The 1153433-nt window shown below is 35.9% G+C and overlaps 19 protein-coding genes and 4 long non-coding RNA genes across 25 annotated transcripts; 12 read left to right on the forward strand and 11 right to left on the reverse strand.

The window, feature by feature from the left end:
• Window positions 1–66673: 66673 nt before the first annotated feature.
• Window positions 66674–700842, forward strand: LOC123308867 (tyrosine-protein phosphatase Lar-like). The gene is made up of 7 exons (XM_044891689.1): window positions 66674–66917; window positions 123301–123353; window positions 301874–301905; window positions 410918–411014; window positions 542488–542505; window positions 695366–695497; window positions 700666–700842. The coding sequence occupies exons 4-7, from the start codon at window positions 410924–410926 to the stop codon at window positions 700833–700835; spliced, it is 411 nt and encodes a 136-aa protein (XP_044747624.1). The 5' UTR covers window positions 66674–66917; window positions 123301–123353; window positions 301874–301905; window positions 410918–410923; the 3' UTR covers window positions 700836–700842.
• On the reverse strand, window positions 239860–248899 carry LOC123322745. The gene is made up of 3 exons (XM_044910750.1): window positions 248813–248899; window positions 247743–248739; window positions 239860–239972 (listed from the first exon to the last, which is right to left on the reverse strand). The coding sequence occupies exons 2-3, from the start codon at window positions 248614–248616 to the stop codon at window positions 239860–239862; spliced, it is 987 nt and encodes a 328-aa protein (XP_044766685.1). The 5' UTR covers window positions 248617–248739; window positions 248813–248899.
• Window positions 286769–287114, reverse strand: LOC123308883. Its single transcript, XR_006537195.1, has 2 exons — window positions 286928–287114; window positions 286769–286848 (listed from the first exon to the last, which is right to left on the reverse strand). It is a non-coding gene; the product is annotated as an uncharacterized LOC123308883 (long non-coding RNA).
• Window positions 298657–299247, forward strand: LOC123322749. Its single transcript, XM_044910760.1, has one exon. The coding sequence runs from the start codon at window positions 298657–298659 to the stop codon at window positions 299245–299247; it is 591 nt and encodes a 196-aa protein (XP_044766695.1).
• LOC123322754 lies at window positions 376594–377031 on the forward strand. The gene has a single exon (XM_044910767.1). The coding sequence runs from the start codon at window positions 376594–376596 to the stop codon at window positions 377029–377031; it is 438 nt and encodes a 145-aa protein (XP_044766702.1).
• LOC123322755 lies at window positions 380727–381152 on the reverse strand. Its single transcript, XM_044910768.1, has one exon. It carries the CDS (start codon window positions 381150–381152, stop codon window positions 380727–380729), a length of 426 nt encoding a protein of 141 aa, XP_044766703.1.
• LOC123308851 (facilitated trehalose transporter Tret1-like) lies at window positions 508273–509788 on the reverse strand. Its single transcript, XM_044891688.1, has 2 exons — window positions 509684–509788; window positions 508273–509630 (listed from the first exon to the last, which is right to left on the reverse strand). The coding sequence occupies exons 1-2, from the start codon at window positions 509748–509750 to the stop codon at window positions 508276–508278; spliced, it is 1422 nt and encodes a 473-aa protein (XP_044747623.1). The 5' UTR covers window positions 509751–509788; the 3' UTR covers window positions 508273–508275.
• On the forward strand, window positions 638461–642520 carry LOC123308825. Of its 2 annotated transcripts, XM_044891687.1 has the most exons (3): window positions 638461–639428; window positions 640055–640248; window positions 640590–640735. In XM_044891687.1, the coding sequence occupies exons 1-3, from the start codon at window positions 638471–638473 to the stop codon at window positions 640599–640601; spliced, it is 1164 nt and encodes a 387-aa protein (XP_044747622.1). In that variant the 5' UTR covers window positions 638461–638470; the 3' UTR covers window positions 640602–640735. The 2 variants fall into 2 exon arrangements, with proteins under 2 accessions (XP_044747622.1, XP_044747620.1); XM_044891685.1 differs by having other exon boundaries at window positions 640055–642520.
• Window positions 700843–821638: 120796 nt separating the features above from the next.
• Window positions 821639–861635, forward strand: LOC123308591 (tyrosine-protein phosphatase Lar). Of its 2 annotated transcripts, XM_044891323.1 has the most exons (18): window positions 821639–821828; window positions 837257–837367; window positions 837752–838027; window positions 839970–840254; window positions 841081–841086; window positions 841210–841310; window positions 842807–842999; window positions 843140–843427; window positions 845311–845607; window positions 848467–848606; window positions 848665–848867; window positions 848922–849055; window positions 849116–850420; window positions 853776–854912; window positions 856150–856721; window positions 856926–857206; window positions 858507–858642; window positions 859986–861635. In XM_044891323.1, exons 1-18 carry the CDS (start codon window positions 821771–821773, stop codon window positions 860052–860054), a joined length of 5592 nt encoding a protein of 1863 aa, XP_044747258.1. In that variant the 5' UTR covers window positions 821639–821770; the 3' UTR covers window positions 860055–861635. The 2 variants fall into 2 exon arrangements, with proteins under 2 accessions (XP_044747258.1, XP_044747266.1); XM_044891331.1 differs by lacking the exon at window positions 841081–841086.
• Window positions 861636–873422: 11787 nt separating this feature from the next.
• Window positions 873423–875734, reverse strand: LOC123322574 (diphosphoinositol polyphosphate phosphohydrolase 2). The gene is made up of 3 exons (XM_044910517.1): window positions 875289–875734; window positions 873900–874055; window positions 873423–873782 (listed from the first exon to the last, which is right to left on the reverse strand). Exons 1-3 carry the CDS (start codon window positions 875385–875387, stop codon window positions 873588–873590), a joined length of 450 nt encoding a protein of 149 aa, XP_044766452.1. The 5' UTR covers window positions 875388–875734; the 3' UTR covers window positions 873423–873587.
• Window positions 875735–888772: 13038 nt separating this feature from the next.
• On the reverse strand, window positions 888773–941730 carry LOC123322762 (coiled-coil and C2 domain-containing protein 2A). The gene is made up of 12 exons (XM_044910776.1): window positions 941179–941730; window positions 923821–923999; window positions 923143–923286; window positions 919673–921208; window positions 903543–903902; window positions 897109–897456; window positions 894524–894686; window positions 893431–893589; window positions 892315–892593; window positions 891690–891956; window positions 889017–889367; window positions 888773–888962 (listed from the first exon to the last, which is right to left on the reverse strand). Exons 1-12 carry the CDS (start codon window positions 941695–941697, stop codon window positions 888777–888779), a joined length of 4491 nt encoding a protein of 1496 aa, XP_044766711.1. The 5' UTR covers window positions 941698–941730; the 3' UTR covers window positions 888773–888776.
• Window positions 936712–937439, forward strand: LOC123320699. Its single transcript, XR_006538787.1, has 2 exons — window positions 936712–937043; window positions 937100–937439. It is a non-coding gene; the product is annotated as an uncharacterized LOC123320699 (long non-coding RNA).
• Window positions 941731–949771: 8041 nt separating the features above from the next.
• On the reverse strand, window positions 949772–951083 carry LOC123312381 (peptidyl-prolyl cis-trans isomerase E). The gene is made up of 4 exons (XM_044896776.1): window positions 950773–951083; window positions 950546–950716; window positions 950250–950459; window positions 949772–950150 (listed from the first exon to the last, which is right to left on the reverse strand). Exons 1-4 carry the CDS (start codon window positions 950968–950970, stop codon window positions 949833–949835), a joined length of 897 nt encoding a protein of 298 aa, XP_044752711.1. The 5' UTR covers window positions 950971–951083; the 3' UTR covers window positions 949772–949832.
• An 18569-nt stretch (window positions 951084–969652) lies between these two features.
• Window positions 969653–972428, reverse strand: LOC123322764. Its single transcript, XM_044910778.1, has 2 exons — window positions 970631–972428; window positions 969653–970551 (listed from the first exon to the last, which is right to left on the reverse strand). The coding sequence occupies exons 1-2, from the start codon at window positions 972354–972356 to the stop codon at window positions 969653–969655; spliced, it is 2625 nt and encodes an 874-aa protein (XP_044766713.1). The 5' UTR covers window positions 972357–972428.
• Window positions 972429–999032: 26604 nt separating this feature from the next.
• Window positions 999033–999450, reverse strand: LOC123322738 (histone H2A). The gene has a single exon (XM_044910731.1). It carries the CDS (start codon window positions 999405–999407, stop codon window positions 999033–999035), a length of 375 nt encoding a protein of 124 aa, XP_044766666.1. The 5' UTR covers window positions 999408–999450.
• Window positions 999451–1002855: 3405 nt separating this feature from the next.
• LOC123322712 (histone H4) lies at window positions 1002856–1003192 on the reverse strand. The gene has a single exon (XM_044910700.1). The coding sequence runs from the start codon at window positions 1003175–1003177 to the stop codon at window positions 1002866–1002868; it is 312 nt and encodes a 103-aa protein (XP_044766635.1). The 5' UTR covers window positions 1003178–1003192; the 3' UTR covers window positions 1002856–1002865.
• A 231-nt stretch (window positions 1003193–1003423) lies between these two features.
• On the forward strand, window positions 1003424–1003890 carry LOC123321539 (histone H3). Its single transcript, XM_044909204.1, has one exon. It carries the CDS (start codon window positions 1003433–1003435, stop codon window positions 1003841–1003843), a length of 411 nt encoding a protein of 136 aa, XP_044765139.1. The 5' UTR covers window positions 1003424–1003432; the 3' UTR covers window positions 1003844–1003890.
• Window positions 1003891–1005822: 1932 nt separating this feature from the next.
• LOC123322765 (histone H1B-like) lies at window positions 1005823–1006795 on the forward strand. Its single transcript, XM_044910779.1, has 2 exons — window positions 1005823–1005866; window positions 1006210–1006795. The coding sequence occupies exons 1-2, from the start codon at window positions 1005823–1005825 to the stop codon at window positions 1006793–1006795; spliced, it is 630 nt and encodes a 209-aa protein (XP_044766714.1).
• Window positions 1006796–1009430: 2635 nt separating this feature from the next.
• Window positions 1009431–1009828, forward strand: LOC123316568 (histone H2B). The gene has a single exon (XM_044902716.1). It carries the CDS (start codon window positions 1009442–1009444, stop codon window positions 1009811–1009813), a length of 372 nt encoding a protein of 123 aa, XP_044758651.1. The 5' UTR covers window positions 1009431–1009441; the 3' UTR covers window positions 1009814–1009828.
• Window positions 1009829–1018469: 8641 nt separating this feature from the next.
• LOC123322699 (histone H2A) lies at window positions 1018470–1018887 on the forward strand. Its single transcript, XM_044910683.1, has one exon. The coding sequence runs from the start codon at window positions 1018513–1018515 to the stop codon at window positions 1018885–1018887; it is 375 nt and encodes a 124-aa protein (XP_044766618.1). The 5' UTR covers window positions 1018470–1018512.
• Window positions 1018888–1098796: 79909 nt separating this feature from the next.
• On the forward strand, window positions 1098797–1099576 carry LOC123319573. Its single transcript, XR_006538520.1, has 2 exons — window positions 1098797–1098992; window positions 1099058–1099576. It is a non-coding gene; the product is annotated as an uncharacterized LOC123319573 (long non-coding RNA).
• A 5631-nt stretch (window positions 1099577–1105207) lies between these two features.
• Window positions 1105208–1105987, forward strand: LOC123319770. Its single transcript, XR_006538647.1, has 2 exons — window positions 1105208–1105403; window positions 1105469–1105987. It is a non-coding gene; the product is annotated as an uncharacterized LOC123319770 (long non-coding RNA).
• Window positions 1105988–1148381: 42394 nt separating this feature from the next.
• Window positions 1148382–1148821, reverse strand: LOC123322736 (histone H2A). Its single transcript, XM_044910729.1, has one exon. The coding sequence runs from the start codon at window positions 1148766–1148768 to the stop codon at window positions 1148394–1148396; it is 375 nt and encodes a 124-aa protein (XP_044766664.1). The 5' UTR covers window positions 1148769–1148821; the 3' UTR covers window positions 1148382–1148393.
• Between the last annotated feature and the right edge of the window lie 4612 nt (window positions 1148822–1153433).

Here is a 1153433-nt window from a genome sequence, read left to right on the forward strand (position 1 = left end):
TGCTGACGAAATAATAGCAACAGTAATTGGTGGCAGGTTTCACACCATCATCGTGATGCTCCAGCCACCAACTGCAGAAGAATCCTCTACACTTATTTCTATATACAGGTTCATCACATTAAGCTGCATCCACATTATTCCGCTGTGTGCCAAGCGGCTTTGCGGCTTTAGAAAGCATAACTCCGATGATATCAGCATTGGTGGTGGTTGAGTTTTGTGAGGAATTTACTTTATCGTTATTTGTTTCCGTTGGATGTAAAATAGATTCAACATCGTTACACGCATCTTTTTGAATTGAAGGAGTGTTGAGACATTCAGTTGATGACAAATGTGAGCTGGGAATAAGTTGCTGCTGTAATATCCTCCAGATTCAACGGTGGTTTCTGCAGGTTCGAACATGTAGTCTGGAAAATGTCATGATTGACGAGCCAGATGCCTGTCTTTTTTAAGCCATTACTTGTATTCTTAACACTTTTCTTGAAACTTTAGGTGCTCTGCTAACTCCTGCTCGATTGCAGTTGAAAATGTTTTTTTGAATATTCCTTAATCTTCAGAGTTACACTCCAAGGCTTTGTGCATATTGAGAGCATGGCTTTTAAGCATCGCCTAAGGAATACCAAATGATTCCCTTTTTTTGCTTCCATGCTTAAATAGCCTTACTTATAGATTCTTGGCTCTAAGACTGCCGATTAGCTTTTCTTTCGTTTCACAGCATATCACCTGAACAAAATGATTATGTTTATTATCAGAAACTTAACGGACAAAATCACACACCTTGTCAGTATTTTGAATATGGTTGCCTTCACATGGTCCAGTTGTTAGAAAGTCGCTAAAGCACACCAATTTTGAAATAAGGCGACTTTGTCATTTTGTCCATATGTGCCATTTTGTACCTATTTCCCCTATGTCATAAGGCAAAAATTATTCACCCGGTGTCATCTACACGGCCAAGTGTGTTTGTCCAGATGCGGTTTCGGACATTATAAACCTTCGAAAACGTGTCATCCATTTTTCCCTAGTTCTCACGGTAGCTGAAAGTTGCCTTCCATTCAATTCCACAAAAATTTGCCCAGTCTATACTTCATGATTCAATAAAAATAACAACCTGAAAAATTAAACTGTGTCTTCTATTTAATAAAATTTTGTATTACTTTTGAGGCACCCTTTGTATAGATAACAGAAGTCGTAATATTATCATATAAATAGTAAATAGAGGAAAATAACTTCATGAAACCATAAACTTTTTTACCTCCGTGTTGGGGATTGGGGGGATCTATAGAGTTTACAAATCTACTCTCTCGGTTGGTTTATATTGACGAAGCAATATCCTGAAAGTTGGTTGAATTCGGAAAGCGATATAGGTACTTGAAAGCCGAATATTCATGTGTTAAATTGATAACCATCCATTCGAAAAGAACTTTAGAGAAATTGAGCGAACCAGTCACACATTGAAAATATTAATAAATTGAACATGAATTCAAATATGTTCGACCGGGATAACACCTTTATGAAATCGTCTCTTTGCTCGTCAAACATGAAATTCTGTACGAATGAGAGGAACAAATCATTTGAATATCCATCAAAGGGTTTACAAACCATATGAAATCAACCAACATATGTAGGTATGTTCCAAAATTTCGCCATTGGATTATTCGAAATAAACACGGTGTTTTTGCTTTGTATGCATATTATTTCGCATCACCGAAATAAGTTTAGTTTTTATTTCCTATAGTCTGCCCATCCATCCCATGTGCTTATGAAAGGCTAATGAGAGTTCGATGTTTTAGTAAAAATAAAGTTTATCGATCCTAGTGAAAATTATAACAGAATAAAAGTTTAATGGGATTACAAATCGATCAACTAAAATTTGTTGAACAGTTAGGATTGATATTTTGATCAGTCACTTTATCAATGAAATTCCTTCAAGTATATACAGGGTATACCAAGTTCGAGGGCCTATTAGACGTTTCAGAAGAACTGGACCTATTTGAAATCTGTAAATTGGGATTATGATATTGTTCGACATTATGTACTGAGCTAAAATATTCTTGAAGTGTGAGCACAGTGTTATACAGGGAATAGAAATAAATTTAAAAAAAAATTTTTTTTCTTTTTTTTTTTCGTTTCTGATATGATAGAGTATTCAATTTCGAATATATTTCTGTTCAAATCATATCAGAAAAGAAAAAGTAAAAAAAAATTTACTTTCATTCCCTGTATAACTGAAAGTGCTTAGGCTTCAAGAATATTTTAGCTCAGTAGATAATGCCGAACAATATCATAATCCAAATTTTCAATTTCAAATAGGTCCAGTTCTCCAGAAACGTCTAATAGGCCCTCGAACTTGGGACACCTTGTATATACCGGGTGGCCCACCCCAGAAACGGCGCTCATTTTGAGGGAGTAAATGAAGATATTTTGAAAATCTTTTCGTGTGGTGTGTGTAGGATGTCGCAAAGCACCATTTAAAATTATTTTCAAATATACAGGGGGTTCGAAAAAAAAGTTAGAGACCGAAGTTACACTTTTTTAAATATAACACCCTATATTCAACCTCAACAATGGAATGGCAAGCTCAAGTTATGATGAGTTTCTTCAGATTACTTTATAGCTCAGAAGCACCCTTTACGAGATAATGGCAAAAAATTGAAAATATGGAGTTTTTTAAAATAGCAATTCATGAAGAAACTAGTTACGCCAGCAATACAGACAGAATTTTTTCGAGTAGACAAGTTGGCTATTCCTACATATAAAAGAAAATTTCAACTCGGGAATATACAGAGTGATCAAAATTAATTCTCAAACATCAACTACAAATAATCGTCGAAAACTTTCTTATTTCAAATGGCACACCCGGTATTTCTATATGTCGTAAAAATTAATTTCGAAACTATCTTCATAAAATTTTCCTACATTCAAACCTAATAGTTTCTGAGCAATTTTCGATTTTTAATTCAAAACTAGTGAACCATTTTCGCCATTATCTCGTAAATGGTCCTTCTAAGGTATAAAGTGAAGAATGTGAAGAAAATCATCATAATTTGAGCTTGCCATTCCATTTTTGGATTGGAAACAATATTCAGCAGCCGAAAAAACCACTAGGTCTGCGTTCGAAGAGTAGCTGAATCACCACTCCATGAAGTACCAGCTAGTTAATGAAGGATATTGATCCTAGTTTTTAACATTAGACGCAAATTATCGAAATGGGCTTTGAAATTTACCGAGGAATCCAGCTTAACTCCTAGATATTTCGGATTGAAGAATAAAGAATTACCGAAAACTACCCCAAATTTCTATATTTTTGAGGTTTATTCAAATGGAAACACGAAACCTCGGTTTTATTTAGGTTAGGACGTTAACGACATTCGAAAATGTAATTCCTCAAAATTTCTAAATCTGTAGATAGATTATTCTCCATGCACCTAAAATCAGAGTGACGGAATGCGAGGGCAATATCATCAGCGTAAATAAATTTCTCAGAAGAAGTCGTAGGGATATCACACAGATATAAATTGAAAAGAAGAGGTGCTAAAACTGATCCTTGTGGAAGACCGTTATTCAAAGTTTTGAAATTACTTCTGTTATCAACTACAAAAACAAGAAACCTTCTATCTGACAGCATGTTTTCCAGTAAGTGAACCATCTTCCCACACTTCAGATGAGTATAAAGTTTGAAAATCAAACCGTCCTTCCATACTGTGTCATATGCGGCAGATAAATCTACAAATGCTGTTCCTGTTTTTAATTTATTATTGAAACTTGAATGAAAGGGGTGAGGCTTAGAACCTGATCACAAGAATTTCTATTTTTTCTAAAACTTTCTTGACAAGTCCAACAATCTCTTAGTATTTAGTTGCTCATTATAACATAACATATAGAAGCCCTCTAAAAAACTGTTAACCACTAATCAACGGAGTCAACAAACAGATGCCAGCCGAATATAGTGTTATTCATTTTTACAGTTTTTCATCGTACTGATGAGATTGATTTTAGGTTAATCGAATGACAATGTTCTTGTATAATAATTCGTTTTGAAATTAAGATGTTGAGAAAACATATATATATATATATATATATATATATATATATATATATATATATATATATATATATATATATATGTGTTCAAACAGAAATATTAAACATTCTTGAATGTATAAGGCATATAGTGTTAAAGTGTCATTACTTCTGAAGTGTCCTCTACACATTGAACTAAAGAAACTTTCTTTAGTTCAATGCCTCTACACGATTCCCTTATCGTTAACCTAATTATTTTTGCGGTTTTCTTCTCGAGAATGGACGACTTCAAAATTTCCTGTGCACACTATTCCACATGCATTAGGTCATCGATTGGATCAGATTCATCATCAGAAAATCCGGAATCTGATTCTTCCAGTGAAATAATGAATGGAGGAATATCTGCTATTGGGAGATAAGACCCATAAATTTAGCCCAGTTCTCTGTTATGAGCCCATTCCAATGCAAAGAAATATGTTTCCAAATTTTTGTTGTACATTTCGAAAGAGCCAATGTCTATAAATTCAAAACCATATATATCTCTTTTGATATCTTTAATGACCTTTGGGCGTTAAACTACTTTCATCAAACCGTATATACGATCCTCGCTTAAACCGGAAATATTTCGACATCCCCAAGTCAGCATCAGACTCCAGACTGGAGGTGTTGCAGAACTCTGCGATAGGAGAGAAGAAATGTAAGCAGATATCTACTTTTGAGTAGCCATGTATGAGAAAGCTTAGACCGTGGAAAGCCAGATGTCGCATCGATTTATTTATTACTTCGATGCCGCCACTAACTTCCAACAAGAGGTCCTCTGCTTCATTCAGATGACAAGCCTGGAAAGGAACGGAAATTTCCTCAAAATTATAGAACAATCAGCCTACTATCAGCACTAGGAAATATCGTCAAGAGGGTTATCGCAGAAGGCTGAATGAGGAAACAGAAATGTTGAAGATAATTCCACCCGAACAATTTGGATTTCGACGAGAACACTCGACTGAACTCCAATTACTACGGCTCATAGAATACGCCACCGAAGGAATGCAGACAAAACAGGCTACAGGATTAGTTCTGATGGATATCGAGAGAGCTTTTGATAGAGTATGGCACGAAGGCCTAATCTACAAGATGAAAAAAGCAGGATATTCGATCAAGCTATGCAAGATTATAAGGAACTATCTGAGGAATAGAAACTTTTATGTGAAGATAGATGGAGCAACCTCTCAAACCAGACAATTAGAAGCGGGAGTGCCTCAAGGATCGGTACTTGGACCTCTGCTTTACGTAATATACGTTTATGATATCCCGAAGAATGCTAGAAATATGCTCACCTTGTACGCCGATGACACAGGAATAGCGTTCAGACATCGACGCCCAGAGATCATACACCGGAGACTGCAGGAAGCCATAGATGAATTACTCAAAGGTGCATCAAATGGAAAATCCAAATCAATGGGAGAAAGACTCAAGCAATATTACTGCAAAAGAGAAGATTGAGGATGGAAGAAAACCTTGAAGTTGATGAAGAAGAGGTTGAATGGAAAAATGAAGCAACATACCTAGGAGTGACGCTTGACAGAAGACTTACATGGAAAAACCACATCAAATGTGAGGTTGATACAACAAAAGCCGCAATGAGTAAACTTTATCCACTCATAGGCAGAAGAAGTCATATGAATAAGAACATCAAGTTGACGATGATTAAAACTATTGCGCGACCACAACTCACATATGGATCGGCGGCATGGGGCTTCGCAGCCAAGACCCACATCAAGAGAATACAGGCCACTGAGAATAAACTCCTTAGAATGGCGATGGACGTACCCTGGTTTGTTAGGAACAAACAAATCTACAAAGACTTGGAATGGGAACCAGTTGCAGAATTTATGAAGAGAAGGGCGGAAAGGATATTCGACAAAGCCAAACAATATCCAAATGAGGAACTACGAAGATTAGTCGACTACGATCCAACGGAAGAAGCTAGAAGGTCAAGAACCTACCACCGAAGACCGAGAGATCAGTTAAGGATTTAAATGTAACCAAAGAAGAGCTTAACTAATAAAAGATATAGGCAGCATACAACTATCAACACGACTATGATCGTGTGAGAGTTCAGAAACCATAAGAGTCAACTGGTTAATAGGCAAAATGACCGGAACCTATGAAGAAGCAGTTAAGGGTTTTTAGTGGGTCTCGAGCTCAAGAGAGTGAGATTCCCCACACTGTTCCCCCTCAGCAGAGGGTGTGTTCGTTTGTTTTGCCGATTTTCCCCCTGCTACACCAAAAAAAATGAGTTATTTGATACTGACGAGCTCAAACAAGAGTGAAACTGGTCTATCAGTACTCACCATCGATGTCGACACCTTCTTCATGATATACTGAAATTTATTTTGATATCTTTTATGGTCTTTCGGTGTTAAACTACTTTCACCTTATCATTTATCTTTCGGGAAGAGAATTTATGTTCTTGTAATAGAAGCTGCTTTAAAAAAGTGGGTTCTGTCCATTACACGCACAAATTTTCCAGGAATCTTAGCTAAAGCTGGAATCGGTTGATTAAAAACCCAATTTTGAAATATTCCACTGGTCATTGCACTGTGATCTTGGAACATAAATACATGGAATGGCTATTGAAGTGCTACGAATGTAATTATTTGTTGTGGCACACACATTCGATGCTTCTCTTTCTAGCGCGACAAAGCTGTGTGAAGCTGGTACCCCCAAATGGGAATTTAGAAACAAAATTTTTAAACCAAAATTTCAGGGTGGTTCGTCCACCTTTTTTTTCATTTGTTCAGGCACCGTTTGAGAGATATGGAAAATAAGTTTTTTCGGTGCATTTTCTGAGCAGCTCATCCAAATTGCGAAAACGGTGGTAAATATCGTTTGTCCAACGTAAGTCCACTTTTGTCCACCCAATTACTTCATACGATACTTGTATTTTGAGTTTGACGATTTCCTAAACTTCTTATAACTTTTTTATCTTTGATGTTACAAATCTGAAACTTGAACCTCCTGCAGGCACTTTTTTAGGTACAATCCACTGATGAGCTCAAAATCTTTTTTCATTTTTAATCATTAGGCAAACTTCAATTTTTTTGAATGCAAACTTTTATTGAATTTGTTATTTTTGAATTGGAAAAAAATATTTTGTCAGTAGATTCTACGTATGAAAGTGCCTAAGAGGGTCCAAGTTTCAGATCTGTAACTTCAAAGACAAAAAAGTTATGAGAACTTTTCGAAATCGTCAAAATCCCAATTTTTGTTCATAACTCGAAATCTAAAAATGATAGGCCGATTCTGTTTTCAGATTTGGATTAGTCATGAAAACAGAGCTCTAGAATATGTCATCCGTTTTCTTCTAGCTGCTATAGTTCTCGAGATCCCCTCAGTAGACAAAGAATTTTGCCCACTAGTGTGTGCAGGCCTTTAAGCCCTGAAAATTTTATACACTTCGTAGTACTGAAAATAAAATCAATGAATGACCGAGTCACACGTTGCCAGTTTTAATACCTACATTCCCATTCCCAAACAAAAGGCGGTAAGAGAATCAAAACATCTTTGATCAAAATGGTCATCTGAAATCTCACAAAATTTCACATGTTTCTACAAATGTCCCTCGAATTAATATTTTAACCAGTCTCAGGGAATTAAACACATTTGAATCACAGATGGCGCGCACATCACTTCAGTCGCTTCGTTTCCTATCTTCCTACTCTATAATATCTGAATTTTGAAGTTTAATGTCATTCAAAGTTCGCCTATTTCATTATCAAAATAGGGCAGTTGTACAAAAAACATTGTATGGTATTTATGTTGAGAGTGATTGTATTTTGTGAGAGAAAAAGTTTGTGCAATGAGCGGATCGAATTGAACAATTTCACATCACTTTTAACACTCATATCATAAATAACTATTATTATTATCATTCAATAAAATACTATAAGTTTTTCGGATTCTATTTTTCTGAAGATGGAGGGTGAAAATTTCATGCATGGTTTCATTGTTTTGGTGCGGAACGATGCGAAGGTTTATATTGAAAATAAAAACCAATAAAAGAATTTACACAATTCTGGGAATTCACAAAGATCGAAAGTTCATCAAGCTTTTCGAATTATAATTTATGGTTGTTCGAGATGGAATCGGATTCGGAATGTCGATACCCTATATAACTGTGCCAGAGAATCGTTCCAATAAATCAAGCCAATTCGATCGTTAGGTAACCCACGCTGTTCGGCACCGAAGCTCGGGGGAAATTAAATATGTTGAAGGGGGACATTTTCGTTAGCAAAAATTAAAATGGTAATGGAAGTGCAGCCAACGGAAAACTCGATTCGATGAATCAATGAGTAGACACTCACCGAAAACTCATTCGATGAATTGACTAACCACCTCCACCTCACTTTCGTTGATGATATTTGCGTCTCCACCATTCATTATTTCCGTTGAAGAACCTTTGAAATGAAGTTCAAAAAATAATTTTTTCTAATCAAGACTATTAAATTCCTTGTACCAAATACTTGAATAGAAACAGTGTTTCTCAAAGTTTTTGTTCTGAGGAGTAACTGCAAATCAATCGATGAAAACTGGTAGAAGTGTAAAAAGTAGAACCTTTTATGACGGTACGATGGAAGTATATTGTTTTGTTATAAATCTCTCATAAAATCTTGAGTTAATTGAAAATAAAAACTTTCTTGAAGATGAACGAAAGCAATATATTTTATTCATCATCGATGTGATCATAATTTAGGTATGCGTTTCCTTGAGCATCATGATATTCATAAATCACTTGTAATGCACGAACCATTATTCACTGATTTTCTATCAAACATTAATTTATCGCTTGGCCTGTCAAACTTCATGGCCATTACCCAGACAGATGATGCTCTGAACCTAGAGATATAGCTACATACACAGAGTGTTTTGAAAGGTGAGGCTTTTTTTTGACAGAAGGTAAAACTCATCAAAATAATTCGTTCAACCAAAAATTGACTATATAAAATATCCAATATGGCTGAGATACAACCCCTAGAAGTTCGACAAAATTTCATTGAATTTCAAGTACGGGACTGTGGAAGGTGACTCTGGCTTCGGAAAAACGAAACAAAACATAAACAATGGCTGGACAATGAATGGTTCAGTACCAAGTTCATCAGATTAGATTCATCGGGTCACTTCTCAGAGAATCATTATTGTAGTATCGTGCAATTTAGGGTGGAAAAAAATGTAGAAAATCCGGGCAGTTTCTTGAAAATGCTTATGTTAGTTATGTTGAAAAAGTGCCATGATGTTTCCCCATTTCATCCCATTTTTACGACGATTGTTGGAAGGTTCGAACAAGAAGATTGTGATGCCCATTGTGAAAAAATTCGTCAATAATTTAGACGAATTGTATTGGTGAGATTTTGAAGTATTATTCTATATTTTATACTTGTGTCCTAAGTCTCTTCTGTCAGTTGGTATCGGAATGAGCCATTTCATAAAATCGTGTAAGTTACTAAAAAATAATGAGAACAATTCGGCAATCCTAAGTTTCCATTTTCATTACCACGTAAATATCGTCATATATCCTAAACTGAACCACATGATCGAATCAGGAGATAATTTTTTTCCCTCTACTTTGCGATAATTCAGCTAAAAAACTTCTGGGGCCGTATTAGGATCTATTTCAGTAATCATTTTCAATTTTTTTTTCAACTATCTCATTTTGAAAGTTTTGTATAGATGATTTTTGGTGAAACGCTTCATTTTGACCAGTTCTACCTTCTGTTGAAAAAAGCATCACCTTCAAATACACCCTGTATATACACAATATGTATACCTAGAAATGTCAGAATTGCCGTACCTAACGAGTATTGAAACGAATACAGAGATGAATGAAAATGAGCTGAGATATTGTAGAAATAATCTTTGTAGAACCTCCTTTAGTATACAGAAAAGGTTGTTTCACGAGCAGTTGGCCATAGCCTAATGAAAAGAAAAGTTGTCCTTTGTACCCAAAGGCTATTAGGTTCGGATATACAGGGTGATTTACGGATTTCTGCTGAAATTTTCGATATCCATAACTTGAGAACGAGTATTAGTCCGATTTTGATGAAAACTTGTGGGCTCGTTTACTGCCAATAGCCCTTCGAGATGAAACAGGCAATTCACAAATTATCATGACCGAACTCAAAATATTGAGATTTTTCAAATCTCGAAATCCATATTGACCGGATCAGTTGAAGAAGTTTTGTGTTCAAAATTGGAAAAAAAACATATTTTTCTAATCGACTTCAATGGGGTATTTTCCTAAATTTAAAAATATATATCAACGACATCCTCATATCTCAAATATATGGAAAAGTATTTTTTTTTCTATTTTAACAGTTGTATTTAGCCTGTTTTTAATTACGGAAATTCACATCGCGGAGGCATTCTCCCAGAAACATTCTACGTCACTTTTACAATGTGGCATCGTTGGAACACTCATCAATTTTTCTCATCAAATTTTCTGATCTCCATATATTATTGCGTCTATGGTTGTGTATTGCCATCAATGACTCTCATCAATGTTTTCTGATCTCCATAGACTTAATAATATATTATTGAGTCTATGGTTGTTTATTGTCAGTTAATATTCGATCTTCCTTGGGCTGTTATTGTTGATGAAAGAAGGCATTGCTGATATATTTTATAGGTTCCTAAAGTCATCAATATGAAAAAGTTTACAGGTGGTAAATTTTCACTGCTTGCTTATGAAAAATTCGACTCCATTTCCACAAGTTATAACAATCTGACAAGAACGTTTAAAACAATGTCAGAAAGTGTCATCGGTTTCAGGAAGATATAATTCTGTATCTTGGAACATAAATGCATAAATGCATTGATGTTCCAAGTTCTATATAATATCCTCTTGATCAGTTCCGATGTTGTCGAATTCACAAAAATTACTAGACTCTAGTAAAGGCATTCTACGTCACAAGCTCTCTTTCAAAGGCTATATTTTTTTTCCCACTGAATTTTGAGTGGAACCTTTTATATGGTGACTAACCAATGGAAAATGGTTTCGAAAAATAATTTTTAATTCTTTTTTTGAGTTTTAGGAAAATACCCCATTTTCACTTCGCATGGCATACTTGTTCCAAAAGAGAAACGAACGAACGAAGCGCTGTTTTCAATTATTTAATTTTAATTTTCAATGCCACCTGTCGAGATTTAGAATCATAAAAACCCCTTTTCAATTATTGATCATACACTGAATCATCAACACATACAAATTATTCAAGTACGCTGCCTAAAAATTTCATTTCAAAAATATATTATTGATCTATGAATTCTTTCAAAATTGTCAAATCTTAGGCAGAATGACGGGTGATATCATTATATCTAAATCAATTCACGATATTCACATAATGAATATTCAATGTGGAAAAAAACATATTTTTTGAGCAATAAGAACTTCTTCAGATTGGAGAGCAAACACACTCACGAAACAATACATTTACACTATCTTATATTATTTGATAAGTTTGAAAGAATTCATAGTTCAATAATGCATTCTTTAAATATATTTTTAGGCAGCGTGCTTGAACACTTGGTGTGTAGATGTGTCAGAATGAAAAATAATTGAAAATAGAAAGGTTTCAAAAATGTTCATGCGAAGTGAAAACTAAATTTGATTGACATAAACGCCATTTTTTTCAAATCTGAAAAAAAGTTTTTCAACTGATCCAGAAATTATAGATTTTGTTATCTGAAAGATAAATCTCAACATTCTGAGGACTGTCCTTATAATCTGGAAATTGCATCTGCCACCTTGATGGTTCATGAGAAGTTAACGAGCTCACCAATTTCCATTTAAATCGGAAACTCATTTCCACATTATAGATGTCGAAAATTAAGGCCAAAAACCATGAATCACCCCGTATCTCCGAAAAATGGCCTGAAGTACAAAAGAAGCAACTTTCCTGAAAGGCCTAGATGAGCACCATTCATCACTAGCAGTTTATTTTAGTTAACTCGAAGGTGAGCTCAGTTTCACGACTATTTATTGTGATTTCGAAAAAAGTTAAGATGTTGAGTTCCTCTATTTTCAGCTCTATTCTACAGTATTGATGAAGTGTGCTGAATGTCAGTAATACTAAAATAAAATGAAATAAAAACTGGATTACGTGATTTTTATCAACTACAAACCAACAGTTTAACCACCTGCTAGTATGATAGTGCAATAAGTGTAGTGGTTAAATAACTCATTAGAGAAATTCACGAAATTTAGTTCTTAGTTCTAGCCGATTTTTTAAGCGAAATTACAAATAAATTGATTTTTCCGCAAATCTCTAGCAAATTTTGGACATTCCTTACAAAATTTCTCAAAAAAAGTATAGATTTCCTAACTGTTAAAAAATATTCATTTCCCCACTGTAAGGAAATGATATTTCTTTTTTTACAATTGTTCTGGATGCAAGATTGAAAGCACGTTCTAGAATCTAGAAGAAATAAATTGATATTTTGAAAATCTCGATGCATTGCAGAATACATTTTTCAATCAGTTTGTTATATTTACAGATATTTGAGAAGAAGTATTACATTACAACATTTTCCCAGAAAGAACTCGTGTTTTTACTGTTGCGATAGTCCATAAAACGTTTATTCATATGTGTATTCGTACTTCTCTCTTGATTTTTTCGGCGATAATTCTAATGAAGCAGTATTCAGTGCCTCAACCAGCTCAGGAGGAGTACCAGAAATGAAAAATTCATCATCACTTATCATTTTACACTGTTTTGTTTTTGGAAACAACAGCAATTAAATTAATATGCGTCAAGTTTGACAATTCAACATTAATACGTTTCCATAGTGACGCAACCAATTTCATTAAGAATTTCAGAGCACCATTTATTATTTATGAATGAAATAATTCCCGGATTTTTCGAAATTAATTAATATCCGTCGAATTTTACACGATTTGCGGAAAATACTATGTACTATTTCCATGCTGGTCGCAGTGATCTGAAGGCCAATTTGAAGAAGACGAATTATTTTTTTAATGAACCTTATAATATCTTTTGTTAATGACCTAAACAGAGAAGTATGAATCACCATTTTAATTTTCTATATATAAGGAAATATGAAATAAGTTGAAATACAAAATAACACATTCCATTATGATAATAAGATCTTGTTCATTCTTGATGATAGTCCACAACGCATTCATAAATGTACCAAAAGATTAGTAAAACTATCATATTTTTAATCAACACATATCTTGGAAAAGATAATGAATCCATGTATCAAGGCAGATGAATAACAATCTAAATTAATTCGGATACATTACTTCCATAGTTATGAAAATCAACAATAATGTTACGATATAAATCGAACTAGCCAACGACCATCACTTGAAGTATCAAAAGAAAGAATATTGGGTTGGGTAGACGAAGAGTAGATGCACCGTTGGTTTGATACAGGGCTCTTTCCACTTTTGGGTCACATTTTCAAAATGCTTCATTCGAAAAATGAATCATCACAAATTTATGGAATTTGGTATACAGGAGTACCACATCGATCTCTAAATAGATTAGAGGTGAGGAGTTTTCAATTTCTAGGCAGGACTCAAATTTTCGAATATTTTCAGAAATCATGATGAAAATCACTCTGTATAAAAAAAAGTTGAAAAACTGATATGCTAGTACAAGAAGTTTCATAGAATTGCATTTCAGGCGCAATTTTGAATATTCTATATTGGTGATTTTTAGTGACATGTTTCATTTTTATAACTGTCAAAACAACACCTTCAGTTCATATTAGAATATCCATGTGAAGTTGGTAACATTATTATGCACAGTTATTCAGACAATAAGTTTCACAACGGTAAAAAATTAAAAAATTCATAATATACCTTCCTACAGCAAGGAGTAATCTCGAATCTACGAAATATGAATGAACTGGTTGAAATTTCATTTTGATACTAACTTGAGTTGTTATGCTGCCCCAAGCGAACGTTGGGGTGCTCCAGATACGTAATGGAAAAGGGGTGGCTCCAGTCACTTTAATAAAGATGAGTGGAATCGTCCCACTAAGCATGGGACAGAGTTCTCACTAAGATAAGAGTAAAGTGTAGGCCCAAGGGATATAAATATTTCGTGGAATAAATTAGCATAACAAAATTATTTTTCATTTTTAGTGTAATCTTTTCTAGCGGTATGTTATTTCTTTTCGTAACAGTTTTAGTTCGATATCTACTCCAGCTCAGAAACTTCATTATTCTCCAGCTCTGACACAAGTTCCATATTCTATATTCTGAATTTCAGGGTATCAAAATAATATTATGACTAATATGAGTAAGGTACCCTCTCGAAGAATTGAACACATTCTAATTTCGTTGCTCCATGTTTTGCTTCGTTGAAGAATGTAGAGAACTGAAACAAAATCTTGTCATTTGTTCTCCATTACTCCCATTATTTCAGTAGGTATATCTATGTAAACTACTCTGCTCCACTCAAATCATAACTATATCATCCCCTAAGCAGGAAGAAGTTTTCCTAATTTTAAAATCAATTGAATATTGCGAAAAAATAATGCATTCTATTGATACTGACACAAATAAGGCACAAAGTATAATTTTAATTCTTTCATTTGTTTCTAGGTGAGTGCCATCAACTGCCCCCAATAGAATGGTAAGAGTTTTTTTAATAACCCTACCCTGAGTCATGATATCAACCCTTCCGGGGTTGGATATCAAATAGTAATGTCCATTTTGCACTTGAACAGTTTTTAGGCTATGCGTTGGTATAATGTGAAACGAATAAGAAATGAAAAAAAAATTACGAAGTGAATTTCGTTGTCAAACTTTCAGGTTCTTAACGAAAAACATTTTAAAAGCATTTCAGCTCTTGCTACACTTTTTGATTATTGAAGTACCTTCAGAAAATGAGCACTCCCGATTGCATCCTGATTTATTACAAAATGCTCATATTATGAAGAAATGGAGAACAAGAAATCTATCAGCAACTATTTCGATTCAACTGCTTGTATTTCTGCGAGATGCAACAAGATAATCGACAACATTATCAATTCAACATGAAGAATAACCAGCGAAAACATTTGCTACAACCGAATTGAATATTTTCAAAATAATTTAATTGAAGATCAAAAAATTGTTTGCGTAATGTCAAATGTCAATCTTCAATCTAGCTCTATGTTAGTTTTCAAGAAATGTTAATTTTCTTAGGTAGACTTCAACATATAGTATTCTGAATAAGGACACTTATAATGTGGGATGTTTATATTTTATGGAACCTAAATTGGACGTTATCTCAATAATTAATTTATCTAAAAAAAAAAACAGAAAAATTTCATTCATTTTCGCCATAATAAGTGGGAAAGCAGGTATAATAATTATTATTGAAATTCACATATACTATACAGTTTCAAGTAATAATGACTATTTTAATTTAATAAGCAGAAAGTTTATTCTTTCGTAGCTCTACAATATTACTCCTCTAGAAAAATATTTTGTCATAAATTTTTTTTTATTATATCTATAACAACTGAACTCTTGATACTTTGATCTCGCATTAGAAAACGTTCTCCCAGCTTACTATTTTGTAAACTTTCATGAAATAGCAACATTCGTTTAAACAATTGAAAACTGTAAATGACAAAGTTAACCCGAAATTTTTTTGACTGTTTTGACTGTTTGAAAATCTTTTTAAGTTCTGAATATTCGATTCAAGATATTATCTGCTCTTTCTGATACCTGAGTTTCATGCTTTTCTTTTTTTTTTGGTATTAGATAATTCCGTTTCTTCCTCATACGAGTCTAATTCTAATGGAAAAATTCTCTGAACTGACCGAAGAATTTCTCCTGCACTTGTACGCAAACTTACCAAATGTCCAATCTCCTCTTTTGGAATTATCGAGGGAATTATCATTTCCAACCAATACAACCTCTCCAACTTTCAACTGTCTCACGGTTCGTGTTTTGAAACGATGTTTCAATTGACCAAGATACTCAATTCGAAATCTTTTCTTCAGTTCTTCACATAACTTTTGCCTGTATTTTGCACGTCTGGTCAATTTGGATGATATATCGCGAACCTTTTCTGTGGAAGATGAAAATCTTTCTTTTATAACATTGAACTTCAATGAATATTCTTCCACACCATCACAGTCTGTTTCAACATCATTGTCACTCATGTTTTCTTCTATCATGAAATTAAACACCTCCTTGTCTAAGGTCCCGATGTCTTCATATTTACTCTCCAGAACTCGAAATGCCCCTTTAACTTCATCACTGTCAAAATTCCCATTGGAAATCCGGCTTTCAATATTATTGTAGATCTTTGTGAAAGTGAAGATTCTTCGGTGAACTGTTCTTGCTTTCTTAGCCCTATCCATAATTCTTACTTGAAAAATGTCTTGAATGTAGTCCTGTCACGGTCACCAAAAATATACAGTTTCAGGTAATAAAGACTATTTCAATTTTAAAAGCAGAACGTTTATTCTTTCGTAGCTCTACAATTTTACTCCTCTAGAAAAATATCTTGTCATCAATCTTTTTTTTATTATATCAATTGCAACTGAACTATTGATACTTTGATCTCGCATTAGAAATCGGAACATATACATTTAGAAGTTATATAAAATATATACAATTTATTCTAACTGAGGATCCATAAGCCACCGTCGTTTTCAAAAAGATTATAGAACTCAGATCCCTCCAACCATCTACAGTAAAAAGCACGAATGCTTCGTTTAATTTCTGAAAAGGGTTTGGTGAATTGCAACCATTTTCACTGGTGTTTTAATTGTGTCCCTTTTGTGGATAACCGGAATATCACGACGCAAATTGAATGCTAAAGAGATTAAGCGATATTTGAATATTTCCTAAATACTCCATTAATGATTGTGCTAACCAAAGGCAGTTATTCGATAATATAATATGAGTTGATGAGGGTTTTAAATGTTCAGACTTTATGATATCTTGATTTGAAATTTCAGAATATGCATTACCATTGAGAAAATATCTGTATTCATTTTCTCTTCATGAAAACACATGCTCTTTTGAAGAAATATCTATATCAAAACACACAAATGAATTTTGTGTCATAGCTTCATAAGTCCTGAGACGTTATCTTTGATACAGTGTGCAACATCTTTTCTCTGCATAACTTCGAAACGGTGAATGCCACCAGATTGAAATTTCGTGTATAATGTATGTTATCAAAATACATTTTTTTACTACACTTCCACATTTCTGATATTGTTATAAAGGGTTTTTTCAGAGAGAGAGTCATGATTTTTTGGAACAACTGCTCTCATTGTATTCGTTCTAGAGGAAAAAATAAAAGCATTCGAATGAAATAGAAATATAAATTGAAACAGAAATCAAACTTGAAATTCTAGATAAGGCATGGTTGAATTTATCGAGTTTACTGCATAAATTTTCGATCTGACAATGCTTCCTCAAACTCCCTGCAATGGAGAATTCTCCTCAATTTGGATTATCACTGCATATGCAAGTTTAAACTGAATAAGTATGAGTTTAATTCATGATGTTTTCAAATTCACCGCGGAAACTATTCAAAATCATCCTTCAAATATGGGGTTTTCAAATTTAAATCGCTTTGTGCGGAGTTTAAGATTTGGCAACAGCGCATACAAGACAATGAAAAGAACAATGTTTGATCAGCTTGTTCATAAAATAACAGCTGTTGATCTACAGGCGCGTACCAAGGAGATATATCTCCTTGGCGCGTACCTACTGGCGAGCTTCAACTGCAACCGGCCATAACAATCCCATAAAATTTTATGACCTTCCCCGTTCGTCGCAGACTTCATAGACAGCCATCTTTGTCTATCTCATCAAGATAATGCATCTGTTGTCCTTTATTATCAAGGCATATTTCAGTCGATGTTGCCAGCTTGTACAATTTTCACAAAACGCTTTAAACTTTAAATACCCATTTTTATATTTCATTTTTAAGTGCTTAAAATAATTTTTTTGAGAAACGGTTGAAATGGTTATTTCAAAATGTGACGTTTCAAAGATATTCCATAAAAAATACATCATTTTAGATGTATGTTTATCATTAATGTAGGGCAGTTTTGCAAAACAGACTCGGTTTTCTTCATTATTCACTTCGTTTAGAGCTTCGGTTGGTTCTGGTAGTCTTGGAGCTCTTAACGAAGTGAATAATGAAGAAAACCGAGTCTGTTTTGCAAAACTGCCCTACATTAAAGAAGTCACATTCGAATTAACGAAGCTTTTCAAGAAATTTATCAACATAAAAATCAGTAGATATAACATGGTTGTTGCTAGGTCCCTTTATAAAAGCACGAAGGATAAATTGAATATTTCAAAAATAAAAAATGTTATTTATAAGATAAATTGCAAACACTGCCCTCTATTTTATATAGGACAAACATCACAAGGTCTTGATAGGAGAATGGCGTTTCACAAAAGTGATTCTGTTCTGAGACCTGAAAGATGTGCTTTAGCTTCACATATTAATAACACAGGACATGCTGTAGATTACGATAATATACAAGTCTTAGATCACGAACAAGAATACTAAAAAAGAACTTTTTTAGAAATGTGTTATATAAATGAAAATAAAAATTCAACGATGAATAAGAAAACGGATACGAATAATCTTAGTAACATCTATAGTTTCTTACTGACCTGTGATAAAAATAGGTATTCTCCTAATTTGTAACCTTACTTGCAGGTACTTATAAATAAGAGACATTTCTAATCCAAATTGTATAAAATAAGAAAAGATTTTCTCAATTTTTTTTTGCCTTTCTGTGAACATCATGGCACATTTGCTTGTCCATGCCAATCTTAGAATATAGAATAACAGGAAGGAGCATATTGCTGATTTCAATTTGACCGGAATAGAGGAGAAATATGGCCGACATATATTTCCATTTCAACAGTGGCGTAGGACAATGAAGTTTCCAAAAAACTAACTTCAATAATCAGTTGATTCTGATTAATCAAAAAAATTAGGAAAGCACTGACGTAAAGTCAGAGTCCTCACGCTCGTTCAAATTAATTGATAATCAAAGCGGAAATTCACCCCGCCTAACACTGCCTGGCTATATTATACTTAATAGTATTAAGGTCTATGACTTAACATCACCTACGCCCATGGATTGTTATTGTCATGGGATAACCTTGTTATGTCATAAAATTCAGAAACTCATAATTAATACCTGATATTCAGCTTAAAAAATCACCTACCTATGAATTATTCACGCTAAAATATCCAAAATCCTTATTTCCAGCAAATTTCAAGAATCCAAATTGCCAAAATTAAGTTAAAACATCACTTTGTTCATTTGGCCACAGATCATTTGACTTCCAAGTCTGCCACTTTTTAAATCAGAACTTGGAAGACCAATATGGCCGTTTCCGTCGCACAATTCCCGTCACATTTATTCGAAAAAGCTCCTTCCTGATATTCTATGTTCTAAGATGCCAATTTATAGAATTTTCTGAAATCTGTCATTTGTAAAACCAATTTTTTCCTGAATAATTCAACTGAAATTGACGTACTTTTTTGATTACCCTCTACATGGTCTCGTTTTTCTGAAGCTACCATATTTATTGTCATGGTATTGTAAGTTTTAGCCTAAGAGAATTTGAACTTTTGTTATGAGATCTTTGTATTTTCCAGTTGCTCCTGAAGAAGTCAACGATAGTTGACGAAATATATAGAGCTTTAATACAATTTGACTCTCTTTGGAATTTTGCCTTGAAAAATAGTCGAAACACCCTTAATTTAAATCAATAATTTTCCAAACGACTAGTATCCTATAACTTCTATATATAGATATATATTATATTTTGAATTTTTTACTTCGTTTATATTCTTGAGTCAATAGAACAAATTGGTAAAATGATTGAATCAGTTTCGAATTTGTTCTCTGAATTTGAGTGTTTCTCAACTTCAAATATTTCTTTAGGTTCCGTGATCCAAACTACAGAAATTATTGGGGGTCATTTATTACTATACTCCATTCACTTTTATAAAAGCACTCGGTTGGCCATGAAATAATTTTCTCAAGCTTTTTTAACTAGAACTGAGTGAGGTTCGCACTCATGAAATGTCGTTAATGTCAGCAGGACGTTGCCAAGGCTAATAAATTGATAAAACTATATATATACTATATACTTAAATATATCAGACGGTATCGAGCAAATATTCAATGAAGGTAAATTTCTATTGTATATTATATCTTAATCTAAGTGACTTATTTCAGCTGAAGGTTTTCACAATAAGGTAGATTGTGAATGAAGAGGATGACAATGAATTTCCTTCTATTGGGATACCCAAAAAGGTGGTGACACTTGGGAACTTTATTTTTATAAGAGATCTGCAACGCAAATTCGAAAAATGGAGTCTTGAGTCTTTTTTATTGACGTACTATATCCATTTTTATGCTAATGAATGTGGAATATTATGCACCGGAAACCATTACCCCCCACTGCAACAGTTGCATTTCATCTTTAGGACTTTGAATCAACATTAACTCTTCTCAAACAACTGCATATTATGTGTCAATAATTTAATATTCTCCCAAAGCAAAAATTGATATATTTGAAAACTGATCTCTTATATTTTACATGCAAAAAACTAGATTTGGTATGCCTCCAATCAGTTTGTACGAACGTTACTTATGTTCATCAAAAATTTTCGAATTCATTTATTTCCTGACGCAAATTCACATTGCGCGAAATACGTAATTATTGATACTTTTAAGTAGAACAGACAACATAGCACTAATTTAAAACACAAAAATGTTGTAACAAGCTTCACAACCTTACATTTTCGTACTATACATCGTGGAGTGTGTCAAATTTCCATGGCCAACCGTGTGCTTTTATAAAAGTGAATGGAGTATAGATATCGAATTGGGTCTGAATTTTCAAGGCCTAGTGGAATGTCACAATAATTCTTGAATGGACTATAAATGAATTAATTGCTTGAAAGAGGAGCGCCTCTATTGAGTTTCTGCCGAAACAGCTCCAAATTCAACAAAATTCACGAGAGATTCCAAAACGCACACTTCATAATTTGTATAAAATTTGAAAGATATGCGCGGAATGGAAAAATAGGAGTTATGCAACTTTCAGGAGCATATGACAGCGAGGTACAAAATTCAATTGATTCTAGGAAAATTGAATCTGCTTAACCTCCATATACTGAATTAACCAATATTTTGAAACTTATTGTTTTAATTGAAATTCGACTCGAGAGAAAAGCTTTTTTCTCGCAAACATTTTCGGCATTTCATAATTAATTTAAATCTGAGCTCATAATAAGTGAATTCCTCAGATGCCCATGCCTACGGGTAGAAATTCTATTCTCTGGGGAAAATTTTATCGCTAGGAAAACTATACTCTCAGGAATTCGAAACAAATTGTGGAGAGCCATAAGTGTTTGCTGCAGGAATTCCTGCCTTCAATTAGATTACATTATGCCCCGAAATATTCGAAGGACGAAAAAACTACGTTTAGACCTTGAAGTTCACGTGAGTTGGTGGTTAGCTGAAACGGCAAGTTTATATCGAGCCACTCCAGGAAATTGGAATGAATTATCACGATGGGTAAGGGATAAGGGTGCCGATCGACATCTCCAAAATAACTACGTTCGAAAATTGAAGGTGAAACGATGAAGATATTATGGGCAACAACAATTTTCGAATTTTAATTGATGTTTTCCAAACTCATAAAAGATATTGAGTGATACAACTTGGTAATACACTTCGCAAAAAAATTAACGCACATTATGGAAATCCCAAATTTATTCTACAACTGAAGGTGATCTCAATGATAATTATTTTTATCAGAATTATGCATGCATATCTTATCCAATTTCAACGGTTTTCTTCAATACAGTTGTTTTTTCCCAGCAGGAATAAAAAAGATGATATTATCAGATTTTGAATGTATTGGCTCCATTCTAAAATCAGTTATTCTCGATCAATTCTAGTGATCAATAGTTTTTCTTTCGTTTGATTTTCTACACTCGATCGCTATGCAACGCGAAACACGCAATTTGACCCAAGAGGAATGTGCCCAAGCGGTAGTTTTGCGAGAAGAAGGGTGGACACAAGAAGGTTTGGAGTTTCCCATACAAGTGTGTCCAGAATGTTGCAGCGGTTCAGGGAGACAGGTATGAATGTCCGAAGACCAGGACAAGGTAGACCACGGGTAACAACTGCCTTTCAAGAACGTTACTTGAGAGTTTCTTCGTTGAGACAACGGTTTGCAACCGCTCGCCTCCTTCAAATTCAACTTGAGCAAACTCATGAGGTGCAAATTAGCACTCAGACAATAAGAAATCGCCTCAGAGAATATGATTTAAGACCTTGTGTCGCGGCAAGAGGCCCAGCTCTTACCCCAGCCCATCGAAGGGCGTGTTTGGATTTTTGCGAGAGAGCATATCCATTGGGAAGAGGCCGATTGGGAAAGAGTTCTCTTCACAGATGAGTTTAGATTCTGCCTCTACCATTGTGATCGACGTTCCCTTGTATACAGACGTCCACATGAAAGATATGCTCAGTGCAACTTCCCGAATACTACTGGTTTCGGGGGAGGATCGATTATGGTATGGGGTGGAATATCTTTGACTGCTCGCACAGACCTAGTGGTTGTTGATAATGGAGCTATGAATGCTGATAAGTATATGAGGAACATTCTTGAAGAGCATGTAGTGCCATTTGCCCTATACATTGGTGAAAATTTCATTTTTATGGACGATAATGCCAGATCCCATCGTGCGCGCATCGTTCAGGAGTACCTTGAAGAGGTTGAAGTCTCTCGAATGGAATGGCCAGCAAGAAGTCTAGATCTAAATCCGATTGAGCAGGTTTGGGACAACCTCAATAGAAGGCTGAGAAGTTCAGAAAATCATCCAGCTACTCTTAATGACTTAGGAATCCAACTCGGAGAAATCTGGGAAGGATTAGATCAGAACATTTTAAGATCACTCATTTTGAGTATGAACCGTCGTTGCCGAGCTGTAATTAACGCAAGGGGTGGAAATACCAAGTATTAAATCACTTATCAGCATTTCAGTATTTTGAAAATTGTTCATTTCTCTTCTTTCACATAAGATTCGGTGAAATCCTGATTTTTCTTCCATTTAATGTGTCTTGTTTCGTTCAAAACCTTCCCGAGAGAACATAAAAAATAAGTTATAAAGTAAATGTAGAGTTAACTTTCATTAAAATTGAGATTTTCAGAATTTGCGTTAATATTTTTGCGCTGTGTATATTGAGGATAATAATACATGCAATATATGTTTTGTTTTCGATATAGAGACTCTTGTAGTGAATGTCTGAGCAAGTTGGCTAAAGAATGTATTGTTAGGACTGAAAAAAACCAATTGCAAAAAAACTATACTGTAAAAACTGAAGAAGACGAAAAAGAAACAATCCCAGAAGATCAACAAGGCTTAAAAAAAGACAACTCGCCAGAATAATGGAAAAAATTCTGAAGATAAAATTATCAGCGGTATTAATGGATAATTGACGAAGTATGGCATAAAAAACTCTTTCATAAGATGCTGAACCCGACAGTATTGGTCAAACTTATTATTAAATCATACCTGACAGATCGAAAATTCTACTTGAACGTCAGAAATATAGAAGCAGGAGTACCACAGGGATCCTTACTACGGCCATAATATAACGTTTCTACAAGTAGATCAAACTAGGTCTCTATGCAGACGATAAATCACCCTAGCTCCATGAAAAACATCAAAGAAAACGAAAAAAGAAGAATCAAGAGATCAAGGACTAGGTTGATATAAAAACCTTGAAGAAAAACAGAGAGAGAAAAATCGACCGAGAAAAATCTAAACTGAAGCAGAAGAAACCACGGAAAAACGAAGTAGACGACAGCAGCCAGAGAAACAAGTTGTTATAGGGTAACAGCACCGGTTGTGGCCACTTTAAGATATTTTCCAACTTCAAATCATGATCGTACCCTTATATAAGCATCGCTTTACAATTAAAAATTTGAAAACACTCCTCATGAATATTGTGATTAGAGAGTTGCCAAGCAAAATATATTTTGGCGGCGAATTAAATAATTAAAAAATGAAAAGGAGAGCGAGTGCAATTTATCCAGTTGTGGCCACGTTTTCCACCAGTTGTGGCCACACATTGTTTCAGTTGTGGCCAGTCACAGGTGTGGTTAAACTGGCACACTTTGAATACTCACTCACACGAAATTGAACAAAAATTCACATAAATAACAAAAAATATATTCGAAATTCATGGAAATATAGATATAAATACTATAAAATAATGATTTCCCTTATACAAAATATGAAAAAGTCATCGAATAAAGGCAAAAATATTAATGTTTCTCGAAAAGTTTCATTTCTTGAACAAAACATGCTCCGAGAGTATTAGCAGCCTTTGGTTCTTTAATTTTCGAGAATAAGTCTTCTTTATCATACCACAGAAGGTCTGGAGGTTCGGACCTTTTCCAGCTTTTTCCACTTCTAGACATTGCACAGCAATAGTATTGGTGATCACTGATATTTAAGGCCGGTTTTATAATCAAACCTAAAGTCACTTTAATTTTAAAGCTTTTTTAACTCTACCAAAAATGACACTAACGACCGGAAGCTTTAAGCTTAAATTGACGTTAACGTCCAGTTTCATAATCAAATTAAAAGTCATTTTAAGCTTAAAGCTTTCTTTAGTGTCATTTTTAGTAGGGTTTAAAGGAAGCTTTAAAATTAAAGGGACTTTAGGTTTGATTTTGAAACCGGCCGCAAATTCGATTATGAAACTGGACGTAAAGGAAGCTTAAAGCTTGAAGTGTCTTTAAATTTGATTATGAAACTGGACGTAAATATTTTTGCATGATACAAAATTGATTTTCGTTTACCGAATTCTGCATGGCTTACTGGGCTGCGACCTGAGTAGTTTATTTCAACTCTCCTGCTCCAATCTACGCGGTCATGCCTTCAAGCTTTACCGCGAGAACTTCCGCTCGACCCCTAGGGAGCACTTCCTGAGCAATAGAGTTTTTCATCTATGGAATTCACTGCCCAATGACATCGTGTGTGCTACGTCAGTGAACTCTTTCAAGAACCTGCTGGATGTGTTTTTCGCTTCTAGTTGATTTTCATTTGGACTTTTTCTTATTTTGTTCAGTTTTTTTCGGGACTTTACTTGGTTTCCATTTTATTTAATACATTTTGTTACATACTTTCTAATTTGTAAATGAGGGTCATAGGTGTTTACCCTCCCCTCTTCTCTTTTGTATAATAATAATAATAATAATAATAATAATAAAATGTTGTCATAACGAACAATTACGAATATTCCTAATGAAAAAATGTCAGCACACTTGCTCAACCCCTGCTCTGTAGTACTGAAATAACTTTTTGGATTGTTCTTGAAAAATTAAATTGAGTGTTGCATCTTTATCTGTTCAATAAGATAAAAGTATAATCTATCCTTTATTAACTGGTGGCCACAACTGGGTTTTCACGCTCCACTTCTGGCCACCAAGTGGCTACAAGTCGCGAATCGAACTTTTTCGTGACCCAGTTGTGGCCAGCACAATATCATATAGTTAGAATGGAAAATTTTCAATTTTTTATTTGAAATAGGAAAGAATATGATGCATTCAATAACATAAAATATTTTCTACAAGTAAAGCAAAAGTATAACTGAAAAAATCAATGGAGACTTAACATGTGTTTCTTAATCGCACTTATAAGCGTCCACCTGGTACAGCGTCTTTCCAAGAACTAAACAGAGGAAGCAACGAATTTCGCCATCTCTTTTGAAAAACGAGCTCGCCAATTGGTCAAGGAATAATCAAGAAGGGAATAGAAGGCAAATTTTATTGGCTAAATCAAATAGAATACGTTTCAGTCCAGAAAATGATTTCGAGTGGCCACAACTGGTACCATGGCCACAATCGGTGCCGTTACCCTATGCAAATATAGGTACAGACCCATTCTTCTTTCGGAAGTTAGTCACACTGACGGCTGGACATAGATGAATTTCACCATGAATTCATCATGAATAAGTCCAACCCAATCATTTGAGACGATGCATCTTTGTTTCAAACTTCGAATGAAACAGACATTTGTCCTGAAATTGTGCCTAATCTACAAGATGAAAAAAGCAGGATATTCGACCAAGCTTTGCAAGATTATAAGGAACTATCTGAGAAATAGAAACTTTTATGTGAAGATAAATGGAGCAACCTCTCAAACCAGACAATTGGAAGCGGGAGTGCCTCAAGGATCGGTACTTGAACCTCTGCTTTAAGTAATATACGTTCATGATATCCCGAAGAATGCTAGAAATATGCTCACCTTGTACGCAGATGACACAGGAATAGCGTTCAGACATCGACGCCCAGAGATCATACACCAGAGACTGCAGGAAGCCATAGATGAATGACTCAAATGGTGCATCAAATGGAAAATCCCAATCAATGGAAGAAAGACTCAAGCAATATTACTGCAAAAGAGAAGATTGAGGATGGAAGAAAACCTTGAAGTTGATGGAGAAGAGGTTGAATGGAAAAATGAAGCAACATACCTAGGAGTGAAGCTTGACAGAGGACTAACATGGAAAAACCACATCAAATGTGCAGTTGATAAAACAAAAGCCGCAATGAGTAGAATTTATCCACTCATAGGCAGAAGAAGTCATATGAATAAGAACATCAAGTTGACGATGATTAAAACTATCGCGCGACCACAACTCACATATGGATCGGCGGCATGGGGCTTCGCAGCCAAGACCCACATCAAGAGAATACAGGCCACTGAGAATAAACTCCTCAGAATGACGATGGATGTACCCTGCTTTGTTAGGAACAAACAAATCTAGAAGGACTTGGAATGGGAACCAGTTACAGAATTTATGAAGAGAAAGGCGGAAAGAATATTCGACAAAGCCAAACAACATCCAAATGAGGAACTACGAAGATTAGTCGACTACGATCCAACAGAAGAAGCTAGAAGGTCAAGAACCTACCTCCGAAGACCGAGAGATCAGTTAAAGATTTAAATGTAACCAAAGAAGAGCTTAACCTATAAAAGATTTAGGCAGCATACAAAAATCAACACGACTACGATCGTGTGAGAGTCCAGAAACCATAAGAGTCAACTGGTTAATAGGCAAAATGCCCGGAAACTATGAAGAAGCAGTTAAGGGTTTTTAGTGGGTCTCGAGCTCAGAGAGTGAGAATCCCCACACTGTTCCCTCTCAGGAGAGGGTGTGTTCGTCTGTCTTGCAGATTTTCCCCCTGCTACATCAAAAAAAAAAAGCTGAATGATAACCCTTTTGTTTCTAAAAACATCGTAAAAATTCCAGAAAATCGGAATTGACCATCGTAACCACCTGCCAAGTCGGAAATATCCGGAGTTTTCCGTAATCCTGACGTATATTTATTGAAACGTCCGTCCACCGAACAATCCACCTTTGACGTCCCTTATGAAGTGCCATTTCGTCATCCGTTCCGGCTGGACCAGTTTCGTAAACCCACTCGAATTTCCCCTCTGTTTCAATCCTTGATTTAGGACGTATTTTCACATCAAAGATTCCGGTCGCACGCCTCAGATGACCCACTTTCCAGCTTCTTTCCGCCATAAAAGTCGGCTCGCCGGAAACAGATATTCGGCAAAATTACAATTTTTCACCCCCAGAAAGATGCATCCCTGAGAATTCGCCATGAACCGAACGTGCTAGATGGCAATTCGCAAGGTGAATGATAGGATGCTTTGTCGTGTCAACTTGATGGAGATGTTGGGGTATGATAAAACCTCTAACTCGATAGAGAAGTTGCCAACTTCACGGTGCCACTCTCATCTGGCAAACTAAGTTTCATGATAATGAGTATGTATATATGTATAGTTTCAACATCTCGGAAAATTTCGATGCAACTCTGACAAAATGGAGAAATTCGGTAACTCGCAGTTTTCAACGTGAAAGAGTAAATAAATCATAAGCGGAGGATTGTCATAGATGATTCAATCTAGATAATATATCAATAGAACGTTGGTAACACTAAAAAACTTCACTTCTCTCATTCAAAAATCAATTTTCAATGTTACACGATGTACAGGGTATCCCAAATTGCTTGATTTTGTTCTTTCTGGTACTTCTAGACTTTGAAAGGAGTCCTGGTCTCGATTTTCTTGAAAAAACCATTATTAGAAACCGTCTCACGATATCTTTATTTGTCTTGAAGATTTGACCAAATTTTAATATTTTGTCGATCTAGACACTGTGGCGTAACTTCTTTATTCTCGTAAATATCTGGAAACGGTAAAACTTTCTACAGGCACTTTTTTATTAGAAATACGTTACTATATTTAACTTTCTTTTATCTCTTGTACTAAAGGTGGAAAAAAAAACAACTTCGTTATTTTAAATATGAATGCAATCTTTTCTTGGTCTCTTTTCATCCAAAAAAAATAGCTTTTCAAAAATATATACCACAGGGTGTTTCATGAGTCGTTGACCTAAAATTGCGATACCCATAACTCTGGGATGCAAGGTCCGATTTCGATCAAATTTCGTGGGTTTGTTCACTTGAGAAAGCTCTTTCAAACGGTTCCTGAAATATAAATATTTTCAGGGCAGTACTCAGAATATCATGATTTTTCATTCAAGCCCCAAAATCTATATTTCTTACATCCCCTACAGAAATTTCGTTATTGCCATGAAAACTACATAATTTATTCTAAGAAATCCAATTTTCACTTTGCATGGCACACTTGTCACAAGGGAATAGAAACCGGACGAATTCATATTTTATGTCATTTTTTCGAAATGCGGTCCTGTTTTTATTCCTTCGGTGATAATATTTATTGTCCTTTGCCGAGATTCTGAATTATTTTAAATTCTGTTCAATTCTTCTTCATTTTAAACCCTCAGCACATATTGATTGTTCGAGCTGTGAATTCTTTTGAATTTACATATTGAATTTAGATACAAATGATGTAAACCATCTTGGACAATGTAAATCGTAAGTGTATTTGCTTCCGAACACACATAAGTATTGAAATTTATTCTTCAACGATGAAAATGTATTACTATCATAAGAGATGTTCGAAATGGAGTCCTTCCGTCTCAACACATTTCCTAGCGCTTAAAATCCGATTAAATGATCTGTTTTTAAGAGCAATGTGTCTGCTACTTTTTCACGCACACTCAGTGGAAACTGAGGCTTTAAAATGAAAAAGATTTGAACAGAATTTTACAAAAATTTAAAATCTCGACCGAAGACAATGAATAATATCACCAAATGAATAAAAACAGGACCGCATTTCGAATAAATGATATAAAACATGAATTCGTTCGGTCCTGGTTTCACTGTTGTTTTATGAAAGGAAATAAAAAGAGTAAGGTTTTTCGGAAATTTAACTTTTAATAGTTATGTGTATTATGAAGCAAATACACTTATGGATTACGTTTTCCAAGAGGGTTCCAATCATTTGTATCTAAATTCAATATGTAATTTCAAAAGAATTCACAGCTCGAATTTGCATACTCTTAAACACTTTTTTACGAACACTCAGTATGTGCTGAGGGTTTAAAATGAAGAAGAATTGAACAGAATTTAAAATAATCTAGAATCTCGGCAAAGGACAATGAATATTATCACCGAAGGAATAAAAACAGGACCGAAAAAATGACATAAAATATGAATTCGTCCGGCTCCTATTCCCTTGTGACAAGTGTGCCATGCAAAGTGAAAATTGAATTCCTTAGAACAAATTGGGTAGTTTTTCATGGCAATAACGAAATTTCTGTAGGGGATGTAAAAAATATAGATTTTGGGGCTTGAATGAAAAATCATGATATTTTCAGTACTGCCCTGAAAATATTGATATTTCATGAACCGTTTGAAAGAGCTTTCTGAAGTGAACAAACCCACGAAATTTGATCGAAATCGTCCTTCCACTACAGAGTTATGGCTATCGCAAATTTAGGTCAATATTCATGAATCACCCCGTATCTCCGAAACTAATTGCCTTAGGATACAAAATAAGCAAGTTTGCTGAAAGGCCTGGATGACCTGCATTCACCATTGGGCTATGGCCAACGACTCATGAAACACCCTGTATGTGTACTACTTTCTCACTCAAGGCAAAATCACCATTTTAGTAAAATTTGTATTTTTGATGTATGGCTTGCAATTGTGAACGAAAGATTTCTGAGACTTACGACCGGTTTCATAATCAAACCTAAAGTCCCTTTAATTCTCAAGTCTCCTTTAACCTTACTAAAAAGGACAATAAAGGAAGCTTTAAGCTTAAAGTGACGTTTAATTCGATTATGAAACTGGACGTTAAAATATAATAAGAAGGAAATTTGCCCTATTTGAATTATTAGAAAATTTTGCTGAGGAGTATATTGACAATATTCCTCTCAGTGAATCGAGGTTGCTTTCTCATCAGCAGGATGGCGCAACTGTCCATAATTCGCAACGAACTAAAATTAAATTGAATAGTTTATTCGAGAATCAGTGGATGGGAACGCATGGTCCTATTACCTGGCCAGCAAGATCACCAAATCCAATCATTTAGATTTCTTCGTGTGGGGATATATAAAAAATAAATTTTCAAGATCCCAGTCATTAATAGGGCTGATTAAAGGTAAGCGTCTACAGTTCCGCATCGTACGCAACGCACGGATCGCATTAAAATAATCAAGCGATGCATCCTGGCAGTACGATACGTATCAGTGGACGCACGTATATGAGTTTTTATACAAAGCATTCTAAAATACTTTCGATGCGATACGTGCGTTGCGTACGATGCGGAACTGTGGACGCTTACCTTTAGAGCAGAGAGTCAGGAACGCCATCAGGGACATTTCCCCAGTTATGGTGTTGAATTCAGTGAATTCTGTTAGAAGAAGAAACTTGTTTACAGCTGTTCAATTTAGACAGAGGACTTAAACATTTGAAATTGAAAGACACTGAGTGCAAGGGACATTGGTAGTTGTAAGGTAATTAAGGATATTTAGTTTGGGATTTATTTTTATAACGTTTATATTTTTATTGAATCAGAAATTGTTTGAAGTATTTCAAATTTATTTTTTTATTACATTTGAAATGCTCGCTGGAAAAAGGGTTTTTAAGCTGAGAACCCTCTTTGAGAGTTGAGTTTCGGGCAATTTCAAATTTAAAAGGCAAAATTAAAGTAATTTTTATTGATGTTTTGATTTCGTTTTCGTACTCAATTTATATAAATAAAAAGTATCAAAACGGAACAATAAAGTACCTAGAAGAATCAGGATAATAATACGAAATCTAAAAACAAATTTGTAAGTTGATTGTTCCGAACTCAATCAAAAATGTGAAATTCGCTACTAGAGGGCATTCTGGTGATATCAAAAATCTAGAATAACGTCTGAATTACATCGATGAAGTCGATATTAGTGAGGAAAAGCTCTAGTTTGTCTGTCGTGAACAGACTCTGGCTGCACATGACCATACAGGACATTTGGAAAACTTCGGTTACTTTTCTAAATCACAAGGGTTTTCTCTGTTTTTCCATAAATACCTTCCCTACCATGGATTTTTTTTAAATAAGTATCTTCTATTTATGTCGTTAGTTACACAAAGTACAACACCGTATGCGTTTTTGCCCTTTACACACTCAACAATCACTCATAAATTAACCAAGCTTATTAAATGATTCTTCGAGCAGGATTTCCTTTATGTACCGAAACCTCTCCGCATTTCACTTATCAATTTTCCTCCAGACGTTTGAAGTGTATGCCTGAATACATCTGTGGCGAAAACTCCCCTGAACAACTTTACGTTAAGTTCTAATGATAATCAGCAACATCAGTTAAGTTAAGTGTCAGTTTTGATTTTGCATCTTAGAATAATCCATAGTTGGTACATAACAAGGGATCTTAAGTGCAGCAGTCAATCATATTACGACTATCTTCCATGGAAATGCCTCTTGAGTGGGATATGGAATTCTGAGAGTTTCAAATAGGATTAATAATTGGAGTACCTTGAGAATGTCTATCGATTCCTTCTTCACCACACTAACATATGTTTATTATTGCAAGAAATGTGCTGATAAATTACCTTCGGATATTACGGTAGGGGAGCTTACGATGCTGAATGGGTATTTATCCGAGCGTCTCGGATACTAAGTAGATTTCGATGGTTGAAAAAAATATTATATGAAAAAGAGAGAAAATTTTCCTCCGAATGGAGAATGAAAAGTGGTCTCAGGCAGTCGAGGATTCTCATTGAGAGACCGTCCTCTAAGCCTGAAGTGAAAAACTCCTTGCCTTCGAAAGGAAACAGCTGAGTCTGGTGACTGGTGCAATGACTGGCCACCTGTTCAATAAACATTTTAAAAAACGGGGCTGACTGGCTACTCCTTTCGCCCCTAGTGCAAAAGCACTGATGCAATTATGGTGAACATATTCTGTGAACCTACAGCAACCTTAAAGAGCTAAGAACAACACAGCTAGGAAAAACAACATCCACTCTTCCTATGGTGAGAGGGGCTCCTCTTTGTCCTCTTTTTTATAGCATTTTTGTCGGCGTGTCTCTCAGGGTTTGAGTCTTCCCAACTACAGGCGAACGAACAATAGGCCACAAGGCCTCATTTCAGCCCGGTGGGGCACCGCACATGTAAGAACAGCGTCTACAGCGGTAGACGCTGGTAAAAATTGTCGAAAAAAATTGTCAAATGGACATACTCGGGTGTGTCAAGTTTTCTCTTTATATCCTGAATGTTTCTGAGTGATACTAAACTTACTAAACCTTAGAATGTACTTTGGACTAGAATTCGCGATTTTACTTTCGTTTTGGCATGTACAATAGGTTAAATGAAGCATTTTTTCTGCTTCGGAAAAACTTCAAAATATGAAACTTTCATAGAGAGTTCTGGAGACTTCCTAAAACTCTCAACGTTTCAAATGTAGGGGGGAGTCTGGGAGAGTTGAACCCCTTTTCACTCTGAAGCCACTTAAGTTGTATATGTAACTGGTAGCAACTAATTTGTTGCATGAAGATATCATGCCCAAATAGATATCGATAGATAATAGTAGAGTGATGGTGAGATGAACATTTTGAGTACAGCAATTTTTTTTTAGGAACCGAAAATTGGCTCATGTTTCCCTAGCCCATAGGAGAGTTGAACAGGATGCAAGAAACACTTGACCATAAGTTTGTTTATCAGAAAAAACATTGAAAGAAAAATATTACCAACGATTGTCTATGCCAATGGTCTCATCAGCGTACGAAATACATATTTCACTTTCACTTATTTCTGAGATGTTTCTTTGAACCTATGTATATTTTTTATATTTCTTTATATAATTCAATTTTATTTTTTTTATGCAAACTATTATCTAAGCGCAGAGCGATTAGTGATTATGCCTCCTGAACATAGGATGGGTCAAGTCTCCCGCACTCCCTTTTAGTTTATTCAACAGATGTTTTCTTGAAACTTTTACAACTATTATTAAAAAGGCTCATCGTTTGAAAAACAATATTAGTCAATCAAAACAATAAAACTAAATAAAACCACGCACCTATTAAACTTCTTAGACAGTGTAACAAACAAAAAATGTCTTACTTCCTAACAACAAAATCACGTTCAACCCTCTCACCCCCGAACTGTTCTGACGGCGGCCAAAATGGAGCCGCCACTATAGTACATCCAAATCCAAGAGGCCTGCCGTAAACATTGCAGCATGCAGTGATCACGCGTCAAGAACGTGATAACGCAGAGGTGTACTAATAAATTTTATTCCGAGAGCGTTATATTTTGAAACTTTTTAAGTGTTCCAGTTCCGGTGAAAAATATGTATGCTTATCTACGAGTCTCAGTAATGAACAATTAATCTAAAGTTCCCACTTTAATACATACTATGTATATAAATGTGTAACAATATTTTTTGTAAAAGTGATATTAACTATTTTTAATACTTTCTCTATAGTCGGGTGTTCATTTCTGAAGTAAAACTCGTGAACTTTTCGCCGTATTACATTTTTATCGAAATCTGATAAGGACTCCCATTTGGTGGTCCGATTTTGATTTTTTGCCGGCTGTGATAGAACACCGGAATTTATGTATTCGGAAATAATTCTCCTAACACTTCGAGCTCCAATGCCAAGTCTCTCAGCAACTCGGAGTTCTACGTCCTTTAAACACATTCCTGCATTTTGAATAATCTCAATTTTATGAGTACATATTCAAAATCATTTCTTTTATCTCGGCACTGAAGTGTCGTTTCAGACGTCATTTTTTTGGAGGACTTAAGTCAACACGCGATTCCTCAGCAGTATCAGTACTTGACATTATCTTAAATAATTGTAACTTGAATAACTTGCTACAACTATAAACCAATTAACGAAAGAAAAAGCAATGAATTACCTCTGCAGTTCTGCACAACAATTCGCATACAATCAATGAATCAAACGTAATGCGGTTCTGCGGAAGGTGCTTCTTACTCCCGCCTGAAAACATGGCGTTCCTGAAGCTTTGACCAATAAGAGGAGTACCTCAAATAATATCACGCGTTAGTCAGTTTGTTCACGCTGGCCTCTCGGATTTGGATAGACTATAGTTGTGCCTTGTTTCGAGTATACCGCAAGCTATTTACGATACCGGTAGCGCGAAATTTGAATTGAAATATTTGAGGTGGTTCAAGTCTCCTCAAGTCTCCTTCAAGTTTCTCGGACACCCCCTACATATTATTATATACAATGATTTGATATTAATAGTTTCGAACTGTGGATTCTTACATGTAAAACCATCTGCGAATCGATTATGTGATGAAAATAAAGCATTTCCTCAATTCAAACCCCTACAGGCACCATAAATTCGCAAAACAAGGGAAAAATGGTTTTTATGGCCAATTTAGTTATCCCGCATATGAAACGATTTATGTTTCACACTCACACCTGGTATTTTATTTCACCCAGAAGTCATTGAGAGACGTTTTACTGTATATGAATTCAATTGCCGCTTTCTAGTGGCTGATATCTTCTAAAAATTACTTGTTGGGTTCCCGACACATATTGAATGGCAAAAAATAAATCTCAGCGTACATGTGCTGACAAAAAACTTCCGGATATAGATCGAAAATTGGTCGTAAACAAACATGGGAAAACTTCTAAATTTTTTTTTCAGCCAAGCTTGATGAATGGAATATGATGTACTACTGAATATCAGCAGTTTTCGGGCTTATTGGCAGTGTTTTTTGCGTATGTATTTCACCTGACGTTTTGTTCAAAACTGCAGTAGGCATCTTCAGATGAATCTCAGTCTAAGATCATACCTCACCAGGTTATTACTTTGAACTGATGTCATCATAGAATAGAATAGAAATAAAATAATATATTTTTCAACCAGCATGAAATGCTAGAGCTAATTCGCCGTATGATGTTGCACTTTGGCTCCTGGTACAATTCCTGCGAGTGAGCAAGTATAAGGTATATCCATACGATTTCAATGGACGTTGCCATAAACCATGAGAAAAAAATTCATCAAAAAGTATATTTTTCAATTCATACAACATTTTTTTCAACCCATCCAAAAAATTTAGATTTTGATATTTTACAGATAAAATTCGATATAAAACGAAAAATAATGAGGCATAAACAGGGAAAATTTAACGGACGCTACCCTCTGAGAAATAAAATGGTCCAAGATCCCAGAGCGACCAGACATAACTTATTTTCACACAGATGAAACATTAGGATCTCAGTAGAGTCTTAGGTGCTTTGAATACCTGCGAACTAGTGGAACCTGCCCAGTGACTCCTGGGCATATACCAGGTGGCAAAGGTGACTAAAAATAAGTGTTACTTTACTTATTTTCACATGGCTGATTTTTATATATGTTTTAAAAATTATCATTCTGAAGTTATATTATAAGTGCCAGACACTTTCCATGGGCTAAAACTCTTCCCACACACTTCGAAGCTGCACAAAAAATAAATGAACTCTACTTATATTCAGATATCGATTGAAATTCATTCTTGGAGGATTCTGCATTTCCTGAAACTTTTTAGGGTTTTCACTGCCAATCTCTGAAAAAAAATCAATTGAAAAAATGAAATAAACTGCTCCTGCTTAAATTCTTGCACTAATTTGTCAGGAGAAAATCAACTTCTCGATTATATGATACAGGCATCCTAAACTCATATTTTGCAAAAAACAAGTTTGGATTAACCAAGATTTCGATTTTCCTATATCACTTTGGACCACATTATTTCGGATAATCGAGACTGTACTGTACTGCAATCGATTGCTGCAGAACCTGGCATCATCTACGAAAATATAAAAGAATTATTCTTTTAATAAGCCTTTCCATTAACTATTCTACTAACTAACTACCCTATTCTATCTGAATTAACAAGGTACTATCAATGCAATCAGTTAGTTTATTGTGTATAAGTATTTGCTGTGTATGTGCAAGAGTTGATACTCTTAGGTATGTGTATGTGCCATGTACGAGCAATGTATAGTATACTGTAAAGGGACTCCAAACAGATTGTGAAAGGGGAACCGAGTTACCATAGTCGTCTCACTCACACGAATGCATATAGTGCTCTCGCGCTCACACTCCCAGCTAAATAATTTTCATATTTAGGGTATGTTTGATCACTACTTTTTGTATGAATGATGAAATATAACATTTTTCAAAGCGTCTGGCAAGAGTTTTGGCCCATGGAATGTGCCTGTCACTTATAATATAACTTCAAACTTCAGCATAATATTCTTTAAAACATATATAAAAATCAGCCATGTGAAAATAGGTTAAGTAACAATTATTTTTAGTTTCATTTGCCAATTAGTATCTGCCCAGGTTTCACTAGGCAAGCTCCATAAGTTCGCAGGTTTTCAAAGCTTTTTTTTTTTTTTTTTTTTTTTTTTTATAGCAGGGGGAATCTGCGACCGTGAAAAACACGGGGCTCTATCTCTCGCCCAAAGGAACCCATTTCTAGGGAACACTGTGGGGTTACTCACTCTCCTGAGTTCGCGACCCACTAAACCTAACCTGCTTTTTGTTGGTTCCGGGCATTTGCCTATAAACCATTTATCCCTTAATCGGTTGATTTCTTCTTGCACATTGACGTGCTAGGGTTTTCATGTTCGTCCATTTCGGATATCTCTTCTTAGTATAGTTTTAATAAGTTGTCGTACTCATTTTCTCTCCTCAATTGATCTCTCGGTCTCCTTTTGTAAATTCTCATTCTTCTTCTGTCTTCCTCCGGATCGTAGTCCACTAGTCTCCTGAGTTCTTCGTTTGGATGTTCCTTCGCTGTTTCGAATAACTTTTCAGCTTTCCTCTTCATAAATTCGGTGATGGTTTCCCACTTCAAATCTCGATATATCTGTTTGTTCCTGACAAACCAAGGCGCATCTATGGCACATCGTAGTAGCTTGTTTTCTGTTGCCTGAATTCTTTGTATATGGCTCTTTGCCGCGAATCCCCAAGCACCTGATCCATAAGTCAGTTGCGGTCTAGCAACGGCTTTGATTATTTTCAATTTTGTCTCATTTGACATGTGGCTCTTTCTACCTATCAGCGGGTAGAGCATATTCATCGCTGCCTTGGTTTTGTCAACGGCTTGTTTGATATGGCTTCTCCATGTTAGACCTTTGTCTAGGGTGATACCTAAATATTTTGCTTCGTTTTTCCATTCGATTTCTTCTCCATCTACCTCTAGATTTGTTGTAGTTCTTAGTCTCCTCTTCTGCAGTAATATCGCTTGGCTCTTTTGTCCGTTGAGTTTTATTTTCCATTTAATACACCAGTCATTTATTTCATCTATAGCTTCTTGTAACATTCTTTCTATAATTTCTGGCTTGCGATGTCGCATTGCGATTCCTGTGTCGTCGGCATATAGTGTCAGCATAGTCCTTGGAGATTTTGGTATGTCGTGAATATATATGTTATACAGTAACGGCCCAAGTACTGACCCTTGAGGCACCCCTGCTTCCATATATCTGGTTGTGGAGTTTTCTCCTTCCACTTTCACGTAGAATCTTCTGTTCCTCAAATAATTCCTAATCAACTTGCACAGTTTCATTGAATATCCAGCATATCTCATTTTGTAAATCAATCCTTCATGCCATACTCTGTCGAATGCTCTGGCGACATCTAGTAGTACAAGACCGGTTGCTTGTTTATTTTGGAATCCTTCTGTTATGTATTCTGTGAGTCTCAGTAATTGCTGTTCAGTTGAGTGGTCTCTTCTGAATCCGAATTGCTCTGCTGGAATGAGATTCAGATTTTCAGTTTCTTCTGTAAGCCTCCTAGCGATTACCCTTTCTACTACTTTTCCTAGGGCGGACAATAAACTTATCGGCCTGTAGTTTTGGGGGAATTTCTTATCTTTGCCTGGTTTGTTGAATACTATGACTTCTGCAGTTTTCCACTTTTCCGGATAGTGTTCAGTCCTCATTATACCGTTTGCAATATTTGTGAGAGCAGCTATACCTTTTCTAGGTAATTTCTTCAACATAGCATTCGTTATTTTATCACTTCCGGGAGCTTTTCTATTTTTCAAGCTTCTGATTATCTCTTTTATTTCAAATGGAGAAGTTGGTTTTTCTATTTTGTCGTCTACTGGTGGTTCGTCCATTTCTTCTTCGTTGTTCTCTACAAGATCTTCCAGCTCGTCATTATCGTCATCAGGTCTGTAATTTATTCTCGATTCTCTTTCTATCGAGTCCGCCAGTGCTTCTGCTTTATCGATATTCGTATATGCCATTCCTCTTTCTCCGTGGAGAGGTGGTATTTTAGTCTTTTCTCTTCTCAGACATTTTTGCATTTTCCATGCAGAATGATCGATAGTATTTAGTTCTTAAACTCTTTTGTTCCATCTATTTGTTCTCATGTCCTTCAGGGCATTTTTTAGAATTTGGCTGTGTCGGTTTAGACTTCTCTTATTTATATCTGTTTTGTTGAGCCTGTATGTTTTTCTTAGTCTCCGATTTTCCCTGATGAGATCTTTGATTTCTCTGGGTGTATCACCGTGTGGATGTATCGGTGCTGGTCTCGTTATTTTCTTTGTGCTCTTTTTGTAGGCATCTATTATATTCTTTTCTAGTTTATCAACTGCTCTTTCTAGGTCTTCCGGTGTGTTGATTGTCGGTATTTCTGTTACCTCCGATTGTATCAGATGGCTATATTTCGTCCAATCGGTGTATTCTCTTGTTTGCATTAGTTCTCTTCTTGGCCCATCTCCTATTGTTCAATTCCGAGTCAATCGCTTGACAGGAGAAGACGTGCTACAGTGCTCCTAGTGCTATAAAAGAGAAAGCGGACGAGAAAGTCACAGTGCCGTAAAAGTGAAAGCGGAGGTGAAAGTGCCCACTAACAAAGCTACGGAATATTTGATTCCGTCTGTGGAGTTTTTGTAGGTTCTATATTTGTTATCGGAATTTTAATTCGTTAAAGTTTTCAAAGTTGGTGTTCATCCTAAGTGTCCAGGGATTTTTTTCTCGTTGGTACTGCAGAAAACATCAGGTGAGCTTATTTTTCGTATCTTTCTTTCTGATTTTTCTCATAGCGTAGAGAATTTTTGATGAGCCGTTTTGTTTTTATGCATGAGATACATTTTTCTTTTGTCTTGAAAAATTTTATTTCCAATTTCTTTGAGTAGCAAAGTAATTATTAATTAGATTCTAAAATGTCTGTGCATTCGGACTGCGATTCCGTAATGGAAGAAGACGCGCCAGAAATCGCTAATGTCGTGTCCGAACACGATATTTTGAGAGAGGAGAACGCAAGTTTGAAAGCGAGGGTGAATGAGTTAGATAGATGCGTATCTAGCTTAGTTGCTGAGATTAAAAATCTCAGGGAGAGGCTCGAGTTGCAGGAGGGAAATAAGAAAGTCCTTACTCTAAAGCACTCAAGAAGAACATTATTTTGAAAAATGTCCAAGAAGTGAACTTACCGGTTCAAAAACAGAAGATGGAGGTGGTCAAAACCCCTCAAACCAAAATTTCCCCACCCGCCAAAAGAGTGAGAAAGGATAGCTCCTCGTCCAATGAAGATACAAACAAGAAAAGAGTCTTGGAAACCCCAGCCCAAGAGAAAACCACTCCAGTGGAGAGAAAAGAAAAAATCCCCCCAGTTACCCTGAGAGGTACGTCCGAATGGACGTCAATTTCCAACGCGTTAATGCGAAACGGAATAAATTACAGCAGAGCGACTACTGTGAAGGACGGAATTAGGGTCGTCCCACAAACCCCACAAGATCATCGAAGGATGACTGAATTCCTCCACAAAATCAACAGAGAGTTTTACACTCTCCAACGAGAAGAGGAGAAGAAAATTTACGCGGTAGTGAGATACCTACCGCTGGATGCAGATATCCCGACGATACTTGACGACCTCAAGGTTCAAGGGATCGTCGATGCTGAGGTCATAAGGATGACCTCAAATAAAACAAAAAATCAGATGCCCTTATTGCTGGTTAAAACCCAGAATAAGGGTATCTTCGAGGTGAGAAGGCTCTACAACATGAACTGTGTTGTTGAACCTAAGAGAAGGACGACCGGGCCTGGACAATGTTACCGCTGTCAGCGATATGGACATGCCCAAAGTAAGTGCACTTTTCCATGGAGGTGCGTGAAATGCTCCGGTAATCACAGCTTCAAGGAGTGTACGCTTACCAGGGAGAACGAGGAGCGAAATGCCTCTTGTGTTCTCTGTGGAGAGCAAGGACATCCAGCCAGCTACAAGGGATGTAGCGAATGGAAATTGGTCACTAAAAAGACCAAGAGATCGCCAAGATCGAACCAGACCAGCTCGAGGCCAACAGAAAATACACCGAGGCCATCCCCAAACTCTTCGGAAGTGAAGAAACCCCAGGAAACTGCAACCAAAGCAGTCAAAGAGACGAAGAAACCAGAGAAAAAGACGGAAAAGGCAAAAACCGTCAAAAAAGCCGAAACCAGAAAAGGAATTTCTGGAATCACTGAGGAACTGGATAAGTTCACGAAAAACCTCCTCAGCACGATGATGCAGAATCTGGAGAAAGAGATTGAGAAGAAGATGCAGCAAATTATTAAGAATATTTAATGGCTGACACGACGATAAAGAGCAATCTCATAATCGTCTCTTGGAACGTCGAAGGATTGAGAGCCCGCAGATCAGAATTCGAAGAACTGATTGAAGAGAAGAGACCGGATGTCATAGCTCTCCAAGAAACGAGACTTAACCCCAACGTTCGGATAGCATTTCCCAATTACGATATTTACAGAAATGATAGACCTAACAGCACAGGTTGCGTTGCTATACTGGCTAGAAGGAATATGGATCACCATTTCGACCAAATATTCAATGGACAAGAAGTAGAAGCAATATCGATTATTGTGAATACTAATCGAGGGCAAGTGAAGATTATTTCAACTTATAAATCACCGGATAAGGACATGCTGGAAGAGGATCTAAAAATGCTACTAGAAGGAAGACACCCGAAAATCATAATTGGTGATCTTAACTGCAAATCGCAGGAATGGAACAGTAGGGTGGAAAATACAAACGGGAGAAGACTGAAGATTTATGCTGAAAAACTTAATGCAGTTGAGATAGGACCTGATATACCGACCTACATACCAAGAGTAAATGGACTACCCGATGTACTGGACATTGTCGTAATGAAAGACATCACTGAAGAAATCAACATTGATACAATAGAAGACGGAACTTCAGACCACAATCCCATAGAATTCATAGTGGGACATGGCCCAAGAAACGAAGAAGAGACACAAACCAAGGATCGCACAGACTGGGAGAAATATAAGAATTTACTTCAGGAGAAAATCAGGGAAATTCCCCAAATAAACACCCAGGATGAATTAGATGAAGCAGTTGAAAAATTGGAAAATCATATAAAAGAAGCCTATGAAGAAAGCACCAAGAGAATAAGGAAACCAATTCCGAAACATTCACATGGAGATACGCCAAGGGATATAAAGGAACTTATAAAAAAGAACAGAAGACTCAGGAAAATCTACAGAAGAACAAAAAGAGAAGAAGACAAGAAGAAACTGAATAAGCATAGTCAGATATTGAAAAATGCTTTAACAGAACTGCGTAATAACAGATGGCACCAGAGATTAAGGGAACTGAATACAATAGATCACTCGGCTTGGAAAATGCAAAAACGCTTACGACGAGAACAGACAGTTATACCTCCACTGCATGGAGCAAACGGAATGGTATATACGAGACTTGAAAAAGCCGAAGCACTTGCCGACACAATTGAGAGAGAAGCCAGAATAAATTACAGAAATGATGATGACAATGAAGATCTAGAAGAAGAAGTGGAGGCAAACGAAGAACTGATGATGGAACCACCGGAAACCGAAATCATTCCAAAACCGGCTTCACCAACAGAAATCAAAGAGATCATAATGAAACTGAAAAACCGGAAAGCACCGGGAGAAGATAGGATAACGAATTATATGTTGAAGAAATTGCCTAGAAAAGGAATAGCAGCCTTGACGAATATAACAAACGGAGTGATGAGGACCGAATACTACCCAAAGAGATGGAAAACTGCAGAAATTATAGTTTTCAACAAGCCTGGAAAGGAACGGAAATTTCCTCAAAATTATAGACCAATCAGCCTACTATCAGCACTAGGAAAAGTCGTCGAGAGGGTTATCGCCAAAAGGCTGAATGAGGAAACAGAAATGTTGAAGATAATCCCACCCGAACAATTTGGATTTCGACGAGAACACTCGACTGAACTCCAATTACTACGGCTCATAGAATACGTCACCGAAGGAATGCAGACAAAACAGGCCACAGGATTAGTTCTGATGGATATCGAGAGAGCTTTTGATAGAGTATGGCACGAAGGCCTAATCTACAAGATGAAAAAAGCAGGATATTCGACCAAGCTATGCAAGATTATAAGGAACTATCTGAGGAATAGAAACTTTTATGTGAAGATAGATGGAGCAACCTCTCAAACCAGACAATTGGAAGCGGGAGTGCCACAAGGATCGGTACTTGGACCTCTGCTTTACGTAATATACGTTTATGATATCCCGAAGAATGCTAGGAATATGCTCACCTTGTACGCAGATGACACAGGAATAGCGTTCAGACATCGACGCCCAGAGATCATACACCGGAGACTGCAGGAAGCCATAGATGAATTACTCAAATGGTGCATCAAATGGAAAATCCAAATCAATGGAAGAAAGACTCAAGCAATATTACTGCAAAAGAGAAGATTGAGGATGGAAGAAAACCTTGAAGTTGATGGACAAGAGGTTGAATGGAAAAATGAAGCAACATACCTAGGAGTGACGCTTGACAGAGGACTTACATGGAAAAACCACATCAAATGTGCTGTTGATAAAACAAAAGCCGCAATGAGTAAACTTTATCCACTCATAGGCAGAAGAAGTCATATGAATAAGAACATCAAGTTGACGATGATTAAAACTATTGCGCGACCACAACTCACATATGGATCGGCGGCATGGGGCTTCGCAGCCAAGACCCACATCAAGAGAATACAGGCCACTGAGAATAAACTCCTTAGAATGGCGATGGACGTACCCTGGTTTGTTAGGAACAAACAAATCTACAAGGACTTGGAATGGGAACCAGTTACAGAATTTATGAAGAGAAAGGCGGAAAGGATATTCGACAAAGCCAAACAACATCCAAATGAGGAACTACGAAGATTAGTCGACTACGATCCAACAGAAGAAGCTAGAAGGTCAAGAACCTACCACCGAAGACCGAGAGATCAGTTAAGGATTTAAATGTAACCAAAGAAGAGCCTAACCTATAAAAGCTATAGGCAGCATACAACTATCAACACGACTATGATCGTGTGAGAGTCCAGAAACCATAAGAGTCAACTGGTTAATAGGCAAAATGCCCGGAACCTATGAAGAAGCAGTTAAGGGTTTTTAGTGGGTCTCGAGCTCAGAGAGTGAGAATCTCCACACTGATCCCCCTCAGCAGAGGGTGTGTTCGTCTGTTTGCAGATTTTCCCCCTGCTACACCAAAAAAAAAAAAAATCCTATTGTTAATTCGATGGGGTTGTGGTTAGAGGTTCCGTCCCACAAGGTCTCTATCGAGAATTCTCTAGTGATATTTTTCATAATTGCGATATCAATTATATCTGGTAATCCATTTCCGAATGCTAGGTACGTTGGTTCTTCAGGTCCAATAACGATAGCTTCATGTTTTTCAGCGAGATCTTTCAGTTTTCTGCCATTTCTGTTTTCCATCCTGCTGTTCCATTCTGGAGATTTGCAATTAAAATCTCCGATGCAGATTTTCGGGTTTGTTCCATCTAGTAAGTTGTTGATTTCTTCTTCCAATAGGTTATTTGGGGGTCTTTTATATGCCGATGTGACTTCGACTCTTTGTCGATTTATTTCAGCTACAATCGTCACTGTTTCTATTTGTGACTCGTCAGATCTTCCTTGTGTTTCAGATCTCGTCTGACCAGTAAGGCAACACCTCCCCCAGTGTTTGCGATTCTGTCACATCTATATATCTCATAATTCATGATATTCAATCGCGTATTTGGTTGTATTCTTGTTTCCTGTAAGGCTATAATATCAGGTTTTCTCTCTGATATTATTTCTTCTATCTCGGGTTTTCGAGTTCTGACCCCGTTTATGTTCCAGGAGACTATTTTAAGGGAATTTTTCCTAGTTGTATGTTCCATTATTTCAGTTTACTGAACATTCCTTGGAGTTTTTTCTCCATCTCTCTTTCAATTTTCAACATGATTTTGTTGAAAATTTTTTCAGTAAAAGTGTCTAAATCGTCGGCGGATTCAGAGACTTTTCTGTTTTCTTTTGTTTTGTTGATCGTAGGTTTAGCTTGGGGCATTTTCGGTGTCTCCTTCTTCTGTACTGGTTTGGGTACTTCTTTTTTCTTGTCGTCTACTTTGGAGGGGGTGGGCTTCTTTTTCTCCTGGACTTTTAGAGGAATCGTGCTCTGCTGAGCCGATATCTGGCCTGTTTTCCTCTTCCTTGTAACTAATTTGAATTCACTACATCCTTTGTAGCTTGCTGGATGGCCTTCTTCACCGCACAGAACGCATGTGGCATTTCTCTCCTCACCTTTTCTGGTAAGTTCGCAATCTTTTGTGCAATGATTGCCCAAACATTTGACGCATCTGTATGGAAAAGAGCACTTGTTTTGGGCATGTCCGTACCTCTGACATCTGAAGCATTGGCTTGGATTTTCTGCCCTTTTTTTTTTGATTCCACTACAATGCAGAGATTGTAGAGGCGTCTTATTTCGAAAATCTCCTTTCTCTGAGTTTTTACCAGGTATAAGGGTATAAACTTTTTGGTTTTATTGGATGTCATTCTGGACACCTCGGCGTCATGGATTCCTTGGTCCTTTAGATCATTTTTTATTAAATCTAGGTCAGCATCTATTGGGAGATGTCTTATAACTGCATATATCTTTTTCTCTTCCTCCATCTGGTACGTGAAGTACTCCTTACCAATCTGGTCAAAATATTTTGTTATGTTCCTGTAGTCGTCCACAGTCGAGGCTACGATCCTGATCCCGTCTTTTACCCATCGTCGTGATGGGTGGAATTTTATCTTTTTTAGGTAACTCCGTTGCGTTTTTTGCGGTCTCTTCGTCTGAAGATGAACTTTCTTTACGCGCGCGTTTTGTGGGCGGCGCGTTCTGGGTTTTAGCAACTTGAGTTGCAAAATTTCTCTTCTTCTCCGGTTCTGGAGCTACTTCCTGTTTGGAGGAATTTTTGGGGACCGCTACCGGCTTTGCAATTTCTGCAAATGTGGGGGATTTCTGTGCCGTATTCTGTTTTGCAATTTTAGCAAAACTAGGGGATTGAGGCGCTCTATTCTTATTAACTTCCTCTCTCAAGAGGCGTATCTCCCCGACCAACTGAGCTACGGTTTCAGTTAATTTATTTATTTGAGCCTTCAATTGCTCATTCTCTTCTTTGAGCCTTACAAGCTCCTCTGCTTCTCTATCGCTGAATTCTTCGGTGTCCGTAGCTTCCATGTAGGAGCTCTCATTGTCTGAGACCTCCGACATGCCTTTTTGTCCGTATTGAAATATATAAGGTATTTCTGTGTTATAATGAATATTGGAAATACTCACTAATATGTTACTTCTAAGCTATGTGGCTAAGTTATATATTTTCTATACTATGAGAAAAATAAATCGACTCACCAGTGATATCCGTGGAACCAGCGATCTTGGGGGTGATCTGGACTCGACACTGAACACACTGAATTTGAACGAATTTCTGCTCTATAACACATACACTTATAGAACTTACAAAAAACTTCGGAAGTTTCGTAGACGGAATCATAAATTCCGCAGCTTCGCCAGTGTACACTTTCACCTCCGCTTTCACTTTTACGGCACTGTGACACTTCGACTTTCTCGTCCGCTTTCTCTTTTATGACACTTCGACTTTCTCGTCCGCTTTCTCTTTTATAGCACTAGGAGCACTGTAGCACGTCTTCTCTTGTCAAGCGAATGACTCGGAATGTTTTCAAAGCACATGAGGCTCTACTGAGGACCTACAGTGTGAAAATAAGTTATGTCTGGTCGCTCTGGGATCTTACTCTATAATAATAATAATGGTATTTATACAAGGTGTGGCGTAATGAATGGATAATATGATGACCGCGGGTAGAGGAAGTGAGGGCGGTTTAGAAAAATATGTTTTATGTTTGGTAAAAGTTTCTCAGTTTTCGAGTTAGTCGACATTTTCGAAAATTAAAAAAAAATTACACCCTTTGCCACTCTTTTAGCTGACAAGACGTCAAATGAAGGAATTTTCACAGTTTGCTTTTTGGATAGTATTCCTGGATAGATGCTCTATCGAATGTATTTTATGATTTTCGATTTTCTATGAGTCTAGAAAAGTACTAGACTGAATAGAATGATTGGATTCAAGGGCAGCTATCGTAAAGTTTATCAACCAAATAGTCCGAATAGCTACAAACAAGATCGGTAACTACTACTTACGAGTATATTTCTTCAGAAAACCTAAGGCTTTTGTTATTTTAATGAAGAAGACTATTCGTGGAATCATTCTTGTCACTCTGCTTTTGCTCATTCAATTCCCTTGTCACCTTCGAAATATTATATTCCTTTAAAATTTTACCATCAGGTACAAAGATATTCATTTTCTTTCTCTTTTTGAACTGACCATTAAAACGGTGTAGACCCCTCTTAAGTTAGTAAAGTATGTTAGGGACGATGGAAACATTTTCGTTTTAAATGATTGTAATTGCACATATGTATAAACAAAATAATGGCATCCACTTACTTTCTATAGTGACTTCAAATTAGTCTACATAGTGTTTCATCGTAAATTGAGAATATTTTATCCATAGTATCCTGAGCTCAAATTATAAAGATTCAACCAAAATCACCTAGGTATATAAAAATAATAAAATATCCCCACTGTCGAAGTAACAGGATTTTTCATATAAATTATTCGTTTCATGAAATTTCAATAACTTAAATTATGTTATATTGTCAAAACAAATCAAATTGCATAAGTGGCAGTGGCATATTCATTTGTAGTGAATGCATTTTAATATCCCAAAACACCGACATCAAGATTCTTTAACTTGGTATATCTCGAAAAATAATTGATTTATCGTGATGAGGTATTTACGCAGACAATACAGAAGAATCGAAAAATTGTGATGAAATTGTGAGATGTAGGATGGAATAGGATTTGTAGAAGATCAACCAGTTGCTCCGATCTTATACCAAAGAGTATCAACAAGAGTATTCACTCTATCATTTTGGCCGGTTGCGTTTCAACGCCCTTGAATGTTCCTTGGTTTAGTGGAGGGACGAAAACGAAACGAGGAGCTAAATGCTCATACCCGAACCGACGTTGCCACGTCTGTCGTCTACTTTTTAAGCCACAGAACATTTGAAAACTGTCAACTGTTCATCTCTGACAGCCTGTCAACTCATTTCACTTGTCTTATTTATTTTTATTTTGTTATCAAAGACGCAAAGACCGTTTATTATTTACATTTTTCATTAATATTTTTTGTGAAATTGTGGTAATAGTTATATCAGAAAATCTGTATTGAATAGATGACCAATGCAACACAAATAACAGGGTTGCAATCACTTACAACATGATTAACAACACTAACAACAAGAAGTTTTGAGCGGAACGTTAAATTAAACTGATATATCTACATATAACAACATAAGGGTCCTGTAACGTTCCTCGAACAACTGAAGAACATTAGAATCATTACTTGGAAGACTGAACCTGGTCGAAAGACCCTCTCGGTCAAAACAAAGATTTGGACCATTATAGGCCCCTCCAACCTTCTAGCCTCACAAAAATTGTGGAGGCAAGCAAAAGCGTCATTATAAAGTAAGTAAAACTCCTCACTTGACGAATATTTTCGTTGTTCCAAGGTATAAAGTATTTAAATTCATCTAGAACTCTCAGAATATTTATTTGGCAATCTGTAATAGATAAATAGATATATGAAAAGTAAGTTGATATTAAACTTTTGATATGATAACTATCATCATCATATATCAAGATTTCTGAATTAACAATAAATTTTCTTTCAGTGAATACAGAATACCTAATTTATTGAAATTTTGAAAAACAAATCAAGAAGTGGCGGATTTTATTCTCAGAAGATATGCCGGATGTACGAAAGCATTCAGAGCGTAGCAGCCTACAAATACTTTTTAATTGGCCTTTTACCTAGGTTACTCTATAAAATATTTGGAACAAAATATTCCAGGAAAGTATTTCACAAAAGGGTTAGCACAGATGAATTGATGTATATGCAGATAAAGGAATGATGACCAACCTGTAATAAAATACTGCTATGGGGATTGTGAAACCGTGGATCCATATGGATCACCATAGTAGACCATTGTTCCTGGCCTTTATTTCTACAGCGTTTGTACGGGTAATAAGAGATGGAATGAATATTTTCTCAAAATGTAAATACATAGTTTTGTGTAATTTAGTTGTATTAAATATTCTTGAAAAGATGCACCATTTCATTGAAAAGGTGTATTCACTATAGGTATATATAACACAGGAACACGATAGTAGAAGTAATAAACTTTATTGAAACAATGTTTCCAAGCGCTACCAACTCAGGTCTTCCTGCCCAGGAACAGTATAAAAATATAATCGATACAAGATAGAACTAGTAAGAAAAACAGCATAAATATAATGGGTATAAATAAATAACTGAAATCATTAACTCATCGAGTTCTCTTAATGCCAACATTCGAATTCATTGAAATTGATGAAAAAATCGAAGACAAACATCCAAGGTGGGCGGTAAAGTAAACAGGAGCCAAAAAGGTAAACTAGTATAAGTCAGCTTTCTTAATAATAGCATTTTTGTTGTCTCCTCGTCAAGTAATTTAAGTGAAGCTTCTTATGCTAAAATACAGAAATTTCTTCCGGAATAGGAAAAAAACTTAACACTGTTTCCTCAGCCTCCACATCCAACAACACAACGAGAAAATGGCATAATTATTCACTTCCTGCTAAAATACTGTGTGACTTTCCCAAGATATTGAATACTTTCATTACCATTACTGGCATTAATAACGCACATTTAACACTGTTGGCTAAAGAATCACTAGGATTAACACCACCATCAAATTAAAAACAAAAATAATGCATTTCAATGTACGTATTTTAACTAGAAGTAAAATAATATTCCAAATTATGTGTTATTTTTGCCTAGGGTGTGTTCATAAACTTACTCCGAGAGTAGAGTATGAGTATGGTCATGCTCAGAGAGCATACTCTGAGGAACTAAAAGTACGTTTGTGAACGCTTCGAGTAATCAGAGCTTGCTCAGAGTAAGTTTGTGAACGCAAGCCTACACAACCAAAGAGGAACCACAACACAATTTTATTTTGACGTCTATCTGACAGCTGGTTGAAGTTTCAGTACCGAAGTTGACAGTTTCAGAATGAGAGGTAGACGTGGCAACGTCGGTACGGGTATGAGCATTTAGCTCCTCGTAAAACGAAAGCAGATGTTCGTTCTGTTCGCAAGTACCAATCTGATTGGTCGCCCAGATTCTGGTTTGACTGTAGTGAATCTGAGCGCAGTATTGCTGGCGCGTAGCGTCTCCCCACTTCAAGGTTGAAATTCCATGCATTCGATCTTCCCTTGTAAATCGGCGAAGTGAAACCTCTTGTTGTTACTCTTTGCTTATACTGTGATACTAGCCAAAAAAGTTCATTCAACATAATTCATAAGCTTTCCAACAAATCTGGCGATAATAGGTCAAGTTGTTGTTAAACCACTGGGCGTAAAAAAAATTTCAATTAAATCATTCTTCATCTCAAACAGAAGACAGATTTTATCTAGGTGATACGTGTTAGATCTGCATATTTTGAGCGAAAGATTCTATCGTTAAAATATTTCCAATTAGTTGCGACTCACCTATGTTTTACTAGACGAGGTATTATACATAGTGTCCGAGCTTAAGTGTCCCTATACCTAGGGACTTCCCTAACTAAAGGAGCTAGAAGAAAAAGTTGAATACCAAACTTGTCTGTAATCGATTGAAATTCTTATTTTAAATGGAACACCCTATGTATTAATGAATTTTTGAATTTCTTGTCAAATTTTAAGGTAATTTTGGTATGACAACCATGGTCCTATATAGCACCGATTCTGAGGTATTCGACTTTTTCCTGAAATTTCGACAGCTATAGGTGCTCACTAACATAGCTGATACTAGTTTTTTATTGAATGTATCAAAACCAAATTTTGTCCAGCTCTTGTCAACATATTGGATCATACTTTACATCTCTATTCTTAGCAATCTGTTATACAGGGTTTTTCAAAAATTAAAATTAGAAATTGAAATAGAAGTTCAATCAGAACTTAATTTTTTCAAATGGCAACCTATATTTTTTTGTGTATGATGAACACTATAGAGCAGGTTAAAATGCGCAAAAAATTTATTCAAACTTTTTCTGTGAAGGGAATAGTTTCAGAAATATGGACAAAAAAGTGCATTTTCCCGTAAGAACCAACGATAATTAATCAATTAAGCTGAGAATATGGTAACTAATGAAAGTAGCACTCATTTAATTGTGTATTTTTGAGTTTCCCTTTGTGTTGTCAGACAACTACTTGATAATTTCGAGAAAAATGTATCTGTTAGTTGAGTCTCCTTTAAAATTGAAATAATTTATTATAATTTTATTGGGAGCGAGTACTGATTATGAGTAAAAGAGTCTTCTTGTTTTTCAATAGTCAATCTAGCTTATTAAATTTATCAAAAAAATCAAAGCCAACTATAAAGCAGCAACACTAATTAATAATTATCGTTGGTCCATATTTCTGAAACTATTCACTTTACAGAAAAAGCTTAAATACTATATTTTGCTCATTTTAACCTGCTCTACATAATGAACAAGAAACAAATATGGGTTGCCTCTTGAAAAAATTAAGTTTAGATTGAACTTCTATTTCAATTTTTAACTTACATTTTTGAAGACCCTCAAGATTGCTAAAGATAGAGATGTAACGCATGATCCAAGATGTTGACAAGAGCTGGGCAAAATTTGGTTTCTATACATTCATTAGAAAACTAGTATCAGCTATTTTAGTGAGCACCTACAGCTGTCAAAATTTTAGGAAAAAGACGAATATCTCAGAATCGGTGCTATATAGGACCATGGTTGTCATACCAAAGTTACCTTGAAATTTGACTAGGAATTCAAAAATGTCATAATACACAAGGTGTTTCATTCAAAATAAGAAAGGTGATACCAACAGGGAAAAAACGGAGGACCCTGTATTCAGATGGGTTACAAAAAATAAAAGATCAGCCGAGAACAGACAAGTTTTGTACTTTACTTTTTATTCTAGCTCATTTAGTTTCTCCAATAAGGTTTAGAGACACTTTAACTCGGACAGCCTGTACATACATTGTGTACATAAGTATGGAATGAATTTATTTTCTTGCACTGGGATTTGAAAAAATGCTGAAATACGTCTATCTACTTATTAAGAGAAGCCTCTTGCTTCACCCCCTGAACGGGGGCGAGTGCCAGTCCTAGTTTTTGTAATGGGAAGGTGGTTGAGTCCTTTTAAAGGTCTCTCGCTACAGATTATAGCCCTAGGGAATGAAGTTGCTAGTGTTATCTTAGTCAACATGATAGCTTGTCAAAATTCCTGATTTGTTTAGTTTTCGAATGCTGTCATATTAACAGAGATTGATAAATATTGTATATAAAATTGTAATATTGTAAATATTGTAATAACCTGACACAATTGCGGACTAATATCATTTTCCAAACTATAAGTATGTTCCAACAATTTGTCGATCGTTTGGGATTCTGTCAGGCACAAGAAGGGTTTCAGTTTGAATATTCAATTAAGTGAAGTAACATATTGTTTATAGTTTAAGTAGGTAATTATATCTCTACAGTTTGTAGTTGCTAACTGTAATTTCTGTATATATGACAGTTTGAGGAAACTGGAATTTTGACGGGCTGTCATATTAACAATGATAATACTTGCAACTTCAAAATCTAGGGCTATAATCTGGAACGAGAGACCCTTAAAATCAAGTATCACTCGACCCCCCTTCCTATTACAACAACTAGAGGTGCCACCTCCGCTCAGGGGGTGAAGCTAGAGGCAAGATAATATGCCTAAATGTGCCCCTCTTAAAAATAGGATCGATGTGTTCCAGCATTTTTTTTAATCTCAGTGCGACAAAATGAATTTATTCAATGCTTTATGTACGCACTGTATACTTATACAGGGTGGCCATTTGAAAACGAAACAGACGAGATTACAGACGAAATAAATTTTTTCGATAGAAATGCTCGGACAGGTCGATTTCTGTTTCGAGGGGGACAACTTAAGATGTATGTATTTTTGAATAGGGAAGATGGGGTGAGTGATTCCTCATTTGAAAGGTATTTTTATACTGATTTCAGCAAAGTAATTGTTTTTTCAATTTATGCATTAGTTCTCGAATATTCTTAACTAAGTATTTGAAAATGAAGTGGTGTTTTCATGGCACTTGTAGTGTTTTGTGAAAAATCGGCATTTTGAGCTTCAAAACAACCATGACTGTGGCTTCCTTCCTCCAATCCACTGACATAGAAATCTTTAATCTGAAATAAAACACCCCTTACCTGGAATCAATGGAAGAGCGGCTTTCCACTGAACAAGGGGTGATTATTTTTAAGATGTTAACTACACAAAATTGAAGGCCCCTTTAAGGGCAAAAATGGTGGATTCGGCCCGTCGCGCGAAGGACAGGTCTTTGATGTTTTTCTATATTTTCTGGGGAGAAAATTTAAATGAAAATCTGTTAAATTTAACGAATAAATCTATTGCAGAAATTTGAATACAAGCACGGATTTGGTCGATAACGACCACAATATAATCTCAATTTCTTTCACACATGCAAAGTGCGCAAAGCAATAATTATTAAAATTTCATCAATAAAAATCTTGGATTAAAAATTCTCTTTTCTCAATTTCACAACAACAATAAGAATATGATCAAAAATCAGATGAATTTTAGAGGAGCTTTCAGGACTCTGGACAAACAAAAATTGGAACTTTCTACCTTTTTCTGCGACCAGCGACCGTCGTTCGCCTGGGGTTGCTGGTGAACTTTTCGATCACCAGACTTTCCTCGCACAGTACGGCGAATTCTTTACACTCAACCGCACTTCCCGCACTTTTCCGTCGTCAACGATTAACGCTATTCGTTTCGACTCTATCCAAAATTCCTAAAATCCTATATCCGATCTATATCACAAATAAAAGCAATTATTACGCCCTGACTGACTTTAACCACGGTACTAAATCTCTTACACTATTCCCCGAATAGCTTGTACCCGTCTCCCTTTTTGAGACCTAACTCCGAAAAAATACTTCTAAATTTCTCGGACTGCCGAACTTACTTTCGGACTTCCAAATCTACTCTATTAGAATCCCGGATTCTACTTCCGTCTTCCCGACGTATATTTTCTTCGACCAACTGACTCCCTTCCCTTTTTTGGTTCCTTTTATTATTCCCCTTCTTAGATCAAAAACCCAAATTCCTTCTCCACCTCTCGTGGGTGTTTCCCCGATTATTCCACGACGCTCTAACCTTGCATTTTTCTGAACTAATTGAATTAGCCGGTTAAAACTCAAGAGCCTGCTAATTCTTACAACGCCGAATCAATTATCTTCGAATATTGAATTGATATATAAGCTCTTATGGGCGAGTTATTATCTAAACTAAACCGTTTTCTTTTTAACTTAAAATCGGCCTTATGTCCTACATGAAACTCTACTTCTTCGACACTTATCTTCCGAGTGGAAAATTATCATTCATACGCTTGTCATCAAAACCTTTATTTTCAATTATCTTGGACGTTGAGAGCCCGAGAAAGAATTTCCTAGCCCAATATTCTATAAGCATATATATCTCGTCAATATTCCTATTTATTAGGTACAAATCAAGATGTCGAACAAACAAAGCTTATTGCGAAGGAGCTCAATCTTGCTGAAACTCAATCTAAATTATCTTCGATATAATTTGCCGTATTTCCAATAACATGCGGATCTGTCACCACTAGATTTCTTTCTTTGGGGCCACTTGAAGAGTAAAATTTACTCTACACAGCCCGATTCCATAGAAGATTTAAGAAGACGTATAGAGAACGAATGTCGTCAAATCACTCCAGAAATGCTGCAAAATGTGCGCCATCGTTTCGAACAAAACTTATTTCATTGTATGGAAGCTAATGGTGAACAATTTGAATATTTAATTAATTGATGTGAGTTTTTGATAAATTATTTACTTTACTTTGAAAAGACTTATTTCTTAGATCAATAGGTATTTCAAATCGTTCTGATACCGTACAGTTGGAGAATGATTTCAGTGAATAAAACAGCTAGTCGAACATTTGACCCTAGTAGCATTAACACGTACGGTATGACTTCATTTGCCCAGTGGTAGATGTTTTGCAATTTCGAATACAAGTACGGAAATTTTGGTGTTCCGGAAGCACGAAATGTCAATTATTCGCAAAAAATTAATTTAAGTGATAAAATTAACTAACGCATGAATATTTCGAGAACTAATGCATAAAATGAAAAAACAATTACTGTGATGAAATCAGTATAAAAATACCTTTCAAATGCGGTATCACTCACCCCATCTTTCCTATTCAAAAATTGGGGGTGAGGGTTGTGGTAGCAAGGGTTGAAGCGCTATGCGTCCGTAACCTACATCTTAAGTTGTCCCCCTCGAAACAGAAATCGACCTGTCCGAACATTTCTATCGAAAAAATTTATTTCGTCTGTAATCTCGTCTGTTTCGTTTTCAAATGGCCACCCTGTATTGTATCCAGGGTCAGCTTGATTAATTTCACCTTCTTGCTCCGACCAGGCTTCTTTATCTTTCTCGTGTAGTGTACTGATTGAAAATATTCCTGAACAATATAATTTTTTAAATATAGATGGTCGCAAATTCTATATTTAATGTACTTTCCTATTCAAGACACGCCACCCACCACTTCATTTTGTATAAACTTAGTCCTCCAAATGGGGAATTACTATGCCACAAGCAAGCGTCGAATTCATCACATTGCTGAACTTTCAAAGAAACACATAACCAAATTTTCTCGAATTATAGAAGACTGCAATTTTGCCTCGTTTTTCCTGCCAGTTATTTATCAAGCGAATGTTCATCTAATCGGTTATAAGGTTATTGAATAAAAGAGCCGTACCGTAACAACTTCACGGGATCGATGAAAATAGAATAAATTCTGCATGACTCAGAATACATTATTGGCAATTGGGAGACTTACTAACTTTGAATACTCACGTGGTTTTCTTATGCTTCTTTATGTCAATATCTTATTATTCTCTTTACAGCGGAAAGCATCTTTATATGGTTGAGTTAGGAACTGAATAATTTCGACCTCGAGAACTTTTCAGATATTTTCTGAACTAGGAATTTCATGACAGATGTGTAAATGTTTGAGATGCGTTTGAGTTAGCATGTACAGGGTGGGCAAATTTCGATGTTTTAGCAGTACAGCTTTCAAACCAGAGGAGAACACTAGATTTCTGTGCAATTTTTTGAAAGCTTAACTTTTACTGATTTCAATAATATATAACATCATATGATTTGTATCAATATAAATAATAGAAAATGGTCAAAAACATTTTTTCTCAATATTTCCATGGTTTCAACTTTTGACGAGTACAGAAAAATAGAGCTTTCTCTAACAAGAGCAGTGTCCTTCCGGCAATGTCATTCTTTCTATGATTTTTACCAATTTTCTCAAAATTTGAATCTTGGAGGAAGTGAGAAAGAAGCATAGAAATTAAAAGACTAATAGAAGGAGACTGTGCTAATCATAAGATGCTACATTTTTTTATTCTCATCAAAAGTAGAAACCATAGAAATATTGAGAAAAAAGGTTTTTGACCATTTTCTATTATTTATATTGATACAAACCATATGACGTTATATATTTTTGAAATCAGTAAAAATTAAGCTTTCAAAAAATTGCACAGAAATCTAGTGTTCCCATTTAACTCTGGGTCATAGCTTCGTGATTCAAAAATCCTGCTAAAAAGGCAAGCACGCCACAGGATTCCACTTAAAAAAGTGTCTGTATAATGTTTAGATTTCAAAGCTCTATCATCAGTATTAGCGGAGATATAAATTTATTGCGAATTTTTTTCGAAATCGCCATTTTTCCAATTTGCGCTTATAACTCGAAAACAAAAGAAGGTGGCCAAAAATGACAACTACTCTTGTTAGTTTCTCAGAAAAAGAGAACGAGAATGGTATATCAGATTTTGTCTATCTCCGCTGGTTTAAAAGCTGTAGTGCTAAAACTTCGAAATTTGCCCAACCTGTACAAGGTGGGCAAAATTAGTGATACCTGAACTGCAACTTTTTCAACCCAGAGAGATAGAGGAAAATGAAAGTTGATGGTCTTTTTTGAGAAAGTAATGATGCCATCAACTTCATTCCTCTATCTTAATTTGTTTTTGTGTTATAGGCCAAAATTTTAATTTCAACTTTGGTCATTATCTTCGTTTCTGTTTAAGCTAGGATGTTGTAATGAAAACATTATAAAGACACTTTTTTGATACAATGTTGAAATGAAAACATTATGCAGACACGTTTTTTATAGCAATCCAGTGGCGTACTATAATTTTCTCCAACAGGTATATTTGCGGAGCTATAACATAAAGATGTAAGCACAGAAATCGACCACAAATGTAGAAGCTAAATGAAAAGAAGAAAAGCATTGACATTGCTTGAGGGTTGAAAGTGATATTTTATACGAAATAATAATACAACGCTGCGGCACCTCAATCAAATGTATTTTTATTTGAAGTGTATGAAAATTTAGCTAAAAAGATGTAAAGGTAATGGTTCTGTTTAAAATGTTCACCTTAGATGTTTCATTTCAAGATTGCTCTTTTTCTCTTTATAAATGTGATGATTTGAAAATAAAATATACTTTAACAACACATTTATCTTTAACATTTCATATCTACATGCACGATTGAAATATGAATCATTGTTTCTATTTGACTGGGTATAGTTTTTCGCTACTTCTTTACTGCTTAATAATTTCAAAGCACCAGTTCAGTTCATCGTTGAATTCGGGACCGAATATAAGTCTCGAATTTATTGACGTCACTCAGTAATGGACTCGATTCACGAGTCGGGACTCTAGTCACAGCCAATAAAGGCCCTGTATCGCTCGCACATTTAGCGAGTGCCATAGTTTTTCACATACAGCTACGGCCAACATCTCTCCATAGTATCTTTGAGTATTAAACCCCTAATACTCAATGATAGTATTTAAAATAACTATTTTTAGAATATAGTTGCGGTACTCATCTAATTTCAAAGAAGAAGAAACAGGGAGTTTGATTTAAAAAATCAGTGGACTTTCATGCGTCTGCCTTAATAATGTACGAGATCGCCTACCTTCTCATGAAACGTGGTAATTCGCTCACCGTATACATGACGTTCTCAATTTCCGTTTGTCTTCCGAACGACTCCATTCCAATGGTACTTGGCGGAATGAAGATCGATAGACGCTTCTGCCAACGGTCCCTTCAACCGTCCACATACATCCCTACGTGTCAGCGGCCTTAATTGGCTCTGCGCTGCTCCGTCTGTATTCCTATCAAACTCCTCGAAATACAATTCTGTGGTGCCCCCCGACCCGGACTACCAATAACTTCCGCTTCCGGACAAATTGACAATGCGCCTGTTCTAATTATGTCGAAGGACGATCGAGCACATGAGAAAATTAAGATTCGGAAGATTGGGGATATTTGCCTGATGAAGTCGAGCAGTATTATGTGGAGCGGGGTAACTTTTGATTTCGTTCGTACAGTTTCAGTCACTTTATTTCGGTCTTTCGGATTTTCTTTCAAGAACGAAAAACTGGTTATGAATAATAGTAAGAGAGGCCAAGAGGGAAATTCGGGATTTACTCGAACGTGTCAGATCAATATAAGGGGAGATACCTTGGACCTTGTAAAGTTTAGGGTGAATTGTCTAGGATAGCCTGTCAGAATTGTAAAATAAGAACGATCATTGAACATACTCGAGCGTGTTAGATTATTATATATGTGGTTAATTACATGTTGACAACTGTATATTCTCTTAATCTGACAATTTGAGCGTGACGAAAATGTGTGAAAGAGCGCCAAACAAAAAAAAACGTCACGTGTACATTCTCGAGCGTGGTGGAAATTTTTCTCGATTGAAACTTTGGAAGATCTAAAATCAAACCACAATCCCGTGGAATTGACAATTGGAAAAGAACCAAGAGAAAAACTGATGGAAATGAGAGAATATATCAATTCGGCTAAATACAGCCAATTAATACAATCGGAAATAACAGAAATTCCAACAATAAGCTCTGCAGAGGATCTGTAATGTGCGGTTTATAAACTGGAAGAGATTATATTGAAAGCTTAGAAGAGCACGAGAAGAGTGAAGCGACCAGCACCAAGTCATCCGCATGGCAATACGCCTAAAGAAGTAGGTTCTTAGATCTTATACGAGAAAATCGAATACTCAGAAGAATATATCGGATGAATAAAAATGATCTGAATAGATGGAACCTCAACCGCCATAGCCAAGTTCTGAAAAATGCCCTGAAAAATCTAAGAACAAGCAGATGGAACAAAAGGGTTCAAGAACTGAATACAATCGATCATTCTGCATGGAGAATGCAAAAATGGCTACGAGGAGAAAAGACTAAAATTCCACCCCTACACGGAGAAAGGGGAATGGCGTATACCAATACTGATAAGGCAGATTCATTGGCCGACTCGATCGAACAAGAATCGAGAATAAACTACAGGATAGACGACGATAATGAAGATTTGGAAGAACTGGTTGAAGAAAATGATGAAGAAATGGATGAATTACCAGCGGCTGCTGAAATAGACAAACCAACATCGCCAAATGAAATCGGGAAATAATTAGTTTGAAGAAGAGGAAAGCTCCCGGAAGCCATAAGATAACGAATGTTATGTTGAAGAAATTACCTAGAAAAAGTATAGCCGCTCTAACAAATATCGCTAATGGAATTATGAGGACAGAACACTACCCAGAAAAAAGGAAAACAGCGGAAGTCATAGTGTTCAATAAACCATTCAAAGAGAAGAAGTTCCCCCAAAACTACAGACCGATAAGTCTACTGTCGGCGTCAGGAAAAGTAGTAGAAAGAATTATAGCCACGAGGCTAAATGAGGAAACCGAAAATCTGAAACTAATACCACCAGAACAGTTCAGATTCAGAAGAGAGCATTCAACAGAGCAACAATTATTAAGGCTCACAGAATACATTACAGAGGGATTCCAAAATAAACAAGCTATATGTCTTGAAGTCTCCAGAAATCGCCTGGAAAAATGAAGCCAAATATTTAGCAATAACGCTTGACAAAGGACTTACTTGGAAAAGTCATATCAAACAAGCAATCGACAAAACGAAAGCAGCGATGAATAGACTCTACCCTCTAATAGGAAGAAAAAGCCACATGTCCAAAGAGACAAAATTGAAGATAATCAAAGCCGTTGCTAGGCCTCAACTGACTTATGGATCAGTTGCCTGAGGTTTCGCGGCAAAGAGCCAGTATTCAGGCCACTGAAACAAGCTGCTACGATGTGCAATAGATGCACCTTGGTTTGTCAGGAATAGACAGATTTATAGGGACCTAAAATGGGAAACCATAACGGAATTCATGAACAGAAAAGCAGAGAAATTATTCGAAACAGCGAAAAACCATCCGAATCAAGAACTCAGAAGACTAGTGGACTACGACCCAGAGGAAGACAAAAGGAGAATGCGAATTTACCGAAAGAGACCAAGAGATCAATTAAGAAGAGATTAAAATAAAAAATAAGAACATAAACTTATTGAAAAATCCAATAAAGTGTTATCCAATAAAGGATAAACACATAAATCCCAGCACGATAACGATAGTGTCCGAGAAGAAAACCGACTAAAAGTTTATAGGCAAATGCCGGGAATCAATATTCAAGAAGCAGTTAAGGGTTTTTAGTGGGTCTCGAGCTCAGGAGCGTGAGAAACCCCACACTTGTTCCCCCTCAGGAGAGGATGGTTCGTCTTACTTGCAGATTTTCCTCCTGCTAAACCAAAAAAAAAAAAAATGGAAATTTTTCTTATTTTGAAGCTAATGACTCAAGAATAACGGAAAAAATATAATCTGACAGTTTCAGCAAGCCGAAACAATAAAAATTGGCCATAAAGGTCACAAAAATCAGTTTTTTTTTTAATTACATATCTCCTCTCCTGGGCTTCAAATTGTTTTCGCATTCATAATAAAATCTGAAGAGCATAAAATTTTCTACAAATTTCTTCAGAAGAAATTTTTCTACGCTTGAACGTTTTTGAGAAATATGGCAATGAATTCATATAAGACTGGGTTTCTACATTGACCTTGACCTTTCGCATGTGTGGCTAAGCTTATCGCCCTCTTGCTCGAAAAGGGTTAAGAGTAGGTAAAATTGCTTCAGGCAAAAATTGTCTGAAATTTTATTATCTACCGCTTTCGTTATGAATACAGAAACGATTAGAGGTACAGGAAGGGAGATATTTAAAAACAATGCCTTGTTATCGTCTTCAAACTGTCAGATTGAGAAAACCCCCCTGATAAGTGACAGATTAATCTGTTAACACGTCCGCAACACCGTGATTATCCATCTGTACGAAAATTTGACAGGCTCGAGTATGTACAAGGAACGATTTTTCTTGCATCATCAAAGGACCGCTAAGACCTTGCTTCACATCCGAATTGTCAGTCCATTGATTTGTAGCTTCCTATGTGTTCAATAAACATATCCTCTAAAAATCTGGCACGCTCGAAAAAGAATTTTTTTTACGATTTTCAACTCTTCCGTACGGCCAGCCCCACCACGCAAACTGTTGGATTAACAAAAAATTATTAACAGACACACGTAAGGCATATAGGTATACATAGAATCTAAATCTGACACGCTCGAGTATATACAGGCTGGTCAAAATTGGTGATACCTGAACTACAACTTCTTAACCCAACGAGATAGAGAAAAATGAATGTGGCATTCATGTCGTCTTTTTTCGAGAAACTAATAATGCCATCAACTGCATTCCTCTATCTTCTTTTGTTTTTGAGTTATAGGCCAAAATTTAAATTTGCGCGATTTCAACTCTCTGGAGAATTCTCTACCAAATTCTGGTAAGAAAACGGCAGAGATTATTTTGTATGCAACTGAACAGTGAATTCTACCGAAAGTGCGTATGTAACGGTAAAGAATTCACGGCGCATGAAATCTCGAGTAAATTCACGGCTGTTGCAAACGGGCTTAAGATGTTGACATGAAAAAATTATACAGATATGTACTTTTTTGATAGCAATCCAGTGGCGTATTATGTTTCTTTCCTACGGGTTTATTTGCGGAGCTATAACATAAAGTTGTGTTTTTTCTTATTAAAACAGTAGTTTGAAATGACTCAAAAAAAATCGCCATGTTTTTACCGTTTCAGAAATATATCATACATGGCCCTCAGTCTTTCTAAGTTATTTTAAGCTACTGTGTTCATAAGAAAAAAACACATCTTTATATTATACCTCAGCAACTATACCTGTTGGAACAAATCATGGTACCCCACTCGATTGCTATCAAAAAAGTGTCTGTATAATGTTTTCATTTCAACATCCTAGCTTAAACAGAAACGGAGATAATGACCAAAGTTGAAAATTAAATTTTGACCTATAACTCGAGAACAAAAGAATATAGAGGAATGCAGTTGATAGCATTATAGTTTCTCGAAAAAAGGCGATCGTAATGTGCCATGCATTTTCCTCTATCTCGTTGGGTTAAAAAAGTGGTAATTCAGGTATGTATCACCAATTTTGCCCACTCTGTACACCTGACGATTTTTTTTTACATCTTTGAGAACCTTCAGATTTTCAGACGCTTTCCCAACCGCGGAAAGTGTATACATCATAGAACCTTTTTTTTCTACCATCTAATCTTCAAAATCCACTAGGCCTCCACCACGCTCGAGTAAATCTCGATTTAGCATTGTGGTCTCCCCTACTATAAGTTCGAATATGCATTATGTAGAATCAAATAAATATCCTTCTTCTCATAAAGAGCTGAAATCCGCAGTGTAATGAATTTCAACAATCGAATATAAGTGGCTGCTGTTGTGATATTATTAAATGGAGTAAGTACTTCAGTTTCAGGAGTCTTGAAATCATATAACGTGTAAGTCAGCTATTCGCAAGGACAAACTTTGAAGTATTATCTTTTTTAGTGCAGATTCGGATTCAGCGGGAAATTCTACTTCCGAAACCGAAACCAATTCAAGAAAAAATTTATTCTATCCTATCTGAAGAGCATACTGTCTTAACATGTATAATATCTGTTGAAAAATATTGATCTGAATGTGAGTAAAATTAATAAAATATTACTATTTTTTTTTGAACGGACTATAATCTATCGAGGACAATCCATATAGGTAGACGTTCCTCGGAAAAACGAAGAAAAAAAAACAGAAAGCATCCAGAACGTGGAACTCATTCCTAGTATCCGATAATTCCGAAGTTCTCGAAGACAAAATCGCATACGTTTCCCAGTCATGCGACCCAGATCCAAAGGCGGTATGGACCAGGCAAGTTGGAGAAGCGGACAGGAAATAATTGAAAGAGACAACAATGGAGGACGTCCGACTGCAGTTATCCAACTTGTCTAGTTGGCGTATAGACTACGCTTTGCTTTTGGTTTTTTTCCTTTTGTTTGGACATCGTCTGATATTTTTTGTTCCGGGGTCTCTTTATTTCAGCACAAGAAGCAGCGTTGGAATGTGAATTATATCTCTTGACGTTGGAGCTCTCTTTCATGAAAGCTAAACTATTCCTCTTGGTGAAATAACTGACTTTTTATATTGAAATATTTCCTTGATGATTCTATAGAACCGAGTATAGAACGCTGATGGAAACCAAGTGAACTTAGTCAAAAGGTCATGGGTTCGCTATTATTGTTTCATTACATAAGATAAAATATCACCTCGATGGCGTTGTACTGAGATTTGGCCGAATCTTCGTGGTTGCCGTAATTGTAGAATGAAATTCCGGTAGGTCATTATTGTGACTTGGAGTGGGTGTTATGAGAATGACCATGTGAATTATGTGTGTTGGTCCTATTGGTTTATCCCCTTCTTAATGATTCATAATCTCGGAAATGTTAATTGAATAGTTAGGAGATACATCACATGATATAGGAATGTGAAGAATATGTGATAAAATTTATCAACCCAAGTGAAAATCAAAACTTAGTATGCAGGGTCCTGAAAACGAAACAGATGAGAAAACAGACCCCGTAACAGACGGAATGGATTTATTTTGAAAAAAATGCTCGAACACGTCGATTTTTCATAAGGGGGGTAGAAATTCATAACCTTCAATTATTAGCCCCTAAATTCTAAATAGAACTTATAGATGTTCTGTTTTATAGATTTCAGTGTCTCCTAACACATATTTAACTCATAAAGATTCTTGTCGTAAAATTTCATTCGATTGTCAAATTCCACTTACCTTCTTCTCAAAAATGGCTTCCTTGAAACAGATTATACAATTTTCACAAAATTAGTTTTCAAACTACGACAACTATGTTCAATAGGGAATACTCCTTCTGACAAAAATGATGTATTTTTTATGAAATATCTTTGAACCGTCACATTTTGAAAAAACCATTTCAACCGTTTCCCGAAAAAAATTTTTTTAAGCACTTAAAAATGAAAAATAAAAATGGGTATTTAAAGTTTAAAGCGTTTTATGAGAATTGCACAAGTTGGCAACATCGACTGAAATATGCCTTGATAATAAAGGACAACAAATGCATTATATTGATGAGATAGAAAAAGATGGCTGTCTATGAAGTCTACGACGAACGAGAAAGGTCGTAAAATTTTATGCGATTTTTCTGGCCGGTTGCAGTTGAAGCTCGCCGGTAAGTACGCGCCTGTAGATCAACAGCTGTTATTTTATAAGCAAGCTGATCGGACATTGTTCTCTTCATTGTCTTGCGATTTAAATTTTAAAACCCCATATTTGAAGGATGATTTTGAATAGTTTCCGCGGTGAATTTGAAAAAATCATGAATGAAACTCATAATTATTTAGTTTAAACTTGCATATGCAGTGATAACGCAAATTGAGGAGAATTCCCCATTATGGATTTTCGACAAACATCGGCCTCTTCAATTCAAAAATGTCTTACATTGAGATTGAATTGAAAAAATTTTATCCTGATGGAAATTATTATTTTTTGATATTTCGAACAAATTATTTCAAGAATTTTTCCGAAGAATTTGAGTTTTGAATGAGTCAATTAGAAGGATAAATACTGACAAAATAAATAAAAAGTAATCATAAAAGTTGCTCAAAAGTGCCACCGTTTTGCTCGATGCACATTCTTGTTCTTTTCAAATTAGGTATATGTTTTATTGCTTTTTTATCATTTCTGGATAATTATTCATTACTAATTTTATTGCAGGCAACTTCGATACGTTGTAGCAGAATAATCGAACTTCCAATCTCGGACGCATACCTACTGAAGATTTCAAACATACCAGTTTAGAACATAGATACATGGAATGGAAAATAAACATTCCAAAGACTGGAGTGAGATAGTTGCTTAGTGTCGCCAATCACAATTGAGACATTTGTTTCGGAGATCAGTGTCACATCAATTTTCACTACGAATAGATAGGAAGTATATAAATTAAATCGAATGTGTGTACTACAAAACATTCATTTGCACTGAATGACCATTCCATGTATCTATGTTCTACGCATGCCAGATGTTAGGATCTGTCAATGTCAAACATTCTTGAATGGATAATATTATGTATAGTTCAGAAAGTTTCAACACAGAACTGAAATATACAGGGTGAGTCTATGACTCGTACCTACAAATGTTTCAACAGTTGATTCTTGAGGTCAAAAGAAACACTTTTTTCATTACCATTTTACCCTAAATCTTTTAAACCGAGAAAATCAGGAAAAACTGGGCTGTTTTTTACTTCATACCGTCTGTTCCGATATTCCTGAACACTACTGTTAGTATTTCAGAGAATATGCCCATTGGCCCAGTCGTTCGAGTTCTATTGTTATTCGATTACTGGCCAGTAAAACCAGCAATATCGGAACAGGCCCTATGTCTCACAAACGGTTTTATCGAATGAAATGAATTTCGAAATATAGTTTTACATTTATTTGCTTGATCATTTTCGAACATAAGATATCAATCACGGCTTCCAGTATCCTCATTATGACTTTAACGTACCCAACTCTTGAAACTGGACGCTCTAACCTTTTGTAAAATATGAGTATTCTCCATTTTTCTTCTATAATGGGCAGTTTTCGAGTAATTTGATGTTCAAAAATTAAAATGTATTTGTGAAATTTGAAAAGGTGGGTACTTTGGATGAATACAACTCTCTTTAAAAGAACTACAGATGTGTAGTGTCACTGATTTAGCTAGATATTCTAAAGGTTTTTGTTTTTCCAGGGTTGGCACAGCTTATTATGAAAACTTAAAAGAGCTATATCTTTTTATCAGTGCCGAATTGGAAAAAATTTCATGGAAAGAAAGTGTTTCTTCTGACATCAAGAATCTACTGTTGAAATATTTGTTCAGAGTTGAAGACTCATTCTGTATAAATATGACCTGGAATCTTTGAAAAAATAAATATTCAAATTCAGAGCATATTAATCAGCATTCGAAATTGATACAATTATGTTTCCATTTGTTCGATTAAGTTAAGAATATAAACAGCAGTACAAAATTCAAATTATCCTCGGTCAGTGCATAGATTCACATAATACAGTTCTATAGAGAAAATTGATTTATTCATCATAGCAGCCTGGATTCCGCAACACAAAATCTTAACTTATGGCCTATAACAAACTCAAATTAGATTTTAGATGTCAATCATACTTGAAAGGACTAAAAACATTAGGTGTTAGGTACATGATTGTTTTCATTGCACCACGACAGAAAGTTCAATAACTTCGTATTCGTGGATTTCACGGGGTCTATCTTATCGACAGCTTCTACTTAGCTAATTCACCGATAGAGAGCACAACCTCCGCCTACTTCACTAACTCTTAGCATGGCCGCAGACCAGCTCGATTTTGTTGTTTCTCTATTGAAATGTCGCCAATTTTAATGTTTTCCGCGGGTTTTCGGGTTAGTTTTCGAGCAGTGAATGTTTTTTAATCCACGTTTCATTAATCACGCGTAAGTGGAGTGCTAGAACATCAGGTGTTCTTGTTATTATCGGTAAGTTTGACAGATTTCTTGGTTATGATTTTTTCGAATTTGTTGATAACACCATTTGTTTATGTTTATTATAACCTATAAGTTCACATGAAGCTGATAATAATATGTTTTTACATGATATGCCTCTGTCTTTATTTCGGTTATGAAATTTTTGCACGAAATCGAATTAATAGATTTACCAATTGAGGTTTTCATTAAATAATAAACAATACATCTGGACAGAATGAGAAATGTTGAAATCTGTGTGGGAGTGGAATACCAACAAAAAGAGATTGTTTATAGATAACTGGAATGAATCTATAATTCTGCGAATGTAAACAAGATCTTGTCTTGTGGCCCTAAATGCAGGTACCTACCGAGCCTCATTTTTTAAGGGGGTTATGACAGATCCAAGAATTTTCATGTTAATTCTTATTATGTTCTTGTTTTTTCTTCATGGCATGTTATGAAATGCTCTTGTGAAATATCATATTGAGTTGAGGTTATGCACGTACGATTTGTCGTAACGTTGCAATCAAATATTATTAGGAATTGGAAGCAGTGCAATAATGTATATTTAAAGGAAATGATTCATTCGAGGATTCATTAGTGTTTGATTATAATTTTTTCAGATTAGTTAGTTTGTTTATTGAATCAAATTTCCAGATGTCTGATGGCTATAGTCTTGAAATAGGTATCTGTGTGATTATACATAATAGTTTTTATTGTATAAATGTCAAAATTCTTTTTCTACTAATGATTTGAATTCAAGTCAGAAATATTTTGATATTTGACAGATTTCAATTTAAGAAAATCGTTAGGGATTTGTCTCGATTTTTCTGTTAATTTAAAATTTTTTCTGATGTTATTTCTACCCAATTTGGATGTCAAAATCATATTTTATGGCAACTTTTTTGTAATTTTTCGTTAAATTCTGGGATTCAGGTTAACAGATATTTACATAAATGAACCAGTAGATGAGTGAGGCTTCAGAAGATTTAAGTTCTTGCCTCGGTTTTTGCACACCATAGTAGTTATTGTATGACCGTTATTCTGTTAGCCCCTAGGTGAGCCCATTTCTAGGAGTACTGACTTCGACTGAATTCAATTACATCGATACTCAATGAGTCCCTTGTATTGTTGGATCTACTGAAAATCTCGTAAAAATCTATATTCTCTGACAAAATAAGTGCGTGAAGTTCAGATTAACGTGAAACATTTGAAGGTAAGCTTTAAATTTCAAACTGTTGTGGTATCATTTCTTTGTGCTCAAGAAAAAAGTATAGGTAGGTATTCTTATATTATGTTAGTCGAGGAAAGATTTTCATAACAAAACACGAAAGAAAAAACTTCATTTGAATCACTTATTCAAGCTGCTTCTTGGAGGCAACCAATTACCTCCTCAAATTATTATAAATTTTCTTCAAATATTGGTAGTCCATCTTAGTGATATTTTTTTGACAGTATCGGCATTTATCGAATATTCCAGCTCGGAACTGAAACTATGTTCTTCTTCTGTACAAATTCTTCACAAATCTTGATTGGATACTCAACCGAGGAAAAAATGTTTCATTGATTGATCTCTATCGCTGTTTTCAATCGACAATCAAATTATGAGTATGAAGAATATCATATTGTGATTGTAATCTTCATACCTACACCTACTTCCATTTAATGATTCGCAATTTCTCATTTATCAATACACAGGGTGATTCCTTGTCAAAAAATATTGTGGGTCTCTCTGATACATTTATTTTAGCAGTACCTTATCAGATACAGCCCCATAAAGATGGCATCTGAAAAGCAATTTTTGATTTTTTTCTTAGAAACCGAAAATCCGAGCAGAAAACTGACAGAAATTAAATCGAGCAGACATTTTATGAGAGCGAGAAGGCAATTAAAAAGTTAGTGTTGTTCCCCTCTAATTGCATGGTGTAGAAAAAGCGAGAGAAAAAGCCACCTCTGAAACTAGTGTCGAAAGAAACTTTTTCCGTTGCATATTATACAGGGTGTCCCAAAACTAGCGAATCAAACGTCACACCACGATAGAATAGACCAAATACTATCGAATGACTTCAACATTAGTTCACGAAATATGAACCGTTTCCAAAAAAATTAAAATTTTATGAAAATACCTAAAACTGACGATTTTCCAACTATTTTTTCAATCACAGGATCAATTATCCTGTTATTAAGGACAGTGTTTTTCGCCCGTAAAAATCCTAGATTATTGTATTATCAGCCCTAATTTGAATTATTCTAAGTAATTAATCGAAAACCTCGGTAAATGTGAATTAAAAAAATTTTTTCCTACCTAATTTTTATTACTCAGAATAAAAAAAAAATTATGAGGGGTTTATTCTGAGTAATAAAAATCATGTAAAAAAAGATGTTTTAATTTACATTTACTTGAGGTTTTCGATTAACTACTTAGACTTATTTTGATTAGGGGTGATAATATAATAATCTATGATTAATATGAGCTTAAATCGCTATTCTGAATCACGAACTGGCCCTGTGATTGAAGAAAATAATTCGAAAATCGGCAATTTTAGGTGTTTTCATAAAATTCTCATAATTTTGGAAACGGCATATTTTCGCTGAACTAATGTTGATGTCATTCGATTCTGTTTGGTCTATTCTATCGTGTTGTAACGTTTGATTCGATAGTTTTGGGACATTGGAGATGGAGGATCACAAAAAAACAAATTTCTCAGTCAATTTTTGATAGCCTGCCTCATTTTGCAAATAAGGTTCTCTGCTCGGTTTCTTGTAAATTCTTGGAAAAAGTAACGGTTTTTTAGAACAGGTAAGTACAAAGTGTGAGTCGTATAAGATGGAATATTATCTTCGAACTTAAATTTACCTAGTTGGCCGATATCATGCTGACATTATAGGGAAACACCGCACCAATACTTTTTTGATTGCCTTCTCGCTCCCATAGAATGTTCATTTTTGTCAGATATCGATTGAAATTTAATCTGTGTATTGACAATTCATGTTAAATAAATATTCAAAAGATTTTCAGAAATCCACCTTCGTCTGATATAGACTCCGAAACTTTAAGTTACATAATTATAACTTCAAAGTCTCTTTTTTTAGTTCATTCAGGCAACAATTTGCTCCTGATAAATTAGTGCAAGAATTTACGCAGGGGCAAATCGGTTATTTCAATTTTTTAATCGATTTTGTTCCAGAGATTGTTAGTCAAAACCCTAAAAAATGATTTCTGTCAGTTTTCTGGCTTCTCAGGAAAAAATTGCCTTTCAAGTGCCATATTTAGGAGTCTGCGTCAAAGCATAGGCAACTCACAAAAAAAAATTACATGGAAGACGCGCACTACCTTTAACAATTAATCACGACTCATGTGAAATTGGCGACGAGTGTTTTGAAAAACATATTTTTTTTCTGGGTAGATTCGAAAGAGTTCTGAAGTAAATAGGCAAATCGTGGAATCTGATGAAAAAAAAAAAACAAATGACGCTAACTGCAGGGGCCGTCTTTTTCGGGAAAATGAGGTCTGGTACTATTTTTCGTTGAAGAAGAAGGAGTTCTAGAGTTCTTGATCGTTTTAAGAAAAGGTTCTGCAGATATAAAAAATTTCAGAACATATGTTATTGACCCTTGAAAAAACTATTTTGAGAGGAAAAAAATAAGTTATATTTCAGGTCCGATGAGAGTTCTGAATAGCGCCCATAAGTCCTTCGAAATGTAATTTATCAATAAAAATAATCCTTATAAAGCGACTTTTTTTAATTTCTTTGAGGAGGACAAATAGTGCCATAGATTCACCACTATAGCAACGATTAATAACTGTTCAATTGATATTGATTTGTTCGCTGATAGTTTTGCTGTTGTCAATTTCAATAAATTGTTTTTTTTTCTTGTTCCAACAATATAATATTATGTTGTGGTGTAGGCGAGGGTGTAGGTTAATATCTTCTATAATTTGTTTCGGCTTCTTAAGATGTTGAATTTCAATTGTATTCAGTTTATATCAATTATTGAAAATGTTAGTTGGACTGTTCTCTGAGATATGGATTTATCGAATATTCTTTTTGAACGATTATAATGATCAAATTACTGTGAAAGCCCTGTGGGGGAACAGACTACGTAGCTCCTGTTCATTAAGTCTTTCAGAGACACAAATGTTATTTGTTATCTTTTACCCGCATTACCCAGATAAAAAATATTTCCTCCAAATATCCATCAGGCACTGCAAAATCTGTAAGTGACTCAGATTCATCTTCGTCAGAATTAGGGTTAAATAAACCAGGCAGCAATATTTACTGAATTGTCAAGATGCAAGATGATGGATAGTGTGCTATTGTTTCTTCGGTAATTACCGCGGGAAGTATACAAGTTCACGAATTCTATTCCTGTGAAAAATCTCATATTTTGGTTGAAACTATAGTCCATTCACTATTATAAAAGCACTCGGTTGGCCTTGAAAATTTGACATATTTCCCTATAGTACTAAAATGTTATGACGGCTGTCAAAAGATTGGATTTTAAATCAGCGCTTTGCTGTCTGTTCTACATGAAAATCTTAGTAATTACGTATTTCTCACCATGTGAATTTACTTTGGAACATAAATGAATTCGAAAATATGTGATGAATATAGAAAGTGCAAGAGATTATCAGATTAACAGAAAATTGAAATATTGACACATATCATGCAGAAGAGTGGAAGAAGACCTCAGAGTGATATTGTTGCACCTCCCATGACAATATCACGGTTTTCCCCAAAAATGTTTGTCGGGGGCTTATTATACTAGAATTTCTCCTTTCTGATTGAGTGAAAATCGAGGTGACAAATTCATCTTGTTTTTGTCCTAAAACTGCTAAAATCGAGGCTAGAAAGCATTTTCGGTGTACGAGACATTGAGTTGCTAGTCACATATGTAATGAAATCCTGATGTGGTTGACTACTTAATTCATTGTACTCTCGATTCCAACGAGTTTTTAACAAAAAACCTCAAAATAGAATTGCTAAACCATCAAAAGCATATATATTACTCGATTCTTTTTGCCATTAAGGTCCTTCAGGGGTTTTCCACCCTGTTTAGAGGGGTGATTGTTTACTCACGAATATACAATCAAAAGATGTCCCCCAATATGAAAATTTATCTCTTCCGGCGATTTTGCAAATGCAATTACTCGAATACACTTTTTATGTGGACCACTCGTATTTCAAGTTTTTGCTTACTAGATATTGCCAATTACATGTATATTATAATGTGATTATCTACGAATGTTTGATTTATACGGTCTTTCATTTCACGCCACTGCTGGTACCGTTTAGGTCAAAAGTCAAATCTTATTTTGGACCAAACGAAACAGAGAAAATATTTACATTTTGAGCAATACAAGAACAGAAAAACGTGCATTTCGATATACATATTTATGAATACCACGGTCAACATTATCTTGTCTAGAAACAACAACAACAAAGAAACCGTGAAGAACAACACAGACAACCCTATTTATTGAATGTGATTTCTTATGTTTACAGCCTTTCAGAAAAAATCGAGATAATGGGTATTAATTTCAAGATTTGGAAACTCAAGATAATTCAAGATTTTTACTGACGAAGGCCAACTAGATTAATGAATAATACCTACATATGCAGGGTGACTGGAGTAGACCATCCATTTGAAGTTTTGGACTAGAGGACAAGGGGCAATACAGTATGCCCCACTAAGAGTGAATTCAATCTATTTGAAATTTTGTACAAAAACATTACTCAAATCTTTTTTATGAAATTGTTTGTAGAAAACAAAATAATAAAGAATGTAGAGTTGAAAACAAATGAAAAAAAAAAAGAAAAAGGTTTAAATGCCACAACATTTACTTATTCTTAATTATATATATATATATATATTCTTTTGAATGTCAGCAATACATTTTTAGTTATCAAACAATAAAGCATATGTATGAGTTTTAGCAAAGGTTAGTGTAACGGGGTACCATACAATTTAGAGTATGATACAAGAGCTTAGGGAAAAACCTCAGCAAAAAAACCCTGTCTCACCGTGAGAAGTGTAGTGATGACAAATTTGTTTACAGAATAAGCTTTTTACTGAAGGGCTTCCTTTCCATTGACATAAAAATTTCTTTATCCTCTTTCCATTTGGAAATAATATCTGAAACAAAGAAACAGAGCAGAAAACGAGAAAAAAGGCGAATAATAAAACCTTCATCCAAACTTATTTCAAGACTTGATGATGACTGAAGAAAAAAATAAATAATCATAGGTACATAACTTGTTTTTCAATTGCATTGGGAGGAATATCATCTCTGCGTCAAAAATCTTCTGCTGATCTTGGTGGAGGATCACCCTTGTCGTTAGAAATGCCTTCAGTACTCAAATTAATAATAGCCAAATCTTGCTTTTGACTGGGAGGGCCTTTCGACCAGGTCCAGTCTTCCAAGTGATGATTCTTCTATTCTTCAGTTGTTCGAGGAACGCTACAGGACCCTTAGATGTAAAACTATCAAGCTTTGAATAGTGAAGACTTGATTAATTAATGACTGGAAAACAATAAATATATCTTGGGCAAGGTGTCATTTTTGGTTTTCAGTGAAATTAAATCCTACGAGGATGTTCACAGATGTACCCGTCCTGACGTGTGGATAGTTAGCGCTTTTGGTGCGCTTATTGTTATGGTAGAAAGTACCAACCTTATGAAGATTCGAATTTCAGAATTTCAAATTTTTTAATATTTCAGCTTAGTAACAAAGTCCATTTTGTTTCATCAAGACAATGACTCGGTTTACTCATCCTTGATCAAATTCACTTTGACGCTTTTTTGAATACACAATCAGTTATCAGTGTCCTTTGAGTACTACCGACTTTGAATATCGAGGAGTCTGCGGTCTCAAGTGTCCGAGTAGCTACGTTCAGTACGCCCGACGAATCAACTTCGCATCTCGAGGTTGGGAAAGACGTTCCTGCCAATCGGTCTAACTTCTATCAGTTCTAAACAAGTTCAATCCTGTTTGGTTATAACCAAGAAAAATCCAGGATATACTCCACTTCGATCGTCAAAATCGTGTGCCGAATTAACTAAGGTAGGTGATCTTCAGTTGAAATACCAGTTCATAATGATCCCCCTTTTTTATTTGTTCATTTCTAAGACGACCTGTTTTGGATGAGTGTGATCTGTGATGTGTACCAAAAAAAAAATCGTGGATGAAACTTTTACCTGATTGGGGGAGGGCCGAAAAACCTAAAAATTTTCGGACTTTTTTCCAAACTGAGCGGTTTTCAACCAAAACGTTTATTTTTGAAATAATAGAGCATTCAATTCTAATATTAATCGAGATACAGCCGATCAAACGGGTCCGTGAAGTTAGCGAAAAGTTGAAAGCACTAATTCTGCAACTATATCTGTCAAATATTTAGTGCCTAATTAGTGCCTATCAGTGCCGTATAAATTTCTGACAGCACCATTGTAGTTTTTGAGAAATTTATAATTCAAGTTCTTGGTGCTGACTTCACGCTCAGCACAAACATTTTCAAATTACCATGAAATTAGTACACTAACATTTAGTGCTTAATTAGTGCCTATTAGTGCTTTTGGAACCAATGGAAAAAATGAACGGTTTTCATAATATCACAGATTATTTCCTTTGGTGCTGACTTCACCCTCAGCACCCACATATTGGAATTTCGTCAAAATTTTTGTTTCAATAATTAGTGCCTAATTAGTGCCCATTTGTGCCGTTAAAACGAATGCGATATCAGTTCTAGTTCTACAGTAATTGCTTGATGATTTTTGAACAAGTGTGAAGTTAGCGAAAAGTTGGAAGCACTAATTCTGAAACTATGTCAAATATTTAGTGCCCCATAAGTGCCGTATAAATCTTTGACAACACCATTGTAATTTTTGATACCGCGTAGCCATCTATGGAGAGGTATATTCGAATATCAGACATTTCAAAATAAGTACAGTTCATTTATTTTTTGTGAAGCTTCAAAGCTTCTCACAAGAGTTTTGGTCCATGGAAAGTGTCTGACACTTATAATATTACTTCAGATTAATAATCTACAAAACATATATAAAAATCGGCCACGTAAAATTAAGTTAATTAACACTTATTTTTAGTTACCTTTTCCATTTGGTACCGGGTCAAGTTTCATCTGTGTGAAAATAAGTTATGTCTGATCGCTCTGGGATTTTACCTTATTAGGTTTAGGAAAAGTTCAAGTACTTTGAAACCAAGCGTTTGGATCTAAAACCGCTTAGTTATGAAGTTAATGCGAAAAACCGAAAAGACTACGAAAATTTTGAGAATTTTCAGCCTTTTCAAATTAGTACTGGCTCTTCGATGAAAAAAACACGATCATCCCACACCAATCCTGAACAACCTGTAAAAGTTGCATAAACTTCGCATATTTTTGTAGCCGACCCACCTTTTTGCTCTGTCTACTGAACTGTTAGGAAAATGTGAATTTCAAATTTACGAAGATTGCAAAACAAAATTACCAATGACTTCTATCATCTGAACAAAATCATTCCCAAAATCTTTCAGTGCAACGGCTAATTTTATTTCTATTTTGTTCTCGAATGAGCGGAATCGCTTGATCACTCTCGCATGCTTCATGAAATTCACAAAGAGGTCGATGCATTATCCGTTTGTGAATAATGTCCTCGCTCCAGACGACGGCATCGTGCATGACCCGTAGACGACGACGCCAGCGTCACAAAAAACTCATACATGAGGGAGAAGTGGCAAATGATTCGGTAAGATATGAATAACCTGCGCTCTCTGTCAATGCCGTCTTTTACGGCTCTCACGTGGTGAATTGTTAGATTTCATCTGAAGATGAAATGAACTTAAGCAGGATGTGTTCAAGTGGGGACATATTTCCAGAATATTTAATAGAAACCGTCAAAATGCACCATGAACTGTTTTTGTGCTTGAAGGAAAAAGTTGGAAATAATTATGGTAGACCGAGGTGAATCGGATCAATGGGTAAATCGGATCGAAATAAGATATTCCTTGATATTTCGAGAAATGTGTTGATACGGACTTCGACGAATAGTGAGCTACAACCCCGTCCCTCGTCATACATCATGCCATTAGCAGTATTCCGATTCAATTAGTACATTAGTGATAGATAGACCAAAAGGGACAGTTCGGATTCAGAAGAAAGCATTCAACAGAGCAATAATTATTAAGGCTCACAGAATACATTACAGAGGGATTCCAAAATAAACAAGCTACAGTTCTTGTTTTACGTCGCCAGAGCATTCGACAGAGTATGGCATTAAGAATTAATATATAAGACTAGCTGACCCGGCAAACCTATAAGTACTCTATGATTGCTCGATTGGTCGTAAGAAAAAGGAATGCCTTTTTTTCTGTTCTGTACAATTTTTTTTGGGAATATTTTGTTACATAAACCTTGCCCTAACAATAATAAACACAACAAAAAAAGAATTGTCCAATCGTTTAAACAATAAAGCATTTTGAAGTAAACCCTAGATCCTCTTTTATTAATATAGATGAGATGTGCTGGATATTCGATCAAAATATGCAAGTTGATCCGGAATTATCTCAAGAATAGAAGATTTTACGTGAAAGTGGAAGGAGAATGCTCCACAACAAGAGATATAGAGGCTGGAGTACCGCGAGGGTCAGTACTTGGGCCACTTCTGTACAACATATACATTCACGATATTCCGAAGAATCCAAGAACCATGCTAACGTTATATGCTGACGACACAGGCATTGCAACTCGACACCGCAACCCAGAAGTAATAGAACGAGTTCTACAAGAAACGATTGACGAAACAAATGACTGGTGCATAAAGTGGAAAATCAAGCTCAATTAACAAAAGAGCCAAGCGATATTACTACAGAAGAGAAGACTGCGACCCACAACGAATCTAGAAGTTGACGGCGAAGAAATCGACTGGAAAAATGAAGCCAAATATTTAGGAATAACGCTTGACAAAGGACTTACTTGGAAAAGTCATATCAAACAAGCAATCCACAAAACGAAAGCAGCGATGAATAGACTAACCTCTAATAGGAAGAAGAAGCCACATGTCGAAAGAGACAAAATTGAAGATAATCAAAGCCGTTGCTAGGCCTCAACTGACTTATGGATCAGTTGCCTGGGGTTTCGCGGCAAAGAGCCACATCAAAAGAATTCCGGCCACTGAAAACAAGCTGCTACGATGTGCAATAGATGCACCTTGGTTTGTCAGGAATAGACAGATTTATAGGAACCTAAAATGGGGAACCTTAACGGAATTCATGAACAGAAAAGCAGAGAAATTATTCGAAACAGCGAAAAACCACCCGAATCAAGAACTCAGAAGACTAGTGGACTACGACCCAGAGGAAGACAAAAGGAGAATGCGAATTTACCGAAGGAGACCAAGAGATCAATTAAGGAGAGATTAAAATAAGAACATAAACTTATTGATTGAAAAATCCAATAAAGTGTTATCCAATAGAGGATAAACACATAAATCCCAGCACGATAGTGTGCGAGAAGAAAACCGACTAAGAGATGAACGGTTTATAGGCAAATGCCCGGAACCAATATTCAAGATGCAGTTAAGGGTTTTTAGTGGGTCTCGAGCTCAGGAGAGTGAGAATCCCCATACTTGTTCCCCCTCAGGAGAGGGTGATTCGTCTGACTTGCAGATTTTCCCCCTGCGACACCAAAAAAAAAAAAAATAAGTGTTGCCACCAGAATATTGCGAATTGTGAACCATCGTAAGATAAGCACGACAAACATCGCTAGAACAATAAAGGATGGCAAATTAATCATCGAAATATTTATTCAGCAATCCGTGATTCCAATCATAGAGGCTCAGGTTCACAAAATATAATGCATATTCAACGGTTGCTATGGTAAGCCAGCCTACTTATAATTCAACAGAGAATCGAAAAGCAGGAAAAGTATTGAATTTTTTTCTCGTGTAACATTCATATGAATAGCAAGATATGATACATTTTTGAAATCAGCAAAAAAATTGCAGCAAGATGAAAGAACTTTCAATTATAGTTTACATTTGAAAAATCAGAAATCCCTGTCGTATCTCGAAAATGACTGCATCAAAATATGTACTAATATCATATTCGAATTCCTCATAAAAAAGTGCCTATAGAATGTAACAACGGATTTCGAATAAGAGTTCAAATAAATGAGTTATTCAGCTTCATTGAAAATGACAACTTCTCAATTTTCGTTCATAACTCAAAATCTATGAACGTTAGGCTGGATCTGTTTTCAGTTTTCGATTAGTCAAGAAAAAAGAGCTAAAGAATGTGTCGTCCGTTTTCTTCTAGCTGCTATAGGTCTTGAGATCCCTTCAGTAGTCTAAGAATTTTGCCCACCCTGTACAGGGTATCCCAAATTCGATGTTCAGTGAGGAGACCTAGGCGTCCAGAAGAACTAGAGCACCTTTCCGACCTCTTTTTCATAGAAACAAGGAATGGTAGCCATCTACGATCCATCGTTTTCGAGTTATTATCAAAAATTTAGATTTTGACGATTTCGAAAGGTTATCATAACTGAAATGAAAGAATATTGGGAATCTTGGACTAATTTTATTTATTGTTCCTCAATACAACGCCGACGTTTCGAAACGACTTGTTTCTTTTTCAAGGCTAAAAATTTAAACACATTAAAATTTTCATTCGAGATCATTCGCACATACAATTACCTAGTATTCTGAACAATATCGTCGATATAGATTTAAGTTCGGTTTCATATTTCAAAGAGATCTAATTTTTGAAAAACTTTTAATGTTGTTTCAGGAAGACGCGGAATATTGGCTACGACAGATGACGTCGTTGTTGGCATGTGACATAGAAATTTTTGACGTTCGTCGAGTTCGTGTTCATCTGTCGCCGCCACTAGTCTTTGTCAGGGGTGTACTCTTCTATATCGGGAAATTCTGTATCGACTGATCAATGAAGGTTAAACACAAAATACACAAGAACATATATTTATGATAACATACCGTTATCATAACTTTTCTGTGTTTGAAGTTGCAGAGGTATCCTGCACGATTATTAAGTTTTATAACCGAAATTATCGAACGAAAAAGAAATGAGCACCTGAGACGCACCAACTTTATGCACTTATTGGAAAGAAAAACTCGTTGTCACGGGTGAAGTTCCCGAACCATCAATTAAGGTGATTTTCGGTTTTCTTCTCGAAGGAGTCTATTCTCAATTAGCCGTCGTGGAAACGTCGATAGAACTTTCCAAAACAAACTTTTCGAATTAATGAATTCAGTTTTGAGTTAAATTGGTAGATAAAGTGCCACTCACATCGAGGGTCGAACCTCCTTCGGACAGGGGGTAGACGGCAGACCACCGTTAACCCATTATAAGTTGCACCGTCCAATTGAAACTAAGCCACTCGGACAAGCGTCCCTCGGCGTGTGAAGCTGCCCAGCTGACGGACCGACGACGCAACGGCCGAGAAATTTTATGGCCAGGCTGGATGAACACGAGCGTCAGGTTTTGCTGACAGGTACCTCAAGTGCCGAAGGCGTTTAGCCAAATTTAAATTAAAGGCTTGTGAGGTTCGAATATGTTACAGATTTTATGTGATTGAGAACCAGTTCGAATCACTGTCGTTCTTGAAATGCTTCAGCTTGTTGTGCAATTCTTTTCCATTTCGAATTTATTGGATGTTGATTATTGAGTGCCAAGCACGAGTTAACTAGCGGTTGATAATCTGCATCTTTTTTTTTTTTTTTTTTTTGGTGTAGCAGGGGGAAAATCTGCAAACAGACGAACACACCCTCTGCTGAGGGGGAACAGTGTGGGGATTCTCACTCTCTGAGCTCGAGACCCACTAAAAACCCTTAACTGCTTCTTCATAGGTTCCGGGCATTTTGCCTATTAACCAGTTGACTCTTATGGTTTCTGGACTCTCACACGATCATAGTCGTGTTGATAGTTGTATGCTGCCTATAGCTTTTATAGGTTAAGCTCTTCTTTGGTTACATTTAAATCCTTAACTGATCTCTCGGTCTTCGGTGGTAGGTTCTTGACCTTCTAGCTTCTTCTGTTGGATCGTAGTCGACTAATCTTCGTAGTTCCTCATTTGGATGTTGTTTGGCTTTGTCGAATATCCTTTCCGCCTTTCTCTTCATAAATTCTGTAACTGGTTCCCATTCCAAGTCCTTGTAGATTTGTTTGTTCCTAACAAACCAGGGTACGTCCATCGCCATTCTAAGGAGTTTATTCTCAGTGGCCTGTATTCTCTTGATGTGGGTCTTGGCTGCGAAGCCCCATGCCGCCGATTCATATGTGAGTTGTGGTCGCGCAATAGTTTTAATCATCGTCAACTTGATGTTCTTATTCATATGACTTCTTCTGCCTATGAGTGGATAAAGTTTACTCATTGCGGCTTTTGTTTTATCAACAGCACATTTGATGTGGTTTTTCCATGTAAGTCCTCTGTCAAGCGTCACTCCTAGGTATGTTGCTTCATTTTTCCATTCAACCTCTTGTCCATCAACTTCAAGGTTTTCTTCCATCCTCAATCTTCTCTTTTGCAGTAATATTGCTTGAGTCTTTCTTCCATTGATTTGGATTTTCCATTTGATGCACCATTTGAGTAATTCATCTATGGCTTCCTGCAGTCTCAGGTGTATGATCTCTGGGCGTCGATGTCTGAACGCTATTCCTGTGTCATCTGCGTACAAGGTGAGCATATTCCTAGCATTCTTCGGGGTATCATAAACGTATATTACGTAAAGCAGAGGTCCAAGTACCGATCCTTGAGGCACTCCCGCTTCCAATTGTCTGGTTTGAAAGGTTGCTCCATCTATCTTCACATAAAAGTTTCTATTCCTCAGATAATTCCTTATAATCTTGCATAGCTTGGTCGAATATCCTGCTCTTTTCATCTTGTAGATTAGGCCTTCGTGCCATACTCTATCAAAAGCTCTCTCGATATCCATCAGAACTAATCCTGTGGCCTGTTTGGTCTGCATTCCTTCGGTGACGTATTCTATGAGCCGTAGTAATTGGAGTTCAGTCGAGTGTTCTCGTCGAAATCCAAATTGTTCGGGTGGGATTATCTTCAACATTTCTGTTTCCTCATTCAGCCTTTTGGCGATAACCCTCTCGACGACTTTTCCTAGTGCTGATAGTAGGCTGATTGGTCTATAATTTTGAGGAAATTTCCGTTCCTTTCCAGGCTTGTTGAAAACTATCATTTCTGCAGTTTTCCATCTCTTTGGGTAGTATTCGGTCCTCATCACTCCGTTTGTTATATTCGTCAAGGCTGCTATTCCTTTTCTAGGCAATTTCTTCAACATATAATTCGTTATCCTATCTTCTCCCGGTGCTTTCCGGTTTTTCAGTTTCATTATGATCTCTTTGATTTCTGTTGGTGAAGCCGGTTTTGGAATGATTTCGGTTTCCGGTGGTTCCATCATCAGTTCTTCGTTTGCCTCCACTTCTTCTTCTAGATCTTCATTGTCATCATCATTTCTGTAATTTATTCTGGCTTCTCTCTCAATTGTGTCGGCAAGTGCTTCGGCTTTTTCAAGTCTCGTATATACCATTCCGTTTGCTCCATGCAGTGGAGGTATAACTGTCTGTTCTCGTCGTAAGCGTTTTTGCATTTTCCAAGCCGAGTGATCTATTGTATTCAGTTCCCTTAATCTCTGGTGCCATCTGTTATTACGCAGTTCTGTTAAAGCATTTTTCAATATCTGACTATGCTTATTCAGTTTCTTCTTGTCTTCTTCTCTTTTTGTTGTTCTGTAGATTTTCCTGAGTCTTCTGTTCTTTTTTATAAGTTCCTTTATATCCCTTGGCGTATCTCCATGTGAATGTTTCGGAATTGGTTTCCTTATTCTCTTGGTGCTTTCTTCATAGGCTTCTTTTATATGATTTTCCAATTTTTCAACTGCTTCATCTAATTCATCCTGGGTGTTTATTTGGGGAATTTCCCTGATTTTCTCCTGAAGTAAATTCTTATATTTCTCCCAGTCTGTGCGTTCCTTGGTTTGTGTCTCTTCTTCGTTTCTTAGGCCATGTCCCACTATGAATTCTATGGGATTGTGGTCTGAAGTTCCGTCTTCTATTGTATCAATGCTGATTTCTTCAGTGATGTCTTTCATTACGACAATGTCCAGTACATCGGGTAGTCCATTTACTCTTGGTATGTAGGTCGGTATATCAGGTCCTATCACAACTGCATTAAGTTTTTCAGCATAAATCTTCAGTCTTCTCCCGTTTGTATTTTCCACCCTACTGTTCCATTCCTGCGATTTGCAGTTAAGATCACCAATTATGATTTTCGGGTGTCTTCCTTCTAGTAGCATTTTTAGATCCTCTTCCAGCATGTCCTTATCCGGTGATTTATAAGTTGAAATAATCTTCACTTGCCCTCGATTAGTATTCACAATAATCGATATTGCTTCTACTTCTTGTCTATTGAATATTTGGTCGAAATGGTGATCCATATTCTTTCTAGCCAGTATAGCAACGCCACCTGTGCTGTTAGGTCTATCATTTCTGTAAATATCGTAATTGGGAAATGCTATCCGAACGTTGGGGTTAAGTCTCGTTTCTTGAAGAGCTATGACATCCGGTCTCTTCTCTTCAATCAGTTCTTCGAATTCTGATCTGCGGGCTCTCAATCCTTCGACGTTCCAAGAGACGATTATGAGATTGTTCTTTATCGTCGTGTCAGCCATTAAATATTCTTAATAATTTGCTGCATCTTCTTCTCAATCTCTTTCTCCAGATTCTGCATCATCGTGCTGAGGAGGTTTTTCGTGAACTTATCCAGTTCCTCAGTGATTCCAGAAATTCCTTTTCTGGTTTCGGCTTTTTTGACGGTTTTTGCCTTTTCCGTCTTTTTCTCTGGTTTCTTCGTCTCTTTGACTGCTTCGGTTGCAGTTTCCTGGGGTTTCTTCACTTCCGAAGAGTTTGGGGATGGCCTCGGTGTATTTTGTGTTGGCCTCGAGCTGGTCTGGTTCGATCTTGGCGATCTCTTGGTCTTTTTAGTGACCAATTTCCATTCGCTACATCCCTTGTAGCTGGCTGGATGTCCTTGCTCTCCACAGAGAACACAAGAGGCATTTCGCTCCTCGTTCTCCCTGGTGAGCGTACACTCCTTGGAGCTGTGATTACCGGAGCATTTCACGCACCTCCATGGAAAAGTGCACTTACTTTGGGCATGTCCATATCGCTGACAGCGGTAACATTGTCCAGGCCCGGTCGTCCTTCTCTTAGGTTCAACAACACAGTTCATGTTGTAGAGCCTTCTCACCTCGAAGATACCCTTATTCTGGGTTTTAACCAGCAATAAGGGCATCGGCCTCTTAGTTATATTTGAGGTCATTCTTATGACCTCAGCATCGACGATCCCTTGATCCTTGAGGTCGTCAAGGATCGTCGGGATATCTGCATCCAGCGGTAGATATCTCACTACCGCATAGATTTTCTTTTCTTCCTCCCGTTGAAGAGTGTAAAACTCCCTATTTATTTTATGAAGGAAGTCCGTCATTCTTCTGTGGTCTTCCGCGGTTTGTGGAACGACCCTAATTCCGTCCTTCACAGTAGTCGCTCTGCTGTAATTTATTCCGTTTCGCATTAACGCGTTGGAAATTGACGTCCATTCGGACGTACCCCTCAGGGTAACTGGGGGGATTTTTTCTTTTCTCTCCACAGGAGTGGTTTTCTCTTGGGCTGGGGTTTCCAAGACTCTTTTCTTGTTTGCCTCTTCATTTGACGAGGAGCTATCCTTTCTCACTCTTTTGGCGGGTGGGGAAATTTTGGTTTGAGGGGTTTTGACCACCTCCATCTTCTGTTTTTGAACCGGTAAGTTCACTTCTTGGACATTTTTCAAAATAATGTTCTTCTTGAGTGCTTTGGAGTAAGGACTTTCCTTATTTCCCTCCTGCAACTCGAGCCTCTCCCTGAGATTTTTAATCTCAGCAACTAAGCTAGATACGCATCTATCTAACTCATTCACCCTCGCTTTCAAACTTGCGTTCTCCTCTCTCAAAATATCGTGTTCGGACACGACATTAGCGATTTCTGGCGCGTCTTCTTCCATTACGGACTCGCAGTCCGAATGGTCAGACATTTTAGAATCTAATTAATAATTACTTCGCTACTCAAAGAAATTGGAAATAAAATTTTTCAAGACAAAAGAAAAATGTATCTCATGCATAAAAACAAAACGGCTCATCAAAAATTCTCTACGCTATGAGAAAAATCAGAAAGAAAGATACGAAAAATAAGCTCACCTGATGTTTTCTGCAGTACCAACGAGAAAATTCTCTGGACACTTAGGATGAACACCAACTTTGAAAATTTTAACGAATTAAAATTCCGATAACAAATATAGAACCTACACAACTTCACAGACGGAATCAAATATTCCGTAGCTTGGTTAGTGGGCACTTTCACCTCCGCTTTCACTTTTACGGCACTGTGACTTTCTCGTCCGCTTTCTCTTTTATAGCACTAGGAGCACTGTAGCACGTCTTCTCCTGTCAAGCGATTGACTCGGAATGAATCTGCATCCAGGTCCCAACCACGAGTTTTTGAGAAACTCTTTTGCAGCTCAATTGTCCAGTAAATTCGTGACGTTTGCATTGAAATTTTTGGGGCTGGAGTTTGCAATAGACCACTAAAATAAAAAATAGAAAAATTGGAAAACTCGTTTGCCGTTTGAAACAGTAAAAAACGTGGATATTGTTTTCATTTTTAAAACCAGTAGTTAGGTTTTATGAATTTTGCTGGTTTCTTCCTCTGAGGCCAACTCAGACGAACCACATGGTATATTTTCTTCATATTGGGCAAACGTAATTCTTGTTCAAAGCTCGAATGTGTCGTTGAATAACCCCAAGGAAAGTCCAGGTCCGGGCTAACAAAAAATTATTAGGGGAAATACGTACAAAATGACAAATATGGACAAAATGATCTAGTCGCCTTATTTCAAAATTGGTGTGCTTTAGCGACTTCTCAACAACTGTACCACGAAAGCCTAATCTACAAGATGGAAAAAAGCAGGATATTCGACCAAGCTGTGCAAGATTATAAGGAACTATCTGAGGAATAGAAACTTTTATGTGAAGATAGATGGACTACGAAAGAACTAATCGGCAGTCTTGGAGCCAAGAATCTATGAGTAAGGCCATTAAAGCATGGAAGCAAAGACAGGGAAGCCTTTGGTATTTCTCAGGCGATGCTTAGAATACATGCTCTCAATATGAACAACATTTTCAACTGAAATTGAACTGGAGTTAGCGGAACATATAAAAGTTCTAGAAACGCGACCTAAGTAGGCTTCAAATAGACATCTGTTCCATCAATCCTGATATTTTTCCCGACTACACGTTTGAACCTGCAGAAACCACAAATATTCCGTTGAATCAGAAATATATTGAAGACCTTACACCTGAACTTATTTCCAGCTCACATTTGCCGTCAACTGAATGTCCCAACACTTCTTCAATCCAAAAAGATGCGAGTAACGATGTTGAATATATATTACATCCAACGGCAACAAAAAACGATAAAGTATAATAAATTCCTCACAAAACACAACCACCACCAATGTTGATATCATCGGAGTTTTGCATTCTAAGGTGAGGAGTCTGAATATAGAGGATTCTACTGCAGTTGGTGGCTGGAGTATCACGATGACGGTGTGAAACCTTCTACGAATCACTGACATATCTAGTTGCTAGTATTTCTCCAGCACCACGGAACCAGTTTATTCGAAGACAAGGAAAAAGGGAACCGAAACCGGGCAATGGTGATTGGGTGTTAACTTCTTCTCCAAACATGCAAGAAATCATTGCTGAAAACAAATCAAGAGGTAGTCGGGCAGAAAAGGAGAGACAACACAGTTCTGATTCAGAAGAGAGCATTCAACAGAGCAACAAATATAGTCCGAGAGCTGGCAGCAAAAACAACTACCTCATAAGTTACCAAAGGTTTGGTTTGGCACTTTGGTTCAACTTTATCACCAAAACTTGAAACCGCTCGTCTGCCGGGCGTGAGTGGTCGCCTTATGGGATAAAAAAAATTGAAAAGATGAGAAAAAATCGATTGGAACTTCCTAATAGTTACCAAGATGAATGTTGTGTTAAAATGGTCTAGGATCTTAACTGAATTGAAATCGTAAGCGTCTGCCAACAGGGGTGGTCGTTCTTTTGAAACAGACGCTGTCAAATACAGGGTGGTCCAGATCGTAACCAAGAAATTTAAACCACGTATTCTACATCAAAAATAAGCCTTAGTTTGTCATATAAACATATGTCGAGAAATGTTTCCTCTCCGAGATGCGGGGTGTTAAAATTATAGAAAAAAAAATGTTTTTTATTAATAACTTTCACACTGCTTGGAATATTTTTATGAAATTTGAGACATAGGTTTTGAGCGTCAAGGAGCACTTTTTGCATAATATCATTTCTTTTCTTTTCTACCAGTGGCGTCCGTACTGCAGCGAGACTGAATATTTTCAGATAAAAAAATGATACGCCACTGGTTTTTCCGACAATAAAAATTACTTTTCAAATCCTTATTCAATTTGGAGCAAATTCGGTCTCTTGACTTTTTGCTGTACGAGGCACCGTTTCCGGTTAAAAAAATAAAACACATTATCATGCATAAAGAAATCGCCAAAATTTGATATGGTAGGTATATTATAATAATAAGACTATTTTTGTGAACGAAACGTGTAACTAAAAAAAAAATTAGCATTAACAACCACAGTCGAAACGAACTTAAAGAAGATGTTCGAAGTATGACCCATTTTGCTGAACACATAATTCACATCGACGTCTAATAGATCCGACAGCAGCAGCTAAATTTCAATTTCTCAATTCGTCGCAAGCATTTTGAATACGGCCAATAAGTTTTTCCCTTGAGTTCACAGGAGTCATATATACGATTTCTTTCAAAAACCCCCATACGAAGTAGTCCAAAGGGGTAATATCGGGGCTCCGTTGAGGCCAACTGACTGGCCGTCCATCTTTCTGGAAAATTATTATCCAACCAGTTCCTCACATTTCTATGAAAGTGGGCTGGACAACCGTCAAAGTGAAACCAAGCCGCTAATCTTGATTCTACTGGAATATTTTCCCACATATTCGCAAGCTCTGCCAAATTTTAAAAAATTTTCACCACTAACTCGTTCTGGTAAGAAAAAGGGTGCAAATAGGTGATTATTATAAACTCCAAGTCAAACATTAACACTAAATTCTTGGTCGAATGGGATGTGGATTTTCGTGGCCCATACATGCTGGTTACATTCCGAGTCAATCGCTTGACAGGAGAAGACGTGCTACAGTGCTCCTAGTGCTATAAAAGAGAAAGCGGACGAGAAAGTCACAGTGCCGTAAAAGTGAAAGCGGAGGTGAAAGTGCCCACTAACAAAGCTACGGAATATTTGATTCCGTCTGTGGAGTTTTTGTAGGTTCTATATTTGTTATCGGAATTTTAATTCGTTAAAATTTTCAAAGTTGGTGTTCATCCTAAGTGTCCAGGGATTTTTTTCTCGTTGGTACTGCAGAAAACATCAGGTGAGCTTATTTTTCGTATCTTTCTTTCTGATTTTTCTCATAGCGTAGAGAATTTTTGATGAGCCGTTTTGTTTTTATGCATGAGATACATTTTTCTTTTGTCTTGAAAAATTTTATTTCCAATTTCTTTGAGTAGCAAAGTAATTATTAATTAGATTCTAAAATGTCTGACCATTCGGACTGCGATTCCGTAATGGAAGAAGACGCGCCAGAAATCGCTAATGTCGTGTCCGAACACGATATTTTGAGAGAGGAGAACGCAAGTTTCAAAGCGAGGGCGAATGAGTTAGATAGATGCGTATCTAGCTTAGTTGCTGAGATTAAAAATCTCAGGGAGAGGCTCGAGTTGCAGGAGGGAAATAAGGAAAGTCCTTACTCCAAAGCACTCAAGAAGAACATTATTTTGAATAATGTCCAAGAAGTGAACTTACCGGTTCAAAAACAGAAGATGGAGGTGGTCAAAACCCCTCAAACCAAAATTTCCCCACCCGCCAAAAGAGTGAGAAAGGATAGCTCCTCGTCCAATGAAGATACAAACAAGAAAAGAGTCTTGGAAACCCCAGCCCAAGAGAAAACCACTCCAGTGGAGAGAAAAGAAAAAATCCCCCCAGTTACCCTGAGAGGTACGTCCGAATGGACGTCAATTTCCAACGCGTTAATGCGAAACGGAATAAATTACAGCAGAGCGACTACTGTGAAGGACGGAATTAGGGTCGTCCCAGAAACCCCACAAGATCATCGAAGGATGACTGAATTCCTCCACAAAATCAACAGAGAGTTTTACACTCTCCAACGAGAAGAGGAGAAGAAAATTTACGCGGTAGTGAGATACCTACCGCTGGATGCAGATATCCCGACGATACTTGACGACCTCAAGGATCAAGGGATCGTCGATGCTGAGGTCATAAGGATGACCTCAAATAAAACAAAAAATCAGATGCCCTTATTGCTAGTTAAAACCCAGAATAAGGGTATCTTCGAGGTGAGAAGGCTCTACAACATGAACTGTGTTGTTGAACCTAAGAGAAGGACGACCGGGCCTGGACAATGTTACCGCTGTCAGCGATATGGACATGCCCAAAGTAAGTGCACTTTTCCATATAGGTGCGTGAAATGCTCCGGTAATCACAGCTCCAAGGAGTGTACGCTTACCAGGGAGAACGAGGAGCGAAATGCCTCTTGTGTTCTCTGTGGAGAGCAAGGACATCCAGCCAGCTACAAGGGATGTAGCGAATGGAAATTGGTCACTAAAAAGACCAAGAGATCGCCAAGATCGAACCAGACCAGCTCGAGGCCAACAGAAAATACACCGAGGCCATCCCCAAACTCTTCGGAAGTGAAGAAACCCCAGGAAACTGCAACCAAAGCAGTCAAAGAGACGAAGAAACCAGAGAAAAAGACGGAAAAGGCAAAAACCGTCAAAAAAGCCGAAACCAGAAAAGGAATTTCTGGAATCACTGAGGAACTGGATAAGTTCACGAAAAACCTCCTCAGCACGATGATGCAGAATCTGGAGAAAGAGATTGAGAAGAAGATGCAGCAAATTATTAAGAATATTTAATGGCTGACACGACGATAAAGAACAATCTCATAATCGTCTCTTGGAACGTCGAAGGATTGAGAGCCCGCAGATCAGAATTCGAAGAACTGATTGAAGAGAAGAGACCGGATGTCATAGCTCTCCAAGAAACGAGACTTAACCCCAACGTTCGGATAGCATTTCCCAATTACGATATTTACAGAAATGATAGACCTAACAGCACAGGTGGCGTTGCTATACTGGCTAGAAGGAATATGGATCACCATTTCGACCAAATATTCAATGGACAAGAAGTAGAAGCAATATCGATTATTGTGAATACTAATCGAGGGCAAGTGAAGATTATTTCAACTTATAAATCACCGGATAAGGACATGCTGGAAGAGGATCTAAAAATGCTACTAGAAGGAAGACACCCGAAAATCATAATTGGTGATCTTAACTGCAAATCGCAGGAATGGAACAGTAGGGTGGAAAATACAAACGGGAGAAGACTGAAGATTTATGCTGAAAAACTTAATGCAGTTGTGATATTACCTGATATACCAACCTACATACCAAGAGTAAATGGACTACCCGATGTACTGGACATTGTCGTAATGAAAGACATCACTGAAGAAATCAACATTGATACAATAGAAGACGGAACTTCAGACCACAATCCCATAGAATTCATAGTGGGACATGGCCCAAGAAACGAAGAAGAGACACAAACCAAGGATCGCACAGACTGGGAGAAATATAAGAATTTACTTCAGGAGAAAATCAGGGAAATTCCCCAAATAAACACCCGGGATGAATTAGATGAAGCAGTTGAAAAATTGGAAAATCATATAAAAGAAGCCTATGAAGAAAGCACCAAGAGAATAAGGAAACCAATTCCGAAACATTCACATGGAGATACGCCAAGGGATATAAAGGAACTTATAAAAAAGAACAGAAGACTCAGGAAAATCTACAGAACAACAAAAAGAGAAGAAGACAAGAAGAAACTGAATAAGCATAGTCAGATATTGAAAAATGCTTTAACAGAACTGCGTAATAACAGATGGCACCAGAGATTAAGGGAACTGAATACAATAGATCACTCGGCTTGGAAAATGCAAAAACGCTTACGACGAGAACAGACAGTTATACCTCCACTGCATGGAGCAAACGGAATGGTATATACGAGACTTGAAAAAGCCGAAGCACTTGCCGACTCAATTGAGAGAGAAGCCAGAATAAATTACAGAAATGATGATGACAATGAAGATCTAGAAGAAGAAGTGGGGGCAAACGAAGAACTGATGATGGAACCACCGGAAACCGAAATCATTCCAAAACCGGCTTCACCAACAGAAATCAAAAAGATAATAATGAAACTGAAAAACCGGAAAGCACCGGGAGAAGATAGGATAACGAATTATATGTTGAAGAAATTGCCTAGAAAAGGAATAGCAACCTTGACGAATATAAGAAACGGAGTGATGAGGACCGAATACTACCCAAAGAGATGGAAAACTACAGAAATGATAGTTTTCAACAAGCCTGGAAAGGAACGGAAATTTCCTCAAAATTATAGACCAATTAGCCTATTATCAGCACTAGGAAAAATCGTCGAGAGGGTTATCGCCAAAAGGCTGAATGAGGAAACAGAAATGTTGAAGATAATTCCACCCGAACAATTTGGATTTCGACGAGAACACTCGACTGAACTCCAATTACTACGGCTCATAGAATACGTCACCGAAGGAATGCAGACCAAACAGGCCACAGGATTAGTTCTGATGGATATCGAGAGAGCTTTTGATAGAGTATGGCACGAAGGCCTAATCTACAAGATGAAAAAAGCAGGATATTTGACCAAGCTATGCAAGATTATAAGGAACTATCTGAGGAATAGAAACTTTTATGTGAAAATAGATGGAGCAACCTCTCAAATCAGACAATTAGAAGCGGGAGTGCCTCAAGGATCGGTACTTGGACCTCTGCTTTATGTAATATACGTCTATGATATCCCGAAGAATGCTAGAAATATGCTCACTTTGTACGCAGATGACACAGGAATAGCGTTCAGACATCGACGCCCAGAGATCATACACCGGAGACTGCAGGAAGCCATAGATGAATTACTCAAATGGTGCATCAAATGGAAAAAGCAAATCAATGGAAGAAAGACTCAAGCAATATTACTGCAAAAGAGAAGATTGAGGATGGAAGAAAACCTTGAAGTTGATGGAGAAGAGGTTGAATGGAAAAATGAAGCAACATACCTAGGAGTGACGCTTGACGGAGGACTTACATGGAAAAACCACATCAAATGTGCAGTTGATAAAATAAAAGCCGCAATGAGTAAACTTTATCCACTCATAGGCAGAAGAAGTCATATGAATAAGAACATCAAGTTGACGATGATTAAAACAATTGCGCGACCACAACTCACATATGGTTCGGCGGCATGGGGCTTCGCAGCCAAGACCCACATCAAGAAAATACAGGCCACTGAGAATAAACTCCTTAGAATGGCGATGGACGTACCCTGGTTTGTTAGGAACAAACAAATCTACAAGGACTTGGAATGGGAACCAGTTACAGAATTTATGAAGAGAAAGGCGGAAAGGATATTCGACAAAGCCAAACAACATCCAAATGAGGAACTACGAAGATTAGTCGACTACGATCCAACGGAAGAAGCTAGAAGGTCAAGAACCTACTACCGAAGACCCAGAGATCAGTTAAGGATTTAAATGTAACCAAAGAAGAGCTTAACCTATAAATATAGGCAGCATACAAATATCAACACGACTATGATCGTGTGAGAGTCCAGAAACCATAAGAGTCAACTGGTTAATAGGCAAAATGCCCGGAACCTATGAAGAAGCAGTTAAGGGTTTTTAGTGGGTCTCGAGCTCGGAGAGTGAGAATCCCCACACTGTTCCCCCTCAGGAGAGGGTGTGTTCGTCTGTTTGCAGATTTTCCCCCTGCTACACAAAAAAAAAAAAAAAAATGCTGGTTATGAAAGTTTACCACGCCCCGACGACTGAAACACGATTCATCAGTCCATAATATGGTATTTAAAAAGTCTCTATTCTGCTCAATTGAACGAAGAATCCATTGGCAAAAAAATAACCTTCGCTGTTCATCACCTTCTCGTAAACCTTGGACGGGTTGCAAGAATTTTTGACTTAGAAAATCGAATTGTGCGAGCTGCTATTCGACTGCTTGTTGTTGGATTCCTATCAAATTCACGAAGTATCCTCCATGGCACACTTTGCTTTGCACAATAAAGAAATTACAGTCTTTTATGGTTATGCTTGTATTGAAACGAGTAATTGGAAACCAAAACTGTCATTTAAGTTTTCTAATCCTACCTAAAAATAGGAGTTGGGGGTGTGTTGAATTTATCTAATCTTAGAAAATTGCTACAAAACCGTAGTAAGCTTTTTATTGCTATATCAAATTTTTGCGATTTCTTCCTGCATGAGAATGTGTTTTATTTTTTTAACCGGAAACGGTGCCTCGTACAGCAAAAAGTCAAGAGACCGAATTTGCTCCAAATTAAATAAAGATCTGAAAAGTAATTTTTATTGTCGGAAAAACCAGTGGCGTATCATTTTTTTATCTGAAAATATTCAGTCTTGCTGCAATACGGAGGCCACAGGTAGAATAGAAAAGAAATGATATTATGCAAAAAGTGCTCCTTGACGCTCAAAAACTATGTCTCAAATTTCATAAAAATATTTCAAGCAGTGTGAAAGTTATTAATAAAAAACATTTTTTTTCTATAATTTTAACACCCCGTATCTCGGAGAGGAAACATTTCTCGACATATGTTCATATGACAAACTAGGGCTTATTTTTGATGTAGAATACGTGGTTAAAATTTCTTGGTTATGATCTGGACCACCCTGTATTTGACAGCGTCTGTTTCGAAATAGCGACCACCCCTGTTGGCAGACGCTTACGATTTCAATTCAGTTAAGATCCTAGACCATTTTGACACAACATTCATCTTGGTAACTATTAGGAAGTTCCAATCGATTTTTTCTCATCTTTTCAATTTTTTTTATCCCATAAGGCGGCCACTCACGCCCGGCAGACGATCGGTTTCAAGTTTTGGTAATAAAGTTGAACCAAAGTGCCAAATCAAACCTTTGGTAACTTATGAGGTAGTTGTTTTTGCTGCCAGCTCTCGGACTAATATTAAAGCTCACAAAATACATTACAGAGGGATTTCAAAATAAACAAGCTACAGGTCTTGTTTCAAGCCAGAGCATTCGACAGAGTATGGCATGAAGGATTAATATATAAGATGAGATGTGCTGGATATTCGATCAAAATATGCAAGTTGATCAGGAATTATCTCAAAAATAGAAGATTTTACGTGAAAGTGGAAGGAGAATGCTCCACAACAAGAGATATAGAGGCTGGAGTACCCCAAGGGTCAGTACTTGGGCGTACGTCAGACGGCAGCGGACATATTCAATGTAAGAGAATTTATATAATGTTTCATCTGAATCTAAACGACATATATTTCAGCTGAATATTTCCACAATAAGAATGAAGAGGTTGACAAAGAATTTCCTTCTATTGGGAGACCCAAAAAAGTGGTGGCATTTGAGAATTTTATGTTTGAATGAATAAATGCGAAAAGTTTACTATAGGATTTTCGATGAATGTCATTGTAGAATAAGTTCCCGAAAATTGAGTTTTTTATTTTGCATTTGACTTGTCCTATACATTATAAATGTCTTAAGGTACCAATAAATACCTAATTATTATTATTATTATATCAATGTATTAAGATGAACAGCCACAAATACGCGCCAGTTGTCCTGTTAATTGTTTATTCATGTGAAACTTTTGTTCAAAGGTGAAATTCATCTTGACTTGAAACTTCCTTTAATTTCTTTTACTTATATTGATGCAAGATGATTTTCTTTGAAGAATTTAACATTCTTGTAATCATCTGTTAATTCCTTCGGGAGTTACCCATTCCCAACCATTGCATCATATGCATTTCATCTTCGGGTTAATATTTTTGAAATCTACAACTGATGTAACGTATTCAAACTTCAGCCAAAGAAGATAACAAACATTAACTCTCCTCAAGCTAGTGCATATTATGATATTATGCTGTTCTCTTGTATTTTCCATGCAAATAACTGGATTTGGTATGCCTTCAATCAGTCTGTATAATCTTCAATCATGTTCGTCGCATATTTTCCGAAGAGTTTCGGATTGTGATAAAATACGTAATAACCGAAACTTTTACGTAGAACGGGCAACATGGCTTTGATTTAAAACCCAAAAATGTTTTGACAAGCTTTATAACCCCACATTTTCGTACTATTCAGAGTGAAATGTATCAAATTTCCATGGCCAACCGAGTTCTAAAATAAAAGTGAATGGAGTATAGTAACATCTACTCTATAATCTGTGGTTAAGCTGTTACACAGTTTTGTTCTATGTGTGTACGCACCTTCAAATTGCAGCTTTTGGTGCAATAGAATCGTTTTGAGTACGTGAGTCATTGTCATTGGTGATAAAGAACTATTTTTCGAGTTCATTACCAACGGAAATAGCGACCAGACAACTTTGCGGTACAATTTTATTGAAATAACGAGTCAGCTGAGTTCAAATTTTGAAAAGCAGTTTTCCGCGAACTAGGTGCTAGCGCATTGACGGTTGGGAAAGGTACAACCATTTGAAGCTTCTGAAATCTTGATTAGGGCCGCCAGACATTTTGCCGCCCCGGCAAAATAAAATTTCGCCGCCCCCGCAAAATGATATTTTGCCAACTTGCTTTGACTATAATGAGTATAAGTACATCATTCTTTATGGAATACCGTACAACATGTTCAAAATGTAGATATTCAGAGATAAGTTTTGTCATAAATTGATATGCCTTAGTAAATGTTGAATCGAAAAAAGATAAGAAAAATAAAGAATACAAAAGAGTGGGTTATATATCTACTAACTACGCCGGCTCCGGTATCATACAGTAAAATATATACAGTGAAACGTTTGAAAAATACAGATATAGAACTGACCTTCAATATGATTCAATTTGAAATTCGAAACTACACGGATAAAGAAACTATACAACAGTTTCAATTCGTATACACGATATACAATTGTAAAGGGTTGATAGGTACTCTTGTTTCTCAAGTATTTTAAATTCCTCCCAGAACTTAATATTTCGAATTCAGATTGGCAAACAGAATATAAAAATTATTTCTGAATCGTCCGAAAAACTATATAGTCTGTGACGTTTATCAAAGAGACCGACTTACTAGAGAGCAAAAAAAGGGACAGTGAGTACCCGCTGCAGTGGAGATATTTACAGGCTGACTTTGATAGTTATTTATGAGTAGAATGCGGCATCTTTGATCGTTTTCCATCTGGCGGTATTCCCCTTGTTTCTGGTTAAAATGCATTTTTATTCGGTACCTACTTTGAGAAGAACATATGTGAATTGTTTGACGACCAAGCGCAAAAAGCCACCTTTTCAATTTCACTCTAATGATTAATAATGTTCGTCTTTTCGATTTTGAAGAAAAAAAAATGTTGTGTGAAAAAATTGGTATCGTTTTATCAACTGATTTGCCGCCCCAAGAATGTGCCGCCCCGGCAGGGTGCCCGGTTTGCCGGTTCTGACGGCGGCCCTGATCTTGATCATTAAAAATGCCGCCATAACGATTTTACGTTATGACCTAATGGACAATGCAAAAAGCAGGATGATGGAAATGCGGATGGAAATAACGTTGCGAAATGAAAATTTCTTCTTACACTTCGATGTTTTCTACTTTCATTCCTCCACAACTCGGCGTTCCATCGAGTATCATTTCAACAGTATTCATGAGACCGCAAATCCTCGATTTAAACCTACAAATTTCCATTCAACCGAGTCGAAGCTACATTTTCCACGGATTTGTCTCTATTTGTTTCCCCCCATTCTCGGAATGCCCCTCGCATTCGATTCGGAACAATTTTTTTTTTATGTTTCTCGATTACTCCGACACCCAGCCACCAAATCAAAGCTCAGATAACAGTGGAATTTTCAATAAAATAGCCGAACGTCGAAGAAATTCCTACGTAGCTCTATGCGAAAAACAGTGAAACGAGAAAAAAATGTGTAACCGGGGTTGAAAACAGGCGAATGACGTTTGTGGTGAGTTGGAAAGGGGCTAGGGGTAGGGGATGAATTGGCGTTTATTTGGATTCGTCCTTTGCTGGGCGAGGGTTCTCGTTAAGCTTCCCCTGGAAATGTGACATCTGGCATGACAGGATGCCAGAATTAAGGTGTTATTTGTGTGAAGTTCCCGCTGAAGGAAGGAAAATATAAGGAGGGAAAAATTTTACTCATCATGTGTTATTCTCGTTAGCTTTGCTGCTTGATTTATTAATGAATTTTGCTAATAACTGAACGATTGACATTCAGCATCGACATATTTATTAGACTTTTGAATCCGTCATCGAATATTTTCCATTCTTTCAATTACTATGTTGACAGAATATCCTTATGTCAACCTTCACTTCGATATAATTTTCCTAATTAACTTGAAAAGAATTGAGTTATCGAAAGAAATTCACTTAAAATATTCAACATCAAAGGTTATAATGAGATCTATTCTGCAAAATTCCATTTGGCAATGCGGAATTTAATCTGCTCTGTTTCTCAGTTCGGTTTCTTCTAAGCAAATAATAAAATTTACTTATAAATATGACTTGCATTATATGACGTACTCTGGCCTTTCCAATATCATAGACTTACAAGAAGTTTCACTTGTTACTTGTTAGTAAATTCCTATCAGAGATTTGGCTTCACTTTTTCCCATAACATAGAACGCGTGTTTCAATATTGATATATAATAATAACGTGCGTTTAAAAAAAATCATGGTCAAGTAGGCTATGAAATTTTGGACGTCGATATTATGTGTCTAAACGTAATACTTCTTAGCCTCTGCTGTACCATTTTCTAGAAAAAACTGTCAAGTTAGCGTTTCGGATGATCCTTATCTTGAAATTAGAATTAGAATTCTTTTCCAATATTTTTCTAGGTTGTATTTATATATTAGGTACTACAGAAATTATTGACGATCTTTTGTGACCATATATTGACCTGCGTCTGGAGTTCACGGTGTACTGGGATTCTTGAATAGACTATATTATATGTGTTTATTGTGAGTTTTAAAATATTTTGATTTTCCGATCGACTGATTGACGCCCATATGGTTTTCAGAATGAAATTTACAAACTTGTTATAAGTAAATAAAATGAAATGAAGCAATAAAAAATTATTGGAATTATTTCGCTTATCGATTATAATTTCAAGTAACAATGTTTTTCTAGATTTTAAAGCCGACTAAACCATCGAAAATGAATTTGTATAAATCGGTCAATCAATTGTTTTGTGAAACAGAAATTTTGATTTGATTATAACAACATCTAGGTCGTTTGGCATTGATCAGCTTATTATTTTCAACTTTTAACTTCATTACAACTCCAATACAAATACATACAATATTATCATACAATTATGTATCAATTGAAAATGGCCCCTATAGTGCAGAAGACTACACCCAAACACAAAGTGTTGATTAGAATCAGGTTGAAGAATATTCTAAAGAAATCCTCAGGAAATATTTTACGTTGAAGAATGTGTCGACAACCTTAAGCATAGATTAACTTAAAATCATAGATAAGCTACTCTTTTATTCGGCGCATTCTTTTAAGATGGTACACTAAACACAGAAAATTATTTTAAAATTGGTGGTTAGGTGTCGCTGCATTCGTGGCGAGCACTCGTGAATGATCGCTATTGAGTTTTGAATGATCTACTGAGTTCGAATAATGTCCGCTCACCTAACTTTTCAGCCAACTGATTGATAGGACTATTTTAAGGAATCGCCCATTTCTAATTTGTTTGCGCGATAAAATAACGAATGTTATGTTAAAGAAATTACCTAGAAAAGGTATAGCCGCTCTAACAAATATCGCGAATGGAATTATGAGGACAGAACACTACCCAGAAAAATGGAAAACAGCAGAAGTCATAGTATTCAATAAACCATTCAAAGAGAAGAAGTTCCCACAAAATTACAGACCGATAAGTCTACTGTCGCGTCGGCGTTAGGAAAATTAGTAGAAAGAATTATCGCCACCAGGCTAAATGAGGAAACCGAAAATCTGAAACTAATTCCACCAGAACAGTTCGGATTCAGAAGAGAGCATTCAACAGAGCAACAATTATTAAGGCTCACAGAATACATTACAGAGGGATTCCAAAATAAACAAGCTACAGGTTTTGCTTTACTAGACATCGCCAGAGCATTCGACAGAGTATGGCATGAAGGATTAATATATAAGATGAGATGTGCTGGATATTCGATCAAAATATGCAAGTTGATCGGGAATTATCTCAAAAATAGAAGATTTTACGTGAAAGTGGGAGGAGAATGCTCCTCAACAAGAGATATAGAGGCTGGAGTACCCCAAGGGTCAGTACTTGGACCACTTCTGTACAACATATACATTCACGATATTCCGAAGAATCCAAGAACCATGCTAACGTTATATGCTGACGACACAGGCATAGCAACTCGACACCGCAACCCAGAAGTAATAGTTCTACAAGAAACGATTGACGAAACAAATGACTGATGCATAAAGTGGAAAATCAAGCACAATGGACAAAAGAGCCAAGCAATATTACTACAGAAGAGAAGACTGCGACCCACAATGAAACTGGAAGTTGACGGCGAAGAAATCGACTGGAAAAATGAAGCCAAAAAATATTTAGGAATAACGCTTGACAAAGGACTTACTTGGAAAAGTCATATCAAACAAGCTATCGACGAAACGAAAGCAGCGATGAATAGACTCTACCCTCTGATAGGAAGAAGAAGCCACATGTCTAACGAGATAAAATTAAAGATAAAATCAAAGCCGTTGCTAAGCCTCAACTGACTTATGGATCAGTTGCCTGGGGTTTCGCGGCAAAGAGCCATATCAAAAGAATTCAGGCCACCGAAAATAAGCTGCTACGATGTGTAATAGATGCACCTTGGTTTGTCAGGAATAGACAGATTTATAGGGACCGAAAATAGGAAACCATAACGGAATTCATGAACAGAAAAGCAGAAAAATTATTCGAAACAGCGACCCAGAGAAAGACAAAAGGAGAATGCGAATTTACCGAAGGAGACCAAGAGATCAATTATGAAGAGATTAAAATAAGAATATGAACTTATTGAAAAATCCATTAGAGGATAAACACATAAATCTCAGCACAATAGTGTGCGAGAAGAAAACCGACTAAGAGATGAACGGTTTATAGGCAAATGCCCGGAACCAATATTCAAGAAGCAGTTAGGGTTTTTAGTGGGTCTCGAGCTCAAGAGAGTGAGATTCCCCACACTTGTTCCCCCTCAGGAGAGGGTGGTTCGTCTGACTTGCAGATTTTACAGGTACGAATGGTATTCATTTGTCCCTAAAGAGTTGCAAAACTTCAGTCTGTGAAAGCTGAAGGAGCTTCTTCATGAATGAATCGAAAATTTAACGAATATTTTTGCTGTGAATACAAAAGAGTTCAGGTACATCAGAAATTTCACTCTTTTTTCTGTCTTTTTTATAAACCTTTGTTATAAACCACTTAACCTAAGATGAATGAATAAAACAGGATATACAAATAGTATCGTTCGTTTTGTTATTTGTTTTGACAGAAGTTTTGGTTGAGTTTCGTGACCAGACAGGCAGATGCGCATCTATCTGCGTATTAAGTTGGGCATAATAAGGTATTAGCGCTCAATTAACGTAGAAGTTGAGAGTTGATCAACTTCTCCCCATTATTGGTTATGTGATATTTGTCACTTGACTGCATGAACACTCTCCTTGAAAAATAGACATTCTACTAATATGTACTCTCCTATTTCTATTTAAATTTCAACTAGTATTCTCCACATATTTATCATGCTTCATATTATTCATTGAATATTCCCCTGATGGCAGACAACCAATTTTAACAAGTAACTCTCCGATATTTCAAAAGTGAGAAATTGATGGGTACCTAAAAGAATATCTTTGATATCCTGTAGCCTGAATCTAACGGATGTTTTCCTCCTCTCCTTCACCAGCTTATTCTTCAATGTTCGACCTCCTTAATAACATCGATAGTCCTGGGAAACCTCATTTCTCAGGAACTCCGACAAACGAAAATAGAAATCATCAGGTGTCTGACACAATATTTCCAGAGCGTCGAAACTTGTTTCATCGAATTCTCCGGGTCGAAGTCAAACGCCGACATATGACGTTGGAAATGGCCTTTCGAAGAGACGTAAGGAATAAATTGAATTCCGTTCGAAACGTTCGAGGAAGTTGATTTGCCATAATTTGCTATTTTGGCGTCCCAATTCGTTTTTGAATAACGACGACTTCGGCTTGCGAGGAGTTAGGTATATCGTAACTGCTCTTCAATTTACTTCACTACATGTAGTTGATTGATAGGAACACAAAGACAAATCGATGCTTGATTGAATTTTGATGAAGACTTGACTACTTCAATCAGTAGAATATGCTTCAACAGTACCTCCTGTTTATATTTTTGATATTTGACTGTTGAATGATGACATTCGAAAACAGTTGACGATAGAATCGTAGAAATATTATATTAGGTACAATTACATTAGGTTGGGTTGGAGAGGATAGTTATAAGGACTGAACGAGAATAAATTCACTATCACAAAAACCGTTATATATTTTGAACCAATATTGAAATTATGGAGAGTAGAGAGAAGGGGAACGATCGCCGTACTAAAAATGTGTCCCCGAAAACGGGGAACGACATGGTGAAATGTTGAAGCAGAGACAAACAGTTTGTCTCTGGTTGAAGCGTGCGCTAATGTGAGAGAGTGTTTTGGCATCGGGAAGAAAAGAAGAAGAGATCGACTCCGAATCAATTTGTGTGTCAAGAGCACTTTTGCGATGAAGATATCAAAAAAAGATGATGAATTCATTATAAACGAAATCGAAATTGTCATCCCTCGTGAGAGGTTGACTCTTCTGAATAAGAATATCTAACCAATAAAACTACATTGTTCGGAAGAGGATATTCTTGAAGAAGTTGTTGGCATAACATAATACACAGTATAAAATTTGCCGGTGTAAACTTTTACACCCTGATGTGATTCAAACATTCTTCACTGAATGGTGTTAACTCTTACACCATTGACTGTGGTCAATCTGAAAAACTCCGTTTTATATGGTTCCACAATTGCCCAAAGACATATTCAATATTGTACCCCGTTTGGTGTTCAATATTGAATCCGCAAGTGGTTAAGACAACACCGTTCTACCCTGTACCAGTCACCAGAGCGTATTAAAACAAAGACGCCATATTGGCCATATATAGTAACGCGTCGTGCGTCGTTCCAGATCTTTGGTTCCAGTTTCCAGTCCTGCCAAAAGTCTTTTTGGAGTCGAAGGTCAAGAGGTCGCATCCAGACCTTTAGAAGCCTATTAGATATGTACTTAAATTATCGGACATCAGGGAACCGCCAATATCTCTGGTAACAGGATAGTGTGTTATTGATTGAATAGTGAAGTGTGAAGTGTGATACAAAGTAGGTGTTCATCAAAATAGAATACAAAAACATTGAAAAATGGATGTTGGTAGATAAAAATATCAATTACACGGATGTTATTCTGATCAGTGAGTATAACAATAGTTTCGTTGCTTTCCGTAGTCCTTGTAAGTTGTAATTATCTCATAGGAATTCAGACAGGAATTCAGACATTAAACTATCATCCAAATTATCTAATAGGTATATAGGTAGAACCAGAACCTTTATGCTTCTACTCTTTCTACATTTCTACATTGATACAAATGTGTTTCAGGCCTCAACAAATTCACATCACAACAGTTCTACTGGATTGGAAAAGGACGATTTTAAACTGGCAGATGAAAGCGGCTTCCTGATTGATCAGGGAGAATTCTCAAACTTTCTGGAACTGGTTTCATTAAGTTGTTTGTAATATTTTATTTTTGCTATGTTCAAATACTATTTTCTGTATTGTTTCAAGAAGTGTTTTGAGTAATTATATACCTCTATGTCTGTTTTAAGGGTACATAATAGTAGCATACATTTGAATATGAATATTTTATGATTATCATCCAGAGTCTTTTTGTTGTTTTTCATTGGAAAATAAAGAATTTCATATAATCACCATGTTTTTTTCACCTCTTAGATTCACCATTTTTATTGCTTCCATACACTCTTTAGTGTCAAAAATTGATACTCTGTATGGTGAATTTAAACATTATCAGGTGAAGAAATTACACCACTAGGTGCTCTTTATACTCCGTAAAGAGTGATTTTTTACACCTCCCGGAAGACAAATAGACACCATCGGTAGATAAATATCAACAACTACCGGTGTAAAATATATTCACCAACACAGTGTTAATTTTACACTGCACCTACGTTGTTAAATCAACACAAAAATGGTGTGTATGGATATAGACACCGTCGGGTGTTATATCGGTGTTAAAAATCTCCTCGATTTTCTACTGTGTATGTGCTTTATGGGCCTGTTCCGATATTGCTGGTTTTACTGACCCGCAATCGAATAACAATAGAACTTAAACGACTGGGCCAATGGGCATCGTCTCTGAAATACCGACAGTACTGTTCAGGAATATCAGAACAGACGGTATATCTGTTCTCAGCTGAGTATTGGAAACAGAATCTACTCTAATACCTAAGTTTTAAATCTGAGATTGCTACCTTTTGTTGTCTTTATGTGTACCTACTACTCCTCACTGCGAATTTATATAATTTTGAAGATTACGGTCAACCAACTATCATACTTGTTTTCAATAAACAATGATAAACAAAAGTAGGTAATAGTTATTTTCCTATCAAGTGCGGAAAGTGATACTTGCCCGCACGAAACTGCCGTTGCCCGAACGATGCGAAGCAGAGTATATCAATTTCACGATACAGATCATATCTCATTTGATTAATTCATATAAAATGACAGACGTAATTCTGCATGTCGTTACCATGGGTTACTCATCGTTGACGTTCGGTGCATAGAGACATAGTGCACGCATTTGCGTGCGGGAAAGAAATAGCAGGCGTTTTTCCCGAACGTTTTGGAAAAGTGACTCTTTGCAACTTGAAATGCGTGCGGGAAAAAGGTTGAACGCGCACGCTTGTAGAAAAAATTTTTTTGATCAGCGATTTCTTTTGAATTTCATTGATTTCGTCATTAAATATGAATGAATAAAGCTGATAACATACTCCCCTTTATAATATGACTTGTATTTTATTGCATATAATTCAGAGAACTCATATTTAATATAGATTTGAAGAAAGGTATTTTAAAAATCATCAGAAAAACCACGATGACACATAACCTAAAATAAAATGAAGGTTGCTCATTTCAATCCCCACCCCTTATCGATAAACATAGCGATCGCAGCGACTCCTGTCCTACGTTCCCCGTTTTCGGGGTCACATTTTTAGTACGGCGATCGTTCTCCTTCTCTCTACTTTCCATAAGTGGAACATTGAACATTTACTTCATAGATTTAGTTTAATTCTGCCGCAAAATGTCAAGCGAAGTGGAAACACAATAACTCATATTATTGAAACTTTTTCACACTAATCAATTGGAGCTTCAAAAAAATCGCAAAAGGGGCTCGCGTTCGTCCAGAAACGGTTTCAAGACTTGTTAAACGCTTCAAGGAAGACCTTACAATCAACCGCTGGGAAGGGAACCGGCAGGAAAAGGGGGTTTCATAGCCCGAAAAGAGTGAAGAAAGCCATCAGTCTCTTTCAGAAGAATCCGTACTTCTCAGGACGGAAAGTGGCCCAAATTGTGGGTTTTTCGCAGTCAACCGTTCAGAGATTCAAGTCGAGTAGTGGGCTAAGCACAAACAAATTATAGAAGGTGCAAGACAAAAACGCTGTGAAAAATTTCTTACAAAATGTTTCCTGTTGCGCGATGGGCGACGAAAAAAAACTGGTTTGGCAAGCAATTTGCACTTGTGGAAAAGGAGCAAATTTTTCGTTGGCCAAGGCTCTGTTGATTGAAAGATATACATCGAGGAATGCTTGAAGAAGCGACTTTTACTATTCTTACGTGAGCACGATGTGTCAACAATCTTCTGGACAGATTTGGCTTCATGCTGTCTAGGACAGTCTGTCAGAATATTAAAGAAAAAACGATCATTGTACAGGGTGGGCAAATTTCGATGTTTTAGCACTACAGCTTTTAAACCAGAGGAGATAGACAAAATCTGATACCCCATTCTCGTTCTCTTTTTCCGAGAAACTTACAATAGTAGTAGTGATTTTTAGCCACTTTCTTTTGTTTTCCAGTTATAAGCAAAAATTGGAAAAATGGCGATATCGAAATAAATTTATATCTCCGCTAATACTGATGATAGAGCTCTGAAATTGAAACATTATACAGGCACTTTTTTACGTAGAATCCAGTGGCGTGCTCGCCTTTTTAGCAGGATTTTTAATTACGAAGCTACCCAAAGTTATGTTTTTTTAAATGGGAACATTATATTTCTGTGCAATTTTTTGAATGCTTAATTTTTACTGATTTCAAAGCTATATAACATCATATGGTTTGTATCAATATAAATAATAGAAAATGGCCAAATCCACTTTTTCCCAATATTTCTATGGTTTCAACTTTTGACGAGCACAGAAAAATAGAGTTTCCTATAACAAAAGCAGTCTCCTTCCTGCAATGTCATTTCTATGCTTTTTACCAATATTCACAAAATTTGAATCAAGATATATTTCATAAATTTTCATAATAATGAAAGGACTTATAGAAGGAGACAGTGGTAATCATACGATGCTATATATTCTATGCTCATCAAAAGTTGAAACCATAGAAATATTGAGAAAAAAGGTTTTTGACCATTTTCTATTATTTATATTGATATAAACCATATGATGTTATATATTTTTGAAATCAGTAAAATTAAGCTTTCAACAAATTGCACAGAAATCTAATGTTCCCATTTAAAAAAACATAACTTTGGGTTATAGCTTCGTAATTAAAAATCCTGCTAAAAAGGCGAGCACGCCTTTGGATTCTACGTAAAAAAGTGCCTGTATAATGTTTCAATTTCAGAGCTCTATCATCAGTATCAGCGGAGATATAAATTTATTTCAAAATCGCCATTTTTCCAATTTTCGCTTATAACTCGAAAACAAAAGAAGGTGGCCAAAAATGACTACTACTATTGTTAGTTTCTCAAAAAAAGAGAACGAGAATGGTATATCAGATTTTGTGTATCTCCTCTGGTTCAAAAACTGTAGTGCTAAAACATCTAAATTTGCTCACCCTGTACATAGTCAAGCGTGTCAGATTAAGATATATGTGGTTAAATACAAGTTGAAAAGTATAGATTCTCTTAATCTGACAATTTAAGCGTGACGAAAATGTGTGGTAGGGTGCTAAACTTGCAAAAAAAAAAACGTCACGTGTACATTCTCGAGCGCGGTGGCTTTTTTTCTTATTTTGAAGCTAATTATTGAAAAATAAGGGAAAACATATAATTTGACAGTTCCAGCAAACCGAAAAAATACAAATTTGCCATAAAGGTCACAAAAATCAGTGTTTCCCCTCTCCTGGCTTCAAATTATTTTCGCATCATAAAGTTTGTAGAGCGTAACATTTTCTACAAATTTCGTCCGAAGCAATTTTTTCTTCGCTTGAACGTTTTTGAGATATATGGCCATGAATTTACATTAGACTGGGTTTCTCCATTGACCATGGCCCCTCGTATACGTGGCTAAGCTCTTTGCCCTTATCGCCCGCTAACTCGAAAACGGTTAAGAGTATGTAAAATTGCCTCAGACAAAAGTTGTATAGAATTATAGTATCTACAACCTTCATGATGAATACCTACAAAAACGATTAGAGGTACAGGATGGGAGATATCATAAAAAATGCCTTGTTATCATCTTCAAACTCTCAGATTAAGAAAACCCCCCTTATTAGTGTCAGATTGATGGGTCAACACGTCTGCAACACCCAGATGAACCATCTGTATGAAAATTGGATACGCTCGAGTATGTAAGAAGTAACGATTTTTTTTGCATTTTCAAAGGACCGCTTTGACCTTGCGTCACTTCCGAATTGTTAGTCTCTTGAGAAGTAGCTTCCTTTTGGTCCAAATAACATATCCTCTGAAAATCTGACACGCTCGAAATTTTTTTTATTATTTTACACTCTTCTGTTCGGCCAGATTCAGATCATTTTTATTCATCCGATATATCCTTCTGAGTCTTCTATTTTCTTGCTAAAGTGGATCACATTTTGTATAAGTGATAGACGCCAATCAGTGGTTATCGTTGCTCCTCCTATAGTAAACTCACTTCTGGAGTACCACAAGGGTCTCACCTCGGACCGTTGCTCTTCAATATATACATCAATAACATAGTTCGCTGCTTCAGATTCCCTCGGTTCCTTATGTATGCTGATGACCTGAAGGTTTTGTGTGTCATTTCTTGCTTGTCTTGCTGGTGATGCATGAACATTCTCAGATGGCAGAGACTTTCGCAAGGATGTGTACCTCCATCCAAATTCTACTTGAAGAGAGATATCTTTGGATGATTTATCCTCATGAAATCATTTTTCCTTTCAAAAGTGTTTAAATATCGTACCACTTTCACCGCTGCCTCCCGCCACCCGGAGCAAATCTACAAAAGACAACGGTGCGAACAGACTTATAACCTCTTAGGGCCAACCGCGACTGTGCGCCCTCCTGTGACTGAAGAGACCCAACCGCAACCTACAAATCCTTCCACACTCCGGGCATGGTTAGTCACCAACCAGATCTGGCAGCCGCTATATCATTCTCGAGTCTCCATTATAACTGTGAACCAAAGAGCTCCACTGTGACCTGTCTAACGCTAGTTGTTTCCAGTTATGATTGGGCATGGGGCTTCGCAGCCAAGACCCACATCAAGAGAATACAGGCCACTGAGAATAAACTCCTCAGGATGGCGATGGATGTACCCTGGTTTGTTAGGAACAAACAAATCTACAAGGACTTGGAATGGGAACCAGTTACAGAATTTATGAAGAGAAAGGTGGAAAGGATATTCGACAAAGCCAAACAACATCCAAATGAGGAACTACGAAGATTAGTCGACTACGATCCAACGGAAGAAGCTAGAAGGTCAAGAACCTACCACCGAAGACCGAGAGATCAGTTGAGGATTTTAAGTAACCAAATAAGAGCTCAACCTATAAAAGCTTTAGGCAGCATACAACTATCAACACGACTCTGATCGTGTGAGAGTCCAGAAACCATAAGAGTCAACTGGTTAATAGGCAAAATGCCCGGAACCTATGAAGAAGCAGTTAAGGGCTTTTAGTGGGTCTCGAGCTCAGAGAGTGAGAATCCCCACACTGTTCCCCCTCAGGTTGGGGTGTGTTCGTCTGTCTTGCAGATTTTCCCCCTGCTACACCAAAAAAAAAGGTATTAACTGATTTTTGGGATTGATGTAGTCTATCCTTAAACCGCTTACTTATACTGGCCTCCTGGTTTCTGGGCTCCCTCTGTGAATTTGCCATACAGAGCTATTTTGGGGAGTCTTGTGTCTTGCATTCTCAGAATGTGGCCGCTCCATCTGAGTCGGGCCCTCGTTACTTGAGTCTCAATTGTTGTATAACTCGCGTGTTGCAAGATTTCAGCATTCGAAACTTTGTGAAACCATTATATGTGCATTATTTGTCTTAGATGACGTTGTTGCGTTTGTTCAAGCTGTTTAATATGTCGCCTGTAGGGCGTCCAACTTTCGCTTCCGTAAGGAAGCGTGGGGAGGACCACTGCTTTGTAAACAGCTGTCTTGGTCTTCAGATTGAGGTCGTGATTTTGGAACACTCTGTCCTTTAGCTTCCAGATGTGTACCTCCATCCAAATTCTACATTAAGAGGGATTTATTCGGATGCTTTATCCTCATGAAATCATTTTTCCTTTCATGAGTGTTTGAATATCGTACATGGATACTGTAACGTTTTCTTCGCTTAATTAAAACGTCCAACTTATTAAAATTATTTATTTATACTTAATACACTTATAACTCACAAACTAACTATGACACAACTATTTATTTCCACTCGTATTTATTTCCACTAGTCGCTTGCACTGTGAACTATAACTGTACTTGTACTTGCCTACCTGCTCCTCCGCTGGGCTTATATAGGCGCCGGAAACATTCAGGTACCTTCGCGGTTGTTCTAGAACCTCGCGACCGCTCTGGTTCTCGAATGGTCCGACCGCAAGGGCCGGACTGGTTACAATACTTTATAAAAAGTCTGCAATTTTTCGATAGTGTAGTAACTCCGGCAAATTACATTTATTTGTCTGAACATGATCCAGAAGCGAGCCCAGAAGTGGCAATTAAACACCCAACCGTTAATCCCTCACGATCGAAACGAACTCAATTTGTCCATATTGACGAGTCCAGTTCTAAATTGTACAAGTGAATTATGCCAGCGTTGATCATACCATCTGTCTGTCCGGCACATAATTCCGATCTTGCTCCTCTTTTGCCTACATCCCGGAACAAAACGAAACGTGACATATATTTTGGTTCATTAATCACGACATGTGTATGCCAGAAGTGGAGGTTCGTGGGATTATGTATGCCGGATTAAAATTACAAACTGCAAACTGTCGGAATTCGGGGTCAACAAGAAAAAGTTCCGCGAGAACTTTGCAGCAGCATGTGCAGGAATAGTTTTGGTTGCGAATCACGTTCCTGCGGGGAATTGCTGTTGATGGTTCGCTAAGTATACCCGAAATACCTGGACTTTCAGAAGGTTTTGAATTTACTGTTGAGGTATAGTTTTTTTTTCAGACAGAAGTTTTGATTGTAGTGCTTTCAAGGTCGAACTTTAGTTAAGCAGGTACTAATTCATCTGTTTTTATGCACTGATGTTGATATATGTACGTGTGTAGCTTTAACTACTAAGCGAAAAAGGCCTTTTTGTTGAAACAGAGGACGCGTATTAAATGTTTCGTTCATTTTGAATTGAATATCATCCATCATTCACTCTATACATCTGTACGAGGATGTATTGATATCTAGTTAGCCTAGACCAGTTCCATGCATAAAAAAATATTGTGTTATCATAGCAACGAACAATAAATCATTAGAAGTGTCAGTATGAAGTTTGAGGTCCACCGAAATTGTGAAAATCAAAAAATTGGAGTATCGAGCCATCAACAAGTACCTGTATTTAAAAAGGTTAAGATCAGATTTACGATCATGCTTAATACCCTAGGTGATCAATGTCCTCCGTATGCGACCGTGAAAAATTGGATTGCAAGCTTTAAAAGAGGTAAATTTTCCATTGAAGATGATGACCGATCGCGAAGGCCAGTTTCTGTATCAGTCCCCGAAAATATCGATGCTGTTGATGACATGATTTTATCAGACCGTCGAATTGGGCTAAAACGGATATCTGAAGCACTGTATATTTCATACAAACGCGTTCATCATATAGTTCACGTCAATTTGGACTTGAGAAAAATTGCTGCAAAATGGATCCCCAAATGTTTGAATGTTGACCAAAAGCGCTCAGTAGTTGGGGAGCCGAAGAGGAAATTTGGGATTTACTCGAGCATGTCAGATTGATATAAGGGGACATACCTTGGGCCCTGTAGAATACCTCTACCAAAAATTAGACCTGTATTTAGTTTAGTTAAGTATTCGGGCATCTGTACAAGTTTATGTATTTTAGTATTAGGGGAGACTAGGGAGCATTGATACATGGGGAGGCTTGATACAGGCTTATATCCGCGATCTGTAGCCGTTTTCAAAAGTATTATACAAGTGAACACTATTCTTTGGCAGAGGGCATTGCGTGACGTTAATCTGTAGGTCTAACAGTAGTTTGTTTTTGAAATATTCAACGAAGAGTGTTTCGAGCTGAGAAATTGTAAGTTTTTACTCAAGTTACCTAAGGGTTTTATGATCATGCATTAATTCTTCGGCATAAACAAACATTTCACTGGGAAATATGCATAAAACTACTCAATTTACAGTTTTATTCGCTTTTCAAAATATATGGGTATAAGATGAAAACATAAATCACTTTAAAAATTGCTTTCAGGGAGGTTTGAGACATTTGTCGTGGGGAGGCCTGATACATGTATAATCTTAAAAAATATTCCGTAGCTAGTTGGATAGGCCTACATGAAGGCGTCTTCACCATCCAACATATCAAAGGGATTTTTTAAAACCGTACAATCCCCATGTATTTAACGAGGCCGACTTTTCTTGTGTGGAAGTGACTAACTGACAATTTCCTGATTTTTCTACACCTATAGGACCAAAGCAAGCCAGTATCATTGCTGACCTACCTACTGAGCTGAATAATCCTCTCGATTACTCTCCCAGTACATCGTATCAATCCTCCCATATGTGGGGAGGCTTGAGACAGTTTGCATGTTTTTGTGTTCAACGTTCTGTACAGAATAAGATGTTTATGTTTTGCGACTTCTATATTTATTTTGTTGAACGATTAATTGAAGAATTATATAATATAAGAAAAGTCCTGCTTCTTCATATAATTCCGTTTCCAGAATGAAAATTCCAAAAAACGTATCAACCCTCCCCAGTCTCCCCTAAGTGAAATTGTGTATAATTCGTATGGAATATGAAATAAATAAACAAATTCTGTAAATAATCATAAAAAAATTAAAATGTTACGAAAACGTTATCATGATGGATGATGTGAAAAAATTCTGAAGGAAATTGAAAGAAGGCACTCTTTTTGGAAATATTGAGTTAGCATTCTCACATTTTCGATTGAATTGTGACTATTGTAAATATCCACCGATGAGTAATTGACATGGGCGATAGCATTATAACTAGTCCGTTATTCCACCTTCCATGTTTTCTATTCATAGTGTTTTGTGAATAATGCCCTTCCATTTCCATAATATGTTCAACATCACGGTCCGGAAATAACTTCATTGAATATTAGTGCTCTGTTGACCTGCTCTACTAAAATGCACATACGTATTTTAGTTTCGTATTGTATTGCATATTATGTATCAGTATCCCTTGATAAATTGTTAGCTTACTAAAGGGGCAATCAAACTTCGAAAGTCAAAATATTTCATTCAAAATATTCTTCTATCACAATAGCATCTTCAGGTGAGTGAAGACAAACTAAAAAATTTGGTACTGAACGAGGAGCGTAGGAACGTACCTCGATTCTATTATGATATTGAAACACGTATTGTGGTTTAAAAATTCATTAGTGTGAAAATCATATAATCTGTTTCTTTAGTCCTAAAAAATATTCCTTGTTAGCTACTTTTCTTTTTTACATTTATTTAAAAACTTCAAGCTGCATAGAAGGAAAATTTAAAAATCCGAAATATAAATGAAATGCAAATATGAAGTAATATACCTACATAATTTGTGCATAAAATATTTAAATTTCACTGGGAAATTTTTATATTGCAATAATAATCATTGATGTTTTTTCTAAATATTGATAGATTTTACATATATTCATCATATACCTGTTGAAGCCAAATACCATCATCGACTCTTCAATCTGCAGTTCAAGTTTAATTTTTTTGGAAGGAGTTTCCCCAACAATCGAGCTCGAACTGAAAGCAAACTAATACTTGATTATTAATTCTTGATTATCAATTGAACTGCAAATTTTTCGAGTCACAATTCTAATGTGTACTTGTTAGAGATGTTAGGCAAATAGTGAGTGTTATAAATCTCAGATATGACATACCTGGACGATACAAAATCGACTGTTCCATGAAAAATTAGTGGAATTGCACCAGGTTCCATAAATTGCGCAACACTTGCTTCTGTCTGTATTGTAAACAAAAATGTTTTCTGTTGGTGGCCCTGAGAAACCTGAAACTGATATAGGTTGTTGAAAATCTATACGAAAATAATTCAATAACTGCTTGCACACATATCGACTACACTGATTGTGACAAATATACAACTTACCGGTGGAAAGAGGAAGTTAAGGTTCAAATAATCATTTTTTGGCAAACATAACACTGATAAACCATGTTTTCGAGTAATAATGAACTTTCGCAGAAGACGATAGTTCATTAACTACTTAAATATAATAGGTAAAGGATCACTTGAAAGGTTGGAAAAAATTCCTTTACTTCTACGAAATCAACGATCTGCTCTTATGGCAACTATGCACTGTGTTGAAATGGCGCGATTGAGCGAAATCTATTGTGACTGAATTCTGTCTCACAGCGTTGTCGCGTAGAGTTAAATAATTTAATTGAAATAACATCAACCTCAATGACATCAATAGCAAGAAATTTTGTTTTCTGAACGTACAGGAAGCTATCATCATTCAGTAATGTCATATGCCGCTTGGTTGTTATATATTTTGTTTCCGAATTGGCATTTTTATAGAATCAACTCTATCTTGTTGATATGCCTGTATTTTTCTAGAACTTTTCTGAAATAATAAAGCACATTTTGACAATAGTGCACAAAAGCGATATACAAATACAGGGTGTTTCATGAGTCGTTGGCCATAGCCCAATGGTGAATGCAGCTCATCCAGGCCTTTCAGAAAACTTGCTTATTTTGTATCCTAAGTCTATAAGTTTTGCAGATACGGGGTGATTCATGAATATTGACCTAAATTTGCGATAGCCATAACTCTGTAGTGGAAGGTCCGATTTCGATCAAATTTTATGGGTTTGTTCATTTCAGAAAGCTCTTTCAAACGGTTCCTGAAATATCAATATTTTTAGGGCAGAATATCATGATTTTTCATTCAAGCCCCAAAATCTATATATTTTTACATCCCTTACAGAAATTTCGTTATTGCCATGAGAAAGCCTGGATGAGCTGCATTCACCATTAGGCTATGGCAACGACTCATGAAATACCCTGTATACAATGGTTCATCTCGTTATGGCGTTTAGAATCTTTTTTTTTTTTGGTGTAGCAGGGGGAAAATCTGCAAGACAGACGAACCACCCTCATCTCCTGAGGGGGAACAGTGTGGGGTTTCTCACTCTCCTGAGCTCGAGACCCACTAAAAATCCTCAACTGCTTCTTGAATTTTGGTTCCGGGCATTTGCCTATAAACCGTTCATCTCTTGGTCGGTTTTCTTCTCACACACTATCGTGCTGGGATTTATGTGTTTATCCTCTATTAGATTAACACTTTATTGAATTTTTCAATAAATTTCTGTTGTTATTTTAATCTCTTTTTAATTGATCTCTTGGTCTCCTTCGGTAGATTCGCATTCTCCTTTTGTCTTCCTCTGGGTCGTAGTCCACTAGTCTCCTGAGTTCTTGATTCGGATGGTTTTTCGCTGTTTCGAATAATTTCTCTGCTTTTCTGTTCATGAATTCCGTTATGGTTTCCCATTTCAGGTCCTTATAAATCTGTCTATTCCTGACAAACCAAAGTGCATCTATTGCACATCGTAGCAGCTTGTTTTCAGTGGCCTGAATTCTTTTGATATGGCTCTTTGCCGCGAAACCCCAGGCAACTGATCCATAAGTCAGTTGAGGCCTAGCAACGGCTTTGATTATCTTCAATTTTGTCTCTTTCGACATGTGGCTTCTTCTTCCTGTCAGAGGATAGAGTCTATTCATCGCTGCTTTCGTTTTGTCGATTGCTTGTTTGATATGACTTTTCCAAGTAAGTCCTTTGTCAAGCGTTATTCCTAAATATTTGGCTTCATTTTTCCAGTCGTTTTCTTCGCCGTCAACTTCCAGTTTCATTGTGTGTCGCAGCCTTCTCTTCTGTAGTAATATTGCTTGGCTCTTTTGTCCATTGAGTTTGATTTTCCACTTTATGCACCAGTCATTTGTTTCGTCAATCGTTTCTTGTAGAAGTCGTTCTATTACTTCTGGGTTGCGGTGTCGAGTTGCTATGCCTGTGTCGTCAGCATATAACGTTAGCATTGGATTTTTCGGAATATCGTGGATGGCGGGGATGGCGTTTAGAATCTTGGCATCACTATTTATTGTAAATAAATGAGTCTATCTATTTCCATGTCATTGGTTCAGAGCCCTGTATCTGGTTTCTTGATAAAAACCTATAATTAAATTAGAAATTGAATTACATGATATTCACTATAGTCCAGTCAAGAACGATTGACATCCCAGTAGGACTTGAAAGTCCAGACGCAGCTTAAATCTGGTCATAAAAGATCTTCAATAATTTCTGTAGTTTCAATCACAGAGTGGAATATTTAAATATAGCCTAGAAGAGTATTTGAAAAGAAGAAATATTCAAATTCAGAGCACATTAATCAGCAATCAAAATTGATATAATTATCTTTCCAATTTCTTGGATTGAATTAAGAATGCAAACATCTCTACAAAACTCAAATTACCTTCGGTCAGTGCATAGATTCACAATAATTGTTCTGTGGATCGCTGTTTATTCACAATACCAATCTGAACTCCGCAACACAAAATCTGAACTTATGGGCTATTACCAACTTAAATTCGATTTTCCATAGCCACCCGAGATGTCAATCATTCTTGAATGGACTATGGTATCTTTAGGTGGGTATTCTTTTCACCGAGCCTAGGGAAAATCATGTAATTGGGTTTCAAATGAAATCCATCTGGGATAGTTTTAGGCTTGAACACTATTTTCCTTTTAAGCACTCTCTCATGACCGTAATATCACCTGAAATCTGTTTAAAATAACTACAAAAATTTACGTGTGCATCGTTATTCGGATTTTCCCTCGGGTTTTCCTCTAATGATGCAGATTCTTTAATGCTCATCATCAGTTTTTGTCCGTCCATAGTATGATAAATTATTTTCGTTCGAAGAAAGATAGGTAATTGAGTTCGTTTTTCTACCGATCCAAAAAAATTCTACGTCGTGTTGATCGAACAGGAACTCTAGAAAAACGACATCAATACGTGAAGGACATTGTATTCCAAAGATGACAACTCATCGATGTCGGGGACAAGCTTCCTAAAGGATTACTACAACAATGGATGATCCGAATGTATTCCATGGTACGGCGAAAGCGCCATTAATTGCAATTCATCATTTCCTGTAATGACGTTCGTTGTCGTTTCCCTGTTGTCGAATTACCCTTTTGAATCATTCCCTGGGCTTTCGAACTGAGTTTAAATAATCAAAAATTATAACTTGGCCCGCTTAGTGTTAAAGGCGACAAACATGGACCTCAAATATAGTCGTCGTATTGCACTTCCCGAAAAATGGGTGAAAAAATTTATTTTATGCACTTCTAACAACGAGGGTGATCCTCCACCAAGATTTTTGATGCAGAGATGATATTCCTTCCAATGCAATTGAAAAACAAGTTATGTACCTATGATTATTTATTTTTTTCTTCAGTCATCATCAAGTCTTGGAATAAGTTTGGATGAAGGCTTCATTATTCACTTTTTTTCTCGTTTTCTGCTCTGTTTCTTTGTTTCAGATATTATTTCGAAATGGAAGGAGGATGAAGAATTTTTTATGTCAATGGAAAGGAAGCTCTTCAATATTAAAAGCTTATTCTGTAAACAAATTTGTCATCACTACACTACTCACGGGGAGACAGGGTTTTTTTACTGAGGTTTTTCCCTAAGCTCTTGTATCATACTCCGAATTGTATGGTACGCCGTTACACTAACCTTTGCTAAAACTCATACATCTGCTATATTGTTTGATAACTAAAAATGTATTGCTGACATTCAAAAGAATATATATATATATATATATATGCACTTGAATCAAATTTTCACTATGTATGAGGAGAGGCGTATATTATGGAATTAAAAACACATACAGAAAGAATATAGTCCTCATAATAGGGCTAATTTCACCAAGGATATAAACCGAGTTTAGATGTAACTGGCCTTAAGGAATAGTACGAGATCCCGCTGCAGAATTACTACGTTCATGACGTACACGGATGTTTTAGATATCAAATTAAAGCTAATTTTTTTTAGAATAGGATGATGTATGGCTGCCTGTGAAAAAATGGCCGCAAGTTAGGTCTGCCATCTGTTAAAATAGCGAGATATCTGAAATAAAGTGAAAGAGATGGCGCGCAACGCCACTTGTTAGATGAGGATGGTGGATGCCAGTCGACTTAACATTTACAAAATTATAATTACGTAATGAATATTATGAAAAAATCTTAAATTATTAAGAGATTTATTTTATAATAAAAAATAATTTATTCATCAAGTACAAATATAATTAAATCTGAAGAATTTTTTTTCGTGTTTCTTCAAAATCAGTCTCATGAATCAAGTTATATTTTATATCAGTGTATTACATTTTCTAGTCCAAGTCCGATTCCTCGCTGCTTTCACAATCGTCGTCGCAATCAGAGTTTTTTTCATCATCTGAAAATGTGTTAGCTCAATTACATAATACATTTTCTACTTGTATCGGAGTTGAACTTCCCAGAAATCATGTTGGTTTCAGGGCACCATCCAGAAGAAGCCAACCATTTATTCTCCGCACTAAACTTTAAACAGTGGTACTTAGTAGCATTGAGCAATATCGAATTGACGAAAATCGTCCGTAGCACCTTTTGTTTAAATGACTTCCAAAACTATAAATTGTGGGTTGAAACAAACCCTTTGATTTTTTTAATGAATTTTTCATCATTCTCTTTTGCCGCATACATCTTGTTGAACATGATAAATCGTCCTGTGTCTTTGGAATGAACTTTGGTGAGACTTATCATCTTTTTAAAAAATTCTTCTTATGTTTCGATATTAATTTATTTGGACTTTATTCTTATTAGTATCTATTATATGCATTGCGCCCGAACTCTCAATATTCGTATAGCGCCCGACGAAGGGTGATTACATAAATGATATCAACAGCGTTGTGTACAACGAGCTCCAACACGTGGTTATAATATAAGAATAATTCAGATGCTCTGTTGAGAACCCTAAGATTCCTTTCACACCACGGGTTTTTACCGTCGGGTTTTTACCGGAAATCAACTGAATGAAAAATTATTCATCGGGTTTTATCCGTACGGTGGGCACATCAAGATCTCGAATTTCGTGGCGATAGGCGCCGCCGAAAGTGCAATCTGGTTGTTTTCCAGTGCAAAACTAAACCGTAACATGTCTGAAAGATCTCATAATATCAGTAGATATAATTCGGAACATCGGGTAAGAACCCGATGGTACGAAATGATTCTAACTCTCTCTTACTTTATTTCGGATATCTCGCTATTTTAACAGATGGCAGACCTAACTTGCGGCTATTTTTTCACAGGCAGTCATACATCATCCTATTCGAAAAAAAATTAGCTTTAATTTGATATCAAAAACATCCGTGTACGTCATGAACGTAGAAATACATCGAAATGTTACCTGCTTACACCTGGCTGCGAGGTAGTTGCGGCCGAGTGTGCAACGGCAGCTATGGATTTTAGTAATCTTTACATGCATTGTTATGATGTGGATGATATCTTATTTCAAAACGGAGTGAACGAAATTTCTCTAGGAATATTGATTAACATGAGTTTAATTAAAATTACTTGCGGCCATTTTTGACAGGCTGCGGTGTTATCAGTGTATTCTCCTATCCATAAACGTATGTGAAAATGTGTGTTTGTCTCTGTACGTAATGAACGTAGTAATTCTGCAGTGGGATCTCAGACTAGAAAGAAACTCGTCAATTTATGTCGATTATAGGTACACTCATTAGCGTCAGTTAAAATGGAGTGTCTCTGTGTTGCGTGGTTTCATTTCCCTTCATAAACAAAGCAGATGTCAATGTTAGAAACAGTTTGTTTGAATTTGAATCTGAGTTTAAGTTGGGGGGAGTTTATCACCGTTTGGTGAAATTGGCCTTAGAGGCTTAATTAACGAAAATTACATGGAACGTTTTTCTTGTAGGTGTACCTTTTTTCGTGGTCCGTATGTGCGATAATGGGCTGCACGACTCATGTCGTCGTGTTGTGTATTGTGGATTAATTGTCACGAGTTTGAGATGCATTCGATGTCCAACTTGAACAATTGGTATAGGTATTGTTTAAACGAAGATTTAACTCTACGAGAAGCGCTGCATTTTACTTATGGGGATAGAAGAGCAATAGCTACAACCGTCGCACAAGATCGGCTGATACGTTTAACTGCACGAGGAAATCTTTTCTTCACAGCATCCCGAATTAATAGCTAATTTCGGCTAGTTACCGATAAGATAGTGTTTGGTCATACATACGGATTGGTTTCATAGCTTCAATTCGAACAAAAGGAACCCATTTTTAATCCTGCAAAGACCACCAGGCACCCAATTTTTGAATGCGATCCCCTAGAAATACAAAAGTGATTCTGTATTCTCTTACCAGAGTAGGGAAAAATATTTCATTTCACAGAGGAACTCATTTCAATGCTATTTACTATGGGATCATGTTCCTTTATTAAGATCCAATTCCTACATATTCGAAAATCGAACCCCAGGAAGAATCTTTATTTTCTTTTCTTTTCTACTATGTTGTCTCTCCTAAGCATTACGAAATTATCCACTTGAATTCTTGAGCACTGTATTTGAAAATGTTCCATTTTCAATCGAGAAAAATATTGAGCAGTCGTGAAATAAAATGATTTGCGTCTTCCGCCTTAAGAATTCCAAGTGTGATAAATTGTTACGAGACCGTCTCAGCCGATAACACTGACTTGCACACCGCCATCGATATCCAGGATTTTCAGGAAATCACAAGTATGAGAGCTGGGAAATATAATCCTTCTTTTGAACAGCAAGAATTACTTTCAGTCTGGTCTGATAAATACCTATGGAAGTACACAACATAACATATGCGATGTAGAACACGAAAATAACAAACATGACTAAAACCGTGTTTTTGGGTGTTAGGTCGGAAACGAGCTGGTCGCAGCACATGTTGATGTTTCATTAGCCACCACCCCTGTCTTACCCCTATTTCCCCTATAGACGGTGTCAGAAAGAATTGGTAATTTCCAATATAGGTAACTAACAGACTTGAATCTGAAATTTAGAAACATTTAGAGAATTATCTTCACAAATGGATGGAACAGTTGGGACGACAGTTCAAACTACTTTTATTTATTTGGAATCCTCTTGTTGAGATCCCACACACCAGAGATTAAGGGAACTGAATACAATAGATCACTCGGCTTGGAAAATGCAAAAACGCTTTCGACGAGAACAGACAGTTATACCTCCACTGCATGGAGTAAACGGAATGGTATATACGAGACTTGAAAAAGCCGAAGCACTTGCCGACTCAATTGAGAGAGAAGCCAGAATAAATTATAGAAATGATGATGACAATGAAGATCTAGAGGAAGAAGTGGAGGCAAACGAAGAACTGATGATGGAACCACCGGAAACCGAAATCATTCCAAAACCGGCTTCACCAACAGAAATCAAAGAGATCATAATGAAACCGAAAAACCGGAAAGCACCGGGAGAAGATAGGATAACGAATTATATGTTGAAGAAATTGCCTAGAAAAGGAATAGCAGCCTTGACGAATATAACAAACGGAGTGATGAGGACCGAATACTACCCAAAGAGATGGAAAACTGCAGAAATGATAGTTTTCAACAAGCCTGGAAAGGAACGGAAATTTCCTCAAAATTATAGACCAGTCAGCTTACTATCAGCACTAGGAAAAATCGTCGAGAGGGTTATCGCCAAAAGGCTGAATGAGGAAACAGAAATGTTGAAGATAATTCCACCCGAACAATTTGGATTTCGACGAGAACATTCGACTGAACTCCAATTACTACGGCTCATAGAATACGTCACCGAAGGAATGCAGACCAAACAGGCCACAGGATTAGTTCTGATGGATATCGAGAGAGCTTTTGATAGAGTATGGCACGAAGGCCTAATCTACAAGATGAAAAATGCAGGATATTCGACCAAGCTATGCAAGATTATAAGGAACTATCTGAGGAATAGAAACTTTTATGTGAAGATAGATGGAGCAACCTCTCAAACCAGACAATTGGAAGCGGGAGTGCCTCCAGGATCGGTACTTAGACCTCTGCTTTACGTAATATACGTTTATGATATCCCGAAGAATGCTAGAAATATGCTCACCTTGTACGCAGATGACACAGGAATAGCGTTCAGACATCGACGCCCAGAGATCATACACCGGAGACTGCAGGAAGCCATAGATGAATTACTCAAATGGTGCATCAAATGGAAAATCCAAATCAATGGAAGAAAGACTCAAGCAATATTACTGCAAAACAGAAGATTGAGGATGGAAGAAAACCTTGAAGTTGATGAAGAAGAGGTTGAATGGAAAAATGAAGCAACATACCTAGGAGTGACGCTTCACAGAAGACTTACACGGAAAAACCACATCAAATGTGCTGTTGATAAAACAAAAGCCGCAATGAGTAAACTTTATCCACTCATAGGCAGAAGAAATCATATGAATAAGAACATCAAGTTGACGATGATTAAAACTATTGCGCGTCCACAACTCACATATAGATCGGCGGCATGGGGCTTCGCAGCCAAGACCCACATCAAGAGAATACAGGCCACTGAAAATAAACTCCTTAGAATGGCGATGGACGTACCCTGGTTTGTTAGGAACAAACAAATCTACAAGGACTTGGAATGGGAACCAGTTACAGAATTTATGAAGAGAAAGGCGGAAAGGATATTCGACAAAGCCAAACAACATCCAAATGAGGAACTACGAAGATTAGTCGACTACGATCCAACGGAAGAAGCTAGAAGGTCAAGAATCTACCTCCGCAGACCGAGAGATCAGTTAAGGGTTTAAATGTAATCAAAGAAGAGCTTAACCTATAAAAGCTATAGGCAGCATACAACTATCAACACGACTATGATCGTGTGAGAGTCCAGAAACCATAAGAGTCAACTGGTTAATAGGCAAAATGCCCGGAAACTATGAAGAAGCAGTTAAGGGTTTTTAGTGGGTCTCGAGCTCAGAGAGTGAGAATCCCCACACTGTTTCCCCTCAGCAGAGGGTGTGTTCGTCTGTTTTGCACATTTTCCCCCTGCTACACAAAAAAAAAAAAAAAATAAGAGATCCCACAGTTAGTTTTCGACTGCTCTGATGGAAGGGTTTTCTTGTTTCCTTCGAACTACAAACTTCGAAATACAAACATAATTGCATATATGCCTTTCACTAACATGAGTTTTTCAACTACTACAGGTGTTTGGGAATAGCATCTTCAGATGGTGAAGGAAAACGAAACTTGGCGAAGTAACGAAAAAGATAACGCTTTAACAGGGAGGCAATGGATACAATAATAAGAATTAATTTAAATGAATACCACCCGCCGATATCAATATAAAGAAGTGATACTATCTTAATAGAATCAGCCAATTTGTCATCGTGAGGACAACGAGAGTGGGTCCACGGTTTCGGTCTCATTTGACCTCGTCAGAGAGTTGCTCTGAAGAGGTCAAATGTGACCGAAACCATGGTTAGCATCTACTCTTCTTCGATGGAATGCCCTTCCTTCCGTTGTCCTGAGGATTTGCTACTCAGATCTCGTATCACATGTTGATATTCATATGATATGCATCTGAATGAATTCTTATCTTCGTATTTTACGGATCGATAGAAACAGTGACCTTGCGATATACAGGGTGTTTCATGAGTCGTTGGCCATAGCCCAATGGTGAATGTAGGTCATCCAGGCCTTTCAGAAAACTTGCTCGTTTTGTATCCTAAGGCTATTAGTTTCGGTGATACGGTATGATTAATGAATATTGGCTTGAATTTGCGATAGCCATAACTCTGGAATACAAGGTCCGATTTTGATAAAATTTTATGGGTTTATTCATTTCAGAAAACACTTTCAAACGGTTCATGAAATATCAATATTTTCAGGGCAGTACTCAAGAATATCATGATTTTTCATTCAAGCCCCAAAATCTATATTTTTTACATTTCTTACAGAAATTTCGTTATTGCCATAAAAACTACATAATTTATTCTAAGGAATTCAGTTTTCACTTTGCATGGCCCACTTGTAACAAAGGAATAGGAACCGGACGAATTCATATTTTACGTCGTTTTTTCGATATGCAATCCTGATTTTATTCCTTCGGTGATAATATTTATTGTCCTTTGCCGAGATTCTGAATTATTTTAAATTCTGTTCAATTCTTCTTCATTTTAAAACCTCAGCACATACTGAGTGTTCGTAAAAAAGTCGAGCAAAGTCGACCTGTGAATTCTCTTAAAATTACATAAATATTGAATTTAGATACAAATGATGTAAACCATCTTGGAAAATGTAATCCGTAAATGTATTTGCTTCATAACACACATAACTATTAAATTATATTCTGCTGAAAAACCTTAACCTTTTTATTTCCTTTCATAAAACAACAATGAAGGAACCGGGTGAATTCATGTTTTATGTCATTTATTCGAAATGCGGTCCTGTTTTTATTCCTTTGGTGATATTATTCATCGTCTTCGGTCGAGATTATAATTTTTTTGAAATTCTGTTCAACTTTTTTTTATTTTAAACCCTCAGTTCCCATTGAGTGTGCGTGAAAAAGTGACACGACACTTCTGACTTCACGGGAGCATTTGAGGATAGAAGAAGCCTGTGCAGAAGTTAAACAAAGTGCCGATATGATAAGATCGACAATAAATAATCTGATTTTAAGCTCTAGGAATTGTGACGGAAGAAATCCATATCGAATATCTCTTATGATAGTACATTTTCATTGTTGAAGAATAAATTTTAATACTTATGTGTTATGAAGCAAATACACTTACGGATTACATTTTCCAAGATGGTTTACATCATTTGTATCTAAATTCAATATGTAATTTCAAAAGAATTCACATCTCGATTTTGCGAACACTCATTATGTGCTGAGGGTTTAAAATGAAGAAGAATTGGACAGAATTTAAAATAATTCAAAATCTCACCAAAGGACAATGAATATTATCACCGAAGGAATAAAAACAGGACCGCATTTCGAAAAAATGACATAAAATTTGAATTCGTCCGCTTCCTATTCCCTTGTGACAAATATGCCATACAAAGTGAAAATTGAATTCCTTAGAATAAATTATGTAGTTTTTCATGGCAATAACGAAATTTCTGTGAGGGATGTAAAAAATATGAAAGACCTGGATGACCTGCATTCACCATTAGGCTATGGTCAACGACACCCTGTATACTTTTGTTTCGTATATCTGCGATATTGTCAATTTCAAGACTATGAATTGTTCTTCTCTGATGCGAATTGAGTAATCAATGTTGTCTGAAAAATAATTGAGTTTCCTTTTTTTTGCAGGTACTCCGGTTCAATATCACCCAGCAGACTGTGGTTGTAACTCTGTTTTGAAGGTAAGATATAATTGACTCAATTTTTATATTCAACTCTGAAGTGTCAGTTTTCTAATCACTTCCACAGATTTCAAAATTAGATATGTGCAATTAGAAATCTTGAGTCTGTGCACATGCTTGATTTCAATATTAACATTTTCCTGGAATTCATAGCTTTGTGGACTTGGCGGACACCAGAGCGTTCACACAGGTTGTCCCGGATAAGATGAGAAACATTTTAGTGTGAGATAAAGAATACTTAGAGGATCACGAAAAACCTCCATGTATAATGTCTAGAAGTTCTAGATTCTGATTCACAGAGTGTATTTCAAATTTAAATGGATCTCCTGAGCCTAATCACCGATTTATTCGAAATTTGGAACGAAGATAGCTTCCATGAGGTTCCAGAAAACTGCAATCAAATATAATTCGATATGCAGGACCGTATCACATAAATTTGGATAGTTCTTAAAAAAACACAAAATCATCCTGTATGATGAATTTCGTGATTTCTTCGATATCTGCGTAAACTGTAAGATTCATCATTATTTACATAAAGCCCGCTGTTTGGATTTGTTCGAATGATTAATTCAAATTGAAAACGAGACTCACGTCTTTTTTTCAAGTCGTTATCAGGACTCTCTGGTTTGAACAAGTAATAACCAACTCACTTCGAATCGGTTTTCTACTCCCTAGGTACTGAATGCATCCAATTTGGGAAAATCTATGAGCCTTCTGATTCACGATCTCGAATCTTCCAAATTCAAATCATTTCGCCGCCACTAAGTTAAACCCGCTATAAAACCGAATAGGTCACGAACTTCCTTGAGACGTCGGCAATAAAAAGATCCCGGATATTTGCAGCAACTTGGAATTTGTGGTGATAGAAAACCAAATCGGAAATAAATGAACGTTTTTCCTATCGGTTGGAGATGTTGGGTATCATCGGAAAATATCACGTACTCTTTGAAAAGAAAACGATGAGAATAGGTTTGAGTAGGATGAAGTGAAGGACGATTTAAATAGACTATTGATATTCTAGAAGTTAAATGATATCAAGTATGTATATAGGCAAAGAGGGCCATATAATGGAACTTGCTTAGTTGCAATATAGCACAATTCCATTATGGTAGTAGTAGTAACAGTCGTTTGTTGCTTATATGTATTACTACCACCATAATGGAATTTTTTTAACGCTTTATTGAAATTTACAATCTTCTAGGTATTCTAAGTGTTGGGTAAATTCTTGATATATTATGTGACATGAAGAAAATATCAAACATTATTGATAATTCTGTACAATACTTCAATTAAAGTCAAATTGCCAAGTTTTTTGCAGTCTTCTTTTGCTGAAGGGGTTTTGTGCCAGTTGGTCTATTCATTCATTCATTGCTGAATCCCGTTATCGAGAATAAATCTACAAAAAGAGGCTATTGTCATGTCATTCTATACTCCATTTAAATTTATTTTAGCAGTCGGTTGGCCATGAAAGAATTTTCTCAATTTTTTTGTAACTAGAACGGAGTAAGGTTGGCTCTCTTGAAATGTCGTTAATATTATAACGCCGTTGCCACAACTAATATCAATTTTTATTACGAAAATGCCGAAAGAGATTGAAAAAAGAGACAGGGTTTCAGGAAGTGCTATTTAGAATTCACGTCCGCTCATTAAAATAGTTATACCCTGATATTCTAAAATCCACAATACGCCAGACGGTAGCGAACATATTCAATGTAAGTGAATTTATATAATGTTCCATTTGAATCTTAACAACTTATATTTCAGCTGAATGTTTCAACAATCAGAAAGATTGTGAATGAAGAGGATGACAAAGAATTTTCTTTTATTAGAAGACCCAAAAAAGTGGTGGCATTTGAGAATTTTATGTTTGAGTGAATTAATGCGCAAAGTTTACTGCAGGATTTTCGATGAATGTCATCGTAGAATAAGTTCCTGAATATTGATTTTTCTATTTTTCATTTGACTTGTCCTATACAATGTAAATGTCTTAAGGTACCAATAAATACCTAGGTAATTATTATTATATCAATGTATTAAGATGAACACCCACAAATATGCGCCAGTTGTCCTGTTAATTGTTTATTCATGTGAAATTTTTTTTCAAAGGTGAAGTTCATCTTGACTTGAAACTTCCTTTCATTCCTTTTACTTATATTGATGCAAAATGATTTTTGTTGAAGAATTTAACATTCTTGTAATTATCTGTCAATTCCTTCGAGAGATACCCATTCCCAACCACTGCATCATATGCATTTCATCTTCGGGTTAATATTTTTGAAATCATGATGTAACGTATTCAAACTTTAGCCAAAGAAGATAGCGAACATTAACTTTCCTCAAGCTAGTGTATACATATTATGATATTATACTGATCTCTTATATTTAGCATGCGAATAACTGGATTGCCTTCAATCAGTTTGTATAAACTGATGTCCGTCACATATTTTCCGAAGAGATTCGACATTGTTATAAAATACGTAATAACAGAAACTTTTACGTAGAACGGGCAACATAGCGTCGACTTAAAACCCAAAAATGTCTTGACAAGCTTCATAACCTCACATTTTCTTACTATACAGAGTGAAATGTGTCAAATTTCCATGGCCAACCGAGTGCTAAAATAAAAGTGAATGGAGTATAGGTTCTGATGGTATTTATTTATTCGTTTTTTGTTTTCATCATCGATAAATGGTATCATCAAATTATGTATGATGTAGTTGGAAACTTACCACGGCGCATTTGTTATCGAGCGAAGTATTTTGAACTGAAGTCTCTGTATTATTTGTATATTTGATTTCTTAGCACATCCCCAGAATTATATGCCGTATGTCCATATCGGTTTAATCATCGCCTTGTAGATTCGAATTTTATTCCGAAGAGACAGTTTGCAAAAAACACAGATGCCTTCCAAATCGATTAAAATGTCGAATTGCAGTGACTTGCAGTATTGCAAATAATGCAGGGTGACTGGTGACGTAAGGGACAACGGCTAAGTTGAGATGAGAATCTGGAGCCTCAAACTGAATGAGAATTTTGGGTTTCAAATGTCCCATAAGAGTATTCGTTTCGGATGTATAGGGTGATTTATGAAAGAATGCTAAATCTTCAAATCCCGCATCTTCGTTAGTATATTATTTTCCGCTGATATTTCACAAGCTTGTTCTTATAGGCATTCACCGTCAGCACAAAATGAAAATGAAAATTGCAAGCCCGTACTGAAAAATTTCAATCTACTTGTCAGGTGAGAAATACACACGGTATATGAGATAAAATGAATTCAAAAAGTGATTTGCAAAAAGCGGAAAAAACTGATGAAAGATCTGTTTTTTTCTGAATGGCACAAATTTTCTTTTGTTTTTGTGATATGTTGAAATTAAAATATAACAATATTTTCATATTCACATCATGAAAAATAATATTCTTGATAAAACAAAAACACTAAATTCGAGTCAAAGATAGTTGATAGTCCATCTCAAGGTGCTCTCAAGGTCTATTGTGCCCCCTAATAGAGCTGTTCTCACTACGACCTCTACATCTCGCCTAAGATTAGTTTCACCTACTTTAATTTCTGCCAGAACTCCTGTTCATTCTACTAAACTGAAAAATGTGGAACAATAATCCACCTGGTATGTTTCCAACAAAATTTACTCTTCATCAAAGTAATGTAAACTTTACCAGGACAAATTTTCTTCTAACAGTTTCTCAGGGGGTTAGACTCAAAGAAAAACATTGTTGCATCCAACATATAAATTTTTTATGATATTAAACGATTTATTGGTAAAAATGGATTTGAATATTTGATGCCAGGCTCATTCTTGCGCCTCGAATTCAGTGTATGTTCTATCAGGAATATTATTTTTCATGATTTGAATATAAAAATATTGTTGTATTCTTATTTCCACATGTCATGAAAACAATAGAAAATTTGTGTCATTCAAACAATAAACAGATCTTTCCTAATTTTTTTCGCTCTTTTCAAATTTCTATTCGATTTTATTTGATCTCTTATACCATGTAACATTTCTCACCTGACAAGTAAATTGAAATTTTTGAATACGGGCCTGCAATTTTTTTATTTTTTTTCTTGTGCTGACGGTGAATACCGTCATATAGAATATAGAAACAAGCTTGTGAATTATCAGCCAAAATTTAAGCATATTAACGAAGATATAGAAGTTTATAGATTTGGCATTTTTTCATAAATCACCCTATATCTCCGAAACAAATACCCTTACGGGAAATTTAAAACCAAAATTCTCTTTCAGTTTGAGGTCCTCTATCTCCACTTAGCCGTTGTCCCTTACGTCACCAGTCACCCTTTATATGTTATTCATTTATTTAGCGATATAATTCGTATGTATTATTCCTTTTTCACATCAGTTTGGATACTTATTATTGATGTTAATTCTTCATTGAATAACAAGTGATCCCTTCGCCGAATGGAAAAATTTGAATTAAACTGCTTCACATGAGTTAGGGATATTGACTTAAATTGCAAATTGATTTTAGCCTGTATCCAATGATCGTTCCAATTGATATGTTGCCTTGCCCATTCCAGTCTTTGACGCTTATGGTCACGTGTTAATGGAACTCCTCTTGATGGACGTCTAGAACCTAGATTCACCTCTCTCAAACGTCGTCTGATGGTTTCCATAGAAACTTGGACCTCATCTGCATTTTGAAGAGTATTCCGTAGCATTCTACACGTAGCTGTAGGGTTTTTTCTCGCCGAAACGATGATGAAACGATCCTGAGCAGGTGTTGTTTTTCGTCGCCCACCAAGCCTTGGTCTTTCCAACACGGAACCTGTCTCCCTGAACCTATTCCAAAGTCGAGATATCACACTTTGGCTGACTTGGAGCCTTTCCGCTACAACAACCTGAGTTAGGCCATCCTGTAGTTTTCAGATAGCCCTATTAGCCTCAGCATTTGTTAATTTACGTCTTGGCATTTTCAGAAAACTCGTTTCAAATCGAAGCCGTTGATAAACTGACTTCAATTCAAAATAAGAACATTCATGAAGCATTAGAGTCATTCGGGGCAACTGTGCGCACTTTTGCCTTTCAAGCCATACCCTGTTTCAAATGTTGAAGCTAGAAAAATTATTTCATATTCATAAGATAGAGAATTTTCTAATCTATAAAAAAACATCAAAAAGCAAACAAACAAAAACGTTTTCTTTCCGCAAAAAAGAATTTAATAGAGAAAGTCGGAGTGCGTTCACTTGCCCCGTATTGCGGGTAAGTGTGCACACCCTCACGGGGTAAGTGAACGCAGTGCTATGTGAACCACACAATCAAAACAAATTACAAAATAATGTCATCAAAATCTCAAAATATTAGAGAAATGCTGTTTATTGTCAATACAGGAGCGCCTTTTTACAAGCAGTGCATTATTGTTCGTGCCACAATTCTTGGTGAACACAACACTTGATACATTCCCCTGTTGGTGGCTCTTCATATTTTTCTGAACAAATAGGACAATATTGATCGAGTCTTAACCAAGAAAATCAACAATGTCATAATTTATTCCTCACTGAACTAATGCCCTTATAATGAATCTATGCGCACACTTACCCGCGCACACTTTCCCCAGTAAGCCAAAATTTGAATTGACGTTCTTATAGAGTTAAGCAGATAAGAGAACCTAAAATTTTTTATTATATATTTAGATTAATATGCCCATGATCGAATAAAATATTGTTCAACACTGTCGGACTCGGAACATGGACCTGGCAGAATTTGCAGAGATGCTAAAATTAACAAGAAAACTAGTAAATTTGATTGATTGCAAATAAAAAGTTACCGAAACGTCGCACGGCGCACTCCTATGAAAAACTAATATGGCGATTCTGCGCCTTTGCTTCACCCAAATGAACCCCTCTTTCATACATTGCATAGTCGAAATATACGCACTGCGCACACTTACCCACTGCGCTCAGTTACCCCGAATGACTCTATGCAAAGAACCAAACTTCAGAAAAAAGGCGACCAGATTGACGAAATGTCTCATACGGATTTTTATTGGATCGATTCAAGTTGTTATTGAGTTTTGAATGATTTTACAGCGATTTTCTCGAAGATTACATACTTTTGAAAACGATTGAATACGATATCCCTAACTCTTGTGGAGCAGTATATTTCTTCTATGCTGGATCAGTTTGAGTGGATGAAATTAGCATATTAGCATATTAGCCATAAAAATTACTGAGTGATTTGGAGTTTTTTGAATATCTATTAGATGTAAGCGAATCAAGATATCTATGCTCTGCTTACTGATAAGTAGTTCGAGATTACGGGCTTCTTTTTTCTTTACCTCTTGTATAATTTCCGAGATGCTTTCGGTTAGCATCCAATTCGGGACACTTTGCACATGAGACGTAAGTAGGAAACGTTCGTTTTGTTTGGTATAGTGTTATTATTTTTCCCAGAAACTAAAGGGAACATAACTCACGAGTTATTCTGGAAAATATTTCTTCTTCTTCTATTATTACATTTAATTTACTGGCTATGGAAACCTTTCTGTATGTACCAAAATATCCGAGTTTTCCATGATTAATGATATAAAAAATTGGATCACGACTACGTATGGATATTCTTCTGCACGTATCACCCAAGAATCTGTACTTCATTCCCATCTGAAATTGAGCGGGTACTGAGGAATTTCAATATGCGTCCAGGCTAAAATGACCGAACCGTCTGCGAGTTTGTGACCTTTAAAATTCCTTTGATACGGGCACCGAGTCAGCTGAAGACGAGATTTGCGACCCCATTCCCGATCGATTTTTCTCCTGAAAAATGACCTCCCCCGTTACACTCGCCCCCCCCCCCCTCTCTCTTCCCGACATTGAAATGCTAATGACCGATATGAACGAAAGGCAGATGAGGGAAAATTAGGCGTGCCGCGACGTTTTTCCAGAACGTCCCGCAACTCTTTTCGAGTCCTCGGTTAGGACGTGCCGAAACTTCTCGGGAAATTCAATTACTGTCCAATATCGGTGATGAATTTCCACAAAGAATTTGGCGAGCCGCGCCGACTTCAGCCATATATTCGGACACGATTCTCTTCCGGTCTCGTTAGATTTCGTTTCTAATTCCCGAATAAATGATTACGTCAACTTTCCCAGCAATTTGTGGGTTTAAGGTCGAACGAAAACTTTTGTGCTGCCGCCTCGACGATGCTCCAACGATTCCAAAGAGTTCGAAGATAGAGGCTAGAAGTTCTGCGGGATAACAATCGGGGTGTTTTCAAAATAGTATTGCAAGCTGAGAACTTAGTTGAACTACCTTTCTCTACTGAAATTTAAAAATACACTGCGCAAAAAAATCAACGCACATTATGGAAATCTCAAATTTATTCTACAACTGAAGGTGTTCTCAATGATAATTATTTTTATCAGAATTATGCATGCATATGTTATCCACTTTCAACGGGTTTCTTCAATACAGATGTTTTTTCCCAGTAGGAATAAAAAAAGATGATATTATCAGATTTTGAATGTATTGGCTCCATTCTAAAATCAGTTGTCCTCGATCAATTCTAGTGATCAATAGTTTTTCTTTCGTTTGATTTTCTACACTCGATCGCTATGCAACGCGAAACACGCAATTTGAGCCAAGAGGAATGTGCTCAAGCGGTAGTTTTGCGAGAAGATGGGTGGACATACACAAGAATTGCAGAAAGGTTTGGAGTTTCCCATACAAGTGTGTCCAGAATGTTGCAGCGATTGAGGGAGAAAGGTATGAATGTCCGAAGACCACAGGGTGGACCACGGGTAACAACTGCCATTTAAGAACGTTACTTGAGAGGATCTTCGTTTAGACAACGGTTTGCAACCGCTCGCCTCCTTCAAATTCAGCTTAAGCAAACTCATGAAGTGCAAATTAGCACTCAGACAATAAGAAATCGCCTCAGAGAATATGATTTATGGTCTCGTGTCGCGGCAAGAGGCCCAGCTCTTACCCCAGCCCATCGAAGGGCGCGTTTGGATTTTGCGAGAGAGCATATCCATTGGGAAGAGGTCGATTGGGAAAGAGTTCTCTTCACAGATGAGTCTAGATTCTGCCTCTACCATTGTGATCGACGTTCCCTTGTATACAGACGTCCACATGAAAGATATGCTCAGTGCAATTTCCTGAATACTACTGGTTTCGGGGGAGGATCGATTATGGTATGGGGTGGAATATCTTTGACTGCTCGCACCGACCTAGTGGTCGTTGATAATGGAGCTATGAATGCTGATAAGTATATAAGGAACATTCTTGAAGACCATGTAGTGCCATTTGCCCCATACATTGGTGAAAATTTCAATTTTATGGACGATAATGCCAGACCCCATCGTGCGAGCATCGTTCAGGAGTACCTTGAAGAGGTTGAAGTCTCTCGAATGGAATGGCCAGCAAGAAGTCCAGATCTCAATCTGATTGAGCAGGTTTGGGACAACCTCAATAGAAGGCTGAGAAGTTCAGAGAATCATCCAGCTACTCTTAATGACTTAGGAATCCAACTCGGAGAAATCTGGGAAGGATTAGATCAGAACATTTTAAGATCACTCATTTTGAATATGAACCGTCGTTGCCGAGCTGTAATTAACGCAAGGGGTGGAAATACCAAGTATTAAATCACTTATCAGCATTTCAGTATTTTGAAAATTGTTCGTTTCTCTTCTTTCACATAAGATTCGGTGAAATCCTGAATTTTTCTTCCATTTAATGTGTCTTGTTTCGTTCAAAACCTTCCCGAGAGAACATAAAAAATAAGTTATAAAGTCAATGTAGAGTTAACTTTCATTAAAATTGAGATTTTCAGAATGTGCGTTAATTTTTTTGCGCAGTGTATAGAGAGGGAGAGAGAGAGAGAGTTTATTGGTGTTCTTACAATTTCATGAATTGCTTACACAGGTCATAGGTATGATGAAACAAAATGTAGTTACAAAAAATTTTACAAAGCATTAAACAACACCAAATACAGTATTAGACAGGGAGTTTTTGCAGAATCAGTGTGAACATACATATATATATAAAATAATAAATTAAGTGTATGAATAAAACAATAAATTATGTGTATATAGATAAAATCAATGTAAAGTTAAAATATACAAACAATAAAAAGACAGTGTATATAAATGTGATCACATTATATGGACATATTTATGCAGAATGAAGTTATGCTTTCCAAAAAGAAATGAACTCCTCTACTGAATAAAAAACGTTTCTGATTAATATGTCCTTCATTTTCTTTCGAAATTTGGAATTTGTTAAGTTTCTTAATCTAAGGGGTAGTTTATTATACAGCGATATCGCACAGTAATCCGGACTCTTTTGAGATATTTTTAATCTGAGAAAGTTTTTCCTGACGTGGTATTTTCTCGTATTATAATTGTGTACAGGCTGGGCAAAATTGGTGATACCTAAACTACAACTTTTTAACCCAACGAGATGGAGGAAAATGAATGTGCATCGTCTTTCTTCGAGATACTAATAATGCCATCAACTGCATTCCTCTGTCCTCTTTTGTTTTCGAGTTATAGGCCAAAATTGAAATTTGGGCGATTTCAACTTTGATCATTATCTCCGTTCCTGTTTGAGCTAGGATGTTGAAATGAAAACATTATAGAGACACTTTCTTATAGCAATCCTGTGGCGTACTATGATTTTTTTCTACAGGTATATTTGCTGAGCTACAACAAGAAGTTGTGTTTTTTCTTATGGAAACAGTCGTTTAAAATGACCTAGAAAGAATCGCCATTTTTTTCCGTTTCAGAAATATATCATACATCTACATCGCCCTCAGATTCGTTCAGATATCATGAAAAATACAGTTTGTATTTATGTTAAATTTAAAATGAAGAGTATTATGGAAGCTGAATTATAGTTTTACTTTTCAAGATATCACAAATCTCGTAATTTCCGAATATTTTCACAATGCCGCCAATAATGACTTCGAATTCTAATAACTGACAGTTGTTCTAAACCGAGATCAAACCAACCAGGATTGAATCAAATATTAAAAAGCTAAATAATAATTAAACCGTGCGTAGAGAAATATTATTGTGTGATTCAGCCTACTCAATACCCAATCATTTGAAATTCACATATAAACTATATTTTCATAATATCTGAACGAATCTGAGGGTGATGTATGATGTATGATATATTTCTGAAACCGAAAAAAAATGGAGATTCTTTCTAGGTCATTTTAAACGACTTTTTCCATAAGAAAAAACACAACTTCATTTTGTAGCTCAGCAAATATACCTGTAGGAAAAAATCATAGTACGCCACTGGATTGCTATCAAAAAAGTGTCTATAATGTTTTCATTTCAACATCCTAGCTCCAACAGGAACGGAGATAATGATCAAAGTTGAAATCGCCCAAATTTCAATTTTGGCCTATAACTCAAAAACAAAAGAAGATAAAGGAATGCAGTTGATGGGTTGATGGCATTATTAGTTTCTCGAAAAAAGACGACATGAATGGTATATTCATTTTTCTCTATCTGGTTGGGTTAAAAAGTTGTAGTTCAGGTATCACCAAGTTCGAAATTCCTTTATTGAAAGAATTAGAACAGGCATAGATGTCGGAGGAGGCCACGTAGAACATTTAATTTATGTTTATCCTTTCTATGTTACATTGTTTTTAATTACGCTTTATCGTCGAAATAAATAAATAAAATGAATAAATCGTTACTTCAAATCCCCTTCTGATGCTCTGAACTGTTCAATCGTGTTTTTCTTAAAAACTGATGAAAAAATATTCAGTGAAATTATTAGCAAAAAGTCGAAAAAGTGTAACAATTTTCGTCTCGAGGACAACACATTTATCTGACTCTGCACAGAAATAGCAGGAGTCAACTTATTATGAAGTTTGATAAGTTTTCCATAGTGATGTAACTTCAGTCTATGTATATTCGTCATACAGCAGCCTATCTTTAAAAAAAATATCTGAGAAGAAACGCAATAAATATCACTGCAAACTATAGTATATCCAAATCCAAGAGGCCAGCGGTAAACATTGCAGCATGAAGTGATCACGCGTCAAGAACGTGATAACGCAGAGGTGTACTAATAAATTGAATTCTGAGAGCGTTATATTTTAAAACTTTTTGAGTGTTTCGGTGAAAAATGTGTATGCTTATCTACGAGTCTGAGTAATGAACAATTAATCTAAAGTTCCCACTTTAATAAATACTATATATATAAATGTGTAACAATATTTTTTTGTAAAAGTGACTAGCCCGTAGTGTCGTCAGAAGATGCAGAACTTTCCTCTAAGTTGACGATGACTGGTGTTATATCATCCATAATATTATCCAGTTTCCACATGTCTACCTCAACTTTTTGTTTGACATGTTTCACGCACTTTCTCCATCTTTCTGAAGTAACCCGTGAGAGAGCCTCTTGAAAAAGATTTTGGACGTCAGCCATTTTAAATGTGGTGTTTTTATCTGCCACAAAATTCTTGACATCGGCCCAAATCAATTCAATAGGGTTCAGTTCGCAGTAGTAGGGCGGTAATCTAAGTACAGTAATATTTTGGGCCTTTGCGGTTCCATCCACAATGTATTTTTCAAAGTTTTCTTTGTTCTGCCTGACTATCTGCAACTTTTGCGCTTTTATGAGGTCAGGGGTGAAATCAATATTTTTCTCCCTCAACCATTGTTGGATATCACTCTTTCTGAATTGTGAATTAGGAATTTTTTCCATTTTCCTTGAATGGTAAGGAGCATTATCTAAAACTACTATAGAATTTCCCTCCAATTTAGGAACTATACCCTCGACCACTTTTCGAAGGACTGACCATCCATTTCTTCATGGTAGTCGCCAGTTTTTTTGGATTGGAAAGTCCAGAGTCCTCCAGTTAAAAAACCAGTGTCACTGCCAATATGACACACTATAATTCTTTGCCCTTTGCCTGGAAAAATATATTCACTTCATTTGAAAAAGAATGTTGAAATTGTTTTCCACCAAAAAGGTACTTACATCAAGTTTCACAAAACTTTGATTGCTCGATCAACGATTTGGCATTGAAACTTTCAAATTTCCGAATATATTGGAGGAGTAGCAGTTGAGAATCATCAAATGGGCGTGTATAGATAATTATTTGGTGAAAGAATGATATTCAGAATGCTTATGACCAACTTATCGACTGAAAACTAATTGACGTTCATCCGTCACTCGATCGTTGATTCTCTGATCAAGCTTTATGAAACCAAAGGGTTAAACTCAAAATTCAAGACCTTCCCAGACGGATTTTTAATCCAGTAGATAATCCAGCAAGTAACGCTTGCCGAGAAGATGTAACTGTTTCATCGGTCCACACTTTGGATTTAGTATGACCGGTATTTACCCAAGTTTCATCCAAGCAGTAAATCTTCCTGTTTTCATCACGTAAGGTCCTAATTTTCGTGAGATAGTTTCTTCTCCAACATTTACTGTCGTCACGGTTCATTAAAAAACTGTTGCGTTGGCGACGTCCATATTTGAAATTAAGTTTTTTCAATATTATAGAGAAGGTACTCTTCTTAAAATTTGGCAAGTTCGAGTCTTCATTAACTTTTTTTAATACTTTCTCTATAGTCGGGTGTTCATTTCTGAAGAAAAACTCGTGAACTTTTCGCCGTATTACATTTTTATCGAAATCTGATAAGGACTCCCATTTGGTGGTCCGATTTTGATTTGTTGCCGGCTGTGATAGAACACCGGAATTTATGTATTCGGAAATAATTCTCCTAACACTTCGAGCTCCAATGCCAATTCTCTCAGCAACTCTGAGTTCTACGTCCTTTAAACATATTCCTGCATTTTGAATAATCTCAATTTTATAAGTATTCAAAATCATATCTTTTATCTCGGCACTGAAGTGTCGTTTCAGACGTCTCTTTTTTGGAAGACTTAAGTCAACACGCGATTCCTCAGCAGTATCAGTACTTGACATTATCTTAAATGCTTGTAACTTGAATAACTTGCTACAACTATAAACCAATTTACGAAAGAAAAAGCAATGAATGATCTCTGCAGTTCTGCACAACAATTCGCATACAATCAATGAATCAAACGTAATGCGGTACTGCATTACTCCCACCTGCAAACATGGCGTTCCTGAAGCTTTGACCAATAAGAGGAGTACCTTAAATAAGATCACGCGTTAGTCAGTTTGTTTACGCTGGCCTCTCGGATTTGGATAGACTATAGAATACTCAGTTGCAGAACGTGGCAATGTAAGCGTTCCCATATCAGCCCAAACAAAAAAGTTTTTGAGCAGTCAAAACATTGAACGGATGGGTCATTTGTTTGGCACCCAATAATTACTTTTTCCCGCAGATGAGAAATTAATTGCGAGGTCAACGTTTTTCGACGCCCGAGCGGTTCAAATAACATGTTTCGGAGGTACCTCGATAGGAATGCAAAAGGTTCTTCGAAAATTGGTTCAAACGCATCAGGGATAATGAATATTGGAAAAAAAACTTGAAAAAATAAAGCAATTTTCACCTATAAATATTGGTTTTTTGTCCATGTCAAAACTGAAACCCTTACTGCTTTTGTGAATATCGTATTCGATTATATCACATCGCCAAGTGTAATTTCGTTAAAGCTATGGATAATCAATAGATTGTGAAAAGTTGTCTGTATAAAATCTGAGAATTTAATTTGAACCAGCACCAATTCTCATTGGAAATATACAGGGTGAATCTTCGACTCGTATAAATATTTTAACAGTGGATTCTTGACTTCAAAAGAAACCTTCTTTCTTTTATAATTTATCCGATTATCTGTTGTAAAATATACCCATTTCAAGTTTCCGTAATGAGCTCTGCCACCCATGGAAAATCAAAATTACATTCAGAATAACTAACTAAATTTTTTTTTTCGTATGATTATAAAAAAACTTATTGATTCTATCATTTATGAATTTCATCATATTGGATTTATTTTATTTATTCACTTTTTTATTTGTGTGATGTTGAAATGTGAGAATGCATGTGCCTTCATAATTTGTCGATCGGCTAATGACCTTGGTAGTCGAAGCTGCATGTTAAAACCTAACCTAACCTATCTAAATTTGTGACACTACACATCTGTGGATCTTTTAAGAAGAGTTTCATTCGGGCAAAGTACCCAATTTTTCGAATTTCACAGATATTTTTTATTGTTGAACATCAAATTACTCGAAAACGGCACATTATACCAGAAAATATAAGAATACCTTTATTTTACAAATCGTTCAAATATTCATTAGACCGCGTCCAGTTAGTTTCAAGAGTTGAATTCTTTGAAGTTTTGGTCTTTTGTGGTACGTAATGGTTTAATGAGAAAACTGGAAGACGTGGGTGAATCTTGTGTTCGAAAAAAATTCATCACAATAAATGAACAACTATTTTCCGAATTTCATTTCATTCGATAAAACCGTTTGTGAGATAGAACTTAAAATAACATTTTTGTATGGTTTTTCAAAAGCCTGTATCTTTTAAACCGTAAAAATGGCAAAGAAAAAAAGTGTTTCTCTTGTCCCTTGTCCTCAAGAATCTACTCTTCAAATATTTGTACGAGTCAAAGACTCACCCTGTATAAGGTCCATGCCTGCAGTAATTTTCACTTGTTTTAACGCAAAAGTTTTGTACAAGTTTTATACCGAAGTGTTGAAAACAAGTTTTGTAGCCCCAATTAAAATGACGAAAATACGGATTTCAGTATTGGGTGCTGCACAGGGTGGGCAAAATTGGTGATACCTGAATTACAACTTTTAACCTAACGAGATAGAGGAAAATGAATGTGCCATTCGTGTCGTCCTTTTTCGAGAAACTAATAATGCCATCAACTGCATTCCTGTATCTTCTTATGTTTTCGAGTTATAGGCCAAAATTGAAATTTGGGTGATTTCAACTTTGGTCATTATCTCCGTTCCTGTTTGTGCTAGGATGTTGAAATAAAAACATTATACACACACTTTTTTGATAGCAATACAGTGGCGTACTATGATTTTTTCCAACAAGTTTATTTGCTGAGGTATAACATAAAGTTGTATTTTTTCTTATGGAAACAGTCGTTTAAACCGACCTTGAAAGAACCGAAATTTTTTTCCCGTTTCAGAAATATATCATACATCATACATCGCTTTCAGATTCGTTCAGATATTATGAAAAATATAGTTTGTATGTGAATTTTGAATGATGGAGTAGGCTGAACCACAGAATGATATGTCTCTACGCATGGTTTAATTATTATTTTGCGTTTGATACTTGATTCAATCCTGGGGGCCTGAGCCCCTCTCCATATTGTTATTTTTTGGTTTGTCGAACTTGAAAGAAATTTTCTGGGCAGCGTGATCTAAAATGTGTGTTTTCATTACATGGCTGCGGTAAAGTGTATCTATGTCCTAGAAATAGCCTCGACCACGACAAAACGTCTTTTTGGGATGATGAAGTGAGATCATCCGATCATTTAGTGAATGAAGGTGTTCTGATTTATAACCAGTCCGGCCCTGTTCTTTCTAGAAACTGCGAGATGGTGCCAGAAAGTTTCCAGCGGATTATCAGGACAGGACAGTACGGTTTACACTACAAGCGGCGGGTGGAAATAAATAGTAATGACATAGTTAGTTATAAGTGTAAATAAATTGTCTCAATCAGTCGGGAGTTTTAATTAAGTGAAGAAATCGTTAGAATACCATCACATAAATCAGGTCAATCAGTAGGAAACAATACTACTTATGTATGTAGGTCCTCGAAAAATCGTTATAAACACGTTTACTTCAATGTGTCAGGATGTCGTCATATTGTATGAGATTTATAGGGATGACTTTCCCAACAATGAATAGTAGAAATCAGAAAGCCTTTGTCCCACTAGTGAGGATACGCGCCACTAGATTGTATGAGATGTTTAGAAATGAGACAAGGAATCCCGACGCATTTTCCAAGCGCCAAATCCCCCGCAATTCGTTCGAGATAAATTCACCCCTAACTTTCTGTCAGGCGGAATTTTCGTAGAGGAAAATGGCGGTTTTGAATATCCAGTTGAACGTAGGTTGACGTACTAGCGAGTTGCGGCAATGAAATTCACCGAATTGTCCGGTGTTTGAAGGATCGGTTCTCGTATTTAAAATGACTTCAGCGTAGGAGTGAAATTTATTTGGACAAGTAGAAAAGGTTTTACGTCAACATTATTTCCATACCTGTAGGTATAGTTATTGTTGACATAATTATTATTAATTTCTTTTTGTCAGCATAAACGAAATGAAGCCTCGAAAAACATTTCAATAAATAAAAATGAATCAGTTCCTTCATTTATTCACAAGGAACACGAAAAGGGCACTCAATATCATTGAGTATTACGCCTTTAGCCTTGCGGTTTTCACACTCCTCTCCAGAGGAAAATTCACTCATCCCAGATATCTCAGATATCAAAAGGATTAAGCTCTGTTGGAGCCCTTTCCAGGTTTTCGGGCTCGTGGTGGTGGTCGGGTCCGGGTCGCTCCTCGGCTCCCTGCTGCAGGTTGGATTCCTGCTCCACCCGCACTTCTTGTCGGAGCAGACGGTGTTCCTTTTTTTTTTTTTTTTTTTTTTTTTTTTTTTTTTTTTTTTTTTTTTTTATAGCAGGGGGAATCTGCGACCGTGAAAACACGGGGCTCTATCTCTCGCCCAGAGGAACCCATTTCTAGGGAACACTGTGGGGTTACTCACTCTCCTGAGTTCGCGACCCACTAAACCTAACCTGCTTTTTGTTGGTTCCGGGCATTTGCCTATAAACCATTTATCCTTTAATCGGTTGATTTCTTCTTGCACATTGTCGTGCTAGGGTTTTCATGTTCGTCCATTTCGGATATCTCTTCTTAGTATAGTTTTAATAAGTTGTCGTACTCATTTTAATCTCTCCTCAATTGATCTCTCGGTCTCCTTTTGTAAATTCTCATTCTTCTTCTGTCTTCCTCCGGATCGTAGTCCACTAGTCTCCTGAGTTCTTCGTTTGGATGTTCCTTCGCTGTTTCGAATAACTTTTCAGCTTTCCTCTTCATAAATTCGGTGATGGTTTCCCACTTCAAATCTCGATATATCTGTTTGTTCCTGACAAACCAAGGCGCATCTATGGCACATCGTAGTAGCTTGTTTTCTGTTGCCTGAATTCTTTGTATATGGCTCTTTGCCGCGAATCCCCAAGCACCTGATCCATAAGTCAGTTGCGGTCTAGCAACGGCTTTGATTATTTTCAATTTTGTCTCATTTGACATATGGCTCTTTCTACCTATCAGCGGGTAGAGCATATTCATCGCTGCCTTGGTTTTGTCAACGGCTTGTTTGATATGGCTTCTCCATGTTAGACCTTTGTCTAGGGTGATACCTAAATATTTTGCTTCGTTTTTCCATTCGATTTCTTCTCCATCTACCTCTAGATTTGTTGTAGTTCTTAGTCTCCTCTTCTGCAGTAATATCGCTTGGCTCTTTTGTCCGTTGAGTTTTATTTTCCATTTAATACACCAGTCATTTATTTCATCTATAGCTTCTTGTAACATTCCTTCTATAATTTCTGGCTTGCGATGTCGCATTGCGATTCCTGTGTCGTCGGCATAGAGTGTCAGCATAGTCCTTGGAGATTTTGGTATATCGTGAATATATATGTTATACAGTAACGGCCCAAGTACTGACCCTTGAGGCACCCCTGCTTCCATATATCTGGTTGTGGAGTTTTCTCCTTCCACTTTCACGTAGAATCTTCTGTTCCTCAAATAATTCCTAATCAACTTGCACAGTTTCATTGAATATCCAGCATATCTCATTTTGTAAATCAATCCTTCATGCCATACTCTGTCGAATGCTCTGGCGACATCTAGTAGTACAAGACCGGTTGCTTGTTTATTTTGGAATCCTTCTGTTATGTATTCTGTGAGTCTCAGTAATTGCTGTTCAGTTGAGTGGTCTCTTCTGAATCCGAATTGCTCTGCTGGAATGAGATTCAGATTTTCAGTTTCTTCTGTAAGCCTCCTAGCGATTACCCTTTCTACTACTTTTCCTAGGGCGGACAATAAACTTATCGGCCTGTAGTTTTGGGGGAATTTCTTATCTTTGCCTGGTTTGTTGAACACTATGACTTCTGCGGTTTTCCACTTTTCCGGATAGTGTTCAGTCCTCATTATACCGTTTGCAATATTTGTGAGAGCAGCTATACCTTTTCTAGGTAATTTCTTCAACATAGCATTCGTTATTTTATCACTTCCGGGAGCTTTTCTATTTTTCAAGCTTCTGATTATCTCTTTTATTTCAAATGGAGAAGTTGGTTTTTCTATTTTGTCGTCTACTGGTGGTTCGTCCATTTCTTCTTCGTTGTTCTCTACAAGATCTTCCAGCTCGTCATTATCGTCATCAGGTCTGTAATTTATTCTCGATTCTCTTTCTATCGAGTCCGCCAGTGCTTCTGCTTTATCGATATTCGTATATGCCATTCCTCTTTCTCCGTGGAGAGGTGGTATTTTAGTCTTTTCTCTTCTCAGACATTTTTGCATTTTCCATGCAGAATGATCGATAGTATTTAATTCTTGAACTCTTTTGTTCCATCTATTTGTTCTCATGTCCTTCAGGGCATTTTTCAGAACTTGGCTATGTCGGTTTAGATTTCTCTTATTTATATCTGTTTTGTTGAGCCTGTATGTTTTTCTTAGTCTCCGATTTTCCCTGATGAGATCTTTGATTTCTCTGGGTGTATCACCGTGTGGATGTATCGGTGCTGGTCTCGTTATTTTCTTTGTGCTCTTTTTGTAGGCATCTATTATATTCTTTTCTAGTTTATCAACTGCTCTTTCTAGGTCTTCCGGTGTGTTGATTGTCGGTATTTCTGTTACCTCCGATTGTATCAGATGGCTATATTTAGTCCAATCGGTGTATTCTCTTGTTTGCATTAGTTCTCTTCTTGGCCCATCTCCTATTGTTAATTCGATGGGGTTGTGGTTAGAGGTTCCGTCCCACAAGGTCTCTATCGAGAATTCTCTAGTGATATTTTTCATAATTGCGATATCAATTATATCTGGTAATCCATTTCCGTATGCTAGGTACGTTGGTTCTTCAGGTCCAATAACGATAGCTTCATGTTTTTCAGCGAGATCTTTCAGTTTTCTGCCATTTCTGTTTTCCATCCTGCTGTTCCATTCTGGAGATTTGCAATTAAAATCTCCGATGCAGATTTTCGGGTTTGTTCCATCTAGTAAGTTGTTGATTTCTTCTTCCAATAGGTTATTTGGGGGTCTTTTATATGCCGATGTGACTTCGACTCTTTGTCGATTTATTTCAGCTACAATCGTCACTGTTTCTATTTGTGACTCGTCAGATCTTCCTTTAAAATAGTGTTTCAGATCTCGTCTAACCAGTAAGGCAACACCTCCCCCAGTGTTTGCGATTCTGTCACATCTATATATCTCATAATTCATGATATTCAGTCGCGTATTTGGTTGTATTCTTGTTTCCTGTAAGGCTATAATATCAGGTTTTCTCTCTGATATTATTTCTTCTATCTCGGGTTTTCGAGTTCTGACCCCGTTTATGTTCCAGGAGACTATTTTAAGGGAATTTTTCCTAGTTGTATGTTCCATTATTTCAGTTTACTGAACATTCCTTGGAGTTTTTTCTCCATCTCTCTTTCAATTTTCAACATGATTTTGTTGAAAATTTTTTCAGTAAAAGTGTCTAAATCGTCGGCGGATTCAGAGACTTTTCTGTTTTCTTTTGTTTTGTTGATCGTGGGTTTAGCTTGGGGCATTTTCGGTGTCTCCTTCTTCTGTACTGGTTTGGGTACTTCTTTTTTCTTGTCGTCTACTTTGGAGGGGGTGGGCTTCTTTTTCTCCTGGACTTTTAGAGGAATCGTGCTCTGCTGAGCCGATTTCTGGCCTGTTTTCCTCTTCCTTGTAACTAATTTGAATTCGCTACATCCTTTGTAGCTTGCTGGATGGCCTTCTTCACCGCACAGAACGCATGTGGCATTTCTCTCCTCACCTTTTCTGGTAAGTTCGCAATCTTTTGTGCAATGATTGCCCAAACATTTGACGCATCTGTATGGAAAAGAGCACTTGTTTTGGGCATGTCCGTACCTCTGACATCTGAAGCATTGGCTTGGATTTTCTGCCCTTCTTTTTGATTCCACTACAATGCAGAGATTGTAGAGGCGTCTTATTTCGAAAATCTCCTTTCTCTGAGTTTTTACCAGGTATAAGGGTATAGACTTTTTGGTTTTATTGGATGTCATTCTGGACACCTCGGCGTCATGGATTCCTTGGGCCTTTAGATCATTTTTTATTAAATCTAGGTCAGCATCTATTGGGAGATGTCTTATAACTGCATATATCTTTTTCTCTTCCTCCATCTGGTACGTGAAGTACTCCTTACCAATCTGGTCAAAATATTTTGTTATGTTCCTGTAGTCGTCCACAGTCGAGGCTACGATCCTGATCCCGTCTTTTACGACGGTTGCTCTGTTGTAGCTGAATTTCTTCAAGTAGAGAGCTTTTGAGATCTCTACCCAATCGGCTGTACCCATCGTCGTGATGGGTGGAATTTTATCTTTTTTAGGTAACTCCGTTGCTTTTTTTGCGGTCTCTTCGTCTGAAGATGAACTTTCTTTACGCGCGCGTTTTGTGGGCGGCGCGTTCTGGGTTTTAGCAACTTGAGTTGCAGAATTTCTCTTCTTCTCCGGTTCTGGAGCTACTTCCTGTTTGGAGGAATTTTTGGGGACCGCTACCGGCTTTGCAATTTCTGCAAATGTGGGGGATTTCTGTGCCGTATTCTGTTTTGCAATTTCAGCAAAACTAGGGGATTGAGGAGCTTTATTTTTGTTAACTTCCTCTCTCAAGAGGCGTATCTCCCCGACCAACTGAGACACGGTTTCAGTCAGTTTATTTATTTGAGCCTTCAACTGCCCATTCTCTTCTTTGAGCCTTACAAGCTCCTCTGCATCTCCATCGCTAAATTCTTCGTTGTCCGTAGCTTCCATGTAGGAGCTCTCATTGTCTGAGACCTCCGACATGGCTTTTGTCCGTATTGAACTATATGAGGTATTTCGGAATAATAATGAATATTGGAAATCCTTACTACTATGTTACTATTAAGCTATGTGGCTAAATTAAATATTTTCTATACTATCAGAAAAATAAATCGACTCACCAGTGATATCCGTGGAACCAGCGATCTTGGGATCTGGACTCTACACTGAATACACTGAATTTGAACGAATTTCCGCTCTATAACACATACACTTATAGAACTTACAAAAAACTTCGGAAGTTTCGTAGACGGAATCATAAATTCCGCAGCTTCGCCAGTGTACACTTTCACCTCCGCTTTCACTTTTACGGCACTGTGACACTTCGACTTTCTCGTCCGCTTTCTCTTTTATGACACTTCGACTTTCTCGTCCGCTTTCTCTTTTATAGCACTAGGAGCACTGTAGCACGTCTTCTCTTGTCAAGCGAATGACTCGGAATATTGACGGTGTTCCTCTGCATTCCCCATGTACTTGCGTACAGTTCTCGCCGTTCCGAGCAGTACCGCCTTCTGCATGACTCTATAGATATTTTCGTCCAACTGAAGTTTCCTCAAGTTCTCTGATAGTTTCTTCGGTATCAGGCCTGTAGATGTAATGACAACAGGGATGGTCTTGATATCTTTCAGCTTCCACTGTCTTCTGGTCTGTTCCTCGAGATCTCTGTATTTTGAAATTTTTTCAGTGTGCCTATCTAGAAGATTGTTATTATTTGGAATTGTCACGTCGATGAATAGTGCTCTGTCCTCATCCTTGTTGAGCAATATGAGGTCTGGTCTATTGTGGGTTATTTTCCGGTCTGTCAGAACTGTGCGATCCCAGTAGAGCTTGTGATGTTCATTTTCCAACACAGCATCCGGATGGTAATTGTAATAAGTAACCTTAGAAGTTGGTGTTTTAGTGCCAATTCTTGGTGAAGAATCTTGGCAACAAAATCATGTCTATTTTTGTACTCCGTGCCCGCGAACTTCTGACATCCACCGGTGATATGCTGGATAGTTTCATGTGTCGCACAGCCATAACGACAGCTATCGTCCACCACTGAGGCATCCTTGGCAATATATTTCATGTAATTTCTTGTTGGAATAACCTGATCCTGGATGGCGAGCACGAAGCCCTCTGTCTCAGGAAACATCCTTCCGGAAGTCAACCAGTAGTTCGACGCAGATATGTCGACGAAATCATGGTTGACCTCGTTCTGGTTCCTTCCATGCAAAGATTTGCCAATCAGTTTCTACATTTTACTTTCTGCAGAGTGTTCGACGGTTTCCAAGTGGTCCTGCTGTAGCTTTAACGGTGTAGAACAATCAGCAACACAAACTGCTCGATGGAGCAACACAAACTACTGACGAAGCAGCCTTACCCAGGAAATATTTTCGAAGTCCTTCAATTTCCTGGGACATACGGTTGGACAAACCAACAATTCCTCTACCCCCAAGATGTCGTGGCAGCTCTGTCCTTTCTATTGAGCTTTTGGGGTCATGTTTCTTGTGTTTAGTCAGCATCGTCCTCATTTTTCTAAGAATCCATGGATTTGTTATTTCCAAAGCAAGTCTCCCTATGCTTTTTCGAATTTTAATTCTCTTACCCTTTACGATCCACACCCCTCTACTTTTTTTTCAAATATATAATATAATACAAAATTAGGGGGGTGTGGAGCTTAAAGGGTGAGAGATTCAAAATCAAAAAAGCATGGGGAAACCTGCTTTCGAAATTACAAATTCATGGATTCGTGGATTTACTGCATCAACCTAATACCCCAATATTCCTGTGGTGTTGATATTTTCAATATAAAACTCCATCAATTGAAGAAATTTCTGAAGTTGAAGTTGCCCTACGTTTCTTAGTTTTTTCATCTTTTTTAGATTCATTATATGTTTCGTTTTTAGTTTATAGAATAGTGTGAATTTTCATTTTATGATTTGGTATTTTGTATGATATATATATTGTTAAACTGTGAATGCTGTATTGGGTGTTGCCACCTGTTTGTATTCCTATTTGTCTTAAATAAATAAATCAAGATAGTTTAACTTCAGAGGATTGGAGGACGGGGGTAGTTTTTGATGCACTTATTATTTCACCCTAAAGGTCGTGTGCAGTATATTGGTAACAATTCATTTTCATCAAAAAACCCCGAGCAACTGGTATTTTTTGCACTTTTTACTGTATCAAGGTAGTTCAAATTCGGAGGGTTTGTGGGGGTACTTTTTGATGCACAAATTATTTCACCCTATAGAACGTGTTTATTATGTTAGTAACAACTCATTTCTATCAAAAACCCAAGCAACGTGTATTTTCTTACACTTTTCACAAAAAACTCCGAGCAAAGGGTATTTTTTACACTTTTTACTGCATCAAGTAAGTTCAGCTTCAGAGGGTTGGTGGGGGGTAGTTTTTGATGCACAAATTATTTCCCCCCCGTTTTCAGTATGTTGGTAACAATCCATTTCTATCTAAAAACCCCGAGCAACGGGTATTTTCACCCTGTATCAAGATAATTTCGGGTGGGAGGTAGGTTTTGATGAACAAATTATTTCACCCTATAGACTGTGTTAATAATGTTCGGAATAATCCATTTGTATTAAAAAAACCCCGAACAACGGGTACTTTTACATTCTATTTAGTAAAAGCGAAATTGCAAAAACCGTTGCTGGAAACCGTTGCTGCCTTCACACCTGTAAAAAACTGAGAGGATTTCAGATTTTTCGTTATTATAATCCGGGACCATAATCTGGGACTGAAATTGATGATTACGAGATGGTATGGGTCTTTTAGTCCTAAATAATTACCTTTTCATGAATTTTGACTTCTAATGATTAGAAATCAACGACAAAAGATACTAAGATAATCTGAACCTGAGTTTGAACCTGATTTAAACCAATTTCACGATATTGTTAGGTTAACGTCGAAAATATTCGAATAATTGTGAAGAAAAATCATTTATTCCTGTCAGTTCATAAACCCACGTGTCAGAATGAGACAGAGCTAATCAGGCATTTTTATTCTTAATATTTATGCACATGCTCAGAAGTCGATTCCTGCAGCAGGCTGGCTTCACTTTCCGAAGCCTCATTCTCGATAAAGAATGTAATAGATATAACAGATTAATGTCCAAGTAGGAAGCTTAATAATTTCTGGAATGAAACTAATATTCTTCTTCCTAATAGTTATTCAATAATAAGGTGACCGGTTTCGTAGAAGCTAACAGCTCCACATCTTCAGACCTATTGAGCTAGTAAAACATAAAAGACTTTTTCCAACTTTAATACTCAATTTACAATTGGACTGTAATGAAATGCATATCTTAAATTCTTTCCTGTGATATTTTTTGTGCTCTTTAGACGATTCTTTGACCTTTTACTTCTTTCTCTGGCATAACCTAATATTGTGAAACTTGATTTGACGTTAGTGTTTGTTGCGACGTGGTTGAGAATTGAGAAATTTCAGGTGTTTTACCCTTTTTAATTTTAAGTTGGAATAGTTTATATATCGGTAATGTCTGTTGTTTTGTCCCCTTTGTTTAACTGATGTGTTTCATGTTGCAATAGGTCTGAAGATGTGGAGCTGTTAGCTTCTACGAAACCGGTCACCTTATTAATAAATAACTATTAGGAAGAAGAATATTAGTTTCATTCCAGAAATATAATAGATATATGAAATATCCCTTCTTGTTATCGCTGGCAACCTATCCGCCGTCAAAACTGGCGTTAAAAAACATTTCGAAATGACGTCACTTGAGGAGCAAACAAACCATCTTTATTATATTCATGATCACAAAACTGAAAATTGAATTTGAATGAATGATTGATTTTGTTTGATGTCAATGTTTTCGATTTCTTCTTGATACCATCTGATTTTTTTTTTTTTTTAGTAAACCCAAAATTTAACGTTATCATGGTTTATGTTTATTGTTGACCTTAGCATTGAATGAATTGACCAAAGTGGCTTCATTGTTTTGAACCGTTCTCCAAAATATGCTAACATAACATTTTCCGAAAATGAATCGATTTTGGGTTTCAGCTTTCAATCCATGAATTTCTGATAAACTGTTTCGTATCTTCCACGAGATTTTGCGGGTAATAAATTAGATGAAGCATTTTTCCACTACATATATTGGGTGGTATGCACAATTCATCTTCGCTGCTACTGGACATTTTTCACAACAATTATTATTCGTTTGAGGGATTTATCTTCAAATGATCTTGGCAAATCCAAGAATTGGTAACAATTCGCGATACAATTACGAAACATCAAAAAGTTATGGCTGCTATTCGTTTCCGTGGTGACTACTAAAGGCTCTATCTTATTAGTTATTGGCCGTGTGATTCCCTTTTCAGATTTCACCGTATTGGCTGTTGAGCGTGCTTTCTTTTTACGATAAAGTAAATCGCACAGTTTCACGTTGCACAGTGCTTAAAATAGACAGTTACATATACTCCATTTAATTTTATTTTAGCAGTCGGTTGGCCATGGAAATTTGACACATTTCACTCTGTATAGTACGAAAATGTGGGGTTATGACGCTTATCAAAACATTTTTGGGTTTTAAATCAACGCTATGTTGCCCGTTCCACGTAACAGTTTCAGTTACTACGTATTTTATCACAATGTCGAATCTCTTCGGAAAATATGTGACGAACATAATTGAAGTTTATACAAAGTGATTGAAGGCATACCAAATCCAGTTATTTGCATGGAAAATACAAGAGATTAGTATAATATCATAATATGCACTGCTTGAGGAGAGTTAATGTTCGTTATCTTCTTTTTGGCTAAAGTTTGAATACGTCACATCAGTTCTAGATTTCAAAAATATTAACCCGAAGATGAAATGCATATGATGCAGTGGTTGGGAATGGTTATCTCCAGAAGGAATTAACAGATAATTACAAGAATGTTGAATTCTTCAACAAAAATCATCTTGCTTCAATATGAGTGAAAGGAATTAAAAGAAGTTTCAAGTCAAGATGAACTTCATATTTGAACAAAAATTTCACATGAACAATTAGCAGGACAACTGGCGCGTATTTGTGGCTGTTCATCTTAATGCATTGATATAATAATAATAATTAGGTATTTATTGGTACCTTAAGACATTTACAATGTATAGGACAAGTCAAATGAAAAATAGAAAAATCAATTTTCGGGAACTTATTCTTCGATGACATTCATCGAAAATCCTGTAATAAACTTTTCGCATTAATTCACTCAAACATAAAATTCTCAAATGCCACCACTTTTTCGGGTCTCCCAATAGAAGGAAATTCTTTGTCATCCTCTTCATTCACAATCTTTCTGATTGTAGAAATATTCAGCTGAAATATAAGTGGTTTAGATTCAGATGAAACATTATATAAATTCTCTTACATTGAATATGTTCGCTACCGTCTGACGTATTGTGGATTTTAGAAAATCAGGGTATAACTATTTGAATGAGCGGACCTGAATTCTAAAAAGCACTTCCTGAAACCCTGTCTCCTTTTTCAATCACTTTTGGCTTTGGCATTTTCGTAATATTAATTGATTTAAGTTGTGGAAACGGCGTTATGACATTAACGACATTTCATGAGTGCCAACCTTACTCCTTTCTAGTTACAAAAACTTGAGAGAATTATTTCATGGCCAACCGACTGCTAAAATAAATGTGAATGCAGTATATTTGGTGATATCTACGAATTTCGTCACTTTCTATAGGAGGAGTAGAAAAACTTATTCTACGATGATTTCTTTGTCATTCAGAAACTCCTTAATGCTGTAGTAACTTTGCAAGATTCATTTGATGTATTTTTTATTTTATTGAGCAATTTAATAGTGTTATGCAGATGATTGTACAATATTATGGCCTGACACACCGCAGAAGTCTCATATTTAAAAGTTGCATGGTATGAAATGTACAAAGTTGCATTATTTCTGTTGGAGTATTCATGAAAACTAGATAATGTAAACATCAAATGTTCAAGCTCCTTAATATAGGTTGAAGTCCTGTGAATAAGAATATAAAGAAGGAATCGTCAAAATCTCATATTGACATATTTGTTATCGAAAACACGCATTGTCACGCCAGAAGGTACTCTGCCATTGGGTGCAATTTTTCCTTTAAGGTTCTAATCTCTTGACAGTATCATCTTGATTCATTTCATGCACCAATTAATTGAAGAATTCCAATACCTATGAGTAAAATATTTTTCCAACGAATAACGCCTTCTTCAACTAGAAGCAGTTTTTGTTAAGATATAACCTTTCGAGTTCTATTGTCAGAATTTGTCTACGAAGGCGAAGCAAATATTTAAGAAAATACTTCAGAATTCGTGTTCTTAATAGATATAATAACGACTTACTGCGTGTTTTCATTCGGTTGATCGAAATCCCTTCGAAATGTTAATAGGTAATCGCCTTTTTAATTTCCTCCATTTTAACAGAAATGTTAGTTGCTCTGATCTGTTTCTAATGGAATATTCATCATGCCTTCCTTTGTTTGTACCAAAGCTTAATTAAGATTTCATTTTCAGTCGGATGTAATCTTCAATATCTGACATTTCACTGTTCACTATCTAATTTGCCTGAAGCAGTCTAACATGCAAAATTTGTTCCGGTATATTTCTTTCTCATCTCCTGATGATGGCTTTACGATGGTGGGCTCAGGCATCTCAGAGTGGGCTAATTTCGAATGCTACTCGAGGAACGTGAGAGTGAACATGTTCCTTTTCTGCAGGGGTTTTCAGCCTGGAATAATGTTTGTGGAAAAATTTATCTTCCAAACTGATGATTTCAATAAATGAACTCTGAAAAACCAATCACGAAATAGTATATAACATTACTAGCAAGGTGAGATGGTTTTTACTGGCGAATGGTGGATATAACTGACGAGCCGCAGGCGAGTCAGTTACCTCCTTGAGCCAGTAAAACCCGTTACCTTGCGTGTATTGTTTTATATTTTATTTTTTTCTCATTTGTAAAAAGGTTAGATAAATTCCAAAAAAATCTCAATAATTTGTCGCAAATGTCGTAAGCTATGGAATGAACATGTCTGTTTATTTTTCTTTACATTTGTTTTGGCGAAACCGAAAATGAATGTACCAAAAGAAATTATTGAGGCAGCCAGCACTGTAGCTTCAAGTTTATTACCTGCAAAATCAGCTTCAAGGTACGAGCGAGAATACGACGACTTCAAAAAGTGGCAAAACAAAAATAGTGTGATTGGGGTAACTGAAGATGTTTTGTTGGTCTACTTGAATCAACTATCAGCTAGATTCAGCCCTAATAGATTATGGGCAAAATGGTCTATGCTGAAAAGCTGCTTGGAAATGAAAGAAAATGCCCCTGTTCGCAGGTTTGTTTTCCTTAAAAAATTTATTGAAAAATATGACGGTTAGTTTTCATTTGCAGATTTCAAAGGTAATAGCGTTTCTGAAACGAAAAAATGAGCGTTATACGCCAAAAAAGCCAAAGGTATTAAGTGAAGAAGGGGCTGAACAATTTCTTTTACATCCTCCTGATGGCCAGTGGTTGCCGGCGAAAATTGTAACAATATTTGGGATTTTTGGATGTTGTCGATGTGACGAAATTCTCTCCTTAAACATGAATGATGTAGAAGATATGGGAAAATACGTTATTGTGACATTGCGGCAAACAAAAAATTTAACAACAAGAAGATTCACCATAACCGATGATGGCTCCAGCTTCAAGCCCTGCATGTTATACAGAAAATATGTAAATCTTCGGCCTCCTGGAACAGAAAGCCTAAGATTTTTTTGACATACCGACATGGAAAGTGCATTTCCCTTAATGCTGGCCAGCACACTATTGGTGGTGTCCCAAAGCAAATAGCGAAATATTTAGGTTTAAAAGACCCAGAGTTATACACCGGCCACTCTTTTCGCAGAACTGGATCCACTATGGTTGCGGATTCGGGTGGAGATATTTTAGCACTAAAGCGTGCAGGAGGGTGGAAGAGCACCGAAATTGCTATGAGTTATGTCGATGATTCGGTCAACAAAAAAATCGAAATGTCTAGCAAGTTATTTGGTAGTAAGGAGAGTACAAATGTTCTGCAGTCCTCGAGTTCAGCAGTTTCTGAGTCAACAGATGGTTCATCATCATCAGTATCAACTCTTTCATCATCAAAAATCTGTGTTACTGGACAATTGTACAATTGTACCATGATTTTCAACGAATATGACGATAAAACAAAATTTTCTAATGTAAATAATTCTACTAACTTGTAAAAATTTTGCAAGTTAACTGTCAGTTTTACAAGTTAGTGACTTGATAAAATAAACTTTCTTGATTAATATTGTGTTTTTGGAAACTGACGTTTACAAATGAGAAACAAATAAAAATTTTTACCTCACTCCAAACTTTATAGTACATCAATATCAATTGACATTTCGTACAAGACATACAACAAACCAGAAACGATCCTATATCACTTCATGGCTCAACTTATTCATTTATTATCTGGAAAAAAGAATCCCATATTTAAATCGTCCTGTATAATTATAGTACATATATAATTAAGGTATCAAATTTTTCTACTGCCATTCGTTTTTGCCTGCTATCCCGCACTCATTTAAGTGTTTTTTTGTTCGTAGTGCGGAAAAGTGATTTTCTCGACGGTCATTGGCGAATAGTGATACTTCAGAAACTGTAATGAATTTAGGAATAAAAAAAGGACGTAGGAAAAAATATGTTCCCAACCTGTACGTAAACTGTTTTTCGCACGCGTCGCTAGTTTAACGGTAGTGGCGTGCGGAAAAGTATCATTTTTACCACTTGTTATAGGAAACTAACTAGGTTAGCATAATGTTATGTCCCATCTCACTTGTTATCAGAAATGATATCGTTTCATAGACGTGGTTTAGGGATTTTATTATTGCAACATCAAAAATGACCAGAGTAATTAAATCAACATTCTTCTTTCTCCTACACTACATCCATATATCTAGAGCAGGAGTTAAAACTCTCAATAATCATTGAAATAAAACATTAGTCAATAATTCCTTTAGAGAACTACACTGTTCCAATCAAGGAATGAAAAAGCATGCCAAATAATACTGTGATGAAGTTTTTCGAAATAATTTGGGGCCTGACCGACCTCAAGAGCGAAGTTTACACAATTGAGATGAATTTGAGAAAGTGGAACTGTGATCAAAACATGTCCTCATCCAAACAAGAATTCACGATTGCGAAAAGTATTGAAAAAATTACCAGTTCAGTTATGAAAGGGTATGGACTACGATATTTCACTTAAAGAACGTAATTATTTCTACTCTCCCTATCGACTTCTCCTAAACACCCTATACTTGATAACCTTTAAATTAATTTTTATGCACAAAAGAATATTTTTCTTAGAATGTTACGGAAAAATTTAAATAATTTAATATAAGTCCATTGGAGCTTCTATGCACATCCCAAGATTTTGATGTTGGTTTATTTTTCATCCTACCAGCGTCCTCTAGCGGCAATAGTGCTGTATTATATGGAGCTCCATCTGGGATTTCGCCGCGCAACTTTATAAGTTGAATGAAACATGCTTCCAGGAGCGTCATCTGACTCCTTCATGAAGAAAACTGTTATGGTGCTAGTGGAGGAGGGAAGTTGGGGGAAAAATCAATAATTCCGTAAAATATTCCGAGTAGCGATATTAGAGGGCGCCTGGGACTACATATTGTTACAGTGACCTGTGTTACTCTTCCTATTGTAGTATTATTCGAGAATGAAGCTCCATAGATGGCGCCATATACATCAATTTTTTCTTGTTCTGCTGAATCTTGACCATTCGCTAAATCTCGAAATTCTAAAGCTTGATCAATGGATTCAGTGTTCTTGAAGAACATGAACGTTTTCTTTGTGTAACACCTGGAATACAAGGACAAGGACTACAAGGAATTTGGTAAACTCGATAATTGTGTTAAATAGTTCATTACACCAGATGACCCCCTGACAGTGAAGGGTCTCGGCATCCTTAATTTAATATTTGTGATAGGTATCTATTCGGTTGGAGAAAAATTTAAAATTTTGTCCGAAACATTATTCGTCTGGGCGTGAAGTCAACACTATTTTTTTTCGCTCGAAATTTTACATTTTCCTTCAACCATATGCTCATCACAAATATTACCTTATATAGGGTGTTGTAACCCTCCAACATGATATGATAATAGTAGATCTCGGAACACACGACTTCAGAATGCTTGATAGGACTTTCCTTCCTGCTAGATCAAATTTGGGACCTGGATTGATGAATCTGTTGTTATGAATTTGTACTAAATTCTAGTTTGAATCCTATTTCGCTATCACAAGTACTTCAAAAGTTACAAGTGCGGTGTAGATTCAGATAGAACCTACCCCAAACAAACTGATGGGTGACGTTACTCTGGCAGGGCACCTAAAACGATTTTTACGATTTTTGTATCCCATTTTGTCTCACCAATCAGTTTATTTGGCTCTTCTATGTACAGGTATCCCAAATTGCTTGATTTTGGCTGTTTCTGGTACTTCGTAGGAACGTTGAAAACGTGAAAAGTCCATTAGTGGAAACCGTTTCACGATATCTTCATTTCTCTTGAAAATAAAACCAAATCTTTATATTTTGTCGATATAGAAAATGTGCCATAACTCTTTTATTTTCGAATATATCTAAAAACGATGCAAACTTCCTACAAGCACTTTTTCACTGGGAATACGACACTATACTCAACATTTCTGTATGCCTTATAGTAAGGGTGGAAAAAAAGTAACTAAATAAAACATAAACGCAATGTACAGGGTGTTTTTTCAACTTGCACCCTCCATCTGAAATCATCACAATAACCACCTGGTATTTTTTTAAATAATGTTGGTATTATTGAATGTATTCCCTAATTTTGTACTACAATGAAAATTTGATCTAAATTGAATGAGCAATACTAAAGAAGAAGAAAATAGATTTATTGCTCCAGCAAAAGGCTTACGACTCGCGTCTTTCTGCAACTATTAAATACATTTTATGTAGACATTAGGTCCAGTGTAGAAGAGGTGTAGTTTATCTACACCTAGTCAAAAGGAGGTGTAATATTAGTGTTCTGTGGTGTGAAAAGCAAAATCTGATATTAATGTCACGGACGTCGCAGTAATCTACTTCAGAATGGATACTATTAAATTTAAAATTTACAATAAGTTCATCACTTCACAAGAGGATGAAAAAGTAACACATGTTCTGAGTAACGTAACCATATTTCGAATCCAAATTATTAGTCTGTGTGACAACCTGACGTCAGTGTTTTTTTTTATTCGTTTGCGCAATTACACTGAAAATCAGCTGATTCAAAGTGCAGTGTAGATTACCCTACACTAAGAAACAGACGAAAGGACCTATTACATTATTTTTTGAGGATGTGTACAGGGTGGGCAAAATTGGTGATACCTGAACTACAACTTTTTAATCCAACGAGAAAGAGGAAAATGAATGACACATTACGTTCGTCTTTTTTCGAGAAACTCCATCAACTGCATTCCTCAATCTCCTCTTGTTTTCTAGTTATAGGCCAAAATTGTAATTTGGGCGATTTCAACTTTGGTCATTTTCTCCGTTTCTGTTTGTGCTAGGATGTTGAAATAAAAACATTATGGAGACACTTTTTTATTGCAATCCAGTGGCGTACTATGATTTTTCGAAAAGTTTATTTGCTGAGCTGTAACATAAAGTTTTGTTTTCTCTTATGAAAACAGCTACAGCCGTCTCTATAGACGGCTGCAATCCAGCTCTCGTGCAAGTATTAGTGAATGCAGATAACCATCAAACGATCATTTCCCAACAAGATGGCGCACGACCGCATTTCGTTCAACCGGTGCTTCAGTTCTTGGATGACTTCACCTCAAGCCTGGATTGAAAGAAGGTGACATATTGAGTGGCCACCCAGATCAGATGATCTGACCCCACTGGCTTTTTTTCTATGGGGTCACCTGAAATCCAAGATTTGCGCTACCTAGCCTAAGTCACTGGATGATTTGCGAACTCGGATCATTAATGAATGCCGTCAAATTACACCGGAAATATTGAGTAATGTGAATGGACATTTTCAGCAATCTTATGTTACTGCATGGAGGTGATTGTTGCACATTTATAGCATTTGATAAACTAATCACAAAAGTAAGTACCTACTCTTCCACTATTTCACCTGTCGTTTCGTTATCGATGAACATTTTGAAGCAAAATTTCAGGATCAGATAGTACTCGATAAGATCTTTAACATGAGGTATCGCAACAGCCCTCATCCCTATTCAAAATAAAGGGGTTGTATTCACCCCCGTTCGGGGGTTGCATTTACGGGGATGCAAAGAACGGAAGAGTTTGAGATTGAAGGGTCTGAGCGATTTTCCACATTTTCATTTTAAAGCCGGAAAAATCGGGATGTTAAGTTCTCTTGGACCACACTTTATATAGATTGGTAACGGTAATTCGTAGAGAAGAAGAGAATGCAGATTTGAAAATAGCAAAACGCACATATCCTACTCGCTGTGCTGAAAAAAAATTCATTCGAAATCTCGTGAAGTATAAAGCCCGTTTGAAACAGCCGAAAATTCTCTAGAGAATTTACTCGTGAATTCTCTGCAGTTACATACGTACGTTCAGTAAAATTCACAGTTCAGTTGCATATGAAATAATTTCTGCCGCATTCTTGCCAAAATTCTGTAGAGAATTCTCCAGACAAATTTTGGGCTGCTACAAACGGGCTAAAGAGGCAAAATGAACGGGCTGGCGAGCAAAACGGAACAAAACTAGAGCTTTCAAATGACACTAATTTCGAAAAGATCCGTTGATGTAATATTACACCAGCCGAGCCCTTTGGACTATCCATATCTCGGTAACCTGAAGCGCCTCAGCGCAAAAACCCGTACCAAGTTATCACGGAAACAATATGCTGACTATAATAGCTATTTATGTAACAAGTACATACATTAGGTCTTTATGGACGAGTCCAAAAGTTTATGGCAGAGCGAGCAAAGCGAGCGAGGCCAATAACTTGGGCAAGTCCATAAAGCCTAATTATGTACGAGTTGCATACAAAGCTTTATGTTCGACTGCAATGCAGAAATTTTATTTTCTAAAATGGCTTATTACTGAAAAACATTGTGTGCTTTTGATTTTCTTACCTAAGTAACCAGCGACCTTAGCAACCTTAGTAAACACAGTTGTTTACTTCCTTAATTTTATGACAAACGTCATAATAATCGGAAATGTGGATAGTGCTGGAGAAGAAAGCGTAGAAAATTTAGCCGTAAGCGCCAAAGAATCTCTCTTACCCACTAAATCTAAAAGTGGTTATGAAAATATGTATGCAGCCTATAAGTTGTGTAAAACGAAGAAAATTGTAAAATCGACAGTAGACAGTATTCTCGCTTACTTCAATAGTGAATTGAAAGCTCAGAAAAGTTCTTCGCTATGGAATACATAGATGAATTGGAAAGTACTAAAATAAGAGTTGCCACCAGAATACTGGGCCAGGAAGTAGCTGATGCTAGCATCAAGAGTATTGCAGATCGAAAACTGTGCTTCCACTTCAAGCTCGACATCCTCAGGCATGCATTTTTACAATAACAATGAATGTGTTTTTAATATTAAATTCTCAGAATAGTAATTCATTATTTTGTTTTTAGGTCGAAGTTCAATTCTTCTTCCTTGAATAAAGTGTTGTTTGCATCTTTTATATTTACTTGACAGAATGATAGTGACAGTTGAGTCCAATAAAGTGGTGTCCAATAAAGTAGTCAGTTATGGACACTGAACGAATTCATAAATAAAGTGTTTATGATTCAGTAGAACATAAACATATATACGCTTTGGGCCTTAGACTCAATATTGACAAAACCAAAATCCTGGTTAGTCCGCCAGAAAGCGTTCAAACAGATACAGCCTGGAGGATGGAACTCTAGAACAGGTCGAGCAGTTCAAATACTTGGGAAGCTTCATGAATACTAGGGCTAACCTGGACACGGAAATACCCAATCGTATCAATTCGGCATCACGGGCATTATGGAAGCTAAAGGACAGAGTATATCACGACCTCAATATGAAGACCAAGATAGCTGTTTACAAAGCAGTGGTCCTCCCAACGCTTCTTTACGGAAGCTAAAGCTGAACACCCTACAGGAGACATATTAAACAGCTTGAACAAACGCAACAACGTCATCTAAGACAAATAATGCGCATCGAATGGTTTCACAAAGTTTCAAATGCAGAAGTCTTGCAGCGCGCGAGTTGTACAACAGTTGAGACTCAAGTAACGAGAGCCTGACACAGATGGAGCGGCCACATTCTGAGGATGCAAGACACAAGACTGCCCAAAATAGCTCTGTATGGCCAATTCACAGAAGGAACAAGGAGGCCAGTATAAGCGGTTTAAGGATATACTGTAGCAATCTAAAATCAGTTGATGCCAATCTTAACTGGAAACAACTAGCGTTAGATAGATCACAGTGGAGGTCTTCGATCCACATCTATAATGGAGACTCGAGAAGAATACAGCGGCGCCAGATCTGGTTGGTGACTATCCATGCCCGATGTGTGGAAGGATCTGTAGATCGCGGCTGGGTCTCTTCAGTCATAGGAGGGCACACAGTCGCAAGTAGCCCTAGGAAATTAGGGTTTGATAGCATCGATTTTTTTTTATTCAATCTTTTTGTTGGTTTATTCTCGGTAACGGGATACAGTAAGGAATGAATGAATCTCGGTAACGGTAAGTCGTAGTGAAAAACTAATTGCAGATTTGAAAAGAGCGAGAAAAACGCAAGTATCCCACTCGCTATAACAAAAAATTTTTTTTCGTTATCTCGTAAAGTATAAGTGAGCAAAAGTACTAAGAATAAATGTCAGCTCCAGGGGCTTCAGCCACAACTCACAAAATCTTCTATATTCAACCCATTTCCTCAGCGACTGATTGTATGCTGGATCTAGGCTTATCCTGTGAAACCGTAGAAGGCGATAGTCAGCATTAGCGAATTGTCCCATTCCCGGCAAACATTTGATTAATTTGATACGCAGTTCTGACTCTAAATTTCATTAGCAGGCAACTCGCGTGCCGCTGTGCCTGACTAAATCAGTCTAATTTTTAATTAATTGTTCTATAGATTAGTTCATTTGAGTTTGCACGGAAACGTTGCGGTGGCAAAGGGATGTATGCGGGACTGAAAGGGGCGTTAAAAATAACATGATAGTACGAAGTTAACAATGAGATGACTTATTGAATGTTATCTGAAATTCGTCCGAATCGGTTTTTCATCTGAAAAAAAAAGGGGAATGTGAAAGATGTTACATATTTGATAAAGAAATCAAGTGGCAAAAAGGAATATCAACATCAGCAGGATAAAGGAAAATAAATGCAAATTTTTTTTCGTAAGTTGCTTAATGCTCTCCATTTATAAACATGCATATTTGCATGTTGCATATTGTTTTTTTTATAGGCTAATGTTGTTCATTAATATTATGTTCGAGGACGATTGAAAATACTTATCTTGTTTCAATTTTCAATTACCTTTGGAACTTTGAAATACAAAATTCAATACAACAGGGTGGTGTATGTAGGTACATCTACTGTTCTTCAATAGCACTTGTGACTAGTTTGTCCAAGGATGTCAATACTCACAACGGTACGTTACCGTTTTTTTCGTGGTCCTATATTCTTCGTAGGGGTCGACAAGACAAGAATTCTGGTCTTGATGACAAACATCTTGTCTCGTCTTGAGAAAAAGACAAGTAATTATAAGAAAATCTTGTCTTGACCTTTCCTTCACACATTAAATATTGTCTTTACTCAAGAAACTTCAAGATCTTGAAATTTCTTGATTTACCAGCGACACCGTACATGGTGATTCTATGGCGAACTTTTCATTGCGTTTCATGCTAACAGGATAATCTGGTGGCTCCCCTATATTCATTTGTTTTCTGACGAACTCAAAATGACGTGCGCACTTGCACTCTTTACCCCGTTTAGTTGAGTAAGGTTATAATTACCAAGACAATATGGAAACAAGGCTCGATAGGAGATCAAAATACTCGGATCGCTTTGGTTTAATCAGGTATAATAATTAAATAATAACAACGTTTTGTCACAAAAGTTGAAGTTATTTGAAATGACTTTATCAACTTTACCTATTACTATTATCGATACGCTACTGCTGACGGTCCCAGTTCTGTCAATTGAACTTTACTTTTCCACTTCTACGTTATCACCCTTTCAGTCAGCTTTTAACTGAATTGCAATTTCTTTATATGCCTACTCTTGATTATCACAAAGTGGTAGTCTTATTATTTTGTAAACACATTAAGTCTTTAGTAAACAGAACGTCTGCTAAACCATTTGGCTCCGATTCTGACTATTCACTAACAAGCAATAGAAAGAAAGGAAAGTTTTAGGAATAATATAAAATGGTCATTGAAACTAAAGCGACTTCGACTAATACGAGTGAAAATGATAAATTTGAATCTGAAACCGTAGCTGCGAAAGCGGCAGTAAAAAGAAAAAGCAGCAACATTCACCAATGCAAGATAGTGCTAGGTGGGTATTAGTGACTGGAAAAAGTTCTGTTATTGTTTCGAAATTCAGGTTGGCAAAAGTACCAACGGCGAAGATATTAAATAAGCAAAAATTATCAAAAAAGTAAGAATTACAAATCAAGATTCCAATTGGAGTTTCAACAGGATTATCACATTAATTATTTTTAATTCACATTTTTCTAGCAAAAAATCTTTTTCAGAAATGAACACGTTTTAGCGTATTACTTTCACTGGACGTTTTTTGTACACTAAAATTCCAATTTCTTGATTAATTCCACTAAATTCAGGAAAATTCCGTTCAATTCACCTAAATTCCATTCAATTCCTCACAATTCCGTTAAATTCATCATAATTCCGCTCGATTCCACTCAATTCCGTTCAATTTATCACTCAATTCCGTTCAATTTATCGCAGTAATTTTTAGTGAAAACTCAACATGAGTGTGCTGTCCACTATTAGTAATTAGGACAAATAAAAATTCGACTAAATAAACATCACTTAAACCCGATTGCACCGACTTATTTAATACAGGATTAACGTTAATTCGGTTAATTCGGTTAATTCGGTTAATTCGGTCATAGTTATGGTAAGTGCTATAAAAATCAGAGAAATAATCAAGTATTAACGTTAATCTCGCCTTATAACACACAATAAGTCGGTGCACACGGCCGTTATTGAAAAGAACACTGTATAACTGAACATTAAAACCTAAGACAAAAAACAAAAAAATAAATTTTTCTCTATTTTGTTGAAGTCATCTTTACTCAGTTTTGTCGAAACCAACGTGTATCATATCAAGTTGCCGTCAAATAAGTACGAATTTTGATATGTGTTTCATGTTCCCTTGCTGTGATTTCGCAGCAAGCTTTCGCTCGAAGCTTCGTTTTGCTCCATCTGAAGTATAATTTATCCTAGACTGAATCTACTAGTGCATGTAATCTGAGATCGATCCAAAAATCGAAATATCAGTAGAACTGTATTATTGGCAATACAGCCATTCATTCTCAATAAAATAATTTCAGCAAAAATTAATCAAAAGTGGGAATTTCTTCAAACCAAAAAACTGCTGAAAAAATTAGGGTGGCGAAATAGGTAAATGAACCTATGAACTAAAACTATTTTACCCTGAGACTCTACATATTTAAGAAAATGAGTGGCATACTTTTTTGAGAAACTCATAATGACGTCAACAGCGTTCCTCTATCTTCTTTTGTTATGACTAAAGCCCGTTTGCAACAGCCGAGAATTCTCTAGAAAATTTACTCGAGATTTCATGCGCCGTGAATTATGTACCGTTGCATACGCACTTTCGGTAGAATTCTCTGTTCAGTTGCGTACTAAATAGGCTCCGCCCTTTTCTTGCGAGAATTTTGTACAGAATTCTCCAGAGAATTCTCGGCTGTTGCAAACGGGCTTAAGAAACAATCACTAATATTTTTCATTTTAATACGTTGAGCGCCACAGCGGTCCGTAGGGACCGCTGATAGTCTTACTTGTAGGACCACGGCGGTCCGTAGGGACCGCTGTTTTGGAATTTACGACTCATTTCATTTCATTTCATTTATTTATTTTAGAAAGGTAACATATAATATACAGAGTAATATATTTGTAAGAAAAGACTGTCAATTAAACCTAGGGTTTGTGCCTGACAGTCTGAGGAAATAGTAAAAAAAAAATCAATTCAAACAAATTAGACATGAGCTCCTAAATTTTTCGACAAGTATTAAGTTTATTCATTTTCCCTTTATTTAAATTTTTTTTTTTTTTCGACCATTTCTAACTAATTTCTAATTATTTTCCAACAGAGAGTGACCGAAAGGAGAGCCATCCTAAATTGAAAAAATAAAACTTCTTATACTTTTTATAAAGTATTTTAGGCTATTTGCTTGCCTCGAATCCTTCGATATTGTGTTGTACAAACGTATACCAATACAATGAGCATGCATCTGCGCGAAAGTTCTCCGTGATCTCGGGATCTGCAGCTGTCCCCTGATTTGACCTCTGGTGGAATAAGAATGTTCATATCCATCCAGTTGAGAAATATTTTTATGAACCATTATCAAAGCACTCTTATAGAATAATTGCTTCAAAGTGAAAACCCGAGCCTCAGAGAAAAGCAATTCGGATGAAAATAAGCGATCCTTCTTCATTATAATCTTCAAAATGAACTTTTGTAGTATTTCCAAATTTACAAGATGAGACGTGTATGCTGCGCCCCATCCAACAATTCCGTACTCCAACACCGATTGTACAAGGGCGTAATAAACCGAGAACAAAGTCTTGCGTGGCAATATATTAACCAGTAATTTAAATTTGGGAATCGAGCATCTGATTACTTTCAACAAATATTTAATATGTTCTTTCCATCGAAGAAGTTGATCTATATGTATACCCAAATATTTTATGGAATCAGTCATTTCAATGAACGACTCGCAGTCACAGCTATCAGTGGAATGCTCCTTATCATGAACAACTATAAATTTCTTTAAGTTCGAAGTGGCAGCCTCCGTCAACGCGAAAGTTATAAATTTTGTTTTTTGTGGATTAATTGTCAGTATCAATTTCCTCATTTCAGATACCACGAAATTCAAACCCTCCTCCGTCTGTCTATACACAGTCTCCCACGTATCATCCATAAATAAAATGACCGTGTCATCAGCATAGGCAATGATTCTGAAATTTGAATTCTGTTGAACATTTAGCAGGTCATTTAGATAGATATTAAACAGTAACGGCCCCAAAACCGTACCCTGGGGAACGCCATAATCAATCAATTGCTCACTCCATTTATCACTACTCTTCAGTAGTATTTTTTTTCGAATTTTTATTCGAAAAAAATTGAACAGGTGTTGTTATGGTTATAATAAGGAGATTGGACTCGACAAATTTCACCTGTACCGCATTTGCTGTGCGTTTCTATTTTTCTGGGGACCAGAGCGGTCCCGTGGGCCCGCTCATCAATATTCTTGATATCAGGCGATATTGCACTTTTAGCGAGAATCTGAGCAAAGGGATTATCTATATGATATAAGAGCAAATCAAAATATCGACACAGAAAATTTGGCCCTACAAGAAAATATATCGATATTTGGATGGCGCTCAACGTGTTAAAACTATATTTAACCACCTACATTGTGGCCCGCGTAAAATATTCCAGCCGAATATTTCCGTAAATAAAAAAGTTTTTTGGGAAAACGGCTAGGAGGCCCAATTTCCATTTGGACATTTCTGACAAATTCAGAAATTTAACCACTTGTTGCATGTCACCCATCACTTCCTACTAGTTTTCTTCATCGACATGTACGCCATATTCATTCATAAATGAAATCATAATCACGTTTTCCAGAAACACTCAAATATATATAAGACTATTTCAGGATGAGTTGACACTGCAGATTTAAAACAGAACAGAGTTTCTCTGTAAAAAAGATTTTTGTTTTTATTATTTACATAATTCATGTGATATTATAACATTATGTACAAAAATCTTGCCTGTAAAAAGGAAACGACATTTAATGCTAATAATTACAATGTCATCAATCTCTTACGGTCTGAAAGTTTCTATAACGACAGGGATAGTACAGAACGAGGTGATAAAAATCACAGAACAAAAACATACACAATCATCTACTAATGAACTGAACTGACTCAAGTCATAACAATCAAACTAAAGAAATAAATTTTCTTTACATATTTGGAAATGTTCCACTATGGATTGTTTGACCTGGCCGCCTTGTATAATATGTTGAATATTACTGAAATGATGATAGAGATGTATTAACTTGGCTCGAGCACCATCGACTTCACACCAAAACAAGTACTTTTATAGGTTATATCAAAACGATTGTTAGGTGGCACGATTATTCAAAAGCATCTTTCTGCGCATGTTCATTTCCATTCAATTCCTTTACAATTCCATTCAATTCCTTCACAATGCGGTTCAATTCCATTGAATTTCTTTAACATTTCCTTCAATTCCATTCCAATATAATTCCGTGTTATTCCTTAAAATTCCGTGCAATTCCGCTTCAATTCCATCATTTTGTACACTAAAATTCAGCAGTGAAAGGCCCCTCGCAAATATACCAACGGCATGAGGACTCTGCCCCCAGGACATAATATCAAAGAATATCAAAATTCACACAGTGCAGACAGACTTGACACTATTGAACTGATCATTTTGAATCAGCTGACCTTTACAGGACCGATGAGGGGAATATGTTTTTGTAATTTCGAATGATTTTTATAAATCCTTATAATATTTGTGGTTGCGCCTAAAAAGGGCCGGTTCCAAATAAGGTCCATCTTTTCAAACTTCCCGCACTTAATTCTTAAAATAAAACTGATGCTGCCTGAACCTTCTCCAGTTACCAGTCACAAAAGTGCATCGACGTTCATTGCTTTCGCGCTTGTCATCTTTTGAGTTGCCTCTCTCGACGTGACCCAATTTATAAAATATCTACATTCTGTTTTGGGTGGTTTTAGTAATAAAACCCAGTTATTATTCAGTAATTCTGCAGTAACAGTGTTAAAACACTGTTGAAGCGTAGATTGACGGATTAAATTACCAAAATTATTGATTTTTTATTTTGATTTTGTTTGATTTGCCCAGGACCAAGGGCGGCTCGTCAGAGGAGGCAAGGGAGGCTAAGCCTCCTCATAAAGCTTAGAGCTAAAATACATTCACTTCGGGCATGTCCTCATTTTCAGAAAGTAATTTCTATTTAAATTTTCCGAACACCTGAACTAAATATTCAGATGAAAATTAGTTCATTTTTCGGTCCTCCGCTCATAAAAATCCAGCATAACAATCATACAATCCACCGGCCGCGTACGCGTCCGCCGCGTCGAATGTGAATATTTCCTAGGACTGCCTATTCGGACGGAGGCTGTTGGGCCGCTGCTAGTGCTGCTTACGTTGATAGTGTAACTCACGCATACGTTCTCTGGACTCACATACTAGCCGAACAAGAATTCAGCTGACTTACTGTACCATATTCGCCCGTAAAATGTACCAGAGGAGGCACAGCTCCCCTGTTCTCCATTGATTCTTTCGTGCCGTCTTCGACTATATTCGCTTGATTTCCGGCGGTAGGGGCGTTGTCCGTCGGTAGTTGTTATGATTTCAATTTTCAATTTGAATGTAACGACTTTGTGGAGAACTGGAACTTCGGGAAATTTGTGATATATTCTTGTTAAGATAGGTTGTTTTGTTAGGGCGTTAGGGGTAAGTACTGACACTATACGGATCAAAAAATAAAATGGAATTGAATATTGAGAAACTGCACACGTTGTTAAACTTTTCAAGACCTCCACCAAATTTAATTACACTAAAGTCTACCGAAAATCAGTCAGAATAGAAGTTTTGAGAGAAGTGTTGTTTGGTACGATAAATGTGATTGGTTAACTGGATCGATCAAACGGGAAAAATTATTTTGCTGGCCATATTTACTATTTTCTCATCAAACAGAATATACTTCATGGTTCAAAACGGGGTTTTCAGATTTGAAAAATTTACGGCGATCTATCGAAAGGCATAACAAGTCAAAGGAGCATATAGCATCCTCTTGCATTGAAAATTTATCTTAGAACTGACAACTTTTCATTATGTTGAAGAAGTATACTTTATTGACTGATAAGAGTTTGTTCCAACACTCCTCGAAAACTATTAGCCTCCTCAGCTCTCATGACCACGAGCCGCCACTGCCCAGGACATACCTAAGTACCAAAGAAGGTCCACTCTGTCGTCTCCAAATAAGGGCCGGACCTCATTAAGGGTAGGAAGTTTTGAACAGAACAATTTGAACGCTTCTGAACAAAATTCTCGTGCATTAATATAATTCATTATATTTATGTTGATTACTGTGCTGAACAGAAAATATATCTTTATAAACTTATACCTTTCAGTCTAAATCTGCAGTGGTTGCTGTGTTTGTTATTTTCAAACACTTAATAAGATCCAGACTATGATTCGAAAAGTGTAATACCTAATAAGTTCCAAGGACCATGACTGAAAAAATGACTAATTTGAAACATTTGCAATTTTTCTTTACTTAAGTTGATGAACATCATATCATAAAAATACAATTCGTTTTATTTATATCTATGAAATAGATAAGTTGTAACCTATATACATTTCTTTAGACTTTATAAGGGCCACGATACTATTTATATGAATTTTCGTTTCATTATTCGAAAGCCACGAACTTAAAAGTAGTTTATGTTCGACTGAATCACACACATTATTTATGAAGTCGTTTAGAGTCCATAATTGACTACTTTATTGGACACCACTTTATTGGACTCAACTGTCACTATCATTCTGTCAAGTAAATATAAAAGATGCAAACAACACTTAATTCAAGGAAGAAGAATTGAACTTCGACCTAAAAACAAAATTATGAATAACTATTCTGAGAATTAGTGTGGTAGTTAATATTGAAAACACATTCTTTGTTATTGTAAAAATGCATGCCTGAGGATGTCGAGCTCGAAGTGGAAGCACAGTTTTCGATCTGCAATACTCTTGATGCCAGCATCAGCTACTTCCTGGCCCAATATTCTGGTGGCAACACTTATTTTAGTACTTTCCAATTCATCTATATATGTAGTATGCAGTCCATAGCGAAGAACTTTTCTGAGCTTTCAATTCACTATTGAAGTAAGCTTCTGTCGATTTTACAATTTTCTTCGTTTTACACCACTAGTTATAGGCCGCATACATATTTTCATAAGCACTTTTAGATTAAGTGGGTAAGAGAGATTCTTTGGCGCTTACGGCTTAATTTTCTACGCTTTCTTCTCCAGCACTATCCACTTTTTGGATTATTATGACGTTTGTCATAAAATTAAGGAAGTAAACAACTGTGTTTACTAAGGCTGCTAAGGTCGCTGGTTACTAAGGTAAGAAAATCAAAAGCACACAATGTTTTCCACTTATAAGCCATCTTAGAAAATAAAATATCTGCATTGCAGTCGAACCGAGAGACGAACATAAAGCTTTGTATGCAACTCGTACATAATTAGGCTTCATGGACTTGCCCAAGTTATTGGACTCGTCCATAAAGACCTAATTTATGTACTTGTTACATAAATAGCTCTTAAAGTCATTGCTTCCTAAGGATACGATTTTTCGGGTATAAAACGTCTTAAATCTCGCAGTCCAACTGTGAACCTTATTCAGAGCCCTAGTATTCAGTAGGGACCAAAGACGGAATTCAAAAAATTTTTTTTTATAAGTAACTGGCCATCGGTGCCTTGTTTTTGTATACTATTTTCTATTTAAACATAAACAGTTAGTTCATTTGATCATAATGCCTTATAAGTTGACACTTGTCCCAAAATTGATTCTCAAAAACCCGGCCCTTATTAGATGCAATTACCTTTTTAGAAGGTCGTTTCGTGACTTCGTCAAGACTACACGATTCTTTATAAAAGTCTCGTCTCGTTGGTCCCTTTGACATCACTGGTGAACAGGCATGCTTTTTAACTCTTTCTGAATAGTCATTCAGGAAATTTTATCCCAATTCTTCCACAAGCTGGAATTAAATAGTTGAAAATATTCATTTTTCCTATTCAATACAGATGTCATCTCTAGAGTCAGATATAACGGTCGTTAAATATCAAAATATGCTTTTGATTTGAACAACCCTCTGTCTGCAATTTGTCATTTTTGTCGATTTCCAATTCGAATGTAGTCTATGTCGAATGAAGCATTGAACAAAACTCCACCGAATGAATTTTACCGCGACATAATTAATGACATGCTTTTTGTATGGTTTCAAAAATGTTTTCTGACTGCCGGTGAATTTCTATAGAAAAGCCGATACCGTATTGGTTTCAATTCATGGGTCCTGTACTCCAGAGTGCATAACACACAGCTTGTAAATTGGTTATGCTTCGAGTGGAAGCTCCGATAAGGCTGGTCGCTTCCATTTATATTTTCCACCAGAAAATATTATCGAGCAATTATCCCGGTATACCGATTTTATTACATTCGTTGATGGCACACTGCGAAATTTGATTTTACCTCATGCAAATGAGAATTTTTGCTGTTGTGTCGGTATGGATTGAATGCGCCTATTTTTAGTATTCATATCATCCATTTGGTATAGTGTTCTTCCATTTTACAGCGTGCCAAAAAAGTAACGTAGCTCGTCAATAATTCTTGTACGGAAAATAGGGAATACTCCTTCTGACGAAAATGATGTATTTTTTATGAAATATCTTTGAAACGTCACATTTTGAAATAAGCATTTCAACCGTTTCCCAAAAAAATTATTTTAAGCACTTAAAAATGAAAAATAAAAATGGGTATTTACAATTTAAAGCGTTTCATGTGGATTGCACAAGTTGGCAATATCGACTGAAATATGCCTTGATAATAGAGGACAACAAATACATTATCTTGATGAGATAGACAAAGATGGCTGTCTATGAAGTCTGCGACGAACGAGGAAGATCGTTAAATTTTATGGGATTTTTATGGCTGGTTGCAGTTCAGGCTTGCCAGAAAGTAGGCGCCTGTAGATCAACAGCTGTTATTTTATAAACAAACTGATCGGATATTGTTCTTTTCATTGTCTTGTATGCGCTTTTGCCAAATCGTAAACTCCACACAAAGCGATTTAAATTTAAAAACCCCATATTTGAAGGATGATTTTGAATAGTTTCCGCGGTGACTTTGAACAAATCATGAATGAAACTCATTATTATTCAGTTTAAACTTACATATGCAGTGATAACCCAAATTGACGAGAATTCCCCATTGTATGGTACCCTGATTACGCTAACCTCTGCTAAAACTATACCTATCTCCTACACATGCTATAATTAATTACTGTTTGTTGTTAAAAATTGTATTGCTCTGTATCAAAAGAATATATATATATATATATATATATATATATATTTACCCGTATATATTTATACCACTCCTAGAGGGTGTATTATAAACTCCTGAATTAATCATGAAAAGTTGCCTAAGTTGAAGAAAAATCAACCAGTCCGAGCGAGCGATTTAAATTATAAAACCCCATATTTGAAGGATGATTTTGAATAGTTTCCGCGGTGAATTTGAAAGAATTATTGAATCAATTATAAACAGGTATTACAGCTTGTGCTATACCCATATTGCCTATAATATCAGCGTCTGGGGAAATTCCATAGATTTTGATAGAGTTTTCATATCCCAGAAACGTCTCATGAGAATGATTTTTCGGGTTGGTCCTCGTCAACACTGTAAACCATTATTTGTTGCTAACAATATTATGACTGTGCCTTCTATATATATGTATAAATGTTTATTATATGTGAGAGACAACAAATCGATCTTTGTTAAGCTGTGTAATTTTCATTGTTATTCTGAACCGAAACCCTATCTTTACCTCTACATAGAACCACCAAGTTTGAAAAATCTTCCTTCTATCAGTGTATCAAGCTTTACAACCATTTGCCTGATTCTGTTAAAGTAATGAGTAGATTAAATTTTAAGAAAATTGTTGAATCGCTAATGATTCGTAAGGCATATTATAGTGTTAGAGAGTATTTGCATGATAGAAATATGTTCTAATAAATCTGTAACCATGTGACTTGTCCTATACCCAACATTGGGTCCAACAGGATCAATAAATATTATTATTATTATTATATTATTATTATTATTATAATCAAGAATGTAATTCATAATTATTCAGTTTAAACTTGCATATGCAGTGATAACCCAAATTAAGGAGAATTCCCCATTATTAAGGAAAATGCTGGCACCCGCCGATTTTTAATTTCAAAAGCAATTTATTGTATATGCAATAAATTGATCATTTTGTGCCGTAAAGTAGAGACTTTATTTTTTCAATTGGGAATTTATGGCTAAAAGTAGAATTGGTTGTGCCGTTTCTTTATTGAAAAATTACGAAATAATTTACAATTTGTGATTGAAGAGTACTGCATTTACTCTTTTACTAATTATCACCAAGGAAAATCCAAGAATCCATCGATTTGTAATTTCGAATTCGAAATCTCTCACCCTTTACGCTCCACACCCCTCTACTTTTTTTTTCAAATAGAAATATATCGATTGTGATATACAACGTGCCAAAAAATAATACATATTCCTATTTGAAAAAAGGTGGAGGGGTATGGAGCGTAAAGAGTGAGAGGTTTCAAATTGAAAAAAGCACAAGTAGACAGAATTTTTCAGGGAAAAAATAGTGGAACTTCTCAGACCGGTGGAGTGATTTATCTGAAAATTTTGGTTGAAACATATTTTCATAAATTTCAGATTAAAAAGTTGAAGAAAAAAAATAGTAGTAGGGCTAAATAAAGAACGATATAGACATTATATCACGCCACCTTCGTTGTCCATAAATGTTCCTCACGAAAAAATAAGAATATTATAAGAACACTCTCATGCATTGCCTAAGAAACAACCAACGTGGAAAATGTCGCTTAATATTATTGTTGTATTATTTCTCCCATGCATAAGAGAAAATAAATACATATTTTCCTCTTTACACATTAAAAGTAGGTATCGGTACATTCGGGTGACTTGGGACAGTCCTGTAACTTGGGACAATTACCCCCCTTGCAGATTTCTTTGTTTACTACCATTTATGAGTGGAGGGACAAACTTAGAAGATTGTGTAGCGTCCTTTCGGTTAGTTTAACAATTAATTCCTGTTGAGTTTGCCGTGACCAGAGTGTTTGAATTGACAGGAAAAATAATCGAATTCAGGAATTCAAGAGCGCGTTTTTTTATGGCCCTTATACTTTCTAGTGTCCTGTACATGTGTTTCACTTTGTGCATGTGTAATTTTTTTTCTGGATACGTGGGATGTTGGGATATTAGATATGTCCTGAAACTAGATTGTTTACAAATCAAACGGCAACCCATTCATTTATTTTGTTGTTTCATAGGGTGACTTGGGACAATGCGGAATAGATACAAGCCATTGGCACCAGGAAATATGCCGATTTTTCGTAGGATATTATTATTTACGTTACTTCCACAAAGAAATCACCAAAGAATGAAAGAAATAAAAGTTCCCTTGTTTTGTTTAGTTTTTTTCATTTTAGTTGCAATATATTTACTTTCTCTGTAATGGGGGTTTATCATTTAATTTTCTTACCGAATTTCAACTATATAATCACAAATTCTAAGTTTTCAAAACCTATACACCGTCACAAGTCACCTATTTCATTTGGGAGTTGAGAAATCAATGGATTTTAACTTGTGCCTCCCAACTCGGTGGTGACTTGGGACACGTATATTTCATTTTTGTTTAAATTTATATCCGAATTCCGAAGCATGGTATATATCCTAATGAATAGTCTGTGTCATTAAGCATATTTGAATCTCTTTCTCACATGGAAATAGGTCACCGTTTTTTAAATATGACAAATCTTTTTTTTTATTTCCTACAAAGCTCCAGTGGCGTAGTTTTCATGGGTATAATGTCTTCAGTCGCCCTTATCTTCTAGGCCACTGAGGATAGATGCTATTTAGAGGCGTTTTCTGAAGAAAATGTCCTCTAAAATTCAGATCTATATGAACTCGTTTAGAATTTATAAAAATAAATGAAACAATTGTATCAAAAATTTTAGCTGAAAACACTCCTTAGTTCAACAAAAACTTTTGAACCTTATGACTTGGACTTTCGAACAACCCTGTATAAATATTAGACTCCATGAAATTCCTCTGAAATATGCATTGAACAACACATACATTCAAAAATAATTTTCGCTGATTCGAAATATAATTATTGACTTACCCATGATACACTATTTCAGTAACAAATTCCTACATATCAGACAACTAAATTTTTGTTTGAAAATTGCAACACTCCATCCTCAGTAGTAGAAAAACTAATGAGCAACAAATAGACATAAACAAATTAGAACGAATTAGTGGAATACGATAATCTCCCATATTTGGTTACCTACGTCTACGTCAACTATAGTGAAAAAAGTGGCGAATGCACTTAGAATGATCATGTCAAATTTTCTTGGAATACGCTGTAAGTATTATTCAAGTTAATTTAAGTAATTTTAGGAATTTAAGTTAATCAGATGAGTATTACCTTGAGTTTCACGCTATTGGGAATCGATATAAGCGGTTCAAAGAAAAGTGAGGGTGAACTGAGCCATCGTGGAAAATTTCGAACATCATGAAACATGTGAAGATGAAAAAAATATATTGTAAGTCGTTGGACAACGGCGCGTGAAGAATCTAATGAAAAATTTCAGTACGTTCATAGGATTATACTTCAATTTGCATATTATCGTTTTGAATTCGGACTTGTCGGTTCACAATTTCCTAGTCTATTTTAATATTAAATCCGCTTCCGCTAACCGATATTGCTTTTTAAACCTGAACCGGTTTTTCATTGTCATCCGCTCAATATTTTCATTCAATTTTCACATTTGAATATTTATTGAGTTTAGGGTCGTAGATCTGATCGGGCGATTTCGACTTTCCATTTCGCAGTGAAAGGAAATGCAGAAAAAGGGTCTTTCCATCATTTCATATTCATGACGACCCAAATGAGGAGTTACCCGTGAAAATATTGATGTTACCATGGCGATTTATTCTACTGAAATTGGTATAGACACGGGGCGAATTTTTTCATTTCCCATATGATTATTGTCGCATAATATCTATTATATCTATCTTTCATTCTTGATTAATCGGCAACAATTTGTATTCTTTTAATTTTTATTATTCCAAATTCAGTTCACTTCTTGATTTAAATATCCACTAGTCAATTTTCGTTTTTCTAAATGATATTCCTGCTCAAATCAGAATGACAAACACAAACCTCTATTCATTCAGCGCTTGCTAATTGAAAGAAATCTGAAATATTGTAAAGGTTGGCCCGAAACTGCTTAGGTTTTTGCATTAAAGTGTTAGCAACCCTGAAAATTTTGTGACAGGTGAAAATTAAGGCTATTGTTGATAACGCTTCACGTGATACAACAACGTTTTGTCATTATTCACCAATATCTCGAAAATAATGGAAGTTTTGCGGCCGCAGTTCTGAAATTTCATGAAATAGTCTTCAACTTTAACATCAACTATGAAGAAACTAATGAGCCTATTCAGGAAGACTTTGGTCTTCCGAAAAAAGCCGTTCAGATGTCGATATCGAAGCAGAGCGTTGAAAAATGTAGGAACATCGATAAGGCGTCAGTTCGACAGGTTTTTCTGCCAAAATTTGATGATATTGTTGGTCCAATATTTTCTCACAAGAGTGTGCCCCATACATCCTGCGAAACAACTCATTCAGCTCAAGAGACATTCAAGTATGTACAGTGCATCCCATTTTGGGTGAGACAGCCAGGTTTCTGGCTTGCTATTTAAGATAGAGCCTTGCGGTTTTCACGTCCCTGTCCTACTTTTCTGTGAAACCCAAGTAGGCCTAATCAGATTTTGCATAACTGTTTCCGTTTAAGAGATACAAGGCGATTTTGGAAATTGATACTTTTCGGACCCTTCTTTTATCTCCGAGGTCATTAGAAATAATGCTGAGCTAAAAACTGTGTCTGATCCAGAATTCTTCGCAGAATCCAGGGGCGTACTCAATATTTTTTTTCGAGGTATGATTTTGAAGATACGACACAAACGTATATTTTTTCAATGGAACACCTTGTATTTTATTACTTCGTTGAATTTGTTATTTTTTTCCATTCAAAATGACGTATAATATTATATAGGTAGGATGTTCAGAAATGCTAAAAAACACTAAAACATCACATAATTCCAAAATAAACAAGCTATAGGTCTTGCTTTACTAGACGTGGCCAGAGCATTCGACAGAGTATGGCATGAAGGATTAATATATGTAAAGAAAAGCATTAAAATCGCAGAGCTTTTCTTAAATATTATATTCGCGTTACCTGGAATGGCCGAACTGACACTTTATAATAAATTTTGAAGTTTTTTCGAATTGTCATAATAAATAGTTTCAGTTTAACAATTATATTGAAGAAGGTTGAATTAGAGGCTTTAAATGTTGTTTCCCTCTATTTTTGCAGGTTTGTTATATTGTGAGTTTTGTTATTGTTAATAAAGATACCCTCTATTTTTGCAGAGAAACGCAATTGAGTCTCAATTCATTTTAAATAGAAACTTCATTATATATATAAGATGAGATGTGCTGGATATTCGATCAAAATATTCGAGTTGATCCGGAATTATCTCAAAAATAAAAGATTTCACGTGAAAGTCGAAGGAGAATGCCCCACAACAAGAGATATAGAGGCTGGAGTACCCCAAGGGTCAGTACTTGGGCCACTTCTGTACAACATATACATTCACGATATTCCGAAGAATCCAAGAATGTTATATGCTGACGATACAGGCATAGCAACTCGACACCGCAACCTAGAAGTAATAGAACCAGTTCTACAAGAAACGATTGACGAAACAAATGACTGGTGCATAAAGTGGAAAATCAAGCTCAATGGACAAAAGAGCCAAGCAATATTACTTCAGAAGAAAAGACTGCGACCACAACGAATCAAGAAGTTGTATGCGAAGAAATCGACTGGAAAAATGAAGCCAAATATTTAGGAATAACGCTTGACAAAGGACTCAATTGGAAAAGTCATATCAAACAGGCAATCGACAAAACGAAAGCAGCGATGAATAGACTCTACCCTCTAATAGGAAGAAGAAGCCACATGTCGAATAAGACAAAATTGAAGATAATCAAAGCCGTTGCTAGGCCTCAACTGACTTATGGATCAGTTGCCTGGGATTTCGCGGCAAAGAGCCATATCAAAAGAATTCAGGCCACTGAAAACAAGCTGCTACGATGTGTAATAGATGCACCTTGGTTTGTCAGGAATAGACAGATTTATAGGGACCTAAATAACGGAATTCATGAATAGACAAGCAGAGAAATTATTCGAAACAGCGAAAAACCATCCGAATCAAGAACTCAGGAGACTAGTGGACTACGACCCAGAGGAAGACAAAAGGACAACGGGAATTTACCGAAGGAGACCAAGAGATCAATTAAGAAGAGATTAAAATAAGAACATAAACTTATTGAAAAATCCAATAAAGTGTTATCCAATGGAGGATAAACACATAAATCCCAGCACGATAGTGTGCGAGAAGAAAACCGACTAAGTGATTAACGATTTATAGACAAATGCCCGGAACCAATATTCAAGAAGCAGTTAAGGGTTTTTAGTGGGTCTCGAGCTCAGGAGAGTCAGAATCCCCACATTTGTCCCCCCCTCAGGAGAGGGTGGTTCGTCTGACTTGCAGATTTTCCCCCTGATACACCAAAAAAAAAAATTTTAGGAAGATTTATTTTTGTTGCATTCACTTCGTTTTGGCTGTTGCTAAATGCCTGGCAGACGCCATTTTCGATGAAGAAAATAGTGAAATAGTAAGGGAAATAGTAAGGGATTTCCCAAAAATATATTCTCAGTGCATTGATTTCAATATCTTTTCAAAAAATCTAGATATACTGTCTGGCTGTATATCTCCGTTCTGCTTCAATAAGAAATAGGGGTGCTATTTAAATAGAGCTGCTCTCATTCTAGGTGGCCGAACAAAATATGCAAGTAGACTTTTTTATTTACCGATTTTCGACATAACCTCAGATTCATGGTCGAAAATTCAAGAAAAACGATTTTCCGTTTTGAATTTTTTTCCAACAAAAAAAAGTGAATTGATTTGCATGAAAATACAGCATTGATGAAAAATAATTTTTTCACTCCAAATATGCAATTTTTCTATTTTTATTACTCTCAATGAAAAAAAAAACAATCGAATTCTTCATCAAAAAAGTTGGTTCTCGAATGAAAGAATGAGAATTTATAGCCCCAGTCGAAAAATTAATTTTGAAAAAATCCATTTTCTGATATTAGGTTTCAAGGGAGAAAATGAGACCTGCGTTAAATTAGAATATTCAAAATTTGGCTCTCGGACTTTTCAATCACCAAATTTTTCCTTTGAAAACTCGTCTTTTTATTTCATTTTTGAGTCATAAAAAAATTGAAAAATGCATAGTTGACTTAAAAAATTAATAATTAATTAAGCACGTGGAAAACGAAAACATGTTTTTTGCATTTTTCACCATGAACGTGAGGTTATGACTCTTCCGACATGAGGTATAGTTCAGCTGGAAATCGTAAAAATCATTTTTCACCCCTAAAAATCACCACCTACCCCTGTTCCGGAACTTTACCGAGTTCTCCTCATTAATAAATGAATTCACTCATAATTTATACTTAAAATTTCTACCAATCACATACCTGCTGCTAACAGTTTTTCTTCAATTAGAGTTTTTTAAATCGGTTTGGCCCTTGACCGGTGTGAAGTTGGCAGAGGCTTTCGATTTAGCAGTAATTTCGCCAGTGGCGTTATATTTCATGAATTCGAATTCTTTCTGATGAAAAGTGTTCAATTATCATGATGGCTGTTTGTTTTGTTTGTAAAGGTATTTAGCAACACATTAATTATAAAAATGTATGTTTGGTAGAATATATTGGGAGTTGCTCAGTGGCCGAAATCCCCACTCCCATATCGGGGGTATGGGCTGTGGTACCGGCCGTTGGTCAGTCGATAGACTGCGTAAGGTATTTATGTATTTGATCGAAAAGAAAATAAAGAGATTAGAAGTAAATCGTGGTCTTTTTAAAATATTGGTTTCGTAACAGACAGAAACGTTACATGTTAACCAAGGAGTCGTCCGATTTTATTCACTGAAATTCAATAACGCAGTATCAGAATATATAGATCTATGTACATGTGCTGAAAATATTGTGCCACGCTGAAATTTTAAGTGGTGGTTGCTTTTATGTTTTGGAATAATATCTCAAAAAATCCCACTTGACCATATCTCATAACAGTTATGAAGCAGAAATGTATCCCGCGCTCATTGTTTTTTAACAGATATATCACACTAAGAGTACAAATACAGAGCGCTTATGTAGCAGTTATGCTCCTATGTCCGGCTCAAACAAGGAACACATCTTCTTTCTGAAAAGAGCATAAATAGTTCCAACATGGATCATGCAAATATTTGTTTCATGGGAGATCTATATGTTTTACTCTCATGTGTTCTGTTTATTATGTTTCATTTTTTATTGAGAACGCTTCGACAAAAAGATGAAAAATTATGGAAATTAATATGAACTATTGCTATAATATTGAAAACGAATTTTGCTTTTTCAAATAGTGTGTTTTTATCTATCATTGTTCAAAAGAAAATTCATAAACACCTCACATTAGTTCTACACCAAACAGGACATTATTTATTCAAATATAATTTTTATATGCTAAATATAATAAAAACATAGCCTATTATGTTTCATAGAACTGCTATGAAAATACGCGAAATGATTTATTGACCTACAGTTCGAAATCCATAGCCCTATCTTTTCAGTAATTCACCATTTCACTGGAATATCACTATGCCACACAAATAACTAATCAAACGTTCAATATTTGCACTCCACTTTCAGTAATCCACTATTCAACTGACAAAACGTCTAAATGATAATGAATACATTTCGAACCGACAGTATCAATAGCAGTTCTCACAATCCTCCATATTTGTTTATGTTTTACAGCGCCCTCGACGGTAGTTAAAACGCTTATGGTGTGATGCTCTGTTCATGATCTCAAAATGATACATGGCAAATAAAGAACAATGTTACAAATACGTTACGAAGATATCATGGAGCGGGAACAAGAAATTTACAAAATGTGGATATAAACTGCTCCACATGAGTTAGGGATATCGTATTCAATCGTATTCAAAAGTATGTAATCTTCAAGAAAATCACTGTAAAATCTTTTAAAACTCAATAACAACTTGAATCGATCCAATAAAAATCAGTATGAGACATTTCGTCAATCTGGTCGCCTTTTTTCTGAAGTTTGGTTCTTTGCATATGCTCCATGAATGTTCTTATTTTGAAATGAAGTTTATCATCGGCTTCGATTTGAAACGAGTTTTCTGAAAATGCCAAGACGTAAATTAAACGCTGAGGCTAATAGGGCTATCGGAATGCTACATGGTGGCCTAACTCAGGTTGTTGTAGCGGAAAGGCTCCAAGACAGCCAAAATGTGATATCTCGACTTTGGAATAGGTTCAGGGAGACAGGTTCCGTGGTGGAAAGACCAAGCTTGGTGGGCGGCGAAAAACAACACCTTTCGGCGAGAAGAAACCCTACATCTACGTGTAGAATGCTACGGAATACTCTTCAAAATGCAGATGGGGTCCAATTTTCCATCGAAACCATCAGACGACGTTTGAGAGAAGTGAATCTAGGTTCTAGACGTCCATTAGGAGGAGTTCCACTAAAACGTGACCATAAGCGTCAAAGACTGGAATGGGCAAGGCAACGTATCAATTGGAACGATCAATGGCGTTTCACTGATGAATCCAGATATGGACGATTTTCAGATTCTCGAAGAATAATGGTATGGACAATCCCACGCATACCCCGTAATCGTCGCTATGTCCAAGAAGACCATCCATTCCGAGGTGGTAGTGTTATAGTATGGGCCGGGATATGTTTCAACAGGCGCACACATTTGTCCTGGGAATATGACCGCCTTATACTATAGAGAGCATGTCATTGACAATGTTGTGCTAAATTTTCACGCTGCAATTGGTGAAACTTTTCAATTTCTAGACGATAACGCTAGACCGCACCGTGAAGCCATAGTTGAGAATGCACGCGAGGAGCTTGGTATTCCACATTTACCAATACAACCGCACTTATCAGATTTGAATTGCATGGAACATGCGTGGGATATGCTCCAGAGAAGATTAGGTAATCATCAACCTACCCCAGAATTCTAAAATGATCTGAGAGACCTTCTGCCCCGTTTATGGAACCAAATTCCTCAAGAAATGTTCAACAACTTCGTGTGTAGTATGCAAAGAAGATGTCAAGCTGTTATTGATGCCCGAGTAGGCCATACATTGTATTGATAGTCTTAAAATGCTTGAATTCTCTGGGAATAAAATTTCGTTATTTTAATCGATTTTTCTTAACCATCCTGTATACGCTGCAGACTTACAGGCTAAAATTAATTTGCAACTTGAAATCATATTAATATGAATTTTCATCACAAAAATCTTATTTTAACTACATATATTTTATTGCAATTTAAGTCAATATCCCTAACTCATGTGGAGCAGTTTAATTTGTATACAGCAAAGGTACATCCCAAATATCGTATCAGACACGTAATGGTTACAGAAAAAACAAATAACAAAGTTAAACTTCTCCAGGCCGTCGACGATATTTTGTCACTCAGGGTGATATCAGATGAAAATCTATGTGCTAATGGTGTCTTCGACGGCCTGGAAATGAATAATCTTTTGGGTTAACATCCTAAACCATAAAAGCAACTCCTATTTCAAATTTCAGCTCGGCTAAACATTTTTTTTTATAGCAGGGGGAATCTGAGACCGTGAAAAACACGGGGCTCTATCTCTCGCCCAGAGGAACCCATTTCTAGGGAACACTGTGGGGTTCCTCACTCTTCCGAGTTTGCGACCCACTAAACCTAACCTGCTTTTTTGGTTCCGGGCATTTGCCTATAAACCATTTATCCCTTGACTGGTTAATTTCTTCTTGCACATTGTCGTGCTAGGGTTTTCATGTTCGTCCATTTCGGATATCTCTTCTTAGTATAGTTTTAATAAGTTTCCGTTCTCATTTTAATCTCTTCTCAATTGATCTCGCGGTCTCCTTTTGTAAATTCTCATTCTTCCTCTGTCTTCCTCCGGATCGTAGTCCACTAGGCTCCTGAGTACTTCGTTTGGATGTTCCTTCGCTGTTTCGAATAACTTTTCAGCTTTCCTCTTCATAAATTCGGTGATGGTTTCCCACTTCAAATCTCGATATATCTGTTTGTTCCTGACAAACCAAGGCGCATCTATGACACATTGTAGTAGCTTGTTTTCTGTTGCCTGAATTCTTTGTATATGGCTCTTTGCCGCAAATCCCCAAGCACCTGATCCATAAGTCAGTTGCGGTCTAGCAACGGCTTTGATTATTTTCAATTTTGTCTCATTTGACATGTGGCTCTTTCTACCTATCAGCGGGTAGAGCATATTCATCGCTGCCTTGGTTTTGTCAACGGCTTGTTTGATATGGCTTCTCCAAGTTAGTCCTTTGTCTAGGGTGATACCTAAATATTTTGCTTCGTTTTTCCATTCGATTTCTTCTCCATCTACCTCTAGATTTGTTGTAGTTTTTAGTCTCCTCTTCTGCAGTAATATCGCTTGGCTCTTTTTTCCGTTGAGCTTTATTTTCCATTTAATACACCAGTCATTTATTTCATCTATTTCTTGTAATTTTCCTTCTATGATTTCTGGCTTGCGATGTCACATTGCGATAGCGGTGTCGTCGGCATATAGTGTCAGCATAGTCCTTGGAGATTTTGGTATATCGTGAATATATATGTTATGCAGTAACGGCCCAAGTACTGATCCTTGAGGCACCCCTGCTTCCATATATCTGGTTGTGGAGTTTTCTCCTTCCACTTTCACGTACAATCTTCTGTTCCTCAAATAATTCCTAATCAACTTGCACAGTTTCATTGAATATCCAGCATATCTCATTTTGTAAATCAATCCTTCATGCCATACTCTGTCGAATGCTCTGGTGACATCTAGTAGTACAAGACCTGTTGCTTGTTTATTTTGGAATCCTTCTGTTATGTATTCTGTGAGTCTCAGTAATTGCTGTTCTGTTGAGTGATCTCTTCTGAATCCGTATTGCTCTGCTAGAATGAGATTCAGATTTTCAGTTTCCTCTGTGAGCCTCCTAGCGATTACTCTTTCTACTACTTTTCCTAGGGCGGACAATAAACTTATCGGCCTGTAGTTTTGGGGGAATTTTTTATCTTTGCCTGGTTCGTTGAACACTATGATTTCTGCAGTTTTCCACTTTTTCGGATAGTGTTCAGTCCTCATTATACCGTTTGCAATATTTGTGAGAGCAGCTATACCTTTTCTAGGTAATTTCTTCAACATAACATTCGTTATTTCATCACTTCCGGGAGCTTTTCTATTTTTCAAGCTTCTGATTATCTCCTTTATTTCGAATGGAAATGTTGGTTTTTCTATTTTGTCGTCTACTGGTGGTTCGTCCATTTCTTCTTCGTTTTTCTCAACTAGTTCTTCCAGATCATCATTGAACATTTAACATTTGCAGCATATGTACCGAATAGATCCGTAAATTCTGATCCTGAGTTGTCGATTTCAGTGAATAAAATGTAAATTTCCACATCTAATGAAAGCAAACGACTCCTTAGTTAACAAACCAAACATCAAGCATGATAATTAAGCACTTTTCATCAGAAGGAATTCGTATTTATGAAATCAACGACGCCACTGGAGAAATGGCTGCTGAATCAAAAGCGATTGGCCCTGGCCTATCTCCTGAACATGAATATCGTTTTCAAATCGGAATCCACGAACTACAGAACTATTTCAAATTGGAAATACATATGTAAAACCCGAAAAAAATCCTCTTCCAACGAAAAATCGGAATGCGGAATGTACGGATATAAATCTTGTTCTACTGTAGACAACGTGAACTGTAACAAAAATTTAATGTCGAGTGTCTAGGTGTTTTTGAATAATCTCATAATAAATTCCGGTGCGACGAAATCTGTACCCTACAGTTTTATAGAACTGGTGGTAATCGTGACCGTTTATGTTCAATCTGGAAAATGTTTTTCATAAACACGCAGTACACTGATTTTCAATTTACGCAATTTCGGGAAATGCGGGGCGACATCGAAGTTTCAATTTTCAATGTTTCTCATCCTCCCGTAATGGCCGACATCTATATTTTCACAAAATTATGTATCTCTGTTTGTACTGAACAGTTTTCAATCAATACACAATGTGGAGGCCGAAAAATATGTTTTCCAATTGATATTGGTAACTTCCATGATGACATATAATGAATAGTTATTTGTGCAACCAGTTGGGAAATGCATTATTTTTCGTAATGAGCATAAGAAAAAAATACAAAAGAACGCAAAATACGAAAAATAGTGTTTCCCAACGTGTTTCACAAAATATTTTTTCCAATTTTGAATAGAATATTGCGATCAAGTCAAATTGAAAGTACCAAAAACGTCTTTGAAGGCTTCTCTCGGAGATTCCTTCAATATCGTCTAGTGACGGAAATTATTTAATTGTTCACTGCGTTACTATGAGAGCAAGTTTCGTTTCATCATCAGTTGCGAAATATTTTTACTTTGCGTAACTGGTTGCGAAAAGTAAAACTATTCAAAACGTCAATGAGTTTTGAAGTGTACCTTTATATATCAAAATTAGAAAAAATTCTATATCAGCAGTTTGTATACTTCATTCACTTTTATTTTAGCAGTCGGTTGGCCATGGAAATTTGACACATTTCACTCTGTATAGTACGAAAATGTGGGGTTATGAAGCTTGTCAAAACATTTTTGGGTTTTAAATCAACGCTATGTTGCCTGTTCTACGTAAAAGTTTCTGTTATTAGGTATTTTATCACAATGTCGAATCTCTTCGGAAAATATGTGACGAACATAATTGAAGTTTATACAAACTGATTGAAGCCATACCAAATCCAGTTATTTGCATGAAAAATACAAGATCATAATATGCACTAGCTTGAGAAGAGTTAATGTTCGTTATCTTCTCTGGCTTACATCATTTGTAGATTTCAAAATATTAACCCAAAGATGAAATGCATATGATGCAGTGGTTGGGAATGGGTATCTCCCGAAGGAATTAACAGAAAATTACAAGAATGTTGAATTCTTCAACAAAAATCATCTTGCTTGCATCAATATAAGTAAAAGGAATTGAAGGAAGTTTCAAGTTAAGATGAACTTCACCTTTGAACAAAAATTTCACATGAATAAACAAGTACCAGAGCAACTTGCGCGTATTTGTGGCTATTCATCTTAATACGTTGATGTAATAATAATAATTAGGTATTTATTGGTACCTTAAGACATTTACATTGTATAGGACAAGTCAGATGAAAAATAGAAAAATCCATTTTGGGGAACTTATTCTACGATGACATTTATCGAAAATCCTGTAGAAAACTTTTGGCATTAATTCACTCAAACATAAAATTCTCAAATGCCACCTCTTTTTTGGGTCTCCTAATAGAAGGAAATTCTTTATCATCCTCTTCATTCACAATCTTTCTGATTGTGGAAATATTCATCTGAAATATAAGTCGTTTAGATTCAGATGATACATTTTATAAATTCTTACATTGAATATGTTCGCTACCGCCTGACGTATTGTGGATTTTAGAATATCAGGGTATAACTATTTGAATGAGCGGACCTGAATTCTAAATAGCACTTCCTGAAACCCTGTCTCTTTTTTCAGTCACTTTCAGCATTTTCGTAATAAAAATTGATATTAGTTGTGGCAACGGCGTTATGACATTAACGACATTTCATGAGTGCCAACCTTACTTCGTTCTAGTTACAAAAACTTGAGAAAATTATTTGATGGCCAACCGACTGCTGAAATAAATTTGAATGAAGTATACTGTTTTATTGAATCTATACAGGGTGTTTCACTAGTAAACGGACAAACGAAAACCGTGAAGAGAGGGCATTGAGGTGAGTTTAAAAACATCCTATATAGGTGTCTAGGTACTCCGTTTCCGAAATATGTACAGTGGGTTTCCTAATTTTTCTCGAATTTTCGTTTGACTATAACTCCTGATATTTCTGATCGATTGAGAACTTATTATCAGGTTGAAGCTGTTAGTTTCAATGAAACAAAACAAAATAACTTTACAAAACTCAGGACCGGACTCATTGAGTCTATATTCAAATTCAAACTCTTGAAAAACACCCTGTATGTAGTTTTTCATCATAATTTTAATACTCTAGTTATTTGCATGTACGACTGTCTCAAATTCAATGAATCGGTGGTATGCTCCTTCTGTGGATTATTTTTAATGAATAATTGTTTTGTGGTCAAACGCCTCTTGAAAAAATAGCCCTGCATAAAAATGGATTTGAAAATGTACAACTTACTTTTTTCGTTCTCGAAATATGGCTTGCTTTTGTTTATCACACTTATAGCATATCTGATTATTCAGATATAATTTACAGTGACAATAAGCTTCATTATTGATGATGAACGAAGGTAGAAATAAAAAACTACGCTTTATGCAAAAATTAATTTTAACTTGATATCTTCCAAATGAATCGCTTTTTATAGACAACTTGGACCTCAAATACATTTCCGGATTCATTTTCACCTCATTCGCCCCTTTTATTGGGGGTAATAATTGAAATGTATTTAAAATTTAAGGCGTTTCGTTTCTATTGCACAATTTGGCAACATCGACTGAAATATGCGTTTATAATAAAGGACAACAAATGCATTATCTTGATGAGATAGACGAAGAAGGCTGTCTATGAAGTCTGCGACGAACGAGGAAGGTCGTAAAATGTTATGGGATTTTATGGCCGGTTGCTGTTGAGACTCACCAGTGAGTACGCGCCTTATGTTGGCTGTGAAACAACAGCTGTTATTTTATAAACAAGCCATTGTTCTTTTTATTTTTTAGTAGGCGCTGTTGCCAAATAGTAAACTAGAACCGACGCGATTTGAATTTTAAAACTTAATATTTGAAGAATTATTTTGAATAGATTCCGAGGTGCATTTGAAAAATTCATTACTTATTCAGTTTAAACTTGCATATGCTGTGATAACCCAAATTGAGGAGAATTCCCTATTGTGCTACTCCGAATATGAGTAAGTTATTCTGGATTTATTTGACTTGTGTTCATTTCATTGTTGTAATAATATTGTAATGATGATTCTGAAATAAACGAAATTGTATTGTATTGTACTGTATTGCAATAACATCTGGGAGAAACTTTTATTGAAATCTTCGTAGACCAGATGAGTGTTTCGAATCAAATGAAACATTTGCGTAAGTGCATTTCTTCATTTCGTCCCATATCACTCGACCCGATATTTTCGATGCGAAAGCTTATGGAAAACCTTCTCCTTTCCGTTCGGAATTGCCGTATTTCATGTGCGACGTCGGAAGAGTAAAAAAGCTGCGGTCGGTATGAGAGCGGAAAATTATTTCAAAAGGTGGTTACAGCTAAGCCATAACTTAAAAGCCCACATTTACTCGGGCGATTGAAACGTTCAAGGAGCACTAATGTGTCTGCAGGAGCCACATAAAAAAGAGGAAGCTCCGGTCTTAAGTAGTTGGGCGTGTTGGACATGACCGAATCGCCGGTCTGGCTATTTAAACCTATCGTTTCGGACGGGCTGAGTTCGGTCTCCGATGGAAATACTTTCCACGGATTCCGTGCCTCTGCAGAGTGTATCGAAGCGAAGCTTGAAAGGATGGAGAGTTCAATACGCCCCTGAGGTATTTTCGCTTCTCATTTTTTTTTTTTTTGAGAATAATGAATGGGGAGGAGTGTCATCGAGCGTATTATTTATTCAATGATTTATTTTTCAGATAAGGATGGCCTCTACTTGATAGTTATCCATAGTATATCAAGTATCAGATGAATACTGTGACGAGGCAGATTTTCGCTCTGCCACAAAAGGAAATTTCTTCGACCGATATTTTCATAATAGGACCTGACAATCGAAATATTTTGGAAGAAAACCGTTATATTATCATAGGGGGGATTTACCGATTGATATTATGTCATTGTTTTTCACCGACCAGTCCCATATTTGTAGCGGAAACCGTATATGTCTTTTGTTGTCAGAATTCACATATTTTATAATTCTTTCTGTTCAACCGTACTTTTTCTGAGTCGTGAAAGGTCTTTCAACTTGTTCCGTTTTTCCTTCTCTTCGGTTGTTTCTGTCTCTTTCCGAGCCGGCTGATTGACCGAACAATTTGAGTGCATCCAATGGAGAGATCAGTTACCCATAGTGGGGCAAGTTTTCCGAGGAGAGGGGTACTGCTTCGACGCGCGGCGCTGAAGGTCAAGAGGGTATAGAGATCGAGCTGCCGAGAAAAGTGCGTAAAGTGTTATTGCCGTGAGTTGGAAATTACGTCAGGAAGTTTGAAAGTTTAAGGCAAGTCACTTGTAGCATTATTGTTCCTTACGCAGTGCATGCCTGAGGAGGGCTATTTTCCGCTATTTTTGGTGCTCATGTTGTTAATATATTGCCGACTTCCGACCGATCAAGTTACAAGTTGACAGCTTCTTCCGACCTGCTGTCTGACTGGCAGCCATTTTGAGGATCACAGAGAGAGAGAGAAAGAGAGAGACAGGGTGCACTCGAGGGGTGCACTGCAATTGGACTGAGACCAGCCACTGTACCGATTTCCGCCGACAGAGGGAGTGACTTGCCAGAATTTCAAAAGTTAACCGTAATTACCGTCTATTTCCACCGTACTCCTCTGGAGTGACCGTACAAAACTTAACCGTATTTACCGTCTATTTTCACCGTACTCCTCTGTAGTGACCGTACTAAACTTAACCGTATTTACCGTCTATTTCAACCGTATTTTTCTGGAGAGACCGTATTTCATCAGCCGCCCCCACACCGACCAGGCCGCCGGTTGACATCAACCTTCATTGTTACTTGTACATTTCTGTATATAATTTAATTCAGTAGGAATAAAGAACTGAACGTTTATTTTGTTGCCAGTTATTTTTGCCAGTGAGAGACAGTCCCTTTAATCAGTTAGAGCTAGATTTTCGTCAGAAGAGGTAGGTACTCTTTTTGGACGATTACAAACCGTCAGAAAGCAGAGACCAAGAAGACGCTACCACCCTAGTTTTCACTGCTACCCTTCTCCACTGATCATTCAAGTCTACCCGGGCTCTCTAATTCTTTGGAGATTCTGTGAGAGACGTGGGGTTCCACTGATTGCCCCATTGGCGCCCGAGCAAAGGTAAGGAGCGTCCAGGGTGAGAGAAAAAGCCCATCATAGTACACATATTCAGAGTGAGGCTTTTTTTTTTGACACTAGATGCAGTTCATCAAATGTGCGTTCGGCCAGTGGACTCTAGGTAGAAGCATTTTTTATTCCGTGTCGTTCGGGCACGCAGTTTCAGAACATAGAATAGAATAGTATACATTCGAATATGTATAAATATATAAGGTGTTGCATTTGAAATAACGAAGTATTACAATTCCTTCCTCGAATATGTCTAAGGAAACACTTGAAAAGTCACCCTGTATACGTGTATTATTTCATTGACATACAATGATTTATTTATTCAATGGTCCGCGGCTTAGCACGCTCAGAATTATGCTTTTTTTTTCTACATTTCAAATGAAACTGCATTTCTTGAAAATCTTCATTCGGAAAAACTGTCTGATTCTATTCTATTTATCGACTAATCCATCAATTCATTACATTTTTATATATCGATTGAAATTTATTCTGGGAGGATTCTGCATTTCTACATAAACTTTTTAGGGTTTTCACTCCCAATCTCTGAAACAAAATCAAAGAAATGAAATCAACGATTTGCTCCTGCGTAAATTCTTGCACTAATTTGTCAGGAGCAAATTAACTAGAAAAAATTGTTGCCTGACAATGAACTGAAAATAAATAACGTTGAAATTATAATTCTAAGTTGTAACGTTTCGGAATCTATATCAGACTCCTTCATCAGACGAAAAATCTATTTTTGAAAATCTTCTGAATTGTGGCTTTTGTTTGACATTAATTGTAAACACACAGAAACAGAGACTGCATAGAAACGTTGATTCATTTAATTTTGAAATTACCGGATGACAGTTCCTTCTTTAGTAAATTGATCCAAATATGATCTAGTCCTACCGAACAATTTGCCAAATTATTATCTTGATCTAATAGAATACACGTAGACTCTTTAATTTTCCGTTTATAATGGTCTGGTTCAGAGATTGGGTGTGAAAACCCTAAAAAGTTTATGAAGAAATACATTTTTATAGTTGGGATAAGCCAGAATTCTTTTTTTCAAACTGTCTTGGTCTAGGTGGAGGTTGCAAACTTTATTTGTAGCTGTTTTAACTAACTCTTACCCTAAAATTTCGAAAAGTTTGACCTAATCCCTCTTATAAAGGAGTGTGACAATTTTAAAACACGGCAGGATGTCAAACTTTTTGAAGCTTTTGAAATACCGGGGTGACATGTTGATAAAACAGGCACAAACAAGTTACCGATACTTTTCGTTTTGCTATTTCCAGTGAGTAAAAACATTTCCAGAAGTAGGATAGGAAGAACTGGAAAATATAGAAAATATTTTCTGAAAAATTATCGAAAAGCGAATGCACAATACAATCCAATTATATTCGGTTTACGAACTCCTTCTATACTCCATTCACATTCATTTTAGCAGTCGGTTGGCCATGAAATAATTTTCGCTAGTTTTTGTAACTAGAACGGAGTAAGGTTGGCACTCATGTAATGTCGTTAATGTCATAACGCCGTTGCCACAACTAATATCAATTTTTATTACTGAGATGCCAAAAGTGATTGAAAAAAGAGACAGGGTTTCAGGAAGTGCTATTTAGAATTCGGGTCCGCTCATTCAAATAGTTATACCCTGATATTCTAAAATCCATAATACGTCAGACGCTAGCGAACATATTCAATGTAAGAGAATTTATATAATGTTTCATCTGAATCTAAACGACTATATTTCAGCTGAATATTTCCACAATCAGAAAGATTGTGAATGAAGAGGATAACAAAGAATTTCCTTCTATTGGGAGACCCAAAAAAGTGGTGGCATTTGAGTATTTTATGTTTGAGTGAATTAATGCGAAAAGTTTACTCCAGGATTTTCGATGAATGTCATCGTAGAATAAGTTCCCGAAAATTGAATATTCTATTTTTCATTTGACTTGTCCTATACATTGTAAATGTCATAAGGTACCAATAAATACCTAATTACTATTATTATAACAATGTATTACGATGAAGAGGCACAAATACGCGCCAGTTGTCCTTCAATTGTTTATTCATGTGAAATTTTTATTCAAAGATTAAGTTCATCTTGACTTGAAACTTCCTTTAATTCCTTTCACTCATATTGAAGCAAGATGATTTTTGTTGAAGAATTTAACATTCTTGTAATTATCTGTTAATTTCTTCGGGAGATACCCATTCCCAACCACTGCATCATATGCATTTCATCTTCGGGTAAATATTTTTGAAATCTACAACTGATGTAACGTATTCAACCTTTAGCCAAAGAAGATAACGAACATCAACTCTCTTCAAGCTAGTGCATATTATTATATTATACTGATCTGTGTATTGTATTTTCCATGCAAATAACTGGATTTGGTATGCCTTCAATCAGTTTGTATAAACTTCAATTATGTTCGTCACATATTTTCCGAAGAGATTCGACATTGTGATAGTGATAAAATACGTAATAACAGAAACTTCTACGTAGAACGGGCAACATAGCGTTGATTTAAAACCTAAAAATGTTTTGACAAGCTTCATAACCCCAAATTTCCGTACTATAAAGAGAGAAATGTGTCAAATTTCCATGGCCAACCGAGTGCTAAAATGAAAGTGAATGGAGTATAGGTCTGAGCAATCAAGTGACGCGATTATGTGCTCGCATAATCAAATTATTGATAATTTCCTCCGTAGCAGCCGCAGTAAATTCTTGTGTATTGCTGTGTGGTTTATTCCGATAGAAGGCCTCTGATACGTAATCTCCATATACAGAGTTATCACAATCCGTGCATTAGAGCTTTCTCGGTTTCTAGACACAATCCAATTGTTTAATTTTACACCGCTGTTTTCCAATGTGAAAATCGTATTTTCATTTAGACCAGAAGTAGTTTCCATATTGTCTTTGACCGAATCTTTCATGTTGTTGATATGCTAGTATACTGCTCGAAGATGTTTTTATGGATCCATTTTGCCACTTGAACCAAATTTTCAGTAGTACTGTATATACCATGTGGAGAAGCGTGTTACACACACAGGTAAAGGATATTTTTTTGTGGTTTGTGTGTGCGATAAAAGGCTCCTGCTACTCATCCAGTGTTGTATACTATCAATTGTAGATTATAGTTGGGGAGCCGACGATACCAAATCGGGATTTACTCGAGCGTCGTGGAGATCTAGTGGGTTTTGAAGATGAGATGGTAGAAAGAAAAAAAGGTTCTATGATGTATACACTTTCAGCGGTGGGGTATATACCCTACGTGTCTCTGATAATCAATTCATGCTTATCTGACAGTTTGCGCGCGGTGAGACTGGCCGTACGGAAGAATTGAAATGGTAAAAAAAAAATTCCAGCGTGTCAGATTTTTGGAGGTTATGTTAATTGGACCTAAAGGAAGCTACTTTTCAAGGGACTGACAATTTGGACATGGCGCAAGGTCACAGCGGTCCTATGAAAATGTAAAAAAAATCGTTACTTGTGCGTACTCGAGCGTGTCAGATTTCCATACAGATGGTTCATCTCGTTGTTGTAGACGTGTTGACCCCCTATTAATCTGACACTAAGCAGGGGGAGTTTTCTTAATCTGACACTTTGAAAATGATAAAAATGCTTGTTTTTTCGAATATTCTTCTGCCTGTACCTCTAATCGTTTTAGTATTCATTATGAAAGTTGTAGATAATAAAACTCTACACAACTTTCGTCTAAGCAATTTTGCAGGGCGATGAGCTTAGCCACACATGCGAAAGGGCAAGGTCAATGTAGAATCCCAGTCTAATCTACATTCATCCAATTGTCAAAATGACAAGGTATTTTTATGATGACAATTGCGAAATTAGTCTATGTACTATTTTCCAACGAGTGAATTTTCGCTTCAGCATGTATCGCTAAACTCCTCGCATTAATCGCCATATATCTCAAAAACGTTTGAACGTAGAAAATATTGCTCAGGACAATATTTGTACAAAATTTTATGCTCTACAACTTTATTGATGAATGCAAAAAAGATTTGAAGCCCAGGGAAGGAGATAATTCAAAAAAATTGATTTTTGTGACCTTTATGTCTAATTTTTATTGTTTCGGCTTGCTAAAACTGTCAGAATATATTTTTTCCGTTATTCTTGAATCATTATCTTCAAAATAAGAAAAAACGTCACCGCGCTCGAGAATGTAGACGTGACGTTTTTTTTTTCGCTAATTTGGCGCCATCCCACATATTTTCGACACGCTTAAATTGTCAGATTAAGAGAATATATACTTTTCAAGATGTATATAACCACATATATCTTAATCTGACACGCTCGAGTATGTACAATTAATGATCGGTTTTTCTTACTATTCTGACAGGCTGTGCTAGACAATTCCCCCTATATACAGGTCTAATTTTTGGTAGAGGTACTCTACAGGGTCCAAGGTATGCCCCTATGTATGTACGTACGACATTAATTCAGAAAATCCTAAATAACTCAGAAATTATTCATTTGAGGAGCATAAACATGTTAGAACACTATCATTATTTTTCTTCGCAGAATCCAACGCAATCATAAAAAATTAGGGTTCTAATTTGAAAAACGAAAGTTATGGGCAAATCTTGATCCCTATTTTTGACACAGCATTTGGAACACCCTGTGGCAGGTTTTTCGAAATTTATAAAATGTACAATATTCCCACATTCTTCAACTCCAAAAATGTAAAAACGGTTTGTGCTCAAGATATTTAGAATAGGAATATCGAACATAATAATGAATACGCATATCTCGTTTTTTTTTCAGTTTTTCCTCAATATTTTGAAAACCATTTGGACAAATGCACCGATTCGAACAGGAATATATTCAGAATTGAATATTCTATCATATCAGAACAAAAAAAGTGAAAAAAAATTTTTTTTTTTTATTTACTTCCACTTTCTGTATAGCTGAAAGTGCTTATGCTTCAAGAATATTTTCGCTCAGTGGAGAATGTCGCACAATATCATAATCCAAATTTTCAGATTTCAAATAGGTCCAGTTCTCCAGAAACGTCTAATAGGCCCTCGAACTTGGTTCATCCTGTATATACGTTATGTTCCTAATTTATTGTTTTTCCAATGTTAATGCTTATATTACAAGTTATGAGAGACTTTGAAGATCAATTCCATTCCAGATATTTGAAATTTTTTTCCAATATGGAACGCATCGCTCTCAGGAAATTTTGTAAACCTGAATTCAAATGATTGATCTATACAGGTGAAGGTGAGGCTTTTTTCAACAGAAGGTAGAACTGGTCAAAATGACAAAGTTGAAAAAAAAAAATTGAAAATGATAACTGAAATAGATCCTAATACGACCCTAGACCGTTTGTTAGCTGCATTATCCAACAATCGTCGTAAAAATGGGATGAAATGAGGAAACATCATAGCACTTTTTCGACATAACTGACATAAGGGCTTTCAAGAAACTGTCTCGATTTTCTACTTTTTTTTCACCCTGAATTGCACGATGCAATAATTATGATTCTTTCAAAAGTGACCTGATGCATCTAATCCGATTAAATTGGTACTGAACCATTCATTTTCCAGCCATATGTTTATGTTTTGAATCGTTTTTGCGATGCCGGAGTCACCTTCCACAGTCCCGTACTTGAAATTCAATGAAATTTTGTCGAACTTCTAGGGGTTGTATCTCAGCCATCTTGGATATTTCATATTTCATAAAGACAATTTTTGGTTGAAGAGCTGCCATTCAATCCCATCGATTTCAGCCCAGCCTAATATACGAATTCGTTTTTTTAAATTTTTTTCATATTGTGCTGTGACTCCCACAAATATTCGAGTATTCGAGTAAAATAGAAAATATCTGTGAGATTCGAAAAATTGGGTACTTTGACCGAATTCCAAAAGATCCACAGATGTGTAATGTCGCAGATGTAGCTAGTTATTCTGAAGGTAATTTTGTTTTTTCAGGGGTGGCACAGCTCATTATGAAAACTCAAAATGGCTATATCTCTTTATCAGGGCCGAATCGAAAAAAACTATATAGTAAAAAAGTGTTTCTTTTGACCTCAAGAATCTACTGTTTAAATGTTTACGGTTCAAAGACTCACCCTTTTTCCATGTACGCAAATTATCCACTTCAATTTTTAGCATCTAGAAATCTCTTCCTGAACCGTGGCCATACTTAAATTATTTACTTGGTAAATGGAATATTTGTTTTTCGCTTGAAATCATGGGGGTACTCCCATTCTAGTGATGAAATATAATTATGTAATATCACATTACGCCATTACTCTGCTATTTTACCACATGACAAGATGAATTAGGAATTGTTTAGATTTCTCAGAACCCCAATTCCATCAGTACTTCATGATAATGTCTCTTAGTATATGGTCGATCAATTTTCATTATCCGCCCTGGCGCGCAAAAGAACCTGCACGACAATTATCTCTTTTACCTTGTGGAGGTAGAGCACGTGAAACATAATGGAATATAACGGAAACGAGTGATCGACGATGGCTTTTATTGCTGCGACAAAATATATGGCGGAGCCTTCCAATTTTTCCTTGTTTGAAGAAATAAAAGCAATTGTTTCTTTACGAACACAGCCTATTGTGACTCCGATAATAATCTATTACTAGACATACTTCGTTGTTTCTTCTGTTATTCTTCATGCGGAGAAAAATGAGTTGAAATATCAGCTCTCCAGAATGATGTGCTGCATTGACATAGGTGAAATTTGGATAATAGAGATAAAAGAACAGTCAGTATATGGGACCGCGGAGGAGTGCCACAACCTTGCTGAATTCTTTTGATATGGCCGCGATTCCCCACGCAACTGATACATAAGTTAGTTGAAGCCTAGCAACGGCTTTAATTATTTTTATACCAATTCATCAAAATCTTCATTTTTTTAAATGGTAACCCATATTTTTTTTCTGTTCATTATTTAAAACAACTAAAAGCGAACAAAAAAATTTTAAATAATGAACAGAAAAAAAAAGAGTTGTCATTTAAAAAAATGAAGATTTCGATGAATTTCCGTTTCGATAATGGATCTACGTTTTCGTGGACCATGTATATAATATAGTTATTAACGAAGGAAATTTTTAGTCTTTCATTTATTGACTAGACATTGTTCAAATTTGAATCAATTACACAGATCCATTATCGAATCAGAAATTCATCAAAATCTTCATTTCTTTAAATGGCAACCCATATTTTTGTTCTGTTCATTATTTGGAACAACTAAAAGCGAACAAAAAATGTTTAGATAATGAACAAAAAAAATATGGGTTGCCATTTGAAAAAATGAATATGTTTAGTTTATTGACTAGACACAGTCCAAATTTGAATCAATTACATAGAATAGGGAGGGTAGAGGCTATAGTCCTTCATGTAAGTATTGTCAAAATATTGATAAAAAGTCAAGTTTCTCGAAAACCGTTGAGCATTCAGACATAGTTATGTCATCAAACTCATATTCAAATTTAACAAGGAATTCAAAAATGTGGAAATATATAGGGTGTTTCATTCAAAATAACGAAGTTGATAGCTGTGCAGAAGAAACGGAACACTTTGTATGGTTCTAAGTAATTTTAGGAGATGCTCTTCTTAAAAAGAGGAAAGTTTTATTTGAAACTCTTTTTTGTAAAGTTAATAGAATTAAAGTAATCGACCCCTGCCCCATGGCGCGGACACCCTGTATGATTTTCCAAATCAGTCCTTTGTCAAGCGTAATCTATATAAATAAAAGGGAATCACATTCAAACGACTGCACTAAATTGGATAATCCTTTTTTTGTTGTGTTCGTTATTGTCAGGACAAGGTTAATCTAACGGAATATTTCAGAAAAAGTCGTAAGGAAACAAAAAAAAAGAGCTTCCCTTTGTCCTTCGATAGATTCAGCAATCATACAGTATATTTTATGGGGATACCTCAAAAATAATGGATTTTTTGTTTCTCAATCCAATATAAGGCTGAATGCTTCAAAACCCGCTTGTCCTGTATATCAACGTCCAAGTGTAGATTGGCACATTTGAGTTCATACCCATTCTCATAGACCCTTCTTCGTTCCTATTTATTCTTCATATCCTCCTTTTAATTTCACGCCACTACATTTCAATATAGGATCCATTTGCGGTGAGCCATTATTAAAACATAAACCTAATGGTAGGTGTCTTACGCCGTTGGCGGTGTATATTAAAACCGCCTTTCCTAAGTATAATACCGAAATGTTCGGCTTGCAATGCATGTAAGTGTTTTATAAGTGGGGGTTGCGAACATTGGACGCAGCATATCCCTGGATGTGGAGGTGGAGGGACGAAGAAGCGCCAGATGTTCTTGGCCGAGGGTTAAGTGCCAGTGTAGGGGTCGGTCAACAATTCCTGCTTTCACAAACATTAAAATTGTTAATCATTCCCCGGGCGGGTACTAAATGCCATTGCTGGATTATTTAGGACTATGTCGTAGATGCATCGCACCCTCATGAATCAGTGGATGCAACTTGGTAACATTTCTCGTTTAATATTCCCTCAAATTAGTTGTGTACATAGTATCGGTTCTTGGAGGCGTATCATTGAACATCGGGTCATTTGTTTGAAATCGAAACTCCAATTCATACGATATGTATCAGGATGTGAAATGAAAGATCGTTATTATTATTTATAATAACATCGCCAAGATAACTTCGATGTATCGATTCATCTGAGTCGGGCCCTCGTTACTTGAGTCTCAATTGTTGTACAACTCGCCCGTTGCAAGCATTCTGCATTCGAAACTTTGTGGAACCATCTGATGTGCATTATTTGTCTTAGATTAGATAGTTGTTGCGTTTTTTCAAGCTGTTTAATATGTCGCCTGTAGGGCGTCCAGCTTTCGCTTTCGTAAAGAAGCGCTGGGAGGACCACTGCTTTGTAAACAGCTGACTTGGTCTTCAGATTGAGGTCGTGATTTTGAAACACTATGTCCTTTAGCTTAGAGAATGCCCGTGATGCCGAATTGATACGGTTTTGTATTTCCGTGTTTTTTCCTATTTCCTAACGAATAACCACTGATATATCTAAGGGAGATGATTGCCCAGTATAAGGGTCTTGTAGCGTTCCTCGAAGAACTGAAAAACAGAAGAATCATCACTTGGAAGACCGAACCTGGTCGAAAGGCCCTCTAGGTCAAAAGCAAGATTTGGAATATTAAAATATAATTATTTCAATACTGAAGGGATTTCTGACGTCGAGAGTGACCCTTCATCAAAATCAACAGAGAATTTTTGACGCAGAGATTAATTTCACAGTGCAGATGGAGAATAAGTTATGTACCTATGATTAATTATTTTTTCCTTAGTTATCATCAAGTCTTCGAATCAGTTTGATAAAGGCTGTATTATTTACATTTTCTTTCTAGTTTTCTGCTCTGGTTTTCTGTTTTATGTAAATGGAAAAAAAGCCCTTCAATATTAAAAGCTTATTCTGTAAACACATTTTTCAGCATTACACTAGTCATGGGGAGACAGGGTTTTTTTACTGAGGTTCTTTCCTAAGCTCTTGCTGCGAAGGACTTAGGGAGATGATTCCTCGATGAAAATAAGCAAGGGTAGTTCCAAGTTTTTTTCGAAATCGACCTCCCTTCCAAGATACAGCCTTTGGAAGGCGATGACGAGTTGAGAGTTCGTAATTTTTTACGGGTTCTAAAAAACTCTGAGTCATGAAACTATACATAATATGAAGCACTAAGTAGATGTTATTCACACAATTTTTTAACATCTCATAACTTTATTATTAGGGGTTGAAAATAACAACCTCTTATAATTTTCCTTCAGAAATTGTTTTAGTGGGATAGATTTTCGAAAAATGAAATTCTCTCATGGTTTCCCATTCAATTCTGGAGAAAAAAAGTCTTTCGATACAGTCGATACTTTTCACGGAATAAATAAAAACTTACAAGCAGTTCTGAGCACTGTTCATTCCATTTCATCGCCGACGCCAATATTGAGCATAAATGATTTGAGAGTTTGAATAGTAGCATCGTGTGAAACCATCAGAAATATACTACCGGGATATTCGAAAGAATACGAAGGTTTATGAGGCAGAGAGTTGATGCATGTATTTTAGTGGGAGGTAGTCATTCTATGGAAATGAACAGTGATCAAACCTGGTTGTAAGTTTTTGTTTATTCCGAGAAAAGTATTTTTATTGACGGTAATATAATGGGCACTATTGTAGATATGCTTTACTCTATGAAACATATTTTATTCTCAACGGGGTATTGTAGCATATATGCAAATGGTGCTGAAAACTTCCATTAAGAATTTATCTTACCAAAAGTATCGATTTTGAATTTTACGTACTATATCCAAGCTCAATTTTTTTTGAGAATTCACAACGAAAAAACACTCTGGAAAGCAAAAATCTTAGACCTTTTCGAATACACTCTTCAGTCCGCTATAATTGTGATTTGAACTGAGGATTGCTGTATGATGGACTGCTATCAATGAATTCCACATCAAAATTATGAAAACCTTTGAGTTTATTCGTGAACTAATCCTCACAAACTCTTTCAATGTGAGTCGTAAGCCGAAATAACGAATATATAAGCTAGCGTAGCATATATTCCACGATGCACATTAAAGCGTTGAAATGAATGACTTCATTTCTAATAGATTCCGAAAAACTTTGATTTACTGGAGTTCAAATATCCTTTTTAATCCTGTTGATAATTGCGGCCGAGGATCTATCAGACACGAAGACTATTCATTTCGTTTATGCCACTCTTTTTACTAGAGAGTTCTCTTTATATGCCCACTCAGATACTTATGTCTTCCTGAATGAACATATGATTGCCTAGAAATTTCTGGATTAACGTTGAACATCAGCATCGATGCAAAAACTTTACTCATACAAAATTCAATTAATCTATGTTGGCAATATACAATATACATATATATTCTTTTGATAAAAAGCATTACAATTTTTAACATCGAATAATATAGCATGTGTAGGAGATACAGTTTTAGCAGAGGTAAGCGTTGGTGTATGATACAAGATTACAAGAGCTTATTGAAAAATCTCAGTAAAAAACCCTTTCTCCCCGTGAGTGTAGTGGATTGTAAGAAATGGAATTGTTCACGAAATAAGCAGAAATATTATATATGGAAGAGCATCTCGCACTGCAAAAATTGATCCTTTTTTCGACAAATAGAAAAATCCAGTAAGTCTTCTGCAAGATACCAGAAATTTTTATTTGAAATAGAAAACAAAAGCAGAAAAAAGGTTAGATAATAAAATTAGATAGCTCAATCAGATTGACCTAAAATTGACAACCCAATTCAAAAAAAGATTACGAAACTGCATGTTTAGACCTAAAACCATCCTGAAATTAATAAATAGGACAATGATTAACCAGATGATTCATGGTTTCTTCTGGTTCACCGCATTCACAACGTACTTATTCCATTCAGGCTGCCAAATGCCCTTGTCTCTTATATTCGAATTAACGAAATGGTTGGACCATAATGGTTTACGGTTTACTAATCATATTTTGTGGAATATAGGACAGAATAAGAAAGGAATGTATTCGTAGGCAGACAAATATGGGACGGTACAATGTTTGAAAGAATATATGAAGATCTAATAGTTCCAGTTGTAAATCTCATGGAAATTTTTTGCACATGAGAACTTTTAAGCCAAATGGGACAAGAATATTCAGCAGCCAATAAAACCAAAGCTAGAGCTGCCTTTCGAAGAGTATTTGCTTCAGCACCCCATGAAGTACCAGCTAGTATATGCAAGATATTATTCCTAGTTTTGAACTTATGTGCCAAAACAGAATTATCGAAAACTACGCTCAATTTTCTATATTTTTGATGATTTTCCAAATGGAAACACGAAACCTCGGTTTTATTCGAGTTAGGACGCGAACGCCACTCGAAAAAATAATTTCTCAAAATTTCTGAATCTGTAAAAATCTCGGTAAAAATATTATTCTCTACTTATGCATCTAAAATCAGAATGACGGAATGCAAGGGCAATATCATCAGCGTATTTGAATTTCTGAGAAGAAGTAGGAGGGATATCACACATATATCTATATATTGCATTCCTGTTTAAAGTTCATCATTATAACCTGTTTGCAATAGTGAACATCGATGGATTTTTCTAACATATCGATGTATTTTTTGCTTCACCCTAGTCACAATTATTTGATGTCATATGGTCAAAAATTTAAAAAATATTTCCAGTATATATTTTATGGCATCACTAGATGTCATCAGTAATATCAGAATTTTCTAATCCTGTCCTGTCTAAACTATTCTAAGGAATACAATGTTTTGTTAAGTTTGGTGGTTTTGTATTTTTGTGATTTAAGTGGGGTCTATTAGTGAAAGCTCTGATCTGTTGTTGTCAAGTTGCTGTCCATTTCTTTCCAATTTTGTTTTTGCAAAGGCTACTTAGATCAATGTTAATTACTTCTATATTAAGACAATCTTTAACTCTGCCTTTATTGATAGGGTCTGTGATATTGTCGACAACATTACATTTGTATTTTCCATATATATTTTCTAAAGCTTTCTCTTGTGCTGCTAATTCATCTGTGAATATAAATAAATAAAATAAGAAAAAAAGCCACAGCGCTCGAGAGTGTATTTTGATGATCGTATATGTAAATGAGTATATGTATAAAAGTGTATATTTTTTTAATGTGTAATAGATGAATGATAGTATTTAATGGAGTATGTCTCGATGCACAGTGTAATGGTATTTGAATTTGTGAATACTGTTTTTGGGTTTGTACCTGTTTGTATTCTTTTGTAGTTGAATAAATAAATAAATAAATATGCCTTAATATACCAGAGGTTTCATTTTACTCGATCTATTTACAGGGAGGAATGCATTTTCCTGTTCCTACGGGAGATTTTGAGGTGCCTGTGAAAATAATTTCTTCATTATGGTAATGAGGTTTGCGATCTTTTTTGAATACATTAAGAAAAATCTCAATAATTGGTCCTTTCATTCCCCATGGTGAGAATATTGTTCGTCATGAATGCTTTTAGGGAAATGGGTTTTCAGTAGTTGGTGGTTGATTGAGGAGGGTGTTTCCTAATTGAATGTCAATACTTATGGGGGTGATTTTTGGGCCCATTTCAAGAAAAAAACTTTATATGAACATATGTCTTAAACGTCTTACCTTTTGAGATACAGGGTAGTTAAGTTTTCAAAAATAAATCATTTATTATCAATATCTACAATACTACTTCAAATATTTCAATGAAACTTGTCATACATGTATACTATGAATCAAGAGGCATTTTTTAAAGTATCACTTTTTTTTTTAAATTTCCACCAGTGGCTTTCGTACGTAATTTGACCTACCCATTTTGGCAGACATTGATGGTACGCCACAGATTTTTCCTGAAATAAAAATTATATTCGAAATTCCCAATCGTTTCTTACCAAAGTTGATCACTTGCCTTTTTTCAATCCGATTCACGGTTTCCGCTTAAAAAAATAGAAACCGTTTCTCTGCATGATCATAAGAATATCCCTACTACATACATATGACAATATCACCATGCAGGGACATACGTAGATTTAATTTTTTTTGATGAAACCCGTGCGTCGGACTAAAAAAATTCAAGAGATCAAATTTGCTCATAGTTGAATACAGTCAGTGGCGTGCCACTGACTGTATTCACTTTTTTTGTTGAAATGGGCCCGAAAATCAACCTCATAAATATTGACATTCAATTATATAAGTCACCTATATAAATAGGTGACTAGTAAACGAAATTGAAGCAACGAAATCAGTGAAGGACCAAGGAGTGTTAGATTACTACCTACCCGTTTTGAGTTAAACGAATGGATCTCGTTCCAACTCCATCCATTATTCTGCTTTTTTTTTTTTTTTAATTCTGCTCATTGCTTAAGTTTTTATTTTCTCGCTGTTTACATCTAAACATAAGGATAGTACACGTCATTCGATTCAACGCAAATGGAAGTCAACTCTTTCTGGAACACCTTTTATATAGTGAAATATAACAGAGTAGTTCGATGTTATTACTGGAACAACTTCCAATAGGGATGAATCATTGATTATAAACTTATTAACTTCTCTCAAAATAAGTTTACCTCCGGTCATATATTATAGGAAACTTGATTAAACTTTTCACCTTCAGCAATGATATAAGGAAACTGGTATCGCACTAACTCCTACAATGGCGAACATGTCTCATCGAGGTCACCCAAGATTAAATAACGGTAGCCTAGGGGGGTATTAGAGCCTTTCCCTCTAGTGGCAGCAAAGCCAACTGCGCTCGATGAAAACAAGATACCCTCTGATATAGTGGCTTGCCTAGGAACGTGACCTGATAAAGAATGATCCTTGCTTGTCCTCTGGTATCCTAACGATGCCAACATATTGTTCAGAGGTGATCTTAATCGCCATAACATCGATTCGGCTTACTGAGAATATGTAATAAAATGCAAAAAATATACTAGAAATGCTGGTGTTAAATATGGGAGCATAACAGTAACTGTTTTCTATATCCTTATTTGGATTAGTTGTGTAGATCGTAGCAAATCTTCTGGCGAAAATGATGTTTTTTTTTTTTTTTTTTTCCCTCTTAGTTGGCACTGAACATAGTTCTTCAGCCACACACTAAAAATTTTGACACTAGGTGTTTTATATTAATATGCCATTTTTGATAATGTGTTCTACCAAGATATCGTAGACGTTTTTGTTCTCGGAGGCTAGAAGAGCCTGTATATTTACTGGAAGTTGCATATTTGTCTCCAATAGTTTTCCAATCAATTCGTGTTTTTCTCTAGTTTTGCTACAACTAAAAATCAAATGGTTTAGATCTGCGATTTCTTCGTCTTCTGCGCATAAGGGAGAGTTTGAGATTCCAATCTTATGCAAATGCTCATTAAATAGTCCGTGATTGATTTTCATTCTCGTAATTATGGTACAATACTTCTTATTCACATCGAACGCAAAAATGTGTGGTACTTTTTTGGGGAGGTCGGGGTGTATGAGGAAAATGATGTATGATATGCGAAAATGATGTATTTTTTATGAAATATCTTTGAAACGACACATTTTGAAATAACCATTTCAACCGTTTCCAAAACAAAAAATTATTTTAAGCACTTAAAAATTAAAAATAAAAATGGGTATTTAAAATTTAAAGCGTTTCATCTCGATTGCACAAGTTGGCAACATCGACTGAAATATGCCTTGATAATAAATGACAACAAATACATTATCTTGATGAGATAGACAAAGATGACTGTCTATGAAGTCTGCGACGAAAGAGGAAGGTCGTAAAATTTTATGGGATTTTTATGGCCGATTGCAGTTGAAGCTCGCCAGTAAGTACGCGCCTGTAGATCAACAGCTATTATTTTATAAACAAGCTGATCGGACATTGTTCTTTTCATTGTCTTGTATGCGCTTTTGCCTAATCGTAAACTCCGCACAAAGCGATTTAAATTTTAAAACCCCATATTTAGAAGATGATTTTGAATATTTTCCGCGGTGAATTTGAAAAAATAATGAATGGAACTCATAATTATTCAGTTTGAACTTGCATATGCAGTGATAACCCAAATTGAGGAGAATTCCCCATTTCTTCAAACCCTTTGGCGTCCACCATATTTGAATTTATAAAGGAACAGATTCAAAGCCTTATATTTGGTGAAAACTTATTTATTCGATCGGACTGCAAATGCTCGTCTGCTCTACCGGTTTCGGTGAGTTAATACATCACCATTTTCAGGAGCCGAGTAACAGGACAAGATGCAGCAGCCATGTTATAGCTTTCCAGAAGAGTAGAAAAAACTGAGTGTCACAAATATTCGTCAGCATATTAAATCATTACAATTTAAAAAAAATTAGGATAAATATATTCAAGCAAGATACAAGTTTTAAATCTATCAGCATCAGTAGGTAATATAATCATTATAAAAAACAAAGTACCTGTGATAAGAAGAAATGACTTCAATTATAACATGAGCAATAATTGAGTCTTACTTGTATCGACCAACAGTACATTTTCTAAAAATCCAAGTTTCGTTGAAAAAAGAGAGTCACAATTCTTCATTTCTTTCCGCATTTAGGCTTTGTTGAATTTCGTTCATTCATAGCTTTTGAAGGAATTTCGATTTAATCCCTTCCTGTAAATTCTTCGGAAAATTTAAATATTATGCGAACATTTTTCGCAGTTTTACATAAAAAGCTAAATTTCACAAGAACCACAGATTAGAGACCAAACTAATCACACATTCGTGAGTCTAAGGAATTCTCCGAATGGAGAAATCAAAGATAAGTGAGCAGGGATTTATATGGACTTCGAATCATCCTGAATATATAATTTAAAAAAATGTAGCCAGATGACTTATTATATTTTTCAAAGCAGTAATCCATCTGGGTCACTTTGAATGTTTGAAACTTTTGATATTTCAAGCTCCTCCTAAAAGGGCTTTTATCGATCTTCCTTTTTAGAAAACATGTGTACGGAACAGTGCTTCAATTTTTCATCGATTAAAATAATATATTGGGGGAACTTGTTCATACAAGTTGACCTGTGCTCATGCATGCATTCTCAGAATTCAGAAGCAATCAAAATAATAATTCATCGGTTCGAAAATTGTAACTGGTCGATAAGCTTAGTCAATTACCTACCGCAGGCCCGACAATGAAAATCCATAATGAAATTTCATTCGGCCATCGTTGCCGAAACAGGCCAACAAATAACAATGTAGAACAAGATCAAGCGGTCGTGTCCAGCAACAATCGCCACAAAATTAAATCAAGCTTATCTTTGCGGCCGTATCGCCCCTGGTCCATAGCAAATCCAGCAGTCCTTGTGACCAGGTAATAAACCTCTATTTCCTCTAATCCACCCCACACAATTCCGTTGATTTTCATCGGTTATCGATACCAAACACTGCGGGATACACATCACATATATCTAGATATATATGTTTTCTGTAACGGCCCAAAGAAAATGGAAACAACGATGTGATTGAATTGTGAGTTTATTTAGTACGAGGATGTATTCATATCTAGTTAGCCTAGACCAGTTTCATGCATAAAAAAATATTGCGTTACCATAGCAACGAACAATAACTCATTAGAAGTGCCAGTGTGAAGTTTGAGGTTAAAAAAGTAAACCAGAGTTACGCAATAAATTAAAAGGAAGAACCTGTATTTAAAAGGGTTAAGAGGTAAGCAGATTTACGAAGATATGATTAATACCCTTGGTTATCATTGTCCTTCGTATTCGACCGTGTAAAATTGGACTGCAACCTTCAAAAGAGGTAGATTTTCCATTGAAGATGATGATCGATCGGGAAGGCCAGTTTCTGGGTCAGTCCCCGAAAATATCTATGCAGTTCATGACATGATTTTATCAGACCGTCGAATTGGGCTAAAACGGATATCTGAAGCACTGAATATTTCATACGAACGCGTTCATTATATACATAGTTCACGTCAATTTGGACATGAGAAAAACTGCTGCAAAATGGATCCCCAAATATTTGAATGTTGATCAAAAGCGTGCAGGGTAGAAGCATCGCGTTGGATCTGTGCTCGATTTGAAAACGGTGTAGACTTCTTAATCCGAATTGCTAGTATGGATGAGACTTGGGTACATTTCTACGATCCGGAAACAAAGCAACAATCGATGCAATGGCGACACTCTGGTTCTCCAAGACCTAAGAAGTTTCGTGTCAAAAAATCTTCTGGAAAAGTTCTTGCTTCAGTGTTTTGGGATTGCCATGGAGAAATCATGATTGATTTTTTTGGATAAGGGTAGAACAATAACCGCAGATTACTATTCGACATTAATGACCACTTTGCGGAAAAAATTTAAGAGAAAAGACGCAGAAAGCTATTCAAAGGTGTTTTGTTATTGCGGGACAACGCCCCTGCACACAAATTTCATGTTGCCATGCAAAAAATTCGTGATTTAGGGTTTGAATTACTAGAACTAGATTTATCTTCATCCGCTTATCATCTCTTTGCTCGACTAAAAAAAAAAATTAAAACGCCCTAAATTTTTTTCCTACGAGGAGGTTATAAAAGCTGTGGCAGTCTGGTTTGCAGAGCACGAAGAAACATTTTTTTTCAAACGTCTGGAGACATTGCAGGTTCGTTGTAATAAATTTATCCAATTAAGAGGAGAATATGTTGAGTAATAAAATATTTTGATAGTGAAATTTTGTTTGGTTCTATAGTAGGCTAAGAATTTTTCAAGATATCCTCGTATCTTGATAATAATTCAAAGATTTGTCCAAATAGAAAATTGTATTATAATGATTATTAATAATATGAAAGTAAAATATAAATAAATATAAAGTAAGACTAAGTTCACTTAAAGTGTGATACAAAACAAATATATATATATAGAACACAACTTTGTTTTGTTAACGTACCTCAGCAACGATAAATTCAACCAAGAATTAAAAATCATAAAACAGGCAGCAAAAATTAATGATTTCGAAGGAGAACAAGATAATAGAAAATTGATCCCCATATCATATGTTGATACAATATGTTCAATTGTTTTGACTTCCATTGATGCAAGATGATGTTTGTTGACGAATTTAACATCTTGTAATTATCCGTTTATTCCTTCGAGAAAGACCCATTCCCTAATAGCGATGCATCAGATGCATATCATCTTCGAATTGATTTTTGTAAATTCTACCTTCTTCAACTTTTAGCGGAAAAAGATTACCAACATCATCTCTCCTCAAGCTACTGCATATTATGTGTCAAGGAGTATTTTCAACTTTCTTTTCTAAATCTTCTATTTTTCTGGAGGCAAAGTTGAGCTGCTCAACTTGTGTACTTAACATGGTCATTGTCAAGTCTGTTTGTATAGCACAGCCTCTCAATCTGCTTTGCCCTGCTTGCTCTGTATCACTTCCTTCGTTGAACTAAAAAATAAATAGAAAATTTTACATATTTTTAGTAAGTTATACCTTTATAAAAAAGTATTCGCAAAAAATCACTGTATATTCATTTTTATATGTATATGAATACAGACATAGATATTCTTCTAAGGTACCTACCCGTTACGAAATGTCTGGTACATACTCTTTGGTTTCTAATAGTTGATTCAGTTAGATCTTCTCTCTTGATTGTTGCTAACCACATATCCCTTCTTTTCTTTGAAAAATCGTTAATATGTAGGTAATGCAAAGATTTTGTCACAGTAGGTAGGTATACGACAAAAACTAAGCTCATTGTCCCGATCTGCAAGGCTTCTACAATTAACCATAATACATGTTACAGGCATTTTTCTTTCGGAATAAAACTTAGTTCTCACTATTCACTATACATTTCAAAAAAACTAAACGATATTTAACACCAATCAATGTCAAATATTCAGAAAAAGCTTCCAAAAGTTCCAAATTAGGAAAGGTAAACAAACGTTGTTTGCCAACCATCCGCCATATCGAAATATTTTGACAGGTCGTTGGATTGCCTACTTTCCATGGCCAACCGAGTGCTAAAATAAAAGAGAATGGAGTATACATTAAGTGACACAGCACAGCCGTCTGTGTATCTCCTAATGGAGCCTTTACACACTGCACACAAAAAATTAACGCACATTCTGAAAATCTCAATTTTAATAAAAGTTAACTCTACATTGACTTTATAACTTATTTTTTATGTTCTCTCGGGAAGGTTTTGAACGAAACAAGATACATTAAATGGAAGAAAAATTCAGGATTTCACCGAATCTTATGTGAAAGAAGAGAAATGAACAATTTTCAAAATACTGAAATGCTGATAAGTTATTTAATACTTGGTATTTCCACCCCTTGCGTTAATTACAGCTCGCCAACGACGGTTCAAACTCCAAATGAGTGATCTTAAAATGTTCTGATCTAATCCTTCCCAGATTTCTCCGAGTTGGATTCCTAAGTCATTAAGAGTAGCTGGATGATTATCTGAACTTCTCAGCCTTCTATTGAGGTTGTCCCAAACCTGCTCAATCGGATTGAGATCTGGACTTCTTGCTGGCCATTCCATTCGAGAGACTTCAACCTCTTCAAGGTACTCCTGAACGATGCGCGCACGATGGGGTCTGGCATTATCGTCCATAAAATTGAAATTTTCACCAATGTATGGGGCAAATGGCACTACATGATCTTCAAGAATGTTCCTTATATACTTATCAGCATTCATAGCTCCATTATCAACGACCACTAGGACTGTGCGAGCAGTCAAAGATATTCCACCCCATACCATAATCGATTCTCCCCCGAAACCAGTAGTATTCAGGAAATTGCACTGAGCATATCTTTCATGTGGACGTCTGTATACAAGGAAACGTCGATCACAATGGAAGAGGCAGAATCTAGACTCATCTGTGAAGAGAAATCTTTCCCAATCGGCCTCTTCCCAATGGATATACTCTCTCGCAAAATCCAAACGCGCCCTTCGATGGGCTGGGGTAAGAGCTCTTGCCGCGACACGAGGCCTTAAATCATATTCTCTGAAGCGATTTCTTATTGTCTGAGTGCTAATTTGCACCTAATGAGTTTGGTCAAGCTGAATTTGAAGGAGGCGAGCTGTTGCAAACCGTTGTCTCAACGAAGAAGCTCTCAAGTAACGTTCTTGAATGGCAGTTGTTACCCGTGGTCTACCCTGTCCTGGTCTTCGGACATTCATACCTGTCTCCCTGAATTGCTGCAACATTCTGGACACACTTGTATGGGAAACAATTCTTGTGTATGTCCACCCTTCTTTTCGCAAAACTACCGCTTGGGTACATTCCCCTTGGGTCAAATTGCGTGTTTCGCGTTTCATGGCGATCGTCAAACGAAAGAAAAACTATTGATCACTAGAATTGATCGAGAACAACTGATTTTAGAATGGAGCCAATACATTCAAAATCTGATAATATCATCTTTTTTTATTCCTGCTGGGAAAAAACATCTGTATTGAAGAAAACCGTTGAGAGTGGATAACATATGCATGCATAATTCTGATGATAATAATTATCATTGAGAACACCTTCAGTTGTAGAATAAATTTGTGATTTCCATAAGGTGCGTTAATTTTTTTGTGCAGTGTATTTGCAGTGATATGAGTGTCCAAAGAAGAGAATATTCACATTTGCTTCGGCAGATGTGAGTGTATGGGACTGTGTTGATCACAGTGATGATGAAATATACGCATCTCTAGGAGCTCGGACCCCTGTGATCCATACACAAGATCAGGGTGTCCCTTTATCATATATAAAGGTATATCCATGGCTAAGCGGTTAAGGCTCCTGTCGGTTACTGCATATCCTGAAAACATTGTGTGAAATTCCAATCTGGTATACAAGAGCAGGTTTTTGATTCAAACTTGGAGTATGTATGCTGATGATATCGACAAATTGTAGAACTCGGTGCAAATTCGAAATTCATAGTGAAAGACAGATATTCCCTACGCTTTTACTTTTCAAAAAATAGCGTTTCCCAATCGTCCGCATGTATTCGGGCATGCTTCATTTTATACTCAAGCTCAAACCCCAGCTGAAAATTGAATTCATCGCATCTCTTCCAATCGGCATACTATAACAAAACGTTTTAATAGAATGGAGTCCCTTTCAAAATCGTTCACGATTCGCTCTATTGAGCGTGAAGATGATCGCGTAGTTTCCCGACGCTGTCGAATGACGAACAGCTTTCAATTATTTTGCCACCAACTGATCACTTTAATTGAAATTACAAACTATGTGTAAACTCCTAGCATATACTGCTATCGTCATTGTCTTAGAACTTAAGCCCTATGCTCTATGCCAGTATCGATATATTGATTCATGTGAAACTTGTTCGAAAATTGTACTTGTGGTGAAACGAATGACCTAATTGGTTTTTAAGGATCTGGCCTTCTTGGTACAAGCTCCAAGTGAAGCAAATAAATTTGATCTATTTTCACAAATATGTGGTAATGCTACAATTTACAATGTTAGAAATAATGATGTCAAAAAAAGGAATATCCCTAGCAGCTATGTTTTTTATCGTGACCGAAACTTACGATTCGAAACAATGAACGAACCTAATAAAACTAATATTCGAGGTAATATTTTCACGTTCTTTGAAGACCCATTGTTATAACAATCACCAGTGGTTGTGCGGTACCAATTTCAAAAGTTTTCATACTCATAAGAGCTAGAAGAAAACGGGGACACAATTCCGAGCTCTTTTTCAGAGAAACAAAGAATGGTAAAAACCGTAGCCCCCTACGATCGTTGGTTTTTGAGGTATTAGCAAAAATTGAGATTTTGACGATTTCCAAAAGTTCTCATAACTTTTTTCTCTTTGAAGGTACACATCTCAAAGTTGAACCTTCTTAGGCACTTTCATACGTAGAATATACTGATTTTTTTCCAATTCGTATATAACAAATTCTAGAAAAGTTTGCATTTATAAAAACGAAAGTTCGCCTAATGATTCGGAATGAAGAGATATTTTAAGCTCGTCAGTGGATTTCACGTAAAAAAGTGCCTAAGAAAATTCAAGTTTCAGATCTGTAACTTCAGAAATTTCTTTTCGAAATCGTCACAATTTCAATTTTTGCTAAAAACTCAAAAATAAAGGTTCGTAGGAGGCTACGGTTTTCACCATTCTTTGTTTGTCTGAAAAAGGGCACTCAAAAAAAAAATCTTGTAACCATTACAAAAATTCAGTAAATAGAACAGGAAATTTTAACATAAAGAGGCGCAGAAGTAATTTCCTGTTATGTTCAATAAACGATTACAGTACCTCAATTCCTGTATGATAACAGTTCCTGTTACAATGGAAATCAATTTTTGCAGATACAGGAATTCATTCTTTTACAAAGAACAAGAATTAATTCTTGTAAATTCAAACGTACCTACTGAAGTTCCAATGATATATAAAAAAACGGAGTGTCGTTTTAGCTATCGGTTTGGCCACTTGCACTCGTAAAATTTTCGAACCACCAAATAAAAGTAACGAAGAAAAAATAAAATTATATTCTGAATCGTAGAAAAAAAATCTAAAGAAATCTTCCAACAAAACCCAACGGCAGCTAGATAAGCTTTTACGGCGGACGGCACTTATTAATCGCAAATCAATCGTGAGTAATCGTAAGTGAACAGCAAGTGACGTGACCTGCGGGGGAACATCTGATTTTATAAACCCACAGGGGGTGTGCGGAAATCAGATGTGCCCCGACTGTCGAAATTCGGTAAAATTTGCGTCGATGAAGACGTCTTAATTTCGACTTATCTGTGCTAGCGAACAAAAAACACAGTTATCTTCCAATTCAGGATGTTTTCTACGGAGCGACATCGTTTTTCAGAACTGAAAACGGAATAAAAACGGTGTGGAATGTTTACAATTCCGAACGATGCCAGAATCCTGAACTGGAAACTGCAAATATTTCTCTCCAAAATTAATTCAAAAATAAAATTACGAAACTGAAACTAAAAGGATTATTCTAAAATGAGGGGGTATGTTTGAAAACTACCCTTTCATTACACACCCTATACCTACAGTAAAAACTCAATATACGTGTTACTCTTTTGATATGTTGTTTGTTGCCATTTCTCTAGACACGTGCTAGTTTGATATTCAACAAGGTTTAAAAGATCTTTACCAATGATTATCCAAGTATGTATTTAAAACATGATGATTCAATTATCCACTGGATTTTTTTGTTTCTTCTAATTTTTTATTGAGCATATCAGGATGTCTCAATGTGATGTTGATTCATGTTATAAAGAGAGCAACGGACGCCATGATTAATAGAATGAAATATTACACCTCAGGGCCCCCCTTCCATCCCAAATAAAAGCGCAACGGTACGAATCCCAATTTTCAGCGTTTGAAATATCAACGGAATATTTCTTGCCGGGAATTTAATTAGGCCGCGCAAGCCCAGCTAACGCACTGCACGGGACAAGTAGATTTCCATCAGAGGCCGAGAAGTTGTAGCAAGCAGGGTTTAAGGAAGGATCTAAATTTTCAAATTAGCAGACTCCAGAGATAACTGCCTTGCTTTGTTCGTTCCCTTGAGCGCCTACAGTGTCTCAATTGCGATTTGCCTGATCCCTATGTCCAGTTTCATTCTCAGAAATGCTGGCGGATATCCGATGGTTTCATTCTTGATTCCTGGAACAAGAAAGCTTCTGTTAGTTAGAGTCAAATCTAACAATTGAAATTAATTTGAATTGTACAACACGGGATCTTTTTTGTCAACTTGTATTACGACGAGATTTTATTGCCAAAGGCACATTCCGGCTTTCTTTGTTTTCAGGGAGGGTTTACTACACGAGTCCTATCATTCCCTAAAAATATGCTGCATATTCTACATATCGATATATTTCTTCAATTGACTGTTTGCTTTCTAATCCGTTTTGTCATTCCATTGATTTCATAAAAAGTTCTCCCACCTGAACTATTGATATAAACTGCAGGGTGTTGTGGTGGGCCTAAGCGGAGTTCGTAAAATGCGTGAACTACCCTTGAAAAATGATTGTCAAATCGCAGTGGGCATCGAAATATTCGATACTACAATACTCATAAACACCCCGTATGAATATCTTATGGAGTGATTGAATAAACTGCTCCACATGAGTTAAGTATATTAACATTGCTAAAAAAAATTTAAAATAAGATTTATTAATATGATTTCAAGTTGCAAATTAATTTTAGCCTGTAGGTCTGCAGCGTATGGTTAAGAAAAATCGAGTAAAATAACGCAATTTTATTCCCAGAGAATTCAAGCATTTTAAGACTATCAATACAATGTATGGCCGCCAGCCACGGGCATCAATAACAGCTTGACATCTTCTTTGCATACTAAACACGAGGTTGTTGAACATTTCTTGGGGAATTTGGTTCCATAAACGGGGCAGAAGCTCTCTCAGCTCATTTAAGGATTCTGGGGTAAGATAATGATTATCTAATCTTCTTTGGAGCATATCCCATGCATGTTCTATGCAATTTAAATCTGGTGAGTGCGGAGGTATTGGTAAATGTGGAATACCAAGCTCCTCGCGCGCATTCTCAACTATGGCTGCACGGTGCAGTCTAGCGTTATCGTCTAGAAATTGAAAAGTTTCACCAATAGCAGCGTGAAAATTTGGCACAACATTGTCAATGACATGCTCCCTATAGAGTAAGGCGGTCATATTCCCAGGACAAATGTGTAGAAACATATTCCGGCCCATACTATAACACTACCCTCTCAGAATGGATGGAATTCTTGGACATAGCGACGATTACAGGGTATGCGTGGGATTGTCCATACCCTTATTCTTCGAGAATCTGAAAATCGTCCATATCTGGATTCATCAGTGAAAAGGACACTACGCCATTTATCGTTCCAATCGATATGTTGCCTTGCCCATTCCAGACATTGACGCTTATGGTCACGTGTTAATGGAACTCCTCTTAAGGGACGTCTAGAACCTAGATTCACCTCTCTCAAACGTAGTCTGATGGTTTCGATGGAAACTTGGACCCCATCTCCATTTTGAAGAGTATTCCGTAGCATTCTACACGTAGATGTAGGGTTTCTTCTCGCCGAAACGGTGATGAAACGATCCTGAGCAGGTGTTGTTTTTCGTCGCCTACCAAGCCTTGGTCTTTCCAACACGGAACCTGTCTCCCTGAACCTATTTCATAGTCGAGATATCACACTTTGGCTGACTTGGAGTCTTTCCGCTACAACAACCTGAGTTAGGCCACCCTGTAGCATTCCGATATCCCTATTAGCCTCAGCGTTTAATTTACGTCTTGGCATTTTCAGAAAACTAGTTTCAAATCGAAGCCGTTGATAAACTGACTTCATTTCAAAATAAGAACATTCATGAAGCCTATGCAAAGAACCAAACTTCAGAAAAAAGGCGACCAGATTGACGAAATGTCTCATACTGATTTTTATTGGGTCGATTCAAGTTGCTATTGAATTTTTAATGATTTTACAGCGATTTTCTCGAAGATTACATACTTTTAAAAACGATTGAATACGATATCCCTAACTCTTGTAGAGCAGTTTATTTTCCAACCAATAATTCATAAAACGCATGAAGTTGAGAGTTACGAGGGCATTGGATGTTCTCAGATTCACTTGCCCAGAGAGAACAGTTCCTAGGGTATTTTAAAGGAATTTTTCCTCAATTTTCAACCGTCGAAATAGTTACATTGAGGCCAAAAGATCGTTAATGGATGTAATACATCCACGAGCAAGTACTTCGAATAGCAGATGAATATTTATTTATTCTGTACATCCGCATAATATATTTCAAACTTTTCAAATAAGTAGATCTAGACCGAAAATTTGCTGGGGGTTTTAGATTTGTATTAACTTAATTCCACATTTCATCTTTGATAGTGCTCGAATAGAGTCCCTAACTACTGTCTGGCAGATGTTTTGTTTTTGATTTTTTGTAATGAATCTATGTTCATATCCACCAGCCATGTTTTTCAGGAATGAATTCCAATTTAGTCAAAGTTTTTTTAGAAAAGTAAAATTGTACAAGATATCCCAAATTGCTTGATAATGGCTCAAGAAAACAATAAATCTTGAAATATCTATCGTCTAAAAAGAAATATGCTAAAACGTGTTTATTTGTGCGAAATATTTTTTGCTAAAAAAAAAGCAATTGAAAATAATTAATGTGATAATCTTGTTGAAACTCCACTTGGATTTCCGATTTCCAATTTTTACTTTTATGCATACACTTCGTTTATGTTTATGAAAATAGGGTATAATTTTGGCTTATTATTTATTATTTTCGCCGTTGGTTGAGGTGTCCACCTCAATTTCGAAAGAATAACAGAATTTTTTCTGCCACCTAGCACTATCTTGCATTGGTAATGCTGCTTTATTTTTCTCTTACTGTCGCTTTCGCAGCTACAGTTTCAGATTCAGATTTATTATTTTCATTCGCAGTAGTCGAAGTCGCTTTAATTGCACTGATTGTTAGTGAATATTCTGTGTAAGAATCGGAGCCAAATGGCTTAGCAGACGTTCTATTTACTGAAGAGTCAATGTCACTTATGGTAAAATAATAATAAATAAAATAATCTTTTCAAGACAAGAATATAAGTTTGTCTTCAAGTCAAGAATTCTTGTCTTGTCTACCCCTATCCAAAATCAAGTATACCTACCTACTGTGTAGTCATTTACATTTTTCGTTCATTATTGATGTCCATTTGAGTACCCGTTTATGGCTTAATCTGTATGTATATAGATATATGTAATATTGAGAAGTATTATGTGATGTACAGAGAATTAAAAAATAATGTATAAAGTGTAGTTACTACTTCGATTATCATTTTATACAAGCCAGATTTCGGAAACATTTTCACAACTTTGATTTTTGTTTCAGGTATGGTATTTTGATCAACTACAAGGCGCTGGTGAGACAATTTATCTTCTTTCAATTCAATTGATATCTGCGGGACTACAAATCAATCTTCTGGAATTCTTTAGGGTTTTGACTCCCATCAGTTTCTGGAACAAAATCAACTGAAAAATTTAAATAATCGGTTTGCTCCGAGATTTGCTCCTGTTAAAATTTTTTCACTAATTGTGTCGTCTGGTTGCAAAACCGGTCATCTCCATAACACAAAATTTTTCAGGAGAGACGATTTTTTGTCAAAACTAGGGAATTGGAGATAGGATCCAAATCTCTTGATATTAATGTGTCACTAGGATAGTAGGTTTTAGAGCACCATAAGAGAATCTGGGGGAAGGTGCTGGGAGGGGGAAATTCAAAATCATAGTTAGGATTTGGCTGGTTTTGCAACCCACTTTGGAGTTGGCCGGTTTTGCAACAAACTAAAGCTTAAAATATCTATGCAATTGACATCAAATAGCGGGGTTTTACCCAAGAAAAATCATTCACAATGTTTCTGTGTAACTGAACTTTATTTTAGGTTGAGTAAATTTATAAAAAAAATATATTATTATGTATATAACATAGAGAATAATTGTGTTTTCTTTTTTTTTGGGACCACCCATGTACAGGCATTTATGCCTCCTTTGGGTCCTTCATTATTGTTTTGGAGGAATTTTGGTCAATAAAGTATAAAGTATAAAAGTATAAAGTTGAAACGAAACACTGACGAGTGGATGTGGCCGCTTTTGCAGCACATTGGAGTTTTCTAACCCCCAAAACGCACGGAGTTGACCAGTTTTGTTATGGTTTCTTATTGCCAATGGGTGGAAATGTTAGTAAAGGACTTAGTAAAATAAACAGAAATTTTCTCCGAAAATTGAGGAGTTGGCCGGTTTTGCAACCAGACGACACAATTGGTCACGAGCAAGTCAGATGGAAAAATATGTTGCCTGACAATGAACGCAAAATGGAACTTTCTAATAAAACTTCGTTAGGTTTCGAAATATATATCAGAAGTTTTGATGGAGGCGATCATTGCCAACACAGCAATAGGGAATATTCCTTCTGAGAGAAATTATGTATTTTTCATGAAATATCTTTGAAACGTCTCATTTTGAAATAACCATTTCAACCGTTTTCCAGAAAAAATTATTTTAAGCACTTAAAAATGAAAAATAAAAGTGGCTATTTAAAATTTCAATTTTACAAGTTTCGTCGACTGAAATATGCCTTGGTAATAAAGGACTACAAATACATTATCTTGATGAGATAGACAAAGATGGCTGTCTATGAAGACTCCGACGAACGAGGAAGGTCGTAAAATTTTATGGGATTTTTATGGCCGGTTGCAGTTGTGGCTCGCCAGTAAGTACGCGCCTGCAAATCAACAGCTGTTATTTTATAAACAAGCTCATGGGACATTGTTCTTTTTATTTCCTAGTAGACGCTGTTCCCAAATCGTAAACTTGAAACGAAGCGATTTAAATTTTAAAACCCTATATTTGAAGAATGATTTTGAATAGTTTCCGCGGTACATTTGAAAAAATCATGGATGAAACTCATAATTATTCAGTTAAAAATTCCATATGCAGTGATAACCCAAATTGACGAAAATTCCCCATTATAAAGTATATATTTACGATTACTCCTGACAGTTTACTGTCAAAGTTTTCATATATTACTAGTCGAAGTAGAATGACCGTGGTGATGTCTCAGATCTATTTATCCGATTATGGAAAAAATAGTCATGAAAAAATTTACAAAAAGAAATTTCTCAACGATAAATAGAAAAGAATTCAACGGACGTAACCCCTGAGAAATATTAACCGTAGGCACGTGTTTCAGGCTGTCTTTTCTCATCAGTACGGTGAAAAAGTTCATAGATGAACACCTAAAAAATACGTGATATATTATTAGCACATATTCATTTTAATCATCGTACATGGAAGTAGCCCATTTCGCCACTATGTAATCTCAGAAATTGATAGGAGTTGCTGTAAAACTGTGAATGATTGCTATCGATTCGTCAGCTAACATTTCAATATTTCGACGGAAGCTGAAAGTGAAATTTACGTGATATTCTGAGTGCTTTTGTGTCCGAACGGTCCCTGGAGAGGGTCAATATGTTGCCCAATCTGCTGATAAAAATCCACTAGTTTACTTTTGACTATCCAAGTTCAAAACCCCACATATACTTTCCATCTCCTTCGCGCAATCTAACCTGATAACCTCTCTAAATCCCCTGCCAAATATGAAATATCCCTGCATTTGAAAGTGTCCTAAAAGTAGAACTCGGCCAGATTTCACTCTGAATCCATGCAGAATAGGTGACGGTCGGTGCAGGGTTTCGTATATTTCACTATAAAACTAAACGACAAAAAATACCGCAACATTGGAGTATAAAATGTCAGTTTATTAGGCGGTTTGGGGAAAGTCGTGACGCAATACGCTACCACATAAAAGTTGATATTCATCACATATTTCGTCTTTTTCCTGGTGGGTTTCCCGAATCTCGGCTGATGTAGGGGTTACCAAATCGGGCCAAGTGAAGTGAGAATATGGACGCTAAGGTTGGATCTTTCCGTAATGGATCCATATTTTTCGCATATCTGCCAGAGGATACTCAACCGGAGAAACCCAACTGATATTGGTCAGATCTACATTAATGTTGAATACACAGTGTTGGACTCTGACCAGGAATACATTGAGCAAATCAAAAACAATTATTTTGTTGTAAATCTGCTCGGACAGGTCGATAAGTCATTTGAGGTGCGCTCTTTTTTATGTAAGAAGATATTATACAGCGTGTTTCAAATTGGAGCAATGACGTCGTAGATAATTTTTTTAAATAGCAATCCTAATTTTTCCTGCTGTATATATCATATTACACATGCTTACCAAATATTGTATCAAACATCAATTCCAGGAACCTGATTCAACTCGCTGAAATAATTCAGTTCAAAAATGAAAAGTGAAGACCTATCTGTTAATTTTTTTGTCAGATGATTACACTTGCCATTTAATCGATCACATCATATCTGAAATTTGCGATAACATTTTCTCTCAATGTAAATACTAATCGACCTGTCATGTCGGGGCATATTCACTCGTCCATTTTTAAGGTTATTTGTTCAAATAGCTTTAAAAATTCTATACTCGCCTGGTCCATTTTCTCTGCGATATGGTTCGTTGAGAATATTCCACAACACCCAACAACTGACACCAATGTAACGTTCTTAGGATCAATCAAATGTTCTTTTTTTTTCGAGCGTCTAATTTATTTATACAACTACTACACTAATTCATTTATAAGGATTAATACTAATTTACACAGTAACTAATTTACTTTCTCTACTTTGGACTTTACTTAACTCTTCCGAATTTACTCTTCATTCGACTCTATTCAGAACACTAGTTGCCCTTCAATCCGCCTTCTGTATCTTTTATATCTATACGCCCTTGTTCGGGAATATTCCAGCAGCGCTGAGAGCCATCCCAATGTTCGCGATGTTTTCGAATAGCGGCAGGGGCTTATTCAGAGGATTCGGAAGTTATAGTATTATAAATTTGGAAATAATCGAGGAAATAATGTATTATAAGTAACTAGGTTATCTTTGTGCTAATTATGGCAATATAATTATCTCAATTATTTTCCATCAGTGTTCAACGTATACAGATCATATATTTTCACAATGTGTTATTATCATATTTTTGCGTCTAAATGCTGATTATCCTATGATTCTGGGTATAATTGATAGGAAAGTTTCCACTTAACAGTATGACTCTTACCATACGACACTGGCAACACATATGCTCACATACATTTCTATTCGAATATGCCAATATGGTATCTATTTATTAGTGTACTTACATGAACTTCATCTAAAATCTGCCCTCTTCGTCATACATACTAAAATCTGCTTTATTATGTGAGTTGCAAGGAAGTTGGGACAGGGGGAACGAACTTCTCGTTACTATTTAATCCCTTCAAATTTGTACATATTACGAGTAATCGTCTTTGGCCGAAGTTTGAATGTGTAGTGGTTGAGTATTTTCCGCATCTTGTAATCCATCTGATGGTGCTCCGAAGAAATTTTTGTTGATAGATCAACGAGCGCACAAAAGCTTCTGACTTCACGTCAGTGTTTCCCAAATTTTTCAGCTAAAAAAAATGAATTGCAAATATTGAAGTTAGTTTTTCAGAAACTTCAAGGCCTACATCACTGTTAAAACGAAAATATAAGTCGGCCATATTTCGCCCTCTATTTCAATCGCATTGAAATAAGCAATATGCTCCTTTCTGTTATTTTATATTTTGACTTCAACAGATAAGTATATAGGTACTTAAATCTTTTTCTCTGGTTGGAATCAAAAAGTGGCAGTTTTCACGGCTATTCGAATATGCTATCGAAAATAATAGACGTGGAAAGTTATTGCGAAAAAACTGTTTAAAAAAACAATTCTTCCAATTCGACTAGTTTACGAAATTAAATGGTATAGAGAAAATGTTGAATTTTTTTTCATATTTGTGAATGCTCAATAAATTCTCGGTTCGTATTATATATAGATGTGATGATTTGTTATTTATTCATACCCATATCTCTATTTTTGAAGGAAAAGGATAGGTTCAAAGGATATAATAAAATTTTTATCTACCAGAAAAAAATTTAAAACGACATGAGTAATAGAGGGATTATGACATGTTTATTAAAATCGAATATTTCCTCTACGATCCTGAATAACACCTCTCTTTCTTTCGAGCATAGACTTCAAACCAGCAGCCACATCTTGGGGGTATCTGAAGTGCCACTCCTTGGTCAGTGCCTGTGCTAATGCAACAAAAGTTTGAAATTCGCCTAACTATCTCTCCTTGCGTATCCCACATATGTTCAATAGGGTTGAGATTCGGACTTGGACTTGAGGGTCATTCCCATATTTGAACATTGGCTCCGTTCAAATATTGCTTGGCTCTTTGTGCTATGTGCAATCGAGCATTGTCGTGCATAGGCAGAAAATTTTCTTCTATAAAGGGTATATGAATTGTATTAATCAAAGTTAATACATTCCTGATGTGACGAGGTCTGCTTGGGCTCCCAAACAAAAGAAGAATAAAGGGTTATCGCATAATTTTATTTGAACCCATGTTTTTTCTTCAAGAATGGAAATATCAGTGTAGATGAAAAAACAAATAAAGGTAAGTATTCAAAATTGAGTGTGTTATGATTGTTCAAAAAAGAGTAGTGGACCGTATTCCCAGAGAATTGAGTCGGAGTTGGTATTGTAAAATCATTTATTGTACATCGTTCTCAATCATAAAATGAATAAGTCACCTGCATGAAGCTAATACAATAATTGAAACCAATATGTTTTAATAATATCTATAGAATCAGAGAGACATTATTCAACTTAAAACAGAGAAAACCAAGAATAGTTAAAAGGTCACTCGAGGTCAGACTTAGACTTCGAGAAAGTTCGATAAATTCAAAATTAACACATTTACATACATTTACAGCGACAGAGCAACAAGTGAAAATTGACTTCGAGAGCCCCTTTATTCTATCAGAAAAACAGTAGGTCAGTATAATGAATTTTAATGAGAAGACTGAGTTGTAAAAATGAAATAGGCCATTTAGAAGAACTAAATTGTCTATAAGTCTGGTCATCAATGAGAGATCGATACATTAAGTCGCGTCGAGCAATAATTATAATTTAAATATGAGCAGAGCAAGATTGTTATAAGTTACATGAGAAAACCAAGAATAATAAAGTCAATATGAGAAGAGCTAGAATATTATAATTGATGTGAGTAACGCTGGCCTCGACGAGTGCAAATATTCATTAATGAATTATACATTTACAGAGACGGACTGCTTACAAGTGAGCACAATTAGAACTTCCATCAGAAAAATAGAAGATACAATTGATAAATTATGAGATGTACAAAACGAGAGTACTAATGAGGAAAACCACAAATCGTTGGTTTCGAGAAGAGCAGATTGCTTGAAAACTAACATGTATATCGAGCAGGATGATTGAATATGAGAATGTATCAATGAGAGTACAAATTACAATGAGTTGATCATACCAATTGAGAGTTTACACGATTACCAGAGCAGACCGTCCAAGGTGGAACCAGGACGAGAAACTGTCAATCAGTTTCATGGCTTTCCACTGATCGTTGAACCATATTTGAGAAGTTCACATCGTGTTCTGAAGGAAAACTGTTAATTCCAGGGTCCACCCTGGAGAACAGTAGGATTCATTCATCTGAAACTGACAAGTACTACAATAATCGAGGTTAAGAAAAGTCAATTCAACAACGTCAACAAAGAGAATGTGTAGTTTTCCGCTTCTGAAATCAACGAGAGTGGAGCTGTTGCTTTGGTCAATTAGCGCACCGCAGAATTGGGATACTATACGTGGCCATCCGGGGCTGATCAGGAGCGTAGACTAGAGAAAGTTTGGTTGGAGGATTTCTTCGCTCAATTTTTACCATTGATAAATGATGGGGATTGAAAATGTCGTAGTAAGAAATATAATTCATGTTTTGAATTGTTCACAGGATGTTTCAAACTTGAGCATTGTAACGTGGTTCCTTCGGAGAAAACTTATCTCGAGCGCCAGCTATTCTTTTCACTAGGAAGAATAGCAAACCTACCAGAGTAGCTGCTAGTCGGAGACAGAGTTCGCTGTTATCTAGGGTGTTAGCGATAACGAAGTAGTCAAAATAAAATTATGTACTAGTTTATTCACACCTTCGGAAACTGATTATATATACAACGGAAATATGTGTAGGTATGAAATATGAGCGAATCGATCAGCAAACATACATTCGGGAAATTCTATCCGGTCACGAGCTCTTTGCAAAGTTTATACCGGGTACAATGAAAAATCAGAGGTTGTTCAATAAAATGCGCCAACCAGAACTGACGAAATGGATACTAAAGATGACCTCGCGAAGTGAAATGACGGTATCGGGATATAATTAATTGTATTTCTCCAATGAAAAGAAACACAACCAGGGCGGATCTATTCGAGACTTTTATTCGCTACCCCAAGGGCTAACGCTCCATGACTGATAGCGAAGAAAAGGTCTATTTTTAGCGCAACTACGGGATTTCAGTGACGACGAGCGGTATCTCTTATTCTCTACCCCAAGGGCTTACGCGCCATGACTGATGGAAAAGAAGAGATTTCGAATTCAACACTTATGACGCGGAACGCGGACAGGGGGGTTGACGGGACTCTCCCTTCTGTACCCCAAGGGCTTACGCGCCATGACTGATAGCGAAGGGAAAAGTCAGACTCGCGAAACAGGGTAAAGTACGATAAAATATAACAGGAAGCGATACAGTCCAGCAGTGTCAAAGAAGTAACCGGTGTAGGTCTAATTAAGAAACTGAACGGTAAAGACGGGACCTACCTCCTTTATTTCAGGCACTCACGGAAGACAAACGAAAACTAAAAATAATTCCTAAGAGCACTAATACTCGCAACACAAAATTATTTTTAAAATTGTTGAACGGCTTGTCGTGCAGACAATTAACGTCGAATCGCAGAAAAGTACGGAGCGTTAAAGAGTCAAAGTGAAAGAGCAAAAATCAAAAAGTTAAAGAGAATCAAAAGTGACCGTTTTTTTTTTTTTTTTTTTTTTTTGGTGTAGCAGGGGGAAAATCTGCAAACAGACGAACACACCCTCTCCTGAGGGGGAACAGTGTGGGGATTCTCACTCTCCGAGCTCGAGACCCACTAAAAACCCTTAACTGCTTCTTCATAGGTTCCGGGCATTTTGCCTATTAACCAGTTGTTAAAAAATCGAGGGTGTTATGATTTTTAATTCAAGAGTAGTGTATTAAAAGATAATTGAGTTGGAGATGGTATAAAAACATTTATTAGGAATCATTCACAACCATAAAATGAATATGTCACCTGCATGAAGCTAATACAGTAAAAAGCAACTAATATTAACAACATCTATAAACTCAGAGAGACAATATTCAATTAAAAACAAGAGATGGTCCAGAGCAGTTCAAATGAGAAGTCACTTGATGTCAGACTTAGACGTTGAGGAGTTCAATAAATTCAATATCAACACAACGGTTACACAGTGATAGGGCAATCAATTGAAAATTAATTGCGAGAGCCTCCTTTTTCTATCAGAAAACGCGAAGGTTAGAATACTGAATTTTAAAGAGAAGACGCGAGAGTACAGAGAAATAGGCCCGAGGTGAAACTGCAATGTCTAAGTCTGATCATCAACGAGAAATCGATACATTAAATTTGAGTTGATCAATAATGTTAATGTAAGTATGAGCAGAACAAGAGTAGCACAAGTTAAATGAGAAGCACAGAATTAATGAATTTGAGAAGCACTAGAATATTAAAAATAATATGAAAAGGGCAATAAATTATAATTAAATGAGAAGTTCAATAATAATTAATTAAATGAAAAGGACAATCATAATTAATCTGAGAAGAACATAATAGAATTCATATACAGTGAGATGATCTTGAAGAGTGCAAAAATTTATCAATAAATTCAACATTTACAGAGACGAACTGCTTACAAGTAAGCACGATTAGAACGTTCATCAGAAAAATAGAAGAAACAATTGATAAATTAAGAGAAGTCATGAGAGTACTGAGTTGAATAAATCTCTAATCGTAGATTTTGAGATGTGCTGAAGGCTGAGAAAACTAACATGCATGTTGAGTCCGATGAATGAATATAGAAGAGAAACAATGAGAGTACATATTATAAAGAGTAGACCATACCAAGTGAGTAGACATGAGTGTTCGAGCAGACTTTCCAGGGTGGAGCCTAGGTCGAGGTGTATCGAGCATTATCACTGATCGCTTAACGAAAGTTGAGGTGTTCATCCTGTTCTGAAGAAAACAGCTACATCCAGGGTCCACCCTGGAGAAGATGAGGATTCATTCATCTGAAACTCAACACCATGAATTAGTCATATGTATAACGAGGTGATCATAAGAGTTGTCTTAAAAATGATTAAACTGATTCTAATAATAAGGAATATTATGAGCAGACAATGAATCAGTAATCATTTTTATTGAGATGGACTTGAGAAGTTTCAATCCTGGTGCTACATACCCATTTTCATGTGAGAAGATCTAGAGAAGTCTGAAAATCTATATAAATTGTGAAATATAATAAAATATATAGTTCTGAGAAGACAATGGTTCGAGTTGAGTTGAGTGGAATCTATTTCTAGATTCTGAATCTCTTGCACGTGGACTAATTTCATTACAATGAAATTATCATGAAAATGGTGTAATGTATGATGTTGAGCAGTCTGAGAGTAATTTACCTTATGAGACGAACAATTTAGCACCAGGATTGTGCGAGAAGACTTAAAAATTGAGAACAACTAAAAGAGGTGAACTTAAAAATGAGGTGTTACAAAATCACATTGATAGCAGCGCGAAGTTAATTCAACGGAGCTAACAAAGAGAATCTTTTGAAAAATGTGTAATTGTGTGGTTTTTCACTCCTGAAAAACACTGAAAGTGGGGCCGCTGCGTCGTTCAACCAGCGCACCGCCGAATCGGAGTACCATACGTGGCCACCGGAGCTGGTCAGGAGCGTCGACTCGAGAGAGGTCGGAGGAGGGCTTCGCTCAATTTTTAACATTCCGCCCGCCATAACTAACAGCGTTAGTTATCGAGATGACTAGAGAGGTTGAAATTCCTTCTTGGTTGCTTCGTCTGAGGAGACTGGCAAAATTGCTGACTTCGAGATCGGTCTGGTTAGAGTGGACGTGGAGGTCTTGAGGGGACCCTGCGTGCATGGTCATTACTCGCCCTAATGGCCACTTACAAGGAGGCAATCGCTCGTCAGTGATGAGAAAGGGACGAGATGGTCTGACACGTTGTTTTGGTAATTGTCCCATAAGTTGTTAAGCTTTTATACCTCGTTGCCTTGCACATATAACACACTTCAGGATGTGGGATTTCACTGGGGCTCTTCTTCCAATGATCCAATATTGTTGTCGGATGGTGGACAGTGTGAGTTGTGTACCTCCATGGAGTGTTCGTTTGTGAGCAGAATTATCTGGGTCTAATAGAGCGTTGGTGATTCGTCCGCCTACACGAATGACACCTTCATGGTCGATGAACGCCGTGAGTCTACTGAACACATGTGAGGATGACAGAGCAGTACCATTTTGAAGAGCCTTGAGTTCTTGAGGAAAATACACTTGTTGAGTAGCCTTGATCCAATAGATCCTTGATTTTTCCAAGTCAGTTGAGGTGAGCGGAGTTGAGAAGTTCAGAGTTGAGGAGTGTCTGAGTCGGGCGAGGACTCTTAAACAGAGAGAGGTGATTCTTAACAGTTTATTGAGAGAAGAATACCTGTATATAAGATCCCACGAGTAGTCTTGAGTTACGGCCGTGAGGAGGTTCTTGGTGGGTCTTGCTTCAGATTCGGGGTCAATTGTCGTTGCCGGCTGACGATTGGGCCAGGAATCTGGTGACTTGGAAATCCATGGTGGTCCCGTCCACCATAGAGTGCTGTTCAGTAGTTGAGATGACGAGAAGCCACGAGAAGCACTGTCCGCTGGATTTTCCTTGCCGGAAACGTATCTCCATTGCGCAGTTGGAGTTAGGTCTTGGATGAGCTCTACCCTGTTTCGAACAAAGTCCTTCCAGCGAGCTGAGTGAGATGTGATCCACGTGAGAGAGACTGTTGAGTCCGTCCACAAAGTCGTTGAGTGTATCTGTGTATCTAAAACACGATGAGCATAATTAGTTAACCTGGCCAGGATGAGAGATGCTGTGAGTTCAAGTCGCGGGATTGTGAGGCGTTTCAAAGGCGTTACTTTTGTTTTCGAGCAGAGCAATGTGACTTTGGATCCTGTGGACGGTGAGCGGACTACGAGATAGAGGACTGCTGCCATGGCAAGTTGAGAAGCATCAGAGAAGCCGTAAAGTTCTATGGTAGCATTTTCTTGGGTGCCTACCCAGCGAGGTGCTCGTACATTGATCAATGATTTGAGATCTTCTCTGATATGTTACACCATCTTTCTGTGAGTTGAGGTGACAGTGGTTCGTCCCATGACAGTTTCTGGAGCCAAAGTTCCTGCAACAACATTTTGGCCCTGATCGTGACAGGGGATACTAAACCAAAAGGATCAAAGTGTTGAGCGATATGAGAAAACATAGTACGTTTAGTTACCACAGACCCAGATGAGCTTGAGTTGATCTTGAATGAGAAGTAATCCTCTTGAGGATACCAGAGGAGGCCTAGAAGTTTCGTTGAAGTAGGACAGTCGTCAAATGAGATTGGCGATGGTATCATTTCTTCCTCGGTTACCATCTTGAGCGTACTTGGAGAGTTCGATTGCCACTTTGCTAAGGGGAGGCCGCCCGCCATGCAGAGATTTTTCAGGTCGATAGCGATTTCTGAGAGTTCTTCTTTCGTGTCTGCACCACCATAGATATCATCAACATAGCGACCTTTGGTGAGTGGTGGAATGGCGAGTGGATACTTGTGACCTTCATCTTCGATGAGCTGGAGGAGGACTCGAATGGCCAAGAAAGGTGCAGCCTTGGTTCCATAGGTGACGGTGGTGAGGTGGTACGTCGCTATCTCATCTTCTGAGTTTCGCCAGAGAATGCATTGGAGATCCCAATCGTCTGGATGCACCATGATCTGTCTGTACATCTTCGTGATGTCTGTGGAAAACACAAATTTAAAGCGACGTACCCAGAACAATACATCAATAACATCTAACTGAAGTTTCGCTCCTGTGTGCATGATGTCGTTCAGTGAGAGGCCTGTTGAGGTGGGACTGGAACCATTGAACACTACTCGCAATTTGGTGGAGGAGCTGTCTGGTTTGAGAATTCCATGGTGCGGCAAATAGTATCTGGGATGCGAGATGTCTGAGGGAGCCTTCTTCATGTGCTTGAGTTGTTCGTAATCAGTGAGGAAGTCCGTGTAGAGCTGGCAATATTCTTGGTTTCCCTCGAACTTGCGAAATTGTCCTTGGAGACATCGGAAGGCACGCTGTCTGGAAGATCCCAAAAGATTAGAAGATGATTATAATGGGAGTCTTACCATGTATCGTCCAGAAGGAAGTCGAGAGAGAGTGGTCTTGAGGTGGTCTTCACATTCCTGCTCGTCAGCAGTGAGGTGACTTATGGAGGTGGACTTGACTTCTTCTTGTTCCCAGAACTTTTCGAGAAGGCTTTGAAGGTCAGATTCTTGAGTGGCATGGTATTGAGGAGACATACTTGAGCAGACTTCTTGATGAGGGCATATTGGACCTAGGACCAAACATCCAAAGATCGAGAGCTGAGCTGTTGGAGTTGACCCATCTGGCCCTTTTCGGAGTTGAGGAAGAATGATGGAACCATAGACATCAGCACCCAATATGATGTCGATTGGCCTGGAGGTGTAGAACTCTGGATCGGCGAGCTTCAAATTGTCGAGGTGTGGCAAACGTGGTCGTGTGCAACAATTGAAAGATGGTAGATTAGTAAATGGAGATGACAAGATATGAGCATTTATATTCACGGTTTTGTGATTGTGAAGAGATTTCAGTGTGATCAGTACTGATCCTCTTGATCTTGAGGTGGCTCCACCAATTCCAACGATGGTGACTTTGGATTGGCTTCGGGGAAGGCTGAGCTGTCTTGAGAAGTCTTCAGAGATGAACGAGAGTTCCGATCCAGAATCGATGAGGAGTCTTGCGTTGTACGAGATGACTGGTGTGATGAGCGGTCGATAATGAGATGAGCTGTCTTCGAGGGGTTTTGATGACTGCCTGAGCACTTTAGGCCCGTTTCGAGGTGGCTGGCTTGGCTTCGCTGGTCTTTTGAGTTGGCTTGGATGAGAAGGCTTGAGGTGACTTTGGTGAGACGGCTCGGCTGAGCGGGTCGTGTGGCCGTTTTGGCCATTAAATGAGAAGGCTATTTTTGAGCAGATCTTAGAGGAGACTTTGGAAGAGGCGACATTAGAGGCGGCATCGTGAGAATATGAGGATTTCGGTCTAGAGCTGGGTCTCAAAATACATAGAAACGAGGACTTAGTTGAGACGAACATTGAGGGGTCGAGAAGATCTTATAGCAAAGAGCAGCCAAGAGCAGATGTTTGTCCTCGTATTGAGAAATGAGACTTCCCCAAGCTATGGGAAGTGAGGTGTGCCAGTGAGAGCCAAGCGACAGATCTACTTCAGAGGAGTCGACTGAAGAGAAGATCTGAGGTAATGGAGGCGTTCAGCATTAGAAATTGAGGAGTTGAATTACTTGAATAGTCGCCAGAGAAGACTGGTAATGAGATGTCTGAGCAGACGAGGACGAAGCAACCGGTTGAGATGGCGTTTGAGGTGGCTCGAGAGACTCCTTGAGATGACGAATGATGTGGAGATAAAGCATGAGCAGGCTTATTAAGAAAGAATTTCTCTTACTCAAAGTATTCGTGGTCGAGGTGCACAATTCCATGAGAGGGCAGAGAGGAGAACTATGATTAGTGAACGATGATAAAATTCCAACTCAATTATCCGGCCCGAAGGACCAAATGTTAAAAAATCGAGGGTGTTATGATTTTTAATTCAAGAGTAGTGGACTGTATTAAAAGATAATTGAGTTGGAGATGGTATAAAAACATTTATTAGGAATCATTCACAACCATAAAATGAATATGTCACCTGCATGAAGCTAATACAGTAAAAAGCAACTAATATTAACAACATCTATAAACTCAGAGAGACAATATTCAATTAAAAACAAGAGATGGTCCAGAGCAGTTCAAATGAGAAGTCACTTGATGTCAGACTTAGACGTTGAGGAGTTCAATAAATTCAATATCAACACAACGGTTACACAGTGATAGGGCAATCAATTGAAAATTAATTGCGAGAGCCTCCTTTTTCTATCAGAAAACGCGAAGGTTAGAATACTGAATTTTAAAGAGAAGACGCGAGAGTACAGAGAAATAGGCCCGAGGTGAAACTGCAATGTCTAAGTCTGATCATCAACGAGAAATCGATACATTAAATTTGAGTTGATCAATAATGTTAATGTAAGTATGAGCAGAACAAGAGTAGCACAAGTTAAATGAGAAGCACAGAATTAATGAATTTGAGAAGCACTAGAATATTAAAAATAATATGAAAAGGGCAATAAATTATAATTAAATGAGAAGTTCAATAATAATTAATTAAATGAAAAGGACAATCATAATTAATCTGAGAAGAACATAATAGAATTCATATACAGTGAGATGATCTTGAAGAGTGCAAAAATTTATCAATAAATTCAACATTTACAGAGACGAACTGCTTACAAGTAAGCACGATTAGAACGTTCATCAGAAAAATAGAAGAAACAATTGATAAATTAAGAGAAGTCATGAGAGTACTGAGTTGAATAAATCTCTAATCGTAGATTTTGAGATGTGCTGAAGGCTGAGAAAACTAACATGCATGTTGAGTCCGATGAATGAATATAGAAGAGAAACAATGAGAGTACATATTATAAAGAGTAGACCATACCAAGTGAGTAGACATGAGTGTTCGAGCAGACTTTCCAGGGTGGAGCCTAGGTCGAGGTGTATCGAGCATTATCACTGATCGCTTAACGAAAGTTGAGGTGTTCATCCTGTTCTGAAGAAAACAGCTACATCCAGGGTCCACCCTGGAGAAGATGAGGATTCATTCATCTGAAACTCAACACCATGAATTAGTCATATGTATAACGAGGTGATCATAAGAGTTGTCTTAAAAATGATTAAACTGATTCTAATAATAAGGAATATTATGAGCAGACAATGAATCAGTAATCATTTTTATTGAGATGGACTTGAGAAGTTTCAATCCTGGTGCTACATACCCATTTTCATGTGAGAAGATCTAGAGAAGTCTGAAAATCTATATAAATTGTGAAATATAATAAAATATATAGTTCTGAGAAGACAATGGTTCGAGTTGAGTTGAGTGGAATCTATTTCTAGATTCTGAATCTCTTGCACGTGGACTAATTTCATTACAATGAAATTATCATGAAAATGGTGTAATGTATGATGTTGAGCAGTCTGAGAGTAATTTACCTTATGAGACGAACAATTTAGCACCAGGATTGTGCGAGAAGACTTAAAAATTGAGAACAACTAAAAGAGGTGAACTTAAAAATGAGGTGTTACAAAATCACATTGATAGCAGCGCGAAGTTAATTCAACGGAGCTAACAAAGAGAATCTTTTGAAAAATGTGTAATTGTGTGGTTTTTCACTCCTGAAAAACACTGAAAGTGGGGCCGCTGCGTCGTTCAACCAGCGCACCGCCGAATCGGAGTACCATACGTGGCCACCGGAGCTGGTCAGGAGCGTCGACTCGAGAGAGGTCGGAGGAGGGCTTCGCTCAATTTTTAACACCAGTTGACTCTTATGGTTTCTGGACTCTCACACGATCATAGTCGTGTTGATATTTGTATGCTGCCTATAGCTTTTATAGGTTAAGCTCTTCTTTGGTTACATTTAAATCCTTACCTGATCTTTGGGTCTTCGGTAGTAGGTTCTTGACCTTCTAGCATCTTCCGTTGGATCGTAGTCGACTAATCTTCGTAGTTCCTCATTTGGATGTTGTTTGGCTTTGTCGAATATCCTTTCCGCCTTTCTCTTCATAAATTCTGTAACTGGTTCCCATTCCAAGTCCTTGTAGATTTGTTTGTTCCTAACAAACCAGGGTACGTCCATCGCCATTCTAAGGAGTTTATTCTCAGTGGCCTGTATTTTCTTGATGTGGGTCTTGGCTGCGAAGCCCCATGCCGCCGATCCATATGTGAGTTGTGGTCGCGCAATTGTTTTAATCATCGTCAACTTGATGTTCTTATTCATATGACTTCTTCTGCCTATGAGTGGATAAAGTTTACTCATTGCGGCTTTTGTTTTATCAACTGCACATTTGATGTGGTTTTTCCATGTAAGTCCTCTGTCAAGCGTCACTCCTAGGTATGTTGCTTCATTTTTCCATTCAACCTCTTCTCCATCAACTTCAAGGTTTTCTTCCATCCTCAATCTTCTCTTTTGCAGTAATATTGCTTGAGTCTTTCTTCCATTGATTTGGATTTTCCATTTGATGCACCATTTGAGTAATTCATCTATGGCTTCCTGCAGTCTCCGGTGTATGATCTCTGGGCGTCGATGTCTGAACGCTATTCCTGTGTCATCTGCGTACAATGTGAGCATATTTCTAGCATTCTTCGGGATATCATAGACGTATATTACATAAAGCAGAGGTCCAAGTACCGATCCTTGAGGCACTCCCGCTTCTAATTGTCTGATTTGAGAGGTTGCTCCATCTATTTTCACATAAAAGTTTCTATTCCTCAGATAGTTCCTTATAATCTTGCATAGCTTGGTCGAATATCCTGCTTTTTTCATCTTGTAGATTAGGCCTTCGTGCCATACTCTATCAAAAGCTCTCTCGATATCCATCAGAACTAATCCTGTGGCCTGTTTGGTCTGCATTCCTTCGGTGACGTATTCTATGAGCCGTAGTAATTGGAGTTCAGTCGAGTGTTCTCGTCGAAATCCAAATTGTTCGGGTGGAATTATCTTCAACATTTCTGTTTCCTCATTCAGCCTTTTGGCGATAACCCTCTCGACGACTTTTCCTAGTGCTGATAATAGGCTTATTGGTCTATAATTTTGAGGAAATTTCCGTTCCTTTCCAGGCTTGTTGAAAACTATCATTTCTGCAGTTTTCCATCTCTTTGGGTAGTATTCGGTCCTCATCACTCCGTTTGTTATATTCGTCAAGGCTGCTATTCCTTTTCTAGGCAATTTCTTCAACATATAATTCGTTATCCTATCTTCTCCTGGTGCTTTCCGGTTTTTCAGTTTCATTATTATCTCTTTGATTTCTGTTGGTGAAGCCGGTTTTGGAATGATTTCGGTTTCCGGTGGTTCCATCATCAGTTCTTCGTTTGCCTCCACTTCTTCTTCTAGATCTTCATTGTCATCATCATTTCTGTAATTTATTCTGGCTTCTCTCTCAATTGAGTCGGCAAGTGCTTCGGCTTTTTCAAGTCTCGTATATACCATTCCGTTTGCTCCATGCAGTGGAGGTATAACTGTCCGTTCTCGTCGTAAGCGTTTTTGCATTTTCCAAGCCGAGTGATCTATTGTATTCAGTTCCCTTAATCTCTGGTGCCATCTGTTATTACGCAGTTCTGTTAAAGCATTTTTCAATATCTGACTATGCTTATTCAGTTTCTTCTTGTCTTCTTCTCTTTTTGTTGTTCTGTAGATTTTCCTGAGTCTTCTGTTCTTTTTTATAAGTTCCTTTATATCCCTTGGCGTATCTCCATGTGAATGTTTCGGAATTGGTTTCCTTATTCTCTTGGTGCTTTCTTCATAGGCTTCTTTTATTTGATTTTCCAATTTTTCAACTGCTTCATCTAATTCATCCCGGGTGTTTATTTGGGGAATTTCCGTGATTTTCTCCTGAAGTAAATTCTTATATTTCTCCCAGTCTGTGCGATCCTTGGTTTGTGTCTCTTCTTCGTTTCTTGGGCCATGTCCCACTATGAATTCTATGGGATTGTGGTCTGAAGTTCCGTCTTCTATTGTATCAATGCTGATTTCTTCAGTGATGTCTTTCATTACGACAATGTCCAGTACATCGGGTAGTCCATTTACTCTTGGTATGTAGGTCGGTATATCAGGTCCTATCACATCTGCATTAAGTTTTTCAGCATAAATCTTCAGTCTTCTCCCATTGGTATTTTCCACCCTACTGTTCCATTCCTGCGATTTGCAGTTAAGATCACCAATTATGATTTTCGGGTGTCTTCCTACTAGTAGCATTTTTAGATCCTCTTCCAGCATGTCCTTATCCGGTGATTTATAAGTCGAAATAATCTTCACTTGTCCTCGATTGGTATTCACAATAATCGATATTGCTTCTACTTCTTGACCATTGAATATTTGGTCGAAATGGTGATCCATATTCCTTCTAGCCAGTATAGCAACGCCACCTGTGCTGTTAGGTCTATCATTTCTGTAGATTAGTAGATATCGTAATTGGGAAATGCTATCCGAACGTTGGGGTTAAGTCTTGTTTCTTGGAGAGCTATGACATCCGGTTTCTTCTCTTCAATCAGTTCTTCGAATTCTGGTCTGCGGGCTCTCAATCCTTCGACGTTCCAAGAGACGATTATGAGATTGTTCTTTATCGTCGTATCAGCCATTAAATATTCTTAATAATTTGCTGCATCTTCTTTTCAATCTCTTTCTCCAGATTCTGCATCATCGTGCTGAGGAGGTTTTTCGTGAACTTATCCAGTTCCTCAGTGATTCCAGAAATTCCTTTTCTGGTTTCGGCTTTTTTGACGGTTTTTGCCTTTTCCGTCTTTTTCTCTGGTTTCTTCGTCTCTTTGACTGCTTTGGTTGCAGTTTCCTGGGGTTTCTTCACTTCCGAAGAGTTTTGGGATGGCCTCGGTGTATTTTGTGTTGGCCTCGAGCTGGTCTGGTTCGATCTTGGCGATCTCTTGGTCTTTTTAGTGACCAATTTCCATTCGCTACATCCCTTGTAGCTGGCTGGATGTCCTTGCTCTCCGCAGAGAACACAAGAGGCATTTCGCTCCTCGTTCTCCCTGGTAAGCGTACACTCCTTGGAGCTGTGATTACCGGAGCATTTCACGCACCTCCATGGAAAAGTGCACTTACTTTGGGCATGTCCATATCGCTGACAGCGGTAACATTGTCCAGGCCCAATCGTCCTTCTCTTAGGTTCAACAACACAGTTCATGTTGTAGAGCCTTTTCACCTCGAAGATATCCTTATTCTGGGTTTTAACCAGCAATAAGGGCATCGGCTGTTTTGTTTTATTTGAGGTCATCCTTATGACCTCAGCATCGACGATCCCTTGATCCTTGAGGTCGTCAAGGATCGTCGGGATATCTGCATCCAGCGGTAGGTATCTCACTACCGCGTATATTTTCTTTTCTTCCTCCCGTTGAAGAGTGTAAAACTCCCTATTTATTTTATGAAGGAAGTCCGTCATCCTTCTATGATCATCGGCGCTTTGTGGGACGATTCTTATACCGTCCTTTACTGTCGTCGCTCTTTGGTATTTAATACCGTTTCGCATTAACGCGTTCGAAATTGAAGTCCATTCGGACGTACCTCTCAGGGTCACAGGGGGGATTTTTTCTTTTCTCTCCACTGGAGTGGTTTTCTCTTGGTCTGGGGTTTCCAAGACTCTTTTCTTGTTTGTATCTTCATTTGACGAGGAGCTATCCTTTCTCACTCTTTTGGCGGGTGGGGAAATTTTGGTTTGAGGGGTTTTGACCACCTCCATCTTCTGTTTTTGAACCGGTAAGTTCACTTCTTGGACATTTTTCAAAATAATGTTCTTCTTGAGTGCTTTGGAGTAACTTTCCTTATTTCCCTCCTGCAACTCGAGCCTCTCCCTGAGATTTTTAATCTCAGCAACTAAGCTAGATACGCATCTATCTAACTCATTCACCCTCGCTTTCAAACTTGCGTTCTCCTCTCTCAAAATATCGTGTTCGGACACGACATTAGCGATTTCTGGCGCGTCTTCTTCCATTACGGAATCGCAGTCCGAATGGTCAGACATTTTAGAATCTAATTAATAATTACTTTGCTACTCAAAGAAATTGTAAATAAAATTTTTCAAGACAAAAGAAAAATGGCTAAGTTATATATTTTCTATACTATGAGAAAAATAAATCGACTCACCAGTGATATCCGTGGAACCAGCGATCTTGGAGGTGATCTGGACTCTACACTGAACACACTGAATTTGAACGAATTTCCGCTCTATAACGCATACACTTATAGAACTTACAAAAAACTTCGGAAGTTTCGTATACGGAATCAAAAATTCCGTAGCTTCGCTAGTGTCAACTTTCACTTCGACTTTCTCTTTTACAACACGAGAGATGACGTATCGCACTGCATCGCTAGTGTACACTTTCACTTCGACTTTCTCTTTTACAACACGAGAGATGACGTATCGCACTGGTATCATTCAACACATCTACCTGCTACAACGTCTCGAGGTGAACTCAAGTGACCGTCGCGGGGGAAAATCTGCTTTTATAGGCACACCCCCCCCCCCCACGTTAAAAATCTGAAAATTCCAGAATGCGACAAGAGTGAAAAACGTCGTCAGCTCCGGTTTATCGCATATCAACATCAGAAAAACGTCGAAATCTTCAACGGCTGCAAGAAAAACAACGTTGAACACAGATAAACGGTTTTTTACATTCACTCTGCCTATCGGAATGAATGTACGGAATATTTGAGAATTAAATATTTTCAAAGGCGGAAATGTGAAATGAAAGGAATGCACTAAAATGAACTCCAATTTTTCTCAGAAAACTGGAGATCATTACAGCAAAAAAAAATGCAATTTTTTGTGCTACCCTGTTTGTCAAGGTATTCATTAATCCTGTTTGTGAAATCGATATCCAGACTTCATGAAATTCGTCTAGTCAATTTTGCGAACACCACGGCATACGATTTGCGCTTGTGCACTCTCTAAGAGTTATAAATAATGACTTGCCTCAACTTCCATAATTATCAGAGAAAACCTTCCCGTGTGAATCGCTAAAAGCTCCATTGGCTTTCGCAGCAAATGAACATCGGCACTAGAATGCCTCAATCTAAATTACTCCATTCGATACGTTGGGCGGATGTTTGTCAAATGTTCGTCTTGTTTATTTTCGTTCGAAATTTATCGCCTTGCTACGGAAACAAGTAGCTGTATATCCTAATCGCAACAACAACGCCAACCCGGCATGCAATTAAATCGACTATCATTTTGAGGTGGGCTGTATTTGTCAAGTCACAAGGGGAGGGCGGGATGTTTAGTATCGTACACCATCCTCCAACTGTTGAACGCTCAACGGTTTCAACATCCGAGGCTGCCGCAAGCATATAGATCAAGTTGGCTCTGTTCTGCTGCCATTCTACGATACAAGCCGATCACGGCCAAGCCCGACCTGATAAGAAATATTGCACCGATTAAAACTATTAACGTTCGCTACAATCGAATACAGCGGGTCTGTCAACTGGTTGAAGATTGGGGATAAATCAGGTCGATAGTTTCGGAAACAATACTAGGCAATCAATTTTCGGAGTAAGGTCACTAAGTTCGGATAATGAAGGATGTTGAACTGATCCCTCTGGCAACCTCCTAACAGAGATTTTCCGAGAAAGGAAAGATGCCAGGAGCATCCAATAATTAGAAAATATATCGCATTTTCCCTTACAGTTAAAAGAGTTCCCAAAAGAAAACTTAATTTAGTTCAGGAATACGAGAAAAGTAGTAATACTTCACAGAATATTTCAATAAACCCAGCCTTCAGATCTGTTAAGGCTGGTTTCTTTGTAAAACGACACCATTTCCAGTTGTAATTCAGAAATGATCAATTGAAATGCAGATCAGTCAAATTTATTTCAGATACCGTCAATTGTACTTCAGATTAGTCGATTTAATTTCAGAATCCATCAATTGTAAATCAGATTAATTACACTGATCGACAAAATTATAGCTTTGTTCTCCCACCTAAAGCAAATATACATATTTTTAATCTTTGTAGCCAAGGTATAAACGCACGATAAATAAAAAGTCGAAGTTAGCTCTTGTTGTTTTTTAATAATTATATTCATGATTTTTAACAAAAACAATGCATTATAATATTTACAATGGTGTAAAAGATTCCGATCGCTTAGATCTTTTGGCTTTTCTGCTGTAGGACGACTCCGGTATTTCTCTAACGATGGATCAACAATAATCAGCAAGCATAGAGGGTTCCCCTTTGCCTTGGTAGCGTTTTTCGAATGACGCGATGTCTTGATAGAATCGCTCTCCATGCTCGTCACTTACGGCACCCATATTTTGTGAAAAGAAATTAATATGTGATTGCAAAAAGTGTGCAAAAATGTTGCATCCCATTTTTTGATAAGCCTGTAACATCGTTTTGACGATATTTACATATTGCGGAGATTTGTGATTGCCAAGAAAATTTTTGGTCACTTCTACAAAGGACAACCAGGCTTCTTTTTCTACGTCATTTAATGCTGTCAGAAACTGAATAGTTTGTTTATTTTATAAAGTATCGTAAGGTACAGAGAAATGCGAACATGGAGAATTCACGCATGTCTTTTATTTTGATAACGGGAGATAAACAAACGTGAGTACTATTATTTTTGTAATAAGGTGAGGGATACCTAACAAAAAAAATATAAATCTGTTAGGTGGGAGAACCCTTGTTGAATAGTGTTATTGTAATTCAGAAACCGTAATTTGTAATTCAAAAAGTACGAATATTATCAAGGTTATGTACGTTTTTTTTTTTTTTGAGTAGCAGGGGGAAAATCTGCAAGACAGATGAACCACCCTCTCCTGAGGGGGAACAAGTATGGGGACTCTCACTCTCCTGAGCTTGAGACCCACTGAAAACCTTGTGCTTCTTCATAGGTTCCGGGCATTTTGCCTATTAACCAGTTGACTCTTATGGTTTCTGGACTCTGACACGATCACAGTCGTGTTGATAGTTGTGTGCTGTCTATATCCTTTATAGGTTACATTTAAATCCTTAACTGATCTCTCGGTCTTCGGTGGTAGGTTCTTGACCTTCTAGCTTCTTCTGTTGGATCGTAGTCGACTAATCTTCGTAGTTCCTCATTTGGATGTTGTTTGGCTTTGTCGAATATCCTTTCCGCCTTTCTCTTTATAAATTCTGTAACTGGTTCCCATTCCAAGTCCTTGTAGATTTGTTTGTTCCTAACAAACCAGGGTACGTCCATCGCCATTCTAAGGAGTTTATTCTCAGTGGCCTGTATTCTCTTGATGTGGGTCTTGGCTGCGAAGCCCCATGCCGCTGAACCATATTTGAGTTGTGGTCCCGCGATAATTTTAATCATCGTCAGCTTGATGTTTTTATTCATATAATTTTGTCCGTGTTCTTGTACGTGTTAATTGTCTATAGGATTTATTCTACAGCTCAATACAATACAATAAATGCCACTCCACTTTCTCCAGCTTTTTTGTGCCACAATGTGAAAAAAGATTCATACAAAAGTTTCATGATTCAAAATGAAATATAGAAAAAAAATTCACATATATAGGGTGTTGCAGAAATCCTGGACGTTATTCTATTTCCTTATTTCAAATGGGCACCTTATTTTTAATCCAATCTTTTGGATCGTTTTTCCATCATCCACATCAGTATGAGAAATCCTCCAAGAATTTGAACCATTTATAGGGATAAACTATCTATCCCCATTTGACGCCCCAATAGCTACATGATCTATCTTCAATTTGAACGATTTATATCTGTCACCTGAAGTGTTTATGGGACTATCGAAAGTCGACATTTTTTATTATTAAACATCGAAATACTCGAAAACAGCCTATTATACGAGAAAATATAAAGCATACTTTCATTTTACAAAACGGTAGAATATTCATTAGATAGTGTCCAACTTAGTTTCAAGTGTTGGGTCCTTTGAATTTCTGATATTTTTATGGTACGTACGGGGATATATTGAAAAATTCTTAGCCTACTATAGAACAAAACAAAATTTCAATGTCAAAATATTTTATTATTCAACATATTCTTCTCTTAATTGGATACATTTATTACAGCGAACTTGTAACGTCTCTAGAAAAAAATGTTTCTTCTTGCCCTGGAAACCAGACCTCCACAGCTTTTTTTACCTCCTCGTTGGAAGAAAATTTACGACCTTTTAAACTTTTTATCAGTTGAGGAAAGAGATGGAAGTCGGATGATTCATAACTATTGGGACATAGGTTAGGGCAGATTGTTTGGAACAAAATATGGCGATAGGACCAAATATACCTCAATAAAATATTGCTGTGGAAAAAGATAGAGGGCGTTAAAGTTGATTTTTTTTTCGTTTTTCGCTAATAATTTTACTGTTTATTTTTTCATCCGTTTTTAAGAAAAACACAATTGAACAGTTCAGAGCATCGGAAGGGGATCTGAAGTAACGATTTATTTATTTTATTTATTTATTTCGACGATAAAGCATAATTAAAAACAACGTAACATAAAAAAAATAAACTCAAATTAAATGTTCTACATTGCCTCCTCCGACTTCTATGCCTTTTCTAATTCCTTTAATAAAGGACTTTCGAACTTCGAAGAAAATATTATTCTGTCCCCTTATAAAAAATTCAACTTCCACGCCCTCTATCTTTTTCCACAGCAATATTTTATTGAGGTATATTTGGTCCTATCGCCATATTTTGGTCCAAACAATCTGCCCTTAGCCTATGTCCTAATAGTTATTAATCACCCTGTATATTTTTCTTCATATTTTATATTTTTTATTGACCTTTCATCTTAAACCTTTATTTTATTTTTCATATTTTTCCTCAGAGCAATTGTACTTCTTTTCTTTTTCGCAGCTAATCGATAGACAAGGAAAAGAGTACGTGAATGTGAATTTTTGTTTTAGGATGTCCTTGTCTGAATTCCTGCTTATCTGAGTGAAAATGATGCATAAGTCCCACCAAATTTTCATGAGCAACTAGTAAGATTTGTACTAGGAGCTATAGGCGAGTACTGCAGGCATCAGGCATTTACCACGAGTAAATGTGTCATTCAGCGCTCGTTGAACAATATATTATTTCATTTCGAGATTCACGTTCGAAACGTAACAATCTAATTTAATTCGTAGGCGTTCATTCTTAGTATAATTCTGTCGTCGGCGTCGCTTATTCTCGTTTCTGTATCATCTTTCACTGCCATTGTTCGGCTCTCGTCCGCTGTTTGTACTATTAGGAACGTGAGCCATTGTTGCAAGGTAATTGCGCAGGTGGAAGAAATCTGATTAGGAGACAAGAAAATGGTTAATGTTCCTCCCTGTTTGCTCGTCTTTGTGTATTGTGATGGTTGCGCTTACTCCGCTTCGACTGCTAATTAGAAGGAATTCCGTTACTCTATGCATAGATATCCCATAATCTTATTGTGGATTTTACTCTTTTCATGTATGGAGATATAAGTACCGCATTGTTTTAGAAGCCCTGATTCAAGGGTAGGATTATTCAGTGTTCCACGAATAAGTTCGTCGGTTCGATACATCTATACTTAGTTAGTCTTTGGGGGGACTATAATGTCTGCCTTCGCTAGTAAATTTATTTCAGCAATTGGTTTTCCGCATCAAGGCAATGTTTCGTCCACCAATTTTTCGGATTCGCCATTGTTTACATTTCAATAGCTCCTCATGCGCAAATGAACTGTACTAGGAAACAATACATATCCTCCAGTGAAATGAAGGTGAAAAAACATCATCTAAAAATACTGATAGGGGAGGATTTATTGGGAGAGGATGCAGTATTTGACCTTTAGTAGGGGAGCCCAAGAAGAAAATTCGGGATTTACTCGTGCGTGTCAGATTAATATAAGGGGAGATACCTTGGACCCTGTAGAGTACCTCTACCAAAAATGAGACCTGTATATAGGGGGAATTGTTTAGGACAATTACAGAATAGTAAAAAAAACCATCATTGTACATCATCTTCAAACTGTCAGATTCAGAAAACCCCCCCTGATTATTGTCAGATTAATGGGTCGACACCTCTGCAACACCGAGTTTAACCATCTGTATGAAAATCTGACACGCTCGAGTATGTACAAGTAATGATTTTTTTGCATTTTCAAAGGACCGCTGTGACCTTGCGTCACGTCCGAATTGTCAGCCTCTTGAAAAGTAGCTTTCTGTGGGTCCAATTAACATATCCTCTGAAAATCTGACACGCCCAAAAAAATTTTTTTTTTACTATTTTCAACTCTTCCGTACGGCCAACCTCAACACACAAACTGTCAGATCTACATGAATTCATTATCAGAGACACGTAGGGCATATACAGTATCTTAATCTGACACGTTCGAGTATGTACAGGGTGGGCAAAATTTTTTTTGTCTATTAAAGGGATTTCCACAACAATAGCAGCTAGAAGAAAACTGAAAACAGATCTAGCCTAACTTTCATAGATTTTGAGTTATGCACGAAAATTGAGAAATTGTCATTTTCATGTCATATTGATAAAGAGATCGATATCCTTAAGAGAGTAAAAGACTTTCGTCTGATTATTAAAGAAATAAATTGATTCAATTATCGGTTTTTCTATTTAAACTTAAAGAGTCAGTAATAAAACAAAATACGATAATAAACTATTATAATTATAATTCATACAAAAAGTAAGATGATGAAAAATAGGTACATGTATCAACGGTAGTGTTCGAATTTAATTAACGCTACGTATGGCGTTGCCGATGTGAATACCGGTGACTTTTTTTTCTATTTATGAAAGAAACTTAAAGAGTCAGTCATATAAAAAAATACGATAATAAACTATAATTTCAATTATTACAAAAAGTAAGATAATGAAAAATAGGTACATGTATCAACGGTAGTGTTCGAATTGTGAACCATCGTTAGATGAGCATGAAAAGCTAACACTACATACATATGGCGTTACCGATGTGGATACTGGTGACTTCTCTCAGGGTGTTTGCCGTTAGTTGTTCATAATTTTGTATTCTTGCTCCGTAAATTTTATTTTTCACTTCGTGATTCCTATCATAGAGGCTCAGGTTCACAAAAGATAATGCATTTTCAACAGTCGCTATGGTAATGCGACTTATAATTGAGCAGGAAAAAGTATTAAATTTTTTTCTCGTGTAATATTCATGTGAATAGCGACATATGATACATTTTTGAAATCAGCAAAAAAAATGCAGATGAAAGAACTTTCTACTATAGTTTACATTTGAGAACTCAAAATTCCCTGTCGTATCTCGAATATGACTGGATCAAAAAATTTAATAATACCATATTCCAATTATTCCTCAAGTGCCTGTAAAATGTAACAACGAATTTCGAATACGAGTTCAAACAAGCGAGTTATTCAGCTTCATTGGAAATGACAATTTCTCAATTTTCGTTCATGACTCAAAATCTATGAATGTTAGGATGGATATGTTTTCAGAGTTGGAATGGTCAGGAAAAAAGAGCTCGAGGATGTGTCGTCCGTTTTCTTCTAGCTGCTATAGTTCTCGAGATCCCTTCAGTAGACAACTAATTTTGCCCAACCTGTACACCAGACGATTTTTTTTTTACATCTTTGAGAACCTGCAGACGCTTTCCCCATCGCTGAAAGTGTATACTTCATAAAACCTTTTTTTCTTTCTACCATCTAATCTTCAAAGTCCTCTAGGTCTCCACGACGCTCTAGTACATTCCGATTTAGTATCGTCGGCTCCCCAAATACTTGTATCGTTTGGTTTTCATCAAATTTCTATTATATTCAACATTTATCATTTAGATTTGAAATTAGGAGTTTTGAGTATTTAAATATCAAATAATGAATAAAAGTAGGGGTCGAAATGACGGACCGTCCTGGAAACTTTACCCTACCAAATCAAGAGTTAACATATTTCGCTATGATTGAAATTCCTAAATTCAGACATTTCAATCGTCAACTTTCCTCTCTTCTCACACACTATATCTCTGGCTAACTCGCCTCCACTTTTTTTGCTCATATTCAACTGAAATGTAAAACCGCCGGTAGCCCTAAAACCCAAACTACGAAGTGATGTAGATCTGGTGGAGCTCCCCCAACATCTCATGTTTTCGGGCGATGTACGTGGCCGCAGTTAAGACATATCAATTATTGTAATCCCCGGACGAAGAACGTGCTTTTTATTTAGGGCACGGCAACTGTTTACATCTGCGTCGTCGGCAACAAATGTTCAGAATTAACTTTGCCCATCCGCTGACCGCAGATTGCTACTGCAATTTCATTCTTTCAGGCCTGATATGATGTTGTACGGAGTTAATTATATCATTTTCTGGGGCTTTTTTATGAGCTTTCTCCCTCCTGCCAGTCCTGAATGGTCATTAAGCCCAAGGAACTCGTACTATTTATATCTTCTTCTTCGGGTTTTTTTCATCCCACGTATAAGTAATGAAAAATATTACAGAATATCAGTTTTTCCGGAATTAAAATTTTTTCGTGGAAATCCAGCAAACAGAATACTTATGAGAATCTCTGCAACCATCCGAGTCAATGCCGGGAATCTGAAAAGGCACTCACAATACATATTTTGTAGATCAGTTTGACAGCGCATGACTCTTACTATCAATAGATAACGATGCTCTGTTGCGACCAAATTATGATAGCCTGGTTCTAACATGAATTTTGTTTTTTGATTTGATATACGGGGTGATTCATAACTATTGGAACATATTGGGGCAGATTGTTTAGACCAAAATATGTCGATAGGACCAAATATACCTCAATAAAATATTGCTGTGGAATAAGATAAAGGGCGTTAAAGTTGAATTTTTTATAAGGGGACAGAATTATATTTTCTTCGAAGTTCGAAAGTCCTTTATTGAAATAATTAGAAAAGGCAGAGAAATCGGAGGAGGCCACGTAGAACATTTAATTTAGGTTTATTCTTATGTTACGTTGTTTTTAATTATGCTTTATCGTCGAAATGAATAAATAAAATGAATAAATCGTTCAATCCCCTTCTGATGCTCTGAACTGTTCAGTTGTGTTTTTCTTAAAAACAGATGAAAAAATATACAGTGAAATTATTAGCAAAAAACGAAAAAACATTCAACTTTAACGTCCTTTATCTTTTTCCACAGCAATATTTTATTGAGGTATATTTGGTCCTACCGCCATATTTTGGTCCAAACAATCTGCCCTTAGCCTATGTCCCAATAGTTATGAATGACCCTGTATATGCGGCAGGGTTTCCTGTATGAAAAACATGCTCAAAACGTGGACGTAATATTTCTCTCAGAGTGACAGCGGCTACTTGAAGATTGGAGGTAATAAACTTATAAGAATGGAAATCAATTCAATTTCTCACTTCAAGAAATAGACGATTTGATGTCTTCAATCTGAAAGATTTATTATCTTTAGTTGGAAATATAACAAATAAACTCTGATAACTCTTAAGAATAACTTACTAACCTGAAAGAAATCAAAAACAATGCTATTCCTTTAGGTTTTCAATGAACAATATTTGAAATATGAATTGACATGAATTAATAATTGACAAATCAAGGCATTCTCTAAGTTGAAATTAAATAAAACATAGAAAGGAAAATAGAAAGTTGTCTTTTAAAGAAAATGACACTGTTCATTTTTACATCCCCCCACACAAAGTATGCAACAACCACTATATGTTGGCGTTGTCATATGGGAGCAACTTTGTTACATGAAAATAATTATTGTCCTTTTTTCTATTTCCAATGTCTATCTCGTAGATAGTGCCGGAAATTTTCTTCACTATTGGAAAAGGTCCTATTCTTATTTCCTCAAGTTTTTTTCTATTCAATTTAGATTTATTTTCAACATAAACATAATCTCCAATTTTAAAATCATAATCTTTCCTGTTCTTGTCGACAAGTTTTTTATTGTATTCATGATAACGTAAAGAATTTTTAAATGCTATTTCCTTATCTTTTGGTAAATTACTCTTTTCTATAAGTTCTTCAGGAGCAATGGGATCAGTTTTTCCATAAAGTAAATATTCTGGGCTATATCCAGTTACAGAATGGTCCGTCCTATTGTATTCTTCAATACATTCATCTGCTATTTTCGTCTAAGCTCTAGTTTTCTTCTCATTTTGTTTGCATCTTATTCTGTTCACTAATGTCTGATTTAGCCGTTCATTCAAACCATTTGAAAAAGGACAATCTACTGCTGTAAAAATCAACTGTATATTCAAATTTTTCATGTGCTGTCTGAATTTTTCCGAATTTATTCCTGGGTATTGATCTGTTAATAATGTTTTGATTGGTCGTTTATCTTGAATTTTATTAATTAATGTGATGAAGTCTTCGGTTGTTTGGTGTTTGGAAGTACTCGCAAATGCATATCGAGTAAAATGGTCAACTAGGAGATGAAGGTATCTTTTTGAAGAGCGATTTCCAGCAAAGCCTCCAATTGTGTCCAGTGACATTATCTCAAAGGGTTCTTTTGCTGGGCCCAGCTGTGAAAGAAGTCCATACTTTTGACCTACTCTCGTTTTATTTTTACAACAGATGTCACATGATCCACAAATTTCTCTCGCCAGCGAATCCATATTTTGAATGTAATAAAACTTTCTAATTTTTGTATTTATCTTACTAGCACAAATGTGGCCATAATGATTGTGCAATTTTCTGATTAAATCTTTTCCAAAATCATTCGATAAAATTATTTTTTTGCTATTTTTCTGCAATTTGTAAAATATTTCTTTCTGTACAATAGTTCTTTTCATATTATTTATCATTGAGAGATTATTCTGTTGATCATTTTTTATTTCATTTAATGCCACCAAATTAACTGTTATTAAACATTCGTCCATATTCTCCGTTTCCTCCAGAACTGGGTTTCTAGAAAGACAATCTGCTTCTACATTTTGTTTTCCTGGTTCATATCTAATTTCAAAATCAAATTGTGATAAATAATTCATCATGTGACCCAACTCTTCATCTGGTCTTGTGCGAAATTCTTTTCCTTCTAATGGCTTATGATCAGTAATAACAACGAATTTTTTTCCCATTAGCCAATATTTCCAAAATTTTATTGCCTCCTTAATTGCCAGACTTTCTAGAAATATTGCTTTTTTATTCTTCTGATATTTATTCAATTTTTTGGAAAAATAGGCTACGGGTTTCATTTCACCATTAATCTGTTTTTGTTTAAGAACAGCTCCTACTCCTTGAATACTGGCATCAGTATATATAGTCGTATAGGCATTTGGGTCGAAAATTGCAAGAACTGGTTCAGAACAAAGGATGTCCTTAACCTTAATGAAAGCTTTCTGACAATCCAATGACCAATTGAATTTTACATCTTTCCTCAGTAAATTATGCAACGGTTCTAATAATCTAGCGGAATCTTTTATATATTTGTGATAAAAATTAACTTTGCCCAAGAATTGCCTTATCTTCTTCCGATTATCTGGTGGAGAAAAATTTCTTATGGAAATCAAATTGTCATTTATGGGTCGTACTGTGTTATTTCCAACAATATGTCCTAAATATTTGACTTCTTCTTTAGCAAAATTGCATTTGATAAATTTAAGTCTGAATCCTTCTTCACATATTGCTTTCAAGAGTTCCTCCAAATGTTCTATATGTTGTTCAAATGTTGAAGAAAATATCAGAATATCATCTATATAATTTTGGCAGAATGAATTCAAGTTATATTTCCTGATAATATTATTCAAAATACGTTGAAATATCGCTGGGGATGTTTTAAGTCCAAAAGGTAAACATTTCCATTGCCAGTGACCATTTTGTGTCACAAAAGCAGTCTTATATCTATCTTTGATACGAACAGGAATCGACCAAAAGGCAGAATTTACATCTAATGTAGTAAAAAACTTTGCATTACGGGTTTTCGCTAAAATTTCATCGATCAGTGGGAAAGGCTGTGGTTCGGGAACAATCAATTTATTGAGTTCACGGAAATCGACACACAATCTTGTCTTAGATCCCTCATCTCTTTTATATGCCAACGTGACTGGTGCTGCAAAAGGTGAGGAAGATTCTTCAATCAGATTCGCCTTCAACAATTTTCCTATTTGAAATTCTATCTCTTTTTGATCCTCCATTGAACATCTGTATGGCTTTTTAGCTACAAATTTGTGTTCTAAAAGTTTTATATGTGCTTCATTATTCTGCACCAAACCAATATCAAATTTGTGTTTTGCAAAAATATTATCATATTTATTTATTAACATTTCAATTTTATTCCTCTGATTTGTTGTCAAATGTTCTAATTTCGCTTCGAAAAGTTCTGTAGGTATACCTTCATTGAAGTTGATATTGTAATAATTGTTATTATCATTATTATTATAGAAAGAATCGATCTTTCTCTCTTCATTCATCTCTAATCTTTGATAAATTTTCAAATCAAAATCTTGTTTCAATTGAAAATTGAAAATAGAATCTAATCCGAGTAGAATATCATACTCGAAATTTTTATCATTAATTACAAAAAACTCAACTTCTTTTTCAATATCATTGATTCTCATTTTTGTAGTTATTTTTCCTGAAAAATTTGCCCTGCCATTGACTGTTTTGAATGTGTTCCTATCCTCTCGAATGTGTAGACATAACTCATCTGCCACTTTCGAATTCAGAAGAGTGACATTTGAGCCTGAATCATAAATTCCACATAATTCATTTTCATTTACGAACACTTTCAATTTGATCAATGGCAACAAAACTAGTTTTTTTTGATCGGAAATGGCCTCATTTAATTCATCCTGTACCCCAACATTGTTCACCGTTCTTATGCTACCGGATACGTTCTCTTGTTTAAAATTAAATCTCCTATTCTTTAGCCGACATAGAGCTTCTGGATGGAATCTCCCTGGGAAACCATTTTTATCACAAATTGAACATGGTTCCTTCTTATCTGCTTTTGTTAGTGAAGGAAGTTGTTCGGCCGATTTGTTCATTTTGCCATTTTTGGTATTTCGAGCATTTTCATATTTTGTTGAACCTTCTAACTTTCGTAACTCACCTAATAATTTCTCAAAAGTTGTTACATTTGATCGATCAATTCTTTCTTGTAAAAAATTTGGCAAACTTGTTACAATTAAGTCAATTAATATGTCAGTTGGAAAATTATTTCGGAGATTCAACAACAAATTTTCTTTCCTGAAAGCGTAGTCAACTAAACTTCCTCCTATGTACCTAAATGAATATGCCTCTCTATGCTTATGCCAACTTGTTTCACAAAAACTATCTAAGCAGTTATTTTTCCATATTTGAAAATCAGTTTCCAAACCTAATATAATTAATTTAGAATCAAACCATTCTTTCGCTATCCCATCCAGAAACAAACGTAAAATCAAAATTTTGTCCATATCTTCTTCCACTCCAAAACGCATGCATTCCGACTCAAATTTCTTCAACCATAAAGTCACGGAAACATTCTTCCCATCAAAATTATTCAGCACAAAATTGTCCTTTATCTTCTTGAAATCCTTTTTATTCTCCTTGGTCTTGCCTGAGGACAGTTCTGTTGTATTTCGTGATTCTGCTAGTTCTCCTCCAAATTCTGTTTTCACGTATGCAGGTGAATAAGTCATTTGTAAATACTCATCCCTAAACATCACATCTTCTTCGGCATCAAAATATATTCCTTTCAATTCCGGAGTCAATGAAATAACACACGTACGAAATGAACCTCTTGTTTTCATTGATTTCAAGATATTTTTCACCTTCGGTAGAGCAAAAAGTTCATGATGGTCATGTGGATTCTGTTTGTCTTCTGGAATCTCATAATATGTTTCCGTTCCTGTAGTCTGAATCCATTTGAACTTGAATATATTTTTCTTCGCTTTAGTATTTGATGTTTCAAAAGCTATGCAAATTTTCATGGATGTGGTCATTATAGCTCGAAATCCCAGTGCAGTCCTTCGAATATCAACCAGATAGCTTAAGTTTTTGATTTATAAGAATGGAAATCAATTCAATTTCTCACTTCAAGAAATAGACGATTTGATGTCTTCAATCTGAAAGATTTATTATCTTTAGTTGGAAATATAACAAATAAACTCTGATAACTCTTAAGAATAACTTACTAACCTGAAAGAAATCAAAAACAATGCTATTCCTTTAGGTTTTCAATGAACAATATTTGAAATATGAATTGACATGAATTAATAATTGACAAAACAAGGCATTCTCTAAGTTGAAATTAAATAAAACATAGAAAGGAAAATAGACAGTTGTCTTTTAAAGAAAATGACACTGTTCATTTTTACAAACTTTTTTAAAGTTTGATTCCGTTTTTTGTTCGAAACACTTACGTAGGCAGGTTTCAGCCCTGATTGATAATATATATATATATATATATATATATATATAATGAAGAAAGTGATCACGCCTAAACAGGGAGGCAATGAATAAAATAATGAGGGTAAATTCAGATGCATACCACCCGACGATATGAATATCGACAAGTGTTACGATCTGAATTGAGCTAGCCAGTTTGTCATCGTCAAGGCCCCCAAATGGAGTACGCTCCACCGAAGAAAAGCAGATGCTGACCATGGTTTCGGCCTCATTTGGCCTCATCAGAGCAACATAGCATTTTTCCACGGTGGAAAACGTTTGGAATTGATGGAACTTTATTCAATGTTGTTATGTTCTAGTGGGTATTATTTATTTACCCACAGCGCCATCCAACATGAAACGGTATCCGATTCAATCCCCCCCATATAGAAACCAAGACGAAGACAATAGCATATGTCCCATATTTTCCCTAATTCAGTACGCCGGTTCGCCTTGCGAACGTCGGACGTATGATGGGAAGTCTGAGACGCGCTCGGTTCTCGACAGAGTACGATGCCGGCGATACAATAATGAAGAAAGTGATCACGCCTAAACAGGGAGGCAATTACCCTCATTATATATATATATATATATATATATATATATATATATATATATAAATCTACAAAAAGACTGAAAATCAAAACTATCGGTGCAATCAAACTTATAATTTATTAGGGCTACTTGCGACTGTGTGCCCTCCTGTGACTGAAATGACCCAACCTTAACCTAAAGATCCTTCCACACTCTGATGAGCATGGAATAGTCGCCAACCAGATCTGGCCACCGTTGTGTTCTTCTCGAGTCTACATTATAGCTGTGGACCAAAGTCCTCCACTGTGATCTGTCTAACGGTAGTTGTTCCCAGTTATGATTGGCATTAACTGATTTCAGGGATTGATGGAGTATATTCTTAAACTGCTTATACAAATTGAGGTCGTGCTATCCAGAATGCCTGTGATGCCGAATTGATACGGTCGTGTATTTTCGTGTCCAGGTTAGCCCTAGTAATTATAAAGCTTTCCAAGTATTTGAACTGCTCGACCTGTTCTAGAGTTTCATCCTCCAGGTTGATATCTGTTTGAAGGCTTTCCCAATAGCTAGCGAGCACTGAATTGTTCGCGAGCACTCCAGAACATCGTAATAATATGCGACTGACGCGTGACACCCTGCTCTCTTTCTTGAATTTCTTTCTCGTTTTTTTGAGAGATGATTTCCCAACATAAAGGTCGTTGAACGCGAGTACAGTTTCTTCATAATCAATTTCGAATATTTCTCCTAAACTATATAAAGTATTCATCATCATTCCACTCCTTCTTTTGTTTCCTTTTTTCATTGAAATAGAATTTCTCTATTTTTATATTTCACTATTCTTCAGAAAAAAGAAACCTTACATTCTGCATCAATTTTCTACGTTGTGAATGCGAAATAACCCAGAAGTCCAGGAAGTTCCGCTGAAATTGTTCGAAATCAAAGCCACGCTTCATTTCTGGTGATTCTGATTCATGAATTCAAACAACCGAATCGATATTTCATGGGAATGAATAAATAAGCAATAAAAAGGAGTTGCTGCTAGTAACTTTTGAAGATACGTGGGGTTCGCCAGAGATTTGTTTCCAATTGATTTAATGTGTTGGTATATCGTGGAAACTGCCACACCTCCAAGTGAGGAAGGCATTTTCCGTTAAAAGTCGTGAATAATGGTACGTTTTCATTGACGGAAAAACTACTGGTTATTTCACAAATTTGAAAAATACGATGAAAGCCTTTCTTGATTTAATTTTCTGGCACTGTCTCCTCCTCGTCTTGTTAGTGTCCGTTGAGTGCCTGATCTCCCCGCACTTCCTGTCGTAGTGGAACACCACCCATGTTCCCAGGAACTTGCGTGCCGCGACATAACCTAGCAGTACCACTTTATGCATGACTGTCTAGATAGTATCATCAAATCAAATTCAATTTTGCTCAGATTTCCTAGGAAGTCTCTTCGGTATCAGGCCTGATGTTGAAATGACATTAGGGATGATAGCTTTCAACTTTCATTGTCTACTAATTTGTTCAATCAATATATTTCATATATTTTTTATTGCACATCTGGCGTGCCGCAGGGCTCTCATCTAGGACCTTTACTCTTCATCGTGTATATTAATAGCTTGAAAAGTGCTTCAAGCATACTGAATTTCTGGTGATTTTAAATTCTTCAGAGAATAGAGTTAAACGTTACTGTCAAGAACACCAACTATTTCTAAATTTTGAAAAGTATCGTAGAATATCGCAATAAATCTATTGCTTGTCAGTTGCTGTTCTTGACAGTAACGTTTAACTCTATTCAAATCGCTCTGAATCATCTCGCAGTCATTGATTCTCTGAAGAATTCAAAATCACCAGAGACAATTACATTTAATAATAGAGGGTGTTTTCATAGGTGAGGCTTTTTTTGACAGAAGGTAGAACTAATCAAAATAAATCCGTAAAACCAAAAATTTTCTATATAAAAAATCCAAGATGGCTGAGATATAACCCCTAGAAATTCGACAAAATTTCAACGAATTTTAAGTAGGTGACTCCGGTATCGCAAAAACGAAACAAAACATAAACATACGGCTGGACAATGAATGGTTCAGTACCAAGTTCATCGGATTAGATGCATTAGGTCACTCTTGAGATAATCATGATTGTTGTATCATGCAATTTAAAAATAATGTAGAAAATCGAGGCAGTTTCTTGAAAGTCCTTATGTTAGTTATGTTGAAAAAGTGCTATGATATTTCCCCATTTCATCCCATTTTTAGACGAGTGTTGGAATGTTCGAACAAGAAGATTCTGATGCCTATTGTGAAAAAATTCGTGAATAATTAAGACGAATTTTATTGGTGAGATTTTGAAGTACATATTATTCTATTTTTTACACTTGTGTCTTAAGTCTCTTCTGTCAGTTAGTATCGAAATGAGCCATTTCATAAAATCGTGTGAGTTACTAAAAAATAATGGTAACAACTCGGCAATCCTCAGTTTCCATCACCATGTAAATATCGAAGGAGCCAATATCCTAAACGATACCACATGGTCGAATCAGGAGATAAGTTTTTTCCCACTGCTTTTCGATAATTCAGCTAACAAACGGTCTAGGGTAGTATTAGGATCTATTTCAGTAATCATTTTCAATTTTTTTTTCAAATTTGCCCAAACATTTTGAAAGTCTTGTATAGGTGATTTTTGGTGAAAAGCTTCATTTTGAGCAGTTCTGCGACGAAAAATCACAGACGTTTTATTACTTTTCAAAATCGTCTACAACACTCGAAAGGTCACTCAAGAAAGTTTTCTCATAGATTTATGAATTGATTACACTTCGGGATTTCTCGTAATATTGATTTAGAGTGATCATATTATTTTCAGGTTTTTTGTACACATGGTTTGGAGTTATTTTTGGGTTGGCTATCATCTAAGCGAATACAGTTTCTGGGGTTATCCTATATGTATTCCTATTTATCATAATAAATAAATTAAATAAACACTTTCATTGAAAAAAAATACTCGAATCTCTAGGAGTTGCATATCCTTTAAGAACATGATCCCATGGTGAATAGCATTGGAAGCAGTTCCTCTGAAATGTGAAGCAATTTCAATAAACTTCGAATCGAATTTCGGACTCCTCGATTACTTCTCGAACATTAGCACACAATGATTAGTGATTCCGGTAATACTGCTCCAATATCCATACTAATACCCCCTTGCACCTTACCCATAGAAGATCTTTATTTTATGGATTTCGATGGGTATATCAAGAGCTTTACTTCCAAAACGTCCTATAAACTTCGTGAATGGTGTTATAATATCCGAAATTACCGTAGTCCGACTACCGTTTTCAATCATTTCTATCCTCGTTTCTATCTCAGATATTATCGGATATGTTTCCCAATGGGCAGCTCGTATAAACGTTATTCAACTGCAAAATCGCCCAAATTATTGGCTTTTGAGGTTTCTATTTAATCTATACATCGGTAAAGTAGTCGTTGGTTTATTTCATTTCCACTGCGGTTCGGTTAATCCCATGAAAATTTCAGTAAAATCGTTTCGTCCTGATGTCAATTGACTGGAATCTAAGCTGAGCTGATTTCATATTTGTATATAGATCCTTGGATGTTGCAACATTTCTCAAATTGTTTTTTTCAAGATTCATTTTATGCCCCAAATGTTTCCATAAAAATGGACACCATCCACTACGGTAACCAACAGACAAAAAGGGGCAATGTGAAAAAATGGACTTATTGAGATTTGACGGACATAATTATTCGAAAAATCTATCTGTCTTCCGTACCACCTGTAGAGTGATCCAAAAAACTGCAGAGGACTCGAAAAGTCTTCGGCAATTCAACGAAAAACCCATACATTTACGGTTCTCAAGTTATGATCTCTACTTAAAATGATCATAACCATGATATTTGAATAGGGAGCGAGAGAGAATTGAACATAAGTTTGCTTATCAGGAAATACATTGAAAGAAAACAATTTCCAATGACCAATGATTGTCTATGTCAAGGTTTTCATTATCAGATGTATCAGCGTATGAAGTACAAATTTTCTATTTCAGAGTCACTCTCCCGTATTTCCGAGATGTTTCTCACTGTTACTGCAACGCTCAGTTATAGTATTTATTCGGTTTCATAATTATTCATTATTAATATTCAGTAAAGTTTATTTTTCGGATTTGAATTGAGCGTTGAATCAATAGCCGCGTTTCATTTTTATGTTGTAAATAAATACGTTGGAAAATCTCGGGCTACATATGGGAACATATGGACGAGAGATGAATTCAATTCGAATTCTCGGTTCACGAAGTGCGAAGCAAATTTCTCATTGAATTCTCGATATTCGAAATCTCATAATTTCAAGAAAAGGTGTGTGAAAGCTTTCCAAGGACTGCAAATAGATACCAGGATAGTACCAGCTCCCCATTCTGGCGATCGTTCCAATAAAGGTAGGTTCGAGTGCTTCCAGCGTATCTTTTGTATTCTCCATTTTCTTTTCTAATTTAAATCAAACGTTAATTGAGCTACCGTAACACTCACTTTTTTGAACCTTTGTATATTTTTTATATTTATTTATATTATTCAATTTTCTTTTTTTGAAGCAGATTTTATTATCTAAGGTCAGTGCGGGAAACTTGGAGCACTGATTATGTTTCCCTACCATAGCATGGGTCATGTCTCCCGCACTCCCTTTTAGTCTATTCAACAGATGTTTTCTTGAAACTTTTACAACTAATATTAAAAAGGCTCATCGTTTGTAAAACACTATTAATCAATGAAAGCAATAACACTAAATAATATATTCAGACAGTGTAGCAAACAAAAATTATCCAATTTCTCACTTCCTAACAAACAAATCACGTTCAACCATCTCACTTCCGAACTGTTCTGATGGCGGCCAAAATGGAGCCGACACTAGTTGTGCCTTGTTAAGAGTATGTCGCAAGCTATTTACGATACCGGTAGCGCGAAATTTGAAATGAAATATTTGAGGTTGTTCAAGTCTCTTACCTGAGCAAGTCTCCCAGACTTACCCCTACTCTGTATTAGGTATCTATAATGTGTTTCATTGTCGGACAACTTGTACAGGGTGGGCAAAATTGGTGATACCTGAACTACAACTAGATAAAGGAAAAAATGGCACTTTATGGTCGTCTTTTTTCGAGAAACTCAATATGTCATCAACTGCATTCCACTATCTTCTTTTGTTTTCGAGTTATAATATATGGGCGATTTCAATTTTGGTCATTATCTCTGTTTCTGTTTGTGCTAGGATGTTGAAATAAAAACATTATGGAGACACTTTTTTTATAGCAATCCGGTGGCGTACTATGATTCTTTCCAACAGGTATATTTGCTGAGCTATAACTTAAAGATGTGTTGTTTCTTATGAAAACAGTAGTTTAGAATGACTCAGAAAGAATCGCCATTTTTTTCATGTTTCAGAAATATATCATACATCGCCCTCAGTCTTTCTAAGTCATTTTAAACTACTCTTTTCATAAGAAACAACACATCTTTATGTTATAGCTCAGCAAATACACATGTTAGAAAAATTCGTAGTACGCCACTGGATTGCTATAAAAAAATATCTGTATAATGTATAATTTTTTCATTTCAACATCCTGACACAAACAGAAACAGAGAAAATGACAAAAGTTGAAATTTAAATTTGGCCCATAACTCGAAAACAAGAGAAGAGGAATGCAGTTGATGGTATTATTAGTTTCTAGAAAAATTATGACCGTAATGTGCCATGTATTTTCCTCCATCTCGTTGTCTTGAAAAAATTGTAGTTCAGGTATCACCAATTTTGCCCACCCTGTACATGTTTGAAGCAACTCAACCCCAAATAGCATTCGCTAGCAGTCTCTAAGGATTTTCTGTTTACTCCGAATGAGTTATCCTACACTTCATTTGAAAAAAAAAATTTCTCCCTGTGTTCGACAAAAATTTCAATGAATAAACTGAATAGATAACTCATTCTGTTGAAAATGAAAACCCTTGAAGGCGACTTGCGAATGCTGACGAAAATGTTAGGGAGAATAATCCGTAACGATGGAAATGGCTGAGTAAATCCTGCAATTAATTTTCCATCATTAAATATTTCACGTCGATAAGCGGGCACTGGTTCAACTCCAAAGGAAAAATTCAAACTCTAGTAATGCTGCTAGTCGAAAAAGCTTTTGGTTAGGTTTGGTTGAATGGTTTAACAAATAAAATTATCAGAACAAACTTTCCTCCCTTTATTTTTGAACTCCTCATACACACTGGCTGCAAGTTTCAAGTGAAACTTGGTTAATAATGATCTAACCATAAGAATATTTCTGCAGGCATACTTAATGGCTCTGTACTCGGGCCTAGACTTCAAAACTCATGCCCAATAGTTGGGGAGCCGACGATTCTAAATCGGGATTTACTCGAGCGTCGTAGAGACCTAGTGGATTTTGAAGATTAGATGGTAGAAAAACAATGAGTTTCTATGATGTATGCACTTCCAGCGGTGAGGAAAGCGCTTGCAGGCAGGGTCTCAGAGATGTAAAAAAAATCGTAAGGTGTACATACTCGAACGTGTCAGATTAAGATACTGTATGTGCCCTACGTGCCTCTGATAATAAATTCATGTTTATTTATTTATTTATTTATTCATAACAAGAACATATACAGGTAAATTAATACCCAAAACAATGTCCACTAATTAACATTGATTTACAGAAGTGCAAATACTTACAGAGAAACAAAAAAAAGAACAAAATTTTGATATTCAATTAAACAATTTATATCCTTCATAACTATTTGTGATCTTTCCTTAAAAAAGGGAAAAAATGATTCAGCGAAAATAAACAAAAAAAAACAAAAACAAACAACAATTAATTAAGTAGAGATACCTCTGAAGTGACATCTTTTGACATATTCGTGGCTATGACCAATTACGTCCACTAGGTCCTTAAAACTGTTACAACGACCAAGCATTCTAATAATAGGGGAATTCCTGGAGCTGTTAGTATGCCTCAAAGGCAAGAGTGTTAATCTTACAGTTTGCGTGGTGGGGCTGGTCGTACGGAAGAGTTGAAAATGGTAAGAAAAAAAATTTTTTCGGGCGTGTCAGATTTTTAGAGGATGTCAATTGGACTTTTCGAGTTATTTATTTATTTATTTATTTACATTATAACTAGGATTGAGGTAAACCTATAAATCCAAAAAATATAAATCTACAATTCTGTAACTAACAATCGTGAGAGAAGAATTCTAACTTATAAAACAACACAAAATCAGAGCAAAATGCGCATTTCATCCAACCTGTTTTTGAAGGCGTTCACCGAGGCAGCCTCCACAACTGTAGTCGGCAGACGATTCCATTGATTGAACACTCTGTTGAAAAGGATCCTCTGTCTAATCGATGTTTTGAATGGTTCCTTCTGTAGCTTGAAGCGATGACCTCTCAAACTATTGGTGTTAAGGCGATACATGTTTTCGAGTTCCTCCCCAAAGTGGCCATGTACAGCACGAAATGTGAAAATGAGATCACCCCTGGCCCGACGCTCTGCAAAACTGGACAGACCAAATATAAGGAGCCTATCCTCATAGGACGGTCGCTGATATGAATATGGCAGGCGTGTGGTCCAGCGTTGAACGGATTCCAGTAAGTTTTCATCGTATTTGGTCGACGGCCACCACACCTGTCCAGCGTACTCCATAATGGAGCGAATATATGTTCTATATAAGAACTTCCAAGTCGGAATACTGGAGTTCCTGAAGGTCTTAGCCAACAAGTACCCGACCTGCCTCGCCCTACCCGCAACTGCTGCCACATGGTATGACCAGCACAAATCTGAATCCACAACAACTCCCAGATCAACATGGCGAGTCACTGGCTCCAGTCTACAACCGTCGAAGGCGATAAGGACGAGGAGCTTAGCCACAAATGCGAAAGGGCAAGGTCAATGTAGAAACCCAGTCTTATGTACATTCACCGACACATATCTCAAAAACTTTCAGAAGTATGAAAAATTGATTCGTACAAAATTTGTAGAAAATGTTATGCTCTACAACTTCTATAAATGAATGCGAAAACAATTTGAAGCGCAGGAGAGGAGATAATAATTATAAAAAACTGACATTTGTAGCCTTTTTGGCCAATTTTTATTGTTTCGGTTACTGAAATTGTCAGATTATATTTTTTCTGTAATTCTTGATTCATTAGCTGCAATATAAGAAAAAAAAAGCTACCGCGGTTGAGAATGTACAGGCTGGCCAAAATTGGTGATACTTGAACTACAACTTTTTAACCCAACGAGATAGAGAAAAATGAATGTGCCATTCGTGTCGTCTTTTTTTAGAGAAACTAATAATGCCATCTACTGCATTCCTCTATCTTCTTTTGTTATCGAGTTATAGGCCAAAATTGAAATTTGGGTGATTTCAACTTTGGTCATTATCTCCGTTCCTGTTTGTGCTAGGATGTTGAAATGCAGACACAATACAGCACTTTTTGGATAGCAATCCAGTGGCGTACTATGATTTTTTCCAACAGGTATATTTGCTGAGGTATAACATAAACTTATATTTTTTTCTTATGGAAACAGTCGTGTGAAATGACCTAGAAAGAACCGCCATTTCTTTCCTGTTTCAGAAATATATCATACATTATACATCGCTTTCAGATTCGTTCAGATATTATATGAAAAATATAGTTTGTATGTGAATTTTAAATAATTGAGTAGGCTGAACCACAGAATGATATGTCTCTAGGCATGGTTTAATTATTATTTTGCGTTTGAATACTTGATTCAATCCTCCATGGTTTGATCTTTGATCTCTATCTATAACTCAGCTTACATAATACCTTTCATTTCAAATTCAATATAGATGAAAACTGTATTCTTCATAATATCTGGACGAATATTTCCTTGAACGTGGCTTTTGAAAGAATCAAACACAGCTAACTTTTTCGGCAACAACATATCATTCTGTGGTTCAGCCTACTCAATCATTCAAAATTCACACACAAACTATATTTTTCATAATATCTGAGAGCGATTTATGATGTATGATATATTTCTGAAACGGGAAAAAAATGGCGGTTCTTTCTTGGTCATTTCAAACGACTGTTTCCATAAGAAAAAATACAAGTTTATGTTATACCTCCAGAAATATACCTGTTGGAAAAAATCATAGTACGCCACTGGATTTCTATCGAAAAAGTATCTGTATGATGTTTTCATTTCAACATCCTAGCACAAACAGGAACGGAGATAATGACCAAAGTTGAAATCGCCCAAATTTCAATTTTGGCTTATAACTCGATAACAAAAGAAGATAGAGGAATGCAGTTGATGGCATTATTAGTTTCTCTAAAAAAAGACGACACGAATGGCACATTCATTTTCCTCTATCTCGTTGGGTTGCAAAGTTGTAGTTCAGGTATCACCAATTTTGCCCACCCTGTACACGTGAGGTTTTTTTTGTAAATTTGGCGCCCTCCCACACATTTTCATCACGCTCAAATTGTCAGATTAAGAGAATATATACTTTTCAACATGTAATTAAACATATATCTTCATCGGACACGCTCGAGTATCTACAATGATACTATTCTGATTGCTATTCTGACAGGCTGTCCTAGACAATTCCCCCTATATACAGGTATAATATTTGATAGAGGTACTCCACCGGTTCCACGGAATCTGAAACAATTAATTCGAATTTTCCTCTTGGGCTCCCCAACTACAAGACGTTTCTAAGTAGTACACAAATATGCATATATCAGATATCATCAGTTACTGTAGGATATTCTAAAAATGATCCAGCACAACTCAACCGGGAATCGCATGATCTAGAAGGTCCACCTGTAACCTGTGAGGAATATTCCGTATTTAAAATTCCCAAGCTCGCCGAGATCATTATAAAACATGTTCCAGTTTTTTTAATTTTTTCTCAAATCCCACAACCCCGATTCAGATCACGAACGGCTGGTATCTATTGTTATTCTCCCGAGGTCAAGTTCTCAAGTTTTAACAACGATGTCGCATCGTATTATTCCTTGTCAATAATTACGATTGTTAAAACTTTCGTTTCAAGGCGAGAACAGTTTCAAAAACTGGACGAAACATATAAAGGAAAACTTTTTAATCCTGCTTCTTGACTCCGACGGCTGCAGCTTCAAAGATTGTGAAACTTTATCAGACATTATCGCGAAACCGCCAACCAGCTTCAGATATTAATTTTCCTAAGGCGGAATCCAATTACTACTTGAAGAATATAAGTTTTGAACGGTTCCGGGAAGATTCGCGGGTTTTCAATGACGGTATAATTTTCGCGTTACAAATAAGTAATGGCTTTCGACTACCTCTTGTTGACAATATTTCCTTCTTTGAAAGAAATTGGAAATTATGACATTCTTTCTCTAGAAGAGACATTATTAAACCTTATCGTTATAATATTAAATGGGTAAAAAATTATAAGACAATTATTGACTGTCCTTTATACAGGGTGTATTTGAAGGTGTTGTTTTTTTAGCAGAAGGTAGAACTGGTCAAAATGAAGCATTCAACCAAAAATCACCTTATACAAAATGACAAAGTTAAAAAAAAATTTAAAATAATTACGGAAATAGATCTTAATACGATCCTAGACCGTTTGTTAGCTGAATTATCGCAAAGTAGAGGGAAAAAACTTATCTCCCGATTCGACCATGCGGTTTCGTTTTTATACAAAATTTTCAAAATGACAAAGTTAAAAAAAAAATTGAAATGATTACGGAAATAGATCTTAAGACGACCCTAGACCGTTTGTTAGCTGAATTATCGCAAAGTAGAGGGAAAAAACTTATCTCCCGATTCGACCATGTGGTTTCGTTTTTATACAAAATTTTCAAAATGACAAAGTTAAAAAAAAATTTGAAATGATTACGGAAATAGATCTTAAGACTACCCTAGACCGTTTGTTAGCTGAATTATCGCAAAGTAGAGGGAAAAAACTTATCTCCCGATTCGACCATGCGGTTTCGTTTTTATACAAAATTTTCAAAATGACAAAGTTAAAAAAAAAATTGAAATGATTACGGAAATAGATCTTAAGACGACCCTAGACCGTTTGTTAGCTGAATTATCGCAAAGTAGAGGGAAAAAACTTATCTCCCGATTCGACCATGTGGTTTCGTTTTTATACAAAATTTTCAAAATGACAAAGTTAAAAAAAAATTTGAAATGATTACGGAAATAGATCTTAAGACTACCCTAGACCGTTTGTTAGCTGAATTATCGCAAAGTAGAGGGAAAAAACTTATCTCCCGATTCGACCATGTGGTTTCGTTTTTATACAAAATTTTCAAAATGACAAAGTAAAAAAAAAATTTGAAATGATTACGGAAATAGATCTTAAGACGACCCTAGACCGTTTGTTAGCTGAATTATCGCAAAGCCGTGGGAAAAAACTTATCTCCTGATTCGACTATGTGGTTTCGTTTAGGATATTGGCTCGTTCGATATTTACGTCCTAATGAAAATGGATTGTTCTCAATATTTTATGAAATGGCTCTTTTCGATACCAACTGACAGAAGAGACTTAGGACACAAGTGTAAAAAATAGAATAATACTTCAAAATCTCACCAATGAAAGTCGTCTAAATTATTCGCGAATTTTATTACAATGGGCAAAACAATCTTCTTGTTCGAACACTCCAACAATCGTCGTAAAAATAGGATGAAATGGGGAAACATCAGAGCACTTTTTCAACATAACTTATGAAAGAACTTTCAACTGCCTCGATTTTCTACATTTTTTTTCACCCTTAATTGCACGATACAATGATTGAAGGGTACAGGGGTAAAAGGAGCTCATGAGCATTTTTATATTTTTCCTCGTGTTTTTCCATCAGAGCGTGTTTGAGGTTGAAATTCTAGTTTGTGAACGCTACGTTGCTTTTTTCAAGTCAAATTTTTCTGAAGGGAAATAAATAACAAACAAACATTAAATATTTGAGACATTTTTTTTTCTCTGAACAAATAAAAATTAAAAAAACTCTTACAACTACAAAAACTATAAGGGAAAAAGGGGTTCATTTCCTTGAAATGAGCTCGAGCTCGTTGCTCCTTTTGTATACGTTTTTTTAAGTGCACATATCTCATTTACCAGCCCGTTTTATCTAGTTTGGAATCTGAGAAGTGATAATATATGAAAAATACTATCCATCCTGAATATATCGCACTTTTGGCCAAAGATACGATGAGCCCCTTTTTACCCCTGTACCCTTCAATTTATGATTCTTTCAAAATTGACCTGATGCATCTAATCCGATTAACGTGGTACTGAACCATTCATTGTCCAGCCATATGTTTATATTTTGTTTCGTTTTTGCGATGCCGCAGTCACCTTCCGGGGTCCCGTACTTGGAATTCAATGAAATTTTGTCGAACTTCTAGGGGTTGTGTCTCAGCCATCTGAGAGACAATTTTTGCATAAACGACTTATTTCGATGAGTTCTACCTCAACTTGACCTTTGAAAACACCCTGTATTATGACAACTATCAATATCATAGTAATTCGATAACTTATATTGCAACATCTTCCCTCAAGTCGCTTATATACCATCTTCTCTCTCTATTTTTAATTTCGTGACAAAATTTTCTAATGATTTAACGGACAATATAGAACTTGAGCTGAAAATTTTCCATTTTTTCGAGGAAAATTTTTTAATTCGAGCAAACCGGAATGAAACTTTTTTCGTTTAGGCCCTAGGGGTGTAAGCATGGTGATTTGGCCCTTGGAAGATATTTGAACAATTGCTAGAATTAGTAGGTACCATTGATATTATCAAATCCTGAAAGTTTCAGATTTATAACTCCTTGTTTTTTGAGAAAGAGCATTAATATGCTCTTTCTGAAAAATGAGTAAAAAAATTTTATTTCAGAAACTCGTGAATCGATTGTTCCCGATTCTGGATATGTTTTTAAGGCTAACGGTCGCTTGTGGAAAAAAATTATGATATTCATCTGCTTGAAGGATTCGTGAAAAATTCTATTTTCATTTCAATTTCCAACCACGATACAATTCCGGCACAACTACGAAATAATTTTTTCTGGAAACCTCGAAGGTACGCCATAGTAAAAAAGCATAAAAACCATGCTTTCTTTCGCCAAAGGAGAGTACCGCGCGACCTTAAGCGCCAAAGCGCAAATTTTTTTGCTACAAGCCACCGTTAGCCTTGAAGCATATCCAGAATGGGGAACAATCGATTGACGAGTTTCTAAAAGAAACATTCGTCATTTTCACATAATTTGCTCTTTCTCAAAAAAAAAAGTGAGTTAGAGATCTGAAACTTTCAGAATTTCATAACATCATTGGTACCTACAAATCCTATCAATATCGTTCCAATATCTTCCAAGGGCCAAATCACCATGCTTACACCCCTAGGGCCTTTCCGAAACATTGTATGATTGTGTTTTGTTGTTTTCACTCTAAGATGTTATGAATGTGTCACCTTGTTCCACTGTTTCGAATAATTTCTCTGCCTTTCTAATCATGAATTCCGTTATGGTTGGTCCCCATAAATGTGTCTATTTCTGACAAACCAAGGTGCATCTATTGCACATCGTAGCAGCTTGTGATCAGTGTTCTGAATTATTTTGATGTGGCTCTTTGCCTCGAAACCCCAGGCAAATGATCCATTAGTCAGTTGAGGCCTAGAAACTGACTTATGATTTAATAATGCTTTAGTAATCGTCAATTTTGTATCTTTCGACAGCTGGCTTCTTCCTATCAGAGGGTAGAGTCTATTCATGGCTGCTTTCGTTTTGTCGATTGATTGTTTGATATGACTTTTCCAAGTAAGTCCTTTGTCAAGCGTTATTCCTAAATATTTGGCTTCATTTTTCCAGTCGATTTCTCCGCTGTCAACTTCTAGATTCGTTGTAGGTCTTAGTCTTCTCTTCTGTAGTAATATTGCTTGGTTCTTTTGTCCATTGACCTTGATTTTCCACTTTATGCACCAGTCATTTGTTTCGTCAATCGTTTCTTGTAGAACTCGTTCTATTACCTCTGGGTTGCGGTGTCGAATTGCTATGCCTGTGTCGTCAGCATATAACGCTAGCATGGTTCTTGGATTCTTCGGAATATCGTGAATGTATATGTTGTACAGAAGTGGCCCAAGTACTGACCCTTGGGGTACTCCAGCCTCTATATCTCTCGTTGTGGAGCATTCTCCTTCCACTTTCACGTATAATCTTCTATTTTTGACATAATTTCGGATCAACTTGCATATTTTGATCGAATATCTAGCACATCTCATCTTATATATTAATCCTTCATGCCATACTGTGTCGAATGCTCTGACGACGTCTAGTAAAACAAGAACTGTAGCTTGTTTATTATGGAATCCCTCTGTAATGTATTCTGTGAGCCTTAATAATTGTTGCTCTGTTGAATGCTCTCTTCTGAATCCGAACTGTTCTGGTAGTATTAGTTTCAGATTTTCGGTTTCCTCATTTAGCCTCGTGGCTATAATTCTTTCTAATACTTTTCCTAACGCCGACAGTAGACTTATCGGTCTGTAGTTTTGAGGGAACTTCTTCTCTCTGAATGGTTTATTAAACACTATGACTTCTGCTGTTTTCCATTTTTCTGGGTAGTGTTCTGTCCTCATAATTCTATTCGCGATATTTGTTAGACCGTCTAAACCTTTTCTAGGTAATTTCTTTAACATATCATTCGTTATTTTATCGCTTCCGGGAGCTTTCCTCTTCTTCAAACTTCTAATTATTTCCCTGATTTCATTCGGCGATGTTGGTTTGTCTATTTCAGCAGCCGCTGGTAATTCATCCATTTCTTCAACCAGTTCTTCCAAATCTCCATTATCGTCGTCTATCCTGTATCCTTATAATAATAATAATAATAATAAATTTAATAAATTTATTCATCCTGTAAGACATTATACATGCATAGGACAAGTCAAAATATATAATGATTGAACATTCACAATCTGTCGGAAAAGTATTCACCGACAGTGTAATAACATTTTACATAAAGTGTATCTTTAATTGCTTTCCTAAATTCCTTGAGACTAAGCGACTGTACACCACTTGGAAGGTGATTAAAAAGCTTCATACTCATATACAAGGGTGACATTTCAAACTTAGCAGTTCTGTGCTATAGTTACTGGACTATAAGGTAAACCAACCAAATCTTTGAAAAGCGTCGTTAAATGCAGTCGGTCGTTTTAGACGATTACAACGACGCAATTTACTACTTTTACTGTAGTAATACGTTTCAATAATAATGAAAAATATTGTGCTCGAATACAACCACTCAACTTAAAAAATACCCGCTCACTTTATTCAGGTTGGCAATAAGTGTTCCGAGGATATTCAAAATTTCCACGAAGATTCAAAGAAAACAACCGAAATCGACGTATTGAATGCCTTGACTACCCACATTTCAACCAACTTCAGCAAACAAACGGTTAATTTTTTCATTGGATTCGTATTCAGCCAAAGAGCAAAAACTAAGTGTCCCAAGCGTAGACATCAGGGAAGTATAGATATTATCTTCGCTCCGAACGAAATGGGATCCTCGAGCACTCGAGCCGATTGCGACTCAGATAGAAGAAGTGAATTCCGGATTATTTTTGTCAGTTCAATTATGGCCCACGGTTGGATTCTGTATCTGCAAATTTGAAGAATATAATCCTCGAAGTGGTAAATGAGGTAGGTTTCCTCAATTCATCATTTCATGCATGGAAGCAATAACCCCGCATTATTCAGTTCATTACCTGCGTAATCATCTGAGTCTGAATCAAAAATCGTATTTCCTGGATCTTATACCACGAAATACGATTTTTGATTCACATTCAGATGATAACGAGCATTGGTTATCTGCGTTATGAAACTCAATTCATTCATTAGATTGAATGAATTGGCTTTTTATGATCTAGGTTTAATCGAACTTCCAATAGTGATGGACATTCAGAGAGTTTGTGAGAAGTTGAAGAAAATTTTAATGAACCACTTTGGACAGACACTTCAAATTGAATTCATCCTTTCCAGAACACTTCAACTGTCTTGCATAATGAAAGTTCATGTTGTGCTTCAGATATTTGTTCGAAATCGGCTGAATCTGCAAGGTATAGAATTCGATGATTAGAATTTTCCCGAATTCGCTGGAAACATTTCTTGAAAAAACCATGAATTCAAATAAAGCCATCATTGAGAGATAACATTTTGAATATTTAAATGAAAAGGTTGTCGGGAATGTGGACTTTTGTTTGCTACAAATTACAAAAAAGTTGCCAACGTTTCTAGGACTTTTCTCCCCTTTTTCAAGGCAATATTTTATACTTTTTAAAAACTGTTTAGAACTAAAATCATCTATCTAAATTCTTCACAATGTACATGCAGGCCGGAGCTATAAACCTAACAGGTTTCTTTGGTCCTCAACGTCATTGTAATATTCCATGTTTTTAATTGAATATACGTTGAGGATACACCACAGGATCACGTTTTATATTCGTGGCTGCAGTAAGGAGTAGTTGAATGATTTCGTATACAACGCTGATGTAATGTTTTTCATTTCCTATTGGATATACGTTAAGGAAATACGCTGAAGACACGTTACATATTGGTGACTACAGTAACGAGTTGTTGGATGGTATCGTATTCAACATTAATTTAATGTTTCTTATTGAATACACGTTGAGGGTGTACTGCAATTCAAAGTCCCCCACCTCAAATAAACGTATAATAGGTACATGTGTGTGTGTGTGTGTGTGTGTGTTTATTGGGATAGGCCTCCGGATTCTACATATCACATATATCAAAGGGTTGAGTTGCACTGCGGCCAGAGTTCTGATTAACTCCAGTATCTGGGATGGATTCAAGGAGCTAACCTCCTTGCTCCTGCAGGTTTCTCGTCCAACGCATCTGCACTCGTCAGTTTCGTCTCTACGTACCCTTTCCCATCAGGTGCTTTCAGAGGCCACAATGTAAGGAATCCAGTAGGAGGTGTAGCATATTGTTGCTAACATCCAGATACTTTTCGATCTCCTCAAGGAACCTTTTGGAGGAAAATATTACCCAGAGTAATGCTCTTTCATGTTTTTTCCTTCTCCTGAAAGTCTACTTTGTGAGTACATTTGCCTATACCAAAGAGGGTTCCAGGACAATGAAACGAGTTTTTACTCCTTTCTTGGCAAATGTATTGTCCTCTTCTTTTCCTTTGATTCCGGAGTGACCAGAACCCAGGCTAAGTAGACCTGGTTATTCTTTCGTAATTCATTAATTTTCCTTCGGCACTCTCATATCATAGAATCGATCAGGTGCAAGCTCAGTGCTTTGATCGCAGCCTGTCAGAATGTATCACTACTAAGATGTCTAAAACTCTGGTGTATTCACTGATTCGATTTTGTTTTTAATTTCGAGGGGATATAAGATCAGGTTCGTTTTTCCCACTGTAGATAGCGCTGTTTAGAATTTGACAGAGCATTGTCAATTGATATTTGAAAACAATTTGAATACTTTCTCCTACGACTTACGAATATGTTGTATTTATAAACGATTATTGGTGTGTGAAATTATATAAGTTTCGAGAAAGGGTGTAGAACATTAATTCATTCAACATATCGTTAGTAAGTTCAGTTTTCTGTATGGACAATCAAGAACTCTAGCTAAGAATTCGGTGTTGTTGGAATTTGAGGCAGAACCAAATCTGATGAACGAACATTCGGGACGGAGTTAGCTTTGTTTTATGGCCACTTTATTGGAAATACGTAATGTGAATTGTGAGGATGTATTGAGAAACAGAAATACATCAATCTATTCGAGTCTGTTCTTCGAATATTCTTCCTGAGTAAATATAGTGAAAATTCCCTTTCCGTCAATTGAATATATTGGATAATTGACCAATCAACTGTGTTTTATTAAAAGGCTGATGCATTGGCGGACTCGATCGAGAATAAATTACAGGATAGACGACGATACTGAAGATTTGGAAGAACTGGTTGAAGAAAATGAAGAAGAAATGGATGAATTACCAGCGGCTGCTGTAATAGACAAACCAACATCGCCAAATGAAATCAGGGAAATAATTAGATGTTTGAAGAAGAGGAAAGCTACCGGAAGCTATAAAATAACGAATGTTATGTTAAAGAAATTACCTAGAAAAGGTACAGTCGCTTTAACAATTATCGCGAATGGAATTATGAGGACAGACGAAACAAATGACTGGTGCATAAAGTGGAAAATCAAGCTAATGGACAAAAGAGCCAAGCAATATTACTACAGAAGAGAAGACTGCGACCCACAACGAATCTAGAAGTTGAGGCGAAGAAATCGACTGGAAAAATGAAGCCAAATATTTAGGAATAACGTTCGACAAAGGACTTACTTGGAAAAGTCATATCAAACAAGCAATCGACAAAACGAAAGCAACGAAAAAGATGCACCATGGTTTGTCAGGAATAGACAGATTTATAGGGAGCTAAAATGGGAAACCACAACGGAATTCATGAAAAGAAATGCAGAGAAATTATTCGAAACAGCGAAAAACCATCCGAATCAAGAACTCAGGAGACTAGTGGACTACGACCCAGAGGAAGACAAAAGGAGAATGCGAATTTACCGAAGGAGACCAAGAGATCAATTAAGAAGAGATTAAAATAAGAACATAAACTTATTGAAAAATCCAATAAAGTGTTATCCAATAGAGGATAAATACATAAATCCCAGCACGATAGTGTACGAGAAGAGATGAACGGTTTATAGACAAATGCTCGGAACCAATATTCAAAAAGCAGTTAAAGGTTTTTAGTGGGTCTCGAGCTCAGGAGAGTGAGAATCCCCACCTTTGTTCCCCCTCAGGAGAGGGTGGTTCGTCTGACTTGCAGATTTTTCCCCTGATACACCCAAAAAAAAAAAAGTTTCATTAAAATCATATTGAATTACCCTCCCCATGAATTGTCAAACAGAAATGATCTTGAAGAATTGTAAATACTCCTTCGAATTTGAACTTTAAATTACAAATATTTCAATAGCTGACAAAATGGTCCAGTTCATATTTTTAAATCGTTGATCGATATTCGATATCAAAGCAAAACAAAATAAAACGACTTCCTTTGGTAGAACAAGGATAGAACGAAGCAAATGACATGGTGGCGCCGCCTCGAGACTGATCCCATATCCCCGATTTGCTGAAATGTTGATGATTGCAAAATGTGACAAGTGCACACACCAGTGTTTTAGACATCATATTACATTTCTGATAGTTTCTTCCATGGTTATTTCAACACATTTTTCGATTGCAAATATTTAAGTCTGAGAGACGCTTAGACAGCGGCCTAGTGATAGAGAGTATCCTACACCAGCTCCTGTCGTGGTTTTCGAACCGTCTGTATACCATTTAGTAGTATTTCTTCTGAGGATTTGAGGGGAATCCCCTTTCCCAATCTTCCTTAGGGTTCACATACTGAACCATTGCTTTTCATTATGTATGTACGGCAGAGGCAGAATAATTCACTATTTTTGCCATCTTGCTGATTTCAAGAATTGATTCTATGCGAGATCGTCGACTCCAAACTAGTGTTCGATACATATTCCATTCCTATGATTGCAAGTTCAAAAAATATGATAGATCTTTTGTGGTCAGATTTTGAGCTGCGTCTGGACTTTCAAGGCCTACTGGCATGTCAATAACTGTGAAATTCACCAAAATTTAATTTCACATTTGTATACCGTCAAACGGGGTGAAGTGTATCTAAATCGAGGTTTTTTTAGCAATAAGATTCAAAGTATCAGTGCGAGCGGGCTGGCGTTCATAATATAGATTCTATGATCATTTTGCTATCGATTGGCCTATTTACCAAAATTTTGGCTGCACAGTTTTTGGAATTTTTTTGGTTGAAGTGCGATCCACTTCACCTCGTACTTTGGGGTGAAGTGGATCACATTTTAAAAATCAATGGATATTCACTTTAACTATACGAGGGTGGAACTGGATCAGATGAAATGATAAAAAAAATATATTTTGCGTCCTAAGACCAACAGGTTCTGTGAAATCAGAACTAGAACCATTGAAAAAATCTTTATTCTTTCTGTGTAAGACTAAACATGTTTTGTTTCAAAACAAAATACAATAAACAACGAAAATAAATTTCTAAGGAACATAAGAACAGCCTTTTGAATGAAGGCACTGGCGCAGCTAGGGAAGTGGGCAACTCCCCCCAAAGATACCAACAATTCAAATTTTTTTCTAATAATGAAGAGTGATAACGCCTAAACGGCAATGAATAAAATAACACATTATTTTATTCATTGCCGTTTAGGCGTTATCACTCTTCATTATTGTACCGCTGGCATCGTACTCTGCCGCGACCTGAGCGCGTCCCAGACTTCTCAATTCATCATGCGTCCGACGTTCGCAAAAGCGAATCGGCGTACTGAATTAGGGAAAATATGGGACATATGCTATTGTCTTCGTCTTGGTTTCTATCTGGAGGGGATTGAATCGGATACCGTTTCATGTTGGATGGCGCTCTGGGTAAATAATACCCAGTAGAACATGACAACATTGAATAAAGTTCCATCAATTCCAAACGTTCTCCACCGTGGAAAAATGCTATGTTGCTCTGATGAGGCCAAATGAGGCCGAAACCATGGTCAGCATCTGCTTTTCTTCGGTGGAGCGTACTCCATTTGGGTCCCTGACGATGGCAAATTTTTTTTTTTGTGAGAAAACTAACCATCCAGAATTGCATCCAAGGCACGAGTTAGCAATCTTTGGAGGCAACAGTAGACAGAGCATTTTTTTCGCGGCAATTTATGAGCTTGTCTATGAGTTACGAGATAAAATATGCGGGAAAACACGGTTGATCCAATTCACCCCGCTATTTCCACTTCACCCCGTTTGACGGTATTCTTTCAAAAGTCTCTGATAACAAGCGGTAAACATTATAATTGCTGCCCTTTGAACAATTTTCAATGCGAGTGCGTTTTTCAAATTCTTGTCTGTTAGGAGGTAGATGAAAATTTTTCAACTGTACCAACAATTCAAGCAATTTTCATTGATGATGGAATAACGCATTATATTCGATCCTAGACGGATCCGGAAACAGTTAATATCGAGCTGAATTAAAATCTGCTCCGATCAGCGAAAGGCCAAAGCAGGACCTGATAACTATTCGTGCAAGCAGGGAATATGAAGTTCGGAAGTTGGCATTTACAAATCGCGCCCGTCAGGAACGTATCGCTCCAAATAAATCACAGACTCGACGTTGTGCGAGCATAGAATGTATATAGATGTGTTTTTTCTGGATCTGTCGTTCAAGTTGAGTGACCAGCGGGTGGATCAGACACATCGATTCTGTCGCAATGTAGAAGCGTGCCTGAAAAAGGTTACATAAGTGTCAGTATGATATATTTGAAGACATTTCAAGATCATCACTATGAACTTAGTTAGGTGGCTTTTCCAGGAGCTACTGAATTCTGGTTTCATTATATGTACAACAATGACCTCATCGAGTATCAGGTATACCTACTATTAATTTCTCTCTGCGAAGTGAGGATTATATTGCACCATACTGTTTCGACTCCCTCAACTCCAAACCGGAAGGTTCTTGTTCGAGATATCCGGAAATATCTTATCCAACTGCACACTGGAAAAGAGATGTTGTTGCCTTAATGAATTATTCGTTATTCAAAAATAATGAAATTAATTCAAGTAGCTTAGGACATGTTTTTTTTCCAGAGACATGTTTTCAAAATTTCCTTCAAAAAATATTTGTCGGCTCTGTTCATCACTGTTCGGCCTTCAAGTTCATGTATAGGGAGGCTGAGATGTAAACGTAGATGCACCTGTGCTGTTTCGATTTTGATAATGCATATTGTCAGGATGATTCTCCTGCTGATTGCTGCTTATACTGATGGTTTCGAACCATAATTATTATATGGACAATATTGAGGCTTTATTTTTGATTCCACATATTCAATCAATGAATCTTGATTGATAGAGTCCTTTGCTTATTCGTTATTTAAGATTTAACTCAGACTTTGAGAAAGTTCAATAAATTCAGAATGGGGAATTCTCCTCAATTTGGGTTATCACTGCATATGCAAGTTTAAACTGAATAATTATAAGTTTCATTCATGATTTTTTCAAATTCACCGCGGAAACTATTCAAAATCATCCTTCAAATATAGGCTTTTAAAATTTAAATCGCTTTGTGCGGAGTTTACGATTTGGCAACAGCGCATACAAGACAATGAAAAGAACAATGTCCGATCAGCTTGTTTATAAAACAACAGCTGTTGATCTACAGGCGCGTACTTACTGGCGAGCTTCAACTGCAACCGGCCATAAAAATCCCATAAAATTTTACGATCTTCCTCGTTCGTCGCAGTCTTCATAGACAGCCATCTTTGTCTATCTCATCAAGATAATGCATTTGTTGTCCTTTATTATCAAGGCATATTTCAGTCGATGTTGCCAGCTTGTGCAATTCTCACAAAACGCTTTAAACTTTAAATACCTATTTTTATTTTTCATTTTTAAGTGCTTAAAATAATGTTTTTTGGGAAACGGTTGAAATGGTTATTTCAAAATGTGACGTTTCAAAGATATTTCATATAAAATACATCATTTTCGTCAGAAGGAGTATTCCCTATTAACACAACGTTTACATTGTTAGAGCACTGAATAAAAATTGATTTCGAGAGCCTCTTCATTCCATCAGAAAAATAGAAGGTTAGAAATGAATTTTAATGAGAAGGCTGAGTTGTAATAATGAAATAGGCCAAGAGTCTAAGTCTGGTCATCAATGAGAGATCAATACATTAAATGTGAGTCGTTCAATAATTATAATTGATTAGCAGAGCAAGGTATTATAAATTAAATGAGAGGAGCAAGAATATTATAATTAATATAAGTAACGTTGGTCTTGGAGAGTGCAAAAATTCACCAATGAATACAACATTTACAAAGACGGACTGCTTACAAGTAAGCACGATTAGAACGTCCATCAGAAAAATAGAAGATATAATTGATAAATTATGAGATGTACAAAACGAGAGTACTAATGAGGGAAACCACTAATTATTGGTTTCGAGAAGTGCAGAAGGCTGAAAACTAACGTGTATATCGAGTACGATGAATGAATATAAGAGTGTATCAATGAGAGTACAAAGTATAATGAGTGGATCATACCAATTTCATCAGACTGAAAAGAACATGTAAATGGTTTAATTGATAATTTTGAGAATTCTGCGAGTACATCAAATTTTGAGTTAGCACCAGAATTGACTGATAAGACTTGAATCTTAGTGAGAACAATGAGAAGTTACTCCTAAAGGCTTAACAAAGGGATTAGTAGGATAGGAGAATGTGTAGTTTTCCGCTTCGGAAAACACTGAGAGTAGGGCTGCTGCTTCGATCAATTAGCGCACCACAGAATTGGTGTACTATATGTGGTCATCCGGAGCTAGTCAGGAGCGTAGACAGAGTAAGGTCGGAGGGGGGCTTCGCTCAATTTTCAACAGGAGACGGAGCACTTGTCCACAGTATTTTTTTTTTCAATTTCGTGAATTTGTTGGAAGATTTCTTCTACATATGGATAGCAAGAATTTTCTAAATTCTCTAAATAGTCGGCTTTATTCGCAAGAGCGATCGGGAGATTCACCTGCAGTTTGATACTCTTTCTCAGGAATATTTCACTCTCAATAAATTTGTTGATATTTCTTCGGTATAAGCTTTTTGGAAACGATGACATGTAGGTTTCAGTTCATAGGATCCACCACTTTCTTCGTACGCTAGCTGCATTCACTTGCTGTCTTCAAATTCACTTGAGGTCATGTTTTTGTGTTGTAGTAAAATAGTGATAATATATAATTCGAAGAAATAACAATTGTGTAGATTCCAGACGCGATTCTTCCAGTTCAATTTCTTCCAAATTGACTCTTCTGATCTCTAAACATACTTAATTTCATAGGAAGGATCATTCGAGTTTTATTCCGCACTGTCCACGATATACGATCATAAAATGCGTCAATCTCTGCAACCATACAGCAATCATTTGATAGCATTTTTATTAGACATCAGAATTCATGGCTCCACGTTTAATGGACGAGTCTGTGTTTTATAAGTTTTGTTCGGAGATGTGGATCGATATGATTAGAAACATAAAAATACAGTTCAAACACGTATTTCCATTACAGAATCTCATGAATGCTTCACCAAAATGAGAATATTGATTATGCTATATGCTAAGAATCAACGAATTCCTAAATGAGATACCTACGTAAGTTTGGAGTACACTTATGTTCAATCCTGACTAAATATGAAATGCAAAAATCATTTATGGCAGTATATGGTGTCCCCCCATTTGCCATGACATGACCATTTTCAGTGTTTCGATCCAAAATTTTTAGAAACACCATTGCAAATAACAAACGCAATTCGAATTGAAGTCGGACGAATTTCTCTCCTATTTAGTGAGCAGTTACAGGTGCGGAATTTATCTTGAGACAGTAAATTATCTCAAAAACTATGTACTTAAGGAAAAAAATTGTTAAGATTCTGGGAGCACTGGAAATGAACATATTTTTTTCAACTCAAGTTAGTATAGTATAGTATAATTTTTATTCCAAAAAAATCGAACAGGTGTTGTTATGGTTATAATAAGGAGATTGGACTCGACAAATATCACCTGTACCGCACGGGACCGCAATCAATATTCTTGATATCAGGCGATATTGCACTTTTAGGGAAAATCTGACTAAAGGGATTATCGATATGATATAAGAGCAAAACAAAATATCGACACAAAAAATTTGGCCCCACAAGAAAATATATCGATATTTTGATGGCGCTCAACGTGTTGGTCTCTTGTGCCCCCTAACAGAGCTGTTCTCATCGCGCCCTAATTCTTCAAGTTAACGGGGTTATCATTCCCTCAACTCTCAACTCCAATGCGATTCATTCATATCCAAATTACGAGACTGGAGGTAACGCTGGCCGCCGGAAAACACATAATTGAACATTGTTTACATTGTTTGACGATCAATCGGCCTTATATTTCGCCTTCCTCAGGCTACAATGAAAACAAAGAGTACAAGTTTATTATATGTTAACGATCAAATGGTATGAACAAGCTTAAACATTTATTTTATTATTTTTCTTTAAATTTTATGCACACAATCAAAAACACTATTATACATTGAACAGCAATTATGTTCTCGGAGATTGACTAGATTGATTCTCTTTGCCTGAGAAATCCTATATTCTTCACTAGAAGAATTTGTCAATAAGAAGATAAGAAGTCATAAAAATAAAATTAAAATTGAAAATCAATATGTGCTTGGACAACAGGATTACTTCTGATTGTTGACAACTTCATGATGTTTTGTTTGGGAGTTGCACTTGTTTTATTTGTTTTGTATTAGCACAGACTATAGACTACTCATTGGGAAGAACAAAAATGATCAGTGAAGAACGGAATATTCTATACTCCTGAAAAACAATCTCTTATGAATTCGCCAACGTTTCGGAACTATTTTGTTCCTTTCTCAAGGCTCATCACACAACTAACAAGAGTAACACTTTAAAATTGGTCATAGGAAGTTAAGGATAAATTAATAAACAGTCCGACGTGTGACTGTAAATGAAATAAAAACATTGTTTTTCAACCTGTCCAAATTCCTACGATATTTCACTTATTTGAAACATGGACGTGAATACTGCAGAATATTCTATACTCCATTCATTTTTATCTCAGCACTCGATTGGCCATGAAAATTTGACACGTTCCACTCTGTATAGTAACGAAAATGTGGGGTTATGACGCTTGTCAAAATATTTTTAGGTTAGGTTAGGTTAGGTTCAAATCAGCGCTATGTTGTCCGTTTTACGTAAAAGTCTCATTTATTACGTATTTTGTCACAATGTCGAATCACTTCGGAAAATATGGAGTCGAAAATATGTGACGAACATAATTGACGTTTATACAAACTCAATGAAGGCATACCAAATCTCGTTATTTGCATGGGAAATACAAGAGATCAGTTTTTAAATATATTTATTTTTGCTATGGAATGGGTATCTATCGAAGAAATTAACGGATAATTATAAAAATATTATATATTCTTCAACAAAAATCATCTTGCATCAATGGAAGGCAAAAGAAGTTTCAAGGCAAGAGGAACTTCACCTTTAAACAAAAATTTCACATGATTCACAATTATCAGGACAACTGGCTCGTATTTATGGCTGTTTATTTTTAATATTTTGATATAATAATAATAATTATATATTTATTGATCCCGTAAGACATTTACCATGTATAGGACATACAGGAAAAATAGAAAAATTAATTTTCTGGAACTAATTCTACGATGACATTCGTCGAAAATCCTCTAGTAACTTTTCGTTCACCCTAAAATAAAATTCTCAAATGCCACCACTTTTTTTGGGGATCCTAATAAAAAGAAATTCTCTTTCATCTTATTCATTCACAATCTTTCTCATTGTGGTAACATTCAGCTAAAATATAAGTCGTTTAAATTCAGATGAAACATTATATGAATTCACTTACATTGAATTTGTTCGCTACCGTGTGATATATTGTAGATGTTAGAATATCAGGGTTACCTTTACCAACTGTTTGAATGAGCGGACCTGAATTCTAAATAGCAACTCCTGAAACCCTGTCTTCTATCTTTTTAAATCACTTTCGGAATTTTTGTAATATTGATTGATATTAGTTGTGGCAACGGCGTTATGACATTAACTGCATTTCATGAGTGCCAACCTTACTCCGTTCTAGTTAAAAAAACTGGAGAAAAGTATTTCATGGCCAACTGAGTCGACTTCCATATATTTCCCAAATTTCTTAAATAATTAACAATGAAAACAACAGTCAAAACAAATAAAATTTTACTTTCTGTACCCACGGCCTTGAGAAAGGAGAAATTGTCTCGGAAACGTTGGGGAGTTTTTAATTAAGATTTGAAAGAAGAGATAAATTTGTCCAAATTTCCGCAATCACTTTTGAATACTTTACTCCTGGACGCAAATATTAATGCTAGAAATTTATGTTTTTTTTTAACCTTTAACTTCTAAGCTCAAGATACTTATGCGGCGTCGGGTCAATTTGTTCAATGGATTCAAGTTTTTCATCAACAACGAATGTAATATTTCAATTATCACCGAATTTGAATAAGAATTATATATTGATATGGAGTTCTTGTTTCCCTGCTCAATATTCGATATCTGAACACCCACCCGCCTAGGTCTACGGGGTGAGGTATCCATTTCAGGGAGGTTCATGAAAATAATGGAGCTTACCTTGAGCTCGCTCGCTACGCCAAATGATAAAATGCGCGGGATGTAAGGTGACAATAGTGGCGAGAAAGCCGCTTCATGAATTATGCAGAGGGTAAGCCAGTCTAATCTTCCTGAGGGCTGTTACCCAGCGGTACGAGAGGAAAAGGGAGTTATTCAGATTTGACAAGTTTATAATAAAATCGCAACTGTGTGGCAAAAATTCGGTCTTATTCGTGGAGGCATTGAAGAAAATTGGATATTCGGTCTTCAAAATTAGCGCTCGGAAATAAGTGACGAAACCAAAGAAGCAAAATTTCATAATTTCCATTAACGATGAGTTTTCCACCACCTCACGTTTATTTTCTATCACTCCATCTTATTCAGGTTGAAGAAGGTAATAATACTGTGGTGAGACGAGGGAACGATATGCCTATGTTATAATAGTTATTTGTGCAACCAGTTGGGAAAAGCATTATTTTTCGTAATGAGCGCAAAAGAACGCGAAATACGAAAAATAATGTTTCCCAACGTGTTTCAGACAATATTTTTTTCAATTTTGAAAAGGATGTTGCTATGAATTCAAATTAAAAGTACCAAAAAAGTCTTCAAAAGCTTCACTCCGTTACTATGAAAGCAAATATCGTTTCATCATCAGTTGCGAAATATTTTACTTCACGTAACTGGTTGCGAAAAGTTAAACGTTTCAAAACGCAAATGAGTTTTAAAAAGTGTCGCTTTATATGTCAAAATTAGAAAAAATAAATTCAATATAGATAATGAAATATCCTTTTTCTTTTTTAAATTTGAGACTTTTGCTCCTCATTTGAGTATCAACAGAAAAGAAACATCTTATCTTACTAAACTTTCGCTATTCCTTACAGTTCCGCAAAGAACGAGTTGGAAATTTTTTTGTGCATACTCCATTCTTTTATATGAAAGCACTTGGTTGGCCATGAAATAATTTTCTTAAGTATTTGTTACTAGAACGTAGTGAGGTTGGAACTCACGAAATGTCGTTAATGTCAACAGAACGTTTTCACAGCTTGATACAATAAAAATGCCCCTAGTGAGTGTAAAAGATAGAAGACGTAACAGTACTATTTAGAATATTACAATACGATCGATCGTGAATGAAGAGGATGACAAAGAATTTCCCTTTATTGGGATCTCAAAAAGGTGTTGGCACTTGAGGACTTTTCTTAGAAAAGATCTGCAACGAAAGATTTTAACACTTCAGTTTTGTCAAAATACTTATATTAATTATGCTAATGAATGTGGAATAACATGCACTGGAAATCATTTCCTATCACTGCTTCAGATGCATTTCATCTTCGGGACTTTTAACCAACATTAACACTTCTCAAGCTACTGCATATTATGTATCAACAATTTGATTTTCTTCCATTGCAAAAATGAAAATACTAAAACTCTTGTTGTTTTCATACAAAGAGCGTGATAAGTAGTCCTTTCAATCAGTTTGTATAATAGTTGGGAGCACAAGAGATAGATTCGGGATTTATTCGAGCGCGTCAGATTAATATAAGAGGAGATATCTTGGACCCTGTAGAGTACCTCTACCAAAAATTAGACGAGTATGTATAGGGGGAATTGTCTAGAACAGCTTTGCAGAATATTGAAAAAAAAATACACGCTCGAGTATGTACCTACACATGACGATTTTTTTTTACATCTTTGAGAACCTGCAGACGCTTTCCTCACCGCTGAAAGTGCATACATCATAGAAACTTTTTTTTCTACCATCTAATCTTCAAAATCCACTAGGTCTCCACTACGCTCTAGTAGATCCCGCTTTAGCATCATCGGCTCCCCAACTATAATCGTCGATGGGTAATTCTCCTCAATTTGGCTTATCACTGCATATGCAAGTTTAAACTGAATAATTATGAGTTTAATTCATGATTTTCTCAAATTCACCGCGGAAACTTATCAAAATCATCCTTCAAATATGGGGTTTTAAAATTTAAATCGCTTTGTGCGGAGTTTAAGATTTGGCAACAGCGCATACAAGACAATGAAAAGAACAATGTCCGATCAGCTTGTTTATAAAATAACAGCTGTTGATCTACAGGCGCGTACTTACTGGCGAGCTTCAACTGCAACCGACCATAAAAATCCCATGAAATTTTACGACCTTCCTCGTTCGTCGCAGACTTCATAGACAGCCTTCTTTGTCTATCTCATCAAGATAATGCATTTGTTTTCCTTTATTATCAAGGCATATTTCAGTCAATGTTGCCAGCTTGCCCAATTCTCACAAAACGCTTTGAACTTTAAATACCCATTTTCATTTTTCATTTTTAAGCGCTTAAAATAATTGTTTTTTAGGAAACGGTTGAAATGGTTATTTCAAAATGTGACGTTTCAAAGATATTTCATAAAAAATACATCATTTTCTTCAGAAGGAGTATTTCCTATTACATATGATCATCACTGAGTTCCGAATTCATTTAGTTTCTGACGTAAATTCACATTGCGACAAATACGTAACTGAGACTTTTACGTAGAACGGACCACAAAGCGCTGATTTGAAACTCAATAATGTTTTGACAAACGTCATAACCTCACATTTTCACCTATACAGCGTGCGATGTGTCAAATTTCCATGGCCAACCGAGTGCTTTGATAAAAGTGAATAAGGTATACTAGAAACCATCGGGCAACGTTCAGACCCCGGTTTCTATAGCAGAGAACGAAATACAAATATTGTCATCTCAAACTTCGACGTGTGGTCTTGAATAAATGCCTCAAATGTTCCCTAAGATACCAACTTCAATCTTGCGTTAAAATGTAAAGTATTGCCGCTCCACATATTCCTTGAGAACATATCCTCCTGTAAATTCGCGCGAGCATCTTGTGTTCATTAGCATCAGCCCTACCTCACATCCACCATGCATCGATTCAGAATCCTCCGCAGCATTCGCGAACAGGAGCCTTATTGAGCCGTTATCATCAACGCCATATTGCGGCTCAGTGCTTTTTCTCGGAAAATAAGATGTATACCCCGTCATGAATATGCAAATTTATGAATTATAAAGCACGATAAATATCTCGGCGCAAGGAAACAAAGGACGCGGGGAAATATCAGGATGTATAATGTTCCTTCCGCAAACGGTGGATGTTCGACAAAATATAACCGGCGTGAGATTTGCGAAGCCGGTTCGAACCTTAATCTTCATAGACCGCGGAGCAGAGCGCTTTACCGTATATATATATATCTCGGGCTAAGCTTGGGTTTAAGACCGACGTGGGGCGTCCAACGCATTAAATATAATAAAGACTTAATTTAGGACTAATATCTACGTGAAGTTGCGGGAGACAATATTCGCCGGAAATTATGAAGACAGATGTCGATGTCGGAGGCTGCACGATGAAAGCTCACAGGGATTTCATAAGAGTTTTCGATTAGAGCTAGTTTTTGCTGGGCTATAAACGTTGGAAAAATAGGAAGGCTCTCAGGAATACAATTGTCGATGTAAGTGAAGATATCAAACAATCAAATATATTTTGGGATACTTGTGGTAATTATAATATCAATTATCTTAATATTGATCTTGACTTCCCCCATATTCACAAATGGGATCAGACTTCTGTTTGTTGCGATTCTGTCAACGTTATTTTTTACGGGAGATTGTTGTGGGTGGCGGAAGTGTGAACTCAAAAAGAGTAGACTGCATACCTCCAGAGCCAGATGAAGAAAGAATTAGCTGAGGAGTTCGCTAGAAGACTAAGAAAGAGATGCAAGAATCTGATCAAAGCAATTAATACCTACTGAACTACTCATTAGGTATCACTTGAACCAACACCGATTAAGCAGCCCTATAGAGAAAATAAGAACAATACTGACGAAACCTCAAAAACATCACCCTAGAAGCTCAATAGAACGAACAGAACTACCACGACATCTTGGGGGTCGAGAACTTATTGATTTGTCCAACCGTATATCCCAGGAAATAGAAGAACTACGAGAATATTTCCTGAACAAGGCATCTTCATGAAGACTTCATCAATCAGTTTGTCATGCCGATAATTCTACTCCATTAAAGCTGCAACAGGATCACATAGAAATCGTCAAACACTCTACAGAGGCAAAATGCAGACACTGATTGGCAAACCTTTACATGGGAGACACCAGAACGAGGTGAACCATGATTATCAGTTGGAGTCTACAGTCGTAAACCGCTGACTGAACACAATGCTATTCTTTGAAAGTCTGCGACAGCATTTAAGGCGGAAATCTTCGTCATTGATCTATGCGCCAACCATTTGCTTGACATGGGTTGGACGGGCAGGTCAATAAAAATCTTAACGGATAGTCAAGCTGCCGTTAAATCTCTCGCAGCAGACAAATGCAATTCGACGCAGAGGTATTTGAATGCAGATCTAAACTCTCCAAATTGGGAAGTTTAAACAGACTGCAACTGATTTGGGTATCTGGACCCTCGGGCTTCAGAGGCAACGAAGTATCAGATGCTCAATCTAACTAGAGAAGGCGCAACATCAGCGCTTATTGGCCGGAACCAAGTATAGGAATTTACAATTCCTCAATCAGGGAACAGAACAACAGCTGGATAAGGCAAAAGGTCCTGGAATACTGGCGCAACCGTCCTGAACTGCGTCACTCGCAGAGGGCCATCTCCGTGCCTGCCAGCCCATACACCAGTCGTTGGTATAGAATTTTCAAGAACCAATCTGAGATCCATAATGGCGGTTTTCACAGGACATTGTAGACTCGGAGCCCATCTTGAAAAACTCAACATCGTCAATGACCCGTTCTACAGACTCTGCTTAGAGGAGAACGAAACGATTGAGTACATCCTCTATGACAGGCGGAAGACAGGGTCAGACTTGGAGTCTTTGGTTCTCCGAAGATGGTCGTAGAGGAACCACGCCCCTTCAGACATTATCTCCTTTTTGAGTAAGATTTTTTTTTGGTGTAGCAGGGGGGAAATCTGCAAGTCAGACGAACCACCCTCTCCTGAGGGGGAACAAGTGTGGGGATTCTCACTCTCCTGAGCTCGAGACCCACTAAAAACCCTTAACTGCTTCTTGAATTTTGTTTCCGGGCATTTGCCTATAAACCGTTCATCTCTTAGTCGGTTTTCTTCTCACACACTATCGTGCTGGGATTTATGTGTTTATCCTCTATTGGATAACACTTTGGATTTTTCAATAAGTTTATGTTCTTATTTTAATCTCTCCTTAATTGATCTCTTGGTCTCCTTCGGTAAATTCGCATTCTTCTTTTGTCTTCCTCTGGGTCGTAGTCCACTAGTCTCCTGAGTGCTTGATTCGGATGGTTTTTCGCTGTTTCGAATAATTTCTCTGCTTTTCTGTTCATGAATTCCGTTATGGTTTTCCATTTTAGGTCCCTATAAATCTGTCTATTCCTGACAAACCAAGGTGCATCTATTGCACATCGTAGCAGCTTATTTTCAGTGGCCTGAATTCTTTTGATGTAGCTCTTTGCCTGGAAACCCCAGGCAACTGATCCATAAGTCAGTTGAGGCCTAGCAACGGCTTTGATTATCTTCAATTTTGTCTCTTTCGACATGTGGCTTCTTCTTCCTATTAAAGGGTAGAGTCTATTCATCGCTGCTTTCGTTTTGTCGATTGCTTGTTTGATATGACTTTTCCAAGTAAGTCCTTTGTCAAGCGTTATTCCTAAATATTCGGCTTCATTTTTCCAGTCGATTTCTTCGCCGTCAACTTCTAGATTCGTTGTGGGTCGCAGTCATCTCTTTTGTAGTTATTCACGCCAATGTGAAAGTCAGATTATTTAGTTGTTTTTAAAAATATTTCGATTTTCCGAATAGGATCCATCAATAGGATCATTCAATTATCTCCCGGTAAAGTTTATATTCAATATGCTACCACTCTACCAGCTGTAGGTTTCCTTGCGACGGCGCATATTCATTTTTTTACACGTTGAATCCATCCTTTGTCAATCAGAGAGATTAACTCAGATTTTTAGCATATGCATCCATTTTTCATTGTTCTCCGTTACCAAATAAAATTTTAAATAAATTCAGCTTCCAATAGAGATCGATCATTTTTCATTCAAAATTCTTTTGGATAACTAGTAACAAGCCTAAAAACTCAGTGAGTTTTCACTGTGAGTGTGATCAGTGGCGTGACTAAGTAAAGGTCACAAAGAGCAAGTGTAAAGTCTTTCTTCAGCCCTCCAACTTCAGGACCTGTCATCCCGTGCCGTTGTTGACCTCAATTAATTGGTTCGAGGAGTGGTTGTCAAGATAAGGTCCTTGGTAACCATCTATTTCTGGAGAAGGTAGGGCTATCTTTTCTAATTGACTGTACACTTGTTCCTTCGTGTTGTGTTGGGAAATACGTATTTTAATAATTTTACAGTCCACTTAATATAATATTTTCCATCTTTAATCAGGTTCAGAGTACTCTTTGAAACTCGCACCCATTCATATTTTACCATTTTTGAATCGGCCCCAACAGTAGTAATATTGCTTGGCTCTTTTGTCCATTGAGCTTGATTTTCCACTTTATGCACAAGTCATTTGTTTCGTCAATCGTTTCTTGTAAAACTCGTTCTATTACTTCTGGGTTGCGATGTCGAGTTGCTATGCCTGTGTCGTCAGCATATAACGTTAACATGGTTCTTGGATTCTTCGGAATATCGTGAATGTATATGTTGTACCTACAGAAGTGGCCCACGTACTGACCCTTGGGATACTCCAGCCTCTATATATCTCGTTGTGGAGCGTTCTCCTTCCACTTTCACGTGAAATCTTCTATTTTTGAGATAATTCCGGATCAACTTGCATATTTTGATCGAATATCCAGCACATCTCATCTTATATATTAATCCTTCATGCCATACTCTGTCGAATGGTCTGGCGACGTCTAGTAAAACAAGACCTGTAGCTTGTTTATTTTGAAATCCCTCTGTTATGTATTCTGTGAGCCTTAATTATTGTTGCTCTGTTGAATGCTCTCTTCTGAATCCGAACTGTTCTGGTGGTATTAGTTTCAGATTTTCGGTTTCCTCATTTAGCCTCGTGGCGATAATTCTTTCTACTACTTTTCCTAACGCCGACAGTAGACTTATCGGTCTATAGTTTTGTGGGAACTTCTTCTCTTTGAATGGTTTATTGAACACTATGACTTCCGCTGTTTTCTATTTTCTATGGGAATTAATTGAAGTTGTCATATATCTCCTAAAACTTCGTTCTCTTCGTTTCGTAATAAACATAGACAACGAAGGGACGAATTCCCGAGACATGTTTCTCTGCGTAATCCCTACGTGATCATCAAGTCAGTGAAGATAACAAGGCTCCTACCGTTGGAGGCAATCTTACGGCCGTATTTCTCATAGGAATTCGGACTATGTAATAGACTGTCGGATGTAAAATCTTTCCCGGGCATTAAGCATCCTGCTCTCGGCCGACCGGACATATGCAAATCTTGATCTAGGCGGAAGGAGATGACAAGTCGGGGGATAATTGAAGGACTGGTGAACTGCTGGACCCTGAACCTTCCTTATAGATTTTGCCGGAAACAGGATTTATGGGTTGCAACTTGCAATCAAAGTGGAGACGATGGAAACGGTCGAAGGCTCTCATCCGCTGTTTGCTGTGCATTGAACTGTTGTACAAGATAATCGGGCTGGCGTGCATCACTGAGAAGGTGATTTTTCATCCTCTTCAATTTTTAAAACTGCAACATTTTACAGTAATATACGATCGGTTTATCATTCCGACAAAACTTGATGAATACTCCTTGAAATCGATAAACTCATGAATAATAAACTCACATGAGGCGATGATGAACTGGGTTCTCATAGCATAGTGTAGATCGACATGGAAATAATTGGAAGAGACCTATGTCCAGGAGTGGACTCAGACGGGCTAGAGAAGAAGTGGCGATTATGAGGTTCCTTCCAGCATGATAAAATATCTCTGCCTGAAATAAGTGGTGTATTGATCAATTTATCTTTTGAACAAGGTTTATATCCAGAACAGCTACAAAGAGCAACAACAAAACCCGTACATAAAAAAAGGACCCACAGGAACTAGGAAATTATAGGCCAATAAGTATACTGCCAGGTTTTTCAAAGATTTTCGAGCTGGCTACGTACAACAGAATAACACAACATGGATACTTGAAGGGAAGATCAACAATGACAGCTTTTTTTGAGTTCACAAAGAGTATTCGTACATATTAGGTATATGTAGGTATATACATATATTTTGATATAGAGCATTTCAATTTTTAACATCAAACAATAATCAAAGCATGTGTATAAAGATACAGTTTTAGCAAAGGTTAACGTAGCGGGGTAACATACAATTTTTCGTATGAGCATAGAGAAAAATCTCAGTAAAAAAACCCTATCTCCCTGTGAGTGAAGTAGATTGTAAGTGATGAAACTGTTTACAAAATATGCTCAAATATTTTATATTAAAGGGCATCTCGCACTGCAAAATTCATGATCCTTCACTCGAAGAAAAAGAAAATCCGGAAAGTTTTCTCCTAGTAAACAGAAAATTTTATCTGGAATAAAAAAAGCGGAAAAATGTGAGATAATAAATTAAGTTCTATACAGGGTGATTCATAAGTATAAGGGGACAGAATAATATTTTCTTCGAAGTTCGAAAGTCCTTTATTAAAAGAATTAGAAAAGGCATAGAAGTCGGAGAAGGCCACGTAGAACATATAATTATATTATTACGAGATGCTCCTCGTACTGGAACGCTGACGCCAGCTTCATCTTCGCGGAAAGTGTTAGTGCGAGAAGAAAGTGATGACTCGGATTCTTCCAGAATCCAAGGTTTCCATGTGAAAAGAGACACATTCTAGTTAGTTCCATTTTAGAATTCATTCTGTTTGTAACTCCTTTCCGCTCTGTCCAATTATAAAGTCATTTAGTTTTTCAAAATTGTGATTTATAATTGAAAGAATAAAATTCTTTTTAAAAACAGAGTTTGCGGATCGAAAATCATAATTATATAATAGCCCTCTATCTTTTTCCACAGCAATATTTTATTGAGGCATATTTGGTCCTATCGCCATATTTTGGTCCAAACAATCTGCCCTTAGCCTATGTCGCTGTATATCAAATTGACCTAAAATTCACAACCCAATTCAAAAAAGATTCGGAAACTGCATGAATAGCTCTGAAACCATCCTAAAATTTAACAATGATCAACCAGATGATTGCAACGTCTGTGGCCTGTTCTTATACGATTCAAAATACACCATATATTCAAAACCAGGAACTCTATTCGCTAGGTATCGCTAACTGATTCTTGGTTGAAAATAGTGCACGCATTCCATTCAGACTTCCAAATGTCCTTGTCCCTTACATTCGAATCAAGAAAATAGTAGGACAATAAGGCCCGGCGCAAATAGAAACGCAGGTTGGTGAGGTGACGCAGGGTGACGCAGCTTTTTCCTGCGATGCACGTACTATCTGACAAGTCACTGTCACGCTTTATTTGCGCGGTCTTGTTCTTTTCTATGTTTTACAAAAACTCACGCTGCGTCATCTCACTAACCTGCGATTCTATTTGCGCCGGGCCTAAGGGTTTACGCGACTTCAGTCTGGGAATAGTATTTTGTGGAATATAGGACAGAATTGGAAATGAGTCGGGAAAAGAATGGAATTGATTCCAAGAATTTATAACTGCACTCTGTCTACGAATATGGGACGGTACAATGTTTGAAAGAACTGGTAACCATTGAATTGTTCCAGTAGTAATTCTCATAGAACGATCTCGCATTTTACTTACAAATTACTAAATATATATATATATATATATATATATATATATAGAAATAGTAATTTATGGTCGTTTTTAAATTTAGTGAGGGGGGAATAAGGGATCTCGACCAATATGAAAGTTGTTTATTTAATTCTCTTTATTCATTCGCCAAGCTTTCGGTATCTAATTTGCACCTTCCTCAGGGTTCCTACAAGAAATATACACTCAAATAGACTTCTACATAATATAACATGGTCACATTTATTTTTGACTCTGATTTTATTCACTGAATTTTGAGAAAGTTCATTCATGTATTGTAAAATCCTGTTTGTATGTTCTCTTTTCTCTACTAAGTACAATTTGTTTGAAAGCAATCATTAAACAATATACAAATTTAAACTTAAAGTACACACTCAACATTCTTTGGGAAAACGGAAAATCATGTCTAAAAGTGAACGACAGAAGACAAATGTCAAAACGTCAGGGGTGTCCAGAAAGTACTGCTCTTCTTCTTTCTTCTACTGGGCTATTGTACAATGGTTCTTTCTTCAGAGACAAAAGATATGTATAGATATTACTGAGATTAGAAGTATCAGTTTTCTTATTGATTGGATTGGGTTGGTCTCTTATATGTATCATTTCAAGCACTGTTCTTTTTTTATAATTTCTCTCGCTATCAAAAATTTCCACATCTTCTAGATTTATCTTGTGATCTTTCTCATTTGCATGTATCGACAACGCACATCTCCGGTTGTTTAGTCTAATATCACTTCTGTGTAGTGTAATTCTATTTTTCATCAATTGGGATGTTTGTCGTACATATGTATTGTCGCAGTCTATGCATTTAATCTGGTATATCACATTTGTTCTCAAATTTTTTGGTATAGGGTATTTAAGTCTGGAGTAGAGGGTGGCTACTGTTTTTTGGTTTTTTGTGATTACTCTGATGTTATATCTGTTGTTAAAGCATTTTTTTATTTTTGTCGTTAGTGTCCTAATGTTTGGTATTGAGCAGTATCTAATGGTTTCTCTTTCGTGATTTTTTTGTTCACTTATCGAATTCTCTGTTCTGTTTTCCGTCATTTGATTTTCACTGGAAAACAATAGTTTTTTTATAATGTGTGAGAGATCTTGGTGGAGGATAACCCTCGTCGTTAGAAATGCCTTCAGTACTCAAACTAATAATAGCCAAATTTTACTTTTGACTGGGAGGGTCTTTCGACCAGGTCCAGTTTTCCAAGTGATAATTCTTCTGTTCAGGATCCTTACGTTTAGGAATCATCTACCATAGATATACCAGTGGTTATTCAGTAGAAAATTGAAAAAACGAGAAAGAAATTCAAAAAACTTTTGACACTTTATTGACATAACCAACGAAATTCCTAAATATTCGTTCGCTATGGCAGGACAAGATCTGATGGGTCAGCCAGTATGTATCATAAAAAATTTATTTTTATTATTTGAAGAATCTAAAAATTGATTTTCGAATAACGAAAATGTAATCGCCCAGTCTCCCCATTTTCTACATCATGGAGCATTGGAACGGTGGGAAATTCCTGTTATCCTTCCATACACATCGCTAACTGTCAAAAGTAGAGATAATAGTTCCACTCACCTGAATTGGATTCGTCGATCCATACGTGAAAAGTGTGCTCCCAACGCCCACAAATTATGCCAATATATCTCACACACTCCGGCAAGAAAAAAAGAACGCCTCGTAGGAAGACGCAACTCCGACACTTATAAACAAGGCAGAAATGTCTTCCGATATACAAAAAATGTCACATCTCACGTTTTATCTGGCGACAGGCTGCCTTGCGTAGAGTTACGTGACATGCGGTAAAAGCATCGTTACTAAATAATGGACCCTAACTCCTCTATTTACATTTCCTTAATGTACTCTTCTCTTTATTTTGCACACCTGTTTGTTCATCTACTTGCCTTCATTTTTGCCGCGATGAGGGTTTTAGTTTGAAGTTTGTGTAATTTGAACCTGGTTTCAGTGACTCATTATGCAAACAATAGAGAACTGGGAGAGGCGGAAAGAAGTCATCGTGAAGTTAAACGTAATAATTTTTCTTTCACCACGCAGTTACTCGTAGGAGGGGAAATTAGGTAGCCAAAAAAATCTCGTTTAATTTTCGGTTTGTTTCCAGTTTTCACACTCTTCAGAATTGAGTGAAATCCACTTTCTGCATCAATTTGTGCGAAATATCTGAGAATTTTCCGCGAAGCTGAATTCGGTTTGTTATCTATGAGCTGTTTCATCAAATAACTACAATCATTCGATAGAAATCTGTGATATTCTGACAGGGTCGCATGGACGGAGGTACTTCTAGATGAGCTAGAATCAGTCAACGATTACTGAAATGAATTCGAACGTTTCCGCGCTCTCTCTGCTTGATTATTGCTATATGCACTTCCTTCAATATGAGTATTTGAGCAAATGTATACATGCTGCCATCCTCACTCTGACAGTTAGGAAAACGAATTGAGTTGGACCGCGTTTTCCGTCAGATGTCGCTAGGGTTTATTCGTTCACCGCGGTTACCGGCTAATACTACTGACATCGAATCAATTCGTTCCATTCTCATCGAGAAAATTGTGTAGGTAAGTGAAGAGGTCAAATGAAAAATAAAGCATGATCAGCAAGATTAGCCTCTACAATTTTTGGACGGAAAGGCCTGTTAATACTTTGACTGAATGGGGTTGGCTAGTTCGATTCAGATCTTAACATTTCTTAATTTTATTTCTGTCGGTATCAGTTATCTGGATTGATTCCGTTTATTAGTCCTCATCCTGAATATTGAAGGAATCGTTCAGTTTATTTTTTAATTTGAAAAATACTAATGTCTTGCATTTTGCTCGAAACATTTGCTATAAATTTTCCCTTGTCTTTTAATTTTTGCCAGAATCATATTCTGATTGTGGGTGTTCAATAGATTCATTTCTTCGATCAATAATAATTGGTTATTCATTTTGCAGTCAATCAATTCAATATCGCTATACCTTATTGATATCTTTTTATGCGTGAAACACAGGTATAAAATATGTCAAATAAAAGAAGTTAAAATGTTCTGGAGAATGAGAGAATAAAATAAATACCGAAAACTCATTCTAAATAACAAAGTAGAATAATGCACACACTTTCTGAAACACACTGTGTATTTGAATATTAGGTTATGCTAGATTTTGCTCGAAACATTTTCTATAAATAATAGGAATTAATTCATATGCATACCACCCGCCGATATGAATATCAACAAGTGTTACGATCTGAATTGAACTAGCCAATTTGCCATCGTCAGGAAAACTTTGTAAATTGAGGAACGTTCCACCGAAGAACAGCAGATCTCAAATGAAACAAATGAAATTCGAAAAATTAGGTACGTTGGATGAATTTAACTCTATTTGACAAGGTCCACAAAATCGCAAAACACATTGCAATGTAGTGTCATAGATTTAGCAAGTTATTCTGACTTATTCTGATTTGTTGTCGTAGTTGTGTTCTGTGTTTTCCAACTTTGCACGTTCAGAGAAAATATCATTTATCCATTTATATGAAAATGAAAGGTACCTATAATGGGTCACGTTTAAATCTGGTAACTTATAAATATTCAAAATACAATAAACAACGATAATAAATTATGACATATGTATTGGATATAAATTGAGAGCTAATATGAGAGTTGAATTTATGATTTTTATCGAAATTGAAATAGAAATCAAGACAAGAATATCCAATATTTATCGCCAACGAAATTGCGATAATTTATTTATTGTATTATAAATACTACTTCGTTCGCCAAATGGAGTGAGAAAAAGTGAGTTTATGTTTGTTACTTTAACAACCGATATCCCTAATCTTTGATTTCAAAATACCTAGTAATTTCTTTCCAATGTTGAAATGGTATGTTTGGTGAAATTTCAGTGTCAGATTTCTAGGGGTGGGTGGCATAGCTCATTATGAAAACTCAAAATGGCTATATCTTTTTATTTATAGGTCCAATCGGACAAAAGTGTTTCTTTTGACCTCCGGAGCCTACTATTAAAATATTGGTTCAAGTCAAAGACACACCTTGAAGCAACATACCTAGGAGTGACGCTTGACAGAGGACTTACATGGAAAAACCACATCAAATGTGCTGTTGATAAAACAAAAGCCGCAATGAGTAAACTTTATCCACTCATAGGCAGAAGAAGTCATATGAATAAGAACATCAAGTTGACGATGATTAAAACTATTGCGCGACCACAACTCACATATGGATCGGCGGCATGGGGCTTCGCAGCCAAGACCCACATCAAGAGAATACAGGCCACTGAGAATAAACTCCTTAGAATGGCGATGGACCCTGGTTTGTTAGGAACAAACAAATCTACAAGGACTTGGAATGGGAACCAGTTACAGAATTTATGAAGAGAAAGGCGGAAAGGATATTCGACAAAGCCAAACAACATCCAAATGAGGAACTACGAAGATTAGTCGACTACGATCCAACAGAAGAAGCTAGAAGGTCAAGAACCTACCACCGAAGACCGAGAGATCAGTTAAGGATTTAAATGTAACCAAAGAAGAGCTTAACCTATAAAAGCTATAGGCAGCATACAACTATCAACACGACTATGATCGTGTGAGAGTCCAGAAACCATAAGAGTCAACTGGTTAATAGGCAAAATGCCCGGAACCTATGAAGAAGCAGTTAAGGGTTTTTAGTGGGTCTCGAGCTCAGAGAGTGAGAATCCCCACACTGTTCCCCCTCAGCAGAGGGTGTGTTCGTCTGTTTGCAGATTTTCCCCCTGCTACACCAAAAAAAAAAAAAAAAAAAAAAAAAGACACACCTTGAATATCATTACACAACACAAGGTCTTCAAAAATGATTGTAACGTCATGGTTGGCTTCGAATCATCCACTGCTGTTTCTTACTGAAAGAATTCGAAATAAATCCTATCATAGAATTTCAAAATCGGCGTCATTGCCGATGTTACAATAAATTATAAAAACACTGCAATGTTACAATAAATTATAAAGACACTGTATTTAAAAGCCTCCAAAAACTATTCACAAGATGCCTCTCAAATTTTGCACAAACCTTCAAAACGTTATTTTGGAACCCATACCAGCTTCCAGTTTGATTAGATCACAATTTTTCGCTTCGTTTGAAAATAATCTGGATGCTAAATCCCAGTACTTTTCTTTTCTTTCTTTCTCGATTTTTTTAAGGCCGCAGACGAGGCGCCAGAATATCTGTAATAATAAATATTCAGAGCTGCCTAAAGTAAAAAATTATTTCTTATTGGAAGGTATTAATAGGTATATGTTCTTATGTTGTAGAAAACCTATATTTACTTTATTAGAGCTATTTTTGCAGTGACGGCTTTTAAAGGTGTTGTTGAAGCAGCTTTTCGGTTGAATATGTACCTACTAATTGATAGAATCATTCTTCACAGTTCATAGATCCATATTTCTTTAAATTGGTGTACACTTGCACGGTTGTATCTCTTCTGGAATTCATCTGAGGATTCCTCTGACCGAGCCTGTCACATAATGAGATAATTGTGATTGATTGCATCATTTAATTACAGAATAGCTAATAGTGCCTACAAACGTTCATTGATAGAATGTAGTAAATTTACCGCTGGGACTGAGTGCCACTTAATCCTTATAACTACCATTAGTCGTACTTCACCAGGGGACAGCAGCAACCGAATTACATTATGCGACCTATTGTTCATCTACATGAGGTATGGAGGGGTTTATTCCTCGATTGATGTAGCCGTGGTCCATTACCGATTACCTAGAAGAAAATTTTCTGGAATGACAGTTCTGTCGGATGCAATTGATGGAGCAAATATAGTTACACTTACCTGATTGATATCAGCACTACCCAGCGCAAGAAAAGTGCAGGGATGATGGTTGGAGCTGAAATATCGAAGAAGACACTGGATAATTATTTTCAAAATCAAAATAAGTGAATAAAAATTGTAATAGTTCAATGGAGCGGAGCTACAACACTGTGGAAGGTCACCCCGGCATCGCAAAAACGAAACAAACCATAAACTGAACAATGAATGGTTCAGTACCAAGTTCATCGGATTAGATGCACTTTTGAGAGAATCATAATTTTTGTATCGTACAATTTAGTGTGAAAAAAATTGTAGAAAATCGAGGCAGTTTCTTGAAAGTGCTTATGTGTGTTTTGTTGAAACAGTGCTTTATCATCCCATTTTTACGACGATTGTTAGAATGTTCGAACAAGAAGATTGTGATGCCCATTGTGAAAAAATTATTAGTACTTTTTTATTTTTTACACTTGTGTCCTAAGTCTGTTCTATCAGTTAGTATCGAAATGAGCCATTTAATGAAATAAGTTATAAGTATAAGTTACTAAAAAATGATGAGAATAATTCGGCAATTCTAAATTTTCATTACCACGTGAATATCGAATGAGCCAATATCACCACGTGGTCGAATCAGGAGATAAGTTTTTTCCCACTGCTTTGCGATAATTCAGCTAACAAACGGTCTAGGGTCGTATTTCAGTAATAATTTTCAGCTTTGTCATTCTGAAAGTTTTGTATAGGTGATTTTTGGTAAAACGCTTCATTTTGACCAGTTCTACCTTCTGTTGGAAAAAAAGCCTCACCTTCAAATACACCCGGTATTTTATCCATGATACATGCATGAACTGATGGAAATATATCCGTTTCCTTTAGCATTATGACATTCATAAATCAATTGTGATTAATGACCCATTATTCTTCTCTTTTGGCTTTTCCTTCAAATGAAGGAATTTTTTCAATCTGTTTTTTTGTAGTATACCTGAATAGATGCGCTATCGAATGTAATTCTAGATTTTTGGGGCCCATGCATAGTTTTTTTTTAACAAACATCTAACCCAAATTTCCTGTTTTGTTTATTTTTTCCCAAGTTTACACTTACGTGGTGTGAAAAAATATGGTCATTAGAGTGACAAAAGAGTGATTCGATATGGTAAAACTAACTGTATTTCCAGCATTTAATACAAAATAAATTCTTATTACAATGAGCCAATGCCTAGTTTAATGTTAATTTTGTTTTTAAAATTTTCAGCAACTCAAACGAGAATGCAAGCGGAATAAAGTAATCTTTCATTAGAGGGTGTAGAGCATGTATTATAATTAGTGCTCAGGGTGGCCACTTTAAACACCTTTCGTGAAATGTAGCTCAGTAAGACAATGTTGGGAAATTCGTTCTTTCGTTTACTTTCATTATTGAACACCACAGTCATGAAATCAATATTTTTAAGTTGATTTCGAGTAATTTAGTTAATTTTATCACTGTTTTAGTTGAGAAAAGACCTTAAAATAAATTCCTATCACAATGAGTCAAAAGCTTTCTTCCTTAATTTTCGAAAATGCTGAAATTTACTTCATTACTTGAAGAAATTAAATTAAAAATATTGATTTCAAATTTGTGAGGTTCAATTATGAAAGAAATTGAGAGAAAAATTATAGTTTTATCAAATTAAATTTTACAAAAGTTGTTGAAAGTGGTCACCCTGTGCTCTCTTACATGATCTACACCTTCTAATGAATAAGTGCTTTATTTTGCTTACGCCTCATTTCAGTTGCTGACAATTTTAAATACAAGGTTTACATTAAATTACGCATTGACCCACTGTAATAGGTAATAGGAATTTATTTTGTATTGAATGCTGGAAATACAGTGAGTACTTCGGAATCTCAATGAATCAGGCGTTTTTTCCCAATTGTGAACTGAACTAAGCATATTTTTTTTAACCACGTTAGGTTAAACTCGAGGTTAATCTTCGGTGAAAAAATTAAAAAAGAGTTAGATTTTTGTTTGCAAAAAAACCTATGTAATCCACAAAAATCTGTCCAGAAAACTGATTGAAGAAATTCCTCGAAAACCCAGGGCCTTTAACTGAACATAAAATATATTTTTCTGAACCGCAACAACTGTTTGACTTATTTCGGAAGGTGTGTATATTGTTTTGTATTGTTCCAACTGTGAACGTTATTTTATTTATACACTATGACTTAGTTGAATATTTTTTATGTATTTTTATTATTTATCCATTTTAACCTGTAAATATTCTTTTATATATACATTTCACATTTTAACATAACTTTATTCATGCCTTTTTTTATCTATAAGCTATAACTTGCGTACTTAAACTGCTCATTATACAAGCCTCCCTATCTATTTGTCTGTTTGTAGTTGCTTTGTATTTGTTGAGTGAGTTCTTGTATTTATATATGTATTTCATTTCTTTACTTTGAACTGTGAAGGCAATTTTTTGTAATTGTAGAAACACCAATAAACTCTCTCTCTTTCCTCTACCCGCAGGTACCATATTATCAGAAAAAGAAATTAACAACTGTATCATCGAAATATTATGCCCTGTGGAGTGCGGAACGGATGTAAGACAAAAGAATGGTAGACAAACCCTTTGTCGTATTTCTGTACCTCAATGGCTGATGGTTATTGCTACGATAACTTTTGTTGCCACGAACTGAAACTCGATGGATTATTCAAAGAGGTTGGCCTGTATCAGACCTGTATAGTGGGACACAACCACATATTGCAGGGTGACGAATATTCAGAGATGTGTAGGTTTTCGAACGGACTGCAATATTTAAAGGTCGAACCCGGAAACTGAAGCACGTACTGCGCTCATTGCCTCACGTAAAGATATTCATGCGAGCAACATTTCTCTCAATCTATACTTTTAAACTTTGAAGTTGAATATATCGGCGGATGTGCAGATGATGGAAATAAACTGATGAGAATATTTGGAAAAATCTTTTGCGGAAAAGTTGAATAGATCTGGAGTGTCTTTATGTGATTTATGTCTAATATTTACAGGGTGTCCCAAAATCCAAAACTAGAAGAGCTTGTGCTATACAGACGGCACGTTTTCGAGCTCTTTTTCGTAGAAACAAAGAATGGTGAAAACTGCAGCTACGTTTTTGAGTTTTTCAGCGATAATTTAAATTTTGACGATTTCGAAGAGTTCTCAAGTTCTCATAACTTTTTTGTTTTTGAGGTTAGAGATGTGAAATTTGAACTTCCTATATGTACTTTTTGTCTTGGAATCCACTAGAGTCGTTAAAAATATTTTTTCTTTCTCAAATTTTGAATTATGAAGCAGAGTTTTAATATTTTCCCAAACTTTTATTGAGTTTGTCATCCTTTGAATTGGAAAAATCTATATTTTTCTAATGTTATTGTTCTAACCGTGCTGAAAAACATTAATTATTGAGTAAATTAATTATTGGGATATTTGAATCGAGTCCACTTAGATTTCATAGAAAACAATAAGATGAGCATTGAATTTTATATATAAGGTATTCCCAATATATATTTGTCAAATTGTAGCAGCGGCTTATTATTTTACAACGGATTAGAAAAATGGCGAATTTCACAGTCTTTACCGAAAGAACAGGTTTTTAGGATTTGTCTCTTGTTGCCATTTCTTTACACCCGCTTCATTGTTTTTCAGATTGTAAAAGTTTGTAACACTCTTTTTCAAAAGAATATATATATATACCGAAAGAACCGAGATTTCGTAAATTATTTTCCTACCGACAGAGCACTTCCCTGGTAGGCTTACTTCTTTCGGTACACATTTCCAAATACTTATAAATTCAATGCGTCAATATAATTTTTATACGCACTTATATGGCATAATGATCTACATTGTTAAAATTTCTATATACAATCAGTAAGTAAATGAGCTTAATTCGATAATTATTGAGAATATCTAGGCTTTGAATTCTAGAGTATTGGGCCTAAATCTGGAACAAAATTAATATTGCCTCAACCAATAACTCAAAATGAAACCCGTCAATTGATTTTCAATTACCCTCATTATCTAGTAATGAAATTGAGTGTTTGTCTTCTACCCCTTAGCGAAAATCCCATCCAACTTCCGTTTTTCAAATTCTATTAACATGTTTCAGCGTCTGAATTTTGAGTTATTGTTTGAGGAACTATTAATTCTATTCATTTAAGAGACTTTCGTGTTTGAAATTCGGTTTGATTTTAACTTAACTAAGTTGAATTATGAATTTTCATCAAGTATCGGCCATATGAATTCAAATTGTGTGTTTCTTCTGATAACTACAGAATAAAAAAAAACAAAGATTATTGTGGGATTCCAGCTTTTTAACAAGCCCACATATGGTATATGTTTCGATTCGAAAAACAGAATGAGATTTTGGCTAAGGGGTTAAAGAAAAACACTCAATTTTATTGCCAGAAAATGAGGGTAATTGGAAAGCAATCGACAGGTTTCAACGTGTTCATTTTGAGGTTTTAGTTGAAGAAACATTAATTTCATTCCAGACTTATGCCCAACCCTGTATTCTCCTTTCTATGCATCAAATTTTATATGCTCATCTTATTGATGTCGATGAAATCAAAGCGAACTTGATATAATTATCCATTAGGAAAATTATATCAAGTTGGCTCTTATTTATATTGTTGAATAATTGAATGATTTTAGCCACGTGCAAAAAAAACAGTAGACATGTACGTACAAGGTCGTCTACTGAAGGGATCTCGTGAACTGTAGCAGCTTGAAGAAAACGGATGACCCATTCTCGAGCTCTTTTTTCATCACTAATCCAAATCTAAAGACAGAATCGGCCTTTCATTTTCAGATTTCGAGTTATAAACAAAAATTTAGATTTTTGACGATTCCGAAAATTTCTCATAACTTTTTTGTCTTTGAAGTTACAGATTTGAAAAATAAACCTTCTTAGGCACTTTCATATGTAGAATCTACTGACAGCCGTTTTTTTTTTCACTTCAAAAATATAAAATTCAATAAAAGTTTGCATTTAAAAAAATGAAAGTTCACCCAATGATTCGAAATGAAAAAATATTTTGAGCTTATCACTGGATTCTACGTAAAAAAAAAGCCTGTAGAAGGTTCAAGTTTCAGGTTTGTAATTTGTAAGACAAAAAAGTTCTGAGAACTTTACGAAACTGTCAAACTCAAAAACGAAGTATCGTAGGAGGCTGTGGTTGTCACCATTCTTTGTTTCTCCGAAAATGAGCTCGGAAATGTGTCATCCGTTTTCTTCTAGCTGCTATAGTTCTCGAGATCCTCTCAGTAGACAACGAATTTGGCCCACCCTATACATATTTTTGAATTCTGTGATTTTTTGCAAGTATAAAGATGAATTCATTAATGGTTTGCAATTAAAAAAGTGAAATTTTGCTTCATATTTCGATATCTAAATGTGGAATTTTTTTTAAATTTTAGTGCATTCTAGGTAAAAAAGTGTCATTCTTTCAACTTCAAAGACAAAATGGTTTTATAAGCTTTCAGACACCTACAAAATCCCAATAGCCACTAATAGCTCAAAAAGGAAGGATCATAGGTGGCAAGTTTTTTCAGCATTCTTTGTTTTCCTGAAAAAAAAAAGCATCTGTTTTGCTCTAACTCTCCTAGTCTACGAAATACCTACCCTCACTGGAATCAAAATTCGGAAATCCTGTATCATTGATAGCCATGTCGAAGGTATAAATAAAACATATGAGAGTCAACTTGAATCATTTTTGATTCGTTCTTCGTTGTATGTATATCTTTCATCATTGGTAATTTACTACCATTAAAATTTGGGTTAATATAAAATAACCATCCCAGGATCTACGATTTTTTCCAAGCGGAGCAAAAATTTGTTGAGATAAATATGATAATAAGAGAGGTTGACCATTCATCAATTCAAATATTCAAATAGATCCTTGAAAAATATATCTCTACATCTAACCACGAAAAAAGTATTACCATAAAAATTTTAAATATCTCAAATGGAAAACTACGTAGTAGGCCACATAATATTTTGAAAATATTTTTCACTTAATTCCGACGCCTTCGTAAAAAACACCTCTTAGTTCTGAGCTTTTTTTATGTACATAATTATGGATCAGGATGAATTTTTTTTTGTCATTGACGTTATTTCTTTACATAGTATTTTTTCATTAAAAATAAATTATGAAATGATTAAGGGAGTAGAAAAATGCAAGTATCTGGGGGCTATTCTGAATAAACAAGGGAACAGTAAGGACGAGATACAGGAGAGAATCAATAAAGGAAGAACCGTTACACGCACACTTAATTCTCTGCTGTGGGACAAAAATATAACTAAGAGTACCAAGAAACATATATACAGAAGTATGGTGCAAAGTGTAGCACTGTATGGGGCGGAAGTGTGGGATGTATCGCAGATAAATAGGAGAAAGATTATGGCAACCGAAATGGATTTCCTTAGAAGAAGCTGTAGACGATCAAGATTAGAAAGAGTTAGGAATGAAATTATAAGAGCAGAAATGGATATGGGTCGGTCAATGGCGGAAGAGATTGAAAGAAGGCAATTGGTTTGGTTTGGACATGTAAAGAGAATGCTAGACGACAGATGGCCCCGAAAGATTTTAGAATGGGTACCACCGGAACGAAGGAAGAGGGGAAGACCACGGAGAAGTTGGAGGGACGATGTGGAAGAGGCGATGTCGGCCAGAGATCTGGAGGAGGATACATGCCACGACAGGAAAAGATGGAAGTTGGGGACGGAGAAACGGCGACAGCTGTAAAAAATCCGTGATATATATATATAAATTGATCTATTTATATTTGCGATGAATGTCTCCATCAGTGTGTTTAGTTAGAAACACACTATGTATATTCAGCTTGCCAGCAAAATAATGCAAGATTCAGAAATTATTCAATTCATTGATCTGTACGAAATATAAACTATAAGAAATTTTGCATTTTCTGACCTCATATTTTATTTATTTCTATTTAACCACTGAAAATATAATAACAGAATAACTCATGAAAGATATTTGAATGAAATTGATACAAAAAGAAGTAAATAAGAATAAATAAAATATGAGATGTAACATTTCTTATAGTTTATGGTTTATATTTTTTTACAAATCAATGAATTGAAGAATAATTTCTGTATCTTGCATTATTTCAGGTGGCCTGATGATGGCAAACGCCGAAATCGATCGCCAATAGATTGCTTAATATACATGGTGTGTTTCTAGTACCTCTCATATAATCTATTTATATTACACCGTCTCGAATGTTCTCTTTTTATATTCAAATGATTTACTTCTAATTCAATTATATTTTTGAAATCAAATTAGGGTGTCCTATAACATAGTTTTGTACTTTTTCAGTAGAGTTCCTTAATTCTCGCTTTAGTCCTTGGACACCTCGCTTCCTAACATATATTCCCTTTATTAATTTTCAAATAGACTCGTACCGACTCCGACGCTCTACCCTCAGTAGGTTTATAACTTTTAATAAAGCTAAAATATCATGACCGTTTCATACTTGTTACATAGATTGAATTTAATTAAAAGTAACCTGGAGAGCTTGAATACGAGTATTAATAAAATTATCTTCTGTACCGCTTTCACGAGAAAATATATTCCTGAATTAACGATCAACATGGAATATTTCTACCTTCTTGGAAACGTGATATGAGTTTTGAAATGAGGTCAGCTATCAGGAAGATGATGTTTTGATGTTCGACCCCGTCTCTCCCTGTAATTTAAAGCGGTGGCATTGGTTTATTATTTCTAATTATGTAGGAGATGAAAGTATGTGTAGGAATCAAAAATTGGATTGAATATTGCATTCCTGTATCGCAGACGATAGCTATAGCTATAGGCCACAGGTACAAATGCCGAAAGATTTTCATAAATACAGGGCGTCCAACGCCAAGTTTATTTTAAGGTCCTTATTCGAAAGTTTACTGAGTTTCTTTCATATTCAGAGGTTTCCATCTTGAATGTTTTATACAGGGTGAGTCTTCGACTCGTACAAATATTTCAACAGTAGATTCTTGAGGTCAAAAGAAGCACCTTTTTCCTATGCCATTTTTTCCGATTCGGCCCTGATAGAAGATATCGTCATTTTAAATTTTCATAATCAATAGCTGTGCCACCCCTGGAAAAACAAAATTACCTGCAGAATAACTAGCTACATCTGTGACACTACACATATGTGGATCTTTTAAACACAGTTGTATTCAGCTAAAGTGTCCAATTTTACAAATTTCACAGATACTTCATAATTTTGGAAAATCAAATTAATCGAAAACGGCGCTTTAACGAGAAAATATGAAGAAAACTTTTATTTTACAAGACGTTTAAATATTCATAATAATTCCAACTTAGTTTCAAGAGTTGGGTTCTTTCAATTTTTGGTATTTTTATGGTACGTAATGGTCATAATGAGAAAACTGGAGGACATGTGTGATATCTTGTGATTCATCGAATAAATGAAAGACCATATTCCGAAATTCGTTTCATTCGATAATACAGTTTGTGAAATAATGCTAAAGATAACATTTTTTATGGCTTTTCAACAGCTTGTATCTTTTAAACCGAGCCGATTCGGAAAAAGGGTAAGGGAAAAAAAGTGTTTCTTTTGATCTCAACCATCTAGTTTCAATATTTGTTCGAGTCAAAAACTCACCCTGTATATACGATTTTCCTGTATTACCATGTTCTGGCTAGCTAAAATATCTATACTTATTCCTACCGAATTCACAACCACGAGCAATGTCACTAGGAATCAGGAATCTTTTTTTTCAGTAGATAGTTTTACCGTAATCAAATGAAAAGTATATTGGTGACATCCTGTTATAAAAATGAAATTCAGCATCGTTTTTTTAGTTATGCACCATGGAGTCAGAAAGATTGTTTCTGACGCCATTAAATTGTACCGATGTGAAATTAGCAGAATGTGATTTGTGACGTAGAAAATTCTCCATTTGTCACTTGATATAAATTTGATGAAAGTACCTACTTCTTGATCAGAGTGTAGAGTAAAGATATAATGAATAAAAAAAAAGTGTGTTATTATATAATTATATCATTGTAACTTGACAGTTGCGGTATTGCCAATCGCCTTTCATCTGAACGAATGCGAAAAGAAAATGTAAATAAATAAATAAAAGAGTAGGTATATTTTTAGAAAGTTACAGTGTTTCCGATAAATGTAACGTAACGGCTATATTTTCAATTGCAATAATTTTTCGAAATGGAAATTATAAAGACGTACCCCAAGAGAATTGAAAATTTTTCATGAAAGACAATCGCCTTTTTTATGTTTTGTATTTTTTTCTTAACTGATGAAGTCCTTTGAACTGTCCTCACAATTTCTGAGAATGTGAAAATTTATACTCTTTTCTTTTTGCAGAAAATATCTGAGGGGCTCTTGCATCGTAACCGGTAAGTATTGTCTGCAAAAAAAGGAAGACTCGCTTAAAATACAGAAATGAGAAAAAAGAACAGTTCTACATAAATAATCCCTTATCCGAGCGCTAATCACCCAAATGTAGCAGAAAACAAGTGCCCCAATACTGAATATTAGGTACGGATTGAATAAAATGTTTTTAGCATCAGCCTACCAGTGTTTCTGGGAGAAGATAGTTTCCTTCTACCACGGAACTGGAATATTGTGGAACACCCATTCAGCTGAAGCTTTCTGTCTGAGTTTAATTCCCAGCAATCCAAAATAACAGTAAACTGGCTTCTACCAACTAGATGACATACATATATGTTCCCCTTTCGAAAGAAAAACATAAAAACAAAGTGTAGTTTACAAACCACCTAAATTGGACGATGAATGCTTGCTGTGTCAGTGAAGTTAGCTCCCACTTTCTCGAAAATAAATATAACTTTTTTTTGCATTCGTTGTTAACTCGTTAGTCAAAGGTGGCTCGTCAGAGAAGGCAAGGGAGGCTAAGCCTCCTCATACATCTGATCAGCAAAATTCATAATATAGGTACATACATTCCTTACCTATCATAATTTTCATAAATAAATGAATATTTCAGAACGCCTGGACTAGATATTCAGATGAAAATCCTCCTATTCGAACTCGTGAAAATGTGGTGGCATCACATTTGGTCATTGTATAAAGACCACTTTGGTCTTTATACAATGATTTGGTGGCCGCGACGCTATACTGCAATGTGTGTTGCATATCAGGGGAGGCAACTCGCCAATTTGCACGTGATCGACGTACTACCGTAGTACGTAGAATAAGGTGAATCTTCCTTTGCAAATAGGCAAAGTGAAACCTCTTGTTGATACTCTTTGTACAACGGGGTACACACTTAAACTTGTTTCGAACAGAGACTATTATACAACAGGGCCTAAGTGATGACGATGTAGTGATGTTTGGTCGATTATAATTTTTATACCTATGTTAAGTTACGATTCTTTATCAATTTCTTTTCACATGTCCTTTCTGCTCCAGACTGTGATTCCCTCTTTTTCAAATCGTTACTAACCTAAAAACAACCCGGACCTAGAAGTCAGTTAGCGACTTTCTAGCGACTTTTGACGTTGAATCTAGGGACACGGAATTTTTGGAGTTGGCAACACTGCTTGCCTATAGTTGGGGAGCCGACGCCGACAATGCTTGTCGGGATTTACTTGAGCGCCGTGGCGACTTAGTGGATTTTGAAGATTAGATGGTAGAAAGGAGAAAAGGTTCCATGATGTATGCAATTTCAGCGGTGGAAAAAGCGTCTGCAGGGTCCCAAAGATGGAAACAAAAATCGTCAGGTGTACATACTCGAGCGTGTCAGATTAAGATATTGTATATGCCCTACGTGTCTCTGATAATGAATTCATGCTTATCTGACAGCTTGCGCGGTGGGACTGGCCGTACGGAAGAGTTGAAAATGGTAAAAAAAAGCGTGTCAGATTTTTGGAGGATATGTTAATTGGACCCAAAGGAAACTACTTTTCAAGGAACTGACCATTTGGACGTGACGCAAGGTCACAGCGGTCCTTTGAAAATGTAAAAAAAATCGTTACTTGTACATACTCGAGCGTGTCAGATTTTCATGCAGATGGTTGATCTCGGTGTTGTAGACGTGTTGACCCATTAATCTGACACTAATCAGGGGGACTTTTCTTAATCTGACACTTTGAAGATGATAAAAATGCTTCTTTTGGAATATTCCCCTGCCCGTACCTCTAAACGTTTTTGTATTCATTATAAGAAAGTTGTAGATATTAAAATTATACACAACTTTTGTCTGAAGCAATTTTACATACTCTCAACCGTTCTCGAGTTAGAGGGCGATAAGTGCGAAGAGCTTAGCCACACATGCGAAAGGCCAAGGTCAATGTAGAATCCCAGTCTAATCTACATTCATCCAATTGTCAAAATGACAAGGTATTTCTATGATGGCAATTTCGAAATTAGTCTATGTACTATTTTCCAACGAGTGAATTTTCGCTTCAGCATGTATCGCTAAACACCTCGCATTAATGGCCATTTATCTCAAAAACGTTTGAACGTAGAAAAAATTGCTCAGGACAATATTTGTAGAAAATGTTATGCTCTACAACTTTTATAATGAATGCGAAAAAGATTTGAAGCCCAGGGGAGGAGATAATTCAAAAAATCTGATGTTTGTGACCTTTATGGCCAATATTTATTGTTTCGGCTTGCTAAAACTGTCCGATTATATTTTTTCCGTTATTCTTGAATCATCAGCTCCAAAATCCCGAATTTCCCTCTTCGGCTCCCCAACTACGACTGACTGGAATATCCGAGCTTTCAATAGGACAAAATAGGCTGAGCTCTGTTGGCTATTTACGGATTAAATTCAATTTAGCGGCTTCGTGGTGAACTCGAATTCTAGATTATTTGTGATTTTTCTGTCAGGGGTTGATACTGGATCGGAAATATAATGGATGGAATAGAGAAAATTAAATATTGAGTAATTATTCTACATTGGATTCTGGAAATAATTTCAGTCAGCTGGAATATCCTGGCAAAAAATAAATCTCATCCCAACGATGGACGACAAAATTTATTCTGGAAACCATTTCCAAGGAAAAATATCACTCTTTATTATATCGAAAAAATATAATTGATTGACTGTTAATACTCGAATTCATTTCCATCAAAATTTTAGCCTCCTTGGCTCAAATGACCACGAGCTGCCACTGTATTAACTATTCGTAACGCATAAACGTAACGTACATACGTATATTTTAGTTCGACCGAGTTCACCCAGTTCACGATACCAGAGTGTGTATCTTTTTTTTTTTTTTTTTTTTTTTTTAATAGCAGGGGGAATCTGCGACCGTGAAAACACGGGGCTCTATCTCTCGCCCAGAGGAACCCATTTCTAGGGAACACTGTGGGGTTACTCACTCTCCTGAGTTCGCGACCCACTAAACCTAACCTGCTTTTTGTTGGTTCCGGGCATTTGCCTATAAACCATTTATCCCTTAATCGGTTGATTTCTTCTTGCACATTGTCGTGCTAGGGTTTTCATGTTCGTCCATTTCGGATATCCCTTCTTAGTATAGTTTTAATAAGTTTTCGTACTCATTTTAATCTCTCCTCAATTGATCTCTCGGTCTCCTTTTGTAAATTCTCATTCTTCTTCTGTCTTCCTCCGGATCGTAGTCCACTAGTCTCCTGAGTTCTTCGTTTGGATGTTCCTTCGCTGTTTCGAATAACTTTTCAGCTTTCCTCTTCATAAATTCGGTAATGGTTTCCCACTTCAAATCTCGATATATTTGTTTGTTCCTGACAAACCAAGGCGCATCTATGACACATCGTAGTAGCTTGTTTTCTGTTGCCTGAATTCTTTGTATATGGCTCTTTGCCGCGAATCCCCAAGCACCTGATCCATAAGTCAGTTGCGGTCTAGCAACGGCTTTGATTATTTTCAATTTTGTCTCATTTGACATGTGGCTCTTTCTACCTATCAGCGGGTAGAGCATATTCATCGCTGCCTTGGTTTTGTCAACGGCTTGTTTGATATGGCTTCTCCATGTTAGACCTTTGTCTAGGGTGATACCTAAATATTTTGCTTCGTTTTTCCATTCGATTTCTTCTCCATCTACCTCTAGATTTGTTGTAGTTCTTAGTCTCCTCTTCTGCAGTAATATCGCTTGGCTCTTTTGTCCGTTGAGTTTTATTTTCCATTTAATACACCAGTCATTTATTTCATCTATAGCTTCTTGTAATATTCCTTCTATAATATCTGGCTTGCGATGTCGCATTGCGATTCCTGTGTCGTCGGCATATAGTGTCAGCATAGTCCTTGGAGATTTTGGTATATCGTGAATATATATGTTATACAGTAACGGCCCAAGTACTGACCCTTGAGGCACCCCTGCTTCCATATATCTGGTTGTGGAGTTTTCTCCTTCCACTTTCACGTAGAATCTTCTGTTCCTCAAATAATTCCTAATCAACTTGCACAGTTTCATTGAATATCCAGCATATCTCATTTTGTAAATCAATCCTTCATGCCATACTCTGTCGAATGCTCTGGCGACATCTAGTAGTACAAGACCGGTTGCTTGTTTATTTTGGAATCCTTCTGTTATGTATTCTGTGAGTCTCAGTAATTGCTGTTCAGTTGAGTGGTCTCTTCTGAATCCGAATTGCTCTGCTGGAATGAGATTCAGATTTTCAGTTTCTTCTGTAAGCCTCCTAGCAATCGCTAGGAGGAGTAGTAGAAAGGGTAATCACCCTTTCTACTACTTTTCCTAGGGCGGACAGTAAACTTATCGGCCTGTAGTTTTGGGGGAATTTTTTATCTTTGCCTGGTTTGTAGAACACTATGACTTCTGCAGTTTTCCACTTTTCCGGATAGTGTTCAGTCCTCATTATACCGTTTGCAATATTTGTGAGAGCAGCTATACCTTTTCTAGGTAATTTCTTCAACATAGCATTCGTTATTTTATCACTTCCGGGAGCTTTTCTATTTTTCAAGCTTCTGATTATCTCTTTTATTTCAAATGGAGAAGTTGGTTTTTCTATTTTGTCGTCTACTGGTGGTTCGTCCATTTCTTCTTCGTTGTTCTCTACAAGATCTTCCAGCTCGTCATTATCGTCATCAGGTCTGTAATTTATTCTCGATTCTCTTTCTATCGAGTCCGCCAGTGCTTCTGCTTTATCGATATTCGTATATGCCATTCCTCTTTCTCCGTGGAGAGGTGGTATTTTAGTCTTTTCTCTTCTCAGACATTTTTGCATTTTCCATGCAGAATGATCGATAGTATTTAGTTCTTGAACTCTTTTGTTCCATCTATTTGTTCTCATGTCCTTCAGGGCATTTTTTAGAACTTGGCTGTGTCGGTTTAGATTTCTCTTATTTATATCTGTTTTGTTGAGCCTGTATGTTTTTCTTAGTCTCCGATTTTCCCTGATGAGATCTTTGATTTCTCTGGGTGTATCACCGTGTGGATGTATCGGTGCTGGTCTCGTTATTTTCTTTGTGCTCTTTTTGTAGGCATCTATTATATTCTTTTCTAGTTTATCAACTGCTCTTTCTAGGTCTTCCGGTGTGTTGATTGTCGGTATTTCTGTTACCTCCGATTGTATCAGATGGCTATATTTCGTCCAATCGGTGTATTCTCTTGTTTGCATTAGTTCTCTTCTTGGCCCATCTCCTATTGTTAATTCGATGGGGTTGTGGTTAGAGGTTCCGTCCCACAAGGTCTCTATCGAGAATTCTCTAGTGATATTTTTCATAATTGCGATATCAATTATATCTGGTAATCCATTTCCGAATGCTAGGTACGTTGGTTCTTCAGGTCCAATAACGATAGCTTCATGTTTTTCAGCGAGATCTTTCAGTTTTCTGCCATTTCTGTTTTCCATCCTGCTGTTCCATTCTGGAGATTTGCAATTAAAATCTCCGATGCAGATTTTCGGGTTTGTTCCATCTAGTAAGTTGTTGATTTCTTCTTCCAATAGGTTATTTGGGGGTCTTTTATATGCCGATGTGACTTCGACTCTTTGTCGATTTATTTCAGCTACAATCGTCACTGTTTCTATTTGTGACTCGTCAGATCTTCCTTTAAAATAGTGTTTCAGATCTCGTCTAACCAGTAAGGCAACACCTCCCCCAGTGTTTGCGATTCTGTCACATCTATATATCTCATAATTCATGATATTCAATCTCGTATTTGGTTGTATTCTTGTTTCCTGTAAGGCTATAATATCAGGTTTTCTCTCTGAAATTATTTCTTCTATCTCGGGTTTTCGAGTTCTGACCCCGTTTATGTTCCAGGAGACTATTTTAAGGGATTTTTTCCTAGTTGTAGGTTCCATTATTTCAGTTTACTGAACATTCCTTGGAGTTTTTTCTCCATCTCTCTTTCAATTTTCAACATGATTTTGTTGAAAATTTTTTCAGTAAAAGTGTCTAAATCGTCGGCGAATTCAGAGACTTTTCTGTTTTCTTTTGTTTTGTTGATCGTAGGTTTAGCTTGGGGCATTTTCGGTGTCTTCTTCTTCTGTACTGGTTTGGGTACTTCTTTTTTCTTGTCGTCTACTTTGGAGGGGGTGGGCTTCTTTTTCTCCTGGACTTTTAGAGGAATCGTGCTCTGCTGAGCCGATTTCTGGCCTGTTTTCCTCTTCCTTGTAACTAATTTGAATTCGCTACATCCTTTGTAGCTTGCTGGATGGCCTTCTTCTCCGCACAGAACGCATGTGGCATTTCTCTCCTCACCTTTTCTGGTAAGTTCGCAATCTTTTGTGCAATGATTGCCCAAACATTTGACGCATCTGTATGGAAAAGAGCACTTGTTTTGGGCATGTCCGTACCTCTGACATCTGAAGCATTGGCTTGGATTTTCTGCCCTTCTTTTTTATTCCACTACAATGCAGAGATTGTAGAGGCGTCTTATTTCGAAAATCTCCTTTCTCTGAGTTTTTACCAGGTATAAGGGTATAAACTTCTTGGTTTTATTGGATGTCATTCTGGACACCTCGGCGTCATGGATTCCTTGGACCTTTAGATCATTTTTTATTAAATCTAGGTCAGCATCTATTGGGAGATGTCTTATAACTGCATATATCTTTTTCTCTTCCTCCATCTGGTACGTGAAGTACTCCTTACCAATCTGGTCAAAATATTTTGTTATGTTCCTGTAGTCGTTCACAGTCGAGGCTACGATCCTGATCCCGTCTTTTACGACGGTTGCTCTGTTGTAGCTGAATTTCTTCAAGTAGAGAGCTTTTGAGATCTCTACCCAATCGGCTGTACCCATCGTCGTGATGGGTGGAATTTTATCTTTTTTAGGTAACTCCGTTGCTTTTTTTGCGGTCTCTTCGTCTGAAGATGAACTTTCTTTACGCGCGCGTTTTGTGGGCGGCGCGTTCTGGGTTTTAGCAACTTGAGTTGCAAAATTTCTCTTCTTCTCCGGTTCTGGAGCTACTTCCTGTTTGGAGGAATTTTAGGGGGACCGCTACCGGCTTTGCAATTTCTGCAAATGTGGGGGATTTCTGTGCCGTATTCTGTTTTGCAATTTCAGCAAAACTAGGGGATTGAGGAGCTTTATTCTTGTTAACTTCCTCTCTCAAGAGGCGTATCTCCCCGACCAACTGAGACACGGTTTCAGTCAGTTTATTTATCTGAGCCTTCAACTGCCCATTCTCTTCTTTGAGCCTTACAAGCTCCAGAGTGTGTATCGTAACCCAACGGAAGAGCATTTTGGTCAAGGAAAAAACGAGAGACAAGAGAGGAAGAGGTGGAGTCACTCTAGAAAAGCCAATAATTTTTATTATTATATCTGTATCTGCTTCATAAAGTGTGCATTAGAACGATGCCCGGTTTATTTATATTCATTCTTGAAAAACAATGTTGGAGCGATTGGTAGAAACAAAATAGAATACGTTCCGTACATCTTAGATCAAATCTAATGAATGTCAAAGACGATGAGCTCGATGATTGGAAAATCTAACATACGATTTTGCGCGAGAGCTTTCACATTGTTCTGACGTGACGTGGCACCTGCATTCCCACGTCAGAACAATTTGAACGCTTTGAATCGTTTGTTAGATTTTTGAATCATGCGCATTATGACGTGGTCCCACGTCACGTCAGAGTATTCTGTAGGCACCTTTAGGCCTGCCTGGTCGCGGAGGCGAAGCTTTATAGATACTAATTGTACGCATTTTGTACGCTTGATTGCTGCTATGATTGTCAAACCAAAGTTGCTGATTACATGGAAAACTATGTCATGGAAATGCACCATGTATTTAGTATTTCCGTTTCATCAAAGGTTATAGAGTAAAAAGATAGGAAACGCTCTCATATTTCTAGTACTAAAAACCGACTACATGTTGGTCAGTGAAATTCTAATATCGACTTTGTTTAGACCAGAAAACAAACATCCTGAGCGACAAAACAAAATTATGGTTTTGTTACAATCAATAAAAAAGGCTGTTGGATGTGCTATTTGTTTATTTGCAATTTATAATATATTTATAAAAATTGGACAACAAATGAAGCTTTGACTATGACACGAAAGTATATAATGATTTGCTATACGTCGAAGATTTTATTTCTGTGCAATTGGTTGTTTTGAATTAATAAACTTGGTTAAATTTCTAAAATATACATTTATCAGAAATTAATATGAACCAATATTCAATGTACCATCATAGCATACACATTTCATTTCTCTACATATATTATTCATAAAATTTTCAGAACCACACCTAACAAAACCTTACAGAGGTATACAAGACCTGTATGTTAGCCAGTATACAGAGTCAGTATAGTTTCCTTATGCTTTTTTATGATTTCCTTATGATATAAGGTTTGTTCGTAGAGTGGTTCACAACAGTTGTGAACTGTACAGAGCAGGCACAATTCCATTTTAGGGTAGGGAATATTTTCAATTTCAACATACTAGAAGCTGGTGATAGCATACGTTATTTTGGATGTTATTGGTAATATGAAATATCCATAGCATATTCCGTCGACATTGACGAGCTCGGAAAGGGGCAGTTAGGAAAAGATAGATCTCGTTGATAGAGACTGAGTATAACGAGAAAACACGAATTTCTCAGTATATTCCATTTCTCATCCTAATATACATCAGCGAGATCCTCTTTCGGGCGAAAACCAGTTCGTTTTCATTATAAAATTCATTGAAATCTGAAATCACGGGGGATGCCGAACCCAAAACCAAAGAACAACTTCCATCAAACACATAATGACCCAAGACGGAAGGAATGCCAGCTAAACAAAAAATAAATTGCAAAAATTCAATTATCCGAGTCTCCGAGAATGCTGCCACCCTGACAAGTGGGACGACAAGAAAAGATTCAAATTTTGTTTTTGTTTTCCCAGGTCGGTACACAAACACTGACGTACGAAATGAAGAAGGAGAATTTCTGGAAGGAATAAAAAACTTCCCGCTTCGGCAGAGCGCACTAAAAAACGCGAACTTATTTATACAATATGTCTATGGGGAAAGAATAAATTCAGGAGAAACGGGTATCAGTCTATCGGATACACATCACAAGTTGATGTCCCGAAACTTGAGGAGGCCGAAGTCCCATATCACAATTGTCTTTTTCCTGTCAGGGGAGCAACTGAATTATAATCCATGCTCTGTCCAACGACTTCTTTCAGAATCATGCGAGTACGAATTGGTTTCTGTTGTTTATCTAATCGGCTGGTTATAGGATGAACGAATCTTATTGAGCTCAACAATTAGAGCCCAGATATCCCTTTGGACTTGACTAATACGATAATCTTGAAAGATATTTGAACGATATTGATAGGATTTGTAGGTACCAATGATGTTATGAAATCCTGAAAATTTCAGATTTTTGAATGAAATTGAAATTTTCATTTTTCATTTCAATTTTCAACCACGATACAATTCTGGCACAATCGACTGTATCGAAGTTTGCATGAGACTTGTTTTCCCCAGATTTGAATGGGAAACCATAAGAGAATTCTATTTTCCGAAAATCTATCCCACAAAAACAATTTGTGAAGAAAAATTTTATTTTCAACCCCTAATAATTAAGTTATGAGAGCTAAGAAAATTGTGTGAGCAATATTTACTTAGTGCTTCATATTATGTATAGTTTTATGAGTCAGTGTTTTTTAGAACGCGTAAAAAAAATTAAAAACTGTCAACTCATCGCCTTCCAAAGGCTGTACCTTGAAAGGGAGGTCGATTTCGAAAAAAATTTATTGGAACTGCCCCTGCTTATTTTCATCGAGGAATAATCTCCCTAAATCCTTCGCATTTGCTGACGGACACCCTGTATATCCTAGTCCAGCTATAATCCCAACTGAACATACCAGCAGTCTAACGTCTCACAATGTTTCCACATAGTTCAGTCTAGACTTCACCAAAGCAAAGTGATCTCCAGAGTCTTCTCAGTTCTCAGATTACGGGTATGAAAGAATTCTCAATGCAAATATATTTTTGCTGAGAGTCAATGTCAGAACTGACATGACATTGAACACATGAGCATTGGTGGTAATGGAAGAGTCTAGATGTACAGGGTGGGCAAAATTCGTTGTCTACTGAAGGGATCTCGAGAACTATAGCAGCTAGAAGAAAACGGACGACATATTCTCGAGCTCTTTTTTCTTGACTAATCCAAAACTGAAAACAGATCCAGCCTAACGTTCATAGATTTTGAGTTATGAACGAAAATTGAGAAATTGTCATTTTCAATGAAGCTGAATAACTCTTTTATTTGAACTCGTATTCAAAATCCGTTGTTACATTCTACATGCACTTTTTTATGAGGAATTCGAATGTGATTTTGTCAAATTTTTTGATACAGTCATTTTCGAGATACGACAGGGATTTCTGATTTTTCAAATGTAAACTATAGTTGAAAGTCCTTTCATTCTGCTGTAATTTTTTTGTTGATTTCAAAAATGTATCATATGTCGCTATTCACTTGAATATAACATAAGAAAAAAAATTCAATACTTTTTCCTGCTTTTCGATTCACTGTTGAATTTTTAGTAGGCTAGCGTAACCATAGCGACCGTTGAAAATGCATTATGGTTTGTGAACTCCACATAATCCTATGTGAACTCAACCTTGTGTGATAGGAATCACAGACTGTCGAATAATTATTTCTATTAATTATTTATATATCGAGATCGATATCCTTTAAAAGAGGGTAAAAGACTTTCGTCTGATCATTAAAAAAGAAAATCTATTCAATTATCGTTTTTCAATTCATGAAAGAAACTTAACGAGTCAGTAATATGAATAAAATACGATAGCTATCTATGATTATAATTTTTACAGAAGAAAGATGATGAAAAAAAGGGTACCTACTTCTGTTCACGGCAGTGTTCGAATTGTGAACCATCGTAAGATAAGCATGCCAAACATCGCGAGAACAAACGATGACAAATTAATCATCGAAATATTTACTCAGCAATCCTTGATTCAAATCGTAGAGGCTCAGGTTCACAAAATATAATGCATATTCAAGGGTTGCTATGGTAAGCCAGCCTACTTATAATTCAACAGAGAATCGAAGAGCAAGAAAAAGTATTGAATTTTTTTCTCGTGTAACATTCATGTGAATAGCAACATATGATACATTTTTGAAATCAGCAAAAAAATTGCAGCAAGATGAAAGAACTTTCAACTATAGTTTACATTTGAAAAATCAGAAATCCCTTTCGTATCTCGAAAATGACTGGATAAAAAAATTTATTAATATCATATTCGAATTCCTCATAAAAAAGTGCCTGTAGAATGTAACAACGGATTTCGAATACGACTTCAAATAAGCGAGTTATTCAGCTTCATTGAAAATGACAATTTCTCAATTTTCGTTCATAACTCAAAATCTATGAACGTTAGGCTGGATCTGTTTTCAGTTTTGGATTAGTCAAGAAAAAAGAGCTCGAGAATGTGTTGTCCGTTTTCTTTTTGCTGCTATAGTTCTCGAGATCCCCTCAGTAGACAACGAATTTTGCCCACCCTGTACAGGGTCTAGATGTTTTAGCACTACAACTTTCAAACCAGAGGAGATAAGCAAAATCTGATACCCTATTCTCGTTCTCTTTTTCTGAGAAACTAACAAGAGTAGTAGCGAGAGTAGTAGTCATTTTTGGCCACCTTCTTTTGTTTTCGAGTTATAAGCGAAAATTGAAAAAATGGCGATTTCGAAATAAATTTATATTTCCGCTAATACTGATGATAGAGCTCTGAAATTAAAATATTATACAGGCACTTTTTTAAGTAGAATCCAGTGGCGTCCTTGCCTTTTTGAAGGATATTTAATTACGAAGCTATGACCCAAAGTTATGTATTTTTAAATGGGAAAACTAGATTTCCGTACAATTTTTTGAAAGCTTAATTTTTACGGATTTCAAAAATATATAACATCATATGGTTCGTATCAATATAAATAATAGAAAATGGTCAATAACCTTTTTTCTCCATATTTCTATGGTTTCTACTTTTGATGAGAATAGAAAAATGTAGCACCTTATGATTACCACAGTCTCCTTCTATGAGTCCTTTCATTTTTATGTTTCTTTCTCAATTTCTCCAAGATTCAAATTTTGTGAAAATTGGTAAAAAGCATAGAAAGAATGACATTGCCGGAAAGAGACTGCTTTTGTTATATGAAGCTCTATTTTTCTGTGCTCGTCAAAAGTTGAAACCATTGAACTATTGAGAAAAAAGGTTTTTGGCCCTTTTCTATTATTTATATTGATACAATTCATATGATGTTATATATTTTTGTAATCAGTGTCTAAATATTACACAGAAATCTAGTGTATTCAAAAAAACATAACTTTGGGTCATAGCTTCGTAGTTAAAAATCCTGCTAAAAAGCAAAGGACGGCACTGAATTCTACTTAAAAAAGTGCCTTTATAATGTTTTAATTTCAGAGGTCTATCATCGGAATTAGCGGAGATATAAATTTATTTCGAAATCGCCATTTTTTTCAAATTTCGCTTATAACTCGAAAACAAAAGAAGCTGGCCAAAAATGACTACTACTCTTGTTAGTTTCTCAGAGAAAGAGGACGAGAATGGGGTATCAGATTTTATCTATCTCCGGTGGTTGAAAAGCTGTAGTGCTAAAACATCGAAATTTGCCCACCCTGTACTATCAGAAATTTCGCTGTGCAAGTGCACTAGCATACCCCATTATAATTTTTTCTTCCGGCGGCCAAGCAGCGATGAGTTCAGTTCCGTATCTGAATGGATGACCGCTCTGGTTATGAATTTGAAGAAGCAGCTCCTGACTTAGTCACTGCATTCCCCATTCTTTTCGACATCACTTAGTTTCGGCCCATTTCCTACTGCTTGCTATGCATCGAAGCGTAACCGAAATATAATGATTTACGTCCAATGCGCAGCAATAACTCGCTATCACATACATGTTGCGGATTCTTTTCGAAGATGATAAGTTATAGAGACCTTTCGGCGTCTGGATACGACCGTCAGCATATATTTTTCCAGTTTATTGCGGGCAAATTGATCATGAAATCCGCAGAAAAAAGATCCCACTCCCACCTCATAAATTGTGACGTATCAAACCGTGAAAAGCGTTTGAACTTAATTACCGGCAGAGAATATAAACTCGACGGCTCAGAAAACGGTGCTTCAAGTGCTAAATAGTTTCGTATAATGTATATATTTCGGGCCGGAAAATCCTCCATAATATATTATGGCTGCGAAATTCCCACCTTTTCCGTGTCATTCATGCGGAAAGAAGCGACGCGTCGAGAGTGCATTAACTGTAACGCGGTTTTCGGATTGGTGGAATAAAACAATCAAGTGTCGCAATTTCGCGGCGCTCGCGATGCGGCAGATTTTGTCACTTTATAGGTCGGTGTGTGCCTGTTCGCACCCGCCGGCTGTTTGTATTTTGCGAGAAAATAAGCCCCGTTAATGATTCAGAAGATATGCCTTTTCCCGTTGTGTATTACTCACGGCCGTTATCGAATTATGCGGTAGGAATGGGACGAAATTTTGAAGAGACATATTCTTGTCACGCAAAAATTGGATGTGTTCATTAGTTCCATACAGGAAATTCTTTTGTTTCACGTATTTCGTATTGATATCCTGCGCTGGAGCTGAAGACTTCCATTTTATCGTTGGAAATCTAATCACAATTTTTTCAATGCTCCCCGCATGGGACCGCAAACGACTCGTTTTCGAGATACAGGGTGATAAAGTTAGAATTTCTTTCAAGTTTTTTCCTATATAGTTTCTACACCTCACAAGATATTCAAATGAAATTTGGCATAAATATTATAATTGATGAGCTGTGGTGAATAAATTTATGATTAGTTTTTATGGTTATTTTACCGGTCTTTAGCAATGATTCATAAAGATTCGATAAACTCGTAAAATCATTACAAAAAATGTATCACTATAAAAAACATAAAACTTGTGGTCACCTCGGAGAAAACTCCGAGCGCCAGCTATTCTTTTCACCAGGAAGAATAGCAAACCTACCAGAGTAGCTGCTAGTCGGATACAGAGTTCGCTGTTATCTAGGGTGGTAGCGATAACGAAGTAGTCAAAATCAAATTATGTACTAGTTTATTCACACCTTTGGAAACTGATTATATGTACAACGGAGATATGTGTAGGTATGAAATATGAGCGAATCTATCAGCAAACATACATTCGGGAAATTATATCCGGTCACGAGCACTTTGTAAAGTTTATACCGGGTACAGTGAAAAATCAAAGGTTGTTCAATAAAATGAGCCAACCAGAACTGACGAAATGAATACTAAGGATGACCTCGCGAAGTGAAATGACTTGCTATACGGTATCGGGAGGTAATTGTATTTCTCCAGAAATGAAAGAAACACAACCAGGGCGGATCTATTCGAGACTTTTACTCGCTACCCCAAGGGCTAACGCTCCATGACTGATAGCAAAGAAAAGGTCTATTTTAGATAGATAGAAAAGAAGGGATTTCGGATTCAACACTTATAACGCGGAACGCGGACAGGGGGGTTGACGGAACTTTCCCTTCAGTAACCCAAGGGCTTACGCGCCATGACTGATAGCGAAGGGAAAAGTCAAACTCGCTAAACACGGTAAAGTACGATAAAATATAACAGAAAGCGATACAGTACAGCAGTGTCAAAGAAGTAACCGGTGTAGGTCTAATGAAGAAACTGAACGGTAAAGACGGGGACCTACCTCCTTTATTTCAGGCACTCGCGGAAAACAAATGAAAACTAAAAATTAATTCCTAAGAGCACTAATACTCGCAACACAAAATTATTTTTAAAAATTGTTGAACGGCTTGTCGTGCACACAATTAACGTCGAATCGCAGAAAAGTACGGAGCGTAAAAGAGTCAAAGTGAAAGAGCAGAAATCAAAAAGTAAAAAAAGAGACCGTCGCGGGGGAAAATCTGCTTTTATAGGCAAATCTCCCCACACGTTAAAAATCTGAAAATTCCAGAATGCGACAAGAATGAAAAACGTCGTCAGCTCCGGTTTATCGCATATCAACATCAGAAAAACGTCGAAATCTTCAACGGCATGCAAGAAAAACAACGTTAAACACAGATAAACGGTTTTTTACATTTACTCTGCCTATCGGAATGAATGTACTGAATATTTGAGAATTAAATATTTTCAAAGGCGGAAATGTAAAACGAAAGGAATGCACTAAAATGAACTCCAATTTTCCTCAGAAAACTGGGATTCATTACAAACTCAAAAAATAATCATTACAAAAAAACTAAATAACCACAAAGGAACTGGACTACAGCAGTTGTTGAAAAAATTTCCCCCCCCCAGCACTTATGCAAGCGTCTGTTCTTTCCATAAATGATCGTACTCTTTCCAACCCTCCCGAATTATACCTACATACTAACTCTATCAAACGCGCATATATATGTTCGTATGATTGACCAGTAATTTTACCTAGCAAGAAAACAGGAGCACACAAATAATCGCCAATATTACCACCCCATACATCAATTGAAAATGTTTTTCCACAATTCCATGCGGATTCTCCTAAGTCCATATGTGTTTATAATTGGAGTTCTTGAGAAAGATCATCAGTGAATAGGATTTGACAATCAAAATGAGGATTGTTTAAGTCTATTAAAGTACCACTTATCGCTAGCAGCTCAGAGAATCTACAGGTAATGTTGGACGCCTATGAACGTATATACGAAGCTTTGGGCCTTGCCTATATTGGGACTCAATATAGACAAAACTAGCCTGGAGGATGAAACTCTAGAACAGGTCGAGCAGTTCAAATACTTGGGAAGCTTCAGAAATACTAGGGCTAACCTTGACACGGAAATACAAAACCGTATCAATTCGGCATCACGGGTATTCTGGAAGCTAAACGATAGAGTGTTTCAAAATCACGACCTCAATCTGAAGACCAAGACAGCTGTTTACAAGGCAGTGGTCGTCCCAACGCTTCTTTACGGAAGCGAAAGCTGGACGCCCTACAGGCGACATATTAAACAGCTTGAACAAACGCAACAACGTCATCTAAGACAGATAATGCACATCAGATGGTTCCACAAAGTTTCGAATGCAGAAGTCCTGCAACGCGCGAGTTGTACAACAATTGAGACGAGGGCCCGACTCAGATGGAGCGGCCATATTCTGAGGATGCAAGACACAAGACTCCCCAAAATAGCTCTGTATGGCCAATTGGCAGAGGGATCCCGGAAACTAGGAGGCCAGTATAAGCGGTTTAAGGATACACTACATCAATCATAACTGGGAACAACTAGCGTTAGACAGGTCACAGTGGAGATCTATGGTGCACAGTTATAATGGAGACTCGAGAAGAATACAGTCGCGGCCAGATCTGGTTGGTGACTATCCATGCCCGGAGTGTGGAAGGATCTGTATATGGTATATCGCGGTTGGGTCTCTTCAGTCACAGGAGGACACACAGTCGTAATTAGCCCTAAGAAATTATAAGTCTCATCGCGCCGATTTTTTTTTTTTTTGAGTCTTGTAGATTTATTCTCAGTAGCGGGATACAGCAATTAATGAATAAATGAATGACAAAAAAAACTTGGATGAAAATTTTTAGCCAGGAGAGCTTGAACCCTCTGAATGTTATAAGGATGTAGCAAAGAATCCCGAAAAATCCGCCAAACAACTTGATGACTTGCATTCAAAATATGGATAGCCTTCTATGTGAAGACACTGAGCTTCTCTTGAATTTCCATTTGCAAGACCAACATGAAATGTATATCAGTCATTTCCGAACTAGTGAAATTGTTTTGATATCAAAATGCAACTACCTTCACTATTTAAAACACAAAAGTTTAATTTAAATGCGTCAAATCTAAAAATGAATTTATTCACCACATCTATGACAAATTTCATTTGAATATATGAAGATGAGAAAAAAACTGGAAAAAAATTCCTTTATCTCGAAAAGGAAACATTTGCGATCCCATGTTTATAGGACTTTTTTTATCTTAAAATTACTTATTATATTAAGGAATCTCTTCTCTTCGTTTGTATGTCCAATTTTGGGATAATCTGTAAGCCTGAAGCTTATTTGATTGTATTAATTATGAAGGCTTTTTGGGAGATTCGATTGAATTGAATACGTGAATGAAACTCAGTATCAACAAAAAAAAGATATTCATCGAATAATATACATGATAGATATAGATAGATTCATGTATTTCTTTCTTAATGCATGGTCACAATTCACATTACGTATTTTCAATACAGTTTCTTTGGTTAAATGTTGCTAAAGTTGCCATAAAACTGTTAGCTGCATCTGTCCCGACTGTTCATCTGATCTCGCTCTGTCTAAAATTCCCACAACAGAGGGTGATAGTCCAGTAACGCCGAATTCTTAGCTGCATTGTCCATACAGAAAACATGTTGAAGTAGAAATGAACGTTCTATACTCCTTCACGAAACTACATAATACATTTTCATACACCAATAATCTCTTATGAATACACCACATTCGCAAATCATTTTCGAATACAATCGACAATCTGTCAATATCTAAATAGCGCTACCTATGTACAGTGGAAAAAACGAAACTTATCCCCTATTATGGATTAGAAAGAAAATCTAATCAGTACATACAACAAGTTTTTAGACATTTTAACTACAGCTTACTAAATGGATTTTTTATGAGAAATTGGAATTTTTTGGGGATCCCGGGAGAACATTTCAAAATTGTTTTCTCGAAATCGGTATATAGCAGATACGACAAAATTACGAGAGACCATAATGTTCAGTATAACAACAAAACTTTCTTAGGTATAAGTTCTCAGTAACTCTGCATAAACTCACCATTAGAACTTTTATAGTTATTAGTACTTAGGTAGAGTTGAGGGAAAAACCCAACAAACCTTATATTTTGTCCCAATCCAATTTCATCAGGAAATAGGACTATTGAAAAAGAGATAGGATTTCACGACAACCATGACAACGTTTTGCAGACGTTGCCTTCTGCTTCCTCGGGCCAAAGAAGTCCATGCAAATGACCACCTTACATTAGATATAGTATCTACAGCAAACAACAATAACATCTAATAAAAAGTTCAAAAGTCTTGTTGTATAAATAACTATTATCTCCTTAGGCCCGTTTGTAACAGCCGAGAATTCTCTAGAAAATTTACTCGAGATTTCATGCGCCGTGAATTCTTTACCGTTACATACGCACTTTCGGTAGAATTCTCTGTTCAGTTGCATACAAAATAATCTCTGCCGTTTTCTTACCAAAATTTGGTAGAGAATTCTCGGCTGTTACAAACAGGCTTTAGGTATTAATATGACTATAATTGGTCAAAAAGTTTTGAACTTGCGGCAAAAATCGATGCAAAAATACACCATACAACTAACTCAGTTGCTACAGTTAGCTCATCAGGATTCTATGGTTGAAATGTTTCCAGTTGGTATGTGCAAATTCCCTCTCGCAAAAACTACTAATTTCATCCGACATTTCTCCAAATTTGGAAAATTAGGGATGCAGTAGGTTTTATTTTTCAATTTTCATTTCGCATTGATATTAAAGTTGCAATATTATTTCATTTTGAATTTGATTTTGATCATAAATGAAAATTGATATAAGAGTAAGGAGGAGAGAGAACTTTAACAAATTGAGGACGCAACAAATATTATCGATAGCTGAAGAACTCCCCAGTTTCGAGAACAAATTAATGAAATGTCAAACAGTTGTTTTGAAGATCGACGATGCATATAAATTCTTAGGATAGTAGTTTGATGTCCGGCTTTAAGAGCCATTTTAAATTGGTAAATGAGATAAAGTTTTCCAATCAGCTCACGCCCGCGCAACATGAGTTGAAATTCAGCGAGGGGTACCTACTAATTGATTAGGAATCGATAATTTCAATATACCCCATGCTAGAGAACATAAACCCAGGATTAACCTTGCCCAAAATAAATATATAATCCGTGGCACTTCCCAAGAATATTACAAAATATGCACAGGATTCTAATTATTTTGTTTGTAGTGCACTTTATATCAATCCAAAAGTGCATCTAAAGGAAAATTTTAAGATTAACGCCTTGTACAAAATACTGCTGACTTATCTTGAGCCTCCGTCTTCGTTAAATATTGAAACAAAGAAGCGATGTCCAAGGAATATTATTACGCTGTAATCCCAAACTACCTGGCAAAGTGAAAAAGATTTTCGTAAGAAAAGGTTGCAAGATATGAAAATCAGCTGATGAAACAGTGTAAAATTTTTTGAATCCGAACTTCTTGGCTCTTTACACGAAAATGAAATGATTTTCTAAAACAAGTTTGTGTGAATGTTATACAAACTTATAAATATGTACCTATATCAATTCATTAGGTCAAAATGTCAAAAACTTCCTCTCTGGGGGAAACAGATTTGTTGTTTTTGCGAAATTTTGAGGTAATACAGGGTATTTCATTGGAAAACGGAAATACTCAACAGGCTCAACATTTATTGGCTCTTACTGTCTAGCCGAGATACAGGATATTTAATGAATTTTGCTCGTTTCTTCCTGAGGCCATATCAGACGAACCACCCCATATATTTTCTTTATATTTGGCAAACATGTTTCTTATTCAAAGCTCAAATGTATCACGCAATATCCACAAAGAAAATCTAGAACTGATGGGTTAACAAAAATTATGAATCGTTTGAATCCTTGAAACAACACCCTGTAAATCGAAATTTTGAAAATCTGTTTCATTATTTGAAAAGACCACAAAAAAATGAACTAAGGCGGGTGCTTTTAATTTTCGCGCAGACAGTTCTAATGCACAAATCTTTTACGTGAAAGTGAAGTTTTTAAGATGTTGGATTCCTGAAAGTGGTTCCAAGTGACTTTTAATGATGAATTATCAAAACTATTGAATCCATAATTATTTTAACATTATTTAGTAATAAATTATTACATTGGTTTTCCTTTTTAAAGCTGCCGACCATTTCAGTTTGTATTTTCAAGTTACTCTCTTGTCATTTCCAGAAAAAATTAAGGCCCTGTATGTACTTAACTGATTATCCAAATTGATATTGCTTGGATATTGCTATTGAATGTTTCAGTCAAAGAATTGAGATGAATTATATGTATAAATTTTTTCTGTTAGTAAAAATATGTACATGTTTTCAATACCTATATAAAAATGAACAAAACAAACATAAATAACAAATTTAACGAAAAAAACTACATGAACTACTCGAAATGTCCTTCATTTTGGTTTTCATTTCTGAAAGTGGTTCCAAGTGACTTTTAATGACGAATTATCAAAACTATTGAATCCATGATTATTTTAACATTACTTAGTAATAAATTATTACATTGGTTTTCCTTTTCAAAGCTGCAGACCATTTCAGTTTGTATTTTCAAGTTACTCTCTTGTGATTTCCAGAAAAAATTAAGGCCCTGTATGTACTTAACTGATTATCCAAATTGATATTGCTTGGATATTGCTATTGAATGTTTCACTCAAAGAATTGAGATGAATTATATTATATAAATTTTTTCTGTTAGTACAAATATGCACATGTTTTCAATACCTATATAAAAATGAACAAATCAAACATAAATAACAAATTTAACAAAAAAAAACTACATAAACTACTCGAAATGTCCTTCATTTTGGTTTTCATTTCTTTGCTCGTTTCAGAATTACATTCGGATTGTTCTTTATATTCTTGCTTGCTTCTTCTATTTTCATAATAAGCTGATCCCCAGTTTTGATATCAGAGAATCTTAGGAGTGATTTTGTGTAACTCCAGACATAATAATCAACGGGATTAAAATCAGTTATGAGGGCCTTCCCGACCAATTCATGAATTACCAAAATTGTTATTTACAAAGTCTCTTACGATAAGCCTATAATTATGCGATGCACCATTGTGCTGAAAGTATCAGCAGTATTCTTATTCTCATCATGGAGTAAAACTGGTAGCATATCTTTCAAAAATTCCAAGTATGCTTCGCCAGTTTATTGTGCTGGTGAAATAAACAGTCCTATTAATTTATTGTCTTAGGCACCATACGTTTACGGAAAATTTATAATTATTTTAACGTTAGATACTTAGTAATTACTTATTACATTAGTTTTCTTTTTGATGGCTGCATACCATTTCAGTTTGTATTTTCGAGTTACTCTCTCGTCATTTCAGGAAAAAAATTGAGGCCGGTTTCCCCATATGAATGGTTCTTAGGTCAGCCAGCTTCGGACAGTTGCATACCATGTGTTCAGCTGTTTCTGCTTCTTATCCACAGAGCCTACAAATCTCATATGCTAACTTTCTCATACGGTACAGGGTACAGTGCTCTGTCAGCAGTCCCACCATCACCCGATGCTCAGCTCGTGACAGCTTCAGCAGTTTTCTGGTGTAAGTCGGTGAAATCTTCTCGAATTTCTTTGAATGAGTATGACCAGGAGTGTTTCTCCAGATGGTTATTCTGTTGTTCAACTCCCATTGTTGGACCGCTGTTTAAGGCTTTATTCATGAAGTTCAGATCTACATGGCTCGGCACGAGTCTTTCTAACATTTGAGTGGGTACAAAGCTACTTATATTAAATTGAAACAGGGTGACAATATCAGTAGTATATCGATCCTCGCAGGGATCCTTGTCGTTAAGATCATCAGCAAAATTTACAGTTAAAGGAACACGAAGTCATCAGATGTAGGTCACAAACTTAAACACATACGACAAACAAACTCTCTTCTCGAACTACTCTACTCACTCGCCACCGCATCCACGAACCAAACTTCACAGCGCACACTCGGTACACTTAAGCGTTATCACTGTGATGTAGCAGTGAGACGAATCCTGTTGCTGCGGACCCTGCGGGAACTGCGCCAAACGATGCGGCTATACTGCTTATGGATTATGCATCCACCTCTTAGAGCAGTGTGAATTAGGTCACCTATATCAGATGTTGTGGCACCGACCAATTCAGTGATCGCCCTATTCTCTGGGCACCATCCTCCTCTGGCACCAACGATGGGCGGCAGCACTTGTATGTCTTTCCCCGGGTTGGTCTCACGAACTTTTTCAAGGAAGCTTGGAGCAGAATATATGGTCTTCTTGATGCCATAGGCCATGCTTAGTGGCTCCGGGGATTCCTAGCTCACGGATACATCAGAGATTATTAAGCAGTTGTCTTTGCTTAGGAAAAGATCAAGCTTGAATAGTCTGCCCTCTCTATCTCTTATATGCGGCTCTCTTGTTGCTTGCCATCCGTTCTTTACTGCCATCTGCTCAAGGCGTAGTGCAACGTAGTTGTGCCTGTTGATTCTCTCCCAATGCATAACACAGCATTTTTGGAGCACATGGGAGAGGGATTCTCGATTGGGGCACCCTGCTCGGCACATTGCTTCCTCGCCGCGCACCCAGGGAAGTGCAGCTGTTGGGAGGCACTTGGATCTCAGTTGGATAGCACGGATGTAGTCTTCGCCGGACCAGTAGCGGGGGGGGTTATCGATATATGAGCTACACGCTCGGTGGTGTTTAAGTTCCCCCAAGCCGACGCCGTAGAATGATTGATGTAGTTCTGTGGCTCTGTTGTTGTCTACCATTTTGGTCGTTAGGTTTGGTAGTTTTATCATTTTCTCTACCCTTCTGAGCCAAGGAGCGGCTTGTTGAACTACCGCGTCCATGAGCCTGCTCACCCCAGTCAATTTCCTCGTTCTGTTCAGGATTATCACTGGTATTTTGTCTCTGAAGCAGAACACGCCCAGCCCTCCTTCCTTCAGTGGAGCGTGAATGATTGCGTCGTTGACATGATTCGGCAGGTGCAAAGATCTCTTGACGCCCCATTTTATAGCTCTATCTGCCGCTTTTAAGGTTTTCAAATGAATTTGCGGGGTTTGTAGACTATGTATGTATCGTGGGAGTAAGTGGAATTTAATCAATTGCAGCTTTTGATGAGGTTTGAGTGGGGCCCTGCAAATCCTCTCAACTTGCTCTCTTAGGGATGTTATGGAGCACTTTGTTATTCCCATTGGGGAGAATTTCTTTCCTAAATATTCCATGATTTCTTTCACTCCCACTTGCCGGATAGGTTGCCCATATATGTGGAACTGGCTCGTTGTGTAGGTAAATAATCTTCTACCCGGCGCTCTGCCTACGGAAATTGCGACGCATTTTTCAACGCTCAGCTCCAGGTGGTGGTTCCTAAAAAAGTCCTGGCAGCAGCTGAGAAGCTTTCTGGCGGTCCTGACGTCCTCAGCCAGTAAGATCAAATCATCTGCATAAGCCATACAACTGACTTATATTAGTCCTTTTCCAAGCCCACAGAAAGGCTCAGGTTCATCATGTGTTAACCTTGATGCTTTTTTTGCAAGTTCATCGGCTTTTTCATTTCCTTCAACACCGAATGCCCTGCTACCCATACATTTCCACATATGCAAGAATAAAACTATGGTTTCGATGGCAAATGAAAGAATGTCCCTGCTTCATGTGATGCAAATACTTTATCTTGATGTGGAAGAATAACTGCTTGAATCCCATTTCCTTGATCGCTGATTGCTTTAGGTATTATAAAAACTCTTTCTAATAGAAGGTTGGGCTTCAATCCGAATGTGATAAAGAGTCATGTTGACAATGGTCACCATTCGCTTTCGATATTACATATGTGTAGAATGTAGAAATCTTTCCGTACCGATTATCTGTATTACTTTTTTGGTTAACGACAGAGAACAACATTATATTTTACGACGTCGGAGCCATACCCTTGGATCCATGCATTGTTCCCTTCGTCGTTTTGTTGCTTGACGGAACGGTCAGACTATAACCATAAAGAAAACGTTTATAACCTTTCCATAGTATACACCCCGCTGATTTTTATCTATATTGTAAGTCTGTTGTGAAGTCACTGTTTCGGGTATCCTTGCGTATGCATAGAACTTTCAGGCGGCTCAGTATGCGAAATGTTGGGAAAAAGATTGTCAAGCAAATTCAAATCGTATCCTCATTTTGCTCCTGTTAATTCATCTTAGGTTATCTCGCTAGATGAACTATGAATAATAAGTTTCGAATCAATAAAATGCAGTAAATCAAAAATATTATAGATTCCCAGTTATATTGTGTTTTCAAGGAAAGTTTCCACATTATTCGAAAGTTTTTCTTATTTTGTTCTTACTTTTATGTTTTCGTCACAGAACATCCCATCTATGGAGGGTAGGTTGAAGGAGAACGCTCTTCGTACTAAAAATGTGTTTCCTAAAACGGGAGAAATAGGAGTCGCTGCTATCGCTAGGTTGATCGTTAAGGAGTGGGAATTTTTGCCTTCATTTTATTTTAGGTTAAGAGTCATCGTGGTTTTTCTGATGATTTTTCAAATAACTTTTTTCAAATCTATATTGAATATGAGTTCTCTGAATTATATGCAATAAAATACAAGTCATATTATAAAGGGGGCTATATGTTATCAGATTTATTCATTCATAATGAATGACGAAATCGATGAAATTCATAAGAAATCACAAACCCACGTTTGTTTATCATTGTTTATTGAAAACAGGTATATTAGTTGGTTTACTGTTATCTTCAAAATTATATAAATTCGCAGTGAGGAGAACTATACATCAAGACAACAAAAGGTAGCAATCTCAGATTTAAAACTTAGGTATTAGAGTAGATTCTGTTTCCAATACTGAGCTGAGAACCGTTATAAACGATATGTTATGTTATGCCAACAAAATTCTTCAAGAATATCTACTTCTGAGCCATGTAGTTTTATTGGTTAGATATTCTTATTCAGAAGAGTCCACTTCTCACGAGGGATGACAATTTCGATTTCGTTCATAATGAATCCATCATCTTTTTGATATCTTCATTGCAAAAGTGCTCTTGACACACAAATTGATTCCGAGGCGATTCTCGAGGTAAGGTTTTTTCCAATTTTCTCTCAAAAATGCACTTGGAAATTTTATCCTCCTTTTCTTTCCGATGCCAAAACACTCTTACACTAGCGCACTCTTCAACATTTCACCATGGTTGTTCTCTTATCAAAAATTGAAAACAATAATATTCTAATCACCAGGAAGAGAATTCACTCAGCCAACTTTAATTAGTTTAAATCAAAATTTCGCCATCCCGTGATGGCCAGCGCGCCTTTTGACAAGAGCATGAACTACCCTATTGGTACATATTTTAGGGGACAAAAAATCTATGGTCTCAAAACAGCGATCATTCTGCTTCTCTGTACTCTCCATAGATGAATCTATGGAGAATAGAAAGAAGGAAAACTATCGCTGCTTGCAGAACACAGATTTTTTTGCCCCCCCAAATCATGTACCAGTAGATAATTCATTTGTTATCCAATATATGTGCTAGTGTTGTATAGATTTATAGAATGATTCAAGTAAGAGGAACAAATATAGTTAAAAAAATTTACGTTTCTTTTGTAAGAATTTTTGTGTTCATTGTGAAATATTTTCAACTTGTTATGCTTTATTTCATTATGTTCGGAAAAAATTGATTTTTTTTTTGATACATCATCAAACAAATTGCCGCATACATATTGAATTATTTTCCAAACTAAGCCGAATCTCACCTTGTTTAGGAAAAAAGAATTGAGAAGAAGACCAACACCCCCCAGTTATTGAAAAAAAAAATTGCGGTAACCAAATATTCGGATTATCTGAAAATGAGATAAATAATTACTCAATCAAACATGCAACTATGTACCATATTTCGATCTCCAAGAAACACTAAATTTGATGAGAACTCGTTAAGTTAATGAAACTATTCCATCAGGGATCGCAAACAATGATTCCCATTACTGCATTTTATCATCAGAGCTTATCCGTTTATTCGGTGGCTGCTCTTAAATGATCCCAGATTTTGGTTAGTTGTTCAATCCCACATAATGAAATTGGACTGATGAAAATAAATATCAGTTGACAGAAATCATCCAGCATCAGAACCCCTCCTTTGTTATCATACAACCGCCTTTCTCTTGTCCATCTACAGGCTTTGAAGCCTTTGCCCGATATTGTCTGGACTTGTGGATTCTGTGCCCGCATGTGTAGATGTTAATGTTTGATGTGCCATTCGATTGATCCGATACCAAACGCCAGCGCCGGCTATACATGGAACATGTTCAAATATTTGAGCTTTCTGATAGAATCGCAATCAGTCTGATTCCATAATGGGAAAAATATATCACTTGGGAAATATCTTAATTTCGGTTATGAACCACAGCGATGTCATCGTTGAGCTATCATATGGACAGCTGGATACAACTTATCCGAAAAATAGTAAAAAAATGAAAAGATGTTCTCAGAATCGATAAAGTGAAATATAAAATGTCTGACAACTTTTTTTATTTCAAAGAACAGCTCACAACAAATAATATGAATAGAATAGAAAAGAATACATTTATTGATCTTTGTGGACATAAGTTTTCAATTACAAACGTATCATCCCAATTTCCAGAGGAGCCTTCTTTGCAGGAACCCCCTATAAAAAAGGGCAACCTTTTTTCAACTTTCACTTAGGTACTTGTAGGTGTAGGTAATTTTATTGATGCATCTCGATTTTGAATTCCGGGAGGGGTTGGCATTTTTCTAGAAACCTATAAATCGGTGTCCTTTCCTGAAATCTGGAACACAAGGAATAAATAGGAAATGCTTATGCGATAGAAGTTATAATACAATATTTGTCAGTTAGGTACTTTTCGGAGCTTATATTAGTCTATTTCTTCTGATATTTATTTTTTTGGAAAAGAAGAGAGAATCACTCCTTATATTTTTGATACATTAGACTGAAAATTCATTATCAGGTTGAAGTTGTTAGTTTCAATAAAACAGAACATTGTTTTTCATCACAATTTTAATATTTTAGTTATCTGCATGATTGTCTCAAATTCAATGAATCATTGATATTCCCCATGCGAGGATAAGTTTTAATGAATAATTATGTTTTTGTGATCAAACGCCTTGTGAAAAACAGCCCGGCATAAAAATGGATTTGGAAATGTTCAATTGACTTTTTTCGTTCTCAGAATATAGTTTGCATTTGTTTTTGATATTTATAGCACATCCGGTCATTCAGAATTGTCATTTACAGTGATAATAAGCGTTATTATTGATAATGAACAAAGATAGAAATAAAAAACTACGCTATCATGAAAATAATAATTATAACTTGACATCTTCAGAATGAATCACATTTTATAAGCAACTTGGACCTCAAGTACTTTTCCGTCTTAATTTTCACCACATTCACCCTTTGAGTCATGGTAGTAATTGAAAATTCGAACATAATAAATGCTCTTTCGAATTCTTCATTGTTTCCGATATTGCCAGTATTGGATCTATGGTCTTATTACTCTTTTTTATTGAAACATTGATCATATTCATGCACAGAAAAAGTATCTATCAGAATTTCAGATCCCTTTATCAAATTGGGTGGTTACAAATTTTCAGAATGCTTCACAACTTCGCTGATAGAGAATGTGCAGACAGGTGAATTGGAAGGGGAGGATCCCAATATTAGCCTGCTAGATCTCCTGATCCGACACCTCTGGAATTATTTCTTTGGAGTTATTTGAAGGCCAAGGTCTATGAAATAGATATCCTGACAAAGAATCAATTAATAGATTGCATAAATCTTGCTTGCGATAAAATCCTTATGTAATAAAACGAGCAGTTATTAGCCTAATAAAAAGAGCAAAAAAGTCTAAAGAAAGTGAAAAAAATCATTTTGAACACCTACTTTAGTTATCCACAGAAAGACAATTTATTCAGAAGATGATAAATTAGGTAGCTATAGCAGAATGTTTGTTGAAGAAAAAATGTAAATTTAGAATTTCTAAACCAATTTTCATGAATTTCCAGCCATCTGATCACAAAACGATTATTTATAGAACACGATCTACAGGTGGCGCATTTATTTTGAGACAATAATAAATGCACATAAAGAAAAGGTTAAAATTATGATGAAAAACTACATACAGGGTGTTTTTCATGAGCTTTAATTTAAATAAAGCCTCACTGAATCCAGTCCCGATTTTTGTAAAATTTCAATGTTCTGTTTCATTGAAATTAACAACTTCAACCTAAATATAAATTTTCATTTGAAGCGATAGGGAATTTCAGGATTTCCATCCAAACGAAAATTCCAGAAAATTTCATGTATAAGGGAAACGGAGTGCTCAAGCCACCCATATGGTGTTTTCGAGCTCAGCTCATTGCCCTCTATTCACGGTTTTCATTTGTCCCTTAACTTGAGAAACATCCTGTATAGGCATATCTCTAGTAATTTTCCATAGAAATCCAGAATTTAGAATTTTGTCCTCATTATTTTCTATAATTAACCTTTGGTGTCAAGCACTCATCAATATAACCATTTTTTCTTCGAAAAATAACAATAGTACAACTACATGAAATCGATATATCAAGTATCGTCCGAAAACAGAATTTCTATAGCTAAAGTCATTTTGAGGGTGGAAAATTGGAGCAGGCATCTTTTAAAAAGAAACAAGAACGATCCGGCAAATTATAGAATGATCTTACTATAAAAAGGCATCAGAAAACTGTTGATTAAAATTATTACGACAATTCTAAAGATATCCATTGAAATTTATTCTGGGAGGATTCTGCATCTCTTCATAAACTTTTTAGGGAGTGAAAACCCTAAAAAGTTTATGAAGAAATTCTAATGATGATTAATAGAAGTATATTAGCGTATATAAGTACAGCAAGGTTCTGCAAGAAAAGATCGACTGAAAATTGCTGCAGAAAAAGAAGAGCCTAAGATACAGTATGTATTGCGGTTTGGAAGATGAAGCAGACAATGTTGGTAGACACTACCATAGAAGGGTAAAATAATTTGGATAATAAGCTTATTAAAGATGGTACGAAAATTTTCACATGTACGGCTAAACCACTTAACAGAAAGCTGTCTTTCAAACAAGAGAAAAACTATGCCGAAAATTCTAGAAAGAATGGAGATACAATTGAGAAGTAAGCATTGAGAATATAAACATAGATTTCATAATAAAGGAAATACTTCCATTCTTAACATCCCTTTATTTGATAGGATTTCTACCAACACAACAATTCTCTGTAGTATTCATCATGAGATAAAAATGATCATTTCTATTAGTCCAAGCATTTCTTGACACCACTATTTTTTCCCTTAACCTATTTTCAACAGTCAAATAAAAAGCGAAAGGGATTTATCGAATTTATTTACCCGAGGTACAAAATAAACACACAAAAAATTCACTAGTCAATGCGACAATAAACAGAATTATAAGTCATTTATTGTATTGTTTGAGAATAACATTAAACCTCTGTTAACTTCTGTGAAAGCCCTCTTCTTCACAGAAACTGAAATATCGGAAACAATAAAATGAATTTCATTCGAACCATACACCGGAAATTCCGACCACCTACTACAAGGTGCCTGAGTACCTGATATACCTGACCGAAAGATGCTGTGCCCTTCTTGGTGGCTCGAATTTTAACTAGACAAACGTCTGCGCTTGTGGGTTGACAAATTCTGTGGGGATGACTAGTTGGGTCACTGGAATTCCTAATAAACTCTCATATGTACGCCACATGTCATAATTAAATTCCACTTCGGAATTCGACTATTTTAGTGTTGTGCTTTCGATGACGAATAGAAGGTACCTAACGCGCTGATTCGGAATTCCAGTATTTAAATCATTTTATGTTTATAATTTTGCCGAAAGTGAGGTTAGGACTGACCGTGTTATTAAACGCTAGGGTGTTTAAGAAAGAGTGCGGTGAGATGTGTGTTTTTAATGTGAATGTGATTGGATTGTGATTTAGCATTTGATTAATAAAAAACTTCTTCACGACAAAGAATTGGTGAGTTTATTTGTCATTATGAATGAAATTCCTTCACAATGTGCCTGATTAGGATATAATGAGAATTTCAGTTTATCGAGTTAATTTTGCTATGATGCTCAGCCGACAAATATTTTCAAAACTGAATTAATCTGTTGGTTAGGTTTGATCTCGGGTTTGATATTATCAAACTCATACTCAGATTCGAATTTGATAGTGTGCTTATAAAACTTTTCTATATACCAACTTAAATTCGATTTTCCATATATAGACACCCGAGATGTCAATCATTTTTAAATGGCCTATATATTAATAATTCTGAGTTATCCGGAAAAATGCTCTTTTATGTATTTTGTATATTTATGTCCTATGCATCGAAGCTAGCGAAACGGAGAAATATCGTCGATGAAATTTTTTGAGTCTTAAAAGTAATCATAAATATTAAAATTTGTCTTTTGATAGAAAAAACCCCTCCATATTTAAGACTGATTGTTGACGAATAAGAAATATAGTAGGTATAGCAAAACAGAGAGCAAAACAAAACTCCTTCGAAATGAAACAATTCAAACTACCTACCTTCGAAACGATAAGTTCTTCGTTCTACTCTACCACAGTTTCAAGACTTCATATAGAAAAATAATAATTTCATGAATGAAAATGAATTCATATCAGAATTTTTCTGTAAGTGCAAAAGCTACCAGTTTTGTCAAAAAAGTAATGTAAACGTACAGAAAATCTCACTGCATAAATGCACGTCATTGCTCAATTTATGAATCCTAGATTACCATGTAGGAGTATTGCTCGGAGTATTGTTTGAACAATTTCAAAACAACAGCCATTAAATATCCAGGTATTGAACGCGCGGTTTACACTGTTTGAATACGGGAAAAATATTTTTCAAATATTTCCTCCAAACATAGCTCTCCGATGAAATTGTAAATTGGTACTCGACTTTAAAATAACCACGACACGTGTTCCGCTATCACAATAGCATCTCCAGGTGGGTGAATAAACTGAAGGCAGAACACATGTCGTGATTCAAGATTTCATTTTTTCGAAAATTATACAGGGCGTTTCATTGGGAAACGGAAATACTTAACAGGCGGATACGTGGCACCGAGAAGGTTCTGGGGATACCATATTTATTGGCTCTTACTGTCTTCGTAGCCGATATACAGGATGTTTTATGAATTGTGCTCGTTTCTTCCTGAGGCCATATCAGATGAACCACCCAGTATATTATCTTCATATTTGGCAAATGTGTTTCCTATTTAGAGCTCGAATTCATCATGCAATAATTGCAAGGAAAATCCAGGACCGGGTTAACAAAAAATTATGAATCGTTTGAATCCTCGAAACAACACCGTGTAAATCGTAATTTTGAGAATTTTGAAAAGACTACAAAAAACAAAACTGAAGCGTGTGCTTTAAATTTTCGCGTAGACAGTTTTACTGCACAAATTTTTATTGATTACTTATTACATTGGTTTTCCTTTTTAATAGCTGCAGACCATTTCAGTTTGTATTTTCAAGTTAGTCCCTCGTCATTTCCAGAAAAATTAAGGCCCTGTATGTACATAAATGATTATCGAAATTGTTATTGCTTGGATATTGTTATTGAATGTTCCAGTAAAAGAATTGAGATTAATTAGGTCGATTTTATTTTTGTTGAAACAATTATGTACATGTTGTAAAATGAAAAAATTAACAAAACGAGCATAAACCAAGGTACTCTGACTTTAATCACGCGCGTGGATTATTATATGTGGGGTTGCATGAAATCCCTATTAACTAGAATATTCCCCTGAGATCAGTACTTGGGATCAGCTTACTATAAAAATAGAAGAAGCTAGCCATAAAATAAAGAAAATTTCGAATGTGATTAGGAAAACAGTTCGGTATGTTCTGAAGCGAGCAGAGAAATGTTTAGACCAAAAAGGAGGACATTTTGAACAGTTTAAGTAGTTTTTTCTTTTATTATGTATTCATGTTTGTTTTGTTAATTTTTCATTTCGAAAACCTTTAAAGGTTTTATTTTTTTCTGGAAATGACGGGAGAATATAACTTAAAAATACAAACTGAAATGGTCTGCAGCTATAAAAAGGATACAGCTTTTAGTCCGAGAATAAGTCGTTACTAAGTAATGTTAAAATAATTATGGATTCAATAATTTTGATAATTCATCATTAAGTTCAAAATCCTCACTTTTTCGTCAGAAATTGGTACAGTAAAACTGCGCGAAAATTTAAAGCACGCGGCTCAGTTTAGTTTTTTGTGGTCTTTCCAAGTATTAAAACCGATTTTCAAAGTTTCGATTTACAGTGTGTTGTTTCGCATGGATTTTCCATGCGGTTATTGCATGATACATTCGAGCTTTCAATAACAAACACATTTGCCAAATATGGAGAAAATATACCTATTGGTTCGTCCGATATGGCCTCAGGAAGAAACGAGCAAAATTCATAAAACATCCTGTATCTCGGCTACGAAGACCGAGACGAAGACAGTAAGAGCCAATAAATGTGGTATATCCAGAACCATATCTGTGCCACCTGTCTGCCTATTAAGCACTTCCGTTTCCCAATGAACTACCCTATATAATCTGTTTATGGTTCAAACTTGGAGTGTCTTCCTCTAAAGGAAGCTTTTTTAACCTGAAGCGACTTTGATCATGAAATCATCATGATTACATATCAGAGCTAATATGGGTGGCTGCAAGTTGAATTCGTTATTTTGAGAGACCCACTAAAAACCCTTAACTGCTTCTTCATAGGTTCCGGGCATTTTGCCTATTAACCAGTTGACTCTTATGGTTTCTGGACTCTCACACGATCATAGTCGTGTTGATATTTGTATGCTGCCTATAGCTTTTATAGGTTAAGCTCTTCTTTGGTTACATTTAAATACTTAACTGATCTCTGGGTCTTCGGTGGTAGGTTCTTGACCTTCTAGCTTCTTCCGTTGGATCGTAGTCGACTAATCTTCGTAGTTCCTCATTTGGATGTTGTTTGGCTTTGTCGAATATCCTTTCCGCCTTTCTCTTCATAAATTCTGTAACTGGTTCCCATTCCAAGTCCTTGTAGATTTGTTTGTTCCTAACAAACCAGGGTTCATCCATCGCCATTCTAAGGAGTTTATTCTCAGTGTCCTGTATTCTCTTGATGTGGGTCTTGGCTGCGAAGCCCCATGCCGCCGATCCATATGTGGGTTGTGGTCGCGCGATAGTTTTAATCATCGTCAAATTGATGTTCTTATTCATATGACTTCTTCTGCCTATGAGTGGATAAAGTTTACTCATTGCGGCTTTTGTTTTATCAACTGCACATTTGATGTGGTTTTTCCATGTAAGTCCTCTGTCAAGCGTCACTCCTAGGTATGTTGCTTCATTTTTCCATTCAACCTCTTCTCCATCAACTTCAAGGTTTTCTTCCATCCTCAATCTTCTCTTTTGCAGTAATATTGCTTGAGTCTTTCTTCCATTGATTTGTATTTTCCATTTGATGCACCATTTGAGTAATTCATCTATGGCTTCCTGCAGTCTCCGGTGTATGATCTCTGGGCGTCGATGTCTGAACGCTATTCCTGTGTCATCTGCGTACAAGGTGAGCATATTTCTAGCATTCTTCGGGATATCATAGACGTATATTACGTAAAGCAGAGGTCCAAGTACCGATCCTTGAGGCACTCCCGCTTCCAATTGTCTGGTTTGAGAGATTGCTCCATCTATTTTCACATAAAAGTTTCTATTCCTCAGATAGTTCCTTATAATCTTGCATAGCTTGGTCGAATATCCTGCTTTTTTCATCTTGTAGATTAGGCCTTCGTGCCATACTCTATCGAAAGCTCTCTCGATATCCATCAGAACCAATCCTGTGGCCTGTTTGGTCTGCATTCCTTCGGTGACGTATTCTATGAGCCGTAGTAATTGGAGTTCAGTCGAATGTTCTCGTCGAAATCCAAATTGTTCGGTTGGTTCACCAATGGAATGGAGAGGTAAGTTTTTGCTTGGTTTTCTAATATAGAAGCTTATTTCCAAGGCTCAAATGATACATTAATTGTTTGGAAAAACTATAGTGTCAGGTTTTCAAGTTTTGGAGGTTCGCATAGCTCCCCATGAAAAGTAAAAAAAAAATTATCTACGCCGAATCAGAAAAAAAATGGTAAAGGGGAAAAAGTGTGTCTTTTGACCTCAAGAATCTACTGTTAAAATATACAGGGTGTTTTCAAAGGTGAAGCTTTTTTTTGACAGAAGGTAGAACCCATCAAAATAAGTCGTTCAACCGAAAATTGTCTATATAAAACTCGATATAAAATATCCCAGATGGCTGAGATACAACCCCTAGAAGTTCGACAAAATTTTATTGAATTTCAAATACGGGATTGTGGAAGGTGACTCGGCATCGCAAAAACGAAACAAAACATAAACATATGGCTGGACACTGAATGGTTCAGTACCAAGTTAATCGGATTAGATGCATCACTTCTGAGAGAATCGTAATTGTTGCATCGTGCAGGGTGACAAAAAATGTAGAAAACCGAGGCAGTTTCTTGAAGGTGCTTATGTTAGTTATGTTGAAAAAGTGCTATGATGTTTCCCCATTTCATCTCATTTTTACGACGATTGTTGGAATGTTCGAACAAGAAGATTGTGATGCCTATTGTGAAAAAATTTGTGAATAATTTAGACCAATTTTTTTGGTGAGATTTTGAAGTATTATTCTATTTTTTACACTTGTGTCCTAAGTCTTTTCTGTCAGTTGGTATCGAAATGAGCCATTTCATAAAATCGTGTAAGTTACTAAAAAATAATGAGAAATCTTAAGATTCCATTTCAATTACGACATAAATATCGAACGAGCCAATATCCTAAACTGACCTAAACGAAACCACATGGTCGAATCAGGAGATAAGTTTTTTCCCACTGCTTTCCGATAATTCAGCTAACAAACCGTCTAGGGTCGTATAAGGATCTATTTCAGTGATCATTTTTAATTTTTTTTTCAACTTTGTCATTTTGAAAGTTTTGTATAGGTGATTTTTGGTGACACCGAGGTGACACGCTTTATTTTTGAAAGACCAGTTCCACCTTCTGTTGAAAAAAAAAACCTCACCTTCAAACCCTGTATGTTATGTATGAGTCAGAGTGTCACCCAATATACATAAGGAGGCAACTTTCATTTTAAAAATCGCCACATATTGTCGGTTTCTTCGAGTGATTCAGTGCCAACTGAACTATTTTCCGTCTTCTGCTCTCGATCTATTTTATGTATTCCTCGCACAGGCCAGACCCCTCAGCCACATTTTATTCCTCGGGGGATCTCATATGATATTTATTCCGGATACACTCCCAGGTTGCTTTACCTGTATGATGGGAGGGTAACTCCCAGACCCCTTTAATGTTCTAACCTGTTTGTAAACAGGAACGTCATTTGACCCCGGGCGTATATCGGTTTCCTTTCCTTGGCGGCGGCGAAGGGAACTAAGTACACCGCCCAAGGAGTAACTGTCTGAAAGTATATGCGTCATATCGGGATGTTTTCGCATCGAACTGAAACGCCTGCTACGGGGAAAAATTGAATTATGTCGCAGTTTCTCGAGGAAACAAGAGATAATTGAGTCCAATGTTTGCTGACAGCATTTGGCCATTGATATTATGATTCAATAACATCGGCCGAAGGAGAAATGTTTATGCGATATTTCAGTTTTGTCTGTTTCTAGTAGAAATTCTAAAGTTCGCGTTTTGAAGAATAAGAATAAGTTTATTACATCCCCTCAGACAAACAACCATTGTATGGGACAGGTCATACAGTTTTACAATAACAATATAGAGTTATATAAAATTAGAATAGCAATTTGAACTTATGTAAAATTAGAAAATTGACTACGTTTACAATCCAAAAATTCCCTAAGACTATAAAAGCAGTTGATCAACAGAAACTTCCTAACTTCCTTTCTGAAAACATTATAAGGTAAGGTCTTGAATCTGTCAGGCAAGTGATTAAAAAGTTTAATGCCGTTATACAGTGGTGATTTTTGGAATTTTGAAGTCCTGTGAATTGGATATTCAAGAGTGTTCTTGTATCTTGTGTCATGTTTATGGAACTCACAGCATTTTTTAGATTGTCAGAGTTCTTCTTAACAAATAATAGAGTATTCAACATAAAGATACAGGGAAAACTCAATATTTTGTATTGTATGAACTTGGGTCTACAGGACTCCCGGGGGTCCAAATCGAATATAAGGCGTATCAGTTTCTTCTGCGCAATGAAAACATCTTCCGCTAATGATGAACTTCCCCATAAAACTGAATTATAGCTCATATGGGAATACGCCAGTGAATGATAAACAACTAACAGTGATTGTCTAGGTAGAATATTTTTTAGTTTTTTTAGTGCATAAAATGCGCTGTTTAGTTTCTTACAGACAGAATTTGCTTGTTTCTGCCAATTCAATTGTTTATCGATTAAAATGCCCAAAAACCTCACGTGACCCGATGCTTTGATGTTACCAGTAGGAAGAGTTAGTTCAAATTCACACACCGAGCTCCTATTTTGAAAAAAGATCAAATCGGTCTTGTTGACATTCAATATTATTGAATTTTGGTGGCACCACTCCAGGAAAGAACCAACAAGGATTTCGCAAATTATCCTTAGTTCTGAGATATTTTGTGATGACACAAGAAATGACGTATCGTCCGCGAATAAAATGATCCGAATAGCCAACAAAAGATTAGAGTAAATTGTTAGGTACTCCGGCAGATCATTAACGAACAGGATGAACAGCAGCGGACCCAGCACAGATCCCTGTGGCACACCCATTTCTATTGGATACCGTCTCGATTTATGATGGCCCACTTGAACAAACAGCAATCGATCCCTCAGATAGTCCGACACCCAATTCAAGAAAACACCTCGAAAGCCAATATTATACAGTTTATTGAGGATGAAACTGAAGTCGAGACAGTCGAAAGCTCGAGACTCAACAAACAATAGCCCAGCGACCGGTCCAGCATCTAGGCACCCGTAGACGTAGAATCTTAGAATGATGGAACTTCCAATATTGAAATAGTCCAACTCAATATCGAATGAATAATTGATTCAAAGCAATCCGCGAACCTATAGCAACACCTTATTAGTCAGACAGAACAATAGTTTCGTCGGGTATTGTCAGAGCTATACAACTCATTCATACACCGACGAAAGAGGAATGAATTGGTTTCTATTTTATTCACTGTTGGCCGGTATCGTTATTAGAATTTGTTCACTTCGATTGATTGGAATTCTATATTTATTTATTTATTTATTACTTAATTGTTTCGAGTAGAGGACAAGCCTATAAACTCGAAGATTATTAGATTACATATGTGCATACATAAACTGATGAGGATAAAAATGAAAGCGAAAAATACAAAACTGAAATATCATATACAAAAACAAAAATTAGATATAACACCACAGTTCCTCATAGAGAGGACTTCCACCTGTCACAACTGTTTTTGAAACCGTTTACCGAGGTCGATCGCACTACGCATTCAGGCAGACGGTTCCAATTGTGGAATATCCGGTTAGGGAGAAAGTGTTGACGTTGGGAGGACCTGAAATAATATGGATATTAATTCTTACAGAAGGTATTATCAATCATTAAAATTGATTCCTACTCCAAATTTTCGATTTGGGCAGAAGTTACACATATTTGTTTCAGTCACTTGAGTTGACTTGGGTTGAGTCCTCTGCTTTAACTCCAGTTACTGCATATAAGTACTGAACGAGAATAAATTCGCTATCCTGGATTCAAGTATTTTCAATTTTAGGTCAATAAATGTCATGAAGTATAAGTATTTATGAAAAAAATTCCGACTATGGTCTGCATAAGCTGATAAAAGAGAGCAATATTTTTTTAATTCGAAACTTCTTGGCTCTTTACACGATCATAATAGAAGGAAATTGATTATATGGAGAGCCACAACCGAGGCCACTATGATATCTTGCCTTCCCCATTATATACAATGGCCAAATTTGCAACACTGATGCTAGGAAAACTTGTTCAAGTTGAACTGGAAATCAGACATCATTTTCTAAATGAATTTTGTGTGAATGTTATCGAAATTCATATGTTTATCAACTAACTAGGTAGAGAAAGTCTTCTCTGTTTTTTGTGTAAATCCTATCATTTTGAGATTATATATCCAGGTTAGTTAATTCACCTTCTATTCTCCGTAACCAATTTGAAATGTACTTAAACTTTATCATGCTATTAGAACAAGATATGTCCTTAATTAATATTGACTCAACGTTCATCGTGGCAAATAGTGAGAACTGACGAATTCGCAGATTTGCTCAAACGATCCAAATTATAAATATTTCACTAAGATTCCCTCATTATCATGAAACGGATGGAGATATTTTCAACAGTTTAAGATATATTTTTCATAAAAATTCTTATTGAAACACCAAAATATTCTCCGTTCCTTGATGTGAACAAACAAAAGTATACTAACTTCTTATTTACAAAAAATGACAGTAGGGGAGTATCGTTTATTTGGAATTCCCAATAACCTACTCGATGAAATTAAAGCAAAGAAATAATGTCAAAACTAGAATCGATTTACAAATGGGAGAGTCAATTTACTTTTCCAGTTTACTGGAAATCAGAAATTCATAATATATGTATATCAACTTATTAGGTGGCAAAGGTCAAAAGATTTGTTTTTTGTGTAAATCCTTTCTTTTTGAGGTTATATGACCAATTTGAAATGTACAAAAACTTAAGCTGTATTCACAATCAATTCGCGGGCCGAAGTGCACTTCGGCACGAAATTTACCATTCGCAATAATCTTGGTACCAAATACTCAAATGAATCAAAAATGTAACTGATCAAAGCATAAGCATCAGCATCATCTATAGCCGGCACGAAATTCCTTGCCGAAGTGATAGTTTGCAACTTGCAACAAATTTTGTCTTGAATTTCATTGTGAATGGTAACGGAGAACGCCATCTGCTAAGCTTCCGTGCCGAAGTGCACTTCGGCCCGTGAATTGATTGTGAATGTAGCTTCAACCGTACTATAAAGATGAGATAACATATGTCCTCAAACATTTTTACTTGAGCACGATGTGTCAACAATCGTCTGGCCATCAGTGCTTCAAATTAATTCGGCAACATTGCCAACTCTGTTATTATTAATGCTACGAATTCAATTAAATGAGCAATATAGTAGCATTTTTAATAACCTTGTCGATGCCGAAAACAAAAAACAAAATACAAACTGACAATCGCGTTTTCAAAATATCCATAAAATTATAATTTTTTAAATGGCACACCCTACATTTTATCATGCATTTCGATACGTTATAACATTCTCAAAAACAAAGCTCGTATCATCTTTTTTCCTAAAGTTGAAAATGATCTACTAATGTGGAAATATTTATTTCATTCACTAGTACAAACAAATTTCCTTGTTTTGGCGGATAAAACCTCATAATTGTCCCCCAATGTTGGTACTTTACGAATGACAATATTTTTTGGGAATTTTAGCAGTCAAGGTTTTAGTAGCCAAAACAAAGAAATTTTTGGTACTAGTGAATGAGATAAATATTTCCACATAAGTCGCTCATTCAACTTTAAGTAGAAAGGTGATACGAGCTTTGTTGTTGAGAATGTTATTACGAATCGAAATGCATGATTAAGTATAGGGCGTTCCATTTGAAAAAATATCATTTTATGAAATATTTCGAAAACGCGACTGTCAATTTGTTTTTTATTTTCGGCATCGAGAAAGCCAAAATGGTTTGGCCATTTAACCGAATTCGTAGTATCAATAATAACGGACTTGGCACTGATGCCGACTTCATTTGGAACGCCCTGTATATTATTTGCTATATCTTCGATGTACTATGCACATTATAGTACTATAATGTGCATTGGGTACATTTTGAATCGATAAAATCTTTCATTGATGTTCTTAAATTGACTCTCCCATTTGTAAATCGATTCTAGTATTGACATTATTTCTTTGCTTTAATTCCATCGAGTAGGTTATTGGGAATTCAAAACAAACGATACGCCCATGCTGTCACTTTTTGTAAATAACAAGTTAGTATACTTTTGTTTGTTCACATCAAGGAACAGAGAATATTTTGGTGTTTCAATAAAAGTTTTCATAAAAAATATATCTTAAACTGTTGAAAATATCCATCCGTCTCATGATAATGAGGGAATCTTAGTGAAATATTTATAATTTGGATCGTTTGAGCAAATCTGCGAATTCGTCAGTTCTCACTATTTGCCACGATGAAATGAACGTTGAGTCAATATTAATTAAGGACATATCTTGTTCTAATAGCATGATAAAGTTTAAGTACATTTCAAATTGGTTACGGAGAATAGAAGGTGAATTAACTAACCTGGATATATAATCTCAAAATGACAGGATTTACACAAAAAACAAATCTGTTTCCCCCAGAGAGGACTTTCTCCACCTAGTTGGTAAACATATGAATTTCGATAACATTCACACAAAATTCATTTAGAAAATGATGTCTGATTTCCAGTTCAACTTGGACAAGTTTTCTTATCATCAATGTTGCAATTTTAGCCATTGTAGATAATGTAGAGTTGTGGCTCTCCATATAATCAATTTCCTTCTATCATGATCGTCAAAAAAGCCAAAAAGTTCGGATTCAAAAAATATTGCTCTTTTTCAACAGCTGATTTAGAACATAGTCGGAATTTCAATACTTCGTGACATTAATGACCTGAAATTAATAATAATCAACACACTTGAATTCAGTTTCGACAATCAATCTTGAAAATTGAGAATAAACAACTATAAACTGCGAAAGAAAGGTTTATTCGACGAAAATCTCGAAATCGCCTTCAAAAATGACCATGACTGCATCAACTTTTTACTTCGAACTGTCATCACCATGTCGCTGCAATCTATACTCCATTCACATTTATTTTAGCAGTCGGTTGGCCATGAAATGATTTTCTCAAGTTTTTTTAACTAGAACGGAGTACTTAAGGTTGGCACTCATGAAATGTCGTTAATATTATAACGCCGTTGCCACAACTAATATCAATTAATATTATCAAAATGCCGAAAGTGAAAGTGAAAAAGAGAGAACACAGGGTTTCAGGAAATTTAGAATTCAGGTCCGCTCATTCAAATAGTTATAACCTCATATTCTGAAATCCATAATACGTCAGACGGTAGCGAACATATTCAATGTAAGTGAATCTATATGTTTCATCTGAATCTAAACGACTAATATTTCAGCTGAATATTTCCACAATTAGAAACATTGTGAATGAAGAGGATGACAGAGAATTTTCTTCTATTGGGAGACCCAAAAAAGTGGTGGCATTTGGGAATTTTATGTTTGAGTAAATTAATGCAAAAAGTTTACTACAGGATTTTCCATGAATATCATCGTAGAATAAGTTCCCGAAAATTGATTTTTCTATTTTCCAGTTGACTTGTCCTATACCTACATTGTAACTGTCTTAAGGTACCAATAAATCCCTAATTATTATTATTAAATCAATGTAATATAATTATTAAAATGAACAGCCACAAATACGTGCCAGTTAATTGTATTCTTGTAATTATCAGTTAATTCCTTCGGGAGATACCCATTCCCAACCACTGCATCATATGCATTTCATCTTCGGGTTGATATTTTTGAAATCTACAACTGATGTAACGTATTCAAACTTTAGCCAAAGAAGATAACGAACATTAACTCTCCTCAAGCTAGTATGGATATTATGACATTATACTGATCTCTTGTATTTTCCATGCAAATAACTGAACTTGGTATGCCTTCAATCAGTTGGTATAAACTTCAATTATGTTCGTCACAGTTTCAACTTCATATTTTCAGAAGTTATTTGACATTGTGATGAATACGTAATAACTGAGACTTTTACGTTGAACGGACAACATAGCGCTGATTTAAAACCCAAAAATGTTGTGACAAGCGTCATAACCCACATTTTCGTACTATACAGAGTGAAATGTGTCAAATTTCCATGGCCAGCCGAGTGCTAAAATAAAAGTGAATAGTGTATACATTTGAATTTTTGAACAATTTGAATTTGAATTATGACCATTGAATATCGTTTTTAGCACTCATTATACTACACTTCAGATTCACGTACTGAAATATCAATTAGTACGTCTGTCATATAATAATTAAACTATTAGTAATAGTTTTTTCCATTGAACGAAAAGGAGATAACTTTTAAAAAACTGGCCAGCAAATCGAGCGTTTTCAGACAAAAAGTTTTCAATGTTTCAATATCGATATCATAAATCAATTTCTTGAGTATGAATATCGCGGTACGCCTTTTCATACAACTGAATTTGGAGGGATTCAGTTTTATTCGATCAATTCTGGATTGTCACTTGTTGGTACGTATTTATATACATTTTTTTCAAATTTTGACAAACGAAGGAACCTCGAAAGTGACACTTTATATTAGAACTGATTGACGTTATGAAACTTCTTACTAGTGGCACAAAGTAAAATATGCATTATGCAACTTATGCAAATATTGATTAATACAATTATTGCAATTGTTTAAATCAATTCCCTACGACAAACTTGTTTTATGGCTCACACTGACTGTTATTTAGGAAGTGGGGCACACTGCATTATATGTTTCACCATGTAGATCTTGCGCAATACGTTTTTATTTTCAATGGAATTCTCAGAATGTCCCTGCAGATTCCGCAACAGTGCTTGATTTACAATCATCGTGCATCTTTAATTTTGAAATATCAGTGCCTCTGTCAGCTAATAAAGTGGCAAAGCCCCTCTCATCGCTCCTTCCACTTCCAATTCAAAATACCGCACTCCATATTCAACTGTCATTCCATAAAAATATTATAAGAACTGTATGGAAATGTATAGGTATCGCAAATTCATATTTTCTGTCTGCGAATATCTCACGACAGGCACCAATGACTCAGGTAATACTCTCTCGACGTCAAGATGAATAATTCAGCGCAGCATTTTCGGAATTGCATAACGGGCACGAGTTCAGTTTTTATCCCGGAGATAGGGCCCATATTTACGTGCAAATTTACCCCGCTCATTGAAGAGGCAAGGCATAATACGGCAATGGTCTGCAGCAATCTTCGCGGTCTATTCATCCTATGCATGCATATGGACTAGTATTGCAATTAAAAATGCCAACAAAACCCTCTTTTTTCTGCCTACCTATACGTTCTTCGGCATTCTAGTGTTTACTGAGGACCGCAATTACTGAATTTACATTTTTATCGTCCTGGTACCTGAAGTCTTCATGCGAACAGTTAAGGGGGCCGGATACACGTATGAGTTACATACGTCTGAACAATTGGTTTGTTCTAGAAATAATCAGTTGCCCTTTACTTATTTTGAATATTCAGAACGGAAAAGTTTGATTAATTTTTAAAATTATGCTATTGAAATAACATTTCACGTACTAATTTCCAAACGAAAAGTTACTATTTCTGAAGGCATGTAGGTACTTTTCGTCCGCTTTCACTATACGTCCGGAAACAGCTGTTCGTCACTAAGCGATATAGATCTCGAGGCGATTGAGACAATTTTGTTAATGCAGAATTTGATAAAAACTTAAGTGTGTTGGACGGATAAACCAAACCTGATGCTGCGACCAAGCGGTCTATTGTAGCACACAGGCAAGCTTATAGAGCTAGATCTCTCCCTCCAGTCCCATCCTACTCAGAAAGGAAATTATGTCGGAGGGGGACTGATTCTTGAGTTCCTCTAGGACCATCTTTGGAGAACCAAAAACCAAATACTCGAAGTCTGACCCTGTCTGCCGCCGGGCAGTCACAGAGGATGTGTTCAATCGTTTCGTACCCCTCTAAGCAGAGTCTGCAGAGCGGGTCATCGACGATGCTAAGGTTTTTAAGATGGGCTCTGAGTCTACAATGTCCCGTGAAAACCGCCAACATAGATCTCAAATTGGTTCTAGAAAAGCCTAGCCAACGACTGGGAGGCAGTGAAATAGCCCTGTGCGAGTGACGCAGTCCAGGACGGTTGCGCCAGTACTCCAGGACCTTTTGCCTTATCCAGCTGTTGTTCCGTTCCCTGATTAAAGAATTGGAAATTCCTATACTTGCTTCCGAGCCAATAAGCTCTGATGTTGCGCCTTCTCTGGCTAGAGCATCCGATACTTCGTTGCCTCTGAAGCCTGAGTGTCCAGGTACCTAAATCAGTTGCAGTCTGTTTAAACATTCCAATTTGGAGAGTTTAGATCTGCATTCAAATACCTGTGCCGAGTTGCATTTGTTTGCTGCAAGAGATTTAATCGCAGCTTGACTATCCGTTAGGATTTTTATTGACCTACCCGCCCAACCCATGTTAAGCAAATGGTTGGCGCATAGATCAATGGCGAAGATTTCTACATGAAATGCTGTCGCCGACTTTCCCGGACTGGCACTGAGTTCAGTCAGCGGTCTACGACTATAGACTCCGGCTCTAGATCCCTGACTGATTCTGGAGCCATCAGTAAACCAGCAAGGTCCTTGTAGAAAGAGTTCCTTGTGACGTAGCCATTCGACTCTGCTTGGAATCAGAGAACTGAAGGTTCCATCCGTGCTGGTTCTTGTGATTATCTGATCAGTTCTCATGCCGATCACCTCATCTGCCTCCAGTTGGAGTGAAAGATGATTGGGCACGAAAATGAGTTTGTCAGGCTCCTTTACGGTAACGTGGTGGAGCCTGTGGGTTGCCAGTCTTGCTTCTCCCTGGACAAAAATGTGAAGGGGGGGAGGTCTAATAGCATCTCCATGGACGCAGTTGGAGTAGAGCGGAATGCCGTCGAAATCATGAGGCATGCCGTTCTCTGGAGTTTCGAAAGTTTGTTTAGGGTTTGAGCGCGTTCTGGGCAGGACCACCAGGCAATACAGCCGTAGGTGATCAATGGTCTGATCACCATGACGTACAGCCAGCTTTGGCGCTATCCCCCAAGTTCCTTTGACAGGCCCATAAGGAGTGCCTGGCTTTGTAGATGACCCTCTCCACATGGGAGTTCCAGTGAAGCTTCCTATCCAGGGTAATACCTAGATATTTGGCTTCCTCTACGAGTGGAATAGTCTTACCGTAGAGAATTGGAGGGGAAATTGGAACTTTCTTCTCCTGGTGAAGGGAACAATCAAGGATTTACACCTAACTGCCCCCCCTCACAGCAACCTTGAATTACAGTTAGTTTTTTCTGAAGAGCAGCTGAGATGATTGCATCGTCATTGCCCGTCAGTAAAACAACTATATCATCCGCGAAAACCTGAGCATGTACGTCAAGCGAGCTGATGATAGCAATTAGATCGTCAACCAGAAAGGACCAGAGAAGGGGTGATATGATAGTACACCATCCTGCGGGCATCCTCTTCCTGCTTTGAATCGAAGCGCTTCGCCGCAAACCGTGGTTATAATAGGCTTGTTCGTAGAGTGGTTCACAACGGTTGTGAACTGTACAGAGCAAGCGCAAATGGATTTTCGCTACCCTAAAATGGAATTACGCTTGCTCTGTACAGTTCACAACCGTTGTGAACGACTCTACGAACAAACCTTATGTATAAAAGCCCGAGTAAGAGCCTCAGACAATAACTGTCACTTGCTGTTGTCAAGTTAATTCTTTACGAAGTCTGCTAGATTTTAGGATTGAATCAGGTACGAGGTTTGAATGTCATTGTTCAGTATAATCAAGAATGGATAATGATAGCGATATGGATATCAATAACACTTCATCCGAGCACAGGGAATTGCCAATTAGGGTGAACCTAATGAGGCCATCCAACGAGTAATTACTTACTTTCATGAAGGTATGTGAGGTCGACGGAAAAAATTCAATATGCACTTCGTCAAAAAACTGTCTATGAGTAATTCCGAGGGTAATTCTCATATAATTCTGCAATTTAAGTCCCATTCTCTCAAAACATATATTCCATGTATTAAATATCGATCTTAGGTTTATATTCAAAAGGAAAGTAACTCTTCTTTCAATACATCGAAAAACGAGATATAATTAATCGGAATAAAAAAGTTATGATTGACTTCATGTCAGTCATATTATCATTGTCATTCCCTTATATTGTCTCTCGTCCCTAGTTTGTGGCTAAAACTTCATTTTGTCATCAGATTCATCCATTCTTCAGTATATTTAATATTACCAAAATATTGATATGGTAATGTTCGTTATATTTCAAAATTTATTCTAAACCACGACTAATATATAAATAATAATAGTATTTCAAATATCCCTCCCTCATAATTGAATCATTCCTTCACCTTGTTAGAAATATTCGATTTGTGGTCATACTGAAAGGATTATATGAACCCAAATTTCAGTTTTTCGAATCTGTCAAGATACGAATTATGGTGCTATGGTCATTTTTGTTCAACTTCAACGCGGCTATGTGCAATTATTTCGATATTACATTTTTCTAATTTTGACATATAAAGTGACACTTTTTAAAACTGATTGGACGATTATGTGAGGGAATTATTTATAAAGCATCATCAATGTGAAAAACCTTGACTTCCTTTAGAGACTTGTGTGCTTAGGCTTTTTTTGTTTTAAATTCCATTTATATTGCATGACTTTTTTATTTCTAAAAGATGTTTGTAGCGATAAGGATGGCATGACAGAAGAAGTTAGATGAAAATATGTTTAAGAGTTTTGATGTCATAAAATGTTTCCAATAACTATACTATTTGAAGTTTATATCGTTTTATGAACTAATTCTTTTTTTCTGATATAAAAATCACTTTCTCGTCCAATCCCTCATTTCGGTTTTTATGAATCCAATTTCTTCCAAAAAATTTTTTCTATATCGCGGTATCAACTAATAGCCTCATCACAACCACCTATAATATTTCCACGAGAGGAAAATTGTCTCATGAACCCTATTTCGGTTCAGAAATTTCACCCTTCTAAAAGAATCCTTAGTCGAATTTATCAGTAGGGGAGACTGGGGAGGGTTGATACGTTTTTTGGAATTTTTATTCTGGAAACTGAATTATATGAAGAAGCAGGACTTTTCTTATATTATATAATTCTTCAATTAATCGTTCAACAAAATAAATATAGAAGTCGCAAAAAATAAACATCTTATTCTGTACAGAACGTTGAACACAAAAACATGCAAACTGTCTCAAGCCTCCCCACATATGGGAGGATTGATACGATGTACTGGGAGAGTAATCGAGAGGATTATTCAGCTCAGTAGGTAGGTCAGCAATGATACTGGCTTGCTTTGATCCCATAGGTGTAGAAAAATCAGGAAATTGTCAGTTAGTCACTTCCACACAAGAAGAGTCGGCCTCGTTAAATACATGGGGATTGTACGGTTTTTAAAAATCCCTTTGATATGTTGGATGGTGAAGACGCCTTCATGAAGGCCTATCCAACTAGCTACGGAATATTTTTTGAAGATGATGCATGTATCAGGCCTCCCCACGACAAATGTCTCAAACCTCCCTGAAAGCAATTTTTAAAGTGATTTATGTTTTCATCTTATACTCATATATTTTGAAAAGCGAATAAAACTGTAAATTGAGAAGTTTTATGCATATTTCCCAGTGAAATGTTTGTTTATGCCGAAGAATTAATGCATGACCATAAAACCCTTAGGTAACATGAGTAAAAACTTACAATTTCTCACCTCGAAACACTCTTCGTTGAATATTTCACAAACAAACTACTGTTAGCCTTACAGATTAACGTCACGCAATGCCCTCTGCCAAAGAATAGTGTTCAGTAGTATAATACTTTTGAAAACGGCTACAGATCGCGGATATAAGCCTGTATCAAGCCTCCCCATGTATCAATGCTCCCTAGTCTCCCCTACCTATTATGCACAAACCCAGAAAAAATCTCAAAAAACTTTCTTTGGATGCACCGAGGGATGCACAATATAAATGTGTCACAATTGCACGGAATGTAAAATGATCAATATAAACAAAAGGCACGAATATAATTTTGAAAAAAAACTTTTCCGAGACTTTTCCATTTTAAGAGTTTTTTCGAGTTGGTATTTATAAGGTTTGTGAGCATTTCTGAAATCGTCTATTCAATAAAAATTGCCGAAGCTTCAATTAAGCAAATCTTCTCAGTGGTTTTCCTTTTGGAATAAGTAGGAAAAAGTTCATATTTCTTACGCTTTGAGCAGATTTATTCGAGAACATAATTTTCTACACATTTGTTAAGTGCTTTTTCCAAAAACTTACAAGATTTGAACATAATGTCTCCATTACTGAGTGTTCTCATCTCACACTATGTGATTTCGTCTATTCTGAACTTTTCAAGTGCAAACGAAGCTCATATTATGTATTCAGCGTTAATATTTCACGAAATTGGCTGCTCGTATTTCACTTCTACCATTCTCATTACTCCTGCGGGTAATCTTCAACCTGGCCGATTAAATTAACCTTAACGGTTAGTATGTAAATCACTCATTCCGTAGGTATCCTGTGAACTATTTCCAAATTTATAATATTCATGAATAAATGGAGAAATGGGAGCTAACTTTCGTTTATGTTTCAATTATTACACAGTTCGTTTAATGTTTCGATGCGGAAATATACTTAGAAGTTGAATTCACCCGTACTATGTAAATCGAAATGATATTCTCCTCCTAAATTTGGCCATTTGGTCGAAGATACAAATGCCATATTGAATATTTAGGTATTCAATTTCAGGAGCCAAAAATTATTCATTTTGTGTCTCGCAGCTAACAATCTCCCGGTTGTTTGTGGTGGAAAATTTGGAAAATAAACACGGTTCAATTTTCACAAAATGTAGATTGCACGGAAACCTAAGTATAAGATAAAATCAAGCATTAAATGAAGATCTGAATGGCATTCAATTTTTTGTTTTAAATCATGAGAAGAATAATCGCAAAGTTCACAAAATTGTTGGAAATGTGAATTCCAATCCAAGCCATTACAAATAAAAATTTGAAAAAGGAAGATACACGAACGTATGAATCCATGGAGGTAGTATGTATGCACTTTCTAAACGCTGAGCCAAAAAACCAGTAAGACTTTGGGGTCTACTACCATACCGTTTTCCGTCATCAAAACTGTCTTACTCTGATGAGGTTAAATAAGATCGAAACCATGGTTCTCATCACGATTAGCATCCACTCTTCTTCGATAGGTTTTTCAGTTGGCGTCCTCAGTGATGGCGTATGACTAGTTCGGTGTGAATCCTAATACCATATTATGCCATGAGAAGGTATGAGGCATTAATTTCTATTAACTGTTACGTCATTATGAAAACTTAAAATGGCTATATTTTTTTATCAGGGCCGAATCGGAAAAAATGGTATAGGAAAAAAGTATTTCTTCAGGTTTGCCTCAAGAACCTACTGTTACAATATTTGTACGAGTCAAAGACTCACCCTGTATCTCTACTAAACATTTCAAAAGGGATCATTAGCCGAATACACTTTACACATACAAATCGGTAATTAACGAATAAGTAGGTATACTTCAAAAATGTGTCTGTGAACAAATGCGAAGAACTTAGGGAGATGATTCCTCGATGAAAATAAGCAGGGGTAGTTTCTATAACTTTTTTTCGAAATCGACCTTCCTTCCAAGATACAGCCTTTGGAAGGCCACTCGGAAGGCGAAGACGAGTTGACAGTTTTCAATTTTTTTTACACGACGCCAATATAGAGCATAAATGATTCGAGAGATCGAATAGTAGCATCGTGAGAAAACATAAGACCGAGGTAGTCATTCTATGGAACACTTATCGAGTAAATTTTCTAGAGAATTCTCGGCTGTTGCAAACGGGCTTAAGTTTGTATTTATTCCAAGAAAAGTATCGACTGTATCGAAATTCTTAAAGAGACTTTTTTCCTCCAGAATTGAATGGGAAACCATAAGAGAATTTTATTCTTCGAAAATTCATCTCACGAAAACAATTTTAGAAGGAAAACATAAGGGGTTGTTATTTTCAACCCCTTATAATAAAGTTATGAGATCTAAAAAAAAATGAGTGAGTAACATCTACTTAAAGCTTCATATTTATGTTTAATTTTATTCCTCAGTGTTTTTAAGAACCCGTAAAAGAAATTAAAAGCTGTCAATCGTCATCGCCTTCCAAAGGCTGTATCTTGTAAGGGGGTTTGATTTCGAAAAAAATTTATAGAAACTACCCCTGCTTATTTTCATCGAGGAATCAGCTCTCTGAGTCCTTCGCATTTGTTTACAGACACCCTGTAGACAGTAGCATATCTATAACTCTTGTATTTCTAAGATTTTGTTCGAAAAGTATCGAAATTTCAAATATATGAACTACCAGCTTGGTGGCATATTCCAGAAAAAACATACAAGCTTATTTCAGATTGAAGTTCCAGAAAAGAATACAATTCAGTATGATGGTTACGCCATTATTAAGGTGTACTCTGAATGTTACAAGTTCCGGTGAACACAGACATCATCCGTATTGTACAATTACTGAGTATAAAGCACTAAGGACGGAATCGGTACGTCACCTAATAATTAGAATAGGAGAACCTCGCAGATCCGTAAAGCCGCACTGTCAACTAGAAATTTCCTACATGGAATTGGAGCACGCCCCTGAAACGAAATAGCTCTATGACCAGTCTGCAACTACGATGTCAAATGATGCAGGTATTACGTTTTCAATTAAATTGGAACGAACCTTAGCTGATTAGTTCGGTGAAAGACTGTGAATTTGCGTATTCCATGCGGTTATTACCTGGAGATAGGAACTATAAATCAATGAATACCTTAATTCTTGGAAACGTGGTGACGGTCTGGCAGCTCATCGGCTTACGTTTAACTCGTCAGGGTACGTTTAGGATTAACTTATTCGGGTTTCCTTTTTGAGTTCTTGTTCCCAGGAAAAGGAATTAGTTTTCTGTCCAAAAATATCACAAATTTTCGAGATTTTGTGCAAAAGTATAGACACTGGTCATTTGAAAGAATCCCGGCGTGCATACGAGGAAATGCCTGCAACACCTTCAAAGACAGATATCGAGGAAGAAATTAATTTTGAAAATAGTCAATTTTTCATTTAATTTGCCGATCAGTTTCTGGACTTTGCTTTCTGCAGAGTGTTCGACAGTTTTCAAGTGGTCCTGCTGCAGCTACGGAATAGAACTATCAGCTTCACAAACTACTCGGTGAGGTTCTGATGAAGCAGCCTTGTTCAGGAAATATTTCCGAAATCCTTCAATTTCCTGAGACATACGGTTTGATAAATCAACAATTCCTATACCCCCAAATTATCGACGCTGCTCTGTTCGTTCTACTGAGCTTTTGGCGGGTGATGGTTATACTGTTTGTCAGCATTGTTCCTATTTTTCTCTGTAATAATGGAGGTGGTCCAAGAGATCAGCAAGCGTAGGTATTGATTACTTTGATCAGGTTCTTGCTGTTTAGTTATTATTGTTATTAATTTTATATTTCAGATGTTTAAAGAGAAACCATTGCAATTTTTAACGAAGATTAGCGGTGCTTCAATATTTTTGAATGATACTTATCTGAAGCTATACAGGGTGTCTGTAAACAAATGCAAGGGGAGATCGGGAGATGACTCCTCGATGAAAATGAGCAGGGTTATTTTTAATAATTTTTTTTCGAAATCAACCTCCCTTCCAAGATGTTGTATCTTGTACTCTTGAAGACGATGGCGAGTTAACAGCTTTTAATTTTTTTCACGGGTTTTAAAAACACTGAGTCATAAAACTATACATAACATGAAAACTAAGTATATGTTACTCACAAAATTATTTCTTAGATGTCATAACTTTATTATTAGGGGTTGAAAATAACAACCCCTTATGATTTTCCTTCAAAAATTATTTTCGTGGGATAGGTTTTCGAAAAATAAAATTCTCTTATGGTTTCTCCTTCAATTCTAGAGAAAAAAGTCTTCTGCAAAATTTCGATACAGTCGATACTTTTCTCGATACATAAGAACTTACAAATAGTTCTGATCACTGTTCAATCCATTTCATCGTATAAGTGTTCCATAGAATGAAATATCCTAAGATATATTTTTAGGGGTTGTTATTTTCAACCCCTAATAATAAGGTTATGAGATCTAAAAAAATTGTGTGAGTAACATCTAGTTAGTGCTTCATATCATGTACAGTTTAATGACTCAGTATTTTTAAAACCCGTAAAAAATTAAAAACTGTCAACTCGTCATCGCCTTCCAAAGGCTGTATCTTGGAAGGGAAGTCGATTTCGAAAAAAATTTATAGGAACTACCCTTGCTTATTTTCATCGAGGAATCATCTCCCCAAGTCCTTCGCATTTGTTTACAGACACCCTGTATGTAGAGATTTTTTCTGTACAATATAGGTACTAATATGGTTGCGAAGGGTGGGTTTTAAATTTAAATAATTTACGTTTAAATAAAGATGTTGAATTTATTGTTTTATTCAAGTCCTTGTTGAAAAACAGTCAGTGAGATGAATAAAGGTCGATCTTGTCTGCAATATACAGGGTGGGTGACTTGTGCACGGTGGGCAAAATTGGTGATACCTGAGCTACAACTTTATTAGCCCTACGATATGGAGGAAAATGTATATGCCATTCAGGTCGTCTTTATTCGAGAAACAAATAATGCCATCAACTGCATTCCTCTAACTTCTTTTGTTTTTGAGTTATAGGCCAAAACTAAAATTTGGACGATTTCTACTTTGGTCATTATCTCCGTTTCTGTTTGTTCTAGGATGTTGAAATGACAGTTTTTTTTATAGCAATCCAGTGGCGTACTATGATTCCTTCCACCAGGTTTATCTGCTGGTCTATAACATAAAGTTGTGTTTTTTCTTATGGTAACAGTAGTTTAACATGACTTAATGAGAATCGCCATTTTTGTACCGTTTCAGAAATATATCATGCATCGCCCTCAGTCTTTCTAAGTCATTTTGAAGTACTGTTTTCATAAAAAAAAACACATATTAATGTTATAGCTCAGCAAATATACCTGTTGAAAAAAATCATAGTACGCCACTCGATTGCTCTCAAAAAAGTATCTGTATAATATTTTCATTTCAACATCCTAGCTTAAACAGAAATGGACATAATGACCAAAGTTGAAATTTAAATTTTGACCTATAACTCGAAAACAAAAAAAGATAGAGGAAGGCAGTGGATGGCATTATTAGTTTTTCGAAAACAGACGACCTTAATGTGCCAAACATTCTCTATCTCGTTGGGTTGAAAAAGTTGTAGTTCAGATATCACTAATTTTACCCACTCTGTACCATTTTTTCCAATTGGGCTAGATTGAAAATATGCGGGCTAAAAACAGATTATATTATTTTCACAAAAATTTGTTTATTAAGCACTTCACATGTTTCGCCGAGTGTTTCGCTATCAAAATAGCATCTTCAGGGGGGTGAAGGTACCCTGAAAGCGAAACACATGTCTTGGTTTAAAAATTTATTTTGCGAAAATTATAATAGTTCAATATCGGTCACATCAATTCAATGAATATACAAGCAGTTTAGGATCCATAAAAAATTTCAATTTTCAGATATCTCACAAACAATTTTATCGAATTGATGTGATGAATCTTTCCGAATATCCACTTTCTTTATTATGACCATTCAATACCTTGAAAATACATGAAATTCATAGAACCCAAGTCTCAAAGGTACGTTTCAGGCTCCCTTATTAATATTTGGAAAATAAAAGTCGGTATTCTTTATATTTTCTGGTATAATGAGTAATTTTATAATCAGAAATGGAAAATATCTCTGACTTCGAAAAATTGGGTACTTTGGCTGAATAAAACTCAGTTTTAAAGATCCTTAAAACTAGTTCATCCAATTTGAACTGAAATATTCAACTGATAGATATTGTTATATATTCAGCTATCAAAATCATATAAGTAAATCAAATAACGGTTATAAGAAGCAATGTTTCATTTGAACGAATCATATATATTTCAAAATAAATTAGAATATTTAATTTCCGGTTATTCTGCACACAGATCACAATCAGACTCACCGATTAATAAAATTCCCCACTTCATACGGTTATTGACAGTTGAATGTCATTGCAGTTTCATCTGATTAGTACAGAAGTAGCACTTCTTATATTCGATGTTTTGTGGTTAAATGGGTTATGTTTGCTCCTGTAACTCTGAATGTCTGAAAAAGAAACCAAGAGAAAATCATTAAATATTCATCACCAACGAAATTGCGGTAACTCATTTATTGTAATATAAATAATAATTCGTTTACCAAATGGAATGGCGGAGGGAGTCTGTGCATGTGTTTCTAATATATTAGCTCAATTTAAATTGTTAAAATGGTATATTTAATGCTTGAAAAAACTTCAGTGTCAAATTATCTTTTTATCTAGGTTCAGAAGTTATTCCTTGGACTATTGTAAGGATATTTTATCCTTTGAATATTTTTGAAAAATGTGCTTTGTTGCTAATATACAGGGTGTCTACTTTTAAAGTGGCCAAACTTCAAGAGGGGATCAGACGACTGATTTGCAACCATAAATATCATATGAGACATGGTCGAAATATTGTAGTTATTCTTCAATTTAACATTTCTTCATTTCACGAAATATTTAAAATTTTTACATAAACTCAATCATTATTCAGTTTTTCTTGTAGCCTCGTCGAATTTGAGCACATATTCGGAAAGGGCAATACATTTGCTACAAGATAAAAGAGTCTGTGTGCAAAAGAAGTCTTATTGCGGGCGTGGTAAGGAGATGCATATGACGAGTCTGAAGTGAACAAAATTAGTACTATTTTTCCATTTTACCATTTTTCCAATTTATCGATGAAAAGTTATAATTATGTACATGTTTTCTTTTCAGTGATGAAAACCTCATTTAGTGTACTTTCGAATGGCATATCAGCTTTTGTGCTAGCTGCTCATCATCTGTCATAATATCATGGCTAACAAGGTAACAACGAGAAGGTCAAAAGATTGGAAAAATAGTACTAATTTTGTTCACTTCAGACTCGTGATATTCATCTCCTTACCACGCACACATTCTCTCTTATCTTGTAGCAAATTTATTGCCCTTTCCGAATATGTGGTCAAATTCAACGAGCTACAAGGAAAACTGAATAATGATTGAGTTTATGAAAAAATTTAAGAATAACCGTAAACATTTCGATTATGTGTTATATGACATTTGTTGTTGCAAATCACTCGTCTGATCCCCTATTGAAGTCGGGGCACTTTAAAAGTAGACACCCTGTATAGAATGAAAAAATTTTTCAATATATAACAATTTATTACTGAAACTTACATGTAACATTCCTTGAACTGAAACATCTGTTGAAAATCGCTACCTCCACCTCGGATGCAACCATCCAATCTTTTCATCAAATCCAGGGGGTTTAAGTCCGAAGATCGAGCAGGCCATACATGAGGTCCACGGGTCCACCTCGACCAATCGAGCGATCTCCGTATGTTTCTCGTGAAAACTCTCGGGCAAATACAATAAAATGAAATGAGCTGGTGCACCATTATGCATAAATCACATTGCCTGTCTTGTAGCCAACATCCTCCAGATGTGGAGGTAGCGTTTGTTCCAAAAAGTCACGGTAAGTCTTCCTCCTTTTCCGCTCTATATCTTCGCAAAAAGGCGATTTTTCAAAAATAATCAAAGGATAAAATATCCTTAAAATAGTCCAGAGAATAACCTCTTGAATTTTTGACGCATGTTTACCTAATATCCTATATGATTCAGACTCAGACTTTCTTCCACTCGAATCAAATGAGACCTTTCGATTCAAAATGTCCCATATTATAGCGAATAATGACTAATTTTTATACACTACGCAAAAAAATTAACGCTTATTCTGAAAATCTCAATTTTAATGAAAATTAACTCTACATTGACTTTTTAACTTATTTTTTATGTTCTGTCGGGAAGGTTTTGAACGAAACAAGACACATTAAATGGAAGAAAAATTCAGGATTTCACCGAATCTTATGTGAAAAAAGAGAAATGAACAATTTTCAAAATACTGAAATGCTGAAGAGTGATTTAATACTTGGTATTTCCACCCCTTGCGTTAATTACAGCTCGGCAACGACGGTTCATACTCAAAATGAGTGATCTTAAAATGTTCTGATCTAATCCTTCCCAGATTTCTCCGAGTTGGATTCCTAAGTCATTAAGAGTAGCTGGATGATTTTCTCAACTTCTCAGCCTTCTATTGAGGTTGTCCCGAACCTGCTCAATCGGATTGAGATCTGGACTTCTTGCTGGCCATTCCATTCGAGAGACTTCAACCTCTTCAAGGTACTCCTGAACGATGCGCGCACGATGGGGTCTGGCATTATCGTCCATAAAAATGAAATTTTCACCAATGTATGGGGCAAATAGCACTACATGCTCTTCAAGAATGTTCCTTATATACTTATCAGCATTCATAGCTCCATAATCGACGACCACTAGGTCTGTGCGAGCAGTCAAAGATATTCCACCCCATACCATAATCGATTCCCCCCCGAAACCAGTAGTATTCAGGAAATTGCACTGAGCATATCTTTCATGTGGACGTCTGTATACAAGGGAACGTCGTTCACAATGGTAGAGGCAGAATCTAGACTCATCGGTGAAGAGAACTCTTTCCCAATCGGCCTCTTCCCAATGGATATGCTCTCTCGCAAAATCCAAACGCGCCCTTCGATGGGCTGGGGTAAGAGCTGGGCCTCTTGCCGCGACACGAGGCCTTAAATCATATTCTCTGAGGCGATTTCTTATTGTCTAAGTGCTAATTTGCACATCATAAGTATGCTCAAGCTGAATTTGAAGGAGGCGAGTGGTTGCAAACCGTTGTCTCAACGAAGAAACTCTCAAGTAACGTTCTTGAATGGCAGTTGTTACCCGTGGTCTACCCTGTCCTGGTGTTCGGACATTCTTACCTGTCTCCCTGAATCGCTACACACTTGTATGGGAAACTCCAAACCTTTCTGCAATTTTCTTTCTGCGAGAAGAAGGGTGGACATAAACATGTCCACCCTTCTTCTCGCAAAACTACCGCTTGGGCACATTCCTCTTGGGTCAAATTGCGTGTTTCGCGTTGCATAGCGATCGAGTGTAGAAAATCAAACGAAAGAAAATCTATTGATCACTAGAATTTATCGAGAACAACTGATTTTAGAATGGAGCCAATACATTCAAAATCTGATATCATTCTTTTTTTATTCATGCTGGGAAAAAACATCTGTATTGAAGAAAACCGTTGAAAGTGGATAACATATGCATGCATAATAATAATAATAATAATAATAATAATAACATATATTTATTTCAACAATTATCATAGATACATATATATGAAATACAGTGATGAAATTGAAACAAATCACAACAGATATATTAGTCCTTAATTGACCGACAATAATTATAAAATCTTCTACATTATAGGGTTCCATATTGATTATGAACTTGCGTAACTTTATCTTAAATAAACGTATATTGTTGATTTGTTGAAGTGATCTCGGAAGAGCATTAAAAAATCGCATACAACTATATTGGCAGCTTTGCTGCGTGAGAGTAAGCGAACATTTGGGGAGGAGGTAAGGCACCATCCTTCTAGTATCGTTCGAATTAGAAAATTGTGAAAAAATATATGGATGCGTGCGAATAAAACACAAAGACCTGAATACAAACAACCCTGGCAGCGTGGGAATGTTGTTCCTTCTGAAAAATCCTTTACAAGATTCTCTGTAGGGTAGACGTAAAATGGATCTCAAAGTCATTTTCTGGATGATGAAAATGCGTCGCGCATGTGGGCTGTTACCCCAAAAGATAATACCATATGAGATCAATGGTTCGAAATTTGCAAAGTAAAGAACCTTCAACACGTCGATTGTTACCTGACGCTTCAAAACATTTACTGCGTATAGCACAGAGCGCAATCTCTTACTTAAATTCTCCACCTGAATATCCCATTTTAGGGTGGCATAATTCTGATAAAAATAATTATCATTGTGAACACCTTCAGTTGTAGAATAAATTTGAGATTTCCATAATGTGCGTTAATTTTTTTGCGCAGTGTATTATCGGTTTCCTCCAGAGTGGTCGGGAGAAAAGTTGAAAAAGATGGAGAATATGTCACTTGTAACCTCGCTTGTAACTGAGTCCCTAGCATTAAAATCGACATTTTATCGATTCCGTATACGATATATCCACTTTAATAAATTAACCTCCTCCGTTCGATGGTATCGTCATCACATTTTTCACCGATGCCGAACGAGATGCTCAGAATCAAATAAAGAAAGTAATGAGATTGATGTTCGCCAGATAAATATAATTTAATACTTCTGTAGCCGTCATATTTTACCCGAAACCAATTTCAGTAATGTTATCGCGGTATGAGCACAGCAGATGTTCCTTCCAGGAAAGTTCGCTCACTGTTTTTTCATCGCTCCTTTCCTTTGCATGCGTAGTTTTTATTGCTGAACCTCCACGTAACGAATAGAAAATTCGTGAATACAGCATAGTGATTCTCCATGGTGGACTACTGCAAGGGGCTTTGTGTGTGTCGAATAAATTAAATTAGTTTGGTCAGGATTAAGACTCCTTCGAGACTTCGAGAAGTTTAGCTGAGTGTTCGATATGATCTGATGAGTACGCAAATAGTAGTTTTTGTAAAAACAGATACTAGACTAGTGTTTGGTGTCGAATAAATTGTTGCATTCAGTTGTGGTGTCAATTCTGAATCAACGTCAATTTCGATTATCTATCAATGCAAAAATATCAAAAAAATCCAGTTTAATTTGCAGAGCTCTTTGAGCTCTATGTGAAATATGAGTTCGTGAATCCTTTGTTCACCACCATGAGCAGTAATTGAAAACACCATTATTTTCCTCCTCAAATTCGTTTATGTGGATCCAAATAACAACTATGATTTTTTGGGATTTTTCAAGGAACACAGATTCTATTTAAGAAGATTGGTACTCCAAAGTACCGATAGGTATATTTTCGCATTGTTTATTTCCTTAGTCCGCCCTTATTCTTATAGAAAATACTCAAAAATTCGATCAGGTATGTACCTATATTTCCTAAACAATATAAATACAAATCGACAATCAAAACCATGGTATTCGCCAAAACATCAAAAAATATTGCTTGTTATGTCGAGATTGTATTCCTCTATAATCTAGAAATACAAACCTCTCATTGACTTCTTCGGGTATAGTACATGTCAAGAAGAAGAGAAAATTGTTATTGGATGAATTGGATCCTTCATTCACTCCCATTGTGTTTTGAAAGATCTTGAGTACCTATCGTCTTAAATTTGATGGACATTATTTGTTTCTTCGTCTATATCAAATATAATTTTCCAACTTTTTCTAGCAAAAGAAAAGTTGAATTTAAATCAACAGCAACAATTATAAAAAACATTTTATTCTATTCTAAACTGTCAATGTAGCTCATCGGTACGCTAAAGTACACGATTTTTGAGCCGTTTTTACTTCCATAAAACCTATTTTATTTTATTTTTCGTTTACTTAATTATATAGATATAACGAATGAAACAATTATCAAATAATAATTACTCACCAGCAAAACAGAAATCCTACAATAATCACGAAAAAATAACATCCAATTCTCTAGTAAAATCACACCGAATGCCCAAAACAAACAACCGACATGAAGTTGGCAGCATCCACACATACACTGCACGAAAAAAATTGGTTCGATATATTTTAAAGTTTATCAAGCTAATTATGCGGAGAATATTGTTCAATTCGTACAATTTGATCATAAAAAAATCATACTCCACGAAATAATCCTTCTCTTTTTCTTTGACAGGCCGCCAGGGGCGGTGGGAGTGGGTAGTTTATGAGACATGATTCGATAACTTTTCTAAATGTATAGTTTATGAGAATTAATAAGTTTTTCTAAATGAACGAGTACCGCATTCTGCTTCTAGGATGCGTTAAACGAATAAAAAATGAATCGAATGACATCAACCTTATATTTTGCAGGGGGTGAGAGGGGGTAGTTTATGAGAATTAATTCGATAACTTTTCTAAATGAACGAGTACCGCATTCTGCTTCTAGGGTGTGTTAAACAAATAAAAAATGAATCGAATGACATCAACCTTATAGTTTGTCAGGGGGTGAGAGGGGGTAGTTTATGAGAATTAATTCGATAACTTTTCTAAAAGAACGAGTACCACATTCTGCTTCTAGGATATGTTTAACGAATAAAAAATTAATCGAATGACATCAACCTTAGAGTTTGTCAGGGGGTGAGAGGGGGTAGTTTATGAGAATTAATTCGATAACTTTTCTAAAAGAACGAGTACCGCATTCTGCTTCTAGGATATGTTTAACGAATAAAAAATTAATCGAATGACATCAACCTTATATTTTGTCAGGAGGGTGAGAGGGGGTAGTTTATGAGAATTAATTCGATAACTTTTCTAAATGAACGAGTACCGCATTCTGCTTCTAGGATGTGTTTAATGAATGAAAAATGAATCGAATGACATCAACCTTATTGTTTGTAAGGCCGTCAGGGAGTGGAAGAGGGTAGTTTATGAGAAATAATTCAATGACTTTTCCTCGGACTTTTCTAAATGAATCAAAAAATTCTTATGAATTTCTCCTATCCATCTATTGGTAATTTTTTTGAATTATTGATCTTGGGTTATTCTGAGGCCATACGTGAAAGTTAGAATTATTTGTTTTCTCAATTTAGGGAAAATCAGGCAATCGTAAAAGGTGACGAATCTGCAAAATTCGAAATAATGCTACCGATAAGTTAAAGATTTATTGACACCCTGTATGACGGTGCCAAGCATAGATTTATAATTTTTATTTTGAATTAATTCCTTGTGGTTACGAAAATACGGAAGTCTGAAATTTTCCAGCACGGATCTGATATATTCGATTTCAGAAATATTGGAGAAAGGTGATCATAAACGGTAACAAAACTTTAAAATTTAAAATCATTCGCTCGATTTGTTCGAGATTTATTGAACTGTGAAATTCCACTCATAAGATGATCATCACCCTGTATATCCCAACAAAGGCACTCAGGCCATTAAAACCTCTTGATACGAGTCCAGACTGATGACATTAATTCATGGTAAATAATGAGTGGAATTTCTCTGGGTGATGACTTTGTTTTTCAGACTATAGGAACCATTTTTATAATTACCATAATAATATGTATGTACCCAGTATTTTCGCTTCGTTCGTTTATTTCTCTTTGATAATAATAATTTGGTTGCTATTGCAATCACATCATCACTTGAACTCTCATCTGTTTCTATTGTTAAACGAAACTAATTTCAATTTAGTTTCTTCGGTGTGTTTACCACTGTAGCTGTGTCGTATTTCATATTTCGTGTTTCACGTTTCTTGTGTCTTTGATGTAAGATGTCTAAAACACTGGTGCGTGCACTTGTCACTTTTTGCAAGCATCAAAATTTCAGAAAATCGGGGATATGGGATCAGTTTCGTGGCGGCGCCACCATGTCATTTGCTTCATTCTATCCTTGTTCTACCAAAGGAAGTCCGATGATCTCGCCGATGATGCTCTCTCGTTTTATTTTGTTTTGCGTTGATATCGAACATCGATCAACGAATTCAAAATATGAACTGGCCCATTTTGTCAGCTGTGATGGAATATTTGTCATTTGCAGTTTAATTTTCGTTGCAAAAACAAATCTGTCAATATTTCAACACTATCGAATAAGGGTTCGAAGGAGTATATACTATTCTTCTTCAAGATAATTTTCGTTTCACAAATTAAATTCATGAGGGGGGTAATTCAATATGATTTTAATAAAGCACAGTTGATTGGTCCAATATCCAATATATTCAGTTGACGGAAAGGGAATTTTCACTATATCTACTCATGAAGAATATTTGAAAAAGAGACTAGAATAGATTTACGTATTTCTGTTTCTCAATACATGCCCACAATTCACATTACGTATTTCCAATACAATTTCTTTGAAATATTGCTGAAGTTGCCATAATATAATATATAGCTATATCCGTCCCGAATTTTCGTTCATGCCTCAAATTCCAACAACACCGAATTCTTAGCTGAAGTTCTTGATTGTCCATACGGAAACTGAACTTACTGAACGACATGTTGAATAAATGAATGTTCTACACCCCTTTCTCGAATCTAATGCATTTTCACACACCAATAATCGCTTATAAATACAACATATTCGTAAGTCGTAGGAAAGTATTCAAATTATTTTCAAATGTCAATTGACAATGCTCTGTCAAATTCTAAACAGCGCTACCTACAGTGGGAAAAACGAAACTGATCCCATATCCCCACGAAATTAAAAACAAAATCGAATCAGTGAATACACCAGAGTTTTAGACATCTTACTTTGATGTGTCTGCCTTACACATCATGAGTCGTTCTTTATGGTTTCGCACGAAAATACCTCAACCATAGATCTCGATTTAATGAATGCTGTTAGTACAAAAAACATTCGAATTAATCGTCAATACCGTGGAACTTCTTCGGAATAACAATCGAATAGTTCTCTGAAATTACATTTTGCATATTATACCCCTAAAAAGGGGTTAGAATTGCAAATCGACTTATGCATATGCAGAGGCACAATTTAATTAACATCGACTGTGGTAAATACAATAGATTCGAGGGGTGCCTCGTCCTCAACCATAGATTATAGTTACACTAATAAGTAAAATGAAATATCGGGCATTCGGCGATGCGATAGCGCAAATTAAACACAACCCTGTGGCATTTCTAGACGCCCGCTCGGTCGATGAATTATGGTCAACCGGGATTCTTGTTCTCCACTCATTAGGCATACCATTGTGTATTATTGCTGGAACGTCTTGAGGGGAAATACTATTCTGGGCAGTGTTAGTATTCTTCAGATCTTGGGGTCGGTGGGAATTAATACAATGACGAAAATACTTTTTGGTGTACTTCCATGTCAAAAATAAAGTAAGTGTACTCCATTCACTTTTATTTCAGCACTCGGTTGGCCATGGAAATTTGACACATTCCTTTCTGTATGATACGAAAATGTGGGGTTAGGACGTTTGTCAAAACATTTTTGGGTTTCAAATCAGCGCTATGTTGTTAGTTTCACGTAAAAGTCTCACTAATTACGTATTTAATCACAATTTCGAATCACTTCGAAAAATGTGAAGTCGACAATATGTGACGAACTTAATTGACGTTTATACAAACTGATTGAAGGCATACCTCTAAAGGTATAAGACAAGTCAAATGAAAAATATGAAACTTTTTTGGAACTTATTCTACGATAACATTAATCGAAAATACTGTAATAACTTTTCGCATTCGTTCATCCTTAAATAAAATTCTCAAATGCCACCACTTTTTTGGCTTTCCCAACAAAAGAAATTTCTTTGTCATCCTCTTTATTCACAATTTAACTGATTGTGGCAGCATTCAGCGAAAATATAAGTCTTTAGATTCAGATGAAACATTATATATGTTTTGAATTTTACTCTCTCTTTATATTTCATAAAATCATTTTAAAGAGAAGCCCACCATATCTCTTCAATAGATTGGTTTACAGAGCTGACGTTCATAATATCAACATACGCCGTAGGAATATATTGTCATGTCCGCGTCACAGAACTTCTACTTTTAAAAGAAGTTTCAGTTACAATATTTGCAGGCTGTACAACGGTATTCCCGAAGTATTCCTGATAATTTTAAACTGTTGAGTCAGAATATTTTTAAGAAAAAGATTAAGGCCTTTCTCCTGGGGTCCTTGTTGGTGTGATTTCTTGGCAGTTAATGGGATTTTTTTATTTTATTGATATGCTCAAATTATTTTTTTTTGTTTTTCTTATTTTCTCCTTTTGTTTAATTTTGTATACATATTTTTATTTTTGTATAAGTTATGTTGTACACTTGTATACTTCAAGGGTTAAGTGGTAGAGCACCTTTGGGTGAACTTCCCCTTGGAATTTCTAGTGAAATGAAGATGTTGTTATTATTATTATTATATAAATTCTATAACATTGAATATGTTAGCTACCGCCTGATATATTGTGGATTTTAAAATATCAGGGTTACCTACTACACTGCGCAAAAAAATTAACGCACATTCTGAAAATCTCAATTTTAATGAAAGTTAACTCTACATTGACTTTATAACTTATTTTTTATGTTCTCTCGGGAAGGTTTTGAACGAAACAAGACACATTAAATGGAAGAAAAATTTAGGATTTCACCGAATCTTTTGTGAAGGAAGAGAAATGAACAATTTTCAAAATACTGAAATGCTGATAAGTGATTTAATACTTGGTATTTCCACCCCTTGCGTCAATTACAGCTCGGCAACGACGGTTCATACTCAAAATGAGTGATCTTGAAATGTTCTGATCTAATCCTTAACAGATTTCTCCGAGTTGGATTCCTAAGTCATTAAGAGTGAGTGTGAATCCCTGTTATTGGGTTTATCCTGTTGGGGTTCCAGTTATGTAAATAAATAAATAAAGAGTAGCTGGATGATTTTCTGAACTTCTCAGCCTTCTATTGAGGTTGTCCCAAACCTGCGCAATCAGATTGAGATCTGGACTTCTTGCTGGCCATTCCATTCGAGAGACTTCAACCTCTTCAAGGTACTCCTGAACGATGCGCGCACGATCGGGTCTGGATTATCGTCCATAAAAATGAAATTTTCACCAATGTATGGGGCAAATGGCACTACATGCTCTTCAAGAATGTTCCTTATATACTTATCAGCATTCATAGCTCCATTATCAACGACCACTAGGTATGTGCGAGCAGTCAAAGATATTCCACCCCATAACATAATCGATCTTCCCCCGAAACCAGTAATATTCAGGAAATTGTACTGAGCAGATCTTTCATGTGGACGTCTGTATACAATGGAACGTCGATCACAATGGTAGCGGCAGAATCTAGACTCATCTGTGAAGAGAACTCTTTCCCAATCGGCCTCTTCCCAATGGATATGCTCTCTCGCAAAATCCAAACGCGCCCTTCGATGGGCTGGGGTAAGAGCTGGGCCTCTCGCCGCGACACGAGGCCTTAAATCATATTCTCTGAGGCGATTTCTTATTGTCTGAGTGCTAATTTGCACCTCATGAGTTTGCTCAAGCTGAATTTGAAGGAGGCGAGCGGTTGCAAACCGTTGTCTCAACGAAGAAACTCTCAAGTAACGTTCTTGACTGGCAGTTGTTACCCGTGGTCTACCCTGTCCTGGTCTTCGGACATTCATACCTGTCTCCCTGAATCGCTGCAACATTCTGGACACACTTGTATGGGAAACTGCCAACCTTTCGGCAATTCTTGTGTATGTCCACCCTTCTTTTCGCAAAACTACCGCTTGGGCACATTCCTCTTAGGTCAAATTGCGTGTTTCGCGTTGCATAGCGATCGTGTGTAGAAAATCAAACGAAAGAAAAACTATTGATCACTAGAATTGATCGAGAACAACTGATTTCAGAATGGAGCCAATACATTCAAAATCTGATAATATCATCTTTTTTTATTCCTGGGGCCCGATTCTCGAATGTGTAGGAATTAGATCCTATAGGAACTTGATCCCATGCTTTCAGTTCCCATAGGAAATCATAATTTGACGTGATACCTATTCTTGAATTCGATGGAATAGTTTTTCCTAGATGATTGACAGAGTGAGGTTTGTCGATGATAGTATCTTGTCCTTTAACGAATACACCAATGAAAAAGATGTAAATTATGTTGGTAATATGTAACATATTCTGTGGTATGTAGTTCTGAGGTTATGTTATTTTGTCATTGAACTGAATGAAAACTTCATGATATTGTGTTCAATGTGTTTCGATATATTTTCATTACTTCTTGTTCATAATACATAAGACAGCTAAGAAAAAGGAATAGAAACGGAAATAAAAAAGATCGAAGGGGGGCCAGTATTAGTAAGGAGTATGAAAAAACTTCTCAATGAAATAATGAAGGCGTCTGAGGACTCAAGAGACTTGGGCCATTGGCGAAAAGGCATGTACTAAATAATTATATATGTACATATATTATTAAGTCAGCATTAAGTTTTCAGATTACATAGTTTGATGAAATGTTATTTCTTGTTGAGTTTAATCATTTACTTATCAGATTCTTGTTTTATCGTTACATATAGTCTTCCTGTTCCTCAATTGTTGTATAATAATTTGGTTTACAATGATAATATACGCTGAATTTTCTCTCTCTACTGTTTGTTTTGTTCTCGAACATAAAAAAATATTTCAGGATAAGGGGTGAAATATTCATAAAATGTGATGAAAAGAATATGTTTGATATAAAACTGTAACATCCAAATTCAGAGGAAATTATTCCGTTACGGTGAGATGATTACTTTTCCTCACGTCACATTTTGAAGCTCCCTGAGTTGAAAGAGTCTTTGAATATTTTCTGTTGTGAAGAAAATATTTCGAAAGTATTTTGTGATTGTTATGATGATCAGTTATCGTTGCGGAGTTTGCAACGCAGCTCGTTCCATGTGTTGATGACGACCAGCCAGGCACATTTTAGAAGATTGAATGAATGAATATGTTCCTACTCTTAAATTCCGAAAAAATATTGATTCGCGAAACTGTTGAAATGAAAACATAAACGTCAAACGACCCTTTAACATCAAATAATATTGATTTTCCCAGTGGAAAAAGCTCATTCCCATAGAAAAAACCATTGGAAGCAGTTCCTATGAAATGTAAAGGAATATGTTCCCATACTTCAGTTCGAGAATACAGAAATTGAAAATTCCATGGGAAATGTCATTTTTTTCCTATGGGATCGCATTCCTACACATTCGAGAATCGGGCCCCTGCTGGGAAAAAACATCTGCATTGAAGAAAACCGTTGAAAGTGGATAACATATGCATGCATAATTCTGATAAAAATAATTATCATTGAGAACACCTTCAGTTGTAGAATAAATTTGAGATTTCCATAATTTGCGTTAATTTTTTCGCCCAGTGTATTTGAATTAGCGGACTTGAATTCTAAATAGCACTTCCTGAAACCTGCCTTCTCTCCTTTTCAATCACTTTTGTAATATTAATTGATATTTGTTGTGGCAACGGCGTTATGCCATTAACGACATTTCATGAGTGCCAACCTTACTCCGTTCTAGTTACAAAAACTTGAGAAAATTATTGCTTGACCAACCTAGTGCTAAAATAAAAGTGAATGGAGTTTACGAGGGAGAATAGTTCTCATCTTTTTTATAATATCGGATAAGGATTGAAGTAGATGTTCAATTTCACCCAAGTGTTTTTGATACAATCGGAAATTATTTTCTTTTTGGGGACTTCAATGATTTGTATTTCCAGCTCTTGCCTCAATGCAAGTATGAATTTGTGAGGGCATCTTTTTTTCTTTTTCCATTCTTTTTTTAGGGTGTCTACCTAAGCTTTTGTAGAGCGATGTAAATCGAGTGATTTTGAGGATCGCTAATTCATCTTTTCTTCATATCCTCCAAATGGATTAATGTCGGCCGTATACCTCTTCTTGTCATCATTCTACCCGAAAAAGTGTTTCTAGAATGTAACATTTGTTTTTCGAAACCACTGACACTTTACGAAATAGAGTCACCAGTACGAAGAGCAGAAAAATGAGTTTTCACTTATAACTTGAAAACAAAAAAAGATAGAGGGATGCGGTTTCGGCCCTTATCGATATTCCGAAATGCGAGGTCGGAAACGTGCCATCCATTTTACCCTAGCTCTTATGGTTACAGAGCTGCCATTCAATCCCATCGAAATTTGCCCACCCTGTTCAATTTATCAGGATTCACCCTGTATACGTTACAATTCAATGGTATCAAAAACAAACTCTCTAGTCTCGTAGTGTACAATTTATAGTATAAAACGATGCAAATTTTAATTTAGGTGACTGTGACGTCACGGGTATACATTTGATCAGATTATGAAAAAATTCTCTTATGATGAATAAAAAGCTTTTTGAATGTTTGTGTCGGATATGGCCGATTGTATGCTGCGATTGTACGCACAAGCGAAGCTTGAGGGTTATTCACTACGAATCCTTGACCTCATGAATGCGTAATTTTCATCCTCCGATCCTGACCCCTATTCCTGTTTCGGAAGAGCATCAAAGAGGACCATAAATCACACAGAAATCTCTTAATTGCAACGATCGCGGAACGCAAAGAACACTGAATGTTCTTCGATACAGCAAGGTGATCTTTTGTATTTAGCCTTCAGAGCGTAGTCCTTAAACATTGTCGAAGAGAGATGAGAGATCAGTTACACAAAGAGAATATCAGATTGTGAGTTCTTTGGCAATATCGCGTACCTCACTCTTCCTCTCCCTTGTAATGGCCCTACCGAATCGTATTATCTCCAGCAAATATTCCTTCGTCTCATCTCCCGGGGAGTAACGTAACTACGGAAACCAACAGTCTAGTGTTCTGCGGAATTTGTTCCCCGGCAAATCGTATATATCAAATTACGGAATGTTTTGATGTCGGTTTTGGGTAATATCTTTTCCCATTATTGGAAGAAACGGGATTCGTTTTGTTCTTGACCTTGATTTCCTTTGTTTGCAAATGAATCTCGTTCAGAGCGGAGGTGCAACTGTGGAAACAGGAAATGTCAGAAAGATTCAGGGAGTAACAGTCGCCTCTTATATGAATACGCCAAGTTGGATTTCGCCAAAGGTTATATTTTTTACTGAAGTCTAGTGCCGAACTCTTAGAATTTTTTATTAAAAGGGTTTAGGCAAAAGCAGTTTCTCGAGTTTCCTACGATGAATACTGTTTGAATTTCTGCTAGGTGTGCCTGCTAAATTATTCATATTCGCCTTCCTCTTGGAAATTCTGGGTATTCACTATTTTACTATTTTATCGAAGACTCTTTTTTATAGCTCTGGACGGATTAGAATACATTGCATTTAAATTTTGGTCAGGTTCAGAATATAATATGTTGGCAATACAAGTTAATCTCTTTATATTACTGCTTGCTCGTTAAAAAAAAATTTTCTCTATTATAGTTGGGAAGCCCAAGAGGGGAATTCGGGATTTGCTCGAGCGTGTCAGATTAATATAAGGGGAGATCCCTTGGACCCTGTAAAGTACCTCTATCAAAAACTAGACCTGTATATAGGGGGAATTGTCTAAGACAGCCTGTCACAATAGTAAAAAAAACTATCATTGTACAGGGTGGGCAAAATTGGTGATACCTGAATTACAACTCTTTCAACCCAACGAGATAGAGGAAAATGCATGGCACATTACGGTCGTCTTTTTTCGAGAAACTAATAATGCCATCAACTGCATTACCCTTATCTTTTTTTGTTTTCGAGTTATAGGTCAAAATTAAAATTTCAACTTTGGTCATTATCTCCGTTTCTGTTTAAGCTAGGATGTTGAAATGAAAACATTATACAGACACTTTTTTGATAGCAATCCAGTGGCGTACTTTGATTTCTTCCAACAGGTATATTTGCTGAGCTATAACCGAGGCTATAACATAAAGATATATTTTTTCTTATGAAAACAGTTGTTTAAAATGACTTAGAAAGATTGAGGGTAATGTATAACATATTTCTGAAACGGTAAAAAATGGCGATTCTTTCTAAGTCATTTTAAACTACTGTTTTCATAAGAAAAAACACAACTTTATGTTATAGCTCAGCAAATAAACTCATAGTACGCCACTGGATTGCTATCAAAAAAGTGTCTGTATTGTGTCTTCATTTCAACATCCTAGCACAAACAGGAACGGAGATAATGACCAAAGTTGAAATCGCCCTAATTCAAATTTTGGCCTATAACTCAAAAACAAAAGAAGATAGAGGAATGCAGTTGATGACATTATTAGTTTCTCGAAAAAAGACGACATGAATGGTACATTCATTTTTCTTTTTTTTTTTTTTTTTTGGTGTAGCAGGGGGAAAATCTGCAAACAGACGAACACACCCTCTCCTGAGGGGGAACAGTGTGGGGATTCTCACTCTCCGAGCTCGAGACCCACTAAAAACCCTTAACTGCTTCTTCATAGGTTCCGGGCATTTTGCCTATTAACCAGTTGACTCTTATGGTTTCTGGACTCTCACACGATCATAGTCGTGTTGATATTTGTATGCTGCCTATAGCTTTTATAGGTTAAGCTCTTCTTTGGTTACATTTAAATCCTTACCTGATCTCTGGGTCTTCGGTAGTAGGTTCTTGATCTTCTAGCTTCTTCCGTTGGATCGTAGTCGACTAATCTTCGTAGTTCCTCATTTGGATGTTGTTTGGCTTTGTCGAATATCCTTTCCGCCTTTCTCTTCATAAATTCTTTAACTGGTTCCCATTCCAAGTCCTTGTAGATTTGTTTGTTCCTAACAAACCAGGGTACGTCCATCGCCATTCTAAGGAGTTTATTCTCAGTGGCCTGTATTTTCTTGATGTGGGTCTTGGCTGCGAAGCCCCATGCCGCCGATCCATATGTGAGTTGTGGTCGCGCAATTGTTTTAATCATCGTCAACTTGATGTTCTTATTCATATGACTTCTTCTGCCTATGAGTGGATAAAGTTTACTCATTGCGGCTTTTGTTTTATCAACTGCACATTTGATGTGGTTTTTCCATGTAAGTCCTCTGTCAAGCGTCACTCCTAGGTATGTTGCTTCATTTTTCCATTCAACCTCTTCTCCATCAACTTCAAGGTTTTCTTCCATCCTCAATCTTCTCTTTTGCAGTAATATTGCTTGAGTCTTTCTTCCATTGATTTGGATTTTCCATTTGATGCACCATTTGAGTAATTCATCTATGGCTTCCTGCAGTCTCTGGTGTATGATCTCTGGGCGTCGATGTCTGAACGCTATTCCTGTGTCATCTGCGTACAATGTGAGCATATTTCTAGCATTCTTCGGGATATCATAGACGTATATTACATAAAGCAGAGGTCCAAGTACCGATCCTTGAGGCACTCCCGCTTCCAATTGTCTGATTTGAGAGGTTGCTCCATCTATTTTCACATAAAAGTTTCTATTCCTCAGATAGTTCCTTATAATCTTGCATAGCTTGGTCGAATATCCTGCTTTTTTCATCTTGTAGATTAGGCCTTCGTGCCATACTCTATCAAAAGCTCTCTCGATATCCATCAGAACTAATCCTGTGGCCTGTTTGGTCTGCATTCCTTCAATGACGTATTCTATGAGCCGTAGTAATTGGAGTTCAGTCGAGTGTTCTCGTCGAAATCCAAATTGTTCGGGTGGAATTATCTTCAACATTTCTGTTTCCTCATTCAGCCTTTTGGCGATAACCCTCTCGACGACTTTTCCTAGTGCTGATAATAGGCTGATTGGTCTATAATTTTGAGGAAATTTCCGTTCCTTTCCAGGCTTGTTGAAAACTATCATTTCTGCAGTTTTCCATCTCTTTGGGTAGTATTCGGTCCTCATCACTCCGTTTGTTATATTGGTCAAGGCTGCTATTCCTTTTCTAGGCAATTTCTTCAACATATAATTCGTTATCCTATCTTCTCCTGGTGCTTTCCGGTTTTTCAGTTTCATTATTATCTCTTTGATTTCTGTTGGTGAAGCCGGTTTTGGAATGATTTCGGTTTCCGGTGGTTCCATCATCAGTTCTTCGTTTGCCTCCACTTCTTCTTCTAGATCTTCATTGTCATCATCATTTCTGTAATTTATTCTGGCTTCTCTCTCAATTGAGTCGGCAAGTGCTTCGGCTTTTTCAAGTCTCGTATATACCATTCCGTTTGCTCCATGCAGTGGAGGTATAACTGTCCGTTCTCGTCGTAAGCGTTTTTGCATTTTCCAAGCCGAGTGATCTATTGTATTCAGTTCCCTTAATCTCTGGTGCCATCTGTTATTACGCAGTTCTGTTAAAGCATTTTTCAATATCTGACTATGCTTATTCAGTTTCTTCTTGTCTTCTTCTCTTTTTGTTGTTCTGTAGATTTTCCTGAGTCTTCTGTTCTTTTTTATAAGTTCCTTTATATCCCTTGGCGTATCTCCATGTGAATGTTTCGGAATTGGTTTCCTTATTCTCTTGGTGCTTTCTTCATAGGCTTCTTTTATTTGATTTTCCAATTTTTCAACTGCTTCATCTAATTCATCCCGGGTGTTTATTTGGGGAATTTCCGTGATTTTCTCCTGAAGTAAATTCTTATATTTCTCCCAGTCTGTGCGATCCTTGGTTTGTGTCTCTTCTTCGTTTCTTGGGCCATGTCCCACTATGAATTCTATGGGATTGTGGTCTGAAGTTCCGTCTTCTATTGTATCAATGCTGATTTCTTCAGTGATGTCTTTCATTACGACAATGTCCAGTACATCGGGTAGTCCATTTACTCTTGGTATGTAGGTCGGTATATCAGGTCCTATCACAACTGCATTAAGTTTTTCAGCATAAATCTTCAGTCTTCTCCCATTGGTATTTTCCACCCTACTGTTCCATTCCTGCGATTTGCAGTTAAGATCACCAATTATGATTTTCGGGTGTCTTCCTACTAGTAGCATTTTTAGATCCTCTTCCAGCATGTCCTTATCCGGTGATTTATAAGTCGAAATAATCTTCACTTGTCCTCGATTGGTATTCACAATAATCGATATTGCTTCTACTTCTTGACCATTGAATATTTGGTCGAAATGGTGATCCATATTCCTTCTAGCCAGTATAGCAACGCCACCTGTGCTGTTAGGTCTATCATTTCTGTAGATATCGTAATTGGGAAATGCTATCCGAACGTTGGGGTTAAGTCTTGTTTCTTGGAGAGCTATGACATCCGGTCTCTTCTCTTCAATCAGTTCTTCGAATTCTGGTCTGCGGGCTCTCAATCCTTCGACCTTTCTCTTTCTCGTTGGGTTAAGAAGTTGTAGTTCAGGTATCACCAATTTTGCCCATCCCTGTACATACCCGAGCGTGTCAGATTAAGATATGTGTAGTTAATTACCTGTTGCAAACTTTGTATGCTCTTAATCTGACAATTTAAGCGTGACGAAAATGTGTGGAAGGGTGCGAAACTCGCAAAAAAAGTCACGTGTACATTCTCGAGCGCGGTAGCTTACTTTTAATTTGAAGCTAATGATTCAAGAATAACAGAAAAAATATTATCTGAAAGTTTCAGCGAGCCGAAACAATAAAAATTGGTCATAAGTGTCACAAAAATCAGTTTTTTTGAATTGTCTCCTCTCCTGGGCTTCAAATTGTTTTCGCATTCATTATAAAAGTTTTATAGCATAACATTTTCTACAAATTTTGTTCGAAGAATTTTTTTCTATGTTCGAACGTTTCTGAGATATATGGCGATGAATGTACCTTAGACCTTGGCCTTTCGCATGTGTGGCTAAGCTCCTCGCCTTTATCACCCTCTAGCTCAAAAACGGTTAAGGGTATGAAAGATTGTCGGAAAACTTGCTTGAGACAAAATTTGTATAGAATTTTATTATCTTCAACTTCCATAATGAATACAGAAACGATCAGAGGTAAAGAAAGGAAAATATCCTGAAAAAATGCCTTGTTATAATCTTCAAACTGTCAGATTAAGAAAACCCCCCTAATTATTGTCAGATTAATGGGTCAACACGTCTGCAACACCGAGATTAACCATCTGTTGAAAATCTGACACGCTCGAGTATGTATACAAGTCGAGTTTTTTTATGCATTTTCAAAAGATCACGGTGACCTTGCGTCACATCCGAATTATCAGTCTCCTGAAAAGTAGCTTCCTTTGGGTCCAATTAACATATCCTCTAAAAATCTGACAGGCTTGAAATTTTTTTTTACCATTTTCAACCCGTCCGTATGGCCAACCCCACCTCGCAAACTGTCAGACTAACATGAATTTATTATCATAGACACGTAGGGCATATACAGTATCTTAATCTGACACGCTCGAGTATGTACACTTGACGATTTTTTTTACAACTTTGAGAACCTGCAGACGCTTTCCCTGCCGCTGAAAGTACATACATAGAACCTTTTTTTCTTTCTACCATCTTACCTTCAAAATTCACTTGGTCTCCGCGACGCTCGAGTAAATCCCGATTCAACATCGTGGGCTCCCCAACTATTAATTGAGCAGAATCAGTTTCAGAGAATTTATTGAAATAAGTTTTGTTCGATTCATTTGTACAGGGTATCCCAAACAATATGTTCCGTGCGGGGATCTCGGAAATAAAAGTCCGAGCAAATCTGATGTGACATTTTCGAGAATAGTTAAACCGTGGCCTCCTACTGTCCTTCGTTTTTGAGTTATCAGCAAAAACTGAGACTTTGACGACTTCGTCGACCTTCGAAAGCCACCTTTTCGAGTAGAATCTAGTGATATTAGGCGGAATTTTTTTTTCACTTTCATATTGAAAATTATGAGGCAAAGCTCTGAATACAAATCATTATTAAACAACTATACCCGAGACTAGACTTATTTTCACTAAAAAAGCAGTATTATTTTTCATTTTTTGTCATGATTTTGCAGAGTATTACAATCAGTTATGACATAACAACTAATTGAAGCAGTTCTACAGTAATTTCAGCATTTTTAGGACAATACACACCTTTCAATGCATCAAATTCTATACGCACCATGATGTTTTCTATGAAATCTAGGTTGACGAGCATAAAACATTCCAATATAAAAAGCCTCGCGCAAATGTTGCTACTTTACCAGGTAAAAGGCGTGAGAGTTTTTACAAAAATTAAAAAGTCATATGCTATAATTATGATAATTTTGAAGGTTTACCTTGTTTTTTTTTAGCTGAGAAATTTAAATATCTAGAAATCACAAACTGGAAATAAACAGTAGATTGGAAAGCACATTGAAGATATACCATGCCATGAATGAGAACTTCCTGAGTAGGAAAGAAATATCAAGAAGTACTAAGATGAATGTATACAAAGCGATTTATAGACCAATACTTACATTCGCGTGCGAATCGTGGGTACTTGATAGAAGACAGAAAAGCAGGATGCAGGCAATGGAAATGAAATATCTAAGAAAAGTGAAGGGAATAACAAGGATGCACAGGGTGAGAAACGATCTTATCAGGGAAGACATCGGAATAGAACCTCTGCAGGATTTTATAGAGAAGAGACAATTGAGTTGGTGGGGACATCTGAATAGAATGAATCACGAAAGACCTGCTAGAAAAGTATGGGAAGCAAAGGTTACGGGAAAAAGAAGGCGCGGAAGACCGGTTACTACCTGGGACAAGCTAATGGGGAAGATAATTGGAGAAAGGGGACAAACTTGGGAAAGAGCAAGGAAGATGACAGCCAACAAGAAGGAATGGTCGAAGTTCGTTTACGAGGGAAGAATTTAATATTTGTTTTTGTTATTATACCCTACACCATTTCATGGTAGAAGGGAATCGATTATATATATATATATATATATATATATATATATATATATATAGAAATCACAAAGCTAAATGAAAAAACTTAGTGAACATACTTCTCAGAAAATATATTTCTGCTCAACATCATAATTCTCAACCGTTTTCCAGATATTTGCGGTCAATGTTTCACTGCGTTTAAACTTGGAATTTTTGTTTTTATCTTTGAATAGATATGGATTATATTTTTTTTATAACATCGTTGAAGACGACGGTTTTCAGTATTCTTTGTTTCATCTGTTTTGCACTAACTCTTTTACTTTACGAAATACCCACTGGACATCGAATTTGACACACCCTGTACATTTGATCTGATCACAATGGATCGTGGATCAGTTGTTAGTGCTTCGCGTCGCCCATCTTGATCTTTCCATCCCTTTCAAAAACGACCAAATACATGGGAAACCCATTTATAACATTTGTAATTTTAAACCTCAATAAAACCAGCTGAGCTTTACCTAAGCGTTGATGCTTTCGTGATGTTGAGAAATCGCCCTATTTTATAAACGAAAGTAAAACATTCGAAGAGGTAAAATCAACATTTTTTACTGATTCTTCGGTTGAGGTCTTATGGAAACACCATTCATTTTCCATCGATTACCATATCTTTATTTGATTAGCTGAAAAATATTTCAACAAGGAAAGTGGAATCAAAATCAGAGTGCCTAATGATGGATTCGTTAACCTCTGTTACTGAGGACCCGCTATACCATCAAATTTGCAGTCACGGCCTAGCAATAACACCAGTTTTTGCATATTCATCGAGGAAGCCTGACAAAATAAATTAGCCATGGTGAAACCGACATTCATTCGTCTTTCTGAGTGCTCCTTTTGAAGCTCCGCTTTCCGTTAATTTTACTCCCTCAGAAAAAAGTATCCGCAACCAGTTTCAGATGAAACGGAATTTTCCCTGATAATTTCCACATGATTCTCTGCTCCTCCTCTTGTGTCGATGTTTTTCTTTAATCTGGAGCATTCGTGTTTGCGGATTACTTTGAGATTCATCTCGGAAAATTCATTATTCAACTTGGCTAGCCGTGATAACCGAAATTTGTGTGCATATAAAATTTTTGAATTTATTACAGACATACCAAGAACGATTGAGATAACTTCATGATATTTCATGCATCACATAAAATTTGATGAATTCGGAAACCTGTGTTGGAACCGTCTATTTACTAGAAAGGTTTTTAGTTTTAGTTGTGGAGTGCATAACTTGAATGCGACGGGAAAGTCCGAAAGATAAAAAGAAAACGCAGATCTCATGTTGATTTGAAGAAGGTGTATTGTAAATTACTTTTGGAGATGTACTTCTTTTTTATTTTATGTTTTATGGTTTGTCTACATGTCATCCATATGCAATGTTGCATTGTCATCCATAAGCAATGTTGCATAGTAAACAGATGACAAAAATTGAAGCTGAATAATCAAGTTATCTGATACATATTTTCTGTCCCTTCAAATTATAAACTGAGAATAGTAACTCTAGTTTGTAAATGTAATGTAAATTTTACTGTAACCAATTACTAATCGAGTTAATAATTAACTGATAGAAAACGGGAAAAATGTCTCTGCTCATTTATGTCTAATTATTATTTTATAATTGCTGAAACTGAAATCCCAAAGAGGGTTCTCAGCTAATATAACACACCCCTTTGTAGTGAAAATTTTAAATGAAATTAAATAAATATTATACTCTATAAAATTTCTGTTCAAATATAACACATTATACTGAGATTACCTCATCTAAGTATCCTTAATGAATTGTCCTTTTAACTTTACTCACTGTGTTCAGTTTCAATCTTAGAACATAAATACATGGAATGGACATTGACGTGCTATGAATGTATTTGTTGTGATACAAATATTCGATTCTTCTCTGTATAGCGCGACACTACGGCAGTGGCGTAAAATAAATGAATTTATTTAGCTCCTACCTTTTTTCACGGAAAATTTACGTGACAATGATGTCAGATTCAACTATCTCAATTGTGATTGGCGACACTAAGCAACTATCTCCCTCCAGTCTTTGGACAATAGTGTCTCTTGATACTTGATACGGATTTCTTAATAGCGTCTTATCTGACACTTCATAAATTGGAAATTCCTCAATACTGTAACCAATTACACGCCGCTTCTTGAACTCATGTCATTCAAATCTGTCCTCTAGATTTCCTTCAACATGTTTTCTATCTTGTTAGGGAGGATCAATTAGTTATTATTAATCGAGAATAACGAAATTATTTATGCAACCCCTTAAGAAATATCAGGTAAGTAATAAGGAAAGTTATTATGAGTTTCCTTCAATTCTAGTTAGCTGTTCAGTTTCTGTATTTCCAAATCGTTGGAGTAAAGTAGGTCGAACTTGTTATCACTTCGAATTATTAGGTTTCGATAGTGTACGAGACCTGTACCTGAACCTGTACCTGAATAGTGAGGTATCATAGGGAATTATTTCTCTTATATGGGTAACTCTCCAAATTTCATGAATATGTTGATATGTATATCAAACCGCATAATCATTTGTTATACTGGTTGAGCCTTTGACTTGCACATAAGTTATGTATACTAAAACAAAAATTGTCGGATAGGTATATCTTTTTTTTATTTTCCAATCTTTCCGAGTTCGGTTGAGTTTGAAATACTTATTTGTGCAACCAGTTAGGAAACGCATTATTTTTCGCTTCGCTCATTGTGCAAAAAACGCCAAATACGAAAATTAGTGTTCCCGAACGTGTTTCACACAATATTTCTTCTAATTTCGAATAGGATGTGGCTGTGAATCATCCATAGTGACGGCTATATTTAATTTTTCACTCCGCTACTACAAGTATCTTTTCTTCATCAGTTGCGAAATATTTCACTTTTCGTAAGTGGTTACGAAAAGTGAAACATTTCAAAACGACAATGAGTTTCAGAAAGTGTCACTTTATATGTCAAAATTAGAAAAAATATACAGGGTGTTTCCAAACATTGGAGGAGGTGTTAGTATCACTTATTTGCTGTCGTTTGAGCCATATTTATTGATAATCAAAAATCAACAGTTACCGATATATCTGAGTTCTTGTGTTTTTCAAAAAATTTCTCACCTTACTTCATTTTTCGTCAATTTTTTCTTTGTTGACCAAGTTTGATTATAATTTTTCATTATTTTCATCAGAGAATGATATGATACGTATGAAAATAGCAAAACTATCCTGTATTAGATGTTGAAAAAGAATTAGGATGATTTAAAAGTTGGTATATGAAGAAAACAATTTCTAATATCAATTTGCTGTAACTTTCAAATTCCAAAGTTTTTGTATGAAAAAATTGTTTTAAAAACTTGCCTAATTCCTTCTTCGTTTCCTAAAAAAGATTTCGTTAGAATGCAAGCACTAGTTTCAATACAGCAGAATCTGATTTGAAAGGTAATAGAAGTAAAGAAAAAAAAGTAATGAATTAACAATTTTTTTATTGCAATTATTATTATTATTATTATTTATTATTTATTTAAATAAGAGTAGAGGAATACACCTATAAACTCACATAAAAACTAAGTTTAAATTGAACTCCTGAAGATGAACTTAATACATATGATTGACAACAAAGAGAAAAAAAAAATTATAGAAACACCGTCATCACGACGAGGTCACCCATCTGTCAAAGCTGTTCTTGAAGCTATTCACTGAAGACGATTCTACGACGGTTTCAGGCAAGGAGTTCCAAACATTGAACACTCGGTTTGACAGAAACATTTGCCTCTGGGTAGTCCTGAATTTTTCCTTCGCGAGCTTAAATCCATGGCCCCGTAAATTTTTCGTGTTCATACGGTACATATTCATAATATCCGGACCAAAGTGACCATGGACCGCTCTGTAGGAGAATATTAAGTCGCCTCTCGCACGTCGTTGTTCAAATGTGGGCATATCGAGCACTCTCAACCTTGTTGCGTAGTCAGGTCTCCTAACACCGTAGGGAATTCTGGTGCACCATCTCTGAACAGACTCCAACCCATCCACCTCGCCTCGCAAAGAAGTCCACCAAGCCGGACCAGCATACTCCATTATCGGCCGAATATAAGATTTATAAATCATGCCCCAGGAGACAACATCAGTGTTTGGGAATGCTTTGCTGAAGAGGTAGATCATCTGTCTCGCCTTTGTTGATACTGACGCGATGTGGTCCGACCAGCTCAAATCTTCCGCTATAGTCACACCGAGATCCAAGTGGCGAGTCACTGTGCCAAGTCTTACCCCATCGATGTAATAGGGGGCCCGAGGGTTGTTCTTCCCTAATTAAACTCAAAATTTCATTAAAAAATGTATTCATAAATTATATTCGAAATGACCATTCCTTATACAAGGAATGAAATTTACTCTCAATCTTCTAGATGCTTCATCTATTCTCTCCATAAGTTGTGCACGTGTAAGTATTTCCCAAACATGAAAATCTAACGTAGATCCAAAATTATAATCAAATTTGCTGAACGTAGAAAAAATTGACGAAAAATGAAGTAAGGTGAGAAATTTTTTGAAAAACACAAGAACTCAAATATCTCAGTAACTGTTGATTTTTGGTTATCAATAAATATGGCTCAAACGACAGCAAATGAGTGATACTAACATCTCCTTCAAGGTTCACGTCTAATTTGGAAACACCCTGTATCGTTTCAATAAAAGTACTTGTCTCGGTACTTGTCTATTGGACGTGAGGGAGCTATCTAGGATCTTAATCTTGAAGGGAAAAGATCAAAGACTGAGAGTATGTTCCTCATATTTTCTCATGTTTTCCCTGTTTTTGGATAATTTGATGTTCAAAAATATAAAATATCTTTGAAATTCGAAAAATTGGGTTGTTCCACAGAATGCAATGAAAACAGTGGCTATCTCTTTTTATCAGAGCCGTATCGGAAAAAATAGTAGATATAGGAAATAAGTGGTTCTTTTGACCTCAAGAATCTACGGTTAAAATATCTGTACTTCGATCTGTGCGAGTCAAAGGCGGGTTATATTTGTTTTTTCGTCATAACTCCTGTAATAAACTTAAACTGGTTTTTTTTTGGATTGATGATTTTAGATATTTGAAATATTCATCTGATATAATTTTTTCTCATACTTTTGTCATACAAAAGTTTGGGCAATTTAGTGTTCTTCGGTATCCGTAAAGTATATCGATATCTAAAAGTAACTATAAGCCAAAATAAAAAGGTTTCCGCAGGGACTTCTGCGATGTTTAAAAGAAGTTGAACATATGATACATAAATAAACGCTAAGGTGCGTTCCAAAATTATTTTGGACAACATAAAGCTACCATCTTGTATATATGCATTTTGGTAAAATATTTTCAATTATGTTCCAACAACTTTTCGATTTTGTACCGAATGATATCACAATCACAAAGCTTCACAGTCATTTCGTCTTCTGCATTGGTTACAATTATCAGAGCAGATCAGACACCAAAGTAACTCATCATTATCACAATATTCCATAAACTCGGTCAAAAGTATAACAAACCACCAGGTTTTCACTCGTATGTGTAAGTTCGAGATAATAACGTTTCTAGATTGAAAAGTAGGAACTGCAGCTTAATCCCGAAAGAATATGTGGGGATCAGAACAAATGGAAATGTCCTGGAAATTTTCATTTCGGTCTTGATGTCCCTGCTATGAGTAGGAGAAATTGCGCCAACATGGCTGCGGGATTTGCTCCAATACTTCAAATACTAATCTTTTATGATGACACATTTGTAGAGGATGTACCGGTTTGATGCCCAGATGATTACTTTTCTATCTGTCGCAGTCTTTTGGATTGCGTTTAGAGATCACCATGCAATTTTGATGACGGATGGAATTTGTGGTTTTAATTTGAATGGATTTTCTTCTGAAGAAGAGGATTGAAACGGTTAGTTGTTATAAGAAACGTTATATGTCAAGGGCAAATATGTCACACACCCTTGTCATGTCTTTCACAAACACATATTGTGTTTTTCTATGTTTGTACTTGTTTAGACAAGGATCAGATCAAATGGCCTTGAACATCTGTTCCTGACTTCAATTAACAAAAAATATTCAATGTTTGAAAAAAGCCGTATTTAGCATATTTCCTGCGCATTATAAATCAAAATTTTTTGTGCTCAAAGCGAATTTACTCACGCATTACATTTTCTAAGAAAATTTACTACACTTGGATCTGAATTCAAAATGCAATTCCAAAAGAATTCATAGCTTGATTATGCATACTTTGAATCACTTTTACACTCACACTCTATGAGAACTGAGGGTTTAAAATGGAAAAGAGTGGAACAAATTTGGAAAAATTCAAAATCTTGACAGAAACAATAAATAATATAACCAAAATAAAAGGGATAAAAACAGGATCGCAAATTACATAAAAGACTAATTCGTCCGGTTCACAAATTTAGGCCAATGTTCATGAATTACCCACTATCTCCGAAACTAATAGCCTTAGGATAAAAACAAGCAACTTTTCTGAAAGGCCTGGATGACCTGCATTCGCCATAAGGCCATGGCCAACGACTCATGAAACAGCCCTGTATATGATGAAAGTGGGGCCTACAAACGTGATAATGAAATTCTGGAATATGGAGAAAAAGTCCTTTTTTTCCCACAATCTTTATTTAATGACGAATAGTTTCGAGATCTTCAAAATGGTCCCATTTTCAAGTCAAAGCTACAAGTTACATCAAATCAAAACAAAAGGATAATAAATTAAGGTGAAGAACACTTACATACAAGCTACAATGGTCAGGTAATCAAAACCAAATCTTGCTTCATATGATTAAAAGAAAAATCTTCAAGTTTAGAGCAACTAGGCAGGTAGTATAATAAGAATAGCACGATGGACGAAAAATACAATTGACAATTCACGACGCTAAGAAGGGTCTCTTGTTAGATAGCTTATAAAATTTGGAGATCTTGTAAAAGTGGGGAAAATATATTGAATAACCGAATTGGTTTTGATTTGACTTCCGTCTATTCCTCATTACTTTTAACGGATCTATAACTTGCGAGCCGCTTGTTTATTTCCATATGAGAGTTTTTCATTTTTTTTTATTTGTGTTGATAGTAGTAGATTCCTTTATCTCTCGTTGTTCTGTAAAAACATATTCCAGTCGTGAGTTGTCTTGTTGTTTTGTTTTTCAATTAGATGTCGCTTCATTGTTTAAATTCAGGAAAGATATTGTGAATTGAATTTTTCGTTCTTCTTGTGATTCTTATTATACTATCTGCCTAGTTGCTCTGAACTTGAAGATTTTTCTTTTAGTTATATGACGCAAGCGAGGACGCAAGATTTGTTCATGATTACCTGACCATTGTAGCTTGTATGTAAGTGTTCTTCACCTTGATTTTTCATCCTTGTGTTTTGATTTGATGTTACTTGTAGCTACGTCCATGTCTCCAGCCCCCCCAAATTTGAATATTTCACTTTTTTTGACGCTAAAGTTTTGTACTAGTTTAGTACCGAAATGTACCGTTGAAAAAAAGTTTTGTACCCCTAATTAAAGTGACGAAAATACGGTTTTCAGTTTTGGGGGGCCGTAGACATGCTCACCCCCCACTTTTGAAATAGCAATTTTTTTGTAGTTCAAAGTATTGTACTAGTTTTGTACCGAAATGTACCGTCAAGAAAAAGTTTTGTACCCCAAGATTAAGGGGTCTTAGGAGGGTTCGAAATTGGGGGGGCTGGAGACATGTTTTCGAAATAATGGGATTTCTGTTTTCGAAACGAGCTAAAACATGAGTACTAGTTTTGTACCGAAATGTACCGTTGAGAAAAAGTTTTGTACCCTAATTAAAATGAAGAAAATACTGTTTTCTATTTGGGGGTACTGTAGACATGCTCAACCCTCACTTTTGAAAATGCAACTTTTTTTTATTTCAAAGTTCTGTACTAGTTTTGTACCGCAGTGTACCGTCAAGAAAAAGTTTCGTACCCTAAGATTAAGGGGACTTTGAAGGGTTTGAAATTGGGGGGGGGGCTGGGGACATGTTTTCGTAATAATGAGATTTCAGTTTTCGAAACAAGCTAAAACATGTGTACTAGTTTCGAACCGAAATGTACCGTCACAAAAACGTCACTTTTTTTGCAATGGTAAATTTCGGTATGAAACTAGTGCACATGTTTCACCTGGTTTCGGAAACCGAAATCTCAACATTTCGAAAACATGTCTTTGGCCCTCCCTATTTCAAACACTCCTAAGAAGACTCCTCAATCTTAGGGTACAAAATTTTTTCTTGACAGTAGATTTCGGTACAAAACTTTGAAATTAAAAAAAAATTGCATTTTCAAAAGTGAGGGTTGAGCATGTCTACAGTACCCCAAACAGAAAAATGTATTTTCTTCATTTAAATTAGGGTACAAAACTTTCTCTCAACAGTACATTTCGGTACAAAACTAGTACTCATGTTTCACCTTGTTTCGAAAACCGAAATCTCAATATTTCGAAAACATGTCATTGGCCCCCCCAATTTCAAACCCTCCTAAGACTCCTCAATCTTAGGGTAAAAAACTTTTTCTTGACAGAGTACATTTCGGTACAAAACTAGTACAAAAGTTTGAAATAAAAAAAAATTGCATTTTCAAAAGTGAGGGTTGAGCATGTCTACAGTACCCCCAAACAGAAAACTGTATTTTTCTTCATTTCAATTAGGGAACAAAACTTTTTCTCAACGGTACATTTCGGTACAAAACTAGTACTCATGTTTTAGCTTGTTTCGAAAACAGAAATCTCATTATTTCGAAAACATGTCTCCAGCCCCCCCAATTTCAAACCCTCCTAAGACCCCTTAATCTTGGGGTACAAAACTTTTTCTTGACGGTACATTTCGGTACAAAACTAGTACAAAACTTTGAAATACAAAAAAATTACTATTTCAAAAGTGGGGGGTGAGCATGTCTACGGCCCCCCCAAACTGAAAACCGTATTTTCGTCACTTTAATTAGGGGTACAAAACTTTTTTTCAACGGTACATTTCGGTACAAAACTAGTACAAAACTTTAGCGTCAAAAAAAGTGAAATATTCAAATTTGGGGGGGCTGGAGACATAGACCTCTTGTAGCTTTGACTTGAAAATGGGACCATTTTGAAGATCTCGAAACTAGTCGTCATTAAATAAAGATTGCGGGAAAAGAGGACCTTTTTTCCATATTCTTCATGAATCACTCACATTTATCTGTTCTTCAATTTAAGGTGCTTATGTTTTGGACCATCAGTTCCCATGCTAGGGGACCTCAAATGTGGATCAATTCGTGAGCCCAATTCAACCTTCCGAAAATTTCTGTGACGTCATAGAATAATTCATGGCCACAGATGGTCAATCTCTGAAAACTCGCCAATATTCAAATCCCTACAGTGTGGAAACCACTACCAAAAATTAGCGCTTGGTGTTATACGACGCAGGGAATACTCCTTCTGACGAAAATGATGTATTTTTTATGAAATATCTTTCAAACGTCACATTTCGAAATATCCATTTCAACCGTTTCCCAAAAAAAAATTATTTAAAGTACTTAAAAATGAAAAATAAAAATGGGTATTTAAAATTTAAAGCGTTTCGTTTCTATTGCACAAGTTGGCAACTTCGACTGAAATATGCGTTGATAATAAAGGACAACAAATATACTATCCTGATGAGATAGACAAAGATGGCTGTCTGTGAAGTCTGCGTCGAACGAGGAAGGTCGTAAAGATTTATGGGATTTTTATGGCCGTTTGCTTTTGAAGCCAGTGAACTCTAGAGGAGTTAGAGTTCACTATAGTCTATCCAAATCCGAGAGGCCAGCGTAAACAAACTGACTAACGCGTGATCTTATTTGAGGTACTCCTCTTATTGGTCAAAGCTTCAGGAACGCTATATGTTTGCAGGCGGGAGTAAGAAGCCCTCCGCAGAACCGCATTACGTTTGATTCATTGATTGTATGCGTATTGTTGTGCAGAACTGCAGAGGTCATTTATTGCTTTTTCTTTCGTAAATTGGTTTATAGTTGTAGCAAGTTATTCAAGTTACAAGCATTTAAGATAATGTCAAGTACTGATACTGCTGAGGAATCGCGTGTTGACTTAAGTCCTCCAAAAAAGAGACGTCTGAAACGACACTTCAGTGCCGAGATAAAAGAAATGATTTTGAATACTTATAAAATTGAGATTATTCAAAATGCAGGAATGTGTTTAAAGGACGTAGAACTCCGAGTTGCTGAGAGACTTGGCATTGGAGCTCGAAGTGTTAGGAGAATTATTTCCGAATACATAAATTCCGGTGTTCTATCACAGCCGGCAACAAATCAAAATCGGACCACCAAATGGGAGTCCTTATCAGACTTCGATAAAAATGTAATACGGCGAAAAGTTCACGAGTTTTTCTTTAGAAATGAACACCCGACTATAGAGAAAGTATTAAAAATAGTTAATGAAGACTCGAACTTGCCAAATTTTAAGAATAGTACCTTCTCTATTATATTGAAAAAACTTAATTTCAAAAATGGACGTCGCCAACGCAACAGTTTTTTAATGGACCGTGACGACATTAAATGTTGGAGAAGAAACTATCTCACGAAAATTAGGGCCTTCCGTGATGAAAGATTTACTACTTGGATGAAACTTGGGTAAATGCCGGTCATACTAAATCCAAAGTGTGGACCGATGAAACAGTTACATCTTCTCGGCAAGCGTTACTTGCTGGACTATCTACTGGATTAAAAAATCCGTCTGGCAAGGTCTTGAATTTTGAGTTTAACCCTCGTTTAACTCTCGGTTTCATAAAGCTTGATCAGAGAATCAACGATCGATTGACGGATGAACGTCAATTAGTTTTCAGTAGATAAGTTGGTCATAAGCATTCTGAATATCATTATTGCACCAAATAATTATCTATACACGCCCATTTAATGATTCTCCACTGCTACTCCTCCAATATATTCGGAAATATGAAAGTTTCAATGATTTCCTTCGGGAAATCGAATGCCAAATCGTTGATCGAGCAATCAAAGTTTTGTGAAACTTGATGTAGGTACCTTTTTGGTAGAAAACAATTTCAACATTCTTTTTCAAATGAACTGAATATATTTTTCCAGGCAAAGGGCAAAGAATTATAGTGTGTCATATTGGCAGTGACACTGGTTTTTTAACTGGAGGACTCTGGACTTTCCAATCCAAAAAAAACTGGTGACTACCATGAAGAAATGGATGGTCAGTCCTTCGAAAAGTGGTTCGAGGGTATACTTTCTAAATTGGAGGAAAATTCTATAGTAGTTTTAGATAATGCTCCTTACCATTCAAGGAAAATGGAAAAAAATCCTAATTCACAATTCAGAAAGAGTGATATCCAACAATGGTTGAGGAAATATTGATTTCACCACTGACCTCATAAAAGCGCAATTGTTGAAGATAGTCAGGCAGAACAAAGAAAAGTTTGAAAAATACATCGTGGATGAAACCGCAAAGGCCCAAAATATTACTGTACTTAGATTACCGCCCTACCACTGCGAACTGAACCCTATTGAATTGATTTGGGCCGATGTCAAGAATTTTGTGGCAGATAAAAACACCACATTTAAAATGGCTGACGTCCAAAATCTTTTTCAAGAGGCTCTCTCAGGGGTTACTTCCGAAAGATGGAGAAAGTGCGTGGAACATGTCAAACAAAAATTTGAGGTGGACATGTGGAAATTGGATAATATCATAATATCATAACACCAGTCATCGTCAACTTAGAAGAAAGTTCTGCATCTTCTGACGGCACTACGGACTAGTCACTTTTACAAAAAATATTGTTACACATTTATATACATAGTATGTATTAAAGTGGGAACTTTAGATTAATTGTTCATTACTGAGACTCATAGATAAGCATACATATTTTTCACCGGAACTGGAACACTCAAAAAATTTTAAAATATAACGCTCTCGGAATGAAATTTATTAGTACACCTCTGCGTTATCACGTTCTTGACGCGTGATCACTGCATGCTGCAATGTTTACCTCTGGCCTCTTGGATTTGGATATACTATAGTTGAGGCTCGCCAGTAAATAACCTGTAAATCAACAGATGTTATTTTATAAACAAGGCATTGTTCTTTTTATTTTCTAGTAGGCGCTGTTGCCAAATCGTAAACTAGAAACGAAGCGATTTGAATTTTAAAACCTCATATTTGAAGAATGATTTTGAATAGTTTCCGCAGTACATTTGAAAAATTCATGAATGAAACTCATAATTATTCAGTTTAAACTTGCATATGCTGTGATAACCCAAATTGAGGAGAATTCCCCATTGAAAGCACTATCATGGCTTAGATATAACCAAAATATTACGAAACCTTCCCTGTTGAAGTAATATTTTTGTCCAGCACACATTAAGCTCACTCTCCCCGAGAATGAATTACTAGGATAGTTTGTAGTGAGAGAAAGGTTTTTCAAACCTACCCCCTCATTTTAGAAGAATCTTTTAGTTTTCATTTTTAAGTAATTTTATTTTCGAATTAATTTTGGAGAAAAATATTTTCAATTTCCAATTCAGGATTCCGACATCGTTCGGAATTGTAAACATACCGCACCGTTTTTGTTCCGTTTTCAGTTCTGAAAAAAAACGATGTCGTACCGTATAAAACATCCTGAATTGGAAGATAACCGTGTTTTTTTGGTCGCTAGCTAGATAAGTCGAAATTAAGACGTCTTCATCGACGCAAATTTACCGAATTTCGACAGTCGGGGCACATCTGATTTCCGCACCCCCCCTGTGGGTATAAAATCAGATGTTCCCCGCAGGTCTCTTCACTTCTAATGATTCGCCGAATTAATACTCTACGAGTAAAATTTCGCTAGCCGTGAATTACCGTCCGCCGTTGCTTGTTAGAAAAGTATTGAACAGTTTAGAATTTTCATTTTTTTTGCTCTTTTTCATTGGTCCGGGATAGAATTTTTCTTTAGTCTTTCTTTTATTATTGTTCACCATATTGGGTGATTGTCCGAAGTGAAGTGGCCAAACAGAAACTTAGGTAAGACGACACTCCGTTCTTTTTTTTTGTTTTACCATTGGAACTTCAGCCTTCCTTCATCCCTTCCTACCCCTAGTTTAAGCTCCACTCCTACTGCAGAAGCACCCCGCTGGCGTGGATACTCAGGGGACGCGGAAAGCACTTTGGAGTGGCGAAAAACTTCCTCCACCTCTTCCTAGCCCGGGTTAAGTTCCACCCCTACTGCTAAAGCACCCCGCTGGCGTGGATACTCAGGGGGTGCGGAAGCACTTTGGAGTGGCTAACCCTCTTTCCTCCCCCGTTTTTTCGACGCTCACCTCAGCTGTTATCGAAGAACCCCGCTGGCGTGGATACTCAGGGGGCAAAGAACGCACCTAGGGGTAAGCTGTCGTAAATATGTGACGTCTTTCATCCCCTAACCTGGCTGAGGTCCGATACCTGTCCGTTAAGTGTACGTCTCAGGTTCTGGCTGGCGAACAAGTCCGTAAACCCCCGTACAACTTTTGAGATCGGATCCCGTTTCATTCCGTCCGTTTTGCCCTGTAAATTCACTGATTTCGAGTCTTTCACTGTACGAATTTTATAATAGTGCCATTTGTGTTTCCTTTTTACGAGTCGACAAATAAAGGTTGCGTACGTTGATTTTGACTATCATTGGGCGTCGCTAACACCCTAGACACCACGGAACCTTGTCTTCGGCTAGTAGCTACCAGGGTAGGTTTGCTATTCTCCCTTAAAGAATAGCTGGCGCTCGAGTACACCGAGGAAAATCCGTTACAAGTTTTATTGGGTTACTTAGGAAGCCATCGAAGCAAATAAGAGCAGAAATTGAATTCTGATGGTGTAATTTTTTGTCCTTCTATGACCGGACGAATATTAATATGATCCCAACAGCATGGCTTTCCATGTTGTACAGTTAATTATTCCTAAGCAACTCCCGTTCCAATAAATCTCTCAGCTTTCCAGTGGATGGTCGTCCTATTCACCATCTCAATTGAATGAAATGAAAACTTTCAGTCAGATAATGACTCTGACCGAGCTTGAAAGGTGGAGTTCCGCAATCTGGTAGATTTTCGTATTATTTTCAATGATGACATTTGAATTGAATTTCGCCCCGAGTTCTGAATGCTCGGGGACAGAGACAGAATGAGCAAAATAAATTTCAAATGTTAATTAATTTCCCTCTGAAGTTTGGAAGAAGTCGCGGGTTGAAATTGAAATTTGAAGCGTCTGTCCCCTTTCTCTTGGTCTGGCAGAGCCGAATTAAGTTTCATAACTGCGACAATTCATATCAGCAGACAGTTTATGTCTTCTCCTTCCTGTCGCTTCATTTTTCTGATTTTTATACGTAATGAAAAGATTCTTGAAATTCGACCTGGGGACACGCTGTGTTTTCAAGTAAGTATCAGAATTGTCGCAAAAATTCACTGGTATGAGAAAAGAGTAAGTTGATACTCTTCGGTATGAGGTACCTATTATTGAAAACCCTAGATGCCCAAAATCCATCGTTCCTTGTCTACAACGCCGCATGGATTTATAAATTCACTCATATCCTGAGGAGTTTCGTTTGGAGAAAACTTGTTTTGTTATACAGGGTTACAGGGAAAGTCGTACTGAATATTGAAGGACGCTATTATTTAGGTCATTTCTGATGGATTTGGTTCTATAATATGGTGTCCGAAACTCAACCGTTTTGGAGATATTGAGTTTTGAAGATTATTTTGAAGAATCGTTTATTTTTGGCTTTTTTATCGATTTTTTTCGAATTGGAGCTCCTAGGGGCCATTTTTTCAATGTATCTAGTCAGAGGGCATATCAATTAATAAAAATGATCTGCAGAAACTGAACCTACCACTAACAGCTCGATACGACCGCTCGACAACCGTTAGAATAAAAGAACTTGCACTAAGTGTTTTTAACTTTGAAGCGCTTTTTTTGAAAAAAACTTCATGGAACTTATTCGGCATATAATTTCAAAAACTTCTACTTCTCCTTAGCTATTCAAAAAGGTATAACACTTGCTATTAAATAAGCGAAATATCGACCAAATGGCAGTAGACGTAGTAGAGGGTACATTTTCAGTTTGAGGTAAAAGTAGCTAAAATAGGTAAATGAAACAAAAAAAGAGCAGAAACAGAGTTGCATTCTGCCAAAAAAAAAACAATTTTCCGAGTATCGCAGATATTTTTTTATTTTTGAACATCAAATTACTCGAAAACGGCGCATTATACGAGAAAATATAAAAAATACTTTTATTTTACGAAACTTTCAAATACTCATTATATAGCGTCCAACTTAGCTTGAAGAGTTGGGTTCTTTGAATTTTTGGTATTTATGGTACGTAGTGGTCATAAGAAAAATGGAAGACGTGGGTGTTATCTTCGAAAAAGATTGATCGAATAAATGAAAAACTATATTCCGAAATTCATTTAATTCAATGAAAGCGTTTGTGTTTTCTTATGGTTTTTCAACAGCCCGTATGTTTTAAACTGAGCCGATTTGGAAAAATTGGAATTGCAAAAAAGTGTTTCTTTTGACCTGAAGAATCTACTGTTTTCTTTTTTATTTTCACGAGTCAAAGACTCACCCTGTATATATTAAAAGTGCTTTGCATCGTTGGGGCGACGGCAGTTTCCTGCGGGAAAGTATCACTTTGCGCACTTGTTAGGAAAACAACTATTTTCACTTACTTGAGACTTCTCACTACTATAATAACACAAATATTATAGGTAAATTGAAATATTTATTTATTTATTTATTTATTTATTTATTCACAAGGGGATTTTGTCGGAAAATAAAATTATATGCCATGTTCCATTGAATAACGCTCGGAAAAACGTATGGATCTCAAAACAGAACTTCTTCGAAATCTATAATTTTCCCATAACATTTTGCCGTTGTACCTTTTTATTAAATAAGCATTTCAGAGTGAGTTTCAGGTCAAACTCGATTTCATATCAAACTATAGTTTGTCCTATTCTTTAACGGAACTGACACTATAAAAGTTTTGCAATTTCTCATGACCTGAAGTATTCATGAAAATATTCACCAACCTCAATCCTATAATTAAATTGTAGCTATGTACCTATATGCTGTATCGTTCCACGAATACTCTCATTCTCGATTAATTACTCATTTTTTCCACTTCACATCGAAATTGGAATTGTGGAGAATCGCAATGAAAAATATCTAGGTAAAATAACGAGTGTTCATTGAAAAATTTTGTTTATCCTACCTATTTGCTGTTTCAGTAAAGCTAACAAGGTGAAATGAAAAACCGCTGAAAAATGTTTTTATTCCCTTTCCTTTGAGGGAGCCCTAGTAGCAATTACCCCTTTTCGAACAGGTAATAAATCCTACAACCCTCAAGAAGGAGAGCACTTCATTCAATTAACGGGGTGGTATTTAAATTGAATTTTTATTTTTTTCTCGTGTTTTAACTAGACTCATTATATAATTGAAATCGAGGTTTTAAAACCTTTGTTGGAATGAGTAGTTGGAGGGTATGTATATTATCTTATAGGTGAAAAGAAATGCCCCCTTTTTCATTTGTAACTTGGCACATGATTATTGAAGTTGGGTAGATTATCTTCTATTGATTTCCTTCCAGAAGAAATTCTGAGAACAGCAGGTCACAATTTTTCTAATATTTCTCCTTTCTTTCCAAAAAAAATCTTCACTTTACCATTTCGAATTTTTTCATTATATAATTTCATAACTCTGCTTTTTGTTTGGACTTAAAATGTACATACAACGTGTTAATGAGAATATTTTAAAGTTTGACAAATTGAACCAAAACTCAAGATTCTCAAGTTACAACTGATATTTTTCGTTGTTTTAGTCGGTTCTACGTGCAAAGAAGGGGGAAGGGGTGCCACCTGAATAAACCCTAAAATGTATGCTTTCAAGGGTTGAAGGAATAACTTGAAATTGGAGAATACAGCCTTTTCAGGCAAAGTGTTTAGGTATTTAGGTGATTTTTTTTACCTAGAATCGATCATTTATATAGGTCTTGTGTTTGGATGACTTCCATTGGTCAAGCAAAAAGTGTTATAATACTACAATCTTGACTACAATCAAAAGATCAAAGAAAATCAAGCTTAATGGACAAAAGAGCCAAGTAACATTACTGCGGATGAAAAGACTGCGACCCACGACGAATCTAGAAGTTGACGGCGAAGAAATCGACTGGCAAAATGAAGCCAAATATTTAGAAATAACGCTTGACAAAGGACTTACTTGGAAAAGTCATATCAAACAAGCAATCGACACATGTCGAAAGAGACAAAATTGAAGATAATCAAAGCCGTTGCTAGGCCTCAACTGACTTATGGATCAGTTGCCTGGGGTTTCGCGGCAAAGAGCCACATCAAAAGAATTGAGGCCCCTGAAAACAAGCTGCTACGATATACAATAGATGCACCTTGGTTTGTCAGGAATAGACAGATTTATAGGGACCTAAAATGGGAAACCATGAACAGAAAAGCAGAGAAATTATTCGAAACAGGGAAAAACCATCCGAATCAAGAACTCAGGAGACTAGTGGACTACGACCCAGAGGAAGACAAAAGGAGAATGCGAATTTACCGAAGGAGAATGCGAATTTACCGAAGGAGAACAAGAGATCAATTAAAAAGAGATTAAAATAAGAACATGAACTTATTGAAAAATCCAATAAAGTTTTATCCAATAGAGGATAAACACATAAATCCCAGCACGATAGTGTGCGAGAAGAAAACCGACTAAGAGATTAACGGTTTATAGGCAAATGCCCGAAACCAATATTCAAGAAGCAGTTAAAGGTTTTTAGTGGGTCTCGAGCTCAGGAGAGTGAGAATCCCCACACTTCTTCCCCCTCAGGAGAGGGTGGTTCGTCTGACAGATTTTTCCTCTACTACACCAAAAAAATGAAAAGATTCAAAACGGTGATCGAAGTTGTCGAAGAATGATTTCCCGTCATCTCTTCTAAATCATACGTAAACAACAACGCTCAGCTATTTCGGAAAACTATTTCCCTAATGTGAATATAACCGAATTGAGACGGAGTTACTCGTATAATTATTCGGCATTTCTGAATTATTGCTTGAGGAATCTGAAATGATGATAGTTAAATGGGCCTTTTGTTCGTTTCCAATTGTTGTGAACTAGATTGGAAAATAAACATTATTCATGAGAAATGGAATTAGAACAAAGCATGAAATAATCTCCTTTTGTTATGGGTCGTAATCGATATTCCGTCCAGAGACGAAAATTGCTGTTCTGAATATGGATTCATATCAGACTAAAGCAGAGTTTTTAATTCCTTGTTTTTCAATGATTATGTTAATTAGCAAGTTGTTTCGTCCGTCTCAATGGTGATGTGATACCTAATGTATAAAATTGCTGAACTTATTCGGAATTCAAATGTACAGTGATTGTAGCGAGACAGTGGTCTCGTTTTTCATCGTTTTTGCAAGAATATGGCGGTTTTGGTCACATGACGTGACATGAGCCAATCCGCATTCCGTATTAGAGATCAAAGCGTTGAAATATGTGCTTCTAAGCCGCCATATTCTTGCAAAAATTGCAATTGTCGCCACTTTCTCGTCATAGTTGGGGAGCCGACGATGCTAAATCGGGATTTACTCGAGCGTCGTGGAGACCTAGTGGATTTTGGAGATTAGATGGTAGAAAGAAAAAGAAGTTCTATGATGTATGCACTTTCAGCGGTGGGGTATATACCCTACGTGTCTCTGATAATGAATTCATGCTTATCTGACAGTTTGCGCGATGGGACTGGCCGTAAGGATGAGTTGAAATTGGTAAAAAAAATAAAATTTCCAGCGTTGCAGATTTTCGAAGGATATGTTAATTGGACCCAAAGAAAACTACTTTTCAAGGGACTGACAATTTGGACGTGACGCAAGGTCACAGCGGTCCTTTGAAAATGTAAAAAAAAAATCGTTACCTGTACATACTCGAGCGTGTCAGATTTTCATACAGATGGTTAATCTCGGTGTTGCAGACGTGTTGACCCATTAATCTGACACTTATCAGGGGGGGTTTTCTTAACCTGACACTTTGAAGATGATAAAAATGCGTTTTTTACGAATATTCCCCAGCCTATACCTCTAATCGTTTTTGTATTCATTATGAAAGTTGTAGATAATAAAATTCTATACAACTTTTGTCTGAAGCATACATACTCTTAACCGTTCTCGCGACAGAGGGCGATAAGGGCGAGGAGCTTAGCCACACATGCGAAAGGGCAAGGTCAATGTAGATACTCAGTCTAATCTACATTCATCCAATTTTCAAAATGACAAGGTATTTCTATGATGACAATTTCGAAATTAGTCTCTGACTGAACCTTAGAATGTACTATTTTCCAACGAGTGAATTTTCGCTTCAGCATGTATCGCTAAACATCTCGCATTAATCGCCATACATCTCAAAGACGTTTGAACGTAGAAAAAATTGCTTGGGACAATTTGTAGAAAATTTCATGCTCTACAACTTTTATGATGAATGCGAAAAATATTTGAAGCTCAGGGAAGGAGATAATTCAAAAAAACTAATGACCTTTATGGCCAATTTGTATTGTTTCGACTTGCTAAAACTGTCAGGTTATATTTTTTCCGATATTCTTGAATCATTAGCTTCAAAATAAGAAAAACGCCACCGCGCTGGAGAATGTACACGTGACGTTTTTTTCGCAACTTTGGCTCCCTCCCTCACATTTTCGACACGTTTAAATTGTCAGATTAAGAGAATATATACTTTTCAACCACATATATATCTTAATCTGACACGCTCGAGTATGTACAAGGATCGTTTTTTTTATATTTTGACAGGCTGTCATAGACAATTCCCCCTATATAGAGGTTTAATTTTTGGTACAGGTATGTCCCCTTATTTTAATCGGACATGCTCCAGTAAATCCCGAATTTCCCTCTTCGGCTCCCCAACTATTAGAGTCACTGTATTCAAATATCAGTGAACTCTAAATGACTTTTAGAGTTCACTGTCAAATATAGATCGCAGCGACATGGTGATGACAGTTCGAAGTAAAAAGTTAATGCGGTTATTGTCATTTTTGAAGGGAATATTGAGATTTTCGTCAGATAAATCCTTTTTTCTCAGTTTATAGTTGTTTTTCTCAATTTTGAAGATTGTTTGTCGAAAAATGGTTTAAAGAGTGAATTATTATCAATTTCAGGTCAATAAATGTCATGAAGTATTAGTATTTATGAAAAACATTCCGACTAATTAGTATGTTCTGAATCAGCTGATGCAACAGAGCAATATTTTTTGAATCCGAACTTCTAGTCTCTTTACACGATCATAATATTAAGGAAGTGATTATATGGAGAGCCACAACTATGATATCTCTCCTTCTCCATTATACAATGGCTAAATATGCAACATTGATGCTAAGAAAACTTGTCCAAGTTGATACAGATTTGTTTTTTGTGTAAATCCTTTCATTTTGAGGTTATATATGCAGATTAGTTAATTCACCTTCTGTTCTTCGTAACCAATTTGAAATGTACAGGGTGGGCAAATTTGGATGTTTTAGCACTACAACTTTTAAACCAGTGGAGATAGACAAAATCTGATACCCCAGTCTCGTTCTCTTTTTCTGAGAAACTAACTAGAGTAGAAGTAATTTTTGGCCAACTTCTTTTGTTTTCGAGTTATAAGCGAAAGTGGAAAAATGGCGATTTCGAAATGAATTTATATATCCACTAATACTGATGATAGAGCTCTGAAATTAAAACATTATACAGGCACTTTTTTGAGTAGAATCCAGTGGCGTGCTTGCCTTTTTAGCAGAATTTTTAATTACGAAGCTATGACCCAAAGTTATGTTTTTTTAAATGGGAATACTAGATTTCTGTTCAATTTTTTGAAAGCTTAATTTTTACTGATTTCAAAAATATATATTATCATATGGTTTCTATCAACATAAATAATAGAAAATGGTCAAAAACCTTTTTTCTCAATATTTCTATGGTTTCTACTTTTGATGAGAATAGAAAAATGTAGCATCTTATGAATACCACAGTCTCCTTCTATTAGTCCTTTCATTTCTATGCTTCTTACTCAATTTCTCCAAGATTCAAATTTCGTGAAAATTGGTAAAAAGCATAGAAAGAATGACATTGCCGGAAGGAGACTGCTCTTGTTATAAGAAGCTCTATTTTTCTGTGCTCCCCAAAAGTTGAAACCATAGAAATATTGAGAAAAAAGGTTTTTGACCATTTTCTATTATTTATATTGATATAAACCATATGATGTTATATATTTTTGAAATCAGTAAAAATTAAGCTTTCCAAAAATTGCACAGAAATCTAGTGTTCCCGTTTAAAAAAACATAACTCTTGGTCATAGCTTCGTAATTAAAAATCCTGCTAAAAAGGCAAGCACGCCACTGGATTCCACTTGAAAAAGTGCCTGTATAATGTTTTAGTTTAAAAGCTCTATCATCAGTATTAGTGGAGATATAAATTCATTTCGAAATCGCCATTATTCCAATTTTCGCTTATAACTCGAAAACAAAAGAAGGTGGCCAAAAATGACTACTACTCTTGTTAGTTTCTCAGAAAAAGAGAAAGAGAATGGGGTATCAGATTTTATCTATCTCCACTGGTTTAAAAGTTGTAGTGCTAAAACATCGAAATTTGCCCACCCTGTACAAAAACTATATCGTGCTATAGGTAAGGATGAGATACATATATCCTTAAACATTTTGACTAAACGTTCATTTCATCGTGGAAAATAGGAAAAACTGACATCTTAACAAGAAAGTCGTAATAGGAGATTTGCTCAAAGGATTCAAATTATGAAAACTTCATTAAGCTTTCCCCATTGTCACGAGATATATTCAATAGATTAAGATATATTTTTTATGAAAATTCTCATTGAAACACCAAAAACATTCACCGTTCCTCGATGTAAACAAACAAACGTGCATTAACTTTTTATTTACAAAAATTGACGCCAGGGGGCATATCACTTATTTGGAATTCCCATTCTTTTTCATTTTTCAAATTCCATGACAACCACTAGTTTTTCGTGATAATATGAGAGCTTTTTGTAGTAGTTTCTATTTCGAATTTTTTGAGACCGTTTGTTTCATTACTCGTATGTATCCACCCCAAGGATACTTTTCCCCTGTTATTGGCCATCTAATGGGAGACTGTCTCAGATGATGCCTGAACAGAATCGTTTTATATCCTCAAACGGCCATTACATTTGACTAGATTGGTTTTCCATTATTGCTCCTAATCTACCCTCTACACTCCCCATCCCTTACCCTTGTCTTCGCCCGAAATATATCCCAGATACGCATCTTTATGTCTCGTATTTAATGTGTCAGAAATCCAATTTATGTCAAATTTAGTAGAGTCTTTTAGCGGCGGAGTTGGAAAGGAGAAGAACTCAATTTCTTTGTGTTCGAGAATTCTTTTTCCCTCCGCCGGCGAGGCTTGATGCCGAATTACACGTAACCCCTGTTTGGAACGTACAATTTTGTTTTTCGTTCCACAAGGGTAATTGCCAATGATTCCTCCGAATTTTTTCCCATTGTATTCTGTGGGATTGTTCCGAATATCAGGGCAGTTCCCCTTCGGTTTGATAACTCCTTGAAAAAGCACAGGAATTTAATATTGTTGAGGAATTTATGTGGAAGGTTCTCATTCTGTATGTACCTAATTTGTTCACAAATAAAAATTTCGAAAGGATCGCTGGAATTATTTTCAGTGAATGAGTTACGTAAAGCAGAATGAATTCACACCCAGCAGAATGAATTTCACTATATAAAAAATCATCCACATTGAGTACAAGAATAATATTTAGTACCTAGCTTACGAACTTGAGAACTTGTTTAGTAGGTTGAAAAAGTGAGAAAAGTCAATTTTTTGCTTGTCTGACTGTAACTGACAAGATCAAAAAAGACTCTGTAATTCCCCCCACCATTTCCAAAATCTTCGCCAAAACAAAAGGAAAATTTTTTGTTGCCCCACATTCACACCCTGTACAACAAGTTAGTAATGAAGAAAGAATACCCTGTGCCAATGACGCCCAGAAAAAGGATAGAGCTTTCCACCTCTGGCTAAACAATTCAAAATCGGCATAATATCTAATAGCGAAATTATAGCTGATCAAACTTAGGCCAAATTTTAGATGTCACTCTCAAGATCAGGTGGTGGAAGAACTGGCGGCGGCGCTCTTTGATTTATGTTTTACATTTTATTTTATTTATTTTTTTTTTATTTACAATATCCGTTCCTTGGGGTGACTGCTGACTGGCCCTGTTCAATTGATGTGTGTTCTGACTATTTTATTCTCAAATAATATATGATATTTGAGCAGTAAATGCATTTTAGCCCTTACAAATCTCTTCAAACGACATCGTTAAGGCAGCAACTTCTGTGTAGTATTGACCCACCGCGTTTCACTAAAATAAGGTCTGACCACCTTCTCAAGTTTCTGTTCTATAAGCTAGCTGAGTGACTATTTTCAATCATTACAAAATACTTGTAGAGTATGTTGTTATTTTATATGAAAGAATAACAGTATTTGATTATCAGGGTTTAATGTTATTCAAAATATAATAGTGATTGGCGACGTTTCGGGCAGTACCCTTTTTCTAGCCTGTAAAAAACAATATACACAATGTAAAAACAACAAAAACAAACAAACAATTTATAAGTATTATAAAATTCTAAAGACTTTGTTGGATAGAGATCTAATTCTTTTATTACCTTCGAAATAATTTATTTTAAGATATTTCCCAACTTATTTGTTGGATGTCATTGGGGTTATGATTTTAAATGATTCTGGAGTTGTCACGTCAATAATGATTTCTTCTTCTTGTTTGTTCTCGTTGGTCGGCTTATTTGAGACTGTTCAAAATAGTGGAGTAGATGTTGTGAAGGTATCTAATGTCTGATCTGTCATTAATGGATTTTTCATTTTGTTTTATGTGAATCATTTCGAGAATTTCTCAAGATTTCTTATTTGTTTCTCGGTCCAACACTACAGTCTCGTCATAATTGAATGTATGTCCATTCTCGGTTTTGTGCTTGTAAAGTGCTGTTCGTTTTTTGGAGTACTTGTGTCCTTTCAGTCTGTCTTTCAGTTTTTGTTCCGTCTGTCCTATGTATACACCCTCACAATTATTGCAATTGATCTTATATACCACATGAGATGTTTCTGTTAATGGTGTTGGCGATTTTAATTTGCTATATAGTTGTTTAATTTGAATGTGTGGTTTGTGCGCAATTTTTACGTTGCTGTAGGGTTTCAAGATGTTTTCTATTTTTTCAGATAGAGAAGGTACGTATGGTATTGGTATGAATGTGATTGGTTCTTCTTTTTTATCTGTTGAATTTTCGGTGTTATATAATTTGTGTGTGCGATGTTTTATTATCTTCTTTATTTGTGGTAGAGGATAGTTGTTTTTTATTAAAAGTTAAGTAATGTCCTGTATGATGGTGGGTTTATATTGACGTCAATTTGACAGTCTTCGAGGGTTTCATCATATTTTCTGCTGAAAATTTGAATGTTGGGGTTTTGGACCATGGACTTTCTTCTTGAAATAATTTCAGACCTCTACAACTTCGTGATATACAGAAAACATACTTTCTCATTTCCAATGGAACATCCAGTTTATATTCGCAAGATTCGTAAGATCCTACGTAAAAAAAGAGGGGCGTTACAAATATACCCTATACCTTCGAGTTATCAAGGAAAAACTTGAAATAATAAGTTGACCTCCAGTTTTTACCATTTCCCCATAAGAAACTCATAAGCCATTGAGTATTTCCACAAGGTATGGCACAGTGTTGAAATTTCCATTTAATCAGCTATCTGACGATAAAAAGATATACTGGGCGTGCCATTTGAAATAAGAAAGTAGAAATCTCTTTCCGGTATAAACGGAAGTTGCAGAGGTTCGTAAATTTCTTGGGGAGAAAGTTCATTATCAATTCATTATTTGCTCAATCTGCAAATTTTCAGTACAAAATAATGATTAGATTTCCATAAACGTCTAAATGGCCATAGCGGTGTAAAGGATAAGAACTCTTATACATACTTGGCAATAAAAGACCGAGAACACCGCATAGATAAACCAACGATAAAATAATACTCAAGTTCCTTCTAAATCTGGCTCTGTAGGATTTGAAGAAAAAAAAACGCCCTTGAAGCCCTCGCAGATACTGGATTTCATAAAAACTCAAAGTAGAGATACGAAGATTTGTTACATATCTGTACACAGCTTGATCGAAAAATTCCTAGGGTTTGATACGATACTGGAATTTGTAACAAATTGATACTGACCTTTAGCTTTATAAATTGGAAGCGAAAAAATGTTTCAATCTGTAACATTCGGGAAAGCACCTTTTTTTATGAAAACTATGACTATCAATAATTTCTCAATCAGCAATTTATATATTTTTGTATTAAGTTGACGAGAAAATGCTGTCGCAAAAAAATGAAAACCCACAATAGAGGTGAAAAAACTTTTCACTCCGAATTTTCCACAGCGTAGTCACAATTGCCTGTGGAAGGACAAGCAAGAAAGTTAACTTGTTCGTTTATATTGTCATGTTTACATGGACTGTAAGTGCGCTGCAAGTTCGGAATGGCTTTCTAGCTTGCAGGCTTTGTGAATCTTTTCAGGGAAAATTCGATGGGATAAAGAAACCTTTTTCCGCTGTGCGAGATAATCTCTGTTATAATAAAAAATAAGGTATGTTTTTCGAAGTTTATGAAAAGCTGTCAATTATATTTTTTGTGTGAAATAGATTGTCGAAGGAAATATACAGCAACCTCTGATCTGCTAATTATGTGTGATACCCTTCTACGAATTCAATTCACATAATAAATATTCAGTGTGACAAAATGCATATTCTCTGAGCAATACGAACTTTTTCATATTGTAAAGGAATCCCACTTACGGAATGATACATTTTTCGAAATAGTGCGTACCGTCATTTATTTGTGAATCTCGAAAGAATTCATAGTTCAATAATGCATTTTTTCAAATATATTTTCAATGCAACGTGCTTGAACACTTGTTGCGTGGATGATTCAAGAAGAAAAAGTGATGGGCTTTTGGTATCCAAAACATCGGCAGTTAGCTGTTGGCAATGAGAATTTTATAACTAAATATTTGACAGATTCGGCTTTAGGTACTTGATGGAATTTGATTTGGAATTGAATAAAAATTAAATTAACAACTCCACAAAATATTTCAATAATTTAACAACAATTGTTTCGCTAACACTATAGTTTGATCAGGTTATTACAAAAAATAATATTCCTCGAACATCAACCCTCAAATATACACTGCTCGTCAAAATTATGGAACAAATTTTAAAAAAATGAAAAATATTTGGCAACAAAATCCTGAAACTGGTCAATTTTTGTTTCGATTTTACCAAATTTTTATGCATTTTTGAAAGATTTTTGTTGCACCCTGTGACATCCTCATCGACCCTCAAATTTTTTTGAGTGTGGAAAGTGGATCATGTGGTACTTTTTTAGCAAGGTCATTGTATCTTCCTCACAGGCTTGCAGAAATTTTCAAGAATTTTTTTTTTCAAATTAGTTAGTTCAAAGTTCAGTATGTGCACTTTTTCAGGGCCCATTTACTTTGATACGATGGTACTTGATGAAATTTGTCACCGAATTATAGTCCGCAGTTACAGTTTTGTTCATGCACAACTTTCAACCCCAAGCGCTTTGATTATTGCATCCAGAACGATGGTGGTCATTTTGAACATTTAATTTAACTTATCTTGTAATGCACAATGATTCTCCGGGTGGTACTTCAATGCCGAAATAAATTTCCAATGTCACTCCATTTTTTTCTCCATTATAGGGTTCGTAGGGGTTGAAAGTTGTGCATGAACAATGGTCGACTTTCATTCGATGACGAATATCATCAGGTACCATCGTCTCAAAGTAAATGAGCCATGACAAAGAGCACATACTAAAAACGTCTTTGAACTAATTTTACAAAAAAAAAAATTTTTCTTGAAAATTTCTGCACGCCTGTGAAGAAGATACAAAGACCTTGCCAAAAAAGTACCACATGACCCACTTTCCCTATTAAAAAATTCAGAGGGTTGATTGGGATGGCACAGGGTGTAACAAAAATCTTTCAAAAATGCATAAAAATGTAGTAAATGTGAAACAAGAATTGACCTGTTTCAGGATTCTGTTGCCAAATATTTTTCTTCTGAGAAAATGAATTTGTTCCATAATTTTGACGCGCACTCTATAGGCAGATGGATTGTACAAAGTATAGGTAAAAGAGTAAATTGGGGTAGGACGATGGAATTTCCAAAATCGCGTAGGATATTCAAGAGAGGAGACATATATCGGTTTGTTCGTTCAAAACAATTTTCCTACAATAATTGAAACTGTTGGTTTCAAGTGCTTCCAACAGTGTTAGTCTCCTACTTTTACTTTCACAATGAAGAACTTTATACGTTTCTCAATGATCTTCTGTTTCTCCAATAACATGAATACCAATAAGCAATCATTGCAAGTCAACTTAAAGACACCAGATTTATTTTATTTTATTGATTTGTGTTTATTGTTTTTGATAATATCTTCCAAGTTATCAATTGTTCTAAAAGTTACTTTAAAATTGAAATTCTTTCTGAAATACTTAGTTATTTCTTCTGATAAGCTATTTATGTAACTTAATGTGGTATATTTATCGATCGTTGTTGGATATGCCAGACTAACTGCACACTTTCTTTGTTTGTTCAACAACAAATTATTTATCATATTTGGGTTGTACCTATAAATGACTCCTATTCGTTCAATCAAATTATTATTATTATCGAAATTCTCATGACCTAATATATGGATAAATCTATTAAAAGGACCATTTTTTGTTAGAAAGGATGGTTTGATGTTGCATGAATAATTATGTCTGAATAAGTTGGTTTGTTGTAAATACTGAAATTATCTCAATTATTGTTTTTTGAAATTGTGAGATCGGGAAAATTTATGCTCTCCTTTTCTTCTTCGATTTTAAATTTCATTGATGGATGAATTTTGTTGAAAAACTTTATGAAAGTGTTCCGTTGCATGTATGTTGTTTCAAGACAAACAACAGATGATATCAGCCACATATCGATACCAATAAAGGAAATATTTACTTATCTGCAACTGTTCGTTTTTATAGAGTTCATCAGCGAAATTAATCTATCAATAAAATTTACACTAGGAAAAGAAAAGAATTATAGCATAATATGGAAATGGGGTACACAGTACCCTCCGGTTACAATATCCATCACAACACTGTAATGACGAGAGACAATCCTCCCGAAACCGGCCTACAGTTGCATTCAGATGTTTTCAACTTTTTTCTACGCTTGTTCATGACAAGCTCGCATTATCGGAGCAAAAATTATACGGAATTGTCGTCCTCCAATTTGAAAGGTAGCATTAATTTTGTCGATCTTACAATTTTAAAACACAATAATTTACATAATTTGAGTATTTACCACAAACCAACCATTCAAGCAACATCAAATTATCCTTTCCAACAAAAAATGATTGCTTGTCATAGTATGATCCATAGATTGATCAACGTGCCTATGATGAGTCATAAGAATTTCAATAAAAAATTTAATAATATTCAACGAATAGCACTCAATAATGGCTGCAACCCAAATATGATTAATAATTTATTGTTAAACAAACAAACAAACAATGTGTACAGTTAAGAGTAACTGCACTGCATGTGCCATACGGCATATCCAACAATGATCGATAATACATCCTATAAATATATCACATCATATTGGATTAACTGAAATGTATTAAATAACATCAAAGGAGTTATATCATATGATAACACGCTTTCAGAATATGCGGAACACCTGAAGGAGTCTGGACATGATTTCAAACATGAATTTGAAGTTCTCCTCTGTCAAAGTAAAAGTAGAACACAAACAGTCTTGGAAGCACTCCAAATCAACATATTACTCTAGGAAATTTCTTTTAAACGCACAAATCGACATAGATGGGTCTCCTCATCCCAATTCAGTATTTTACCTTCTTTTTTTTTTTGTAATAACCTGATGAAGCTACAGTGTTAGAGAAACAAATGTTGTTGAATTATCAAAATCTTTTGTGGAAGTTGTTAATTTAATTTTTATTCATTTATAACTGAATATTTGATTGATTTGACTGGTAATTGATGAAAATCCATAATTGAACTTGAAACAGATTATACGATTTTCCCAAAATTAGTTTTTAAACCAATACACGTGCCATCACAATATCATCTTCAGGTGGGTAAAGGTAAAAAGGTCTTCACCTTCACCTATTGCAAAACACGGGTTGTGGTTTAAAATCTCATTTTGTGAAAATCGTGTAATCCGTTTTAAGCTCTATACTCGGTTCTATAGTTGAATAATTGAAAGCAAAAAATAACATGAAATATAATTTTTTTCGTTTTTTTTTTTCTGTTTTGCAACAAGTATGCATGCGAAGTGAAAATTTTATTGAAAAAAATTTACTTATTTCAATTCTGAAAACGAAAGCTTTTCAACTGATTTCAACCAAAAAATACAGATTTCGATATTTGAAAGATAAATTTCAATATATATATATATTCTTTTGAATGTCAGCAATACATTTTCAGTTATCAAACAGTATAGCATATGTATGAGTTTCAGCAAAGGTTAGTGTAACGAGGTACCATACAATTTGGAGTATGATACAAGAGCTTAGGGAAAAACCTCAGTAAAAAAACCCTGTCTCCCCGTGAGTAGTGTAGTGATGTCAAATTTGTTTACAGAATAAGATTTTAATACTGAAGGGCTTCCTTTCCATTGACATGAAAATTTCTTTATCCTCTTTCCATTTCGAAATAATATCTGAAACAAAGAAACAGAGCAGAAAACGAGAAAAAAATGAATAATAAAGCCTTCATCCAAACTCATTCTAAGACTTGATGATGACTGAAGAATAAAATAAATAATCATAGGTACATAACTTGTTTTTCAATTGCATTGGGAGGAATATCATCTCTGCATCAAAAAATCTTCTGCTGGTCTTGGTGGAGGATCACCCTCGTCGTTAGAAATGCCTTCAGTACTCAAATTAAATATAAATAATAGCCAAATCTTGCTTTTGACTGGGAGGGTCTTTCGACCAGGTCCAGTCTTCCAAGTGATGATTCTTCTATTCTTCAGTTGTTCGAAGAACGCTACAGGACCCTTATATTGGGAATCATCTCCCATAGATAAACCAGTGGTTATTCGGTAGAAAATTGAAAAAACGGGGAAGAAATTCAAAAAACTTCTGACACTTTAGGACTGCCGTGGTAATCTTTGAATTGCATGTGCCATCTGGAAGTGTTATTGAATGTGAACAAGTTATAGATATCAGAAAGTTAGGCTGAAATCCATAAATCACCCAGTATTTTCTGGGTGGCCTGAAGTACAAAAGAAGGAACTTTACTGAAAGGCCTAAATGAGCTACATTCGCCACTAGCCTATGGCCAACCACTCGTAAAACACCCTGTGTGTCACTATATGCTGCTAAAAGGAGACAATCAGCAAACGGACTCGGTAATATTACTCAGTATTGGGCAAATAAAGTTGTATAGTACTAGGTTTATATTTTACGCAATAGCTATATCAGTCAATATTGTTCGTACGAAAACGTTTAAATGGGCAAATTTGTAGTATTTTTTATGGGCACTAAGAATTCAATAACAGGAAATGTTACAAAAAGCATCGTGAACCTAAAAATTTTATGTGAACTCTCATTTTTCAAGTGGTACACCCTGTATTTTATTTTCCAAATCGGTAAAGCTCTTTCTTCTGGTTTTAAATATATATATATACTTTATCGAAGTTATTTTCGGCAGTTTTTTAAAAATATAGGTTTTTTCGTCTAAATCTAAGGCAGCTGTAGGACGCCAGTCGAGAATGAAAAGTTACGATATGTGGATTGTTGGGAACGGGACCATTCTATGGCCTACTAACAGTCCCGACTTAACCCCTTAGGACACTATTTTATGGGGATATTTGAAATCTAAAGTGTATATGGCCCGCCGCAAAATATTGAACACATTACAACCAAACTAGAGAAAGAAATTGGTAACCTCAATAATCCAGAAATGATAAGGAAAACCCTCGAAAACTTGATGAAAAAATATCGATTGGGGGTAGAAGTAAGTGAGGGGCATTTCGAACACTTAATTCAACTTTTTGTTAATAAATAAATAGAATAAATAACAGATGTTTCATTTTCCACGGTTCGTTTGATATAAAGAAAGCGCATCGTTGTCGTGTGGCGTTCCACAGCTGCCTTAGATGTAGACGAAAATATCCATATTTTCAGAAAACTGCCAGAGGTAACCTCAATAAAGTATATATATTTGAAATCACTAGAAAGAGCTTTACCGATTAGGAAAATAAAATACGGGGTGTATCATTTAAAAAATAAGAGTTCACATAAAATTTTTAGGTTTACGATGCTTTTATGCATTTCCCTTACTCCATTCACTTTAATTTTAGCACTCGGTTGGCCGTGGAAATTTGACACATTTCACTCTGTATAGTACGAGAATGTGGGGTTATGAAGCTTGTCAAAACATTTTTTGGTTTTAAATCAACGCTATGCTGCCCGTTCTACGTAAAAGTTATTACGTATTTAATCACAATGTCGAATCTCTTCGGAAAATATGTGACGAACATAATGGAAGTTTATACAAATTGATTGAAGGCATACCAGATCCAGTTATTTTTATGGAAAATACAAGAGATAATTATAATGTCATAATATGCACAAGCTTCAGGAGAGTTAATGTTCCTTATCTTCTTTGGCTGAAGTTTGAATACGTTACATCAGTTGTAGATTTCAAAAATATCAACCCGGAGATGAAATGCATATGATGCAGTGGTTGGAAATGGGTATCTTCCGAAGGAATTAACAGTAATTACAAGAATGTTAAATTCTTCAACAAAAATCATCTTGCGTCAATATAAGTAAAAGCAATTAAAGGAATTTTCCAGTCAAAATAACTTCACCTTTGAACAAAAATTTCACATGAATAAACAATTAACAGGACAACTGGCCCGTATTTGTGGCTGTTCATCTTAATATATTGATATAATAATAATAATTAGGTATTTATTGGTACCTTTAGACAATTACAATGTATATAGGACAAGTCAAATGAAAATAGAATCAATTTTCGGGAACTTATTCTGCGATGTCATTAATCGAAAATCCTGTAGTAAAATTTTCGCATTAATTCACTCAAAAGTAAAATTCTTAAATGCCACCACTTTTTGGGTCTCCCAATAGAAGGAAATTCTTTGTCATCCTCTTCATTCACAATCTTTCTGATTGTGGAAATATTCAGCTGAAATATAAGTCGTTTAGATTCAGATGAAACATTATATAAATTCTCTTACATTGAATATATTCGCTACCGTCTGACGTATTGTGGATTTTAGAATATCAGGGTATAACTATTTGAATGAGCGGACCTGAATTCTAAATAGTATTTCCTGAAACCCTGTCTCTTTTTTCAATCACTTTCGGCATTTTCGTAATAAAAATTGATATTAGCTGTGGCAAGGCATTTCATGAGTGCCAACCTTACTGCGTTCTAGTTACAAAAACTTGAGAAAACTATTTCATGCCCAACCGACTGCTTAAATAATTGTGAATGGAGTCTAGTACTGTATTCCTAGGGCCCATAAAAAATACTACAAATTTGCCTACTTAAACGTTTTCGTACGACCAATATTAACTGAGATAGCTTTTCTGTAAAATATAAACAATCACCCTGAACATATTAGAAAGGCGATGAACAAATTCATTACATGTCTGGAGACGGCTAACGAACGGTGTCGAAGATTAATTCCGAAACTTGACTACCAAGTTGGATTTCAACTTTTTATCCCCAAGAAAATTCAAATAATATAAAAAAAAATGTTCACTGAGAAGAAATACGAATAAAACTCACCAGTATCGACAATCTGTATCCTGCTAATTGGTGCACGAAACGTAATCGTCCCGATATCATCAGTTTATCTTAAAACGACGTGACAACGCGCCAATTTGAGCCCGCTCTGGCCATACACAACCATTCCTCGCGATACTTCCCTTCCAACTATTTCCAAACATAACGAAAAATTTCACTCTGTCATCATCCGAAGAGTCCATGTGCACGCTCCACTAGGTAAGTCGCCGTCGTGGGCGCATCGCACCAACCCCTTGCGCTGACGTCCCGACGCCGAACGTTCAGCCTCGGCACGCGCCTCGACGCTCTCCAGTTGCGGCTTCGCTTTTCGCAGGAACGCTACGATCTACGCCAGATAACACCCTGTATCGCGCGATCTTTTCCGGACTTTCGAAAAGCGGGGTTTTCTCGAAAATGACGTGAACGAAAATCGGAATATTTTTGCGGAACGGAAGAAATGCTCGGATGAGTTCAGGCCACCGTCGATACAAAGAACTGGAGTGATTTATCCAAAGGAATAACATACTGTGATAGAAAGATTCGACCGGCGTCTTATAATGATCCTAAGGAAGATTTGATGATGATACAGTGCACAACAAGGGGCAATCGAATTTAAAAAAAATTTCGTTCCCTCTAAATCAATTTTCTTCCATAGCTAAGGTGTATAAATAGGAATGATTCATAAATGAAAGATCGTGCGAACTTTCTTAAATAAAAGTGTTTTCCGATGAGTGTATTAAAATGAAATTTTGTGTTCTGTGATAAGCGAGTCTTCTGCGAGCTAATGGAGGAGGAGAAAAAGGGTTTGCTATAATCTTTTTCTTTTATTTGATACAGGTTACGATGACAAGGCTCGGAGTTCCGTCTTACGGAGGGACATCCTTACTGTCAGCTTTCATACTGCTCCTCTCTACTGGCCAGGTGTTCTCCAGTGGTAAGTTCTTTTTCAGTTTTAAGCATGCCCGTTTCGCATTTCTCCTTCGATCAACTGAAAGCGTTCTGGGATTATCGAGGTAGACCCTAATAAAACCGACATCCTCTTATCGCGTACAGCATCTTGCTTTCTCGATGCTATTCCTCAGAGGAATACAGCTCCAGACTTTGAGATATGGATGAAAATAATATCAGTCGAAGTGCCCTCTTCTTGATAGAAATGTATAATGTTTTATGTTTGCTTATTGCTACAAATAATCTTCGATCGAACGGAATACATCACATCAAAACAATTACTTAAAATATTTCATTCATGGCTTACTCGATTGTTTGCAGTGTTCTTCTCGCATTACATATAATTTTTATTCATCAAGTCAATCGAGTTCCCATTACTCATTTCTTTCTCACACCGTTAGAAATCCCATGATTATATTTGTTAGGGCTGTTTCAACACTATTGTCGCGCTAAATAAAATACAGGGCGGGCTTTTTAAAACGAAACAGACGAGATAACGGGCGGAATAAATTTATTTCGAAAAAATGCTCGGACACGTCAATTTTTTTTCGAGGGGGACCACTTTTAAGGTCAAATTCACAATTATATCGCTTCAACCCTTAGTGTTAGAACACCAACCGCCAAATTTTGAATAGGAAAGATAGGGTGAGTGATACCTCGTTTGAAAGGCCTTTTTATGCTGAATTCAGCGTATCAATTTTTTTCTCATTTAATTCATTCGTTTTCGAGATATTCAATTTTGAATTTCGTATAGTACCAGTCATTCCGCTAACCATGCTATGTGAAATCATCAATTATTTGACTAATTAATTCTTTGGTTACGATGGTAACCGTTAATTGTCAACATTAGACAACAAAATAATTATTATTGGTTCTTACTTTCTTCAACCATTAAGGTGAAAATGGTTATTCGTTGGCAGAAATAATTGAAATTATTCCTTTATTTTTCATTGTTGATAAGAGAAATGAACATTATTTTGATGTCTGGTGTATGGCAGTTATGGAGTTTCATCAAATCTACAAAATAAATGAATAAATTCGCTTGATTCAGACAGCTTGCTTGACGACAATACCATCGTTGTTTCAAATTCAAATGTCAATATTTCAAGAATCAAATGTAGAAAAAACCAATATGCTGAACTCAGAATGAAAAGACCTTCTAAATGAGGTGAAATTTACCCCATCTTCCTTATTGAAAATTTAGGGGTTGTTGTTCTAACACTAATGGTTGAAGCGATATAGTTGTGAATTTGACCTTAAATGTTGTCCCCCTCGTAATAAAAATCGACTTGTCCGAGCATTTTTTCGAAATAAATTCATTCCACCCGTTATCTCGTTTGTTTCGTTTTAAAAAGCCCACCCTGTAGATGTCAAGAAAAAATTTTCTTCATCTGTGCGTTTTGTAGATCGAAGTGTAAATACTTCCAGGAACTCTGAATTCAAAAGTCTATAATTTTGAAAGTCTTTCATAGTCTCATTCATATAGTCTTCTCAAAACATTAAAGACTCAAATCTAAATTGTATTTGAAAAAGCGAGTTGAATTTTGACCAAATCTTCATACCCGAAAATTTTTGTTACAACAAATTTCTTTCCGATACACTTAAGGTATAAATTCATATATATCCGACAATAATAAAACAGCCTTGAAAACAGCAGACATCATCGACCTCAATGTGTTTAGCAACGAAAATTTGTTACAGCTTTTATGTTGTTGTATATACAGGGTGAGTCTTTAACTCGTACAAATATTTCAATGGTAGATTCTTGAGGTCAAAAGAATCTTTTTTTTTCTTTGAATTTTTTTCCGTATCGGCTTGGTTTAAAAGATACAAGCTGTTGAATAACGATAAATAAATATTATTTTTGGTTCTATCTCACAAACGGTTTTATCGAATGAAATAAATTTCGGAATAAAGTTTTTCATTTATTTGATTAATCTTTTTCGGACACAAGATATCACCCACGTCTTCCAGTTCTCTCATTATGACCATTACGTAGCTATCCTGGAAGTACCAAAAATTAAAAAAACCCAATTCTTGAAACTAAGTTGGACGCCTATCTGATAAATGTTTGAAAGTTTTGTGACATAAAAGTATTCTTCATATTTTCTCGTATAATGCTTCGTTATTTGATATTCAAAAAAATTATCTGTCAAATTTGCAAAATTAGGTACTTCAGCTGAATACAACTCTGTTTGAAAGATCCACAGATGTGTAGTGTCACATATTTAGCTAGTTATTCTGAAGGTAATTTTGTTTTTCCAGTGGTGCCACAGCCTCGGCCACAGGTCATTAGGAAGATTTGAAATGCTTTATCTTTTTATCAGAGCTAAATCGAAAAAAATGGTATAGGAAAAAAGTGTTTCTTTTGTCCTCAAGAATCTACTATTAAAATATTTGTACGAGTCAAAGACTCACCCTGTATACACAGTTGATCAGTGTTTTTCATTTTCCAAGTTACAGCCTATTTCATTATCTATTTTGAAGTCTCTTCGATTTTAAAGCCGAGTTTAAAGCCTACTTCAGACATACTCGAATTGAATCTAAAGGAATGGACTTCAGAACTGATTATGAAACCAGTTAATCATTTATAAAACGCACTAAAAATTTAAGAAATTACTCATATTATGCCCGAAAACATATCGTTATATTGGTACAAATGCTTCGAAATACTATAGTATGTAACTATTCAGATATCAAGTCATTGATATAGTGTGTAAAAGGACAAACGACAAAATGTTTGTCCTCCCCATTTTGAGTTTGGAAATATTTATTTTCCTATCAAGTGCGGAAAGTGATACTTGCCCGCACAAAACTGCCGAACGATGCGAAGCAGAGTTCGGGTAAGCAGTTGAGTGCGGGAAAGACACTTTCCGCAAGAGTTAGGAACAATATTTTTTCTACAATCGCTTGAAATATATAAATGTATCCATTTCACGAAACAGATCATATCTCATTTGATTAATTCATATATAATGACAGACGTAATTCTGCATGTCATTACTATGGGTTTCTCATCGTTGACGTTCTGTGCATAGAAACATGATAGAATTCAATTTACTACTACACGCAAATGCGTGCGGGAAAGAAATAGCAGGCGTTTTTCCCGCACCTTTTGGGAAAGTGACTCTTTGCAACTTGGAATGCGTGCGGGAAAAAGGTTGAACGCGCACGCTTGTAGAAAAAATAACATAACAGACCACCCATTCACTGAAAACTGGATACAATGTCATGAATGCATGATATTCTTTCAACGTTTCCGCTTAAAAGGAGGAAACCATAGACATATTAATAATAATAAGTCTATGGAGGAAACCTCCAAAATCGGTGGCACTCTGAAATACAACTCCAGATGACATAACCACAAGTAACCGGTAACAAGCTTTAAATCGCCTAATATTTCTTTGGTAAAATTACCGTTATAATATGTTGTCTCTACCGTGAATAATTGGTTTTTTGAATTCAATGAAAAAGGACGCTTTCGCAGTCCGAAATGAAATGAAGTCGAAAAATTATATGAGAAAATAGGGGACAGAATTTCAAGGCCATTGATTTACAAACTCAAAAAATCTCTATTATGCCGTCGCTTTTACGTGTGACGATATAATATTCTGTGAATTATAAATGAAAACACATGCGATGGCTTATTGCATAATTGTATTTCTCGGTATTAACATGGAACAATAGATCGAATCCATGTATATCTATATTTTCTAGATTGATAATTCATGTATATATATTGCTATTTATAAAGCAAATGAATCATTGGGAATAAGTTGTCAAAGTATTCTACAGATTCGAAAAACTAACTTTGTTCCATAACTCCCAGATACACTCCAAATATTCAACGTTTCGAGGCCTGAAAAAACTTCTCATTGGCACGCACAAAATCGATTACACGAAAATCAGGACGTCCTTCATAATTCTAAGTTTGAAACCGAAAATGATTGATGACTGCGATAATATTATATCTGCGTCATAAATTCAACAGGTTAATTCCAAAAAATTCAGGAAATCAATTGAAATTCATCGTTTTTATTTTCATTGTTACTTCGGATATCCTCACATTTCTCTGGTTATTGCGAGAAATACTATTATAAAGACGTTTCTGTCATTTTTGGTCGAGTAATATTTTGTTATTGATATCGAATAAGTTTTTCATTTAGGAAAGTTTTGAAATTAAGAGCATTTTGAATTTATATTCTCCCATTATTATAGTGATTTTAGCTGGTATTTTTCTTCTTTTAGAATCGATCGGTTTTTTTCAAACATTCCTGTTTATTCAATGTATTATAGTAGTTTTTGCTGTGGTTTCATTCAGGTATGTGCCAAATACATCAAAATGTTTTATTATGGCATCGTTGCATTTCGCAGATGTCATTTTGTATTTGTTATAGTGTTTCAATGATGAACAGATTTCTTCTACCCGAAAATTGATGTACCTATTTCTTTCTTGGTTTTTTTTATGTGATTTTACAAAATGTTAGGAGTAGAACTATAAGTAAAAATGTTATCAACATTTGGACTATTTAGTCGAGTTTAGTATGGTGAGAATTATTCAAACTATTTATTTGATAATGAAGATTATGTTTTCCTGAAGAATTGAAACGGATCATATTTTGACTCGATGCTTTTCATAAAAAAAAAATCGAGAATTTTTTTTTCACGAAAAATTATCGTTCCCAATATTTCGTATGTATTTGAGTAGGTGGTTACTTTTAGATTCATCAGCCATGATTTCAATGGGAAACTCCAAAATTGTTGTCATGAGGAAAAAGTTCGAAGGAGACAGTTTTCAATAAAAATGGTATAATGTCATTGAAGGACGATAACACTGCTGGATTTTCGAATTTCATGGGAATCCTCGTGAGAATCTTTCGTAAAATGACGAAGATATTCAAGCAATTTTCGAATATCATATATATTTTCATTATAAATCTGGAACAAAAGAAAATATTCAGATTTTAGGGACGTCATGTTGGAGGACCTGCAAAGTCAAAACTGTTTTGTCTACGAACGGAATTTCTTTCTGGTATATTTTGAAAGATAATAGTGGTGAGCATCGAAGTTGTCAACACCCTGTATAATCTTTCTATGGGAAACCCTTGATCCTCATTCGAAAAACTCGTGTTTACTTCGGAACTCAACTTATTCTCACAGTTCAGTGCATCCCATTTTGTGTGAGACAGCCAGATTTCTCGCTTGTTATTTAAGATAGATCCTTGCGGTTTTCACATTCCTAGCCTACTTTTTTGTGAAACTCAAGTTGGCCTAATCAGATTTTGCATAACTGTTTCCGTTTATGAGATACAGGGCGATTTTGGAAATTGATACTTTTCGGACCCCTTGTTTATCTCCGAAGTTATTAGGAATAATGCTGAGCTAAAAACTACGTCTGATACAGAATTCTGCGTAGAATCCAGGGGCGTACTCAATTCTTTTTTCGGGGTATGGTTTTGAAGATACGACACAAACTTATATTTTTTTAAATGGAACACCTTGTATTTTATTACTTCGTTCAATTCGTTATATTTTTCCCTTTGAAATGATCCATAATATCATATAAGTAGGATGTTCAGAAATGCTAAAAAACAGTAAAACATTACATAAAGATGATTTTTTTTCTTAGTGGGCCATGAATTTCCCAAAGAACTTCGTGCATCAAAAGAGGCAGGTTTCCAGGTTTTCACAAAACCGCCCTTTTAAAATATTAAATGTACTCAGGAGTATTGAAAAGGTTTGTCAATTATGTATTAAGGAAAATGGACAGCAATTTGGACAGTTCAATTAGTGAGATATTATGCAATGGTGAAAATTTGTATCAATGATGAATATTTTATTGGATATTTCTTCTGTATCTAATTTGTATTATGATTTTTTGTATTAGTTATTTGTTGCTTTTAGGTAGGTACCGACCTTGTTAGTGATGAGTGTATTATCTTAGTTCGCTTACTCTCCTATAAATAAAAATCACAAATGAAAATTATAGAATTGATTCTTCTTATATATGGGAAATCCATGGCCCACTAACAAAAAATCATCATAATGAAAAAATAACGAATTTAACGAAGTAACAAAATACAGGGTGTTCCATTAAAAAAATATAGGTTTGTGTCGTATCTTTAATACTATACCCCGAAAAAAAAATTGAGTATGCCACTGGATTTTACGCAGAATTCTGTTTCAGACGTAGTTTTTAGCTCAGTATTATTTCTAATAACTTCGGAGAAAAAGAAGGGGTCCGAAAAGTATAAATTTCCTAATTCGCCCTGTATCTCATAAACGGAAACAGTTATGCAAAATCTGATTAGGTCAACTTGAGTTTCACAACAAAAATAGTATGGGAACGTGAAAACCGCAAGGCTCTATCTTAAATAGCAAGCCAGAAACCTGGCTGTCTCACCCATAATAGGATGCACTGTACATTGAGTACATGTTCGTGCTTTTCCAAAGGCATACTCGAATGACATCGTATAATATATGGACCTTCTGTCCGTTGGTTGATAATAACTTCCCATGAAAGTATGAATTAACGAATTTATCAAACTGGGAATACTGAACCGTCACCGACGGAATGTTACAAACTTCATTCTCGAACAGAATGATGGGGGATTATTACAGGATTCGATTTTCCGTATTTTGCGAGAAAATTCATAATCCCACTTCGTTATATGTGTCGAAATGTAATTACGAAGTTTCCCCAGCATCCGAACCGAGATCTGGTCAGATGATAATACGTATATTTTCATCTTCCCAGCATTCCTCTTCTGTTCGACCTTAATCATCAATTATATCAAGATTTATTTGTCTTTGACGGGCTGGAAGGCCAATTATGTCGAGCAAGTCTAACTTTCGAAAAGTTTTTCGGAATATATTCTTTCGTCTCTCGTCGTTAATGTGTTCTTATATCTTCTCATTCGGTGTTCTCCTTCCTCTTTTTTCTGTATTATGAAAACGCTATTGGTAAAATACTTAACATATTGTTTAACAAGTACAAAATGATACCTACTCATTGATACGAGAGCACGAGTGAAATATAAACATCTGATGCCAGTTGCAAACAATTTTTACGATCACTCACAAAACGAACTAGTGATTTTTCTGTTATCTATATGGATATCTATTATGGAGCCTAAAAACATGTGCTCTAATTATACTGTGCGCCGCTAATGGAACTCATTACCAAAAAAAAATCCTTCAGGATTAAATTTCAATGAATACAACCCTTCGTTGTATGGTTCCTTTAATATGTTTCCTTCAAAACATTCCGATTCATAAAGACTCTTTGACACTTCACATTCGCAGTATTTTCAATTAGGACTCTATTGAACGCCTCCTCAAAAAATAACGAATGGTATTTTTCTATACTACCTCGACATTAGTAGAAGCAGAAAATATTTCGTTTGATCCCTGCCTTCTCCCATTACAGTCGCTACAGGCGCAAGCCATGGCTTTTGAAGGAGGAACATTTGTTTCGCTAAGGGTTGTGGAGAAGGATTCATCTTTATTCTTTTAACTGACGTGTCTTTTGGAGATGCTTTCTGAAAGTTGAGAACGTAGGCCTTTGTGCTCTCATATAACGAAATGAATTACACGCGTTCACACAGCGTCAAACCAATAGAGAGAGGGATTTTTTCATTGTGGATGAAGAATTGGAAGAAAAAATTATTTTGACAAATCTCAAGGATGACGGAGAATTTCTGCAACTGACAGTAATCATTGCACTATTGGGAGATTTGAAGATTTCGGGTGAGCCTGTTTGGATTGATGAATTTGGATCAAACGTAACAAAATTAACACCTGAAATTTTGTTAGTTATATTTTGAGACATTGCTTTGTTTCTGGATAGTAGAAATATACCCAAGTCTCATCCATAGTAACAATTCGGTTTAAGAAGTCTACATCGTTTTCAAATCGAGCACAGATCGAACGCGATGCTTCTACCCTTGCACGCTTTTGGTCAACATTCAAACATTTGGGGATCCATTTTGCAGCAATTTTTCTCATGTCCAAATTGACGTGAACTTTATGATGAACGCGTTCGTATGAAATATTCACTGCTTCAGATATCCGTTTTAGCCCAATTCGACGGTCATGAACTGCATCGATATTTTCGGGGACTGACACAGAAACTGGCCTTCCCGATAGGTCATCATCTTCAATAGAAAATTTACCTCTTTTGAAGCTTGCAGTCCAGTTTTTCACGGTCGCATACGAAGGACATTAATCACTAAGGGTATTACGCATATCTTCGTAAATCTGCTTACCTCTTAACCCTTTTATATACAGATACTTGATGATGGCTCGAAACAATTTTTCGATTTTCACAATGTCTTTCTTTCTTTTAAGAGCATAACTTTGGTTTACTTTTTTGACCTCATACTTTACACTGACACTTCTATTGAGTTATTGTTCGTTGCTATGGTAACGCAATATTTTTGTTATGCATGGAACTTGGTCTAGGCTAACTAGATATCAATACATCCTTGTATTTTGTAGAGTGTTCCGTGTCATTTTAACTAATAACTATACCTAAATTCCCTACATTGACGAATTCTGCAATATTTATTGTATGAATTAAAGAGTGTATTCATGAAGCTCATAATACTGAAATATATTATGAATAATCTGAAGCTCTGCATTGTGTTGAATCAAAAATTTATTAGGTAAATTAATGATGAAATAGTAATTTGAGTTGTTACTGGGGATGTTCTCATGAACACCTATTACATATATTTCAAATATTTACTTGGAGAAAATAGCGATCGTTATTGCCTTATCTAATCTGAATTGGTTGAATGCGCAATAAAGGGAATATAAAAGTGTTCATATTCTTAAATTCACTGAATTCACACAATGAATAATAAAGGTGCCATTTTATCAAACTCCAATATCATATTTCCAGCATTAGTTCGATAATTATGACCGTGATTGAAAATCAGTAGCTTCCGTTTTTCATCGATTATTGAATTTGGGCTACCACATTGCGTTCTGTATAAATTGCCACTATACGTAAAACGTTGTCGAGTGCCATATCATGAAATCCGTGCATAATGCATAATTTTCGACTATATCGATGTGAGAAAATCGATTCGGGCAAACCGTGTCACGAGCAAGAGATGTTTTACTGCTGCCTTCATTGAAACATTTTGCAAACTATATGTAAAATAACTTTGATAACGACAGTTCGACACTGCCAGGAAGACATTTGAAAATTTTATGCATTTAAATAACACTGAAGTTTCTCATAAAGCATACCTCCCTTCAGGGAAGAGTGTAACGATACGATAGTTTTTCTGTAATGAAAATCAAGTCTCGTTTTAGATATCCGTTTTCTTCGATTTTTCGGATGAGACAATGCAACCCCGTATGATGGAAATTACAGTTCTATTTCCTCCTTTCTAAAAGAATAGCTAGCGCCCGAGACTAAACTCTTAGAACTAAACCCGTTACAAGAGATTTTTAATATATCTCAACGTTTGTTGATTCAAGTCATTGAGGGAAAACAATTTTTGGTTTCAATATGGACCAATGTGTAAGTGGAAATTTGATGGCATTATCCAAAATTTCATGAATGTATCACCGATGACTCCTAATATTCGCATGAGTACCATATAAATTGATTATCGTTGACAAGGCAAATGCACAAATTGTAACAATTCCTGCACATATACAGCACGTCAAATTGTCTTGCAATATTTTGTCAGTTGTCACTGCTGGTTATTTCCGTTCTGTATATTATATAATTAATTCTTTAAGTTTATTAGTATGAATGTCATATGAATGGGGCAAGCACCAAGTGCATGATATCTTTTAGCTCCTGTTCGAGTGTTTTCCAGGCAGAAATACTTGCAATCGAAAGATGCGTAGACATAAACTGGAAAGATAGTATAAAAAGAATGAAACAAGGTGATCCATTCTCGTAGACTCAAGCTGCTTTCAAAGCACTGAACTCCTATGTCATCGACTAAAAGTTTATATAGGAGTGCTGAAGGAAACTTGATACAATAATCAAGAACAACAAGGTGCCTGGTCTCTCTGGAATCAAATAAGGAAGCTAAGAGGCCAGAAAAGGAGCACTTACTGGCCCAGAGCCTTTTTGTGAAGAAAGAAAATGAGGAGAATGGGCTTATCAGAAACTGACGAGTGCAGATTCTGTGGAGAAAAGGAAAAAACTCCTGTTCACCTGGATGCATTCCAGGCATTTTGCCTATAAACCAGTTATGGTTAATAGGCTCTTATGGTTTCTGGACTCTCACACGATCATAGTCGTGTTGATAGTTTTATGCTGCCTATATCTTTTATAGGTTAAGCTCTTCTTTGGTTACATTTAAATCCTTGACTGATCTCTCGGTCTTCGGTGGTAGGTTCTTGACCTTCTAGCTTCTTCTGTTGGGTCGTAGTCGACTAATCTTCGTAGTTCCTCATTTGGATGTTGTTTGGCTTTGTCGAATATCCTTTCCGCCTTTCTCTTCATAAATTCTGTAACTGGTTCCCATTCCAAGTCCTTGTAGATTTGTTTGTTCCTAACAAACCAGGGTTCATCCATCGCCATTCTAAGGAGTTTATTCTCAGTGTCCTGTATTCTCTTGATGTGGGTCTTGGCTGCGAAGCCCCATGCCGCCGATCCATATGTGGGTTGTGGTCGCGCGATAGTTTTAATCATCGTCGAATTGATGTTCTTATTTATATGACTTCTTTTGCCTATGAGTGGAAAAAGTCTACTCATTGCGGCTTTTGTTTTATCAACTGCACATTTGATGTGGTTTTTTCATGTAAGTCCTCTGTCAAGCTTCACTCCTAGGTATGTTGCTTCATTTTTCCATTCAACCGCTTCTCCATCATCTTCAAGGTTTTCTTCCATCCTCAATCTTCTCTTTTGCACTAATATTGCTTGAGTCTTTCTTCCATTGACTTGGATTTTCCATTTGATGCACCATTTGAGTAATTCATCTATAGTTTCCTGCAGTCTCTGGTGACTGGAGTTCATCGGAAGTCTGGGCGAGCTATTTATAGATGGTGCAGTTGTGAGAACCGCTCTGATGGGGGACACAATAGGCCTTAATGTCGTAGTGGAATGTAACCCCCCTACCAAAGTATTAGCTATGTCACGATGCATGATTAAATTCACTCAGCATGGACGTTTACGAAGCTGGACTTAATTAGTTTTCTTCCATTTATATATTCTGATATCCTTTGATAAACATCATAATACAATATTGTACAATTTTTAAAGTCAAACAATAATTATTACATGTGTAGAGATACAGTTTTATCAAACGTAAGCGTAAACAGGGTAACATACAATTTTACGTATGATACAAGTGCTTAGGGAAAAACCACAGTGAAAAACCCTTTCTCCCAGTGAGTGTAGTGGCTTGTAGGAAATGAAACTTTTTCACAAAATATGCTGCAATATTCCATATTGTGGGGCATGTCGCACTGCAAAAATTGTGCCTTAGGGAGAGCGCCCACCAAAATAGCGTAGCAATGACATGGCATATGCATGAAAAAGGCTATCAAAAATTTTCAGATATCGCACATCTGAGTGAAGTAACAACACACAGTAACAAAGCCCACACAGAACACAACTGGTTCTCCGAACTCCTACAAGCTCTCAGAGCTTCTGAGGTGTACATCGGTAACTACGGGGAATCAGGATAAAATAAATAAATAAAAGAAAATCCATGGAATATTCTCCAAGTTACCAGAAAATCTTATCTGAAAAAAAGCACAAAAATATAGGATAATAAAATCAAGTTCTGTATGTAAAATTCACAACCTAATTCAAAGAGAATTATAAATGGGACAATGATTGACCAGATTTATGATTTCTTCTGGCATTCACATCTAGGGCTCCCAACTGAATTCCATCGGAAAAGCATACTATTGCAACTTCCGTGACCAGTTCTTATATGATTAAGAATACTCTATATTTTCCTGGGAAGATCAAAACCAGGAACTCTATTCGAGGGATCAGTAACTAATTCTTTGTTGAAAATAGTGCACGTATTCCATTCAGACTGCCAAATGTCCTTGTCCTTAACAGTCGAATTAAGGAAAGAATTGGAACAGAAGTGTTTACGCGAATTCAGTCTAGGAATCGTATTTTGTGGAATATAGAACAGAATCGGAAACACCTGTCGTAGTTGTCAAAATCGAACAATCTCCAGCAATCAGATTTAATATTCAAAAGCAAATTTAACATCTCATTTCCACCAATTTCGACGGAATATTTATGAAAATAATGTTTAAATGTTTATAAGATGGGTAACATAAACTAGATTGCAGCTCAAGTTAGTCCAAAAAAAGGTGGAACATAACTGGATCGATTGTTTCTTGGATGAAAATCTAATCTTTCCGACATACAAAACACATTAATCCGAACTAAACCGTCTTCATCCCTAACAAAGCACACGTAATCTCAAAGAAGTGCCCTCGCTTCCTAGTGTATTATGAATTTCCAAACAGCGGAGTTCCCCATTTCCGACATCTACTTGAATGCTGCAGTCACAACTGGATGGAAACTTTGTTTGCCAGTCATCTTATTCAATACCTATGTTGAACGAGGTATTTCGAATCCATCGTTGTATCAAGCCGATTGCTCAATGTCAATTATTTCCGAATATTATATAGGATTTCCAAAGTATTGCATGCAACCCAGCGTTCTCTCTTTCTTTATTAATCCTGATTCAACGCAGTTACGATATACGGGACGTTTCATTACTAATTGGAAATATTTCAACCATAGGACGTGAGCTCAAAATATGATTACTTACATAGGGTGTCTGTAAACAAATGCGAATGACTTAAGGAGACGATTCCTCGATGAAAATAAGCAGGGGTAAAATTAAATTTTTCTCGAAATCGACATCCCTCCCAAGATACAGCTAATGGAAGGCGATGACGAGTTGACAGTTTTTAATTTATTTTTACGGTTTCTAGAAAACACTGAGTCATAAAACTATACATAAAATAAAGCACCAAGTATACTGTTTAATACTCACACAATTCTTTTAGATCTCATAACTTTATTATCAGGGGTTGAAAGTAACAACCCCTTATGATTTTCGTTCAAAAATTGTTTTCGTGGGGAGGATTTTCGAAAAATAAAATTCTCTTATGGTTTCCCATTCAATTCTGGAGAAAAAAAAGTCTGCTGCGAAATTTCGATACAGTCGTTACTTTTCTCGGAATAAATAAAAAAGCAGTATACGAAGGTCTATGAGGCAGAGAATTGATGCATATATCTAGTCATTCGAACACTTATACGATGAAATGGAATGAACAGTGATCAGAACTGCTTGTAAGTTTTTATTTATTCCGAGAAAAATATCGACTGTCACTAAATTTTTGCAAGAGACTTTTTTCTCCAGAATTGAATGGGACACCGTAAGAGAATCCTCCCCACGAAAACAATTTTTGAAGGAATCATAAGGATTGTTATTTTCAACCCAAAATAATAAAGTTATAAGATCTAAAAAATTGTGTGAGTAACATCTACTTAGTGCTTCATATTATGTATAGTTTTATGACTCAGTATTTTTTAGAACCCTTAAATTAAAAATTAAAGAGAGATCGATTTCGAAAAAAATTATTACCTATGCTTATTTTCATCGAGAAATCATCTCTCTAAGTCCTTCACATTTGTTTACAGACAGATTTGCTCCTGACAAATTAGTGCAAGAATTCACGCAGAAGTAAATCAATTTTTTTCAATTCTTCAATTGATTTGTTTCAGAGACTAGGAGTGAAAACCCTAAAGAGTTTGAGAAAAAGGCTTTTGAAGTCCTTGGATTGGATTTTTCATGGAAATTTAACTAATTCGATTTCCGATGAATAAAATCATGTTTTTCTGTTGATACACCTTAGATTATTATTATTCAAGACACCGGGTGAACATTTAACATCCTGACAAATTCATGGGCTATGTAGATATAATTATCACATCATTCGTAAAATTGAATACTGCTGCAGTTCGAACTACAACTTTTTCAGGTATATACGATATAGCATTTCTGTCTGTGCGGGGTTATGAGAATATTCATTTTACTATATCCAATCATTTATTACTATGATTATTTTGAACGTCCATCGATCCTTATGGAATTTAACTGTTATGCTATCGTACACCCTACATCCAACTATTTATTCGAGGACTCATGAACTCAACGGAATCAACCGTGATTTCATGTTTCGATTAATATGGGGGGCGAACTCTAACCTATATTTTTGTAGTTCCCATGATACGCTACGAACTTGTTTTGTCAACTCAGGCCTAATCAATATGGATATCGGAGTAGGTTTATTTTTGGCCATTGAATATGTTAATGAAAATTATATTTTCATGAAGTTAATTTAATATAGGTACCTACACCAAGTTTTTATTGAACTCATTAATTAAGCATTGTTTTAATAGTGGAAATGGTTGAAGCGAAATTATGTTGAATTTAAATTTTCCCTATGGTATTGCCCTAATTGAATTGTGCAAGTGTATTCCTTTTGTATTATTTTTGAGACCAATAAATGATTACATTTTGGGTTTCATATATCAATTAATATTCATTGCCGTTGATCTATTTACGCTAAATTATTAATAATATAATATAGTATTATTAATAACTTCAAATACGCATTCCTCGGATTGAATTTATGTAGGTTTGATTAAATTCGGTTTAAAAATATATTAAGATAAATCTCTCCAGTAAATACCTATATGGAAAAACATGCAGTGTCTTTTTTTAATTTAAATGGTTGAATTACGCCAGAAAACATATCGATTAAAGTTATGTTGAACCATTGAGTCTAAATCTACTTAATTAATGTAGTACTCAATTATTGAACAGAATATGTGAATAATGATTAATTAGGGTTGATTCCCAACTTTATTCTTAAATGATTTCATATAATAGGTACGTCGTATCTTATTACTGGTTTTGAATATCAGTTTCCCCTAAAAATATCTTTATTAAAAAAAAATCACTTCTCTTATACTTTGTTAATAATAATAAAACCTCCTACGATTCTTCGTTTTTGAGTTATTAGCAAAAAACGAGATTTTGACGATTTCGAAAAGTACTTATAACTTTTTTGTCTTTGCAGTTATAGATTTGAAACTTGAACCTTCTACGGGCACTTTTTTACATAGTATCCACTGACAAGCTTAAAATTTTTTTTCATTTCGAATCATGAGTAAATTTTTCGTTTTTTTAAATGCAAGCTTTTATCGAATTTTTTTTTTTTGAATTGGAGAAATATGTTTTGTTCGTAGATTCTACGTATAAAAGTGCCTAAGAAGTTGCAAGTTTCAGATCTGTAACTTCAAAGACAAAAAAGGTATGTGAACTTTTCGAAATAATCGAAATCTCATTTTTCGCTTTTAATAAATAATAATAAGTATTTTTTTTTTGCGTTCATGAGCTCTTTCCAAGATCTACAACATACCACAAACTAAGGAAATTTGACCCGAAGCCATACCATACAAATGATGCGGGGTCTTTCTCTTCCAGTGAGATGCAGCCTGTATATTATCATTCCTCAAAACCCTTATATTATGTGAAACGGATATACGCAAGAATGGAATAATCACAAATAGGGGGCCATCTTCTATGTCGCTGAAACGGATCGATGACCTATAAATTCTGTATTACGTTTTTCGCTTTTTGCTGCTAACTTCCCAGCAAGCTTCAACTTGACGCTGATAATAATTTCATAGAGTTAAAAGCAAACCGTTGTGAAGTTGCCAACTTAATAACCTTTTCGATATTCACATATATAGAGGTTTTAAATAATTAATTTGCAGTGTGCCACTCCGCCAACCAATGCGTTAATGCACTATATCTGGCAGCTTTCATACAATTATTTCCAAGTGTTAGGGGCTTAGTAATTGTTAGGATATTGATTGTTTGAATCATTATTCCTTCATATTCGTCATATATGTAATTAAACTATAATATTGCGATTTTATTTGCACCAAATGGACCGATCTAGCGTTCATTCCGAATTTTTCAAATATTGCACAATAGAGGTGCGTAGCTGTATATTAATTTTGATGTAATCATATGAACAGCTTTGTATGTATCGGAAACAGATTTGTTTTTTTGTATAAAACCTTTCATTTTGAGGTAAGTTGATTCACCCTCCATTCTCCGTAACCAATTTGAAATGTACAAAAACTTGACTGTACTATAAGGATTAGATACATATGTCCTTAAGCATTGACTAAACGTTCATTTTATGGTGGAAAATAGTAAAAACTGACATCTCCACTTCACAAGAAAGTCGTAATCGAGGATTTGCTCAAAGGATGAAATTTATGAAAACTTCACTAAGCTTTCCTCATTATCACGAGATAGATTAAGATAATTTCAACATTTTTTATGAAAACTGCTATTTAAACTCCAAAATATTCTCCGTTCCTCGATGTAAACGAACAAAAGTGCATTAACTTTTTATTTACAAAAATTGACACCAGCCCACGTACCACAAGCTCACGACAAGCGCACGACTCAACAATAATCCCATTTTTCCCCTTTGTTCCAGCCTTATCTTTAAGTCGAATAGTTGAAATTTCGTACCAAAGATGATCAGTATTCTCTGTATGAACATCTTGTTAACACGAAAACTGTCGGTTGTAATTAGATTGCCGAAAATGCCCCATCGAATTCGACATCGGTAAGTTGTCGATATATTGTCGATCGATCGTGGTACCACTGCAGGGGTAGTATCACTTGTTTGGAATTCCCAATATTGGGAATGAACTGAAATAAGAAAACTTACACAGGGATAACTGACTTTGTGTATCACATTATAATCGCCTTTAACGGTTATACGTAACAAAGAATAGACCCAAAATGTTGATTTTGTTTCGTGATTTTCAATAACGCATAGTTGGTATACTTTTATACATAATATATTATTGTTCATTTTGCTGGGTATATCTTCATGCTTGTACATATCTGTTGAAGATTAATTTTCGTTACATTATTTATTGATTTGAATGTTCAAATCAAGTATTTTTTGAATAGTTGGCAGTAGAAATAAATATTGATTGAAAACAAGTTGTCAGTCAAAACTGGGAATAAATAAAAAAGATTTTTACACAAAGGGTGTTTTTGTATAAACCCAAACAATATCCTTATATTTTTAGCACTCTTTAGGAAAAAGTTACTACCAGATTTATATCAACGTGCGAAAAGCATTTCTTTCATTGAGTCAGATCACAACAATCCAAACAAACTGAGGTGGTTGGAAAAATTCATGGTAAAAATTTTAACTGAAGTCAATTTTCATTCGTTAGTAACATGCATCTCGAATGAATCGATTTATTTTATTGTACGTACAATCATGTGAAAGGCTTTTATTTGTTTCTCATTTGTAAACGTCAGTTTCCAAAAACACAATATTAATCAAGAAAGTTTATTTTATCAAGTCACTAACTTGTAAAACTGACAGTTAACTTACAAAATTTTTACAAGTTAGTAGTATTATTTACATTAGAAAATTTTGTTTTATCGTCATATATGTTGAAAATCATGGTACAATTGTTATTTCCAGTAACACAGATTTTTGATGACGAAAGAGTTGATACTGATGATGATCCCATACAGCACATGTATATCCATTGAATGTCCATTGGACGTACACAATGGACATGACGGACATCCATTGTACGTCCAGTTATGTACAATGTTTGCTCCAGAAAACGTCCGACCCTCACTGGATTTAACATCCTATGGACGTACATATAGGATGTACAATGGATGTACAGACAGGATGTACAATGGACGTACATACAGGATGTACATTGGACGTACATACAGGATGTACAATGGACGTACATACAGGATGTCCAGTGGACGTATATATAGGATGTACATTGGACGTACATACAGGATGTACAATGGACGAACATACAGGTACGTCCATTGTACATCCGAACCTCACTGGATTTAACATCCTATGGACATACCTGTATGTTCGTCCATTGTACATCCTGTATGTACGTCCATAGGATGTTGAATCCAGTGAGGTTCGGACATTTTCTGGACCATTCATTGTACATAAGTGGACGTTATTTGGGAGTCTCAAATGCCCATTTTATTGGGGTTAGCATTTTTTAAGTTTGATTCGAAAAGGGTATTTTAATTCCCACCTATCAATACATATATTTATTGATAATTATAAGGAAATTGGGATTATTGAAAAATGAAATGCCTGGAAATGTTCCACATGTTTATGTGAAAAATTAAAATAAAATAAATAACAAGTATAATTTGAACATTGGACCACTGTCCCTAAGCAAAAAAAAAACTAAACTATAAAAAACTGAATATCAAAGAAGCAGATATATAGGTATATATACACTGAACAGGAAACACTTATGATATATTTTCTATCGTTGGCTCCTCGAACCCATTTAGAAATAGCCTCTTCTATCTCCTTCCTGTCCCCTTTACTGGAGTGTATGGCCGTTTCTGTAAATTTATTTCATTGAAATTTTGCTGATGTCATATCATATATCCAGTACATCACCATACTATAATTATAATAGAATGGTGATAATATCTATTGAAAATTGAATTTCTGGATGTTTTCTCGTAATTCCGTTTCATATTCTTATATTGTTGTCCCCCTACCAAATAATAGTTATTCATGGTTGTGAAAAGACAAAAATATATTTTTTACGATAGTATGAATATAATTATAACTAATGAAATCATCAAATTGACATGAAACAGAGATGAACATTCGTGGTTCGTATAAGCATTCAACATTCAATTCCTTCAACATTTCTACCCATTAGATTATATTTTTCTCTCTACACGTAAATTTGCCACTTCCCTCAAGAATAAAAACTTTGACTCACCTCGTTTCTATCAAATATATGCACCACACACTGGAACTAGAACTAGACACTATACCTCAAATGTAGTTCAACAAGCTAAAGCCAAAATATTCACAAATTTACAAAATATGTCGAGTCCACTTCAAAATCCACTGATTACAGATTAATGAGTTTCTCTTAGATATACTGTTCTGATTCAATATTTCGCTGTGTGTTACTGAAATGAAACTCAAAAAATAAATGTTTCGGTCTTAGGGACGAAAGTTCCAGAGTAAAAAAAGGAATAATTATGAGAGGGCGGAACATCTGGGTTTCAACACAGTCAGTATGTACCTACTCTCAATAAGAGCCGAGACCGACATGGCAGCAATACAAGGGTATATCCTTGCATACACATTCCTGTTATTTCCAACATCCCTTATTTAAAGTACAATGGACATTCATAAAACGTCCATTTTTGAGAGTACAGTTAATGTCCAGAAATGTACATCCTACGAATGTTGTGAAATGAATAATTATAGATACTAGAAAATGATACATCCAGTTGTTGTACAGAAAAGTACAATTTCTGGAAGTACATATTTATATCCAGATCCGAACATCCAAAAGATGGATAATTCACGTTGATCGAAAATTGTACGTTGAATGGACGTACACTAACGTACCAATTTCTGATAGTACAATTAAGATCCAGATTTGTATATCCAGGGATGTCCAATAAGGGACGTGTATATGGATGTGTGTCCAACATCCCTTATTTAAAGTACAATGGACATCCATAAAACGTCCATTTTTGAACGTACAGTAAATGTCCAGAAATGTACATCCTACGAATGTTGAGAAATGTGTAATTATAGATACTAGAAAATGATACATCCAGTTGTCGTACAGAAAAGTACAATTTCTGGAAGTACATATTTATATCCAGATCCGAACATCCAAAAGATGTACATTCATGGATAATTCACGTTGATCCAAAATTGTACGTTGAATGGACGTACACTAACGTACAATTTCTGATAGTACAATTAATATCCAAATTTGTATATCCATAGGATGTCCAATAAGGGACGTATATGGATGTTTGTCCAACATCCCTTATTTAAAGTACAATGGACATCCATAAAACGTCCATTTTTGAACGTACAGTAAATGTCCAGAAATGTACATCCTACGAATGTTGAGAAATGAATAATTATAGATAGTAGAAAATGATACATCCAGTTGTCGTACAGAAAAGTACAATTTCTGAAAGTACATATTTGTATCCAGATCCGAACATCCAAAAGATGTACATTCATGGATAATTCACGTTGATCCAAAATTGTACGTTGAATGGACGTACACTAACGTACAATTTCTGATTGTACAATTAAGATCCAGATTTGAATATCCAGAGGATGTCCAATAAGGGACGTATATGGATGTTGGTCCAACATCCCTTATTTAAAGTACAATGGACATCCATAAAACGTCCATTTATGAACGTACAGTAAATGTCCAGAAATGTACATCCATTGGACTTCCATTTAAGGTCCGTGGACGTTTGTACTTCATTTGGATATAAAATGGACGTCCATTGGACGTCATGTGCTGTATGGGATGAACCATCTGTTCACTCAGAAACTGCTGAACTCGAGGACTGCAGAACATTTGTACTCTCCTTACTACCAAATAATTTGCTAGACATTTCGATTTTTTTGTTGACCGAATCATCGACATAACTCATCGCAATTTCGGTGCTCTTCCACCCTCCTGCACGCTTTGGTGCTAAAATATCTCCACCCGAATCCGCAACCATAGTGTCTCCAGTTCTGCGAAAAGAGTGGCCGGTGTATAACTCTGGGTCTTTTAAACCTAAATATTTCGCTATTTGCTTTGGGACACCACCAATAGTGTGCTGACCAGCATTAAGGGAAATGCACTTTCCATGTCGGTATGTCAAAAAAAATCTTAGGCTTTCTGTTCCAGCTGGCCGAAAATTTACATATTTTCTGTATAACATGCAGAGCTTTTAGCTGCAGCCATCATCGGTTATGGTGAATCTTCTTGTTGATAAATTTTTTGTTTGCCGCAATGTTACAATAACGTATTTTCCCATATCTTCTACATCATTCATGTTTAAGGAGAGAATTTCGTCATCGACAACATCCAAAAATCCCAAATATTGTTACAATTTTCGCCAGCAACCACTGGTCATCAGGAGCATGTAGAAGAAATTGTTCAGCCTCTTCTTTACTTAATACCTTGGCCTTTTTTGGCGTATAACGCTCATTTTTTGCCACTTTTTGAAGTCGTCGTATTCTCGCTCGTACCTTGAAGCTGATTTTGCAGGTAATAAACTTGAAGCTACACTGCTGGCTGCCTCAATAATTTCTTTTGGTACATTCATTTTCGCTTTCGCCAAAACAAATGTAAAGAAAAATAAACAGACATGTTCATGGCAACGCTTCCATAGCTTACGACATTTGTGACAAATTATTGAGATTTTTTTGGAATTTATCTAACCTTTTTACGAATGAGAAACAAATAAAATATAAAACAATACACGCAAGGTAACGGGTTTTACTGGCCCAAAGAGGAGTTATATCCTCCATTCGCCAGTAAAAACCCTCTAACCTTGCTAGTAATGTTATATACTATTACCTTATTTCAGTGATATGAATAAATCACAGTAAAAATTTTAATATGTTTAATTCTCTATAAATATAGAATTGACGTGGTCAATACTAAAACTAAGATAAGAACACTAAATTAGGATAGTGCAATAATTTGTAGTTGCATGACATATTCGCAACGTTAAGGAAATTGAACAAAATTGTTGATTTTATGAATTTTTATCTATGTTTCAAGTATAAATATTTGAAAAATGGAATTCTTCAAGTGAGAGCCCAGGAAAAAATCACGCAGTGTAAAATAACACGATCATTCACTATATTCATGTTCGGTATGAGGATGAGGGCTTAAGAGCCAATCCTGAAGAACATTCCTTAAAGTAGGTAACACTTACAGCTGTTGAAGATAGCTATTGGACAATTTATCAAAATTCAATTTTACAACAAAAAGGCATGATAATTTCTCTTTCATAACGTTCTGCTGTTGAAGTTTATCAAAGAAAATAGCTCCCACAGTTTGCCTCTGACTGATGCATAACAATCTCACGCGTTTCAAGGGTAGCTCCTTTTCAATTCAATTTTCTGATAACATATCAATCTTTATGGAAAAAAATTGATGTCTCTTTTTAAAAATCGTGTGGCATATGCTAATGGAGATTCCAACCAGTTCAGATTAAACCCGAACAGAGAATTCGTGGAAATTCTGTCATCATATTTTCAACATTGCCCAATAACTCTGAGGATTTCTTCTCTGGTCAACCACTCCCTTTTTTGTTTAAGCATACCTATTTCACGGAAAACGTAAACAGTGGGAACAGTACTCTGGAAGATAGTCTATGAAGTCGCTTGAACATGTGTGAATAGAATATTTCCTCTCTCTTTCTATTCTCTCCCCAATTTTGAAGTAGGATTCAATAGTACATGCTTTTTGAACGTTCGTAAAAACCATCTTCATTATTTGCTAATAATTTTAATGCAACAACAATTCAGTAAGCTAACTTGACACTTCACCTGGCAAATAGTGCAGCAAAAGCTGAGAATTACGTTCACACACGAAATATCAACTTGATGACAATTTTTTTTTAAGTTATATTATGTCAAATATTATTTTTATTAATGACTTCTATGCTGATTCGCAATGAGTCGATGCGTAATACTCGGAAATAGCTAAATAAACTAAACAATTCATTTGCTCCTCAAACTCTTGTTCATCTCACGTATGTATATATAAGTTTCGTTTTTGTTACTAACATTATATAACGTTCAATATAATATTCTCTCTTCCTATAATAATCTATCTAGTGATGAAAAATGAAATGCCTGGGCAGTTACAAAGTTAACCCTTTTCGGCGTACCTAATGTTAACGGAGAATAACTAATAGTTCAATATCTCTACATTATCCAATTACCAAGTCAATATTCCGAAATGATAGTGTTATCGGTATACTCGTATAATCAGTTTATAAAGCTAGATCCTGGTTCTGAGGTAATTGGTAACGTGCAACGGTGCTATGTTCATGTTCTATAGAGGACATAAATGTTAATGCAACGATGATAATCTTACGTCGATACAAATAGTTGTTTGGAGAATTGGTGGCGAAGCTCTCGTGAAATAAACGCTACATTTCTATCTGAGTGTATACGAGTTATAATATTTTATTGTCCCTTTCCATTATAATAATCATCTGGCGTGCTACAGCAACTACTGTCACTAACTTTGATTGATGATTCTGTATTCTTTTACAATTCCTTTGCTTTACACCCTTTATCTTTCAAAATGTATTATCGTTTTTGATTATATTATTATTATAATACGTTTTTTGAGGGGATTGTTTTCGAATTTGTGACATTATTGCTGTCAGTCGGCAATTAATTCCAGTTTCGTTGACGAAGGAGTTATGTTGTTCTGATGAGGTCAAATGAGACCGAAACGATGGTCAGCATCTACTCTTTGTCGACGAAATGGAATTTCAGTTAATACTCTGAGTGATGGTAGTTTGTTAGTTCGATTTGATTATCGGCAGGTGTTATCATATGAATTAATTTCGTTCATTATTTCTTGTTGGTGGGTGCAAAACTTTCTTAATCTGTTAATTAAAAAAACAATATCCGCTACAAATAACAATTTTGTTTTGTGCTAAATGCCATAATCTACAATTTTTCACTCGAACTTGCAGAACTCGGTTTTGGGAAAATTTCCCTCGAGCCTGATAAAATCTAATAAAGATCTAATCGGGAAAAACACTGTAAATTCAATATAAAAACAGCGTCGCGCTCATAATTCTGTGTTGGCCGGTTTTTTGTAGCGACGAATAAATATTTGAGCAGCTTGTCCAATTTTCAGCAATGTCTGTATGATATTTCATTCCTGAAAAGACAATTCTCCAAGTTGAGGTAACCTGACAAAATAATGGAGAGAAAAATTATTCGAATGACATAGACGTTGAACAGATATTATGAATGAAGTAAAAATACGAGATGCGTACTGACTGAGGCATCTACCAACTGCCTACTTAATTTTATGCAAAGAAATCTGCCGATAACTTGGTCGAAAATCTCAGTATAGCCTTTATTTTTCGTAATATTTCATATGACTTATCAATTCATTATTCCAATTCAATAGCCAATAGGCATTTCTTAGATTATTCATCTTGAAATGACATTTTCTTAAACGAGTCCAATTCGAAAAAACTCAATAGAAAATGTGTTTCCTTGACGGTCGAATCTTCTGCCAAATACAGAGTTCTTTCAGAGGTGAGCTTTTTTCACAGGAGGTAGAACTCTTGACAATAAATCATCTATTCCAATGTTATTCCTAAGTTGAATGAGTATAGTAGTAAAAGTAGAAGTTAGAGTAATAGTATAATAATATTTATTCATCCTGTTAAATGAACAATGTATAGTCAATGAGAAAGCGAAACAACAAGTGGAAAAAAAAGAAAAAATTCAATCAACTATAAAATTTCAGTGCATCATCCTCAAGACATAATAATGAAGAAATAGTATGATAATAACATTTTTGGCCGCAGTAGGGAAACTCGTCCTGTCAACTTTTTGTATAGGGTATTTTCAAAGTTGAGGTTTTTTTTTTTGACGGAAGGTAGAGCTCATCAAAATAATTCGTTTAACCAAAAATTGTCTGTATAAAATATCCATGATGGCTGAGATGGAAGGTGAGTCCGGCATAGCAAAAACGAAACAAAACATAAACATATGGCTGGACAATGAATAATTCAGTACCAAGTTCATCGGATTAGATGCATCAGGTCACTTTTGAGAGAATCATAATTGTTATATCGTGCAATTTAGGGTTAAAAAAAAATGTAGAAAGTCGAGATAGTTTCTTGAAAGTACTTATACGAGTACTTATATTAGTTATGTTGAAAAAGTGCTGTGATGTTTCCCCATTTCATCCCATGTTTACGACGATTGTTGGAATGTTCGAACAAGGAGATTGTGATGCCCATTGTAAAAAATATTCATGAATAATTTAGACGAATTTTATTGGTGAGATTTTGAAGCATTATTCTATTTTTCACATTTGTGTCCTAAGTCTCTTCTGTCAGTTGGTATTGAAATGTGCCATTTCAAAAAATCGTGTAAGTTACTAAAGAACAATGAGAACAGTTTGGCAATCCTAAGTTGTCATTTTCATTACCACGTAAATATCGAACGAGCCAATATCCTTAACGAAACCACATGGTCGAATCAGGAGATAAGTTTTTTCCCACTGCTTTACGATAATTCAGCCAACAAACGGTCTAGGGTTGTATTATAATTCAGTAATCATTTTCAACTTTGTCATTTTGAAAGTTTTATATAGGAGATTTTTGGTTAAACGCTTCATTTTGACCAGTTCTACCTTCTGTTGAAAAAAAGCCTTATCTTCAAATACACCCTGTATAATATTACACCCTGAAAAAATGGGTAATTTTCTTATTTGCCTGTTTTCCCAAAAGACATGACTACATGAACAGGTCAAGTTGTTATCCACCAAAATATCAATAAATTTCATTCTTTACAATTTTTATCATAATTCCTCATGTTTTTGATATCGAGGGAGGAAACCCATGAAAAGCTTCAGAAATATTTGCTTTTCCCATTAATATCATTCGTGTTTTTCCACTTTTATTTAACATGTTATGAATTTTGAACGATCCAATGCGAAATCATATTTATCTGAAATCGGCTACCGGCTACGACACTCGTGAAAATGCCTTCGATGTCGCCTGTCTAGATCAAAAACTTTGCGTGAGTTGGGCTCATTTACGAAAGCGAGTTCCGTGTGTGCGCGTCTGTTATAGGTTATGTCACGTGATAGTGCCGACGGTCACACCATTTGAAGTGGAAAAACGAGTCTGTGATCTGTTTCAGACTGTTCTGGCCCTGCTATTCATGAACCCTTTACATATGCCCGTACATTTTTATTCATTACAGCTGTCAAGAGCGAGAATATAACCGCAGTTAGTCGTGAGAATGTTTGTTATTTCGCACAAAGGGCAGGTGAAAGCGGAAATAAAAACTGCGCTTATTTGTTGCTTCTCACCTACGAAACATTCTCGTCAGGTTATGATGAGTGATGAAGATTCGAATTTATAGCTTGGGTGATTACTCTGAGTCCCATCCCGAGAGCGAGAAACCTTTTTCAAAAAATTCGCAACTGTTGTGTTAGGGATTTAGAATAAGAATAATACTTTTCGATTCTAGGACCGTGATTTCAACTCCAGCCGGAAAAAATTAGTTTGATCCGATTGAAAATCAACATGGAAGCTGATGTTTATTTTTATTATTATACACAGGGTGTATTTGAAGGCAAGGCTTTTTTTTTCAACAGAAGGTAGGACTGGTCAAAATGAAGCGTTTCACCGAAAATCACCTATACAAAAGTTTCAAAATGACAAAGTTGAAAAAAATATTGAAAATGATTACTGAAATAGATCCTAATACGGCCCTAGACGTTTTTTAGCTGAATTATCGCAAAGCAGTGGGAAAAAAATTATCTCCTGATTCGACCATGTGGTTTCGTTTAGGATATTGGCTCGTTCGATATTTACGTGGTAATGAAAATGGAAACTTCGGATTGCTGAATTGTTGTCATTATTTTTCAGTAACTTACACGATTTTATGACGTTCCATTTCGATACCAACTAACAGAAGAGACTTTGGACACAAATCCAAGTAAAAAATAGAATAATTCTTCGAAATCTCACCAATAAAACTCGTCTAAGTTATTCACAAATTTTTTCTCAATGGGCACAATCTTCTTGTTCGAACATTCCAACAATCGTTGTAAAATTGGGATGAAATTGCGAAACATCACAGCACTTTTTCGACATAACTAATATGAGTACTTTTCTACATTTTTTTTCACCTTAAATTGCACCATACAACAATTTTGATTCTCTCAAAAGTGACCTGATGCATCTAATCCCATGAACTTGGTACTGAACCATTCATTGTCCAGCCATATGTTTATGTTTTGTTTCGTTTTTGCGATGCCGGGGTCACCTTCCACAGTGCCGTACTTGAAATTCAATGAAATTTTGTCGAACTTTTAGGGGTTGTTCTCAGCCATCTTGAATATTTTATATAGACAATCTTTGGTTAGACGACTTATTTTGATGAGTTCTTTCTTCTGTCAAGAAAAAAACCTCACCTTTGAAAACACCCTGTATATTATTCCATATAACATTCAACAACTTTGTGTTGATTTTACTGCCTTTAGTATGCAATAGTAATTCTAATTCTTCAGGAAAATTGCGGATTTTTTTTCAGCTAAAGTTAAAGGATTAACTTCCTATAAGAAAGGACACGTAATAGGAACAACGAAAATTGACTACTAATGTAACGATAATTTTTAGGGTCCTTCTTCTCGTCGTTTTGATCTAACTGAAAGGCTCAAAGTGTCACGTCACATCAATTCGAATGTAACCAGAGATTCACAACACACGAAGCGGATGACGACTGAGACAATCGTGACTGATAAGATGAACGCAACCTCCATCAACGCCTAATGATCCTTCCATCTTCCTGAACTAATAGTTGGGGAGCCCAAGAGGGAAATTCAGGATTCACTCGAGCGTGTGAGATTAATATAAGGGGAGATACCTTGGAACCTGTAGAGTACCTCTATCAAAAATTAGACCTGTATAGATGAGAATTGTCTAGGACAGCCTGTCAGAATAGTACAAAAAACAAAACGATCATTGTACAGGGTGGGCAAATTTCGATGTTTTAGCACTACAATTTTTAAACCAGAGGAGATACACAAAATCTGATACCCATTCTCGTTCTCTTTTTCTGAGAAACTAACAATAGTAGTAGTCATTTTTGGCCACTTTCTTTTGTTTTCGAGTTATAAGCAAAAAGTGGAAAAATAGCGATATCGAAATAAATTTATATCTCCGCTAATATTGATGATAGAGCTCTGAAATTGAAACATTATACAGGCACTTTTTTACCTAGAATCCAGTGGCGTGCTCGCCCTTTTAGCAGGATTCTTAATTACGAAGCTATGACCCAAACTTATGTTTTTTTAAATGGGAACATTAGTTTTCTGTGAAATTTTTTGAAAGTCTAATTTTTACTGATTTCGAAAATATATAACATTGTATGGTTTGTATCAATATAAATAATAGAAAATGGTCAAAAACTTTTTTTCTCAATATTTCTATGATTTCAACTTTAGATGAGCATAGAAAAATGTAGCATCTTATGATTACCACTGTCTCCTTCTATAAGTCCTTTCATTATTATGAAAATTTATGAAATATATCTGGATTCAAATTTTGTGAAAATTGGTAAAAAGCATAGAAAGAATGACATTGCCGGAAGGAGACTGCTTTTGTTATAGGAAACTATTTTTCTGTGCTCGTCAAAAGTTGAAACCATAAAAATATTGGGAAAAAGTGTTTTTGACCATTTTCTATTATTTATATTGATACATACCATATGATGTTATATATTTTTGAAATCAGTAAAAATTAAGCTCTCAAAAAATTGCACAGAAAACTAGTGTTCCCATTTAAAAAAACATAACTTTGGGTCATAGCTTCGTAATTAAAAATCCTGCTAAAAAGGCGAGCACGCCAATGGATTCTACGTAAAAAAGTGCCTGTATAATGTTTCAATTTCAGAGCTCTATCATCAATATTAGCGGAGATATAAATTTATTTCGATATCGCCATTTTTCCACTTTTTACTTATAACTTGAAAACAAAAGAAAGTGGCGAAAAATTACTACTACTAGTGTTAGGTTCTCAGAAAAAGAGAACGAGAATGGGGCATCAGATTTTGTCTATCTCCTCTGGTTTAAAAGCTGTAGTGCTAAAACATCGAAATTTGCCCACCCTGTACATACTCAAGCGTGTCAGATCCAGATATATGTGGTTGATTACAGGTTGAAAAGTATACATTCTCTAATGCTGACAATGTAAGCGTGACGAATATGTGTGTAAGTTCAAACGTTTTTGAGATATATGGCGATGAATATGCATTAGACCGTTACCTCCGATCAGACTGGTATTCTACCTTGAGCTCATCATCCTCTAGCTCGAAAACGGTTGAAAGTGTGAAAAAGTGCTTCGAATAAAAAAGTTGTATAGAATTTAATTACCTATCTACGACGTTAATAATGAATACAAAAACTCTTGAAGAGTAGCTTCCTTTAGGTCCAATAAACATATCCTGTAAAAATCTAACACGCCCGAAAAAACTTTTTTCTAACATTTTCAACTCTTCCGTACGGCCAACCCCACCACGCAAACTGTCAAAATTTATTATCAGAGGCACGTAAGGCATATAAAGTACCTTAATCTGACACGCTGAGATTAGTACTCTGACGATTTTTTTTACATCTTCGAAAACACGCATACGCTTTCCCCACCGTTGAAAGTGAAACCTTTTTTGTTTCTATCATCTAATATTCAAAATCCACGACGCTTGGGTGAATCCCAATGTAGCATCGTTGGCTATAAGCTAAGCGGAACGTGTAATATGAATCAACCTAAAAGCTACCCTTCAGATATTGTTGAAGAAGTGATCGTTCCTAATCCTGACTCATACAAATACATATTATATTCCTAAATACTTTTCCTGATGATTTCAACAACACTGGTGGTTGTTGTCTATGTCACTCCTGTAAAAGAGTCGTGGTTAGCAGAAGCAGAATGGTAAAATTTCCGTCTATTCAGGTTTAATTGAAGAATGGTAGGTTCGAATTCTACTATGGGTGAATTATTTTCCAATATTTATATAAGTTCATGTATACATAGAAAGTAGATTGAGAACTGTCTTCGAGAATTTGGATCATTTTCATCGTGCAATGCAAATCTTGTTCCAATCATGTCCCTGTAACGGTTTAGACATTGTGTTATGAAACTTCATCGTTATCCACTCATGTCCAAGCCTCCACTGAAAACGCTACATTCTTCGGTATATATTAGCATGAGTGGTGCGGGGGCCCTCAGGTGCTTGTTAGGAACTTATCGATCGGAAGAGCAGACATGAAGGCGCATCGCGATGTTGACTCAAGTTAGTGGAGTCAGATCTTATCATAGATGAAAATGAAAAAGCAGAGATAACCTGCTGGTCATGTATTTCTTCTATTTGAGAAGCAATGACTGGGGATGAATCTCTTATGTTAGGAGGTGGATATTCATCTTGGTCATATAAGGATTCAGGATTTCTGCACTCAGGGTATATTTTCAATGTGAGATGAGATGGAGACGGAACCATTGTGTATTTTCCATTATGCAAGGAACGTATTTGTATTACTTGTAACTGTTTTTTTATATTATTTTTGTTGGACGTCTACAACGTCTTAAATTTTTCTGTACATTCTTTGGAATCAGCGATTGATTGAATGAAAACTGAATATCACTGAAATGAAATTACTCTTTGGAGCCAAACCAAACTTTTCTTAGGTTTTCTATAATATTTTTATCTTTAAACCTGTCAGAATTATTAGACATTTGACAATATGTTCAAAGAAAACATTTTTGTTGTTTCATTTTCAGCAAAAAAATTATTTCAGTAGAATATTATTCATTTCATTGAAGTGTCAAGATGATGTATCCGAAATCTAGGAAAGCAACATACATAATTTTCAATAAAGGCTCATTTACACAGGGAGAGTTCAGCCATGTAAACACATTTGTCAACAATGAAAACTGCGAGTTTCAGATCTTCCATTGAATGTAAATATAGAAAAGCATGAAAATATATCGCATGCGGGTATGGCATATGAATTATTGACCATAACAGTAGAGAAAATTACCCTGTGTAAAAGGGCCTTTAGGATGAGTGTTTCACCACTACACGTGCTTTAAAATTGGGAATTCAAATGTAGATTGCGACCTGGTGTTGACAGTTCGAAATAAAAAGTTAATGCAGTCATTGTGCTTTTTGAAGAGGTTTTGAGATTTTCGTCAAATAAATCCTTTTTTCTCAGTTATAGTTGTTTTCACCCAATTTTGAAGATTGGTTGTCAAAATTGGATTCAAGTGTGTTGATTAGTATCAATTTCAAGTCAATGAATGTAATGAAGTATTAATATTCATGAAAAAAATTTCGACTGTGAATCAGCTGACAAAACAGAGCAATATTTTTTGAATCTGAACTTCTTGGATCTTTACACGATCATAATAGAAGGAAATTGATTATATGGACAGCCACAACTATGATATCTTTCTTTCCCCATGATATATAATGGCTAAAATTGCAACATTGATGCTAAGAAAACTTGTCCAAGTTGAACTGGAAATCAGAAAAGATTTTCTGAATGAATTTTGTGTGAATGTTATCGAAAATCATATGTTTATCAACTTACTAGGTGGAAAAATTCCTCTCTGTGGGAAACAGATTTGCTTTTTGTGGAAATCCTTTCATTCAGAGGTTAAATATCCGGTTACTTAATTCACCTCCTATTCTTCTTGAAATGTACAAAAACTTGACTGTACTATAAGGATGAGATACATATGTCCTTAAACATTGACTAAAAGTTCAATTCATCGTAGAAAATAGTAAAAACTGACATCTTCCTTGGGATGAAATTCGTAATGGAAGATTTGCTCAAAGGATACAAATTATGAAAACTTCACCAAGCTTTTCTCATTGTCACGAAATAGATAAAGATATTTTCAACAGATTAAGATATATTTTTTATGAAAGCTCTTATTGAAAAACCTAAATATTCTCCGTTTCTCGATGTAAACAAACAAAAGTGCATTAACTTTTTATTTACAAAAAATGACACCAGGGGGCTTATTGCTTGTTTGAAATTCCCAATTACAATAGTGCCAGAAAAGATGATGAAATAACTAGCAAACCTCATAATGTAATATCACACGTTTGAAAGTAGACATGTTGATGGTTACCACCATAAATTGAGGGGTGGTGTTGACGTGAACGAAATTATATTTATTCAGAAGAATTCGCTTGGCGCAAATCACACTCGTTAATTAAGGCAGAGCTCAAAATGAAACTCGTACAGTGCAGGTGAGGTTGCAGCGCGAAACATGTTTTTGCGCTCTTGTTCCTAGGAGCACGTTAATAAGTATTTGCCCTAATTTCTGCAATTTTCACATTTTGCCCAAAAATGTTTACAAACGGGGTCGGACTCGTTGGTGAAGAATTATTATAAGTCAGTTCTGTCCGTCCACACCTAAACATTTTCTTTCGAAGAAAAGAATTACAATTGAATTTTAAGGGTAGTTCAAAGACTACATAACAAAATAACTGTAAGTGTCTTGCCGGTCGTGCTCTCTGGAGCATTCCATTATGAATTGGGGCGTTTCAGGCAACTTGCTGGTTTTGATTAACACCTTTCTCCAGTTTCAGGCTTGATGATGGTCTCAGAGACCGAAACATGTTGCCCTAAGTTTTGATACAATGTTTAATTGCATTAATAGCTGGAAAGACAAAGTTGTTCACACGATAACAACCTAACCTAACCTTAATTTTTGAACAGGTAATTTAAAGATGAACCATGTTTAGTTTGTGAAAGTTCTAATTTTATTCTATTTATTTTTATTCTTCTGTTTTCATTGATTTTTCGAATAATGGAGTTCATACAGACATTTATTTGATAGTAATAGTTCTTCATCGTCCTCTTTTAACAGTGATGAAAAGTTCCTTACCGAATTTGATAAAAATATCGTACCAAACTTGTTGATTCCTGAAATTTTATTAGACCTAATAATAGCCTAAAAATGAAGGTTACGTTGAGGAGACATTACCTTTATAATCAAATAAACTAGATTTCAATAAGATAATTTCAACAAAAGCGTTTTAATACAAGAATCTCTACAAGATATTTTAAACAAAAGAGTTTTAACAAAAGAATATCAACAAGATAATTTGGACGAAAGAACTTTCACTATGGAGAATTTTTACTATGGAGATTACGAACAATGGATGGCAAAAGATCCTTGAGGATTTTCAAAATAACCACATGTAACAGATATTGAGATTTAAATCTTTTTCATATTTTACGCGCCATATGTGACGTTTGTTTAGCGTTCAGGTTTTCATGAAATGAGAACCATCCTCGAACAGTGCTACGATTCGAAACTAGGGTGCAACAGTTCTGTGCAGTTCTAGAACAATTCTCGAACTGTACGAAATTCGAACCCGAATACAGCTAAAAACAAATACCCATTTATTAAAGGCCCACAAAAGATTTTACCGCAAAACAGGGCCCATCTGCGGCATCTGCATCAGTTTACGATCTATTCGGTTTTTCAGAGTGAACGCACAAATGAATGGAATATTTATGAAATTTAGCTAAGACCGCCGGCTCGTGTTTTACAAAAACATACAATGAAAATTTTTACCAATACGAGTGTGTTCACGGCGTTCGTCTTGGTAAGTTTATTGCAGTAAAATGAAGAATTTCTGCATGAACTTTTCGGTAAAAACAATTTAATTTCTGTTCTTCTTTTTTGTATAACCTGTAATAAAATATCCGGTTTTTCATTACTCAAAAATAAAAGCATTTCAAATTTTACTTTACAACGAATTTCATCATTTCTGAAATTTAAAAAATATTTCACCATTCGAAATCAAAACTGAAATTCTTGATGTCAATTCGCCTGTTAATGAAGCTTCTGCAGCCAAAGTGATTCTAAAGTTCTCAAATTCGAAAGCATTACTCTTCTAGGTACTCTGTTGTCCAAAATATTCATGAGACTACGAGACCACTGCGAGGCACGAGACGAGACCGAGAAAACTCTGGTCTCGCCAATGAGTCTCACCTCGAAAACGAGACTCTCGTTGTCATCACTAGTTTTAAAGCTTTAACGTAATATGGCCAATTTTTTTTCTTATATTGAAAAATTATATTATTAACAGTCCAAATGGATTGAAACGCAAGATGTAGTTTTACGTTACCTATATTGGGTTGGGCATAAGCCTCAAATAGAATTAATATTTCTTCAACAAATAACTCAAAAAAGGAGACGCCGAAGCCCATAGATTGATTTTTAATAACCCTGACAATGTTGCTTCCTAATCCTGATTTGAAGTAACGGAGATAACAACTCTGATGAATCTCTCATATTTCACGCGGCTCATGATGTATGGTAGGGAAGGCTCAATCGACGAATCGTTTTCAATTCCATTCGTTTGATTCATCGCCGAATTTTCCCCTGTGGGGATTGAATAGAAACCATCCAGCCATTTATTGGCAAATAACGCAACTGTAGCGCGCGGCGTCCTGCCGAAATACCGGCCCGCATTCATTTCGATTATAATCTGATCTTCTGCAGGAACTTAAAACCTTCGTTATTTTGCATAATCTCGGTATTATGGAATCACTTTGGCTCGACGGTAGCGCCTGCCGTCCGACTGAATCGCTAACGTCGACCCGGATTAATTCCGATGAAAAGTGATGGCTTCAATTTTGTGGCACCTGGAAAAAATGGAATTTGCAATTGAAAAATTAGCCTTTTTGTGCGAGATTGCCCTAACGATGGATCTAGATATTTTGATAGATCTTGTAGCAACTTTTCACCACGCTAAATGGTGACCGAGCTTGGTGTATGGGACCGATCTCACTATCACAACGAAGTGAAGAAAGTCCAAACCAAGCAAATCGCACACAAATTTTTCTCTTGCACATACAGGGTGGCCATTTGAAAACGAAACAGACGAGATTACAGACGAAATAAATTTTTTCGATAGAAATGCTCGGACAGGTCGATTTCTGTTTCGAGGGGGACAACTTAAGATGTAGGTTACGGACGCATAGAGCTTCAACCCTTGCTACTGCAACCCTGACCCCCAATTTCTGAATAGGGAAGATGGGGTGAGTGATACCTCATTTGAAAGGTATTTTTATACTGATTTCAGCACAGTAATTGTTTTTTCATTTTATGCATTAGTTCTCGAAATATTCTTAACTAAGTATTTGAAAATGAAGTGGTGTTTTCATGGCACTTGTAGTGTTTTTTCGTGAAAAATCGACATTTTGAGCTTCAAAACATACTTCCTATTAACATGTTTATCTAAATGTCGTTGATTGAAGAATTCTGTGGTTCTATTCGCACATTGATTGTTTGCAAAAAAAAGTGAAATTATTTCCACCCGCTCTGCAATTGAATAAACCATGTCGAACAATGAATTAGAACACATACAAGTCTCGATTCAAAACTAAGAATAATTCACATGTCAAAGAACCAGTAAGCCAACTTAATGATCTGTTCGTAATAAATAAAAAATTATCGATTCTCATTTTTTTGAAAAATATATGAATTCAATAATCAACAAAATGAAAACATTATTGAAGCCAACTGAGAAAACACTTCATAATTAAGTCGGAAATCGTTTCACGAATTGGGACTGGAATATTTCTGTGGCATCATTAATGATTTGATTTTCTTACCTGGTAATCTGATTAGAGATATGTACGTATTTGGACTTTTTGGAGATTTCTATCGATCAAGTGTTACCGCATGTTATTGGAAATACTGCAAATTATATCGAAGATAATTTAGATTGAGTTTCAGCAAGATTGAGCTCCTTCGCAATACGCTTTGTTTGTTCGACATCTTGATTAAAGATTTCTATGTCAGTGGATTGGAGGAAGGAAGCCACAGTCATGGTTGTTTTGAAGCTCAAAATGTCGATTTTTCACAAAAAAACACTACAAGTGCCATGAAAACACCACTTCATTTTCAAATACTTAGTTAAGAATATTTCGAGAACTAATGCATAAAATGAAAAAACAATTACTGTGCTGAAATCAGTATAAAAATACCTTTCAAATGAGGTATCACTCACCCCATCTTCCCTATTCAAAAATTGGGGGTGAGGGTTGTAGTAGCAAGGGTTGAAGCGCTATGCGTCCGTAACCTACATCTTAAGTTGTCCCCCTCGAAACAGAAATCGACCTGTCCGAGCATTTCTATCGAAAAAATTTATTTCGTCTGTAATCTCGTCTGTTTCGTTTTCAAATGGCCACCCTGTATACATACAGAGCGTATACAAGAGAATAGGATGGAAAACATTTCAATGGCAGATAGAAAGCACCTAGAAAATAACGAAAAAACCCTCATATGTAGTAGTATCTAGGAGTTCTAGATTATGTTGTACAGGGTGCAAGATGCATTAATTCTTTTCGCCAAATAATATTTCATGGCACCATCCAGCTGACCGAGGACTGATCTTTTTTCTTGTTAGTGACAATGGTTTTTTCTCTCGTGTCGATATTTAACACCCTGTTAATCTCATAGCGCAGTGAATTTCGAATCTTTATGCATTTAGTCAATTCACTATGCATTATTGATGTTAGCTTCAGTTTTCATAAAGATTAAAAATCCACTCCGTTACGCAATGAATAAAATGTTAAATATCTATACGTTATTTATACAACAAAGTAGTTAAATGAATGTTTATGCGTGAGAAGATAGTCAAACATGAGAGACCGAAGGGCGAGTAGGTTTATTTCTTCAAATGAATAAACATTTATAACTCTCGTGTTGTATACAAAATATCATTCCATTTTGATTAGAATGGTAACACTTTCCAAATAATTATTTAATTTATGAAATGACATGAAAGGTTCGGTTGATTGTTGCTGAGGCATTATTCAATCCTTAGCAACAAGAGCAAAATGACGTTTATCCTTTTAGATTCATGTTATTTTATTTCACCGAGTATTTCACTTAGGCCCGGTACTTTCACCTGCGAATAAGTAAAATTATTCGGTAGAAAAGTCTTAATCTTAGGATAAGTAAAAATGCTGTCTTTTCACTTTCAGATAATAGGTTTGTTCGAAACGGCTTGAGTTTATTTGCTAAATATGAACATAGATGCGTAGATAGAGGAAGGGGAAGATAACGTAAACAACAAGAAAAGTGTGTCCAACATCTCTATGTTTTTGTTGACATTTACTGTGCATCTACTTCATGTTTGTTTACATTTACCCCAATATTTGAATGTTTATTATCGTATTTGTGTTCGATGTAATAGTGTTTCGTGCGTTTTAAGACTTGAGTATCAAGAATTTCGGTGTTGACATGCCAGGAAATTGTGTAATTTGTGGAAAATATGCCAAAAAAGATAGATTCGGATTGGGGTAAACGTAAACAAAAACAAGTTGATGTTGGACACAGAGGGCTCTCCTTCGTAGCTGCGCAATGCGGTATCTTCTCTTTCCTCTATCTACGCATAGATGTCGGTACGTCATTTTTGGTAGAATTTATTAGATTCTGGATGTATGCTTATTCCTTGTGTGATTTTGACGAAATATTCGCCTTCTAGTTGGAATTATGACAATTTCTACAATGCGGTGTATTGTTGTACATTAATCAGTGAAAAGTAGTATACAGTGTGTTTATAGAATTGTTATTCGTCAAATAATTTCATGTGAAAGCACTCAAATACGAGTAAGTTATCCTTCAGATTAAAAATTATGTAACAGATACTTGTTCACCATAGTCAAAATTTATTCGAAGGTGAAAGTACAGGGCCTAAATGGATAAACGTCTTACCCTTGTTGCTATGGGTTGAATAATGCCGTTCTTAAACGTCAAAATGAAATAAAATAATTTGCTTACCGCTTCTTTGAGAAAAAATGGAAAGTCCAGAAATCTGAGAAAACATCAGAGAGCGGTTTATACCTTATAGGTACCTACCATATCAACTAAATCGGTAACGAAAGATACTTCTCCGTTTTAACACATATGATCGCACACACATGACAACACATTGACACACGATAACATATTGATTATTATCATTTTCATCATTCGCTTGTAATCTCAATAGAAATGACCAGCCGTGTAGAACGCTACAATCTATTTCTATATTGAATTGGCTAGTGAATGAATACAAAAAAACGGAAAGTGCAGTTTTTTGCTTCATTCATTTAACCATCGGTATTCTATAGAATCTCCCCCCAAAACATACGGAGTGGTTTTGACGCTATAAAGGATTTTTTCCGTTTTGTGCAGACCACCTCAACTACTAAAGCTGCATTCACATTAAGCCGCTGGGCACATATTATACCGATATTATTAGCCGATCGGCAAAATCTCATCGGCAAAGCCAACGAGAGAAGACGCATCCACATTAACATGCGCGTACACAGTCAAATTGCAACTGAAGCCGCTTGAGGCCACTGGGGCATATCCTCACTAGACATTTCCATTGACTTCCTTTGATGGAGACCGACGGTTCGGAGATTTTTCATCGACACACAGCGGCATGATGGCACAAGCCGATGGTGCATCATACACAGCGGCTTTGCCGAGCGGCCTAATGTGGATGCTGCTTAGGGTGTTCTCTGGTTTTGTGAAAGTGACAACTCAGTGCAAGGGAATCGAGAAATGAAAAGTAAAACGTGCGATTTGAAAAGCCCAGGGATCAAATTTGGCATTTACTCGAGCGTATCAGATCAATATTAGGAGGATACCATATACACCAAAAATGAGCCTCGTATATAGTAGTTGGGGAGCCGAAGAGGGAAATTCGGGATTTACTCGAGCGTATCAAATTAATATAAGGGGACATACCTTGGACCCTGTAGAGTACCTATACCAAAAATTATACCTGTATATAGGGGGAATTGTCTAGGACAGCCTGTCAGAATAGTAAAAAAAAACGATCATTGTACATACTCGAGCGTGTCAGATTAAGATGAATGTGGTTAATCACATGTTGAAAAGTATACATTCTCTTAATCTGACAATTTAAGGGTGTCGAAAATGTGTGGGATGGCGCCAAAGTTGCAAAAAAAAAACGTCACGTGTACATTCTCGAGCGCGGTGGCGTTTTTTCTTATTTTGAAGCTAATGATTCAAGAATAAGGGAAAAAATATAATCTGACAGTTTTAGCGAGCCGAAACAATAAAAATTGGCCATAAATGTCACAAAAATCAGTGTTTTTGAATTATCTCCTTTCCTGGGCTTCAAATCTTTTTCGCAATCATTATAAAAGTTGTAGAGCATAACATTTTCTACAAATTTTGTCCCAAGCAATTTTTTCTACGTTCAAACGTTTTCGAGATATATGGCGATTAATGCGAGGTGTTTAGCCATAGATGCTGAAGCGAAAATTCACTCGTTGGAAAATAGTACATTCTAAGGTTCAGTCACAGACAACACTAAAATTTTCGTGAATAATTTCGAAATTGTCATCATAGAAATAACTTGTCATTTTGGCAATTGTAGATTAGACTGGGGTTCTACATTGACCTTGCTTTTCGCATGCTTCTCGCTTCTTATCGCCCTTATCGCCCTCTAACTCGAGAACGGTTAAGAGTATGTAAAATTGCTTCAAACAAAAGTTGTGTAGAGTTTTATTATCTACAACTTTCATAAAAAATACAAAAACGATTAGAGGTACAGGGAGGGAAATATTCGAAAAAAAGGGATTTTTATCATCTTCAAAGTGTCAGATTTAGAAAACCCCCCTGATTAGTTTCAGATTAATGGGTCAATACGTCTACAACACCCAGATTAACCATCTGTATGAAAATCTGACACGCTCGAATATGTACAAGTAACGATTTTTTTTACATTTTCAAAGGACCACTGTGACCTTGCGTCACGCCCAAATTGTCAGTCCCTTGAAAAGTAGCTTTCTTTGGGTCCAATTAACATATACTCCAAAAATCTGACACGCTGGAACAATTTTTTTTTACCATTTTCAACTCTTCCGTACGGTCAGTCCCACCGCGCAAACTGTCAGATAAGTATGAATTCATTATCAGAGACACGTAGAGCATTTACAGTATCTTAATCTGACACGCTCGAGTATGAATACCTGACGATTTTGTTTACATCTTTGAGAACCTGCAGACGCTTTCCCCACCGCTGAAAGTGCATACATCATAGAACCTTTTTTTTTCTATCATCTAATTTTCAAAATCCACTAAGTCTCCACGACGCTCGAGTAAATCCCGATATAGCATCGTCGGCTCCCCAACTATTACTTCGCCATCGATATTTAGATTTCATGACTAATTTATGGTTGTCCGGTGGACCTACAAGGCGTAGATAATTGAAGGGACAAAATTAAAACGTTGAAAATTCATAAACCGTTTGATGCAAATATAAGAACTCGGTACATTTCATCGATTATACTTATCCCTACAAATTATTCAGTCAATACATATCAATTCCGCAAGTATTTTTTTCGTGATACAAAGTTTTATGCTTCATCGTTACACAGGGACAATCTGTTCTACTCTCGGTTCTACTATTAAAAACCAACTTTTGGTTTGGATAACCATTGAAGGACGGGTGGATAGTAAATAAAATAAAATATTTTGTGATAAAATGTTAGATTATATCAATGGGAACATAACGGAGTACAAATAAAGATCATTAATTTTATATAATCACATCACATAAAAGTTGATTAACCTACCTACAGACCACGGGCCATCGCCAGTATAAATTATCCAAGAAGAGATGACAGGTTTTGAGGTCTGATTATGAAGAAAACCAATTATGTATAGGCCGACGTTTCGTTTATTTGTATAAACATGATCAGGGCACTATAAAAAATAACAGAGAGCTTCGTGTTATGACTCAACCGAAATAAGAAATCTGCAGGCAAAATTACAAGGACAACAATTTAACAAATGGACTAACAGTATTACAAAAACAATTAAAAAATTCCGAAAAACGACGTTAAAATTAGATAAAAAATTATGTATATACAAGTCAACAAAATATGAGGTGTATAAAAGGTAAAATAACAATAAATCACAAATAAATTACTTACAATACTATATGATTTTCCTTGTCAAAAAATTCGCTACAGTAATACAACAATGAACCAACTCACTTGACATAAATGTATTCATTATTCGGCAAGCCAACGAGAGTGAATGAGGAAACTGACTTGAACCAAATGCGTAACAAGGGTGACAATATGTTTACAATTTCTTCATCATGGATATAAGAGAATAATATGCTGTATTCAAATTTTCAATGTCAGTTCTTCTATTAACAACATTAGAGTCATTCTTAATTTCAATCATCTCGTGTAACAGTCTTTTTCTCAAATTTGTTTGCTTGCCAAGGACCTCCGCTTCATTAAAATTAAAAACATGTAAAAAATCTTTACTAAGTTCTGCCAGAGCCGTACAGCCTTCTTTAGAATTCAGTGGGTTTACGCTATTTAATAAATTAATAATTAATAAATTATTATTGCTGAAGTAGCATCTTCAATAAATTGAGCTCATTACAAAAAATCTTATTATTGGATTTGACGAGATTCGGACAATGATGTAGGTGTAGTCCGATCTCTATCAAACTAGCTGCGCCAGAATGTTCCTGAAATGCAGCATATTATCATAAATAAATGAATAACGCAACCCTTCAATTTCAATGATGGCTTTGATAACAACATAGTGTACTCGAACGACATTGCTACCTTGTGTTCGACTATTATTCTGAAATTTTTATGAAAATTGGCTTTCATATCCAAAGAACGGTAACCATTGTTCTAGAATTCCGCAGAATACCCTGAGAAAATGATTTTCCCACCCCATTATTCTCAGCAATCGAACTCGGAAACAAACTTTCCAACGCAGAATTACTCCGGGATTTATGTGAAACTGTTCGGTGAGTAATTTTCTGTGAAAATCCATCTGAACTCAAATATTGCGAAGATATTCGGTTTGTTATGTCCGAACAAATAAGCCCAATGTCTGTTCCTCAACGGCGTGTAAAAGTCCATAATCTGAAAAAGAAAGAGCGCAGAAAGTCCGATACGATAGCGGCCACGGGGATATCGGTGTGAGGATTTAGGGATAAGGATTTCCTCTTTTCTCTCCACCGGGGGCGTGTAGGAAGGAACGAAGTTTCGGCGATGGAGAATCGATATCACCTGAAGGCCATGAAGTTTTATGTTAATAACGACTATATGGACGAAGAGGTAACGGTTATTTATATTCGTGAATGCTGAGGGAATTGGAAGGGAGTAGAAGCCACTGAATGAAATATGGAATATGTTGACCTATTGATGGAAACGTTTGCATACCACTCGGAAAATTCTTTTCCAGGCATAACATTTGGTTAATACGCAAATGTTTGGAAAAAGTGGGACTATATTTTAAGTATACAGGGTGACTGGTGACGTAAGGGACAACGGCTAAGTGGAAATAGAGGACTTCAAACTGAATGAGAATTTGGGTTCCAAATGTCCCATAAGGGTATTCGTTTCGGAGATATAGTGTGGTTAATGAAAAAATGCTGAATCAATAAACTCTCCCATATCTTCGTTGATATGGTGAATCTTTCGCTGATATTTCACAAGCTTGTGTTCCTATAGGCATTTACCGCCAGCACAAGAAAAAAAATAAAAAAAATTTCAATTTAGGGGTGACTGGGGAGGGTTGATACGTTTTTTGGAATTTTTATTTTGAAAACTTAATTATATGAAGAAACAGGACTTTTCTTATATTATACAGGGTGTCCGGGGAATAACTGTACATACTCTTACCAGAGATAGAGTTGGACTAGCTGGTTACTGATTTACTCTAAAAAATTAATTTCTGGATTTCCCTAGAAAGCTACAGGGTGATTTTCCAACTTCATGGAAATACTTAAACCAGCATAAAATCCAAACTTATTGTCGGATATTATTGAAACTTGGGAAGTTATTGACACATGCTAAGGTCAAGTCAGAAAGAAATCAATTATTTCATTATTCCAGGGTCGGACTCATTAATTTTCATTTAAAGTGTTCAGGGTAAAAAAAAATCACTTTTTATTTCGAATTACAAATAATTAATTCACTGTTTAGGAAGAAGCTAAATGCTTAAATTTTTGGTATCACTCAAAGTTGTCACATCAACAATTATTTTTTTATGAATTTTTGAATTTGGATTAAGTTCGAAAAATTGAATTTTTCACCATGAAAAGAACTGAAAATCTAATGTTTGAATATAAAATGCGAAAGTATTAGTAGAAAATTTACAAAAAAGTTCAGAGCTTTAATAAGCAATTCATTTCTGTGCATTTTTGAGCTTGATCTTTGAATCTAGTTAGATATTTTGTAACATTCTCCCAAACTGAAAATTATAAAACTCATGATTATTTGAACTTGCCATACCAATTTTGAATTCATATAGAGGTTTTTACATTTCAAGAAGTGTAACTTTGGTCTATATCATTGCTGTCGAACACCCGGTATACATAAGAATAATTTTGAAATATGCTTTTATACAGAAGCACATTTCCTGTACACATCACCAATTTTTTTTTTTCAAAATACCTTCATTTCTTCCTCAAAGTGAAATCCGCGTCTGGAGTGGCCACCCAGTATATCAACAAATTATTATTATAGTCTTCTTCACCTTTAGTGACTTTTTTAAGAAAATTGATTATTTATTTTCGACTTATTATGACTAAGTCCTGTTCAGGTAAATAAATTGCAATTTTCGAACTTTATCCAAATTGAGAAATTCATAAAAAAATAATTGTTGATGTGACAACTTTGAGTGATACCAAAAATTGAAGCATAATTTAGCTTTTTCCTTAAAAGCGAATTAATTATTTGTAATTCGAAACACAAAGTGTTTTTTTTTACCCAGAACACTTTAAATGAAGATTAATGAGTCCGGCCCTGGAAATGGAATAATTGATATCTTTCTAACTCAACCTTAGCATGTGTCACTAACCTCCTAAGTTTCAATAATATCCGTCAATAAGTTTGGATTTTATGATGGTCTAAGTATTTCCATGAAGTTGGAAAATCACCCTGTAGCTTTCTAGGGAAATCCAGAAATTAATTTTTTATAGTCAATCCGTAATCAGCTAGTCCAACTCTATGTCTGGTATGAGTATGTACAGTTACTCCTCGGACACCCTGTATAATTCTTCAATTAATCGTTCAACAAAATAAATATAGAAGTCTCTCTCACATAAACATCTTATTCTGTACAGAACGTTGAACACAAGAACATGCAAACTGTCTCAAGCCTCCCCACATATGGGAGGATTGATACGATGTACTGGGAGGTATGAGACACAAATTGAAAATATAAGTCCTATTGGCATCTCTTGCAATTGTCACATATAAAAATTTTTGTGCCTTTTCTAACACCGGCAAATTCTTCGTCGCACCATTGCGAGCACAACTGACACCTGATCCAGAATTCGTTTGATCTAGAGGATGAAAATGAACCATTGCAATATATATAGGCTACATCTTCGCCCTCTCAGTCATATTCTTCAACCGTGTCATCCTCATTGTCCCAAATATCCCAGTCTACATACTCTTTCTTTCGTATACCGTACTGAAAAATTTCAATCTACTTGTTAGGTGAGAAATTTTACTCGGTATATGAGATAAAATAAATTCAAATAGAAATTTGAAAAGAGCGAAAAAACTGAAAAGATTTGTTTTTTGTTGGAATGGCACAAATTTTTTATTGTTTTTATGATATGTTGAAATCAGAATATTTCAATATTTTTATATTCCCATCATGAAAAATAATATTCCTGATGAAACAAAAACACTAAATTCGAGTCGAAGATAATCGATAGTTAGGAAGGGGTTACACGCCCTACACATCTCGCCTAAGATAAGTTAACTTTTTACTTACTTTAATTAGTCCCAGAACTCCTGTCCATTCTACTAAACTGAAAAAAGTGCAACAATAATCCGCCTGGTATGTTTCCAAAAAAATTTACTCTTTATCAAAATAATGTAAACTTCATAAGGACAAATTTTCTTTTAACAGTTTCTGAGGGGGTTAGATTTAAAAAAAAAATTGTTTCATCCATCATATGAATTTCTTTAATGCAAAAAACAGTATATTGAAGGAAATAATGATTTTCAATGATGAAAATGGATTTCAAGATTTGAAGCCACGCTCATTCTAGCGCCTCGAAATCAGTGTTTGTTCTATCAGGAATATTATTTTTCATGTGAATACAACAATATTCTGATTTCAACATATCAAAAAAGCAATAGAAAATTTGTTCCATTCAAACAAAAACCGATCTTTCATCAGTTATTTTCGCTCTTCTCAAATTTCTATTTGAATTTATTTTATCTCATATACCGTGTTGTATTTCTCACCTGACAAGAAAATTTAAATTTTTGAATACAGGTCTGCAATTTTTTTAATTTTTTTCTTGTGCGGTGAATGCTTATAGAAACAAGGTTGTGAAATATCAGCCAAAATTTTACCATATTAACGAAGATATAGGAGTTTATAGATTAAACATTTTTTCATAAATTACCCTGTATTTCCGAAACGAATACCTTTACGGGACATTTAAAACCCAAATTCTCATTCAGTTTGATGTCCTCTATCTCCACTTAGTCCCTTACGTCACCAGTCACCCTGTTTATCATTTCTCTAATTGCTAGGACTCACTTTGAATGTTTAATACATTTTCGTTCCTAGTTTAATGTTTTGGTGTTCTCTTCTTTAAAGTCAATAAAATGAGAAACATGCAATTCAATCAATACAGGTTGTTCCTAAATTGTAGTTACAAACGGAAAGAGGAGATTTCTTCAGTAATTTTAAGAAAAAAGTTTCATAAACCTGAGATATCTATAGGGTAATATTTTTCTTGGAACACTGTCCCATCTCGGTCCCATGTTTTAGTCCAGAACTTTTTTTTTGGTGAGCCACTGTTAATTCGAAAATATTTAAAAAGAAGCTTTGTTGTTATACCAAACTTGTAGTCCCTTGTAGTTTGTCGTATCTGCTACCGATTTCGAGGCAAATAGTAATAAGTTGAATTCAGTGAATTCTGTTGGAAAAAGAAGTAGAATTTGTTCACAGAATAATGGAACTCAATTTGAGAACTTTTCATAAGTTATACTAAAATTTATCATAGAAATTCTGTTCGATATTTATTTCAATTGAGTGTAACTTGAATTACATCATTTTATTGAAGTTATAGGTGTTTCAGCGAACAAATGAAATTATATGAACGGAAAGTTTCAATTCGTATCATAGAGATGGAGATTTATTGGTAGTGGACAATTTTGTGGTCAATGGTTTCATACAATTCTATCAAAAATTCAAATTTTACTGAAATAGTGATTTTGCCTCGAGTAAGAAAGTAATATATCAACATATATATTTTTGAAAAGCTAATTTTTTTTTGATGATATGAGGCAAAAAAAAAAGAAAAGAATCGTATTTAAAATAACGAAGTTGTTTTTTTTTTCCACCCTTAGTACAAGAGATGAAAAAAAGTTGATGGTATCGTATTTCCGATGAAAAAGTGCCTGTAGAAAGTTTTTACCGTTTTCAGATATTTTCGTGAATAAAGAAGTTACGGCACATTTTCGAAATCGACAAAATATCAAAATTTGGTCATATCTTCAAGACAAATGGAGATATCATGAAACGGTTTTCAGTTATGAACTTTTAACGAAGAGCCCAGGACTCCTCTCAAAGTTTTTACCTACCTATATAGTCTATAAGTACCAGAAACAGCCAAAATCAAGCAATTTGGGATACCCTGTACATCTCAATGAAAAAATGGAAGGTAACAAGGTGCTTCTTCCCAGTTATGTGTAAAACTATTCAACAGATGACCTAAATCAGTCACCAAAAATATTGGGGCAGTAATGGACTTCCCAACGATTCATTTTTCACACAAACACTATGAATGATGATTAATTTCAAGAGAGTCATATTGGAAGAGAAAATTGTAGGTTGGTATTGTTGTAATAGCTCTCGTATCGACCCCGAGTAACCGCCACATCATTTTCAGCGGATATTTTTCCACCGATCAGAACAATGCGAATGTAACCCCACATGTTTAGGTTGTGCATGGCAATTCCGACTCATGGAAATTAAATGATTCATATTGCGATTTCATATCTCTAGGGTCTGGCCTGAAATCATCCTTTGTGCTAAAGCGTATTCATTTCACTTCATCCGGTCTCGAATGGTAAAAAATATTGTTTTTCCGCAGCGAATGTCATGAATTCTGAATGGTCCTCCTGACCAGCACATATCGATAAACAGGGTCGCTTGGGACCTTTCCTGGCACAACATTCTGCCAACAGTCAGAAGTGCATTATGCTTCATTTCATTTCAGAGCTTGATGTTCGCGTATGGACGGACCCACGTCTCCTATGAATTGAAGTCTGTTATGAAGGGGATGTTTGCATTTCATGTGAGCCATGCCATCGGAAAGAACGATAAATGCAATTTCTCCTGATATTCTTACATAATATTTTAAGGGACAGACGTTGTACTTTTTACATCGATGTTATCTGCAGAATAGATAACTACGGAGCGGAGGCTTAATCGAAAACAATGAGAAGGATCATGGACAGTCAAACATACGATATGTAAGGATTAAACTTACTCTCGAACAAAAATCTTTGATGAACCAGACTGGAAGTGTAATATTTTTCGAAGACAGAAATACCAACATTAAGGAAAAAAAGCGTATAGATCCATATCAGTTGATGAAATCCAAAATTCAGCCTCCATTGTATATTATTTTCGAATCACGTGAGATTTCCACAGTTTGGAGTACCTACTTGACAATGAAGTCATCTTCAGCAAATAAGGAATTTTGTGGCAATTCAACGTGAGGAGTCACTTCATAATATACGCTGTAGGAAAACGTTTTTTCCAATCTGTGAAACGTAAACAAGAATTTTACTCGAGAGATGCACTCAAATTAAGATACAGGTACTCCCACGAAAACGAAACATTATTATCGGGTATCGATTGAAATTCTTCTGAAATTATCTAGGGTGTTCACTCCCAGCCTCTGAAACAAAATCGATAAAAAAATTGAAATAATTGATTTGCTCCTGCTTAAATTCTTGCACTAATTCGTCAGTAGCAAATCAAAAAAAATTGTTGACGGACAATGAACGAAAAATACAACTTTAAAATGGTAACTTCGTAGCGTCTATATCTAACTCATTCATCAGACGAATTCTTAAAAAATCTTCTGAATTGTAGTTTCTCAATTGACATCAATTTGCCAATACACGGAGACATTGATTCATTTAATTTTGAAATTATCGGTTGTCAGTTTTTTCCTCAGTAAATCAATCCAAATATGATCTATTCCCACTGAACAATTGGCTAAATTAGTATTTTGATCCAACAAAATACACGTGGACTCTTTAATTTTTCGTTTATGATGATCCGGTTCTGTCATTAAAATTTTGTTATTCCAATCCATCGTGTGGTCCTGTATCCCATGATCTATTAATATCTCTATTTTAAATGTTATTTTTATGTTCTCATTTTCTTATTTCTAAAAGTCTAGACGTTTCACCTGTATAAGTTTCACTACAAATATAGGGAATGTTGTAAATAAAATTTTATGATTTTTGTTTTTAATTCAAGTTTACTTTTGGTTAGTATATATCTTAAATCATTGTGTGTTTCAAAAACAGTACTTATGTTAATTTGGAACTGATTCTTCTAATTTTTTCTGAAAGGCCATCAACATAAGAATAACGTTCAATAAATTTGGTTGTTCCTGATCATCATTATGATTTTGGTTAGACATTTTTCTCTCTAAATTTAATATTGGTTTCTTCATGAAATCTGCCGTGTGTTGATTATCCCTGAAATTTTTTTTTAATGAAGTCAATTTCATTATTTCTAATTTCGGTCGTAGACGAAATAGAATGACCTCTATCATAAAGGGTTTCAATAATTCCTCTTTTGACGCTCACTAGGTGATTGGAATAAAAATTTAAATATTTATTAGTGTGTGTCAAGAACCACCAACTTTATTGAACGTTTTTCCATATATTGATGGTCTTTCAGAAAAAATGAGAAGAATCGGTTCCAAATAAAACTTAAGAGCTGAAAATGATTTAAGATCTATACTTAACAAAAATAAACTATTGACTGAAAAACAAAAATAAAAAATTATATTTACAACAATTCCCTGTACTATTGTTGAGACTTCAACAAGTGAAACGTTTAGACCTTTAGTAATAAGAAAACGCGAACATTAAAATAACATTGAAAAGAGAGAAATTAATAGATCGCAGATTGCAGATCATGTGTGTTCTAAAACACGAAACCACATGATGGATTGGAATAGCACTAAAAGTTTAACGTTTAACGTGTATTTTGTTGGACCAAAATAATAATTCAGCCAATAGTTCAGTAGCAATATATCGTATTTGGATTGACATTCGGTAATTTCAAAATTAAATGAATCAATGTCTCCGTGTATTGACGAATTAATGTCAATTAAGAAACTAGAATTCAGAAGACTTTTTCGTTCATTCGTCTGATATAGACTCCGAAACGTTACAGAGTTACCATTTTAAAGTTGTATTTTTCGTTCATTATCATTATAACTTTATGCCATGTCCATTTTCCATAGTTTTTCCGACAGCATATTCGGATATCCTGCATATTATACTGATGATATTTTATACAGGGTGTCTCGACTAAGATGGGAAACATTTTAATATGAGATATAGAACACCTAGACGATCACGAAAAACCCCTATATGAGTGAGTTTTGAATCTTCATGAATTCAATTGAATATACATCATTAAATATTAATTTCAGTTTTCGTTATTATTATCATTTGATACATCAGTTTTTTGAAGCGTAACTCAAAGTTGGGTTTTTGAAAATCATTTATTTTTAAGTCATTTGATTAGCAAGAATGAACTATAAAGTTAGGTATAAGAAATAGGTAAAATAAAATGAAAACTAAACGGCTCTCATTGTGTGTTCAAAATGAAGACCTACCAATATAAAAGAGCTGAGAAATGTATTTAGATGGAAGGCCTTCATTTCGAACAGATAATGAGAGCCGTTTAGTTTTTGTTTTATATCACCCATTTCTTATACGTAACTTTATAGTTCATTCTTGCTAATCAAATGAATTAAAAATAAATGACATCACATTATATTTTATTCTTGCTAATCAAATATCAATTGAAAACTGAAATTAACATTCAATTACATATACCTATTCAATTGATTGAATTCATAAAGATTCAAAATTTACTTCTTTATGAAATAAATAGGATGTTAAATATCGACACGAGAGAAAAAATTATTGTCACTATCAAAGAAAAAATCAGTCCTCGGTAACCTGGATGGAGCCACGCAATATTATTTGGCGAATTGAATAAATGAATCTTACAGTTTACGCAGATATCGATGATATCATAAAATTCATTCACTGTTCAAAATTATGTGATACGGTCGTGCAAATCGAATTATATTTGATTGCAGTTTTTTGGAACCTCAAAGAAGATATCTTCATTCCAAATTTCGGATAAATCAGTTCATTTCCGTTCTGAAGATACAATGGTTTTAATTTCCATTCAAATTTGAAAAACACCCTCTAAATCAGAATGTAGATCTCCTAGGTATGGGTGTTTTTCGTGATCCTCTAGGTGTTCTCTTTCTCACATTGAAATGTTTTCCATCTTATCCGGGACACCATGTATAATTTAGCCAAATGTAAGTCACAAATTCCACTGACTCCCTTACGTAATTTTTCGTTTTAATATAGCAACGGCTTCATTTCGAATAGAGATAGAAAAATAACTTAACAAATTTTACTGACCATGAACAGAGAGCTGAGCAAAATTCCGCCGAAAACGTTCGTGATATATGCCCATAAAACAGAAGTCGTAAATATGCCACAAATGGCCGCCAAATTAAGATATGCAAATAACTTCCCATATGATGGTTGAAGTCGAACAGAAGGAATAGTATTTCGTTTAACCTAAACGCAGAGAAAGTGTAACCAACATCGAATCAATACGAAAAAGTCGTGAAACATGTGGTGGAAAAACTTTTATTGCAAGAGTATCAATGGCATCGTTTCCTTCCGAAGTTAAGAAAACAGATTATTTGGTATTCTAGCAGTGCCATGAAATGGTCACTATATATACGTCATACTCCAACAGTTCAATACGAACCCGAAGGACTTGATTGTCGTAGGACCATGTATGAAGAGGCCAAAATGACCATATTCAGGTTTTTGGCCTCTCAGCTCAATCCATATCATATCAGTATAAAAAATTTAATGGAGGACAGATGTTGGTAGATACTCTTCTTTGGAAAATACAACTCATCCAATTGGATAAAGGCATAAATTTATGATAGCCGTCAAATAATAAAATACTTAAAATATGCCGGTAGAATGACCATCAGGTAATTTTATTATTTTTTGTTCCCACGAAAATAAAAGCGATAAAATACGTTATAATCGAAAAAAACCTTAAGAGCTGCAGAAACGACGCCTCATTGGTCATTTCCAATCTTGGATCATACCGGGTGTTTCACGACCGGTTGAAAATAGCCTAATGGTGAAGGAGGGTCATCTAGGCCTTCCAGAAAAGTTGTTTCTATTGTTCCCAAAGGCCATCAGTTTCAGAGATACATCTTAAATTTTCCATATCCGTAACTTGAGAACGATATGGCATATGCAACTCTTAGGTTATCAGGGCAGAACTCAAAATATTGAGATTTATTTTTCGAATATCAAAATCGATATATGCTGGATCAGTCGATAAACTTTTGTATTCAGAATTGAATGAAACAGATTTTTCTCAATCAAATTTGAATTTCACTTCGCATGACACACTTGTTCCAAAAGATAAACGAAAGAAAGAAATCATATTTCATGTTCATTTTTCAGAATGAAGTCCTGTTTTCCATTATTATTTTCAATAATTTTTCATTCTGAAGCATCAACACACCAAGTGTTCGAGTACGCTGCCTGAAAAATCATATTTGAAAAATGTTTTATTGAATTATGAATTTTTCGAAATTATCAAATCTTAGGCAGAATGACGGGTGATATCCTGCTTCGAAATTGATTCACATAATGAAAAAAAAACATATTTTTTGAGCAATGCGAACTTCTTCATATTGTAAAGGAAACACACTCACGAAATAATAATACTTTTTCCTTTGTATACTTTTATTCGATTTTGAAGGGTTTACAAGAAACACTCAAATCGTTCACATATATATTACGTTTCGGGCTGTGCCCTTTTTCAAATTTATAAAATAACATGACAAAAACAAAAACAATGTTTTTGTAAACAAAAAAAGGGTAAATACATCCAATTGATGAAAATACTTTTTCCTATATCGTACACTTATATACCCGTCAGCCTATCTTATATTTGATATAAGAATTCAAAGTTCAAGCATACATTTTTCAAATATATTTTTCAGGCAACATGCCTAAAACTTGGTGTTCTGATATTTCGGAACGAAAAAAAAAAATTAAAGAGACTTAAAATTACAACTAAGTAATTGAAAATAGGAACGTATTTTCAAGAAAAAACAACCAAATCATCATTAACATTTTTATTCACAAGCAATTCGTCCCATGATATATTTAGTAGACATTCATTGATGAGAGCAAAATTGGCCCTGCTATAAAAGGAGTAATTAAGACGAAGTGGCTTGAAGTATAAGTTATACTACATACTCATAATTATCCCGGTGTGAATTCCGATTAAATTTTGACGCATATTTTGTGCACAATGTTGTCGATATTACATTTTATATGAGTTTGTATTTCTTGAATGGAAAAATATCACGGAGATGATACAACTATGTTATTCAGATACCGAGAAGCCTGCTTGAATAGCTTATCAAAAATATATGTACTCCGTTTCACGACAAGAAAATAACTTCCAGGAAAACTTTATTGGTAAATTCTCCAATTTCATCGAGGTAGGTACGGAGGATGATTTATTCTTCATGTCATTATGATTGATGCATTCATCTTCAATAAATTTTCGGATTTTTCAACAAATCCGTAAGAGTCGACAAATCGTGTTCACTGTTTGATTCACTGTACAGGATGGGGAAAATTCGTTGTCTACTGAGGGGATCTCGAGAACTATAGCAGCTAGAAGAAAACGGATGACCCATTTCCGAGCTCTTTGTCAGAGAAACAAAGAATGGTGAAAACTGTAGCCTCCAACGTTTCTTAGTTTTTGAGTTATTAGCAAAAAATGAGATTTTGACGATTTCGAGAAGCTCGTTTAACATTTTTATCTTTGAAGTAACTAACTTGAAACCTCAACCTTCTATAGCCACATTCGTAGAATCCACTGACGAGCTCAAAATATTTTTTCATTTCGAATGATTAGGAAAAATTTTTTTTTTAATATTAACTTTCATTGATTTCCTCATTTTTGAATCGTAAAAAATCTTTTATCAGTAGATTCTACGCATAAAAGGGCTTAAGAAGGTTCAAGTTTCAGATCTGTAACAAAAAAGTTATTAGAACTTTTCGAGATCGTCAAAATCTCAATTTTTGATTATAACCCAAAATCTAGAAAGGATAGGCCTGTTCTTTTTTCAGATTTGAATTAGGAAAAAAGAGCTCGTTGATGTGTCATCGGTTTTCTTCTAGCTGCTATAGTTATAGAGATCCCCTCCGTAGACAACGAATATTGCCCTGAACTGTCTTATACAGAGTGGTCCAGATCGTAATCAAGAAATTTTAACCACGTATTCTACATCAAAATTAAGCTCTAATTTGTCATATAAACATATGCTTGAAATATTTTTATGAAATTTGAGACATGGGTTTTGAGCGTCAACGAGCACTTTTTGCATAATATCTTTTCTTTTTCATTCTACCAGTGGCGTCGGTACTGCAGCGAGATTGAATATTTTCAGATAAAAAAATGATACGCCACTGGTTTGTCCAACAATAAAAATTACTATTTAAATCCTTATTTAATTTGGAGCAAATTCGGTCTCTTGACTTTTTGCTGTGCGAGGCACAGTTTCCGGTCATAAAAATAAAACACATTCTCATGCATGAAGAAATCGCCAAAATTTGATATAGCAAAATAGTCTTAAAATTATAATGTACATACCATATCAAATTTTGGCGATTTCTTCATGCATGAGAATGTGTTTAATTTTTTTAACCGGAAACGGTGCCTCGTACAGCAAAAAGTCAAGAGACCGAATTTGCTCCAAATTAAATAGGGATTTAAAAAGTAATTCCTATTGTCGGAAAAACCAGTGGCGTATCATTTTTTTATCTGAAAATATTCAGTCTCGCTGCAGTACGGACGCCACTGGTAGAATAAAAAAGAAATGATATTATGGAGAAAGTGCTCCTTGACGCTCAAAACCCTTGTCCCAAATCTCATAGAAATATTTCAAGCAGTGTGAAAATTATTAATAAATAACAATTTTTTTAATATAATTTTAACACCCCGTATCTCGGAGAGGAAACATTTCTCAACATATGTTTATATGACTAACTAGGGCTTATTTTTGATGTAGAATACGTGGTTAAAATTTCTTGGTTATGATATGGACCACCCTGTATATGTTACGGCTAAAGATAGGTGTGAGTACAAAGTCACACAGATTAGCCGGCTTATCTTAGGTTTTATATTTGATGGCCGGCTAAAGTTCGGTAAAGTATTCATCTGCGTCAGGGAATTTCATCTTTAGTCGGCTAATGTACACATTACCCAAAACGAAACGGCTAAAAATGTATTCGATGGACACGCGGAGGGGTGATATCTTTTGAATGGTCTGATGGGAGAAGACGAACTCACGCGGCCACGTTTTATTTTCAATTTTTAGAATTGAAATATGCAAAACAGTATCGAATACTATTGTATTGAGGTTTTTTCACATAACGCCCATTGGTTTTCAATTCAACATTTAATGAGTTATTTTCATCTGTTTAGTAGATTAATGCTCTGCAAATCGAGCCTAAGTTGTTTTTAAATCAATTCACATACAGAAGTTAGATATACAGTTTTCCACAGGACAATAGAAACGTGAATTGTGTTGTGAAAAACCACAAGGAAATGAAATATTAGACATCAGATAAAGAGTATTTTTTCTGAGAACAAAAGTATATCTTCCCTACAATCCATACAATCATTGGGTTCATGAAAAAATTTTCTACGAAAAAAATACCGACAGTTTCTATAGTGTAACAATTTTTACTTTATCAAAAGCATTTGAATCAGAAAAAATAATCATATCATAGATATATTAGAGGAAAAGCCTCGAAGCTTGGGGAGACCAAGAAATAAATTGATTCCACATAAATTTCACGTTAAATTCGTTGGCTTTTTCGTAAATATCTTAGCCATTCTATCACTAGACCATTTTGATTTCTCGGACAACAAACCTATAACCGCAGACCAAAAGGAAATACGTGTGTTTACCAAGTTCTGCATTATTCACTGCTGCATTTGCTCCATAATCAAATCGAAATTGTTTCAGTGCGGATTCAAACGCAAATTCATGTGATATCTATGCCTGTACATTACGTCATAAACGCTAATGTATCATATCAAAACGACCGTATACGGTATGATGATCACAAATAAACATTTTCTCAGGTCAGTGGTATCCAATCAACTGTTATAATCCGTCTCTCCAAGTGACAGAAACCATGAATCGATATACGACCGAAACGGTAATTCAAAAATCGGAATATATGACCCATCAAAATCCCCACACCAGCGTCGCTCACAAATAACGCTCAAACTAAATGATATAATTACGCTTCTATATATGCTATCACGTCAAATCCTCCGCATCATTTCACGTTTTGATTCGCATATTGATCTTGTTTATGATTTAGCGATCTGACATTTTATGCCTATGTGAGCACCAACCAAGCCTTTTTTCCACTACTCATGCATTGGCCGGAGTTCGTTATTTCACTCCCCACCAGGACTTCTATTCGCAATTAAGAAGTTCAGAAAAATCGAAAATAAGTTGTATTTATTAATATAGTGACGCTCCGTCACTCTTGTTTCTGTGCTCTCTTCCATATCATGGAAGAAGTCTTTTTGTGTTTCTCGTTTGACATTCGCGTCACAAATGAAGTTTCTTGGCGCCTCTTATAACCTTAGAATTATCTATCGTGCGTTCAAAAAAATTTGTCGTCAAGTAGGCTATGGAATTTTGAACGTCGATATTTCGTGTCTAAACGTAATTCTTAGCTCGTGCTATACTATTTTCCAGGTGAACTGTCATTTTAGCATTTTGGATTGTTGTTGAATTAAAATTATCAGTAAATTATAAAGATGATTTTTACGGATGTGTGGAAGGCTTTTACTATTGAATCCTACTTCAAAATTGGGAAGAAAATTGAAGGAGAATGGAAATATTCTGTTCCGGCTACTTCATAGAAGCCTATGTTGGTGTATATTATTAAGTATGAATTTTTCCATTGTACTGTTTTGCGATGTGTTGAAGAAACAGGTATGTTCAAACAAAAGAGGAAGTGGTCGACCAAAGAAGAAAACCCCAGAGAAAGATATCCATTTGTTTACATTAAGATTGACATGTTATCGGAAAACTGAAAAGGTTGTGATTACCTAACCTTGTAGCATCCAAGAAAAATTGGAGTGCAGTATGCATTAGTCAAAGGCAAAATGTGGACCTACTTTCTTTTATGGAACTTCAGCAGCAGAACGTTATAAAGGAGAAAGCATCATGCCCTTTTATAGCTGAATTGAATTTCAATAAATTGTCCTATAGCTATTTTCATGTAATTCAGTTCTTTTAGTTTAGTCATGGATTTTCAGTAATGACTGAATCAATTCAATATTTATAGAGAATTAATAAACATATTATTGAGATTCTTACTGTGATTTATTCATATGACTGAAGTAGCTAGAACCTTCTTACAAAAAACATAATACCACGATCAATTCAAGATTCATGTCTCTTACATTCTTACGTATGAAAATAGTGGACGGTTAAAATTTTTACGAAGAATTTTTCTAATCGCCTCAGATTGTTTGGATTCTTCATTTTACTGATGAAATGCTTTTCGAACGTTGGGTGAAATTTACAGGTAACTTTTTCTAAAAAGTGCCTTTCCGTACAAAATTACAATATGTATATAGGTTAATGTCATCATTGTTTACATTTTGGGAAGATGAAGTAATTCGAGGAAAGACATACGTTCAGCCACCGAACATCAGCCTTCAACATTTCATAGCCTACTTGACGACGAATTTTTTTGAACGCACGTTATAATCAACTATGTAGTGGCAAAGAGGACAGGGGAAATGAAAATCCTTAATGAGATGCCGACGTTTCGACCTTTATTTCTGGTCTATTTCAAGGCTGGAAACAGAACGACATTGAAAATATGGGGCGCAACATAGTGCCATAGTATAAAAAAAAACAGTGTAATCTAGTAGGTATATAAATAAAATACAATATACAATACAACACAATACAATATACAATAGAGTAATATAAAAAACATACTTAAAAACACATACCTATTCATATGGATTATCCCTCATAATATTCTGAGGTGGACATAAAACTGTGTCGTCAATTCTTTTAAAAACTCAATATAAAGGTCCTATTGTCAATAGATAAAATTATTCTAAATCTTTCATTTCCTACAATAAACAACTGAACCAGATTCCGTATTATCTGACATATACAGAGCATCGAGCGTCATATGGTAATCTAATATCACAGAAAGCAGGTATGTTCCTGAAATTCTTCAAGAACGAATCATCCGTTTATACCTCTCTAAAATGTTATGATATATTGTGCTCAAATTCTGTGCATCAGTCCTCAAATTTACCGTCTCGTTCAAAGAAATATGAATCATCTCACCGATACATCTCCTTTTATAATTTTTTTCCTTTTCTAAGATGGTGACGTTCTCGAAATCGAAATTGTGGTTTTCGTTGAAGTGATGGGCAGCTAGAGCGGTTTTTTCATTTTTATCTTTATTAATGGGTCTACAATCATATCTGTGCTGGTAGACTCTATTTTTAAGATACTGTTTGGTCATACCTATGTATATGTATGCATAGCTACAATTTTGCCCACCCTGTACAATGAAATTGATAATTTCTTCGATATCTGCGTAAACTGTTAGATTCATTTCTTTAATTCGCCACATAATATTGCCTTGCACCCTCCAGGTTGCCAACTACTGATTTTTTTTATAGTGACATTAATTTTTTTTCTCTCGTTTCGATATTTAACATCCTATTCATGTCATATCGGAGTGCATTTTTGAATCTTTATGAAAACTGAAGTTAACATTCCATAATCTATATTCAATTGATTAAATTCATAAAGATTCAAAATTCATTATGAGATTAATAGGATGTAGAAAATCAACACGAGAGAAGAAATTATTGTCACTACCAAGAAAAAAAGATCAATCCTTGGCAACCTAGATGGTGCCATGCAATATTATTTGGCGAATTGTATAAATGAATGATCCATCATCTAGGTCATTTCGCACAAAACAGCCAATTTTTCAATGGCAAATTCCATTTTTTTTAGGTGACACAAAAAAACATTTTTGTCAGTATATTTTGTGTTCAATGTTATTCCGTTACCAGTTTTTCCAAAATATCATCCGTTTTAAAGATATTTAGTTTTTCAATTTCATTCTGTAAATGCGGCACTTCATTTTTGTATATAGGGACGAAACAAGAAATAGCGGTTCCTTCAAGATTTTTTTCTCTTACTCATCTATAATATTTCTTTATCTTCATTGTCAGTCCCGCAATCAATTTATTTTTTCCATATACAGGGTATTTCATGGGTGGCGGACCATAGCCTAATGGTTAATTCAGGTCATCCAGGCCTTTCAGAACTTTTTTTTCGTATCCTAGGCCTATTAGTTTCGGAGATACGGGGTGATTCATGAACATTGGACTAAATTTGCGATAGCCATAACTCCGGACCGCAACTTTCAATTTCAATCAAATTTCATGGGTTTGTTCACTTCATAAAGCTCTTTCAAACCGCTCATGAAGTATATCAATATTTTCATGGCAGTACTCAGAATATCATGATTTTTCTTTCAAACCCCAAAATCTATATTTTTTACATATCTTACAGATATTCAGTTATTGCTGTGAAAAACTACATCATTTATTATATGGAATTCAATTTTCACTCTGCATGGCACACTTGTCATAGAATATGAATCGGACGAATTCATCTTTTAAGTAATTTTTCCGAAATGCGGTTCTGTTTTCATCTCCTTGGTAATGATATTTAGTATCTTTTTCCGAGATTTTGAATTATTTTAAATTCTGTTCAACTCTTTTTCATTTTAAAGCCTCATAATTACTTGAAACATAAATTCGTTCGGTTCCTATTCCTTTGTGACCAGTGTGCCATGCAAAGTGAAAATTAAATTCCTTAGAATGAATTATGTAGTTTTTCATGGCAATCACGAAATTTCTGTAAGGGATGTAAAAAATATATATTTTGGAGCTTGAAAGAAAAATCATGAAATTCTGAGTACTGCCTTGAAAATATTGATATTTCATGCGTCGTTTGAAAGAGCTTTCTGAATTGGACAAACCCATAAAATTTGATCGATATCGGACCTTGCATTCCAGAGTCATGACTCTCGCAAATTTAGGCCAATGTTCATGAATCACCCCGTATCTCCGAAACAAGGATACAAAACAAGCAACTTTTCTGAAAGGCCTGGCTGACCTGCATTCACCATTAGGCTATGGCCAACAACTGATGAAACACCCTGCATATATATATATATATATTAGACTGATTCAAAAAAATCGACTTTCTTTTTTTTCGAGAAACACACCCCTAATTATCTTCGGGGCATTGAAAAATGACGTCTGTGAAAATATTAGCCGAAAATATTATTATTTAGAGGTCGCTCATCGAGGATTTCTATTTTCCCTACTAATAGCAGGTGAAAAAAATTCATTTCTGGTTAAAAAATTTCAGTTCGCAAACCAATGGACGGATTCTATTGAGCTATATATTTTTATGTAGGGAATTAGGTACTCTACAAAAACTGTCTCATATAATTTTTCCATAAAACGGATTTTCGAAAAGTTATTAGAGCTTGAAATAAAATTTTGTCGAAGTAGCTGTTTTTACTCGGATATTGGGGAGAAATTATTGAAATTTACTTTGAAAATCAGAATATAGTTCTGGAAAGATACAATTAATATAATTCTATGTGGATTCAAATAATTTGTGACATCCTCAAATAGTCAACCTCAACAATTGTAAGAGTGTTAGAAATTTATACTCTTCAGAATCAAATTATTCAGCATCTATTATTTCTCATTCACTTGGGTCAGAAAGAATGATTGGTTTTGTGCCCTCTTTCAGATTAGTGTTTGTTCTTGAACCCAGTACTTGTCTTCAGTTTCAGTCATAATACAATTTTGTGTATTCATTATTTTTATAAATCCAAAATAGCCACTATCACAAAATAGGTAGTGAACTATCAATTTTTCAACAAATGTATTTGTGGGATTGGTAGGTTTAATGATATTAGATATAAGTCGCATATAGAAAGCATTTATTCGGTTGTGAAAAATAATATTGGTGTTGGTATATTCAACATCTATAATACATAATATGTTCTAAACAGATAATTTCAATTTTTTTTGTTGCAATCCGGAAAACGATGACGATGTTCGTTTATCAATTGTAAAAGAAACTGTAACTGTTTATTCTTCATTCTTCTTTTAGTAATTATTGCATTCAATTAAACCAATAACTCGCTCCGCTGAATTGTTAACAACAGAAAGATCCTATCATCTATATGTTACTTTCACTACAAAATGTCTTCTCCAATGAAATCATATAGCGAGAATTTTGTGAATGCGGCCATTTTGGGTTTGCAAAAATAATGAATACACAAAATTGTATTATGGATGAAACTGAAGACAAGTAACGAGTTTAAGATCAAACACTAATCTGAAAGAGGGCACAAAACCAATCATTCTTTCTGACCCAAGTGAATGAGAAATAAGAGATGCTAAATAATTTGATTCTGAAGAGTATGAAACACTAACTCCCTAACAATTGTTGAGGTTGACAATTTGGGGATGTCATAAATGAATTAAATCTAAATAAAATCATATCAATTGTAACTTTCGAGAACGATTTCCTGATTGTCAAAGTAAATTCCAATAATTTCTTCCCGATATCCGAGTAAAAAGAGCTACTTCGACAAAAATTTAATTTCGAGCTCTAATAACTTTTCGAAAAGCCGTTTTATGGAAAAATTGTAAGTGGCAGTTTTTGTAGAGCACCTAACTCCCTACATAAAAATATATCGCTCGATGGAATCCGTCCATTGGTTTGCGAACTGGAATTTTTTAACTAGAAATAATTTTTTTTTCCCTGCTATTAGTAGGGAAAATAGAAATCCTCGATGAGCGACCTCTGAATAATAAGTTTTTGGACTAATATTTTCACAGACGTCATTTTTCAGTGCCCTGAAGATAATAAGGGGTGTGTTTCTCGAAAAAAAAGAAAGTCGATTTTTTTGAATCAGTCTAATATATATATATATATATATATATATATTATTTGAATGTCAGCAATACATTTTTAGTTATCAAACAATATAGCATATGTATGAGTTTTAGCAAAGGTTAGTGTAACGGGGTACCATACAATTTAGAGTATGATAAAGGAGCTTAGGCAAAAACCTCAGTAAAAAAACCCTGTCTCCCCGTGAGAAGTGTAGTGATGACAAATTTGTTTACAGAATAAGCTTTAAATACTGAAGGGCTTCCTTTCCATTGACATAAAAATTTCTTTATCCTCTTTTCATTTCGAAATAATATCTGAAACAAAGAAACAGAGCAGAAAACGAGAAAAAAGGTGAATAATAAAGCCTTCATCCAAAATTATTTCAAGACTTGATGATGACTGAAGAAAAAAATAAATAATCATAGGTACATAACTTGTTTTTCAATTGCATTGGGAGGAATATCATCTCTGCGTCAAAAATCTTCTGCTGATCTTGGTGGAGGATCACCCTCGTCTTTAGAAATGCCTTCAGTACTCAAATTAATAATAGCCAAATCTTGCTTTTGACTGGGAGGGCCTTTCGACCAGGTCCAGTCTTCCAAGTGATGATTCTTCTTTTCTTCAGTTGTTCGAGGAACGCTACAGGACCCTTATATTGGGGAATCATCTCCCATAGATATACCAGTGGTTATTCAGTAGAAAATTGAAAAAACGGGGAAGAAATTAAAAAAAACTTCTGACACTTTATTGACAATTTGTCAATAATCCGTTCTCACTCGTTTTAATGACTTATATTCATGAGTTTCGTATATTCTCAATACTTATGTTTAATTTCATTATGAAATATTCATCGCGTTACGAGATTTTACAAACGAAAATATCAGGAACTCGTTTCATGTTTATATCGAAAGGTTAATTATAAGGCAACCTATGGAGAATCAGGATAATATGAATGAATGTCGAAAAGTCAAACGAATGATGTAGGTAGTTTGTTTTTTCATCAGCCTGTCCGTGATTCAAAAGGTCTATATATATATTTCTGTCATAGCAACTTCATGAAATGTACCCTCGAGCCCTGTAATTATTTTTCCTCTTGCAGAGTATGCTGCCGCTATTTACCTTGTGATTTAATTGAACAAACTTTTTGTCCCTTCTATTTTTATTATTCCTTAATTTTCTATTCTGCTCATAAAATGTCAGGTATGGCTTTGGAATAAGCATTCCCTTTATGCTTTATTTGAAATCATTTGAAATGCATGAAAAAGTCAAAAATTGAAGTGGTTTGCAATCTAGCCAGTATATCGAATTAAATATCTGCGTCAATTTTTTCGACATGGAAACATGTAATATATTTAGAGGAAAGAGGACTGAGTTAAGTAAGATGATGAGCTGTTTGTGCTGCATAATCTGACCCGACCATTTCTATGATATCAGACTGCCAAAACTCCAGTCGAGAGTTTGTTGGACACATCGATCAATTTTGTATCGAGCAAACATTCAAGCTCAGGGAAGATTGTCTTTAGCGTGATGTTCATTTAATTTCCCCTTAAATTCATCGGCGTAACTCTTCTGCCATCTTCACTTCTCGCATCTTGCGCAAACACTGCCAGAAGTAATCGCACAAATTTTCAAAGCTTCTTCCTTATGTGTTGAATTTCGATTATATTCGATATATCATTTCGAAGTTCTTTCAAATCTGAAAATAGTTGTTTAATTGTACTTACACATCGATCCTCTATAAATTGTGTCAGCTGCAGTTGCATAAGAACTTCAAAATCATAAAATTACTTCGAAATTAATTCAAGAATAGAAAAAGGCTACTCCAGAATTTTAGTCAGTAATATGGTCTGAATGAAATAGATTTGACAGTTGAGTGGATTGAGGTGATTATCAACAACATCATCTATAAAAAATGTCTTGTTGTAGTAGTGCTTCATTGAAAGCTAGTGAAGAAAGAAGTGATGGAAAACAAACCAAATAGCACAAAACAGAACAGAAAATACTGTTATGGTTTGAGTTTTCCCAAAAGAATATTGTTTAGTTTAGTTTGTTCAATGAGTATTAGAACCTAGAAGAAATTTTTGTTAATTCATAAGAATTTCATTCATCATAGATGCTGTGTTAGGATGGCATGGAAACATAAAAAAAAGAGAGTTGTCAGTCGGGAATTTTAAAAAAGTCAGTTGAGAATTAAATATTTTCGATAAGTTGCTATTCGGTTGATTGTAATAACAAATTAATTTATAATATAATATAAAATGAATAGAATTCTACGGATCGTAAGATGGCGCAATCAACGTGAGGCAATTTGAGTGATAGAAATACTCAAAATATGGAATCCAGAAACAAGAGTTTAGCTGGAGCACAAGGAGACAATAATTTCATTATACTGGATTTTATTTTGGAGATGAGAGAAGATATAAACAAGAAATTCGATGAACAGTCTAAGAAACTTGCTGAACATTTTAAGAAATTTGATGATCATTCCAACAAAATGGATGAACAATTCGTGAAATTGGATGAACAATTTGGGAAATTTGGTCAAAATGGTACGGAAATAGAAAGAAAAATTAAAGAATGTGCAGAGAGGATGGAAAGAAAAGAGACAAATACTTTATCAATGGAACAAACAGCAGAGAGACGAAATCAGGAGGAATTAGATTTAACAGAATATTATATTCGAAAAGAGGTACAGGAACAACTGGATGATGACATAAACGAAATGAAGGAGAATGATGAAACACAAAATGAAACATCAGAAAGAGTTAAGTTAGGGGATGAAAAATGGAATTTAAAAGAAAAATATACTGTTTTAGTGCCATTAATTAGGAATGTTGAGGAATTGGTGAATCGAGCATTGTTATGGTTCAATGATGAAGAAGGAGCATATATGAGAAATTGGAATTACACAAGGAACAGAAAATGGAAAAATATCATCCAAAAAGTGAGAGAAAAAGTGGAATGGATTGGAGAGAATTATTTAAGGAGAAAAAAGAGAAAAAAAATGGAGAAAACAAAAAGTTGAAGAAAAAAAATTTAGGCTAATAATGGATGATTTTTTTTTGTGTGTGTTGAATTCAGTTTGTTAAATTTAAAATGCTTTTTCCCAAAATTTTCAATTTGGGGAATTAATATTTTAATTTTGGGGATTTTGTTATGGTTTGAGTTTTCCTAAAAGAATATTGTTTAGTTTAGTTTGTTCAATGAGTATTAGAACCTAGAAGAATTTTTCTTTAATTCATAAGAAATTCATTCATCATAGATGCTGTGTTATGATGGCATGGAAACATAAAAAAGGGAGTTGTCAGTCGGGAATTTAAAAAAAGTCAGTTGAGAATTAAATATTTTCGATAAGTTGCGATTCCGTTGATTTGAATAACAAGTTTATGTACAAAATAAAATAAAGGTATAATAAACGGATCGTAACAATACCTACGTGTGGCGACACTTAATGAGCTTTTGTACTGAGAAAAATTATATTTGATGAAAAAACACATTTTTTAGGCTATTTGGAGTATGTTGATACAAGTGCTAACTGAACGTATACAGGCATTTTAGTCTTCCAAACCTCATCACCTGGCATTTGTCAACATTAAACTCCATGTGGTTCTCCAGGCACGAGACCATTATTTCATCGAGATCCCGCTGAATATATATCTTATAATATATCTAAGGATATTTCATTCTATGGAACACTTATACGATGAAATGGAATGAACAGTGATCAGAACTGCATATAAGTTTTTATTTATTCCGAGAAAACTATCAACTGTATCGAAATTTCGCAAGAGACTCTTTTTCTCCAGAATCGAATTAGAAAGCATAAGAAGTTGTTATTTTCAACCCCTAATAAAAAAGTAATGAGATCTAAAAAAAATTTGTGAGTAACATCTACTTAGTGCTTCATATTATGTATAGTTTTATGACTCAGTGTTTTTTAGAATCCGTAAAAAAAAATTAAAAACTGTCAACTCGTCATCGCCTTCCAAAGGCTGTATCTTGGAAGGGAGGTAGATTTCGAAAAAAATTTATAGGAACTACCCCTGCTCATTTTCATCGAAGAATCAGCTCCCTAAGTCCTTTGCATTTATTTACAGACACCCTGTATAGCTCATAGAGTAATTAATTCATCTTGGGCAAATACTCAAATTTCTGGTAATTATCGAAATAAAATATTCGGTTTACGAATGCCCAAGAAATATACGATTCAGAACTCATATTTGCGATAGCACGTGAAATAAATCCGGAATATCTTCACAGTCAAACAGTAATAAATCAGATATTCATCCGACGAAAGTTTTTCCGGACCAATTCAGGATGGAGGACTGAAAAGCTTCGCGGAAGGGTCGCTTGAGCTGCTGGTTGGTTGGTTGGTGAGGGAATCGACAGGAATTCCTAAGGAAAGCATTACAAGTTGGCGGTGCATGAAATGAATTCGATGGATCTCTTACGCTGCGATACTCCCCCGTTACCCCTCCGTATCTGCGACGTTGCGATGCAGTGAAGTGTAGGTATCTCACTCTTTGGCAGAAACGGATTAAAAGCCTCTCAATCAGTGAAAATATCTTCACAATTTAGTTCTTCGTTTTTCTTTCGACAGATTGTATCACTATATTATTATGTCTATCAATCAACCAGGGTGTCTGTAAACTAATGCGAAGGACTCAGGGAGATGATTCCTCGGTGAAAATAAGCAGGGGTACTTTTTATAAATTTTTTTCGAAATCGACCTCTCTTCCAAAAAACAGCCTTTGGAAGGGGATGGCGAGGTGACAGTTTTTAATTTTTTATTATGGGTTCTAAAAAAACACTGAGTCATAAAACTATATATAATATGAAGCACTAAGTAGATGTTACTCACACAATTTTTTTAGATCTCATAACTTTATTATAAATAGGTTGAAAATAACAACCCCTTATAATTTTCCGAGTAATTTTCCTTCAAAAATTATTTTCGTGGGATAGATATTCGAAAAATAAAATTCTCTTATGGTTTCCCATTCAATTTTGGAGAAAAAAAGTCTCCCGCAAAATTTCCGTACAGTCGATACTTTTCTCGGAATGAATTAAAACTTACAAGCAGTTCTGATCACTGTTCATTCCATTTAATCGTATAAGGCCCAGTTTCACAATATATGGTTAACCCAAAGTTATGTAGTAACCAGTGGTTAAATCAAAAATTCTGTTTCACAAAGTGTGGTTTATCGTTTGACCTAAAGTAAACTTGTGGTTGACTTAACCCCGAAAATTTCATGAGTTAACTATGAGTTGCCTGGACATAGAAGTTTCGTGGCGTATGCTTTTCTGCATAGATAACATATTTTGAGTTCTGTCAGAGACAAGTCAGAATTTCTTCGGGAATACTGGTTAGGAAGCGTTTCACATTTATTGGGTGTTTATTAGTTATTATTTACGATTATCGTGAACGATTATGATGAATACTCATAGTAGTGATGAGGAAACAGTGAGGCCCAGAAGATTTGGAGCTAAGAGGAATTATTTTGAGTAATATGTAGACCTGGATTTCTTCTGTAGATTCAGAAACACAGTGGAAAGGAAGGCAGTTGGAAGCGAAGAATCTCAGCTCCTTCAATGAGAATATTAAAAGTATAGATGCAATGATGATGATTAAGTGCACAGTTTTTTTACATAACATATCTTGTAATGAAAATGAAGGACAACCTCCTTCATCAGGAGAAGAAGAACCAATGAATTCATATCAAAATGTTGCTGTGCCCCCTATAGGGGATCAAGAATTATTGTCAAATAACAGAACTAGAAGAACTAGACTGAATCTTATGAATAGTTATTATGCAAATATGTTAAATTAGAGTGGTGAAATTTGAATTTTTGAAATAGATCAAAGCATCTCAATTCAAACTCAAATAATCAATAAAGATAGGCTTTTGTAGAATTGTTGATTTTGATTTGAGTGAAGCTGAAGCGTTCGTTTTTTCTTGTGCGAAATAAGAAAAGGTTAATTTATCGTTTAACGCCCCCTCGGATTTTTGCATTAAAATTTTTTTTTAGTGGAAAATGCTGGACCAATAGAAATTATTACTTTATTGAAAAATTCAAACAAAATTGAGTTTTGCATTTATAACTTAGGCAATTATGAAACTCATATCAGCACAGAACATCCAACATTCGTACGGTGCTCATACGTTTTATTCGTTTTCTGTCATACTCATAACAATTTCTATATTCTTAAGTTCTTGTTTCACAGAAATACGAAATGTCAGTAATAAATAACCCAAAAGTAGATCTATCGTACACGAAAAACATTACCAACCTTCAGAAAAAAATTTAAACCGATGGTCAAAAAACCATCACTCGTTTTTTTGTTGTGAAACGAGCATATTTTTAAACCTTGGGTTAACTCAAAGGTAGTGGTTAATAAACCACCACTGGTTACCAATGATTGTGAAACTGGGCCTAAGTGTTCCATAGAATGACTAGCTCCCGCTAAAATACATGTTGTTATTTTCAACCCCTAATAAAAAAGTTATGAGATCTAAAATAAATGTGTGAGTAACATCTACTTAGTGCTTCATATTATGTATAGTTTTATGACTCAGTGTTTTTTAGAACCCGTAAAAAAATCAAAAACTGTCAACTTTACAGACACCCTGTAGTTTCGAATTTTTAAATGAATAGAGTTCTTCCCGACAAAGATTTTTAAATTAGAACTGCTTATAAGTTTTTATTTATTCCGAGAAAAGTATCGACTGTATCGAAATTTTGCGGGAGACTTTTTTTCTCCAGAATTGAATGGGAAACCATAAGAGAATTTTATCTTGCGAAAATCTATCCCACGAAAACAATTTTTGAAAGAAAATCATAAGGGGTTGTTATAATCAACTCCTAATAATAAAGTTTTGAGATCTACAAAAATTGTATGAGTAACTTCTACTTAGTGCTTCATGTTATCTATAGTTTTATAACTCAGTGTTTTTTAGAACCCGTAGAAAAAATTGAAAACTGTCAACTCGTCATCGCCTTCCAAAGGCTGTATTTTGGAAGGGAGGTCGATTTCGAAAAAAATTTATAGGAACTACCTCGATGGAACACCCTGTACGTTTAGACTCCCCTTGAATATTTTAACAGTAGATTCTTGAGGTCAAAATAAACACTTTTTTCCCACACCATTTTTTCCGATTCGGCCCTGATAAAAAGATATAGCCATTTTTAGTTTTCATAATGTGCTGTGCCACCCCTGGAGAAAGAGAATAACCATTTTACAAAACGTTCAAGTAAGATAAGATAGCATCCTACTTAGTTGGGTTCTTTGAATTTTCGGTATTTTTATGGTACGTAATAGTCATGATGAGATAACTGGAAGACGTGGGTGATACCTTGTATTCGGAAAAGATTCATCAAATAAATAAAAAACCATACTCCGAAATTTATTTCATTCGATAAAACCGCTTGTAAGATAAAACTAAAAATAACATTTGTTGATGGTTTTTCAACAGCCTGTATCTTTTAAACCGAGCCGATTCGGTAAAAATGGTGTAGGAAAAAGGTGTTTTTTCTAGCATCAAGAATCTACTGTTGAAATATTTGTACGAATTGAAGACTAACCCTGTATATTCCTTCGAATGTCAGCAGTAAATTTTTAGTTTTCGAACAATATAGCTTATTATGTTTGAGTTTCCAGTTTCAACAGAGGTCAGTGTAAAGGGGTACCATACAATTCGGCGTATGATACAAGAGCTTAGTGACAAACCTAAGTAAAAAAACCCTGTCTACCTTCGAGTTGAGTAGTGATGACAAATTTGTTCCCAGAATAAGCTTTCAATAAGGGCTTCTTTTCCACTGACATAAAAATTTCATTTCTCTTTTCATTCCGAAATTATATCTAAAACAAAAAACTTGAGAACGAATAATTCATAGGTACATAACTTGTTCTCCAATTGCAAGCTGAAAAATATCATCTCTGCGTCAAAAATCTTCTGCTGAATTTATGAGTGAGACCACTTTAGAACCACAGCTTCTTCCTTAGTAATAAAATGTTTTTGAAAATTTTACACTATTTGTGCGGATTAAATTCTAGGAATGAGGAAACGTAATGTCTCGAGGCTATTTTGATGACCCTCTTGATCTTTCCCTAGAATAATTGTAATTAGGTTTCAATATTCAATCCCGACTTTTTCTTCGTATTCGCATCTCTGTTATTCTTTCAACAAAATCTTTTTAAATTACACATATGGGACCTCGAACTATGTTTTAATTCATTCAATTCTGACGTGTAAAAGTGCGAATGCGAATAACGTCAAGTGTCTTGAAGAAACGAAAATATACCCAATTTGGAAATATCTTTCACCACGCTCCGCCATCGGTTTCTACCTTTCAATCGGGAACAATAACTCTTCTCTTGCATGCCAGCCTTTAGCTTTGAAGACAACACATTTATCTTCTTCGTAGTTCGCCGAAAAATGCCACCAACTAGACCTTCAGAGGATTTGTTTGGGAGACCGTAAGAGGATGCTCGTTCCAATCAAAACCAACAAATTTCCACTACTCCCCATTCGTCTTATTTTGTTATAAGGGCGCCCTATCCGGGACCTACCTCCTTTCAGTGGTTTCCGGAAGTATTTTCGAGCACCTACTTGAATACGTATATCCGGATAAACACACTTTCTGCCTGACTAAGCCTAAGTGTACACGTCCGTTCTCATTCGCCAAGATTTTCAAAGGATTTTTATTTTTCGGTCTGGTGATTATTTTTACTATTTTCACTATTCGCAATTCTAGGTTATATTGTGTTATTTCCGCTACTGCGAATCCGTATAATGGAAACTCGGTGAAACTTGAGTGTTCGACAAATCTAACTTTCCAAGATTTTTGAGAGGAACATATATACATTTCCGCAGACGAATGTCATCAACAAGAAGAGCAGGGATATGTTACCCTAGAAATTGAAAGCAACGATAATACCAAAAAGAAATATTTTAGTGGGATATATGTGGGCCAAACCAGACTACATTTACAGAGTAGAATTAAACAGCACAAATATGATATTAGAGACATTAAGAATAGTGAGAAGACAGCTTTGTGTTCCCATTATTTCAAAGTTGAACACAAACTTGATTTTTCTAATGTAAAAATATTAGATAACGAGCAACATTTTAAGAAAAGAAACATCTTGGAGATGATACACATTAACATCAATACAATACAATACAATACAATACAATAACTCTGTGAATTTTAGGTCTGATACTGAAACCTAAGCAGATTGTACAATTCCATCTTGATTAAATACCCGAATTTGTAATGAGTTAATCGTTGTGGTTGTAATATAAAGAATTGGTGTTCCGTGGTTGGTAACTGACTGTTCATGACTGGGCCTCTTTGAGGTTAATATTTTCTGTAACCCTTGATTCTGGAATTTTCTAACGTTGTTTGGTTTGGATGTGCTTTTATATGATGAATTTTATGATTGATGACTGATGTTACCCTTTAATTTATGTTCAATGCTTTTTAAAAACTCTAATTTATAGAGGTAATTTTTATACTATTGTTGCGTATAGTTTTGTAGTCATTCTTAATGTTTTCAGCTCGGTTTTCAGGCCTGATGAAGTAGATGAAAATCTACGAAACGTCGCCAAATACAGTCTAAGAGTTTTTCGGCGTTTGTCCTTGTTCCCACTAAAATATTTCTTTTTGGTTTAACCGTGGAGGACACAATAATCATAGTTTACAGCAACGATAATAGTTATTTATGTACCAAGGACGAAAAACTGTCTATTACAGTTGAGCCTGCAAATTGATAGCCGAGGCTAGCAAGCACGCAAATCAATATAGAGGGTTTTTTACCCAGGTAAATATTACATTTTTTCGTCGACCTGAAATACCTTTTTGAAAGTAAGTAGTTACCCATTTGTTGGCCTCATCTAGGCCGCCGTATTTGCAAATGCTACTTATCAAGAGACTGACTATTCGAACATGACGCAAGATCACAGCGGTCCTTTGAAAATGCAAAAAAATCGTTTCTTGTACATACTGGAGCGTGTCAGATTTTCAATCAGATGGTTAATCTCGGTGTTACAGACGTGCTGACAAATTAATCTGACACTACTCAGGGGTTTTCTTAATCTGACACTTTGAAGATGATAAAAAGACATTTTTTCAAAATATATCTCCCTTCCTGTACCTTCAATCGTTTCTGTATTCATTATGAAAGTTGTGGATAATGAAATTGTATACCTACAACTTTTTTCGGAAGCAATTTTACATACTATCAGCCCTTTTCGAGTTAGAAGGCGATAAGGGCGAGGAGCTTTGCCACACGTTCTGAAGGCCAAAGTCAATGTAGAAACCTAGTCTAATGTACATTTATCGCCATATATCTCAAAAACGTTCAGACGTAGAAAAAATTGCTTCGGTCAAAATTTGTAGAAAATGTTATGCTCAACAACTTCTATGATGAATGCGAAAACAATTTGAAGCCCAGGAGATGAGATAATTAAAAAAAAATGATTTTTGTTACCTTTATGTCCAATTTTTATCTTTTCGGTTCGCTGAAACTGTCAAATTTCATTTTTTCCGTCATTCTTGAATCTTTAGCTTCAAAATAAGTGGTGGAGAATGTACACGTGCCAATTTTTTTTGTTAGTTTGGCGCCCTCCCACTCATTTTCGTCACGTGTCATATTAAGAGAATATCGGAGAATATATACTTTTCAACATATACCTAATTAACCACATATATCTGAATCTGATACGCTCTGGTATGTACAATGATCGTTTTTTTTTACTATTTTGACAGTCTGTCCTACACAATTTTCCCTATATACAGGTCTAATTTTTGGCAGAGGTACTTTACTCTACAGGGTCCAAAGTATCTCCCCTTATATTAATCTGTGTTTGCGGATAAAAAGTGTTTGCGAATGAAAAGTGTGAAGTGAAGTGAAAAGATTGTTTGGACCAAAATATGGCGATAGGACCAAATATACCTCAATAAAATATTGCTGTGGAAAAAGAAAAAGGGCGTTAAAATTGAATTTTTTTTTTGGTTTTTTGCTAATAATTTCACCGTATATTTTTTCAAGAAAAACACAATTGAACAGTTCAGAGCATCGGAAGGGGATTTGAAGTAACGATTTATTTATTTTATTAATTTATTTGGACGATAAAGCATAATTAAAAACAATGTAACATAAAAAGAATAAACTTAAATTAAATTTTATACGTGGCCTCCTCCGACTTCTATGCCTTTTCTAATTCTTTTAATAACGGAAAATATTATTCTGTCCCCTTATAAAAAATTCAACTTTAACGCCCTCTATCTTTTTCCACAGCAATATTTTATTGAGGTATACATATTTGGTCCTTCGCCATATTTTGGTCCAAACAATCTGCCCTTAGCCTATGTCCCAATAGTTATGAATCACCCTGTATATACAACATGATTCGAAATGGCAAAGACTCGAATGTCTGGAAATCACAAATCATTCCACTTTTCGCCAAATACGTTTCATAGAAACCTTCCAAAACAACTTTATTGAAATTGAGCAACCAATAAATGGCAAATTCCTAAATTCAGTTTTCACTGAGTTCGAATGAAAGTACCTTTTCATATTTATTGAAGGATAATCAGTTGACAGCACACATTTTTCTTGAAGCCTTTTCTGGGTTTTCTACCCAATGCCTTAAGCCCGTTTGCAACAGCCGAGAATTCTCTGGAGAATTCTCTACAAAATTCTCGCAAGAAAAGGGCGGAGACTATTTAGTACGCAACTGAACAGAGAATTCTACCGAAAGTGCGTATGTAACGGTACATAATTCACGGCGCATGAAATCTCGAGTAAATTTTCTAGAGAATTCTCGGCTGTTGCAAACGGGCTTAAGACACAAGAAAACTAAGAAATTGTTTCGTGTAGAGAATAATACCGCCAAATCACTGTAATGATTTGATAAAAACCGAGATAAAAACTGTATTCTGCAACATGGTATTATTGTTAAATAATAGGAAGCTTTGTTATAGTCTACACACATTGTCTAAGCGTCTTCTAGGTAGTACAGATTATTGAATCCGGATCTGCCCATGTCCCTCATGTCAACCGATACATTTCGGTCTCTCGTTGTAGCACTTGCTCTGCTGGTATTTCCAATGTAATGAATATTCATCAAGTATGCCTGTGAGCTAGAGGGTGGTCGGTTTAAGGTTTTGGTAGATAATTAGTGCGATGCGACGCCGACGGTAGCTATACTGTCCCATCTATCATAAGTTGACCAAATACGTGTCGGGAATAGAAGGTTAGGCATTATGTCTTAATTGGTGTTATTGGTGGGTACTCACAGATGTCGCCCATAGCCTGTCATTAAATATACATATATTTTATTTCTCATCCAATCGAATTCTAAAATCATAGATTTAAATGTGTATTATAGGTTAGGTATTCTTACTCGGAAATCGTCAGCATCACATCAAAAAAATGAAATAACAACCGAATTTTTAGAATTATTTTTTGCCATTTTTTTTTGCTTCTGCATTCCTATTCCTTCAGTTTGAATCAATAATAATTTTCGTTATCACAATTCAAATGCATTCCAAGGAATTTATTTTTTGTAAATATTCATCATGAGTGCTGACTGAATTGTTTTCATTCGATAATTTGATTTCATAATATAACCGGAAGTAGTATTCCTTGAGCAACCCCTAATTTAACATCGTCAACAGCTATTTTCAAGATTAATCAGTACCTAACGATTGCAAGAAAAACAACCCCAAAACACTAATGAGGTTCCGAAAAAGGCATAGTTTTATTATTATGCTGGATCCATCAAATTTTGCCTGATTGAGGAGAAATAATCGAGAAAAAATTATAGATGTGCTAAATTGGATTTTGGCGAACCAGAACCGCGTATGCCTTTAGTTCGAGAATGTTAATTGAAAAATACCAATATATTGAAAATATAGATATAAAGCGCCTATCGGCCAATCGATTGCTTCAAAATATAGTGCGATAGAGCGTTTTTGTCTGAAATTTCTTCCGGTAGGGTGGATTTATAATTTGAATTCCACCCTTTTTGGTGCAAAAAAATGTTATACAGCGTGTTCCAATTATCCTGACGCAACAAACATCTACTCATTCTGAAATAGGAAACTCAGTCAACTCAATGGAATAATTCATTCAGGCGGTTCTAGAAAAGAATGTGAAAAAATAATTTATTTGTATTTTTCCGCCAAAGAAAGAGTTAAGAGTAAGTAAGGGGAGTAGCATCGCTATTTGCGCGATAAATCAGTATACTTACATCTCTTTAAAGGAATGAAGAACCCTAGCCGCAACCATATATCATGTTAATCTTGTGTTTGACAAAAATGATGAACAAATACTTCCTGATATTCTTTTTTAAATTACCGGAATCATTTTATCAAGTTTAAATCAGATCCTTTCATTTTTTAATTAGTTATATTTGCTAAATCTCTTTTTAACTACAAGGAACAAGAATTTGATATTTGTTACCCTTCTGTAACTTGATAAGTTTTTAAGGAAGTGTTATTGACAAATTGTTTTTATAGTGTTGGCGAATACTTGAGTTTTTCTATCGTTTCAGTTAACTATAATGTTCAAGTTCTTCCATATTTATGTTAGTTAGTTATTGATTTATTTTTATTATATTTTTTTCTTTTTCTTCTCGGACGAGTTGTATGGTATTCTGTCTTAACGAATGAATAAATTATTATTATTATTATTATATATAACTCTCAAAAATAGTAATAAAAAAATTAAGAATATCTTTCAAAGGAAATATCAAGGACATTTTCCCACCTGTCCGAGCATATTTACAACAACAAAATTGTAATTGATTTACTGAATTCATTTCAAGTTAGGAGGGACTCGAACTGATGAAAGATATACACCATGGACTATAAATTTTTCAACAAAACCTATGAAAGTTTGTCTGGTCACTCTTAAAACATTGATGGAAGGATAATTTGGGAGGAAGAATTCTTTTTGAACTTTTTCAAGAATTCCTCTCCCAAAAAGGAATACAAATGTGTTAGTAAGTATTTATTGCACTATTTGTTGTTACCTACCGAATAATACTGAACTAATGTAAGCCGACAGCGAGAGTAAAAGACTTGTTTCTATTAAGATTCAGACCATATTTCCTTGCAATATCCCATAGCCGGATCATGTCCTCGTTCAGTTTAATGTCTGCAATATTCAACTCGTCAATGAAGAAATCAAGAAACAGTTGGAAATCATCAGCATAAAGTATGTGCACTCTGCAATGATGAATGAAGTTTGTAAATATGCTGGTGTACAAGATGAAGAGTATAGGCCCAAGAACTGAGCCCTGAGGGACTCCACCCGATATGAGTCTGGCACTAGAAACTTTATCACCCAATTTAACGATTTGAGAACGACCACTGAGATAAGACTCGAATAGTTTCAATACCTCCCCACATACCCCACAAGGACTTATTATAGCAATAAAAATATCATGCCTGACCCTGTCAAAAGCTTTAATGAAGTCTAGCAGAAGTAAAGCTGAACATTTAGATTCATCGATTCACTGCAAAATGTCATCAGTTACATCAAGTAGAGTACTAGTGGTACTGTAACCTGATCGAAAACCAGTTTGAATCTCAGGAAGTATTTTATTACAGTCGAGATACTCCTCAAGTTTAACAGCCATTATCTATTCCACTAGTTTTTATAACGCCGACAAAATACTTATAGGTTTGAGATCGGATAGCTCTTAAGGATTACTGGTCTTTGGGATAGGAACAACCTGTGCACCATTCCACGACTTAGGAAACTTTGCAATATTGAATTGAAAATGTTAACAGTGAAAGGGAGGATATTTCTTACTAAAATTCTTTTATTATTCTTCCTTTTAAGCTGGGTTCCAGAGGTTATGTTGAACAATGTGTAATATTTATGTATCTATGTATAAAATTTATACAAATCATGTCAAAATATTCGCGGTTGAGTTGCTGAAAATATTATAAGGAGACAGTTTGCCCGCTGGAAAACAATTCGGATTGATACAATCAACTAAGAGAATCACTTATCTAAGGATTTTTATATTTTTTGTAATGATCGCATATGACTATAGGCATTTTTAAAGTAAGCCGAACTGCCGAAACATGAAGGAATCCCAAACTTTGAAACTACGAGAACATAACATGGGAGAAGAAGCAAGTTACACTGATGCGAAACTAGCGATCGTTGATGCTTCCAATTTCCGCTGTGGTTTCCGTATCCGGTATTTAAGGACGGCATCTAGCGATCGCGATACCAACTTCTGCCGACGCTATTTCCTCCGACTCAAGACCGGAGCATCGAGGCACGATTTGTATCTTGATGTAATTGTTCTTAATTACTAATTAATTTGATTTATCGGGAACGTCTAGCAGATTCTGTTTGTTGACGATTCTTCCAATGGGCTATTCGTCCCTAATGACGATATTCGTGAGCCTTAATTGAGAGTTATTCAATTAATCGGGCAAGCTTTTAAGGTTTCTCTCTACTTGGAACAAATTTCTCGTCTTGAGTTCTTGGAAAAACTTTCAAACATATTCGTTCTGTCAACTCGGTTCAATTGAAAATTACCGAGAAAATTTCGTAGGTTGTTCACTTGGTTATTTTTCGTGGGCGTTAATTACTCTTTCTACAAGAAATCTATCATTTGTTTGTTGTAATTGTTCACGAAATAAGCTTAATTCCATATTGAAGGGCATCTTGCACTGCAAAAATTGATTCTTTCTCCAACAAAAAGGAAAATCCAGTAAGTCTTCTCCGAGGTACCAGAAACATTCATCTGAAATAGAGAGAAAGCAAAAGCAGAAAAAGGTAAAATAATAAAATTAGATTCAATATGCCAGATTGACTTAAAATTGACAACCCAATTCAAAAAAGATTCGGAAACTGCATGTAAAGCTCTAAAACCGAGTCTAAAACCATCCTGAAATTTATAAATCGGACAATGATTAACCAGATGATTTATGGTTTCTTCTGGTTCCTCGCATTCACAACTAGGGCTTTCAACTGAATTCCACCTGAAAAGCATACTATTGCAACTTTTGGACCCTTTCTTATACGATTCTAGATACACCGTATTTTCCTGGGATATAAAGTGAGTTCTTTTCATTGTCACCGAATGAGCTTTCAATTTTTTTATGTCGATAAATCTATAGACGGTGTCGCACGTTCCTAGGTTTGGAAAACAACTTAAATGGTAGGTGGTTTCTTATTTAACTAATTCGTAACCAACAAAACGATCCATCTTGATCCGTGATCCTTAGTTTTGCCAAACGGCGGGACGTGCTTAAATGTGCCCTCGTGAAGGGAAATCTTCACATATAGGTATATGATCATGATCAACAAGGAACAACAGTGACCACTTCTCGATTTTGTCATTTTACCGACCGTCGATGGTGAAACCAGATCAAACCGACTACCACACTCTGCGATTTGTAAGTGCCAGTGCTGCCAAACCACAACCTTTGTAACAACTGCTTATAAACCAACCCACACCCTTTTTAAAAACTAAGGAGTCAATCTGCCGATCGTCATCTACCAACAGGTAGCAAAACTTTTCTGGTAGGAACATCAAGATGTTAGAAAATCGGTCGAATCCACCAATTTTGTTCTTGAGTGGCACAGATTCAAAATCGAAAATTTTTGCTACACAATGCGCCTCACTTAAGTATTACGCCAGAATATTGTCGACAAAAATGTAGCTGAATGCTCCACAATGTGGGGAAAAAGTTTGAGCACATTGATATCATTATACAGTGCGCGTCAAAATTATGAAACAAATTCATTTTCTCAGAAGAAAAATATTTGGCAACAAAATCCTGAAACAGGTTTGTTTCACTTTTACCAAATTTTTATGGATTTTTGAAGGATTCTTGTTGCACCCTGTGCCATCTCCATCAACCGTCTGAATTTTTTGAATAGGGAAAATGGCTCATGTGTTACTTTTTTTGCAAGGTCTTTGTATCTTCTTTACAGACGTGCAGACGGACAAATTGACGTGAACTACATGATCAATTCTGGAATAAAACAATAAACAAAACCAGGTTGCGCGTTAGCGCCTTTACTGTTCAATATTTTCGCCATAGCTGTCTCGATAATTGCTAACATGAGTATGCCTGTAAGAGGTGTTGGAATAAAATTCAGATTTGATGGAGGCCTATTTAACCTAAACCGCCTCAGAGCAAAAACTCGTTCAAAGTTTATCACGGCACTTCAATATGCAGACAAATTGTCAATAAAGTGTCAGAAGTTTTTTGAATTTCTTCCCCGTTTTTTCAATTTTCTACTGAATAACCACTGGTATATCTATGGGAGATGATTCCCCAATATAAGGGTCCTGTAGCGTTCCTCGAACAACTGAAGAATAGAAGAATCATCACTTGGAAGACTGGACCTGGTCGAAAGGCCCTCCCAGTCAAAAGCAAGATTTGGCTATTATTTTTGAGTACTGAAGGCATTTCTAACGACGAGGGTGATCCTCCACCAAGATCAGCAGAAGATTTTTGACGCAGAGATGATATCCCTCCCAATGCAATTGAAAAACAAGTTATGTACCTATGATTATCTATTTTTTTTTTCAGTCATCATCAAGTCTTGAAATAAGTTTGGATGAAGGCTTTATTATTCGCCTTTTTTCTCGTTTTCTGCTCTGTTTCTTTGTTTCAGATATTATTTCGAAATGGAAAGAGGATAAAGAAATTTTTATGTCAATGGAAAGGAAGCCCTTCAGTATTAAAAGCTTATTCTGTAAACAAATTTGTCATCACTACACTTCCACGGGGAGACAGGGTTTTTTTACTGAGGTTTTTCCCTAAGCTCTTGTATCATACTCTAAATCGTATGGTACCCCGTTACACTAACCTTTGCTAAAACTCATACATATGCTATATTGTTTGATAACTAAAAATGTATTGCTGACATTCAAAAGAATATATATATATAATATGCAGACGACTGCGCACTTATCGCTAGCAGCCCAAAGGATCTACAGATAATGCTGGACACCTATAAACATATATACGAAGCTTTAGGCCTTAGACTCAATATCAACAAAACCAAAATCCTGGAAAGTCCCCCAGAAAGCCTTCAAACACATATCAGCCTGGAGAATGAAACCCTAGAACAGGTCGAGCAGTTCAAAAACTTGGGAAGCTTCATAAATACTAGGGCTAACCTAGCATAGACATAGAGACATGGACTGAGCAATGCCAGCATGAAATTGGCTATTTATTAGAAAGAGAGAAAAGCTCGTCGGGACATACCTTTCTCTTTTTTGTTCACATAGAGGTGAGTGTAGACCAATCAAAATTCTAGAAAAAGACAACTGCATTCCCGACGTGTTTTTCTCTCTGTCACTTTTTTTGACCGTATTTCATGCATAGATATAAAGGGAGGGCACAGTCCATGTATCTATGTCTATGTAACCTAGACACGGAAATAAACAACCTCATCAATTCGGCGTCACGGGCATTCTGGAAGCTAAAGGTCAGAATGTTTCAAAATCACGACCCCAATCTGAAGACCAAGACAGCTGTTTACAAAGCAGTCGTCCTCCCAACGCTTCTTTACGGAAGCGAAGGCTGGACGCCCTACAGGCGACATATTAAACAGCTTGAACAAACGCAACAACGTCATATATGACAAATAATGCACATCAGATGGTTCCACAAAGTTTCGAATGCAGGAGTCTTGCAACGCGCGATTTGTACAACAATTGAGACTAAAGTAACGAGGGCCCTACTCAGATGGAGCGGCCACATTCTGAGGATGCAAGACACAAGACTCCCCAAAATAGCTCTGTATGGCGAAATGGCAGAGGTATCCCGGAAACCAGGAGGCCAGTATAAGCGGTTTAAGGATACACTACATCAATCATAACTGGGAACAACTAGCGTTAGACAGGTCACAGTGGAGATCTATGGTGCACAGTTATAATGGAGACTCGAGAAGAATTCAGCAGCGGCCAGATCTGGTTGGTGACTATCCATGCCCGGAAGGATCTGTAGGTCACAGTTGGGTCTATTCAGTCACAAAAGGGCACACAGTCCCAATTAGCCCCAAGAAATTATAAGTCTGTTCTTTTTTTATGTCTTTTTGTAGATTAATTCCCGGTAACAGAATACAGCAATGAATGAATGAATGAACTATATGATGTACGTGTTCGTATGAAATATCAGTGCTTCAGATATCCGATTCAGCCCAATTCGAAACTGGCCTTCACGATCAGTCATCATCTTCAATGGAAAATTTACCCCTTTTGAAGCTTGCAGTCCAATTTTTCACGGTCGCATACGAAGGACATTAATCACCAAGGGTATTAAGCGTATCTTCGTAAATCTGCTTACCTCTTAAACCTTTTAAATACAGTTACTTAATGATGGCTCGATACTCCAAATTTCGATTTTCCCAATTGCGGTGGACATCTTCCTTCTTTTTATTCATTGCGTAACTCTGGTTTACTTTTTGGACCTCAAACTTCACACTGACACTTCTAATGAGTTATTGTTCGTTGCTATAATAACGCAATATTTTCTTTATGCATGGAACTGGTCTAGGCTAACTAGATATCAATACATCCTCGTATCTAGATGTCCAGTTCTCTCTCTATTATAAAATGAACCTTATTCAAATGACTCCTCTATAAGAAACGTCTGCTGAGCCCTTTAATTAGTCTGCCATTATTAGAAAGATAAAACCATTGCAATCCCAATAATAGCGAATCCATGTTATGTCTTTTGTAGACTTCTCCAATAACGTAATTGAGTGCAATATTTAACATGGAAGTTTGCCCGTCATTCCAGAAGATTTTCAATACATGGAACAAGCGAAGACATTCCCCAGTGCCGTTTGAGTTCATCACCAGCTAGGATTGCTTCAATTGAAACCCTCGAAATTAGACGTTCCATACACGGGTCCCTGCAATATTGACCATTGACCCCGCAGTCGTGAATTCCAGCCGTGCTCTCGGATTAGCAGGTTCCAGCGATGGGATCGTCCTTTCCAAATCTAAAATGAGTAAGAAGGACAACCGCAGTCGGCCAGCTAGCAAACGGACGTCGGCAAATTGAAAACGGCGACGTGCCGACGCTGACCGGATGCGTCCATTCCGTCTGCCTTGCAGCCAAAAAAGCCCTAACGGCTAAACCTAACGCGTTCCACCTTCTCACACGTTATATTACTGTTTCAGAACTAGTTTGACTGACGTTTAATTATCTGTTCGGTAATTGAAAACATAACCGGCAGAAAATTAATGCGGGGGTTTGGTTTTGGTAATGAATAAATATTCGTGAAACACGTTTTCATCTGTTCCATACATTTCCGAATAGATTAATTCGTAGTGATAGATTTGTGGGGGTAGATGTTTTTATTGTCATTCAAAATTTGGTCTAATGGACTATGCATCATCGGTTTATATTCGGTGTTATTATGTTCAACATACATTGTTAATCCACTATTATGTTATTTCAGTATATTTTGCGGACGCAGTTGTTTATATGATACAGGTGACCCGAAATTAAATAAAAAAACAATACAATGGATGGAGGAGAACGTTAGAAAATTTGTACGAATATATATAGAAAAATTCTTAGCCTACTTTAGAACCAAACAAAATTTCAATGTCAAAATATTTCATTACTCAACATATTCTATTCTTAATTGGATACATTTATTACAGCGAAGCTGCAACGTCTTTAGACCTTTAGAAAAAAATGTTTCTTCTTGATCTGCGAACCAGAACTCCACAGCTTTTTTTACCTCCTCGTTGGAAGAAAATTTACTGTTTTTCATTTGAGGAAAGAGATGATATAGTCGGATGGAGCCAAATCTGGTGAATAAGGGTATTGTTCTAGTAATTCAAACCCTAAATCACGAATTTTTTACATGGCAACATGAGATTTGTGTGCAGGGGCGTTGTCCTGCAAAAACAAAACACCTTTGGTAGGCTTTCCACGTCTTTTCTCTTAAATTTTTTCCCGTAGAATGATCAGTAATGTCGAATAGTAATCTCAGGTTATTGTTCTACCCTTATCCAAAAAATCAATCATGATTACTCCATGGCAATCCCAAAAAACTGAAGCAAGAACTTTTTCAGCGGATTTTGGACACGAAACTTCTTAGGTCTTAGAGAACCAGAGTGTCGCCGTTCCATCGATTATTTCTTTGTTTCTGGATCGTAGAAATTAGTAATTTACCTCTTTTGAAGCTTCTAGTCCAATTTTTCACGCATACGAAGGACATTATTCACCAAGGGTATTAAGCATATCTTCGTAAATCTGCTTACCTCTTAACCCTTTTAAATACAGGTACTTGCTGATGGTTCGATACTTCAATTGTTCGATTTCACAATTTCGGTGGACATCTTCTTTCTTCTATTTTATTGCGTAACTCTGGTTTTCTTTTTTGACCTCAAACTTCACCCTGACACTTCTAATGAGTTATTGTTCGTTGCTATGGTAAAGCAATATTTGTTATGCATGGAACTGCTCTATGCTAACTAGATATCAATACATCCTCGTAATGACCCTAGAGGAAGGAAACCAAATGTGTTTAGCTAGAAAAATATGGTAGAAAATCACTCAGGAGCTTAGTTAAGTTCTTTATCAGATTTTCAGGACAAATCTATCTGAAAACAACCACTGCTTGACTCTACACTTTTAAGTTCAGGTTGATTTGCCCTGAAGATTGTCATGTGAATGGCAGGTTGTTCGGCGACAATTACTAAAGGACTAAGATCCTGAGTGACTTTCTACTTGATTTAAAATTTCTTTAGCTCTGCTTACAAAGTCCATACTTCTTTTCCTAAAAGTGTCAACTCTGTGTACCGTGGTACCCTATCAATTGGCCCTCTTCTCAATCCGTTTCTCTTGGAAATGATATATAAAGAAGACCTCATTCACATCGAACTGGATGGAACTCCACCTCATTCACCATCTTTCAGTGAGGCGGCTCACTGATCATTTGCAAAAGAAATGGATAGATGATTGATTGAATTACTACCACGCCACCCAGACTTGACACCTTGAGATTAATTCCTCAAAATAACGCATAACATTTTGAAAAACTCTCATAGTACAAAATTTATCATTATTTTCATATTTCATTGGAACACTTGATATGTACTAACACAAAGGTCAAGTATATTACCTCCAAAACATGGTGTCACCCAATCCACCTACTCATTTGAGATTTTAGGGGTTGCTGTAGGGTTGATAGAAATTGATTGGAATCACAATGTCGGATTTTATCACAATGGATTTTATCACAATGTCGAAACACGGAAAATATGAAGTCGAAAATATTTGACGTACATAATTGACGTTTATACAGACTGATTGAAGGTATACCAAATCTAGTTATTTGCATTGAAAATAAAAGAGATCAGTTTTTAAATATATTTATTTATGCTATGGAAGAAAACTGAATTACTGACACATAATATGCATATTGTTATCTGGTATCTCTCGAAGGTATTATCGGATAATTACAAGAATTTTATATTCTTCAACAAAAATCATCTTGCTTCAATGGAAATGCGCGCCCCTCAATTGAGGGGTTCAGAGCTGAAGTTAACCAAGTCTAGGCAGCCTAGTTTTGAGATGAATGGCTTAGAAGTTGTTTATCGCCAATTAATTCATCTTTCTATGATATCTTTATACTCTATAATTTTTGGTTATGACATTAACGACATTTCATGAATGCCAACTTTACTCCGTTCTCGTTACAAAAACTTGAGAAAATTATTTCATAACCAACCGAGTGCTAAAATAAAAGTGAATGCAGTATATAGCATATTTTAAAAGACTAAATGTGCACAATTCTGGAATATCTGTTAAATCCTGCTAAAATTTTATTCTATAACATACAAATTTTTATTAGAAACAAGAACTGTCGGGTCATTAAGTGTTCGATACTCGGATGCGAATCATTATTCCATTATATTATTGTGGAATGGATAAAATCCGAGATTAAATCGGTCGCAGTTCATCTCCTACATAAGTGTTGTGTTGATTGTTTCCTCGTTTCGGGTGAACAAAAACTTGTGTCGAAAATTGAATCACTCATTATACAATTTAGCGTGAATTAGACGTGTGTCAGATAGGGCCTTTCGGACACAGTCGAATGATGGTGTCGTAAGAAGTTCTGTCACGTTAGGTTGTCATTATCAGTTATCTATTGTTCAAACAGCGTTGGCGTGCTAACAAACTTGATAGATGTTACGAGAGCTATTTGTGTTTACTTTTTGTACGATGTCGGCGTGTTGAAAATCGTGGCGTGCTTTGGATCTATGCGAAAGATCCCGTTTTCTATGTTATTTTCTTATTTCAAGCGTAGAAAGGGGTGCGGTGCGGCTCAGATGATATTCATTATTTCTCATTTCATCATCATAGATAAACCTCATAATTGTATTATTCCATAACAAAGTGAAAATATTTAATATTCAATTTTATTCTCTATAGCTTGGTCAAATCGAATCATATCTATAATAATATTATATATAAAATTCTCGTGTCACAGTTTTCGTTGCCATACTCCTCCGAAACGGCTTGACCGATTTTGGTGAAATTTTTTGTGCTTATCCGGTATCTATGAGAATCGGCCAACATCTATTTTTCATCCCCCTAAATGTTAGGGGTAGTCCACCCCTAAATTTTTTTTTTATTTTTTAGACAAAATTTTTAATTTCTATTTTTTTACTAGAAATTACTAGGAAATTATTTATATGGCAAAACAACGTTTGCCGGGTCAGCTAGTGAACATGTAAGGATTGCTTGTACCAGTTTGCACCAACAAATTTAAAGCTGGCTAAACGTTACTTATTTCGATGCTTTCTATAGTAACTTCAATAGAAATTGGAAAAGCAAGTATACTCCATTCACATTTATTTAAGCAGTCGGTTGGCCATGAAATAATTTTCTCAAGTTTTTGTGACTAGAACGGAGTAAAGTTGGCACTCATGAAATGTCGTTAATGTCATAACGCCGTTGCCACAACTAATATCATTTTTATTACAAAAATGCCGAAAGTGATTGAAAAAAAGAGACAGGGTTTCAGTAAGTGCTATTTAGAATACAGGTCAAATAGTTATACCCTGATATTCTGAAATCCACAATACGTCAGACGGTAGCGAACATATTCAATGTAAGAGAATTTATATAATGTTTCATCTAAATCTAAACGACTTATAATTCAGCTGAATATTTCCACAATCAGAAAGATTGTGAATGAAAAGGATGACAAAGAATTTCCTTTTATTGGGTTACCCAAAAAAGTGGTGGCATTTGAGAATTTTATGTTTGAGTGAATTCATGCGAAATGTTTACTACAGGATTTTCGTTGAATATCATCGTAGAATAAGTTCCCGAAAATTGATTTTTCTATTTTTCATTTTACTTGTCCCAGACACTGTAAATATCTTAAGGTACCAACAAATACCTAATTATTATTATTATATCAATGTATTAAGATGAACAGCCACAAATACGCAGCAGTTGTTCTGTTAATTGTTTATTCATGTGAAATTTTTGTTCAAAGGTGGAGTTCATCTTGATTTGAAACTTCTTTTAATTCTTTTTACTTATATTGATGCAAGATGATTTTTGTTGAAGAATTTAAAATTTTTGTAATTATTTGTTAATTCCTTCGGGAGATACCCACTCCCAACCACTGCATCATATGCTTCAGGTTAATAGTTTTGAAATCTATATCTGATGTAACGTATTCAAACTTTAGCCAAAGAAGATAACGAACATTAGGTCTCCTCAAGCTAGTGCATATTATGATATTATACTGATCTCTTATATTTTCCATGCAAATAACTGGATTTGGAATGCCTTCAATATTTTCCGAAGAGATTCGACATTGTGATAAAATACGTAATAACAGATACTTTTACGTAGAACAGGCAACATAGAACAAATGTTTTGACAAGCGTCATAACCCAACATTTTCGTACTATATAGAGTGAAATGTGTATATACTCACATTCACTTTTATAAGAACATACGGTTGGCCATAATTTCCTTAAGTTTTTGTAACTATAACGTTGTAAGGTTGGCACACATGAAATATGGTTTATGTCAAAACCACATAACCACAACTAATATTAATTAATATTACAAAGATGCCGAAAGTGAGCAGACTTCAGAGTGTAAGGAAGTGCTATTTAGTATTGATGGCTGCTCATTCAAATAGTAACCCTGATGAGATTTTTTCTGTGTCCTAACAACGAATGTAAATCGTTACAATCTATAATTTAGAAGGACGAATAGATATTGTGGAAGTAGTGATAATGAATTGATATGTCCGGTAGGTACTTGATGAAAATCCAGAATTGAACTTGAAACAGTTATACGATTTCCACAAAATGAATTTTTGAACTACTAAGAGAATTTACCTTCATCCAACTGAAGATGCTATTATGATAGCGAAACACGTGTCGTGGTTTGAAAATCGTACAATTTGTTTCAAGTTTAATTTTGGATTTTCATCAAGTATCGGCCACGTCAATTCAATATTTCAGTTCTGTAAATGAATCCACAGAAATTATTACATCATAAGTGGCCATAAATCAAGCTGCTTCTGGACTTTCGAGGCCTACTGGGATATCAATAATTCTTTAACATACTTTAACTTAAACTTTAACATACATACATTCTTTCTTTCATCTGATCCATATATTTTAAATTCAGAAAGTGGATAAGACAAAAACTTGATTCAATACCATTTAACTTATATATCGATGATGATGAACTTCATTCAAATAGGTATACACCAATTGTTATTTCAGAAAGCAGAAAATCTTTCGACGGACAAGATTTCATCATAGTTTTTCTCGTCGAACTCATTAATTTTCATCGCCGACACGGATCAAACGATTCAATTCAAAAACGAAATCACCACTACTTCAACTTTTTCGGTGGGTTCCCTTAAACTTCAGTGTATATTGCGGCAAACTTCCAATGAAAGGATCCAAATGCACGAGACTACTACTGTTTTGATAAGAGGGAAAGTTGACGTCTAAGTTTTCAACATCTCGACTCCATGAAATTCTTATAAAATTCCGAGATATTGCAGAGAAATTCGTCGACCAATAAAAGTTTCATGAAAGCTATCATTCAGTTTTCAATGTAGGTACGCTTAGCTTATGTTTGTTCATTCGCAAAGTTATAACAAATTCATGATTTCCTGATCGAAACCCTTACCTTCGGTCATAATTTCCACTTTTCCGTCGAGCAAGGGATAGAGTTCTAGGTGAGTCTATACGTACAGGGTGTTCCATCGGTAAATAATATACAGATTGTCTGTAAACTAATACGAAGGACACTTAGGGAGATGATTCCTCGATGAAAATAAACAGGGGTAGTTCCTAAAAAATTTTTTCGAGATCGACCTCCCTTCCAAGATACAGCCTTTGGAAGGCGATGACGAGTTGACAGTTTATAATTTTTTTTTTACGGATTCTATAAAATACTAAGTCATAAAACTATACATTATATGAAGCATTAAGTAGATGTTACTCACACATTTCTTTTAAATCTCATAACTTAATTATTAGGGGTTGAAAATAACAACCCCTTATGATATGATACATGTTGTTCTTTTCAACCCCTAATAATAAAGTTGTGATATCAAGAAAAATTGTGTGAGAGTCTCGTAGTCTCGTCGTAGAAGGTTTCGTGAAATCGGATTATTCAAATTTAATAATTATAACGTATACCTAATCTAGTTGCTATCGGGTAATTTTTTCCAATTATTTGCCTTTGAAAGTATAATTATAATTATCATTTGAAATTTCATTTATTGTTTGTACCTAGTACTTGTTCGAAGCCTGTAAAAAAAATGAAGCAAAAAATTCCATTTATCGTCCAGTATCAGAAAACAAAAATTGATAATTGTTTTAAATTTGATTAATGCATCCCGACGAAGGTTTTCAAATTTTTGGCTTCATTGGGAATTTGATGTAATATCAGAGAAAAATTTTGGAACATCAAAATCGAACTTCAAAGCACCTATTATATCTTTTCACACAATTTAATATTGATGGGTTCAGTTGTATTCGAATAATTCTAATTTGGAACTCTTTGTTACTTACATCAACCGTATCACTTATATTGTGAAAGAAAAAGAGTCTTTTAAAAATTTCATATACAGGGTGATATATAACCATTGTGATATGAATATCAACCTTCTTAATTCCATAGATATAAAAATAATAAAATAGAGAAATTAATAGATCACAGATCGCAGATCATTTTTGTTCTTATACAGGAGGAATGAAATAACACTTAAATTCAAAAGACAGAACCATATCATTATAAACGAAAAATTAAGAGTCCACGTGTATTTTGTTGGATCAAAATAATAATTCGGCCAATTGTTCGGTAGGAAGAGATCATATTTGGATTAATTTACAAAAGAGGGAACCGAGGAGGGAACTGTCATCCCTTAATTTCAAAATTAAATGAATCAAAATTTTCTATGCATTGACAATTAATGTCAAATAAAAGCTACAATTCAGAAGATTTTCGGAAATTGATTTTAGTCTGATGAGGGAGTCTGATATAGACTCCGAAACGTTACCATATATAATTATAATTTCAAAGTTCTTTTTTTCAGTTCATTGTCAGGCAACAATTTTTTCTACTTGATTTGCTCCTGACAAATTAGTGAAAGAATTTACGCAGCAAATCGTTTATTTATATTTTTTTCAATTGATTTTATTCCAAAGATTCGGAGTGAAAACCCTAAAAAGTTTAAGGAAATCATAAATTTACCTACTTTATGCAATTTAAAAGAAAAACATATTGAGATTATGTTGCTGAAACATTTGGAAAATGGAGATCATACCATGTTCGACGTATGAAATCAAATATTATTCGTGTTTTAAATTAAAACGAGAAAATAGTTTAAATGGGCAATTCACTAATGAATAATGAATATCTACAAAGCTATGATATAGAAGAAAGCAAATATTCAAATAACGTTGTTCATTTCGGTCAACGGTCAAATTTCCAATAGTTCAAATGTAATAGGGACAGTGTAATAATTGTCCGCGAAGTCACTCATTCTCTTTCATTATGACCATCATACACCCCAACAATTCTAACCTAGGGCCGAAGCAAATTTCCAGGAAATATTGATATATATTCACCACCTCATCAATTTCATGCTTTGTGAAATTGCACCATTGGTTTTGTGTCGGCAAAGAATCTATTGCCAATATTATATATGAGGGATTCAGAGCTGAAGTGAACCCAGTCCATTCAGCCTAGTTTTGAGATGAATGGCTTAAAAGTTGTTTATCACCAATCAATTCAAAAGTGACTTATTTAGATCTTAAAAGATTAGAATAAAAGCATATGCTTACATAAGAATAATAATAAATAAAGAAGTCACTTTTGAATTAATTGGAGATAAACAACTTCTAAGCCATTCATCTCAAAACTAGGCTGAATGGACTTGGTTCACTTCAGTTCTGAGCCCCTCATATATGGAATCGAAAATGAAACTTTTTATGGTTTTACCTCTTTTAGTTTTCAATCGGAAACATGAGCAGTTTCTTGCATTTGTGTCATTATTTTCAATAATCAAGGTTAGTGTAACCCCTACCCCTAGACTCTGACTCACCTGGCTGTTACGTATACGGTCTGTGACTTATACATATATTTTGACAAAAGATTCCTAAGGAAGAAAAAACACTTTTTTTTGCACTAAATGAAATAAAACGATTACATATTGAAAATGATTATCAGAGCTAATATGGATGTTTGCAAGCTGAATTCGTTATTGTTATCGAAAATGAAATAGAAATCAGGAGTAGAATATTCAATATTTTATCAGCAACAAAAATGTAACTCATTTATTGTATTTTTAATACTCCATCTATCACTAAATTGAAAAATCTTGTTTTGTTAATCATTTTGTTCATTCACCACTCAAAGGCTATTTAAGGTAAATGGCGAACAAACGATAGTTTAGCTAAAGCTTCTGTGATGAATCTCTTTATTCATCTCATGCAAACAACCAATTAGTAAATAAATATTATTATTATTATTTCCAAGGTTGAAGTATTTGAGAGAGGTCTACACCGTTTCAGTAGTGAGTTCAAAAAGAGAAAATGAATATCTTATGTCAGAAACCAGTAATTCATGTTGGGTTATCATTATAATTTAATTCAATCTGTTCGTCATCTCGGAAAGTCAAAAAAAAATTTATTCGACCAACGGAAAAAAAAATAAAAAAATTTTTTCATTCAAGAACAAATAATATTCACTCAAGTTGTTAACTTTCCTTTTTTTTTTTTTTTGGTGTAGCAGGGGGAAAATCTGCAAACAGACGAACACACCCTCTCCTGAGGGGGAACAGTGTGGGGATTCTCACTCTCTGAGCTCGAGACCCACTAAAAACCCTTAACTGCTTCTTCATAGGTTCCGGGCATTTTGCCTATTAACCAGTTAACTCTTATGGTTTCTGGACTCTCACACGATCGTAGTCGTGTTGATATTTGTATGCTGCCTATAGCTTTTATAGGTTAAGCTCTTCTTTGGTTACATTTAAATCCTTAACTGATCTCTGGGTCTTCGGTGGTAGGTTCTTGACCTTCTAGCTTCTTCCGTTGGATCGTAGTCGACTAATCTTCGTAGTTTCTCATTTGGATGTTGTTTGGCTTTGTCGAATATCCTTTCCGCCTTTCTCTTCATAAATTCGGTAACTGGTTCCCATTCCAAGTCCTTGTAGATTTGTTTGTTCCTAACAAACCAGGGTACGTCCATCGCCATTCTAAGGAGTTTATTCTCAGTGGCCTGTATTTTCTTGATGTGGGTCTTGGCTGCGAAGCCCCATGCCGCCGAACCATATGTGAGTTGTGGTCGCGCAATTGTTTTAATCATCGTCAACTTGATGTTCTTATTCATATGACTTCTTCTGCCTATGAGTGGATAAAGTTTACTCATTGCGGCTTTTGTTTTATCAACAGCACATTTGATGTGGTTTTTCCATGTAAGTCCTCTGTCAAGCGTCACTCCTAGGTATGTTGCTTCATTTTTCCATTCAACCTCTTCTCCATCAACTTCAAGGTTTTCTTCCATCCTCAATCTTCTCTTTTGCAGTAATATTGCTTGAGTCTTTCTTCCATTGATTTGGATTTTCCATTTGATGCACCATTTGAGTAATTCATCTATGGCTTCCTGCAGTCTCCGGTGTATGATCTCTGGGCGTCGATGTCTGAACGCTATTCCTGTGTCATCTGCGTACAAGGTGAGCATATTTCTAGCATTCTTCGGGATATCATAAACGTATATTACGTAAAGCAGAGGTCCAAGTACCGATCCTTGAGGCACTCCCGCTTCCAATTGTCTGGTTCGAGAGGTTGCTCCATCTATCTTCACATAAAAGTTTCTATTCCTCAGATAGTTCCTTATAATCTTGCATAGCTTGGTCGAATATCCTGCTTTTTTCATCTTGTAGATAAGGCCTTCGTGCCATACTCTATCAAAAGCTCTCTCGATATCCATGAGAACTAATCCTGTGGCCTGTTTGGTCTGCATTCCTTCGGTGACGTATTCTATGAGCCGTAGTAATTGGAGTTCAGTCGAATGTTCTCGTCGAAATCCAAATTGTTCGGATGGAATTATCTTCAACATTTCTGTTTCCTCATTCAGCCTTTTAGCGATAACCCTCTCGACGATTTTTCCTAGTGCTGATAGTAGGCTGATCGGTCTATAATTTTGGGGAAATTTCCGTTCCTTTCCAGGCTTGTTGAAAACTATCATTTCTGCAGTTTTCCATCTCTTTGGGTAGTATTCGGTCCTCATCACTCCGTTTGTTATATTCGTCAAGGCTGCTATTCCTTTTCTAGGCAATTTCTTCAACATATAATTCGTTATCCTATCTTCTCCCGGCGCTTTCCTGTTTTTCAATTTCATTATGATCTCTTTGATTTCTGTTGGTGAAGCCGGTTTTGGAATGGTTTCGGTTTCCGGTGGTTCCATCATCAGTTCTTCGTTTGCCTCCACTTCTTCTTCTAGATCTTCATTGTCATCATCATTTCTGTAATTTATTCTGGCTTCTCTCTCAATTGAGTCGGCCAGTGCTTCGGCTTTCTCAAGTCTCGTATATACCATTCCGTTTGCTCCATGCAGTGGAGGTATAACTGTCCGTTCTCGTCGTAAGCGTTTTTGCATTTTCCAAGCCGAGTGATCTATTGTATTCAGTTCCCTTAATCTCTGGTGCCATCTGCTATTACGCAGTTCTGTTAAAGCATTTCTCAATATCTGGCTATGCTTATTGAGTTTCTTCTTGTCTTCTTCTCTTTTTGTTGTTCTGTAGATTTTTCTGAGTCTTCTGTTCTTTTTTATAAGTTCCTTTATATCCTTTGGCGTATCTCCATGTGAATGTTTCGGAATTGGTTTCCTTATTCTCTTGGTGCTTTCTTCATAGGCTTCTTTTATTTGATTTTCCAATTTTTCAACTGCTTCATCTAATTCATCCAGGGTGTTTATTTGGGGAATTTCCGTGATTTTCTCCTGAAGTAAATTCTTATATTTCTCCCAGTCTGTGCGATCCTTGGTTTGTGTCTCTTCTTCGTTTCTTGGGCCATGTCCCACTATGAATTCTATGGGATTGTGGTCTGAAGTTCCGTCTTCTATTGTATCAATGCTGATTTCTTCAGTGATGTCTTTCATTACGACAATGTCCAGTACATCGGGTAGTCCATTTACTCTTGGTATGTAGGTCGGTATATCAGGTCCTATTACAACTGCATCAAGTTTTTCAGCATAAATCTTCAGTCTTCTCCCGTTGGTATTTTCCACTCTACTATTCCATTCCTGCGATTTGCAGTTAAGATCACCAATTATGATTTTAGGGTGTCTTCCTTCTAGTAGCATTTTTAGATCCTCTTCCAGCATGTCCTTATCCGGTGATTTATAAGTTGAAATAATCTTCACTTGTCCTCGATTTGTATTCACAATAATCGATATTGCTTCTACTTCTTGTCCATTGAATATTTGGTCGAAATGGTGATCTATATTCCTTCTAGCCAGTATAGCAACGCCACCTGTGATGTTAGGTCTATCATTTCTGTAGATATCGTAATTGGGAAATGCTATCCGAACGTTGGCGTTAAGTCTTGTTTCTTGGAGAGCTATGACATCCGGTCTCTTCTCTTCAATCAGTTCTTCGAATTCTGATCTGCGGGCTCTCAATCCTTCGACGTTCCAAGAGACAATTATGAGATTGTTCTTTATCGTCGTATCAGCCATTAAATATTCTTAATAATTTGCTGCATCTTCTTCTCAATCTCTTTCTCCAGATTATGCATCATCGTGCTGAGGAGGTTTTTCGTGAACTTATCCAGTTCCTCAGTGATTCCAGAAATTCCTTTCCTGGTTTCGGCTTTTTTGACTTTTCCTTCTTTTTCTCTGGATTCTCCGTGTCTTTGACCACTTTGGTTGCAGTTTCCTGGGGTTTCTTCACTTCCGAAGAGTTTTGGGATGGCCTCGGTGTATTTTGTGTTGGCCTCGAGCTGGTCTGGTTCGATCTTGGCGATCTCTTGGTCTTTTTAGTGACCAATTTCCATTCGCTACATCCCTTGTAGCTGGCTGGATGTCCTTGCTCTCCGCAGAGAACACAAGAGGCATTTCGCTCCTCGTTCTCCCTGGTAAGCGTACACTCCTTGGAGCTGTGATTACCGGAGCATTTCACGCACCTCCATGGAAAAGTGCACTTACTTTGGGCATGTCCATATCGCTGACAGCGGTAACATTGTCCAGGCCCGGTCGTCCTTCTCTTAGGTTCAACAACACAGTTCATGTTGTAGAGCCTTTTCACCTCGAAGAAACCCTTATTCTGGGTTTTAACCAGCAATAAGGGCATCGGCTGTTTTGTTTTATTTGAGGTCATCCTTATGACCTCAGCATCGACGATCCCTTGATCCTTGAGGTCGTCAAGGATCGTCGGGATATCTGCATCCAGCGGTAGGTATCTCACTACCGCGTATATTTTCTTTTCTTCCTCCCGTTGAAGAGTGTAAAAATCCCTATTTATTTTATGAAGGAAGTCCGTCATCCTTCTATGATCATCGGCGCTTTGTGGGACGATTCTTATACCGTCCTTTACTGTCGTCGCTCTTTGGTATTTAATACCGTTTCGCATTAACGCGTTCGAAATTGAAGTCCATTCGGACGTACCTCTCAGGGTGACAGGGGGGATTTTTTCTTTCCTTTCCACTGGAGTGGTTTTCTCTTGGGCTGGGGTTTCCAAGACTCTTTTCTTGTTTGTATCTTCATTTGACGAGGAGCTATCCTTTCTCATTCTTTTGGCGGGTGGGGAAATTTTGGTTTGAGGGGTTTTGACCACCTCCATCTTCTGTTTTTGAACCGGTAAGTTCACTTCTTGGACATTTTTCAAAATAATGTTCTTCTTGAGTGCGTTGGAGTAAGGACTTTCCTTATTTCCCTCCTGCAACTCGAGCCTCTCCCTGAGATTTTTAATCTCAGCAACTAAGCTAGATACGCATCTATCTAACTCATTCACCCTCGCTTTCAAACTTGCGTTCTCCTCTCTCAAAATATCGTGTTCGGACACGACATTAGCGATTTCTGGCGCGTCTTCTTCCATTACGGAATCGCAGTCCGAATGGTCAGACATTTTAGAATCTAATTAATAATTACTTTGCTACTCAAAGAAATTGGAAATAAAATTTTTCAAGACAAAAAAGAAAAATGTATCTCATGCATAAAAACAAAACGACTCATCAAAAATTCTCTACGCTATGAGAAAAATCAGAAAGAAAGATACGAAAAATAAGCTCACCTGATGTTTTCTGCAGTACCAACGAGAAAATAAAAAAATTCTCTGGACACTTAGGATGAACACCAACTTTGAAAATTTTAACGAATTAAAATTCCGATAACAAATATAGAACCTACACAACTTCACAGACGGAATCAAATATTCCGTAGCTTGGTTAGTGGGCACTTTCACCTCCGCTTTCACTTTTACGGCACTGTGACTTTCTCGTCCGCTTTCTCTTTTATAGCACTAGGGGCACTGTAGCACGTCTTCTCCTGTCAAGCGATTGACTCGGAATCGGAATGTTAACTTTCCGTGGTGAAATTATCTCTTCTATGAATTTTCACATGAAAAAATTTCTCGAAAGGTCTCGTCATTGGCTAAAATTCGTATCCTGAAGGAATTGAAAGGAGGCGTTTGTTTAGTGCTGCCATGTTTTCTAGGAAAGTGGAAACTACTGAAATATCCGTAATTTCTTCTTATCTTTCAAGTGGTCTGGCAACACCATAGTCAATTCCAGAGATCATTTCTGATAAAATTAGCCAAAACCATAGTCGAGTTAGTCTGGACTGGTATAACTTCAACAAAATTCATCACATTGGTTGCCTTGAAAATATTTTCTTATTATCGAGCTAATTATGCGGTTTCTCCCCTAAATAAATGAGGAATTATATCTCCTTGAAAGAAACAATTGGAAATTGATTTCCAGACAAAAAGTTTTCACTTTACTACCGTTCGATTCATTCCTTTCGTAATAAACTTTTTATTACTCTTCTCAATTGAGATTAATCTGATCGATGTCACTCACAAAAGTTACCGAAAAGCCGAAGGGTTCGAAAAATTGTCGGAAAAAATTTCATTCCCGAAGTGGCACAACAACCATTAATCAAACCCTTATCTAATGCTCTTGACGTAATGATTTTCCTCCTGGTATTCAAATTTGTCACAAAGATTTTTAAGACACGACAAAATACTGTCGGGAATCAGGATATGACGAAATATTAATTGAAATTCCATTATGCTCTGGTTTCAACGTTACAGTCGTGATTAATTGAGTTATCGGCATCGGTTATTAAAAAAAAATTAGAGGATATTTTTTATCCGGCAAACTTAACCTTTGTGTCGGATCTCATTCAAAACGTCGCACTGGCCGGATAAAATTTTGGCCGGCTCCATATAATTTTTCTTCATTCGAGCTGAAAAACCAGCATCTTTCACTAAAGTTCTGAGTGGTTCAAAATGGATGGAAACATCGCTTTTAATAATCAAAAAAATTAGTTGGAAAGAATGATTGAATTCATATCAAATTATACGATTTTCACAATGATGAGTTTTTAAACCACGACACGTGTTTCGCTATCAGAATAGCATCTTCAGGTGGGTGAATGTAAAGAACTATCGACCACATCAATCCAATGATCAAAAAACCAAGAATGATTGAATGCACTTCTAAAAATTTTTCCGATACGTTTTTATTCTTCAACTTCAAGTGGACCTCCCTGAAAATCATAGTGTGCAGGGGTAGACCAGATTTTTATGAAGGGTGGAAGGGACCTATTAACGAAATGTATGTCTGTTTATATGCATATACAAAAACATATATACCTAATATATTCATTCATTACTGGGTGCTCTGTTTTCTATTTCACTTAGATACGTATGCATCGGCCACCTAGACTTATTTTCGAAAAAAAAAACTTCAAAGCTGAATTTATCAAGTACCTACATATGGCCTTATGTTTCTTTATCAATAGAATGATACTTTCAGAGTAAAATTGCTTAGTTTTAGAAAAAACATTTTCTTTTGAAGCTGAGTGAAGCTGAGGAACCCTTTGCATTTTTTTGTTTTCATGAAATTGAAACTCCTGTTCTAGAATTTCAATTTATAAGTAGATGGTCGATATTCTGAGAATCACGTCTTGAAATCTCGTAATGCAATATCTATGCCTTCCTTATAATATATAAATAAACCATATCACAAGAGATATGGAACTTTCTATCCCATCATTTTGCATCATTATGTCAGTTTATACTTTCAAACATCCATTTTGTGCACTGCTGAAGTTAGAGGCTTTATTGTTCTGCAAGACACTCGATCCCGATTGTATTGCTCGTTAATTCTTCAGCTTCTTTGTTTTCTCTCAGTTTTGAAAGTCACACTAACTAATGGAATATAAAAATTGTTCAATCATGGTATCTCAAATCCGCTCTCTATACTATAATCAAATGACCTTAAATCAGTGTTTGTTCATTAAAATATTTATTGAGGACTGTTCACTACATCTTTGAAATGAAGTTTTCTCTGCTCCATCATTATTTGCACGTCTTCTAAAGATAAATCTTTAGTTTCTGGCATACAGAATAAAACAAATACGAATGTCACTACACTAAAGACAGCAAACGTGTAAATTGTAATGTGCCCTTTCCCTTTATCATTCATATGCTGGAAGTATTTCGAAGAGAGCAGAGAAAAAACACAGAAAACTATGAGCCCTAGAGCAACACCAGATGCTTTGACTGATGTTGCAAAAAGTTCTCCTTGCAAAACATATGGTATTTGTTGCAATCCAACACCATAAAATGAAACTACCATTATCAATGCAAAAAGTGGTATGAAAGTGAATGAAGATGTGTCAACATCAGAAGATTTCAAATGTATATAAATGGCTAACACAGTAAGTCCGACAAACGACCCAGCAAGTGAAAATAAAATCAGAGGTCTTCTTCCCAGCACATCTACAATTGAAAGACCAATAATTACTGCTATCATAAGCGCTACGGTAAAAGCCATAGTAGCATACTTGACCGATAAATTCGATGCATTTTCTCCCAAGATGACACTAGAGTAATATACAAGTGTAGTTATCCCACAAAGAGGCTGAGCTGCTCTTAAGAACGCCACAATACAAACACTTCGACGATCCACTCTGTTCTTTACCAAAGCTTTGAAACCTCCGTTCGTTTTTTCATTTTGTTCTTGAACTGCCTGCTTCATTCTTTGTAGGTCAGATTCAACGTCTCTTTTCCCTTCGAAAATTCTGAGCGATCTCAGTGCTTTCTCCTCTTTATTTTTCATGAGATAAAAGTACGGACTTTCGGGCATGAAAAGGAGACCAAGAAAGCTCGTTGACGAAAAAGTCAGGGCAACAAGGGCTGCCATCTGTATAGTGAGAAAAATACAGAATAAATTGATTAGGAATACTCCAATAACAATACACATTGGCGCAACTGCGCAAAGTCGGCCTCTGAATTTAGGATTAGATATTTCTCCAGTATACATTGGTATAGCAGAAAGTGCCATTCCACTTGAAAATCCACATAAAACTCTAGCAATGTAGTACATAGGGGCGCCATTCGCTACGCTGATGAGAATCCAATGGATTGCATAGGGTATAGTGGTGAATAATATAAAAGGTTTCCTTCCAACTATATCACATACGAAAGCGTTCACTGAAGCTCCGATAACTGCCCCTGGAAGTGGCAGGGTGGCTATCCATACACCTTGTTCGCTGGTTACCAATGGCTCAGTTTTGTTCTCCTCCAGTTTCAGTAGAACTGGAAAGGCGGCCGATGTCCAGCCATATTCAAGGCCGGCATTTATCACATTCAATGAACCTGCAATAATTATTGTAACATGTAATCCAAATTATTCCAGCTATTCAACATACAGAAGAATACAGTCACGAACTGTATAGCTGCTCCACATCCTTTGAGCCTGCATCGCTCGGGGTTCATTTAAATCTGAGAGAAAAAAAGTCATACTGACAGTTCAGCACTTGGTGTTTCTATGCTTGAAACGTCATCAATTTATAGTAGAATAAAAATGTTCGAGCTCAAAAAATGTGAAAAAACTCTCTGTGAAGAAGGTTATTTGAATTGGGTAAATTAAGGTGGTGTTGATGCATCTATACCAGAGGAATAATTCTGCTGCCATGATATAACATATTCATCATACAATACAAGACAATTAGGAACTCCATGATACTCATGGAATATGGAACTGGTTTTCTTCTTCATGTTTTTCCGTACATTTCTTCGAGATAGTGATGAATTGTTCAGGGTCAGTAAATTTTCTAACAACAAACAAATCGATGAACTCCAGCTCGAGCCCAAAAAAAACTTCTGTCATGTTGGATCATATTTTATTTGTGTTTTGACAAAAATTCCATTAGTATCAGAATACTAATGGATTGCTTTATTTTTTCATATACAATTTTATCATAACCAAAGATTTTAGAGTAGAAAGGTAGGAAAACAAAGCTATGGTTTTGTTTTGAGATCAGAATGTTAGTTTTCATTTGAACATTGTTCAGAATCAGTGGATATCAATGAAACACGCTCTGATGTGGTATACTTTTATTTGCAATTTATAAAGAATTCACAAAAATTTGTAATTATGGACAACGAATAAAGCTTTGACTAGGACAAAAAAGTATATGGTGATCTGCTATACGTCAAAGGTATTATATCCGTTCAATACGTTGTTTTGTATCAAGAAACTCAGTTGAATTTGTACAATTCATATCAGAAATTAATATGAACCAATATCCAATATACCATCATAGCATACACATTTCAGTTACTCACATTTTATTTACAAAATTTTCAGAACCCCAATTAAAAAAAGTCACTGAGATATACACGACCTTTATTTTACCCTGTCAGTATAGTTTCTTTATGATATGGTCTCTTTGTGAAACAATATACAAATTGATTAATGAATGAACAAAACACTCACAGTTTCATAAAACTTCGACTTTCCAAACAAGAATTTGACAATTACTTGATACCCAAAACGAAATCAATAAAACCTTTACAGTTCTGAATATATTGAAGGAGTAGCAATTGAGAATCCTAAAATGGACGTATATAAGTCCTAATTTTCGCTAAATGGGCTCTTCGTGCAAGGGATGCTTCCTGCATACAACAATTTACGTGGATAAACAGTTCTCAATTGACTTGCAGTGAAATGTTCATTGCACATGGTGCAGTCAGTAGTGTTTGCAGGCCTTTACGCTCTGAAAATTGTATCCACTTCGTAGCACGGAAAATAAAAATCAACGAATGACCTATAGTCACATGTTACCAGTTTTAATACTTACATTCCCATTTTCCTTAGTATGATTCGTTTTATTTGATCTACAGTTCTTTACCATACAATAATTTTCGAACGATATTTTGAGGTTTTCACCAAGAAATTAGACAAAAATTTCAATAATCAGAACGAGCTTGATATACAAAAGGCGGTACGAGAATCAAAACATTTAAAACCTCTTTGATCAAAATGACCATCTGAAATCTCACAAAATTTCATATGTTTCTGCGAATGTCCCTCCAATTAATATTTTAACCAGTCTAAGGACCTCAAAAACACATTTGAAACACAGATGGCGCTAAGTTGATTTTTGGAATTACACTTTATAGGTACCTTTTTTTCCATAATTCTGTGATTTTTGTATGAGGCAGTGTTAATGGATTTCAATCAAATACGCATTTGTTTATTGATCCAGCTTTTTTATTACTTTCTATGGTATACAGAAGCAGTCAGGAAGACTATTTTTGACCATATTCATAGTATTAAAATACTATTCAAAACACTTTCTCTCTTCGTCAATTTTAATCTTGTAACTTGGGTGTCTGTTTTCGAACATTATTCTAAACGAAATTCCTGAAAATGCATAAAATATACTTTGGGATACCTACTGGAAAATTTGATTCCTTGAGTAAATTGACGCTTTTCTCCTTCACTGATACTCACATTGATTAAGTGAGCAATAGTTTTAAATGGAATAGCATCTGAAGGATTCTGTTTTTCAGGAGAATTTCAAGTTTATAAAATATTTATTATTTCAATATTCTCCCCATACAGAAATCTACAGCTTTTGGTATTTTTCTTAAATTCCAATTGTCAATTCCGAATTAAGTCAGAACAACAAATTTTGTCATCTATTGAATGTTCACACTTGAGGCCGTTAAAATGCTAAATCAAAATTAAACTCACATTCTGCTTTGGCCATTTTCTGTAGCCGCTACATCTTGTTCGTATCCCATTTGTAACTTGTTAAAAGGATTCAAACCAGTACGGGGACGCAATAGTACTCATTAAATGAGCAGATAGGAGAAAACGCGAAATTACTCTTCCATTATCTAATGAGATTTTAAGGACGATTACCATAAAAATAACTCTAACAGAACCGTTACTCGCAAAGGGTTTGACGAATTAAACGATCCCCTTGTTAGAGAGGACATCCTAACTGATTTACGGGAAAATCCTGATCGCCGAATGGATAATACCGGCAATTTCACCGAAACCTATCCATCACCCTAATTACCCGTAATCTTCCCATTGAGATCTGTCATTTACGAAGGTGGAGTTCGAAAGTCCTTGGAAATTTCCTGACAGAAAGCCTACTTTATATAAAAAATTTAGTATCTGAATAAGTAGCACTTTTCGTAATAACAATTTCTTACTGAATGACATGTATTTTCGTTTTTCAGAGAAACAAAATGGCTTTCTTTCCAATTCTTTAGGTCGCCAGCTAATTTCTATTAATTCCATGTGAAAGTTATCAAGAACACGTTTGGCTATTTAAAACTTCAAACTTGGAACTGCCATAATTCAGAAAAGTGACCACATCAGTTTATTTACTGAATATTTAGGATACAAACATTAAGTAGATTAAACATTAAGTTAAATTATTTAAGATAATATGTTTTTCGAAATACATTATAATATTCTCAACGTTCATCGAAATGAAGGTATTGTCGGATGAGGGCAATTTTCTGAATACTAATTTTCAGCCAACGTTTCGTTTATTTTCATGAATAAATTTCATCGGGGCCTTAATTAGAGAAGCAAAAATATGCAGGCGTGGGAATAAGGAATCATCTACATAGATATAATCCCACATAAGCAATCGAAATTCTCAAACGTAAAATATTACACAAACTATATAACAAAGCAACAAGAAGCCACACTGTTGTTTTGTTATACAAGGTGTTTGATTGGGAAACGGAAAAACTTAGCAGGAACGGAAGTGGTTCTGGTGATACCGCATTTATTGGCTCTTACTGTCTTCGTAGACGAGATAACTGAAATATAGTAAACAACAGGAAATTTCATGAGAATAATTATTTTTATCCTCATTTCATTCATTGGATGGTTTGTGAGCGAGCTAATTCGTTAAAGGATCTTCAAGATCGATTTTGAAATATTTTCGATCATTTTGGAAAATTTCACCTAGTGTTATAAATCTTCAACCTAATTTTATCTGAAGAACTATAAAATATTTTTTTTTCTAGATTTGAAAATTTTTTGTTTATTATTCTTAATAATTGTGAAATATTGTATATTTTGGAAAACTGGCTCTGCCGTTTGTAATAAATAAATATAAGTTGTTTCACGCCCATTTCCATTTATTTGGAAAATCTCCATGACCACCTCGTTCACCGGATTTTGATCCTTCAGATTTTCATTTATGGGACATACCTATGCAGCTGCTTTTCTATCATATCAACATAGCTCATCAACAAATATTTGACAGAATTGAAAATGACAAAGCATGATGAAATAAGATAAAAAATGGTAGTAATCTCTCTCATCCGTCGAAGGTGGACATTGCGAGAAATATTAATTATATCAAGATTTATTATTTTCATTCATCATAGTATTTATCGTTGATTGTTGAAGAAGTTTCATATATTGTTCAAAGTCTAGGAATGCCTTCTGATTTGAACGACAAAATTGCTCGTTTCTTCCACCCGGTATATTTTTTTCATATTTGACAAACGTGTTCCTTATTCAAAGCTCAAATGTATCATGCAATAACCGCAAGGAAAATCCAGGTCCGGGTTAACAAAAACTTATGATTCATTTGAATCCTCGAAACAAACTCTCTAAATCGAAATTTTGAAAATCTGTTTCATTATTTGAAAAGACCACACAAAAATAAACTGAGACATTTGCTTTAAATTTTCGCGCAGACAGTTTCACTGCCCAAATTTCTAACGTAATAGTGGAGTATTTTAGAACTTGGATTTCTGAAAGTTGTTTGTAGTGACTTTTAATGATGAATTATCAAAACTATTGAATCCATAATTGTTTTAACCCCCCCTGTATGTACATAAATGATTATCGAAATTCATGTTTCTTGGATATTGTTATTGAATGTTTAAGTGGAAGAATTGAGATGAATTAGGTAGAGCTCATTCTTGTTAAGACAAATGTGTAAATGTTGTCAAAATAAAAAATGAACAAAACAAACATAAATACAAAATTAAACGAAAAAATTACATAAACTGCTCGAAATGTCCTCCATTTTGGTCTTAACATTTCCTTGCTTGTTTCAGAGCATCCCGAACTGCTTCCCGAATTACATTCAGAATGTTCTTTATTTTCTGGCTAGCTTCTTTTATTTTTATAATAAGCTGATCCCGTGTATTGATCTCAGGGGAATATACTAGTGATTTCATGTAACCCCAGACATAAAATAATCCTGATTAAATCAGGGTACCTCGCTTTATGATTGTTTTGTTCCTTTTTTATTTCGAAAACATGTACCTACCTACATAATTGTTTTAACACAAATGAAATCGACCTAACACATCTCTATTCTTTCACTGAAACATTCCATTACAATATCCAAGCATTATCAATTTCGATAATGTGTTATGTACATACAGGGCCTTGATTTTTTCTGGAAGTGATAGTAACTCAAAACCGAAAACTGAAATGGTCTGCAGCTATAAAAATTAAAACCAAGGTAATTAGTAACTACTAAGTAATGTTAAATAATTATGGATTCAATAGTTTTCATAATTCATCATTAAAAGTCACTTCAAGAAACTCAGGAATCCAAGTTCTTGAAAACTTCACTTTTACATTAAAAATTTGTGCAGTAAAATCGTCTGCTCGAAAATTTGAAGTACACGCCCCAGTTAAGTTTTTTGTTGTCTTTTCAAATATTGAAACAGATTTTCAAAATTATTTACAGGGTGTTGTTCCGAGGATTCAACCGATTCATAATTTTTTGTTAACTTGGACCTGGATTTTCCTTACGGTTATTGCATAAAATTATTTTTTGAATAGGAAACACGTTTGCTAAATTTGAAGAAAATATACCGGTTGGTTCGTCTGATATGGCCTCAGGAAGAAACTAGCAATTTTGTCGTCAGAAGCCATTCCTAGACTTTGAACAATGTCAACAGTCGACGATAAAAATTATGATGAATGAAAATAATAAATCTTGAGATAACTAATGGATATTTCTCGCAATGTCCACCTTCGACGGATGAGATTAGTACCATTTTTTATGCTATTTCATCATACAAGGGTTAAAATCCGGTGAACGAGATGGTCATGGAGATTTTCCAAATAAATGGAAATTGCCGTGAAACAACTTAGATTTTACAGATAAAATTCGGTTGGATATTGATACCACTAGGTGAAATTTCCCAAAATGATCGAAAATATTTTGAAATCGATCTTGTTCGTTTTTGATGTCAACCCTTATTGTATTCATTATTTTATGCTGATAATCTTCCATTTCACAATGAAAGCAAGCTGCGTCTTCTAATAAAGCCGAATTCAAAGAACTGGTTGATGAAGAAATATCTTTCGGTTAGTTCTGGTCAATCGGAAATCAACAGAGGGTATAATATCCTTCATTGAAAGGAAACAAAGGCTCAGGATATCATTCGATAAATTTATCAAGAGAAAGGAAATTCGAAAAGGAAATAATCATAGATAAATCAATCATGTTCGTATACAATAATTCACTTAAAACGTTTCAGGCAGGCCTTGCACGAACTCCAGATCGACTTTCTGACCGAGCCTCGGGGAGCTTAATGTGAAATGACAGCAAGAATGCGGTCTGACATAAAAGGAAAAACATTGAGCGAAGACGAAAATCCCTGATATATATAAAGGAGAAACAGTCCGTGCCTCGAATGAAAATAGTCACTTTTTATTATTGTTGCCATCCTTGAAGTTAACAGATTGAACCTCCGACTGCTACCCTCCGATCCTTTTGTTTCAATAGGAAATCTTGGAATATAGATTGATAGGAATATAAAAATTCAAAGCAGAGATACTTTTCAAATCAACATCGACTTTCATCTCGTTTCATTATTATTGGGTTTTGCTTTTATTCTCATTTCATGTTCTGTGGAGTGTGGGTTGCAATAAAGTTAGATTATTGAATTAGTATAACTACTACTACAGTAACATAAATAATGATGCATAGAAATCTTTCTTCTTCCGATAATGAATATACTACATTCACTTTTATTTTAGCAGTTGGTTGGCCATGGAAAGTTGACACATTTCACTCTGTAGAGTACGAAAATGTGGGGTTATGACGCTTGTCAAAACATTTTTGGGTTTTAAATCAACGCTATGTTGCCCATTCTACGTAAAAGTTTCTGTTATTACGTATTTTATCACAATGTCGAATCTCTTCGGAAAATATGTGACGAACATAATTAAAGTTTATACAAACTGATTGAAGGCATACCAAATCCAGTTATTTGCATGGAAAATACTAGAGATCAGTATAATATCATAATATGCACTAGCTTGAGGAGAGTTAATGTTCGTTATCTTCTTTGTCCAAAGTTTGAATACGTTACATCAGTTGTAGATTTCAAAAATATTGACCCGAAGATGAAATGCATATGTTGCAGTGGTTGGGAATGGGTATCTCCCGAAGGAATTAACAGATAATTACAAGAATGTAAAATTCTTCAACAAAAATCATCTTGCACCAATAAAAGTAAAAGGAATTAAAGGAAGTTTCACCTTTGAACAAAAATTTCACATGAATGAACAATTAGCAGGACAACTGGCGCGTATTTGTATGTTCATCTTAATGCATTGATATAATAAAATAATAATAATTAGGTATTTATTGGTACCTTAAGACATTAACAATATATAGGACAATGACAAATCAATTTTCGTGAACTTATTCTACGATGACATTAATCGAAAATCCTGTAGTAAACTTTTCGTATTAATTCACTCAAACATAAAATTCTCAAATGCCACCACTTTTTTGGGTCTCCCAATAAAAGGAAATTCTTTGTCATCCTCTTCATTCACAATCTTTCTGATTGTGGAAATATTCAGCTGAAATATAAGTCGTTTAGCTTCAGATGAAACATTATATAAATTCTCTTACATTGAATATGTTCGCTAGCGTCTGACGTATTGTGGATTTTAGAATATCAGGATATAACTATTTGAATGAGCGGATCTGAATCCTAAATAGCACTTCCTGAAACCCTGTCTCTTTTTTCAATTACTTTCGGCATTTTCGTAATATTAATTGATACAAGTTGTGGCAACGGCGTTATGACATTAACGGCATTTCATGACTCATGAGTGCCAACCTTACTCCGTTCTAGTTACAAAAACTTGAGAAAATTATTTCATGGCCAACCGACTGCTAAAATAAATGTGAATGCAGTATAGTTTTTTCAAAATTTTTCAAATATTTGTCTGTGAGGCAGATATGAGTTTCTTGAAAAAGTTACTATTTTCCAAAATGATTCAAGAGTATTCGAATCGTGAGGCCATATTTACTGATTACTATTATAGGGATCCATACTTCTTCTGTTCACATTTATCATTAGTTATTATTCTGTTGGGATTATCTGGAATTTTATATTTTTTGTTTTCGATTTTTTGAGCATACATAAATTCATATGTAAGAGTGAATATTTTGATTAGTTATGTTATATTGCCAAAGAAAATGTCAACTCGTCAACACATTCTACGGATTATATCCTCGAAGGGTGGGTGATTTCGAAAAAAGTACCCCTACTAATTTTCATCCAGGAATCGAATCCCTCACATTCATTCACACCGGTTTTGGTTTTTCTATGTCTTCAGATATTTCCATTTTAACTTCCCATTAAGTAGTTAATGATTCTTGTACGTCAAATTCATTTCCACTCATCAAGAATGGTTCGTATTCAACGGCATGTCAAATGTTGTAGTCGTAGCCACATTTCTGAATATAAATGATATCCTCCCTTTATGGTGGCAATCCTCCGAGTAAAATGAAATATAAAACTTGGCGGACGAAGCCAGAACTTTCCTAAACTCTGGATTAAGGAGTTCTGAAAGAAGTATTAAATACCCGCACGAAAATATCAAAATTGTTGGAGGAAAATTTCGTTTCATTTCTATTAGCTAGCTCTTCAACTTGGGTTATCTCGTTTGTGAGTTTTTTGGTAGGTTGAGAAAGTGCCACACTAGTTTGGTTCCTTTAATATTACAGATGGTGGCTTGTGTATCAAGAACAAATAATTGTATTTTGGTTTGTTTCTTGGATAATTTTGACTGCTCAGGTTTCCTTCGAAACTCCTATCGAATCGATTGTTTGGAACAAAAACATACCATTCGACAAAGACTCAATCCTATGTAGATTCAATATACTGATTAATAGGGTTGAGATTTAAGAAATAAAGCTTCGAAAACAATAACATATTGCGCATCAGCGCTGCATATATTCTTGATGCAATACTTCTTCCGAATACTTTATAGTTGCAGCTCTATTTTGATATCGAAAGAATTATTATTTCTTGTCAGACATTGATTTAATTCAAATCAAATTTTATCATTATTGCAACAAGTATGCTCAAAACTCCAATCGCTGAATCTACAGATATAAATCTGTAGTTACCGATAATAGAATGATGTCCTATGGTGTATTGTATGTGATTTCATATTCGTATTTGGACAAGAATTTTTCTACCCCGGCAGACATGGAAATAAAACCTGAAATCATTTTCATTATACAGAGTGAGTCACGTAAGTCACAAAATGTGAACATAAACTTCGATGTTCCGATAACTAATTTTATCATTTCATGAGTGGATGTATCAATAAGTAATGAATTATTTGTAGGAGTGGTTGAAAATTCTTCAACAATTGTTTGAATATAAAATAAATTTTTTCATCGGAACATCGAATTTCAGGTTTTTTTGTGATTTCTGGATGTCACAGAATAATTGAGCAGTTCGAATTGACTTATTTATAGTTTTTCTTTGATAACTCGGAAATTATCTATTCGAGGTAGAGGATTTATTTAGGCAACACCTTCTCTATTTTCACGTAGAATCGTATGAAATAATAAAAAATATTGTTTGTAATTTGAAAATCTTGAGTTTTTATGGTTTCATTCATCATCTACTAGAAGTTCTTCCCATGTACATTTCAAGTCAAACAGCAAACAGTGTTATACTACTATACAGGGTGTCAAATGCGAAGGACGAAGAGAGATGTTTCCTCGATGAAAATATGCAGGGGTAGTTCCTATAAATTTTTTTCGAAATCGACCTCCCTTCCAAGATGCAGCCTTTGGAAGGCGATGACGAGTTGACAGTTTTTAATTTTTTTTACGGGTTCTAAAAGAACCCTGAGTCATAAAAATATACATAATATGAAGCATTAAGTAGATGTTACTTACACAATTCTTTTAGATCTCATAACTTCATTATTAGAGGTTAAAAATAACAACCCCTTATGATTTTCCTTCAAAAATTGTTTTCGTAGGATAGATTTTCGAAAAATAAAACTCTCTTATGGTTTTCCCGAGGGTTTTCCATTCAATTCTGGAGATAAAAAGTCTCTTGCAAAACTTCCATATAGTCGATACTTTTCTCGGAATTAATAAAAACGTACAAGCATTATACGAAGGTCTATGAGACACAGAGTTGATGCATGTATTTTAGCAGGAGGTCATTCTATGGAACACTTATACGATGAAATGAAATGAACAGTGATCAGAACCGCTTGTAATTTTTAATTTGTTCCGAGGAAAGTATCGACTTTATCGAAATTTTGCAAGAAACTTTTTTTCTTCAGTGTTGTTATTTTCAAACCCTAATAATGAAGCTATCATATCTAAAAAAATTGTGTGAGTAACATCTACTTAGTGCTTCTTATTATGTATAGTTTTATGACTCAGTGTATTTTAGAACCCGTAAAAAAAAATCAAAAACTGTCAACTCGTCATCGCCTTCCAAAGGCTGTATCTTGGAAGGGGGTTTGATTTCGAAAAAAATTTATGGGAACTACCCCTGCTTATTTTCATCGAGGAATTATCTCCCTAAGTCCTTCGTTTTTGTTTACAGATACCCTGTATAACGGAAAATATAAAAAAAATCTCCTCAGCTGAAATATTCCCAAAAGTTTGAACTACCGTTTTTATGATTTTTTCCCTAAGAATCCCAATAATTGATAAACTGTTGGGTTTTACACGATACTGCTGAAATTGTCAGCTATCGAATGATGCAAAGATATAGTGGGTGTCCCATTTGAAATAAGAAAGTGGTAGTTTGTATCCGGTATAACAGGAAGTTGCAGAAATCTGAAAATATTTTAGGGTGAAAGTTCAGTGTCGAAACTTCAACATACAATTTTTCAGCACAATATTGGTGATAGTTTTCTATAAACATCTATTATAACAGGTCATCGAAGTGAATCACCCTGTATAAGTGCTTATTCGAATACATATTCCATATTCCTTACTATCTCAATATTTTTGTTTTGGACCATTTTTATGAGATTTCATAATAGTACTTCAAAAGTATCATTTTTCATCATCATACCATTCCATCAAGCTCTTGACTGGCCAATCAAGATCTTATTTGGCAGATCTCTATTTTTTCGTTTTAAACATGATTTTGTGAGAAAATTTCTTATTGTATCAAATCATGTTGTATCAATAGCCATTTATTGGGTTTCAGCAGCTTAATTTCCGAATTAATCTGAATTGAAACAAGAGATCGATTTGATGATGCTGTATCGTTCAAATGAATTTACCTGCCTAGAAAAAAATCCTTCATGAATTTTATTGACCAGAAATTCAATCTGTTCGGGGAAACGAAGCTTTCATTTATGAATATCAAGTGGAATAATATATAATATTGGAATTTTCCGCGATTCCTATTAGTTATAGCAAAATATTTCGTGTTTCACAGCATCCCTCAGACACGTTTTCGTGATGATGCTCTGATAAACTGGACAGAATAACAGGAAAAGTTAATTCCCTGATATTGGGTTCTGAATTGAAACAAAGTTGATAATACACCGAAATGAGAGCGTCATATCAAGAATTCCTGGCCGGAATCCCTCGGACGTCATCGAGATCCGCCAAGCGTGCTATATGAAAGCTGTAAACCAGGCCTTACGCTGGGGATCAGGCGGCCCTTTATTTTCCCGAATTTCGGAATTATTGTCCGATATTTAGTTTCATTATGGCGAGGCGCGTCCATAAACTTTACGGCAAGAAAGTTATGAAAGTTGAGTAGATCTGTAAATCTTTTCCGTAGTTTCAGCGCCGTAAAAGCTTATTGACTTCTTCGGACTGTAGCATTTGGGAAAAAGTTTCGCGGATGTCACACTTATAACGGCCGATCATTTTTCTCATATCGGCCACTTCTATCGTAATGAAAAATTTTACGGCGGCCCTTCCTCATATTGCCTTTCTATTTCAATTGCGAACTTTAGTGCTCAGTAAATCCTCATGAGCGTCAGAGGCTCGCTCGCGCGTGAATTAGAATTTATGGTCACACGTTCGCGCATATTCTTAATATTCGCATGGCAAACTTTCTGCGGCAATGCCATCTTTATTAGGGTTTCGCGCCTGGAGGCCACAACTGAACGTTTGTGTTTTTGGTGTATTCTTAATGACAAATGGACTTTCATTACCTTTCTTTTTAATTATCTCCTCTAGAATAACTTCTAGAACACGAAGGTTTCAAAGTCAAAAAATATACTTAATATTTTGAATAGACAAATTCGCCCATTACTATGAACGAGTCTAGATTTCTTATATACATATACAGAGTGCCAAATAATTCGTCAATAATTCTTGTACGAAGAATTATTAAGAAAAGTCCCGGCACCCGTCCATTTTTAATTTCAAAAACAATTTATCGTATGTTTTTTTCAATTTGATATTCCTCACCCCCTACGCCCCGCACCCCTCTACTTTATTTTTTCAAATCTATATGGATTCTGATACATCAAATGCATGGTAATTTTACTACCTATTCAGCGATGTGGCTAAAAGTAGAATTTGTTATTCCGTTTTTTTATTTAAAAATTACGAAATAATCTACAATTTGTGATTGGGGAGTAAACGATGTTTCCAACGAGGAACTTTCTACTTAATGAACTGAAATAATGCATCTTTATGCCATTCAGGTTACAAGTTATTCTTGTTGCTTAGGCACGGGGTTTTTCAGAGATAAAACAGGATAATCAACAATAACTGTACAGTAGTGTGCAGGGTGGGCAAATTTCGATGTTTTAGCACTACAGCTTTCAAACCAGTGGAGATAGACAAAATCTGATACCCCATTCTCGTACTCTTTTTCTGAGAAACTAACGAGAGTAGTAGTCATTTTTGGCCACTTTCTTTTGTTTCCGAGTTTTAAGCGAAAATTGAAAAATGGCGATTTCGAAATAAATTTATATCGCCGCTAATAGTGATGATAGAGCTCTGAAATTAAAACATTATACAGGCACTTTTTTAAGGAGAATCCAGCTCTATTTTTCTGTGCTCGTCAAAAGTTGAAACCATAGAAATATTGAGAAAAAAGGTTTATGACCATTTCCTATTTTTTATATTGATAAAAATCATATGATGTTATATATTTTTGAAATCAGTGAAAATTATGCTTCCAAAAAATTGCACAAAAATCTAGTGTTCCCATTTAAAAAAACATTACTTTGGGTCATAGCTTCGTAATTAAAAATCCTGCTAAAAAGGCAAGCACGCCACTGGATTCTACTTAAAAAAGTGCCTGTATAATGTTTTCGTTTCAGAGCTCTGCCATCAGTATTAGCGGAGATATAAATTTATTTCGAAATCGCCATTTTTCCAATTTTCGCTTATAACTCGAAAACAAAAGAAGGTGGCCAAAAATGACTACTACTCTTGTTAGTTTCTCAGAAAAAGAGAACGAGAATGGGGTATCAGATTTTGTCTACCTCCACTGGTTTGAAAGCTGAAGTGCTAAAACATCGAAATTTGCCCACTCTCTACATATTTATACAGGTACATAAATATGTTTACAAAATATGCTTGGAGTCTTCTCCAAGTTGCCCGAAAATGTCATTTGAAATGAATAAAACAAAGCAGAAAAATGTCAGATGATAAAATTAAGTTCCATATGTCAGATTGACCTAAAATTAACAACCCAATTAAAAAATACTGCTTGTATAGCCCTAAAACTATCCTGAAATTTATAAATTGGACAATGATTAATGCAATGATTGAAGGTTTTTTTCTGGTTCTGGTATTCACAGTCCACACTTAGTGTGAATTTATGCAGCTTAAAATTACAAATAAGAACAATATCAAATAACAATGATCAATTAACAAATATCAAGTATAAATTGAATGTCTATTTTTCAATGGGAGTCTTTATGCAGCCAAGTTACAAATAACAAGCCAACTCACATTTTCTGTTAATTGATCACGAATTTCAAATTATGTGCAACTTAATACGCAGATAGATGCGCATCGGCCTGTTAGGTCACGAAACTTAACCAAAACTTCTATCAAAACAAATAACAAAACGAAAACTATACCATTTGTATGTTGTTTCAATAACTCATCTCAGGTTTAGTGATTTTGAACGGAGGTTTTCTTAGAAGGACAGTTTATTTATTATGAGAATATGAAGTTAGGTTAATTGTTGATTTGGTCTGCATAAATGGTAACATTCAGGCTATTTGCTAATGGATAATTGTTACCAGATACTTGTTATTTGATGCTGTATAATCCACAGTTACTCAAGTTAATTGCATTTGAACGAAGCATCTCAGAGATATTTTGGGCTTTAAACAATATACAAATTTCATCATTATCCTCAACTAAATGGTTCTTGATTCAACAGGCTTATCATGAATTTCATTAAACTATTTTCGATACTTTTACACGATATTATAACTCTGATTAGTTTGATTTCAGCTGAAAACCATTTATGTCATAATTTTGCTCGCAAATTGCAATATTTCTTCGAATAACTTGTCAGTTTTTGGAACATTTCATTAATTAATGAATCCGAAGATCCATTCCTCCACATTAATCACCTAGGAATCTATTAAGTCCCACCATTTCGAAATGTGAAATTTGTATTGGTCCACAACACAATATTTACTCTTGTGATATTTTCCGATTTGTTTATCGAGTCTAGTTTCATTTAAATCATCTACTACGCGTTTTTCACAATGGCAGTAAGGTATTAATTGCAATTCCTTATATAGTTATTTTCATAATTGTTCAATTCCTGATTCACAGATATTGCGATTATGTATTTTGTTGATTCATCACAATGACATTGTATTTTCACTGCAAGGAACGTTGTAACTCTGCCAGTTACAAAACTGGCATTACTTTCTGAAGAAATGTTAAAGAATGTGATAAGGACAGCACAGTTGATATATTCTTGAAAGTTCCGCTTTTATCAGTTATTGTTTTCCATAGTCAATTCCTTTCGTTTCAGTCAATGGGGAATTCTCCTCAATTTGGGTTATCACTGCATATGCAAGTGTAGACTGAATAATTATGAGTTTCATTCATGATTTTTTCAAATTCACCGCGGAAACTATTCAAAATCATCCTTCAAATATGGGGTTCTAAAATTGAAATCGCTTTGTGCGGAGTTAACGATTTGGCAACAGCGCATACAAGGCAATGAAAAGAACAATATCCCATCATCTCGTTTATAAAATAACAGCTGTTGATCTACAGGCGCGTACTTACTGGCGAGCTTCAACTGCAACCGGCCATAAAAATCCCATAAAATTTTACGACCTTCCTCGTTCGTTGCAGACTTCATAGACAGCCATCTTTGTCTATCTCATCAAGATAATGCATTTGTTGTCCTTTATTATCAAGGCATATTTCAGTCGATGTTGCCAGCTTGTACAATTCTCACAAAACGCTTTAAACTTTAAATACCCATTTTAATTTTTCATTTTCAAGCGCTTAAAATAATTTTTTTGGGAAACGGTTGAAATGGGTATTTCAAAATGTGATGTTTCAAAGATATTCCATAAAAAATACATCATTTTCGACAGAAGGAGTATTCCCTTTTTCGCCACCTTGTGAAGCTTGAAATCGTGTGGATTCGTAGAAATCAATACCTCTGATTGATTTCGAGCTTGTTATCGAACCCATACGAATGAAAATAAATTGGTCGGATGGAACTACACAAAGGCCACCAGATTCCTTGATAATGACCATGTAAGCTTCATCTGAGCCGAAATATCCATCACTCTTCCACATAACACCACGAAAAATCGGATTAAACTGTATAATACCCTTCAATTGTTTGGCTTCGGTGGAGGCTCCGTAACTTTGTCGATGAAATTATTTAGTTCCGAACTCTGTGTAGTCGACTAATTGAAATTCAAATGAAATTTCGCCATAATGCAACCGGTTGAGTGAGAGACAGAGATGGGACATGCATGCGGAATGGGTTGACGAATCGCGTTACGAACCGAAGGAGTATTATCAAATTAATCTAGCCTACTCTGTTAATGCCCACTAACGCGGATAAATGAAGGAACTAACTGACTGCTAGGTTGGAGACTCCGATATTAATCATGCTATCTACCGCTAATTATGCTATCGTGCTCTGTTTTCCGATACCAATCGAATTATAGCGTCTGGGCGAAGGAAGAATTCTCATGCAACCATCATTTCAATTTTTGGCGATTTTGAAGGTTCATCGAACTAGAGTAAATTTTTTATAAGTCGAGAATGAAATGTGAGTCTGAAATATTCCAATAAAATGGATATAGGTACCTATATGTATTTTACGAGGATGTATTGATATCCAGTTAGCCTAGACCAGTTCCATGCATAAAAAAAAGATTGCAATACCATAGCAACGAACACTAACTCATTAAAAGTGTCAGTGTGAAGATTGAGGTCAAAAAAGTAAACCAGAGTAATGCAATAAATTAAAAGAAAGAAGATCTCCACAGAAATTGTGAAAATCGAAAAATTGGAGTATCGAGCCATCATCAAGTACCTGTATTTAAAAGGGTCAAGAGGTAAGAAGATTTAGGAAGATATGCTTGGTACCCTTGGTGATCAATGTTCTTCGTATGCGACCTTGAGAAATTGGACTGCAAGCTTCAAAAGAGGTAAATTTTCCATTGAAGATGATGACCGATCGGGAAGACCAGTTTCTGTGTCAGTCCCCGAAAATATCGATGCAGTTCATGACATGATTTTATCAGACCGTCGAATTGGGCTAAAACGGATATCTGAAGCACTGAATATTTCACACGAACGCGTTCATCATATAGTTCACGTCAATTTGGACATGAGAAAAATTGCTGCAAAATGGATCCCCAAATGTTTGAATGTTGACCAGAAGCGTGCAAGGGTAGCAAGCATCGCGTTCGTGTGCTCGATTTGAAAACGATGTAGACATCTTAAACCGAATTGTTTCTATGGATGAGACTTGGGCACATTTCTACGATCCAGAAACAAAACAACAATCGATGGAATGGCGACACTCTGGTTCTCCAAGACCTAAGAAGTTTCGTGCAAATTCATAGGAGGGAAGAAATAATCTTATACACTCCCAAATTTATTTCATACAGGCTGACATGTTTCGGAGGTTAAGCCATTATCAAAGCCATCTAAAAAAGATTATAAACATTGAAAAGGAATCTAGTTACCTGAATTAAGGTGTATTAGTTGTTAAAAATATTTCGATGAACCAAAATATGAAGGAACGTGGTAACTTACTTCATGAAACTTTGAGTTCAAGTCAGATAATGGAATTATCATCAACTCTGGTTCGAGTCGAGAGAAAACATCAAATGTCCAAGAAGATAAAACAATCTCAGTCTCAAAAATTACATTAAATATCGAAAATCTAAAACTCGTGATAGAAACTGGCGGAACATGAACATCCATAATCCCTCCAACATGAGGTTATATCACAGAATGACATACATGTAATTATTTTTCTTTTTTCTTAAAGAGTAATGGAACTATGAAAGTTAAAAAATTAATTTCAAACTATACCATTCAAATTGATGCAGTCAAAAAATAAAAACCACAACAATCACAAGATCTACAACAATTAAGAGGCGAAAAAAGATGACAGGCAACGTCAGGAAAAACATTGAACCTAGAAAACGCTGATGGTCCTCACTTTATCGATTAACCTAAAGGACTCCTGGACACTTTTGATCATAGTCGAATTGATGTTCTCCACATTAAATATATTCAAATGTTTGTATATTTCCACCTCCTAAAGTACTTCCAATCTTTTTCCATAATCACAATTGTGGAGCAACTTTACATCTTCTTCTTTAATGAAGTTATGATTCTGAACTCTTAGGTGAACGCCAAATGCAAACTTGTTGTTACTATTCACTCTAAAACTTGTGATATGTTCATTAATTCTAGAATTAATACTTCTTCCACTTCTACCAACATACAAAGTGTTGCAATCCCCACATTTCAATCTGTAAACCCCCGACTTGTTCAAAAAATGGACTGGATCTTTGTTATGTACTAAAAATTGTCCCAATGTATTAGAAGACTTGAAGGAGATCTCAAAATCACTATAATGTCTAAACAAGTTGCCTATCTTATGGGAGATGTTACCATAGAAACAACCCTTTCTATGGTAACATCTCCCATAAGATAGGCAACTTGTTGATGTTGCCCCATTTCATCCCATTTTTACGACGATTGTTGGAATGTTCGAACAAGAAGATTGTGATGCCCATTATGACAATTCGGCAATCCTAAGTTTCCATTTTCATTACCACGTAAATATCGGACGAGCCAATATCCTAAACGAAACCACATGGTCGAATCAGGAGATTTTTTTTCCACCTCTGTCATTTTGAAAGTTTTTTTTTTTTTTTTTTTTTTTATTTTAGAAATTTCGCTTCAACCACAAGGGTTATTAGCGATGGAGTGGTACATATTAATATTATTAATTATATAAGGTTGTCAATTTGTACACTTCTGAGAAATTTTATAATATTATTAACTTCACACTTTTCCACCAAAATGTCTTTCAGAGAACCTGCAATGAAATTTCTTGTTCTTTCTTCGTGGTATCTTGGACATTCACAAAATATATGTTTTACAGTTTGTTTCACGTTACACGTGTCACAGAAAGCTTCTTGGGTCCGGGTTATGAGGTGTTCGTGTGTTAGTCTGGTATGACCGATCCGAAGTCTACTTAGTATCGATGATTTTTGATGAAACGCTTCATTTTGACCAGTTCTAGCTTCTTTGAAAAAAAGCCTCACTGTCAAATACACCCTGTATTAGGAATGATGCCCAGGATATTCTCGTCTCGTTTTCGAGAGAAGACTATGGAGTCTGAACATGATATTCGTTTGTTGAGACGTGAACATTTCAACAGTATTGCTTCTGAATTTTTTTTTCACTTTATACAGAGTGAGTCTTTGACTCATACAAATATTTTAACAGTAGATACTTGAGATCAAAAGAAACACTCTTTTCCTATTAGGCCCTAATAAAAAGATTTGGCCATTTTGTGTTTCCCTAATGAGCTGTGCCACCCCTGGAAAAACAAAATTACCTTCAGAATAACTAGCTAAATCTGTGACACTACACATCTGTGGATCTTAAAAAAAAAATTTCATTCGTTCAAAGTTCCCAACTTTGATATCTTACATATAAGGTCCTTTCGTTTGCAAAAAAGTGTAGCACTTTTCTACACTCGATTTGATTTACACCAGTGTAGAGGAAGTGTAGTTTATCTACACCTAGTCAAAAGGAGATGAAGATAAACTAGACCTCCTCTACACTGGTGTAAATTCAATCAGCAAACGAATACTAAAATCGAGTGTAGAAAAGTGCTACACTTTTTATGCAAACAAAAGGACCTATTGTTTCGAAATGTTATCTATCATCCACCCCGATTTTTCCACCTGCTCTTGTCGTTCACAATTTGACTGCATCCTGTTAGGACCGACATCATTCAACAAAGAGAGCGTAAAATTGGGATGTAGTTTAATCTTTGCATTTTTATTCAATGTACTATTTCGTATTAATTCAGACGACAATAGATGGAGATCCACGGAAAACCCAAAATCCGCGGTCCAATTACCTAAGCAATTAAAACCAATTGGGATCCCAAAGCAAGCTCGGGGGAAGAAAAACTCGATGATTCATTTCGCCCGCTGACGTAACGATCCTTCGGGCGGCTGAGAATCTTGTAACCATAGCAAATTTAGCAGTTCTGGACGACCGAACGTATTTTTTAGATTCGGCTTCCGAATAAACTCATTTAGTAGTTGTTGGGAACTTTAAGTGTCGAAATTGAAAATCTGAAGGATGCGGAATTAATGCAGTGCATAAATCTCGGGAATATTCCATATTCCACTAAGGAATTTTTTTCCTGGTAAATTAAATTGAAGATCTCATTATTATTATTATTCCAGATAATAAGATGAGGCCGAAGCCTATAAATCTTATACATAAAAAAGAGAAAAATTTTCACTTCAGACATAAATAAACTGAAAACTATTTTAACACACACAAACCTACATTTGTCTACGTTCAAAGGAAGAAGCCACCTTCGACACCACTAAGTCAACAGTACCAAGTCAATTTTGGGAAATTTCGGTCCAAGGGACAAACAAACACAAACAAATTATTCTTTTACTACACTTCAGGCTAAAATGAAAAATGTTATAAACAGTGGCATAGACGAAACTGAAATACAATCATAACAATATTTATTTGAATTACTAAAATATCAATCATATAGTATATTAACATTTTCGAAAACATGTAATAAAGAGATCGAATTTAAAACACCGAAAAAACACAATACAACCATCAAAGCAGATCAAGCAAGACAACTGTATAACGAGACAGTCAAAGGGAAAAAAGAAAAAAGGAAAATTACTCACTGTCAGAATATCAAAATTTCAATTATTTCCATCTACAGAAAATCATTCAAGATGAAAATCCAGGAAAACGAGTTCTACCGGATCTAGGTACGATGCTTGCTTTTTAAGGTCATGGCACATCGAAACGCGGAATTCAAATGAATGAAAGAAAACTATCAACAATACAACGAAACGCGAAAGAAAATGTTCAGAATCAACTGATAAAACAGAATCATATTTTTTAAATCCGAACCTCTTGGTTCTTTTCACAATCATAATGATATAATTGATTATATGAGAGCCAATCCTATAATATCTTGTCTTCTCCATTATCTTCAATAGCCAAAATTGGAACATTGATGCAAAGAAAACTTATTCGAGTTGAACTGGAAATCATAAATGATTTCCTAAATGGAGTTTGTATGAATATCATCGAAATTCATATGTATATCATCTCCTAGGTGGAAAAAAAGACCTCTATGAGGGAAGCAGATTTGTTTTTTGTGCATTTCCTTTCATTTTGAGATTATGTTGGCCCAGGTTAGTTAATTCACCTTCTATTCTTCGTAACCAATTTGAAATGTACAAAAACTTTACTATCCTATAAGAACAATATACATATGTTCTTAAAAATTGACTAAACGTTCATTTCATCGTGGAAAATGGTAAAAACTTACACCTTCACAAGAAAATCGTAATCGAAGATTTGCGCAAAGGATCCAAACTATGAAAACTTCACTAAGTTTTCTCCATTTGCACAATATGAATTAAGATATTTCCAACAGATTGAGAAATATTTTTCATAAAAACTCTTATTGAAACACCAAAATATTCTCCGTTCCTCGATGTAAACAAGCAAAAGTCTACTAACTTTCTATTTACAAAAATTTACACCAGAGGGCGTTTCGCTTGTTTTGAATTCCCAATTCATACCAAATCAGTGCATCTTAAGATAATGGCTATAGGATTCCCATTGGTGTGACCATAAACTCTGTGACCTCTGAGTATCACTGGCGGATATCTACAGTTTTCGGCTGTTAGAAAGCTGAATGTGTCTACCTACGGTTTGCATCTGAAAGTTTGCATAGTTCAATGTAATTCATTATCTAGATACCGGCTCTCAACTGCGCTTTGTGACCGCGTCAGATAATTTGTTTCGAGCTTCATGCTACGGTTACTGGTGCTCGCTTCTACGGGCTTGAATTTGATACCGAATTTATACTCGCCGAATGCGGACGAACAGCCACGAATACGATTATGTAAACTCCTTCGCCTGTATTTGCGCTCATTTTATATGTTCGTATTCGTGCTCGATTAGTTCGGAACGTTGTTCGACGAATTGTTCAGCGAATATAAATAAATAAGCACATATTCTTCAATGTGCTAGTGACACAGCATCTCTGTGGCGGCGAATGAAGTCCCACGCGAGCACTGCGTCGATGATAAAACTCCTGGCTTTCTTGTCGTGTCACTACGGTTGGCAACGCCTGTAAAGAAACCCCTCGTCAGTCTTCACTACAAAAATAAAAAATCAGTATCACCTTAGGATGGACAAGACTCATGACAAGACAAGAATTCTTGATGAAAAGCGTCTTGAGAGAAAGTAAAGAAATTTAAAAAAATCTTAGCATGACGTTTTTTTGAGATAACAAATCTTGTCTTGACACAAAAAATTTCAAGATTTTGAAATTCCTTGATTAACCAGTGTCACAGCACATGGTGATCCACCGGCGAACTTTTCCTTGCGTTTCGTGCTAACACGACGATCTTGTGGTTCCCCGACGTTTATTTGTTTTCTGACGAAGTCAAAATTACGTCGTGCAGTTGTACTCTTCAACCCGTTCTGTTGAGTGAGGTTATTATTACCAAGAAAAATATAAAGCAGGCTCAATAGGAGATCGAAAATCCTCGGCACCCTTTTGGTGTCTCCATACGCCTGGTCACACAAGCGCTCATTGGCAAGGTGAGATACCTTGTATAGCTTTCTAAGATATGAGCTATAATAATATTGCGTTTTTTCAAGAGAACTGCATATCAGTTTGCGCCAAGCGACAGATGGCATTTTTTTTTATAGCAGGGGGAATCTGCGACCGTGAAAACACGGGGCTCTATCTCTCGCCCAGAGGAACCCATTTCTAGGGAACACTGTGGGGTTACTCACTCTTCCGAGTTCGCGACCCACTAAACCTAACCTGCTTTTTATTGGTTCCGGGCATTTGCCTATAAACCATTTATCCCTTAATCGGTTAATTTCTTCTTGCACATTGTCGTGCTAGGGTTTTCATGTTCGTCCATTTCGGATATCTCTTCTTAGTATAGTTTTAATAAGTTTCCGTTCTCATTTTAATCTCTCCTCAATTCATCTCGCGGTCTCCTTTTGTAAATTCTCATTCTTCCTCTGTCTTCCTCCGGATCGTAGTCCACTAGTCTCCTGAGTTCTTCGTTTGGATGTTCTTTCGCTGTTTCGAATAACTTTTCAGCTTTCCTCTTCATAAATTCGATGATGGTTTCCCACTTCAAATCTCGATATATCTGTTTGTTCCTGACAAACCAAGGCGCATCTATGGCACATCGTAGTAGCTTGTTTTCTGTTGCCTGAATTCTTTGTATATGGCTCTTTGCCGCGAATCCCCAAGCACCTGATCCATAAGTCAGTTGCGGTCTAGCAAAGGCTTTGATTATTTTCAATTTTGTCTCATTTGACTTGTGGCTCTTTCTACCTATCAGCGGGTAGAGCATATTCACCGCTGCCTTGGTTTTGTCAACGGCTTGTTTGATATGGCTTCTCCAAGTTAGACCTTTGTCTAGGGTGATATCTAAATATTTTGCTTCGTTTTTCCATTCGATTTCTTCTCCATCTACCTCTAGATTTGTTGTAGTTCTCAGTTTCCTTTTCTGCAGTAATATCGTTTGACTCTTTTGTTGAGCTTTATTTTCCATTCAATACACCAGTCATTTATTTCATCTATAGCTTCTTGTAATATTCCTTCTATGATTTCTGGCTTGCGATGTCGCATTGCGATTCCTGTGTCGTCGGCATATAGTGTCAGCATAGTACTTGGAGATTTTGGTATATCGTGAATATATATGTTATACAGTAACGGCCCAAGTACTGATCCTTGAGGCACCCCTGCTTCCATATATCTGGTTGTGGAGTTTTCTCCTTCCACTTTCACGTAGAATCTTCTGTTCCTCAAATAATTCCTAATCAACTTGCACAGTTTGATTGAATATCCAGCATATCTCATTTTGTAAATCAATCCTTCATGCCATACTCTGTCGAATGCTCTGGTGACATCTAGTAGTACAAGACCAGTTGCTTGTTTATTTTGGAATCCTTCTGTTATATATTCTGTGAGTCTCAGTTATTGCTGTTCTGTTGAGTGATCTCTTCTGAATCCGAATTGCTCTGCTGGAATGAGATTCAGATTTTCAGTTTCTTCTGTAAGCCTCCTAGCGATTACTCTTTCTACTACTTTTCCTAGGGCGGACAATAAACTTATCCGCCTGTAGTTTTGGGGGAATTTTTTATCTTTGCCTGGTTTGTTGAACACGAGGTTGAACATTATGATTTCTGCAGTTTTCCACTTTTTCGGATAGTGTTCAGTCCTCATTATACCGTTTGCAATATTGCAGATGGCATTCCACTCCTGCGTTTCTGGGAATAGATGATGCCTTACCGCCAATTATCTTCCAGATGAAATGTTTATCTTCACGGAGAGCCGCCAAGCTTCATCACCAGCACATTCATATTCTGTTGGACGGTGGCAATACGAATGATATTTTGAACTAATCGCACCAATAACTTTTGTCAGAGTTGTTGCTCTGCTATTCTCAATTATAAATATTTACACTCGTTATTGCGAATATTAGCTAATGGTTCGTTGAGCAGTGAACTAGAATCATACTCCATTATTGAAATATATTATGGAATTCCATTATGATTCCGACTTGCTCATGAATTATGTATAAGTGTATACCTGCTAGGAATGAATAATTCACAACATAGGATAATTCCGTTCATCTTTATGAAAGATATCGACAATGCACAACAATTTTCATCTGATGGAAAAATAACGGGTAACCTATCCAGACTCAATGCGAACCTGTATTTTCTGAATGCCCTGAAAGTTTACGTATGCACGCTACATTGTTTTAAACGGCCCTAAGATTTATGTTTGCTTTCCGAACTAAACAGAAAGTCCGTCTCATAATTCACGCGAGTTGTGTGATGAATATCGAATCGGGAAAAGCTAGCGAAGTAGAGACCGAATCGATAATCTGTATCGGATTCTTTTGCTTTAGTTCGATCAATTTAAAGTTACCTCAATTCTTTAAAGAATTCAAGACGTGATTTCTTGTAAAAAAATAGTGTGGGTCTTTCATATATTTTTTTTTGAGCCGCGCCTTCTTAGGAAAAATTTAAATTGGTTCTGACTTTCGAGGTACCATCTTTAGAGGGCTGTATCTAAGCAGGGGCGGCTCAAAATAGTTTTTTTTGGAAGACCCACACTATTCTTTGACAAAGAGATACGAACACGATACTAACCTAATTTCTCCAATAAGAAAACCCAATTTCTATATCAAATTCTGAATCCATATGAAATTGTGATTTCGAAATACCCCTACTCATAATTTATCTGTGTTTCTTTTTAACGTGGGCCACTTTTTTCGAGAAACTTGATGGTTTTAACTATGGATCATATTATTTGTTTTTGTTTTTGAGTAGTTTACAAGCCTTCTGCAGTTTTCCGGATTACTTACATATTTAATTTTCATTAAAAAAATGTCATTTACTCCATTTTTTCGAATGGTATTCGTAGAACTCTTTTGTCTCTTGGAAAGTCTAGTGGGTGGTCGTTAATTTCATAGAAATATTTAAGGCTTAAAATTAATTTTGTAATCTATTCATTTTCGTTAATTTTAGACTTAAAATCTTCCCATTTTTCAAATGTCATGCTCTGAATTTTTTTCGTTTGTTGGATACACTTGTGAGTGATCTTTATCTTTTATGGAAACATTTTAGGCCCAAAATTAGTAGTTTTTGAAATTCATTTTAGGCTCAAAATGTTTCCATAAAACTAAACTAAACTCAAATTCTTTTAAGGCGTAGAATATTTGAAAAATGGTCTTATTGACGTTTTTAATGGTTATTTTCGAAAATTCGTAGTGTCTTTCGGACTACCTGTAGAGGGATCCGAAAAATTGAAGAAGATTAAAAACTTTTCGGGAGTTCAATGAAAGAAATGATATATTTATCTCGAACAGTTTTCAAGGTTTGATCTCCAGTTAAAACCATCATAACAATGAACTTCATCGGAAAGAATAAACAGGGTGGTATCGATTTTTCACCACTTCATTTTAAGCTGTTGCGATAATAGAATCGTTTCCGCTAAATTTAAATGAAAAAGCACTGTTGACTCACCCTTTATATTATTGGTCTTCCATTCATAAACTTTTACTGCAATCGATATAGTTTTTTTCTTTGGAATCTAAACTATATTACAAAGTTGCAGCAGGATCGTTAGCGATGGTAATTTCAGAATTCATATTTTGAGAAAACATACGACATTCCAAAAGTAAAAATATCTGTTTGAATAACAAGCAATGCGCGGTCGATTTGTATACAGGGTGAGTCTTTGACTCGTAGGAATATTTTAACAGTAGATTCTTGGGGTCAAAAGAAACACTTTTTCCCCATACAATTTTTTCCGAATCGGCTCGGTTTAAAAGATACAGGCTGTTAAAAAACATAAAATATTTGATGAATCCTTTTCGAACACAAGATATCACCCACGTCTTCCAGTTTTCTCATTATTTTCCATAAAAATACCAAAAATTCGAAGAGCCCAACTCTTGAAACTAAGTTGGACGCTATCTAATGAATATTTGAACGTTTTGTAAAATAATCCTTCATAGTTTCTCGTATTAGGCGCGGTTTTGGAAAAAAATGGAATGGAGAAAATCAGTTTATGCTTGTTTTTCCGATATATTCGCTTACTTTCAAGGTTGAAATGATTTATCTTATTGCTTGGGAAAACTTCAGTGTTCGGTTCCCAGAGGCGGCATAGCATATTATGAAAACTTAAAATGGTTATATCTTTTTATCAGGGCCTAATCGGAAAAATTGGTATTGGTATTGTTTCTTTTGACCTCAAGAATCTACTGTTAAAATATTTGTTCCAGTCGAAGACTCACTCTGTATACCTATATATATATATTTATCTGCCTCGGTATCTGCCAACTGCTGAATGTTGTTCCACCTTCATACGTCAATAATTTTCATCTAGAGTTCAAAACTCCTCAAGCTGGAAGCGATTAGTCCCAACCGCCGCTATGCAAACTGTGGAAGATTGCAGGTTTCCTTCACACAGTGTTGATATAGGGGATTACGGAATTTTCGACTAAAAATGAACGCGAGGCGGGGCGGGTGTCATAAAACATAGGCCATTGCGTGTTACGTAACACGAGGGCGAAGTTACACGACCGGAGGAAAACCGGCAAAATTCAAACATGCAAACTCATTTTTCCCCCATTTATGTTTCGGTGTGTATCGCAGTGATTCATCAGGTGGATATCTCAGAGGTCGATGAAGGTTGTCGAATGAAAAATGAATTGATGTTTGTGCACTTCCTGGTTGTTCTGTTCAGGTTCATGTTATACTCTCGACCCTCTCGTAGCTGTTATATTTCTTTTGTGATTTGGTTAAGCCGCCGCGTGAACACAAGAGGGGAATGCAAAAAAAATGTTCCATCATTAACAAGTTATAACTATTCAAAATGAACGGAGTTGCCCTGTTTGACATGTTGGATAATCCTGACATGTTGATACAAGATACAGGCTGTTGAAAAACCACAAAAAATATTATTTTTAGTCCTATTGAACCGAAAAATAGTTTTTCACTCATTTGATGAATTTTTTTTTTTTCGAACACAAGATATCACCGACGTCCTCCAGTTTTCTCATTATGGCCATTACGTACCATAAAAATACCAAAAATTCAAAGAAACCAACTCTTGAAACTAAGTTGGGCGCTATCTAATGAATATTTGAACGTGTTGTGAAATTAAAGCACTTATTCTTCATATTTTCGAGTAATTTGAAAAAACATCTGTGAAATTCGAATGGCCGAATGCAAAGAAATCGACAATAGCATATTCAATATGTATCGGTAATTATTCATTTATTGAACGTGTAGATTTGATTCTTCAGTTCAGTTCAGTTCAGATTCTTCAGTTGATTGACAGGAAAAAGGTCAGGTTTATAGAACAAAAACCACTCCTTAAAACAATGCCGACTAGTTTCGATTTTATTAAAAAATCATTCTCAAGGCTCTACAATGAAAGATACATTATAAAATATAGCGTACACAACAAAAGAAAAGGGGACTGAATTGTATGAATATAATTTTTAACTATAATAAGTAAAAGCAAGAATTTCAAATGGTGAGGAGATCACATCCTTGATTAAGATGTTAAATATCTAGTTTAAAAACGAGAAAATGGTCAAAACTCTTTTTGCGTTGATGGTAGATACTTCTTATTGTGTTTGTATTAACCAGAGGAGTTGAAAGAATTTCGGAAATTTACTTACAGTTTCAAATGGTCTGAGTCATGTAATCAAAAAATTGAAACAAATACACCTCATTAAACATCGAAAGAAGGCAGATGGAAAACAACTGTCGACTAGTTGACAGTTGTTTTCCATCTGTTGACAGTTGTTTTCCATCAGGAAAAAGGTCAGGTTTATAGAACAAAATCCACTCCTTAAAACAATGACGACTATTTTCCAGAGGAGTTGAAAGAATTTCGGAAATTTACTTACAGTTTCAAATGGTCTGAGTCATGTAATCAAAAAATTGAAACAAATACACCTCATTAAACATCGAAAGAAGGCAGATGGAAAACAACTGTCGACTAGTTGACAGTTGTTTTCCATCCGTTGACAGTTGTTTTCCATCTGCCTTCTCTCGATGTTTAGTGAGGTGTATTTGTTTCAATTTTTTGATTGCATGACTCAGACCATTTAAAACTGTAAGTAAATTTCCGAAATTCTTTCAACTCCTCTGGAAAATAGTCGTCATTGTTTTAAGGAGTGGATTTTGTTCTATAAACCTGACCTTTTTCCTGTCAATCAACTGAAGAATTCATTTATTGTTTATAAATAATATTTCGTTCCCAAATGGAATGAAAAAGTCAGTTTACGCTGACTCTGTATGGAGTCGATACAGAGTGGGCCAATGAAAACGAAAGAGTAGATCTATAGGCCGGCAGAAGCCCTTAAGTTGAGATTTTGTGTTGCGCAATTTATGTTGGTATTGTGAATAAACAGTGATCTATAGGCCTATTATTTATGAATCTATGCACTGACCGACGATGATACGAATTTTTTACTGTTTTTCATGTTCTTAATTTAATCGTACAAATTGGAAGCATAAGTGTATCATTTTTGAATGCTAATTAATATGCTTTGAATTTGATATTTCTCTTTTCAAATACCTTCTAGGTTATATTTATTTATACTGGGTGTCTACTTTTAAAATGGCCAAACTTGAAGGGGAGATCAGACGAGTGATTTGCAACAAAAATGTCATATAACACATGGTCGAAATGTTGACGGTTATGCTTCAATTTAACATTTCTTGATTTCACGAAATATTTCTAGTTTTTTCATAAACTCATCATTATTCAGTTTTTCTTGTAGAATCGTCAAATTTGACCTCATATTGCGGGCGTGGTAAGGAGATGAATATCACGAGTCTGAAGTGAACAAAATTACTCCTTTTTTCCAATGGTTTTATCGATGAAAAATTAATAATTATGCACATGTACACATGTACAGAACACTTGCACAAATGTCTGTCTATTTGGTTGTCGTCTGTTGGGAAAATTTAAACTGTACTCTCGAACCTCTGCGAGCATTTCCATTCGCATATCCATAAATGAACAACATATCGCTACATTTGAAATTTTTCGACTTTTTCGTTGTTATCTTGTTAGCCATGATATTGTGGCAGAGTTTTCCTCAGGAACCGTTATTTTTAGCAAGAAATTCCAGGAAACCTGCTTTGTTCAAAATGAATCAAGTTATCATATATTAATTTTTATAATGGTATAATATGAATTAGTAAAAGAGTTTTTTTGCGAAATAAATTTTTTAGGACGCCTTTTCTACCTCTAGCAATTAAAGGGGAACACCAACAAATTTTTTTTATTACCTCTGCTCAATTTCTGTCAGTGTTCTAGTTTCTAAGTTTTCTCAGCAAATTTTAATATTTTTAAATTAAAATTTGCTTTTCGGGTGCCTTCGTCAGGGAACAAAAATATGAAAGATTTAGCTTAGTTTTTGGCGAGTTATCACTCCCTAGATTTTTTCAACTATTCATTTATACTTCATTCACATTTATTTAAGCAGTCGGTTGGCCATGAAATAATTTTCTCTAGTTTTTGTAACTAGAACGGAGTAAAGTTGGCACTCATGAAATGTCGTTAATGTCATAACGCCGTTGCCACAACTAATATCAATTTTTATAACGAAAATGCCGAAAGTGATTGAAAAAAGAGACAGGGTTTCAGAAAGTTCTATTTTTAGAATTCGGGTCCGCTCATTCAAATAGTTATACCCTGATATTCTAAAATCCACAATACGTCAGACGGTAGCGAACATATTCGATGTAAGAGAATTTATATAATGTTTCATCTGAATCTAAACGACTATATTTCAGCTGAATATTTCCACAATCAGAAAGATTGTGAATGAAGAGGAACACAAAGTTCCTTCTATTGAGAGACCCAAAAAAGTGGTGGCATTTGAGAATTTTATGTTTGAGTGAATTAATGCGAAAAGTTTACTACAGGATTTTCGATGAATGGCGCCGTAGAATAAGTTCCCAAAAATTGATTTTTCTATTTTTTATTTGACTTGTCCTATACATTGTAAATGTCTCAAGGTACCCATAAATACCTAATTATTATTATCATATCAATGTATTAAGATGAACAGCCACAAATACGCTCCAGTTGTCCTGTCTATTGTTTATTCATGTGGAATTTTTGTTCAAAGGTGAAGTCATCTTGACTTGAAACTTCCTTTAATTCCTTTTACTTATATTGATGCGAGAAGATTTTTGTTGAAGAATTTAACATTCTTGTAATTATCTGTTAATTCCTTCCATTCCCATTCCCAACCACTGCATCATATGCATTTCATCTTCGGGTTAATATTTTTGAAATCTACAATTGTTGTTGTAACGTATTCAAACTTAAGCCATAGAAGATAACGAACATTAACTCTCCTCAAGCCAGTGCATATTATGATATAATACTGATCTCTTGTATTTTCCATGCAAATAACTGGATTTGGTATGCCTTCAATTATGTTCGTCACACATTGTGATAAAATACGTAATAATAGAAGCTTTCACATAGAACGGGCAACATAGCGTTGATTTAAAACCCCAAAAATGTTTTGACCAGCGTCATAACCCCACATCTTCGTACTATACAGAGTGAAATGTGTCAAATTTCCATGGCCAACCGACTGCTAAAATAAAAGTGAAAGGAGTATTCACCCCCTATATTTCAGGATGAATTAATCTACCTGAATATCAAATTGAATATTTTTTAGTCATGTTGAACTATGATAATGATACGAGTAGCTATGCCATTCTATATCAAGAAAAATGCAATCAACCAAATCTTTCAATTTCCCCGAAATACTCACTATTCTTTATATGCTATCGATATAAAGATTATGTAGCTGTAGCACATCGGAGACTAGCTCATCTGTTATTCATCTAAAGAATTACTGATCACAGATAAAACCGAATCGTTAGGGTGAGTGTCGTCATTAATAAAATATCCGAACAATTTAACATGAAACATGGAAAACATTCAATATCGAACAGCATTCGTTCCTATTCTGATGAACACAGTCAAAATTACAACCATTTCATCGATTTTAATACCTTGAAACGAATTCATTGTTTAACGGTTATTCGAAATGAATTCGGAAATTTGATGGAGAAGGATAAAAGGTTAATTATGTTTTCCGTTTTCAATTTTCCTAATTCCGATGTCGATCCTTTGAAGGTGAGCCATTGTTTTTCTGGATTGAAATAATTAATTCATCTATACAAACGGGGTGGGAACATTTCTGCTTTTTCTTCGAGGAATAAAAAGTGCAAGTACTGATTTATTGAAGCATTACTATGAATGGTTTTGTTTATTCAATACAATGACGAAATGAATGCGAACCAAGCCTTTTCAACCATCTAGCATAGCTGGGTTCCCATTACTTATGAAATTTGATCCACCCTATCGATTTTCATGTCAGCTGTTCTTGCTACAACGGTGTCTCAGAGAACTAAGCATTGTTGAATTTTTCATCTCTATTGCAGAAGAATTAACGCTCTTGTTAAAGTTCCAGGAGAGTACGATTAGTTAAAATACTAGTTAAAATACAATCATTAAAATATAACTTAACTCTAGATTCATTGCAGTTTCCTGCTATAGAAGATCTATTAATACGCATAATATCTATGATATTGTTGGGGTGTTCTCAATCGAGATTTAAGAATGGTTTTATAGAATTTTAAAATATCGACCCTCAAAATTCCATAGCCTACTTGACGTCGAATGTTTTTGAACACATGATATCACCTCTATGCGCAGTCGCACAGGAGTAGTTGAAGATTTCTGTGACGAAACCAATCAAATTGTTTTATATGATGCAATATGACAGAATTTTAATGATTGTTTGAACTGTCAAAAAATTTTCACAATAAGAGACTGTCGGTAATGTACCCACACTGCTTTTGATCGTCATGAAATGAAAAATATAAGTAATTAAGTATCTTTTTTTTATTTGCCCCGATAATTTTTCAATCCTTATGTTGGTTGGCCTATATAAGTACATAGTCGATTATATTTCACAGAAAGGGTAGCTCCTAAGGGAATAAAGTTTGGTCGCAACTGCTGTGTTCTGTATGTAACTTGACAGCTGTTTCATTTCAAAACTGATTGTCTTGATCTGAAGAATCATCTTCGGATATACGGTTTTAAAATGACGATTTTTAATGATGAAAATTTAATTGACTCATGAGAGGGTTTGCTATTCAAATTTTTATTGAGTTTCCCTACTGATTTTACACAATGTAGTTTGAACTACATGCATAAGGTAAAATAGTAAATGTTCCTATTAGGCCTCTAGATTGATTTTCTCAGAGGATACATGAAACATTCATTATATAGTTTGTTCTATAAGGTAGTCTTCAATAAAATATGGTTCACTGTAAACTATTTTCTCTTGACTCCCTCTGCAATCTAGAAGTTTCGGAGTCCCTCACGAATTTCGATAAGGACAATTGTTTTATCAAAAGTAGCTAAAATAATATTTGAGTTCATTCTCTGGGATTTCTATAAATGGATTCAACAATGTTCGAAACAATTCGCTCGACTTTGTAAACGTTGAAGGTAAAGTATATTTATTCATTTCAGATCGTCCGAGACAGATGACTGATTTTCGCTTTTGTTTCAGTGCATCGTCCTGGAAACGGTGAGTACCTCCAGCATGGAATACCGTCTGGAGAAAGCATTTCATGGGGAATTCAGGAAAGAAAATCAACAAGAATGGCCGGAGGCTTCTGAACTTTCTACCTTATTCCGTTCACACCATTTCGAATTATACGAAAGGAGTCTTTTTTTTTCGTATATTCGGTTTCTTTTGTTTTTACTACTGCCTACAGAAATTTAGGTATATTTTAGAATGTTGTGATATAGGGGTAAGTAACGTAATCAAAATGGAGTGTGCATTTCCCTGCACTATATACATGTGGGCGAATTTCGCTTCTTTGGCGCCTTTTATTAGTGTCATTACGAGACTTTTCTTTTAGGCCCGGCACTTTCACCTTCGAATAAATTTTATTCAATGTCAATAAGCATAGAAATACCAATAAGTATCTGTCAAATAATTTCCTATCTGAAGGATACCTTATTTCGGTGCTTTCAGATGAAATTAAATTATTTGACGACTAACAATTCTATGAAAACACGGTATACTACTTCTCACTGATTAATGTAAACTGAGACAGCGCATTGTAGAAATTGTCATAATTCCAACTAGAAAGCAAATATTTCGTGAAAATCACACAAAGAATAACCATACATCCAGAATCTGAAGAATTCAACCAATAATGACGTACCGACATTCGATCTATGACAAATAAAATCTTATTAACGAGTTTCAATGACAGATTTATTCGATGAATAACATTATCTGAAAGTGAAAAGACTGAATTTTTAATCATCCTAAGAATAAGACTTATCTATCATCTATCGAATAAATTTAGTTATTCGCACGTGAAAGTACCGGGCCTTAGTTTTCTAAACACTTCAGCAGATAAGTTGTTCTACTACACTGCGCAAAAAAATTATGTAGGTATCATTTTTTTGATCAGTGATTTATTTTTAGTTTCATTGATTTCGTCATTTATTATGAATGAATAAAGCCGATAACTTAGTCCCCTTTATAATATGAATTGTACACTGCGAACAAAAATTAACGCACATTCTGAAAATCTCAATTTTAATGAAAGTTAACTCTACATTGACTTTATAACTTATTTTTTATGTTCTCTCGGGAAGGTTTTGAACGAAACAAGACACATTAAATGGAAGAAAAATTCAGGATTTCACCGAATCTTATGTGAAAGAAGAGAAATGAACAATTTTCAAAATACTGAAATGCTGATAAGTGATTTAATACTTGGTATTTCCACTCCTTGCGTTAATAACAGCTCGGCAACGACGGTTCATACTCAAAATGAGTGATCTTAAAATGTTCTGATCTAATCCTTCCCAGATTTCTCCGAGTTGGATTCCTAAGTCATTAAGAGTAGCTGGAAAAACTATTGATCACTAGAATTGATCGAGAACAACTGATTTTAGAATGGAGCCAATACATTCAAAATCTGATAATATCATCTTTTTTATTCCTGCTGGGAAAAAACATCTGTATTGAAGAAAACCGTTGAAAGTGGATAACATATGCATGCATAATTCTGATAAAAATAATTATCATTGAGAACACCTTCAGTTGTAGAATAAATTTGAGATTTCCATAATGTGCGTTAATTTTTTTGCGCAGTGTATAAACTTATTTATTTGGCAAATAGTCTACATTGAAAAAATTAATAATTCTTTGCATTTTGTTGAAAATAGTTTTTCTCTCTTTTATCTCAATGTTTTTCATTTAATGATATTTCAATTATTTTCGAATGGGTCTGATTATTTACTTGGTGACATTAGTTCGACACTCCTCAAATAACTTTCAAGGTTTTATTGTAAGGCAGGTAGGTAAAACAAGAAAATCCATCCTAGTCTAAATGCTATATGTATGAGGAGTCCGAGAGACTTGATCATGTAGGAGACTTGAACCACCTCAAATATTTCAATTCAAATTTCGCGCTACCGGTACCGTAAATAGCTTGCGACATACTCGTAACAAGACACAACTAGTGGCGGCTCCATTTTGGCCGCCATCGGAACAGTTCGGGAGTGAGAGGGTTGAACGGGTAAGGAAGTAAGAAATTGAATATTTTTGTTTGTTACACTGTCTGAAAAGTTTAATAGGTGCGTGGTGTTATTTAGTTTCATTGCTTTCATTGATTGATATTGTTTTACAAGTGTTGAGCCCTTTTGATAATAGTTTTGAAAGTTTCAACAAAACTTCTGTTGAATAGACTAAAAGGGAGTGCGAGAGACTTGAGTCATGCTATGATCGGGAGACATAATCAGTGGCTCAAGTTTCCCGCACAAAGCTTATACAGGGTGATTCAAAACTCGAGGCGAAAAATTGAGGGATATATAGAGACTGATATTCTTGATGAAACGTAAAAAAAATTTTTGGCCCATGAGGTCTCGTTTCCGAGTTTTTGAACATTAATGTTTCTATATGCAACCAATTAATTTTCATAAATTACAGTTAGCCTAGAAATTAATGAGATGAATGTCGCCTGGTGACGGAATACTTATTGTTTGCCTTTTTAAAAGTTGCTTTGCTGGTTTAGTCCTTCTGTTAAACATGCAGTTTTCTAACGAAGAATATTTAGATATTATTTTTGTGATGGCAACGAATTAAAAGCTTTTCGGGAGTACAACATGAGATTTCCTAATAGACGACAATCATCTCGCCGGGTGTTTTCTGACGCTTATCAAAGGCTGCGACACTTTGGAATTGGCATTTCTCGTACTGGTGCCTTTGGTGCTACCCATAATTAAAATGATGCTATGAGAGAAGAAGAAGTGATAGATTGTGTTTGGTCTGCATTCTTTCGATGACGTAATCCAAATTGTTCGGGTGGAATTATCTTCAACATTTCTGTTTCCCCATTTAGCCTTTCAGCGATAAGCCTCTCGACGATTTTTCCTAGTGCTGATAGTAGACTGATTGGTTTATAATTTTGAGGAAATTTCCGTTCATTTCCAGGCTTGTTGAAAACAATAATTTCTGCAGTTTTCCATCTCTTTGGGTAGTATTCGGTCCTCATCACTCCGTTTGTTATATTCGTCAAGGCTGCTATTCCTTTTCTAGGCAATTTCTTCAACATATAATTCGTTATCCTATCTTCTCCCGGCGCTTTTCTGTTTTTAAATTTCATTATGATCTCTTTGATCTCTGTTGTTGAAGCCGGTTTTGGAATGATTTCGGTTTCCGGTGGTTCCATCATCAAATTTTCGTTTGCCTCCACTTCTTCTTCTAGATCTTCATTGTCATCATCATTTCAGTAGTTTATTTTGGCTTCTCTCTCAATTGAATCAGCAAGTGCTTCGGCTTTTTCAAGTCTCGTATATACCATTCCGTTTGCTCCATGCAGTGGAGGTATAACTGTCCGTTCTCGTCGTAAGCCTTTTTGCATTTTCAAGCCGAGTGATCTATTGTATTCAGTTCCCTTAATCTCTGGTGCTATCGGTTACTACGCAGTTCTGTTAAAGCATTTTTCAATATCTGACTATGCCTATTCAGTTTCTTCTTGTCTTTTTCTCTTTTTGTTGTTCTGTAGATTTTTCTGAGTCTTCTGTTCTTCTTTAGAAGTTCCTTTATATCCCTTGGCGTATCTCCATGTGAATGTTTCGGAATTGGTTTCCTTATTCTCTTGGTGCTCTCTTCCTAGACTTCTTTTATTTGATTTTCCAATTCTTCAACTGCTTCATCTAATTCATCCCGGGTGTTTATTGGGGGAATATCCGTAATTTTCTCCTGAAGTAAATTCTTATATTTCTCCCAGTCTATGCGATCCTTGGTTTGTTTTTCTTCTCCGTTTCTTGGGCCATGTCCCACTATGAATTCTTCTATGGGATTGTGGTCTGAAGTTCCGTCTTCTATTGTATCAATGCTGATTTCTTCAGTGATGTCTTTCATTACGACAATGTCCAGTACATCGGGTAGTCTATTTACTCTTGGTCGGTATGTATGTATAGTCCATTCAAGAATTATTGACATCCCAGTAGGTCTTGAAAGTCTGGGCGCAGCTTTATATCTGGTCACAAAAGATTTCCAAAAAATTCTGTACTTTCAATCACAGAACAGGAATATATTAATATAACCTAGAAAAGTATATGAAGATCAGGAATATTCAAATTTGCAGCATATTAATCAGCAGTCAAAATTGACACAATTATGTTTCCAATTTGTACGATTATATTAAGAACATAAACAGCTGTACAAAATTCAAATAACTGCCGGTAAGTGCATAGATTCACATATAATAGGTCTATTGATCAATTTTTATTCACAATACCAACCTGAATTCCGCAACACAAAATCTCAAATTATGAGCTATTACCAACTTAAATTCGATTTTCCATAGCTACCCGAGATGTCAATCATTCTTGAATGGACTATATGTATGGTACCTGATTTGAATCCTTTGGCTTATTTTGTATGGGGACATTTGAAACAACAAGTGCACGCAGTGGAAATTAATGATAAAGAACAATTAATGGAACGAATTATTAATGCAGTCGAATCCACTCAGAATTTAATAGGAAAACATGCAATTAGTGTACAATTCCCTCATTCTGCGTTGCCAAGCATGTATCGATGCTGATGGAGGCATTTTTGAACATTTGATTAAATTTTTTCTGTATTTTTATCAGCTATTAAAGTTTGAAATTGATGACATGCTTATAACTCGGAAAAAAGGCAATATCCAAAAATTTTATTTTACTTTTTTATCAAGAATAGAAGCCTGTAACGTTCCTCAATTTTTCGCCTAGAGTTCTGAATCACACTGTATAATAAATTGTTTTAAAAAAAAATTGAATGATAGAAATAAATATAAAAATATACAAAGGTTTAAAAAAGTAGAAAACATCTCGAAAATAAGTGAGAGTGACTTCGAAATGGAAAATATGTACTTCATACGCTCATACATTTGATGATGAAAACCTTGACATAGACTATAGTGGGTCATTGGAAATTGTTTTCTTTCAATTTTTTTATTTATGGTCAAGTCTCTCTCGTCCCCTGTTCAACTCTCCCATGGATTTTAATGAGCCAATTTTCGGTTCTTAAAAGAAGAATTGCTGTACTCAAAATGTTCATCTCACCATCACTCTACTATTATCTATCGTTATCTATTTGGGCATTATATCTTCATGCAAAAAAAAATGAGTTGCTACCATTCACAGATACAACTTAAGCGGTTTCAGAGTGAAAAGAGGTTCAACTCTCCCGGACTCCCAATACACACTAATTCAAAAGTAAGGGAATATAGTGAATATTTTTTCCCGAACAACTCTATTCCTGCTACGCTTCCAACTCAATAAAGATCGTCTTATTCCCCCTTAATCCCCTGAAGATCGGAAAAGTTTTGCGGTCATTCCGACAGAGAAAATATAATCGAAGCTCAAACCGCTATATTTCGCAGGATTCAATCAAGTCGAGCGAAAAAGTCAAGAAAGGCCGCGCGCAATTGAAGAGGAAAGCTGATTAGTTCCCCTTATGGACTAATAACAAACTGGAAATCGGGCATTTCTCGACGGAATCCGTCGGTGAATTTTATCTCTCTAGTGACCCTCCATTGTATGCGAGAATCGGATGATTATTTCCCGAAACAAACAATTGGGATTTGGATCGATGGAACTAATAAGGAAATTGAAAAATGATGTTTCTCATGCTACTTCACCTTCTTTCAGATTATGAGCTTGATTTTCGTGATTGATATTATAAGCAATTGCTTCGGTTTGGGAATACTATGAGGTCGGATCCCGCATTCTTTATTCTTTGACCGGATGAAATTGCCCTTAAGTGCCGCAAAAGGAAATTGGAATCTGCAGAAAATACTTCATTCCTTTTTCAATTCGGAATTTCCAAACATGATAAAAATTGATTCTGCTTCCTTTCATGGAGGGATCTCAAGTTTTTGTGTCCCTGTTGGCTTTTTATTTTAATTTCGTTTGTGAAATATATAATATCATACTAAAACATATTATTTTATTCATTTATTTGCTATATTAATCGCAAAACGAGAACTAAAATTAACAACTGACATTAATTCACAACAAAATGCCAACAACCAAAATATTAACAAAGCGCATAATCCTATTCAAATAAAAAATTTCGATAAGATCTTGAGTCTTCGACTTGTATCTAGGGTGGGTCTTCGACTCCTACAAATATTTCAACAGTAGATTCTTGAGGTCAAAAGAAAAACTTTTTTCCTATATCATTTTTTCTGATTCGGCCCTGATAAAAAGATAGAGCCATTTTAAGTTGTCATAATGAGCTGTGCCACCCTTGGAAAAACAATTCTCTCCAGAATAATAAGGTAAATCTATGACATCAAACATCTGTGTATCTTTTAAACAGAGTTGCATTCTGCCAAAGTACTCTATTTTCCGAGTATAACAGAAATTTTTTATTTTTGATCATCAAATTACCCACTCAAAAACTACAAAATAAAGAGAATACTTTTAACTTAAAAACGATGAAATATTAATTTGATAGCGTCAAACTTTGTTGCAAGAGTTGTGTTCTTTGAATTTTTGGTATTTTTATTGTACGTAATGGTCATAATGAGAAAACTGGAAAGACGTGGGTGATATCTTGTGTTCGAAAGAAATCAATCAAATATACATAAAAAACTATATTTCGAAATTCATTCCATTCGATAAATCCGTTTGGGAGTTATAACTTAAAGTCACATTTTTTTATGGGTTTTCAACAGCCTGTATCATTTAAACCGATTCGTAAAAAAGGGTAAAGAAAAAAAGGGTTTCATTCGACCTCAATAATCTACTGTTGAAATTTTACGAGTCAAAGACTGGCCCTGTGTATTTTAAAAGAAGATTGCTGAGATCAAAAGTAACACTTTTTCCCTTCCCCATTTTTTCCAATTCGGCTCGGTTGAAAATATACAGGCGGTTGAAAATCCATAAAAAATTTTATTTCCAATTATATCTCACGAATGATTCAATCGAATGGAATGATTTCACGAATATAGTTTTTCAGTGATTGAATTCATTTTCTCCGAACAAAAAATCCCATCCGCATCTACTAGTTTCTTCATTGTGAATGGCATAAAAATACCCGAAATTCAAAAAACCCAAATCTGAAAAGTAAGTTGACCGCTCACTATTAATACTTTTGGAAAATAAAAAGCATTCTTTATATTTCCTCGCATGGTGCTTCCTTTTCGAGTAATGTGATAGTTGAAAAAAAGTATCTGTGAAATTAAGAAAATTGGGTACTCTGGGTGAATGCAACCCATAGACCTAGAGACATGGACTGGGCAACGCCAGCAAGAAATTGGCTATTTTATAGAAAGAGAAAAATGATCGTCGGGCCATTACCCGTCTCTTTTGTGTTCACATAGAGGTGAGTGCAGACCAATCAAAATTCTAGAAAAAGACAACTAGCATGCCCGATGTTCAGTTTCTCTCTGTCACTTTTTTTGACCGTATTTCATGCATATGGCTATGATGCAACCCTATTCAACAGATACACTTGAAACACAATACATGGTGTTTCATACTTTTAGCTTGTTATTCTGAACAGAATTCATGTGGATTGTCAGCTAGGAAAGGTTTGAACCACAGAACATTAAAAAAAAAGTACTATTTTTCTTCTGAAACTCTTTAGGGTTTTCACTCCCAATTTCTGAAACAAAATCTATTAAAAAATTGAAATAATTGATTTGCTCCTGGGTGAATTCTTGCACTAATTTGTCAGGGGCAAATCAATCAAATCAATTCATTGTTGCTTGACAATGAACGAAATATGTAACTCTGAAATAATAACTTCGTAACGTTTCGGATTCCATATCAGACTCCAACAGACGAATTCTTGAATAATCTTTTGAATTTTAGTTTCTCAATCGACATTAATTTGACAATACACGGAGACGTTGATTCATTGAATTTTGAAATTACCGGATGTCAGTTCTTTCTTCATTGAATTAATCCAAATACGATCTATTCCCACTGCTTAATTGGGGAAATTATTATTTAGATCCAACAAAATGCTCGTGGACTCCTTAATTTTTTGTTTATAATTATCCGGTTCTGTCATTAATATTTTAGTGTTATTCCAATCCATCATGTGATCCCCTGTATTAGAACACGCATGAGCTGCAATCTGTGATCTATCAATTTCTCTTTTTTTTAATGTTCTTTTAATGTTCGCGTTTTCTTATTTGGAGGTCTAGACGTTTCATCTGTGTAAGTTACTCTTTGATTTAAACGTTCAGAGAAAATGTCATTTGTTTATTTATATGAAAATGAAAGATTATGTTTGAATCTGGTAACTATTGTACGAAATGAAATAAATGATAACTTATTGAATATCAGTGCTAATATGGGTAGTTGGAAGCTGAATTCATTATTATTATCGAAAATAAATAGTAGTCAACAGATATTCAGTATTTAACGCCAACGAAATTTCGAATACTTCTTATTATTTATAATACTGATTGTATTATACTTAATACTACTTCGTTCACCATATGGAATTGAAAAGGTGACTTTATGCTTGCTTTTCTAATATAGTATCTTATTATCACGGTTGAATTGATATATTTAATGCTTGGAACAACTTCAGTCTCAGGTTTTCAGGGGTGGCAGAGCTCCTTATGAAAACCTAATATCGCTATGTCTTTTTATCTAGGCCGAATCGAAAAAAATGAAGCAGGAAGAAGCATTTCTTTTCATTACAAGCATCTACTATTAAAATATATGTACAATCCAGAGACTCACCCTGTACAACAATATCTCTATAATCAGAAGTTTGATAGACCTATGGCTCATAAATCATAAGTGAATAATGAATGTTCAAAATACATTCAGTGAATAATGCCTCATTAATCGCAAGTGACTTATGAATGTCATAATGCGTGGATAAAAATTAATCTAACTTCTAAACGAAAGTAGAATCATTCAATATTTACTTACACTCCGCTTCCAAATGACTTATAATGCATCTTTTCTTTGATCATGCGGAAATATTTTACTGAGTATATTTGGCAATTTCAATTTAGATTTTTTTCATAAATTATATCTCAAAATAAAAGCTCATAGAGACATAAGAAGAGGAACTCCAAGTGGATTCGATGTTTCATATGACATACATTAGTTTTGTTTCGACTATTTCTTCCTTGCTTTTTTCATGTTCTTTCATACTCGGAGAATATTCTGGTCTGCAATATTTGATTGCTAGTAGGTATATTAAGAATTTGTGACCTGTATTCATAGTCCTCAATTATACGGGATAAACATCGATTCAAATATTTATATTAATTTCATGCCTGAAAAAATAGTTAGAATAGAAAATACATTTCACTGGCGGATGGGTTTGACATTTTAAGGCCCTCCAAATATGCTGACCAACTCGAGCGAGCAAGCGGTTGGCACGTTGGGGGTACTCTATTAGCATATTACCCTGCATAAACAGTTCGCGTTCTTCGATGGTGTCCCCAAAAAAGATAAAGGGCAGGGGAGTTGGTTCTAGGAGGCGAACAAGAACAATGTGATTATAGAAATCTAAGTTGGACCTGTTTTGCATAACAATCTATCCTAGCGAATCGTGGTGGTGTCTTCTCTTTATACTTAATTAGAATTCAGTCTGCTCTTGCGGTTAATTCCTACAAATAAAACTGAATAAATTTGAAATTAATTCCAGAGCTCAATCGATAATGTTTTTCTGTGTTTAGTTCGAGATTTAGAGCTCCGAATTGATCAGGGTTTTAATTAATATCCTCATTGGAATATAGAGACTCTCAAGAAAACTGATCGATTTTAATGGAATGTAATATGAGGGGTTCAGAGCTGAAATGAACCAAGTCCATTCAGCCTAGTTTTGAGATGAATGGCTTAGAAGTTGTTTATCACCAATTGATTCAAAAGTGACCTCTTTAGATTTTAAAAGATTAGAATGTAAGCATATGCTTACATAAGAATAATAATAAATAAAGAAGTCACTTTTGAATTAATTCATCTCAAAACTAGGCTGAATGGACTTGGTTCATTTCAGTTCTAAGCCCCTCATATAATGCTCCATTGAATTATTAGTTCTCCATTATTTTCTCTAATAATGACGTTTTAAATTTTAATCGGGCTTAAAATCTTAATGGAAGTTCCTGTAACTGTTCCATGAAGTGTTGAATTGAAAAACTAATTGATTAATCAAAACCCGGCAGGAATCTTGAATAGTGCCACTATAACACTCTTACTCACAGTTTTTTAGCAGTCAAAAAGAGCACCTAGTCATATGACTAGGTGCTCTTGAAAACACCCGTATATACAGGGTGTTTTCAAAGGTAAGGCATTTTCTCGACACAAGGTAGAACTCGTCAAAATAAGTCGTTCAACCAAAAATTGTCTATTTAAAATATCCAAGATGGCTGAGATACAACCCCTAGAACTTATACAATTTTCATTGAATTTCAAGTACGGGACTGTGGAAGGTGACTCCGGCATCGCAAAAACGAAACAAAACAAAAACAAAACAAAATTGGCTGGACAATGAATGATGCAGTACCAAGTTCATCGCATTAGATGCATCAGGTCACTTTTGAGAGAATCATAAGTGTTGTATCGGGCAATTTAGGGTGAAGAAAAATGTAGAAAATCGAGGCAGTTTCTTGAAAGTGCTTATGATGTTAGTAATGTTGAAAAAGTGCTTCCATGTTTTCCCATTTCATCCCATTTTCACGACGATTGCTGGAATGTTCGAAAAAGAAGAATGTGATGCCCATTGTGAAATTATTCGTAAATAATTTAGACGATTTTTATTGATGAGATCTTGAATTATTATTCTATTTTTTACACTTGTGTTCTAAGTCTCTTCTGTCAGTTGGTATCGAAATAAGACATTTCATAAAATCGTGTAAGTTACTAAAAAAAAAAATGAGAATAATTCGGCAATCCTAAGTTTCCATTTTCATTTCCACGTAAATATCGAACGAGCTAATATCCTAAACGAAACCACATGGTCGAATCAGGAGATAAGTTTTTTCCCACTGCTTTGCGATAATTCAGCTAACAAATGGTCTAAGGTCATATTAGGATCTATTTCAGTAATCATTTTCAATTTTTTTTCAGCTTTGTTATTTTGAAATTTGTGTATTAGGGATTTTTGATGAAACGCTTCATTTTGACCACCAGTTCTACCTTCTGTTGATAAAAAAGCCTCAGTTTTAAATACAGCCTGTATACACCTGATTGGGGTTACCCGAGGGGTTACCTCTGTCAATTTTTGAAAAATATAAATTTCTCTTCCAAATCTAAGGCAGCTGTAGAATGCCAAATGCCAGTAGTCATGTCAATGTCAAACGAAACAATTCAATTAGCCCTCTACACCTGCTTTAGATTCAGACGAAGAATCCATATTTTTCGAAAAGAACATAACATAACATCAATAAAGTATATATGTATATTTGAAATCAGAAGAAACAGCTCTACCGATTAGGAAAATAAAATGCAGTTTGTTTCATTTAAAAAATACGAGGTTATATAAAAATTTTAGGTAAGTTTCGTAGTTACAACTCATATTAGTAAAAATCATATAATCTTGGTTTTGACAGTATTTTTAGGAGTGTCAGTTTAGAATCGAGAGATCAGTTGAATTATCAGATTTATCGTATTTTGGAGATGATCTGAACACACACCTAATGTTTGCTCGGATGGCATTGGAGCTGTCATAAATGAATTTGGAATATATCAATTGTGTTCCTTCTATTCATAATTCTTCCGTTTTCTCGAGGTAGATCTCTCCAGATATTTCACACATATGAATATGACAGTAGGACGAGGGTCCCAATTCTCAATTTTCTGAATGTATCTAGAACTCGACAAAATGTCTATTTCAAATATGCAAACTCAGTGAGTTGAAGTGGCACAATCTATTTTGAAGATGGTCGAAGAATATACTTACTTGGTGAATATGTCTTATAGGACTCATCAGGTTTCTCCCATCATCTAGATAACATTTACTTCAGTTCCCATTTTGAGAATACATTTGATGTTCAGATACTGAAGTGAAGGGAGTGCAGTTATTGTATTGCAGTATTGTCTCATACAGCTACTTTTTCTCAGAACGCGGTGCAATATTTGAATAATTTATCTCACTTCGGATTATTCGCAGAAGTTTTCAAATTGAAATTTAGGATGAGAGGTGACAAAGCGTTTTTCGCTACTGAAGAATTCGTTCATAAATTCATCAGAAATATGAGATTGAAATGAATAAGAAGAGAAGGGGAGAATTTCTTTATTCTGTTGCCTGACAATTTCGTTCATCTCCTACATATTTCTGTGGTTATATAGAGTATAAATGAAAAGTTGCAGAAACAACCAGAAACAAAAAGGGTGATTCCTCAAACCTCTAGGCAAAACCATCGCTTTAGGCCATACCTGATCTGCCTCCCCTACATCTACATGTGAGGAAATGTAGCCTGCTAGAAGCAATAAGAATATCCCTTAACGAGAATCTATCACCCCGAAACTGAATTGGACATATGAGGATATTGAAAAAACTTTTTTTTTTTTTGGTGTAGCAGGGGGAAAATCTGCAATTCAGACGAACCACCCTCTCCTGAGGGGGAACAAGTGTGGGGTTTCTCACTCTCCTGAGCTCGAGACCCACTAAAACACCTTAACTGCTTCTTGAATATTGGTTCCGGGCATTTGCCTATAAACCGTTCATATTTTAGTCGGTTTTCCTCTCGCACACTATCGTGCTGGGATTTATGTGTTTATCCTCTATAGGGTAACACTTTATTGGATTTTTCAATAAGTTTATGTTCTTATTTTAATCTCTTCTTAATTGATCTCTTGGTCTCCTTCGGTAAATTCGCATTCTCCTTTTGTCTTCCTCTGGGACGTAGTCCACTAGTCTCCTGAGTTCTTGATTCGGATGGTTTTTCGCTGACTTTTCTAAGTTCGTCCTTTGTCAAGCGTTATTTCTAAATATTTGGATTCATTTTTTCAGTCGATTTCTTCGCCGTCAACTTCTAGATTCGTCGTGGGTCGCAGTCTTCTCTTCTGCAGTAATATTGCTTGGCTCTTTTGTCCATTGAGCTTGATTTTCCACTTTATGCACCAGTCATTTGTTTCGTCAATCGTTTCTTTTAGAACTCGTTTTATTACTTCTGGGTTGCGGTGTCGAGTTGCTATGCCTGTGTCGTCAGCATATAACGTTAGCATGGTTCTTGGATTGCACTGACCCTTGGGGTACTGCAGCCTCTATATCTCTTGTTGTGGAGCATTCTCCTTCCACTTTCACGTAAAATCTTCTATTTTTGAGATAATTCCGGATCAACTTGCATATTTTGATCGTATATCCAGCACATCTCATCTTATATATTAATCCTTCATGCCATACTCTGTTCCACTGTAGTTTCTTGGTATAGCCATATCATGAGAATTTTTTATTCCCATTATTTGGGGATGTAAATCACGTAAATGTACAATTCAACAGTGAGGAACTTTTGAATATTCTCAACACCCACAATTTCATCAATCTATGGATTTTTCATATAGGGTATAACTACCTGATCATGCATAAATAACAGCCAGAGTCATATTGAAAGTGGATAGCGCACGGGTGAAACGACCTCATTAAATCTCCTCCGACACCATGCCTTTATTGGAGAACCAATCGATTCTGCACTCTTCCCTCTGCGAATCCAATCTTACCTCGACCCAAATAAAATACCTCGATTCATTGTTGGGACCAAATTGTTCCGATTATCCATTATTTTCTTAACAAGTTACAGCCTTTGCAGCGGCACTGCCGAATTGATTATCTGGAATTGCCATAGGAACTCCAAAGGGTTGAGGTAATGGGAAGACATTCCTGAAATTTCACGCGAAAAATAAGATGGTTCTCTCCATACTCCGCATATATAACAACGACTTCTGAAATCTCTGAATATTCTTTTCTATATCGATAATGGGGCTTCGAAAACTGAAGCCAGTCTGTGGCAGGAATCGACTTCTGATCATGTGAAGAAATATTAAGGAAAAAAAATGCCTGATTAGCTTTGTCTCATTCTGACACGTGGGTTTATGAACTGACAGGAATGAAATGATTTTTCTTCACAATAATTTGAATATTTTCCACCGAAATCTAAAAATATTGTGATATTGGTTTTACTCAGGTTCATATTACGTAGTACTTCGTATTTTATCGTTGATTTGTATTCATTAGAAGTCAAAATTAACGAAACTTAATCATATGGCAAAACCAGGAGCTCGGATTCAAAACAAAAGTGAAATATTATATATTTTCTACAAGAAAAACTTGCCGGAATTAACAAAGGTGATGTTGAATCAACAAAATTCTAGGTCCTTGAAAATATTTTTCTAGAGTTTGGTTACTGTCATAATATATCATGAACATTATTTCCAGATATTTCTATTATTCTGAATTTCAGTTGGCAGTGGTGGTTATAATTCTAATTCAATTTATTTAGTTTTTTCAGACGTAAAAATTTGCCTCTATTACTCAACATAATAATATGTGTAAAATTCTGCAGTTTCTCATCTTTTAATTTTTTTTTGTTCTAAATTGATTTTTTTGTTTAAGATATTGCAAGGAGAATTTTGATTTTTCTATTTGAACATATTACTTGTTTTTATGCATAATTACATGAAATATTGATCCAAAAATATTCTTTATTGATTATTGAGCAGATTTACAAAAGAAGAAAATCAGCGGAAGTGAGTGATGTGTACACGTACAGGGTGGGCAAAATTGGTGATACCTGAACTACAACTTTTTAACCCAACGAGATAGAGGAAAATGAATGGCATATGTGGTCGTCTCTTTTCGAGAAACTAATAATGACATCAACTTCATTCCTCTATCTTCTTTTGTTTTCGAGTTATAGGCCATATTGAATGTTCAGCTCTGATGGTTATTATCTCCGTTTCTGTTTGTGCTAGGATGTTGAAATGAAATCATTATAGACACACTTTTTTGATAGCAATCCAGTAGCGAACTATGATTTTTTCCAACAGGTATATTTGCTGAGCTATAACATAAAGATGTGTTTTTTTATGAAAATAGTATAGTTTAAATTAACTCAGAAAGAATCGCCATATTTTACCGGTTCAGAAATATATCATACATCGCCCTCGGTCTTTTTAAGTCACAGTTTTCATGAGAAAAAACACATCTTTATGTTAGAGCTCATTTAAATAAAGTAACTAGTTGTTGCCAGAACGCTTGCTAATTTTGACTGATTGAAGAAATAACCAAGAGGTATATACTACACATAATACAAAAAAAAAGACTACATTTTTCCTGAAATATCTTTGAAAACCATATATTATTAGGTCAGTAGTGGGAGAGAAATGTCATTTAAATTTGAATAGGATGTAATTCCCTCCTAATGGACTCAACCAGACAACACAAACAGAAGTTCTGAACAAAGAGATATTGCAACATATATTGAAATATCAGAAGTTGCTGTAGCGAGTATTCAGATATTGAAATTAATAGGTATATTATTGAAAATGAGGATAAAGTACGCATATATTATGGCTATTATTCAGGACGATGATTTACCAAACTCGATTTCGTCTCGTTTGATAAACGTCATTCCATGAATAATGGCCATCGTAATATGCTCGTTGAATGAAAGTCTCAGTATTTACGTATTTTATCACAATGTGAATTTACTTCGCAAAATATGGAGTCGAATATTTGTGATTGAGGTGAGGAACATAATTGACATCAGTTTTTAAATATATTTATTTTTGAATTAGGTATAAAAGAAGAGAAGAAAACAATTTCAAATATTTATTTTTGCTATGGAAGAAATTTCAATTATTGACACATAATATGCACTAGCTTCAGGAGAGTTAATGTTGGTTTTCTTCTTTGGCTAAAGGTTGAAGACGTTACATCAGTTGTAGATTTCAAAAAAATCAACCCAAAGATGAAATGCATATGATGCAGTGGTTGGAAATGGGTATCTGTCGAAGGAATTAACGGATAATTACAAGAAGGTTAATGTCTTCGACAAAATCTTCGACTTGCATCAATGGAAGTCACAAGAATTAAAGGAAGTTTCAATTTGGAAAGAAGAATGTGAATAATAATTGGTCCTGCGTCAGGAATATGAATCAAACCTCACCAGGCTTGATCTGTGTCAGAACAAAACAACAGAAATAAATCGAGCAATCAAAAATGAGTTGGCTATGTAGCCAACACTTTCGTAGGTAATCTAAATTTTCCTGGACATACAAAAAATAGGTCGAAGGAAAATAAATATCCCCTCATAATGATTTCAAATTATTTTCCACCATACGCAAATTGTGTTATTGTGGTAAGCTGTGATTTCCATAATGCACGATTATACCATACCTGTTTATCAAATGGTAATGTTTTACATGGGTTTCCATTTGTTTATAGGAATATATCACAAACTATTGAATTATGCTCGGTAGAATCTGTGTTTGTTCAGTGTTATATTACATGCTTTTAAATCATTCTGTGTGCTAACCTGATTTCAGTAGATTTACAGGGTGCTCCTAAATTGGAGGTACAAAAGAAAAGAGGAGATACCTTGAGTAATGAGGAATGGGGAATTCCCCTCAATTTGGGTTATCACTGCATATGCAACTTTGAACTGAATAATTATGAGTTTCATTCATGATTTTTTCAAATTCACCGCGGAAACTATTCAAAATCATTCTTCAAATATAGGGTTTTAAAATTTAATTCGCTTTGTGCGGAGTTTACGATTTGGCAACAGCGCATACAAGACCATGAAAAGAACAATGTCCGATCAGCTTGTTTATAAAATAACAGCTGTTGATCTACAGGCGAGTACTTACTGGCGAGCTTCAACTGCAACCGGCCATAAAAATCCCATAAAATTTTACGACCTTCCTCGTTCGTCGCAGACGGCCATCTTTGTCTATCTCATCAAGATAATGCATTTGTTGTCCTTTATTATCAAGGCATATTTCAGTCGATGTTGCCAACTTGTACAATCGCGATGAAACGCTTTAAACTTTAAATACCCATTTACTTTTTCATTTTTAAGTGCTTAAAAGAATTTTTTTCGGGAAACGGTTGAAATGGTTATTTCAAAATGTGACATTTCAAAGATATTTCCGAGGATATTTCATAAAAAATACATCATTTTCGTCAGAAGGAGTATTCCCTATTTTACTCAATTTGGGTTATTACAGCATATGCAAGTTTAAATTGAATAATTATGAGTTTCATTCATGAAATTTTCAAATGCACCGCGAAAACTAAATCATTCTTCAAATATGAGGTTTTAAAATTCACATCCCTTCGTTTCTAGTTTACGCTTTGGCAACAGCGCCTACTAGAAAATAAAAACAATAATGGATTGTTCATAAAATAACAGCTGTTGATTTACAGCCATCATAAGGCGCGTACTCGTGGGGAACCTCAACAGCACCCGTCATAAAAATCCCATGATATTTTACGACCTTCCTCGTTCATCGCAGACTTCATAGACAGCCATTTTTGTCTATCTCATCAAGATAGTGTATTTGTTGTCCTTCATTATAAACGCATATTTCAGTCGGTTGCCAACTTGTGCAATAGAAACGAAACGCTTTAAATTTTAAATATCCATTTTTATTTTTCATTTTTAAGTACTCAAAATAATTTTTTTGGGAAACAGTTGAAAGGGTTTTATTTCAAAATGTGACGTTTCAAAGATATTTCATAAAAAATACATCATTTTCGTCAGAAGGTGTATTCCCTGTTTTAAGCAAATTTCATAGATAGAAATTTCGATATAACTTTCTGCTATAGTTGAGCTTCTCCACCCACCATGTCGTTTAATTGTTGTAAGACCAGAACATTTATAGGCTAATGTTTGATGAAGTGCGCATCATATTATAGTCGCTATGAGCTACTGCGTTTGACAGATTCAAAAATGAATCACAAATCTTATGACAATTTTGACATTGAGATTCAGGGATATCCTAAAGTATTAATGTAATTTTTTTAATAGTCAAGGCTGAGGTACCTAGTGAAAATCCTCAATCGAAACGGATTCGGCGATGTATGAAAAGGACGGATAAATGTAGCCCTTCGTGTTTGTGTCAACGGCGGAAATAACGAAACTCGGACAATAAGCAAATACGGATGCATCGCGTGAACAGCGCTGCTGAAATAACCCAAACCCCTGGAGTAAAACCGAACATTACAATCAACAATTCGGAACAGGCAACGGTTTGCAATCAAAGCTGGCCAGAGCATTACCCTTTTCGCTATGGCTATACCGATGCGGTACGTCAAAAATAATGGCCTCCTCGCTCCGACATACTGTGAATTCCCGACCCAAAGTTCACTCTCTAATTGACATTTGCGAGAAATAAAGTTCGATTTTTGATATCTTGAAACGTCCACTATGATTCGATTTGGACCCTCCAACGGTTACGTCTGCTCTTATTGGATCTGAAAACGAATAATTGGGATTTTTCATTCGTTGCTGCATGACGATGCCCAGTTTCTGTTCAGGAAAATTCACAATTAGATACCTTATTGTCATACCTTGAATCTGTTCGAATATATGGATGTCTTCAGAAAATGTCGCAGCAAAGTCACTAAATCTGTTCAATGATCCCAATTAGAATTAATGCCATACCATCGGTAATAAATAGGTGAATTTATACCGCAAAAAAAATATAAAATATGAATAACAATAAGAAAGCCCTATTGACAGACGATAATCACTCTATCACTATCTGCCAATAAAGCTTTGCTATTCCATTTAATTTTAATTCTTATTTTATTTAATTTTCAGTCTATTGTTTTAATACATTGAATTTTTGGTAAATTGTTAATATCTTGATGTGGGCTTTTACCACATTGTTTTCAATGTGGAGTAGGAGAGTTTTGAATTTTATTCTCTGAAAGTTCATCGTTCAGATTACTCTTTGATAAAGAATTCGTGGTCAAAATCTTTCAGGTTAGCTTAGGTTACGTTAATGATTTTCAGGTTAGGTCCAAATGCTCCAAATGCATCGACTTAGTTCATTGATGGAGTAAATTCCCTGGATCGTTTCGGAATTGTGAACTTCTCAACTTTGTTCCTCGATGTTACGTTATGTCTTCTTAGTTTAATTTATCAATTTATAATGTAGTATGACGTTCTTCAAAGTATGGGGACAGTTCTCGAAATAAATATTTACACGTTATTCACATTCCGAATATAGAACGAAATAAATTATATCAACAAATTGGCGACGAGGATGGGATTTGAATTGATTCCCATTATCATATATGATTCTTACCGTTGAACCAACTCTTTCGCAGTATTGATTGTTGCCATCGATGTAGTCGCACTCGATGGTATAACGGTATAACTTCGAACCATTTCGTGTATGAATCGACCACTATGAGAAAGTTCGTTCCATGAAAAGGTCCAATATAATCAATAAGCTTTTGAGGAATTGTTCTGTATCGAGATTCTTCCTGATTTTTTTTTTGTGTAGCAGGTGGAAGATCTGCAAGTCAGACGAACCACCTTCTCCTGAGGGGGAACAAGTGTGGGGATTCTCACTCTCCTGAGCTCGAGACCCACTAAAAACCCTTAACTGCTTCTTGAATATTGGTTCCGGCTCGGCTTCCGGGCATTTGCCTATAAACCGTTCGTCTCTTAGTCGGTTGTTTTCTCGCACACTATCGTGCTAGGATTTATGTGTTTATCCTCTATGGGATAACACTTTATTGGATTTTTCCATAGGTTTGTGTTCTTATTTTAATATCTTCTTAATTGATCTCTTGGTCTCCTGCGGTAAATTCGCATACTCCTTTTATCTTCCTCTGGGTAGTAGTCCACTAGTCTCCTGAGTTCTTGATTCGGATGGATCCCATTTTAGATCCCTATAAATCTGTCTATTCCTGACAAACCATGGTGCATCTATTGCATATCGTAGCAGCTTTTTTTCAGTGGCCTGAATTCTTTTGATGTGGCTCTTTGCCGCGAAACTCCAGGCAACTGATCCATAAGTCAGTTGAGGCCTAGCAACGGCTTTGATTATCTTCAATTTTGTCTCTTTCGACATGTGGCTTCTTCTTCCTATTAAAGGGTAGAGTCTATTCATCGCTGCTTTCGTTTTGTCTATTGCTTGTTTGATATGACTTTTCCAAGTAAGTCCTTTGTCAAGCGTTGTTCCTAAATATTTGGCTTCATTTTTCCAGCCGATTTCTTCGCCGTCAACTTCTAGATTTGTTGTGGGTCGCAGTCTTTTCTTCTGTAGTAATATTGCTTGGCACTTTTGTCCATTGAGCTCGATTTTCCACTTTATGCACTAGTCATTTGTTTCGTCAAACGTTTCTTGTAGAACTCGTTCTATTACTTCTGGGTTGCGGTGTCGAGTTGATGTGCCTGTGTCGTCAGCATATAACGTTAGCATGGTTCTAGGATTTTTCGGAATATCGTGAATGTATATGTTGTACAGAAGTGGCTCAAGAACTGACCCTTGGGGTACTCCAGCCTCTTGTTATGGAGCATTCTCCTTCCACTTTCACGTAAAATCTTCTATTTTTGAGATAATTCCGGATCAACTTTCATATTTTGATCCAATATCTAGCACATCTCATCTTATATATTAATCCTTCATGCCATACTCTGTCGAATGCTCTAGCGACGTCTAGTAAAACAAGACCTGTAGCTTGTTTATTTTGGAATCCCTCTGTAATGTATTCTGTGAGCCTCAATAATTGTTGCTCTGTTGAATGCTCTCTTCTGAATCCGAACTGTTCTGGTGGTATTAGTTTCACATTTTCGGTTTCCTCATTTAGCCTCGTGGCTATAATTCTTTCTACTACTTTTCCTAACGCCAACAGTAGACTTATCGGTCTGTAGTTTTGTGGGAACTTCTTCATGATTTTGCGATGTCCTCTATGTCCTTATCGATTCCTTCCCACCATACACAGCCTCTCGCAATAGCCTCTGTGAGAGGTTCATGTAGTTCATTGAGAACTCGAGAACGCAGTTTCTTCTGAATAATGATCCTTATACTCCAAAATATGCAACCATCATGCAGAGGATATTATATAACGAATCAATGTTGCCATAACCGAACACTAAAGAAGAAAACAGTTGTATTTTATATAAAATGGAATAAAAGGTATTGAGCACTCAATAAAAAAATATATACTGATCCAACTGAACTCAACTCCATACAGAATTTCCTGGTAATCTTGGCACTGTGAAACTAATACAAATTCTCAAAAAAATACTCTTTCTCGGAAACTATCCAGTCAGTGGCTGATGCACTATAGGTACTACTTTGCATTTTTTACATTTCAAATGCATAATATTGCCCGAAAAATTTTCAGAATAAAAAGCAGAGTTAGAACTCGAGTGAAACGTGAAAAGCTCTCCGCAAAAATGAGGGTGTTTTGGTACAGCCAAATATGAATTTTTTTAATCAAATTTCAGATAGAAACAATTCGACAAAAGTTGTGATGTAGTTTGTTGCAAAAGATCCCAGGTGATTCTCAAATTTAGCACGAACTATTTAAAATCGTCTGCATGAAAATGTACCCTCATAAAAAATTGTTCTCTTTGATGTAACAAAATTCAAAAAACTTACCCTGTCTACACTCACAAAATTGAATTTAATTTCGTCCAAATTTTTTCGCATCTTCAGGAAGTTAGGAGTGCCGAACTCTCGCCAATTATTTCAACCCAGGATATTATTTTACATATGTCAGAAAAAAGGGACGAGAAATTCGTCTTATCTGCGACATCTCTGTCTCTGAAAACGATCACGTTTCTGTGAAATTCGATGAAGCGGTCCATCGAAATGATGGAACCATAAATATGTACACTATGGAGTAATCCATATGCCTCGAATATTCCGGTTGAATGCTAATACACCCTTTGAAAGCGCCATCGCCCCATCGAACAAAAAAGTGGGTTTAGAGTGCTTATAAGGCATGCGAAGTACGTCGAAAAGCCGCATATAACAAACATTATACGACAACGATCCTCCGAAAAATAATATCACTCGCACAACCGAGATGATCGCAATGAAACATAACCTCCCGAATCTCCGCTATTCCTGCATTAAAGAAATATGAGGAGAAAGAGGAGATCAGATCGGGCTTCCAAATGAAGCGGAACAATATGGCAACAAAATCATTTCTTGGCAAGCATTATGCTGCTGAGTGTTATAGATTCGCATCTCCAGATTCACAATTATTATGAAACATTTCTGTTGTTGCAGTTATTACCGACCATGAAAGCACAGCTCTGTTCGCTATCTCTGCCATAATTATCCATTCTGCTCGCAGCATGATGATCTGAAATGAAATGCGGGAGGCAATATTGATAGTCTATATAAAACGTTTGAGTATAAGCAAGGAAAACGATAATGAAATCGAGGGACAATGTTTTCACGGTTCACATCTTGAGGAAGATAAAATACCTGAATAATTAAGATGGTGTCCCAATATATTTTCAATATTGCGACGTTTCCGCTAAGACGAAAAAATACTACAAACTTCGATATTTCAAATGGTACACCCTATTTTTTATAAATTTTTTAGCATCTCTATCCCCATCTGACTATTTTTATCTAGTACTTCTCCATCCCTACTCCTGATCTATCACAGATATTAATGGTTTTCCGTTAATAATAAATGATGCCTTATGATGCAATGAAATAGGCATACAAAAGGCATTTCATAATTCTGGAAGCTGAAATCAATATACTCATCTAATGATTCATCATGTTCCTATAGAAAACCTTATGGTTTCGGAAACACAGTCAGGTTTCTATGAAAGTAAGGTTTTTAAGCGTACAATTACTGCCACGTTGATTTCGTGAGATTCTAAAATAATTGAAAACTCTACTAAGGGTGTTCATCTCATTCATACGAGGAATTGTGTTTGTTAGATAAAATTAGCAAAGCATTCTGAGAACCCTCACTTTCATAGAGACTTTATTTCCGAAACTATGAGGTTTTCGTAAGATTCGTATTTCAATTTTTTCTGAAAATATCAGATAAAAAGATATTTGTAAAAATTCTATTTTCTACCGTTTTTGTATCAAGTGACAAGAAGAAAAATTTTGAAACACCCACCCTGTGTATCACAAATCGAATGTTTTCTACGCGAAAATCATCCTCAGGATCTCAGTGACCTATTTTATAAATTTCAGCTTCCTAAATTATTATGGATATTATGTATTTACACGTTTCAGCAGGCACCCAATCCGATGTCCATCATACAATCATCAATTTGGTCTGATAAATAGAAGGTTAAGTTCATTGACTAGGTGATTACGTTACATTTACATCGAGTGTGATTTGTATTGGACTTAATAACTAGGTGAATATACAGGGTGATTCCGGAGGAGACCGTCAGATTTTAGGTGAAGTATACACTAGTCAATATAGTTTCGGCACAATGTTGGGTTTATGGTTCGGAGCCTTCATTGAGAGTCTACAGGGTGATTTGTCCGATTCGACCGATTTTTCTTTTATTCATAACTTTGGTATGGCTTGATCAATCATGATGAAATTTTCAGTGTAGAACAATATGATTATCTTCTTTCAATAATTCCAACACTTGTTCAAAAATACAGGGTGGGAATTATGATAAGTTCAGATTAAGTATGCAGGTCGGAAAAAAACCCTGTACATTCCGTTTTCAGAAATTTTCTACTTGCTTCAGATTCTACCATAAGTTTACATTACTGGAGCGTTTTTATTTTTTTTGGCACACGTCCATTTTTCCCAGAAAAATTTTTCAAAGATGAACAATATCGTTATTTCGCTCCAAGGCATTGAGAATATTCTGAACTAGATGGTAAAGCTGTATCGTCCAATAATACAAAGCTCTTCCTGAGTCCTAAAATAAATTTTACAAATTCGAAATTCATTTTTGATCGCTCATATTCAGATGTATAAAATCATTTAATTCAAAAAATTTCTTTATACGTACGTGAACCAAAAGAATCTACATACTACTACTACAAATACAGAATAAACATTCGAAACATATGAAAGGCAAAATTATGGATTAACATAAAATTCAGGTGATTTTCGGCACACTTCCGGTTTTCTATGAAGCGAATATTCCTAAAACATGGTAGTTTCGTTCAAAAATGTACATATCCGCTCTATGTACTTTCAGCATGACGGAGCACCACCTCACTTTGCATTGAATGTGAGAAATCACCTGGATGTAAATTATCCGAACAGATGGATTGGTCTTGGAGGCCCTATTGCTTGGCCACAAAGATCGCCTGATTTGAACACTTTAGATTATTTTGTGTGGGGATATCTGAAAACGAGAGTTTATAAAGTTGAAATTAGAAGTAGAGAACACCTAGTTGAAAGGATTTTCGAGGAATGTAATATCTTGAAGCAAAATCAATCACTCATTAGAAGGTCAATTGGAAATTTAATGAAAAGGTCTCGAATATGTATTCAAAAAAGGGAAAATCATTTCGAACATTCTATGTAAATTTGTGTTAATCCTTAGTTTTGCCGTTCATGATATGTTTCGAATGTTTATTCTGTATAAGTTGTAGATTTTTTGGTTTAAGTAGGTAGGTATAAAGATATTTTCTGGATTGAATGATTTAATACATCAGAATATGAGTGATTAAATATGATTTTCGAATTTGAAAGAACTACTTTAGGACTCAGGAACAGCTTTGTATCATTGGACGACACCGGTTTACATTCCAGTTCAGAATATTCTCAATGCCTTGGAGCGAAATAACGATATTGTTCATCCTTGAAAAATTTTTCTAGGAAAACTGGATGTGTGCCAAAAAAATTAAAAACGCTCCAGTAATGTAAACTTATGATAGAATCTGAAGCATGTAGAAAATTTTTGAAAACGGAATGTACAGGGTGTTTTTTCAACCTGCAAACTTAATCTGAACTTATCATAATTCCCACCCTGTATTTTTGAGAAAGTGTTGGAATTATTGAAAGAAGACAATCATATTGTTCTGCACTGAAAATTTCATCAAGATTGATCAAGCCACACCAAAGTTATGAATAAAAGAAAATCGGTCGAATCGGACAAATCACCCTGTAGACTCTCATTAAAGGCCCCCAACCATAAACCAAACATTGTTTCGAAACTGCCTTAACTAGTGTATACTTCACCTAAAATCTGACGGTCTCCTCCGGAATCACCCTGTATAAATTTTTCTATGGCCTTCGTAGAAAACGGTTGTTCTGATTTTTCTTTCACTTCGTATGTACATTTTGTGTACAACTCTGTGGCGATAATGTGATTTGTGAATGCCGAATGGGAGGAATTTTCCTTCTATTTTATTCGCTGGAAGACTCTATAAACCTTACTCAAATAAGTGTGCTATATAGCCAATTAACGATAGCTATCTCATTTACTTCTCCTGGGAAATCTCGATTACTTTCCTGAATTCCTCCAATATGGTTGAAATTCACTTTTCCATGCTCTGCAAATCAAATTTCTCACCGAATAAATATAATTCTTTGAACGTTTTCCTAATTTGCACACCGATTTGAATCCCTTGTTCTTTAGTTATTAGTTTTACTAATAAGGCAGCAAATTTGCCTTTTCGGGCTGATACGCCTCAGCTGTGGCTTGGGACTGCGGCCCTCGTGAAAAAAAAATGATATTTTTTCCATCCCAACTCAAACGGTTCTCGTAGCTCTCTCTGCGACCGAGAAATCACCTTCCTCCACCGGTTAGGGTCGGAGAGCATTACACCCTTCACCTCAAAAATGTTCGCCCTTCCATCTTCTATACTTTGCGACTGTCGCCGACATCCTAGGTGCCCAGATCTTCGAGATCCCCTACCCTCAAAAAATGATTTTATCCTAAATTCGAAATAACGGTACCTGTAGCCGAAGGGTTGGGGGAATATCACCCCCGTCCACGCGTTGAAATAATCCGCCATGACTCCGATATTAAGGCTGTATTCGGGTTCGGCTTTTGGACGGTCTGAGAATTGTTCTAAAACTGCGCAAAACTGTTGCGCCCTAGTATAAAATCCTCTGCGCAGTTCTAGAACCATTCTCGGACTATCCGAAAGCCGAACCCGAATACAGCTTAAAAAACGAACGCCCATATATGATTCCCATCGATGTCTCGCTCTGGGAGTGTTGAAAATTTTCTCTGATCATCGATCCTCACATAGGTGACGCTTATGCTTCACACACAGATGAACTTATTTTTCGAACCACAGGTGACACTTGTGCTTCGTCCCACAGATGACACTTGTGATTCAACTTATGTTCGATGGTTTTCCGTTCACAGCGAATGGAAAAATGAAATGTCAAAAATTCCACCATTTTTTTAAGCAATTTTCGGGTATTTCGAAGTCTTAAAAGTGGGCAAGAGTATATTTAAGGCACAATTTTGCTCTTCGTGACAAAACATAGCCCGTCCCCGGTCCAATAAACGGCTTCGTGCGATCTCCCTATTCCAGAACGTTTTGCACCTTTTGCTAATTGGACGTATGGGGTACCTACATGGTATGGTAAGGGCGTTTCACGGACTCGGGAACTCAGGCTTCGTCCTCGTTCCCTCGGAGCCCTGCGGCCTCTTTTAGAGCTTTGCACCATTCCTTTTTTACCTCTTCTATGATCCTTATCCGGTTGGTACATAGATTGTAAATTGAAACATGTAACCACTAAGAAGCAATTGTCATGCTAATTGATTATCTCTTAGAATATCATTCTCTAGCACAGTATGAATTTTCACACCTAGAATTACATATTTTTCATTTATTTTATTTTATGTTATCCTGATTCTCCGTAGTTACCGAAATACCCCTCAGAAGCTCTGTGAACTTGTACGAGTTCGGAGAACCAGTTGTGTTCTGTGTAGGGTGAAATTCGTTCGTACAATGAAAAAAAATCGGTCGGATTATAATTCGGAACTGAGTACATTTATCGAAAAATGACAACAGAACTTTTTTGTAGAGCGTTAAATTGTCTACAAAAATTCTCTATTCTTATGGAAAATTGAAAAATGCAATGCGGACAACCTAAACATTAATATTGAGGGCTCATATTTTCAGAGGTCTATTTTAGCATTTGAACGAAACTTTTGAGCGTGCTTCTGAGAAAAAATACGCCCTAATACCTATACTCCATTCACTTTTATTTCAGCAGTCGGTTGGCCATGGAAATTTGACACATTTCACTCTGTATAGTACGAAAATGTGGGGTTATGACACTTGTCAAAACAGTTTTGGGTTTTAAATCAACGCTATGTTGCCCGTTCTAAGTAAAAGTTTCTGTTCTTACGTATTTTATCACAATGTCGAATCTCTTCGGAAAATATGTAACGAACATAATTGAAGTTTATACAAACTGATTGAAGGCATACCAAATCCAGTTATTTGCATGTAAAATACAAGAGTTCGTTATCTTCTTTGGTTGATGTTTGAATACGTTACATAAATTGTAGATTTCAAAAATATTAACCCGAAGATGAAATGCAGTGGTTGGGAATGGGTATCTCCCGAAGGAATTAACAGATAATTACAAGAATGTTAAATTATTCAACAAAAATCATCTTGCATCAATATAAGTAAAAGGAATTAAAGGAAGTTTCAATCAAGATGAACTTCACCTTTGAACAAAAATTTCACATGAATAAACAATTAGCAGGACAACTGGCGCGTATTTGTGGCTGTTCATCTTAATTCATTGAGATAATAATAATAATTAGGTATTTATTGGTACCTTAAGACATTTACAATGTATAGGACAAGTCAAATGAAAAATAGAAAAATTAATTTTCGAGAACTTATTCTACGATGACATTCATCGAAAATCCTGTAGTAAACTTTTCGCATTAATTGACTCAAACATAAAATTCTCAAATGCCACCACTTTTTTGGTTCTCCGAATAGAAGGAAATTTTTTGTCATCCTCTTCATTCACAATCTTTCTGACTGTGGAAATATTCAGCTGAAATATAAGTCATTTAGATTCAGATTAAACATTATATAAATTCTCTATTCTCTTTCTCTTTCATTGAATATGCTCGCTACCGTCTGACGTATTGTGGATTTTAGAATATAAGGGTATAACTATTTGAATGAGCGTACCTGAATTCCAAATAGTACTTTCTGAAACCCTGTTTCTTTTTTCAATCACTTTAATTGATATTAATAGATATTAGTTGTGGCAACGGCGTTATGACATTAACGACATTTCATGAGTGCCAACCTTACTATGTTCTAGTTACAAAAATTTGAGAAAATTATTTCATGGCCAACCGACTGCTAAAATAAATGTGAATGCAGTATATTACCGCCAATTTTATATTCCATATTCATTGAAGACCCTTACTTGAAATTTAATGAGGTTGGATTGGATTTGGGAAAATAGTTGAAAACAACTATTGAATATCTAATTGCTTACCTACACTTTTGCGTTTCGTTTCATTGTGGAAGGTGCATAATTAAACATAATTCTCAATTAATGAGTAATCAATTATCTCGATGGACATAAATGAATATTAACTTTCAAACTCGAAAAAGACCGATTTGCATCTCTATGCAATTCTCGTGACCGCCATGAACAATGTACAATCAAAATTATGATCTGGTTTGTCTCTAACGTTGGAGGTAGCAAAGTTGTTGCATATATACCGCCAGTAGCAATATATTTCGATGAACGCGGGCGAGCCCTAAAGAATACTATCTCGCGGCGTTAATTAAGCAAGTTAAGTATTATAGAAGGAAAAGGACGCAGTGACACTTTATTTACATGCCATCTGCATTTATCCTGCCGAGTACCGGCACTTCTGTTTATGAAATTATTCCTAAAACTCTAATTACACGCGTTGGCAGTCGAGCGGAGTTAAACCAACACACTAAATTACACGGTACTCCGGCCATTTTGTTTCCGCTCATGCATCCGGGAAAACAGTTGATTTTGGACGAATTCATTCTAGGAGGACGAGGACCTTCTGCATCCTCTCTGTGTGTTCACATCAAATGTTCATTTGGTAGTTTGTTCTGTTATATGTTTAGCTACCGGATAGATTTGTCTAGGCCTGAACTTTTAATATCAGTCATAGCAGTCAACTAAGTTGAAATGGGAAGAGTTTGGTAATTTGAAAATGTATTTAGGGCCAATAGCGTTATAGTTTGGGAGCCGAAGAGGGAAATCCGTGATTTACTCGAGCTAGTCAGATTAATATAAGGGGAGAAACATTGGACCCTGTAGATTACCTCTACCAAATCTTATACCTGTATATTTTCTAGGACACCCTGTCAGAATAGTGAAAAAAACTATCATGGTACAGGGTGGGCAAAATTTGTTGTCTACTGAGGGGATCTCGAGAACTATAAGAGCTAGAAGAAAACGGATGACTCATTTCCGAGCTCTTTTTCAGAGAAACAAAGAAAAGTGAAAACCGTAGCCTCCTAGGATTCTTCGTTTTTGAGTTATTATCAAAAATGAGATTTTGACGATTTCGAAAATTTCTCATACTTTTTTTGTGTTTGCTGTTACAGATCTGAAACTTGAACCTTCTTAGGCACTTTTATACGTAAAATCTACCAACAAAAGATTTTTTCGAATTGAAAAATAACAAATTCATTGGAATTTTGCATTTGAAAAAACTGAAGTTCGCCTAATGATTCGAATGAAAAAATATTTCGAGCTCGTCAGTGGATTCTACGTTAAGAACTGCCTGTAGAAGGTTCAAGTTTCAGATCTGTAACTTCAAAGACAAAAAAGTTATGAGAATTTTTCGAAATTGTCAAAATGTCATTTTTTGCTAATGACTCAAAAACGGAGAATCCTAGGAGGCTACACCATTCTTTGTTTCTCGGGAATGAGCTCTTATAGTTCTCGGGATCCCCTCATTACACATCGAATTTTGCCCATCATACTCGAGATGTCAGATTAAGATATATATCGTTAAGGACATGTTGAAAAGTATACATTCTCTTAATCTGACAATTTAAGCGTGACGAAAATGTGTGGGAGGGCGCCAAACTGCGAAAAAAAAACGACACGTGTACATTCTCGAGCTCGGTGGCATTTTTTCTTATTTTGAAGCTAATGATTCCAGAATAACGGCAAAAATATAATCTGACAGTTTCACCAAGCTGAAACAATAAAAATTGGCCAGAAAGGTCATAAAAATCAGTTTTTTTTTAATTATCTCCTCTTCTGGGCTTCAAATTGTTTTCGCATTCATTATAAAAAGTTTTTTACAAATTTTGTTCGAAGCTATTTTTTCTACGTTTGAAAGTTTTTGAAATATATGGCGATGAATGTACAGGGTGGGCAAAATTGAACTACAACTTTTTAACCCAACGAGATAGAGAAAAATGAATGGTACCATTCATGTCGTCTTTTTTCGAGAAACTAATAATACCATCAACTGCATTCCTCTATCTTCTTTTGTTTTTGAGTTATATGCCAAAATTTTAATTTGGGCGATTTCTACATTGGTCATTATCTCCGTACCTGTTTGTGCAAGGTGTTGAAATGAAGACACAATACAGACACTTTTTTGAGAGCAATCCGGTGGCGTACTATGATTTTTTCCTACAGGTTTATTTGCTGAGCTATAACATAAAGTTTTGTTTTTTCTTATGAAAACAGCAGTTTAAAATGACTCAGAAAGAATCGCCATTTCTTTACCGTTTCAGAAATATATTATATATCACCCTCAGTTTTTCTAAGTCATTTTAAACTACTGTTTACCTAAGAAAAAATACATTTTTATGTTGTAGCTCAGCAAATATAGCTGTTGGAAAAAATCATAATACGCCACTGGATTGCTATCAAAAAAGTGTCTGTATAATGTTTTCATTTCAACATTCAGGTTAAACAGAAACGGAGATAATGACCAAAGTAGAAATTTTAATTTTGACCTATAACTCGAAAACAAAAGAACATAGAGTAATGCAGTTGATGGCATTATTACTTTGTCGAAAAAATACGACCGTAAGGTGCCATGCATTTTCCTCTATCTCGTTGAGTTGAAAAAGTTGTAATTCAGGTATCACTAATTTTGCCCACCCTGTACATTAGACTGGGTTACTACATTGACCTTGTCCTTTCGCATGTGTGCCTAAGCTCCTTGCATTTATCACCCTCTAACTCGAAAATGGTTCAGATGATAAAAAATTGCTTCAGACAAAAGTTGTATAGCATTTTATTATCTACTACTCTTATAATGAATACAGAAACGATTAAAGGTACAGGAATTGAAATATCTAAAAGAAAATTAGCCTGATTAGTGTTAGATTAATGGGTCAACACGTCTGCAACACCCCAGTTAACCACTGTATGAAAATCTGACACGCTCGAGTATGTACAAGTAACGATTTTTTTTGCATTTTCAAAGGACCGTTGTGCGTCACGTCCGAATTTTCAATCGATTTATCCGTACATATTCGAAAACCTGCAGACGCTTTCCCACCGCTGAAAGTTCATACATCATAGAGCCTTTTTTTTCTACTATATAATCTTCAGAATCCACTAGGTCTCCACGACGCTCGACTACATCCCGATTTGGTATCGTCGGCTCCCCAACTATTATAAGTACCTACTCTGAAATTGACCAATTATGGAAAAATTGAAATCAAAGAATTTATTGCTGGAATAGCCAATAAGAATATGGAACATTTGATTTCAAAGGCAAAGGCAAACCGAAAATTATTCCTTTCATCAAATTATTGATGTATTATTATGGCATCTGATTCTCATCTTATTAGGTATCTTTCCTTCACCCCCATCTTCAAAGACATTTCCCCAGATTTGAGGCTTTTTCTACCGAAATAGAAAGACTTTTCCCCGGTATTTGGGAAAACGAGAAGTCGGTTTTTTATGTAACAGGTCCTGGTAAAAATTAGTTTATTTGTTATTTCTTCTATGTGTCCCTCCTGTAATACTTCTATTGTTCGGATATATCTGATTCAACTTATGCTGGCTGACGCCGACTATCTCATCCAAAAATCTTATTTAATTGAGTATATTAGTTGCATAAAAAATTGTGGCGAATTGGATTAAAATGCATTCGCAATGTGACCGTATAAAGGTAGGAATTCGAAATGTAAAAAAAAAGCTGTGACTAGAATCCCGACTGGGGATCTGTGTCCAGTCCCGACTGACGAATTCAAATGACTCAATTGCCAAACAAGTCTATTGGCCTTACTCGGGATCCTCAGTCCCGACAATTGTAAAAGGGTTTTGAGGTTATGTTCGCGAATCGTATAATATTATTTAGGAATAGTTTCGTCAAAATTCAAGGAGTGATTCCTTATCAAAAAATAGTGTGAGCTTTTTCTGAATCAATATTGAAAAGACAGGAGAAAATACTATTTTGGAATTTGAGAATGAAAGGTGTAGCAAAGTATGCAATTCTAACTGGTGAGAAAGTTGATTTTTTTTTTGGTGTAGCAGGGGGAAAATCTGCAAGTCAGACGAACCACCCTCTCCTGAGGGGAAACAAGTGTGGGGTTTCTCACTCTCCTGAGCTCGAGACCCACTAAAAACCCTTAACTGCTTCTTGAATTTTGGTTCCGGGCATTTGCCTATATAAACCGTTCATCTCTAAGTCGGTTTTCTTCTCGCAAACTATCGTGCTGGGATTTATGTGTTTATCCTCTATTGGATTAACACTTTATTGAATTTCTCAATAAGTTTCTGTTGTTATTTCAATCCCTTTTTAATTGATCTCTTGGTCTCCTTCGGTAAATTCGCATTCTCCTTTTGTCTTCCTCTGGGTCGTACTCCACTAGTCTCCTGAGTTCTTGATTCGGATGGTTTTTCGCTGTTTCGAATAATTTCTCTGTTTTTCTGTTCATGAATTCCGTTATGGTTTCCCATTTTAGGTCCCTATAAATCTGTCTATTCTTGACAAACCAAGGTGCATCTATTGCACATCGTAGCAGCTTGTTTTCAGTGGCCTGAATTCTTTTGATGTGGCTCTTTGCCGCGAAACCCCAGGCAACTGATCCATAAGTCAGTTAGCAACGGCTTTGATTATCTTCAATTTTGTCTGTTTCGACATGTGGCTTCTTCTTCCTATTAGAGGGTAGTCTATTCATCGCTGCTTTCGTTTTGTCGATTGCTTGTTTGATATGACTTTTCCAAGTAAGTCCTTTGTCAAGCGTTATTCCTAAATATTTGGCTTCATTTTTCCAGTCGATTTCCCCGCCGTCAACTTCTAGATTCGTTGTGGGTCACAGTCTTCTCTTCTGTAATAATATTGCTTGGCTCTTTTGTCCATTCAGTTTAATTTTCCACTTTATGCACCAGTCATTTGTTTCGTCACTCGGTTCTTGTAGAACTCGTTCGGTGTCAACCCGAAATCAAAACACCGATATATTCGCTTGGACATGTACATATGAATAGAGAGCTTAACAAGGTGGGCCGCGACTTCGGAAGAGCCGAAGTCAAAGCAAATCGGCGTGAGGAATATTCAGCCAAGCAGTTTGAACGCAGCATCTACGGACCACCGCCGTATTACATCCGCCTCACGTGTAATTGCTCTATTCATCCGCACAATACACCTCCGACAGTAAATCAAACAGCGCACGCTTGCATGTAATAATGCTTGTTCCTTCTTAATAAACATGATTCCTGCGGTGCCATCTTGCGGGATGTATATGGATCTACGGCCAAACCGCCCTACTATTATTGCCTAGGGTGTTGTTCTCTTCTGCCGAATCCTCGTCAGAGATTCATTACTTTATTTGCGTCTGGAGACTTTCCGTGTAAACAACCTCGTTCGATCCTTTTTTTTATTCTTCCTCATTTTGCTCCAAAGCGTGATCTGAAGATAACGAAAAATTATTATTCCTTTGCCATCCGAGGTTCCACTTATTGTGTAACAAAATGTCTGAGATAATTTTTGATATTTTATTCAACTCTATCAGTAGAAGTTTGGCTAGAACTCTTCGAAGTTAATTTCTCACGATGATAGTAAGACGATATTTTTTACTCCCGCAAGAATGAGCCCTTTAGAAAGACGAGGTTCCGATTATACAGGGTTCGGCATAAAGGATGGAGTGTTTTTAAAAAAACATTAAATCGGTAATTTTTACTCGAAAAAAAATTTATTGACGGGTTCAGGTATCCAATGAAATAGTATTTGTGACAACAGTGGAATTGAACAGATATTACGTACGAAAATCAGAGGAACTGTTTTCAATATTCCCAAGTTCCTCCTACGCCCGCACCCACCGACGGTATTGAAGCTGACGGTCGGTTTCGTCATTTGCAATGTGACTACAACCTACAGTATTAAATTCAGCCGGGATGAAATTCCTTGAAAAAAAAGCCCCTGCCTCCCGGACTACAATCATACCTGCTCGACTTGAAGGACTGAAGTGGACTGAAGTGGTCGAATGTAACCGATCTGGAGGATACAGAGCTTCATCAAGTCGTTGAATATCGACGCCAAGTCATTCACGCGAAAAAAAGAAAATGTTTGCACCGCGAGGCGTACTGTTCAGGTATGGTTTCGGTAGTTCGTCGGATGCATGCAGTGGCTGCAGAATGTGACTGCTGCGCCTGTCGCATCTATGGGCAATTCTCAATTTGGGTTATTACTACATATGAAACTGAATAATTATGAGTTTCATTCATAAATTCTTCAAATTCACCACGAAAACTATTCAAAATAAATCTTCAAACATGTGGTTTTAAAATTCAAATCGCTCTGTTTCAAGTTGTCAGATCAGCTTGTTTATAAAATAACAGCTGTTTATTTACAGCCATCATAAGGCGCGTACTCACTGGCGAGCCTCAACAGCAACCGGCCATAAAAATCCCATAAAATTTTACGACCTTCCTCGTTCGTCGCGACTTCATAGACAGCCATCTTTGTCTATCTCATCAAGATAGTGTTTTTGTTGTCCTTTATTATCAACGCAGATTTCAGTCGACGTTGCCAGTTTGTGCAATTGATACAAAACGCTTTAAATTTTGAATATCCATTTTTATTTTTCATTTTTAAATACTTAAAATAATTTTTTTTCGGAAATGGTTGAAATGGTTATTTCAAAATCTTTTTGTCAGAAATAGCCCTGTAGGTAGCGCTTTTCAGAAATTGGTTTATTGTCAATTGATATTTCAAAATTATTTGAATACATTACTGGGTAATCCACCCCCATTAAGCTAGCAGAACCACTTTGGAATTTCGGATTATTTTTGCGGCCATAGTTTCAGGCTAATTTATTACCCCAATTAAAAATTTTTTGCTTCCCAATATTTGGAGAAATTGGGGGTTCTGCTAACTTAACGTTAAGCCAGCAAAACCCAGAAGCTAATAAAACATTTAACAGAAATCTGACAATACCATATTTTCAGGCTCATTTTAGGCTCTCATTTGAACCTACTGCGGATTTCCCTAGAATGGGTTTTTTTTTAAAAAAAGGGTTCTGCTAGCTTTACCGTCAAGCTAGCAGAACCAAACCGCTAATACAATATTTATCCAGAATCTGATGACACCATCCTTTCAGGCAAATTTTAGGCTAATTTATTACCCCAGTGGGAAATTTTTTGCTCTCCAAATATTGGAGAAATTGGGGGTTTCGTTAACCCAACCCGTCGCTAGCCGGACAAAACTGATAATCCATTGTTTATCCAGAATCTGATTACATCAAATTTAGGGCTAATTTTAGGCTAATTTATTACCCTAGTGAGGATTTTTTTTGCTCTCCAATTATTGGAGAAATTGGGAGTTCCGTCTACCCGACCTGTCGCTAGCCATGGTGAAATGTTGAAGCGTGCGCTAGTGTCAGAGTGGTTGGGCATCGGAAAGAAAAGGAGAAGAGGTAAAATTTCAGAGTGCATTTTTGAGAGAAAATTGGAAAAAACCTTACCTCTAGAATCGACTCGGAATCAATTTGTGAGTCAAGAGCACTTTTGCGATGAAGATATCAAAAAAGACTCCTCTAAATAAGAATATCTAACCAAAGAAACTACATGGTTCAGGAGTGGATTTTCTTGAAGAATTTTGTTTGTATAAAATAATATATGGTTTATAGTGGTTCTTAGCTGAAGATTGGAAACATAATCTTTGTCTTCTCCGAGGCCATTTTGAAGCGGCGTTCCGCAAGGATCCGTATTAGGGCCTCTTCTATTTCTTCTTTTTATATCTGATTTGCCTAAGATCCTCAAATCAAAGTGCTCCCAATTTGCTGATGACACGAAATTGTTCGGAAACCCTATTGCAGCCGCTGTGGAACTTCAGGAGGACCTGGAGGCGCTGACCCATTGGTGCCGGGAGTGGCACTACCCCTCAACCAGGAGAAATGTGCTGTCTTACACCTAGGTTCCCTCAATCCCCGTCTCCAGTACTATCTGAACGATGTACCCATCAACACCTGTAGCAGTCATTCTGATCTCGGTGTGATTATTACCGAGAATCTCAGCTGGTCCGATCATATAATTTCCATTGTGAATAAGGCTAAAAGATCTCTGTTCATGATACAGAAGGCCTTCAACGGATGCGACCCCTCAACATGTGCTGTCCTGTTCAAGACTCATGTCCGCCCCATCTTGGAGTTTGCTGGCCTTGTATGGTGTCCGGTACTGAACAGGGATTTGGCTTTGTTGGAGGGTATCCAGCGTCGAGCGACGCGTCTGCCATATGGGATTTTGCGACCAAGTTATGAAGAGAGGCTATCTCTCATGAATTTACCGTCGTTTGCTGACAGGAGGATTCGAGGAGACCTAATCACAACTTACCGTGCTCTTCACAATCTCTTTGGAGCTGACCTAAGCAGCCATTTCACTTTGAACTCCGATGGTCGTCTACGTGGTCATGCATATAAACTGTCTAAGGAAAATTTTAGATCGTCGCAGAGGCAAAATTTCATCTCCAACCGGGTTTTTAGTGCGTGGAATAGTTTGCCGTCGGCAGTTGTGAACTCTGTCTGTCAATGCGTTCAAAAACAACTATGACAATTTGTGCCGTCGCGTACGTCGGTGACACTCGTGATAGTGGATTTTTTTTTTCTCTATTTTGATTCACACTTTTTCATTTTCATGTACACACAATGTATTCTTGATTCTATGTAGAACGTATATGTTTTTATTTTGAGTTTCATAGGCTTTGCCTCAACTCTGTATCCTTTTCAAATAAATAAATAAATGAATAAATAATCTACTCTAATAAGTGATAACTCTAAGATTGCTACCTTTTGTTGTCTTGATATGTTCTACCTTTGGTTCTACTCCTCACATATATGATTTTGAATTGAATTGAATTTTGAATGAAAACATATCCTGTTTTCAATGAACAATGATAAACATATGTAAATATCATTTTTTCTATAAGTGATTTGTTCTGAATTTCATCGATTTCGTCGTTTATTATGAATGAATAAAGTTGATTACTTAGTCCCCTTTATACTATAAATTGTATTTTATTGCATATATTTCAGAAAGTTCATGTTTATTATAGATTTGAGGAAACGTATTTGATAAATCATCAAAAAAAACTACGATGAGACATAACCTAAAATAAAATGAAGGCTGTTTATTTCAAATTGACGCTTAAATTCCCACCCCTTATCGATCAACCTGACGATCGCAGCGACTCCTATTGTCCCCGTTTCTGGAGACACATTTTTACTACGGCAATCTTTCTCCTTCTCTCTACTTTCCATAGAAAAAATGACAAGTGCACACACCAGTGTTTCAGACATCTTATTCTCGAACCATAGAATGTCAAAATATTGGTTCACATTTCAGTGGAACTGGTTCCAATGCTATTCACCATAGGATCCAATTCCTATAGATTCGAGAATCGGGTTCAGATAAATATAATGATTTTTGTCAAGGTGCACACTATGGTCGTAAAAGGGTAGGAAGTAGAGAGCGTAAAGATATTGGCCTTGCTAAAAGAGTCATATGCACGATATTGTGAGATGGTTTGTGTGTTTGAGATTCACTGTTAATTAGAGGCAGTAAAACAGATGAGCTTCATGTATATTGTGGTCCCAAACCACTTTATTTAATCTTGAGGATCGTCTTTACGTTTTCATTTCAGTTATAAAACGCACGTTCCCATATCGCTTGTCAATGTATGGACTTTCTCCAATAAGTAACATAAACACATTGCAATGGCACCCTGTTCAAGTGTATATGATTGTACTCAGGTTTGTTGTACAAGTTAATAAAATTATTCACTAAAATTCTCGTTTCATTTGTGATGTAAGGCTACCACATTGCCATTAAATTAAGTTGAAAATATCATGAATTTTAGGTGTAACACCGGTAGCGTAAGACAGTCATAAACATCGACAAGTCTCACCATTCGTTTGTTATATTGATAATACGAAACACTAAAGACAGACCTGTACGTTCAATCTGAACAACTCAAACGAATTACGAGCCCAATTCAAAGCCTGAAACGAGCTTTTCGCACACTGCTATTAGTCATATAATTTCGTTTCTATTAAGGTGAGAAATGAAAATGAGAACGACCTGGCACCAATCAATACATCAGCTTGCTTACACTCCCATCACACCCTTACCTCTTAGAGTACCTAGAAAACTTACTTGTGCCTTCTATTGTAGGAGTTGCAACCACATGCCTTAATAGCACATTTCCTCCGGAAGAAGGTATGTGTGGCTGTTGGAGATTGCATAAATCAATATACGTTTCACTGCACTGCATGTATTAGAAAAACTCACCTGTTTCAGGTTATGGGTGTTGTTGCAACCGAAATCTAGAAGATTTGTGCGATTGGACTTGTCGAGTTGTGACCTCCAACTGCCAATGGTATTTTCAAATTTTTTATTTTCTTTAAAATGAAGATTCCGAAAAACGAATCCCAATCCGATAACATAATTTTCAACTCGAAGGTTCAATCGACTAATGTTGATGGTTCAAGTTTAAGGAATGATACACATAAGACAACCCTATACTGGAAACTGTTGGTTCTGGATTCCTGAAATTGAATCCCTGTATCGGTTCTATTCGAATTTTCGCACAACGTAGTTTTCGGCCTATTTCGTTATAAATGATCGTCAGTCTAACCTGCTCAATAAAAAGGCTACAATAATTATTCATATATTTTATGCCTTGAATTTGAATCAAATTCAAAGATTTGAGTGTTGGACATAGAGGAAGAAAAACAATTCAACAGGGGTTGAATTTTATTGTTGTTGAATAAATTCTGAAACTTTTGAGGGTTTTCACTTCTGGAAAATCAATAAAAAAATTGAAATAACCGATTTACTCCTGCGTTAATTCTTGCACTAATTTGTCAGGAGAAAATCAAGTAGAAAAAATTGTTGCCTGACAATGAACTGAAAAAGAACTTTAAAATTATAATTATGTTTAGTAACGTTTCGAATTCTATATCAGACTCCTTCATCAGACGAAAATCAATTTCCTAAAATCTTCTGAATTGTAGCTTTTATTTGACATTAATTGTCAATACATAGAAACAGAGACTGCATAGAAACGCTGATTCATTTAATTCTGAAATTACCGGATGACAGTTCTTCACTCTTCAGCAAATTAATCCAAATATGATCTCTTCCTACCGAACAATTGACCAAATTATTATTTGGCTCCAACAAAATGCACGTGGATTTTTTAAATTTTTCGTTTATAATGATCATTAAAATTTTAATGTTATTCCAATCCATCATGTGGTCTCCTGTAGTAGAACAAACATGATCTGCGATCTCTGATCTATTAATTTCTCTATTTTTAATTTTTATTTTTATGTTCGTGTTTTCTTATTTCTAGAGGTCTAGACGTTTCACCTGTATAAGTTTTACCACAAATACAGGGAATGTTGTGAATACAATTTTTTTATTTTTATTTTTCATTCAAAGGTTTAATTTTTGTTATTATAAATCTTAAATCATTTTGTGTTTTAAAAACAATTCTTATGTTGAATTTCTTCTTATTTTTTCTGAAAGGCCATTAACATAAGGAATAAATTTAGTTGTTCTTGATCATTATTATAATTTTAGTTAGATATTCTTCTTTCTAAAATTAATATTTTTTTTTTCAAATGAAATCTGTCGGGTATTGATTATCCCTCAGTCAATTTCATTATTTCTATTTTAGGGTGTAGATGAAATCAAATAAGCTCTATCATAAAGTGTTTTAAAATACATCTTTTGAATCTTACTTGGTGATTGAAATAAAATCTTAGATATCTATTAGTATGTTCCTTTTTTCGGTATACGCTCGTTTCAAAATAATTTGAAAACTTTGTTATTGAAACATCCAAGAATGAAATTTTATTATCCTTCTCCAATTCCATTGTGAATTTTATTGTAGGTTCTTTGTTGTTAATATGATCAAAAAATTATTCGGATCATCTCTACCATGTTGCCAAATTTCAGGTATATGAAACAATTTAGGAGAATAAAATTTTTAAGGAACCCTTATAATATTTTCCATACGAATTTTTTCAAATTTAAAATTTGAATACAATAAGCAACTTCGTTTTATCTCTGCCTTTGCCTCTATTTCTTGAAATTTCTAGTTTGATAAAAAAAAACGCGAATATCAAAGTGATTTGGAAGTTAATATTTTCATACCTTTCGATTAAAACAGATGTGTGTCATGTGAAACATATGCAATAATATACCATACCTACTTGAAAAACAGCGAAAACACCCTTGGACTGGAGTTGTCGTTATTTGAAAAATAAGTCTCACTTTATATAAAACTTCAAGTATGATTAACCAAAGTTTTGCATAATGAATTAGCAGATAGATTACCTACGCATACAAACCGATTCACATAAATGAGTTTTTAAATTCGTTTCGTGGCAACAATTGACCTCAATACGCAAGGTTGATTGTTATACGTTAATCAATACGGTTCGTTCTTGGGCTCAACTTCATTTCACTATAAAAATGCCTGTTTCTCATGAAAATTTTCAATTCCGTATAAATTGACACACTTCGAAATAACTCATACAAGTTCTAACAATTTGATGTATTACTGATTCCTATTCCACTTCGATGTCGATATGAATTATTAAAGGTGGTGCAAGATTATTCTTGCAGAGTTATTAGGTGTCAACTAAAAAACAAATGGTTTTCCCACCAATATGTTTATTTAAAAATATTTTTTTCAGTTTCAAATTCAATAGAATTTTAACTGCAGTGAAATTTCTATAATCTATACCTACACATCAGGATTTCTTTTATTTAAGCGTAAAAACTAGAAAATTTTTCTTTTTCTCACAGTGCTCTGCTCTGTATACATTTCCTTGGTCAGCGGAATACCGAACTTTGAAAATAAACTGCTCCACATGAGTTAGGGATATTGACTTAAATTGCAAAAAAATATAGTTAAAATAAGATTTTTGTTATGAAAATTCACATAAATATGATTTCAAGTTGCAAATCAATTTTAGCCTGTAGGTTTGCAGCGTATACAGGATGGTTAAGAAAAATCGAGTAAAATAACGAAATTTTATTCCCAGAGAATTCAAGCATTTTAAGACTATCAATACAATGTATGGCCTCCACGGGCATAAATAACTGCTTGACATCTTCTTTGCATACCACACACGAGGTTGTTGAACATTTCTTGAGGAATTTGGTTCCATAAACGGGGCAGAAGCTCTCTCAGATCGTTTAAGGATTCTGGAGTAGGTTGATGATTATCTAATCTTCTTTGGAGCATATCCCCTGCATGTTCATGCAATTCAAATCTGGTGAGTGCGGAGGTATTGGTAAATGTGGAATACCAAGCTCCTCGCGAGCATTCTCAACTATGGCTGCACGGTGCGGTCTAGCGTTATCGTCTAGAAATTGAAAAGTTTCACCAATAGCACCATGAAAATTTGGCACAACATTGTCAATGACATGCTCCCTAAAGTGTAAGGCGGTCATATTCCCAGGACAAATGTGTAGATCTGTGCGCCCGTTGAAACATATCCATACCATAATACTACCCCCTCGGAATGGAAGGACTTCTTGGACATAGCGACGATTACGGGGTATGCGTGGGATTGTCCATACCCTTATTCTTCGAGAATCTGAAAATCGTCCATATCTGGATTCATCAGTGGAAAGGACACTACGCCATTGATCGTTCCAATTGATATGTTGCCTTGCCCATTCCAGTCTTTGACGCTTATGGTCACGTGTTAATTGAACTCCTCTTAATGGACGTCTAGAACCTAGAGTCACCTCTCTCAAACGCCGTCTGATGGTTTCGATGGAAACTTGGACCCCATCTGCATTTTGAAGAGTATTCCGTAGCATTCTACACGTAGATGTAGGGTTTCTTCTCGCCGAAACGGTGATGAAACGATCCTGAGCAGATGTTGGTTTTCGTCGCCCACCAAGTCTTGGTATTTTCAATATGGAACCTGTCTCCCTGAACGGCCTGAACCTATTCCAAAGTCGAGATATCACACTTTGGCTGACTTGGAGCCTTTCCGCTACAACAACCTGAGTTAGGCCACCCTGTAGCATTCTGATAGCCCTATTAGCCTCAGCGTTTGTTAATTTACGTTTTGGTATTTTCAGAAAACTCGTTTCAAATCGAAGCTGTTGATAAACTGACTTCACTTCAAAATAAGGACATTCAAGAAGCATATGCAAAGAACCAAACTTCAGAAAAAAAGGCGAACAGATTGACGAAATGTCTCATACTGATTTTTACTGGATCGATTCAAGTTGTTATTGAGTTTCAAATGATTTTAAAGCGATTTTCTCGAAAATAACATACTGTTAAAAACGATTGCATACGATATCCCTAACTCTTGTGGAGCAGTTTATTTTTTACTCTCGTGAAGTTCGGGATGATTATTCCCACAATTTGTTGTGAAAAATAAACTAGTATTTTGCGATATGACTCCATTATTCAACTGCTCTTTGGAGAAAGTTACAGCTAGTGAAATTATGTTCTAATTATTGGGAGGCTTTAACATAGGCTGATTAAATTGCAGATCAAAGCCCCAATTCATTAGCTCACCCAGAATGATACACACTGGCTTCAATCTCCGTTTTGCAAAGACAACCATATATAGTTATATATGATAGGGATGGAAAGTGTCACCACAATACAGAAAACGCTCTCGAATTTCAGATATAGAAATATGAAAGTCCCCCTAAAACGTTTGGTCATTGCATTCCGCAAAGTTTGTTTCGAGTGTCCTCCGAAGAACTTTGTTGCGTGGTATATTCAACCAATTTCTTGCTTAACTTTTTCATTGAATTTCTCTCGTAGTTCCTTCGTTCTAGAAAGTTAGTTCTCAACCAAGTTTCATCGCCATATTTTTTCGGAGTTATGATGACCTTATAAAATCCCTTTAGGAAAGTTCATCTTGATAGTCCTTCATTCGCGCGGGTGGAAAGCAAGAAAACTTTTTTCGGGTATGGTCCACAAACCATGTGACTGAATGCATATTACTTGTCCATTATTTCTTGTTCTTGTTGTTGGATTTATTTGTTGACGAGTCTCATATATGCAAAATAGAAGTCACTTCATATTTTGAAGAGTTCAGATTGAACTCAAAATCTTTTTCTACCACAATCGCTCCAAAATTAAGACGATTTCATAATTAGTGGAAGTTTAAGTTCACAGTTCATAATATGCATGAAGAAAGATTTGACATTATTGAAGTACAAAGGAAAATTTATGCATAGGTATAGGGGATAGAAAAGTAGGGTTATAAGGGGGCTGAACAAGCTTAAAAAAAGAGTGTTATTTATTTCAGTTTTCTCTTCAGAAACTCAAAGTTAATGAATTGATATATTTTCGATTTGCTACTCTCAATTACTTTTCACTATTGCGCACGTGTCAAATAAAATTACCCTGAAATCAAAGATATTTTCGTTCTGAAACTATACTCCATTCACTTTTATTTTAGCAGTCGGTTGGCCATGGAACTTTGACACATTTCACTCTGTATAGAACGAAAATGTGGGGTTATGACGCTTGTCAAAACATTTTTGAGTTTCAAATCAACGCTATGTTGCCCGTTCTACGTAAAAGTTTCTGTTATTACGTATTTTATCACAATATCGAATTTCTTCGGAAAATATGTGACGAACATAATTGAAGTTTATACAAACTGATTGAAGGCATACCAAATCCAATTATTTGCATGGATAATACAAGAGATCAGTATAATATCATAATATGCACTAGCTTGAGGAGAGTTAACGTTCGTTATCTTCTTTGGCTGAAGTTTGAATACGTTATGTAGATCAGTTGTAGATTTCAAAAATATTAACCCGAATATGAAATGCATATGATGCAGTGGTTGGGAATGGGTATCTCCCGAAGGAATTAATAGATAATTACAAGAATGTTAAATTCTTCAACAAAAATTATCTTTCATCAATATAAGTAAAAGGAATTAAAGGAAGTTTCAAGTCCTGATGAACTTCACATTTGAACAAAAATTTCACATGAATAAACAATTCACAGGACAACTGGCGCGTATGTGTGGCTGTTCATCTTAATACATTGATATAATAATAATAATTAGGTATTTATTGGTACCTTAAGACATTTACAATGTGTAGGAAGTCGAATGGAAAATAGAAAAATCAATTTTCGGGAACTTATTCTACGATGACATTCATCGAAAATCCTGTAGTAAACTTTTCGCATTAATAATTCACTCAAACATAAAATTCTCAAATGCCACCACCTCGGCCACCACTTTTTTTGTCTCCCAATAGAAGGAAATTCTTTATCATCCTCTTCATTCACAATCTTTCTGATTATAAATATTCAGCTGAAAGATAAGTCGTTTAGATTCAGATGAAACATGATATAAATTCTTTTACATTGAATATGTTCGCTACCGTCTAACGTATTGTGGATACGTAGGGTATAACTATTTGAATGAGCGGACCTGAGTTCTAAATAGCACTTCCTGAAATCCCGTTTTTTTTTCAATCAATTGCTGCATTTTCGGAATAAAAATTGATATTAGTTTTGGCAACGGCGTTATCATCATCATTTAATCTATGGGCGTTATGACATTAACGACATTTCATGAGTGCCAACCTTAGTCCGTTCTAGTTACAAAAACTTGAGAAAATTATTTGGCCAACCGACTGCTAAAATAAATGTGAATGGAGTATAACTGTCTCAATTTTCTAGTGCTTCCACCCCAAATCGGTTTCGCTAGCTGGTTCATTATCGTGAGTGAAAAATCGACTTAATTATAATTAATAATCTACCCTTTTTTGGACTCGGAGCAAAACGACTGCGTTACGATTTTCGCCATCTGTCATCAGCTACGCAGCACCGTTAAAATTTCAATGGAATATCTGATGATATACTGAATCGTTTGAAATAATCAAAATGGCCCTTTAATTAAGTGCATTAACTAAGGGGAACGTTGACGAGGCAGAGTAAGGAAAATTTGTCAACTGGCAAATAAGTAAAATTCCTATGCCTAGTAGGGAGCGGAGCGGAGCGATTCAGAGTTCCCAGGAATAATTAATTTTGAAGGATGACATAACTTCATAACATTGAATTCTCAGTGTCGTCTTGAAACTGCTTCAATTGAACGGAATTCAACGGAATTGATGTGTCTTCGAGGTAACTACGTTACGATAACTTCTTAATCGGTTTCCAGATTCGTAATTTGTCAGCTTTACGCAGATCGTAGTTTAAATCCATCTTTCAGTAAGTGTTCTGATTTATCTTTCAGGCGTTCAGCATTTTCAGATAGAAAATTTTTAGGTAATGAAAACTAATTTCATCGGAAATGGTAGATATTACTTTATTTAACTTTTTCTATTTTATTGTCATTAAAATCGAACTGTCAGCTGGCTCACTCCACTCTCACTTCAATTAGCACACCAAAATGTCCACCCTTCCATCTCGTTTCTACAGGAACTCCATTATGATCCCTAGATCTTCGATATCATCATATACTCTATTCTATTCACTTTTACTTTAGCACTAGGTTGACCATGTAATAATTTATTACTACTTCACATGGCTATGGAATTCTTCCAAGGCGTAGAAGGGCCACATATAATTATAAAAATACATCAACATCAATGTAAATATGGAAACACCCAGTTTTAAATAAATATGAATATTCGTTAAAAAAGCAATGATTCATGTCGACATAAAAAATCGAAACTAAATAAAATTCATACTGAAAATTCGGAATATAAAAATATAAATAAATATAATAAGCTTAGTGCTTAGTGCTCGCAAAATCCAATTACTTTAACAAAGTGCTTAGTTATCGCGAGCCTTTTGTGAAAAATTACTTAGTACTCGAGACTGGAACACTTTTTAGCAGTGCTCAGTGTTTAGTGATTGAAGCACCTTTTTTCAATCCTCGGCAAACCTCTTGCTGCAATATTATTTGTTCTGAGTGTAACAATGTACAAACAATCAATGTATGTTTAAAACTTGCTTTGGAGTTCTATACCAATTCTTAGGCATGCCATCAATCTGAAAAATCAGAATCAATCAATCTGAATCTGCAGAAAAAACAATTATGAATAAAGGTACAAAACGCATTTGAACAACTGTGTAAAGCAGTTGCTTCTCTTCATCATGAAACCCATTTCATTCCATTGACTACATATGGTTTCATATTCAGGATAACTCTAGGATAACTCTAAATGTAATTAAAAATTCATTTTTTACTTTCATTAATAACAGTCGTTTATCACAGGTTCACTAAATTCAATATTTTGCTGTTGAATTGATTTCATAGAGTGATGCGCTGCTTAAGGAATGATATGAAAAATTCTTGAAAAAATGTCACTCTTCTGTAAGTTTTCAACATTCCATAATTATCACATTACTTTTGTCCATCACTTAAAATTGAATTTTATTTCATTCTACAATTGAAAGAAGTATCGCAATGATGAAAAACATCTGTTGAGCATTTTCTTCGAAAATAAAATTAAAATTTGAATTGAATATCATTTGACTGGTCACATAATAGACTTTTTCAATTCAATGATCTGAAGTAGTATGTTTCAGTGATGATATCCTTACGCGTTGAATTAATCCCACTGAAAAATTTTCAGTCTGAGTCAATCCATTTTGTAGAAGTTCCGTTGTTCAAATGAAATTTCAGTGATATACATCTTAGCTGTGCGACAACTCCTAATTCCCAGGAGTAAAAGACGTACTTTCCAGATATAGAAATGCATCGCGCTGCAAAGCTCCTAAATCTTGCAGTTAATTCGACAGATGATGATCCCTTTCTGATTCCTTCCAACTCGAGAGGGTGCTTTTTGGAGGCCTGAAAAGCTCTAATCTAGTTATATATACTTTCGCCAAAGCCGGGAAACATTTTCTTGTTATTATCCTTTTCAGTATCTCGTTATCCGTATATGGTCCTTGTTCCAATGGAGCATCCTATTTTCCATTCCTTAAATTCCATTGTTTCCGCTATTCCAACTGCTCTAGATATTGCAGCTTGCATTAGTGAATGCAGATTTCAGTTTGATATGGCTTCGATGAAATATTGTTGAATTTTAGAACTCAGCGATTGAAAAATTGCAGATTCAATCTCAATGAACTGACAACTGAGATAAAAATTGAATTTAAATTAACTTACGGATTTCTTCTTGAAGATCAGAATGCAAACTCATCTTTAGGGATTTAATTCTTTTGATATGATAACTGTTAAACTTTGCAAAAAATTAACCGATGACGGAACCTGAACTGATTAAACTTTTTTTTTTTGAAACTTTTTAGAAATAGTTATAGTCCATTCAAGAATGATTTTCATACAAGTAGGCCTTGAAAGTCCAGATGCTGATTAATATCTGGTCACAAAAGATCTTCAATAATTTCTGTAGTTCCAATCACTGAACTGGAATATATAAATATAACCTAGAAAGGAAAAGAAGAAATATTCGAATTCAGAGCATCTCTATAAGCATTCAAAATCGATACAATTATACTTCCAATTTTTCCAATATAAACAGCAGTAAAAATAAATTCAAATTATCCTCAGTTGGTGTATTCTCAATGCCAACCTGAATTCCGCAACACAAAATCACTTAAATTGGATTTTCCATAACCACCGGAGATGTCAAGCATTCTTGAACGGACTATATATTCATTTCATCTGACTCTGACGATAATGAAAAAATGATATGTAAATTCCAAATGGAGTTGCAAAATTGCGTATGCACCGATTATTGTTGTTTCACCAATGAACTTCTTCATATATTAGCTAACTATTATCATCTTCTTCGCCATCACTGAGTTTTTCAAAAGATTCTTACGTTTAATATTTATTCACGATTTCCATGAGTTCTGCTTATGTGAATAATTTCAATTTTTCAAACTTTGTCCGATTTCAAAAATTCATAAAAAAAAGAATTGTAGATGTGACAACTTTGAGTGGTTTCACTTATTGAAACTTAAGTAAGCATTTTTCTAAAAAGTAAAACAATTATTCGAAATTCGAAATACAAAGTAATTTTTTCACCCTAAACACTTTGAATAAGGATTTATGAGTCCGGCCCAGGAATATTGAAATACTTTATATAAAGGCTGTTCTCAAAGGTGAGGCTTTTTTTAGACAGAAGGTAGAAGTCATCAAATTGAGTCATTTCACAAAAAATTGTCTATATAAAATACTCAAGATGGCTGAGCTACAACCCTTAGAATTTCGATGAAATTTTATCAAATTTCAAGTACGGGACTGTGGAAGGTGTATCCGCCATCGGAAAAACAAAGCAAAACATTAACATATGGCTTGACAATGAATAATTCAGTACTTCCAAGTTTATCTCATGATTTGCATCAGGTCAAAGAATTGTTGTATCGTGCAATTTAGGGTGAAAAATATGTAGAAAAGTTAGACACTTTATTGTAAATGCTTAAGTTGACAAAGTTGCTATTATTGTTACTTTATTTTATCCCATTTTTACGAGGATTGTTGGAGTGTTCGAGCAAGAAGAAGATGCCCACTGTAAAAAAATTGTGAATAATTCAGACGAATTTTATTGGAGAGGTTTTGAAATAATATTTTATTTTTTTATACTTGTCATAAAACTTTTTCTGTCAATTGGTACGGAAATAAGCCATTTCATAAAATCGTGTACGTTACTGAATAATGTGAAAAATTCGGCATATAAGTTTATATTTTCATTCCCACGTAAAAATCGAGCAGGTCAATATCCTAAAGAAACCACAGGTTGAGTCAGCAATAATTCAAATAACAAATGATCTAGGGTCGTATTAGGATCTAATTCAGTAATTATTTTCAATATTTTTTTTTCAACTTTGTCATTCTGAAAGTTTTGTATAGGTGATTTGTGGTGAAACGCTTTATTTTGGCCAGTTCTACCTTGTGATAAAAAAGGCCCCACCTTTAATATCCCTGGATATATATAATATCCCCTGTATATAGATTCGATCTCAGCCTCCAAAGTTTCTATAAATTATGTCGATAAGTTTAGCTTCAGTATTTCCATGAATTTCGAAAATAACCCTGTAGCTTTCTGGGGAAAACCAAAAATCATTTTTTTATAGTCGATCCGTGCTCAGCTAGTCCTTCTCTATATCTCATAAGAGTATGCACCGTTATTCCCGGAACAGCCTGTATACGAGAAAATGTTACTTTGAGATAATGGATAATTCCAATGGATTTTGATTGTGTGCATCTACGGTAGTTCTACTTGAAAAAGTATTCATGAAGTTTAAGTCATATCTATTCAATAATATTAACTTTTTATATTTTGTATTTTTTGCATATTCATCGGTCATAAGCACATTTATAAAAAAACACATTTATGCTTTTAAGATAGAGACATAAATGAAGAGCGAATGTTGAACGGAAATGGAATTTCGCACTCTCCTTCTTGAATGTGGAAGAAACATCGTTTCGCCTTCGATCTCCCTGAATTTTTCCCATATCACCTCCATATATTCACGTTATAAACGGAGTGCACGCCAGATACGGAGGTTATATAGACATAGAGAAGGGATAATGACGCACATCCATTCATGGATTTACAATATGACAACCTAAATTCGGATCTAAAGTTGGCCTTCCACATGAATTTCACTGACAAAATGGTCACCGAAAGATGGCGTGACGCAAGAGGCTCTATTTTGCATATCTGGCGCGTTTTCAATAATGCCAGCCTTGCCCTGAAACTCCCCAAGTCGAATCCCATCGAATAATAGGGCAATTTATAACAATGGAAGTACGCGATGATCTTTCGGAATCTTCCAGGACGGCCATCTGAATGCGGAAGGGCTCTCCCGTGGTGGAACATTTTGTAGTCTAGCTGAATTGTTTTCAATTCTGGTAACCACATAGAATTTAGTTTTCGGGATCTTCCAGATGTGACAGTCGATATGGATCTTTACTTCCTTTCTTTCTTGATGCTAGAAGGACATGTTTCATTCATCAGTGTTACAGTCTTTACAAATGGAATAATTGTAATCGCTATCATCTTCACATTTCCACATCGTTTTGAAGCCTGTTCTTGAAAGTTTATCTTGTGAGATCTCCAAGGACAAAGTCATTGGGTATTATTAGCGAAGAAAATACAGAGTGTGATATTTAAAAAAATCCAAATTCAAAAACTGGAAAATCAAATATTACAAAAATGGAGTAACATTAGAATCGGGGGCTGCAAATTTTGATATTGTAGGTATATATATTCTTTTGAATGTCAGCAATACATTTTTAGTTATCAAACAATATAGCATATGTATGAGTTTTAGCAAAGGTTTGTGTAACGGGTTACCATAAAATTTGGAGTATGATACAAGAGCTTAGGGAAAAACCTCAGTAAAAAAACCCTGTCTTCCCGTGAATAGTGTAGTGATGTCAAATTTGTTTACAGAATAAGCTTTTAATACTGAAGGGCTTCCTTTCCATTGACATAAAAATTTCTTTATCCTCCTTCCATTTCGAAATAATATCTGAAACAAAGAAACAGAGCAGAAAACGAGAAAAAAAGTGAATAATAAAGCCTTCTTCGAAACTTATTCCAAGACTTGATGATGACTGAAGAAAAAAATAAATAATTATAGGTACATAACTTGTTTTTCAATTGCATTGGGAGGAATATCATCTCTGCCTTCTGCTGATCTTGGTGGAGGATCACCCTCGTCGTGAGAAATGCCTTCAGTACTCAAATTAATAATAGCCAAATATTGCTTTTGACTGGGAGGGTCTTTCGACCAGGTCCAGTCTTCCAAGTGATGATTCTTCTATTCTTCAGTTGTTCGAAGAACGCTACAGGACCCTTATATTGGGGGCTCATCTCCCATAGATATACCAGTGGTTATTCAGTAGAAAATTGAAAAAACGGGGAAGAAATTCAAAAAACTTCTGACACTTTATTGACAATTTGTAGGTTAAATACCTATACTCCATTCACTTTTATTTTAGTAGTCGGTTGGCAATGGAAATTTGACATATTTCACTCTGTATAGTACGATAATGTGGGGTTATGACGCTCGTCAAAACATTTTTGAGTTTTAAACCAACGCTATGTTGCCCGTTCTACCTAAAAGTTTCTTTTATTACGTATTTTATCACAGTTACGAATCTCTTCGGAAAATATGTGACGAACATAATTGAAGTTTATACAAACTGATTGAAGGCATACCAAATCCAGTTATTTGCATGGAAAATACAAGAGATCAGTATAATATCATTATATGCACCAGCTTGAGGAGAGTTAATGTTCGTTATCTTCTTTGGCTGAAGTTTGAATACGTTACATCAGTTGTAAATTTCAAAAATATTAACCCGAAGATGAAATGCAGTGGTTGAGAATGGGTATCTCATCCCGAAGGAATTAACAGATAATTACAAGAATGTTAAATTCTTCAACAAAAATCATCTTGCATCAATATAAGTAGAAGGAATTAAAGGAAGTTTCAATCACGATGAACTTCACCTTTGAAAAAAATTTCACATGAATAAAAAATTAGCAGGACAACCTTCGCGTATTTGTGGCTGTTCATCTTAATGCATTCATATAATAACAATAATTAGGTATTTATTGGTACCTTAAGACATTTACAATGTATAGGAAGTCAAATGGAAAATAGAAAAATAGAAAAATCAATTTTCGGGAACTTATTCTACTATGACATTCATCGAAAATCCTGTAGTAAACTTTTCGCATTAATTCACTCAAACATAAAATTCTCAAATGCCACCTCTTTTTTGGGTCTCCCAATAGAAGGAAATTCTTTTTCATCCTCTTCATTCACAATCTTTCTGATTGTGGAAATATTCAGCTGAAATATAAGTCGTTTAGATCCAGGATGAAACATTATATAAATTCTCTTACATTGAATATGTTCGCTACCGTCTGACGTATTGTGGATTTTAAAATATCAGTTTATAACTATTTGAATGAGCGGACCTGAATTCTAAATAGCACTTCCTGAAACCCTGTCTCTTTTTTCAATCACTTTTGGCATTTACGTAATATTAATTGATATTAGTTGTGGCAACGGCGTTATGACATTAACGACATTTCATGAGTGCCAACCTTACTCCGTTCTAGTAGAGAAAATTATTTCATGTCCAACCGACTGCTAAAATAAATGTGAATGCAGTATACATAGGAGTACCATCCCCTATACCATTATTTTAATAGGGAATGTACCTAGTGACCCATAATGGTGAATATGTCCTCTCGAGTGTCCTCTTTGCACCAATAACACTTTTCTGTAATAAAATATTGCAGTCTTTCCAAGTCGAAACGACTGGAAAGCGTTTTCAAGTTTTGCAATGCCTAAAAACTAGAACAGTATATTTCCTTCTGACGAGGAAATATTTCTCTGTTCAATATAGTTTGATATCTATAACGCATTATGGATAGGAAATACGTGGCAGGAGTCAACATGTTATAAAGTGTTATGTATGAATTCTTCAATATGATATATTCTATTGACATCCTACACACCCTGGATGAAAGGTAGGGAAAGGGGGGCAAGACGGGGACCTTAACGTTTGGAGCATTATAAAATTGTCATTGTCGATTATTTTGAATACATATTTTTTCACAATTACTCTTACAGTATACGAGGATATATTGAAAAATTCTTAGCCTACTATATATATATAGTTATATAAATGGGGATATATTGAAAAATTCTTAGCCTACTATATATAGTTATATATATAGTTATATTGAGAAGGGGTTACAGTTCACTGCGACCTCAAGGTCTATTGTGCCCCTAACAGAGCTGTTTTCATCGCGCCCTTTACAGCTCGCCTTCCAGTTCCAGAGATCTGATGAAATCTAATGTCTGGGACGGTTTCAACGAGGATAATTCCACACATCCACACTCCTACAATAGAACCAAACAAAATTTCAATGTCAAAATATTTTATTATTCAACATGTTCTCCTCTCAATTGGAGACATTTATTACAGCGAACCTGCAACGTCTCTAGACCTTTCAAAAAAAATGTTTCTTCTTGCTTTGCTAACCAGACCTCCACAGCTTTTATTACCTCCTCGTTGGAAGAAAATTTATGACCTTTTTTTCAGTTGAGGAAAGACATGATAGTTGAATGGAGGCAAATCTGGTGAATAAGGAGGATGTTCTAGTAATTCAAACCCTAAATTATGAATTTTTTGCATGGTTACATGAGATTTGTGTGCAGGGGCGTTGTCCTGCAAAAACAAAATACCTTTGGAGAGCTTTCCGCGTCTTTTTTCTTTAATTTCTTCTCGTAGAGTGGTCAGTAATGTCGAATAGCAATCTCCGGTTATTTCCTACCCTTATCCATAAATAAATCATCCAAAAAACTGAAGCAAGAACTTTTCCAGCAGATTTTTTGACACGAAACTTCTTAGGTCTTGGAGAACCAGAGTGCCGCCATTCCGTCGATTGTTGCTTTGTTTCTGGATCGTAGAAATGTACCCAAGTCTCATCCATAGTAACAATTCGGTTTAAGAAGTCTACATCGTTTTCAAATCGAGCACAGATCGAACGCGATGCTACTACCCATGCACGCTTTTGGTCAACATTCAAACATTTGGGGATCCATTTTGCAGCAATTTTTCTCATGTCCAAATTGACGTGAACTATATGATGAACGCGTTCGTAAGAAATATTATAGCCGCACTTCTTTGATATTTTATGCAGAGTCAAGAGGTAATATCATATGATATGTTAAAAATTTATTATGCATTTAATACAACGAATGTTCACTTCTATTCATTTAAAGAATAATAATAATTAGAAATATTTATTATATATTGTGTTAATTTCCAAATTTACCATTTTCTATGAATTCACAAATATCAGAATCATTTTATTTTGATTGAATTTCAAGTCGTAAGAGGAAAGGGTATAGTGTTTTATTTCGAAGAGAACGAATGCAGAATTCTACACTCTCGCGTTGCACATGTAATATCATTATTTCTCAGAGCTTTCTTGTTTCGGAATGGAGAGGTCTCTCCGTCTAACTCCGTAATTGAATAAAGTTTCAATTCGAATGCGAATGAATGCAGCAGCAAAAACAAACACTTTCTTTCTTTTCTGTCTGATCCCATTTTATATATCAGGGGCAAAGAAATTAATACGATTAAGCGAATGGTGAAGATTCATTGCGATGAAATGATCATAAAAGTTTCCTCGAATTACCAGTTTTCTTTATTTTCTGGATTACATAACAGGATTGCTCGCCTAAGCATTACAAAGCAAAGCAAAAAATCTTCGGTGTTTCTGAAAAAGATTTTGGAACAATAGACATTCTTCCTGATTCATATGCATAGGAACAGAGTCAGCATTCATACTTTTTCGTGGGGGATACTGAAAAAGTTTCAAAAATATTACCTTTTTGAATATTGTTAATAATATAATATTAATTATTTAATTCTACAACATCAGGGATGGCATGTACAGGGTGGGCAAAATTGGTGATACCTGCACTACAACTTTTTAACCCAAAGAGATGGAGAAAAATGAATGGGTCATTCATGTCGTCTTTTTTCGAGAAATTTATAATGCCATCAACTACATTCCTCTATCTTCTTTTGCTTTTGAGTTATAGGCCAAAATTTAAATTTGGGCGATATCAACTTTGGTCATTATCTCCATTTCTGTTTGAGCTAGGATGTTGAAATGAAAACATTATACAGACACTTTTTTGATAGCAATCCAGTAGCGTACTATGTTTTTTCCTACGGGTTTATTTGCGGAGCTATAACATAAGGTTGTGTTTTTTCTTATGAAAACAGTAGTTTAAAATGACTCAGAAAGAATCGCCATCTTTTTACCGTTTCAGAAATATATCATACATGGCCCTCAGTCTTTGTAAGTCATTTTAAACTACTGTTTTCATAAGAAAAAACACATCTTCATTTTATAGCTCAGCTACTATACCTGTTGGAAAAAGTCATACTATCCCAATCGATTGCTATCAAAAAAGTGTCTGTATAATATTTTCATTTCGACATCCCAGCTTAAACAGAAACGGAGATAATGATCAAAGTTGAAATTCAAATTTTGACCTATAACTCGAAAACAAAAGAAGATAGAGGAATACAGTTGATGGCATAATTGGCATTATTAGTTTCCCGCAAAATATCAACAGTATTATGCCATGCATTTTCCTCTATCTCGTTGGGTTAAAAGACTTGTATTTCAGGTATCACCAATTTTGCCCATCCTGTACATTAAAAGACGTAATTCAAATTAATTTCTGCATATTTAAATGCATTGTAGTGGAAGGGGAATGTTTCAATCAATAACATAGGTCTTTAAGTACAAATGATTAGAAAATATTCATACTGAATGCTTGATCACTTCAGAGATGATAGCACACATTGTTGTGAATATGTTCCTATATGTATCGTACATGAGTGAATACTTATGTGGATATAACCCATTCTATTGTTGGGAGGATTTTCAGGAGCATTCTTAATAATTTAGTTGTAGTCAATACCCTCAACGTGATTGACAAACTAAGACTCTTCATAGTAGTAGAATTTTTTTTACGATGACTTGCCAATCTTTTTTGTACTTAATGAATAATATCGCTGGTGTGAAAATTCCATTCGCGAAAATTTCCAATTTCGTATGTCATATGAGATTTCTATCTTTTGTTAGTTCCATATTTAATTCAAAGCTATATACGTCCATGAATATACTTATACTCTCAAAAATTCCATTACTGCCTTGTCAGACAGCTCGCAGTGAGTGGCGGATCGAATTATATAAAGAGATTGACATTCTTTCTTTTTCCGATACGTCTCCATGTTTTCTCCGATTTATTCATTCTCGCTGGATTGACAGGCAGAGGCGATTTCCATTGATATATGTCAGCTACTGCGTGGAATCGACTGTTGCGTTTCGAGATATTCTTCACGTTTGATCGTTCTGAAAAAATACGTTTCCAGCAAGTTTGAATTGGGATTACTGATTGTTCGGAATACGGTGTTTAAAAAAATCTTAACATGAAATTATTGGTGATGTATGGGAAGTCTACTAGAGTTGAACCCCTTTTCCCTCTGAAGCCACTTACGATTTATCTGTGAATGGTAGCAACTCATTTTTTTTGCGTGAAGATATCATGCCCGAATAGATAACGATAGATAACACAACTCCACAAAAAATTTTTGTACTTTGTCCTAACGTTTATACTAGGATTTTCCGATCGATTATGCACAAAAACGAAAAGAAAATACCTTTTTTTGGTATATAGTTTGCTTTTGTGATAGTTATAGTATTAATAATTATTCTTCATTTTTTATAATTTTTAATAATTCAAAAACACCGCGCGATGAGAGTGGGGTGTTTACATTTACAAGGTGCCGCTAGAGGGCACTCGAGTCATAACTCAAATGTCGTCAAGAAATTGTAAATACGATGCTGATGCATTTTGTTTTATATGTGGTCAATTTATTATAATTCGTGACGTGAAATACAAATTAAAGACATCTCACGTTCTCTCTGAAGCCTATGATGCATATTTTGTCTTTCCTGTTTGGAATCAAGACAAGCCATATTTATGTCTTCCGATCATAGTATGGGTCATGTCTCCCGCACTCCCGCTCGTCGTTTGTAAAACAAAATTAATCAAAGAATGCAATAAAACTAAATAAAATCACGCACCTATTCAACTTTTTAGAAAGTTTATATATATATATAATCGATTCCCTTTTACCATGAAATGGTGTAGGGTATAATAACAAAAAACAAATATTAAATTCTTCCCTCGTAAACGAACTTCGACCATTCCTTCTTGGCTGTCATCTTCCTTGCTCTTTCCCAAGTTTGTCCCCTTTCTCCAATTATCTTCCCCATTTGCTTGTCCCAGGTAGTAACCGGTCTTCCGCGCCTTCTTTTTTCCGTAACATTTGCTTCCCATACTTTTCTAGCAGGTCTTTCGTGATTCATCCTGTTCAGATGTCCCCACCAACTCAGTTGTCTCTTCTCTATGAAATCCAGCAGAGGTTCTATTCCGATGTCTTCCCTGATAAGATCGTTTCTCACCCAGTGCATCCTTGTTATTCCCTTCACTTTTCTTAGATATTTCATTTCCATTGCCTGCATCCTGCTTTTCTGTCTTCTATCAAGTACCCACGATTCGCACCCGAATGTAAGTATTGGTCTATAAATCACTTTGTATACATTCATACTTCTTGATATTTCTTTCCTACTCAGGAAGTTCTCATTCATGGCATGGTATATCTTCAATGTGCTTTCCAATCTACTGTTTATTTCCAGACCTTGTTTTCCATTTTCTTCTATCTGCACTCCTAAGTATTTGAAAGATGTCACCTGCTCCAATCTTACTCCTTCTATCTGTACGTCAACGTTTTCCTGAGAGTTGCTCAGTTATACGCTGATATTCTAAAATCAACAATACGTCAGACGGTAGCGAAGAGAATAGAGAATTTATATAATGTTGCATCTGAATCTAAATTACTCATATTTCAGCTGAATATTTCCACAATCAGAAAGATTGTGAATGAAGAGGATGACAAAGAATTTCCTTCTATTGGGAGACCCAAAAAAGTGATGGCATTTGAGAATTTTACGTTTGAGTGAATTAATGCGGAAAGTTTACTACAGGATTTTCGATGAATGTCATCGTAGAATAAGTTCCCGAAAATTGATTTTTCTATTTTTCATTTGACTTATCCTATACATTGTTAATGTCTTAAGGTACCAATAAATACCTAATTATTATTATTATATCAATACTTTAAGATGAACAGCCACAAATACGCGCCAGTTGTCCTGCTAATTGTTTATTCATGTGAAATTTTTGTTCAAAGGTGAAGTTCATCTTGACTTGAAACTTCCTTTAATTCCTTTTACATATATTGATGCAAGATGGTTTTCGTTGGAGAATTGAATATTCTTGTAATTATCTGTTAATTCCTTCGGGAGATACCCATTGCCAACCACTGCATCATATGCATTTCATCTTCGGGTTAATATTTTTGAAATCTACAAATGATGTAAGCCAAAGATAACGAACATTAACTCTCCTCAAGCTGGTGCATATAATAATGATATTATACTGATCTCTTGTATTTTCCATGCAAATAACTGGATTTGGTATGCCTTCAAATCAGTTTGTATAAACTTCAATTATGTTCGTCACATATTTTCCGAAGAGATTCGTAACTGTGATAAAATACGTAATAAAAGAAACTTTTAGGTAGAACGGGCAACATAGCGTTGATTTGAAACTCAATAATGTTTTGACGAGCGTCATAACCCCACATTATCGTACTATACAGAGTGAAATATGTCAAATTTCCATGGCCAACCGACTGCTAAAATAAAATTGAATGAAGTATATGTAATTCCGATTCAGTTTCATTGTTTTTATTTCATTGACTGTCACACGTCGGACTGTTTATTGATTTATCCTTAACTTCCTATGACCAATTTTAAAGTGTTACTTTTATCAGTTTTATGATGAGGTATAATTTGATTTGTGTTTTGTATATGATTAATAAATGCCTTCTTTTTAGCCTTGAGAAAGGAACAAAATAGTTCCGAAACGTTGGCGAATTCAAAAGAGATTGTTTTTTGAGCCTGTCCAAATTCCCGGGATATTTTACTTATTTGAAACATAGACGTGAATACTGCAGAATCTAAACTGATAATAATAAAATAATAAAACGCAGAAAGTTGGAATGATAGTTGGTGAAATTTAAGATGCAATATATTCGGATTCCGGAAGTGTGGACAACCGCGCTGCATCAACATAATTGTCAGCTTTTCAGATGAAAAATTCATGTGTCCGCTTTTTCACCAGTTTCCGAGTAAATCAGAGAAATCGTCGTCCAGAGACCCCTTCATTTCTATTTGGTGCCATCACTGCTCTGAAAATCTAGTTGTAACGACGGTCCGACTATTGGAACAAGGGGTCCATCGCGGGGGTTGGAGGGTATAAAGTGTACTTTATTTGGCATGTGGCTCGAGGCCCACGGTTTAATATCTGCGGCTGGGCGTTCGTCGTCATTCATTTCACTTAGGGCCTCGCTGTTGCTGCCACTCTTCAACAACTCGAGTGTTAGCTCTCCCTCGAGCTCATTGCTACGTTTATTGCCGCTTCCTTTGCTCTACATTATCAACTAATTTATTACTTTCTCTGTGCATGTCATACCCCACTGCTTGCTTGGTTCTTCGTCGGTCTGCTTCTATTTAGTTTTGGTGTTCTTAGTTGGGAGTTTCCTGACCTGAGCTATACAGCTTCGATATACATTCATCAGGGTTGCCAGCAAAGGTGGAGTCCTATTAGAAATATTTTTCTGAGGTGAATTGCTCGAGCAATGTTACTGCTCTCCTAAACATTGTTTGGAGATCTAACACAAAATTATTATTGGAAAGAAAAGTTAATTACTCATCGTTATATAGGGGAAAGTGGGGGAATTAGGAACACTTAATTTCAAATGCTGAAAAATTATACAAAAAATCACTAAAAATATTAAACTTCCATTGAAAAAGGAACTTTGCTCATTTATGTACTAATCGGAAACAAAAAATTATAAAAAATCAACGTTTCTTAAAAAATATCAACGAAATCAAAAATTACTATCGTTTCTATTTACCCGACACCCTATGGGGTAATTGTGAACAGTCCCGGAGCAAATAAGAATAATTAGAAATGGCACATATCACACAAGTATCCACGTCTCTTTCTCTTGCAGTACATTTTTCATGTGCCCAGAGTTTACAGGTATCTCACATGATACAATCCTCCATTGGTGGAGCTTCATACCTTATATAGCAAATTATGCAGAAAAATTCTTCTTTTCTGTGTAACCTGGGTTGAATTTCTCAGTCCTTTGCTTTTGGCGCGCCTTTTAGTACCCTTTTTATGTGGGTTTTAGGTTCTTTATGTTTAATTGTGAACGCAAGGGATATAACGTACGTTCCCAATTACCCACCTGACATCGTTCCTGATTACCCCAAGTTATCGAAAGAATTAAAAAAGGCTGGCATTCATTTACCCATTTTTTTTTCAACTTCAAATCACCTAGGTTTTGGAAAAATATAGTACCAGTATGGAATCAACAAAATATGGCACCTTTAAACTTCAAAATAAGATAGTTACAAGTATTATAACACACGGAAAAATTATAGTCGAAATGCGAAATCCATTCTTTGACTCACCGTAACAGGAAATATGCAACTTATCGCCGCAACTTTTGAGTAAGCCCTGAGAATCGCCAGATGCATTCGTTGAAAATGTTGAAGACAGTGTCGCACATGAGGAAGTATTCTTTATCTAGCTGTTCCCAATTACCCGTCGTTCCCAATTACCCCACTCTCCCCTACCTGGCACTCCACCATTGATTGTGTTGATCGTAACTGATGAGTTTATCGTTAACAATAAAGTTCCATCATTAGAGAGCACACCCTCTCAACATACACTGCGCAAAAAAATTCACGCACATTCTGAAAATCTCAATTTTAATGAAAGTTAACTATACATTGACTTTATAATTTATTTTTTATGTTCTCTCGGGAAGGTTTTGAACGAAACAAGATACATTAAATAGAAGAAAAATTCAGGATTTCACCGAATCTTATGTGAAAGAATAGAAATGAACAATTTTCAAAATACTGAAATGCTGATAAGTGATTTAATACTTGGTATTTCCACCACTTGCGTTAATTACAGCTCGGCAACGACGGTTCATACTCAAAATGAGTGATCTTAAAATGTTCTGATCTAATCCTTCCCACATTTCTCCGAGTTGGATTCCTAAGTCATTAAGAGTAGCTGGATGATTTTCTGAACTTCTCAGCCTTCTATTGAGGTTGTCCCAAACCTGCTCAATCGGATTGAGATCTGGACTTCTTGCTGGCCATTCCATTCGAGAGACTTCAACCTCTTCAAGGTACTCCTGAACAATGCGCGCACGATGGGGTCTGGCATTATCGTCCATAAAAATGAAATTTTCACCAATGTATGGGGCAAATGGCACTACATGCTCTTCAAGAATGTTCCTTATATACTTATCAGCATTCATAGCTCCATTATCAACGACCACTAGGTCTGTGCGAGCAGTCAAAGATATTCCACCCCATACCATAATCGATCCTCCCCCGAAACCAGTAGTATTCAGGAAATTGCACTGAGCATATCTTTCATGTGGACGTCTGTATACAAGAAAACGTCGATCACAATGGTAGAGGCAGAATCTAGACTCATCTGTGAAGAGAACTCTTTCCCAATCGGCCTCTTTCCAATGGATATGCTCTCTCGCAAAATCCAAACGCGCCCTTCGATGGGCTGGGGTAAGAGCTGGGCCTCTTGCCGCAACACGAGGCCTTAAATCATAGTCTCTGAGGCGATTTCTTATTGTCTGAGTGCTTATTTGCACCTCATGAGTTTGCTCAAGCTGAATTTGAAGGAGGCGAGCGGTTGCAAACCGTTGTCTCAACGAATAAACTCTCAAGTAACGTTCTTGAATGGCAGTTGTTACCCGTGGTCTACCCTGTCCTGGTCTTCGGACATTCATACCTGTCTCCCTGAATCGCTGCAACATTCTGGACACACTTGTATGGGAAACTCCAAACCTTTCTACAATTCTTGTGTATGTCCACCCTTCTTCTCGCAAAACTACCGCTTGGGCACATTCCTCTTGGGTCAAATTGCGTGTTTCGCGTTGCATAGCGATCGAGGGTAGAGAATCAAACGAAAGAAAAACTATTGATCACTAGAATTGATCGAGAACAACTGATTTTAGAATTGAGCCAATACATTCAAAATCTGATAATATCATCTTTTTTTATTCCTGCTGGGAAAAAACATCTGTATTGAAGAAAACCGTTGAAAGTGGATAACATATGCATGCATAATTCTGATAAAAATAATTATCATTGAAAACACCTTCAGTTGTAGAATAAATTTGAGATTTCCATAATGTGCGTTAATTTTTTTGCGCAGTGTAGTTGGGGGGCCCACGATGCTATATCGGGATTTACTCGAGCGTCGTGGAGACCTAGTAGACTTTGAAGATTAGATGGTGAAAAAAAAATTCTATGATGCACTTTCAGCGGTGGGGAAGGCATCTGCAGGTTTTCAAAGATGTAAAGAAAGATCATCCACACTCGAAGTAATTCCACGATTATTTGTGGCTCCTGGAAACATCGAACAGAGATTCTTGAAAATCTAATCTTGTCCGTTATTTTGATAGTCAGGTAGACGAGCTATTTTCAATTCGAATGGATCCAATACAGATTTTTCTTCAAGAATCCGAAAAACTTGTTATCTGGTTGTTGTCTTTCTTGGACATATAGAAAAATCACTTTTTTGTCGAAAATTCGATTCCTTATAAGATGAGGCTCATCTCTTATCTCAGAAAAAACATGAGGATGTATATAAGCAATATAATGCACATTTATAACTTTCCTATTAAAAGTTATAAGCCTTGCAAAAACGGGACTCAATAGTTAACTGCCCTGTATAGTTTGTATAACATGATGCTGATTTACTTTATTATTACTTTTGGATTACTTACTGGTCCCTGCCCGCTTTGCAGGATGAAGTTGTTTATGAGAAGTTTATCCATGAACTGAAAATCTCCTCATTAAAAAAAAAACTTTCAAATCCACTTCATTACTGCGCCATCTGAATGTCCAATTGGATTGCCACTCCGTCTGGAGATTGATGATGCGTACCTAAACTTAACGGTGTAAATTTGTGATAGCATTTCAAGCAAATTCGTTAAGCTTCAAGAGCTCGGCGTATACAGCACCATCTTATGGCAGCGGAATAAATAACAAATTAAATTTTCTGTAGAGAGATTCAAATTATACCTATACTCAGATGTAACAAAAATAATAATATAAAAGAAATGTAGTACGATGGAATCGCAGCTCTGTAACCGTAAGAGCTAGAAGAAAATGGACGGCAGGTTTTCGACCTTGATTTTCGAAAGATGCATAATGGCCTTTGCCTAATCCCTCTATCTTTTTTCGTTTTCAAGTTATAAGTAAAAACTCAGTAAGGCTTTTTGAACTGATGGATATATTTCGTAAAGTTTCTGTGATATAGAAACAGAAATGTAACATTGTATAGTCACTTTTCCATGTAGAGTTCAGTGGCGTGTAGTCGAAGATTTCTTTCAGTCCGATAACTTTCGATAACTTTCATTTTTCGTCTTTCGATAATAAAATATGGAGGGGAGAAAAAGGAGAGGCATATCATTTTTCCTTCATTGTTTTTGTATCCAGAAAAAGGTTCTTCTGATAATGCAATTACAAAAGTTATTCAATTTTGCTCAAAACACGAAATGTGTTAGGATTCGATTTACTTAATGATTGGACAGACTATCCAAGACATTCAAGAGACTATTGGATGTGTTGTTCGTAGTTTATAAGCTGACTGAAATTTTCATTGTACAGTGTTCTTTATTTAAATGGCGTTTCAGAAAACGTTCTTCAGTTTACAAACTGACTGATTATTTTTCAGACTAACGGATTTTAGAATCCGAATACGACATACATATTTCCATAGGGGGAAAACACGTTTGAATGGATGTCATGTTCAGTTTTCCTTACATACTTCATAGGTCAGCCTTTCAGTTCTTCATACCAATAGTCGTTTCAGTTATGTTTTTTTCATTACCCATTTTCATTTTTTTCTGGACCCTCCCTCGATATAAAAAACTGGACATTTCTGTATTAATATCGTTCAGCCCTTTCAATTTGTCTCCATCCTAATGAGAGCCTTGTCTCTTAAGCTTACGGAGATCGCTCATCATAAATCTTCGTGATAAATTATTATGATTTATATCCATTTTTATTCTCTTAGGCCTTAAAATGAGAAAAAATGGATTGTCAACATGGTCTTTCTTTTCTTCATAATTCGGAATAGCATGAGAACTTGTGAGAGTTGAATTAATTGATTTGGATAATTTCGCACACCGGAAGAATGAAAAATGCATTGATGTGGAGTAGAAGCCTTTGTGCCCTTGTTCAAATTCATTAACCGTAGGGGTCACCCATCTAAGTACTTAACTCACCTAACGCAGCTTGGCTCCCGAGAAAGATTTTCCCAATTGTATTTCGAAAAATGCAAATTTTGTGTCCTTCACAAAATTTTGCAAGCCCACTACTTACAACCTGGCAATTGGGACAATCTAGGAAGCAATGAATAATAAATTCGTAGATCGGCGTCTAGTCGGCACACTTGCAGGGAAACCAAAAAAGGTGTTTAAAAAATAATCTGATCACCTCACGTGATTGATCTGGATGGGGAATTCTCCTCAATTTGGGTTATCACTGCATATGCAAGTTTAAACTGAATAATTATGAGTTTCGTTCATTCATTCATGATTTTTTCAAATTCACCTCGACAACTATTCAAAATCATCCTTCAAATATGGGGTTTTAAAATTTAAATCGCTTCGTGCGGAGTTTACGATTTGGCAACAGCGCATACAAGACAATGAAAAGAACAATGTCCGATCAGCTTGTTTATAAAATAACAGCTGTTGATCTACAGGCGGGTACTTACTGGCGAGCTTCAACTGCAACCGGCCATAAAAATCCCATAAAATTTTACGACCTTCCTCGTTCGTCGCAGACTTCATAGACAGCCATATTTGTCTATCTCATCAAGATAATGCATTTGTTGTCCTTTATTATCAAGGCATATTTCAGTCGATGTTGCCAGCTTGTGCAATTCTCACAAAACGCTTTAAACTTTAAAGACCCATGATCATTTTTCATTCAAGAATTAGAAAAGGCATAGAAGTCGGAGAAGGTCACGTAGAACATTCAATTTAAGTTTATTCTTTTTATGTTACATTGTTTTTAATTATGCTTCATCGTCGAATTAAATAAATAAAATAAATAAATCGTTACTTCAAATCCCCTTCCGTTGCTCTGAACTGTTCAATTGTGTTTTTCTTAAAACGGATAAAAAAATATACAGTGAAATTATTAGCAAGAAACGAAAAAAAAAATTCAACTTTAACGCCCTCTATCTTTTTCCACAGCAATATTTTATTGAGATATATTTGGTCCTATCGCCATATTTTGGTCCAAACAATCTGCCCTTAGCCTATGTTCCAATAGTTATGAATCACCCTTTATAAACAATACATTTTGATAGCTATGAGGCTAGGATTGAATGAACTCGTTTAATTTGAATAATCTTCAAATATTCGTTTCATGTTACAGATATGTCCACATTCGAGTAGTAGAAAAACTAAGAACTGGTCATGTGATATGAATGACTCACTAGGTCTTTGACATATTTTTCAACACAATCCAAAGTTTCCTTAACTTTAGCTTCATTCACATCAATTCTCAGAACCAACTTCACAATATGGATTACTTTTCGAGAAAAGAAATTTGTCAATAATGTTATCATTTGATAGTCTGGAATATCCTACGAAGCTTGAATTGAAAAGTGATTTTCAAATTTTGTTTTCCATTGTCTGAATTCTAGATATGTTGAAGAATCGATGAGTTTTTCAGGTCCACAATACTCATTGCTTCCCTTGATTCCTCGGCTTCATAAATTTTTTCATATCTTGTGTTCTTCAATGAACTTCATCTTGTCATTTTTTGAATTTGTTTCAGGTAATGAATTCATTCTTTTACATACATACAAATAACCTTTTTTTATTCTTTAAGGACATTTATTGAGTTCGTAATACCCACTGCGTCTTGTTATGATAATAAGCATATAACACTTTTTTCTACAAGCGTGCGCGTTTAACCCTATTCCCGCACGCATTTCAAGTTGCAAAAAGTCACTTTCCCAAATGGTGCGGGAAAAACGCCTGCTATTTCTTTCTATATAATAATATATAACGTAACTTATGTTACAACAAAAGTTTATTATTTCAATACTATTAAGTAATTCGTGAGATCGAAATAGATCGATCTGACGAATGACCTATAATAGTATTAAGAAAGGAATACGTGAAAAAACTGAATTCAAGTAATATTTTAACTTCAGCAGAGATAATATAATGAAGCTATAACCTAGAACTCCGAAACTATGGCATTTAGGTATAGGGAACATCACATGGAAAATATTCCACCCGGCCGATGAAAATAAAATGGACTGAATTGCTGACTGACCCACTGTCCTAAATTTCTTGGGTTCTCACAGGTTTCGTGACTGAATTACTCGCTTCTTGACTTAACGACTAGCCTAGTCTGAATAAGGCTATGGAGTTGGCATGCGACGTCGGAGTGATATCGATATGATTCATTTCTTCCTAGATTGGTCCAGCAGCTGTTATGTGAGTAGGTGACACTATAAAGACGAAGACACTTTTTACCTACACCATACATATCATATGCAATTTGCAAAAAACATAAGGTGGACTCGAAAAAAAGAAAATTGAGAGTTTTATTCGAATCCAGTCGAAAGCACAACTTGTATACATAATTCGTAATGAATCTGAACCATCAATTCGTCAATCATGAAGTTTCAAATTGAAGGCCGCCATATCCAGAAAACTTCCGGTCTGATTATCCCCCATCTCCATGCGATGGGTAGAATACTCTTGAATCTGGCATGAATATGCATGTTCGTATCCGCGCGAAGGTCAAAGTGTACTCAGCTATCGCTGAAAAGTTCCTACAATTGGCGAAATCACACGAGAGGCCCACACTAGACGGTCTCGGCATCTGATGCGTTAAACGAGCCAAATCAGCACCCAACAAATATCGTGCGATATTCATATTGAAAGCTCAGCAAACTATGATGCCTTGGGAGCCATTAGTGACGCCCGACGTACTTTTGGATGACTCAATGTCATCCCTCTGCTGGAATGGCAGAACGAATAAATATTTAACATTCAGGCTCGGTGGAGCAGAAAGGATACGGATAAAATAAAACCGGAATAGGAAGGAAGATTTCGATCCATCCGGAACTTATGTCGAGAATGAAACGAGTTATCCAAATTGGAGCCGATATTCTGAATAAACTACCCATTCATTGATTGAAATCCATTATTGGATCCGTCTTTCGAGGTTCGTGATATTGGAAATATAACGGATTGCGGAAAAATAAGCGTCGAGCGGACTGAATACGATTCACGGATCCAACAGATACAGGGGAATCGTTAGGAAATTAATTATAAAATAGGTTCGAACCCTCCGTTTCAAAAAATTCATTATTAAAATGGAAAATGCAATTTTCAAACATCATTCAGTTGTGTCCGATGGCCACATCCACCGTTTCATTAATCAATGGTTAAATTATTGAACCACGTTTAATGAAACTCCCATGAAATAAACGTGGTTCAAGAATTCAATCATTGTTTGATGAAAAAGTGCAAACGGGTGTGAACCGATAAAATGTCTGCTCTCTGCTCAAATGAGCAGAGCTAAGTTTTTTTTTACCAGGAAGTTGAAGTGGTCAAAATGAGTTGTTTAATTAGAAAACCCCTATGCAAAACTTTCAAGATGACTAAATCAGGGGATTACCATAAAACCACGAGAAACAAGTGAAGTCGAGAGGAACACATCAAATGGATAATATACAGGGTGTATTTGAAGTTGAGGCTTTTTTTTTCAACAGAAGGTAGAACTGGTCAAAATGAAGCGTTTCACCAAAAATCACCTAGAGTCATTCGGGGTAACTGAGCGCAGTGGGTAAATGTGCGCAGTGCGTATATCTCGTCTATGCAATGTATGAAAGAGGGGTTCCTTTGGGTGAAGCAAGGGCGCAGAATCGCCATATTAGTTTTTCATAGGAGTGCGCCGTGCCACGTTTCTTTAACTTTTTATTTGCAATCAATCAAATTCACCAGTGTTCTTGTTAATTTTTAGCATCTCTGCAAATTCTGCCAGGTCCAAGTTCCGAGTCCCCCAGTGTTAAACAATATTTTATTCGATCATGGGCATAATTATTCTAAATATATAATAAAAAAATTTAGGTTCTCTTAGCTGCTCAACCCTATAAGAACGTCAATTCAAATTTGGGCTTACTGGGGAAAGTGTGCGCGGGTAAGTGTGCGCGGGTAAGTGTGCGCGTAGATTCATTATATGGGCATTAGTTCAGTGAGGAATAAATTACGACATTGTTGATTTTCTTGGTTAAGACTCGATCATTATTGTCCTATTTGTTCAGAAAAATATGAAGAGCCACCAACAGGGGAATGTATCAAGTGTTGTGTTCACCAAGAATTGTGGCACGAACAATAATGCACTGCTTGTAAAAAGGGGCTTCTGTATTGACAATAAACAGCATTTCTCTAATATTGTAACATTTTGATGTCATTATTTTGTAATTTGTGTTTATTGTGTGGTTCACTTACCCCGTGAGGGTGCGCACACTTACCGCAATACGGGGCATGTGAACACACTCCGACTTTCTCTATTAAATTCTTTTTTGCGGAAAGAAAACGTTTTTGTTTGTTTGCTTTTTGATGTTTTCTTATAGATTAGAAAATTCTCTATCTTATGAATATGTTTTAATTTTCCTAGCTTCAACATTTGAAACAGGGTATGGCTTGAAAGGCAAAAGTGCGCACAGTTGCCCCGAATGACTCTATACAAAACTTTCAAAATGACAATGTTGGAAAAAAATTGAAAATGATCTGAATCTGACTGAAATAGATCCTAATGACCTAATATGACCGTAGACGGTTTGTTAGCTGAATTATCGCAAAGCAGTGAGCCAAGGATATTGGCTCGTTCGATATTTACGTGGTAATGAAAATGGAAACTCAGGATTGCCGAATTGTTCTCATTATTAGTTAGTAACTTACACGATTTTATGAAATGGCTCATTTCGATACCAACTGACAGAAGAGACTTAGGACACAAGGGTAAAAAATAGAACAATACTTCAAAATCTCACCAATAAATTTCGTCTAAATTATTCACGAATTTTTTCACAATGGGCATCCCAATCTTCTTGTTTGAACATTCCAGCAATCGTCGTAAAAATGGGATGACATGGGGAAACATCATAGCACTTTTCCAACATAACTAACCAAAGCACTTTCAAGAAACTGCCTCGATTTTCTAAATTTATTTTCACCCCAAATTACACGATACAACAATTATGATTCTCTCAAAAGTGACCTGATGCATCTAATCCGATGTACTTGGCACTGTACCATTCATTGTCCAGCCATATATTTATGCTTTGTTTCGTTTTTGCTATGCCGGAGTCACCTTCCGCAGTCCCGTACCCCTAGGGGTTGTATCTCAGCCATCTTGGATATTTTATACAGACAATTTGTGGCTAAACGACTTATTTTGATGAGTTATACCTTCTGTCAAAAAAAATCCTCACCTTTTAAAACACCTTGTATTTCACTATGGTTTCGTTTATAAGATCGGATTTTTCAACTTGGGCGTTTTTTTTTCATGAAATTTTTCAATTCGATAAGTTATATCCCCTGAAACGGAAAGACTTATCTTGATAAGTGCCAGTGTATAAATTGAAAATAAGTTGAAAAATTCTTAACTACATAATCATAATCATGAAAATACTTCGAAGTTGTCCGCACACTTTTGCCAAATAAATAATATTCAATAAAAGTTTGCATTCAATGAAAAACGAAATGTCGCCTAATGATTCGAAATGAAAACATATTTTGAGCTCGTCAGTGGATTCCACGCTGAAAAGCGCCTACAGAAGGTTCAAGTTTCAGATCTCTAAAGACAAAAAAATTATGAGAATTTTTGGAAATCGTCAAAATCTCATTTTTTGCTAATAACTCAAAAACGAAGAATCGTAGAAGGCTATGGCTTTCACTATTCTTTTTTCTCTGATAAAGAGAAATATGTCTGTAATCCGTTTTCTTCTAGCTGCTATAGTTCTCGAGATCCCCTCAGTAGAAAACGCATGTTGTCCACGCTGTACTGAACTGATGTCACTGATCAGATGCATCGGGTTTGCTGAATGAAGTCATAAGATTTTTTCCACAAACTCGTAATTTCAAGGAATCGTTGTAAGGAAGTTTAAATTTTGAAAAACCATAGAGCACCGTGTAAAAACATCAGAAATTTGGATATGACCAAGCGGTTTTGATCGTCAGTACCGTTAAGCCATAGCAAAGACAATTTCACCGGCACGAATTGTACCAATTTTCAGCACATGGGAGATATTCCTTTTCTGCAACCCGAAGGTGGATATAAAAGAGAATCATCCCTGTAGTAATTTGGCAGTCTGTACTAGTTAGTCATTTTGTATTAAGAGGGGTCTACACCGATTTAGTGATCAAATCAAAAAGATAAAATGATTATCTTACTAGAGAAACCATATGGGATTTTCATTATAATTCTGAAAATACGATTCCAAGACTGAATTCGCGTAAACTTTTATGGTCCAACACCATTGGCAGTCTGAATGGAATAGGTGCACTATTTTCAACAGAGACTTAGTTACTGATCCCTCGAATAGAGTTCCTGGTTTTGATCTTCCCAGGAAAATATGGAGTATTCTGAATCGTATAAGAACTGGTCACGGAAGTTGCAATAGTTTTCTTTTCCGATGGAATTCAGTTGGGAGCCTAGTTGTGAATGCGGGGAACCAGAAGAAACCATAAATCATCTGGTTAATCATTGTCCGATTTATAGACAGGATGGTTTTAGAGCTATACATGCAGTTTCCGACTCTTTTTTGAATTGGGTATTGGGTTGTCAATTTTAGACCCTATTTCTGGTATCTTGGAGAAGACTGGATTTTCCTTTTTGTTGAAGAAAGAATCCATTGCTGCAGTGCGAGATGCCCTTCAATATAAAATATTTCAGCTTATTTCGTGAACAATAACAATCCACTACACTCACGGAGGGAAAGGTTTTTTTTCTGAGGTTTTTCCCTAAGCTCTTGTATCATACACCAATTTGTATGGTACCCCGTTCACGCTAACCTCTGTTAAAACTGTATCTCATACACATGCTATAATTATTGTTTGCTGTTGAAGATTGAAATGCTCTGTATCAAAAGAATCTATTAATATTATAATTCAATTCAATCAGTTCGCCATCTCGGAAATTCAGAAACTTTTTTATTTTATTTATTTATTTAAAAAAATAAATGAAAAGTACCTGATAGGGGTTATTTTTTTCGACCGAGAAATTACACAAGTATTTCTACAAATAATGAAGCAGAAGCATATGACTTTTATTCATGGGGTTTCAGAATTTTTTGCAGCGTTGAGACCTGGCTTATTGCCTTTACGGCTTCCATTTCTCCAGAGTGGGTTGATGATACCGATGTTCTATTTCGAGGCCTCACTTCAGGGACCCAACGTCATACTCTAGGTTGAAATGAATAAATATTTGACGTACAATTTCGCTGGAGCGAGTCCGAATGCTCAAGAAGGCGTGAAACCAGGAACCGCAACAACAGTGAACGTCACAGGGCACGTAGTCCGGTTTTCTCTCAAAACGACCAACTAACCGTATCGGGTTGGCTTTTAGAAACCTGTGCACGTCGGATATGTCCGAGATGATATTGGACGTTATTATGATAGAACGTTCTCGCAGACCCGAGCTTATTCACTTTGTTCCTGCAGACACCTGAACAATCTACTGGAATTAGAAGGTTAGCGACACATTGGACAGACGTTCTGTCACCCATCTTTGGCGACGCAACACCGATTTATGTTATTACATCTCCCTACAGCTCCCCTATGGGATCTCCTGGATGAAACACAGTATCCTCATAGTACGAGATCCCGCTGCAAAATCACTACGTTCATTACGTAGGAGTCAAACACAAGTTTTACATACGTTTATGTATAGGAGAATACACTGATAACACCGCTGCCTGTCAAAAGTGTCCGCAAGTAATTTTAATCAAATTAATATTAATCAATATTCCAAGAAAAATTTCGTTCACTTCGTTTTGAAATAAAATATCATCCACATCATAACAATACATGTAAAGTATACTAAAATCCATAGGTGCCGTTGCACACTCGGCCGCAACTACCTCGCAGCCATGTGATCTATTTATACGTTCATGACGTACACGGATGTTTGTGATATAAATTTATAGCTTTATACCACAATATCACTGAAGTAACGGAGTGAAAAAACTCTCTAACTACGCCACTGCATTCTACATAAAGAAGTGTATGTAGAATGTAACTTTAGTTTTTCGATATCACAGATACTTTACGAAATAGAGCCACCTGTACGAAGGTGTACGAGGTCGGAAACTTGCATCCATTTCCCCTAACTCCTACGGTTACAGAGCTGTCATTCAATCCCATCGAATTTTGCCCACCCTGTACACACCCCTGAGTCACCCTATATATTGAATCTTTATGAAGAAAGTTGAAATACTCCTTTTAGAGGTTCACCTGTGTAGCATCATGATTTTCGTTTCATTACAATGGTGCATTGATTTCATCGTCTTCTTCTTCTACAGTTGATTCTCTTTCACTTTTCGACAACTGAATTCACGAAAGAATTTTGCGACAATGATTGGTCAATACCAAGAACTTACAGAATGCTCATTTGAACCTAATGGTTGTATTCTGCTTTTCATCTGTAAGTTACGAATCTGTAGCGTACGATTGATCTGTAAGTGTCCGATTTGCAGATTCGTAAATAATGCAATTCTGGAAAGGTTTCTGTAACGATAGATTAAACTATGCCTGTCATTTTGGATTAACTTATTGTTTTGAAAATATTTATATCAAAGATACCTGTTTCTCCCAAGTGTTGATTGAAGTTTTGACGTATACATGCTTCAATAAACGTCCCAAAATTATAATCACCTCTCGAATACTCGTAAATATTTACGGATTCCTGTTAGCTACAGAACATTGAAACTCGTCCAGAATTGCAATTGTCCTGTAATCTTATGAAAAGTTACAGATTGGCTTACAGATGAAAGCAGAATACCACCATTAACCCCTCGTTGAGTTACATAACTATTTATTAAGAATTTCACATTTCCATAACCAGTAATATCGTTGCTAAAATTATCCTGCATTTCGATCGATATAATAATATGAGGTCGTAATGAAATTTTGACGTGTAGATATTGTTGTGCTTCATGTTGCGCGGTAGTCAATTTGCAAGGAACAGGAAATGAATTTTCAACAATATCTGACATCGTTCGCAGATACGCTTCAAGAGACTCGCTCCTCATATCATGCGAATAAAATTGATGCGTAATTACATTGAAGGGAAAAAATGCTGCGATATTTTGGATTCTGCTGATTTTTTAAATGCACATCCTGATTTCCCAAAAACCATATAAATTATTAATTTTCAACCATAAATATTAATTTTCAAGGTCACTCTTACATTCACTTTCAACAGCAATAGACTTATCTTTCTTATAAGACAATCAATGACTTTTTTTTTCCTTTCACCTATCAAAGAGTCCAGTCAATGCTGCCTTGGTTTTGTGAATGCTTGCTTGATATAGCTTTTTCGGCATTTTCCTAAGCCTAATGTAATACCTAAATATTTCGCTTCATCTTTCCGCTCGATTTCTTAAATTATCCCCAGTTTTCTCTTTTGAAGTCATATCGCTGGTTTCTTTTTCGATCAATTATCGTCCGGAGGAACGGTATACACTCTCCGACATCATCTCCTTTTTGAGCAGGATGGGACTGGAGGGAGAGATCTAGCTCTATGAGCTTGCCTGTGTGCTACAATAGACCGCTTGGTCGCAGTGGCAGGTTTGGGTCTTGAATATGCGGGTAGAGCATATTCATCGCTGCCTTGGTTTTGTCAACGGCTTGTTTGATATGGCTTCTCCAAGTTAGACCTTTGTCTAGGGTGAAACCTAAATATTTCGCTTCGTTTTTCCATTCGATTTCTTCTCCATCTACCTCTAGATTTGTTGTAGTTCTTAGTCTCCTCTTCTGCAGTAATATCGCTTGGCTCTTTTGTCCGTTGAGTTTTATTTTCCATTTAATACACCAGTCATTTATTTCATCTATAGCTTCTTGTAACATTCCTTCTATAATTTCTGGCTTGCGATGTCGCATTGCGATTCCTGTGTCGTCGGCATATAGTGTCAGCATAGTCCTTGGAGATTTTGGTATATCGTGAATATATATGTTATACAGTAACGGCCCAAGTACTGACACTTGAGGCACCCCTGCTTCCATATATCTGGTTGTGGAGTTTTCTCCTTCCACTTTCACGTAGAATCTTCTGTTCCTCAAATAATTCCTAATCAACTTGCACAGTTTCATTGAATATCCAGCATATCTCATTTTGTAAATCAATCCTTCATGCCATACTCTGTCGAATGCTCTGGCGACATCTAGTAGTACAAGACCGGTTGCTTGTTTATTTTGGAATCCTTCTGTTATGTATTCTGTGAGTCTCAGTAATTGCTGTTCAGTTGAGTGATCTCTTCTGAATCCGAATTGCTCTGCTGGAATGAGATTCAGATTTTCAGTTTCTTCTGTAAGCCTCCTAGCGATTACCCTTTCTACTACTTTTCCTAGGGCGGACAATAAACTTATCGGCCTGTGGTTTTGGGGGAATTTTTTATCTTTGCCTGGTTTGTTGAAGACTATGACTTCTGCAGTTTTCCACTTTTTCGGATAGTGTTCAGTCCTCATTATACCGTTTGCAATATTTGTGAGAGCAGCTATACCTTTTCTAGGTAATTTATTCAACATAGCATTCGTTATTTTATCACTTCCGGGAGCTTTTCTATTTTTCAAGCTTCTGATTATCTCTTTTATTTCAAATGGAGAAGTTGGTTTTTCTATTTTGTCGTCTACTGGTGGTTCGTCCATTTCTTCTTCGTTGTACTCTACTAGTTCTTCCAGATCGTCATTATCGTCATCAGGTCTGTAATTTATTCTCGATTCTCTTTCGATCGAGTCCGCCAGTGCTTCTGCTTTATCGATATTCGTATATGCCATTCCTCTTTCTCCGTGGAGAGGTGGTATTTTAGTCTTTTCTCTTCTCAGACATTTTTGCATTTTCCATGCAGAATGATCGATAGTATTTAGTTCTTGAACTCTTTTGTTCCATCTATTTGTTCTCATGTCCTTCGGGGCATTTTTTAGAACTTGGCTGTGTCGGTTTAGATTTCCCTTATTTATATCTGTTTTGTTGAGCCTGTATGTTTTTCTTAGTCTCCGATTTTCCCTGATGAGATCTTTGATTTCTCTGGGTGTATCACCGTGTGGATGTATCGGTGCTGGTCTCGTTATTTTCTTTGTGCTCTTTTTGTAGGCATCTAGTATATTCATTTCTATTATAGTTTATCAACTGCTCTTTCTAGGTCTTCCGGTGTGTTGATTGTTGGTATTTCTGTTACCTCCGATTGTATCAGATCGCTATATTTAGTCCAATCGGTGTATTCTCTTGTTTGCATTAGTTCTCTTCTTGGCCCTTCTCCTATTGTTAATTCGATGGGGTTGTGGTTAGAGGTTCCGTCCCACAAGGTCTCTATCGAAAATTCTCTAGTGATATTTTTCATAATTGCGATATCAATTATATCTGGTAATTCATTTCCGAATGCTAGGTACATTGGTTCTTCAGGTCCAATAACGATAGCTTTATGTTTTTCAGCGAGATCTTTCAGTTTTCTGCCATTTCTGTTTTCCATCCTGCTGTTCCATTCTGGAGATTTGCAATTAAAATCTCCGATGCAGATTTTCGGGTTTGTTCCATCTAGTAAGTTGTTGATTTCTTCTTCCAATAAGTTATTTAGGGGTCTTTTATATGCCCGTGTGACTTCGACTCTTTGTCGATTTATTTCAGCAACAATCGTCACTGTTTCTATTTGTGACTCGTCAGATCTTCCTTTGAAATAGTGTTTCAGATCTCGTCTAACCAGTAAGGCAACACATCCCCCAGTTAATAATTCACTTGTTATTAAAATGGCTATATCTTAACAACGGATGCTCCAATGAAATTTCTTTATATAAAAGATCCTTTCTTTTTTTCGATGAGGAATCACCTCCGTAAATGTTTTACACTTATTTAGTTACACTCTGTATATTCGCAAAATGGTTTCCCCAAATGGAGGATAATTCCGAAAGAAGCAAGAGTAATGATAGAAATTCGCGTGTTACATGTTTGGCCACGAACCAATCGACACTTGTTACTTTCCTTTCATTTGGAGCAAAAAAAGGACGAGCCTGACGATTACGTGGGTCACGTCCGAATTGGAACTGGGGAGAAACGGGGACAAACCGGCGGAATGAACAGCATGCCGCGTATGTTACAACAAATAAAAGCAAGCCAAGGAGGACAAAGTAATTGGGTAATTGTTCCTGAAGCTGGCGAGTAAACCCTTACGCAACAATGGTTTCTCCTTGTAATTAGCGGCCAACTCGGTCGTCGAAGGGGGTGTTGCCAGGAATAGCCTCCCTAATCTTTGCGAAGCTGTGGAGATACAGTTTATTTGACCGAGAAACTTGCTAACACGTTCGCTGTTGAGACAACAGCCTGAAAATTGAATATACAGGTCTGGTCAGGGACGCCTGAAAGGTACATACGGCGGTTTCGAATTAACAAACTGTACTACTGAGCATTTGCCTACGGTGGACAACTTGAAATCTTAATCAAAATGGAATAATCTCATTATTCTTTTTTTTTTCAACCTTAACATATCCACGTCAATGGATTTGCCTCAGCATGTATATGGTGTTTCACTAACGATTGTACAGGCTTCCCAGATGCAGGACATTATGGGGAGGCTGTTTTCGAAATGTTTTGGGTATTTTGTCAGAAACTTTCGATCAGCATTACTCTTGAACGCCTTTATGGATGTTCATAAAAATTTCAAGAAATGAACATAGTACAGAGCAGCTCTGTAACCGTTAGAGCTAGGGAAAAATGGATGGCACGTTTCCGACCGGGATTTTCAAAAGATTGTTAATGGCCAAAACCGCATCCCTCTATTTTCTTTTGTTTTCAAGTTATAAGTGAAAACTCATTTTTCTGCTCTTCGTACTGATGCCTCTATTTTGTGAAGTATCAGTGATATCGAAAAACAAATGTTACATGCTACAGACACTTTCCATTTTGAATGCATAGGCGTAGACAAAGATTTTTTTCCAGTTCGCCACTTCAGTTATATAGTGACTTTTTTAAATATAAACCCTGCGTTATTTTTACATATTTCAGTCATATTCTGAATAAGAAAAAAATTCTTATTCAGAATATATACGTCGTGTCTCTGATTGTTCTTCCATCAAAAGAACTCAAAAACTAGTTCGGTCTAGTTGGCAGGTCATTTCATTGATAATATGATAATGAACTTCATGCTGATAAATTGTGTCAGGTTATTAAATGACACAGGCTTTGCCTTCAGTGGATTTCCTTAGGTTTATTATTCAGATATTGAAATTGTAACAACCTTGTAGATTTCAAAGAATAAACCTCATTATATAAGAGACTTTCATTCCGAATATTTGAAAGGATGAAAAGTTTTCCGATATGGAATGAATCACTTTCAGGAAATTTTATAAACCTGGATTCAACTAGATATGTTCCGAAACCTTTTCAACTAGTAGATAATCTAAATATCAGTACCACAGCCTTTTCAAATATACCTTCACAAATAAGGCTGTGCCACTACTAGTAGAGGTTAATAGGTTAATATGAAGTAGTCATGGAAATTCTCATAATTTCCTCATCGACCGAGCATCTTCTCGAATATCCGGAATAAAAGTGATCTCTGAAACCTCTCATAACCTGGCACAACATAAGAGCATGAAGTTCATTATTATGTTATCAATGAAATGACCTACTTGATCGAAGTAGTTTATGAGTTTTTTATTGGAAGAACAATTAGAGATACTACTTATATTATATATTCTGAATCAGAAAAATATGGGACTGGAATATGTAAAAATAACATAGAGTTTATTAAAACAAAAAAAAATGAAAGTTACAACTATATCACTGGAATGGCGGACTGAAAAAAATCACTGGATTCTACATGAAAAATTGTTTGCAGAATGTAACATTTGTTTTCCGATATCACTGATACTTTACGAAATAAAGGCACCAGTAAGAAAAGCCCAAAAAGGAGTTTTCAGTTATAACTTGAAAACAAATGAAGATAGAGGGGTGCGGTTTTGGCCATTAACAATCTTTTGAAAATCGAGATAAGAATCGTGCCATCCATTTTTCCCTAGCTCTCACGGTTACAGAGCTGTCATTCAATACCATCGAATGTTGCCCAGCCTGTACCTACTCTACTCATTTCTTGAAATTTTCATGAAAATCCATAGAGGCGTTCAAGAGTTATGCCGATCGAAAGTTGTTGACAAAATACCTAAAATATCAAGTATCTCTTAAACGAATAAAGTCAAAACATTTCGAATACTGCTTCAGACTCCCCAAAATGTCCTGCATCTGCCAAGGGAAGCTTGTACAATCATTAGTGAAAGACCCTTTATATGCTGAGGCAAATATACTCCATTCACATTTATTTTAGCAGTCGGTTGGCCATGAAATAATTTCCTCAAGTTTTTTAACTAGAACGGAGTAAGGTTGGCACTCATGAGATGTCGTTGATGTCATAACGCCGTTGCCACAACTAATATCAATTTTTATTACGAAGATGCCGAAAGTGATTGAAAAAGAGACGGGGTTTCAAGAAGTGCTATTTAGAATTCAGGTCCGCTCATTCAAATAGTTATAACCTGATATTCTAAAATCCACAATACGTCAGACGTTAGCGAACATATTCAATGTAAGAGAATTGATTTTATACAATGTTTCATCTGAATCTAAAGGACTTATATTTCAGCTGAATATTTCCACAATTGAAAGATTGTGAATGAAGAGGATGACAAAGCATTTCCTTCTATTGGGAGACCCAAAAAAGTGGTGGCATTTGAGAATTTTATGTTTATGTTTTATAAAAATTGATTTTTCATTTGACTCATCCTATACATTGTAAATGTCTTAAGGTACCAATAAATACCTAATTGTTAATATTATATCAATGTATTAAGATGAACATTCATAAATACGCGCCAGTTATCCTGTTAATTGTTTATTCATGTGAAATTTTTGTTCAAAGGTGAAGTTCATCTTGACTTGAAACTTCCTCTAATTCTTTTTACTTATATTGATGCAATGATTTTTGTTGAAGAATTAAATATTCTTGTAATCATCTGTTAATTCCTTCGGGAGATACCCATTCCCAACCACTGCATCATATGCATTTCATCTTCGGGTTAATATTTTTGAAATCTACAACTGATGTAACGTATTCAAACTTTAGCCAAAGAAGATAACGAACATCAACTCTCCTCAAGCTAGTGCATATTATGATATTATACTGATCTCTTGTATTTTCCATGCAAATAACTGGATTTGGTATGACTTCAATAGGTTTGTATAAACTTCAATTATATTCGTCACATATTTTCCGAAGAGATTCGACATTGTGATAAAATATGTAATAACAGAAACTTTTACGTAGAACGGGCAACATAGCGTTGATTTAAAACCCAAAAATGTTTTGACAAGCTTCATAACCCCACATTTTCGTACTAGACAGAGCAAAATGTGTCAAATTTCCATGGCCAACCGAGTGCTAAAATAAAAGTGAATGGAGTATACATTAACTTGGATATATTGAGGTTAAAACCCAGTTGATACACACAAAATGTGAAAATTAACAAAACGTACACTGCAACAATATGAAATTTCACAACAATCTCGAAATTAACCTCTTGAAATCCCAGAAAGAAATATCGAAAAAATTCAAATGTAGCTCAAGATCATTCCATCTGGGGTAGTAAACCCGCACTTGGTAGGTTAAAAATACAAAACATTCTTGGAATTCTGGATGGGAACAGAAATTGACAAGCTCTAGCAATACGGCTGAATTTATTGACAATTTATAAAAAAATTAAGATGGCAAACTCAATTAAGATCTAAAGGCATCACAATTAACCGAAGCACTGAAAATATTCATCTTACATAGGACTCAATTCTGCACTTTCTTCAAGTTTTCAAATATACGTGCTGTATGGACACCACACAATAGAAGAACACTCTAAAGTGCGCCTTAACCAAGGAGTAGTAAATTATCGTGGAGGTGTTGATGGAAAACATTGTGCTATTTCTTGGAATAAATCCAAGTAATTTCATACCTCTTTCCTTAAAAAAGGCAATGTCAATGTGCTCGTTGAAAATCAATTCCTTCACAACTCTGACCTCGTCCAGCTCTTCAACGCAGTTATGTAATGAATTCTCGTTTTTGAACATCGGGATCCATTCTAATAGAACTCCATCCTTTTATTGGTAGATGCTTCTCATAAAATGATAATTTCATGTAAAAGTCAGCTTGGCGTCTAGTACATTACTCTTTTAGAATGAATCTTAGGATAATTTGCATTTCTAAGCAATGACTAATGAGCTTAACTTTGTCTGCTTCCATTTGAACATCCAGAAAGAAACGGAATATTAAGTAACTAACAAACGATATTTTGCAATCCCATATCTCAACAAATTCTGGGAAATCATTTTTCTGAGTGAATTTCCTGTACTGATGGGGTGAATTTGATCCTTGAACATCGTTAAACATTAATTGCACTCTCGCAATTGATGCTGCCTGCTAAATCCGTATTGCTTCAACCGTTGCATTTTATGTCAATATTAATATCTGGAATAAAACACAGTCAATTTGATATCACCTGGATTCGTTCATGTTGACGGAAAACAAATAGTAATTTTATTGTTTTCCTCTCGAAATAGGTTGTTCCATCTCTCTGAGTACGGGTTCTATTGATGGATTTTTTCCTATTGAAAAATTGCCCGATTCAATCGGGTACTTGTTGATATATAACTGGAATGGATTTCTGTTCAGTCTATGATGGTGATTTCAACAGAAAATCTATAATAACTATGAGGTGCGCCACCATTCACGGTCGCGTTATGAAAATAATGAAACGCGGTAGTCAATCATCATATTGTTCGGGAGATTTATTTCTTCAAATTATTCTTTCTTTGGCAGAAATAAATACATTTACGGTCAGTTTCATAATCAAAATTTAGGTCCTTCAATTTCAAAGCGTCCTTCAACCCTACTAAACATGACACTAAAGGAAGCTTCAAGCTGAAAGCGACTTTAAATGTGATTATGAAACTGGACGTTAATAATGAAACAAGAACAAATCAGGAACATTCAAATGCGCTGCAGTAATAAGTAAAATAAAAATGAGACTGATTCGGTCAACGAAATTTCAAGAGTTATTGGAAATGAAAACTATTTGCATTCCACTTGTCGAATTTTTAGGTAGGATATAGCCTTCCGAATCATAATAGTTGATTATTCTGTTCATAAACTGGTCTCTTGACTTCGGAACAAATCATATCCTTCAATTTTCCTCATAATAAATAATCTATTGGGTTAAGATCTGGACATCGAGGAACCCATGAAACGGGTGCTCTTCGACCTATGTAGGTAAGTTTCAAGCTAATTTCCCACTTCCACTGACTTCCAGGCCAGAATGGGGTCCAGCCTCGGGTCCAGCTCTATCATGTTGAGAATATATTCTTCAAATATTTGCTTTGCAACATGCCGAGTAGTATATTTCGCCTTTCATTGTTTTTTAACTGATCAATCTCTTCATACATTAGCTAATTATTATCATCCTCTACCTTCACTCTGTTTTTCAAGTAGATTCACGCATTTAATATTAATTCACGACTCTCACAAGATATCTCAGCCCTCTTTATGTGAATAAGTTAAATTTTTCGAACTTTTTCCAAATTCAAAAATTCATAAAAAAATTGTAGATGAGACAACATTGAGTGGTACCACATAATGAAGCTTAATTTAGGTTCTTTTCAAAAAGTGAAACAATTCTTTGAAATTCGGAAAGGCATCATAATCCTTCTTAACGAAATTTTTTACCTACTCCCGCAAACATTTCCTTATTCAAATTTTTACTCGTGAACCATGTTCGATGTTAAAATAATTACGTTGCGGTGAAATAATACTCGTAATTTTCACCCCGAATGTTATAAAACAGCGTTCCTTCTGATAATCACCATACCGTCGATAAAATTTCCATTCCCTACAACATATTTCCGGAGCTCAGGCAAGGCTCGTGATTTCGCAAGTTTTTCAGAGCCATTTTCATTCGATTGGGATTCATTTCAGCTGAATGGAACAGATCGGGATCGTTTGGAATAGATCAGATAATGTGCTCTTCGCCGTCGAAAGTTGAGCGGTTGTTCTGTAAGGCGTTCGTATAATCCATAGCTTAGCTCGTCCAACTTAGAAAAACACACCATTATCCCTTTTCATTTTTGTCCACTTTCTACTGTGTAAGTAATGATTATCGAGGTACGGTGGACATAATATTCACACTGCGACAGCTGCAAGAGAAGGCTCGTGAACAACAATCGAAGATCTATACAGCCTACATCGATTTAAGTGAGGCCTTCGACTCGGTGAATCGGGGAGCGCTATGGAGTACCCGAAAAATTCTTAGCAGTGTGTAAAAGCCTTCATACCAACAACTCCGCTAGAATACAGCATAATGGCTCTACAACCGACCGTTTTTTAACCAACTCTGGAATAAAACAAGGATGCTTGCTAGCGCCGTTACTTTTAAATATTTTCGCCATAGCTGTCTCGATAATTGCTGTCATGAGTATGCCTGTAAGAGGTGTTGGAATAAGATTCAGATTTGATGGAGGCCTATTTAACCTGAAGCGCCTAAGAGCAAAAACCCGTTCAAAGTTTATAACGGAACTTCAATATGCAGACGACTGCGCACTTATAGCTAGCAGCCCAGAGGATCTACAGATAATGCTTGACAACTATAAACATAAATACGAAGCTTTAGGCCTTAGACTCAATATCGACAAAACCAAAATCCTGGTAAGTCCTCCAGGAAGCACATATCAGTCTGGAGAATGAAACTCTAGAACAGGTCGAGCAGTTCAAATACAAGGGCTAACCTAGACACGGAAATACACAACCGTATCAATTCGGCGTCACGGGCATTCTGGAAGCTAAAGGTCAGAATGTTTCAGAATCACGACCTCAATCTGAAGACCAAGTCAGCTGTTTACAAAGCAGTCGTCCTCCCAACGCTTCTTTACGGAAGCGAAAGCTGGACGCCCTACAGGCGACATATTAAACAGCTTGAACAAACGCAACAACGTCATCTAAGACAAATAATGCACATCAGATGGTTCCACAAAGTTTCGAATGCAGAAGTCTTGCAGCGCGCGAGTTGTACAACAATTGAGACTCAAGTAACGAGGGCCCGACTCAGATGGAGCGCCCACATTCTGAGGATGTGACACAAGACTCCCCAAAATAGTTTTGTATGGCGAATTCACAGAGGGAGTCCGAAAACCAGGAGGCCAGTATAAGCGGTTTAAGGATATAATACATCAATCCCTAAAATCAGTTAATGTCAATCATAACTGGGAACAACTAGCGTTAGACAGGTCACAGTGGAGATCTATGGTGCACAGTTATAATGGAGACTCGAGAAGGATTCAGCAGCGGCCAGATCTGGTTGGTGACTATCCATGCCCTGAGTGTGGAAGGATCTGCAGGTCAAGGTTGGGTGTCTTCAGTCACAGGAGGGCACACAGTCGCAACTAGCCCTAGAAATTACAAGTCTGTTCGCACCTTAATTTTTTTTTTTGTCTTTTTGTAGATTTATTCCCGGTAACGGCCGGGATACAGCAATGAATGATGATGAAGTAATGTTATAGGGGCGGAAATTGTATTTTTTCGAAGGTGTGTAGGGAAGAATTTTCTTGGAATTGGAATTGATAAATATAAAAAATCAAATATCTCCAATCTTCCTGCTTACATAGACATTCCTCTCCTGTTTTATATTCCATCATTGTCAAGCTACAATGCAGTGTACGTCGCGTAGTAAAACAAATGACCTGAGCCATATATGTGATAATTGAAATATTTCATTTGAGTTGATTCGCAAATAATGCTTCATTAGCATTATACACACGGTATTCGGAATAGCTGCGGCGAACTCGATAATGATTGTGGTAATAATTTTCAAATGCACACTGTTTCGCAAGGGATAGCACAGGTATCCATTAGAGCGCATCTACGAGTTTGATGGTTAGTCCTTTCGAGCCCTCAGTGCATTAGCTTAGCTAGTGAATTCCAATTAATAGCTACTAATTAATGCTCAATATGGAAATAAGCAATGCTGTAATGTTGTTTGCTGGTAGGTGCATTATCGTTTTTCCATGGAAGGTCCGAATGGAAATGGAGAGGTGCATCAGGATTCTCTCCCACTCTCATCATAAGTAGTTGATATTATGTTACCGCTGTGCGGGACAAAAATTGTGGAAAAACTTGATTTCTGTTTTAAACGAAATTACCTTAGTTTATTTCCATATGTTCTTTGACTTACATTAACTTAAGTGCATTCAGTGATTCAGTTTATGAACAAATCCCGAGTACTCAGATGCTGAGATGATAATTTAATTCTCTTTGGATGCCTACATCCACATTTTGATTAATGAACTTCGATTGAAATTTTCACTAAGAATTTTTCCAATCGCCACTGGTTGTTTAATTTCTCATAATCTAACTGAATGAAAAATATAGGTTAAAGTCATCAATGTTCACATTTCAGGAACATGAATTTATTCAGGGAAAGGGTCTTGTACTTGTCGACACATTTTATTACAATGCAAGTTGATGATGATTACCTACTAAAACAAAAATCAAACCTTATTTCAACGAAAAATTTCTCAACTCAGAAGTTCTATAATCATGGAGATCTTTTGTAGTGCACTCTAAAGAGAACGTCTTTTTCCAAGTTAACTGTTTTTCTAACAAAAAACCTAAATATGTCAATCAAGTATCTACACTACATGTGGCTACAAAAGATAAGCTGAGTAGCAAATATACAAAAATCAATATTCGAAAAATCTTCTTAGAAAGTCGCGAAAGTCATCGATATGCTAGAAAAAAATCAAAATAATTACCTAATAACAACATAGGTACCACAATGAACGAACAGTATTTGATATTGCTCGAATATTTCATAAGTCTGGGAAATATTCATATATACAGTCCTGGACAAAAAAAAAGGATAAAATTTTTTTTCACCGAATTCATTTTAAAATAACCTTTTAAGATGTGCATCGATTTTTTGTAGTCGTAGTTGTAGTAGTATTTGTAACCTATTTTATCTAATTTATCAACTGATGTCGAGTCTACTGGAATTGCAATTTTCTCTAAATTTCTGAACACCCTGTGGAGGTAAATTGTGACGCAATGATGGGTCTTTTAATGAGTTTTTGATGCCTTTTCTTCTCTTAAGATTTCACGTAAATAGCTTTTTCCTGAAAGGGAAAACGTTAAGAACAATACTCACATTTTGATCAAGGAACACGGTTATTCTGTTGCGTAGCAACGTTCTGATTGGTGTTGTTATGTAATTTCAACTTTTCAGTTACAGTTCACTGGAATTCAGCATTGCATTCAGCAAGTGATTTTTTTTTATTATACGGTCAAAAGAAGTTGCGCAAGCAGTTGCTCATGTGTCGAGAATTGTAACGGATTATCTCGATGTGGTGAACATCCATCGATTACACTTGCCACCACTTAGCCCCGATCTAACTGCAATTGAGCACGTGTGGGCATGTTAGGGAGGCTTATTCGCAACCGTCAACCAGCTCTAAGAACAGCTCTTTTTGAAGAATGGGAAAATGTCAAGCAATCGCCAAAGGGGAATTCTCCTCAATTTGGGTTATCACTGCATATGCAAGTTTAAACTGAATAATTATGAGTTTCATTCATGATTTTTTCAAATGCACCGCGGAAACTATTCAAAATCATTCTTCAAATATGGGGTTTTAAAATTTAAATCGCTTGGTTTCGAGTTTACGATTTGGCAACAGCGTCTACTAGACAGTGAAGAGAACAATGTCCGATCAGCTTGTTTATAAAATAACAGCTGTTGTTCTACAGGCGCGTACTTACTGGCGAGCCTTAACTGCAACCCTCCATAAAAATCCCATAAAATTTACAACCTTCCTCGTTCGTGGCAAACTTCATGGACAGCCATCTTCAGTCTATCTCATCTCAATGACTTGTGCCATTGAAATGAAACGCTTTAAATTTTGAATACCCCCATTTTTATTTTTCATTTTTAAGTGCATAAAATGATGTTTTTTGGGAAACGGTTGAAATGGTTATTTCAAAATGTGGCGTTTCAAAGATATTTCCCTATTGTATTGGAAGCTTACTACACCTCATGGAAGCAGTGATAAGAGTCACGTGGAGGCAATACTCAATATTAGAATATAAGAATGTGTTTTTTTTTTCATAATTTTATCTGTGTATTCTTAATGTGTTATCGTTAAGAGGAGTTTATACCACGGGACTTTCTCCCATCCGTATAAGGCGTAAAGTGGAAAAGAGAAAAGACTACCAGAATGTGGGGTGTTGCCAGAACACTTAAACGATAAGTAGAAGCTACGAATATTACAATAGTGGACAATATGTTTGAAACCTCTTTTTTCTATTATGCAAAGATTTTTTTTTAGAGGAAGAAGGTATGGGTTCAAATCAAAACCACTGAAAACCACTTGAAAACAATGCCATTGTTTTCAAGAAAGTGGTTTCGATTTGAATCCAGACCTTCTCCCTCTGGAAAAAAACCTTTACATATTACAATAGTTTCCACTTTCGTCGAAAAGATGGCAGCACTTATAACGTCTTTTTTCAATTCCACCAGGATACAAATTGTAGTCAATGGCGACCCATCATTACGTGACTAACTACCTCCACAGTGTTTCAGAATTTTAGGGGAAATTGCAACTTTCAGTTCTATCCTGTATACCATCAAATTCAATTGAAATTAATGCAGACTCGACATCAGGTGATGAACAAGATGAAATGGACTACAAATAGACAACAAAATGATCAAAATCGATGCTCACCTTGAAAAGTTATTTTGACATGAATTCGGTGACCATTTTGATTGTCTGGTTTTTTTTTTTGTCCAGGATTGTCTCGAGTACGAAAAAAGCACGAGAAGAGTGAAGAGACCAGCACCAAGTCATCCGCATGGCGATACGCCTAAAGAAGTAAAAGATCTTATACAAGAAAATCGAAGACTCAGAAGAATATATAGGATGAATAAAAATGATCTGAATAGAAGGAACCTCAACCTACATAGCCAAGTTCTGAAAAACGCCCTGAAAGATCTAAGAACAAGCAGATGGAACAAAAGGGTTCAAGAACTGAATACAATCGATCATTCTGCATGGAGAATGCAAAAAAGCCTACGAGGAGAAAAGACTGAAATTCCACCCCTACACGGAGAAAGGGGAATGGCGTATACCAATACTGATAAGGCAGATGCATTGGCGGACTCGATCGAACGAGAATCGAGAATAATTTACAGGATAGACGACGATAATGAAGATTTGGAAGAACTGGTTGAAGAAAATGATGAAGAAATGGATGAATTACCAGCGACTGCTGAAATAGACAAGCCAACATCGCCAAATGAAATCAGGGAAATAATTAGAAGTTTGAAGAAGAGGAAAGCTCCCGGAAGCGATAAAATAACGAATGTTATGTTGGAGAAATTGCCTAGAAAAAGTATAGCCGCTCTAACAAATATCGCGAATGGAATTATGAGGACAGAACACTACCCAGAAAAATGGAAAACAGCAGAAGTCATAGTATTCAATAAACCATTCAAAGAGAAGAAGTTTCCACAAAACTACAGACCGATAAGTCTACTGTCGGCGTTAGGAAAAGTAGTAGAAAGAATTATCGCCACGAGGCTAAATGAGGAAACCGAAAATCTGAAACTAATACCACCAGAACAGTTCGGATTCAGAAGAGAGCATTCAACGGAACAACAATTATTAAGGCTCACAGAGTACATAACAGAGGGATTCCAAAATAAACAAGTCTTGTTTTACTAGACGTCGCCAGAGCATTCGACAGAGTATGGCATGAAGGATTAATATATAAGATGATATGTGCTGAATATTCTATCAAAATATGCAAGTTGATCTCAAAAGGGGGAATTATCTCAAAAATAGAAGATTTTACGTGAAAGTGGGAGGAGAATACTCCTCAACAAGAGATATAGAGGCTGGAGTACCCCAAGGATCAGTACTTGGGCCACTTCTGTACAACATATACATCCACGATATTTCGAAAAATCCAAGAACCATGCTAACGTTATATGCTGACGACACAGGCATAGCAACTCGACACCGCAACCCAGAAGTAATAAAACGAGTTCTACAAGAGACGATTGCCGAAACAAATGACTGGTGCATAAAGTGGAAAATCAAGCTCAATGGACAAAAGAGCCAATCAATATTACTACAGAAGAGAAGACTGCGACCCACAACGAAACTGGATGTTGACGGCGAAGAAATCGACTGGAAAAATGAAGCCAAATATTTAGGAATAACGCTCGACAAAGGACTTACTTGGAAAAGTAAGCAATCGACAAAACGAAAGCAGCGATGAATAGACTCTATCCTCTGATAGGAAGAAGAAGCCACATGTCGAAAGAGACAAAATTGAAGATAATCAAAGCCGTTGCTAGGCCTCAACTGACTTATGGATCAGTTGCCTGGGGTTTCGCGGCAAAGAGCCATATCAAAAGAATTCAGGCCACTGAAAACAAGCTGCTAAGATGTGCACCTTGGTTTGTCAGGAATAGATAGATTTATAGGGACCTAAAATGGGAAACCATAACGGAATTCATGAACAGAAAAGCAGAGAAATTATTCGAAACAGCGAAAAACCATCCGAATCTAGAACTCAGGAGACTAGTGGACTACGACCCAGAGGAAGACAAAAGGAGAATGCGAATTTACCGAAGGAGACCAAAAGATCAATTAAAAAGAGATTGAAATAACAACAGAAACTTCAATAAAGTGTTAAAGTGTTAATCCAATAGAGGATAAACACATAAATCCCAGCACAATAGTGTGCGAGAAGAAAACCGACCAAGAGATGAACGGTTTATAGGCAAATGCCCGGAACCAAAATTCAAGAAGCAGTTGAGGGTTTTTAGTGGGTCTCGAGCTCAGGAGAGTGAGAAACCCCACACTTTTCCCCCTCAGGAGAGGGTAGTTCGTCTGTCTTGCAGATTTTCCCCCTGCTAAACCAAAAAAAAAAAATCCAATGAAGCAGTAGGTCCAACTTCTACTTCCTGCAACATTCCCCTATAGACATTTGTCTTTAACTTAAACTGCACTTTCGGAAAGCAACATTTTGAAATATAAAGTTATTATCCTTAATTTTCCATGTATGATCATGACCTGAGGGTATTGTGTAGTTCTACTTGATAAATTGGATTGAGTACAGGGTTTCAAGCTTTATATAAATACTGATTACAAATACAGCGCTGTCTGTTCGCCCTCTATTCCAAAGGTTCAGTTTTATATTCCCCAATGTACATATTTTCATTTGAATATCATTCCTGTTACGAAAGCCCTATAAAAATCAACTTTCCTGTGAGCATTACATATTAAACTGATACTCTGAATAAACAAAAAGAACCGCGTGCAGTCGATCACCCTTGAGGACGATAATTACCGGGTATAAGTGGTGACCTAGCTCGACTCAGGTCACGAAACAACTCTAACGATAAATAATTTTATTCTGTCAGGCAAAACATTTATGGAACTCTGGCAGCCCAATTCTGTAATAAAAAAAAACCGATTCCCTAACCAGAACCGCTCTCGAGCCGTGACTGATAAGAAAATACGAATTGCTTCACGATAAATCAGAGAGAATTATTCGGAGCTAGTTGTTGCATCGATTTTTCAATAACTCTTCCAACATTTTCGATTGAACCTTCTTAATTAATCGAGTTGTAAATCGAAGTTTTCTCTTGTTTTCACAGTTGTTATAATATAAGGTTGTGGTTGTTCCAAATTAATCCATGGAAAAGAATGCGTAATGTAGGGGGAGTCCGGGAGACTTGCTCAGGTAGGAGACTTGAACCTCCTCAAATATTTCAAATCAAATTTCGCGCTACCGGTATCGTAAAATAGCTTGTGACATACTCGTAACAAGGCACAACTAGTGGCGGCTCCATTTTGGCCGCCATCAGAACAATTCGGGACTGAGAAGAAGAGTTAGAAAGTAAGAAATTGAATAATTTTTGTTGGTTACACTGTCTGAAAAGTTCAATAGGTGCGTGGTGTTATTTAGTTTTTTGCTTTCATTGATTAATATTGTTTTACAATATAAAAATGGTCGTGAAAATTTCAAGAAAACATATGTTGAATAGACTAAGAGGGAGTGAGGGAGACTTGACCCATGCTATGGTCGGGACACATAATCAGTGGTCCAAGTTTCCCGCACTGAGCTTAGATAATAGTTTGCTTCAAAAAAAGAAAATTGAATAATAGAAATAAATATAAAAATAATATAATATAAAATACAAAGGTTCAAAAAAGTAAAAAACATTTCGGAAATAAGGGAGAGTGACTCTGAAATAGAAAATATGTATTTCAAACGCTGATACATCTGATGATGAAAATCTTGACATGGACAAATCGTTATCGTATCATTATAAATTGATTTCTTTCAATGTTTTTCTTGATAAACAAACTTATGGTCCCCTGTTCAACAGTCCCATGAGTTAGGAGGATATGTGCCAATTTTCGGTTCTTGAAAAATGAATTGCTGTACTCAAAATGTTCATCTCACCATCACTCTTCTATTATTATCTATCGTTACCTATTTGGGCATGATATCAGATACAACTTAAGTGACTTTAGAGTGAAAAGGAATTCAACTCTCCCGGATTTCCCATATTTGTCCACTCCCTCTCCCATCAATATGGGTAAAGTGTGGGGGAATTCATATGTTTGTTAGAAAGGAAAAAAGCAGTTTAAGGATGGTTTCGTAGTTGAATAGAACCCCCTCTAATTTACGAACAATTAAGTGTAATCTCAACTAATATATATATATACAAGATACATTACAATAAGCCACATGATGAAAATCTGTTATTGATCTAAATGGATGGAAAAACAAGAATTTCCACTGCATATAGTGAATAGAAAGTTACCCTAGCCTATGCACATAATGGTGAATATTTTGTTTGATTATGCAAAACCATTGCATCATACAAATACATAATTCATATTTCGATGCCCTGTAATATTTATTTAATCAACTAGGTTATTAATGAAAGCGATTAATGATTGAGATTAATGTTCGAGATCAATTAATAAACGAGTTGATTACAAGATTTTTCCGTCTACCACATTTTGAATTGAATGCGAATTCAATTGCAAAAATTTAATATCGATACCTAGTCAAATTTGACACCTTATAAATTTTCTATGTTCATATCGGAATGTTGATATTTATGCGGCCGATCGAACAATTCGAGAAGTTCATAGAGGGCATATTCGAGTTGTGACATTTTGATTAAATCACATTGATATCTTTCCCTATAATATCTGTTAAAGAATATGTGGAGCTGGTGGAAGCTGGAGTTGTAGTACATAGATATATTGATTACTCTCTAACCATCATAATTTTTGTGCAACCTCCACAATTCATCTCTTCTCAATTCACCCGCTAGGTACCTACTACGAAAATCAATGCGACATAAAAATAATATAATTATTTGGGAAGCTGCTGAATACTTCTATGTTCGATTACCCATGACAATAATGCATTAATAGGAAATTAACCAATAAAAGGGTTCATTAACAGCTAATTTAATTTTAATTTTATGTGTAACCTATTCAATTCCATAGCTGGCAAATGTGATTTATATAATGACTCTCCCCGCTCTATAGTGGCTGCATTTATGGAGGGGATTGGTGATGTCAACCAATTATTAGAAGAAGTTTTTTTTTTTGCATTCCTCTCAATATTTTATGTATACTTTCCTGTAATTGGGTTGTTTGACCTGTTGGAAATAAAGTCTTATTATTATAATTTCTAGTACATTAAACTGTGCTATTAGTAAGAGGTCGGCGGAAAAATGTTTTTTCTTCAGTCAAGTTGCAAAAAGACTGTTAATATTTCACCTCTTTCACCCTCATCCTGCAGCATTCCCCCGGAAATTTTCATTTTAAGGTTCATTAACAAATTATGATGAAAGAAAACAATTCCCAGTAGATTCCATTTTCCGGACCTCGAACCTTCTCACAAAGAAATGTCCCCCATTCCACTCAATCTTTATCGACAACTAAACTTTTCCATTAATCCCATTTTTATACTTTGATCGTAAGTGAGTTATCAATTTCTTAATACGGCTTTATCGAATTCGCCTTTTCTTTCTTCCAATTCTGAAGTAATTGAGAAAGCATCAGACGGTCTATTTCCGGCTCATCCCTTTTTCCCTTTTTTCAGCAATGATACCGTAAAAATGCAGCCAATAAATTTCAAGACATGCCTGAAATGCTCTGGGAAAGGTTAGATAGATTTATAGTTGTCTGAAAAAAAAAATTATTGAATGGAGTTTTCAATCACACATAAAGCGGAGACTATGTTACATATAGAATGTCAGTGTTTTCAATCGATGTCCCTTTATATGTTTGAATCCGCATAAATGATGAAAGTGCAGAAGTAGAGTTAAAGTCATTTTTCTTCAAATCGCCCCTTGGTTTCCTCTCCAAACATCTGGGATACAAGAAATAAAAAAAAAAATAATTGTTCCTGTGTACAAGTGTAAATCACTAGAATTTTGTGTTTTCAATTGGTGTGTTTTTATTAATTATTGCATTCCAAAACATCTCACAGCAGATCGGTGAGGATGTAAACGAATAGAGTCATACTCAAAAATTACCTTTTCATAAATTTCAAATTACAAAATTGATGATGTAAGATTGGTGCACAATGTAAAATACAAAGTACGAGAAAGAATATATTACATCATGCTGGGTTTATAACTGTTCTCCAAGAAAAATTACATCAAGCAGTTTCAGGCTCTCCATAAAAAGATTAATCAACAGTTCACTAAAATATTGGCAAAAATTTAAAAGATATTACTTATTCATTTATTTTTTCAAATTACATGCACGAGGTGAAGAAATAACTTCACCATCATCTGCACCAAACAGCTCATATTATATTCAAATATAATGGTTATATGCTGGATATATAATAGAATCAGAGCCTATTTTGTCTCATAGGACTGCTGTGAAAACACAAAATATTTATTGACCTCCAGTTCGACATTCATAGCACCTTTTCAATGTTCACAAATTCACTGAAGAATCTCTATGACACACAAAAATATCTTAACGTTTGATATGTGCACTTCACTTTCCGTAATCCACTATTCAACTGAAAAAATGTAACTCAAAAACTGAATGATGATAAATACAAATCAACAAACAAAAACAACGGTGTTGAAACCATTTCTCACCATCCTCCATATTTGTTTACGTCTTGTAGCGCCCTCTGCGGTAGTTAATATGTAAATGGTGTCATACTCTCTCCATGATATCAAACTAATACATGGCAAATATAGAACAAAGTTACAAATATGTTACATGGATATCATGGAGCTTGAACGTCACATTCACAAAATGTGGATATAATGCGGATACAGCACAGGCACATCCCAACTATCGTATCAGACACGTAATGGTTACAGAAAAATAAAACATAAAAATTATTATTATGACTTTAGCCTTGCGGCTTTCCCACTCCTCTCCAGAGGAAAATTCACTTATCCCAGATATCTCAGATATCAAAAGGATTAAGCTCTGTTGGAGCCCTTTCCAGGTTTTCGGGCTCATGATGGTGGTCGGGTCCGGGTCGCTCCCCGCCTCCCTGCTGTAGGTTGGATTCCTGCTCCACCCGTACTTCCTGTCGGCGCAGACGGTGTTCCTCTGCATTTCCCATGTACTTGCGTACAGTTCTCGCCGTTCCGAGCAGTACCGCCTTCTGCATGACTCTATAGATATTTTCGTCTAACTGAAGTTTCCTCAAGTTCTCCAGTAGTTTCTTCGGTATCAGGCCTGTAGATGAAATGACAATAGGGATGGTCTTGATATCTTTCAGCTTCCACTGTCTTCTGGTTTGTTCCTCGAGATCTCTGTATTTTGAAATTTTTTCAGTGTGCCTATCTAGAAGATTGTTATTATTTGGAATTGCCACGTCGATGAATAGTGCTCTGTCCTCATCCTTATTGAGCAATATGAGGTCTGGTCTATTGTGGGTTATTTTCCGGTCTGTCAGAACCGTGCGATCCCAGTAGAGCTTGTGATGTTCGTTTTCCAGCACAGCATCCGGATGGTCATTGTAATAAGGAACCTTTTTCGAACTTAGAAGTTGGTGTTTTAGTGCCAATTCTTGGTGAAGAATCTTGGCAACAGCATCATGTCTATTTTTGTACTCCGTGCCCGCGAACCTCTGACATCCCCCGGTGATGTGCTTGATAGTTTCATGTGTCGCACAGCCATAACGACAGCTATCATCCGCCACTGAGGCATCCTTGACGATGTACTTCATGTAATTTCTTGTTGGAATAACCTGATCCTGGATGGCGAGCATGAAGCCCTCTGTCTCAGGAAACAACCTTCCGGAAGTCAACCAGTAGTTCGACGCAGATATGTCGACGTAATCATGGTTGACCTCGTTCTGGTGCCTCCCATGCAAAGGCTTGCCAATCAGTTTCTGCATTTTACATTCTGCAGAGTGTTCGACGGTTTCCAAGTGATCCTGTTGTAGCTTTAATGGTGTAGAACTATCAGCTACACAAACTACTCGATGGAGTTCTGACGAAGCTGCTTTGATCAAGAAATATTTTCGAAGTCCTTCAATTTCCTGGGACATACGGTTGGACAAATCAACAATTCCTCTACCCCCAAGATGTCGTGGCAGCTCTGTCCGTTCTATTGAGCTTTTGGGGTGATGTTTATTGTGTTTAGTCAGCATCGTCCATATTTTTCTCTGTAAAGCTGCTAAATCGGTGGTCGTCCAAGAGATAATACCAAATGAATAGCTCAGCGCCGAGCAAGCGTAGGTGTTAATCACTTTTATCAGATTCTTGCTGTTAAGACCAGTTCTCATTATCCTCCTCAATCTTCGGGTGAACTCCTCCGTTAATTCTATCTTCATTTGGATCTGATTGATTTTTCTTGCCTGTTTTATGCCTAGATACTTGTATGTGTCTCCTTCCTTTAATGCTTCAATTTCTGCACCTTCGTTGAGTTTGAACGTACCATCTTCTATTTTCCCTCTCGTTATGTTAAGCAGTCGACATTTTTCTAGTCCAAACTTCATTTTGATGTCTTCCGAGAATCCTTCCACCATTTTCAGCATCAGTTGCATTTGTTTTTTGTAGATGCGAAGAGTTTCAAGTCGTCCATGTAAAGGAGATGATTCAGTTTCATCATAGTTCTACTGCCGCTCTTGATGGAAAATCCGTAGTCCGTAGAATTCAATCTATGAGACAAGGGATTCAGGGCCATGCAGAACCACAGAGGGCTCAGCGAGTCTCCTTGGAAAATTCCGCGTCTTATTTGAATAGGTCCTGTTGTAATGGAGCAATCTGCTGCTTTCATTTGAAGACTAGTACGCCAGGTTGACATGGCGTTTTTCAGGAACTTAACAATATTGGGATCCACCTTGTAAATCTTCAAGATCGTCAAGAGCCCTTCGTAAGGTATAGAATCAAATGCTTTTTTGTAGTCTATGTACGCAGCGTAAAGATTCCTTCGCTTGGAGAACGCTTGATTGCAGATAACTGAATCTATTACATTACATCAAGCGGCGATGGCGGGTGCACGCGGAATTTGTTGCTCTCGATGTTCAGAGAAAATTGATAGATATAAAGATTCAATACTTTGCGTAAATTGTGAAAGAAGTTATCATATCGAATGTGTCAAGATATCAGTGGAAGATTTCAGCCGAATTCGTCAAGATGGAAGTGTTAGTGAGTGGAGATGCAATGATTGCTCCCAGTCAAAGAGTACAATGGAGATCATGAAGCAATCGTCAGACTCTGCTGGATTTCTAGTTACCAAGGAAGAATTGCTAAATTTGAAATTGGAGATTGTGAGTGATATTACTTCAGTCTTCAAAAATGAGTTAAAGGACTTGAGGAAATTGGTTAATTCGCAAAATAAACAAATTGCCGATTTAAAAAAGGAGATTGATAATCTCAGAAATGATAAAGTTGTTATCAGAGCGGGACATGTGGATACTCCGTATGTCCCACCCGCTCGGAATGCCGTATGTGAGTCATTCCTAACTGAAACAGAAGGTAAACAAACCGAGCTACGAAATTCTAACCAGATTGTCGATATTGACACATTAAAGACAGCCGAAGCGGAAAATTCAGGTTTGACATCAGCCAGCAATAACAACCCAAATATAAACAAAGGAGATTTGACAGAATTTACAGAAAGAGAAGATCTTGCAACGAAGTGGACAACAGTGACAAGAAGGGAAAGAAAAACAAAGAAAAGCAGTGAATCTGAATCGACTCGAAATACAGTACATAGGAAAACAAGAAGGAGTATTTTATGCACCGGAGACAATAAACTAGACGATAAGATAAAAGGCGCCATTAGGAGAAAATGGATTTACGTGGGAAGAATTGCCGGTTCTGATGTAACAGCTCAAGATGTGAGGAACTTCCTTTCGAATCTTCCTGGATATGAAACAATTGAAATAAATAAATTAACAACGAAAGGTACAAACTCGGCTTTCAGTATTGGAGTGCCTGAAGGTGAGTTGTATGAAAAACTTAACGATCCTACTTTCTGGCCTAGTGGTGTAACACTGAGAGAATTCAACTTTACAAATTTTTTTCGAAAACCATTAAATTCAATAAAGTGAAGAAAAATATTGAACTTTGTCTCTTTCACCAGAATATCCAGGCCATTAGTACTTCACATTTTAAGCTTGAACAGACTTTAATAAAACATAACGTCGATTTTTTATGTATTACCGAACATTGGCAGGACAGGGAGGAGATAATGAACTACATTCCTGAAGGATATAAGTTAACATCAGAATATAGCAGAGAGAAAGGTCATCATGGAGGCTGTGCTATCATCGTCAAAGAAGAATTCCATTATTCAGAGAGAATTGACTTTAAGACTTTCAGTGATTTCGGATCTATCGAGTGCTGTGCCACACTTGTGACAGTCAGCTCTGAGAAGAAGTTGCTGATAATCTGTGTATATCGGCCTACCACCCGGCCCCTAAGTAAAATCGAGGTTTTCTTCGAAAAATTTAATGGAATTCTTGACCAGTGCCTCATGGAAAATATTCCCTTTATAATTGCAGGGGATTTCAATGTTAATATTTTGTCCTCCACAGATGAGACTAATATATTTCTATCTATTCTAGAAACATACAATCTGACGGTGACTAATCGTGAGCCCACTCGTATAACTCCACACTCGGCCACCTGCCTTGATAATGTAATATCTAATCTGGAGGGCACTACAACTGTCCAGGAAGAGCATATGGCTGATCACTCGGGGCTTAAATTCATTTTTCAGAATGGACCATTACCTCTTGAGTCAGTAGTGAAGAAAAAGGTGAGAATATTTAATGACAACACACACCAACATTTTGAATGTCTACTCAAGAAGGCGGACTGGTCTAGTGTTTACCTTCTGCCAGAAAATAATGTGGATGAAATGTGGAATTCCTTTTCCGAAATTTTCGGCATGATTTATAGTATTGCTTTTCCGGTGAGGACAGTAAACAGGTGCAAGAAAAACAAATTTCAGAACTCTCCAGAGGTTAAATCATGGAAGCGGTTAGCGGATGCTCTGTTTGTGGTTTCTAGGTATAGACCCGACATGATGGAAAATTATAGATATGCAAAATACAGATACGATAAAGCAATTATTTATAATAAACAATTTCATTATAGGAGGATCATTGATGGAGCTGATAATAAATCGAGCGCAGTCTGGAATGTCATAAGGCAGATAACCAAGAAGAAGAGGACATCTGATGCCAAACTCCCAGCGCTAAGCGAAGAAGGTAATCTGGCGGAGGCTGCAGATGCATTCAATAGATTCTTTACGAATCTCCCACCGAGACAAACTGGAGGCCCAGAGGTCAATGTTAACAGCGCTATTCCAGAACGAACACATAAATCCCTCTATCTATTCGACGTTACTGAATCAGAAATATTGTCAGTTGTAAAAAATATGAAGAACAAGAATAGTTGTGGTCATGATGGTGTCCCTATGACTGTAATCAAACGACATATTTCAAATATTTTAAGACCTCTTTGTTATATAATCAACTGTTCTTTCAGGGGCGGCATTTTTCCGGATTCTTTCAAGCTATCACTGGTTAAACCCTGTTATAAGAAAGGTGACATAAATTTGCTCTCCAACTATAGACCAATCTGCTTAACTACAGCATTTGCTAAGATTTTCGAGAAAGTACTTGCCAAGCGAATTCTGAAGTTCTTCCAAAAATTTGAAATTTTATCTAGGAAACAACATGGTTTCATCCCGGGACGCGGCACTGAGACTGCCATTTTCGAGGTCCTATGGCAGATTACACTCACTCTCGAGCGAGGAGAGATACCAGCAGGACTCTTTGTTGACCTATCCAAAGCATTTGATTATGTTGACCATAGACGCCTGCTAATGAAGCTGGAGAGATTTGGTATTAGGGGGTTACCACTCAAGCTTTTTGAAAGCTATCTTGGCAACAGAAGACAGGCTGTCGTTTTGGACTCGCCTGGGGGGCGGCATATGTCATCTGAGGCCTCTGTTCTGGAGGGTATCTTTCAAGGCACAATATTGGGGCCGATCCTGTTTGTGGTCTATATCGATGATCTACCCACAAGGATTCAGGATGAGAATTTCGTGGTTGATATGCCGGTGCGTCGGGATGCTTGCTTGTTTGCGGATGATACAAATGTCATAGTGAGTGGTGACAATATTGAGACCCTATCAGAAAACATACGAGAAACAATGCAGCGTATTCAGGGTTGGTGCACGGAAAACAAGTTGAATCTGAATGCAGACAAAACCAACATTGTCATATTTTCTAACATTAGAACTAATCTATTATTTCCAGAGAAGATTACACTTGGTGATGGTGAGGTTCCTGTTAATCAGAATACCAAACTGCTAGGCGTGATGATTGAAAGTAATCTGGGATGGACGTTGCACTGTGATGCCTTAGTATCCAGGTTGAATTCCGTCATTTATACGTTCAAGATATTGAGAGATCAAGTCGATGTGGATACCTTAAAAACGGTATACTTCGCAAATTTCCAGTCTCTGCTGGCTTATGGGCTCATATTCTGGGGAGGTGGATCACAGGAGGAACGTGTATTCATTGTACAGAAAAAGGCACTGCGGACAATGTTTAGAATGAGCTACAGGACATCATGTAGGAACATTTTTAAAGCGCAGAATATTATGACTCTTCCCGGCCTTTTTATATACAGAACCTTGCTTTTTATGCACAAAAATAAGAATTACTTTCAGGATTTTGAAAACACGAATAATACAAGGAGAAAGTTCGCATACTTCTTTCCCACTCATAAGTTATCTCTCACCGAACATAATCCTATGTACACAGCAATAAAACTTTTTAACTTTCTCCCGAAACACATAAGGGACATTAAGGAATACACTACTTTTCGTAAATCACTTCACCGACTCATCATGAATATTGAACCTTATTCGATTTCTGAATTTAAGTGCGCCTGTGAGCGCTGAAGCAGATTTTCTTGTTCTCTGGAGTCTATCAAGCTATGTAATGTTTTCTTTTGACTTGTTTTCTCTTTATTGTCGTGATGATAATTTGGAAAATAAATGCATATTATTATTATTATTATTATTATTATTAGTTGTTCTTTGCACCCTCGGCTATCTTTGGTGCATCCTTTCTGTTGCATGGCGATGATGTTATTCATTTCGCAATGGTTGTGAATTCGGTTTGAAATGCACGATGTGATTAATTTGTACATCGTTGGGAGACATGTGATTGGTCGGTACTTGGATGGGTCTTCTGTATTCCTTTGGTCTTTAGGTAACAAGTATGTTGTGCCATGTGTAAGGAATACTGGCATTCTTTCAGGATTTTCAATGACATCATTTATTGCGGAGGTCAATTTGTCATGCATGATCCAAAGTTTCTTGATCCAGAAGTTCTGTAATCCATCAGGCCCAGGTGCTTTCCAGTTGTGCAGTCCTCTGATAGCTGATTTTACTTCTTCAATTGTGATATTATTATTATTAATGATACGTGATCCTTAATATCATCGCTAAATTTATCTTAATAGACACATGGTTATTCTAATACAAAAATCTGTTTATAATTCCTGATGCAACCACCTAAGTTACAACAACATTTACGAGGGTTGCTTATACAACTCCGGCCATATCTAATTCGTAATGGTCAGATATAATTCGAAGTTCCAATTTAAATGGTCGAAACACGTATATCGGCTAAATTGAATTTCTCCGCCAAAGAACGTTGAAATATGGCTGTACGATAAATTCTGGCTGTGCGTTTTACTTTTATTGGCGAACTTTGGAAGCGGAAAATTCAGAACAAAAGTTATACCATGTATGAGCTTGGCCGGAGAGTTCCTGAGGTCAATAATATAAGCTATCTCTGCAGCGGAAGTCATACAGTCATATAATCCAATTAAAACGATCCCTTAGGGACATACGTATAGCCGTTGTACACCTTGGAACGAAACATTAATATTTTATACATTTAATGTCGGTTAAACTGCGAATGGCAAGTTTTGCCGCTTTTGTACAGCTACGGTGAAATGCTTTAAGCATATTTAATAGTTTTAATCCCCTTTTGTGCAATTTATAAGGTTGGGAATTATTCCCCATTGGAATTGGGGTGTCAACAATCAACAACTGCTATTAATCCTGCTCTCTGCAGAAAGCACATCTAACGATTAACTTTGAGTGGTTTTTAAACGGATGAATGTACATATATACCTATTATATTCCCTTGAATTCAATTCTCAGTTAATGTGGATATTTTCAAATTGTACTTTTCATCTTCGTAAATTATCTGAATTTTTATAGAAACAATATCAACGCTCTACATCTACTCAGTTTATTAGAAATGCCATGAATAAATAAGTACCTACATATGTCTAGAAATTAAATCCACATGTGTCTCCATGTATGGCAGGATAGTGATGTTAGATGATTATACGAATTAAGAATAATGAATTTCATATTGTTTTATCTGAAGAATAAAAATTTCTCAATTGAAAAATAGATGGGGTGGCGTGCAGAAATATTATATTCTGGGGTATTATCAGAGAATTTCACAGAGGGGGTTTAATTGAAATTGAAAAAATATATGTGCAATCTATGCAATATATGTGCAATATTTCTGCACGCCACCTCATCTATTTTTCAATTGAGAAATTTTTATTCTTCAGATAAAAGTATATGAAATTCAGTATTCTCAATTCGTATGATAATATCATACCTTGTGAATTAAAAGTATGTACTTGCAAGTGTACTGTATACTGAAATAAACAGGAGAGATTTGAAGTCTTGAATTACAAAAATATGAATTGCTCAATTTCCTATTCGGACTGAAATTGGAGTTATCTGTTTCCTTCAACTTGGGTAAATAATGACAAATCTTTCATTAAAGCTTATTTCAATTCTGTGTTTAATAATTACCACAATTGAATATCATAATACCTCTTCCAGTACTACTTTTCCATCATTTCGAAATGAGTTCTCATAACAATTATAATATTTGTTATAAGCCAAATTTTATTTATACGATTTATACCGCTTTTGGAAAAGATCCTTAAATTATTCGCACTACCTGACCATTTCAAAAATGGATAAAAATGGCGGTATCGTATCGTATCTCTCTCTAGTTTCGCGGGACGAAGTAGTCTTCTTATTCCGCCGTCTTGTATTTTCTCTCTTTGTTTGTTTCGCTTTACTTCTGTTTATTTCATTATTTCTCTAATCAGTGGATTATTGTGTATTTTTATTTTTTCTTCCATTTTTTCGTTCATTTCTTGTAGGTGCTCTTCGATTGGGGTATATTCTATATCTTTGTGGAGTTGTTCATTCGGTGCGTTTAGCGCCTTCTTATCGATATGTTTTGAACTCTGAAGTCTTCTCATGTTCCTTTCTATTGTGTTCTTCCAGCTTGTGGCTGCGTATGTCATTATCGGTCGTATTATTGTATTGTATATCTTTATTTTGTTTCTTTTTTCTAGTTTGCTCTTCCTCTTCAGTAATGGGTACATGAAACCTTTGATTTTTCTTGCTTCAACTTCGACGTTCCTGACGTGTTTGTTGAAATTCAATTTTTCGTCTGGGGTTTTTCCTAGGTAGTTCACGCATCTGGTCCATGGAATTGGTACATTGTTCATTTTTACGTTATTCGAGGGTCCTTTCCCTGTCTTCTTGTAGTAGAAAATAATTCCATTGCTCTTCTCCGGATTTGCTCTGATATTCCATTTGTTCATCCATTCTTTTATACTGTAACAATGTTTCTGCAGTTCCTTCTCTATTTTAGAAGTTACTCTTGAGCTAGTTAATATAGCCGTGTCATCTGCGTATGATGCAATGATTGTGTTGTCTGTTTTGGGTATGTCCGATGTGTATATAAGATACAATATGGGTCCTAGCATGGATCCTTGGGGTACTCCTGCTTCTGTTTAGTGTTCTTCGGACTCTTCTCCATTTATTTTCACTATGACTTTCCTGTTTAGTAGGTAAGATGTTAACAATCTTGTCATTCTCTTTGAAATTTTTCCATCTAACATCTTGTGTATCAGTTCCTCTTGCCATACTTTGTCGAAGGCTCTTGAAATATCTATCAATAATCCTCCTGTCTTCTTTACTTTTTTATGCCTTTTTTCGATGTAGTTAATTACTCTCTTCAGTTGGTGTGTCGTTTAGTGCTCTGATCTGAACCCGAATTGTTCGTCGGGGATATTTTTTAGCTCTTTTGTTTCCTCTTTCTTTCTTTTTTATATTATCCTCTCTGCTATCTTGCTCATTGCTGAGAGCAGACTAATGGGTTGATAGTTTTTCGTTTCCTTAAAAATTTCCTCTTAAAAATGGCGTGGAAAAATCTCTCATTTTATAAAGAAGCCTTTCAACAAATAGTACACCAGAAAGAAAGTATTTTGTCCATGGGACTAAGATTACAAGGCTTTATTTCATGTTGTAGGGTTTTGCGTCAATATTGCAGTATCTAAATTCACGAAAACTGTGGTTATCAAATTTTGTTTGTTTTTTGTTTCATTTTCCTCGGGGTTTGAGTGAAAGACAGAGCGCTTACACACATCTGAACTTCACCCTATATACAGGGTATCCCAAATTGCTTGATTTCTGCTATTTCTGGTACTGGCAAAAGCATTGCCAGAGATATGAACAACTTTCATATCAGAACTATATGGAATCGGATGGGTTATATTAGAATTGATTATACAAGTTCTGCTCGATATTTATTTCTAATTGCGTGTTACATGAACTACATGATTTTATGGAAGTTATAGGTGTTTCAGCTAAAAAATTACATTCAATGAACGGAAAATTTCAAATTCGCATCATAGAGATAGAAATTAATTGAGAGCGATTAATTTTGTGGTCACTGGTTTCATAGAATTATATCAAAAATTTAAATTTTTCTAAAATGGTGATTATGCCTTGTTTTTCTCCTTCTCCTGAAACTCTTCCTTGTAGATACATTTTCCTTTGCCACAGAAAGGTTCTGGACCAATGAAAGAAGTTTGTGCTCCTTTCTTGTGATGTCCCTTTCATTATCTTTGATTCCCGAATGACCGGAAACCCAGGCCAAACAGACCTTGTTATTCTTGCTCAATCATCATAGAATCCATGAATCGCTATGCCAATATTTCTGCCTGAAATACGCTTGGACAACTCACCTGTTATATAAATACCTATTATTGTAATTAGGTATTTCTTGAAATTACCTTCGGTTAGAAATAATAAACTGAAACTCATCGATTATTCAGTAATTTCAGACTATATGGGAAATTTGCCTCACGTAGACGATAATATTATGGATCCATAGAAGGTGTGGTTTTCGCCGAAACATATAAAAGGAATTTCAGCCATTAAATTACATTTTTACAGCACAACCTAAATATTTAGTCGTAAAATCGTGGCCGACGTCGGTGGTGTTCGTTATGCGATAAAGCTTATTCATAACTTCTAAATGAAAATGTGAAACGAAACCTGCCACGAATATTCCATCAGATAAAGGGGAGGAAAATGAACTGGATGCAATTTGATCAACTGCGGAGTTAATGAATAACGAGGTAGCCAGGCCTTTTATTTATTTTTCCATTAAAACCTCCTCGCCCGTCGAACGTCAAGGTTGTACGATGAATTTTGTTCTTGCATTAATTTTTTCCTAATGAGAAAATTGGAACCTCACTGTTTAGGGAAGAATGTTGATGCAGATTTTTGGATATAATGAAGCTGAAGAATAAGCAGCACCTCAACTTTACTCCTGTTTTCGTTCCACCAATATCTGTTGCCCAATTTTTTTTCAGTATTCATCCATCCATCCATCCATCCAACAATGAGAAAGTTGAAAAAGTAGAAACGCTTTATATATAACGTGCGTTCAAAAAAATGGAGTCAATTGCAAAATGTGGGACCTTTCTTCATTTACGGAACTTTAACATTAGAACGTTATTAATAAGGAGTAGGCATCATGCCTTTTTATAGCTAAATTGAATTTTGATAAATTGTCCAATATTTATTTTCATGTAATCCGTTCTCTAGTTTAGTCATGGATTTTCATTAACGACCAAATCAATTCAATATTTACAGAGAATTAATAAACATATTGAGATCTTTACTGTGCTTTATTCATATTAGTGAAATAGGTAAAACCTTTTCACAAAAAAAAAAAAACATAATATTACGATCCGTTCAAGATTCATCTCTCATACGTATGAAAAATGTGGATATCGGTTAAAATTTTTACCAAGAATTTTTCTAACCGCTTCAGATTGTTTGGGTTCTTGTGATCTGACTTAATGGAAAAAATGCTTTTCGTACTTTGGGCGAAATTAACTTTTCTTTAAAAGTGCCTTTCCACTTTCCATACAAAATTAGGTATGTATAGGTTGATGTCTCATATGTAGGTAAATCTATATGATCTACTGTTTTGTGAGAAAATTGTGTTATGTTTCGAACATGTCGCAGATATTCAGGATAATTAGGTTTCATCAAATGGAATCACTTATACTAATCAAAATAATGTAATTCAGTTTCTAGTTCAATTAACTATTTTCATCAAATATTGGCTAGATCAGTTGAAATTAGTGAGTAAAGAAAATATTTGAATTGAGTAAAAATGATATTATTGTGCTATTAATATTGACTAGCTATCGAATTATTTCTTCTTTCTACTTCATCGCACTTCATTTTTGCTACAATTGATTTAAAACTGGAATCAATTACTAATTTTTATACAATTTCTAATATTTTATTTTTTTAAATGCAATAAATTATTCAACTCATTTTATTTTTGTACTTCGACAGTTTTTACTCAATTATTCACATAAAACAACTTCATTCACTGATATTTCAAATTCGAATCATTGAAAGAAACCAGTAAGAAATTCCAGCTCTCTCCTGATAGTATCCAGAATTCCCATTAAAACTTGGGGTACCTATTTAATCGCCAAGTTGCAGAACGCATCATTTTATTTTACTCCTTCTAATGTAACCCTTGACAAGAGAAATGTAATAAATGTCCGTTAAGGTGTGAAATTTTGTATCGGAAAACAAAATCAAATATTCCAGAATTCCTTGAAGGCATTATTTTCCCGAAGAATGTAATTACTTCGCAGTTGTTCCTGCTAAAAATACAAAGGTTGGGATAAGAGGGTGGTAGATTGTACATTAGAGAGCACCCCCGGCTGTGAAATGAAAACACAGCATCCGCACGTTCGATTTACTTCACGTAAGATCAGAGCCTAGGTAGTGAAGGAAAAATCTTCAGAATTTTGTTAATTTGGCTCTTTTATTGTTATTGTTCCTAATTGATGATTTTGAATATTGGACGTGAAAAACAGTTATTTGATTGAGGTATAAAACAACTTATCATTAACATAACAAGGCTGAAAGATGTCGGTAATTATATTATTCAGCGATCAATTTTTCATCCTTCGAATGATAAAACCATGACGCCTTTGTGGAATATTACACGTTTTCTCTGTGTATTCGGACCTGTTCACTTTTGAATTATTAATTTTCCAATTTGAATTAAGAACATTCAATATTTTTTAAAAAAATTAAAGGAATATTATTGTTCTTAACATTCATCAAACAGTACCTAATCTTATATTGTATGTGAGTGACACGAAATTTTTGATAAAGGGACTGCATTTCTTCTTGATGTACAGAGTAAGTTATTATCGTTTATTGCAGCATCCTACACGTTAGTTTCGTATTTTATTGAACAAGCTTAACCTCAATACAAATAATTCTTTTCATTACCACTAGGGACTAGATCATAATATACTACAATAGGAACCATAACTATTAACGATTCTAATTTGGAGTTATCCAATAATATGAAATTGGGTCTGAACCGATTCTCATTCACTTTTATAAAAGCATTCCGTTGGCCATGAAATAATTCATTCAAGTTTTCGTAACTAGAACGGAGTAGGGTTGGCACTCATGAAATGTCGTTAATGCCAACAGGACGTTGACACATATAACAAATTGATATAATAAAAATGCCGACAGTGATTGAAAAAGGGAGTTTCCTAAAACTCCAAAATCGAATTTAAGATTATTTATGGAAACCCTTTTCCATTAGTTATCCAACACGTAAAAGATTCGCTTCAAAATTCACAAATTTCAGAAATACATCCTTCGAAACTTATTAAAAATTCGAATATGTAAAAGCTTGTGACGTAGACTGCCTTTACTAATGTCAAGTAATTTTTGTTAATTCGACAACCGATCTAGGAAATATAGAATTTCATATCCATAGATTACAAAAAAAAGTAACTGCAATCTGTGTCATTGTTTGTTTTTCTTATCAAATGTGATCACCAAACTTGAAATTTATTGAGTCTATGTTGATCAGAAAATTTTCATGGCCCTTATTGACTCGACGAGCGTTGTCGGATTGTGAAAATGACGTAGAAATCGTAGAATGTTCATAAGAGAGCTTTTCTGAAATCAGAATTTTCGTAAGTGGATACAGACAAAATGCAATGTGTTAAAATTCGAATATATATATTTTGGATATACATATTTGAGTTATAAGGATTTTGATGACATATTTTTGAAATGATATTCTGAATACTGAAATATATCAGACGGTATGAACATAATATGTTCAATGTAAGTAATTTTTTGTATTTTTCATCTTAATCTAAGCCACTTAAGCCCGTTTGCAACAGCCGAGAATTCTCTAGAAAATTTACTCGAGATTTCATGCGCCGTGAATTATGTACCGTTACATACGCACTTTCGGTAGAATTCTTTGTTGAGTTGCGTACTAATAATCTCTGCCGTTTTCTTGCGAGAATATTGTAGAGAATTCTCGGCTGTTGCAAACGGGCTTTATATTTTAGCAGAATGAGCGTAAAAACCGCTTATCACTCAACAGTTCATATTATGGGTATTTTTTATGGAAATGATAGATATTCCAGCTAAGTTTTCATTGAACAAAAAACTGGCGTGAGGATTTAACTAAAACCGAACATGCGAGAATCCTGTAGAGACTAACATTTCATGGAATATTCATACAAGAAATATTATTGTTGTTGAGAATAAACATCAATTTGATCATTCAGAAGAGCAATCAAATTGCCCTACTAGAAATGGATGTTATATAACTTTCTTCACTTGTAGTTCACCGTGACATTTTATCTTGAATTTTGTTTTGATCAAAAAAGTGAAAAGGAACGTTTACTTGTCAAGTCTGTCATGAATGTCAAGCCCCACTGATATAGACTTCATGGATACAAACGCTGTTAATTCTAACATTCATTCTGCAATATAATCTAAAAAAAGTACTTAATTAATTTCGTATACAATTAAGGACCTATAGAAAATTATTTCAATTCACAAGTTTTAATTTCCGGTCCAGCACAAACCGGATACGGCAGAATCTCCTCAGCTCCAGTTTCTCGATTAATTCGCAATCTGGAAAATGGCCGAGTGGTTCTGAAACAGCTCAAAGCGGATCTTGATGGAAAATTTTAACCGAATTTTTATTAAAATTAATTAGCTTCCATTTACCGGGGTAATATGGATTCTAAGAACTATTGTCGACATTTTATTTTCTGTATTATCGTTCTAATTTTTGTTCAAGTAGTTCATGAATCTTCATAAACTCATAAAAATTAGTTTATAGAGAGGAACTTTATACAGGTGTCCCGAAAGTAAACCTTCATACGTGAACCATGGATTCAAAAAAAGTTAAGCCTATTTTTCTTTATAAACTATAGGCCAAAAACCAAAAGGGCAAGTTTAATTGAAAAGCCAATTGCAAAAACACTCCATTTTGTCCTTCTTAAATTTGGGGTTGTTCAAATTTTAGAAAATTACAGTTTTGGACTGTTACCAGATAATTGAGTTGGAGATGGTAGTGAAAAAGAATTTATTGTACATCGTTCACCATCATAAAATGAGTGAGTCATCCGAATGAAGCTATAACGGTAACAAACACAAATATAAATAGTTTCTATAAACTCAAAGTGACAATATCCAACGCAAAAACAGAGGTAATCTAGAGAAGTTTAAAAAAGAGGTCTCATGAAGTCTGATTTAGACACTGAGAAAAGTCAGCTAATTAACTACTAAACACAACGTTTACATTGGCAGAATTTTCTTAAATTTCAAAATATTTGTCATTAAACTCCTCATAACTCAAATATATCGAGATATATTTTTTTCGAATTCTAACATATTGCATTTTGTCTGTATTCACTTACGAGAATTCTGATTTCAGAAGTGCTCTCTCATGAACATTGTGAAAATGACGTAGATCATTTTCACAATCCGGCAACTCCCATCGAGTCAATAATGGTCATGAAAGTTTTCTGATCACCACAGACTTAATAAATATCAAGTTTGGTGATCACATTTGACAAGAAAAACAAACAATGACACAAAATGTCATCGGTTTTGAGAAGGTATTGTAGAGATCCGTTTCAATCTTTATTTTATATTATAAATTAATTTGTTATTACAATCAACGGAATCCTAACTTATAAAACAGAAAACAATTCATTCAATCAAATAAGTGACTTTCCTGAAAACTAATTCTGACTGAGTGACTAATTATTTTTTCTGTTTCTATGCCATCCAAAATTTCCTAACACAGCAGCATCTATGATGAATAAATTTTCTATAAATTTAGTTCCTAATGCTCATTGAACAAACTAAACTAAACAATATTATTTCGGGAAAACTAAACCATAACAAAATCTCCAAAATTAAAATATTCATTCCCCAAATTAAAAATTTTGGGAATAAACATTTCAAATTTTCCAAACTGAATTAATTTTTATTGTATGAATGAATACCAAATCTTGATATAACTGAACTGAACTGCGATTTTACTAAAAAAAATTATAAACTTTTTGCCTATGTCTTTTTTTTTAATCTTATATATTCTCTCCATTTTTTCTCTTCATCCTCTTCATGTTTTTCTCTCCATTCTGTTTCAATTTTACACAAACTTTCTGGATATTCTAACATTTTCTGTTCCTTGTGTAATTCCAATTTCTTGTATATGTTTCTTCTTCATCGTTGAACCATAACAATGCTCGATCTACCAATTTCTCAACATTCATAATTAATGGCACTAGTGCAGTATATTTTCCTTTTACTTTTCCATTGAAATTCCATTTTCCATCCCCTTACTATGATTTTTGACGTAGAATTTTCTAATTCTCCTTTATTTCATCTATTTCATCATCCAGTTGGTCCTGTACTTCTTTTCGAACATAATGTTCTGTGAAATCTAATTCCTCCTGATTTCGTCTCTCTGCTGTTTGTTCCATTGATATTGTATTTGTTTCTTTTTTCTTTCCATTCTCTCTGCACATTCTTTAATTTCTCTTTCTATTTCCGTACCATTTTGACCAAATTTCTCAAATTGTTCATCCAATTGATTGAATTGTTTATCCAGTTTCTTAGAATGGTCATCAAATTTCTGAAAATGTTCATCAAGTTTCTTGGAATGTTCAGCGAGTTTCTTAGACTCTTTATCGAATTTCTTGTTTATATCTTCTCTCATCTTCAAAATGAAATCCAATATATTATTATAATAGAATTATTGTTTTCTTGTGCTCCAGCTAAACTCTTGTTTCTGGATTCCATATTTTGAGTATTTCTATAACTCAAATTGCCACACGTTGGTTGCGCCATTGTGTTACGATCCGTTTCAATCTTTATTTTATATCATGAATTAATTCGTTATTACAATCAACGGAATCGTAACTTATAAAACAGAAAACAATTCATTCCATTAAATAAGTGACTTTAAAAAAAAATAATTCTGACTGACTACATTTCTGTTTTCATGCCATCCAAAATTTCCTAACACAGCACACAGCATAGAATAAATGTTTTATAACAAAAATTTATTTTAGGTCCTAATACTCATTGAGCAAACTAAACTAAACAATATTAGTTTGGGAAAACTCAAACCATAACAGTATTGACACAGATTACAGAAACAATTTTTTCTTGATCGGTTCCACTGTTGTCGGATTAGCAAAAATTACTAGGCTTTAGTAAAGGCATTCTACGTCACAAGCTTTTACATATTTGAATGTTTGGAAGGGTGTATTTCTGAAATTTCTGAATTTTGAAGCGAATCTTCTACGTGTTGGATAACTAATGGAAAAGGGTTTCCATAAATAATCTCAATTTCGATTTTGGAATTTTATGAAACTTGAGCATTGGGAGGTTAACAATAGAGTTGACGTGAGAAACGAAATAATCTAGTTAAAATAGTGTAATGAGTAAGTAATTAATCAGTAATCAATCATTAATAGAAAGAAATGAGAATGTTCAATTCTGGTACAACATACCTATTTCCATGTGTGAAACCTAGAAAGGTCTGATAATTTATTCAAGTTGTAATAATATAATGAAATATGAATTTATGAGAGTGCACATCAACGAAGTGCATCGAGTGAAGCAGTAAATCGAGCAGTACATCGGAGGATTCCTACTGGAGCTACAAATAGGAAATGATCGCCTCGGTCCTCCTCCTCATTCGAATAAATAACTCGAGATAGGGAGTCCTGACACTATTCAGAACTTGAAAGAACGTTATATGTGTCATTTGGTCTTACAGTTTTTCATTGGCTTTCTGGACATCCGTTCGCCGGAAAAATGCTGAGTCGAAGATTTCTTCAGATTGGAGTAATCCAAGAAATTTCGTGGCACATACGGATGATATAAGGGTTGCTGAAGGAGGATCAAGTTTCTGTAGGCCATTAGTTCTTGCTTGGATTCGTGTTCTGGGAAAACAAAACGAGGACACTTTTTGCGCTTGAAGGTTTAAAAGCGGTCTTGCTAAATAATTCATTTCATTGCATTTCTCAGCTTTTGAGTACTCGATGTTTTCTTTCGGTAATGCTGTAATTGAAATTATCTTGCAGCATTATCTGTGAATGCTAACGTCCAGTTTCATAATCAAATTTAAAGTCACTTTAAGCTTAAAGCTTCCTTTAGTGTCATTTTTAGTAGGGTTAAAGGAAGCTTTATAATTAAAGGGACTTTAGGTTTGATTATGAAACCGGCCGTAAGTCTAGTTCGACATTCATGAAGTTAATGATTTCATTATTACATTATACGTTATAGGATTAATTAAGTTAATCTTGAATTAACGTGGCCGGTACTAGACGAAAATCCATAAAAGAACTAAAAATAGATTATATTTTGAGCTAGATAGTTTGAAAGCTCTGTTTTTCTGTTCAAGATATTCTACTCATTTCATTGCTTTTTAGAGTTCGTCCTATGTTGCGTTCCTAACGAAGTTTTGATTCAGTTTCAGAGGAAGATGAGTTAATTTCAATTATACAATAGATACAAAATGAATTAAATCTCTGAATAAACGAAGAATATTTATACGGGATTTGTTCAAAGGTGGGACTTTTTTTTGACAGAAAATGGAACTCATCAGAATATGTCGTTTAACCAAAAACTGTCTACATAAAATATCCAAGATGGCTGAGATACAACCCCTAGAAATTCGACGAAATTTCATAGAATTTCAAGTACGGGACTGTGGAAAGTGACTCCGGCATCGCAAAAACGAAACAAAACATAAACATATGGCTGGACAATGAACGATTCAGTACCAAGTTCATCGGATTAGATGCATCACGTCACTTTTGAGAGAATCACAATTGTTGTATCGTGCAATTCGGGATGAAAAAAAATGTAGAAAATCTAGGCAGTTTCTTGAAAGTGCTTATGTTAGTTATGTTGAAAAAGTGCTATGATGTTTCCTCATTTCATCCCATTTTTACAACGATTGTAGGAATGTTCGAAGAAAAGATTGAAAAAATTCGTGGGTTTTATTGGTAAGATTTTGAAGTATTAATCTATTTTTTAAATTTGTGTCCTAACTCTCTTCTGTCAGTTGGTATCGAAATGAGCCATTTCATAAAATCGTTTAAGTTACTTAAAATTAATGAGAACAATTCGGCAATCCTAAGTTTCTATTTTCATTGCCACGTAAATATCGAACGTGCCAATATCCTAAACGAAACCACATGGTCGAATCAGGAGATAAGTTTTTTTTCACTACTTTCCGATAATTCAGCTAACAAACGGTCTAAGGTCGTATTAAGATCTATTTCAGTAATCATTTTCAATTTTTTTTACAACTTTGTCATTTTGAAAGTTTTGTATAGGTGATTTTTGGTGAATCGCTTCATTTTGACCAGTTCTACCTTCTGTTGAAAAAAAGCCTCACCTCCAAATACACCCTGTATCTCTGAAATTGTAAATAACTTCCGTAAGTATCACATAAAACATGATAATTACTTACAACAAGGTTTTGATATTTTTCGAATATAATAACATAAACCAAGATATAGCGAAATATTTCGTTTCTTATCAGAAACGCCCAGTAACTAGAGAACGAATCAATATATCTATATTTTCTGATATCTTATTATCATCGGGCATTTCTCAAGATGTTTTTTCTAAATACAGTTCTTGAGATGCTTTCAATAAGCATCGATTTTGGGACAACCTGAACAAGAGTTTTATTGTGTTTCGTAGAAATCTAGAAAAATGACTTCACTAGGGCAATTGAGGGGTAGTTTACGACTTCGAATTACAATTAGGTTTATTCATTTTTATGTGACAAACTTCGTATTTTCAATTGGGGATGTAAGAAGTGATTAAGAGCCACATTCGAAATCCGTCATTCAGTATTAATGCTTCTCTTACAGGCAGTTTCATAATCAATTTCAAATTCCTTTTAATTTTGAAGCCTCCTTTATTCCTACTAAAGATTGGAAAGAAAGCTAAAGTTTTTTATAAAACAGACCTAGGACTACAGGAGGCTTTAAAATTAAAGAGATTCAAAAATTCATCATGAAACTGGCCGGAAGGTCCTTGCAAGTTTTAAACATTTTTACCGAGGAAAATCTTGCAGGAAATTTCTGAACATCGAATATATCAGCAGATCTAATCAAAGATCTGACAACTCGAAACTTGTGACATGGTCTTGATTGTCCCAATTCGCAATCCGTAGGGAAAAGACGGAACACAACGTTCGTAACTCGACGACCGACAGACGGAAAGATAGACAGACAAAGAAAGATAAATCCTGCAAGACACAGATTACGGGATCAGCGTTCGTTCCTGCAGAATACTGCTAAAAGATTAATGACGCCACGCTTCAAGACATCTTGACATTGCAACTTCGAGAACAAACGCATCGTCCCAAAGTGGCGGAAAAAAATGCAATCTCCGGGTCAAAACAGTTTGCTGCGAATCTAGATGTTACTATTCTAGTCCGAGAGCTGGCGACAAAAATCAGCAAGAGTTTTGTAATGGCCCATAATTAAATATGCTTCAGTATTGAGGGTGTACATGAGTCAGCACCCACTCGCAAGATCAGGTAGTGGAACACCTGGCATTGGCGCGCTTTGAAATATGTAAAATTACAACATGCTCTATAAGAGTTTTGTAATGATTGAAAATTGGCAGTACACTAGTTTACAGTACCAAAAAACGTAAGAAAGTGGTCAGACCGCGTTTTTGTGGAACACGGCGAGTCAGCACGCCACAGAAGTTGCTGCTATAACGATGTAGGTGCAAGTGTTTTGTAATGGCTGAAAATTAATATACTGCTTAATTATTATATACAATTAAAAAAAAAATAGTCAGACCACAGATTGATGGAACAGAGCTGGTCAGCAGTCGCTCAAACTCCGGATATCCAGGTAGCGCGGGTACTCGGTGATATGTTTATTTTTTCATTCATGGTACTACAAATACAAACATATATCGATTGAAATTTATTCTGGGAGGATTCTGCATCTCTTCATAAACTTTTTAGGGTTTTCACTCCCAATCTCTGAAACAAAATCAATTAAAAATGAAATCAACGATTTGCTCCTGCGTAAATTCGTGCACTAATTTGTCAGGAGCAAATTAACTAGAAAAAATTGTTGCCTGACAATGAACTCAAAATAAATAACGTTGAAATTATAATTCTAAGTTGTAACGTTTGGAGTCTATATCAGACTCCTTCATCAGACGAAAAATCTATTTTTGAAAATCTTCTGAATTGTGGCTTTTGTTTGACATTAATTGTCAACACACAGAAACAGAGACTGCATAGAAACGTTGATTCATTTAATTTTGAAATTACCGCAGGAGCAAATCGTTGATTTCATTTTTAATTGATTTTGTTTCAGAGATTGGGAGTGAAAACCCTAAAAAGTTTATGAAGAAATACAAACATGTTGTACATTATATTGAATAATATATTTATATATATACAGGGTGTCCCACTAGTGCCGCAGCGGAGGATACAACGGTAGCAGTCAAAATTTGGCAAAATTTTTTGATATAAACTTGAATTACTCCAAGAATAGCACAACCTAAAAATACTTTCGAATATATCGGGTGTCCCACAAAAAAAGGAATGGGAATTTTTCAAATGGGTCACACTATGATCAGTAGTGTTTTTCAATTCTCTGGAACTTCCTGCATGCTTTTGTATACTTTTCACATATTTTTCTTCGATAGTTTTCGAAATATTTACCATTTCGACAAAAAAATTATACCTGTAGAGCCTATATTATTTGATTATAATTCACGAACCCTTGCACATACCAATAACAGCTTTACATGGATTGAAAGACAAGATTTCAAAGAATCTTTAATATTAATAATAAAACATCACTAGCATATGATGTGTCCACAAAAAGACTACCAACATGACGAATTTCAAATAAATTTATCTTAATTTCTTCAAATTCAATGCATATAATTTTTTTTTCATCTTTAAAATGACTATTCATTTTACATCACTTTTTGAAAACAACATAATATGCATATGATGAAAAAAAATCATATGCATTGAATTTGAAAAAATTAAGATAAATCTATTTGAAACTCGTCATGTATATTATAATTAAGCAGTAAATGAATTTTCAGCCATTACAAAACTCTTGCACCTACATCGTTATAGCAGCAACTTCTGTGGCGTGCTGACTCGCCGTGTTCCACAAGAATGCGGTCTGACCACTTTCTTATGTTTTTTGGTACTGTAAACTAGTGTACTGCAAATTTTCAATCATTACAAAACCCTTATAGAGTATGTTGTAATTTTACATATTTCAAAGCGCGCCACTGCCAGGTGTTCCACTACCTGATCTTGCGAGTGGGTGCTGACTCATGTACACCCTCAATACTAAAGCATATTTAATTATGGGCCATTACAAAACTCTTGCTGATTTTGGTCGCCAGTTCTCGGACTATTCGATTCAATCTCGTACGAATACTAGATTGCGGCAGTTTTTAAGCTATTTTCAACTCTTCTTTTTCGTCTAATTCCCCACCACTTCGATGTATTTTTCGATACATCGACTCTCTATTTCGAGAATTGAAACAAACATCTTTCGCAACAAGTGATTCCATACAATTTGTGGAAACTAAAGGATCTACTTTTATTTTTAATAACCCACCAATCCAGGGTGCTCCGTTTATTCCCTGTTGGTATCGACATTCTCATTTTAAAGGGAACACCCTGTATATTGTTGCATTTTTTAATTCTTTGTCAAATTTTAAGGTATTTTTGGTTTGACATCCATGGTCCTATATAGCACCGATTCTTTTTACGTCTATTCGATAGAAAATCGAATCAATTTTTTACTGGGTTTTGCGAAAATTTTCAGAAGGAAACTATTCATTTCATGCATAACGCGATGTTTTCAATGTACTGCATAAAAGTTCACGACCATTCGAATGGTATAAAATGGAACTCTGAATGAAATTATCCACACGGTAACCTTGTCTATTCGTTTTTCTGAATAAACCTCAGAAAGTTGCGTTTTTCTCTGTTCGTCAGAAATTAATGCTAGCGTGAAATGACAAAATTCAGATTGGATGGAAACAATGGCTGAATAAACAACACGGTAATTTATTCCGCATTGCATTCACCACTACTATGAATTGTTCGAGGGTTATTCTACGAATTCTGGGGGCTTGAGAACAGAACCGAGGTTGTCGAGTTGTAAATTCAGAAAACAAAGCTCTCTGGCTTATCAACTCTTCACTACCCCCAACAAACAGCACGTTCGCCAATGTTTGTTGACGGTAAGCAACTAAGAATACTTTCATTTATTATTCTTTTCAGGTACGATTCTGAGCTGAAGGATTAAATGATGTGATTTGTCAAGGGTCATGTCTGTTTTTAGACCTTGGAATAGCCAATTTATCTGTGTCAGTGACTCACTTTCGGTCTCAGCTGTTGCCAAAAAAGCTAATTAATTCATTTTTAGTGATTCTAGTATTCGGGATACCAGAGGTCATTAAATTAAGAAGACTATACAAGGTGTTATTAGAAATGTTGGATTCACAATGAATCATTTCATCAACTTGATATTTAGCAACAGACTGATTAGGTATATTTGAAGCATGCTTGGTAATAGTATCAACATTAACTTTTTTCCATTTTTTTTACGGGCACAAAATTTATTTACTTCATTGTGAAGGAACTGGTTCATGAGAGCATAGACATTTTTTGTTATTGTGCTTCCTGTTGTTATTGTTATTCCTACAGAATAACGAAATGCTTCAAGTTTGAGGAAGTTAAAATAAGAACAGTTTGATAATTAACTTCATCTTATTAGGAATATACACTGCGCAAAAAAATTAACGCACATTATGGAAATCCCAAATTTATTCTACAACTGAAGGTGTTCTCAATGATAATTATTTTTATCAGAATTAGGCATGCATATGTTATCCACTTTCAACGGTTTTCTTCAATACAGATGTTTTTCCAAGCAGGAATAAAAAAAGATGATATTATCAGATTTTGAATGTATTGGCTCCATTCTGAAATCAATCGTTCTCGATCAATTCTAGTGATCAATAGTTTATCTGTCGTTTGATTTTCTATACTCGATCGCTATGCAACGCGACACACGCAATTTGAGCCAAGAGGAATATGCCCAAGCGGTAGTTTTGCGAGAAGAAGGGTGGACATACACAAGAATTTCAGAAAGGTTTGGGGTTTCCCATACAAGTGTGTCCAGAATGTTGCAGCGATTCAGGGAGACAGGTATGAATGTCCGAAGACCAGGACAGGGTAGACCACGGGTAACAACTGCCATTCAAGAACGTTACTTGAGAGTTTCTTCGTTGAGACAACGGTTTGCAACCGCTCGCCTCCTTCAAATTCAGCTTGAGCAAATTCATGAGGTGCAAATAAGCACTCAGACAATAAGAAATCGCCTCAGAGGATATGATTTAAGGCCTCGTATCGCGGCAAGAGGCCCAGCTCTTACCCCAGCCCATCGAAGGGAGCGTTTGGATTTTGCGAGAGAGCATATCCATTGGGAAGAGGCCGATTGGGAAAGAGTTCTCTTCACAGTTGAGTCTAGATTCTGCCTCTACCATTTTGATCGACGTTCCTTTGTATACAGACGTCCACATGAAAGATATGCTCAGTGCAATTTCCTGAATTCCAGGTTTCGGGGGAGAATCGATTATGGTATGGGGTGGAATATCTTTGATTGCTCGCACAGACCTAGTGGTCGTTGATAATGGAGCTATGAATGCTGATAAGTGTATAAGGAACATTCTTGAAGAGAATGTAGTGCCATTTGCCCCATACATTGGTGAAAATTTCATTTTTATGGACGATAGTGCCAGACCCCATCGTGCGCGCATCGTTCAGGAGTACCTTGAAGAGGTGGAAGTCTCTCGAATGGAATGGCCAGCAAGAAGTCCAGATCTCAATCCGATTGAGCAGATTTGGGACAACCTCAATAGAAGGCTGAGAAGTTCAGAAAATCATCTAGCTACCCTTTATGACTTAGGAATCCAACTCGGAGAAATCTGGGAAGGAGTAGATCAGAACATTTTAAGATCAGTTATTTTGAGTATGAACCGTCGTTGTCGAGCTGTAATTAACGCAAGGGGTGGAAATACCAAGTATTAAGTCACTTATCAGCATTTCAGTATTTTGAAAATTGTTCATTTCTCTTCTTTCACATAAGATTCGGTGAAATCCTGAATTTTTCTTCCATTTAATGTGTCTTGTTTCGTTCAAAACCTTCCCGAGAGAACATAAAAAATAAGTTATAAAGTCAATGTAGAGTTAACTTTCATTAAAATTGAAATTTTCAGAATGTGCGTTAATTTTTTTGCGCAGTGTACTATCCACTAGTCATTCTCATCGTTTCTTGGGACGACAGTGCATCTGATGAATGGGTTAAGTATTTCCTAAATATAATTTTGGGGACATTCTATCGGGATTCTCAGCAGTTGTTCAATTTTGAAATAAACAAATTTGAAATACAATATAACTAATTATAACTAAGTGAATGAGTGTTACTTTCGCAACATTAATTTCTTGGCCATTTCCCAGCGTAGATTTTTTCTGGTTGAGATAGTCGTTAGCCTATTAGCTTTTTGTTTTCGTTAACCCCGATTATGAATTATATTCTCTTCAAGAATGACAATGTTGTTTCAATTTGATGGTGGATGGCGTCTAATTTCTCAACCGGAATGATCCTCTGGTCCAAATATTCTCATCCACGCCCTCTTCAAGTTTCCAGGTCATCAAAAATTCTGAAAGCAGGTATCCTGATAGAAATGATTACATATGTGGAAAAGTACCACATCAGAAAAACTAAACTCACTTACTTCAGAAAAAAAATTTTTGAATTAATGGCAACCGAAAACTTTTTGTTACAATTTCGAAAAATCGTTTTGGGCATAATCAGTAATCCATTATTTTGATTAGGGTCAAACATCTTAGAAATCTAACCTTTTACAATCACTCATATTCGAGGAACCCTCACTTCAGAACACCGTATATTTTTACTCTGATTGAATTCAATGTAGCGACTTCTAATGGTTTTTCGATTATCCCAACCAACCCAAAACCGTACAGCCTCAAAATGATATATGAAGGCTGACGCAGGGAGAGGCCTTTGACACGGTTTTGAATTTATTATTAAAGTCCCAGATTCCCCTTTTTCAACCCCTCATCTTATATTCTATCAAATTTTATCAGCGAAATTCTGAACGGCCGATCCCCTTACTTTTATACTCGCATATTTTTCATCTAATACAGTGTAAATTTCCTCAAAGCGATCACATTCATCAGGTGTATCGCATAACCTAAAAATTATATGTGGGTAGAGAAAAGATATATCATGAAAGCTTATTTAGGGAGATGGCTTTCTGAAGAGATTGAAAAGCTTCATCCCAAGCGATAATTCATCGTGAATTTGAATTATAAGGGTAATAAAAACGTTTGAACATGTAAATCATTTATTATTCACGTGATATATCCGTCTAGGAAAGATGAAATATGGCAGGTGATTAATCAATTTATTCATCGGTAATTACTGCACACCGAAAACGCCCTTAGGTTACGAATTTGGCGTTCAATTTTCATCATGTCCAAATTCACTATTCGATTATGATTGTGTTTTGATCCCTCTTGTAGCGTTTAATGGATTCGATTTCTTTTGATTCATTATTTCCAATAATGAGCCACTGAGTTCGAGCATCAGGTAGATACATTTATTACCCATTTTCAGGAGTTCACTGTGTACTTTGACGTTTCAGGAAATCTGGATTGAAAATTGTTTGAACATACAGATAAAATATGATAGTTTTTCCAATAAGATATTTTTATATCCCTTAAAAATACTCTCATATGGATGGGTTTCTTTTTAAATTTTGCCCGATGAATAAGTCACAAAATCCAGTGACCTGCTTACGTGAAACACAATATAGGGGAGACTGGGGAGGGTTGATACGTTTTTTGGAATTTTTATTCTGGAAACTGAATTATATGAAGAAGCAGGACTTTTCTTATATTATATAATTCTTCAATTAATCGTTCACCAAAATAAATATAGAAGTCTCAAAACATAAACATCTTATTCTGTACAGAACGTTGAACACAAAAACATGCAAACTGTCTCAAGCCTCCCCACATATGGGAGGATTGATACGATGTACTGGGAGAGTAATCGAGAGGATTATTTAGCTCAGTAGGTAGGTCAGCAATGATACTGGCTTGCTTTGGTCCCATAGGTTTAGAAAAATCAGGAAATGGTCAGTTAGTCACTTCCACACAAGAAAAGTCGGCCTCGTTAAATACATGGGGATTGTACGGATAAATTTCCGTTTTTAAAAATCCCTTTGATATGTTGGATGGTGGAAACGCCTTCATGTAGTCGTATCCAACTAGCTGCGGAATATTTTTTGAAGATGATACATGTATCAGGCCCCCCCACGACAAATGTCTCAAACCTCCCTGAAAGCAATTTTTAAAGTGATTCATGTTTTCATCTTATACTCATATATTTTTAAAAGCGAATAAAACTGTAAATTGAGTAGTTTTATGCATATTTCCCAGTGGAATGTTTGTTTATGCCGAAGAATTAATGCATGATCATAAAACCCTTAGGTAACTTGAGTAAAAACTTACAATTTCTCACCTCGAAACACTCTTCGTTGAATATTTCACAAACAAACTACTGTTAGCCTTACAGATTAACGTCACGCAATGCCCTCTGCCAAAGAATAGTTCACTAGTATAAAACTTTTGAAAACGTCTACAGATCGCGGATATAAGCCTGTATCAAGCCTCCCCATGTATCAATGCTCCCTAGTCTCCCCTACATCAAAACACATCATTAATTGCAAAGTCGACTAGTTGTTAGTTGTTCAGGATATTAGCATCGTATCTTTTTCTTTGTAATTGTTAATTCGATATTTCTAATTTTCCATTATAAATGATTCATTGAAAACTATTCTTTACTCTTAATTTCAGCACCTTCATCTGCATATTTCGGTATATCGGTCTATCAGTAAAAACATACAAGACAAACAAGAGACTATTGAACAAAATGTTTTTCAGTGAATGAGACTTATGCATTCCAAGCTGAAGGTTATATTTTGATGTTCAAAATTCTAAAAATGTTACTAATAGACAAGGCCAACAAAATAGTTCTGAAGAAGAACTTTTTTATCAGGAATACTCATAATTAAAGATGTTGAAGCTCTCTTAACGAAGATGAATATCAACTTACCTAAATTAATACCATTTTTATTACTGTTATTGCAAATTGCTTATTTTTAATTGTTTTGATATGATAATAATAATAAAGGGCTTTCATTTTGTATTCTATGAAATACAATCATGATGCGAAGTTTAGCCTATAGCTATTCTACTTACACTCTTACAATAATTTTATCGAAAACAAATACGGAAATATTCTTATATAAAATCACAAAACAAGATAAAAAAAAAATATTTTCTACAAAAACAATAATCCTAACTATTCTGAGAAAGTAGTAAGTATCTTCTCAAATGTTTCCTAACACCATTCAAAGAGAAACTATCGAATAGGTATATAGTATACAGAGTAAAATCACACACTGATGGAGAAATATATCAACTTTATCGGATAAGTACTTGAAGCTATTATCCATACTGACAGCACAAAATGTGAAGGATCGCTGAATCATGGCTGATCTAAATCTGGGCAGCATATATTCTTATGTCTTACAGACACATCAAGTACATTTCCTCGAAAAATAAGCTTATCACGCAAATTGGAGGGTTTGTCGATTCAAAATTTTTTAATTCAAATAGCAAGCTCTAATCTGTACATCGCATCGAGTCTTATTACATTATATGTCATATGTTTTCGATTTTATAACTGCAACGAATACGAAAATGGGGTCATTGTTAACTTCCATTCACTATTCTGAATATAAGCAATACATCGCAGCTTATTTATGCTGACGAGAATTTTTTCATCAGAATAATTTTTTTTTCTCAATATCTGAATTATATCTGAAACAAAAAATAATATAATTTTCAGAAGATTTTTTCGAATACTGGATGAAGACATGAGTATAAAAAGATTATTATTCAAGATTATAAAGTAGAAAGATAGAAAACCCACCCTATCTCTAGTACTAAAAACCGACTACATTTTGGTCAGTGAAAACACTTTTGACAATGAGATGGCGCTGAAAACGTACTGTCAATACAGAAAAATTGTTTAATAACAGTTTTCTGTTTTATAATTAAAGGGCGCGAAATTCGAATTCTATTACTTGTATTGAATTTCAATATCGACTTTGTTGAGACCAGAAAAAAACATCCTGAGCGACAAAACAAAAGTAAGGTTTTGTTTTGTAACCAGGATATTACTTCTATTCGAACATTGTTAAGAATCAATTGATATCAATGAAATACACTGTCAAATGTGCTATATTTTCATTTGCAATTTATAAAAAATTTGCAAAAATTCAAAATTATGTACATCAAATAGAACTTTGACAAGGACACAAAAGTATATGGTGATATACGTCAAATGTGTTATTTCTGTGCAATACGTTGTTTTGAATTAATAAACTTAGTTGAATTTTTACTACTTATATCAGAAATTAATATGAACATATATTCAATATACCATCATAGAATACATATTTCAGGTCTTTACATATTATTTATAGAATTTTTAAAACCACAATTAAAAAAAAAACTTTACAGAGGTATACAAGACCTGCATGTTAGCCCGTCAGTATAGTTTCCTTATGTTATCTTTATGACAGAATATACAAATTGATTAAGGAATGAACAAAACACTCACAGCAGGTTTCATAAAACTTTGACTTTCCAAACAACAATTTGACAGTCATTCGATTGCTAAAAGTAAATCAATAAAACCTTTGCATTTCTGAATATATCGAAGGAGTAGCAATTGAGAATCATTGAATAGACCTATAAAGGTAATAATTTCCCCTAAATGAGTCTTTATACTTCATGCAAGGGATGTTTCTTGCATTCAACAATTTACATGGACGAACAGTTCTCAATTGACTTGTCAGTAGTCAGTAGTGTTTGATTAAGCCATGGTCTTTACGCCCTGAGAATTTCATCCACTTCGGAGAACTGCAAATAAAAATCAATGAACGACCGAGTCACATGTTACGAGTTTTAATACTAACATTTCCAGTTTCCTAACAGCCGTGTGCACCGACGTATTTAAGGCGAGATTAACGTTAATACTTGATTATTTCTCTGATTTCTATAGCAGTTACCATAGCACTCACCGAATTAACGTTAATCCTGTCTTAAATAAGTCGGTGCAATCAATCGGGTTTTAGTAGAGTAAAAAACTTAATTTCGGAAAACCCATTATATTGGATCCGTTCTTCACCATGTTATTATTTTCGAACGATATTTTGAGTTTTCTACCAAGAAATTGGACAAAGAAATTCAATAATCAGCAACTAGAAAACTTACAGTCTTAGGGTCTTAGTAACACATTTGAAGCAGGAAATGGCGCTCACATCACTTTAGTCTTTCATCTTTGATTATTATTTAATTCATAACATTGTAGGAAAAAATTCCCCTCATAATATTTTGCTAATTTTAGTGAATAATCATTTTTAATGTGTTTTTCGATCAGGTCCGGTCGTCAAAGTTATGATTCTTCACCTCTTCAGGTGTTGGCTAAAAAACCCTTATATTGGGGAATCATCTCCTATTGATATAATGGTGAATTTTACTATTGAGCTAGACTCACACAGACACAGGGTGGCCCGTTTAAAATTCCCTATTCCCTTATCTGTGAAAGTATAATAACTAAAAAAAAAATTTTCATATAAAAGTTGTTCAGTTCATGCTCTTTCGCACTTTATTTTTTCGATAAATGTCTAAAAGAAAATCTATTATATACAGGGTAGTGGCAAACAGTTATGTTTTGTTGAATGGAACACCCTCTTGAAAGGACATATACAAAAATATGGGTCGAAGGGGGTCTATGATTTTTTGTTTTTGACTTATGAGCATTTATCTGTCAAAAAGTATCCAACTTCAAAAGTCTGTAGAATGTATTCTATTCAATCTAGAAAGTCCTACGTAGTGTCAAAAATCTGTAAAAAAAAGTGTAATTTAGTCTTCTACTTACTAATGCTTACTAATTTCGAATACTACCAACAAGTAATCAGTGTTGCTAACACTTGAAAATTGTAGTTTTTCTCAACATCCTATACATTAATGTATTCTCAAATAGAGAATTTCTAGAGCTAATTGATAATGTCTCATATCATAGGTCTTCTTGTTTTAATTTTAGAGCTACTAATCAATTTATGTTGAAAAAAATGTAATTTGATTCTTATAAGTGGATTTTTATAGAAAGCGTTGCTATGGCAACAAAAATTATCTCCATAATCTAGAGCTGACATTTCTAGCTTTGACACATATTTTTTTGTTGCTATGGATACGATTTTACTCATTCATTACTGAATTATACCAATATTCTAGATTTACCAAAGTAAATTACTTGTAACTCTTAAGCTATGACCAGGAGACCCATGATATGCTATATCATCAAATAGCTCTTGGAATGCTTCAAGCGAAAATGTATATATAGGGTGTTCCATTTAAAAAAAATTTAAAAAAACTACAATTTTCAAATGTTGGCAACATTGATTAATTGTTGGTAAGTTTCAAAGTATTAATAAGAAGAAGACTAAATTACAACTTTTTTGACACTAGTAGGACTTTTTATGTTCCATAGAATATATTTTACAGGCCTTTGGACACTTTTTGACAAATAAATGTTTATAAGTCGAAAACAAATAACTGTAGACCCTTTTTGATCTATGTTTTTGAAAATGTCTTTTCAAGTACTATTCAATCTAATCATATACAGGGTGTTCCATTTAACAAAAGGTAACTTTTTGTTATCACTCTGTCTGTAATTGACTTTCAAAATTTTTTTTATCAAAAAAGTAAAATTCGACAGATCATAAACAACTTTTATGTGAAACTATTTTTTGTAGCTATTACAATTTCTCAGATAAGGGGATAGGGAATTTTAAACGGGTCACCATGTACGGTGGTTCCGAAGGTATTGCTCGATTAACTTTATTCCAATTACCTACATAAAAACTCGCTTATTATGCTACGTTAGAGTTAATCGGCTGGTGGTAAAAATGAGATCAAACACCCCCTCATGAAAGACATCGCTATGAATCCAAATTCCCGTATATATCTGAATAAATGATATAATTCCCGATGTTGCGAGTTTCGGAACGAACAATGTAATTGTTATAATTCGGAGTCGCACCCAAAATGCAAATTCTCGTTCGGCATTATGTTCGGAAAAAATGGGGAGCAGCGAAGGGGTAATAAAACTCCAGGTGTGGCGTAGGGTTGAATCGTGATGTGAACAGTGTTTGTATTAAAAATCGCTTTTAAAAATGGTGGCGCAAGAGTGGTTTTCGGGCTTTACCAGTTTTATGGTCCTTCGGAGGCCCAACCGACGACATAAAATTGTCAAGCTGTTTCACGTTTTTACCGCTCCCGCTTTTGTCTGCGGTTTAGCCGGAATGAGTTGGTGTTAGCAGGAATCCTCATTCCGACATTCTTTTGTATACAGCACAACTTGACTGATCGATATGGAAGTGTAACATTTTCATTAAGCTGTATGTTAACAATGTTCAACGAGTTTATAAATATGTTCAATTCAATGACGAATAGCGATACAGGGTGCGGCTCAAAAACGATAAAAAATAAGGAATATCATAGCGGTCACCCTAAAGTATTTTTCTTTTTCCTTATTCTCAAAAAGTACCTGCCAGAATCCGCTAATAGTTGCATTTTAGGAAATACAACTCAGTTTCATCTCCCGCAATCAAGAAACGTAAACAATGTCTGCAAGATTCTACTCTAAATACTGCCTGAAGAAAATTTAAATTTCAGATATGTAGCTTCAAAGACAAAAAAGTCATGGAATATTTTCGAAATCGTCAATTTTGTCTAATAACTCAAATACGAAGTCTCTTCTAGTTTCTTTAATCCCCTCACTAGACATCGAATTTGGGATACTGTTGAAAAAACTTTCGTTCGGAAGTTTTATAACTCGAAATAAAATTTTCAAATTCCGTTTTCCTTTTAATACATTTTGTCTCAAAAAACATGTGCTTGATCCTTCTTTCTCATTTCAAATGCATACAATTTTCACTTTTTCTTTTTATCACTTGAAAATTCGCTTTTTGATATTAACTATGCTTGGCGTGTGAAAATGTATTGATATATAAATTATTTAAAATTGGATTAAATCTTTTTAAAATTTTATTAGCGAAATTAACCGAATCATTCCACATTGCAATCACAAAATAATTCGCTAAAAACTAATTATTTCTTTTATGTTTGCAAAATGGCCCATATTGAGAACGAAAAGTGGGAAAATTATGAACTTTATGTTGAGCCCAATCCTCAAAAGAAAAGCTCTGACAAAGATTAATGCAAAAATATTCAAAATTCATTGTTTTAGGCGTGATCCTTTTCATTCAAAATTCTTTTTGAAAGGAATAAAAAGATAGCAATATAAGTTTATTGACTCAATATAACACTAAAATATAGAAAAATACCTGATTCGCCTCTGATGTCATGGTTTTTCTGACTTTTTTCTGTTTTATTTTTCAAAAAATTATATATGGCTTACTATTGTATATATATTTTGTTTAGGATTTATAGTATTCTTTGAATGAATTTCTCGCAAATCAGTTCAGTTTTGAGAAATCAAATTAATAGTCTAGTCGAGTAACAATACTTTTTATTTGCAAGAACGAATAATTTTTTTAGTCATACAATAACATTTTTCAAGGTTAGTCCAATTTAGATTATTTATATCAATTTCTTTCTACATGTAGACCCTTGGTGAAGGTTACATCAGATGAGTGGAAACAAATTTTGTACTGAATAAACAATATAAGATAACAAACCACTTTGACATCCTGAAACATTCTGTATGATATTTTTTATCATTAATTTCGAAATTTTTTTCAACATAGTGGCACAAAAAAGTTGGAGCCGGTAGGCAGTTATAAATCAATCGCCCTGTTATATTGGATAGATCATCGTTAAATTAAAAGTATATGATATTTATGAAAACGCTCCAATAAAGATATTTCATATTTATTCTTCGATTTTTGGGCTGAGCGCTAGGCTAGCTATATTTTCAGAAGGTCACGTTTTCGGCCATATGCTTCAAATTCATTGCCATCTATTGATCACGATAATTAACAATGTCATTGTTTTCACCTTTACGCTTTGTGTTAAAATGAGAATTAAGCATCCGAAAAAGGTTGTTTCCTAGGTACTGATATGGTCCAGTTTACTTTGAAATTCAATAAAAGTAATTTTTTTTGAACATTCAATGAAATAGAATTTCTTGTTTCAATTTTATTATTATTCTTTCAGTTAGGCTTACTAGAGCAAAAAGGTTTCTCAGCTGGAAGAATTGTTTTGTTTCGTTCAAAAAAAATATTGTTGTTGAATTGTGTATAGGAAAATCTGTGTGTGTATTCAAAATTTGATAATTGCTTAGATTTTGGTTTTTGATGATTGGAAAAAAAAGATTGATATGTTAAATTGAACTGAAGGGGATGATACCTATATTTGATATAATTAGACGATATTGAAATAGTAAAAACAATATAAAATGAAGCTTGAAGTGTTGCTATAAGAAAGAAGAAAGGAATTCATTTGATGGAAGAAATCTTAAGTAAAAAGTAAACTTCACCGGAAGATAATCCAATTAAAAGTTCATCATAAGCAATTCCATAAAGAGTGCAGAATTTGGTAAACTAGGAAAAATTCAGAAATTTCAAAATGGTCAAATAAGACGTCATCCCTTTCGATCACAAAGAAACTAAGGAATACTGAATTGTATTCAGCAAGTGCACACAAACTAGAGACATTATCATTTCATAATATAAAAGAGTGAGTGAGAGGACCACAGTTAAAATAAAGTAATTTAGGATAATTAGTCAAGGTTTTTTTTGTATGAAGATTTAAAAATTGTATATGGTATATAAAATTTCATCGTATTTCATTTAAATTTTGTATATATATATTCTTTTGAAAAAGAGTGTTACAAACTTTTACAATCTGAAAAACAATGAAGCGGTTGTAAAGAAATGGCAACAAGAGACAGATCCTAAAAACCTGTATTATAAAGGGATGTATTAGCTAAGAACTAACTTTGAGATACAGTTTTCGGGAAATTTCAAATGAAAATTTAAAAATTTAAAGAATTTTTAGTTTAATTAGTCAATTCATAGAAAAAAAAATCAAAACGGGCCAAAACAGTATCTAACCTAACCTCTTCAGATGAAAAAACGTACAGGGTGGGCAAATTTCGATGTTTTAGCACTACAGCTTTTAAACTAGAGGAGAAAGACAAAATCTGATACCCCATTCTCGTTCTCTTTTTCTGAGAAACTTACAATAGTAGTAGTGATTTTTGGCCACTTTCTCTTGTTTTCGAGTTATAAGCAAAAATTGGAAAAATGGCGATTTCGAAATAAATTTATATCTCCGCTAATACTGATGATAGAGCTCTGAAATTGAAACATCATACAGGCACTTTTTTACGTAGAATCCAGTGGCGTGCTCGCCTTTTTAGCAGGATTTTTAATTACGAAGCTATGACCCAAAGTTATGTTTTTTCAAATGAGAACACTAGTTTTTTGTGCAATTTTTTGAAAGCATAATTTTTACTGATTTCAAAAATATATAACATCATATGGTTTGTATCAATAAAAATAATAGAAAATGGTCAAAAACACTTTTTCCCAATATTTCTATGGTTTCAACTTTTGACGAGCACAGAAAAATAGAGTTTCCTATGACAAAAGCAGTCTCCTTCCGGCAATGTCATCATTTCTATGCTTTTTACCAATTTTCACAAAATTTGAATCAAGATATATTTCATAAATTTTCATTATAATGAAAGGACTCATAGAAAGAGACACTGATAATCACACAATGCTATATTTTTCTATGCTCATCAAAAGTTGAAACCATAGAAATATTGAGAAAAAAGGTTTCTGACCATTTTCTATTATTTATATTGATACAAACCATATGATGTTATATATTTTTGAAATCAGTAAAAATTGAGCTTTCAAAAAATCACACAGAAAACTAGTGTTCCCATTTAAAAAAACATAACTTTGGTTCATAGCTTCGAAATTAAAAATCCTGCTAAAAAGGCGAGCACGCCACTGGATTCTAGGTAAAAAAGTGCCAGTATAATGTTTCAATTTCAAAGCTCTATCATCAGTATTAGCGGAGATATAAATTTATTCCGATATCGCCATTTTTCCACTTTTTGCTTATAACTCAAAAACAAAAGAAAGTGGCCAAAAATGACTACTACTATTGTTAGTTTCTCAGAAAAAGAGAACGAGAACGGGGTATCAGATTTTGTCTATCTCCTCCGGTTTAAAAACTCTAGTGCTAAAACATCGAAATTTGCCCACCCTGTACATGTTGGTTCATAGTTGTAGGAAAAAATGATAGGTACATTTGAATCGTAAAAACGAAACAGTTGTTGTGTGAACAATCAAAATAACCGAGAGATTGATCGTGTGAATCCAGCAAGAAATCCTTAGAGCCATCAAAATCCTGACTACAATATCCGAATCCAGCGTAAATTTCACACACGAAATAAGCGAAAAGAACGGGGTCGATTCATGTGTTCATCGTAGTTTATTGCTCTACAGACCGAAAAATCCCCATAAATCGCGGGCGTTATTCATGATTTCCTTCCAGGCTTTTGGCCCGATTAACAATTCACCTTACTTCATTCATCAACCATCTCGATGGCTGGCAGGATGCTTTTCCTAGGATCCATATTTTCCTTGAGAAAAATCGGTATATATCGTTCTGCTGCCAGGCACAATAATACGATTAATATATCGGAAACGGGGGTCGTTTATTATCGTCGAACGTTCGAACATGTCAGACCGTGAAAAGTTCCTCATTGATTGACTCCATTCAGATCAGAAATTCCGAAAATACGTTTTTCAGTTTGTATGAGAAACTGGATGGGGATATTTGGGGCAGGTGGCACTCTGCGTAAAGTGCCTTAATTGAAAATGATGTTATCGCTTCTTCATCCGAGTTTCAAGGAGACATATGTTCAGTAATGATGTCGTTACACCTTTATAACTTCAAGGTATCAAGAGTAAAATTTGTTTTTCAGTTGATAGCTCACGCCGAATTTCACACATCGATAAAGGACGTTATTTCATCCAGTTTCAACTCCTCTTTATTTTAAACTGTCTAAAACACTGGTTCTTAACCGGTGGTCCGCGGACCACTGGTGGTCCCTGGAATCACCTGAAGTGGTCCGCGAAACCATCCGACAGGACATATAGTTGAACCACACTGAAGAGCACTTATTGATAACAATTATTTTATATTAGTTTTTTAGAAAAATGCCACCAAAACGAAAATATGACGGGTATTATACTGAACTGGGTTTCTTCAATAGAAAAAATGGGGAGACTAGACCCCAATGCTCTCTCTTTTCATCGACATATTTATGCGAGCAGGTGTTTTCGATTCTACTGGTAATTAAAAACAAGCATCGAAATCGGTTGGATGCCAGTGCCGACATGCCAGTTTGGCATTAAGTACCTAGCACTGAACCAAGGATTCATAAATTGGTGAAGAGTATGCAGTGAAAAAAATCACATTGAAATAATAAAGCTTCTGGTACAACTTCGATTTATATCCCACCTCAAATTTTAATAATTATTTTTTTATAGATAGAATTTTTTATAAGGAATCGAATGGTACTAGTCTCAATCTGCGGAAACTTCTAGTTCGGCAGTTATGATTTTTTGAAATTTTTGTAAAGTGCTTTTTCTCGAATTCGACAAAGTGCCTACGTCAGATTTTTTTGCCGATTTTTTCCTGGATGCAAGAGAAGATACAGAATCTATTCGTACAACTATCAATCCCGGCAAACTTTCAATTTGAGAGAAACGATTTTTCGAAAATTTAATCAAAATACGTGCTATATCATTATATTATCATGAAAAATTATATTTTCACTTTTCGGTCCTTTAAACTTAAATTTAAATCGCCAAAAATGATACTTTCATGTATGGAATTATTTTTTCACTGTCCTTACCCAACCTAACCTAACCTCAAAATAATTCAGTTCAATTTTTAGCCAAAATTGATGAATTATTCACATTTCTTCCAATGAATAACCTCAAAATCCCAATTGGTTGAGTTCTGTTGAGAAAAGCGTTCGAATTAATCGAGAATTACAGTGAACAAACATTCAAATGTCATAATTGAGTGCATTTAACGAACATTTCAAAAAATCATAGCTAATGAACTATAAACTTCCGCAGATTGAGATTACTACCATTCGATTCCTCATGAAAAATTCTATCTATAAAAAAATAATCATCAAAATCTGAGGGGCATAAATCTAGGTCGAGCCCGTTCATTCAAATTTATAACTACAACAACCTTGTTTAGTCATTTACAAAAATTGACATTTACGTACTTAATATTACCTCGGAACAGTTGGTGGTCCGTGACAAGACAACAATTTTGTCAAATGGTCCCTGATCACTAAGGCCCAGTTTCACAATCATTGGTAACCAGTTGTGGTTTATTAACCACTATCTTTGAGTTAACCCAAGGTTTAAAAAGATGCTCGTTTCACAACAAAAAAACGGGTGATGGTTTTTTGACCATCGGTTTAAATTTTTTTCTGAAGGTTGGTTATGTTCTTCGTGTACGATAGATCTACTTTTGGGTTATTTATTACTGACATTTCGTATTTCTGTGAAACATAAACTTAAGAATATAGAAATTGTTATGAGTATGACAGAAAACGAATAAAACGTATGAGCACCGTATGAATGTTTGATGTTCTGTGCTGATATGAGTTTCATAATTGCCTAAAGGTTATTTTTCGTTTGGATTTTGATTTGAGTGAAGATGAAGCGTTCGTTTTTTCTTGTGCGAAATAAGAAAAAACAGTGCAACTGTGCTGGACCAATAGAAATTATTACTTTATTGAAAAATTCAAACAAAAGCCTATTTTTATTGATTATTTGAGTTTGAATTGAGATGCTTTGATATATTTCAAAAATTCTAATTTCACCACTCTAATTTAACATATCTGCATAATAACTATTCATAAGATTCAGTCTAGTTCCTCTAGTTCTATTATTTGACAATAATTCTTGATCCCCTATAGGGGGCACAGCAACATTTTGATATGAATTCATTGCTTCTTCTTCTCCTCATGAAGGAGGTTGTCTTTCATTTTCATTACAAGATATGTTATGTAAAAAAGCTGTGAACTTAATCGTCATCATTGCATCTATACTTTTAATATTCTCATTGAAGGAGCTGAGATTCTTCGCTTCCAAGCTTCCAACTGCCTTCCTTTCCACTGTGTTTCTGAATCTACAGAAGAAATCCAGGTCGACATACTACTCAAAATAATTCCTCCTATCTCCAAATGTTCTGGGCTTCACTGTTTCCTCATCACTACTATGAGTTTTCATCATAATCGTCCACGATAATCGTAAATAATAACTAATAAACACCCAATAAATGTGAAACGCTTCCTAACCAGTATTCCCGAAGAAATGCTGACTTGTCTCTGACAGAACTCAAAATATGTTATCTATGCAGAAAAGCATACGCCACGAAACTTCTATGTCCAGGCAACTCATAGTTAACTCATGAAATTTTCGGGGTCAAGTCGACCACAAGTTTACTTTAGGTCAAACGATAAACCACACTTTGTGAAACAGAATTTTTGATTTAACCACTGGTCACTACATAACTTTGGGTTAACCATATATTGTGAAACTGGGCCTAAAAGGTTAAGAACCACTGGTCTAAAATAACCATTTAAAAAGCTTAGAACGATACAATAATGCTTCAGAGTTATTCTTTATACTGTTATGATAATAAATAGAGAGTAACTTTTATGCCCGTTTTCATCAACGATCCCTAAACAAGCTCCTATCTAAGTATTTAGGGAGTACCTAACTCTACCCTTAATATAAATTCGTTTTCACCGTACGAAGGTACACTTTGTTAAGGAATACTAGGGAATGGATAGGAGCTCGTAGCTACGAAATTGGCTACGAGTGTACAGACGTAATGGTTCACCGAATCGCACGATTTTTTATGTCTTGCAAACAGATTTCCGTTTATATTCTCCTGAAATATTCCAATGGCCTGTGCCCTATATTCATTGTTTCTCTGTAATAAATTAAAAAGAAATGTATTTCGTATCAGATTTCAACAGTATTTCGAAAACATAAAGCGGTGAACACATATGAGCGGCCGCGGCCACGATCACGATCGCGATCGAGAAGCGTCCCATGCAAATGTCATATTCCGCACGCAATATCACGATCTGTTCAGCGATAGAGCGGGGTTCAGTCGCGATGTCTCACGATCGTGATCGTGATCGCGGCCGCGGCCGCTCATATGTGTTCACCGCTTAAGGATCTGTGCTCGTGACATTGACCTGTCGTTGTAGTTTGACGTTGAAAATATTAATTTTTTTGAGAGAAATTACGCAAGTATCTGGCTTTTAAATCCGAATAATCATGAAAAGAGAAAATACAAGTGAGCTTTCATAGAATACATAGTACTCCACTCTACACATACACGCCTACATAACACTGGATTATGTGATCTATCTAAAAACAGAAAGTGGAAGTGGATATCTTCGAAAAATTATTCAAATTCATTTCATAATAAAGTTCAGTACACACTAAATTCTTGGCAGAATCTTGACAAGGAAGTTGTTGTCTCTGGATTCATTTAATTTTTAAATTACCGAAAGTCAGTTCTTTCCTCGGTAACTTAATCCAAGTTCAAGTACGATATATTCCTACTGAACATTTGGCTAATTTATTATTTTGATCCAATAAAATACACAAAATTAGTGTTATTCCAATCCATCATGCGGTCTCCTGTATGAGAGCAAACATGATCTGCAATCTGTGATCTAATTTCTCTATTTTTAATATTATTTTTACGTTCGCGTTTTCTTATTTCTAGAGATTTAGACGTTTCACCTGTACCTATAAGTTTGACCACAAATACAGGGAATGTTGTAAATAAAAAAAAATATTTTTGGTTTTCATTAATGGTTTAGGTTTTGTTAGTATAGATCTTAAATCATTTTGTGGTTCAAAAACGGTTCTTTTGTTGAATTGGGAACCGATTCTTACAATTTTTTCTAAAAGGACATTAACATAGGGAATGACGTTCAATATATTTGGTTGTTCTTGGCTGTTTCTTGTTTGTTATACTAGTATTATATACCGGGTGACCCACCCCACACGCGGCGCTCATTTTGGGGGAGTAAATGAAGATATGTATTTTGAAAATCTTTTCTTATTTTGTGTGTAGGATGTCGCAAAGCACAATTTAAAATTATTGTCATATATACAGGGTGTTCGAAAACAAAGATATATACCAAAGTTACACTTTTTTAAATGTAACACCCTATATTTGACCTCAAAAATGGAATGGCAAGCTCAAGTTATGATGAGTTTCTTCAGATTACTTTATAGCTCAGAAGCACCTCTTACGAGATAATAGCGAAAAATCGAAAATATGGAGTTTTTTTAAATAGCAATCTATGGAAAAACTAGTTAAGCCAGCGATACATCTACATATAATAGAAAATTTCAACTCTGGAATATACAGAGTGATCATAAATAATTCTCAAACATCAGCTATAAATAATCGTCGAAAATTTTCTTACTTCAAATGGCACACCCGGTATTTCTATATCTCGTTGAACGTAAAAATTAATTTCTTCAAAAAATTTTCCTACATCTAAACCTGAGAGTTCCTGAGAAATTTTCGATTTTTAATTCAAAACTAGTAAACCATTCTCGCCATTATCTCGTAAATGGTCCTTCTAAGGTATGAAGTGATCTGAACAAAATCATCATAATTTGAGCTTGCCGTTCCATTTTTGAGGTCAAATACAGAGTGTTACATTTAAAAAAGTGTAACTTTGGTCTATATCTTGACCGTGTATATATGCCGTATTAATTCGGTATCACGGGCATTCTGGAAGTTAAAGGATAGAGTGTTTCAAAAACACGACCTCAATCTGAAGACCAAGACAGCTGTTTACAAAGCAGTGCTCCTCCCAACGCTTCTTTACGGAAGCGAAAGCTGGACGCTCCACAGGCGACATATTAAACAGCTTAAACAAACGCAACAACGTCATCTAAGACAGATAATGCACATCAGATGGTTCCACAAAGTTTCGAATGCAGAAGTCTTGCAACGCGCGAGTTGTACAACAATTGAGACTCAAGTAACGAGGGCCCGACTCAGATGGAGCGCCCACATTCTGAGGATGCAAGACACAAGACTCCCCAAAATAGCTCTATATGGCGAATTCACTGAGGGAGCCCGGAAACCAGGAGGCCAGTACAAGCGGTGTAAGGATACACTGCATCAATCCCTAAAATCAGTTAATGCCAATCATAACTGGGAACAACTAGCGTTAGACAGGTCACAGTGGAGGTCTTTGGTACACAGTTATAATGGAGACTCGAGAAGGATACAGCGGCGGCCAGATCTGGTTGGTGACTATAGACCATATTAGTGAGGTTAGAATCACTCAATTGGCGGGAGATCCATATTCAAATTTTTTTACATAGGAATCGACTTTAAGATGGAATATCGCTAGCTAGAAGTAAATGTTAATATAAAGACATGCAAAATTGGGTGCCGCAATTATTAGAGGTTGTTTCCAAGTACATTTTACATCACAAAATACTTTTATATGTCCTAAAATCAAAATTGAACACATTATTATACGGAATATATTCGTATGTCGTAGATCATTTCTGCTATACGTCAATCATGAACCGTAACAAAGAAAATGACATGCTACGCTTGCGCGTTAGAATGATGTCAGCTTCAGAGGTTAGAAACGAAATGAAGCTACGACAAACTTCCATGGATCTTGCTGACCAATTTTATATTGATCCATTATTAAAAAAATATACCATTTTATTACGAAATTTTGTTTTCAACTTATTACGAAAGGATCATAAAACACATTCCAACAGAAATAAATCTTAAGAAATTCGCTAAAATATCCAAAAACAGGCGAGAAGTACGCGGCATTTTTAGTCCCATAAGAAATGCATAGGGAATTCAGGGACCAGATCCACGGATGGATCGCGATTCAAATTTCCCGCCTAACCTCACTAATATGGTCTATACATGCCCGGAGTGTGGTAGGATATGTAGGTCACGGTTGGGTCTCTACAGTCACAGGAGAGCACACAGTCGCAATTAGCCCTGAAAAATTATAAGTCTGTTCGCAATCTTTTTTTTTTTTTTCTTCTTTTTGTAGATTTATTCCCGGTAACGGGATACAGCAATGAATGAATGAGTATATATGACAATAATTTTAAATTTTGCTTTTGAACACCCTACACACAACACAAAAAAAGATTTTCAAAATTTCTCTATTCACTCCCGCGTCTGGGGTGGGCCACCCGGTATATGATTATGCGGACCGAATATTTGAAACATGTGTGGGGTGGTTCATAAGTTATAATCAATTGAATAAATGAGGAAAGTCTACAAATCACCTTTTTTGAAAAAAAAATGTGTAGAAATAATTCACGGTATCGAACATTCATTTCTGGTGGCATTTGTTCATTGCGGTCAGCATAGGTACGGACATAGATAAACGACAGTTCCCCAATCGGAGATTATCGGGTCAGGTGTCAAACGGACATAATGCAACCACTAAATCACGTCCATAATTGCGGTCTCATCTGTCCATCCGGCATGCAAGAGGGACATTTTTACAGACGGGACGACAGTTAATTGATATATTGTACAGCAGGGACAGCATGGCTTAATCGGAATGCCCTGTTTCAAATAATCTTCGCGTTGGGGCGCTGCTCTATATATGATAATGAAATATATTTTAAGGGTCCGATAGGAGTTTCAGAGTTTCGGATAGAATTATTTGGAACTATCATTAGTATTCGAATCTAAATACACATTGATAAAGTTAGAAACTGGTACATACTGGTTTTGAACTTTACCCTATATGCTAATCCGCAAAAAGGATCATGTGATCAGAACATCTAACCCGCTGTCGGATTTCGCAAAATTTGTTACGAAAAAAGGAATGTAGCAAAAGCGAATTTTTTTTTCTAGCGTTATAAAAATAATTGGTAAAAATTTCAACAGAAGTTCACAATTTTCATACGTAAGATACATGACTCTTGAATGGATCGTGGTTCATGTTTTTTCTTTTCGTAAAAAGATTCTACCTTTTTCAGTAAGATGAATAAATCACAGAATCTCAATATTTTTATTAATTCCCTTTAAATATTGAATTGATTTGGTCATTATTGAATACTGAATAATTGAATTACATGAGAATAACTATTCATCAAATTAAAAAGGTCCGACAATTTGCCTTTGACTGATGCATACCTAACGTGACCAGACGTCCCGTTTTGAACAGAACTGTCCCGTTTTTTGATTGCTTGTCCCGGTGTCCCCGAACTGAACTCCGGGATGCAAAAATGTCCCGTTTTCGAAAACCGCGCTAAAATTAAAGAGCTGGCCGGTGAATATCTGGAGCAGTGGACTTCCTTACCAAAGAAATGGAGATATTTTATTGGGTAGATTTCAAAACATTAATATATTAATTGAGAAGGAATATATTGACTCTAATAAAGATTCTGACGGATTTTCATTGATTTCAAACTATGTACAGGGTGGGCAAAATTCGTGGTCTACTGAGGGGATCTCGAGAACTATAGCAGCTAGAAGAAAACGGATGACACATTCTCCAGCTCTTTTTTCATGACTAATCCAAATGTGAAAACAGAACCGGGCTATCATTCCAAAATTTTAAGTCATAAAAAAAAATTGTGATTTTCACGATTTCGAAAAGTTCTCATAACTTTTTTGTCTTTGATGTTACAGATCTGAAACTTGAACCTTCTTAGTCACTTTTATACGTAGATTCTACTGAGAGAACTTCTTTTTCCAATTCAAAAATAACAAATTCAATGAAAGTTTGCATTTAACGAAACGAAAGTTCGCCTACTGTTTCGAATTGAAACAGTAGAGAGAACTTTCCGAAATCGTCAAAATTCCATTTTTTGCTATTTTTGCTAATTAATCAAAAACGGTTTTCCCCATTCTTTGTTTCTCTGAAAAAGAGCTCGAGAATGTGTCATCCGTTTTCTAGCTGCCATAGTTCTCGAGATTCCCTCAGTAGACAACGAATTTTGCCCACCCTGTACATCACAGAGCAAAAAATAATCGAATGGAATAATTTAAAGGTTTCCACGGAAACTCGTTGAGTGGAAGTATCCAAACATTTTCACACCAACAATCTTCGGCGTGAAAACTTTAGTATATTAATGGAATATATTTTATGTTTGCCGGCTACAAGTGCTCCAGTAAAAAGAGTATTTTCTAATTGTGGACATCTGAAAATACCCAGTTACAAATTCCCTTAGATTAGGAAAGGGAGTCTTGTCTCTAAGCAAATTCCAGTTCTAAAGACGATGTTGATAACTAAGGTGAATATAGAAAAAACGTGCCAAGAGTTCCACTCTTACTTAAAATCATCACAAGCAGTATTGAAGGAAATTTGATCCTCTGATAAATATAAATACAACTAAACATTTGGGACATGTTTTTTATTTGTAATACCTAATACATAGTTTAATTTTCTGTGAATAAATAAATTGATTTTTTTTTCATTGAATACCCGTTATATATACATATATATTGACCCAAATAAACCAGTGTCCCGTTTTGAGTCAGAAAATAAATGGTCACGGTATGAATACCGAACTCCAAGTTTTTGGGATGCTACAAGAGTAGGTAATTAAGCTTTTCAATTTCCTTTTTCCATGGTGGTTATTCTGTAATTGTAACTGAACGCACCTTCATTCCTCAAACATGACTTTGATTTTCAGTCGTTTTCAACATATTTTAGTATAGAATAATAGTTCGGGAGCCCACGATGCTAAATCGGGATTTACTCGAGCGTCGTGGAAACCTAGTGGATTTTGAAGATTAGATGGTAAAAAGAAAAAAAGGGTTTATGAAGTATACACTTTCAGCGGTGGGGAAAGCGTATACAGGTTCTCAAAGATGTAAAAAAAAAATCGTCAGGTGTACATACCCGAGCGTATCAGATTAAGGTATTGTATATGCCCTACGTGTCTCTGATAATGAATTCACGCTTATCTGACAATTTGCGCGGTGGGGCTGACCGTACGGAAGAGTTGGAAATGGCAAAAAAAATTCTCGAACGTGTCAGATTTTTTGGGGATATGTTAATTGGACCCAAAGGAAGCTACTTTTCAAGGGACTAACAATTTGGACGTGACACAAGGTCCTTTGAAAATGCAAAGAAAAATCGTTACTTGTACATACTCGAGCGTGTCAGATTTCCATACAGGTGGTTAATCTGGGTGTTGTAGACGTGTTGACCCATAAATATGACACTAATCAGGGGGGGTTTTCTTAATCTGACACTTTGAAGATGATGAAAATGCATTTTTTTCGAATATCTCCTTGCCTGTACCTCTCTAATCGTTTTTGTATTCATAATGAGAGTTGTAGATAATAAAATTCTATACAACTTCCGTCTGAAGCAATTTTGCCTACTCTTAACCGTTTTCGAGTTAGAGGGCGGTAAGTACGAGGAGCTTAGCCACACAAAATAAAGGTTAAGGTCAATGTAATCTAGATTAATCGCCATATATCTCAAACGCTTGAACGTAGAAAAAATTGCTTGAGACAACACTTGTAGGAAATATTATGCTTTACAACTTTTATGATGAATGCGGAAACGATTTGAAGCCCAGGGGAGGAGATAATTCGAAAAAACTGATTTTTGTGACCTTTATAGCGAATTTTTATTGTTTCGGATTGCTGAAACTGTCAAATTATATTTTTTCCGTTATTCTTGAATAATTTGCTTCAAAATACAAAAAAAAACGCCAACGCGCTCGAGAATGTACACGTGACGTTTTTTATTTGCAACTTTGGTGCTCTCTCACACATTTTCGTCACGCCTAAATTGTCAGATTAAGAGAATATATACTCTTCAACATGTAATTAACCACATTTATTTTAATCTGACACGCTCGATTATGTACAATGATCGTTTTTTTTTTATTCTGACAGGCTGTTCTAGACAATTCGTCCTATATACAGGTCTAATTTTTGGTAGAGGTATTCTACAGGGTCCAAGGTTAATTTATATTAATCTGACACGCTCGAGTAAATCCCAAATTTCCCTCTTCAGCTCCCTAACTATAACGGTTTGAACGTGTACCACTAACAATAAACTTTTTATACTTCGTCGGTATGATTTCAATAATTTAAGAATGGAGATCCGTTCAAAGAGTAATAATTTAATCAAGATAGCTCAACATCGGATTCTTGTAATATTTTTTCTCATCCATTAAAATGAGTATTGTACAATATTCAATACATTTATATATGGCAATTGACAGCGGAAATATAAAGAAGAGGATGAGGTTTTATTAGGTCTACCATGAAGGTTCCAAACGCGAATTTCTAATGCAGTTTTAACATTTATTCACTTCTATTCCAGGAAACTATTCGGAATATTCATACATCCAATATTTAACACGTAAGTTTCGATATTCTGATGGAAATACAAATAACAGAAGTTTGGTATTTTCCGTCAACTGAGATGTTGAGAGAGTTAATGAATAAACAAATTCTTTGCTCTCAACATATAATATTGGAATTGTTGCTGCATTATACGCTATGGAAACAATAACAATTTTTAATACTAATTCTTGTGATATTGTGAACTTATCATTGTGAGTGGATCGGTGGGTTTCTGAAATTAATAAATTAGAAATTTGTAGTCAGACCCTTCCTGATTGAATGGGTCATGTCATTAGGCCGCTCTTTGTTAGAATGCCCCCATTTATAATTATTGTGGGTTGTTTAATCGCGTACGTTCGAAGAACAAAACATTCATGCACAATATAGGCAATTTCTAAATTTTATTGGAAATGGATACGACTATTGAATGTGTGAAATATGTGGCAGAAATGCAATGTGTTCTTGTTAATGGCGCCACCTGCATGAAAATTCGACAGGTGAGTACTAAAATATATGATTCTATAATGGTTGATTGTGAACGATATTTATGGTAACAGTTACACTCGATAACTAAACTCGCAGGGAATAATTGCTGTACTGAATAACATAGTTTCGGAATATTTGACAATTTTACATTTTTTCATTCAATATGGATTAATTTACAGGCTGCAGATATCTGTAGATACGAATCGGTTTCGGTCAATCGAAATGATTTTTATGAAGTTCCTCAAGTTGTCCTTTCGTTAATTTTGGAGAATTTCATTAATTTTCGAATATTATCCTGTTTCTTTTTATTTATTGAGAATTTTTTTCATCATCTTTTTTTTCTGTTTTTCTTCGCTTGAACTGAATGTGTTTTGAAGAAATGTATAAGAGAATTGATTAAATCTTTCCATCTACTGGAGAAGACATTTTTAGTGCATACTAGAAAAGGGTATTTGGAAATTAAACAAACTTTGAAGAAAATTAATTCGTTATGGATAGTCGACAGAAATTTGAATATGGTGATCTATTATTAGAAGAACAAATGTTGAGTTGTTTGAGATGGAATAGATTCGAGTCGATTCGGGGTTATTGTTATCATGTTATTTAGTATCCAAGGGGTAGTAGTTGGGTTGGCAGTCAAAAGGAGCAGTTCTTTATTGTCTCGGCCAAGCTTTCGGACATAGTCATCTCCTTCTTCAGGTAAACTTAATTATAATTATTTAGTCTTAAGGCAACTAAATTAATAAATCCATATACATATTAACGAACTATTGCAAAAACCAATTTGTTTTATTAGACTCAATATACAGGGTGTTTCCTAATTGAAGGTCAATATTTATGGAGGTGATTTTTGAGCCCATTTTGAGAAAAAAACTTTATATGAACATATGTCCTGAACGTCTTACCTTTTGAGATATAGGGTGGTAAAGTTTTCAAAAATAAATAATTTATTATCAATATCTACAATACCACTTCAAATATTTTAATGACATTTGTCATGTATACTATGAATCAAGAGGTATTTTTTAATGTATCACTTTTTCGTAATTTCCACCAGTGGCGTTCGTACTTAATTTGACATACCTATTTTGGCAGACATTGATGGTACGCCACAGATTTTTCCTGAAATAAGAATTGTTTTTGAAATTCCCAATCATTTCTTATCAATGTTGATCACTTGACTTCTTTCAATCCGATTCACGGTTTCCACTTAAAAAAATAGAAACCACTGACTGTCTAAATAATGCCACCCTGTATCTCAAAAGGTAAGACGGTTAGGACATATGTTCATATGAAGTTTTAAAAATCACCCCCATAAATATTGACATTCAATTAGAAAACACCCTGTATATTGAGGCATAAAAAATGGCAGGATTTCATATGGGCATATCGAAAAATATGTTAGAAGAACTCAAACACAAACAACAAATCGCACACTGTGCTAAAATAAAGGTTTAAATCCATCAGTATTATTTACGGGGTAAATTCTTAGTTTGAAACATTCAGAATGTCACGGTTTTTATAAAATTATGATGGATAAACGGTCATTCATTGATTGTATCAATACTTTTCCAATTCTTTTCCAATGGGGACCTAACGAACGTTGAAAGGTTGATTTATTAGTCAAAGATCTATAAAACCCATTATTTATACAGCTGAGAACTCTCAAAGTTGAAATTTCAGTAAGACTTTGCTATAATATAAATACCTTGTCTTCATTTGGTATAAATTAACACAGGATGTGGCAATATTTGTTAAAAGTTCTCATTTTAAAAATAAACATCCAATATTCAGTGTCATAGACAGAAAACTACATCAAGAAAAAATAACATTTACCCTATGGAGTAGAATATCCTGAACACGGTCTCCACAATTGAATTTCCATGTACTATTCCCATCTGCAATTGAAATCGCAATGGAAACGTTCCACATTAATCGACGCAACCACTTCAGTGATGTTCAACCGATATTTGCAAAAATATTCTTTTTTTTTTCAGCTTGTTCATTTTGTCTCCCATTCCTTGACTGTTGTCATTATTTCCGACCTATTCATGGAACAACCTCACATGCCAAGCGTCATTATGATGTTTGGTCATCCCTGTGCTGTTTGCTCTTTCATTTATTGACCTTTGATGTTCGACCATCAAATAACTCACAATGTAGGTCACCAACGCGGTAGGGCATTCATTCAAAATGTAACAGATTCCTCTTTGTACTGACACTTTGACAGTTTTATCGAATTTTTCATCTTGTTTACTCAATTATTCGGAACCCCTTTTCAGATTCGAATCATAAAAAATTCATGTTACAAGATGGTTTTTAATATTTCCCTTTTCCATCTTTGACTCCGACGCGAATTTATCTCAAATAAATTTCCATTATTCTAAAAAAAAAATTGTACTGAACTTTCTCCATAATCAATAAAAAATATTTTATTATTAATTTATGTATAAAATTTGCCGTTTCGAAATACATTAAGCAGAAAAATCGATAATCTACATTTGCCTCGAGAGACATACAAGAAGAAGAATAATGTTATATTCTTCCCTTACTGATTCGGAAACAAAAGATGACCATCCGATACGATTCACAAGTATTATTCCACACTAAAATAAGGGGCAGTTATCTCCCAAACTAAGGGATGGCTGCAACCCCTCCAAGACGTAGGAACTTCAAGTGGCATAGCTAATGCCCTGTGATGATTATGCCCATCAAGCTCAACATATTAGATAAGGATACTACATGATAAGTTTGTGATCGCGAGGATTCCTTATCTGGAATATAGTTTATTAATTAACTGCAGGATAAGAAACTGAAACTAATTATCCTCTCAGCACGCAATAAGATCGTTTAACAATCTAATAGTAACCTGCCTCAAGTTGATTAATTGCCCCAAGTATGGAGCTCTTTGGAAATTACAAAATCAAAATGATAACAATCGTGTTCGGTTGGTCGCTTGCTGGTTGTTCGCATGTGTAAATCAATGAAGAATAGTAGAACCAGAGGGTATGTTATTAGGATCATATACATGACGTTTTTGGGGCAACTTATCATCTAGTGGCAGCTAAATGCAAATTGCGAGGAACTAGCTCTTCATGACGTCGGATTACAGGATAGAACACGTAATCAACAACTGGTATCTCCAGGAAAATATGTTCAGGCTGAAACCGATGCTATATTGCAACATGATTCGCTAAATGAATGTCCATACATCCATACATTTTGTTGAAAAATCTACAATGAAAATATGAATAGACAAACCAACATCGGCAAATGAAATCAGAGAAATAATTAAAAGTTTGAAGAAGAGGAAAGCTCCCGGAAGCAATAAAATAACGAATGTTATGTTAAAGAAATTACCTAGAAAAGGTATAGCCGCTCTACCACTACCCAGAAAAATGGAAAACAGCAGCAAAAAGTCATAGTGTTCAATAAACCATTCAAAGAGAAGAAGTTCCCACAAAACTACAAACCGATAAGTCTACTGTCGGCGTTAGGAAAAGTAGTAGAAAGAATTATCGTCACGAGGCTAAATGAGGAAACCGAAAATCTGACACCAGAACAGTTCGGATTCAGAAGAGAGCATTCAACAGAGCAACAATTATTAAGGCTCACAGAATACATTACAGAGGGATTCTAACATAAACAAGCTACAGGTCTTGTTTTACTTGACATCGCCAGAGCATTCGACAGAGTATGGCATGAAGGATTAATATATAAGATGAGATGTGCTGGATATTCGATCAAAATATGCAAGTTGATCCGGAATTATCTCAAAAATAGAAGGTTTTACGTGAAAGTGGAAGGAGAATGCTCCACAACAAGAGATATAGAGGCTGGAGTACCCCAAGGGTCAGTACTTGGGCCACTTCTGTACAGCATTCACGATATTCCGAAGAATCCAAGAACCATACTAACGTTATATGCTGACGACACAGGCATAGCAACTCGACACCGCAACCCAGAAATAATAGAACGAGTTCTACAAGAAACGATTGACGAAACAGATGACTGGTGCATAAAGTGGAAAATCAAGCTCAATGGACAAAAGAGCCAAGCAATATTACTACAGAAAAGAAGACTGCGACTCACAACGAATCTAGAAGTTGACGGCGAAGAAATCGACTGGAAAAATGAAGCCAAATATTTAGGAATAACACTTGACGAAGAACTTATTTGGAAAAGTCATATCAAACAAGCAATCGACAAAACGAAAGCAGCGATGAATAGACTCTACCCTCTAATAGGAAAAAGAGGCCACATGTCGAAAGAGACAAAATTAAAGATAATCAAAGCCGTTGCAAGCCTCAACTGACTTATGGATCTGTTGCCTGGGGTTTCGCGGCAAAGAGCCATATCAAAAGAATTCAGGGACCTAAAATGGGAAACCATAACGGAATTCATGAACAGAAAAGCAGAGAAATTATTCGAAACAGCGAAAAACCATTCGAATCAAGAACTCAGGAGACTAGTGGACTACGACCCAGAGGAAGACAAAAGGAGAATGCGAATTTACCGAAGGAGACCAAGAGATCAATTAAAAAGAGATTAAAATAACAACTGAAACTTATTGAAAAATTCAATAAAGTGTTAATCCAATAGAGGATAAACACATAAATCCCAGCACGATAGTGAGCGAGAAGAAAACCGACTAAGAGATGAACGGTTTATAGGCAAATGCCCGGAACCAAAATTCAAGAAGCAGTTAAGGGTTTTTAGTGGGTCTCGAGCTCAGGAGAGTGAGAATCCCCACACTTGTTTCCCCTCAGGAGAGGGTGGTTCGTCTGACTTGCAGATTTTCCTCCTGCTACACAAAAAAAAATCTACAATGAAAATGAAGATTTCATTACTAGCTATCGTTGACTTCGAAGGATATAAACGATTTTGAATTTACGATAAATAAACCCTATTACTCGAACAAAATGGAATTCAAGATGTGTTTTTTCTTAGTCATCTTCAGTACCTCACCCCGAATTTTAGTGTGATCCCGATTGTTGAATATTCATCGATATATAACTATTTCCAGAAAACGCGCCTTTCATTCGAATGTCCCATTTACCTGTAATAATTCAGAATCGTTTCGAAGCAGAGAAAGCGGCAAAACCCGAAAACCCTAATGCCTTATTTGCAAGTCTTATAATCCCCTTCAGAAATTTATTTCGCAGGCCTTTTCAAGAAGGAATAGGTATACTCGTTTCATTTCGATATTAGGACCCACTTCCTGTATTTGTATGATACATGAGTGTTTTTTTTTGTCTGCTTGAGATCATAGGTACTGTATTGAAAGATGAATAGCCTAGTTGCATGGAGTGAATTCCAATAAATTGATTTTTCCATACATCATGTCTCTGTTAATAATTGATTAAGTCACAAGCTCTCCCTGTTGGGAAGGGATAAAAATGAAACAGTAGGTACTTACTTGTTTTCAATTGCTGAATAAATGCCATAGTATACACACTTCTTGAAATCTTCTCATGAGTAACTGAAATATCAATGAATGGAGTCCAAACCATTCACACTGACCCATAGACTTATTACATATAAGTCTGGATGCTAACCGAAGATATTTTGGATTTTGTTCTCTTTGTTTAAGTCTTGGTTCGGTTCAATCCATCCTATGCTATATGGTTAAGCCCATGAGTTCATACTAAGAATATCCAGGGAAGTTACAGATCATGGGAGAATTAAGAATTATTCTCCGACTAAGAAGAGAAAACAAGCATAGAGAAAACATTCACTATTATGCTAAGTAGAAAGAAGGATTGGGAAAGGGAACCCACCTCTTCGCATCCACAGAAGTAATATTAATTAATGGTATGCAAATGGTTCGAAAACCACTACAGAGAATGAGGCAGGAATATTCAGGGCTTGCACCAGATGCTCACTATCGCTAAACCGCTGTCCAAATGTCTTTCAGGCAGAAATATTTGCAAACGAAAGATGCGTGGAAAGAAGCCTGGAAAGGAACTGAAACATAGCAATTCATTTTGACACTCAGGCTGCTGTCAAAGCACTGAACTAACGATTCTAAGATGGTTCGGGATGCCGAAGAAAACTGAACTTGCCAGAAAAGGAGTACAAACTCCTTTCATTGGCCGGAAAACTTTCTGTGGTATAGGAAAACATAGCTACAAGAAAAAGTTTCAGGAGAAGGAAAACCTAAAAGGAAAGGAACTTAAACATAGCAATTCATTTTGACACTCAGGCTGCTGTTAAAGCACTGAACTAACAATTCTAAGATGGTTCGGGATGCCGAAGAAAACTGAACTTGCCAGAAAAGGAGTACAAACTCCTTTCATTGGCCGGAAACCTTTCTGTGGTATAGGAAACATAGCTACAAGAAAAAGTTTCAGGAGAAGGAAAACCTAAAAGGAATTACTCTGAAAGAATCTTCTGAGACTGAAACACTCCAAAGAGTTCATTGGGAACTTTAACATTGCGAAATCTAAGAAGCACCTCAGCAAGAATCATGAATGGATCACGCCTTCATGGATTAGTGCAGGTAAATAATAAACGAAATTAATTCAGTTGCATAATATCCGCCGATAATTAAATCAACAAATGTTACGATCTAAATCGAACCAACTACCATCACTCTAAGCATTTCCAGAAATTCCATTTCGCCGGCGAGGAGTAGATGCTGACCATGGTTTCGGTCTCATTTGACCTCGTCACAGCAACATAACTCATTCATCGACGAAACTGGAATTAATTGCCGACTCCTGTTCCTGTTTTTCTTTCAGATGTCACTACGATGTATTTGTACATCATATCCACTAGTGACATAGAATAAAGGCAATTCATTCCAGTTTCGTCGGCGGAGGATTTATGTTGCTCTGACGAGGTCAAATGATACCGAAACCATGGTCAGGATGTACTCTTTGACGCCGAAGTGGAATTTCTGGTAAGGTTACCATAGTTTGTCAGTTCGATTTAGTTGATTTAATAATGAGGCGGATGTTATGCATCTGAATTAGCTTTGTAAGAATATGCTACACCTCCCTACTGAATTTCTTGCAGGGCATTTTGGCCTCAGTAAGCACCAACGGAAACAGGTCTGATTCGGGGGATCACAATAGATCTTAAGGTCGCAATGCCACCCCCTTTGCTAGAATCGGAGAAATTAATTATATTCTTTCAGATAAATATATGTTACCGGCAATGTGTATGATTCGGGCATTCTATACAATGCCCAAGCAATGTAGGTATAGAATGCATTTGTCCATTTCATACTTTACCTCGGCATTGTATACAATTCCTAGGTATTATATAGAATGCCTGCTGATCTGCCAGGAAGTGTGAAATGAAATGATTCAGGTGTGAATTCATTATCTTATCCGAATGGGTATATACAGGGTGGGCACAGTTCGTTATCTACTAAGGGGATCTCGAGAACTAGGTATAAGAGCTAGAAGAAAACGGATGACACATTTCTGAATTTTTTTTTTTCGGTGAAACAAAGAATGGTGAAAACCGCAGCCTTCTACTATTCTCCGTTTTCAAATTATAAGCAAAAAATGAGATTTTGCTGATGATTTAGCAAAGTTCTCATAACTTTTTTGTCTTCGAAATTATAGATCTGAAACTTTAACCTTCTAAGGCACTTTTATACGTAGAATATAGTGACAAAAGATTTTTTCCCATACATAAATATCAAATTCAATAAAATTTTGCATTTAAAAAAACGAATGATTCGATAATGATTCGAAATGAAAAAATATTTTGAGCTCGTCTTTGGATTCTAAGTAAAAAGTGCCTGTAGAACATTCAAGTTTCAGATCTGTAACTTCAAAGACAAAAAAGTTATGAGAACTTACCGAAATCGTCAAAATCTCATTTTATGCTAATGACTCAAAAACGAAGAATCGTAGATAGCTACGATTTTCACCATTCTTCATTTCCATGAAAAAGAGTTCGCCAATGAGTCATCCGTTTTCTTCTAGCTCTTATAGTTCTCGAGGTCCCAACCCTGTAACTATTCATTATGTTTTGTAATACAAAATCGACTGCATTCAAAATACAAGTGTTTTATAAACCGTGTAGAATGATCTCAAAGGAAGGCATTTAAAATTTTAGTGGAAGCCCTGGATGAACGACTATGTTCCTTCGGAAGTATCGGGATCAGTTGAATATTCATTCATATTAACCCCCGAGGAATTGAGGGTTATCGGCTTTACACGTTAAAACTTGAAATACGGTATAAATAACGATCCTTGATTACTGTTACGGTATAATAATTGTTGCATGAATTTTAATTTCTTCGAGTAATTCCGAAATATTTCCCGGAATTTTACTGCCGAGACTCCCGCTGTATCGCCTGACTTTGAATACGGGGAGGCAATTAAAGACATTGCTACTTTACATAATTATAGCACTGCCCCAACTGCTTTGCTATGAAGAACAATGTCTGTTTGGAATTTCTAGACACGTCAACTCGGAAGAAAAGCAACTACATAAAACGGCGTACTTTTGATTAACGTCACGTAATGGCCAGGAAAACGTAAGGAAAGTCTGCCTGAATGTGTTATTGTTGAGAAGAATAACCATTTTTCGCCTTGCCGTTCTGAATATTTCATACCGGGGTGCATGCTAAGGCTTTGTACATGTATTACGATTTTTCTTGCGGAAGTGTCATTGTTATTCAGGAATTTCTCGATGTTCACTGATTTAGGTACATATACTCCATTCAAATATATTTTAGCAGTCGGTTGGCCATGAAATAATTTTCTCAAGTTTTTGTAACTAGAACGGAGTAAGGTTGTCACTCATGAAATGTCGTTAATGTCATAACGCCGTTGCCACAACTAATATCAATTTTTATACGAAAATGCCGAAAGTGATTGAGAAAAGAGACAGGAAGTGCTATTTAGAATTCAGGTCCGTTCATTCAAATAGTTATACCCTGATATTCCAAAATCCACAATACTTCAGACGGTAGCGAACATATTGTAATAGAATTTATACAATGTTTCATCTGAATCTAAACGACTTATATTTCAGCTGAATATTTCCACCATCAGAAAGATTGTGAATGAAGAGGATGACAAAAAAGTGGTGGCCGAGGTGATGGCATTTGAGAATTTTATTTTTTTTTATTTTAATGCGAAAAGTTTACTACAGGATTTTCGATGAATGTCATCGTACAATAAGTTCCCAAAAATTGATTCATTTGACTTGTCCTATACATTGTAAATGTCTCAATGTACCAATAAATACCTAACTATTATTATTATATCAATGTATTAAAAATAAACAGCCATAAATAGGAGAGAATGATAAAAAATTTCCTTCTATTGGGAGACCCAAAAAAGGCATTTGAGAATTTTATGTTTGAGTGAATTAATAAAAGTTTACTACATGATTTTCGATTAATGTCATTGTAGAAAATTGATTTTTCTATTTTTCATTTGACTTGTCCTATACATTGTAAATGTCTCAAGGACCAATAAATACCTAATTATTATTATTATATCAATGTATTAAGATGAACAGCCACCAATACGCGCCAGTTGTCCTGTTAATTGTTTATTCATGTGAAATTTTTATTCAAAGGTGAAGTTCATCTTGACTTGAAACTTCCTTTAATTCCTTTTACTTACATTGATGCAGGATGATTTTTGTTGAAGAATTTAACATTCTTATAATTATCTGTTGATTCCTTCGGGAGATAGCCATTTCCAACCACTGCATCATATGCATTTCATCTTCGGGTTAATATTTTTGAAATCTACAATAATTGATGTAACGTATTCAAACTTTATCCAAAGAAGATAACGAACATTAACTCTCCTCAAGCTAGTGCATATTATGATATTATACTGATCTCTTGTATTTTCCATGCAAATAACTGGATTTGGTATGCCTTCAATCAGTGTATAAACTTCAATTATGTTCGTCACATATTTTCGACTTCATATTTTCCGAAGAGATTCGACATTGTGATAAAATACGTAATAACAGAAACTTTTCCATAGAACGGGCAATATAGCGTTGATTTAAAACCCAAAAATGTTTTGACGAGCTTCATAACCCCACATTTTCGTATTATACAGTGTGGAATGTGTCAAATTTCCATGGCCAACCGAGTACTAAAATAAAAGTGAATGAAGTATAATAACTCTAGCATTCCTTGACATTTTTGCTCTTATTGATCAGTTGATATTTGTCAGATCACTTTATGATTTCTCTTCGTTCAAACTTCCACTGTGCCAAAGAGCCAATTAGTTTAATCTGTTATTTGTTTGGTCCAATTTGTAAGATTTTTGCCTTGTGAGGACGTAAATGGCTCGTTGGATAACAACTGTCCCTTCGAGTAGTTTTCTTTAACAAGCATTGTTACTTAAACTTGGATAATGTACCTACACTTGGAACAGATACAAAGTTTTGAAACTTTTCGAATGAAGTTGATATACAATTCAAACATGCCTAGTTAGTTTTTTTATGGATTAATTGTACGATTTTTCAGATAACGATATTGGGATTTTGTTTACCAGGTGCAGCCAGAGGCGGTTCGCATCTGACAGAAATCACATTTCAATTAAGGCCATTTCTCAATAAATTTTCATCATGATTTCTATTAGTTTCATTCCATTTTTTAATACTATACTCCTTAAACATTTCCTAATGCTTATATACCTTGCAGGTGTAATAATAGTACATTCGGTATACAGCGTATCCCCGTTTTGTAATAAATTCCGTATTTTAATTATTGGATTCATTCTTGAAAATACTGACACGACTACAATGATAAGCACCGAAAGTTTCATTCCCCAATCGTCAATAGTTTCAATCTATTTTCATTTCAAGAAAAATGATGTGGAGAATATCAGACTTCTGAGTATTCAATAAATTCGATTTTCCAGAAATTGTAACTGTGAAAAAAATTTTAATTAGTGAATTCACAAAATTAATTTTCAATATTTATTTCAGATCCTCCGGAAATTGTCACAAAGCCAAGGAATCTCCAAGTGAAGCATGGCGGAATAGCAGCTTTTTACTGCGCAGCTAAGGGAGTTCCCCCACCAGTGATCCAGTGGAAGAAGAATGGGAAACGAGTTTCAGGTAAATAATACTTCACATAGACAATAGACGCTATGTTGGGAGATTGAAATAGAGAGCTGAGAGAATCATTTTTGTCAATGATACACAATTTTAGTTAGTTTTCGAGAAAAAAAACTGAAAGTAAATTGGATGAATATTTCCAAAATGGATATTTGAAATTAAGAATAATACCTATACAAAATAGAACTTTCAGTTAATTTTCTATCAGTTCACAGTAGAATCTATTTTCCTCAATGTTATCGAAAACTTTTCATCCTTCTTCAGATTCCAACGAAGTTTTTCATTTATTTATTTATTCCTTTTTTTATATTCAAGTGTTATAATTTTTTTTATTTTATGTTAGCGACTAGACTGATTATTAGTTGAACACAAATATTCAAAATGAATTCAGTAGTTTAAGAGTTATTGAATATTTGTATTCAACTAGTAGTATTTTCGTCAGTTTAGTCGCTAACATAAAATGAACAAAACAAAAAATATAAAACTTTACCAAGCAACTCATTCTATTCGTAATTTTTAATTTCATGTTCCCCACGAAAGTTTATGACTCGTAAGTAAGAAAGCAGACAGGGTGTTTATTTTTGGCCCATACGAAAAAATAAAGTTTTCTAGACCTGTAAACACAAACTGATATTCATGAAGTCAATTTAATGGAGAACTCTGCAAAATGGAAATATATGAATTGTGATACCTACTTCTAATGAGATGTAATTTGATTACCTTGATACCGAAGTGGCTAGAAGTAGAATTGGTTCTGCCGTTTTTTTATTAAGAAATTACGAAATAATTTACAATTTGTGATTGGAGAGTACTGCAGTCAGACCATTATTCTTTTACTAATTATTTTTAAGGGAAATCCATGAATCCATGGATTTGTAATTTCGAAAGCAAGTCTCCCTATGCTTTTTTGAATTTGAAATCTTTCACCCTTTACGCTCCACACCCCTCTATTTTTTTTCAAATAGGAATATGTTAATTTTTTGACGTGCTGTATATCATCACAATCCATTTATTCGTATTTGAAAAAAAAGTAGAGGGGTGTGGAGCTTAAAGGGTGAGAGATTTCAAATTCAAAAAAGCATAGGGAGTCCTGCTTTCGAAATTACAAATTTATGGATTCGTGGATTTCCCTTTATAATAATTAGTAAAAGAATAATGGTCTGATTGCAGCACTCTCCAATCACAAATTGTAAATTATTTTGTAATTTTTCAATATGAAAGCGGCACAAGCAATTCTACTTTTAGCCACATCGCTGAATAAGTAATTAAGTAGAGGGGTGCGGGGCGTATGGGGTGAGAAATATCAAATTCAAAAGAGCATACGATAAATTGCTTTTGAAATTAAAAGTCTAGGGGTGTCACTATTTCCCTGAATAATTCTTCGTACAAGAATTATTGACAAGTTACTTTACTTTTTTGGCACGCTGCATCTTCTTTTGAATGTAAGTACAATACATTATTAGTTATCAAACAAAAAAGCTTATTTATGAGTTTTAACAGAGGTCAGTGTAACTGGCACCCCTTTACAATTCAGCGTATGCTACAAGCTACAAGAGCTTAGGTAAAAACCTCAGTAAAAAGCCCTGTCTCCCCGTGAGTAGTGTGGTGATGACAAATTTCTTTACAGAATAAATTTTCAATACTGAAGGGCTCCTTTTCTATTGACATACAAATTTCTTTATCCTCTCTCCATCTCGAAATTAGGTATGAAACAAAAATCCAGAGCAGAAAAAGAGAAAGACTTGATGATAACTAGAGAAAGAATAATTAATCATGGTACATAACTTGTTCTCCAATTGCACTGTAAATAACATCATTTTTGCGTCAAAAATTCTCTGATGATTTTGGTGGAGGAACACTCTCATCATCAGAAATCCCTTCGGTATTGAAATAACTAATATTCTGTTCTTATTCAGTTGTTCGAGCAACGTTACAGGACCCTTATATTGAGGAATCATCTCCCATAGGTTAGAAAACAGGAAAAAACGCGAAAGAAATTCCAAGAACTTTTAACAATCCATTGACAATTTCTCGATACCATAAGGATCTCTGGGATTGTCGAGTTTTAATATAAATATTGTTTATTATATTTCATTCACCCATCGGTTAACTGCCCCTTACCTTCTGCAATAGATCGCTAAAACGGCTTCTACTGTGATTTGTTCATATCATTGTAAATCAACTATTACCGTAGGTATAAGTTGAGAATAAGAAAATACAATAATTTTTCTCCTGTCTGTAAAGATCTTCAAAAAAAAGTTAAAGTTTTGTTTTGAAGCAAATAATTACACTACCTGAATATTCAGTCGTTAGAGTTCTCTCAAGGAGTTTTCCTTCTTTTTCTTTTCCTTTTTTGAGATCTGACGATCTGTTAGCTTTGAGGTTGCTTCTGTATCTGCTCTTGGGAGGTGGATTGCCAGCTGTCGTTTTTTTTGTGGTCCCCCTGGCAATTTTTTGCCTACCGGTTTTCCTTCGAGAGCTATGCGAGGTAGTCTACTCTCCTCCATGCGTTTCACATGCGCGTACCATGTGCCATGTTGTTTCCTCTGTCTTCCCCATCTTATTACGTCCTGTACTTGCATTGCTGCCTTATGTTCGTGTTTCTAATTCGGTCTCTTCTGATCTTTCCGAGTATTGTTCTTAAGCTCCTCATTTCTGCCACCCTGAGCATGCTTTTAGTTATAACTTCTATTCTATAGGTCATTATTGGTCTGACAGAAGTTTTATAGATTTTTATTTTACTGTCTTTGCGCATGTATTGGTTCTACCAGACTATTTTCTTTAAGCATTCTGATTTGTTCACCTGACTTCTCAAATCCTTCCGGATCGTGGTGGCCTGACAGTTCTATTCCAAGATATTTAAATTGTGACACTTGTTCAATAATATTGTTTTCTACTATCAGTTTACATCTTGCCTGATCTTTTGCAAATGTTATACTTTCGGTTTTTTATGTAGATGTTCATGTTTAACCCTCGGTTGGCTTGATAGAATTTATGCAATTGTTTCTGCAGATCATCTTCTATTTCTGCTATGATTTCTGCATCATCGGCGTAGCACACCACGCTTATTTTGTTGTGTCCCATTCGATATCCCTTGGCGACCCTTGGTTGACATGGTTGATACTTGCTCTATGATACTATCCATTAGGAGATTGAATAGGAATGGACTGTCTTCTGTCTAATGCCTCCTGGGGTTGGTATATATCTTGTGTCAGATCATTGACTACTTTTACTTTAGTTTTATTGTGGACGTTTAGTTTTCGTATAATTGTCACTACTGTCTGGTACTTTTTTTACCTTTCAGTATGTTCATTATGTCGGTAAGGCGGGTTAAATAGATGATGTATGCGGGCGTGTTAAACTCTATAGATTGCTCTTTGATTTGTTCAATTATGAATATGGCATATGTTGTTGATCTATTTCGCCTGAAGCCTTGTTGCTGCTCCCTATTTGTGACCTATGCCTCCAGTTTCCCTATAGGATTTTAGTGACGAGTTTCATGGTTGTATTTAGTAGGGTTATGCCTCTGTAGTTTTCTGGGCGACTTTTTAGTCCTTTTTTAAAGATAGGTATTGTGATGCTCTTGTGCCATCTTTTCGGTATATCAGATGTCTCTCTTTTATTTTATAGCAGTTTGAGGTATTTGATCATTTCTGGGCCACCATATTTAATCATCTCATTTGTGATGTCCGGTCCTGGCGCTTGCGGCGGATCTCATTTGTTATGTTGACCGGTCCTGGCGCTTGCGCCGGATATCTCCTCTTCCTCGACTGTTATTTGTTATTTGTTATGTAGTTTACCATTGGGTTTGATTCTTCTGCTTCATATAGTTCTCTAAAGTACTTTTCCCAAATCTCAATATCAACTCTTCGTGTTTGCACGAGCTTTTTTCTGTTCTCAAGCATTTTCCATACCTTTCTCTGTGCTCCATATACAGGGTGTTCCTAAATTGAACGTACAAACCAAAAGGGGAGATTCCTTAAGTGAGTTTAAGAAAAAAAAGTCCCATAAACATGGGGTCGCAAACGTTTCGTTTTCGAGATACAGAGTGTTGAAGTTTGAATTTTTTTCAAGTTTTTTTCTCATAGTATCTACACTTCACAAGATATTCAACTGAAATTTGGCATAGATATTAAATTTTAGAGTTTTCACCACGTGACATGGCAATTTCGATAGAAGATCTACAGGGTGATATTTTTTCTGGAACACTGCCACCTGTTCTTCTGCAGAACTTTTTTTTGGTGAGCAACTGTTAATTTGAAAAAGTGTAAAAAGAAGCTTTGTTCTTATACTAAACTTTTCGGTCTCTTGTAGTTTTGTCGTATCTACCAACGATTTCGAGAAAAAAAAATTTTGAACGATTCTCTCGAAATTCTCGTGAAAATTCAAATTATGATGGGAAGGCCACTTTGTAAGCTGTGGTGAATGAATCACTCTGTAGATCTTCTATCGAAATTGCCATGTCACGTGGTGAGAACTCTAAAATGTAATGTCTATGCAAAATTTCAGTTGAATATCTTGTGAAGTGTAGATACTATGAGAAAAAAACTTGAAAAAAATTCAAACTTCAACACTCTGTATCTCGAAAACGAAACGTTTGCGACCCCATGTTTATGGGACTTTTTTTTCTTAAACTCACTTAAGGAATCTCCCCTTTTCGTTTGTACGTTCAATTTAGGAACACCCTGTATATCATGGTCCATGTCGCTAGTAAACTTAATCCAATGTTCTCTCTTAATTCCTTTGATTCTAGCATTCACTCTGTTCCTGACCGCTACATATTTCTGAAGGTTTTCTTGTGTTGGCTTGGTTTTGTAGTTCAGATAGCTTTCCTTTTATTGTTTTGGGAGGTCTTTGACTTCTTGGCAGAACCAAGGTTTTATATTGTTTTCAGCATTAATTTTCCAATCTCCCAAATTTTATGGGTTATTATTCCAGGTAACTTTTCTTCAGGAAATTTCACTTGAGATGGATGTCATAACAGTTTTCATATTTCATTTTGGAAAATATTAAGTGGTACAAACCTAAGCATCACTTTTAGAAATAGAATGTCTATAGAATGAATTTCACTTGCTCTTATTGTTTTGGAGCTATATGCCTTATCGAAACCTTAAACCCATCCTTTGTATTAAGTTAAGTTTTTTGTGCTAAACTAAGTTCACTTTCAGAATCTCAGACACGTTATCAAGTGAGGGAATTACCGGATGGCAGTTCTCTGCTACGTATAGAACCAGTGCGAATGGGCCGTGATGATGCAACATATGAATGCGTTGCGGAAAATGGTGTGGGTGATGCTGTGACCAAAGAGGCTACGTTGACAGTTTTCGATCGTAAGTAATTTTCCTAACTGGAATTTTCGTTAGAAACGAAGTTTATTATTTTATTGCTAGGGTTTAGCATAACTCGAGAAAGTTGTACTGAAAATTAATTGTAGGTACCTACAAATTACTATACTGAACGGTATTTGATAGTAAGACTCAAAATAATTTGATCCCCATTTCAATATTCAGCAGAATTTAGTATCCTTTATTCCTGGTGGGGTGAATAAGGTTATATCGAAAAATATCGAAAAGATTATTTGAATTTGGTCCTTTTTTAGCCGTGGCAATGCTTCCTTTATTGTTTGGTATTGTCTTACTTATTACTTACGTGTGTGTGTACTTTTGAGACCAACTCATTTGAGAAGTGAAGTACTCATAAGTTTTTTAGCGTAATACTTTGATTAACTGTCATTAACTTTGAATAAGATATATTCCATTCACTTTTATTTTAGCACTCGGTTGGCCATGAAAATTTGACACATTTCACTCTGTATAGTACGAAAATGTGGGGTTATGACGCTTGTCAAAACATTTTTGGGTTTTAAATCAACGATATGTTCCCGTTCTACGTAAAAGTTTCTGTTATTACGTATTGTACCACAATGTCGAATCTCTTCAGAAAATATGTGACGAACATAATTGAAGTTTATACAAACAGATTGAAGGCATACCAAATCCAGTTATTTGCATGGAAAATACAAGAGATCAGTATAATATCATAATATGCACTAGCATGAGGAGAGTTAATGTTCGTTATCTTCTTTGGCTAAAGTTTGAATACGTTACATCAGTTGTAGATTTCAAAAATATCAACCCGAATATTAGATGAAATGCATATGATGCAGTGGTTGGGAATGGGCATCTCCCGAAGGAATAAACAGATAATTACAAGAATGTTAAATACTTCAACAAAAATAATCTTGCATCAATATTAGTACCTAAAAGGAATTAAATTAATTAATAATTAGGTATTTATTGGTACCTTAAGATATTTACAATGTATAGGAAGTCAAATGGAAAATAGAAAAATCAATTTTCGGGAACTTATTCTACGATGACATTCATCCGAAAATCCTGTAGTAAACTTTTATTAATTCACTCAAACATGAAATTCTCAAATGCCACCACTTTTTTGGGTCTCCCAATAAAAGGAAATTATTTGTCATCCTCTTCATTCGCAATCTTTCTGATTGTGGAAATATTCAGCTGAAATATAAGTCGTTTAGATTCAGATGAAACATTATATAAATTCTATTACATTGAATATGTTCGCTACCGTCTGACGTATTGTGGATTTTAGAATATCAGGGTAGTTATACCTGAGCGGACCTGCATTCTAAATAGCACTTCCTGTTTCTTTTTTCAATCACTTTCGGCATTTTCTAATAAAAATTTATATTAGTTGTGGCATCGGCGTTATGACATTAACGACATTTCATGAGTGCCAACCTTACTCCGTTCTAGTTACAAAAACTTGAGAAAATTATTTCATGGCCAACCGACTGCTAAAATAAATCTGAATTGAGTATATAAACAAGAATTACAGTTTTAAATATTATTTTTAGGCTGAAGGACCTCAGGTCGAAGGCCAATTGCTTATATGCTTATATATTTGCAATAAACGACTGTTACTACTACTATTATTATTAAAATATCAATGTTTTTCGTATTACATCTCAAAAATTCATTATTGGAAATGTAATCGAACGAATTTTTCGAATGTTTAATCGTTAGATTCGTTCATTAGACAATCCACGAAATTGAACTTCCCAATTAAGACATTTCTTTTTATTTTTCTTTCGATCAAAGTAGCGTCCTTTGTTAAGTAAGAACAATTACGAAGTATGCACGAATGGAGAATCTCCGGTTCGTCCGATGTTCAGGAAAAGACAACAGTTCGTTTCTAATTGCTCGACATCGTTAAGCGTCTGAAGACGTTAAAGGCCACCAAGAATCGAGTTTTCGGATTTCAGTACGGGGACTTCTCTCGGGGGAAATATGCCTCCGCCAAATTGAGATGAAAAAAATACAATGGTTCGCCTACGAGTAAGACGCTCCTTTCTGGCGGATTATGAAGAAAACAATTTCTGTGTCTTCAGTCAGTCGACGGTACTGAAAAGGAATTTGGGGACGAAGAAATGAGAATAATTCGTTTGTCCGTTTCGATTTCGTGCTGAGATGAAAGGTCGGAAATAAATCTAAATGAATCGTGTTTGTTGGCTCTTCCTGCTTCGCGAAGGGAAGTACATATACTTGGTAATAAAAGAGCCGACTCGTTGAGGTAAGTACGTCTCGACGTAAAAATTGCCATGAAGTAGGAGAATTGTTTCTTTCATATTGAAACCCAGTGTAATTGACGGCTCTGTGAAATAGTAGATATTTGAATTAAACGAATAATGTCTACGAAGCAGAATCGGTAAAAACGGTTGTGACCAGAAAGCGGAAAACAGTGGGAAATATTTGAAATTGATGCGTTGAAGTGTTTGGAAACATCAAATTTTTTCAAGGACTATAGTGTGATATATATAATCGTGGTAAGCAATTGTTTACAAAGAAAGAACATGAAGATATAACCACCAAAAATAAGGTTAACAATAACAACAAGAGCTAACACATAGGGACTCTGTAACCGACGAGCCAATCACAGTGGTAGAAGAGATTTTATCAAGAGTTGACACTCTTTAGTAGTAAAAGCGGGAAGCGGGTCGGTTTTAGGATTCAGTAGGCAGTCGCAGTCGGCGCAACCGTACTATCGACCGACGCAAGGCGCATCGTAGATAGAGGAAATAGAAGATATCGCATTGCGCAGCTACGAAGGAGAACTTCCTGTGACCAACATCCGAAGTAATTTTTTTCACTTTTTCTAGCATTTTTGCCACAATTTACACAATTTCCAGGCATGTCGACAACGGAATTCTTGCTACTCAAGTCTTAAAACGAACGAAACACTTGTACGCCATACACAAATATGGTAATGAACATTCAAATAAGGGATAAACGTAAACAGAAATGCACAGAGATTGAGATGTTGGACACACTTTTTATTGTTTATTATGATATCTCCTCCTTCCTCTATCTACGAAGCTGGATAAACGAGGAAAGAAAGCAAACAACAAAACAGTCAAAAAAGAGCGGAAGTAGAGGAAAAAGGAAAGAAGAAAAATAATATCAAAGTAAAAAACCTGAGAGTAAATGATTATAAGGAGAGAAGCGTTTGAAAAACATACAGGGTGAGTCTTTGATACGTACAAATATTTTAACAGTAGATTCTTGAGGTCAAAAGAAGCACTTTTTTCCCTTACAATTTTTTCCGAATCGGCTCGGTTTAAAAGATACACGTCTTTCAGTTTTCTCATTATGACCATAACGTATCATAAAAATACCAAAAATTCAAAGAACCCAAATCTAGAAACTGAGTTGGACCCTATCTAATGAATATTTGAGCGTTTTAAAAAATAAAAGTATACTTCATATTTTCTCGTATAATGGGCCGTTTTTGAGTAATTTGATGATGAAAAATTAAAAATATGTGAAAAATTGGGTACTTTGGCTAGATACAACTCAGTGTAAAAGATGCAAGTGTAGTGATTTAGCTAGTTATTCTGAAGATAATTTTGTTTTTCCAGGGGTGGCACAGCTCATTATGAAAACTGAAAATGGCTATCCGAATTGGAATGAATGGTTAAGGAAAAAAGTGTTTTTTTTGACCTAAAGAGTCTACTGTTAAAATATTTGTACGAGTCAAAGACTCACCTTGTATATGTGACGAATTGAAGGCGAAGGTTCAGATAGCTAAAGCATTCAAAATAATAAATCGAGAATTGAAAAATGATATGATAGTTACGGAGGTTGGTAGCTGGAATATTGTAGAAAATGATCTAACCATGAAAAAAAGACAAATTCAAATGCAAATCATAGAGATAAGTAAAAAAAAGCGGCAAAGAGTAAGGGTAAGATATAGAAAGTTACAATAGACGGAAATATATTCATTTGGGGTGATAAAAAAAAAGTGAAGGAACAGAATGAAGTGAAAACAATAAATAGAGAACACAAAAAAACTGATTAATGAAAATATGCCCGGGCACATTAGTTCGGTGACTACGAAGCCAGGAAATAAATCGGAACACGAAAGACCACAGAAAGAAAGAACAAAAAATAGTGATATTATAGAGATTACAGGAGAAATGAAGATTTTTGTAATGGATCGAAAGGAAACAATAAAAAAATTGAATGGGATCTGAGAACTTGGAATATTAGAGGTATAAATTGTAAAGAATTCATAACAAAGGATGGGTTGGTGGAAATTTATGATCTCTTGATGACGAACACCGAATGACGTACTGAATATTTCTATACAGGGTGAGTCTTTGACTCGTACAAATATTTCAACAGTAGATTCTTGAGGTCAAAAGAAATAATTTTTTTACAATTTTTTCCCGGCTCGCATTAAAACATGCAGGCTGTTGAAAAATCATAAAAAATATTATTTTTAGTTCTCACAAACGGTTTTATCGAATGAAATGAATTTCGGAATTCAGTTTTTCATTTATTTTATGAATCTTTTTTGAATACAAAATATCACATTCGTCTTCCAGTTTTCTCATTATTATATTACGTACCATAAAAATACCATAAATTCAAAGAACCCAAGTCTTGAAACTAAGTTGGTCGCTATCTACTAAATATCTGAACGTTATGTAAAATGAAAGTATTCTTCATATTTTCCGGTAATATGCGCCGTTTTCTAATAATTTGATGTTCAAAAGTAAAAAAGATCTGTGATATTCGAAAAACTTTGGCTGAATACAGCTCCGGAAAAGATACACAGATGTGTAGTCCTAGATTTAGCTTGTTGTTCTGAAAGGAATTTTGTTTCTCCAGGGGTGGCACAGGCATAGATCATGATGTAAACTTAAAATGGCTATATCTTTTTATCACGGCCGAATCGAAAAAAATGGTAAAGCAAAAAAATGTTTCTTCTAACTTCAAGAATATACTGTTATAATATTTGTACGATTTAAAGACTCACCCATATTTTTGCAGCCAATATTCCATCAATTTTCGATGAACACGCTAACCAGATAATCAATAACTCGAACCGATAAAATGTAATCAAAAATAGTGGACTTTTTCAAGAATCGTAATAGAGCGAATAACTGAGTTAAATGCAGCGAGTTTCTCCTATATAGACTACTGAAATCGCATTACCTTCTAATTTAATAAACTGAGTTCTATATGGGAGATCCTTTTAAGGGAACGTTCCTCCAACGTAACTAGTTTTATTCCCTCTTCCCACTTGGAAAGAAATCTTTCGAAACTGAAACGACAGCCTGGCCTTAAATTCAGGTCACATACTGGTGTGGAGTAAGAGCGGAGGAGAAACTTGGAGCTGGTATTCGTATGGGTATTAAGCTGCAAGAAATGAATTTCTAGAACACCTAAATTTCAATTTGAATAGTGCATATTTTAAAACTTAGAAAGATTATATTTTTGCAACTCAACATAATATCTGAGGTAATTATGTCACGCAGTGAAGTAGTTTTCCGATTTGTTAGGAGCTATATGCTTGTTAGATGCTTTAAAACCTATAGTTCAATTATCATACATTTCCTCTTTATTCGACTGACATAATTATAAAATTTAATAATCAGATAATGCGTTTCAGATTTTTGAAGGATATGTTAATTGGACCCGAAGGAAGCTACTTTTCAAGGGACTGACAATTCGGCCGTGACGCAAGGTCACAGCGGTTCTTTGAAAATGTAAAAAAAAATCGTTACTTGTACATATTCGAGCGTGTCAGATCTTCAAACAGATTTAACCAACTGTCTGCAACACCGAGATTAACATCTCGGTGTTGACCCATTAATCTGACACTAATGAGGCGGGATTTTCTTGATTTGACAGTTTGAAGATGATAACAAGGCATATCTCCCTTCCTGTACCTCTAATCGTTTATGTATTCATTTTATTAGAGTCGTAGATAATAAAATTCTATACAACTTTTGTCCAGAGCAGTTTTGCCTACTCTTAGCCGTTTTCGAGTTAGAGGGCGATAAGGGCGAGGAGCTTAGCCACACATGCGAAAGGCCAAGGTCAATGTAGAAAGCCAGTCTAATGTACAGGATAGGCAAAATTCGTTGTCTACTGAGGGGATCTGGAGAACTATAGCAGCTAGAAGAAAACGGATGACACATTCTTTAGCTCTTTTTTCATGACTAATCTAAATCTGAAAACAGAATCGGCCTATCATTTTTAGCTTTAGAGTTATGATTCCGAGAAATTCTCATAACTCTTTTGTCTTTGAAGTTACAGATCTGAAGCTTGAACCTTCTTAGACACTTTCATACTTAGAATCTACGGACAAAAGATTTTTTTTTTCAATTCAAAAATAACAAATTCAATAACAGTTTGCATTTAGAAAAATTAAAGTTCACCTTATGATTCGGAATGGAAAAATATTTTGAGCTCATCAGTGGATACTACGTAAAAAAGTGCCTCTAGAAGGTTCAAATTCAATTCAGATTTGTAACATCAAAGACAGAAAAGTTATAAGGACATTTGGCCTATTAACCAGTTGACTCTTATGGTTTCTGGACTCTCAAACGATCATAGTGGTGTTGATAGTTGTATGCTACCTATAGCTTTTATAGGTTAAGCTCTTCTTTGGTTAGTTTTTAAATCCTTTACTGATCTCTCGGTCTTCGATGGTAGGTTCTTGACCTTCTAGCTCCTTATGTTGGATCGTAGTCGACTAATCTTCGTAGTTCCTCATTTGGATGTTGTTTGGCTTTGTCGAATATCCTTTCCGCCTTTCTGTTCATGAATTCTGTAACTGGTTCCCATTCCAAGTCCTTGTAGATTTGTTTTGTTCCTAACAAACCAGGGTACGTCCATCGCCATTCTAATGAGTTTATTCTCAGTGGCCTGTATTCTCTTGATGTGGGTCTTGGCCACCTTTTTTTTTTGATGTAGTAGGGGGAAAATCTGCAAAACAGACGAACACACCCTCTCCTGAGGGGAAACAGTGTGGGGATTTTCACTCTCTTGAGCTCGAGACCCCACTTAAAACCCTTAACTGCTTCTTCATAGGTTCAGGGCATTTTGCCTATTAACCAGTTGACTCTTATGGTTTCTGGACTCTCACACGATCATAGTCGTGTTGATAGTTGTATGCTGCCTATATCTTTTATAGGTTAAGCTCTTCTTTGGTTACATTTAAATCCTCAACTGATCTCTCGGTTTTTGATGGTACGTTCTTGACCTTCTAGCTTCTTCTGTTGGATCGTAGTCGACTAATCTTCGTAGTTCCTCATTTGGATGTTGTTTGGATATGTCGAATATTCTTTCCGCCTTTCTCTTCATAAATTCTGTAACTGGTTCCCATTCCAAGTCCTTGCAGATTTGTTTGTTCCTAACAAACCAGGGTTTATCCATCGCCATTCTAAGGAGTTTATTCTCAGTGGCCTGTATTCTCTTGATGTGGGTCTTGGCCACCTTTTTTGTTTTTGATGTAGCAGGGGGAAAATCTGCAAAACAGACGAACACATCCTCTCCTGAGGGGGAACAGTGTGGGGATTTTCACTCTCTTGAGCTCGAGACCCCACTAAAAACCCTTAACTGCTTCTTCATAGGTTCAGGGCATTTTGCCTATTAACCAGTTGACTCTTATGGTTTCTGGACTCTCACACGATCATAGTCGTGTTGATAGTTGTATGCTGCCTATATCTTTTATAGGTTAAGCTCTTCTTTGGTTACATTTAAATCCTCAACTGATCTCTCGGTCTTTGATGGTACGTTCTTGATCTTTTAGCTTCTTCTGTTGGATCGTAGTCGACTAATCTTCGTAGTTCCTCATTTGGATGTTGTTTGGCTTTGTCAAATGTCCTTTCCGCCTTTCTCTTCATAAATTCTGTAACTGGTTCCCATTCCAAGTCCTTGTAGATTTGTTTGTTCCTAACAAACATGCATCCATCGCCATTCTAAGGAGTTTATTCTCAGTCTCAGTGGCCTGTATTCTCTTGATGTGGGTCTTGGCTGAGAAGCCCCATGCCGCCGATCCATATGTGAATTGTGGTCGCGCGATAGTTTTAATCATCAGCAACTTGATCATTCATATGACTTTTTCATATGACTCTTCTGCCTATGAGTGGATAAAGTCTACTCATTGCGGCTTTTGTTTTATCAACTGCATATTTGATGTGGTTTTTCCATGTTAGTCCTCTGTCAAGCTTCACTCCTAGGTATGTTGCTTCATTTTTCCATTCAACCTCTTCTCCATCAACTTCAAGGTTTTCTTCCATCCTCGATCTTCTCTTTTGCAGAAATATTGCTTCTTCCATTGATTTGGATTTTCCATTTGATGCACCATTTGAGTAATTCATCTATGGTTTCCTGCAGTCTCTGGTTTATGATCTCTGGGCGTCGATGTCTGAACGCTATTCCTGTGTCATCTGCGTACAAGGCTTGGCGACCGCGCTCGAGAATGTTTACATGACGTTTTTGTTTTGCAAGTTTCTCGCCCTCCCACACATTTTCGTCACGCTTCAATTGTCAGATTACTAGAATAGTATGTACAATGATCGTTGTTTTTTTTTACTATTCTGACAGACTGTCCAATTTTCGGTATAGATTCTCTGCAGAGCGTCCAAGGTATCCCCCCTTATATTGATCTGACACGCTCGACTAAATCCCGAATTTCCCTCTTGGACTCCCCATCTAATAGATCCCAAGTATCACGGTAGTTTAGATATACTATTTTTTAGTTTTTTTTTAATCATCCCTAATCTTGTCTTTAAACCGTCATAACTTTTTTGGTTGTGGTGCAAGAAAGAGAAAAACTTCCTACCTGCTCCGCGATACTTGGGACATAGGATCTATCGGGGAAAACTAGCACATTACCCCCCCCCAACCTTTCAAAAAATTCTGTCGTTCCATGCTCCAAACACCCTGTATAATAGAGTAAGCTGAATATTGGATAAGGCTGAAAATTATCTCTCGCAATACAACCTCGTCAATAATCGTATCAGTCTCAAAGTGGAATTTTCCGCCGAAGAGAAAATAGAAATTTTCGAAATCTATACGGAACCTGTCAGGAGCTGAACTCTCGTTTCAGCCATGAAATATTTACGCGCACATGGAAAAACCTACCTATTCCCCAGGTGGAAAACGTTATCACGAGATGAGAAAATATACTTGGAATATGGGATTAACACACATTTTCGGGTAGAGATCGCGAAAGGGAGACGACAGAGAAAGATTCAGATTACGGGGTACAAATGGGGACCGAATGCGAGTATTATATTGAATTTGACGGAGTCTCGGAGACAACACCTGCTACACAGCGCACGGCAGTCGGAGGATTCGGCTATATGTGGGTCTTGGAGTTTCTGTAGCCGAAGCAATATCCATGACGTAGGGATATTGTGATGATGTAAGTGTAATGATCCACTTTTCTAACTCGTTTTATCCCGGTTGGGTAGAAAGCTGGCTGGATTCATTCCCTTCATGATGAGGGTTATATACGCCCCTTTTATGTGTTCCGATTTTGGTTTATCATTTTCGTACGGAAAATGGATAGTGAAAATTGTACCATTGGGTTCATCGATTTCGAAGTCTTTTCCTCACACTAATCAGTTCAATTTGAGGTTTCATTGTGAATATCCCGCTGACAACTGTTTTTTTGACGGGTGGCAACTGAAAACTTTGGCATTAATACAAATGAAGTTCTTGCGCGCTTGTTTGTGGGTGGTAATCTATTCAGGACCTGAACTCGCCAAAGACTGCTTGGCTCCCAGAAACAAAAATTATTCTCTGAACATTTTCAATTGGATCAGGGTGTTGTTCTAGTTAAATATTGAGAATGGGGGAATTCTCCTCAATTTGGGTTATCACTGCATATGCAAGTTTGAACTGAATAATTATGAGTTTCATTCATGATTTTTTCAAATTCACCGCGGAAAATATTCAAACTCATCCTTCAAATATAGGGTTTTAAAATTTAAATCGCTTTGTGCGGAGTTTAAGATTTGGCAACAGCGCATACAAGACAATGAAAAGAACAATGTTCGATCAGCTTGTTTATAAAATAACAGCTGTTGATCTACAGGCGCGTACTTACTGACGAGCTTCAACTGCAAACGGCTCTAAAAATCCCTTCTTCGTTCGTCGCAGACTTCATAGACAGCCATCTTTGTCTATCTCATCAAGAAAATGCATTTGTTGTCCTTTATTATCAAGGCATATTTCAGTCGATGTCGCTAGCTTGTACAATTCTCACAAAACGCTTTGAACTTTAAATACCCATTTTTATTTTTCATTTTTAAGTGCTTAAAATAATTTTTTTGTGAAACGGTTGAAATGGTTATTTCAAAATGTGACGTTTCAAAGATATTTCATAAAAAATACATCATTTTCGTCAGAAGGAGTATTCCCTATTTCTATAGAATTTATCCTTTTTTGAGCGAGGCATTCTATGACCATGAACCACAGACTCAAGTTACTTCGGTCCGAGATATCACCCCAAAACTTTGTGAAATTCACAACAACAGTGGAAAAAAATTTAATAGTATTGTATGTTTCCCACGTTCGAATTTTGCAGCATTAGTAATGAAATGTTATCTTATAATTGAGAATCAAAAATCTCTTCGAGACGACGTTTCGGGGAGGTTTGCCTCCATCTTCAGGGTTAAAGCTGAAACGAAAAACAATGCAAATTAATACAAAAAATACTGATTTATAAACGGACAATTCCTAATCTGAGAGGAATATAACGAATTGTTCCGACTTGTTCATGATTTTCTATACCCAGGTGAGTTATGGCAGCTTGTCACAACTCTCCTATTATTGTCTTTTTTTTTGACAGGGTTTTTTCTTTGTCTAGTGGTACGGTATCACATTAGTGAATGACAACAATATTTTTTTCTTCCCCAAGAATAAGGAAGTAATTTATATATCCCTAATATGACGGTTCATATATTTCATTCACCTGTTAGTACTGTGGATATAAATATTCAGAACACCTCTTGAATAATTCGAAATTTAAGTTCTGTATTTCGTTTTTCAGTTGAAAAATGGTACATAACATACATTTCAAACTTATTAGTTTGTGCTTTCGAATAACTAATAAATTGGGTTATCCGGTTACATGAGTATGATTAAAATACTCTATTCACTTTTAGCACTCGGTTGGTCATGGAAATTTGACACATGCCACTCTGCATAGTACGAGAATGACGTTTCTCGAAACATTTTTGGGTTTTAAATCAGCGCTATGTTGTCCACTCTACTTAAATTCTCAGTAATTTTCGTATTTTATCACAATATCGAATCACTTCTGAAAATATGAAGTCGAAAATATGTGACAAAATAATTGATGTTTATACAAACTGATTGACGGCATACCAAATCTAGTTATTGGCTTGGAAAATAGAAGAGATCAGTTTTTAAATATATTTAGTTTTGCTACACAACTATACATAACAATAGTAAAAAATTACCTCTATAAATTAGAGTTGAAAAGCATTAAACATGAATTAAAAGGTAACATCAGTCATCAAACATAAAATTCATCATAGAAAAGCACATCCAAACCAAATAACGTTAGAAAATTACAGAATCAAGGGTTACAGAAAATATTAACCTCAAAGAGGCCCAGTCATGAACTGTCAGCTACTAACCACGGAACACGGAACACCAATTCTTTATATTACAACCACAACGATTATCTCATCTCAAATTCGTGTATTTAGTCAAGATGGAATTGTACAATCTGCTTAGGTTTCAGTATCAGACCTAAAATTCACAGAGTTATTGATGTTAATGTGTATCATCTCCAAGATGTTTCTTTTCTTAAAATGTTGCTCGTTATCTAATATTTTCACATTAGAAAATTCATAGTTCATCCTTTGAAATAATGGGAACACAAAGCTGTCTTCTCACTATTCTTAATGTCTCTAATACCATATTTGTGCTGTTTAATTCTACTTTGTAAATGTTGTCTGGTTTGGCCTACATATATCTTGTTATGTCTAGACAAGGAATAATATAATGATTGATCCCTTAAGACATTGACAATGTATAGGACAAAAGTCCAATGGAAAATGGAAAAATTAATTTTCTGGAACTTATTCTACGATGACATTCATCGAAAATCCTATAGTATTTTTTCGCGTTGTATCGCCCTAAAATAAAATTCTCAAATGTCACCACTTTTTTGGGTCTAACAATAGAAGGAAATTCTTTGTCATCCTCTTCATTCACAATCTTTTTAATTAATAATTTAATTTTAGCTAAAATATAAGTCGTTTAGATTCAGATGAAACATTATTTAAATTCACATATATTGAATATTTTCGCTACCGTCTGTGATATATTGTAGATATTAGAATATCATACCTACTATTTGAATGAACGGACCTGAATTCTAAACAGCATTTCCTGAAACCCTGTCTTCTATCTTTTTCAATCACTTTCGGAATTTTTGTAAAATAATTGATATAAGTTGTGGCATCGGCGTTATGACATTAACGACTTTTCGTGAGTGCCAACCTTACTCCGTTCTAGTTACAAAACTTGAGAAAATTTATTTATTTATTTATTTATTTAGCAATAGTAACAGTACTACAAATTAAATCACAACTTTCAAATACCTTATGATATATATATATATATATATATATATATATATATATATATATATATATATATATATATATATATATATATATATATATATATATATATATATATATATATATTCTTTTGATATAGAGCATTACAATCTTGAACAGCAAACAATAATTATAGCATGTGTATGAGATACAGTTTTAGCAGAGGTTAGCGTAACGGGGTACCATACAAATTGGTGTATGATACAAGAGCTTAGGGAAAAACCTCAGTAAAAAAACCCTTTCTCCCCGTGAGTGTAGTGGATTGTAATTGTTCACGAAATAAGCTGAAATATTCCATATTGAAGGGCACTGCAAAAATTGATTCTTTCTCCAACAAAAAGGAAAATCCAGAAAGTCTTCTCCAAGATACCAGAAACTTTTATCTGAAATAAAGAGAAAACAAAAGCAGAAAAACGTAAAATAATAAAATTAGATTCAATATGTCAGATTGACCTAAAATTGACAACCCAATTCAAAAAAGATTCGGAAACTGCATGTATAGCTCTAAAACCATCCTGAAATTTATAAATTGGACAATGATTAACTAGATGATTTATGGTTTCTTCTGGTTCCCCGCATTCACAACTAGGGCTTTCAACTGAATTCCACCTGAAAAGCAAGCTATTGCAACGTCCGTGACCTGTTCTTAAACGATTCAGAATACACCATATTTTCCTGGGAAGATCAAAACCAGGAACTCTATTCGAAGGATCAGTTACTAATTCTTTGTTGAAAATAGTGCACCTATTCCATTCAGACTGCCAAAGGTCTTTGTCCCTTATATTCGAATTAAGAAAAGAGTTGGACCATAAAGGTTTACGCATATATATACACAAAAAAAATACAACAAATGTTAACAAAAGAATATAAAATTAATAACACTATCCCTACTGCTAAAAGTTTGGCGCACTATGGTATATTAATACTGTGTGTGCGCTTGAATTATTTCATGGCCAACCGAGTGCTAAAATAAAAGTGAATGGAGTACAGAGTTCTTATTCATACTTGCGAAATTATTTTTCACGGGGCGTTTAAAATATAGAAAGAAATCTTGAAATTCAGAATGTTATGAAAAGAGGTTTGCACAGGTTGACACAGTTTTAGGAAATTCATCCTTTGATTTAGCCGTTTCTCTTCATCAAAGCACAAAAAATAGTTCATGTAACATGATTTTAATCCGTTGAACATGCGATCTCCAGAAAAGCTGTAGAACGGATGCTGCTCTAGTAGAACTTGCTATTTGATCTAATATAGGAACAAAGTTCCGTACTGCGGTTATACGCCAGCAATTAACTCGGAGCATTCCAACCGGACCTTCCTGGAGTGCACTAGCACTTGAAATAAGAAACTATCCGGGTATATGAAGATGTTAGCGGAAATTTGTCTAAAAGTTCAGAATAGCGGTTAGCGGACCAGCCCAGGGCGGACAGACAAGAGGACGTTCACGTATGTAACAAATCTATCAAAGCAATATTCTGCCTGCTAATGTTCGGGTCCTTTGATCATTATACCTGGAGTTTGTTTCTTAATGCTGCCAAGAGTCGTTAAAGTTTCATCGACCCTTCTAACGTCGGAAAATTCAGCAAACTAGTGTCAAAACTCCGACGTCAATTAAATGAATTACAGTCCGGCTTCACAGAAGTTCAGCGAGTTATAACCTCAAATTTCCCCCATGGCCATTCATTAGCATCTTCAAGTGCCACCAAAAATTAATGGAATTAATTCTACTATAACTCAACGACTATCTTCATTCTCAATTGTGAACTTTTGTCACCGTGCTCTGAATTCAGATGATCAGATTGGCTTCTCTTCTCTGAGATATCTACGTACAAATTCGATAGTCTGTATGGAAGCGATGAATATTTTACACATTCTTTTTTTTACCTCTGAATTTATGACGTGGACCTCAAAGTTGAAAAGAATTTCTTTCAAGCTCTTGAAACTTTTTGGCTGGGAATTCAGTAACGGCGATGGCCTTAAAAAGTTTTTCTTCATGTTAGGTGGATTGTTAGATCGCTTTCGTCTTTTTTTCGATATATTGCTTTGTTGTGAAAAAAACAATATTTCATGACATTTCGTTTTTCTCAGGAATTTGGCTCTTTTTGAAAAACAATAGCAGGGGATAAGTATATACTGCATCAAGGAATACTTTGTGAGGAAATTGTGACGTTTTATGAGGTTGGTATGTGGTAATAAATCCTTATTTGAAATTATCTATCCTTTTTCGAAGGTTACACTTTGAAAGAAGCAACAAAGTAAATGAGTTCAATTCATATGCTGTCAAATTGGATTTCAGTGAAAATAGTGCTTTCTCTTCATTCCGTCATGAAAAACTCCAACTTCCTCTAGCATCTATTGGGGTTGATTTCACAACGATTGAATGATTTTGCTCGTGACATTATTTGTTCACTAATTATGATCGATGATGCAACGCCCACTAAAACAAATTCGCAGTCCATGTTACATTAAAAACTGTAGTTTTGAAAAAAAAAACTTGAAAAGCTTACTCAGAGTTGAAAGGAGTTTATACCACGGGACTTTCTCGCCACCCGTAAAGCAGTAAAGGGGAAAATACTATATCAGAATGTGGGGTGTTGCTGTTGTTTATACTTTCGTCGAAAAGATGGCAGCAACGAACGTCTTTTTTCAATTTCACCAGGATACGAACTGTAGCCAATGGCTAGACTTCTCGAGAAATTTTTTCATGTTGAAATTCATAAAAAAGATAATTGCACCTCGGAAAGTTAATAACATGAATGAACATTTGTTCTTCAATGAAAAAAATTTTTTTTCTATTCGACGAATAAAAAAATTTCTGACTTTCCGAGGTGACCAACTCATTGAATTGAATTATAATAAAAACTCCATATAAATTGGTGGTTTCTGACGTAAGATATTCATTTTCCTTTTTTGAACTGACCACTAAAACGGTGTAGACCCCTCTTAAGTTTTTCGCTTCTATATGTTTACATAGTAAACCACAATTGGAGCTTGAAAAAAATACCCTGCAGCAGTTACCTAACGGTTAAGGATGGTGGTTCTCGCTACTGGCGAAAAATCCACCATCGGCGAAGAAATAGCGATATTTCCATAGCAAAGCATTGTATACGAAAAGTAGCAAAGACGTGACGAGGTGTTGACCTAACAATCCACCCAGCTTGAAAAAATACTCTCTAATTCCCTCTTCTATTCCCAAATTCTTCGCAAAAAAAAACGAAAATTTTTGTTGCCTTACATCCACACCCTGTAACAAGAAGAGAATGACATAAAATTACTGTGTGCCAGTGGATTACACGGCTTTGCATCTCGGGGTGTAAATTCAAGATTATCAAAGAAATGTCGAAGTTATAGCTTGTCAAACCTAACCTAACCTAACAGTCCACCCAGCATGAAAAAATACTCTGTAATTCCCTCTTCTATTCCCAAATTCTTCGCAAAAAAAAACGAAAATTTTTGTTGCCTTACATCCACACCCTGTAACAAGAAGGGAATGAAATAAAATTACTGTGTGCCAGTGGATTACACGGCGTTGCATCTCGGGGTGTAAATTCGAAATCATCAAAGAAATGTAGAAGTTATAGTTTGCTTCTTAGTTTATTTTGATATCGGTAACAACAAAGAGGAGTTGGCAAATGATGGTGCCAACTGGCAACGTCGGTCATTTCGAAAAAAACGACATTTCGTGTGTGACATCCTAACTCCGTTAGTTCTAGTTACAGAAACTCGAGAAATTTTTTCATGGTCAACCCATTGCTTTTATGAGAGTGAATAGACTATAGAGTCATTCGGGGCAACTGTGCGCACTTTTGCCTTTCAAGCCATACCCTGTTTCAAATGTTGAAGCTAGGAAAATTAAAACATATTCATAAGATAGAGAATTTTCTAATCTATAAGAAAACATCAAAAAGCAAACGAACAAAAACGTTTTCTTTCCGCAAAAAAGAATTTAATAGAGAAAGTCGGAGTGCGTTCACATGCCCCGAATTGCGGGTAAGTGTGCGCACCTTCACGGGGTAAGAGAACGCAGTGCTTAGTGAACCACACAATCAAAACAAATTACAAAATAATGTCATAAAAATGTTACAATATTAGAGAAATGCTGTTTATTGTCAATACAGAAGCGCCTTTTTACAAGCAGTGCATTATTGTTCGTGTCACAATTCTTGGTGAACACAACACTTGATACATTCCCCTGTTGGTGGCTCTTCATATTTTTCTGAACAAATAGGACAATATTGATCGAGTCTTAACCAAGACAATCAACAATGTCATAATTTATTCCTCACTGAACTAATGCCCAATTTTTTATTATATATTTAGATTAATATGCCCTTGATCGAATAAAAAAAATATTGTTTAACATTGAGGGACTCGGAACTTGGACCTGGCAGAATGTGCAGAGATGCTAGAAATTAACAAGAAAACTAGTGAATTTGATTGATTGCAAATAAAAAGTTAAAGAAACGTGGCACGGCGCACCCCTATGAAAAACTAATATGGCGATTCTGCGCCTTTGCTTCACCCAAATGAACCCCTCTTTCATTCATTGCATAGTCAAGATATACGCACTGCGCACACTTACCCACTTCGCTTAGTTACCCCGAATGACTCTACAGTTCATTTCAGCCTTTTCTAAATGAAAGAGTTTTAACTGTTGACGTTTATACAAATTCGTATCATCTTACGGCGGATCAATATCTTTCGATAAAGTGTATCGTTTGGTAATGCGGTTGCATTTCACTACGACCTTAAGGTCTTTTGTGCCCCCCATAAGAGTTCTACTATTCTATTCTATGCTTTCGATAAGAAATAAAACAAATACCGTCTTAGCACTTGGTGCGCTTATAAAAACATTGCCCACGTCAATCCATCTCAGGAAATGGAACTTTTTAGAACATTCTTCAATTTTATTATTCTGCTAACTAACTCTACATATGAATAATATTCAGCCCAGTTGCAGGAAAGTCCGTTGAAATTCATTGCTCCATTGGAAATTTAATCCTCCGTTATTCCCTTCAAAAATTAGTTTTGAATTTTAATGGGCATTAAATCTAAATCGAAGTTTCCGCAACTAAATCTATCATATTATGATTCAATTTTGGGTGCGGAAATTCTATATTGACAGATTTTTCAAAATTTTACAAATTTTCTGGGAGTATTCCAGACACAAACACAAAAATAATATTGTTGAAAGAAATATGAAACGAAAGAATTCAGAAGGTCGATATTGTATACCAACATCGCCATTTTCTCTTGTCTGCGAATGAAGATAACCTATTTTTATTTCCTTCCGTTCTTTTATCGCATCTCAAACAGAAACCCAGTAGAAACAGCAGTAAAATCGTTAAATTTTATTGTTGCTCAAAAAGTTATAGCAAAGGGTCGAATCGCATTAATTGCAAGTTGCAGACTGCATCGAAGAAATCCATGGAACGTAGGAATTGAATTTCTTAGATGATAAAACTAGTAGGCCAGATGATGTACCTTTATGGCCGATTTTTTTGTAAAAGGCATAATGAAATGAATTTCATAAACGCCGAAGGCAAAAACACTACACTTTGCTGTCGGTTAGTTGAACTTGTACTACCCACCCCTGTCCATGATATGTGCTTACCTGTCATTCACTAATTCACTAATAGGGAACTCTAACGATTTGTCAAAATCAGCTAAGCGTTCGCTGTCGTGGGGCACACAAGCTTTTCCCTCCATTGATTCGCATGCTGTTTTGGTCGAGTATTGTGTTTTGTGCGTGTTTTTGGAAAAAACGTTCTTCCCCACGTTAGATTAGAGTGATTAGACTATAACTTTCTGAGAAATGCCTCTTTACACTGATAATAAAAAGCTTTGTGTGCCCCACGGTAATGAACGGTCAGCTGTTTTTGACAAATCGTTAGAGAACTCTATTCACTAACCTAACCTAACCTAACCTGTCAGTCACTATTGTCAAAATAACGTGCTTCAGTAAACGTCAAAAACATAATTTTCCCGATGTTTTTAGACATTTTCGATCTGGCTCCAGTGTGGATTTGCTGGCTCTCTCCGGTTATTCATCTTTCGTTTGGCTTTTTTCGCTGTCCTGGAGATGCATCAGTTCCCTCATAGACGAATTTCCAAACCTCTAAATCAGCAGATTTTCCCCTCTTACCTCTTCCACTCGGCGCTCACGAATTTAGTAAATAACCGATGAATGAAAATATGTTTTTGCCCGCTTATTTACAAGAGCCATATCCTGCGCCTGTTTTGAGAATTTCATGAAAATGATTCTTCATTCCGCAAGGCACTCTATTTCCATTAACCATAGACTGATTAGGAGCCAAGTTGCCAGCCCAAAAGTTTTTAAAATTGTCTACCACAGAGCGAGGGAAATTTCATAACGAATTTATCATGTTGCGGTTCGCGTTATTTATGAATGTCCGTTAACTTCGCCTCGGCTCTTCCATCAAGTTAATTGGGTCCAAATATCGATATATTTGTGAAGACCAAGTCTGATTGGCTGAAATTTGTGTTAGTCGTTCCGAAAATACCACTCACCACCCTTAAAGAATCATCCCGTTCATATTGTAACGTTCTCGAGTTTAATTAAATTGTCCTCTTTCCAACGTCTAATTCATTTACAAAGCTATAACACTGGTTTATATAGACAAGGACTTACTCTAATTTATTCATACAGTCACTAATTTACTTTCACTACTTTGCACTATGTAACTCTTTTTTTTTTTTTTTTTTTTTTTTTGATGTAGCAGGGGGAAAATCTGCAAGACAGACGAACCACCCTCATCTCCTGAGGGGGAACAGTGTGGGGTTTCTCACTCTCCTGAGCTCGAGACCCACTAAAAACCCTACTGCTTCTTGAATTTTGGTTCCGGGCATTTGCCTATAAACCGTTCATCTCTTGATCGGTTTTCTTCTCGCACACTATCGTGCTGGGATTTATGTGTTTATCCTCTATTGGATTAACACTTTATTGAATTTTTCAATAAGTTTCTGTTGTTATTTTAATCTCTTTTTAATTGATCTCTTGGTCTCCTTCGGTAAATTCGCATTCTCCTTTTGTCTTCCTCTGGGTCGTAGTCCACTAGTCTCCTGAGTTCTTGATTCGGATGGTTTTTCGCTGTTTCGAATAATTTCTCTGCTTTTCTGTTCATGAATTCCGTTATGGTTTCCCATTTCAGGTCCTTATAAATCTGTCTATTCCTGACAAACCAAGGTGCATCTATTGCACATCGTAGCAGCTTGTTTTCAGTGGCCTGAATTCTTTTGATATGGCTCTTTGCCGCGAAACCCCAGGCAACTGATCCATAAGTCAGTTGAGGCCTAGCAACGGCTTTGATTATCTTCAATTTTGTCTCTTTCGACATGTGGCTTCTTCTTCCTATCAGAGGATAGAGTCTATTCATCGCTGCTTTCGTTTTGTCGATTGCTTGTTTGATATGACTTTTCCAAGTAAGTCCTTTGTCAAGCGTTATTCCTAAATATTTGGCTTCATTTTTCCAGTCGATTTCTTCGCCGTCAACATCCAGTTTCGTTGTGGGTCGCAGTCTTCTCTTCTGTAGTAATATTGCTTGGCTCTTTTGTCCATTGAGCTTGATTTTCCACTTTATGCACCAGTCATTTGTTTCGTCAATCGACTCTTGTAGAACTCGTTCTATTATTTCAGGGTTTCGGTGTCGAGTTGCTATGCCTGTGTCGTCAGCATATAACGTTAGCATGGTTCTTGGATTTTTCGGAATATCGTGGATGTATATGTTGTACAGAAGTGGCCCAAGTACTGATCCTTGGGGTACTCCAGCCTCTATATCTCTTGTTGAGGAGCATTCTCCTCCCACTTTCACGTAAAATCTTCTATTTTTGAGATAATTCCGTATCAACTTGCATATTTTGATCGAATATCCAGCACATCTCATCTTATATATTAATCCTTCATGCCATACTCTGTCGAATGCTCTGGCGACGTCTAGTAAAACAAGACCTGTAGCTTGTTTATTTTGGAATCCCTCTGTTATGTACTCTGTGAGCCTCAATAATTGTTGTTCTGTTGAATGCTCTCTTCTGAATCCGAACTGTTCTGGTGGAATTAGTTCCAGATTTTCGGTTTCCTCATTTAGCCTCGTGGCGATAATTCTTTCTACTACTTTTCCTAAAGCCGACAGTAGACTTATCGGTCTGTAGTTTTGTGGAAACTTCTTCTCTTTGAATGGTTTATTGAATACTATGACTTCTGCTGTTTTCCATTTTTCTGGGTAGTGTTCTGTCCTCATAATTCCATTCGCGATATTTGTTAGAGCGGCTATACCTTTTCTAGGTAATTTCTTTAACATAACATTCGTTATTTTATCGCTTCCGGGAGCTTTCCTCTTCTTCAAACTTCTTATTATTTCCCTGATTTCATTTGGCGATGTTGGCTTGTCTATTTCAGCAGTCGCTGGTAATTCATCCATTTCTTCATCATTTTCTTCAACCAGTTCTTCCAAATCTTCATTATCGTCGTCTATCCTGTAATTTATTCTCGATTCTCGTTCGATCGAGTCCGCCAATGCATCTGCCTTATCAGTATTGGTATAAGCCATTCCCCTTTCTCCGTGTAGGGGTGGAATTTTAGTCTTTTCTCCTCGTAGGCTTTTTTGCATTCTCCATGCAGAATGATCGATTGTATTCAGTTCTTGCACCCTTTTGTTCCATCTGCTTGTTCTTAGATCTTTCAGGGCATTTTTCAGAACTTGGCTATGTCGGTTGAGGTTCCTTCTATTCAGATCATTTTTGTTCATCCTATATATTCTTCTTAGTCTTCGATTTTCTTGTATAAGATCTTTTACTTCTTTAGGCGTATCGCCATGCGGATGACTTGGAGCTGGTCTCTTCACTCTTCTCGTGCTTTTTTCGTAAGCTTTCAATATAATCTCTTCCAGTTTATCAACCGCACATTCCAGATCGTCTGGAGTGTTTATTGTTGGAATTTCTGTTATTTCCGATTGTATTAAATGGCTGTATTTAGTCCAATTGGTATATTCTCTTATTTCCAACAGTTTTTCTCTTGGTTCTTCTCCAATTGTCAATTCCACGGGATTGTGGTTTGAGGTTCCATCTTCCAAAGTTTCAATCGAGAATTCTTGACTTATATTTTTCAATATCGCGATATCTATTACATCTGGTATTCCTCTTCCAAAAGCAAGATATGTCGGTAGCTCTGGTCCAATAACTATGGCATTTTGTTTTTCGGCGAAATCCTTGAGTTTTTTGCCATTTCTATTCTCTGTTATGCTATTCCATGATGGGGATTTACAGTTGAAATCTCCGATGGAGATTTTCGGGTTTGATCCTTCCAACATGTTGTTTATCTCTTCTTCCAATAGATTGTTTTGTGGTGGCTTATACGCCGAGGTTATTTCGACTCTTTGCCGATTTAATTCGGCAACAATCGTCACTTTTTCTGTTTTTCCTTGTGTTTCGTCGGATCTACTTTTAAAGTAGTGTTTCAGATCTGTTCTCACCAATATTGCTACTCCTCCTCCGGTGTTTGTAATTCTGTCACATCTATATGTTTCATAATTCATGAAATTCAGTCTTCTGTTCCGGTTTATTCTTGTTTCCTGTAGGGCTATAATATCAGGTTGTCTTTCTGATATTATTTGTTCTATCTCGGCTTTCCGAGTGTTGATCCCGTTTATGTTCCACGAGATTATCTTGAGGGATTTCTTCCTAATATCCGTAAGGTCCATTAATTCATGTAACTCTTCGGGAATTCACCCGCCTTTTGAGCCCACCGCGCGTCTTTTATATCGATACGCCCCTGTTCGAGAATATTCTCGCAGCAGCGAGAGCGATATACGCGATGTTCCCGATGTTTTTGAGCGACGGCAGGGGTGTATTCAGGGAATTCGGACGTTTCAATATGGTTTGTACAAAGAAGGAGCTTAATTTGAACAAGTTCAATTGCCCTTGTTGACATCTCAATATTTTCAAAAATAAAGATTTGATAAAAATGAAAACTTAAACTTGGCTCTAAAATAGCAGTTTCTAGGTTTGAGCATCATCAAGGTAACAGTTATTGGGATTTCGTTTATTCTGAACGATCTCCACGAAATTATGTGTACGTACTCTATATTTATTCAATTAGTATCAATTTTATTCACAATACATACTCCCAACATTTTACTCAAACGATTTTTTCAACGATTTCTCCACAAAACAGTAAATATCGAAGATAAAAATTTTGTGCGTTACTTTAAACTCATTCTTCATATACAGGGTGTCCATAGTTGAATGTTCATTGCTAAACTGCCAGTAGAGCACACCCAGTTATGGTTTTAGGGTCTACAATGCCTATTGTAGAAGATCTGTAGAAATGCCTTCCAAAACAGAAATCGCAGTTACGCAATACTTCTAACTGGGTTACTTTCATGAATGTTCAATGGGCAATCGTCTTATGAAATACACAGCTGGACCTGTATTCCAAGTTTTTTTTTTTTCTATACCATCCGATGGAGATGTTCAGGTTATACATTTTCTTCAAAAATGAATGAAATATACCGGGTGGTTCCAAACTTATGACTTCCGGAAAATATGACCAAACATATCCTCTACAATAGGTACCTAATAGGCATTGTATTCACTATAACCAAAGAGTATTGAGTTGATACTCTTTACTGTAATCATAGGTAATCTGCGATCGCCTGGGCGTCCTCTACGCACTGTAGCTAGTTAAATGCATTCAACTACGAAACACCCTGTATAATTCAGTAGATAACCCCCTTCAACATCGTGCATATAAAAAATATTCTATTTATTTGAAAATAAAAAAACTAAATAACAATTTAACTACTTTTCTCAGAATTTTTTTATGGCTGAATATTCCTTCTTTCCCGAAACTTTTTAGGGTTTTCACTCCCAATCTCTGAAATAAAATCAATTAAAAAAGTGAAATAAGCGATTTGCTCCTGCATAAACTCTTGCACTAATTTGTCAGGAGCAGATCAACCAGAAAAAATTGTTGCCTGACAATGAACTGAAAATAAAGAACTATGAAATTATAATTTTATATTGTAACGTTTCGGAGTCTTTATCAGACTCCTTCATCAGACGAAAATCAATTTTCGAAAATCTTCTGAATTGTTTGTATCTTTTGTTCAACATTAATTAACAATACCTAGAAACAGTGACTGCATAGAAACGTTGATTCATTTAATTTTGAAATTACCGGATGACAGTTCCTTCTTCAGTAAGTTAATCCAAATATGATCTATTATCTATTCCTACCGAACAATTTGCCAAATTACTATTTTGATCCCATAAAATACACGTAGACTCTTCAATTTTTCGTTTATAATGGTCCGGCTCCGTCATTAAAATTTTAGTGTTATTCCAATACATCATGTGGTCTCCTGTATTAGAACAAACATGATCTGCGATCTGTTATCTATTAATTTCTCTACTTTTAATATTATTTTTATGTTCGCGATTTCTTATTTCTAAACGTCTAGACGTTTCACCTGTATAAGTTTTACCACAAATACAGGGAATGTTGTAAATACAATTGTTTGATTTTTGTTTTTCGTTCAAAGGTTTAGTTTTTGTTGTTATATTAATAGAATATAGATCTCAAATCATTTTTCGTAGACAATCGTGCTTTCAAATTAAATTAGTCCTGAACAAGAAGAAAGCTTTCTAATCTCGTGTATTGTGCCCACCCAACTATCGAAAATCGCCTCTTCAAAGTAGATATAACGCAGGTCTCATCTGTGTCGCCAAAACTCACAAATTTTATGTAGTCGATAAAAAAATATGCTGGTCCCAACCTGGACTTCAATTCTGAATTTTTATAAGAAGGTCGTCGGACTGGATCTTCCGGTCTCTGCGTCGTCCCGTTTTCATATCTGCTTGCTACATCTGACACCCGCGCCGTGTGCTACACTTCAAAATACCATATCTCATTCTATTTTTTCGTCATTTACATTTCGCTACGTTCTTTTCCCGATCGTTCGACGTAATATTACAATGGTCGCCCTCCCGATAAGGAAGAGTGAACTGGAGAAAATTCTCGACGCTTCTGAAGTTTTCACAGATACTCGTGACAACTCCTTAAAGTTGACATTTCGAATAAATTTCTTGTTCGTGATAAGCGAATATTCACTGGGTACTGTTTCGATTCGATTTTGATGGAAGGGAAAATAATATTGCGGAAAATTTCCAGTAAGATGAATAGTTTCATACATAGTTTGAGCCTGAAGCCGTGACGTTCGATATTTGTATTTTCCATCTAAAGAAATTATGTCGCAGAGTTTATTGAGCAAATACTTGAATGACGATGTGAAATACAACCGGAGTTCATTGAAAATAACTCTGAAAAGATGTGTATCACGCACGCTACTACTTCCACTTCGAGTTTCTCGATAGAAGTTGTTTTTCTGAAAAGAAATTTTCGTCATGAAATTTTTTATTGAACGGAATATTTCACATTGAAACTCATTATTTCCAGTGTTTCAGAAATATTTCAACTACAGCATTACAAAATCAAAATGAAATGATACTTCGCGAAATATACCAACTTGCAGTAGGCCAAATCAACATTTTGATTCGGCCGAACCTCCAGCCTTCAACTGACACTTATAATTATTGAGTTGGAACACCGTGATTTAATGTAAAACAAAATTCGATTTTTCATTGTGAACTAACTTACTGGTGGTAATCTTAGCACTTTCATTTTATTATTTTATTGAGTATTCCGTTTTTCTTAATTATTATTGCTTGGTTCAAACCTGACACTATGTAATAACTTTAGTTTCATCAAAAGAATCAATTGTCCACAATTATGTTTATTCAACAATCTCTTCGTCCCCCTCTGTACAATCCGTGCGAGGTCTTGAATATCTGAAGACCGTGAGTCTGAGTGGTTTGAACACTTTAATCAGGAACACAACTTGATACAACCTTTACGCCTCAATATTCCATCCGTCGTGACTGCTCTTAATTTCTAGATAACGGTCGCGTCTCGACTAACGTCATTTTTCAACCATTTGAAGCAATTTTTCGACGAACTTAATTCTAACGTCTTTCTCAATTCACGTCTAAATTGACAACCATAGAAATACCAAACGAGAAGAAGTCCGACTTCCGTACTAAATTTTTTGACACTGTTTTAAATCTATGGTTCTAGGCTCTAGAACAGCGCTGCTCTAAAATCGCACCAGTGGAAATCGGAACTACTGCTCTGCGGCATCGGTCGTAGGTAGCGGGCCAAAACCTGTTCATTCGATTTGAAATTTTGAACCCCAGTAGACTTTGCGTCGTCTTACTTGTAATTCACAAATGAAACTATTTCATTCATTTACAACAAAACTAAAGATACTACATTAGGTACAGATAAATCGATGACAAATTTGTTGATTGAAAAATGAATCGTGATTTTTTTTTCAACTATTGAATTGTAGGTACAGAAACAATTGAAATTGAAGACTGAAATTACCCACCGTGGAACTAAAAAGGTATACCACCTAATAAAACGACTGCATTGCAGGGGGTGTTGTAAAAGTATTCATGTACAAATTATTGGAAAATAAAATAATAGCAGTTTGGGAAGGAGCGGAATTTTTATTAAACCTTAAACCATATCTCTAAGGAGTTACTCTGCAGAAAATGATATTGTTAGGAATATATAATGACATAACTATTACAGTAAACCAGAAATGAATTATAGGTATTCTTGTAATTGCTCCTGTTGACTGGATATTCGAAGTCTTCGGTGAACTCTCTGTTTCTTCTGGTAAACCATTTTCGAGAAAAATTTGTTGAAGGAATGTTGAATTTTCAAATACTGAAGAACTTATACTTTCTTCAGCCATCGGTGAACAGACAAATTCCAAACTTCATGATTACACCAATCACTTACCACTAAAGCAAGAAACGGAACTAGAAGAACGTATATGATTTCCACTAGTCAAACAAATTATTGAAAAAATAAGAACATTTCTTGGAAAAATTTCGCCAAAATAAATCTGTCATCAGAACAGTAATTCATAGATTGAAAATCTATGTAGGATTTCTATCAAAGATATTATTTTTGATTTCTATAGTAACATGACTCGACTCTAGCGCCCCAAAGTAATCGCACCGGCTGAAGGGCGAACTAAAGCGGTTGCATTTCTGCCTATATAAGTTGGAAGGGGTTGTTGACAACTCTCCTAGCCTACCTATTTTATATCAGTATCACACCTAACAATAGAGCAAAAACAACAATAACAATAACGTAATAATAATCAAACCTAAAGTCCCTTTAAAGCCTCCTTTAACCCTACTAACGTCCAGTTTCATAATCAAATCACCTTAAGCTTTAAGCTTAAAGCTTCCTTTACTGTCATTTTTAGTAGGGTTAAAGGAAGCTTTAAAATTAAAGGGACTTTAGGTTTGATTATGAAACTGGCTGTAAAAATGACAGTGAAGGAACCTTCAAGCTTAAAGTGAAATTTTGATTATGAAACTGGACGTAAGAATAACAAAAATGGCTTCCTACATACATAGTGAGTCTTTAACTCGCACAAATATTTTAACAGTAGATTATTAAGGTCAAAAGAAACACATTTTTCCTGAACCATTTTTTCCGAATCGGCTCGGTTTAAAAGATACAGGCTGTTGAAAAACCATGAAAAAAATTTATTTTTAGTTCTATCTCACAAACGGTTTTATCGAATGGAATGAATTTCGGAATATACATTTTCATTCATTTCATGAATTTTTTTCGAACCGAAGATATCACCCACGTCTTCCAGTTTCCTCATTATGACCATTACATACCATAAAAATACCAAGAATTCAAAGAACCCATCAACTCTTGAAACTAAGTTGGACGCTATCTAATGAATATTTGAACGATTTGAAAGATAAAAGTATTCTTCATATTTTATCGTTTAATGCGCCCTTTTCGAGTAATTTGATGTTCAAAAATAAAAAAGATCTGTGATATTCGGAAAATTGGGTACTTTGGCAGAATACAACTCTTTTTGAATAATCCACAGATGTGTAGTCCTAGATTTAGCTTGTTATTATGAAGGAACTTTTTTTTCTAATTTTGACATACAAAGTGACACTTTTTAAAACTCATCTACGTTTTGAAACTATTTACTTTCCGCAACCAGTTACGAAAAGTAAAATATTTCGCAACTGATGATGAAAAGTAAATTTCGCCATTAATTGTGAAGAATACAGAATCAATGTAAGACTAAACTACTTGAACTATGCACTTCTTTACCTTCATATACATATGTCATTGAATTTTATATACTAAATATTATGAGGAACAACAATTTTATTAATCAGGTAACTTTAACACTTGAATGGGAAAATTATTATTTATAAATATTAATAACGCAGTTTGAGCAATTAGTGATAGTGACTCAAGCTGACAACGTAGTTTTCTGTGTAGCATTACTTTGCGTATTCTCCATGTAATTTTCTCTTAGGATGTTTGTCGCAATCTTCTGTTTATTAATTATGGAATTCTCCACGTAATCTTCAGCAACAGTATTAGACTTTCATCCTCCATGCTGTTTGATTCTCATCTAACAGCTCCAGAATACTCAAGTAGACTAGTCGATACCTCCGAAAACAGTAACAAACAAGGATTTGGTAACTTTAAAAACTGTGCGATCATTTTCGGCAAATTTCCAAATGTGTTAATACCTACAGGTTGAACCCCACATCTTCCATTTGAATATTTGACAAAAAATCTGTCATGCTTAATATTTGATGGCCTTAGCATAAAGTATTTCTTTACCATTTCGATGCATTTTATACCATCGAAAGCTCCAGCGGTTATAGCAAATTGTCGATATACTTTCGTCTTTGTGTTGGGAATGGTTACTATCATTGTACATATAAAAATTTGATCATAGCCTGCATTATACTAAATTATTCGATAAGAAACGTATCCACAGGGTACCACAAGTGCATCAATTTTTATTAATGCTTTTTCATGCATTTATCATATGGATATTATTTATTCATAGTCTTTTTTATTTGTTCAGAGTGGCTATCGCTAGATAGGAGCGTACACCCAGTGTTGACACAACTGACCCAATTTCAACTGCCTAGTTCTAAAGTGATAGGTGAATGCGAATCAATTATTACCCAGATAGCATTGTGCGGCTGACATTGTTGAGGGTCCGTGTCCTAGCCTTTATTACACCGTGACAGTCGGGACTTCTGATGGACTTGCGGCGCACAATTAGATGAGCGTGAGCGTATACTACACGTCGTCGTCGAAATTGCGGTTTGGGCAGCTGCGGTTCGGGGTCAATTAGTGGATTTCAGCGGATCAAATCCGGTCCCAATCAGTCAAGCGGGGTATATGACCACCTTCCACCATATCTGTCCGTTGGCTCCTGTTCAATTCCTTCAGAACCTCGCTACCTGGGGTTTACTGTGATTTATTTCTGCTCAGTACATGCAGGGTGTTTCTAAATTAGGGTTTAAAACGAAGAGAGGAGATTCCTTAAGTAAAAATCCCATAAACATGGGATCGCAAACGTTTGAGATGCTTACAGGTGTTTGGCACGACTAGGGCTTTAAGACCCGATTTAATAGTCAGATCTCAAAACGGTTCTCAAGACATATCTTAGTTGATACCTTCTCAAGATAGTAACAGCACCTCAAGATGACGTCTTATTAAGAAACTCATATTGAAAAAAAGGTTTATAGTCTACAATCCATTATTATTTGAAACAATTTATTTTCCGGCTGACATGTTTCGACTAAAATACAGTCATATTCAAAGCCATACTGAAAGGTGGAAATATGTAGTGTAAGAACTTGATACAAAAATGCTCGAATTTTGAACTCACATATAAAATAAATAAAGTTTCAGTCAAATGAGTTCTAGTCTAAAAGCCATATTCTAATTCAGAAGGTTCAAACCCTCATAAAACAAAAACGAAAACAATTATGTCATTATACATGAAATGGATACTCCCTGGCATGAAATGAAACAAATCAAACACGAAACAAAACAGGTCTGACAGGTGGTGTCATTATTCTCACTTGCGCGTGTGTAGCCTCAGTCTGAGTAGTCTGAGTCTGAGTTCCACCCCCACTGTCATTAAAGTACCCTGCTGGTGTGGATACCCGGGGGGTACCGAAGGCACTTTGGGGTGGCTCACCCTTCCCTCAAATTTCCCTTCTCTTTCAGTCCACCCCTACTGTCATTAAAGTACCCTGCTAGTGTGGATACCCGGGGGGTACCGAAGGCACTTTGGGGTGACGCATACTTTCCTTCTTTTAACCTCGTTCCCGTGTTCACCCCTACGGTTAGGGGGGCATTCTGCTGGTGTGGATACCCGGGGAGTGCCGAACGCGCCTAAGGGTGAGCCGTCGTAACTCTGTGTCGTAATTTTTCACCCCTTAGGCCCTTACCTGGCTGAAGTCCGATATCTGTCCGTTAAGTGTACGTCTTAGGTTCTGGCTGGCGAACAAGTCCGTAAACCCCCGTATAACGTTTGAGATCGGATCCCGTTTCATTCCGTCCGTTTTGCCCTGTAAATCCATTGATTTCGAGTCTTTCATTGTACCTACGAATTTTATAATAGTGCCATTTGTGTTTCCTTGTACGAGTCGACAAATATAATTTGTGTACGTTGATTTTGACTTTCACTGGTTGTCGCTAACACCCCAGACATCGAGGAACCTTGTCTTCGGCTAGTAGCTACCAGGGTAGGTTTGCTATTCTCCCTTAAAGAATAGCTGGCGCTCGAGTATACCGAGGAAAAGGCGTTACATAACATAGGCACTTTCAAGAAACTGAGTCGATTTTCTACTTTTTTTTTCACCCTAAATTGCACGATGCAACAATTATTATTCTCTCGAGTGACCTGACGCCTTTAATCCGATAAACGTGGTACCGAACCATTCATTGTCCAGCCATATGTTTATGTTTTGTTTCGTTTTTCCGAAGCCGGAGTCACTTTCCACAGTCCCGTACTTCAATGAAATTTTGTCGAACTTCTAGGGGTTGTATCTCAGCCATCTTGGATATTATATATATACAACTTTTTGCGAAACGACTTATTTTGATGAGCTCTACCTTCTGTCAAAAAAAAGCCTCACCTTTGAAAACACGCTTTTTGGTTATCAAACAATATAGCATATGTATGAGTTTCAACAGAGGTTAGTGAAACGGGGTACATACAATTCGGCGTATGATACAAGAGCTCAGGGAAAAACCTCAGTAAAAAAACCCTGTCACACCATGAGTATTGTAGTGCTGACGAAGTTGTTTACAGAATAAGCTTTTAATACTGATGGGCTTCTTTTCCATTGACATAAAAATTTCTTTTTCCTCTTCCCATCTCGAAGTTATGCCTGAAACAAAAAACTAGAACAGAAAAAGAGAACGAAAAAGTAAATAATACAGCCTTCATCAAAATGATTCGAAAACTTGATGATAACTAACATTGGTAGAGTCATTCGGGGCAACTGTACGCACTTTATCCTTTCAAGCCATAGCCTGTTTCCAATGTTGAAGCTAGGAGAATTAAAACATATTCATAAGATAGAGAATTTTCTAATCTATAAAAAACATCAAAAAGTCAACAAACAAAAACGTTTTCTTTCCGCAAAAAGAAATTTAATGGTGAATGTCGGAGTGCGTTCACATGCCCCGTATTGCGGGTAAGTGTGCGCACCCTCACGGGGTAAGTGAACGCAGGGCTTAGTGAACCACACAATCAAAACAAATTACAAAATTATGTCATCAAAATGTTACAATATTAGAGAAATGCTGTTCATTGTCAATACAGAAGCGCCTCTTTACAAGCAGCTCATTATTGTTCGTGCCACAATTCTTGGTGAACACAACACTTGATACATTCCCCTGTTGGTGGCTCTTCATATTTTTCTGAACAAATAGGACATTATTGATCGAGTCTTAACAAAGAAAATCAACAATGTTATAATTTATTCCTTACTGAACTAATGCCCATATAATGAATCTATTCGCACACTTAACCGCGCACACTTTCCCCAGTAAGCCTAAATTTGAATTGACGTTCTTGTAAAGTTGAGCAGCTAAGAGAACCTAAAATTTTTTTTTATATATTTAGATTAATATGCCCATGATCGAATAAAATATTGTTTAACACTGAGGGACTCGGAACTTGGACCTGGCAGAATGTGCAGAGATGCTAAAAATTAACAAGAAAACTAGTGAATTTGATTGATTGCAAATAAAAAGTTGAAGAAACGTGGCACGGCGCACTCCTATGAAAAACTAATATGGCGATTCTGCGCCCTTGCTTCACCCAAATGAACCCCTCTTTCATACATTGCATAGTCGAGATATACGCACTGCGCACACTTGCCCACTGCGCTCAGTTACCCCGAATGACTCTACATAACTTGTCTCTATATAAACAATGTAAAAAATATGAATTTCGACGAAATTTCGGTTATAGTATAGCCATCTTGAATATTTTATATAGGCAATTTTTTGTGAAAGGACATATTTTAATCACTTCTACCTTATGTCATAAAAAGCCCTACCTTTGAAAACACCCTGTATATTCATTTTCTTTTGAATTGCACTTTATAAGAGACAGTATTTGTGGAGAGCAGATCATATTTTCAAATTTTCTATGGGGAGAGTCTTAAACCTGAAATCATCAAATAATATGCTCTTATTAAATTTTATGCAATCAAGAGAACGCCAGTATCATATAAAAAAATATTCAACGCGATATTTCCCCTCATTCTGCACACAGTCTTTATTCATAGTAATATTTTTGTTTCAGGTAAGTTCTCATTTCTACATCAATCAAATGTTGGTGAGTACTTTTTCAGCATCCGAAGGGCACATACATCCCGAAAAAGTTTCATATCTCCCCCTTGGGTCGGCCTAAACTCGGCGAGCATTTTAATATTCAAAAGGACATTTTGCATAGGAATTTTATAACCGAAGTTTCTCACCTCAAAACGGGCGAGAAGGAAATATTAATTTAGTTGGCTCACAAGTGAAGATCCACATTTGCGACGGGGGAGCTGAGAACAAAGCCAGGTGATTGATTCCCCCAATATTTTCCGTAAACAAGGTTATGAAAACTGGGGGCTACATGCATAAAATATTCAGTTACTTTACGTTATGAGCGTTTCCATATCGGCGGGATCGGTCAGAGCCGGAGCCAGACAACAAAAACCCCAAATTCTTTATTAATTACCTCCTCATTAAATCCGGTGTGGACTCTAAAGTAAACTTTTAGCTTATTTGTTGATATAAATTCTCCTCAAAAATTAAGGGCCTTCACAAATTTCAATATGAGTCGTTTCATTGGAAAACGAGAATGCTGAAAGGCAAATGCAAACGAGCTTTTTTTTTGTTAGATATAACACATTTCTTGGCTCTGACTATATTGTTACAGAGATACCTTATGAATTTTACTCATAACAAGTCATATATCAATTCGACAATTCGTACACATGAATAACTCTCCAGGTACGAGTTGTGTTGCTCTGACAACACAGTCAGTTTTTTTTGTTCCGGGCATTTGCCCATAAACCATTTAACCCTTGATCGGTTAATTTCTTCTTGCACATTGTCGTGCTAGGGTTTTCATGTTCGTCCATTTCGGATATCTCTTCTTAGTATTGTTTCAATAAGTTTCCGTTCTCATTTTAATCTCTCCTCAATTGATCTCGCGGTCTCCTTTTGTAAATTCTCATTCTTCCTCTGTCTTCCTCCGTATCGTAGTCCACTAGTCTCCTGAGTTCTTCGTTTGGATGTTCCTTCGCTGTTTCGAATAACTTTTCAGCTTTCCTCTTCGGTGATGGTTTCCCACTTCAAATCTCGATATATCTGTTTGTTCCTGACAAACCAAGGCGCATCTATGGCACATCGTAGTAGCTTGTTTTCTGTTGCCTGAATTCTTTGTATATGGCTCTTTCCGCGAATCCTCAAGCACCTGATCCATAAGTCAGTTGCGGTCTGGCAACGGCTCTGATTATTTTCACTTTTATCTCATTTGACATGTGGCTCTTTCTACCTATCAGCGGGTAGAGCATATTCATCGCTGCCTTGGTTTTGTCAACGGCTTATTTGATATGGCTTCTCCAAGTTAGACCTTTGTCTAGGGTGATACCTAAATATTTCGCTTCGTTTTTCCACTCTATTTCTTCTCCATCTACCTCTAGATTTGTTGTAGTTCTCAGTTTCCTTTTTTGCAGTAAAGTCGCTTGGCTCTTTTGTCCGTTGAGCTTTATTTTTCAATTAATACACCAGTCATTTATTTTATCTACAGCTTCTTGTAATTTTCCTTCTATGATTTCTGGCTCGCGATGTCGCATTGCGATTCCGGTGTCGTTGGCTTATAGTGTCAGCATAGTCCTTGATCTGACGATGGGCAGCATTTACTCTTCTGCGATGGCGCACCATTGGCACTCTGAATATGGTGGTAGGCGTTTGTCAAGCATGCTTTCTAGAAGGAACAGCAAGGGACAAGTTGCCACTGGGGAATCACAGAAAGAGATGATCGCCACTTACACTTCATGCTTTCAGAAATCGTATTACTCCCATGCGGTCATAAGGGTAATTCGCAGAATTTAAAATCGTACTGTATATAAAAGAGTACCAAAAGTACCACACTCATTTCGTTATATCTTTCACTCATGAGCATTGACGTAATCCACTGGTGTGGTGTAAAACAAGACCACACTGGAAATAGGATTTGAATACAATTGTTTTTAATGAGAAATTCTCATTATGTTTACGGATTAATGTTGACCCAGCAATGATGTTGAGAAGATTGGTCTTGGCTCAAGATATGAGGGGTATTGGATGGTATAAGCTTACTTGAATAATCTGCAGTACACAGAATTCTGAAAGAAATAAGTGTTAATTTTTAACAATGGCATCTTCATAAAGATGAAGTTTGGGGATTTACGATTTGAAAAGCAACAATAGTACATATTTTGAAATCTTTTTTGAGGTTTGTTTTAACCAAAGGGGCCTCGTCAGAGGAGGCAAGCATCCTCATACAGCTGCACTAAAGTTCATAATGTATGGGGATTTCGGGAGAGTTGAACCCCTTTTCACTCTGAAGCCACTTAAGTTGTATCTGTAAATGGTAGCAACAAATTTTTTTTGCGTGATATCATGCCCAAATAGGTTACGATAGATAATAGTGGAGTGATGGTGAGATGAACATTTTGAATACAGCAATTATTTTTTTAGAAACCGAAAATTGGCTCATGTCTCTCTAACCCATGGGGGAGTTTAACACGGGCTGCGAGAGACTTGACCATGAGTTTGTTTATCAGGAAAAACATTGAAAGAAAACAATTTCCAATGACCAACTGTTGTCTATGTCAAAGTTTTGATCATCATACGTATCAGCGTATGAAATTCATATTTTCTATTTTAGAGTCACTCACGCATATTTCCGTGATGTTTTTTACTTTTCTGAACATTTGTATATTTTTTAAATTTATTTCTATGATTCAATATTATTTTTTTAAAGCAAACTTTTATCTTAGCTCAGTGCGGGAAACTTGGACAACTGATTATGTCTCCCGCCCATAGCATGGGTGAAGTCTCCCACACTCCCTTTTAGTCTATTCAATAGATGTTTTCTTGAAAACTTTGACAACTATTATTAAACAGGCTCATCGTTTTTGAAACCAAACTAAATAACACCACGCACATGAACTTTTCAGACAGTGTAACAAACAAAAATTATTGAATTTCTTACTTCCTAATAACAAAATCACGTTCAACCCTCTCACTCCCGAATTGTTCTGATGACGGCCAAATTGGAGCCGCCACTAGTTGTGCTTTGTTACGAGTATGTCGCCAGCTATTTACGATACCGGTAGCGCGAAATTTTAATTGAAATATTTGAGGTGGTTCAAGTCTCCTACCTGAGCAAGTCTCCCGGACTCCCCCTACATACATTTCTAACCTATCATAACTTTCATAAATAAATTTGGTAAAATATTTTAGAACGCCTCGACTAGATATTCCGGTGAAAATCCACCGATTCAAACTTGCTCGTGGCACTGTATTGCAATGTGTGTTGCATATTAGGGGAGGCTATTCGCCATTCGGTTCCACTGACAGCTTCTCACGCGTACGTTCACAGTAGCTAGCAAAGTAGGGAGGCTGAATTCCGGTGGGATGCTTTTCACAATGAATTCGCGTTGATTTCAATTTGAATTTAACGGCTTTCGTGGTAAACTCGAATTTTTAATACTAGATCGATGATATAATGAAGAAAAAAGAAATCAAACATTGTGGGGCTATTTTATTCAGAGGAATAATTCCAGTCGAATTTTCCTGGCAAAAATAACTCTTTCACCCACGCTGGTTCTTGCTGAAATAAAATATATTTTAAGATTATTTTCAAAGAAAATTAATTTCAGTAAAAATATCACTCTTCATCATATTGAAGAAAAATAATTGATTGACTGAGAATACTTCAATCCATTTCTCGTAAAAATTTCAATCTAATCTATTCAAATAATCACGAACCGCCACTGGTTCAATATTCCTTGCTTTGGCTTCCATACATAGCTTATTCATGAGCACTTAGTTGTATGGCTTCATCCTGCATTCTGCAGTCATTTCTTATATGCAATACAAAGACGGCGATATTATGCAAACCCTCTTTCTTTCAGATATGCATTAGGTTGTCAACAATGGATTCTGCAAGTATTGCCTATAAAACCATATACACTGCGCCAAAAAATTAACGCACATTATGGAAATCTCAAATTTATTCTACAACTGAAGGTGTTCTCAATGATAATTATTTTTATCAGAATTATGCATGCATATGTTATCCACTTTCAACGGTTTTCTTCAATACAGATGTTTTTTCCCAGCAGGAATAAAAAACGATGATATTATCAGATTTTGAATGTATTGGCTCCATTCTAAAATCAGTTGTTCTCGATCAATTCTAGTGATCAATAGTTTTTATTTCGTTTGATTTTCTACACTCGATCGCTATGCAACGCGAAACACGCAATTTGACGCAATTTGACCCAAGAGGAATGTGCCCAAGCGGTAGTTTTGCGAGAAGAAGGGTGGACATACACAAGAATTGCAAAAAGGTTTGGAGTTTCCTATACAAGTGTGTCCAGAATGTTGCAGCGATTCAGGGAGACCAGGACAGGGTAGACCACGGGTAACAACTGCCATTCAAGAACGTTACTTGAGAGTTTCTTCGTTGAGACAACGGTTTGCAACCGCTCGCCTCCTTCAAATTCAGCTTGAGCAAACTCATGAGGTGCAAATTAGACAATAAGAAATCGCCTCAGAGAATATGATTTAAAGCCTCGTGTCGCGGCAAGAAGCCCAGCTCTTATCCCAGCCCATCGAAGGGCGCGTTTGAATTTTGCGAGAGAGCATATCCATTGGGAAGAGGCCGATTGGGAAAGAGTTCTCTTCCCAGATGAGTCTAGATTCTGCCTCTACCATTGTGATCGACGTTCCCTTGTATACAGACGTCCACATGAAAGATATGCTCAGTGCAATTTCCTGAATACTACTGGTTTCGGGGGAGGATCGATTATGGTATGGGGTGAAATATCTTTGACTGCTCGCACAGACCTAGTGGCCGTTGATAATGGAGCTATGAATGCTGATAAGTATATAAGGAACATTCTTGAAAAGCATAAAGTGCCATTTGCCCAATACATTGGTGAAAATTTCATTTTTATGGACGATAATACCTGACCCCATCGTGCGCGCATCGTTCAGGAGTACCTTGAAGAGGTTGAAGTCTCTCGAATGGAATGGCCAACAAGAAGTCCAGATCTCAATTCGATTGAGCAGGTTTGGGACAACCTCAATAGAAGGCTGAGAAGTTCAGAAAATCATTCAGCTACTCTCAATGACTTAGGAATCCAACTCGGAGAAATCTGGGAAGGATTAGATCAGAACATTTTAAGATCACTCATTTTGAGTATGAACCGTCGTTGCCGAGCTGTAATTAACGCAAGGGGTGAACATACCAAGTATTAAATCACTTATCAGCATTTCAGTATTTTGAAAATTGTTCATTTCTCTTCTTTCACATAAGATTCGGTGAAATCTTGAATTTTTCTTCCATTTAATGTGTCTTGTTTCATTCAAAACCTTCCCGAGAGAACATAAAAAATAAGTTATAAAGTCAATGTAGAGTTAACTCTCATTAAAATTGAGATTCTCAGAATGTGCGTTAATTTTTTCGCGCAGTGTATAAAAAAATTCACCGAACTAGCATCTGTTAGAAAAAGAACAAAATTCAAAACTACTACGTACTTCGTGATGTCAACTGACATAGAATACAAAATCAGGGGTGCAATTATAATTCAAAATCCGCAGCGAACAGTGAGATGTATCTTCTCTCTGCGGGGTAAAAGCTTTCGAAACATAATGCTGGCAAATTCCAGCCTGAAATAACTCCTCCATTTACCTCATCCACTTCGTGTGCCTATCAGGCATACATCTTGCCTCATTCATTCGAAGCAATCATTGATGGAGTCACGGAACCAATATCCATTGGTTCCAACGGTTAATGCATCGCCGAAGCATCGGATCTTCGGCGGAGACGCGGAAACGAGGGAAAATAGTTTTTATAAAGGCCGTTTCGTAAGATTAACGCTAATCCTGCGCTGTAGCCAATTTACGGCCGAGAATGATTTTCCGCAACGTTAGTCATTACAGGCTTTTCGCAGTTTTCGCCACGTAAGTCAGAACAGATAACTTACCACTTTAAAACATACTGGAAAGGAAGAATTTTTGGAATTTTTTATTGTTCTTCAAAAAGTCTAATTCTCACTATACGTTTCGTCTTTGTTCCATTATACATATACATATACATATACCATAACTCTCAAATTCTTGCGTATTGGAATATGGAAAATGAAGTGGGACTTGACGGTTGGATAAAATATGGTATGGATTTGGAAGGAATAATGTATTTTCTAAAACTTTTCAGGGTTTTCACTTCCAATCTCTGGAACATAATCAATTAAAAAATTGAAATAAACGATTTGCTCCTGCGTAAATTCTTCTTGGAATGAAGCGTTCCACCAAAAATAACCTGAATAAAACTTACAAAATGACGAAGTTGGAAAATATTGATAGTTAATAATAATACGACCACAGATCTGAATTATGTATTGGGAAGCCATAAGAAATAGGTACTGTAATGGTCCGTTTTTTTATATGTATCAATGAAAATTTTATATATAAATTTAATAAATGGAACGAATCCACAACTAAAAAGATAATCAAATCTTAATGTCAATATTTATTTAGAATTTCGCGATACTGTCGAAGAGGGTTCTCAACTGGTATATTATACAGGGTGTATTTAAAGGTGTGGCTTTTCTTTTCAACAGAAGGTTCATTCATTCATTGCTGCATACCGTTACCGGGAATAAATCTACTAAAAGACAAAAAAAACGATGCGAAGAGACTTATACTTTCTTAGGGCTAATTGCGATTGTATGCCCTTCTGTGACTGAGGAGACCTAACCGTGACCTACAGATCCTTCCACACTCCGGGCATGGATAGTCACCAACCAGATCTGGCCGCCGCTGTATTCTTCTCGAGTCTCCATTAAAGATGTGGACCAAAGACCTCCACTGTGTCCTAAATCTACAAAAAGACTAAAAAACCAGACGATCGGTGCGATCAAATTTACAATTTCTTAGGGCTACTTGCGACTGTGTGCCCTCCAGTGACTGAAGAGAGCCAACCGTGACTTTCATGTCCTTCCACACTGTAGGTATGGATAGTCACCAACCAGATCTGGCCATCGCTGTATTCTTCTCGAGTCTCCATTATAGTTGTGGATTAAAGACCTCCACTATGATCTGTCTAACGCTAGTTGTTCCCAGTTATGATTAGCATTAACTAATATAAGGAATTGCTGTAGTAGATCCTTAAACTGCTTATACTAGCCTGCTAGTTTCCGGGCTCCCTCTGTGAATTCGCCATACAGAGCTATTTTGGGGAGTCTTGTGTCTTGCATCCTCAGAATGTGGCCACTCCGTCTGAATCGGGCCCTCGTTACTTGAGTCTCAATTGTTGTACAACTCGCGCGTTGCAAGACTTCTGCATTCGAAACTTGACTATGAGGTTTTTGTATAAGAAAACAATACATTATAAAGAAGGCTGTTTTTTTAACGAGTGACAAATCAAAGCATTTCGGAACACCCTTTTTATCCCAAACCAAGTTTTTTTTAACAGAAATTTATCCTCAAGTTCTCAGTGACCTATTTTCAAAACTTCAGCTTCTTAAAAAATGAAATGGCTTTTCAATGCTTTTTCATTGGATCTATTCTTTTGGCAATTTTTTGTGGAATAACATTACTATCTCTAAAAGTATAGAATAGGGATAGGGAAGTATAAGACAAAATACTTTGCAGATTCGGATAGAGAAACGTAAAAAAAACCTAATAAATAGGTTCTCCCATTTGAAATAATGAAGTTTGTAGTATTTTGTCGTATAAGCGGCAATATCGCAACATTGAAAATATATTAGTCATCTGACTAATATATTTTCAGATCAGAAGTATAAACCCAAGTACCCAAATATTCAAAACAATTCTATAATCCTTTCTCCGTAAACGCCTTATAGGCCACCCACCGTGGGACAACCTATATATTTCTTCTACTTTTTGGTATACAAATTACGCACTCCATCGAGTTTTCAGATCGATTAGTGGGCTAGTTTTTCAGAAACTTATGATTATATCAATTTTTATGTTTGTTGGTGATGACGGGGTAGTCAGATTATGAACTCTGGCTTATGCAACATATTTCAAATACATATTATTAATGGGAAGTATTTCTGCGAAGCCTTCAACCTTAGTCAATTCAAAGCAGAAGAATTATAGAAAGAAATTCTGTACACAAATTTTATTGTACCCTCTACCTACTTGGTATGCATACACATTTCCCGGTCGGTTATGATGTTTTTACAAATGTATAAACGCATTCCTCCAAATTCGCAATTTTTCGGTTACATTAATTCGGCGTGCTTTGCATGAAATTCGTTTTTATCATATTTTCGCACTGGAAGCGCTGTAGACGGAACGGAAATATTATTAATTCAACGACAAAATGCGTATACGCTTATTTTGTATAATACCTCCGGAAGGAATTCTGTTTATTATACCTTCAGAAAACTCGAATTCGATTTAAATTGTACCTAGAGAACCCCATCATGCACTCCGTGAAGGAAATAATAAGCGATGGTAGCTCTTTCGAGGGGAGTTTTCGCAAGGAAACATTTCTGAAGGAGCGACCCCACGTCTAATCGATTTCATGAGTGAATAAATATGAAAAAATCTTGGTTAGAGGTTTGGTTATGAAAATTTTCACATGCACGCATCTTGAACATTCAAATGTTGTTTTATATTTTTCTGAGCCAGGGTCATATAGTTTAAATATAAATATTACAAAAAATATTTCGACTGTCTGATTGAAATAGAGTAGTTGACTAACAGATCTCCCTATAAGCTTTTGAACAATTCATCGCAGAAATAAATCTCGTGAAAAAATAAATGACAAGGCAGTTTTTGAGTTTATTTATACAAATATAATATTGAAAAAAATGAAATGTTCGCCATATGCCCATAGGAGTTATTTTCTTTTATTTCCATTTATTTTATTTTTTTTTCACCGGATTGCAAACTCACCTCTTGAAGTGGTGTCAGTTGCGACTGAGTGCACTTAGACATAGAGTGACATAGGTTGGTGTTCAATGGACTGTGGTTGGGTATGCGTGAAGTAAGAAATAAAGGAATATGTCCTCCAATATCCAATTTGCTGCAAGACGTGAGATCGATACAGAAAAAAAAAACAAAATAAAGGCCCAATACTGAGGTTGCTCACTTTTGAATATACAGGGTGTATTTAAAGATGAGTTTTTCTTCAACAGAAGGATACTGGTCAAAATGAAGCATTTCAACAAAAATCACCTATATAAAACTTCCAAAATGACAAAGTTGAAGAAAAAATTGAAAACGATTACTGAAGAAATAGATCCTAATACGACCCTAGATCAGTTGTTATGTGAATTATGGCAAAGCAAAACACTCATCTTGTGATGACTGACTCAACCATATGGTTTTGTTTGAGATATTGGCCTGTTCGATTTTTACGTGGGCATGAAATTGAATTTTTCTCATTATTTAGTAACTTGAACGATTTTATGAAATAGCTCATTTCGATACCAACTTACAAAAAAATTCTTAGGACAAAATATTAAAAAATAGAATATTAGTGCTCACCAATGTAATTCGTCCAAATTATTCACAAATTTTTTCACAACGGTGATTATAATCCTGTCCTTGTTCGAACCCTTCAACAATCGTCGTGAAAATTGGATGAAACAGGGTAACAATAATAGCACTTTGTCAACATAAGCTTTCAATAAACTGTCCCAATTTTCTTCACCTTTTTCACATGAAATCGCACAAAACAACTATTTTTTCAATTGACCTGATGCAATTGCCATATGTTTCTGTTTTGTTTCATTTTCACAAATGATTTAATAAAATTATGTCGAACTTCTAGGCCATCTCGAATATTTCATATAGACAATTTTTGGTGAAATATTGAATTGATGTGGCCGATACTTGATGAAAATCTATAACTGAACTTGAAACAGATTTTCATTTTTTAAATCACGACACGTGTTTCGCTCTCACAATAGCATCTTCTGAAGATGCTATTGTCTATGGTCTTTTTGAAATTACTCAGAAATTTCCTCGACGTTATGGAATTAATGAGGCGATGAAAATGGCAACTGTCCACTACAGCATTTTCAAGGATTCTGGTTGAAATGTGATCAGATCCAACACTATTGTCACTTTCAAACTCAAACTGCATATTCAGCCAAGTGTAAGAACAAGATAAAAAATTACTGAAACAATGCAAACTACACCACTCAGAGAAATAAATACCCTGTGAACATATCGGTTAACTCGTTCAAAAACTGTAATTTTTTTTAGGACAACATTTTTGTTTTTCTTGTCACCCGTATTCTTAATTTTCTTTTTCGCAATCATTCACACATTGTTTTCATTTTGCTCTTATAGACCAAGACCTCTTCTCTTTATTGTTTCTATAATAATAATAAGGTAACAGTGCACTGTAATTCTTTTTTAATTAAACAAAAAAATGTCTTCCAAGTGATCAAATTCTATCAATTCTTTTGCAATCTTTGAATTATTTGCAGTATTTTAGACTGTTCACCAGTTATATAATATTTTCTTTTTTCACTTTTGATAGTTTTCATATTTTAGGCAAGAGTTGACGCTTTACAATAATAATAATATTATTTATATTGAATGTTGACATACAGTGGGAAGAGTGTAATTTGCGGTATCTTGCTACAACGGCAAAGCTGTGGTTTGACTGAAAGATATTTGCTTCTAAGACAGTACCAGAAGAAATAAACCATCTACTAGAATAAAATAATATTTTTTCATCTATTTTTCATTGTTATTTTTTGTATTTCCCTTAATATTAGTTCTTTGTGAGTCAGAAAATTTTTATTACTACTCTGAATTAATCTTGAATAGATTTTATTCACGATAACTCATTTGCTCTCAATGGACTAATTTTCATACAATTCTTCGATAAAAATAAGAAGAAAATTGAAGGAGCTTTAAAGTTTTCTCGGTTTTTCGTTGAAATTTTCATACCTACATTCTTTTTGCATTTTATCACACAAAAATCTATTTGTTGGGTTATAATTAGTTTTTGGATTAGGTTAGTTCGCCTCCTTTAAATAAATCAGTTCTCAACTCAATTCGCCAACAATTTCCGAAGAGTCAATATTCTTTGCATTTTAATCGAAAATGTAAAACAGAGAGCGCCTCCTTCCATAACGAGTCACCTACAACCAGAACGGAATTTACTGAAAATTCCTGACCTGAACAAGGTGCCGATGAATATTCATGGCTTCGTATTCGAAGTGGAGCAGCGTGGATAATGCGCCAAATTATCATATAGAATTTCCACACAAAAAAATGTAGTTAACGAGTTTTCGGATTCAATTTAGCCAGTTTATCGCTCCCCTCTTAGCTCGATCTAAATTATGGATGCTTCTTCATCGGTGGCAGTATTAAGTGCAAAATTAGTTACCCGATTTGATTATTTTCAAATGTATTGAGAAATTTTGTTTAGAGTGCCAATTTTTTTTTATATGGGTAGTAGTTGAAAGACATTTACGATGCTTTTTTCAGTGAGATTTATGTATTGTCTAGGAAGATACTCATCAGAGCTCACTTATGGAATGAGATGTATTCAATGGATTTTTCCATGAAACATTATTAGAAATTATGATCTGATGTAACCCGATAACTTTTTAAATTTTCTTACATATATCGGACGATCATGTTCATTAGAATAAGATTTGGCATCGTTTTCCAGTTAGCACTATGAAACTGGAGATTTTGTTGTTTCTGATTTTACTGAATTGTGAAGTATAACGTTTTATATGACAGCTAATCACCTTATTTAGAATTTGAACTTATGTTTCCGCCAATTAAAATCTCCATTTATATAATCTTCTCAAGAAATGCGTCAATCACTAGAGAATATATTGATTTATTTTCCCGCACGCATTTTACTTTGCAAAGAGTAATTTTCTCGCACTCAAATATTATAGGGTAAATTGAATTCTATCATATCTCTATGCACCGAACGCCAACGATGAGAATTACGACTGTCATTATATATGAATTAATCAGATCAAATTTCATCTGTTTCGAAAAATGGATATACAATTCAAATATTTCAAGCGCTTGTAGAAAACATTTTGTTTTCCAACTAGCCCGCATTCAACTGCTTGCTCGAACGATGGGTTATTCATTAAGTAACACCATGTATATTAGAGAAATGTTGACACTTCTCATTTTGAAACCTTCAAGCTCGACTGAAGATGCTATCGTTATAGAGAAACACGTCAAGATGTTAAATAACTCACCTTAGTAAAAATAAAGTGATTTCAGTGATCAGTAATAATTTTTTATTTTTTCAACTGAGCAACGTTGATATTAAGAATATCTTCCCTTCAGAAATAACACTCTTTTCGAAATGTGTAATGATACATAGAACTTAATCGATGTTTCTCTAAGCTTTCCATCTGCTCTATACCTATTTTCAGAAATATAACTCAAATAGTCATATTATTTTACAAAATGGCGAATGCATCGGTTACCTTAATTCGGATAAAATTATATGAAAGATGGAAGTAACGAAAACGTAATAATTCTATATGGTCAGAACCGTTCAACGATACATAACTTGTTCATAAAAATATAGTAGATTCAAGAATTATTGGCATATAGGTTGGCTGTGGAAAATCGAGTTAAATAAGTTTCTATAATAATAATAACCTAACCTAACCTAACCTAACCTAAATAATAATAAACTCAAAGATTTGGAGTTGCTGATTTTCAAATTGGTATTGAGTATTGAGAATGAACACTGACCCCATAGACAAATAATTTATGCCCTAACCAAAGATAGTTTGCATTTTGTATTGTTATATTTTTGATTTAATCGAACAAATTTTATAAAATTTGAATGCTTCTCTGAATTTGAGTATTTCTTCAAATAGTTTTCTGGGATATATTTATACAGTGTGTTCCGACATTCAGCGCAATCATTTCAGAAAATTATTCCCAGCATAGTTTCAAGGCAAAAAAGTTTACATAAATAAGGGTCCGCCAACTCTTAGTTACGGAGTTTTTTTCTATGTAGCTTTTCCAGTTTCCATATGTGGCTTAAATTTGACACATGCACTGAGCTGAAGGCTCTAGATAATCTGAAGGTGCTAAATAATAATGAAAATCTACAGGGTGATATTTTTTCCGCGGTCGTTTTCCCTTCTCCCCAGGATAGTTCTGACGTGAGCTACTGGTATATTCCAAAACATAAAATAAATTCCCTGTTTCATTTGCAAACTTCGTGTTGCGGAAGGCTCCGATCGTCAAATTTAAAAGACGTCTGCCGAATATTTCGAAAACTGCAGAAAAAACTAAAAAAATCATAAACTCTCTAACACCCTGTAGCTCTGTAACTAAGCGCTTGCGGCCCTTAGTTCATATAGAGTGTGTCCCAAGTTCGAGTGCCTATTAAACTTTTCTGGAGAACTGGACATATTTGAAATCTGGAAATTTTGATTATAATAATTCTCTATTGACCTAAAATATTTTTGGAGATTGAGCACTTCCGGTTATACAAGGAGTAAAAATAAATTTGTTCAAAAAATTTTTTTTTATTCTCTCGTTTCTGATATGATTGAGTATTCAATGTTGAATACATATCTGTTAATACAATTGTTTTCATTCAAATAGTTTTCAAAGTATCGAAAACAAAACTAAAAAAAGGGAGATATGCGTATTCAGTATTATGCTTGTTATTCCTATTCGAAATATCTCAAGCACACACCGTTTTCACACTTTTGAAGTGAATGTATTAATATTGTATATTTCCTGAATTTTAAAAAACTTGCCACAGGGTGTTCAAAATGTTGTGTCAAAAATTGGGAGCAAGATTTGCCCATAACTTTCGTTTTTCAAATTAGAACCCTAATTTTTTATGATTGCGTTGGAGTCTTCGAAGAAAATAATGATGGTGATCTATTTTGTCAATGCGCTTAAAATGAATGACTCCTGAGTTATTTAGGATTTTTTTAGTTTATGTCGTACGTAGAGTCAAATTAATAAAATATGCTTCTTATCAATAATCCATGGTCAGATAAATTATTCCAATAATTCACAAGTGACAGATGAAATGAATTCAGAAAAGAGTTCTTTCACTTGTGGATTATCAAGAAAATTTATTTTCTATGACCATAGATTATGAATTATGTACTCTACGTACGACATAAATTCAGAAAATCTTAAATAACTCAGGAATTATTTATTTTAAGACCATTGATATATTAGAACACTATTATTATTTTTCTTTGTAGACTCCAAAGCAATCATAAAAAATTAGGATTATAATTTGAAAAACGAAAGTTATCGGCAAATTTCAGAGAACTGTTCATTCTCTAAAGATATTTTAGCTCAGTAGAGAATTTCGAACAATATCTTAATCCCAATTTTCAGATTTCAAATTTGTTCAGTTTGCCAGAAACGTCTTATAGGCACACGAATTTGGGACACCCTGTACCCTGTATAAACTTTTTGCTTTCGACTCATGGGATATATCCCCAAATTTATTGCATTAAATTTTAAAGCACACTGTATATTTCAGTTCGATGAATGAAACTAAAGAAATTATTGGCAATCTTTGTGACCAGATATTAAACTGCGTCTGCACTTCCACGGCCGACTGGGATATCAATAGTTGTTGAATGGACATGATTGAATTTCGGTGATTTTTCTCGAACAAAATTTTTTTTATTAGTTTGCATTAACATATCCTCTTGTGTAGTAAAAGGAAAAAGATGGGGTCATAAGTGAATTCAATTCCGGAATGATCAATTCTGAGGATATCTCCGCAGTCCTCTCTACAAGTCCTGAATCAGAAGGGAGTCCCTCATAAATTTTCAATTTACCGCATAAAGACAAGAATCTTGTGGCTTATCTTAGGCATATTGTTGCGAGATGGAACCACTTCTATCCCTATTATGTTCTCTCCGGCATGCTCATAAATAAACGCGTTTTTTCGGGAAACAAATTCACGGTGAGAATGTGCCCAATGCCATTCTATTGTGGGATCCTTGCTACTAGGAGACATTATCTAACGGAGACATTCCTAGGATTGTTATTGCCAACCGTTGAGACTCAATTGTGAAGTTGGGGAAACATAGTCGTTAAGTGAGAGTATGTAAATGTGAGATGTTCTGGTAGTGGTGTGGCTCATTTGCGAAAAATTTCCATTTACTCTGCTGGACTTCGTTCTAAATTACATTGTCCAGATTTTAGGGAACAGAAAGATTCCGAAATGAAAAGTTTTTCCAAAAACTGGATCAACTCGGGAATAGATATTGGAATACTCATGTTTAAAATTTTTACATTAATCCTACGAGGATATATTGAAAAATTCTAAGCCTACTATACAACCAAACAAAATTTCAATGTCAAAGTATTTTATTACTCAACATATATTCTCCTCTTAATTGAATACATTTATTACAGCGACTCTGCAACGTCTCTAGATCTTTCAAAAAAAATGTTTCTTCTTGCTCTGCAAACCAGACCTCCACAGCTTTTATTACCTCCTCGTTGGAAGAAAATTTACAACCTTTTTAACTTTTTTTCAGTTGAGGAAAGAGATGATAGTCGGATGGAGCCAAATCTGGTGGGATGTTCTAGTAATTCAAACCCTAAATCACGAATTTTTTGCATGGCAACATGAGATTTGTGTGCAGGGGTGTTGTCCTGCAAAAACGAAAAACCTTTGGGTAGCTTTCCGCGTCTTTTCTCTTCAATTTTCTCCAGTAGAGTGGTCAGTAATGTCGAATAGTAATCTCCGGTTATTGTTCTACTTTTATCCAAAAAATCAATCATGATTACTCGATGGCAATCCCAAAAAACTGAAGCAAGAACTTTTCCACCAGATTTTTGGACACGAAACTTCTTTGGCCTTGGAGAACAAGAGTGTCGCCATTTCATCGATTATTGCTTTTTTCTGGATCGTAGAAATGTACCCAAGTCTCATCCATAGTAACAGTTCGGTTTAAGAAGTCTACATCGTTTTCAAATGGAGCACAGATCGAACGCGATGCTTCTACCCTTGCACGCTTTTGGTCAACATTCAAACATTTGGGCATCCATTTTGCAGCAATTTTTCTCATGTCGAAATTGACGTAAACTATATGACGTTCGTATGAAATATTCAGTGTTTCAGATATCCGTTTTAGCCCAATTCGATGGTCTGATAAAATCATGTCATGAACTGCATCGATATTTTCGGGGACTGACACAGAAACTGGACTTCCCGATCGGTCATCATCTTCAAGGAAAATTTACCTCTTTTGAAGCTTGCCGTCTAATTTTTCACGGTCGTATATGAAGGACATTGATCACCATGTATTAAGCATATCTTCGTAAATCTGCTTACCTCTTAACCCTTTTAAATACAGGTACTTGATGATGGCTCGATACTCCAATTTTTCGATTTTCACAATTTCGGTTGACATCTTCTTTCTTTTAATTTTTTGCGTAACTCTGGTTTACTTTTTTGACCTCAAACTTAACACTGACGCTTCTATGAGTTATTGTTCGTTGCTATGGTGACGCAATATTTTTTTTTATGCATGGAACTGGTCTAGGCTAACTAGATATCAATACATCCTCTCTCCGTGACTCACCGTGATTTTCTCATGAAGCGTAATTTTTTTTCTGTATATGAAATCGGAAACTTCGGTTCCCAAATAACATATTTTCAATGTACATCCCTCAATTTATGAAGAATTGGAATCTTTATGTCTTGAGTAGAAAATGGTAATGATTTCCATTTCTCATTCGGCTAAGTAATGGTCAAAAATAAAGATGAATTATTGTTTCGGATAGAGGGTCGAAAATATAAGGTCAAATAATAATTGAAAGTATATTCCCTACTTAAAACTTCGAAGAGTTTTTCTTCACCCGCTAAGGGGATACTGTTGATGAAGATAAACCCTCCTAGCTAAAATGTTGAAAATTAAAAATGTAAATTATATTTTGGAGAGTTTTTGCGCTCTCTTGTGAAACTCTAAATATTTATCGTCATAATGATACCTAATCTTATGTATGCTCATCCAAAAAGTATATCAGAAATGATTGACTGGTTGTGTAAGGATCATTAAACAGGAAAGTGATATTATGTTTTGACATTTCTGACCTAATCTGATGGTTTCTACTGTTGAGATTTGTTCAACTAGTTATTTAGTAATGGAAATTTGGATTTTGGGTGAGGGTTGTTATGATGCTTCAGGTTCAAGGATCGCTGGTGTTTAAAAATCTCTCATCTCAATTCTGATTTAAAACTTGGAAGTTGCTTAGCGGTAGAATAGTTTGCAACGATTTTTTGTGTATTTTGTAAATTTTCTATTTGATTGTGATACGATCTTCAAGAAATTTCGCGATAGTCTTGGTACCATATGTTACAACCTTCTACTGAATTTCATTTTCAATAATGAAAATAAAACGTGATTCATTTGACTTTGGAACTATCGACTAATTAAATTACTCGATCCCAGCTGTTTTCCTTCGGAACTCTGAGTGTTTCTGTTAAGAGATGGCCGGCCGGACCTAATGGCTTTTGACCGTTATCAATAAGCCGAAACCAATCGTATGAGACCATTTTCGGCTCAAAATAAAAAAATTATGACGTGAAAAAAATGAGGCCATTTCTTCATAAGACGTTTCCATTTCGAAACATCGTCTACTAATAGAATTCAAAATATCGACAGATTTCAATCTATTCTCAAGCTTCATCGAATGAAAAATCTGTAAAATTCCAAATTCAACATAAATATGCTGAGACGAGGCACTATAAGATTAAATTTATAGCCTTCTTGATATTTCCAACATAACTGTTACTGTTGCACACTCGTCGTATTTCTAATATTATCGAAGAACATCAACGATCAAAATTTCCAATGTGCTTATATTTCTTTATATTGCTCAGTTTTGATAGTTCTTTATTTGCATCCATAAAGTTCTCAACTAGATCAATGAACGAAGGTTAGCACCAAAATAATTAATTGTCTTTCTGCCTGAAATTGGTACAAATTACTAGAATTATCTAAGATTAACTCACTCGAAATTTCATTGACAAGAAAGTTGATCGCTATGCAAATCGCACTCTGAAAACGATATTTCAATCTATCTGAAAGGTTCTTCGAAGACGAGGGCGTATTCAAATCGGATTTTACAGTCGATTTGTTGGGGTGAATTGTAAAACAAGTCATCACTCTCGTAATTATTTTCCTTGTCAGTCTCAAATCGGGCAAATGGGTGTAATTCACAAGCAGCGAAGAAACAATTTGTTTAGGGAATTTCCAGGATTTCGAATAATTTTTTCTTCGAATCATACAAAACGTGGACTATTTCGTTTTTATATTTTCCGGAAGTTTTCTTCCAAGAAATTTGCGAGCATCAAAACATTGGTATTTTTTCAGAAAGACAATCAATACTTCATTTTCAATCATTTCCATTTTCAATTTTATATTTTCCGGAGTTCTAGGAAGTTTTCTTCCAAGAAATTTGCGACCATCAAAACATTGTTTTTTTTTTTCAGAAAGACAATCGATACTTTATTTTCAATCATTTCCATTTTCCATTTTATATTTTCCGGAGTTCTAGGAAGTTTCCTTTCAAGAAATTTGCGACCATCAAAACATTGTACTTCTTTTACAGAAAAAAAATCAATACTTTGTTTTCAATCATTTCCATTTTATATTTTCCGGAGTTCTAGGAAGTTTTCTTCCAAGAAATTTGCGACCTTCAAAACATTGTACTTCTTTTTCAGAAAGACAATCAATACTTTATTTTCAATCATTTCCATTTTCCATTTTATATTTTCCGGAATTCTAGGAAGTTTTCTTCCAAGGAATTTGCGACCATCAAAACATTGTACTTCTTTTTCAGAAAGGCAATCAATACTTTATTTTCAATCATTTCCAATCTTTTTCCGCAGCAATATTTGGTCCTATCGCCATATTTTGGTCCAAACAATCTGCCTTTAGCCTATGTCCCAATAATTATGAATCACCCTGTATATTATGTTATGCGAACAAAATTCTTCGAGAATATCCACTTTTGAACCATGTAGTTTTATTGGTTAGATATTCTTATTCAGAAGAGACCACTTCTGACGAGAAATGACAATTTCGATTCCGTTTATGATGTATGAGAAGCTCAACAGTTATATGCTGATTTTGCCTAGGACATGTTAGTAATATATCGACATGATATACATAGGTACATATTTTTGAAAAGCTAATTTTTCTTTGGATGATATGAGACCAAAAACAAAATGCATTCTTATTCAAAATATCGAAGTTGTTTTTTTTTCCATGCTTAGTACAAGATATGAAAAAAAGTTGAATATGTTGTCGTATTCCCAGTGAAGATAGAGAAAATCTGATACCCCATTTTCGTTCTCGTTTTCTGAGAAACTAGCAAGAGTAGTAGTCATTTTTGGCCACCTTCTTTTGTTTTCCAGTTATAAGCGAAAATTGGAAAAATGGCGATTTCGAAATAAATTTATATCTCCGCTAATACTGATGATAGAGCTCTGAAACGAAAACATTATACAGGCACTTTTTAAAGTAGAATCCAGTGGCGTGCTTGCCTTTTTAGAAGGATTTTCAATTACGAAGATATGTCCCAAAGTTATGTTATTTTGAATGGGGACACTAGATTTCTATGCAATTTTTTGAAAGCTCAATTTTCACTGATTTCAAAAATATATAACATCATATGCTTTGTATCAATATAAATAATAGAAAATGGTCAAATACCTATTTCCTCAATATTTCTATGGTTTCAACTTTTGACGAAAACAGAAGAATAGAATATAATAACAAGAGCAGTCTCCTTCTGGCAATGTCATTCTTTCTATGCTTTTTACCAATTTCCACAAAATTTGAATTTTGGAGGAATTGAGTAAGAAGCATAGAAATGAAAGAACTAATAGAAGGAGACTGTGGTTTCATAAGATGCTACATTTTTCTATTCTCATCAAAAGTAGAAACCATAGAAACATTAAGAAAATAAGTTTTTGACCATTTTCTATTATTTATATTGATAGAAACCATATGATGTTATATATTTTTGGAATCAGTAAAAATTAAGCTTGAAAAAATTGCACAGAAATCTAGTGTTCCTATTTAAAAAAACATAACTTTGGGTCATAGTTTCGTAATTAGAAATCCTGCTAACTACTACTCTTGTTAGTTTCTCAGAAAAAGAGAACGAGAATAGGGTATAAGATTTTGTCTATCTCCTCTGGTTTGAAAGATGTAGTGCTAAAACATCGAAATTTGTTTTATCCCTGAAAAACCTCGTGCCTAAGCAACAAGAATAACTTGTAACTTGAATGGCATAAAGATGCATTATTCCAGCTCATAAAGTAGAACCTAGTTCCTCGTTTCGAACATCGTTCACGCATCTTCCGTAGTAATAATCGTACCAAATCCAGGAAATGCATTAACGAAGAAGCTTCAAGAACAACATAAACAGTGGCGAAAATCCAGTCGTTGAACTGGTATTCCGGGACCGACTACAGGTTGGCTTTATGCGTGGGGAAGCATCGTTTAGATCTGGAACCCACACTCTCGGGTTATCGATAATTCAGGGGAGCACAATCCCGTAACTGCTCTATTCCTCTTCGGGCCAGCTGATTTATGGCCGACGAACAACTGAACTTCAGCATTATATGAATAAATCTCACTTTACAAGAAATTACAATGTCTGTTATAATCGAGCCCTGAAAACTTCTACGTTTGGTGTTTTGCCTAGGCATGATTTATAAGTTTACTTTGGCGAATCTCGGGTAACTTTCAAATTGAATTTTGTGAGCAGCTTCAATTTTATGAATTTCACGGTGGGGGAGATATTACCCTTCCCTCGCATCAGTTCGACAAACTTCCACGAAATATTTTCCTGTCGACATCGAAGAATACCCATAAGTACACCTTTAATTAAACATTTATCTTGTGAACTCAATAAATTTTATTTGTTGGCTTAATAATTTTGCAGTTGAATAACTTCCTCATGCACAGATTGCTGATATTGCTCGAACGATGTACAGGGTGGGCAAAATTGGTGATACCTGAACTACAACTTTTTAACCCAACGAGATAGAGGAAAATGAATGTACCATTCATGTCGTCTTTTTTCGAGAAACTAATAATGCCATCAACTGCATTCCTCTATCTTCTTTTGTTTTCGAGTTATAGGCCAAAATTGAAATTTGGGCGATTTCAACTTTGATCATTATCTCCGTTCCCATTTGAGCTAGGATGTTGAAATGAAAACATTATACAGACACTTTTTCTACAGGCAATCCAGTGGCGTACTATGATTTTTTCCTTCAAGTTTATTTGCTGAGGTACAACATAAAGTTGTGTTTTTTCTTATGGAAACAGTCAATTAAAATGACCTAGAAAGAATCGCAATTTTTTTTCCCTTTCAGAAATATATCATACATCTATATCGCCCTCAGATTCGTTCAGATATAATGAAAAATACAGTTTGTATTTAAGTTATATTTAAAATGAAGAGTATTATGGAAGCTGAATTATAGATTTATTTTTCAAGAAATCACATATCTCTTTATTTTCGGATATTTCCACAATGCCGTCAATAATGACTTATTCGAATTCTAATAACTGACAGTTGTTCTAAACCGAGATCAAACAAACCATGGAGTATTGAATCAAGTATTCAAAACCTAAATAATAATTAAACTATGCGTAGAGAAATATTATTGTGCGATTCAGCCTACTTAATACTCAATCATTTGAAATCCACATATAAACTATATTTTTCATAATATCTGAACGAATCTGAGGCCGATGTAGGATGTATGATATATTTCTGAAATGGAAGAAAAATGGAGATTCTTTCTAGGTCATTTTGAATTACTGTTTCCATAAGAAAAAACACAACTTCATGTTGTAGCTCAGCAAATATACCTGTAGGAAAAAATCATAGTTCACCACTGGATTGCTGTCAAAAAAGTGTCTATATAATGTTTTTATTTCAACATCCTAGCTCAAACAGGAACGGAGATAATGATCAAAGTTGAAATCGTCCAAATTTCAATTTTATCCTATAACTCGAAAACAAAAGAAGATAGTGGAATGCAGTTGATGGCATTATTAGTTTCTCGAAAAAAGACGACATGAATGATTCATTCATTTTCCTCTATCTCGTTGGGTTAAAAAGTTGTACTTCAGGTATCACCAATTTTGCCCACTCTGTACACTACTTTAAACTTAAACGGTTGAAATAATGTTATGTTATGATGTGGAATATCCGCACTGGATATAATTAGTACAGGGTGTCCGAGTTAAAGTGTCCCTATATCCTATTGTGGAAACTAAAGGAGCTAGAACAAAAATTTAAATACAAAACTTGTCTGTAATCCATTGAACTTTTATTTTTTATAACCCACCTTAATACAGAGTGCTCCGTTTTTTCCCTGTTGGTATCAACTTTTTCATTTTAAATGGAACACCCTGTATATTATCGCATTCTTGAATTCCTTGTCAAATTTTAAGGTCATCTTTGAAACTATGAGATGAGAACTCAGTGATTCGATGGCAGAATAGATCGCTGTGTCAGTGATTAGTTCCTATCGTGGCTTTCTACCCTCTATACACCATTTAATGGTTTTTCTTTCGGACGTTATGGTGGTAGATTCTATTTTCCAGTATTCCTTTTTACCTTCAGCATCGTAGTAAAATTTTTTCGATGCTCATTTCCTTCATCATATCATCATTGGGAAGATTCGGTGATGAGTTGTGCTTAGTAAGCGACTTCAAGGTTCTCTGATTTTTCATCCTCTGTACCATGTAGATTTTCTCAAAATGGCCTTATGGGCTAATCTGTGTATCAATGGTTCAAGCATTTTGCGATCCGTTATGATCTCAAGTATCCTGGATTCCTTAGATTCCAGCGATGCACATACAGGTAAGAATGGGATTTCAGGAAGAAGCTTCATGTATTCCATTTTTCCAAATCGAATCAATATTCGAAGTAGGTCTTCAACGCAGCAGTTTTAATTGAAAATGATTCTTTTACGTTATGTGGAAGATCATTGAAGATAATATTGACATAAGGTAAGCCTTCATTCACCATGAAAATGTATTCTATATTCTCACTTCCAGAAAAGCTTTAGTAATGGTCACTGCACTTATTTTTCATCAAATTTGTACTGAGAAACGTCTTAAGGCTTGCAAGTTGAATACACCACGAAGCAGTGTGTTCATTATAGAACATCTTCAGCAGCTTATCACTCCTCCTTACGCTTTGAGTTACCTCTGGGAATGCTGCTGGAATTTCAATGAACTCTTCCGCAGTTTTTGGGGCAATATCGCGTTTGCCGGTCGTATCCACATAATGATGAAGGTGCTGGTAGCTGTTGCGGTTCGCGAAGGCTTTTTTCGACAACACCGCCACCGGAGGCATAATTCATCCACCGTCAGCTGCGTACCCACTCCATGTGTATTTATTACCGGCTCTTAATCATCCTGGTATCGCGTAAACTCATCTAGACAAATATTAATTAGTTGATATAGCTACCTCCAGCGTAAACGAAGAGGATTAGATGAGAGAGACGTAGGGAATCACTGATAGCTTAATCACTGAAATATTTATACACGAGTGGGATAACCCACTTACTATCCTTCCTTTGCGCTGTATCCAAATAATGGATTTTGGGATATTTATTGAATGTTGAATGATTGTATAATGGTACTTACCATTCGATTGGAACATATTCGGATATTATACTAATATGAACTATGTTGATCATAAATTAACAATGCAACATTGATGTGCACGTTTGTTAGCGCAAACATTTCAAGCAAGGTTATTTTATTACTCAAAACGATGTTTGGATAATAGCATTAGCACCAGTTTTATAATCAAACATTCCTTAGTTCCCCTTTGATCTACTACGATGTATTGATATCTAGTTAGCCTAGACCAGTTCCATGCATAAAAAAATATTGCGTTACCATAGCAACGAACAATAACTCATTAGAAGTGTCAGTGTGAAGTTTAAGGTCAAAAAGATAAACCAGAGTTACGCAATAAATTAAAAGAAAGATAATGTCCACCGAAATTGTGAAAATCGAAAAATTAGAGTATCGAGCCATCATCAAGTACCTGTATTTAAAAGGGTTTAGAGGTAAGCAGATTTACGAAGATATGCTTAATACCCTTGGTCATCAATGTCTTTCGTATGCGACCGTGAAAAATTGGACTGCAAGCTTCAAAAGTGGTAAATTTTCCATTGAAGATGATGACCTATCAGAAAACCCAGTTTCTGTGTCAGTCGATATCGATGCAGTTCATGACATGATTTTATCAGACCGTCGAATTGGGCTAAAACGAATATCTGAAGCACTGAATATTTCATACGAACGCGTTCATCATATAGTTAACGATAAATTTGGACATGAGAAAAATTGCTACAAAATGGTTCCCCAAATGTTTGAATGCTGACCAAAAGCGTGCAAGGGTAGAAGCATTGCGTTCGATCTGTGCTCGATTTGAAAATGATGTAGACTTCTTCAACCGAATTGTTACTATGGATGAGGATTAGGTACATTTCTACGATCCAGAAACAAAGCAACAATCGATGGAATGGCGACACTCTGGTTCTCCAAGACCTAAGAAGTTTCGTGTCCAAAAATCTGCTGGGAAAGTTCTTGCTTCAGTTTTTTGGGATTGCCATGGAGTAATCATGATTGAATTTTTGGATAAGGGTAGAACAATAATCGGAGATTACTATTCGACATTACTGACCACTTTACGGAAAAAAATTAAAGAGAAAAGACGTGGAAAGCTATGTCTTGTTTTTACAGGACAATGCCCCTGCACACAGATCTCAAGTTGCCATGCAGAAAATTCGTGATTTAGGGTTTTAATTACTAGGACACCCCCCTTATATTCACCAGATTTGGCTCCATCCGACTAGCATCTCTTTCCTCAACTGAAAAAAAGTTTAAAAGGTCGTGAATTTTCTTCCAACGAGGAGGTAATAAAAGCTGTGGAGGTCTGGTTTGCAGAGCAAGAAGAAACATTTTTTTTGAAAGGTCTAGAGACATTGCAGGTTCGCTGTAATAAATGTATCCTATTAAGAGGAGAATATGTTGAGTAATAAAATATTTTGACATTGAAATTTTGTTTGGTTCTATAGTAGGCTAAGAATTTTTCAATATATCCTCGTAAAGCCTCCTTTGTCTTACTAACGGCCAGTTTTATAATCAAACTCAAAGTCCCTTCAATTTTAGAGCTTCCTTTAGTCTTACTGAAAATTACACTAGTGGAAGCTTCAATTTTGAAGAAACCCTGAATTTGATTATGAAACTGGACGGAAAAATGACAGTAAAGGAAGCATTAAAATTAAAGGAAATACAAAATTTGATTATGAAACTGGCCACTAATAATACAATTGCAAGCTTGAGTTGTATTAATAACGAAACTTGATGTTGCATGAGATGGTCCAGTGAACCAGTAGGTATGCAAATTCAAAAGTTTCATCGTTCAGTTTCAGTTCAATAGCAAACTTACAAGTGAATACGAATGAGATTGAGATCGCTCTTATTCTATTAAATGAAGATTTTATTGAAAACATAAACTAAACAGAATTGATTATGTATAAATATACCGATTTATACTGGTAGGAAGGAACAATACACTTTGTTATGCTATAAATGGTTCCGCTCAGTTGTTTGCTCATGTTATAGTGAAACAGTATTACATTGAAGCCAGCTGAATATACACTACATTTAAATTAAGGTAAATAATAACAATGTATTAACCCGAGTTACGAAGAAATCACAAAAAATCTTGATCGGGTAGTTGATATCGGAATGGTAAGATTACGGATGCAAACTATAGGTACATGTTTTACGAACATCGATGTTCCAGTTTGCTAATTATCGAGGCATCGATGTTTTCCTATACGATATTCTAATTTAATGATTAGCCATAGTCTTCTTTATAGCGAATCATATGTGAGGGTCAGTAAAATTATACTCCTAGTGAGCTGTCGATTTGTAGGTGTAAAGAATACTTTATCACAAGGTCCCATTATCGTTTAAATAAAAAAAAATTTGGGGAAAACAAATGACCAGACCATTTGACAAAATTACTTGATCATGGAAATGGCTACTGCCATTTTGCAGTGCCATATTGCACTGCAAAGATCCATTGACCAAAAAAGAAGTAGTCAATTCGCCTTTATTATTTAAGTAAGTAGTTATAAACCTAGAGTTTGAAGTTGCTACTATAATTTCTCTCAATATGACAGCTGGATAAAACTAATAAAAATAGAAATTTTTATAAGCTGTTATGTTAACAAAGATAACACTAGCAACCTCTAGGGCTATAATCTGGAGCGAGAGACCTTCAAAATGAGGTATCATTCGACCCCCCTTCCCATTACAAAAACTAGAGGTGGCACTCACCCGTGCTCAGAGGAAGAAGCTAGAGGCAATATGCATAAAATTTGCCCCTCTTAAGAAGTAGATCGACGTGTTATTTTTTTTTATCCCAGTGCGAGAAAATGAATTTATTCCATTCTTTCTGTACACACTGTATGTACAGGGTATCCCAAATTGCTTGATTTTGGCTGTTTCTGGTACTTCTAGACTAGAAAGGCAAAAACGTTGAAAGGAGTCCAGGGCTCGATTTTCGGGAAAAGTCCAATAGTGAAAGCTGTTTCACGATATCTTCATTTGTTTCGAAGATATAACTAAATTTCATCGATTTATCGAAGATAAAAAAAATTGAATACAGTATCTGATTCCTTGTAAAAAAGTGCCTGTAGAGAGTTTAATTCGTTTTCAGATATTTTCGAAAATGAAAAAGTTATGGCACATTTTCGAAATCGATGAAATATCAAAATTTGGTTATATCTTCAAAAAAAATGAAGATATCGTGAAACGGTTTTCACTATTGGACTTTTCTCGAAAATCGAGCCCAGGACTCCTTTCAACGTTTTGGCCTATCTAGTCTAGAAGTACCAGAACAAGCCAAAATCAAGCAATTTGGGATACCTTGTATTATCTCTTACTCCATATACGCACTGGCTCCAACTTATTATTATATTCTGATTCATACTGAAACAATGCTTTTAAAAATTATTTATTTCAAATCCTGCTCTATTTTTTTATGGATTTAGAATAAGTAAATATCTTGTATACCAGGTAAAATATGATGTCGTTAACCAGAGAACTTCGCGTCGATAAAAAATATTCTCGTGATGATAATGAAATCTACAACTCATAAACCTAGGCTTCAGAAGGCACATACATGGTGACTTCGCTCACTTCACAATTTGCGTGAGTCTTATACAAGAATATGGGTAACCTTGATGTAATTATCTTCTTACATCAACTGCAAGTTAACTCAAGCTATAATATTGAAAGTTTTCCCCCTATTGATGTCGGAATAAACACGCCAACAAGAATTCAATTAACCCTTGATAAACTCAGCCTTCACCTGTGACCTTTGAGAATACATCAGTTAAGCTAACGAATTCAGATGAGACCAACCCGAGTTGGGTTCTGATGTGGTTAGCAACGTTCACAAAACCCTTTGGGATCTTCTTGATGGACATTTATGTGCTCAGTGGCTTTGTCATAAATTCAGAAGAAATTTTTTCATGTAGGGAAATCCAAAAATTTTCAAGAAGCACAAGAGTGCTTCGGTGCATCGGTTTAATTTATCCAGGAAAAATGTTTTTCACATTATTCATAAACAAATAACACGGGTCAACACCAAATTTGACTTTGACTGCAAAGCATAAAAATTCGATAGTTTATATCCTAATTAGACGAAAAAAAAATATATGGCATGAAAAAGTTTGCTTCTGTGTTTAGGAGACTGATTCAACGATAGCATTTACAATAAAAACAAGCAACATGTGTAGCCATGGCTTGTCTTGATTCCAAACAGGAAAGTCAAAATATGCTTCATAGGCTTCAGAGAGAACGTGAGATGTCTTTAATTCGTATTTCACGTCACGAATTATAATAAATTGACCACATATAAAACAAAATGCATCAGCATCGTATTTACACTTTCTTGACAATATTTGAAGTTTGTCTGGGCTAGTAAACAACACCTAATCATTGTTTATGACTCGAGTGCCCTCTAGAGGCACCTTGTAAACGTAAAAACCCCACTCTCATAGGACGGTCTTTTTGAATTATCAAAAATTATAAAAAAAATTAACGACTATTAATACCATAACTATGACAAAAGCAAACTTTATACCAAAAAAAGTCATTTTCTTTTCGTTTTTGTGCATAATTAACCGGAAAATCCTAGTATAAACGTTAGGACAAAGAACAAAAATTTTTTTGTAGAGTCGTGTAATCTGTCGAAATTTTTTGTCAAAATGAATCAATAATATTTTCTTCGAGAGCAAAGGTTATGGATTTTCCCTCGGATTTTCCTGAATCATGCATTGGCCGAATAAATTGTATTATGTTATGTTCTTTTATAAGGAATAACATAACGTTCAACAAGTTTTGGTTCTGTACATGGTGATTAATTATGTGACTTTAATTTTTTTGTGTCACTGTGTAAGAAAACAGTTTCCTTTAAAAGTTTTACGCCAATGTGATGGAATGGCCATCTTGTCAGTGTCCTCATAAACACAATGGAAGGAACAAATAGGGTCCTCACAAAAGAGAAAAGATCCTATTTTGTTTTAAAATTGTATGATAAAAAATGAATTTTGAGGCAACTTTTTTTATTTATACGCAGTATGTGTGTTTCGGAGAGCTTGGGCGTGATCCGACTTCCTTATTTTAAATTGGTACCCTATTTTTTATTTGATCCTTACATTCTCCTGGAAATTCAGAAAGTTTTCCTGCATTTCATAAAAAATAAATAATAAAATTATCGATATATACTTATTTTGTAAAAGAATGCTCGAACAGGTCAATTTTTATTCTAAACTAAACAACTTTATACGATAAATAACAATTGAGCATTTTTCTAAAAAATACTAAATACTGAAGATACGAATCATGTGCGTTACTTTTTAAGCACTCTGAACAAACGAATTTTTCCGAGGTTGAAGAAGTTCTTGATATTTAAGTAAAAAATGGCATAATACGAAAACATTTGTCTTCGGTTAATTAATTATCAAGAGGACTACATCCATCAACTTTTTTATACTTTTATATAAACCCTAGTATAAACCTGTATTTTTCTCTTGTTGGCAAAATTCGTCATCTACTGAAGGAATCTGGAGAACTATAGCAGCTAGAAGAAAAAAAATGACATATTCTCGAGCTTTTTTTTCCTGACTATTTCAAATCTGAAAACAGATCAAGCCTAACGTTCATAGATTTTGAGTTATGAACGAAAATTGAGAAATTATCATTTTTAATGAAGCTGAATAACTCGCTTATTTGAACTCGTATTCGAGATACGTTGTTACATTCACTTTTTTATGAGGAATTCGAATATGATATTAATAAATTTTTCGATCCAGTCATTTTCGAGATACGACACGAATTTCTGATTTTTCAAACGTAAACTATAGTTGAAAGTTCTTTCATCTTGCTGCAATTTTTTTGCTGATTTCAAAAATGTATTATATGTTGCTATTCACATGAATAGAACGTAAGAAAAAAATTCAATACTTTTTTCTGTTTTTCGATTTTCTGTTGAATTATAAGTAGGCTGGCGTAGCCAAAGCGACCGTTGACAATGCATTATGGTTCGTGAACTTGAGCTTTAAGAATCACGGATTGCTGAATAAATATTTCGATGATTGATTTGTCGTCGTTTGTTCCCGCGATATTTGGCTTGCTTATCCTACGATGGTTCATAATTCGAACATTACCTTTGACAGAAGTACCTATTTTTCATCATTTTAATTTTGTAAAAATAACTATCGTATTTTATTTATATAACTGACTCTTAAAGTTTCTTTCATAAATAATAAAACGATAATTGAATAGATTTTCTTATTTAATGATCAGACGAATATCTTTCACTCTATTTTGAAGGATATCGATCTCGATATCGATATATAAAAGAAATAATTTTTCGTCAGTCGGTGATTCCTATCGCCGAAGGTTGGGTTCACATAGGATTATGTGGAGTTCACGAAACATAATGCATTTTCAACGGTCGCGATGGTTACGCCACTCTACTGAAAATTCAACAGTGAATCGAAAAGCAGGAAAAAGTATTGAATTTTTTTCTTACGTTATATTCATGTGAATAGCGACATATGATACATTTTTGAAATCAGCAAAAAAATTGCAGCAAGATAAAAGAACTTTCAACTATAGTTTACGTTTGAAAAATCAGAAATCTCTGTCATATCTCGAAAATGACTGGATCGAAAAATTTATTAATATCATATTCGAATTCCTCATAAAAAAGTGCTTGTAGAATGTAGCAACGGATTTTGAATACGAGTTCAAATAAGCGAGTTATTCAGCTTCATTGAAAATGACAATTTCTCAATTTTCGTTCATAACTTAAAATCTATGAACGTTAGGCTGGAGCTGTTTTCAGTTTTGGAATAGTCAAGAAAAAAGAGCTCGAGAATGTGTCGTCCGTTTTCTTCTAGCTGCTGTAGTTGTCGAGATCCCCTCAGTAGACAACGAATTTTGCCCACCCTGTACCCCTGTATGTAATTGGAGGTACAAACAATAGAAGAGTAATTTTAAGAAAAAAAACTGTCATAATCATGATACAGCGTGTTAAAGTCAGGATTTTTTCAAGTTTTTCTCTCATATTATCTACACTTCACAAGATATTCAACTGAAATTTGTCATTAATAGTATAATTGATAGCTCATGCCAATTTCAATAACAAATCTGTAGGGTAATATTTTTTTCTGGGAAACTATTCCCTGTTTTCCCCCAGAACATTTTTTTGGTGAGCCACTATAAATTTGAACAAATGTAGAAAGAAGCTTCGTTGCTATACGTAACTTTATGGTTTCTTGTATAGTTGTATAGTTTTCTCGTATCTGCTACCGATTTTGAGAAAAAAATTTCGAACGATTGCCTCTAAATCCTCAGAAAAATCTAAATTATCATAAAAATTCAGTTAGTAAGCTATGGTGAATAAATTCATTGTTAGTTCTGACACATCAAATTAAACTCGGTATTTTCAATAAAATGTGTTTTCACAACTTGTTTTGATACTAATTCAAACTTTAACATCCTGCATCTCGAAAACGAAACGTCTGCGATCCTATGTTTATGGGACTTTTTTTCCTAAAATTACTTAAGGCTTACGGCCGATTTCATAATCAAACCCAAAGTCCTTTTAATTCTAAAGCTCCTTTAACCCTACTAAAAATGACATTATAGGAAGCTTTCAGCTTAAAGTGACTTTAAATTTGATTATGAAACTGGACGTTAGCTCAGGGCTGGTATTCTCGAGCATTCGCAATATATGCGATCGTACGCATCGAAAAACATCACAACGTTTTTCGATGCGTACGATCGCATATATTGCGAATGCTCGAGAATACCAGCCCAGTTCGCGAGCACTTTAGTGTTCGGAAGTTCTCTAGGAACTAATGAGCACTAAGGCTTTCGAAAAAAGGGCAGAATTAATGAGCCAAGCAGTATTTTTACGAAGGAAATACTTTAACAAAGATTAGTGCTTATTAAAGCGTAATATGGTTTGACACAACTTCTAGTATGTAATATTGAATTTATTTACGGAATAAACTGCCTGAAACGATACTTTGGAGCAAGCAGATAAATGATAGTAAATAATTCTGATCGGATAATGCGATTTTCATTAACAAAATATCAAAAGTTGAAAATGACTATCAGCTACGAGAGAACTCGAAGATAAAAAGAACTGCATCGCATTCAAAATCCAATAATGCATCACACACATTCAGCTAAAAAGCTTTGAATTCGGAAGGATACGTGTAAAATGCCTCTTCCCTTCAAGTGATAGTGTCGAAAAATCCATTAAAATAATTGCTCGTCTCTCGTCTCTTTTCAGGAGGGATCTTTCCAAGGTATTCTTTTCGAGAACGAGCTTTTCATATTGTCAGTATCTTTTCAAAGTGAGAGGACTTAATACCTTAGAACAATATGGGTACGTCGCTTTTCGCAATTTCGAGGAAGCGCGTTTCTCTGTATGTGAGGATTTGTTACGAAATTATAAGCGACAACTGGAATAAAACCTTCTCGGGAATTCTTTCAACCGAGGTCGTAGTCCAATACGGAAGAGACAAGTTAATTGTACCTTCAGGATGGGAAAGCTTTTCAAGATTTCCATACTGATAAATTTATCATCAGTGACATTTATCACTTTATCTCGAATTGGGGGATTATTTCTTCCCTGAGGTTTTCTATATATGAGCTGAAATCTAGGGGTCTTAAGGTTACCGAGTTGATTCCCTCAATCTCAATGGGATCGAATATCCTATAAACAGATCATGGTTATGTGTTGCTACTAATAACATTGAGGCCAGGCGCAAATAGAAACGTAGGTTGTTGAGGTGACGCAGGGTGACGCAGCGTGAGTTTTGTAAAATATAGAAAACAACAAGACCGCCCAAATGGGTCGTGATGGTGACTTTTTACAAACTCGAACGTGTCAGTTTTGTATACAGATGGTTAATCTCGGTGTTGCAGACGTGTAGACTCATTAATCTAAGGAATAACAAGGAATTTTTTTCAACTATCGCACTTCCTGTACCTCTAATCGTTTCTGTATTCATTATGAAAGTTGTAGATAATAAAATTCTATACAACTTTTGTCTGAAGCAATTTTTCATATCCTTAACCGTTTTCGAGCTAAAGGGTGATAAGGGCGAGGAGCTTAGCCACAAACGAGGCCACACATGCGAAAGGTCAAGGTCAATGTAGAAACCCAGTCTAATGTACATTCATCGACATATATCTCAAAAAAGTTCAAACGTAGAAAAAATTGCTTCGGACAAAATTTGTGGAAAATGTTATGCTTTACAACTCTCCTAATGAATGCGAAAACAGTTGGAAACCCAGGAGACGAGATAATTCAAAAAAACTGATTTTTGCGATATTTATGGCCAATTTTAATTGTTTCGACTCGCTGAAACTGTCAGATTATATTTTTTCCATTACTTTTGAATCATTAGCTTCAAATTAAGAAAAAAGCCACCGCCCTCGAAAATGTACAAGTGACTTTTCAACCTGTAATTAACCACATATATCGTAATCTGACACGCTTGGGTATGTACAATGACCGTTTTTACAAGTTGTCCAAGACAATTTCCTTTATATACAGGTCTAATTTTTGGCAGAGGTACTCTACAGGGTCCAAGGTATCTTCCTTTATATTAATCTGACACGCTCGAGTAGATCCCTAATTTCGTAGGGAAAATTTTGTGGAAAAATTTTAACGAAAATTAATTTAATCAATAAGGAGACAAGAAACCCACTGTACAGGGTGGGCAAATTTCGATGTTTTAGCACTACAGCTTTCAAACCAGTGGAGATAGACAAAATCTGATACCCCATTCTCGTTCTCTTTTTCTGAAAAACTAACAAGAGTAGTAGTAATTTTTGGCCACCTTCTTCTGTTTTCGAGTTATAAGCGAAAATTGAAAAAAAGGTGATTTCGAAATAAATTTATATCTCCGCTAATACTGAGGATAGAGCTCTGAAATTAAAACATTATACAGGCACTTTTTTAAGTAGAATCCAGTGGCGTGCTCGCCTTTTCAGCAGGATTTTTAATCACGAAGCTATGACCCAAAGTTATGTTTTTTCAAACGGGAACACTAGATTTCTATGCAATTTTTTTAAAGCTTAATTTTCACTGATTTCAAAAATATATAACATTATATGGTTTGTATCAATATAAATACATAATAGAAAATGGTGAAATACCTATTTTCTCAATATTTCTATGGTTTCAACTTTTGACGGACACAGAAAAATATAATAGAACTTCCCAAGAGCAGTCTCCTTCCCGCAATGTCATTCTTTCTATGCTTTATACCAATTTCCACAAAATTTGTATTTTGGAGAAATTGAGTAAGAAGCATAGAAATGAAAGAACTAATAGAAGGAGACTGTGGTAATCATAAGATGCTACATTTCTCTATTCTCATCAAAAGTAGAAACCATAGAATTATTGAGAAAATAAGTTTTTGACCATTTTCTCTTATTTATAACGATAGAAACCATATGATGTTATATATTTTTGGAATCAGTAAAAATTAAGCTTTCGAAAAATTGCACAGAAATCTAGTGTTCCTATTTAAGTAAACATAACTTTGGGTCATAGCTTCGTTATTAAAAATCCTGCTAAAAAGGCAAGCACGCCACTGGATTGTACTTAAAAAAGTGCCTGTATAATGTTTTCATTTCAGAGCTCTATCGTCAGTATTAGCGGGGATATAAATTTATTTCGAAATCGCCATTTTTTCAATTTTCGCTTATAACTCGAAAACAAAAGAAGGTGGCCAAAAATGACCACTACTTTTGTTAGTTTCTCAGAAAAAGAGAACGAGAATGGGGTATCAGAACTCCTCTGGTTTGAAAGCTGTAGTGCTAAAGCTGCATTCACAATCAATTCGCGGGCCGAAGTGCACTTCGGCACGAAATTTACCATTCGCAATAATCTTGGTACCAAATACTCAAATGAAACAAAAATGTAACTGATCAAAACATAAGCATCACCATCATCTATAGCCGGCACGAAATTCCTTGCCGAAGTGATAGTTTGCAACTTGCAAGAAATTTTGTCTTGAATTTCTTGAATGGTAACGGAGAACGCTATCTGCTAAGCTTCCGTGCCGTGAATTGATTGTGAATGTAGCTTAAAACATCGAAATTTGCCCACCCTGTACAGGGTGTATGATTATCATGAATGCGTCCCCATTAACTTTAATGTGCCACTGTTTAGAAAAAAAGTTTGGTTAAGAAGTTTCATGGTTTAAGATGAATTTTGATATGAATATATGAAAAACCTTTTTTAATTATAAAGGGTGTTTCTGAAAACCTTGGTGTCCTTATTTTAAATGGTTGCCTTATGTTTTATTCGATCTTTTCATTGTCGTGAAACTTATGAATATTTTTCATAATATAAAATACTTTATACTCTATACCTCAGTTTGACATCTAAAAAGATATTGACATAAGAAATGGAAAAAGCAACGCACAGGCTCACGGAGCTTCTGGGGAGTACTTCGGTACCTACGGAGAATCAGGATAATATAGTATAGTATAGTATATATTATCCGAGTATTATCGATATTGTAAAAAATTGAATTATAATTGGCGTTCCTGCAACTGAGCGTATACGTAAAAAATGCAAAGATCTCCTTTCTGCTGATATTTTACAAATTTTGAACTCCCGGTATTATCAGTTCCAAAGTTGACATTTGATTTAGTTTCTCACAAAATACCGTTTCTCCAGAATATAAAAAAAAACTAAAGATTATAGATATTAAAATATGTAATGTCACAATATGTATTTTGTATTTGCTGAAAATGTGGATTTCCAAAATAATTTCATAGTTAAATTGTGTTATATTTAACGAAAACCCCCATTTTATTATAATATCATTTGTGTTCTTTTATTATTGTTGTTTTAATTAATATCCTGAGGCCCGGTTGCTCAGTTCGGGATTAAAGTTAATCCTAGATTAATTTTTACTTTTCCGTTCAATTCTGTCAGATTAATCTAGGATCAATTCAAATCTCGGCTTAATCCTAAACTGAGCAACCGAGCCTTACTCTCACAAGTGAAAAATCAAAATCAAAATCCCAGTTAACTTAACGAATGAAGTTGCAAATGAAATGAAAATAAAAACTAATGAGACAGCATTTCTTCCATATTTCAATCATGCCCCAGTTTTTACGACTGGTAGTGCAAAATTGAATTTTCGCCAAACTAGAGATTGCATCCTTAGGTATCCCCTTCGAAGTAGGAATGTTAAGCTGAAACTTTCTTATCTTCTCAGATGCTCTGCTTCAAGTAATCCAAGAACCACCAGACGGTCTGATTAACCCAATCGAATTTTATTCATCTCCAATCATCCTTTGATAAAGAAACCCGAGAGCAATCCGATTCCAAGATGAATCCGTTGCTTGCGTCCTCAAAGTTCTCGTCCAAATTAGATAATTTAGCCAATTAAAGGATTGCATAGGAAGTTCGAAAGTTTGTTGTCTGGAGCTGGATTCCGTCCAGGCATCGATTCGTTTTTTTATGAACGAGAATATCAAATATTAGGATTTGATTGGAAAATATTGCACTTATACTAGCTTAAACTAGCGGCTTCGCTCGAGCAATATTTTAAAGTAAAACGCTACTTGAAGAATATTTCAAGAAATAAAATGAGCAGGAAATCAATAATCCTCACTTTGAAAACTATCGAATAGAAATAACAATTAATAATCAGCATAAAAAAATTAATAAACATGTAACGAAAACCCTCAGAATGACGAAAATTAAAAACAAACTACAGTTACCGAAATATTGGCGCACCCTTCTTGAAAACAAAAACTCTACAATTCCCATTAAAATCGGACAACTGGTTCAAGCATTATGTGAGGACCATCTTCAAATGGAACATTATTTTGGATTGAATTTAGAATGTTAACATTGGCGGACTTTTTTGTAGATCTTTTGGGTCTCTACAATTTGTACTTGATCATTTTTCTCTACCTCTTGTAGTTCACCCAACGTTGGCCATAAAAGCTTGAAATCAACTGCTTCATGCACGATAAATAAAAAAAAACATGTAATATGTAATATTCCCTATCTAAACTATGGTGAAGTTCGCATAAAAATCTGGTTTAGAGTAATGGAAAAATAAAAACATAGGGGAACTCCGGAAGACTTACTCAAGTAGCATCATCATCATCATTGCTGTATCCCGTTGCCGGGGTGAATCTACAAAAAGACCAAAAAAAAAGGGAAAAAAAAAGAAAAAGAAAAGAAAAGTGCGAACAGACTTATAATTTTTCGGGGCTAATTGCCGCTGTGTGCTCTCCTGTGACTGTAGAGACCCAACCGTGACCTACAGATCCTACCACATTCCGGGCATGAATAGTCACCAACCAGATCTGGCTGCCGCTGTATTCTTCTCGAGTCTCCATTATAACTGTGTACCAAAGACCTCCACTGTGACCTGTCTAACGCTAGTTGTTCCCAGTTATTATTGGCAGTAACTGATTTCAGGAATTGATGTAGTGTATCCTTGAACCGCTTATACTGGCCTACTGGTTTCCGGGCTCCCTCTGTGAATTCGCCATATAGAGCTATTTTGGGGAGTCGGGCCCTCGTTACTTGAGTCTCAATTGTTGTACAACTCGCGCGTTGCAAGATTTCTGCATTCGAAACTTTGTGGATCCATCTGATGTGCATTATCTGTCTTAGATTAGGTTGTTGCGTTTGTTCAAGCTGTTTAATATGTCGGCTGTAGGGCGTCCAGCTTTCGCTTCCGTAAAGAAGCGTTGGGAGGACCGCTGCTTTGTAAACAGCTGCCTTGGTCTTCAGATTGAGGTCGTGATTTTGAAAAACTCTGTCATTGGCTTCCAGAATGCCCGTAATGCCGAATTGATACGGTTTTGTATTTCCGTGTCTAGGTTAGCCCTAGTATTTATGAAGCTTCCCAAGTATTTGAACTGCTCGACCTGTTCTAGAGTTTCATTCTCCAGGCTGATATCTGTTTGAAGGCTTTCTGGCGGACTTACCAGGATTTTGGTTTTGTCGATATTGAGTCTAAGGCCTAAAGCTTCGTTTATATATGCTCAGGTTGTAGAATTGAACCACCTCAAATATTTCAATACAAATTTCGCGCTACCGTTATAGTAAATAGCTTTATCATCAGAATAGAGTGAGAGGGTTGAACGTGATTTTGTTGTTAGGAAGTAAGAAATTGAATAATTTCTGTTTGTTGCACTGTCTGAAAAGTTTAATAGGTGCGTGATGTTATTTACTTTTATTGTTTCCATTGATGAATATTATTTCACAAAGCCTTTTCAATAATAGTTAGACTAAAAGGGAGTGCGGGAGACTTGACCCATGCTATAGGCTGGAAACATAATCAGTGGTCCAAGTTCACCGCACTGAGCTCAGATAATAGATTGCTTCAAAAAAAAATTGAATAATAGAAATAAATATAAAAAAATATACAAAGTTTCAAAAACTTAAAAAATATCTCGGAAATAAGTGAGAATGACTATGAAATAGAAAATATGTATTTCATTCGCTGATACATCTGATAATGAAAAGCTTGACTTAGACAATCGTTGGTCATTGGAAATTGTTTTCTTTCAATGTTTTTCCTGATAAATAAACTTATGGTCAAGTCTCCCTCGCCCTCTGTTCAACTCTCCCATAGGTTAGGGAGACATGAATCAATTTTCGGTTCTTAAAAAAAGAATTACTGTACTCAAAATGTTCATCTCACCATTACTCTACTATTATTTATCGTTACCTATTTTGGCATGATATCCTCGAGCAAAATAATGAGTTGCTACCATTCACAGATACAACTTGTGGCTTCAGAGTGAAAAGGGGTTCAACTCTCCCGGACTCCCCATACAATCAAACAAACAAACAACCGGCTTTCGCATTTATAATATAAGTGATCACTCGACCCCCCTTCTCATTACAAAAACTAGGGTTGGCACTCACCCCCGCTCAGGGAGTAAAGCTAGAGGCCAGGTAATATGCCTAAAATTTGCCACTCTAAGGGCCCGGTTTCATAATCAATTTTAAAGCCTCCTTTAACCATATTAAAAATGGCAGTAAAGGAAGCTTAAAGTGACTTTAAATTTGATTATGAAACTGGACGTTGAAAAGTAAATCGACGTGTTCCAGGATTTTTTTTAATCCCAGTACGAGAAAATGAATTTAATCCATACTTTCTGTACACACTGTATAATTGTAGTATCGCAGCCTGTAGATGTGGATGAGCGCGTAAAATAATCAAAAATTTAAAGATCCGGGGGGTATCCCTCATCAGACGGTTAATAAATCACCTGCAGTGAACTCGCTGGGAACAAACAGATTAATCCCCGAATGAAATACGGTCCCACAAGCAGTACGGGGAATAATTCAAAATTGCCCGGTCGGAAAAGAACAACCATTTAGCGAATCTGTACTGTGAATCGGATCACATCACGGAGATGTTTTTAATTACGGAATTTCCCTCTACCGTGACGGTGTAGGTGCCGTTTTAATTAAACGGGGAAACACTTTTGGTTCGGTTATCTTAACTGATTGCATTTATGGGACCATTCAGTGCACAGTATAAATTATCGATAACAAAGGGAATAAATACTGGTGGCGTTTGTAGTCTCGGCCTGTGAACGTTAGAGAACAATATAACTTCACAAAGACACAGGTCCTTATCGGCTGGTCTTGTTTTGCGGAGAATGAAATACTCGGTGCTGGAATGCCTCCTGAAAGGTGTGTGTTCTTTGTTGTTGCTCGACCGGGGGATTCCATTCAGTTCACGTGGAACGAAGACTCGACGCTTATCTTGAAGTATTCTTTATTGACACGTCATTTAGGATTTAATTGACTACAGTCGAGTCACCCTCATCAGAGTTTGTTCCTTTCTCTTGGTCCGGGGCGAATTTGTGCTGGAATACTTTTGTCAGTCACTTGTATTCCTGTACATCTGACAAGATACGGAGAGACTTACATAGCAAATTGAACCCTTTTTTATGTAAATGGCAGATTGTTAGCTATGTGAAGCTGGCACCCCTAAATGCGAATTTTGAAACAAAAATTTCAGGGTCGTTTATCCATCGTAGGTCCATATTTGTCCACCATTTTTTCCATTTGTCCATGCACCGTTTTAGAGATATCGTGAAAGAACTTTTTTCGATTAATTTTCTGAGGGTGTTGCTCAGAAAATGAACAGAACCATTTAAAAAAAAATAGCATATAGATATTCAATGAAATCTATTGAATTTTATGTATTCTCGACCTCAAAATATAGGTTTATTTTGAATGAAATTTTCTAATTTGGGCCTGAAAGGGTTAAAAATTTCTAAATCCATTTTCATAAAGTGCTCTATTCCGTAGAGTCTGACCACAAGACAATTATTTATAAAACATGATCCACAGATGGGGCAACACAATGATTCATTTATTTCTTGACAATCATGCAGTTAACAAAAATATTGAATTTTGATGAAAAACTACATACAAGGTGTTTTTCATTAGTTTGAAGTTTAATGAAGCCACACTGAGTCCAGTCCTGATTTTTGTCGAATTCAACTACAACCTAAATATAAATTTTCAGTAGAATCGATCGAGACCTTCAATATTACTGCAGAAGAGAAGACTGCGACCCACGACGAATCTAGAAGTTGACGGCGAAGAAATCGATTGGAAAAATGAAGCCAAATATTTAGGAATACCGCTTGACAAAGGACTTACTTGGAAAAGTCATATCAAACAAGCAATCGACAAAACGAAAGCAGCGATGAATAGACTCTACCCTCTAATAGGAAGAAGAAGCCACATGTCTAAAGAGACAAAATTGAAGATAATCATAGCCGTTGCTAGGCCTCAACTGACTTATGGATCAGTTGCCTGGGTTTTCGCGGCAAATAGCCATATCAAGATAATTCAGTCCACTGAAAACAAGCTGCTACGATATGCAATAGATGCACCTTGGTTTGTCAGGAATAGACAGATTTATAGGGACCTAAAATGGGAAACCATAACGGAATTCATGAACAGAAAAGCAAAGAAATTATTCGAAACAGCGAAAAACCATCCGAATCAAGAACTCAGGAGACTAGTGGACTACGACCCAGAGGAAGACAAAAGGAGAATGCGTATTTACCGGAGAACAAGAGATCAATTAAAAAGAGATCAAAATAACAACAGAGACTTATTGAAAAATCCAATAAAGTGTTATCCAATAGAGGATAAACACATAAATCTCAGCACGATAGTGTGCGAGAAAAAAACCGACTAAGAGATTAACGGTTTATAGGCAAATGCCCGGAACCAATATTCAAGAAGCAGTTAAGGGTTTTAAGTGGGTCTCGAGCTCAGGAGAGTGAGAATCCCCACACTTGTTTCCCCTCAGGAGAGGGTGGTTCGTCTGACTTGAAGATTTTCCCCCTGCCACACAAAAAAACAGAAAAAAAAATTAGGTCTTTCCAACTACAAGCGGACGAACAATGGACCACAAGGCATCAGTTCAGCCTTGTCGAAGAAGATAAGAAGAAAGCTACCCATACAGATGGCGTTATTCCTGCGACCCGGGCAAATACCAATAACTTTGTGACATTTAACTGCAAAATTTTGCTCCTTTTTTTGGAACGATTTGGTAGAGAACTTCAAATCAAGGAAATAGGTTACAACTAATATTCGCAAATTCTCAGTTGCTACCGCTACTTCAATCTGAACCGTCTCCTGATTCCACTTTTACTAGCATATTAACTCGCTTTCTTTCCATGCCTTTATTTTAGCTAGGGGAGAGTTCCTTTGAATTGGACAGCCCATGAAATGGACGCTACAGTTTTCTACTACACTCGATAGTAATTTAGCATCCTTTACGTAAATCCCATTTTCGCAACATCGATCGACATCTCTTGAAAAATGGCTGATCCTGTGGCTCGCGCCTTGTTGCGAAAATGGGATTTACGTAAAGGATGCTAAATTACTATCGAGTGTAGTAGAAAACTGTAGCGTCCGGTTCATGGGCTGTCCAATTCAAAGGAACTCTCCCCTACTTTGAAGGTATAAAATCTCTTTCACATATCAGGGATCTATGTGTATCTTTTTCTAGCAGCATCAAATTGATTGATGAATATACTGACAACCATCACTAGATTTCCTCACATTGTAATTGCATTAGTGCGGAAACTCCATATTTTTACTGGTATCTGAAAAATAAATCAAATAATATAAAAACCTTGATACATAATAACAGATTAAATCAAATTACTTTAAATTCAACCGTTTCCTTACCATATACCCTGAAAAAATCCGCGTCAATTCAGCAGATGAAATGATAGGAAGAGGAAGTGTAAAGAAAAAGTAGAATGATAAACAGCTGAAATAGAAATAATGTGCATCAGTTAATTTCATCTCACCGTATACAACTCCGACCGAAAGAAATAGCAATTATTTTCCATTATAGTCCTTTCGGGTAGATGGCTTGTGCACTGCCATATAAAAGCTCAAGATATATCGTGAGAATAACTCTAAATTGCGGTCTAAGCTTATTTTCATTCTGAACGTAAACGGGTAATTTGCCCTTTTTGTGGGTTGATAATATTGCCGAGATTTGGAGGAAATGCCCTCGCCGGTTGAATGTTCACCATTATATTTTATTTTTCCGAATTTCAGAATGGCTTTGTTGAACAGACATTTATCATCATCTGGTTATGATTTTCAATCGCAAATTTTCAAAATGGGGAAAGTAAAAAATACGACACATGTAACCACCTTCAAAGAAAAACACTAGTCCTAGTTTTTTTTCCCGGAGATATCGGATTTTTTCATTCATATTTAAGGAAGTTGCATGAAAATTATTGTTCATTTGAGTGTATCAAAATTCATTTAGATTTTAAATCAACTCTCAGTTATTAAGTGTATTAACCCCTAAACGACCGTTGCAAATCCCCTATACCTGAAGAAAATTGAATTGAAATCAAAACGAGAATTACTCAGACAATTATTTTAATAAAATTGACGATATTCTATCCGATGAGATACGAGGTGAGTGGCGGATCGTCTCTGGGTACTTTTTCATTTGTTTCTAAGTTTATTTCGACATTCCTTCCTTGAGAAAGAGTCGCAACTGATTCGAAACGTTGGCAATGTATTAAAAGGATAATGAATTAAAATTGGTCCAAATTCCTGCAATAATTATTTTAATATATATACGAAGCTTTAGGCCTTAGACTCAATAACGACAAAACCAAAATCCTGGTAAGTAGATATCAGCCTGGAGAATGAAACTCTAGAGCAGGTCGAGCAGTTCAAATACTTAGGAAGCTTCATAAATACTAGGGCTAACCTAGACACGGAAATAGGTACACAACCGTATCAATTCGGAATCACGGGCATTTTGGAAGCTAAAGGACAGAGTATTTCAAAATCACGACCTCAATCTGAAGACCAAGACAGCTGTTTACAAAGCAGTCGTCCTCCCAACGCTTCTTTACGGAAGCGAAAGCTGGACGCCCTACAGCCGACATATTAAACAGCTTGAACAAACGCAACAACGTCATCTAAGACAGATATTATACATCAGATGGTTCCACAAAGTTTCGAATGCAGAAGTCTTGCAACGCGCGAGTTGTACAACAATTAAGACTCAAGTAACGAGGGCCCGACTCAGATGGAGCGGCCACATTCTGAGGATGCAAGACACAAGACTCCCCAAAATAGCTCTGTATGGCGAATTGGCAGAGGGAACCCGGAAACCAGGAGGTCAGTATAAGCGGTTTAAGGATACACTACATCAATCCCTAAAATCAATTAATGATAAATCATAACTGGAAACAACTAGCGTTGGACAGGTCACAGTGGAGGTCATTGGTACACAGTTATAATGGAGACTCGGGAAGGATTCAGCGGCGGCCAGATCTGGTTGGTGACTATCCATGTCCAGAGTGTGGAAGGATCTGTGAGTCAGGGGGTTGAGACAAATAATGCAATCAGATGATTACACAAAGTTTCGAATGCAGAAGTCTTGCGACGCGCGAGTTGTACAACAATTGAGACTCAATTAACGAGGGCTCGACTGAGATTGAGCTGCTACATTCTGAGGATGCAAGACACAAGACTCCCGAAAATAGCTCTGTATGGCGAATTCACCGAAGGAGCTCGGAAACCAGGAGACCAGTATAAGTGTTTTAAGGATGTACTGCATCAATCCCTGAAATCAGTTCATAACTGGGAACAACTAGCATTAGACAGATCACAGTGGAGGTCTTTGGTCCCCAGCTATAATGTAGACTCGAGAAGAATACAGCGGCGGCCAGATCTGGTTGGTGACTATCCAAGCCCTGAGTTTGATAGGATCTGCAGGTATCGGTTGGGTCTCTTCAGTTACAGGAGGGCACACAGTCGCAACTAGCCCTAAGAAATTACAAGTCTGTTCGCACCTTTAAATTTTTTTTTTGTCTTTTTGTGGATTTATTCACGGTAACGGGATACAGCAATGAATGAATGAAAATGCGAAGCCATCATATTAGCGCGAAATTTAAATATTTAGCGATCGCCTCAGCTTCAAATTTATGTTCTTATAAAAGGACCGAACAATATTAAAGTATTAGAAATAAACATAAATATATACCAGTTGTCCTGTTAATTGTTATTACAGGAGAAATTTTTGTTTAAAGGTGAAGTTCCTCTTGTCTTGAAACTCTTTCGACTTCCATTGATGCAAGATGATTTTTGTTGAAGAATTTAACTTTCTCGTAATTATTCGTTAATTCCTTCGGGAGATACAAATTCCCTACCACTGCATCAGATGTATTTCATCTTCGAGTTGATTTTTTTGAAATCTACAACTGATGTAACCTTTGGCCAAAGAAGATTAACTCTCCTCTAGCTACTGCATATTATGTGTCAATAATTAAATTTTCTTCCATAGAAAAAATATATTTATTTAAAAATTGATCTCTTGTATTTTCCATACAAACAAACAAATAACTAGATTTGGTATGCCTTCAATCAGTTTGTATAAACGTCAATTATGTTGGTCGCATATTTTCGACATTGTGATAAAATAAGTAATTACGGAGACTTTTACTTAGAATGAACAACATAGCGTTTATTAAAAACCCAAAAATGTTTCGACAAGCGTCATAACCCCACATTTTCGTACTATACAGAGTGGAATGTGTCAAATTTCCATGGACAACCGAGTGCTAAAGTAAAATTGAATGGAGTATACACACTAATTCACAGTTGACTTGATCAAGCAGCCTAATTCTCCAAGTTATATCTTCGAATACGTACTTTTCTCAGTTTTCACATAAAATCATTGCCACATTCACAAGAATTCATTCCTCAGAACCTTATTTTTTCTCGGTGAAACATCTTCGCTGATATAAATTCAATGCGATGTTTCCCAAGACCGCCGTAATCGTCTGAAAACCTCAAACTGTCCTTTTTGCTGAGGGCTAAAAGCCAAGTTTCATGTTTATAACAAAGCCTCTGTTCGGAGAAAGCCGGCAGGGCAAAATTGCCTTCTGAATCCGCAAAGAGGTACCGGGGATCATTTAGCAGGCCTTTGAGGCATTAAGATCGTGCGTGGCCGATACTTTGAACATGTGCTAATTAATTACCGTTCGCTATCATTTTACGAGCGAACAAAGCATTATACCTACTCCATTCTATCTCGTTCACTTAGTTTATGTAACCGTCTGATGGAATTTAATTACTGTGGGAAAATCGGCTCCGGTATCATCAGATTGGGTCATTGAAGCAATTTCTGATAATAATTATTATTTCTTATTCTCATATTTTGAGCTAAGATGATTATTTTTATCAATATAATAACATAGCTAAATAAATTTCAACAGAAATTTCTGTTTTGTTTTTTCCTTGTTCGTCTTAACACTGTGACTTCTTCAAGTTACAAGAGGAGAAAAGTAGTACGTTACTAATCATTGAAATGTGTTACTGCACATGATCATGCTAGTTTCATGATCAATTGGACATTCCCTTCTAAAGGAAACTAAAAGAAGCCAAATTTCCCGATCAAAGGGTGAAGAACAATTATTATTATACTTGTTAATTGAGATATCGTCAGATCTTACCCCACTAGATTTCTATTAATAGTGAAGAATTAAGGAAAAATTACAAAAGGCAAAGCAGTAGTCAAATTTTGAAATGTCTGGTGTGGAATATAGTCATGACATATTGAACGCATTTATTATGAATGGGACATATACACTGATGCGCAAAAAAATTAACGCACATTATGGAAATCTCAAACTTATTCTACAACTGAAGGTGTTCTCAATGATAATTATTTTTATCATAATTTCATGCATATGTTATCCACTTCCAACGGTTTTCTTCAATACAGATGTTTTTTCCCAGTAGGAATAAAAAAGATGATATTATCAGATTTTGAATGTATTGGCTCCATCCTAAAATCAGTTGTTCTCGATCAATTCTAGTGATCAATAGTTTTTCTTTCGTTTGATTTTCTACACTCGATCGCCATGCAACGCGAAACACTCAATTTGACCCAAGCCAAGAGGAATGTGCCCAAGCGGTAGTTTTGCGAGAAGGGTGGACATACACAAGAATTGCAGAAAGGTTTGGAGTTCCCCATACAAGTGTGTCCAGAATGTTGCAGCGATTCAGGGAGACAGGTATGAATGTCCGAAGACCAGGACAGGGTAGACCACGGGTAACAACTGCCATTCAAGAACGTTACTTGAGAGTTTTTTCGTTGAGACAACGGTTTGCAACCGCTCGCCTCCTTCAAATTCAGCCTTAGCAAACTCATGAGGTGCAAATTAGCACTCAGATAATAAGAAATCGCCTCAGAGAATATGATTCAAGGCCTCGTGTCGCGGCAAGAGGCCCAGCTCTTACCCCAGCCCATCGAAGGGCGCGTTTGGATTTTGCGAGAGAGCATATCCATTGGGAAGAGGCCGATTGGGAAAGAGTTCTCTTCACAGATGAGTCTAGATTCTGCCTCTACCATTGTGATCGACGTTCCCTTGTATACAGACGTCCACATGAAATTTATGCTCAGTGCAATTTCCTGAATACTACTGGTTTCGGGGGAGGATCGATTATGGTATGGGGTGGAATATCTTTGACTGCTCGCACAGACCTAGGGGTCGTTGATAATAAAGCTATGAATGCTGATAAGTATATAAGAAACATTCTTGGAGAGCATGTAGTGCCATTTGCCCCATACATTGGTGAAAATTTCATTTTTATGGACGATAATGCCAGACCCCATCGTGCGCGCATCGTTCAGGAGTACCTTGAAGAGGTTGAAGTCTCTCGTATGGAATGGCCAGCAAGAAGTCCAGATCTCAATCCGATTGAGCAGGTTTGGGACAACCTCAATAGAAGTCTGAGAAGTTCAGAAAATCATCCAACTCGGAGAAATCTGGGAAGGATTAAATCAGAACGTTTTAAGATCACTCATTTTGAGTATGAACCGTCGTTGTCGAGCTGTAATTAACGCAAGGGGTGGAAATACCAAATATTAAATCACTTATCAGCATTTCAGTATTTTGAAAATTGTTCATTTCTCTCCTTTCACATAAGATTCGGTGGAATCCTGAATTTTCCTTCCATTTAATGTGTCTTGTTTCATTCAAAACCTTCCCGAGAGAACATAAAAATAAGTTATGAAGTCAATGTAGAGTTAACTTTCATTAAAATTGAGATTTTCAGAATGTGCGTTAATTTTTTGCGCAGTGTAGTTGGAGAGCCCAAGAAGGAAATTCGGGATTAACTCGAGCGTGTCAGATCAATATAAGGGGAGATACATTGGACCCTACTGTAGAGTACCTCTACCAAAACTTAGACCTGTATATAGGGTGAACATGTTAAAAAGTATGTATTCGCTTAATCTGACGATTTAAGCATGCCGAAAATGTGTGAGAGGGCGCCAAACTTGCAAAAAATACGTGGCGTTTACATTCTCGGGTTCGGTGGCTGTTTTTCTTATTATAAAGCTAATGATTCGATAATAACGGAAAAAATATAATCTGACAGTTTCAGCAAGCTGAAACATTAAAAATTGGCCATAAAGATCACAAAAATTAGGTTATTTGAATTATTTCCTCTCCAGGGCTTCAAATTGTTCTCGTATTTATTATAAAAGTTGTAGAGCATAACATTTTCTACAAGTTTTGTCGGAAGCAATTTTTTCTACGTTTGAGCGTTCTTGAGATATATAGCGATTAATGTACCTAAGACTGGGTTTCTACATTGACATTGGCCTTTCGCATGTGTGGCTAAGCTCCTCGTCCTTATCGCCTTCTTACTCGAAAACGGTTAAGAGTACGTAAAATTGATACAGACAAAAGTTATATAGAAGTTCGTTATATACAACTTTCATATTGAATACAGAAACGATTAAAGGAAGGGAAGGGAGATATTTAAAAAATATGCCCTGTTAACATCTTCAAACTGTCAGATTAAGAAAACCGCCCCTGATTAGTGTCAGATTAATGGGTCAATACGTTTGCAACACCGAGATTAACCATCTGGCAGGGTCTTTCGACCAGGTCCAGTCTTCCAAGTGATGATTTTTCCATTCTTCAGATGTTCGAGGAACGCTACAGGACCCTTATGTTGGGTAAATGGAGTACATGTAAATCATTCACGAGAAGGCTGATCTGGAGAAAAAATGTGTGTTTTACGTATGTTAGCTGAAACGAGTTTTTACAGGAATCTTCAATTTCCTATGCCTGCTTACTGATAAACTGTTCCCAGATATTTCTATTATTTTAACTGGGGAAATTCCTAAAGTTGGATACATCGAATAATATATCATTGACCTTTCTGCAATCTGTGTTAAATGGGACCGAAATGTCCCCTTCCGTAGAAGCATTGACATAGTTCCTTTGGATTCCAACGGAAAACGTCTCGTCAATACTTGGCGAAACTGAGTTCATGGCATTTCCTCCCCATCGGATGTTTATTATTCATCCGAGGATTCCCAGATGCTCCGGATTTCGGCAGGAAACCGAATCCAACAATAAACAGTTTAATTTCTTGAAGCTCAATCAATTAACACGTTCTTTGGAGCGGAAAATCGTCCTCGGCAAGGGACTGCATATTGATAAGAAAAGTTTCGGTACAGCTGGGGATCTACAACAACTTTACACAGTTTGCGATTCCTGCAGGACCATTCCGGCTTAACTGCCTGCATCGTAAGTCGGCTGCCATTGCCATGTTGATGGACTATTGTTTGCTCTTACAATGGGTTTATCATGGCTATTGTAGCAGCGTCTCTTTGTAATTTCTGGCTCGTAACATTTGCTGTGGACTAATACAAATCGTCCGCCGCAAACTTCGTCTTGGCCTCTTGACTACGAGACGTTCCTTTCATTGAGAACCGGGACCAGATTTGACCCATAACACTGTATCGGATAAACGGATCTTCCTCAGTCTCGTGACGATTATTCTGTCTTATCGTTGCATTTGGCAGTTTCTTTGTTCGTTGCGCTCCATTTGGAAGTTATGATTTTCTGTTATTCCATAAACGAATTAATGAGTTGCAATTCTTGTAGCAATATAGTCTAAAATTTTTCCGAATATTATCTGAAGTAAGGAAATTTTTAAATTTCAACACCCTGTTTCTCTGAAATGACTCATCGTTGTTCTTTTTTTTAGTATCGGGGGGAAAAATCTGCAAGTCAGACGAATCATCCCCTCCTGAGGGGGAACAAGTGTGGGGATTCTCAGTCTCCTGAGCTCGAGACCCACAAGAAACCCTAAACTGCTTCTTGACTTCTTGTACCAATAGGTTCCGGGCATTTGCCTATAAACCGTTCATTTCTTAGTCGGTTATCTTCTCGCACACTATCGTGCTGGGATTTATGTGTTTATCCTCTATGGGATAACACTTTATTGGATTTTTCAATAAGTTTATGTTCTTATTTTAATCTCTTCTTAATTGATCTCTTGGTCTCCTTCGGTAGATTCGCATTCTCCTTTTGTCTTCCTCTGGGTCGTAGTCCACTAGTCTCCTGAGTTGTTGATTCGGATGGTTTTTCGCTGTTTCGAATCATTTCTCTGCTTTTCTGTTCATTAATTCCGTTATGGTTCCATTTTAGGTCCCTATAAATCTGTCTATTCCTGACAAACCAAGGTGCATCTATTGCACATCAAAGCAGCTTGTTTTCAGTGGCCTGAATTCTTTTGATATGGCTCTTTGCCGCGAAACCCCAGGCAACTGATCCATAAAACAGTTGAGGCCTAGCAACGGCTTTGATTATCTTCAATGTTGTCTCTTTCGACATGTGACTTCTTCTTCCTATCAGAGGGTAGAGTCTATTCATCGCTGTTTTCGTTTTCTCGATTGCTTGTTTGATATGACTTTCCAAGTAAGTTCTTTGTCAAGCATTATTACTGAATATTTGACTTCATTTTTCCAGTCGATTTCTTCGCCGTCAACTTCCAGTTTCGTTGTGGGTCGCAGTCTTCTCTTCTGTAGTAATATTGCTTGGCTCTTTTGTCCATTCAGCTTGATTTTCCACTTTATGCACCAGTCATTTGTTTCGTCAATCGTTTTTTGTAGAACTCGTTCTGTTACTTCTGGGTTGCGGTGTCGAGTTGCTATGCCTGTGTCGTCAGCATATAACGTTAGCATGGTTCTTGGATTCTTTGGAATATCGTGAATGTATATGTTGTACAGAAGTGGCCCAAGTACTGACCCTTGGGGTACTCCAGCCTCTATATCTGTTGTTGTGGAGCATTCTCCTTCCACTTTCACGTAAAATCTTCTATTTTTGAGATAGTTCCGGATCAACTTGCATATTTTGATCGAATATCCAGCACATCTCATCTTATATATTAATCCTTTATGCCATACTCTGTCGAATGCTCTGGCGACGTCTAGTAAAATAAGACCTGTAGCTTGTTTATTTTGGAATCCATCTGTAATAATAATTGTTGCTCTGTTGAATGCTCTCTTCTGAATCCGAACTGTTCTGGTGGTATTAGTTTCAGATTTTCGGTTTCCTCATTTAGTCTCGTGGCTATAATTCTTTCTACTACTTTTCCTAACGCCGACAATAGACTTATCAGTCTGTAGTTTTGTGGGAACTTCTTCTCTTTGAATCGTTCATGGAACACTATGACTTCCGCTGTTTTCCATTTTTCTGGGTAGTGTTCTGTCCTCATAATTCCATTCGCGATATTTGTTAGAGCGGCTATGCCTTTTCTAGGTAATTTCTTTAAGATGACATTCGTTATTTTATCGCTTCCGCACTATTTACTTGAAATTCAATGAAATTTTATCGAATTTCTAGGGGTTGTATCTCAGCCATCTTGGATATTTATATATATAGACAATTTTTGGTGAAACGACTACTACCTTCTGTCAAAAAAATCCTCACCTTCGAAAACACCCTGTATTTAGTATCTTGGAACACTAAATGATTTTTTTATCTTCGCACTCATGGACATAGACTTGAATCGTCTGAGTTCTTCTTAGAAAATAACGCCCTCTAGGATTCCATAACGAACGAAGAAACATTTTCTATTTTTCTATTCCAAAAATCCATTACAGTGGGCTTCTGAGCAACGCCATCAGCGTTATATAAACATAATATTTGATGGTGGCTCATTTCGAATATTCGTGAATAAACCATAATATTGAATAATTATATCAATATCGATAATATGGTTTATTCATGATTATTTTAAATGAACCAATATCAAGTCCATCCACTCGTCCATACCTAATGTTGGTTATTTATAATTATTCAGGATAATACTTTGTTTTTCATAATTATTGAACTGTTGATTCTTTCTAACTCTAACCATGCCTTAATAGTAATTTTTTAGTATATGCAGGGTGTTTCCAAATGAGTACGGGAGTTTTTAAGAGGGGTCTACAACGGTCAGTTCAAAAAGCGAAAAGGTATATCTTACGGCAGAAACAACTGATTTATTTCTTGAATCACTTTTTCCGCAAATAATAATAGTAATCATCAAATTCTAATTTTTTGTTAGGGACGGAAGCTAGGACGGATATTTTGATAGTTTATGTAAAATTAGCTTTTGAGATGTGTATGAGTGCTGAAATTCTTAGTTTTTCTCGGTAAACATTCAAATGGCATGTAATATAATATCGAGTGTAATATAATCATCATGTCTTATTTTTATACCTTTTCAAGTTCAAATTCGCGCTAATCAGAATAATAATGACATTAGTCAAAAGTAAATCAATTCAAACTGGCATTAATCAGAAGCAAATTGGCAATAATCATCAATCTGGCATTAGTCAATTACAAATGGACAACAAACAAAATCAAATTTGCAATTCTGATTTTGAATTCTCCATTGGAATAAAATTTATTGAATGATATAAACAGTAAATGACGTAATTAATTGAAACCATTGGAGAATAACGAATTTGCTCAAAATGCATAAGGAATAAATATTTGGATAAGCGATGAATTTTGCACAATTAACAACCTTGCCAATATTGTTATGAACTAATGAACGACATTCTCATCTATTCTAATCTCTGTAAATTCTCGATTCTGCCATTTCGTTTCATTTTCAAAACAGAAACAGATAAGATAACCACAATCGTGAGTTTTCTCAATGTTTTATCATAAAAAGAGACGATTGCAGACCCTCATTGTGTTTCAGAATCAACGTTTATTACTGTTCACTGTTGTGATCCATAACCAAATGGATATTATTTAATGTTTGTGGATAATTCTCGTTCCTTCCAGAATTTAGTAATTGATAACTTCTCGGTTTAAGGAACTGGATGAAAACACTTTGGATTCCTAGAGCGACGTTTCGGCGTTATATTTCGCCTTCCTCAGGCTAAAATGATAAAAGAAATCAAAAAAACATCAATACATGGATGACTATGTGGCTAGAACAAACTTATATCGATATCTACATGAACAGATTACAGGAACTATTACAATTTTTTTTTAATTTAGGTTGTTTAATCAACTTTACAAAAAATTCAATGTCAGTCTCCAAACATTGAATTTTTTGTAAAGTTGATTAAACAACCTAAATTTTAAAAAAATTTGTAATAGTTCCTGTAATCTGTTTATGTAGATATCGATATAAGTTTGTTCTAGCCACATCCCAATAAACACAGATACGTGGAAGTAACGTTGAGTTCTTCAATTAACGCTACGTTGAGAAACCGGCAAAATGTCGTTAGGAAATACGTTTCGTTCTAGTGGTACAGTAACGTAGCGGACAATCTTTTTGGAATGGAAATTCTACGAGAATATAACGTTGCCATTCGATTGAAATAACGTTGCAACAATACGAAATTCAAATGTTGATTCTAAAATAAATATTCATTTTTTTTCTGCCCAGCATCCACTAGTCTTTTAATAGTTCCCATTAGCCAACATTATATCTTTTCCCACACTAGGTTCATCGAGACAACCGCAAACATTCATCACCGCCGGGATTCGAACCTGCTACCTCTGGCGTCCTACCCTACATCGCTGCCAACGAGACCACTGCACCCTATAGTTTTTATTGTAGTAGTAGTGAATATTCCATTAGCTTAAGGCTACAAAGTTCATAACATTATATTTACAATATATCTACATCAACGGTCATCCGCTCAATACATATTCTTTATTACCATTACCAGAGTCTTGAATTGATTCAAATTATAAGCAGATCTCATAACTAATGGTAACTGGTAGAACATACTCAATCCATTATAAAAAAGTGATCGCTATTGCTCTTACAATGCCAAATACAGGACACTCATTCTTTTTCGATATATACTACTTGGCAAGACAAGGAAATGTTCTGAAATAGTGGCTACAAGAAGGGGATGTTCGTTGCTTTTAATAGAATATACTTTGAGAAAACACCACATATCCACGTTTCATATTCGTGACTGCAGTAACGAGTTGTTGAATGATTTCGTATAAAACGTTGATGTAATGTTATTTATTTCCTATTGAATATACGTTGAGGAAGTACGCTAAAGAAACGCAACATATTGGTGACTACAGTAACGAGTTGTTGAATGGTATCGTATTCAACGTTAATTCAATGTTTCTCACTTCCTATTGAATACACGTTGAGGGTGCACTAAAATAACAACGTTACATGTTAGTGGATTCAGTAACCAGCTTGATCATAAACGTTGATTATATGTGAAATCAACCTATGGTGGAATTTAGGTTTCGAAATAACGTTACAAAATTCAACGAGTAACCTTGAATCAACGCCCCCCACCACATATAAACGTATAATACACGTGTGTGTGTTTATTGGGATAGTCATCCATGTATTGATGTTTTTTTGATTTCTTTTATCATTGTAGCCTGAGGAAGGCGAAATATAACGCCGAAACGTCGCTCTAGGAATCCAAAGTGTTTTCATCCAGTTCCTTAAACCGAGAAGTTATCAATTACTGGATATTATTTATTTCATTTCGCAAACTATGCAAAGATTTGAGAGACTCCGAATACACTTAATAATAAATACTTTCAAATTGTTGCAACCAGAAAAACTCATAATTTTTGAACGAAAAGGAGAGAGCAAAAGAGCTGGAGAGGTGTGTTGATCTGTGTGATCAACTGATTCAGTTCCATTCGAACTTTGATATAGGATTTTTACAATTGCAATTTTATGTTGTCAATTTGATTTGATAAATGACAGTTTGAACTCGATTATTGCCAATATGCTTTTGATTAATGCCAGTTTGAAATTGATGTTACCAATTATTTGATTTTGACTAATGTTATTGTGATTCTGATTAGCGCCAATTTGAACTTGAAAATGTATAGTGCTACTACTTTTTTAACTAATTTTTATATATAATTTTTGAGCATAAGTTCATTTCTTCAGATGGGGTGTATTCTGATATTCTTTAATATTCTTGCTTCAACAATGATTGATGAAAAGCAACTAAAAACGAATGGGGGCTACCGTTTTTTTGCTCACCAGTTGGCGCCTTTGTAGAGTGAGGTCCTGAACATAGACAAACTAATGCAAGATTTGTTTATCTACGATGACGGGGACTTGTCATTTCACAGATCATAATATTGGAGAAATTGAATATATAAATATTTGGTTACTAATCAATATCTTGTTAGTCATGTGTGTAAGTCCCTTTCTGACAATGATTTGACTTCACTTCTTTCATAGCATTAAACACGTAATATCAATAAAAGTATTATAGATATATGAAGACCACAAACTTAATATTAATCATATAGTTGAGTCTATGATTTGGACCTCACGCTACATTAGCACATCTAGCGGCGAATTCACACGCTGTAGCCCTCATTTCAATTTGGGGCAGCTACAACTCTCACACTTTTAAGAAACAATAGGTTATAATTCTCAGCGATAAGGCAGCCCCTAGGCTCACAATATATTTACTGCCATCAAAAGATCGATTCCTGAAATGCATTTTTAACTGGGGTCGGTCCATCCGAAAATAAATTCCGTTCAGAGCAACGTAGTGACCTATACGGCAAATAGTGACTTGCGCTAAAAAGTATAAATCTGTAGCAACGCGAAGTCCGGCATTGTTCACGGTGCCAGGGCCGGTAAGGCCATTCGTTTCAGGCTGTTGAAGCTTACAAACCGTGTAGATTTATCACATTCCTTCTCTTTAGGCTGCGCTTCTCGTGACGGCGCTAAGCAAAATACGAAAAATTCGCTTTTTGCCTTCCAAGATTTATCGTTCGAACGGGCTCCTATTTTTCCTCAACTCGTTCCGATCCCCCACTCCACCTGCTACACCCCATTTTTTTCGATGAATTATGCCATCGCCTTAATGAATTCATTCGTCCGTTCAGCTCTTTCCACAATAATACACAACTGAAATTAATGCTTCAATTTAATGGTCAATTGGGTACAGATGACTGATAACCTCTTTCCTTATAGGTCTGAATTCTGTGATTAATTAACATAGAAAAAATTGGGTTGGAGTGGTTCATCAATTAAATTGAAACTTTCTGGCGTATTCATTCTAATTCATTCATGTTTCTTGATCCACATCCAATTTACAAACATTTGGAGCTAATCGGTGATTCGTTGATCAAAATGATCGGTATTCGATAGCGTCATTAGTTCGTCATATTGATTTTTAAAGTACATAACAGAGGGATTCCAAAATAAACAAGCTACAGGTCTTGTTTTACTAGACGTCGCCAGAGCTTTCGACAGAGTATGGCATGAAGGATTAATATATAAGATGAGATGTGCTGGATATTCGATCAAAATATGCAAGTTGATACGGAATTATCTCAAAAATAGAAGATTTTACGTGAAAGTGGGAGGAGAATGCTCCTCAACAAGAGATATAGAGGCTGGAGTACCCCAAGGATCAGTACTTGGGCCACTTCTGTACAACATATACATCCACGATATTCCGAAAAATCCAAGAACCATGCTAACGTTATATGCTGACGACACAGGCATAGCAACTCGACACCGAAATCCTGAAATAATAGAACGAGTTCTACAAGCGTCGATTGACGAAACAAATGACTGGTGCATAAAGTGGAAAATCAAGCTCAATGGACAAAAGAGCCAAGCAATATTACTACAGAAGAGAAGACTGTGACCCACAACGAAACTGGATGTTGACGGCGAAGAAATCGACTGGAAAAATGAAGCCAAATATTTAGGAATAACACTTGACAAAGGACTTACTTGGAAAAGTCATATCAAACAAGCAATCGACAAAACGAAAGCAGCGATGAATAGACTCTATCCTCTGATAGGAAGAAGAAGCCACATGTCGAAAGAGACAAAATTGAAAATAATCAAAGCCGTTGCTAGGCCTCAACTGACTTATGGATCAGTTGCCTGGGGTTTCGCGGCAAAGAGCCATATCAAAAGAATTCAGGCCACTGAAAACAAGCTGCTACGATGTGCAATAGATGCACCTTGGTTTGTCAGGAATAGACAGATTTATAAGGACCTGAAATGGGAAACCATAACGGAATTCATGAACAGAAAAGCAGAGAAATTATTCGAAACAGCGAAAAACCATCCGAATCAAGAACTCAGGAGACTAGTGGACTACGACCCAGAGGAAGACAAAAGGAGAATGCGAATTTACCGAAGGAGACCAAGAGATCAATTTAAAAGAGATTAAAATAACAACTTATTGAAAAATTCAATAAAGTGTTAATCCAATAGAGGATAAACACATAAATCCCAGCACGATAGTGTGCGAGAAGAAGTTTATAGGCAAATGCCCGGAACCAAAATTCAAGAAGCAGTAGGGTTTTTAGTGGGTCTCGAGCTCAGGAGAGTGAGAAACCCCACACTGTTCCCCCTCAGGAGATGAGGGTGGTTCGTCTGTCTTGCAGATTTTCCCCCTGCTACACCAAAAAAAAAAAATTGTTTTTTAAATAAGTGGAAAAATACCTGAACAGTAGTTATACATTTTCGCAATATTTCGAAGGATTAACGAATGTAGAGTTATGAACTATTAACTATAGGTACTCCATTCACTTGCATTTTAGCACTCGGTTGGCCATGGAAATTTGACACATTTCACTCTGTATAGTACGAAAATGTGGGGTTATGACGCTTGTCAAAACATTGTTGGGTTTTAAATCAACGCTATGGTGCCCGTTCTACATAAAAGTATCTGTTATTACGTATTTTATCACAATGTCGAATCTCTTCGGAAAATATGTGAAGAACATAATTGAAGTTTACACAAACTGATTGAAGGCGTACCAAATCCTGTTATTTGCATGGAAAATACAAGAGATCAGTATAATATCATAATATGCACTAGCTTGAGGAGAGTTAATGATCGTTACCTTCTTTGGCTAAAGTTTGAATACGTTACATCAGTTGTAGATTTCAGAAATATTAACCCTAAGATGAAATGCATATGATGCAGTGGTTGGGAATGGGTATCTCCCAAAGGAATTAACAAATAGTAAGAATGTTGAATTCTTCAACAAAAATTATCTTGCATCAATATAAGTAAAAGGAATTAAAGGTTGTTTCAAGTCAAGATGAACTCCACCTTTAAACAAAAATTTCACATAATAAACAATTAACAGGACAACTGTCGCGTATTTGTGGCTGTTCATCTTAATAGATTGATATAATAATAATAATTTGGTATTTATTGGTATCTCAAGACATTTACAATGTATAGGACAAGTCCATGAAAAATAGAAAAATCAATTTTCGGGAACTCATTCTACGATGACATTCATCGAAAATCCTGTAGTAAACTCTTCGCCTTAATTCACTCAAACATAAAATTCTCGAACGCCACCACTTTTTTGGGTCTGTCAATAGAAGGAAATTCTTTGTCACATTGTATATGTTGGCTACCGTCCGACGCATTGTGGATTTTAGAATATCAGGGTATAACTATTTGAATGAGCGTACCTGAATTCTAAATAGCACTACCTGAAACCCTGTCTCTTTTTTCAATCACTTTCGGCATTTTCGTAATAAAAATTGATAGCAGTTGTGGCAACGGCGTTATGACATTAACCCCATATCTCAGAAGTTGTGCATATTTAATCCCGTATTTCTTCGCTAAATTTTATATATTCGGACAAGTGATAACCTCTTGAATTTTTCCGTATCTTTAGTACATATACATTAACAGAGTTATAATTTTTCACATACATTAGATCTTGACGAGAGCTGACAATTGAAGCACTTACATCATCTTTCAAGTTAAAATATAACTAAACGGAAATGATATAAGGTGAGTCTTTGAATAGTACAAATATTTTAACAGTAGATTCTTGAATCTTGAGCTCAAAAGAAACACTTTTTTTCTATACCATTTTTTCCGATTCGGCCCTGATACAAAGTCATAGCCATTTTAAGTTTTCATATTGGGCTGGGCCGTCCCTGGAAAAACAAAATTACCTTCAGAACAACCAGCTGAGGGCATAGGGCCTGTTCCGATTTTGCTGGGTTTTCTGGCCCACAATCGAATAACGATAGAACTCGAACGACTGGGCCAATAGGCACCGTCTCTGAAATACTGATAGTACTGTTCAGGAATATCGGAACAGACGGTTAATCTATGCAATACACATCTGTGGATCATGTACACAGAGTTACATTCAGCCAATGTACCCAATTTTTCAAATTGCACAGATACTTAATTTTTGAACATGTAATTACTCGAAAACGGCACATTATACAGGGTGTTCTACAAGCTCTATGACAAACTTTGACAGATTCTGAACATTTTTTTTTCTATGAACATATATCTGAGTCGTTTTCGATCGATTCAGATCCTAACATTTATTCATTTTTATATCAGTAGATATTATTTGGCTGAATCAATTTTGATTATAATCGGATTTTTGAATTACCTCACACCATGGAAACAAATTAGCAACAGATGAGGCCATGTTGAAAGTTGACATGTCTTATGAAGAGATTTTTCTTCGAACCCGGAAACTGCTGTCTCTACTCTATCAAAGTCATAAGCAAAAGTTTTAAAATGTATATAAGAAAAAAATAATCTTGATACTTTTCAGCTAATTTCCTGAAAAATGAAATTCGAAAAATGCATTCATAATATGGATACTGATTTAGCGGTGAAAAAAAACACAATGGATTCGGCCTATTATGGCAACAGCGAAATAGCACAATATTCCAGAGGTAAAATGAAATACCGTGTAGGTACATTAACTCTCGAGCTGAATATTTCGGTTCTCCGGAACGCATTCGCAGCATGGATGACATAATTCGATAACCATCGAGTATATCGACAAACCAAACGTTGGCATGCAAGCATTTTAATTCAATGTAGAGTGGCCAAAATTAAATTTCAGCGGCATATGTGAGGCAACCCAGATAATTTACTGGGAATTATTATAAATTAATTGATTACACTTTGACATAGTTGGTTGTTTCTCTGTTAGGGGATAAAATACAGAGTGAGTGCAATAATTTCTGCATCGAATCATTTTAAATTCGATATATTTCCCTGAATTTTCTGTCTGGGTATTGTATCTCGTTTATGAAATAACTGAGAATTGAGATTAATCCAGGAAAGTCATGGATCGTATTAAATATTAACTATTGTATAATTTCAACGGAATGGGGAATTCTCCTCATTTTGGGTTATCCCTGCATATGCAAGTTTAAACTGAATAAGTATGAGTTTAATTCATGATTTTTTTCAAATTCACCGCGGAAACTATTCAAAATCATCCTTCAAATATGGGGTTTTAAAATTTAAATCGCTTTGTGCGGAGTTAAAGATTTGGCAACAGCGCATACAAGACAATGAAAAGAACAATGTCCGATCAGCTTGTTTATAGAATAACAGCTGTTGATCTACAAGCGCGTACTTACCCAATAAACACACACACGTGTATTATACGTTTATATGTGGTGGGGGGCGTTGATTCAAGGTTACTCGTTGAATTTTGTAACGTTATTTCGTAACCTCTCGTTGGCAGCGATGTAGGGTAGGACGCCAGAGGTATCAGGTTCGAATCCCGGCGGTGATGGATGTTTGCGGTTGTCTCGATGAACCTAGTGTGGGAAGAGATATAATGTTGGCTAATGGGAACTATTACAAGACTAGTGGATGCTGGGCAGAAAAAATAAATATTTATTTTAGTATCAACATTTGAATTTCGTATTGTAGCAACGTTATTTCAATCGAATGGCAACGTTATATTCTCGTAGAATTTCTATTCCAAAAAGATTTTCCGCTACGTTACTGTACCACTAGAACGAAACGTATTTCCTAACGACATTTTGCCGGTTTCTCAATGTAGCGTTACTTGAAGAACTCAACGTTACTTCCACGTATCTGTGTTTATTGGGTACTGTCGAGCTTCAACTGCAACCGGCCATAAAAATCCCATAAAATTTTACGAAATCCCTCGTTCGTCGCAGACTTCATAGATAGTCATCTTTGTCTATCTCGTCAAGATAATGCATTTGTTGTCCTTTATTATCAAGGCATATTTCAGTCGATGTTGCCAGCTTATACAATTCTCACAAAACGCTTTAAGCTTTAGTGCTTAAAATAATTTTTTTTGGGAAACGGTTGAAATGTGACGTTTCAAAGATATTTCATAAAAATACATCATTTTCGTCACAAGGAGTATTCCCTATTGTATCTACATCATTTTTCGTACCTAACGTGTGAACAAATTTTGCATCACACAAAACTGTAATCAAATAGCTGAAATCGATACTAGGTATTATAAATTTCAATAAATTCTATTCCATTACACTTTTGTGTGTTGCAAAATTTATTTCGCTAATCAAGCTATGGAAATATACCAGGTTCGCAAAGAATCATACGTGAAAACACTGTGCCTAACATGCATTTTTGTATAATAAACTACCACCGGTAACAGGAAGAATACAAGCAAAAAGGGCGCGTCAACGAGACTTCCTGTGAGTGCGACGGGATTCATGTTCCGTTGCTAAAAGCTGCTCTAATGAACTCATATTATTCAGCACATAAAAATTCCTCTAAAATATACACATATTACCTCCTATACTTTCCCTGATCTAATTTTTCACTCTGCCTGTTTTCCTGCAAGCCCGGAACTGACTTGAAAGTCTTGACAAATCTACAGAATTCTTTTCCTTCTTGCTATCGCAGTTGCACTGAGTGCTATTAGCATTACACATTAGTAGTACAATTTTATTGTATGACAATAGTGGATACTGGTCTGATAACAGAAATTCAAATTCTCCTTAAAATTAGTGTATTTAGATGATTATTTTCATTATATTTACTGAGGACCTATAATGTTTTTCATTCAGTTTTCTTATACTTCCTACAGAAAATGTTCGTATTCATTTTAGGTGTTTCAATATTCCATATAGAGGGTGCAAATGAATAGTTACGATTCGGGATAAAGACGATCGACATTGGTTGCTTACGGATGCTACCCCAAATACGGAAATTTGCACCATCTTTGATCAATAGCCTGAATTACGAACTGATACAGTTAAAAATAGAAATTATCACGAGAGAGGTAATATTAGGAATTTACAGTTATTCCTGAATTTCAGCGTAATTTTGGCTTATATCGCTATGAAAATTTTTGCAATATACAGGGTTTCTGTAAACAAATGCGAAGGACTCAGAGAGATGATTCCTCGATGAAAATAAGCTGGGGTATTTCCTATAATTTTTTTTTCGAAATCGATTTCCAAGTTACAGCCTTCGGAAGGCGATGACGAGTTGACAGTTTTTGATTTCTTTTTACGTGTTCTAAAAAACACTGAGTCATAAAACTATACATAATATGAAGCACTAAGTAGATGTTACTCACGCAAAGATTTCATAGCTTTATTATTAGGGGTTGACAGTAACAACCCCTTATGGTTTGCCTTCAAAAATTGTTTTCGTGGGATAGATTTTCGAAAAATAAAATTCTCTTAAGGTTTCTCATACAATTCTGGAGAAAATAAATCTCCTGCAAAATTTCGATAAAGTCGATACTTTTCTCAGAATAAATGCAAACTTACAAGCAGTTCTGCTCACTGTTCATTCCATTTCATCGTATAAGTGTTCCATAGAATGCCTACATACAGGTGAGTCTTTGACAAATCTAATATATAAAATTCTCGTGTCACAGTTTTCGTTGCCATACTCCTCCGAAACGGCTTGACCGATTTTGATGAAATTTTTTGTGCTTATCCGGTATCTATGAGAATCGGCCAACATCTATATTTCATCCCCCTAAATGTAAGGGGTAGTCCACCCCTAATTTTTTTTTTTATTAATTATTTATATGGCAAAACAACGTTTGCCGGGTCAGCTAGTACAGATATAATAATACTAGAGTTTGAGGTCAAAATAAACACTTTTTTTTATGTCCTTTTTTTTTAATCGGCTCGGTTTGAAATATATAGGCTGTTGAAAAACCACAAAAAATGTTATTCTTTGTTCTATCTCACAAACGGTTATATGAAATAAAATGAATTTGGGAGTATAGTTTTTCATGAATTTGAGGAATCTTTTTCGAACACAAGGTATCACCCACTTCCACCAGTTTTCTCTTTATGACCATTACGTACCATCAAAATACCAAAAATTCAAAGAACCGAACTCTTGAAACTAAGTTGGATGCTACCGAATGAATATTTGAGCGTTTTGTAAAATGAAAGCTAGCGTACCGAGTTTTGTTAGTGAGGTCGACCTCGCCACCTTCTACGTGATCATCCTTCCAATCGGCTTTGAACTGAATTGCACCCTCTTTCTATATTTTTTTTGATAAATTTTGACAGTCCCCTTCAATTTTGCCGATTTGAACTGGGTTGAAAATTGAACTCATACGTCATTCGAATAAGGTCTATTAAAAGTAGCCGTTATGAATACTGTAATAATATTATTTCCCACAATGACATCGATGTCGCAGGGAGTTATAACTCAATAATATGATTTTATCGTATTAAGGGAGAACGTTTAGCCAACAATAATATGGTACTTTCAGAAAGTTTGAGTAACTTTTGATACCCTTCCTAAAGTTCATAGTTCTCAGACCTCTTGGTCGCAAATAAAATGAAGATGAAACACATTCATTTAACTCAATTCGAGGGTGAAAATTTCCCACCGCAAATAGTTTCTATGATTCTCCATCTGCCATTTGGAGTTTACACAAAGTCATTCGGAGGGCTTCTTATGTGAACTCCTAAGCGAACTTTATTACCAGTTCAAGAAAGGAGCAGGGTGTAGAAAGAATGCAGGTTGGAATGCTTCGCCTATAGAGCACGACGAATATTCCACATTGCTGCGAGGAAAATCCAAGACTCTGAACTCACATTTTCTTTACTCTCGTCTTTTCATTTTCAACTAACCTGCAAATAGATTGGTAACAAGAATTTTGTTGGAATTTGGAAATGTCAAAGGGAATTAACGGTTCACGAGGAATGCTCAAAAAAAATGTATGGAAATTGGTGATGAAAATGAATTGATTAAATCAGTGTACAGAATGTACCGCTGCTCACTGCTCACTGAAAGCATTTCCAGAATTAAAAGACTTACAGGAAACATTTTCAAGGATCTCTGATCTCTTTTATTCGAAAATATCAGAAAACAGATCATAGATATCTTGAGGCGTCCTCGAGTTATAGGGCGTTTCTTGAAATATTTCGCTATATACAGGGTGTTAGTGCCATGGGGCAGAGGTCGATTACTCTAATTCTATTAACTTTACAGAAAAGAGTTTCAAATTAAACTTTCCTCTTTTTAAGTAGAGCAGCTCCCAAAATTATTTAGAACTATACAAAGTGTTTCGTTTCTTCTGCACAGCTATCAACTTCGTTATTTTAAATGAAACACCCTATATATTTTGACATTTTTGAATTCCCTGTTAAATTTGAATATAAGTTTGATAACACGTCTGAATTCTCAACGGTTTTCGAGAAATTTGACTTTTTATTAATATTTTGACAGTTACTTACATGAAGGACTATAGCTCCGCCCTATTCTATGTAATTAATTCAAATTTCTACTCAATAAATGAAACACAAAAAATTTTCTTTGTAAATAAACCATATTTTAAACAGGGTCCACGAAAACGTAGATCCATTATCAAAACAGAAAATCATCAAAATCTCCATTTTTTTTTTAATGGCTACCCATTTTTTTTCAATAGCTTGATAAATCGAATTTTTTTTTGGCAGATCATGATTCGAGATATCGAAGTTCGACTGTATTTCGAAAAAAGATCCATGGGGATTTTTTTCTTATCGTTTCGAGATGCTCTTAGTGAGCATCGAATTTGGGACATCCTGTACAGTGTGTCTATTATTGCTGTTTTCAAAACCCTGATCCGTAAATTTTTGTTTAGGGTAGACCCGTTTTGATGAGAATTTCAATTCTGCATTTATAAGTCGAACGAGATATCATTTTGGAGTTTTGGCAATTCTATTTATGAATGTACTGAAAAATATTTGTTTGGTGTTCGTTATGGTGAGAAAAACTTTTTGGTGATGGGTGAAGTACTGGGTGGGCAAAATTGGTGATACCTGAACTTCAACTTTTTAACCCAACGAGATAGAGGAAAATGAATGGCACACTACGTTCGTCTTTTTTCGAGAAACTCATAATGCCATCAACTGCATTCCACTATCTTCTTTTGTTTTCGAGTTAAAGGCCAAAATTGAAATTTGGGCGATTTCAACTTTGGTCATTATCTCCGTTTCTGTTGGTGCTAGGATGTTGAAATAAAAGCATTATGGCGACACTTTTTTGATAGCAATCCAGTGGCGTACTATGATTTTTTCCTACAGGTTTATTTGCTGAGCTATAACATAAAATTGTGTTTTTCCTATGAAAACAGTAGTTTGAAAAGAAAGAATCGCCATTTCTTCCCATTTCAGAAATATATCATACATCGCTCTCAGTCTTTCTAAGACATTTTAAACTACTGTTTTCAGGAGAAAAAAAACACATCCAAATATACGTTTTGGAAAAAATCATAGTACGCCACTGGATTGCTATCAAAAAAAGTGTCTGAAAAATGTTTTCATTTCAACATCCTAGCTTAAACAGAAACGGAGATAATGACCAAAGTTGGAATTTGAATTTTTGCCTATAACTAAAAAAACAAAAGAAGACAGAGGAATGCAGTCGATGGCATTATTAGTTTCTCGAAAAAAGACGAATGTTGTGTGCCATTCATTTTCCGCTATCTCGTTGGGTTCAAAAAGTTGTAGTTCAGGTATCACCAATTTTGCCCACCCAGTACTTCATCCATCACCAAAAAGTTTTTCTCACCATAACGAACACCAAACAAATATTTTTCAGCACATTCATAAATAGAATTGCCAAAACTACAAAATGATATCTCGTTCGACTTATAAATGCAGAATTGAAATTCTCATCAGAACGGGTCTACCCTAAACCAAAATTTACGGATCAGGGTTTTGAAAACAGCAATAATAGACACACTGTACAGGATGTCCCAAATTCGATGCTCACTAAGAGCATCTTGAAACGATAAGAAAAAAATCCCTATGGTATCACCAATTTTGCCCACCGTACTTCACCCATCACCTAAAAACTTTCGTATGGACGCCCAAGATGAGAGTCGACAGGTATTACGCAAATCTTCTTCGTGGATAAGTCATAAATCCTAAAATAAAAGGATAATTTCAATAACAGTGAAAACCAATTGTTTCGCTGGGGATTTAAAAGAGGAAGTTAAAAATGGGAAATATTTATTTAACTCATTTTAGGAATGAATTTAATGGTCGAATGCTAACATTTTCCTGTGAAAGTTATTATTCTTAATGTATTCCGAGTCACACGAACTGAGCAGTCTCTTGAGAGATATTATCTCTATTTATCACCAGGCTGTTTCTTCTCTTTTATAGTTTCCAATTTTGCAGTTTCAGTAAAGAAAGTTCTTGTGTTATTTTCATGACGTTTCAGAGTCTTATGCTGTTTATACACGTAATATGCACGAATAAACCTTTTACGATCATACTCCATAAAAACCGAGCACAACGATATTCAAAGAGCTTTTAGCTGTTCGGGTAAAGATTTCGGTTTTAAAATTAATTTAACAGCCTTTTCGCAGACATGGATGAGGACCGAATGAAGTTTTTTGCATAATTCCGGACTGTATCTTCTGCACTATCAACGTAAATGTGATATTCTCATTTTTTCGCAGTGTACTCGAGGAGCTAGCGGAGTTATGCAGATGTAGAGTGCTTGAATTCTTTGCTTCGATGGAGTTCACTTGATAGCATTTTTACATCCCATTTCCCTTTCATTTCTGTGGTGAAATAAGTGCATTCGAAATGTTGCACAGGAGTTGGATTGCAAAGAATGCAAAGATCCCATTCTGATATCGCGTAGCTTCTTCTGGGCGAGGATTCGATACCGATACAACAATGAACATGCAGATTAAGTACTTTTATATCACATTAGGCTCTAGAGTTCCTAAAAAATTTGCATATGACGAATGGAATTCAGTCGAACGAAATTGTCATTTTTCATGACATTTGTAAATTGTAAGGTCACAGTGCAATGCAATCCCCCTCAAAATCCACAATCTATTCTCCATTCACTTTTATTTTAGCACTCGGTTGGCCATGAAATCATTTTCTCAAGTTTTTGTAACTAGAACGGCGTAAGGTTGGCACCAAAGATTATAGAGTAGAAAGATAGGAAACGCCCTCATATCGCTAGTACTAAAAACCGACTACATTTTGGCCAGTGAAAACACGCGTGACAATGAGATGGCGCTAAAAATGCACTGTCAATACAGGAAAACTTTTTGATAACAGTTTTCTGTTTTTTGATTGAGGGGCGCGAAATTCGAATTCTATTTCTCGTACTGCATTCCAATATTGACTTTGTTTCTATCAGAAAACAAACATCCTGGGCGACAGAACAAAAGTATGGTTTTGCTTTGTGATCAGGATGTTAGTTTTCATCTAAACATTGTTTGGAATCAATTGATATCAACGAAAAACGCTGTTGGATGTGCTATATGTTTATTTGCAATTCATAAAAAATTTACAAAAATTGAAATAGTGGGCAATAAATGAAGCTTTAACTAGGACTATAAAGTATATGGTGATCTGCTATACGTCGAAGGTGTTGTTTCTGTACAATAGGTTGTTCTGAATTAATGAACTTAGTTGAATTTGTAAAATATACATATATCAGAAATTAATATGAACCAATATTCAATATACCCTCATAGCATACATATTCCAGTTACTTACAAATGTAGGTATTATTTAAAGAATTTTCAGAACCACACTTAAAAAAAAACTTTCAGACATATGCAAGACCTGTATGTCAGTATAGTTTCTTGGTGCTTTTTTTATGATTTCCTTATGATATGGTCTCTTCATGACACAATATACAAATTGATTAATGAATGAACAAAACACTCACAGCAGGTTTCATAAAACTTTGACTTTCCAAACAACAATTTGACAGTCACTCGTTTCCCAAATGGAAATCAATAAAATCTCTGCATTTCTGAATATATTGAAAGAGTAGCAATTGAGAATCATTGAATGGACCTATAAAGATCATAATTTCCCCTTAATAGGCCGTTCATGCAAGGGATGCTTTCTGCATACAACAATTTATGTCGATGAACAGTTCTCAATTGACCTGCAGTAAAATGTTCATTGCACATGGTGTAGTTAGTAGTGTTTGCTGAAGTAATTGTCTTCAAGCCCTGAGAATTTTATCCACTTCGGAGCACTGAAAATTAGAATCAATGAATGACCGATTCACATGTTACGACTTTTAATACTTACGCTTCCATTTTCCTTAGTTGAGTGAAAAACTTAATCAATTTTATTATTTGATCCACCGTTCTTCACCATTCAATAATTTTCGAACAATATTTTGATGTTTTCACCAAGAAATAAGACAAAAAATTTCAAAAATCAGCAACTAGAACGAGCCAGATAAACAAAAAGCATAATGAGGATCAAAACATTCAAAACCTCTTCGATCAAAATTGACAAAAATGTCATATATTTCTGCAAATTGCACTCAAATTAATATTTTAACCAGTCCTATCGTCTTAAAAACACGCGTGACACACAGATGGCGCTCAAATCGCTTTAGTCGCCTCGTTTCCCATCTTTCTACTCTATAATCTTTGGTTGGCACTAATGAAATGTCGTTAGTGTCATAACGCCGTTGTCACAACTAATATCGATTAATACTAGAAAAATGATGAAAGTCCGAAAGTGATTGAAAAAGAGAGAAGACAGGGTCTCAGGAAGTGCTATTTAGATTTCAGGTCCGCTCTTCGAATAGTAGGTAATCCTGATATTCTAATATCTACAATATACCAGACGGTAGCGAACATATTAAATTTATTATAAGTGAATTTATCTAATGTTTCATCTGAATCTAAACGACTTATATTTAAGCTGAATGTTTCTACAATCAGAAAGATTGTGAATGAAGAGGAAGACAAAAATTTCCTTCTATTGGGAGACCCAAAAAAGTGGTGACATTTGAGAATTTTTTTTAGGGTGAAAGAATGCGAAAAATTATTACCTAGGATTTTCGATGAATGTCCTAGAATAAGTTGCAAAAAATTTTCATTTGACTTGTCCTATACATTGTAAATGTCTTAAAGGAGCAATAAATATATAATTATTAATATAATATCGAAGTATCAAAAATTAACAGCCATGCCAGTTGTCCTGTCAATAATTAATTCATGAGAAATTTGTGTTTAAAGGTGAAGTTCCTCTTGCCTTGAAACTTCCTTTAATTCATTTGACCTCCATTAATGCAAGATGATTTTTATTGAATAATTTAGCATTCTTGTAATTATCAGTTAATTTCTTCGAGAGATACTCATCATATGCATTTCATCTTCGGGTTGATTTTTTTTAAATCTACAACTGGTCTAACGTATTCAACCTTTAGCCAAAGAAGATAGCCAACATTAACTCTCCTGAAGCTACTGCATATTATGTGTCGATCTTTAAATTTTCTTTCATAGCAAAAATAAAAAAATATATTTAAAAACTGATCTCTTGTATTTTCCATGCGAATAACTAGATTTGGTATGCCTTCAATCAGTTTTTATGGACGTCAATTATATTCGTCAGATATTTTCCACTTCATATTTTCCGAAGTGATTCGACATTGTGATACTTAATTACTTAGACTTTTACGTAGAGAGGACAACATAGCGCTTATTTAAAACCCAAAAATGTTTTGACAAGCGTCATAACCCCACATTTTCGTACTAAATAGTGTGGAATGTGTGAAATGTCCGTGGCCAACCACCAACCGAGTGCTAAAATAAAATTTAATGGAGTATACAAAACGCACCTTGAACTGCATTGAATGCCGCTGTCGCCTGTCACAATAGCAGTTGCCAATTTTTTTTCCAAATGAGACTGTATATTTTTGGTTACATATTTCAATAGAAACATGTTTTTCGTAAGACGTGCTTGCAGAAATATTCAATTTTTCTAACAAGATTTCGAAAATGAATAATAAGAAAAATGAATGAAAAAACGTCTTTCTATTGAAAAGTGTCATTTGAGACACGTGAACGAAAGCCTCGTAAACTTAACGCAATAATAGGAAAAATATCAACCAAATCGTGTTTATCTTGTGATTTGTGAAATCCCAGCAGAAAAAAGTTTTGTTGGTTTCAAATTTGTTTTGCTGCATTCAAGTGGTTCTGATTTGATGTTTTTCCTGTATTGCGTTTTCGTTCACGAGTGATGGTACAAAATTATAATTTGCATTTGAAATTGAATGCTGAACTTGGAAAAAAAACACAACGACTTCATTCGGACATAAAATAGCCTCCATAATGCTAGCAATTTTTCACAAACGAAACTATTTCAATAAATAATCATTGGGATCTTCCAAAAGGAAAAACTGCTCTATAAAATACAAATAACAGTCGAAACCTAATACACCTCTTTGTAACAGCCAATAAAGCAATGCTATCGTATGACGCAGGAATTTGCGCCTCTACAGTAGCCTGAATTATCCGTTCACAACAGGTGAAAAAATACTCTGGAAATGAGAGAATATGATGCCAAGTTTCATGTTTTCACTGGATGAATCGTTTTAATCTAAGTCCATTTCTCGGACGTTTCGCATTTACAGGGGGAGTTGTTTTGACGCTCAATCAACTTGTCCAACAATAATTGCATCAATTTAGTTAGTGACATTATCAGGGTGAATAAGTTTCCATTTATCCCGACTGTGTCGATTCATAAAATTCAGTGAATATACAACGTACCATGAAAACTGTCCTATTTGGATGCTGAGCTCTGACTTTATCATATTATCTACCTTTTCAAACATTATATTCGAATTTCAGCGAAATGAAAAGTTTGTTACTTCTGTTGGAAGGTTTTTTACCGATCATTCAAACGGAAGTATCGACAAAATTAAACTAGCTGTGCCAGCCCGCTTTGCAGGAAGGGCTTTTTTGCAAAGGGATATCGATGAACTATGAACCGCCATCAAAAGAGAAAACTAACTTTTTTATTGACCCGTCCAAATGATTTGAGGAACTATATAATAATGGCCTACACATTACGTTGCATAAATTGAATTTTATCTACAGGGTGTCCAAAAACTAGTGAATCAAACGTCACACAACGATAGAGTAGATCAAATACTATGGAATAACACCAACATTAGTTGAGCGAAAATGTACCGTTTCTGAAAAAACCTAACCTAAAGTTGCCGATTTTCGAACTATATTTTCAATCACAAGGCCAATTTGTGATTAAGGATAGCGTTTTTCTCCCATATTATCACTCCTATAGAGGGGGTTTATTCTGAGTAATGAAAATCATGTAAAAAAAACAATTGTTTTAATTTACATTACCTTGGGTTTTCGATTAACTACTTAAAATAATTTCAATCAGGGGAGATAAAACAATAATCTTAGTTCAATATAATTCAAAATCAATATCCTTTTTCACAAGCTGGCCCTATGATTAAGAAAAATAGTTCGAAAATCGGCAACTTTAGGTATTTTAATAAAATTCTGATTATTTTCAAAACGCTACATTTTCGTTGAACTAATGTTGGTGTCATTCGATAATATTTGGTCCACTCTATTGTGGTGTGACGTTTGATTCACTAGTTTTGGGACACCCTGTATATTATCATAATCAAAATATTCGAACAAATTTCGAATTAAATTATTCTGAAATTCTAATTATTTTTAGTATGGGCTACACGTTACACTGAAGAGTTAGGTATAGCATCCTGGACTGTTCTTACAGATCCGAAAAGTTGTATTCTTGCAATGCGATGTACAAAACACCATTTAATAGCAATAAAAGACAAAATAAATGGAAAAATGATTTTTTTTTCAATACTTTTGCGAGTATTTTTGTCATAGCGAAAATTCTACTGAATGAAGAAATGTTAATCATTCAATTATTTATTTTCTTGAACTGTTGAGGCCTCAACACAACATAGTAATGAAACGTTAATTCATTCCTCTCACTCATATTATCGAAGTTGAAATTAATTAGATCATTCTTTTTTTTTGTTACGTTTTGAATAATAGTTCAAGATGTCCACATTACTATAATAAACGCTCAAAATATCTGCCCTTTCTCTGATACATGCTCAACATCTCCAAATGAACGCTTCTCTCACAAGTCGAGCATAAAATACTGATCGGAAATCTTTGATGCCTGCTGAGCAGAGCTGGGCAAGTTTTCCTTATTTATCTTGGGCACGAAGTACACTTCTCCGTTTAGGCAACGGATTCAGATCTGGGAAACGTGTAGGCGAAGAAATGGGACCCAAAAGATCAAAATATTTATCTGGGTGGATGGAGTCCAAGTAAGAGTAAGACTGCATAATTTGTAGGTAGGACATCCATCGTTTTGGAACCAATAGTTTTTTCACTTCTTCTTCCAATAATGTTGTCAATTCATTTCGAAGGAATTCTACATAAATTAAGTTAGGTACCAATTAGTTCTGGGATCTAGGATGTATTCTCGCAAAAATGGTTGATTAATGCAGAATATCTAATAAATAAGACTTTAGAAGAGTGTTAATTGAACGCCATCTGCCAATAAGATTATTTTTTCTTAGCTCCCAGTTCTTAGGAGCTCTGGTTAAACGATCCACAAATGAAGATTCGAAATTGCGAGGTTAGGTTGTGTTCGTAACTACGAAGTTATTATAATACTTGTGTATCTACACCAGAGTGCTCAGTAGCTCTTCTATGAAGTGTTCCAGGACTATTCATTCATTCTGGGACACCCTGTATATCATCTGAAATGATCGATACCCAGCAATTTTCAGTATTCAGTATTCTCCGAAAAAAGAAAACAAATAAAATGGTCGTACATATATTCCGACGAAAACATAAATTCCAATAAAAAGGCGAATAAAAAAATCTGGATAAGTTATAATGATTTGTTGTTCCAATATTTCCCATTTTAGTCTTATGATGTTCGGTGGAATTGGAGGCTGTGCGAATTTATTGGTCTGAAGGTCGACAATTTTTCGAATGTCTTGCACACAGAAATAAATTCGATAACTCTGTTTTGCTAATGAATACATAAAAAACAAGTGTGTTTATTTGCGCTGAAGCGAACAAATTCGGTGATTAAGGATTGCTCTTTTCACATATAATAGAATTTACTGATATCTGATTCATTTTTCAGAATCCCATTTTTCAATCTGATCCTCATAACTAACGTTTTATTCTTCGTCTATAGTAGAAATATTCTTGTTCGACTTTTTATGATTGGATAATAAAAAACACTGTTTTGTATGAATTACTTGTGCCTAGACTCTTGAAACCAGATAATGGGCGAGTTCAGAAACGCTTATCAACTTTGTAAATACACGAAAAAACAATTACAATGGAAACAATTTTTTTAATTATATTTTTGCCTTTCGATTGCCCTAATCATTTAACAATTCTTGCAATAGTGCTAACTATTATCCAAGTGATTTTATTTTGAGAATTTATAGTTTTCAGTTTTGACATCATTCCTCAGTTTCTTTTTTATTTTTTTTTGCATTTTTATGGTTCCGTCACAGAACATCTCAACTATTAAGGTGATCTGTGGTAGGATCAAAGCTTTGTGTTCCTTCTATGTGAAGTTAGGTAGTTATCTAACTTTGACACATGAATACTAGAAACTTAGTGATTCACACTATAAAATCAGATTGAAAGTACCAAAAACGTCTATACAAGCGTCCCTCGCAGATTGTTTTCAAATTTTTCACTGTATGACTACTACTATATGAGAGTTAGTATCTTTTCATCAACAGTTGCGAAATATTTCACTTTTGGTAACTGGTAAGAAGAATAAAACGTTTCCAAACGTCAATTAGTTTTAAAAAATGTCACTTTATATGTCAAAATGTCAAAGATGATTTTGACATTAGAATTCGCTATGCTATGATAATAAATTCCATTTGTTAAACTGTTGCAACTGAGTTGTAATACCATTAGAGATGAAATTTTGCTGGCAAATTTTCTCGATTGTAAATGAAAGTTTGTTGTTTGGCAATTTCGCTAATGACATTTGTTTTAGGAAAAATTTCTAAGCGGAATTGCCGAAAAGCAACAAACTTGAATATTACCTTCTTAAATTTCATCTCTTAATGAAAAAATCAACGATAAATAACGAAGATCCTGAGACGCCGCTTGATCGTGTGTGATCATTATAAAAAAAGCGCAATATCTAAGGAAACGACGTATCTTAGGGTGGTCTTTTGACTGATCTTGTAACTTGGGAGATTTCTTCATGAAATAGTTCAGTTCCATGCGTTAAACACCCAGCCACAAGAAGGCTTAGGAGGAGTTTATACCACGGGACTTTCTCGCCATCCGTATTAGCCTTAAGGGAGGAAAGACTACAAGAATGAGGGGTTTGCCGGACGATCCCAACACTTTACAAACGGCAACAGTTATTGTTCAGCCATCAACGTCTATTACATTATTGTTGCTACAGGTTGCCCCAATATCTGTAAATTAAAAAATCCAAACTGAATAATACACAACACCCACTCACACCAAAGGATATCAAACGATGAAGAATCATTCTGTTTGTTGCCATAGAGGAAACCTCTCAGTACGTAGCAAAACTCAATGGTTGAAGTGGTGTTCCATATGTTTTTTATGGGTATATATTGATTATGCTCTCCACTTATGTAGATCCTAGATGGCCCCATTATCGATAAACAAATAGTTAAGCTGTTTTTAATTTTGTGTCCACTTTGAAGCGGTCCTCTCATTTTCTAACGAGAAGTGGTTAACATTCGAGCATCAGGCGATACTATTAATCCTCAAACATAATTTGAAGGTTGATGTTTGTTTTTGAACCTTCTGTGCCTAGTAATTTTTTCAACTTAGCTTGATGTTTCAATATTGAATTATTCAGGACCATTTTGGCTCCAGAGTAAACTGTTACCTTTCAACAGACTGGGAAACTTATTTAGTTTTCAGGAAATTATTTAACGGAGGGTTATTAAATGTTTACTCCATTAGCGTCAACATCTTTTAAGCTCATTCCGAATTTCACGTTGCCGTAGCAAGCTGAGTGGTTACTTGATATGGTTGTTCCCCCGGAGGTTATATCGAGGAGTAGCAGCAAGCTGATATCAGTAGAAGTAGTTCGGATGACTGCACTCTCAAATATGTTTAGCATTAGGGTATTCTATCTTCGATTACTCATCCAAGTTACCTTGGTATAATGAGATTTACTAGATGCATTCACTCCACAGGGCCGGCCCTAAATTATTAGACGTCAAAGGCAAATCTGTTCCGTTTCTCAGGTTCGAAAACGATCGTTTTGTAAATATGAGTATCTATTAGCTATGAGAGCATGAAGAAAATGATATTATTGAATTCAGATGAAAATAACAAATCTTTTTCGCAACTTTGAAACTCGAATTAGTGACAAAAATACTTTAAAAACCAAGAATGATAAAGAACAATGAACCGTACAAAATAAAAAATTTCATCACAGTGCAGAATTATCCACGCTTAGGGCGGGCGCCCATAGACCCGGGGCCCAAAGGGGCTCGAAAGGGCCCTGGCCTAAAAAAAATTTTAGGTCATTACTTTTGATAGCCGATTTCGAGTAATAATCTACATATCGGACGTCTATACTCCCTAGTTCGAAAAGACGTAGATAGTCAGTACAGGGTAGGCGGTCGTCAAGATTTAGAGGCTGTATTTTTAAACTAATAAAAAATCCAGATGTGCAATTTCAAGTGCGGAATAATAATTTTATAATTTCAGGAATAAAAAAGTAGTAATTTAACAGTGTCAGATGAGTAGAGGTGCCGAACTCTTATCTTAAAGATGCCAGACGATATGCGATTCTCTGTATTCCACATCAAGGCTTTTTTCACGTGTTCTTTACTCTATAATTCAGTAAAATTGTCAGCAAACTGTACGTACAATTCTTGTACGAAAAGTGAATATCATTCTCATAAACCAACCATCATGTCGGTTGTAAAACCATCTGAAAGCTTATTTTTTATAATTTCCAGTATTTGAATCTTTCAAGGGAATTCCTAATTGTCCTAATTGTAGCACAAAAAACAGAAGTGTTTGTCTCAATTCTTTTCTTATTTTTAAATGTTCCAGAAAATAAGATGTAGGTACTGTGTTACGACATAAGCAACTCAGTAGTAGCTATTTCAGCTGTTGAAATAGCACATTTTACAATATGCAATATCTTGAAAACCGTGTGAAATAAAAAAAAATCAACAGCTTGAAAGACACAATTCAGCCGAATTTTTTTTTCGATAATCGAAAAGTGCTGGTCCAACTTCACACACAGTGAATTATATGCATATGAATTTCTGAAGTGCCAGACAAATTGAAACTGTTTTTCGGACGGCGAATAGTAGTGAAGAAAAGGAATTTATTCTCATTAGGTATTATAAGATTTCGGCATCCGAATTGTACTATTTCTGGGTGCGATAAATGAGTAACAAATTAACAAACAACAAAAGTGCAGAGACAGAAGCAATATGATTTTTTGTGATATATAGGTACCTATTTCAGAATCTTCAATTATTCCTTTATTTTTCAAAGAGAAGCTATTTCTTCTTCCATAGTCATTTTTACTTTCAAAGTTGAAAATAAAAATATATTGTTTTATTTTTGTTGATATGTAAATCCGTCACGGGGGTCCATAGATTTTCTGCACCCACAGCCTGGAAGAAGCTTAAAAAGGCACTATTTCATCAACAAAATCTCCGATAATTCTTTTCAAGTATTCTTTATTAACCAAATCATGTCTAAATACCAGTCCCCAGCAGGGTTTGACTTTGTTTGTTTGTACTTTCCTAGTGGAACCTATGTACTGTATATAAGCATCTTTTAGGAATATGATAATTCCTTCCCTTCTAGTATGTCAGGTTTTATGTTGATGGGGAGCATAGATCAAACTCCGTTTAATCGATCTAATCAATATACCGATTGTTTCACGAAGTGCGTTTCATAAAGGAATAACTTCTGAACAAACTTAATTCTAAACAGACAATAATTAATTTTTACACCTTATAAAAAACAGATACCTACTCTTGATGGCTGAGAAAGAGTTATGACTAATCAATAATCAGGGTGTCAATAATTTTTTTTTTCTTTTCCAAAATAAAAAGTAGATACATGTAGCTTAACGTACGAAAATCATCGCGCATAATACATTTTCGAAATTACATATTGCATATTTTGTACTGGTAAAGATTCAAAACATGCATAATTTATATTCTCTAAATGTTATCCTAACTTCTCTACATGTAGAGAAGTTGACGAATCTTGACGAAAAGAGAATATTTTCATAGCTATTTCGAATCTTGTCTGTTTAAAATTTTATACGAAACATTCAATTTGTTAGATCTATTTTCGATCTAAATAATTAAAAATTAATCTGCTTTTTTTCGGATTTTGTAGTTATGTTTTGAGTTTTGTCTGTCTAAATTTCCGTTGAAAGAATTCACTTGATAGATAATTTGGCGAAATAAATAATTATACTAATTAAATCATTGTGAATAATTCCTTTCCGAAGCGTAAAGTTTTCGGTATATCCAAACTCACCAGCCAGCGTATCAAAGGAGAAAAAAAAACAAAAATAATCGAATGAAATATTGGAGAGTTGTTGTAATAATCAGATAGGTGACTATGTTCATGTAATTCATCAAACTGTTTCTATATTGTTATTTTCTTTGATCTTCAGTTTTGATTTCTCCTCTATATTATAAATTCCTAGATCTTCTGAAATTCAAAATGAAAGCTTAGTATCGAATCATGTTTCTTTATTTTATCCTTTTGAGTCAACGAAGATTAACAGGAAGGAATGGAAAGGCATTTGTATGTGCATAGGCCACTCTGAGGTCCCTGCAATCACACTGCCAGGAATCTCTGCTGACATGTGAGTGCCGTAATACCATAAAGCAACTGACCAAAGGCAATAAAGTGTGAAAGAAAAAGAAAAATCCGATGAACTTGCAAAAAGAGAATCAAGGTTAACACCTGCTGGACCTGAGCCTTTCTGAGGGCTTGGAAAACACCAATATACTAGACGCGTGTCTAAAACAGGTGAAAAGTATACAGCTCATAAATAAACATCTCAGGTACTAACTGTGAAAATTTGGTGGAAAAGTGTTGAGTGGCTTAAAAGTTATTAGTGGAAACTCATCATCAAAATCCCAAATTTTCCCCTTTAAAATCATCGTGTCTCTCGATTCGCATGTGTGTAACATCGCCTTCCCACCGATATCGGTCTTTTTCAATACCCGGGAATGTTATTCACAAGTTTCTTGTCTCCTTTTTTCAACTTTCATGAAAACCGACCTGGAGTGAATGGAAATTAAGAAATCCTACACAAGCGTCGTTAAACGTAGATTTCCACAGGTATTTGGGGCAAGAGTATTGCCTTGACCCCCCCCCTTTGACGAACGGTTAACATCTAGTGCCCTTTTGGCACCACAATCCGGGTCACTTCATCATTCACTATATCAGGAGAACAGGAGCAGCGAGAGGTACCAAGATTTCCCCGTCGATGTGTGGGGACCTTTAGACTGGGGATCACCAACATTTACAAGTCCCAGACAGACAAACCAAAAATACTCTAAGTCCCATACATTACCGCCATCGAAATATCAAAAATTCGCAAGTTGATTGAAATTTTTGGACTTTGAAAAATTTTCGCCGGGTTACAAGATGGCGGAAGCGACGGGTGAATCGACATCTCTAAAAATTCGAGTAAGTCCCGTGTTGGACTCAGAAAAACACTTGAAGACCGTGAGCGCGCCCTTTGGACTCATTATCGCCATATCGCCATCAGCGGACTGAAACAGCACGAAGGAGACACCGCTTCAATAGAAGAGCAGGGAAGCGGACGGAAATAACCAAATTATAGAAGAACATCTGAGTACCTTATCGCATCCCAGATGTTACCGTCCCCCCAACCCCCTGTGGGATTCAGCTGTGTATGCCAAAATGGCAAAACATATTCCACCAAAAAAGCTCTTGCACAACACAAGAGACTATACTGCAGAGGTGCACCAGTGGCGGACCCAAACAGTTGTCCTCAATGCGAAAGAACATTCGCCACATACGCGGGAATGAGGCAACATCTAAGGCAAGCCCACCCCATTGATTACAATAGAGAACTAGAAGATGCAGCCAATAACACCAGAAGACCATGGACCAGCGAAGAGGTGATAAACCTGGCTGCTGAAGAGGTGGACTACACGGGCAACAACCTCCTAGCATTCCTGAGCAGCTTGTCGGGACGTTCCGAGGAGGCCATTAAAAAGAGAAGGAGAACAGCAGAATGGCAAAATGCCATGATTCGACATCGTGAATGCAAGGAAATTGAGGCGAGAATGCAGCGAGAGGAAGAAGAAGAGAATTTAAGAAGAAACCAAGAACTACTCATAGAAGAAGCGCAGGCTGAACCTGAATTGGTGGAGGAAACCCTCTTAGCTCCGGATCCAATACCGGAAGGCTTCAGACCGGTGGTGGAAGACCCAATACTTCAATACATACTGGATATTGCCCCTCTTCTCGAAGATGAAGAGGATATCCGATTTGCAGCCAAGATTTGTACCGGTGGCGAAAAAGAGAAAGCCCTTAATGACTTCGCCGAAACTATCATTAAAAACTTTGGCAAAGTCAAAAACAAAACCCGGCATGAGGAAAGAGCACCCCCACCACATTCAAGGAGAAAGAGAAGAGCCGCTGCCTACAGAGATGTCCAGAGGAGATGGGCTAAAAATAAGAAACAACTAGCGGAAGAAATTATAGAAGGCCTAGACCCCATCAATCAAACTGAAAAGCCATCGAAGGACACAATAACTCTCGAATACCGAAACCTCCTCTCCAAGGAATCTCCGCCAGACCTAACACCAGTAGCCACAGAAGCACAGCCAATTAACCTGTACAGACCAATTACTGAAGAAAACCTCGCAGAAGCCCTTAAAAATACCAAACAAGGAGCCGCTGGTCCAGATGGAATAACGCTGCGTGAGATCACCAGGATACCACGATACAAATTACTTCTGCTGTATAACGCTATGCTGCTGACAAGAATAGTACCGAGATGCCTGAACAGAAGTCGAACCACTCTGATTCGGAAAAAATAGATAATCTAGCTGATGTCAAGAACTGGAGACCTATCACCATCTCCAGCCTCGTCCTACGAGTTTGCAACCGAATAATTAATAAAAGGCTCATGGAGATCCCGATTCACACCAACCAGAGAGGGTTTGTCAGTGTCGACGGCGTGTTTGCAAATAATATCTCCCTCCACACCCTAATCAAGGCAAAAAGAAAATCAAGAAGAGGATATTCAATAGTCTCCATCGACATCAGGAAAGCATTCGACACATTGTCCCACTCAACTATTGAAAGAGCCCTGATTAGGAAAGGAGTTGATGAGAAGACTAGACAATATGTAATGGCCAACTGCAAGAACGCATCCACCACCATATCATGCGCTGGAGAGGAAATCTGTTCACTCCCGATTAACAGAGGCACAAGACAAGGAGACCCGATGTCGGCAACACTTTTTAACTTTGTAATGGACGAGGCCATCGAAGAATTAGAGGAAAAAACTGGAATAACCTTGGGCGACATCAACGTCAGTTGTATGGCTTATGCAGATGATTTGATCTTACTGGCTGAGGACGTCAGGACCGCCAGAAAGCTTCTCAGCTGCTGCCAGGACTTTTTTAGGAACCACCACCTGGAGCTGAGCGTTGAAAAATGCGTCGCAATTTCCGTAGGCAGAGCGCCGGGTAGAAGATTATTTACCTACACAACGAGCCAGTTCCACATATATGGGCAACCTATCCGGCAAGTGGGAGTGAAAGAAATCATGGAATATTTAGGAAAGAAATTCTCCCCAATGGGAATAACAAAGTACTCCATAACATCCCTAAGAGAGCAAGTTGAGAGGATTTGCAGGGCCCCACTCAAACCTCATCAAAAGCTGCAATTGATTAAATTCCACTTACTCCCACGATACATACATAGTCTACAAACCCCGCAAATTCATTTGAAAACTTTAAAAGCGGCAGATAGAGCTATAAAATGGGGCGTCAAGAGATCTTTGCACCTGCCGAATCATGTCAACGACGCAATCATTCACGCTCCACTGAAGGAAGGAGGGCTGGGCGTGTTCTGCTTCAGAGACAAAATACCAGTGATAATCCTGAACAGAACGAGGAAATTGACTGGGGTGAGCAGGCTCATGGACGCGGTAGTTCAACAAGCCGCTCCTTGGCTCAGAAGGGTAGAGAAAATGATAAAACTACCAAACCTAACGACCAAAATGGTAGACAACAACAGAGCCACAGAACTACATCAATCATTCTACGGCGTCGGCTTGGGGGAACTTAAACACCACCGAGCGTGTAGCTCATATATCGATAACCCCCCCCGCTACTGGTCCGGCGAAGACTACATCCGTGCTATCCAACTGAGATCCAAGTGCCTCCCAACAGCTGCACTTCCCTGGGTGCGCGGCGAGGAAGCAATGTGCCGAGCAGGGTGCCCCAATCGAGAATCCCTCTCCCATGTGCTCCAAAAATGCTGTGTTATGCATTGGGAGAGAATCAACAGGCACAACTACGTTGCACTACGCCTTGAGCAGATGGCAGTAAAGAACGGATGGCAAGCAACAAGAGAGCCGCATATAAGAGATAGAGAGGGCAGACTATTCAAGCCTGATCTTTTCCTAAGCAAAGACAACTGCTTAATAATCTCTGATGTATCCGTGAGCTGGGAATCCCCGGAGCCACTAAGCATGGCCTATGGCATCAAGAAGACCATATATTCTGCTCCAAGCTTCCTTGAAAAAGTTCGTGAGACCAACCCGGGGAAAGACATACAAGTGCTGCCGCTCATCGTCGGTGCCAGAGGAGGATGGTGCCCAGAGAATAGGGCGATCACTGAATTGGTCGGTGCCACAACATCTGATATAGGTGACCTAATTCACACTGCTCTAAGAGGTGGATGCATAATCCATAAGCAGTATAGCCGCATCGTTTGGCGCAGTTCCCGCAGGGTCCGCAGCAACAGGATTCGTCTCACTGCTACATCACAGTGATAACGCTTAAGTGTACCGAGTGTGCGCTGTGAAGTTTGGTTCGTGGATGCGGTGGCGAGTGAGAAGAGTAGTTCGAGAAGAGAGTTTGTTTGTCGTATGTGTTTAAGTTTGTGACCTACATCTGATGACTTCGTGTTCTTTTAACTGTAAATTTTGCTGATGATCTTAACGACAAGGATCCCTGCGAGGATCGATATACTACTCATATTGTCACCCTGTTTCAATTTAATATAAGTGGCTTTGTACCCACTCAAATGTTAGAAAGACTCGTGCCGAGCCATGTAGATCTGAACTTCATGAATAAAGCCTTAAACAGCGGTCTATCAATGGGAGTTGAACAACAGAATAACCCTCTGGAAAAAACTCCTGGACTCACTGGGTCAAAGAAATTCGTGATGATTTCACCGACCTACACCAGAAAACTGCTGAAGCTGTCATGAGCTGAACTTCGGGTGATGGTGAGACTGCTAACTGCTAATAAAGTGCTAACAGGGCACTGTCGGTGCAAATATGATCTGTACCGTATGGGAACATCAGCAGATGAGATTTGTAGGCTCTGTGGATCAGAAGCAGAAACAGCTGAACACATGGTATGCAAGTGTCCAGAGCTGGCTGGCCTAAGAACCATTCATATGGTGAAACCTGTCCTGGATACTCACGAGGTAACGGCCAAGACACCTAGGGATGTTGACGGTTTTATCAACACCATTGACGACCTCCTTCAGTTATCATGAATGAGTAGGGTAGAGAACAAAAGATCTACATTGTCGCAGTTCCCGGCTAATCTAGCCACAACGACCCCGGTTCAAATAATAATAATTTGCACAGAATAATTTTTCTACGATCATTATCCGACTCTATGATATCGTTAATTGTCATCAGTGTATGCAAAATTTAAGGTTAATTGAAAACTTGAAAACACATTGATATCTTGAATACCCCAATTTCAATACACCTGCGAATTCTTTTGAGGACATCTTCCTCCTAATCGGAGAGAACAGCCCAAATTACCACATCTCCTTTCTCCGGCGAATCCCCGAAATCGAACCATTTATATGAACCCGATGAACCTCTTAATAACCTCTTACAAACCTTCCCGGTTCCGAAAAATCGCGCAAATGACGATAAATTGCTGCGAATCTTTCCACCCTAACTGTAGCGGAATTGATCAGTCTCTTAAGCGGATAATACACTGCGGATAATAACGTTCTGGGACGGAGTAATCTGAGCAAAATGGACGATGTCAGCCGGGCATCTTTTTGAGTCGATTAAAGTTAACGAGGCATGCTATTATTCATACCGTGAATTTAACTGGATAGTGCGGCCTTGGCTGCTTCCTCGCATCTATTCACGTGTAATGGCGACAGGTTTATCGCGTACCCCCTTAAGTAAAAAGTCGGAAAAATTACCCACAAATAGTTTGATACATGAACATGATATATCATCAAGATCGACTTCTACATTACGTTTCTCTTTTTCTAATCCCTAGCCACCTTATCCGACTTGAGATATAGATATTTGGTATCATCAGCTTATTGAATAATTGATGATTTCTAAACGAGCGTGAAAGCAGTGAAACCTGTGAACACCCGAACTCAAAAAAAAAATTGAAATGGGGGAAAACTCAAAAGCATATTATATCAGAAACAGAAAAAACGTGGGGGAAGCATCAGACAATATAGTTTTTATCGAACTCATTTATAATGTTCGAAATCTTGCTCACTGACCGAGGGGTCTTTGAATTTATGTGACGCACAGAACAACATTGGAATGAAAAAAAAAATTGTTGCAAAACTATACGTAGGTATAAGCTCGTCAAAAATAATAGAGCCTTCGTATTTGGAGAAGAGATGGATGAATTACCAGCGGCTGCTGAAATAGACAAACCATTCTAAATAATTAGAAGTTTGAAGAAGGGGAAAGCTCCCGGAAGCGATAAAATAACGAATGTTATGTTAAAGAAATTACCTAGAAAAGTTATAGCCAGTCTAACAAATATCGCGAATGGAATTATGAGGACAGAACACTACACGGAAAAATGGAAAACAGCGGAAGTCATAGTCAATAAAACAGTCAAAGAGAAGAAGTTCCCACAAAACTACAGACCGATAAGTCTACTGTCGGCGTTAGGAAAAGTAGTAGAAAGAATTATCGTCACGAGGCTAAATGAGGAAACCGAAAATCTGAAACTAATACCACCAGAACAGTTCGGATTCAGAAGAGAGCATTCAACAGAGCAACAATTATTAAAGCTCACAGAATACATTACAGAGGGATTCCAAAATAAGCAAGCTACAGCTCTTGTTTTACTGAATTTTATTTGATCCTCAGTTCTTCACCATGTACTACTAATGTTCAAACGATATTTTGAGAGTTTCACCAAGAAATAAGACAAAAAAATTCAATAATCAGCAACTAGAACGAGCTAGATAAACAAAAAGCGGTACGAGAATCAAAACATTCAAAACCTCTTCGATCAACATGGCCATCAGAAATCTCACAAAATTTCATATACTTCTGCAAATGGCACTCAAATTAATATTTTAACCAGTCTTAGCGTCTTAAAAACACCCTTGACACAGAGATGGCGCTTACATCACTTCAATCGCTTCGTTTTCCATCTTTATACTCTACTAGCTGACCCGGCAAACGTTGTTTTGCCATATAAATAATTTCCTTTCGTATGTTGTATTATGTATGTATCATAAAAAAATAGAAATTAAAAATTTTGTCTAAAAAATAAAAAAAAAATTTAGGGGTGGACTACCCTTAACATTTAGGGGGATGAAAAATAGATGTTGGCCGATTCTCATAGATACCGGATAAGCACAAAAAATTTCATCAAAATCGGTCAAGCCGTTTCGGAGGAGTATGGCAACGAAAACTGTGACACGAGAATTTTATATATTAGATAATCATTGACTGCACCTCGTGATATGCTTTTAGCCTCAAAGCACTTCGATTTGTCGCGCATTTCTTGTGTAGTCACTTTCATTGGACTTCCCGAACGGTGTTTTTTTTTGTGGACGTACGGCCCCGTTTCAATTCATTTACCCAATAGGGACTACTATACTAAATAATATTTTAAGTACTTAAAAATAAAAAATAAAAATGAGTATTTAAAATTTAAAGCGTTTCGTTTTTATTGCACAAGTTGGCAACATCGACTGAAATATGCGTTGATAATAAAGGACAACAAATGCACTATCTTGATGAGATAGGCAAAGATGGCAGTCTATGAAGTCTGCAACGAATGAGGAAGGTCCTAAAATTTTATGGGATTTTTATGGCCGGTTGCTGTTGAGGCTCGCCAGTGAGTACGCGCCTTATGTCAACAGCTGTTATTTTATAAACAAGCCATTGTTCTTTTTATTTTCTAGTAGGCGCTGTTGCCAAATAGTAAACTAGAAACGAAACGATTTAAATTTTAAAATATCATATTTGAAGAATGATTTTCAATAGTTTCCGCGGTGCATTTGAAAAATTCATGAATGAAACTCCTAATTATTCAGTTTAAACTGTTATGATGACCCAAATTGAGGAGAATTCCCCATTGTAAACAGTTGCAAACACAGGGGCTGATGTTCCATGAACTTCATACAACTCAGCTTTCATCTCTTTCGGTTAATCCCTTTAAAAGAAAGTGATTTATTATCGCACAAAACTGACGACTTAACAAAAGTTACTTGCTTCAATCGACAATAAAAACAAAACCATGTGATGGTTATGTGAATTTCTAAGGACTTATCAAAAGATCCTCGTATATGTTCATATACGATTACGATTGTGATTTTACTCATCGGAATCCCTACTTATAACTCCAAAAACAATTTCTAATATACATATATATATATATATTATACTATATTTCTTAATTCAAAAACTGACTATTCTAAAATAGTGACTGACATTGCTGATATTTTCACCCGAATTCTCCCTGCTCTCAGAAAAATCACCTACTTTTAGTAATCTAAAGAGTGTGTGGATCAAATTCAAATTTATCAGAGCTCGGACAGTATCGCTATCATATTTCAACTGGATATGTCTGGTATTTTTCAAATCTGAAAAACGAGGTTGGTGTCCACCGCAGTAAATTGGCTTAGATAAAACATTCATTACTTGTGTCAAACCGCACGTAAATCCCTCTTTTGACAAGCAGAATTATGATTATCCCATTTCGTTTTTCGTTATGAATTTTCGTTCTAAAACGAAATTTATTTTATCATCATCGGATAGGGGCTTCAAAAAGAAAATTTTGCGTCTCATTCGAACATATTCATTTGTCTTTTCGAAGGAATATTTCCTGTAGGTATGCCTTATCGTTTTTCTCGCCTACTTGACCAATTCATGCCGGTACAAATTTTTCGGCTGTACTTGTTCAGTTGGCACGACTTACAGAGGAAACAAAATCATACACCTTCAAGTGTACAGAGTAGGCAAATTGGTGATACCTGAACTACAACTTTTTAACCCAACGAGATAGAGGAAAATCAATGACACATTACATTCGTCTTTTTTCGAGAAACTTATGATGCCATTCCACTTCTTTTGTTTTCGAGTTATAGGTCAAAATTGAAATTTGTACGATTTCAACTTTGGTAATTATCTCCGTTTCTGTTTGTGCTAGGACGTTCAAATAAAAACATTATATTTTTGATATCAATCCAGTGGCCTAGTATGATTTTATCCAACAGGTTTATTTGCTGAGCTACAACATAAAGTTGTGTTTTTTCGTATGAAAATAGTAGTTTAAAATAACAATTTTTTCTCCCAGTTTCAGAAATATATCATACATCTCCCTCAGTCTTTCTAAGTCATTTTAAACTATGTAGTGTTCTCATAAGAAAAAACAAATCTATATGTTATCTAGCTCAGCAAATATACCTATGGGAAAAAATTATAGTAAACCACTGAATTGCTATAAAAAAGTGTCTGTATAATGTTTTCATTTCAACATCCTGGCCCAAACAGAAACGATCTCTCAATGACCAAAGTTGAAATTTAAATTTTGGCCTATAACTCGAACACAAAAGAAGATAGAGGAATGCAGTTGATGACATTATTAGTTTTCGAAAAAAGACGACCGTTATGTGCCATGCATTTTCCTCTATCTCGTTGGATTGAATTTGGCCCACCCTGTACAGTTTGATTAGGAATTCCACTCGATCTTTCAGAGGGTTAGGTCAATCAAAGGAACAAAAAATTAAGTCTAGTAAACCATAGTGAGTTATGGCGGTTTTTAGACTCTGGATTTTCTATGTTGTTACCTAAACAATTAATCGTGTAAAAATTCAAGTGATATTTTTTTGGAAGCTGAAAAACGGTTGATCACTTCGGAAAAAGCGCAAAGCTACAAAAACTCAGAAATAAATAGTGTTTAATGGCATTATTTTCTTGTTGAAAAATCACCATAAAGTAGATGAGTATTACTCGAAATGAAATAGTACCTAGTGAACTTGTTGTACGAATTGACATTGACATTTCTTCTTTCAGTAACCTAAAAAGATGCAAATGTTAGCAACGTTCACGGGATAGGAAAAAATCGAATAAAAGACCGAATAACGTCATTTAAACTTAGATATTCAACAAAGACATGTTCCGACATAAACTAAAGTTCATTCTCGAATTGCCCGCCTCGACTTCTTCTACAAACACAAAACATAGGTAATTGCGCGGAAATAAAGAAGTTCTCAAGTTCTGTGACTGTCCAGTTTTATATTGGAGGTGGCCAGAAAAAAATAATACTTTACATCCTTGAGTGAAATTGTTGAGCATATTATTCCTATTCGATTAGGACACACAGTTACTTAACTAATATATTAATAATACGTAGCATTCATCATTTTTTATATTACCCACCTCAAATCGCTTCAGAGGTCCTCATGACGAAGATTCATAGGGTTTAGAAGCTTTTAATTTATTATTGCCATCAATATATAAGCTATCAGAGGAGCAAATATTTTTCCATGCACTATAACTAATTAAAGTGTGACACTACCAAGGAAATTACTGGGGACGTCTCTTAAATTGATTAATAAAGGAGGATGACTATAATATATATAATGTATACAATAAAACATGAAGCACATAAATATGATTATTTAATCATGATCAATATATTAATGGGAAAATATTCATCCTACTTCAAACCTTCTACGAAAATGAAGATTATTTGTAATAGTTGCAAGGTTATTCAAACATACAAATAATAAATTACAGGGTATCTGTAAACAAATGCGAAGGACTAAGGGAGATGATTTCTCGATGAAAATAAGCAGGGGTAGTTCCTATAAATTTTTTTCGAAATCGTCTTCCCTTCCAATATACAAACTTTGGAATATGACGGCGAGTTGACAGTTTTTAATTTTTTTTACGAGTTCTGTGAAGTTTGAAAAATTGGGTACTTTGGCTCAATACAACTCTGTTCAGAAGATCCACAGATGTGTAGTGTCACAGATTTAGCTAGTTATTCTACAGGTAATTTTGTTTTTCCAGGGGTGGCACAGCTCATTATAAAAACTTAAAATGGCTATATCGTTTTATCAGGTCCGAATCCGAAAAATTGGCATAAGAAAAAAGTATTTCTTTTGACCTCAAGAATCTACTGATAAAATATTTGTACGGGTTAAAGACTCACCCTGTATATTGCTGTCGCGAATTGCGGTTTATCCAAACTAATATTTGTTAGCTATACTATGTTGAATTATTCCGTTCAGATATTTTGAATTTCATAAAAAAGTTTGTTATCTGTTTCAACTAATATTGATATTTTGTTTCAGTGAGTAAACTTCCACCTGGTTTTCCGCTCATCACACAGTCGCCAATTAACAATAAAGTAGTTGAAATAGGTCATAACACCCTCCTCTCATGCGCAGCAACTGGGGATCCACCACCAAAAATAACATGGCTGAAAAATATGAGACCAATCAACATGTCATCGAATCCCCGATATGTTATCAAGGACGACATGCCAGGTGAGTAAAGAAATTTTAATTTCTCACAAAAAAATTCAAGAATGTTTCATATGTTTCGATTTTACCTACTGTGGGTAATAAAATTGTGAAAAAATATTGAAGGTAAACTGATTTAGCTTTTTTTTCGCTTTGAAGGAGAATTCACTTTATTTTGAGTTAAGATAATTCATATACTCCTTGTATGGTTGGTATACAGATAAATTACCGCTGTGTCAATATCTTTGGCTATACTGAAAAAGAATGAAATTAAAATTGAATTATAACTGCAACCAACTACCTCCAGCGGTCAGCGTATAAAATATTCATAACAACATAATTGAAACCTATTCGATATGCTCCAAGATCAATATAACGTGCGTTAAAAAAAATTCTTCGTCGTCAAATAGGCTTCGGAATTTTGAACGTCAATATTATGTGTCTCAACGTAATTCTTAGTTTCTGCTGTACCATTTTCCTGGTAAACTGAATTTTTGTATTAAAATTATTGAAAAATTATGAAAATGACGACTTAAAAACATTGAATGTGGATTTCCTAGAAGTACAAGAAAGTTTGTCGCTACAGAATCCTTTCCATTTTTTTTTTCAAATTAATACCTGTACCATAAAAACAGATGGCGCTAAAGCTTGTTTTTCGAGTGGGCTATCTATTCCCTGTTCATTTAATCTATGGTTAAATTATCAAATTATATTGCAAGTCCAAATTAAAACACGAAATATTCAAGCGCCAGAACACTTCTCGTTGAGAAAAGCCGTTCTGTATCCAAAGTATGATTTGGCTCAGTTTCACAGGGGCCAAACGTCGTGCATCGATATTGGTTCCACTCCTCCAACTATTGTGAATTCGAATCGAACTTACGTTCAAATAAGAAAAAAAACAGGTTTGACAGCTAATACTCTTAATACCACTAGCAATTCTATGCCACCATCTGCAACCTACTACAATCCATCTATAAAACTCGATAAAATAAAAAAGAATAAGATAAAAACAAGTTTAAATATCCCAATTCTTCTTGAAAGTTAACATGTATAACAGATGTTATAACAAAAACCACGAATAAAGAAAAATGTATACGTGATGCCTATGAATTGTTGAGCAGTGTACTTATATTCATTATTTCATTGCTGCAGATTTTGAATATATCGGTAACAAATGGGTAATTCGAAGCAGGTGCAGATTCTTTCAGGAATAATAGCTAATACCGTATGAATCAATAAAATCCGATAGAACTCAATTACATCAAAAACTTTGCGACAGGTCTTTCCGATATACGTGAATCATAACCTCAGTTGAACAACAATATATTTTTCATGCAATTTTCAAATATATATATATCCATAATTATGCCATATCTATTCTGAATATATCAGTAATAGCAGTTTATACGGAAATGAATGAATAGCGATATGATCTGATCCGGAAATTTTAGGTAATTTGACAAGTAGGTACGGCATGGCAGTGACAATGCAATTATGATAAATCGCTCATTCATTTTTCATTCGTGAATACCCCTATGTTTTGAATAATTTATCGATCAATATTGACTGGACATACGTTCAAAAGAGATAAGAATTGTTTTGGTCATACCGATAATTCAGAACTATGATATTGGATACTGAAATCGATTTCAATAATAAAAGAATGTAACCAAGATGATTCAGTTTCGAATGTACAGGTATAAGCTAAATCAAAGATTATAGAGTAGAAAGATTGGAAACGCCCTCATATCTCTAGTAGGTACTAAAAACCGATAGCATTTTGGTCTGTGAAAAAACACTTGACAATGAGATGGCGCTCAAAACGTACTTTCAATACAGAAAAACTGTTTAATAATTGGCTGGCGCGAAATTTGAAATCTATTCCTTATATTGAATTTTAATATTGACCTTGTTTTGACCAGAAAACAAACATCCTGAGCGACAAAACAAAAGTATGGTTTTGTTTTGTCATCAGGATGTTAGTTTTCATCTGAACATTGTTTAGAATCGAATAATATCAATCAAAAACGCTGTTGGATGTGCTTTATTTATAAAAAATTTACAAAAATTGGACAACAAATTAGGCTTTGACTAGAACACAAAAGTATATGTTGATCTGCTTTACGTCGAAGGTGTTTTTTCTTTGCAATAGATTATTTTGAATAAATAAACTTAGTTGAATTCGTACAATACACATGTATCAGAAATTGATATGGACCAATATTCAATATACCATCATAGCATACACATTTCAGTTCTTCACATATGTAGTATTTAAAAAATTTTCAGAACCACACTTAAAAAAGACATTACAGAGATTTACAAGACTTGTATGTAAAACCCGTTTGCAACAGCCGAGAATTCTCTGCAGAATTCTCTACAAAATTCTCGCAAGAAAACGACAGAGATTATTTTGTATGCAACTGAACAGAGAATTCTACCGAAAGTGCGTATGCAACGGTAAATAATTCACGGCGCATGAAATCTCCAGTAAATTTTCTAGAGAATTCTCGGCTGTTGCAAACGGGCTTAAGCCTGTCAGTATAGTTTCTTTATGTTTTTCTTATGATTTCCTCAAGATATGGTCTCTTTATGACTCAATATACAAATTGATTAATGAATGAACAAAACACAGGTTGCATAAAACTTTGACTTTCCAAACAACAATGTAACAGTCACTCAGTTCCCAAATCGAAATCAATAAAACCTTTGCATTTCTGAATATATTGCAGGAGTAGCAACTGAGAATCATTGCATGGACCTATAAAGTTCATAATTTCTTCTGAATGGGCCTTTCACGCAAGGGAAGCTTTCTGCATACAATACATTTTACTTGCAGTAAAATGTTTACTGCACATGGTGTAGTCAGTAGTGTTTGCTGAAGTCATTGTCTTAACGTCCTGAAAATTTTATCCACTGAAAATAAAAATCAATGAATGACCGATTACATGTTACGAGTTTTAATACTTACGCTTCCATTTTCCTTAGTTGAGTAAAAAACGTAATTTCGGAAATCCATTTTATTACTTGATCCACAGTTCTTCACCATTGAATAATTTTGGAAATTTGGGGGTTTTCACCAAGAAATCAGACTAAAAATTCATTAATCAGCAACTAGAACGAGCTAGATAAACAAAAAGCGGTACGAGAATCAAAACATTCAAAACCTCTTTGATCAAAATGGCCAATCTTACAAAATTTCATGTTTCTGGAAATGGTCTTTCAAATTAATATCTTAAAATCACAGTGGACACACAGATGACGCTCACATCACTTTAGTCGCTTCGTTTCCCATTTTTATACTCTATAATCTTTGAGCTAGATCAATTCACTTTTGAAATCTTCACATCAACCTAAGACATACTAACAAAACTAAAAAAACCCAAAATTTAATTACCTACTTGATGTTGAATTAATCTTCCCAGTAAGATATGGCAATATCCATCAAGGGAAGAAGGGATACAAACATTCTGACCCAATCAATTCAGCAACAATGTTCAAAAGATAGCAACTTTCAAAAAAAAACAAATAATATTAACATAATTCTTTTTCAATAATGATCCTTTCGAATTTAACAGATCCTCTTGTGCAATTTGCATTATAAGCTTTGCTATAATAGTAGCATAGTCCCTTTAAGTTTACAGCTTCCTTTAACACTACTAAAAATGACAGTAGAGGAAGCTTTAAGCTTAAAGTGACTTTAAATTTGAATATGAAACTGGACGTTAGATACTTTTATTATTATACATTATATGTACTTTATAAGCTGAATCTTTCATCTTCTTGCTTTTTTTTAATAGAAGGTATATTCAGATAAATCATTGTAATGACGAAGAACTTGTAACGTGTAGTCATTTGTAAAACAATGTTCAATGTTCATATGAAATAATATGTAAAAGTTCAATAATTTAATTTAAATTTTCCTCCTTCATTTGAGTTTAAGCTCATCCAAAGTATTCTCCATTCTCTTTTATTTTAGCAGACGGTTGGCCATGGAAATTTGACACATTTCACTCTGTATAGTACGAAAATTTGGGGTTATGACGCTTGTCAAAACATTTTCGGGTTTCAAATCACCGCTATGTTGCCCGTCCTACGTAAAAGTTTCTGTTATTACGTATTTTATCACAATTCTTCGGAAAATATGCGACGAACATAATTGAAATTTATACAAACTGATTGAAGGCATACCAAATCCAGTTATTTGTATGGAAAATACAAGAGATCGGTACATAATCATAATATGAGAGTTAATATTCGTTATCTTCTTTGGCTAAAGTTTGAATACGTTACATCAGTTGTAGATTTCAAAAATATTAACCCGAAGATGAAATGCATATGATGCAGTAGTTGGGAATGGGTATCTCCCGAAGGAATCAACAGATAATTACAAGAATGTAAAATTCTTCAACAAAAATCATCTTGCATCAATGTAAGTAAAAGGAATTAAAGGAAGTTTCAAGTCAAGATGAACTTCACCTTTGAACAAACATTTCACATGAATAAACAATTAACAGGACAACTGGCGCATATGTGTGGCTGTTCATCTTAATACATTGATAAAAAAATAATTAGGTATTTATTGGTACCTCAAGATATTTACAATGTATAGAACAAGTCAAAAATAGAAAAATCAATTTTCGGGAACTTATTCTACGATGACATTCATCTAAAATCCTGTAGTAAACTTTTCGCATTAATTCACTCAAACATAAAATTCTCAAATGCCACCACTTTTTTGGGTCTCCCAATAGAAGGAAATTCTTTGTCATCCTCTTCATTCACAATCTTTCTGATTGTGAATGACGTATTGTGAATTTTAGAATATCAGGGTATAACTATTTGAATGAGCGGACCTGAATTCTAAATAGCACTTCCTGAAACCCTGTCTCTTTTTTCAATCACATCGGCATTTTCGTAATATGACTTTAGCCTTGCGGCTTTCACACTCCTCTCCAGAGGAAAATTCACTTATCCCAGATATCTCAGATATCAAAAAGATTAAGCTCTGTTGGAGCCCTTTCCAGGTTTTCGGGCTCGTGGTGGTGGTCGGGTCCGGGTCGCTCCTCGCCTCCCTGCTGTAGGTTGGATTCCTGCTCCACCCGCACTTCCTGTCGGCGCAGACGGTGTTCCTCTGCATTCCCCATGTACTTGCGTACAGTTCTCGCCGTTCCGAGCAGTACCGCCTTCTGCATGACTTTATAAATATTTTCGTCCAACTGAAGTTTCCTCAAGTTCTCTAGTAGTTTCTTCGGTATCAGGCCTGTAGATGAAATGACAATAGGGATGGACTTGATATCTTTCAGCTTCCACTGTCTTCTGGTTTGTTCCTCGAGATCTCTGTATTTTGAAATTTTTTCAGTGTGCCTATCTAGAAGATTGTTATTATTTGGAATCGCCACATCGATGAATAGTGCTCTGTCCTCATCCTTATTGAGCAATATGAGGTCTGGTCTATTGTGGGTTATTTTCCGGTCTGTGAGAACCGTGCGATCCCAGTAGAGCTTGTGATGTTCATTTTCCAACACAGCATCCGGATGGTAATTGTAATAAGGAACCTTTTTCGAACTTAGAAGTTGGTGTTTTAGTGCTAATTCTTGGTGAAGAATCTTGGCAACAGCATCATGTCTATTTTTGTACTCCGTGCCCGCGAACTTCTGACAATTAATTAATTTATATAAATTGTGGCAACGGCGTTATGACATTAACGACATTTCATGAGTGCCAACCTTACTCCGTTATAGTTACAAAAATTCGAGAAAATTATTTCATGGCCAACCGAGTGCTAAAATAAATGTGAATGGAGTATACTTATTTCGTTTCGTTCACTGATATCCAGATATCCATCATCGTGCATCGAACTTATTTGGGATTTGTGGCATAAAATCGAACAGATCAAACCGTGCTACCGAAATGAGATTGAATTTCCATTTTTAACGTTCAATAGAGACCCTTCGGTGTGGCGCGTCCCTCTCCGATGAATGAAACAGTAAAGCGCCCATATTTGATTTGTTGAAGTTAAATAAAACACGTAGACGGTATATTCAAAATCGAATGGGATCCGAAAAGCCGAGACCGTATTCGGTTGGAATAGTTTAGCACCAGCTCGTGTTCGACGACGCCAAATGTTCCATCCTCGACTCGACGCCTCACGTACTTAATATAAAGCCTAATATGAAGTCGCATTAGATGTGTATAACATGACGAACAAACTCGGTATTCCGTTCGGAAATACTGTTGCATACTCGAAATAAATTCCATTTATATCTTTTCTAAGCTCCACTTGGAAATGTTAAATTTGAATCAGATGGCATACGTGAATGTTAAGATTTCGAATTATTGATGTTGATACTGTGTACGGGAATACTTACACCGAGTGTGACAATATGGTATCATTTACATGGAAATGGAAGAATTATTACAAAAACATTTTGGTGATATTTAACGTCTTGTAGGTTCAACCCCTAAGGAGGAATAGATACCCAGAGCCGGATTAACCCCAGGGCAAAAAGGGCAATTGCCCTGGGCGAATTCAATTCAGTATTGGGGGCGAATTCATTGTTAGTAACAGTATCTAAATACGGAAATCACTGAAATAGAGAAAACCGATTCCAAATAATAGAAACATACGGTTTCGATCGATATCAGTCGTCATATATACTTTCGGTCACAGAACACACCTTGACTTACTTTATGCTGTCGGTGTACGATACCTAATTCATATAAAAAAGGTGAATTGAAAACTCCTAAGTTGTTTTCAATTCACCTTTTTTTAACTGTATCATATGTTCTTCATGATTTTTGCTGACTTTTACTTTTCGATGAAAAAACTTCATTATGAAAATATCTCTACAGGTTCCTTAGTTATTGAATGATCATTATTGTAATATGGGGGAGGGGGGGCGAAAAAATATCCTGTTCCCCGGGCGCCAAGTGGTTTTAATCCGGCCCTGTAGACACCCGAACCAAAGATTATGGAGTAGAAAGATAGGAAAAGACCTCATATCTCTAGTACTAAAAACCGACTACATTTTGGTCAGTGAAAACACACTTGACAATGAGATGGCGCTCAAAACGTACTTTCAATACAGAAAAACTGTTCAATAACAGTTACGGTTTTTTAATTGAGGGGCGCGAAATTCGAATTCTATTCCGAGTATTGAATTGACTTTGTTTGAACCAGAAAACAACCAACTAACATCCTGATAACAAAAGTATGGTTTTGTTTTGTGATCAGGATGTTAGTTTTCATCGGAACATTGTTTGGAATCAATTAATATTGATGAAAAACGCTCTTGGATGTGCTATATTTTCATTTGCAATATATAAAAAATTTACAAAAATTGGAATTATGGACAACAAATAAAGCTTTGACTAGGACACAAAAGTAAATGGTAATCTGCTATACGTCGAATGTGTTATTTCTTTGCAATAGGTTGTTTTGAATTGATAAACTTGGTTGAATTTGTACAATTTATGGTATCAGAAATTAATATGAACCAATATTCAATATACCATCATAGCATACACATTTCAGTTCTTTACATATGTACATATGTATTATTCATAAAATTTCAGGAACCACACTTAAAAAAACCTTACAGAGATATACAAGACCTGTATTTTTGCCTGTCAGTATAGTTTCTTTATGTTTTTTATGATATGGCCTCTTTATGACACGATATACAAATTGATTGATGAATGAACAAAACACTCATAGCAGGTTTCATAAAGTTTTGACTTTCCAAACAACAATTTAACAGTCACCCGCTTCCCGATGCTTTCTGCATATAACAATTCACGTGGATGAACAGTTCTCAATTGACCTGCAGAAAGTAAAATGTTGACTGCAGTCAGTAGTGTAGTCATTGTCTTAACGCCCTGAGAATTTTATCCATTTCGGAGCACTGAAAATTAGAATCAATGAATGACCGATTCACATGTTACGAGTTTTGATACTTAGGCTTCCATTTTCCTTAGTTGAGTGAAAAACTTAATTTCGGAAAATCCATTTTATTATTTGATCCACAGTTCTCCACCATTCAATAATTTTTGAACAATATTCTGGTGTTTTCACCAAGAAATAAGACGAAAAAAATTCAATAATCAGCAACTAGATCGATCTAGATAAACAAAAAGCGGTACGAGAAAAAAATTAATATTTTATTTAACTAGTCTCAAAAACACGCTTGACACACACATGTTGGCCTCACTTCGCTTTAGACGCCTCATTTCCCATCTTTGTACTCTATAATCTTCGACAATGTCAATAGGGAACATATGCCGAGTGACTGATCATTGTGAAGCCTAGAAATATGACTATTCCAACAAAAAATCCAAAAAATGTTTTCAATATGTATAGTGAAAACTCTGTCAAAATCTGTGGAGTCTGAACGACTTCAAATTTTCACCTTGTTTAGCGAAGTGGAAAAATTTGAACATCAACTTTCGAGGAGGATTCATTAACCTGACTAATGAAGCTTCACGAAGGGGTTACTACCCCTAACACACTCTGAATAGGGAAGAAGTCCCGTATAATGTAGTTAAATGAGTTCTTTACAGTGATGTGTTCGTACCGCACATAAATTTTTATTTTCCACCCTTCATAACAAGTATACAAACTTAGGTTCATCACTGTAAAGAACTCTATATAACTCTTTAATACGGAGACTTGTCACTTTTTTCCAATTCAGGTGGCGTCAGGAGTGACAACTCCTGGGTATTAGTGAAACACTCTTTCCATATACGTCGAGATCGAAGCCCGGGAAGTCGCCTAAAATAATTTCCGAAAAACTTCAATTTTGGCTATTTTTGCCGTTTCGGCGAAAGGTGCAAAACGTTGTGGGAATCACGGGACGAACGGAACCTTTTCGTCGTCCGAGGACGGGCTATGCTTTATAACGAAGGACCAAATTATTGACAGTTAACAGTCTTGCCCACTTTTACGCCTCCCCCAAATACCCGCGTAAGAAAGAGGTTGAATTTTTGACATTTCTCATTTATAATAATAATATTCAATTTCAACATGAATACATTACATATGAGCTGTATTCGGGTTCGGCTTTTCGGACTTTCTAGAACAATTCTCGGACTGTCAGAAAGCCGAACCCGAAAACAGCCAGCGAGAGTATAGAGAAGGAGAACGATCGCCGTACTAAAAATGTGTCCCCGAAAACGGGGAACGTAGGCTAGGTGTCGCTGCGATCGCTGCGATCGCTTCATTTATCGATATGGGGTGGGGACACATAATTCTATCTTTATAGTTCTATGGGTGGGGATTTTAGCCTCAATTTTAAATGAACAGCCTTCATTTTATTTTAGGTTATGTGTCATCGTTTCTGATGATTTTTCAAATACCTTTCTTCAAATCTATATTAAATATGAGTTCTCTGAATTATATGCAATAAAATACTAATCATATTATAAAGGGGACTATGTTATGAGCTTTATTCACTCATAATAAATGACGAAATCAATGAAATTCAAGAGAAATCACTGATCAAAAAAATATTACCTATGTTTGTTTATCATTGTTTATTGAAAAGAGGTATGTTAGTTGGTTTACTGTAATCTTCAAAATTATATAAATTCGCAGTGAGGAGTAGTACACATCAAGACAACAAAAGGTAGCAATCTCAGATTTAAAACTTAGGTATTAGAGTAGATTCTGTTTCCGATACTCAGCTGAGAACCGTTATAAACGATATATTATGTTATGCCAACAAAATTCTTCAAGAATATCTACTTCTGAACCATGTAGTTTTATTGATTAGATATTCTTATTCAGAAGAGTCCACTTCTCACGAGGGATGACAATTTCGATTTCTTTCATAATGAATCCATCATCTTTTTGATATCTTCATCGCAAAAGTGCTCTTGACACACAAATTTATTTCGGGTCGATTCTCGAGGTAAGGTTTTTTAAAATTTTCTCCCAAAACTGCACTCGGAAATATTATTCTCCTTTTCTTTCCGATGTCAAAACACTTTTACACTAGCGCACTCTTCAACATTTCACCATGGTTTTTCTCTTATTAAAAATTGAAAACAATAATATTCTAATCATATGTCACCAGGAAGACAATTCACTCAGCCAACTACAATTAGTTTAAATCAAAATTTCGCCATCCCGTGATGGCCAGCGCGCCTGTTGGCAAAAGCATGAACTACCCTATTGGTACATATTTTTGGGGACAAAAAATCTATGGTCACAAAGCAGCGATCGTTCTCCTTCTCTCTCCATAACATCACATGTCACGTCAGAAAACACAGATTTTTCAAATTTAATTTTGGAAAAACTCTTCCAGAGAGTATAAGGTCCGTTTGCACCAATCCCCCTTAAAATGAGTACCTAACTAAGCGTAGTTTAAAGTTAATGGACGCTTAATTTTATTGTCAGTTGCACGACTGCGGCTTAACAGAATCTTAAGTAAGGGGCCCTTAAGTTTTCATATCTAGTGATATTTCAGTTTTTAATTTTGGTGCAACTTCATTCTAGCCCAATAAAGCCTTTTCATTGGTTGGCCGGTTACAGATGATCGTTGTCATTTCATTAACCTAACTTTATTGTCCTGTCATTCAGTGTCAAGTAAAATATTATATTATTATCAAAGAGTGACAACTTTTTGTTGCTGAATTAGCATTATTATTGATAATGAAATGGATTGTCAAATAAAAGGTACTTGATGTTATTAGAAAAACCACAGCAGTTCTGCAGCCAGTTTATGAGTTCAACAAATTATTTTAGGTTAGAATCCCGCCCTTAAATAACTAAGTGGTCATTACAGGAGCGCTTAAATTTAAGGCTAGCTTTAGCCATTTAAATGTCACTTAACAGTTTAACGTAATTTAAGTTAAGGGTTCATTTCAAGGGACACTTAAACTAAGTGCGTTTGGTGCAAACGGGTCTAAGGTATTTTTAAGTAGAATATTTTTCAAATTGTTTTTAAATTTCTTTCCGTTAAGCTGCTTTATGGCATCAGGAAGTTTATTGTAATTGTAATCGACTTCTTGTTGAACGAATTTTCGCTGATGATAAGAGATGGCTAGGTTAGGTTAGAGAAGGAAAATTTTGTGAAAATTTAGACCATAATTCCGATTCCCTTCAGTTTCAGTAGGCTCCACAAGGTCTCAAGGAAGCTCTGAATGTTCAAATTTCAAATCGATATCTCTAAAACTGTAGCGTTTTCAAGGAAAAGTACAATGAATTTGAGTTCCATAGTTTCTCTGAATTCTCTGAAATGGATCTCTTTTTTTAAATACAGAGAGGCGCAGAATTATGGCTAAAAGTTTCGCTTGTAAACAAGGTCTTGTTCTGCTATCGACTTCCTTTCGGAATTTTTCATTGCCCATGTAAGGGATTTTCTGTATGAAGAAAACTTCAGGAAAATATCCATAACACTTTGCGTGGGACATTGGAATTTATACATAGAAAGCTGGAGTAGAAGTTTCAAACTGACAAAAATATCAACGTCTTACGAAAGAATATTTTATTCAAGCGAATAGCCAATCAACAGCCGCTTCGCGGAACAAGAAGAGATCTCGAAGATCCCGGGCCGAGGCAGAAGCTGATGCTAATGGTCCCCTGGGTGCGCCAAGCCGAAGATACGTGCAAACTTAGCCGTCCGGGAAATCGCACCGAAAGAGTGCTTTGCATATACCCAGGTCTCGGTTCCTCCATCCTCCCCACCTTCGTCGGTGTCAGTTACGTCCTGATGATGTCCTTAATCACTTAGAGGAAGAGTAACGGGGGACTGGAAAAATATGTCGAAAACTTGAAGAACAAAGTGGGAAGTTTCGGGTCGACAACTCCGTTGTTTACTTATTCGCGTGAAGAATGTAAATGGAACAAAAACTCAGAAAGGATTTTCACTGTGTACTCAAGTCTAGCACTCCATAAAGTTTCGGCTGGGTATAAGGGTTTATGGAATGGGAGTAATACTGCAGACCGTTAAACTAGCGGAAAACTTGTTAAATTCGTTAATTCAATGTTTGATATAAGTTCAATAAAAAATATGGGTAAAATGTTAATACCTGACCAATATTTTCGTGAATAAGAGCGTTTCATGAAAATTACGATAGTTCATCGAAAATTTGTTGAGTGATTTGATAATAAGATTTTCAACTTTAATACCGAACAGAAATCCAGCAATGATTTTATTAATGTGCGTTCAAAAAAATTCGTCGTCATGTAGGCTATGGAATTCTGAACGTTGATATTCCGTGTCTAAGCGTAACTCTTAGCTTGTCATGCACCATTTTCCAGGTGAAGATTTGTTGTTGCATTAAAATTATCAGCAAATTATAAACATGGTATTACATTCAGAAATGTTCCGGTGATTTCATAGAGTATCCCAATGTTGCTGTAGATTATTGTCAGTTTTTCCTAAATACTGTTTCGCGATGTTTTGTCATTTTCCGTCAAACAAGTATGTTCAAATAAAAAAGGAAGTGATCGACCATGATATACTCCGTTCAGATTTATTTTAGCAGTCGGTTGGCCATGAAATAATTTTCTCAAGTTTATGTAACTAGAACGGAGTAAGGTTGGCACTCATGAAATCTCGTTAATGTCATAACGCCGTTGCCACAACTAATATCAATTTTTATTACGAAAATGCCGAAAGTGATTGAAAAAAGAGACAAGGTTTTAGGAAATGCTATTTAGAATTCAGGTCCTCTCATTCAAATAGTTATACCCTGATTTTCTAAAATCCACAATACTAAATAATTCAATGTAAGAGAATTCATCTGAATCTAAACGACTTATATTTCATCTGAATGTTTCAACAGTCAAAAAGATTGCGAATGAAGAGGATGACAAAGAATTTCCTTCTATTGGGAGACCCAAAAAAGTGGTGGCATTTGATAATTTTATGTTTTAGTGAATTAATGCAAAAAGTTTACTACAGGATTTTCGATTAATGTCATCGTAAAATAAGTTCCCGAAAATTGATTTTTCATTTGACTTGTCCTATACATTGTAAATGTCTTGAGGTACCAATAAATACCAAATTATTATTATTATATCAATGTATTAAGATGAACAGCCACAAATACACGGCAGTTGTCCAGTTAATTGTTTATTCATGTGAAATTTTTGTTCAAGATGAAGTTCATCTTGAATTGAAACTTCCTTTAATTCCTTTTACTTATATTGATGCTAGATGATTTTTGTTGAAGAATTTGATATGCTTGTAATTATCTGTTAATTCCTTCGGGAGGTACCCATTCCCAACCACTGCATCATATGCATTTCATCTTCGGGTTAATATTTTTGAAATCTTCAACTGATGTAACGCATTCAAACTTTAGCCAAAGAAGATATCGAACATTAACTCTCCTCATGCTAGTGCATATTATGATATTATACTGATCTCCTGTATTTTCCATGCAAATAACTGGATTTGGTATGCCTTCAATCAGTTTGTATAAACTTCAATTATGTTGTCACATATTTTCCGAAGAGATTCGACATCGTGATAAAATACGTAATAACAGAAACTATTACGTAGAACGGGCAACATAGCGTTGATTTAAAACCAAAAATGTTTTGACAAGCTTCATAACCTCACATTTTCGTACTATACAGAGTGATGTGTCAAATTTCCATGGCCAACCGAGTGCTAAAATAAAAGTGAATGGAGTATAGAAAACCCCACAAGATTTTGAGAAAAAAATATCGAGATTGACACAATATTGAAAAAGTTGATTACCTACCCTTTGTTATGTGATATGATTATACAGGGTTGGAACTATTCAAAGAGGGACTACAGGGATATCGAAAACCGTTAGAAATACAGGGTACCTTAAATTACGAAAAAGTTGCGTTATTCAAGGATGAGTGGGTGGGTGTAAACAGTTTCCAAATATCTCTGATGGATCCTGAGATATCTCGAAAAACTGAAAATCAAGATCATTTTTTCTTCATAACTCATTTGTTTTTGGAGATAACTACACGAAATTCGGTGTGTACTCATAATCCTATATAGCGATTATACTGGTGTACTCCTTTTTTGTAATTTAAGCCACCCTTTATTTTTAACGGTTTTCGATATTCCTATAGTCAGCCTCTAAATAGTTCTAACCCTGTATATCGATGATGTCAGTTGGACAGTATTGAATAAATAAATTAATACAGACGTATTAACTGAAACCTGAAACTCATTCTGATGAAAATCGTGTAATTCAATTTTTCTAGTTTAGTTTGGATGTTCATCAAATATCGACCAAATCAATTCAATATTTATAGAGAATTAAACATATTGATTTATTCGTTTTACTGTGATTTATTCATTTTACTGAAATAGGTGGAAACCTTTTACATAATTGTAAGCACAAATTAACATAATACCTCGATTAATTCAAGATTCATTCCCCTTGCGTATGAAAATTGTTAACTTCGGTTGAAATTTTTACTGAGAATTTTTCCAACATTTTCAAATTGTTTGGATCCTTGTGATCAGACTCAATGAAAGAAATACTTTTTGCACGTTGAGAGAAATCTACTAGTAACTTCTTCCTAAAAAATGCCTTTCCTCTTTTCATACAAAACTACGACATATATGTTAATGTCATCCTTGTTCACATTTAGGGAAGATGAAATAATTCAAGTACATTCAGTCACAGGAGATCAACCTTCAAAAGTCTATAGCCTACTCGACACAGAATTTTTTTGAACGTACATTATATACTATCTGTTTGTATAATAGTAAAAAGCCTATAAGTTTCAATGACAGAGAACTTAAACTGAAAGAGGAAGGAAAAAAAAGAGAACTCGTTAGTCCATTTTATTTATCATAATTTAATGTTCAAATAGAAGAGAAAACCAATCAAATCCTCAGAAGTGTAGACTTTGATTCGATGATTCGAAAAATAAAATCATATACGGATTAGTTTGTATGGAAGTGGAAAGCCTACAAGTTTCAATAATAGAGAATTCATACTGAACTGCAAAGAAAAAAGATAACAAGAAAACTCCATTATGTTAAAATAGAAAAGGAAACCAATCTGTGAAGTGTAAGTTTTGAGTTGATCTCATAAAAAATTTGCCGATTCTGATCTACAGAGCGAGTCTTTCACTCGCACAAGAAGTTGCACGCTATAAAAGGATTATTTGAACGTTTTGTTTAATAAAAGTATTCTTCATATTTCCCCGTATAATGCGCCGTTTTCGAGTAATTTGATGTTGAAAAATTAAAAAGTATCTGTGAAATTTGAAAATTATGTACTTTGGCTGAATACAACCCTGTTTAAAAGATCCACAGATGTGTTGTGTTGCAGGTTTAGCTAAATACCACCAAAAAATTTGCCTCATTATCAAAGAGATGAAGTTCATAGTTCAAGCATTTTTTCATAAATCATATACTATTATCATTGAGTGTTAGTGATAGATAATTTAATTGTCAGCGTTCGATATATCTGTGAATATTGTTTAATCTCGTATCTTCCAGGTTCCCTGCAAATAAAGAATAGCGACGAGAAGGACCATGGCAAGTACGAATGCGTTGCTGAAAATTCGATTGGGGTCGATTATTCAGCTTCAGCCATACTCTACGTTAAGGGTAAGGATTCATTTACTAATAGATTCCCTCAAGTTCGTCTTTTCACCCACCCCGAGTTAGGAGAAATGCAAACATCAATCCAATCTCTCTGATTGCTCGACGCCGAGCAAATTTTTATTCTTTACATGGCAAAATGTACGAGTTTCAAGATAAACACCGATTTCCGTATGGAATTTTCATTGTTAACAGCTCGTGCGTAGTTTGAATTTCGACCATTCATCGATATCGTAGGAAATTTTCAAATATTTATAAGGTGGTAAAATTTGTTTACAAATCACTCAATATTCGATTTCTTTCACAAAGACACCTTGAAATTAATTCAATCTTGACGAAATATACCGAAAATTGAAAAGAATCGACTGATTTTCTCATATTTTCTTTCAGTACGTCGTGTATCACCACAATTTTCCATTCCCCCACCTCCTGTAACAGAGGTTATGTTGGGTGCTGACCTAAACTTGACATGCGTGGCTGTCGGCTCCCCTATGCCGTATGTGAAGTGGAGAAAGGGATCCACCCAAGAGTTGACACCCGAGGATAAGCTACCAATTGGAAAAAATACATTGCAACTTTCAAACATAAGGGAATCTGCCAACTATACTTGCGTAGCAGCCAGTGCCCTTGGGGTCTTGGAGGCTGTTGCCCTTGTAAAAGTACAATGTAAGTAAAAAAAAGATTAAGAAATGATTTCCAATAGGTCAGGTGAAAAATTCGGTACAAAACAGATGAAATCATATTTGAAATGAACAAGTATCAAACCTTTTTCTCATAGTTCATCAACCAACGATATATTTTGTATTCACCTCCGTTTAAAAGGTTGGGGGTATATTTTTTCAACATCCTTATATTTCTGGATTTTCAAAACGAGCATGACAAGAAAAATAATTCTGACTAATTATTCCTCCAAAAAATTATAACGCCAGAAAGGAAAATATATTGTTATTGACTGCTGGTTAGAATACGAATACAAGAGTATTCACTTCAAAATTCTAAAGGATATCGTATCTTAACAAATAATGTGTAATTTAAATCTTCGTTAAGTTTCAATGAGTCAGCCATTCTTTTTACTCAAAACCACCATCTCACCGGCACATGCGCCATTTTGTAACGTGTCTTGCATACACTTTGAATGTAATTTTTGGTGATCATTGTAAAGCCCGTTTGCAACAGCCGAAAATTCTCTAGAGAATTTACCCGTGAATTCTCTACAGTAACATACGTACATTCGGTAGAATTCTTTGTTCAGTTGCATACAAAATATTAAAATAATTTCTGCCGTTTTCTTATCAAAATTCTGTAGAGAATTCTCTAGAGAAATTTCGGCTGTTAGAAATGGGCTTTAGAGGATGAAATAAAAAAAAAGTCATATGAAATAACCTTTCATTTTACTGAAACATTTGTTCAATAAAAAAATACACTTACATGGAAAGATATTATTTTTCACTCCATGCGTTCAACTCTAGTTACGCCACTGTGTAGAGGATATTTCACAAGAGGTTCGAGTGCTGGAGTGAAAGAACTAAATCTCTTCAGTTAGTAGTAAAAATAATTTAAATTTTATCTTGTGCAAAGAATCTTCAAACACAGAACGACTGAGTACTTTTAGAATAATCTCATAAGAATCATACCTAACCTCTTTGATTCTTGATCAAATTTGTTCAGGAGGTGAAAATATAAATTCAGAAAAACAGATTATGTAGAATTTCCATTTCTTTATTAAGTTTCGAATTCATTCATTCATTCATTCATTTATTTCCAAACATCCTTACACATACAAGAACCTATAGGAGGCATAACTGCCCGTACATACTTTGGCCCTGAAAACTAAAAAAGAAATTCAACTTATTATATAATATACATAGGCATACCTGCCCAGATTCAAAAAAGAAGTAATCTCACAAAATGGTGGTGGTTTGGCTATTGAATACTAATATCAAAAAAAAATTCAACTAAAATTTCATAGCAAAGGTATAATATCAACCATTAGAACCACAAACTTTTCATTGTTGTACCACAATAAAATCAATTGCCCACCTTAGTCAACATACATATCTTTAACAATATTTTGTATATACAAAGTAAACAAAAAAGGGTAAATACATCCAATTGATGAAAATTTAACAATATTTCTCAAATTTTTAAAAAGCACTTTTTTACTGACACTTTTTAAATTCATCGGCAATTCTATAGCTTCTTTGACCTCTTTTTAGAAATTTTGTTGGTAAGGATATATTTTTAAACCTAGTTTCATTTGTATTATAAATAACAATTTTTCAATTCATTATTCATGTAGACAATGGATCTCAACACAAAATAGTTTCTCAGGTCAAGTGGTCTGTTAGAATCCGTATCATCAATTCCAAAATCCTGTTTAATCCTATTCAATTTCATTTTAGTATTCGCAAAAAATAAATAATGAAATGACCATTTTTTTGATATCCAGTGACATTTTCATCATGGTCAGTTTCTTTTTGGGTGGTTTCATGTTCAATCATCATCAGTGGTTCGATAAAGATCCATATAGTAGATACTTGAATAAATGAACTGAACCGCCCCTGTTACATTTTCATAATACTTGACTTACCTTTCGCAAATCTTTCAGCATTACCCGGTCCACCCACTAACGTAAGAGTGTCCGAGATTACTGCAACCACCGTAAGGTTAACCTGGTCCTACGATGGCATGGAGGAGCTTCAATACTATGTGATACAGTTCAAACCGAAATATGCCAATCAAGCTTTCAGCGAGATATCAGGAATCATAACAATGCATTATCATGTTAGAAACCTCAGTCCGTATACGGAGTACGAAATGTATGTGATTGCGGTTAACAACATCGGAAGAGGACCACCAAGCGCACCAGTGAATGTTACCACCGGCGAAACAAGTAAAAATCGTTCATGATATTTTTTATATCCAAGTGTTTTCGAATAGAACAAATATTATGAAATGGGCGGAAAAGTATCCGGTATTTCACAAAAGACTGATTTGAATGATTATATATGATATTTCAACTCACTTCCTATTCAATATTCGTGTATAGTATACGTGGAATAAAAAGTGGCCAAAATTCGGACGCCATATTTACTCAGAATATTACAAGAAACCATGGTTTCATGCGACAGTTTCTAAGAAAGCTGGACCAATGACTAAATGTAAAGCCTAGAGGTTTATTTTAAACACCTCAATATTTCGAAACTTTTTTGGATACTAACTCTTCCTTCACTCTAGGGAAGAAAACATTATTCTTCATGAAAAGCCTCATGGGAATTATCATCCTCCGAAAAATATCGATTTTCAATCGACACCTAATCGTCCTTGCAAAATATCTGTCTTGCTATTCCCTTCTTCAGATATTCAAAACTAACATTCTTTGATTCGTTTGCGTTCAATCCAAGTTCATAAATTTCGAATCCTATTACAGTTTTTCGTTCTATATGGAAACATTGAGATAAAAAATCAAATAATGCTGTGACCAGCACATGCGCCATTTTGAAACGCTCACCCCAAAATTTCGAAGTGAGATAGTTCATATTTGAAAACACTTGGTGCCGAATGTTTCGAATAAACCTTGTTTGCAAATTGTTCTAACATAATTTTTTTATTACTTCCTACTTGGATGATCGGATTGTTAAACGTGAGTTGAAAGTCTGATCTCGAAATTTTTGCCAACTAACAATAATTTCTCACATTTGTAGCTTACTTCATTGAAGGTGGCAGTAAGTACTATTATTTGCTAATTCCAAACGATTAATAATCATTAGAGATGATGGTGTTGTTGGCCTTTTTAGATGTATCTTCATACGTGTTTCCTTGAATCTACGTTTTATTTCCACTTTCAGAACCTGGAACAGCTCCCAGAAAGGTAGAAGTTCGTCCACTGAGTTCTAGTACAATGGTTATTCAATGGGATGAACCTGAAACACCGAATGGTCAAGTACTGGTGAGTATTTATAAGTCCATTTAGTTTAGTTTGTTCATGGCCAATCTAAATTATTTCTTTTCGTTATTTATGTTTGAAATTTTCAAGTCCGATTAGTGTAACGTGAAGGACTATCATTTGTAAAAAACTAAATATATGATTATATGCATAAATTAACTTTTTACGAATATAATAGGTATTCATAAAACAATGGCTTCAATGATATTTCACACTGCCCAAAAATTGAAATAGATATTCTAGAGAAAAATCAGTTTTAGTACATGAATCAAATTTTTAGTATTATCATTGAATATTAATTAGGCATCAACATGAAGCTAACAGCATCGCCAGTCAATGATTTCCATATCGCTACTCCCCCTCCGAACACCTTGTACTAGTGCAGCACTGGTGCGGTCAATGGATTTAAAGAAAAATTACAAAAACTAATATCCTGTGGCTGTATGGAGTTTTGTGTGATCCGTTTGTATGATAATAGGCTTAATGCTTAATTGTCACTAAAAGAAGCCTTCCAACTTGAACAATTAGTGTGTTGGTTAAACGAAGGTTCAACTCAACAAAAACTTGCTAACCGTCTACGGGTTCAGCAAAGTGTAATTAGTAGAGAGTGGAATCGCTATCGTACTAGTGGAAGTACTGTATATACTCATGGGGGTGGAAGAGCAAGAGCCACAAACGTCGCACAAGATCGGCTAATACGGTTAGCTGTGCTCAATGTGCGTTTTGGGGAGGAATTTGTTTTAATAGGTGCTTATTTTCCTTATCATGTCAGCGATAAGGTATCGGGATTTGATTGTAGAACCTATATTTGTTCCCTTTGCGACAGACAGAGGCGACAATTTAATGTCAATTGATGATAATGCCCGTCAACACTGGGCTAGAATTATCAACGACCGCATAGAAGAGCGTGGCATTAACCGAATAGTTTGGCCCGCTGCCTCAACAGACCGAAACTGTATTGAACATGTCTGATCTGCGATATCACAGCGATTATACCGCTTACCTGACCAACCGCAGATATTACAACAGCTCACCAATGCTTCAACAGACATTTGGCAAAACATTCCTTAAACTTTCATTGATAACCTCATTGATACAATGAGGTAGAGTACTACGAAGACCACCCGATATTAAACTTTGATTTCAAGATGCCTGTAACAGAAGCAACCATTTTAAGCCTGCAGAATAAAAGAATCTTGCTTTTAGTGTTGCCATTTCAGGCAGGTTAACTTTATGTTGACATCTAACTTAATACATCAGTATAGGTACATATACAAAATTGTTTCTTGTTTCCCTTTATACAATACAATACAATTATATGTAGGTAACATTGGGGGTTTAATACTCAAAGCATGTATGCAAATCATCCACTTCAATTTTCGAGCAGTGTAAAAAGAACTAAATTTGAAAAGCCTAAAGCCTTTGAAACGATCATTATTAATATCATAGTACCTTTTCGTGTTTTTTTGAGTTTTCCTTATCATTCGAATAACTTGCAGGGATACAAAGTTTATTACACAACAAATCCAAATCTTCCAATGGCACAATGGAAGTCGCAAACTGTCGACAACAATCAGCTAACGACTATCAGCGAACTCACCCCACTCACTATATACACCATAAGAGTTCAAGCTTTCACCTCTGTGGGACCAGGGCCACTTAGTGCGCCTGTACATGTGAAAACACAGCAAGGTAGTATCAAAAATTAGAATTTTAGTATTCTGCATTTCATAAAAAGCTACAAGAAATAGATCCAATTCAATGCATGAATAATTATATCTGAAGTATTAACCTATTATTTGTCGTGTGACACCTTTATTATACTTTAACAGGTGTCCCTAGTCAACCTAGCAATTTGAGAGCTTCAGATATTGGCGAAACAGCAGTTACATTGCAGTGGACCAAACCAACTCATTCTGGCGAAAGTATAGTTAGTTATGAACTCTATTGGAACGATACTTACGCCAAAGAAAAGCATCATAGACGTATACCTATTTCTGAAAGTTACACTTTAACGGGACTCTATCCGAACACTTTATATTATGTATGGTTGGCGGCAAGGTCACAAAGAGGAGAAGGCGCTACTACACCACCAATACCAGTTCGTACAAAGCAGTATGGTAAGACATCACACAATATCATGCGTAAACAAAAATATTAGCAGAGCTTTTGTTCTCTCTATCTCGTATTAACACAACTTCTTGATCATTTGATGAAAAGGTAGATTGGGTAAATGAAAATAAAAATTTTCATTTACTCACGTTGAGTATTCACAGTAGTTCCTATTCAAAACAATAATATAACAGAAAATTTTGTATTCGTTACCATGTCATAATTCATTATAGACACAAGTATTTGCATCACATTTTAATCGAAAGTGATTCTGATATTGCAGTCAAAAATTAGGATTTAGCATCTAGCAACCAAATCCGATGTCATTTCTCGTAAATTGAAATACTGGAAATATACACTCTGAAGACTGTGACATCAATTCTATAACTAGAAGTCACAGTATCCCTGGATGATCGGTTAGAAGTTGATTTGCCTCCGAAGATTGGAAGATCAGTAGGTTTAATACACTTTACACTGGCTTAGACCCTGAGGACTTACAAGCGCTACAAGCACACGCCGCTTCATGAATTCATGAAAGCTATTAATAAAACTAAAAATCTTCACCGTTTCTCAATATGAAAACAGCTAAGTACTAATTATTGAGCACCATAGCTTTAAAATTTCGACTTGTAGCATGTCCGCAATCCTATTCAAAATTAGAAACACATTGGGAAACACTCTTTTTCGTATTTCGCGTTCTTTTGCGCAACGAGCGAAGCTTATTACGAAAAATAATGCTTTTTCCAAAACTGGTTGCACAATGGTTATATTATACAGTAACTTAAATGACATGAGAATTAAAATAAAACAAAATAAAAATCACTTGTTGCTCACAGAATTGCTATCTGCTAATAGATGTTCCCTTTTTTATTATCTTCTTCTTCTTCTTCCACGCAATTTAGGCCTTAGGCCTGTAAGTCCCATTTCAACTCTCCTGTGAGATTGAGGTCCAAGAGTCTTTCCACCTTTTTGGTGGCCTGCCCGGAGGACGTCGTGACTGGGGTCGGCCATCCCTTGCAATCCTCGCTATTCTATTAACATCCATTCTATTAGCATCCATTTATTGTATTGTATCTATTTTTATTATATTTTATTTTATTTTATATTTCAATTCATATTTCATTTCAATTGGCGAAAGAACGTGATAGGTTTGAAAAAGGTTTATAATGTGAGAAATGTGAAAGTTGCAAAGCAAATTATCCATTAATATATCTTTCTTCGACATTTATGTTGTCGAAATATGAATTCAAAACAGTTTTCGATAATATTTCGCGTATCTGGAACCTGTGAATACTCAACATGTATCTCTCGTATCTCATTTCAAAATTGAAACGTTTCATCTATAAAAGCAGATTATTGAACACCTCCGTAAATAAAATGGACATTTTTGTCAGTGTGAGTGTGGAATTTTTCATGTCAAGTGCATTTGTGCATGAAGTAATATAGTCAGTGGATATTAATTAATTTGAAAAAGCACTGCACCAAGTCACGATGTCATGCTGATGGTGGAAATTGCTGTAATCGACAAAAGAATATCAGAATTCTCAATGACTCATTTAAAACTTGATAACTCCAATAAAATCATATTCTATTATTCTCATTATCATCAAAAATGCTTTTTTCCATAATAAAGTTCATATTTTCTCATATTAGTTATTGGTATAGATCTCCAGAGAATAAATGATAAAAGCTTATGTTAATTTCTTTCATCAGCTTGTACTAATAGCACATTTCCACTTTTGATTTTTATTATTAATATGTTATTTTTGAAATGTGTTTGTTTTCAACTCCGTAGTAGAATTTTTTGTTGATCTCTTAATATCCACACCAGTTGAAAAACTAAGCTAGGCAATATGCTTTTGGCATAACTTAACGCTAAATGCCACCGTAGTACCTGGAGCTCCACCGACAGACGTAAAAGGGGAGGCGGTAAGTCCAACCGCTATTAGAGTTTCTTGGAGTCCACCCCGAACTAATAGAAGCAACGGAAATATTATTTACTACAAACTTCAAGTTGTGGAAGCAGATAGATCAGATAGTGATGCAACTGTTACAAGACTCAATGATACTTCCTTTATTATTGACGAACTCAAGAAATGGACTGCTTATCGTATATGGGTATTGGCTGGGACTTCTGTAGGAGATGGGCCTGCTTCATATCCGATCACCGTTCAAACTTATGAAGATGGTACGTTTCATATTTTACCATCTAAATAAGAGGAGGCTATTGGTTAATTATTCATAACTGTATTTATCTTGTCATCATTGTTAATTAGGACATCTGGGATATGGTATTTTTTAGTGGTATCTTTCATGTGGTCGAGCGAAGGATAACTTAAATCTGTTAAACGATTTGGTCAGTCAAACTTATTGTTTTCTTCAATTCTACTTCTTCAGATGAAAGTTATCCCTAGTCTCTATATATTACTAATCATTGTTAAGGAGTCAACTGAGGGTCCAGAGAACTTAGATTGGTGAACTAACTACTGAAATCTTTAAAAATAACTTTCCTAAACCTTACTAAACATTCCTTCTACTTCTGTTCAGTACTGTCGTAAATTAATCCAACTTCCTAAGTAAGTCAACTTACTCTATTTATGTTCAATTCTAATTTTCCACTCTTATGTTTTTGTAGTTGGTAGTCTTTTTGACATATCCTCTGTGATATGTGTGACAATGTATTTTTTCAACCATTGCAGCCCACCAGGAGGATTTTTGCCGGTGCTATATTTTTGTAATCTTTGCAGCATTTTTACCCTCTTATGGAATTTTTGTGTAACAACTAGTTGAAAATCGTTAGACATTACAATAATAACAGCATCTGAATTCCTAACAAAGTAATTTTCAACAATCTACAAGAAAAGTAGTATAAATAAAGACTACATTATAATAAAATCACAAGATAAGTCGATTTAAAAAAAGATTCAGTTGTTATTTTATTCTACAATCTTTTAGTGGATTCAAGGTAAGTAGATATCAATATACAAACTTTCGTCGAAAACAATTACTTTGGTAGTCAATTCATATTATGCTGTTATTATATTCTCATTATTCGTTACATTTAATGTTGAGATGATATTAATCAACATTTTTCTGTCTACAAAAGCGTTTGCAGGAGCTGCGAAGAGGTTTTTGATAAAGTTTTTCCTCTTTCATTTTTGATATATTTTTGAGTTATAGTGTACGTTTTGTTTTTTCAATGATTTATTGTTAGCTACTCACGTTCACATGTAATGATTGCATTTTATCACTCTGCACAAAGATGCATTATTGCAATGGCACAATTTTTGAGTCACGATCACTATTTTTATACAAAGTATTTAATTTTAGTTTTATGCACCCTTTTTGGTATTTTAGTCAATCCCAGCATGCTTCTACTTAACTTCTCACCTTTTCCTAACCCAGTGGAAACCTCTCAAAAAAAAAAGTGCAGAATTTCGTATTCCTGAAATGGAAAAGGTTTCCCATCCTATCATTTATCCCATATTGGCTAGACAGCACTTACATCAAGTAGGTGAATTGCGCACTCTTCAATATATGGCACAATTTGTTCACAATTCACTATGTGTTTGAAATAACACTTGCACCATTTATGTGTGTGATTTGAGTGTTTGAGTGTGATATGAAAACATTTCATTGACAGTGAAAAAATTAGCACACTATGTATATGTAGCACAGCACTTAAAGTTGATGGAATTTTTCATGAGGAGGATGTAGCATAATTCGTCAACCTCAAAATATTAGTACAAAATAAAAATTTCGTTATTACAAATCTTTATATTCAATGAACAACTAAATATACGAAGGAGTTGTTTTAATAAGTGATTAAAACCCCTTTTGCCTTTTGAAACTAAATAATTTCAAGTTAACTGCATAATTTATATACGAAAATCAAAAACTATTCACTTGATAAGAATTCAAAAAACGAAAAGGTTTCATTCGGAAAATGAAAACAGTAAGTGAAATGAGTTTTTGATTTCCTTATATGCACTGAATCTACCAAATCTGAGGCACTATGTGAGTAATTTCGCATTTGAATACCAATACTAATTTTTATAATGCAATGCTCGTAAAAGAAAAACTAGTAATAAAACTAAAATTCATTCAGGATTCATCTAGGGAATGTCTTGATTAATTAAACTAAACGAAGTGTGGTTCATGAGTTTACTGCATGTTGTGAAAAATATTTTTGAACAATTGGCACGATTTTTTGAAGCCCGTGTGTAAAATGAGGTGTGCAAGTGACCACTTACGACAAATCATACATTTCACACATTTTCGACACTTTTTTCAGAAAATCCAACATCCTACACAATCCATCCGTTCAACCCCATAAAGAAAAGAAATTTTTATGATGATATTTTGAAATTTTTTAATCAATACATGTGTGTGAGTAAATAATACTATACATACCTGTCTATCTTGAATTTTTCAACTATCCTTCAAGCATTTTTGTAGCGGATATATATTTTTGATATACCTATGAATAATTTTTGACGTGATAGTGTTGTAACGATTTTACAATCACTATTTTTTTCTCTGACTTTTTGCCTAACGCGGCTACAGTACCGAGGAGTGAGTATTTTTTCTGTTGTGTGCTGGTAGATATTTATAGAAGTTTTTGTAGATGAACCTTTTTTGGCTTTTTGCTGGTGTACTTTAGAGCTTTCATGGAAAACATGTTTCAAACTAGTTCGAACTCAAACTAGTCAAACTTTTCATGATAGCTCGTTCATCAACAGAAATCAATTTTTATTTTTGATCTACACAAGCAGCTCTATCGGATATTTCGATTTTTCAGCTAATTGTGTGTAGATGAAATTTAAAATGAAATTCTTGTGTTCCAATCTTTCTGGATGAGGTAATTATTTTGACAATTTTGTCGTGTGTTGGTATTCAAATGTTTCTAGATTTTGTGAAATGAATGAGTGAAGTGGCAAAATTGAAAACTTGACAAACCAACGAGAGGTGCCTTTTTTGCATGTTACTCAAAAACCTTACATATCATAACCAAATATTTTTCCTAATTTATATAATAATTCCACAGTGCCTGGGGATCCACAAGACGTCAAAGTAACCCCAATCAATTCTACTACGATTAAAGTGAATTGGAGTCCCCCCTTGGCAAAAGATAGGAATGGAATAATTCTTGGATATCATGTGCACGTTCAAGAAACCAAAGATGAAGTAAATTCAGTCCGTCTAAAACTGCCTGCAAATACTGATACTTTTATATTTTCCACAGGGGAGAAACTTTTTGAATGAACCAATGAAATTTGACGTACTAGACGACTCTATCCTAGAACTCAACGTGTCTGGACTACAGCCTGACACTACATACGCGGTTCAGGTAGCGGCACTCACGAGAAAAGGTGATGGTGATAGGAGTAATCCTGTAAATGTTAGAACTCCTGGTGGAGTGCCCAACAGACCAGCTCTTACACTGAAGTAAGGATAAGACCGAAATTTTACCTGCAGTATTTAAATTACAATTATTTTTAGGGTAATCGAACAGGAACCAACTGTTACAATTGAATTAGAATGGTCCAAACCATCTCAAACTTATGGGGAGCTGAAAGGGTATAGGTTAAGATATGGTGTGAAAGATCAGTTACTGAAGGAAGTTTCTCTCAAAGGTATTGGCATCAATTTTACCCAAATATACAATTTGATTTTAAATTCCAAATCCCTTTCAGGAACGCATACCAACACATATCGAATAAATGATTTGGAGAGAGGTGTAGAATATGAATTCAGAGTAGCCGGACAGAATCACATAGGTATTGGTCAAGAGGCTATAAAATACAGGAATACACCTGAAGGTCCACCAACTGGTCCTCCGTCTAATATTACTTACAGATTTCAAACACCAGATGTAGTATGCATAACATGGGATCCACCAATTAGGGAGCATCGTAATGGAAGAATCCTCAAATATGATATACAGTTTCATAAAAAAACGGATCATAACAATATAATTACCAGGAACATATCGACTACAAAAGCAGTTTTCACTCATCTCGAGGAGAATACTGAATATGTTTTTCATATCAAAGCATACACAAGTCAAGGAGCCGGACCTTATAGTGAGAAAATGACAATCACAACTGAACGAGACATTGGTCGAGCTCCAATGTCGGTAAAAGCAGTTGCTACTTCAGATTCAAGTGTTGAAGTATGGTGGGAACCAGTGCCTTCTAGAGGAAAAATTGTAGGTTATGTTATATTTTATACAATGACAGCTGTTGCAGATTTAGATGAATGGCAAAGAAAAGAAGTAGGTCAAACAGAATCAGCTGATTTGTTGAATTTAGAAAAATATGCACAATATGCAGTTGCCGTTGCTGGCGTTTTGAGTAACAATCGAAGCTTAGGGAGACTATCAGAGACTGTTACAGTTAAAGTGAAACCCGAAGATGTTCCTCTCAATTTGAGAGCACATGAAGTCACTACTCATTCAATGACATTATCATGGGGCCCACCTATAAGACTGAACCCTATCAAATATAAGATATCTTTCGACGCTTTGAAGGAATTTGTCGATTCCCAAGGAATTACACAAACTCAAAATATTCCTAAAGTTGAAATTCTTCTGGATGCTAGTGTTAAATCTTACACAATCAATGAACTGTCACCATTTACGACTTATAATGTTAACGTTAGTGCCATTCCAACCGATTATTCTTACCGTCCTCCTACGAAAACCACTGTTACTACACAGATGGCGGCTCCTCAACCTATGGTTCAACCAGATTTCTATGGTGTTGTTAATGGGGAGGAAATAGATGTTATCTTACCCCAAGCATCTGAAGAATATGGACCTATAAGTCATTACTTCCTGATTGTAGTACCGGAAGACCCAGAAACTGTAAATAAAAATCCGGATCAGTTTTTAACTGACAATCTTATTCAGAATAAGGATAAAATCGCGGAACAACCAAATTTACCATTTATCGCTGCTAAGTTTCCCCAGAGAAGTATTCCTTATACATTCCATTTAGGTGAGTAATTCATGTTAATTTATCAAAAATTAAAGCAAAATTGAAAATTCATCATTTTGCGGTATATGATGCAATTTTTTCGAGTTTACTATTCGTCAAACACTCGCACGCAAAATCGATTCGATTGAAATATCTGGTAATTCTTCATAACCCAACCGACGTTGATGAATACAAATATTTCATTCGACAAGAATGAATGTTCCCAAATGTTGTACTTGCGTGGAGCATATTATTTGATCTAATTATACCTCTTAATGAAGGTTTTCATCTACACTGCGCAAAAAACATTATGGAAATCTCAAATTTATTCTACAACTGAAGGTGTTCTCAATGATAATTATTTTTATCAGAATTATGCATGCATATGTTATCCACTTTCAACGGTTTTCTTCAATACAGATGTTTTTTCCCAGCAGGAATAAAAAAAGATGATATTATCAGATTTTGAATGTATTGGCTCCATTCTGAAATCAGTTGTTCTCGATCAATTCTAGTGATCAATAGTTTTTCTTTCGTTTGTTTTTCTACACTCGATCGCTATATGCAACGCGAAACACGCAATTTGACCCAAGAGGAATGTGCCCAAGCGGTAGTTTTGCGAGAAGAAGGGTGGACATACACAAGAATTGTAGAAAGGTTTGGAGTTTCCCATACAAGTGTGTCCAGAATGTTGCAGCGATTCAGGGAGACAGGTATGAATGTCCGAAGACCAGGACAGGGTAGACCACGGGTAACAACTGCCATTCAAGAACGTTACTTGAGAGTTTCTTCGTTGAGACAACGGTTTGCAACCGCTCGCCTCCTTCAAATTCAGCTTGAGCAAACTCATGAGGTGCAAATTAGCACTCAGACAATAAGAAATCGCCTCAGAGAATATGATTTAAGGCCTCGTGTCGCGGCAAGAGGCCCAGCTCTTACCCCAGCCCATCGAAGGGCGCGTTTGGATTTTGCGAAAGAGCATATCCATTGGAAAGGGGCCGATTGGGAAAGCCTAGTTGCACACACACCGATTTTGGACGGCCGATTTTATATCGGTCGTCCAAATTCCAATAGTGAACCACGTGTGGGAACGGGACCTGGCACATACGCCGACCACTGATCGGTGACGGTAAAATGCCGGTGAGAAACCGTCCAATACCGGCAATACCGGGATGTAGTGGCGTACGTGACTAAGTACACGTTTGTACAAGCACCGATTGTTTTCCATTGAACTCAAGAAGGAGTTCTTTCTTGAGTTAAATGTTTTTAATGACCATTTCAGTCGACTTTAGTTGGCTGATCGTTTGGACGGTAAAAATCCGGTTAGTGTGCTAGCAACTGCTACCGACAAAATATCGGCCGATTTTATTCCGGGCCGTCCAAAATCGGTGTGTGTGCAACTAGGCAAAGAGTTCTCTTCACATATGAGTCTAGATTCTGCCTCTACCATTGTGATCGACGTTCCCTTGTATACAGACGTCCACATGAAAGATATGCTCAGTGCAATTTCCTGAATACTACTGGTTTCGGGGGAGGATCGATAATGGTATGGGGTGGAATATCTTTGACTGCTCGCACAAACCTAGTGGTCGTTGATAATGGAGGTAAGAATGCTGATAAGTATATAAGAAACATTCTTGAAGAGCATGTAGTGCCATTTGCCCCATACATTGGTGAAAATTTCATTTTTATGGACGATAATGCCAGACCCCATCGTGCGCGCATCGTTCAGGAGTACCTTGAAGAGGTTGAAGTCTCTCGAATGGAATGGCCAGCAAGAAGTCCAGATCTCAATCCGATTGAGCAGGTTTGGGACAACCTCAATAGAAGGCTGAGAAGTTCAGAAAATCATCCAGCTACTCTTAATGACTTAGGAATCCAACTCGGAGAAATCTGGGAAGGATTAGATCAGAACATTTTAATATCACTCATTTTGAGTATGAACCGTCGTTGCCGAGCTGTAATTAACGCAAGGGGTGGAAATACCAAGTATTAAATCACTTATCAGCATTTTAGTATTTTGAAAATTGTTCATTTCTCTTCTTTCACATAAGATTCGGTAAAATCCTGAATTTTTCTTCCATTTAATGTGTCTTGTTTCGTTCAAAACCTTCCCGAGAGAACATAAAAAATAAGTTATAAAGTCAATGTAGAATTAACTTTCATTAAAATTGAGATTTTCAGAATGTGCGTTAATTTTTTTGCGCAGTGTAGTTAAAAAATATTACAAAAAAATAACAGAATTAAGGGCGAGATTAGGTTCTTGCAGTATCAAATACTGTAATTCGCAGAGGAATTGTCCTTAATCAACGCTTCTATTCCTCCATCTAAATGTGGGTACTAACTGGCGAACCGAACCTGCAACGCTAATAAAAATCCATCATCAGAGAGAGTTGTGTCTGCAATCACACTAATCACAGAGACGTATATTTTACCGTCCCGTGCAAGCAAACTTTTTGAGGAGAAGGCTCGATAAAATGTAACACTCAACATACACAAGCCAAGTGTGATTTCCTTTAAATATGCGACGAAGACCGACAACAACATACAGCTGTATAGCTGTATAGGATTTTTATTGCCGTTGCAGGTTCCAATCGGCGTAGTTCAAAAAATGATCGCTCGACAACGCGCAATTGAACCCACGACAGTACAAGGTTGTCCTAAAGTCCCTTTACCATTCACAGTTGGCGGAGTTCAGCACGTTTATCTGAACTACGCCTTATGCTTCAATAATGAATATCCAAATAGAAGTAGGAAAGCAAAAATAAGCTATGTTCAAACATTACCTTTTAGTCCTAGTTCGGATTATCCTGATTTTCTTAAATTCGGTCAACCGTTCACATGGTCGACAATGTCTGATAATAAAGATCGTTAGATAGGTTAGCATATGGTCTTGTTCAATTAGTCAAAATTTCAAGTGGACTTAAATATCATTCAATTTCACACCACGTACGCGTACCTTTACTGTGTACCGTTTAGGGAATATTTTTATTTGAAAATTATGAAGTGATATATGCTGATATAAAGTTATGATGAAGTTATTACTAATTATTATTGATTAGTATGCATTATGTGAATTGAAAAAAATTTTAAAAAATTTAGGGGTTTCCTTTCTTGAAATATTTTTTTTCTATTTCTACGACGCCCTTCATCTTGTATACGGATGGGTTTACGAAAATTTTCAACTATTTATTCTTCAGTTGTCTACCTATCCTAGAGATGGGGTCGCCTTTCTTTTAAACACAACTGTATATGAAATATGCATAATACTATGTGTCCTTAATTTAAGGTCATAATTATATTTAAGATTGACAATATCTATGCACCTTTCACTCATATAATAATACTCCCTATTCACTCAAGCATTCTCTTCAAGGTACTGGTAAAGAAAAGGATGGATTCATCAATCATAAATTAGAACATGGCAAACGTTACAGAATATTTGTCAGAGCGGTGGTAGACACACCTCAAAAACATTTATACACTAGTAGTCCATTCTCCGAGTTCTTATCGCTGAATATGAGAGAAGTGCCTCCTGGAGATCCACCACTAAGGCCTAATCCAAACACGCCAGACCATGATGTGAAAGTTATGTCCCAAAAAAGGGAAGCAGGATTCTTCTGGATAATTGGCCCTATTATTTTAGCACTCCTCCTTTCTCTGATATTAGTTATTATGTTTTTGTACCGTAAACGATCACAACCATGTAAAACTCCAGATCAAACCGCTGTAACAAGGCCACTGATATCAGCAGATCTCAATAGCAGTGTAGCACCAAGCGATCCGGTAGAAATGAGAAGACTCAATTTCCAAACTCCTGGCATGATATCACATCCTCCTATATCGATTTCGGAACTTGCTAACCATATTGAGAAACTGAAAGCCAATGACAATATGAAATTTTCTCAGGAATATGAAAGTATAGAACCTGGTCAACAATTCACATGGGATCACTCAAATATGGATATAAATAAACCTAAGAATAGATATGCAAATGTTATTGCTTATGATCACAGCCGAGTAATACTACCACCAGAGGAAGGTATTCTTGGAAGCGATTACATTAACGCCAACTATTGTGATGGTTACCGCAAGCATAATGCCTACGTGGCTACTCAAGGTCCTTTACAAGAAACCTTCTGTGACTTCTGGAGGATGTGTTGGGAATTGAAAACTGCCACGATAGTGATGATGACTAAACTAGAAGAACGCACTAGAATAAAGTGCGATCAGTATTGGCCAACAAGGGGAACTGAAACATACGGTTCCATGTCTTGCACAATAACTGATGTACAGGAATTAGCTACATATTGCATAAGAACATTCCAAATTCACAAAAAGGGATACAGCGAAAGAAGGGAAATTAAACAGTTACAATTCACCGCTTGGCCGGATCATGGAGTACCTGATCACCCTGCTCCGTTTTTGCAGTTCTTGAGAAGAGTTAAGAGTTTGAATCCTATCGAGGCTGGACCCATTGTTGTCCATTGCTCTGCTGGTGTTGGAAGAACAGGTAAATTATCAAATATGCTGATTGTTTCAATGTTAAGCTTGATATGTGTGATATATCATTATTTTCAATCTTATATACAGAGTCATTCTTTCTTAACCTCACTCAAAATTATACGGAGAACTACAAAACATATCTTCAAGAATTTCGTTTCCATTGTGTTATTCGGAATGATGAGGGAATCTTAAATATTTGCAAGTTTATAGGTAATTTTCACTTGTAACGGAAGTAGCTGTTTACTTCGTTTTTCCATATTTCAAAGCAAACCTAACTGCATTTCTGACCCTTCATCAGTTAGGAAAGTATATAAAATATTTTTTATCCTCCCCCAAATATAGTAAACTACGAACGTTAGATCGGGTGAACCAGAGATGAGGACCATTGATTGCCAGCCAACGGTCTTCGAAAAGTCTATAACTATGATTTGTTACAGGAATTAAACTGTCTAGGTCCACCATATTGTGGGAACCATAAGTTCCGAACATCGTTCTCCACTAGCGACTCAATTATTTGAATCAATATCTCTGAATATCTATCTCCTAAAAGTTAGTATTCAAAGTATAAAAAACGCAAGTTTCAATTTAACTTTTTAGGGTTTTCACTCCCAGTCTCTGAAACGAAATCAATTAAAAATGAAATCAACGATTTGCTCCTGCGTAAATTCTTTGCAGGAGCAAATCGTTGATTTCATTTTTAATTGATTTTGTTTCAGAGATTGGGATTGAAAACCCTAAAAAGTTTATGAAGAGATGCAGAATCCTCCCAGAATAAATTTCAATCGATATTCAATTTAACTGTAACCAGTTATAGTACTGGAGGTAGCATGCATTATTGAATGTTAATTTCAGTTTTCAATTGATCGAATACATCAAGTTCCTGAAGCACAACTCAAGGATGGGTCTTTAACATTCATTTATCTATAAGTTTTTCAATTAGCAAGAATAAATTTTGTTTTATTCTACCTATTTCTTATCCATCACTCTATAGTTCATTTTTGCTAATCGAAATTACATTCATTCTAAATTTCGGATAAATCCGTGATTCCGTTCAGGAGATAGAGTGGTGTTTCGTGATTCTCTAGGATCCTCACATTAAAATGTTTTCTTACCCTCGACACTTTATCTTGGAATGAAACTGTCATTTTTGTAGTTCTCTGGATAATTTTGGGTGAGTTTGAGAAATAATAACGCTGTATATTCAGTACTTACCTAGATTTTAAAAATTGTAAAATAAATTCCAGGTTGCTTCATTGTCATTGATTCGATGCTGGAAAGGATGAAGCACGAAAAAACTGTTGACATATATGGTCATGTTACTTGTCTACGAGCTCAAAGAAATTATATGGTACAAACTGAAGATCAGTATATTTTCATTCACGATGCTCTTCATGAAGCTGTCATCTGTGGAATGACGGAAGTACCAGCTAGAAGTCTGCACAATCATATACAGAAGTTGATGCAAATGGAACCTGGAGAGAATATTACTGGAATGGAGCATGAATTCAAGAAACTTGGCAACATAAAGACTGATTCTTCGCGATTTGTAACTGCCAATCTACCATGTAACAAACACAAAAATCGTTTGATACATATCTTGCCATATGAAAGCACAAGAGTTTGTTTGACTCCTTTGAGAAGCATTGAGGGTTCTGACTATATTAATGCCAGTTTTATTGATGGTTATCGCTATAGAAAGGCTTACATTGCCACCCAAGGTCCTTTGGCAGATACCACTGATGACCTCTGGAGGATGCTTTGGGAACATAACTCTACAATCATCGTTATGCTCACTAAGTTGAAAGAAATGGGAAGAGTGAGTATAAAAGTCTTGATTATAATATTTGGCTCATGTAGAGTCTTTCATAACAAGTGGAAAATAACTTTGACAATTTCTTTGTTCGAACCAAACAACAGTACTATCCACTGCCAAAAGTGAGGAAATAACGAAATAAATCGCGGAAACTTCAACCAGGTTTTTATGACTCTAACCTTATTGTACCTTCCCTTAATTTTACAGGAAAAATGTCACCAATACTGGCCCAGCGATCGATCGGTTAGATACCAATGCTTTGTGGTGGACCCTATTGCAGAATATAACATGCCACAATATATACTTAGGGAATTCAAGGTGACAGACGCTAGAGATGGATCCTCTAGAACTGTACGACAATTCCAATTCACCGATTGGCCAGAACAGGGTGTACCAAAGTCCGGAGATGGGTTCATTGATTTCATTGGACAAGTTCACAAGACTAAAGAGCAGTTCGGACAAGATGGACCTATCACTGTTCATTGCAGGTGGGTTTATTTATAGAGGACTGACATTGTCTTAATGATTTTTACTTTTAATTTTTTATAATAGATTAAAATATGTATATTAAGACCCAATATGCCATTCATTAGATCAAAATGGCCCAAGCACTAAGTGCATTGGCTCAAACGCTTTCCATTAATAGGCGCTCTGGAGCTTCTTCCTCCTTCAATAGAATGTAAGTCCAAAACTATGATCAGCATATGCTTTTCTTCGGTGGAACGTTCTCCATTTAGTTGTCCTGACGATGGCAAATTGGCTAGTTCAATTAAGATCGTGGTACTGGTTGATATTCATATCGGTGGGAGGTATGCTTCTGAATTATTTCTTATTATTGTAAACAATTTTTTTCCAATGACGTAGTCGCCTTCCAAAGTCCCGTGAAGTTTAATTAAATTTTGTCGAAATTCCGGGGGTTTTATAGCTCCGCCATCTTGAATATTTCATATAGGCACTTTTTGATGAAATGACTCATTTTGATGACTTCTACCTGCTGTCAAAAGAAGGCTCACCTTTGAAAACGCCCTGTCTATTGTGAAAAGGCAAGTATATTCTGCGAGAGATAGATTACGCCATCAAGTGAAAAACTACGAACTTGAAAATATTTCAAATATTGGTCCGAGTTTGTAATAACATTTTTTCCTGAAGTTATGCAGTTTTCGAGATATAGCCGGTTTGTCCCCCTTAATGATGAATCATCACCCTTTTCAATCTTGATTTTTTGCTAAACTTCACTCAACTAAGTGCCCTCTGACACAACAACATATTTTAGGAAAGCTTGTGAGTGCATTTAGCAGGATTTGAGTTAACTCAAAACAAAATTATTTTCTGCTGTTCAAATTCCCACCTGTTTCTTGAACCATTCTTTGCAGAAATTTATGTCTAGCAATCCAAACCAGAAAAAAAAATTGTGTTCTTGCCAGTATTAGCAGGCTCGCATATCATCTTGGAATTGATGACACTGAAGATCAACGATAGCCATCTGGAAATCTATTGGAATTCTGTAGCATTCTGGCCATGCGTATACCGTTTTTTGATATTTTCTCTGAAAGCGTGGGTAGTGGATATCTTTCCAGTCTGCTATCCTGCTAAGCAATTTAGTGAAGTACATTTCAAAAGAGGAACTTAAGTTTAATCGCTAAATAGGTTGGTGGATCCACAGGATTGATGTACTTCAAATATTTCATCAACCGTTTCCTCTGTGAATGGATTCGAAAGAATTTTCTCGATCTTTATACATATGTGGTTTCGAAAACGATATAAATAATATCTCTTTATTCATTTTAGTGCTGGTGTTGGAAGGACTGGAGTGTTCATAACATTGAGTATTGTGTTAGAAAGAATGCAGTATGAAGGAGTAGTTGACGTCTTTCAGACAGCTCGAATTTTACGTACCCAAAGACCAGCTATGGTACAAACAGAGGTAAGTATTGAGCCGTATAGCATGTAGAAGCAAACATTCAAAACCATACGAACATACATGTTCATATTTTAATATAACGGGAGCTTTCTACTTTACTTAAGTTTCCAATCCTTTACCTGATAGCAATTTTTTTCAACAAATACTCCTTGCTATATTCGGTATAACAAATATGTCCCAAGGTCCCCAATATCAGATAAGAGAAGGAAACATCTGCTCAGAAATAAATGGAAACAATCGGTCAAATTGATTGAACGCGCAAATAATCTACCGTCAATTGCCGTATCTACTGTTACAGCCGTACGCACCGTTTTATTAAACGAGATTATTTTCTTAAACGACTTAGCTTAGTCTTCGTCAAGAGGTGCATACGCCCATACGGCCTTTAACCGATCATTCCCCACATAGACTCGCTTCAAGAATCATCGACATCGAAGCAGGCCTTGAAGTCCAGAAGCAGGTTAATATGAGGCGCCGCTTAGGTCAAAAGATTTTTAGTAAATAAATATTTTCTACTGCTTATATAAAGATATCCGTATGCAGAACAATAAAGATCACCACAATTGAAAAATATAGTAACTAAAAATAATGTATATATGTATTTTGTAAAACATTTGAAGGAGCGACTAGAAACAGCATTGACATCCAAGGTTGCCACATTGTGCAAAATTTTTGATTGACATTGACAGCACAGAGAGAGAAGAGAGACTCTGACACGACAGAGACATAGTTGTTATGTAGGGTCGTAAAAGTTCGATACGTTTATCGCAAACAATTGATTACGTAAAGATACTTTTCGATCTGCCCAACTTTAATCTTAACATACATATACTCTCTTTGTAGAAAACTGAATTAATCCTAGTCTTTATTATAACACAACTCAAGAAAACGATTGCTACATCGCAGTGGCCATCAATTTTGAATTTCTATAATATTCAATTCGAAGCACCTCAGTAAGAAGCAGCATCGACTAATATAGAGCCCATGTTACACATTTAGTTAAGACCTCGTATTTCTATATTTTATTTCAATAAACGAAGGAATTTAATTGCTTACCTTCTCGCGCATGGAACATGGTTCACTTTGGAAGAGAGGACTTTCAACTATTCGATCGCAAGTGGGCGCAGATGCACTACGACCGTTGTGGTCGAAACAGTTGCGCAATCGTTTAGTTTGTGTCAAAGCTGAAACTATTTGATCCCAAAACTTTCCAGTTGCAGATAAATGCATTATTGTATTCACTTCTGCAACTAAACAGTTGCAAAACAATTGCATGTCGGCGGTTGGCCTTATACTACTGGTATGGTATAATGTTTTATTTTTAATATTATATTTCTTGCTTACAGGATCAGTACCAGTTTTGTTATAGAGCTGCTCTTGAATATCTGGGTTCCTTCGACCATTACACCAATTAATTTGTTGGTACTTATTCTTGGAGCAGACAATAATGTCCTTCCCCTTCACTCCACCCGCATAATATCATTATTTTGTTAGCGAAATTACTACTGCCAAAGGAGACAGCTGTCCCTAGACAAATTGATATTGTCCGCCTGGCGGTCGGTCATCATCTCTATGCATTTAGTAAAAATCCTAGTGTGTGTAAATTATGTGCCTAACATTCAAATAATTAATGAAAGAGAAATATCTGTATCAGAAAAATGTGTGTGTGTGACCCATAAAAACTTGAATCATTGAGAAAATGGACATCGCAGCTTCTTGAACGATGTGCAATCAACGGACGTTTTACTATGTATCAGTTTTTCTATTTTTTTATACCTTTTTGATGTTGTAAAAAGTCTTGTAGATTGTTTGTGTAACTTCATAATTTTTCATCAGTTTTTACAGCATTTTAATTTTTTGTTATACCTTTAATTTGTCCCTCAAAATTGATCTATCTATGTTATTGATATATCTTTTTCTTATTTTGGGATATACCGTAGACTTAAGATTTCACAAACATTTTTTTTATGGATTTTTATACTGGAATTCAAGGTATGCCTATACCTGAGATTGAAATCATTTCTCTTTCCATGATCAAACGTTCTAGGTACGATCAGTGTTTTCAAATTCTTCAATTTGTCGAATTCATGTTGTATTATATGGATCGATCCATTTGTTTAAAAACCATTCCTTATAACTCATCGTATCATACATTTAAATTATAGCTATCAATCCTAACCAGAAACAAAACGAACATTCCAGTTTCCAAAAGTTTCATCCAATCAGTAATTTCAAATAGATTATACTCTTTTTTTCATCACATTTTGATATTGTTTATACATGATTTATATACCTTTTTATTGAATTTTGAAAACAATTTGATGTATGGTATAATTTTTTACTACCGTAAGGATATTCCACCTTCTATGATTTAGTGCTTGAATGTTGTATCTTTAATTATGTATACCTGGTTTATAAGTACCTATCCTGAAATTTGAAAATATCGCTCCATCAGTCTAATCCTCGGTATGAATTTCATTTTGTTCATTGACGATTGCAAAAACATATCTATGTAATTTTTTTCCAAAATGTGATTCTATAAAATGCAATTAAATGAAGATGAAACTATCAGAGGACGGTAGAGATTAATTAAAAATAATAAGATAAATCGATGAGTTTTCATCAATATGAAAAAATTTCAATATATTCCTTGTTCAATGATTCGAGGTTACTTGAACTTATGAAAAGAATAAAGTGGTATATTTCGAACCAATTTTTCTGACAATTAAATTAAATAACATTACATGAAGATCACTAAAGAATATGGCTATTACTTGTTTTCAAATTTCAGTAAAACTTGAAATTCAACTTAGATTTGTAAGTATGACTCATTGTATTCCAGGTAATGTCATATAATTGATTTCTGTTTTATTACTGAGTAATGTCATTTAGACTGATGTTTGATTAATTATTTTGTAATTATATTTTGTAATAAACCACAATTGTTGTAGCACTTGAATGAATGAAATTTGATGAAAATAAAATTCTAGATTTTATTCCGATAATTCTTACCCAATACCGATTTATAGGGATTATTGCTGAAATCAATATCTGGAAAACAAAAGTTAGCTCAAAGTGCAGCGGATAAAACTAATAGTCTAAGTTCCCACTGCAGAATTACTACGTTCATTACGTACAGAGACAAACACACATTTTCACATACGTTTATGGATAGGAGAATACACTGATAACACCGCAGCCTGTCAAAAGTGGCCGCCAGTAATTTTAATTGAATTTATGTTAATCAATATTCCAGGAGAAATTTCGTTCACTCCGTTTTGAAATAAAATATCATCCACATCATAGCAATGCATGTAAAGAATACTAAAATCCATAGCTGCCGTAGCACACACTCGGCCGCAACTACCTCGCATCCAGGTGTAAGCAGGTAACATTTCGATGTATTTCTACGTTCATCACGTACACGGATGTTTTTGATATCAAATTAAAGCTAATTTTTTTTCGAATAGGATTATGTATGGCTGCCTGTGAAAAAATAGCCGCAAGTTAGGTCTGCCATCTGTTAAAATAGCGAGATATCCGAAATAAAGTAAGAGAGAGTTAGACTCATTTCGCACCATCGGGTTCTTACTTGATGTTCCGAATTATATCTACTGATATAATGGGATCTTTCACACATGTTCCGGTTTAGTTTCGCACTGGAAAACAACCAGATTGCACTTTCCGCGGCGCTTATCGCGACGAGATTCGAGAGCTTGATGTGCCCACCGTACGGATAAAACCCGATGAATAATTTTTCATTCGGTTGTTTTCCGGTAAAAACCCGTGGTGTGAAAGGAATCTTAGGGTTCTCAACAGTGCATCTGAATTATTCGTGTATTATAACCACGTGTTGGAGCTCGTTGTACCCAACGCTATTGATATTATTGATGTAATCACCCTTCGTCGGGCGCTATACGAATATTGAGAGTTCGGGCGCAATGCATATAATAGTTTCTAATAAGAATAAGGTCCAAATAAATTAATATCGAAACATAGGAAGAATTTTTTAAAAAGATGATAAGTCTCACCAATGTTCATTCCAAAGGCACTGGACGATTTATCATGTTCAACAAGATGTATGCGGCAAAAGAGAATGATGAAAAATTCATTAAAAAAATCAAAGGGTTTGTTTCAACCCACATTTTATAGTTTTTGAAGTCATTAAAACAAAAGGTGACGATTTTCGTCAAGTCGATGTTGCTCAATGCTACTAAGTACCACTGTTTAAAGTTAAGTGCGGAGAATAAATGGTTGGCTTCTTCTGGATGGTGCCCTGAAACCAACATGATTTCTGGGAAGTTCAACTCCGATACAAGTAGAAAATGTATTATGTAATTGAACTAACACATTTTCAGATGATGAAAAAAACTCTGATTGCGACGACGATAGTGACAACTGCGATTGTGAAAGCAGCAAGGAATCGGACTTGGACTAGAAAATGTAATACACTGATATAAAATATAACTTGATTCAAGAGACTGATTTTGAAGAAACACGAAAAAAAATTCTTCAGATCTAATCACATTTGTACTTGATGAATAAATTATTTTTTATTATAAAATAAATCTCTTAATACTTTAAGTTTTTTTCATAATATTCATTACGCAATTATAATTTTGTAAATGTTAAGTCGGCTGGCATCCACCATCCTCATCTAACAAGTGGCGTTGCGCGCCATCTCTTTCACTTTATTTCGGATATCTCGCTATTTTAACAGATGGCAGACCTAACTTGCGGCCATTTTTTCACAGGCAGTCATACATCATCCTATTCGAAAAAAAATTAGCTTTAATTTGATATCAAAAACATCCGTTTACATCATGAACGTAGAAATACATCGAAATGTTACCTGCTTACACCTGGCTGCGAGGTAGTTGCGGCCGAGTGTGCAACGGCAGCTATGGATTTTAGTATTCTTTACATGCATTGCTATGATGTGGATGATATTTTATTTCAAAACGGAGTAAACGAAATTTCTCTTGGAATATTGATTAACATTAATTTAATTAATATTACTGGCGGCCACTTTTGACAGGCTGCGGTGTTATCAGTGTATTCTCCTATCCATAAACGTATGTAAAAATGTGTGTTTGTCTCTGTACGTAATGAACGTAGTAATTCTGCAGCGGGATCTCGTACTATAAAAAATGTCATCTATCGAACCAACAGTTTTCAAATATTCGCAGCCCAATGAAATTATCGTTTTCTAAAAAAAGTGTATTCACCACTTAAAGAGTTTAGCCTTGGAATATTTTAATTGTTCAGTCATTGCCTCCTTCGCAATATCCAGAATGATAAATTTGAGCTCCACAGCGAACAGTGGCGTCTTTTCCCGGGCGGCTTGTCAAAGGAGAGAAGGGACACTGTATAAGCTTCCTCATGCAGCAGAACAACAAAATTCATAATGTACATACATTTCTAACGCATCATAATAATATAAAATATTTATAAATATATTGAAAAAATTGTTCATAAGATAACAAGGTAACGGCCAGTCCCTTTAATTGCAAATAAGTTTACTTTTACTCCTACTAACAATGGCATTAAAAGAAGCTTTAAGCTCAAAGGGACTGTAAATTTGATTATGAAACTGGCTGTAAGAATTCAGTCGACTGACGGGGAAGCATATAAAGTAACACCACCCGGGCTACGCGAAGGTAGCGAGCCGAAATTAGAAACAGTAACAACAACCGCGCAAGATTAGTGTACAGTAACAGCATCTATGCTAGAAATTCTTTCGTTACTGACTGAAGTTGTTTCTAATATGGCACCAAAGAGGAACTGGAAGCTATATTGATTTATTTTTCTTAAAAGACTATAATTTCATACATTTCAATGAATTAACTTCATTCAAAAAGTATAAAATAAAAGACCAAAATTTCAAATACAATCTACAGCATTTATCATTATAACAGAAATAGATGTGATTGGATACATTATACAGGGAGTTCCTAAATTGAACGTACAAACGAAAAGGGGAGATTCCTTAAGTGAGTTTAAGAAAAAAAGTCCCATAAACATGGGGTCGCAAACGTTTCGTTTTCGAGATACAGAGTTTTGAAGTTTGAATTTTTTTCAAGTTTTTTTCTCATAGTATCTACACTTCACAAGATATTCAACTGAAATTTGGCATAGATATTACATTTCAGAGTTCTCACCACATGACATGGCAATTTCGATAGAAGATCTACAGGGTGATATTTTTTCTGGAACACTGCCACCTGTTCTTCTGCAGAACTTTTTTTTGGTGAGCAACTGTTAATTTCAAAAAATGTAAAAAAAAAGTAACCATTCAAAAATATATCTACAGATAGATCACAGAAACGAAATCACATGCATTTTCTATCTTCAGTAACTGAAACAATGGATAGATTGGATTATTGAAAACGGCCGTGAGATGACGTTGTTGCGTTTGTTCAAGCTGTTTAATATGTCGCTTGTAGGGCGTCCAGCTTTCGCTTCCGTAAAGAAGCGTTGGGAGGACCACTGCTTTGTAAACAGCTGTCTTGGTCTTAAGATTGAGGTCGTGATTTTGAAACACTCTGTCCTTTAGCTTCCAGAATGCCCGTGATGCCGAATTGATACGGTTGTGTATTTCCGTGTCTAGGTTAGCCCTAGTATTTATGAAGCTTCCCAAGTATTTGAACTGCTCGACCTGTTCTAGAGTTTCATTGTCCAGGCTGATATCTGTTTGAAGGCTTTCTGGCGGACTTACCAGGATTTTGGTTTTGTCAATATTGAGTCTAAGGCCTAAAGCTTCGTATATATGTTTATAGGTGTCCGACATTATCTGTAGATCCTCTGAGCTGCTAGCGATAAGTGAACATTCGTCTGCATATTGAAGTTCAGTGATAAACTTGGTACAGGTTTTTGCCCTGAGGAGGACTACGTTAGTAAATTAGGAAACAAGCAGCATTACATTCACGACAAGGAGCGCAATAAAATGCAGCAAGCAAGTGACCGAATGAAAATGCGCTACGACATCAAGGCTATTGAAGTTGGGTTCACCGCTGGAGATTTGGTGCGGTAACATAATCCACAAAGGTGGAAAGGTTTTTCACCGAAGCTGCTGAGACAGCGGGAGGGGCCGTATGAAGTTATCAAGAGGATAAATGATGTAGTTTACAGGATAAGGAAGCTCCCTAGGAGAAATGCGTTGCACGATTTGTCACCCAGGAAGTACATCAAGACCTCTTCACAGTCTCTGAGGATACTCTCTTGTCTCTCTTGCTCATTGTGTAGCGAACGACCATCGTTTGAGCAGATCGAGGAATAGAAAGAGTATTCAGAAACAAATTTGGACGCCAGAAAGAACTATTGCGGCAGCAGCCAAGAATCGGAAAAGCTTTGAAATTAAAGGCTGTAGGTCGGTTCATTTATTGCCTAGTCACCAAGCAACATTCCCATCAGAAGCCAACCTATCAGAATCTATGGACGGCACTGCATAGCTTGAAAGAAGCCCTTCAACGCTTTCGAGTTAGGAAATTATAGCTGTTCCCAAGCTCGGACTGTGGACTGGACCAGCTGAATTGGCGGGTTGTGCGTAGCATGCTGGAGGTGGAATTTCAGAAGACTGGTACCTATACGGATCCTAGTATGCGATTTCAACACGAATCAAACCAAGGAGCCTAGCAAAACCGTGGAGTACTACTTCCATTAGAAGGGCTGCTGTAGGAATGGTGATGATTGCAGCTTTCGCCACGGTCCTCGTCAAAATTCCCGGAATCTGTTCTGGAACAGAACAGGCTTAAGGAGTGGACAGTGTAACCAGTCCGGCCCTGTTCCTTCTAGAAATTACGGGACGCCGTCGGACGTTTTAATTAAGTGAAGAAAATGTTACATTATTATGAGTTATTTAGCGGAGGTTCGTGCCCTTTCCTGGTTTTCGAATCGGATACGGGCCTCCCCACAGTCCCCACGGCTCCATGATGTCAATCGGGTTCAGTTTCCTCTTCGTCTCCTTGGTGTTTGTTCGATTCCTGAACTCCTCGCACTTTTTGTCGAAGTAGATGGTGTTCTTTTCCATGTTTTTCTGCACTTCCCATGTATTTTAGTACCGTTCTAGATCCCTAGCAATACCGCTTTTTGCTTCAAATTCTCGGTTAGTTTCTTCGGTTTCAAACCTGTTGATGAAATGACAATAGAGATGGTCTTGATATCTTTTAACTTCCATCGTCTCCTGATTGTGTTCGACTGTTTCAAAGTGGACCTTCTGTAGCTTTAACGGAGTAGAGCTATCTGCGTCACAAACTGATGAAGCAGCCTGTTCAAAATCGAGGATGATTTTGTCAAAGAGTGGAGGACTGTATGACGAAATAATTGAATTGGAGATGGTATAAAAACATTTATTGTATATCGTTCACAATCATAAAATGAACAAGTCACCTGCATGAAGCTAAAACAGTAATAAAAAACAAATATTAACAACATCTGTAGACTCAGAGAGACATTATTCAACTAAAATAAAGAGATCCAGAGCAGTTCAAATGAGAAGTCACTTTAGGTCAGACTTAGACTTTGAGGAGTTCAATAAATTCAATATTAACACAACGGTTACACAGTGACAGAGCAATCATTTGAAAATTGATTGCGAGAGCCTCTTCATTCCATCAGAAAACCAGAAGGTTAGAATAATGAATTTTAATGAGAAGACCGAGAGTAACAGTGAAATTGGCCAGAGGTGAAACTACATTGTCCAAGTCTGATCAACAGGGAGAGATAAATACATTAAATGTGAGCTGACCAATAATTATGAGGTAAGTAGGAGCAGTGGATGAATCGTGCAAATGAAAATGAGAAAAGCAAAATTAATTAATCTGAGAAGTGCTAGAATATTACAATGAAATGAGAGGAGCAAAATTAATTAATAAAATGAGAAGAACAATTAATTAATCTGAGAAGAGCAGAATAGTGTAATTAATATACATTACGTTAGTCTTGAAGAGTGCTAAAATTTATCAATGAATTCAACATTTACAGAGACGGACTGCCTACAAGTAAGCACGGTTAGAACGTCCATCAGAGAAACAGAAGATACAATTGATAAATTAAGAGAAGTGCAAAACGAGAGTACAAGTGATAACCACTAACTGTTGATTTCGATGGGTGCAGAAGGCTGACAACTAACATGTTTGTCGAGCTAGATGAATGAACGTGAGAATGTATCATGAGAGTACAAATTTATAATGAGTAGATCATACCAATTACCAATGAGGAAGACTTGAGAAGATTCAATCCTAGTGCTAAATACCCATTTTAATGTGAGAAGATTTAGAGAGGTCTGAAAATCTATGTAAATTATAAAATATAATAAAATACATGTTTCTGAGCAGACAAATGAATGATTTGACTCGATTTGACATATTAATTGAGCAGTACTAGTAATAATCATAAATCTGTTTGAAGATTCTGGAATAATTCACAGGTGGACACATTTCATTCATAATGAAAAGTACATGAAAATGGTTAAATTAATAACTTTGAGAAGACTGAGTGTACAGGATGGGCAAAATTGTGCATGGCACATTACGGTCGTCTTTTTTCGAGGAACTAAAAATGCCATCAACTGCATTACTCTATCTTCTTTTGTTTTCGAGTTATAGCTCAAAATTAAAATTTCAACTTTGGTCATTTTCGTTTCTGTTTGAGCTAGTATGTTGAAATGAAAACATTATACAGACACTTTTTCGAAAGCAATCTAAATGACTTAGAAAGACTGAGGGTGAAGTATAATATATTTCTGAAACGGTGAAAAAATGGCGATTCTTTGTAATTCATTTAAAATTACTGTTTTCATAAGAAAAAAAACACCCTCAAGAACAAAAGAGAAATGCAGTTGATGGCATTAGTATTATAGTTTCTCGAAAAAAGACGACATGAATGATACATTCATTTTTCTCTATCTCGTTGGGTTAAAAAGTTGTAGTTCAGGTATCACCAATTTTGCCCACCCTGTACATTACCTTTTGAGAAGAACAATTTAGCACTAGAATTGAATGAGAAATGAGAAGACTAGTAAGAGAATTACTTAAATGAGGTGAACAGTTAAAAGAAGTTTTACAACAATCTAAGTGAGAACATTGAGAAGTCGATACAACAAAGTGAACAAAGAGAATCAATAAGAAAATTTGTAATGTATAGTTTTTCGCCTCTGAAAAACACTGAGAGCGGGGCTGCTGCTTCGTTCAATTAGCGCACCGCTGAATCGGGGTACTATACGTGGCCACCGGAGCTGGTCAGGAGCGTCGACTAGAGAGAGGTCGGAGGGGGGCTTCGCACAATTTTCTGACACATACGGTTGGACAGATCAATTCCTCTTTACCAAGCTGTCATGGCAGCTCCGTTCGCTCTACTGAGCTTTTAAGGATATGTTTATCATGTTTTGTGAGCAGTGTTCTAATTTTTTTCTAAAGCAAGGCTGCTAAATCGGTGATGGTCCAAGTGATGATACCGAATGAATAGCTCGGTGCTGAGCAAGCGTAGGTATTAATTGCCTTGATCAAGTTCTTGCTCTTTAGACTAGTTTTCATTACCTATTCTTCTTGATCTTCGAGTGAACTCCTCCGTCAATTCTCTCTTTCTGGGTCTCATTGTTCCGTCTATTCTTTTTCATCCATAGATACTTGTGCGTATCTCCTTCCTTCAATGCTTCGATTTCCGCACCTTCCTTGGGTTTGAATTTTTAATGTACCGTCTACTATTTTGCCTCTAGTTATATTGAGATATTTTTCCAATCCAAACCTTATTTTTAAATCGGCGGAGAATTCTTCTGCCATAAGTTCTGGTCATTTCAATCTCAAATGTAAAAAATATTTTACCTTGAATATCATTTTACAGTATAACTTCAATAGTCCTGGTAGATATCGTTCCAGGAACATACCCGGACATTCGAGGTGTTCAGAATATTGAAATGAATTGAATTTATTAAACTTGAAAATTATCAAAAATAAGATTAATTTCCAAACGCACAAAAAATGATTCAGGCATGTTCTGATTCCTGTATTGTACTCTAATATTTTGGGGCGAGTGAATTTAGAAGCCTAGTGCAGGAAGAAAGATTTCCCCAGCGCACCATGCTGTTTTTCAACCCTCATGCAACTGTTTCACTTGCCCGGACAAGAAAATTATATTGTTTAGCATGTAAATATTTTCGCGCCTGAATATCAGAGGTAAATATTTCAAATATCAGGGTCCGCCAGAATACTGGAGTGCCAGGTCTAATGACTGTCTAAACTATATAAGTTTTACTGCACTGCAACATAATTAGAGTGAATAACAAAGCAATTTCTTCATTTTGTGAATATGTATTTAATATATTTGTTCTGGCATATTATGCATAGAATTCATTAACTGCATTGTATCTTCCTCAAAATGAATATTCATTTTAGTCATATCTCTGTATCTTATACAATAATAATAATATTGAGCTGTCCAATTTTTGTTGTATTACTTTGAATAAAGTCATATCATTATTGATATGACTTTGAATAAAGTCATATATCATATATTGATGTGATCAGATCAGATCAGATTTAAATATCAGAATTTTACACCATAAAGTACTGAAATGATATATTATCTTACATCTCACAAATTTATGTGCGGTTTTTCTTCTACAACTTATGAGATTGAACATTTTTCAAAAAAGAATAACATCATTAAGAAGAAAGAAATACTCCTGCAAAAATACACTGCATCTTTTGGGGAGTTCAATGTTATTTATACTTCAGCATGAGTTTCCAAGTTCCCTAATAAACTTAAGTATATTACCAGAAAACTCACATTGTCATAATCACATATCATATATACACAATGCCCCTTATATTACTTCTAGTTCAAGGGAATCTTGTATCAACTGCCAAACATCCAATAAGAACATCGATAGGTTGATATCTCCATTCGGTTTCATTCAAGAATTTCATTTGCTCTCTCAAAACAAACATTCTGTCTTGATGCATTTCTTGAACGCTCTGTTTCGCTTCATTATCAATAGTGTCTTCCAGTGTAGCAGTTTTCAAAATTTTTTCAACCTTATTTGATGTAGAAACGGATGGCTGAGTACCATCTTCTTGTCCAGGCATTCTAAGGAGATCTTCTAATATTGGAGTTGAAGGAGCTTGCATAGCAGTTGACATTCCCTAACGCGAGTACAAGTCAAATATATAAAAAGTTTCCAAATGCTGATATTGATAATAAACAAAACAAAGATTACAGATAATCTTTCAAACAAAAAATTATCATTGCTGACATATAACCTAAAACACGTTAAACGTCAAATGCATAGACTTATAATGTTATTATAAGTTTATGGTCAAATGTTAAAAACGTTTGACGGAGGGATGGGCCGAAAAATATCGATAAATATTGTCGATAGTCCGTCTGTATCGATTATCCATATTTCGAAGTATCAAATACGGTAGGAGGACGTTGTGGTGTGGCAGCGAGCGTTGTAACAAAGTAGAACAAGAAATTTCACTTCTTGAATTAAGTTCCTGGATTTACCCCAATTACCATACTTTGCTTTGCACCAGCATTTAGTTTCCACTTGCTTTCTATATATCTAGATAAGGGTGCTCCAGTCAGATCGCAAGAATATCGAATGGCCAATCAGATTGGGGATGTAGTCGAACAGAATCGACTGGTATCATGTTCAACCGTCAGCATGCTCCGTTTGTCAACATTGAAGTTACAATACAAAAAAAATATTCAGTGCTACGCGCTTGTTCAAGTTCAAATTCATATCCAACAAGGTTGTCTCTGGGAGTTAAATCAGCAATCTGTGGGTCTGGACCCCACACTTCTTGCTCGGCATTTTTCTGTTTGTTATGAAACTCAATTTGTTGGATTCGTCCGCGACCGGTTCTTAATAAATATTGCTGATGAAATGGTTTAGTGATGCAGAAATAGTTATTAGTGAAACTAGTTGGGAAATGCATAATTTTTCGTAATGAGAGCGAAATACGAAAAATAGTGTTTTCCAACGTGTTTCACACAATATTTTGTCCTATTTTGAATGGGATGTTGCTATGAATTCAAATTAAAAGTACCAAAACCTCTTTAAAAGCTTCCCTCGGAGATTCCTTTAAAATTGTCTAGTGAAGGAAATTTTTCAATTTTTCACTCCGTTAATATGAAAGTAAGTATCCGTTACATAATCAGTTGCGAAATATTTTACTTTGCGTAACTGGTTGCGAAAAGTTAAACGTTTCAAAACATCAATGAGTTTTAAAAAAAGTCACTGTAGCAACAACCTTCTCAAAATCAGAAAAAAATAGCATTACCAAAAATAATGCTTTTCCCAACTAGTTGCACAAATAACTATTATCTACATATAAAGTGACACTTTTTAAAACTCATTGACGTTTCGAAACGTTTTACTTTTCGTAACTGATGATAAAACGATACTTGCTTCCATAGCAAGAGTGAAAAATTGAATAATTTCTGTCACTAGACGATTTTAAAGAAATCTGCGAGGAAAGATTGTGTAAACGTTTCTGGTACTTTTTTAATTTGAATTCATAGCCATTCAAAATTAGGAAAAAATATTGTATTAAACATATCGCTTCGCTCGTTACGGAAAATAATGCTTTTCCCACCAAATGGTTGCACACTATTCCTTGTTTAGAGTAAGGCCTATGGAGGGTAGACCCTCCATAGTGGGTGTCACTTTAGTTATTGCGCACCTGCCTTACTCTTGAAGTCGATATCCATTTATGAGTCGATCTGTTTGTTATGAAATTTTATTTGTTGAATTTTTCCATGACCCTTTGTTGGAAAATATTGATGATGAAATGATTCGTGATGCATGAATTAATTTTCCTTCTTTTGAGTAAGGCCACTAGGTGTCACTAAAGTGATTAGATATTATATTAGATCTTACTATTATTAGATATTTTGTTACACCTGAGTCCAGGTAGAATCTAACTAAACCTTTCTACAAAACCAAACGACCAATTTCATAACAAGTTTTTTGTAGAAAATTCATTCTCATTTCTTCTAATTCCAATAAATGGAACTTTTTTTGTATACATCAAGCTTATGAAGCTTGACAAGTTAACTCAAAATCATTGAACTCTATGGGTTCCCATAGAGTTCAATGCTTAAAATGCAACAAATTTACACCATTGTTTGAGGTAGGCCAGAGATTATAGAGTTAGGTTAGGTTACCTAACCTAACTCTAGGTTAGGTTAACTTAGGTTAGGTTACCTAACCTAACCTAACTCTAAGTTATAAAAGTAATAAAGGGGATTTTGTGGAGTATATTTTTCTCAACAAGGAGATTGTCCATTTATTGATAAAATTCGTCCTGCAAAATGGGCGGGTACAGAAAGTTATTCATAGAGAAAAAAACCAAATTACTCATTGCTTTCAAACCGTCTTTTCTCAACCAGTCATACCATGTCATAGCAAAAATAACCATAAATGATGAAATAATCATAAGATAATATCACTAAAATCTGATCAGTTCTCTTATGAGAAAAAGTTCATCTTAATGTAAGGTACCACATAAAGCAAAAAAAATTTGGAAGAAATATGTCCAACAACAAAAATTATCCTAAATATGAAATTAGCAATATTAATCTATTCAGTACTCAAAATATAAGATTATGTGCCTTGAACCATGAGTTATTAGCAAAATTTTGTTTGTTTCATTAATATCCAAAACAACATAAATTATACTAATAACATTTTATTCGTTCATTGAATTAGATATTTCAATAGTAACGTTGATGATAACAAAAAGGGGTACAACAACACATTAAAAAAATGGCCTTAAAAATAAATAAAATAAGAATATAATTCAGATGCACAGATTAACTCATATTATTTCATTATTGACCTTAAAATTGAAATATCTCACATATCGTCACATAAAAAATTTCTAGTTGAATAAAAAACCCACATAACCTTTTAAGCACAAGATAGACAAAGATTAAAAGAGTTTTTATGTCAATTTAGATCGACGTAATTGTTGAAGATAATTGCGCTGCACTGGTTTGTGAAGCGCAAGCTGTTCAAGAGCTTCATCAATAGTGAACCATTGTCTCTTTCTTCCAATGTTTATTGAGTCTTCCCATTCATCCAATTCTTGTGTGACAGTCATAACATAAACTTCCGTTCGATCTTTTTGTTCAAGGTTCTGAAACAATGAGCAAATTCTGTGAAGCTGACTCACAAAAAATATCTCTTTGATTTTCACAGTTAAGTAATTTATAAATTTATCACTAAGAAAAAAATTCAATGATGGAATATTCACCTCAAAAACACCAAGACTTCTTCCCAATTTACCAATTACTCCAGCTTCTTCTAATACCTCACGAGTTGCAGTAACACTGGATTCTTCTTCAGGTTCTACTCCTCCACCAGGAACAATCCATTTTTCAGGCCTGCGGCTCGAAGTAACCAAAAGCACCTACACAATTCATTATTATTGAAAAACAGAATTATTTCAATAATTGAATAACATTCAACATAAATTATCAACACTTAAATGAAATAGATTTGTTTGAAATTTTTTGAATTATATTATACATTCCTCTGCTATCCAAGAGTCTCACATTCCTATACCTATCAGAAGTACCACTATAGTCTTCATAAGGCAGGCTCAACATTAAGGCCTACTTAAGTATTTCTCTGATTCCTATAGCAGTCACCATAGCAATTACTGAAATAAGTATGACTTAACGTTTAGCTTGTCTTGAAAAGGTTGCAGGCATAAACAACTTTGAGTTTTAAGCTTATTATAAAATTTTCATATTAAAAATGAGGATGACAACATGTTGTCCTTATACAATGACAATGATGTAGTAGTTCATTGTCTGGTTTTGTCTGAGTGTCTTTGAAACTCTTCAAAACTCAAGATCTTGTGAGTGAATTGTTTTTCTGCACATCCAAATATTTTGTATAATACACCATGATTTTTCAAAACTATATTTTTCAATTAATTCAGATCCATCAACAATCAGTTTAATGACACAAGCCTTTTCGTTTTGTAAAAACATTAACGAAAGTTATTGAATAATTATTAATACAACTTTCTGCCTGGGGAGTTTTCTAAGACTCAAAAGAAATCAGAGCACAAAATTTATGAAACTTTTAGCTTGCTGGCATAAACATTTTGCAAGTAACAAATCTTTGTATCTTGTAATACATATAACTAGATCATTCTCAATTTATGATGCTTACTGTCAGCCAATGAAATGATTATATTAAAATGTAATTCTATCCTTTAACAACATATTGATCTTTTTTAGTGAGCAATGTTAAAGGCATAATATGAAGATTAATGAATGAAGATTCACCAAAATATTTCTCCATTCTCAATATTTTTTGACAACACTGAATATTTTTCATCTTTACAATAACTCTAGTATCAACAATATTCCTCATGAAAAAATTCAAAGCAACAGCCTCATGATGAACACTAAGAAACTTCGAGGAAAAACGAGAATTCTTGAATAGGATGCTTTGATTATGAGGTTTTTCTGTTGTTTTTTATTTCTAGAAACAATGTATGAAAGTAAAAACGAACGAAACAAATGCAAAAATTGTTTGACAGAAAGGAGTCCAGTTTATCAGAAGCAACAATAATGAAAATGCGACATCCGAATTGTGAAACATATTTCAGGAAATTTCAAATCCTTACCTCAGTTTCATCCTCTGAACGAACGCATATGCATGCCGCCCTGCGCCTGAATCCTTCTTCGTCGTAAATACGGATGGAGTTCGGCTTTTCTTTAACCATTGTGGGTTTTTTCTAATGAATAAAATTAACGAATTTATGAATTAATTAACTCAAATTAACTGAGAAGTTAATTCTATTGGACTGCCATAGCCGTTTAAAAAGAAAATATCACTTTCTCTACATCACGAATGGACCATCTCAAGTTAACCTGAACGCAACATTTACACACGATAACTTGAAATAAATACACTTTCAATGAACAAAATACGTAATTCTAGCTTGAGCTAGCTGTACCGCAACAATTTACAATCCATCTTTAGAGGATTGACTTTTCCAAAAGTCGCTGACCCTTGAGCACTGGCGGAAAACTGTCGGAAAAATGAGTTTTCTAATATGACATCATGTCACTTAAGTGTCAATTCTGTCAATTATGTGTATATTAGTTTTCTGTGGTGTCAAGGTTGTTTTGTGGTGTCTGTGGTCAAAACCACAGAACACTAAGCAGAGACAGTGAACTCAAAAAAAAAGAACTTTCTTTAAGACTTTGAGCAAAGATTAAATCTTTATTTAAGAGTTCACCACAGCCACACACCAGAGCACACAGAAAGCTATGGAGAGTAGAGAGAAGGAGAACGATCGCTGCTTTGAGAAAGCAGCGATCGTTCTCCACACAACTCTCTAGTAGAGAGTTGAAGTGTGCACAATACGTTAGCCTGAACGTAAACGTTAACGTGAGAAATAACGTCAGATATAACGTTTACGTGTTGTGATGAAATTTGAGTTGAAGTGCTGCCATCATGAAACGTCAGACGTTAAACATAACCTATCAATTTGATTTTGCTTTCGTTTCGCGTGAACTCTCTTTTATCTAGTATTGAGCTCCGACAGCTGGAATAACATTTGGAATATTGATGTTCTAATGACTTATATGCCTAATAAAGAGAATTTTCAGCTTGGAAGTATTTTATTATCAATAAAATGCTCAAGTGTTAGAGACATCAGAATTGCAGTGTAGTTTCAGCCATTTCCTTATGTACTGAATGTAATCTGATAACACAGTAATTTAACTTAATCCTTTTGATAACTTTCAAATCACTGCTGATTTCCTATAATTTTCGTTCATTATGAGAAAATACCATAGACTTAATAAAGCGTATATATTATTATGTCTATGGAAAATACACAGGAAATGTAAACAATGACAGTTTGAGGTTATCGAGAATTGCATTTAATAATCAAAATTCGGCCATTCGCAAGTCATCGGTGCTACTCGTTTAACGTTCGGTTAACGTACGTCGATGTTTAAGGTATACGTGGGAGACCGCTAGTTTACGTAGGCCGTAAAGCTGACGCTAACGTTAACGCAGAGATATATCTCTGCGTTAACGTTAAAAACGGACGAATGAGCATGCGTAGATGTCAATTATAACGTTAACGTTTACGTTCATGGCTGCACTTCAACTCTCTACTCTTTGGTAGAGAGAAGGAGAACGATCGACGTACTAAAAATGTGTCCCCGAAAACGGGAAACGTAGGATAGGTGTCGCTGCGATTGCAGCGGGTATCGATAAGGGGTGGGGATTCAAGCGTCAATTTGAAATGAACAGCCTTCGTTTTATTTTAGGTTATGTGTCATCGTGGTTTTTCTGATGATTTTTCAAATACCTTTCTTCAAATCTATATTAACTATGAGTTCTCTGAATTATATGCAATAAAATGCAAGTCGAAATCAATGAAATTCAAAAGAAATCACTGATCAAAAAAATTGTACCTACTTTTGTTTATCATTGTTTATTGAAAGCAGCTATGTTAGTTGGTTTACCGTAATCTTCAAAATTATATAAATCCGTAGTGAAGAGTAGTACACATCAAGACAACAAAAGGTAGCAGTCTCAGATTTATCACTTAGGTATTAGAGTAGATTCTGTTGCCAATACTCAGCTGAGAACCGATATAAACCATATATTATGTTATGCCAACAAAATTCTTCAAGAATATTTACTTCTGAACCATGTAGTTTTATTGGTTAGATATTCTTATTCAGAAGAGTCAACTTCTCACGAGGGATGACAATTTCGATTTCGTTTATAATGAATCCATCATCTTTTTGATATCTTCATCGCAAAAGTGCTCTTGACACAAATTGATTCGGAGTCGATTCTTGCGATAAGGTTTTTTCCAATTTTCTCTCAAAAATACTCTCGGAAATTTTATCTCTTCTCCTTTTCTTTCCGATGCCAAAACACTCTTATACTAGCGCACGCTTCAACTTCAACATTTCACCATGGTCATACATATGTTGTTCTCTTATCAAAAATCGAAAATAATAATATTCCTATCAAAGATTATAGAGTAGAAAGATAGGAAACGCCCTCATATCGCCAGTACTAAAAACCGACTACATTTTGGCCAGTGAAAACACGCGTGACAATGAGATGGCGCTAAAAACGCACTGTCAATACAGGAAAACATTTTGATAACAGTTTTCTGTTTTTTGATTGAGGGGCGCGAAATTCGAATTCTCTTTCTCGTATTGCATTCCAATATTGACTTTGTTTCTATCAGAAAACAAACATCTTGAGCGACAAAACAAAAGTATGGTTTGCTTTGTGATCAGGATGTTAGTTTTCATCTAAACATTGTTTGGAATCAATTGATATCAACGAAAAACGCTGTTAGATGTGCTATATGTTTATTTGCAATTCATAAAAAATTTACAAAGATTGAAATAGTGGGCAATAAATGAAGCTTTAACTAGGACACTAAAGTATATGGTGATCTGCTATACGTTGAAGGTGTTGTTTCTGTACAATAGGTTGTTCTGAATTCATGAACTTAGTTGAATTTGTAAAATATACATATATCAGAAATTAATATGAACCAATATTCAATATACCATCATAGTATATATATTCCAGTTACTTACATATGTAGGTATTATTTTAAGTATTTTCAGAACCACACTTAAAAAAAAACCTTACAGACATATGCAAGACCTGTATGTCAGTATAGTTTCTTGGTGCTTTTTTTATGATTTCCTTATGATATGGTCTCTTCATGTCACAGTATACAAATTGATTAATGAATGAACAAAACACTCATAGCAGGTTTCATAAAACTTTGACTTCCCAAACAACAATTTGACAGTCACTCGGTTCCCAAATGGAAATCAATAAAACCTCTGCATTTCTGAATATATTGAAAGAGTAGCAATTGACAATCATTGAATGGACCTATAAAGATCATAATTTCCCCTTAATAGGCCGTTCATGCAAGGGATGCTTTCTGCATACAACAATTTACGTCGATGAACAGTTCTCAATTGACCTGCAGTAAAATGTTCATTGCACATGGTGTAGTTAGTAGTGTTTGCTGAAGTAATTGTCTTCAAGCCCTGAGAATTTTATCCACTTCGGAGCACTGAAAATTAGAATCAATGGATGACCGATTCACATGTTACGACTTTTAATACTTACGCTTCCATTTTCCTTAGTTGAGTGAAAAACTTAATCACGTAAAATTCATATTTTATTATTTGATCCACCGTTCTTCACCATTCAATAATTTTCGAACAATATTTTGATGTTTTCACCAAGAAATAAGACAAAAAACTTCAAAAATCAGCAACTAGAACGAGCCAGATAAACAAAAAGCGGAATGAGAATCAAAACATTCAAAACCTCTTTGATCAAAATTGACATCTGAAATTTAAAAAAAATGTCATATATTTCTGCAAATGGCACTCAAATTAATATTTCAACCAGTCTTAGCGTCTTAAAAACACGCGTGACACACAGATGGCGCTCAAATCGCTTTAGTCGCCTCGTTTCCCATCTTTCTACTCTATAATCTTTGATTCCTATCATCTGTCACCAGGGAAACAGTTCACTCAGCCAACGAGTTTGTCTATGGAGCCAACTACAATTTGATTTGTGTAAATCAAAATTTCGCACTCTCGTGATGGTCAGCGCGCCTGTTGGCAAAAGCATGAACTACTCTATTGGTACATATTTTAGAGGACAAAAAATCTGTGGTCTCAAAGCAGCGATCGTTCTCCTTCTCTCTACTCTCCATATGCTATTGTGTGAAATATCCAAACATAGACATATGTCTATGTATCCCATTGAACTAAAGAAAGTTCAATGATGTATCCAAAGATATTACACATGTGTAATATCTTTGGTCAAATATCTATGGCCTATGGAGAGAGCAAGAAGATTATAGGGAGTAGCATGGAGCTACCTCCATGGAGAGTAGAGAGGAGAACGATGGCAGTCGCCTAAAATGGGGAAAATAGGAGTCGCTGCGAAGGCTAGGTTGATCGATAGGGGTGGGGATTTAAAGGCTTCATTTTATTTTAGGTTATGTGTAATCGTAGTTTTTTTTGATGATTTTTCAAATACGTTTCTCCAAATCTATAAAAAATTTGAATTATATGCAATAAAATACAATTCACATTATAAAGGGTACTAAGTAATCAGCTTTATTCATTCATAATAAATGACTAAATCATTGAAATTCAAAAGAAATCACTGATCAAAAAAATTAACCTAAATATTTTTATCATTGTTTATTGAAAATAGGATATTTGCCACAACTAATATCAATTATATATAATAAATATAAAATATTACAAAAATGCCGGACAACGTAGCCAAAAACATTTTTGGGTATTACATTTTCGTACTATACAGAGTGGAATGTGTCAAATTCCCATAGCCAACCTAGTTGCTTGGAGTATATGTTTTTTATTATCGAAAATTAATTGAATATTCCAATCGTCTTTCACCAGGGAGACAGAGTATTCAGTCGGTCCGAGGAAAGAGATCAGAAATAATACCCCTTTCTTTCAGTCGGTCGAGAAAAGTGATCTGAAAAGAATAACCTTTCGAGTCAGTGCGGAATAGACATTGGGAATATAAAGTAGCTTTTAGAGTCAGTAAGTAGATAGGGACTTAGAAGGAGTTAGGAACAAAGAGATAATAATAATAATAATAATAATAAACTTTATTGATCCTTTTGGACATTATAAAAATGTATAGGACAGGTCATACAAAATAACAAACATAAGAAAAGAACTACAATAAAAAAAATTACAGATTCAACTGATGGAGTCCTTGAGGAACTCGTCTATACTGTAGTAACATCTCTTGAGCAATAACAACTTGACCTCTCTCTTGAAAGACCTTCCATTCATGGACTTCAATCTACTGGGCAACCGGTTATACAATTTGATACCCATATAGCTTGGTGATGACTCATATTTAGCTGTATGATGCCGGGGAAAGGCAATAGTGTCATAGTTTCGTGTTCCATACTCGTGAAAGTCAGAGCATTTCTTGAAGTTACTTACGTTCAGATGGACGTAGACAAGGCTATTGATAATAAATATACATGGGAAGGGAAGAATTTGAAATTGGTAGAAAATCGGACGGCATGAATCACATGGGCGAAGTTTGAAAATGAGGCGTATGATACGTTTCTGGGAAATAACACCCGATTAGACCCCACCGAGGAGCCCCAGAGAACAACGTTGTAACTTAAATGGCTATAAGCCATGCTGTAATAAATAGTCAGCAGCTCCTCGACAGGGAGACAACTCCTGAGTCGTAATAAAGCATAGTAAGCAGTGTTCAGCCTACCACAAACATGATCAATGTGAATATACCACCTCAGATTAGCGTCCACATAGAGGCCCAGAAGTCTCACGTCGTCTCTCGCCTCCAAGACTCCTTGATTGTATTCAATGATGAGAGGTTCGCATGGTTTATCCTGATTCTGAAACCTGACTATCACCGACTTGGTCAGATTGAGTATGAGTGCATTTTTGTAACACTGTACTGTCCTGGCCTTAAATTACCTTGCGCTGGTCAGTGATGCTTGTAGAATTCTTTTTACTTCGAAGATACTTACGAATGACAGCACTTTAAAGACACCTTACTACTCTATGGCCAAAGATCGTGATCGTCTGGTTGTGGTAGGACTCCACATTACGTAGGCAACCCAAAGTACTTACCCTGATTACTAATAGAAAAATTGACGGGAGGTTGGGAGATTCGAAAGAAAACAACACATTTAAACCCAAATAAGAAACGTTTATTTCGGGTTTCATTGGAGACGATTTCCAATGTCATAGCTCTAGGGCGCAGCAGAGGGGAGGAAAAAGAGCTGCGAGAAAACCTCCCCTTAGAACAGCAACAACTACATAATCTACTATACAGGTATGATTTTACGTAGCTACGGCAACAGGTTCAACTGGCGAGAGAAAATCTCATGTGAAATGCACACTTGGTGGAATCAGTTACATCTACAGCTATCAGCTCCTTAATGATGACTCTTAACCGATACTTCAGTGAGATGAGTTACGTTCAGCATACAACAGTTCTGAATTGGGTAGGGTTCAGTCAGGGGGTTGTTGGAAGGATTAGACTCAGATGCAAGGGCATCCAGCCTAAAGGGTTGGAGACGCAGTTACAATGGTACCCGGCCTCAGGGGAGAGAGACGCAGCTGCAAGGGCATCCGGCCTCAGAAATCGACGCAGGTACAAGGGTACCCGGCCTAAAAGGGTTAGAGACGCAGTTACAACGGTACCCGGCCTCAGGGGAGAGAGACGCAGCTGCAAGGGCATCCGGCCTCAGAAATCGACGCAGGTACAAGGGTACCCGGCCTGCAGGATACTAGGAAGGGCAAAATCCACAAAAGTTGTATGTTTGTCCCGTAACACAAATATGAATTATTTCCGCTCCTGGCTATCACGTTCAAATATGTCCTGTATTGACCAACTCCACCAGTGAAGAGAATAAAAGAAAAGGAAAAATGATAATTAAGGGTCCTTAATGCAATTACAGTATTTACCCTGTTGGTCGTACCTAAGTAATCGAATCATTGGCTTGGCTTGGGGACGCTTCAGTGACATTTACAAGTATTCATAAAATGAGCACAAAAAATAGGTAGAAATTAAGAAATTAATATTATGAATATTATATAACACAAGCGCATCCACCATGAAACAAGTTTATTATAATAACTAGCCCTCAAATCATAAATGGAATAGAATTGGAAGCAAAAAGGGGTAGCGTACAAAATGGCGTCTGGCGTCCCTATGACGTGTTCAAAGAAAGAAAAACTCAGAAAGTACGTTATTATCTACAATAAAGAAAATGTGTTATATTGTGGGGGAAGCACATAAAATAGGGACGGGGACGGTATTGGCCCTCGAGGAATTAACGAAATACTTTAACAATGAAAACTAATATGATGCATCAAGTACCCAAAACCGCATATTCGCAATAAAACCTTCAAATTAATAAAATAAGAAACGGTAATAATGAAATGAGTGGTAACTTACGTATGGGATTCACTGAACAAAATAAAAAAAAAACAAGCTTTGTCTTACTCAAAAATTCACTCCAGAAAAAAACTAACTAACAGGAAAAACCGGTTTAACTCGTTTCAAGAAAGGACGCTTAATGAATCCCTTCTTCATTAGGAATTTCTTGGCTTTTCGATCTCAAGTACCTACTTGAAAAAGAGCGTCTTCCAGAGGGTTCTTAACGCTTGCGCCATCTCCCCTTTTAATTCAACAGCTAGTACAGAAAACCTTCTCTAACATTTCATTTCTTACTGGTGGTCTTTGATAAAATCCACTAGAGGGCAGTGGTTATGTCAATATTGAAAAAAAAAGCAGTCCACTACAACACCAATCAGTGAAACATTGTACTATAGTCTCGCATAGCAACTTCATTGGCTACCACATATGCAGGCAGATCGTTTATGAACAATAGAAACAGTAGTGGGCCCAGAACAGATCCTTGAGCGACACCTAGGTTGTTAGTGTGTTCGTCAGATGTAGCGTCATTCAATCGAACATAAATTCTGCGATCAGATAAAAAAGTCCTGACCCAGTCCAGAAACACGCCCCTGAATCCCATTTGGTACATCTTATCCAGAATGAAACAATGTTGAAGAGTGTCGAACGCCTTCGACAGATCAAAAAATATACCTGCCACGTACTCACCGCCGTCAAGGCTCTTGTAGACAAATTCAAAAAATTCACAACTAGCCGTTTGGGTTGACCTACCATGTCTGAAGCCGTGTTGCTGATCAGATAGTATGGAGTACTTTGTCAAATAATTGTACATGCGATTGTATATTATTCTTTCAAAAATCTTGGACAATTGACTTAAGATGGGGATAGGTCGATAATTTGTTATATCCTGGCTGTCACCCTTCTTGTGGACTGGTAAAATCCGTGCCAATTTAAGGACAGATGGGAAATGCCCAGAGGACACTGATTCATTTAGTAAATGAGAAATAGGTTCAGAAATCAAAGGAGCCAAGACCTTGAGGGCTCTGGCTGATATCATATCAGGTCCTGGGCTACCACCATTCTTCAGTCCGCAAATGGTAGACGAAACTTCCTGGGCGGTAGCAGGAAAGAAAAAGAAATTGCTATCAAGGGAAGTCTGCAAGGTGCAAGATCCAGAAAGGGAAACGCCAAAATATGTATGAACAGAGGCAGCATTAACCTCGGTGAAAAATTTAGCAAAGGCCTCCGTCACCTTCTGTGGACAAGAAATGAGTTCATTATCAACCCGGAGAGTGATGTTATTCTCGGATTTGACTCTATTATTCAATTCTTTATTAACTAATTTCCAAACTGTTTTGCAGACATTATCTGAACTATGTAGAATTTTTTTGTTGTAAGCCAATTTAGAGAATTTCAATAATTGATTGTACTCAGATTTCGCACTACTATATATGTGTGAAGCCTCGAGCGTGTTCAAGTTCTTCGTCAGCCAGTGCAGGTTCCTCAAATTGTCCCGAGCTGAAGTGATTGTGGCATCGATCCAACCAGGTTTTTGGCGAGAAGGAAAGCAATTTATACGTTTTAGTGGAAAGGCTGTGTCAAATGTTGACTTCAATAAGGTAACAAACTTCTCGAACTTGTCTTCCAGGGTCGAATCAAAATGTATCCACTGTAAATCAGCACGCTCAATTAACGAATAGAAAATCTTCCAGTTATTATCCGACATAGTTCTCATTATTTTTTCTTTAGAGGCGCAAGGATCGTTACCACGACAAACATATTCTAGTATAATTGCTCTATGGTCAGCAATGAACGCTTCAAACACATTTGCATCAACTAATTGAGAGTTAGCATTAGTGGCTATATAATCAACCTTCATGGAGGAGGTTAGGCCATTCGAACCTGTAACAACCCTAGTTGGGTCCCTTGAGGTAACTGATAGATTATGACGTAAAAACAAGTCATTTAAAGATCGATATTGTGGAGAGAGGGATAGATATTAAAGTAGTTCAAAATAAAACGTTGAATAGATCACGTAATAGTACAAGGAAACTCGGTCGACTCATAGATTTTGGAAAAAGTTGCGAATAAAAAAAGTCCAGTCTTTTTTAAGTATAACCAGTATAATAGATAACAGAGTGACGGGAAAACAGAAGTGAAGCACAGCTTCCCTAACTAATTCGAATTAAATTAATGATATAATAGTATAACAATAATATTAATTAATAAGGAAACGAAAATAATAATAAAAATAAACACCTTATTGGCACTTTTCTTACGAAACAACGCATTAGCGGGAATTACATATCCTGCCTGGCACGTGTCGAGGTCCCTATAATGCATAATGCCTATAATCTACACGGAGCATCCGCTCGTGGAATCTTTTTTTCTACGTTTTCATTTCAGACGATAATTATAAATTAGATTCATTATTCAATGAGTAAAGATGCCTACAGATTACTCTGACGTGGGCCTACGTCATAATGCGCATGATTCAAAAATATAACATAGGAGTTTGCGTTAGTGTTCAAATTGATCTGACATTGGACGTGCATTTCTACTTCATGTCAGAACAGTTTGAAGTAGGTTATGGAATTTGGAAAGTTGTTATCCTTTATTTTGAGCTTAATTACTAGCTTCATTCAAATTTGATGATTCAAACTTTTCGGATTTTCGCGAGAATCTGCTTGGTATATTCCTTAAAATGTTTTTTTATTGAAAATTACTCTAGAATTAAATGTTATTGGAAGATTAACATATTTTTACTCTGCGAATAGGTACCTAATGTGGTGGTATAAACCAATTTCGACTCAGAATATCATCCCATTATTATTTTTAAGGTTTGAACGCAAATTATATTTTTGAGTTCAGAGTATGGAGGGTACCCTCCATAGTTCAGAGAAAACGGGAATATAGTCCAGAGTCCTGAAATTTCCTCCAAATTAATTGATTATATTTTTGTTGAAGTATTATAAGTTGGGAAGTAGAATTTAACCTAAGATTTTTTTTATTGAAGATATTGCTTATTATTTCGCATGTGTTTTAAGAATTTGAAGATTTGAGTTGGTTGTCATCGACCATGTGCGTGTTTTTTAAGAAGTTCTAATTTATTCAATAGATTTACTTGTTAATTTTATAAATGAGTTCAATTTAAACTTCTTCCTCAAAAAAAAATATAGAAATTAACTTCAAGACCTGTCCTTCGCACGACGGGCCGAATACACATTTTTCCCTTCTAGAGGGAATTCAATTTTTGAGTTTCAACATCTTGAAAATAATCACCCCTTCTCAAGTGGAAAGCCGCTCTTCCATTGATCAAGATATGGGGTGCATTATTACACTGGTGACAGCGGTGGGATTTTAGATTTATGCAGACCAAATTAACAATCAACCTGACTTCATTTTCATAATAATAAACTTTCTTTTCTAAAAATACCTCTGGTATACATATAGTGATATATATCACTAAACCTAAGATGAATGATTAAAACAGAACATACAAATAGTATCGTTCGTTTTGTTATTTGTTTTGACAGAAGTTTTGGTCAAGTTTCGTGGTCTGACAGGCCGATGCGCATCTATCTGCGTATTAAGTTGCTCAAAATAAGAAAATCGCATTCAAATAACCATAGAGAAAGGGTTAAATTATCGAATGGACCACTCTCCGAATCAGAACATACTACTCTTTGTCACTATATTGGGGACTGAGAATTTGTAGACGTAGTGCCGTAGTATGAACTGATTCAGACAGTGGCGGCCCGTGGCACTATGAGATGGTGAGGCATATCAGAAAAAAACACGAACCTCAAGGGATCGCCAAAAACGGTTTGCTAAAAGCAAAGTTCGCAATAAAGGATAAATGTAAATAGCTATCAGGAATTAACTATTATTTTTATTCTCTAAAAATTGGTTCGTTATATGCGAAAGTTCGCTGAAAACGGAGCCGTTGTAAGCGAACACTACTGTATACAGGGTGTCTTCAAAGGTAAGGCTTTTTTTTGGAACTCATCAAATAAGTCGTCTCACCAAAAATTGTCTACATAAAATATCCAAGATGGCTGAGATACAACTCCTAGAAGTTCGACGAAATTTCATTAAATTTCAAGTACGGTACTGTGGAAGATGACTCCGTCATCGCAAAAACGAAACACAACATATAAACATATGGCTGGACAATGAATGGTTCAGTACCAAGTTCATCGGATTAGATGCATCAGGTCACTTTTGAGATAATCATAATTGGTATATCGTTCAATTCAGGATGAAAAAAAAAATTAGAAAATCGAGGCAGTTTCTTGAAAGTGCTATGGTAGTTATGTTGAAAAAGTGCTATGATATTTTCCCATTTCATCTCATTTTCAGGACGATTGTTGGAATGTTCGAACAAGAAGATTGTGATGCCCATTGTGGAAAAAATCGTGAATAATTGAAACCAATTTTATTGGTGAGATTTTGAGTATTCTCTGGAGAATTCTCTACCAAATTTTGGTATGAAAACAGCAGAGATTATTTTGTATGCAACTGAACAGTGAATTCTACCGAAAGTGGGTATGTAACGGTAAAGAATTCACGGCGCATGAATTCTCGAGAAAATTCTCTAGAGAATTCGCGGCTGTTGCAAACGGGCTAAAGTTAGTAAAAAAATAATGAGAAAAATTCGGCAATCCTAAGTTCCCATTTTCATTACCACGTAAATATCGAACGAGCCAACATCCTAAACGAAAACACATGGTCGAATCAGGAGATAAGTATTTTCTCACTGCTTTGCGATAATTCACCTAACAAACGGTCTAAGGTGTATTAGGATCTATTTCAGTAATAATTTTCGATTTTTTTTTCAACTTTTTCATTTTAAGAGTTTCGGATATTTTATTCTTGGTGAAACGCTTCATTTTAACCACTTCTATTCCGTTGAAAAAAAAAACTCACCTTCGGAATTACTCTGTATACATATCTACACATAGGAAAATAATTCTTTGCCTGATAATTCTTTTAAACTTCACGTATTCTTGGTATATCCAAGCGCTATCTCCCGATTCCCGAACAGTGCAGAATAATTACAGTTTGCCGAGGACATGGAAAGTACGCTGTACGAGAGCCGAGGCATGCCTCAAAATGATCATTAGAAGCAGAAGCCGCTTTCAAAGGCGTGTGGATATATTCGCGTCGCATCGATGTAGATCACGCGCTAGACAAGGATGCGCGTAGGCATGCCTCAAACCTCTTACTTCTCAAAGAGGAAGTGGGATGAATATAGAAGAATCGTAAGATTGAGCAGGATTATTATTGAAAACAGAGTGCCGTACGGTATGATGGGAAAATTCGAAAATTGGACTGAAAAGATGATGAAATGGATTAATAAAATATTCGATTAATACGTGTAATCTCGAGCATTTATTTGGTGAGGCACTGCCTCACCTGCCTCATAGGACAAGCCGCCACTGGATTCAGATAGCGGTCCATATAAAAATTCGATAATTTATCACCTGTAATGAAATTTCTAGAGTCTTTAGAAGAAGACTCTAGAAATAGGGATTGCTATAAGAAAGAATTCTTATAGCAATCCCTATGTTCGGAATTTTCGTAATATGTACCTCCATCTTTTCAACAATATTTATCAAAATGGCACGATGTCTAAAACATTTGTTTAATAAAAAATTTCACACATATTTGTGGGTTGATCGGTATTGCTCGGACGTCTCACGCCAAGAGCAGATGTGTGATTCTTCGATGTAGGTGGCCATTCACACTTACCATGAGTGGCATTATTTCCAAAGAGTAACCAGAGTGGTTACTCTTTGTTATTTCCACGCTCCTCAGCCTCTAGATATCGTTAATCTGCTGTTGATCATATTTTGACACCTTAACTATCCAGTCAAGTAGTTTTGGGGCACGGAAAAATCGATGACAAGTCCCAGTGGATCTTTTTGTGTTCGTTTTCTGAATTTTACTTTTCAGCTCCCCACCCTTCCGTCGCCATCTTGGGAAAAAGTATTAAAATAAAAGATATTCGTCATGCGAAGCAGGTGGATGCTCCCAGTAATTAATAAGACTCAAAAATATTTTCGATCTTTTAATAATTATTTTCTTGAATTATCTACTATTAGTTGATATCAAATTAAAAATCAAATGGTACTTCTCATTTTTCCTTAACAATGGCTAAAAATATCCAAACAGATGCTACAAAAGCTGGCTGAGCTTCAATTCGAACTGCTAAAGAAAATTCAACATCTATGTTATCTATAAAATGAACCCCATACATTTTGATTCTCTTGAGGATGGACGATATATTCGTATAAGGGATGTTCAAAATGTAACCACAAACCTGAAAATCAGTGAGTATAAGAGCAACTGCATATTTCAAAGGATAGGAACTTACGTCATATTCCGAAATATTTCTAAGTAGCTCGTTGGTTATCTCCTCATTCGACCTGCTATGCATGAAAATATAGTCTAGAAGATGAATATTATTCCTTATCACGTTCGAAACTTTTTTATTCCAAATTGTTCTATTCAAAGGCCGTGACTTGCCTATCAGTTTCATAATTTTTCTATCCAGCTGTACCTCCAACTCTTCGGCATTTTTTTTTACGGCATATACTATTCTGTTATGAATTGAATTCGTTGGTGCAGTGACATCGGCATTGAATAAAGGCAACCAGTCTGATTTACGTGTTAAATCGAACCTTGTTTGGACAACACTATCATTTCTCTGGATATTGGCCCATATCTGCAAGAACGTGAATCATGCATAGAATGACGTAAATGGCAAAAAAGTTTGAGTTTTTGCTATTCCAAGTTTAATTCCTTCTTATAATCCTTAATTGTTAAGAATATTTTATTTTTTTCTTGGCCATGTTTTTCGCCGATACAAGATGGATTCTGTGCACAGATGATAAATATTCTTAATTGACCTCGCTCACTCAAATATAAAAATTTCAGTAAGTTATATAGTTATTTATGATATGAGTGTGTTAAAAGTGAACAAAATCACTTCTAACACTAAAACCATACAATGTTTTTTGTACAACTGCCCCATTTTGATAATGAAATAGGCGAATTTGAAATGACAAAACTTCAAAATGCATTTTAATATTCAAATAATCACAAGGTTGTTATGAATGGCAAACGTTGCCAACGTTATGGTTACAAGCAAATGCTTGTTTCCACATAAGAAAAGACTAAGATGTCTAAAAACATGGTGTATGCACTCGTCAATTTTTGAATGGAATGACATTAGACTAAATCGAAAATAAGAGATTCGTTTCGTGGCGGCGCCACCATGTCCTATCCTTGTTCTATGAAAGAAAATCTAATTTTCTTTCTGTCTCGCTTTATTTTGTTCTGCGTTGATATCGATCACAGATTACAGTCATCTCTGTGTTCCTGATCCATCAAAAAATAAAAAAAAAATGAACCGGACTATTTTCTCAGCTGTTAACGAATATTTGATTGATTACACTTGAATTTTCGTTGTAAAAACGAATCTGCAGATATTTCAACACTATCGAAGGATTCCAAGGAGTACTTACTATTTTTCTTCAAGATAATTTCTGTTTGACAAAATGTATTCGTGAGGAAAGTAATTCAACATGATTTCAATAAAACACAGTTGATTGGCGAAATATTCAATATATTCAGTTAACAGAAACGCAATTTTCACTATACTAGTGAAGAATATTTGAAGAACAGACTCGAACAGATTAACGTATTTCTGTTTCTTACTACATGCTCACAATTTACATTACGTATTTTAAATACAATTCCCTTGATTAAATATTGCTGAAGTTGCCATAAAACTGGGTAGATAGTGGAATTATTAATACATAACACTTTTACAAAAGAAAGAGAGAAAGAAAAAAAGTTTCACAGCTGCCGTCAAAAGATAGCCTACCACCACCGGATTATAACGACGACATTGAGACATTGAGAGTCATTGGCTCCGCTTCAAATCATCTCTTACAATACAGCGAAAGAAATAAAGGGCACAGAACGCTCCCGAAAATCCCCGGACTGGTTCGCCAAGAGCAAAACTCATATCTCATATCGCACCCCTTTTGGAGACAAAACACAAAGCGATGAAAACAGCAATTAACAAGCCTGGCGATGTTGCAGTCCAAAAAAGTCTCATAAACATAAAACGCGAGGTCTGCCAAGAAATAAGAAAAATCAAGGATAGCTGATGGAAAGAAAATGCTAGGAACATCAATATGCAGACTGCGCACTTATCGCTAATAAACATATATACGAAGCTTTAGGCCATAAACTCAATATCGACAAAACCAAAATCCTGGTAATTCCACTAGAAAGCCTTCAAACAGATATCAGCCTGGATAATGAAACTCTAGAACAAGTCGAGCAGTCCAAATACTTGGGAAGCTTCATAAATACTAGGGCTAACCTAGACACGGAAATACGCAACCGTATCAATTCGGCATTCTTGAAGCTAAAGGACAAAATCTTGACCTTAATCTGAAGACCAAGACAGCTGTTTACAAAGCAGTCGTCCTCCTAACGCTTCTTTACGGAAGCGAAAGCTGGACGCCCTACAGGCGACATATTAAACAGCTCGAACAAACGCAATAACGTCATCTAAGACAAATAATGAACATCAAATGGTTCCATAAAGTTTCGAATGTAGAAGCATTCTTCAATTTTATAACAATTGAGACTCAAGTAACAAGCAGGGCCCGAATCAGATGGAGCGGCCACATTCTGAGGATGCAAGACACAAGACTCCCCAAAATATCTCTGTATTGGCAATTATTATTATAATTTTATCTGATTTCATCATAAAAAAATGAAGTGCTAAAAATATTTGTAACACTGGTGGTAAAAATATTTTTAACAGGCTTCCACGTAAACAATCACTTTTAACACTGTTGGCTGTCATTAAATGTGTCACTTTCAATGGGAGTTGTACAAAAAAGTATTTATAACTTCATACAAATTGATATGCAATATAAAAATTCCGTTCAAAAATTTGCTGAAAGATTTTTATATCACCAAATATTCGAGTGAGCGAATTCGATTGAACATGGTGTATACTCACGTTTTGCTCTCGAACTACACAGTAAACTCTCTGTAGAGGGCAGTAAGTATCCAAAATACTTATCTTCTCACCAGAAACAACATCAAAGATGAAGTACAGGGGAAGCTCTGTTTCCTTAGAATATTCACAGAGAAAAACATAAGCCGTTGATCCATGTGGTATGCCAAATCCAAGTAAAAGATAAACATCTAGTTTCAGTGATAGTAAGAAACAAGTGAGAGCAACGGCATGATCTATTACAGAACCAGTCAATAAATGGAGCAATTGCTGTAGAAAAAAGAAACCAATCTCCATAAAAATAAATTACATATCCCATATATCTTTAGAGCGGAACTTGATTGAAATTCATTGTCCATTGAAGAGAATCAAATAAAAAATTAATATTCCATCTGATTTGTACAATATTCTTTTTATAATAATAATAATAATAATTTTATTGCCCGTTTTCACCAACCATCCCTAAATTTAAGTACCTAGTAATCAAATTTTCAGTAGAATCCTATGATTCGTGGGACATCCTGTATTTTTGATAAAAGTACTCGGTAACCGTTTCCGTACATATACCTATACGGTGATACCCGTGTTTTATGCGAGCAACTTTTTCGGATAGGTATGCAATACTTACGTCCGTAGAGAGCCAAACATTCTGGTAGAAATGATTACAATTCGTGAAAGGAATGAGTGACACAAATTTGGCACATTGTTCGGGTTCCACATCGAATCCCTCATTGTTTAATTGAGGTGGTTCCAACGCTTTGATATATCGAACAAGACACGTTGTTTTACCACTCGAATTGAGAGCCATGGCTGAGAATTTTCTGGATGGAAAACTGTGATTATAACTCTCATTCCACTTGATGATGAAGTCTGTTATGTATGGTAGATCGCTGCTGGGTAATTCTTCCTGAAAGAATATTTAGTTGTTTCATGACAATTGAGAATTTCATGAGATAAAACTTGAAAACCTAATGGATAATTAATAAGGGGTAATGAAGAAGGTAATAAAACAACTTCCTGACCCGTAAGTTTCTAGCAGTAATTGAATAAAAAAATTATCTCCTATGAATTCTATGATTTAAACTAGAAAAATATCTCGCTGAAAAGCATTTTTTTTCTTAAAAAAAGTAACAGAAACATAATATTCTATTGGAGCGTGGTGGCAATCACAAACAAATTTGGTGGTGTTCTCCTATGTCAGCATGATATACGCCTACTAGGTAAATTGAAATTAAGATATAACTATCCAGCCTATATTCTAGTAACGCTACGTAACTGTTGATACAGTTTTTCTCCAAAACAACAATTTGTTCAAAATGAATCAAGCTGTCACAAATTAATTTTCCAATGATATAATACATATATGAAAATATATAAAAATAAACAAATTTTAGGGGTGGCTTTTTTAACCCCTTGCAATAATTATCTGGGGAATAGAACCACAATTTTTATACTGCCTCGGTTTATAAGAAAAAATTGAAAATTGTCATTTTTTCAAGAAGCTCTAAGAGGCTGCTCAAAAAAAATTATATGAAAAACAAAAAAAATTTTTGACAAGGAACCACCCCTTACTTTTTTCGCGACTATTCATTTATACTCTGTAGAACGGACTACACTTTTACACCATTTCTGAAAGATACAATATATTTTACACACTACTTTCTAAATAATGTCTATATCTATATCACTATCTATATTACTTTGAGTCTGTTGGACAAAATTGATAAAAACAATATTTACTTACAATACTTGGAATGAGTTTGGGGATATTCGGTTGGACACTAACTTGTAGATTCAAATGGGTTTGTTTGGATAAGATATTTTGGTTACTCGAAGATAAATTATTATCCTTCAAATAACCAAAAAGAACGTTGGGAGTATTCAGTTTAAAATATCCACACATCTGAAAATTTATGATAATCATTAATGATATCTACAGCAAAACGTCCTAAAAAGTTACTCTATACGATGTTGCCTTTTCAAAGATCAAGTATCAATATACCGGGTGTCCCAGAGCTTTTAGGCCAGCAAATATCTCAGTTACCTGCAAAAAAAAAATTGAAAAAAATACTTGTCGTAGGAGACCATACGCTCTTTCATGCAGCATAGCAAAATCCACCCCCTGACAAACAACCCCCGAGAAACCACCCCTAACTTTTGTTTTTCAAATAGCACCCCCATGTTTGTTGTGCTTCAACTTACAGTTTTTTTCATTTCTCAATCAATGATATATCATAATATGTAGTTGTAAAGATAGTCACTCGATAAAATTGAATTCGTTAGTGGGTACTGTTAATTGGACTGATCGAATTAGTCCACATTGTAGAGACAAGAAAAAGTGGATGTTGAAAAAAAAGAGTCAATAATAAAACAAAGCACAAAAAGTTCTAACATTTTATTGACTCTTTTTTTTCAACATCCACTTTTTCTTGTCTCTACAATGTGGACTAATTCGATCAGTCCAATTAACAGTACCCACTAACGAATTCAATTTTATCGAGTGACTATCTTTACAACTACATATTATGATATATCATTGATTGAGAATTAAAAAGAGCTGTCAGTTGAAGCCAAACAAACATGGGGGGTGCCATTTGAAAAACAAAAGTTAGGGGTTGTTTCTCAGGGGTTGTTTGTCAGGGGGTGGATTTTGCTATGCTGCATGAAAGAGCGTATGGTCTCCTACGACAAGTATATTTTTTTCAATTTTTTTTTTCCGCAAGTAACTGAGATATCTGCTGGCCTAAAAGCTCTGGGACACCCGGTATAAAAATATATTTAATACCTATACGTATATGGGAAAAGGCAATGAATTTCTATCATCGAATGCCACTTACTCCATTATTACTACAAATTGCAGATAAAGGTGCTTCAAGAGATCCTAACCAATTCCTCGTCTTTACATCCTTATTTTGTATATTTTGGTCAACTTCATCGAAGACGTTCAAAATTATATTTCCACTCAGAGAGTTAGGATTGAGGTAATCGAAATGAGATGGACTAAAAATAAATGAAAACTTGTGGTAAGTTCTAGGACAAAATTATTCTATTCTCCATTTCCCAAAAATTATGCATTTCACGCAGAGAATTCATTTATAACGAAATAAGGGCACCGATCTCAGTTAACTCTTGTGTAATTGAACTTTTAAAACGAATCTCGAAATAATCTAGGAAATAATACTTGTAATTTCTTGTCAAGAAAACAAGAAACCATGAAATATCTTGACTAACAATGAAAAGGATAAAACGTCTTTTTTTGTGTGAAATAAAACATATTTTAACATAAGATATTTCTATTTAATGCACACATTTTTTGCTGGAATAATGTGAATGAAAAATAACACTATTCAACAAGGATTCTCCCACCTAAGAGATTTATATTTTTTTTGTTAGGTATTCCTCACCTTATTACAAAAATAATAGTACTTACGTTTGTTTAGCTCCCGTTATCAAAATAAAAGACATGCGTGAATTGTCCATGTTCGCACTTCTGTACCCTACGATACTTTATAAATAAACAAACTATTGAAACAAGTTCGGTTTCTGGCAGCATTGAATGACTTTGAAAAAGAAGCCTGGTTGTCCTTTGTAGAAGTGACCAAAAATTTTCTTGGCAATCACAAATATCCGCAATATGTAAATATCGTCAAAACGATGTTACAGGCTCATCAAAAAATGGGATGCAACATGTCCTTAAAGCCCGTTTGCAACAGCCGAGAATTCTCTGGAGAATTCTCTACAAAATTCTCGCAAGAAAACGGCAGAGATTATTTTGTATGCAACTGAACAGAGAATTCTACCGAAAGTGCGTATGCAACGGTATATAATTCACGGCGCATGAATTTTCGAGCAAATTCTCTAAAGAATTCTCGGCTGTTGCAAACGGGCTTAAAAATACACTTTTTGCAATCACATATTAATTTCTTTCCACAAAATATGGGAGCCGTAAGTGAAGAGCATGGAGAGCGATTCCATCAAGACATCGCGTCATTCGAAAAACGCTACCAAGGCAAAGGGGAACCCTCTATGCTTGATGATTATTGTTGGTCCATCGTTAGAGAAATACTGGAGTCGTCCTACAGCAGAAAAGACAAAAGATCTAAGCGATCGGAATCTTTTACACCATTGCAAATATTATAATGCATTGTTTTTGTTAAAAATCATGAATATAATTATTAAAAAACAACAAGAGCTAACTTCCACTTTTTATTTATCGTGCGTTTATACCTTGGCTACGAAGATTCAAAATATATATATTTTCCTTAGGTGGGAGAACAAAGCTATAATTTTGTCGATCAGTGTAATTAAGGATAATCTTGTTGAAACTCAAATTGCCAACTAAGTTTGCAATTTTTCACCTTAAGGTATTACACGTTTTTATTTTCATGGATACATCATAGTATAAATTTGGCTTATTTATTATTTTCGCCGTTGGTACTTGTGTCCACCTCAATTTCAGAAGAATCACATCAGAATTTCTTTCTGTCAGTATTGCCACTACTAGTATTCTGCATTGGTGAATGCTGCTGTTTTCCCTTTTTGTTATGGCTATCGCAGTAACGCTTTCAGATTCACTTTTGTCATTTTCACTCTCATTAGTCGAAGTTACGTTAGTCTCATTGATCATTTTATATTTTTACTAAAACATTACCTCTAACGTTTCTCTCTATTACTTATTGGTGAATATTCTGAGACAGAATCGGAGCCAAATGGTAAAATACAGAGACCAGCACTCTGTAATAATCAAGGAGTATATAGAAAGAAGTTGTAATTCAGTTCAAAGCCGATTGGAAGGGTAATGACGTAGAAGGCGGCAAAGTCAAGACAGAACTGGGTCCGTTAGCAGTATCGTATAATTGATAATAGTAATAGGTAAAGTTTTACCGAAAATATAATTTAAAATAATTTCAACTTTTATCCTTATTCATCTCTAATACCTATATGGTTCACTGGAAGTGTTTTAGAGGCTTTCACCACTCAATTGAATCGGTGAATGAGCATTAAATTATTTAAATTTATTGCATCGCACTGTCTAATTTTATGATAGTTACGACAATGCGCGCTTGTGTGGCGTGGCGTGCGGCGATCAAAGGAAGCCGAGTATTTTCGATCTCCTGTAGAGCCTTCTTTCTTGGTAATTACCAAAAGTTACCTACTTGTTTTTTGAGAAAGCTACAAGATACTTAATTCCTGCACATATATGTGAGAATTTTAATCAACCGTTGTTAATAAAGCAACCCAACATTTCACAGAAAACATATTTCCATATTATATTCATCAAGATAGAAAATAATAAACCAACATTTTTGTATAGTATACCTTCCAAATTTCTGATTTGGTAACTGCATCTTAAACACAAAAGCTTTGCGGAACACTAGTACGATTTACAAGAATACCTGCTGCTACAAGGACAAATACTCACCTCAGTATTAATGTCAAATCCTCATTCCACTCTGGGTTAGTACCTTCTACGGCAGTAGTTCTATCAAATATGTCATTATATCTGACCTCCACATATGACTTAACGCTGTTTTTATCGAGGAACTGGTCAGTTAATAGATGCTGGCTTTTTTTAACTGACACATCTCGATCCGGTATATTGACTCCATTTAACACTTTAATAGTTATTCTGACTAGACTGGACAATTCCTTAACATTCATTTGGATTTTCTCAATATTGGATTTTTTTAATGAAGGTAAAGGGTGACTCATACGAGGTTTCCAACTGAACCAGTTGAAGAAGTTGGCAGTCATTGTTTTGATGAGATGTCTGTAAAATTGTGAATCTTGATGTAGATATTTCTTACGAAATATTGTATAATATTATTGAAGCTTGTGTGCCCGAAGTACGAGAAAAATTTAACTTTCCACTTTATTTCTCTCATGAGACTAGAAAACTGATACACCGTAAAATCAAATTTCATAAAGAATGGAAAACTTGACTGATAACTTCGGATCATCTTGAATTCAAAACTTTGCGCACCTTATGTACGTATGTAAACAAAACAAAATCAGGACATAATGATAAAATTAATAACTATAGACCCATTAGTAAGCGCTGTTTTTTCGAAAAAGTTTTTGAATCGCTTCTCTATCCCTTATCTGTTCCATCTGATATATATAAACTGCTCCACAAGTGTTAGGGATATCGTATTCAATCGTTTTTAAAAGTATGTAATCTTCGAGAAAATCGCTGTAAAATCATTAAAAACTCAATAACAACTTGAATCGATCCAATAAAAATTAGTATGAGACATTTCGTCAATCTGGTCGCCTTTTTTCTGAAGTTTGGTTCTTTGCATATTATGCTTCATGAATGTCATTATTCTGAAATGAAGTCAGTTTATCAACGGCTTCGATTTGAAACGAGTTTTCTGAAAATGCCAAGACGTAAATTAACAAACGCTGAGGCTAATAGGCCTATCGGAATGTTACAGGGTGGCCTAACTCAGGTTGTTGTAGCGGAAAGGCTCCAAGTCAGCCAAAGTGTGATATCTCGACTTTGGAATAGGTTCAGGGAGACAGGTTACGTGTTTGAAAGACTTGGTGGGCGACGAAAAACAACACCTGCTCAGGATCGTTTCATCACCGTTTCGGCGAGAAGAAACCCTACATCTACGTGTAGAATGATACGGAATACTTTTCAAAATACAGATGGGGTTCAAGTTTCCATCGAAACCATCATACGAAGTTTGAGAGAGGTGAATTTAGGTTCTAGACGTCCATCAAGAGGAGTTCCATTAACACGTGACCATAGGCGTCAAAGACTGGAATGGGCAAGGCAACATATCAATTGGAATGATCAATGGCGTAGTGTCCTTTTCACTGATGAATCCAGATATGGACGATTTTCAGATTCTCGAAGAATAAGGGTATGGACAATCCCACGCATACTCCGTAATCGTCGCTATGTCCATCCATTCCGAGTGGGTAGTTGGGTAGTGTTTTGGTATGGGCCGGGATATGTTTCAATGGGCGCACAGATCTACACATTTGTCCTGGGAATATGACCGCCTTACACTATAGGGAGCATGTCATTGACAATGTTGTGCCAAATTTTCACGCTGCTGTTGGTGAAACTTTTCAATTTCTAGACGATAACGCTAGACCGCACCGTGCAGCCATAGTTGAAAATGCGCGCGAGGAGCTTGGTATTCCACATTTACCAATACCTCCGCACTCACCAGATTTGAATTGCATAGAACATGCATGGGATATGCTCCAAAGAAGGTTAGATAATCATCAACCTACCCCAGAATCCTTAAATGACCTGAGAGAGCTTCTGCCCCGTTTATGGAACCAAATTCCTCAAGAAATGTTCAACAACCTCGTGTGTAGTATGCAAAGGAGATGTCAAGCTGTTATTGATGCCCGTGGAGGCCATACATTGTATTGATAGTCTTAAAATGCTTGAATTCTCTGGGAATAAAATTTCGTTATTTTACTCGATTTTTCTTAACCACCCTGTATACGCTGCAGACCTAACAGCCTAAAAATAATTTGCAATTTGAAATCATATTAATATGAATTTCCATCACAAAAATCTTATTTTAACTATATATTATGCAATTTAAGTCATATCCCTAACTCATGTGGAGCAGTTTAGTTCCTGAAAAGCACAGTGGCTCAGTTGAAACAAAGTCAATCACCTTCGTTGAATATCTACAGGACCATTCAGATAATGGAATTCAAGTAGATGGGGTGTTTATCGACTTCAGCAAATCTTTCGACAAGACTCATATTCAAAGATTATAAAATATCTCTATAATCTTTGCTCATATCAGAATGCAGTGGCCGGTGGCGTAGTCAAAGATTTTTTCAGTCCACCACTTCAGTGATATAGTGGTAACATTTTTTTAAATATAAACCCTATGTTATTTTCACATATTCCTTTCCCATATTTTTTTCTGATTCAGAATATATAATATACGACGTATCGTTAATTGTTCTTCCATTAAGAAAACTCATAAACTAGTTCAGTCAGGTTGGCAGGTCATTTTCATTGATAATATTATCATGAACTTTATGCTTTTATGTTGTGTCAAGTTATAAGAGATTTTGGAGATCACTTTTATTCCAGATATTCGAGAAGATGCTCGGAAAATGAGGAAATTAGGAGAATTTCCATGACTCTTTATATTACCTATACTAGTACTAGCACAGCCGTCTTTATTAGTGTATGTGTTTGAAAAGGCTGTCTTACTAGTATTTAGATTAACTACGGGTTGAAAAGGTTTCGGAATTTTTCATCCTTCCTTTTAATATCCGGAATGAAACTGATCTTCACAGTCTCTCATATAAGTAATAGTAATAATAATAATGTTGATTCTTTGAAATAAAAAGGTTGTTATAATGTTGGTATCTAAAAAATAATCCTAAGGAAATCCATTGTAGACAAAGCCTGAGTGTGGAGACATTTAATGATCTGAAGCAATATCGAAGCATTATCATAATATTTTCGATGAAAATAACCTGCCAATTTGACAGAACTAATTTTTGAGTTTTCTAATGGAAGAACTAACATGTCTAAAAACATGGTGCATGCACTCGTCAATTTTTGAATGGAATGAGATTAGACTAAATCGAGAACATAGACATAGAGACATGGACTGAGCAATGTCAGCATGAAATTGGCTTTTTTTATAGAAAGAGAGAAACGCACGTCGGGAATGCAGTTGTCTCTTTTTTATTCACATAGAGGTGAGTGTAGACCAATCAAAATTCCAGAAAGAGACAACTGCATTCCCGACGAGCGTTTCTCTCTGTCACTTTTTTTGACCGTATTTCATGCATAGATAGAAAGGAAAGGCACAGTCCATGTCTATATGTCTATGATCGAGAATAAGAGATTCGTTTCGTGGCGGCGCCACCATGTTCTATCCTTGTTCTATGAAAGAAAATCTAATGATACTCTCTCGCTTTATTTTGTTCTGCGTTTTTATCGATCACAGATTACAGTAATCTCTGTGTTCCTGATCCATCAAAGAATCCAAAAAAAATGAACCGGACTATTTTCTCAGCTGTTAACGAATATTTGTGATTTACACTTGAATTTTCGTTGTAAAAACGAATCTGCAGATATTTCAACACTATCGAAGGATTCGAAGGAGTACTTACTATTTTTCTTCAAGATAATTTCTGTTTGACAAATTTTATTCGTGAGGAAGGTAATTCAATATGATTTCAATAAAACACAGTTGATTGGTGAAATATTCAATATATGACAGAAACGCAATTTTCACTATAGACCATATTAGTGAGGTTAGAATCACTCAATTGGCGGGAGATCCATATTCAAATTTTTTTGCATAGGAATCGACTTTAAGATGGAATATCTCTAGCTAGAAGTAAATGTTAATATAAAGACATGCAAAATTGGGTGTCGCAATTATTAGAGGTTGTTTTCAAGTACATTTTACATCACAAAATACTTTTATATGTCCTAAAATCAAAATTGAACACATTATTATACGGAATATATCCGTATGTCGTAGATCATTTCTGCTATACGTCAATCATGAACCGTAACAAAGAAAATGACATGCTACGCTTGCGCGTTAGAATGATGTCAGCTTCAGAGGTTAGAAACGAAATGAAGCTACGACAAACTTCCATGGATCTTGCTGACCAATTTTATATTGATCCATTTTAAAAAAAATATACCATTTTATTACGAAATTTTGTTTTCGACTTGTTAAGAAAGGATCATAGAACACATTCCAACAGAAATAAATCTTAAGAAATTCGCTAAAATATCCAAAAACAGGCGAGAAGTACGTGGCATTTTTAGTCCCATAAGAAATGCATAGGGAATTCAGGGACCAGATCCACGGATGGATCGCGATTCAAATTTCCCGCCTAACCTCACTAATATGGTCTATACTCGTGAAGAATATTTGAAGAACGGACTCGAACAGATTAACGTATTTCTGTTTCTCAATTCATGCTCACAATTCATATTACGTATTTTCAATACAGTTCCTTTGATTAAATATTGCTGAAGTTGCCATAAAACTGTTAGCTCTATCCGTTCCGAATGTACATCTGATTTGGCTCTGCCTCAATTTCCAACAACAAAGAGTGATAATCCAACATCACCGAATTCTTAGCTGTAGTTCTGGATTGTCCATACAGAAAACTGAACGACATGTTCAATAAATTAATGTTGTAAGACCTTTCTCGAAAGTAATACATTTTCACACACCAATAATGGCTTATAAATACAGCCCATTCGCAGGTCGTAGGCATGCATTCAAATTATTTTCAAATATCAATTGACAATGCTCCGTCAAATTCTAAACAGCGCTACCTACAGTGGGAAAAACGAAACTTATCTTTTATTTTCGAAACGGGAAAAACAAAATCTAATCAGTTCATACACCATGTTTTTAGACATCTTAGGAAGAACAAATAAAGACACGTCATATATTACATATCCTGATTAAAAAAAAATATGGGACTGAAATTTGTAAATATTCCAGTTTATATTTAAAATATGTTACCACTATATCACTGAAGTGGAGGACTGAAAAAATCTTTGACTACGCTACTTACGGTCACAGAGCTGCCATTCAATCCCATCGAATTTCGCCCACCCTGTACCTAATGTGATGCTGGATAATGAGGCAGGGTCGTCATTCTTCAAATCATCAAACTTTATTATCATTACCAAGCATAGGTATGTATTTAGTAAGATGAATTATGCTTCTGTTGTGTGGATTCCATATTTTGAAGCTTAATGTGACCGACTGGAAAAAATTCAGCGAAAATACTTACGTTTTTTGGCCTTCAAATATAATTACGTGCTGAACAAGGGAGACCCTGACAACTATAACTTCTTAAGATTCAAATTTTTCGAAATGCTCAATCTTAAGGACAGAATAGAACAGTCTGTGACGTATTATTTATCAATAAATTGATCAGCAATCAGCCGGAAAGCCCCGATGTCTATAAATTAGGATACCTACTCTCATGAGGAGATTTGGGCAGTTTGATACATTACGCCAACTAGGCGTAATAGTAGTGCACTGAACCCAATCTATAGAATGCTAGGACACTGCAATGAATTTGGATAAGGTATTCATAGCTTCGTAATTAAAAATCCTGCTGAAAAGGCAAGCACGCCACTGGATTCTACTTAAAAAAGTGCCTGTATAATGTTTTAATTTCAGAGCTCTATCATCAGTATTAGCGGAGATATAAATTTATTTCGAAATCATTTTTGCAATTTTCGCTTATAACTCGAAATCAAAAGAAGGTGGACGAAAATGACTACTACTCTTGTTAGTTTCTCAGAAAAAGAGAACGAGAATGGGGTATCAGATTTTGTCTATGTCCACTGGTTTAAAAGCTGTAGTGCTAAAACATAGAAATTTGCCCACCCTGTACAGCTGAATAGGAATAGGGAATGCTCAGTTCATTCTCTATGTCTATGTTTGTGCCCAATAAAACTTTGTTCGGATTGTTGATATTCCATGAAAAATTCACGTAATGTAAAAATTATTTATCGGAACATCCAATGTTAGTTTCCTTCTGTGGTTTCCTGAAATCATAGAGTAATCAGGCATTTCGAATTCGCTGTTTTCCTTTATTTCAACTTTGAAAGTTTCCATTTTAGGAGTAGGGTTTCTTTAGGTAACCCCCTTTTTGCGTAAACAACAAGATATACATACCCACAAAATATTAGATAAAATATGAAATAATCGAAAAGAATGGCCGACTAGTAAATGCATATACAAATAAGTCAAATAACTACAATTCTGTACCTAATCACTAAAAACTGATAATACTAACCTGTCATGAAGACTTCCTGACAATTCCCCATAAAATGCAAACTAATTATTGATATGTACTTACTCAAAATGAACCAAATATTTCTCATCCAAGATATCTTCGATTTCCAAATTATTTGTAGCATTCTTACACCTTTGGAAAACTTTTGTATGTATCTGTTTCATTATACTCATTCCATTCTTTCTTTTCGAGTCATATCCTTCTGCTTTTGTTTCTTCCATAAATAATCCGTCCCTTTCATTGGCTACTCTCCTTTTATAATCCTTGAGAATATTCAAAGGGATTTCTTTGATTCGGTTCGGAACAACCATCCCATCAAATTCAGGCTCATTACGATTACGAAGTTGTAAAATTTTCATACGGATATTTTTATCGATTTCAGAAATATTACAAAACTGAAGAGGTTTCTGATAAGGGTTCAACCTAGAATAAAATAATATTCAAACAATATTGAAATCCGAAAACTCACTTCTCTGTCCTCTGTATATTGTAACCAGTCCGGCTCTGTTCCTTCCAAAAAGTGCAGGACAGGACAGTACAAGCGGCGAGTGGAAATATATACAGGTGGAAATAAATAGTAGAGACTTAGTTAGTTATTAGTGTTACTATAAGTATAATTGAATAGTCTTAATCAGTCAAACGTTTTAATCAGGTGAAGAAAACGTTACAATATACAGGGTGTTTCCTAATTGAATGTCAATACTTATGGGGGTGATTTTAAGGCCCATTTTAAGAAAAAAACTTTATATGAACATATGTCCTAAACGTCTTACCTTTAGAGATACAGGGTAGTAAAGTTTTCAAAAATAAATCATTTATTATTAATATCTACAATACCACTTCAATTATTTTAATGAAACTTGTCATACATGTATACTATGAATCAAGAGGCATTTTGTAATGTATCACTTTTTTCTTAATTTCCACCAGTGGCGTTCGTACGTAATTTGACCAACCTATTTTGGCAGACATTGATGGTACGCCACATATTTTTCCTGAAATAAAATTATTTTTGAAATTCCCAATCATTCCTTACCAAAGTTGATCACTTGACTTTTTTCAATCCGAATCACGGTTTCCGATTAAAAAAATAGAAACCGTTTCTCTGCATGATCATAACAATATCCTTAATACATACGTATGATAATATCGCCATACATACGTAGATTTATTTTTTTTAGATGAAACCCGTGCGTCGGACTAAAAAAATTCAAGAGATCAAATTTGCTCATAGTTGAAAACAGTCAATGGCGTGCCTCTGACTGTCTAAATAATACCACCCTATATCTCAAAAGGTAAGACGTTTAGGACATATGTTCATATGAAGTTTTTTTTCTTAAAATGGGCCCAAAAATCACCCCCATAAATATTGACATTCAATTAGGAAACACCCTGTATATGATGGAATGAAAATCTTGGGTATGTAGACCACTTTGATACTTAGCAAACAAAGATCTTGTCGACGTTTCGAACTACCTATAGTTCTTCATCAGGTCTACAATTTGAAAAAAAATGAGAAACACACCAAAAATAGAGGAAGGTTTTTCACCTTCCTCATCATCATCATCATTATTGTTTATCTAATTTGATTATAATTTGTTGCGATTTGAAGAATTTCAATTTTGTTTTGAATTGTTCGTTTTTGTACCTAATTCATGTTCTAAAAAAAGGAATACGTATCCATTTGGTATGGGACGGCGAAAATATAAAAATAGTGATTTAGGACTGAGTGTGACCGGTTTCGTCAATATACTCCATTCACTTTTATTTTAGCACTTGGTTGGCCATGGAAATTTGACACATTTCACTCTGTATAGTACGAAAATGTGGGGTTATGACGCTTGTCAAAACATTTTTGGTTTTTAAATGAACGCTATGTTGCCCATTCTACGTAAAAGTTTCTGTTATTACGTATTTTATCACAATGTCGAATCTCTTTGGAAAATATGAGACGAACATAATTGAAGTTTATACAATAACTGATTGAAGGCATATCAAATCCAGTTATTTGCATGGAAAATACAAGAGATAAGTATAATATCATAATATGCACTAGCATGAGGAGAGTTAATATTCGTTATCTTCTTTGGCTAATGTTTGAATACGTTACATCAGTTGTAGATTTCAAAAATATTAACTCGAAGATGAAATGCATATGATGCAGTGGTTGGGAATGGGTATCTCCCGAAGGAAATAACAGATAATTACAAGAATGTTTAATTCTTCAACAAAAATCATCTTGCATCAATATAAGTAAAAGGAATTAAAGGAAGTTTCAAGTCAAGATGAACTTCACCTTTTAAAAAAAAATTCACATGAATAAACAATTAACAGCACAACACTGGCGCGTACTTGTGGCTGTTCATCTTAATACATTAATATAATAATAATAATTAGGTATTTATTGGTACCTTAAGACATTTTCAATGTATAGGACAAGTCAAATGAAAAATAGAAAAAACAATTTTCGGGATCTTATTCTACGATGATATTCATCGAAAATCCCGTAGTAAACTTTTCGCATTACTTCACTCAAACATAAAATTCTCAAATGCCCTCACTTTTTTGGGTCTTCCAATAGAAGGAAATTCTTTGTCATCCTCTTCATTCACCATCTCTCTGATTGTGGAAATATTCAGCTTAAGTCGTTTAGATTCAGATGAAACATTATATAAATTCTCTTATATTGAATAAATTCGTTACCGTCTGACGTATTGTGGATTTTAGAATATCAGGGTAAAACTATTTGAATGGGCGGACCTAAATTATGAATAGCACTTCCTGAAACCCTTTTTCAATCACTTTCTGCATTTTTGTAATATTAATTGATATTAGTTGTGGCAACGGCGTTATGACATTAACGACATTTCATGAGTGCCAATCTTACTCCGTTCTAGTTACAAAAACTTGAGAAAATTATTTCATGGCCAACCGACTGCTAAAATAAATGTGCATGGAGTATAGGTATATACATCGCTGACATATCATCAGACACAATTGTTGTAAACAAGCATCAAACTTCAAAACTCATACAAGAATAATGAATCGATCCTCTACTTACAATTTTCAAAACCTACTTTGCCATATCCTACAAATACGGTAAAACGAAATTCTGCAATTTCACGAAAAAAAGAAAAACAACTCCTACTGACATTGACATTTTACCTAAACGCCACTTGACACACAAAAGATAATCATTACAGAAGCCTCGTTACAATTCATGTTCTACAATGTTTTATCGTCAAAAATGATTATCATCTTTTACTTTAAAAAATACAGTACATTCTTAGAACGTATTCTTCTCGAAATGGTTCATCCTGGGAACAAGTCTGGTATACCTTTTCTATGTAGAAATGTACTTTCTAGATTTTATATTCAAAAGGCCAAAAATGTTGCAATAAAAAAAATTGAGAATTTTTCCTACGTCTTCCTTAGGTACTACTCGTCACTGACTTGACCCTGACTGGGTCATTTATTGTTCTCCATTCCATAGAGGCTGGAAATCTCAGAACTCAGAACTGCACAGATTTTCAATCGATTTCGTCTATTAGTTTAGGCAATAAAAAAAAATGTTTTAGGAGAATTTATTTCAACAGCCTGTATCTCGAAAGAGGAGGCTTTCCGGATATGGGATTTTTGTCCTTCTTTTTGACGTTCTATATTGAATTTTTTCAGACTCAACATTCGGAAAATAAACAGTCATCGTTGGAGTGAAGTCAAATATTTGAGTGACCCGCTCACTGGAAAGACAGTACATACTGGGTGGGCTTTTTAAAACGAAACAAATCTCAAAACTAATTTTTTTTTTCAAAGAAGAACAATTTTTTTCTTTCTCAGCTGGAATCTACGTCGAAACTAGTGTATAAGTGAAATACATATACAAAAAGAAAGAGTACTGTACAAGCGTACAGCACTCTAAGCGCCTAACCGGGCGCATCGGAAGAATGACAAATTAATGGAAATAACAATTCCGAAGGAATTGTCGTTCCAATAGTGTGAGTTAGTCATGAACTATCATAGGAAATCCCAGAGAATTCGAAAAATTCAAGTGCAACTGTAGACCGGTTTCGGGATCATTTTCCCTCGTCAGTACAGTATAGCACTGAATCTCTCGAGTGGAGGATGGTGGTCTTATGCGATCTTGGGACGCCGCTTTGAGATATCTCATCACGATACGCCACCTGTCACGCAAAGACTGAACCAAACCTCACTTTCTCTGCAGATTCCTACAACAGTTCATGGCTCCCAAGTTCAACTACTTCCCGCAGTCATCGAATGTGCAAACATTCATCAAGGACCACGGGCGAATTGAGGGGGGTTCGCTCACTATGTCCGTACTCTGGTACGGAGAATGTAATACAAAAAGAAAGAGTACTGTACAAGCGTACAGCACTCTAAGCGCCTAACCGGGCGCATCGGAAGAATGACAAATTAATGGAAATAACAATTCCGAAGGAATTGTCGTTCCAATAGTGTGAGTTAGTCATGAACTATCATAGGAAATCCCAGAGAATTCGAAAAATTCAAGTGCAACTGTAGACCGGTTTCGGGATCATTTTCCCTCGTCAGTACAGTATAGCACTGAATCTCTCGAGTGGAGGATGGTGGTCTTATGCGATCTTGGGACGCCGCTTTGAGATATCTCATCACGATACGCCACCTGTCACGCAAAGACTGAACCAAACCTCACTTTCTCTGCAGATTCCTACAACAGTTCATGGCTCCCAAGTTCAACTACTTCCCGCAGTCATCGAATGTGCAAACATTCATCAAGGACCACGGGCGAATTGAGGGGGGTTCGCTCACTATGTCCGTACTCTGGTACGGAGAATGTAATACAAAAAGAAAGAGTACTGTACAAGCGTACAGCACTCTAAGCGCCTAACCGGGCGCATCGGAAGAATGACAAATTAATGGAAATAACAATTCCGAAGGAATTGTCGTTCCAATAGTGTGAGTTAGTCATGAACTATCATAGGAAATCCCAGAGAATTCGAAAAATTCAAGTGCAACTGTAGACCGGTTTCGGGATCATTTTCCCTCGTCAGTACAGTATAGCACTGAATCTCTCGAGTGGAGGATGGTGGTCTTATGCGATCTTGGGACGCCGCTTTGAGATATCTCATCACGATACGCCACCTGTCACGCAAAGACTGAACCAAACCTCACTTTCTCTGCAGATTCCTACAACAGTTCATGGCTCCCAAGTTCAACTACTTCCCGCAGTCATCGAATGTGCAAACATTCATCAAGGACCACGGGCGAATTGAGGGGGGTTCGCTCACTATGTCCGTACTCTGGTACGGAGAATGTAATACAAAAAGAAAGAGTACTGTACAAGCGTACAGCACTCTAAGCGCCTAACCGGGCGCATCGGAAGAATGACAAATTAATGGAAATAACAATTCCGAAGGAATTGTCGTTCCAATAGTGTGAGTTAGTCATGAACTATCATAGGAAATCCCAGAGAATTCGAAAAATTCAAGTGCAACTGTAGACCGGTTTCGGGATCATTTTCCCTCGTCAGTACAGTATAGCACTGAATCTCTCGAGTGGAGGATGGTGGTCTTATGCGATCTTGGGACGCCGCTTTGAGATATCTCATCACGATACGCCACCTGTCACGCAAAGACTGAACCAAACCTCACTTTCTCTGCAGATTCCTACAACAGTTCATGGCTCCCAAGTTCAACTACTTCCCGCAGTCATCGAATGTGCAAACATTCATCAAGGACCACGGGCGAATTGAGGGGGGTTCGCTCACTATGTCCGTACTCTGGTACGGAGAATGTAATACAAAAAGAAAGAGTACTGTACAAGCGTACAGCACTCTAAGCGCCTAACCGGGCGCATCGGAAGAATGACAAATTAATGGAAATAACAATTCCGAAGGAATTGTCGTTCCAATAGTGTGAGTTAGTCATGAACTATCATAGGAAATCCCAGAGAATTCGAAAAATTCAAGTGCAACTGTAGACCGGTTTCGGGATCATTTTCCCTCGTCAGTACAGTATAGCACTGAATCTCTCGAGTGGAGGATGGTGGTCTTATGCGATCTTGGGACGCCGCTTTGAGATATCTCATCACGATACGCCACCTGTCACGCAAAGACTGAACCAAACCTCACTTTCTCTGCAGATTCCTACAACAGTTCATGGCTCCCAAGTTCAACTACTTCCCGCAGTCATCGAATGTGCAAACATTCATCAAGGACCACGGGCGAATTGAGGGGGGTTCGCTCACTATGTCCGTACTCTGGTACGGAGAATGTAATACAAAAAGAAAGAGTACTGTACAAGCGTACAGCACTCTAAGCGCCTAACCGGGCGCATCGGAAGAATGACAAATTTATGGAAATAACAATTCCGAAGGAATTGTCGTTCCAATAGTGTGAGTTAGTCATGAACTATCATAGGAAATCCCAGAGAATTCGAAAAATTCAAGTGCAACTGTAGACCGGTTTCGGGATCATTTTCCCTCGTCAGTACAGTATAGCACTGAATCTCTCGAGTGGAGGATGGTGGTCTTATGCGATCTTGGGACGCCGCTTTGAGATATCTCATCACGATACGCCACCTGTCACGCAAAGACTGAACCAAACCTCACTTTCTCTGCAGATTCCTACAACAGTTCATGGCTCCCAAGTTCAACTACTTCCCGCAGTCATCGAATGTGCAAACATTCATCAAGGACCACGGGCGAATTGAGGGGGGTTCGCTCACTATGTCCGTACTCTGGTACGGAGAATGTAATACAAAAAGAAAGAGTACTGTACAAGCGTACAGCACTCTAAGCGCCTAACCGGGCGCATCGGAAGAATGACAAATTAATGGAAATAACAATTCCGAAGGAATTGTCGTTCCAATAGTGTGAGTTAGTCATGAACTATCATAGGAAATCCCAGAGAATTCGAAAAATTCAAGTGCAACTGTAGACCGGTTTCGGGATCATTTTCCCTCGTCAGTACAGTATAGCACTGAATCTCTCGAGTGGAGGATGGTGGTCTTATGCGATCTTGGGACGCCGCTTTGAGATATCTCATCACGATACGCCACCTGTCACGCAAAGACTGAACCAAACCTCACTTTCTCTGCAGATTCCTACAACAGTTCATGGCTCCCAAGTTCAACTACTTCCCGCAGTCATCGAATGTGCAAACATTCATCAAGGACCACGGGCGAATTGAGGGGGGTTCGCTCACTATGTCCGTACTCTGGTACGGAGAATGTAATACAAAAAGAAAGAGTACTGTACAAGCGTACAGCACTCTAAGCGCCTAACCGGGCGCATCGGAAGAATGACAAATTAATGGAAATAACAATTCCGAAGGAATTGTCGTTCCAATAGTAACAGAAATGTTGAAGATAATCCCACCCGAACAATTTGGATTTCGACGAGAACACTCGACTGAACTCCAATTACTACGGCTCATAGAATACGTCACCGAAGGAATGCAGACAAAACAGGCCACAGGATTAGTTCTGATGGATATCGAGAGAGCTTTTGATAGAGTATGGCACGAAGGCCTAATCTACAAGATGAAAAAAGCAGGATATTCGACCAAGCTATGCAAGATTATAAGGAACTATCTGAGGAATAGAAACTTTTATGTGAAGATAGATGGAGCAACCTCTCAAACCAGACAATTGGAAGCGGGAGTGCCTCAAGGATCGGTACTTGGACCTCTGCTTTACGTAATATACGTTTATGATATCCCGAAGAATGCTAGGAATATGCTCACCTTGTACGCAGATGACACAGGAATAGCGTTCAGACATCGACGCCCAGAGATCATACACCGGAGACTGCAGGAAGCCATAGATGAATTACTCAAATGGTGCATCAAATGGAAAATCCAAATCAATGGAAGAAAGACTCAAGCAATATTACTGCAAAAGAGAAGATTGAGGATGGAAGAAAACCTTGAAGTTGATGGACAAGAGGTTGAATGGAAAAATGAAGCAACATACCTAGGAGTGACGCTTGACAGAGGACTTACATGGAAAAACCACATCAAATGTGCTGTTGATAAAACAAAAGCCGCAATGAGTAAACTTTATCCACTCATAGGCAGAAGAAGTCATATGAATAAGAACATCAAGTTGACGATGATTAAAACTATTGCGCGACCACAACTCACATATGGATCGGCGGCATGGGGCTTCGCAGCCAAGACCCACATCAAGAGAATACAGGCCACTGAAAATAAACTCCTTAGAATGGCGATGGACGTACCCTGGTTTGTTAGGAACAAACAAATCTACAAGGACTTGGAATGGGAACCAGTTACAGAATTTATGAAGAGAAAGGCGGAAAGGATATTCGACAAAGCCAAACAACATCCAAATGAGGAACTACGAAGATTAGTTGACTACGATCCAACAGAAGAAGCTAGAAGGTCAAGAACCTACCACCGAAGACCGAGAGATCAGTTAAGGATTTAAATGTAACCAAAGAAGAGCTTAACCTATAAAAGCTATAGGCAGCAAACAACTATCAACACGACTATGATCGTGTGAGAGTCCAGAAACCATAAGAGTCAACTGGTTAATAGGCAAAATGCCCGGAACCTATGAAGAAGCAGTTAAGGGTTTTTAGTGGGTCTCGAGCTCAGAGAGTGAGAATCCCCACACTGTTCCCCCTCAGCAGAGGGTGTGTTCGTCTGTTTGCAGATTTTCCCCCTGCTACACCAAAAAAAAAAAAAAAAAAAAAAAAAAAAAAAACGTTCCAATAGTGTGAGTTAGTCATGAACTATCATAGGAAATCCCAGAGAATTCGAAAAATTCAAGTGCAACTGTAGACCGGTTTCGGGATCATTTTCCCTCGTCAGTACAGTATAGCACTGAATCTCTCGAGTGGAGGATGGTGGTCTTATGCGATCTTGGGACGCCGCTTTGAGATATCTCATCACGATACGCCACCTGTCACGCAAAGACTGAACCAAACCTCACTTTCTCTGCAGATTCCTACAACAGTTCATGGCTCCCAAGTTCAACTACTTCCCGCAGTCATCGAATGTGCAAACATTCATCAAGGACCACGGGCGAATTGAGGGGGGTTCGCTCACTATGTCCGTACTCTGGTACGGAGAATGTAATACAAAAAGAAAGAGTACTGTACAAGCGTACAGCACTCTAAGCGCCTAACCGGGCGCATCGGAAGAATGACAAATTAATGGAAATAACAATTCCGAAGGAATTGTCGTTCCAATAGTGTGAGTTAGTCATGAACTATCATAGGAAATCCCAGAGAATTCGAAAAATTCAAGTGCAACTGTAGACCGGTTTCGGGATCATTTTCCCTCGTCAGTACAGTATAGCACTGAATCTCTCGAAGAAGAAGAAAACACAACTTTTTTTTTTTAACTTTGCAGTTGTTTTAATTTAAAGTTTTTAAGCTATGTTACAGGGCTATATATACAAGGGGATATATACAATGTTGACATATGGCTTAATGTATAGTTTTGGATACTAGTGCCTAACTAATGTTTTACCTAGTCTAGAAGTTTAAAAAAATGATTACATAAGTTTTATATGAGTGTGTAGTTTTTTGCTGAGGCATGTCGAGTGCGCGAAGAAAACACAACTAGTGCTCAGATGGGTTAAATAAAAGAGGCAGTGAAATTCACATAATCAAATGTTGAATTAATCTATGTTTTATTCTCCTTGTCGGAAGAAAATAATTTTTAAGGTGGGAGGTCTTTTCTAATTTCATGATATTATGGTTGAAAAATTTAGAGGTTTCTTCCTTAACAATATTTTGAATTGTTTCAACATTAGACTCTTGGTGGAGTACTTTTATTTTGGTTTCTCTGGATTTGTTCAAAATGATTCGAAGAAATTTATTTTGGACGCGTTGAAGTTTGCCGTAATTGGTTTTAGTCATCTTACTCCAAATCGGATTTGCGTAAGTCATGATGGGCCTAATGCCTTGTTTGTAGATCCTGATTTTGGATGTACGGTTGAGTTTGCTTTCCTTGCAAAGCAGCGGGAAGACCCCACTGAGCAGTACAATACTTTTGCTGATGATTTCATTGGTATGATTATTAAAGTTCAATTTTTTATCAAGAATGACTCCAAGATATTTCAAGTGATTCTTCTCAGCTATTGGTTGGTTGCAAAATGTTAAATTTTTGGTGGGGGAGACGCGGCGTTTATGTGTGAAGTAGGTCAGGTTTGTTTTGGAAGCATTAATTTTAATTTTCCATTTGTGATAATATTTTTCCAATTTATTTAAATGGACTTGTAAATATTTTGTTGCCTGCGCTTTGGACCAAGACTCAGAAGTGATAGCCGTGTCGTCCGCGAAGAGATAGATTTTAGTGTTGTTATCTTTCGGTATGTCGTTTATATAATGTTTGAATAGGTCGGGAGAAAGCAGACCCCCTTGTGGAACACCTGCTGTAATTTTCTTCTTTTCAGATAATGTGTGACCTACTTTAACCTGGAAAGTTCTATTTTCAAGATATGAAATGATTATTTTAATCAAATATGCAGGGAAAGCTTTCATGATTAATTTATAGATGAGTCCCTTGTGCCAGACCGTGTCGAACGCCTTCTCTATGTCAAGGCTTATCATAGCTGTGATTTTATTTAAATTGAAATTTTTAGCAATTCTGTCAGTTAGGTTTGCTAGTTGTAAAATAGTACTGTGGTTTTCGCGAAAACCGTATTGTTCTTCGATGGTAAGATTATTATCTTCATCATGTTTACGAAGTCGGACTAAGATAATCCTCTCAAGGATTTTCGAAATTGAAGGTAATAGGCTGATGGGTCTGTAATTTATTGCGAGTTTGGGATCTTTGGAAGCTTTACGGAATGGTAGGACTATTGCGTTTTTCCATATCTGTGGAAAATAATTGAGACGAAGGCAGCTATTGAAAATGTTTGATAGTTGTACAATCGCTTTACGTGGTAGGGATTTTAAGGTTTTATTTCGAGTTTTGTCGTCCCCTGGGGCTTTTTTACTTTTGAGCGATTTTAGAATGCTTTTGATTTCTGAGGGAGAGGTGAGATCTTCATTTTGAATGAGAGTGGGAAGTGAAATGAATGATTGGAATGTATCTTCCACTAGTTTCTCTGTTTCACTGTCTGACAGATTGTTTGAGGATTCGTGGATTTCAGCGTATGTTCCAGCTAGGTGATCTGCTTTGTCCTTTTCCTCAAATAGTATACCTTGACTGCTTCGAAGGGGAGGAATTTTTTGGGTGTTATCACTTTGTTTAAGTTTCCTAACTAATCTCCACATGTCGCTAGAATTATTTAAATTCTGAGTGAAATCTTCCCATTTTTTTGTTTTGTACGAGGAAATCATTGATCTTGATAGCGAAACTAATTGTTTATATACGTGGTATGTATCTACATCAAAATTTCGTTGGAGACGTTTTCTAGTTCTATTTTTGAGTTGAATGATTTCTTTAATTTCTGTAGGGAGTTCTTCGTTGTGGTTTTCATCGTTGGTTATAGTTGTAGACGCTTTATAGCATTTCAGAATGGTCGAAGAAAAGGTTTCAACTGCTTGGTCGATTTCAGCTGTGGTATGGAGCAGGTAATTTATTTGAATAAGCCGTTGGCACCTTTCTTTAAACTTAGTCCAATTAGTTGAATAGGTTGTTTTCTTATATGCTATTATTGGGGGGGTGCAATTTGGAATGTTGAAAGATACAGGCAAATGGTCCGAATCCATCTCATTTATGGCATGAGGTTGTTTGACGGTTAAATTTTTGGAAATTGCAAAGTCTATTGTGGATGGGTTAGCGTTCTTTCTTCGAGGGTAGTAGGTATATGAATTCTGAGGATAATTTAAGATGTAGTTAGAGTTTCTCAGAAAATTTTGCAATAGATTTCCGTTTCTATTATTGCCAAGGCAATTCCAAAGGGTACTTCGGCTATTGAAATCCCCCGTAATGAGGGTTTTATGATTCAGGTCCATCAGGCTAGTAAGTTCATTCAAGTTTAAAGGGGAGGAATGGCCATTGTAAATATTTATTATCAAGAGGTTTCCAATTTTGATTGCCTGACTTTCTATGTCAAATGTTCTAGTTTCTATTTCAATTGGGGTTAGATGTTTTTTATAATATATGAGAAGACCTCCACTTGTATTTTGCTTCGATTTGTTAAGGAAGTAGTAGTTGCGTAATTTTGGAGGTTTCGCAGAGCCTAATCTAGATTCTTGGATGCAAATTACGTCGCATTTATTTTGATTCGTGAAAATTTCTAGCTCATTAATTTTGTTCCTGATGCCATCAGCATTCCAAGATAAAATAATCAAATCTTTTCTTTGGGTTTTATAAACCATATTTCTCCGCTAGGTTGCTTATAATCAAAACTTTCTCCATTGGAGATGTTGAATTCTTTAGAGCATTTTTCATATCTCGTATGAGGGATATGAGTTGGGATAAATTGCACATTTCGTTCAATTCTTGAATTTCTTTTAGTAATGTTTGAAATTCTGTCAAGTTACTGTTGGAATGGTCATACGTTTCATTATTAATGTTTTTAACCGCGTTAGCGTAGTGCAACGTGTGGGTGGGTGTTTTTGGATTTTGATCGGGTCTAGGGAAGAGAGAATTCTTTTCTTGAATATTGAATGGTTGAGGAGACATAATTAGTTTTTTCGGTCTATCTAGAGCACTAGTGTTTTTTATTTGCGACTCGACATACCTTATATATGTGGGGCACTTTTTATAGCTGGCTGCGTGGGGTCCTTCACAATTGGCACAAATCACTTTGTCCGTTTTTCCCTTGATGGGACAGTGTTTTGTTAGGTGTTTTGCCGCGCACTTAACACATCGTGGTTGCAGGTTGCAGTTGCTCGATCCATGGCCGAACCTCTGACATCTGTAGCACTGAGCTACATTAGATTTTTTGGCGTATCTTTGCCATTCTAGTGTAATATGATCTAGCTCTTTGGTTTTCCTTAGATCCTTTAGGTTGGTTTCTTTTGGTACAGACACTAAAAATGAATGTGAATTGCCGTTTTTGCTTTTCATCTTCAGACAATCGATGTTTTCAGGTTTAATTTTGTGATCAAGTGATATTTGATTCTTAATATCTTCTTCTGATGTGAAGCAGGCTGCTTTCACGACTATTTTCTTGCTTCTCTCTTCTTTCGGGCAGTATGTAAAGAATTGAATGTTCTCATTTCTTAGGGCTGCTAATAACTTATGATGGTCACTTTGGTTGGTGGTTGTAATTTTTGTTTCGTCCTTATAATATTTGATTGAGAATTTCTCGTTCGTCACTTGTTTCACCATTTGATGAAACTTTTTGTAGTCCTCGATTTTCGAGGTTACCGTGATAGGGGGGCATCTTTTTACTGTTTTCGGTTGGGTTAACGGTAGTTCCAATGGGTTGTTGTGATCCGTTTCCATTGATTCTGCATCCTTAAGAATGCCAAATTTATTGGTCAATTCGGTTGGTTTCGGTTCTGTTGGGGTTGGTCTACGGCACGTCTTCTTGGGAGATTTGAACTCTAGTTCGCTGCTCCATGGATGTTGATCCATCTTTATAAATTTAACGATGGACTTGGTGAGCGAAACACCTTTGCCCTTGATTGACGTTCTCACTAATTTGTGTTTTGGCTTAATGGTGGGATTCTAAATAGGCTATCAGTTAACACAGGGTACGATTTCGGGGTATACACACGGACGTGCTTACACTTCGGCGTCTGAACGATCACTCACTGAATCTCTCGAGTGGAGGATGGTGGTCTTATGCGATCTTGGGACGCCGCTTTGAGATATCTCATCACGATACGCCACCTGTCACGCAAAGACTGAACCAAACCTCACTTTCTCTGCAGATTCCTACAACAGTTCATGGCTCCCAAGTTCAACTACTTCCCGCAGTCATCGAATGTGCAAACATTCATCAAGGACCACGGGCGAATTGAGGGGGGTTCGCTCACTATGTCCGTACTCTGGTACGGAGAATGTAATACAAAAAGAAAGAGTACTGTACAAGCGTACAGCACTCTAAGCGCCTAACCGGGCGCATCGGAAGAATGACAAATTAATGGAAATAACAATTTTTCGAATTCTCTGGGATTTCCTATGATAGTTCATGACTAACTCACACTATTGGAACGACAATTCCTTCGGAATTGTTATTTCCATTAATTTGTCATTCTTCCGATGCGCCCGGTTAGGCGCTTAGAGTGCTGTACGCTTGTACAGTACTCTTTCTTTTTGTATTACATTCTCCGTACCAGAGTACGGACATAGTGAGCGAACCCCCCTCAATTCGCCCGTGGTCCTTGATGAATGTTTGCACATTCGATGACTGCGGGAAGTAGTTGAACTTGGGAGCCATGAACTGTTGTAGGAATCTGCAGAGAAAGTGAGGTTTGGTTCAGTCTTTGCGTGACAGGTGGCGTATCGTGATGAGATATCTCAAAGCGGCGTCCCAAGATCGCATAAGACCACCATCCTCCACTCGAGAGATTCAGTGCTATACTGTACTGACGAGGGAAAATGATCCCGAAACCGGTCTACAGTTGCACTTGAATTTTTCGAATTCTCTGGGATTTCCTATGATAGTTCATGACTAACTCACACTATTGGAACGACAATTCCTTCGGAATTGTTATTTCCATTAATTTGAAATACATATACTTCATTCAATTTTATTTTAGCAGTCGGTTGGCCATGGAAATTTGACACATTTCACTCTGTATAGTACGAAAATGTGGGGTTATGAAGCTTGTCAAAACATTTTTGGGTTTTAAATCAACGCTATGTTGCCCGTTCTACGTAAAAGTTTCTGTTATTACGTATATTATCACAATGTCGAATCTCTTCGGAAAATATGTGACGAACATAATTGAAGTTTATACAAACTGATTGAAGGCATACCAAATCCAGTTATTTGCATGGAAAATACAAGAGATCAGTATAATACCATAATATGCACTAGCTTGAGGAGAGTAAATGTTCGTTATCTTCTTTGGCTCACATCATTTGTAGATTTCAAAAATATTAACCCGAAGATGAAATGCATATGATGCAGTGGTTGGAAATAATCTCCCGAAGTAATTAACAGATAATTACAAGAATGATGAATTCTTCAACAAAAATCATGTTGCATCAATATGAGTAAAAGGAATTGAAGGAACTTTCAAGTTGAGATGCAACTTCACCGTTGAACAAAAATTTCACATGAATAAACAAGTAACAGGGCAACTTGCGCGTATTTGTGGCTATTCATCTTAATAAATTGATGTAATAATAATAATTAGGTATTTATTAGTACCTTAAGACATTTACATTGTATAGGACAAGTCAAATGAAAAATAGAAAAATCCATTATAGGGAACTTATTCTCCGATGACATTTATCGAAAATCCTGTAGTAAACTTTTCGCATTAATCCACTCAAACATAAAATTCTCAAATGCCACCACTTTTTTGGGTCTCCCAATAGAAGGAAATTCTCGATCATCCTCTTCATTCACAATCTTTCTGATTGTGGAAATATCCAGCTGAAATTTAAGTCGTTTAGATTCAGATGAAACCTTAGGTTTGTTCGTAGAGTGGTTTGCAACGGTTGTGAACTGTACAGAGCAAGCGCAATTCCATTTTAGGGACAACCGTTGTGTACCACACTACGAACAGGCCTATTATATAAATTCTCTTACATTGATTTGTTCGCTAAGTCTGACGTATTGTGGATTTTAGAATATCAGGGTATAACTATTTGAATGAGCGGACCTGAATTCTAAATAGCACTTCCTGAAAACCTGGCTCATTTTTCAATCACTTTCGGCATTTTCGTAATAAAAATTGATATTAGTTGTGGCAACGGCGTTATGACATTAACGACATTTCATGAGTGCCAACCTAACTTCGTTCTAGTTACAAAAACTTGAGAAAATTATTTCATGGCCAACCGACTGCTAAAATAAATTTGAATGCAGTATAGTACTGCCCTAAAATGCATATTTCCTGAGATATCCTGTAAAGTCAATTTTTATCATAATTCTGTGTTTTCTTTAGTCAAAGAGTAAGAGTGAAAGAAAAATTGTATAATGATGAGTTTTTAATAACAAATATTCGATATGCTCACCGTTTTCATCGAGACATTTCAAAAGACGTTATCTAACGGATTGTTTTGCCCTACGAATAATAAATAATTTTATTCGAAATATACCTTAATGAAAAAGTGTTAACTAATTAAAAATTGTAGAAAGTCTCACCTGAAGTAATTATTTTTTTTCAATGCAGTCAAATTTTGACTGAATCCTTGAATGTACTCATATAAAACTGAGTTTCTCGGATTTTGAGGATCAGGTTTGGTACGACTTATCCATTCGGCCAACTTATCGACTTTAATAGTACCATTTTTGTCAACAATAGCTTCTAGTACATCATCTCTCACCACACTATCATTATTTTCTTGAAATCCTGTGTTTTCCCAATACGATTGATAGTGTATAATTCCATGAGTATTCAATTCTATATCCTTTGAGTTGACGGGAACATCGAGATCGTTCTTTTCCAACAATTTTTGAAAAGTGATGCCACTTCCAACTGCTTCGTGCTTATAAATGGAGGCATTAATTTTTTCGAATACCTCTTGAGCAGACTTCGTATTATTTCTTGAGACCGATTGGGATGGAACATTCAAATTCACTTCGGCGGACGAATGTTTATGAAGCATATTTGATTGTTCTACAATTTCTATTTTGAGGAATTTCGGAATATTCGTCAAGAGTATAGAAATTTTTTCATTGAAAAAACAATCGAAATTATCGTCTAACGTGATCGCTTTGGTTTTACAAACAGTCAACTTATTACAGATTATTTTTAGATATATTTTCGTAGAGGCCACCAAATTTCTTCTTGATATTTCCAGAGGATTTTCTACTTCTTCAGTTATCGGTACACTATCAATCAACTTGAAACGGATCATAGGTTCTCCAGGACTTCTGAAGGATTCCTGAAATCTTTCTTTCAACTGCTGGAATACAGAATCTTCATCTACATTATATGTTGGCTTTTTAGGAGAATCTTCCAAAGTGTCGTCATTTTCTGATCTTGGACTACTTTGAATCTCTTGCAACGCTTTTTTATACTCTCTCATTTTGTTTTTGAATTCGTCCCGGTATTCCCTTAAAATTTCTTGATATGCTTTTTGTAGATTCTCTTCATAAAGTTTTTTATCTGCTTTCAAACTTTGCGACTCCTTGTTGATTATTAATTTCAGAGGTGTTGAAATATAGCCATTCTTCGACCTTAACCGTTTTATATTTTTCCACAATGTTAATGTAGATTTCAATAATTTCCTTTCCTCTTTTCCCTGTATGAAAAGACTCTCTCTCAATTCCTTTATATCTTTTTTGTATTTGGCTATTTTCTCTCTTTTATCATCACCTGTTGTTTTTTCAGCATTCAGTAAAATATGTCTTGTAGCTTCTAAGCGATTGTACATCTTTTTCAGAACGTAATTCGATAGATACCTTTCATATGTCTCTGCTGTCTTTCTCAATTGCTTCTCCAGTACATGTTCTAAACTGAATAAGGGATGATGATAAAATTTTATATTCTTAATAGTTACTTTGAGAATATTCTCCTTGATCACAAGAATTTCCTGACACTCTGTGTTATTCATTATTGGTTTCAAAAATATTGTAGAATTATTCTCCATATTCTGGAATTCTGTAGGCCTGATTGATGAACTAGTGACCGGATTTTCTAGAATTTTCAGTTCACCTTGGCAATTGAACCATTTTCTAGAACGAAATCGTAATTTACTAAGGGGTCGTCCATAAATTCCGTGGGGCGTCAAGGGGATGAGGGGGACAGAAAAAATATCACGTAGGGGGAAAGAGGGTTCTCGGAAATCTAGCGCTATTCTTTTCCTCAAGAAATTTTTTAAGAATTTTGAAAAAACTGGTTTCCTTTGAGTAAAATGAAAGAATAATTCTGTATTGAACAATAAATACCTACCAATCAAACATAATATTGTGAACGCCACAAATTTACACGGGAGAGAACACCAATTCTAACCACCGACTCATTTTCAGACTCAACTTATAAATATACAGGGTGAGTCTTTGACTCGTACAAATATTTCAACAGTAGATTCTTGAGGTCAAAAAAAAACAATTTTTTCTCGTCCAATTTTTTCCGATTCGGCCCTAATAAAAAGAAATAGCCATTTTAAGTTTTCATAATGAGCAATGCCACCCGTAGATAAACAGAATTCCCTTCGGAGTAACAAGGCAAATCTATGACACTACACATCTGTGGATCTTTTAAACAGGGTTGTATTCAGCCAAAGTACAATTTTCCGAATATCACAGATATTTTCAATTTTTGAACAACAAATTACTCGAAAACGGCGCATTATACGAGAAAATATGAGGAATACTTTTATTTTTTAAAACGTTCAAATATTTATTAGATAATGTCCAACTTAGTTTCAAGAGTTGAGTTCTTTGAATTTTTGGTATTTTTATGGTACGCAATGCTCATAATGAGAAAACTGAAAAACGTGGGTAATAACTTGTGTTCGAAAAAGATTAATCAAATAAATGAAAAATTATATGCCGAAATTCATTTCATTCAATAAAACATAAAACCGTTTGTGAGATAGAACTAAAGATAAAAATGATAAAAGAAAAAAGTGTTTCTTTTGACTTCAAGAATCTATGTACTTTCAAATTATTTGTACGAGTCAAAAAAACACCCTGTATAATTTTTGTAAGTAAAACCGAATTTTTTTTATTTTAAGTGTATATTCCATGCGGAGTTATAAAGTATAATCTTCTTAGAATGGAGAGTTACATCGACGATGAAGAGAGGCATTTCTAGCATCTTTTGTAAAAAAATCAAAGTTTGAAATACATTCCTTCAATAACAAATCAAAATTATGGAAAACCAAAGAAATTAGGTATTGAATATCCTTTTTTTATTTTGATAATAGCAGCCTTTTGATCAGCAGTGATTTGCTCGAAATTGGTTAGAGAAAAAATTTCGAGGATACGAAAAGGAATTCATTTTAAGTTTTGTAATATAGCAGGAGCTGACGTCAAAAAATCCAAATATCTGGGTTAGATAAAGGGGAGCGCTGAAAAAATATATTCTTGTCAAAAACTGCAATAGCTGTAAAAAAAAACTAAAAAAAATTTTACTTCAACAGCCTGTAGCTCTGTAACTAAGGCCCAATTTCACTAAGGATATAAACCGAGATAAGACTGGCCTTGAGAAAAGTAACTCCTGAATATATGTCGATTACGCATCTTAACTTCAATTATAATGTAGAGTCTCTCTCTTTTGAGGTTTCTTTACACTCCTTACTCCATCCACTTCATAGACAAAGCAGATGACAATTTCAGAGGCAGTATGTTTGAATTTTGTTCTGAGTTTGTGGATCTTTATTTGAAATTTTTGCCTTGAAATTATTTAGGGCGAATACTCCTTAAATTACTTTGTTGAATTTCGAAACATTATGTATAATAAAAAAGTTGATATTTTTTTTTACGAGTGCAATCACTAATCAGAGAAGATTGGAATAAATTAAACTTATTTATACCTGAGATAAATTTCTGGAAAATGTCACGAAATATTAATGAGGGGGGGAAAGGGTCAGAAAAACCCCAAAAAAACCTTACGTAATTAATGAAAGCCCCCTAATATAATCTTATATGAAAATGAAACTTACATGTCTCCAATATTCCACAGACGTTCCTCTACTATATTATATGATATTCTGGGAATATTTGGTCTTGATGGCATGAAGTAACCCTCGTCCTCTAAAAATCTTGGCTCTTCTCCATTCAATTTTTTGGATAGATCAAGAGTTTTTCTATAAAACAATTCGAACTCAAGACATTTATGGCAAAGTAAACAAAAAAATGTTGAAATAATATATGTGCACCAATATTATAATAAAAAAGTCGAATATTGAAAGCATTGAAGTGATTGTTACTTCAACTTATTCGTTAATTTTATTTAATGTCGGAAATATTATCATTCAAATGTTTTCTTTTGAAGTTAATACTTCTTTCGGTGCGTTCGAACTTGGAAGTAAATCAACTTAAATCTGCCTTACGGCCCAATGGAACGAATAGTGGTGGTGGTCACTTTACTCGAACTTAAAAAAAAAATATAAGGGGTCTTATAAATGTATATTAGGTGGTCAATGATTTTCCGAAATACGGGATCATAAATATGGGAGAAATTCAAATTTTTTTAAGAAAGTTCAAACCCTGGTTGTATTTGTGTTATTCACTACCGCAATAAAAATGCTGATGATGACCGTCGCGTCTATGGTGAAACCCTGTATAAAACCTCAGTTTTATGTTATACAACCCATAATCACATTCTTCCTCCATCTTACCCAGTTGGTCTGAAAAAGCATTCCATTTCTGATGCCTTCTGTTTGGTTCTCAGGTATTGTGGATACTTCATTTCTACCAAAAATTCATCATCAGATGACTCGTTAATTAATTGCTCTGTCGATTTATTTACAGTTTCAATCACATCTTCAAGCATTTCTGACGACCTCCCTACCTGCAACTGATCGCAATGCCCCCATGAGTTCTTCAAAATAGTAACCACAGCGATAGTGCAGAAGTTGTAGTATTACACCCTGCATATATACAGGGTCTTTCACGAGGAACCTCACCCATATTTATACGGGAAACTACTAAACGTATTTTCATGAAATTCAGCATTTATAAGTATTTCACGATGCTGATGAAATCTAAAATATTTTCAAGGCATGAGCACCTCCGGTTTTTCCGGAAATGACGTCAACTTCCGTTTTTCAAATTAGAACACGATTTTTTTATTGCAGAAATAGATTCCTTAGAAAATTTGAAGTTATTTTGATGTAACATTTTTCAGTTTTGGTTGGAAAATTCTCTCTGAGCGGGAAAATTCGAAAAAAAAAATCGAAAATAGAGCTCCGCTGAAACAAGAATAACTTCGAGGTTTTTGGATGGAAAATTTTCATTTTTGGGATTTTTCAAGATGTAAGATTGATGTATCCACTTTAAAAATCGAAATCGCGATTCATGATACAGGGGGTGAAAAAATCGCTTTCAAAGTTAGGGATGACAAAATCGTGAAAAATTAATTTTTTCAAATTAGAACCCCATTTTTTTATGGCAGATATTGAATCTACTTTAAAAAATAATGTGAGTGTATGCATCACACCCTTGCCCTAAAGTGGATATTTTCTGAGTTATTCACAAAAAACTGTTTTTCGTCTTGAATTTTCAGCTATTTCTTTTCCCTTCACGCCAAAAAGATGAAATTTTCAGGAACTGTTATTTGAACCATGCTGTAGATTTTTCACCCCTTCTTGAAACCGACTTCAAGTTACTATTAGTAGAACCATGGCAAACTCTCGCAGTTATAACTAGAGAAGATGCTCAAAGTTTTGACATTTATTTATACGTCTCAGGAATGCTTCGTGCGTTGCTCTTCTTATTTCATCGGGAGGAAGAGATCTGCAAAAGTGTTTAAAAACCAAATTGAGTTTCAAAACTATGAATCTAAAAATCTAAACAAACCTGAACGCATTTCTGACTCGTTCTATGCAGTGCTCTTTATCAGTCAGGGGAGTTGAGTAGACAATATTTTTTATCCTACCCCAAACATAATAGTCTAAAGGAGTTAAATCGGGAGAACGTGGTGGCCAAAGATTTTGGACCATTGTTCGCCAACCATCGATCTTCAAATAGCCTGTAGAGGATATTTGACACATTGAGTGAATTGTGTGGAGACGCGCCATCTTGTTGATACCATAAGTCATTATGGTTCTGTACTAGCGGCTCAATTATTTGAGTCAATAAGTCAGAATATCTATCTCCTAAGGGAGAACATTCTTTAAATAATGCAAACATGTGTAGTGTTCTATCTTACCAGTTAAAGTCCCATCATAAATGTGAACATCGAGAATTGCATTATTTTTGATGGCGCAAAAAACATTGAAACTCCAGGTCTCTTGAAAGTTCCATTGTCTGAAGTGGTGGTTGTTCTCTTCATCCCAATAATGACTGTTATGCCTATTGAAAGAACCATTCTTTGTGAATTTAGATTCATCTGTCCAAATTATACAGTCCAAAAAGTTTTCATTCTCTTGAAATCGAATCATCATAGCTTCGCAAAACTCTGTTCTCCTGACGAAATCAGTTTCCTTCAAATGCTGTACCCTATTGAATTTATATGGGTGCATTTTATGTTTTTTTAATATTCTCCAAACACTCGATTGAGATAATCCCAGATCAATCTCGGCATCTTTGAGAGAATTTTGAGGATTCACACGAAAATATGCAAGAACTGTAGTTTCGTTGTTCTCATCTTCTACAACACTTTTTTCTGTGTGTATAGTTTTCTTAACGAAAGATCCGACATTTCTCAAGTTTGTCATGGTTCTGTTAATGGTATCTCTCGTTGGTCTGGGTCGGTCAGGAAACCTCTCAATGAACAGTCGAATCGTTCTATCTACAACTATATTACATTCTCCATGAAGTAGAATGAGATTTAAATAATCTTCATTGCTAAAATTAGGCATAGTGATCGATTCTATAACTTAATACGAATTATCACTAAATTAATAGTAAACACAAAATGCTACTGAATAAAGAGGAATTTGGGACATGTAATTAATGATATCTATCATTAAAAAAAAAAGAATGTAAAACATGGTTAGTTTTTGCATATGGTTCATAAGGAATTATTTATTTATCACTGGAGAGAAAACCGATGGCCGATTAGTTGAAATAAAGAGGTTTCTGATACAAATTCGAATCAAAATTCGCCATCTATTTAGGAACAACCTGTAACTTTTTTCTCTTGCATATTAGGGTAGTTAAATCTAAAACATGGTTTAAGTAACAGTTCCTGAAAATTTCATCTTTTTGGCGTGAAGGGAAAAGAAATAGCTGAAAATTCAAGACGAAAAACAGTTTTTTGTGAATAACTCAGAAAATATCCACTTTAGGGCAAGGGTGTGATGCATACACTCACATTATTTTTTAACGTAGATTCAATATCTGTCATAAAAAAATGGGGTTCTAATTTGAAAAAATTGATTTTTCACGATTTTGTCATCCCTAGCTTTGAAAGCGATTTTTTCACCCCCTGTATCATGAATCGCGATTTCGATTTTTAAAGTGGATACATCAATCTTACATCTTGAAAAATCCCAAAAATGAAAATTTTCCATCCAAAAACCTCGAAGTTATTCTTGTTTCAGCGGAGCTCTATTGTAACGTGCGTTTCTCGGAGAAGCCTTAATCTCGAGCGCCAGCTATTCTTTTCAATAGGAAGAATAGCAAACCTACCAGAGTAGCTGCTAGCCAGAGACAGAGCTCGGTGTTGTCTAGGGTAGTAGCGACAACGAAGAAGTCAAAATCGAACTATGTAAAAGTTTATTCACAACTTCGGAAACTAATCACATGTACAAGGGAGATATGTGTGATATAAAATATGAGTGATTCTATCAGTGAAAATACATTCGGGAAATCTTATCCGGTCACGAGCACTTTATGAAATTTATACCGGGTGTAGTGAAAAATTAACGGTTCAATAAAAATGCGCCAACCAGAACTGACGAATGCTAAGGACTTGCTATACGGTATCGGTGTGTAGTTGTATTTCTCCGGGAATGAAACACAATAAGGGCGGGTCGGTTCGAGAATTTTATTCGCTGCCCCAAGGGTTATAGCACACCATGATTGACAGCGAAGAAAATGTCTATTTTTAACGCAACTACGGGATTTCACTGATTACGTGCGGTATCTCTTATTCTCTGCCCCAAGGGTTATAGCACACCATGATTGACAGAAAAGAAGAGATTTCGGATCTAACACTTATGACGCGGAACGCGGACAGGGGGGTTGACGGAACTTTCCCTTCAGTAACGTGCGGTATCTCTTATTCTCTGCCCCAAGGGTTATAGCACACCATGATTGACAGAAAAGAAGAGATTTCGGATCTAACACTTATGACGCGGAACGCGGACAGGGTAAAGAACGATAAAATACAACAGGAAACGATACAGTACAGCAGTGTCAAAGTTAAAGAAGTAACGGCGTAGGTCTAACAAAGAAACTGAACGGTACAGACGGGGACCTACCTCCTTTGTTTCAAGCACTCGAAACTCAAAGGATTTAAAAAGAAAAACTAAAAAATTAATTCTAAGCACTGATGCAAATAACACAAAATGATTATTCTCAACGGCGAAAGTACTACGGAAAATCAACTGAATTTATACCAGAAGTTAGAAACCACGTTAGAAAGCGAAATAATACTCAAGCGAAAGGAAAGCACTGAAGTAAAATTCAAAAGTCAGCCGACGAACTGAAGTAACAGTCGAAAAGTCGAAAAGTGACCGTCGCGGGGGAAAATTTGCTTTTATAGGCATATCCCCTCTCACGGTAAAATCTGAAAATTCCAGAATGCGACAAGACTGAAAAACGTCGTCAGCTCCGGTTTATCGCATATCAACAGATGAAAAACGTCGAAATCTTCAGCGGCATGTAAGAAAAACAACGTGAAATACAGATAAGCGGTTTTTTACATTTATTCTGCCCATCGGAATTAACGTACGGAATATTCGAGAATTAAAATATTTTCAAAGACGGAAATTTAAAACAAAAAAATGCACTAAGATGAACTCCAATTTTCCTCAGAAAACTGGGGTTCATTACACCCCCTCCATCTCGGAAGAAATTAACTTACGATGAAATAGTGAGCTTAATTTCACGACTCTATCTACCCCTAGAAATAATGACCTTACTTTCGCGCGCGTCACCTATACTCGTGACCAGTTTACAATAGCTGTATTCGATAGTACTTATCTTCTCTATGGTTAGAATGGTAGTTCCAATGCGCACGCAGAAACGTCAGCGTCAGTCATTTCGGCGCAGGTCTCCGCCATCTTGTCAAAGCACCTTGTTCAGCGTTCCGTGGACACATGATGTGGGTATTTAATAGTGGAAAATCTTCTTTCTCTATGTGGAAATTCATCTTCATCGCTGGTCGGAAACGTGCCATGCCTCATCCCTCCGGTGAGTACCTAATTTAACTGTGTTTGGCGGGTGTTTGAATTCCATCGTGGTTTTGTAGGTTACCCAGGATTCGTGGGAGCTGCAACAGGTGGAAAGCCTCCAACAGCTCGACGTGGGGGCTCAATGGACCGGTTCACCCCTTTCGACCTGGCCATACGGATGTTGGGACTCTCGGAGCCGGCAGGAGACTTGCAGGTGGGTAATTTCTAACAATAAACTCTCCAATCTTCATCGTTCCTCGTGGTCAACTTTTCTTCTTGGAACGGTTTTTCTCTGTATTCTGTTTTCAGGTAGACGGTGTTTTCTTCAGGTAAACAGTGTTAAATTGACGGTACAATAATTTCGATTCGGTTCAGGACAGAAATTGGTTAGATCTATTGGATTAATAGACGGATATACTCAGTTGCAAGGTGAAACAGTATCCTTTATTGGTATTCCTTACATAAATAACAGATTTTTCGGACAGTTTTAACAGGTTTGATTTATAATTGCATGTTGAACGGATGAAAATCTGTAGATACAATATTTCGGTCAACGGTGGTGCATGTACGGAATTTGAACGGAATTGTAACGGTGTAGTCGGTTATAATTATGCTTAATAACGGGCTTCAGATTTACGAGGTTTCTCCTTGCAGGTAGCTTCGGCTTCTTGGACAGGCACAAAGGGCTAACTCCCTACTGGTTGACATGCGGAACCTGTTCAACTTCTTCCGGGGTGGTTCAGATTGGGTGGATGCACTAGGGATATAACACTGGACGGCAGCCTCTCTTTGACAGTGATGAGAATGACAAGGACAATTTCCAGTTAGTGCACCTACAGTTATTCGGATCAACAGGTAAACAGAATATAATAATATAGTTGGTAACGGAAAAATAACGGATTTACTCCTTTCAGAGGTTATTTCTATAGAACGGTTAACGGATCATGACAATAATATTATATTATGCATGAAATGGTTTTAAATCTTTAATGTGTATGTTAGTGATTTTTCTACCCTCTGTATCTTTCAGGTCGTAGATGACAGGTGAAACAACTTTATCAACGGTAAACGGTCCGGAAAACTTCGGAGCCAACTTGGCGGCGAAACTGTCAACGGCCGAGGATAAAGGACGGTCTCGGCGTAGAACTTTATCTCCCACATGGTATCGGACTTCTCTTCGTCGAAGATTGTAGTGGTGAGCCTGTTGTTGGAAGACACGGTACAGTTTGGTACGGACGAACTCATAAGCCTCCTGGAGATGTTTGATCTGTTGAGTACGGTAAGTCATGTCTCTATTTTCTTCTTCTGTACGGTTGGATTCTCCGTTCATTTCATTATTGTGGGGGTTTGTCGAATAAATCGCCCTCGGGACTTCTAGTTCCCTTCCATAATTTAAAAATGCCGGTGTAAATCCAGTAGACTCCTGTTTAGCGGTGTTGATGGCAAACGTTAACTCTCCTATCTTTTCATCCCAGGTTCGTTGATCGGCTTCACAAAACTGTGCTATCATGGTCTTCAGGGTACGGTTAGCTCTTTCTACAGGGTTGCACTGAGGGGTATACGGTGGTGTGAAACGGTGAGCGATGTTCAGCTCTCGGAGACTGTTCTTGAATAGCCTGCTGTCGAATTGTACTCCATTGTCGGATATTACTAGTTTTGGGCAACCGTATTTCAGGATGACTTGTTCGTAGAGGGCCGAATAAACAGTTTTGGCGGTAGCTTTCCGCAACGGACGACACTCTACCCACTTTGTGAACCGGTCTTGCATTACCACGATGTAGGAGTTTCCCTTTTTTGACCGTGGCAATGGTCCAACTATGTCCGTGGATACTTCTTTGAACGGCGCATCCGCCATTCGGTGTGGTTGCATCTTACCAGGGGTTTTCTGTTGCGAAACTTTGTACTTTTGGCACGATGTGCAGTTCCTCACGTATTTCGCAATGTCTCTAAACATCCCTGGCCAGTAATAATTTCTGGCTATCCGTGCAATCGTTTTGGCAATCCCCATGTGACCTGCTAATTCTGAGTCGTGGTTTTCCTGCAGTACTTCTGTTCGCTGTTCGGATGGTACACAGAGTTTCCAGGGTTGGCCGGTTCCCTCTTCTGTGAAGTCGGATGAGTCCCAGAAATGTCGTAACAGTTTTCCATTTTTAACGGCGTAGTCAGGAAAATTTGTTGGGTCTTTTTCCACCTCCTGTAACTTCTTTTTGTACCATTTGCACTGTGTTGTTTCTATTTCAGCCAGGTATACGGAATCTACGGACGGTAACGATTTAGGTGACGGGCTGTCCGCAGGTGTTTTCAGGGATTTTCTCCGGCCCTGCACCTCAACAGCTTCTTGAATTTTCGGTGTTGGTTTGGCAATCAGTCGACCTTCCAGGTAACAGTCCGCGGTACTGAGGTTAATGGAAAAATTGAACCTTCCTAAAACGTCCATTCCTAGAATGAGGTCAACTGGTAAATCAGGCACCAACAAAAATTTTACGTCGGTCAAGGAATAATCAGCCAGGTGAACGACGGTAGTGTAGAGTTTGGGTGTTGTCGTGGGTTGACCATTTGCAACCACCACGAAACCATTCTCAACATGTTGTCCGGTGATTCCCTTGCTTTCACACTGTTTTGCCACTTTCCGACTTACGAAACTCTTCGTGGCTCCCGTGTCAATTAATGCTTTGTAGTGCTCTCCGGCTATCTTAACTTCGACAAGCGGTCGGTTATCATTCCAGGCAGTCGATGTTATGGGAGTCAATGTGTTGGGAGATATGGTCGACTCCTTCTCCATACCTCCGTCTAGTTTTCCGGACGGCAGGGACAATCTCGTGAGAGAATGTTCTCCCTCTGACATCGAGAACAGAAAATTTTCGGTGGCCTGCGACATTCTCGACGCATGTGGCCATATCCACCACATCGGAAACACTGTGTCTGGAAGGACACTTTCCTCCCTGATGATGATTGGGTCCGGTCAGCGTGGTTATTTTCGGCTCGACGACGGGGTGGCGGTGTTGAATTTCCGGATCTACCTTCGGAGCTGTCTCCAGAAGTTGGACGGTGTGATTCCTGTTGCCGGACTATTGACTCTCTGGATCTGAGTGGCCTTGGACGGCTTTCCCCCGGCGGAGAAAGTCGTGTCTGGTTGGCTTGCGTCGGCGGTACTGGTTCTCTGTGACCGGTTGTTTGGTGAACCTGTTCTACGGTATCCACAGAAAAACTCGCCTGATATCGGTTCAGCTGACGGGGAGTGTACGTTAGGTGAGGTTCCTCCACGAAACCTGGTTTTGAGGGTGGCCGGGTGTACTGGCTCATCTGCCACTGGACCAGTTCAAAAACTTTCCCCTTACGGAGAAGTTCATCATACGTCTTGGTCTCCTGGAAGGCCAAGGCCTGCTGTAAGGGCGGGATCAACCTCTGTCGGATAAGTCGGATCTGCTCCACCTCGGATGGTTTTGTATAGGTGAGTTTCTGGAATAAGTTCTGCATCCGGGTAACATACAGAAGCAGCTTTTCTTCTGGGCCCTGTGTTCTCCTTTTTATCTCTTCCAACAGATTCTCCTCATAGTTGACAGGCAGAAATGCTTCTTTCAGTTGGTTGCTGAAATCTTCCCAGTCCTCGAAAGTACCTCTCCTGGGAATAAACCAATCCCTTGCATCTTTTCGTAGTAATTCGTAAACTGATTCGAAAACTTGTTCCAGGGACACTTTACGGGATTCAGCCAGCCTCTCCACTTCCTCAAGAAATCCGGTCACACTTCCAGTGCCATCAAATGAAATGTTCCACTTGTGTACAGGGACAGTCGGTATTGTTGATCGGGACTCCGGTTCTGATCTGGCAGGTGTAGTGACAATTGGTCGGTCAGGACCCATCCACGGTGCAGGTAAGTGTGGAAAAGACACCCTTCGGGTAGAATTAATGCATCTACCCTGTGTCAGACCCTCAGGTGTTGTTGTTCTACAGTCCTGTGACTGCGTGAGAGGTATCGCTGGTAACTGTCGCAGTAACGCTGTACATGTCTGTCTTGTCTCATTCATGACCTGTTCTAATGTTGGATTCCTTACAGGTGTACCAGTACGTGAGACATCCATTGCTACAGGAGGATCGACACCATCTCCCAAGTCGATAAGCGATGGCTCTCGGAGCCCTGAAATCCTCTCCGGTTGGATCGGCGACACTCCAGGTGAACTGGGCACTTCCACATCTAAGAGAGACCTCTGATGTCGGTTAGATGGCTGCGGCTGTTCACGATTGCTCTTTTTACGTAGCTCCTCTAGTGTTTCCAACGCCTTAGCTGTAGTTGCCTTCATTTGTCCAACTAGTTGTAACTGTGTTGTGTCTGCAGTAACAATAAAGTCCAGCCTTCCTTGTATGTGTATTAATCGGGTGTAAATTCGCGAAAATTCGTTAGCTGCATTCTCATGATTGAAGTTCTGAAGGGATTCCACTAAATCGGTGAGTTTATTTTGGCAAATCTCAATCTCGGAGGCGGAATTCAATGATGTTGGGGGTAGTATAGGTTCATTAGACTGAAGTACTTGTCGTAGTAGACTCCGTTTAGTCATCACAGTACCCGGTATCGATTGTCCTCTCAGTTGTAATTCGTATGTAAGTTCATCACTGAGTAACCGGTTTACATCCATGTTCGACATATTATTTTCAACTAAGTCCGATTCAGAACGCACCAATCTTTCACACTCGGTATGTCTTTCACAATCCGTTTAAGTTCTAAGTCCAACCCGGTGAGTTAATCGTTAGCTAACCTACTCACTTAAGTTCGAAGTGGGTATCGGTGTAACCCCAAAAAAAAAAAAAATAAAGTCTAAGTCCCGGTGTATCAAAAAAAAATCTAAGTTCAAGTCCCGGCGCACTAAAATAATCTAAGTCCCGATGTATCGCACCAAAAATTTTACAAGTCCAACGTTACTCGAAAAAAAAAATTGTCAATCAGTCCCACTAAAGTTCGAAAAATATTCGCGAAATACCGCACACACTCGCAAGTTGTCTCGTATAGTCCGGAAAATGTCCCGAAATTCGAACCGCACCAGAACGCACAGGTTAGATTCCAAATAGTTTTTCAAGTTCAATATCCAGAAAATAAATCGCAATAGGTTTCAGAAAAATCAGCAATAATTGGTAAGTTTCAACAGTACAGGTCAAAAGAAAATAAAAGCAGGTAGACAAGTTATCAATAGGGTAATAGGTGATTCATTATTATCAAACCTATTAAATTTTACCAATTGTGACAATAGATTTTCAATGTTCGGAAATTCACTCACCTTCAATACGAAATTCAAACAGTTCAATTCAATAAATCAGAAATAATAAGAAATCGGAAATAATTTTCACTGATACAAAGGCGCAATAACAGTTCAGTTTTCAATAACTCAATAAAGTAATCGACAAAAGGAATAATCAAATAATTTCCAATAGGTTTCAACAATAGGAAAATTTTCAGAATATAGTCCAATTCAATTCACAGTATAACAGTTCAATACAGAGTGGCAGGTAATAAAACACAGTTCAAGTTTATTTTTCACAGTTCTCGGTTCAAGAAATAGTTACTCACTGTTCTTAGATTTTACTCACTGTTTCGGGAATTCACTCACTGTCCGGTTAATGTTTCTCACCTCTGTTGTTTCCTTCTGGATTTTGCACTGTCCCTGCTCGTTGCGCCATTTTTGTAACGTGCGTTTCTCGGAGAAGCCTTAATCTCGAGCGCCAGCTATTCTTTTCAATAGGAAGAATAGCAAACCTACCAGAGTAGCTGCTAGCCAGAGACAGAGCTCGGTGTTGTCTAGGGTAGTAGCGACAACGAAGAAGTCAAAATCGAACTATGTAAAAGTTTATTCACAACTTCGGAAACTAATCACATGTACAAGGGAGATATGTGTGATATAAAATATGAGTGATTCTATCAGTGAAAATACATTCGGGAAATCTTATCCGGTCACGAGCACTTTATGAAATTTATACCGGGTGTAGTGAAAAATTAACGGTTCAATAAAAATGCGCCAACCAGAACTGACGAATGCTAAGGACTTGCTATACGGTATCGGTGTGTAGTTGTATTTCTCCGGGAATGAAACACAATAAGGGCGGGTCGGTTCGAGAATTTTATTCGCTGCCCCAAGGGTTATAGCACACCATGATTGACAGCGAAGAAAATGTCTATTTTTAACGCAACTACGGGATTTCACTGATTACGTGCGGTATCTCTTATTCTCTGCCCCAAGGGTTATAGCACACCATGATTGACAGAAAAGAAGAGATTTCGGATCTAACACTTATGACGCGGAACGCGGACAGGGGGGTTGACGGAACTTTCCCTTCAGTAACGTGCGGTATCTCTTATTCTCTGCCCCAAGGGTTATAGCACACCATGATTGACAGAAAAGAAGAGATTTCGGATCTAACACTTATGACGCGGAACGCGGACAGGGTAAAGAACGATAAAATACAACAGGAAACGATACAGTACAGCAGTGTCAAAGTTAAAGAAGTAACGGCGTAGGTCTAACAAAGAAACTGAACGGTACAGACGGGGACCTACCTCCTTTGTTTCAAGCACTCGAAACTCAAAGGATTTAAAAAGAAAAACTAAAAAATTAATTCTAAGCACTGATGCAAATAACACAAAATGATTATTCTCAACGGCGAAAGTACTACGGAAAATCAACTGAATTTATACCAGAAGTTAGAAACCACGTTAGAAAGCGAAATAATACTCAAGCGAAAGGAAAGCACTGAAGTAAAATTCAAAAGTCAGCCGACGAACTGAAGTAACAGTCGAAAAGTCGAAAAGTGACCGTCGCGGGGGGAAAATTTGATTTTATAGGCATATCCCCTCTCACGGTAAAATCTGAAAATTCCAGAATGCGACAAGACTGAAAAACGTCGTCAGCTCCGGTTTATCGCATATCAACAGATGAAAAACGTCGAAATCTTCAGCGGCATGTAAGAAAAACAACGTGAAATACAGATAAGCGGTTTTTTACATTTATTCTGCCCATCGGAATTAACGTACGGAATATTCGAGAATTAAAATATTTTCAAAGACGGAAATTTAAAACAAAAAAATGCACTAAGATGAACTCCAATTTTCCTCAGAAAACTGGGGTTCATTACACTATTTTCGATTTTTTTTTCGAATTTTCCCGCTCAGAGAGAATTTTCCAACCAAAACTGAAAAATGTTACATCAAAATAACTTCAAATTTTCTAAGGAATCTATTTCTGCAATAAAAAAATGGTGTTCTAATTTGAAAAACGGAAGTTGACGTCATTTCCGGAAAAACCGGAGGTGCTCATGCCTTGAAAATATTTTAGATTTCATCAGCATCGTGAAATACTTATAAGTGCTGAATTTCATGAAAATACGTTCAGTAGTTTCCCGTATAAATATGGGTGAGGTTCCTCGTGAAAGACCTTGTATAGATAGATAGATTTATTTATCGTGCTATTACATTCGGTACTGCTTACACTTATCAATTAAAATAATAAACTACATGAAAGTCGAAAGAAGAAAAACATATAAACAAGCCTAGAAAATAAAATAAATAATAAAAATATCACAAACATCAAGTTATATGTGGAATTCGTCGATGGTGTAAATGATTTTCTTTCCTTGATATTCTGATCATTTTGAATCCATTAACCAGGGCCGTCGCTAGGGAGTCGCGCCTAGGAGAGAGGATTAAGAGGCGGCATTTTGAGTTGGTCGAGAAAAAAATCAACATATGTAGAGATTCAAAGTATAGAATGGAAATAAATGCAATTCAGTCGGCAAGAACATAGAAATTTATCTAGGCGCGTGCTTACTCGTGAAAACGCAATAAAAAAACTTTCAAAGGTGCCACATTCCCATTCTTCTTATAAATATCCCACTGTAGGTAGTGGCCATTTCCATTTTTTAAGAGTTATTTATGTTATCAAACTGCTCTGCTTCTCTTTGATGAATATTGACTACTACTGTTTGGATTTTGGAGCGGCTTATATTACATTTCGGACACTATTTTCTATTTTATTTCCAATTCTTCAATCAGAATTCGGAATGTTGGTTCCGGAGAGGAGTGTGAAAGACTCGAGAAGGTATTTAATTTCCATGTTCCTATATTCAGTGTTCGAACGAAAAGAAAGCGAAAAGTTCATTTCTGAATCAATTCATTATATCATTTATTTAATGTTTATTGCTTATAGAATGAGTTAATAATTTGAATTTTTTTGTATATTCTAACCATAGATTAAATTAAAATATAGATGGATCACTCTGACAAGTGGCGCCACCTATTGTTATGGTACACTAATCACAAAAATTATTCTAAATTTGATCGTTAGGTGTCACTGCATTTTGAGCTTTCGATCGTTATCACTCGTGAATGACCGTGATCTCCGCCGAATATTCAAACGACTGATCAAAGAGATCTATAGACCGACAGATGTATTTTTGATTATCTATCAATTTACGAATTGACATAATTTTCTAATAAATTATTCAATAGACGAAGCGAAATGTCTGCAAGAGTGAAGTCGTGCTGTGTTTATGGGTGCAAAAATCGTGATGCAAGAAGGTAATTATGCGACATTACATTGAATTCGAAAGACCTTAAAACCTTTATTGGACAAGTTCATAGGATGTTCGCTACTTCCCCAAAGTACAATTAAACATCGCCCTACAATACTCTGGAGGAGGCAGGGTTTTCTCACTGAGGTTTCTTCTCTGAGATCTTGTATCATACGCCGAATTGTATAGTACCTCATTACATCAACCTCTACTGAAACTTTTTCATGTCATACATATGCTTTATTGTTTGATATTCAAAAATGTGTTGCTGATATTCAACAGAATATGTGTATATTATGTATAAATATTGAATTGTTTTTGTGATTAGGAATTATGGTACTTTATGAGAAATGTTTTTGTATAATGAATAAGTTTTGTAATTAGAATAAAGTGAATTTAAAAGGTAATTTCGATTATAAAATGAATCCGTGTTTGAAGAACAATGCAATAAATTTTTCAATTATGAACTGATTTTTTTTTCGATTCTTCGGATCAGAGAAAAATCCAGATAAAGATTCGTATTATTCGTTATCTCACTGCAATTTCTTAATGAGCAATTTATTTCGAATGTTTCTCTGAGTTTCACTCAGAAATTTTCAAATATATTCTGCCTTGATCATTACAAGAAAATTAAAAATGAGCGTTACAGAAACCCTTTTTATTTGGTTTCGTCGAAAATTAGTACATGTACCGTAAAAACAGATGACGCTGAAGTTTGTTTTTCGAGTGGTCCATCTATTCTCTGTTCATTTAATCTATGATTCTAACTACGTATTTGGATTAGGATCTCGAAAAGTCATTGAAGGAAAAAACTCTATAACTCTTTATTTTTGAAGCATTGTTTCGGCAGCGACTAACTGGATGGAAATCTATAGGAAATCCTGAATAATGATGCTTACAATACATTCAATATTTCATATTTGTAATATTTCCACAATTTAGGAAATCCTTATGGTTGAAGAAAAATATAAATATAGTTATTTGATTTTTCAGAATTAAATTAATGTTTTCAATTTATAATTTTATCTTATTCATTATATATAATTCCGCTTCCGATTTTTCACCACTCGTTCATAGCTCATAGTTAAATAGGTTCAGGAATTATGGAACTTAAATAAATAGAGAAAATTGCTATTTTTAAATATCTTAGCATTTATGTTGATTCCATTGCATATTTCGCATATTCAATGATGTTTGCATATTGCCCTAGTAACACAACTTTCTATCTTAAGAGTTTGGCAAATAATTTAGAGAAGGAAAATGTTTTTTCCGAGAAAAAAGTGGAAAGACAATAATTAAATTACAGAAACTCATTTTGCTGATATTCATCTTATCTTGTATACAGGATGTTACCAAGTAAGTGAGAAAGTTTTTGTAGGATGTTTTGTAGGATTCCCTGTTCAATATTGAAGGAGGCCTCTCATATTAACTAAAGCTCTCAGGCCTGTCTTTGAAAATGGATAAAAAAAGATTATTTATTCATTGGAATTTCTGGACATTTGAAGGAATGGCATTTTGTGGGCATGTTTAACAAAATAGTAAGGCCCCCTATAAATAGTTTCTCAATCTTGTTCTGATTTTTGAAAGGGGTGAAACATGTAACCAAAATATCGTTTTTTACTAGAACTTTTTTATTACAATTTCTCAATTTGAAAAAAAACCATTCACTGGAAATCTTTTCTGACTCTTTCGTATTTTGAATCCGTAAAAGCAAAAGTTTCCTAACAGAAAATAAAATAAAACGTTTGTGCATGAACAGATTTCTTCTGGGAACGGAATTGAGAAACTATAGCATATGGCTGTGAAGACTTTTGATTTCTACTGTAGCCTTCTCATTGCTGAACATGCCCACAAAATGCCATATTTTTCAACTTTCCAGAACTTTCGAGGAAAAAATTATAAAAATTTGTTTTTCTCATTTTTGATAGCTCGTAATTTTATGATGATTGAGACTTATTAGTTTACATTACATTACATTACAGAAACTTTCGCACTTGTTTGGTAACACAATGTATACAGGGTGTGGCGTAATGAATGAATAATATGGAGCCTGCGGGTAGAGGACTCTAAGGCGGTTCAGAAAAATATATTTTACGTTCAGTAAAAGTGCCGTGGTTTTCGAGATATTGGAGATTTTAGAAAATTCAAAAGAATCACACCCTTCGCCACTCGTTTTGCAGGCAAGACCTCAAATGAAGGAATTTTTTCAAACTGTTTTTTGGATAGTATTCCTGGATAGATGATCTATCGAATGTGATTCATTATTTTTGAGGTGCATTAATAGTGCTTCATGAAAAAAGATCTAACTCAACTTTGCCGTTTTGCTTATTTTTTTTCATAAGTTCAACCTAGCGCGGTTTAAAAAATAATATGGTTACCTGAGAGCCAATGCAAGAAAAAATATGCCCGTTTTATTGAGATTCCGAAATGGTATAACTCTCTGTATTTTCAGCATTTTTTAATACAAAATAAATTCCTATTGCAATCAGTTGAGGCCTAGTTTAATGTAAACACTGTTTCTAAAATTTTTATCCGCTAAAATGAGAAATGCATGCAGAATAAAGCAATCATCTATAAGAAGGTATAGAGCATGTACTCGTATGGTGGTCTTTTAGAGCATCTTTTGTGAAATTAAATTCAATGAAACGATACTCATTTTAAAATTGTTGATATGCAACAAAGCTACGATTCATCAGAAAGTGCTATAGAGCATGTATCAGAACTCATGGTGGCCAATTTAAACATCATTTGTGAAACTTTATTCAATAAAACGATATTTTAAAATTGTTATTTTTTCTCGTTTTCTTTTATTATTGAACCCCAATGTTGTGAAATCTATATTCAAGTTAATTTCAAGTTATGAATTAAATTTCAGCATTTTTGTAACAAAAAGGTCTTGACTCAATGTAATAGAAATTAAATTTTGGCTTTTTTTTTTCTGAATTACAAAAGTGCTCAAATTCACTTCGTTACTTGAAAATCGCTCAAAAACTATTAACTTTATAACTATAGGGCTTAATAATGAAAGAATATGAGAGAAAAAAACCAATTTTAAAATATCGTTTAATTGAATCGAGTTTTACAAAAAGGGTTCGAAGTGGGCATCAGCAGCTCTACTTAATGGTTTACAACTTCTTATGAATAATTGCTTTATTCTGCTTGCAAGTCACATTTCAGTTGCTAAAAATTAAAGAAAAAGGCTTACATCAAACTCTGCCTTGACAATTGTAATTTATTTTGTATTTAATGCTGGAGTGAGTTATACCATTTCAGAATCTCAGTGAAACAGGCATGTTTTCTCTTGCTTTGGCACTCAGGTAACCAAGAACTTTTAATAAACATAAAATATATTTTTCTGAGCCGCCATAAGGTCCTTTACCCGCAGGCTCCATATTATCCATTCATTACGCCACACCCTGTATATTATTCACCTTTTATTAATACTACAAGTATTTTAAATTTTTTGTAATAGTTTGACCTATGCTGATTTTTTGTTGTTGAATATTTCTCCATTGTTGATTCAATTTTTCAGAAATTATGGAATTTCACAAAGTTGAATTCCCTGCTATGGCGCCAATTTAGAGTTTGGCTAGCGACGGTCATGTCATTCGCAGTTGTGGTTGTAACAGTAACTTTTTGAATAAATTGTATATAATTTGCTTCATTCAAGTTGAGGATTTCAGTTAACATCAGCCATTGCATGTAATCAAATGAAATGAAAATATTTCCCCCTAACATCAAAGAGTCTTCATTCGTTGACAGCTTCACTGAATGCTCATAATTTCTTACAATAACTCAAGCCACAATCGATGTTATATTATACTATTGTGAAATTTACATTCAAAACAAAATTTTCTTTCATAATTTATCATTTCAGAATGGTAATATGAAGTTGGATTAAATTTATTCTCTTGATAGTATATGTTGCTGAACTAAAGATCAAAGCAATACAGTTGAAGAATCTCTGAAGTGTTTCGATCTATACAAGCCATTTTATCTATCCATGAATCATGAGACTGATCGAATCCAAGCCATATCTCACAACACAAGTACTTTCTTTTGTTCATTGCTCTTGTATCTATGATATTGCATATGTCATGCATTATGACTGAATAATTATATTACTACTATGAAACACTCACCTCTGGTGGTCCATTTTGTCCAACAAAAAATTCATACATTTTTATGCCGTTCCCATTTGTTTTAGCAAATGATCTTTTGTTTTGCTCAATTTCAAAGTCAATTGTATCGTTTTCTTGTCTGATTCTTTCCATAATTAACTTGTTAGTTGTATTCTTAAAACTCCCTTTATGGGTTGATTTTCCGGCATTTTCCTTGATCATCTGAAATCTGTTTTTAACTCTATCTCTATAAGATCTTGAATCTGTCCTACTCGGACTTTCAACTGATGCTTTTTTATCAGCTCGTAGAATTCCATCAGATATTTGAGAATTTTCTTGCGTGTCTGACAATGTATCTGATTTTTTTGAAAAATTTCTATCAGGCTTTCTATCTGGACTTCCAAATAAGGGAGACTGAAGTGGCTTTGAGTTAGAATTATACTTGATCAAGAATAAGTTTGTTAGATCGTTGTTGCCATCGCCTTTTGATGATATTTTAGAAGAATGTGGTGGAGATCGTACCTTGTTGTCCCTTTTCATGAAACTTTTGGAAGAATGTGAACTATTAATCTCTTGAAGTTCCAGTTCCTCCTGAAAAAATAACAAAGATATCATATGAAATGACACAGATTCGGTTTCAAGAAATTCGATTATTCCAGTTGCATTCAGTTTATTCCGGTTATTTATTTCCTGAGTTCTTCATCGAATTACTATTATTGAAAATTATAATATGTTTTTATATAATAACTAGCTAGGTGTAGCAAGATATTTTCAAAATTGTTAAAAATATGAGATATTGATACCAGTTGTGTGTTAGGATTATCGAACTCAATGAATCGAGCGAATATTTTTAGCGAAGAATTATTGCAAATTAACGCTTCTGAAGAGTTATTTTTTATAATAAAAGTTGCTTTGCTAGTGCTAGCAAGCTTGAGAAAACTCGAGGGATTGTTGATTATATTCAGACTTTTTTAGGTATCCATAAAGGCAACCAAAACCAAGATAGATCGTATATTATCTGCCGGTAGGGGATTGCAGGCTGCAAATACTCTATTAGAGATAAAGTTGTGGCCTTGGTTTGTTCCAAATTTTTCCTTCAGCAGTTGGAAATTATGTCCTCTGAGGTGATTCAGCGGTGTGGTGCAAGGGGTGTAATAGCCCAAATATCAATCTCTCCTGCTAGTGCTAGATCCCCTGCTAGATCACTGACGATGGCGATCGAGGTCCAAGTTGAGCGGTGAAAAGTGAAAACTGAGACTGTACCCTAAGCCGTGGTGTAAGAAATCGTGCCCAGGGCTGAATGGCACCGGGTGGAGTGTGTCGCGAATGATTCCCTGGGGAACAGGGTCGCATACCGAGCGGTGTTCAGCACCACCAAAAGCACCAGCAGATCTGCTGGTATGACGTGACAGTCGGCTGACTGAGGCAGTGGCGGCCCGTGGCACTATGAGATGGTGAGGCATATCAGAAAAAAACACGAACCTCAAGGGATCGCCAAAAACGGTTTGCTAAAAGCAAAGTTCGCAATAAAGGATAAATGTAAATAGCTATCAGGAATTAACTATTATTTTTATTCTCTAAAAATTGGTTCGTTATATGCGAAAGTTCGCTGAAAACGGAGCCGTTGTAAGCGAACACTACTGTATACAGGGTGTCTTCAAAGGTAAGGCTTTTTTTTGGAACTCATCAAATAAGTCGTCTCACCAAAAATTGTCTACATAAAATATCCAAGATGGCTGAGATACAACTCCTAGAAGTTCGACGAAATTTCATTAAATTTCAAGTACGGTACTGTGGAAGATGACTCCGTCATCGCAAAAACGAAACACAACATATAAACATATGGCTGGACAATGAATGGTTCAGTACCAAGTTCATCGGATTAGATGCATCAGGTCACTTTTGAGATAATCATAATTGGTATATCGTTCAATTCAGGATGAAAAAAAAAATTAGAAAATCGAGGCAGTTTCTTGAAAGTGCTATGGTAGTTATGTTGAAAAAGTGCTATGATATTTTCCCATTTCATCTCATTTTCAGGACGATTGTTGGAATGTTCGAACAAGAAGATTGTGATGCCCATTGTGGAAAAAATCGTGAATAATTGAAACCAATTTTATTGGTGAGATTTTGAGTATTCTCTGGAGAATTCTCTACCAAATTTTGGTATGAAAACAGCAGAGATTATTTTGTATGCAACTGAACAGTGAATTCTACCGAAAGTGGGTATGTAACGGTAAAGAATTCACGGCGCATGAATTCTCGAGAAAATTCTCTAGAGAATTCGCGGCTGTTGCAAACGGGCTAAAGTTAGTAAAAAAATAATGAGAAAAATTCGGCAATCCTAAGTTCCCATTTTCATTACCACGTAAATATCGAACGAGCCAACATCCTAAACGAAAACACATGGTCGAATCAGGAGATAAGTATTTTCTCACTGCTTTGCGATAATTCACCTAACAAACGGTCTAAGGTGTATTAGGATCTATTTCAGTAATAATTTTCGATTTTTTTTTCAACTTTTTCATTTTAAGAGTTTCGGATATTTTATTCTTGGTGAAACGCTTCATTTTAACCACTTCTATTCCGTTGAAAAAAAAAACTCACCTTCGGAATTACTCTGTATACATATCTACACATAGGAAAATAATTCTTTGCCTGATAATTCTTTTAAACTTCACGTATTCTTGGTATATCCAAGCGCTATCTCCCGATTCCCGAACAGTGCAGAATAATTACAGTTTGCCGAGGACATGGAAAGTACGCTGTACGAGAGCCGAGGCATGCCTCAAAATGATCATTAGAAGCAGAAGCCGCTTTCAAAGGCGTGTGGATATATTCGCGTCGCATCGATGTAGATCACGCGCTAGACAAGGATGCGCGTAGGCATGCCTCAAACCTCTTACTTCTCAAAGAGGAAGTGGGATGAATATAGAAGAATCGTAAGATTGAGCAGGATTATTATTGAAAACAGAGTGCCGTACGGTATGATGGGAAAATTCGAAAATTGGACTGAAAAGATGATGAAATGGATTAATAAAATATTCGATTAATACGTGTAATCTCGAGCATTTATTTGGTGAGGCACTGCCTCACCTGCCTCATAGGACAAGCCGCCACTGGACTGAGGACAAATATTACTCCTCATGGCGGCTGACACATATGCCACGCAAATAAATTTTGCAACACTGCATAGCGGCAACCGATACTTTTCGTGCATTGAACTAAAGTTCAATGTTTTCGTGTGACACTAATGCCCATCACATTCTGTGGGGTAGCACTGGGGTCAACCCGAGGGGTGAGGCGCTAATTGACTTTCTGTATTCAACAAGTCTTAACCTAATGCCCCACAACATCCAGCTTCCTAGCTCGTTTGGTATTGGGCTCTATACGGGCAAGTTCGATATCTTGGTGTGACACTGGACCACAAACTACCGTGGAACAAACACATTGAGATTCAATCGAGCAAGGCTAATGTAATTTTTTTGTTTACTCGAAGAGTGCTTGGTAAGGGATGGGGCTTTAAACCACACATTATGCACTGGTTGTATACTGTAGTGGTGAGGCCTATCCTAAACTACGCATCTCTTGTGGGGTGGACTTCCATGGGGAAGAACTGCAGCCGCACCATCATGACTACATATGTCAGAGGAACGCATGCCTAACCATAACGGGCGCTCTGAGATCCACCCCTACGGCAGCCCTGAGATCCACCCCTACGGCAGCCATGGAGTTTCTGCTGGGTTTACCTTCTTTACACTTTTGTAGTTACAGAGGTGGCTATGAAGACAGCTCTTAGAGTTTGGGAACAGGGACAATGGCACGATAGAGGACTGTGCAGGGGGCACGCGAGGGCTTTCAAGAAGGTGAAGGATGCCAACGCGTTCTGGCCTGCACTCTGGAGAATATCAGCAGAGGGTTCTCCAGTAAACACATCTATTATTGTGACAGTCAGGGAACCCTGACATCCCTTCCAGAGCAAAGGGTTAACACACACCTAATAGAGGAATGAAGGGAGGCTCTGCAGAAGATAGGCTCTGATAGCATTGTGAAAGTCCCCACTCAGCTTTTGTTGGGCCGGGACCGGCGCTGCTTATATCTGTCGTCCATCTAGAACTTCTTCTAATAGATGGCTAGACAGAAAATTTTCAAGGAATTCGCAACGAAAGAACGTGCTCTTTGAATCGTCTGTCTTCCCTCTTCAATGCGATCTTACCTTGAACACCTTTCCTGCTAGTCGTTAGGTATTCTATAGAATGCCTTGGCAATGTATGAAATGAATAATATTTCATACATTGCCTGACCTTTTCAGACATTTTATACAATTCGGTCAATGACTAAGCATTGTATAGAATGCCAGATCATACACATTGCCGGTAACATATACATGGAAATCACCAGCAGATAAACCTGATAACATTGTCCGCAACCAAATTGACAATATTTTAGTTAATACCTAGCCTTAATACAAAACAAGCAAGTTTTCTGAAAGGCCTGGATGACCTGCATTCACCATATTGGGCTATGGCCAACGACTGATGAAACACCCTGTATACTTACTAACCAAAGTATATAAGTTATTCAAGTATATTGTAGCATATTTTCAGGGCATTTTCAAATAACCCCATTACATGGCTACTTGAAAATTTGCACTATTTATATTTTCTCGAAAAATGGTGGGAGCTAGAATTTTTTTCTTACTGTGAGAGCTTATTTATGAGTTATTTTCATTTTAGTAAAAACTACATAATTTGAAGTTCACAGTAGTATCCACCCTGCATGCATGTTACAAAAATAAAGTTGTCGAAGTAAAACAGTATTCAATACAAAAAGAAGGAATACTGTATAAAAAGATATACAGTACTCCAAGCGCCTAACCGGACGCATCGGAAGAATGAAATATTAATGGAATCAACAATTCCGGAGGAATTGTCGTTCCAATAACGTGAGTTAGTCATGAACTATCATAGGAAATCCCAGAGAAGTCGAAAAATTCAAGTGCAACTGTAGACCGGTTTCGGGATCATTTTCCCTCGTCAGTACAGTGTAGCACTGAATCTCTCGATCGGAGGATGGTGGTCTTATGCGATCTTGGGACGTCGCTTTGAGATATCTCATCACGATACGCCACCTGTCACGCAAAGACTGAACCAAGCCTCACTTTCTCTGCAGACTCCTTGGGAGCCATGAACTGTTGTAGGAGTCTGCAGAGAAAGTGAGGCTTGGTTCAGTCTTTGCGTGACAGGTGGCGTATCGTGATGAGATATCTCAAAGCGACGTCCCAAGATCGCATAAGACCACCATCCTCCGATCGAGAGATTCAGTGCTATACTGTACTGACGAGGGAAAATTATCCCGAAACCGGTCTACAGTTGCACTTGAATTTTTCGACTTCTCTGGGATTTCCTATGATAGTTCATGACTAACTCACGTTATTGGAACGACAATTCCTCCGGAATTGTTGATTCCATTAATAAAACAGTATTCATTTGAGGATAAAAAAATTCAACGAATTTAACAGTCCCTCGGACCAAAAACATTTCAGTCAACCGAGAATTTTTCCGGTTTCCCGGGTGGTTAATCAACATAAGCGCGATCGTATTGTAGATCGTAGTGTGTTCAACCTGCGTTTAATGGCTTGGCGCATAATTATTTTCTGGCTAGCGCTATCATTCATCGGTGTAACGTATAGGTAACTATATATGGAGGATCCATAAATGTAACATAAACTTACCTCCATATTTACTATTTCTTGAAATTTGTTTGAAAACTAGAAGCTAATACACTTGAAACTTAATAACTGTCAAGAGAATTATCAAACGTTTCGATTTGTTATTGTTGGTAGTCTCCATATTGCCATAGCAACCATGCACTGGGTTGCATTGTTGAAGGGGTAACCCCAGTGACAAGACAAGACTATGGGTAACCCTACAACAATAGGAGAACATCTTTTGTTTCAGTTTTCTCTCTGTGTATAAAAAAAAATTATATAAAAAATGCATAATAAATAATTGAATATGAATGCACAAAATAAAGTGAATCCTCCTTGAAAATTATAAGGGGCATCTACATACAAACAAATGCTCTAATAAGGATTTTCATTCAAATGTTATTACATAGTCGACTACTGAGGAATTGATAAATTGGCACCTGTTCTAGCAATGATAAAAAGGTTAAAAAAAATTTCATTGCTTTTTATTGTAATCTTTTGAAGGGGTGAAACATCGAACATTTCATTTTTTCTAGGAGCTTTGTAATGAAACAAATTTCTCAATTTGAATTAAATGTGTTATTGTGTTGAAAATATTATTGCAAAACTTTGAATGTTTTGATTGTTATGGCTTCAAAAATTATGTAGGTATGTACCTTATTTATTACTTACCATATTTGGTATCAATATAATATCAACTTGAAAATACAAACAAAACAAAATAATATCTAATAAAATATAAAGAAGGACGCAATTAAAACAAACGGAGCGCAGTCGTAAAATTCAGGAAAAACAATGACGTAAAGCCAGAAGCTTTTGCGCGTTTATTTAAATTTATAACCAGAACATTAATAATTCAAACAAACCTTTGCATATTAATTAATAATCCAGCCGGGTCATCTATTCGGCCATCTAGCCGAACGCTGATGCATGGCTTCCAGAAATTATATTCTGAATGTGCCTGCATGAAGGTACCTACTGTGTACAGCGGCTTTATACCCTGGGGGCAGAGACAGAGTTGTCTCTGCTGGGGGCACATAAGTCACTGTAGTCAGAGACAGAGATAGATGCATGCTGTAGTACTGTCAGAGACTGTCTCTGGTACTGTGTATAGTGACTCTAACAAGACAGTGGCGACAATTGGAAATTTTGCAAGAATTTGGCGGCATAGAGGCACAGATTACAATGCTGTGGTCTGTAATTCGGAATGCGGATTGGGTCAAATCAGTCACCGTAGTACTGTATACAGTGACTATACCGGGTGGCCCACCCCATACGCAGCGCTCATTTTGAGGGAGTAAATGAAGATATTTTAAAATCTTTTCTTGCAGTGTGTGTAGGATGTCCCAAAGCACGATCTAAAATTTTTGTCATGTATAAAGGGTGTTCGAAAACAAAGATATAGACCAAAGTTAGGTACACTTTTTTAAATGTAACACACCCTATATTTGACCTCAAAAATGGAATGGCAAGCTCAAGTTAGGATAAGTTTCTTCAGATTACTTAATAGCCCAGAAACACCCTTTACGAGATAATGGGGAAAAATCGAAAATATGGAGTTTTTTTAGCAATTATTGAAGAAATAACTAGTTACGCCAGCGATACAGACAGAGTTTTTTCGAGAAGATAAGTTAGATAAGGCTACTCCTACATATAAAAGAAAATTTCAACTCTGGAATATACAGAGTGATCATAATAATCAATTCTCAAATATCAACTACAAATAATCGACTAAAAACTTTCTTATTTCAAAATGGCACACCCGGTATTTCTATATCTTGTTGAACGTAAAAATTAATTATTAAACTATCTTCATAAAATTTTCCTACATCTAAACCTGCGATAGTTTCTGAGCAATTTTAGATTTTTAATTCAAAACTAGTAAACCATTTTCGCCATTATCTCGTAAATAAATGGTCCCTTCTAAGGTATAAAATGATCTGAAGAAAATCATCATAATTTGAGCTTGCCATTTCATTATTGAGGTCAAATACAGAGTGTTTCCATTTAAAAAAGTGTAACTTTGGTCTATATTTTGACCTGTATATATGACAATAATTTTAAATTGTGCTTTTGAACACCCTACACACACCACAAGAAAAGATTTTCAAAATATCTTTATTTACTCCCTCAAAATGAGCGCCGCGTCTGGGATGGGCCACCCATTTTCAAAGATTATAGTCTATAATCTTTGCCCTTATATATATGTAGTCACTGTTGTACTGTGGTGAATTCAGCGCATCTGTAGGATAGTTTCTGGGATTCCTTTTTATTCTTCAGTGCAGTGTTTATCAACTTGTGGGTCACGAACGCCTAGGGGGTCGCGAAAAATCGAGAGAATCATCCCACTCAAAAAAGCACTACACTTGGAACATGTTGCACAAAGAAATCTTTAGAATAAAGTTCACATTCACCTATCACATAATGACGAAAAAGAGTTCAGATAATTTTAGTGTTTCAAACCAAATTGACAATCATGCATTATAATATCTAAAAGCCTCTGTGATAATGAGTGCAGGGTGTACTCTGAACCATAGGGAGGAAGTAAGGAAAAGTGTTTTGCTGAAGCCATCAAAACGACTCCTAACAAGAATGGATAAATCCAAAAGATTTCGTCATAATCAATAGTGACTAGTTAAAAAGGGTGACTTACAAAGTTTGGACACACTATATCTTTGTTTTGGTTCACACACAGAACTGTTCAGAATTGGTTCAAAGTAGTTGAAGAGAAATGATGTGAGAAGCTAAGCAGGAGCTCAATATGAATAAATAAATGTGTGATTGTTTTTAAACGATCTGTGATCATTGTAAAATCACACCAAAACAGGCATTATCTCATTTACTTATTCATTATGTTCTTCCACAAGGAAACTATGGTTGCTTTAAAAAAATTGAAACATCAGATTATTAAGTAAATTATTTTATTATTATTGATAATTCCAGTAGTAAATTCAATGGCATAAACCTAAGAAACTTCACCACATCCAGAAATTTCTATTCTTTCTGTAGGTTTTCCTGACTTTGTACCACTTCTCTCCATTCTCTTCACAACATCCATTCCGCTTATTACATGACCAAATACCACATGTTTACCATCTAACCAATCTGTTTTTTCTGTACAAATAAAAAATTGTGAACCATTGGTGTTGGGACCAGAATTGGCCATCGATAATGTTCCAGGTCCAACATGTTTAAGTTCAAAATTTTCATCTTCAAATTTTCTACCATATATTGACTTTCCACCACTTCCATTATGGTGTGTGAAATCACCACCTTGGCACATCTTCATATATTAAGGAAATATTGATTTCAAAGTGAAAATTGTTACCTGTTAAAACTCTCAAAAAAAAACTCTTCTAGTTTTTTGTCAATAAAAGGATACAAAACCAGGTATAACTCTATGGAATGTACTTCCTTGATATCCAAATCCTTTTTCATGAGTACATAGGCACCTAAAGTTTTCTGCAGTTTTGGGGACCACATCTGCTCTCAAGAGAATAGTTATTCTACCTACTTCCTTTTTGTCAATTTTTATATCAAGATAAACCTGTGGATTCTTAACCTTGGATGTTTCATCTTGTTTTTCATTTGACTGAAATTCAGGGGATATACTTCTAAATCTTGTATCTTCTTCTGACATTAATAAATGAAATATGAATAGTAATATTAAATACGAACGGTTTCCATAGCTTCATCATCAGGATCATCACCCTTCTTCTTCAATGTCTCTCCAGCATGAGTTTGCAACCAGCTATCTTCAGACCAAACAGGTCGTGTTGACCCTTCTTTAATTCTTTGAGGTTTAGCTAAGTTAACTCTTATTGTTCTTCCAAATAATTCAGAGTCGTTCTGTGAACATCGAAGACTAACATTTTGTATTCCATGAATTTTTATTATATCCATACCATATTATCAATAGCTCCAGCTGCATCTTCCCCATTTTCAAATTCGATAAAGGCGAAACCTCTATGTTTTTCGGTTTCATAATCCAAAGGAATTTGAATATCCACTATATCGCCAAAAGGGATGAATGCAGCGTTCAATACTTTTTCATCTACCTCTTCAGCCAAGCCTCCAACGTAAACAGTACGCTTTGAAGACATTTCTCTATCATGAAAAAATACTATTGATTCAATTATAAACAATCTTGCGGCTTTAATGTCCAAGAAATTCAAATTAAGATCGTAACATAACCTCAAATAATGTTTTGAAATTATTTATTTATTAGTCTATGATTTTAAGAAATATTCGGTGTTCTGTGGTTGTCATCCAAGAAATTTCTTCTTTTACTGGGTACATTCGGTATTCGCATCTGAGATCTGAGCGATTTTCAGTCACATGACTCTAGAGCAGACAGATTGAAGGGAATTAAAAAACGTTCTAGATCTAACAGATTTTACAAACCTAACCCCAAATAATTAGAGATTTATTTTCTTGTTTTTTTTTCCCGGTTATTCGTTAGTTTTCTGTATTTTTTTCATCAATATTTAGGATTTAGGGAATTAACCGATCATCCAGGAATGGAGACCGCTCTGAAGGCCATTCTGGCAATAATTCATTGCCACCAAATAATCTTGTTTGATAGTGATGACTAAGAGGAAAATCAAATAAACAAAACTGAAAATTTTTCTGGAGTTTGTTCCGAATTTTCCTGATAGGCACTTCAGAATGTATTCGTCAACTTTTGATACCTACTTTTTCTTTAATTTCTGATGGGGACAGGAGCTTATAATGTAGGATGTGGTCACCCAGAGATCTCTCTTGAGAAACAGCTCCTCATTACCCTTTGGCATCTAGACAATAATGAATGTTTTCGTTGAATAACATCTATTTTTTTAAACATGATGTGTTCATTAATTATTATTAAAGAACTTATCATTACAAACTGATCAATGTCTGTCAATTTTCCTTAATTATTATTTCGCAGATATTAAATCAACTTCTTAATGAACAACGATTTTGAAATTTTCAAACAGACTTCCTAAACAAACAAATGACCTAACCTCAAACGACCAGATTAATCGCTTTGATCCACACAAATAATCAGAGCCAACAGATTTGCATCGGACTAGTCCGATTCGAATAAAAGAACGCATTGGATTTACTTCCCCTACATCTAGATGTACCTAATAACAAAACGATCCAGAGCAGTCAGATCATAGTCAGATTGATTAGATTTAACTACGGAATGCGGCCACTCTTTGTCTCTTGTCAAAAGTACAGTGACTCTAACAACTCTTGTTGCGGCATGCTCTACCTGGTGTTGGTTCTTGAATCTCAAGATATGATCCTTTTCGCACGCTTGTTCCTAGCTAGGAGCTAAAGTATATGTCTACCTAATCTAATCTAATTATATATATAATAGATAGAAACAGAAACAGGTGCTGTTGAGTACTGTGAGAATTGTTAGGAGGTTCCTGCAGGGTCTGTAAAGCTGCGACACCTGCCTTGACAACTGTCCGCAGTACAGTACCGTGACGTACAGTCAGCGGCAGCGGAGCTGCTTCGGCGCTATTCCCCAAGTTTTTCCACAAATCTTTTGACAGGTCCAGAGGGAGTGTGTCTGGCTTTGTGGATGTTTTTATCCTCATGGGACTTCCAGTGAAGCTTCCTATTCAGGTTAATACCCAGGTATTTGGCTTCCTCTATAAATGGAATTGATTTGCCATTAATTTTCCTCCTAGTGAAGGGCACAATCAAGGTTTTGCAAGAGTTGACGCCCAACTGTTCGCCCTCTCACCAACACCAACAATTACAGTTAGTGTTTCCTGAAGAACAAATGAGATGATTATAACATCATTGCCCGTCAGCAAAACAACTATTTCTTCCGCATATGCTTGAACCAAAGATTATAGAGTAGAAAGATAGGAAACGCCCTCATATCGCTAGTACTAAAAACCGACTACATTTTGGCCAGTGAAAACACGCGTGACAATGAGATGGCGCTAAAAACGCACTGTCAATACAGGAAAATTTTTTGATAACAGTTTTCTGTTTTTTAATTGTGGGGCGCGAAATTCGAATTCTATTTCTCGTATTGCATTCCAATATTGACTTTGTTTCTATCAGAAAACAAACATCCTGATCGACAAAACAAAAGTATGGTTTTGTTTTGTGATCAGGATGTTAGTTTTCATTTGAACATATTGTTTGGAATCAATTGATATCAACGAAAAACGCTGTTGGATGTGCTATATGTTTATTTGCAATTAATAAAAAATTTACAAAAATTGAAATAGTGGGCAATAAATGAAGCTTTAACTAGGACACTAAAGTATATGGCATGATCTGCTATACGTCGAAGGTGTTGTTTCTGTACAAAAGGTTGTTCTGAATTAATGAACTTATTTGAATTTGTAAAATATACATATATCAGAAATTAATATGAACCAATATTCAATATACCATCATAGCATACATATTCCAGTTACTTACATATGTAGGTATTATTTAAAGAATTTTCAGAACCACACTAAAAAAAAACCTTACAGACATATGCAAGACCTGTATGTCAGTATAGTTTCTTGGTGCTTTTTTTATGATTTCCTTATGATATGGTCTCTTCATGACACAATATACAAATTGATTAATGAATGAACAAAACACTCACAGCAGGTTTCATAAAACTTTGACTTTCTAAACAATAATTTGACAGTCACTTGGTTCCCAAATGGAAATCAATAAAACCTCTGCATTTCTGAATATATTGAAAGAGTAGCAATTGAGAATCATTGAATGGACCTATAAAGATCATAATTTCCCCTTAATAGGCCGTTCATGCAAGGGATGCTTTCTGCATACAACAATATTTACGTCGATGAACAGTTCTCAATTGACCTGCAGTAAAATGTTCATTGCACATGGTGTACTTAGTAGTGTTTGTTGAAGTAATTGTCTTCAAACCCTGAGAATTTTATCCACTTCGGAGCACTGAAAATTAGAGTCAATGAATGACCGATTCACATGTTAGCGATTTTTAATACTTACGCTTCCATTTTCCTTAGTTGAGTGAAAAACTTAATCACGTAAAATACATTTTATTATTTGATCCACCGTTCATCACCATTCAATAATTTTCGAACAAAATTTTGATGTTTTCACCAAGAAATAAGACAAAAAAATTCAAAAATCAGCAACTAGAACGAGCCAGATAAACAAAAAGCGGAATGAGAATCAAAACATTCAAAACCTCTTTGATCAAAATTGACGTCTGAAATCTTAAAAAATTTCATATATTTCTGCAAATGGCATTCAAATTAATATTTTAACCAGTCCTAGCGTCTTAAAAACACGCGTGACACACAGATGGCGCTCAAATCGCTTTAGTCGCCTCGTTTCCCATCTTTCTACTCTATAATCTTTGGCTTGAATATGGAGAGTAGAGAGAAGGAGAACGATCGCCGTACTAAAAATGTGTCTCCAAAAACGGGGAAAATAGGTGTCGCTGCGATTACAACGGGTATCGATAAGGAGTGGGGATTCAAGCGTCAATTTGAAATGAACAGCCTTCATTTTATTTAAGGTTATGTGTCATCGTGGTTTTTCTGATGATTTTTCAAATACCTTTCTTCAAATCTATATTGAATATGAGTTCTCTGAATTATATGCAATAAAATGCAAGTCGAAATCAATGAAATTCAAAAGAAATCACTGATCAAAAATATTGTACCTACTTTTGTTTATCATTGTTTATTGAAAGCAGCTATGTTAGTTGGTTTACTAATCTTCAAAATTATATAAATCCGTAGTGAGGAGCAGTACACATCAAGACAACAAAAGGTAGCAGTCTCAGATTTATCACTTAGGTATTAGAGTAGATTCTTTTGCCAATACTCAGCTGAGAACCGATATAAACCATAAATTATGTTATGCCAACAAAATTCTTCAAGAATATTTACTTCTGAACCATGTAGTTTTATTGGTTAAATATTCTTATTCAGAAGAGTCAACTTCTCACGAGGGATGACAATTTCGATTTCGTTTATAATGAATCCATCATCTTTTTGATATCTTCATCGCAAAAGTGCTCTTGACACACAAATTGATTGGGAGTTGATTCTTGAGATAAGGTTTTTTCCAATTTTCTCTCAAAAATGCTCTCGGAAATTTTATCTCTTCTCCTTTTCTTTCCGATGCCAAAACACTCTTATACTAGCGCACGCTTCAACATTTCACCATGGTCATATGTTGTTCTCTTATCAAAAATCGACAATTATAATATTCCTATCATCTGTCACCAGGGAAACAGTTCACTCAGCCAACGAGCCAACTACAATTTGATTTGTGTAAACAAAATTTCGCACTCTCGTGATGGCCAGCGCGACTGTTGGCAAAAACATGAACTACTACTATTGGTACATATTTTAGGGGACAAAAAATCTGTGGTCTCAAAGCAGCGATCGTTCTCCTTCTCTCTACTCTCCATAGGCTTGAACGTTGAACATTGAACGACAGAACACACCCGTTTGATTTATATTATGCATTGAACGTCAGGGGCTTGACACTTCCTTACCCCCACCCCAAATACGGTTTTTAGTTCTGCAATCAATCGCTATGTGGCACTGCATACGAAAATATATATCATATTCTCCACAGATTACTGTATTCTGACATAAGTGACATATTGGATTTGTAAACGCCAACAGTGTCAATGTCAATATGCTTTAATGCAAATTCTTGTTTACAAACGAGATCTTATACGAGAGTAAATTAAAAATACCCATTTATTGAACTCGACAGTTTTATCAGGAAATCAATTTTCTTGTAAGAAATATTTGATTCAAAGAACCACGTAATTATAACATTAATCGTTTATACTTAAACCAATCCAACCAAACCCTTTAAAAATTGTGTTAATGGAAATGAAAGTCAAACTGTGTAGTCAGTTATTAAGCCACTCCGTGGGGTCAATGATGAAGCTCATTTCTCAATGGGGTAAGTATTTTTTGAAACATAATAATACCAAAATTTACTATTTTCCTTTTTAGAAATCAAGCATCCGCTTCAGCTTCACAGAGAGGCTATCGACACTGCTGACGTTATAACTATTCTTGGATGAGTTATTTGATTCGTTGAATGTATCCAGAGCTTGGACATCCACTGCGAAACTCTTAAAGAAGACGGTTAGTATTCAAACAGAACACAATGTTGTTTGGGAGCAGGCGATACAAATTTTCAACAGTATTTCATTTTATTGCCCTCGAAAGAAAAGATCCATTGTGGTGCCCACTTTGAAGAATATAGTGACAACATTGAACGCATTCCTTTACCTTACTCAAAAACTGTTCAATGATTATCACTTTAAATATATTCTCACTGGGGCTTTCAATCAAGATTGTTTAGTAAACTTTTTTGGGTACATTAGAGCACATGGAGTAAGGAATACTAACCCAAATGTTGAACACTTTATTTCATCATTCAAAACTTTAGTTATTAATAATTTCATGTCGGTGCATTCCTGGTGATCTAACTGTGAGGAAGATAAAACAGGGAGTCGTTGTTTAGAGACTTTGAAATCTTTCCTGCAGGAAAATATAAAATCCACATAGGTCTTTGGGCAACTAATTTTTTCTTTTCCGAATTATTCATGCATTCTAAGCTTTGGCATGCTGTTTTTGATTTCTATTGCCGACTCCCAACAAACATTGTGTCCTTTTTGGATAATGTTGAAGATTTCTGAACATATAATAATTTCAACCTCATTTCCTATGAACAATATTATTACTGATGAGGATAAATTCAGATGCATACCACCCGACGATATGAATATCGACAAGTGTTACGATCTGAATTGAGCTAGCCAGCTTGTCGATATTCATATCGTCGGGTGGTATGCATCTGAATTTATCCTCATTATTTTATTCATTGCCTCCCTGTTTAGGCGTGATCATTCTTTATTAATATTATTACTGTTTATTATAATTATTGTCTTACGAAGATATGTGACCCTATTGACATTTTACCTCTGCTCATATATTCATTGCCATAATTATAGCTTATGTATTTCCATATTTTTTTTTCCTGTGCTGGGTATATCAATATATGTATATTTTTCATGACAAGTTTTATTTCTCCTTAAAATTCGCCCGTAATAATCCATATTATACTATCGACGTCTAAAATACCAGTAAATGGGCTAATTTAAATTTCGCGCCATGCGATTGCAGTTTCCAGTTATACCGACATTTCTCCCGGTTAGTTGGGTGGCAGCCGCATGGGGGCGCTGAGGGCGGGATAAACTGTATTTTGCATCGTAGAACGTGAGTGTCAGATCTATTCTACTCTGTAATCTGTGTTGAACGTCAAGCGAGCTGATGATAGCAATTAGATCGTCAACCAGGAGGGGCTAGAGTAGGGGTGACAGAACGCCAAGCAGCGAGCACCCTCTTTTTCTTCATCTTCCCGTTCCATACCTGCACTTCGGAAGACCCTTATCTCTTATAAAGTGACAAGTGTATTGTATATATAGACCCCGCATCAGGTATTTCGCACAACTCTCTGATATTCCCAAGACTAGAATGTTGCTTACGTTACCATCCGCTTTTCCTCTCAATTTTGCCCCGGGAGAATAAGTTTTGGGACAAAATATTGATCACCCCTAAGTATGTATCCCAAATAAGACGTTTTTCGTTTTCGATATCCCCTGCCTCTTCCGATATCCTCTGACCTCTGCCTGCTTTAAGTCTAAGTGTTTCGCCGCAAAGCGTACTTATGATTTCTTGAGCACAGCATTGTACTGGTTCAGTTTGATATGATAAGAGGGACACCCCTAACCTTGGCAGTCCTCACTAAAGGTTCAGTGAGGGCAGCGTTAAAGGTGCCCTCAATATCCATAAAAGAAGCTACCGAAATCACTTTGGAATTGAGAAAGTCGGTGATCCAGCCGACAAGGTTGTTGAGAGCAAGAGCCGTAGATTTGCCTTTCTGGTATGCATACCGTTGAGCATTCAGGTGATGTTTTCGCCGAATCACCTATCTGATATGTTCCACCAATACCTTTTCCAGGGTTTTTCTTCTTCTTCTTCCGCTGCTATCCACTAATGGATGTTCGCGATCATTTCTGACCATTTAATTCTGTCTTTAATGCTGTGGATCAATTCTCCAGTCGTCCTTATCCCCGTCCAATGTTTGATATTTCGGAGCCACGACATCCTCTTTCTGTCCAGTCCCCTTTTTCCCTCTATCTTTCCCTCAATCAACAATTGGAGCAAATGGTACCTCTCGTTGCGTACTACATGTCCCAGATATGCTGTTTTCCTGCGTTTTATCGTGAGCAGCAATTCACGTTCTTTTCCTATCCTCCTCAGAATTTCCTCGTTGGTTTTCCTAGCTGTCCAAGAAACTTTCAGTATTCGCCTGTAGACCCACATCTCAAATGCTTCCTGTCTATTCATGGTATTAACCTTCAGTGTTCAGCCTTCCATGCCGTACAATAGCACGGACCATACGTAACATTTTGTGAATCTTATTCTGAGGTTGAGGTCAAAGTCCGAGTTCGTAAAGACATTTTTAAATTTCATAAATGAGTTCCTTGCTTTTTCTATCCGGCACTTAATTTCTAAGCCTGAAGACCAGTCTGCACACAGCCAAGTTCCCAGATAGTTAAATTTTTCCACTCGTTCTATATCCTCACTATTGTATGATCCAGGGTTTTTATTACGAACTAAATCAGACTAATCGGTCGAAATGATTTAGGCTGTGATTCGGTTTTACCCCGTCTTGGACATATACACGACTTTAACCTTCCTCCAGTTATATGGTATAAAATTCCATGCCAGGCTGGATCTGAAGAGCCTAATAAGATATGACATTAGACATTCTAGATCAGGCATGGGCAAACTTTTTGAGGGGAGGGCCAGATAAAATGAAAAAATACCTATACTTCATTCAAATTTATTTTAGCAGTCGGTTGGCCATGAAATAATTTTCTCAAGTTTTTGTAACTAGAACGAAGTTAGGTTGGCACTCATGAAATGTCGTTAATGTCATAACGCCGTTGCCACAACTAATATCAATTTTTATTACGAAAATTCGAAAATGCCGAAAGTGATTGAAAAAAGAGACAGGGTTTCAGGAAGTGCTATTTAGAATTCAGGTCCGCTCATTCAAATAGTTATACCCTGATATTCTAAAATCCACAATACGTCAGACGGTAGCGAACATATTCAATGTAAGAGAATTTATATAATGTTTCATCTCAATCTAAACGACTTATATTTCAGCTGAATATTTCCACAATCATAAAGATTGTGAATGAAGAGTATGACAAAGAATTTTCTTCTATTGGGAGACCCAAAAAAGTGGTGGCATTTGGGAATTTTATGTTTGAGTGAATTAATGTGAAAAGTTAACTACAGGATTTTCGATAAATGTCATCGGAGAATGAGTTCCCTAAAATGGATTTTTCTGTTTTTCATTTGACTTGTCCTATACAATGTAAATGTCTTAAGGTACTAATAAATACCTAATTATTATAATTACATCAATGTATTAAGATGAATAGCCACAAATACGCGTAAGTTGCCCTGTTACTTGTTTATTCATGTGAAATTTTTGTTCAAAGGTGAAGTTGCATCTTAACTTGAAACTTCAACTCCTTTTACTTATATTGATGCAAGATGATTTTTATTGAAAAAAAATCCTATGTTAGATTTTTGAAACATGCGCATTATGACTTGGGCCCACGTCACGTTAGAGTAATCTGTAGGCATCTTTATAGTCGGTTGCTCAAGCTGCTATTCATAGTTTCATAGTGGAAAACACCTGTTCACATAACAATATGCAGTTGTTCCCGAGATATTATGATTATTCTTTTTTTTTTTTTTTTTTTTGGTGTAGCAGGGGGAAAATCTGCAAACAGACGAACACACCCTCTGCTGAGGGGGAACAGTGTGGGGATTCTCACTCTCTGAGCTCGAGACCCACTAAAAACCCTTAACTGCTTCTTCATAGGTTCCGGGCATTTTGCCTATTAACCAGTTGACTCTTATGGTTTCTGGACTCTCACACGATCATAGTCGTGTTGATAGTTGTTTGCTGCCTAAAGCTTTTATAGGTTAAGCTCTTCTTTGGTTACATTTAAATCCTTAACTGATCTCTCGGTCTTCGGTGGTAGGTTCTTGACCTTCTAGCTTCTTCTGTTGGATCGTAGTCAACTAATCTTCGTAGTTCCTCATTTGGATGTTGTTTGGCTTTGTCGAATATCCTTTCCGCCTTTCTCTTCATAAATTCTGTAACTGGTTCCCATTCCAAGTCCTTGTAGATTTGTTTGTTCCTAACAAACCAGGGTACGTCCATCGCCATTCTAAGGAGTTTATTTTCAGTGGCCTGTATTCTCTTGATGTGGGTCTTGGCTGCGAAGCCCCATGCCGCCGATCCATATGTGAGTTGTGGTCGCGCAATAGTTTTAATCATCGTCAACTTGATGTTCTTATTCATATGACTTCTTCTGCCTATGAGTGGATAAAGTTTACTCATTGCGGCTTTTGTTTTATCAACAGCACATTTGATGTGGTTTTTCCATGTAAGTCCTCTGTCAAGCGTCACTCCTAGGTATGTTGCTTCATTTTTCCATTCAACCTCTTGTCCATCAACTTCAAGGTTTTCTTCCATCCTCAATCTTCTCTTTTGCAGTAATATTGCTTGAGTCTTTCTTCCATTGATTTGGATTTTCCATTTGATGCACCATTTGAGTAATTCATCTATGGCTTCCTGCAGTCTCCGGTATATGATCTCTGGGCGTCGATGTCTGAACGCTATTCCTGTGTCATCTGCGTACAAGGTGAGCATATTCCTAGCATTCTTCGGGATATCATAAACGTATATTACGTAAAGCAGAGGTCCAAGTACCGATCCTTGAGGCACTCCCGCTTCCAATTGTCTGGTTTGAGAGGTTGCCCCATCTATCTTCACATAAAAGTTTCTATTCCTCAGATAGTTCCTTATAATCTTGCATAGCTTGGTCGAATATCCTGCTTTTTTCATCTTGTAGAATAGGCCTTCGTGCCATACTCTATCAAAAGCTCTCTCGATATCCATCAGAACTAATCCTGTGGCCTGTTTTGTCTGCATTCCTTCGGTGACGTATTCTATGAGCCGTAGTAATTGGAGTTCAGTCGAGTGTTCTCGTCGAAATCCAAATTGTTCGGGTGGGATTATCTTCAACATTTCTGTTTCCTCATTCAGCCTTTTGGCGATAACCCTCTCGACGACTTTTCCTAGTGCTGATAGTAGGCTGATTGGTCTATAATTTTGAGGAAATTTCCGTTCCTTTCCAGGCTTGTTGAAAACTATCATTTCTGCAGTTTTCCATCTCTTTGGGTAGTATTCGGTCCTCATCACTCCGTTTGTTATATTCGTCAAGGCTGCTATTCCTTTTCTAGGCAATTTCTTCAACATATAATTCGTTATCCTATCTTCTCCCGGTGCTTTCCGGTTTTTCAGTTTCATTATGATCTCTTTGATTTCTGTTGGTGAAGCCGGTTTTGGAATGATTTCGGTTTCCGGTGGTTCCATCATCAGTTCTTCGTTTGCCTCCACTTCTTCTTCTAGATCTTCATTGTCATCATCATTTCTGTAATTTATTCTGGCTTCTCTCTCAATTGAGTCGGCAAGTGCTTCGGCTTTTTCAAGTCTCGTATATACCATTCCGTTTGCTCCATGCAGTGGAGGTATAACTGTCCGTTCTCGTCGTAAGCGTTTTTGCATTTTCCAAGCCGAGTGATCTATTGTATTCAGTTCCCTTAATCTCTGGTTCCATCTGTTATTACGCAGTTCTGTTAAAGCATTTTTCAATATTTGACTATGCTTATTCAGTTTCTTCTTGTCTTCTTCTCTTTTTGTTGTTCTGTAGATTTTCCTGAGTCTTCTGTTCTTTTTTATAAGTTCCTTTATATCCCTTGGCGTATCTCCGTGTGAATGTTTCGGAATTGGTTTCCTTATTCTCTTGGTGCTTTCTTCATAGGCTTCTTTTATATGATTTTCCAATTTTTCAACTGCTTCATCTAATTCATCCTGGGTGTTTATTTGGGGAATTTCCCTGATTTTCTCCTGCAGTAAATTCTTATATTTCTCCCAGTCTGTGCGATCCTTGGTTTGTGTCTCTTCTTCGTTTCTTGGGCCATGTCCCACTATGAATTCTATGGGATTGTGGTCTGAAGTTCCGTCTTCTATTGTATCAATGCTGATTTCTTCAGTGATGTCTTTCATTACGACAATGTCCAGTACATCGGGTAGTCCATTTACTCTTGGTATGTAGGTCGGTATATCAGGTCCTATCACAACTGCATTAAGTTTTTCAGCATAAATCTTCAGTCTTCTCCCGTTTGTATTTTCCACCCTACTGTTCCATTCCTGCGATTTGCAGTTAAGATCACCAATTATGATTTTCGGGTGTCTTCCTTCTAGTAGCATTTTTAGATCCTCTTCCAGCATGTCCTTATCCGGTGATTTATAAGTTGAAATAATCTTCACTTGCCCTCGATTAGTATTCACAATAATCGATATTGCTTCTACTTCTTGTCCATTGAATATTTGGTCGAAATGGTGATCCATATTCCTTCTAGCCAGTATAGCAACGCCACCAGTGCTGTTAGGTCTATCATTTCTGTAAATATCGTAATTGGGAAATGCTATCCGAACGTTGGGGTTAAGTCTCGTTTCTTGGAGAGCTATGACATCCGAATGATTATTCATTAAATATGCCTACGATACCAGATTTCGACCGTCATATTTGGTGCTCCTCCCTCCAGTAGTAATGTTGTAAATATTGGTCAAAGGTACTTTGAAGGACGTGATTGTTTGTTTCTTGAAATTTAAAAAAAAATGCGTGATATTTTTATTGCTCTCATCAATGAAAATCAAAAGGTCAAAAATACTTCGAATTACACAGACGTTGACAACGAACCAAACGAAAATTTTAATGCTTGATTCGTTACTAACCACCGCGAGCATAATATATCATCATCCCAGTAACCGTGATGTTGACTGCTATAACTCGAGGTCCCAAGACTCCCAAGCAAAACCAAAATAATTTAGATATCGATTGAAATTTATTTTTAATTAATTTTGTTTCAGAGATTGGGAGTGAAAGCCCTAAAAGGTTTGTGAAGAGATGCAAAATAATTTAGTTTAGAATTGAGAGAACTAGAACACTACACCTATGCTAAGTTGCGCGCAAACTTTGCTGAAGTAAAATTAATGGAAATCCAATAATTAGTTCTTAAAGATCAAAAATTTTCATTTAAAAGGAAACCGTTACTTAATCGATTCAAACTACGCAGAATCGAATAATTGAATAAATTTTCGTGTATTATTCACACTTGAATACTGCCTTCATGTTTGGAGCTCAGCAACAAGAGACGTTAGTTGCAACTTTTGGATTCCATGCATCATTATTTGTGTTCTGTGATGCAGTCGTTGGAACATCGAAGGAGATTTGGCGACTTTTGCTTTTTCTGTGGATACTATCTAAGTCGATTATCTGCGCAGTTAAAAGAAATAATGCCAGCCGCCGCCAGACGCACACGCAGTCCTAAGGCTGAACCTCGAGCACAACTCTATGCAATTTGAATAACAAATTGGTGGATGTATAATCTTCAACATTTTAAGATGGTTATAAACAGGACGCAACTTACGCTTTGAGACAACTATAGGTATTAGGTGACATTGGTTTCCCTTATCTCAAGTGGTCAAACTTAGAAAACAAAAATACTGGTGATTATTTCAAAATCTTGACGCGGGCCGGATTAGACTTTCACGTGGGCCGGACCTGGCCGGCGGGTCGTACTTTGCCCATGCTTATTCTGGATCCTGATGGAAGGAGCTCCGGTACACGGCCAAATTTCTTCCAGAAGGCGAATGCTATTCCTCTGGACATGCGTAGGTCTTCGGCGACACAATGGGCTAGTGTATAATCTTCGGGCACAGAGAAGAAATCCTGCTGCTGATCAATGGTAACTCCGAATCTTGCTTTTCCAGTTCCTCTTCAGTTTGGTGGTTTGGTTGAAACTCATCTCATCATACTCCACTTTCTGGGTGGTGCTTCTCAGATGAGTTTAGTCATGTTCGGACGATTCGTTTCTTCTTGGGTAGTTTTTGGATACGGTTCACTACATCGTTGATCCTCTTCATCACCTTGTATGGCCCCACCCAGTCCTTCTGTAACTTAGGTGATAAGCCTCTCTTCCTCTGGGGGTTGTATATAGCCAGACCAAGTCTCCGCCGCTTTGCTAGCATACCGAGTTTTCTTTCGCTATTCACTCGCTATATTTGGAGGTTCTGTGTCGGACTTTCTCATGAATGTAGTGTAGCCTGCCCTTCAAGCTGCTCATGTAGTCCTCACCAGCTATCTTCATTCTGGGCTTACATCCAAACTTCAGGTCACAATACAACCCTATTTCTCGACAGAACGTAATACAAGCTGGTGACTCTCCTGTCGATTCTTGTAGGTACTGGCGATCTGTAGACCATGGTGATTAGATGAAAGTACCTGCCCCAGTCACAGTGGTCATAGTGACCACTTTAGTCAGGTTTTTCCTACAGTTTAATTCAATCTTTCGATCATGCCATCTGACTGTGAGGATATGCCGTTGTTCTCGTCTTCTTGATTCCGAGCATTCGAACAGTCTTGACTCGAAGTTCCGTTCTTGATCGGAATGTAGTTCGAGAGCCACACCAAACCGTCTAATAAGCATCACTTGGTTTGGAAAGACATGAGCCTCCACCCATGTGGTGAAAAAGACCATCGCCACCAGTATGTACTTATTTCCTTCTTCAGTTTTCTGGGAATGGGCCAGCAATATCGATGGCGACTCGTTCCAGAGGACTGCCCACGTTATACTGCTTCATTGGCACTCAACGATTTCCTCTCAGGCCATTCGATGAAGCACATAATCTGCATATCCGGCACCAGTCCTTGACGTATTCCTTTCCAGTTGACCCATTAAAAACGCTCTCTCACCTTTTCTAGCGTTTTGTTGATACCGAACCACCAGGAGTTCGTCGTGTGGATTCTCTAATACTTCTGGCAGTCGACGAATTATCAGCTGTCAACTGGTTTCTGGCTGCGGTACCCTCGTCATTCTCGATGATCCAATGATGGCAATCCATCCTCCAAAATGATGGAATCCCACTGTGCCCAGTAGCACCTAACCCTAGGATTCGGATGACTCACTTCTTCCCTTATTGGCCTTTTTTCCTTGCATTTAGTGATGCCCACGAGACCAACGGGACAAAACTTTACTCCAGTCTCAGTTACTACAGTCTCGTCTCGCCGATAAGACATGAAGTCTCGTTTCCAGACTCGTCTCGTAGGCTCCTAGTCTCGTCTCGAGTCTCGTTCGAGAGTTTCGTAAAAGTCTCGTCGTCTCGTCGTTGATAACATTTTTTGAAAGCGGAATATTTAAATCTAATGATTATAACACACACTCCTAGTACTATAGGTTATCTAACGAGTAATTTTTTTCAATTATTTGCCTTTGGAAGTATAATTATAATATTATATGAAATTTAAATATAATTTATATCAAGCTCATTTTCCATCGTCAGAAAAGAATGTTGAGACAGAAAAGACGTGAGAGAATATCAATCAATATCTATCTTTCATATAAGTTACATATACAGGGTGGGCCATCCATATAATCTTCCACCCCGAATTTCGAGCTTCGGGATGGAATAACGAAAACACGCGCGGACAGGTCAACTTTTTTTGAAAGGGGGACAAAGGAGGGTGTTCAAATGAGTTTGATATCACTACCCCTCTAGCTGCATCCCCTAACAGCTCTCATTTTTGAATAGGGAAAAAGGGTCGAGCAGCACCTTTTTGGAAAGGCAATTCAATTTCCTGCATGGGTGTATTTTTTTTTCATCGCTTTATTATTTATTTATTTTGAGTTCTTATACTAATGTTCTAATACTTACGCAAAAGCGTAATGGGACGAAAATCAAAGGGGAGGCTTATGGTGGGCTGAGGCAGAGTTCCTAAGAAATAGGATAGGCTGATAGTTAACTAAAAGTGAAAGATTTTATTTTTTGTTATTCTCCTCGAATTCAATAGATATGCGTTGAATATTCGTATCGCGACTAAAAGTTATTATTTTGTGATAAATAAAAGTTTTTTGAGTTCAATATACTTTCTACTTATCCTGTATGAATCTATCCCATCGCAAATATTTTACCCCAAAAAACTAAGTTGTAACTGTTAAATTATTTGATATAACAGCAACGTTTGGTATTTCTATAATAACAGTTTCAAACTTTTTTATAACTAACAACAATATATTTGCTGTTACACTAACCAAGAGAGATAAACTCCAACTATGATCAGTTTCATAATCAAACTTTGAGTTTAAAGACCGTTTAATTTTAAAGCTTTCTTTAACCCTACTAAAAAGGACACTATAGGAAGCTTTAAGCTCAAAGAGACTTTAATTTGATTATGAAACTGGATAAATTTATCATTTTGACCATTGATCATAAAGGATTTAAAAAATAAAAATGTGAAAAGTGTATGAAGAGTCACCATTTTCCTTTACTAAATGCAAACATGCAAAAATTCACGTACCTAGATCAAATCACAAATTCAAATTCTTAAAAAAATGCCTCTCTTTTGTTGGCGATATGTCTATTTATGAACATATATTCAGATTAATGAGGCCAAAGAGGGAAAAATTTAAGATGTCTCTTAGGTACCTATATACTGACAGAAACTTCATCGAAATTCCGAAATAATTACTGTCAAAGATTATAGAGTAGAAAGATAGGAAACGCCCTCATATCGCTAGTACTAAAAACCGACTACATTTTGGCCAGTGAAAACACATTTGACAATGAGATGGCGCTGAAAACGTATTATCAATACAGAAAAACTGTTCAATAACAGTTTTCTGTTTTATAATTGAGGGGCGCGAAATTCGAATTCTATTCCTTGTATTGAATTTCAATCTTGACCTTGTTGAGATCGGAAAACAAACATCCTGAGCGACAAAACAAGAGGATGGTTTTGTTTTGTGACCAGGATGTTAGTTTTCATCTGAACATTCTTTGGAATCGATTTGTATCAATGAAATACGCTGTTGGATGTGATAAATTTTTATTTGCAATCTATAAAAATTTACAAAAATTATGGACAACGAATAGAGCTCTGACTAGGATACAAGAGTACATGGTTAGGTACGTCAAAGGTGTTTTTTCTGTGAAAACGTTTTGAATTGATAAACTGAGTTGAATTTGTACAATTTATATCAGAAATTGATATGAACCAATATTCAATTTACCGTCATAGGATACACATTTCCGTTACTTACATATTATTTACAAAATTTTCAGAACCACAATTGAAAAAAACCTTACAGAGGTATACAAGACCTGTATTCAAGCCCGTCAGTATAATTTCTTCATGCTTTTTTATGATTTCTTCATGGTATGGTCTTTTTATGGCACAATATACAAATTGATTGACGAATGAACAAATCACTCACAGAAGGTTTCATAAAACTTTGACTTTCCAAACGACAATTTGACAGTCACCCGATTCCCAAATCGAAATCCATAAAACTTTTGCATTTCTGAGTATATTGAAGCCAATTGAGAATCTTTGAATGGACGTATAAAAGTCATAATTTCCCCTAAATGGGCCCTTCATGCAAGGGATGCTTCCTGCATACAAAAATTTACGTAGATGAACAGTTCTCAATCGACTTGCAGTAAAATGTTCATTGCACATGGTGTAGTCAGTAGTGTTTGCAGGCCTCTACGCCCTGAAAATTTTATCCACTTCGTAGCACTGAAAAAAAATCAATGAATGACCGAGTCACATGTTACCGGTTTTAATACTTACATTCCCATTTTCCTTAGTAAAATTCGTTTTATTTGATCCACAGTTCTTCACCATACTATAATTTTTGAACGATATTCTGAGGTTTTCGCCAAGAAATTAGACACAAATTTCAATAATCAGCAACTAGAACGGGCTTGAAAAACAAAAGGCGATACGAGGTTGTCTATGGATACGAGAATCAAAACATTCAAAACCTGTTTGATCAAAATGGCCATATGACTCTGACATCTCTCGAAATTGTCTCATATGTCCCTTGAAATAAAATTTTAACCAGTCTTAGGGCCTTGAAAACACATTTGAAACACAGATGGCGCTCACATCACTCTAGTCGCTTCGTTTCCTATCTTTCTACTCTATAATCTTTGATTACTGTCATCTATTATGAGATTCAAATATAATTTTATGTTTTTTATTAAGAAACCGAACTGAAATACAACACTCCTATTTCAGTTGTACCTTAAAAATGTTGGAGTAACTGAAAATTGTTCAGTGAATGGAATTTGTTTTAGGAAGTCTGGCTGGAACAGCTGCTGGCATATTTACGAACCCTCTGGAAGTCGTTAAGACTAGAATGCAGCTACAAGGTGAATTAAAAGAGAGGGGAAAACATGTGAAGATTTACAAGAATACGATTCAAGCTGCTTATTATATTGCGAAACAAGAAGGCATTTTAGCGTTACAAAAAGGTCTCACACCTTTTATTGGCTGGCAAATTGTTGCCAATGGTTTGAGATTAGGTAATATTATAAAGGGCATGGAAAGAATATTGAGTACCGAACTAGGTGCTAACTTTTATCAATAATATGTACAACTTTCCCTTCAGGACTATTTGACATAATACGATCATCTGGTTTCATGACAGACAAAAATGGAAAACTAATACTACATAGAACAGTTATTATAGGTAGTGCTTGTGGAGCTATTGGAGGATTTTGTGCTAGCCCCTTTTTCCTAATAAAAACGCATATGCAAGCAGAACCCCCAGATGGGTCTCAACGTTCCTATTCGAGTACCTTGAATGCTTTTCAAACCATATACAGAAAGGAAGGTGTAAGTTAAATACTTAATTATATATTTTTCTTCATTCGCAAATTCCTTAATTCCAACTTGGTTGGTTGTCTCTGAACTGACATTAAAGTATCGGTGATGGTTGCTCCAACCGTTTGTTTTGCTTTCGATCCTTGTCAACCAATTTGGCAACCTAGATTGACAACCATGTTCGTCGTTTGTGTCCGCTTAGCGCTTTACCCAGGGTAGATCAAATCTGTCCAGTAGGTACGATGCTGGTTGGTGCCTTGTTGTGTGTGTAGATTAGAGACGTGTTGTGGTTGTGTGCTGTCATCGGATCCATAGCACTCAGGGGGTTAGATAACGCCGTATCAGCCGTATCAGTAATAAGGGGCAGTAGATAGGCAACACCGGTTCGAGCACAAAAAGTGTAGTTTTTACATGTAAATTCCCATAAGGAAGTCTAAGGTCGATTTTGCAGAAATCGGTCAATTTTGAAAATTTTTTTAAGTCCTGTTCAAGGTCATCCAGTAGGCGGGTCTGAGAGGGTGAGAGGAGAGTGGGGGAGAGGGTGATGAGTTTGACGATGAGAGGTGTGAGGTTGAGCGGGTTCGAGTTCGAGATTTTGTTTCGTACTTTTCTAACGTCGGGATTCGAACTCAGGACTTTTGCGTTACAAGATAGATAGAAGGTACCTTAGCGTTGGTATTAGAGATACGTCATGCTTTTTAGGGTGGTAATGAGGAGATATGTCGCTAGTCAAATAATGTAGAACAGCTGAATGCTTTCATTTTTATTTTTCAAATCATGAGTGAAAGGGTAATGGTGAGTCATTAATTGAAACCTTGTGAAAGAAAAATCATTTATTTTATTCACAGTAACATTGATATTTGTTTGATTAAAACAGAGTGATCACTGAAAAAAAAATTTAAATCATATAGTCAACAATTTGAATTGTTTGAAATCTTCTTCCTAGGTTCATCATATTCTTCAATCTTGCGTTTATTGAGTGAATAATGACCCCACGGTAGAGTGTTGAATGTTCCGGTCACCAAACATCGTTTATCATCCTCAGGACTTAAAGCTATTTTTTCCTGTGTCAGTGAATACACATGATGTTCCTTCGCCTGAATTAAATTTTGGGAAATAATTTTATGTTTCCATGTTTCTAAACATTCAATGTAATCATCAAAACATATTCTGTTCTTAACGATTGATTTTTTAATACCCTTAGCTTTCTTAGTGGTACCATAATTTCGACACATGGATTCAATTTCATCCGCTTCATACTCTTCTTCCACCCATTGTTGTTTTTTTATATTGAGATCATCCGTAAAAGTTTTCGCTGCATATAGTTTAGACCTGAGACCAACATAATCGGTCATAGGTATTCCATTGTTTTCATCCTTCATCATTCCTAATACCTTTTTATTAACTTGAGGAATACCGTAAGTATTATTCTTGGGATAATCTGAGGTATCAAATCTTTCATAACAGTCAAGTTTCATTCTTTTATAAGGATCTTCAGAGACCTCATAAATAAGAGAATCGGTATCAGTATATAAGATGGTACAGCCAGCACTGAAAGCTTCATTCATGTAGTGGTAATGGAAGTCATAAATAGTAGTTTTAGCCAAATCCAAGATACTCATTCCCACATAAATTGGCTTGTTTAAATAGATCTGCAGCTTTCGCATTTCAACAGCTACCAAGTTCTCATTGAAAATAACACAGTTCTTGAATTCAGGTTTGGAGATATAAGTTTCCATCCCATATCTTCCTTTCCATTTTGTCAGAAGGTGGACATTAACCCTTTTCCGAATATTCTCCATCGTTTTTCCTGTAACAAAAGTAAATAATATGTCGATATCTGTATAGGAAATCATATAAATGTAATTTGAATGGATATAACAACTTACCAAAAACAGCATTGTTCATCAGTTTAAAGAGATTCTTCTCGAACTCATTTTTGGCATTCTTTCTCAGATCCGTATTGAGGTCGATGTAAGACTTGAGCCATGTAGATTGCTTGAACTTGAGCACTCGATGTATTTTTGTTATAATCAATCCATTCTTCAATGCTTGCTTCAGATTTCTGTAGTGGATGACATATTTCTTCTTTTGATGTAATGTGGCCATAAGTTTAGCGTTTTGATGAGATGCATAACAAGGTGTTTGAGTTTTAGAGTTGTAATGTTCTGGACAGAATGGAAGATCTTTGTGCACATCATGCAATTCTCTAGGATATTCGAGATCGACTTCTAAAATATAACCCTCCGAAGCATCATCAGGAATTTGCAAGACATTTATATTTGTATCGGTCCACGTAAAACCGCCGTATGGTAGACATTGTGACATTGCCCATCCATATTGATTGTTAACATCAAAGTACATGAGGTAATTTTCTGGTTTAGTTGAATCATAGTTTGGTATATACTTGTTGTTCGCATGTGCTCGTCGTTTACCACATACTTGACTAAGGCCGCCCCGAATTCCTCTTTCAACAAACAAAAACATATCAACATCTGTGAGAAGTTCTAATTCCTGTTTTGTATATTTCAACATAGCATCCCACGTATATCCTGGTAAAGTAAAATAATGCGCAGGATCTAATCCATAAGTCTTATGGCAGCTCGATCGAAATTGTTCAAATACGTCAGCCAGCAATAGAATGTCAGTTTTCATGTAGAGATCGCTGTATTCGCCCAAATTCTGACATTTGAATTTATTCCACACAAGTTGTGCTCTCTCATATCTTCTTCGTGGACATTGCCTACCATCCAATTTGTTATAGAATGCTTCAATAGGTGGAAGAGAAGTTTCATCGAATCGGTCATGGGAATCGATATAATCATATGGCATTACCCCTTTGTTCGTAAGAAGACTGATATGTTCTTCAGATTCCTCAGAAAATTGTGTTTTCAAGTTCGGAAACTCTTCTAAATAGGACGCCAGTTGGTCTAAAGAAGAAGCCATGAATCGGAAACTATCAATGAATCGGAAATTAATGTGATAATCATCATAGTGTTTGGTGAAACTGATATATTTCTCCTTGGTTATCGGTAACAAATCGATTTTCCCTTCCATTCTTGTGACAATATCTTGTATCAGAAAATAAGCGTCATATCCACTTAGGTTGTGAAATACTACAGGAATCATGTGACTATCCTTATAATTTATATTACATCCCTCATGTGCTGCTCCACGGTAATTCTTTTCGGGGATGAGATGATTATGATCTCTTACTTTTTTATCTTCAGGTTTGAACATTTCTTCACAAATATGACAGTGAGTTGCCTTCCGAAATTCGACTTCCTGTTTTGACGTCATATCGATATCGTAGGGACATAGGAAAACTGAGTCAACGTCTCCAGCAAATTTATTCATCTCATCTGCAAACCATTTCATGCAATTGGGACCGCGATAAGAACGGTAAAAACTCAGAGAATCATCATATGAACACTTTACATAGTATCCTACAGCTGCAGCTTTATGTTCTTGATAGTTGTTTTTATTATTAGTAGGTTTTAGTATGCTCTCCAGATCTGCATAAATAATAAAAGGTACCTTCTCCTTGTTTTTATGATTTTTGAACTTGAGTGTATTGTTTCCTATCTCAGGCATCTTTATAGCTGTTTCATTCATGTTTCCACAATCCTCTGAATGACTTTTCAGTTTTTCTTCTGATCGGAAATATCGTAGACATCTATCACATAAGAATTTTTTATGCTCTTCCTTGCTCAATTGACTCGATACCAGACGAGAGAGATTTTTGATCAATAAATAATGGTATCGCACTGGAGTATCATCGTTTGAATAATGATCTTGTATAAGGAGTAAGTTGATATGTCTATTCATTTTATTTTTTGTTAGGTATGTTGGCAATGTAGTGAAGTTCTTCTTTTCCTTCTTCAGAATATAAACATTAATGGATATCTGGTTTTGTTTTTCAAAGTTGGGTATCTGTTTCATTGTCATCGGAAATTGAATACCTTTCAACTTCAAAATTTTGGAATAATGAGGATATTTTGATAATCGTTGCGGATTTTTCTCAACAGGGTGTAATGCAGCAGTCACAGCCCACGCAAAACATGCATCATCGTCGTTTTTCACATTGATACAGGCCTCTTTCCGTTTTATTTGAGGAGGAAGTTCTATGTATGAGCTTCCAAGTTGGGGTGTGAACTTGTTTATATTCACCCCTAGGTTAACAACATTAACCAGAGCCCATCAGCTATCACGTTCTTGGAATTCCTCAAGATCTTTGAGAATTGATATCAAGACATTTCTATTGAACCATTCAGTAATATTCGTATCTCGGTAAATAGGTGAATTGGATGTTGTGAAGTATTTATATTCCTTTTGAATTTTATTGGCTGTTATAATCTGAAACTCTCCACAAAACACCATATTGACCTTAACAGCTTCATCCTTCTTCAATGCATTCAGAATTCTTCGACGAAATATAGCTTCACAGTCCATCAAAAAAGCCTTAGGCTCCTTATGTTTCAGGTTACTAATCACACCAGTTCTTATTCTCGAGTCGAATGCTGATAATGAATCATTCCAATGGACTCTGTTCCAAGCAGTTTCCTTTCGTCTACTCAGACCTGCACCAATTCGTTGTTGTTGTTTGAATTGTTGTTTCAATGATTTTATAGAACGGATCTGAGCTTCGAGTTGCTGTTTTCCTCCAATTGAAGTACAACCTGGCAATTCCCGATACAGTTTTCTTATTGCTCTCGTACATTCCTTTATACCTTTTATTGCATGCTCATTATCAGATGTTGTGATAAATAAAGCCACTAACGACTTTATTAGTCGAAGACAATTCTCTATGTTGAACATTTTAGATACAACTGAAACAAAATATCCATGTCAACATTTTAAATATTCTCAAAATCGGATACAACACACGAAAATAGCCGAAGATTTCCGAAGATACAAAACTTACGCAAGAACGGATATTAAGCGGATGCGAAGTGAATATAAAGCGAGTACACAACACAGTTAAGCTGTCAGCTACAATACAGTTTCAGGCAGCTTTAAAACAGCTTCGGACAGACAGCTAAGCAGACAGCTTCAGCACAGCTCCAGACAGCTTCAACACAGCTCCAGGCAGCTAAGCTGACAGCTTCAGCACAGCTCCAGACAGCTTCAACACAGTTCCAGACAGCTAAGCTGACAGCTGTTATAAAGGGTATAGGCGGATACAAAGTGGATGTATGAATCATGCTTTTCTGATAAATATTGAAACTAATAATTTTATATTTTAATTGATAACATATATCCCAAGCATTCACATGCAATAATTCATATCAGTCTTCAAGTCTTCAATTCAATTTGTTTGCAACAATTTTGTGATTAAAACACAGAGATAAGAAGATTGGTCTCAGAGAAGTCTTTGGACTCAGTAGATCTCCATATAAACTGCCATCTATAATAAATATTTATATAGTTAAATAATGAGAGATTCAACGGCTTCTCCGGCTTCTTGGACTTACGTAAATCTATGAGATGATATAATTTTATCTAAAGATTTTTTTCTGGATAACAGATACCTACTATTTTCATTTTATCAATAAATCTATCGAGGTCAACCAGGCGGTTCTTTAATAGCCATCGCATGCAACAATTTTCCTACTTACACATATATACCTAGTATATAGCAGATGACAGCCCACTTTTCAGATGGGTCTTACAGACATCTCAATACTGATACTTGACCCTCGTAAGAGTTCTCTAGTGTGTTTTCGTTATTCGTCGTCCACCCTTTTATACCGCATAAGCGGAACCTCTATCGAAATCTATATGAACATAATCTGAATGTTTTATAGCCAGGCGGCCCCTCAGGATTCTAAGACACTACACAGAGGTCTGAGGTTTAGATTATTATCATATAGAAAGATCGATTTTAATTGATAATATGGTAAGATATAATACATTATAATATGTGCATATCAACATGAAATAAGTACTTACGTGGTATGATAGGTTGATGAGTTGGGATTGAAAGTTATGGTTTTTTTTAAGAAGGAACAGTCCCTACGATCAGATTGGGGAACTGAAAAAAAAAACGTTTATTTAGCCTGTATGAATTCAAGAAGATGTGCTAAGCAATAATTAAAATACCGCATAATTTTCATACGTTAGTTTATTCTGTTATCAGCAGATCGAATGAATGTATCATGTCTATGTAGAATGAAATATTTCTTAGTCCAAATTTTCTCTTAATCCTGCGATATCTCCGAAATCATACATTATAGGGAAAAACTAAACCAAAAATCACCCCCTTCACTCCCTGTCGATTTACCACCTAATGAATAAGATGACAAAGTTTCAAAATCATATCTAATCATTTTATCACTTCCCCACTATTCAAATTCGACTATAATATTCATATCATAGGATACCCGGAAATGAAAAGAATTATTCTAAGTCCTAATTTTTTCTTCATCCTGCGATATCTCCGAAATCATGCATTTTAGGGAAAAACTAAATCAAAAATCACCCCCTTCATCTCCTGTCGATTTACCACCTAATGAATAAGATGACAAAGTTTCAAAATCATATCTAATCATTTTATCACCCCCCACTATTCTAATCCGACTATAATATTCATATCATACGATACCCAGAAGTGAATAAAATTGTTCTAACCACTGATTTTTTCTTCATCCTGTGATATCGCCGAAATCATGCATTTTAGGAAAAAATAAATCTAAAATCAACATCCCCCTCCCCCCGGATTTAACATCCACTAATAATTATTATTGTAACAAAGTTTCAAATCATATTATCTTCCCATTCTACCGTCTCTAAGATAAGATTAACAAAAAATAAATCTCGTCTTACTCACCTAGATATGTTTTTTTTTTCACGATTTCGTAACAATAGAACGCAACTAATCGAAACCCTGCGAACGAATGAAGAATTGATACAATACTGGCTGTATTTATATTCTCTCAAGCTGCCCTTAGTTTGAACAATGAAAATGATACCTGTTTGAAGACGATTTTGACGCGAATTCATGAAAGAACGATCCATATAAATTCGATATCCTATTTAATTTCGAATTAATTTTACGTTGTGAGGTATCCTGGAGTAAATCACTGCTCCTTCACAACCATCCGGAAGGTATTTTAATTTTTTTATATTGATTTATTGAGGTTTAATCGGAAAATACTGTTCATTAAAGCTCCAATATTGTAGTCATTGGTATGTGTATATGCGCTGACGGGGTTCAAGTTACAGACAGGTCTGGACAAGAAAGAGTCATGGATAGATCGTGAGCCTTGTACCCCGTCAGCGCATATACACATACCAATGACTACAATATTGGAGCTTTAATGAACAGTATTTTCCGATTAAACCTCAATAAATCAATATAAAAAAATTAAAATACCTTCCGGATGGTTGTGAAGGAGCAGTGATTTACTCCAGGATACCTCACAACGTAAAATTAATTCGAAATTAAATAGGATATCGAATTTATATGGATCGTTCTTTCATGAATTCGCGTCAAAATCGTCTTCAAACAGGTATCATTTTCATTGTTCAAACTAAGGGCAGCTTGAGAGAATATAAATACAGCCAGTATTGTATCAATTCTTCATTCGTTCGCAGGGTTTCGATTAGTTGCGTTCTATTGTTACGAAATCGTGAAAAAAAAAACATATCTAGGTGAGTAAGACGAGATTTATTTTTTGTTAATCTTATCTTAGAGACGGTAGAATGGGAAGATAATATGATTTGAAACTTTGTTACAATAATAATTATTAGTGGATGTTAAATCCGGGGGGAGGGGGATGTTGATTTTAGATTTATTTTTTCCTAAAATGCATGATTTCGGCGATATCACAGGATGAAGGAAAAATCAGTGGTTAGAACAATTTTATTCACTTCTGGGTATCGTATGATATGAATATTATAGTCGGATTAGAATAGTGGGGGGTGATAAAATGATTAGATATGATTTTGAAACTTTGTCATCTTATTCATTAGGTGGTAAATCGACAGGAGATGAAGGGGGTGATTTTTGATTTAGTTTTTCCCTAAAATGCATGATTTCGGAGATATCGCAGGATGAAGAAAAAATTAGGACTTAGAATAATTCTTTTCATTTCCGGGTATCCTATGATATGAATATTATAGTCGAATTTGAATAGTGGGGAAGTGATAAAATGATTAGATATGATTTTGAAACTTTGTCATCTTATTCATTAGGTGGTAAATCGACAGGGAGTGAAGGGGGTGATTTTTGGTTTAGTTTTTCCCTATAATGTATGATTTCGGAGATATCGCAGGATTAAGAGAAAATTTGGACTAAGAAATATTTCATTCTACATAGACATGATACATTCATTCGATCTGCTGATAACAGAATAAACTAACGTATGAAAATTATGCGGTATTTTAATTATTGCTTAGCACATCTTCTTGAATTCATACAGGCTAAATAAACGTTTTTTTTTTCAGTTCCCCAATCTGATCGTAGGGACTGTTCCTTCTTAAAAAAAACCATAACTTTCAATCCCAACTCATCAACCTATCATACCACGTAAGTACTTATTTCATGTTGATATGCACATATTATAATGTATTATATCTTACCATATTATCAATTAAAATCGATCTTTCTATATGATAATAATCTAAACCTCAGACCTCTGTGTAGTGTCTTAGAATCCTGAGGGGCCGCCTGGCTATAAAACATTCAGATTATGTTCATATAGATTTCGATAGAGGTTCCGCTTATGCGGTATAAAAGGGTGGACGACGAATAACGAAAACACACTAGAGAACTCTTACGAGGGTCAAGTATCAGTATTGAGATGTCTGTAAGACCCATCTGAAAAGTGGGCTGTCATCTGCTATATACTAGGTATATATGTGTAAGTAGGAAAATTGTTGCATGCGATGGCTATTAAAGAACCGCCTGGTTGACCTCGATAGATTTATTGATAAAATGAAAATAGTAGGTATCTGTTATCCAGAAAAAAATCTTTAGATAAAATTATATCATCTCATAGATTTACGTAAGTCCAAGAAGCCGGAGAAGCCGTTGAATCTCTCATTATTTAACTATATAAATATTTATTATAGATGGCAGTTTATATGGAGATCTACTGAGTCCAAAGACTTCTCTGAGACCAATCTTCTTATCTCTGTGTTTTAATCACAAAATTGTTGCAAACAAATTGAATTGAAGACTTGAAGACTGATATGAATTATTGCATGTGAATGCTTGGGATATATGTTATCAATTAAAATATAAAATTATTAGTTTCAATATTTATCAGAAAAGCATGATTCATACATCCACTTTGTATCCGCCTATACCCTTTATAACAGCTGTCAGCTTAGCTGTCTGGAACTGTGTTGAAGCTGTCTGGAGCTGTGCTGAAGCTGTCAGCTTAGCTGCCTGGAGCTGTGTTGAAGCTGTCTGGAGCTGTGCTGAAGCTGTCTGCTTAGCTGTCTGTCCGAAGCTGTTTTAAAGCTGCCTGAAACTGTATTGTAGCTGACAGCTTAACTGTGTTGTGTACTCGCTTTATATTCACTTCGCATCCGCTTAATATCCGTTCTTGCGTAAGTTTTGTATCTTCGGAAATCTTCGGCTATTTTCGTGTGTTGTATCCGATTTTGAGAATATTTAAAATGTTGACATGGATATTTTGTTTCAGTTGTATCTAAAATGTTCAACATAGAGAATTGTCTTCGACTAATAAAGTCGTTAGTGGCTTTATTTATCACAACATCTGATAATGAGCATGCAATAAAAGGTATAAAGGAATGTACGAGAGCAATAAGAAAACTGTATCGGGAATTGCCAGGTTGTACTTCAATTGGAGGAAAACAGCAACTCGAAGCTCAGATCCGTTCTATAAAATCATTGAAACAACAATTCAAACAACAACAACGAATTGGTGCAGGTCTGAGTAGACGAAAGGAAACTGCTTGGAACAGAGTCCATTGGAATGATTCATTATCAGCATTCGACTCGAGAATAAGAACTGGTGTGATTAGTAACCTGAAACATAAGGAGCCTAAGGCTTTTTTGATGGACTGTGAAGCTATATTTCGTCGAAGAATTCTGAATGCATTGAAGAAGGATGAAGCTGTTAAGGTCAATATGGTGTTTTGTGGAGAGTTTCAGATTATAACAGCCAATAAAATTCAAAAGGAATATAAATACTTCACAACATCCAATTCACCTATTTACCGAGATACGAATATTACTGAATGGTTCAATAGAAATGTCTTGATATCAATTCTCAAAGATCTTGAGGAATTCCAAGAACGTGATAGCTGATGGGCTCTGGTTAATGTTGTTAACCTAGGGGTGAATATAAACAAGTTCACACCCCAACTTGGAAGCTCATACATAGAACTTCCTCCTCAAATAAAACGGAAAGAGGCCTGTATCAATGTGAAAAACGACGATGATGCATGTTTTGCGTGGGCTGTGACTGCTGCATTACACCCTGTTGAGAAAAATCCGCAACGATTATCAAAATATCCTCATTATTCCAAAATTTTGAAGTTGAAAGGTATTCAATTTCCGATGACAATGAAACAGATACCCAACTTTGAAAAACAAAACCAGATATTCATTAATGTTTATATTCTGAAGAAGGAAAAGAAGAACTTCACTACATTGCCAACATACCTAACAAAAAATAAAATGAATAGACATATCAACTTACTCCTTATACAAGATCATTATTCAAACGATGATACTCCAGTGCGATACCATTATTTATTGATCAAAAATCTCTCTCGTCTGGTATCGAGTCAATTGAGCAAGGAAGAGCATAAAAAATTCTTATGTGATAGATGTCTACGATATTTCCGATCAGAAGAAAAACTGAAAAGTCATTCAGAGGATTGTGGAAACATGAATGAAACAGCTATAAAGATGCCTGAGATAGGAAACAATACACTCAAGTTCAAAAATCATAAAAACAAGGAGAAGGTACCTTTTATTATTTATGCAGATCTGGAGAGCATACTAAAACCTACTAATAATAAAAACAACTATCAAGAACATAAAGCTGCAGCTGTAGGATACTATGTAAAGTGTTCATATGATGATTCTCTGAGTTTTTACCGTTCTTATCGCGGTCCCAATTGCATGAAATGGTTTGCAGATGAGATGAATAAATTTGCTGGAGACGTTGACTCAGTTTTCCTATGTCCCTACGATATCGATATGACGTCAAAACAGGAAGTCGAATTTCGGAAGGCAACTCACTGTCATATTTGTGAAGAAATGTTCAAACCTGAAGATAAAAAAGTAAGAGATCATAATCATCTCATCCCCGAAAAGAATTACCGTGGAGCAGCACATGAGGGATGTAATATAAATTATAAGGATAGTCACATGATTCCTGTAGTATTTCACAACCTAAGTGGATATGACGCTTATTTTCTGATACAAGATATTGTCACAAGAATGGAAGGGAAAATCGATTTGTTACCGATAACCAAGGAGAAATATATCAGTTTCACCAAACACTATGATGATTATCACATTAATTTCCGATTCATTGATAGTTTCCGATTCATGGCTTCTTCTTTAGACCAACTGGCGTCCTATTTAGAAGAGTTTCCGAACTTGAAAACACAATTTTCTGAGGAATCTGAAGAACATATCAGTCTTCTTACGAACAAAGGGGTAATGCCATATGATTATATCGATTCCCATGACCGATTCGATGAAACTTCTCTTCCACCTATTGAAGCATTCTATAACAAATTGGATGGTAGGCAATGTCCACGAAGAAGATATGAGAGAGCACAACTTGTGTGGAATAAATTCAAATGTCAGAATTTGGGCGAATACAGCGATCTCTACATGAAAACTGACATTCTATTGCTGGCTGACGTATTTGAACAATTTCGATCGAGCTGCCATAAGACTTATGGATTAGATCCTGCGCATTATTTTACTTTACCAGGATATACGTGGGATGCTATGTTGAAATATACAAAACAGGAATTAGAACTTCTCACATATGTTGATATGTTTTTGTTTGTTGAAAGAGGAATTCGGGGCGGCCTTAGTCAAGTATGTGGTAAACGACGAGCACATGCGAACAACAAGTATATACCAAACTATGATTCAACTAAACCAGAAAATTACCTCATGTACTTTGATGTTAACAATCAATATGGATGGGCAATGTCACAATGTCTACCATACGGCGGTTTTACGTGGACCGATACAAATATAAATGTCTTGCAAATTCCTGATGATGCTTCGGAGGGTTATATTTTAGAAGTCGATCTCGAATATCCTAGAGAATTGCATGATGTGCACAAAGATCTTCCATTCTGTCCAGAACATTACAACTCTAAAACTCAAACACCTTGTTATGCATCTCATCAAAACGCTAAACTTATGGCCACATTACATCAAAAGAAGAAATATGTCATCCACTACAGAAATCTGAAGCAAGCATTGAAGAATGGATTGATTATAACAAAAATACATCGAGTGCTCAAGTTCAAGCAATCTACATGGCTCAAGTCTTACATCGACCTCAATACGGATCTGAGAAAGAATGCCAAAAATGAGTTCGAGAAGAATCTCTTTAAATTGATGAACAATGCTGTTTTTGGTAAGTTGTTATATCCATTCAAATTACATTTATATGATTTCCTATACAGATATCGACATATTATTTACTTTTGTTACAGGAAAAACGATGGAGAATATTCGGAAAAGGGTTAATGTCCACCTTCTGACAAAATGGAAAGGAAGATATGGGATGGAAACTTATATCTCCAAACCTGAATTCAAGAACTGTGTTATTTTCAATGAGAACTTGGTAGCTGTTGAAATGCGAAAGCTGCAGATCTATTTAAACAAGCCAATTTATGTGGGAATGAGTATCTTGGATTTGGCTAAAACTACTATTTATGACTTCCATTACCACTACATGAATGAAGCTTTCAGTGCTGGCTGTACCATCTTATATACTGATACCGATTCTCTTATTTATGAGGTCTCTGAAGATCCTTATAAAAGAATGAAACTTGACTGTTATGAAAGATTTGATACCTCAGATTATCCCAAGAATAATACTTACGGTATTCCTCAAGTTAATAAAAAGGTATTAGGAATGATGAAGGATGAAAACAATGGAATACCTATGACCGATTATGTTGGTCTCAGGTCTAAACTATATGCAGCGAAAACTTTTACGGATGATCTCAATATAAAAAAACAACAATGGGTGGAAGAAGAGTATGAAGCGGATGAAATTGAATCCATGTGTCGAAATTATGGTACCACTAAGAAAGCTAAGGGTATTAAAAAATCAATCGTTAAGAACAGAATATGTTTTGATGATTACATTGAATGTTTAGAAACATGGAAACATAAAATTATTTCCCAAAATTTAATTCAGGCGAAGGAACATCATGTGTATTCACTGACACAGGAAAAAATAGCTTTAAGTCCTGAGGATGATAAACGATGTTTGGTGACCGGAACATTCAACACTCTACCGTGGGGTCATTATTCACTCAATAAACGCAAGATTGAAGAATATGATGAACCTAGGAAGAAGATTTCAAACAATTCAAATTGTTGACTATATGATTTAAATTTTTTTTTCAGTGATCACTCTGTTTTAATCAAACAAATATCAATGTTACTGTGAATAAAATAAATGATTTTTCTTTCACAAGGTTTCAATTAATGACTCACCATTACCCTTTCACTCATGATTTGAAAAATAAAAATGAAAGCATTCAGCTGTTCTACATTATTTGACTAGCGACATATCTCCTCATTACCACCCTAAAAAGCATGACGTATCTCTAATACCAACGCTAAGGTACCTTCTATCTATCTTGTAACGCAAAAGTCCTGAGTTCGAATCCCGACGTTAAGCTGCATTCACAATCAATTCGCGGGCCGAAGTGCACTTCGGCACGAAATTTACCATTCGCAATAATCTTGGAACCAAATACTCAAATGAATCAAAAATGTAACTGATCAAAACATAAGCATCAGCATCATCTATAGCCGGCACGAAATTCCTTGCCGAAGTGATAGTTTGCAACTTGCAAGAAATTTTGTCTTGAATTTCATTGTGAATGGTAACGTAGAACGCCATCTGCCAAGCTTCCGTGCCGAAGTGCACTTCGGCCCGTGAATTGATTGTGAATGTAGCTTTAGAAAAGTACGAAACAAAATCTCGAACTCGAACCTCGAACCCGCTCAACCTCACACCTCTCATCGTCAAACTCATCACCCTCTCCCCCACTCTCCTCTCACCCTCTCAGACCCGCCTACTGGATGACCTTGAACAGGACTTAGAAAAATTTTCAAAATTGACCGATTTCTGCAAAATCGACCTCAGACTTCCTTATGGGAATTTACATGTAAAAACTACACTTTTTGTGCTCGAACCGGTGTTGCCTATCTACTAGGGGCCCCACTTGTATGAACAAAAATAAAATATCCATGTTATGCTCAAACTCAGACCATACGCTGAACTTTTTCCGGAGACGCAAGATAACCAGAGGGTTCTTTTAATGAATTATCAGAAGATACATCATATCAATGTTATATCAATGTAAGAGGAATATTTTGCCAAATATCACTGAAAGCTCTGGCAATAAGATGTAATGTCTGCAGTGGTTAGGGTAAGCGGTGTGTAACTGCTGTGGAAATGCAGACCGGATACGCGAGGGCTCCCAAGATGCTGAAGGATGCCAACGTATCCCTTCTCCATAGAGGGGACCACGCGGGCACCAGCTTCTACTGCGCCGAACCCTACAGAGTAATTGTTCCTGACAGAGACCTATGGTCTACACCAAACAGGCTTCTTGTGCCTGAAGGTCCCACTTGGTTCACCAATGGCTCTGTGATACCCAAAGGGACTGGAGTGGGAATAGTGGGACCTAGTTTCATTCTATCCTTCCCCCTAGGGAAGGATAGAATTGTCACACATTTGTCAAGAACTCCTTTAATAGATGGCTAGACAGAAATTTTTTCTCTGTATGGAGCATGAGAAGTGGTCTCAGGCAGTCGAGGCTTCTCATTGAGAGACCGTCCTCTGTACCTGAGGTCAAAAAACTCTTGGCTCTTGAGAGGAAACAACTGAGTCTAGTGACTGGAGCAATGACTGTCCATTTGTTTAATAAACACTTAAATAGAATGGGACTGACTGGCTGTTCCCTGTGCCGCTAGTGTATGAGCACTGATGAAACGGTTGAACGTATTCTGTTCATCTGCAGCAACCTTGAGGAGATGACACACCTAGGAAACACAACACCCACAATTCCTATGGTGAGAGGGACTTCTGTCTGTCGACTTGTGGCGTTTTTGTCAGCGTGTCTCAGGGTTTGAGTCTCTACAATTACAAGCGGACGAACAATGGATCACTAGGCCTCAGTTCAACCCAATGAGGCACCGCACGTAAAAGAAGAGAAGAAGAAAGACCGGACAATACAATTTTGGTCTGTAGAGGTAGCGGGTTAATTTCGTGCATTTCTATGCGGTCGTTGACAATTTTGGCCGATTGATCAACTCATATTAATGTATCGATTTCTCGTTGATGATCAGACTTAGACATTGCAGTTTCACCTCTGGCCTATTTCTCTGTACTCTCGCGTCTTCTCTTTAAAATTCAGTGTTCTAACCTTTTCGCGTTTTCTGATGGAATAAAGAGGCTCTCGCAATCAATTTTCAATTGATTGCTCTATCGCTGTGTAACCGTTGTGTTAATATTGAATTTATTGAACTCCTCAACGTCTAAGTCTGACATCTAGTGACTTCTCATTTGAACTGCTCTGGACCATCTCTTGTTTTTACTTGAATAATGTCTCTCTGAGTCTATAGATGTGGTTAATATTAGTTTGCTTTTACTGTATTAGCTTCATGCAGGTGACATATTCATTTTATGATTGTGAGCGATATTCAATAAATGTTTTTATACCATCTCCAACTCAATTATCTTTTCATACAGTCCACTACTCGCTACTCGCAGACCACCTAAAATGTGTAATGTGTGTACCAATAGGTAGTTCATGTTTTAGCCAATCGATGCGCTGAGTGAACTGTCTTCCTGGTGATAAAAAATTAGAACATTCAATTAATTTTCCATTTTCGATTGAAGAAAAACATAAAACCATAGTGAAATGTTAAAGCGTGCGTGGATATTAGAGTGGTTTGGCGTTGGAAAGAAAATTGGAAAAAACCTCACCACAAGAATACAATCAATTCGTGTGTCAAAAGCGTTTTTTGATAAAGATATCAAAAAAGGTGAATTTATTATTAACGAAATAGATATTTTCATCTTTCGTGAGAGGTGGGCTCTTCTGAATAGAAATATGTAACCGATAAACTTAAATGCTTCAGAAGTGGACATTTCTGAAGAGCTCTGTGTTGGCATAACATAATACATCATGGGCGTAGCCAGGGTTGAGTTTCGGGGGGGGTTTTAAATGAAATTTTTCTGATTTTGACATATAAAGTGAGACTTTGTGAAAATGATTTTATGTATACTTATATTATTTCGGGGGGGGGTTTGAACCCCCAAAACCCCCCCCCCCTGGCTACGCCCGTGTAATACATATATTGTCTTTAACGATTCCCAGCTGAGTATTGGAAACAGAATCTACTCTAACAAGTGATAAATCTGACTCATCCCCTGGTATGGACGGCATTACTGCTGAGGTTCTGAAAAGGTGAGCAACTTTATTATGTGAACCATTGGTTGCGATCTTCACTGCATCCTTTCGATCTGGGCGGTTGCCTTCTTTCTGGTTGTGTGCGTCTGTCACTTGTCTGTCTTCAAGAAATGTGACAACCCGTGCCCTAATAACTACCGTCCTATAAGATTGACTTCCGTCGCTTCGAAGGTATGCGAACGTTTGATAGCAGCTGATCTGACCAAATTTTTTATGGAGAAAAGCATTCTTCCCGATACTCAGCATGGATTTTTGCCGGACCGCTCTGTCATTACCAACTTGCTGCAGAGTATGGACCAATGGACCAAGGCTCTCGATAGTGGTATACCCACTGACATCATTTACCTCGACTTTTCAAAGGCCTTTGACCGTGTTCCTCATGGACGTCTCCTTTCCAAGCTTGAGCACTTTGGGATCAGAGGACAATTGTTGCGGCTCGGCGGATTGATGCTTTTCTCCGGGAAAGGAGTTTCTCTGTAAGGGTATCAAACAGCTCCTCCTTGCCTAGACCTGTGACTTGCGGTGTGCCCCAGGGGACAGTTCTGGGCCCTCTTCTCTTCTTGGTCTACACAGCCGATTTACCCCGAAGTTTGAGATCACCTTGTTTCCAATTTGCGGACGACACAAATATTTTTAACAACCCCATCTATAATCATGATCTGCTAGAGGGGTACCTGAATATTCTCTCCGACTGGTCCAGGATTTGGTTGCTTCCATTGAACCTTGGAAAGTGTGTAGTTCTTCACATTGGCAAGCAAAACCCGAAACATCATTACTTTCTAGATAGACCTCAGCGTCCTCAGCTAGCTATGACAGAGTCACATGAGGACTTAGGACTGACCATCACACCTGACTTGAGCTGGTCTCCCCATGTAAAGAAGATAACATCTAGGGCAAGGAGCCTCGTTTTTATGATCTCGAAGTGTTTCTGAGGTTGTTCTCCCACTGTCTATTGTAGCTTATACAAGACTTACATAAGAAAAATCCTCGAATTTGCTGGCCCAGTCTGGTGCCCTATCCTAAAGGCTGACATGGAGCAGGTGGAGGCGGTACAGCGTTGGGTTACTCGCATTCCTTATGGTCCCATCCGTCCTGTATATGAAGAGAGACTTCGTATCTTCGTTATAACCTCATTTTAGGATCGCCGACTGAGAGGTGATAGCTCATATTCAGCTACCGGGAAATCTATAATATGACTGGTGTAAACCTATCATCACCTTTCTCCTCTGATGAAAGAAAACTTCAGGACTACCCAACGACAAACCTTCCTGTCCAATAGAGTTTTTTCAACCTGGAACGGTTTGCCTACGGACTGGGATCACACAGTGTGAACGCCTTCAAAAATATATTCGATTCGGGAAGATTTCGCCCACATGTTTCCTGATTGAGTGATTGAATTCGTATTACTGCACTGTGTCCATTTTTTTATTTCTGTTTCTGCGCTTAAAAGGCATAGCCTCAGCTCTTGTCATTTTATTAATAATAATAATAACCCCTAGAGCTCGAGCTCGAACTCGACAAAATGTCATTGAATTTCAACTCGACAAAATGTCATTGAATTTCAAGTACGGGACTGTGGAAGGTGACACCGGCATCGCAAATACGAAACAAAACATAAACATATGGCTGGGCAATGTATGGTTCAGTACCAAGTTCATCAGATGCATCAGGTCACTTTTGAGAGAATCATAATTGTTGTATCGTGCAATTTAGGGTGAAAAAAAATGTAGAAAATCGAGGCAGTTTCTTGAAAGTGCTTATTTTTGTTATGTTGAAAAAGTGCTATGATGTTTTCCCATTTCATCCCATTTTTACGAAATGTTGAAATGTTCGAACAAGAATCTTGAAGTTCTCTACCAGCTTGATTTCATTATACACTGCGCAAAAAAATTAACGCACATTATGGAAATCTCAAATTTATTTTACAACTGAAGGTGTTCTCAATGATAATTATTTTTATCAGAATTATGCATGCATATGTTATCCACTTTCAACGGTTTTCTTCAATACAGATGTTTTTTCCCAGCAGGAATAAAAAAAGATGATATTATCAGACTTTGAATTCATTGGCTCCATTCTAAAATCAGTTGTTCTCGATCAATTCTAGTGATCAATAGTTTTCCTTTCGTTTGATTTTCTACACTCGATCGCTATGCAACGCGAAACACGCAATTTGACCCAAGAGGAATGTGCCCAAGCGGTAGTTTTGCGAGAAGAAGGGTGGACATACACAAGAATTGAAGGAAGGTTTGGAGTTTCCCATACAAGTCTGTCCAGAATGTTGCAGCGATTCAGGGAGACAGGTTTGAATGTCCGAAGACAGGGTAGGACACGGGTAACAACTGCCATTCAAGAACGTTACTTGAGAGTTTCTTCGTTGAGACAACGGTTTGCAACCGCTCCCCTCCTTCAAATTCAGCTTGAGCAAACTCATGAGGTGCAAATTAGCACTAAGACAATAAGAAATCGCCTCAGAGAATATGATTAAGGCCTCGTGTCGCGGCAACAGGCCCACCTCTTACCCCAGCCCATCGAAGGGCGCGTTTGGATTTTGCGAGAGAGCATATCCATTGGGAAGAGGCCGATTGGGAAAGAGTTCTATTCACAGATGAGTCTAGATTCTGCCTCTATCATTGTGATCGACGTTCCCTTGTATTCGTCCACATGAAAGATATGCTCAGTGCAATTTCCTGAACACTACTGGTTTCGGGGGAGGATCGATTATTGTATGGGGTGGAATATCTTTGACTGCTCGCACAGACCTAGTGGTCGTTGATAATGGTGCTATGAATGCTGATAAGTACATAAAGAACATTCTTGAAGAGCATGTGGTGCCATTTGCCCCATACATTGGTGAAAATTTTATTTTTATGGACGATAATGCCAGACCCCATCGTGCGCGCATCGTTCAGGAGTACCTTGAAGAGGTTGAAGTCTCTCGAATGGAATGGCCAGCAAGAAGTCCAGATCTCAATCCGATTGAGCAGGTTTGGGACAACCTCAATAGAAGGCTGGAAGTTCAGAAAATCATCCAGCTACTCTTAGGCCCGTATTAATAGTCAGATCTCAAAACGAGTCTCAAGACCTATCTCAGTTGATACATTCTCAAGATAGTGACAGCATCTCAAGATGACGGCTTATTAATAAACGCATATCAAGTCATTATCAGTTTGATACTATCTCAAGAATCGAGACTTGAAGCTCAGTTTATGAATGTCTCGAGTAATGGTCTTGAGATATACTTGAGACTACAAAACGGAAAGAGAAATTAGTATTTTTATTTTTGCTTGATATTTTTCAATACTGTGACTCACAATAAAATGCAACGAAGCAGGATTTTCGATCGCCCATCCAGTACACATTGTGTGTACCTCTTGTGAACTCCTCTGGACATTTGAAAGATCCTGGAGTCGTGCCTGCCTGCCCATCTTGTTACAATACCCAAAAATTCTGTATTAGGCCCAACAATGGCTTGGACATTAATTGAAAAGTCTGATTTTCTGTTGCGATAAACTTCATGAAATCGATTTCGTCGTAGTAGTTGACCACATCTTCCATGGATTCCATATTGACTTTAATAATTCCGATTTTTGGAAGCACAAAAGACAATTAAATTACTGTCAGTTCACAAAGCAAACCAACCCAACTTTCATTTCGAGATCATCTTGAGTCAGGGTTCGACCATACTCAAAATTTGACGTTCCCAAAACCTATCTTGATTTCATTCGAGTACTTGAGTCACATTCATTAATAAGCGCCTACTCAAGTGAGATCGCCGATTGAGACGTCATCTTGACAGAGTCTCAAGTCAAATTTATTAATTAGACTGATGTCTCAAGACGCTACTCAAGACATTCTCAATACTTGAGATCTGACTATTAATACAGGCCTTAATGACTTAGGAATCCAACTCGGAGAAACCTGGGAAGGATTAGATCAGAACATTTTAATATCACTCATTTTGAGTATGAACCGTCGTTGGCGAGCTGTAGTCAACGCAAGGGGTGGAAATACCAAGTATTAAATCACTTATCAGCATTTCAGTATTTTGAAAATTGTTCATTTCTCTTCTTTCACATTCAGATTCGGTGAAATCCTGAATTTTTCTTCCATTTAATGTGTCTTGTTTCGTTCAAAACCTTCCCGAAAGAACATAAAAAATAAGTTATAAAGTCAATGTAGAGTTAACTTTCATTAAAATTGAGATTTTCAAAATGTGCGTTAATTTTTTGCGCTGTGTATTTAATGACGTCTATCTGAAAAAAATTTTCCACCAGACTACACTCCTATTAACCTTCTCATTTTTATAGATTAGAGGTTGGTTTAGGGGAAGTTTTACGTGTGTTGCCAGAACGGCTGTTGGTTCCACGTCACAATTAACATCATTCGTTCTCATTAAGGAATTCATGAAGCAAAGAGGTATCCTACAAGAGTCACCATTGATGGAAAGTTTCATTAGTAGTATGGTTGGTGGCATAGCAATTTCTATTACAATGGCTCCTTTGGAATTGGTTTTGACAAGACTCTATAATCAAGGTAATTCGAAATTCCTAGAATAGAAAAAATCACATTTCGAAATTTCGGGGAATTTTTTTGCAGAAACTGACGCAGCTGGAAAAGGTGTTCTCTATAAAAACTTCTTCGATTGTGTAGGAAAAATCTGGAATACTGAAGGAGTAACCGGCTTCTTCAAAGGCATGGGAGCTACATATATTAGAATGGGACCACATACAGTACTCAGCTTGATTTTTTGGGATCAGTTTAGACAAATCTATGAACACATCCAAAAGAAAAGGAATAAATGATATTAGGACTTATCAAATTGTCTTCTTTCTTGAAGTCTAATTTATTTACATAACTACTACACTAATTCCATACAGGGTGTCTACTTTTAAAGTGGCCAAACTTCAAGGAGAGATCATACGAGTGATTTGCAACAAAAAACGTCCTATAACACATGGTTGAAATGTCGACGGTTATTCTTCAATTTACCATTTTTTTATTTCACGAAATATTTCAAGTGTTTTCATAAACTCAATCATTTTTCAGTTTTCCTGGCAGCCTCATCAAATTTGACCACATATTCGGAAAGGGCAAAGAATTTGTTATAAGATAAGGGAGTATGTTTGCAGAAAAAACTCCTATTGCGGGCGTGGTAGGGAGATGAATATCACGAGTCTGAAATGAACAAAATTAGTCCCATTTTCCCAATGGTTTTATCGATGAAAAATTAATAATTATGCACATGTTCTCTTTTTAGTAAAAAATACCTCATTTAGTGTACTTTCGAATGGCATATCAACTTTTGTGCTATCTGCTTATCCTCTGCCATAATATCATGGCTAGCGAGATAACAACGAAACAGCCGAAAAATTCCGAACCTGAATTTGCTCTAGATAGAGCAAATTCAGCTTCAAGATTGAAGCTTTTCATGATTCAATCTTAATATAAATCTCATGGAAATTAACAATTTATCTTGAATCTCTTGAATCAAAATAATAACAGAAAAAATTAACTTAATTTTAATAATACAGATTGCATAAAAAAATATAAAGAAAACTACTTATAACAATTGCTCAAAATGCCCACCTCCTTGCTCATTACATTTGACACATCGTTTTCTTATGTAATCTACAACTCTGCAAAGTTCATAGCGTTTCTGACACATTTCTACACTACATAATTTTATTCTGTCGATGAGCTCCTCTCGAGTCTTAAAGCGAATTTGATATACTCTCTCTTTCAAAGTATTCCAGACATAAAAATCCAAAGGTCTAAGGTCGTTGTATTTTCGGTAGCATATGCTGTGCCTTATGCGATAATATGATAATTTCATTGAGTTCAGAACCTCAAAATTTATTCATCGTCAATAAAGAATGGTCAGATGAAAGATCTGTTCTGATGTTCCCAAGTGAGAGGTACACTGTTGCTGTAGGAGGTGGAATATAAGGTTGGAGGAATTTTTAAATGACTCCCCATCCCATCCTAAAGTAACAGTCACTGCACTTATCATAAAGATCGCATAAGGGACATAACGATTGCTGCTATATGTAGGATTGGCATTCCTTGGTGGTGCAAAGGCAGTGCGAAGAAGTGAAGTCAGATGCCAAAAATAAGGCCTTTGAAGAAAAAAATGAAAAAAATCGTTCATTCTTAATGAAATGAATTTGCTTTTTTTTTTCTTCACTCGGATAAAGCTTTTGAGTCATCTGAATTTCGATCGCCATTCTTTTATATCTTCATGACCTTCATCGATCTATTTTTCATGGTTTCCAAAACTCTCCAAGTTGAATTAATTTTATATCAATTAATCCATCAATCAATGTTTATTTATTTTCATTCCCAAAAGAAATACTTACTACATGGTACATGTTCTAATGTTTAATTTCTATGCGCACCATTTGTAATAAATCCTTTGATTTATCAGTGTATATATGTATGAATATCAAAAAACATATTCTTGTAGATACAGAGTTTTATTATTCCTAAAATTTGAAAAATGATTGACTTTGCACATGAGGAAAAACTTTCATTTTTGATATTCAAGATATTTTTCGAATGAGTCGATATTATGTGTCTTGAATATTAAAAATGAAAATATTTAACTGCTATATGGACTAATCCAGATTCAAATTTCCCGCCATTTCCTCCGCCGCCTATTCCAGCGCCACCTATAAATTGTCAAAGCCAATGTTAGAAATAGATGGAAGATAAAATCGGAAACCAGAGACAACCGAGACGGTCAACTAGGAACTAAATCTATGTTCCTAGTTGACCGTCTCGGTTATCTCTGGTTTCGGACGTGATCTCTCGGTTTTGTTCCCAGTGCCTCTTGTGTTGTGCGTAGAACTGAAGAAATCCGTTTGTTTCTTCAGATCTGAAGAGATCCGTTTGTTTATTCGGATCTGAAAAGATCCGTTTGTTACTTCAGATCTGAAAAGATCCGTTCGTTTCTTCAGATCTAAAAAGATCCGATCGTTTCATCAGATCTGAAAAGATCCCTTCGTTTCCTCAGATCTGAAAAGGTTCATGCTTTACTTCAGATCTGAAAAGATTCGTTCTTTACTTCAGATCGAAAAGAATCCGTTAGTTTCTTCGAATCTGAAATTATCCGTTCGTTACTTCAGATCTCAGAAGATCTGTTCGTTTCTTCAGATTTGAAAAGATCAGTTCGTTGCTTCAGATCTGAAAAGATCCGTTCGTTTCTTTAGATCTGAAAAGATTCGTTCTTTACTTCAGATCTGAAAAAAATCAGTTCGTTGCTTCAGATCTGAAAAGATCCGTTCGTTTCTTTAGATCTGAAAAGATTCGTTCTTTACTTCAGATCTGAAAAAAATCAGTTCGTTGCTTCAGATCTGAAAAGATCCGTTCGTTTCTTTAGATCTGAAAAGATTCGTTCTTTACTTCAGATCTGAAAAAAATCAGTTCGTTTCTTCAGACTCGAGACTCGACATCTGAAATGCAAGAAATTCCTAATGGAGAAGGGATTCATTAAGCGACCTTTCTTGAAACGAGTTAAACCGGTTTTTCCTGTTAGTTTTTCTCTAGAGTGAATTTTGAGTAAGACAAAGCTTCCTTTTTTTATATTTTGTTCTGTGAATTCCATATGTAAGTTACCACTAATTTTATTATTACCGTTTCTTGTTTTATTAATTTGAAGGATTTATTACGAATGTGCGATTTTCGGTACTTGGTGCATTTTATTAGTTTTCATTGTCAAAATATTTCGTTGATTATTCAAGGGTCAATTCCGTTCGTTTCTATTTTATGTGCTTCTCACACAATAAATATAACTCATTTTCCTTATTCTAGATAATAACGTATTTTCTGAGATTTTCTTTCTTTGAAGACGTCATAGGGACGCCAGACGCCATTTTAGACGCTATCCCTTTTTGCTTCCAAATCGATTTAAGTTATGATTTGAGGGCTAGTAATTATAATCAACTTGTTGTATGGTGAATGCGCTTACTTTGATTAATATTCATGGTATTAATTTCTTGATTTCTACATATTTTTTGTGCCTAGCTTATGAATACTTGTAAATGTCGCTGAAGCGTCCCCAAGCCAAGCCAAATGATTCGAATACTTAGGTACGACCAACAGAGTAAATACTGTAATTGCATTAAGGACCATTAATTATCATTTTTCCTTTTTTTTCATTATTATTGTTCTTTTCACTGGTGGAGTTGGTCAATACCTGACATATTTGAACGTGATAGCCAAGAGCGGAAATAATTCATATTTGTGTTACTGGACAAACATACAACTTTTGTGGATTTGGCCTTCCTAGTATCCCGAAGGCGGTATGCCGTTGTATCTGCGTCTTTACACTTCAGGCCGGTTGCCGTTCTATCCGAGTCGAAACCTAAGGCCGGATGCCCTTGTATCTGAGTCCAAACATAAGGCCGGATGCCCTTGTATCTGAGTCTAAACCTTAGGCCGAATGCCCTTGTATCTGAGTCTAAACCTTTCCATAATAGTCTGAACCCTACCCAATTCAGAACTGTTGTATGCTGAAAGTAATTCATCTCACTGAAATATCGGTTAAGAGTCATCATTAAGGAGTTGGTAGCTGTAGGTGTAACTGATTCCACCAAGTGTGCATTTCACATGAGATTTTCTATCGCCAGTTGAACCTGTTGCCGTAGCAACGTAAAATCATACCCGTATAGTATATTATATAATGGTCGCTGTTCTAAGGGGAGGTTTTCTCTCAGCTCTTTTTCCTCCTCTCTGCTGCGCCCTAGAGCTATGACCTTGGAAATCGTTTCCAATGAAACCCGAAATAAACGTTTCTTGTTTGGGTTTAAATGTGTTGTTTTCTTTGGAATAAGAAGTTTCTGAGATTAAATCAGGGCAGAGATGAACAAGTCGTAGACAAAGAAAACAAGAAATATACTTTACCAATGTCATTCCATGGTGACATTTCATATAAGTTGAGGAGAATGTTTCAAAAAAACAACTATGAAATTCCCTTGAAGGCAGTCAATTGACTGCACCAAAATATTTGCAATTACAAAGACAAAACCCCTATATTAGAGAAGAATGGGGTGTACCAATTGAATTGCGGAACTTGTGACAAATTTTACATTGGGAAAATTTTCAGATCGCTTAATGTTAGAGTTTCAGAACATATTAAAAACTATGGTGGAAAGAGCGCCTTCGGTAACCATCTTACCGAGGAGGATCAAACCCGAAATAAACGTTTCTTGTTTGGGTTTAAATGTGTTGTTTTCTTTGGAATCTCAAAACCTCCCGTCAATTTTTCTATTGGTAATCAGGGTAAGTATACTTTGGTTTGCCTAAGTGATGTGGAGTCCTACCCAGATATAGAATCTATGGCTGTATTCGGGTTCGAATTTCGGACAGTCCGAGAATTGTTCTAGAACTGCGCAGAATTGTTGCGCCCTAGTATTGAATCCTCTGCGCAGTTTTAGAACCATTCTCGGACTGTCCGGAATTCGAACCCGAATACAGCTTATGTAATCTCTAAAGCTTTTGACCAACTTTCTATCCTCCCAGGGGTCTGTTGAGACAGAAAAATAATTATAGGTAATTTATTACAACTAATAACAATAATAGAAATTTCATTGTACTCACATTCGCTTTGAAAAATGATTTGCCCTGATGAGGGTTAATTCAAAATATTTACAAAACGACCGTCGTCATGGATATCGCTTGAAATCATTGAATTTCTTTCGTTCTTCACATTTAAAATCGAATAAGCTTTAATTTTGTTCAGTGGTTCTGTGGTTCAGCTCCATTGCTTGCCAGCGCCACCTGGCCTATTGGCGGATTCTTGCGGACACTTTATGGCCCAAAAAGCCTCGAAGTTTGTTCTCCTTCTCTCTACCCTCCATAATTCCGGGTTAGAGAGCTTATTCTTTGAGTCGATATGATAAGTTATTTTTGTTTTCCTAAGAAATAAACTTATGATTGATCTCCAGATCTCCGGAAGAGTGTTGGACTTTTGTCAAAAATTTTTTTAGACATTTTACTCACCTACTTGTACAAATACAGTTTTGAAATTCAAACCCTTCAAAAGGCGTTTAAATAATCTATTGTTTACCAAGTCTTATTATTCTATTGATGAATAAATGGGTAATACCGTTACCATTTTGAGCTTTCTCTACTAATTTGTAATCTACAAGCAAGTTCTTTTGAACCTGTGTTTTTGACTTCATATATTTCCGTAAACAGTTGTATCATCCTATGTTCATTCGAATGTTTATATCAATTGCTTCATGACTTGTCCTATACACTTGTAATTTGTAATGATTGTATCTTTGGGATCAATGAACACCATCACCATTGTATAAAAACCACTTGGTCTTTAAACAATGCTATCACTACCGTCATGTTTATTATTCTGAAGTAGAATTCAATTTCATCGAATATTTTTTTATTAAACACACATTGAAACATGTAATGAAAATATTCTTCATGATGCTCAAATAAACCGAAAATACTCTATCTTGTCTGTTTCTAATTCCGGCCAAAGCGAAAAATTTCTGGTTTTGTTCAGACATTCTAACTATAGTTTTTTTCAACCCTAAATTCTCTCTGAGAATAAAATTCAATCAACATATCTAGAGCTCAACCGAAACAGCATTAGTACTTGATCTTTATATTTGAAGTACGACTCTGCAGTTCGCATTTCTTACAGTTCAACAGTGATAATATACTGCGGTCCAATGGCCAATGACTTTTTCGAGATTATCTGACTTCGTGTGGCGGTCTCTGTGAATGAGATAAGGAACTACAACTTATTTTGGCTCATAGACATAGAGACATGGACTGAGCAATGCAAGCATGAAATTGGCTATTTATTAGAAAGAGAGAAAAGCTCGTCGGGATATACCTTTCTCTTTTTTGTTCACATAGAGGTGAGTGTAGACCAATCAAAATTCTAGAAAAAGACAACTGCATTCCCGACGTGTTTTTCTCTCTGTCACTTTTTTTGACCGTATTTCATGCATAGATATAAAGGGAAGGCACAGTCCATGTCTCTATGTCTATGTTTTGGCTTCACTTGGCTGAACTGAGTTGTCGCTCTACGGGGTTGAATACTCAAAGCTGAAAGCAAAGAGTAACAACAAGTTGTTACTCTTTGCTGAAAGTGAATGTTGTTCCCTTACCACCTAACAATCTCTAACCCTTGCAAACAATAAAACGCTCGCAAGCAGACTCCTACTAACAAATGGATTCTGGTTCAGTATAGGTCTGTCAACGCAGATGGAAGCCGTGACCTCTGGTAGCTTAGTTGGGAAGAGCACACCAAGACTTTTGGAAACGGTGGTATCTTGAGTATTTCATTATACTCCAACAGAGATCTAAATGGACTCTCAAAAATCAAGCAGAACCGCACCTCGACCTTGACTTGGTCCTAATCAAAAACGACAATTTACCGCCTCTCAAATGGAAACTAGGAAGGATCTGCGAATAACATCCCGGTTCCGATCAAGTGTGTCTCGTGGTTAGTTTGAAAACAACGACGTCGGTAATTAAACGTCCCATCGTCACACTGTGTACCCTTCCTGCAGAAAGTTAATCCCGAAGGGAGCATGAATTTTATTCTTCCTACCTCGGAATGTTTCCCTTCTATTCAATGTAACTCTCTCGTTGTTGTTCACTGTATATTGTTTTGTTGTATATATTAATTCCCTCTTTTTTTTTCTTCTTATAGAAGGTAACTTTTACTTAACTTTTTTTTCATGAAAATATTTATTATATTTTGGTGGGCGGTATGTTCGGACTAAGCTCGGGACTAAGTTAGTTATCCTGAGGATGTACGTATTATTTTACTAAGATCACTAAGCCCGGAAAAGAAGAAGAGAATCCTTCGTAGACTCTGTGGCCAAACCCTTCGTCTATCCTCAAGAAACAAATTTTTACTTAGTTCCGACCTGAGACTCGAAGACGAGAAACCTATAAAATAATTAAAACCTCGGTACCCGCCGAGGTAGTCCCATTCTGAGAAAAGGTGTTTGTGTTTGTCGATTCCAAAGTGTGCTCGGTACTCGCGAATTCATGTTCGGTGATAACCCCTATAGAAGATCTACAAATCCTAAAGTTCGTGTGCTGAATTAAGCCAGGTAGGTGATATTTAGTACAAATAATATAGTGCAGAAAATACTATTTTTTTTTGGTTAATTAAGTTATTCATTTCCAAACGCGACCTGTCTAGGATTACTAAATTATTTGGCGTGTGTCCAGTGCCTTCATTGTCTATTCGTATCATCTATATTAATAAAAGAGTATCTATGGTTTACTTCAAAATGCTTTATTGTTCAAACGATCGCACCAAATTGGACAATTCTTTTTTTGTTGTGTTTATTATTGTTAGGGCAAGGTTTATATAACAAAATATTCCCAAAAAAAATTGTACAGAACAGAAAAAAAGGCATTCCTTTTTCTTACGACCAATCGAGCAATCACGATGAGTTAGTTATCATTATCTACCCTAGAAATAATTTAAATGGCAAAACTAGGTTTGCCGGGTCAGCTAGTTTACTATAAAGGAGCAGGTACTTTTGTTTTGGATTTCTATTCGAAGTCCCTCCTGGAAAAACTTACAGTTGAAGAATTTATCGATGTCCTTTAGGACTTTAACGTAATAGAAATGTATTTTCCAGTTTTAATTTTGTCACGATTTTTACAGAGCGAAAATTGAGAGACATTTAATGTATATTCCTTACCTGTTGATATTCATAATCAAACCCGTACAAATAAAAGTGCAACAGTAAGCCTCATACTTCGTTCGATACTTCCGATATAAATTAAGTTTTCTTTTCAGTGGTCGATTCGACGAAGTATTATATCAATTTCTCAGAAACCGAACCTTAAAATTTCATAGTTTTCGAATTGGGATGCTTCTGTTGAATGTCTGAACCATAATCAATTAAAAAATTGAAAAAATCGATTTGCTCCTGTCTAAATTTTTGCACCAATGTATCAGGAGCCAATCAGATGGAAGATTTTGTTGACCTACTGACATGAACGAATAATTGAACTTTTTGGTAAAATTTCGTTTTTTTTTTGGAATCTATATCAGAATCCTACATCTGACGAATTCTTGAAAATCTTCGTTCTAGTGTATCTCTTGACATTTGTCGCTTAGACAAAGTATGAAATCTATTTCTCAGAAACTATTGAATCCATTCGAACCAAATCTTGAAATCGGACATAATTTTCGAATTGGAATGCGCTTGTTGAATTTCTGTTCGATACTATCATTTGGATTGTACTTTTGAATGGTCGATCCGACAAAGTATCAGATCAATTACTCAAATATTGTATGATAAATTCGAATCAAATCTCATAATCCCCCATTATTCGAGCTGAACCGAAAGTTTTGGGCAATTGATCACCTACTGTGTAATGGACCGTTGAACCGGAAGATTTGTACTTGGAGTAGCTAACTGTAATAATACAAGGCATCTCAATTCAAAAACTACGTGCCTTTTCAAGATTCACTTCTTCTCAAAATCTGCTCGAGGGGACCGAGGTCGAGTTACCTCATCGTCGTTCAAATATCATAGCAAACTTCTTTAGCGATAGTAGGTTGTGGCCCTGAAAAGGGCCTTTCGATAGAGTTGATCGTGCTGCGAATTATGATTTCTTTTCGGTTTTTTTCGGCAAAAGTACCGCTTGGATATTTGGTAAAACTCCACCCTGGGCAATAGTGACTCCAGAGAGTAACTTGTTCAATTCTTCGTCGTTTCTAATGGCCAACTGAAGATGGCGTGGAATGATCCTAGTCTTCTTGTTGTCTCTAGCGGCGTTACCGGCCAATTCCAATACTTCAGCAGCGAGATATTCCATCACGGCTGCCAGGTAAACGGGTGCTCCCGCTCCTACTCGTTCGGCGTAATTTCCCTTTCGCAACAAACGATGGATACGTCCAACGGGAAACTGTAATCCTGCTCTATTTGAACGAGACTTCGCTTTACCCTTAACTTTACCGCCTTTACCACGACCCGACATGATCAATAAAATTATCAACAGATACTAGACGTTGCTCGATTAATTTTCGTGATGATTTTTGAAGTCACAGTAGAAAACATTCGTGCACGGTATTCATGCTATTTTCATTCCGCCAATTAGCGGGCGCCATCAGATAGACGCTATAGAAGGGCGGGCCCGTGTTCCTCTAGATTGTCGAATAGCATCCATTCATACTCTTACGCTAGAAATTTTATGATACTTAATCGAATCGACCGATGAAATCTTCATTTAACAAGAGACATAGATAAACACGATAGATGGGAAACTCTCGGATAAAATTTTGTTACAAAGAAAAGCGCCATCTCTTAAAAGCCAGCAAACTAATCTCGATTAGCTTGTCGACAGCGCTCTTTACGCTTTGATAAGGTAATTTTATTTTATTTTATTTGGAGACAACTATGTAACAGATCATACTCTGAGTTCATACATACAATTCATTAGTTGAAATGTTCACATATGATAATTGAAAAACAATAGAATATATGATTGACAAACAAACAAAATGAGTGAAATGAAACTTATCCATCTGTTATGAGCTGAGATACCTCAAAGTTGGACAAGATTTAAAGCACTTCATGAGAAAATCATACCACTTCTTTGGTACTACATCCTACGTAATCAGAAAGTATTTATTCTTCAAATTCCAAATAGAAGAGCCACATGTCAAATGAGACAAAATTGAAAATAATCAAAGCCGTTGCTAGACCGCAACTGACTTATGGATCAGGTGCTTGGGGATTCGCGGCAAAGAGCCATATACAAAGAATTCAGGCAACAGAAAACAAGCTACTACGATGTGCCATAGATGCGCCTTGGTTTGTCAGGAACAAACAGATATATCGAGATTTGAAGTGGGAAACCATCACCGAATTTATGAAGAGAAAAGCTGAGAAGTTATTCGAAACAGCGAAGGAACATCCAAACGAAGAACTCAGGAGACTAGTGGACTACGATCCGGAGGAAGAATGAGAATTTGCAAAAGTAGACCACGAGATCAATTGAGGAGAGATTAAAATGAGTGCGGAAACTTATTAAAACTGTACTAAGAGATATCCGAAATGGACGAACATGAAAACCCTAGCACAACAATGTGCAAGAAGAAATTAACCGATCAAGGGATAAATGGTTTATAGGCAATGCCCGGAACCAATATAAAGCAGGTTAGGTTTAGTGAGTCGCGAACTCAGGAGAGTGAGTAACCCCACAGTGTTCCCTAGAAATGGGTTCCTCTGGGCGAGAGATAAAGCCCCGTGTTTTTACAGATTCCCCCTGCTGTTAAAAAAAAAAAAGATGGGAAGTTGACGCGTGATGGTTGACCGTTGCTCGCATACGCTCCTGAACTTTTTCTGCCGATTCTCTATCAGATTTGGGAAAGTCAACATGTAAGATAGAATGGTGGAACCCGTGACAAACCCAACATCTCGGTTTAGATTGACTATTTTGTGCAACATGCGATGATCTCAAACAATTGAAGCATAATTTGTGGTTTGACGTTAAGGTGCATCGTTCCTGTACATTTTTTTTCAACAGTTCTGAGCATTTTTTACTGTGGTGTTTGCCTTCGCAGAACTCGCACTTCAAGGCTGGTGTCGGCTTCGATGAATTAATTGGTGACAAACGAATTTATATTGAACCTCGTTGATGCCCTTCGTCCGATCAACTTGGAAGGTTCAGTTGTTACCTGGAAATGCCCTGAGGCTTCTAATGCCTTACAATTTGTGCAACATGCGATGATCTCAAACAATTGAAGCATAATTTGTGGTTTGACGTTAAGGTGCATCGTTCCTGTACATTTTTTTTCAACAGTTCTGAGCATTTTTTACTGTGGTGTTTGCCTTCGCAGAACTCGCACTTCAAGGCTGGTGTCGGCTTCGATGAATTAATTGGTGACAAACGAATTTATATTGAACCTCGTTGATGCCCTTCGTCCGATCAACTTGGAAGGTTCAGTTGTTACCTGGAAATGCCCTGAGGCTTCTAATGCCTTACAATGATTGTTGAAGAAGTACGTAAGTTTAAGATCCCTGAATGTTGGTATTTCCACCGTGCTATGCTGCAATTCAAATGTCATGCGTGTTTTTTCGTCTAACTTCTATCGCCGCATTTAGAATGCACCCAATTCGTTCAATGTAAACCTTTCGTTGTTTTTTACTCTGCAGAAGTCGTTTCTCTTCACTACTCAGAGACATTTTAACTCAGTGAATGAATTCTGCGAAAGGTAGAAGGTAGATATTGAAAAAATAAAGTTTATGGCTATTTTCGAAGAAGGTTGTTAAGAAAAGGGTTGGCTCAGTACCGCCTACGGAAAATGAACTTCGACACTTCAGGTAACAATCTCGTTTAAGAATTTGTTCAGTTCGAAAATATGCTATATTTTAGTGGTGGAACAAAGCGCACAAATGAGATATCAAATAGAATTATTAATTCGGCTACGAAGGACCGTTAATGAAGGCGCTGGACACACGCCAAATAATTTAGTAATCCGTAACAGGTCGCGTTTGGAAATGAATAACTTAATAAACCAAAAAAATGAGGATTTTCTGCACTATATTATTTGTATTAAATATCACCTACCTGGCTTTATTCAGCACACGAACTTAGTGGATTTGTCGATCTTCTATAAGGGTTATTATCACCCAACATGAATGAGCGAGTGCAAGCACATTTTGGAATCGTCCGGCAAACACCTTTTCTCAGAATGGGACTACCTCGGTACCTCCGCGGGTACCGAGGTTTTAATTGTTTTATAGGTTTCTCGTCCTCGAGTCTCAGATTTTTTTTTTTTAGTAGGGGGAATCTGCGACCGTGAAAACACGGGGCTCTATTTCTCGCCCAGAGGAACTCATTTCTAGGGAACACTGTGGGTTACTCACTCTTCCGAATTCGCGACCCACTAAACCTAACCTACTTTTTATTGGTTCCGGGCATTTGCCTATAAACCATTCATCCCTTGATCGGTTAATTTCTTCTTGCACATTGTCGTGCTAGGGTTTTCATGTTCGTCTATTTCGTATATCTCTTCTTAGTATGGTTAATAAGTTTGCGTTCTCATTTTAATCTCTCCTCAATTGATCTCGCTGTCTCCTTTTGTAAATTCTCATTTTTCCTCCGGATCGTAGTCCACTAGTCTCCTGAGTTCTTCGTTTGGTTTGGATGTTCCTTCGCTGTTTCGAATAACTTTTCAGCTTTTCTCAGATCGGAAATACGTAAAAATTATGTATCTTGAGGATGGACGAAGGGTTTGTTCACAGAATCCACGAAGGATTCTCTTTTTATACGGGCTTAGTGATCTTAGAAATATGCACATATCCTTAAGATAACTTTGTTCGAACGACAATTCATTAGCAATCGACATCTATATTGCATAAAACGAACATTATTAAATCGTTGTGGTCCTGAGAAGGACCGTTTACACTACGACCTGAATAATAACTTATTCAACCGCCGAAACCGTACAATGTACGTCCTTGACGTTTGAGGGCATATACAACGTCCATGGCGGTAACAGTTTTTCTCTTTGCATGTTCGGTATATGTGACAGCGTCCCTGATTACATTTTCCAGGAACACCTTCAACACTCCACGAGTTTCTTCGTAAATGAGGCCAGAAATACGCTTGACACCTCCACGCCTAGCCAATCTCCTGATAGCGGGTTTGGTGATACCTTGGATATTGTCTCGGAGTACTTTCCTGTGACGCTTGGCTCCACCTTTACCCAAACCTTTACCACCTTTACCTCGACCAGTCATGTCTGCTGAACTATTGAAGAGTCGAAGTCGAAAATCAAAACGTAAACGAAAATAGAATAACGGAAATCTATTCTCCGACCAGTATTTATAAGCTACAGCCGCCCCACCACAGAAATTCCGTAGCATCCAATAGATTTTCAGATACGCATTGGAACGGCAACGTAGTCTATAAATATGGGCTGACGGTGGTGGGGACGGGTAGATAGGTTTAGACCGTGCTGCTCGTAGAGAAACAGTGTTTCATCAACATTAATTATGGCTCGTACTAAGCAGACTGCTAGAAAGTCGACTGGTGGTAAGGCTCCGCGAAAACAATTAGCCACCAAAGCTGCACGTAAAAGTGCTCCAGCCACAGGCGGTGTGAAGAAACCTCACCGTTACCGTCCGGGAACCGTTGCTTTACGTGAAATACGACGTTATCAGAAGAGTACCGAGTTGCTGATCCGTAAATTGCCCTTTCAGAGGTTGGTACGTGAGATCGCTCAGGATTTCAAAACTGATCTCAGATTTCAAAGTTCCGCCGTAATGGCACTTCAAGAAGCTAGCGAAGCTTATTTGGTTGGACTTTTCGAGGATACAAACTTGTGTGCGATCCACGCCAAAAGAGTAACTATCATGCCGAAGGACATTCAACTTGCTAGACGTATCAGGGGTGAACGTGCCTAAATTTCGATTCGGGAATCTTACATATCGGTTCTTTTCAGAACCACTAATCTCTAGGTGATTTTTATACTCGTACGATACTTCGATCGAATTGTAGTTTGCCGATTCGGCAATTTATAATACCACCAACTATTGAATCAATTCGTTGTTGAAATCAATTCGTGTTGAAATGGTTTTCCATTTTAGGTCCCTATTCCTATAAATCTGTCTATTCCTGACAATCTACTCACTATAAATTTGTACTCTCGTGAAACATTCTCACGTTCATTCATCTTACTCGATATACATGTTAGTTCTCAATTCTCAGCCTTATGCACCTCTTGAAACTAACGATTAGTGGTTATCTCAATACTCCCTTTTGCACTTGTCATGATTTATCAATTGTATCTTCTGTTTTTCCGATGGACGTTGTAATCGTGCTTACTTGTAAGCAGAACGTCTTTGTAAATATTGCATTCAATGATAAATTTCATGTATATTAATCATACTATTCTTTTCTCATTTTAACTTGTGTACGATTCATGCACTGCTCCTACTCATAACTATTGGTCAGCTCACATTGTATTTATCTCTCCCTGTTGATCAGACTTAAACAATGTAGTTTCGCCTCTTGGCCTATTTCACTAGACCTGGACTCTGGCAGATGAACACCAACTTTGAAAATTTTAAGGAATTAAAATTCCGATAACACATACACGTATAGAACCTACACAAACTTCACAGACGGAATCAAAAATTCCGTAGCTGTGCTAGTGGGCACTTTTACTTCTACTTTCACATTTACAGCGGTATGAAATACTTCTGCTCTGCTATGTAAAGAACAAAATCTTGTAAGAAGATATATTGAAGAGATGATATTTATAGGACGAATGTATGTCAGTTTTTATTCGATGTTTCGCTTTTACATAATTTATAAAAAATGAATTTTTATTCCTCCTTTTCAGTCATTCGGTTATTCACATTTTATTCATATATTAGTTTTTATATTTATGACCACTTTTTTTACAACCTTTTCTTTGTTTTTTGACTCCACCTGAATGCTTCGTAACAATTACCTTTTGTTGTAGCCTGATGAAGGAAATAAAATTTCCGAAACGTCGCTGAGAGAATAAGTGTTTTAATTTCATGTTCCTTGTGCCAATATTCACCTTTAATGAAATTTTCTTGATGGTTTTCCCCTTTTATATTTTTTTCCAACCTTGATTTCTTTGGAATCTTATGTTGAAATTCCCTGAAGTTTTGTTTAGGGCTGGCTTCGGAGAGGTTTGAGCTGGCTCCGAAGTGGTTTAACACGTTGACTGCGTTATGTATTTTTCAAGATTCCCCGGAGACCGATACCAGAGCTTTCTTCTGGTGCGGTATAGATCGCCGGGGACCGATATCTAAAATATTTTTCAATGCCATATTGTGTTAGATTCTTCGAATGTAACCTTAAAATTCGAAGAGTTTAAGCTTACTATATCAATTTGAAGTCTACGTTGTGCGCCGCATCAGGTTACAGCAACCTGATGTCCCATCTAGATTAAAATTTCTAAAACATCTACAAGAGATATTTCCTTTTCAACGAGAATGTGAAGATTTCAACAATTTTTTAGCTACATGTAATACATTTCTATCTTGAGCGTTCTGGAAGTTATGGAGTTAGCATATGAGGAAATATTGGATCTCACTTCATTCGCATCAGAAAAGATATTCGTAGTATATCGCAATCAACGTGTTAAGTTGATCAGGGTGATTTCTTGATCTTTTTCTTTTAGTGGGGGCGTTCAATCCTAGAATATCATATAGTTTTCGATTTCAGTTCAATACTCTCGATAGAAATTCAGTGGTCGATTCGACAAAGTATTAGAAAATTTTTTGACGAATAACATTTCGCTACTTCCAGTAAAAATACGGATTTTGATGGTCAATGAATAAAAGAAATAGTTCTATTTATCATGAACTGTTCGATCAAGGAGAATCAAATTTCGAAATAATAACTTATGATAAGAATATCCAGGAAACATGACAAGAGCGACTTTGGCAAGTCTGGGAAGAATCATTTCGGTCCGTCAAAAATGATATATCGGCCTATTTCCCATATTTATTTCGTCCGAAATACGATGCAATGATGAACCCAATAATTGGTACAGATAAAAACTTTAAATTCCGTGAGATTACGCAGTAAACTTGCAATTTCAAGTGCTTAGCAATAATTTACGAGCCAATCGCCCGTCAAATTTCCGTCAACTTCGCTAATATGGATCCCTCTATCTGAAGTAATCCAAACCCAAAGTGTTAAGGTCACACAATGTCATTATCAACCTCCGAGTCTGAAGTGCGACAGGCAACTACGCCTGCTAGTGCTGTTAGTAAGACGCTAAAAAAAGCCGAGAAAAAACCTCAGCGAAGTCTAAACATGTCAAACCCAGCCATCCCCCAACTTCCGATATGGTTAACAGTGCCATCAAAGGATTGAAAGAAAGGAGCGGGTCCTCGTTGCAAGCAATCAAGAAATACATCGGTTCGAATTACAAAGTCGATTCTGAAAAACTTGCACCGTTCATAAGAAAATATCTGAAGTCCGCTGTACAGTCCGGTTCCTTGATTCAGACCAAAGGAAAAGGAGCGTCTGGTTCTTTCAAATTGGCCGCTGCCGGATCTACAACTAACGCGTCGAAGAAGGTTGCGAAAAAATTGGTCAAGTCGGCCGATGGAGCAAATAAGAATGCATCATCTACAACGGCAGCCGACAAGAAGAACAAATCCCCTGCCAGGTCTACATCTACAGTGAGTAAGTCGAAAAAGAGAGCGGCAATTGCTACAGAAAAGAAGAAGCCAAAATTAACGAAATCTCCTTCGAAAGCTAAGAAGGCAATCAAATCGCCGACGAAGAGGCCCAAAGCACCGAAACCAAAAACGGTCAAATCAGTAACGGCTCCGAAGAAAGTAACGTCTCCCAAAAAGAAAAAGTAAAACATATATAATTTTGGAAGGAAAAACATTTTAAACCGGCCCTTTTCAGGGCCTCTAGAATTTTCTATCAAATATTACTTTTATAGATTTTCACTCGCTAGAGAAACGATGTCAGAAAAGATGTTTCCATCGAACACGGTAGGTGATTTTTTTCGGAGAATGTAAATATTTCCCGAATTCTAAAAATCACTTGACGGTCAGGAATTTTGACGAATAATTTCAGGTGCAGAATATTCAGAATTTCACTCTAGCTATCGAATGATAGCGATTTTGATCAAAAAATCATGAAAATTAATATACGGCAGAAATTTAATATCTTAATAATAATGTTCTGTATGTTCCGAGGTTTCATTACGAGATTCGATTCAGATTGAACAGTTCTTTCGAAATTGAACTCGTTATTTGACTAATTGACCATTAAAATCTGCATTCCTAGTGGAAGCAACGAACTGTAATTCAATCTGCGCATCCCATTTACAAAATTATGTGTGATTTTTAAGATTTGGTTAGAAGCTAAAATACGATGGGAAGTAGTACGATGGCACCGGATAGAATATCAAGGAAAAGTCATATCAAACAAGCAATCGACAAAACGAAAGCAGCGACGAAAAGACTCTACCCTCTGATAGGAAGAAGAAGCCGCATGTCGAAAGAGACAAAATTGAAGATTATTAAAGCCGTTGCTAGGCCTCAACTGACATGAATCAGTTGCCTGGGGTTTCGCGGAAAAGAGCCATATCAAAATAATTCATGCAACTGAAAACAAGCTGCTACCATGTGCAATAGATGCACCTTGGTTTGTCATGAATAGACAGATTTATAGGGACCTAAAATGGGAAACCATAACGGAATTCATGAACAAAAAAGCAGAGAAATTATTCGAAACAGCGAAAAACCATCCGAATCAAGAACTCAGCAGACTAGTGGACTACGACCCAGAGGAATGCGAATTTACCGAAGGAGACCAAGTGATCAATTAAAAAGATTTTAATATACTAACAAAAACTTATTGAAAAATCCAATAAAGTGTTATCCAATAGAGGATAAACACATAAATCCCAGCAATATAGTGTGTGAGAAGAAAACAGACTAAAAGATGAAAGGTTTATAGGCAAATGCACGGAATTCTTTTTTTTTTTGTGTAGCAGGGGGAAAATCTGCAAGTCAGACGAACCACCCTCTGGAGATGATCACTCTCTTGAGATCGAGACCCACTAAAAACCCTAAACTGCTTCTTGTCCTGTAATTTTTTTATGTAGAAAAGTGACTATTTTATCTTGAACTTTTTTTTTCGGTTAATTATTATCACTAGGTATTTACAATCACAACACCGTCCAATTTAGTTATTTTAGAACTAGGTTCTTCGGAAGTATCCTTATTTTTCTCAGTATCCTCATCACTGGGTAATGGACGTTTCGAAGCACTGGTAGAAGGATTATTTTCATCGCTTGAATTTCTGGGAAAAATATCCACAAAGGCATGTTTTCGCTTGAAATGTTTTTTAAATTGGACACTGAATGTTTGTAAGACAGTTGTTGTTTACAGATGTCGCAGGAACACATTATTTTTTCAACGTCTACGATAGAAAAATAAAGCCATATCGGGCTTCTCTTATTCCACATCTTAGCAGAAAGATCGAAACACGCGCTCGAAGGTATATCCTTATAGTATAGTTCACGGTACAAGGTACCTATTTCACATATCGACTCAACTCAACTGGAACTATAGAACTGGCGAAGTAATGAAAAAAAGGAAAAAAATTTGAAGCACCTTCACTGTGAAGTAACACATACGCTAATCGTTGAGTCTCAACTTACAAATGAAACCTAAACTTTTTGCTTTTATAAGATTTCTAGAAACCATGGTACTTATAAACCAACTAGTTTGGAAAAGCCAAAATTGTTGAAATATTGAACTAGGGTGGTTTCCGGATTTTTGCATTTATAAGATTTCTAGAGACCGTGGTACTATAAACCAACTCAGGAGCATGTTTACAAATGACAGGACAAAACATTTGGGTTTAGCTAATTTCAATTGCATTATGATATTTATGAAGGTCATTTTGGAAATTTCAACTTATTCATTATTTCTGTTTGTTTAGTTATAAAGAAACTGAATATGAAAATAACAATTATCATGTGTTAAGAATCAAAGAAACCCCAACGATATTCCAGAAATTCGGCAGGGGGCTTGAAAGAAGCAAAGATTGACCGCTTTGAAAGAAGCCTCCCCATAAAAAGAACCGTAACTGTTATAGAGAATGCCGACAAAGTTGTAGATTTTAGATTTATGGCATCTCTGTTACAGAATTAAACATTTGTGAAAAAGGGTGCCTATAAGCACGAGGGTAATTAAGTACAGGTCCAGTTTATATTAGGTACTGTTATTACTGAATTCACTGAAAATCCTCTGTATTCTGCAGAAATCTGTTAATTGAATATCATTTGAAAAAAGATTCATTAAAATTTTAGTATTTACGGACATTTTAGCTTACTTGAATTTTCAAATGGTAGGTACTGTATGAAAAATTACCAAATATAAACGATGTATATAACTCATGGGCGGAGGCAAATATGTGAGATTTTCCTATCTCATACTTTGTGTCGGTAAGAGGACCATATTTTCGAAAAAGTTTTCCACATTACGATGCCTCCGAAAACTAGCGGAAAAGCGGCTAAAAAGGCGGGCAAGGCCCAGAAAAATATTTCCAAGACTGACAAGAAGAAAAAACGGAAGAGGAAGGAAAGTTACGCCATCTACATTTACAAGGTATTGAAACAAGTGCATCCCGATACCGGTATTTCTAGCAAAGCTATGAGTATAATGAACAGTTTTGTGAATGATATCTTCGAACGTATCGCTGCTGAAGCGAGCAGACTTGCTCACTACAATAAACGTTCTACGATTACTAGCAGGGAAATTCAGACTGCGGTACGGCTTCTCTTACCTGGCGAGCTGGCTAAGCACGCAGTCAGCGAAGGTACCAAAGCAGTCACCAAGTACACTAGTTCAAAATAAAGTGGAACACATACGTTCTAACCCAATAGGTTCTTTTCAGAACCACTAATTAGTACTTCCTGATAATTAGTAACTGGTCTGTTACTATTTTCCTTAGATTTGGTCGGAAAAATGCTCCGCTGTATGTAAGTTGATTTCCTTCGGTCTAACACTATCTGACATTGAACAAAAACGTCTCAATTCGAGAACGCAATCATTACATCATACGCAGATGACACGGCTATATTAACTAGCTCAAGAGTAACCTCTAAAATAGAGAAGGAACTGCAGAAACATTGCCACAGGATAGAAGAATGGATGAACAAATGGAAAATCAGAGCAAATCCGGAGAAGAGCAGTGGAATTATTTTCTACAAGAGGACAGGGAAAGGACCCTCGAATAACTTAACAATATAAACAATGTACCAATTCCATGGACCAAAAGCGTGAACTACCTAGGAATAACCCTAGACGAAAAATTGAATTTCAACAAACACGTCAGGAATGTCGAAGTTGAAGCATGAAGAATCAAAGGTTTCATGTACCCATTACTGAACAGAAAGAGCAAACTAGATAAAACAAACAAAATGAAGATATATTAGGGTGACCAGACGTCCGTCATTGAGACGGACAGTCAATCGTCCAAGAAGTCCGTCACTGGAAAACGTCCGTCAAAATCTTGAATTTTTTTCTCAAGATCATTTGAGATGGATAATAAAGAAAGAAAGTACAAAAATCTTCCAAAAGAATTTCCATTCCTTAAAAAAACAAAACTTGATTCTGAAGTCCAATGTACGAAGGGTCAATTTGGCATTGTATTTGGAAAAAGAAGTTATATTATACGGCATGTTTCAAGTTACAAACATAAAAATATGGTTAATGCAGCAGCGTCTTCCTCCCTGACCAAATATTTCAGACATTCAAATTTTGGGGGTGAAGAAGCTTCTCTAGCAAAGCCTGAAGACCTGTTCTCATTCCACAGTGTAATGCACAATGCACAACCATTGTATTAAGATTATTATATTTTCGTTTTTGTGTTGTGATACACTTATATTATTTTTCTGTTTTCAATAAATCATTTTTATTTAACACTATACGGGGTAGGAAGCTGAGTAGCTGGAGGCATATACAGGGTGAGGTTGTTGAAAAACATGAAAAAATGTTATTTTCAGTTCTCACAAACGGTTTTATCGAATGAAATGAATTTCGAGTAATTTGGCGTTCATAAATAAAAATTATCTATGAAATTCGAAAAATTGGGTACCTACTTTGTCCGCAAGCAACTCTTTTAAAATCTATCGCCGGGTTTCATAAAGCTTGATCAGGGAATCAACGCTTGATGGACGAATAGACGTCAATTTGTTTTCAATCGATAATTCAGTCATGATCATCATCAGAATATTCCCGCATCGAATTATGATGTTCATACATCCATTTAATTATTCTCAATTGCTATTTTTTCAATATATTAAGAAATGAAAGGTCTCAGTGATTTCGGTTGAGTAATCGAATGACTATGTAAATCTTTTTATCAAGGCTAAATCGGAAAAATGGTACATGAAAAAATTTTTTCTTTTGACCTCAATAATCTACTGTAAAATATTTTTACGATTCAAAGACTCGCCCTTTATATAAATATATACACATTCACCAGGTCTGTCCGTCATTGAACTGGGGATTATCTGGTCAGCCTATATCAGATATATAATACAATAATAAGACGGATGACATACGCAGCCACAAGCTGGAAGAACACAACAGAAAGGAACATGAGAAGACTTCAGAGAGTTCAAAACATATCGATAAGGCTGACACTAAACGCACCGTGGTATCACACGAATGAACAACTCCACAAAGAGATATAGATATCCCACAATCGAAGAGCACCTACAAAAAATGAACGAAAAACTGGAAGAAAAAATGAAAATACACAATAATCCACTGATTAGAGAAATAATGGAATAAACAGAAGCAAAGCGATGCAGACAAACAGAGACTATATAAGACGGCGGAAATAAGAAGACTACTTCGTCCCGCGAAACCAGAGAGACATACGATACGATCCATTTTGACCCGAGGATACCAGTTAAGGGTTAAATAATCGGATCGCGACCCCCAGAGTCAGCTCGTTGAGCGGCATTACACTAGCAGAGCATCTCAAAGAATTTTTTTACGATTTTTATGCCCTCGTTTTGCTCTCATTTTGCTCAGCACTTAGTTTATCGTTTTGCTCACCAATCCGTTCGTTTTGTGCATTTACACTTTTCGAGTTTTCAGAGAAGAAAAAAATTTTTTTTTCTTACCTTAGCTTGTGGGATATCTGCGTTTTGCTCTTTTTTGCTCTTTTCAATTCTGCAATTAGTTTTTCTCTACCACTTACCGTTACCGAGATTAGATAATCAAAAGTGCCCTGCTGGTGTAATATTTCACTAGCATGGCACCTTAACGGATCTTTCCGATATTGTCGATCGGAAGTTTTGCTCCGTTTTGCTCATCAGTCCGTTCGTTTTGCTCATTTATACTTTACGAGTTTTTGGAGGAGAAATTTTTTCAGAAAAAAAAATTAATAAATAATTTGTCCACCACTTCCAAACTTATCACTACCAGAATGTCAGTGTAAATATTAACAGTCAATATAATTCCAATGACACAAGCACAGTTCAGTAGAGCGAGAATAAAAAAAATATCACTTCAAAAACGTCGAACGAAAAAATAGGGCTCAGAAGATCAGTTCACAGGTCGTAGATAACGATGCAACTGATCTTCATCTGTATCTGTGATGCAAGGACCGAAAATTTTTTTCCCAAAATGTCTTCCAGATGGTGCCAAAATTCTTTAACTGGAATGTTCGCCAAAAATCATAAAAAAGGGATGGTGCTGAAACTTCGATTGGGTTTTTACAAACCCGCTCAGTGGCAATATTTTTCAATTTTGCCAGATGTTTGAGATTTATTTTCAGAGTAGTTGTGTAAGAAATGGTCTTAATGTACCTATAGCTATAAAACCTAAAAAATATTTTGTACCGGCTGGAATATTTTTGGGAATTTTGAATCTTTGAAATTATAAATTCTATCTATAATGGTTTAGTGGCGAGGTTAACTATCATCAAATGTGACATGTATATTTCGAGTTTCTTGGGCTATTTTCATATATATTAAGAATTATTAACGTAAAGAAAAATTTTGTCTTGAAGCTTATTCATAATGGTAAGACATGAAATTTTTTTTCATTCATTCAATTTCTCGTGATTCTGGCCGAACATCTAAATAAATCGTTGAGAATAGAATGAATGGGTTCTTAGTAGTTACAGATTTTCATTGTCAAAATGCGCCATAAAGTAAAATGTTGAATACAACGATTATCATCATTGTCACTTAATAATGAGCTCAAGAGGGTTTGTCCGAGCAGGTACAGCTTGTGCCTGTGTGCTTTCACCTACCTAGTCTGGTTTGTATTGCAGGTGATAAATTATCCAAAATTAGCCAATAAGATTAATAAGGATCTTGTCGGCATGTGCTTTCTTCATAATGAGGCACTTAGAGTTAGAATATTTTTCGCAGGTATTCCGATGCTTACCTCCATTCTGGCAATTTTCAAAATATGAATTTTTTCTCTGAATTTAAAAATTGCCAATCCCTAATATTAGGGATTACCAAGGTAGCAAGCATTTTTTCGTTAGATTAGTGTGCCATGAAGGTGGCTGCCTTTTTTCTGTCAGACACGTTTTCGTTTTTAGATATTGCATTGGAATTCTTAAAAATTGAATTTCAGTTGCTCCGTACAATGTTACTTGTTCAATTATGATGTGAATGCATTCAATATTCAATGACGATTTGAATGAATCTTCAATATTATACCGTATTATTATTATCCGTATCAAGAAGGCATACACAGAAGAGGAAATCAATCTTATGCAGTACTACTTGAGTAGAGAGGAGTGGAAAGAAGTATTCTCAGCCCAGTCAGCAGAGGACAAGTACAACATCTTCATTGGAACATATATGAACTACTACAACTTATCCTTCCAATTACAACCAATAAAAAGAAGATTGTCAAAACCAATTCCACGTTAGATAACCCCAGACATTGTGGAAGCGAAAGAACGTCTAATGTTCCTCCATTCCTGCTACAAAACACATAGAAGTGAAGGAAACAAACTTATGTCAGCTACAAAAAGAAATATCTCGAATTACTACAAACATAAAAAAAACCTTATATAACACACCAATCCAAAACTCAGACAACAAAAACAAAACTATTTGGAATATCATCAATAGAGAAACTGGGCCATCTAGGAAGCATGTTAAACCGGAAAACCTGACCACAGATGAACTAAACAACTTCTTTGTAAACAATGCAAATAACATAATAAAAAATCTACCGAAAAACAATGTTAATCCCACAGATTTAATGAAGAAAACCTACATAATGAATTCGATGTTCTTCAACCCTGTGACCCAACATGAAATGGAAACCATTTCAAACAACCTGAAAGCAAAAAAATCAGAGGATATAGATGGTAATACTGTCTTTATGATAAAAAAAATGTGCTGCATGGCTGATTGACCCATTGGTGGATGTCTTGAATACATGTCTTGAAGAGGCAGTCTTTCCAACTAAAATGAAAATAGGCAAAATCTGCCCTATTTTCAAAAAAGGAGATCCTTCCATAGCCAACAATTTTAGGCAAATTGCAATACTGCCAGCATTTTCAAAGATACTAGAAGGGGTGGTCTATAATTACCTCGTTGACTTCACGGATGCTACACAAATATTGTGCCATAACCAATTTGGATTTCGGAAAGGAACATCAACAGCTGAGGCAATTCATTCTTTAACCAAACATATTCAAGATTGTTTCGAAAACAAAAATCAGTGTCTGGGAATATTTACCGACTTATCAGCGGCATTTGATTGTGTTAATCACTCAATATTGAGAAGCTGGAGATATATGGCATACGTGGTGTTTGCTTGGACCTTTTCAGATCATACCTATCTGATCGACAGCAGATAGTTGTATTGGATGACAATAGAAGTGAAGCTCTCAAAATAACAAGGGGAGTTGTCCAAGGTTCGAGACTGGGCCCTCCACTATTCCTTCTGTATATCAATGACATGCCACACAACATAAGCCTGAGAGTTCCAACCAGCATACCAAGAACAGTTGTTTCCTGTAGGTTTGCCGACGATACAACATATGCAGTTGAGATTGAAGATGACACAAGCGTTCAATCAACTTATGAAGACATTATGGTTCAAGACAAAGAGTGGTTCACTACAAATGAATTATTTCTTAATGCTGCCAAAACAACATCATTGGTCTTTAGTGTCAAACAAAGGAGTCAAACCTCAGAAGCGAGTTCAGCAAACTTTCTAGGAGTACAACTAGATGCACAACTGAGCTGGAGAGTCCACATTGATAATCTCAGTGCCAAACTGGCCGGAGCAACATATGCTGAGATCACCAATACAAACACAGCAGTAACTGCCTACTACTCCCTATTTCACTCAAGGATGACTTATGGTATAATATATATATATATATATATATATGGTATAATCAGTTGGAGTGATGGAGCAACGGTTCACTTAGATAAAATATTCAGAATGCAGAAAGCAGCCCTGAGAAGTATCTATCGAGTTCCATGGAACACAAGCTGCAGAAACTTATTCACTGAATCCAGAATAATGTCACTGTATGCAGTAATTATATACAAGAGAGTAACACACATAAGGAAAAATCTAAACATGTATTCAAAACATCCAGATCAACACAATTACAATACTAGAAACAAAGATATCATACAGCCAAGTCAGAGACTGATGGAAAACCCATAATATTGGAGTGCAACTCTATAACCAACTGCCAGACCAGATGCGGAACCTCCAACATTCAACATTTAAGAGGAAACTAAGAACATTGCTATCTGGACATAGCATATACAACTTCACGGAATTCGAGTATGGACTCGAATCCAAACAATTTGTTTGGATCAGCCTTCCCTAAACAAACCAATTTGTCGGCGTTAGGAAAAGTAGTAGAAAGAATTATCGCCACGAGGCTAAACGAGGAAACCGAAAATCTGGAACTAATACCACCAGAACCTTTCGGATTCAGAAGAGAGCATTCAACAGAACAACAATTATTAAGGCTCACAGAGTACATAACAGAGGGATTCCAAAATAAACAAGCTACAGGTCTTATTTTACTAGACGTCGCCAGAGCATTCGACAGAGTATGGCATGAAGGATTAATATATAAGATGAGATGTGCTGGATATTCGATCAAAATATGCAAGTTGATCAGGAATTATCTCAAAAATAGAAGATTTTACGAAGTGGGAGGAGAATGCTCCTCAACAAGAGATATAGAGGCTGGAGTACCCCAAGGATCAGTACTTGGGCCACTTCTGTACAACATATACATCCACGATATTCCGAAAAATCCAAGAACTATGCTAACGTTATATGCTGACGATACAGGCATAGCAACACGACACCGAAACCCTGAAAAAATAGAACGAGTTCTACAAGAGTCGATTGACGAAACAAATGACTGGTGCATAAAGTGGAAAATCAAGCTCAATGGACAAAAGAGCCAAGCAATATTACTACAGAAGAGAAGACTGCGACCCACAACGAAACTGGATATTGACGGCGAAGAAATCGACTGGAAAAATGAAGCCAAATATTTAGGAATAACGCTTGCCAAAGGACTTACTTGGAAAAGTCATATCAAACAAGCAATCGACAAAACGAAAGTAGCGATGAATAGACTCTATCCTCTGATAGGAAGAAGCCACATGTCGAAAGAGACAAAATTGAAGATAATCAAAGCCGTTGCTAGGCCTCAACTGACTTATGGATCAGTTGCCTGGGGTTTCGCGGCAAAGAGCCATATCAAAAGAATTCAGGCCACTGAAAACAAGCTGCTACGATGTGCAATAGATGCACCTTGGTTTGTCAGGAATAGACAGATTTATAAGGACCTGAAATGGGAAACCATAACGGAATTCATGAACAGAAAAGCAGAGAAATTATTCGAAACAGCGAAAAACCATCCGAATCAAGAACTCAGGAGACAAGTGGACTAAGACCCAGAGGAAGACAAAAGGAGAATGCGAATTTACCGAAGGAGACCAAGAGATCAATTAAAAAGAGATTAAAATAACAACAGAAACTTATTGAAAAATTCAATAAAGTGTTAATCCAATAGAGGATAAACACACAAATCCCAGCACGATAGTGTGCGAGAAGAAAACCGACCAAGAGATGAACGGTTTATAGGCAAATGCCCGGAACCAAAATTCAAGAAGCAGTAGGGTTTTTAGTGGGTCTCGAGCTCAGGAGAGTGAGAAACCCCACACTGTTCCCCCTCAGGAGATGAGGGCGGTTCGTCTGCCTTGCCCTAAACCAAGATGCATCTATTGCACATGGTAGCAGCTTGTTTTCAGTTGTCTGAATTCTTTTGATATGGCTCTATGCCGCGAAACCCCAAGATTATTTGAGGTGGATATTAAAAAAAAGAAAGTGCAAATTTATGGGAGATCGAAAGAATTTCCATTTTTAAAACACAAAACTTGATTCTGCAGTCCAATGTACGAAGTGTTTGGGTCAATTCAGATAACATTAAAAAATGTTTAATGCAGAAGCTCCCTGACCAAATATTTGAGACATTCAAATTTTGGGAATGAAGAAGCTTCTCTAGCAACGCCTGAAGCCCTCTTCTCATTCCACAGTGTAATGCACAGCCGTTATATTGATATTATTAAATTTTCGTTTTTGTGTTGTAATAAACTTTTATTATTCCTCTATTTTTAATAAATAGATTTTTTTTATGGCCATACGTTGTAGGAAACTGAGCAGCTGGAATCATATACAGGGTGAGTCTTAGACTCGTACAAGTATTTTACAGTAGATTCTTGAGGTCAAAAGAAACACTTTTTTCCTTTACCGTTTTTTCCGAATCGGCTCGGTTTTAAAGGTACAGGTCGTTGAAAAATATAAAAAAATGTTATTTCTAGTTCTCATAAACGGTTTTATCGAATGAAATGAATTTCGGAATATAGTTTTCGAGTAATTTGAAGTTCAAAAATAAAAGATATCTGTGAAATTCGAAAACTTGGGTACTTTTGACCGAATGCAACTCTTTTTGAAAGATCCACAGATTCATTTACTTATTCTGAAGGTAATTTTGCTTTTCCAGGAGTGGCACAGCTCATTATGAAAACCTACAATGTCTATATCTTCTTATCAGGGCTGAATCGGAAAAAATGGTACAGGAAAAAAGTGTTTCTTTGGGTCTCAAGAATCCACGGCTGAAATATTTTTACGATTCAAAGACTCGCCCTGTATATATAAATCAGGTCCGTCCGCATTGAACATTGGATAATCTGGTCAGCCTATGTTGAAAAGTGGCCCAAGTAGTAAGTACTGATCCTTGGGGTACTCCAGCATCTACATCTCTTGTTAAATGAAGATTTCAGCGGTCGATTCGAAAGTATCATAAAATTTCTAGCGAAAGAGTATGAATGGATGCTATTCGACAATCTAGAGGAACACGGGCCCGCCCTTCTATAGCGTCTATCTGATGGCGCCCGCTAATTGGCGGAATGAAGATAGCATGAATACCATGCACGAATGTATTCTACTGTGACTTCAAAAATCATCACGAAATTTTATAGAGCAACGTCTAGTATCTGTTGATATATTCATTGATCATGTCGGGTCGTGGTAAAGGCGGTAAAGTTAAGGGTAAAGCGAAGTCTCGTTCAAATAGAGCGGGATTACAGTTTCCCGTTGGACGTATCCATCGTTTGTTGCGAAAGGGAAATTACGCCGAACGAGTAGGAGCGGGAGCACCCGTTTACCTGGCAGCCGTGATGGAATATCTCGCTGCTGAAGTATTGGAATTGGCCGGTAACGCCGCTAGAGACAACAAGAAGACTAGGATCATTCCACGCCATCTTCAGTTGGCCATTAGAAACGACGAAGAATTGAACAAGTTACTCTCTGGAGTCACTATTGCTCAGGGTGGAGTTTTACCAAATATCCAAGCGGTACTTTTGCCGAAAAAAACCGAAAAGAAATCATAATTCGCAGCACGATCAACTCTATCGAAAGGCCCTTTTCAGGGCCACAACCTACTATCGCTAAAAGAGTTTGCTATGATATTTGAACGACGATGAGGTAACTCGATCTCAGTCCCCTCCGGCAGATTTTGAGAAGAAGTGAATCTCGTAATGACACGTAGTTTTTGAATTGAAATGCCTTGTATTATTACAGTTAACTCCTCCAAGTACAAATCTTCCGCTTCAACGCGCCGAATTTCAAATTCCTACTTTCAGTAGGTACAAATGCATATTTTCAACGGTCCACAATTGCCCAAAACTTTCAGTTCACCTCGAAGACTATGAGGGATTATGAGATTTGGTTCGAATTGATCATACAATATTTGAGTAATTGATCTGATACTTTGTCGGATCGACCATTCAAAAGTAAATTCCAAATGATAGTATCGAACAGAAATTCAACAAGCGCATTCCAATTCGAAAACTATGTCCGATTTCAAGATTTGGTTCGAATGGATCCAATAGTTTCTGGGAAATTGGTTTCATACTTTGTCTAAGCGACAAATGTCAAGAGATACACTAAACTCTGAGGATTTTCAAGAATTCGTCGGATGAAGGATTCTGATATAGATTACAGAAAAAACGAAATTTTACCAAAAAGTTCAATTTTTCGTTCATTATCAGTAGGTCAACAAAATCTTCCATCCGATTGGCTCCTGATACATTGGTGCAAAAATTTAGACAGGAGCAAATCGATTATTTCAATTTTTTAATTGATTATGGTTCAGACATTCAACAGAAGCATCCCAATTCGAAAACTATGAAATTTTAAGGTTTGGTTTCTGAGAAATTGATATAATACTTTGTCGAATCGACCACTGAAAACTAAATTTCTATCGGAAGTATCGAAGTATGAGGCGCACTTTCATTTGTACGGATTTGATTACGAATATCAACAGGTAAGGAATATACATTAAATGTCTCAATTTTTGCTCAGTAAAAATCGTGACAAAATTAAAACTGAAAAATGCATTTCTATTATGCTAAACTCCTAAAGGACATCGATAAATTCTTCAACTGTGAGTTTTTCCAGGAGAGACTTCGAATACAAAATCCGAAACAAAAGTAGCTGCTCCTTTATAATAAATGATACGAATAGACAATGAAGACGCTGGACATACGCCAAATAATTTAGTAATCCAAAACAGGTCGCGTTTGGAAATGAATAACTTAATTAACCAAAAAAATGAGGATTTTCTTTCACTATATTAATTGTACTAAATATCACCTACCTGGCTTAATTCAGCACACGAACTTTAGGATTTGTAGATCTTCTATAGGGGTGATCACCGAACATGAATGAGCGAGTCCAAGCACACTTTGGAATCGTCCGGCAAACACCTTTTCTCAGAATATGACTACCTCGGCGGGTCTTGGCTGCGAAGCCCCATGCCGCCGATCCATATGTGAGTTGTGGTCGCGCAATAGTTTTAATCATCGTCAACTTGATGTTCTTATTCATATGACTTCTTCTGGATAAAGTTTACTCATTGCGGCTATTGTTTTATCAACAGCACATTTGATGTGGTTTTTTCATGTAAGTCCTCTGTCAAGCGTCACTCCTAGGTATGTTGCTTCATTTTTCCATTCAACCTCTTCTCCATCAAGGTTTTCTTCCTAGGGATGTGTAGTTCGTTCAATTTCGAGGAACCAGATCGATCTAGATCCATTGCTGAGAAGACCCGGTTCAAAAGACCCGTTCAATTGACCCATTGGTTCTTTTAGGTAGTTGGGTTTCGGGTTGTGATCCAAACATTGCGCATGGTTCGAATTCGGATCCGTAGTCCCGTCTCGATCAGTTCACTGTTCTGTTAGGAATTTCACTTCAGTTTAGTTCAGTTGAATTAAATTTTGATAGAATGGAATATGGATGCTTCTTTAGTTGCAAACAGCTGTGTTTTGTGGGCCATAATATTTTTGATCGGCTGAAAATAGTTAGTTGAGGTCAAATTCGTGAGAGAACCGAGAGAAATATTGACCCCAGTGTAGAAAAAATTCAAAAACCAAAAGTCTTTCGAAAGGAAATGGATATCGGACGATTCAAATTTTGAAATGGAGACGTCAATCATTCATTTACAGGTTCGAAATTCGTGAGATCTAGTCTCATTAATTTCGTCAAAAACTGAAAATTTTGAAATCAAGATTATGTTATTGCTGCGAATCCAAATATTTTCCTCAAATTAATCTGAAAAAAAGTTGTAGAATTGACCAATCACTTAAAATTTACTTTCATCAATATAGCCACAATAACAGAAATATAAACTTGTAATTTCTACTAGTCCTAGTTCCTAAATCTATCATACTTTCTTCAACAAAGAGCCGTTGATTCACTTGCGAAATGCAAGTAATATAAGTTCATTTTATTACGACTACCATCTGTTTCTTTTGGGTCAGTCTGAAACCCGTCTAACTATTCGGGTACCTGGGTAATGACGAGACGGAATTATGAATCATTCTTTCGATTCCAGATCTTCCGATCTCCAGATCCCATATCGATTTTGTGGGTCGCATGGAGCCGTTTGGCTCATTCGACCCAGTTGAACGAACGGGTCATTTTTCGGGTGAAGAACTGAACGAACCATTGGTTCTAACGAACCGGGTCTTTTGATTCGTTCGTTCGTGAACGACACATCCCTATTTCTTCCATCCGCAATCTTCTCTTTTGCAGTAATATTGCTTGAGTCTTTCTTCCATTGATTTGGATTTTCCATTTGATGCACCATTTGAGTAATTCATCTATGGCTTCCTGCAGTCTCCGGTGTATGATCTCTGGGCGTCGATGTCTGAACGCTATTCCTGTGTCATCTGCGTACAAGGTGAGCATATTTCTAGCATTCTTCGGGATATCATAAACGTATATTACGTAAAGCAGAGGTCCAAGTACCGATCCTTGAGGCACTCCCGCTTCCAATTGTCTGGTTTCAGAGGTTGCTCCATCTATCTTCACATAAAAGTTTCTATTCCTCAGATAGTTCCTTATAATCTTGCATAGCTTGATCGAATATCCTACTTTTTTCATCTTGTAGATTAGGCCTTCGTGCCATACTCTATCAAAAGCTTTCTCGATATCCATCAGAACTAATCCTGTGGCCTGTTTGGTCTGCATTCTTTCGGTGACGTATTCTATGAGCCGTAGCAATTGGAGTTCAGTCGAATGATCTCGTCGAAATCCAAATTGTTCGGGTGGAATTATCTTCAACATTTCTGTTTCCTCATTCAGCCTTTTAACGATAAACCTCTCGACGATTTTTCCTAGTGCTGTTAGTAGGCTGATTGGTCTATAATTTGAGGAAATTTCCGTTCCTTTCCAGGCTTGTTGAAAACTATCATTCCTGCAGTTTTCCATCTCTTTGGGTAGTATTCGGTCCTCATCACTCTGTTTGTTATATTCGTAAAGGCTGCTATTCCTTTTCTAGGCAATTTCTTCAACATATAATTCGTTATCCCTTCTTCTCCCCGTGCTTTCTTGTTTTTCAGTTTCATTATGATCTCTTTGATTTCTGTTGGTGAAGCCGGTTTTGGAATGATTTCGGTTTCCGGTGGTTCCATCATCAGTTCTTCGTTTGCCTCCTCCACTTCTTCTTCTAGATCTTCATTGTCATCATCATTTCTATAATTTATTCTGGCTTCTCTCTCAATTGAGTCGTCAAGTGCTTCGGCTTTTTCAAGTCACGTATATACCATTCCGTTTGCTCCATGCAGTGGAGGTATAATTGTCTGTTCTCGTCGTAAGCGTTTTTGCATTTTCCAAGCCGAGTGATCTATTGTATTCAGTTCCCTTAATCTCTGGTGCCATCTGTTATTACGCAGTTCTGTTAAAGCATTTTTCAATATCTGACTATGCTTATTCAGTTTCTTCTTGTCTTCTTCTCTTTTTGTTGTTCTGTAGATTTTTCTGAGTCTTCTGTTCTTTTTTATAAGTTCCTTTATATCCCTTGGCGTATCTCCATGTGAATGTTTCGGAATTGGTTTCCTTATTTTCTTGGTGCTTTCTCCATAGGCTTCTTTTATTTGATTTTCCAATTTTTCAACTGCTTCATCTAATTCATCCCGGGTGTTTATTTGGGGAATTTCCGTGATTTTCTCCTGAAGTAAATTCTTATATTTCTCCCAGTCTGTGCGATCCTTGGTTTGTGTCTCTTCTTCGTTTCTTGGGCCATGTCCCACTATGAATTCTATGGGATTGTGGTCTGAAGTTCCGTCTTCTATTGTATCAATGCTGATTTCTTCAGTGATGTCTTTCATTACGACAATGTCCAGTACATCGGGTAGTCCATTTACTCTTGGTATGTAGGTCGGTATATTAGGTCCTATCACAACTGCATTAAGTTTTTCAGCATAAATCTTCAGTCTTCTCCCGTTGGTATTTTCCATAGATTAATAAAACAGGAGATAGAGCATTTCGACAAAAACGTATTCACAAAATACTGCCATAAATATGAATTTGGATTCCCTGGGTGGGGGAACTGGACAGGGGCTGATTCAGAACTACTTGCACTGAATATTTCAGATAGTCGGCAATAATTTTATATCGAATGGAAAATAAGTATGTTTTAATGCAAAGATTTCGAGTATTTTTTTTATGACAACTATTCAAAGGGATATAGAACTAGTTATACCAAAACACCTTGTGTTAAAAAGAATTTATTTTGAATACAATATCACCATTCACTAATGTATGTAATGTAACTAACCTACATACAGATTATTTGAAATTTTATTCACTAAGTATATACTAAAAACTAAAAATTACTTTCATCAAATTAATTCTCTTCAAAATGGTTAATTCTCAGATCAATAGAAGTGGAAGCAGCTGAATTTTATGGAATTGTATAATGAGAATCTGAAAGTTTTTTCATTGAAGAAATTCTCAAGTCTTTTGAACAGATTAGGCGGAATGAAAAAGTAATGTTATACTATAAACATCTACCAATGTGAAATAAAAAAGAAATGATTTCTTATTACATAGAGTTACCCATGAAAGAATCCCTAAATTCGTGATAAAGCATCATTTTTTTTCTTTTATGGGCAGTTATAAATTCAATTAAGTTATATTGCATATCAACTAATAAGCAGTGTTTTAAACTTTCATTTTCAGCAACTCAAATACTTCAACAACTTGCTTCCCCCTTCAAATTTTCATACCACCTCAAAAGTGCTTTTGGTTGTTGAAGTGCATCATAATTAAGAGAAATTTTAACGAAACTGTAAACTTTAACTGAATAATAATGTTACTTTAAAGCAAATTGTTTGACGTCATTGCCATATTTATGTTTTTTATGCATGCAGCTGTCTTCAAAGAAATTTTTCATAAGTTATTTGCCTCGGCTTTTCAAGCTTTCATCTTCAATTTTTCCTCCCAATGAATAGACAACGTCCTGTAGGGTAGCAAATTATTTCTTGAAGTACTGACGACACACTCATCGTCTTAAATCGGTTTCGACTTCAATTAGCTGTTTTTCAATTTCTGTTCTCCGCGTGTTTATTCCTGCAAAAATTTTTCAACTGGAATTTCACTCAATAGCTCCATTTGAATGGTCATAATATTGTGTTCATAATTACAGTAGTAGCATAAGTTTTACATTTCCATTGAAATACATTTTACAAATGAAGAAAACTTTTTTGATTATCAAAAAATGTTCAACGTCGTGTGCCTCAAAACATGACCTTTACTCATTTTTATGGATTTTCATTCCTAAGACGAGTTCTATTAACCATAGTAGTTGAGAGAATTTTTGGTACCACCCTGGGTGGATATGTATCTTACTTGTTTTATTCTTGAACTACAAGACACTTTCATTTCTGCAAATCCTGAACTGGCATTCATGTTTGATAATTTTGATCCCATTTTCCTTCCATTTTCTTCAAAAACTCCAGTACTGATGACAGGCACAGTATTGGCTATAATTAAAGCATTGTTAAAGCAATTAAAATCTCGTTCTACTGTTCCTCTCTTCATCACCAGGAAGGATGTTTATATAAAAAAGCATGATTTATTATAGGAGAAAGAGAATCTACCAAATTTCAAGTTCACCTCAAAACTAGTTGTCAGAAATCACTTGCAAAATTTCAAACAAAGTGATATTCAGACAAGAAAGCGAGTTACAAAAGTGGTAATGTTCCTATCTTACCTCACTCGGGATGGCATCTTTTTCAAATTAACAGTAAAAGTAGATTTCTCTCATTATACTGAAGTCTGGAGTGTAAATTACAAGAGAAGTGTAAATTGTTTTCAAGACCCAGTCTGGTCTGGTCGTCTGGTTTTATTTCTTGGAAAACTAAAATTTAAATCAATTATTTTAATGTACAAACTCAACATTTCAATGTAAGCACAAATCATTAGATCGTATTCAAACAGAATTCGACCCTGGCGTCCCCTAACTCCCTCCCCTGATTTCATAAAGTCGTGTACTCAAAAAAGAATAAAATATCAAAAACTTACCGGAATAAGTGAATCGCTTTCCTCTTCCATGTATAAATGCACTTTTATTTCAAACACACTTTTTTACGGCACATCGTTGCATATTTTACAAAATATTAGGACGTGAATGATTGAAATAATATTTCGACAATTACAAATACACACGCCGTCTTAGAAATTTTGAAGCGATCAGGAGGGGAATACAAGCGAAAATTAATTTCATTGGTGGTTGCATGGAGTGGGAATTATTGGAAAAATGAACAGTCTGGAAAATAGCTTATGTTCCATCTATTTAATCTATGGTATTTTCCACCCTACTGTTCCATTCCTGCGATTTGCAGTTAAGATCACCAATTATGGTTTTCGGGTGTCTTCCTTCTAGTAGCATTTTTAGATCCTCTTCCAGCATGTCCTTATCCGGTGATTTATAAGTCGAAATAATTTTCACTTGTCCTCGATTGGTATTCAAAATAATCGATATTGCTTCTACTTCTTGACCATTGAATATTTGGTCGAAATGGTGATCCATATTCCTTCTAGCCAGTATAGCAACGCCACCTGTGCTGTTAGTCTATCATTTTTGTAGATATCGTAATTGGGAAATGCTATCCGAACGTTGGGGTCAAGTCTTGTTTCTTGGAGAGCTATGACACCCGGTCTCTTCTCTTCAATCAGTTCTTCGAATTCTGGTCTGCGGGCTCTCAATCCTTCGACGTTCCAAGAGGCGATTATGAGATTGTTCTTTATCGTCGTATCAGCCATTAAATATTCTTAATAATTTGCTGCATCTTCTTCTCAATCTCTTCCTCCAGATTCTGCATCATCGCCGGGTACCGAGGTTTTAATTAATTTATAGGTTTCTAGTGATCTTAGTAAAATAATACGTAAATTTCCTCAAGATAACTAAGATAAGTTGCCTGCTATAATAGGAAAAAAAAGGGAAATAATATATACAACAAAACAATATACAGTGAACAACAACGAGAGAGTTACATTGAATAGAAGGGAAACATTCCGAGGTAGGAAGAATAAAATTCATGCTCCCTTCAAACCCTTCGGGATTAACTTTCTGCAGGAAGGGTACACAGTGTGACGATCGATGGGACGTTTAATTACCGACGTCGTTGTTTTCAAACTAACCACGAGACACACTTGATCGGAACCGGGATGTAATTCGCAGATCCTTCCTAGTTTCCATTTGAGAGGCGGTAAATTGTGGTCTTTAATTAGGACCAAGTCAAGGTCAAAGTGCGGTTCTGCTTGATTTTTGAGAGTCCATTTAGATCTCTGTTGGAGTGTATGTAAATACTCAAGATGCCACCGTTTCCAAAAGACTTGGTGTAAGCGCCGAAGACGATTTAAATGAATGAGGCTCATATCGGGGTCTGGAATCGCGGTCATAGGTTCCAATGTGAGGAAATGACCCGGGGTTAAAACGGATAAATCATTTGGATCTGAGCTCATTTCCGTAAGGGGTCGGGTGTTCAACAATGCCTCAATATTTATCATTACCGTATTCACTTCCTCGTAAGTTAAGCTCTGCTCGCCTATTACTCAAACTAAATGAGTTTTCACACTCTTTATGCCACTTTCCCATATACCTCCAAAATGAGGTGCCGAAGGGGGATTGAAATGCCATTCGATTTTTTCTTCTTGAGCGGCACTTTGCATGACCTGCTTCAAGTATTTACTAAAAAAATCGTGAAGAACTCAGTAGAGCACTTGTGCCAAGTTCTGCAGTTTTTTGGATCCCACAAATTTTTGTGCCAATATTTAGGGCACAAACCATGGCAAATGGACTGAAACCATAATTAAGAATTTCATAATATCTACTTCAACTAAGTGTTTTAGAATATCAATTATTGAATATAACGATGATGTTCTCATTCAGAAGTTACTTCATATTATAACTTTCAGATGTGATAAAGGGGGAGATTTGGCCTATGTGGCTATTGCTGGTGAAGGGGCTGGACATAACAATATGAAAGAAGGTACAGCTTGTGCTGTGCTACAAAAAGTTTTTGGAACAAGTTATTCTGTTCCATATGCCCTTGATCATGGTATGTCGAGGAGTTCCATCAAAGTAATAGACAGTTTTGCTATCGGTGGTTTGTATACCAATTATGCTGATACTGGACTTGTTAGAGCAATGTTTGTTGCACCTTCAAATGTAGCTGGACAGAATGTTGTGGATATTCTAAAGAATGGTAAAAAGACAGATGAATGGGTTAGCAAAGGTTTGTGATAAATTTATGTTTAATTTTCTATAATGCTTGAATTTAGATATTTTTCACTCTTATAAATATGTTGAAAGAGACAGAACTAGTCAGAGACACTCCTCGGGTCTCATCAGTAACTAGGAAATTGACTAATGGTTATGAATATCCCCCTAAATAGTGACAGGAGATCATCAAATTTAACAAACAAAAGTAAACGAACAGTTTATAATGAGACTGAACAACTCAACAACTTATTTACAGCAGTTTCATAATCAAGTTGCTTAAAGCTTCCTTTTGTGTCATTTAGTAGGACTAGATGACAGAAGCTTCAAAATTAAAGGTTTGATTATGAAACTGGCTGTAAGATTGAAAATGAATTATAACAAAACTAGGGTAACCATACTAAGGATTATTATAAAGTGAAAATAATGAAATTACTTTTACATTTCCCCCCACCCCAGTAAGAAACTTTTTTTCACAGTGGCAGGGCGGGAGGACATTTATAATTAAATTAATATCCTCACCAATTATTAGATCATATGATAGTCCCATTAAAAAGTTGATAATTTTCAGGAAAAAATTAACTGAAAGCAGCGGTTCTTCTAGCTAGTGAGAATGGTAAAAGTGTTGTCAGAAAATTGACACAAACAGGTGCCCTTACAGGTAGTGGAATTTCGCCAAACAACCACATAAACTTGGTGGAACCTGTTTCTATTCAAGATGTGAATAACGTAAGAATTCATACACAATTTTTTATGTGGTCTTTTAATTACATTTATTCCATTCAAGGTACTGCAAAAACTTGGAAGGAATCTTAGTATTTCATCATTTGGTAACCTAACTTGTGTACCATACTTAGTTGACCTTAAGTAAAAGTTTCAATGAACCTTACTATTTATTATTCAAACTATGTCTGTTCAAGATTTAATTATATCAAACTCAAATTTTATTTACACCATCCCTAATAGCATCAGAACTTGTATAACAGACCTAATAAAAGTGTAAATAATTCGCGTCTCGTCTTTTATGCAGTGCATATGTATCAGATACGAGTCCCGAATATAATTGATATTTTCGTGCGGTTCTGAGGAAAAGTGAAATCACAAATTTGATTTTTCTTGCTCCTCCATAAGTGAATTCCGAATTTCAAGTAAGTGGATGAACACTGAACGATTTTCATTTTACTATTTGTTTACAAACAAAACTCAGTTGAATTAATTCAACGATCACTCCGCCTGCGGCTTATCGCGGGCGGCCGCAAAAAAATGTACGAGACATATTACCACAATAAATTTCCTGTAATATAATCGATACGCACCAACATAAGAAAACAATTACATGATGTCAACTTCTGACTACAGGGGTGCATCTAGCCCGAATCAACCAGAAACACAACCACTACAGTACTCCCAAGTAACCAAACAATTCAAGTACCCTTCAAAAAATCAAGCAATTGTTCTAAATTACTATGAATCACTGACTTTGAATGAATATGTGAAAGCTATAGCTGAAAAGGTACAAGCCAAAAATATCACTCACGTCTCTCGGATTTCTAATAACAGAGTATGCATTTATCTCTCATCGAAAGAACTCGCCGAAAATCTCACAAACCAACACAAAACCCTAACAATAAATAATACGGAGGTAGAAATGAGAATGCTGATGACACCGTCAAAAAGAATAATATTGTCCAACGTTTGCCCGACAATACCACATGACTCTCTACTCGCAGAAATTAGAAAATTGGGCTTTGTTCCTATGTCAAATATGACTTCTTTACGAGCAAGCTTGCTGGGTGAGGAATTTTCACACATTATGAGTTTCCGAAGGCAAGTATACGTACAACCAAATGAAAACTTAGAACTGCCATCATCAGTGGTCATCAATCACGACGATACAAACTACAGAGTATTCCTAGCTTATGACGTACTGACATGCTTCGCATGTAAGGAAACAGGACATATCGCCAAAAACTGCACAAAAATACCGAACTTAGATATTGTACAAACTGTTTCCGCTGAAATCCATTCATCGAATTCAAGAACACCAGAAACGAACTATGAGGAAAACGAAGAAAGCACAACTTCCGCCGGACCGACTCAAGAACAGGAGAAAACAGTAGCAACAGCAATCATGTCACAAGACCATCCCTCATATGCTTTAAACAAACATTATGAAGAAAACAAAAACAAAAGACCACCACCACCTTCTACAACTAGTTCGTTCAACTCTACAGTAAGCAACACCAGTCAAATCCCATCGCCAAAAAAACACAAAAGGAAAAAGATAGCGGAATCAATACAGAGTGTCTCTGTATTGGAAAAGATCACACCAGTCAAAGAACTCATTGAGAAATCACCTGAAGAATATGTCTTGAACTACGAACAATTTTGTAATTTCCTCGAAACTACTCACGGCTCGAAAAATCCACTAAGCATAGCACTTACCTACACAAGTAACGTACCAGGACTTTTAGAAATGTTGTACAAACTCCACCCACACATAGAAGACAGAGCAATTAAAGGGAGGACCACAAGAATCCGTAACAAAATTAAGCGACAATTAAACCCTCAAGATTTCTCAACAGCCTCTGAATTTGACTCTGATAGTTCAACTTCTGGAAATTAAAGAGAACGATAAATTTATACTTCAATGGAATGCGAACGGAGTTAAAACACAAAATGAAAAATTAGCGCACCTAATAAATCTAAATAAACCACAGATAATTTGCCTACAAGAGACCAATTTCAAAGACGAGCATCACAAGCACATTAAATTTTTTCAGTGTTATCACAAGAACAGACCTAATACCACCAAAGCAAGCGGAGGAGTGGCGACATATGTACGAAATTGTTTCAATGCAGAAAAAATAAACATTTACTCCCAACAAGAAATAATAGCAGTTACAGTTCAATTCTACCAGCAGAAGATCACAATAGCGAATGTTTATATTCCTCCGAACTCTGACACAAGCACCATAGAAGAACTTGCCAAAACAATAGACCAACTCCCAAAACCACGCCTCATCCTTGGAGATTTCAATTGTCATAATACATTATGGGGATCAAAATTCACTGACAGAAGAGGGAAAGAGCTAGGGGAATACTTGGACAAAAACAATTTTATTTTGATGAACAATGGGAAAGGCACCAGATTCAATATTACAACGGGAGAAAAAACCTGCATAGATCTCACATTCTGCGATCCCCAGTTACTCATCTCTCTACAATGGGATGTAGCCGACTACCTATATGGAAGTGATCATTTTCCTATATTTATTGAGCATGAAGAACTACTTTTGTAGTTCTTATGGTGCTCGTTCTCTTTTGAGAACGAGCACCATACAAACGACTAATACATGGAATATTAAATTGGCAAACTGGAGCAATTTCACTGCAATGATAGAAAATGCAATTCCGATAATTCAACCAACTACAGATGTCAACTATAATGCAGAAATATTCGCTTCTATAATAACAGAAAGCGCTAATGCAAATGTGGGAAAAACTAAACTCCCCCAACAACGATGTGTACCCTGGTGGAATAACGAATGTAAAATGGCCATAGCACAGAGCAAACACGCCTATTATACATACAGAAAGCGAAGAACAACAGAAAACCTAATAGAGTTCAAGAGACTAAGAGCTAAAGCTAGATACATAGTAAAATCAAGCAAGAAAGCCTCATGGAATGAATACACCTCCTCAATAACCCCTGAAACACCATCAAGTGAAGTATGGAACAAAATTCGTCGAATTAACGGGGGAATAACTGTAAGAAAAATAACAAGCATTGTACATAACGACATTATTATATCGGACGACAAAGAAATGAGCAATGCTTTCGCAGAATACTATGCCGAATTATCTAGCGATAATAATTACCACCCCGAATTCAGAACCATCAAATCAGATACCGAGAACAACGGAAATTATTACATACAGGAAGAAACTCTAAATCATAATGAACTGAACAACCCCATTACAATGAGAGAACTGAATAGTGTTTTGGAGAACGGAAAGAAAACTTCGCCAGGGCCTGACAATATACCATACATATTCATGACACATTTGGGACCAAAAGCAAGAGAATACCTACTTGAACTTTACAACCAAATTTTTTCCACTGGAACATTTCCCACAATTTGGAGAGAGGCTATAGTTATCCCTATTCTTAAACCAACGAAGAATAAAATGCATGTGACATCTTACAGACCTATCTCACTCACCTGCACAATGTGCAAATTATTAGAAAAAATAATAAATGAGAGACTCTCATGGCATCTTGAAGTGAACAACCTCCTCTACCAACAACAAAATGGTTTCAGGAAGCACAGATCTACCAATGACAATATTATAGCCCTGGAAAGTTACATACATGACGCTTTCGCATCAGACCAAAAAGTACTTGCCGTTTTCTTTGACATAGAGAAAGCGTTCAACATGACGTGGAGGGCAAACATCCTTGAAACACTGAAATCATGGAACATTTGTGGAAACATCCTGCTTTTTATCCAGAACTACCTTAAGGACAGGATTTTTAGAGTCAAGGTGAATGGAACAACATCTAGTCAGCAATGTCAAGAGAATGGTATAGTTCAAGGCGGCGTTCTCAGTACAACTTTATTCGACGTAGCAATACAGGAGGTGGTGAAGAGTGTGGCAGAACCAGTAAAAATTCTGTTATTTGCTGATGATTTTACAATATTCGTATCCGGTAAAAATGTACTTACACTACAACTGCTGATACAACAAACCATAAAAGAAATAGAAAGGTGGAGTTCTTCAACTGGTTTCAGTTTTTCTACTCAGAAAACGAAGGCAGTTATCTTCTCCAAAAGCAGAAATAAAGAAACAATTCAACTTCAGCTGAATAACCACACTATACACCAAGGGAAACAAGTGAAATTTTTAGGGATGATTTTTGATGACAAACTAACATGGAAGCAGCACATAGACAGCATAAAGATCAATTGTACACAAGGCCTTAATATTATAAAAGTACTCTCACATCACACATGGGGGGCTGACATAGACAGCCTCACGACCATCTACAAAAGTCTCATCAAATCTAAACTGGAATATGGTTTTCTAGCTCACCTCAATACAAGTAAAACAAACATAAAAGTTATCCAAAGGATAGAGTCCAAGGCCCTACGATTGATTACAGGAGCCTTCTGTACAACTCCCATTAAGAGCCTGTACTGTTTATTAGGAGAATTACCCCTTGAGCACCGCTTCAAAAAAACAACAATTAACTACGCTATAAAGAGAACCACCCACCCTACTCACCTTAATCATGAACTGATTTCCCTAAACTATTTTGAAGATACATACCACAAAAACCCAAATATAAGGCCATCCTTTCATCGTAGATTGAGTTGCTACTTAAATGATATAAACTATGTCATTCCTGACCTGCTTCAGGCGTATAACAGCCATACACCGCCTTGGATCGTCCCTACAGCTCACACTAACACCAGGCTTACAAAGTACTGCAGAAACCACATAAACCAACAAATAATTCACAACCATTTCAAGAGTATACAGGATGAATATATCAACGCACAATTCTATTATACTGATGCATCATCAACAGACGGAGGAGAAACAGTTGGATTCGCGGTAGTTAGCCCTAGAGAAATTAGAAAATACAAGATGGAAGGAAGTGTATTCTCAGGAGAATTGACGGCAATACACCACGCACTTTTAGAAATACTCGATGAGCAACATGAACAAGCTCAATACGTAGTATGTACAGACTCCTTGAGCGCAATTAAAATCATCGAACAAACATACCCCCGTCACCCTCTGGCCCAACAAATACAACATCTACTTTACCTACTACACCAGCGTCATAGAACAGTCACCTTCATATACGTACCCTCACATACCGGAATAAAGGGAAATGAGTTAGCAGATGAAGCAGCTAAAGAGGCACTTGAAAGCCAACACTGTAAGAGAGTCTTCATTGGAGAAGAAGCCAATATTCAGGTGAAGAGGAAAATAGAAAGCAAATGGCAAGAAGAATGGATAGATAGCCCATCACATCTCAATTCATTCATTCATTCATTCATTCATTGCTGTATCCCGTTACCGGGAATGAATCTACAAAAAGAAGAAGAAAAAAAAAAAAAAAAAATTCGAACAGACTTGTAACTTCTTAGTGCTAGTTGCGACTGTGTGCCCTCCTGTGACTAAAGAGACCCAACCGTGACCTGCAGATCCTTCCACACTCAGGGCATGGATAGTCTCCAACCAGATCTGGCCGCCGCTGTATCCTTCTCGATTCTCCACTATAACTGTGGACCAAAGACCTCCACTGTGACCTGTCTAACGCTAGTTGTTCCCAGTTATGATTAGCATTAACTGATTTTAGGGATTGATGTAGTGTATCCTTAAACCGCTTATACTGGCCTCCTGGTTTCCGGGCTCCCTCAGTGAGTTCGCCGTATAGAGCTATTTTGGGGAGTCTTGTGTCTTGCATCCTCAGAATGTGGCCGCTCCATCTGAGTCGGGCCCTCGTTACTTGAGTCTCAATTGTTGTACAACTCGCGCGCTGCAAGACTTCTGCATTCGAAACTTTGTGGAACCATCTGATGTGCATTATCTGTCTTAGATGACGTTGCTGCGTCTGTTCAAGCTGTTTAATATGTCGCCTGTAGGGAGTCCAGCTTTCGCTTCCGTAAAGAAGCGTTGGGAGGACCACTGCTCTGTAAACAGCTGTCTTGGTCTTCAGATTGAGGTCGTGATTTTGGAACACTCTGTCCTTCAGCTTCCAGAATGCCCGTGATGCCGAATTGATACGGTTGTGTATTTCCGTGTCAAGGTTAGCCCTAGTATTTATGAAGCTTCCCAAGTATTTGAACTGCTCAACCTGTTCTAGAGTTTCATTGTCCAGGCTGATATCTGTTTGAAGGCTTTCTGGCGGACTTACCAGGATTTTGGTCTTGTCAATATTGAGTCTAAGGCCTAAAGCTTCGTATATATGTTTATAGGTGTTCATCATTATCTGTAGATCCTCTGAGCTGCTAGCGATGAGTGAACAGTCGTCTGCATATTGAAGTTCCGTGATAAACTTGGTACGGGTTTTTGCTCTGAGGCGCTTCAGGTTAAACAGGCCTCCATCAAATCTGAATCTTATCCCAACACCTCTTACGGGCATGCTCATGTCAGCAATTATCGATACAGCTATGGCGAAAATATTGAACAGTAAAGGCGCTAATACGCAGCCTTGTTTTATTCCAGAGTTGGTTGAGAAATGGTCGGTTGTAGAGCCATTATGCTGTATTCTAGCGGTGTTGTTGGTATGAAGGCTTTTACACACTGCTAGGAATTTTTCGGGTACTCCGAGACGTGCCATGATTTTCCAGAGCGCTCTCCGATTCACCGAGTCGAATGCCTTGCTTAAATCGATGAAGGCTGTATAAATCCTTGATTGTTGTTCACGGGCCTTTTCTTGTAGCTGTCGAAGTGTAAAAATTAGGTCCACCGTACCTCGGTTTGGTCGAAAGCCGCACTGGGATTCAGGTAAAAGCCTCTCTAAGAGTGGAACCAGACGATTAGCCATAATCTTCGAGAGAATTTTACCGGCCACATTAAGCAACGATATGCCCCTGTAATTGTTGCAATTCGACGTATCGCCTTTGTTCTTATAGAGGTTGATAACTAAAGCGTCTCTGAAGTCTTGTGGCACATCTCCCTGTTCCCAGATCTTGCGGAATAGTATTAGGAGACTATTGACAATGTCCTCATCCAAGGCTTTGAATATCTCCGCCGGAATGCCGTCTAGACCAGGGGACTTATCATTTTTCATATTTTTAATCGCGCTTATGATTTCCGACATTGAAATTTCGTCATCAAGCGATGTCATCGGACTATACGCGGGAAGCAGTTCTAAAATGGATAAATCCGAGTCGTTATTTTGATTCAAGACCTGTGAGTAATGCTCCTTCCATCTTTCGAGAATTTTTCTATCATCAGTTAGAATAGCTCCATGAGCATCTCTTATAGGAAAGCTAGCTTTTCTGCTTGGACCGTAAACAGTTTTAATAGCTTCGAAAAAACGCCTGTAGTCATGGTTATCGGCGTAAGCTTGTATTTCTCTAGCTTTTTCTTTCCACCAGCTGTCCTTGATTTTTCTTATTTCTTGACGGACCTCGCGTTTTATGTTTATGAAACCTATTTGGGCTGCAACATCGCCAGGCTTGTTAATTGCGGTTTTCATCGCTTTGTGTTTTGCATCCAAAAGGGGTGCGATATGAGTTTCGCTGTCGGCAAACCAGTCTGGGGATTTTCGGGAGCGTTCCGTGCCCAGTATTTCCTTCGCTGTATTTGTAAGGGATGACTTGAAACGGAGCCAATGAGTCTCAATGTCGTCGTTATAATCCGGTGGTGTTAGGCTACTTTTGACGGCAGCTGTGAATCTGTCCTTTGTAGAAGGGTTTTGTAGTTTGGATATTTGAAGGCGCTCTCTTAGATACTTCGGCTTGCGTTGATATTTTGGGCGCATTGAGATTTTCATTTTCGAGATTACCAGCCTATGATCAGTCCAGCACTCCAGATCTGCTCTGGGTTTAGTGACCAACACCTCTTTCAGATCTTTCCTTCTCACGATCACATAGTCGAGGGTATGCCAATGCCCTGAGCGCGGGTGGCGCCAGGTCCCCCTTGAATTGGGTCTCGTAATAAAATAGGTGTTCGTTATACACAGATTGTGTTCTGCACAAAGAGCCAGCAGACGTTCTCCATTCGAATTGATGCTGTCTGTGCCGTGTTTCCCTATTATTCCCGGCCATAGTTCTGAGTCTTGACCTCTGCCCACTCTAGCGTTGAAGTCTCCAAGGAGAATTATTCGTTCCCGTTTTGGGATTTTACTTAATGTAGCAACGAGTGTTTCGTAAAAGGTGTCCTTCCAGTTGTCAGAGGAGTTCAAAGTGGGTGCGTATACTGCAATGATGTTCACAAACGTGTTATTCGCTGCAGGAAAACGTAGGGTCATTAAACGTTCTGAGATACCAACTGGATTTTCGGTAAGTTTGGCGGCCAGGTCGTTTCTAATGGCAAAGCCTACGCCATGTTGTCTGATTTCGCCTTCCGGCAAGCCTTTCCAGAAAAATGTATACGCTTGTTCTACCAAGCTACCTTCGTTCGAAAAGCGTGTTTCGCTTAAAGCAACTATTGCAATGGATGTTCGTTGCAGTTCCTTATCGATTAGGGCAGTACGCCTCTCTGGTCGGTCGGCCTTACGGTTGTCTAGCAAGGTTCTGACGTTCCATGCTGCAAAAGCTATGTGCTTTTCATTGGTGTTTGTTCGATGATTCACTCGCTCAGGCACCCTCCCCCGGAGATCCGAATGGGAGGGTATTTTACCTCCGGATACGAATTTTGTCCTGTTCGACTGATCCATCTTTTTGTAGGAGCTGCGTTAGAAGGTGTTCAAAAGCTGCACTGGTAACGCTGTCAGTGCAACTTTAGTTGCGGCTACGACTAGATTATCTTGTGGCACAGGTAACCTGAGACGACAAGGTCACATCTCAAAAATGTTAAGCCAACCCCAATGAGGAAATCATTTTACCCAAGCGGACGCAGAAACCAGATTAAAGTAAGCCGCTTGAGAAGTGGACACACAAAACTAACACATGGATTCCTGCTTTCAAGAGAAGAACCTCCACAGTGCGACCTATGTGAAACACGAGTGACAGTTAAACACGTAATAAGTGAGTGCACAAAATTTCAGGCAAAACGGCATGAGTGCGGAGTGAGTGCGCGGATAGAAGTTGCGTTGGGAAATAACAACAAAGAACTAGAAAAGACACTTAACTTCCTCAAAGAAATCGAACTTTATTATAAGATATAGATCAGGTACTAACTCTCATTAATATAGAGTATACACCCAAAATGATATAGCACATAATCACACATGTGACTCCAAATTTCTAAATAGTGGCCTGTGCTAATGACTCTCAGCGGTCGAAGCACAAGAATTTTAAAAAAAAAAAAAAAAAAAAAAAAAAAAAAGTGTAAATAATTGTCATTTTGTCATTACAAATGACAGCTATATTGAAAAGAGGTTAATAAGTCTACGCTGCATTCTCATTTTGTATGAGATCTAAACATTTCCACCAGTTAATTCTACTAGGAAATAGAAAAAACTTGTAGGCGCCTGTAAATCAACAGATGTTATTTTATAAACAAGCTGATCGGACATTGTTCTTTCATTGTTTGGTAGGCGCAGTTGCCAAATCGCAAACTCATAACCAAGCGATTTAAATTTTAAAACCCAATATGTGAAGGATGATTTTGAATAGTTTCAGCGGTGAATTTGAAAAAATCATGAATGAAACTCATAATTATTCAGTTTAAACTTGCATATGCAGTGATAACCCAAATTGAGGAGAATTCCCCATTATGATCTATCATCGACCATTCACTGTCTGTTGTTAGTTATTCGATATATTCGGTAAGGAAAACGCTCAAAATTTTGAAATCGTCCGTAACTAAGCTTTTGCTTACCTATTTTTGTATGAAGTTTTTGCACTTAAATTATTCAGGAAATATACCCCTAAAATTATTGGACCTATCGAATTGTTTAATACCCCGTATATTCAACACTGTGTTTTGTACAACTAATTCAAGACAAAAAATCTTACCCTGAAGCTAATCAATTAAGGTTATTTTAGTGACAAAATTCGAAAATACAATGATACCTTTTTTCAGTAGTTCATCAGAAATTCCAATTGATATCGATTTCAGGATCATAAGATAATTTCATTCATAGCTTTGAGTATTCAATCAATACACTCAATGTTCAAAGGAATACTTCAGCTTATTTGTGTTGATAGTTTCACTGAAGAGGATGAGAAGATTCCAACAGATTACGAAACAACCCAGAAGTAATAGAACGAGTTCTACAAGAAACCATTGACGAAACAAATGACTGGTGCATAAAGTGGAAAATCAAGCTCAATGGACAAAATAGCCAAGCAATATTATTACAGAAAAGAAGACTGCGACCCACAACGAAACTTTAAGTTGACGGCGAAGAAATCGACTGGAAAAATGAAGCCAAATATTTAGGAATAACGCTTGACAAAGGACTTACTTGGAAGTCATATCAAACAAGCAATCGACAAAACGGAAGCAGCGATGAATAGACTCTACCCTCTGATAGGAAGAAGCCACATGTCAAACGAGACAAAATTGAAGATAATCAAAGCCGTTGCTAGGCCTCAACTGACTTATGGATCAGTTGCTTGGGGCTTCGCGGCAAAGAGCCACATCAAAAGAATTCAGGCCACTGAAAACAAGCTGCTACGATGTGCAATAGATGCACCTTGGTTTGTCAGGAATAGACAGATTTATAGGGACCTAAAATGGGAAACCATAACGGAATTCATGAACAGAAAAGCAGAGAAATTATTCGAAACAGCGAAAAACCATCCGAATCAAGAACTCAGGAGACTAGTGGACTACAACCCAGAGGAAACCGGCGTGAACCTAGCAGACCGTTTTTGGCAAACCGTTTGACGGAAACACCCGAACGCCGTGTTCAGTGGCGTGCGAAGCGTAGGTCAAATTTATGCTGGAATAAGGCCGATTCACATAGCTAATGAAAAATAGGATCCTACATTCGATGGAATGTGACTGATTCTTGGGAATTCCACGTAATTCTGTTATGGTCGACGGGGTTGATTAAAGTTAAATCTCTGAAACCGTTAATCGGCGCATTAAAATATTCGACATATACAATCCTTACACGAATGCGATTATTCTCTAAAAATTTCATCCACTTTCCTTGGGATCTAGGGGGTGAATTTCCACCCTTAAATGTTCAAAATTCGATATCTCGGAAACCGTTAATCGGCGCATAAAGAGATTTGGCATATACAATCCTTACCCGAATGCGATCATTCTTTGAAAATTTCATCCACTTCCCTTGGGATCTAGGGGGTGAATAGAAATTTTCAGAGAATAATCACATTCGTGTAAGGATTGTATATGCCAAATACCTTTATGCGCCGATTAACGGTTTCCGAGATATCGAATTTTGAACATTTAAGGGTGGAAATTAACCCCGTCGACCATAACGGAATTACGTGGAATTCCCAAGAATCAGTCACATTCCATCGAATGTAGGATCCTATTTTTCATTAGCTATGTGAATCGGCCTTATTCCAGCATAAATTTGACCTACGCTTCGCACGCCACTGGACACGGCGTTCGGGTGTGTGTTTCCGTCAAACGGTCTGCCAGAAACGGTCTGCTAGGTTCACGCCGGTCCAGAGGAAGACAAAAGGAGAATGCGAACTTATCGAAGGAGACCAAGAGATCAATTAAAAAGAGATTAAAATAAGAACAGAAACTTTTTGAAAAATCCAATAAAGTGTTATCCAATAGAGGAATGAACACATAAATCCGAGCACGATAGTGTGCGAGAAGAAAACCGACTAAGAGATGAACGGTTTATAGGCAAATGCCCGGAACCAATATTCAAGAAGTAGTTAAGGGTTTTTAGTGGTTCTCGAGCTCAGGAGAGTGAGAATCCCCACACTTGTTCCCCCTCAGACTTGCAGATTTTCCCCCTGCTGCACCAAAAAAAAAAAAAAAATTGAGATCTTCCTCCTTCATTGGCGTAGTCCTCAAAGCCCTCTAATATATCTAGTTTTTCATCGTAATCTAATCGTTTCTTCAGAGAAATTTCCTCCATCAGAATCACACATTCCTTTTCGAATATTTCGGAAAGTCTCATTTTAAATAAAAAAAGCTTCTTTAGGGGTAAGCTTCCAAGCAATTGGTTCAGAAGAGTTTCTATTTGATGTATCTATATGATCCATTTGTCAAGTTTACATAATTTATTTCAGATTAAATTACATGCAAACTCACAGAATGAGAAACATCCTTGATCTTGGTGTATGAACATAAGAATTTCTAGATAACAAACAGTTCTTGGGGGTGAGTCTGCACAGAAAGACGACCAGGAGATTCTATATTTTATAATTGAAATTTATTTTCAGGTACATATAAATTTATCAGATCAAGAAATGTATAATATCATCTCTCGGTGTTATTTGGTAAAAAAAAAGATTCTTCAGAGTAAGTTTATAAAGCAATTCGTTCAGGAGAGTTTCTATGTGAAGTAAATGATCTATTTCGCTTCTTTTCAACTGAATAAAACTGACATTTTTCAAGCAATTTTGTAGTGTACGGAGATGATTTTCTTAGTCTAGATCTATGGAGAAATATGTTTTGAGATGAGTTATTCAGAGTTATTCAGAGAGAGGGACTCTGTAGGTTTCAAAATAAACTGAATTAAATGTTATAATACTTGAAATCTTCATAATTAGGCTTCTTTTAAATTCCATATAACAGATTTTGGCCAATTTTCATGCTTTTTGATTAGTGTACAAGGATTATTCTATTTACTCATTCCAGATAATAGGAGAAATGTTTTCAAATATCTCATTCAAGTAGAATAATAAAATGCTTATTGGAACACAAGAGCAGGGTGTGCTTTTGTGTTAAAATTCTATATTTATAGACTTTCTCACTTAAGATTAGATCTTTTTTTCTTATCGTGGAAGAAGGGACTTTGTAGATTTTTGTTCAAAATAAACTGAATTAAATGATATAATGCTTGAAATTTTTATAATAAGGCTCCTCTCCTATTCCATATAACAGATTTTGGCCATTTTTTATGCTTTTTGATTAGTGTACAAGCATTATTGTATTTTACATTCCAGATGGAAGGGAAAATATTCTCAAATAACTTATTCAAGTTGAATAATATAATGATTATTGGAATACAATAGGAGAGTGTGTTAATGCGTTGAAATTCCATAGATTTTTGGCAAGTTATTCTCATTTTAAGGATGGATTTTTTTTCATCGTAGATAAAGGAACTTGCATGAAATCCCCTCTATAAGCCTTCTCTCCGACTGCATATAACTAATTTTTGCAAATTCTTAAGCAGTGTATGTATTGGCAATAACACTTTCAGGAAATGTGGCATTACATCGAACGCTGTGAGTTATGTGTGATCAGTATTTTATATTATTCGCGTATTATTAATCGCGAAGGCTGTAGGTCCGAGCTACGGAGGAAAGGCGGATCTCGAGGACCGGAGGCCCGAGCTTTGGACTTAAGGCGAATCGCGAGGGCCGTAGGCCTGAGCTACTGACGAAAGGCGAATCTGCCCATAAAGGCGATTCTACCTACAAGGTGGATCTCCTGGCTATACTAATCTACCAATAAAGGTAGATCTCCTGGCCATACTTGTTTCCTATTAATGCATTATTGTCATGGGTAGTCGAACATAGAAGTATTCAGCAGCTTCCCAAATAATTTTTTCATTTGTATGTCGCATTGATTTTTGTAGTACCTAGCGGGTGAATTGAGAAGATATGAATTGTGGAGATTGCAGAAAAATTATGATGGTTAGAGAGTAATCAATATATCTATGTACTACAACTAAAGCCTACACCATTCTTTAACAGATATTGTAGGGAACGATATCAATTTCCTTAGGATCTAGGGGGTGAATTTCCACCCTTAAATGTTCAAAATTCGATATCTCGGAAACCGTTAATCGGCGCATAAAGAGATTCGACATATACAATCCTTACACGAATGCGATTATTCTCTGAAAATTTCATCTACTTCCCTTGGGATCTAAGGGGTTAAATTGACTTTCGCATTCATTTCCACACCACCTCTGAGGTAGAATGCTGGGCGCCTTTTTTTTACATGGTTTCCCCTACAGGCATATTCCATGATATATATATTAATAATATTAGCGGTATCATCCCATTTTTAGTAATTTCTGCACAAATCACATATGCTGTTCATGAATTCATTTTGGGGCTCGGGCTTGTTTGTAAAACACGAAATATGCACTCTCCTTTTACAACTTCTATATGAATAAAAATGAGTTTCAGCAATTTTACAACAATACAAACACCTATCTTGCATTGGCGAAGATTTTTCAAGAAATGAGCGTTTGATAATATTCCTAAAATCATTGATAATTACGCTATCATTTAAGGGTTTCCTCGAAATATATTGTTGGAAATAATATATGACAAACATTCCGCAATTGAAATGATCCTCCTGGTGAATAATGGGTTCATCCAAAATTTTCCAAACATTTTTTCCTTCACTTTGAGCGATTAATTCCGAAAACCTTCGAAAATATTTCTGTTTTCTACTCTCGGACAAAATTTTAGTTCTGCTCAGAGGATCAAGAAATAAGAAATGTTTCATCTTCACATCAAGAATGATTAGAATGAAATGAATGTTTCTTTCATAGGCAGTGCCACATAATCCTTTTCAAAAATTAATGTTTTTCTTTCGTCTGTATCGTCTGTAAACAAACTGCTCGCTATTTGAACTGAGATTTTTTCGAAAATATCATCTGCACCGATCAGGCACAGATAATTATCAATAGGTAACGAAACTTGTCAGATAATTTCCGAAGTCTAGACTCAAGTAATCGCTTATCTCTATTTCTCGAACGGGACATGAGAAATTTTCGAAAAATGTCACAACATAATTTCGTTCTGATGGCTTCCTTGAACTCCTTTCTGTTTGCCAGCGATCAGGAATATTCCGATAAAAATTAATGTCCTTCACTAGGCCATTAGGGAAAAATTCTAAATTGTTGAGGGTTCTCCATTTTCTCTCAATAAAATCTGATGATGTTGTTCCTTTTTCTTCATTTATTACAAATGGAAGAAAATCGAAATAGTAGAAGCTTTTCAATTTCGGAAGCATATTTTCTATCCAGAATTCTTTATTCTTCTCGACTCTAATGATTTTCACACCTTTGAAGGTGAATATCACCAAATCACACCATTTTCTGTCGCAAATATTGAGCAACCCTTGAATTTGGTAAAAATATTCACAGGAGGGTTTCAATTTATGGGATTCATCTAGAAATTTCAGTTCAATTTCATTTGGATCCTGATTTCTCAAGCTGTATGGGCATTTGATTCCTATAATCCCATCAGGTTGAATCAAACCATCAGGAGAGCAAGCCAGAAAGGAATCGGTTTTGTCAACAATCAATCCACTCAATTCACATTCGACGTTACGAATTGATGAATATTGTTCTCGAGCTAAATTCTCATTGCAGATCCCATGATTTATAGCTTCACAATTTATATTGACAGGATTTCTTATTTTTTTGCAAATATTTTCTTTGGTGGAGGTCTTACATCTGCATATTTTGAAGAAGAAGGAAGATGTTATTCTTCTTTTTCTTTCTTCTCTCCATAATTCAGAATTTCTTTGAAAAACTGTCTCTCTTCTTAATGATTCTCTTCTTGAGGATGGCAATGTCACTGCCTTGATCTCTTCCATACACTTTTCATACAAGTAGGTATCTGGATAACCAGGTGATTGTTGATGGCATTCGATGTCATCGATAGTGATTATTTCATCTTCCCCTTTATCTTCACTCGGTTTTTTCTTCAAACTCGTTGTTTTATTTCCAACATCCAGTTGTTTCAGGAAATTACCACTGAAATGTGAAGTTTTACGTTTCGGCTTTCTCGACCAGGATTCTTGAGAAGTTTTTTCCTCGGTTTCTATTTCTTCACGTCCGCGTCCCTCGATATTAAGATTTGATTTCCCTATATTGATCTTCACTTCATTAGAAGTTGCTCTAATATCATTATGATAGGCTCGGATAAATCTCGAGCATTTCATATTTCTCTGGCCTTCCAGTATGCCACATTTGAGATAACCGAAATGATTCTCTATGATGGCATTACTAAGTCTTTGTCGCTGCAAAAGACAAGTCCATAAGGGAGCGAAGGGAATATATTTTCTCAAAATCATATTCAAGAAATCTTCATTGAAATAAATATTTTTGTTATTGTCAACTCTATTGAGTGAATTACCAATCTGGCTCTTAATATCGTCGTGGAAATTTTTATACCTTTTATAGAAAGGACTGGAACGAAAAAGTGTTTCTGAAAGTTCATCCGATTTCAAAATACCTGCATTTAAATCTTCACATTTTATATTTGATTCAGTTCTAGCACATAATCTTTTAAGGCTTTCTTCTGTTTCTTCATTTGAAATTTCATTACAAAGGAGAACTATTGAACCAATTATCCAAATCTATTAAATTATCAATATTTATAGAAAAAGCCATGAGTTCTTTGAAAAGAATTTTCTGTTGTTCATTTATTCCCAAATTTTCTACATCTTTGCATACCATTTTCATATAATGTGCACAGCAAAGATGTACAGTGATCAACTTTTTGCTCGAAATTTCACTTTCAACAATTTGATAACAGATTTCCAAATATTCAGAGAGAGTCATTCTGTTGAATGCTTTGACAGCTGCATGAATAGACGCGAAACTGAAGTCAGTTACTATTCCGGAAAATAACGGCCACTTGCTTTCTTCTTCGCAAAAATATTTAAAATCGTTTAACAACTTGAAAATAGCATTTGAGTTGTGTTCGGCATAAATCATGGACAGAACCGGATATATCCTTTGTGTTTTCAACATGACAACTCCTGAATATAAATAAACTCTTTTTTTTTCCTTATAAGGGTGTCTCACAATAGAACCAGTAGCATCGAAATGGATATATAATTCTCCAGAATTATTTTGAAATAAATCGTGCAAAATTCGAACCTGGTCAGAAAAAAACAATGTGACTCGAAAAGGAAAAGACAATTCTCGGAAAAAATGTCGTTTATCAGCCTGCAGTTTCACCAAATCTAATAAATCGTTCTTATCCCTGTCGAACTGCGCCAATTTTTCTGATCTCATTTTCCTCATTGTGGGGTCGGATTTAACATTTTCTAAACTCTTTGTCTGATTAATGAAGGTGTCATCACATTTTAACAGTATTTCCTTCTTATAGTTCAAAGGTTTTCGCCTTAGTAGTTAGTTCTTAAGAATTTCTCTCTCAACTCCTTTAACTTGGGCGGTCAGATATTCCTCATGGTGAAAATTCAATGAGGAACTATATACCTTTACTGCGGCAGAAATAGTGGAAATGATTATTTTGAAATGTTTACACCCTTTATGTGCACAATTAGCATAAACATTTATCGTCGAATTCCTTTTAATACTTTTTTTATATTTTAAAACTAATATACATGTATTATTGACGAAAGCTTTCATATAATTCTTCAATACAAGCGGATATGATTTATCTAGTTTAGACTCTTTGTAAATTCTTTCCCATAATTGCCTGTTTATTGTAAATTGTCCATCAAACACAGTGCAATTTTTGAAACTTCCACAAATAGGGACAGTGTCGTTTATTGAATTTAATGGAATAATTTTCTTTCGAAATTCGAGATCTCCAAGTAAATTTCATATTTTACGACACGAGAGGGACTCCTCTTTTGATGAATCCAGGAATTTCGGAGAAATTTCTGAAATTTCCGAGGGTTTTTCAGTAGAATCGCTTTTCTTTGAAAATTCATTGTGTTGATTCATTAATGAGTTACCTGCATATTCAATAGAATTAGCTATCGAATTATCTGTGGGTAGCAATGACGGCTCGTCCGGGTATGCAGGGTCGGCCGGGCCGACCCAAAAATAATCGAGAAATGGAAAATAATTATAATTATTTTATTCTTCAAAACTTATTCCAAATGATTAATTTCGATATTAAATTCTCGATTAATTCCCTAGTAATACGTACGACAACTTATTTCGATCAACGTGACGCCCCTGTCACCCTGAGTTAGTTTATTTCGAAGTTCTCTTTCCTTACGATAAACACGCTACATGCTAGGTCGGCCAGCCGTAGTAGCCTAGCGAAACGCTTCAAGTTATGGTACTATACAGCACCTACGTCGCACGCAGTTGAACATCGTATTACGTCGCTGCTAGATACATACACGGTCGGCCAGCACGAGTTGGGCCTACCTTGCTATGGTTTGGGCGTTTAGTTGTCATATTTCTAGATTTCCTCATTGTCTATTCTAAGATATTATATTATCAAATGAATAGTTAATCATTAAATATTATGTCTATTTTAGAAAAGAGCGTATTCTCACCTTTTAAGAGTAGTTTAGTCAATGAAAATATAATATATCCCTAATTATAGTTAGATTTTTTTATTATTAAGTGAATAGTTAATTTTTGAAAAAGGGTATTCCGACCGTATAAGAGTAGTTTAGTGATTTTTTGATCATAAAAATTCGTAATTCCTAGTGAATTTATAAGGGTACGGTGATTTCGAAGCTTCTTGAATACGCGTAGATCGGCCGGGGTCCGTGAAGTTAGCGAAAAATTGAAAGCACTAATTCTGAAACTATGTTAAATATTAGTGCCGTATAAATCTTTGTCAGCACCATTGTAGTTTTTGAGAAATTGATAATTCAAGTTCTTGGTGCTGACTTCACGCTCAGCACCAACATTTTCAAATTACCATGAAATTATTATACTAATATTTAGTGCTTAATTAGTGCCTATTAGTGCTTTTGGAACCAATGGAAAAAAATGAACGGTTTTCAAAATATCACAGATTATTTCCTTTGGTGCTGACTTCACGCCCAGCACCAACATATTGGAATTTCGTGAAAATTTTTGTTGCAATAATTAGTGCTTGATTAGTGCATATTAGTGCTTTTAAAACGGATGCGATATATTTTTGGTTTTACAGTAATTGCCTGATGCTTTTCGAACTAGTGTGAAGTTAGCGAAAAGTTGGAAGCACTAATTCTGAAATTATGTCAAATATTTAGTGCTTCATTAGTGCAAATTAGTGCCGTATAAATCTTTGACAGCACCCTTGTAGTTTTTGAGTTACACGAAAAAATCTGTTTGATACCGCGTAGCCATCTATGGAGAGGTATGCGACTTATGCGAGTCATTCTCTGCAATAGATTCGTCGTCAGTGCGTCATTTTATTATAACCTAAAGCGGCTCACACATATACGACTTGGGGCGCCAATCTTGATATCGAAGAATAATTGTACTATTGATTTAAGGGGACACAAAACTATTTTCTGAATTATTCATATAATGTTTATATGAAGTAAAGGTTCTTTTTCTCAGATACTGCCTAAACTCTTTTTTCTTTTGTAATAATAATAATACTTTTTGGGTCATCGAGATGAAAAAAGAATATAGAGTGTTTTGTAATCTTAAAAAGAATATCAGAAGAACTGTATTATTTTTCAATATGGAAGTACGAAAATTCTAACAGAAAAATGTATAGTGCTATGAAAATAGACATATTATCCCCTATAATAGAAGAGATATAAGAGAAAGGGGTGCACGTGTTTATCAGTTTTCTTCGATTCATTTCGTAAATTTTGATAATCTTAGTGGATTCTAAATTTCTTTAATTGTTGAATAATTGGAGTAGTAGCAAATCGAAACAAACTTGGCATCCTGTCACAAGGTCATGTGACGGTAGAAGGAAGAATGGTGAAATAAAGAAAGGAAAAATTAGTACATTTTCACTTAAAATCAAAATTGTAGATGTGTTTCAGTGAACTTAAAATTTTGATTCGTATTGACGTTGATGTTTTGTGTCGTAATAAATTTGTTATCGGTATTTACAGAGAGACCCCGAAGAAGAATAAAACTATTATTCAAAAGCTGGGCAAAAACTAAGAAGTGTAGTACATTCTTTCTCCAAAAACAAGCCTTTATATCGCATTGAAAACGAAACTTTTATACACTGTTGTATGAAAAAAATCAGACTATATCTACAGGATGGGGCATAAGTCTGGAATAAAATTAATATTTCTTCAATATTAATCAACCACTCAAAATGAAGACGCTGAAACCCACCAATTGCTTTTCAATTGCCTTCTTCTATCAATGAGTAGTTTCTCAACCAATAACATAACATCAAGATGCTGAAAAACATGTCAATTGATTTCTGATTGCATTTATTTTTGGAAAATAAAATTATATTTTTTCCACCCCTTAGCCGCAACCCTATCCAACTTATCTTTAGAAACTTAATCGACAAAAAATATATCAATATTTAATTTTAGAAAAACAGAGATTATGGTGGTATTCCGCGTTTTCATTTTCAGTTATTGGTTGAAAAAATAGATATTAATTTTATTTCAGGATATTCCCCTGTATATCCTGGGTCTGGCCGACCCACACCTTATGGGCACGAGCCGTCACTGGTGGGTAGAATTGATGGAGGTGTTGTATATTTATTTTCTATCAATTCCTCATGAACAATATTAATACTTCCAGCTTCTGGTGTATCAGACAAATTCAAAGGTTCATTTTCGCTTCTAAAATCTGGAGGTGAATTATGAGAAGATTCTTCTAAGGAGTCTACGTTAACAACATTTTTCGTTTGATTCATTTCACGAAATGCATTAATTTCACTGTGCCAGAGTTTGTAAAAATGATATCTGTTGTTCTCAGAATTTTTTTTGCCGAAATATTTACAGAGATTTGCATAAATGGAATCTTTCTTCCTATAATTCAAAGAACTGTTTATGTTCTTTATACAACCAATATCATTCAGGACATTAGCTATGTCTACTAGAGAAAAATCGATTTTTTTTTCTTTATGCTCATGTCCGTCGAACAGGTTTTTAAATGTTTCATTTGCAATTAGAATTCTTCTCAATTTACTAGCAAAAATTTTTTTTATGTGTACTGACCAATATTAATTCGATGTCTCTCAGTAAACTATCGTTCAATAAAGTAGGTATTGCGTCGTAGGTAAGATTTGGGAAATTAAGCTTGAGAAAATCCACTATTTTACTCATTGTTATTAGATCCATGTCGGATTCTAAAAATGAGAAAAAAAAAGAAAAATATGAAAAAAAAAATCGATGTAAGTGATTTCTATGAATACCTTGTCGATGGACGAAGCACACGTAATTCGCACTTTCACAAATTATTTTCACTTGGATTGAATGTCTATGTTGGCACTATTTTATGCTTTTTGGATATTCAGGGTTGTCTATCCAACGAACGATTATGAACGTATGTTCAAGAGAACTTAAACTGAAAGATCTCTGCTACATTTCCTTATATATAGAATATTTCAAAAGGAATATTGGTCACCTTCCCTTTCTCACTATTTTGGACCTTTTGTTTAATCACTCCACTCCAATAAACAGTACCGATCCTTTGTCGGTTTATTAGTTACTCTTCGTTGAATAATTTTTGTTTATATATATAATAAAATATATATATTATATGTAATAAACTGAAATGTATATAGAAAAACCTGAGAATGGTAGGTTTGGGAAATCCAAAATAGTATAATAATAACAGTTTATAGCTTGAAACAGTATTTCCGTATTTCGGCATATCTGTCAATTGTTGTACAACAATTCTAGAGGTGTTGTAAAAGGTACCGCTTTTGTTATTTAAACCTCCCGACACCTCATTAGTTCACCAGGGTGCAGGGATTCCCAAAATCGATGCATATTGAGAGCATTCCGAGAATTATTACTCTAAGGGTTGCTGACCGTTGTGTTATTCATTCGTTAATCCCTTAAACGGTTTCTAGGCAAATTTAGTCTCGAGGTACAAAACGAATGTGCAGAAAAACTGTTTCGACTATCTTGGTTTTTACTTGAGATTTGAGATATCTCAAAATTTTTAAAATTTGCCGATTAACGGTTTCCGAGATATCGAATTTTTAACAATTAAGGGTGGAAATTTACCCCCTAGATCCCAAGGAAAGTGGATGAAATTTTCAGAGAATAATCGCATTCGTGTAAGGATTGTATATGTCGAATCTCTTTATGCGCCGATTAACGGTTTCCGAGATATCGAATTTTGAATATTTAAGGGTGGAAATTCACCTCCTAGATCCCAAGGGAAGTGGATGAAATTTTCAGAGAATAATCGCATTCGTGTAAGGATTGTATATGTCGAATCTCTTTATGCGCCGATTAACGGTTTCCGAGATATCGAATTTTGAACATTTAAGGGTGGAAATTCACCTCCTAGATCCCAAGGGAAGTGGATGAAATTTTCAGAGAATAATCGCATTCGTGTAAGGATTGTATATGTCGAATCTCTTTATGCGCCGATTAACGGTTTCCGAGATATCGAATTTTGAATATTTAAGGGTGGAAATTCACCTCCTAGATCCCAAGGGAAGTGGATGAAATTTTCAGAGAATAATCGCATTCGTGTAAGGATTGTATATGTCGAATCTCTTTATGCGCCGATTAACGGTTTCCGAGATATCGAATTTTGAACATTTAAGGGTGGAAATTCACCTCCTAGATCCCAAGGGAAGTGGATGAAATTTTCAGAGAATAATCGCATTCGTGTAAGGATTGTATATGTCGAATCTCTTTATGCGCCGATTAACGGTTTCCGAGATATCGAATTTTGAACATTTAAGGGTGGAAATTCACCTCCTAGATCCCAAGGGAAGTGGATGAAATTTTCAGAGAATAATCGCATTCGTGTAAGGATTGTATATGTCGAATCTCTTTATGCGCCGATTAACGGTTTTCGAGATATCGAATTTTGAACATTTAAGGGTGGAAGTTCACCCCCTAGATCCCAAGGGAAGTGGATGAAATTTTCAGAGAATAATCGCATTCGTGTAAGGATTGTATATGTCGAATCTCTTTATGCGCCGATTAACGGTTTCCGAGATATCGAATTTTGAACATTTAAGGGTGGAAATTCACCTCCTAGATCCCAAGGGAAGTGGATGAAATTTTCAGAGAATAATCGCATTCGTGTAAGGATTGTATATGTCGAATCTCTTTATGCGCCGATTGACGGTTTCCGAGATATCGAATTTTGAACATTTAAGGGTGGAAATTCACCTCCTAGATCCCAAGGGAAGTGGATGAAATTTTCAGAGAATAATCGCATTCGTGTAAGGATTGTATATGTCGAATCTCTTTATGCGCCGATTAACGGTTTTCGAGATATCGAATTTTGAACATTTAAGGGTGGAAGTTCACCCCCTAGATCCCAAGGGAAGTGGATGAAATTTTCAGAGAATAATCGCATTCGTGTAAGGATTGTATATGTCGAATCTCTTTATGCGCCGATTAACGGTTTCCGAGATATCGAATTTTGAACATTTAAGGGTGGAAATTCACCTCCTAGATCCCAAGGGAAGTGGATGAAATTTTCAGAGAATAATCGCATTCGTGTAAGGATTGTATATGTCGAATCTCTTTATGCGCCGATTGACGGTTTCCGAGATATCGAATTTTGAACATTTAAGGGTGGAAATTCACCTCCTAGATCCCAAGGGAAGTGGATGAAATTTTCAGAGAATAATCGCATTCGTGTAAGGATTGTATATGTCGAATCTCTTTATGCGCCGATTAACGGTTTTCGAGATATCGAATTTTGAACATTTAAGGGTGGAAGTTCACCCCCTAGATCCCAAGGGAAGTGGATGAAATTTTCAGAGAATAATCGCATTCGTGTAAGGATTGTATATGTCGAATCTCTTTATGCGCCGATTAACGGTTTCCGAGATATCGAATTTTGAACATTTAAGGGTGGAAATTCACCCCCTAGATCCCAAGGGAAGTGGATGAAATTTTCAGAGAATAATCGCATTCGTGTAAGGATTGTATATGTCGAATCTCTTTATGCGCCGATTAACGGTTTTCGAGATATCGAATTTTGAACATTTAAGGGTGGAAGTTCACCCCCTAGATCCCAAGGGAAGTGGATGAAATTTTCAGAGAATAATCGCATTCGTGTAAGGATTGTATATGTCGAATCTCTTTATGCGCCGATTAACGGTTTCCGAGATATCGAATTTTGAACATTTAAGGGTGGAAATTCACCTCCTAGATCCCAAGGGAAGTGGATGAAATTTTCAGAGAATAATCGCATTCGTGTAAGGATTGTATATGTCGAATCTCTTTATGCGCCGATTGACGGTTTCCGAGATATCGAATTTTGAACATTTAAGGGTGGAAATTCACCCCCTAGATCCCAAGGGAAGTGGATGAAATTTTCAGAGAATAATCGCATTCGTGTAAGGATTGTATATGTCGAATCTCTTTATGCGCCGATTAACGGTTTTCGAGATATCGAATTTTGAACATTTAAGGGTGGAAGTTCACCCCCTAGATCCCAAGGGAAGTGGATGAAATTTTCAGAGAATAATCGCATTCGTGTAAGGATTGTATATGTCGAATCTCTTTATGCGCCGATTAACGGTTTCCGAGATATCGAATTTTGAACATTTAAGGGTGGAAATTCACCCCCTAGATCCCAAGGGAAGTGGATGAAATTTTCAGAGAATAATCGCATTCGTGTAAGGATTGTATATGTCGAATCTCTTTATGCGCCGATTGACGGTTTCCGAGATATCGAATTTTGAACATTTAAGGGTGGAAATTCACCTCCTAGATCCCAAGGGAAGTGGATGAAATTTTCAGAGAATAATCGCATTCGTGTAAGGATTGTATATGTCGAATCTCTTTATGCGCCGATTAACGGTTTCCGAGATATCGAATTTTGAACATTTAAGGGTGGAAATTCACCTCCTAGATCCCAAGGGAAGTGGATGAAATTTTCAGAGAATAATCGCATTCGTGTAAGGATTGTATATGTCGAATCTCTTTATGCGCCGATTAACGGTTTTCGAGATATCGAATTTTGAACATTTAAGGGTGGAAGTTCACCCCCTAGATCCCAAGAGAAGTGGATGAAATTTTCAGAGAATAATCGCATTCGTGTAAGGATTGTATATGTCGAATCTCTTTATGCGCCGATTAACGGTTTCCGAGATATCGAATTTTGAACATTTAAGGGTGGAAATTCACCCCCTAGATCCCAAGGGAAGTGGATGAAATTTTCAGAGAATAATCGCATTCGTGTAAGGATTGTATATGTCGAATCTCTTTATGCGCCGATTAACGGTTTCCGAGATATCGAATTTTGAACATTTAAGGGTGGAAATTCACCCCCTAAATCCCAAGGGAAGTGGATGAAATTTTCAGAGAATAATCGTATTCGTTTAAGGATTGTATGTGCCAAATCTCTTTATGCGCCGATGAACGGTTTCCGAGATATCGAATTTTGAACATTTAAGGGTGGAAGTTCACCCCCTAGATCCCAAGGGAAGTGGATGAAATTTTCAGAGAATAATCGCATTCGTGTAAGGATTGTATATGTCGAATCTCTTTATGCGCCGATTAACGGTTTCCGAGATATCGAATTTTGAACATTTAAGGGTGGAAATTCACCCCCTAAATCCCAAGGGAAGTGGATGAAATTTTCAGAGAATAATCGTATTCGTTTAAGGATTGTATGTGCCAAATCTCTTTATGCGCCGATGAACGGTTTCCGAGATATCGAATTTTGAACATTTAAGGGTGGAAGTTCACCCCCTAGATCCCAAGGGAAGTGGATGAAATTTTCAGAGAATAATCGCATTCGTGTAAGGATTGTATATGTCGAATCTCTTTATGCGCCGATTAACGGTTTCCGAGATATCGAATTTTGAACATTTAAGGGTGGAAATTCACCTCCTAGATCCCAAGGGAAGTGGATGAAATTTTCAGAGAATAATCGCATTCGTGTAAGGATTGTATATGTCGAATCTCTTTATGCGCCGATTAACGGTTTTCGAGATATCGAATTTTGAACATTTAAGGGTGGAAGTTCACCCCCTAGATCCCAAGGGAAGTGGATGAAATTTTCAGAGAATAATCGCATTCGTGTAAGGATTGTATATGTCGAATCTCTTTATGCGCCGATTAACGGTTTCCGAGATATCGAATTTTGAACATTTAAGGGTGGAAATTCACCTCCTAGATCCCAAGGGAAGTGGATGAAATTTTCAGAGAATAATCGCATTCGTGTAAGGATTGTATATGTCGAATCTCTTTATGCGCCGATTAACGGTTTCCGAGATATCGAATTTTGAACATTTAAGGGTGGAAATTCACCCCCTAAATCCCAAGGGAAGTGGATGAAATTTTCAGAGAATAATCGTATTCGTTTAAGGATTGTATATGTCGAATCTCTTTATGCGCCGATTAACGGTTTTCGAGATATCGAATTTTGAACATTTAAGGGTGGAAGTTCACCCCCTAGATCCCAAGAGAAGTGGATGAAATTTTCAGAGAATAATCGCATTCGTGTAAGGATTGTATATGTCGAATCTCTTTATGCGCCGATTAACGGTTTCCGAGATATCGAATTTTGAACATTTAAGGGTGGAAATTCACCCCCTAGATCCCAAGGGAAGTGGATGAAATTTTCAGAGAATAATCGCATTCGTGTAAGGATTGTATATGTCGAATCTCTTTATGCGCCGATTAACGGTTTCCGAGATATCGAATTTTGAACATTTAAGGGTGGAAATTCACCCCCTAAATCCCAAGGGAAGTGGATGAAATTTTCAGAGAATAATCGTATTCGTTTAAGGATTGTATGTGCCAAATCTCTTTATGCGCCGATGAACGGTTTCCGAGATATCGAATTTTGAACATTTAAGGGTGGAAATTCACCCCCTAGATCCCAAGGGAAGTGGATGAGATTTTTAGAGAATAATCGCATTCCTGTAAAGATTGTATGTGCCAAATCTCCTTTATGCGCCGATTAACGGTTTCCGAGATATCGAATTTTGAATATGTAAGGGTGGATATTAACCCCGTCGACCATAACGGAATTACGTGGAATCCCCAATAATCAGTCACATTCCATCAAATCTAGGATCCTCTTTTTCATTAGCTATGTGAATCGGCCTTATTCCAGCATAAATTTGACCTACGCTTCGCACGCCACTGGACACGGCGTTCGGGTGTTTCCGTCAAACGGTCTGCCAGAAACGGTCTGCTAGGTTCATGCCGGTGAAATTTTGAAGGTCTATGTTCGGTGGCTGAACGTATGTCCTTCCTTGAATTACTTCATCTTCCCAAAATGTAAACAATGATGAACCTATACATCGTAATTTTGAACGGAAAGTAGAAAGGCACTTTTTAGAAAAGGTTTCTTGTAAATTTCACCCAACGTGCCAAAAGCATTTCATTCATTGAGTAAGATGACAAGAATCCAAGCAATCTGAGGCGGTTAAAAAAATTCTTCGTAAAATTTTAAGCGTCCACTATTTTCATATGTAAGAGACATGAATTTTGAATTGATGGTGGTATTATGTTTTTTTTTTGTAAAAAGGTTCTAGCTACTTCAGACCGGTGTGAACTTAGCAGCCACTTCAGATCTAGCGGCCGTTTGACCAGTGGAGTCGGATACTTTTTTTTTCGCGTACTCTGCATACTGAAATCGTTATTAGGTCTCGGAAATGAATGAATTCTTTCAAACTCGCAGTGTTTATTCATTAGAAGATGATGAATACTATTTCAAAAATTTCTTATTTCTAGAACGTTGAAGTGTGAGTTCCCGCCGTAAAATGGATATTCGAAATATAATCGAAAATAGGTCTAAAAAATGAATAAAATAAAGGGTTTGAAATTCAGTGTACGTAATTAAAAAGCACTATTGAACGATTTTCCGAGAGCTTTTTCATTTGCAGGACTTGGCAGGGTGAATTTCTCCCCCTCCCCTCAGAAAGTTTTGAAATTCGATGTATGTATTCATAAACCCTCAAGGAACGATATTCCAAGAGCTTTTTCATTTGCAGGACATGGAAGGGTGAATTTTTAGATGATATTTTTCTATCTACACGTAAATTTGCCACTTCCCTCAAGAATAAAAACTTCGACTCACCTCGTTACTATCAAATATATGCACCACACACTGGAACTAGAACTAGACACTATACTTCAAAAGTAGTTCAACAAGCTAAAGCCAAAATATTCACAAATTTACAAAATATGTCGAGTCCACTTCAAAATCCACTGATTAATGAGTTTCTCTTACGGCCGTTTTCAATAAACCTATCTATCCATCGTTTCACTTACTGACGATTAGTAACCATTGGTAACCATTCCAAAATATATCTACAGATAGATCATAGAAACGAAATCACATGCATTTTCTATCTTCAGTAACTGAAACAATGTATAGATAGGATTATTGAAAACGGCCGTTAGATATTCTGTTCTGATTCTATATTTCGCTGTGGGTCACTCAAATGCAACTCGAAAAATGAATGTTTCGGTCTTTGGGACGAAAGTTCCAGAGTAAAAAAAGGAATAATTATGAGAGGGCGGAACATCTGGGTTTGTCACACTCAGTACCTAAGTACCTACTCTCAATGAGATCCGAGACCGACATGCCAGCAATACAAGGGTATATCTTTGCATACACATTCCTGTTATTTCCAACATCCCTTATTAAAAGTACAATGGACATCCATAAAATGTCCATTTTTGAAAGTAAAGTAAATGAGATGAAATCAATGATTTTTTTCTATACATCATTCAAATTTATTTTAGTCGGTTGGCCACTTGGCCATGAAATAATTTTCTCAAGTTGTTGTAACTAGAACGAAGTTAGGTAAGTTAGGTTGGCACTCATGAAATGTCGTTAATGTCATAACGCCGTTGCCACAACTAATATCAATTTTTACTACGGAAATGCCGAAAGTGATTGAAAAAGAGACAGGGTTTCAGGAAGTGCTATTTAGAATTCAGGTCCGCTCATTCAAATAGTTATACGCTGATATTCTAAAATCCACAATACGTCAGACGGTAGCGAACATATTCAATGTAAGAGAATTTATATAATGTTTCATCTAAATCTAAACGACTTATATTTCATCTGAATGTTTCAACAATCAAAAAGATTGTGAATGAAGAGGATGACAAAGAATTTCCTTCTATTGGGAGACCCAAAAAAGTGGTGGCATTCGAGAATTTTATGTTTGAGTGAATTAATGCGAAAAGTTTACCACAGGATTTTCGATAAATGTCATCGGAGAATAAGTTCCCTGAAATGGATTTTTCTATTTTTCATTTGACTTATCCTATACAATGTAAATGCCTTAAGGTACTAATAAATACCTAATTATTATTATTACATCAATGTATTAAGATGAATAGCCATAAATACGCGCAAGTTGCCCTGTTACTTGTTTATTCATGTGAAATTTTTGTTCAACGGTGAAGTTGCATCTTAACTTGAAACTTCCTTCAATTCCTTTCACTTATATTGATGCAAGATGATTTTTGTTGAAGAATTTAACATTCTTGTAATTATCTGTTAATTCCTTCGGGAGATACCCATTCCCAACCACTGCAATATATGCATTTCATCTTCGGGTTAATATTTTTGAAATCTACAAATTATGTAGATAGAAGATAAGGAACATTAACTCTCCTCAAGCTAGTGCATATTATGATATTATACTGATCTCTTGTATTTTCCATGCGCATAACTGGATTTGGTATGCCTTCAATCAGTTCGTATAAACTTCAATTATGTTCGTCACATATTTTCAGAAGAGATTCGACATTGTGATAGTGATAAAATACGTAATAACAGAAACTTTTACGTAGAACGGGCAACATAGCGTTGATTTAATACCCAAAAATGTTTTGACAAGCTTCATAACTCCACATTTTCGTACTATACAGTGTGAAATGTGTCAAATTTCCATGGCCAACCGACTGCTAAAATAAAAGTGAATGAAGTATAGATATTCCAATAAGTTCTGAACTTTTCAGTTTCCTCCTAGTAGATGAAAATGACATAATCAAAGTGCTGAAAAAAATTAAGAATAGTTCGCCAGGTTCTGATACTATCTCGATATCGTTCGTTAAAATTTGCAGTCCTCATATACTTCTATTTCTTGTCAACATTTATAACAGCATTATACTCAGTTCTAAGTTCCCCTCTTCTTGGAAATGTGCCCGTGTCACACCTATCCCGAAAAAAGGTATTCCAAAGGAGCTTTCTGATCTAAGACCGATCAGTATTCTACCTGGATTATCTAAAATTTTAGAGAAGATAATGGCAGTCCAACTATCCGAATATCTCGAGCAGAATGGGATTCTGCCTGCGACTCAGTCTGGTTTTCGTCCGGGTTATAGTGCAAACAGTGCACTTCTCGATGTGACTGATGACATTTTTCAGTCCATTGATGAATCCAGATGTAGATGTTCTGTTTTATTTTTGCTGGACTTCACTAGAGCCTTCGATACTGTGCGGCATGATATCCTTTTGGCTATCTTGAAATCTTGTGGAGTGTCAGGTGTAGCTCTTAATCTTCTGAGCTCCTATCTTGCTGGACGTTCGCAGTTTGTGAAGTTGGGTGACAGGCTCCATGCGCTAAATCTGTTCAGAGCGGAGTTCCCCAGGGCTCGGTGCTTGGGCCTCTTCTCTTCATAGTGTACACCAGCCAATTCTCCAAGAGTATCCTTCATGGAAAAGTTCATATGTATGCTGACGATTTTCAGATTCTTTTTGATTTCCTCATAAATAATTTTGATACCGCAGCTGTTAGAATAAATGAAGATCTAGATCGGTTGACACTTATAGCGGAAAAACATTCTTTGATATTGAATGCAAGGAAATCATTCGCTATAATTTTTGGGTCGAAAAATAACAAAAACTTTGTTGAGAATAATTTCAGGCCTGTGATCCGCTGTGATACCATTAATTTCCAGGAGAACGTAAGAGACTTGGGCCTGATTGTGGACAGCTCGTTGAGATTTCGTGAGCATGCTATGTGTTTGATCCGGAGAGCGTATGGGGCCCTGAGGATGCTCTACCAGCATAGATCTTATTTGCCTACTACTACAAAGAGGGTCTTGTGTGAGAGTTTGGTCATGTCAAAATTTAATTATAGTTCTACTGTCTACAGCTTTTGTCTTGACCAAGAAACATTAGGTCGAATACAGCGTGTTCAATATAGCTGCATCAGGTTCATATATGGGATTAGGAAATATGAGCATGTCTCGCATATGCTAAAGGCGCTGTACTGGTTGCCAATAAAAAAATGTTTTGAGTATTATGCCTTGTGTACTTATCATAAAATTATAATTGAGAAATGTCCGCCATATCTTTACAACAAACTGAGGTATAGAACTGATATTCATAATTTGGATGTAGGACAGAGGAATCTGCTCTCTTGTCCCCAGCACAGAACGGCCATCTTCCAGAGGAGTTTCAGGTACAATGTGGTAAAATTTTATAACGCAGTGCCAAATGAGTTCAAAACGTTAACGCTCGTAAGATTCAAGAGGGAAATCAGGGCTCATCTCCTTCAGGCTCTGTATGCATAATATATCTGATTGTTTTCGACAGTCAGTTTTTTTTTTCTTCCGTTGTTTCAGATACACCTTTTTATGTTTATTTTTTGTAAATTCTGCTCCTTGAAATTGTATTGTTGATCAACTATTTTTTTCTCTCTCTTTAGTGCTTATTCCAAATTGTGTCACATAACAAGGTTTAAGTGGTAGAGCACCTACTAGGTGAACTTCCCCTTGAGGTTTAAATTGGGAAAATAAAGACATTATTATTATTAGTATTATTATGTCCATGAATGTACATCCTTCGAATGTTGAGAAATGAATAATTATGGATACACGAAAATGACACATCCAGTTGTCGTACAGAAAAGTACAATTTCTGGAAGTACTGTTATGGTTCGAGTTTTCCCAAAAGAATATTGTTTAGTTTAGTTTGTTCAATGAGTATTAGAACCTAGAAGAAATTTTTGTTAATTCATAAGAAATTCATTCATCATAGATGCTGTGTTAGGATGGCATAGAAACATAAAGAAATATAGAAAGTTGTCAGTCGGGAATTTTAGAAAAGTCAGTTGAGAATTAAATATTTTCGATAAGTTGCGATACCGTTGATTTGAATAACAAGTTTATGTACAAAATAAATAAAGGTACAATAAACGGAAGATATTATTTTATAAATTAATTTGTTATAACAATCAACGAAATCGTAACTTATGAAACAGAAAACGATTCATTCAAACTTGTTATTCAAATCAACGGAATCGCAACTTATCGAAAATATTTAATTCTCAACTGACTTTTCTAAAATTCCCGACTGACAACTTTCTATTTAAATTTTTTTATGTTTCCATGCCATCCTAACACAGCATCTATGATGAATGAATTTCTTATGAATCAACAAAAATTTCTTCTAGGTGCTAATACTCATTGAACAAACTAAACGAATCAATATTATTTTGGGAAAACTCATACCATAACAGTATATATAATTATGTAATCGCACCCCATATTAATTCAATGTAACTTATCCAGATTAACCATAAGCTTTGTATATGACTATGTTGCAGCCTGCAAAGTCAGCAGTGAACACCTGCAGTGCTGAGTCACATCCTATAGATAAGATATTTGTATAAAAGCATCTTCTTCCTTGCCTTCAATGAAGAAATAGATCTAGAGCCTTAGTCGATAGTCATAGTTTACACAGAATATTCAAATATTCTCTATTGTAATAAAGTGTTTTTTAAAAACCAAGTCTTCATCCCAAAATTCATAATTGGCGACGAGGATGGGATTGTGCCAGGTCTGAAGAAGAGTGAATAGTGCCAGTCCAGTGTACCAGCTCCAGATCAGATACAGGTATCTGGCTGATGGTTTCAACCATCAAGCACACCTGAAGAACCAGTGGAAGAAGACCGGAGAGTCCGATTGACGGAGTAGCGTCCTCAACGACTTCAAGACTATCGGTGAGCATTTCCTATTTCTCCCCAGTTTCCCTAATCTGGTAAAAAATTGTATAGTTTTTTCTAGGTTTCTTTAAAAAACCGATTTTCAGAAGTTTTTCCTAGGTTTCTTTATTAAGAAAAAACCGATTACTATTTTAATATTGATAATTTATCTTGATACTGTAATTACTTTATAATATTTAATATTTTTTATACTTCACAATTACGTCGATAAAACATTTTTCGGGTCGTAAAAAGAAAATAAATAAGATGGCACAAGAGAGAATAGATTTGTCACTAGCTGAAAAATTTGGTGTGCTTTTGCCTAAATTTTCTGGTATTGAAAATGAACTTCATTCTTTTATTAAGAGTTCCGAACAATATCTATTAATGTTTGCGGATGAAAATCAAATAGTAAAGAATTATTGTTATGCTGTCATTAAATCAAAACTGACTGATAGAGCCCTAGCTGAGGTTTCCACATCTGATATTCCTGATAATTAAGGATTATTAAAGAACTTTTTATATAGCAAATTTGGTGATAATATTAATTTAGACGTTTTGATTCATAACTTACAATTTTTGACTAAAAAACCTCATGAAGATTTATTAGCTTTCATTGATAAAATTAATGCGATGAAAATCAGAATAAATTACAGCCGATTTAATGCCTGATCCAGAGAAACAAATTTATAAATCTAATATTCATAAAATTTGTAAAACCGTGCTAAATTCGAATGCCCCCGTAGAATTGAGAACCTATTTGTTGAGATAAATTCATCAGAGTAAAGCAAAACCAAATCCCTTACTCATTCAGAATTCTCGACAAATATAAATATGTCAAATGCGATTGGTTTATTAGTCAACAATATTAGTGCTGGCGGTCAAAGTGTTGAATAACATACCCCAGCAGTTTTCGACTGTGAGAGCATATTATGTTATTTGCTATTGGAACCTATATACTGTATATAAGCATCTTTTAGGAATAAGATATTTCTCTCCGTTTTAGTTAGTTCTTGTTTGATATTCATTGAGAGTATAGATCGACCTCCGTTAAATCGATTGAATCAATATACAGATTATTTCACAGAGTGTGTTTCATTGAAGAAGAATTTATCCTAAACCAACCTAATTTCCAACACTATTTGATTACCAATAATGCACTTTCTTTCGACGAAACGGTCAATGCCGTGAAGGATTATTTGTGCAATATGGCACAATATGAATTATTAGATAAGAGCCGTCGCACCAAGAATATGCAACCTTCGAATAAAGCATTTAATTTTATCAGTCAACGTACCGACATAATTATTCGTTCAATCATCAGCCGAGAAATAATGTTAATAGATTTTATAATAATCAGCATAATTTTCCGTCTCAGCCGATTCAGATTCAACAGCGGCTAGTGAAAACTCATTATCCTTCATATCGTGAAACTTTCGAAAGACCAAATCCACAACGAAATCAAAATGTTAATGTTTTCAAGCCTAACCCTAATTATAGAAATAAGAGTCCGCCTGAAAAAATGTCTATACAGACTAGAAACTACCCGCAGAAACGAGCAAATTATTCCACGCAATATAATGTTAATCCACAAAGAAACTTCTATAATAATCGCAATGAAAATTATCCAAATGTGAATAATCATAGTAATGAAAATATTCCTAATTTTACGTTCGAAGAATTGACTCACGCTGAAGAAGAAAAGCGAAAAGAGAATTTTTACAGTCAATCAAAACCTTCTACGTCAAAGATGCAACCCAATCAAAATTTTCGTCACTCAGCCGAAAAACTCGCATTGACTTAAACCAAACGTTAGAATATCATAATCAATTACCCTATGTAGAATTTGAATATCCTAAGTTTAAATTATTGATTGATAGTGGATGTTCAGTTTGTCTAATTGATCCAAAATTCGCTTATAATAATTTTAAAGGAAATATTTTTAGAAAAGATACTACCCTTACTGCATGTTTCAGATCTCAAACGTCAAACGAAAAAGTTTTATTGCCTTTATTTTCCGAATTAAAAATGAATGATTGTCATCCCTTTGTTCTTTGTAAATTTCATAAAAATTATGATGGTTTAATAGGAGCAGATTTTCTCAATAAATACGATTTGAGAATTGATTTCAAAAATATGGTTTTAGAAAATGATTTTTGTCAAATCCCTTTCAAATATCAACAAGTTTGTCAAAATCCTACAAGAATTCCTATAGATTTGAGTCATTTAGAACCCAAAATAAAAAGTCAACTGATCAAAATCTTTCAAACCAATGATAAAGTCCTTCAATTGCCAGGTCAACCATTGAATTTTTCAAGTAAAATAAAACACAGAATTAGAACGATTGATGAAAATCCAGTTCACTGTAAAATTTATCGTTATCCAGAGATTCATCGTGAAGAGGTGAAAAACCAAATTGAAGATTTATTAGAAATTATCCGGGAAAACTAAATGGCGTATGGCCATAGATTATAGAAAGTTAAATGAAAAAACTATTGACGATAAGTATCCATTACCTCAAATTGACTCTATCTTAGACAAACTCGGTAACAAAAAATATTTCTCAACCTTAGATTTAGCATCCGGATTTCATCAAATAGGGTTGGATGAAAATTCGATTGAAAAAACTGCTTTTACCGTCGAAAACGGACATTATGAGTTTTTAAGAATGCCTTTCGGACTTAAGAATGCGCCAGCAACTTTTCAGAGATTAATGAACGAAGTTTTGAAAAATTTTATTGGAAAAATATGCTATATTTATATGGATGATATAATAATATTTTCAGAAACTATTGAACAGCATTTAGCTGATATACATAATATTTTAGAAACACTTGCATCAGAAAATCTGAAAATTCAGTTAGATGAATGTAATTTCTTTAAAACAGAAATTGAATTTCTTGGTCATGTAATAACTCCTGAAGGAATCAAACCAAATCCAAATAAATTAGAAGCTATTCAAAATTATCCTATTCCTAAAACACAGAAGGAAATTAAATCTTTCCTTGGTCTTATAGGATACTACAGAAAATTCATTCCCAATTTTGCAAAAATTACCAAATCATTGACAATGTGTTTGAAGAAGAATGCAAAAATTAATATTGACAACTCTGATTACATTGAATCCTTTGAATTATGCAAAAATAATTTATTGAATCACCCAATACTCCGATATCCCGATTTTAATGCTTCCTTTGTTTTGACAACTGATGCGTCAGGTTTTGCGATAGGTTCAGTTTTATCCCAAGGAGAACCACCTGATGATCTTCCGATCGCCTACGCAAGTCGTACTCTATATCCCGCTGAAACTCGATATAGCACAATAGAAAAAGAATTATTATCAATTGTTTGGTCATGTAAACATTTTCGACCATACCTCTACGGAAGGAAATTCACGATCTATACAGATCATAAACCATTAATTTGGCTATTTTCGTTAAAAGAACCGAATTCAAGATTAATGCGCTGGAGAATCAAGTTAGAAGAATACGATTACGAAATCAAGTATAGAAAAGGATCGATGAATAATGCCGATGCATTAAGTAGAATTATATGGAAATCTGAAAATGAGAAAACGTATGAAAACTTTTTGAAACTAAATGAAAATAATGATATTCCAGAACCAAATAATGTTAAAGAAAAAGAAGGTAATTTATTTGAAGCTCCAAAAAAGTATTCATTTGCACACTGTGTATCTAGAGATCTAGAAATGAGTAAAGGAATCGCGTCAATTTTTAAAAATAAATACGGAAATGTAGGTGAATTAAAGTTACAAAATAAGGGTATTGGTGAAGTCGCGTTTATTAGAAAACACAATAAGAATATTTATTATTCAATAACAAAAGAATTTTATTTTAATAAACCTAATTATGAAAATGTTTTTGAATGTTTAATCAAGCTCAAAGAATTATGTGAATTTAATAACGATAAATATTTAGCATTACCGCGATTAGCAAGTGGTTTAGATAGATTGGAATGGTCATGCATTTTCAATATGATCAAATATATTTTCAATGAATCAAAAATCAATGTAGTTATTTATTATTTATCAAGATCAAAAAATGAGTATATTGAAGAGTTTAATGGAATCGAAGATGACGAAATTTCTTTGATTATCAGATGATGAACTAGACGAATGCGTTGATCTTTTAACTAACCCTAACGAGGAATTACCAGTTTTAGAAACTGAAGATTTAAGTGAATTACAAACAGGAAATGTTATTATTCACAGCGATGTCACAGTTCATAGTGGTATTGAAAACCCCATTTTAGAAATTCCTTACTCTGAAAGAAGCGTAAATGCCTATCCGTTACAAATTATTTTCAAAATAGCATCGAATTTTAATGTTACGAAAATTAAATTATTTGGAGATAAACTCAGATTTAGAGTGTCCATTAATTCAATTGATAAAGATATTTTTCAGTTTATTAAAGAATTCGTACAACCTAAAAAGTCATACACAATATATTTCGCGTCTCAGGAATTAGAAAAACCTTTTATAAACATTTTACAGAATGAATTCGATCATAAAACAATCTCAAATATTTTGCTAGAAGATATAGAAGATAAAGAAGAACAACTCTTGAGAATTCAACAATATCATGTAACCAAGACTATTCATCGTGGCTTAAGAGATAATTTAATAAGTTTGAGAAAAAAGTATTATTGGCCGAATATGAATAAAGATGTTCAAAATTATATTAATGCATGTGAAATTTGTCAAAAGAATAAGTACGAAAGAACACCCATTGAATTACAGTTTAAACCAAACCCGATAGGATCAAAACCTTTCACACATATTTATTGTGATACTATAAGATTTGGCCAAAATTATTGCTTGAGCATAGTAGACTCATTTTCAAGGTTGGGTCAGTGTTACCCTTTACTTCAGAAAACGGGAACAGAAATTGTAGATAAATTAATAATGTTTTTCAGTCATTATGACATTCCTATAAAAATAACCTGTGACAATGGACTTGAATTTAAAAATAGCGTAGTACAAGATTTTTGCAGAGTCCATCAAATTGAAATTCATTATATTACTAATTATAATCCTAATTCAAATGCTTTAATAGAAAGATTCCATTCAACCCTGATCGAACAAATGAGAACTATTGAAACTAAAAACTCCACATTCCAAAGTAAATTAGCACAGGCTTTGTTAAGTTATAATAATTCAAATCATTCTAGCTTAGAATTAACACCCATGCAAATAATAAAAGCAGATCTAAATTATTCTTTACCAATCGAACAAACTCATAACGAGAAAATTCAAAATTACGTTGAGAATTATATTGAGAATTTAAATGATATAACGAAACACTTGGAGAAAAATCAAAAGAGGGCAACCGAAAAGTTAGATAAATTAAATGAAAAACGTTCAGCAGAAAGTACTTATGAATTAAATGAAAACCCCACTTTTATCAAAAATCCAATAACGCGTAAACTCGATCCCGTATACAAAAAAGTGGATGCTCGCGAAATCGATACACATAGAATTCAGGATAATAAAAATAAACACATTTATCATAAGAAAATTTTAAAACAAAGAAAAAAGTAGTTAAATATTTTGTTTCAGATCAAGATGAAATACGTCACATTTATTTTCATAATACTCGAGGCAGTAGAATTAATAACGAACCTCACAATTATTCCCTTAGAAAATAATATTCTTCCAATTTTATTAGGAAAAGCCTATATTACAAAAAGGCATATACAATTGATTTATCATATTGATTTGAGTCAAATTGAAGATCTAATAATCAAATATCAAAAAGAGATTGATCATTTCAAAAATAAACAACTAGGGTTTTCTCAGACAGCACATTATCAGTATTTACAGCATTCAAATTTAATAAATGTAAAAACATTAGAAGAACTTTTAACTCAGAGAATTAGAAAAAAAAGAGGATTGATTAATGTTGGAGGCAAAATATCAAAGATATTATTTGGAACATTAGATTCTGATGACGAAGAGCTTTACCAAAGTTATTTTGAAAGTATAAAGAAAAACGAAGAGATACTTATGAGGAATCAAAAACAAATTGCTACTATTATAAATGACTTGAAAAATAAGTACATTAATAAATTTCAGAAACTAACTGAAAATTTCAAATTGCTTCGTACTGTACCTCAACTTGAACGTATTGAACAAATGCATCTAATGACTTTTGAAATTAAAGACATCAAAAATATTTTGGATGAGATTCAGACAGCGAGCTTTGCAAGATTGCACATCCTGCATGAATCTATTCTCCCTACACAAAATTTGCGGAAATTGTCAAAAACGATACTATCATTCCAATGCATCATTTAACAGATTATTTTCAGATATGTCATACCAAACTAATTTTTAAAGAAAAAACATTGTTATTTCTAATTTCAATTCCAACGGTTTATGAGGAAAAATATAATCTATACAAGTTTTACTATATACCTCAACGGAATTTGTCCCTTCCTTTCACAAACCCCTATATGCTCACTCGAGACGAAGAACTAAGATGGTCCACAAAACAATGTCATCAAGTAGAAGAAGACTACCTCTGTGATCAAGATTCCCTCGACAGGCCTCCAGAATGCATGAAAAATGTTTTGAAAACTCATTTAGAAAGCTGTCCCAGAAGAGAATCACCCTCAGCACCAAATTTAAAAACATTGGAAGATGGAAATATTTTGTCGATTAATAATTTGGAAATTCAAGAAAAATGCCCACAGCAGACAAAGTATCATTTTACTCCGCCAATGGCTGTAATCCAGTCCAAGTGTATCATTAGTAACAATCAAAAGGAAATTTACCCATCCAAGTTAAAAACGAGGAAAAATACATCGTTCTACCAAAACCTACATTTTTTACCAATCACTCCAAGGAAGAAGAGAAAGAAGACTTCAACGTCAAGAATGAAGAGATTCCAGATATCCAGCTAGAAGAAATTGAAGGCTGGAAATGGAATTCATCGATATCAACATTTATGATTATTTTGATTCTTATAATAATTTTAACAATTATTTGGGTAATTTGTAAAGTTTTTCATAATTTTAAAGCTACACCTCAAAGAGGTGATACCTTTATCCAAAGGGGGGAGGAATTATGTAATCGCACCCCATATTAATTCAATGTAACTTATCCAGATTAACCATAAGCTTTGTATATGTCTATGTTGCAGCCTGCAAAGTCAGCAGTGAACACCTGCAGTGCTGAGTAACATCCTATAGATAAGATATTTGTATAAAAGCATCTTCTTCCTTGCCTTCCATGAAGAAATACATAGATCTAGAGCCTTAGTCGATAGTCATAGTTTACACAGAATATTCAAATATTCTGTATTGTAAATAAAGTGTTTTTTTAAAAACCAAGTCTTCATCCCAAAATTCATAATTATATTTATATCCAGATCCGAACATCCAAAAGATTCATGGATAATTCACGTTGATCCAAAAATGTACGTTGAATGGACGTACACTAACGTACAATTTCTGATAGTACAATTAAGATCCAGATTTGTATATCCACAGGATGTCCAATAAGGGACGTATATGGATGTTTGTCCAACATCCCTTATTTAAAGAACAATGGACATCCATAAAACGTCCATTTATGAACGTACAGTAAATGTCCAGAAATGTACATCCGTTGGACTTCCATATAAGGTCCGTCGACGTTTGTACTTCATTTGGATATAAAATGGACGTCCATTGGACGTCATGTGCTTATGGGTTTCACCCCTATTATTCATAATAAAAAAACATCGAAAATGGGTCTCAAAAATGAATAAAGGGTTTGAAATTACGTGTATGTATTTATAAACCTTCAAAAAACGATATTCCTAGTCCACAGAATAAATCGAAAATATTTTGTGGACTCTGAGAAGGGGAGGTGAAATTCACCTTTCCAAGTCCAGCAAATGAAAGAGCTCTTTGAATATCGTTTCTTGAGGGTTTATAAATACATATTCCTCCGAATTTCAAAACCTTTATTCATTTTTTAGACCTATTTTCGATTTATTTTGTGGACTCTGAGAATAGGGGGTGAAATTCACCCTTCCAAGTGCTGCAAATGAAAAAAACCTCTCGGAATATCGTTATATAGTGCCTTATAAATATGCAAACCGAATTTCAAACCCTTAATCGATTTTTTAGACCCATTTTCGAAATATTTTGTGGACTCTGAGATGAGGGGTTGAAAGTCACCCTTCCAAGTCTTTCAAATAAAAAAGCTCTCGGAATATAGTTTCTTGAAGGTTTTTAAATGCATACACAGAATTTCAAACCCTTTATTAATTTTTGAGACCTATTTTCCATGTTTTTTTTTATTATGAGAGATAGGGGTTAAATTCACCCTTCCAAAATCTGCAAATGAAAAAGCTCTTGGAATATCGTTCCTTGAGGGTTCAACATACCTACACCGAATTTTAAACCCTTTATTCATTTTTTAGACCTATTTTCGATTTATACTTTGGACTCCTAGAGGAAGGGGTGAAATTCACTCTTCCAATACCTGCAAATGAAAAAGGTCTTGGAATATCGTTCCTTGAAGGTTCATTAATGCATACACCGAATTTCAAATCCTTTATTCATTTTTTAGACCTATTTTCGATTTATTCTGTGGACTCCCAGAGGAGGGGGTGAAATCAACCCTTCCAAGTCCTGCAAATGGAAAATCTCTCGGAATGTCGTTTAATAGTGCCTTATAAATATGTAAACCGAATTTCAAACCCTTCATTAATTTTTGAGACACATTTTCGAATTATTTTGTGGACTCAGAGAAGAGGGGGTGAAATTCACCCTTCCAAGTCCTGCAAATGAAAAAGCTTTCGGAATATCGTTCAATAGTGCTTTTCAATTACGTACACTGAATTTCAAACCCTTTATTCATATTCATATAATCGGAAATAGGTCTATTTCCGATTATATTTCGAATATCCATTTTACGGCTGGAACTCACACTTCAACATTCTAGGAATAAAAAATCTTTGAAATAGTATTTATCATATTCTAATGAATAAACACTCCGATTTTGAAAGAATTCATTCATTTCCGAGACCTAATAACGATTTCAGTATGCACAGTACACGAAAAAAAAAGTACCCGACGCCACTGGTCGAACGGCCGCTAGATCTGAAGTGGCTGCTAAGTTCACACCGGTCCTTCTGCATAGGATTCGATCGACAGAATATTCAGAAACTCGGCAACGTTCTACTAGAAAATAAACTAATTATGCGCATTCGTATTAACGACCACTGTCAATTTTTCGCCGAATTTCTTACTACTGGATTAGCATTCTAGAGTAATAATATATAATATGATTTCTATGATAGGTATCGATAGAAAATTTTTGCAATCAGGAATTCACATTCAATTCAAAATGTGGTCGACGGAAAAATCTTGTAATCAACTCGATCATTAATTGAGCGATTAATAATCTCGAACATTAAAATTAAAATATCTCAATCATTAATCGCTTTCATTAATACCCTAGTTGATTGAATAACTAATTCACACGAAATGCTTCACTAAAAATAATCCTTGCCTGACACCAAACATATCAATCGCAAACTTACCGAAAAATCCTGGAACTCTTCAGTGTATAGGGACAGCTGTCTTCACCAATCTTTGACGGAGATGGTTAGTGAAGGCATTCTGTTCGAAATGCCCTTCGCAAATTTTTCTGTATATCAATTGTTTTTCATCCATATCTGAAAATATGATGAATAATGGTTTTTGATTCGATATGACAGCAGTAAATTAATCAAAAAGTTTATCACGTCAGTAATTACCCGGAGTGAAAACAATGTTTATAAATAAAACGATTACCTAGCTAAAAGCTCGGTATTTCCAGAATGCAGAATCCACTTTCGACAACAATCTTCATCTTTCACTGGAAATCTGAAATATGTGATGGATTTCTCGGTGGATATTTTCTTAGAACATCCAACATAGGTGCACATTACCATGGGCGCCCGCAGGGGGGGGCCAGGGGGGCCACGGCCCCCCCTGAGATTCTGATAGACACCGTTAGAGAAATTTTTCTTTCAGTAAAACTAATCGTAGATGATATTTTGCCCCCCCCTGAGAAAAATTTCTGCGGGTTTCTGCGGGCGCCCATGCACATTACTGTAGACATTTTCCCTAAAAAAAAGTTAAATTCGCAGAATCCAATTTCTAAATCCAGGATAAACCCGCAAGCTAGTCATATTTCCACATTCGTTTTTTGAAATGAGAAGAATTATACTAATTGTACGGAACTAGTGAAAAAGTTTGTAGGCAACTCTTCCGGATTTCCGGACCAATTTAAACAATTAAGTGTTGCATGTTAAACAATTAATGTAAGTGTACGTTAATGGGAATTAGGAAGGTGAAAAAAATACAGATCATCGTGAATAAAAACGAAAAACGGCAACACACACACAAAAAAAACAAATCAACATGAATATAATAAAACAGACAATTGCAGAGTCACGATACGCACTGAGACAAACTTACCAAAGTCAAATTATGCTTTCAAAAAATAGATGGTACATCTTTTAGCCCTGAAGAAGCGACAATATATGTTGCGAAACGTTGGAATTAGCTGAGATTTGCTGATTTTTTTCACCTTCCTAAATCCCATAAACGTACACTTACATGAGGTTGAGAGGATGTGAGCTTTTAAGTTTTTAACTTAAAAGTTAAAATTAATGTTGATGTTCACTCACCTTATTTTCGATAGATATCACAGAACACAAATAATAGATATACTGAAGATTTCTCGATAATTTTTCACAAGACACACACTACTCAACGATAGGGTTCAAAATGAAACTCGTATTTATCGAATTCTCCTTTTATTTAAATACACCCCTCTTTTTTCATCATCATTACCTGAAATTTTGAGGGGGTAAGGAGTACAACTGTCTAATTCCTGGTTTATAGGTGTAGGTATAATTTCCAAGAATTCAATTATATTGACCAACGGAAATTTTTATTGCTTTATACATGGCTCGAATAAGGCCGGCGAAGCACAATTTTAGAAGAATATTTGCATAAAGTAGGCCTTTCATAACAACAGTGTTGATGACATGTATTTTACCTGAATATTTCCGAACTACTCTGAACCAGACTATTCTGGGTTATTCCTGTTGTATTTTCTTGAGAAATTCATATTATTCGAAGGGAAGAAGACAAATTGTAAAAGACGAGAGTCTTCTTAAGTACGTCTGTGAATAAATGGCAGAAACTTTGAGACTCGCTTCCTCGATGAAAATAACTAAGGGTCCCTACATCATATAATATTTTTTCGAAATTGCCACCCTTCCAAAACACTATTAGAAAGTGTTGACGATTTAACTCTGTACATAATGTGAAGCACTATGTAGTTGTTTTTCGCATATTTTTTTCAACCCCTCATCTCCATTAACGATATTCTTATTCACCACGTGATTTTTCTGCAATAAGTTTTTTGTAAGGAAGATATTTAAAAAATTCTCTTTCTCATAATTCTTTATTTTTTGTATTCTGAAGAAAAATTTCGATACATATTATCATTGAGAATACTCGAAGATATTATTTCGTTTAAAAAAGTATGAGTTGCCAGGGACGTTATTCTTTTAACAGAATATTTGGAATGGTGATTACGGCCTTCTCGACAATAGAAGCAATAAAGTTTCAACTTTTATGTTTTATGACACTTTATGGCCCCCCCTGTTCAAAACGGTCCGGTAACGATCGAGCAGATTGGAATATCTTGATGTTGCCTTATTTGATTGTTCTTGTTAGAGGTGAAGAATAATTCTGTTTTAATTGTTTGATGTCTTAGGTATATGAAGTGATTCAATATTCAAGGTTATATGATTGTTTAGTAATCCGTTGGAATATACGATTGTTCTCAATCGCTTCGGAGAAACTTTGAACACAAAAATTCTATATAGAAAGACAGTTTAGATATGTACTTTTGAACATTGAGTGTATTAATCGAATACTCAAAGCTTCGAATGAAATTATCTTATGATCCTGAAATAGATATCAATTGAAATTTCTGATGAACACTCTGAAAAAAAGTATAATTGTGATTTCGAATTTTGTTAGTAAATAAAAAGTAGAATTTTTGTCACGAAAATAACCTCAATTTGCTTCGGAGTAAGATTTTTTGTCTTGAATTAATTGTACAAAACACAATGTTGAAAATATACGGGGTGTTGAACAATTTGATAGGTCCAAAAATTTTAGGGGTATATTTCCTGAATAATTTTAGTTAAAAAATTTCATATAAAAATAGGCACGCAAAAGCTTAGTTGCGGACGATTTCCAAATTTTGAGAGGGAATCAAAAAACTTTGAATTTCTCTTCAATTATTTTTCAGTTATGCGATTTCCAGTCAAAATTCTCCTTATCGAATATATCGAAGAACTAACAACAGGGAATCAATCATTGAATGAACGAAAATAGGTTGTAATTGCTCATAACTGAATTATAGATTCATATCAAATCTGCAATCTCTATTCGAAGAACGTTATACAAAAACTGGCTGGCTGACTGATTTTTCCTATATGCCAATTTCATCACATGTGTCACTCAAAATGACTTAAACACAGAGTTGCCGAACTGGAATATAATATGACTGGTGGCGCCACGAAACACTTCGATAGGGTCAATATTATAGTATTTATGAGATACATATCCGAACACTTACAACACGCCTCCTTAAATCTATAATATTGATCCTTTACATGAAATTTTAAAACACATTTCAAGAAAATTAAACTTATCCTAATTCCACTCTGTTTTTTAAAAACTTATTCCTATTCTTATCTGAACTTTTAGTTAACATGTCTGCTAAATTAAATTTAGACTTCATCTTTACAATATCAATCACACCCTTCTCATAATTTTCATTAATTAAATGAGACTGCACTTCAATATGTTTAGAGTTTTTTGTGAAGTTGGCAACTGCACCTGAATTATCTTCATACAAGGGTATTACCATTACCAATTTATTCATCAATAGAATAGCTGTATTCGGGTTCGAATTTCGGACAGTCCGAGAATGATTCTAGAACTGCGCAGAGGATTCGATACTAGGGCGCAACAGTTTTGCGCACTTCTAGAACAATTCTCGGAACGTCCGAAATGCGAACCCGAATACAGCCAATAATATGAAAATGTTTTTTTTAATTGGACACTGAATGTTTGTAAGACAGTTGTTGTTTACAGATGTCGCAGGAACACATTATTTTTTCAACGTCTACGATAGAAAAATAAAGCCATATCATCGGGCTTCTCTTATTCAAAAATGCAAAAATGAAACTTTTTGCTTTTATGAGATTTCTAGAGAACATGGTACTTATAAACCAACAAAATTTGAATGTCTGAAATATTTGATCAGAGAGAAAAACGCTGCTGCATTAATCATTTTTTTTTACGTTTGTAACTTGAAATAGGGCGTACAATATCTCTTCTTTCTCCAAATGCAGTGCTTATTTGACCCAAACACTTCGTACATTGGACTTCAGGATCAAGTTTTGTTTTATTAAGGAATGGAAATTCTTTTGGAAGATCTTCCGTAAATTCGCACTTTCTTTTTTTATTATCCATCTCGAATAGTCGAATATTCTTGAGAAAAATACTGAATTTATTATGACCAGAGACAAACGAGATGGTCAACTACCTGCTAAAATGAAGTCACATCCTAGTTCTCCATCTCTCTCAATTTTTCGGAAAGCATTTGTAGAGGCGCTGCATGCAGTATCTCGCAAAAGCGCGGGAAATTTGAACTGACGCATTGCCGATTTTATTCAGTTCGAAGAGCCAACATTGTTTTACGAAAAATTTTGCATTTCTGACGAACGGAAAATTTCCTCTCTGATAAATATTGCCTTCATTGACAAATTTTCATCAAGGAAAAGTTTTAGATATCAAAAATATAAAGTTTCTCATTTATTCACTAAGGAAATAGGAAATGTAAAACTACATCAGTAAGATTTATAGCTATATTTCAACTCCAAACATAAAAAAGTCCCGGCACAATTTAAGTAAGAAACAATTCAATAATTAACAAATATAGGTATAGGTTTATGTATATACAATAGCTAAATTTTATTTTACAAATGAAATACAAAATAAATGGTACTTAGAGAAAAAAAAAATTCGAAATTAATGAATTTGAAATTGGTCAATGTTGAATTATATTTATTTTCCTTTTCACTGTCTTTTCTCTTTTCTAATTTCACAATTTTACATAACACATCAGTTTCACATACATTTGTGAGAGTTTTTAAGTCTTGGGATTTTCCCTACATAAGGTTTTTATCTTCCTCATATTATTCTCCCTTCTATGAACGATTTTTATTAATTGCTTTTTTCTTGCTGTAAACTGCCCATTATTGAAAGTTCATCAAAATTTCTGAATATTTTCGTCCTTGATATTCGGTGTGGCCAAATTTGGGGTTTTTGAGCTAGGGCTTGGATCGTCCAAAGCTGCCTCAGTCAATTCAGTCATAATTTCTGAAACAATTTATAACTATTTTTCAACAACTACAAGAAACAAAACTTTTGCAAAATGAGTTGAGATATTATGTGTTATCATATGAAGGGTTTCGTGCAAGAAGGGCGTATGTATACACAAAATCGCAATTTTCAAATACCTTTTTCAGATTCTACAGATGAAATTCCATATTTACTTCATGTGTCTTAATAGTTCTTGCAGAAGTTTGCCGAGGAATAGGAACTGCGGATCTGTGAAGCTCAAATCTGTGAATCTGGTGAAAAATGCTTATTGCAGATCTTGAATGAATATAGAGATTCACCCGTGAATTCCATTCCTAGTATTTCTTGCCATTCCTTAGATCTGAAAGTTTAATAATATTAGCTCATTGCAAAAAAGATTCCATTCATAGATCGACCGTGCTTATGACTATTTTACATATCATTCTATAAGATTTACGTAAGACATTATTAGTTCTTTGGTTTAAGAAACATAGAAACCTTAGCAATAATTACATATTAACTCACCTTCCTAGATTACGGGGAAAATTATGCAATTTTTGAACATTTGTCTCATCACCACCACAAAGTAAACAAAGCAAGCTTGGCATTTTGCTATCATAGAAGATTGTCTTCAAATTGTCAAAATAACACCAGAACTTTGGTTGATAACTAAGTCAACCTCGAAACTTGGAATAAACCAAAGATTTTACACACCAAGATGGAGTATCCCTTTACTGAATGCATAGAATGTTGTGTCCTCATAATAAACACTGGATGTTTACAAACAAACGCGTCAAGAGTAAACAGAAACCAGTGGCTTAGTTGAAAAATTGTAAATAATGATAATATCTTTGATTATAGCGGTGTGAAGAATATTAATGATGGGTAAATTTGAATTCGATAATTCCATCAATTCGTTTGAAAAATAAAATTGTTTTATATAATTTCTCCTTAAATTGAACTGAAATGACCTGAGGCACGAATTTTTTTCGATATAACTCCGAAGTTTTAAGGAAATTTTCGCACAAATGATTGTGATATTCCTTAAATAAATTTATTTTACTGCTTGCAGACCGCCCCTATTCAATCCTGGGATATCAATTCGGGTTACCAATCTGAGCCACGAAGTTTTTCCGATATATCTCCTAAGTTTTTAAGGGTGTGAAAACGAAATATTCTCACAAATTATTGTCGACTATTCAAAATTCATATTACGTGAAAAAACTCCGGGACTCAGATTGGCGTTTCTTACAAAAACAAAAATTTGTTTAGTATGGTCCATAATATTGCCATACATCGAGGTGATTCAGGTTTCACACTAGGCCGTTCGCTTATTGTGTCAAGGGAAAATTTTTTATAAAGGTAGATTCCAATTAAAAGAATTCCTAAACCAATGTTTTGAGGAAAAATTAATTTTTTCAATAATACATACCAAAAATACAGAAATAAATTACAATAATTCATTATTTGCTTTTATAGTAGAACAGAAATAGAAAAAATGAACAAAATCCTATATGAACAATTTTTACAGTTCAATGACATGAATTAATAGGTCAATAAGGAGATTACGAAATTAACTAAGAGTCAGACAATTCTCAAAATAGTTAATGCATCTTCATGAAAATTATACTTAGAATTTAAGTGATTGAATGTTCTATTAAATGATTGAAAACTAAAAACTGTGTAATATCTTTGATTATGAGGACACAACATTCTATGCTTTCAGTAAAGGGATGCTCCAGAGACCCTTTCTCTATGGGATGCTCCATCCTGGTGTGTAATATCTTTGCTAGGAACAGCATTGAAATCCAACGTTGCCAAATTGTGCACAATTTTGGATTGACATTGATAGCAGAGCTTGATTTGATAGACGTCAAACTATTTAAACATAACACATAATTTTGAATATTATTTTACTTTTAGTTATTATAAGTACATTGCAATAGCAATATTTTTGTTTTAAAGTTAGTGGTGTTATTCCTAGTGAATGAAAGTATTCAGTAACTTTGGCAAGTCGCACTGTATTTTAGCAGGCATTGAACTCTATGTTCCCATAGAGTTCAATGTTAGCAGGAAGTGCCATTCTCTTGTTATGTTGTTGGATGTGGAGGCCGAAGAAACAGAGACAGTGTTAGTTTTTTCGTATTCTCTATTTCAGCACTAGGAGCTTCACATAAATGACTTAAGGATACGACAAAAATGCTTGGACGTTATTATTAATTAAGAGCTGACGTGTACTTGTAATATTTTTGAATTCATTATATTTATGCTTTTTATTGTTTCACTAGTTATACTTCGATACTCTTAATATTTTGTACCGATATTTTTATACAGTTCCCATTTATATGTATAGTGAATACACCTTTTCAATAATACAGTGCACCTTTTCAAGAAAATTTATTACAACTAAATTACATGAACATTATAATATATACAACGTGTCCCAAAATTCAACGATAAGCCGGCGCCGTAGGGTGGACATGGTCATAACTACTCCAGGAAAAATAAGAAAAAAAATCCAGCTCAATTTCTTATTTCATTACAAAATAACTTATGAAATTCTTCGAAAATTAACACCCTCCATAATATTTTAAGTTACAACGGCCACAATTTTTCAAATATTTTTGTTATTTTTTGTATCTACAACTTAAGTAGTACAGTTTCCCAGCACATTTCCTAAAACCAGAATACTTATAATTTTCACAAAAAAAATTATCAAAATATGTTTTTCCCATAAAATTTTGAAAGATTTTTACTTTCAGCCCACTTTCCCTCATTTTTTCCAGAACTATTCAACATCAGTGAATAAAAGCATCTTGATACAGTTAATATCCATCTTAAAATAGAAATAAACAAACAGCATAGAGAGAACTGAAAACTAAATTTGTTTTCCCGTTCACCGCATCATGGAATTCCCACGAGAGAGAGGGGGGTGGTAGAAAAGAGAGATAACAGCAGTCCCTGGTAGTAAACGTCAAGCTGGTAGCTGGTAGAAAATAAATCAACGTTGCCGCTTCCACCAAGTTATCGAGTAAACTCGGGAATTCTACCAGTCCGCTGATCCTCCATGTTGCATTTTTGGGTGGTTGTCGGTAGATTTATAGACTTTCTATTAATTTGCACCAATTTTTGACCGAACATGAGCGGTATAACTCTGTTTCCCACAATTACGTAGCCTAAACATTGGCTTGAGCAGGAAATGGCTCTCTGCGTTGCTCAAGTTACGTCTCAGACCTTGTCGTCTCAGGATACCTGTGCCACAAGATAATCTAGTCGTAGCCGCAACCAAAGTTGCACTGACAGCGTTACCAGTGCAGCTTTTGAACACCTTCTAACGCAGCTCCTACAAAAAGATGGATCAGTCGAACAGGACAAAATTCGTATCCGGAGGTAAAATACCCTCCCATTCGGATCTCCGGGGGAGGGTGCCTGAGCGAGTGAATCATCGAACAAACACCAATGAAAAGCACATAGCTTTTGCAGCATGGAACGTCAGAACCTTGCTAGACAACCCCAAGGCCGACCGACCAGAGAGGCGTACTGCCCTAATCGATAAGGAACTGCAACGAACATCCATTGCAATAGAAACACGCTTTTCGGACGAAGGTAGCTTGGTAGAACAAGCGTATACTTTTTTCTGGAAAGGCTTGCCGGAAGGCGAAATCAGACAACATGGCGTAGGCATTGCCATTAGAAACGACCTGGCCGCCAAACTTACCGAAAATCCAGTTGGTATCTCAGAACGTTTAATGACCCTACGTTTTCCTGCAGCGAATAACACGTTTGTGAACATCATTGCAGTATACGCACCCACTTTGAACTCCTCTGACAACTTAAAGGACACTTTTTACGAAACACTCGTTGCTACATTAAGTAAAATCCCAAAACGGGAACGAATTATTCTCCTTGGAGACTTCAACGCTAGAGTGGGCAGAGGTCAAGACTCAGAACTATGGCCGGGAATAATAGGGAAACACGGCACAGACAGCATCAATTCGAATGGAGAACGTCTGCTGGCTCTTTGTGCAGAACACAATCTGTGTATAACGAACACCTATTTTATTACGAGACCCAATTCAAGGGGGACCTGGCGCCACCCGCGCTCAGGGCATTGGCATACCCTCGACTATGTGATCGTGAGAAGGAAAGATCTGAAAGAGGTGTTGGTCACTAAACCCAGAGCAGATCTGGAGTGCTGGACTGATCATAGGCTGGTAATCTCGAGAATGAAAATCTCAATGCGCCCAAAATACCAACGCAAGCCGAAGTATCTAAGAGAGCGCCTTCAAATATCCAAACTACAAAACCCTTCTACAAAGGACAGATTCACAGCTGCCGTCAAAGATAGCCTAACACCACCGGATTATAACGACGACATTGAGACTCATTGGCTCCGTTTCAAGTCATCCCTTACAAATACAGCGAAAGAAATACTGGGCACAGAACGCTCCCGAAAATCCCCAGACTGGTTTGCCGACAGCGAAACTTATATCGCACCCCTTTTGGACGCAAAACACAAAGCGATGAAAACCGCAATTAACAAGCCTGGCGATGTTGCAGCCCAAATAGGTTTCATAAACATAAAACGCGAGGTCCGTCAAAAAATAAGAAAAATCAAGGACAGCTGGTGGAAAGAAAAAGCTAGGGAAATACAAGCTTACGCCGATAACCATGACTACAGGAGTTTTTTCGAAGCTATTAAAACTGTTTACGGTCCAAGCAGAAAAGCTAGCTTTCCTATAAGAGATGCTCATGGAGCTATTCTAACTGATGATAGAAAAATTCTCGAAAGATGGAAGGAGCATTACTCACAGGTCTTGAATCAAAATAACGACTCGGATTTATCCATTTTAGACCTGCTTCCCGCGTATAGTCCGATGACATCGCTTGATGACGAAATTTCAATGTCGGAAATCATAAGCGCGATTAAAAATATGAAAAATGATAAGTCACCTGGTCTAGACGGCATTCCGGCGGAGATATTCAAAGCCTTGGATGAGGACATTGTCAATAGTCTCCTAATACTATTCCGCAAGATCTGGGAACAGGGAGATGTGCCACAAGACTTCAGAGACGCTTTAGTTATCAACCTCTATAAGAACAAAGGCGATACGTCGAATTGCAACAATTACAGGGGCATATCGTTGCTTAATGTGGCCAGTAAAATTCTCTCGAAGATTATGGCTAATCGTCTGGTTCCGCTCTTAGAGAAGCTTTTACCTGAATCCCAGTGCGGCTTTCGACCAAATCGAGGTACGGTGGACCTAATTTTTACACTGCGACAGCTACAAGAAAAGGCCCGTGAACAACAATCAAGGATTTATACAGCCTTCATCGATTTAAGCAAGGCATTCGACTCGGTGAATCGGAGAGCGCTCTGGAAAATCATGGCACGTCTAGGAGTACCCGAAAAATTCCTGGCAGTGTGTAAAAGCCTTCATACCAACAACACCGCTAGAATACAGCATAATGGCTCTACAACCGACCATTTCTCAACCAACTCTGGAATAAAACAAGGCTGCGTATTAGCGCCTTCACTGTTCAATATTTTCGCCATAGCTGTATCGATAATTGCTGACATGAGCATGCCCGTAAGAGGTGTTGGGATAAGATTCAGATTTGATGGAGGCCTGTTTAACCTGAAGCGCCTCAGAGCAAAAACCCGTACCAAGTTTATCACGGAACTTCAATATGCAGACGACTGTTCACTCATCGCTAGCAGCTCAGAGGATCTACAGATAATGATGGACACCTATAAACATATATACGAAGCTTTAGGCCTTAGACTCAATATTGACAAGACCAAAATCCTGGTAAGTCCGCCAGAAAGCCTTCAAACAGATATCAGCCTGGACAATGAAACTCTAGAACAGGTCGAGCAGTTCAAATACTTGGGAAGCTTCATAAATACTAGGGCTAACCTTGACACGGAAATACACAACCGTATCAATTCGGCATCACGGGCATTCTGGAAGCTGAAGGACAGAGTGTTCCAAAATCACGACCTCAATCTGAAGACCAAGACAGCTGTTTACAGAGCAGTGGTCCTCCCAACGCTTCTTTACGGAAGCGAAAGCTGGACTCCCTACAGGCGACATATTAAACAGCTTGAACAGACGCAGCAACGTCATCTAAGACATATAATGCACATCAGATGGTTCCACAAAGTTTCGAATGCAGAAGTCTTGCAGCGCGCGAGTTGTACAACAATTGAGACTCAAGTAACGAGGGCCCGACTCAGATGGAGCGGCCACATTCTGAGGATGCAAGACACAAGACTCCCCAAAATAGCTCTATACGGCGAACTCACTGAGGGAGCCCGGAAACCAGGAGGCCAGTATAAGCGGTTTAAGGATACACTACATCAATCCCTAAAATCAGTTAATGCTAATCATAACTGGGAACAACTAGCGTTAGACAGGTCACAGTGGAGGTCTTTGGTCCACAGTTATAATGGAGAATCGAGAAGGATACAGCGGCGGCCAGATCTGGTTGGAGACTATCCATGCCCTGAGTGTGGAAGGATCTGCAGGTCACGGTTGGGTCTCTTTAGTCACAGGAGGGCACACAATCGCAACTAGCACTAAGAAGTTACAAGTCTGTTCGAATTTTTTTTTTTTTTTTCTTCTTCTTTTTGTAGATTTATTTCCGGTAACGGGATACAGCAATGAATGAATGAAATGAATGAATGACCAATTTTTGTACTGAAATCAACTTCGAAAATGTTATTGAATGAACTATATTTTTCTCGTACTTGAAACTTTCAAGTGCTGATAAAATAATAGATTCCGTATAAAAAAAATACTATCTGAAAAATTTTTTTTCTGATTTTTATTAATGTAAAAAAACTTGAGAGTTGTGTAAAACAACAACATTATCTCATTCGCCAGGGTCTGATTTTATATACACTGAAATTACTCGTGATTTGGGAAGATAAAAAGACCCCAGCTTTGCGTTCTGACTACACAGAGAAAAATTAATCGTTGAAGTGAATTTTTAAAAGCATTTCACCTTCCTTGAGCGAAAACATGTGTGGTATAGAGAAAAGGTCAATAATTTTAAGTATGTTTATTGATACTGTCACAAATAATATGGAATTTCCTGCTGGGGAAATATTTATATGCTGATTAATCATTCACAATTTTTTTTTTTCAATCATTTTGATAGGTTCAGGTGGTTTAGTTGCTCTTCTCTGGCAGTGATGTTTTACTGCTCCTGTTTCTTCTTCTTCTTCTTCTTCTTCCGCTGCTATCCACTAATGGATGTTTGCGATCATTTCTGACCATTTAATTCTGTCTCTAATGCTGTGGATCAATTCTCCAGTCGTCCTTATCCCCGTCCAATGTTTGATATTTCGGAGCCACGACATCCTCTTTCTGCCCAGTCCCCTTTTTCCCTCTATCTTTCCCTCAATCAACAATTGGAGCAAATGGTACCTCTCGTTGCGTACTACATGTCCCAGATATGCTGTTTTCCTGCGTTTTTTTTCGTGACAGTTCGAGTCATTCGCTTGACAAAAGAAAACGTGCTACAGTGCTCCTAGTGCTATAAAAGAGAAAGCGGAAGAGAAAGTCGAAGTGAAAGTGCCCACTAACAAAGCTACGAAATATTTGATTCCGTAGTTTGTGTAGGTTCTATATTTGTTATCGGAATTTTAATTCGTTAAAATTTTCAAAGTTGGTGTTCATCCACAGTGTCCAGAGGTGTTTCTCGTTGGTACTGCAGAAAACATCAGGTGAGCTTATTTTTCGTATCTCTTTTCTGATTTTTCTCATAGCGTATAAAACATTCGGCTTTATACCATAGTTTTATATTAGACAGTAAAGATTCCTGAATATTTTATTGTTTTCAAATTTTTTGATATTTTGAGATTTTTGAGTATAAAACCATGTCGAAAACCTCAGATAATGAGGTTTCCTACATGGAAGCGACCGATGCTGAAGAATTCAGCGAAGGCGAACACGAGGAGCTTGTAAAGCTCAGAGAAGAAAATGGGCAGTTGAAAGCTCAAATAGTCAAACTGACTGAAACTGTGTCACAGTTAGTCGGTGAGATGCGCCTCTTGAAGGAGGAAATGACCCGCAATAATATGCCGAAATCTCCCACTTACGCCGCAATTACAAAACCGGTAGCGGGTTCCAAGAATAATTCCCTTATAGGAATTGTTTCACAACCCGAAACAAGGAAAAATGATTCAACGCAGGTCGCGAAGGCCCCAAACGCGCCCCCAACTAAACGCGCGCGAAAAGAAAGCTCCTCTTCTGATGAGGAGACTGTCAAGAAGGCAACAGAAGTGCCTAAAAGAGATAAAATTCCACCCATCACGATGATGGGCACCTCAGATTGGGTAGAGGTATCTAAAGCTCTCTACACAAAAAGGATAAACTACAACCGTGCAACTACAGTTAAAGACGGTATAAAAATCATCGCATCAACCGTAGATGATTTTAGAAAAATCACAACATTCTTCGAACAGCATGGTAAAGAATTTTTTACCTACCAAATGGAGGAGGAGAAGAAGATATATGCCGTTATTAGGCATTTACCAATCGACGCTGATCTTGCGTTGATTAAGGACGACCTGATATTCCAGGGAATATCAGACGCTGAGGTGTCCAGAATGACATCGAACAAGACAAAGAAGCCAATACCTCTCTACCTGGTTAAAACCCAGAAAAAAGGAAACCTTCGAAGTGAAGCGACTCTACAACCTCTGTATGGTGGTTGAACATAAAAAGAGGCCTGAAAGTCCAAGCCAGTGCTTTAGGTGCCAAAGGTACGGACATGCACAAAACAAATGCTCCTTCCCGTGGAGATGCGTGAAGTGCTCAGGAAGTCATAGCAACAATGACTGCACACTCACCAGAAAAGGTGAAGAGAGAAATGCCACATGCGTCTTATGTGGAGAAGAGGGCCATCCAGCTAGGTACAAAGAATGTAGCGAGTTCAAGTTGGTGACCAGAATGAAGAATTCCCGAAAATCAGCTGAACAGAAAAAGAAGGTAACAAAAACAACAACTTCTGAACAAAAAATTCAGGAAGTAGCGAAGACCCAACCTACAGAGCAGGAAAAGAAGAGGGAGACTCCAAAACCCGTCCAGAAAAAAAAAGGACAGAAGAGGCTTACAATGAAACAGGCTGTGAACAGTCAACAGGAGAAGAAAAAGATATCTGAATCAGCCGATGATTTAGATATCTTCACGGAAAAAATTTTCAACAAGATAATGTTGAAAATTGAGAGGGAAATGGAGAAAAAACTCCAAGCATTATTTAGTAAACTAAATTAATGGACCTTACGGATATTAGGAAGAAATCCCTCAAGATAATCTCGTGGAACACAAACGGGATCAACACTCGGAAAGCCGAGATAGAACAAATAATATCAGAAAGACAACCTGATATTATAGCCCTACAGGAAACAAGAATAAACCGGAACAGACGACTGAATTTCATGAATTATAAAACATATAGATGTGACAGAATTACAAACACCGGAGGAGGAGTAGCAATATTGGTGAGAACAGATCTGAAACACTACTTTAAAAGAAGATCCGACGAAACACAAGGAAAAACAGAAAAAGTGACGATTGTTGCCGAATTGAATCGGCAAAGAGTCGAAATAACTTCGGCGTATAAGCCACCACAAAACAATCTATTGGAAGAAGAGATAAACAACATGTTGGAAGGATCAAACCCGAAAATCTCCATCGGAGATTTCAACTGTAAATCCCCATTATGGAACAGCATAACAGAGAATAGAAATGGCAAAAAACTCAAGGATTTCGCCGAAAAACAAAATGCCATAGTGATTGGACCAGAGCTACCGATATATCTTGCTTTTGGAAGAGGAATAGCAGATGTAATAGATATCGCGATATTGAAAAATATAACTCAAGAATTCTCGATTGAAACTTTGGAAGATGGAACCTCAAACCACAATCCCGTGGAATTGACAATTGGAGAAGAAACAAGAGAAAAACTGCTGGAAATAAGAGAATATACCAATTGGGCTAAATACAGCCATTTAATACAATCAGAAATAACAGAAATTCCAACAATAAGCACTCCAGAGGATCTGGAATGTGCGGTTGATAAACTGGAAGAGATTATATTGAAAGCTTACGAAAAAAGTACGAGAAGAGTGAAGAGACCAGCACCAAGTCATCCGCATGGCGATACGCCTAAAGAAGTAAAAGATCTTATACGAGAAAATCGAAGACTAAGAAGAATATATCGGATGAATAAAAATGATCTGAATAGAAGGAACCTCAACCGACATAGCCAAGTTCTGAAAAATGCCCTGAAAGATCTAAGAACAAGCAGATGGAACAAAAGAGTTCAAGAACTGATACCGCCAGAACAGTTCGGATTCAGAAGAGAGCATTCAACAGAGCAACAATTATTAAGGCTCACAGAGTACATTACAGAGGGATTCCAAAATAAACAAGCCACAGGTCTTGTTTTACTAGACGTCGCCAGAGCTTTCGACAGAGTATGGCATGAAGGATTAATATATAAGATGAGAAGTGCTGGATATTCGATCAAAATATGCAAGTTGATCCGGAATTATCTCAAAAATAGAAGATTCTACGTGAAAGTGGAAGGAGAATGCTCTACAACAAGAGATTTAGAGGCTGGAGTACCCCAAGGGTCAGTGCTTGGGCCACTTCTGTACAACATATACATTCACGATATTCCGAAGAATCCAAGAACCATGCCAACGTTATATGCTGACGACACAGGCATAGCAACTCGACACCGAAACCCAGAAGTAATAGAACGAGTTCTACAAGAAACGATTGACGAAACAAATGACTGCTGCATAAAGTGGAAAATCAAGATCAATGGACAAAAGTGCCAAGCAATATTACTACAGAAGAGAAGACTGCGACCCACAACGAAACTGGAAGTTGACGGCGAAGAAATCGACTGGAAAAATGAAGCCAAATATTTAGGAATAACGCTTGTCAAAGGACTTACTTGGAAAAGTCATATCAAACAAGCAATCGACAAAACGAAAGCAGCGATGAATAGACTCTACCCTTTAATAGGAAGAAGAAGCCACATGTCGAAAGAGACAAAATTGAAGATAATCAAAGCCGTTGCTAGGCCTCAACTGACTTATGGATCAGTTGCCTGGGGCTTCGCGGCAAAGAGCCACATCAAAAGAATTCAGGCCACTGAAAACAAGCTGCTACGATGTGCAATAGATGCACCTTGGTTTGTCAGGAATAGACAGATTTATAGGGACCTAAAATGGGAAACCATAACGGAATTCATGAACAGAAAAGCAGAGAAATTATTCGAAACAGCGAAAAACAATCCGAATCAAGAACTCAGGAGACTAGTGGACTACGACCCAGAAGAAGACAAGAGGAGAATGCGAATTTACCGAAGGAGACCAAGAGATCAATTAAAAAGAGATTAAAATAACAACAGAAACTTATTGAAAAATTCAATAAAGTGTTAAGCCAATAAAGGATAAACACATAAATCCCAGCACGATAATGTGCGGGAAGAAAACCGACTAAGAGACGAACGGTTTATAGGCAAATGCCCGGAACCAAAATTCAAGAAGCAGTTAAGGGTTTTTGTGGGTCTCGAGCTCAGAAGAGTGAGAAACCCCACACTTGTTCCCCCTCAGGAGAGGGTGGTTCGTCTGATTTGCAGATTTTCCCCCTGCTACACCAAAAAAAAAAAAAAGTCGCTTTAGTATTTGAACGAGTTTGTGATGCTGCACTCTGTCGAAGGCTTTTTCATAGTCTATGAAACATATCGCTACATTTTTCCTCTGGTCGTAGCAATTCTGCACTAATACTTGAGTTGCGACCAGTGCCTCTCTCGTACCGAAACCCCTTCTAAATCCGAATTGTGTGGATCCTATAAAGCTTTCGCATTTTGTGGAAATTCTGTAATGAATGACTTTTAGAAATATCTTCAAGGTGTGACTCATCAAGCTGATCAATCTGTGGTCTTCACATTTTGTTGCGTTGTTCTTTTTTGGTAGTGGAATGAAAATAGATGTAAGCCATTTGGTTGGGAATTTTCCCGTGTTATAAATTTGGTTGAAAAGTCTTTGAAGTATCTTAATACTTTCGTTGTCTAATAATTTGAGCAGTTCAACAGGCACCCGATCCGGCCCAACCGCTTTCCTATCTTTAGAGCTATCTATTGCTCTAGTAATCTCCTCTACTGTGATAGATGGTCCAGACAAATTATCCTCCGGATTATCTTCTAACTGGGGTTTTCATCCGCAAAGAGATTAGCAATATATTGTTCCCAGATAGCTTTTATCTGTGCGTCGTCTTGTGCCACTTGTCCTTGTTCATTTCTTATGTTTGAGAAAGTCTGTTTCTTGTATACTCCAGCTGTTTCCTTTATTTTCTTGTGCAAGTTAAACTCGTTATGCCGTTCTTGTAGATGTTCCATTTCCTTGCACTGTTCCTCAAGCCATTTATTTTTTGCTGCTCTTATTGCCCTTCTTATAGTATTTTGCAACTTTATATATTGGTCTCGACTGCCTTGCTTCTTATATTTTCTCCTTTCTTCAAACATTGCTAGTATTTCGTCTGTCATCCATCTTTTCTTTTTAATCGTTTTCTTCTATCCTATTTCCTCCTTTGCCGTATTTATCATAATTTTTTCTATATCGTTCCACACTTTATCAGGATTTGTCTCCTCAGCGGGCCGTGATGTGACCGAAGTTGTTAGCATTTCATTTAACTTTTTGCTAACCCTATTTTTAGTACTTTGATCTTCAAGTTTGTCATAATCTATTCTTGGTTCACGTTTTCGTCGTTTCCCACTAGTAATCTTTATTTTCAATTCTGTTAACAGAAGGACGTGGTCTGATGGGACATCAGCTCCAGGGTATGTACATGTTTTTGTTACTGATGTTCCAAAACGTTTGTTGATCAATATATAGTCTATTTGGTTTCTAATTATGCGTTCGGGGCAGTCTGCTGGGGGTCTCCATGTGTAGAGACGTCTAGGTGGTAGCCGAAACCAAGTGTTCGTTATTTTCATCTGTTCCTCCTGACAAAACTGGTGCAGCCGCCCACCTCGTTCGTTCCTCTCTCCCAATCCATAAGGGCCTACTAGTTCATCAGGTATGCCTTTTCCAACTTTGGAGTTGAAGTCACCTAGTTATAAGGTTCATTTCATGTTTTTTAGTATTTTCATGAACTAGCTGCCCCAGTTCTTCATAAAATTCTTCAACTTCATCTTCTGATGAGTCTGATGTAGGGGCATACACTTGAATGACGTTCAGGTTAACCGGATGTGCCCTCAATTTAAGTAATGCCATGCGGTCTGAATGTGGAAGAAAGTTAAGTACCGAAGAGGATAGTTTCTTTGGTATTATTATTCCAACTCCTTTCCTATGATTTTTATTTTGGTTTCCGGAGTAGAAAAAGACTTTTCCTTCCGTCACACATCTTCCTACGTCTGGCCACCATGTCTCCGCTACCCCAAGAACATCTATTTTCAGTCTGTCCATTTCTTGTATTAGGTTAGCCAATTTTCCAGCTTCATACGAACTTTGTACGTTCCATGTACCAATTTTTACTTTATTCCTTAAATTGACACCGACTTCCCTATTGCAATCATTTAACACTGTTCCCCCCGGAGATCCGACTGGGGAACTATTTATACCTCCAGAAAATTTCGAGTTAAATGAGGTCATCTTTGATTCTCTTGGGATACCTTACAGATCTTTAATGCGGTAGTTTCCCGTTGCTTTCCGCATTTCCATGCCGTTGATCAATCTTGATTCATCCGCCTTTAGAGGTAATTTCTTACCTCTAGGACAAGGAGTTGCCCTTACTACTACCAGTTCATCCACCCGAAGCTGTTGACTAGTAGAAGGAGACTACTTATACCGGCAGTCAGTCGGTCCCTAACCAATTTTTGATTCCGTCTGTGAAGTTTCGAATTTTATTTCGTTAAAAAAGTTGGTGTTCATCTGCGGCGTCCAGGTTTCGATCGATGGTTCTGCAGAAAGCATCAGGTGAGCTTATTTTTCGTATCTTTTTCCTGATTTTTCTCATAGCGTAGAGAATTTTTGATGAGTCGTTTTGTTTTTATGCATGAGATATATTTTTCTTTTTTGTCTTGAAAAATTTTATTTCAAATTGCTTTGAGTAGCAAAGTAATTGTTAATTAGATTTTAAAATGTCTGACCATTCGGACTGCGATTCCGTAATGGAAGAAGAAGCGCTAGGAATCGCTAATGTCGTGTCCGAACACGATATTTTGAGAGAGGAGAACGCAAGTTTGAAAGCGAGGGTGAATGAGCTAGATAGATGCGTATCTAGCTTAGATGCTGAGATTAAAAATCTCAGGGAGAGGCTCGAGTTGCAGGAGGGAAATAAGGAAAGTCCTTACTCCAAAGCACTCAAAAAAAACATTGTTTTGAAAAATGTCCAAGAAGTGACCTTACCGGTTCAAAAGCAGAAGATGGAGGTGGTCAAAGCCCCTCAAAACAAAATTTCCCTACCCGCCAAAAGAGTGAGAAAGGATAGCTCCTCGTCCAATGAAGACTCGAACAAAAAAAGAGTCTTGGAAACCCCAGCCCAACAGAAAACCACTCCAGTGGAGAGAAAAGAAAAAATCCCCCCAGCTACCCTGAGAGGTACGTCCGAATGGACGTCAATTTCCAACGCGTTAATGCGAAACGGCATTAACTACAGCAGAGCGACAACTGTGAAGGACGGAATTAGGGTCGTCCCACAAACCCCACAAGATCATCGAAGGATGACTGAATTCCTCCACAAAATCAACAGAGAGTTTTACACTCTCCAACGAGAGGAGGAAAAGAAAATTTACGCGGTAGTGAGATACCTACCGCTGGATGCAGATATCCCGACGATCCTTGACGACCTCAAGGATCAAGGGATCGTCGATGCTGAGGTCATAAGGATGACCTCAAATATAACAAAAAAGCCGATGCCCTTATTGCTGGTTAAAACCCAGAATAAGGGTATCTTCGAGGTGAGAAGGCTCTACAACATGAACTGTGTTGTTGAACCTAAGAGAAGGACGACCGGGCCTGGACAATGTTATCGCTGTCAGAGATATGGACATGCCCAAAGTAAGTGCACTTTTCCATGGAGGTGCGTGAAATGCTCCGGTAATCACAGCTCCAAGGAGTGTACGCTTACCAGGGAGAACGAGGAGCGAAATGCTTCTTGTGTTCTCTGTGGAGAGCAAGGACATCCAGCCAGCTACAAGGGATGTAGCGAATGGAAATTGGTCACTAAAAAGGCCAAGAGATCGCCAAGATCGAACCAAACCAGCTCGAGGCCAACACAAAATACTCCGAAGCCAGCCCAAAACTCTTCGGAAGTAAAGAAACCCCAGGAAACTGCAACCAAAGCAGTCAAAGAGACGAAGAAACCAGAGAAAAAGACGGAAAAGGCAAAAACCGTCAAAAAAGCCGAAACCAGAAAAGGAATTTCTGGAATCACTGAGGAACTGGATAAGTTCACGAAAAACCTCCTCAGCACGATGATGCAGAATCTGGAGAAAGAGATTGAGAAGAAGATGCAGCAAATTATTAAGAATATTTAATGGCTGATACGACGATAAAGAACAATCTCATAATCGTCTCTTGGAACGTCGAAGGATTGAGAGCCCGTAGACCCGAATTCGAGGAACTGATTGAAGAGAAGAGACCGGATGTCATAGCTCTCCAAGAAACAAGACTTAACCCCAACGTTCGGATATCATTACCCAATTACGATATCTACAGAAATGATACACCTAACAGCACAGGTGGCGTTGCTATACTGGCTAGAAGGAATATGGATCACCATTTCGACCAAATATTCAATGGTCAAGAAGTAGAAGCAATATCGATTATTGTGAATACCAATCGAGGACAAGTGAAGATTATTTCGACTTATAAAGCACCGGATAAGGACATGCTGGAAGAGGATCTAAAAATGCTACTAGAAGGAAAACACCCGAAAATCATAATTGGTGATCTTAACTGCAAATCGCAGGAATGGAACAGTAGGGTGGAAAATACCAACGGGAGAAGACTGAAGATTCATGCTGAAAAACTTAATGCAGTTGTGATAGGACCTGATATACCGACCTACATACCAAGAGTAAATGGACTACCCGATGTACTGGACATTGTCGTAATGAAAGACATCACTGAAGAAATCAGCATTGATACAATAGAAGACGGAACTTCAGACCATAATCCCATAGAATTCATAGTGGGACATGGCCCAAGAAACGAAGAAGAGACACAAACCAAGGATCGCACAGACTGGGAGAAATATAAGAATTTACTTCAGGAGAAAATCACGGAAATTCCCCAAATAAACACCCGGGATGAATCAGATGAAGCAGTTGAAAAATTGGAAAATCAAATAAAAGAATCCTATGAAGAAAGCACCAAGAGAATAAGGAAACAAATTCCGAAACATTCACATGGAGATACGCCAAGGGATATAAAGGAACTTATAAAAAAGAATAGAAATCTACAGAAAAACAAAGAGAGAAGAAGACAAGAAGAAACTGAATAAGCATAGTCAGATATTGAAAAATGCTTTAACAGAACGGCGTAATAACAGATGGCACCAGAGATTAAGGGAACTGAATACAATAGATCACTCGGCTTGGAAAATGCAAAAACGCTTACGACGAGAACAGACAGTTATACCTCCACTGCATGGAGCAAATGGAATGGTATATACGAGACTTGAAAAAACCGAAGCACTTGCCGACAATGAAGATCTAGAAGAAGAAGTGGAGGCAAACGAAGAACTGATGATGGAACCACCGGAAACCGAAATCATTCCAAAACCGGCTTCACCAACAGAAATCAAAGAGATAATAATGAAACTGAAAAACCGGAAAGCACCGGGAGAAGATAGGATAACGAATTATATGTTGAAGAAATTGCCTAGAAAAGGAAAGCAGCCTTGACGAATATAACAAACGGAGTGATGAGGACCGAATACTACCCAAAGAGATGGAAAACTGCAGAAATGATAGTTTTCAACAAGCCTGGAAAGGACCGGAAATTTCCTCAAAATTATATTATAGATCAATCAGCCTACTATCAGCACTAGGAAAAGTCGTCGAGAGGGTTATCGCCAAAAGGCTGAATGAGGAAACAGAAATGTTGAAGATAATTCCACATGAACAATTTGGATTTCGACGAGAACATTCGACTGAACTCCAATTACTACGGCTCATAGAATACGTCACCGAAGGAATGCAGACCAAACAGGCCACAGGACTAGTTCTGATGGATATCGAGAGAGCTTTTGATAGAGAATGGCACGAAGGCCTAATCTACAAGATGAAAAAAGCAGGATATTCGACCAAGCTATGCAAGATTATAAGGAACCATCTGAGGAATAGAAACTTTTATGTGTAGATGGAGCAACCTCTCAAACCAGACAATTGGAAGCGGGAGTGCCTCAAGGATCGGTACTTGGACCTCTGCTTTACGTAATATACGTTTATGATATCCCGAAGAATGCTAGAAATATGCTCACCTTGTACGCAGATGACACAGGAATAGCGTTCAGACATCGACGCCCAGAGATCATACACCGGAGACTGCAGGAAGCCATAGATGAATTACTCAAATGGTGCATCAAATGGAAAATCCAAATCAATGGAAGAAAGGCTCAAGCAATATTACTCCAAAAGAGAAGATTGAGGATGGAAGAAAACCTTGAAGTTGATGGAGAAGAGGTTGAATGGAAAAATGAAGCAACATACCTAGGAGTGACGCTTGACAGAGGACTTACATGGAAAAACCACATCAAATGTGCTGTTGATAAAACAAAAGCCGCAATGAGTAAACTTTATCCACTCATAGGCAGAAGAAGTTATATGAATAAGAACATCAAGTTGACGATGATTAAAACTATTGCGCGACCACAACTCACATATGGATCGGCGGCATGGGGCTTCGCAGCCAAGACCCACATCAAGAGAATACAGGCCACTGAGAATAAACTCCTTAGAATGGCGATGGACGTACCCTGGTTTGTTAGGAACAAACAAATCTACAAGGACTTGGAATGGGAACCAGTTACAGAATTTATGAAGAGAAAGGCGGAAAAGATATTCGACAAAGCCAAACAACATCCAAATGAAGAACTACGAAGATTAGTCGACTACGATCCAACGGAAGAAGCTAGAAGGTCAAGAACCTACCACCGAAGACCGAGAGATCAGTTAAGGATTTAAATGTAACCAAAGAAGAGCTTAACCTATAAAAGCTATAGGTAGCATACAACTATCAACACGACTATGATCGTGTGAGAGTCCAGAAACCATAAGAGTCAACAGGTTAATAGGCAAAATGCCCGGAACCTATGAAGAAGCAGTTAAGGGTTTTTAGTGGGTCTCGAGCTCAGAGAGTGAGAATCCCCACACTGTTCCCCCTCAGCAGAGGGTGTGTTCGTCTGTTTTGCAGATTTTCCCCCTGCTACACCAAAAAAAAAAAATCCCTACCTGCGTTAGCCACTAGCCACTAGTGTTGCCCACTCTCTACCACGTGGAGGTGCAGGTTCGGATTTTTCTTTCATCGAGATTGAGACCTTTCGGCGTTTCCTAATCTCTCTAGAGCTATAGAGAGCCCTGTTTCTTCATAGTGAGGCTTTACAGTGTTAGATTTCTGTGACAATGATCAACAGAAAATATTGAGTTTTGAGTTTGTCGATATCACAGGGCTTACTGAATATCAACATGATTTAGATCTTTTCTCTTTCTAATATTAAATCCAGATTGGAAATAAGTATTTTCTTCGGACATGCCTTGAAATAGAATGTAATGGTAGATATGTAACTACTTCGTTTAAAACAACATTTTTTACAGTATTCAATAATATCTACTATCTCGAAATTCAAGCCACCTCTACAAATTCTTGCTGTGGCTTTATGAAATATAGGAAGTAGACTAGGTATATTCCTTGTAAATCTTTGTGAATCATGTCTTATATGTACATGAAATAACGAAGAAACTCCTTTATTGGTCAATTATTTCCAAAAATAAATCTCTTTCGCTTTAATAGCATGCAGCAGTCGATTCTAAACACCTCGTTTTCTGCTAAATTTCTTGTGGGGAGAATGAAATATAGATTGAAAACGTAGTAGCTGACAGTAAACAATAAAGATATGATTTTGACATTTTCTACCATATGTCCATCTCTTTCTAACGTACTACTCGTGACCTCTCTCTCTCTCAGGGCCTGTCCATATTTTATTAGGTCTCTGCCTCATAATGAACACTGGATGTTTACAAACAAACGCGTCAACTGTAAACAGAAACCAGTGGCGTAGTTGAAAAGTTGTAAATAATGATATGTAATATCTTTGATTATAGCGGTGTGAAGAATATTAATGATGGGTATATATGAATTCGATAATTCCATCAATTCGTTTGAAAAATAAAATTGTTTTATATAATTTCTCCTTAAATTGAACTGAAATGACCTGAGGCACGAATTTTTTTCGATATAACTCCGAAGTTTTAAGGCAATTTTCGCACAAATGGTTGTGATATTCCGTAAAAAAAATTATTTTACTGCTTGCAGACCGCCCCTATTCAATCCTGGGATATCAATTCGGGTTACCAATCTGAGGCACGAAGTTTTTCCGATATATCTACTGAATTTTTAAGGGTGTGAAAACGAAATATTCTCACAAATTATTGTGGTCTATTCAAAATCTATATTACGTGAAAAAACTCCGGGACTCAGATTGGCGTTTCTTACAAAAAAAAATTTTTTGTTTAGTATGGTCATAATTCATTGCTGAACTTGAATCGAGTATTATTTTGTTTTCAGCCATATTGCACAATTGAATATGTGGTGAGTACCACACAATTACAAGATAAAAATTATCAATCATTTTTAGTACATATAGATCTAGAAAATAAAATATATAAACGAAACAATAGAATTCTGAAAGTTTGACAACATGGCAATGGAAAGATACTATCAAATTTGAAAATAAGGGAAATTCATGTAGTTTCTTTGATGAGGGGTATCAAAAGACTGGTGCAATCATTGCAATTTTGAAAGAAAATAATACATAATAATAATAACAATCAATGTCTTAAAATAATCATAATTGTATACCACTATTTTGTTATATTCAAATATGAAATAGAATAAATGACTTTGCAGCACCTTTTCATCTACAGCTTGATCTTATGCAAGAAAAAGAAACATCTTCTCAACAGTTTGTTTGCATTAACTGCCAATGGAGCACATCGTTCCATATTCAGCTTCCTTCTTATTCCAATGAAATAGGATATAAATCTATTCTCGATGCTGAAAATCGTAATGTCAGATTCAACAAATTCAATTTTTTATTTCAAAATTTGCTCAGAATATAATTAATTTTTCCATTTGAAGTACTGCCATTTGACCAACCTTGTACTCTGTAATGTATTTTTCTTCTAAGGCTTGGAATCATTATGTATCTGAAGTTTTTGATAATTCAGAACCACTTGGTTTTGAGGACTCCCCAACTGTACCAACATCTGATGAGTCCTGGGAGTCATAGGCCTTTTGTCTGAAGCTGCTAGTGTGTTACTTGAACTGAAATCAAAACATTAAGTATTACTAAGAAATGAATCACGCCTTCATAGTAAGGCAGGTTAATAATAATCAAATTAATTCAGATGCATAACATCCGCAGATAGTGAAATCAACGAATGTTACGATCTAAATCGAACTAACAAACTACCATCGCTCGAAGTATTACCAGAAATTTCATTTCGTCGACAAAGAGTAGATGCTGACCATGGTTTCGGTCTTATTTGTCCTCGTCAGAGCAACAAAACTCATTCGTCAACGAAATGCTATGAATTGCCGGCTACCTTTATTCCATTTCAGTAGCGGGTATGATGTATAAATACATCGTACCGACATCTGACAGAGAAACGGGAACCAACCCAATTCAATTTCCTAACTCCCAGAGCGAAGATAGCAGTATGCATCCATATGCTTTAATCCCATATTGCAAATATCGTAGTATCGTAACATTCGTTGATTTCACTATCTGCGGATGTTATGCATCTGAATTAATTTGATTATTATTTCCTGCCTTACTTACGATATTTGCAATATGGGATTGAAGCATATGGATGCATACTGCTATCTTCGCTCTGGGAGTTAGGAAATTGAATTGGGTTGGTTCCCGTTTCTCTGTCAGATGTCGGTACGATGTATTTATACATCATACCCGCTACTGAAATGGAATAAAGGTAGCCGGCAATTCATAGCATTTCGTTCATTCCGAGTCATTCGCTTGACAGGAGAAGACGTGCTACAGTGCTCCTAGTGCTATAAAAGAGAAAGCGGACGAGAAAGTCGAAGTGTCACAGTGCCGTAAAAGTGAAAGCGAAGGTGAAAGTGCCCACTAACAAAGCTACGGAATATTTGATTCCGTCTGTGAAGTTTGTGTAGGTTCTATATTTGCTATCGGAATTTTAATTCGTTAAAATTTTCAAAGTTGGTGTTCATCCTAAGTGTCCAGAGGATTTTTTTCTCGTTGGTACTGCAGAAAACATCAGGTGAGCTTATTTTTTGTATCTTTTTTTCTGATTTTTCTCATAGCGTAGAGAATTTTTGATGAGTCGTTTTGTTTTTATGCATGAGATACATTTTTCTTTTTTGTCTTGAAAAATTTTATTTCCAATTTCTTTGAGTAGCAAAGTAATTATTAATCAGATTTTAAAATGTCTGACCATTCGGACTGCGATTCCGTAATGGAAGAAGACGCGCCGGAAATCGCTAATGTCGTGTCCGAACACGATATTTTGAGAGAGGAGAACGCAAGTTTGAAAGCGAGGGTGAACGAGCTAGATAGATGCGTATCTAGCTTAGTTGCTGAGATTAAAAATCTCAGGGAGAGGCTCGAGTTGCAGGAGGGAAATATGGAAAGTCCTTACTCCAAACCACTCAAAAAGAACATTATTTTGAAAAATGTCCAAGAAGTGAACTTACCGGTTCAAAAACAGAAGATGGGGGTGGTCAAAACCCCTCAAAACAAAATTTCCCCACCCGCCAAAAGAGTGAGAAAGGATAGCTCCTCGTCCAATGAAGACTCAAACAAAAAAAGAGTCTTGGAAACCCCAGCCCAAGAGAAAACCACTCCAGTGGAGAGAAAAGAAAAAATCCCCCCAGTTACCCTGAGAGGTACGTCCGAATGGACGTCAATTTCAAACGCCTTGATGCGGAACGGTATTAAATACCAAAGAGCGACGACAGTAAAGGACGGTTTAAGAATCGTCTCACAAACCGCCGATAATCATCGAAGGATGACTGAATTCAAAATCAACAGAGAGTTTTACACTCTCCAACGAGAGGAGGAAAAGAAAATTTACGCGGTAGTGAGATACCTACCTCTGGATGCAGATATCCCGACGATCCTTGACGACCTCAAGGATCAAGGGATCGTCGATGCTGAGGTCATAAGGATGACCTCAAATATAACAAAAAAGCCGATGCCCTTATTGCTGGTTAAAACCCAGAATAAGGGTATCTTCGAGGTGAGAAGGCTCTACAACATGAACTGTGTTGTTGAACCTAAGAGAAGGACGACCGGGCCTGGACAATGTTATCGCTGTCAGCGATATGGACATGCCCAAAGTAAGTGCACTTTTCCATGGAGGTGCGTGAAATGCTCCGGTAATCACAGCTCCAAGGAGTGTACGCTTACCAGGGAGAACGAGGAGCGAAATGCTTCTTGTGTTCTCTGTGGAGAGCAAGGACATCCAGCCAGCTACAAGGGATGTAGCGAATGGAAATTGGTCACTAAAAAGGCCAAGAGATCGCCAAGATCAAACCAAACCAGCTCGAGGCCAACACAAAATACTCCGAAGCCAGCCCAAAACTCTTCGGAAGTGAAGAAACCCCAGGAAACTGCAACCAAAGCAGTCAAGGAGACGAAGAAACCAGATAAAAAGACGGAAAAGGCAAAAACCGTCAAAAAAGCCGAAACCAGAAAAGGAATTTCTGGAATCACTGAGGAACTGGATAAGTTCACGAAAAACCTCCTCAGCACGATGGTTATAACGTGTCGAATTTCCCCTTGAACTCCAAAAATTTTCACTGTGTTTCATGAGTTGCCTATAAACCATATTTCCTCAATATTTTCATTTGCCTAATTAAGTTTTTATTAAACATCCAACATGTGTTCGGACCCGTTCTAAAATATTCATTCACGGCGTTTCTTTGAGAGAAAATCATCGATTGTTACTTCGAATAGCTTGCTTGTACGTAATTAGAGGTTCTTAACTGAATTTTCTTGTGAAAATCCAAGTTTTGGGATAAAGTGAGATCGTCTATTGTTTCAATATTGCTAGTTTGTTTGTTGGAATAGCAATATTACCCTTGTGGGGATTAAACACGTACTTCTGCTACGACGAGGAGCATTCAATTTTAAAGGCCGCCTAACAACTTAAGTGAGTTCGTTTTTTTCCATACATATAATCTAGACCCTTATTGTTCTGTTTGATTTGTATTTTAGGGCCTTTTTCTTTTCCTGTCTACGTATATTTTCATCCTCTAATTTCCTTCTGCGAGTATAAGAGTTTTGTGGATTTTGGATCGTCCCGTTTGAACGGAACATCGGAAATATCGTAGTTTCAATCTGAAAGAAAAAGGAGGAAAACAACTTGAGGAGGATTTTCGACATCGTGGATTGGTTGAGATCTTTGAATTGGTAATTTCATCGTTGGGATCTTCGAATTGGTAATTTCATCATTCGATTGGAAATTCCTGGTATGTACAGAGAATTTTTCTGACATTGACGTCAAGGAAGCCATTTGTGAAAAGTGGACATATTGTTCATGTGACATCTGAATTTACGTCTTTCTCATATTAATTTGATCAAGTCAATCAATTATGGTCACTTTTTGTAATAATAATAGGGAGTTTAGATATTTGTCCTTACATTCATTCAGGAAATTTCAGATTTAATTTTATTCCATGCATAGACTGTTTACTGTTAGAGTGAATTTGAAAAGACAATATCTCAATATATATATATTTATTCCATCTATAAGCATTTTCACAAGGCAAGTACATTTAATAGGGTATATTTGTAAGTAAATAATACGTAACAATATATAATACATAAATACGTAAGTATTTATAAGTACATAATACATTATTTTCCATCTTTAATAAATTTATGAACTGAAGTGAAATTCTGGTAGAACTGTTACCTAATTGTTATATAGTGTGTACCATAATTTGTTCGAAAGTATTTTGGGAACTACGCTTGATCAAGCATAGGGAAAAGTGTTTGTACATCAGGATCATAATCATTCAGAAAACAATAATTGTCAGAACAGACAGAATATCGCTTTATTATTTCTATAATTTTTGAAATTACACCTTTCATGAGATATTGGACTTTGTTTACTTACCTTTTTTTGATCGTCATTTACATTACTCTTTCATAAGATACTCAACTTGGTTTGGTTACCTTTTCTTTAATAGTCATTTACGTTCTATTTTATCTGTTTCGGAGTTTACGTATTTGGCCGAAGCAGTATTCATTAGTTTTTTTTTGTGAATTTATGATTTTAGGATAATCCGTTCACCTTCGAACTATTTCTTTTTTTTTGCGTTGGATCGCTAGGAAAAGAAAATAAATACGTTGGCGCCCTATTCCATCAAACTGAACTCACCCCATCTCCACTGTAAGCAAACCGAGGTGTTCCTAGCGTTTCCTTCCGTTTTTTTTTTGTTTGTTCTTTCAAAAGTTAAGATAGTTGAACTTTTTTTTTGGGCGTTATAAATTTTGGCGCCCAACGTGGGGCCATTTTGTGTTTAGCTTGAATACTTGCTTGGAAAATTAGTTTTTATAGTTTTTTTCTTGAGGAAATATTGTATTTAAGATGTCAGGGAAAATAGTTGTTAACAGATTAAATCAGGCACAGTTAACATATTTGTTGGCTATAAGAGGTTTGCCAACGGGAACAGTTGATAGTATGCGCAAAAGTCTGTCTAGGGCGATGAAACTAGAAAAGGAAGGATCGTCAATATCCTATCCTAATTACCCGTTCACTTTTGAGGAAGATAAAGCAGCTATTGATGAGGTCATCGCGAAGGTAGAAGGTAGTATTGCTGGTTCGGAGTCCTTGACGGTGAGGAGTGGACGTTATGTGGTGAATGGTACACGTTTGAGATACGCATTGATTAGATTGGATCATCTAAATGCAAAGTCACCTGAAGAGGAGGCGTATAGAAGGGAAGTTTATGCAAAAGTTCTCAGTTTACTGGATCGACTTGAGGAGAAGACAAATGTTGCATCAGGATCACCAATGAAACCGCTCAACCAGGAAGGCACTGACACTGAAGATGATGATTCTTCAGAGGGAGTTGATGAACAGAATTTGGCAAGTTCGACTCCACGTGTACCGGTAACACGGGTTATGGAAACAACTTTTGGACAAGTGAAAGCAATTCCAGTGTACAAATGGGGTTTACAATTTTCAGGCGAAAAACAGGGAATGTCTGTCCATGCATTCTTACAGCGAGTTGAGGAGTTATGTGAGGCAAAAGGAGTGACCAAATCTGAGGTACTGAGGTCGGCTGTGGATTTGTTGAGTGGCAGAGCGTTAATCTGGTTTAGAGCTATCAAGGACACGATAGTGGACTGGGATTCTTTTGTTGAGAACTTGAGAGCCGAATTTGAACCCTTCAACTACGATGAAAAGCTCTTAGAAGAAATTCGAAAACGTACTCAGGGTAAGGACGAACCTATTGGCATATATTTGGCTACTATGAAATCATTCTTTAATCGTTTACGATCACCCCCAACAGAACAACAACAAATTAGGACAGTTTTGAGGAATATTCTCCCCTTTTTCCAGACCCAATTAGCTTTGGTGAGTGTAGATTCTTATGTGGAATTGAAGAGGTTATGTCGTCAATTGGAGGAACGGCGCGAGTATGTCGAATCTTTCGCTCCGCCAGCCAGAAGGTTTCAGTCTTGCCTCGAGCCTGACTTAGCATATGCAAGCATCGGAGAAGGTATTGAAGAAATGCAACTTGTAGGACCTCAGCCTTCATCTGGGTCTAAATGCGAAAAACCGGTAAGCTGCTATAATTGTGGTAAACTAGGACATAGAGCGATAGGATGTGCTGCACCGAAGACTATGCGTTGCTACAAATGCAATCAGGTAGGGTATACCATCAGAACTTGTCCCAAATGCAATTTGTCGGGAAACGGATCGAGTCGTTGATTGCGGGACCACTTCCAACGACTGCTTCACCTGAAGGTCCTATTGATAAACTTCGTCCTATACTAAATTATGTACTAGATAGCGTACATGGAGACGAGAGACCATATCTACGGTTGTCAATTTATGGAAAGGAATTTCTTGGTCTGCTTGATTCTGGTGCATCCCGAACAATAATTAACGGAGAGTGTTGGTCGATTCTTCAAAAATTGGGAGTAACTCTGGATTCTCGGAAAGAGGTTACATGTACTGTAGCTAATGGACAGGTTTGCTCGAGCATTGGAAGCTGCAGGTTACCGATGAAAGTTAAGGACAAAGTAGTGTTGATGGAGGTTTTGATAATGTTAGAGTTACCTCGGATGATATTGCTCGGAGCAGACTTTTGGAAAGCTTTAGGTATAGTTCCCAATTTGCGAGATAATGAATGGTTCTTTTCAGCTGACGAAGTTGATGTTGCCACTGTAGATACCTACTTGGATGAGGATCAGAAGAGGAAATTGGACGAATTGGTCGATAGAAATTCTGGTGTGATGGGAGATGATGCTATCGGTTGTACGAATATAGTCGAGCATGAAATTTTAGTGGATGGACCACCTATCAAACAGAGGTACTACCCAGTATCTCCTGTACTCCAAAAACATATTGACGAGCAGTTGAATGATATGTTGCAGCAAGGAATTGTAGAAAAAAGTTCCAGCCCCTGGTCATCCCCAATAATTATGGTTAAAAAGAAAGATGGTACATACAGATTCTGCGTGGACTATCGGAAGGTAAATGCAGTTACGAAAAAGGATAGTTATCCTCTACCCTATATATCTAATACCTTAGATAAATTACGAAATGCGAAGTACATAAGTTCTTTAGATGTAAAGAGTGCATTCTGGCAAGTTCCAGTCAAAGAAGAATCCCGCCAGTACACTGCATTCACAGTTCCGAATAGGGGACTATTTCAATTTCGAAGGATGCCATTTGGACTAAGTAATAGCCCAGCAACTTGGCAAAGACTGATGGATGTTGTGCTTGGGAGCGACCTTGAACCGTACGTTTTCTTTTATCTAGATGATATCATCATTGTTACAGAAGACTTCGAGAAACACCTTTATATACTTGAAGAAGTATTCCGTAGACTGCATGAGGCAGGACTCACAGTTTCTAGAGATAAGTGTAAGTTTTGCAGGAGTGAAATGAAGTATTTGGGATATGTGGTGAATAGTCATGGTCTCCAAGTTGATCCAGAGAAGGTTAAAGCAATGGTGGAAATTGCGACCCCTCGTAATGTCAAGGATGTACGTAGCTTAGTTGGAACCTTTTCATGGTATCGTAGATTCATACCTAATTTTTCTGACCTCATTTCGCCTTTAACAAACCTATTAAAGAGAGGTAGCAAATTTCAGTGGACAGCAGAATGCGAGAAATCGTTCAGCTTGTTGAAGGAAAAACTTGTGTCTGCACCAATTATGAGCTGCCCTAACTACGATTTGCCTTTTCAAGTCCAAACCGACGCGTCAGGATATGGATTGGGTGCTGTATTGAGCCAACCTGATCCCGAAGGAGGTGAGAGGGTGATATGCTACATCAGTCGTTCTCTAACGAGACAGGAACAGAATTTCTCGACAACAGAGAGGGAATGTTTGGCAGTTCTGTGGGCTCTGGAAAAGCTGCGTCCGTATATTGAAGGGATAAAAGTCGAGGTGATCACCGATCATTACTGCTTGGTTTGGCTTCAGAATATTAAAGCTGTGTCTGGTCGTCTTGCAAGGTGGATTGTACGACTGCAACAGTTTGAATTTAGTGTCACGCATCGTAAGGGCTCTGACCACCATGTCCCCGATCTTTTGTCACGCTCTGTACCTAAATTAGATATGGTAACCTCCGATGATTTTGGAAATATAGTTGACCCATGGTATTTGAGAATGTTGGGTAACGTTAAGAACCGTCCAGAAAAATTTCCCACCTGGAGAGTTCATCATAATTTTCTATATAAACATTTGGGATCACCTGGGAACGATTTAAGTGAAAATCCGTGGAAGTTGGTTGTACCTAAGCAACTGAGAATGAGGGTTATTCAGGATATGCATGATTCTTGCACGTCGGGTCATATGGGAGTGTTTAAGACACATTCTCGGTTGTGCGAAAGATATTTCTGGCCAAAATCTCGCTCGGACGTGGCTCGATATATCAGAAATTGTCAGATTTGTTTGAGATATAAGGTAGATTCGAAAAAGCCTGCTGGATTAATGGCATCACATCATCCTGAATCATCAAAGCCTTGGGAGGTTGTTTGTTCGGATCTGATAGGTCCTCTTCCTAGGTCTAAAAGAGGAAATTCTTATATATTTGTCGTCACTGATTACTTCAGTAAATTCTGCCTAACTTTTCCTATGAGAAAGGCTACGTCTGCGGCGATATGTAGAGCATTAGAGGAGGGTGTATTTTTAATTTTCGGTGTTCCACGGCTCATAATTTCTGATAATGGTCCCCAATATAAGAAGGAATATCCGAAATTGTTAGAAAAATATAAAATTCGTGCTAAGTTCAATGCGAATTTCCATCCTCAAGCAAACCCCACTGAAAGATATAATAGAACTCTGAAGTTTCTTCTTTCAGCATATGCTTCTGATAAACATCAGAGATGGGACGAGAATTTAGCTGAGCTCACCTGTGCTATGAGGACTTCTAGAAACGAGACCACGAAATACACACCTTATTTTGTGAACTTTGGTAGAACGATGATGTTGTCTGGAGACGATTATAATATTGCTCTGCAAGGAGATTCTGCTGTTGATTCGTCCGAAGAAACGAGGTCCAAGGGATTCCAGAAGATTTTTAATGAGCTAAAGGGTCGACTAAAATCAGCTGCTGAGAGGAATGCTCATTATTACAATTTGAGAAGAAGGAATGAGGAGTTTATTGTTCACCAACCCGTCTATAGAAGAAATTTTGTACTTTCTGATGCTAGTAAGCATTTCACGAAGAAATTAGCCCCAAAATGGATAGGTCCGTTTCTAATTGCTAAAAGGTTATCACCTTGGACATACCGATTGGAGGACAGAGCTGGCAATGATAAAGGAGTTTGGCATGTAAAGGACCTCAAGTCTGACCCAACCGATAAAGACGACTAAAGTAGTCAATTCTAAGATTTATTAGGTGTTTTTGTTTTCTTTTCTGTGTTTGTTGTGAAATTTTGGGAAAATTTCTTGACGAAGGGGGAGCATTTATAACGTGTCGAATTTCCCCTTGAATATTTCAGCAACTCCAAAAATTTTCACTGTGTTTCATGAGTTGCCTATAAACCATATTTCCTCAATATTTTCATTTGCCTAATTAAGTTTTTATTAAACATCCAACATGTGTTCGGACCCGTTCTAAAATATTCATTCACGGCGTTTCTTTGAGAGAAAATCATCGATTGTTACTTCGAATAGCTTGCTTGTACGTAATTAGAGGTTCTTAACTGAATTTTCTTGTGAAAATCCAAGTTTTGGGATAAAGTGAGATCGTCTATTGTTTCAATATTGCTAGTTTGTTTGTTGGAATAGCAATATTACCCTTGTGGGGATTAAACACGTACTTCTGCTACGACGAGGAGCATTCAATTTTAAAGGCCGCCTAACAACTTAAGTGAGTTCGTTTTTTTCCATACATATAATCTAGACCCTTATTGTTCTGTTTGATTTGTATTTTAGGGCCTTTTTCTTTTCCTGTCTACGTATATTTTCATCCTCTAATTTCCTTCTGCGAGTATAAGAGTTTTGTGGATTTTGGATCGTCCCGTTTGAACGGAACATCGGAAATATCGTAGTTTCAATCTGAAAGAAAAAGGAGGAAAACAACTTGAGGAGGATTTTCGACATCGTGGATTGGTTGAGATCTTTGAATTGGTAATTTCATCGTTGGGATCTTCGAATTGGTAATTTCATCATTCGATTGGAAATTCCTGGTATGTACAGAGAATTTTTCTGACATTGACGTCAAGGAAGCCATTTGTGAAAAGTGGACATATTGTTCATGTGACATCTGAATTTACGTCTTTCTCATATTAATTTGATCAAGTCAATCAATTATGGTCACTTTTTGTAATAATAATAGGGAGTTTAGATATTTGTCCTTACATTCATTCAGGAAATTTCAGATTTAATTTTATTCCATGCATAGACTGTTTACTGTTAGAGTGAATTTGAAAAGACAATATCTCAATATATATATATTTATTCCATCTATAAGCATTTTCACAAGGCAAGTACATTTAATAGGGTATATTTGTAAGTAAATAATACGTAACAATATATAATACATAAATACGTAAGTATTTATAAGTACATAATACATTATTTTCCATCTTTAATAAATTTATGAACTGAAGTGAAATTCTGGTAGAACTGTTACCTAATTGTTATATAGTGTGTACCATAATTTGTTCGAAAGTATTTTGGGAACTACGCTTGATCAAGCATAGGGAAAAGTGTTTGTACATCAGGATCATAATCATTCAGAAAACAATAATTGTCAGAACAGACAGAATATCGCTTTATTATTTCTATAATTTTTGAAGAAAGCACCAAGAGAATAAGGAAACCAATTCCGAAACATTCACATGGAGATACGCCAAGGGATATAAAGGAACTTATAAAAAAGAACAGAAGACTCAGGAAAATCTACAGAACAACAAAAAGAGAAGAAGACAAGAAGAAACTGAATAAGCATAGTCAGATATTGAAAAATGCTTTAACAGAACTGCGTAATAACAGATGGCACCAGAGATTAAGGGAACTGAATACAATAGATCACTCGTCTTGGAAAATGCAAAAACGCTTACGACGAGAACAGACAGTTATACCTCCACTGCATGGAGCAAACGGAATGGTATATACGAGACTTGAAAAAGCCGAAGCACTTGCCGACTCGATTGAGAGAGAAGCCAGAATAAATTACAGAAATGATGATGACAATGAAGATCTAGAAGAAGAAGTGGAGGCAAACGAAGAACTGATGATGGAACCACCGGAAACCGAAATCATTCCAAAACCGGCTTCACCAACAGAAATCAAAGAGATAATAATGAAACTGAAAAACCGGAAAGCACCGGGAGAAGATAGGATATCGAATTATATGTTGAAGAAATTGCCTAGAAAAGGAATAGCAGCCTTGACGAATATAACAAACGGAGTGATGAGGACCGAATACTACCCAAAGAGATGGAAAACTGCAGAAATGATAGTTTTCAACAAGCCTGGAAAGGAACGGAAATTTCCTCAAAATTATAGACCAATCAGCCTACTATCAGCACTAGGAAAAGTCGTCGAGAGGGTTATCGCCAAAAGGCTGAATGAGGAAACAGAAATGTTGAAGATAATTCCACCCGAACAATTTGGATTTCGACGAGAACACTCGACTGAACTCCAATTACTACGGCTCATAGAATACGTCACCGAAGGAATGCAGACCAAACAGGCCACAGGATTAGTTCTGATGGATATCGAGAGAGCTTTTGATAGAGTATGGCACGAAGGCCTAATCTACAAGATGAAAAAAGAAGGATATTCGACCAAGCTATGCAAGATTATAAGGAACTATCTGAGGAATAGAAACTTTTATGTCAAGATAGATGGAGCAACCTCTCGAACCAGACAATTGGAAGCGGGAGTGCCTCAAGGATCGGTACTTGGACCTCTGCTTTACGTAATATACGTTTATGATATCCCGAAGAATGCTAGAAATATGCTCACCTTGTACGCAGATGACACAGGAATAGCGTTCAGACATCGACGCCCAGAGATCATACACCGGAGACTGCAGGAAGCCATAGATGAATTACTCAAATGGTGCATCAAATGGAAAATCCAAATCAATGGAAGAAAGACTAAAGCAATATTACTGCAAAAGAGAAGATTGAGGATGGAAGAAAACCTTGAAGTTGATGGAGAAGAGGTTGAATGGAAAAATGAAGCAACATACCTAGGAGTGACGCTTGACAGAGGACTTACATGGAAAAACCACATCAAATGTGCTGTTGATAAAACAAAAGCCGCAATGAGTAAACTTTATCCACTCATAGGCAGAAGAAGTTATATGAATAAGAACATCAAGTTGACGATGATTAAAACTATTGCGCGACCACAACTCACATATGGATCGGCGGCATGGGGCTTCGCAGCCAAGACCCACATCAAGAGAATACAGGCCACTGAGAATAAACTCCTTAGAATGGCGATGGACGTACCCTGGTTTGTTAGGAACAAACAAATCTACAAGGACTTGGAATGGGAACCAGTTACAGAATTTATGAAGAGAAAGGCGGAAAAGATATTCGACAAAGCCAAACAACATCCAAATGAAGAACTACGAAGATTAGTCGACTACGATCCAACGGAAGAAGCTAGAAGGTCAAGAACCTACCACCGAAGACCGAGAGATCAGTTAAGGATTTAAATGTAACCAAAGAAGAGCTTAACCTATAAAAGCTATAGGTAGCATACAACTATCAACACGACTATGATCGTGTGAGAGTCCAGAAACCATAAGAGTCAACAGGTTAATAGGCAAAATGCCCGGAACCTATGAAGAAGCAGTTAAGGGTTTTTAGTGGGTCTCGAGCTCAGAGAGTGAGAATCCCCACACTGTTCCCCCTCAGCAGAGGGTGTGTTAAAAAAAAAAAAAGCATTTCGTTGACGAATGAGTTTGTTGCTCTGACGAGGACAAATAAGACCGCAACCATGGTCAGCATCTACTCTTTGTCGACGAAATTAAATTTCTGGTAATACTTCGAGCGATGGTAGTTTGTTAGTTCGATTTAGATCGTAACATTCGTTGATTTCACTATCTGCGGATGTTTTGCATCTGAATTAATTTTATTATTAAGTATTACTGTTCTTATTACCCAAGATTCATAATAGTAACATTATTTAAATGATTGATTTTACGTAATACTTTCAAAATATTCAGTACACTCACCAGGATCAGGCGATGAAATCCTGGATGAAATAGCTTCAGTTTTCAAACATTTTGTTTCTAATATAAGGATGAAATCTTCATAGAAATGGTCAGAGCAAACATACCCATTTGGAAGATTTTGTAATTTTCAGTTTTAACTGGTCCATCCACAATCTTTGTCGAGCACTATCACTAGGCATTCTTATGAGAGGAAAAATTCTTTGGTAATGAGTTAAACAATACTAATAAAAAGAGCAGAGTCAAGCCAGAGACAACTGTTGTCTGTTGTCACAGTTCCTATTCCTCGGAAAACTTCTGCAAGAACTAGTAAGACACATGAAGTAAATATGGAATTTCATCTGTAGAATCTGAAAAAGGTATTTGAAAATTGCGATTTTGTGTATACGCACTTCTGGCACGAAACCCTTCATATGATAACACATAACATCTCAACTCATTTTGCAAAAGTTTTGTGTCTTGTAGTTGTTGAAAAATAGTTATAAATGGTTTCAGAAATTATGACTGAATTGACTGAGGCAGCTTTGGATGATCCAAGCCCTAGCTCAAAAACCCCAAATTTGGCCACACCGAATATCAAGGACGAAAATATTCAGAAATTTTGATGAACTTTCAATAATGGACAGTAGGTACAGCAAGAAAAAAGCAATTAATAAAAATCATTCATAGAAGGGAGAATAATATGAGGAAGATAAAAACCTTATGTAGGGAAAATCCCAAGACTTAAAAACTCTCACCAATGTATGTGAAACTAGTGTGCTATGTAAAATTGTGAAATTAGAAAAGAGAAAAGACAGTGAAAAGGAAAATAAATATAATTCAACATTGACCAATTTCAAATTCATTAATTTCAAATTTTTTTTTTCTCTAAGTTCCATTTATTTTGTATTTCATTTGTAAAATAAAATTTAGCTATTGTATATACATATACCTATACCTATATTTGTCAATTATTGAATTGTTTCTTACTTAAATTGTGTCGGGACTTTTTTATGTTTGGAGTTGAAATATAGCTATGAATCTTACTGATGTAGTTTTACATTTCCTATTTCCTTAGTGAATAAATGAGAAACTTTGCATTTTTGATATCTGAAAATTTTCCTTGATGAAAATTTGTCAATGAAGGCAATATTTATCAGATAGGAAATTTTCCGTTCGTCAAAAATGCAAAATTTTTCGTAAAACAATGTTGGCTCTTCGAACGGAATAAAATCGGCAATGCGTCAGATCAAATTTCCCGCGCTTTTGCGAGATACTGCATGCAGCGCCTCTACAAATGCTTTCCGAAAAATTGAGAGAGATGGAGAACTAGGATGTGACTTCATTTTAGCAGGTAGTTGACCATCTCGTTTGTCTCTGATCATAATAAATTCAGTATTTTTCTGAAGAATATTCGACTATTCGAGATGGATAATAAAAAAAGAAAGTGCAAATTTACGGAAGATCTTCCAAAAGAATTTCCATTCCTTAATAAAACAAAACTTGATCCTGAAGTCCAATGTACGAAGTGTTTGGGTCAAATAAGCACTGCATTTGGAGAAAGAAGAGATATTGTACGCCCTATTTCAAGTTACAAACGTAAAAAAAAATGATTAATGCAGCAGCGTTTTTCTCTCTGATCAAATATTTCAGACATTCAAATTTTGTTGGTTTATAAGTACCATGTTCTCTAGAAATCTCATAAAAGCAAAAAGTTTCATTTTTGCTTTTTTGAATAAGAGAAGCCCGATGATATGGCTTTATTTTTCTATCGTAGACGTTGAAAAAATAATGTGTTCCTACGACATCTGTAAACAAAAACTGTCTTACAAACATTCAGTGTCCAATTAAAAAAAACATCTGTCCGAAATTCGAACCCGAATACAGCTATTCTATTGATGAATAAATTGGTAATGGTAATACCCTTGTATGAAGATAATTCAGGTGCAGTTGCCAACTTCACAAAAAACTCTAAACATATTGAAGTGCAGTCTCATTTAATTAATGAAAATTATGAGAAAGGTGTGATTGATATTGTAAAGATGAAGTCTAAATTTAATTTAGCAGACATGTTAACTAAAAGTTTAGATAAGAATAGGAATAAGTGTTTAAAAAACAGAGTGGAATTAGGATAAGTTTAATTTTCTTGAAATGTGTTTTAAAATTTCATGTAAAGGATCAATATTATAGATTTAAGGAGGCGTGTTGTAAGTGTTCGGATATGTATCTCATAAATACTATAATATTGACCCTATCGAAGTGTTTCGTGGCGCCACCAGTCATATTATATTCCAGTTCGGCAACTCTGTGTTTAAGTCATTTTGAGTGACACATGTGATGAAATTGGCATATAGGAAAAATCAGTCAGCCAGCCAGTTTTTGTATAACGTTCTTCGAATAGAGATTGCAGATTTGATATGAATCTATAATTCAGTTATGAGCAATTATGACCTATTTTCGTTCATTCAATGATTGATTCCCTGTTGTTAGTTCTTCGATATATTCGATAAGGAGAATGTTGACTGGAAATCGCATAACTGAAAAATAATTGAAGAGAAATTCAAAGTTTTTTGATTCGCTCTCAAAATTTGGAAATCGTCCGCAACTAAGCTTTTGCGTGCCTATTTTTATATGAAATTTTTTAACTAAAATTATTCAGGAAATATACCCCTAAAATTTTTGGACCTATCAAATTGTTCAACACCCCGTATATTTTCAACATTGTGTTTTGTACAATTAATTCAAGACAAAAAATCTTACTCCGAAGCAAATTAAGGTTATTTTCGTGACAAAAATTCTACTTTTTATTTACTAACAAAATTCGAAATCACAATTATACTTTTTTTCAGAGTGTTCATCAGAAATTTCAATTGATATCTATTTCAGGATCATAAGATAATTTCATTCGAAGCTTTGAGTATTCGATTAATACACTCAATGTTCAAAAGTACATATCTAAACTGTCTTTCTATATAGAATTTTTGTGTTCAAAGTTTCTCCGAAGAGAATGAGAACAATCGTATATTCCAACGGATTACTAAACAATCATATAACCTTGAATATTGAATCACTTCATATAAGACATCAAGCAATTAAAACAAAATTATTCTTCACCTCTAACAAGAACAATCAAATAAGGCAACATCAAGATATTCCAATCTGCTCGATCGTTACCGGACCGTTTTGAACAGGGGGGGCCATAAAGTGTCATAAAACATAAAAGTTGAAACTTTATTGCTTCTATTGTCGAGAAGGCCGTAATCACCATTCCAAATATTCTGTTACAAGAATAACGTCCCTGGCAACTCATGCTTTTTTAAACGAAATAATATCTTTGAGTATTCTCAATGATAATATGTATCGAAATTTTACAGAAAAATTTTTCTTCAGAATACAAAAAATAACGAATTATGAGAAAGAGAATTTTTTAAATATCTTCCATACAAAAAACTTATTGCAGAAAAATCACGTGGTGAATAAAAATATCGTTAATGGAGATGAGGGGTTGAAAAAAATATGCGAAAAACAACTACATAGTGCTTCACATTATGTACAGAGTTAAATCGTCAACACTTTCTAATAGTGTTTTGGAAGGGTGGCGATTTCGAAAAAATATTATATGATGTAGGTACCCTTAGTTATTTTCATCGAGGAAGCGAGTCTCAAAGTTTCTGCCATTTATTCACAGACGTACTTAAGAAGACTCTCGTCTTTTACAATTTGTCTTCTTCCCTTCGAATAATATGAATTTCTCAAGAAAATACAACAGGAATAACCCAGAATAGTCTGGTTCAGAGTAGTTCGGAAATATTCAGGTAAAATACATGTCATCAACATTGTTGTTATGAAAGGCCTACTTTATGCAAATATTCTTCTAAAATTGTGCTTCGCCGGCCTTATTTGAGCCATGTATAAAGCAATAAAAATTTCCGTTGGTCAAAATAATTGAATTCTTGGAAATTATACCTACACCTATAAACCAGGAATTAGACAGTTGTACTCCTTACCCCCTCAAAATTTCAGGTAATGATGATGAAAAAAGAGGGGTGTATTTAAATAAAAGGAGAATTCGATAAAATATGAGTTTCATTTTGAACCCTATCGTTGAGTATTGTGTGTCTTGTGAAAAATTATCAAGAAATCTTCAGTATATCTATTATTTGTGTTCTGTGATATCTATCGAAAATAAGGTGAGTGAACATCAACATTAATTTTAACTTTTAAGTTAAAAACTTAAAAGCTCACATCCTCTCAACCTCATGTTTACGTGTACGTTTATGGGATTTAGGAAGGTGAAAAAAATCAGCAAATCTCAGCTAATTCCAACGTTTCGCAACATATATTGTCGCTTCTTCAGGGCTAAAAGATGTACCATCTATTTTTTGAAAGCATAATTTGACTTTGGTAAGTGTGTCTCAGTGCGTATCGTGACTCTGCAATTGTCTGTTTTATTATATTCATGTTGATTTGTTTTTTTTTCTGTGTGTGTTGTCGTTTTTCGTTTTTATTCACGATGATCTGTATTTTTTTCACCTTCCTAATTCCCATTAACTTACACTTACATTAATTGTTTAACATGCTACACTTAATTGTTTAAATTGGTCCGGAAATCCGGAAGAGTTGCCTACAAACTTTTTCACTAGTTCCGTACAATTAGTATAATTTTTCTCATTTCAAAAAACGAATGTGGAAATATGACTAGCTTGCGGGTTTATCCTGGATTTAGAAATTGGATTCTGCGAATTTAACTTTTTTTTTAGGGAAAATGTCTACAGTAATGTGCACCTATGTTCGATGTTCTAAGAAAATATCCACCGAGAAATCCATCACATATTTCAGATTTCCAGTGAAAGATGAAGATCGTTGTCGAAAGTGGATTCTGCATTCTGGAAATACCGAGTTTTTAGCTAGGTAATCTTTTTATTCATAAACATTGTTTTCACTCCGGGTAATTACTGACGTGATAAACTTTTTGATTAATTTACTGCTGTCATATCGAATCAAAAACCATTATTCATCATATTTTCAGATATGGATGAAAAACAATTGATATTCAGGAAAATTTGCGAAGGGCATTTCGAACAGAATGCCTTCACTAACCATCTCCGTCAAAGATTGGTGAAGACAGCTGTCCCTCCTATACACTCTGAAGAGTTCCAGGATTTTTCTGTAAGTTTGCGACTGATATGTTTGGTGTCAGGCAAGGATTATTTTTAGTGAAGCATTTCGTGTGAATTAGTTATTCAATCAACTAGGCTATTGATGAAAGCGATTAATGATTGAGATATTTTAATTTTAATGTTCGAGATTATTAATCGCTCAATTAATGATCGAGTTGATTACAAGATTTTTCCGTCGACCACATTTTGAATTGAATGTGAATTCCTGATTGCAAAAATTTTCTATCGATACCTATCATAGAAATCATATTATATATTATTACTCTAGAATGCTAATCCAGTAGTAAGAAATTCGGCGAAAAATTGACAGTGGTCGTTAATACGAATGCGCATAATTAGTTTATTTTCTAGTAGAACGTTGCCGAGTATTCTGTCGATCGAATCCTATGCAGGGGGACCGGTGTGAACTTAGCAGCCACTTCAGATCTAGCGGCCGTTTGACCAGTGGCGTCGGGTACTTTTTTTTCTCGTACTGTGCATAATGAAATCGTTATTAGTTCTCGGAAATGAATGAATTCTTTCAAACTCGGAGTGTTTATTCATTAGAATATGATAAATACTATTTCAAAGATTTTTTATTCCTAGAATGTTAAAGTGTGATTTCCAGCCGTAAAATGGATATTCGAAATACATATAATCGGAAATAGGTCTAAAAAATGAATAAAGGGTTTGAAATTCAGTGTACGTAATTGAAAAGCACTATTGAACGATACTTCGAAAGCTTTTTCATTTGCAGGACTTGGAAGGGTGAATTTCACCCCCTCTTCTCTGAGTCCACAAAATAATTCGAAAATGTGTCTAAAAAATTAATGAAGGGTTTGAAATTCTGTTTACATATTTATAAAGCACTATTAAACGACATTCCGAGAGATTTTCCATTTGCAGGACTTGGAAGGGTTGATTTCACCCCCTCCTCTGGGAGTCCACAGAATAAATCGAAAATAGGTCTAAAAAATGAATAAAGGATTTGAAATTCGGTGTATGCATTAATGAACCCTCAAGGAACGATATTCCAAGAGCTTTTTCATTTGCAGATTTTGGAAGGGTGAATTTAACCCCTATCTCTCATAATAAAAAAAAAACATGGAAAATAGGTCGCAAAAAATTAATAAAGGGTTTGAAATTCTGTGTATGCATTTAAAAACCTTCAAGGAACGATATTCCGAGAGCTTTTTTATTTGAAAGACTTTCAACTTCATCTCAGAGCCCACAAAATATTTCGAAAATGGGTCTAAAAAATGGATAAAGGGTTTGAAATTCGATATGCATATTTATAAGGCACTATATAACGATATTCCGAGAGGTTTTTCTCATTTGCAGCACTTGGAAGGGTGAATTTCACCCCCTATTCTCAGAGTCCACAAAATAAATCGAAAATAGGTCTAAAAAATGAATGAAGGCTTTGAAATTCGGAGGAATATGTATTTTATAAACACTCAAGAAACGATATTCAAAGAGCTCTTTCATTTGCAGGACTTGGAAAGGTGAATTTCACCTCCCCTTCTCAGAGTCCACAAAATATTTTCGATTTATTCTGTGGACTAGGAATATCGTTCTTTGAAGGTTTATAAATACATACACGTAATTTCAAACCCTTTTTTCATTTTTGAGACCCATTGTCGATGTTTTTTTATTATGAATAATAGGGGTGAAACCCATAAGCACATGACGTCCAATGGACGTCCATTTTATATCCAAATGAAGTACAAACGTCCACGGACCTTATATGGAAGTCCAATGGATGTACATTTCTGGACATTTACTGTACGTTCATAAATGGACGTTTTATGGATGTCCATTGTTCTTTAAATAAGGGATGTTGGGCAAACATCCATATACGTCCCTTATTGGACATCCTGTGGTTATTCAAATCAACGGAATCGCAACTTATCGAAAATATTTAATTCTCAACTGACTTTTCTAAAATTCCCGACTGACAACTTTCTATATTTTTTTATGTTTCTATGCCATCCTAACACAGCATCTATGATGAATGAATTTCTTATGAATTAACAAAAATTTCTTCTAGGTTCTAATACTCATTGAACAAACTAAACTAAACAATATTCTTTTGGGAAAACTTGAACCATAACAATACTTCCAGAAATTGTACTTTTCTGTACGACAACTGGATGTGTCATTTTCGTGTATCCATAGTTATTCATTTCTCAACATTCGTAGGATGTACATTCATGGACATAATAATAATAATAATAATAATGTCTTTATTTTCCCAATTTAAACCTCAAGGGGAAGTTCACCTAGTAGGTGCTCTACCACTTAAACCTTGTTATGTGACACAATTTGGAATAAGCACTAAAGAGAGAGAAAAATAAAGTTGATCAACAATACAATTTCAAGGAGCAGAATTTACAAAAAATAAACATAAAAAGGTGTATCTGAAACAACGGAAGAAAAAAAAAACTGACTGTCGAAAACAATCAGATATATTATGCATACAGAGCCTGAAGGAGATGAGCCCTGATTTCCCTCTTGAATCTTACGAGCGTTAACGTTTTGAACTCATTTGGCACTGCGTTATAAAATTTTACCACATTGTACCTGAAACTCCTCTGGAAGATGGCCGTTCTGTGCTGGGGACAAGAGAGCAGATTCCTCTGTCCTACATCCAAATTATGAATATCAGTTCTATACCTCAGTTTGTTGTAAAGATTTGGCGGACATTTCTCAATTATAATTTCATGATAAGTACACAAGGCATAATACTCAAAACATTTTTTTATTGGCAACCAGTACAGCGCCTTTAGCATATGCGAGACATGCTCATATTTCCTAATCCCATATAAGAACCTGATGCAGCTATATTGAACACGCTGTATTCGACCTAATGTTTCTTGGTCAAGACAAAAGCTGTAGACAGTAGAACTATAATTAAATTTTGACATGACCAAACTCTCACACAAGACCCTCTTTGTAGTAGTAGGCAAATAAGATCTATGCTGGTAGAGCATCCTCAGGGCCCCATACGCTCTCCGGATCAAACACATAGCATGCTCACGAAATCTCAACGAGCTGTCCACAATCAGGCCCAAGTCTCTTACGTTCTCCTGGAAATTAATGGTATCACCGCGGATCACAGGCCTGAAATTATTCTCAACAAAGTTTTTGTTATTTTTCGACCCAAAAATTATAGCGAATGATTTCCTTGCATTCAATATCAAAGAATGTTTTTCCGCTATAAGTGTCAACCGATCTAGATCTTCATTTATTCTAACAGCTGCGGTATCAAAATTATTTATGAGGAAATCAAAAAGAATCTGAAAATCGTCAGCATACATATGAACTTTTCCATGAAGGATACTCTTGGAGAATTGGCTGGTGTACACTATGAAGAGAAGAGGCCCAAGCACCGAGCCCTGGGGAACTCCGCTCTGAACAGATTTAGCGCATGAGGTCCTGTCACCCAACTTCACAAACTGCGAACGTCCAGCAACATAGGAGCTCAGAAGATTAAGAGCTACAACTCCACAAGATTTCAAGATAGCCAAAAGGATATCATGCCGCACAGTATCGGAGGCTCTACTGAAGTCCAGCAAAAATAAAACAGAACATCTACATCTGGATTCATCAATGGACTGAAAAATGTCATCAGTCACATCGAGAAGTGCACTGTTTGCACTATAACCCGGACGAAAACCAGACTGAGTCGCAGGCAGAATCCCATTCTGCTCGAGATATTCGGATAGTTGGACTGCCATTATCTTCTCTAAAATTTTAGATAATCCAGGTAGAATACTGATCGGTTTTAGATCAGAAAGCTCCTTTGGAATACCTTTTTTCGGGATAGGTGTGACACGGGCCCATTTCCAAGAAGAGGGGAACTTAGAACTGAGTATAATGCTGTTATAAATGTTGGCAAGAAATAGAAGTATATGAGGACAGCAAATTTTAACGAACGATATCGAGATAGTATCAGAACCTGGCGCACTATTCTTAATTTTTTTCAGCACTTTGATTATGTCATTTTCATCTACTAGGCAGAAACTGAAAAATTCAGAACTTATTGGAATATCTATACTTCATTCACTTTTATTTTAGCAGTCGGTTGGCCATGGAAATTTGACACATTTCACCCTGTATAGTACGAAAATGTGGGGTTATGAAGCTTGTCAAAACATTTTTGGGTTTTAAATCAACGCTATGTTGCCCGTTCTACGTAAAAGTTTCTGTTATTACGTATTTTATCACTATCACAATGTCAAATCTCTTCTGAAAATATGTGACGAACATAGAAAATAATTGAAGTTTATACGAACTGATTGAAGGCATACCAAATCCAGTTATGCGCATGGAAAATACAAGAGATCAGTATAATGTCATAATATGCACTAGCTTGAGGAGAGTTAATGTTCGTTATCTTCTATCTACATAATTTGTAGATTTCAAAAATATTAACCCGAAGATGAAATGCATATATTGCAGTGGTTGGGAATGGGTATCTCCCGAAGGAATTAACAGATAATTACAAGAATGTTAAATTCTTCAACAAAAATCATCTTGCATCAATATAAGTGAAAGGAATTGAAGGAAGTTTCAAGTTAAGATGCAACTTCACCGTTGAACAAAAATTTCACATGAATGAACAAATAACAGGGCAACTTGCGCGTATTTATGGCTATTCATCTTAATACATTGATGTAATAATAATAATTAGGTATTTATTAGTACCTTAAGGCATTTACATTGTATAGGATAAGTCAAATGAAAAATAGAAAAATCCATTTCAGGGAACTTATTCTCCCATGACATTTATCGAAAATCCTGTAGTAAACTTTTCGCATTAATTCGCTCAAACATAAAATTCTCGAATGCCACCACTTTTTTGGGTCTCCCAATAGAAGGAAATTCTTTGTCATCCTCTTCATTCACAATCTTTTTGATTGTTGAAACATTCAGATGAAATATAAGTCGTTTAGATTTAGATGAAACATTATATAAATTCTCTTACATTGAATATGTTCGCTACCGTCTGACGTATTGTGGATTTTAGAATATCAGCGTATAACTATTTGAATGAGCGGACCTGAATTCTAAATAGCACTTCCTGAAACCCTGTCTCTTTTTCAATCACTTTCGGCATTTTCGTAGTAAAAATTGATATTAGTTGTGGCAACGGCGTTATGACATTAACGACATTTCATGAGTGCCAACCTAACTTACCTAACTTCGTTCTAGTTACAACAACTTGAGAAAATTATTTCATGGCCAAGTGGCCAACCGACTAAAATAAATTTGAATGAAGTATAGAAAAAAATCATTGATTTCATCACATTTACTTTACTTTCAAAAATGGACATTTTATGGATGTCCATTGTACTTTTAATAAGGGATGTTGGAAATAACAGGAATGTGTATGCAAAGATATACCCTTGTATTGCTGCCATGTCGGTCTCGGCTCTCATTGAGAGTAGGTACTTAGGTACTGAGTGTGACAAACCCAGATGTTCCGCCCTCTCATAATTATTCCTTTTTTTACTCTGGAACTTTCGTCCCAAAGACCGAAACTTTCATTTTTCGAGTTGCATTTGAGTGACCCACAGCGAAATATAGAATCAGAACAGAATATCTAACGGCCGTTTTCAATAATCCCATCTATCCATTGTTTCAGTTACTGAAGATAGAAAATGCATGTGATTTCGTTTCTATGATCTATCTCTAGATATATTTTGGAATGGTTACCAATGGTTACTAATCGTCAGTAAGTGAAACGATGGATAGATAGGTTTATTGAAAACGGCCGTAAGAGAAACTCATTAATCTGTAATCAGTGGATTTTGAAGTGGACTCGACATATTTTGTAAATTTGTGAATATTTTGGCTTTAGCTTGTTGAACTACTTTTGAAGTATAGTGTCTAGTTCTAGTTCCAGTGTGTGGTGCATATATTTGATAGTAACGAGGTGAGTCGAAGTTTTTATTCTTGAGGGAAGTGGCAAATTTACGTGTAGATAGAAAAATATCATCTAAAAATTCACCCTTCCATGTCCTGCAAATGAAAAAGCTCTTGGAATATCGTTCCTTGAGGGTTTATGAATACATACATCGAATTTCAAACCTTTCTGAGGGGAGGGGGAGAAATTCACCCTGCCAAGTCCTGCAAATGAAAAAGCTCTCGGAAAATCGTTCAATAGTGCTTTTTAATTACGTACACTGAATTTCAAACCCTTTATTTTATTCATTTTTTAGACCTATTTTCGATTATATTTCGAATATCCATTTCACGGCTGGAACTCACACTTCAACGTTCTAAAAATAAGAAATTTTTGAAATAGTATTCATCATCTTCTAATGAATAAACACTGCGAGTTTGAAAGAATTCATTCATTTCCGAGACCAAATAACGATTTCAGTATGCAGAGTACGCGAAAAAAAAGTACCCGACTCCACTGGTCAAACGGCCGCAAGATCTGAAGTGGCTGCTAAGTTCACACCGGTCTGAAGTAGCTAGAACCTTTTTACAAAAAAAAACATAATACCACCATCAATTCAAAATTCATGTCTCTTACATATGAAAATAGTGGACGCTTAAAATTTTACGAAGAATTTTTTTAACCGCCTCAGATTGCTTGGATTCTTGTCATCTTACTCAATGAATGAAATGCTTTTGGCACGTTGGGTGAAATTTACAAAAAACCTTTTCTAAAAAGTGCCTTTCTACTTTCCGTTCAAAATTACGATGTATAGGTTCATCATTGTTTACATTTTGGGAAGATGAAGTAATTCAAGGAAGGACATACGTTCAGCCACCGAACATAGACCTTCAAAATTTCACCGGCATGAACCTAGCAGACCGTTTCTGGCAGACCGTTTGACGGAAACACCCGAACGCCGTGTCCAGTGGCGTGCGAAGCGTAGGTCAAATTTATGCTGGAATAAGGCCGATTCACATAGCTAATGAAAAAGAGGATCCTAGATTTGATGGAATGTGACTGATTATTAGGGATTCCACGTAATTCCGTTATGGTCGACGGGGTTAATATCCACCCTTACATATTCAAAATTCGATATCTCGGAAACCGTTAATCGGCGCATAAAGGAGATTTGGCACATACAATCTTTACAGGAATGCGATTATTCTCTGAAAATCTCATCCACTTCCCTTAGGATCTAGGGGGTGAATTTCCACCCTTAAATGTTCAAAATTCGATATCTCGGAAACCGTTAATCGGCGCATAAAGAGATTCGACATATACAATCCTTACACGAATGCGATTATTCTCTGAAAATTTCATCCACTTCCCTTGGGATCTAGGGGGTGAATTTCCACCCTTAAATGTTCAAAATTCGATATCTCGGAAACCGTTCATCGGCGCATAAAGAGATTCGACATATACAATCCTTACACGAATGCGATTATTCTCTGAAAATTTCATCCACTTCCCTTGGGATCTAGGGGGTGAACTTCCACCCTTAAATGTTCAAAATTCGATATCTCGGAAACCGTTAATCGGCGCATAAAGAGATTCGACATATACAATCCTTACACGAATGCGATTATTCTCTGAAAATTTCATCCACTTCCCTTGGGATCTAGGGGGTGAATTTCCACCCTTAAATGTTCAAAATTCGATATCTCGGAAACCGTTCATCGGCGCATAAAGAGATTCGACATATACAATCCTTACACGAATGCGATTATTCTCTGAAAATTTCATCCACTTCCCTTGGGATCTAGGGGGTGAACTTCCACCCTTAAATGTTCAAAATTCGATATCTCGGAAACCGTTAATCGGCGCATAAAGAGATTCGACATATACAATCCTTACACGAATGCGATTATTCTCTGAAAATTTCATCCACTTCCCTTGGGATCTAGGGGGTAAATTTCCACCCTTAATTGTTAAAAATTCGATATCTCTGAAACCGTTAATCGGCAAATTTTAAAAATTTTGAGATATCTCAAATCTCAAGTAAAAACCAAGATAGTCGAAACAGTTTTTCTGCACATTCGTTTTGTACCTCGAGACTAAATTTGCCTAGATACCGTTTAAGGGATTAACGAATGAATAACACAACGGTCAGCAACCCTTAGAGTAATAATTCTCGGAATGCTCTCCATATGCATCGATTTTGGGAATCCCTGCACCCTGGTGAACTAATGAGGTGTCGGGAGGTTTAAATAACAAAAGCGGTACCTTTTACAACACCTCTAGAATTGTTGTACAACAATTGACAGATATGCCGAAATACGGAAATACTGTTTCAAGCTATAAACTGTTATTATTATACTATTTTGGATTTCCCAAACCTACCATTCTCAGGTTTTTCTATATACATTTCAGTTTATTACATATAATATATATATTTTATTATATATATAAACAAAAATTATTCAACGAAGAGTAACTAATAAACCGACAAAGGATCGGTACTGTTTATTGGAGTGGAGTGATTAAACAAAAGGTCCAAAATAGTGAGAAAGGGAAGGTGACCAATATTCCTTTTGAAATATTCTATATATAAGGAAATGTAGCAGAGATCTTTCAGTTTAAGTTCCCTTGAACATACGTTCATAATCGTTCGTTGGATAGACAACCCTGAATATCCAAAAAGCATAAAATAGTGCCAACATAGACATTCAATCCAAGTGAAAATATTTTGTGAAAGTGCGAATTACGTGTGCTTCGTCCATCGACAAGGTATTCATAGAAATCACTTACATCGATTTTTTTTTTTCATATTTTTCTTTTTTTTTCTCATTTTTAGAATCCGACATGGATCTAATAACAATGAGTAAAATAGTGGATTTTCTCAAGCTTAATTTCCCAAATCTTACCTACGACGCAATACCTACTTTATTGAACGATAGTTTACTGAGAGACATCGAATTAATATTGGTCAGTACACATAAAAAAAATTTTTGCTAGTAAATTGAGAAGAATTCTAATTGCAAATGAAACATTTAAAAACCTGTTCGACGGACATGAGCATAAAGAAAAAAAAATCGATTTTTCTCTAGTAGACATAGCTAATATCCTGAATGATATTGGTTGTATAAAGAACATAAACAGTTCTTTGAATTATAGGAAGAAAGATTCCATTTATGCAAATAAATATTTCGGCAAAAAAAATTCTGAGAACAACAGATATCATTTTTACAAACTCTGGCACAGTGAAATTAATGCATTTCGTGAAATGAATCAAACGAAAAATGTTGTTAACGTAGACTCCTTAGAAGAATCTTCTCATAATTCACCTCCAGATTTTAGAAGCGAAAATGAACCTTTGAATTTGTCTGATACACCAGAAGCTGGAAGTATTAATATTGTTCATGAGGAATTGATAGAAAATAAATATACAACACCTCCATCAATTCTACCCACCAGTGACGGCTCGTGCCCATAAGGTGTGGGTCGGCCAGACCCAGGATATACAGGGGAATATCCTGAAATAAAATTAATATCTATTTTTTCAACCAATAACTGAAAATGAAAACGCGGAATACCACCATAATCTCTGTTTTTCTAAAATTAAATATTGATATATTTTTTGTCGATTAAGTTTCTAAAGATAAGTTGGATAGGGTTGCGGCTAAGGGGTGGAAAAAAATATAATTTTATTTTCCAAAAATAAATGCAATCAGAAATCAATTGACATGTTTTTCAGCATCTTGATGTTAAGTTATTGGTTGAGAAACTACTCATTGATAGAAGAAGGCAATTGAAAAGCAATTGGTGGGTTTCAGCGTCTTCATTTTGAGTGGTTGATTAATATTGAAGAAATATTAATTTTATTCCAGACTTATGCCCCATCCTGTAGATATAGTCTGATTTTTTTCATACAACAGTGTATAAAAGTTTCGTTTTCAATGCGATATAAAGGCTTGTTTTTGGAGAAAGAATGTACTACACTTCTTAGTTTTTGCCCAGCTTTTGAATAATAGTTTTATTCTTCTTCGGGGTCTCTCTGTAAATACCGATAACAAATTTATTACGACACAAAACATCAACGTCAATACGAATCAAAATTTTAAGTTCACTGAAACACATCTACAATTTTGATTTTAAGTGAAAATGTACTAATTTTTCCTTTCTTTATTTCACCATTCTTCCTTCTACCGTCACATGACCTTGTGACAGGATGCCAAGTTTGTTTCGATTTGCTACTACTCCAATTATTCAACAATTAAAGAAATTTAGAATCCACTAAGATTATCAAAATTTACGAAATGAATCGAAGAAAACTGATAAACACGTGCACCCCTTTCTCTTATTCTACGACACTGACCTAATTCCATTCATATATGGAAACAGCGATGCGGATGCGATTCTTATATCCCCACTCCGAGGCTCGGCCGGCCGATCGGGTCCGTGAAGTTAGCGAAAAGTTGAAAGCACTAATTCTGAAACTATGTTAAATATTTAGTGCTTAATTAGTGCCTATTAGTGCCGTATAAATCTTTGACAGCACCATTGTAGTTTTTGAGAAATTGATAATTCAAGTTCTTGGTGCTGACTTCACGTCCAGCACCAACATTTTCAAATTACCATGAAATTATTATACTAATATTTAGTGCTTAATTAGTGCCTATTAGTGCTTTTGGAACCAATGGAAAAAAATGAACGGTTTTCATAATATCACAGATTATTTCCTTTGGTGCTGACTTCACGCCCAGCACCAACATATTGGAATTTCGTGAAAATTTTTGTTGCAATAATTAGTGCTTAATTAGTGCATATTAGTGCATATTAGTGCTTTTAAAACGGATGCGATATATTTTTGGTTTTACAGTAATTGCCTGATGCTTTTCGAACTAGTGTGAAGTTAGCGAAAAGTTGGAAGCACTAATTCTGAAATTATGTCAAATATTTAGTGCTTCATAAGTGCAAATTAGTGCCGTATAAATCTTTGACAGCACCCTTGTAGTTTTTGAGTTACACGAAAAAATCTACCTAAAGCGGCTCACACATATACGACTTGGGGCGCCAATCTTGATATCGAAGAATAATTGTACTATTGATTTAAGGGGACACAAAACTATTTTCTGAATTATTCAAATAATGTTTATATGAAGTAAAGGTTCTTTTTCTCAGATACTGCCTAAACTCTTTTTTCTTTTGTAATAATAATAATACTTTTTGGGTCATCGAGATGAAAAAAGAATATAGAGTGTTTTGTATGCTTAAAAAGAATATCAGAAGAACTGTATTATTTTTCAATATGGAAGTACGAAAATTCTAACAGAAAAATGTATAGTGCTATGAAAATAGACATATTATCCCCTATAATGGGGATAATAGTAAAATATATTTTTATGTATATCTAACCAGACATATGAAAATAAAAATGTCTTAATACGTAGGTACATAACGAAACATAATAGCAATATTTTGACAAAAAAATTCTCAAACATAAACGATGCAACAACAAACTCGAAAAAACGCAAAATTTTCAATATGTAATACAACAAAAGATTGATGACGAGAAGGCAGAATCATATATCCATTTGAAAAACAGTTTACAAAAATTTCAGCTCCATTCAAATAATGAATTTGTGTAATTTCATGCAACATATCAATCTTTTAATAGGTATACCTATATATATTCTTCCCATTGATCATGACCCTAATATTTTCTTTAAAATTAGCTGTCTCGTAAAATATGAGTTTCATTATGAATGATTAAGATAATTTCGATTCCATAAAGATAAATAAATAAATCTTTATATCACAGTCGATAAATGAAGAGTATGTATATTTTTGGAGTTTCGATTAATGTGATAATCGTGAACTGAGTTTCCTCTTCATTTTCTCGTTTGCTTAATATGATCAAGTGTCCTTGAATATTGAAGGTTAAAGATCACGCGAATCAGTTTGTTTTTTCTACTTTTCCGTACCTATCTCGAACCCTTCTCTGCAGTTGATATTGATATTGAAGTAATATATCATTACCAACGGAAGAACAAGAAAATGAAGAAAATATTGAATTCCCGGAAAGACTATCTATTTCACCTCTCACCATCTCTTATATTCGGAAGTGAGTAAAATGTTGCGTACTGATCTTAAAATGAGAATATCAAACAGAAACTCCTGTTAATGCTTACGTATGGTTTTTTCGCATGGTCGCATGGGCAGATAAAACTTTTCACAAAGCTTTTTATTTTAACGTTTGTAGATCGACATTGTTCGATATAAGATTACAGAACTCAAGAAAATCCAGATTGACCTGGTGGTCATAATATAATACGATCTTGACAGACTAGACTTTTTTCGAGTTTGTTGTTGCATCGTTTATGTTTGAGAATTTTTTTGTCAAAATATTGCTATTGTGTTTCGTTATGTACCTACGTATTAAGACATTTTTATTTTCATATGTCTGGTTAGATATACATAAAAATATATTTTACTATTATCCCCATTATAGGGGATAATATGTCTATTTTCATAGCACTATACATTTTTCTGTTAGAATTTTCGTACTTCCATATTGAAAAATAATACAGTTCTTCTGATATTCTTTTTAAGATTACAAAACACTATATTCTTTTTTCATCTCGATGACCCAAAAAGTATTATTATTATTACAAAAGAAAAAAGAGTTTAGGCAGTATCTGAGAAAAAGAACCTTTACTTCATATAAACATTATTTGAATAATTCAGAAAATAGTTTTGTGTCCCCTTAAATCAATAGTACAATTATTCTTCGATATCAAGATTGGCGCCCCAAGTCGTATATGTGTGAGCCGCTTTAGGTTATAATAAAATGACGCACTGACGACGAATCTATTGCAGAGAATGACTCGCATACCTCTCCATAGATGGCTACGCGGTATCAAAACAGATTTTTTCGTGTAACTCAAAAACTACAAGGGTGCTGTCAAAGATTTATACGGCACTAATTTGCACTAATGAAGCACTAAATATTTGACATAATTTCAGAATTAGTGCTTCCAACTTTTCGCTAACTTCACACTAGTTCGAAAAGCATCAGGCAGTTACTGTAAAACCAAAAATATATCGCATCCGTTTTAAAAGCACTAATATGCACTAATATGCACTAATATGCACTAATTAAGCACTAATTATTGCAACAAAAATTTTCACGAAATTCCAATATGTTGGTGCTGGGCGTGAAGTCAGCACCAAAGGAAATAATCTGTGATATTTTGAAAACCGTTCATTTTTTTCCATTGGTTCCAAAAGCACTAATAGGCACTAATTAAGCACTAAATATTAGTATAATAATTTCATGGTAATTTGAAAATGTTGGTGCTGAGCGTGAAGTCAGCACCAAGAACTTGAATTATCAATTTCTCAAAAACTACAATGGTGCTGACAAAGATTTATACGGCACTAATAGGCACTAATTGAGCACTAAATATTTAACATAGTTTCAGAATTAGTGCTTTCAATTTTTCGCTAACTTCACGGACCCCGGCCGATCTACGCGTATTCAAGAAGCTTCGAAATCACCGTACCCTTATAAATTCACTAGGAATTACGAATTTTTATGATCAAAAAATCACTAAACTACTCTTATACGGTCGGAATACCCTTTTTCAAAAATTCACTATTCACTTAATAATAAAAAAATCTAACTATAATTAGGGATATATTATATTTTCATTGACTAAACTACTCTTAAAAGGTGAGAATACGCTCTTTTCTAAAATAGACATAATATTTAATGATTAACTATTCATTTGATAATATAATATCTTAGAATAGACAATGAGGAAATCTAGAAATATGACAACTAAACGCCCAAACCATAGCAAGGTAGGCCCAACTCGTGCTGGCCGACCGTGTATGTATCTAGCAGCGACGTAATACGATGTTCAACTGCGTGCGACGTAGGTGCTGTATAGTACCATAACTTGAAGCGTTTCGCTAGGCTACTACGGCTGGCCGACCTAGCATGTAGCGTGTTTATCGTAAGGAAAGAGAACTTCGAAATAAACTAACTCAGGGCGACAGGGGCGTCACGTTGATCGAAATAAGTTGTCGTACGTATTACTAGGGAATTAATCGAGAATTTAATATCGAAATTAATCATTTGGAATAAGTTTTGAAGAATAAAATAATTATAATTATTTTCCATTTTTCGATTATTTTTGGGTCGGCCCGGCCGACCCTGCATACCCGGACGAGCCGTCATTGCTACCCACAGATAATTCGATAGCTAATTCTATTGAATATGCAGGTAACTCATTAATGAATCAACACAATGAATTTTCAAAGAAAAGCGATTCTACTGAAAAACCCTCGGAAATTTCAGAAATTTCTCCGAAATTCCTGGATTCATCAAAAGAGGAGTCCCTCTCGTGTCGTAAAATATGAAATTTACTTGGAGATCTCGAATTTCGAAAGGAAATTATTCCATTAAATTCAATAAACGACAGTGTCCCTATTTGTGGAAGTTTCAAAAATTGCACTGTGTTTGATGGACAATTTACAATAAACAGGCAATTATGGGAAAGAATTTACAAAGAGTCTAAACTAGATGAATCATATCCGCTTGTATTGAAGAATTATATGAAAGCTTTCGTCAATAATACATGTATATTAGTTTTAAAATATAAAAAAAGTATTAAAAGGAATTCGACAATAAATGTTTATGCTAATTGTGCACATAAAGGGTGTAAACATTTCAAAATAATAATTTCCACTATTTCTGCCGCAGTAAAGGTATATAGTTCCTCATTGAATTTTCACCATGAGGAATATCTGACCGCCCAAGTTAAAGGAGTTGAGAGAGAAATTCTTAAGAACCAACTACTAAGGCGAAAACCTTTGAACTATAAGAAGGAAATACATACTGTTAAAATGTGATGACACCTTCATTAATCAGACAAAGAGTTTAGAAAATGTTAAATCCGACCCCACAATGAGGAAAATGAGATCAGAAAAATTGGCGCAGTTCGACAGGGATAAGAACGATTTATTAGATTTGGTGAAACTGCAGGCTGATAAACGACATTTTTTCCGAGAATTGTCTTTTCCTTTTCGAGTCACATTGTTTTGTTCTGACCAGGTTCGAATTTTGCACGATTTATTTCAAAATAATTCTGGAGAATTATATATTCATTTCGATGCTACTGGTTCTATTGTGAGACACCCTTATAAGGAAAAAAAAGAGTTTATTTATATTCAGGAGTTGTCATGTTGAAAACACAAAGGATATATCCGGTTCTGTCCATGATTTCTGCCGAACACAACTCAAATGCTATTTTCAAGTTGTTAAACGATTTAAGATATTTTTGCGAAGAAGAAAGCAAGTGGCCGTTATTTTCCGGAATAGTAACTGACTTCAGTTTCGCGTCTATTCATGCAGCTGTCGAAGCATTCAACAGAATGACTCTCTCTGAATATTTGGAAATCTGTTATCAAATTGTTGAAAGTGAAATTTCGAGCAAAAAGTTGATCACTGTACATCTTTGCTGTGCACATTATATGAAAATGGTATGCAAAGATGTAGAAAATTTGGGAATAAATGAACAACAGAAAATTCTTTTCAAAGAACTCATGGCTTTTTCTATAAATATTGATAATTTAATAGATTTGGATAATTGGTTCAATAGTTCTCCTTTGTAATGAAATTTCAAATGAAGAAACAGAAGAAAGCCTTAAAAGATTATGTGCTAGAACTGAATCAAATATAAAATGTGAAGATTTAAATGCAGGTATTTTGAAATCGGATGAACTTTCAGAAACACTTTTTCGTTCCAGTCCTTTCTATAAAAGGTATAAAAATTTCCACGACGATATTAAGAGCCAGATTGGTAATTCACTCAATAGAGTTGACAATAACAAAAACAGGTAAATAAGTATCGACTGTCTGCTTATACTCAGATTGGGGGTGATCCATTCGTTTTTTTGACTGCAATCCCAAATAACCCCCAATCTGAGAATAACAAAAACATTTATTTCAATGAAGATTTCTTGAATATGATTTTGAGAAAATATATTCCCTTCGCTCCCTTATGGACTTGTCTTTTAAAGAGATCAAGGCAGTGACATTGCAATCCTCAAGAAGAGAATCATTAAGAAGAGGGACAGTTTTTCAAAGAAATTCTGAATTATGGAGAGAAGAAAGAAAAAGAAGAATAACATCTTCCTTCTTCTTCAAAATATGCAGATGTAAGACCTCCACCAAAGAAAATATTTGCAAAAAAATAAGAAATCCTGTCAATATAAATTGTGAAGCTATAAATCATGGGATCTGCAATGAGAATTTAGCTCGAGAACAATATTCATCAATTCGTAACGTCGAATGTGAATTGAGTGGATTGATTGTTTGACAAAACCGATTCCTTTCTGGCTTGCTCTCCTGATGGTTTGATTCAACCTGATGGGATTATAGAAATCAAATGCCCATACAGCTTGAGAAATCAGGATCCAAATGAAATTGAACTGAAATTTTTAGATGAATCCCATAAATTGAAACCCTCCTGTGAATATTTTTACCAAATTTAAGGGTTGCTCAATATTTGCGACAGAAAATGGTGTGATTTGGTGATATTCACCTTCAAAGGTGTGAAAATCATTTGAGTCGAGAAGAATAAAGAATTCTGGATAGAAAATATGCTTCCGAAATTGAAAAGCTTCTACTATTTCGATTTTCTTCCATTTGTAATAAATGAAGAAAAAGGAACAACATCATCAAATTTTATTGAGAGAAAATGGAGAACCCTCAACAATTTAGAATTTTTCCCTAATGGCCTAGTGAAGGACATCGGAATATTCCTGATCGCTGGCAAACAGAAAGGAGTTCAAGGAAGCCATCAAAACGAAATTATGTTGTGACATTTTTCGAAAATTTCTCATGTCCCGTTCGAGAAATAGAAATAAGCGATTACTTGAGTCTAGACTTCGGAAATTATCTGACAAGTTTCGTTATTGAGAATTATCTGTGCCTGATCGGTACAGATGATATTTTCCAAAAAATCTCAGTTCAAATAGCGAGCAGTTTGTTTACAGACGATACAGACGAAAGAAAAACATTAATTTTTGAAAAGGATTATGTGGCACTGCCTATTAATGAAAGAAACATTCATTTCATTCTAATCATTCTTGATGTGAAGATGAAACATTTCTTATTTCTTGATCCTCTGAGCAGAACTAAAATTTTGTCCGAGAGTAGAAAACAGAAATATTTTCGAAGGTTTTCGGAATTAATCGCTCAAAGTGAAGGAAAAAATGTTTGGAAAATTTTGGATGAACCCATTATTCACCAGGAGGATCATTTCAATTGCGGAATGTTTGTCATATATTATTTCCAACAATATATTTCGAGGAAACCCTTAAATGATAGCGTAAATATCAATGATTTTAGGAATATTATCAAACGCTTATTTCTTGAAAAATCTTCGCCAATGCAAGATAGGTGTTTGTATTGTTGTAAAATTGCTGAAACTGATTTTTATTCATATAGAAGTTGTAAAAGGAGAGTGCATATTTCGTGTTTTACAAACAAGCCCGAGCCCCAAAATGAATTCATGAACAGCATATGTGATTTGTGCAGAAATTACTGAAAATGGGATGATACCGCTAATATTATTCATATATATATCATGGAATATGCCTGTAGGAAAAACCATGTAAAAAAAACGCGCCCAGCATTCTACCTCAGAGGTGGTGTGCAAATGAATGAGAAAGTCAATTTAACCCCCTAGATCCCAAGGGAAGTGGATGAAATTTTCAGAGAATAATCGCATTCGTGTAAGGATTGTATATGTCGAATCTCTTTATGCGCCGATTAACGGTTTCCGAGATATCGAATTTTGAACATTTAAGGGTGGAAATTCACCCCCTAGATCCCAAGGAAATTGATATCGTTCCCTACAATATCTGTTTAAGAATGGTGTAGGCTTTAGTTGTAGTACATAGATATATTGATTACTCTCTAACCTTCATAATTTTTCTGCAACCTCCACAATTCATATCTTCTCAATTCACCCGCTAGGTACTACAAAAATCAATGCGACATACAAATGAAAAAATTATTTGGGAAGCTGCTGAATACTTCTATGTTCGACTACCCATGACAATAATGCATTAATAGGAAACAAGTATGGCCAGGAGATCTACCTTTATTGGTAGATTAGTATAGCCAGGAGATCCACCTTGTAGGTAGAATCGCCTTTATGGGCAGATTCGCCTTTCGTCAATAGCTCAGGCCTACGGCCCTCGCGATTCGCCTTAAGTCCAAAGCTCGGGCCTCCGGTCCTCAAGATCCGACTTTCGTCCGTAGCTCGGGCCTACGGCCCTCGAGATTCGCCTTTCCTCCGTAGCTCGGACCTACAGCCTTCGCGATTAATAATACGCGAATAATATAAAATACTGATCACACATAACTCACAGCGTTCGATGTAATGCCACATTTCCTGAAAGTGTTATTGCCAATACATACACTGCTTAAGAATTTGCAAAAATTAGTTATATGCAGTCGGAGAGAAGGCTTATAGAGGGGATTTCATGCAAGTTCCTTTATCTACGATGAAAACAAAATCCATCCTTAAAATGAGAATAACTTGCCAAAAATCTATGGAATTTCAACGCATTAATACACCCTCCTATTGTATTCCAATAATCATTATATTATTCAACTTGAATAAGTTATTTGAGAATATTTTCCCTTCCATCTGGAATGTAAAATACAATAATGCTTGTACACTAATCAAAAAGCATAAAAAATGGCCAAAATCTGTTATATGGAATAGGAGAGAAGCCTTATTATAAAAATTTCAAGCATTATATCATTTAATTCAGTTTATTTTGAACAAAAATCTACAAAGTCCCTTCTTCCACGATAAGAAAAAAAGATCTAACCTTAAGTGAGAAAAACTTGGCAAAAGTCTATAAATATAGAATTTTAACGCAAAAGCACACCCTGCTCTTGTGTTCCAATAAGCATTTTATTATTCTACTTGAATGAGTTATTTGAAAACATTTCTCCTATTATCTGGAATGAGTAAATAGAATAATCCTTGTACACTAATCAAAAAGCATGAAAATTGGCCAAAATCTGTTATATGGAATTTAGAAGAAGCCTAATTATGAAGAATTCAAGTATTATAACATTTAATTCAGTTTATTTTGAACAAAAACCTACAGAGTCCCTCTCTCTGAATAACTCATCTCAAAACATATTTCTCCATAGATCTAGACTAAGAAAATCACCTCCGTACACTACACAATTGCTTGAAAAATGTCAGTTTTATTCAGTTGAAAAGAAGCGAAATAGATCATTTACTTCACATAGAAACTCTCCTGAACGAATTGCTTTATAAACTTACTCTGAAGAATCTTTTTTTTTACCAAATAACACCGAGAGATGATATTATACATTTCTTGATCTGATAAATTTATATGTACCTGAAAATAAATTTCAATTATAAAATATAGAATCTCCTGATCGTTTTTCTGTGCAGACTCACCCCCAAGTTTGTTATCTAGAAATTCTTATGTTTTTATTTTTTATATATTTATTTTTATTTATTTTCTTTGGGATACAAACGGGACAAACCCAAAAAAGTATCCACACATTTAACATTACAATAGACAACAATTTTTCATCGAGCAAAAATAACAATAATTACCTAGAATAATAACAAGTGTAATATCAAAAACAATGAGTGAAAAGGATAAATGTTCAATATTGCAGTCCACCGGGCCCAAGAAAACTCAACCAGCCAGCATTATCACAGAAAAATGCGGATCGGAAAAATCGAAACAAAATGATTCGGAACTTGTATAATGTATCGGCAAAAATGTCCAAACCTGTCGACCGAGACAAGTAGTTATATGACCTCATTATTCTATGCAGCGGTGAATACAGGAAATAGTTGGTACTGGCCTGCTCCAGAAAGAAAGTGTTCCCGTGTCGTGTGTTATAGGGTGCGACAACTAACCGAACCTGAGAGACGATGTCAACACTATCCAGTCTACTATTAACCAGCTTGTGGGCAAACAATACATCAGCCATTCTTCTGCGATTTTCAAGTGGTATCAAATTCATCCGGCGGTACATCTCCATTGTATCCAACACCGATGGGAAAAAACGAGTACGACAGCACCTGAGAAATCGTTTCTGAACACTCTCTAATTTATCAATATATATTCCGTACCGTGGATTCCAGATAACTGAACCGAAACTCAGGACGCTATTGACATAAGATAAATAGAGTGTACGCAATACCATGGGACTCCTAAACTCATATGAGGTTCTAAATATGAAGCCAAGCATGCTACTTGCTTTTTTGGTAATGTTGTATATGTGTTGATCAAAAAGCAGCTTAGAGTCCAGAGTAATCCCAAGATCACGCACGGAGTCGACATTTGAAATTATATGGGTGGAAATAGTATAGGAGGGTAAGATTACATCAGACTTTCTAGTGAATGTAGTGGAGCAACATTTGGAGAGGTTGAGGAATAATTGATTTTTCTCGCAGTATAAGGCAAACCTTTTCAAGTCCTCTTGCATATTTAATCTATCCGCAGAATTGCGAATACAGAGGAATATTTTTAGGTCATCAGCGTACATGAGAAATTTACAAAATTGAAAGCAGGTAGCGATATCATTAACGTAGAGTATGAACAACAGTGGACCAAGATGTGAGCCCTGAGGCACACCCGATGTTATGGGAATATACTCGGAACAGTATTGGCCCAACACTACTCTCTGAGACCTATTCCTGAGGTAAGAGTCCAACCATCTTAGAAGGCTTCCATGCACACCCACATCAGCAAGCTTGGAAATAATTATTGAATGATCAATTTTATCAAAAGCCTTACTGAAGTCTGTATAGACAGAGTCAACAGCATATCCAGAGTCCATACTACCCAGCACATATTCCACAAAAGTGAACAGATTAGTATCAACGGAGCGTTTCTTCACAAATCTATGCTGTTCAGTATTCAATATGTTCTTAACATCGAAAAATAAGAAGTCTGTCACGATTCCCTCGAAGAGCTTCCCAATCACACAAAGCTTAGAGATGGGTCTATAATTTTCCAGGAGATTTTTGTCGCCAGACTTGAAAACGGGTACCACTTTGGAGAAATTCCATCTTTGAGGAAAGCAGCCCTCCATTAAAGATCTGTTGAAGAGGATAAATAAAGGCTCCACCAAGCGTTCCAGGCAGCTCTTCAAAAATGAAGGGGGAATCCCATCAGGACCGGGACCCACATTCTTCATCTCCATGATCTTCTCTCTTATCTTGTCACGGCTTATGGTGTAGCTTCCCACATGTAAAGGTGCCTCAGGATACTCAGCCAAGTTTCCAACACTGGAAGGCAAGAATACAGATCCAAAGTACTCTGAAAAAAGATCACAAATCTTCTGACGATCAGCCACAATACCACCCGGAGTCCTTATACAGCCGGGCACACAAGGAGAGTTCCTCTTGGCTCTCACGTAACGCCAAAAAGACTTTGGGTTAAGCTTCAAGTTAATTTCCATACTCTCATGTTCATGATGTTCATACACCAAGATCAAGGATGTTTCTCATTCTGTGAGTTTGCATGTAATTTAATCTGAAATAAATTATGTAAACTTGACAAATGGATCATATACATCAAATAGAAACTCTTCTGAACCAATTGCTTGGAAGCTTACCCCTGAAGAAGCTTTTTTTATTTAAAATGAGACTTTCCGAAATATTCGAAAAGGAATGTGCGATTCTGATGGACGAAATTTCTCTGAAGAAACGATTAGATTACGATGAAAAACTAGATATATTAGAGGGCTTTGAGGACTACGCCAATGAAGGAGGAAGATCTCAATTTTTCTTTGGTGCAGCAGGGGGAAAATCTGCAAGTCTGAGGGGGAACAATAAGAATAATCGCATTCGTGTAAGGATTGTATATGCCAAATCTCTTTATGCGCCGATTAACGGTTTCCGAGATATCGAATTGTGAACATTTAAGGGTGGAAATTCACCCCTTAGATCTCAAGGGAAGTGGATGAAATTTTTAGAGAATAATCGCATAATTCTGCCTGAACACATTCTTCAAGAAACCAAAATCAAGCAAATGGACTTGGAGAAGCCCAGACGGCAACACGAAAAATGAAATTGACTTTATCCTCTCCAATAACAAAACAATATGCAAGGATGTGACAGTACTGAACAGATTTGATACTGGAAGTGATCACAGAATGGTGAGAGCAAAGCTTGTCATTAACATCAAAGCCGAGAGGAGCAAGCTTCTGAGGGGAAAACGCTATCCAACCCTCGACATCATGAAACAGAAAGAGGAGGAATATCAGAATGATCTACATCAGAAACTAGTAAACGTTGATGCTGAACAACTAGACATCGACGAATTGGCTGATAGAGTTGTGGGAGCGGTGAATACATCGATAAGGAAGATTTGTTCGAGGACGCAGGATACAAAAAGTTCTCGATTAAGCCAGAATACAATTAAACTGTTGGAGCTGAGACGAAATACAACTGACAAAACTACAGACGAATATAAAAAGATCAATAGGCGAGTAAAAAAGGCAATAAGAAAAGATAACAGAGAATACAATGCAAAGCTTATAGAAGAAATGATACAGGACAACTGCAAAATGAAGGTCCTACGTAGGAAACTCTCGAAAGGAAAAACCAAAATAACAAAATTACGCAACAAAAATGGTGTCATAGTACACAATAGAGAAGACATAATTCGAGCAGTGGAGTCCTTCTACACTGACCTATATTCGTCTAGATCACAGAACTCTGCGAAAAAGTTGAACATCATGAATGTCGGTTCTGAAGATCTTCCTGATATTACAGAGGATGAATTTAGAAAAACTCTATCTCAAATGAAAAACAATAGATGCCCAGGAGGAGATCGAGTGACTGCAGAAATGTTGAAATGTGGCGGAGGAGCACTTGGAGAAAAAATCAGATTACTCCCGAATAAGTGCCTATCTACCGGCAAAATACCTACTAGTTGGTGTAATTCGGAGGTTGCGCTTCTATTCCAAAAGGGCGAAAATACAGATATAGAAAATTATAGACCTATATCCCTGTTATCACACCTATACAAGCTGTTCATGAAAATAATAACAAACCGCTTGTCCACAAAACTAGATTTTTACCAACCTACAGAACAGGCAGGTTTCAGAAAGGGCTATAGCACAATAGACCATCTCCACACGGTTCGCACCCTCATAGAAAAATGTACAGAATACAACGTCCCATTATATCTGGCCTTTGTTGATTTTAAAAAGGCATTCGACACTTTAGAGATCAGCTCTGTTATCACAGCTTTGCAAAATGCCAGAGTGGATTCAAGGTACATCAATATCATCGAAAACATCTATGAGAGGGCATCTATACAGATAAGATTAGACGAATCATCTGTAACCGGACGGATACCTTTGGGTAGAAGTGTACGACAGGGAGACACTATCTCGCCCAAGCTGTTCACACTAGAGGTATATTAGTGGATGGCATTAGCATCAACCATCTGAGGTTTGCTGACGACATTGTCCTCATATGTAATAACATCACAGAATTGAGGGAAATGCTGACTGAACTTGATCTAGCAGCGTCTAAAATAGGACTCGAAATGAATTTCAATAAAACGAAAATCATGAGTCCAGACAATATCAACATAAATGTCCGAAGCAATATCATCGAATACGTTACCGAATATATATACCTCGGCCATACCATCAAACTAGGGAAGGACAATCAGCATGCAGAGATAACGAGACGCATAAGGATGGCATGGGCAGCTTTCGGTAAACTGGGACACATCCTAAAGAACAACATGATTCCTATAAATTTGAAGCGCAAAGTATACAACACATGCGTACTGCCCGTGCAAACATACGGATTAGAAACAATGAGTCTGACTAAAAGTTTCGCAAATAAACTCTCAACAACTCAAAGAGCTATGGAACGCCGAATGCTGGGTATCTCTCTTCGTGACAAAGTACGAAACGAGTGCATCAGACAACGTACCAAAATCAGAGACGTTCTACAGGAGGTGGCAGAGATGAAATGGAGTTGGGCAGGTCATGTGGCAAGAATGTCCGAGATCAGAAGATAGATCATAGAATAACGGGGTGGAGACCTAGAGAAACCAAAAGAAGTGTTGGGCGCCCCCAAAAACGGTGGGTGGATGATATTAAGAGGATGGCTGGCAAGAGGTGGATACACGTGGCACACGATAGGGAGACATGGAAGCGGTTGAAAGAGACCTATGTCCAGGAGTGGACGAATGCAGGTTGAAGAAGAAGAAGAAGAATCGCATTCGTGTAAGGATTGTATATTATGCCAAATCTCTTTATGCGCCGATTAACGGTTTCCGAGATATCGAATTTTGAACATTTAAGGGTGGAAATTCACCCCCTAGATCCCAAGGGAAGTGGATGAAATTTTTAGAGAATAATCGCATTCGTGTAAGGATTGTATATCAGGCCCGGATCTAGGGGGGGGCAAGCGGGGCGCTTGCCCCGGGCGCCGTCTTAAAGGGAAGCCAAAATCAACCAGAGGTTAAAATTTTTTTACTTTTGATTTTCTCGGTGCTAAATGGAAAACTGTAGAATGGAAACATGATAAACCATCACTATGCCTAAAATCTTTAAAATCAATGAGGGATAAATTAACTGCATATTATTCAGTCATCTACGAATGACCGCCACACTTGGGTGAAATAGGTTGAAAGATCTGATATGTTTACACTGCGTCGCAAGCAGTAATTTCTTTGCCTGGGGTATTACCGACTCATCCCCATCTTATCTGGAACTAAGGGCCAAAATTTCCGATTTTCTATAGACCATAACTTAAAAACTAATCCTTTCAGCATAATTCTGTGTGCATATTCGTGATCTATGCCTTAGTGAAAATACCAATTTTGGTGGAAATCAGTAAGATCGAAATTTTTTCAAATTTTCCATCGATGTACCGAGTTTTTCACCATATTTTGAGCCCCCCTTTAACTTTATTACTAAGAGAGGTACAAAAAAATGTTTTATACAAAAGTTTCACGAAATTGAGTTTTTTTAAATCTTTTCACAAACTGAAATATATACAGAGTGGGCGATTTCCTGAAGAATATTTTTGTTTTCCGATCAATACCGAATTCACTCTGTACACTAATTCGAGGGCGTAGAACACGAATATGCAAACAGATATTTTAAAAAAAAATTATTTTTTAAGTTATGGTTGATGGAAAATCGGAAATTTTGGACCTTCGCGGAAAAATTAATAAAATCTGAACCGTTCGAGATAGATTAATGAAGTGTGGTTTTTTATATTTGCAAAGAACCAATTCATCACCAAAAAAACAGCATATGACTAATGCCTTTTTTCTAGCTGCTACAGCTCCTTAAAGTTGACCAATATTTTCGAAATTTTGCACTAAAAGTGATTTATTCCTCAAAATACTGATCCTCCAAAAATCTAATTGTATATTCGTGATCTACCTTGAATTAATATGTAAAATGATCCGGGTTGATATATGTAGCTAAAAAAATAAATTTTTGTTCGGAATAATTTCGTTCATGAAGCGCGGGTAAAAACGATAGACGAGGGCAGGTTGCAAACGACATTCTTGTAAATACAAACTGTTTTTATTTTTTTTTTATTTATGCAATTTTTGGGATTATTTTGGGAAAAGAATAACTTTTGATGGGACAATGAGAAAAAATATCTTTTGATGGAACAATGGGAAAAGAATATTAGTGCTTTTTTTCCCAAAGTACTCATCTTAGGAAAAATCTAATTGCATATTCGTAATCTATACGACCTCGAACTAGTGAAAAAAATATCTCGGGTTGAAAGCGATGACGAATATGCAATTAGATTTTTCCTACGAACCTTTGAAGGGGGGGGCGCCATCATGAATTTTTGCCCCGGTCAGAAAAAATCGTAGATCCGGGCCTGTTGTATATTATGCCAAATCTCTTTATGCGCCGATTAACGGTTTCCGAGATATCGAATTTTGAGCATTTAAGGGTGGAAATTCACTCCCTAGATCCCAAGGGAAGTGGATGAAATTTTTAGAGGAAAATCGCATTCGTGTAAGGATTGTATATGTCGAATATTTTAATGCGCCGATTAACGGTTTCAGAGATTTAACTTTAATCAACCCCGTCGACCATAACGGAATTACGTGGATTCCCAAGAATCGAGTCACATTCCATCAAATCTAGGATCCTATTTTTCATTAGCTATGTGAATCGGCCTTATTCCAGCATAAATTTGACCTACGCTTCGCATGCCACTGAACACGGCGTTCGGGTGTTTCCGTCAAACGGTCTGCCAAAAACGGTCTGCTAGGTTCACGCCGGTTTCCTCTGGGTCGTAGCAGTGGCGGCTGGTCTGTGAGGGCTATAGGGCTACAGCCCCCCATACAAGAAATCAATCCTTTTATGCTATTTACCTTCCCATACGATTTTCAATGAAAATATTACTTTCCACGGTTAATTATATAATTTATTAATGTAAAACTTTCATGCGACTCCTGCAGTTTTGTTTATTTCATAATCTAGCAGTTCGTCCCTGCATGGGCGATGAATCGTGTAGCCCCGAATTCTTGCATTCGGACAGTCATTCGGCTCCAGCCGCAACTCTTCGTGTCGGTCGTTTTAAGGAGTAAAAGGGCTACGATAAAAGTCGCCCCTATCCGCTTCATTCTAGCCGCTGCCGGCTAGCGTATAGACATCTTAGCGTGCGTTCGTATTTGTTTACGTTTTCAAATCACGGCGGACAATAGTGTTCAAAATATTTTAAAAACTGATTTCGCGAGGCTTTCGCTGGCGGAAGAAAGCCGTATTCAACTGCTGGGTAGACCGACTCCCGATTTAAATTTAACCCAGGCAGATAACACTCCAAAAACTTCTCAAGACAAGTGTATAACAATTGATAACGTATGGGCAAGGGCAGGATTTAGAGATTTGAAGCCCCTCAATGAAAAAATTAAGAAGCATGAGCTATCTGCCAAGCATGTAAATTGTTCGACAGAATTAGCTTTTCTGGTTACGACTAATATCGCTGCTCAATTAGAATACCGGAATAATATTATTAAGCACAACGAGCAAGTAGATAAGAACAGGTATGTTTCAAAAAGAATTATAAATTGCAAAAAATTTTGCGGAAAACTGGTTTTAAAATTTCATATTTTTATTATTATTCTAAAAGTAGCCCCCTAGTGAACTAGATCACGAGCCGCCACTGGGTCGTAGTCCACTAGTCTCCTGAGTTCTTGATTCGGATGGTTTTTCGCTGCTTCGAATAATTTCTCTGCTTTTCTGTTCATGAATTCCGTTATAGTTTCCCATTTTAGGTCCCTATAAATCTGTCTATTCCTGACAAACCAAGGTGCATCTATTGCACATCGTAGCAGCTTGTTTTCAGTGGCCTGAATTCTTTTGATATGGCTCTTTGCCACGAAACCCCAGGCAACTGATCCATAAGTCAGTTGAGGCATAGCAACGGCTTTGATTATCTTCAATTTTGTCTCGTTTGACATGTGGCTTCTTCTTCCTATCAGAGGGTAGAGTCTATTCATCGCTGCTTTCGTTTTGTCGATTGCTTGTTTGATATGACTTTTCCAAGTAAGTCCTTTGTCAAGCGTTATTCCTAAATATTTGGCTTCATTTTTCCAGTCGATTTCTTCGCCGTCAACTTAAAGTTTCGTTGTGGGTCGCAGTCTTCTTTTCTGTAGTAATATTGCTTGGCTTTTTTGTCCATTGAGCTTGATTTTCCACTTTATGCAGCAGTCATTTGTTTCGTCAATGGTTTCTTGTAGAACTCGTTCTATTACTTCTGGGTTGTTTCGTAATCCGTTGGAATCTTCTCATCCTCTTCAGTGAAACTATCAACACAAATAAGCTGAAGTATTCCTTTGAACATTGAGTGTATTGCTTAGTTACGGACGATTTCAAAATTTTGAGCGTTTTCCTTACCGAATATATCGAATAACTAACAACAGACAGTGAATGGTCGATGATAGATCATAATGGGGAATTCTCCTCAATTTGGGTTATCACTGCATATGCAAGTTAAAACTGAATAATTATGAGTTTCATTCATGATTTTTTCAAATTCACCGCTGAAACTATTCAAAATCATCCTTCAAATATTGGGTTTTAAAATTTAAATCGCTTGGTTATGAGTTTGCGATTTGGCAACTGCGCCTACCAAACAATGAAAGAACAATGTCCGATCAGCTTGTTTATAAAATAACATCTGTTGATTTACAGGCTTTTACTTAAGGTCAACTAAGTATGGTACACAAGTTAGGTTACCAAATGATGAAATACTAAGATTCCTTCCAAGTTTTTGCAGTACCTTGAATGGAATAAATGTAATTAAAAGATCACATAAAAAATTGTGTATGAATTCTTACGTTATTCACATCTTGAATAGAAACAGGTTCCACCAAGTTTATGTGGTTGTTTGGCGAAATTCCTCTACCTGTAAGGGCACCTGTTTGTGTCAATTTTCTGACAACACTTTTACCATTCTCACTAGCTAGAAGAACCGCTGCTTTCAGTTAATTTTTTCCTGAAAATTATCAACTTTTTAATGAGACTATCATATGATCTAATCATTGGTGAGGGTATTAATTTAATTATAAATGTCCTCCCGCCCTGCCACTGTGAAAAAAAAGTTTCTTACTGGGGTGGGGGGAAATGTAAAAGTAATTTCATTATTTTCACTTTATGATAATCCTTAGTATGTTTACCCTAGTTTTGTTATCATTCATTTTCAATCTTACAGCCAGTTTCATAATCAAACCTTCAATTTTGAAGCTTCTTTCTAGTCCTACTAAATGACACAAAAGGAAGCTTTAAGCAACTTGATTATGAAACTGCTGTAAATAAGTTGTTGAGTTGTTCAGTCTCTTTATAAACTGTTCGTTTACTTTTGTTTGTTAAATTTGATGATCTCCTGTCACTATTTAGGGGGATATTCATAACCATTAGTCAATTTCCTAGTTACTGATGAGACACCGAGGAGTGTCTCTGACTAATTCTGTCTCTTTCAACATATTTATAAGAGTGAAAAATATCTAAATTCAAGCATTATAGAAAATTAAACATAAATTTATCACAAACCTTTGCTAACCCATTCATCTGTCACTTTACCATTCTTTAGAATATCCACAACATTCTGTCCAGCTACATTTGAAGGTGCAACAAACATTGCTCTAACAAGTCCAGTATCAGCATAATTGGTATACAAACCACTGATAGCAAAACTGTCTATTACTTTGATGGAACTCCTCGACATACCATGATCAAGGGCATATGGAACAGAAGAACCTTTTCCAATAATTTTTTGTAGCACAGCACAAGCTGCAGCTTCTTTCATATTGTTATGTCCAGCCCCTTCTCCAGCAATAGCCACATAGGCCAAATCTCCCCCTTTATCACATCTGAAAGTTATAATATGAAGTAACTTCTGAATGAGAACATCATCATTATATTCAATAATTGATATTCTAAAACACTTAGTTGAAGTAGATATTATGAAATTCTTATTTATGGTTTCAGTCCATTTGCCATGGTTTGTGCCCTAAATATTGGCACAAAAATTTGTGGGATCCAAAAAACTACAGAACTTGGCACAAGTGCTCTACTGAGTTCTTCACGATTTTTTTAGTAAATACTTGAAGCAGGTCATGCAAAGTGCCGCTCAAGAAGAAAAAATCGAATGGCATTTCAATCCCCCTTCGGCACCTCATTTTGGAGGTATATGGGAAAGTGGCATAAAGAGTGTGAAAACTCATTTAGTTCGAGTAATAGGCGAGCAGACCTTAACTTACGAGGAAGTGAATACGGTATTGATAAATATTGAGGCATTATTGAACTCCCGACCCCTTACGGAAATGAGCTCAGATCCAAATGATTTATCCGTTTTAACCCCGGGTCATTTCCTCACATTGGAACCTATGACCGCGATTCCAGACCCCGATATGAGCCTCATTCATTTAAATCGTCTTCGGCGCTTACACCAAGACTTTTGGAAACGGTGGCATCTTGAGTATTTACATACACTCCAACAGAGATCTAAATGGACTCTCAAAAATCAAGCAGAACCGCACTTTGACCTTGACTTGGTCCTAATCAAAGACCACAATTTACCGCCTCTCAAATGGAAACTAGGAAGGATCTGCGAATTACATCCCGGTTTCGATCAAGTGTGTCGCGTGGTTAGTTTGAAAACAACGACGTCGGTAATTAAACGTTCCATCGTCACACTGTGTACCCTTCCTACAGAAAGTTAATACCGAAGGGTTTGAAGGGAGCATAAATTTTATTCTTCCTACCTCGGAATGTTTCCCTTCTATTCAATGTAACTCTCTCGTTGTTGTTCACTGTATATTGTTTTGTTGTATATATTATTTCCCTTTTTTTTTCCTATTATAGCAGGTAACTTTTACTTCACTTTATTTTTTTTCATGAAAATATTTGTTATATTTTGGTGGACGGTATGTTCGGACTAAGTTAGTTATCTTGAGGAAATGTACGTATTATTTTACTAAGATCACTAGAAACCTATAAATTAATTAAAACCTCGGTACCCGCCGATGATGCAGAATCTGGAGAAAGAAGATGCAGCAAATTATTAAGAATATTTAATGGCTGATACGACGATAAAGAACAATCTCATAATCGTCTCTTGGAACGTCGAAGGATTGAGAGCCCGCAGACCAGAATTCGAAGAACTGATTGAAGAGAAGAGACCGGATGTCATAGCTCTCCAAGAAACAAGACTTGACCCCAACGTTCGGATAGCATTTCCCAATTACGATATCTACAAAAATGATAGACTAACAGCACAGGTGGCGTTGCTATACTGGCTAGAAGGAATATGGATCACCATTTCGGCCAAATATTCAATGGTCAAGAAGTAGAAGCAATATCGATTATTGTGAATACCAATCGAGGACAAGTGAAAATTATTTCGAATTATAAATCACCGGATAAGGACATGCTGGAAGAGGATCTAAAAATGCTACTAGAAGGAAGACACCCGAAAAACATAATTGGTGATCTTAACTGCAAATCGCAGGAATGGAACAGTAGGGTGGAAAATACCAACGGGCAACGGGAGAAGACTGAAGATTTATGCTGAAAAACTTAATGCAGTTGTGATAGGACCTGATATACCGACCTACATACCAAGAGTAAATGGACTACCCGATGTACTGGACATTGTCGTAATGAAAGACATCACTGAAGAAATCAGCATTGATACAATAGAAGATGGAACTTCAGACCACAATCCCATAGAATTCATAGTGGGACATGGCCCAAGAAACGAAGAAGAGACACAAACCAAGGACCGCACAGACTGGGAGAAATATAAGAATTTGCTTCAGGAGAAAATTGCGGAAATTCCCCAAATAAACACCCGGGATGAATTAGATGAAGCAGTTGAAAAATTGGAAAATCAAATAAAAGAAGCCTATGGAGAAAGCACCAAGAAAATAAGGAAACCAATTCCGAAACATGGAGATACGCCAAGGGATATAAAAAAGAACAGAAGACTCAGAAAAATCTACAAAACAACAAAAAGAGAAGAAGACAAGAAGAAACTGAATAAGCATAGCCAGATATTGAAAAATGCTTTAACAGAACTGCGTAATAACAGATAGCACCAGAGATTAAGGGAACTGAATACAATAGATCACTCGGCTTGGAAAATGCAAAAACGCTTACGACGGGAACAGACAGTTATACCTCCACTGCATGGAGCAAACGGAATGGTATATACGAGACTTGAAGTCTCGCCGAAGCCGAAGCACTTGCCGACTCAATTGAGAGAGAAGCCAGAATAAATTACAGAAATGATGATGACAATGAAGATCTAGAAGAAGAAGTGGAGGCAAACGAAGAACTGATGATGGAACCACCAGAAACCGAAATCATTCCAAAACCGGCTTCACCAACAGAAATCAAAGAGATCATAATGAAACTGAAAAACAGGAAAGCACGGGGAGAAGATAGGATAACGAATTATATGTTGAAGAAATTGCCTAGAAAAGGAATAGCAGCCTTTACGAATATAACAAACGGAGTGATGAGGACCGAATACTACCCAAAGAGATGGAAAACTGCAGAAATGATAGTTTTCAACAAGCCTGGAAAGGAACGGAAATTTCCTCAAAATTATAGACCAATCAGCCTACTAACAGCACTAGGAAAAATCGTCGAGAGGGTTATCGTTAAAAGGCTGAATGAGGAAACAGAAATGTTGAAGATAATTCCACCAGAACAATTTGGATTTCGACGAGAACATTCGACTGAACTCCAATTGCTACGGCTCATAGAATACGTCACCGAAGGAATGCAGACTAAACAGGCCACAGGATTAGTTCTGATGGATATCGAGAGAGCTTTTGATAGAGTATGGCACGAAGGCCTAATCTACAAGATGAAAAAAGCAGGATATTCGATCAACCTATGCAAGATTATAAGGAACTATCTGAGGAATAGAAACTTTTATGTGAAGATAGATGGAGCAACCTCTGAAACCAGACAATTGGAAGCGGGAGTGCCTCAAGGATCGGTACTTGGACCTCCGCTTTACGTAATATACGTTTATGATATCCCGAAGAATGCTAGAAATATGCTCACCTTGTACGCAGATGACACAGGAATGGCGTTCAGACATCGACGCCCAGAGATCATACACCGGAGACTGCAGGAAGCCATAGATGAATTACTCAAATGGTGCATCAAATGGAAAATCCAAATCAATGGAAGAAAGACTAAAGAATATTACTGCAAAAGAGAAGATTGAGGATGGAAGAAAACCTTGAAGTTGATGGAGAAGAGGTTGAATGGAAAAATGAAGCAACATACCTAGGAGTGACGCTTGACAGAGGACTTACATGGAAAAACCACATCAAATGTGCAGTTGATAAAACAAAAGCCGCAATGAGTAAACTTTATCCACTCATAGGCAGAAGAAGTCATATGAATAAGAACATCAAGTTGACGATGATTAAAACTATTGCGCGACCACAACTCACATATGGATCGGCGGCATGGGGCTTCGCAGCCAAGACCCGCCGAGGTAGTCATATTCTGAGAAAAGGTGTTTGCCGGACGATTCCAAAGTGTGCTTGGACTCGCTCATTCATGTTCGGTGATCACCCCTATAGAAGATCTACAAATCCTAAAGTTCGCGTGCTGAATTAAGCCAGGTAGGTGATATTTAGTACAATTAATATAGTGAAAGAAAATCCTCATTTTTTTGGTTAATTAAGTTATTCATTTCCAAACGCGACCTGTTTTGGATTACTAAATTATTTGGCGTATGTCCAGCGTCTTCATTGTCTATTCGTATCATTTATTATAAAGGAGCAGCTACTTTTGTTTCGGATTTTGTATTCGAAGTCTCTCCTGGAAAAACTCACAGTTGAAGAATTTATCGATGTCCTTTAGGAGTTTAGCATAATAGAAATGTATTTTTCAGGTTTAATTTTGTCACGATTTTTACTGAGCAAAAATTGAGACATTTAATGTATATTCCTTACCTGTTGATATTCGTAATCAAATCCGTACAAATAAAAGTGCGCCTCATACTTCGATACTTCCGATAGAAATTTAGTTTTCAGTGGTCGATTCGACAAAGTATTATATCAATTTCTCAGAAACCAAACCTTAAAATTTCATAGTTTTCGAATTGGGATGCTTCTGTTGAATTCCAGTTCAAAAGTTTCGATGGAAGTGGAGACTTCAGTGGTCGATTCGACAAAGTATCAAACCAATTTCTTAAAAAATTTCTGAAATTTTTTTGGGTTTTCACTCACAGTCTGAACCATAATCAATTAAAAAATTGAAATAATCGATTTGCTCCTGTCTAAATTTTTGCACCAATGTATCAGGAGCCAATCAGATGGAAGATTTTGTTGACCTACTGATAATGAACGAAAAATTGAACTTTTTGGTAAAATTTCGTTTTTTCTGGAATCTATATCAGAATCCTTCATCCGACGAATTCTTGAAAATCCTCAGAGTCTATTGTATCTCTTGACATTTGTCGCTGAGACAAAGTATGAAACCAATTTCCCAGAAACTGTTGGATCCATTCGAACCAAATCTTGAAATCGAACATAGTTTTCGAATTGGAATGCGCTTGTTGAATTTCTGTTCGATACTATCATTTGGAATTTACTTTTGAATGGTCGATCCGACAAAGTATCAGATCAATTACTCGAATATTGTATGATCAATTCGAACCAAATCTCATAATCCCTCATAGTCTTCGAGGTCAACCGAAAGTTTTGGGCAATTGTGGACCGTTGAAAATATGCATTTGTACCTACTGAAAGTAGGAATTTGAAATTCGGCGCGTTGAAGCGGAAGATTTGTACTTGGAGGAGTTAACTGTAATAATACAAGGCATCTCAATTCAAAAACTACGTGTCATTACGAGATTCACTTCTTCTCAAAATCTGCCGGAGGGGACAGAGATCGAGTTACCTCATCGTCGTTCAAATATCATAGCAAACTTCTTTAGCGATAGTAGGTTGTGGCCCTAAAAAGGGCCTTTCGATAGAGTTGATCGTGCTGCGAATTATTTACGATTTCTTTTCGGTTTTTTTCGGCAAAAGTACCGCTTGGATATTTGGTAAAACTCCACCCTGGGCAATAGTGACTCCAGAGAGTAACTTGTTCAATTCTTCGTCGTTTCTAATGGCCAACTGAAGATGGCGTGGAATGATCCTAGTCTTCTTGTTGTCTCTAGCGGCATTACCGGCCAATTCCAATACTTCAGCAGCGAGATATTCCATCACGGCTGCCAGGTAAACGGGTGCTCCCGCTCCTACTCGTTCGGCGTAATTTCCCTTTCGCAACAAACGATGGATACGTCCAACGGGAAACTGTAATCCCGCTCTATTTGAACGAGACTTCGCTTTACCCTTAACTTTACCGCCTTTACCACGACCCGACATGATCAATGAATTTATCAACAGATACTAGACGTTGCTCGATTAAATTTCGTGATGATTTTTGTAGTCACACTTTTTTTTTTTTTTTTTTTTTGATGTAGCAGGGGGAAAATCTGCAAGACAGACGAACCACCCTCATCTCCTGAGGGGGAACAGTGTGGGGTTTCTCACTCTCCTGAGCTCGAGACCCACTAAAAACCCTACTGCTTCTTGAATTTTGGTTCCGGGCATTTGCCTATAAACCGTTCATCTCTTGATCGGTTTTCTTCTCGCACACTATCGTGCTGGGATTTATGTGTTTATCCTCTATTGGATTAACACTTTATTGAATTTTTCAATAAGTTTCTGTTGTTATTTTAATCTCTTTTTAATTGATCTCTTGGTCTCCTTCGGTAAATTCGCATTCTCCTTTTGTCTTCCTCTGGGTCGTAGTCCACTAGTCTCCTGAGTTCTTGATTCGGATGGTTTTTCGCTGTTTCGAATAATTTCTCTGCTTTTCTGTTCATGAATTCCGTTATGGTTTCCCATTTCAGGTCCTTATAAATCTGTCTATTCCTGACAAACCAAGGTGCATCTATTGCACATCGTAGCAGCTTGTTTTCAGTGGCCTGAATTCTTTTGATATGGCTCTTTGCCGCGAAACCCCAGGCAACTGATCCATAAGTCAGTTGAGGCCTAGCAACGGCTTTGATTATCTTCAATTTTGTCTCTTTCGACATGTGGCTTCTTCTTCCTATCAGAGGATAGAGTCTATTCATCGCTGCTTTCGTTTTGTCGATTGCTTGTTTGATATGACTTTTCCAAGTAAGTCCTTTGTCAAGCGTTATTCCTAAATATTTGGCTTCATTTTTCCAGTCGATTTCTTCGCCGTCAACATCCAGTTTCGTTGTGGGTCGCAGTCTTCTCTTCTGTAGTAATATTGCTTGGCTCTTTTGTCCATTGAGCTTGATTTTCCACTTTATGCACCAGTCATTTGTTTCGTCAATCGACTCTTGTAGAACTCGTTCTATTATTTCAGGGTTTCGGTGTCGAGTTGCTATGCCTGTGTCGTCAGCATATAACGTTAGCATGGTTCTTGGATTTTTCGGAATATCGTGGATGTATATGTTGTACAGAAGTGGCCCAAGTACTGATCCTTGGGGTACTCCAGCCTCTATATCTCTTGTTGAGGAGCATTCTCCTCCCACTTTCACGTAAAATCTTCTATTTTTGAGATAATTCCGTATCAACTTGCATATTTTGATCGAATATCCAGCACATCTCATCTTATATATTAATCCTTCATGCCATACTCTGTCGAATGCTCTGGCGACGTCTAGTAAAACAAGACCTGTAGCTTGTTTATTTTGGAATCCCTCTGTTATGTACTCTGTGAGCCTCAATAATTGTTGTTCTGTTGAATGCTCTCTTCTGAATCCGAACTGTTCTGGTGGAATTAGTTCCAGATTTTCGGTTTCCTCATTTAGCCTCGTGGCGATAATTCTTTCTACTACTTTTCCTAAAGCCGACAGTAGACTTATCGGTCTGTAGTTTTGTGGAAACTTCTTCTCTTTGAATGGTTTATTGAATACTATGACTTCTGCTGTTTTCCATTTTTCTGGGTAGTGTTCTGTCCTCATAATTCCATTCGCGATATTTGTTAGAGCGGCTATACCTTTTCTAGGTAATTTCTTTAACATAACATTCGTTATTTTATCGCTTCCGGGAGCTTTCCTCTTCTTCAAACTTCTTATTATTTCCCTGATTTCATTTGGCGATGTTGGCTTGTCTATTTCAGCAGTCGCTGGTAATTCATCCATTTCTTCATCATTTTCTTCAACCAGTTCTTCCAAATCTTCATTATCGTCGTCTATCCTGTAATTTATTCTCGATTCTCGTTCGATCGAGTCCGCCAATGCATCTGCCTTATCAGTATTGGTATAAGCCATTCCCCTTTCTCCGTGTAGGGGTGGAATTTTAGTCTTTTCTCCTCGTAGGCTTTTTTGCATTCTCCATGCAGAATGATCGATTGTATTCAGTTCTTGCACCCTTTCGTTCCATCTGCTTGTTCTTAGATCTTTCAGGGCATTTTTCAGAACTTGGCTATGTCGGTTGAGGTTTCTTCTATTCAGATCATTTTTGTTCATCCTATATATTCTTCTTAGTCTTCGATTTTCTTGTATAAGATCTTTTACTTCTTTAGGCGTATCGCCATGCGGATGACTTGGAGCTGGTCTCTTCACTCTTCTCGTGCTTTTTTCGTAAGCTTTCAATATAATCTCTTCCAGTTTATCAACCGCACATTCCAGATCGTCTGGAGTGTTTATTGTTGGAATTTCTGTTATTTCCGATTGTATTAAATGGCTGTATTTAGTCCAATTGGTATATTCTCTTATTTCCAACAGTTTTTCTCTTGGTTCTTCTCCAATTGTCAATTCCACGGGATTGTGGTTTGAGGTTCCATCTTCCAAAGTTTCAATCGAGAATTCTTGACTTATATTTTTCAATATCGCGATATCTATTACATCTGGTATTCCTCTTCCAAAAGCAAGATATGTCGGTAGCTCTGGTCCAATAACTATGGCATTTTGTTTTTCGGCGAAATCCTTGAGTTTTTTGCCATTTCTATTCTCTGTTATGCTATTCCATAATGGGGATTTACAGTTGAAATCTCCGATGGAGATTTTCGGGTTTGATCCTTCCAACATGTTGTTTATCTCTTCTTCCAATAGATTGTTTTGTGGTGGCTTATACGCCGAGGTTATTTCGACTCTTTGCCGATTTAATTCGGCAACAATCGTCACTTTTTCTGTTTTTCCTTGTGTTTCGTCGGATCTACTTTTAAAGTAGTGTTTCAGATCTGTTCTCACCAATATTGCTACTCCTCCTCCGGTGTTTGTAATTCTGTCACATCTATATGTTTCATAATTCATGAAATTCAGTCTTCTGTTCCGGTTTATTCTTGTTTCCTGTAGGGCTATAATATCAGGTTGTCTTTCTGATATTATTTGTTCTATCTCGGCTTTCCGAGTGTTGATCCCGTTTATGTTCCACGAGATTATCTTGAGGGATTTCTTCCTAATATCCGTAAGGTCCATTAATTCAGTTTACTGAATAATGCTTGGAGTTTTTTCTCCATTTCCCTCTCAATTTTCAACATTATCTTGTTGAAAATTTTTTCTGTGAAGATATCTAAATCATCGGCTGATTCAGATATCTTTTTCTTATCTTGTTGACTGTTCACAGCTTGTTTCATTGTAAGCTTTTTCTGTCCTTCTTTTTTCTGGACGGGTTTCGGAGTCTCCCTCTTCTTTTCCTGCTCTGTAGGTTGGGTCTTCGCTACTTCCTGAATTTTTTGTTCAGAAGTTGTTGTTTTTGTTACCTTCTTTTTCTGTTCAACTGATTTTCGGGAATTCTTCTTTCTGGTCACCAACTTGAACTCGCTACATCCTTTGTAGCTAGCTGGATGGCCCTCTTCTCCACATAAGACGCATGTGGCATTTCTCTCTTCACCTTTTCTGGTGAGTGTGCAGTCATTGCTGCTGTGGCTTCCTGAGCACTTTACGCATCTCCACGGGAAGGAGCATTTGTTTTGTGCATGCCCGTACCTTTGGCACCTAAAGCACTGGCTTGGACTTTCAGGCCTCTTTTTATGCTCAACCACAATACAGAGGTTGTAGAGTCGCTTCACTTCGAATATTTCCTTTTTCTGGGTTTTAACCAGGTAGAGAGGTATTTGTTTCTTTGTCTTGTTCGATGTCATTCTGGACACCTCAGCGTCTGTTATTCCCTGGAATATCAGGTCGTCCTTAATCAACGCAAGATCAGCGTCGATTGGTAAATGCCTAATAACGGCATATATCTTCTTCTCCTCCTCCATTTGGTAGGTAAAAAATTCTTTACCACGCTGCTCGAAGAATTTCGTGATTTTTCTAAAATCATCTACGGTTGACGCGATGATTTTTATACCGTCTTTAACTGTAGTTGCACGGTTGTAATTTATCCTTTTTGTGTAGAGAGCTTTAGATATCTCTACCCAATCTGAGGTGCCCATCATCGTGATGGGTGGAATTTTATCTTTTTTAGGCACTTCCATTGCCTTCTTGACAGTCTCTTCATCAGAAGAGGAGCTTTCTTTTCGCGCGCGTTTAGTTGGGGGCGCGTTTGGGGCCTTCGCGACTTGGGTTGTATCATTTTTCCTTGTTTCGGGTTGTGAAACAGTTCCTATAAGGGAATTATTCTTGGAACCCTGTACCGGCTTTGTGATTGCGGCGTACGTGGGAGGTTTCGTCATATTGTTGCGGGTCATTTCCTCCCTCAATAGGCGCATCTCACCGACCAACTGTGACACAGTTTCAGTCAGTTTGACTATTTGAGCTTTCAACTGCCCATTTTCTTCTCTGAGCTTTACAAGCTCCTCGTGTTCGCCTTCGCTGAACTCTTCAGCATCGGTCGCTTCCATGTAGGAGCCCTCATTATCTGAGGTTTCCGACATGGTTTTATAATCAAAAATCTCAAAATAATAAAATATTCAGAAATCTTCACTAAAATAGTCTAATATAAAACTATGGTATAAAGTCGAATGTTTTATACGCTATGGTAAAAATCAGAAAAGAGATACGAAAAATAAGCTCACCTGATGTTTTCTGCAGTACCAACGAGAAATTCTCTGGACACTTAGGATGAACA

This window comes from Coccinella septempunctata, chromosome 1, assembly GCF_907165205.1.
Source record: "Coccinella septempunctata chromosome 1, icCocSept1.1, whole genome shotgun sequence".
Taxonomy (NCBI): domain Eukaryota; kingdom Metazoa; phylum Arthropoda; class Insecta; order Coleoptera; family Coccinellidae; genus Coccinella; species Coccinella septempunctata.

Bases quoted from the DNA above. Each gene is read 5' to 3' on its own strand.
- LOC123322745 (XM_044910750.1), bottom strand. From the start codon at position 248,616: ATGACCACATCCATGAAAATTTGCATAGCTTTTGAAACATCAAATACT. The intron at 239,973-247,742 runs GTGAGTTACGAA...CGTTCCTAATAG, and splicing joins AACTTTTGAGAAATTATTAG to TACAAACAGCGGACGAGAGC.
- LOC123322749 (XM_044910760.1), top strand. From the start codon at position 298,657: ATGATTAAGGGAGTAGAAAAATGCAAGTATCTGGGGGCTATTCTGAAT.
- LOC123322754 (XM_044910767.1), top strand. From the start codon at position 376,594: ATGAATGTATACAAAGCGATTTATAGACCAATACTTACATTCGCGTGC.
- LOC123322755 (XM_044910768.1), bottom strand. From the start codon at position 381,152: ATGGAGTATGCTGGTCCGGCTTGGTGGACTTCTTTGCGAGGCGAGGTG.
- LOC123308867 (XM_044891689.1), top strand. From the start codon at position 410,924: ATGACAAGGCTCGGAGTTCCGTCTTACGGAGGGACATCCTTACTGTCA. The intron at 695,498-700,665 runs GTAAATAATACT...GTTCACTTTCAG, and splicing joins GAATGGGAAACGAGTTTCAG to AATCTCAGACACGTTATCAA.
- LOC123308851 (XM_044891688.1), bottom strand. From the start codon at position 509,750: ATGAACCCCGAGCGATGCAGGCTCAAAGGATGTGGAGCAGCTATACAG. The intron at 509,631-509,683 runs GTATGTTGAATA...TAATTATTGCAG, and splicing joins GTTCGTGACTGTATTCTTCT to GTTCATTGAATGTGATAAAT.
- LOC123308825 (XM_044891685.1), top strand. From the start codon at position 638,471: ATGGCGGGTGCACGCGGAATTTGTTGCTCTCGATGTTCAGAGAAAATT. The intron at 639,429-640,054 runs GTGAGTTGTATG...TATCTATTCTAG, and splicing joins CAGTATTGGAGTGCCTGAAG to AAACATACAATCTGACGGTG.
- LOC123308591 (XM_044891323.1), top strand. From the start codon at position 821,771: ATGAGACCAATCAACATGTCATCGAATCCCCGATATGTTATCAAGGAC. The intron at 837,368-837,751 runs GTAAGGATTCAT...ATTTTCTTTCAG, and splicing joins AGCCATACTCTACGTTAAGG to TACGTCGTGTATCACCACAA. The intron at 854,913-856,149 runs GTAAATTATCAA...AATAAATTCCAG, and splicing joins TGCTGGTGTTGGAAGAACAG to GTTGCTTCATTGTCATTGAT.
- LOC123322574 (XM_044910517.1), bottom strand. From the start codon at position 875,387: ATGGTTAAAGAAAAGCCGAACTCCATCCGTATTTACGACGAAGAAGGA. The intron at 874,056-875,288 runs GTAAGGATTTGA...TGAATTGTGTAG, and splicing joins GTTCAGAGGATGAAACTGAG to GTGCTTTTGGTTACTTCGAG. The intron at 873,783-873,899 runs GTGAATATTCCA...TCATTGTTTCAG, and splicing joins GAAGTCTTGGTGTTTTTGAG to AACCTTGAACAAAAAGATCG.
- LOC123322762 (XM_044910776.1), bottom strand. From the start codon at position 941,697: ATGAAAAGGGACAACAAGGTACGATCTCCACCACATTCTTCTAAAATA. The intron at 894,687-897,108 runs GTGAGTATTTGT...ATTTATTTTTAG, and splicing joins GATTTGACATTAATACTGAG to TCCATCTCATTTCGATTACC. The intron at 893,590-894,523 runs GTAAGTGGCATT...ATAAATTTTCAG, and splicing joins CAATTTGTAGTAATAATGGA to ATGTGTGGATATTTTAAACT.
- LOC123312381 (XM_044896776.1), bottom strand. From the start codon at position 950,970: ATGTCTTCAAAGCGTACTGTTTACGTTGGAGGCTTGGCTGAAGAGGTA. The intron at 950,717-950,772 runs GTATGGATATAA...CGATGTTCACAG, and splicing joins CTGGAGCTATTGATAATATG to AACGACTCTGAATTATTTGG. The intron at 950,460-950,545 runs GTTCGTATTTAA...CCTGAATTTCAG, and splicing joins ATGATGAAGCTATGGAAACC to TCAAATGAAAAACAAGATGA.
- LOC123322764 (XM_044910778.1), bottom strand. From the start codon at position 972,356: ATGAATGAAACAGCTATAAAGATGCCTGAGATAGGAAACAATACACTC. The intron at 970,552-970,630 runs GTAAGTTGTTAT...CTTTTGTTACAG, and splicing joins GATGAACAATGCTGTTTTTG to GAAAAACGATGGAGAATATT.
- LOC123322738 (XM_044910731.1), bottom strand. From the start codon at position 999,407: ATGTCGGGTCGTGGTAAAGGCGGTAAAGTTAAGGGTAAAGCGAAGTCT.
- LOC123322712 (XM_044910700.1), bottom strand. From the start codon at position 1,003,177: ATGACTGGTCGAGGTAAAGGTGGTAAAGGTTTGGGTAAAGGTGGAGCC.
- LOC123321539 (XM_044909204.1), top strand. From the start codon at position 1,003,433: ATGGCTCGTACTAAGCAGACTGCTAGAAAGTCGACTGGTGGTAAGGCT.
- LOC123322765 (XM_044910779.1), top strand. From the start codon at position 1,005,823: ATGATAAGAATATCCAGGAAACATGACAAGAGCGACTTTGGCAA. The intron at 1,005,867-1,006,209 runs GTCTGGGAAGAA...CGCTAAAAAAAG, and splicing joins GACAAGAGCGACTTTGGCAA to CCGAGAAAAAACCTCAGCGA.
- LOC123316568 (XM_044902716.1), top strand. From the start codon at position 1,009,442: ATGCCTCCGAAAACTAGCGGAAAAGCGGCTAAAAAGGCGGGCAAGGCC.
- LOC123322699 (XM_044910683.1), top strand. From the start codon at position 1,018,513: ATGTCGGGTCGTGGTAAAGGCGGTAAAGTTAAGGGTAAAGCGAAGTCT.
- LOC123322736 (XM_044910729.1), bottom strand. From the start codon at position 1,148,768: ATGTCGGGTCGTGGTAAAGGCGGTAAAGTTAAGGGTAAAGCGAAGTCT.